A 1149082-nucleotide genomic window follows, 5' to 3' on the forward strand; every position below is an offset into this window, starting at 1 on the left:
TCTGCAAATCTGTAAGCGGCCCAGAGACCTTCGGGTAGTGTGGACGGCATATTAGTTAAATGAATGAATGAATGAATGAATGAATGAATGAATGAATGAATGAATGAATGAACGAATGAACGAATGAACGAACGAACAAACAAACAAACAAACAAATAAATAAATAAATAAATAAAATCTGACAAGCTTTCCCTACACTCCCTCATCCAAGTCATTTATAAAAAATATTGAAGAGCACCAGGCCCAGGACTGAGCCTTGGGGTACCCTACTTGTTACCTCCTCCCAGTTAGACAAGGTCCCATTAATCATCACCCTCCGAGTATGATTCTGTAGCCAATTGTGTATCCACCTGCCACATGATCTATCCAGCCCATACCTAGTTAGCTTGCTAACCAGGATATCATGGGGCACTTTGTCAAAAGCTTTGTTGAAGTCAAGCTATACTGTGTCTACAGCATTCCCTCTGTCTATCAGGGAGGTTACCTGATCATAAAAACAAGATCAAATTAGTTTGACAGGATTTGTTCTTGACAAATCCGTGTTGGCTTCTAGTTATTACTGCCTTGTTTTATAGGAGCTTGCACAATGACCGCTTTATGATCTGTTCCAGAATTTTGCCTGGGATTGATGTCAGGCTGATTGGCCTGTAGTTCCCAGGTTCCTCTTTCTTGCCCTTTTTGAAGATAGGGACAACATTGGCTCTCCTCCAATCCTCTGGCACCTCACCTCCTTTCCCATGATTTCAAGAAAATAATGGATAGCAATTCTGAGAGCTCTTCAGCTAGTTCCTTCAGCATTCTTGGATGCAGTTCATCTGGCCTTGGAAATTTGAACTCGTTCAAGGTGGTAAGGTATCCCTTGACTATCTATCTCCAGCTGTAATCCTGTTCCCCCCACCCCTGCACTTCCAGTTTGTTTGGAAGTTCATAGTCTGTCTTGTGGGGAAAGACTGAACTAAAATAGGAATTGAGCACCTCTGCCTTTTCTTTGTCCTCCATTATCAGTAGTATAAACCTCAACACGGTGAATCTATTTTTTTCATTGCTGGTGATAAATTTTAGAAAGACATTGATTTCTGATTCTAATCATTTATTATTAGTCTGGAGGAAGAGTAACGAAAGTAAAAAAATTGGACCTGTAGCAAGACCCTGCAGTGACGTGTGCTCCTCTCTAGTCGGTTTAGTATTCAGTCTCCCAAAAATGTGCCCACTCGTCACAACGTTCCTCCATCAATAAAGTTTTTTTCGTACTTCTGCAAACCCACTGATACTTCCGTATTTTTCGCTCCATAAGACGCACCTTTCCATAAGACGCACCAATTTTTTAGGAGAAGAAAACAGGAAAATATAATCTGTTTTCTTCGCTTCATAAGACGCACAGACTTTCCACACACACCCCGTTTTGTGAGAAAAAAGTGTGTCTTATGGTGCGAAAAATACGGTACATGGTGCTATTGGAAAAATAAGTTCTGTATTAAAATATGAATTATTACTATTTAGACTAGATATTAATAAAACACCTACAACTGAAAGTGTTGTTAGGATTGCTTGACTTTGAAGCTCGGCATCCACAATAATGCACACCAAATATATTATGAAAAAAGATCGTCCATAATTGGGCAAAGAGAGTGGATTTTATGTGTGCCTAAGCATCAGGCAGCTCCATCTTTAATTTTCAAATACAGTACAACGTAAATTTCTTTGTTTGTTTGTTGAGGGGAAAAAGGCTTCAGGATGTAGCCAAAATCAACAGCATGCAGAATTTCAGTGAAAGATAATATCAAGATTAGCATCTTTTGCAGAAAATAACATACATAGAAATATTCTGTCAGGTAGGATGAGATATAGTAATTTTTCAGTGCTAAGTGTCATTGGTTCTGGCAGATGACATATTTCACTATTAATTACAGATAGGGGAAATGTTGAATTCTTCACGAGGCAAAGACGGTATAAAAGTTGGGCTCCAGACAGAAAGTCCAAAAGCTGGTCCAGATATGACGGCTCACGCAATCAAACTGCCAGAGAGGGGAAATGCAGTTTTAGATTCTGCATGAGACAGAAGTGGAGCTGTAACCAGAGTAAGGTTACAAAGTGTCTGAGCTCTACAAAGCTGAGATGTGTAGAAAATAATAATTTATGTATCTGCTTTCTGAGCATGTGATTCCATTAGGAAAGAGTGCATTTCTATAGCACCAAAAATTTCAGAAGAAGATCAGTTTGGGTTTTATAGATTACATCAATGCCTTTGACTGTGATCATGAGAAATTATGAGATTTCTGGAAAAAAATGGGTGTGCCTCAGCACTTGTTTGTATTGTAGACAAGAACGTACCATTATGACAGAATTTGGTGAGACAGAATAGTTTCCTATAGGCAAAGGTATAAGAAAAGGCTGCACTTTATCCCTTTACGTAATCAATATACAGTACTGTATACGCAGAACAGATCATACAGAAAGTCAGGTTAGATTCAGAAGAAGGGTGAATGTAAATTTGTGGAAGAAACATCAATAACTTAAGATATGCAGATAGCACCATCTTACTGGCAGAAAAAAGCAATGACTCTCTCTCTCTCTCTCTCTCTCTCTCTCTTTCTTTCTTTCTTTCTTTCTTTCTTTGCTGCCTTTTTCCTAAAGGATCCAAGGTGGCTTACAGTATTAAAAGAAACAAAAAGCTAAATAATAAATAATTACAATATTTTAAAAGCATTAAACAGATACCATATTAAAATTCATAAATAGAAGCAATATTAAAAGCTCAAGTAAAACAACAGAATGAAACAATCTTTTTTAAAAATCCCCTTAGTCAACCAGTCATTTAAAGGAAGGTTTCCCTGAAGAGAAAGGTCTTTGCCCGCTTGCAGAAGGATGGCAAAAATGGGGCCAGCCTGGCCTCCCATAGAAGGGAGTTCCAGAGTCTAGAAGCAGCAACAGAAATGATCCGCCTCTATGTCCCCACCAAATATAGGTGGTGGGACTGAGGGAAAGGCTTCTCCTGATGATGTTAATACCTGAGTAGGCTAATAAAGGGAGATAGTCTTTAAATAGCTTGAACCCAAGCCATTTAGGGCTTTTTAGATTAAAACAAGTACTTTCAATTATGCCTGGAAACGGATCAGCAGCCAGCGGAGCTGCTGTAACAGGAGAGTTACATGGAGTTCCCTGAAGCCAGTCCCAGTTAACAATCTGGCTCAAGCATTTTGGACCCATTGGAATTTGCAAACACTTTCCAAAGGCAGCCCCATGTAGAGTGCATTACAGTAATACAGCTGATATGTAACTAAGGCATGTACAGTCATGGCCAAAAATATTGGCCCCCTTTCAATTCTGTCAGAAAATGCAACCCTTCTCTCAGAAAAATTGTTGCAGTTGCAAATGTTTTGGTACTCACATGTTTATTTCTTTTGGATTGCATTGGAACAACACAAAAAAAGAGAAGAAAAGTCAAATCTGATACAATCCCACACAGAAACCAAAAAATGCACTGTACAAAATTATTGGTACCCTGTCTAAATTGTAAGAAATAATTGCTTTTCAAGCATGTGATGCTCCTTTAAATTGTATTTAGACACACCTGTTGCAAGTAAGAGGGGTGGGCAATAGAGTATTCACACTTGCAACCAGTTAAGATGGAGAAAAGTTGACTCAACCTTTGTGTTGTGTGTGACACAAATTCCAGTAGCGAGGTGTAAGAAACTCATTCATGGTTACAGGAAGAGATTGATTTCGGTTATTTTTTTTCCAAAGGTGGTGCTACCAAATATTAAGTTAAGGGTGCCAATAATTTTGGCCAGTGCATTTTTGGGTTTCTGTGTGGGATCGTATTCGATTTGACTTTTCTTGTCTTTTTTTGTGTTGTTCCATCACAAACCAAAGAAATGAACACATGAGTACCAAAACATTTGCAACTGCAACAATTTTCTGAGAGAAGGGTTGCATTTTCTGACAGAATTGCAAGGCTGCCAATATTTTTGGCCATGATTGTATTACCATCACCAGATCAGACCTCTCAAAGAATGGACACAGGTGGTGCACTGGTTTAAAATGTGCAAAAGCACTTTTGGCCATTGCTGAAACCTGGACCTCCAGGCTCAGAGACAAATCCAAGAGACCCCCCCCCCCCCAAACGGCACACCTGTGTTTTTAGGAGTGTAAGCCCATCCAGCACAGACTTGATTCCCTATTCCTTGATCTGCCTTTTGGCTGACCAGGAGCACCTCTGTTTTTTCTGGAATAAATTTCAATTGATTAGCCCTCATCCAGTCCATTACACCAGACACTGATTTAGAACCGAAACAGTTTCCTTGGATTTCAAAATGATGAAACTAGGCTGTTCTACTTTGGGCATATCATGAGAAAGCAAGATTCTCTGGAAAAAATAATGCTGGGAAAGGTGGAAGGCAGCAAGAAAAGAGGAAGACCAAATATGAGATGTGCTGACTCCCTAAAGGAAGCTACATGTTTGAGTTTACAATTGCTGAGCAGGGCCTGCAGAATAGTGGTTGCTGTGTGGCAGGTCGCTAGCTGGGCGTGCACATTAGATGTTTCTTTGTTTCCCCCTAGATATATGGTCCTTATTTATTATGAAGTCTGGAATGTTTAATGTGTCTTCCATCACTTAGTGGACAGGTGTGGAATGTGCTTGCTCAGGAGGATCCTGAGCTCAGGGTCTTCTTCACCCCCCAAGTTTGCTCCACTCCCTCAGCAGCAGATGTGTCCTGTCAAGTTTGCCGAAAGCATAGTTCAAAAAGTGCACAGTTCAACAGTTGAGTTTCTTACTATGAGGGCTTATATCTAGAAATACAAAATCCCATAGTTCCTCTGGGTTTGTTGGTCTCCATCTTTGTGTCCTCTCTCTCTCTCTCCCTCTGGTTCTTCACCTGATCCAGGCCAAATATGCACACACCTTATAGGGGTTATGCAAAACTTATGCAGAGAAAAGCAGTCCTTGTGTTGTTATTATTCTTGTTATATTCATATTTATCACTTAGCCAAAATGAAAATAGAATGGGCATTCTTTTATATTCTTGATCTGGGCACAAAATTAGCTAGTTATGGCTCTAGACCGAAGTAACAGCAGTATCCATTTACAGGCTCTTTGCCTCACTGAAAGCAAAAGTTGAGCTTAGTCTTCTGCAGAAATCTGCCAATTGTATCTGTTCGCATCAAGAAGTCCAAGGGTGAGGCTGCTGGAAGTATGAGGACATGACAGCTAGGCAGAGTGAGGTGGGTGTCCTAGAGATGGCTGATCAGGTGTGTCATGAAAGGACAGCAATCTAATTTATTGTTGTGTTTCTACTGCCTGGGTGGACAAAGAATATGACAATTCCTGACTGAAGATGGAAAGTTACGTAACAGAGACCAAGGTAATCAATTCTCTACACTCTCGAGTTTTGAGTAGAAAGTAATACTATTTTATATTGTTGGTAGTGTAATACTTAAGCAGAAGTAATGACATTTAACACATGATTCATTCCAATCACATGTCGCCTGACCTAAGTATAAAAGCACACTGAGGTAGAAAATAGAACTAAAATGATAGTCTTATTTTCAAAATATCAGTGAATTTGTGTTCACTTAGTTAAAAGTACAGTATGTATTTTATAACAGACCAGATCGCTCACAAAAAAACTGGTACAGTAGTTTCTTTAAAAGCTGTTTGGTTTCATTAACTCTTTCAAATCTGCTCCTTGCCCCTTCTCAACCTAAGGAAAATACAGAGGTTAATGCTGTCTGGCCTTCTAAGTGAAACCTAGCTGTCGGCTTCCCTAACTAAGCCCTACTTGGCTTCACTCGTATACTGTATAGTATTCCATCTAAGCACATTTAGAATCCTATCTGCCATCACGAGAAAATAAATGTCACATTCCAGTTCCTTCCTTAAACTTTTAGGGAGGCATTTTTTTCCTATCCTCTTACCTCAGAATACCAAATTAGGAATCCCAACCTTTAAACATCACTCCAAATAACCACACTATTCATGTTGTTTTAGCACTAAACATGACCGTCTCTTACTGGAGATGGAAGTAAGTGACATGGCAAAGGCCAGGAGTGATCCCAGCCTGTCACAGAGATTGTCTAAAACTTGCCTCACCCCTGGATTCTGCCACATCACCAATCTCCCACATCCAGTAAGTACCGCAAACTCATAGAGAGGGGATTGTGGGATTACTAAGCATCCGTGAAACATTGGGTACCATATGGGCCTTCACCAAGGACACACAACATTTTAAACTTGAAGGAGCCTTGGTATCACAGACAGCTGCAAGGACCGATTTTAGTCTGTTGCCAGCAACGGCACATGCTAGCTGGGAACAGGCTAAACTAGAGTATACCAACCCAAAGTAAAAAAGTAGAGGCCCTTGACAGGGGCCCAAAATTGGCGCAGGTTGGGATGTCCTGGGGGCAAATTGGTCTGCTTGTCATGTGGACACCAGGAAAAAAAGTGGACCAATCTGCCCCAGCGGTGGGAGCAAATCAGGAAGCAAAGCATCTTCTAAATCTAAGAGAAAGACAACGGTCTGGGGATTTTTTTAAGGAGTTGAAGAGAAATTGAAAGTAGGTAAGCAGCAAGACTAGTATTTGTACCACTGTTTGTGTCATGTTTATCACTGTTCCTTTTGATATTTATCCCACTGACTGGCTATATGATGCTAGTGTTAAATGCAAGTAGATTCTATCTTTCATCATGAGTAAGCAGTATATTTTGTTTTGCTAGCAGGGTGTGGGTGTTTTGTAGCATTCCCAGTCACATTATGTGGTCTTGCTTTTGGCTTACATGATTGCCCATATCAGTCTTTTGAGGAAGTTGCTAGGCATGCCCAGATGATGATGTGCAGAACAAGGAATGTCGTGGAAGTGAACCTTATTCCTTTTGCCTGCCAAGATAAGGCCCTTCTTTAGTGCCAGCAAACACTCTTCTTCCTAGAGTAACCAAACCCCTCTAAATTGTATTAAAGATGTTGTAAAAAATCAAAGGAAAGCCACAAGCAGTTTCTAAATTTAGTTCCAAAAAGTTCAAAAGCAGTCAAAAAGCTGTGAAGCAAGTACTTATTCAAAAAGATTTTGAGAACAGTTCTCACAGAAAACAATCAAGCTAATTATCCTAAACTACTTACACTGAAACAGAACTTCCATATAGTTCCAGAGGACAGCAGGCAAGCAGAATATTCTCCTCAGCTAAACTAGCCATATTCCCCATGCCATTTTTATAACCGTCATCCACCTTTTCAAACCTTCTGAGGTATTCTACCAATTGGTCTCTGAGTTGCCCCAAAACTTCCAGAAGGGAGTAACTTTTCTAAAGTAACTTCACTCCATCCTCTTCCTTTCTTCCTAGCTGAAACCAATTCTCACTAATTAGCTTGGTACCAGGAGAGAGTCCTTCAGACAGGGAGTGTTTGAAAATCCCTTCTCAGGTTGTTAAGACCCAGCTGGCCAAGTCTTCCAATCAACAAGCTATTTCTCCCTTTCTCTTCTAGCCTAGCCATCGTAGCCCCAGACAAAACTACTGAGTTTCAAAGGCAACTTAAACCATTATCCCCCCCATTTTCCAATTTCCTGACAACATTCAACCCCTAAAGGCTCTAATAAATGTTTGTCTTTACTTGGTGCCAATATGATGCCAATTTCACAGCCAATCAAGCCTCCAAGAATGGCTCTATAATTGAGTCTGGAGACATGAAGGGCAGTGCTGTGCTGTAGTTCTACCAAGCAGCAGCTGGTGTTTCCAAGGTCACTCTGGAGACTGTGTGGTGAAGGGAACAACATGATTCAGCTGGTTCAAAGGATGAACTTAAATCTAACCATATGATGGAGGTGATTTAGCTCAGTGGTTCTTAACCTTTGTTACTCAGGTGTTTTTGAACTGCAACTCCCAGAAACCCCAGCCAGCACAGCTGATGGTGAAGGCTTCTGGGAGTTGCAGTCCAAAAACATCTGAGTAACAAAGGTTAAGAACCAGTGATTTAGCTGCTTTATAGATTTTTTTTCCTGTACAGCTAAGAAGGCTCTGAGTAGCTTTACATGGCAATTTGGCGGGGGGGGGGGGGAAATCAGAGGCAGAGGATTTCTATCCCGAGGAGGCTAATTCGTCTTCCCTCCCAGAAACACAGTTTTTCCTATGGCTCAATCTCCTATTGCAGCGGTTCCCAACCTTGGGTAGTTCAGGCGTCCTTGGACTGCAACTCCCAGAAGCCTTCACTGCCAACTGTACTGGCTGGGAGTTGCAGTCCAAGAACACCTGGGTCACCCAAGGTTGGGAACTGCTGTGTTATTGGATTGTGTTCCCATCTGGGAAGGAGAACTACAAGGGAAGACTCTTGCTGTTATCTCCTGTGAGCAACTGCAGACCCTAGCAGAATTTTCCATCACACATATAGTGGGGAGCACAAGCAAGGTGGGGGAGGAATGCCATACTATCTTCACTCTGAGACTGGAGACAGCAAAGACAGTGCTCCTGTAAAGAGAGACACCGACCTCCATGCCTTTCTCTACTCAAAGGAGGGGGAAATGAGGTCAGAGGAGTCAAGCTGGCTAATGTCAGAGGATGAACCAAGTCATGGGATAGACCTTCTGTACATGACATCTTCCTAGATCTGGGGGTCAGGATCTGCCTTATGGAACAAGCAATTACCTATTCCTGATCTTTAGAAAACTATGATGGAGGAAGGAAAGAGAATGGAAAAGAAAAGAAAAACTTAAGTTCAAGGCCTTTAGATCATGAGTTGTTTTTTTTTTTACTGATGGCAGACCTATTTTCTTTCTCTCCCTGAGGAAATGGCTTCTGGATACCAGATATGGAGAGGCAACACCCAACAGCTGGCTTTCCAAGTGAGATGACAGGAGGCCTGCATTCATGTATTCCATTCATGGCTATTTCCCCCCTTCAGATTATAGTATAATGTGTGGTGGCCTATTTTATGTACTCCGGTGTACCTTGTGTGGTGTTTTGACTGCAATTTATGAATTCTTTTCATAAAACCGATTTTAAAAATCAGATTTTTTACACACACACACACACACACACACACACACACACACACACACACACACACACACACACACACACACACACACACACACACACACACACCATGACAACGTTAGTCATTACTGACCCATATTATCTCTCTGATGTCCCTGGAACCCCTTCTGCATCTCCCTATCTGTGCAAAGATAAACTTATATAACAAATTACAGTGCACAAGACTCTAGCTAAACCATCCGGAAGTTTGTAGAGAAATTCAAGCAATGCAGCACTTCTGTACATGCAATTTATGCTCCACTACATGTACAAAAGAAGATTTAGCAAATGGCTGAGATAACACTATTGAAATAGCCTGCTTCTGATCAAAAGTAGTTTAATTATTGTATCATATTAATATTTTTAAATGTTACCTATATTTTATATGTGTCCACAATTTTAATTTGTGCAACACTCTGAAATGAATAAAGATGTAACAAATTCAGAAATAAAACACAAAAATAAACAACTGTGGTCCACAAGGCCACAACACGGTGGCAGGAGTTAGCAGTAGGTACTATGCTATTTAGAGGGGTGGGTGGTGCAGACACAGGTAACATCAAGGGAATGTATGATGGGATCAAGCAGGATTTAGGTCCAGTACAGAAGAAAACTGCTCCCCTGAAGTCTGCTACACGCATGTTCATCCGGGACCGAGCACAGCAGATGGACCGCTGGGTGCAGCATTACTCTGAGCTGTATTCCAGAGAGAATGTAGTAACTGAAGAAGCATTAAATAACATTGAGTGCCTCCCTGTCCTGGAAGAATTGGACAGCGAATCAACCTTAGCAGAAATGAAAGCGGCCTTGGATTCCCTTGCCTCTGGCAAGGCACCTGGGAAGGATAACATCCCTGTTGAAGTGCTGAAGTGCTGCAAAGAGACCATCACCACCGAACTGTATGAAATCTTTCATCTTTGCTGGAGCGAAGGTAGAGTACCACAAGACATGAAGGATGCAAACATTGTCACATTGTATAAGAACAAGTAGACAGGGGCGACTGCAATAACTACCATGGTATCTCTCTTCTTAGCGTTGTAGGAAAGCTGCTTGCCCGTGTTGTGCTGAAGAGGCTCCAGGTGCTCGCAGACAGAGTCTATCCAGAATCACAGTGCGGGTTCCGAGCAAATAGATCTACCACTGACATGGTATTCTCCCTCAGACAGTTGCAGGAGAAATGCAGGGAACAACAACAGCCACTCTTAGTGGCCTCCATAGACCTTACAAAAGCATTTGACTTGGTTAGCAGGGATGGCCTTTTAAAAATACTTCCTAAGATTGGATGTCCTCCTCGACTCCTTAGCATCATCAGGTCCTTTCATGAGGGAATGAAGGGCACTGTAGTTTTTGATGGCTTAACATCAGATCCCTTTGACATCTGAAGTGGAGTGAAACAGGGCTGTGTCCTTGCGCCAACCCTGTTTGGGATCTTTTTTGCTGTCATGCTGAAGCATGCCTTTGGAACTGCAACAGAAGGTGTCTATCTCCGGACTAGATCAGATGGAAAGCTCTTTAATCTCTCTAGACTGAGAGCAAAGACCAAAGTTCAGCTGAAATGCATGCGGGACTTCCTTTTCACCGATGATGCAGCCATTGTTGCCCACTGTGCCGAAGACCTCCAACAACTCATGAATCGTTTTAGCAAGGCCTGCCAAAACTTTGGACTAACTATCAGCCTGAAGAAAACACCAGTTGTGGGCCAGGGCATGGACTCACCTCCCTCTATTACCATCTCCATGCAAGAACTGGAGGTTGTCCATGAATTTGTGTACCTTGGCTCAATGATCTCTGACACTCCCTAGATGTCGAGCTGGATAGACACATTGGCAAAGCAGCTACCATGTTCTCAAGACTCACAAAAAGAGTATGGCTCAATAAGAAGCTGACAGCATACACCAAGATCCAGGTCTATAGAGCCTGTGTCCTGAGCACACTTCTGTACTGCAGTGAGTCCTGGACCCTTCATGCATGGCAGGAGAGAAAGCTGAACACGTTCCACATGTGTTGCCTCCAACGCATTTTTGGTATCACCTGGCAGGACAAAGTTCCAAATAGAGTAGTCCTAGATCGAGCTGGAATTTTTAGCATGTATACACTACTGAAACAGCGACGCCTACATTGGCTTGGGCATGTTGTGAGAATGGCTGATGGTCGGATTCCAAAGGATCTCCTGTATGGAGAATTAGTGCAGGGAAATTGCCCCAGAGGGAGACCACAGCTGCGATACAAGGATATCTGCAAGTGGGATTTGAAGGCCTTGGAAATGGATCTCAACAGATGGGAAACCCTGACAACTGAGCGTTCAGCCTGGAGGCATGCGGTGCATCACGGCCTCTCTCAATTTGACGAGACCCTTGCCCAGCAGGCTGAGGCAAAGAGGCAGTCACGAAAGCAGCAAAATCAGGGAGCTACAAGGGGTACAGATTGTGTTTGTCCTAAGTGTGGAAGGGATTGTCACTCTCGAATTGGCCTTCTCAGCCACACTAGATGCTGTTCCAAGTCCTCCATGCAGAGCACATCACCATAGTCTCTCGAGACTGAAGGATGCCTGTGATGAAAATGTGCCATGTTAGAATTTGCTGAGCTAAGAGCAAAATCTGGAAAGGATGTGGGCTGATGATTTTTTGTAATACAAAGAGCTGATACAAAATTTTATAGACCAAAATGTATTGGGGCCCTGGTATCTGAAATACTATTGGGCTTTGCTCAAACCAGCCCAGTTCTTATGTTTGTCCCTGAGGCTTTTCAAGTCTGCCCTCATTCAACCCCACTTGCTTCTAAGTCAGGGGGCAGTCAGATGGCTGTAAAAGCATATACCTGATCCCACCGGAAAGGATTGTTTTAATGGGAGTGCTCTCCCTTAAAGGGACCCTTCCACCTGCTGGGAAATTGCTCCAGCCCAGTTTAAAAGGAAAAGCTGTACATATGGGCCAAAAAAGGTCCAGCTTCAGTACAGATTAGGGTCAGGCTGTAATGGATTTCTCCATACAGTTTAGATCATCGCCAGGAATTAGGTCACACCAGACCGCTCCGCAAGGGGTCCAAATTACAAGCTATTCCCCTATCTGATCACTGTCCTAAGTTCGAACAAGGCCTTCTCAAGTCTGGTGCCCCAAATGAGATCAAGGTTTCCATTCCGATGCTAGGCATGCCATCCAGTGCCTGCCTGGACTCTTAGTTAGTTCCGATTCCCAGCTTTCATTTTTAAAAATGTTGTATCCTTCTAGAAACATATATATGAAGCAGAATACACAGGAACTGTTTCACTAAATTGTTCTGTTAGAGACAAGCTTGTCATTGCCTTAAAAAGCCTTGATCTGAGATCTATGACTGACACTGTCCACAGGTTTATAAGGTAAATGTTCCTGTTGTTTGAGGCAAAGCCTGGTAAACAGTGTATAGAAAACTGTAGAGTGAGCAGAGTTTGGGGGCAGGGATGCAGCGAAACAAAGTCAGGGGGCAGTCAGATGGCTGTGAAAGCATATACCTGATCCCACCGGAAAGGATTGTTTTAATGGCAGCGCTCTCCCTTAAAGGGACCCTTCCACCTGCTGGGAAATTGCTCCAGCCCAGTTTAAAAGGAAAAGCTCTACATATGGGCCAAAAAAGGTCCAGCTTCAGTACAGATTAGGGTCAGGCTGTAATGGATTTCTCCATACAGTTTAGATCATCGCCAGGAATTAGGTCACACCAGACCGCTCCGCAGGGATCCAAATTACAAGCTATTCCCCTATCTGATCACTGTCCTAAGTTCGAACAAGGCCTTCTCAAGTCTGGTGCCCCAAATGAGATCAAGGTTTCCATTCCGATGCTAGGCATGCCATCCAGTGCCTGCCTGGACTCTTAGTTCCGATTCCCAGCTTTCATTTTTAAAAATGTTGTATCCTTCTAGAAACATATATATGAAGCAGAATACACAGGAACTGTTTCACTAAATTGTTCTGTTAGAGACAAGGTTGTCATTACCTTAAAAAGCCTTGAGCATCTATGACTGACACTGTCCACAGGTTTATAAGGTAAATGTTCCTGTTGTTTGAGGCAAAGCCTGGTAAACAGTGTATAGAAAACTGTAGAGCGAGCGGAGTTTGGGGGCAGGAATGCAGCAAAACAAAGTACATGTACAAAGCAGAATAAAATCTGCTAGTACTGTGTGAGGCCCCCAAACAAGAGGCCTTTGTAGGAGTGCCGTCGCTCCCGTCGCGAGCCGAAAACACCCAAACCTCTCCCCCTCCTTCTCCACCGCGTCGCGAGGATAAACAGGTGGACACACGCGAGTTAGGGGATTTGCCGAAAGACCAGGGGCCTAAAGATATAGAGGTGGACACCAGTGACTTGTTACAAACCGTGAAGGGGTTAACCCTGTCACAAAAACCGGGGAAAGATTTGGCGGGAAAGAAGAGGGACCCACGCTTTCAAAAGATTCACGTGAAAGATCTGTAAACTCTTTTTCCGATCAGGACTTTCAACTTCATATTCCACCTCATTAACTCTCCTTACCACCTCATATGGCCCGTACCACTTGGACAAGAATTTGGAGGTATCGGTGGGTAATAACACCAACACCTTTTGCCCCGGCTCGAATTCCCGTGGTTTCACCTTTTTATCATAATACTCTTTCTGTCTCATCTGTGCCTTTCCCAGGTTGTCTTGCGCCACCTCCCACGCCACCTTCAAATTATTCCTTATCTCTAAGATCTGTTGCAGAGCATTCCGTGACGCATCTTCTCCCTCCTCCCACTTGTCTTTCACTAAATCAAAAATTCCCCTGGGCTGGTGCCCATACAATAATTCAAACGGTGAGAAGCCCGTCGACGCCTGAGGAGCTTCTCGGACCACAAACATTAATGGATTAACAAACAAATGCCATTTCTTTGGTTGCTCCATAGCCACTTTCCTTAACATCCCCTTTAGCGTGCGATTAAATCTTTCTACCAAGCCATTGGCTTGAGGGTGATATATGGAAGTTCTCAGCGGTTTGACCCCCAGGAGATCCCACATTTGTTTAAAGGTCAAGCTCATGAAATTAGACCCTTGGTCCGTTAGGACTTCCCTGGGAAATCCCACCCTGGAGAACACTCCTAGTAGTTCTTTCGCCAGCACTTTCACCGTTGTAGACCTCAGAGGAATGGCTTCCGGGTATCTGGTAGCATAGTCAATAATAACCAGGATGTACTGGTGCCCCCCTCCGACTTGGTCAACGGGCCTACAATGTCCATGGCTATATGATCAAAGGGTCTGTCCACTAATGGCATAGGAACCAGCTCTGCCCCTGGCCCCCCTTTAGGCTGGGTCAGTTGACATTCAGGGCACAACTTACAATACTCTTCGACCTGTTTTGCCATTTCGGGCCAAAAGAACCTTTGTTGTACCCATGCCAGAGTTTTGTGGGTGGCCAGGTGGCCAGCTATCGGCAGGTCATGAGCCCAGTGTATACCCTCACATACTGAAATAGCATTATCAGTATTTGAATGTACAACAGACATTTGTTTTAGCTGTAGAATTTTCATGACAATGTTATGCATCTTTATTGGACTTCTAGAATCTGTAAGATTCCTTTTATCTTCCACAGGGTTTGGGAAGCTGGTAACCCACAGAGGAGCTGGGAGATAAGAGGAGGGATCAAAGTAGATAGAAACTTGCTGTGACTGGTTTCTGAAAAGTGGTTTCAAATAATGACAGAATTTATGAAGTATATTTTAAAGGAATATCTCTACATTTATTTTGCTTAGGAGTGTGGTTCAGCCCTAAACTATTTATTCAGGCATATGTCCTACTAAGTTAAATGGGTGTTTCTCTTGAATGCATAGGAGATTTACCTATCTGAATTCATTAGGAATCCAGTTACTACAATGTAAGCCATTGCAGTGAAAGAAACAAAAACAGGACAAAAAACAAAAGCCACAAAATGTGGGAGGGGTAGAAAGGGTTTGTTTTTAATCAATGAGAGGTGAGAATAAAATATGGAAGGTTAAGCAAGGGTATCTGCCAGATTTTGCTCTGAAATATAATGTTTACTGACAGAAAGGAACATCCTTCAAAGCTTCCAGAGATGTAGTTGTGTCAGCTGGCTGCACCAAGACCCTCATGGGACCTTGAAGGCTAAAAAGTTTTATTTTGCATAAGCGTTAAGGGACTACAGTCCACTTTAGGGAATGCATGGATTATTCTGAGCATGCTTGGATGAGTTGATCTAAGCAATGGGATGAGTTGGAAATGGATTGCAAAAATGCAAACCATGAATAATCCTTTAATTGCATTCATTCATATACAATAATTGGCACAGATATAGTAGTGTAAACAAGCTGATTAATAAATATACTATTGTGATAAGTTGAATACATAAAGCAGAATATTTTTCTAGTTATAGTAAACGTTTAACCTTTATCACACCACCTTTCCCCCCTGCAATTCTTGCTGCTTACTCTTACATTTGTCCACCTTTTCCTTGCAAATCACATGGCAATACCATGTTTTCCTGGAAATAAGACAGGGTCTTACATTAGGGGTTATTTTCAGGGGATGTTTTATTTTTTTTCATGTACAACCATCTACCTTCATTCAAATACAGTACAGTCATGTCATCTTCTGGTTGCTGCACAATGGCAGAGGGCAGGATTTCACTAACTGGGGCATATTTCTGGGGTAGGGCTTATATTACGAGCATCCTGAAATATCCTGAAATATCATACGTTGCTGAAACTCTGGAGCATGGTGAATGTTGATGTTGTGTTGACTGGTCCAATGACTTGTTAGGATGCCATAACTCAAAAATGAGCCCTTTCCAGGTACTCAGGATATAAACTATATATACTGCACTTAGGGTTTGGGTGATTGACCAGGGGGTTGATGGCCTTATAGGCCCCTTTCCAACTCCATTATTCTATGATTTTATTCTATAATCCAACAATTAGTTTTAAAATGTAAGTAAAATGTAAGTAACTACAGTTATATGCGAGCCAGTATGGAATTGTGTTAGACTAGGACTCAGGAGACAACTTCTCAAATGTCTCACATACTCCAAAAAGCCATTAGGAAGAAATGTAATAATAATAATAATAATAAATAATAATAATTTATTGTCATTGTAAGTATATACACATACAACAAAATTCACAGACACCCAGAGACCAGACACATGCACACACATAAAATTCCCCAAACACTCCCCACCCACTAAAAGTCCCCCACTAAAAATACAGACATCTACACCGCAGGCCAAGTAACACAGTCCAACTAATTATTCACTACTGGTGGTCTTTAAGCTCATTATTAATTGCAATTATAGCTCTGGGATAAAAACTATTGAGAAAACGTGTGGTCCGAGTCTTAATTGTTCTATATCTTCTGCCAGATGGTAACAGTTCAAAAAAGTTATAAGCAGGATGGGAAGAGTCTCTCAGGATGCTATGTGATTTCCTTAGACAGCGGGATGTAAAGATGTCATCCAGGGTTGGTAGCTGGAGCCCGATGATATTCTGGGCAATTTTAATGGTTCTCTGTAGAGCTTTTTTGTCCGCTACAGAGCTACTCCCAAACCATGCCAGAATGCCATAGGTTAGGACACTCTCAATGGTGCTACGATAGTAGGACAGAAGTAAATGCTGAGATAAATTTAACTTGCCGAGCATTCTCAGGAAATACAGCCTCTTCTGTGCCTTCTTCATTAGCATGTTGGCATTTATAGTCCATGAGAGGTCCTCTGAGATGTACTCGTAAGTACCCAGAAATTTAAAACTACCAACTCTCTCCACTTCCTCACCATTTATGTACAGTGGTAAATGTACATTTCTCTTCCTCCTAAAATCAATTATGAGTTCTTTAGTTTTTTTGATGTTAAGTGTGAGATGATTTTCTTTACACCAAAGTATCAACCTTTGTACTTCCTTTCTATAAGCAGACTCATTGTTCTTATTTATGAGCCCCACCACTGTCGTATCATCCACAAATTTAATAATTGCATTGGTGTTATACAGTGGGGTGCAATCATGTGTGTACAGGGAATAGAGGAAGGGACTTAGCACGCAGCCCTGGGGAGCTCCTGTACTTAGTACCAGGGTAGAAGAATGGTGAAATCCCATCCTTACTGACTGTGGCCTATCTGTCAGAAAATCCTTTATCCACACGCAGATCTCCTGAGGTAATCCCAGGTTGATCATTTTAAAAAACAACCTATTTGGTAGAATGGTATTAAAAGCAGAGCTATAATCCACAAACAACAGCCTCACATAAGTTCCCTGATGTTCTAAGTGGGTCAATACAGTATGGAGTACAATGGACACAGCATCATCAGTAGATCTATTTTTCCTGTATGCAAATTGCCATGGGTCCAAAGAAGGTGGAAGACTAGCCTTAATGTAATCCAGCACCAATCTCTCGAAACATTTCATAACAACAGATGTTAAAGCTACTGGTCTATAATCATTGAGAGATACCACAGCTGACTGCTTGGGGATTGGCACTATAATAGATGTCTTCAGGCAAGTGGGGACTGAACACTGCAACAAGGATAGATTGAAAATATCCATAAAAACTCCAGCTAATTCTGCAGCACAGCCCCTAATAACTCGTCCCATGATTCCATCTGGTCCAGCTGCCTTTCGAACGTTAATATTCTGGAAAGCGCGTCTCACATCTGAAATCTGCAGTACTAGTGGTTGTCTGTTGATGGTATATTCTAGTGATGTATTATAGACAGTAGGTGCTGGAATAATGGTTGTTCCTGTTTCCACCTCAAAATGGCTGAAAAATTGATTTAACTGCTCAGCACACAACAACAATTAACTATGTAATTAATATAATTTTAAAGTAAATATTTACTTTCTCATTTCTGAAAAGTAATTTGATGATTTTTTCTCTTTTTTATATAGAAACATATGAATGCTGTAAGTCCCCAGTTTGTGAAATAAAATACATTTGCCTCCTGTCCAGTGTATTGTCACCTGAGGATCCTCAACAACATTGCACAATCGAGTGAGCAGCAGAAGCCAGTATTTAAGCCATTTTACTAGAAAAAATAGTTAAACATTACAGTTCCATTATTATCCCTCACTATGTTAGAAATATACATTAAAGCAAGAATACAACATCACTTCTTTAGTGGAATAGAACTTTCTAAAGACATGTTGGCAAAATCCTGTTGTAACTGTGCACCTGCATAACCTGGATCAGGTGCTAGAAACATTTAATTTAGACCCATGGAGAGTTTCCTTTCATATCCCAAAGCTTCCTTTTGCCCTGGGAAAGGGCAGAGGGGAGCCTGAGGATGCAGAGGAGCTTTAGCGGTGAAATCTCTTTGCGGTGAAATCTCTTTGCAATGAAATCTCAGTGGCCCGGATCCTGCCAGTGGTAAGCAAGTGGTGATTTTGTTTTTTACCATTAAAGCTCCTCTCCCAATCCAGAGACTCCCAAAGGCTTTCCCAGAACAAAGGGGAGCCCTAGAGCGCCTTAGAATTTGAGAGGAAACTTTCCATGGGTATAAATTGATTGTTTCTGGCACCTGATCCAACAGCACAAAGTTACAACAACAGGATTTTGTCCATTTATGGTATTTATAACTGGTTACTTCCAAGTTCATACAGTGATGGCACCAGGGAGGCAGGGAGAGTTGTTGAGAAGGTCTGAAAATAAGAGGCCAAGTTCAAACAAAAGATGTTATGCAGTCTTTGGATTCTCTCCCACCCCCCAACACTTCCCAGCCTACTCCATTTAACTAAATACTGTAGTAGTACTGGTTGGAGAATAGGGCAGCTGCCATCCTTTAGTCAAGGAAGCTGGTAGGTGACATTTTTCAACATCTGTTGTGTGGCTTGGCTTACTCATAAAAGTCATCTGGCTGGCCAGTAACACTCAAACGTGTGATCTCTACCTCCCCCACTGTTTGCCATCCCAAGAGGGCCAGAGAGCCAGAAGAGGTCCCTGGCCTCACACAGTTGCTGGCCTTTGGCGTGGCTCTTGCTCAGATGTGGACATGAGCTTCCTCAATGTGCACCTGTTTTGTTGTTTTGCATAGTCATTGTTTGGGGACCATGTGAATGGGCAAAAGGGCAACGCCACTGAACTTGGCCTGTTAAATCCAGCAAACAAATACGCTCATTATTTTGTGCAAAGAAACCCACATAGCTGACATTTCCATTTGTGGCACCATGCGCTGCAAGCCTATGGTGGGCTGGAGCTTTTTTTTCCAACAGTGTCCCAACAGCCGTCTCTGGTTACAGCAAAACTGGGCCAGAAGACCTTTTAGCCTAGTTAGAAAAATGGGCCATTAGGAAATTGCAAGGAAGAACCATTCTGAGAGGGATTAGCTGAGCTCTTTTGACTCTCTAATCGCCCCCTCCATGCTCATCCCTCACCTGAAGTGTCCAGCAAATACACCCAGGGTGACGCAGGATAGGCATGAGCTGTTCATACTGCAGCAAACAGGGTGGGTGGGGGGAAAACAGGAAAATGAGATGGAGGGGGCCAAATCGCAGCCCAATTAAGAGATAAAGCGTTTAAGGGCTTTGGGGATCTTGTTCTCCAAGCCGGGGGCTTAATCCACCTGGGGGGGTGGGTATATAAATGGGCAGTATCCCAGACCCTGAAACAGACGTTTGGATGGGAGACACTGAGCGGTAGAGAGAGAAAGGGGGAAAACAAGCGAGAAAGGACAGGCATACAGGAGGAAAGAAAGAGGAAGCAAAGGAGTGGGAAGAGGGCAGCAAACAAGAAGTGCAGGTGGAAGGCGGGAAAGGAGGCAGCAAAGGCCATGACAGAAGCCTGGGATGTGGCCGTGTTTGCTGCCCGGCGGCGCAATGACGATGATGATACTACGAGGGACAGCGTATTCACTTACACCAACAGCAACAATACCCGGGGTGAGCCCAGCGGGGACGTCAACTCAGGGGACCGGCCAAAGGAGTTCACCAGGGGTGGGATAAGCCCTCACAGGGCAGAGGATGGGGACTTGCTCTAGCTGCTTACTACTAAGATAATCAATTTTATGAGGACAAGAGTTCCTGAAATATGATTTGATAGAGATTGCTGAAAAGGCTTCTGGAAGTTTTACTCAGGATAGGTTTTTGGGGAACAGTTTAGAGCGCAAACTGGAGAGAGCTGTAATCTCATCTATTTGTTTGGTGGGTGAATTGTAGAAGAATCCTGAATTGTCTGCAAGGGAAGGGACCCTGAAAAAGAATAAGATGATGCCTTTCTTGCCTTGGCAGAGTAACCTCTTGATGGAGTCCCCTGTGACTGTTATTATGCTGGTTGGATCCTTCTAATTCCTAACGTTTTCCCTCCTCTGGCAGGCCCTTTTGAAGGTCCAAATTATCACATTGCACCACGTTGGGTCTACAACATCACTTCTCTCTGGATGATCTTTGTGGTTATTGCCTCAGTCTTCACCAATGGTTTGGTATTGGTAGCCACTGCCAAATTCAAGAAGCTACGGCATCCACTCAACTGGATTCTGGTGAACTTGGCAATAGCTGATCTGGGTGAGACCGTCATTGCCAGCACCATCAGTGTCATCAACCAGATTTCTGGCTATTTCATCCTTGGCCATCCCATGTGTGTTTTGGAGGGATACACTGTGTCTGCTTGTGGTAAGAGACAGATGACTTACATACTGTAGTTACTGTGTCTCCTGCTTCCGCTGCCTCACTTCACTGCCTTCAATATGTCACCACTCCTGGCTTGTGTGCTTAACCTGCTTCCCCATGTGAATACTTCCCATTGTCTACTGATGATATCTGCCTTGTGCCATGCTGCTCCTTACAAGAATTTTCTGAGGATAGGGGCATTTCATTCTTTCCTTGTCTCAGGTTCCCTTCCTGGTGCTAATCAATGTATTCCAAAACTCACTTTCCAGAATGTTTAACGAGAATTTCAGTACAACTATCTCATTTCCAATATTCCTGGAGAGCTACTTTGCACTACAGGTGAATCAGGGTTACTTTGGAAGGAGATAGATTCTTGCCTCTCAAATTCATGATATAAATATCTACCCAGGATCTGTGTTACTCCCTATTAATGACGGCTGTACCTTCTGCTTCACTCCCCACAGGCATCACTGCCCTCTGGTCTTTGGCCATTATCTCCTGGGAGCGCTGGGTCGTTGTCTGCAAGCCTTTTGGAAATGTCAAGTTTGATGCCAAACTGGCTATGGCCGGCATTGTCTTCTCCTGGGTGTGGTCCTGTGTCTGGACAGCACCACCCATTTTTGGCTGGAGTAGGTGAGTGCAAAGAGAGACTAGGCAAGTTTCATAAATGGGGAGAACAGAGGGTTCTGCGTGTCGCTCGGCATGGAAGCATGATTTGAGCAAGGAAGGTGGAAGATATGGGGGAAAGTTGGCTCTGTTCCACTTCAAGTATTCTATGTTCATAGGGTAAATTCCACAAACTGACAAATTAGCACATAGTGCCTACTGAGAATGATTATGAAGGGAGGTTGATGACTTGCACAATTGCTTGCACTGAGAAACAGAATGTGGACTTCCTCTGTTTCTTTTACTCTGAGGGACACTGAAGAAGGTCTTTTCAGATGGAAAAGAGATTACTGGGTCAGCAGAAAACCAATAAAAAGGTGTTCAGCAGAAGCTGTGCATAAAGCCATTCTGATGTCAACTGCTGTGACTTGCAGAATGACATGCTCGTCAGAAGATTAATTTGCAACAGCATGCTTCCTCTCTGGTTTCTTTCTTTTTCCTGAAGGGAGTTCAGATGTTAACATGAATAGTGCTAGGAGAAATGTAAATGTGGTTTAAAACTCTGGACCTTCTTCACTTACCAAACTGCCCTCTAGGTACTGGCCCCATGGTCTGAAGACATCATGTGGTCCAGATGTGTTCAGCGGCAGCGATGACCCCGGTGTTCAGTCTTACATGGTTGTCCTCATGATCACCTGTTGCTTCATTCCACTGGCTGTCATTATCCTCTGCTACCTGCAAGTGTGGTTGGCTATTCGTGCGGTAAGCAGAGCCTACTCCCCAACTTTCAGCCTCTGCCTACTTGACTCCCAGTAGGAAACAATGCACCCTTCTCCCCAGCCTACACCTTCAGAAACAACCCATCACCCTCAATCCTGTCCCTTCTGTTGAAACTCCCTTTCTTGGCTCCTGAGTTCAAGCTATTATACCACTATAGTCCCCTAACTCGAAACTCTCTAGAATTTTTTTAATCAGATATAAATTTTATTACCAATACCTCTGATATCCCATCTTCAATAGCAGCAGCCTTCTGGTGAGATTCCAACTCACAGTAAGACTTCCTCTGTACAGCCTATCAAGATGCCAGTAATGTGGCCACATCTCCATTTCTTTAGTAGATCCATGGCTCTGCTTAATTCCCTTATTAGCTTTCCAAGACTTTGTTCCCCATTAGCACTGGATTTCTTCCTCATTTCTCCTCTATTAGGGAGAAGATAACTTACCTGAAATTTATTAGGCAGGTCTTTCTGTAGGATTCTCCCTCTACTGTTTGCAACGCCTGCAATTTAGGATGACTGAATCCCTCACTAAGGGCTTCTCTGCAAGTGGCATTAGGCGCAGGCTTGAGTGGGCTAAGGAGAGTCCCTAGGAAGTCCAGTATGCCATTTGGAGCGATCCTTGCATTCAGGTGGCATACAGATCTCAAATGACCTTATTTGCCCCACAGCAGCCTGCTGTCAATTTACCAGTATCATGAAGAGATTGAAGAAGAGAGCCACTTCACATTATAGGCAAATTAATTACAGCCTCGGTTTTGTGGAGGGGCGGAGGAACTGAAAAAAAGTTTTTAAGTGTGTGTGAGAGCAGCAAATATTTACTGCATCACTTTTAGACAAAAGACTAATGGAAAGCAAATGTGTATTTTGATGGCAGGAAAAATGACAGCAGACTGCATTGTGCTGTGCTGCCCTAATAAGCATTTGCTTTCCATTCATTTTTTAGGTCTTTAAAGCAATGCAGTGAATATTTTCTGCTCTTTTTTTCACTTCCATGAAGCTGAGGAAGTAATTAATTTGCTAACATTATACAGTGGCTCTCTTCACAATATTGGTAAATTAAAAGCTGAAGGCTCGATTTAGTTCATTTCCAATGACCCTACACACTGAAAACAGACCAAAACTGACTGATCTTACTCACACCAAAAACGTAGAAACCTCTGACAGGGCCAGAAAGGTGCAGACAGGACCACTCTGGGGACAGGCTAGTTTGCTCTAGCCAAGATGCTGTCTGACTGCTGTCTTTAAGAGTGAACCAACCCATTCCTGCAGCAGTGGGCTAAATGCTTGTGTAGTCAATATGCCAAGTGCAGGAATGACAGATATGCTCTCTCTAACCCCACTTTTTCCCTTTGTTCTTGCACAGGTTGCCGCCCAGCAGAAAGAGTCAGAATCTACACAGAAGGCTGAAAGGGAAGTGTCAAGGATGGTGGTTGTCATGATCATTGCCTATTGCTTCTGCTGGGGACCATACACGGTCTTTGCCTGTTTTGCTGCTGCCAACCCAGGCTATGCCTTCCACCCCCTTGCAGCTGCTCTGCCAGCCTACTTTGCAAAGAGCGCCACCATTTACAACCCAATTATCTATGTCTTCATGAACAGACAGGTAATTTGCTCTGTCCTCAAGGGGACAGTTATAAGCTAGCTAGATGAGACTGGAAGTCCAGGAATTATATGGATTAAGAGTTATGGAGAAGTGCAGATCTCATAATCAGTTTGGATTAATCTCTCTCTCTCTCTCTCTCTCTCTTGTTCTTTCTCTCCCCCCTGACAGTTCCGTAACTGCATATTGCAACTCTTTGGCAAGAAGGTGGATGATGGCTCTGAATTATCTTCCACTTCCCGTACTGAGGTCTCCTCGGTCTCGAATTCCTCTGTATCACCGGCATAAGAGTTCCCTGCTTGAATGGACACCGAGACAGGACTTTGCCTCCCAGGAGAGCCCCAGTGAGAACCCCCCCTCCCTCCTGCACTGTATGGATTCCCTTTGAGCATATGAAATGCTGGCTTGCCATCTCCACAGACCATCTCCTTTGGACTTAGACTGTACCCCTCATGGGGTGCTGCTGTTTTTCTTGTGGTTGTGGGAGGGAAATGTTTATGTTTGCTCCTCAGAACTGCTTTTGGATGGGGGCAAAGGGCACAGAATTCCATAGTTAAATATCCCATCTTCCTGCAGCTTTCCTGGGTCATCGGGTGTCGCCTGAACACTCTTTCCTGGCCATTGTGATCATTGATTAGTTTCCCACTTGTCCTTCTGTCTCTCCAGAGGGGACAGAACAAAGGGGGTTCCCTGTGGAAAGCATATAGCTTTTGTAAAGCAAGTCTATCCAAGGCCCTCTCGGTACTGAAACTGCCCCAGAATTCACATTCGCCCCAGTGCACTCCATCCCGTGGAGGGGTGGACAAATGGATGTGTCTCCAGAGGGACAGAATCCACTGTCTGGCCTCGTGGGCTCTTTTCTGATTCCTTTTGCTCTGCCCCTCCTATGAAGTTTTCACTGGAGCCAGGGAGTGCATTGAAGGGGGACTCCTGGAATAATAAATTGTGTCCCTCCAAGGTGCCAGTGCCTCAGCAAGGTTGGATGTCTTGTTGGATTCTAGTTCTGTCAAGAGGCTGCAATTCTGACATGGGGCAGAACCACTGAGAATCAGCAGGAGTCAACCTGGACATCCCAGGGGCTCTGTGCTTCTCCCCAGCATGGCTCAACTGGAACCACTCTGTACATAATGTTTGATACTAAAGCTTAGTGTGTCCCTGGGACGTCTAGCTAGAAACGCAATGGGGAAAAAAAGAAAAAAAAAACCAACAACCTGCAGCAGTGAGTGAGCTAGCGAATAAAGATTTTTAACTTCTGTATTAAAGCTCTGTTCTTATCCTATAAATCATGCAGCCAAATAATACCCTTTGCCCAGCACTGACTGCTATATATCTGTACCTGTGGGTGATGACTACCATCTTATAAAAATGACTGTGAACAGGGTGGAGGGAAGAGAACACCCAAGCACTGGAGTGTTTGCTGGATACCAGGGCATGCCTACAACCATGAGAAAAGGTAAAATGGTGAAAAGTTAGGTTCGGGGGCGTTCCTAAGAACAGAAGACTGGGATAAAAATAAGTCAGACTCACTTTCTACGGACTTTTCTCTTGAGTAAATCTCACTGTCATGCAAAATAGCTATACAAGAAAAATGATGTAGAGGATATGGTCCTTCTTAATTAGGGTGCAATAATCTACCTCAGGTAACGAATTGAGTTGGGAGGGCTCCGATTATGCCTCTAAACGATGAGTATGCAACCAGAACCACAGATCAGTTAAACTGAGGATGCAGTCCTATGGTGTTTCATCCTATGGTTTGGGCAGCTCCTGGGTCAATCCATGTTCCAGCAACCACCTGACATTCAGGAATTAGCCCAATCTTTCTGAATGCCCATGTGCACCACTTTGGGTCCTTGGCAGGGTCTACTATGTTCTTAATGTGGATTGCTCCATTTTGGTTCAGTTTTGGCATGTGTGATCAACAGTATCCAATCAAAACAGATCTGCCATAGTGGCAGTATGGTACCTATTAATACATTTCCAAAATAATAAAAATAATCCAACTTTCTCCCATTCCCTTGGAGAGGGGGAGACAGAAGAGGGTGTGGAGAGGTTTTTTTTTTGTTTCATTATTTACTTTTTAAAATTTTCTGCTTCATTTAAAATCCAGCACTGTTTCACTCAAGTGGCACATCGATTCACAGACATGCCACTTACAAATAACTTTTTTTAGCAGAGGGTTAAGGTACGGAGTGATACTCTGCCCTGAAACCACCCAAACTTTGCATACAAATGCAAGGATTGCCCCAAATGGCACACCACACCTCAAAGCGACCCTGTTTAGCCCAATCCAGCCAGGGACATTTGCTTGTCTAGTTGTATCCTGAGACATTAGAATGTAAACCTGTTGGTTTCACTTTTCTCCATACTCAACCTAACTAGTTCAAATTGTGGGTGCATTAATTTTGGTATGTAGACCCTCTGTTTCTCTCTTCAGTTCTGAAGCTCTTTATCACGTATGGGCACCAACGTCTAAGCTCTTCACACCTAAGTCAGAGTTGGACCCTACATGGAATGAATGATCACATATAGTTTGATGCAGTCATAGACAAGTTAGAAAGTTAGAAAGATGATAAAGTACAGCATTTTAACAGGTTTTTAAGAAAGAAGTTTGCTTGCATTAGGGAGCATCAGAAAGCACTGGAATACATACAAAAATATGCATGCTGTTTTGTTCTTTTGTTACTAAGCAGAAGGAAGCCATGTTTTCCACTCTAGCTGGGCAGTAGGAGGGAAATAGTTCCAAACAGCTATTACAACAATGATCACAAGCAAAGTGGTCATGGCACACCAGCGTGTACGCAGAAGAGGAAGAGCACAGGTTGAAACAGTGGAGGCGCACACTAGAAGAATGGCAGCAATAGTCAGCAGGAGATTCATGAGTTGCCCATAAAGTTTGTAGATATTGGCCTGGGGCAGCTCTCTTGCCTCCTGCTGTTGGGCCTGCTGCTGCATTTCCATTTTAGCCAAACGCGTCTGATAGGACTCCAGCATCTCCTGCCAAAGGGATAAGGAAAAGGCAGGAGGTCAGTTTCCTGGCCACTTTTCAGTGGCTAGGCCCACTACCACATCTAAGCCTTGCTAATTTTCTATTATGTATTTCTATTGTTTTTCACTTGGGATAGGCAGTTTTGCCATCATAGCCTTGGGTTTTGTTTTGGGGTTGTTGTTTTTTTTTTTTTTTTTGGCACTTTGGTCATATTATATACAAATTGGAGTCTCAGTTCTCTTGGTGTTAGCCCTTGGCAAAAAATCAACACTGAAGACGTAGGAATCAAGCAGAGTGGGGTGGCACGTTTTTCAGGCATAACTCCTCCCCCTCCAAAAGCACCTTTTATAAAAAAGCATTCTGCAGAGGGAACAACCCAGCAAAAACTGGAAATGTTCAGGAGCCAGAATGCTGGCTGACAGATGGAAGAAGGGTGGAAAACATGTGGCAGGGGACTGGAATGGGGAATCTTGAGCAGAAGCACACCAGCCTCTTTGCAAATCCCATTTATTATATGCTATGGGCGGCTGTTTAGGTATCTGGCCGCAGAGCCAGAGGTTAAGAGTTGATTCCCCTCTGTGCCTTCAGTTACCAGCCTATATAAGTCTTGGGCAAGATGCACTGTCCCAGGACACCCCCAGAAGAAGGAGAATGGTAAACCACCTCTAAGAGTTTTCTACCTAGAAAACCCTGAAAAGGGTCACCGTAAGTCAGAATTGATTTGACGCAACATGATCATTATTATTATGAGCATTGGAAGATGTGAAAAAGATATAAGTTGCTGAAAATAATAGCATTGTAGCTGGGTTCTTAGAAACACAGCTCTGGTTCATCCTAACAACCTCTTGGCAGAGCCAGTTTGGTGCTGCCTCTGTTTCAGCGGGCAGTGCCATCCAGAAATATGGAATGTCCTTCAGGGAGAGAGAGTGATAGCAGGATGTTTTCTCCATCCTAATGAATATTATTATTAATTATTTGCACCCTCTGAGTTTTCAGACATCTCACTTTGGCACTGTCAATGTAATGTACACCATATCAGCCCAGAGATATATCGCTGCATCTAAGGCTGGTTGTTGTAGCCTATTCCATCACACAATATGCCATAATTCTCTTTGGCTCTAACTCTGTACTTTGTCACAAGGAATGCCATACAACTCACTCCACTGTCTTCTTCCCTGGTCTTCATAATTGTGCCCCCTATACATTCTGGACTTTTATATATGGGACTTCTTACCCAAATGTCCCGGGTCCTCTCATAAGACTGGTAGACCATCTTCTCCTCAGTGCAGGCCAGGTCTTGTTTGAGGTTGGTGATCTCGTTTTGATTTATCTGAATCATGTCATTCACTTGTACTTCCAGATTATAATGTCTAAAGAAGTGTAGCAGAATTGAGGTGGGCTAAGAAAGCTTCTACAGTCTGGTCCCATGCTTTCCTCCTTCTCTCACCTCCCCACTCCCCCGGCCTCAAGCCAACTGGTTGATCTTATTACAGTCTGAGCTTAACACACCGGTAATAAATGGATTATGACTGAGCTGGCTCTGCTTCCTCATTTGACACTTGCATTGGTTAGAAGGGGATGAGTAGGCTCATCCTAGGGAACAGAAAGGGTCATAGCATGGGTTCCCAATAGAGAGAGGGTCATGGGTTTTGGATTACATTGCTGCAAAGAGATTGCAAACTATTAAGGCGCTGAACCTAAAAATAGTGAGAAAGGATACCTCGGCTAGTCTCTTGGTGCTAATCCTTTGTGAAAGTCAACGCTCAAGACATAGGAATCAAGCAGGGTGGGGTGGCAGGTTTTTGGATCTGGCATTGGAAGAGTATGTCACCACTTTACTTTGATCCCAGGGCTATGACACTAGGGTAGATATCACCATGGCTATGCTGAATTAATAGTTAACTACAATCCCAGGCAGTTCCTAGCTAGTTTTTAGTAACTCCTTTAGGATGAAAACATGTAATATTAAAAATAGAGCTTATAGGAAATTCTTCAGTAGCACCCCAAATCTGGTAAAGTCAAATCTGGCAAAGCCAAGGGTCTATGCTTTAGCACAAGAGAGGGGAGAAGTGAAGAATTGACAACAGCCCCTGGACTCCTCCTTTTTTTCCACTGCAGCTGAACAGATCAGGCCCTCTCTTTCTAACCCAGATTATGAGATAAGGAATAGATGTCATTGGCTACACCTTATCTCTTGGCAAGGCAGTCATGCAGCTAATGGGACTAATGAGGAAGAGGAGCACCAGCAGCTGACCCCAACTGCACTGAGAAGGTTAATTCATGAGGAGGGTGGGACCAGTGAGGATGCCTTGCACAAGGGTCCTCAAACATGTGGTGCTGACTCTGAAACTGGGCTTCCTTCTTGTTTCATACTTGGAATGACAGATGTATCTACTGGGAAATCAAATACCAGCTCAGCCATTTATCATCACCCTCACCTTTCAGTTGCTGTCCATTAAAAAAAAGTAATAATGATGTTGCATAAACAGTTGTCTGTTCATTTACCAGCTTGTTAATTCTCATTCACTGCTATATTAATTATTGCTGATTTTTGGAAAGGACATTTTTAAAATGTACAAATCTACTACGAACATTAGTATGGATAGAAAATACCCAGTGACATGACAGGCAACAACCAATCCATGCTGTTCTTCCATGCTTGAAACCACAGAAATACTGCCCTCCTCCCCTGGGCTCAGGCCAGGAGGGAAAGAGGTACAATTAAGGTACTTCATTCCTTTCGTCACCACAGTAGGCCTCTGCTCTAAAAATGTTACCTTTGTCTTCAATTTCTGTGTGACTCTGTATAGAGAGAATGGGGCTCTTTGTCCTCTGTACGGAAGTTTTTCAAAATTCTCCCTTGGCCAAGGACATTGTGGTTGTTCCTGTTTTCCATTACATGACAAGCAATAGCTGGTCTCCCATATAATGTAAAAGCAGCAAGAAAAGCATGTAGGTGATAAAAAAAGAAGCAAGGTATGTTGCCTCTACAATGATATCAGATTAGCTTTAGAGGTGAAAGAGATTTGCCTCTCTGAATGAAGTGACACGGTGGAGGGTATATAGATCAATCTGAGTTTTGACACTGGGTTGACGTTTTACATGCAGAACAAAAGAGAAGATCCTTTTGTTATACATGAGGCAGATGTGACACTTTCAATGGAAAAGTAAAGGTAAAGGTTCCCTTGACATTTTAGTCAGTCGTGTTTGACTCTAGGGATCGGTGCTCATCCCCGTTTCCAAGCCGTGGAGCCAGCGTTTGTCCGAAGACAGTTTCCGTTGTCACGTGGCCAGCGCAACTTAGATTCAGAACGCTGTTTACCTTCCCATTGAGATGGTACCTATTTATCTGCTCGCATTTGCATGCTTTCGAGCTGCTAGGTTGGCAAGGAGCTGGGACAAAGCGACGGGAGCTCACTCTGTCACGTGGATTTGATCTTACAACTGCTGGTCTTCTGACCCTGCAGCACACAAAGGCTTCTGCGGTTTAGCCCACAGCGCCACCACATCCCCCGTTCAATGGAAAAGTGGGATACAAATTTAGTGAACAGAAAGTCTTCATATCTATCAGTAGATCACTAACTGTTCTAGTACCAAAGGCAGAGCACTGAAAATCTGAGCTAGGGACACAGACTTTGGAACTGGAAAAGTTGGATGGGGGAAAGGGAGACAGGATATCAGAAACTGCCAAATCTGAAAATAGTTATAGGTGAGATGGGATACCAGTCCTGGCAGTTCATGGATTGAACAGGATGGAGTTTCATCTGAAGGTGCACCCACTTCCTCAGCTGATGAGCCACTCATGAATACTGGAATCCACTTAGCAGGGGAGCACCCACCTTCTTTTCTCCTCTTGCAGAAATTCCATCATCTTCTGCTTGTCAGCTTTCCATGCCTCATCCATCTTGTGCCATTCATCCTCCAGTGCCTTTTGATCTTCCCTGAGATCTGCCAGCTGAGCCTTCAACTCTTCAAGCTTCTGCTTGCTTTCATCCTCAAGGAATTGTTTTGGGACTGGCTCTGGGACAGGACAATTTTCTTTGCTCTCTGAGAGGGGAGGGAGATGAACTTCCTCAGCAGTTACGGTTTCTGCAGTCCGGATCCTGGGTAGGTGAAAGGGTGACAATCGAGAAAAGCTGCTCCTGGAGGCAGAATGCTGCTGTAGGGTAGAGGTGGAAGTGGAGCTACTGTCCGGAGTTGCAAAAACCCTCTGCTCTAACTTCTTCAGCTGGGCACAGCTATCCAGTAGGCGTTGCTCCAGATGAGCAATATTAGCTGAGGAGCGCTGGTTGATGCGTTCAAAGGCCTGACGGATGGAGGGAGCCTTTTCTCGGTCAGCCTTGCTCACTAGCTCCACATAGTAGGAGGTGTTGTCATCACGATTGGTCCTTTCCACCCTCAACAGCTCGGACAAGTGCAGTATACGATGGCGTAGGGCATCCTTCTGGCTGCGGTAGCCTGACTGGGAAGTGGTGGATGCAACAGAGGGGCTGCGGTCGCGTCTGCTGGGCTCTGCCTACCATAGAATTAAAGGGGGAGGCAGTAAGATCAGAGAAAGAGGCAGGGATTTCAGCTGGCTCAGAATGCCAGTTCATGCAAGGGCTATCTCACAATGCCCTTGTCAGGACTTATATCTGTATGTACTTTGCTTTGGCCAATACTGCCTCCTTGAACTATTCCACACTCTGCTGTGCTTCTATCTAGGACTGTGGAGGTTTCCCTGTTTTTTTAACATAGATTTTGCTGTTCTGTTAAAAATAAAGTGGGTAATAAATACTTGAGGGTAAATAATGGAGTTGCAGCCATTTAGGGATTAAGGTTAAGCTTGTTGACCAAGAAACAATAAACCCTTATAAGTTACTTTTTGTACAACCTGTCCCAGAATCCCTGAGCCAGCTCAGTCAATTTTCCAAACTCAGTCCTACTGCTTTCTCCCAAAGGGTTCCTTGAAAAGGAAAGAAAGGAACAGAGAGTACAGTTGGGTAGCAGTTACTGACCTTGTGGGCCAAGGAAGGGGCAAAAGTCCTAAGAAAAGGGTGCCAAAGTTACCGAATAGCTCTGGCAACAATATTGGAGGGGAAGTATCCACTTCTAGGTTCATCAAACTAGCAGCTGGCAAGACTGGAGATATAAATGTTTCCTACTTTCTGCCTAGAAAATCTTGCAAATAGAGTTCCTTGTCACCGGATGCCACACAGTGACAGAATTTTTTACTCTGCCAAGCCCCAGCAAAGACTGCTCCCTGTATGAGAGAACCACTCCAATGTAGATGGCAGCTACTATTTGGAATCCGGACAAGGTTTCTGACCATCTCCCCCAGGAAGCCACCTGCCCAGAAGAAAACTAGGGACTCTGCCTTTTGGTCACTCACTGTGGTGATGTGGGGCTCATTTGTGGAGTCTTCTGCCTGCTGAGGTGATTCTCCTTTGGATGAGAGATCCACCATGGGTGCTGTGTGGAAACAAACATGTGCATCAAAGAGCCAATCATCTCATCCATCTCTTGCCCAGGTGGATGTGAAGTTGCCAGTCTGGCCTAGTGCACCGCAAGTGCTGCTCCCACTCCCTGGAACTGGGCTGTTGTTGACTTTTCTTTCTCTCTCCCGTATTTCTCATCTTCACTGCAAAATAATTTCTGTTACAGATTTCTACTCTGCTTTTCTCTGAAGAATCACAGTAGCTTACAAACATGTTAGAAGTTGTAATTTGGAAATAGGTTAAAAATACTTGATTTTTCAGCCATGAAAAGCAAGATTACAGTTGAATATGAAGTAAATAAAAATGACTACATAAGAATTACACAACGTTGTTATTAACAAGGAAGAGAACAAAATTGTTGAAAGGTTTTATATACCTTAGCTCAATCATCAGCTTACATGCTTGATTTGAGCTAGGAGCTAGTGGTGTCTAGCTCAAATCGAGCCTGAACTTATCTTGATGATGAAACTGAGGCTTTGGGCATATGAAGAGAAGACTCGCTGGAAAAGTTAATTATGCTGGGGAAAGTAGAAGGCAGCAGGAAAAGAGGAAGGCCTATTGAGCTGGATTGACTCTACAGGGGAAGCCACAGCCCTTTGTTTAGAAGAGCAGAGTAGGGCTGTTAATTATGAGATCTTTTGGAAGTCATTAATTCACAGAAGTGGTATAAATTGGATGCAACTTGTTAGGGTGTGGCAAAAGTGCAACATTTGAATGACATAACAAAATATTCTAGAATAAAATGCTTTTGTGAATAACTTAAATTTTTCAAATGTGAATACAAACTCAACTTGTGATAGAATGCAGCTTCTCCCCTCACTAGTCAAGCTGCACCCATTCTACAAGGGCAGCTTCCTTGTGACAGCCATATTGAAATGAAGGGAATTGTGCCTGAACTGGGCCAATAAACATCTTCTACAGCAGAACTTCAAAAACTAGATCTGAGTATCACTCTCTGATTCTTAACAATGTCCAACAGTCTCCACGAAGAGGGAATCACTTTCCTGATGGTAAACCTTCCTCTACGAGTACATGGATGAGGCATTGTAAAATGCAGCTGTTTGCTCTGGGAAAGTAAATTAAATCAAGAGGTTTGATAAAGCTATAAACCAGCCAGAAATAAACACAACAGTTTAATAATAATAATAATAATAATAATAATAATAATAATAATAATAATAATAATAATAATAATAATAATAATAATAATAATAATAATAACTACTCCTTAAAAATTACATCCTATAGGAAAGTTTTTATTTCACATACTGTACACATTACCTCAGTAATCTTAATGACAACCCAGAAGAATTGTCCCTTTTTATTTCTGTTTTCCCTGCCTTTTGTAAAGGCAATTTTTTGTGTATTGCTTTCACTCTATTTTATACAAACAACGTCTGGACTATTATGCAATATCTCCAAATATTTTTTTTATCCACCTAGAATCTCCTTTTCACATACAGATTTGGTGCTTTCTTGTCTTTCTGCATCTCTCTCTTGTTGCTGTTTAGTCGTTAAGTCGTGTCTGACTCTTCATGACCCCATAGACGAGAGCATCCTAGGCCCTCCCACGGCCTCCCGGAGGTGGGTCAAATTCATTTTGGTAGCTTCGATGACACTGTATAACCATCTCATCCTCTGTCATCCTCTTCTCCTCTTGACTTCACACTTTCCCAACATCAGGGTCTTTTCCAGGGAGTCTTCTCTTCTCATGAGATGGCTGAAGTATTGGAGCCTCAGCTTCAGGATCTGTCCTTTCAGTGAGCACTCAGGGTTGATTTCCTTCAAAATGGATAGGTTTGTTCTCCTTGCAGTCCAGGGGACTCTCAAGAGTTTCCTCCAGCACCACAATTCAAAAGCATCAATTCCTCAGTGGTGAGCCTTCTTTATGGTCCAGCTCTTGCTTCCATACATTGCTACTGGAAAAAACCATAGCTTTGACTATGCATTGATCATGGAGCCCAAGAAAGTAAAATCTGTCACTGCCTCCATATCTTCCCCTTCTATTTGCTAGGAGGTGATGGGACCAGTGGCGATTATCTTAGTTTTTTTTTATGTTGAGCTTCAGACCATTTTTGGCGCTCTCCTCTTTCACTCTCATTAAGAGGTTCTTTAATTCCTCCTCACTTTCTGCCATCAGAGTGGTATCATCTGCATATATGAGGTTATTAATATTTCTTCCGGCAATCTTAATCCCGATTTGGGATTCAATCCATTCCAGCCTTTTTTATGGTGTATTCTGCATATAAGTTAAATATACAGCCTTGTCGTACTCCTTTCCCAATTTTGAACCAATCAGTGGTTCCATATCCAGCTCTAACTGCTGCTTCCTGTCATAGATTTCTCAGGAGATAGATAAGGTGGTCAGGCACTCCCATTTCTTTAAGAACTTGCCATAGTTTGCTGTGATCCACATAATCAAAGGCTTTTGCATAGTCAATGAAGCAGAAGTAGATGTTTTTCTGAAAATCTCTGGCTATCTCCATGATCCAGCGCATGTTAGCAATTTGGTCTCTACTTCCTCTGCCCCTTCAAAATCCAGCTTGTACTTCTGGGAGTTCTCGGTCCACATACTGCTGAAGCCTACCTTGCTAACGTGTGAAATAAGTGCAATTGTACAGTAGTTGGAGCATTCTTTGGCACTGCCCTTCTTTGGGATTGGGATGTAGCCTGATTCTTTCACTGCTGAGTTTTCAAAATTTGCTGGCATATTGAGTGTAGCACCTTAACAGTGTCATCTTTTAAGATTTTAAATAGTTGAACTGGAATGCCATCACCTCCAATGACTTTGTTGTTAGCCATGCTTTTTAAGGCCCACTTGAGCCTGCATAATTAATTTATAAACCGCCCAGAGAGAGTGTTTGAAGCACTGTGGGGTGATATATATAAGCAGCACTTCACTCTCCAGGATGTCTAGCTCAAGGTCAGCAACCACACTATCTGGGTTGTCCGGGACATCCAGATCTTTCTGGTATAATTCCTCTGTGTATTCTTATGACCTCTTTTTGATATTTTCTGCTTCTGTAAGGTCCCTACCATTGGTGTGTAGCTGTCCGGAGAGGGGAGAAAGGAAGATTTGTGATTTGACTGCATGAACAGAAGTCAAACGGCTATTTTTATGGCAAGTAACAGAGCAGATGTTTTGTTTCTCTTTGGAAAGTTTGACTGTGGGGACGACCTCTTAAGCGGCAGGAAATCTTGGCAAACTTTGGAGGGTTTTCTTACTACCCCATAACTGGTTAGAATTGAGAACTGAGAAAGTGAAACTTGTCTCTTCCACCCTAACCCTCCCTCCTAAGGTCTGGCTTTTTATAAATTAGAAGTTTGAGAATCTTGAATGACTATGAACAGCTTAAATCTATGGAACCCTATTCTGAGCCATAAAGGAGGATTATAAATTAAATAGTTACTTTTATGACCAGAGTGTTCTCCGTAAGACTCTGAATCAGTTCTGGCCAAGGAGGGAGGGGGGAAAGCTGAACAATGTCGTCTGTCTGACTCTTACGGTTTTTGGATGAAAATTTAAGGGCAACTCATCACTGGGATTTTGAAATGGAGGCCTTTATGATAAATTGTCTTCAGGAATTTCAATCTAATCTCATCAACCATCTCAAGGCTCAAGTTTTAGAACTGGAGACAGATATCAAAGCAATATTTCTTGGTTTAGACACTAAGATAGAGAAAGGAAACAGACAGTATTCACTGAACCACCTGAACTACCATCGTCAGAGACAGAGGGAGAGACCACCGTTCCTGAGGAGAAGATGGGAGATGAAATGATTGAGTACTTTGAACTAATCGAACAACGACCGCCGGAGAGCCAGGAGGAGACTTTTTCAAAAAAAAAAAAAGCAGAATGAAATACTTAAAAATGAGGAAAGGAGGGGTGGGGACAAGGTGGGAAAGCACATGGAATTTATCCTGATGGAAAATGATGTTAAAGGGAAGACATGGGTGAATTTAGAGGCAGAAATTTATGATCAGAGGTCGAAGAGATCTGTTTTGCTCAGAAATCAAGATATGGATTATACTGAGAGGAAATTAATAAATTGCATAGAAAATGCCTTAAAGAAATTTCATAGATGGCATTTTAAAACTGGCAAAAGAGGAGCAAGAAATCAATTTTGGAAGTACGATACTGGAGTCAAGAAGCAAAAATGAAAGGGGGGAAGTAACCTGTGGATTAAATGATAAAATTTCTTGGTTTTTGAGATATATATAATCACACAGAAAGCAATATGAGTAATTACACTATGAGCAATTTTGGCTAGATGGAAAGCTAAAGGGTAGATAAACATATGTAGCTATGAATTTTACAACGGTTAGGGAATAATAATAATAATAATAATAATAATAATAATAATAATAATAATAATAATAATAATAATAATAATAATAATAATAATAATAATAATAATAATAATAATAATAATAATAATAATAGATGCTTTGGTTCTTATGGTATATCTATAGAGCTTAAATATGAGTGAATTACTATATTGATTATATAGGCAAGATTAGATGTACAATGTTCTTCTTACCTGTAAAAGTGGGGATCCTTCAGAAATGTATTAAGCGGGCCTAGAACTTTTGTGTGGGGAGGTGTGTGTGATTAAGCTACCTTTATGATGAAATTAGAATTGTTGATGATAAGTATTGGATAGAGGGGTATGCAGGTGAAAGAATCTATAGAGACTTTATATCCCTGGTTCATACATGGAGCAAAGAAATATAACAAAAATGGGAAAGTTACTTGCAGAACGTCTTAAATGGTTGATAAGTACAGGCAATGCTTAAATTAGATTACATACTCTGATCACAATTGTTTAGAAGGTATTGATGACAAGCTAGAAACATGAAGATATTAAGTAACTCATGAACTATAGTTGGTCTATGCAATTAAGAGTGGCTTGAATATAAGATCAATACAGGTTTAAGTTTATATATTGACAATTTATGTATGTTAATCCTTGGGGTTTATGTAGTCAGAATTATATATCAAATGGATATGGCCTAAAGATGTTAAGCAGGGCAATATGGTTTATGCACTCAGTATTATATGTTAGATGGATATATGGAAAATATTCTCCCCGATTATGTGTTCTGTGTTTGTTTTATATGTTTGTTTGTGTTATTAATTAATTAAAAATGTGGAAAAAATAAGTAATTCAAATAAGCAATGAGGATGGATTAGCTTGGCTTGTATTCATCGGGCCACTGAGATGTTACATCCTTGCTTTCTCATTTCTCTTGTCTTTTTGTGCATCTTTGATTCTTTTTTTACTTATAACTTTTCAGCCCTTTGATGGCGTTTTGCCAGGCATTTTGATCTTGAATGAGAGCTTCCAAATTGACATGGTTAATATTAAATTCCTTCAAAGTTGTCTTCATTGTGTCCTTCAACTCCACCCACCTCCCTTTTTTAGTCCACCAGACCATTTTCAGGAAGCTGTTCAAAGAAGATACTTTTGGGAGACATTTATCTAACATCCTGATAGCATGGCTAAGCAACTGAAGTTGTTTAAAAATTAGAAAAAAATCTTGTCATTTGTGCTTGCTCCAAGACTTCAGCATCAGAAACTTTATCCTGACATTTGATGCTCCGCATTGTCCAAAGACAGGGAATATGAAAGCGACTGAGTTTTCTTGCACAGCATTGATAAAGCAGAGAGGATAGAACAATCACTTTCTATACCTTTAGCTTAACGGGAAGATTGCTTCCACATACAGTGGACCCTCTACTTAAGGAATTAATCCATATTGGAATGGTGGCTGCAAGTTGAAAAGTCTGTAAGTCGAATCTCCATTGACCTACAATGCACTGAAAACCGATTAATCCCATAACCAGTGGTTTTTATTCTATTTTTTTTCCATTTTGGTTTTTTTCTGGTCTGTAAGTCGATTCTCTGGCTGCAAGTCGAATCTAAATTTTGCAGCCAGAGAAGTCTGTAACTCGAAAAGTCTGTAAGTCGAGCCGTCTGTAAGTTGAGGGTCCACTGTATACTCCACACATGGGAATGAAGTCTTCTGAAGGCAATGCTGCCTTTAGAGATTCATAAGGTCACTTCACCTTCAGTGGAAATGCAGCAGGAGGCAGTGCTTTCAAGATACGTTATATCTCATGAAGAAAGGGATTATTCAGAAATCTTCGGGATTGGTTTCTCATAAACTACACCTGAAGCAGGTTTGTACAGTATGTCACCGCCATCTTATCACTATCTTCAAGCCAAAGTTGTTACAGGTGGAAAAAAAAATAGATTGAGACTTCTTTGCAGATCCTGAAATCTGGTTGCATTTAGAGTGTGATCATTAACAAACAAGAGCTCATGCACTGTGCAAAATTAAGAGCTTAGTTATGAACTGAAGATGCCACATATCTTAATATGCAGGTAGATGTGTGTAATGCACACATACACATATGTGTGTGCAATGCAAAAACTACCATTATGGTGATGGTCTTAACAGTGACTGGTAAGGATCATTTACTAATTATTGAGAGGCAATAAATACAAAATTAAAGTGATGGACATTAAAAGTCATGCAAAGATTATTGGTTGGTGTGGGACCGGCTCTGTTCCCAGTGAGAGTGGGCTTTTCCCCTCCCCAAGAGTAAGGGCAAGATTCCTGACGCACAGTTCACCTGTGGACTGGGACGATGAAGTGAACATCTTAGAGGCTACATGTGTGGACACGGAAGTCTGGAGATTTAAGGAGGAGAGTGAGGAGGAAGAGGAGGACTGCTGGGCAGACACCATCGACTGGGAGGCAATCCATCACGGTGACCCTGACACTGGGCATTGGGAGGACTTCTTTGTGGTGCTGGAGGAAGCAACCCAAGTGCATTGGGGTGTGGCAAGAGGTGAAAGGGCTGTAGAATCAGCATAGAGCACGATGTTGGCAGAGGAGGCAGCAGGGGCAAGCAGCAGCTCTGCCACCAGGTTCTCCTAGGCAGTATTCCCAACACTTGACAACCAGTCTTCCTTCTCCTATCCAGCCTTCTCCTACACCTCATTAAACAGGTGAGCCTAGCTGTGTCCGTATAGACTTTGGTGGTGTCTCCAAGGAAGAGTATTGCATGTGTGGTGGAGCTGCCACTAGCGGTGATTGCAGGAGAGTAGCCAGAGAAGGTGTCCAGGCTACTCTATTCCAGGAACAGTTGAGTGTTTGCATCTGACATCCTTGTTGTGGCACTCTGTCTCCTCAAACTTGAAGAGGAGGTGGGGCTCCACTCCTCCCAGTAAAAAACTGTTATGAATTGGTCTTGTTGACCTAACCTGTTTGGGAGTGCAGTTAACTCCCTAGTGCCCATAGAAATGTTTAAGTTTTGTTGAGCCACGTTGGCTCCGTTGCACTTGTGTTGCTCTAATAAAAGAACCTGTTCCTATAAACACCCTCTGCGTCTTCCCCTCTGTATCTTCATGGAGGGATATGTGGGGCTGCTGACAGTGGGTAATAAGCACATCCAAGCTTAATCAAGCAGACTAAAACATGTACGGTGGAGAAAAGCTAAACCAAGTATATGAGAAGAATTTAATCTACACATACGTACAATTGATAGGAGACCGGACTGGCAGAACTAGAAGGAACAGGAATACAAAATTACGAACAGAGAAAGTTCTTGAAACTATTTTCAGAAAACAAATAACTGTTGGTCGGCAGTACAGATAAACCTGCACAGATGATCCAATTAGCATGCAAAGTGAGAGAATAAGTGTCTTTATTCAAGCCAAGTGATGAACAGTACTGTTAAAACATCTTTATGTATTCTTTTTTCAGCTATTACCCTTAAGAATTTGTCTTTGATGTTCTTTTGTTTAAGGATGGGGTTGTGAGGTCACAGACAGATTACTAGACTGAAGCGTTTTTTCTCTCATCATCTTAATCACCATCATTTTACAGTTTCTGATGTCAGAGTTGCATCCATTCATTTTTCTCTAAACTGTCCTATGTAAAATATTCTGGAGCACTGCTGGCAAAAGATAGCATATATCAAACAAGCAAGTATATAATCCCCTAAAGTTGTGGGTTACATTATTAAGTCCTGTAATGATGTTTTATTATAGAAAGGGAGAGATATCTTGGCATGCCATGGGACCTTGTTCCTATGTTAGTATCTCTGTTATGACGTCAGTTGTTCCTAGTGAGAAATCTGTTCAAGATAGGAAGATGTCTGTCATGTTTTTTTTCTTCACAAGAAGTGGTGCTATGCTCTCCAGAGAGGTAAACCAACAACAGTAACTACTGTATATCTGTAAGAGAATAATCTAAGAAAAAAAAATCCATGGGTGAAGCTTCTCCTTTATCAGTGCCACATATTAAAAGTACCATCTAGGACAGTGATGGTGAACCTTTTTGAGCCCGAATGCCCAAATTGCAAAAAACAAACAAAAAACAAAAATAAAATCAACCCAGCGGGTGGTGACAGAAGTGGGAATCCCGGGCACGGAGGTGCCTCCAGACTCCACTCCAGATCCACCTCCAGTCATGCCCAACCCCGCCACTACCTATAGCTTGGCCAGCCCACCACCACGAGCACCAGCTGATCCGGATCCTGGCTCACCGCCTGTCGGGGCGTTAGCATTGCGGCTGCAGCTGCCTCCTCACGCAATCCAGTGACTTATGGCTCGCGTGCCCACAGGGAGGGCTCCGCATGACAGCTGTGGCACGTGTGCCATAGGTTCGCCATCACTGATCTATTACAGCAAAATAATCTTTTAAGACCCTAACCTTCCTTTTCAAGCTCTAAATAAAAACTTGCAACCAAGCTGAAGGAAACCTAGTCTCCTGAATTTTCCCAGCCATTAAGATCCAGAATCACTGCTCACTGGATGCATTTATTTGGGATAGTTACATGTAGCCATTCAAAACAAACAAAAAAATTCATTGCAATTCAGAGCAATAGAAAACTATCACAAGGTTATCAAAACAACTGTCCTGCTAAGATATGAAAAAACAAGGCACCTGCAGAGCAACATAAAGCCATTGGCAGAATCTGAGATTAAAAAGAGGGAAAGACAAAATAATTGTGTAATAGTTTTTGATCAGTTGCCCTGGTAGCTGTTGCTTAAGTAGGCTTATAGCATATACCTGAAAACCAAAGAACACAACACACTTTTCAAGTGGTTTTCCAGTTGAGCCACCACCTCATTGAGAAATGAGGTTGGCGAGTTTAAGAGATATGGCATTTCTCTGTGTTCCTGCCAAAGTTATGGAATGTTTTCCCCTCTTAAAAATTTGCAAGGATCTTTCATTGCTCATTTTTCAGACTTCTTTTAGGGTGTTTCCAGGCATATAATGCCTAGTTGCCAGTCAAAATACATAGGCAGAAATCCAGTAGGTTGCAATTAGAATAGGCCCACTGAATCAGTGGGGATTTTGTGAGTCAGCTCCTCTGTAAGTTCCATTGATTCAAATGGACCTCCTCTACTCGTAACTTCCTGCTGAATTTCAGACACTGCCCAACTCTTCTGCTTTTCCATCCTTATAGATTTCTTGTAATAAGAAAAAAACACATTACGAGAAAATGTAGTAGGATTCTAAACAGAAGAAAATGATTTCTGGATTTTTAATAATAGTCTACATTTGAGAGATGGTGATTGTACAATGACAACTTTGTCTAGAATCACAAAAATAGCTCTTTTGTTTTCAGAGACTTTTATGTAAGAATTTTAAATGTGCTGTTTTTTATATTTCCTACTTTTAAATGTTGACAGATTATAGATTTTTTTAAATGTCATGGGCAGTGAAGAAATTCCAAGGGGGAAATGAGACTATGTGATTTTCATAAAATGTCTGTGCCACACATTAATATGGGAATTTATTACTTCTCGTAGTAAACTATCTGTGTTTATTTGTAATTTAAAATTATTTTTACTTTATCCAGCAGATCACAGAAGCAGAGGGAGTAGAAAAATGGCAGAGTACTGAAATTATGGATCCTTCCTCCCCACTTAAAAGGCTGGAATGAAATGAGGTGGCGGACCAGCACTTTTGCAGTGTTGCCTGTCACCACTTGCAGCTGTCTATCACTCTTCTGGCAAGGGGACACTTCTAGGCTAGCTGCCAGCGGCTCCCTTCCCCTCATGCAATGCCAAGCCTACCATGCCAGGCATATTCATGCCTCTGGAAGGGAATTCCTTGCATTCTTTACTGCCTGATGTTTCTGGACCAGGCCACATGCTCCTTCCTTCCTTGGGCTCCCAAGATAGGTACTGCTGTTCTCACAATCCAATCCATCTGTCTCCAGCAACACACATATTCACTTAAGGATTTTTTTAAGTTCCTTCATAGTGTCTCAGTTGTTTTCTGTTGTTTTGTTTTTTGCAACAGTCTCCTTTTTGATTAATTTTGCTATACAGTACCTTGATAGCAAAAGCCATTCCAGTCTCAATGTTTTCCTTGTCAACATAAAAGTTATAGAATTGTTCTGTAACTCATTACGTACTTTTGTCTTCAGGTTCATTTGCAATTCTGCTTTTGCATTTAAAAAAAAACTTTCACCAGTAGTCATTTCAAGTTATTGCTACTTAGGAGAGTAATTGGTGATGGGAGAGTACTTTGCTGGACTGCACCACCTTTGGTTGCCAGCAGGATAAGCAGATTTATTAATATTAATAATGTAATTATAAAACAGATCATTTTGCTCAAAGGATAACTCTAGCATACAACCAGTAATAAATTGGATGCCTCTTGAAGCTTAAATGGCACATTCCTGGAAAACGCTTCCTTTAACCTCTTGATAGGCCTTATAATCGAAATCTAAGAAACATCAGGCACTAGAAACATTACACAGCTTTAATAAGGCTCAATAAGTAGTGAACGTCCAGATTCCAAAGCACGGGCGAACGCTGCGGTAAGTTCAAGGAGCCTGATCCGGCGAAAGTAGGAGAGAATCTAGGCCTACTTGGATTTGCTGTAAATACGAAGCAGGATTCTTTCACCATTCACATATCCTCTCGGTGAGATCCAATCATCCACGCCCCAATTTTCACAAGCGTTAAGGCGGCAATCCTGGAGCGCGCGCGCGTGTGTGTGTGTGTGTGTGGGGGGGAAGTAGCTACATGGGAGCACGTGGCTGGCTACTGAAGGCGAAGGGCAAAGGCAGGCAAGGATCATGTGAGGCGGAACTACCCAACCATGGCCGATGCATTACCGCGCCTGCAAACAGCGCAGGCCTTGTGCAAGCCCCGGCGCCCTAGAGCAGCTTTTGCCTCCCACATGGGGTGATGTCTCCACCGACATCTGCACATCCCAGTTGTGTTCGCCAATCCCCCCCCCCGACATCTGATCTCACTTCCTCTGAGGGCGGGGCGCCGAAGACCCGGATAAAAGAGTGGCGAGGGCGGAGCGGCAGGATCTCTCCTGAGTCACATAGGCATTGAGGGGCTCAGCATGGCCAGCACCTTTCCTAAGCCAGAGGAAAAGGCTCTCCAGGCCTTGCGAGATGTAGCCAATCGCCTGCGGATTCACTCCATTCGTGCAACCTGCGCCTCGGGCTCTGGGTAAGCAGGATGCATCGCGTTCCTCCTCCTCCTCTTGCAGTGATCTCCGGGATCTGCATGAAGTGAGCTGCAGTGGTATTAGCATTCCCTTATCGTACCCATGCATTTCTTCCTTTTTTGAATGGGATAACTTCGTCACGCCCCCCTTCCTTTTGGCAACTCGCTCCCTTTGGGAAGCTCACGTTCTTCCTTTCTCGCAGCCCGATGCTGCCCCTGTTGGCGGGGCAGCGCTTTCCTGGGAGGGGGGCTGTAATAAGTGGAGGCCGAAGGCTTCGGTCACCAGCGGGGCGTGAGGAGAGGGGGCGCTCTTGTGCTCCGTAGCCGCTTTGAACGAACCCATTCATATGAATGGTCTCTTCTGATCACTGGTGGGCGTTGAATGGCTGGCACTGGGTGAAGATGCGTTGGGAGGCCCATCGAGGTGCGACAGGGCCTTTAAAATAAGTGCCTGCTAACCTAATGCTGTGGACTGAATTGGGTGGGCTCTCCAAATGAACCGAATTCTGTGATTTGCTTTCAGTAATGCCCTTTGGTCTTTCATCCACTCCTTCATCATCATCTTAGAACTGCAGAGCTGGAAGTGTTCCTATGGACCATCAAGCCCACTTCCCCTCATCACAGAGGCATAGTGGAGAATCGAACTCCTAACTTCTGACTCCGCAGCCAGATATCTAAACCACCATGCTATCCAGCTGTCCTTGCCTCTTCTCACTATACTTGCTTTCTGCCCCTCTAGCCATCCGACATCATGCTGCAGTGCTGCAGAGATCATGTCTGTGCTGTTCTTTCATGCTATGCGCTACAAGCATGAAGAGCCAGGCCACCCCAGCAATGACCGTTTTGTGCTTTCTAAGGTGAGAGATGCCTGAGCCTTCTCTGTGAGAGAGATGGGACTAGAGGGAGGACATTTGGAACTTTTACATCTCTTTAAATTCTCTTAAAGCCCCACTTCCACATAATGATGAAGAGCTTGATTTCGTTCTCCTTACTGTTTTGAATGCAGCAGGAGGATCTAAGGGTGGTAATTTTGGAAATCGGTGTTTTGTTTTTGTACTGACTGACACTTCGTTTTCACTGGCAGGGCCATGCTGCACCTGTGCTCTACGCTGCATGGGCTGAGGCTGGCTACATCAAAGAGCCAGAGCTGCTGAAACTCAGGAAGATAGACTGTGACCTGGAAGGCCACCCAACTCCTGTAAGTGCTTCTGTCAGCGCTGCACTGGCATTCTTTGAGATCTGTGCCCCAAAAAAGTATATCTCGAGCTTTCCGGTTGTTTACAAGGTCTTGTTACACCTGACTGTTTTGGACTGATCCTAATTAAATGTATATAAAGTGGTACATGGAATTTCTTGTTTGCATTTTTAAAACATTTTTCCAGGACAACAGCATAGTAGGAAAGCAGCATACAACATAATGCATAATAGTACTGATAGTCCTTGCTACTGATGGGCAACTGACATTCAAAAGCTGGAGATGATACAAAGTTTGGCAAAGCATTCATGTTTAGGGATGCAATTTTTGGATTTTTTGAACGACAACCCCCATAATCCTCTATTTTGGCATTCTGCCTGACATACAGGCACCTAAATGTGGCTCACCTGGGAGAAAGACCTAATTTGGAAGATTCTGAGAGTCAGCTAGGCCTAGCTGTACACAAGAGTTATGTTTCTGCCCTGGTGCTTTTTTTCTGAACACAAAACTATGTGCATCTAGGCCTCAAAACATTCCAGTATGGGCCTTTCTCCCAGGTGAGACACATTGAGGTGTCTGTAAGGTATTTTGTCAATCAAGTACAACTCTCAGGATGGAGAATTATGGAAACTAGTCCAATTTCCCTGAAAAAATGATGTATTTATTTGAATATTTTACCCTACCTTTCTCCTTAAAAAGGACCCAAGGCAGCTTACATCAGTAAAAGACAATATTAAAATCTAAAAACAGTAAGTATACATATATTGAAAAAGAATCAAACAAATACCACACTAAAATAGTAAACAAAGTCAACATCAAAAACACATTCAAAACAACAAGGCACAACAGTCCATTTAAACACCTCTCTGACAGGCCTGAAAATCTGATTCCTTTTTACGTTTCTCTTCTACATTACTATGTGCCGGTGGCAAAGTAACATAGTTAACATGGCAAACAGATCTTATTCCATTCTATGATAGTGTTTTGTAAAATAACCACTTACTGCAAAGGTAAACCTTGATTACCAAAGTAGTTGCATAGGGAGATATTTGTATTTTGTTCTAGAGATGGGATAGATGCAAATGAAGAGAACAGAGGACAAAGAATGAATCATGTGAGACTAATCTGGAATAGCGAGTTCATGCTGTGTTTCTAGCAGTCTTTCTCTCTTGGTTTAACAGAGGCTTCCTTTTGTGGATGTGGCCACTGGTTCACTAGGCCAGGGCCTGGGAGCGGCCTGCGGAATGGCTTATACAGGCAAATACTTTGATAAGTCCAGGTGAGATGCTACTTGGTAAATCTGCAAAGACATCTATCAGGAGTGCCCTATGGATCCATCAGAAGCCTCACATATCCAGAAGGGTGGGGTGGAGGTGGAATGATGAAACCAAAAGTGGCCAGACATCCATATTTTTCTAAATGTTCTGTTTTTCACTTTTAAAAGATACAAAGGACCCTGAGATTTAGGAGAATTGGGACACCTAGCTGCTTGCAAGGAGCACCAGTTCTCTTTTTTTGTGGGGGTGAAGGGTCCCAAATTGGTGTTGAGAACCACATGAGGTCTGTGGGCTGTGTGACTTCCACCATGCTTATACTCCTGTGTGCTGGCAACTGTATTGAGGAAATAATGAGTTGTAGAAGGGCCCATCTTTCTTTCTCCCTTAATGTGTCCCACTCTTTCCCAGTTACCGAGTATACTGTTTGCTGGGTGATGGTGAATCTTCAGAGGGGTCTGTGTGGGAAGCCCTCCAGTTTGGATCCCACTACCAACTGGACAATTTGGTGGCCATCTTTGATATCAACCGGCTGGGACAAAGTGAAGCAGCACCACTGCGCCATGACACTGATATCTATCGCAAGCGTTGTGAAGCCTTTGGGTGAGTACTGCTGGCTGCTTTTGCTGTTATTCTGGCAAGGAGCCCATTATACCAACCCTGTCCTCTTCTGCTAGGTGGAATACTTATGTTGTGGATGGTCATGATGTAGAAGAACTGTGTGGGGCGCTGTGGCAAGCAAGTCAGCAGAAGGGAAAGCCCACAGCTGTTATAGCAAAAACATTCAAAGGACGAGGAATTCCAGGTGAACATGAGCCTCTTTGTCATGGGGTTTTTGAGGGAGGAAGATAAAGGGTAGTTTGCAGTGTTCATTCCATCGCTAAGTAGTGCCTAGTAAATGTTCTCTGCCTCAGGTGTGGAGGATGCTGATAACTGGCATGGAAAGCCGATGCCAAAGGACAAAGTGGACTCCATCATCAGCACTATTGAAGGTCAAATACAGACTAATAAAGTGTTGCCTATCCACCCACCCACTCAAGATGTGCCGCAGATCAACATTGGGGATATTAAAATGCCTTCTCCGCCTGCCTTCAAAATTGGGGAAAAGGTATTATATGGATCAGGTTATCTGCTGTAACCTTTTAGCCTTTGCAGTTCCTCCAACACTACTCCCTCAGCCTAAATATGCTAAATTATCTTTCAGCGTTTCAACTAACAAAGAGTCTTTGTGACTGTGTATGCAATAAAAATATCTCTGAATCCTATATTACATATTCAGATCTTATCCGGAACTCAAAATAGTACACAAAGTAAATATATTTTAGGAAGCCCATGAAAAAGTGTGCATCACAACCAAAATAAATGCATATATTGAATTTGAAGGGATGTTTATTGTACCCCCTCACAGCTGATAGCAATTTAGGTAAGGATTTTAGGTTCTGGCATGTATCCTGAACTGCCTTTTTTTGTGTAAGGCATTTGCAGTCTATTTTGCAAACTAAGACAGAGTAGTGCCCAAGTTTCAGCTGAGGGGAAGGTAAGCAGAAGGAAGGAGGATGAAAAAAGAAATGTAAAGATACCAAGAGAAAATCAGTCTATTTGAAAAATTGCTTCAGACATGACGGTGGACTACAGTATGCTTTTCCCTTTTTCAGATGGCCACCCGTAAAGCTTACGGTTTAGCCCTGGCAAAACTAGGAAATGCTAACAACCGTGTGGTTGTCTTGGATGGAGACACTAAGAACTCTACTTTCGCAGACATCTTCAAGCAGGCACATCCAGACCGTTATATAGAGTGTTACATAGCTGAGCAGAACATGGTGAGTCTCAAAATGTGACACGCTGTCGTGTATTCCAGGTGGAACCAAACTTGTGCTGACAGTTTGCTTTGTGCTGTAGGTCAGTGTCGCATTAGGCTGTGCAGCAAGGAGCCGCACCATTGCATTTGCCAGCACTTTTGCTGCCTTCTTTACCCGTGCATTTGACCATATTCGGATGGGTGCCATCTCCCAAGGAAATATTAACCTTTGTGGCTCCCATGCTGGGGTATCGATAGGTAAGTGGGAGGTGCTTATTTTCTATCTTTCCATTATGGCTTTCCTCCAAACAGTTCAACTGCTTGGGGGCTGCATATATCCACCTCCAACCTTATAAGAATATATTTGCTTCCAGTTCCTCCTTTCCTTTTTTTTTTAAATCCTAAACTGGAAATGCCCATTCATATTCTCAAGTGGAAGTAGGGAACCATTTTGCCTTTTTTTTTTTTTTTTTTTTTAAAGGCAAAATGGTTCCCTTCTTCCACTTAAGGATATGAACGGGCATTTCCAGTTTAGGATTTTTTTTAAAAAAAGGAGGTTCCTTATATGTTCTAAATGATTTCTGGTTTTGGAAAAACAAAAACACCACTCTCCCCCATCTCCATGACTGAGGGAGTAGCAAAAGATGGCACCATTTCCTCCTGTGCCCCTTAGAGCAGTCATTCTCAACAGGGGGCTCCTGGCACCTTTGGAAGAGGCTATAGACTGAAAAATGTCAGCAATTTCTGAAAGGTATCTATTTGTGTTGTATTTTTGCTTGGCAGGGGGCCCTGGAACCAGAGGAGAGTTTCTGAAAGTGCCAGGGTGAAAAAACAGGCCTAGAGTTAGCAAATTTTTTACAAAATTAAAAGGGAGCTGGTAAATATATTTGAGCCCCCAAGGGGCTGCATGTGGCCTTTGCTCACCCCATCATTCATAGAATCATAGAATAGTCAAGTTTGAAGGGGCCTATAAGGCCATCAAATCCAACCCCCTGCTCAATGTAAGATGCAGGAATTCACCCCATCGTATACATTTCTTCTTTTCCCACTTACTCTCACAATAGTTTTTTTTTAAATAGGTAGCCAAAACAACTCATCCAGAATCAGTGTGAGCTTCATGGCAGAATGATTCTCTGTCCCTCTTCTGATTCTAAGCAGTACATTTCCTCTTTTCTGTTCAGTTATATAGCCTACAATTGTTGATATTTTGAGCCATGATGGAAGAATTATAGTTGAGGAGGTGTACTATGTGGGTTTTCAAGAAGACTGCTATAAACCTAAGAATGACGACTTTCTAAAGTTTTGTTTCTGTTTTGGGGCCTCAAATATACATGTTGGGTGACAAAAAAGGGCCTTTGACAAACTAAGCAAAGTTTTCAGCTACTAGTTTCTGAAAGAATTATGACTTAAAGTTTTCAGATACAACATGCTGCTGGCAGTGATGAATTTATTGTGGTGTTCTGAAATTCTGCATGTATTACTGCACTCTAAATGGGGTTTTGCGGATGTTTCACAAACTTCTGTTGTTTGGCTTGCTGTTTGGCTTGCTGTTAAGATGAATAAGGTTATTTGAGTGATGCATATTATAGATACTGAACGCCTGCATTTCTCTTGGGTAGCGGATATGTTCCTTGTTACTCTTCTTCATCAGGTGAGGATGGACCTTCTCAGATGGCCTTAGAAGACATAGCTATGTTCAGAACCATTCCAGGCTGCACAGTGTTCTACCCAAGTGATGCTGTTTCTACTGAACACGCCGTCTGTTTGGCAGCGAATACCAAGGTATATGAGTAGAAGGATGCTTCTTGAGATAAGGGCCTTGACTGCATCTTTGCCTGGAAAAGTTAAGGCACAGGCAGAGCTTGAAAGCTTTCATTCTATATGTTGCTTTTAATCTGAGATTGTTCTAGCCCTCCCGTTTGAAGCAGCTTGTTTGATTACCCTGTGTGTTTGCTAATGTGGCAGTTTTATCTTTTCTTTTATGTTTATCTTTTCTCTTATGTGTCCCAAAAGAAACTCAGATTTTACTGAAACCTATGCTGATTTGTTTAAGTTGCTGTTTAAGCAGATGCATGTGTTGCATTACTGTGCTTTCTAGATTACCTCCAATTTGCATTTACAGAATCCTTTGAATTTGTCCCTGTGACAGTCTATATATCAAAATATACATTGCTAGAGGATCTGGCTAAGAGCTCTGCTGTTCATCTTCTGAAGTCTGATTTCTTGTTCTTCAGGGGATTTGCTTCATCCGAACCAGTCGTCCAGAGACTCCTGTCTTGTATTCCCAGGAAGAAAAATTTGGAATTGGCCAGGCCAAAGTAAGGTCTTATCTCTTCTATACTCTATGTTGTCTGACTGCTTTGGCCTCAGAACAGATAATATGTAAAGAACAGAACTTTATTCTCATATGTGATGGAGGGGGAAAGTGTGTCTTTTTAAAACAGGGATCTTAACTGCCCAAGGAAAGAAGTGTAGTGTCAGTGGCTTTTTTGTTCCAAGTGTGAATTTGGCTGTTGATATACATAGCTCTGAAGGCACTTGTATTCTAAATAAATTAAAGCAGATCTGAGCTCTATTTAGCTGATTATATTTGGAGATCATCTTGAGTACAGAACTTAATGTGGTGAGGAGGTTTGAGTGTGTCAAGGAAGCTAAGAGCAATATTGTCAGGAGGCCAGACTCCATTATAAGTTTAAACTCCTAACAGGGTCACTCTCATCAGAATAGTCAATTGAGTGATGCCAGACACAAAAATTATTCTATCTTCTTCAGGAATTAACAGTTCCATCAGCAGATGCAAATTTATGGTTCCAGTGATGATGGGGTGGAAACGCTTGTGAAGGGCATCTACTGTGCAGCAGTGGAAGAGGACACTGGTAGAGAATCCTTCATAAACAGTGGGCTAATGTTTGTACTGTGAAGAAGGTGACATTGGTAAACTACTGCTGAATGTTTTTAACTCAAAAGCTGCATGGCAGGAGATTCTGAAATGAACAATGCAAGAGCAGACCTGGCACGAACGTCTTCCATAATTTTTTTACTTTCATATGTATTTTTCTGCCTTATCCACAATATATTGGTGTACAGGCTGATGAAGATTTGAGTGAATAAAACATAGTGGTGGAAGATGAGACTCCCAGGTTGGAAGGCAGTCGGCTGTTGTGAAAAGCAAAGGATAAATATGGATAAGACTGTCTGACAAAGGAACTGGATTAAGGCCAAAAGAACAAATAGTTGCACATCTGTCCAGAGCCAAAGGGAGTCTTATAGTACACTATGCGTATAAGTAAAGCATGAAATGTGAGAAGTATGGATCAAGACAAGCGTAAAACTGAAAACATAATGGAAGATTTCAAAATTGTAATCCTTGGTGTGATCAGATAATTATGAATTTATCATTCTGGAAATGATAAACTCAGAAGGAAAAGTTCTAATTATAATGAGGTGAGACAGTTCAGTCTGTGAGGGGCTACAATATAAAGTGACTCAGTCAGTCAGATTTCATGGCAAGCCTGAAAACATTACCATTATTCAAGTCTGTGATCCAGCTGCAGATATTGAAGAAAAAAAACTGAAAGCCTTTATGCATGGAAGAAACTGATCATACACCAGTTCAAGAATTAGAAATGGAGTTGGTTGATAACTCACTGAATTCTGTGATACTAACGATTTGTTTATTACAAATACATGTGGAAGTTGCTGAAAGGCTAATATAGATTTCAAAATAGACTATATAATTGAAAAGAGACCATGGAAAAGCTCTTCTTTCCAGGAGCAGGTTTGGATACAGACCACCAGCTGTTAATATAAAAATTGGAGGCAAGCTGAAAAGGAAACTAAAACAATGATAGTGCCAAAATATTATTTAAATAACTATATAAAAGTGATGCAGGGGTGGCAGGCTATTTTGAAGAAGAATTGTTTGATAAAGAACCTGAAATTCTAAAAGGTGAACTGAAAGCTGCTTTCAAAGCAGGTGGAAAAAATAAAGCACCAAAAGTAAACAGAAAACCAGTAGAACTATTAAAAATTATGGAGATTGAATGTATCAAAATCTCAATTAGTATTTGCCAATAAATATGGAAAACAAAAAATGGTCCACAGACAGGAAGCTTTCAGTATATCTTCCAATCTCAAAGCAAAGACATGCCAAAGATTCCAGTTATGTACAGGACCATTGCATTAATTTTCCATGCAAGTAAATTGACAGTCAAGATTTTATAATAAAGAGTAGCCTTATATAAAGCAAAAAGTGTATGATGTTCAAGCAGAATTCAGAAAAGGAAAAGGCACTGGAGATCATACCAGATATATGTTGGGTATTAGAGTGTCTCAAAGAGTTTGAGAAGAAAATAATTTCGTGCTTTATAGACTATAGTAACTTTGAATGTGTTGATTTTGAACATTTGTGAAACATTCCCAAAGAAATGAGTGTATCACACATTTGATTATCCTGGTGCATAGCCTGTAATCCACATAAAAAGCTACTGTTGGAACAGAATATGGAGAAACAGAAGTTTTCCGATAAAGATATCAGTCAAAGATGTATTTTATCTCCATATCTGTTAAATCTGTGTGCAGAACATATATGGAAAGCTAGATTGTTTTAAGATGAAGGGGGAATAAAAATTGGTAATTTAGGCCATGTAAATGATAGCTTTTTATTGACAGAAAATAGCAATAACTACTGAAAAAGTTGAAAGAAGGAAGTGAAAAAACAGGATTACAGTTGAACAAGATAAAATAGTTTTTAACAGCTAGATAGTCCCATTCCTGATCGAAGCTTTGTGACGCTGTCTATTATTGTTATCTTTATCTGGTGAAAGGGATATATATAATACAGGACATGTACCTGCACTCCGTGTGTCTGAAGAAGTGATTTTTGGACCATGAAAGCTCACATTGAAACAAGTCAAAAGTCTCTGAAGAGAGACTTTAGTTTAGTTCTTTCTCTTTTATTTTTAACCATTAATTTTGCCACCATGCTGTGACAAACTAACATTGCTCCTTCTTTGGATGTGCCTCTAATGTTGACAAGGAAGAAGTCAGAAAATGTTACTGAAACTGGTTCAGTGGTCAATCAAAATTGAAACCGCAGCCAAGAAATCAGAAGACTAAGACTTGAAAGGCAGATATGAAATCACTAGAAAATATCCTTAAGCATAAGGCTGGAGACTGGGGCAAAGATCATTCTAACTATGGTATTTCTGATTGCTATGTTAGGGTGTGAAAGCAGGACAGTGAAGAAAGGTGACAGGGAAATACTGATCCATTCAAAATATGATGTTGGAGAATCATTTTATGGATAAATTGATTTCAAGTGAGTTCTATATTAAGTCAAGTCTGTACTCTCACTAGAAGGTAAAATAAATCAGGCCGTCAGACATTGGATATATCATGAGAAGACAAGACTTACTAGAAAAAGACAGTTATGCTAGGAAAGGTGGAAGGCAGTGGGAAAAGACATGGATTAGAGCAAAAAGGAAGCCAGGGAATTTAGTTTGCAAGACTTGAGCAGGGTTATTAATGATGGGGCCTTCTTGAGGGCATTAATTCGTAAAGTTGCCATAAGTGAAAAGTAACTTTATGGCACTTAAGAAAAGAACAGTTAAATAAACTGCTTGAGCATTATGAGCCCGCATTCTACATACAGGCCTATGAGATAAATTAGTCATTGGTCAAAGCCCCCGAAGACTGGTGTGTTGGGCCAAAAAAGAATACCCGTTACTCTTATAGTTGGACTTGTCTATATATTCCCACCACTAGGTGGCAGAGGAGAAACATGATTTGACCACAGGACAATGAAGTACTGTAACTGTAAATAACTGAGCTTGGCCTGAGGCATTGCATAGTCACAGAATCCAGCTGAGAGTCAAATTTCTGCTGTTGCACAGATAAGGCATAGGCTCTTATGTCAAATTTCCACACAAGCATGTTTGTTAGCATTTCAAATGGACGAGGAACCTAGGTATGGTATAAAGGAATGCTGTTCTTTAACTATCTTGAGACAGCGCAGAAGATGGTAGTCAACTAAATTCCAAATAAATATGTTTTCTTAAAAGCCTTCCTCCCAGAAAAAAGCATGGGATTTTGCTACTGCAGTAAGGAAAACTGGGAGGGGTGTTATTATCTTAGTAGCTTGCTATATGTGCATGTTTATATGAGTGAAAAAGATTTAATTCATGGATGGAATATGAAGGCCTTCAACTGAACAGGCAGTTGTAGTATAGGAATAAATAGCAGTTAGTTTTGTAGTTGACAAAGAACTTTGGAAGACAACTTAATTTGGTCTTGAATGACATACCCCTTGAATCAGATGAGATTCTTGCTTTCCATTAGGAAATATGCGTAATCTGAATGGGCATGGCCAAAGTTTGTAAAAATTAGGGGCTTTTTTGTACTATAGCTCTGAGAACCTCCCATGTTACTTGAAAGAGTCCAAGCCTCATAATTTAAAAATATAGCCTTCCCAACCTTTCGTCATTTGCTTCTTCCTGATAGTGGGCCAGTTATCTTCATAGTCTTTTTTATCCCTCTTGTGTAGGTTGTGCGTAAGAATGATGGTGACCGGGTTACTGTTATTGGTGCAGGTGTCACACTTCATGAAGCCCTTGCAGCTGCTGATGAGCTGGCCAAACAAGGTAATGGTGTGTGTGTGTGTGTGTGTGTGTGTGTCTGTCTGTCTGTCTGTCTGTCTGTGTCTGTCTGTCTGTCTGTCTGTCTGTCTGTCTTGCTGGCTGCGAATATCATGGGAAGTTTAGGATTTTGATTTGGCTCATTCCCCCCCTCCTGTCTAGCCCCCCCCCCTTTTTGCATCCTTCCCATGATTATTTTGCTTTCTTTTAGGCATCCATATCCGGGTAATTGATCCCTTTACTATCAAACCCTTGGATGCTGAAACCATAATCTCTAATGCCAGAGCCACAGGGGGGCGTATCATCACAGTTGAAGATCACTACAAAGAAGGTAAGCAGCTGACTTAATATGGATGAGAGAAAGTTAGCTATGGCTTTGGGACCAGAGTACGGGATGGCTGTGAACAGAATATATGTCCCAGTAAGTTCTTCAGCCCGTCTTACTTTTTGGACAAGATGGTTTTAGTTGCTAGAACTGCCAAGTATGTAAAGATGAATATAAAGCAGCATTTGGCATTTTGATAAACTCTTTCAAGTGACTATGGTTTTAAAACTACAGTCTGTCAAAACTATTGTGCTTTTCTACATACACTTCTCCCTTCAACAATGCTGGGGTTAGGGGTACCAGATCCTGGTGTTGTTCAAAATCTCTTATGCTCCAAAAAACATAACTACAAAGCATATACAGTTGATTAATACACACACACACCACCTCTGGCATGCCTCATCACCCTCTCCAGCCACCATAAAAGAATTGGGGGCTGGCCAGGCCACCACCATCAGACTGGGTGCTGCCACACTGTCAACAACAGGGCCCTAGGTAAGCCTCTTTCTCAGACCATTTCCAGGAGACACATAGCAGCACAGTATTTGTTGAATATGTATTTATTTAAAATGTGTATAACTAATACCATGCTGCTGAGATCCATGCAGTTCAGTGGAGAAGTATATAGAGGGAAGTTTCTATTTAGAACATTCAACTTGGCTAATGTGGATGACTTAGTGGACCAGGATGGAGGGAGTGCCCTCCCTGGTTTGGTCAAGAGCCATTACCAGCCAACACAAACTGAAGGTTTAATCTGTTTTACAAAGTCTGCTGTTTGGCTTGCTACACATATGTTCTCTTTTAAAAACCTGCATGCATGCTTTCACTTTTCTAATTTTATTTAAGTCACATGGGGAGTTTACAACCTTCTCCCAGGAAAAGCGATGTTGAAGTCAGGCCTAATTAATTGTATGTCCCTACTTAGAAAACTCTGAGATAAGTTTAAGAACTCTTGCTGTCTAGTCAAAAAAAAGCAGGGGTGCGCTTCCTAAATTTTGGAGATTGCATAGGAAAGGAAGTACCTTGTGCTTCTGGAAGAGAGGAAAATATTAATCAGTGTATTTGTCTTTGAAACAAAATACTGTTGTATGAAAGAGTTAAAATAACCTGACTGAATGAAGCCTATGTGGGAAATGGATCCATACCTAAACTGACTACTCTTTTTCCCTCTAGGAGGCATTGGTGAAGCTGTGGCAGCTGTTGTCTCCGGAGAGCCTGGTATCTTAGTCCAGAGCCTGGCTGTGTCAGGTGTACCACGGAGTGGAAAACCAGCTGAACTCCTCGATCTGTTTGGCATCAGTTCAAAGAGCATCATAGCAGCTGTAAAGAGCACCTTTGCCAACTGATATAGGGGCTGATATATTCAGGGCTGATGGTTATGGAGTTGTGAAAAATGGATTCTTAAGACAGAGGTGCCAGCTGCTTGCTTTGGTGGGGGAGAAATTCTTAAACTTCCCCTTTAGTTTGCTTCCCTTTTCAGTGGTAACAGATAAGCTGCTGTTAACATTCCCTCCATGATCTTTAACCTTGTTTTGAAAAGCAGCTTTTGAAAAATTAACCAAGTTACATCTTCCACCTTCCATTCATCATCTACTTGCATATTAAGTGGGCACAAAAGTCTCTAGGTAATTCTGTGTGGACCAGTTAGTCATTGTCTTACCTGAATTTGTGGGCACCTTCTGCTGTGCCTAGCTTCTACCCTACTTGGTTTTCCTCTTTCAGGCCTGACATTCCAGGGCCATGTTGGGTAGACATTCCATGGACTGTCTCCTACCAAGAGGCATTGACACACAATTAGTCCTTGCCTATTGAATGTAACTGGATCTCCCACAACAGTTGACTAAATTGCTTGTATTAATGGTATTGTCTTAGGACTGAATGTGACCAAAATTACTTTTCCTGTTTGATGTATACCTGTAATATTGCCGTTCAGTGTTCAGCCAATAGATCAATTAAAATAAAACTTGAATTGCTAACTTAATGGATTCATAGTTCTTTCATAAGACCAGTAAAATGGACATTGAATGAAATACTCCCTGTAAGGTGTTTCCCATATACAGTTCTTTTGAGAGAGTTCTTACTTAGAGGTCTGCAAACTAATTTCTCCCCACCTCTTCTGAAATACAAAGTAAATGTTAGCCATGTCCAGCGAGCACCATGTCGTCTTCTTTCTTTCATTATTGTCTTTTAATGTTTCTGGCAGTGAAATGTACATGTGAAAATGCTAGGATAAAGCTAAATTTTGCTGAGAGAGTTGAGTATTTATTCTTCCCCTTTGTGTTTTCATAGCATCTTCTTTGAACTAAATTGTCATATTATAGATTGCAATTACTATAAAGTACTTAACTTTTGCTCTCAGCCAGAGAAAATACTAACAGCACATCAAACCATAGTGTGATTTTTATTTATCAGGGTGGCTGATAAGATGGGGTGAAGGACCATATCAGGCGGTGGAACCAAGGAGTGACCCTGTAGATAGGGCTCAACAGCTACCACTCCAAAGATCTCCAGCTATGGCACATGTTGCAGCCAGAAGGAATCAAGGGAGGCTCTCCAGAGCAGAACATTGGCGGCTGTAAGGAACAGCACATGGTGCTTTCCAGATGGTGCAAGGCCACAGCAGAGAAACAGCCAGTGCTCTGCTCTCCAGAGCCCATTGGCCTCCAACACCAGTATGAGTGGACTGACAGCACAGGCAAAGTCCATAGGCACTCTACTTTGAAAAACAACAGTGGAGGGAGAAGAAGAAACTCAGATCCCAGTGTGGCTGCTGTATCATCCAGGTTGCAAACAGAAGACTTGTGGGCCCTGCCACATCATTGCATATATATTTGATTTAAACATTACATACAAGGCGTATGATGGTGTGCTCACAAGTAAACCTGAGATACTGGTGATCTACAAACTTGGAAGCTCAGTTTTACAGATTTGTCTGTTTTGAAAAAGCTTTGCAAGGAGAACTGCATGCTATAGCAGTTTATATGCTAAAACTATTCTTAATTGAAACAGCATTGTTTAAGAAATTAGCAGAGGGAGATTGCATATATTCGCGAAGGCTTTCACGGCCGAGATCTAATGGTTGTTGTGGGTTTTTCAGGTCCTTTGGCCGTGTTCTGAAGGTTGTTCTTCCTAACGTTTCGCCAGTCTCTGTGGCCGGCATCTTCATAGTTTTAGAAGATTAACTGCTATAGCATGCAGTTCTCCTTGCAAAGCTTTTTCAAAACAGACAAATCTGTAAAACTGAGCTTCCAAGTTAGTACTGTAGTTAGATCACAACAACCAGGAGATTACATAGTTACATTTTATAAGACACTATTTTTTTAAAAAAAATTGTAACAATTTAAAGACACAAGATACTATAAACTTCCATGTGGAAATTACTCTTCACACATGGATGAAAAATAGCCACATATTTTGGAGAAGCAGCCAGTCAGTTATTCTAGCCAGTCTTCTGTGTTGTGTGTAACTTTAATGAGTTCCATAATGGATTGACAGCTACATGGAAACTTTTTTTTATTGGTCAGACGTTTGAAATGTCTTGTTGGCCTTTCAGAAAGGAACAAGTCATTGTTTTCTCAGACCTGTGTAACCTATTTGAACCCCACTTCTAGCTTCTGTTCCTTGCAACCTTAACTGTCTTGCTCAAAGTTTGAATTGCAAACATCTGAAAAGGCTCCTGTCTTACATTGGTTATTTTGGAAAGCATTATGTATGTGGATTCTGACTTATGGCAACCCTTTTCAGGGTTTTCTAGCTGCAGAATACACAGAAATGATTTACCATTCCCTTCTTCAACTCAGACTTGGACTGTGCAGCTTACCCAAGGCCACACAGGTTGGCTGTCCTCATAGGAAGCATAATTGAACTCCCAACTGCCAGCTCCACAGCTGGATACTTACACCACTGAGTTTTCCAGCCAGCTATAATTCATATTTAATTTTCCTAAAATCCCAGAGTCTCAAAGATGAACAAATATATCTTAGCGTAAGCATTTACTGGTGATTTCATAAGATGCTGTAGTGGATAACCCAAATGAGTATTTTTCTCTTACGTTGCTCTGAGCCTCTTAGGAAGATGGCTCACAGAAGTTTAACTTAAATCTGCCAGTCTTAAGAGGTTCTGCTGTGCTTTTTGTGTTTGAAGCAACAGTAAATTTTCTCTTGGGACACACACTGGGAGATCACACTATGTAAATCTGGGTTAGGTGCTGTCAGATGTGAACCAATTTACAGGGATCCTTATAGGGCTTTTAAGGTGTGCAAGATAGTTAAGGAGTGGTTTTACCAGTGCTCCATGGCCAAGTGGCTATTTGTATCCTGAACCCTTATCTGTTACTCTTATCTGCTAACACCATGCTGGTAGGTACCCCCTTTATCAAGTAAACCTGACTCACAGTAAACATTTTCAAGATTTTCTCAGTAGAGAGTACTCAGAAGTGGTTTACCATTCTCTTCTTGTGGGAGCTTCCTGGGACTGCAGCTTCCCCAAGGCTCCATAGGCTGGCTCTTTTCTTGGACATACTGTACCTAACTCACTAAACTATACTGTACAGCATATAAATTTATAGGATTAAAACGATTCTTCCAACCGCTATCTCTCTCAGGTACTGGGCTAAAGTGAGAATGTGAATATATATGTATACTATTTCAGATGTTTGCAATTCACCTCAGGAGGACTTAATGTCACCTAATATTTCTGTTTCCCCCTTTTTAGTCACTTCATCCACTGCAATGTGGAGAACTTAAGGAGGACCTTGCCCTCAATTATAATTTATTTTCCTGAGACACACTAACGTTCTCCCTCATCTCGCCGAGAATTGGGAAGATAGACGCACTATACTAATTTCTAAGCTTTTCGCAAAAGTTGCTGCGTTAAAACTCCATTCTGCTAGCTTACATATGCGTCTGTCAATTTACATCCCAGGCTCCTCCAGGCGACCGTTAGAAAAGAGGCAGCACTCGGAGGAGGGGTGGAGCAACAACCTACCGTTAGCTGAGAGGCGGGGCTTAGCTATAAAAAATAGGGCGTATCCCACAGAAACTCCAGCCAAACAGAAGCAAGGAAGGGCGGGGTTTAAGGAGCAGACATTGAAGGCGTATCCCTTGTACTTATGTAGCCTATCAGCTCAGAGGACAACAGTTCTGCTAAGGAACCGGCCAATTAAAACTGCCGTGCGTCGAATCAGCTAGCGGGCAGGGCCAATCAAGGGTTCTCTTTGCGCTCTCAGCCATAATGGACAGGCCGGTATCTCGTTTAGGCGCGCGAGGAATTTCAAACGTCTTGGGAGGGGGAAAGGAGCGCTGCTTATAAAGTGGAGGAAGAGGAGGGAGGAAGGAGGAGGAGGAGGAATCATGCATTAGCGGTAGTGCCTGGCGCGGTTCGTCTCCGGAGCTTAGGGTTTGACGTCAGCTGCGCGAAGAAGAGTCGGTGCCAGAGGACTTTTATGAGTGGAAAATTGAGACGCCGCCCAAGCGGAAATCTGGCTGGCTCGGGGTGGTGGAAGACCTGGGAGTAGACCGCGGCTAGGTTTCTGAAAAGTTAGTTGTCGCCCCACGCCATGAGCTGCTGCCATTGGAGAAGCCTGGCCACGCCCCTTTTCTGAAAGGCGAGGTGAGGATAAAAGAATTGGCGCGGGAAAGGGAGGTTTGCGGGCTGCAAGATGCAAGAGGGGACGGAGGTTGTGTGTAAAATGATGACGATTTTGGCTCAGAAAGGTCATCTAGCCTGACCTGCTCTTTTCAGGGACAACGAATAGCAAATCCTTAAATTTTTTTTTCAGACTTAATCTGGGTTAATTTCAAACATTGCAATAATGTTTAAAGGGGAGTTGGGTCATTCAGTAAGAAATTTGAGGTAACAATCTTCCGTCACAAATGCGGATCCGTGGCAAATGCTCAAAATTGGTTAGACTGTCTAATCAGATTGAACTGTCCCAGGTGTGAGAAGGAAGGTTAGCGATTGGACTATAGAACTAAGGAGCTGTGGTTATTCTGAATTAAAGGGGTATGATCAAAGATAAGTGTGTAGTGGATTAAAACTGCTGCTTTCTAAAATAATCTGTTGTAATGCATTTACACACTTGCGAGCAATTCATAGGCTCCTATAATGTTTCAGCATATGACTGTGGTACTTTCCTTCCTGTCTGTTTCACTTCCTGTAACTGAGAAATGTAGACTTGGGTTCTTTGTGCTTCTAGAGATGGAATGAGTTCTAAAAGTTCTTGTTTTAGAAGGGAACGTCTTCCAATCTGTTTATTCCATACCTATGTCCCATATTTTTTTTCCATTTAAAAAACAAGCAATTATAATAATGAGGATAATACTTGTGTCCCATCAAATCAGTGTATCTGTAGTTGTTAACATGTCCTGTCTGTATTGTTTTCTGCAATCGATAATACCTACCTGTTTCTGTGGAAGAACTGTTCAATTTTTCTCTCTTCCCCTACACTTTTATACAGTAAGTAATAATTTTGTGCTTAAGCAGTGTTTTCCACACACCCCATATTTCAGTAGCAAGCACAGTAGCTGTTTCCCTTTTATAGTATTCATCAATAGCTGGTGTATTAAAGTAGGCATAGACATAAACATTACTTGATGCTAATATCTAACGTGGTCACTAGCCTTGAAATGCTGTCACTTGAGCTAATTAGATCTCATATCCTATTGCATCTTGCATAACATGAAAAGCATGCCTCCAATACTGTTTAACAGACTTGCGCTTTTACCACATGTGAGTAAAAGTGCTTCTTCCCATACTGTGCCACTCTCTACTGTCTGATACATCATGAAACACTTGCAGTTTTGTAAGATTTATCCTGTTTGGATATGTCCAATTCAGCACTTATTGGTACAATAAATATATTACGATTTTATATCAGATATATTAACTTCAGTTTCCATCTGCTGCAAATTTTCAAAGATATTTCTCTCATCTTTCCCTTCTAATATGTTCGGGCCTTACATGTCTTTTTTGAATTTTTTTAGCTTCACCCTAAATAGTTTTCAAATGTTTCCCAGGTTTTGGGGGCTTGAACCTACACTGCAATTTAACATTCTGGCTAGGCAAAAATGATTAAACCAGAGGAAATTCTGCCTAGATAGTGAAAGATGATCTGGAATCTATTCACTTCTTTTTGTGGAGATCCTGAGTGTTCACTTGTTCAAAATGGATCAGTTATCATGATGTCTTTATTATGTTCAAATACACAATTTTTGGATCTCTCTGGATTAATTGCTGTTTTCTACCTTTCCTTGCCATCAGTCCACATAAAGTACTGGTGCTAATTCCCCTGATGCCCCTTCTTAAAAGGAGAATTCATAGTCTGAATTTCAGACAAGACTTGAACTTCATTGACTCATGGGGTGGGAATGATTCCCTCTTTCCATGCTATACTAGGTGATTACAGGTACTCTCATCTGACTTCGAAGATGATCCAACACTTCTACGCAGAGAGGGGACCTTCTCTGTGGCTGATCCCAAGTTGTAGAAGGTTCTCCCATGGGAGCGTAGGCTCCCTCATACTTAAGAGTGGCTTTCCCTTTTGTCCTGCTGACAGATGAAGAGTCACCTCCTCAGGTAGTTTTTAATAACCCTCCCTGGATGTTGATTTTTAGGATTTCTAAGTTTGTTTTTAAAGTTTTAAGTGTTATTACTTAATGGATTTTTAAAAAATCATTGTTGTAGTTTAATTGTTGTTAATATGCAATTTATGATGCTCTTAGTTTTGCTTTAACATTGTGAACTACCTTGGGTCACCTCACTAGGAGAAAGATTACCTACAAATGATGCAAAATAAATAAATATCCCTGCATGAGTTTGGGCCATCTTTGTGGTAATTTGTGCCTGACTTATACAAGGCATGACTTAACTGATTTGCCTTGGAAATGTGCATCACCTTGAAATGCATTTAGCCATGCTTGTTGAGCCATTCACTTCATTCAGCAGGACAGTGACTAGTTTGCAGGGAGGGGGTATGTTGCTGCCGTAGTGATATACCTGGAGAACCCATTGCATGAGATTAGTGTTCTTAAATATGGCAGGGTGTGTATGTACAGACAGACTTAAGTTACAGACTATCAGAGGAGCCTTCCCTGTGACTTTGTGAAAAGGGCAGCTGAAACTCCTCTGAGTTAATGCTGGGCAAATCATATAAGTGAGATTTGGACAAATCTTATCAGTACAAAAGGTATTAGCCTTTCTATCTCGACCTCTATTAATACTTTGTTAATCTTGGAAGTGAAACAAGAGCCACTTCACTTCCAGGTGGCAGAGGCTTCCCTGTCTAGAAGCAATCCTTAATTTCTAGGATAATAGCTGTTTATAAGTCTCCTGAGCGGTTGAGTTGTTTTGTAAGCATATTTGAGCCACTCATATGTATGGAAGAGCCAGAGGTTCAGGAGCAGAGTTTCCAGAGTAGAACATGTGACCTCAGGTTAGGCACTTGACCAGTCCTAAAACTTGAGGGATTTGACCTGTGAAATATTGTCAAAGTGTCAGTGTTTTTAAAAAAAACAACAAAGATACACAAGTGAATTACAAAAAAAGAACCAATTTAGGGTACCCTCCCTGCCATGGGGACGTGGTGGCGCTGTGGGTTAAACCGCAGAAGACTTTGTGCTGCAAGGTCAGAAGACCAGCAGTCGTAAGATCAAATCCATGCGATGGAGTGAGCTCCCATTGCTTGTCCCAGCTCCTGCCAACCTAGCAGTTCGAAAGCATGTAAATCTGAGTAGATAAATAGGGACCACCTTGGTGGGAAGGTAACAGCGTTCTGTGTCTAGTCACGCTGGCAACATGACCACGGAAACGGTCTACGGACAAATGCTGGCTCTACAGCTTGGAGACGTGGATGAGCACCGCCCCGCTAGAGTTGGACACAACTGGACTAAATGTCAAGGGGAACCTTTACCCTGCCATGACCTCAGAGCAGCCATGTGGTCTGCAGAGTTCCCCTCTCTTATCCTGTGATAGGGAAGGGAGGCTGGTGGTTGCAAGCGCACTGTTACCTGAGTGAGCTTCGTGGCTGCAGCAAGACTTGAACCTGGTCATCCCTGGTCCTCCTCTTTCTCCTAGTGACTGCTTGTGTTCCTATTAGAATAACAACCCTTGTTCTATGTGGGAGCCATGGGGCGAAGCTCTGTTCTGGTGCTGCCAGCGTATTCTGCTTGCTTCTGTTGGCTGTACGGCTACAAGGAAAGTTTGCTTGACACTGGTCTTTGCTACCAAATGATTTTAATACTATGAGCTGCCTTGAGTCTTTCTTATTGGGAGAAAGGTGGCAAATAAACAAACAAATGATGCCAAAATAAATGTTTTTTAAAAGGTAATTTTTGGACTACAGCTCCTAGAATCTCCCGAGCCATGCTACACTCCAAAACAGTAATTTCCCCCAAGCTTTGCCTATAACAATGTAGAATAAACAAATCTACTAATGTTATTTATTCCTACTCAGCTAGGAGCAGCCTTTAGTGGGCTTCTGGGATATGTTCCAAAAGTATGGACATGCACAGAGGTGCCCTCCCAAATTCTCCACAGTTTTCAGTTCCTTTCTTCCAATGATCTGTCGGGGGCCAAAGTCCTATAGAAGCAACACAGGACACTTACTTTCAACCATGTATTTGTGGCCAGATTGAGCAAAGGAGATGTTAATGCCTTATAATTTAAGATACATCTGAACTTGCCTCTTGCAGTGAGTGACACTACTATCCTAAGCCATCATTTATGTACTCCAAAGCCCAGAGAAAAGTGGGGATGAGGCTGGGGCTAGATAAAATGAAGACAATGAAATCTTAAGAGCCCAGGGATACATTTTTGTTTGTCATAATGCAACCAAGCAGCTACAATGACATTTTTTAAAAACCTGTATTATTAATGGATTTTTAAATGCTGTTACTTGCCAAGATGGTGGATTAAAACTCTGGATAAATAAATAGTTCATGCTTTCTTCTTCATGGCTGTTCTCTTGACTACTTTTCCAAATGTCTCCTAGAGCTGTAGCTCTTTGGATAGCTCTAAATTATTAGTTCAAGAAAGGCTCAAGGATGGGGGGGGAGTGGCAGGGCAAATACTATGTCTTGTTTCTTGAGTCTTCTAGAGCTTGTTGTTCTCAGTATCTCTTGCACTCATGACTGGAATCCTTCATTTTCTTTAACCTAACGTTCTGAGGGCTGATGTGAGGGACTTGTTAGAATGTTGGACTTGGGAGAATTAGGTGGAGATTTCAAGTCAGCCATGAGGCCCGCTTGATGACTTTGGCCTTCCCATATGTTGTCTCTCCCTAACCTGTTTCCCATAATTGTTGGGCAGATAGAAACGTGGAAGGGAACCATGTTCATGACTTCAGACTCTTTAGACAAAGTATGACGTCTGAATGCAACTAATAATATCGTTAGTTTGCTGGTACACCTCAAAGTAGACCTTGTACATTTTATTGTATGAGTCCACAAACAAAATTTGCCTACCAAGGTGTCTTGTGTGGTCGTCTGGAGATGTGCAGCACGACTTTTTTTGTGTGGGATTCTAGCAAGTGGGGGAGAAGTTGGGTTGTGTTTGAAATTGATCTATGGGGGATTTTAAGATGACTGACTAGCAGCTCTGACCATTGGGAAAACCTGTCCTTCTCTCAGATGGTTTCCCCCTCCTTACTCCACTCCTATTTCCCAGTCTCCCTAATGATCCTTCTGTATTATTGATATAGGGTTGGTATGCCAACACCACCATGGCCCAGGATCCGGTGATGCTTCAAGCAGAGGTGGAGCGCCTTGTAGCTGAGCTACAGGAGGCAACCCAAGAGAAGGTCCAGGCAGCAGAGTATGGGCTGGCGGTACTGGAGGAGAATGGTGAACTGAAGCAGCGCTGTAGAGATCTGGAAGGTCAGCTAGAGATGCTACGAATGGAGCTGGTTCACATGAAGGAGGTGAGCCAAGGATGCCCTCACTTTGCCTTCAACAAAGATAGATGTAGCATTTGCCAAGGATAGCTGGGCTGTTAGACCTGATTTCTTACATCTTCTGTCTTGCCCAGGCTTTGGCAGAGACCCACAGCTGTCACAAACGGGCAGCAGCTGATGGGGAGAGCCGAGAAGAGTGTTTGCTTAGGGAAACTGCTTCCAAAGAGGCCCGCCTGACTCAAACCATTGAGGAGCTCCATGGTGAAATGAAGCATCTGAGATCTCAACTTGACACTACTGGGGCCGAAAATGAGCGGCTTGCTGTAGCACTGAGGGACTTGAGGAAGGTAAGGAGGCTTAGTTACAAAGCTGGGGCTGGGAACTAGTCTATAGTGCTGGCAGTAGCTGTCTGTCCTTTGCTGAGCTTTGGCCTGAATTCATTGGGAGCACATGGGTATGTTCTGTAGAATTTTGCTTCTTAGTTAGCTAGGAATCTCAGAATGGGACGAAAAGCAACTAGTAGAGGGCAGTGCTGCCCCATTGCCTGGCCACCGAAAGTCCAATTTAGTCCCCTTTTGCCCTAAAATATCACCAGCATGTTGCTTGTGTGTATTCAAGCATATTTTTTCAGCCTTTTTCTCTTCTTAAACTTTAATGAAAGCTGGATAGCCAGGGTACTGGACTCTGGACTTGGGAGCTAAGGGTTTACCAGTACACTCGTGCGCTGCCCCGCCACTTCTGGCAAACACTAAGGTCACTATCTCTTCTCTTAAGCTTGGAACAGGAGAGTGGCACCAGGAAGAATGAGAGCAGTCATGCTGTTCTTTGGCTGTCCTCTGAAGTCTAGCACAAGTGTTGTACTGATTCCCCCAAGCCTCAGCTGATTTGCTTGGGAGGAAGGGGAGGGAGTTGGTTTGTGTTGCATTCTGTATTTTTTAGATGTTTGGAGCACTTGATCCCTGCAGTGGTGGTTGTGCTCCTGAGCTCCCCACCTCCAAGTGTGGGCCAAAGGCTGGTGCTCTTCCATGCTGCAGCCTTGGAGCCACTCCTGAGCCCTTGGAGTGCAAGATGGCAGATTTTCTCCAGCCCACCCACAAGCTTGAACTGGGGGGACCAGGTTGCGCTACATTCTTGAGGTGCGCCAAATGGCTTCAGTGCACAAAGTCAGGGAGCAGGCTTTGCCTGCCAGACTTGGCAACCGTGGAATGTAATCTTGGCAATAAGTCAGTCGGATTGTGTGGACATTCATGGGTAGAAATACGAGGACAAGAAGAACAAACATTTTAAATCCTTTCCAGGGGAGGAGGGGTGGGGAGGAAAATGGAGAAGGAATGTTGCTATTTTTTCTAGATTTGTTTTGGAGTTTCACCCCTCTAGTTGTGGGGACTAATTCAGATGCCCAGGCAGAAGAAAATAGAAAGAAAAAAAATTGGCTTGGGACACCAAAGTACTATACACTATACCAAACTTCTGAAGTGGAGGATAATTCACAGTTCTGTGCCTGGAGAAAGTGAGAGTCATCTGTTCCTATAGCGCTTAAGTGTAAATGAGGGTTTGGGACACTATTCTATGGCCAAAATCCTTTTGCATAGCCACACAAAATGGCATGACGTGTTGGGGGAAATTGCCTCAATTAAAGAAATCACCATAACCATTATCAGTTGCATGCTGAGTAATACAACCCAGCAGAATGTTTTCAGTACTGTTTAGGCAAAAGATCGGAGAACATGGAGTACACAAAAGAGATTTTCCTATGTGCTTTGGGTGTTTCATTGAAATATGAAAGGCCCATCCCTAGACTGAAGTGTCTATTTATATTAAGGTTGTCCCCGAGATATGTCATAAGACTGTTGGCACCAGTTAAGAGAAAGTTATTACAGTTCCAGAGTGCATGTGCTTAGGCACAGCTTGAAGCGTTCTTCAGTCCCAAATGTGCATCTTTGGGAGTGTGGTTCCCTTAATTGCAGCTTTAAATAGATGATGCGTTTTAATAATGAGATCATGGGCAAGTTTTTTACTACAGTTTGGTTAAAGACACTATGGCACGATAAAATGCCTTTAGGAGTCTGCGTATCTCCCTGTTTTTGGACAGGTGAGGCAAGTGTTTCCTTCTCCAACTCAGCCTGGCTGTTGTACTGTGCCATTAGCTTGTGGATCACCCATTTCTTTTCCTTCCTGCTTTCTAGGAATGTCAGGCATTGGAATCTGAGAAAGCCCGGCTGCGTGAGGAGATGAAACAGGCCAAGACGCGAGAACTGCGTCAGTTGCAGGACTGTGCAGAGCTTGAGGACGAGAACATCTCCCTGCAGAAGCAGGTCTCGGCACTCCGGGGCAGTCAGGTATTAGATTCCGTGTGGCGTTGCGCATCTGGCGTTGGCAGTCTGATCATACACATCTTTCTGCAGTCTGGAGCCACTGTAGACCCGATGTGAAACATGTTGCTGCCTGACCCCTGCAATCTGGGGAAACCCCTGCATTTGCTGGGTTCTGCAAATGCCTTGTGATCCTCGGGTTGCCTCTGGGCAAGGAGGCGGTGTGCTAAACGCATGTTTTTGTACAGCATTGTGGCCAACTTCCGTGCATCCACCTTTGCACCTTAGAGGGCTCTTCCTGCGCATTGGCCTGCCGAATGGATCATAATAGAGGCCACAGGCTGCATTTTGCCCAGGCTTGGTGTGTAGGAGCGCTCTCTCTCTTTGAATGTAAATTTTGAGTCCAGGGCATTCGCGCTTCGGATGGTGGAAGGGCAAGATTGGAGGAGGTAAACTAGCCCATCTGTGCTGCAGCGTGAGACTGCTGAACTTTGGGGCCTAAATTAGCCATGATTTGTTCATCTGGATCTGAACCTCAGCAGTTTTGCAAGAGAGCACAGTGCCCTTTGCTGGAGTTGGATGACTGGCCCTTGCAGCTGAGCAAGAGGCAGGCAATGTTCCATCTCCCTTCTGATTCTGTGTAACATATTTGTGAAGAGTGGAAACAGAGAAGGAGTAAAGTTTGAAGATACATGTTTTTCAGAGCGTAATTCTATTTTTACTTCCCCTCCCATCAAGGAATGGCTGAACTTACATTTAAGACAATTCTTTGTTATCACACAGTTTTAAAGGCAGAGATAGGCCATTAACTGGCTAATTAACTCATACTGAAGGAAGTGATTCCTTCCTCTGATCTTAACACACCTTATTCAGGACTTCAACTGGCTTAGAGCCTTTGAAAGCTTATAGCATTTTTGGAATGGGGAAGGGGGGGATTTAGGGTTATCATCTGAGGTATCTCACAATCCTAAACTCCCTCATGCTACAAGCAGTTGGGGGCTCAAATCTACCCCTCCCCACTTTATTCCGTCTTCCTCATCTGTTTAAAAAGATAAACATATTTTTAACTCTTATGATTTCTGTGGCTCCTGGAAGACAGTGTGCATACCATGTTCTTTTGGTCTAGGTTTTTATTTTTGTGAAGTGGGGTTTGAAGGGGTAACAGTCTATTTTTATTGAGTATACTGCAGCATAAAAACCTCTAAGATGAAACTAAAGAAAGTAGATATAGTCACTGAAATTGTGTTGCTTTAACTTATGCTGCTTAAGGCTGAAGACTTCATCAGACACTGTTCAGAAATTAAAACATTTCCTATTACCATCCCATCCTGTTGAACATCCCATGGGAGCCTTCGGATTCCTTTCATTGTGGGAAAGCCTTTGGAGGCTGCATGACGGAGAAGAGTCTGATGATGTCATCAGCCTTATGCGATGTAAGTTGTGTCACAGGATTTCAGCTAATATTTAGGTTCCATTAGATCTTGAATACACTTGCACTTCTCCCCTGTCCCCTCTTCCAAATTAGGTTCTTATTGTTAAACAGTAGCTGAGCTAAAATAGCTTATTATAGTGCTAAAAATGGATTTGGCAGTGGATCATGTGAGGAAGTAGTTCCCACAGAACTGGTACTACCACAAGTATCTGACTAACACCTTTTTCAGAGGTTTGAAAAGTTACTGTTTTGGTCCACAACTCCCAGAAAGCCTCACCCAGCATGGCCAGTAGGCTACACCAGCATTTTCTTTAGCTCTGCTGTTTAAAAAAATAACAAAAGAAGGCCTCAACAATAAATCTTAATATTAGGCTTTTTGCTTCTTACTAGCACAGAGGGATTGCATGACAGTAAGGTGAGGCTGTTCCAAGTATTGTTTTTAGGCTCTATTAGAATACTAATAATCAAGGCCTGTGAAGAAAGCCCCCCCCTTCCTGCCTGCCCACCCTGATTCCCCTCTCTTGTCCCAAGGTGGAGTTTGAGAGTGTCAAGCGCGCCCTGAGCTGCCGTGAGGAAGAGCTGGTGCTTGCTGGAACCCAGTTACTGGAATTAGGTCGCCTCCGGGACCTGGCAGAACACCAGCTTCAAGAGGCGCTCGAGGCTCTGCAGGCAGAACGGGAGCAAAAGCAGGAACTGCGGCGAGAATTGGCCATCTATGCAGGTGGCCGCCATGACTCAATAACTACCCTGCAGGCCAACCTGGAGGAGCTCAATCACGGTCACACAGAGAGTGAGGAGCAAGACAGTGGCTTTGCCAATGGTAGCAGCGTTGGGGGCATGGCTTCCACACCCCAAGGTGGCCGCCCTGCCCCAGGTCTAGTAGCTGACCTGTTCAGTGAGCTTAGCTTGGCAGAGATTCACAAACTTCAGCAGCAACTGCTACAGGTAAGGAAGTTGGTCCTTGGTTACTTGAAAATGTCACTTAACCAGATGGGAGAGATTAGGTTTTGGAATGAGTTTGCAAGCAGCATTAGTGCATTCTTGTTAATCATAGGAAAAGACTGTGCTCTGCTTTGGATAATTACAAATTGCCTGACTTTTCTCTCATTGAGCAGGTCAGAGTTTGTAGCTGGCTTTTAGAGAACCAGTCTACAAAGGGGCGCCAAAGGAGATCAGATTATTTTAAGACCAGCAATGTGTCTGTGGCTTGACCATGTCACTACCAGCGGTGTCAAATCTTTGGCTGATCCATTACAGGGGGGGGGGAACCAAAAAATAAGATCTGCAAATTAGGGACAACCTTCTAGTAAAAAATCTCTTTCCACTTGCTGGTTCCGAATGTGCAGACAAGGGAAGCTACCTTTACAAAGGGGGAGGGGGCTTTCAAAGCAGCCTGAAGCCCCGTTTCTTGGCTTAATAGCCAGCTGCTATTTCTCTGGTGCAGAATCATTTAGTACCCTTGGGGAGCTTGAAGAAAGGGTGTATTTGATCTCTCACCTTTTGGCTGGGCTTGAGAAGCCGTGCTGCTTCTGTAAAGACCTGTAAGTCAAGGGAAGGTTGGTCTTTTTCCTCCTGTTTCTATCCTCTAGTAGGGCCTGATTTCTTCATATCGCGGCTGGTACTGAAGATGGAAAGAGTAACAGAGAAGTTTTTGGGTACTTCTCATGTTTCCTTGTATCCACATGTGATCTGTTGGAGGATACGGAAAGGGTGGCTTCCTCATGCCCAGAGGAACGATCTGCTTTCCATTTATAACAAAGCTGAAGGCAACTAGTCTTGGTGCTCTCTGACAGTGACAATTGCCACCCACAACCATGTTTGTGAATGATTTCTCTTTCTGTTGTGCCAAAGGTTCAGTTCCGTAGTAGCAGACAATTGTTGTCCAAGTCATTGCTGGGGATCCTGTGGCTCTCCAGAGGTTGCTGGATTCCAGCTCCCCATCAACATGGTTTGCATTCCAGGAGTTTCATCTAGACGGCCACAAGAGCCCTGCCCCCTGCTTAAGAACTGCTGACCTTCTTTCTCTTGCCTCAGAACAGAGGATGCGGATGTTACCATGCAAACAACAGGCCCTGTTGCAACGAGAGTAAATTTCAAAATACCTATTACAGTGGTGCCTCGCATAGCAATCGCTCCGTATAGCGATAAAATTGCTTTGCGATGGACTTTTTGCCATCGCAAGAGCGATCGCTTTGCGATGGTCCCTATGGGGAAATTTTGCTTTGCGATGATCGCGGGGAAGCGATCATCGCAAAGCCCCCATTTTCGCACAGCTGATCGGCGGTTTCAAAATGGCCGCTGGAAAAACAAAATGGCCGCCCGCTGTTTTGCCTCGCTTTAGAGGCACTGAAAATGGCCACCCCTATGGAGGATCTTCATTTTAAGGTTAGTTTTTAGCCCATAGAAATGCATTGAAGGGGATTCAATGCGTTTTTATGGGATTTTTAAAATCGCTTAGCGATGAAATCGCTTAGCAGCGATTTTTGCTGCACGGATTAACATCGCTAAGCGAGTCACCACTGTATATATAAAAGTGAGCTGAAGCTCACAGAGCTTTGAGCCATGTGGAATTCCTTTCAGGAAGCGGGATTGGAGATGGGGCTAAAAAAAGGCTCTGTGAGGAGAGAAGGGAGCTATTCTGACTTAATGATATTGACCCTCACAGAGGCCAGGGAGCTATTCTGGCCACAAGTTGCTGGGATGCCAGAGGGGCTGGTCTAGCGTCTCCCTTCTGGCAGGCAGTGTGTGTGTGTGTGTTTGTACTCTGCTGCTCTTGAGCTGAACTAAGAGGAGCATCACAGTCACCTTCAGGGCTGACGGCAGGAAGCTGGCGGACTTACTCCGAGCAGACACACATCCTGCTCAGCGGGCGTCATGCTCGGCTGTGCCTTGACCCTGCTGTGCTTCCCCCCCTCCCCCACCTGTCTGCAGAGCAGCTTAGCTCTGTTTTTGGCCAAGCTGGTTCTCTTGGAAAAGCAGGTTCAAGGGATTTTTACTGCCTTTTTAAGCTACTGGGGAAAGCAGTCCACCTCAGCCCTGTACAATGTCTCTCTTTATTTTCTTGCTTCTCTCCCTTTTCTGGTTTAACAGCATCTTTTGCTTATGGGGAAAGCACCCTTGCTCGGGACACGTGCTGTGCTATGCATGGTCAGGGTGCAGCCTGAAAAAGCTGCCTCTGGGTCGCCTCCCTCTTGCCACGGCCTGGCCGCTCTTGTTCCTCGGTGAAAGCAAACCTTTGGCTGCAGATCAAAACTGAGAGGCTCAGTGCCTTTTTGTGTGTGCTAGAACAGCTGGTTCTTTGAAGCCCAGATGGAAGCTTGGAACCTGGTGGTGGCAGGCACCGTAAAGGGCCTGGGAAAGCCTGTGATTTTCCATTTCACCCTTTCAGAAGCAGGCAGAGATTAAGAAGAGAACAAGGCTGATGCACGCTGGGTCTATACCGCTAGTGCTGGCTGTGCATTCTAGTTCCAAAGGGGAAGACCTGTCATCAGAGTCCAGGACCTAGTCCTAATTCCTGTTTTAAGTACCAGGACTTAACTCTAGAATTCAGATGGTTTATGCTGTCAACTGGGAAAGCATGTGGCCAACCTTCCCTCTAATTTTGCAGAGTGCTGTCCGGAGGCTTTGACCCCTGCGCACAAGATTCTGGCCGTGCAAGCAAATGGGTGAAATTACTGTCTCGGCTGCTCGCGCCTGATGTAGCTTTGCGCACCCACGCGCCTTTAGAGGAAAACATTGCTTGCGGCCTTCCAGATGTTGTTGGACTGCAGCTTGCATTAGCCTGCGCCAGCATAACCACTGGCGATGAGCAGTGGGAGTTGCAGCTGAGGAACATCTGGAAGGCCTTACTTTCTCCAGACCCTTGTGGATAAAAGTGTATTTGAGCATAAGTAGACAGCCTCAGTAGTCATTCTCAGTCTTGGCTTCCCAGATGCTATGTTCTTTTACTTCAGCCAACAGGAAGAGTTGCTGGGAACTGTAGTCCAGCAACATCTGGGAAGTCAAAGTTAAGAAATGAGAGTCTCATATATATGTATGTGTGCCTCAGAGGTGGGGATTTAGAGGAGGACTAAGTTCTGTACACCTCCCATAGAGTTGAGGGAACTCAGCACATGAGAGCGTTCTCTTCCCATTTTATGTTTGTGCTCCCAGGCAGAAAACGAGAAGGCCTCTCTTGCCTCAGACCTGCAGGACCTCAAGAAGCAGCTGACCACCACCAAGGAGACTCTGGCCCAGCAGCAGTTGTGCAACAGCCACAAGGCTCAGGGCTTAGATCCAGGCCCTGGTGGCGATAGGGCTAGTCCATTGCTCAGCGAGGTAGAGCGCTGCCACAAGGAGATGGAAAAGGCCCAGCTGACTGTCCAGCAAGAGAGGGAGACTTCTGCCCAGCTAGAAACAGAACTGCGTGTTGCCAGAAGGATGACCCGGGAGTGTCAGTCACGGCTGGCCCAAGCCCAGGAAGAGCTTCTGGCTTTCTCTGAGGAGATGGCCGCCCTGTACCATCATGTCTGTGCCTGCCACAACATCACCCCTCATCGTGTGGTGCTGGACTATTACCGGGAGGGCCGTGGGGCCCGGAGTATGGGGAGGAGGCGGGCTTCCAGAAAGCTTCATCTCACAGAAATGGAAACCAGCAGCAGTGGGGATCAGTCACCCACCAGCAGCAGTCCCGGTTCCCCCTGCGGCTTGGAGCCCCTCCACGTGGCCCACCTGACAGCTGTCTTGCGGGAGCAGCTAAGGCATCTGCAGATGGCACTCTCCCTGGTACATCAGCAGAGCCCCATGGGGCGCGGAGCCGAGTTGGAGCGCGACAAGGAGGCACTGGTGGAAGAGGTGCTGAAGCTGAAGTCCTTGCTGAGCACGAAGCGGGAGCAGATTGCGACCCTGCGCACGGTGCTCAAGGCCAACAAGCAGGTGAGTGCTTCCCCAAAGGCCTGGGAGCCCTGGGAGCTTGGGCACTCGGGAAACAATATTCCACGCTCTGTGTGGGAACCAGCAGCCAGGTTTGGGAGCAGCTCCTGCCCGTGAAGTGAACATATTTTTTATCTGTTCCTTCTTGCATCCACTAACAGTTTGTTCCTCTTGGTGCCTTCTTGCCTGTCACACGGTGTGAGTGGAGGACGTGGCAGGAGGCAAGGAGGTATTTAGTGCCCCATGGAATCTGATTTCATCTCTCTTCCTAGCCTCTTCTGAGACTGCAGCAGGCAGTGCCTGAGCCTTTTAAAGCATATTTATTGATCGTCAGTACAGCTATGTACAGCTTTCTGTGTAAATATTCTTGGAACAGTTTTTCATAGCTCTAAGCTGTTCTGAAGGCTGAGTTCTATATTTTGTGCCTCCACATAGCTCTGGACACAGGAGAGCACATGTTCTTATTCCCTCCCCTCCCCTCACCCTTTCTCAATATATTCTATTTTTATGACTCAGCAGCTGCTTTTCAACATGCATTTCCTGTTCTGCACTTTGTGTGTGTGTGTGTGTCTTTGCCTTGGGCTGCATCTTCCTCTTTCCATGCTATTGCTGAAGTATGTGGTTGCCAGCTTCCCTCCCATGCAGGCTTCATGCCACAGGCTCTGAACAGGGCTTTCTCTTTCCTTCCAGGTTGGGAAGGAAGAAAGGAATGAATGAAGGCAGAAAGGGTTGTGTCCTACTAAAGCAGCATTTTGGGGACTTCTCTGCTCTGCCCTTAGAGGAGAGCAGGCAGCTGTTTTGTTTTGAGCCCCTACTTCTCCCAGACCATCCCAACAGAAATAGACAGTGGGAAAAGGTGCCTTTCTGCTGTTGGAAGCTTTCATGACCAGTGTTTCCTGCGATAAAATGGTGCATATTTGCCTTACCAGCCCCCAGATTGCTGTGGGAACAGGCAAGGAGGGGGGAGGATTTGAAGTGAAAAATTAGCTCCTTTTCCCATTTTCTGTAGTTGCTCATCCCTGCTTGGGAATTTGTCATTATAAGGCTGGAGGTGAAAAGTACCGGTACTCAGTGCATTCCTTTGAGGATACTGTCTTGTTTTTGGAAGGTAGTCCTTCGGCTTCCAGAACCTAGTTGCTAGGCCATTTTTCCTTTGCCTAATTTTAAAGCTTCTAGCGGAAACAAAAATGGGGGTTCCCAGGACTGACTATGATTCTAGAAGCTGAGTTTCGTCTGTCTTTGAAAGATGGGAGGAAGGTCCCATGGCAACATGGCTCCAGTTGTTGACATAGAAAGGAATGGACTCCTTCAGCACCTCCCGTTGTTAGCAGGCTGGCATAATATGTGCCAGGCTGGTGCCTTGTTTACTGCTTCTGAGGTGGTGCTGGTGGGATTTTCAGCTACATTTTGCATATGATCTATCAGTCCTGCACAATCCATGCCTCTCCCACCCCAGATGGTGGTGAGATTATGGATGGTGCACTCCTACCTGGACCGTGGTTTGACCTGGAAGCATGTGGAGGAAATGGTGCATGTGTGCACCCATGTATGCATGTGCACGTGGCAGTGTTTTCCAAAATTATGCTTTCTGCATAGGTGGCAGAAGAGAACATGTGTGTGTCTCATCTGAGCCTTGGCACCTTTTCCTTTCAGACGGCGGAGGCAGCCCTCTCCAACCTCAAAGGCCAATACGAAGGGGAGAAGGTGCTGGTGTCCGAGACCATGGTTAAGCTCCGTCACGAGCTCAAAGCGCTGAAGGAAGATGCTGCTACTTTCTGTTCCCTGCGCGCCATGTTTGCCAGCAGGTTAGGCACAGGGTCAACTTGACTCCCAGGGACTTGGTGGGCAGAAGAGGGAGTAGGGTTGGATGTAGGAGTTAAAGCCCTCCTGCACAAAGGCAGGGGGCAGGTTGGATGCTGATACCAGGAACTTGAGATTGGGGAGGGGTCAAATCCTTTATTATTATATAAAACACTTAAGTACTGTCTGTTGAGAATTTTGATTATAACGTGTATTCTCTTAACATGAGCAGAGTAAGGAGATATTGGTTAACAGATACTTATGATACTATGACACTGAGAGTAAAACCAACAACTTAGTCTATTTACATATATACATAGAGAATAGACAGTCCTCTGGCAACATGACATGAAGCAAAACACAGCATAGGAAAAAGTGATCTGACCTACAGCAGATAAAGACATTCATTTTACACATGACTTATGTACAGTTCTTCGACCCATCAGAAAATACATTACTTCATTTTTGTTACCCACAGTTTCATCATGTACCACAGCTGTACTACATTAAGTCTTAATCCTTGATTCCCACACCTGAATACAATCAGTACAATGATTCAGGTAAAATCAGCCCTTTTACATTTAACTGTACAACATTAATATTTAATACATTTTTCATATCAAAATCTCAACACTATCCTCTTGTCAAATGTAGGCTCCAGAGTTGTTTACAGAAAAACAATGATGCAATAGTACCAGTATTAATAGAAGTAGCAGTGAAAGTGGTGATAACAATAATTGTCTGGATCTGGTGATGATCCAGAAAAGGCATTTTCTGGCTACTACCATAGTATGGAACTTTCTCCCCTGGAACGTGCTGGTGCCTCCTTCCATCTTTTCTGCCAGCAGGTGAAAATATACCTCCTTGGTGAGGCTTTTAGGGAGCCACGATGCAATTAAGATGGGAAGGGCTCTTAAAATGTGTGTGTGTGTGTGTGAAAGATGTACAGTATAGTTACCGTTTTTAATCCAATTTGTTTTTACTATTTGCAGATTTTAATTTTTTTTATATGCTGCCTAAGGTCCCCAATAAAGGAGGGAGGGAGGAAAAAAACTAAATACATATACAAATGGATAGATAGATGGATAGATTATAGAACATTTTGGAAGCCTTAGCTGCAGAAACCAGTGTTGTGCCTTAAGGCTTACATAATTTAAAGTGTCCAGGTGAATAGAAACAACAATGAGTCCTGTAGATGTTAAAGGCAAAAACAACATGAGCTGCCATGGACTAAAACCCATCTACTCCCCCCCTTTTTTTTACTGCATTCATTAGTTCCATCTGATGAACTGGTTACGGCCCATGAAACCTCAGACTGCAGTAGTTTTTATAACGGTGATGGATTCTGTTTTGTGCAACAGATTCACATAGCAGTTTGGTTTCAAAATGGGTAAGTTGGTAGTGAGATAATGAAAAGACTGCAATGTGGGTTCTGGATGTGCCTACTCTAGCTAGACATTCTAAAGCTGTCCCAACAAAGCCCCTCTCATTTATGGTTGAATCACATGCACCCTCCAGATGTGTTGGTTTGGAACTATGTAGGTATGTGGGGGGGGGCTGTATCTATGTACATAGCTAGCAAAGGAAGTTCCATTCCAGGATATTCTGGAGGGTGCTACATTGGGAAAGTCTGCTATATATTGTGAAAGCTAAACAGACCTGCTTAGATTCCTAACATGTCTTGAGAATTGGCCAACTGTTTTGGAATTGGCGTTTGGCTGAAGTCCTGTCCTTGGAAATCTCCCCATGTTGCCTCTGGCTTTTGAGACTTAACTGGGTATTAAGACATAAGACATAAGACATAAGAAATTTATTTGTCATTGCGCTCACAAGTGGGTGCAACGAAATGAGGTGCTCTTCCCCAAGGTAAAACTGGACAACACTACAAAAAAAAAGTTAAAATATACACAACTTTCACCATCCAAATATAGATACCCCGTTTTCTCTCAGCAATTAAAAAGTCCACCAAAAACTTATGGCCCCGCATTTAAACTCAATACTGCACTTGGGTAAAAACTGTTCTTGAATCTGCTTGTCCTTGCTTTCAATACCCTGAATCTCCTTCCTGATGGTAATAGTTTAAAGAGCTGATATCCCGGATGAGAGGAGTCTTTCAGTATGTTAGATATCTTCCTCTTACATCTGTTCTTATACAATTCTTCCAAAGAGGGGAGTGAACAGCCAATGATGTTTTGGGCCGTCTTGATCACCCCTTGAATTGCCTTTTTCTCTGCCACTGTGCAGCTCGTGAACCATACACAGAGACAGTAGGATAATATACTCTCAATTGAACTCCGATAGAAGGTGATTAACAAACTCTCAGTCAATTGTTGCTTTCTAAGAATCCTTAGAAAATACAACCGTTGTTGTGCCTTCCTGATTAACGCAGCGGTGTTTGCACTCCAAGTCAGGTCATTTGTTATGATAGTCCCAAGAAACTTACATTCTTACCCATGTGACCTGAAGAATACCTCTCAATGACAAAGACTAGAGGCCTCCCTCTCTCTTTCTCTTTATTTAAAATAGGGGCAGATACACTGCAGCCCTTGAGATGTTGTTGGATTACAACTCCCAGCATTCCTTACCACTGGGTTTGCCATCAGGGGCTGATGGAAATGTTCAGTCAGAATATCTAGAGGACTGCTGTTTCCTACCCCTGATTTAAAGCAAGCTGTGATGTCTACACGTACAGAACAGTAGCCCAATGGGACATTCTGTTTTTTCTGCCACTTGAAGGTGGAACTACACTGTACCTGAGGCACGGAACTGCCAAGGGATGTGTGCAGTTACCTTTCTCTTGGTCATATGCCATCATCTCTGCCTCCAGGTGTGATCAGTATGTGAGCCAGCTGGACGAGATGCAGAGGCAACTAGCAGCTGCTGAGGATGAGAAGAAGACACTGAGCTCCCTCTTGCGCATGGCCATCCAGCAAAAGCTGGCCCTCACCCAGCGGTTGGAGTCCTTGGAGACACCTGTGGAGGTGACACGGGGCAGCAGGAGGCCACTCAGACCAGCCAAGAGCAGTGCGGTAAGGAAAACGGAGACACTGAGTTACGCAGAGGAGGGAAGGACAAGCATGAGGCACCAAAACCAACTTGGCATAGATATAACACTGTCTGTTGAGCTTTGGGGCTCCCACAGACTTACGTGCTTTCCCCCTTTCCCTTCCCTCTACTGTGAACAGGGATGTGCTGTTTTCTTGGACTCCAAACCCCAGAATTCTCCAGGAATTTCCTAGGTAGAATTCTGGGAGGTGTGGCCCAGAAACACAAGTCTACATGCTGCTTAGTGGTCCATAAATGTTGAGTGGAAGATAAGATCAGGGCTGGTAGTAAGTGTGTAAAAGCAAACCAGGAGTACATGTGTGCATATGTATGTATAGCTATATCTCTTTCTAACCCTGGTTTTCTCCTCCTTTTCTCTTTTCAGAGATGAGAGAGCTGGATTCTGGAGCAAGATTTCCAAGCCTTCTGGATGTGTTGGTTCATGCCCTTTGTGATCACAGAACTCCAGGAACTGGGGCTGGGGTGGGGAATTGGTGCCTGAAACCCACAGCCAGTCCTAAAGAGCCCTGTACCAGAACAGAGGCCTCAGCCAAAGCTCCCTCTGTGCCTTAAGACTCCTTGAAGATACTGTCTCCTCTAGATTTGCCTGTTGTGCTGGGTTTCCCTAAGCGCCTTGATTGCTGTGCCTTCTTATTAGCTCTAATGTTAGTGACACTGGTGTCAGCCTTAATGATTAGGGCTGCCTACTTCCTGTGGATTGGTTGAAGTGGTGGTGGTGGGGGGGGCTGTCTTTTTCTCCTCCACTCGGTTTACTTTCCGTAGCTTGACATGTTCACTCTTTTCTCTGCTCACCAGTTCTTTTCCTGCCTCCTCTTTCCATTTCCCCTCCCCTCATGGGATTTTGCAATTACTAATTGCTGACTGCACAAAAAATGAAAGAAGATGGAAAACAAGTACTGTGCAGTCATAAGATGCCTTGTGGGATGTGTACAATTTATATAAAGCAATTCTGTTCATAGTCAAATCTAGATGAGCCCCTGATTGTTTGTCTCAAATAAATAATTGGTCATTCTGGATCTTCAGTCATCTTTTTCTCTTGCTCCGCCACTGAAAAATGGTATTGTTAATTGCTTTCACCTTCATTTGTTTTTCAATAACAAGAATGGATTGTCAAAACAGAACCAGTGTTTTTCCAAATGTGCTTATCCATTTGCCTTTCAAAGACGTATGTATTCTCTGTTCTGTTCAGCTAATAGTATTGTATCCGCAATCAGTGCATGACGTATTCTCTTTCTGTTTGCTGATATGACATATTTAAAGAATAACAAACATCACTGAATCTACTGCAAGGGCCCCTGTATTTCCTTACATCACTTGTTTTCTCAAGTTACTCCTTTCATTAGTAATTTTGTTACCACTGCCTTGTCTGTTGCCACAATTGGATGAAACTTCCTCCTTGTTTTTTGTTTGTCTATTTCAATCTCTCATGACATTTTTTCTTAATAGACTGTGAAAGCGTATTGGATCTACCCCTCCCTCTTCTCTCTCTCTTTGTCTAAGTGATCTGTTTTCTCTGTTAGGGAAAAGTTCTCTGTGTGTCCCCTGCCCCTGTTGAGGTTGATGGCCTGCCTGGCTTGGATGCGAGTCTCTTTGAAGACACCTGTGCTTCAGGGAGATTATGCCAGGTGCTTAGGAGCTTGGGAACAAAATGAAGTTTGGCTTTCTGTTTAAACACACATACATACCCCCAACACCAAACATACCAGAGTCTGGAGACCTGCGAAGGGGAACTGTGGGCACATCTGGTTGCCAATGCCCCCTGGAGGCAGGAATGGAAAGCATGACTAGTGTTCTATGGTGCTATGTATTCACCTCCACTGAATACAATGGAAACACAGACTCAAGCAACTACTGTATAAAAAAAGATGGCAGTATTTAATTTATTTTTTAATCATAGGAAACGAAGGCTTTCTTGGATTGAGCACAATGAAGAAGCATTAGAGCAACTGAGTTAAGACCTGGAAATCATAAATGCAGAAAGCTAGAATATTTCTTGTCATGTAGTGAGAAACAAAAAGTGCCAATTGTTACAAGCTCATCTTTCAAGATCAAATTAATGGGACAAAAAGGAGAAAAGCTTACTGGCCAATGAGCCTGCACTCTAAAATCACTGTTCAGAGTTACTACGTCCAAAGTCAGAGTAGCATCAGCTTACAGTTGGCAAACAAAGTTAATGGAGGAGTTTGGTTGCAGCCTTATTTTGGTTAGGAGCAGGCAAATCTTTCTTGGTCCCCTTAGTTCATCATTTTTCCAATCCTGAGCTTAGTTTGTCTTGCCCTGAAGGGTAAGATACAATATTTCATTGGCTACATCCTTACCACTGCAGCCTAGAAGTGAGAATTTCACACAGCAACACCACTTAAGTTTGCAAACCTGCAGTAGAGATCCATCTGGTCCTCATTTGTACAGATTTGCCTAATGGATATTTTTGAAACAGTGGAATTTTTTTCCAATTTTAAATTTAGTTCATGCTGAACTTTGAGAATTTATATTAATAAGAGGGATTGTCCCCCCCCCACAATTTTGCCTAATATGCACATTTTACAAGGAATTTTCCAAGTATTCTGCATGTTAGCATTAATTTAACTAATGTATATACTTGGTGTGAGCTTTCCCCTAATTGTTCCTGAATGCATTTTTATTTGAAAAATCCACTATAAAATTTGGACACCTGTGAGTTTTGAAGGATAACTGAGTTTCATGTCACATAGGCTAAATTTAAAAACTTTGTATTAAAATGATTGAATTAGGAAGTGGAACATGTCTGTTGTGTTTCCAGTAAGGAAAGGATTCCTTTTAGAGGAGTACTCATCTTTAGTCAATTTTATTTAAGGCCTGCAATTTGCATCTGGGAAACACACTTCATTGTGGCCTCTGCTATAGTTGATGTAAAGAAGAGAGTGGGCACCTTCCAGGTTTCAATGTTTTGCAAAGTTCTTACTGAAGGCCACAAGCCTAATCTACATGATCATTGCAACACCAGTGCAGTTGCAGTACTCTGGCGCGGCACCAACTGTTGTGGAACGATTAGCTCAGAACATACCATCAACAGGCAGGAGAAAATTGTGCTTGAGGAGAGGAAAGAATGGCACCATGTTGTGTTGTCCCTGGTTGCTCAATGAGGCATAGTCCTTGAGTACAGTAATAGCTGTGGAGAACTTAACAGCAATATCCAGAAGATACTGACTGGTTTTGAGGACAGCTACTCCTTCACCTTAACCTGGGTGGGAGGGCTGTTCTTTTTAATGGTGTTAGAAGGTAGCTTATTTTCCTTTCAGAAATAGCCCATATTACTTAGAAAGTGAGGGTAACCCTCATCAAGACCCTTCTCCTCAAACTACTTTCCCTTCAAAAACTATTTTGTCCTCAAATATGTCTTTGCAACAAATTGCAACTTTGAGAGACATACAAGAGTTGTTTTTATTGGGGAGATAAAATCCTAATAGCTGTCTGGTTAGCTTTTTTAAAAAAAATTATTAAAGAAAGTTAATAAACACTAACATAAAATGTGTATACATGCAATACAATGCACCTATAATTCCCCTCCTGTGACTAAGTAACCAAAATAATATTTTAATCCCTTTTCACCCCATTCCACTCCAAAAATACATTCTGCTATGACCTTTCCCTTTCACAAAGACATACTGTATTTCAAATATAAATGCCATACCTCTTTAAAATCATATTTTGTCATTCCCCTTCTTACTTTCATTTCAGATGTTAGTTTATCATTAATCGTTTAACTCCACATTTCTCTGTACCAATCTTCAAGATTAATTTGCATAACTTTTCTAATTCTTTACAAATATAAGTCTTGCTGCTGTGATATTATAATCAACTTTTTCTGTTCTTTTTAAATATGATCATTCTTAATTATATTTAATAAGGCAATAATTGGTGATGTTTGAATATTATACCTGATTATTTCTCTAATTTCTTTAAAAATCACTGCCCACTTTCTTATTTCACAAGTCCACCACATATGCATATAGGTCCCTTTTTTTTTTTTTTTACATTTCCAGCATTGAGATGGTACTTTTTATTATTATTCAGTCTTGCTGGAGTAAAGTACCATCTCCATGCAACCTTGTGATAATTTTCTTTTACTCTTATAGACATATTATTTGTTATTCTTTGTTACCCTATTTTATTCCAATCCTCACTTTTGACCTCCTCCTTTAAATCTTCTAGCTGTCTGGATAGCTCAGTGAAAGCTCAGAGAACTGTGGAGCCAGAGATTGGGAGTTTGATTCCCCACTATGCTTTCTCTGAGAAGACCCAGCCTTTGCAGCCTTGGGCAAGATGCACAGTCTCAGAACACCCCCCCCCCAAAAAGAAGGGAATGGTAAACTACTACAGTACTAACTATTCTCTACCTAGAAAACCTCAGAAAGGGTTGACATAAGTCAGAATTGATTTTACAGCTCACAGTTATTATTAAAGCCCTAATATAATCTTGGGCTTGTAGCAGACTATAGGCATTATTTCTGGCTACTAATTCTGAAAGGAAAAACAAACCTAGAATGACTGAACATCAGCTCAAACTAGCATGGCCAGTAGGAAGGAACTGTTCATATTGAAATCAAAAGGGCCTAGAAGGCCAAATATTCTGTAACCTTGCCTTGTTATGTGCAAGTCATAGACTCATGGAACCCTAATACCATTTTTTTAAAGTATGTGAAATGTTCAAGTGCTTTACCACCACCCCAAGTGGTGTAAGGCATGGGTAGGGTACAGTACAAACGAATTTAAAAGATCAAGGGCTTACAGCATATTTTGTCTGGAAAACCACTCATATCCTTGCTTTTCTACTTGAAGCATCGTAATTAAATATTTCTCTCTAGATCCAGTGTTCAGCTGTGAGTACTGTCACTTATGTAACAAAAATGGTCCCACCCACAGCCAAATAATCGGCAAGGCTGGAAGAATCTCAACATCCCCAGAGGTCCACCGCTACTACCAAAAAGCTTCATGCCCTGCCTTGCCTGTTAGTGCTAGAGGGGATCTGACTTGCTCAGCTGAGAGACAATGCTGGATGAGAAGGCCTTTGGTTTGATTCCCTGCAGAATATGCTTTTCTGACTTGCAGCAGCAAGAAGAGATTGTTGCAGTGGTGACTGAAGCTGCACACTTTGCTCTACAACAGAGGGTAAAGAGGATGCAGAAGACGTTGAGGTGAACAGTCGCATGACTCGGCCAGCAAAGCATGCCACAATGCACCTCCACAACTAATCTATGCATGTTCTGTTATCAACACAGTTCTGAGATAAGCAGAATACGTAACATAATATAATGTAACGTAACATAACCTTTACTGGCATATAAAAAAACATACAACAAACAGCAGTCCTCGAATAAATGGGGGATACACACCTCATATGAAACAGATTAAAAGCCTCAATACAAGCAGTCGCATAGTTCAAGGTAACACCTAGCCAATGCCCATGATCTGTAGCTTATAAAGAAAGGAAACATTAATTTCATCTAATAAGATTAGACAGGTTTGTTTAAAAAAATGAGTTCTATGTCGCTGAATTAATAAACTGATAAATGTGGCCATCTGTCTGTTGTAGGTTTTATTCACATCTAGCAGAAGATTGTACAAGATTGCCTCCTCCATCAATCAGGTAAAATGAACAAGCATCGATTGCAGGTTTGAAGAGCGAATGTCATTGTACATCACTGCACAATAGAGAAGCATATGCACCAGAATAAAAGAACTGCCAAGCTCTAGTCATGTTTCTTTAAACTTTTGTCTCAGTCTGTCATTTTGATAAAATCAAATCAATGTACAGAAAGTTGTTCACAACAATATTCCAGCCATTTGCATTAGTCAAATTTAAACTTTTCTGAATGGATAGAGTGAACTCATTATATTGAAAGGGACAAGTAACCTTTCTGAGTGCCTTGGACACCAGATTGTTCAGGGTTTGTTGTGAACAGGGTGAAAGCTAACAGACATCTTCACTTATCACATATGGAACCAGCAGCAGTTGCATGTCCCTGGGATGGGCTCTGCAACCTTCTTCTGTGTGTGATTCTTTTGCATACACAAAGGGGGCTGTGTACATTGATCCACCTTGTGTTGTCAACTGCCTTGAAAATCTTTGAACCAAAGGGGGGAAGCCAAGATAGCTCGCTAAATCCAGAGCTAGAGTCAGTGAGTGAATAAAGTTTAAGACAGCACTTAGCACTTATAGTTCAGCTGGTCTCTTTTACTTGGGATTGTGAATTGAATTGAGACCCCTATGTATAAATAAAATAGTAAAATATGCAGAGTATCTTTTGGAACCAGTGCAGACAAGAAGGACAATTACGATTTTGAAAAGAAAAGTATTTCTGCTTGTGTTAAGGGCTAGAGCTATTATTTTGGCTACACATTATGCCTGTTGTCCTGAAAGTGCATTTCATATAGGGAAATTGATTGATTAATTTCCAGGAAAGTGTATTATTCTGTTATAGCCAAAACAAATTAGAATCTTGTGACACTGTAAGACTAACAAATGCTATTTGGCATAAGCTTTAGCGAATTCGGCTATAGCCCATTAAAGCTAGTGCCAATTAAATCTTGCTAGTTTTTCAGGCACCACAAGACTCTCTGTTGTTTCCATTTCTTCATTTTAAATTACAACAAACGTGGGCAAGTGGTGGCCTTCCAGGTGTTCCTGGGCTGCTCTTCCCATTAGACCTAGCTGGCATAGTTAATAGTGGTGAGGGATGATGGGAATTGCAGTCCAAGAACATCTGGCAGCACACATTGTTACCTACTTGTGCACAATACTCCTAGTTTTGTTGTCTAACAGGTGTAAAAGTAAAATGACGTGTGTGCTTTAAAAAACAACAAATATAAGTCTTAACGCTGTATATGGAAAAGTAAGTCAAAGCGAGATCAGTGAGCCTTACTCTCCTGAGTACACACTTCTGATTCTGAATATAAGCACAGCTAGGATTAGATTGCAAAGATGATTTTTTTTCCATGGACTATAATCTTATAGTAGTTGTGCATTTCACGAAAAGTCTCAGGAAAAGGTTGACTTGCCTTGGGGGGTTGGGTTGGGTTGGATACCGAAAGGGAAAAGCTGGCCTAGGTGCACAAATTGTAATCCCACAACTCCTAGAGTTGGGGTGTACTTCTGAAATGTAGACTCCACTGTTCAGCTAAGATAACCTACCTTCAGGGGAAGAGAGGGCAAATAAAACCCTACTCTTCTCCCCCCCCCCCCCCCCAAGACTGGGCACAAGGATAGAGAGCATTGTTAGGAAACATACTTAAACAGTGGTGATGGGAGTTCACGATGACTCACTCACTCTCTAGCATATGTGTTGACACACAGTCCTGTGGTCGGAGTGCTTGACTAGACCAACTCCCTTGAAGCCAATTTAATAGCTTGGGACCAGCCCCAGTCTCTCAGCCTGACCTACCTCACAGGGTTGGCGTGAGGAGAAAAACCCCTCGCTCCACCTTGAGCTCCTTGGGAGGCAAAGCGGCACATAAACGCAGCAACAGCAAATCAATGTAAGGTCGTTAGGTAATTCCACAAGCAGGGGAGTCCCATGGAGCCTAATGGCATATTTATCTCTAAATGGCTTTAATTTCACAAGACTCCAGGTTGCCGGGGAGACGATTCCTACTGAGACCTTTAAAGGAGGCGTCCCTCTGAGGGGGCTCGGGCGCAAGGCGGCTGCGGTGAAGCCAAAAGGGCAAGGAGGGACCAAACCTGGTGTTTGAGGGGTGGGGGGCTGCCTTGTGGAGTGACAGCCCTCAGCTGCCCCCGCCCTCAGCCGGGGAGGAGCCACTGCCCCCGCCCCGTCCTCTCGGGCCGCGGCTTTTCTTCGCTTGCAGAGGGACGTGGCTCCTCAGAGGCGCGCGCTTCGCACCATGGCCGGGGTGGGCGCCCGCGCAGGGGGGCTGCTGCTGCTTCGCCTGGCGGCCCCTGCCGCCGCCCCCTACTGCACCCACTTTGGGGCCGAGGTCCCCGGGCCGGCGGCGGCAGTGGCGGCAGCCAGCGGGCCCCCTCAGCCCCCTCAAGCCAGGCCGCCTTATGGGAGCCGAAAGCCGCACGCCCGACGAGACGAAGAGGTGGCTGCCCGAGCCTATTCCAGCAACGCTGCGGCTCCCGGGGCGGACAATAAGAGCTTTCTGTGGGCGCGCTACGGGGAGATGAAGCGGCTGGTGCAGGGTGAGCCGCCGAGCGGGCATGGGGTGCGGGCTTTCTCCGTTCCTACCATTACCGCACGCCGGGAAAGGGGGTTAAGCCTTGGTCTGGGTGGTCTCTCTCTTTTTCTCCTGCCCTAGTGCGGTGCTGCTCTCCCTCCTTCCATCTCCCGTCTTCTCGCCTCCCGGCCTTCTGCACCTCCACAATAGGACCTCCATTTTCTGGGAGACGCCGGAAAACCGTCCCAAGTCTCCCGAAGCTTTCTTAGCGCCGTTTCCTCTCCTGAGATGAAGCTTATCCCCAAACTTTGCATGGGGACCCCAAGTTCTTTATCTCACAGATCTGGCTGCAGAAGCTCCCCACATACCCTGAGTGTGTACACGCACCCGGCCTTCCACGTCGGGATTCTTCCTTGGTATTTTCCTCACCGATCCCGCCCCCCCCCACCCTCCTTAAGAGATCTTATTTAGGGAATCTTTTCCCCAGCATCTGGGGGGGGGGGGTCCTTTTGTCCCTGTCGTAGTAGTTAACTCTAGCAAATTACTGTCTTTGCTTTGAGATTTTTTTTTTTGCACTCTTATTGTGTTGTATGAACGCGAACTCCCTCACACACACCCCAGCTGTTCCTAAAATACTGGATCTCTTTCTCTCTCTCTTTTGACGTGGTGTAGGAGGCTTTGCTTGGAATATTGAGTCTGATGCTGAGTCCTAACTCCTCTGTCTGGCATTGAAGACTGATTTTGTGAATTCTCCTCCCCCTTATTTTGTTGGGGGGGGTTGCTGGATTTTTGAGGGTGGGGGATCTCTGCTCTGCTTTGTGTCTGGTGTTTAGAATGGAGCTTTGAAAAGTCCTGCTGAAGTGTGATGAAGAAGAAAAACACCAAGGTCAGGCCTGAGAGCACAGTAGAATCTCTGTGACATTCCCTCCCATGGCTTAGTATAAATATATGCCTACTGTATGATAACATTTCATGTAGCTGACAAAGTGAACTCCAGACCCGAAATGCTTGCGGTTGTACTGAACCTGTTAGCCTTTAGACAAGCTACTGAAATAAAAGAGACAAACATTTGACATGGTTGGGTTTATGGCAGGATGCTGAGAATTGATTTGGTTGTGAAATTGGTTAATTAAGATGTGCTGAGGCAAATGAATCAATATCAAGAGATCGCAAAACACAGAGGCCAAAATCCTATCGCAAATGTTTTTCTTATTCTTCTGGCCACCTTTCGTGCTCCTGGGAATGTGACTCAGTGCACAACCAGCTGCAGGACCTGAGCGTGTCCGAGTGCACAACAGGCAGGCAATATTACACAGACCAATTACATCATTATTGATGCTGAGGTTATGCTGTGTTTTTCTAATAGCATCCTAGCAAAAAATGCAGAAAGCTGGGAATCTTTCCATGTGCCTGTAATTCAAGATTTCTATACTGCTTTGAGCAGGAATTGACTTAAATGTAAGAACACTCAAGTTGAGATTAAAGCCCCCCCAGAGGATTCTCCTTTTTAGATTGTTTTTAGATTGTTTGCTAAATGTGTCTGGTGTCATCATCAGTGCTGCCTCTTTTTACTTGCTAAGAGATCTAGTCGTTTCACAGAAAGCTGGAATACTCCAGTAAGAGCAAGGAGTCCTGTGCATCTTAAAATATGACTTGAATTTCCCTCCTCTAGAACTGATGTCCTTTTCAAGGACTGTATTTTTATCTTCATACAAAAAATTAATTGTGAAGGGGGAAAGCACAGTGTGTCCTTTATCGAGATCATGTAATCATTTACCCAAATGTCTGCCAGCCACCCTCTCTGCAATGGCATTCCCTCTTGTTTAGGGGAGAAGTCTCTTTCAAGACAATACAGTACTTGCTACCCATCATTTTTTTTTAATTATGTTCAGGTTATCTAATTTCAGTCCTTTAAGAAAGGAACCAGCCTTTGATGCTCTGGTGAGGGAAGCATCACAAGGACATAGACTGAGGTAATTTTTGGATCTGCCTTAAATTAAACTAGAGTTGATTTGCTGTCTTGCCTTGGGGCTAATATACTGACCACCAGAGCATGTCTGCTTCACTGAAAAGGAAAACTCATGGGATATTCCCCCCCCCCAAGATGTTACATTGCTGCCTTGTGCCAAAAAAACAAACAGGCAAATAATAGATATACAGTGGTGCCTCACAAGACAAATGCCTCCACCATACACAGCTATACATTATTTAAACAACAACAAATTGCAGACTCCTCTTTCGATTCCTGGGTTCTGCTAATTCCTGGTCTCTGAGCTGTAGCATCACCAGATGGTGCTGTCTTTCACTAAGTCTACCAGACTGGCTGATACAGCAATTTCCCCAGATGTCTTACTCATCCCAGTTACAGGATGGTAGCTTTTACTGAGCAGTGTGTTTTAATTACCAGACCAACCAGTTGAAAGGAGGGAGGGGTTATTAGGGAAAGAAAAACAAAAAGGCAACGTGTATTCCGTGCTCCATGGTTAGCTGACTCATCAGCTGGCACAGGGCAGCTTCTACAGTTGTAGTCCGCTTGCATTTGAAAAGTTTGATGAGTTGATGCCCTTTCAACATAATCTTCTTCATCATCTTCAACAAACGCTACATGTTTGGAGCTGCAAATCTTATGTCGCACACAGAAGCAGTGCAATGCTGCTTCCTGGTTTTCAGATTATGATTTGCTGGCAGTCAGGGTTATGCCTAGATAAGGCTGAAGAAAGCATGTTTAGGATTAGAGCTTAAGAAAGGACTCCCATTTTATGTTTGTGAAAGATAGAGAGGAATGGGCAAGGTAGCTTGTGCTGTGAATAACTCGGGCCATTTGGTCAAACTTGTATCTATGAATATAAGGGTTTTGGATCGTGTCAAATGCATTCCAGTCAATTAACTGCATCCTTAACTGTTTTATGCAGGAGGTTCCAAGCAGGTTTGAAAACTGATGGCCCAAGAGTGATTTTTTTTGGGGGGGGGAGAGATTGTGGGGGAGCAAAAGGGTTTAATCCCTGCTGGCTAGAAGTTCAGTGAGCTGGTTATTTAGCTGCTGAGCCAAAGTCTGGGAGTTCTTCTCTCATAAGAAGAAACAACCTTTGTAGTCGGGGGCAAGTGGTTCTGTAACCAGGGGCTAGCCCCAGATCATCCCTGAAAGAAGGGACTGGTAAACCACAACTGGTCGTGCTCTGCTGCTTGTTGGAGATACTCAAAGTACAATACAACTAGAAACCCCTGGAAAGGTTGACCATAAGTTGGAATTTACTTGATGGCATATTGTTATTATATATTTATTTATTTTAAATATTTTTTTACCCCACCTTTAACCGCTTAAAAGGATCAAAGGCAGGTTACGTCCTTAAAAGATGAGATTAAAGCTACAATAGCAAGTATGCAAATACCAAAAAGGGTCAAACAAATACAATGCTAAAAGCATAAGCAACACCAAAAGACATTCAAAGCAATAAGGTACAAAAGTCCAGGTAAAATCTCCACTCAGGCAGCCAGTCACTGAGGGAAAGCTTGCCTGAAGAGAAAGATCTTCACCTGCTTGCGGAAGGACAGCAAAGATGGAACTCGTTTGGTCCCCTGTGGGAGGGAGTTCCAAAGTCTGGGAGCAGCAACAGAGACGGCTTTCTCCTATGTCCCCACCAAACGCAGCTGTGAAGGTGGCAGGACCAAGAGAGAAGCTTCTCCTGATTATCATAACACTCAAGTGGGCTCATAAAGGAGGATGTGGTCCTTGAGATCGCTTGTAGGTTAGAACCAACACTTTGAATTCTGCCCAGAAATAGATCAGCAGCCAGTAGAGCTGCTATAATTGGATGGGGGGGGGGGAATATATGATTCCTGTAAACAGCCCTAGTTAGCAATCCCATACAAAGGTTTATTCTCCAACTAAAAATGAAGGGAGCAGGGAATATTTTTTGGGAAACATCCACTACTCCATGAAGTCTTCCTGGTGCTATTCTCAGGTACTTGGCTCCTGCATATGAATTTTACTATTATTTTAAATTAAACAAACAAACTGAGGTTCCACTGAGCTACCATGGGTAAGGATTATTGATAGATCTGTACAACCATGCAGTCATTTCATCCAGCCTATGAGTAGGGAGTTTGCTTTTTCAGATAAGTGTTTCTTGTCTGAAACCTATGAGACTTGGAGGTGTGCCATGCCTAATAAGATGATTCTATATTCTCTACTGGTACAAGTGCATATTGCTGATTTAGACCAGAGGAAGGGGAAAAATCCAAGGGGCTGGTTCTTAATTTCCAAAAAATTTTAAGGTAGAGTACTCAGTTTGCTTGGGAACCATAATCATGTTTGCTCTGGATGCTTTGTTCCTTAATCTCATGTGCCTGGAAACTGGCTGTGATTGCTCATTGGTGAGAAAAGGAGCACTGCGTATTGTTGGAGGCATGTTTCTTTTGTTATCATTGCATATATTCGGGGGAGGGGGCAATGGGTTGGGACTCTTCTTCCCCGCATCCTAGTTTTCTATGAACAAGGATGATGATTTGGTGAAGGAATATTTGATCACATGCTCCTGCCTGAAGGGCTCACCCTAGATACAATTTCACAGCCTTGGAGAGAGTTTCTTTGCAGGCTGCATTTGAGAAAATAAATTTGACTAGGTTGAACAGGGTTCAGAGGGGATGAATTTTCCCTTAATACCTGAATTCCTATTTCTTAAACTCTTGCTTTTATAGGGAAACCAGTAAGAAAACTGTCAGAGATTCCCTTATGTTTCTGCTGCTTCCATATTTCTTTTTCTTGGGAGAGGCACCATAGAAAGCAGTCTAGTCATGGAATGAGAATCAGTTTGGGTATTGTCCAGTAACTATTTGCCTCTTCAATGGCTCTGTTTCCTCCTTTAGATTTGCTCCCACCAGGGGTCTGCAATCTTTTGAACCCTTCCACCATCTACGCCAACAATGAAATTTCGCTGAACACTATTGGAGTCTATGGCTTTGACTATGACTATACACTGGCACTGTACTCACCTGCCCTCCACTCCCAGATCTACAACACTGCTCGGGAAATCCTTGTGGAGCAATATAAGGTAATTCTGAGAGCTGGGATCGCTTTGTTCCCATTGGCTGAGACATCTGAGCTGGGATTTTGCAATCTCCACCTCATGTGGAGTGGCAGCAATGACCACTTAAAAGCTTGAGGGCCAGACAAGATGTGAGACAAAATAAGGCTGTGTTGATTTGTTCACATGCTTCCCTTGTTCATGTGTAAAGTGGGTGTCTAATTTCTACTTCGGAAGGAGAGTTTTTGTAGCAGAAGTTCAGTAGACTCGCATCTTAACCTTGTCGTGCTCTGCTGCTTGTTGGAGATACTCAAAGTAAGTATGGCTGAGAAGAAAAATGCTTGAAAGGATGGATGCAGCTTTCAAAGAGGTAGTCCCATTAGCCTGTGCAAGGAGATCAGACAAAAGAACAAGAAACAAAAACAGAAAAAAACCCTAAGCTTTAAAAACAGTTATGGCACCTTAAAGGTGAATTGGTATGTTATACGGATAAAGTGGTCTGAGGAAGTTGTCCACAAAAGCTGGTTATTTTAATAGCAGTTAGTCTTAGAGGTGCCACAACATTTTTGTCTCTTGCTTTTCTATTTCTTTCTTTCTTTCTTTTCTTTCTTTTCTTTTTTTTTTTTTTTGCTTTTTAAAATTTTAACTTTTTGTCTTAAATGATGGACTATGTGAGCACATTTTGTCTGTGTGCGTTTTTGCTATTGATAAGAAGGAAGCCCCCTTCTTTCTTTATACAGAGCAAACACAAGAACAACAAACATGGATGACCTTTTGGTTATTGTTGGGCCCTCAATGGTAGGGTGGAAGTTTGTCTTCCTTGCTGTTTTGTACCTCTCCCTGGAAACTTCTATAAGTGTACATTAATAGCCTGGCTCCAGGCTATTACCTGGTGCTAAATAAGTTAAGAAGAACAATCACTTTAAGTACTTGCAAAGTGTCCCCTATGTTAAAATACTTTAAATGTTTTCCTATTGACTAAGCGCTATGCTAATCCTCTGTTTTGTTCTGTCCCATCAGTATCCAAAGGGCATCTTGAAGTATGAATATTGGCCGAACTTTGCCATTAGAGGATTACATTATGACATTGCCAAGGTGAGAAAGACATAAAGCCTTTGTGTGCTTTTAAGAATAGTTTGGGAGAGGCCAGGGATTAAAATCTAGAAAATCAGAAGTTGGTTGGACAACTCACTACTTTAGGTATCTGGCTGTGAAGCCAGAGGTTGGGAGTTCGATTCTCCACGGTGCCTTCTGCGATAAAAGCCAGGCTGTGTGGCCATGGGCAAGCTGCAGAGCCCCAAAATTGTCCCCAGAAGAAGGTAAACCACTTCTGAGTATTGTGTACCTGGAAAACCCTGGAAAGGGTTGCCATAAATCAGAATTGGCTTGATGGCATATAATGATGATGATTTGGGAGCAGATGGGAGGGTAGAATACAGAAGTGTGATGAGGCATGAAGTGTGAGGCTGGATTTTATTTGGCTGTGGACTTAATCAGGTGGCTCTAGCCAAAATGCTTTTCTATGAATCTCACAGTCCTAGCTCTTCCCTCTGTGTTATAGGGGATAGTCCTGGCCTTGCTTGCAAGTCTTATGTAAGGATTACTAAGAAACTGCATTTGAAGCATAGAGAGGGTGGGAAATGTCTTAATACCGTCTGATTAGTGTTGTTATTAAATATCCACAAGTCTGGCCAACTAGCATGCAGTTTAATCACCACCACATAATTGGTTGAAGGTAATTTATAAGTCTGGAAAAGAGGTTATTTGTTTTTTTTTTCATTGTGGTTACCATTTGGCACAAATGGGCAACAGAGTGCGTAGGAGCTTATTTACATGATTGGTGTCCAGTTTCCTGGTGCCCTTCAGATTTTTTTGGATTGCAGTTTCCATCAGCGCTATCCACTCACCAGAGATTCTGGGAGTTGCAGTCCAAAAACATCTGGAGGACACCAGGTTGCCCAATTCTTTTGTCAGGAGCTAAATACATCTGGAAGCAGAGATTTCTGGATCCTGATCTGCTGACTGCTATCTTTCTGTTCCTCCTACTCTGTAGGGATTGCTCATGAAAATAGATGCCTTTCACTACATCCAGCTAGGCACAGTATACCGGTAAGTATTTGCCGGATGGCTGCCATGGAGGAAAATTCCCCATGGGTTGGGGGTGGGGGGAGGATGAAATTTGGAATTCATGTCTGTTCCATAACTTTTTACAACTTTTTTTTTTTTACTTTTTTACTCTTCTGTTTCTTAAGATGTAATTCTGTTTCTTATGCTGTAAACTATTTCTTAAGCTATGATTCTGACAATCACCTTCTTGAGTCTTGTTTAAACAAAAAACTGGCTTCCAGCAGATTGGGAACTAACCTTGATTACTGGGACGTAGGGTGGATGAAAATCAATGATTTTTTTTTAAAAAATTGATTTTAATCACAATTTTAATCAGTTTGATTTAAATCAAATTCACCCTGCTGGGATGTGTTCACACGTCCATTCATTGTCTTGCAAACTGGTTAAAAGAAAATTCTGGTTGTGTTACTCCTGGTTAGCAAGCAAGTTCTATGCACCATGTATTTCATGGGAAATATCAATACTGTGCTTTGGTACTATTTTTGCCTGGGGCTTCTATGCCCAAAATACTTTATTTTCTCTGGAACGCAGCCTTCAGGGTTCCCTAAAGGAAATAAAGTAGAATCGCCAAAAAAGACAGTGTGTTGTATGTTTTCTGTGCCCCTTTGGTGAGTGCTTTGAATTCCTTAGCTTTCCTGACCAAAGAGACTCAGATATTGATTAAAACCCCAAACAATTGGCCTTTATTTTCAAGGCGTGAAAACAACATAAGCAATGCTAGGTTGTTTGACTGCTAAACATGGAGTCTCTTGTTACAATTGTGTCTCTTTTACCTTTTCCCTGAAGTCCCAAATACTGCTTTTTGCCTTGATCATTCTTTCCTCAAACCTCCCCTCCTTCTGACAATCTCGCCAGCTCCTTCAGTCCCTCTCACAGCGTCCCAAGGGCCATGAAAGGCTGAGCCAAAGGAAGCATGGATGCCAGGACCGTCTTGTCACTGTGGATAATAAATACTTACACTACTTATACATATTCATAAGTAAATGACCAGTGGAAGTGAGACAAGGCGAACACGAATGAAATTCCTTCTTCAGTATGAAGAAGAGAGGGATTGACAGCTCCTTGTTAATGCCTCCCATTTGGCAGAGCACCAGCATCATGTGCACTAGAGTTGCACTAACATAAATATTTTTACTGCTGCACATCTGCCCTTGTAAAGCAGGGTTCGGCCAAGGGTGGCCAGCAGATGCTGCTGAACTACAGTTCCCAGTCTTCCTTCCTTCTCGCTGTGTCGATTTGGGATGGTGGGACTTGCACTCTGCAATCTCCATCCACCTTGCATGCAATAAAGTACTGAAGCCTCTGACCCAACTTCTCTGCAGGGGCTTGAAACCTGTTCCAGATGATGAGGTGCTTGAGATGTATGATGGGACCCATCACATCCCCCTGCATCAGGCCAGTGGTTTCTATGGAAAGGTAGGTTTTCTTGTGAGCACTGGTACAGCTTGTTAGTTGCTGGGTGAGGTGGTGGGCTGTGTGCCAGCACGGGGTGTGTGTGTGTGTGTGTGTGTGTGTGTGTGTGTGTGTGCTTCTCTGTTGTGGTGTTGTAAGGAGGTTTTGCACAGAATGTACAGAGGAATCCAAGTGCAGTACTATAGCTGATAATGGACTTTAAAAAAAAATAAGAGTGAAACCATACAGAGGTTTTAAGTAGGTTGGCATAGAAAAGACTTGGGCAACGAGTGACAGGAAGGGTGTCTGCCTGAGTTCTTGAAGTGCTGCCATCAAAGGAGACAATTCTGGGCTGGACCAGCCTGCAGTTTGGCTCAGTAAGAGGCAGCTCTAGATGTTCATACGTCCTGCTGCCAAGTAGCCTACGAGGTTTTGAAGCTGTGGGCAGGGGAATCAGCTAAAAAAAGTCATTAGAACTTGGAAATCCTCTTTGGGACTACAGCTGCTAGAATTCCTCACCCAGCATGGCTACTTTGAGATACCTTTTCATTGTTAAAAATAAATAACATTGCCACACTCTGGGAAAGTGCACTATCTTCAGAGATTTGCATCAACTGTTGGATATTGTGCCTTGTCCCAGAAACTTTGTGTGGCATGGGAGTTACTGTGAGTGACTGGTTGTTGTTGACGACTGAGTGACTTCGGAGGAGAGCTTCGTGGATTAAAGAAGTCTGTACACCGTGTTCAGAAAACATGGTGTGTATAGATATGTGTGTCTGTACTGCTCTTAATAATAGTTTCCCAATGGCACTCGTAACTGGCTTACTCCATATAATGGCTCAGTGCCATCCACTTGGTTCATGACCCTTTAAGAGCAGAGCTGTGTGTTTTCAGAGGCAAGCCTGCACAATATTCATAACAAGTTCACTTCCAGTTATCAGCTTGCACATTCATGTGGCAGTTGTTGTACTGAGGAACATGGTTCAGTTTTGACTGTTTTTAGTCCTCATGTTTGTGGATACCAGTTTTGTCCTGTGCTTGTAATGTCTTTTGAGGGTCTCAGAGTCAATTGGCATGTTATGTACAATATATATTTCGGCATTGTGTATGTGAGTGATGCATGTATATTAAAAAAAAAACAACCAGCCTTGTTGGAACAAGGGGTGAGTGTCAGTAAGGTTTAGGACAGCAGAAAGGAGGCTTAACATTTCTTCACCATGCTTGTAGAATTTGTGACCCTTCTTCACAACTGTTGTATGAATCGAAGCTTCCCATTTGTGTGTATTTTTGTCCTCTCAAGGGAGGAAAAGGTTAACCTTCCCTCTGAACCCCAAACTTTCCCAAATCCTGATTTGAGCTTTCCCTTGTAGTTCTAACCAAAATCTAAAACTAAAAAAATCCTAAGGTTAAAGGGCACATTTATGCCATTTATCCTCAGAAGAAAAGGGAAAGGAAATTGTTTTTGGGTTTAGCCTCCAGTTTAGCCCTCTTCTGGTCTTATATTTATTTCAGTACACCCGTAGCTTGGAAAATATGCCTTCTAAGACTAGCTGAGATAGGCTGTGTTGGCTAGGGGATTCTGGGAACTGCAGTCCTTAAGCGATACCATTGCTAAACTCTGCTGCAGCTGATCTATGTCTATCTTGCCATCCTAAAAGGGATTATCACTATCAACCTGGATGTTGATTTGTTCCCTCCTCCTGCTTGATTTTGAAAGTTGTTTCTGGGAAGGGACATTGATGCCTCCCAGAGTAGACCTTTGGTCTAGATGGGCAGGGTAGAAATCTAATAATGTTAATAAATAAATAAATAAAATAAAATGCCCAGGTTTGTATTTGAAGCATTATTCTGCTTTGGGTACTGTGTATTCCCCACCCCACTATCTGTTACAGGGGTATATTTCTTTTGTCGGGCCTTACTGTATTCAAATCCCACTGTGTATTTATGGCTGTGATGTTTAGCCTATTTATATGTCTGTTTAAAATGTTGAGTGTAATTGTTGCCAAATTGTTTGGGAATTAGTTTTTTATTGTCCTCCTTATAATCATCCTTTGAGCATGCCTCCCCCCAAGGGTATGGAAAAGTTATTTTTTTGGACTGCACTTTCCAGGAACTCCTAGCCACCATAATTCTGGAAGTTGTCCTTCTAATTTTTTATTTTATTTTTTCAAGTTCTGAACATGATTTTATCACAGAAAAGCATAATACTAATAAACATAATGATGATGAGAGCTCAAAGGCTTAGCTTGACCTGGATAAAACCTCCGTGGTGCCTGCCGACCTAAATCTGCAGAGTAGTGAATTTTGCAGTTTACCGTCCAGAAGTAAACTGAGGGGAAATTACAAGGCTTCTGAACGGGAACTGCTGCTCTAAAAGGGAGGGGGGAAAACTTGACTGTCCTGACATTCATTTGTCTCCCTCCATTCAGGGCCCAGCCATAAAACAGTTCATGGACATCTTCTCCTTGCCTGAAATGACTCTCCTGGCTGTAGCCAATGACTTCTTCATCAGCAACGACATTGATTATGACCCCATCCATCTTTACAAAGACGTTACGGTGTGTGTGGGGGGGGGGGTGGGTGTTTTACGTTCCCCTTGGCTCTCCCTCCCAAATACTCTCTCTTCGCTGCTGTGTGTTTTGGGACGCTGGCTGGCTGTGTCATGGCTTGGAGAGAGAAGCCCTTGGCTGGTACTAAGAACTGGGGATTTTCTTCCTCATTCAGACAGGAAGCAGGGGGTGGGGGAGATGCTTTCTGGGCAGGGGGAGGGTGCTTCCTGTGCTGTGCGGCTTTATCCTGCAGGCAGATGCAGGCAGACTGAGTCGCGTTCTGGGCAAAGGGTCTTCGAGTGCCTCCAAGGGCTATGTTGATCTCCCTCTATCTCTGCTCTGTTGTTATTGTTGTGGGAGGGAGTGACGTCTGGCGGTGGTGGCGGCGGCAGCAGAACAGGCCGTCCTGAGCGGAGAAAGGGTACAGAGTTGGGAGGGGCCCCATGTGCTTAGCTGCCTGGGAGGCTTATCTAGGAACCCAGCTGCTCCCTTGCTGAGGGGTCCCCCTTGTCACTGCCTTGCCTGTGTTTGGAGTAACCTGTTGTTGGTTAGATTTACGGAAACTTGAAAAATGCCCCTCCCCCCCGTGGCGACTCTCCATAGCCTGCCTGTCCCTTCCTCTCTCAGGGGCAAGAGGTCAGAGCTGGCATCTCCATAAATAGCACTGCGGTGTCCTCTGGCTGGCTGCACCGCACGTACACACTCTGTGGCTCGACTCTCTCTCTCTGCTATCCCAGCCACAAGACCCTTGGTCTCCCCTTCAGGCAGCAAGACACAGACCATGGATTCTGATGGTTCCCTGGCCTTGGGCTGGTTATGAGCTAGCTTGCAGGGAGCAGGGCGGGGGGGGGGCAGTTCTGGGAGAACATGAAAGCTATGGTTTAGGTTAGACAGTGTTTGGGGGTGTTTCAAGAAAGAGGGTGGAGAGCAGAGTTGAAAGAAGTGCCTCACAAAACTTGGGGGGAAAATTACCTTTTTGGACTACAGCCCCAAAAGTCCAAAAAAAAAAAAGTAACCTTGGAAGAATCAAGTCAATCTTCTGGCTGGCCATAAAATGAGCATGAATGAAGGGAGTTTTGAACAATACTGGGATTGAGAGAGAGAGAGGGAGAGAGAGAAAGACAAGCCAGTAAAGGAGCCTCTGTTGGGAAATGGTAATAAACAAAGACAAGATATCTTACATTTTTGTTTAAACAAATAAAAACAGCCTTGGGTTTCTTAAATCAGATAAGGGGGATGACACTTTTAAAAAAAAGAAATCATTCTTGTGTTTCTTAAATCCTGCCTCACTTTGCAAACAACTGTTTGACTATGAAGGAAAACAACAAGCAAGTTACTGTTTCTCTTCATGACTGGAGGAAAAAAAAAACGCCTCTCTTCATCTTACTTTTATACTCCACAGTTTTACAGTTGTAAATGAGTCAACAAAAGGCAAAACATTTTTAAAGAGATAACCATGTTAATCCGTTTTAAAAACTAACAGGTTTAGCTGCTTTCATGGATTACAATCCATTTACCTCAGAGGCATTGTTAGTCTTAAAGGTCTCACAATTATTTTTGTTATAAAAGGCAAAAAGCAGCTTCAAGTTTTGCTCCTCATCTGGAAAACAGAGCAAGGGGAAGAATCGACACCCCCACAACACTGGATTCCCCTCCCCATGAAAACTTCTCCTTTAATTGGGAATCTCACTCATAGTCTTTGCATTGTCATTTCTGGTTTCTCCCTCAGATTATATCACAGAAACGGCAGGCAGAGGCAACTTGTTTGGGGCAGAACAAGGGCACAGCATTAAAAAAAAAAAAATAGCATTGCCTGCCAACCCTACTCAGACTTAGCAGTGAGATGCAGGAAGTTGAATGGGGCAGTTCCTACTTTTTGCCCTCTCCATCTTGGGGCCAGAGATTGACTTTGGGAGAAAGCAAAGCAGGAAAGGAACAGAGTTGCTATGTATTTGTTATATTTTCTGTCATAGAGCTGAAACATCTCCTTTTAGGTCCGGCTGTGAGAAGGTGATTGGCCCACAGTTGCTGAATCCTGTTATGCAATTATACAAAACGTGCAACATTACAAGCTGAATTGCCATAAAGTAAGAAATCTCTTACAGGCATTATCAGTTGTGTGCCAAGTCACATGACTCGGCGTACAACAGGTAAATGTCTATGGAGATTTCTTAATTTACAACAAATTGCCACTGAAGGTTCTGCCTTCAGCATAACTGTGCAACAGGTTTTTAATTCGTAAGTTTCATGGCTGGGATCTCCCAAGTCCCAATCTGGTACTCTGACTGGCTTTTGTGGTCTTCTTTTTTAACCTGTCCCCTCCTGAAAGAGACTTCTGGGGTAGTGCATGGCTGAAACATTAGAAATGCAATCCAGAAGAAGGCAGTTCTTGTGTAAACTTGTTTCTGGATTCTAAAAAAACCACTTCCCCCATGTCTTCAACAGGACGCCATCCGCGATGTCCATATAAAAGGCTTTATGTACAAGTGGATTATGCAGGATCTGGGTGAGTATCTGCCATGAAGTTGAGGATGGGAGAACTGGAGGGCTGCAACAGGCATCAAAGATCCTTCTAGTCCTGTGCCATCGATCAAGGCAGGAATCTTCACACATTAGCCATGTGCACATACACATTAGTTAGGCAGGTGTTCCGGAAGTGAAATGCTGTCCAACATATATGGAACAATTCAGCAGAAATGAAATGGGCAGATTAAGTAAGTGAACTAAGTCAGTATTCTCTGTATCTGTGTATTCAATGTCTGGGCCAAATCTATTCTGCATCAAGAAAGCTGAATTCTGCAACCTGTATAACCTATCCTAATTTATACATTAGGATAGGTTATGCATCTCTTCATTTTGCAATGACAGGGATGTGGTGGCACTGCAGGTTAAACTGCAGAAGCCTCTGTGCTGCAAGGTCAGAAGACTAGCAGTCATAAGATCGAATCCATGCAACGGAATAAGCTCCCATTGCTTGTCCCAGCTCCTGCCAACCTAGCAGTTCGAAAGCATGCAAGTAGATAAATAGGTACCACCATGTTGGGAAGGTAATGGTGTTCCATGTCTAGTCGCACTGGCCACATGACCACGGAAACTGTCTGCAGACAAACACTGGCTCTATGGCTTGGAAACGGGGATGAGCACCGTGCCCTAGAGTTAGACACGACTGGACTAAATGTCAAGGGGAACCTTTACCTTTAACTTCATTTTGCATGATTCCAGTTTTTCTAGTAGCAGGAGAGGGCAAGATATAGGAGCCCCAGCCATTGAAAATCTTTCTCACCCAAATCCCTGATTTCTGAGACTGCATACAGCATCAATGGTGTGCTGTCAAACATATATGCTCACAGTCATAGGGCTGGAATATTGCTTTAAAAATGCAAAGAAGAAAACCACAGTTTTCAAGAGATTAAATTCTGCACATAACACCATATTCTGTGCTTATTTTTCTGCATTCCAATGGAGCAAATATTTACACAGCTTGGCTTAAGTCTAGAAGCAAAAGTAATAACTTTGCAAACAACATTCCACCTTACCCACCTAACCTGTTCCTAACTATACTGGCTTGAGAATGGGCTTGGGGGGGGGGTTGGATCTTGTGCTAGACTGTTATGGGTTTTAGTAGAAAATTAGCTTTTTTGAAAAAAAAAATAGAACACTTTAATAGTTAAATTTGCCTCCTTGGTTTTCCTGCACGGAATCCTTTTTATATAACTTTTGTTTGAATTGTTAATGTAAAAAACCCGTGCAGAATATCATAAGCATCCTTCAGTCTCCAGAGACTATGGTAACATGCTCTGTATGGAGGACTTGGAACAGCTTCTAGTGTTTTGATGCTGTACACGAAGGTGGAGTGTCCTCTCCAGAGCACGAAGCCTGGGTAAAATAATATGGAGGATAGGCTGTTACCAAACCAGCAACCCCCCTCTCTCCACATCACTGAAATAGTCCAGAGCCAATGCAACTGGTTCCAGTGACATCGCTAACAATTCATAAACAACATCATAAGCGAGAAAACCTGATAATTATGAGAATTTAATACAAAATTTTATAGTCTTCCACAATTCAGACAAGCATGTTTCCTAATCGCTGGGCCCTAGTAAAATTCTGCCAGATATTCTGCCTGCTGTCAGAGCGGTCCTTAATGGTCTTTCTCCTCCTCTCTTGCAGAAAAGTACATTTTGCGTGGGGATGAAACCTATGCTGTGTTGCACCGCCTGGCCAAAAGTGGCAAGAAGCTCTTCCTCATCACCAACAGCCCTTTCAGCTTTGTGTGAGTTAGAAATAGGCTTGGATATCAGCCCTTTCCTGGCTCCCTCTTTCTTTTCGTGGCCTTTGAGAACAGAATAAAATGGCAGTCTGCTCAAAAGTTGCTCTTCTGTTATGAAGTAGAACGTAAGGAACACCCTGACCTATTGGTGGAAACTCTTAAGGTCTTTGAGCCTTGGTGTACCACTCCTGACCTTTTCGAACCTTTGAATTTACTCTTGAGGGGCTAGAAGGTTACTTCTGAATCTAAACCAGTGGTCCCCAACCTTGGGCCTCCAGATGTTCTTGGACTTCAACTCCCAGAAATCCTGGTCAGCAGAGGTGATGGTGAAGGCTTCTGGGAGTTGTAGTCCAAGAACATCTGGAGGCCCAAGGTTTGGGAACAATGCTCTGAACCACAAAATGTTACACTACAAAAGAGTGTGCTAGTTGTCAAGGTGTGTGACCAGAATCCATAACTTTTTCTGTTACAACAGAAATAATGTGGCTGCCTTTTGGGAACTTAAAACCCACTCAAAAGTTGATATGCTACAGTGGTTAGAGTGCTGGGTTCAAATCCCCATTAGGCCATGAAACTTCCTAGATGTCCTCAGGCCAGTCACAGACTTTCAGCCTGTCCTTCTTCACAGGTGTGTAGTGAGGATAAATGGAGGGGAGGTAGGAGAGCCATGCACACGGCCCTAACCTCACTGGAGAAGAGGCAGGATATAAATGTAACTAATATCAAGGAGCATTTCAGAGGTCAATATTTTATACTCCATAGCACTTTGTAAATTAGCAGGATTGAATTAATTCTACAAGACCTGTTTCTGCAAGGCACCAAAACCCTATTGAAGGGGTGACATGAATAGGTTGGGCTGTGGGGAAAATCCAGCCCTAGAGTTTTTCTGTGGGGTAATTTGTCTTTGGGTATTTTCCCACCCCCCAGCATTGTTGCTGTCTCTTAACCTAGTTGCCATCCTTTGAACCATTATCGTTCGGTCACTGTAGCTTCAAATTTGCATCAAATTGTTCAGTGTTTGGTCTTTAACTTCGTTGGCTGCTTAGCCCGATGATTACCCATTGGAGAGTCTTTTGGACAGGTAGGGAGAAAAACAGCTAAGCAGAATCTCTGCAGAGGAAAAGGGGACTGTAAGCCCTCAAGTTTTTTGTTTGTTTGTCTTCTCTCGTTAGCTTTCTCCCTCTTTGACATAGGTTGTGAGAATCCACAGAGAGAGCCAGGATTTCCTTTTTTTTTCCCCTGTGGCACAGTGACCCCTACTGTCTATATCAATAACATCACTTCTCCTGCTCTCTTTTTGTACATCTCCAGTGACAAAGGGATGCGGTACATGGTGGGCAAAGACTGGAGGGATTTCTTTGATGTGGTCATCGTCCAAGCAGACAAACCTCATTTCTTCAATGATTGTGTCAAGTGAGTGCAGCGCTGGGCTGAAGTCCCCAAGGTTGAGTTCTGGCTCATAGATTTAGCAGAATAAATTAAAGCACGTTTGTGTGAGCAGTTTGTACAATCCTGGATTTGGGGGAATTAGTAAACCGTAACTTTGCCTGCCTCACAGTTTCACTATTCTTCCTCAGTTTGTGTAGAGTAGACACAGGAAACAATCAGCACAAGGTGAATGTTGCTGGTACATATGTGGCTTGGTGGAACAGGATACACTGAATGATGTAAAAATGGGAAGATTTGCAGCCTTCAGGACAAAAAAGCCAACTGATCTTTCATATCATACTTTTGCACAGCACTTATCAGAGGCCCAAATATTCATTTGCTGGATTTCTGTTACCCCTTTTTTCTTTGTTCATTCTTCTAGGCTTGCTTCCTTCTCCATACATTGAAAAATCTGCTCTCCCATACTTTTAAAATATTTTTTCAGATGTTTTGCTTGTCTACCCTATATACTTTTCTGCTTTCTTTTCAGTGACATTAAAAAGGGAGAGGGAATAGAAAACTCACATTGAGACGTAATAGTTGTCCCTCTATGAGTTTGGGGTGCTTTCTAAATTATGCCTGATTTCTGTATATTCTGTTTTTGCTTCCTGTCTTCCTTCCTTCCTCCTTGTGGTTTATTGACATTGTAAACTGCAAGCCCGTAGACAGGGATTTCTTAAATTCTCTACAAAACACTTTATTTAAGTCAAGGGGGGGGGGCTCTTGCTGGCCTTCCAAATGTTGTTAGAATGCTACTTCCATCATCATCCCTCACCCCTGTTGGTCTGATGGGAGTTGTAGTGGAGGAACATCTAGACTGACGGCTGTGGATTGCTCACCCCTGCTTTAAATGCTGCATAAGTATCAAATGGAAGTCAAGGCTCCTGTCTTGCTGGCCTTTGGCACTATTAATTCATTCATCCAGGAATTTCAAAGACACATAATCAGCTCATCATCATACACACTATTTTCATAAGTAGTAATAGTGGGTGAGTGGGTGAACTGAGGTAGCTGAACAATGTCATCAGTTTGAAGTTCAAAGTTGGGATCTAGGTAACCATTTTGTTCTTTTGCTCTCATGTCACTTGTTTTCCTCCTCAGACCTTTCCGGCGACTAGACAGTAATGGAGACCTGCAGTGGGACAAAATAAATAAGCTAGAAAAAGGGCAAGTGTACAAACAGGTAAGTAAATAGACTGTGGGTGACAAAATTTCCTGACAATTGGATTTTTTTTGGGGGGGGAGGGAGGTCTATTAATTTAGACAGCCAAGTTAATGTAAAAAACATATCCACCCAATAATAACTCCTTGTTGTCAAACTCTCGGTGATAATAATGCCACAAGAATTAAATGTTAAAATTCTGGTTGATATCCTTCACTAAATAATCTGTGCACCTTCCAAAGTGAGAGGAGGAAAGGAAAGTTTTGGAGAAAAAAATTAAAATCAGAGACCCAAAGGAATAAGAGAAGCTGGTCTGTTCTGGTATCACCCTCTAGGTTCAAATAACCAGAAAAGAAGGATTAAGGTGGAGTGTTATTGGTAAAGGGGGCTCAGTGGCTTTGCTCTTGAGAGTTGCTCGATTGGTGCAGAGGTGAGGGAAAGGGGGCACCACAAGCCGATATTGTGAAAATTACAATCTCTGGATGTCAGCCGACACCCATGTCACAGAAGGGCACCAGCTGTCAGAGCCACTGACCAGGCGCTCCTTTTCCGTGTCACTATTTGCCCAATCCCTAACTTGGAGGACAAGCAGTGGCACGTGCTGAGCTCGGGTAGGTAGGAGCAGCCCTGGCTTGTTCTTTTCTGTGCGTTCTCCCTCTGCGTAGTGAAGTCTTTGCCCCTCTGGGTGGATTAGTTCCACACAGAGAGGAGCGAGCACCAACAAAGAGGAGTGGGCCCCATGGAGGCACCCTTTCCCATAAGAGGCCTTCCGGTTTTGCAAGGTTACCTTGAGAGATTCTGCATCTTTCTGAGGAAGTTTCCTCCTCCTTTGGTAACCTTTGTGTATCTATTTTATTCCTGTATCTACAGAAGCCATTTTAAACAAGTTCAGACTGTCTTGTCCTTTTCTAATTATTCTCTTTTCATTGCCATTTCTCCTCCTCCCCCCCCCCCCCCCAATTAGGGTAATCTCTTCGACTTCCTGCGTCTCACAGGCTGGCGAGGATCCAAAGTTCTCTATTTTGGTGACCATCTTTACAGTGACTTGGCGGTGAGAATTATTAGCCTTTCTCTCTGAGGCCTGAATGGGTGATGGTGCCAGGGGACCTGGGAACAATGCTTTCAGTTTCTTTTCCCAGCCCTGGAAAGCTGGTGGGGCTGAGTTTTGAAGTGTTGGGATTGCTGAAGTTTTGTTCATTAAGCCTTGCACTCCCACTCTTTAGGACTTGATGCTGCGACATGGCTGGCGGACGGGGGCCATAGTGCCTGAACTGGAAACAGAGACAAAAATGGTTAACACGGAGCAGTACTCACAAGCACTCACCTGGCTGCAGGCCTTGACTGGGCTGTTGGAACGCATGCAGGTGAGGGGAGAGAGAATGGTGGAGCAGCTTGATAGCTGGAAAGAGGATGGAGAGAGGATGCAGATTTATTCATGGGGTGGGGAGAATTAAGAGCCCTAAGGATACTGGGAACAATGTTGAAATAACATGCTCCAAATTAGGATATGCTAAGGGTGGTCCTCTGGATGATGTTTGACTGCAGTTTCCAGCATTGCCCATCAATGGCCTTCCTGTCTGGGTTGGATGGGAGTTGTAGTCTAGCAGCATTTGACCTGAAGGCCTATTACTCATAGTCTAGAGGTGGTAGAGTTCTAGTGAGGTACCGTGCGGTGGGGTCTCTGTGCGCAGGGGAAAACAAGTTTCTTTCTCGAAAGTAATTCAGTGTTTGGAGAAATGATCAGTCCATACAGGCCTAACCAGCTGATTTCTTTCCTAAAAGATGTTCCATGACCCAGAATCCCAGAAGGTGCTACAGGACTGGATGAAAGAACGACAGGAGCTCAGGTAAACATCTACATAGCTTCTCCCCACCTTTTTCCCCTTGGGCCTTGTTGGGTCTCAACCAGGCTTACCAATAGCCACTTGTTTCTGGGAAGGAGAAATAGGTTATGTGTGTGTGTGAGTGTGAGTGTGAGTGTGAGTGTGAGTGAGAGAGGGGGGTTATATTTATAGTCCTAAGTATTATATACTGTACATTAGATATGTTACTCTGTATTCTTCACTTCTACTGTTGATCAATGTTATTCCCCTTTTCCATTGCCTGGTGCATTTCTAAAGCTTCTGGACCGTAAGGTGTCTAAAAGGATTCTCCCCTTTATCTTCCCCTTCCTCCCAGCTGTCCACTCACAGCCTGGTTCTGTGCTGCCTAAACAGGACTTGGTAAAAGTTTACTAATAGGAGCCTGCATGAGAACTATGAATGATAGTGTATAGATAGTTCCCAGGCTGTTCTCCTGCCCCACCAAGACTTGACTGGGAATTTTGTCAGCTCTGTGATATGTTGACCAAATGAAGGTTTTGGGGGAAGGAGGGGGAGGAAGCAAGAGCCAAAATGTTGTGATAACTAGGATATTTGTTTCAGTGTGAGCTTTAATGGAACAACATTTAGTTCCTCAGACACGTGATTTTGATCCATATGTGTCTGAGGAAGTGAATTATATCCTTTGATTCTCCCCATCCCTTTCCTTTTCCCTTCTACAGTAGGACCCCCGTATCTGTATGGGATTGGTTCCAAACCCCCTCGTGGATGCTGAAAAACATGAATAATAGAGAACACTGTTTTTATGATGAATGCTATACAATACATAGCATAATCTCTAGTGGCCAGTTCTGGCAATGACAACCTAGAAATATATTTTGCTAGCAAACACTGTACTACGTAGTGCAGTCTCTAGCTCCCTCTAATGGCCAGTTCTGGTAACTTCATAGAATAGTGAAGTTGGAAGGGGCTTATAAGACCATCAAATCCAATCCCCTTGCTTGTTGCAGGAATACAAACCAAAGGATATCTTCCAGGTGATTGTCTAAGTTTCTCTTGAATGTCTCTAGTGTTGGAGCACTTGCCAACACTGGGGGCATTCTCAAGGTAATTGGTTCCACTGTCATCTTTAGTATTAGATATTTATAGGATTTTTCTTTTAATATTTTCAGTTAGTGGATAAGTGAGTCAGTGGATACTGATTCTGTGGACATGAGAGTCTTCGTGTAATTTTTAGCAAACATGTTGAAACAGACTAGCATGGGTACTTCTTTGGAAACTGAATTTGCAGTAGGAGGCTCTGTTGATGTTGCTTGTCTTCCTGCTTTCCAACTCCAGAAGCAGGAGTGAGTGGGTTGATAAATGCAAGTAAAGCACAGAACATGATTCCAGGAGGGAAAAGGTGACTCGTGCACAATACAGGACCTGTTCAGGCTTGTGTGGTTGGTCTGAAATCAGTCCATTTAACTCTTAATGTAAAAACAGGAGAAGAGCTTTATTAATTCAGGCTCATTTCTCCAAAGTGGCCATTCCAGAACTGATGGATGAGTGGGTAACCTCATCAAGTAATTGGATGAAAGCTTCATACGAAAACCATGATGAATATATTTTATGTTTAATATACTGATTAGATATACTAATATATATAAGGCAAGCAATGCCCGAACTAAAATATCTTTAATGGGTTGAGAAACCTGCTGAAATAGATGATGTCCCTGCTGAGTAGCCTCTCCATTGGTCCTTGCGAACCTAGGGCAAAGAGCACTTGATTTTGACTGTCTTTTAGTAATTGCAGAATAGATGCCTCTAACCAGGTTGACTCCAGATGTGTTGAAATACAACTCCCAGTCATGTTGTCCGGGAGATTCTGGGATGTGCCATCCAGCTGGGAGGTGGCTGTTTGGGGAAGGCAGGGATCCAGCAGCAGTGCTGCAATCAGATTAAATATAGATGAAGACTTCTTAGGCGTGATTGACAGCTTGCTGATAGTCATTCATGAGTCCTGAATAGATTGAGGAGCCGTTTCCCTTCTTGTGTGCGTGCACACAGGCACACACACACACACACACACATGCACTGATGATTCTGTGAGAGAACTGCACGCGGAGGCATTGCTGTTGCAGGTCGGATCTCATTTGCTAGGATTAGATTTCATGGTCTATAGAAAACAACGGACTGGTCTATGCAATCGGATCGCTCTAAGGATGGCCCCCCGTATGCTCCATGTGAGAGCTGCTATGGACTCTGAAAGGGACTATCAATTAATCCTGACCCACCAGACTGCACTTCTCTCCCCATTTTAGAAATCCAACAAGAGTTACCTCAGATTATCTGGCAATATTGTTACACATGGAATGTTTTTCTGTATTTACTCTTGGCACTTCTTGAGTTTCTTGTGCTGAAAAATGCATAGACACTCAGTGACCCGAAAATATGCCTTTTCTGTTATCTATATAAATTTGTGCGAAGTAGAGGTGTATAAAGGCAAAGCAATCTGTAGACATTTGTGCAAAATGGAATTTGCACAATTAATTTTGTTTCCAAGTGTTATGGGGAGAAATGAAGGTATACTAAGAGCTCTGCCACCCTATATACTGACTGCTGAAAATCTTATTTGCCAGCTCTGGCTTCTGAGCTTTTGGGCATCACCCACACATATCCAGAAATAGCTTTGTGAACCATGAGGACTGGAAACTTGTTTCTTTGTGTTTTTGTATTAAATGAGAATTGAGAGCCTTAGGAAGCTGAGTTCTTGAGATAGTGAACATCAGCTTACAGGTTCCTTTTGAAAACACACTGCTTCACAAGGAACAGAACCCAGGAATGCTAGCCTAAAATTTGTGGACTATTAGGTGAACATTCTTTCCTTCTTCCCCCTCCCACCCGTACTACAGGGCACTCACCAAGAACCTCTTCAATCCTCAGTTTGGCAGCATCTTTCGCACCTGCCACAACCCTACATATTTCTCCCGTCGCCTCTGCCGCTTCTCAGACGTCTACATGGCCTCACTCAGCTGCTTGCTCAACTATGACCTCAACTATACTTTCTACCCAAGGCGCACCCCACTGCAGCATGAAGCTCCCCTCTGGATGGACCAGCTCTGCACGGGTTGCATGAAGACTCCCTTTTTGGAAGAGATGGCACACATCCGCTAGGGACTTTGGGGACAGGAGGAGACCTGTGGGGCTCCTACTTGCCATTTCATGTTATCCAGGGCAGCGATGGGCTGACGTCAACCTTCTATGGTCTGTTCTCATACCTTAAGAATCCCCCACTGCCCTAATTGCTAGGGGGCGGTGTCAAACTTCCTGAAGCCAAGAGTGTTCTACTATGGCCCATCTGGAAGATTCACTCCTGCTTACGGACATTAGAAGTGCCTTGAGGGTTTGGCCCAAGGTCAAAATATTCACAGCATTGTATCAAATAAATAAATAAAATCCCGGCTGCAGAAAGTGATCAAGGGCCTCCTGCAAAACTGGCCAGGAGCCCATTAGAGGAGTATATGGTTATACCTTATATCCTTACTTTCTTTGGGGGAGTTTGTTATTTTGTCCTTTCCATGACCACCTGGGATTGTTTTTTTTTTCTGTCTTGTTTTCAAATGGGCATGCCTCCCTGGAACATGCATTCAACAGTGGCTACAGGAAGGGGCTTTGGTTTTCTCACTCCGACCCACATATTCCTCAGTCCTTTCTCGTGGAACTCTATAGATCTACAGGTGCTCTGTAGAGCCTGAAGTTTACATTCTCCTCTGCATTGTTGGGGGCACGTGTGTCTTTCTCTCCCCCTCCCCTTGTCTGTAACTGAGTGGCATAGAGGGTAACTCTGGGGAAGGGAGGGATTAGAAGAGAATAAGCCTGTCTGCCTATGACATGGTAGAGACAGGAGGTGCTGTTGTGGGGAGGGTATCCTTAGTTCATAAGTAGAGTTTTGTAATTTTAATAAAAGAGCAACGTGAAACATACAAGCCTGTTGTGTTTTAATGCGGTGGGGGGAGGATATAACAGATGGAACAGCAGCGGCTGTTGAGTCTTTCATCTGCACATTCCCCTCACCTGCAGTCTCCTGACATCTTTATTTATTTCAGAACCATTCATCCATGATATTGAAGGGTTGTGGAATATATATGCTCTGTGCTTGAGAGCAACCTTCTGTTTCATGATTATCTTTTCCATTCTGTTGTTCTGTGAATTTTGAACAGATGAATGTCCTTTCATTCAATTTTAGTGGAAATATTTGTGCACAGTTAAAAAAAATAATAATCCCAAAGCAGTTTCCAGTGAAACCAAGAGTTTCACTGAGTTTTACAATAAGAACAGTTAGTAAGAATAATAAAACAGTGTCCAAAATTCTGTGGCATAATTACAGATTCAGCTAGATACCTAACTCATGGAGCTGTCCAGCCTGTTAGAAACATGCTGTTTTTAATGTTTTGCATGCTTTTCTTGAGATGGGCTGTCCTGTGAAAATGTGAGGTCATGTTGGTGGGCATGCTTGCCATTTGGTGGCAGTGTCCACCTAGTGTGTAGAGTGGGCTCTTGAAATGTTATGTGTCTACATCCCTTAAAGAGATCCCGCTCTCCAAAAACGTGGTATGCTACCTTTTTCTTGCCACTTTGTTATGTTATTGTACAACACAGTTAAGAGCCTTGGGCTGCAGTTTATTTCAAAGAAAAGCCGGCCAGGAGATAACAGAAGGTTTGTGTCCATATTTCATGACTTGAGCCCTAGTCTAGGGAAAAAACAAGATTATAAATAAAATATGATTAAAATGGTCTCTTCCTCAGTCATTTGGCTTAAGCTGACTATTCTTTTTCCCTTCAGAGATCACCATGCTTTCCCACAATATACTTGACTTGAGGAAAGCTGGAGGAGAGGGCAAGTTATGCTCTTCAAGATATATACACACAAAATGGCTTATATTCTCTTCACAAATATATAAAATGACTTATATTCTCTTCACAAAAGCCCTGTGTGAAATTCCATTTGTTTTTTTTCCCAAAGGGTGGTTGCAACTGGACGGGGGGGGGGAGAGGAGTAGGGGGGACCTTGCCTTACATGAATCATGATGCCAAGAATTCCTGGGCATGAGTCCCACTAAGCATTTTGTATAAATATGCCATAACCTTACGTTGCAAGTTGTGGGCCTCAGGTATCACCTTGGGCTACATTATTGCTTAACTCACCATAGGACTGCTCCATATTGTCCGTTAATGTAGCACCCCAGAATGCCGAAGAGGAGTTGATATTTTGTTCTAGAAAATTTCATGCTAGAAAGTTTCTGCATTGGCTTTATATGTAATAAACTATATTTTGCTGCCCATCTTAGACTTCTAAATCAAAAGTATGTTCGGTGGGATCAAAAGGATATATATATATAGTACCTGATTGGTACATTGTGTTTAGTAAGTCTAGCCTTGCAAAACTTTTGGGGATGGGCAGCTCCTTGGAAAAACTATATTTTTCATTTTCACTGAACCTTATTCAGTCGCCTACATCTTCAGTTTGCAGCCTGTATTTTGCCTTGGCCTGGCAGTGCTAATTCGAATACCTATGTGCTGTGCTGAGAGAGCCACGCCATCCAAATTAAAAACATGGATGTGAAGTTGAATTGGAAATTAGTGCGAAACGGGAATCCTGGGATAAGGTGAGCAGAAAACTGATGGAATTCACGGTTCATTTCCCTTGATCAGCAGAGGTGTTGGAGAACAAACAAAACGATATTTCCCTGTTAATTTGGGTGGCCGAAATGAAAAGACAGGAAGGTGAGTCAGCAGGGTCCTTCTGTGTGAAATGATGCTGATCCTTATATTTCTGAGCCTTAGAAAGTCCTCCCAGGTGCCTTGTTTTTAAAATTCTGACCTGACCGGTTGAGGGATCCCGGGCTTTTAATTTTAGCAAGTCGCAATAAAAGTGGTCTAGGCAAAAGTCTTGACCCTCCACACCTGCACCATGGTGCTCGCTGGGCCAGAGTCGGGGGTGTGTGTGTCAGGCTCATGGCTCGACCCCCCACCCCACCCCCGTCCTCAGGCGCCTTGGGCTAGGCTTCTGCTCGGTCCCTGCCTGCGGGATCCAGTTTCCCTCTGAACTGCCTCCCCGCTCTCTTCCCCGGTGCGCGCTCCTCGCCTTGCTGGGGGGGGGGCGCTCGGAGAGGGGGGGCGGGCGGTGACCGCCGGCCAGGGGAGGCGATGAGCTGCCTGTAATTGTTTCGCCATCCGGCTGGGATGGCCGCCTCTGGGCCACGCGATCTCTTCCTGGGGGAGATGGGAACCCAGGAGCTTGGACCCCGCTTCGGAAGGAGAGGCGGCGGCGGCGGCGGCGGCGGCGTAACATGGCAGCAGAACCGAGCGGGCAAGTGGATCCGGCGGATCGAAGCGGCAGGTGAGAGGGATCTGGAGAGAAGAGACCCCGAGGATCCCTCCGGTGGGTTGGAAGGCCGGTGGGGAGGAAAAGGTTCTAAGAGAAGCCCCCCCCCCCCAAACGGGATGGCTGCAAACTCCAGCGATCACCTGAACCCTTTCCTCTGCGCTGTGCTGCAGAACAAACCCCTGGTTTGAAAAAGGATGATTGGAATCGCTCGAGGGTGGCTTGAAACCAGCGTGTCATTCCAAGGGGTACGAGGTTCACACATTTATTCCACCCCTTCCAGCCAGGTCGGGTTTTAAAGATTATTTTGAAAAAAAAAAAAGTTTAGCAGAAGTGAAAGTGGCCTAACTCTGTACACACATCCTTTTTCGAACTACCTTAAATTCTCCTGGGGGTGGTCGTGGAAGGAGGGGGGGGTGAAACGTACCGCTTTCTCTCGCTCGCTCGCTCGCTCTCCAGCCTGGCCAGCTCGTGTCAGTCCGTGAAAGGCACTCTGGTTTCCCCCCCCCCTTCCTGCACATAAATTTTTTGGTTGTTCTGTTTCCTCTGCAAATTATTTTGCTTCTGATGGGCAGAAACAGCAAACGACAAAGAAAGGAGGAAGCAGTGACTTCGCTTCTAATGAGGAGCAGTAGCTCCGTGAATCCATTGGCCAAACTGTGGTAGGACAGCGATTTCAGAGCAACGCCAATAGTTAGGTGCTAGTATAATAAGAGGATTGTAAATTTAATCTGTGACCATTCATCATAGAAGAGTCAGATGCCGAAGAGACCCAGAAAAAACACACACTCACTCGCACCACAATTGCTCAGCTCTGCACCGGATGCCGCCAGGCACCACTTCATTTGGTGACAAGGATGATCAAATATTTTTTCTTTAGAAAAAAGGAAAAGGACATCAGTCTGAGAGGGGGAACAGGCAGAACTCAGAAAAGGTACTTTTCCAGCATGCCATTTTCTCTGCTGACTGGCAGGTTCCGAAAACAGTAGCCCGCAAGGGGAATTTTTTTTTCCAAGCTCAGGGAAGAGAGATCACCCTAATACCCACACCTTCAATGTCATCTCCCTGCCCATGACCACTGACCCCCCATTTCCTCTCCCTCACTAGGATTTCTCATGAGCTCTGGCTCTGGGCCAAGGCTCAGATCCTGGCTTTGCATCCCCCACCCCGCGGCATGGGATCCAGTACCTATGGTGAGTGCCTACAGAGGGGTGATGTGTGTATGTGTGTGCTGCTTTTGCAAAGAAAAAAGGAAAAGAGAGAGAGAGAGAGAGAGCTATAACTCAGCTCCAACGATCACAACCATAGCATTTTCTTATCTGTCCCCTTTTGTCTCCCTTCTAGCGGCTGCACGCTCAGGAATCCCCCCCAGAGGTGCTGAGGCCCAGCCTGCCACCTCTTTGCAGGTCACAAACCCTGGCAAAGGCGTTTGGAACCAGCAGCAGCTACATCGTGAATTACTGTTCACCCATCGCAAGTATGACCAGAAGCCCCCCCCCACCTGCCCTTGTGCTTTGACATTTCTCATGGTCAGTAGTGGTAGAGTGGGCTCAGGGCTTGCAGGGTCAAAGTCTTGGGATTTTTTTTTTAATGGCAGGGACTCTGATGTCATCTGCTACCCCTACAATCCTGTTCCCTCCAAGATTAGCTGCAACCTTCACAGTAGTTAGGAGAAAAATGAATTTTTCCAGGAAGAGCATATTATTCAAAGTTGTCTCTGTTGTGCAAAATATTTAAGGTTGGTTTATTCTTCATGGGCAATTAGGAACCAGTTTCCAGATTCCAGATGCTGATTATCCATGCATAAATTAAGCTGTGTCGCTCACTGTGGCAAACTGCCAGTAGCAAGGCTGTGGTCATATTACTAACATATAAGTAGCATGCAGCTGTTGCAAACTCAGGAACACATCTTATAACATGATTAACTGGTGCCTCGTTAGTTAGCATTGGCACAGTGACTTAACACAATCTAATTTAAGCATACATAAATCACCAACAGGATTCTGTCTAAAAATTTTACAGAAGTTCTTTATACAGACCAATCTATTTGCCTGCATTTCGGAAATCTCTTGGGGGAGGGGGCGGTTGCATATTGGGACAGTTGTGATGGACACCTTACACTTCTACATTTACCAATGCAGCATTGCGTATCCACAGAGAGTGCTGGGTGCCAGTCCTGAACTATTTTAGGGTTCCCTGAGGTTTTATTTTATTTTATTTTTTGCTGATATTCTTTGTCAGTCCTCTCTAGGTTTTTAGGTTTATTTTCTCTCATAATAAGCAAATAGGCTGTTGAGAGGAAACAAGGTGTTCCCCCTTTTGGAAATTCATATTCCAGCATTGAAAATGTAGTAATTTATTTTCAAAGAAAGAAAAGAAAAGAAAAGAAAAGAAAAGAAAGGAAGGAAGGAAGGAAGGAAGGAAGGAAGGAAGGAAGGAAGGAAGGAAGGAAGGAAGGAAGGAAGGAAGGAAGGAAGGAAGGAAGGAAGGAAGGAAGGAAGGAAGGAAGGAAGGAAGGAAGGAAGGAAGGAAGGAAGGAAGGAAGGAAGGAAGGAAGGAAGGAAGGAAGGAAGAAAGAAAGAAAGAAAGAAAGAAAGAAAGAAAGAAAGAAAGAAAGAAAGAAAGAAAGAAAGAAGAAAGAAAGAAAGAAAGAAAGAAAGAAAGAAAGAAAGAAAGAAAGAAAGAAAGAAAGAAAGAAAGAAAGAAAGAAAGAAAGAAAGAAAGAAAGAAAGAAAGATTGTGTTTTCCCTACCTTCTACTGCCAGTCTTCCCATTGTCTTAGTTTTTCACTTTTGCATCACACTATAAGCCAGCATTGTGGGCAGTTGTGTGACATTGTAGGCAGTGTGCAACTCAATTCTCTCTCTTTCTCTGTTTTCAGTGCTGTTTCTCTACTTTTTATGCCTTTCAAAATATATGTACTGAGAAATCTAACTGGATAAGTTGACTGGATGGCTCAGGCTGGGAGTTCGATTTCTCACTGTGCGTCCCAGAAGAGCCAGCTTGTGGGGCCTTGGGCAGAAGAAAGGAAGGGTAAACCACTTCAGAGTACAGTATTCTCTACCTGGAAAACCCTGAAAGGGGTCACCATAAGTGAGAACTGTCTTGACATCACATAATTTATTTTAAATATAATATGCAAGTAGAGTTATGTGTGCCTACTAACATTTAACGGAGGTGACTTTTAAGGGAATAACTGTGTATGGAAATTTCCACTCACACTAGGTCATCAGAAAAATATATTTGTTTATGTATAATGAAGACATGAGGCATAAACTATTACTAGATTTCACCTGTCTGCCTAATGTAAATGTACTTTAAAACACTTATAAGTATTTATGTCCTTAATTCTGAGGCACACAGACATACAAAAAGCCATTTAACAAAAACTAGTATTGGATAGAATGTGCCAAATGATGGGATTATATCTCATAAGGAGATGCCTCTAACATATCAGCTGCACCCATTCCCTGAGTTGGAAAATTAGTTTCAAGCACATACAGATGTATTTGTTGATTTGGGACAAAGTTCTTAGTGTCACCAAAGAGTTGATAGATCTTGGAGAAAAAATTACAACTCCAAAAATCTTCCAGATGGTATAATCTTTGGAATTCTAATTGAAAGAATTTTTTTAGCTTGGTGTTGGTGCTTTCCAACAAAGCCCTCTTAAATTAAACAAGAAATAAAAGGAACTGATCCATTCATTTATGCTGAGCAAGAGGAAATTAGACAAAACATTTTATCTGCTATCACCAGCCATGTGATTTTCTTTTCTTGTTTCTTTTTATATGTTGCATAATATACAAAATAGTATAAACTAATTTTGGAGATAATAACACTCTAGAACAAGGCTGTTTTCTTTTTGTTTTGTAATTGTGGGGGATTAAATCATATGTGTTGGAGATTGTCAGTCTTCTTACTTTAGCCCTGTCTTTTGCAATTCACTTAGTTGTTTTTCTCCAAGTCCCTTTTGGGTTATGGAACTTACTAGGTTCTGTTTCAGCCTTGCAAAGCCATAGAAAAGTATACCAAGTAACACTGGGAAAATGTTTCCATTCAATCTAAAAATGCATGCTTGAATGGAATGTGAGCTATGCTTGTGATGAATAAGAAAGTGTGTCTTCTGCAAACAACATTTTACAACCTCTCTCTTTCACTCTCTATATGTGTATGTGTATGTGTGTGTGTATGTGTGTTTGTATTAGATGTTTCACATTGCCTGAATGTTTATATACATTCTATACCTTTGTTCTGAGAAGTCCCACTGAGTTAAAGCTTTATTCCCAGGTAAGTGTGTGTAGTAATGCAGTAACCTATGGCAAGTCTCATGAATATTATTATTATTGCTCCATAATGGTTGGTGCACAACTCTATTAACAGTAATCTCTTTTTCTATCAGCTTTTGAACTTCTCTCCCTCTCTTTCATGCAATTCAAGGAGGATGGGTGAGGTTTCAGCAGAGAACTGAACCGAACAAGTCAGTTGCAGGGTTGAAATGTTGATCAGTTCGTGAACTGTGTGAATAAGTGCATGAGCATGCCATAATACGACAGAAAGAGAATGGAACATCACAAAATAATTTAGCAGGCATCACCATGGAAAATAACCATTGTGCATATGTAATATATTATACACACATACACGTGCACAGGCGGCCTCTTCATGTAAAAAATGCAGCACAAATCCCAAAACATGTGACTTATTTTTTTAAAAACACACCACTATGTGGTCTAGCTATTAATCCATAGGCATCTTCTTCACATACCGTACAATTCACACCCACATTGAACTCGTAGCCAACATATATGATCTTCTCTCAGCTCAGGGTTTTGAATGATCACGGTCCTGCACCTCGCTGGTCAGGAATCTCTTAGTAACCTGATTCACATCCCAGTCCGTGAGCCTGGGAGGGTGTCGCTTTTCTTTCCTCTGCTGGCTTGCAGCCAGAGTGAGTTGATCAGACAGAGCATTGGGCTTTTTTTTTTCTGCTCCCACTCACTGCCCTACTTCTCAGGGCCATATGAGACAAGAAAGCTTGCTGTATATAGCTCCTTTGCCCCCACCACCACCCAATCTACAGCTGTGGTAGAGGCCTACCTTTCATGTGAAAAAGCACAGATAAGGTGTTGTGAACAAATTTACATGGGCGTCACAGAAGATGGGAAGAGATTATTTTCAAAACAAGAGCTGTTTTTTGAAGAAGAGGGGAAAAAAGGGAGGCTGAGGGGCTGTAGTCCCCAAATGTCCTTCGACTACAGCTCTCAGAAACCCTGGCCCTGGAGTGAGTGGTGAAGGCTCCTGGGAGTTTCAGTCCAAGAACACCTGGAGGCTCAAGGCTGGGAGCCGCTGCTCTCTAGAGTGCATCAACCACGGCCACCTGAAACAGTCACAGCATCACCCAGGGTTACTTCTTCCTATGCGGCCTCTGGGAGGCAGCTGGCCTCTTCCACAGACTAAAACCTTAAATCACCTCAGGTAACATTATACATGACAACCAGTGTCATGTAGCAGATGGATTGTCAGATCAGGACTCAAGAGACCTGGATTCAAATCCCTGATTGGCCATGAAAACCTCTTGGGGAGGGGACAACGGTAAGCATACACCACGCCTTGCATATCTTACATCCCCCAAAAACTCTGTAAGGATGGCCACATGTTGGACACAATGTGATGGCACATAGTAAACAACACGGCACACCCACCTTACTATGAGGTGGTGAGGGGAAACCTGATCCTTTGCTTCCTCCCCTCACTGCAGGCCCCTCTCCTTTAAGACACAGTGACCCTGTGCCCTCTTTTAGAGAGGACGGTCCTCTGTGTGAAAGACTGCCAGAAGACAATTCTAGCTTGGGAAGGGTCTTCCTTTGGACGGGCTGCCCTACCTAGACCAAGTATGGTTTAAGGAAACATCCGGAAGGAGACAAGCCGGGCTTCTGAAGTTGCCCATCCACAGTGATGTGTGGCAGGATGGCAGACTGAAGAGCGGCAGCCCACGCAGTCTAATTATAGCTCTTCCCACTTGGCTGGGATGCATGTTAATTCTGGTTAAACTATACTAAAGAAAATTCTAGGTTGGCCTCTGTAAGATATATTAATTAGGGTATGCAAGTTTATATGATTTATATAAATTAGCGTATGCAATGTGTGAGAGACCACCCAACATTGAACAGTTCCCTTCCCACCCAGCCCTGGTGTGATCAGTAAGGCAGACAGATAGCTGCCTGAATTCGAAGCAATCACATGCAGTCAAGTAAGGTGTGAGGACTGGTTTCATCCCCCCGCCCCCCGATTTGGGCTATGCTTCATAGACTCTTCACATCTGCTATGTAACTAGGGCAGACTTGTGAGAAACCCTTCTTCTTGGCACACTGATTTCCTGTGTGAGAAACTCCTTTTGTGCAAAGGCAGAGTACTCCAGCACAGATGGAAAAGGTCAGGGTGAAGATTTTGGGGTGCCCTCTCCCCAGTTCTGAGTTCATTTATGAGGCGATGACAGTGGCACATCTAGTGGTCTAGTGAAGCCACAACTCACAGGATTGAAACACAAGTACTTTCTGGGTAACAAGGACGCTGACATCATCTGTCATCCTCCCATGGCTTCCCTGTTGCTTCTGACACCAGTTGCAATCCTTACGAAAGTTGAAGAGAGATCTGGATTTTCCCATGAACTATATATTGTTCCATGCTATCCTCAATGTAATGCTAAACATTCTAGTGTGGTTTATTCTTGAATGTGCAATTAAGAACCATTACTTTTACAGAAGACCTGCTCCCCCATATTTGAGGCAGACCTATCCAGCTGTTCATATCTTTTACTGAGTTGACTGTGAGAACTGTCATAATGAGCACCCACATTTTCACTGGGCCTGTTACAGAACCATCACCTCCTGATTGACCTGATCAGTGTCACAGGATGAGACAATAGCTACCAGCTAACATTAAAGCTCAAAAGCTTTTTTTAACCTGGTGGTGCTACAGCTGTCATGCTGCAGGAGTAGCACTGGTGGGTTGTGGTAGTAAATAAGCCGCCTTGGGTCCTTTCAATCAGAAAGGTGGAAAGAAAGAAAGAAAGAAAGAAAGAAAGAAAGAAAGAAAGAAAGAAAGAAAGAAAGAAAGAAAGAAAGAAAGAAAGAAGAGAAGGAAAGGAAGAAGAGAAGGAAAGGAAAGGAAAGGAAAGGAAAGGAGAAAGGAAAGAAAGAAAGAAAGAAAGAAAGAAAGAAAGAAAGAAAGAAAGAAAGAAAGAAAGAAAGAAAGAAAGAAAGAAAGAAAGAAAGAAAGAAAGAAAGAAAGAAAGGGAAAGGAAAGGAAAGGAAAGGAAAGGAAAGGAAAGGAAAGAAAGAAAGAAAGAAAGAAGGAAAGAAAGAAAGAAAGAAAGAAAGAAAGGTTGATTGTGAGCTGTGGGCAGGGCAGCCAAAGTGTCAGCTTAATAGGTCATGGCAAACAGCATGCTGGCTGCTAGAGGCCACTTCTGTCACACCAAAACTGCCAGGTAAGCATAGGCTGCCTTTGAAGGGGATGAGATACAAACCATTCTTTCTAAAGTAATATCACTGTAGATCTTAGTAGAGTACACAATCTCATGTCCCTGCCTAAGGTGCTCAGTTTAAAACATTATGGCATCAGGGAAACTGGACTATTTTGCTCTGGGAAGACGCTGCCCACCTTAGAAAGGGGGGGGGAGGGGCAGATTTAGTCACTTTTAATATTATAGTTTTACCTTGAGAAGCAATGGCTACTCCAGATTTTTTACCTCAGACACAATTGTCCCTCAGAGTTACATCTCACCTTTTCCCCCCATTTGAATGTTAACCTTTTTCTGAGGAAAAAGAATCAAGAATTATGTAGCATCTTCATGATAAGGCTACGAAATATACAGAGTTTAAGGGGCAATGTTCTGTAAATATTTTCAATTTATGTTTATCTCACAGCATTCTTATGAAGATGTTACATCATTCTTCCTCAGAGAAAGGACGAGGTGTTCTAAGACATTCATGGAGGGCTGCCATTGGAACAACTGTAGCACAGACCCGCCCAGGATCTGTGCTTTGATTCTGTGAAAGTGGAATGCATGTAATTTATTATTTTTTGGCCACAGCCACTAGTAAGAAGGGGCAATTACTGCTGTATTATTTTTAATGTTTCTCCTTTCAGAGGTTTGAGCCTCCGTTCTAAGCCAGAGCTGCTGCAGGTTCTGGAGCATCGGAACCGGCGCCGGGAAGGCCCAGAAAGTGCCTCAGAGCAGTCGCCTCTGGAGCAGGAGCTTCTGCGCCGGCAACAAAAACGAGGACAGGTAAGGCTCCAAAGTCAACCCAGTTCTCAGGACCCAAGACATTTTGCCCCTTGAGATGGAGCAGCAAATGGCACCCGCACAACCCACAAATCAAGGTTTGCGGGTTATGTGCCATAAAGTTGTTTCCAATTTAGAAGGTATGTGAGACATTTAAAAAAGAGTTTTATCATTACTCCCCCCAGTAAATTTCTAAGGCCAAGTAGGGATTTGAACCCAGGACACTCTATCTGCTACACTACACAGTACGTAGTACACCAATATAGTCAAATGATTTCAGTCGTTCAGAAAATGCCACATCTCCTTGTCCCTGACTGTACAAAGGAAATAGTAAAAGCAAATAAGTGGCAATTTTATCCCCTTTTTACACCACCCAAAATATGCTGCCTGAGGGACAGCTTCACTCAGCCTCATGGCAGGGTCAGCCCTGCTTGTGAGAGAGCAGACTCTGCCAGCATCTGTTGCAGGTGGGACCGGGGTGTGTGTGTGTGTGTGGTGGGTGTCTTGCAAATGGCCTTTCACAGCTGCCTCAAACAAACCCGGCTTTGTTGTTGTTTGTCTTCAGAACCTGCAGCAGGAAGCAACAGGCGACACTGTTGGGAACCAGCCAGAGTTCATCCGAGTCCGGGAAAACCTACGAAGGACGCTCCACTCGCGGGATCCCTCTCCCCACCGCACGGCCCTTTCCCCAACATCCAGCCCCTTCCTGCGCTCTCCTCTCACCAAAAGACAGCCCTTGAAGGCCCCAGCCACACATTCCCCTGTGGCCCCTCAGGCCGAAGGGCAGCCACTCCAGGGCTCCCCAGAAGCCTCCCTTCTCTCTTCAGCCCCACTTCAGTGCCCTCTTGGCAACACATGACCCCACAAACACAGAGTGTGAGCAGACACACCAGGGCTCCTTCCTCTTCCAGACCTCAGGGCAGCCTGAATTTCCTACAACCCTTGGTTCTAAGTCAAGGGACTCACTCTGCCCTTTAGAGCTGGGATAATCGGAAAGGGAAGGGAGGCTGGGGTTAGGTTTCATCTGGATCGCATGTCCTCCCTCTCACTAATAAAAGCCTGCCTCATCAAGGTTTACTTCTGGTTTTTTGTTTGTTTGTTTGTTTGTTTGTTATCCGCAGCTCAGGAAAAAGACTTTCAGCAATGAAAAGAAAACAGTAATATGTAGGATGGAAACAGCCCTGGTGCAGAGAGAGTTTAAACCACCAAAGAGAGACAACCTTACCAAAAAATATAGGTGGGTTTATTAGAGGTTTCAGACAGTTTTGTGTGGGGTTTTTTAAAGCTGGTTATAGGCAAACACTGGTTCCCTTTTCTTCTGGCTCCTCCCCGCCCTGCCCTCTTGAGATAAAAGCCACCCACACCCACAATTATATAAAGCACAAGCTACAAAATTAGCAAATACAAATGCCCCACATTAGCTGATTGAAGGGACGGATGGGCAGCTGCCATGATTTAGCAAAGTTGGTAGGAAACCCTCCCTCCTTTCCTGCCCCCAAATATAGCACTTCACTTCAGGGCTTAGAAAAAACAAAAACAAACAGGAAGGCACTTAGTGGATGTCCTATAGAAACATTCCGGGCTCTCAAGGAGCCAGTCTAGTGATTTGATGGGAATTGAGACAGGAGGCTTCACTGCTTCAGATAATTCATGAAGGGGTTATCATCAGCACCATCTTGCAGGAAGAAGTAGATGAAGGCTAAGAAGCCAGCCAGCAGGAGAAAAATGAGGAGCTGGGGCCAGAAGGGGAAGTAACGCTTGACTCCAGCGCTACTACCCGCAGCCTTTTCTGCTTCTTGGGCTCGGCGCTCAGTGTGGATGGCACGGCGTGGTTCCACACCCAGAGAGGACGAGCTGGTTGATTTTCGATGAAAGATGCTCTGGTAGGAACTGCTGCTGTCCCTGCAAAGTGCAACAGAGGAGAAAGATCATTACAGATTTAATGATCTCCTTCTACCGGAGTGCAATAGGAACCCCACCCTCTCAGGCCCTCCCTTAAGTCTCCTGCACATAGCCCACATTTTAACTTGGTCCTTGATCTCATCTTACTTATCATTTGGTGGCAGAACGGTTAAGACAGAGATATTACAGTATCAATACACAGTCAGCCCTGAAGTCAAATGGCTCTTTGTTTGTCTACTTAGTCCGGCTCTTGAAGATGTCACCACCCTATTTTTTAATCAGAAGATGCTAAAATCTGCAAGGAACTGACCGGCTGGCAATTTTCATCTCAAGCCTGGTGATGTCTTCCCTTTCTTCTTTTTCTGATCCACCTTCCTTCTCATGCAGTCAGACCAAGAGAAAGTCTCCTGTAGCTTCCTCATAACTGCAAAATCTGGTTTATTCTTAGGATAAACCAGAAGCTGTTAAGGAAACCTACAGTGCATCTAGTTTACCTCCAACTAATAGAATTTTGAGATCTGTAGTTTGGTGAGTTCGCTGCTAGTTGGGTAGCTAGAGTTGGGTAGCACAGTATAGGCACCACATCAACTACAAAGCCCAGCATTCCATGGGATGGAGCCTTGCCAGTTAAAGGAGCATTAAATAGCTATAGATGTGTAGCCTAGGCATTCTTCTGTTCTTTCTAGATAGCAGTCTGCTCTATTACTTTTAAAAAATGGACTTCTGCCGTTGTTAAGTGAACCACTGTATAGCCACAGAATTAATCAGCAACTGGCAAGCGTGTCCAAACCTTCTGGGTAACAGATTTTAAAAAGAACATTACTTGAGGCACAAACCACACTTAAACCCACTCCATTAACCAAGAGTTGTACAGAAATGCTAATTTATATAATGAAGCTTGTACAAGAGAAGTCTAGTGGGGAGTTCTTAATGGTGAGAAGTGACATCGCATCATAATGACTAACAGCCTTCGCTGTGATCAGGAACGTCTCTGGTTCAAGGATTGTGGATGCTGTGATTTCACTAGAGACCTGAGGCAAGTAACTTCCTCTTCCTTTCTAGTAGCTCCAGTATTGATATAATAAGGCTAGTCTACCTTTGAGAATTGTTGCAAGAATTCCAAATGATAAATCTGTACACAGTACTTTCATCATCTGAAAACACACTGCACAGATGTGATCATTAATACGACTGCCATTCTCAAAATCTGCTGCCTCAGACATCAAGGTGAGCAGCTACGGTCCTTTAGATGCTTTTAAACTTATGACAGCCATGACCTTGAGCCAGCACAGTCAATAGGGAGCAACTATGGGAGCTACAGACCCAAAATATGGAGAATCACAGCTGTCCACCTCTGCCGAAACACATGGTAGGATGACCTCTGGTCATTCCAGCTCTGGACCAAGACGTCCTTGACAAATTTGGCAACCTGCCCACTACTGCCTCCCTGTAATGCTCTTTCCTGAGGCGGCCCCTGCACAGGCCTTGCTTACCTCTCAGTCGACACGTCCTTCTGGCCAGCATTGTAAGGATACGGCTCTGCAATCTGAAAGGAGGCACAGGGGCCTGTCAGTACAAGGCCTAAGGAAGGATCCCAGCATCCGTAGCTTTCTTAACCTCTTTGCAGACATCGGAGACAACTTACCGGTTGACGGGCACTCACGAATCCTTGAGGGACGTTGCTGCTTAAGGAGGACACATACTGACGGTAGGAAGACGGGGAAGTCTCAGAAGAATTGAGATCCCTGTCTGAAATGAGATGGGGGGCAGGTGTGTGGGAAAGATATACAAAGCGATTAGCACTGGACTGAGGCAGAGTTGGAGCAAGGTGGGAAGGAGACTAGGTTTTCCGGATCTATTTTCTTTTTTTACCAGCAACTTTAAGATCTACCAATATACTACAAAACATACAAAATGAAAGAATTCTTAGCCCTCAGCATCCTTCCATGCAGTCCTGATTATTTCCACTTTCTTCCAGCTTTCTTCACGTTAACAGCGTAACTTGGGGCAATCCTCCTTCTGGTGCAGTTGTTCTCTGGGAACCATGGTGTCAGAAATCCTTGTTAACCGACTGCCCATCACACAGATCTACCAGAAGATCTGAAACTGCTTTCTACACTGCTCTGAATGAGGATGCATTGTTCTAAATCTGTTCTAAACAGAGACTCAAATCCTCGCAGATCGATATTTATGGTCTCTCTCTTGTTTTTACCTTCTGGAGTGTAGCTGGAGCGTCCTTCATGATGAAGCGAACGATAATTATGACTCAGGTAGGGACTGGCATCTAGAAAAGCACAAGAGAAGAAGGATGCTTAGCAAAAGAGTTTTCACCCTCCCATTATTTTAGATTTCATTGTGTGTTAAAACGCATTCCTAGCCCTCATGGCATAGTGAATAGATTGAGGGAAAGGTGGAGAGCAAGGAGTGACCCTGGACACTCCTGGCAACTTGTTCATCCTTCCTAGACATCAAATACACCCTGAAAGAAAAGCCAGACATTTAGCCTTTATGATTGCAAAAATAGAGGAGGAATGCAAGTGTGCTAGGAGGCTTGGTGAGGGCTTAGATGAAACCGGGGCCATTTCGCATAGTGAGACCAATGTCATTGTTTGAAAAGAAAAGTACAGATATTTCCAATGTAAAGAATGGCACATAAAAAGGGAGAAAGGGAAGGACGGTGCACCCTTGGCTGAGGCGAGGCAGCCCCGGTCGGTGAGGTCCAGGCCAAATAGCCTACTTGCCCCTAAACCCACAGGGCCTGTGTTTTAATACCTGAGGAGGTTTCAGAACCCAGAGCAGAACAGTTTGGGGAGTGGCTGCTGCTATTCCTGCCAGCCCCACACATCTCTTCCCCTAAGGTACAGAAATCAAACAAATTGTACAAAAATATCCAAAACATGGAAATTAGAATATATCTGTTAATGGTCTAGAAGGCTGATTTTGCCAGTGCAGACTTTAGCTTCTTGCTCTGTAGACTGTCTAAATCATGCAAAATCACAACTACTGCCCCGATAAATAAAGTTCAAATAACTTCAACTAAATTTTCAGCACAACTAAGCTTCCATTAGGTATGTGCTCTGGTTTCACAGGACTAACAAGGCTGGGCATGATACTGCATTGAAATGATAAGACAGAGATCATTTCATATTTCAGATGAGATAGTGAGCTCTTCATGTTAATTATGAACTACAGGAAAATATGCTTTCCCCAAAAACATTTCTGACCCTCTAACACAATCCACTTTCCTTTGGTAAAGGGTGCCTCTCCCACAGCTACCTTCGTTTTGATACTCAGAGTAGTATTCCTCAGTTCTTGGAGAGTCGTTTCCTCTTAAGTAAGTCCTTGTAGAGCCTAGAGCTGGGAAAATATAGGAAGAATTAGGAGGAGTCTGGACTGACACTAGAGACTGAACATTATTCCCCCAACACAACCTATGATTTCAAAACGCATGTTACAATCCACCTCTACTTTCTCCCAGGTATTCTCCTCTGCCAGAGATGCCCTTCTTGTTCCCTAGATCACGTTCCCCTCATGCCCTTGAATGGTGATTTCTCCTCTTTGATTCCACCCCAGCAATTTGGTTCAGCAGTTCTCTGTCCAAGATGCCTCACCTTCTCTCCCATAGCTGAGACTTTCCCTGCCCCGTGGACTAATGAAGGTCTCTTGTACGTAGCTTTCACTAGTACTTGGCTCTATAGGGGCAAAAGACACAGACTGTCAGAAGGGACGCTTAATGCCTGACAGGAATCCCTTTCTCTATGTTGTGCCCAGTTCTCTCACCTGTGTACAACACGGTTCCTCGAGGGGAAGGGAGCTTTGTCCGCTCAGTCTCGTATTCATAGACTTTCTTTTCATAAAGTTTCCGGGTTGACCCTGGAGTATAAAATTGTGATCAGAGGTTAATTGTGATTAGAGGATTACTATTTCCTAATACCTTCTACAAGCCAGTCACTCTCTTGATAGCTACTAAAACCTCTAACTGCTTTCCCTCTTTGAAACCTTGCCACCAGGTCACCTTTAACCTTTCCTTAGTTACTATCTGATGCTCTAACAGAAATCTTTAGCAAACACATGCCAAATGCCTCCCTCAACAAACCATTTCTACAACCTCAAATGATGCTTTTCATTTATTTCAAAGCAACATGGAGGTTCAACACAGCAGCAGTTCCTGGTCGTTCGCTGCCTTTCTCTCTGTTTTCCTTCTGAGGCTACACAAGACATAAGAAAGGTAAACACATTTGCTATTCCACGTTCCTCATTTCCTTTTAATGAGTGAATGAAGATGGATCTAATTTTTTAAAGGATAACTTATTTGAGGGATAAAGAATTCTTTCTCCACTCCACAATACCTCCTCCTACCCCATCCCTTCAGACATTTTCCTTAATAGCTTAGACCACCAGAGGTGGGCTCAGAGAAAACTGTTTAATGTGAGGATGTGCAGATAAACCTAGCTGGAATCAGGCAAGTTCATAATTCCTAAGCTATGTGATGCTTCTGCCTTGTAAACACAGCCTCCCACCATTATGCTCTGAACTGGCATTCCTTTCTTTTTCTTTTTCAGTATGCTGCTTTCGCCTTTGTCAATATTTGATTGATTGATTGATTGATTGATTGATTGATTGATTGATTGATTGATTGATTTAACTTATATGCCACCCACACTACCCAAAGGTCTCTGGGCCTTATCAAATGCAGGTGTGCCCTGGATAAATTCAAATGTAATACCACAATCCATACCAACAATGGGCCCATGGGGGATGCTGTATTTCTTCAACTGTGCAATGAGTTCATTATCTGTCAGACCTTTGTATTTTTCCATGGTGGTACCTAGGAAAATGAGCCGGGCAGAAGAAGAAGAAAAAAAGGAGAGTTACAGCCTGTACTCCTAATAGTAGTATTTTTTTAAAAAAAGAAAAGGGTATAGAATATTTGACTCTAAAATAAGCAAATACAGAAGTTTCACAAACCAGCATATCAGCAATAAGAACAGATTACAGTACTTGCAACTAAATTCTCCCAGATGGAGCATATGTACCTATTTCAGTTTCCTATTAAACTGTTCCCTATTAAGCCCTGATGTTCATAGAAATTGCTCCAGCATCCAGATAATGTTCCTCTCATCTCCCTTTGGATTGCTTTATTTTTCATGAGTTTATCGGCCTTTTTTACTCTCCCCAAACCCTTTGTTTGTTTGTTTGCTTGCTTGCTTGCTTTTGTAATGCTTTATATTCAAAAGGAGTTTAGCGCTATGGCACTTCCTAATACTAATGCAACCAGCCAACAAAAAATACTGAAACAACACCCCCACTACACATACATTGAAGCAGCAATGATGACTGTACCCTTGCCTCCCTGCTTGCTCAGTTGGTTGCTCAGGGCAGTCACATCACATTCTGTGCCGTCTCCAACCACAAATGGCAAAGTGAAAGACCACTTTGGGTGGAACAGGTGGGGAGGGCTCCCAGAAGGCAGCAGAGAATGGAGAAAAGCTGTTGCCTCAAGCCTGCTCCAGATAGGAAGAGCCCACTTAACTCCCTCTAGTGGAGGAAACACCTGGAATTTCTTAGAGAATGTGCGAAGTGGAAGAATGGGAATGCCTCCAGGTTACATTTTGTGCCTGATTCCAGCCCTGTAGATAACGGTTTGGATGCAAATCTCAGTAAACTTCTTTTGACTCAAAAACATGCCAAAGGTGCAAACTGACAAAAAATAAGGCTTCCTCAAAGAATTAAATCACTAGGAGTAAATGTGAAATGAAAAGGGGGGGGGGAATCAAGCTGTCACTAAAGCAAGTGTATACATGGGGGCGGGGGGGGAATAAGAGCTGAGCACCAACTTTGAGTCTGACACTGCAATGCAATTGGAAAACAGTGCTGTGTCCTCAGTTTTTCTCTGCACAATCCTGTATCAAATGGGAGGTTCTGTGAAGGGCACATGAGATGGGAAGGGACATGCAGAGCCTTTCCCACTACCCTGTCTCACAAGGAGGAGAGAGAACCTTGCAGAAGAATAGTTGACTAGCTCCAAAGGCAGCAAAGCTTCACCAAGGGCTGATTTCCCTATTTCTTATTGCAAACCAGCAAAGGATCACGAATGGACTGGGGTGGGCAATACGGAGGAGATGATGCAAGTCAGTTTATTGGCATGGGCCTTACATATGATCACCAAAGCTCAAAGGAGGGACATGCAACTTCTCAAGACACCTGTCAAGTGCCAGGAAAGAAGACTGCCCTCCTCCTCCTCTGTTCTCGCGGATTTTGTTTTCATTTAAAAACAGATCCATCCTACATCACACTTTGAAAATGCATTCTAAGCATTTAGATTTAAAAAAAACATGTTGAACAAAGACGGTCATGGATTCCTGGAACTTTGCAGCAACAGGGCCACTCTCCCACTCTCCCGGCACACCTCGGATCAGGGTCAGTTAGATACAGTATCTGGCTGGGTAGCTCAGAGGTCAGGAATTCAATTCCTCGCTGTACCTCCCAAGAAAAGAGCCAACCTATGTGGCCTTGGGCAAACTGCATTGTCTCAGGACACCCCTCTACCATTTTCAGGTAGTAGCTATGTTAGTCTGCTGCAGCAAATAAAATAAAATAAACAGTATTATGACACCGTGGATGTAAAGGTAACACAAACATCTTAGCACTGCTAAGCTGGTTAACACCTACAGCTGGATACAAATTGTTACCTTGTCTCAGTCCACAGTGATACAATTTAACAGCTTGGTAAATCTCAATTGAACAATTCCATGGAAAGATCTCCCTCTGAAAATCTGAACCACAATTAGGGGTCTTTATCCATCTGTTATTCCAGTGATAAGTTATTTAGCAGTTTACCAGAATCAGGACATTTTTTATTACAAAATGATGCACTTATTTCATTTCAAAAGCACCATTGAATGCTGTTGAACACAAATGGGCAATTTCCATAAAGCTGAAAGTTACAATTCTAAAGCAATGGGTTTCATAACATTTTGTGCAGATTTTGTATTCCTGCCTAAAATAACTTTCAACTTGCCATCATTTTGTAATGGATTCTGCAAATATTTTTTTCAAATGCAACTCATACAAACAAAGTTATTGAAAACTTGGAAAATCTCCCTGATTATGAAATCTGGGTTATATCACCTGAAATAATAAACACTAGCTATATGCCATTGTAGAACAAATAACATTCATACAGAAGCACTAGATGGTCATCCAGTTATACTGCCCCTTTGAGGTCTAGAAAATATTTACAAATCCTAGCTTCTAGCACCAACTTTAAGGTATCATTCATGGAAAAGGCTTAGTAAATATCTCTATGCAATTTATTATATTTTTTGTAATCACATATTTATTTATTATTATTATTTTATTTTATTTATTGTATTTTTACCCCGCCTATCTAGTCATTTCGACCACTCTAGGTGGCTTCAGTTTAACATGTATTTCAGTTTAACATGTGTTTAGTACTGGAAAAACTTTGACATACTAAATTTTACACACACACACACACACACACACAGAGAGAGAGAGAGAGAGAGAGAGAGAGAGAGAGAGAGAGAGCCACTAACATGGCTTTTGAAAAGTGTTGCTTTCTAAATATAAATAAAGCAATATGCTAAATCAGATTTTAATCTGACAAATTTTCCAATTCAAGCATTTTTCAGAACACCCACAAAACTGAAAACAAGGCATTGCTCTCAGTTCTGTCCATGTCCGAGACCCCACCAGCTAGATTCAAGCTGCACCGTTTTGAAGGAGGACTAATTTGTTGGCTAAAAGCCAGAAGTAAATGAAAGCAAAGAGCTGGATTATTTCCTGATGCCATTACTATAGTTGCTTTGTCCTGCACGGACATGGGCGTCTTTTAGCTTTCTTTCCGAGTCCTGCATCCTCACCCCAGTATGAAAGGAGATCCTTCACCCAGGTTAAGCCTATTTCCACATGACAGGCTGGGCTGGGTGTATCCCAGGAAATTTGTGGTTAAAGCTGGATATCTGCTTTTGCTGAACAGATAGATTACAGCAACACTTCAAAATGATCTGAACTACATACATGAAGGTACTGATACAGCAAGCTAAAAAAATGCCTAGAAAATTACTACCTAAGGGTTAGTAAGCATTTTTTGGTTTGGACAGAAAGACCCACTTCTTTTTAGTTAAGCAATAATAGTTCAAGGTGGGGGCAATGCTGGTTGAACTGAAATGCAATGCCAATAGGGAGGCACCAAAAGATGGGAACAGAACTGGGAACGGATGCTGGGTTAGGCAGAAGTGCCCTGTGCTTATTTTACCTGCACTGTGTACATGCCGAAAGAGAGTCAGCATTGCACAATGAAAGGCCTGGGGAAGGAGACACAGGCATAAAAAACTGGGGGGGGCGGGGAAACAGGCATCTCCAAGGAAATTAAGTTCTTGTGTATGCACACCTTTGTGCCAATGGGGTCCAGGGATCAGGGTCCTTCCAATATCCATGAAGGCTGCCTGGTGACCTTGGGCCAGCCAAACCTCACAGGGTTGTTGTGAGGATAAGGTGGGAAGAAAGAGAGGAAATGTACTCCTCTTTCAGCTCAGTGAAAGAGGCAAGGCGGGAGAGAGAAATCTACCGCCAGCAAGCACAGCAATTTTGTTTATAGGATAAAGACCCGGGAACCCTCAGCCAGCTTGAGCCCCTTTCCAAGGACTGGCTCGGCTCCAGTTCTCCAGAGGAGTGGACCATCTTCTCCTCCCGCCTTTTTTAAACATATATATTTATTTATTTACTGTTTAGGCCTGCAAAGACAAAAGGGAGGCGGCAGGAGGAGGAGTCCGGCCTCGGACAGCTCCTGCCAACTTTTGAAAAGTCAGCGCCGCTTCGGCGGCCCCCGCGCCTCGGCCGCGGAGGGCGAAGCCGCCCAAGGCAAGCGCCGAAGGCACCCCAGCGGGAAGAACCCCTAAGCAAGCGCCCGAAACCCGAGCCCTCTCCCTGGGATGGCCAGGGGGACTTGAACTGTTCTCCCCGCGGGGCCGAGAGCTTCGGGGACGCCCCTCGGTCCGGACGGTCCGAGGAAGGCGCCTTCGCTGATCACCAGGCGCGCGGCTCTTCCCCTCGGGCGGGCGGCCCGCCAGCCAGGCCAGCCCTGCCACCCGTGCCGGAGACGCCCCGGTCTCTCATGCCCCCAAAAGGCCTTCCCTGCCGCCCCTTCTGGCCTTCCTGCCCCCCCCCCCCGCCCCCGGCCTCGGCCCCTCTCCCTCCCTCCCGCCCCCCCCGGCGCACCCCGGCTCTCCTTCCAGCCTCAGCCCAGGGGGCCGCCGGTCGGCCAAGCGAGGCCGGGCAGGGCGAGGCGAGGCGAGGCGCACGGGGCGAGGGGGGGAGCGGCGGGAAAAAGCCGTCGTCGTCCCCCTGCGGCGCAGTCCGTGGAGAGGAGGCCGTGCGTCTTCGGGGAGGGGGGGGGGAAAGAAGCCTCCAAAGAAAAAGGGGGGACCCGATAAAGTGTTGGTGAGGAAGAGGCGCGGCAGGAGGCGGGGGAGGTGGGGGGGGGGAAAGGCGGGAGAACGACCTCGGCAGTACCTGCTATTCCGGGCGCGCAGGGCTCGGCACCATCGGGGAAGTGACTCAGGCGGGGCAGGGAGGGTCCGGCGTTGGGGAAGGCGGCGACGGCGACGGCGGCCCCGGCCCTCCCTCCTCCGCGTTACTACGCCGATCCCCGCCCGGCTTCAGGGCGGGCCGACTTCCCCCCGCTGGCTTCGGTGCTGGGCCGTCTCGTCTCTAGACGCGCCTTTGACTCGCTCGCTCGCTCGGGGCTTTGGGAAGCCAGCCGAAGCCGGCCGGAGAAAAGCGGGGCCGGCCCTTGAGAGCAGATCAGCAGCGCGATGCCTTTCTTCCATCGGGCGCCGCCTGGGGCTCCCCACTGGACGCCCACCCCGGGGCCGCCTTCGGCTCCGCTTCCAAGGGCCAACGGGACCCCTGGCCGCCCCGGAGACACCGCCACGTTCCGGATGCGCGTTGTCTCCGATGCCGGGGTGCGCGTAGGGGAAAGGAGGCTTGCCAAGCCCCGTGGCGGCTGACTTGGATGGCCTAGTGGGTGCGGTGGGCCAGAAGGCTCGGGTTCAAATCCGCAGCCCCGCAGTGGAAACGTACTGGGTGTGTGTGCGTGTGTATGCATTACGGGCAGAACCAGTACCAATATCTCAAGCACAGACTAACACGGCTACTTCTCCTAAATATACCAAGGTACTGTATACATATCTTAAAAACTCCTATAAGGGTAGCCATAAGCGACTTGACAGCACGTCACAACGAGCGGTGCACCTTATCAGACAGGTGAGGTGCAGGTGTTTACTTAGCAAACAATAAGGGACCGGGCTCCCAAGTGTGACAAAAGATGGGAGTTTGCTCAAGTCTGCGTGCTTATTGGGTTGGACTGGTTTGTGATCGTGAGAACAGTATCATAAGGTGATAGTGGTTGTTGCATCTTAACCCTCGTCCAGGCCAAAGGGAGACTTTAGTGTCCCAAAGTCAGGAAACCCCACCTCCTCTCTTGAACCAATGCAAACAATGTCCCAAAGTTCCAGCAATTGCCATGTAAAGGAGTTGCTTTGTTTTTTTTTTTTTTACAAGCAAACAAACAAAAACAAGAGCCCCCTACCAATCTACTGCTTCTTTTTCCTTGCAATGCTTTTGCCGGATAGGTGGGACTCGTTCAGTCCTGGAAGGCAGCCCATCTAAGAGAAGGAAAACTCTGATTCCAAACCTCCACTGCCTTGTGGCTACATCCACTCATGGAAAAGACTTCAGGAGTTAACCTCGAGGCAAAATCCGGAGCTGGAGTCCCGGGGGCAGTTTGTGTGGTTCTGCCAACTCCTGCGACATCCCTGGAACCAGTTGTATTGGCTCTTGCCTTTCCATTGGACTATTTCAGTGATGTGGAGAGGGGGGATCTGCTGCTTGGGTAACAGCCTATCCTCTATATTATTTTACTCCAGCTTCGTATACAGAGTCAAAACACTAGACGCTGCTCCAAGTCCTCCATATAGAGCACGTTACCATAGTCTCCCAAAACTGAAGGATGTCTATGATTTTTTGTGTTCTAGAGATTATGTAATGGAAGGGGCAAGAAGAGGAAAGGGGGGGAGTGTCACGCTGTAGTTTGGGAAGCCCTGATGCCAAGAGAGAGAAGTGGCATATTAGGGACCAAGGTGGTGGGGTGGGAACATTGGAATTCCAGAAATACAAGATGTGGTAACCTTAAACCTGTCTCTGACTCTTCTGCTAACCCTTAATATACTGCAATTCCCATGGGGTGTGTGAGAAAATTCCTCAGAAGTTAGTCAGGGCAGTAAAAAAGAAATTCTGCCTAAATGAGATTTAATTACTTCCAAAGAGGAAAAGACTGTGTGTATGGATGTCCATGATAAGAAGGGGGGGGGGAGGAGCAGTGGTGAATGCTTGAAACATTTTGGTTCAACTCATGTCTGCCGAAAGGTAAATCCCTCTGATTTGGATATCTGCTCACAGGTGAGTCAGCACAGAGATTGCTGCAGATTAATCTGATGCCATTAATGTTTGCACAAGGCGTGTACCTGCAGGTGTTCTGGTTGGGCAAAAGGAGCAGGTTGGGAGGCAGCAGACAGGCGCTCAGCATCCTTTTGCCCTATGCTTGTGGCTTTGGCTGTGTGAGGTATCTATTACACATGGGTGCATAGGTTTTACTACACCACAGCTTCATCTACCCCACAGAGCTGTTGTGAAGCAAATGTTTCAAGCATTTTACATATAAAACTACCTATAGAAATATAACAACAGTGCTACCAATACAGACCTATTTGACTTTGCCATCAACTCTCATTAGGGTTTGAAAGTGTTTTAACTTTTGCTGGATTGTGCTCTGTGAGTACTGTTAAAGAAATCCTACTGCGTCCGATAAGGGCATACAGAAGTGCACACTGAATTTCACAGCTGAGGTAACGCTTAATGAATCATGATGTTCTGAGGATGACATTGAACTGTTGTAATATGGTAAGAACATCTTTGTTGTTATGTGCCATCAAGTTCAAGTGGTTTACTCCCCATTGCTGCACATCCCTCGAGAATGTCCATGGCAGAGTGGGGAGTGAACCCTGGTTTCTGGAGTTCTGGCACTCTGTCCACTCCATTGTGAGGGTTCTCCTAATAATAATAATAATAATAATAATAATAATAATAATAATAATAATAATAATAATAATAATAATAATAATAATAATAATAATAATAATAATAATAATAATATGCATACACAAAAACACAACCATGTTTCACACAAAACTTGAATTGAAGTTAGAGCTATGCATAAGGTATGTACTTGCCACCAAAGAAAGTAAAGACAGCATGTACCGCCAGATTATCCTTTTCACATGCATAGAAGTAAATTTAATACAATATTTAAACATGACAGTAAATGAATCTGTTTTTCTGTGTCAGTAGTAAAGGCTGGCAAAAGTAGCTGTAAACATATGGGGTTGAAAATCAGGATTGCCACCCCTAAATCCTCACTTAGTGTGGGCAAACCCACCTCTCCCCCCCCCCGACCCGCTTCTTGTAATCTGCCTCATATTTACATCATAGGCCTTGTACAGGAGACCATATCAACATGCAGCAGAGCCCCTTCCACCAAATGGTAAAATAAGGTAAAGTTTTTTCCAAATGAGAAATTAGAAAAGTTGCTTTTTTGGGCCACAGTTCCCTGAACCATTTATTCTGGCTAGGGCTCTTCGGAGATACAGTCCAAAAATGGTGACTTTCCCCACCTGTGTTCTAAATTCAGAGCTTCCTATCCAAGTTGTGACCAGAAATAACTGAATGCCCAGCAGGCATAGAGCCAGACCAGGCCTCAGGGAGTTGTGATGCATCACCCAGCTAATAATAAATATGTACTGTATGTCAAATCAATTCTGACTTATGGCAACAATTTCCTGAGTTTTCTAGGTACAAAATGCACAGAAATGGTTTACCATTCCCTTTTTCTGGGGGTGCCCTGGGACTGTGCAGCTTGCCCAAAGCCACATAGGCTGAATTTCATCGCAGGAGGCCCAGTGGGGAATTGAACTCCCAACCTCTTAACTCCACAGTCAGCTAAACCACTGAGCTACCCAGCCAGCTTTCATCAGCCAGCGACTCCTACTGAAATTCCTTTTGCACATTACTCTGAAAGATGCAGGCACCTCGTCCCCTTTTCCATGTGGCCATTGTAAGTTATATGGAAAGTAGACTAGAAGGCTTCCCAACAGCTTCGCCAGGGAAATGACTGCCCTTCCCAGGGCTGGGAAAAGTTGCTTTTTGGAACTATACTTCCAGAATCAGGTGTCTCTGTGAGCTTGGGAATTCTGGGACCTGCAGTCCTAAAAATAACTTTTCCATCTGTGGCCCTCCCAGCTACTGAAGTGATCCCAAGAGGGCTCTTGCTGCAAAGCCTACCTGGTCTTGGTTCCTCTTGAAGGTAAGGTTTTCAAACAGAAAGGTATTGGACTGTGGTTTGTGCAGCTCTTTCATATAATCTGAGCCCTGGATGAGCATACGGATGCTGTTGTTCCAAGGAGTTGTGATGAGAGCCATTTGAATCACAGACTCGAGTTTGGGCCTGATGAGAGACAGAATAGCCAACAGTTGGAACTAGCGAGTTGTCTGAGGGGGACTCATCAATGTACTGATCTATCATCTCATTTGGCCTGGATGGGAGCTTCTCCAGGTGTACTTATTTGTCTCTGGGAGAAGACTTTTTGACATCTAGATCTGTCTCATACTGAGGAGGGGTTTGAACCAAAGCTTTCAATTTCCCAATATTGTTAAGTGGCTTAAGAAGACATTTTAAGCCACTTAGTGATATAGGGAAATTGAAAGTTTCCTCTACTTCTATGTGAAGGAGGAGAGAGCAAAGTATTTTAAAGCTTTGTAGTGCAGTGCTAATGCACTATGTCTTTAAGGATTTTTTTAATGGAAAGCTTCCGCCTGAAGGAGAAAGAGAAAGGAGGGGATCTTTTGGTTTGTCTGTTCGCTTCCATTTTCCTTTCACTTTAAAGGTGGGTGGGACCAATAGGGCCACTTGAGGTGCATTGTGGTTCACTGATCCAAAAAACACTTGATCCAAATGCAAAGATTGGTGCAATCTTTGCATGTGGATGCAAAGATTGCACCAAATGGCATATTGCACCTCTGTGCTACCTTAAGTGACCCTATTTAGCCTAATCCAGCCCACTCCAATTTGGCTGTCTAGCCAAGCTCTTTCATTGGTTGTTCATTCACGGAGACATAGAGAAGGATGGTGGGATCCTGTTGAGAAATTCCATGGATATGATTTATGTGTACTGATATTCTGTTATTGCAAAGGTTATAAATTGAATTGTCATATATACATGTGTATGAGTGTGATAGCTCAAGGATGAGTTGACACGTTTGGTTCCTATGACTGTGGCAGCACAAAGAACTCATTCATTTTGGGCTGGAAAACTGCCAAGAAGTGATGGGGAATTTTATATGTGAATATCATCTGCACTTGTAGCAATTTAGGGGCCTGCATGCATTAAAGGCCAATTAACATGGAATAAGTTTTAAGTGATCATAAAGCTGCAGGGGAAGCAATTCTCTTGCTAAAACAGCACAAGGACAGATGGGACCCTAGGTAAACTTGTTCCCATTATCTCTCTCATAAGGTTTCAAAACAAGGAGCACTCAGGCCTGATAAAGCAGACATTCCTAAGATAAGGTTGTCACCAGGTAAGGGGAAGACACCAGGGTCAAGCAGTTACCATGCTAAGATTGTGTAAGCCTCTTCCAACCTTGATGATGTCTAGGATGTTTATTTATTTACTTAAAATACTTATATGCTGCCTTTCCCCCCAAAAGGATCTAAGCTGGCTTAGATCATTGTCTCCAGACTGTCTTAAAACAATTATGTATGTTTTCTTAAAGATTACTCCTAAACAGGTATTCTGTTCTTTGTGATTGACATTCTGTCTGATTTCTTTGATGACATTTAGCATTTATAAGCTCCCCCAAATCTGACAATCTGGGGAACCAGAGTTGATTTGGGAAGATTTCTCCCCTTCCTGTTTCCCAACCTGCAGGTTATTCCAATAAAATTAGCCTTGAAAACATTTTTTGTGCTGTTTGCATCTCTTTCTCTCTCCTTTTGTGGGAACAATTTCAGTGGCAGGGCCTGCCAGAGCATAATGAATGACAAACCCCCAGCGGTTTTGGTGGCAGGGGTGGGATCTGATTCCTCAGACTTCAAGGAGGGGCACACCCACTCCAAATGGTTCCGGCTAAGTGAAGAGAAATAGCAGCACTTCTCTATTTGGCGCCTTGTCCATATTTGAACTGAGAGCTCTCCTGTCATCTTAAGCAGGTGCCTATCAACTGCAGTTATTTTGGGGTCTCCTCAATTTGGGACGTTGGGTTCCCTTGTTTCGAGGCATCATCCTTGTGCACCCTTGGAGTTTGGAACTTTGGGCTCCCTCTTCTTTTTCTTCCATGGGTCAAGGAATGTCCACCCCCCAGGAATCTGATGAAACCCGTTTGGGATGCACCCTTCATCATTTCAAACAGTTTAGAGGAGGAAATGATTTGTGTAAAGGCAAGCTGCCGTTGTTTTGTGAGAACAGGTGGCCCAAGATGGGCACGGGCTGGCCACCTAAAGGTTCATATAATCTTTCTGTTGCCAATGCTACTCAGACATTAATTACTAGCAGGCAACTGAGGACACCTCCCTTACACTCAGGCATGGATGAAGTTGCTGGTCGACCACCCCAAATGGTTAAGGAAATGTCAGGTTTTTTTTGTAAGGTCATGGTGGCAAGATTGGATCAGAGACAGGCAAGGAAGGGAACCCCTATGCCACAGATCCACTCACCAGTGTTCCCTGATTCCCAGCCCGAATCCCCTCTGCCTTATTGTTTCCTGTATCCTCAACTGGTCCCGGACATCGATCGATTCTAGTCTACCAATATCATCATCAACTCACAACTCATGACTCATCCTCCAGATACCAGCAAAGGAACAGCCTCCAGTTGCCTCTCAAGCCTGCCCTACAATACTCCTGGATGGGATATTCTTACAAAATTGTGTATAAATAAATAAATAAATAAATAAATAAATAAATAAATAAATAAATAAATAAATAAATAAATAAATAAATAAATAAATAAATAAATAAATAAATAAAATCTAACACATTGTTTCAAAGCTCCTCTGAATACCAAGGGATTTGCATCTGAGTGAACAGGTGTGCTATTAAAATGGAATATTTGCCTTCACAGTCATACCTCCTTCGTTAATGAGACTATCAAAGTGCTACAAAATCATTTCCTGTGGAAGTTGCTTCTATCAACAAAACAAGTTAGTCTCAAACAAATTAAATCACTGAATTTGATCAGTTTTTTTATTTTAAACGGTTTATCCATTTTTCTGTAACTAAATCTGTACAATAAAAATAAAAAATCATGGCCAAGATACATGGTAAAAGACAGCTATCATTGGTGCTGAAAACATCTTAGTGCTCCAGTTACATGATTTAGGAAGATCTTTGAGTCTGAGATAGCTGTCAATACGATCAGAAACATTGATTACCATTGCTCAGAAAGTTTGCTGTTTCCCCCACAGAGAAAGTCTTCCCAGCCACCTTGCCTGCTATCGCCAAATTTCCAGGCCCGAGGCCATTTGTCCCCATGGCTGCCTGGGTTTCTATCCCGCATTTCCTCCAATAACCTGCAGGCATCAGACTATCCTTCTCCCCACTCTTCCTCACCACACCCTTGTGAAGCAGGACGGGCTGGGAGATTGTGACTAGCCCAAAGTCACCCCATAAAGCTCAGGGTTGAATGGGAATTGGAACCCAGATCTCTCAAGGCCCAGGTCAATTCCCTAACCACTCTCTCAGTGGAAAACGTTTCATTACCTCTTAAAACACCAATATTCCTCTTTTCTGAAGGAAAGGAAGGCAAAGCCTACGTAGCTACTACTATTAAGATACTCTCTAAACCTGTGTGACCTGTGGGCTCATAAAGGCTCAAAATGCATCATCCCAGCTCAAAAATATGATGTGCCTTTTAGGGATAATTTTCCCATATCTTGAGTTCAGGACCCTTGGGACCCCCCACATTCCCTTACAAAGTTTTAACAAACTGCTACTAGAGGCTGTAAGGTTTGCAAGAAGTGGTTTTGGGGAGAGGGTCAACCAAGGCCCAACAATGAGCATTTGTTCTTGTTGTTTTGACTCCTGTGGCAGCTCTTAAGAGTTAGAGCACTCTTTGGTTGGCTTACAACATAATTGTGCAAACAACACGCTGCCACCCATAGAGCTGGGTACTCATTTTTACCAACCTTGGGAAGGTGAAAGTCTGTCAACCGTGGGCTGGCTACCTGAATCCTTTGGGGCTGAACTCAAGATTGCGAACAGAGTCTTCACTGTGGTACTGCAGTTTAACTACTGTGCCCCTGGCCCACTTGAGATCATCCGCCCCGCTATAAAGTTTCTGCTTAAGGACAAGGCGGCAACTCTGTTTCTTTCCCTTTTGTCTTTTCATTGTGTTCCGCTTGCCCCCAATTATCTGTGTGCATTTGTTCTCGTGAGGAATAATGCTTATCTTTTACTCACCATAGTTCTTCTCTGACACCTCCATTTTTCCTTCCTAAAATGGATTTTGCCTCTTAGTGCTTTCATATTATTCATCTTCCCAGTGGATTATAATTTAAGTGGTTCCTCACCTTCTCTACGGTAATGTATTTCTCTCCACCCCCTGGTGATAGGTTACATACTGGAGAATATGCATTGCCCAAATATCCTGCAGAATTGATTATACTTGATCAGCCTAGAATAGCTGCACTTGACCACAGTTAAGGAAGTTACTCTTTTGAACCAGAACTCTCATAACATCTGGACAACCATAGCTGATGACCATGTTGGCTGGGGCATCTGGGAATTGTAGTTGAAAGAAATGACTTTCCCAAGCTCTGAATCTGATTCGGGACCCATGCAGACCAGTGTCTGGTTACCCCAATGCCTTCAAAACATAAGGAGAGCCTTCTCCACCACTGTTTTCTCTTGCAGCTGCTGCCCCTTAGTAACTTATTCACAGGTACACTGCCTCTGGAAAAGGAGGTTTGATTTAGTTATTTGTTAGGACCTGGGCAGAAGCTGTATCCAGGAAAACAAAAATGGATCCTTCTGTTGTCATATGCTTGAACGAAAATAATTACTATACTATCTGCTATAATAATCACAAATCTGCTGCTCTGTGGTTCTATCACAGTGTAAAAGATGGGCACAATGCTCAAATCCTCTGGATTGTTGCAACATGAATTTGCTGCTTCGTGGCACTGGAAAGGTCCAGACACAGGGATGCAAGGTATGGATTTGATCTTCACGGATCTAGAGGATTCCCCCCCCCCCATGGATGTCATTTCACCATCAAACTGCAGATCACATCCATGCCCATGGACAGCAGCACCATGAAATTCAGACCCTGTGGTTCATGGTGACCTCATGGCACAAAACATGCGCCCGAGGCACAGAACCTAACAGGTGCTCTCACCAAGATCAGGGTCGAATCACCAATCTTAAAACACAACTGAACCATAAAAATCACACATCCAGACTGTCAGCAACAACACCTGTGTACCAAATGTTAATTTTAGACCAGATGGAGCTCTGGATTTCTACCAGAGATGCCACCAAAGTCATAAAGAGATCCCAGCTGCACCAAAGAAATAACGGATCAGCTGCTTCTTTGAATGAAAATTAAAATTTTACCCGTAAAAGTAGCATTGCATTTCAGATCATATCCAGGCCTATGAATTGCCCTATTTAAAACAAAACAAGATCTATTGCTTGGCAGCAGTGCCATGGCACAAAATATAAACCTCTCGCACAGGGCTCAGTCATTAATCCATCGCCTTCAGTTTTGGCCCTCAAAGTCCTGTGGAGAAGCCCTCCCAGAGCAGCTTATTTCGCGTGGAAGCCCTACCCTCTACATGGAATTCTTCTGAAATTCAACACACTTGTTTTTCCCCCATTGTGTTTTGTTTTCTTTACATCTATACAGTGTTACACATACTGATAGAGAAGCAACTCAATGCGCCCAGCTTGTTTTGTTTTCTATTCACGGAGCCGGCTGTTCTTTTCTTTGCTTTATCCTTCACGACTGTCCTCCTCCTCCATTAATTAATCTCGCCCCCACTGCAGGCTAACACTTCCGTTCAGTCCCTGTTTCAGAGACGGTCGACCCACCCCTCAACTTGCCGCGCCTTCCCCATCTGCCATTCCCCACGTTACGGAACCTCGCGGCGGCGGCGGCGGCGGCGGCGTTTCACACGGGCGCCCTCTAGAGGAGGAAAAGCCTCTCTGCGCCTCCCACCGCTCTTAGGTTCAGCTTTGCCAACTACGTTTCCCACCGCCCTCAGGGAAGGGGTTGGGTTTCTTCCCCGCCAAGCCCCGCCCCTTTTGTATGTCTCCGCCCTCCCCCCTGCCCCGCCCGGCCAGAAGCAGAGTGTGCGGGGCTTGCCCGGGCGCGTTGCTTTCGCTTCCTTGAAGAAGACCCGCGAAAGTTGAGACGGACGAGACGCGGAGCCCGCGCTTCTCAGGGTCCGGGTCATCAGAAGCCAGGTGAGTGAGTGAGGGCCACCTTGGGAGATTCCCAATTGGGAAGGGAAAGAAAAAGCAGCCTTTTCTGAGTCCCTTTTAACTGGAGATTCGTCCCTCTGAGTTAGTTCAGACTCTTCGTGACCCCATGGACCAGAGCACACGCCAGGCCCTCCTGTCTTCCACTGCCTCCAGGAGTTGGGTCAAATTCATTTTGGTAGCTTCGATGACACTGTCCAACCATCTCGTCCCCTTCTCCTCTTGACTTCACACTTTCCCAACATCAGGGTCTTTTCCAGGGAGTCTTCTCTTCTCAAAGAGATGGCCAAAGTATTGGAACCAGAAAAGTTAGTAGTGGGTAAAAATAGGATCATATGACATTGGTTATCTAGATCAGTGGTTCTTAACCTTTGTTACTCAAGTGTTTTTGAACTGCAACTCCTAGAAACCTCAGCCGGCAGAGCTGATGGTGAAGGCTTCTGGGAGTTGCAGTCCAAAAACACCTGAGTAACAAAGGTTAAGAACCAGTGATCTAGATCAGACCTCTCCCTGTTTCTCATTCTTTCTCCTCCACTACCCAAGTACCTCTGGTCTAGATGAAGTTCCCAACTAGCCCGCGATGGTTGGAGGGAAACACCCCCCCCCCGGTTGTTTGTTTCCGTCTTTTTCGTTCTCGAAGATACAGTGCCTCTGAGCAAGGAGGCTCTGTTTAGCTGTCATAAGGTTTGAGCCTGGACGTTATGTCTGCCAGCTAAATGGGCTAATCAGTTACTTATTTGGCTTACGATTTCCGGAAGCCTCCAGCCACTAAGGGGAGATTTGGCCATTTGTGGGGAGAGAGGATTGTCAGGTAAAAAGGTAAATTCTCCACGTTCTGATGCCTGGGGTGGGGGGTGAGGGGTGGGGGAGAACTCGACTCACTCTGCAGTTGCAGTTGTAGGACGCCCAGTGGTACTTCCTTTTCTAGCTTTCTTTTTTTGGAAAAAAGATGAATCAGCCCAATTTAATGCTTTGGGATTTCCTTCTGAGTAAGCATGCATAGGATGGCGCTGTCATTTGGCCTGTTTTGGTGCCTTCAGTCCTGTACCACTGCTTTTCAGAGGGAGTGGTCTTCCACAGAGATACACAGGCGCCCAGTCTCTGCTTTTTCAGTCACCACATTTCCCCCAGTAATTCCTAACACTGACACTGGCTCCTTTCTGTAGCCAAAACACAGTTAATATTTTTTTTCCCCAGACACATTTTCACTTGGTCCTTGCTCGTCTCCACCTTGATAGTCATTCTTCCTATGAGATGTGGAATAGTACATCTGACATACTAGTTATTATTGCCGTTCCAATGCAGGAAGGTGAAAATAACAGCAGGAGATACAATTCTTTTCTTTGGTCTTCTTCACAACCTTGTGACCTATGTCAAGAGTAATATTCCCAGTTTACAGCATAATGTGGGCACATTCTCATTTATCTCTGGTGACATCCCATAGGCCTGATCCCACTGGTAACCTGTGGTCCAAGGGATGGGTGTTGGGATCCTGTCATGCTGGAGTAAAGTGAGGCCTCTTTTTGGCTCATTTCATGGGCTGCTGGTCCCTTTTCCCACCAGTCTAGGTGAGGGTGTTGGATCTGTTGCCAAAAATAGATAATGTAGCTTTAAAGAGTCTGCAGAGAAGTCCTTGAAATATATCTTGTTTCTTCTCTTGATTTTTTAAATCTCCCCTCCTAAAGGTTGGAACCGATCATATCTCTGACTTTGCATGTACCAGCATGACCAAATACATCAGTTATGCTCTTTCAGGTTTACACAGCCAAGGCCCAAGAGTCTTCTGGCCATGGGAGGTCTGACCCCCTCCTTCAGAAGTATGTGGGGCTGAGATAACGCCACAACAGAAGGTTATCATGGAAAAGAGTCAGCTTCTGCTAATCTCTCATCCTTCTGCAGGACGGAAGGTGGAGGCAAGCAAGAGGTCCAGGATAACATTCTAGTGACTGAGATCCCAGCAGAGTGGATAAAATCAATGATTTATTTTAATTAAATCGATTTAAATCGGGAGTCAAACTACAATTAAAATGTTTTAAAAATGATGTCTTTGACTTAAATCGTCAACCTCTCCTCCTCCCCCCCCCCCCAGCTTTTGAACCAATTTAAATCGTGACTTAAATCCATTTGATACAAATCAAATCCACGCTGGTTCCCAGGCAGGGAGAGTGGGCTTACTGCGAAGCAGCGAGGCTCAGTCATAGAATGTGGTGGAGTTGGAAAGGGGGTGGGAGTGAGGGGGGGAGAGAGAGAGCTTTCCTCTGATCCCAATTTGCTTTCCTTCATATCTGTTTAAGGAAACTGCAAGGCAAAGTCTCATCTGCAGTCAGTGACCATTATTTTTCACTGTTTGTTTTGTGTGGAGACATGACGAAGACCACACCAGATGAACCTTGGTCCTTATCTGTTTCTGCCGTATTGAAAGATCTCCTTTTCTTATCAGGATAAGAAAAGATAAAGAGCCCCACTGAAGGCAACAAATGAACCAGAGCTCCATTTTTATTTAGGCTGGCCATCCTGCTTTGTTAGGAAAAGAGAGGCCAAAGGCTTAGTCTGGGCCAGTGGGATCCCCACTCCGGCTTGTGGAGGTTTCCTGGTCTCTCCTCCCTGAACCTACCCTAGAAATAGAGCAGGAGAGAGTCAGGATTAAAAGGCAGAGGGACTCCATGGGCAGATTCAGCTTGGCTTGCCCTTCTCTGTCCCTACAGGAGGAAAGTAATTGGAGCGGGGGGGGGGGGGAGATGAAGTGCACCCTGCTGGTGATTCAAGATCTACCTTGAGCGCTCTGGGCCTCATTCTGCAAGGAAAGCACTTGGGAGGAAAAGCTGGATTCCCAGTCAAAGTGGCAGGAAGGGAGCCCACACGGTTAAGGCCGTGCTTGTACCTCCCAACACCAGAGGTAGGCTAGATCCCCTAATATCATCTAATCTCAGTGAAGTCAGAGTCTGACCAACAGGGGGGCATGTTTTCTTCTCATCTTGGGTGAATGCTGTAGATTTGGTATGTGTTGCCTTGTACTGTATGTCGATGTAAGATTCTGACCTGCTCTTCCTCTGTGCCAGCCATGGCTGCCCCCCAGGACTTCCAGACCTTTGTCTTCCTGGACATTGAGACAACGGGCCTGCCCAAAGACCGGCCCCGCGTGGCCGAGCTGTGCCTCTTTGCGGTGCACCGCCGTTCTTTGCAGCACCCTCTGCCGAGGGTCGTCACAACCCCGTTGGATCAGCTGCCCCGTGTCATAGACAAACTCACTCTGTGCATTGATCCCCAGAAGCCCTTCACTCCAGTCGCTGAAGAGATCACCGGGCTGAGCAACCAGAACCTGGAGGAGAACTGCAAGCCGGATCTTAACGGAGCGGCTGTGGAGGCCGTGCAGGGGTTTCTGAGGCGCCAGGCTGGCCCCATCTGTTTGGTGGCCCATAATGGCTTGGGGTTTGACTTCCCTCTGCTGTGTGCGGAGCTCCAGAGGGTGGGCACCTCACTGCACCCGGACACCGGCTGCCTGGACACGTTGCCAGCCCTGAGGGAACTGGTGAAAGATGCCAACAAGAACTACCAGCTAGGGAGGCTTTATCAGTATTTCTATGGGCAGGAACCTCTCCGAGCTCACTCAGCGGAAGGGGATGTCATCACCCTCCTCTTGGTGTTCCTTGCAAGAGCTGCGGAGCTGATCGAATGGGCAGACCGCAAGGCCTGTCGCTGGGGCGAGATCCAGCCTATGTATTCCCTGTCTTGGAACTAACATACAAAAAGCAAATAATGCCTTAATCCACCCGACCTATTTCTACATTGAACCAACAGTATATTGTGTTGTAGTATCCTCCTGGAATCACAGAATAATAGAGTTGGAAGAGGCCTATACAGCCATCAGATCCAACCCCCTGCTCAATGCAGGAATTCAAGTCAACTATACATGATAGATGGCTGTCTAGTTTTCTCTTGAATGATTTCCATGTTGGAGAGTTTGCCACCTCCTAAAGTAATTGATTCCATTGTTGTACTGCTCTAACAGTTAGGCAGTTGTTCCAGATATTCAACTGAAATCGGGCTTCCCATAATTTGAGCCCATTATTACATGGTCACTCTAGGGTGATCAAGACCAGATCCTGACCCTCCCCTGTATTGTCTATACAAGACTGCTTCATTGATGTTTCATGCTAACTGGCCTCCAGGGAGATAACAGCAGTTTTGCTCATTCTTCTTGGATGTGTATGGGCTCAGAAGTTTGTAGGGAAGCATGGGATGGAGAGACATGTATTGGATCTGCCTCCAGTACCTCCTCATATGTAGTTTCCACCCTGTCTCCTCCTCAAAGTGTGAAGGACTTCCTAAGTATGCTTAGTAGCGTGGACTGAGAAGTCTTCCTGTTAAGGCTAGGCCGAGATATTTTGCTACCTGAAGTAGGGCAGCCAGTGGCCCAAGTCAAAGTCCATCGGACTCCAAATGTGGCAGATTAAGTGGACTCATAAGGCAGAAAATCCACAAACCTCTCCCTATTCCTGGCAGTAAATAATTGCAAGTTATATAACTAAAGAGCATCATTTAAAAAAAGAAAAGAAAGTTAGCTCTGACTCTTTAACAACAAAACATTCCTGGTTTTGCATCTTGCTCTTCCATTTTATGGGATCCACAAATCTGTTGTTTAATGGTGCTACCTTACCTTGGCTAATGGTAGAGCCCAGTTCTGCTTCTTGCACTTAAGAACCCTTATATAATCTACCGGGTTCCTAACTGTGGGGAACAGGATGTGTGTTGAATCTCCATTTAAGCCTTGCATTGTCCTTCACTGTCTCTATACTCCTCTAACTTTGATTGCTTTGAGGAAAAACGTAGCAAAGATAACATAATGATCAGCCTACTTTCTATTTCAGAGAAACATCACCTGAGGCTGTGAGTTAAAGTTAGGGTGCTACAATCACGTTACTGAACAGATGTAAGCTTGATTTGGGCCATTGTATGGGTAGGAGGTCAAATGGGAGCTCTGTAATAAATAAAATTAACCAGCAGCCATTTCTTCATACTTTTTTTGTGAGGAGAATAATCTTATCTGTTAAGTAAGACAAATCGCCCCAAATTTCAGTTTGCTGAAGTGAAAGACTATTCATGATGAATTTTTTAAAAAAATGAAATGTGCTTTTATGACTTCTTGGCTTTCTACATTCAAAATGCCTGAGAATTCAGATTGTTTCTGTTACTTCCAAAGGAACAATAGTAAGTAATTTTACTCTTAAGCATGACTAGATGATGTAGTAGGCTATAATTTGACTGTCTATGAATCAGTGGCCAAAATCCTCTTGAGTAGCTGCACAAATGGCGTAACATTTGGAGGCAAATTGCTCTAAGTTAACAAATCACTGTAGACATTATCAGCTGCATGCTGAGTCACATAATTCAGTATATAACTATAATGCCTGCAATAATTTCTTAATTTAATTCAGTTCACCTCCAAAAGTTAGGCTGTTAACTAACAGATGTATGCCATTGTATATGGTATTGGATTAGTAAAAAGCAGCTATTTATTTGTGATGTTTAATTGCAATGTTCAGGACATGCCAGATTACATATGAGTTGCATCAATGGACTGCTGCATAGCTCAGTGGTTTATGTGTCTGGCTGCAGAACCAGAGTTGGGGAGTTCGATTACTCACAGGGGCTGGGACTGTATGATCTATTGGGTTACTTCCGGCTCTGCAGTTCTAAGATAATGATGATGAATGCATCCTGTCATCCAACTTCATTAATCAGCACTTTGAGAATGTTAATTTGTAGTGCCTATTTACATTACAAATTCCTTTCTTTAAAAAGACCTCCCCATGTTTAATTTGGTGCGTGTTCAGTTGAAGACAAATTGGAATGGTTGGCTTCGTGCTTCACATCCCGGTCTATTACCACTATGCCTTCACCATTGCTACCAGGTGACCTCAGATTCCTGCTAGTAAACTTTGGTGTGTGTTTGTTTATAAACTGTTCAAGCAGTTGAAAGGCTTTGGAAGACATTACTTTGCTTCATTGTTTATGTCAGTGGTTCTTAACGTGGGCGGTAGTGCCCCCCAGGGGGCGATTTCATTTTTCAGGGGGGTGGTAGAACGAAAAGGGGCGGTGTGGGGGCGCTGGAGCAGAAGGGGGGCGGTAGGGAGGCGCCGGAGCAAGCCAAACCTGTGAAGATGGCTGCAGCCTTTTTACAGTGTGCACGAATATATATTTTCCTACAATTTTCATTTAGTTTCAGACTTTTTGTCTTGAAAATTTTAGTTCCTGCATTTGTTTTTATGCCCTTTTTATATTTCATCTTGCGTCTTAAAATTCACTTGCAACTAAATCATTAAATGTTACTTTTTGGGGGGCGTTTCATTTTTTTGGAATTTTATTTTGTTTTCAGGGGTCATTGGATTTAAGTGTCTTAAATAAATAAATAAATAAATAAATAAATAAATAAATAAATATCATCACCGCAGGGAGGGGGGCGATGATAACTTCTTCAATGGCTCAAGGGGGCGTTTCTTTCAAAAAGGTTAAGAACCACTGGTTTATGTAATATATGTTAAAATGCAGTTTGCAATCATTCCAGTACCTTGTGGCAATGAATTCCATAGGTAAACAATGTGCTGTGCAAGGACATACAGTACTTCCTGTTGTTCATTTTCTTCATCTGTGTCGGTTTCATTGGATAACCTGATTTTTTGTGCTTTCCATAATTCAGGGGAAGAGATGTTTTTAAATATCAGCCTGCATCATCATCTGTTTTATATTTGCACAGTCATGGAGAGAGGGTTAGAGATATATGGCCACTGGGTTAATAAACTGGATTAAAATTAGGCCCATGATTTATTGGGCTGCTGGAAGAAAACATATTTTAAAATACAACTAGTCAGCTTCCTATTTAAGCCAGTATAAATGTAATGATATGAATTGTGATAGCAAATTGTCCCTAACAATGAATTGCTGGTTATGTTCCTTGTCATATGCCACTTGCCTAGTTTGGTGCCATGAGGAGTGTGAGTATAACTTGTTGATTAGCAAGAATTTGATACTGCAGTTTATGCAATTCCATTTACATCCCTGTAAGTCCCTAATAGGATTCTGACCAGTTAGTTATTAAACTGTAGATGATAGGTACCCACTTAGAAAAGAAATTTTGCCTTCTCTTCCATAGGATGGACTGCCTCTTCTTAGACGCTATGGCAAGAGTGTTTACTTTAAAATAAAAATTATGCTTTGTCTTTGTAATATCTTTGTAAATCTTTACAAACTTAATTTATTAACCAAATATGTAACTGTTAACTTAATCTAAAAGCCCTACAGAAGAGCCATACAGTTGCCTTCTGCTTGAATCATGGACATATCTGCAGAATGGATTGTTACTCATGTTACAGAAAAAGCAATTCACATCTGAATCTGTGTCATTTGGTTTCATTTGTTCTGGATTTCAAGTAGGCTTTGAATACTCATCTAATTCTGTTTACTTGTAGACATGTTACTTTTAATTAAAGAGAGGATAATTCTGGATTATTGATAATCTTCTTATTTGAATGGCTTCCTTATTTTTGTGCCTTTAACATAATTTTTTACCTGGGCATGGTATTTTATAGCAACTGCATTTGTTGCTATATGAACTGCATTTGTTTTATGAACTGCATTAGAAAATATTTTGGGTGGTCTAAACAATTTTCAGTGAATAAGGCCATCAGGGGTATTAATTCTGTGAATCTACCCTGAACAGTACGTTTGCGTGAACATAATTCATACAGAGGCATATATTGGATTTCCTTTATAGACTCAATGGCTGAAATCCTGTTACTTTGCATAGTATGTCATGCTGGAGTAGGCCAGTTGAATCAGTGGGAGGTATAGTTGAGCTGACTCATCAAATTCCCCACTGATTCAGCAGGCCTTGCTGTGCCAAACAACAGGATTTCAGCCATTGTATCAGATGTATCTTCTTGCCATAAATCTACCATCTTTCTGCAGTAGTCCAACACCTAGTTATTCTTTCTTGCAGCTCCTGAGCGCTCTGGTTTCAACAAATGGAATAATTTATAATTCTAGGTCCTAGCCATGCTGGGCACCAATTCCAGCTTGTAGTTGGATGCCATGCTTCTCCAAATTCCTGTCCACATGCGTAGGAAGTAACTCTATGGATGTAATCCTTAGAGAGGCATCCAATGATTTTAAAGCAGAGGAGGGAAATCTGGCATTCCTGGGGTTCCAGTCTGGCTGTTGGACTCCTTGGAGGCCACACCTCCTTCCTTACAACACTATTGTTTTAGGCTCTCCCTGCTTGCTTTACTAAATTAATGAGTTTCAGGAGGAGCTGTCCCGTGTTAGGTAGAAAATAGACCCAGGAGCTCTCATAGCCACCAGGCTTTGCACTCAGCTCTTGGCTACAAGAATTCTGACAACATTGGGTACAGACCCTAATATACTGTCTCTACCTGTTGAATCTCAGCCTGACTTCATTGGAAGTGAGAATATGCCTGAGAAAAATACCCAGCCATCCTCTGGGACTGCCCATCGCATTGTAAAAATAATGTTAGCAAAAAAGCTGCTATTGAGAGATGCCCATGGGCCATTTCTGATCTCACGGAGGAGGAAACCTCTATAAGCTTCTTTAGAACTTCAATATTTCTTCAGAAATGGCTGGAAAGCAACTGGAAATGGGGCTAGAACAGAGAAAGGACGTCTGGCTGTGGAGCCAGAGGTTGGGAGTTCAATTCCCCACTGGGCCTCTTATGAGGAGAGCCAACCTGTGTTTCCTTGAGCAAGCTGCACAGTCCCAGGACACCCCCGGAAAAAGAGAATGGTAAACCATTTCTGGGCTATAAAGTGCACTGCAAAACACACGCTGAGCCAAAGTGGCTCCTTTTTCTGAAGAGAAACAAATTATTATTTTTATTATTTATTTAATTTATATGCCACCCACTCTACCCAGAGGTCTGAACTGCTGACTGTGTTTTCTATGAGACGAGCCAGCCTGTGTGGCCCTGGGCAAGCTGCACAAGTCCCAGTACAGCTCCAGAAGAAGGGAAGGCTAAACCATGTCTGAGTGCTCTGTACCTAGAAAACCCTGAAAAGGGTCGCCGTAAGCCAGAATTGACATGATGGCACATGGTTATTGTCATTCTAGTAAAGCTTCTCCCCAGGCCTTGAAGAGCAGGGCTTGGATTAAGATGGGCAAACCAGTCAGTCAAGAAAGAGCTCTCAATCGGGTGTAACATAATTACAGGTTTATGCGTAGGAAGGTTTACGGAGTGTTGGGGTGTGTGTGGGTGCGTTTTAGGAAGCAAGATCATTTCCTCCAGCAAGTCACTTTTGGACTCTGGGATATATCACAGGGCAGATACAGGTCTGTTCTGCATCCAAAAAGGAAGAGTGGATTTCCCCTGCTCCTCTGTTGTAGGCTGTGTGGCCTATTCACCTATCCTTGCTTGGTTTAAGAAAAACAACCCAGGCTTTGGCACAGTTGTTTTTTTTTAGATTGCAACTGGCTATGCTGGTTGTGGGATTTTGGAATTCTGGGAACTATAGTTTCGTCTCCCTCAAAAAAAAAGTAACTGTTTTCAGCTCTGCCAAAACTTCCTGAACCAGTTACTGTCCAGTCTTTGATTGAAGACCCTCAGGGAATGAGAATACACGAGCCTTCCTGCTCAGTGGCTCCATTTTGTGATTGCATCAAGGCACATGCTCAGCACAAATTTTCTCTCCTGTAATTTGACCCTGTAGTAGTTCTGGCCCCACTGGGACTCAACAGAAAACAAGCCTTTGGTGCCTGCTATGTGAAAGCACTTCAATTAATCCCGCCCCCCTCTTTTTTTTTTCACTTGAGTGTCATCCAGGCCTGGCCAAGACATTTTGCTGCCTGAGGTGCAACAGTGAACATTGCTTTTCCCCCTTCCCAATTGAAGCCACAATGCTTACCCGAAGCAAGCCATGTTGTTTCTGGCAGGTAAGCAGGAAATGCCACAAAGTTCTTTTCCCACACCTGGTCCTAAAATAGGATAGGATATTATATAATTAGCAGCCTAGGGTCCCCTCGTAGGGAGAAAGGTGATACAAAATAAACAAAATGCCACCTCAGATCTGCTTGAGGCCACAGGTTCAGTCTGCCTCATGGCAGGGCCAGCCATGTTTTCATCTTGGAAGTTATACACTGGCAAAGTGTACAGGTATCTGCTTCTCAAACCACCAACACAACCCAAACATATTAGTCCTTGAGGGAAACCTAGCTATCATGAAGCCAAGAGTGTGTAATTTTTGATGTTTCAAATGTTGGTGAATGCAATTCCTATCATTCTGTCATAGCCAGTGGTGAGGGATGATGAGAACTGTAGTCCAGAAACTTCTGGAGGGCCAACATTTGCCTGTAATATACGGCTTAGGCCATATATTAGTATTAGTAGCACATACAAAATGGTGGGGGGCAGGATTTGCTGTAGGAATTAATTGTTGATTTGTCCTTATGGTGACCAATTGGTGCTGGTTGTGCATTTCATTTGAGAAAAGGGTGTTTGTGTGTGTGTGTGGTTTTTATTTTATTTTTTGAAACCTGGTTCAAGTTTAGAGTCAACATTACGACTATCTGGGTGGAACTAGCAAAATCATCATGTTAAAAGTAGAAATAATTAGCTATTGTTGGGTGCAAAATATTTACAATAGAGCATGTGACTTAATGTTTCAGGTGTCTCTCATCCTTTTATGGTTTCCCGAGCTGCGCAGGTTGCAGTCTTTATCATGGGATTTTTCCAGTAGTTGCTTGTTTGGGTTTTAATTTAAACAAAGGCTGGAAGAACCTAGAAAGCCATTGCTCTCAGGCATTATATACGTGTTTATAAGCAGCTTTATGAACTCTGGTTTTGACTCCAGCTTCTGCAATCCCTGCCTTCAGGCCATGCTGGCTGGGTTTTTTGGGAGCTGAAATTCAAAGCATCTTAAGGGCCATCGTTTCCCCATCTCTTATCTAATGACACAAAGAAGTGCAATATTTATTTCCCTGTGATTACATTTTTCACATTGAGGATATCTCCCAATCAAGCAGTTGTTAGCAGAAAGTCACTTGAAGAAAGTCCCATCCTGTACCACTGACCTCCCTTCCCAAATGAGTTTATGGGATGCAGTCCTCCAGGATTTCAAAGCTAGCAGTGGGCAAATTTTCTCTTCCACTTCCTCCTGCACTTAGAGGCTGGCCATTTTTGATTTAAACTAATGAACTGAAACAAAATTCTTATCCATCCTGATTTAAGGGATAGCCAAATCTGTCTTCCCATCTCCCTCACTTTTGAGTACTGCAAAGTTCAGTAAATTCCAATCAAACCACATTGAAATGAAACGCTCCCCTGTTCCTGGGGTAAGCACAGTGCAGGTGAAAGGAGAGGATAAAAAGCAAAGGCTCTTGCAGAGCAGAAGCACTCAGTCCAAGTACTTGAAGGGGAAGACCAGGCTTAAGTGAAGTATTGAACTGACCTGGAGTTGACTGCATGAATCACTACAGACAGAGTGACTAACATCACAGGAGTTGCCACCTACGACAGAGACGGAAGAGCTTGGCATGCTAGAGAAAAGAAGACTTAAAATTTAGGGAGCTTTAAGCTTCTGGGCCTCTTTTTTAGCTTATGTTTTGGAGTTTAAGGTTGAGTCTGAGCAACTCTGGCCTTCCAGGTGGTTTTGCCCTACAGCCAGTACTGAAGGATGATAGATTGGTAACTGCAGTCCAAAAAAGGGGGGGGGTACACCCCATCACATACAAAGTGCTGTATGCACTTTTGTGCATTTCTGGTTTGGGAGTGTCAGGGAGGAAGGATGTTGTGACAGAGGGCATGGCAAACCGGTCTCACCGAGAAGGATGGAAGAAAGACTGTAGAGAAAGCTGATTTACGGATGTGAATACCCAATAAGATTTAATAAGGAATTACTGAATTGCTTTCTTTTTGTTTTCTGTATTTGTAAAAAACTTCCTGGGTATTTTCCAGTTTTTAAGAGGTCTTTGAAAACGTGGCTGTTTAGACAGACTTTTCTGGATACTATATCGACAAGGGCACAGTGGTTCTTTCAGCGCTTAAATTATCTGCTCTGCCCCCTTGCCTCTACTAATTGTTTTCATGCTGTTCTTTTTTCGGTAAAGTGGATTGATGTGTTTAATCTGACTTTTTGTATTGCGCTCTGTGAATTTATTTAAAGCATTGTTTCTTGTTTCACTATGTTGTGAACCGCCCAGAGTGGCCTTGGCAGCCAGATGGGCAGTATAGTAGTTAAATAAATAAATAAATAAATTGTGCGCAAAGGTGGTAAACATTATTCTATATTTCCCAGAATGCCCTAGCGAGCATCATATTCTGGGAGGTGTAGCACAGAAAAGTAATTTCTGGTTGGGCAGTATGTAAACAAGACATGCTAGCAGGCGAGTAAGCAAGACTAGCCTAGCCCAAGACATTTTGCTATCTAGTAGAAATCTCTTAAGCCCTGTCCATAAGGTATCCAGTACTTTAATCCAACAAAATTGGATTGGTACATGAAGCCCTTCCCCCACCAGCAGTAAAAAAAAAAAACTTACACACACTCAAAATAACAATATTTTGCCCCTTCTTGACTGCCTAAACCTGCTTCATGAGGCAACCATGTCACCCTGCCTAACACCAAAGGCCCGGATGGAATATTTCACTAGTTGCCTTGAGCCTGATGCATGTAAAGCCTTGAGCATGTAGACAGATCTGGGAGAAGGCAGAATTGGTGGCAGCAGCTCGCATGATACAAAAGTAGGAGAACTGCTGGATAGCTTAGGGGTTAAGATCTCTAGCTATGGAGCCAGAGGTTGGGAGTTCAATTCCCCACTGTGCCTCTCTTGACAGAGGTTGGACTTGATGATGGGTTCATTCCAACCTTGTAGTTCTAAGGTGATTATTATTATCTCATGCGATCTTGCACTGGTGCTTAGGAGACGTGGGTCTAAGCATAATAAGACTGATATAGACATTGTCTAGAGGGGCGGGGTAAAAATCTAATGAATGAATGGAATGAATGAATGAATGAATGATATCAAATATAGACACAGAGACATTCATTTTTAAATACATTTTCTTTCTCTTTTTATTTGTTTTTTAATCCATTTTTTTCTCTATACCTTTTGGGGTGAGGGGGCAGATTTGGGGGGGTGGAATTGATGCATATTTTTCCTGTCCTTTTGTTGCTGCTGTTGTTGTTGGTATTTTTCTTGTCATTTAAAGATGGAAGAAAAAATCACACGATATCGACCGGGGCAAAGAGCCGGACAAACCGAAACGCACAATTACGGCACAATCAGATACACAGACATTGAGTAATATATAGTCAGAGTGCCACTGGGAATCAGGGAAGGGTGGAGGGTGGGAGAAGGGAGGGCTGAGGGAGCGGAGGCTTTGGTTGCTCTGGAAAAAATAAGTTAGTTTGAGGCTAAAAGTGATAGGTTGAGAGCAGAGGAGTGGGACTTTTGGGAGGAACTAAGGAAAAGGGATGGGAAAAATAAATAGATGGGGAACCACTGCTTGAAAAAAAAACTCCAACTAATATAGGGAGAAGGAGAGGGTTGGAATGATAGAGGCTTAAATTCAGTTAAAATGAATGGAGTGGGTAGGAAGAGAGACATTAATGTTACTCTGATCCTAAGCCCATGTATTTTGAAGCATACTCGTGGCCAACATCCTGCCAAGCACACAAGATCAAACCCTAGCGATTTTTATTAATTCATCCAGGACAACTCTCACATTGTTCCCTATTCATAATGATGATAAGCCTTAGAGCCCCCCACCCCAGTTATGCATAGTAGAAATTGGGCAAGTTACTTCTTTAGACTGCAACTTCCAAAATCCCCCAGCCAGCCTAGACTGTGGAACTCTGGGAGCTGTAGTTTGAAAAATGTAACCTTTCCCCCATTCTGCATTCTACAGGTCCTTTTCAGGGGCTCAGTCTTCGAAGGCATATGGATCAGGGAGCAGGGCCATGGCCCTGTGAAATCTCCTTAGCGTGGAGGCACCAAATGGATCAATTCTTGCCTCCACAGTAGGCCTGTCTGTGTTAGAGCTTTAATGTTTCTTGTAATTACAGATATGGGTCCTGTGTGGGTGTGATATTCATATAATCTGTCCCTCCATGCAGTTCTTGCAGGGTTATGGCCCTGAACATCACAAATCTCAAAAATGTTATGTTGGACACCGTCCAACATTTGAACTGGGGTATGGACAGCCAAGCACTGCAAGGATACAGACAATGGGTGGATGAGCCAGTCAATTTCACTATCTCCCGTTATTTTTTTTGAATTTTTAAAAATCACAAATTCTTTCTATTCCAAATACAAAGAAATTACAATAATTAAATATTCACCATCAATAATTTTGGTACATATTTCTCTCTGACCTCACAGTTCTACAGTCCTACCACTGATCATATGTGCTTAAGAGGATCCTGAAAATATGAAGAGCACTCATTATGGTAAACAAAATAGGCTGTAGTCCAGAAAAGCTCATGCCATAATAAACACTTACAGTGCTGTGGGACCTGTTTTTGCTTTGGTTTTGCATCAGATTAACATAACTGCAGCTACCCGTTGGAAAAAGAAGACATTTGCACATTTTGGAAATGTTGTAGTAAAACCCCATCTGTAACAAAATTGTCACCTGTCCCCATCGGCCAAATTCAGAAAGGTGCAGATATTCCCAGAATGGAGAGGATCCTGATGTGTTTGCCTGCTACACAGTTGTTAAAGGCGAGCAGCCTGCCAGGAAAAAAAAGTTGGCAGCCACTCTGATTTGGCACCATCAATATAGCTGAACCCAGAGGGATTCAAAACCAGACTTTTAAGAACAAAGATCTGAAATCCCTCCTTCTGGATGAATGAATTTGTTTGTTTTGGTTTCTCTCACATTTCCCCCTTTTAAACATCTCAAGTTCTTTCTCCTGGCAAAGTGAATGATTTTGTAAATTTTGGTAAATTCATACCAAAAGCGATCTCTTGGCCATCCCTAAGGTAGACTTTAATGATCCAGATAGTAAGAATAATGTTGGAAAGAAATGATAGCTGCAAATTCATACTGAGATATCTTGAGGATGCAGTCCTAAAAAAAGTAAGTCTGAGAGAAAGATTAAGTAACAGAAAAAAGGGGAGATAGAGAACATTTTTTAAAAAAGGGACAGATGGTTGAATCTCCCCCTTAGTCCCACCCTCCCGGCCCCCAAACTCTGGGCCCAGCTAGAGTGGTAGTCATGGCATACATGCTGGTGTTAAGGGAAAAACTGAAGCTCTGATCCCCCCCCCCCCATGAAAGACAGCTCACTAGGAGCCAACACCCCCACCCCATCTTGCCTTTTGCCTCCCCACTAGAATAAACTCTTCATCAGAGATTATAGAAACACACACCTTGTCAAAACCATCTGAAGCACCCTAAAGCTATGGATCCCTCCTAAACTTACCCATTTCACCATTACCTCCACTCCCTACAGGGACCAGCGGTAAGAGGAAACGGCAGAGTTTTACCCCACAATTTCCATGGGTCCCTTTTGTGACCCTTCAGTCACAGGTGCGGGGGGGGGGGTAGATTGGGGACAGAGACCTGTGTTAGTGTATGTAACCTCCCCCCCACCTTACTTAAAGTGCTAGAAGACTGAATCATAAGATCCCTAAACTCTTAAGCTGCCTGGCAGACATTCAAGATGGAATCCAAAAAGCGCCCCTCTCCCAAATCTCGCATTTCCTCCTCCCCCCCAGAACCCCCCCATGATCAACTTGCTTTCATCAATGCATGTGCAGGGGAGATGGGAGGAGGGTTTGCCTGGGGTTGGGGTGAGTGGCCATGAATGATTCCAGTCATGCTGTGTCTGCCGTAGTATCAGGTGGGAGGGGTGGGACTGAAAGGGTAATGGACAGAGAAACAAGGGAGGGGGCGGGAGGGGAGACTGGACTGCTGGTTTTGGCATGGGTGGGAGGGGTCCTGGAAGGCAGGGACCTGGGGGTGGGACACAGGGAGCAGAGTAAGGTCAAGGAGCTGGCTCAGGGGGTGGGTAGCGATGTAGCGCATGGAGTGTGTGTGTGAGAGAGTGGGGTGCATGAGGCAATGGGACAGTGGAAGAGGGAGCGGTCTATCTCTAGTTGTATTTTCTCATATATATATAATATATATATATAAACAGCACGAACATCTACATTCATCCTGGGGGGGGACTCCGCCAGCCCCCTCCCAGTGCAAGCACCCACCAGCCCCCCCTTTCCCCTGCACAAGGGGACATGGGGGGCCGGGACAGGATGGCGGCTTCCTCCTCACGACACCTCCTACTGGGGAGTAGGGACCTGCAGAGAGAGAGAGAGAGAAAGAGAGAGAGAAGGGCAGATGAACCAGGAGAACATGGACTCCAATCCGGTGCTAGGCCACATCGCTATTTGAATTGTACATACACGTCTGTGTGCCTCCTCCAGAGACCTAGTCACTGAGCTGAAATATATTAACCAGGTGTCAGATGGCTGCCCAATGTGGCTCAGGCATGAGAGGTCTCTGGGGAAGCCAAACCATTCTCTTTGGCCAAGCAATTAGAGGGGTGGGGGATTGGACCCAGTCTGGACCCAAGACCTTTTGTTGCTGGAGGAGGAGGAGGAGGAGGAGGAGGAGGAGGAACTCTCTCTCCCACAACCTCCAGTTCTATAAACAGGACCCAAGTGGACCAGCTAATGTGAATCCACCGCAAGGCTGGCTTTTTTACTTCACCTGTGATGTTGGGGTAGCATCCACAACCACATCTTGAGAGGCAGGGCTGCTTAAGGGGCAGAGGCTAGATTCTGGCAACATAGCTCTGTTTTGCACAAGAGAAAGGAGGCTGAGAAGCTCAAGAAGAACAGCTGGGAGGCTGAAACTGTAGCTTTCCCCACCCCACCCCACCCCAACATACACATATGTTGCCTGAAGTGGTTGCCTTACTCCAACTTGTAGAGCCACCACCCCCTCCCCCCTCCCCCACATGCCTGCCTGCCACAAGCCTGGCAGAAAAGCTGATTATCTATCAGTGTTTATCCAAAAAGCTCTAATTTCAGAAATCCTGGTCATGCTGACACGGCTCCAGATGCCTACACTCCAGATGTGTGGGGGCGTCATTCTACTCATTTGACTGGCACCAACACAGCTCTGCAGAAGGATCTGGTCTACTCTGCTGTAATATACAACTGGATGCCAGGAGTGTGTCCCAAACCATAACCGAGGCTAATTTTAATCAATGACGGTTAGTGGCATTGCCAGTTCAGTTCTGCGGGGAAGTTGGTAGAGGGCCAGCTATTTTGGTTGGACTTGTCATACTTCACCAGGACTAAAGAAAGATCAATTTTCCTCTATAAGTGACAGCTTTTGTTTAATCTTTTAAAATAAATTAATAAATAAATTCTTACATTCTTTCTAAGAATAAAAACACATTCTCTTTCTATTTCTTTATTGGATGTAGATGCAGTGCTGATCTTGAAAGAGGGCATTTCCATTGCTAAGCCCATCTGTCTTCCTAGCATGCAGTTCTGTACCACTGTGCTAAAGTGGAAGTCCTGAAAAACTGTAATCTAGACAACCCAGCACCAACACATGGAACCTTTTAAGTTATACCAAACAATTTATTAGAAAAGTATGGAAAAGCAACAACAACAAGTCTATCTGGAGAATTACATGCCTTATTTAAACTATTGTTAGCAGCACCTTAATTAAATATATTATTTTTTTGCTGTTATTGTTGCTACCTAGTCCTTATGTTATACAGAGCCAACAAACAAATACCCTTTTTCCCCAAAAATAAGACCTAACCTGAAAATAAGCCCTAGTATGATTTTTCAGGAAGCTCCTAATATAAGCCCTACCCCCAAAATAAGCCCCAGTTAAGTGAAACCCTGCCCTCCACCATTGTGCAGCAACCAGAAGAAGATGACATGACTGTATTTCAATAAATGTAGATTGTTGTACATGAGAAAAATAAAACATCCCCTGAAAACATCCCCATAAGCCCTAATGCTTTTTTTCGAGCAAAAATTAATATAGGACCCTGTCTTATTTTCGGGGAAACACGGTACACTGATTTATACATGCTCCTCTAGTATGCTATTGTGGTTAGTGGTATATGTAATGTCCTTCTTTCTAACTTAACAGTTTTTTCCAGTTCCATTAATTCAAAGTCTTTACTTGGACATACCACTTGGATACTGTCCGATTAAAACACCAGTGCATTTGTTCATATGACGGTGGTGTATTCCAGCATTCTATAGGAGCACAGGGCAACTGCAGAAGGGGGTTCTGTGTCTAGAATTCCACTTTCTAAGGATCAATCTCAGCTACAAGCTTGCTCTCAGATGTCTAAGATATGCCTGAAAACATTCAGTCAGGTTCTGGTAAAATCTCAAAAGCCAGAGGGAAGGATGACTGAACATGATTCCCAGTGATAAGGGGGTTCATGCCTTGCTTTTCCTGCCTGCATGACTAGGAAAAGTGAAAATATGTCAAGTAAGACAAAATAAATGTAATTGCTTGATCTGCCTAATGTGTGTACAGGCTGCAGAATTCATTTTCCCTTGCAAAGGATGCTAGCTAACATGTTCAATGGGGACTATACCCAGATCTCTGTACGGATGAGAGAAGGGCAGCATCCACCCCACCCCACCCCCCAGCCTTAGCAAGCTGGATCTTCTTAACTTACCCGCCTACATCTGGTTTGCAAAGGAAGTGGGCCCGCCTTGGACATAGCTGCCTTGCTGGCCGTAGTCTCCCTGCTGACCATAGCCTTGCTGGCTGTAATCTGGCTGGTAGCCACCCTGCTGCCCATACGAGTCCTGCTGTCCATAGCCTGGGGCTTGGTTGTAGGCATCGCCATAGGTATCAGGTGCTGGTTGCTTCTCCTGGGGAGGTGGGTACTTCATGAAGGGGGCACTCCAGCCTGTCTCTTTAAACACGAACCACAGGTTCCCCAGCCAAAGCACTAAGTTCAGGAAGCCAAAGACCTGGATTCCAGAGGGAGGTGGGAGAAAAAGACAAAGGGAAGAAAGAATTAGTTACGTGAAGAGTGTGGTGTTTTCCCAAACTGAGGCATTCTCGTCTTGTGGAGGAAAAGGAGAAAAATCTGCAGGTAAAGTAACCGAGTTTTCAAAGCAGCTGGGATCATGTTGGTGGTGTATTTTCTATATGACTGCAGTCATTTGCAAGGAGAAGGAACTGCTGGCATGAAGAGCTTCTGTATGTGGAGAAGGAGGCAACACAAAGGTCACCTCCTCAACCCATTCCTCCAGCATGAACAGAACTCTGCTGCGTGCTCGTCTATATCCAACCCCCAGGTCTTAAGATGCCATGTACGGCTTCATGGGCAATAAATTCCAAACGACAATGTGGCTGTGTCTTCCCAGGACTGAGAAGAAGTCCTTTTTTGGATTTGGAGGCCATGAACACACCAAAAAGTAAAAGTAAAAACATTATGAAAGAGAAGCTAGCACAGAAAACACGAAAAAGTAAAAGTAGCAAAGTACATAGAAAGATTAACCTTAGGTACATCCCTTCTGCTTTGCTGAAAGCTGCTGGAGAGGGGTGGGTGGCTGGCTCCTGGAATCATTAAGTTTGCAGTGTTTTCCTGTCATCTAGGCCTAAGCTGAGGTTCAAGGTTAGCTGCCTGGTGATAATAGAGTATTCCAAAGGGACATATCTTAAATATGTTTACGCTTAGTTTTTTTGGTTTCTGCATTTTGCCAGTTATTGAGATATAAACATAGAGAACTTGGCTAGAGGAGCATAGATATGATTAGCAAGCAGGTACACAATCAATTATAGTATTAAAACACAATGGATAAAATCCAGAAAAGTTACACTGCATATGGCTGTTAACATAATTGGCCATGCCAGTTTTTAAGGAATTGAAGAGTTTCCAATTAACCCTCAATCACCAAAAGGTCCCAATACTCCTTTGGGATCCCTTTATTCTTTAAGATGCTATTGGGGCCTGGGGGGGGGGAGTTTTTCATTTTTTAAAGTTGCTGCTGGGGGGGGCGATTTGACTGGTGATTTGGTAATTCTTAAAAACTGGAAAAACAACATACAAAGGAGAATATGAATAAAATGTGCCACATATGGAGAGAAAGGCCTTTGCTCATTTGTTTCCTTGCACAATGATACAGTAACAATTTCCTCGCCCCAAACAAGAAACATAACCCACTTCACACTCATTCCTCTGATAAGATATTCTTGCAATTAAAATTGGCTTCGCTGATTATTCAGTTAAAGTATTAAAAAGATTAATGCAAGAAGCCAAATTAATGCTGTAGTCCTCTGCGCATTTATTTGGGAATCACAGAACTGTAGAGCTGGAAGGGATTCCTCAGGGTCAACTGAGTCCAGTGCCCTACAGAAGCAAGAAATCCGCCAGTAGAACTACCTTGACAGGTGACCTCTGATGAAGGAGAATCCACCAACTCCCAAGACAATCTGTTCCACTGTTGAAGAGCTCTTTCTGTCAGGAAGTTCTTGCTCATGTTTAGTCAAAATCACCACTCTTGTAATTTGGACTCGTGATTTTGAGTCCTGTCCTCTGGAGCTGGACAAAACAGGCCTGCTCTGTCTTCCACAGGTCAGCCCCTTCACATATTTGAAGAGAGCTATCATGTCAGCTCTCAGTCTTCTCTTCTTAAGACCATGCTGAATTCCCTCAACCATTCGCCACAGGGCTTAATTTCCAGTCCTTTTACTCTCTGGGTGACCCTCTTCTGGATATGTTCCAGCTAGTCAAGATCCCTCTTCAACTGTGGTGCTGAGAACTGGGCACAGCATTCCAGAAGAGATCTGGTCATAGCAGATTAGAGTAGTACTATTACTTCCCTTGATCCGGACATTATCTTTCTATTGATGCAGCCTGGTATAGCATTGGCTTTGTTTGCTGCCATGTCACACTGTTAACTCATGTTCAGCTTGTGGTTTACTTACTGTATTTGTACATTTCATTTTTTCCCCCACTTAAGTGTAGGACTTCATATTTTTCCTTGGTTGAAACTCGTTTTTGTTTCTTTTGCCCCAGTAAGCCTCCTTCTGCGTAAATGTGAATTATTTGTAACCCTAAGTAATTTCAAATTCTGCATGAACACACAAAAACTAGAGGAAGCAGATATATGCAGGAGCACACCTTCACACATACCATGAAAAACACACACATGTGCATATCTACGGTAGGACAGATCAATTGCAGACATTACCAAATGTATACTTAAAATGCACACATATCATCATGTCACCACCTGCATGCAATGCCCCCTTATAGTACAGGTGGAGGACTAACCACAGAGGTGTTGAGGCCAGAGGTGACCGGTTCCCGTATCTCCTTGCACTTGACACTTGCTTCTCTGCACGCAGTCACGCTTTTGATCACACTGTCTGGGTCAGTGGCTTCCTTGACATCCGAAAGCCCCTTGGCCCAAGCGCTGGAGCTCACCAGCCACATGAAGGCAAAAACAGCTGTGACGACAAAATCCTGGAGCGAAGATAAGGCAAAGATTAATTACATCTAAAAGGCTAAAGGGGGAGGGGTCTTCAAGAAAACCTACTGACTCTGTGCTCAGACCTGAACCAGGAGATAAGAAAGAGGAGGAAAAGCAGGGCCTGTCCTGCCACGAGACAGAAATCTGAGATGAATAGTATATGCCCTGGTAATCTCCTGGTTAGACTACTGCAATGCACTCTACTTGGGGCTATCCTTGAAGATGACATGGCTGCTGATGCAAGTACACTATGCAGCAGCTAGAGAGTGGACAGGAACATCTTTCAGAACCAGCATGACACTGATTCTGAAGGATTTGCACTGGCTGCCAATATGCTTCTAGTTTGAGTTCAAGTTATTATTGACAATGACTTGCAAAGCCCTATCCAGCTTGGTACCTTGATATCTGAAGGCACACTTCTCCTTATAGACGCCTGCCAGATCAGTAAGATCTGCTGGAGAGGCCCTCCTCCATGTCCCACCACAGAGAACTGTTCATTATGTGGAGACATGAGGAAGGGCCTTCTCACTTGTAGCACCCCAGCTGTAAAATCCTCTCCTCTTGGAGGCTTGACTGACACTGATATTGGCCTCATTTTGGTGCCAAATCAAATGGCCTTGAATGTTTTAATTTTCAGTCATTTTAAACTGCTTTAAAGGTTGTGTTTCTGAATTGTTTTATACAGATCTGTAACCCACCCTGGTATCTTGATATAGGGAAGGCTATGAATATTAGTTATAAATAAATAAATAAATAAATAAATAAATAAATAAATAAATAAACAAACAAACAAACAAACAAACAAACAAACAAACAAACAAATAAATAAATAAATTTTGAGTGCCATGAAAAACTAGCAGATTGCTAGTTGTTTGAATTGTTACTACTATATTTTCTCTCTAAATATGCAAAATGTTTCTTCAGAGATTTTTCCCCTTCCCTATATAAAAATATCTTTCTAGTTTTGACTATGATGAACTTTAACTTGGAGAGCATGAGGGGAATTGTCTCCATTTGCTACTCTGCCTCAGGCACCAAACTGTCTTGGGCTGGCCTTGAAGCGTAGGATCCTATAGCGCCCCCTAAAGATGGATTTATTCATTCCATTTTTATGCCACCTTTCTGCCAGCAGTGGGACTCAAGATGGCTCACAAATCATTAAAAAGGAACAAGACTGAAAAACAACATATACACAGATATTTTATTTATTTATTTTTATTTTTATTTATTTAAAATATGTTAACTCCAGCTTTCTCCTCAAAAGGGCCCAAGGTGGCTGGGTATTAAAGTTTTAAAATTAAAGTTTTAAAATTGCTAAATAAAGGAACATTAAAATCATGATATAAAAAGAAATTAAGAAATATTAAAACATGAATTTTTAAAAGGGTTTATTGACAGCAAATGTCAAGCAAAACCATTCTTTTTAAAGCAGGTATTTGGCATCTAAATTCAGACACAGTATGGGATGGTGGTTGGCAGTTACAGTATTTTAACAGTTATTTGTTTTCATGATGCTTTAATAGGTTTTAATTCTTCTTTGTTTAATTACTTTTTATTGATAGATTTATTATGCTTCACGTGCCTGTTTCAAATGTTGCAAACCATCTCGGGTTCCTTACATAGGGCGAAAGGTGGTATACAAATATATAAGCAAATGAATTAAAATATATGATATCTCACCACAGGCATAAACTCCATTGGGTAGGCTTAACGTGCCTCCAGTGGTTTTGAAGTCCCAGATGGATGGAAAATCAGCTCATTTATCCCTTTTGTTTCTCAGTTTTTGGCTCTCCAAATAATTTGGGCTTCTACTCCCAGAATTTCTGGCCCTTGGCTGTGCTGGCTGGGACTTCTGGGTACTGAAGTCCAAAACATCTGGAGGGCCAAAGAATGAGAACCACCGGTTTATCTAATGGACTCCTTCCCCAGGCGTCATTGGTGGTTGCCTCCTACTTGGTGCGCCACAAGTGGACTATAATCCAACAATATGTTGATTTTCAAAAACAGGTGAACAAAGCCTCATTCAACCTTTGTACTGTATTTCACGTAATCTAGAACAGGAGTGGGAAAACCTGGAGGGATCTGGTTTCTACCCACCACAATCCTGTCTTGGCTGGCTGTTATCCCAAGGGGTGGGATACTGGCTGAGTCCTGAAATCGGACCCTTAGCTAGTGCCTGGAAGTAAAAGCTGAGTGTCCTCTCTCACTTTCAATGTCTGGGGAAGACAAGGGAGGAACAAGGCGACTGAGCGAAAGCCTTGAGGCCATGGATCCATTCATTACCCTATAATCTCCCTTGAAGAGGAGAAAGGCTGTGCCTGCAAGGCCCACAAACTATGGAGCCAAACATGGCCCATCGGTCAAATCTTCCCCATCTTTGCTTTGGCTATCAATTTCCAATGTTTATGGTCATGAACAACACCCAAGTTTGAGGGTGTGATGTAGAAAACTCAAATGCTTTTCTTCCCTTTCATGTGTCAAAAGATTTGTTGCTCTTAATGTTAGGCACTCGTGATGGTGCTCTGTTTCGTGATACAGCCCAAGTAACACACTTCCAGAGTGTCTCCGCTTACCATTTTCTTGTCACTAAATGATTTGTTGAGGAGAATTAGAAGACCTTACATAAGGCACTTGCAGGTTTTTAAAAAATTATTACAGTATTTAAATAGGTCCCCGTGCAGTCCCATCGGTCTCCAATTGTACAGTGTTGTGTCAGACACTCACAATCATGGGGCCTTTGTTGTTCTCCCTATATTTGTCCTGCATGAAGACGTAGACGACAATGGTGCCAAGGGAGTAGAGGAAGGCAAAGACCGCAATGGTGACGAAGAATTCGGCAGAGGAGGAGTAGTCTCCGATCAAGAAAACCTTCTCCTGTTCTGTCCCTTTACAAGCAGGAGCATCAAAATAGACCTGGTGAAGCCTAGGAGGAGAGGAGAACGTTAAAAGGTATTAGAGGGGTCTACACGGGAGGGGCAGCGATTACAGGGAAGTTGCATGTACTCTGTGGGTGGTTGGGGTTTTCAATTCTGCATCAAGCCACTGCAAATGTTGTTCCAAGAAATGTTTGATTTTGCAACCTAACTCTCTCTCTCACCCACCCACCCAGGGTGCACAAATGGCCTGTTTCCTCTGTATTCCTAAAGGAAAATCAGGATAGGGGTTCGTGAACAATACAGAAACACAAAGAGGCAGATTTTTCATCTTTTCCAATTGCACTAGAAATGGAAATCATTCAGTGAAATTGATGTTGGCTCAGGACAGACCAAAAAGTACATCTTCATATAAATATTTGATCATTTTTATAGACATTGCCTTCACCTGATGTGATAACCTATCCTACCTCTACGTGAGATGATGGGTTAAAAAAAAGATTTGAACTAATATGTGGAAGAGGTTAGATCATAGTATAAAAACATGTGTTAGAGATAGTGGCCAGAATCCTGCAAGTTATCCCCACTGGCATAAATTTCAGAGGCAAATAGGGAAGTCAGCATAGGCATTTCCTATCGTACCTCAGTCACATGACTTGGCCCGCAGTAATAAATGCCTATGTAAAGTTCTTAATTTACAACAATCTGCTGCTAGTATTTATGCTGCTAGAGTTATTCTAGTTTATATATTTTCCAGGATTCTGGCTGATAGCTAAACAGAACCCTTCTGCTCAGAGAAAGTGAGCCCTTGAAGACCAACCGCTGAAGAGGAGGACCCTCATCTGCATGCCCTGCTGATGGGCTTTCCTGAGTTTACGGCTGACCACTGTTGGGAATGGGATGCTAGACCAGGCGAACCCTTGATCTGTTACATCAGGGCTCTTCTATGCAAATTGAGCAAGACTAATTCACTCTTCTCTGGCTAGTCTCAGGGCAAGGACCATTGGAGCCCTAGGAAAAGTTAGGTCTGAAGATCCTTGTCCTCACTTCTTTCAATGGATCGAAGGGAAAAGGAATAATAGCTCAAATAAAGACTTGAGAGGCAAGGCAAGGCCCATCTCTTGTTGTCCTTGGGGGTAGTGTAGCACACAGGTGGGCAAAGTGCTGCCTTCGAGATGTTGCTGGACTGTTCATGCTCACCACTGGCTATGTTGGCTGTGGCCGATTGTGGTCCCGCAACCTCTGACAGCCTGTCCTATGCCTATTTTTGCTTTATAACATTCTAGCCGGAATCTGGGGAAAAAATGATTCCAGGCAAGCCAATCTGTTCCTGTCTCTTTGAAACATGAAACTAAGAGATTTGTTTTTAAAAACCGCAATGTTTACGCTGAGTTAACTGATGTTCTGAATGAAGAGAAGCCCCTCCCATGCCCCCCACACGCCCTGAATTAGCATCACTCCCACCCAACAGGAAACCAAGGCGACACCTTGTTTCTAGTACACTTTCAAAAGCTGCTGAAGGATCAGGGCCCTGATCCACCTATTAATTATGGCACACAGAGAGGATGCGTGCAGACAACTGCAAACAAAGATTTCTGTAGAAAAGATGGCCAGGGAACGTGTAATAAGGAGTAGTAATTATAGCAATACTAACAGCAACAACTACTAGTAGTATCTTCATCATCATCTGATTAACTGCTGTTTTCTTGTAAGATCTCTTCTTACCTTCTGTGCACAGATCATGGTCTGGTCCTTGGAGAGGCGGATTCTTCCCGCTCTTTGCCCCGAGACTGCAGCTTCTGCACGAACACCTTGCCCCCTTAACCCATCAGTCATTAGTTTCATGGTGGACTTCAATTAAAGCTCTATTCAATTGTAGTTTAAAGCATGTGTTGAGGGAAGGGTGTTCATCCCACCGCTCTCGAACATACTTTTAAACACAGAAACTCAACGGTCTGAAGAAAGGAAAGGATGTTCCACCCAAGTAGCCTCTCCAGCAGAGCCAAACCCCTTCCTCACCAAACCAGGCTTCTGGCTCATGCAGAAAGGCTACCCTGGCACACCAGTCTTCCCCTTCTCCCAAAGGTTGTGTTTCTGGGATTAAGGAGAAAACGGAAGGGGTGGGTTTAGGAGGTTCGTCCAATGCCCGTGGGCGCCGTACGCTTTAAAGCGTGACCAAACTGGGCTCCTGAGTAAAACACAGCTAAGGGGGGGAAAACCAACTCACCGGAAGGGATAGGAAAACTCCACCTCTATGCTGAGATCACTTTCATTCTTGTTGGGGCATTCCACGCTCAGGCAGAATTCTCCGGTGTAGCTGCCACATGTGGCAAACGCAAAGATGGAGAAGAACTGTGGATAAAAAAATGAAATGAGAGTGAGAGAAATTGAGAATATGATTCCCGACGTTGAAGTTTTTTTAAAAATCAGTTTCCTAAGCAATGACTTTCCAGATTTTCTCATTGCACAGAACCAAGGCTAAAATGGCTGAAGAACCTAGCGGTCTGGATGAGGAAGGAGGCTGTTCTCATCTGCCAGCTCTCTGTTGCACCCGATCTTGAGTTGCAGTCCTCACAACTGCAGTGGGTGGGGGGTTGGGAAAGGATGATCTGAATCTTCCCAGGAAGAGTAATTCTATTATTGTGAACCATACTATTATGGTGATCACATTCAGCGTGTGATCTTGTCGCTTGTCATCTACCTCCTTTTTCTTTATCCAAAGAAGTAGTCGTCGCACCCAATTCTTCTGATAAAACCGGTTTATTGTTTAACATAGCTTCATCAATTTGTGAGTCTTGTTTATCATCATCCAACTTTAACAATAAATCATAAGTCTTAACATTATTAAAACTCAGTACATATCTCTTCACAGTACAACAGGGAATAACTGTTAACTTTGTGGGACCATTTGGGTCTAGCACCCATCAACCCAGGCGTGTTCTCAGCCCACTTCAAGTTTGTGGATTTGTTGAACTTCCCTGGTGTTCCCCTTTTATTGAGCCATGCATCGTTCTCCGGCGGGGTCTGAAGGGGATTTCTCTGGACCCACTGTATATCTCTGCCTTTCTCTCCTCTGTTCTTCCCTCTTTGTACCCCTTCCTTTGATTTCGCTCCTCAGTCTCCCCCCAGTAAGGTGGCTTTCTATGCATCTGTCGTCTCCGTTCCCTTTCAGCGTACTCAGGAGGCACTTTGAATGCTGCCCACTCTCCTGTCCAAGGGTCTTCTTGGATCAATTCTACAAGTTCTTCTTTTTCCTCTCCTTTCTCTTCTCTTCCCCAACATGCTTCTGCCTCCACCCCATCCTCTTCCTTTACCACCTGATTTGCACCCCCTTCAGTCTCTTCTTTTATTTCTATTTTACTTAATTCCTTTTCTATCACTACTGTCTCTTGCGCATCTGTCTTTATTTGAGAGTTGGGCGGTACACTCTCCTGATCCTGGGTGAGTTGGTTCTTCGCCTCACACGGAGCGTGCTTGGTCTTAAACGGGCAATAAAGACTCATTAAATTTACAAAAGACCTGCTCCTCTTGGTGAAGACAAAACCTGTTAGAAATGGTTCGTTGATATGGATTGGTATAGCAGACCATCCATGCATGCATGTGTGCATTCATACTTCCTCTCTTTCTCTCTCTCCTTGGGCTTTGGAGAAATGTCATAATGAGTGCCTATATTTCAAAATGTACTCGCAGACTATTACCCATACCAACAAGGATTTTAGGAAAGTATGTCATTAGACAAGTTATAAGCTGTTGGCCTGATAAGAAATGGCATTAACATCAAACATATTTCATGGCTATGTCAATTGTTGTACAATTCTGAAAAGAACTTTCAGAAGAAATTAAAGTTGTACTCAGATGTGATCTCCCTTTAAACCTCCCATCTTATTTTATTAAGTAACAAGAATATGGTCCAAAGGAAATGAGGCTGTAAAATTGTAATTGATACGTTTCTTGCATCACGTAACAGGGATGCCGGTTGCCAGAAGCAATTTGCAAAAACTAAGCTGTGACTAAGGAAGCAGAGTGTCTGCATACAAATGTACATACTTATGAACAGAGGTTATTTGAATGTCTCTCTGTCTGGCTGGCTAGCTAAACCTTAGTTTGTTGGAATCTATTTATTAGATTTTGGAATATCTTAAACTTTATGAAAGTATTAAATAGGAGGTTTGGAAGCAATATATTTGAATCCAGGTTTAGTCATATTTAAAGTAGACCCACTGATTTTGAGATTATGTTTTGTCAAGTCACATCTACCTTACAGCGACCCTAGTAGGGATTCTGTGGTCTGTGAGATGTTTAAGGAGTCTGTTTTTACCGGTGCTCCTCCGCAGTGAATTTCCATGTCTGAGCAGGGATTTGGACTTCTTGTATATTGCTCTACCCACCACAACAGACTGCCTCCAGTCTACTCTAAATATGAATAAATGGGACTCTAATCCTCTTTTTCCTTACCATATTTCAGTAATGTTAATTTTTAACTCATGTCTCTCTGAAACAATCTAGGTTTTTAAAAATACTGTCTTTTTATAATGATCTTGTAAAACCACAGTCACTGGTGTGCCTCTGAGGCAGGTGTCTCCATGGCAGAAGTTTCCATGTGCTTCTTATGCCCTTTCATCTTCCCAACAGGAAAAATGTCAAATATTGCACTTGCTTTTAAAAAAAAAACATCTACAGCTTTTGTTTTTAATGGTTATTGACTGAGTACTGAATCAGAGACCTAAAGGGGCCAAAGGTTACAGGTAAAGGTGATCCATAACAAGTGTTTTTAATGTATGAAAAGTGTTCCTGGGAGGGCTCTGAACAGGGCTGGAAAAACGGTCAGGTTGTATAATCGTTCTCCCTGCCAACCTTTTCTCATCTCATTTTGTCTCTCCTGCTGCTGCTTTCTGCCTACCTTGAGGGAGAAGATGTCACACACAGCTTGCCTCTGACATAAACCTGTGGATCTGAGTTTTCTTTTTAGAAAGAACCTATTTGTAATTATTATAGACAGAAAAGAGAGAGAGTGAAAAGCTATGGGACAGATGCTGCAAACCTACTGTACATTGCAAGCAAATAAATCAGATGTATAAATAAATTTAACAGGTATCCATGTATCCTAAGGAGTCCAGTGAGTGGTTGTTTGCTGAGGTTTGTGAAAAAAATGTATGAGATATCTCTGACCTGCCTCAGTCTCAAAAGTCTAGATCCTTGTTTCATTGGAGGGAAGGAAGGTTTTTTTTTTATGTATACAGGACTAAGTTTTAGAATAGGGGACATGTGGCCCTTCAGCTGTTGTTGGGCTACAACTACATCATCTATTACTCTGGGCTGTCCTGTTTGGGATAGCAGAGGTGGCCAGGGAAACCACACCCACCCTGTTGTAAAATTCTTGCCCTTCTGTGATTCCCACTCTGATAAAGTTTGGATTCCTTTGTAATCCCATCCGTTCTGCTAACAGGTCATGAACGGCCCATTTCCATCAATCTCTCTTCCCATTCCCTTGTGTAACCAATGTTATAGAAGTCCTAGTCTTCCTCTGCATGACATGGTTGTTCTTGCCAATACTTGGAGGCAGGACTTCTGTCCGCCTTTTATTTAGCTAAATAAAACAGCAACCATTTGAACTCTCTCGTGTCAAGGTTATGGGCATTAAAGCTTTGACTCGCTATTCCGGAGACTAGCTCCTGGTTTCAACATAAAAGACATGTTCCAGCGATGGTACGTTTTTTCAAAAACACACCACAAGGAAATTCTTCCTCCTTTGCACTAGCCGAATTCAACAGGTACAACTCTTCCCAGAGTGGCGGGGACCACGCTGTAGGTGTCTGGCACATCCATGTTAAGCCTCCCAGAAATAAAGAGGTGTCAGCTCTAAGTCAGCACTAATAGGGATGAATATATGGAGATTCAAAATCCAGCGATGAGAGTTAAACAATACTCAAAGGGCCTGGGCCTGCAGGGACCAATCAGGTTTGCTTTCTCCCCTGTTCAGAGTTTCGATTTCAACACCAATCCATCCCGAATAAGAAGAATTTTGTCAATTTGGGTGAAAACAAACCAAAATGAAACTTCCATCTGCTTTAATCAAATCAGGTGCTTCTCCTTTTCCAGCACTTAATACAATGAAAGCTAGTGTGAGGCAGTGATTAGCATGTGGGATTGCAACCGGATATCAAGGTTCTAGTCCTGATCAGGCAATGAAATTCCGTTGTGACCTTGGGTCGGTCACTCGCTTGCTTGCTTGCTTTCTGTCTGGTCTGCCATGGAATGCCTTGTATGCTGCCTTGACCGGAAATGGATCCAGATATGTGCCACAATAATAATTATAAGCAACCACATCCAGGAAGTGGAGGCTCTCATGGAAGTAGGTCGGTCTCTACCTTCTCATCATCAGGATGCTCGTCCTGAAGTCCTGTTTCATTCACAGCATCAAGGAGGAAGAGGGTGGGGGGTGGGGTGGGGGTGCGGGAAGGAGGAAGCCAAAAGCAACCTCGGTTTTCTTTCGGCCAGCAGGGGGCACTGCAAGGAGCAAACCGGCAGATGGTTTCTGTCCAGCTGGGTCTGCCGCCTGCTCCCTTGTGGAGCTGCGGCGCCCTAATCCCAGCCAGCGGGTGCGGCGGCGGCGGCGGCGAGGGAAGGAGGATTTTGGTTCACGGTCATCACGGATCAGCTGAGAAGTGTGCGATCAAGGATATTTTTAGAGCAGAGCAGGAGCTCGGTGTAGAAAGAGGAGGGAGGGAGGGAGGGAGAGCCGCTTCTCTCCTCCCGCCTCCAGCTTCTTTTAATCTCTTCCCTCCAGGGGCTGAGCAAGGACCAGATATTAACCCAGCCTGACCCACTTTGCCGTCTGCCACCTCCGAGGAGCTGCTCTGCGTCAGCAGCCCCTTTCCCTGCCTCGGCTCGTGGCGGAGCTCAAAAGACCCCCCCCCCAAGGGAGCCCAGGAGAAGAGCCGGGCGGTAGAGGGAAAGCGAGCCTCCCTCACTTGGAGGGCGGGGGCCTTCTCGGGTCCCACCCCCACCAAAGCAGGGACCCTCGTGGACCTGGTGCAGGGACCGGCCCGCCTGCTCGGCTGGCAAAATCTCGACGCCTTAAAAATGTTTGAGTGTTGGGGTATTGGCGATGCTGGTGGAGGACGGCTAACACTTTAGGAAGCCATAGGAAGCTGGGAACGGAAACTGCTCAGTTCACCTGGGGAAGGGGCACTAGCCTCTAAATTCGTCATTGCACATTTTCAGTTTAAAGATACCGTGTTTCCCCGAAAATAAGACAGGGTCTCATATTGGTTTTTTCCCCCTCCAAAAATGCATTAGGGCTTGTACTCTTCCAAACATGCTGGGTGGAAACCCTCCCTCCTTTCACTCTTCTTCAGTTAGGCATGTCTGGGAATTTTAAACCATTAAACAAACTTAGGTGTTTTTTTCTTTTCTTGATGTGGCCTGCTGTTTCTGTGTGTGCCCTTCATTTAACTGACTGTTAGCATTAGGTCTTGCCTGTATATAGCAGTTCTCTACAGTTTGCCACCCCTTCATGGATTGCTGCCTTGTCGTGGCGAAGGGGCTTGAGTAACTCAGGGAAGCTATGGGACACCCAAGACGGACAGGTCTTAGTGGAGAGTTCTGACTAAACGCAATCCACCTGGAGTAGGAATTGGCAAGCCACTCCAGTATCTTTGTCAAGAATGCCCCATGATCAGAAACAAAAGGCTAAAAGATATGACGCTAGAAGATGGGCCCCTCGGGTCAGAAGGTGTCCCACACGTTACTGAGGAAGTGCGGAGGACAAGTACAAGTAACTCCACAGCTAATGAAGTGGTTGGGCCAAAGCCGAAAGGATGCTCAGCAGTGGACATGCCTGGAAGTGAAAGGAAAGTCCAATGCTGCAAAGAAAAATACTGCATAGGAACCTGGAATGTAAAATCTATGAACCTTGGGAAGCTGGAGGTGGTCAAACAGGAGATGGCAAGAATAAACATTGACATCCTGGGCGTCAGTGAACTAAAATGGACAGAAATGGGCAAATTCAATTCAGATGATTATCATATCTACTATTGTGGGCAAGAATCCCGCAGAAGGAATGGAGTAGCCCTCATAGTCAACAAAAGAGTGGGAAATGCTGTAATGGGATATAATCTCAAAAATGATAGAATGATGTCAATACGAATCCAAGGCAGACCTTTCAACATCACAGTAATCCAGGTTTATGCTCCAACCACCAATGCTGAGGAGACTGAAATTGACCAGTTTTATGAAGATTTACAACACCTTCTAGAAATGACACCAAAGAAAGATGTTCTTCTCATTATAGGGGATTGGAATGCTAAAGTCGGGAGTCAAGAGATAAAAGGAACAACAGGAAAGTTTGGCCTGGGAGTTCAAAATGAAGCAGGGCAACGGCTAATAGAGTTTTGTCAAGAGAGCAAGCTGGTCATCACAAACACTCTTTTCCAACAATACAAGAGGAGACTCTATACATGGAAATCACCAGATGGGCAATACCGAAATCAGATTGATTATATTCTCTGTAGCCAAAGATGGAGAAGCTCTATACATTCAGCAAAAACAAGACCTGGAGCTGATTGTGGCTCTGATCATCAGCTTCTCATAGCAAAATTCAAGCTTAAACTGAAGAGAGTAGGAAAAACCACTGGGCTAGTCAGGTATAATCTAAACCACTGGTTCTTAACCTTGGGTTACTCAGGAGTTTTGGACTGCAACTCCCAGAAGCCTTCACCACCAACTGTGCTGGCTGGAGTTTCTGGGAGTTGCAGTTCAAAAACATCCGAGTAACAAAGGTTAAGAACCACTGATCTAAACCACATCCCTTATGAATATACAGTGGAAGTGAAGAAAAGATTTAAGGAACTAGATTTGGTGGACAGAGTGCCTGAAGAACTTTGGATAGAGGCTTGTAACATTGTACAGGAGGCAGCAACAAAAACCACCCCAAAGAAAAGGAAATGCAAGAAAGCAAAGTGGCTGTCCAACGAGGCCTTAGAAATAGCAGAGAGGAGAAGGGAAACAAAATGCAAGGGAGATACGGAAAGTTAGAGAAAACTGAATGCAGACTTCCAAAGAATAGCAAGGAGAGAAAACAGGGCCTTCTTAAATGAACAATGCAAAGAAATAAAGGAAAATAATAGAAAAGGAAAAACCAGAGATCTGTTCAGGAAAATTGGAGATATTAAAGGAACATTTTGTGCAAAGATGGACATGATAAAGGACAAAAATGGGAGAGACCTAACAGAAGCAGAAGACATCAAGAAGAGGTGGCAAGAATAAACAGAGGAATTATACAAGAAAGATTTGGATATCCATGACAACCCAGATACAGTAGTGTGGTTGCTGACCTTGAGCCAGACATCCTGGAGAGTGAAGTCAAGTAGGCCTTAGAAAGCTTGGCTAACAACAAGGCCAGTGGAGGTGATGGCATTCCAGTTGAACTATTTAAAATCTTAAAAGATGACACTGTTAAGGTGCTACATTCAATATGCCAGCAAGTTTGGAAACCTCAACAGTGGCCAGAGGACTGGAAAAGATCACTTTACATCCCAATCCCTAAGAAGGGCAGTGCCAAAGAATGCTCCAACTACTGTACAATTGCACTCATTTCACACGCTAGCAAGGTTATGCTCAAAATCCTCCAAGGTAGGCTTCAGCAGTATGTGGACCGAGAACTCCCAGAAGTACAAGCTGGATTCCGAAGGGGCAGAGGAACCAGAGGCCAAATTGCTAACATGCGCTGGATTATAGAGAAAGCCAGAGAATTCCAGAAAAACATCTACTTCTGTTTCATTGACTATGCAAAAGCCTTTGGCTGTGTGGACCACAGCAAACTATGGCAAGTTCTTAAAGAAATGGGAGTGCCTCACCACCTTATCTATCTCCTGAGAAACCTATACGTGGGACAGGAAGCAACAGTTAGAACTGGATATGGAACAACTGATTGGTTCAAAATTGGGAAAGGAGTACGACAAGGCTGTATATTGTCTCCCTGCTTATTTAACTTATATGCAGAATACTTCATGCGAAAGACTGGACTGGAGGAATCCCAAGCCAGAATTAAGATTGCCAGAAGAAATATCTGAAGCTCAGCATCAAAAAAACTAAGATCATGGCCACTGGTCCCATCACCTCCTGGCAAATAGAAGGGGAAAATATGGAGGCAGTGACAGATTTTACTTTCTTGGGCTCCATGATCACTACAGATGGGGACAGCAGCCCCGAAATTAAAAGATGCCTCCTTCTTGGGAGGAAAGCGATGACAAACCTTGACAGCATCTTAAAAAGCAGAGACATCACCTTGCCAACAAAAGTCTGCATAGTCAAAGCTATGATTTTTCCTTTAGTGACGTATGGAAGTGAGAGTTGGACCATAAAGAAAGCTGTCCGTCGAAGAATTGATGCTTTTGAATTGTGGTGCTGGAGGAGGCTCTTGAGAGTCCCCTGGACTGCAAGGAGAACAAACCTATCAATTCTAAAGGAAATCAACCCTGAGTGCTCACTGGAAGGACAGATCCTGAAGCTGAGGCTCCAATACTTTGGCCATCTCATGAAAAGACTCCTTGAAAAAGACCTTGAGGTTAGGAAAGTGTGAAGGCAAGAGGAGAAGGGGACGACAGAGGATGAGATGGTTGGACAGTGTCATCGAAGCAACCAATATGAATTTGACACAACTCCGGGAGGCAGTGGAAGATAGGAGGGCCTGGAGTGCTCTGGTCCATGGGGTCACGAAGAGTCGGACACGACTGAACGACGAAACGACGACGACAGTTTGCCTTATTATGATTGGTGTTGTAACAAAAGTTACAAGCCACTAAGCATTCAAATAGAAGTAAGTCCTGCTGAGCTTCCTCGGTCTTACTCCTGAGTAGCCATGCATAACATTGTGCTGGAAATGTAACTCGTACTTCCTCACTGCTCCATTTCTATAACTGGGGTCTGTACCACACGCTATAGTAGTATTGACTGTCGTGTCAAATCTGTAGCAACTGAGATTATGGATTGCAGCTGCATTGAATACTAGAAAGACTCCAGGTCTTGTGAACAAAAATATTGCAAACTTTCCTGCTTCAGGTCTGCAATGAGAGGTTGCTACACTACAGTTGCTCCACACTAATCCAGGGAAGTGATCTGAACACCTTTTGTTGCATCAGAAAAAAAAGAAAGAAAGGTTCCAGCCTCGGATTATTGGTTTTGAGATCTTGATTCTGTTTAGGTTTTAGGCATTAACCATTTGTTTACATTTTTTTAACATTTGATTTTAATGCCAAATCTATACCACTCATTAGTTCTGCTAATGAGGCAGACAAGAATGAGACTTCTGGTATATTATATAGAGTGCCTTCCTCAACTTCTCCCCCCCCCTTTTCTGTAATAAGCTGCCACCAACTGGGCATCTCCCCATTGTGTTATACTACAATTCCCACAATCCCAGAGCCACCAACAGGAGCTGTGGGAGTTGTAGTCTGACAGCTGAAGAGCACCTAATCAGGGAAGGCTGTTCAACGAGATGCCCAAGGCCTGATTCTGTGAAGGGCAAAGCAGCCTGACCAGGCTGGATGTTTCATCTTTTGCACTGCTTCAAGGTCTCACTAGCACAACAAAGCACCCAGGAAGCTGAACCAGAGCAGTCACCGTCTGACCTGCTGCCTTAACAGAGCCCCACACTGTGGAATCTGGGTGCAGCCAAGAGACAGAGAGAATCCATCAGGAGATTTTCCTATGCAAGTTGGCCTTATTATTATGCCTTCCTATAGCATCTCTTTATGTCATTGAAATTGGGGGGGGGGCTTTCTCACGGATTGTGCCTTCTTTTAACAAGGGGAAGTTCTCCCTTTTAAGCATCAAAATGTCCATGCTGCTCCTAGCATTGTTAAATTTGGTGGAAGGAAGCATTCACTTTCAGATTAATTATACTTTGTCTGTACTTGGGGCTCCCAACAAGCATCCAGCTTAACAGGCCACCCTTGGCATATGATGAGAATCATTGTGGTACAGAGGTTAGAGTTGGAAGGACAAGTACATGGCTTTCCAGATATTGTTGGACCTCATCCCATCATCAAGCACCATCGGCTACACTGGAATGGGAATAAAAGTACCACATCTGAAGAGCTATACATTCCCGTTGCTAGGTTACTGCATCAGACTGGGGAGCCATAGCTTCACATCAGCTGTGGAAAGGGTTGTCACTGGTATAGCATTACAGTGGAAGTGGACCACCACATAGCCTATCATTGTTTAGTTTCTTGCAGGAAAGGTGGGGTTGAAATATAATAAATGCTGAATATTTAGAGAGTAGACTGGAGGGAGAATCTGTCAGGAGTTCTCTTACAGAAAATTCAGTGAAATTAGTGGGATTTATCCAGGAACAAACATGCATCCCTATGGATCTTGTGCCACTCCTTCCACAGTACCCTCCTTTTTTTTTTTTTTTTTTTTACTTTTTCTTTTCACTTCTCTAGATTTGCCTGGTGGTTTGAAAAAGAACAGAAAGAGCAGCTTTTGTTTTCAGTGCATCCAAGAATGTAAGACTGTTTCTTCCGAGGATAACTTTTTGTACGGTTGAGATGATGTTGTTTACTACAGTTTGTGCTCTTTCTAGGGTGGGAATTGTCTGGTCCTGCTCTGGGAAGTATATGTTTTTAAAAGAACAAGAAAAGCTGTTAAGTCATAACCCATGGGATTCACCAACTGTTTGGACATGGCTGAGTTCACAGAATGGCATGCTAGTTTTCCATGATAACTATGAATTTTGGTGTGTGTCGATAAAGACTAATGTTTATAGATAGATGCACACTGAACTAGATTTTAAAACCAGAATTTGGAAATACCTGGGGGTGGGGGTGGTACGGTCCAGGAACTGTAATCCAAGGAAGTAATTTTTAAGTGCTGTTGCCTGCATATATTAATAACCCCTCCCCCAAAATCACATTCAGGTGTGAACATTGACTGTTTTGCATGAGTTTTAAAATGTTTTTTCCCCGACTTGTTGACATTCACCATTTACTTCACTGTGATGCGTGGAAGGTTCTTGCCAATAGCGACACAAACATTTAGAAATCAACCACCATGAGGAGGTATGATAAATATACTTCAGGCTGGCACATGGGAATATACATTGGCATCCTTGATCCTTAGTGGCATGCCATTGCTGTTTCCTCTGCTTCAGCCAGGAAAACATACTCAGCTTTGATGTTTCACTCAGTTCCTAATATGTTCTTCTTGCCTGTCCTTTCCCAGGGTGTCTTCCCTATCTGAACTAGGGTTACGACTCCCCTTTGACAGTTATAACCCCTCAGAACACCATCCCTTCTGCTAGCATCGCAGTTATGTGCATGTTAATATCTCTCTGTTTTTCAAGACTTCCTGCCAGGTTGCTATGGTCACAGTGACTATGCCAGCTGATAAAAAAAAAACAAAAACAGCCTGACCTGTTTCTGTGCCTTTAAAAGAAACTGGCCTTTTAAAAATCATCTGAGGAAGCCTCGTGTGCTTTCTGCCTGTGGGTTCAACTATGACTTACAAGCACAGGATCAAGGCTGGTGTACCAAGGAGGCAAATCTTATGACAGACTGGTGGCGCAGTGTTAAACCTTGAAGTCCAGGTCATGACAATTCCCAGGCTCCCAAGGAAAGTCCCCCCCCCCCCAAATGAGCTGGATGTGTGAATCCACATCACAGAAACCATTCTAGACACTTCTAGCTCCATCTGGAGAATTGTAACTTGTAGCTTGTAACTAAACCAGGCCATCATTGCTGATTTAAGATCAAGATGAAGCCAAGGGATCACATCAGGGATGCTCACTATAATATAATGCTGATGGGGGAAAAAAAAGGAAGCCTGGGCAAGGGAGGGGGGCAACCGCCGGTGATGCACAGAGCCTATGAGGCTTTCCAGATGTCAGAGCCACCAGCTCCTTCCTCTTGCTGCTGGTGAGTTAGGGCTGTGTTGCGTGAGGGAAGGGTTACGCATTCAGGTATTTGGGAACCATCTTTCTTAGGCAGACCTGTTTTTCTTGGGTTGCAAGACCACTCAGGAACCTGTCTCCTAGCACGTCTTGGCACCGCGCAAAGAGAAGTGTGATTTTGTCAGGGATGAAGAGCAGCCTCAGGGCGGCCAAAAGGCAAAAGAGGGCGGGGCTCCTGCACCTCTGAACAAGTCAGTAGAAGTGGGAGCATCACCAGGTGTGGCTCCTCATGACAGGCGGGGCTGTTCCTCTGATACAGCCTTGTTCTGGAATGGACGCGGTCCCAATTCCAGTCTCCACTGAACCCTAAAACCCACTGGGAGATGTTGGGGTTGTCATATATGCTATCAGTGGGGCCTACATTCCAAGATTGCTGTTGGGAGATATATTAAGATGCGAGGAGAGAGAGAGAGAGCCATGAAGGAGCTCTCAATGCATGTTAGGAAACTGGGATCTTGGACTCACCCATTCTAGCAACTTTACAAAGCCCAGAGGCTCCTTGAAGATTCGGAACTGCCCAACGGCTACAAGCTGTGGAAAGAAAAGAGAAGTTTGGAGTTAGACATCTCTAGACCTTAAGAAACACATGGGTTCTCCATCGTTGACTTTGAACCAGATCCTCTGGCCCAGTGCCATTTCTTTGCATGGGCGATGATGACCCTGCAATGACACAGGGGTTCGAGGCCTTTTAATTAGAGATGCTGGGGATCCAAATGGTTGCCTCACAGATGCAAAGGAGGGGCTGCCTTACTTGCTCAGCTGAAGGTCTTGCTCCTTTTCCTTTCCATTAAATCCCAGTCCCCTCTGGTAACTGTGAATGGAACTACATAGTAGTCAGCAAGCCTTCTTGCTTTTCTCCTCTGCTCTGATTCATGGAGTCCCCTTCCTGTGAGCAGGACCTCAGTTTTCAGTTTGATTAGCCCTGCTGACGAGCAGAGAACCTACTGTTCCTCTTCACCATGATTGGTATAGATCTTGTTTAGAATTTTTTTCAACTGTACTTGTTGTCCACTCCCCACTTCCAAGAAAATGGAGGAAAGGGATTTGCTTCTGGAATCGCACAAAGAAGTGTGAACGTCTCACTAAGTTCTCATCGTTTTTGCCCAAGCCCTGGCCCTCCAGGCTGCGCCACTCATATTGCAGCATGGCATACCCCCATATCTTATCCAGGAAGTCCTGATTTATATGGCACCCTGTATATACTTGTTTGTTTTCTAGGAGTGCCTTTCTTCCCCGCAAAAAAAGCAGGACCTGCAGGTTGGCTCACATAATATTTGAAATATATCGTATTATAAAAGCAATCTCAAAATGCAAACCACTAAAATAAGGGCAGGAGGGAATTGGGGTTATGTGAAGGATTAAAACAATTATTTTAGTAGGTGCTGTGAAAGCACAAGAATAAGTATATTAAAATAATGGAAGCCTGCTGTGACACCCAAATAGTGTCTTTGTGGCTTAATGTGCTGGTCTTTCTTTCAGTCCACACTTTTTGATTTTATATATATAAATATATAATCTCTCTCTCTCTCTCATACATGAAGTCATGCCATATATGTGTGTCTGTGCCTCATATACTGTACGTAGGTATATGTGTGTGAGAGAGGGGGGTGTCTGTTATGCATGTGTATGAGTGTCCGATCTACACCTGCCTCACTTCTAGTGAGATAACTCATGCAGAAAAACAAGAGGGCAGACTCTACTTACACCCTTAGAAATCAAATATTTATTCAGGCTTCCTTTTTGTTGTTGTTTCCTTCATTTTCGTTTGTGTACAATATATGTTGTTTCCATGCCTTAATAAAACATTCTAGTTCAAAGAATCTGTCAACAAATACAGTTTCTAAAATGGAACATAAATAATGATGTAAGATTCTTTACTTCATGATATAGGCGGATGCCTAATCAATAGGCCAGTAGTAAGTTAATGTAATACTGTAATTGTAATAATCCAAACAAAACGAGCTGAAGAATTTTAAAGTTCATTTTATTCAGGCTAGAGAGGAATGTGGCTTCAGTTTTAATCAAAGAAAAAAAAAGAGATTATTTTGGGATGACAGCTCCTAGAAATACCATAGCTAGCATGGCAGTGGACTATGGAAGCTGTAGTAAAAAAAAAAGCTGTAGTCATCTCTGCCTTTAATTTAGCTGTTAGTCTCTTCACACAGTTGCATCATGGAAATTAATTAAGTTAATTAGTTTTAACCCATAACTACTGGGCTGGGCTGGCCAGGCTCCATGGATAGGAAGCTTTCTAGAGAGAAACCTCTGCTTTTTTTCAGCCTGGTGGCTAAGGAGGTTGTCTGTGTCCTTTTTTGCACATGCGCATGTGTGTATGCACACTGGTGTGGAGGCAAGTACAGGACTGGGCAGAAGGTAGACCTGAATCTATTAAAGGTCTCTGAGCTGGTAGGTTTGGCGAATTCGATTCTAATTGTTTGACATCTTCCCCATCTTGCTGTAATATTGAAGGAGTGAAGAAACCTCAGGAAGAGATTTTTGTGCAGAAGGAAGGGACGTGTGCCCATCAGTCCTGGTACCCATAATAAATGTGTGGGGTCAGAATAATTCCTTCATTGCAAGTCCATTTATTTTCACCCAGCTTTACTTGGTGGGATGGACTGGGTAGCTCGGTGTTTGGGAGTTCGATTCCCTGCTGTGCCTCCTGGGAGAAGAGCCGGCTTGTCTAGCTTTGGGCAAGCTGCACAGCCCTAGGGCATCCCCAGAAGAACGGAATGGGAAACCACTTCTCATGACTTTATACTTGGAAAACCACGGACGGGGTTGTCGCAAGCAAGACTCGGCTTGACGGGACACAAGGATTAGTTGTAGTTGGTGGAACTTGGATATCTGGTAAAAATTTGATAGAGTATTCAGCACTGATGTCTACCTGCGCTGCTGCAAGAGGGGTATGTGGGTAGGCATGTCTGCCTTTATTGCTTTAGCCAGGAATAGGGGTAGCAAGTGAGAACATTTACCAGGCTTTCCACAGTTTCCAAAGGCCCACCACCTGCCGTAACAGATCTGAAACCTTTCTTTGCCCACATAGAGACAACATGGGGAGAATTAACCTCTTATGATTTGAGACGACCCCTTGCAGATGCCCAAGGGTCTCCAAAACCAGCCCCTGTGGATTGCAAAGGTTCAGTTCTCTTATCTTCAATTAGTTGTTCTTATCAGATGTACACAGGTGGCAGAGTCCTCCTGCATCCTGCTTTAATCACATAGGACAGCCCCCCTCCCTCCTTGACTCGAACGCAGCCATCTCTTCTTTTGCAAGGCAATCCCTGGAGTTGCCAATTGGTTGGGCCTTTTATTGGAAAGAGCAGGTAGCCAATCACTTCTCAGTTCTGACTTTGGATCCTATGTCTTCTTTCTCATCAGAGTTGATTCCATCTCTCCCACTCCATTATCCTTCTTAGAGGGCCAGTTTGTTTGCTTTGGCTATAGGGGTAATCTGAACCCAGGGCACCAGTATGTTGTTGTTGTTTTCCTTCAAAAGAAGCTAACCATACAAGCCCCTCATCACCCACCCATTATGCCATAAACAATAAAAACACGACACTGTTCTCACAAATCACACAGGATCCTCATGCCAACACGTGCCAGCTCCCAGCCTCCAAAAACTTTAGGCCCAGATGTTAAATGCTGCACCTGGCAATACATAATGGTGGCCGGGATCATCATCATCATGGTTTTTTCCCTTAAATATCACCCTGATCTGGAAGAAGGCCAGAGAGAAGTGCATCCTCTCAAATACCACAAAAGCAATGCAGGATGCACCCCTATCAGATGTATACATGTGTTGTGACCATTCTTTCTGTGTTGCCACTCATGAACTCCACAGAGAAAAATAAGTTGCAAGACAGATAAACCCCTCCTACAGTACAGAAAGAAGGGTTGCAGGAGATAATGAAATCTATCTATGAAGAAGAAATACCTAGCATTTCATTCAAAAATGCTTTATGAATATTACAGTACCTTGGTAATACCTAACTCTTTTCAGATAAAACTGTGTTAGTGTATATTGCAGGCATGAGCTGAGGGAGGGGGTCTGGCCAAAACGACCATGGTGTGTGTGTGTGTCGGTGCCTCTAATAATGACTCTACAGTACTTGGGGCTTTATGTTGCATGGCATAATCCATGTCAATACGTCCTCTGTTCCATGGGATTTACCCATAAGTCAGTGTGCATCGGGTGATGTCTTGAAGGAAAGGAAGACATAAATGTAGCTAATACAAAAATAAACAAATGCCCCTCTGAATTTTGTAACAGTAATACAAGCCACGTCACTATCTCCATCTACACAAATATCACCACCATCGCCCAGTTCCAAGACATCCCTCCACACGCTCTTCTCGCCCTTCCACCGAGGCTCGGCTGAGAGCCCTGTTCCGGTGATGACACACAGGCATCCTTGATCTGCACACTCTCACAGAAGCACTGCGACACCGCTGCCTACGCACCTCATCCTCCGGCCACCACACACCCCTCTCTTGCCTGCACACAAAGCTCTTTCTTGTTTGCAAGCCTCTTGCCCCAGTTTCACTACCACCATAAAATAAGCCTCCGTTTCACCAAGGTTCGCCGAGACCAGTGTCCCCTTGGCACCCATCAAAGGCAACAAAACAGCAGCAAATCCTCTGTTTAAAAACAGGTCTGTAAGCGCAGGTTGGAACCTCTGGAATTTCAGGGTTGCCTGTCTCGCTGTTACGATTAGGCCAGCTTTCGACTCAGGCCGTCCAGCACGAACATCCCTCTCAAGGCAATAATTCTGCATCTCAAGCGTGTAATCAAACTGCTACAAACACGGAGAGCTTTTGAAAAAAGAAAAAGCCAGAGCTCAAAGCAGCAGAATTAGCTGTGCAGTAACTTTAAAAAGTCAAACAGGGCCGTTAGTTACTCTTGACTGATAAATCCCCTTGGTTTTTTATTGAAATTCTATTTAGCAGGCCCTATTCTTTCTTTCTGTTACTTCCCAGAATATCTAAGAATAAATAAGAGGGAAGGAGGGAGGGAGGAAGGATCAATCTTAAACTCTTTTACTTTGGGGTACACACCAGGAAGCTTTCTTCCAAGTAAATACAGTATTCAGATCTCTATCTATCTATCTCTCTCTCTCTCTCCAATAGCTACCTGTGTAGATGTTACAAAACTCAAGCATTTCATCCAAGTAATGTTTGCATTTCTGGAATTATTACCATTCTTATCATCATCATCTTCGTCATTTATTATAATAATAATTAATTATTATTATTATTAATATGCCGCATTTCTCCCAACAAGGGACCCAACAAGAATTGCTCTCTCTTGCTCTAAAATCTTGCCCTAATTGAACTGGAACAGGGCTCTCAGCCTAACACACACTGCACCTCCTTGGACTCCGTCTTCTTCCAAAACTCTCTCTTTCTCTCTTTCTCTCTCAGGCCAGCTTTAGACTCAGGCTGTCCAACACGAACATCCCTCTCAAGGCAATAATTCTGCATCTCAAGTGTATAATCAAACTGCTACAAATAACAAGAGGTTTTGAAAAAAAGAAACAAGACTTTCTTCCACCTTCCTGGAACATTTGTTCCATCGTCTCTGCTAAAATTACACGACATAGCACCTCCTCCGCCAGGCAGCTGCTGTAGTGAGTTAAAAGCAAGGCACGCACATGCACGCACAACACACTCTGCTCCAAAAGCAACACCCCACACCCTATCAATCCCTCCCCTCCGGCAAACTCTCTTTCTGCATCTGCTCCAGGGAGCAGAAATTAAAAGACACCCCTAGGCTGTATTTTACCCCTGCCTGCCTTCTTGTTCTTATGGCATGTGACTGCTTGAACTGCATCCTTCCAGTCTTGCTTATGTATTGACAGGCATCCCATCCTGCTGCAAATGTGTGTTGGGGGGGGAAGAATAAAAATGAACCCCCATTGACCCCACCCCTAGCCAGTCCCCAGTATCTCTTGCTGTGCTTCCCTTGGTCTATGCTTAGCCTTCAAAGTTCTTCTGCGGCCATGTTGATGATCTCCTCTCCTCTTGCCCCCCCCCCCCCGCCATCAGCTGCAAACAATAAAGGCGCACTTTGCTGCTCTAACCTTCCCCATGCCTCCCTGTCACCCCCCAAGCCCTATTTCTTGCTAGTTTGCCCTACAACTCCGATGGGCAGCAACCACTATTTGTCAGATGTTTTCTCCCCATTCCTGCCAGCAAACCCATCCTCTACTGCAAACGAAAGATGATGGTGTTGATGATGACAATATGCAAATCAGCTCATTTTCCTCAACATATCCTTTCAATACACTAGTGTTTTTTTCTTCTTCAAGATCCCCCTCCCCTTTTCTGTAGCAATAGATAAGAGATTAATCCATCGTCTCCATCCTGGTTCCTAGTTAGTGTGATAATGATTAATCCCCTTCCACTCTTTTCAACATTGCGCCCCCCCCCCAAAAAACGGACTTTATGCCTGCATGGGATTATTGACCCACATCAGTGCAGTGGTATTGACCGCTGACATTGTTGCCCCCCCAATCTGTTTACTTTAGTAGAGCTAATGAAGTGTTTTCCCGTCTCCCCCACCCCACTCCCTCGCGAGCCTCCCCCATCCTCTCCAGCGTCCTCCGGCTCCCCAAATGCTGGACAACGTTGCGTAGCTTTACTGCATCACCCCAGCCATTTTGGCTCTTTATTCCGCACCCCCCCTCCCGATCTGCTGCAATGACTGGAGGCAGAATCTTCTAGCTCGGTCCCCCCCCCCCCCCAATCTTTTACAAGACCTATATCAGATTTCCCTCTAAAAAGCCGGTTGCACTTGGAAAAAAAAAGGAAGGAGGAGGGAAGAGGATCGACGCCAGCCATCAATCCCCCTCTCTTATAATATACATTATTTTCTCCTTTCTGGAGGACAAAATAATTTATGGATCTCTCTCAGCGCCTCTCTCCTCTACAGCCCCGATTCCCCGGGGCCACCTACCCCCCCCCCAAAAATTCTGCTTCACTGCAGCACAAGATTTCACAGTCTTCTTTCGGTCTCCCCCCCTCCGCCCCCCATCCTCCGATGCTCAGTGCCTTGGCTGGACATTGCTGCAATGGGACTTGTTTTCAACGCAGCCCTTCTCCCAGTTCACCCTCTCCTTCCTCCCGACCCCCAGGAAAACCGGGGTTCCTGCCTGTCTGCGCCCCACAGGCTTTGCAGCAGCGGACGCCGAAAGGAGAAGGCGCATCTCGCTGCGCCTAGAATAAATCTTGATGGGGATGATGAGATTAGGCTCCGGGGAGGGGGAGGATGTTGAGCTGAGAAGGGTGGCTGCAAGCAAGGCTGGCGCGTGGGGGGGGGGGGAAGGGCAGCCTCTCTGAATCAGCCCCCCCAAAGCGTAGGGGGAGCCCACGAAGCCTTGGGGAGCTGTCCCCGGTGTTGAAATCCTCGCCGCTTACCTGATTGACGACTTCCATCTTTGCTTGGGGAAAGCGAGGGCGACGCAGCAGAGCGCAGGGAAGGTTGGGGCGGGCGGGGGGAGGGGGAGAATTTTATCTGGAACAGCCTGTGAGGGCGTGGCCAAAGCCGAGGTGGGGGCAGGGCGAAAAAATCGCGGTGGGAGGAGACACCAAGAGCCAGGAGGGAGGGATAACGTCAAAAGTGCTGGCATGCGAAGCCAGACTGGGAGCCATGTCCCTTCTTGGCAACAGGAGAGTACCATTGGAATGGGAAATGGAGTTTGAAGCTGGCAGTGGTGAAAGTTGGCACCCCTTTGTAACTGGTGGAAGGTTGTCCATTCTGTTTGGGAACTCTGGCCAAAATTAGCACAACCTCGACTGGGCATCTGTTTACAGAACTGCAGCCATGTGTGCCTGAGTTTTTCCACAATAACAGGAAGAGAGGTCTCTGCCCCAGGAAGCTTACAGTCTGAAATCTGACACAAAGAGCAGAGCAGAGGGTGGGTGGGAAGTGAGAGGAAAGGCCAACAAGGAAACGGCAGCTGTTAGTTTCTGTAGGAGTTGAAGGCTAAACATGCTGTAGAAAATGCCTAGAATGGATCCTGTGATAGCAGGCACTTCTGTGTTGGGGGGGGGGGGGAAGGAAAGGCTCCATAAATAAAAGAAGAGAAGATTCAGTTGTATATGAGAAACCCATGTGCTAATCTACAGTATATGTGCAAACTTTAAAAATACAGTAATTGCTATCATATGAATAGAAACACAGTACACACACCATAATGGAGAAGATGGTGGCCAGCTGACCAGTTTGCCTGCTGAGTCTGCTGTTTGGGAGTCCACTGTTGTTGAGGAATTTCAAAGCCTTTTCATCCCCTTCATAATGGTTCATTGTCTCTATAAACTGGACTTGGTCTGGAGAGCCCTCCAAGGAGAAGGCATCTGTGAGTCAGATCAATGTTGGGAAAACCCCATTCCCCTTTTTGTTGCCCCAAAAGTGGAGACAGGCCTTCTTCATAAATGTTTCTTTTATTTTCAAACACCGGAGAACCATGAACAACAACTTCAGTTGGACCAACGGGTCCCTCAGTTTCTCTACATTCAACATAACAGTCCCTTAACTCGGGCGTCGCAAGAGAGTTCACCATGGGGGGTTCACTCCAAACCATTTGCCATCCATGGGTTTTCTTGTGGGCCTCCTCAGACCGGGGGGTAGGATATTGCAACAGGGGTGCCGAGCCCACTTTCCCTCCATGGGCATTTCTGGATGCGACATCTCTGCCGATTTGGCCCCCTTCCCTTGATCTCCCTTCCTGAGATAAACATATACCATTCCTTCCACAGGTTCTGCTTCCCCCAACTGCACTGCCAGTCCTTCCTTTCTTTGCCTTTCGGATCTTCTCCCTCTTTTCCTAGCTTACCCCCCTCAGGTCTGACATTGCGATATTACTGCCTCCTTTCTATTTCCTCTAGGGTCAGTTTTACGCTCTCCTGTCCAGGGGTCTTCCATTTCTAAGCCACCCCATCCTAGAGGAATGTCTTCTTCCTTCACCTCCTTTCCTTTCTTTTCTTCCTCTGCTTTGTCCCCTCAGTTGCCCCATCTAGCTCTCTTTCTCCTTCTCTCTTCTCCTCAGCACCTGTCACCACTATTGGCTTCTCCCCTTTCTCGTCCTCCTCCTCTTGCTCTTCTTTCCCGCTCTTTTTCTCCTCTACTTTCAGTTGGGCCACTGCTGGTATCACGTGTATACCCTGTCTCGTATCCTTCGGTTGTGGGCGCTGGAGGGGACGGCTCACAGGCCTCTTTTCTGTTGGGAAGTGGTTCCTCCTCACAGCATCTTCCAACAGAGGACTGTCATCTGCAAGTTAGAATGCATGGGTGCCCTATTGTTACAATGCATTATATATCTGTATCTATATCCAGGCTGTGAAGGATTTGTTTGCTTGTTTGTTTGGTGGTTTGCAATCACATATTACTTTTTTTTTTAAACTTAAAGTGGGAAAGCCAGCAAGTGCTATGTTGGAAAACAAAAAGGCTGTCATATATTTTAGGGACCTAGTTAGTGTGTTTTTGTTGCTGTGTGTAATGCTTTGCCTGTGATTACACTGAGGTGCTAGGAATCCTTTGAGGCCTGTCATTTTGCCTCCACTGATGGGGAGGAACAGTGGCCCAGAAACAGCCAGACTTGAAAGAGGCAAACTGGGCGCAGTGGTGAGGAAGGGGTGGCTCCCCAGATGTTGAACTGCAAAGCTCATGAACTCTTAACCCTTGGCTAGGTCCGATAGGACTTGTAGGCCAGAAACATCTGGAGGGCATGTTCCTCACCCTGCTGTGGAAGTAGCATCGCTCAGTCATAATTTCCAGTCTTGTCACAGAACGGAAGGGGAAATTTTATACTTATCCTGAGGGATAATATGATTTTTCTTTTTTGAAGGATCTTGTCTTAGGGCTTGCCACTTTCTTTATGGTTAATCATTTCTTTTTAATAGCATGGTTTAAAATATTATCTAAATCATACCTTGCCCAATGCTTGGTTTGGTTAAAATAATGCTCAGATAGTGCCTGGCTTAATTTGAAATTAGGCTGAGAGCACAGATGAGGTGCTCTCCTTAAGCTCATCATCACTAAAGTTTCTAATAGCCTCTTCCAAAATAATGCTTCTCTTCCCAAGATGTTTGCAACACAGTCAAGGTTATGTTTCACCAGCTTTTGCTAACAGGCCCAATGTTAGCAGCTGAGGAGGCAATTGCCACATTGGGGGAAACTCCAATGTCCTCTGAATATTTCTGGCATTTTTAGAGGAATAGGAAAGCCCTGTGAAATGCTCCTGCAAATGATATTTTTACCTTTTTTGTGACCAGGTTGGCAGAGGACTGCTGGGAGTTGTAGTTGTCCCTCAAAATAAATAAATAAATAAATAAATAAATAAATAAATAAATAAATAAATAAATAAATAAATAAATAAATAAATAAATAAATAAATAAATAAATAAATAAATAAATAAATAACCCGTCCCAATCACTTGTCCAAACTCTGGTCCAGCAGTTCTTGGACTATCTGCCTCATCCCTCACAGTCCAGGATGATGGGAAATGTAACAGTACTGCTATCCCAGATTACTAGCTGTAGAATCACGATGGAACACTTTCATATGATGTCCAACCATTGGTCACTATATAGTCCAGTGTTTCCTACATTGAATGGCAGCAGGTACTCAAGGCTTTCTTTCCCAGTCATTGTCTGGCAATGCCAAGACCTCTTTCTGCCTGCTAGGTATATGTTCCTTAGCTGGACATCGGTTTAATCTCCTAAGGCTGGATCGCATAAATATTGGCCTTTATCAGATTGCTAGTTCCCAACTAAAAACAGAGCCACTGAATTGATTGCTGAATGGTTATGTCAACACTCAAATAAATCTCACAGAGTCAATAGGTCTATTTTAGTCAGGACTAGAAATTTGATATATATATATATATATATATATTAAGAACACCATCCAGCATTAAACTTCACTTCTAGTGTTGTGGAATGTGGACATAATAGCTGAGCACAGTACTTAATGCCTAAGGCAATGATGTGTTTACCTATGTATACAATGATGTGTTTACCTATGTATACAATGAGCAGTTGTGCAAACAACTTTTTAAAAAAATGAATTGCAAGTGTTAGGGTGGGACAGTCCAAACTGGAATTTGCCAGGGAGGTGCAGTAGGGGGGAAGGTCTCCTATTCTTGGTCCTCCTGTGGTCCGAAGTCTGGAATACCCCCTCTCAAAATGCTTGATCTACTTCACAAGTACAGTGTGGTGTCATAGTTAGAGTGACCGATTAGGACTCTGGAGAACAGGGTTCAGATCCCCACTCGGTCATGGAAACTGACTGGGGGAGTGGAACTGGTAAAACCTCTCCTTAAAATTCTCACCTGCCTTGGAATCCCAATCAGCGTTGTTATATGTTGGTTCCAACTTGACGGCACAGTACACACACACACACACACACACACACACCTCACAAGTGTGGGGACAAAGTGAGGAGGAGGATAGCCATTGTACACCACTTGAAACACAGTGAAACAAAGGTGGAATGTAAATACTGTATAATAACAGATAAAGGCTAGGTAGTGTGAGGTAGAGAATCATGCAACTATTCTGAACTCTTGAATTTATTTAGAATAAGTGCTATATATAAGATTTACTATTAGCCAGGGTGACACTTCAAGATCTTCTCTACCCACTTCTGCATGTCATGTTCTGCTATGCCGACCTTCGTACTCTTGATGTCACAAGCTTTGGTTTCTTGTATTTCTGTTTTTTAATTAGTTATGGCAGAAGAGTAAGCCCACCCTTTCAAGAGCAAACTTAAGACCTGGCTCTTTAGGCAGGCTTTTTCTCCTGTCATCACCTGATTATTTTTTCCATCTTGAACTATATTATTACTGTTGTTTTTATTATATTGTTTTTACTTTTATCTATTATTGTTAGCTGCCCAGAGTAGACTTCGGTCTGGATGGGTGGGGTATAAATTTAATAAATAAATACCCCATTCTCTCTTGCAGATCAAAAAGAACTTCAAGGATCAACAGGATCTTTTCAAGTACCTTAGATATTTTTTGTAAGATGCCATATTTTTATCCTGATTATGGGAAATGTAGGAGGGGACATTAGCTCCTGGCTGTTCTTTTAGTGAAACTTTAGAAATGTCTGTGATTTTGTTCTTTAAGACACAATAGGCTCTTTCATGTCTCGAACATTTTTAGATAAACATTTTAGATAAACTTTTTCCATAACTTAAACCTGAGGCAGACAACTCTGGCCCTCTAGAGGTTTTCGGACTGCAACATTCATAATCCCTCCCAATTGGTTATGTTGACCAAGGCTGATGGGAATTGTAATATAACATCTTGAGGGCCACAGTTGCTTAATTCCTTGTCTTAAGACAAATAAACCCCACATATTACCAAGGGAGCAGAGGGCAAGAGAAGTTGCGTTCTCTCAGAGAATCGCTGCCTTTGACTCTTTCTTAGCTGTCACATTAGCAGTGGTCCTTTTTTTGTACCTCATTTTGGGGCTTCTGGCAGACAGAAAAGCTCTGCCCATCCCTGAAATATTTCCAAGCCATTGATGCTAACTACGTATAAGAACTGTTTAAGAACTGGTGCCTAAATTTGCTTTTTCCCTTCCTCAGATTTTATTACTTTTTCCTTTCATGATGTGTCCTTTACACTAAAAACATGAAAGCAGGGACTGTTTCATGTTTTATTTTGATCTGGAAGCCACTGTGGGGCTAAAAAGGTTTCAATAAAAAGATAATGCAAATTTTCAAAGTAATCCTCTGAGTGTAGGAATTACAACACCAGTTATCTCGGAACTATATATGTCACCAAAAAATAATAATTTTAATTTGCATATTCTGTCTTGCTTATCGATTATGTGATTTTAGGAATAAATCAATGTGGATTTGGCACTAAGCAAGCCCATTGAATAAGAAGTCTGTGTGAAACCCGCATGGTTTGGATGGATAGTTTTGCCTTTAACCCAACATGGATCCAAAATTCCATCCCATTTGGTCAGGATGGGCTGTAGAACAGAGTGAAGCTTACTGAGTTCTGTGTCCAAACAGTACTGCTTTTAGACATGTATCTAGAAACTGTTTCTCCACAAAATCCTTCAGAGGAAAATCTTTAGTGGAATTCCACTTCTGGAGCTTTTTTAAAAAAAATATTATTTTTGAAAAACATATTTGAATAATAACTATTGGGAACCTCTTACACTGAAATAAACTGTCTGGGAAAGCATTATCTCCAACCTCACCCCTGAATAAAATAAACCGCAGTGTCTGCTGCAGGAACAAAAAAAAGCCCCTGCAAACTTGCACAGGAAATCACATATATTGAACCAGGCTTTGCATCATGTGGTTGGTGAGAAACATGCCATAATCATCAGCAAGAAACCAGGTAGTTTTGTAGGAAAGCTTCTCTCTCCTGTGTAAGCCCCTAGAGTATAAGCGTCTCACTTGGTTCAATAAAGAACTGGGAATAATTAAAGAAAACGGAGGAAAGTGGGATAATGAGGGCTGAGAACATTTACCTTTTCTGCTTTTTTTAAAAGTCTGCCTAGTGAAACAGACCTCCTGATTTTCCAAACAGTATTTATTGTTTCTGATAGAAAAAAAGAAAGACATCTTCCAACTTCCTTCACAACTTCCAGCCTCTTTTAAAACTCCTGATCATTCCCTGAGGGAAGACTTCCAAGGGTTGTTTTTCCCTTTCTGGATCCAAAGTAAGAGTAGTCAAAATCTGGAGAGGGAGCAGCAAGGAGCAGACTGCCTAAACCAGAAAAGTACATAGACCGTGTTTCTAAGTGCTGAGGGTTTCTTTTGCATTGGCCAGTGCAAGGGCAACCTTTGGCTTCCATTGTTTGGTCTTGCTTTTTTGTCGTCCTCCCCCCCGCCCCAGCAGTCACTCCCATCATGGCACACCTTTGAGCTAGTCTTTGCCCTGAGTCCCAAGGATCCAGCACCTTGGGGGTGGGGTGGGGGTGGGGAATCTCTCAGTGGCAAGTGTCTCTCTGTGCCCCACCAGGGGGCACTTCATGGTCAATAGGAAGTGACACAGGCCATCTCGTCGGCCAAGTCCTCTTCCTCCCGGGTGCGGAGGGGCTCCTCGTCACTGTAAACGGGGCCTAGACTTCCAACTCCGCTATGTTCCCCGTCGCTGCTATATAAGACGTGGCTGCCACCGCCACCACTTCCTTGGCCACCACGTTCGCTGCCAACAAATCTGCGGCTGAGTAAGTCCGTGGCGGCGCTTTCCATTTCATCGATGGTCATGTGACAGGCGTCGGCAATTTCCCGCTTGGTGAAGGCCACAAACTTTGGATCCCGTGCGTAAAGGCCTAAGCCCTCTGAAATGAGTACCTAAAAGGGAAAGAAAGGCCATACACATTAAAGCTCTTGAGCCTGACCCATGCATACTAAGAGAGTGGGCCAATGTAGATACAGTGTAACAACCAACCATCATTAAGGAAACTCTGTAACCACGGTGTGGTGTGGATAAAGAAGACAGAGAGAAGCTTTTCCATAACACAGCGGTCATTCGCTGAAACAGAACGGTGGGAGATTCACAACAGCAAGCATAAAAGGATAGCAAACAGCAAACTGTTAAACGGTGGAATTCACAGCCATAAAATGTAATGACCTGTTTTTGTTGGGGCACATGGGTGTGTATGTGTTGAAACAGTAGAGTTGATCTGCACAGAAACATCCATGCATGCCCAGTGACACAATGAGCTTTGGCAGACCACATACTTGTGGTACTTCCTGCCATGAGCATTTTGTCATTGAGGAAGAAAGAGATGGAGTGGTAGTAACAGTCAAAGCTCTGGAAGACAGGTCCTAATAGGTTGACAGGGGTAACAACTGATGGGCTAACCCCTTCTCCAAATAGCAGACACCCAACCGTGCCACTTCTTTGCATCATGCGCTGTACTTCTTGCCAATAAAGGTGGTTTCTGTGGGTCTACTCTGCCCTCCACTGGTAGCACCAACCCAACCAACATGGACAATTTTAACAAGATGGTGGGCAAATCTATGCAGGATGGTGCTAACTGTGGCTATGAGTCATGGTAGATATCTGTCTCCATCCAGTAGGAAAGGCAGTAGGCCTCTTTATATCGGTTTTGGGGGAACTTGGATGGGAACATGCAGATTGGCCACCATGTGAACTGACAGCTCAACTTGATACACGTCTTTGGTCTGATCCACCAAGGCTCTTCTTATATTCCAATCAATGGACATAGATGGTTCACGACAGGAGTAGATCAAGCCCCCCCCTTTGGGAGTGAGCCCCTCCCTACTCAGACCATGAACTGCCCATGTCTATACTTTAGCATCCCCTTCACGGATTGCTGCCTTGTCATGGTGAAGGGGCTTGAGTAATTCAGAGAAGCTATGGGCTGTGCCGTGCAGGGACACCCAAGATGGACAGGTCATAGTGGAGAGTTCCGACTAAACGCAATCCACCTGGAGCAGGAACTGGCAAGCCAGTCCAGTATCTTTGCCAAGAAAACTCCATGAACAGAAACAAAAGGCTAAAAGATATGACGCTGGAAGATTAGCCCCTCAGGTTGGAAGGCGTCCAACATGCTACTGAGGAAGAGCCGAGGACAAGTATAAGTAGCTCCAGAACTGATGAAGTGGTTGGGCCAAAGCCAAAAGGACGCTCAGCTGCGGATGCGCCTGGAAGTGAAAGGGAAGTCCGATTCTGCAAAAAAAAAGACTGCATAGGAACCCAGAATGTAAGGTCTATGAACCTTGGGAAGCTGGATGTGGTCAAACAGGAGATGGCAAGAATAAACATTGACATCCTGAGCGTCAGTGAACTAAAATGGACAGGAATGGGCAAATTCAATTCAGATGATTATCATATCTACTATTGCGGGCAACAATCCCATAGAAGAAATAGAGTAGCCCTCACAGTCAACAAAATAGTGGGAAAAGCTGTACTGGGATACAATCTCAAAAATGATAGAATGATATCAATACGAATCTAAGGCAGACCTTTCAACATCACAGTAATCTAAGTTTATGCACCAACCACTGATGCTGAGGAAATTGACCAATTCTATGAAGACTTAAAACACCTTCTAGAACTGAAACCGAAGGAAGATGTTATTCTCATTACAGGGGACTGGAATGCTAAAGTAGGGAGTCAAGAGATAAAATGAACAACAGGTAAGTTTGGCCTTGGAGTTCAAAATGAAGCAAGGGAAAGGCTAATACAGTTTTGTCAAGAGAACAAGCTGGCCATCACAAACACTCTTTTCTAACAACACAAGAGGTGACTCTACACATGGAAATCACCAGATGGGCAGTACCGAAATCAGATTGATTATGTTCTCTGCAGCCAAAGATGGAGAAGCTCTATACAGTCAACAAAAACAAGACCTGGAGCTGATTGTGGCTCTGATCACCAGCTTCTTATAGCAGAACTCAAACTGAAGAAAATAGAAAAACCATGGGCTAGTCAGGTAAAATCTAAACCAAATCCCTTATGAATACACAGTGGAAGTGAAGAACAGATTTAAGGAACTAGATTTGGTAGACAGAGTGCCTGAGGGACTATGGATGGAGGCTTGTAATATTGTACAGGAGGCAGCAACAAAAAAATCCCAAAGAAAAGGAAATGCAAGAAAACAAAGTGGCTGTCCAACGAGGCCTTACAAATAGGAGAGAAGAGGAGGGAAACAAAATGCAAGGGAGACAGGGAAAGTTACAGAAAATTGAACGCTGACTTCCAAAGAATAGCAAGGAGAGACAAGAGGGCCTTCTTAAATGAAGAGTACAAAGATATAGAGGAAAATAATACAATTGCACTCATTTCACACACTAGCAAGGTTATGCTCAAAATCCTCCAAGGTAGGCTTCAGCAGTATGTGGACCGAGAACTCCCAGAAGTACAAGGTGGATTTCAAAGGGGTAGAGGAAGTACAGACCAAATTGCTAACATGTGCTGGATTATGAAGAAAGCCAGAGAGTTCCAGAAAAACATCTATTTCTACTTCATTGATTACGCAAAAGCCTTTGACTGTGTGGACCACAGCAAACTATGGCAAGTTCTTAAAGAAATGGGAGTGCCTGACCACCTTATCTATCTCCTGAGAAATCTATACGTGGGACAGGAAGCAACAGTTAGAACTGAATATAGAACAAATGATTGGTTCAAAATTGGGAAAGGAGTATGACAAGTCTGTATATTGTCTCCCAGCTTATTTAACTTATATGCAGAATACATCATGCGAAAGGCTGAAATTGATTGAATCCCAAGCTGGAATAAAGATTGCCGGAAGAAATATCTGAAGCTCAACATCAAAAAAACTAAGATCATGGCCACTGGTCCCATCACCTCTGGCAAATAGAAGGGGAAGATATGGAGGCAGTGACAGATTTTACTTTCTTGGGCTCCACGATCACTGCAGATGGGGACAGCAGCCACAAAATTAAAAGACACCTGCTTCTTGGGAGGAAAGCGATGACAAACCTAGATGGTATCTTAAAAAGCAGAGACATCACCTTGCTGACAAAGGTCCGTATAGTCAAAGCTATGGTTTTTCCAGTAGTGATGTATGGAAGTGAGAGTTGGACCATGAAGAAGGCTGTCCGTCGAAGAATTGATGCTTTTGAATTGTGGTGCTGGAGGAGACTCTTGAGAGTCCCCTGGACTGCTAGGAGATCAAACTTATCAATTCTGAAGCAAATTAACCCTGAGTGCTCACTGGAAGGGCAGATCCTGAAGCTGAGGCTCCAGTACTTTGGCCATCTCATGAGAAGAGAGGACTCCTTGGAAAAGACCTTGATGTTGGGAAAGTAGGAGGGCAAGAGGAGAAGGGGACGACACAGGATGAGATGGTTGGACAATATCATCGAAGCTACCACCATGACTTTGACCAAACTCTGGGAGGCAGTGGAAGACAGGAGGGCCTGGCGTGCTCTGGTCCATGGGGTCACGAAGAGTTGGACATGACTTAATGACTAAACAACAACAACAATAGTTTAGCATGTTTGAATTAACAGACCATGGCTTTCAGTCTGCTGGCAAATCCGAATCAGAAATCATGTTTTAAAGAAGGCTTGCAAATCATAGTTTGTGCTCATTGTGTTATGGGAGGATGCTTGGAAAGGCAAAATATTCTGGTGGCCACCACTCTTGCTTCCAGAAGCTGCTGTATTATGAAAACAGGAATAAACTAATGAATTCAAATCTAAGGTATGAAAAGCAAAGTCAGAACAGCAGCTCCAAACTATGGTCAGCTTGTTCTATGTACGGAAGTTCAAACCATGTTCAGGAATAGCGCAATCTATGGTTTGTCATGACATTTGAACAGTTAAGCAGCTGAGAAGGCACAATGAATTGGGGTTTTTATAAATGGATATTGTTCAGTTTCCCACCCTTCAAAATCTAAGATCACACAATCTCAGGAACTCACACTTCAGTTAAACATAATTGCCAGTCCTTAGCCCTAACAGTACTGTAGTGGATATAGCCCCCAAAACTAATGGACAGTGTCCAGTACAGCCTTAGAAAACTGCCAGGGGGTTGGGGGCAAGCACAGCCGCAAACAGTCACTGCAAGTGTGGCTTCAGTGCCTGCGTTGGCTCTTTCCTGTTCTGTCATAGCTACAAAATCCAGAACCAAACAGGCACCCATCCTCACAGCGAGCGATGTGCTCGGTTAGCGTTTTGTTTGCAAGATCCAGCTTTTCTTTGTGTGCAGTTGAGATCATGTCATTATTTCCAGCATAGCATGCACATGTCTTTCCAGGAATCAGATGTTCAGAAAAGAATTCTGTTACCAAAACCAGAGGACAGAATTTCTAAGTTGGGATGGCCTATTCTAATGCCGCTGCCCCCCCCCCACTCTGTGACCCTTGCTCTCACACAGCATATTTCTGCATAACATGCTTGTGGGTCTCAATCTCATAGCAGGGATGGGGAGAAGGTGAGCACTTGGCCTCAAAGAGCTCCCAAGCAAACCCCCTTGTCCTCTACTCACCGCTTCCACTAGGCTGTCCGCACTGCCACGCTTATCATTGTAGCTGTGCTTGAGTGGGCCGGGCACGTGGAGGTGGCCGTAGGTGTGGTAGGGCACCTCCGGCTCATTCAAATACCACCGTGCCCGTGACATAGGTGGAAGGCTGCTGCTGTTCTTCTCCCAGCTGTGCCCAGGCAAGCCAGCCTCTTCCACCAGGATGAGTGGAGCATAGAGCAGCCGGCCCCGTTTCGGTGGGGTGGCCCACGAATGCGAAGAAGCTGTTGAGGACCGGCTACCACTGTGCCACGAGTCGTAGCTGCCATAGCCCTGTACAGAGGAACAAGAAGGGGAGAAAGAGATGGATGGAGCAGCCGCAGCCACAGCCACAACCAGACTGGACATATCCACACTGTAGACTCTTCAGCTTACATACACAGAGCTGGAGCTATCGGGATGATGGCAACACATGACCATGAAATCACCACACACCACACTCTGGTGCTTTGGAATTACTTCATACCACAAACCCAGCTTCATCACTATCTAGCGTTAACTTAGAATATCCAGTATGTATTATCCTATTAACATAACAGTATGATGTCAATAAACAGGGTTGTTCTAGTATGGCAGGATGGCTACAGCATTGACCAGACAAGCTCGAAGTCCCATCCCATTCCCACATTGCTGGGAAGCCTGTGGGATATGTTGAGCCAGAGCAAGTTCCCATTTCCCAGCCTAATCTAACCTGCTGGAGGGCTTCTGTGGGGATAAAAGTAGGAGAGACTCTGTCACATTGCTCTCAACTTCTTCTCAAAAGGGAGGATTGGGTACACATGTGAGAGGGCCCAGGGGTGGTGGTAAACAGTGGCCTTCCAGATGTTGCTGGACTACAATGCCTATCACCCATGATGACTGGTAACACTGCATAGGGCCAATGGGACCTGAAGGCAACTCTCTAGACGGCCACTGGTTCCCTATCTCCATTGCAGATACATACAATCACATGGATGTGCTAACTCTGCTCACATTCCCTTGAGGGAAAGCAACCGCTCATTCCACGAACCTTTGAGCAACAAAATCTCACTCTGATAGCAGAGCTCATACTTTGCATGCAAATTGGGGTGGGGGGAAGAAGGGCCAACCCCTGGTCTTTGCTGTCAAAGGATCTCTGGGCACATGGCTGAGAATGTTGTCTCAACCTTGGAGGGCCTCTCCCAGTCTGAGTGGACAGTTTGGGGCTAGAGATGGGTCTGAGGCAGCTGAAGGAAGTTTACTCACAGGAATACTCAAGAGTGCAGCACAACAGTTGTGCAATAAGTCTATGGTGCCTCATCAGTTGAATGAGAGCCACACAGCAGCTTTGTATTACCAAAATGGTGTAAGATAGACAGCCACACGGTAGAGCCAAATAATAAAGCAATAGGTTGCCTGATCTGGCCATAAAACAGAAGTAAAATCTGTTGTTAAAATCCCAAGGTAGCATGAATCTGCTACATATCTAGGGCTCAGTTTCTCAGAAGCCTCAGCTGTCAAGAGGATGTTTCACTTAGAAACATGTCTGTTACTCGTAAACAAGTACAAACTTAACTGTAACTCAGTACTGGATGTTTTGCTCCCTTCTGCTACTTGCTGGCTTTGAAATGATTGTACACAATTATATGCTTCTCTTTGTCACAATGACAAAAAGAGTCATATAGAGGTTCTAATGAAATGTCAGAAGAGAAAACGGGGTGCTGAACAAGAAAGGGCAGCTATGGAGTGTTCTGTGCTTTGACTACAACTTGCATACCAAAATGGACATACTGTTGCAGGCCATGTATGACCAGCTTCATCCAGAATGTGGCCCTGAATCTGCTTTCAGTTGGTCTGATTTTTAAGGCCTACAAAGCCATCCTTTAGCAGAGAACGCTTCAGACTGCCTTTCTAGCAACAAGCTTTTACGGAGGTGGGGTCTATGGGGAAAGAGCTTATAGGACAAAGGGCTTCGTTTTCAAGACGGTGCCCCCCCCCGACACTCCTCCTTTAGAAGGAGTACACCAGTGGGCATCTGCATTCATGCACTCTCTCACACAGACAACTTGCAGAGAAATTACCGGCCCACGTGCTCGGCAAGGGGGTGCATTTTGGTGGTAGGTCCCCGGGATGGGAATGTCGTCGCAGCTGCCTTGACGCTGCAGGCACTGGATGCTGAAGGCTGGTTTGCGGCCTGCCGAGGGAAGAAAGAAAACGTCAGAAAAGGCATCAGAGGTCAAATTGCTTGCTAGTGGCCAGTGGCCGCCCACTTCCCAACAATTTGGTGTATCTCCAAAATGATTAGAACTGAGATCCTGCTTCTAAATTTAATTGCCCCAGCAATCTTCAGCCCATCCCATCCACACCCATCCATTTCACAGATCAGCACATGGAGTTCCTTGCACACAGTTGTGTACAATACAACCGTGTGCTGTGTGAAAGAGCACTTCTGCTTTTTTTCTGCTGCCTGCCTCTTTCCATACCATATTAAATGGTGTAGAAGAGAAGGCATCAAATGTTTCATGGCTCCTGTTCAGAAAAGAATTACTTATGCATGGATTAGAATATCTGGAGAGACAGCTAGGTTGAATTCTTCTTCTGGACACACTAGTTGTTTTGTTTTGCTTTAATTTATTTACAAGGAGTCATGTTTATTTTTTAGCCTCTCATGCAGGAACTTTTAAGCATGGATGGAACCAGATGGACAAATACTTTGCAGTTTGGACTGCTTGTGGCACAGTCCGGAAGAAGCTACGTCCTGGTAATCACACAATGTACAGGCACTAGAGCCCCAGTCTGATCCTGATCTATGCACCGGCTGGACTGTTTTGGTCCAGCAGCAAGGCTACCCCCTTTTGGGGGTGGTGGTGAAGCAATTCCTGGATGGGCAGAAGGTTGCTTTAAGGAAGACTAGTCCTGGCATAGCAACTATTTCTGGTGTGGGATGAGACTTGATCCTTTGTTGATGCCGAATGGCACCAGATGCAGCTTGAAGTGATACAGTCCCCTACAAATGGGTTGCCACTTTTTTCTGTGCCTTGTATATGGTGGTTTTAGCCTCAAGACCCACATTAGCCAACCTCCATATAGTACTTCATCTGAGGGCCAAACTATGTTTTGCCCCATCATTAGAAGAAGGAATTCCCTAAGTGCTGAGTACATCCAATTGTCACAGGATGAGGTTTTCACACTTCCTACAGCGTTCAAATAAGTTTGCTTTGTTTCATGATTGGTCACCGGTAGGCGGGCAAAGGCATCATTTGCATATGATTGCTGCATCATGTTCCAGGTACATGTCAAAAACATGTATCTGGAACATGGACAGATTTGGCTTTTGAGTAACAGGCTCCGTCTAATATAAACCTTGCCTCTGAGATGCTCAGCTCCCCGGGGATCTTTGTCCATCCTCACCTGTAGGGGTGGGAGGCAAGAGGCGCCTGCGCTTGGTTTGCCTGCCCTCCAACGGTCCATTGATGAGCCCATTGTTGACACGCCGGGAAGGGAGGGGCAAAGAACCGCCGTATCCTGTGTCCCAGCGGCGGCGGCGAGGCTGAGGGTGGTGCAGACTGGGTTGCCTGGGGAGGACAGAAACACAGCAACCACATAGATCAGCAAAGAAAGCTCCCCTCCTAACCACAACCTGTGTGGCAGCAGCAGGTGTGTGTAGCACTTCCAGCATCCACAGTCTTTGGGGCATCAAATCACAGTCTGTTAATGGATTAACATCCATCAAGAAGCTTCTACCTTCACTAGTTTTGGAGAGACCATAAGGCCACAGGTGTGATCAAAAGGTGTCCCACTGTGCCTGCGGCATGTCCTTCTCACCTGTCCCGAGAGGCTAGGCTCTCCGAGTCCTCCTCCCGGCTGTAGTATCCCTGCTCAACCGAGGTGTCCTCCCCATAATCATCGGGGTGTGTGGCTTCTTCTTTCACCGTAGGTGGGATGCAGCTGCCGTCAGAGCTCCGTCTGGGTAGAAAAGATCAGGATATCAGGAACCTCAACTGCCCCCCTCCGGGGCCCTGCGACCACACACCCTTCAGACCCCCAACCCCGTCCTTCTTTTCCAAAGTGAGGAGCTTGTTCGGCCCAGCACCTGCTCATCCTGCGTCGGGTGGCAATGTTGGGAAGTTCGGCGGGTTCGTCTTGATCACCGCCGTTCTCCTCGTAAGAGGTTGGCCCATTCGTCATATGGGAGAGGCTGGCACTCGAGGGCTGCCGGGAGCTCACAAGGCCATTCGCCACAGCCTTGCCGTCCTGGTCTGGTGAAGCTCCAGCAGTCGAGACATGATGGTCTGGTGGGGCACTGCCGTACAAGGCCTCCGTGCTCTGCGGGAAGGAAATAAGCACACCTGTCTTGGGAACCACTCATCAGACCATTGGGCAGGCTGACACCCACGCGAAAGGCCACACTTCCCCACTCATCAATCTAAACCTCTTCTTTCTGCCTCAGATTCCTCTTCCGACAGTTTCCCTTTCCTTCTGAGCCTTCTCCTGCTGATTTTTTTTTTTAAAACTTTCGCCTTCCATACAAATTAAGCATGCCTCTGCCTGGATCACTCCCACAGGAGCAGACCTCACTGACATTTCTGATACTAGATCAGACTGGTTTTCCTCCGATTTCCGATGGAAAGTATACAGGCCGTGATTCACTCCAGAGATGACAAGGCAAAAAAACGGAGGGACAGGGGCAGGGCTGGTTCTTGAGCACCTGGAGACAGCTATGAAAACTGGCAATTTTCAATTTATAACAAGAAACGTCAGCTGTGTGTAATTCTTAGCCCCCTTTCCCCTGCTTCTGCATGCCCTCCTTCCTCCCTTGCTCCTTCTGCCCCTCTTTTCTCTGGCTCTCTGCCACTGGTGCTGCCTCTCCGTTAAGTCACAGCAGCTCAGCCAATGAGAGCCAGAATTTCTTCTAGCTACCCCACCCACTCTTGAATTAGGGCAGCAAACAACAACAACAACAACAACAACAACAACAACAACAACAACAACAACAACAACAACAACAACAACAACAACAACAACAACAACAAAGGAAGTTATAATTTGAACAAGCAATTCTTCTGAGGAGAGGTGGTGGTGCGAGCATTTCCCACTCCTTGTAATTTGCACAAACACCTGGCTTTGACACCTTTTGAAGTCAGGGCTTTTACAGGTTAAATTCTTTCTCCATTTCCCCAAATACCTCACCACCTCCTAGTCTCTTCCCCTACACAGTGAGAAGCAACATCTCATACACTCATCTGCTGTCCCAGAAATTCAATGGCAGCCGTTTCTGATCAGGAAAAAGGAACAGCAGGCATGGAAAGGGAGTGAGAACTGGCTAATGGAATCCTGCCTCGTGAGCAGTTAGTACTAACCCTTCTGGGACGGAGCGGGGGGGGGAGGAGAGGGAAAATGAGGAACTGTAGCATTGCTTTTGAAAATAATAAGCATTTGACCAATTATCCTGTACCTTCTTTTCAGATCTGATCTTCAGCTATATGGAGGAAAATCACAGTCATTTAGGAAACAATAGGAAATCTCATCAGAGCTGAAGGGGCAGCAAGCAGAATGTGATGCACACAGTTCGGGGGGCTTGTCTCCTGGCCTCTGAGGGTTACCCCACCTCAGTGGGTGCCCTGTCAAGGGCCTTGACTGGTTAAAAACAAACTGGAAAGGGAGCTAAACCATATAGCAGAGGAAGATGGCCAGCCTATGCTGCCTGGGGGAATTCTGAGGGTTGTAGTTCAAAACCCCAAATGTGCACAACTCTGTATAGGATAATGTATTCTTCCTTCTCCCCAAGAAGAAGCCATTTTTCCAAATCTGAGATTTGGTAATGAGCGTGAAACAAAAACTATCCCTTCAAACTCTATAGGACTCCATAGGCAATGTTATTGGCCCGGTGGTCCTAATCCATGCTAATCAATACCCCTTCCCCAATGAGAAGAGGACAAAATGACGACAGAGTGTGCCTAGACTGACATTTGTCCTGCTGCTTGTTCCACTGCAGGAAGGGGCTGGTTCACTCCTTTTTCCAGTGATCAGAAGACATAATTGATGGAATAAACCAATCCAACTCCAGACTTTTCCTACCCACACCTTTCTGGGTCTCTCTCAGGGCTATTACTTTTTTGTTGTGGGTAGGATTGCTCTGGTTTGATTTGTTTCCAGCACATGCAATTACTGGGATCAAACCAAAGCTAACTTCTTGCTTTAATTTCCCAGCTGGTTTTAATATCCTCATATCATTAGTGGATTAAACAGACTTCTTAACCACTTAATGATATGGGGAAATTAGGAAATTAAATTGGGAAATTGGAAACTTCCTTCCTGTGCTCCTCCACAGAACAGAGGGAGGATTAAAAATTACAGATTTATTTTTAAAAATAATGAAATCCCGGAAGCAGGAGGAGACAGAAGGGGGCAAGGGCGGATGTTTTTTCTTGTCCTTTTGCTTTTGTAAAACAGGGTAATTTGAGGTGCATATACTGTTTGAATACAAGGATCACACTAAATGGTATACCAGATCTGACCTTAAGTGGCCCTATTTAGAGAAGCCCTTAGTTCTCACTGAAATGGTAAATTTGTATCGGAGAGAAAACATGACTAGCTGCTCCTCCACAGCAAAGTACTGCTTTCAGATAGAAAACCAGCATATGAAGGGAATGTGAAAGGGATGCTTTCATATGGTGCAGCGCTCAGCCCTTTCAGCCATCCGCGCCTACAGTCCAAACTGGTACACAGTGCGCAGGCAGGCGCATCCTCTCATAGTGAACCATGTCAAAGGCTCACCTTGTAGGTCACTGTCTCCTCTTCACACAAAGTCTCCCCGTTCTCCTCCTCCTCCTCCTCCTCCTCTTCCAGATCGCAGGACATTGCCCGACGGATCTCAGGCCCCAAATCTTGCAAACTTTTCAACCCAGCCTGAACGGGAGAGAGGCACCAGGACAGCAGGATCAGGCCAGCTCAATATCCTCAAGGCCCTTCCTTGTTCATTAGGCCAGGAAATGAGAAGGCTCCTAACAAAAAACAGGGAGACTCACCTGCAGAGCAGTAGAGTTGCTCGGGGAGCCGTCCGGTCCCAGCATCCCCTTTTCCTTCCGCTTGCGGAATTTACGGAAATAATCCTGGATCAGGAACGTGGCATAAAACTTTCCCACAGTGACCTCCTCCTCTGCCAAAGGAAGGGTTCAGTGCAGGCTTATTAGGAACTGTTTTTCAAAGCATCCGTATATATCCATAAAGCCCCTTAAAACAGGCTGGCTGGTTTCCAAACAATAAAGGCTCCTGCAGCATCTGAAAGCTCGAACTAAAGAAGGTAATCATCTGCACTGCTGGATAGCTCAATGATTTAGGGATCTAGTTGGGAGTTTGATTCCCTGCTGTGCCTCCTTGACAGGGGCTGGGCTCAATGATCCATAGGATCCCTTCCAGCTCTGCAGTTCTTTTATTATAGATCTAGAAAGTGCTGTAGGTGTCTCTACTTTTCTTCCAGTATGACTGAATTAAAGGGTTCTGCTCTTTGGAGTTCTACGCATGACCTGCTTTTTGTACCAAGAGCATTCACAGTTTTTCCTCATTTTATTATGGTATTGCTTAACTGTTGCAATACAAATTTTACAGACATTGGCATCTGCCAAGTCTGGCAGCTGCCCAAAGGTCCTTGGATGGTGAAATGGCTCACTGGATCAACATGGCCTCTAATCACACTTTCCCAAATTCTTCCCGAAGACATATTGGTGGAAGGAGGATATAGGGATGGATCTGTTGCTAGGAATAAGACGCACTGACCTTCTGGTGGGGGTATCACCTCATCCAACAGTTTGGGCTTTGTCCGCTTCCAGATCTTTTTGATCACAGCACGAAGCTCCTTATTGGCGACATCCAGGTCTCCTGTAAGAGTGAGGCACAATGAGACTTCCCAACCACTTTCCAGACTTCTGGATTAAGAAGCTGTTGTGATCAGCAGTCTCACCACATGGGGAGTGTCTTTAAAACTAAGGGGCAGGGATGAGTGGCTGGGGTTCCAAGTCAAGGAGGCATGCCAGCTACTGAAAGAATAAACAAAGTGCAATAAACAGCAACCCCCAATTCCTTACACATAGGGTAGATGTTTGGCCCTTCTCCTTCAACATAATAAGCTGCTTCTACACATTCTTGCTTCATTAAGCAATGCAACTGCAGTTCTCATAGTTAAATTAAAGCAAAACCACATAGATACTGCTGTGGGGCAGGAGCTCAGGGCTCTCGCTCTGGGGGCGATGTGCCCTCCAGCATTTCTTCCAGTTGCACCACCAATAATAATCTAGCATTGGAGAGAAAGCCAAGAAGGACTTCTGGGCCGGGCAACCAACATCATGGCTTATTACTACCCGAGATGTGATGGTGGTGGAAATGACGCTTTTCTGGGGGAGTAGAAAGAATAGGGGTGAGATCTTATTTTTAAGGCAAGGACTCAACCCTGGAATCTGTGATGACATATTGGCACATTTCAAGTCGGCTGAACAATTCGCTATCATTTCTGGCTAGCACGGATCTCTGCAAACCTTCCCTCCCAGCACAGGTCCTGTAAAAATCCAGAAAGAAAAGAGGGAAGCAAACCGTTCCTCACTAACATTCTTAGGATGTGTGCCAGCTCCATAGGGTAGACGTTGCTCACCATTCGGCTTTGTTTTTCAAAACAATGTGGTGTTCACCAGCTTTGTGCAAGATTACTCTGTCAATTCTTTTCCCATATGATCATTAGATACACGTAACTTTTTGCAGGAGAAGAAAAGAGCAGCTGCTGCTGAAAGCTGGGCAGACAGATTTCTAAAAAAAACTGAGTAATGGCACCTAGAGAGAACAATAGCCACAATCCTATCACTTATGCTGGCTCTGAGTCCAATGTGGCATGATTCACAATGACAAATTGCTGTTAGTGAAAAGGAGTAACTGCACATATTCCTTGTCACGCATCAATAGCATTACTTAGTGCATGACGAGGAATACAGAAAACTCTTAATTAGCTGACAATTCACTAGTGTGATTTATACCGTTGCACTAACATCAGTGTAGGTAAGCAGCAGAATTCTGGCTGTTTACTTTCAGCTTGCATAAAATGCTGCTCCTCATCAGGAAGTAATAACTTTGTACACAGAGGACACCTGCCATAAGAATCACCTTACACCTCACCTTCTGTCTTGATCTTGAGAGATGTTCGCACCAAGGCAAAGAGAGTAGCATTGAAAGTGACTGTTCCATCTGAGTTCAGGGGCATATTCATAGCCACTAGTCGCTGCAGAAACAAAGTACATTACATCCAGAAACTGAAATATTTTATCTTTATTTTTCTTCTTAGGCTGCTACTGCACAACCTCCCACATGGTGTGAAATCCAGAACCCTTGTCTTCTGGCCTTTCCCCAGCCTCCCTGAGCCCCAGAAAGAACCAGGGATAAAGGCCCAGAACCTGATGGTCGAATTCTACCTCCAGTTTTTATTCTCCCAGCAAGACAGAAGCCAAGAGGCACATCCACAAGGCTTCTAGGAATTACCTTGCAGGCTACTCGGTGGGGGCAGAGTTTCCCAAAGCCCAAAGGTGGCTGTATACGGCGTAGCAGGGTCACCACGTCGAGGTGCTTGATTCGACCCCTGAAACAACAAAAGGAGAAAAATGTCTGCTTGTTTATCTCAGGCACAGGCTGATTCAGGAACAGTTATTATATGGCAGATTGCATAAACATGAAATTTTAAACCTTTTTATAAACACAAGCATCCAGGGAGTATGACACCAGCACAAACCATTCTGAATGTATGTTGTTTAACCCAAGCGTTTGTAAAAACAGTGGTGCAGATTTCAGTAAACAAATTAGCACATTTTAAAACCCATAAAATGAGATTTCCATCATTTTATTTCAGCACTTCAAGTCATTTGTAGGGGGTTACCAGACAAGTACCGCCACTTGCAGTTCTAGTAAGGGAAGCAGACAAGGACAGGTATGTCATTATCCAGAAATGACACTTGTTAACGATTGCTTATAAAGAACCAGGAGAAGCACAACCAGCACTTTCCCCTCTTCAAATTTCACCCCTGAACACAATCTTTACTGCCTCTAGTGGTACAAACTGAAATGGCAAAACATTAATGATTGCCTCTATTGGTAGGAGATGGAATTTCAGGACAATCTACAGTTTAGCTGGAGGAGGGCAGGCTGAAAAGTTCTGGGACTGCTAGAAGATCCAGACATACAATACAGTTCCTTGTGCCAGTTATTGCATTATAGGACAAAGAGGTGTCCCCTTCTTACTTTGCAGCTGGATCATACTCTGACCAGATCCTCTTGAACTCATCCAGATGGTGGGGACCCAGAATGGACCAATCCCGAGTGAGATAGTCGAAATTATCCATGATGACAGCAACGAAGAGGTTAATGATCTAGGAGAAGGGAGACAGGGAAGTGAGTTGATGCTCTTATAAAACCTATCACAAGCAGGGAGAATAAGAAAATAGAATTACATAGTTCAATCCTATGAATATTTATTTAAAAGGAAGCCACACTTGAGAGTGCAGAGCTTGGAAAAGTTCTTTTTTTGCGTGTGGATTGAAACTACCAGAATCCTCCAGTCAGGATGGCCACCAGCTACCCTGGCTGACTGATTCTGGAAGTTGTAGACCAAAATCTGAGCTTTCACAAGCTCTTGAAGGGTGTAATTCCTATACATCAGCCCCAATTGAAAGTGTGGATGTCACAAGGCTTCATATACATCACGACTCATCAACCTTTTCTTACTGGAACTATTCTCAGTGCTTTGGTTTAGCCTTGGAATGGTCCAAACAAACAATGCAGAAAAGATGCCTTAGAACATAGATGCTACCCACTGCCTTTCAACACCTATCGTTCTGCACATATCTAGAGTTGGGAAGGGAGGTTCTGCACAACAGAGGATAATTATGTGCATCAATGCTCCTCATTTCGACCACTAAGCCTGGGACATGGGAATACCCATGCACAAACTTTTCTGCTGGTACAGGAGGGATACCAAAAGCAATAAACTTGAAAACATGTCACTACGATGGTTGCTACTTGATCCTCTGTTTTGTTGCCGAAGCAGAGACACCGCAGGAAGATCTGACGATGTTCTGTGAGCAAGGACAAATGAGAAAGAGCAGAGGAAAATTTTTGCGTGGGCACAGAGCAGGAATTTAAAAAATGTTCCTCAGGTTCTCCTTCTCCAACCCCAGCTTCTGAGGCAGCTTTTACACAAACAACTCCTTCACCTGTTGTTTGTGTAATAACAGCTTTGGTCTTTAGAGAACAGGGCTCCTCAAAAGCCCACAGGGCTAGAGAAGGGATACATGTTTCCACATAGTAACTGGGATAATCTGGGAAGTAGCCCTGCAGAACAGGGCCAGGGATCCTGTTGAGGCCGGAGGGAGGCACTGGCTTCACGGCAGCAAGGTCTCACCAGAAAGGCGCATAGCATGAAGAAGCTGATGAAATAGACAATGGCAAAGTTGCTTCCACATGTGAACTCTTCCCCAGGCTCATAATCAGACTCCGGGTCACAGCGTTTGCCAGGCAAGCTGGCCAGCATGATCTCCTGCCAGGCCTCCCCTGTTGCACACCTGGAGAGATGGCATATGAGAGAACCGGGAAAAACAGCAACAACACGTAAGATAAGCCATGATGGTTCCATGTTTTGTTCCCACCATGTCCAACAAGATGCCTAAGGGGGAGGGCACAAGCATGGCATGAGAGCAGTGGCACCCTCCTTCTGGCCTGCCCCAGGGACTGGCATGCAGAGGGTCTTTGATACTGGCAGTGACACAGATTCACCCTGAAGGCAACCAGATGGAACTTGGGATGGGGCACCAATGTGGGAGAGGGAGGGAGCCAACACAAGGGGCCGTCCTGCAGTTTGCCCAAGGTGTCGTGTGGAAAAACAGAGAAAGGGCCTGTTAGGTCTCCACATGTGATTTTGTTCCTCAGGAGTATCTATAAAAATCTGAGTAACTCTGTGATTCCACAGATCAAGCATGTTTGAAAAAGGAGTTATTTGCCCTTTAAAATAAGAGGGAGAGGGAAGGAAGAAGGAATGATAAAATGTGTGTGTGTGTGTGTGTGTGTGTGTGTGTGTGTGTGTGTTTGTGTGTGTGTGTGTGTGTGTGTGTGTGTGTGTGTGTGTGTGTGTGTGTGAGAGAGAGAGAGAGAGAGAGAGAGAGAGAGAGAGAGACTGGCTGGCTGGCTGGCTGGCTGCTTAACTTCTGTGGACAAGAGTGCTATCATTATTACGAAGCATCAAGCAATAGGTAGCCACAATAAAGAATGTAACAGTTGAGAACATAAGAGCCCTTTTTGATCAGCCCAAAGCTCCACTTAATCCAGCACCCACTGGGTTTTGTACCATTTCCGATTTATCATTTGAGGCTGAAGTAAGGCTTCAGAAAGGAAAATAGGCCCTGGATAATAAGGGGCTCCCAGTTTCGAGGCTCTCAGTATACAGAGGCTGGAGAAGTGGAAAGTGTGTACGGTATGTGCTGTTTTATGCCAAGACGGAAGAAGGCACAGAAGGAGTCGGGGTGGCGGGAGTTGGAGCTGGAATTAGAAAGAGATACCTGAAAAGCAGCAGCACAGCCTGTGGGAAGGTCTGGAAGTTGTTGTTGCGATTGATCGGCGTCCCGTCCTGCATGGCCACTTTGCCAAAGGTCTGAAAGGCAGGAAGCCACCTTCAGGGCCAGACTAAGGGACCGTGAATAGATTGGAGATGCAGAAGGTTTCTGAGGCAAACCGGAAACAATTGGGCCTACCCCCGAGTCCTTCTCTCACAGATAATGAGAACCACCGCGCCATACTGCGAGAACACCCAGCAGGAAGCACAGTGATGTTTCCAGCACTGTCCATCCAGATGTCATGGTCTGCCTCCTGGTTTTTTGATCCAAGCCCTGCCCATGTATGGCAATAACTGAAAGCTCCCTGATGTTTCTCACAGGCATCATGTTCCCCCCCCCCCCCCGCATCATTACAGAAACCTGTCTGGTTGTCAGGTGGAAGAGCACAGAGACCGATGTAGGACCTTTTCCCTACTCGTATCACTTGCACACAAGCAAATCTGTTCATTGTGCTGGTTTTTTAGCACAAGCGCACACTCTACATCCAGGGCCTTTTACTCTAAGGGTACACCATTCTAGCAAGCCCACTCACCGCTGTGATGAACTGACAAGTCACTCAGAAAACATGCATGTGTTAATTTGCTTCTTGCAAGTGCCAGGATGGGGGGGGGGGGGAATGTTCTCTGCTTACCTGCATGCCAATGACTGCGTAGATGAAAAAAATCATGGCAATGAGAAGGGCGACATATGGCAAAGCCTGGAGGTAGAGTAATAAAACACAGTGAATGTGAAGGAATGAATCATCTCATCCTGCGCTCAGGCACACATGCTCCTGGTTTCTCCCAGTACCAGCATGTCCTACCAAAAGCTGCTTCTAACAGCACGCACATTCAGCACTTCCATAAATATGCCGATTTTTGAAAACATTTTTCTTTTTTTACTCTTATTAAGATCCTCCCCACCCTGAATTTCCCAGCTGTTGACCATGCTCTCTTGGGGATTTCAAAAGTGACCAAAAAGAAAAAAGAAAAGAAAAGGAGAGAGAGAGAGAGAGAGAGAGAGAGTGGTTGTTCTTTGCCCCTCCTAAAGAAAATAGCTGACCTGGAAGGATTTGATGAAGGTCCAGAGCAGGGTGCGGATACCCTCCCCTTTGCTGAGCAGCTTGACCAGGCGCATGACACGGAAGAGGCGGAAGAAGGTGATGGAGATGCGGGAACTGTCCTCTGAGCTCTGAGGAGACAGGAACCCAGTCAGCAGCATGTCTGTGGCAAAGAACTCCATAAACCAGGCACATACGTCCACACAACATGGTAGCTACACAGATGCTAAACCCACCCAGCTGCTTTGCTGCATTCAATCAGAGAACATCTAGTCCAGCAATCAGTTTCCAGCAGTGGCCAGCAGCCTGCAGAACCTCAATAATAAAGCCGTTGGCCATCTCCTCTTATTTGTCCAAAGCCTTTGATGCTTCAAGGTACACTGCCTCCCTACACAGTGGCTCTGCGTAACTCAGGAATGAGTTCCCCACAAGTAGTTTTCAAACTCTAATTTCCATCACCAGCATTTGTCAATAATAAGGGAGTTGCAGTTGAACAATTATCCGGAAGGTCAGATGTTCCCAGCCCCAAATATACTTATTATTGTAAATATGTATGTCATCCCAACTATTCCATTCCATTCCATTCACATTTATACACACACACACACACACACACACACACACACACACACACACACACACACACACACACACACACACACACACACACACAAATTCATTTCATTTCTGGAGATGTAAATGGGGGGGTTGAGATAACATATGTGTCAGCATGCAAGCATGCACACACGCACATATGTGTGTATGTGTGTGTGTGTTTCCAGAAATTATTTCCACAAACGAGACATACGCCTCCAGCACCTGACCTACAGTGCACAGCAACCAGCCTATTGTTAGATAAGACAGGTGCAACATTCCCCAAGGACATGACTGTCTGCTCCATCCCAGCTTAGGCGTCTCTCTGGTCCAGGAAGAATGAAGAGGAATAGTGTAGAGCAGTTGCTAAGCAACTATATCACTGTCCTCTCTCTCTTGTATCAGCCCGTAGCAAAATATGAGCTGGGGAAAAGGGAGGAAACAGCCAAGAAACGTGGCAACAACAAGGAAGATGAAGCAAAGGCTCCTCATCTGAGATGGAGGCAATGAAGCCCATCAAGGTGGCCATTACTCAGGACAAACACTGGTAGACAGACCCTGCAATGCTTGCACATGCTGTGCCAGTACTCCCAGGCTCCCACAGCCATCTTTTGGACACAGGTACTATGCAACCTTGCAATATTCCCATATTGATCCTTCCTTTGCTGCTCCGTGTGTTAGTTTAATGTGCAATGCTACTTTGCTTTACGTCTGCTTTGCCCAAACTACCCCTAATCTGGACAGATGCCACACCAGATAACATGGCAATACTGAACCCCTGGCTCTATTATATACATATTCGAGACAAGTACAATCGCAGACAGACTTGTACACATCTGCAAGGCACTGACATCATGTGCAACCTGAGAGATGGACCTCATCAGTACATGTCTTCTGTCCTTTAACATATCCGTGCCCAGTTCCAGAAACACTTATTACTTTGGCAGCCCAAAGGAGTTCACAGTTACATGCCTGGTTCTCTTCCCATTCACCCATTTCATCCTCCTCTCTCCCCTATTTATACAGCAACTCTGTGAGACTAAGAGGCTGCAATTGGTCCATCAAGCTTCATAGCTAAGTGTGGATTTGAACATGGGCACAGAAACGCATTGGTTCCGTTACAGATTTTTCTACTGAATACACTTAGAGCTCTATCACAGTCAGTCCTTCCTCAGCCCACTCCACCGCTTTCCAGAGATTAAATGTGAGTGTAATACCTCTCCGACATGCCCTCCATTCTAAGTCAGGATAATGAATTACAGCCATGATGGATGATGATTGTGATGAAGATGATGACAAAATCATATAACATCCAGAGGGAAGGCAGCAGCATGGTGGGAAAGAGATGAGAGAAAAAGAAAATGACAGGGTGTGTGCACAGATAGATAAGCGAAAGACATTGAGGTGGGTGTTTTTAAAAATGGATGAGTCAATTATCTTTAAAGGCTATCTTGTGATATTTAAAAATTCACTTCAATTTTCTACACTACACACACACAATATGTGGAGCAGAAAGCACAAAAGAGAGGTTACTTACCTGTAACTCTAGTTCTTCGAGTGTTCATCTGTGAATTCACACTAATGTATTAATCTGTGCCTGCGCAGAGATCTCCAGAATATTCTAGAGCTCAAGCACGCGTTCACCAGGACCGCCCCCCTAACACACGTGGTCCGCCTGTCCTGGCGATTGCCTCAGTTTCCAAACAGCCTGCTGCTGTATAAAATAAACAGATGTGACAGACAGAGGAGAGGACGGGCGGAAAGTATGAATTCACAGATGACCACTCGAAGAACCAGAGTTACAGGTAAGTAAACTCTCTTTCTTCTTCATGCTCTCTGTGAATGCACACTAATGGGTGATTAACAAGCTTACTTTACAGGAGGAGGGACCTCATGGAAGAACAGAAGATAAAACTGCTCATCCAAAGGCAGCAACTAACTTGGCCTGCATATCCAATCGATAGTGGGATGCAACAGTTGACGGAGTGGACCAAGTAGCAGCCTTGCATATGTCAGAAACAGGTACATCCTTGAGAAAGGCAGTAGAAGTAGTCACTGCTCTGGTGGAGTGGGCCTTAATGTCAGAAGGTAGCATTTTTTTTTTGGTAAGCAAGATGTATGGTATGGACAATCCAACGCAAGATAGTTTGGGGGGAGATTTGAGTTCCCCTATGTGGCAAATGTGTGGAAACAAACAGTCTCTTAGTCTTGCAGAAAGATGCTGTTCTTTTCACATAGAATGCTAGTGCTCCCATGACATCCAAGAGATGGAGGGATCGTTCAAGATCTGTCGATGGCTGCAGGAAGAAGGTAGGTAAGAGGCTGACGGACATGGAAATCAGAAACAACTTTAGGCAGGAAGGAAATATCGGGGTAGAGTGTGACTTTGTCTGGGTGAAATTGCAAGAATGGGGGATCCACTCGAAGAACTGCAAATTCAGATGCTCTACGTCCCGATGTGATAGCTACCAAGAATAAAACTTTAAACGAGAGAAGCCGTTCAGATGAGGTTGCGAGAGAGTCAAAGGGTGGTAGTGTAAGGCGTTGGAGAACGGTATGCAAAGACCATTGTGGCAGTGGAACATGCCTGGTCGGTTGCAAGTTAGCCACACCTCGTAGAAATTGTTTTAAGGTCGATGTTTGAATAACGAGGCAGCATCAGAGTCCCTTGGTTGTGTGCTACAATTGCTGATAGGTAAACCTTAAGTGTAGATAATGAAAGGTGACAGTCAAAAAGGTGAGAAAGGAAAGCCAGTACTGCAGAAAGAGTAGCTGGGTTCATAGGAAGGTTCTTCTAATGTGCAAATTTAACGAATGCAGACCATTTACACTCATATAGCTGTTGAGTAGAAGGTTTCCTCGCATGAGCCAGAAGAGTGTTTAGGGAGGGTAGATCCTCCAGGCTGTAAGGTGGAGTGATTGGAGGTCGGGATGGTAAGTCTGTCCCTGGTGTTGAGTGAGAAGGCAGGGTATGAGAGGGAGACGAACGGCATCAGACGCCATCGACTGAAGCATGGGGAACCATGGCTATCTTGGCCGTCCGTGAGAGGCTGTTTGTTAGGGCAAGAAATGCACCTCTTAAACGGTCCTGCGGGGGGCCATAAAGGGTGGGAAAAGGAGAAAGGGGTGGGGGAGTGGTAGGAAAAAATTGGGACCAAGTCTCTACAAATAAAAATGGGATCATGTATCTTACAAATCTGATGTATTAAAGTCTATTCTTCTATAGAATAAATTTGTTTTGTCCTTTATTTCTCTAGAGAAAAGAACTAAGAACGGAGAGCTCGTCAAGAGATGAGACCTCAGCAGCGGCAAAACGGAACTGACGCAATTGCCAGGATGGACGGACCACGTGTGTTGTGGGGGCAGGTCCTGGTGAACGCGTGTTTGAGCTCTCTGCACAGAGAACTCTGCACAGGTGCAGACTGATTCATTAGTGTGCATTCACAGAGACCACGAAGAAGAATATATGCTCACATTCTACAGCTCTTAGTTTTAGGTGCATATTTAAATTGTCTGCTTATTACAAGCCTCCTCTGCATAGTCCGGCACGCCATCTATCTCATGAATCACATACAGTAAAGGTCGTATGTTAATGTGTGTATTGGTGTACTTGTGTATTATATAAACTATATTGTGCATTTGTATGTTGTGTATATTGTATTTTTTATACTGTTGTATACCACATTGACATTATAAATGTTCCTAAGAAATAAATTGCAGATGAACAAAATACTGTGACATTTTCAAGGGCTTTGCTGCAGAAGTGCTTCAGCACCACTCAGGTAGCCAGCTGCTGCAGGAACGATAATATTTGGCCATTTTACAAGGCATTTGTGCTTTCGGCTATTGCTCACATTGACTTCAGTAACTGCGATATCCACTACGCTCCCAACCACGATCAGAGCATCGAAGGTATTCCAAGCATCAACGAAGTAGTGCTGCAACAGAACACAAAAAGGTTTATATGGAACCAGTCCTGCTTGTACATATAGACCAAATCAGCACGGATACATTTCCTCCTTCTTTTCTAGCACCCTCTAATATTATACTGATCTGAGCAGAATTGCATGATTTCTTTCAAGAGGAATGGGGTTTGCTCTGGAACTGCACCACATGGGTGTGCCAAAGCTTGGGCTGACTTCTTATTCTCTTTTGGGTGCAAACTGTGGCTCTGCTGTAACCAATGAAACCCTCCCTTTGCACTGATCTAATCTGTTCCAGTGACAGCCTGCTACTTACTTGTATCCCAATGCAATTTCTAACATCCATTAAGAATGCTCACATGAGAATACCATGTGTTCTTCATTTCAGTCACAAAGAGAATACAGACAAGTGTTTCTCACGCAGAGCAGGCTCTGCCATTAGGCAGACTAAGACAGCTGCTTCAAATGGCAAATTATATATATATATATACTGTGTGTGTGTGTGTGTGTGTGTGTGTGTGTGTATTGTATATATATATACTGTATATATATATACTGTATATATAATATATATATTATGTATATAAAATATACATATATGTGTTTTAAATTTTAAATTTTAAATACATATTTAAGTGTGGAATTGGGAGTTAAGGAAGGAACGTATGTGAAATCTTCTTCTGTTTTGCTTTGTTTCTCAACCTGCACCTCTGATGTAGGTTATAACTCTAAACATGTTTGTCTCACATTCTCTCAAGCTTTCTGTTCTCCTTGAGAGTGTTACCATGAAACCGCAGGCAGGCAGGCACAATGTGAGCCACTTCCTTTGCAGTAATATGATATGCTTCAGAATCTCATGGAAAGAGGAATGTCTGTCCCTGTAGACACCATAAATCCCTGAATGAGATTCCGGACAAGAAATGGCATTTTCAAACATGAGTTGCATATTTAGCCTTCACTTTGCCAGTGACTAGCTCCAAAGGTAGCCAGGCATTTTCCAAGACTTGAAGGCAGGCAAAATAACCCACTGTTTGCATGCTGATTTTACAAAGAACATCCAAGAATTGCAGAAGTAATGCAAGAGATTCTTGGATTGGTGCCCTACCTCTTCTGGGGCCACACAGAGGGTGGTTTACCCAAAAGATGGCACATTCCAGGAATCAAGATTGCCTCTCACACTCTTTATCACTGCAAATAGTTGTCGTTCACACAGAAGACTGAAAACAGAACCCCCTGGTGAAGCCTCATGGGTTAAGATGCTCAAACGTCACTGAGGGTTATGGCTCAGGTGGAGACTACTGTACCATGCAAAATGTCAGGACTTTTGGAAAGCTCTCGAGTTAGCTTGACAGGTTGTGGTTGTTTATGAAGAGTTAGGCAGTAAGAATCCTGAAAGCCAGTGGTTCCCAACCTTGGGTCCCCAGATGCTCTTGGAGTAAAACTCCCAGAAGCTTTCATCACTAGCTGTGTCAGTCAGGATTTCCGGGAGTTGTACTCCAAGAACATCTGGAGAACCCAGGTTGGGAACCACTGCAGCAAGCAAAACAGCTTTTGAGGAACTCCCCTGCCCCCAGTTCCCAAACCTTAGGCTTGAACGCAATGATCTTCAACACCATCTCGATAGTGAAGAGGCCGGTGAAAACCATGTTGAGCAGATCCATGACATAGTTAAAGGGCTGGGACTGTTCATAATGCTGAAAATCGAAACAAGGCACAAAACATGTAAGAACATCTTTCGGGCGGGGGGGGTGTTGGGTGCTCAAGCTGCCTTTGCTTGTGAATTGCTTAAGTGGTAGAGCCAACCTTAGGCTCAAAAAGCCATCCTTCCTAAGCAAGTTTTATCTCCCCCTTCCTTATGCATGGATTGGGAAGCAACAAGGAGTTCATCCCATTGGCTCTCATATAATAAGGTAGGAAACATGGCCCACACCCAATGCCTTCACTGTGTGTCTCCCACAGACTCCATTTCACCTTTATCATCTCTTCTCCAAGTCTGCTGTTGGGCCCCACTTGGATTTCTGCAGCTTCCCTCTCATTGTCAACATATAACGCAATACTGCACATTGCCTTGACCATCATTTTGATCCTCCCCTTCTTTAGCTTTTCCTTTCCAGCTCCAATCCAGAGTCCATTCAGATTGACCATCCATTTCAGTGATCCTACTTTTGTCAAAGTACCTCAACGAAACAGGGATTTGGGACAGATCATGTCATGTATGCCCACCTCCCCATCTAAGGGTGGATTTATATTTCAGCATGGAGCTGGACCACAGATTCTCATATGCACCCTTAAGCATGGCCTTCTATCATGCCCATGTCACAAAAATTGCAAACATGCAACTCTTTTTTCAGTCATATGTCTGCTCTGTTGATGCCTGACACTGGGAATTGTGGTTTGGAGGTATCTAAGAATGAGCCACTGTGTCTCTCCAGATGATATTGGATGACAACTGGTGTCCATCCACCACCTCATTTCACCCACCCGCATCCCCTTTCTTGCTGTTGCTCTTAGCTGAACCAGACTCACCTGTACAGCCAAGGCAATGGTGTTGAGTAGGATAAGCACAAACATGATGTACTCAAACCCAGTGGAGTTGACTATGTACCAGAACTTGTACTGATACTTGTTCTTGGGGATGTAGCGCCGTAATGGCTGAGCCTTCAAAGCATATTCAACACACTGCCGCTGTGGAAGGGAAGAGGGAAAACATTCAAACAGTGTAGAATTTTTTAAAAACAAAAACAACACCAGGAATACTCTGTTCTAATAACTAGCATTGAGAAACATCAACAGATACACAAAAACACAGATCTCTGTAGCCTTCATGAGCAGTGGTTCCCAACTTTGAGTAATCCAGGTGTTCTTGGACTGCAACTCCCAGAAATCCAGGCCAGCACAGCTGGTGATGAAGGCTTCTGGGAGTTGCAGTCCAAGAACACTTGGGGTACTCAAGGTTGGGAACCACTGCTCTAGACCCTAAATTTACTTCAATGCTGGGCAGGCCTCAGAGGATGAAAGCAATCTGTCTTATACATGGAAAACGTCATTGGTCTCTTTACTTAAGTCCCATGCATGCATTTCTCATTCCATGTCCACCCATAACGCTTTTTGCATACTGAAATCTACACCAAGATCTCATTCTCTTATGCCCTTGCCCATTCTATTTCAGCCCTGGTTCCTCCAACATGGTTACTTACCCAGCCCTATTACTGTAATCATGACTAGATCTTGGCAAAGTTCTTGTAATGTTGCTGGAGGAGGGGGGGGGATAGTGGAAACCATTGTTTCTACCAACACAGTATGAAGGAGTGGGAGTAGGATGCAGGTACCTGATTCTTATCCAGCTCACAGTTCTTGTATTCCTGTTCTCCTTGTGCCCGGAAAGTGATGATGACAAAGCCCACGAAGATATTCATCATGAAGAAGGCAATGATGATGATGTAAACAATGAAGAAGATGGAGATCTCTACCCGGTAGTTGTAGATGGGGCCATGGTTTTCTGCATTGGCATCAATGGCCTTGTACAGTAGCCTAGCATAGGCAGGATGACAGAGAGCGCATAGCAGGAACCAGAAAAGCGTGGAGGGTGGGTGAGAAAAGAGATAAAGTTTATCAAAGGCAAAAGCAAAATGTTTGGTTTTACAGACAAAGCCTCATATACGGAAAGGCAGTTTGGAAATACAGTATTTTAATAAAATAAATTAAATACTTCTGACTACTGAGGCTTGTGGGTAAAAGTTACTTCTATCATGCACTGCATATCTGGGGTCCCTGATGCCTCTCGGCACCAACCTGCAAAGAAGCCCACACAGATTGGGCCCCTGGCCAAGAACCAGCTCTATTGCTTAAGCACTGCCTCGTTGGCTCTCATTATCTCACACTGGCTGGAGGCTGTGAGCAGTGACAGAGCAGAGGCGGTGAGAGCGTCCTCTGTTCATGGGCATCTCAAACAAGGCCTTGCCACAAGGTCCTCTACCTCACCTCTTTTAAAACCTTGGAATTTTAGTTTTAGACCAACTTGCCTAAAGGATTCCCGAATACCACAAAGTCCTGTGCCCATCTTCAGTGTAATCCAGAGAAAGAAGGGTTGATCTAGTTTTTGATAATCATATACTACTTTTTTCATGACCGAAGACAGAAACAGAGGCAATATAATGCCGCTTTGTGGGTGGCAAAACAAAATAGTCACACACTTAAGGAAGAATACAAAGAGGGAAGTGAAAAAGGGTGAAAACAAAATCTGGGAATGGTGAACAACTAGGCAGCATCAGCATCAGGTGATGACTTTTGAGCATGTTCCTCTTTCTCCCTGCTCTCACACATGCACATCATCCACAATTTCCACTGAAGCAACTTACGCTGGCCAGCCTTCAAAAGTGGAGACAGTGAACAGGGCCATCATGCCCGACAGCACATTGTCAAAGTTGAAGTCGCTGTTGAGCCACAGGCGATCGCGCACCATCGGGTGAGCCACATCACCATCCTTATACACAATGAATGTGCCCCTAGGATGATGGGGGAGAGGGGGGGAAGAGAAAGAATAAGATACAGGCACGTGAGTTCCAGATAGGAGGTAGCAGGATTCAAGAAACCTAGACCTTAAATCCAATAAAGTTCCCATTTGTGGAAAACACAATGCCCTGAACTACACAACTAACTGATGCCACCTTTCTTTCTTTCTGCCTCTTCATCACCTCATCGTTACTTTAGGTTCGATGCAACACGGGAGAGAGATGAGGACAGGAGCGGAAAGTTTCTACCTTCTTCATTTCCCTCACTGAAAAGTAGTCATGAGAGGCTGCTAATTTAAAAGAAGGCATAGCAGGAGAAGCCTGTGCAATGCTATATCTTCTGGCCATTTACATGTTCAGAACCATCCTTCTGAAAAGGGTCCCCCCCCCAACTTTTCGCAAAGGAGGAAATGGGGGGGGGAAGCAGTTTGGGGAGGGATAGTAATTTTGAGTGGAAAGACAGCAGGAGGAGAAAAGAGATAAGCAGAACCTCCCTCTGCCAGCCTTCTCTTTATTGCCTGCCTTTCTATCTGTCTGTCTGTCTGTCTGTCTGTCTGTCTGTCTGTCTGTCTGTCTGTCTGTCTGTTTGTCTGTCTGTCTGTCTGTCTCTCATCCCATTTAGTGGAAAGCACTATTCTGGGTGGTTGACAATAACAGAGTAAATCCAATACACCTCCCGCCCCATCAAATCTCAATAATACATCCCAAGGTTGCAGTCAGGTGATTTTTCAGAAGATAAGAAACTAGTTATCTCCCATGGTTTGTCTCTCAGCATCTAATTTATGCAACTGAACACCCATTGTCCCCAAACATTTTTGACAACAATCCAAATCTAGCCTCCGATGACAGTTCCACTGTCATGTTCAGAGCTCATAAAAATGTTTTTAAAATATACTATGTCCCCATCTAATGTATTTGAAAAGTAATCTGCTGTCATTGTGCCTTATAATATTTATAATACTGAACAACAAACAAAAAAAGACATTGTAATAAATGGCACTGTTTTGTATGCTGCCTTGGGTCCCAGTTCTGGAAGAAAGGCAACATATAAAACAAATCAAATCAAATTAAAAATAATTCCATTGGATGTTCCACTGCTCATGACCTTTAAATTGTCTCACTTTACTTTTTTTAAAGGATTGATACAACATTTGAAATATTCCTTTCAAAATGCCTCTGAAAAGAGTTTTATACACTCTTCAAAAACTGATCCTTAACGTAAACTATAATACATTCATCATTATTCCAGAGGGATCACTTTGTTCCTACGTGCTACGGTCCTTTTGAAATGTAATTACATTGCATGATTGTTATCTAAATAAAGTAACAAGTTACAGGTAACTATTTTACTTGTACTTCATTATTTCAAAACTTTAGCCATGCCACTGCCATTAAAGTAATAGTGGACAGCATTTAGCTATTCTTATTTAGGGACCATCCAGACAGGGAAAAGGTTCCTCCCATCCTTGGTCCCAAGTTCCCCTAGCTGGCCATGGAGCTTACTGGGATTCATGTCTACGCTGAACTTTAAAGAGTTACACATTTGGAAACTGCTTTGCTTCAGGAGATCTTGGAAATCCTTTATAGAAACCCATTTGCCTGTTGTAGCTTCACTATTTATTTTGATAAAATGCCTGTTGAAACTTCTGATGCAGTCACGGATGTGGAAATGAACTCTTCACAGGAAATGCTGTAGCACTCAAATTCCCTCCTTCCACAGAACAAACCAAACCAGTCTCTCTAGAACACTGGTTCTTAACCTTGGGTTACTCAGGGGTTTTGGACTGCAACTCCCAGAAGGCTTCACCACCAAATGTGCTGGCTGGGGTTTCTGGGAGTTGCAGTTCAAAAACATCCGAGTAACAAAGGTTAAGAACCACTGCTCTAGAAGAACAAGAACGAGGGAAAGCCAGAAGAAAAGGACTGGTTCAAATTGGATCAATCCTCAAATTAGGAAAAACACTGAATGCATCAGAAATGAACAATATATTGTAGAAAGCCCAAGTGGCCTGTCTAGACAACCAAGAGACGGTAAGGATGGTAGTGGATCTGGAGTAAACAGAATGGGGTAGAAGAAAAGATTTGGGGTTTATCTGGAGCAGTTTCCTTGGAACTAGGATAAAGCAAGGCTGCCATCTTGGCTGAGGTAGTTCATTAGATGCTCTGCTTACTGTTGTATTGTTGCTAAGGTTGGGCTGGTACCTACTTGCACTCCTTTGGAGTATGCCGGGCCTCATCTGTGCAGCTGTAAAATTTGCCCTGGAGACAAAAATGAATGCCAAAGGTTAGGAAGGCGTTCTCTCCTGGGAAAGCTCCTGTTCTTCTGCCCAATATGTTGCCCCCTGCTTTCTTGAAAAGTGGATCATCAACCAGATCACACAGGGTGTGTCAGCAGGGCAGCCTTCTCAGATCTAGGATCTATTTTTTCTCAGCCCTATAATATGGCACATACTTTGATGGTCTGAAGGTAAATCTTGGCTGCTGATGGAAATGGCAACCCTGTATTGCCCTGCCATGCCACCTATAAAGTGTGGGCACACTTCCCCCTGCCATGGCATCGTGCCTCTAGGAGATGTACTGTAGACCTCAAGGCAGAATCAGCTGCCTGCAGCATCTTTTCCCCCAAACTGATCTAAAGCTGCGACTACACCAGCAAGCCAAATCAGAGTGAGTTGGCTTTGTTGGCACTTGATTCGCAATGTATGTTGCCCTTCTATTTGAGGGCATCACATGGAGATAATGTATTGTTTCAGTGCCCGTATCTACACTGGCCCCTCATTCCAATGCAGTTTGATCTGTGCCACAGCCCCCTTCTTTTGAGAAATCTGCGGATCCTTGGCTCTCCTTTAATGGTTCATGGTAAAGTTGCACAGAAGTAGAGAAAAGGGACAATTTCCTAAAGTTCTCCATAATGTACAAATACATACAAACAGACCATGGAAACACAGTAATCTGCTATAGAACATCAGAGTTGTTTCAATTTGATTTTTATCTTTCTTTTTATGTCTATCCAGAGGTGATAAGGTGATCTAGTGCTAAACTGAAGATTTTATTTTAAAAACACTTCAGGATGACTAGAGAGGATGATTGCAGATGTGGGTCCTCCTGCTGTCCCAAACATCATGCCCATCTTAGCACATCACCAAAATACTACCCTCAGTCACGTTCCCCTCCATCCCTTTGGAGAACAAAACGACTGATCACAAAACATCATTAGAATCACTCCTGCTTGAAAAAGTAGAAACCCCCAGCGGTGGTGGTGGGGATTCTATTTTATGTAGGGGGGAACTCTGCAACTGTAACAAAACGGGGCCAAGCTGATTTGAACTGACCTTTGTGTTGTGTTTTTAAAAGTTCAAATACATTCATTTTACTTCTGCAGCAAATCCTGTGCTATTTGCCAGGGTAGCTGCCGCCAAAGCTTCAAGGACCAATTTCCACTCAGCTTGCTTGGTAGAGCTTTGGCCGTGATGACCTGTGAGAACCCCGTGGGCCTCTCCGAGGTACCACAAGCAACAATCCTGTCCCTCAGGGTGGGGTGGGGGAGGGGCAACATTCCTTCTGGCTAATTTCTCTTCCAAAAAAGAAAGGCCTGGCTGCCTTCAAAGTCAAAAAGTGCAACCAAAAAGAAAATAAAGAGATTAAGGCAAAGACAATCAAGAGGATGTGTGTGTGGAAACGATCCATGAAACAAAAATCCATGAAAAAGCAGTAAATCTGGTAAAAAAAAAAGCACTGGTAAATCCGGAACTTAGTCTCCACAGCCAGGACCCTAGAAGGAGAATCCAAAAAGGCAGGCAGGTGGATTAGTCCAGATCAAATATAGGCAGCATCTGTACACATGGTGCGTAGAAACCACCATAATGAAGAACAACTGCAATATTCTATAGTGGAGACCACTTGACATGAAGTGTTTGAACATGTTTATATAACAGCTATGACTAATTTGCCCACATAGCATTTATAGGGATGCCTATGTAAATATCCTTTATTTTTCTTGAACTCGAGTTTGACTTTGTTGATGACTTACGGTTCAAACTGGGGAAAAAACCACAGCAAACTAATTGTTTCATGCTGCAGTAAAAGATCAGTTGCTAGGGTGATGGCCTTTAGAAGAATTTAGGGTGCGTGCTCTTCCCCCAAAAGACACCCACACTCCATGCATATGCACTTAGTCAACGTGTCCTTGGTGCAACCACACATACATTTGCTAAATCTGAGCTGCCCAATGGAGAAGTGAACTACTTACCTTGAAAAGCTGAACGCCAATGCACGCAAACATGAACTGCAGCAAGGTGGTGACTATCATGATGTTCCCAATGGTACGGATTGCCACGAACACACACTGCACCACATGCTGTTAGGGAAAGAGGCGGATGGAGAGGGTGTGAGATGGCCAGCAGGGAGTTTTTCAACTCTCACCAGAGCCACATGAGGTGAGAGACTAAAACAAGGGGTAGGAGAAAGAGGGCCTCTGCCATCCTAGCCCACATGCTACAGGAAACAAGAAGCATAGGATGATAGAATAGGGAAATTGGAAGGGGTCTATAACAGTGGTTCTTAACCTTTGTTACTCAGGTGTTTTTGAACTGCAACTCCCAGAAACCCCAGCCAGCAGAGCTGGTGGTGAAGGCTTCTGGGAGTAGCAGTCCAAAAACACCTGAGTAACAAAGGTTAAGAACCACTGGTCTATAAGACCGTCATGTCCAACCCCGTTGCTCTGTGTAAGAATGTATCTCCTTCCAGCTCCATGTCCTTCACCAGTTGCCCTTTGAAAAAGTCCCCTCACCTTGAGCCCCTTGGCCCGGTTGATGGCTCGGAGAGGACGCAGCACCCTCAGGACCCGCAGGATTTTCACCACAGAGATGGCACTGGAGCTGAGGTGGAAAGAGGGAGGGAAATGTGAATGCTGCTGAGCTTAAAAACAAAAACAAAAACCCAGCCTCTTTGTGCCTTGTTTTCCACTTGGCTGCTTCCAACACCCTAATTTTGCCCCGTTTGTCTTAGTTTGGACCAGAACAATGTGTTGTTTCTTCTTCTTTCACGGCTTAGCCCACATATTTTGCCCACTCGCCTTTTACACTTACTGGATGCCAAAGGAGATGAGTGAGACGCTGACGACCAGCAGATCCAGAAGGTTGAACCAGTTCCTGCAGAAAGAGCCCTGGTGCAGGAAGGCACCGTAAGCGGTCATCTAAGGACAGAAGGGTGCTTTAGCCTTTCATTCCAAGCCCCAGACTCCCCTTCCATCTTCTCTCCCAGATGTGTCTGGATCTCAGGTACTTGAAGACTTAGCTCTGCCTCTCCCCAGTTGCTCTGATCTAACTCAATGACCCTCATCCTCAGTCCAGTGATATTCAAGAGACACATAGTAAGGACGGGTATATAAATATTGCAAAGTCAGATGAGAAACACAAGAATTCCCTACAAAGAATTTGCCAAAAATGTCTAGGATAAATGAGGATTTCAGGAATTACTCCAGATAATATTGTCAGCCAATGACCCAAAGTTAGAGAGGAAAAATAGTACTTTTTCAGACTGCAGTATAACTCTTTGAGGTCAACAGCCAGCATAGTTACTTGCCATTCTGACTGGGGAATGATGGGAGTGGCAGTGGGGAAAAAAACCCTAAAAAACCTATTTTCCAAAGCACTGCCCAAGGCTGTGCAAATAATACATTCACACGGAAAACAGAGAAACACCTACACAATGTAGTATTCCAGAATTCAGCTTCCTGGAAATCTGTTTTCTTTTTAAATGAACCCTAGCACAATGCTAGCCCTCAAGTTGCAACTACAGTATATGGATTATGTGAGTGAATTTTCAAAACCTAGAGTGATATTCAGCTGAGGTTTCAGGTCTTTCTCACTATTAATAAAGTCAGAATAACTAATGGAAAAGAATAAGAGAACTGTGCAAATTTTGCCCATTTTTGTGCTGCATCAAAGTTATAGGACTGGGCTCTTTTTCAGTACAAAATGTTAATCTGGACACAGCAGAGTATGTGCAGCCCTGTCTGAATCACTTCCTACTAACTACATCCATTGCTTCAAACTGTTAAGTACTACGTCACTGTTATATTTCACAGAAGAGCAGGTTTACTTTAGGTTGACAAAAGCCAGTTCTTGTGTAGGTTTACATTAAATCTGTTGTGGTGCATTCCATTTTAAAAACAAGATGAATGTATCTCCAGGATTTCTTAAAGCCTAACTAATTCGTGCTACATGACCTCACATTTTGTGATTCATGCTTCAGAAAATAAGAGGACAAGGTCTATCCAGCAGAGGATTCTTTAAAGAAATTGCAGCAGCCAGTGTACAGAAAATGCCCCCAGTGAAACCATGGAAAGTTGGCACCATTTTAATTAGTAAATGAGATAGATATATGGATTCCTAGTGTAGGAGTGGAGAATTTCAGCCCTGATCCAACTCTCCTGGAAGCTGAGCACTCAACTAGTTTACTGTCGTACAAAATTACTTGGATCTCATTCTGCCATTGCTGATCACCATTCCTCCAGGCCATCCACCCCCACCCCCACCCCCACCCCCACCTCACACATACAAAAATTAGCAACCATAGTGCTCTGAGGGCACTGACAACCAAACACTGTTTGGTGCTGCCTTGCAGATTTGGATTCAGGGACACATGTTTACTTATTCCAATGGATGGACTGGCAACCTGTGTCGCTCCCTGCTATTTCATCCCTCTCATCCTCACTCAGCTTAGGCCTGGTACCTTAAGCAGGATCTCAACAGTGAAGATAGAAGTGAAGGCATAGTCAAAGTAGCCCAGAATCTGAGTAATGAGAGAAAAAGAGAGAGAAAAAGGAGAAAGAAAAATGTTTTTTAAAAGGCAAGGAAGAAAAGAAAAGCAAAGAAGAAGAGGAGAGCAAGACTCTTCCACCTCCATTCCTTTTCTCTTAATAATAACAACAACAACATTGGCCATCAAGTCAGTTCTGATTTCTGGCAACCCTTTCCAGGGTTTTCTTGGTACAGAGGACTCTGAAGTGGCTTACCTTTCTCTTCTTCTGGACTACGCAGCTGGCCCAAAGCTACACAGGCTGGCTCCTTCTCCCAGGAGGCTCAGTGGGGGAACTGAACTCCCAACCTAGACACCTAACTCACCGAGCTATTCAGTCAGCTTCTACCCTTTTGTATTTCTACAAGAGGCAGCTTACAATGTTACGAAAAGAATGTGCACGGATGGGATCCTCCGCTGCTAGAGAGATGCTGCTGAGGATGATGAATACGAGGATGAGATTGGTGAAGATGTGGTGATGGATCAGCTTGTGACACCCAACACGAAGCCTGGTGGGAAAAGGGAAGGAATTCATCGCATAGATGTCATGCCCATCTCTAATTAAATATGGCTTTGAGCCCATCACATTACAGCAAGAAAGCTACCCCCTCCTCTTTTGCCTTTATTTAGCATCTTTTCTTACTTACGGATTTGTCTTGCTGAGACAGAAGAAAGCGCTCCCATCAGGAATTGGCACCACCTTCTGCTTGGGGGCTTCATCCACTTTGTCAAGATGAGACTCTGCCAGGCTCTTCTGGTCTCCTTCTTCATCCTCCTCACCTAAGAGAGATTTTCTTTTTGTTGTTGTTGTTGTGTCATGACTCTTATTTCAAGAACTGACACTGTACTGACATAGCATGATAAACTAGATGAGTTAGGAGTGTCAATGGTATGAATGGAGGAAAGGAGCTCAAATCTTCGAGTCCTGAACTTCAAACAACCAAACCCAGATCCTCCAGAGATTTCTTCCCCTGACTCTGGCTCTTCTAATGGGGAAAATACCTAGAAGGGCCTCACATTCTAGGGAGTTCATGTGCCAACAAGAACTGAGGCTGATGCACCAAACAAGGTGAGAGGTGATGGAGCAGTAAGGACCAGGCTAGAGAGTGGCTCTTCTAAGGCTTTCTAGGAACTGAAGGGACAACCAAAACCCTAGGAAGTATATACGACACAGGCTTCCTCAAGATGGTGCTCTGGAGAGGTGACAGATAACAATCCTCATCCTTCCTAGATGGGATGATATGCTTGAGGAAAGATGAAAGCAATACCAGACATAATTACAGCTGAAAGCATGTTAATGTTGGAGTGAGGTGACTGAAGCAGCATTTCATGTTTGCAAAGTTAAACTTTAAAGAAATACCATGCTCTAGCCCTAAAGACTGATCACCAGACAAAGAAAGCTAATTCCCATACTCTCAGATGTGAGATCAACACTGCTGGAGCGCAGAGATACTTCCAATAGTCAAGAATGTTTCTTTTCTGTTCATCCAATATATACCATGTTCTGTTTTTGCTCTCTGGCAAAAGACTCAAGCTGAGATGTAGATACTGCCCGCAAGAGAGGCTGCATGGAGCTCTCCAAGGTCCTGAAACATTACCTGTCTGTGCAGGACCCTAAAAGCTACTTTTACTCTGGGATTTCCTACTTGGCCTCTGTAACAGAAGGCCTATCAATTTAAGGTCTGAATAGCCTATGGAAAATACAAGGTTGTTTATGTGAAGATGACTGATAATTGTTTTATGGGAAAGAGAAGCAAAATTACTAGATCTGTTTCAAGCTTTGCAGCTTTTGTTCAAATAAAAAGGACCATGTGGCCATTACAAAATAAAAATGCAAGACTAGATGATACATTTATATGTATCATCATACAATCTGCTAGCTTTCATGTACCAGTGCAAAGAACTTAAAATCCAAAAGTTCATGACAAGATGGATTTTGCCAGGCACATTTTTAAAGATGTAAGTCAGGAAGGATGCAGGCTACATTGGAAACGAGGTTTTAAAGTTACAGCTGAGCTAGTTGTGGACTGGATATCATACTCCAGTTCTTCAAACAAAGAGGTGCAGGTCTTTTGTTCAGGTTCTCTAGTTTGTTGGGTTTTCTCAGGGTTTCACTTTACTCCATCTCAGTAACACATTAGATTTATAGTTCCTCTTATAGTCAGCATTAAAATACTATGAACATATTCTTATGTGCATTTTTCACAACATAAAATTCCCTATTTTTTAAAGACATGTTGTGACACAACTCCATCTTTGAGACCTTTATTTTCTTTTGGTTCCTCACAAAGACGCAAGCAGCTTCATTCTCCTCACACTGCCACCAGATGTTTTCTTTTAAACATCAGTCACTTCAAGGACACACCAGTTAATAAATGCATTAAGTTTATTTATCAGGGTGGGGTTAATGATTGGTTGAAAATAACAGAGTCAATCACAGGAAGCAAATCACATATATAACATAGGCTGTATTTAACTTCTTCTATTGCTTCAATATATTTTCCAATCTCTGATTTCAATCTACCTCAATCAATCCCCTTTGAACCTCTGATCTCAATCTTTATGTTTGTCCTCTCACTCTACTCTCACTGTCTCACATTCCTCCTCTCACACTCTTCCTATCTGTCTCACACTCCACCAATCTAACTAAAACTTCCTCTCTCCCTTCAGACTCCTCCTTTTGTACCCCCCCTTCTCTCCTGCTCCCGCCTTCCATCCTTCTCATTGGCTCTGCTGCCAAGGTTCCCTGGTGACAGACAGGTGCTGACTGGGGTACCCGCTACACATGTATTCTTGTATGAATGTTTTCGAACATAAATTTCTGTAAGTAATTTTTGAATTGAATAAAACATTTTTGTTCCTTTTCCTCAAAATCTTTTGTTGCATATACTAGGTGAAATGCAGTGGTGAGACATAATTAAAGCAGGCCCATTGAAGCAATGGAATTTAAATCGGTATTGACTCACCAAATTCCCACTGATTTAATAGCCCTACTCTACTAGTGACTTACTACTGGATTTTATCCTCTCCTTCAATTTTGTGCTTGTTTTGCACACACTGCTTTATATGTATGAATTTGCATATGTATTTTCCAGTCTAACTGCATTGGGTTTCATCATCTACACACATTCCAGAAAAAGCTACGTAATTTGCTTAGTACAAATTAAAACCTGTTCCAAACAAAAATTTTCACTATCTCCCAAATTGCCCGTTTGTCATAGTAGGGTAATAATTGTTAGGAGTTTCCCAGTAAATAGAGTTTGCTTCCTTACCTTGTTCTTCACTACCTTCTTCTTCTTCCTCTTCCTCACCACATTCCACCTAAGGAAAAAGCAGATGAAATACCACTTAAATAGGGAAAGAAAAATGGGTACGAGAGACATAATAGGGAGATTCCACTCAACACTCCCAAACCTGAATACCTGAGCAAAGAAGGATGCATGAAGCACTTTGCACCTGAATCCCAACCACAAATGTAAAGCATGCCCAGCAAAACATGCCTTTTCCTGCAAGGTTAAATCTACCCAATTATGAAAGATTGGTAGGCTGCCCGAATTCTCAGACTGGCTACCTAATTTTAGCCCTCCTGAGACTCTTCTCAGGATGGCTAAAAATGCAGATTCATTACAGTTAAAAACCTGTCCAATGCATTTTTGGCCCAAATTGTTGATGGCCTTCTTTGGGGGCAATAACTTGTATATTGAATATCTTTTTTATAATCTCATTCACAGCTCTAATAGACTACGAAAGCAGGGAAAGTTCAGGTTGCTCCACCTGAAATTTCCTTCTGTTGTAAAGATTAGACACACACAAACATACGACCTCTTTCCTGCTTTCATGAGTATCTTACCCTATGGGATGGGTCCTCTGGTAGCCGATATTGGTGCCATTACAAAATAAAGCCACCAGATTAGGAGTGGGGCTAACCAAAGGGATTATCCAGGAAGTTTTGTTGCACAAGCCTTATAGAAATGAATAGGAATTTATATGTAAGACAGATGATAATCAGGAAACAAAAGGAAAAACAATTACATCCAAGCAAAAAGAAAATTAATACTAAGCAGGACATAAGCATGGGATTCCCATGAAGTCTGATTTCTGTAACACAAGAGGTGCTTGAATCACACCTCTCCAACACTAAGGTGCTTTCAGATTTACTTATAGGTGAGCTATAATTGTTCCTGTGTAAGGTAAGCTGGTACATGAGATTCTGGCCTGCATGCATGATACGGCAGTGAATGGACATAGAAACATACATCAAGATTTTTTGGAATGTAAACCCAAAGAGTTTAAATACTTCTAAAATCTCATTTTGTTGGGCTTTCTTTGATCTCCAGCCCCAATACTTTGTTATTTTGCAGGCTATCTGCTACAAAGAAGTTCTGCCTTTGTGTATACTGGGCATGCTTGGAGCCCATAGCTTGTAGAATTAGAGCACGAGGAGGCTTTCTCTTTGGACACATCTGCATGCTCATATGCCTATATCTACTTTGTACAACAGCCCCAGCTTCCTCCCATGTAACTACGTCGTAAGGTGCTGGCTGGTGTCATATGCATGTATGATGGAGGCCAGTGGTTACTAACATTTGGTAGAAGAAGATACTCTAAGAGAATCTGCCAGAGAACCCCTGGGGATGAAAGAAGCATGATATAGAGACCCATAACCAACTATCATCCTCCTCACTGAAAAGCAATTGTGAAAGAGACTCTGGCATTGACTGGAACGACAGTGCTGGCCATCACTCTTTTCTCTGGGCCATTTTCCAGATCTGAACTCTCGTTTCCCCACCCTATTCCAAAGCTGGGGGGTGGGAATCAGCACTTTTTAATAGCGTAGCTGGTCAATTTAGGAGAAGGTTGCCTCTGATTGAAGCAGGAGTGACTAGTTTGAAGGAAAAACAAAAGCATGAGGCAGTTCACCCAGCTCTCAGTTATGATTTCACAAACTCTGCCAGGTTGTAAAAGCAAAATACAATGGTGGTCTTGTCAGCCCCAAATTATTCAATTTGTCCACCAGTGGTCACCACCCATAACCTCTGTTTTCATAAGCCAGTTCCATTCTGAGGTGGAAACTCTGTGTCTGGGCTGCACTTTTTCAGGGTTCAGATGGAGGTTCATACGACTTCTAATTCTTCCATTGGAAAGAGTATGTGGTGGGGATCCCTTCTTCCTAGCATACTAATTCAGTTTTTTTTATGTAGAGAGGTGCAGCCTTTTTTGTATGAAAGAGTATCCAGTCATATTGCTCTCTTGTAGTCTGACATGGTGCAGCCCAGACACAGACTTTAATTGTTACCTTAATGAATTAGGGCATAGAGATATCTACAAATGAAATCCCTTCCCCTGCCTTGGAGTACCTGTAATTCCTCTCCATCTGAATCCAAGTGGGAAATATAAGTTGGAACAGAGCCATTAGAATTAGCCAAGGAAGGTCCCCACACAGTTGCCTCCTGCTGCCAAGGCAAGCTCCTCCTGCTGTAATCCGAAGCAGGATTACCACTCTCTTTTCACATGGGTATCAAAAATACCCTCTATCCCCTGTAAACATCACACGATGCTTGTCCACAAGACAACAGTCCTAAAATGGGTGGCATATGACCATTTGGATGGTCACTGCAATGTCACATGGGTTACTCTAGGTGCTCATTGCCCTTCCCCACCTCACCCCAGTTGATGTGGGCCCAAATTCATGACTGGCCATCTGTGCAGTGTATTGGAGAGACAGTCACGGGTGGTTACCAGCAATGATCAAACTGAGTACTTTGAAGCTCAAGAGCCTGTTGATGTATTTTGCTTTTATAATGGTGGCTTTCAACGGGCAGGCTCCGTGAAGTCAGAACTGGGTGCTGAACAAATGATAACCTGCCTAGACTACAAGCTAGATGTGCAGGAAAGAGAGGGGAGGGTTTCCTTAATTAGCAAAGAGGAAGAGGAAGTGCAACAGCTTCCCCCAAATCCTGTTCCCCAGAAGAGCACATCCTATGCAGCTGTTCATTCCAGGTACATAAAGGTGAAAAGGTCACCATGTATGGCTGTGAAAGATGGACAGTAAAGAAAGCTGGCAGGGGGGAAAATAATTCATTTGAAATGTGACCGAGAGCCTTGTGGATAACCTGGACTTCCAGAAAGACAAACAAGTGGGGTCCAAGAGCAAATCAAGCCTGACCTATCTCTGGAGGCAAAAATGTTGAAATTGAGGCTGTCCTACTTTGGGCACATCATGAGAAGGCGGGAGTCTCTGGAAAAGACAATAATGCTGGGAAAGGTGGAAGGCAAAAGAAAAAGAGGAAGACCAAATACAAGGCGGTTTGACTTCCTAAAGCAAGCCACAGGCTTGAGTGGACAAGAATGAGCAGGAATGTTGTGAACAGGCCACTTTGGAGGCCAGTCATTCATAGGGTCACCATAAATCCGAAGCAACGTGACAGCCCAGAACAACAAGAGATGACAAGAGAAATTGTACAGGTGTTGTAGGTGCCTAGATAAATGAAAAGGGGAAAAAGAAAAAAATGTCTGTACTATTGTGCCCAGCTGTGTAAATCCACACCTGAAATGAAAGGACCATCATAAGAAGAAACTATCCAAGATGCAAACTTTGGAAAGCCTGGTTAAAAATGGTAGAAAAGTAGCATAATGTGATGAGCTGAGATCAAGCAAGAAGAAGGGTATGAAATGGCAGAAACCGAGGTCGATTAGGACATTGGAAGACTAATCCATTCCACCTCCAAGGTATAACAGTAGCTGTTCCTAATGATATTCACTTGCCTACACTACAAACATGCACATAATAATAATAATAATAATAATAATAATAATAATAATAATAATAATAATAATAATAATAACGACAACGACAACGACAACAATAACAATAACAATAACAATAACAATAATACTACTAATAATACTACTAATAATACTACTAATAATACTACTAATACTAATACTAATACTAATACTAATACTAATACTAATACTAATACTAATACTACTAATACTAATACTACTAATACTAATACTAATACTAATACTAATACTAATACTAATACTAATACTAATACGAATACGAATACTACTAATACGAATACTACTAATACTACTAATACTACTAATACTACTAATACTACTAATACTACTAATACTACTACTAATACTAATACTAATACTAATACTAATACTAATACTAATACTAATAACAACAACAACAACAACAACAACAACAACAATAATAATAACAATAATAATAATAATAATAATAATAATAATAATAATAATAATAATAATAATAATAATAATAATAATAATAATAATAATAATAATAATAATAATAATAATAAAAAATGTTTATTATGGTCATTGACCAGCAAAGGTAAGATACATTTTTTAAATTAGGAGACATAAAAACAATATAAAAGCATTAAAAACACTAAAAACACCAAAGCACTAAAAACATCTATATACATACAGTATATACATCTTACTACATATCTCCTACCTCCCTATCATAGGCCTTATCTATGGGCTATTACAGCTTGCATAGAATGCCAAAATTGTTACTTTGAAGCTCATAGAGCCCATGTGATCATTATACCAAATTGGCATACACCAATTTACAGATTCTATAGCTGTGCTTTCGGTGGAACCTTTCCTTCACAATTTTTATTGCAGCAGCACAGAACTTCGCAACTTTTGTCAGCACATCTGAATTTAGCCCAATATATCTGCCAGGGCATCGCCCTGTCAGCAAAAGCTGTGTGTAGTGTGCCTCTGATCGTCCAGGAAATGCCCTTATGTATGCACAGAATAAAAAGATGGAAATCTCAGGAACACAACCAGCTGGCTTTTTTTGTTTTCTGATTAAGAAGGAGCAAGATGTTATAGTAACAGAAGAAGACTAAGAGGTACTCAAACCAAGTCTGCACTTTGTAAAGATTGCCCTGTGCCACATTTGTTATGCAAGGGCACATCAATATATCCTGAGTGGCTGCCCCAGAATCACAGAACGGTGGATTTGTCAAGATGACTTCTGCAGGCCAGCAGATTCGGAGACTTCTTAAATCTCCATCTGGATTTTGCCAGGCTATTTCATATCCACTTATGTTGATGTGGTTTCTAATTAGATACACTGGGCTATGATGCACACCATGTGGAACTATTGCTTTCAAATCCTGGAGAGTGTTAGCTCTATCTCTGTCCAGAAGCAGCACAGTTAAGAGTTGAAGGTCAGGAGATTTCAGTTTTTACCTTCACAGGATTCTCGTCCGTCTCGGTGCTCTGTTCTCCCTCTGCTGGCATCTCTCTGTATCGTGACAAGGGACCAGGGAAAGAGCCATCATATAAGAGGGAAAGGAAAACATGAGCTGTTTTACATATGTCATCTAAAAATGGGAGAGTGGTTGTCTTCTCTGAACAGTGCCTTGAATTCCTGCAAGACACTCAACAGGCATTTAATACATCCCTAAGTGTATAAGCTATTCTCCTTTCCCATTATTTCATTTATACTCACATCAACCAAGTAAAGTAGGTGTACAGACACTATACATATCTGTATAGCTCAGAAATTTGAGGTCATTCACTTGCTCCAGAACTAGACTCAAACTTGAACTTCAATGTACTAAGTTCACAAACAACATAATATATAAGAAAAACAAAAGTAACAAAAATATTGCAGAAACTTACCGTATTTTTTGCACCATAAGACGCACTTTCCCCCCTCCAAAATGTGGGTGGGGAAGTCAGTGCGTCTAATGGTGTGAATGCAGCAATTTCGTCGCTGCTGGCCCCGTGGGGGGGAGCGTCGCAAGGGTCTGGGTGAGCCTTCCAGGACCCTTGCGAGGCTCCCCCACGCCCCCACGGGGCCAGCACCAGCGAAATCGCCAGCTTCCAGGTGGGGGGAACGTCGCAAGGGTCCTGGGAGCTCACTCAGATCCTTGCGACGCTCCTCCCACCCACGCACCAGCCAGCACTGGCAAAATCGCCAGGTTCTGGGAGTGTTTTGAGGCTTCCCAAGCCTCAAAACACTCCCAGAACCTGGCGATTTTACCCCCCCTGGTCCCATGGGGGGGTGGGTGGAGGGTGGCAAGGGTCCAAGGGAGCCTTCCAGGACCCTTTCCACCCTCCCCCCACCCCCCACCCCCGCGGGGCCAGCCCTGGCGAAATCGCCAGGTTCTGGGAGTGTTTTGAGGCTTCCCAAGCCTCAAAACACTCCCAGAACCTGGCGATTTTACCCCCCCCCCGGTCCCATGGGGGGGTGGAGGGTGGCAAGGGTCCAAGGGAGCCTTCCAGGACCCTTGCCACCCTCCCCCCACCCCCCCCGCGGGGCCAGCCCTGGCGAAATCGCCAGGTTCTGGGAGTGTTTTGAGGCTTCCCAAGCCTCAAAACACTCCCAGAACCTGGCGATTTTACCCCCCCCCCCGGTCCCATGGGGGGTGGGTGGAGGGTGGCAAGGGTCCAAGGGACCCTCCCTTGGATCCATGCCACCCTCCCCCCACCCACCCCCACGTGGCCAGGGGGGGTAAAATCGGGAGCTGGCGATTTTACCCCCCCTGGTCCCATGGGGGGGTGGGAGGCTCCCTTGGACCCTTGCCAGGCTCCCACCCACCCACCCCCATGGGGACAGCGGGGGCAAAATCGGGAGCTTCCAGGACCTTTTCTGAGCCTGGAAAGGCTCAGAAAAGATCCTGGAAGCTGCCTATTTTGCCCCCTCTGTCACCCGGGGGAGGCAGGGTGAGTCTCCAAAGGGTCCTAGGGTGTGTTCTAGGACTCTTTGGAGACTGACCCTGCCTCCCCTGGGGGCCAGAGGGGATGAAATCACCACCTTTGGGGGCTCTTCTGAGGCTTGGGAAACTTCAGAAGAGCCCAGGAGGTGGCGATTTCACCCCCTCTCGCCCCTGAGGGAGGCAGGGGGGGGCTCCAAAGGGTCCTGGAACACACCCTAGGACCCTAGGGTGTGTTCCATAAGATGGACCTCTCCATAAGGCTCACCAAATTTTAGGAGAAGAAAGCAGATAATTTTTTCCTGTTTTCTTCTCCTAAAAATTTGGTGCGTCTTATGGAAAGGTGCGTCTTATGGAGCGAAAAATACGGTAAATGAAGAGATTTGTTTCAATTCAAGCATTTTCCTTTCCTTTCACCAACATACTGAGACAGAGTAACATAGTTACTCTGTTTCCCCAAAAATAAGAGCTAACCTGAAAATAAGGCCTAGTATGATTTTCTAGGGTGCTCATAATATAAGCACTACACCAAAAATAAGCCTTAGTTAAGTGAAACCTGGCCCTACACCATTGTGCAGCATTGTGCAACAACCAGAAGATGACATGACTGTAAAATAAAACATCCCATGAAAATGAGCTCTAATGTGTTTTTTGGAGCAAAAATTAATATAAGACCCTGTCTTATTTTCGGGGAAACACGGTACCTCTTTGGAAATGGAGTATAATAGTTGGGCTGCAGTTTAATATACACAGTGTACATTGTGGTGGGGTGGGGATCAAATGAGAGGGGTGAAAGAAGCTGGCATTTACATCAGTGATCCGTTTTCCAAGCAACAATGGCACTAAGAACGCCTATAAGGAACACTCAAAATATTGATGGCACAAACTTCCCAGCAGTAAGTAAAGCAATCAGCTTGTCTACCAGATGATACCAATTGTAGGCTGTTGCCTTTGAAGTGTAGATAAAGGTGCTTTTAGGAAGTGGTGTTAAGGTTGTGTCCTGAAAAACTGCTTATCGGTATAGTGAGATAAAAAGTTGCCTTTGGTTTTTAAAAAAAGTGTTTTTGGAAGAAACTTAGAATTTGAGGTACACAGAGGTATTGGGGTACATGTCCAATTGCCCACCATTCCCCTAAGGCTACAGAGATCTTTTTCCAAACTAATTTTAAAAATGTGAGGGCATGGGAATCTCGGCAAGGTCCAGGGGTTACTGGGGAAAAGGCCCGGCAATCACAAGCACTGTGTAGGGCACCCATTGTATGCTTTGGCTCAAACCTGATCTTCAATTTAGAATGAGATCCTAGCAAGATAGCTTGCGAGCTGCCATTTAACAAATGGTAAAATAAATCAAACAGCTCCGGGAAGGTGCCTCTCTTCTCTGTTCCTCCAAAGAGCCATCCAGCACGCTCCTGGTCTCTTATTGACAGGAGCAGTACTCACTTCTCCTTCTGTTCCTCTTCTTTGGAGGTATTGATATTGTCCCCATCAGCAAGATTGTCCACAGCAATGGCCAAGAAGACATTGAGCAGGATATCTGGGGTCGAGGGTTCAGGAAAAAGTAGCTCATCAGAAGACAAACTGCCTTGATCTACTGATATATATACTTCACACAGGACTTTATTTCATATGGACCAATCATATGAGTAGGAGTTGATTAATGAATCCACCCATCAGATTTCAAAACACAATCATTCCAAAGCAAGGTGGATGGTTTTGTTTTAGAAGATGCCTACTTTGTCAAAATGTGTGTGTGTAAAAAAGTATCAAGAATATTACTTTTTATAAGGTGATTGCTACCTGAAGTTTTTTTAAAAAATGCCAGGATTTATCTTTAACATTAAAGATAAATCAATTAACCAATAAATCATTTAAACATTTTGCCTGTCCCTCGGAGGCAAGTATGTTAACACTCATCTCTATAAAGCACTCCTTACTCAAGCTTTTGTTCCAGATTGTGTCGCAATGGATGGCAACCATCAGGCTGTATGTATGATGCCAGGGAAAGATCAGCTTGATTTCTATCTTCAGGGGCTACAAAGACGAGAGAGTGAAGGCAAGGACCTCCTCTACCTATAATGTGGTTCGGTAGCAGCTGCCAGAAGAGATAAGGCAGGGAATGGATGAAAAAAATATGAAGGGTCACCAAAGGGTTGGTTTCAATAGTGCAATAAAGAGGTATCAACAGTATTAACTAATGGGAGACAGGATGGAATTAAGGGCCAGGTCAAAGAATCTATGCATTCCAAGACAAAACGGAGTAAAAACTAGCCACCTTTCCCATAGGATGTGGCCAGAAGAATCACTTTGGCCGTCATACCCCTCCAGGGCACAGGAGGACGCAACACGCCCGAGAAGAGGTGGCTGCCTATTATTGCTGGTCCAGGGCAGGCAGCTGAGCCAAGCAGGCCTGTCTTGGAAAGGCTGGGAAGGAAAGGCTGCTAAAGGTGGGGCCCATTGAACCGCTCGCCTTCCTTCTAAAGATCATGCCAAAGACAAGCAAAGGGATCCTCGCTGGGAAAGTGGTCTCACAAAAAGGTGCCATCTGACTGCAATATTTTGCATCGGTTCACAAAGAGAATTAAACTGGGAGGGCAAATACAGCAACAGGTTTCTAGACCAATTAGCACTTCAGCCGCCTAGGATAATCCTCCTGGCTTTAAGATCTGTTAATCTACCCTGCCAACTCAAGAATCAAAGGATACAGTTGCCACAGATAAAGAGGATGATGAAATAGACACAGACTAGCATGCCCGGAAAAACGGGGCCTCCATAGGCCATGATCCCATCATACATCACAGCATTCCAGTCCTCGCCTGTCAGGATCTAGAGCACAAGCAGGGAGGAGAGCAAAGAAGGGTTAAGATCCATTCATAAAACTTCCTGGAGAAGGGCTCCTGGTAGTATTTCAAGGTAAAACACAGTCTTGCTAGTCCAGTCTGGACTGGAAACGTGACACCTGAAATCTGGATAGGAAGGAAACTTTCTACTGTCAGGAAGGGAATCCCCCACCCCCAAATGAGAGAGAGAGAGAGAGAGAGAGAGAGAGAGAGAGAGAGAGAGAGAGAGAGAGAGAGAGAGAGAGAAGCTATGGTTAGCTAATCCACCTTTGGATAAAAGTGTGTGTGTGTGTGTGTGCGCGTGCGCATGTGTGCATACGCATGTGCGCACATGCGTGCAACTGTCGAGGCAAAGCAAAAGCGAAGTGTGTGCTGCTTATACAGTATACTGGCTCATAGTGCTTAAAACACTCTCTGGGCAGTTTATAATTTACTTACGCAGGCTACGCATCCCCCCGCCCTGCCCCAGCAAGCTGGGCACTCAGTTTTACTGATCTCAGAAGGACGGAAGGCTCAGTGCACTTTGAGCCAGCTACCTGGGACTGAACCCAGTTGTGAGCAGACTTTTGACTGCAGCACAGCAGTTTAACCACTGTGCCACAAAGCACTTTGTCTACTACACTACTCCACATCAGGGTCCTAATTTAGATCAGGAGCCTTACACTGGTGCTCATTTTAATCTGTATAAAGTTGTTTACACAATTCCTAATTCTACAAATGTTACTTTACCACACTTGTCCTCAAAATCAAGGGCTAGATAATGCAGCACCTCCTAAAACTACAGAAGGTCCTCTCTCTCTCTCTCTCTCTCTCTCTTTCTCTCTCTTTATGTGTGTGTGTACACACACGTGCGTATGTACATGTGTTTGTGTGTGTGAAAGAAGGGTTTCCACACCAGATATAGGTGGGACTAGAGCTGGAGAGGGCTACTTTCATACGTCTGAGGGGCAGTTTTCAGTTTTATGGGTTGTAACTATTGCCGACCGAAATTTCCAGAACACGCATACAGACAAGAAAGCCAAAATAGTGAGAAATTTGAAAGCAGTTTTGAAAAATGGGCATTTGGAGTGTTCAACTCTGCATGTTTAAAAGGTGAATTACCACTTCTGACAGCTTCTAAGAGATGTCATTCACCTCCCCACCTCCCATAACAGGGCTACACTTCACCCACCCTGGCCTAAATAAGAGACTTATAACTTCAGCAATGAGGCTGTCTTAGCTGACTTGCGGAGTTGAAGACACATCTCAGGGGCCTCCAAGTTTCAGGGCTTGCCCAGAGCTATTGGGGTCACCTGTGGCAGGAGTGACCTGACAGATCAAAGGAAGAGCAAGGTGACAACAGAGAAAGTAGAGTGAATTCCAGAAATTCAAACGTAGGTTGTCTCTTTTGATTCTGGCCCTTCAGAATCAAGGGCCAGAATCAAGGGAGACAACCTACATTTGAATTTCTGGAATTCACTCTACTTTCTCTGTTGTCACCTTGCTCTTCCTTTGATCTGTCAGGTGGCCCTTTGCCTTCACTGGACAAGTCATCCTTTGATCCTTTGCTCTCAATGGGTGCCACCAGGTTCTCTGCCTGCCTCCCCACGACCACCAAGCTGTATCACTTGATCTCGAAAGCTCTCAAGCACTACTCTCAAGCAACTCAAAAAGGGAGCTTCAATAGTCTCGGCAAGCTTAGAGTGTCTCCTGACTTGACACGGGAATCAGCAAGGTGGAAGGGACCCTGAGGCTGGCTCTCTGTGGGGCCCCACATTACCAACCAAGGGCACAAGCCCTACTCGCATTGCAGTCACGTTGCTCTTACCTGGAAGACCGTGAGTAAGGCTTGGGGGAAAGTGTCAAAAGTGCTGCGTTTGGTCTGCGTCTCATCGAAGTTGAATTTGCCCCCAAAGAGCTGCATGCCCAGCAAGGAGAAGATGATGATGAAGAGAAAGAGCAAGAGAAGCAAGGAAGCAATGGACTTCATGGAGTTCAACAAGGAGGCCACAAGGTTGCTGAGTGAGGCCCAATGCCTGGAAGATAAATCAGAGAGGGATGTGGGTCAAAGACAGCTTTGGAGGCAGCCCTCTAGGGGTCAGCATAGGTAGAAACAGAGAAGGAAAGAATTGGCAGAGGCAGGACCAGATCAAAGAAGGAATGGAGGGTGAACTCTGAAATCAACCTGCAGCTTGCTGCATGAGCACTGATTGCAATTTCAAACATAACACATACTGTGATTCAAATTCAGCATAGTCTAGTATACTGTATAGTCTAGTATACCCTCAGTTCCACCACAGAAGCTAAGCAGATTGAGTGCTAGAAGCCATCTCAGTGGGAAACCAGCCACAGCAATATTTTTTTACTAGATCATCGAGTTTGAGTTTAATCCATTTCACAGGAACAAATTCATTCTTAGAATGCAAGAAAGAGGCAGGTTATTTTCCAGAAAATTCATCCCGAGTTTTCTTTGCCCATTTTAAATTTTAAACATTCCACTTGTTAAACCTATAAAATGCTCTATCTTTCTCTCTGCCACTGGAAGCAAGAATGATATGGGTTGAAATACTCTAGTCACTGACTCAGGAGAAAGTCCCTTTGAGGCTTAATTCTAAGTAGAGGCTTAATTTTAACTAGACCACTATAGGATTTTACTTAGAGAAGTGAAACCTAGTACAGGCATAATAAATCTGTGTTTAAAACGTGTAAGAAAGAGAGTGATAATCTGATCTGTGGTTGGTGGTCATTTAGAAAGGAAGCCTTTCTGAAAAACAATTCCTTCCATCTCTACGTTCCACATCCTGCTCTCTCTCTCTCTCTCTCTAATTCATACACTCAGGCACAGAAAGAGGCAGTAAGAAACCAGAACGTGGTCTGAGATCTTGGGAGAAAGCAGGCCAAACGTACAACAAATCATTTAAATAATAATTCTGATCACATCCACCAAGAATGACACCTTTCACCACTCACCGAAGCAGTATTAGACTTGCAGCAGCCATTGCATACATTAAAACTCTGGGAAAAGGTCTCATCCACACCCAGTGCTCAGCACCTCACCTGGTGACTTTGAAGATCCGCAGAAGGCGGACGCAGCGGAGCACTGAGATCCCAAGAGGCTCCATGATCTCAAATTCGACCAGGACCGTCTCTAGGATGCCACCACACACCACAAAACAGTCGAAGCGGTTGAAGAAGCTGACAAAATAAGCCTGCAGTCCCAGGCTGTACATCTTCACCAGCATCTCCAGGGTGAATAGTGACAACAACACTTTGTTGGCATAAGCTGTAGGGATGAAAGATATCCTGCTTAGCTTTTCAAATACAGGTCCCGAGATTGGATGGTGTGAGAACTCCATTAAGTGATCTGCAGAAAGGCTGCAGGGCAGGCAAAAAGATCTGTATTTGTTCCCATACTTGATACATTTCTTGTGCCATTGGGGATTAAGATTATTCTGATGAGGACTAGATTGTCAAGTGGTCCAACAAGGCCTTAACCTAGAGCCTATGGTTTTCTTGTTTTTAAATATTTTATTGTATTTTTTCTACTTTTCGATCTGTTGCAACCAGAGTGATTTATTACAATATATTCCATTCATTTAATCTTATTTTATACTCTCTAACATAGTATTGATCTAATATAGTCTACTTAAGTTGATGTAGATTTCATCCACTTATAAAGAAGTTCCCATTTATTATCTAGTCTGTCATTAAAAAAAAATACTCTGGTTTCTCTTCAGATCGTATAAATCTTTCACCTTAAAAAAAAAAATTAAATTGTTTTCTTAATATGATAATGGTGGTCAACAATTTTACCAGGCCTAGAACTCTGAATTTCCCAAATGGGCGGTGTTGCTCTGAAGAAGAAAACGTTACTAAAATATAGGTAATGTATGTGTTTCCGTTTTTAGCACAAAATGAAGTCTATTAAATTGTGTGCCAAGATCTGTGGCATTTTACAGGTGAAACAAATGGTCAGATTCCTATCATAGGTTTACACTGGTATAAATCTCTGTGATGAATCGTCAATAATTAGCTAGTTGCTGCTTCCCTTCCTAATTGTGTGTCAGTTGTGCAACATGGTGCATGGCCAGGAAGGTTAGTGACAACTCATAAATCAGGGCCAAGTTGCCACCACAGTTTACACCATTATAATTATACCAGTATACATATACAGTAGGAGCCTGGACAGCATTTGGTATCTCCTGTACTGAGGGGAAAACAGAGTGGTGATTTGACTTTAGAGTAACTTTGGGCAAGCCACTGCTCCTATCGCTTAACGTTCATTCATACAATACACTAAGCACTGTCAAATCCGTAAGACCAACATTATTCCACATCAGTGAAATGGTGATAATATAACAAAGGCTCAAAATCAGTACAGGCGGGTGGCTGAAGGCAGAAGAGGGGGTGAAGAAATTCACAAGGTGAGAGTGTTGTGTCACACAATCTTTTAAGGCAGTGGTTCCCCACTTTGAGTAAGCCAGGTGTTCTTGGACTACAGTTCCCAGCTGTGATGGTTGGGTTTTTTTTAGAAATTGCAGTCCAAGAATACCTGGGTTACCCAAGGCTGGGAACCACTGTTTTGAGGAGAAGTGGAGGAAAGACAAGAGTGCCATTTTCAAGAAAAGCCGGTTGTTAGCTGTAACACAAATAGAAAGCTGTAGAACAGAAAGAACAGACTGCAGCAAAACATTTCTAAACCTGTATAGTACTTATTACTTTGGAAAAGGCAAAGATATACTATAGAGATTTTTTTTTAAAAAAAGCAGTTCCGCAGAGAACATAGGCAACCTACTGTTGCTTAACCCACTGTCTCACAAAGATTAAGTCAAACAGTGAGGACCTGCATTTCAGCTTTGCCCTGACCACAAAGGCTGATCTGATCTTCTTCAAGGACCCTCCCCCACCTCTATGCAGTCCTAATGCCTGGACATGGCTTCCTTGCTGGAGCTTGCCTATATTTCTCCCACATCAGGTGCTCCCACCTTGGATCTGCGTGAGCCAGTCAGGCTGCATGTAATGCTCAGAGGCAATGGTGAGGGTGTTGAGAAAGACAAGGATCAAAACTATCCAGTAGAAAGTGACGGATTTGACGGCCAAGCGACACTTCTTCCGGAAGAGACGGTTGACCCGTCGAATTCGGCGGCTATGGTAGAACAGACAGAAGATCCCGATGAATGCCAGAAAACAAGGGGACATTGGAAGTGTAGGGTGGGGAGAAGAAAAGATGGGGAGGCGGCTTTCATTATACTCACCAGAACTTGGTCTTTGAGAGCTTGCCTCTGTGGAAAGGGAGATAAATTTAACAAGAAATCAAATAAAGCCTTCTATCACCCATGAAGAAACAATACAAGCATATTCAGTATGCAGAAGTATGCTGTTCACAAAGGAATTCTATAGACATGGTCAACATGTTATACTGTATTTCACAGATATTCCAAATCCAGAATAGGATTCCCGACTTTTTAAAAACTTATACTGCTCGTGCACTGACGTGAACAATGAAGGTGCGTTTTTCTTTTAACTGTCATTGCACCTCTATGCTCACTTACTACATTTCTAGAAATTAGGCTGTTATTTAAGGTACAGGAGAAGAATAGGAAAAAACAGCTATACTGGATGATAACCTTAGAGTTGCAGAAGAGAAAAGAGTCTATCCATTCTATCCCCTTCAGGACGGCTGTTCTGCATCAATAGCTTGTTTTATTCAATGAAGTTGCAAGATTATTTGCTACACACAGAGACAGTCCAGTTTACAATGAAAATAACACAGACAGAAGCACTGCCTTAAGGTGGGATGGAATTATAGATGATATCTGGTGTGAACTTTGGGGAAAATCGACATCCTGGAAGGAAAGATACTCTGTTTTCATAAGGAGATGGGGCAAGTAAGAACACTAGAACAATAAACATTGTTCTGTTTCTTAACACAGTAAGTTGCTCTAGTGCAGGCTCACTGAATCCATGGGGATTTAGTGAGTCAACTGCTCTGTAAGTTCCATTGATTCAAATGGGACTACTCCAACTCTGACTGACTACGCTAAAATAAGATGCAGTTAGAGTAGGCCCATTTGAATCAATGGAACTTACAGAGGAGTTGACCCACTAAATCCCCATAGAGTCAATGGGTCTATTCAAGCTGAATTTACTGTGCTAAGAAATAGGATTTGGATTGCTCAAAATAGTGATCGGATTTATCTATCTGCATATGCGTGTGTTAAGACAGGAAAGACGTGAGGGAAAAGTGGGATGCAGGGAAATGAAAGCATGGTCTTTAGAGCTATGGAATAGTGTGTTGTGGAGTGTGAGTGACTCCTTAAACAGTAATCCATAGAACTGGGTTATTAAAAGCATGTGTCTTGTCTTCCTCTGTAAAATATTTAAGGGTATTTCTGCGGGCCAAACTATGCATTATAGATAACACATCATTAGCAGCTGGAATCATGTTAATGTTGCAGACATGATTTTGGTAGAATTTCATGCCTGAGATTTACAAACAAAGCCCATAGTTGTCCAAAAGATACAATCATAACAAAATAGACTAACTTAGAAACTATGGGAGGGTGGAGGGGGTGAATATGAAAAGCTCTACTTAAGGAATTTTCTCTTCAAATGACATTCTCTCTATAATGTAAAGTTTGACACTTCGTAATACATACAAATGCAGCAATGGAGCTTATGTTACTAGTTATGTTAAATATGATTTTAGGGAATGTTTGCCGAAGTGTCCTTGATCATAACAATCTGAATTTAAACACCATAAGAAACTTGGAGGCTTTTCCTTTTCCTCCCAAAAGCCCGGTTTTGACCTGGACTGGGGTTTTTGAAGTTGGTTTAAAGTCATGTGGTTTTTGGGTTGTTGTGTGTGCATCCTCTCTGGACAACTTTTTAAACAAGTTGTAAACTCTGTTGTATCTCAGTCAAGGGGGCTACGCAGGCTTTACAACTGTTGCATTTTTGAGCCAAAAAACTGCACACTTAGCTGTACATCATGTTGTCAAATATTTTTCAATCACTTTCAAGCATGCTAAACCTGACACAAAAACAGGAGAATCATGATGTGCAGCCAAGTGCCCGGTCAGAAGCACAGGGCAGGGACATAGTTACCATTAGTGTATTGTATATTAATGTACGGACTCTCCATCCACCAGCCCAGTCCCAGCACAACTCCCTTTAGCCAGGCAAACTCACAGACACACATCGCAACAATTGTCCTGATGGTGCTCCTCATCCCCGACATTTTCTGTATTCACAGATGTGGTTTCGCTGGCTTGAAGACTGGCTGAGAAGGGAAGAATGAGATTTTTCAGAACAATGGCAACGTCATTTTGCATCATATCCTGCAGCTACCCGAGTCTACTGCTTGGCATCCAAGCCACAATATTAAAAAGAGCCTCGTGGTGCAGTGGCTAAAACGCTGTATTGCAGCTAAAACTGTGCTCACGACCTGGGGTTCAAATCCTAGGTAGCCGGCTCAAGGTTGACTCAGCCTTCCATCCTTCCGAGGTCGGTAAAATGAGTACCCAGCTTGCTGGGGGGGGGGGCAATGTGTAGCCTGTATAATTAAAATTGTAAACCGCCCGGAGAGTGCTTGTAGCGCTATGGGGCGGTATATAAGTCCAAAAAAAAAAAAAAAACCACACCTCTCTCTGAGTCATGAGTCAGCTACTCTTTACCTTCACTGTAAAGGTGCATTTAAACATTGAAACATTTGAGCTAAATTTAAAGGAGGGAGAAAGGGGTCAGCAATCTGAACACTTGTGGCGCTGTCATCTCTTCTGATGATGGTGTTGCTGTGCTGCTGACCACCATTGAGTTTTAGCTGTAATGCTACAGTGCATGTAACATAATTCTGAGAGGCATTCTGGACAAAACAAAATGGCTGTTGGGAACAATACAACTTGGCTGTATGAGTAAATTCACACAGTGACCAAAAAAGTCAACTGAAAAGTTTCCAAAACTTGCTATTGCTTATGTTTCCTGGTATTGTATTCATTGATCCTTTTAGCATTATATGCTGATTGTTACTAATCTTAATTACTGCCTTTTAATTGTTGTAAGCTGCCTTGGCTGCTTTTTAAGGATAAAGGTGGGTTAAAAATATTTTAAATGATAAATAAAATCGAATCATCTGCCCATTACATTACCACAAACTGGGAGACAAAATGGGGCATGCTTTTTGTCTCAGCTATAAAGATTAATCCTCACAAAGATTTCCAAGGCCAGAACAGACAATCATTTCTGAAAATATTCTCAGACAAATGGACTAACACTTTCTAGCAGAGCATTTAAGCCACAACCCCTAGGATTCTGTAGGATAGATAGGCCATGGCACTTACAGTGGTACCAAGCGTGTAGTGTAGATGCAATACATAATATAATCTCTCATTCAACTACAGTCTCTTGTTCAAGTAAAAGACAAGAAAACATTGTTTAGAAATTGCACAGGATCCTGCCTCTCCTATGATAAATCAAGGAGAAGAAGGTCAAAATGCATATTATACTAAATGGAACTCAATGGGCAGATCAGATTCCAGAGTCTAATGATGCAACTGGGGAAGAGAGACTACCAACACGATGACCGTAATGAAAGAAAAATCTGATTTCCCCTTAGATAGCAGACAAATCAGAATAGCAGTTGTCAGTATAATCACCACAGGAATGACCCACTCAGTGAAATCAATACAGACAGTGGATGAACCATAGATAGGGAATGGGATGGAAACATGGAATACTTTTAGAATATTTTCTACTTCTCAGACCATCAACATGGATACATATGTAAGAAAATGAGAAAATTACTGTGAGTGTCAGTGGAATGGCTGCTGCCTTGTCTGAACCATTTCCTCTTCCTCTTCGATGTCAGGTCTTCCACCGTCACACCTTCCATAAAGGAGGCAAGGATAGACGAAAGGATGGAGGGATGAGTGGAAGAATAAACAGGAGAGGAAATTATTTAGGAACAAGGGTGAATGGAAGTGGGCGAAGAATAACATAAACTGATGGCAATGACAAAGATGGCAAAGAAAAAGGGGAGGAATTAAGTCCTCAGTGCAAATTCCTAGCTTGTTTGCTTCTTGGCTGTGCATGAAGATGAAACCAGGAGCTAGGAGTGATTCCAGACTGACTGCCCTAAATTCTATAACCTATATGTACAGTTGCAGTTCATGTTCCACAGTTCAAGAGGTATTGTACTTTTGGGGCAGATATATTCCACTAAGTTTCATCTGGGCTCATAGATGTGATGTAGCCATGTGAAAAAGAAACATATGATTCATTTAAATATAGTATTTGCTTGTTTGTTTGTTTGTTTGTTTGTTTGTTTATTTGTTTGTTTGTTTGTTTGTTTGTTCGTTCATTCGTTTGTTTGTTTGGATTGATTGATTGATTGATTGATTGATTGATTGATTGATTGATTGATTGATTGATTGATTGACTGTAATTTATGGTATTTTATTTGTTTTTACTACACTTTATAATGTTTGACTTATGCCCCAACTGTATTATTATTATTTTGTATATGTATTATTTTGTTATTCTGTTGTTTGTTGTGAACCGCTCAGAGTGGCTCTGGCTGCCAGATGGGCGGCATATAAATCAAATCAATAATAATAATACTGTAATAATATACTGCCTGACCTAGTGAAAGCTCACTACTTTGGGCAGTGAACATAAAATGAAATTAAAACCATTTCCCCATAAATCAACTCCTGAATCAATTTTTAAACTTGCTCTAAAGGAATTTCTGTTCAGTCATGATTGTGCAATTATTTGAATTAATTTACTGTGTACATTCTTTAAAAGACAGGCTAAAAAGTGTTCAAGTGCTTACCAACAAATCCAGAAAAAAATTAATACTAAAATGGGGCTGGCTAAAAAAGCAACATGTGGCTTTAACTCACTGGCTAAACACCTGTAGCATAAATAATGCCAAGTAAGGCAGGTGATGTCAACAGCTGCAGCAATATTCTGGAAACAAAACATTTCCAATTTCTATCCTGAAAGCCCTGAGGCTCCAGTGTAATCTCTTTCAACACCGGGAAACCACTGGGGGTGGCAGGACCAGGGCAAAGGGAGGTTTTCAATGACTGAAAATTGCCACAGTCAGTAATCCTGGCACTGCCAGTTTTCAGTAATCAACCCCTTTCTATGACCCCCAATGGTTTCCTGAAAGTGAAAGGATTTCATGGGAGCCTTAGGACATCTGGGGGAGAAATCAGAAAAAATTACTGCGGCTGATGACATCACCAGCTTTATGTGGCATAGCTTAACAGGAACAGGATTTCCACCAATCTTTACTCTTCTGCTAGACCTCTTGTAAAAAAAAAAAATTAACATGAAAAGGTGCCTTTGTGCAAATTGCAAGAATGATTAAAACGAACACCACAATAAAGGGATACTTGTCAGAATGTTAGAGAGAAACAATACGAAAACTCACAAGAGGACAACAATTTCAGTTGTAGACACTGGGTGGAAGTGAATGATGACTACCTGGCTGTTCTGGTTCGCATGAGAGTACCCTGGAACCCCATTATCTCAATTTCTAACAGCAGAGGAGGGGATGGAGTTGGGGATGAAGGACTGAGATTCCTAGAACTTGTCCTCAATTAACTGCAGAGGAAAAAGACTGATGGGCTGAAGAGGGAAAGCAGCGTTCACTCATAAACATTCATTTGCCATCCTGGCCTGAGCTACTCTCACCACTTGCTCAGTGATTCCCCCTCAGCCACCAACAAGGACTCCAAATGAACTCATTAACTCACTGCCAGGGGTGGTACCCTTGGAACTCTGTGCCATTTCCCCCTTGTTGCAGTTCATAGCTATGAGGAAGGGTACACACAAGCTGCTTCTAATTAGCTGATTTTCGTTACTGCTTAAGGGAAGAGCACAACCTCTGTAGCCCATCCTTCATCAAAGAACCAGGGACAGGGTGAGGAGAGAAAGAAACAATGCAGGGAAAATGAAGCCACAGAGAGGTTACTGCACTCTGCTCATATACTGTATTTTTGCCACCCAATTGGTATTCCCACCCACCCCAGTACACTTTCAACTCCTGGGGTCCTCCTGCTTGCCTCAGAATGTGGCCAACATCAGACACCCCCTCACACACACACATACTCCTCACAGCTAAGCAAGATCCTTTCCCAAGCTGGCAATTTACTCAGGTTCCCCGCTAATCTTATATCGCTGTAGCTCGGATGATTCCTCTCTAATCCCCTCACCCAGAGCTGCCACAAGGCCCAGATGGCAGCATCCAGGCTGCTAAATCAACCATTCCCCTTTAACAGCAGGGCACTGCTCTCTCTCAAAGCAGGGGCACCAGGAGGAGGCGGAGAACCTAACCCTTACGGGCGTGCTTCTCATTGGTCTCATCCCCTTCCTCATCAGGCTCGATGTCTTCGGCCTGCATGATCCAGTCCAGATAGCCTTTCAGGTCTTCCTCCATCTGTTGCTTCTCCCGGAGCTTCTGGAAGTCGCCACGGGCTTTTGCCTTCTCTCGCTCCTTGGAGAACTCTCTGCAAGGGTTGGGGGGGGGGGACACGTTAAATTTTCTTAGCCTACAACTGCTCCTTCAGTGGCTTATTGCAAAGATGCCCATCCCACCTACCAGCACCCTTTGATACACCTAGTAGTCATTTGTTTGACATGGCTAGGCAGGCCTGTGGGGGCTTCAGAAAGGCATAAGGTTGAATCAAAACATCAGGCAGTATCTGCTCTCTCGCTCTCACTCTTTCTGGAAAGAGATTCTGTGGTCTCTACCATCAAAGCAGCCATAAGCTTTGCATTGGATTTGCAGAGGTTGTTTAGAGTCCGGGGAAAGGGATGTTAGTCTCATCAAAACAAAGTACCTAAGTTTTGTGATTTGGTTCCCTTTCTCCATAGGGGACATTCAGGATGCTACCTTAACACGTGACCAATCCAGTTTGAAAGTCTGCAGAATTCATCTCATCATTATATCTCAAAAACAGATGATACGGTATAGATGATGGAACTTTAAGACCGAGTCATTCCCCCAACTTGCCTTGCCTGCTTTGTGTCTAAAGAAGAGACCTGAAAGTCTTGAGAGCTTGCAGATATTCTTATACTTTTCCTGGCCCTTTAGTGAATGCAATAAATGTATTGTACAATATGGATTTTGAAATTCTTGCTATAAGACCATGCACACACAAAGCACTCAAAGGTTTATCTGCACAAAGGAGGCCACAGAGTATCATCAGCTGAAGGCAAATGCTCACCAAATACTGAATGGGCAGCAAGGGCAGCTTGTGGATTGAGCCACAGGGGGTACTCATCCCAGCATTATGTGCGGGGGGGGGGACTGGCTATGTTCGGTAGACAGCATGTGAGGCTGGAGACCATTGCAATTTGTGGCAACCCAGTCCAGAGCAGGAGAACTTGCAGATCTGACAATAGTGTAGAATCAAGCTTGAACTCCTACCTGACCCTCCAGTACTTCTCCAATGCCTGTTCCACAGATCAATATACAATAAACAAAACGCATTCCAAGGCACTGTGACTAAGTAATATAACACATCAACTGATATTTTGGACACATCTTGTAAAACACTCGCCAAATACATTAGCCCCAACTGATGTTCACCATTCCAAGGTAACCCAGCCCCCCCCCCAAAAGCAAAGAATTCAAGTGACTAACTCGTCTCTTGTACTGGTGTCTGTCACCATTCAATTCAGAAACTAAATTCTTCTTCTATGTATTCTTTCTGTTTCCCCTGGAACACAGAGGAGCATAGATCCTGAATTAGCCTAACCTCCTGAGGGAGGCTGGAGGCCACAAACTGGGAACCGCCACAGAGAATGTCCTCTCTTGTGTCCCCAACAAACACACCTAGGACGGTGACGGGACCAAACAAAGATCTTAGGTGGCCAGAAGGGTCATATGGGGAGATATCATCTTCATTATTATTATTATTATCATCATCATCATTTCAGAACTGCAGAGACAGAAGGGATCCTATGGATCGAGTCGAACCCCTGTCAAGGAGGGACATTGGGGGATTGAACTCCCAGCCTCTGGCTCCACAGTCAGATGCCTAAAGCACAAAGCTATCAAGCAGTTTATTTCTTTCAGTCTGCATCCAAACCGCATAGGGCTTCATAGGTCAAAACCAGCACAATGAAATGGGCCCAGAAATAGACTGGTAGTCAGTGAAGCTGTTAAAGCAGGCATGTTATATGTTCCCTGAAACTGGCCCCTATCAGCAGTTGGGCGGCTGCATTTTGAACCAGAGTAAGCTTCTGAACAGTTTCCAAAGGCACCTTTATATCATCTGGTACGCCAAAAGAATTTCAGGAGCTATACTGCAAATGTTAGGCTTATTTCAGACATCACGCCACATGACAGGTCATACTAAACTTGGTTTGAGTTTCCAAATGTGCAACACACAAAACTATACTTTTTAGACAGCCTGTTCTCAATTGCTTATCCTCTCAGATCCGTGTAAGTTCTACAAAACAATAATCTTTGGAGGCAGAGCAGCAGCTCCAAATATTGTTTATAACTCAGGTATTACACCAAATCTGTGTTTACAAAAATTATCCCTCCCTGAATCCAAAGCCCCAAACCAAAGCCTAGTTTGGCCAAACTATGGTAGGCAAGCCAACCTCAGACCATGTTTCCCAAGTCCAGCGTGGTTACTTAGAGGTCACACAGTTAGACTTCTACTCTTCTGGGGCTCTTCCCCCATTATGTTACTTTTAAAATATTGTTCAAAGTGTTGACTTTCATTTAAGCTGCATACAAATAATAAACCACAATAATTCTATGTGTTTCAAGCAAGCAAGTCAAACTACATGTGAAAACTACAGTGGAAAAAATCAAGTGTCTACCATACAGTGTCTGGTCGGCGGTTGGGTAGGTGAATCTCCCCCAGTGTCAAATGTAGCAGTGTAAATGTTTCTAAATACGAGCAAAATCATCCACCTAATCTTGCCAAAGGATCTGCTATTCCATACAAATTATTGCTATGTGAGGCCTGGCAGTTTCTAGAACACTCCCTGACTCTCATGGAACCATTCTGTGCAAACGGATGGGAGGTTGTCTCATAAATGCATGACCTCAAGCATTTCCATTACCCACATCTAGAAAGGCATGGAAAATAATTTTCAAAGGCATCCCATCTCTGCAAAATCATCATGTTACGGTGACCTTTTCCCAACACAAACTGCTATGCAGATGCTGTTCATAAATTCAGGAACAGACTGTCCTCACAAACCTGCATATTTTTCCTAATTTCTACCAGCGCTTGGATCAAGAGTGTCTTGGATACAGGTATTGGAGCACAGGTTGCTGTCCTCTGAAGATGCCAGCCACAGAGACTGGCTAAACGTTAGGAAGAACAACCTTCAGAACATGGCCAAAGAGCCCCAAAAACCCACAACAACCATTAGATCCCGGCCATGAAAGCCTTTGTGAATATACATTTTAGAATTAAATCAAGGCTGACTTACATGCATGGCATATTATCATACCACCCTAAATACACCTGATCTCATCTGACTTCAGAATCTTTGCAGGATCAGGCCTTACTTTTATTTAGAAAGGAGGCCATCAAGGAATATCAAGGATCTCCAGACAGAAGCAGGAAAACATCCTGCCCTGAAGTTCAGGAAAGCCACAGTCTGACTCAGGATAAGGCAGCTTCCTATGATCTTGTGCCTTTTTCATTTTGCATATATTCACAGAAGAGCTGGTTCACATGCCATAGATGCCACAAATCTGACTTACCCACTCAGCACACCCAAAACAAGATTGAGAACGAAGAAAGAGCCAAAGATGACCAGGCTGACAAAGTAAAGCCAGGGTAGTTCATGACCCATTGCATCCTGCATCTGGTTTAGAAAAGAGGGATAAAATTCAAAGGCTCATAAGTTTAGATGGGCTGCACTGTGTGAACTATTTCAGGGAAGGCTTAGTGATGAAGGTCCCGTCCCCACTCCAATCCCAGCTAAGGTGCTGGCTCACCCAGTAGAGCACATCAGTCCAGCCTTCCATGGTGATGCACTGGAAGACAGTCAGCATGGCAAAGAAGAAGTTGTCAAAATTGGTAATGCCACCGTTGGGCCCCTCCCATTTGCCACGGCACTCGCTATTGTTCACTGTGCATTCCCGGCCATGGCCAGAGAAGGCACAAGGTGATGGGTCCTCCTCAGCCTCCAGATCTGCAAGGCAATACAAAGAGGGTGGGTGATGGTAAAGAGAAGCACCATACTTTATTTGAGTGCCAAGCTAAATCAACTTTCACAACCCTTTTCAAATCTCTTAAAATGAGCCCCATAATTTTTATCATTTTTCTCTGAAGATAACCCAACAAAGACATTTTTTTTAAAAAAAAAATCCATTTGGAATTACTATTTCTGAACCACAATTCAGGCATTTTTGGCATCATTTTAAAAATGATCTAGTTTTTTAAAATTCAGACATAGATATGTATCAAGGTATGCCTGATAAAGCTATCTGGGCCAGTGACACCATAGCACTCATGATGTTATCCCCGATTGGCTGGCATGACACCATGAAAAGCCTTTTCAAGATAGAGAAGAAGCTGGATACTTACCAAAACAAGAACAGATGACTGAATAATTGCTGCAAACGGGCATGAAAAGGTATGTGAAAATGAAGCCTTCCATTGTCTTCAAAATGGCAATTGTCTCTTTGTAAAGAATTTCACAAGAATTTGACCCAGTGCTAGTCCCCTTCCTTCAAGGAAAAGAGCAGTGTTGTTCCTCTACACACCCTTTTATTTTAGCCTTAGGAGAGAAAGGGCAAAGAGATGCCCATCTTCCACTCCAGTGGTTTGCTGAACTATACCTGAACCAATGATGAAGCAGGTCTTGTGCATGCGGCCGATGAAGAGCTCCAAGCCGATGATCGCGTAGATGATGATGACAAAAAGGACAAGCAGCGCAATGTGAAGGAGGGGCACCATGGCTTTCATGATGGAGTTCAAAACAATGTGCAGGCCTGGTAAGAGGGAAGGGTTCAGGACAGAGAATCAGTTTTGCACAACAGTACTCTTTCAGCATGAGCAGCACCTTCAGTTGCCTCCAGGTAATGGGGTGTGTGTGTGGGGGGGGGATATATGTTTGCAACCAGACAGATATATCTCTCCATATCACAAGCCTGACCACAGATAACCTGGAGCTAATTCATTCACAGATGACCTGAATCTGTGTCAGATTTCACACACAGAAGAAGCTCCATCACCGCAATCTATTGAAAGTTAGCATGCAGTGCACTAGCAGTGCTGCCAAGTGGGGTCATGTGGCATGTATACAGAGTACATAGTGTGGTGCAATATGGAGGCATGGATTGCAACGTAATGCTGTAAATGGGCCTTACAAAGCAACCCGTTGGCTTTGCTGTCATTAGGGAGAGCAGGGGGGAATGCAGCAAGCGAAGAAGTACAATAAAGTAATCATGCAGAACAGATCAGCGTGCTAAGTGCAGCAAGGTAGCATTTATTATGGGTCACACAGTCTACCAACACATAGGCCTCTGCAAACCTAGCTGTATGTGGTGTGGCAGCTGTGATCCAATGTAGCAGATTAAATACAAGCTGTAATATGATTACCGTACTAGTGCACTGCAAAAGGAACACCAGCGAACTACCAGAAAAAGGTTGCAGTGGCTAGCAGTCACAACATGCAGTGAGGGACAAGGATGTGCGGCCATAACATGGAGAATGGAAAAACTGCTGTGTCAAGCAATAGTTGCACTGTGACATGAAAGTGCACTTGTGTACCACATGTTTGTTGGTTTACAAATACTGACCAATGGCAAAGACCTGAAGATTTCAAAGTGATGCATAATAATAAAAGACTTAACAGAATAATACACTTGAACTGAAATATACCATTTTTCCATGGGAAAAAGGTAGTAGATCGCACTACACAGGACGGCTTGCAAGTACAGATAAATTTGAACCTGTGCCTAAGAATACATTTTGTTGGAGGATGCTGAGTATCAGAGGAAAGAATGTTCTAAATGACATGCTGTGTGGGCATGTCTCACAAAAGTGTGGAGACGAAGTACATTATGGCACCTCTGTGCTCAGTTGCGATATGGAAACAACAGAAAGGACTGTGTGACCACAGTTGGCAGCAGTAAAAAAAAGCTATATATAGGGAAGCGATGGAGAGGCTTACTGGGGACACCAGAGACGAGGCGTAGAGGTCGCAGGACGCGGAAGGCTCTCAGGGCTTTGACATCAAACCCACCCGGCTTCCCACTCATGTGATGGGCTTCCCCAGGCTTGTGGGAAACTTGTTCCAGGATGACACTGAAGAGGCTGTGGGAGAAAATGTTGAATAAGGTAGGGAAGACACTTTCTCCCAACACTCACCCACCATGACCCATGCAAAAGAACACCTGGTTTGTGAACACATGGTACCTGAATTCAGTTGGTAGTCCTGCCTAGAAAATGCCCCTTAAATTACAGAAGTTTATTTAAGTGCTGGCTCCAGTCAGCAATGAATTTAATGGATTCACTGTAGTAGGGCGTAGCACTTAGATTTAGGCTATTTGACCGTTTCTTATTATGTTATCTCACCAAAGTCATTTTCAGCAATTCTAGGTAACACTTTAAAGTCTATCTAATTAGTGGCTGAACAAATCAAGCAAAGAATTCACTAATGAATTAACATTTTTAAAAATTTAAAAATGTATGTTTTTACAGGCTTGGATTAAAGCAAGTTGGAAGAGTGATTCTTTCCCTCGTACATTCGGAATAACTCACTCCAAGTTTCCATGCCTGTTTCAGTTTTTCCTTGAATCTAACCTGGATTCTTCCCATTTTAATTTCCACTCCATAAGACCATCCCCGCTTTCCTTCCTCCCACCTCTCTTCCTCCCTTCTTCTCATGCCCTCCTCACTCCCCACCCTGCCTCCCCTCCCGTCTCCTGACCTCCCAAAACAGGAGGTAGAGGTAAGGCACTCCCGCAGATGACATCATAGCCCATGTCAGGGGAGTTCAAATCCTGCATGTCCTATACAACAACCAGGCTTGTTCAAGACAAAGAGCAAATGGGCATGACACATCTGGAACCAACTGGGCTGCAAAAAAAAAAAAAAAAACACCACAGCACAGTGCCACACAAAAGGCCCGATTCCCAAGAGAAGGGAAACAATCCTGAAGTAAAAGGGAAGCAGAAGGGATTGATTCAACTCTCCAGTAACATCGCAAAAGGCCATTAAATAAATCCAAGTCAGTGGGTCAAAGAACCACCTCTTCAACTGCAACAAATAGGATGTGTGCACAAGTCCCAGTTTCCTCAGCAATTTAATATTAATGCACTAGCATTACTGTTATCATCTCTAAGCATTCTGTTTTCCAAAAGCCACCCCAACACCCATTCTGCCTGACCCTCTAGGACAGTGGTTCTTAACCTTTTTGAAAGAAACACCCCCTTGAGCCATTGAGGAAGGTATCATCGCCCCCCTTCCCGCGGTGATTATTTATTTATTTATTTATTTATTTATTTATTTATTTATTTATTTATTTATTTATTTATTTATTTATTTATTTATTTATTTATTATACTTAAATCCAATTACCCCTGAAAACAAAATTAAATTCCAAGAAAATGAAATGCCCCCCAAAAAGTAACATTTAATGATTTAGTGGCAACTGACTTTTAAGACGCAAAAAGAAATATAAAAAGGGCATAAAAACAAATGCAGGAACTAAAAATTTCAAGACAAAAAGTCTGAAACTAAATTAAAATGTGAGGAAAATATATATTCATGCACACTGTAAAAAGGCTGCAGCCATCTTCACAGGTTTGGCTTGCTCCAGCGCCCCCCTACTGCCCTCCTTCTGCTCCAGTGCCCCCACACTGCCCCTTTTCGTTGTACCGCCCCCCTGAAAAATGAAATCGCCCCCTGGGGGGCATTATCGCCCACATTAAGAACCACTGCTCTAGGACATTCTGTTTGCTGGAGGAAGAGTAGCAGTGCTGGGAAATCAGCATGGCAACCCCCGGCACCACCCCAAAACATGCCACCATTTTTTTTGTTCTGCTCTCCTAAATCATGTTGTGGCCCTGCTTATAGGTCCAACCCTTCTGTCTTCCTTTTCTTTACTTAAGCTTTCTTTTATGTCTATTTCAACTTTTGCGGAGAGCTGGATAGCTATTGTTTTACCATTAGAAAAGAAGAGCTAAAGTTTTAGGACACCCTCTCTTTGGGGAATGTTGTGGACTATCAAGATGTTTCCCCCCCCCCCCATGTTAGACATATAATCCACGCAAAATCAATGAATCAGGAACTCTCCATGGAACTGCTTTAGCCTTCCAACGCCCTTCCAAAGCCAAAAACATTGGTACAGTATAGAGATAAAATTCCTTTTCCTCTCCTATGAATAACAATAGCTAATTTCAACAGCAAGGGTGGCCAGTGGGCAGCTCATCGGTACACAGAGCACCCCCCTCAAATAATCTAGAGAGCCACACATTTTCTCCCCTAGTAGCATGTAAGGGGTGCAATTTATTACTTTACCCACCCCATCAGGTTACTGTAGGCCAGGAAAACCCTTTCTTAGAAACCAGCTGGCCAGGCCAAGGTCCAGGGGAGGGTAACAATGGCCCCTAAGCTCTCAAAGGTTGGCCATTCCTGCCCTACAAACCAAAAATATGCCTTTGCAGTACATTTTATTTCTATTGTATCACACCACTCCTCCAAGACATCTCTCAGAAGCACTATTCTGGGTGGTTTACAACAACAGATAAGATATGCAATACTAAAGAGTGATTGTACAAAAAACATTAATAAAATAAGAACAAGCTGCATCAAAGACAATTATCTGAATGAGGTCAGGGCAGGAAGTGAAATAACCAAAATCAGAAAGGGTCGGCGTGGAAAGCCTCCCTATAAAGCAATGTTTTAAGTTTTTTCTAAACGTTATCAAGGAGGGAGGCAAGCTATTAATGTGATAGCTATAGGGATTGCCATGCAGCACACCTGTGCCTTTATATCTGCAACTTCTACGGTCAATACTTGTGCTTACAACCAACAACTTCAATCTATAGGCCCATGCCTGCATGCAGCAAAGTGGCGTCAGTCAATGGGCCAGAGGAGATCAGGCTCACATCAGCCCTCCCTGCTCGGTCATATCTGCGGGGCAAGTATGTGACCAGATGCCTGGCTATATGTGCCTGGCACATCCAATCTTCACTCCACCCTAGTTTTGAGGGTTAAGGATCATCACTGTTGGTTAAGAGAGCTGACATACTCTGGGAGCTGTAGTCAAAAAAGTAATTTTTCCAAGCTCTGGGTCTGTCCCCATTCTAGCTGTACTCAAGGTGCAGAAAAATACCTCCATGGGGCTAAAGAGGTGGCAGAGTCAGTTACAGTTACAGTTAGGCATCCTTCAGTCTTGAAAGACTATGGTAACGTGCTCAGTATGGAGGACTTGGAACAGCATCTAGTGCGGCTGAGGAGGCCAATTCGAGAGTGACAGTCCCTTCCACACTGAAGACAAATCCAGTCTGTCCCCTGTCCGGCTCCCTGGTTTTGCTGCTTTTGTGACTTCCTCTTTGCCTCGGCCTGTTGGACAAGGGTCTCTTCAAATTGAGAGAGGCCGTGATGCAGTGCCTGCCTCCAGGCTGAACGCTCAGATGTCAGGGTTTCCCATCTGTTGAGGTCTATTCCTAAGGCCTTCAGATCTCGCTTGCAGATGTCCTTGTATCGCAATTGTGGTCTCCCTCTGGGGCGCTTTCCCTGCAGTAATTCTCCATAGAGGAGATCCTTTGGAATCCGACCATCAGACATTCTCACAACGTGCCCGAGCCAATGTAGATGTCGCTGTTTCAATAATGTATTCATGCTGAAAATTCCAGCTCGTTCTAGGACTACTCTGTTTGGAACTTTGTCCTGCCAGGTGATACCAAAAATCCGTCGGAGGCAACACATATGGAAGGTGTTCAGCTTCCTCTCCAAAATGGGTTCAGTACCTTGAATAGCTCCTTTAAATTTCAACCCAAAGTAGATTCAACCTCTCCCCGCCTCCTCTCAAATCGGAGTCAGAACCTTCCACTGGATACTATCTTTGGCAACTGCCTTTCAGGCCCTTTCAGAAAAAGCCTCAGTCAAGCTTACTCCCTTCCCACTAAAACTGCTGGGCACATGCTGTGAGGATTAAACGGCATAAGTTACACACTTCTCATGCAATTCAACATTCTTTTCTTTCTTCTTCTTCATTGGTGTCGCAACGCAAGCAATCCGATGAGGCTTCCAGAGTGGAAGGATCAGCCTGCAGGGTGTTGCTTATGCCCAGGGGATGTCCAAATGCATTCATAATCCTTACATTCCCTGGGGAGGCTTATTCGTTGTCCCCCCTTCTATTATTCTAAGCATATATGTCTGGTTCAGATTGGGACCAGCACTATTGTGACAGGGGTTGTGCCTCAACACTTCTCTCCAGCTGATTTTTGTTTCAAAACACCCTCCCCCAACCATAGGAACTTAAAGGGACTGGGGAAATCAACTGGCAAACATGCAGAAGACTTCTGTACCTTTCAGAATTTGGCAGAAGAAATAATTTGGACAAGTGCTCTTTTATCTATCACATTTCTTTACATATTAGCAAAGCTATTTGTGCAACACTTCCTTCTATAAGGCCATAAACCGTTGTCAGAAATTGCCCATAGGTGAAAAAGAGAAATCTGCAACTTATGGATGCATTTCAGCATCACAGCAGGAGTTTCTCCCACCTTGAAGAATATGCAAATTAGTTTGATTGAAGCACAGGATTCTTTTGAAATCTTATTTCAAACCCACCACCACCAAACCGCTTCAAACGCCTCTCTGAATCACCAGTGTGTTTTCAGCTTTAATTAAAAGCTTTCTCTAAAGTTCATTTCTGGCCTAAGTCATCATCACTGTCTGTTCTGTACAATTATTTCCATTGAGATGTTACAGGAGATGAAATTTGGGACCATATCACCAAATGCCCCCGTGTACATTTCCCATGAAAGAACCAGGAAGCCTGTGGATTTGCACCCACGCTTTTTGCTCACCCCACCACAACGATGACAAAATCCAGAAGGTTCCAGCCATTGCGGATGTAGGCGCTGGGGTGCATGACCAAACCATAGGCAAGAATCTTGAGGAACGTTTCCACCGTGAAGATAATGAGAAAAACATACTCGACTTGCTCCTACAGAGTCAGGACAAAAAAGGCCAGAAGCATCCAGTTATACTTCTAAAGCATACAGCATTCACATCCCTGGGAAGCAAACCATCACTGCATCAGGGTGGGAACATTGGAAGTGGTCGTTGTGGGTTTTTCGGGCTCTTTGGCCGTGTTCTGAACGTTGTTCTTCTTGACGTTTCACCAGTCTCTGTGGCCGGCGTCTTCAGAGGACTGAAACGTCAGGAAGAACAACCTTCAGAACACAGCCAAAGAGCCCGAAAAACCCACAACAACCATTAGATCCCGGCCGTGAAAGCCTTAGGGAATACATTGAACACTGGAAGCCTTCCCAAAACCTCCAAAGTCAGGGCAATCCTGGGCAGAACCATCTGAACAGTCCACAAAGCCAGTTCCAGAAAGAGTGACTGGGAATTGAGATCAAGAAAGGAATGGCGGGAATTTCTCTGGATTAGCAACATTCTCCCTTCAACACCAGCATGAGCAGCTTACAAGGCAGGCAGGAAAACAGGAGTGACATACAAACACACAAATGCCAGCAGTGCAAATCAGAGGGAACACCCCATCATCCTGGAAAAAAAGCAGCACACGTGTTTTGCGGTTTGCAAAATTAGGGAAGCACAGGGAGGGAGAGAAAGAGAGAGAGACCTGTAGAGCTACATTAGAAAACAATGGGAATCTTAGTTTACAGCTCATTCCCCTAATATCCTTTTGAGGTCCATGTTTCCTGCAAGCACTGGAAACAGGGGCCTGTGCAGTTAGCTCTCCGAGTCCTCTTCCTTTTCTTCCACATCAGTAAATGCATTCTCTGCTTTTAACATGGACAGAAGCCCTGAATTCCATTTACCCCCTTTTAAATTAGGGAACCCTCTTCCTTTCCTGAAGTAGCTACATGCTTTGAGAACAGTGCATCTTTCCATGTTAAAATCAGGGTGGGGGAGGAGGAAGTGGGGTAATAGTGCAAAAATGAGATCAAGTTTATTTCTGTGTCAAACATGTCTGGATTTACCCCTAAAAGGGAGGACAGGAACCAGGAACTGGCCCCCATCCAGATTCAGTCCATGGATTATTCTGGATTTACTCCAGGGAAGCTGGGATCAAACGGTAGCCTTGACCCCAGCTGCAATTAGCAGATGAGTTCAGTTTCGGAGGGGAGCTTTGCTGGCATCATCTCAAGACCCCCTCTGAGTTCCCAGAATGGGAATGGTGTGGGCTACTGGAGCAGAGCAGGACAGGACTGGGAGGGGTGGGGCAGGACCAGTTGCCTCAAGTGGCCCAGTCAGGTGGTGGATTAATGGTTATTACGAGATAATACAGTAGTTTTAATTGGCATTAACATGCTGCCTTAGGTGGAAATCAAGAGGTAAAGATGGAATCGTTAAGAAAGGAAGCTAAGAGGGAATGTATACTGGGTTAGAAGGAGGAGACCAAGGGGAGGAGGAGAGACGGTGAGATTCGGGACTTCTGGCTTCTGTAGAGGGTGGCCATGCGTGCTTTTTCAGGGAGCCCAATTTTCCATATGAAGGGCTGCCAGAAGGAAATCCTCCTGTTGAAGATGACCTCCATTGAAAAGATTGTTCAGTCAGAGTCTGATCTGATGATGAAGATAACAGGAGAGCAAGGCCCATCCCTGGACACCAGGATTAGCAACCACACAGGGTCACTTGGTCTCTGTTTTGCCCATCTGAGGTGCAGTGTAATTCTATTTAAATCATCAAAATCATTTCTTATATTGCAATTACACATCCAAGTTAGCAAATGCATTTTAATGGATTGGTCCTCCCTCCTATTTTTTGGTGATATAAGCCAAGTGTTGTTTGTTGGTTTTTTTTTTTGTTTTTTTTTGAGAGAGAGAGAGAGAGAGAGAGAGAGAGAGAGAGAAGTAGCCATCTTACTCTTATAGAAAGAAAATAGGTCTGACAAGTTGGAGCAAAGGAACCAAGATTTGTGGCTTAGTCTCAAGCCGTCACCCTGTGACAGGCCATTTTTCCATGCAGCTCAATACTACCAACTCTGACTGGCAGCAGTTCTATAGGACCTCTCACGCCTCCCTCCCTCTGCTCTTCAAAATCCTAGAGATGCCTAGAGTTCAACTTGTGGCCATCAGCGTGCAAAGTGACTGCACCACTACTGAGTTCAGTTCTCACCAGCCCTGCCAGCCCTTCCATCCCTTTGCAGTTTTGTGCAAGGTACTCACCAAGTTGTGGTTGGAGACATTGGAATCGTCTTCAGGGAAGGGAATATAGACTCCCAAGGCCACACAGTTGGCAAAGATGGTCATAAGGATGAGGATGTCAAAGGGTCTAGGAAGCATTCAGTTAAGGAGGCAAGCACGAGTATTTTTTTTCCCTTACCTCCTTGCCTCCACCAAAACCCCCAACCCTCTCCACTTCCCCCACCCAGTCAAGCTTCTCCCGCTTTATTAGTACAGGATACTTCCATTCCACAATGCTGATAGCAGCCCTGCGGATGGGATTGTTCAGCCGGAGGCAGAAGAGAGCTCGAGGAGAACGGTGGACCACATTGGCACCTTGCTGGGTCTTGTGTTTGTTGTGCTGAAGACGCTTCTTTTGGGCATTGCTGCTCGTAGAGCCCAAGGTATCTGTGCATCCACTGGTGAGTGTCCAGGCCAAGGCCTGGCCTGTTGCCTCTACAAAAGCCTCCGCTGCTGAGCGTGGTACCTCAGGAGGTCCGGTTGCTGTGGAATGGGGTGGGGTGTGACGTTTTAGGTGTGACCCAAAAGCCTTTCAAGACTAAACTAAGCTGTTTCTCAATTAAAGTAAAACTTCAACATTCATCCTCCCTTGCACACCACTTGTCAGAAAAATGAGTTAAATAACATAAAATATAATCAAACACTATGTGGCTTTTCCAAGACGGAGGCCCCAGTGAGGACAAGCTGAAATAAAAATATCAGACGCTCACCTTGTCCCTGTGGAGCAATTCCAGCCATTTATAGCATTTATATAACCCCATTTTCAGGCCCACCTTTATTTCAAAACTCTTCACTTCACTTTACTCTAACACTGAACCCGTACATGTTACTGCAGTTCTACTTTCTGTTCCAGTCTGAAATCATCCCTCCCCCAAAAAAAACTCCCATCCTTTTTCTTCAACCTGGCTTAACCTCAGAGACCCAGTGTAATGCCAAAGTTTTGCTTGATGCTGTTAACAGCTGGACTGCAGATCAGCCATCTTCTACTCACTCCTACAAACCTACTTATTTCAGTACTCCCACTTATGTCTTATGGCTTCTGTATGGGTGGTAGGGCTGCAATCTTTCCAGGTGCATTTACTAAGGAATCTATGAACACAAGACGACTTACTTCTGCATAAAAATCTATAGGACTGAACTGTATGACTCTTGCCTGCCTTCAAACACCTCACCTCTACCCCCAGTAACCCAATACATCAACATGGAGTCACTCACGTATTCCGTTGCACTCTGACATCTTGCTGGCCGGTTGCAGAGGTGAGGGGGCTGATGTGTCTTAATCCACAGATGATGCTAGCACTTCAGCAAAACTCTCTCATCATCTTGCGATGGAGGGCCTTCCATTCTTTCGGCTTTTCTCCCCGGATGGGCAGGAAAAGCCAAGATATCCTCAGGTGCTTTCATGAGAGGGTGGAGGTAGAAGCCTGGTAAGAACCCCCAAAATACACCCCCTTGCTTTTGAGCCCCCCTCCCCAACCCAACCCCACTTCCACTTGTCTCTGTTTCACACTCGCTGGCTCCCCCTCTTTCTTTTTCTGTCGCTGTCCCCGCTCCGTTCCCTTGCTCGGCTGAGGATTAAGGCAGATTGCCTACTTTAAAGGGCAGCGCAGGAGGTAGGGAGGAGGGAGCTCACAGCTGGTTAGGTCACTGACTGTGGACAGCCAGGGACATCCCAGCCAGCCAAGCTAGGCTTGTCCCGAGGAAAAGGGTGATGTGAGTGAAATAAGAACGGTCTTGACCCAATCAAACACATCACACCCGAATGTGTCAAAAGCAGAGAAAACAGACTCCTGTATCTGTCAGGGCAGGGGAAATCCCACTACAACTATACATGGATACATGACATATCTGTGGCAGCCTTTTGCAAGAGCAGCAGGTCCCCTTCATTCGGAAGGCAGTCCTGCTTCGACATTCTTGGGCACAAATTACTGCCTGTTCAGGGACATGTTTGAGTGTTAGACATGGTCCTTCTAAACCCTGATCAAGCTATGTGATACAGACAGCAGGTGGTGATGATGATGAAACCATATTAGTGTTCCATGAGTGAGACTCCCTCAGAACGTTCTGCCTGAACAACCAGAAACTTGTGTTTACCTCTTAATGACTGACTACAAGACAAAGCAGGGCAATACGCGAGCAACAGGAAGCAAGCAAAGCTCCTACTATGGCAAATGTCTCAGCACTTATGGAATTCTTACTTTTAAAAGTCTCACTGAGTGGGACGCTAATTTTGTATCCTAAATGTGTCATTTAAGAAGAAAAGACTGTCTGGCTGTTTGTTCCAAGGTCAGCTTGCTCAACCTACATTTAGTAAATGAGCTTGCTTTTGTTTCGTAATTGGTCAGCTTGGAAATAGCATAGTTTTATTTGAGTCTGATGTCTCAGGTGCTGTAGCACTTATGGATTTGTGTTGATTGGAGGCATAAAGTTGTAAGAGGAGGAAATCTGTTTTTGTTTTTAAAGCTAAGATTGACATAAGGCCCAAATAATGTCTAGCAAAATCATTAGGCTGTCCCCCGCTTACTTGAAAGACCATATGTAACCTTAAAGTATTTGTTGAGAGTTCTGCTCTGAATATTCCTGCCAAATAGATTGAACCACAGGCTTCACTAAACCCCACACAAAAAAAGGCTTTTTGGTAGTGAGAATCAAGTTATAGTCAGAGAGGTTTTCTTGGTGCCATTGTTAGGGTCATTTCAGGATCGGACAAAGATCTTTTTATTTGACAAATCTTTTTAAAATTACACTCAATTTGAACTTCTCAGTTTAAGCTTTGTGCTTCAACTATTTTAGTTTTCACATTGGCTTTTTAATGTTGTTATCAATTGTGGGCTGTCAAGAGAACTTGTGTTGGAATACGGCATTTAACAAATAGATGAATACTGGGGGAAAAAGCTCTAGATTTTTTTCCCCAGTAACGCTGCTTGTAACCTTCTGGTACTACTCTGCAAATTAAATAGTTTTAGTAATACTGTATTTTCTATTCTTGTTGTATAGCACTTGAGATTGGATTAATTTATTTTTAAAAAGACAAAAAATATATATAATCAGAAGACAATGCTAGCCTGCTGTCAGTTCATGAGGGGAAATGTAAGGTTAAGCCAGCAGTTTTAAAATACAGTGGCTCCTCGCTAGACAGTTACCCCGCATGACAGTTTTTTCGCTAGACATTGACTTTTTGCTATCGCTATAGTGATTCGCAAAACAGTGATTCCTATGGGGGAATTTCACTGGACAATGTTTGGTCCCTGCTTCGCAAACCGATTTTCACTATACGATTTTGACAGCTCCCTCCGCACTCGCAAAATGGGTGTTTTCGGGATCTAAGCTTCGCAAGACAGCTATTTAAACAGCTGATCGGCGGTTTGCAAAGCGGCTGTCCTATGGCTGATCTTCGCTAGACAATGGCGATTCTTCCCCATTGGAATGCATTAAACAGGTTTCAATGCATTCCAATGGGGAAATGCTTTTCGCTAGACAATGATTTTGCTAAACAGCTATTTCAGTGGAACGGATTATCAATGTCTAGTGAGGCACCGCTGTATTGAGATAAACTTTGTAAATGTAAAAATGCGTTTTGTCTCCCTGCCTTTTAGCAGGTTATATTTTGACTTCTGCAAATGTAAAGCATTGTTCTTCAGTTGATATGTCACTAGTGGGACCACACCCCAACTTAAGGAGAACTGGAACACCAACGTTATTACAACAGTATTATTAATTGGTCATGTCATCTTCTGGTTGCTGCACAATAGTGGACGGTGGGGTTTCACTTAGCTAGGGCTTATTTTTGGGGTAGGGCTTATATTATGAGCTTCCTGAAAAATCATACTAGGGCTTGTTTTCAGGTTAGGTCTTATTTTTGGGGAAACAGGGTATTGATAGGAGATTCAGGAATCTGGTCAGCTTTTGTGCACGACTGTAGGGGAAGGGGTGCACCATCCGCCAATTTGTCTCAGGCGGGAAAATATCTGGGGCCAGCCTTTTTGAGTGCTGTGGAAACTTCAAAGAGCAAAATGTAACATCTGCCTTCACTGTTTTCAAACTAGCCGGGCCTATTTCCACTTTGTTTTAGCACGACTGCTAGATGTTCAGATAGCACAGTTAATTACACCGAACGTCCAATTAAGCACTTTAGCTCCCACAAAAAATTACAGAAGCCTTTTTTGATGGTATCTGGTTCTGATGGTCTATTTATTTAACGTCCCTCTGCTTCGCCAGAGAGAAGAAAAATACAATGGAAAAAAAAAATTAAAAGGTGGAGTACGTAACACGTCCAAACTAAACACCGATTTGGTCGACACGTTAATAATGGCGGTGTTTCGGCTGCTAGGAAACAGACCCCCCCGCATTGCGCCTTCACTTCTAGTTCCTCTCCTCCGCCGCCGCCCCTACGGATAAAGCAAGACTACAACTCCCAGCATGCTTTCTGTTCTCGTTAGAACGGACGGCTCGAGCAATACAAGGATATAGACAACAACAGAAATACTTTGACTGGTACAGCCAGATTCCTGGTTCACTCAGGAAGATTTTTTTTCTCTCACTTATTTTTTTTTTCCTCTCTCTCCTTTATGGCTGGAAGCGAGACGTATAAATAATCGATGGAGAAAAGTCTGATTTTAGCGTAGCAGTAAAAAATAGCGGCAAAGGCAGAACTTCCTGCTCTTTTCAAAGTAAGCCTCATTTTTGCGTAAGGGTGCGCATGTTTTTTTACAAAAAAAATCACCCATTAAAAAGTGCAAGACACCTGACCTTAGATTTAGTCTGGGGACCTGAGGGGAAATTTAGGGGGAAATGATCATTGTTGCAAACTGAGAATATTTAGCGTGTGTGTGTGAGGGGGGGGATGTTGATCTGGGAACCCATGCCAGCCATATTAGCGGCGGACTCGATTGCAAGGCTGTTATAAACGTATGGGTGTGAAAGCTGGACAGTTAAGAAAGCAGACAGGAAAAAAACTGATTCGTTTGAAATGTGATGCTGGAAGAAAGCTTTGTGGATTCCATGCCAGAAAGACACACAAGTGGGTCCTAAAACAAATCAAGCCTAAACCATCTCTGGAGGCAAAAATGTTGAAACGGAGCCCGCCCTGCTCTGAGCACATCATGAAAAGGCAGGATTCATGGTGGAAGGCGGCAGGAAAGAATAAATACGAGAGATGGATTCACTCCATCAAGGGACCGCAAGCTTGAGTGCAGGGCAGCTCAGGATATTTTTGAGATCGCTCATTCATAGGGTCGCCATAAGTCAGAAGCGCACTGGGAGCCCATCACAACAACTATCACAAGGCTGTTACAAAATTGCTGTTTCCCAGCAGTTTAATGAATGATATAGGTATTTGCATTTGCAGGGGGAAGAAAAACCTTAACATTTTCCAGACCCAGAAAGCATAAGTATCCGCAGAAAATAAGACTTGAGTATTGCTGTCTTTTGTGAAAAGAGGAACACCCTGCCACCTAGTTGCACATACATGTACGAAAAGCCTGATTTCCTGGATTGTATCTCTCTTACTCTTTGAGTTGTTCTATGGGCTGAACTCCGAGGGCGCTTTCGTGGCGAGCGGGGCGCCCCAGACCTTGAAGCCCAATCGGCTAGCGGCACTGCATCCCCCAGAATGCTTTGCGGCTGGTCTCGTGACTGAGCGCCTGCCTGGCCCAGCTCAGAGCAGAGGGAGTGGTGAGTACGGGTGGCTTTCCCTCGTCTTGCCCCGCCGTCTGGGGCAGCCGCCCGCCTGGTCCCGTGGGCCGCCTGCCAAAGTCCGGGCTCGCCCGGTCGGTCGCCTTGTCATGAGCTCCTGCCAATTTGCAGGCCCCTCTGGGTCCCCGAGGCACCCAATTCCCCCAGTGGGACTGCCTCTGCCATCACTTCCTTTTGGTCTCCTCTCCCCCAAGGCTTCAGCCCATCTTAAGGCTGGGCTTCGGGCGTGTTTACTTTCCACGAGGTTGGCGTGAAAATCTCGTCGGGCGCCTTACCTTGTCATGCACGTTTGCAAGGGTGGAATATAGCTAGGTGTGGCGCCTTTTTTTTTTTTAGCTTTTGAAGAAAAAGAGGGAATGTGGGGGCTTTCCAGGCGTTGTTGGACTGCCCACTCCAACCAGCTGCTAGCCAGCATAGCTCCTAGTGAGGGATGGTGAGGGTTGTAATTAACGATCTCTGGAGGGTCACACTGACCTCGCCTGCTGTCTTTAAAACCTGGCGGCCTTGCAGTGGCATTCTGTTGGTGTGAGGATGTCGGCTGCAATGTGTACTATATGATCTTGGCAATAATCAATACAGCAAGATAGATTGCCACAGCTGTTGACTCCTCCCTCCCCTGTCCTCCTTCTTGTTCATGTTTGTTGTTGACATTGTATTCTGAAACAAATGTGCCTCTAGCAGTTACCCCACAGCAGACTGAGAATGAATGGGGGGACATCAGACATCTAGAAGGAATAGAGGGGGAGCTGCGGTGATGACACTCCCTCTTGCAATGGTCTTTGGCCCCGCAAATATTTTGTACTACTATTGATGAGGCTGGGTGAAGCTGATGGGAGTTGAACGTCAAAGCATCTGCAAAACCAAATCTCCCGAGCCTGTTATGCATTTTAGCATAGTCATGCCTTGCAACCTTGCACTTTAATTCAGTTTGAGGAGTCTCTGTGTTACTGCTTATGCTCTTGATCCCAACCCTCATTTCAGAATGGAAGTGGCCCTCCAGGTGTTCTCTCTTTGCAACATGGCCATTCCAGATATTTGGGATGTGAAAGTATCCCCACTCCTGTAGAAAAAGGAAGACCTGGCTCAAACTGAGCTTTATGTAAATTGGAAAAGGAGAATGAGTGTCACCTCTTGGTCAATCCTGCCATGCTACGTTTCTCAAAAGATACTTCCACTGTGTCAGAACAGCCCTCTGTTACCTCAGAGGACCAAGCTTCCTGGTATGAAGGAAACCATCATCATCTTAGAACTGCAGAGTTCAGCCCTTGTCAAGGAGGCACAATGGGGAATCAAACTCCCAACCTCTGGCTTCACAGCCAGAGACCTAACCACTGAGCTTTTTGCCACAGAACATAGTCCTTTTGTACTCTCTGCACTCCTCTGTTGCATCTACTCTTAGCAGTGGCTACAGATTTGACCAGTTCTGTCCACTGCCTCCTCAGTTGATGCACCTTCCCAGAGACTAGCCACTGAAGTCTTTTAAACTGAGAAACAGTCTTGTTCATTTACTTTTCTTTGTGTGTTTGATGGGCCATGCTGGATCAGACCACCCTTTTATCCCTACAGTGGCCCTGATCATCCAGCCTACTGTTGCATAGGAAACATTAAGGGACTTGTTGCGGTGACCTAATGAGACTTGCATTGCTACTGTAGTCACTCTTGTAATATTGCTTTGTCTTTATATTTTTAAGGGGGTTCCCATATCCATAGATGTTCTGGCATCATGGAGGAGGTGGACAAGATCCTCATACATTCCCTCCGCCTCTCTGGGACGTAAGGCCACATTTATGCTGTGTTATTGTATGTTTCATTCTTTGTAGGTGACGTTAGACAAATAAATGCGGTATTCTACTCTTCCCATTGCTGAATGGGAGTGGAAAGGGATCTGAAACTGGGCACCACTAAAGGATTTGAAGAGGGGTGTGGAAATGTTTGTTATGGCTTGATGTACATGCGCAGATGTAGATGCCTAGAATTGCCAAACACTCTTCTGCTGCAAGTCTAATAGAGCAAGTGCCATGATACAGGGAGCAGGCTGAAACTCTGCATGGGAGCCTAATTTATCAACTGCCTTCATTTAAGGGTTTTTTTTCCCCAGCAAGAATTTAACTGGTGTTACACAGTCATGATTTTTCTGTGTCACACCAGCTCCTTGCTTTTAGCTTGGGGACTTTGTGTTTCTCACAGACATTTGCTTTGGTTCCTACTGGACGTTTGCTGCTTCTGACTTCTGACGGTTGTGTGGGAGGAAGTAACTGGTGGTTGCTTGGTGACGAGAGCTGGATTAATCACTGAATGCAAAACCTTCTAGGTACTTCTGAGACTCCCTTTGCAAAACAGTAATCATTAGGATTGAAGGATCCCCGTTATAGGAGACCTGCCCATCCTAATCCTCTGTAGTAGGGGATGTTTGGCCCCCTGATATTGCTGGACTACAATGCCCATCAGTCCTAGCCAGGGTACTCATTAGGGATAATGAAGGCTGCAGTCCCAATAAACAAGGTTGCAAGCCACATGTTCCCCATCCCTAATACTGTAAAGATTCTGTCAGCAGTTCTTGCAATAATCATGTAAGATATGCTAGTATTTTTATATGGCAGGTCTGGGGCTGAGGCTGAGAGAATTTAATAATAGAGCATAAGCGTGAGAGAAGGGACTGCCATAGGTTGAAGCATCTTGTATACCACTCTGGGACCCTTTTTTGTCTAAAGTGGTTGGATAGCATTGTGATAGAGAGATAGATGATGGCGGCTTGCCTCATGGCTCAAGCGAGATGTGAACGATGGTCCCTTTGCTCGCACGACAGTTCAGTCTCATGCATATATGTTTGCACAGAAGTTTTACTTAAGTCTCTACTTTTCACTGACCCTCTGGAGAGACTGTGGACCGTACGGCCACTCGGTTGCTCTTTCGCAGTTGCCAGGCCCTGGAAAGGAAGAGGAAACGGCATCATGTTACTCCCACCAGTTGGCAGTTTACATCGTTAATGCAGTTGCCAGGCAGGGTCCTGTTTGGGGCAAATTGCACAAAAGGATGTAGCTGTTGGCAAGACCGTCCCTGACACAGGTTTTGTCCAGCCATTATCTGTAGTTTAGAGGCTGTACTTGGGTCATGATTGGCAGCCATGTCATGCCCTCCACCAAGCCCTGGCTGTAGTTTAATAACTGGATGGCTTGGAAGGTATAGGTGAGGCGTGGGGTTTGAGTGGCCCTCCGGATGTTACTTTGACCCCTGTTTGCATCAGCCTGGCCAGAGGTAAGGGATAGTGGATATAACAGATCATCACGATTTGGAAGGTTTTAAGTTTCTCACACATAGTTTGGGCTTTCATTTCAACATGTGAAAAATGTAACCCTTCCAAATGAAGCAACATCAACACTTCAGGGTGGCCCTCTAATTCCGGCACTGCTTCTCTTTCTTCCGCTCCCCAGGGACATCCCAGATGAAGTCCAGAGCATCCGCGAGTTTACCACGGAGTTGATTATTGAGTCTGTGGTGCGATGCCTTCGGGTTATCAGTCCTTCTGTGGGGGCAGGCCTCAGCCACGTCCTGCCCCCTGGCATGTCTGCCCGTTTCCGAATTGGCATGAGCCTGGCGCAAGCCTGCCAGGTGAGTACAACGGAGATCTTGTAAATCCACTCTTGTTTTGAGAAGTTTGTCCTGCAGCAAAGGTACAGTGGTGCCTCGCATAGCGAGGTTAATCCTTTCCGGATTAACCATCGCTATGAGAAACATCGTTCAACGGAACAAAAAAACCCATTAAAACGCATTAAACTTGGTTTAATGCGTTCCAATGGGCCCTAAACTTACCGTTGAGCGAAGCTTCTCCATAGGGGCAGCCATTTTCGCGCCCTCGCAAAGCGAGGGCACAGCGGGAAAAGTTGCAGCGGCCATTTTGGAACCGCCGATCAGCTGTTCTCCCCTGCTTCGTTGTGCGAAAATCGCTAAGCGAATCGCTTAGCGATCGTCGCACAGCGAAAAAACGCCATGGGGGCCATCGCTGAGCGAACGCTCCAGCGATGGCCCGGACCCCCTCGCTATGCGAATTCATCGCTCAACGGAGTGATCGCTAAGCGAGGCACCACTGTATTTTGAGAGGGGGCAACACTGTCCCTGGTGGCACCACAAGTGCTCTCTTGCTGCTGTCCAAGGCCCTCTGCTCCTCTAGGTCAAAAGACATTAAGTGTAAACACGGGCAGAGCTCCAGCTCCTCCACCCTCCCTGTTTCCCTTGCCCAGAACACTTCAAAGCCTATGGCTCAGGTGCAGAAAAAGCTGGGAGACCCCCTAAGGTCATGAGTTTGCCTCTTAAGTGCTTCAAACTCAGGACTGCGAGAATCTGTATCGATGCACTTTATTAGACTCTGTGAGCTAACTTGGATACTGTGGTCCTCGTATGTTTGAGCATGTTGTAAGCCTGTACAACGGCATCTGGAAACACTGGAAGCAACCCCGACTCCACCTCTACTTCAGAGAGATGGGAGATCCCGTTATTGGAAGTGGGGATAAGGAACAGGGGTACCTTTCAGCTCCCATCACCCCCTGGCCAACATAGCCAGCAAGGAAAGATTGTGGGTGTTGCAGTGCAGCAACATCTGGAGAACAACAGTCCTGTTTTAGCTGTTGTGTCATGCTCACCAGGCATGCCCTGCCACTGCCGCCACCACCGCCACCCCTTTTCTATACTCACAATTTGTTTTCTCCCATCCAGGACTTGGGCTATCAAGGGGAAGTTGGCTACCAGACCTTTTTGTACAGCAGCGAGCCTGAAATCCGTCGCCTGCTCCTCTTTCTCGTGGAGAAGCTCCCGCGGGATGCTTCAGAGGATGCTGACCAGCCTGTGGGTATGGAGGATGCTCGGCAGAATCAGATTCAAAGACAGTCAGAGAGGGGCTGAGTTTCAAGTTCTGATTTCTCTCTCTAAACTGATGTGTCCTTTCAGGCAAGTCGACAACACTTCACAGAGCCATTGCTGCTGCCATCAAGAAGCAGCTGGCTGTCCCCTGGGTGCCCCCCACCTGCCGAACCCCCCGCCTGCAATTACTACAGGTGTGTTTCCTCATCACTCCTCTCAGGTTAAGGGCATCAGCAGCAGAATCCCCTACCAATGCGTTATTGTTGAGAATCGTTATGTTATGCTATGTTATGTTAAAACCAAAGCATTTTTACTCATCTCCTGTTAAAAGGATAATTTGGGAGATATGCAGAATCTCCAAAAGATTCTCATCAATCTTGTATCTTGAGGTGGTCCTCCAGATATTATTGGACTGCAAACTCCTATTATCCACCACAGCAGCTATGCTGGTTGGGACTGACGGGAATCACAGACTGAGCAGTGAACGGTCCCAATAGGCCCATCCCTGATTCACCTGTTTAGCTACCTGGCCATTGCCTATCTGCCCAGCACATTTCCCTAGGATTCCACACACACACACACAGTTGTTCCCTCTCATTCTCTCACACTCCTTCTGGTCGCATTTTCTCAACATCTCTGGAGCCCAGGTACATTGTTCTACACAAAACATGTGCATGCCTGTAAGCTAGCCTACAAATTTATTTACATTGATTTGTACATTGTAAGCCAACATTATATAGCCCCACCTCCCACCCAAAAGTGTGTTCCTTTTCTGTGCACTCTTATGTTGCCCATTTTCTAATGCATTGTTTTACTTTAGGTTTTTCCAAACCCAATTCTGTAATTTAGGTTTACAGAGCTTGTTTCCCCTTGTGGTAGTCGGGCTGCTCTGTTTTTTTTTTTCTTTTTCTTTTAGTGGGGCAAATGCCTTTTTCAATCTTTCTTTCTCTCTCCGACCTTGCTAGAGTTCTTGTCTCTTGAAGCGATTCCAAACTCAACCCTTGGTCCTTCCTCGGGAGTCAGACCCTTTCCTCGGGAAGGTATCTCAAGGTGAGTTGGTATGCCAGGGGGAAATGCAATCAGAAAGTGAGGTCAGGGAAATGGACCCATTGCTCTTATAATGGATTTGGCTGCTCAGTTCTGTGTGGTGGGCCAAGAGCAGAACATTTGCATAGGTAAGGTCAGAAAGAGAGAAGTCGAGAGAAGGTGTTGTAATAGGAAAAGTGGAGGGGGAACTTCCTACTTTTAGTCCCGGTTCTGTCTGCCTTGGTTTCGGTACTGCTCATATCTGGCCTTGGCACCACCCACCGCTAGCACGAACACCTGATAGATGACCTGCGACAAAACGCAGCCCTTGAGAAAAGGACAGTTGCCCACTTGGGGCCTTAGATCCATCTGTGCATGTAGTTGTCTGGAAGGAGCAGTGGGACAGATTGCTGCCTTTGTAACTAGACGTGGAAGAGGCAGCAGAAGAAGAGCAAAGAAGTAAAGGTTTAGTAGGAAAGACTGTACACCTTTTGCACATCCATGTACTTAGGCTTAGTAGGTGGCACATCCTATAAAGCAGGTACCATACTCCTTGAGAGGTAGCATATCTTTTTAAAGCATTTGTTTGCTGCAAGCCATGAAGTCCCATCTGATTTATATCAACCCCTAATAGGGTTTTCATGGCATTTGCCTTTACCAGAGCCACCCTCTTGGGGCATTTCCATGGCCGAGCAGGATTCAAACCCAGGTCTCCTAATCCATGAGGTCTCCTAATCCTACGCCTTGCTGGCACCCACTAAACAAGCAAGCAAGCAAATAAAGGAGTCGTGAATTTGTTGAGCAATAGAAAGTAACCTGGCAGGATGTTTGGTAGTTCTTGCTCAGAGACCCAAGAGATGTGTCTAAGCCTTTCAGTACTGAGAAGGTGGGGGTTCTTTGCTCAGCAAGCATTTGAGCACTTCCTTGCCTGTACTCAGCACACACACACACACCACATTCTTGTTTTGCTGTCAATTTCCCCTTAGAGTCTCTCCATCTCTGATTTTAAAAAGAAAGCAAAACAAATTAAATTTCTGGAATGTTAAAGGCCACACACAAACATGCCGGGCATCTGAGCCTCTAAAAGGTAAAGGACAGAAGAAAAGGGGCTTTTAAAAATGGCCTCCCAGGGAGGAACATGACTGTTCTTGAAACGAGTGCTTTTGTGGGTAGATGGGAGCAGAGGAGGTACCATGAATGGGCTGTTCTTGAGTGAAGTTGTTGAACTACAGCATGTGAAGCTGTGTCCGTACATTAATGGGAAATAAATATATGCCCATTTGTGGCTTTCTTTGCTTAGTTTTGTTGTGGCTCTCGTGCCCACTGGAAATCAGCCCCCAAATGTTTCATTAACCCTGGAATCAAACATACCAATCTGCAACCTGATCTGATGCCAGGATGCTTGAGAGCAAGTCCTGCTGAAACTGACGGGTCTTGTTTCCAGATTACATTCATGCAGGGTTAAATATTGTCTAGTTTAATTTCTGGTTGTAGAATCTGGAGGGGTTTGTTTTCAAGTGCCACAGTTGTGGGCCTGCCGGTTTTAAAAAGGGGGCAGTTGTGGTTAAAGCTGCTCTCCCAACCTTTGGCCCATGTGATCACACTGAAGAAGACTGAAACACACATGTACCTGTATTACGTTGTGATGACCGGCCTCATCATCTTCTCCCTAGAGAGGAAAGAGTTCTTTGACAAGTTCCTGCCCCCCGTGTCAGCCCAGCTAGCCCGACCTACGTCTTTGGTGCCATCCCTGTTGGAGCTTAATACGGCTGAGCTGAGCGCGGCCCAAGAGTGGGAGAGTGAGTGGAAGAGCCAAGGTCTCGGATCACGCATGACTCCAGAGGTGGGCACGATGGACCGACCGAGTGGGAATCTGCTTATCTTGCCTCAATGGCTGGTAGCGCACAGTGGTATGGTTATGCTTTCTGTAAGGAAAGGCACGTATGGTGACAAACCCCATAGCCAGAGTTCAGAAAGTTACTTATTAAAATACAAGTTGTTCCTTATTCTCATTGTAGCTTTTGGAGAAGCAGCCTGGTGCTGTTATGCATTTCACATTGTAATGTTGAAAAGCAGGAGGGGGGGGAAGCAACAGTAATCAGCCGACTTGTTGCTGCCCATTACTTTTTTTTAAAAAAAGAGAGAAGATCTTAGGACTGAAAAGGGAATGCCATCAAATGTGAAAAATGCAATGGAAGAATGCCTCTAAAAGAATCCTTATAAAGTAATTGGAAAACTCTACTTAGTCCTGTAGTTACAGAGTCATTAGGGTAGAACTTCACTATTTCAAAAGATGAAGATCGAGATTCCTAACCAGAAGGCAAAGTTTTTTTCCTTCCTCAGATCCTACCTTTCTGCAACTTCTTCAGTCCAGCTCTTCAGTATGTCCAGAAGGCCTTGCTAGATGCCTGAGTTTTCTAAGTGGACTAAATTTGGTCTCCCTTTTCCTACCTTTCTGTTTCTGAAAAATCTGGATCTAACCAGGACTCCTAAACTCTGGCCTCAGCAGAGCAGAACTCCCTCCCACCCGTCCTCTTCATAGCTTACTGTTTGATAGGCTGCTGTTTCTTTCCTTACAAGTCTGCACCAGAGTAACGTTGCCCTCTTCCTTTTACTCAGGAATATCGCCAGTGGAAGCATCAGCGGCTGCAGCGTCGCCTCCTGGACCAGCTACGGCAGGTTGCCCCTTGCGCTGGGCCTGCCCCTCTGGGAACAACGTCCCGCGATCTGATTCAGTTCCTGGGTACTTTTGGTGCTGGCCATGATCGTACTGGGGCTCTGGCCAAGGGGTCTCGCTTCACCCATACTCAGCACTTAGCCTATAAGCAGGTATGGGGGGGGGAAGGGGGAGCATGTATGGTTGGAGGGAGGGTGCCGGTTGTCTTAAAAAGAGAGAGAACTGTAACACTTCTGGATCTCGGTGATTTGCCATTTTCAAAATACTGTTTGCAGAGGGAAGGAAGGTCAGGGTCTTACATTTGCTCTTCGTTTTGCTCCCCCTGACAGGAGGCAGAGCCCCCCCTGCAGGTGCAGACCCTGCCAGTCTCACGGACGTCAGAACAGGTAAAACACGATTTGGAGCTGTTCCTACGAGGTTGGCACTGGAAAAAGAAACCGGTTATCTTGAATTCATTTCCTGAAAGAACATGGATAGGGGAAAGGGTGCTGTTTTTAATAGAATCCATGCTAAAATGATTATAGTATAAGCAAAACCTTTACTAAGCATGCATTTTCAAAACCACTGCAAATTTATTAGTCAGTGAGTAAGTATCAAAATATATTTTTCCTCATACTGTATATCCTGCAACTTTAAAAAAGATCGTAGTACTGAAGTCATAATGATGCTAAGGAGGACTGTGGCTGTTATCATCCCTTTCCTTTTGAAGTGATAAAGATAATGAAATCACACTACACACATACATGGCAACCATTTATTTATTTAACACAACTTTATCTCTTTCCTTGGCCCAAAAGGGTCCCAGGGCATCTCTCTGTTACAGCTGACTGGAATAGCTGCTGGTTTTGATAGTTTGAATATATTCAGTATGTTGCATTTAAATGTGCTTCATATCCGTTGCTGTGGACCACTTATTCAGCCACATTTAGCCAACACATAGGGGACCTCTCTTCTTTGATTGCTATGATTTATGCCCCAAAGCACTGAATTGTACTCTAGTGTGGAATATAGGATCTGCTGCTGCTAAATGCTGTGAAGGTGAGGGGATTTTACCCCCATTCCCTGCAAGCAACGGCCCTTATAATTATAAAAGATATGCTATAGTGGTAGGATGAGACTTTGCATAGAGGATGCTTAGAAATTAGCTTCCAACTTTATCTAGATTCATTCCCTGCTTCATCCCAAAAGCTAAGAGCAGCTGATGAACAAAATTAATTTTGTTTGCCTTTGCCTTCAGCAAAGATATACTGACAGATTGTTACAAATGCCACATCCTCTGCTGGCTTAGCCACAAACACCTGAAAAAGGTGTTACGAAACACTTAGGAAAAGTAGCCAGGGTTCAACTTTTCAATTGCATGGAAGAGGCAGTGGCGTCATCCATTTCTTTGTGCCCTTGTTTTCTGAATTCTAGCACACAGCAGATAAGTTTTACAGGGGTATCTGCAAGGGAGCCCTCAAATTATAACTGGGCCCATGGGTGGTGACCGTCTCTAGTCTAGGGCCAGGAAAACTTTGGCCTACCGGTGCTTCATAGTGCCATTTGCACCATCCTATGCCACTGTTTGTCCTCTCTGGGGCTTGTGGAAGTTGAAGCCTAGTAAATCAAGATAAAAAGCCTAGTTCCTGACAGTTATTTTCTGACTTCTTTTGATTATCACTCTTGTTGCCCTGCTTCCCTCGTTCCTCCCTACCCTCCAATTTCAGGAGCTGCGGGAACAGCAGGCAACAGAACTAGAAGCCTTGGAAGGTGAGCTGGATCGTGTCATGGGCCAGATTGCAGAGATTGAGGGACAAATGTCCACACTGGGGCTGACCCTCACACAGGTGAGAACAGAATGGGGCATGGTGGCGCTCTTGTTGTCTGGCTCTATTATTCTATGACCCTGAAAGGGACTTGAAGGGGCCTCTAAGGCCATGGCATGCCATCCCCTGCTTAATTCAGGAATCCAAGTTAAGGTAGGTCTAGCAGATGGTTGTCCAAATTTCCCTTAAATGCCTCCAGTGATGGGGAGCTTCACTTCCTGAGGTAATTGGTTCCATTGTAGTACTACTCAGAATATGTTTTTCCTGACATACAGCTGAAATCTGGTTTCCTGTAACTTGAGCCCATTATTATTTGTCCTACACTCTGGAATGACCGAGAATAGATCCTGCACCTCCTCTGTATGGCTACCTTCTAAGTAGCTGAAGGATGCTATCATATCTCTCCTCCAGCTTCATTTTTCAAAACTTTCTCAAGGGTGATCCTCTAGGGGAATTCTGGGTGTATATATTCAGTATAAATGTCCTGCCTTTTCAGGAAAAGGGGTGCTAAAGGCAATTGTAAACATTTCGGAGCAGATTGGTTGATGCAAGAATTTTGGGACCACTGGAATGACCTGTTCCTGGTACGAAGTGGTTATAGGAAGGCAACAAATGTTAAGGATGAGATAAAGGGTTAAGAGCAGAGGTGGAGAAAGGCACCAGTAACCTAAAGAGCACAATTCCCTGCCAGGATCTCTCCAGAAAGCCCATTTGAAGCACAGGGAAGTTCCACAGGAAGCTAGTGATGGTCTTGGGCTCCTCCCCATCTGTTACTGTGAAGCTTGGACAGGAGAATCTCCTGATGGGTTGCTGTTGTATTGACCTATGAAGGAGCCTTTTGAGCCACCTCTTCAGTCAGTCTTGGTTGTGGGGGCTGTTTCCTCCTCAGGTGGAAGGGGAAGTGCGGCAACGGCAGTTGGAAGTGGCGGAGCAAGAGCAGGCCCTGCGCGTGAAGGGACAGACGGTGGAGCTGCTGCCTGATGCGGAAAATAACATGGCTAAGTTGCAGGTAAGTGGCAAAGAAGGAGAGGACAGCCAGGGAAACTGGGCTGAAGGTGGGAGAGAATTTGCCTTTTTTAAAAAAATTTAAGAGTGGAACCAATCAGGAACATATAGACCTGAGGCAGGAGGGAGGTGTTGGCTGATATAACTGTGGAAAACCAGCCTCCTACACATGTGTCTTTGCCAGGAGGCAGAGGAAGGGGGTGAATATGAATTGCAATGCTCATAGGTGGAGGAGGCTGAGATGATGCTGAAGGAACAGAATCACCACTCAGAATCACTTTTGGGATGAGCTTGCTTTATGCTGCCCTGCTAGGCATTTATTTAAAATTGATTTATTCTGCGTTTCTCCTCAAAAAGGACCCAAGATGGCATACATCATTAAAAGACAATATTTATGGCTAAAAACAAGAAGTATACAGATACTTAAAGCAAAATACCACTCTGAGAAATGGTAAACAAAAACTATCAAAAAGACGTTCAAGGCAGTGTGACACACACCAATTCATTAAAAAAAACCCTCCACTCAGGCAGCCAGTCACTAAAAGAAAGCCTGCCTGAAGAGAAAGGTCTTTGCCTGATTGTAGAAGGATAATACAGAGCCAGCCTGGCCTCCAGTGGGAGGGAGTTCCAAAGTCTAGGGGCAGCAGCAGAGACAGCCCTTTCATGTGTCCCCACCAAATGCAGCTGTGAAGGTGGTGGGGCCAAGAGAAAGGCCTCTCCTGATGTTCTTAACAGCCATGCAGGCTCATAATGGGAGACACTGTCCTTGAGATAGCTTGGACCAAAACCATTTATTTAATTAATTAATTAATTGCATTTATACCCCACCCATTTAGTCAATTGACTCCTCTTCATAGGACTTCATAGGTTAGAACATTTGTTAGGTATTATCCAGTTGGCCCTGACAGCGCTACCTTCTTGGACTGCAGCTCCTAAAATTCAGGGGCCTTCCTGGCTGAGAGGTTCTGGGAGTTGAAGACCCAACAATGTATAACGTAGCACTGCCAAGGTAATCAAGTGGGACATGGTGGCGCTGCAGGATAAACCACAAAAGCCTCTGGGCTGCAAAGTTAAAAGGCTAGCAGTTTGAATCCACTTGATGGAGTGACCTCCCATCATTTGTCCCAGCTCCTGCCAACCTAGCAGTTCCAAAGCATGTAAAAATGCGAGGAGATAAATAGGGACCACCTCAGTGGGAAGGTAACAGCGTTCCGTGTCTAGTTGCGCTGACCACGGAAACTGTCTATGGACAGACACTGGCTTTATAGCTTGGAAACAGGGATGAGCACTGCCCCCTAGAGTTGGACATGACTGGACTAGATTTCAAGGGGAACCATTACCTCAAGGTAATCTCAGTAGGGCCCAAGGGAGTGGAGGCACCCAGTTCATAATGTAAGATGTATAGAGCGGCATTGCTAAAACCAGGGAGGAGCAGGATGGTGTTTGCGATACCTCTTCTCCTTTCCTTGCCCTTTCTATGAATCATACAAAGATCTGAAAGGATGTAAAACATGGTGGGCCTTGGGGAATCTCAGCATCTTTTTACCCCTTTTAGGTGGTGGTTGAGAGTAGCGCACAGCGAATCATCCAGCTGGCTGCTCAGTGGGAGAAGCATCGGGTGCCACTGATCCAGGAATTCCGGGACCTCAAGGCCCTTTGTGACTCCAAGGAGGTGAGATGCGCGAAAAAGGGGTGAAAGGAGTCCTCTCAGCCCAGGAAGCTCAAAGCCACTGGTCTTTGTTCTCTATTTCTTTATGCAGTTGGAATCCTCTCGGCGCCTCTCTGAAATCAGGGAGCTACACAACCGGATCCGTTTGGCAGCCGAGGATGCCAAGCACAAGGATGATCTCTACAAGCAGCTGGTAGGTGGCTGTGTTGCACGGTGAGGCTTGCTGATACATAGAGCAGTCTCGCACACCCAGGCTGGTTCTCCGGTGGGGGGGGGGGAATGGCGTTTCTTGCATCGCTGTGTTTCTATAGAGGATCAACAATATCCTCCCACCCCCCCACCCCAAATTCTGTGATTTCCCAGTTCTTTGTAACTTGACATTCATGACAGTGCCTCAAATATACTATTTGCCACCTCCAGCAATGCTGCGTGCGTTTTACAGAGTTTGGAAACATAATGTTTTGGTCTATAAACCCATGCTGGAAAAGCAACTTCTCAGCTGTTGGCGTTCCATAAACCAAATTGTTAGTTTTTCAACTAGATAAAATACAGTCGTATCTGAATATGTCTGCTTGTTTGTTATAGATTTGCGCTATTTAAATATTCTTAGTTTTTGAATCATTGATTTTGTTTAGTTTTGTTTTTGCTGGCCTGTTCGTCTCATTAACCCAGGTTTCCGTTCTTCAAGTGTTACCGAAAGCCAGCCTAAGCAACGCTTCAGCCCTGTACTTTCTCCTGCCCTTTTCTGTTCCCGTATGTCTGGACAGAAAAAAAAAAGTCCTGCAGAATTTAATTTCTCTTTCTAGGGAGGCTGACTTTTTGCATTCAAACATAAGATTTACATTGGTTGTTGTAGGTTTCGAGAATACATAAGATTTACAAGTTGTAAGAAACACTGGTCAGTTTCAAGACAAATTAGTTCCACCGCTGGATATTGTATTGTCTGTTCATTTTAACTAAGGAGAATTTGTTAAAATTTTACCATTCTTTTGAGGTTAGTAAATTGAGTACCCAGCTCATTGCGGAGGGGGAAGCAATGTGTAGACTGCATAATTAAATAATAAACCACACAGCTAGAGCTTTAAGCACTGCGTCTCTGCTATAACAGCAAATCAGTTTTCTTAGAACAAATGCCTGGCTGGAATGCACAGGAGAAGAACGGTTGGCAGGTTGGAAGTGGGTAATCCTTGAAGCTTTGCTCCTCCATAGAAACCAAAACAATAACCTGCCTAGGATTTCCTTGATATGCTAGTGTCTGTGTGCAGGATTTTTTTAAAACTGTGAGTGATAGCATGTAATGTGAGTCTAAAGGGATACATAGGCTTCTTATGCTGGGGAAAACTTAACCCCTACATTCTGTGACACAATGGGGTGGGACTAAGCTATGAAGAATACTTAGCCTTGTAAAAGTGTCCGTCTGTTTTTGCATGTGTTTCCTTAACAAAGCCCCATTCCTTCTTTCATGCTGCCTGTAGCTTGTGGAGTTGGAATCGCTTCCCAAGGACGTCTCTCGATCTGCATACACACAGCGCATCTTAGAGATTGTCAGCAACATCCGTAAGCAGAAGGAGGAGATCACAAAGGTAAAAAAAAAACCTCAGCAACTGAGCCCAATGTATCTGAGAAGTTTTTCCCCTCAAATGTGGTCTGAAGCGTACCGTATGCCGTTAGTATGGAGCGAATTGCTACAGACTTGCAGGTGTGAGGGGTGTGTGTTCCAGTGCCCTCTGTGTCTTTAAAACACCATGACAGAGTTTTGCATGTAGGAAAGTAGTGTGATTAAGGCAAACATTCTTCTAATTAGTTTTGAATCTGCAGGGAGCTCTTTACACAAGGGAATGTTGAAAAATGTGATTCTTTTGACACCTCGCTGCAGTCCAGGAATATATACATATTGCTGAGGCTGCTGATTATGTCTTTCTGACGCTGCACATGTATATTAGTCTGTTACTTTTATGTGCCATCAAATCGGACCTGACTTGTGGCAACTCTGATAGGGCTTTCAAGGTAAGGGAATTATTTAAGGAGTAGTTTTATCAGTTCCACACACACCCCAGCCCACGAGTTTCTATTATGAAGCTGAGATTTGAACACAGTTCTCCTGAGTCCTAGTTTCTCACACTATCAACTACATCACACTGAGTATCTATGTTAGTCTATAGCCTCATGTATTGACTTGTATATGTAATGTAGATCTCCTGGACCAATCAACAGTGAGTTTTCAGGTTTGTCTCAAATGTGTTACTTTTTAGTGGCTGTCTCTATGCAACCTTAAGCTGAGAAAGTTGTCATACCTTGTAGAATCTTCCCTTTGCTTTTTCCTTTAAAAATAAATAAATAAATAAATAAATAAATAAAAACAGCATTATTCTTCTGCCACTAGGAGGCAACCCGTTGTTTCCGCCTTGCAGCCCTGAGCCACAGGGAACTGCAAAAGATCACTTCCTGTAGAAGTGTTTTTACCATAGAGATAGAAACAGTGAACAGACAGTATCACCAGCTGTTTATAACTAAACTGGTTTTCCACTGTTACTTTCCAGATAAAGTACAGAGCAGTTTCCAGCAGAAAATAAAGAGTGTCATCACAGTGCATCCATAGAGAAATACATACAATGATTTTGAGGTGTGTTTTTCACACGTGCACACACATCTTAGAAATTCAGACTATGTGTCATTCTTGCTGTTGTTTTGATTGCCACAAGTCCCTGCTGAGGACTACAAGTGGCCTGGCACTGTGATTCATTTGTGTCACCAGTTGCCCCTTGTGGAGTGTTCAGCCAAGATTTAGCAACTCCAGTGCTAAAGGTGAGGGAAGAGGTCAAGGAAGCCATAGAGCTTGTCAAGGGATGGGCAGTCTGTGTACTCTGATGGAGCATCTGTGGTTTTTCAAGTGGGATCAGTTTACAAACCCTGTGTACCTCTTATTCTTCTTGTACGCGTCAGTAACTGTGAGAATGGCCTGGTTCCTCTTCGCTCTCTTTACCATTGATGATACTGCTGCAAAATCAAGGAAGCCTGAAGAACAGAATTTCCATTCCTTTACCCCGGTAGTAAAAAGAGTACCTCTTACTATCCATACCTCATGCAGATTTGTCTTGATGCTAACGTGCTGAACTGATTTCTGATTCAGGGAGCCGCCTAACAGAGGTCACCTTCACAAATAGTAGTAGAGAGAGATTTAACAGGTTTTATGTGCATTTCCCATGAATTTAAATTGTGTGTTTGAAGAGGTCATGCCACGACATGATAGCATACCTGTGTGCTGAAATACAGGGATGCTGCAGTTGTACTGGAAACAGCAAAGGGGAGAGGCAGGGGGAGAGTCTGGACTCTTGCCTTCTTCCTACCATAGCCCTTCCTTCTTGTCCTGCCTCTGATGCTGGGACTGGTTCTGGATAGAAGAAAAGTGTTTTTTCTGAGGGGAGGAGGTAAGCCATGGGCCAACGGAAAGGCCTGTCTTTTCTCACCTGCTTGCCACCTTTGTTACTCACAGTTTGACTCAGTCTTGTGCTGACTTTTAGTCATTTCAGATTTTGTTGTTGTTTAGTCGTTTAGTCGTGTCCGACTCTTCGTGACCTCATGGACCAGAGCACGCCAGGCCCTCCTATCTTCCACTGCCTCCCGGAGTTGGGTCAAATTCATGTTGGTCGCTTCGATGACACTGTCCAACCATCTCATCCTCTGTCGCCCCCTTCTCCTCTTGCCTTCACACTTTCCCAACATCAGGGTCTTTTCCAGGCATTTCAGATTTTACACACATGCATTTTTTTTTTTTTTGGACTTATATACCGCCCCATAGCGCTACAAGCACTCTCCGGGCGGTTTACAATTTAATTATACAGGCTACACATTGCCCCCCCCCCCAGCAAGCTGGGTACTCATTTTACCGACCTCGGAAGGATAGAAGGCTGAGTCAACCTTGAGCCGGCTACCTGGGATTTGAACCCCAGGTCGTGAGCACAGTTTTAGCTGCAGTACAGCGTTTTAACCACTGCGCCACGAGGCTCATTTGTCACTTTCACATCTAGTACTGCTTTTTCATATAAGAAACCTATAGGCATTCTAATACTGATGCACAAACAAAAATAGGTGTGTATATACATCCAGTTCTATGTGTACCCACCCTCTCCCATGCAGCTAAAAGATGCAAGAGAATGGCTTACTTCATTGCTCACAGTTGGTGAGAATGAAGCCCACAGGCATAACCTCTGGTCCCCTTCCGGCTCTCATTCTCTAACTTTTCACTGCCAGCCTGACTGGCTCCAGTTGCGTTGATGGCAAGATAGGGGACCAACAAAGATGACTTGCAACTTGTCTGAGCCACCAACAGGAGTGAGTCACCACTGGGTCCTAGATCTACAATAAAGAATCTCACTGTTCCCAGTTGGCTGCCTCTGTGGCAGTGGACTCTCAGGGTCCCCAAAGCCTGTGAATCTTTTTTACTCACTTGTTCATGCCAGGCCTGACAAAGAGGGTGGCCCCAAGCAGCATTTGTTTCCCTGGATTTTTAAGTGATTTTTCATTGGTGGAGGACCTTTTGATTTTGGACCTTTTCCTGTTTTCTTGGCTTTTTCAGATCTTGTCTGATACCAAGGAGCTCCAGAAGGAGATCAATTCCCTCACTGGGAAGCTGGACAGAACTTTTGCCGTCACTGATGAGCTAGTCTTTAAGGTGAAAGCTGGTGTTAGCTGTGGGTGGGGAAAGGAGGGGGGGTCTTTGGACTTGCCTCCCGATTCTTAATTTTTCCCATCCGTTCCTTCTGTATTTCTTTCTGCAGGATGCCAAACGTGACGAGGCTGTGCGGAAGGCATACAAGTATCTGGCTGCTTTACATGAAGTGAGTGGGCTTCCTACAATAATACTATGATCTCCCTCCACTGTCATGACCACCATGTACACCTTTTCTCCCCGTTGCCCACCTTCCTAGGGATCTTTCCAGATGACACTGCTTCTTCTTCCCTTTCCACTAGAACTGCAGTCAGCTGATCCAGACTATTGAGGATACTGGTACCATCCTGCGAGAAATCCGGGACCTAGAGGAGCAGGTGAGACTTCTCTGAATCGGAGGTGAAAGTGGGAAGTGTTTATGGCTTTGAGATACAGATAGATAGAAGGGGGGGGAGTTCCCCTTGTCCTCTGGATCACTGGTTCTTAACCTTGGGTTACTAAGGAGTTTTGGACTGCAACTCCCAGAAGCCTTCACCACCAGCTGTCCTGACTGGGGTTTCTGGGAGTTGCAGTTCAAAAGCATCCGAGTAACAAAGGTTAAGAACCACTGCTCTAGATATCTGTGCAGGTCATGTTCTGTGTGAAATTCCAGTATCCAGAGATCTGTTTGGCATAGCTTTCTTTGAAAGCATTCATAGATGCCTGCCTTTCAGTCATATCTTCCAATCAATCTTTCTAACTCTCTGCCATTCTACCCACCTTTGCTAATAGCTTGCCACTTCTGCAGTTAACATATACTGGCTCTAGTGTGAACTTTGTAAAAGTCAGTGCAGACTCAGAGCTTGGAAATTTTTCTACTTCTTTCCTTCTTTTAAGACCTTAACTTGCAGAATCTCCAAGCCAAGAATTCGTTCTAAAAGTCTATTGTCTGTGCTGTCGCCTCCTGTGCAAATATTTTGAAGTTCATTATAAGATTTAATTTGTTTTCATAGAACATAAAATAATGGAGTTGAAAGGGGCTTAAAAGGCCATAGAGTCCAACTCCCTGCTCAGTGCAGGAATCCAAATCAAACTAGATCTCAACGTTTGCTGCCTCCTGAGCTAATTGGTTCCACTGTCATACTGCTCTAACAGTTACGAAGGTTTTCCTGATATTCAATTGAAATCTGACTTTGTGTAACCTGAGACCATTATTACATGTCCTGCACTCTGGGATGATCAAGAACAGATCCTACTCTCATCTGTATGACTATCTTCCAAGTTTTAGAAAAGTGTCTCCCCTCGGTCTTCTTTTCCCAAGGCTAAACATTGCTAAATCTTTCCTCATAGGACTTGATTTCAAGTCCTCTGATCATCCTTGTTGTCCTCCTCTGAATTTGTTCCAGTTTGTTGGCATCCTTCTTACTCTTAGTGAGGTCTAGCCAGTACCAAACAGAGAACAGCTAGTATTTCACAGGATTTGGAGACTGTACTTCTGTTAATGCAGTTTAAAAGAGCATTTACCATTTTTCTGACCAAATCACACTGTTTGCTGATATTCAGCTTGCAATCTAGAACAATTCCATGATCCTTCTGACTCACAGTATTGCTGAGCCAAATATCAATCATTTTGTAACCATGTTTGGTTTTTTTCCCCTAGATGTAGAACTTTGCACTTATCCCTGTTGAATTTCATTATATTGTTTTCAGCTCAGTGCTTGAACCTGTCAAGATCTTTTTTAATTTTGTTCCTGTCTTCCAAGGTATTAGCTGTTCCACCCAATTTTGTAACATCTGCAAATTTGATAAGCATTCACTGTACAGTACTCCCTTATCCAAGTCATTAATAAAAATGTTGAAGAGCACCAGGACTGAGCCTTGCAGTACCCCACTTGCTACCTCCTCCCAATTTGAGAAGGAGCCAATGATAAGCTCTCTCTGAATATGATTCTGCCGCCAACTATGTATCCACCTGTCAGTTGCTCTATCCGTCCCACACCAAGCTAGTGTGCTAATCAGAATATCACAGGGCACTTGGCCGAAAGCTTAAGCTGAAGTCAAGATATATTGTGTCTACAGCATTCCCACTGTCTACCAGAGAAGATAACCCATCCAGAAAATGAGATAAGAGTACAGTGGTGCCTCGCTTAGCGATTTCCTCATTTAACGATGTATTCGTTTAGCAATGAGGTTTTGTAACCCCTATGGGGAAAATTCGCATAGCGATGTTTGGGACCTTGCCTCACTTACCGATGACAATTTTAGGTCCCCTGTTTCGCTTAGCGATGTTCCGTTTTTGCAATTTTAAGTGTGTCTTAAAAGGTTCAAAAACAGTTTTAAATGCTTGGAATTGTTAGTGCACCTTCTAAAATGTGTGCAAACTTAATTTGGCTTTGTTCTGAGTCTTCGTTAATTTTTGGTGAATTTTTTTCTCCCCCATTGGAAAGCATTGAACCCGATTTTTGACACTTAAAATTGCAAAAACGGACATCGCAAAACCATTGAAATGCATTGAATAGGCTTCAATGCATTCCAATGGAGGATACATTGTTTCACTTAGTGATGTTTCCATGGGGATTTTCGCTTAAGGACGGCAATCCGTTCCCATTGGAATGGATTAATCAGTTTTCAATGCATCTCTATGGGAAAACATGTTTCGCTTAGTGATGTTTTCCCATAGCAATGTTTTTTTTAACCAGTTAACATCGTTAAGCGAGGCACCACTGTAATCTGGCACTATTTGGTCTTCAGAAATCCCTGTTGGTTTCTAGTTATTACTGCCTTGTTTTCAAGGTACTTGCAGAGTGACCACTTTATAATCTGCTCCAGAATTTTCCTGAGATTGATGTGAGGCTGACTTATCTGTAGTTCCCTTTTTGCCCTTTTTGGAGGTGGTTCTGAGAGTTCTTCGGCCAGTTCCTTCAATATTTTTGGATGCAGTTCATCCACCCCTGGAGATTGGACTCATTCAAAATAATAAGGTATTCTTTGATTATTTGTTTATCAATCCCAGGCTGCAATCCTGTCCCATTCACTTGTACTTCACATTTGCCTGGAGAGTCATAGAGTATCTTTTGGGAAAAGACTGAGCTAAAGTAAGAATTGAGCACTTCTGCCTTTTCTTTGTTAGCATTTTTCCATTCTCACTGAGTAGCACTATGTCTTTTTTGTGCCTTTAGCTGCACACATACCTGAACAATGCTTTTTTAAATGCTTTTAAACACTTGCTAACCTCAGCTCGTTCTCGGCCTTTGCCTTCTTACCACCATCCTTGCAATTCTTTGCTACTTTTCTATACTCTTCCTTTGTGGCTTTCCTTCCACTTCCTTCCTTGAGATTCTACAGTTTTGCTTTTCATTTAGTAGCTATTAGGAACAAAATTCAACATTCTAAGGATCCTGGCATTCATTTAATAAAAGGGCAGGTCTCCCATCATTAAGGCTGCAAGTCGAAATTGTGTGGGTGGCTGAGCAGCTTTGCTGGTAAAAGGAGGTGGGGCTTCAGTGACCTTCACAGGTCTTCACCTTTTTCAATGATGAGCTGATGTAGAATTATGCCAGGAATGAACCGGAGACATCCTGCACTTTGCAAGGAGGCAGGGTTATACAGAGGATGCACGCTGAATCCCCCAGTTTGTGTAGGTTTGCATAGGAGAGTGTTTAATGCTACCTAATCATGAGAAGAGGATGACATGGCTTATTGGATTACTAATTTTGACCAGCACTGGCTGAGCATGCAACCAGAGAGAGACAGAATTTGGGGGCTGGAAGATATTAGAGAATAGGATAGTGCTCAAACTGATCCTGTGTAGCACTCTAGCCTCAAAAGCTGTCAGAGACACCTCTCACCTTTTCCTTTCAGAAAGCTTTTATTTGTGACTGTTATACATGAAAAACTCGATGGCTGTTTGTTGTTACCAGCTCTCCTGTTGAAGAAATAAACATTTCGGGATTCAAATATACAATGCTTTTCCACCTTTTTTTTCTTTGTTGTGAGGCCCAATGGGCTGTCTCAGGTGGATGAGTCACCGAGTGTGGAAGCATGCTTCTGGTGTAAGCCAAAGCTTTTTCACAAAATGTAAGCTACCCCTTTGTCTCTCACCTTCCCAGATTGAGAGTGAAACCAGCAAGAAAACCCTAACCAATTTGGAGAGGATCCTGAGTGATTACCGAGCCTTGAAGCAGGAAAATGCAGCACTGCTCAGCCATACCCAAGAAACGTGAAGACTTCCCCCACCCACCCCACATGGTGCTTCTGGGGCCTGGCCTCTTTCTTCCCCCTCCTTTTTCATCCAGACCCTGCTGTGCCTCTTAACAAGAAGGGCCATGTCGATCGAGCAAGCAGTGCTCGTCCTTCCAGGCTCTGCCTGCATTGTGAGCTGCCTAAAAGCAGAATTTGCCAAGGTGCCGCGCATGGGCAGGAGAAGGCAAGAGCCTCAGTGCCATCCTTCTGACACAGGTTGTACATTGGAGAAGCAAATGCTGGGGGAAGGCTTTCTTTCTTCAACTTAATAGTTCTGGCAACCCAGCAGTTTCTTTTCCTCAGAAACAAAAACCTCACAATAAAATCCCTGTTGTTTTCTTTCTTTCCAGACTGCTGGTATTGATTGGAGTGGATTAACAAAAGCCTGGGGATGTGTTGGTAGTACAGGGTGTGATCATTTCCAAATTTTGGGTCTCCACATTTTAACACCTTTGGAAGGCTGCTTTCTGGTTTGGAAGCATGGCCACCTCCAAGCTATATAGAGGTGCCAGCACAGAGCTTAGAAAAGTTAGGTTTTGGGCTACAGCTCCCAGGAATGTGCGCTCACACACACACACACATACATACACCCATCCAGGATCTGGTTGGAATATGCTGGGAATTGTCATCCATAACAGTAACTTGTCCAAGCACTGGGCCATTTCTATCAGCGCACTGCAGTAACTAAAAAAGCCCCCTGGAAACATGTGCTCAGCACCAAGCCCTTTGGAGGAGACCAGGATCAGAGGAGGACATCAGCTCACAGTCCCCGAGAAAGCCAGAAAGGGGGCAGAGCAGACTGGCCTGTAGTGGATGCCCCTTTCCGTTCTGGGCTGGCCTGTCCTTTCCCACGCTAGAGGAGAGCTTCCCATGGCTCCTTGGCTGCTGAGGAATGACTGTGGATAAGTAGAGCAGCGCTGGTTCCTTTTCTTCCGGTACTCGAACTCGTCCACTGTCCACACAGCTCCCTTCACGTTCTCCACACGCACAAAGCACTTGTGCAAGCTAAGGTTGTGTCGGATGGCATTCTGTGGGGTGAGGAGAGTCTCTTAAGAAGAGGACCCCACTGGCTGTTCAGACTGCACTCTCCTCTACCCCGATCATCTGCACTAACTTTGCCTACCCCACCAAATCTCCACTCTTCCTCAGGCAACATCCTTCATTCCTCTTTTACTGTTTTGTCCTCTGGTTCCCTTATTTACTCCATAGGTCTGCTCTCCAGCCCATTAAGTATAACAATAAACAACACATTTGAAAATAGTTGGAATATGTTTGGCTACCACTACACTGTTCCAAAAAAAATGCAATATAGAAAGCTGCTTTGCACTGCATGATCAACTCTGGCAGCAGAGTCCTCTGTGTTTCAAGCTACGTTCTTTCTTAGCCCTACTGTAAGAGCCCTGGTGGTCTCCCATCCAAGTATTCACCAAACCAAACTCTGCTTAGCTTTGAAATCAGACAACAGCATCTGAATGCTCACTAATAAGAGAACTCCCAGTGTCGATTAAGCGGTTTACCACTGATACTACTTTTTCGTGGGTCCCTTATGTAATGCAGTATCAAACATTTAGAGTGTTCCTGAGAGTTCATCTTTTTTTGGTCTGCATACATCTCCCACACTACAGTAACTTTCTTATTACCTTGCCTCTTGCTTCCATTCCTGCCTCCCCAGTCTGTGGTCAAAAAAGTTATATTTCCAATTCTGCCTAGTATACATATCAAAGTCATTCAGAGCTTTGCTTAGTTTTTGAACTAGAAAATTGGGGGCTGGAGGAGCTGCTTCCAAAGGCTGAGATATCTAATTCTAATTTTCCTTCATACACCCAGTTGCTCTTGTTATTTCTGCTTTTTCCTCCTAATATAACAGGACACCCCCTACCCATTTTGTTTTCAGCACTCCCATACCTTCAGTCTTGCTACCTCTTAAAAGTTTCCCTAAGATCAAAACTGGAGCCAGCCCTCCTCACCTTCCAGGTAGGTATTTGGTGCCTGAAGTAACCAAAATTATTGTTGAACCAGCGATAAATCTCATTCAAGCTGAGCTGCTTCTTGGGAGATTCTAGGATGGCCTGAAAAAGTGTATACACAAAATCACATGTCGTTAGGCACAGGATCTCGCAGCCAAGGCAGCCTAGCTCTTTGGTCGTCTGTGGGGCTTCTGGGGTTGAATTCATAAAGAGACATCCATTGTCTTAGTATTGTAAGTCCTAACAGCATTCATGCAGAAAGTGCTTGGAGAAGGAATGTGGCTAAGTTACACCCAGAGCCTAGAAAAGTTCATTTCTTTGATTATGACTCCCAGAATCCCCCAGTCCACACGGCCAAGCTCTCCGGCTGTACTTGGAAGGACTGAATGCAATGTACAGTTAATTACGGTGTTAATTGTTCAAGGGTGGCCTGATACGCTTTTCCTTCTCAGCCGTTCCTCTAAATGTGGCACAACACTTGCTCATGGCCCCAGCCTTGTGGGCAGTGTTCCTAGGGGGTCAAGTTGCCCCTCAAAATATGAGTCCTTGGGTTGCTGAGAGCTGGGACACATCTCCTCCCCCTCCTCCTCCCCCTTACGTTGTCACTGTTTATTCTGTCACATCCAGTGTGCAGAGAGAGGAAGTAAATGTAAAAATTCAGTGGCCTGCCTGCTCAAGGTTCAGCTTTTTTAAGCAATTTGATCTTGTAGTGGATGCTTGCAGCTGCCTAGTGAGTCTAAGTAGGCTTTGGGCTATAAGAGACCTCAAAGGTGGTTTTACTCAGTGCAGAGAAGCCGTAGGTTTCTGGACATGGGACAGTGCTGTAGCTTGGAAGCGAAGGATAGCAATGCCCTGGGACTTGGCAAGAATCGAGCCCAAATAACAGAGCAATTCAATGGCAGAACATAGGATCTGATGTGGTGGAAGCCGTTGCGCAATGTGTTTAAAATGCAGGCAAGTGCTATTTGTACAGGGGTTCATAGTCACTTTTCGCAGTAACTTACCCAGCCAATGAGGGCAGCGTAGGTGAAAGGTGGCCGGGTGGTCGTGTGCCTGTAAAACTCCATGCTGGGGTTTCTCTCTGTCACGAGAAAAAGAAGATGGGGGTTTCAGTAAGAACAGTTACTTTTATGGAAACATCTGGCCTCAGGTTGTAGCTGGAAGCCCAGAATAGTAAACACACTCTTTTTTCCCCCCTTTTTCTTTCTAATTGGCAAACTTTGCTAGCGAGTGGAATCACTTGTCTGTTCCACTGCAAAGATTGGTTCTGGTGACCTCTGTTGAAGCGGACTTGCCATATCTTTAGGGTCGGTACGTTTTAGTATGTAAAGCAAAAAGTGATTCCAACAAAATTGCAGGGGGAGGGATCATCTTTCACATGTCTGTTTGTTTTTGACTGTGATGTTGACTCTCATCTACCTAAGAGAATATTGGGGGGGGGGGAATGGACGAAGTGCAGTTTCTCGCAGTAGCACAATGTGGGTTGCCAGCAACCAGGACAAGGAGAGTATTGTGCCCCTTAACCTGTGGACCTGCTCTTGCTCCCACCTCCCTCCGTTCCCAACAGGAGCACCGCTGATGGCCCCAGCCCAGCCTTTGTGGCTCCAGGAACCCGGCAGCTGCAGCAGCACGTCCTCCACCAGCCCCAGGAAGGGACGTCAGGCCTAGAGGCTACTGGCTTGTGCCCCTCAACAAGGCAGTCGACTCCCCTTCATCACCCAACACCGCGCTTGTGCAGATGGACAGGGCCACCCTGGCCAGCCCAGTGGCAAGATAAGAGCACAAGGGATGTGAAAGGGCTGTGGTTTTGCACACCCCAAAAATTTTGCACACACACACACACTCCATTGGCCTAAAACAGGTATTTAAAAACTGCAATTGCTCACATATCCCCTACAGGGCTTGAGTGGCGTTTTCTGTAAAGAACAACAAAAATGGGAGTGCCAGGGGCACAGGGATTGGTGTACCACTCAGGCTCAGAGGGGCCCATGCATGTCTCCCAGAATTTAGAATGTGGTTACATATACATTAGTGGTGCGAACATCTTTAGGGGCTGAACATACATTCACCCTTTTTGATGGGAATTCCCCATTACTGTTCCACAGAGCTCTTGTGATGAGAAAGCTCATGTCGGCCTCTGTAAGCCTCCCCGTATCATAGATGAACGGGTGTGAGGGAGAGGTACTCTTTGTAGATAGCCTACCATCTGGCATGCAGCAGTCACTTCCACAGCAAATGTTGGGAATGGAGCCTCAACTTCCATTCACACCTCACCTGGACAGTGATGGGCTTCACGCTGGTTGGGGAAGAGCATCTCACTCACAAACCCACTCCTTGGGTCTTTGGCCTGACGTGGGAGGATTTGCCCTGGCGCGTATAGATGCTGTGAGTGGGAACTGGGTGCCAGCTCTGCCCGCATAGCATACAGTCTCTGCTTCTCTTGTGCCAGCTAGATCATGGAGACAAAGGGAGGTAAGAGAATGCAACCCCTTTCTTATACTCCTAATCTTGATAAAGTAAGAAACTCATGGCATATTCTTTCATTGATCCCACCCTACAGCTATTGAAAGGATGCAGGTGGGTGGGTGGGAACCTTTCCAGCTTTCAGACCCGGTGAGGGAGCAGAGGAGTGTCGGTGTCTGAGAGAGTAAGCAAACAGGGGGATTCCTCCCCCCCCCCAAAAAAATAAGAGGTAGAAACATTGTGGCACCTTAAAGGCTAACTGCTATATTTTAATCTGAGTTTTCATGGATCAAGTCCACTTCCTCACACCTAAGAATTGCTTTTAAGTATGTTTTTACTATTGATTTTATTTACCGCTTTAATATGATGCTAGTGTAATTCTTTTTAAATATTTGTATAGTTATCGTTTGTAGCTTTAAAATATTGTCCTTTTCATATTGTAAGCCACTTTGAGTCCTTTTAAGGAGAAAGGTGGGGTAAAAACAAACAAGAATGAGATAACAGTAGGACTTTCATATTTATGAATGCCCTATGAACAGGTGGGAATACAGATAATGGACAAACTGACAATGGTTTATATGTTCATTAAAATAGGCAGTGAATATATATTTTTAAATGTAACAATAGCATAATTGACGTAAGTGGCAAACTGTATGGATCATTATAACATTTCACCCTTGTTAATCGCTTAAGAACCCTTCACTGATACTCAATCCTGTTAAGTGGGTCTCCAGAATCTGTAATATACCTCGTTTCCCTTTCAAGTCTGGTTTTACAGTCATCGTCCCCCCTCCACCGCTTCCAAAAGTGACTTTCAGGTCATTCCAAGAATGTTCAGGTAGACTGAAATGTTCTGAAACAAGTTTTTGGGTCAGATTTATGTCCATTAATTATTTTCTGTAGAGATTTTCCTGTTTGTCCTATGGAGGGTGTAGAAAAGGATTGTTGGCGTAGATCACATGAGCAGTAAACACATCCCTGATGTTGTGTGGGATGTTGTTGGGACCTATAATGGTGTTGCTCAAGTAGAGTGGAGACAGAGCTAGCATCTGGATTTGTGGGAGGGTTTAGTCCCCATCTCTGTCTCATGTTGTGTTGTTCACTGTGTGTGAATAATTGCTTCAGATTACAGGGGGTGGGGGTGTATTTAAGCAAGTACAAGCCAGCCACCAAGGGCTTGGATGAATGAAATATTTTTGTCCAGAATGGGTTAAAGATTACTTATGACGTATTTCGTTGTCTAGTCATTTAGTCATGTCCGACTCTTCATGAACCCATGGATCAGAGCACGCCAGGCCCTCCTATCTTCCACTTCCTCCCAGAGTTGTGTCAAATTCATGTTGGTCGCTTCGCAGACACTGTCCAACCATCTCATCCTCTGTCGTCCTCTTCTCCTCTTGCCCTTACACTTTCCCAACATCAAGGTCTTTTCCAACAAGTGTTCTCTTCTCATGATTTGGCCAAAGTATTGGAGCCTCAGCTTCAGGATCTGTCCTTCCAGTGAGCACTCAGGGTTGATTTCTTTTAGAATTGATAGGTTAGTTCTCCTTGCAGTCCAGGGGACTCTCAAGAGCCTCCTCCAGCACCACAATTCAAAAGCATCAGTTCTTCGGCAGTCAGCTTTCTTTATGGTCCAGCTCTCATTTCCATACATCACTACAAGGAAAACCATAGCTTTGACTATGCGAACTTTTGTTGGCAAGGTGATGTCTCTGCTTTTTAAGATGCTGTCGAGGTTTGTCACTGCTTTCCTCCCATGAAGCAGGCGTCTTTTAATTTCGTGGCTGCTGTCTCCATCTGCAGTGATCATGGAGCCCAAGAAAGTAAAATCTGTCACTGCCTCCATATCTTCCCCTTCTATTTGCCAGGAGGTGATGGGACCAATGGCCATGATCTTAGTTGATGTTCAGCTTTTTTGCACTCTCCTCTTTCACCCTCATTATTAATTCCTCCTCACTTTCTGCCATCAGAGTGGTATCATCAGCATATCGGAGGTTGTTGATATTTCTTCCGGCGATCTTAATTCCGGCTTGGGATTCCTCCAATCCAGCCTTTCGCATGATGTATTCTGCATATAAATTGAATAAGCTGGGGGACAATATACAGCCTTGTCGTACTCCTTTCCCAATTTTGAACCAATCAATTGTTCCATATCCAGTTCTAACTGTTGCTTCCTGTCCCACGTATAGGTTTCTTAGGAGACAGATAAGGTGGTGAGGCACTCCCATTTCCTGTTCTGAAACCTTTAATGGCATTTTCAAGTAACAACAACACAAGCAAAATAGGAGAAGTAAAAATGCACTCCCATTTCTTTAATGACTTGCCATAGTTTGCTGTGGTCCACACAGTCAAAGGCTTTTGCATAGTCAATGAAGCAGAAGTAGATATTTTTCTGGAACTCTCTGGCTTTCTCCATAATCAAGCACATGTTAGCAATTTGGTCTCTAGTTCCTCTGCCCCTTCGAAATCCAGCTTGTATTTCTGGGAGTTCTTGGTCCACATACTGCTGAAGCCTACCTTGTAGGATTTTGAGCATAACCTTGCTAGCGTGTGAAATGAGTGCAATTGTGCGGTAGTTGGAGCATTCTTTGGCACTTCCTTTCTTTGGGATTGGGATGTAAACTGATCTTTTCCAGTCCTCTGGCCACTGTTGAGTTTTCCAAACTTGCTGGCATATTGAATGTAGCACCTTAACAGCGTCATCTTTTAAGATTTTAAATAGTTCAATTGGAATGCCATCACCTCCACTGGCCTTGTTGTTAGCCAAGCTTTCTAAGGCCCACTTGACTTCACTCTCCAGGATGTCTGGCTCAAGGTCAGAAACCACACTATCCGGGTTATCCAAATCTTTCTGGTATAATTCCTTTGTGTATTCTTGCCACCTCTTCTTGATGTCTTCTGCTTTTTTAGGTCCCTCCCATTTTTGTCCTTTATCATGTTCATCTTTGCACGAAATGTTCCTCTAATATCTCCAATTTTCCTGAACAGATCTCTGGTTTTTCCTTTTCTATTATTTTCCTCTATTTTCCTGTATTACATTGTTCATTTAAGACATATTTGAGTAGTCTCAATTGTGGTCTGAAAGTGACAACTAGTGATGATAATTGAAATTACTCACAGCTTGATAGCCATTACTAATGAGCCATTCTCACTTAGTCCATTCTATTCCCACGTGGTCTTGGGATCATGTATAACTATGACAGTCATATCATCTCACTCTTACGCCTGAGGAAGTGAACTTGATCCACAAAAGCTACATTAAAATATAGCAATTAGTCTTTAAGGTGTCCACAACAATTTTGTCTCTTGTTTTGTTGTGTGTTTGTAGAGGGGCTGTGGTTGTTTTGTTTTGTTTTGTATGATACGCTTGCACAAACTAACATGGCTACTTCTTTGGAAACGACAGGTGTGTGTTCCTTTGTATCTATGTGTCTTCTTCTCTGTCTTCCATCTCCTTTCCCATTATACTTAGCCTTCAAGAGCCTCACTAACAACGACCAGTCTACATTTTGTAGCCAATAAGCAAATATTTTAGGTCCCTAAGTGGTCCTTCTTTTTATACTGTTTCTGCTCATCCTGTTTTGTTCCCATGTATGTGGCTGCTGCCATTTTTCTACATACCTGAAAACATTCAAAATTGGTCTTAGAATATAGTGCGTGGCTATGCACATGGGCACTGCAACAATGTCCCCTGCTTCCTAAACCAGTCAAGATGGTACTTACCTGGTCTTCTAATTTGCGCACCAGCTCCTCCTGCATCTGCCACTCTGTGTTACCCACTCGGTGCACCCTGCCCATGGCTCTGCAATAAGAAACATACGACCCACATACCAGGGTCTCAAGAAAATCCTATTTTGTTTTGTAGCCTTGCTGTTCATCCACATTTAACATAAAAGGGGCTACAACCAGGAAGCTTTCCACAAGGCAAACAACACTGAAGCTGTCTTCCTCTGAAGGAGTCTGAGCCAAGTTTGTTTCATCCCCCCCAACACGGGGAGAAGATCACAGTAATCCAAGCTTCCTTTTATCTTCTCCCCTGCAAGCTTAATGTTCTAAGTACTTAATCTCGTTCATCCTTTGGTCCTTCCTCCACCAACCAGGTCCTAGAGCCAAACCCCAGAAGTCACCAGAGACAACAGATTTTCTGATATCATCGTTAAGTCATTTCAAGAAGGGTGTTTAGGGAAATGGAAGGGTAAATCTGAAGCAGCTGAGAACTGTCTTTGAAAGGAAGCTATGTACAACGGAGTCGAAGCTCACAGCGCTCTCCTGTTAATCTAAGGGGCTCCCTGCTCTTTCTCAGGAGAATGACATCCTTTGCCATCCCTACCCTTTCCTTCCACGCTCCTTCTGACCTTAGCTCTGATCCTCACAATCCTGAGGGGAAAAAACATTTATTTAAAAGCATCCCCTTTTTGTAAGGCAAAGTGTTTGGAAATGATCTGATCCTGAATGGGCAATTAAGACCCGCTAGTTTCACAAAAAGCGATGGTGTGACTAAGGAATCCACAGTCTTGTGTTTACACAAGCTCAAGGGGCCTCTTGAAGGCAGGATCTTCTGGAGCAGTGACCGTGAACATTTTTGAGTCCAAGTGCCCAAACTGGGGGGGGGGGGGGGGGGAAATCTGGCAGGTGGCGGCAGACGCGGAAGTGGTGGAAGTGGGGATCCTGGGCACGGAGGTGCCTCCAGACCCCACTCTGGATCCGCCTCCAGTTGTGCCCATCCCCCACCAGCACCAGCTGCTCTAGATCCTGGCCCACCGCTTGTCGGGGCACTAGCAGCCGCCTCCTCAGGTTTAGCTGTCAGGGGTAGCAATCCGGCGACTTATGGCTCACGTCCCTAGAGAGAGGGCTCTGCATGCCGGCTGTGGCACGTGTGCCATAGGTTTGCCATCCCTGTTCTGGAGGGTCACTAATTCACAGGGTTGCCATAAATGGAAGTAACATAAGGGCACATATCAAGTTTTACTATAAATGAGTAGCTAGTTACTAGAAAAGTCTCTGCCTTATACTAATATCGCAACCTGGTTAGTATCACTTTCTCTTCATCACCACTCCTTTGAGATATCATGGGACACGGTTATCATCAGTTGGGGTAGAATCAAGCAAGGAAACTACCAACCAAAAATCCACTGGATATAGCAATTGCAACAAGTGCCAAATTCCAGTAGCAAACACTGTAACAAAATTGGCAGCAGCTCTGAGTTTTTCATGCCATAAATCACAGTGGGTTGGATGGTCCCTTAGCCTCCCCCCACCCTCACCTCCCCCAAAAAAGTATCAGAAAAGGAGATGGGACTTCTGGTTCTTGGGAATGTGGAGGTTAAAACAAATATTTCCCCGGAAGACTGATACAAAACTACAGAAATGCCCTACCTATAATGTGTTACCCACATTATACCCTTGTTTTCTAATGACAGGCACTTCAAGAAAAGAGAAATCGGGCAGTGGTTTATCTAAGCTCATAAATGTCTCCCGATTCATTGCCAAGTCTGTTTTCATGCCAAAGCGGCAAGGAAAGAAGCAGGAGTCCATAGTGTGGAACCGAAATAGCCATTCCCCCTCAGCTTTATTTATCTTCAAATAACGGAACAAGTACGTGAGGAGGGGAAAAATACAAACCTAGAGAAAGTAGAGTTGGATATTTCACAATACCAAAGATCTGCTGTTGATGAGGATCTCCGGAGAATTGCTGAATCAGAGGAAGCAGGAAGCTCTCGTGAAAATTGAGGTTTTTACAGACCCAAGAATAACGAGGAGATGAAGGTGCAACAGGAAGGAGGAAGTGTCTGTCTCAAGTCAAACTCCCCAGAAATAAAAAATAAAAAAAATCTGAAGCTGGGGAAAGCCACAATACCAGTACAAAAATGGAGAAACAAGATAGTTTGTTGAAGGAAATTAAAAAATTAATGGATTAAAACATAAAAGACCTTGGAGATCAAATAAAAAAAGATACAGAGCTAAGAACAATATAACTGAATTCAAAAGAGAAATGCAAAAATCAACATTGGTGATTAAAGATCAAGTTAAGGAGATTAATACAAAAGTGGCAGAAATTGAAAAAATGGTCAAGGAGAATGCAACCAAAATACATCTTCAAAAAATAAAATTTGATGAATTGGGAATAAAGGCTGATTGATTTGCAGGACCGAGGTATGAGGAAGAATTTCCCTAAAGGAGGTACCAAAGAGAAGAAAACTTAGAGATATGGTTTTGGAATGGCTTCATTAAATAATACCTGATCTGGAATGGGAGACTCAAGATCTGGAATGGTTTCATAAATCTGGCGCCAAACATGGGAAGATGCTCCCAAGGGACATTATTTTTAGATTTGACAATTTTTATAAAAAGGAGCAATTCATGAGGCAGCCAGAGAAAAAGCTGGCCAATTGACTTATAAAGGTGCCTCAGTACAGGTGTATCAAGACCTGTCCCCCGCCCCCAAACTGTTGCTTGGAGACACAACTTGAAAATAGTTACTGTGATCTTAAGAAAGAATAATATAAAATACAACGGAGGGTACCCAGTTTATATGAAGGTCTGGTTTAATGGGAAACATTTTAAAGTCACATTGTTGGAATACGGGTTACAACTGCTTCAAGATTGGGGGTTAGATGAAGACCAGCCATTACCACAGGATTTGGAGAGATTGGACAAAAAGAAAAAGAAGGAACAGACGGCCATTACAATGGAAGGAGAAAATCAAGAGGTGTAAGGAGCCGTGTGAGGGTTGTCAATGTAAGACCTCCTTGGAACATTGAAGTTTTAGATTTGTGGAAAGCTGGAAATGCTTCAAGCAAGTAGATAAACTCTTTACAGTATTTCCTTTTTTCCTTTCCCCCTCCCCCCCTTTTCCCCTACATACATATATAAGAGAGAGAAAAGAAAAATATATTTGAACTAAAAAAATTGTTGCAGAACTAAAGGGGGAAAATATTTTATATATAGATTTTTAAAAATAAACAAATTTATTGTACATATTTTTTGAAAAATATAGATTTTTTCTTTCTCCTTTTAATTTTTTTAACAACCTTTTTCCTTGTAGCATTTACCTTTTCCCCTGTTTTTCTCTATATACAGTATATAACTTTATACGTAGTAACAGCAAATTTGAGTAAATCTACAGAGTTAGTTGGAGCAAAGTATTTTGCTGCCTGAGCCAAAGGATGAGCCAATTTCCCTCCCCAACTTTGCACTGGGAATTCAACTCCAGCAGGCGTTATAGCATTTTCTGTGGCACCCACAGGCCATTGGTCGTATGCAAGGGCACGGGGTGATGCACACTATGTGGTGCACACAGCTCTGTTCTCCGTTGTTTTGCCACTGCTTCCCAGTGTAAATTGCCCTTATCTGTCTAATGGTCTAGTGAGCCCATCTGAAAATATCCCTCCACCCCTTCTAAAAGACCAAGAAGACAAACAAATCATATCAGAAAAAGCATTAGCAAAACACTGTACATGTCAAGAAATATTGCACCAGTGGGGGAATCTCAGGCACAGTTGGATATCTAATAGGGATGCTTTTTTGGAACAAAGGGCTATATTTTAGGGAAGGATAGTGACACTAAGCTACCTCCGCTCACCTTTCCTCAAGGCTGTTGAAGTAAGGGGTGGTGTTCACAACTTGTTGCTTCCCTGTGGGCCCTTCCCTGGAGTGGGTGGCAGCAAAATGGTCCTGCGGGTGAGCCCGATTCCATTTTTCGATGTTAAGCCCTGAAACAAAGACAGATGACAAAATAGGCAGAGAAATAGCCACACCTACTCCTGCCCTCTTTTCCTCATCTTTTACTTACGGGGGGACAGTGTAAGGCCTGAACTCACGGACTGGACCTCCTGAGGTAGTAATGATCCGGGATGGAGTGAGAGGGGAGGTTGACTGCTGTCTGTGACAACAACCTGGGAGGAATAAAGAACGGAAGATGGGCTGAAATAGAAATCAAGGATTTGAACTCCCAGCTCTCAGCGACAAGGCTGGGGAATGTATGACGCTTCAGGTGTCTTGCTGAACTAAATTCCTATAGTCCCTCACCATTGGCTATGATTGCTGGAGTTCTTGGAATCTGTAGTCCAACAGCACCTGAAGGGTCATATATTCCCCACTGCTGTTCTTAAGCCTGGGCTCATCCAAGAATCAACCATTTATCTTGCAGTTCAAACTGTTGTTTCCAACTTGCCATTAAAACACACAGACACACACACACACACAAATGGACAGCCAGACTGGAAAAAGAGCAAGGAGCAGGACTCCTTGTAGCTCTGGCCCCAGCTAAGTTTTCAGAACTGTGCACCATAGGTCAATATAGAGTGTTTCACTGGTCTCTGCCTTCAGGTCTGAAAAAAATTTGTGGGGCTATGGGACCTGACTGGGAATAGGGAAGGCTAGGTTTGCCCCAACCTTCTGGGTTACACATCCTGGATTCATGGTACTGGATCTCTTTTGGCTTTCAGCTCTTTGCCCAAAGGACTTTGCATTTGACTCCATTTTCCTTTCAGGAGCTAGCAAACCTACTCAATATGCACTGCATAATTTCTGGGCCTGCGTCTATGTACTTTCCTGTGTAAAGGTTGCTCTGCCCTGCCTACCTAAGTGGAATAACATGAAGGCCTACTGAACCAAAGACTGAAAATATCAGAAGAGTAAGGACTATTGTTCAGATCAGTTAGATACTGGCCAAAATCCTCTTGCACAGTTATAACGTAAATTGAGGCAAACGGTTGGAGGCAAATTGGTGCATGTTAAGAAATTACCACTCGCATGATTTGTGGCATACTATCCAAGAAAGCATGCAATAGATAATATCTGTGGTGATTTATTAACTTCAGGAACTCAACTTCCAAAAATTATACCATTTGCATTACAGGTGCATAACTACGCAAGAAGATTTGGGCCATTAAATGCTAACATGCACTTCACTGTCGTGGCAAGACAGGAGGAAGGAAACAAAACAAGAATTAGCTTACCCTATCTGCTGTTAGCTTCGGTTTCCATTCCCTCTCATCCTGTCCCACCATTCCTAATGGGCCCCAATTACTACTGATGTTTTCTCCTTCTCAGCTTCTTACTTTTGATTTGACAAGCAGAGTGTAAAAGTCTTACAGAGGAATATTTTTCACTGGAGCAGGTCCACAGTCACACATTTTTATACTTGATGCACAGGGTTAAACTGAAAAGCTTGTGGCAGTTTCCTTCTTCGTACTGTGTCATATTAGGTGCTGGGGCCATGCTTCACACATGTTATTTTCGAAATATTTAAAACAGGAGGTCTTATGTTTATGTACAGCATTTTAATTACTGCAAGCTGAAGGCTATCAAGGAAGGAGACGTGAAAAATACTTCACACAAATCATATACTCTAAATCTGGCTACCATCCTACAGGATAGGGCTTAGAAATTTAACCTGGAAGCCTCCAGCTCTGATGATGTACTAATTCATATATTCTCTGTAACTCTTAGAAGACTTGGAGGTCCTGGCAATACCTGTTTGATTGGCTCTACTTGATTCTGTTTGTCCTCAGAAGAAGTTGTTATGACCTTTGGTGGGCTCAGCAGCAATGATGATGGTACCTGGGAAGAAGATGGGCAGGACAACAATTATTTTGAGCCACTGGGGCCACAGCTGGCTCCAGCGTTTTGTTAGCCCCTCCGAGGCAGCCTGGTATTACAAGACCATACTCTCTTTCAGCACAAAGCAAGGTATAGACCCTCCAGTACACACACACACATACACAGAACAAATATTTCCATCCAGTGTGTACGGGCCTGAGCACGGCAGTTTCTTGACCAATCCCCATGAATGGGTTGACTGTCTCCTATGTCTTGGGACTTACCTGCTGTTTGTAAGGCACAGCACGTGTCAGGACTGTTGGCCGGATTTGGATGCTTCTTCTTGGACTGGACTGCCATACGTTCTTGGGAACGAGAGAAGAGGATGGTTTGGAGTCAGGCATCAGGAATGGCGGTATATCTGGAAAAGAATTTCACCGCACAAATTTACATTTCTACAACTTTCCCCCACACATGTGAAGCCAAAGGTCTAACCAAACATGTTAATCTTTCAAACTCTTGGAAGATACTTAGATTTGGAGTTTCCAAAGAAGACTATGAACTTTCGCAGGGGAGTTTCGCTTTCTGCTCTGCTACCTTGTTGGTTAAAGGTTCTGAAATCCAAAATTCCCAATGGAGGCAGAGGCACAGCAACACCAGGACAGATGCAAATTGAATGTAGCAAGAGGGCAAGAGTTTCCATTTCTTTGACAATGAATCATCCCATTATTAGACATTAGCTAACATGGGGGGACATAGAAGGAGCGTCGGTCCTCTGGGCAAGGGCATGCAGGGGGCAAATCCTTTGCTTCCAGAAGCACTGCAATGGAACAGCACTAAACCCACTCAATTAATGGATGCCGACCCTCTGAATGATGGTTGAGGTCAAGGAAAAGTTTCTGCACACATCTCAAAATATGACCACTTCTGATTATAAGTACTGTAGTATGATTGTCTTGACAATTCAATTGGTTCTAATGTGTGTCCATGATTTTGAAATGAGCAACACTCTGATAAGAATAAAGATTAGCTAACGGTGAAATATTAGCAAATATCTTCAATATTGTATTCTTGAAGACTTTCACGGCCAGGATCTGATGGTTGTTGTGGGTTTTTCGGGCTCTTTGGCCGTGTTCTGAAGTCTGTTCTTCCTAAAGTTTCGCCAGTCTCTGTGGCCGGCATCTTCAGAGGACTGGAGACGGAACTGGATAGTTGAGTATTTATTGCTGTGAGATCAGCTTTTGTCCTATTCAGGAGATGGGTGACTGTGGTGATCAGCGTGTTTTTTGTTGTGGGTGTATTGTTGTGATAAGAGGGAGAGATTATCTGTCACTGTGATTGATAGGTGTCATTAGCTGGTCTTTTGTGTGCAGTGATCACTAGTCCTTGTAGCTGGGTAGAGTTAGGCTTTGTTGTGTTTTAGACGTTCTTCCTTTTAGTTGAAGCTTTGCTGATGTTTGTGGATTTCAATGGCTTCCCTGTGCAGTCTAACATAATGATTGCTGGTGTTGTCCAATACTTCAGTATTTTGAAATAGAATGTCATGTCCAGCTTGTTTTAGGGCATGTTCAGCTACTGCAGATTTTTCCAGTTGTTTTAGTCTGCAGTGTCTCTCATGTTCTTTGATTCTGGTGTGGATGCTGCATTTTGTGGTTCCAATATATACCTGGCCACAACTGCAAGGTATCCGGTATACTCCTGCAGTGGTGAGGGGGTCCCTTTTGTCCTTTGCTGACTGTAACATTTGTTGTATTTTTGTGGTGGGCTTGAATGTTTGTAGGTTGTGTTTTTTCAAGTTTCCTCATGCAGTCCGTGACCCCTTTGATGTATAACAGAAATACTTTTATTTGTGGGTGACTGTTTTTCCTCTTTGGTTTGATGGCTCTTGTGATTTCATTTTTGGAGTAGGCATTTGCCTGTAGGGCCCAATTCAGATGGTTGAGTTCGGTGCTGAGAAATTGAGCTTCACAGTTCTGATTTGCACGGTCTACCAATGTTTTGATTATGCCTCTTTTTTGCTGTGGGTGGTGGTTGGAGTTTTTGTGTAGGTAAGGTGGAATCCTGCAAAAGGTCAGCGAACTCTACCCAGCTAGAAGGACTGGTGATCACTGCACACAAAAGACCACCTAACGACACCCATCAATCACAGTGACAGATAATCTCTCCCTCTTATCACAATACACCCACAACAAAAAACACACTGATGACCACAATCACCCATCTCCTGAAAAGGACAAAAGCTGATCCCACAACTATAAATACTCAACTATGCAAACAAACTGCACCAGAGCACAGGCAGAGTTCTGACTCCTGTCCTCTGAAGATGCCAGCCCCAGAGACTGGTGAGATGTTAGGAAGAACAACCTTCAGAACACAGCCAAACAGCCTGAAAAAAACCCAACAACTCTTCAATATTAATTATTTACGTACTCTTTCAATATGCAGATTCCTTGACTAAACATGCATTTCTCTATCAGAAGGAGCTGCTAAGATATCTAATTCTTGTCTCTTGGGGTAGCCACGTGGTTAGGCCCCATATCCTGACTCATTCACAAGAGGATAAAAATTGTTTGGGTACTTGCGCAACACATATAAAGCTGAAACCTATTATACATACAATTGGAAACATTGCAAAAACTAGGGAAAAAATTAAAACAGCACTTCTATATTCAATTCAAGATGGCGAACCGGTAACTGGTCGGTGGCATTTCCTCCGCCGCGTGGTCCGTTTTCTTTTTCTTTCTTTTTGTTTCTTCTTTCTTTTTTCGTTTCTTTTTTCATTTTTCTGCTTTCTTTTTATTTTGACTCCTTCCCTTACTGTTGCTGTTGTTTGTGGCTTGTCTGTGGCTGTGGAGGACGCAGAAAGACACTGTTCCTCAGAGGGCATCTCGGAGCTGGAACTGGAACTGGAACTACAGGTCGAGGCGGCGAAATGAACCCAGTGCTGGAGCTTGGATTGCGGGGGTCGACAGAGGCTGTTCCGTGAAGCTCGGAGTGTCGGTGTGCTGGAGTTCGTGAGCTGGGAGTCTCAGCGGAGGTACTGGCTGGAGGTGAACCAGAGGGACTGCCGAGACAAGCCCAGAAGCGTGGGAGGACATAGAAGAGGCTGGAGGCTTGTAGGAACCTTTTAGACTCCGGCAGTGCAGAGCCTTCAGCTGGACGTTTGGCATTGGGGAGCTTGCCGTGGGGGTCTGTTTAGGGGTCCTGTGGGCTGCCCCCCTGCTGGATGCCATGCTGCAAGCCTTATTGGAATCTGTTCCTCCTGCCCTGTCTCCTGCTGTGAACAGTGAGGTCTTTACAAACACCTTCATGATACGGAAAATGGCAGCAGTAGCGCCATCTTCACCACGAACTTTCCTGCTACTGCTCCTTTCCTTCCTAAATGTTGAAGCTTGCCTCAATTTTAAAAACGGTCTCAATTTTAAAAACTGTCCTCATGGCCGTTCCAATTACATCTGGATAGATAGTGATCTCCAGATATAACACAACGAAACAGGACTCTGAGTGGGGGGAGAAATTTTGTGTTCAATTTCTATTTGTTTATTTATTTTTATTTTATTGTATTGTATTTTTTATTTTATTTATTATTATATTATATTTTGGTGTATTTACCTTACAATATTTCATTTACTTATTGTAAGTAAATTTCATTTTTTGTTTGTTAGGCAACCTTCAGTCTCGAAAGACTATGGTGACGTGCTGTGTATGGGGGACTTGGAACAGCATCTAGTGTGGCTGAGAAGGCCAATTCGAGAGTGACAATCTCTTCCACACTGAAGACAAATCCACTCTGTTCCCTGTCCAGCTCCCTGGTTTTTCTGCTTTTGTGACTTCCTCTTTGCCTCGGCCTGCTGGACAAGGGTCTCTTTACTTATTGGCAATATATGCACTTTATAGTATTTAATCTATGTTCAATACATTTAATTTATAATTATTTAGTTAATATATTTTCTCTCTTTTTTTGAATTATTATTTGAACTATCTACACTTCAAACTATTTTTGTTAATTCTATGGAGTGGAAGGCTTGCCCTCCCAGCGAGGGGCCACTGAACATCCGGGTGGTTATGGGTAGAGGGAGATATGGCGCTGGCAGGGCCCCTACTCGTGTCAGAAGAACAGTGAGCAGATGCTTGAAAGCTGTACACTGTTCTGGGACACTGACCAACCATCAGGATCGAGGTAGCCAGATCAGCTGGCCCTCCACTCTAAAACTGGTGCTGTTGAATGCCAGGTCTGTATCCAATAAATTCCAGATTATTTATGATCTCATTCTGGAAGAGGATGCTGACCTGGTGTGCATAACCGAGACATGGATTAGTGGGGAAGGGGGTCCACCCCTCGCCCTTTTCTGTCCTCCCGGTTATGCAGTCCAGCACCAGGGTAGACTGGAGGGACGGGGGGAGTAGCCATTGTATATAAAAACACTCTGGAGGTTACTAGGCGCTCTGTGGTGGTGAAGCAGGGTCTGGAGGCCCTCCATGTGTCGATAGGGGCCAGGGATGGTATTGAGATTTTGCTGGGTTACTGTGCTCCCCGTGACCCAGCCATCTCCCTACCGGAGCTGGTGGACTTTGTCTCCGCAGAACTGTTGGAGTCCCCAAGACTTTTGGTCCTGGGTGACTTCAACATCCATGCAGAGGCAGAGATTTCCGGTCCAGCTCTTGAGTTCTTGGAAACCATGGCTCCCTTGAACATGTCCCAACATGTCAATGGCCCCACCCACGTGGGTGGTCATATGCTAGACCTGTTTTTTTCCTCCAACTGGAGTGAGCATGATCTGATGGTGACAGAACTTATGTCTGTCCCCTTGTCATGGTCGGATCACGACCTAATAAAATGTAACCTCTCAGTGACCCTCCCACCTCGCAGGGAGCAAAGATCTATTGTAATAATCTGACCTCGAAGGCTACTGGATCCTATAGGATTCCAGGATACCATGAGAGGGATTCTGGCTGATCTGGCTGGTGCTCCTGTCATGGCTCTGGTGGACGGTTGGGTTATGGCCTCCGCTAGGGCTGTCAACACGATCGCTCCTAAACACCCTATCCAATGCAGAGCTCGGCCAACATCCTGGTTTACCCAGGAACTATGAGTGATGAAGCAAACCAGGAGAAGAGTAGAGAGCAAGTGGAGAAAGAAACCGACGGATTATAAGAGAGAAGCTGTCAGGGTCGCGACTAACCATTATCTGGCCAAGATAAGGGCTGCTAGTTGAGCTCACCTCGCTGACCGGATAAGCGAGGCTTCAAATCAGCAGGCGGAAATTTTCCGCATAGTTCGCGACCTATCCGGAATTGGTCGGGGTGAAGGGCCTCCTTCTAGTATCTCACCTAACCAATTTGCAGCATTTTAAAAATCTAAAGTGGAGGCCATCCACCGGGAGCTTTCTCCGTTTTTGGTGACAGTGGATCAAGCAGAGATATCTAGTGCTCCGCCTTGCCCGGTGACTGGTGACCATTTTCAGCCTGTGATGGCAGACATAGTGGACAAGGCGCTAGTTCACTGTTGGGCCACCACTTCCTTTCTTGACCCTTGCCCAGCCTGGCTAATCAAAGCAGCCAGACCTATAACAACTGAATGGGTCACAGCGATAATTAATGAGTCTTTCTGGGAGGGCAGGGTTCCTCCTGCCCTCAAAGAGACGCTCATTAGGCCCATTAGAAAGAAACTCAATCTGGCGGCGGACGATATTGGCAATTACAGGCCCGTCACCAACGTTTCTTTCATTAGCAAAGTGGTAGAGAGGGTGGTGGCCAATCAGCTTCAGGTGTACTTGGATGAAACAAACGCCCTGGACCCATTCCAGTCGGGCTTCAGGAAGCACCATGGTACAGAAACGGCATTGGCCGCCCTGTATGATGACCTATTGAGGGAGGCTGACAGGGGGAAAACTTCTCTGTTGGTTCTCCTCGATATCTCAGCTGCCTTCGATACCGTCAACCACTGTATCCTCCTGAGGAGGATCTCCGAGTTGGGAATTGGTGGCTCGGCATTGGCCTGGCTCCGATCCTTCCTGGGAGATCGTCCTCAGAGAGTTTAGCTTGGGGAGAGTGAGTCAGCCCCGTGGAGCCTCAACTGTGGGGTTCCGCAGGGCTCGGCTATCTCCCTAATGCTCTTTAACATCTGTATGAGGCTGCTGGGTGAGGTCATCAGGGGGTGTGGAGTGGCGTGCCATCAATATGCTGATGACACGCAGCTCTACATCTCCTTTTTTCCAACTACAGTGGATGCTGTTCTGTCCTGCAGCGCTGTCTGAGGTCTGTACTGCAATGGATGCAGGAGAATGGGCTGAACCCGGACAAGATGGAGGTCCTGAGGGTGGGCGGACCTACCATCAGTGGTTTGGGCAACTGCCTCTCTTTGGGGGGTGACTCTCACCACGAAGAGTAAGGTTTGCAGCTTGGGGATTCATCTGGACCAGGCGCTTACCATGGAATCCCAGGTGACGTCCGTGGTCCGATCCGCCTATTTCCATCTGTGGCGGATTGCCCAGCTGCGTCCCTATCTAGATGGGGGGGTCGCTCAAAACTCTGGTCCATGCACTCGTAATCTTGAGGTTAGATCACTGTAATGCTCTCTACGTGGGGCTACCTTTGAGATTAATGCGGAAACTCCAAATGGTGCAGAATGTGGCGGCCAGACTCCTTAGTGGGGTGAGAAAACATCATCATATCTCCCCCACCCTGGCTGCCTTACATTGGCTGCCCGTTCAGTTCCGCGTTGATTTCAAAGTTCTAATGCTTACATATAAAGCCCTAAACAGTTTAGGGCCTCGATATCTGATGGAACGCCTCCTCCCACCCAAACCTACTCATATCACTCGATCTAGCCAGGAGGTGAGGCTGAGGAGCCTAACGCCGAGAGAGGGCCAGAAGGAAAAAACAAGAAACCGGGCCTTCTCGGCAATGTCTCCTCGCCTTTGGAATAGCCTCCCTTCAGAGATCCGCATGGCCCCTTTGCTGGGCATTTTTCAAAGGCCAACTGAAAACCTGGCTATTTAGGCAAGCCTTCCCTCCAGCCACCTCTTTATTTATTTTGTTCTTTCATCTTGAGTCCTTGTCTATTGATGTACTATTTGTTTTATATTTTAAATGGTTTATTTTATATGTTTTTAGCCGCCCAGAGTAGTCAGTTGACTAAATGGGCGGGGTACACATTCAATAAATAAATAAAATAAATAAATAAACTAAATTACTTTGTCATGATAGCAGCCAGCACACTGATAAAATCCTTTTGACAGAAACACACAGGAAAGCAAGTTACATGCAAAAGCATACTGTATGCAAGGGGATGCCCTCACACACTAGTAACACCTTTGAACTGAGGAGTATTTGTGTGTCGTCCACACCCCAGTATTACTCTCATACAAAGAAAACACCCCAGCAATGCAGTTTCTCTTGAAAACCTGTAAATGCTGCCTCCAGTGGTCAGAACTTTTCATTCCCACCCTGCTCCTCTTTATGCCACTCAGCTCCCCCTTGGTGTTGCCTACATTCTGATACATCTGCCCTAGTTTAGAACTTAGCGTTCCAAATTCTGCCAGACAAGGAAAATAAAGCCAGTGGAAATAACAATAACAGTAAGAATAATCTACTTGCTGTGATTTTTTACCAGCTGGGTCAGCCTTTCCTTCCCTGTATAGAAAGAGGCCATCTGGATCAAATGCTCGGCGGGGGGTGGGGCAGCAGGAAAGTCTGATCTAGAGTGGCAGAGGGTTGTCTAGGCTTTATCTGCAGTTTTTATTTTATTTTATTGAGAGGGGTACAAAAAGCTGGGAGATCTCTTCAAGATCCAAGAAGACCAAGCCCTGTAATTTCCAAAATGCATCAGACCTCTTTGAAATTACAGACATCAACCCTTGAAACAGTATTTTATGTAAGACGTAAGCATTGGGAAGAACGGGGTGCCTGCAGACATACCTGCTGCATGTAGTTCTAAGTAGCACTGGAGAAACAGCATCTCTTAAATTACAGGTGCATTGTTATAATACACCCATTTTATTGTATTGTGTTGTATTTTTGGAAAAAAGAGCAGTTTATCAAGACATGTTGAGCTTGGAGAGAGCATCTCTGGAAAAGGTGGATGCAACAGTTGTTGGAGAAGAGATGGCAGTGGGGAAACCACCCCACTCTCTCAATGTCGACCTCACAGAGTTGTTTTCAGGCAAAACGGGAGAAGCAGAATCAAGCACGCTGTAGACTGTATGGTGCTATAGAAGCAATACTAGGAAAACCAGCTTCACAAAGTTAGAAACTCCTCAGTCCTTTTACTGACCTCAAGACTCTTTCCCTTTCTCTCTGATCTTTCTCTTCTCTCCCCAGTTCTCTTCTACTTTCTCCTCTCCCTGTTGTTGCTTTCTCTCTCTCTCTCTCTCTCTCTCTCTCAACCCTAGTGCTTGCTCGGCCTTTCCCTCTGCTCATTCCTCCTCTCTGGCCCTTACCAAGGTAGCAAGAAAGTCTCACTGTTTTTGAACTGTTTTAAAAGTCTGGGCACCTTGCAAAGGAAATGACCACATGTAACTGCCTAGAGGCTCAAAGGGGAAATAAATTCCCCCAGATCTGCCTCCAGCTTTGTTTCTCCCCATTAAGGAATGTTTTACACCAGGTGTCTACAGATGGCCCTCCAGGAAACAGCTTAACTAAATGTAATCAATCCATTTTAAAAAGCACAAAAGAACCTTGAAATGCACACCCTCAGTGTCCCCTTAACATCCATGGAAAGTATTGGGTGTCTAGGTTTCATTATTCTGGAGCTATGACAGAGACAGTGAGACAAATGCAGAAACACACATAGATTTTACGATACCCTAGCTTCAACCCTGAAGTTCAGACAAATCCCAAAGGCCAGTCTCTTAATTAACAGTAACAGGGAAACCTCAAAAGATCACTTATTAGCCCCATTTTTCATTTACACAACAATACTAAGGATTTTTTCCATTACTTTTTAGTTTGAATAAGATAATGTCCTAACTTTTGGAAAATTTACCTTCAAAATGCCTCCAAAGAATCTTTGTGAGGCCCCCAAAATGGAGGCCTTAGTGGGAGTGCCGTCGCTCTCGAAGAGAACCCTTCACACGCAGACATCCCCACCTCCGTCCCCAACGCATCGGGAAGAGAAAGGCGTGGAGACCCCAGATTGGGAACAAGAGGTCGCCGAACCCCTTATCTTAAATAAGGGGGTAGATACGGGAGATTTGGAGGCGACTATGAAAGGGTTAACCCTGACCCCGGAACCCGGGGAATCTTTGGCGGGAAGACGGAGGGAGGAGATTGAGGCAGCAGCGGGAGATATAAGGGGGAAGCCGGTGGAGATACTGGGGGGGGGATGGGAGTGGATCTGGATGGAGGATCCCTGGACCCACAAGTGGGAACAGGTCCGCGTCCCCCATGAAGAGGCAGAAAAACGCCGTCAGCTTGGGCTGAAGCCTCGCCCTTCGTATTGGGGCGAGACCGAGGCCAAGGAGTGGAGAAGGAAGCTCCGGGAGGAAAGGGAAGCTGTAGCCCGTGAGCTAGAAAGGAAAAGACAATCGCATATAGCCGAATTGAGGAAGCTGGGGGGTTACCCGGCCCCTGGGGAGTCGAAGGAGGAGACGGGTCGTCCTGGGGTGAGTGGAGCGGGGATGAAGAGACTTTACCGCTGATATCCCTGGACGAAGAACTGGACCCTGGGCAGGGGACTGTGCCGTTATTAACAGGACCTTGGAACCCAGAGATGACAAACCCTTTTATAAATGGTTTATGGACCCCGTTAAAGCCGAGCAATATGTTACAAGAATCTTTGAACCCCTTTTTAGGGGTGAACCCTGTTGGAGTTGATGTTGCAATAAACACGGAACCATCTGATTTACCTCACCCGACTCGTCCTTTATTTGATGAACAGACAGCCCCAAAAACTGAACCCTCACAATCTTTCATTCCAAAAAAGGAGCAAAAATTAAATTAAAAATTAAAAAAGTTGTTACCTGTTGCAAGAAAATAGTCACATTACCAGTTTGTACATTGTTTGCAAATAACACGCATTATTAGGTCCTTGTCGACCTCAGACAAACCGTAATATTTTATGTCATGCTGTTGATTTTCATATGTCACTTCTGGTCATGGTTCGCTTCTCAAAAGATCTGAGGAACTATTTTGGAGTGGGGGGTCTATGGAGTCTTATTTAGAGATCCCAATCTCCTCTCAATTAACTACAACTTATGGGGCTCATTTCAAATTTCTGTAATGCAAAGACACTGGTGGCAAAACCCAAGTGTTGTCTGGACATTCTTGTAACAGGCGTCTTAAGGGCCATACATGGTGCAGTCTCACATGGATTTTCAGGGGACTATTTCTCACACAGCACATAGTAATCAAGGGGAAGACCGATGTGTAAAACTGTAATTTCACATCCAAGTAATTCAAGTTCACTCTTCCCCACAGTGCCTCCCCCCCCCAGCTCGAAACACTAGATACAATTCCTTTTCTTCCCACTGTTTTGATGACTTGGTGTTTCTTATCAGTGTGCTTTGGCAACTTTGGGCCCATACGCCTTTCTGAGAAATTAGGGGCGAAAATGCCTCCCCACAATGGGTTTTCATTGCTGACGCCAGTCCACAGAGTGCTTTCCTGTACGTCAAGGGATGCTGTTTTCCGAGACGTCATGCTGAGCACCAAACCTCTTCCGTGAGGCTAAAAATTCCCCTCCTGGGGCAACTTCGGCTTCAATTCACACTGTAGGCATTCAAGACCACTCAAGATTTGCTTAACTACCCTTTGAAAAATTTTTCCGTTAAAAGGTGGGAAAGGACACATTTTTTCATCCTTTGAAAGTACAGTATATTTATGGGTGCAGTGAAGATTCTAGTCCTTGTGAATGATTATATGCTCAGAACCTGAGCACAGCGGTTACTCCACACCAAGTAGCAAGGTGTGGTTTTGTCTAGGTATCCCAAGATCAGCTATCTCATCCACTGAGTTCTTAGTCCAAGATATATCTCAGATTCTCAATAAATTAGGCACATAAAATACATCTCATTGTAACAGGTCAGCAGGGAGACGACATCTAGCTTCTGCTGTAACATGACTCATTTTCCTGTCTAAACAGCAAAGAGGGCTAAATTGCCAGCCACCATATTACATTTAATGAAGATTAACAACAAATTCAGGCAAGTGTGAACCCGATGGAGCAAATGATTCTTTTACTTTGTTGTGCCTTTGTCAAAACTCACTGTTCCAAATTCCATTTAAAGACATTGGATGTTGGTTCCCGCACATGCTTAGTCATCATTAGGCTGCTTTTGACCACTTAATTTATTAACAAGGTTGACATGATCTGAGTTAACTGTTATAAGAAGGGTCGGACAAGTGGGTCAGGATCAAAGTATATCATTACAGATGACACATCATTAGCAGAGGCAATAACATAATTGCTAAACGACATATGATTGCCATAGTAGGAGTTTTTCACACACCCTGTAGCCTACAAACTATATAGCTTTGTTTTGTGAGCGGTCATCAGGCGGTAAACAGATTTTTTTTCACAAGGACAATTGATTATAGATGAACATCAGCTGGAATCACTCATCTAGAATACTAACGTGGTTTCAGCTTCTAGTTAACATATTATCTGTAACATGCTCTTTGATCTTTAGAATATCCTTAGCATATTTGCCCTGGGATATAATGCATACATGCTAGGTTCTGAGACTGGAGAATACAGAATACAGTATATGTGCATATACCCGAAAGATATACTAACCCTTCTTCACCTCTTCTTGTCATCTACATATAAAACCAATAGACCGTCCAACTGAGTATAGCACCTTTAAGGGAATATTTGTCTAAAACACATGAGCCACAGTGTTCTTATTCTCCACCTTTTCTCATATACAATACTTTCTTTGAACCTGATGTAGGAATATGTCTGTGAAGATTCTCAGTCATCCAGGTGAGGTTATCTGGAAGCTGAGTCATGGCAACTGGGAAGTGAAGGTTTCCCCCAGTGAGGTATCAACATGGAAGATATATCAGGGGTCTCCTACCAACTCTTCTCAGACTGAAGAAGCTACTTGGATGAGTAGTGAAATGTTTCAACTTAACAAGAAAGAGGTCCGCTTGCCATGATTCAACTTCCAGACAATGTAGGAATATTAGTTCATAGATGCTTTAACTGGCATTTGAGAACTACACGTTACACATACGCTTGTAACAAGAAACAAAAACTGGTGCTATTTATGGCTGTGCATGACAGACATAAATGAAGACAAAGACACTCCACAAGAGAAGGGATATCAAGCACAGAAAAGATAGCAGAGAGGCGGGTGTTGGTGTTTCTCCCCACTGGGCACTTTTCTGCTACATTTTACCCGAGCTTCATGAGAAAACATCTGAATTTCATGCATGGGAAATGCTTGGTGGAAAGAAATTGCAGAGTGAAAAGAGGGTTAAGTGCCTTCCCCTCTACTTCTAAGTTCCAAGTTACCCCAAATTTAAAATTGTTTTGCGCACCATTCATGGCTATTTTAGGGTTTGCTGTAGAGAGACCATTTTGCCCTCAAGTATTGACCGATGGTAGAATGGATAAGTCCAATTTCCCAGCCTCTCTAGTCTGCTTTGCTCTGCCAAAGCTAGAGGCATATAAACACTTTTACCCCCATATCATTAAATAGGCCTAAATGAGTCTAGCCCAAGTAGGACTTTCATCTCTTCTGCGCTGCAGGTCTTTCCACGGAAGATAGCAAAACAATTGGTCAGAGAAGTGGGGCATTGTACTGTATTTCCGACATATCAACCTCTCCACTGCTTTTGGCTAGTTGCAGCTTGAACTACTATGAGCGACATTATTACAAAGTTCTGGCAGAAATTACCTACTGAGGTTTCTCCAGTTAATTTAAGTTTTTACAGCAACAACTGTTTTTATTCTGCTTCAAAGTATACAGTCATTTATATTATCCACAAAAACATCTGGAAATATGAGACAAAACAATATTTATCCCCTCTTTTCAGTCCCTTTTTTCCCTTCCAGTGAAGTATCAATTATGATTTACAGTATTTTTATTTCTTGGCCTTTCAAGTTGGAACGATGGAACAGAATTCTTCTCCAGAGGCTGGAATTCCATCACTTTTCTCATTCTTGCCTAATTCAATTTGTAAAACTCAAAAATGTATAATAGCATTTTAGGAATTCAGTACTGCTATTACGTTCCACTGACATATCTACATTTCATGGCTTCTTGAGAAACATTCGTATGGAGAAAAGGTAGCTCTGATTTGTGGAGACAGATAGTCTCCAGATATATACTTAGAAATATCTAAATGTGTAGCAAGGTACTTCTTTATTCCCTTCCATTAAAAAAAGTGGGGAGGGGAGAATTGGATTTGGATTTTGGAGCTCAAGAAATTATTTAACAGAAGTGAACTGCTCCAAACCACACTGTTCTTTGCACATACTGAGGTCCTTCTCACTATGTGAGGTCTTCTCTGGTGACCTCAGAAAGGACCAGATTCTGTGCATACTTATTTGTTAGTTTGTTTATTTGTTTCTTTCTTTTATATGCCATCTTTCTCCCAGTAAGAGGACCCAAGGCAGCTCACAATATTAAAAAGAAGAGACTTAAAAACATAATAAGTTAAACATTTTTTTAAAAAAATTAATTATATGCTAATTAATTAATTAAAATACAATTGAATAATTGAAAGAAGTGAGCATTAAAGACTACCACTTCCTTTGGTAATAGAAGAGATGCTTGGAAATAATTAGTTTAAATTCATGTGTTACCTTTAATTTGTAAGAACTATCAATAGCAATTTAAAATTGTGTCGCTATGTTAAAGTTTTCAGGGACATTTCATGTTAATTCCATCTATTAGTTTTTTTTAGGGTGCTGCCATGCCTAGAGAAGACCCCATGCAAGAACATAACAAGAGCCTTCCTGCCCACTTCATTGACAATTCTAGCTTTACAGCCGGGAGTCAGCCAGATCACTAACACCAGACACAGAACGGGAGGGCAGCAGTCTCTCCTTTTCCAACTTTTCCCCTCCACACACACACCTGTTACTACATGTCATACTGAAAGAACAGCATCTAGTTAACCTTGAAGACCCCCTTTTTCCATTTGATCCTAAAAGCCTCTGGAAAAGACCCTTCTGGTGGTGCTACAAGCTCCTCACATCCACTCTGCAGTTTTCTGAAGCAGAGTCTTTAGCGTTCTGTTGTCAACTATATGGAATGCCCTACCTTCACAAATGCAAGCTGCTCCTACATTTTTTAGTTTTAGGTACATGTTGAAAACATACCTATTTATGGAAATTTTCCTTCTGTTGGTCAAAGTACCATCTATCCCATGGGGTACATCAATAATGTATGCTAGTTTTCGTACCATTCACATAATTAATATGTAAGGGTGTAATATACAAATATGTACATTGGTGTTGTGTATACTATATTGTCTGTTCCTGTACTGTATAAATGATCAATTTTATAATTATTGTTTTTGATCCTGAGTGGTATATAAAAATCTCATAAATAAATATGTAATACATAATAATGTTGACTCACAGTTCTAATTTCTTATCATAGTAAATAGTTTCTGACAGGTAAACATATATATAAGAAATATAATTTAGCACCTAATGCTATGTGCTGTGATGGTGACTTCACCAATTTTGTGATGGAAGACCTTTCTTTTGTCACCCCAAAACCTACAGTCAACAATTTAATGGGATGAAGGAAGAAAGATTATACTTTCTACAGCTTCCATAATGTCATAGAGGCACATTTGTGAGAATCAAATGACAAAGAAATATACAAATCTAAATCTAGTGTTCCTGACACTGGATATTCCAATTGCACCTTAAACCAACACTTTAAATAAATTTTATTTCTACTTATTTATTTAATTCATATGCCACTTTTCTGCCAAAAAAACCACCTTATTTTCCAGATGAAAATGACTGCACTTACGAGTACCAAGGGTACTGAGCAAATTTTATGAGATCTGGTAGCTGGCACATATTTTGGAAACCCGAATTTCAAAATGCATGTTTCCTTCCATCAGGGAGCTTCTGTTCCAACACATTGGTACCACAAATCTTGTATGCTTGGCAATAGGCTATGAACTCCAAAAGGTGACTGTTAGTGCCTGAAAACTAAGACAATTACTAGAGTTGGTGAATTAGTGTTTCTATTACCTCAGTGGCTGTTTTGGTAGGGTATTAAACATGCACACATAATTATAGCATTTGGAAGGGATACCACTGAGGAGAAAAAGGTCTTCAGTCTTCTTAATGCAGATATATTACTTATCTCATGCAGTTGTGCTTATGAAATGTAACTCAGATAAAATAGACTGGATGATGCACATTACTTGAGGATTCAAGCATTAACAAAATACAGGCAATTTAGCAATCCAGTGATCTCAAAAGGAGACAACAGAATCTTGACTTGTTCTCTTTAAAGCCAGAGGGTGACTGCAAGCTAGAAGCAATCTTGCTCCGTATCATTGGCTTAAAGCCTCATAATTCTAGGTTGGCCCAAATTTCAAACAATCACCATTTTTACTCATCCCCCCGGGCTTTGGGGTGTTTTCTTCCTAAATTAAAGCATGTTATCATCAAATCCTTCAAGCCCAAATATTTTGAGAGCCAAATCAACTTACCGCCTGGGACTTTTCAGAACAGATGAGGTCAGTAGATGGATAAATAGTGAAGGATTCGCAGAAACAAGCCAGTATTTATATTGTGAGAAAGCCACATGCTAAACCCACAGCACGATTTGCTTACAATCTGGGGTATGTTTTTGTCTTTCTCTGAGTATATGGAAATTATGAAATTTTCAATCTCTCCCTTTTTCTTTTCAACCTGCCCTTTTGCACAAAATGACATAGTTTTTTCTTTCCTCTTTTGAGAGATCAGACTAGCTTTTATGTTAAACCACAGACATGTAGGTATATAGGTTGTATGTTTTTGTATGTATCCCAACTGACAATTCAAATTAAAGGTAATAGTATAAAGCCGCGTGTGTAGGATTTTTAATTATACCGTTTAAAAACACTTCATCTGAAACGTTTGTGGATTAGCTCCCACGGTCATAATTCACATCCTCCAACATCACTCAGGAGAGCTGTTTGTAGCAGTCCTCAAGGATCGCTGCCCAAACATGCTTCGTACACCATTAGACATTGGTTTAGGTCCTCTTTTGCCTTCATTTCCACTGCGGTCACGCACCCTTGGCTGACCTGGAAGGAAAAAAGGCAATTGTTTTTGTTTTTTTCATTTAAGCAGGCAGTGGAAGTAAATGAATATCCTATAAAGTGTTACCAGTACTGTAGTCTGAAAGTACAGTAGCTGATTTTGGAAGCCATGAAATGAGAGCAAGTAGCTAATACATTGGTTGTTGTGGGTTTTTCGGGCTCTTTGGCCGTGTTCTGAAGGTTGTTCTTCCTAACGTTTCGCCAGTCTCTGTGGCCGGCATCTTCAGAGGATAGCACTCTGAAGATGTCAGCCACAGAGACTGGCAAAATGTTAGGAAGAACAACCTTCAGAACGTGGCCAAAGAGCCCAAGAAACCCACATCAACCATTAGATCCAGGCCGTGAAAGCCTTTGCGAATACAGCTATTACATTCTTTTTTTTTTTACCTGCCAGGTGTGGAACTCCTTTTTTTTTCTTCAGTTGCCAAATTCTGAGGGGCTTTGGGGTGTGTGTCATTTGTTGCTGTGTCTCAGGCAGCAAAATCTCTTGGGCTAGCCCTGCAGACAGAACTGTGTCGTGTCTTTGTGTTATCATGAGTGCATTTATATGCATTTGGACTAGAGATTAAATGTATTCCCACCCTACCCATCCAGAGAAAAATCTGAACAATTACAGCTGCAGCAGCACATACTTTTTTTCAAAGCACCTTCTAAGAAGGCAAAATAGGGATCATCATCCACCTTTTTTTCCTGATAAAAATAGCAACTGTCTCTAGTAAATAGGGCAAAGAAGTAAAGAAGCAGCAACAAGATGACAAGGGCAGCGGGACAGACATTCATAATTGGATTTTATCTTGTTTAGTTATCTGTCTACAAAGCTCAGACATCCTAACTTCAGTGACATTAGTAATTTGATTTTCTTCGATGACTGGATATAAGATTCACTTATTTTTCACGCTCACTGATAGATGGGGAATAAAAGTATATATTGTATGCATAATTCTGATTGTATTGCGAATTCGTCATTGTTAATTGTAGGCTGAACAGAGTTATTTTTTCAGGTGAACTTCACAAACCATTATGCATTAAAATATGAAAATAACAAGCACAAATAACATTGTACAATAGAGCAGAAAAGACAAGTGACTGAGTTAGGGGATTTTTGACAGCCCGATCTTTTTTATGCTCAAGTGAGACGAGTTCTCTCTTGCCTCTGTAGACATGCAATGGCACTAAAGGGCGGGAGACACCACAAGAAGTAGAGCAACCAGAGTAAGTGTACCTACAACATGCAATTACACAGTCTATTGTCATCGCTCCACTTTATGGAATCTTGGGATCGGTAGTTTGGTGGGTCTCCTCTCCTGTGGTTCGAGGTAGTGCCGTGAAGCGCTTTAGCAGAGAATTATAAAACACAGCAAAGTGCAAATCTCAGGAGCGCAAAGGGATGGGGCCATGGTAGTTAAACGGATACTGAATTGTTGTAAATTTGTACTATGGCTATGCTCGTAGCAAGCTTTTTCTGCCTCCTCCTCAGGGCAAAATGTGTCTTCCGCAGACCCTACAGAGGCGGGCTGGCAGGACAGGAGGGGTGGAGGGTTGTCATTTAGCTGAAATGTTGAAAATGCTGCCATAAAAGGAACCCCCCCCCACCCTCCCTTCCCTCCTTTTGGCTCCTGTGTTATGATTTCCCGAACAGCGACCCTGGGCAATCCCCAAACGCTTCAAAGGCCTACAGATTTTCTAGATGAGGCTTTCATTTTCATGAAGAAGTAGACGAAACAGCCAAAGGGCGCCAGTCCCATTTATTCTTTGGCTATACAGTATATGTTTCATCACACAGGTATTTATTGCTGCCAACTGATTACCAACCAAGAAAAAGAAAGCGTTCTTATTTCAAAGCTCAAGTGAAAGATGGCAGGATTTGCAGAAAGTGGAAAGAGGTGGCAGAAAACCTGGAATTTGGATTCCAAAGAGGATATGGAACTGGGCAAGCACTGGGGTAGGGATGCCGTGACTCAACGTGTATATGTATATTTCCTCTATTGACTGCCAGGTTGCCTTTGACAAAGCACAACTGACAAGCTGATAGAGTTGTTGGTAACAAAGGGTGATGATTATATAATTGGATTGACAACAGCAAGCTGCAGTGAAAACTGAAAGTCAGAGGGCATAGAGATACAAAAAGAATATGTTACAAGGGTGTATATTGTCACCACGGCTATTCAATTTGTTTTCCAAAAACATCTTTAGAGAGTCACTTGCTAATTCAAATGTTGACACGCTGGTTGATAAAGTTATCAACACTATCCTGACAATTTACATGATGTGCAAAGGCGGCTCAGCAAAATAAATGGAAATGGTCTAAAACTGAATGTACCTTGGAATTAGGTTGAATGAACTGTGGTATCATTGCCACAAGCAAAATAGAGATGGCCCACAGCAGCTTTTTTGAAGAATATAAAATTAACAGAAACTTAGAACTGGCATTCAGAATGCACTGTATACAGTGCTATGCATTCTTGCTTCTAAAAGAATAGCATAGAATTGTGGACATTAATGGGGCTAGCATAAAAAGATAGAAGCATTTGATGGATCAATTATTATTATTATAGGGTGTAAGAACTGACTTGATCAAATGGATAAGTGATGTAATATCTGCACTAGTACCTTATAAGCATACGAGATTTTTTATTTATTTATTTATATTTACAATATTTTTAGCCACACCATTGCCAGTGGCTTTTTCTTCATTATTTATTGAAGAGCTGTTGAATTGTTATTGCTTTTTTTAAAAAAATAATTCCTTTTCTTTCCATCCCAGATATATTGTTGATAATGCAGGGCATGTACCAACGAGCTCTCATTTTTCATGATTTCTTGCCTGTCTTATGAAATTCTGTGTCTTACATATTAAAGTTTAATCATTTAACCACCTACAGTTGCCGCTTTCACGTCTAGTGATTAACTTATTATGGTAACACTTTAAAAGGATATATATACACACAAAAAGAGGACTGAGAGGAAAGAAAGGGAATTTTAAATTAAAAGGAAGATAAGGGAGAACTGAGCATGGTAATGGGTACAGAGAGGAGTGGGCCCTACATGCCCTCTTTTAGGGAGAACATTTCTCCATTTGAAGGTTGGCCCCATACAAGTCAAACTTAAAGACAAGAACCATAAGAAGCGCAATCAGACTGTGAATTCACACATCTGCTCTTAGCAGGCCTTGGACAGTAGACTCAGAAATCACTCAAGTGACCTCATTCTTATCTTCTCTGCTTGAATGATTCAGTTTAAATCATTGAATTCATATCTAATTTCACATCTGTACTAATGGATTCGTATATGCTCTTTTATACAACCAGAGATCCTCATTTGTTCTCCTTTTTGAAGACACGGGACCATCCTTTCATGCAACTGGCCACCCAACAAAAAGGAAAAGTATGATTTCTGCTCCTCAATCCGTGTAGTTCTTTTTTTAAAAAAAAAGTCTTCAAGACTTTTCGACCTTTGTCTTGTCTTGCTCTTGTTATGAAAACAGATTGTTCATCAGCTGTGAGGTTCAAATCTCTAGAAATTACATCTCAGGGGGGATAGGGTGCAGATCACACATCAACATGCCTGCACGCACACATGTGTATATTAATTAGTGTCATTGGGGATTTTTTTACCTCTTAGCTGGGGGTGTGGTTCATTGGTGCTGCAGTGAGAGAGGAAAGGATAAAATCTGTTTTCCCTGCACTGTGAGGTTCTGACAAAAGTCAGGTGCCTAGGTATTTTGTTAGAGAAAAATGCAGGCAGCATAATGACATATTTAGTATCACATCTGGTTTGGGCCAAAGTTAAAAAAAGGAAAAAAGGAACTCCTGTTAATCTCACACAACTGCCGTTTATTAACTATGGTGTTCAGTAAAGCTGCCACATTTTATCTGTCCCACCCAATGTTCCATTTTTAAAAAATTAGCTTAATCTGTAGATTTTAGCAAAATATCTTCTTTTGGAAAGAGTTTTTCCTATTGATCAAGGTGCTGCTAATCCTGCTGGAGGAATTCCCTGCCCCCCAACTAGCAAATCCTACAATAGCTTAAAATAGGCCATGAGGTAAGAAGAAGCAACATGTGTGTCATATCTTAGTCTTTACTAGTGAGGATCCTCTTTGTCCTAGTTTTCTGGAAAAAGGATGTGGTTTGTGTGTTGCAGTCTCACAGGTGGTAACCATGTTTCCAAACAAATTTTTAAAAAAATATTAAAAAAAATAAAATAAAGTCCTGGCTGTTTGTACACTACCCCGAGAGTGCTTGTCCACAGTGGGGTGGTATAAAAATAAAATGAAGTTCTTGCTTTATCTGTCGGGACAACAAAGACCAGCAGGTCAGAAATCAGACCCTGTTATGATATACGCGATGGATGGCACTTCTCTGGCTTTGACACCTAGGATCCAACTGTCTAAGAATGGTCAAGATTATTGTCTTGGAACTGTTGATATCTACTTTGGGGTAGACGTTGAGGAAGCCTTTTCTAACTGTTGGGAGTAAGCACTCATCATACATGCAGGGATTCTTCAAGGCTTGTTGCCCATCCCACAAATTAAACATCTGAGGAGGTGGGAAGTGAATGCCTGGTGAATTATGTCCCTCTCACATCCCTATGTACATATGCTTGCATGGGGTCAGAAAATGAGAAAGGAAGAAAGGCAAAGGTGCTGAGATCACAAAAAACTTTCATAAACCAAAAGCAAATGAAAATGTGATGATACAAATGGTTAAATTAGAAGACATTACTCAGGATGATAAAGCAGAAAAATAACCAAAGGAGAAAAGAATCGGCAGCCCTATCCTCATCTTTGCTAATAGTTGCAGTTTTGCATGGATGTACTGCAATTGTCATGCCCCTGATCGGAATGGAAGAAGCGGCTCACCTGAAATTCTGGTAACCCCCCTTACTGTAAACAGGGAAACACAACAAAGATTGTAATGAAATGCTTACAGTGATTAACTCTTTAAATAATACAGATGTCTCTACTGTCTAGGTTCAACTGTATACCCATACATAGAGTTAAAAATGAGCACTGATGCATTTTCTGTTTTAAGCAGACATGGATCCTAGGAAAATGAAAGATCTGATTTCAATTCCCCCATGGGCTAGCTTTGCTTTACCAACAAACAGTATAACAAACCTCCAACTATAATTTGTTCAATTTTTTTTAAATGAAAAGAATGTAACTATTAGCAGAGATGAGGACCGAGGTGCTTAATTTTTTATCCTGTGGTTGGTTTTTCTGCTCAGTTGTCCTGAAAACAAAATGTATTTTTTAATTTATTATTTATTTTATTTATTTGGTTTATATCCCGCCTATCTGGTCGGTTAAGACCACTCTTTTTTGCAAGAGTAGCTTCAAATTTGGAACACTGTGGGCAGATGGGAAGAGCAGGGGGAAGCGGGGGGGGGGAAACGGTGAGATAAAAGTTTAATCACTAGCCTCACCGCTCTCCTCTGCTAAAAAAAAAGAAAAAATAGGGGACCTTCAATGGCAGCGTTTCAATAAAAAACAAACGCACAAACACTGATAAAATGCCTTTATCCTTATTTCCACCCAAAGCATGGCTTACCCCAATCCACTGTGAATTCTGGAAGATCTGGAATTCTAGCCTATTTTCAATAGAAAGCCTGTTCAACAACATGTTCACTTCTCAATTTTCTACAGTGGTTGCTCCATTTGCTAGGTTTTATTTTTGGCAGCGGAAACTCACCTAAACTCACACAAAGAGGCAGTAGTGATAACTGTTCCACATTTATGGAGTTTTCCTGGCTCTCTGGTCTGCCCTCAGCAAGTGCCTAAATATGGCCCTTCTAGTCGTACCTAGGGTTTACACCTGGACTGTTAAAAATTAATTTAAAAGTCATTGGAATTTAAAAATTTATTTAAAAATTTTTCCGTTGTCACTCCATTCAAGTCAGTACAAGTAGTATGCTGTAAACCTAAACAAACAAATAATCCACAAGAGTTTTTCTTTTCCTTGATAAATTTCTGCCTAGGAAATAAATCATACATATTGATTCTACAACATATGCATACTTGCCTGCCATGAACTATGTTTCTTCTCTTGAAGAAAGTTGTTATTAATATAGCAATGCACATGTGCATATGTACAGTGCAGGGATACTCTCTGCATGAGTGACAGACAGCATTGCCAGTCTCTGATCTGAAATATCTAGAGGTTTGGGTAGGGTGGGCAGTTGGGTAGTCCTGGGGACTAAATATTTGCCCCTAGATTCTCCCATAGGCACAGAACAGGCTCAACATCTGGACCTGCAAAGCATTCGTCCTACAGAGTTACAGGTTCACCATTTAGAGTTAATAGCTCAAGGACATTGATGTTTCATCCTTAGGTCATTTGCAAGTGTAAATGACCTTGCCCCAGCACAAGGGACGTGTGTACACAGGTGCGCATGTATGCATGGAGAGGAGGTATGTTTCTTGAGTCCTGTCCTGCAACATTAGCACAACTCAAACCACGAAGAACATTAGAGAACATTTAGCAGCTTCCCACCACCAACACTCCTCAACACCTAATTAATGTTAGAGTGTAAGACTGCCTGGGCTTTACACCCACCTCACCTGAAGGCATTTTGGCGGTCTCATCTTCTTGGCACGTCCAGAAGAGAGTCTGGTCAATTAGCAGATATTTGCAGACTAAATATGTGCAGTATTCTGAAGCTATCACACCTGAGCCCACCTCATTTTATTGGAGGGGGCTATTACGTCATCCTCCAGGCTCCTCCTTAGTTGTATGGCGCATTCCCCCCAAGACAAAGGTGGGGGATTTTTTTGGGGGGGGAGGGGAAACCCTACACTCGGCTTTTCTTTCTTTATTGGGGCAATTTCTCGTAGGCTCTTTTGACACTGAAGGCACACAAATATAAACACCTGAGGTAAGCAGCCCTCTGACATACTTTCACTAGTTCTTGTTTTCTTTTCTCTTACCGAGAGGCCCGTCTGAGAAAGTGAAATTGTCCCACCACTTCTGCTGTAAGGACAGGAACCAGCGTTGGCAGACCTAGTTCATCTCTTTAGTATATGAGCTGAAGCTGTTCTTCTCCCTTTTAAGTATCTCTGAAGGCTCCAGGTAGACAGCAAAATCAAGGGGGATACTTTAAAGGTTAAAAACTTAATTGCAGGAAAAAGATTCAATTAAGTGTTAAGCCCAAATCGTCCCAGCGGCAGCAATGTCTGGAGGTTCAGAGCTCTGACTGGGTCACATGTGCCATTAGTGGGAGTGTTGATAATAATAATCAATAATAATGTGCTGTCAAGTCAATTCCAACTTACGGTGACCCTTTCCAGAATACTCAGGAGTCGTTAACCATTCCCTTCTTCTAGGAGCACCCCGGGACTGTGAAGCTCACCCAAGGCCACATGGTGGGGGGGATGGACCAAACTCCCAACTTCTGGCTCTGCAGCCAGATACCCAAACCACCGAGCTATCCAGCCAACTAGTGAGATCTTACTTCCTCCCTTCTGATTTGCACTTAAACTAAAATGAACACACTAACATTATAAAATTAGAACTGTGAAAGAGATCCTTGCTCCAAATAGTGCTGGTACTAAAACCCACAGTCTTAGTACCAGCAACTTACTGCTTTTGCATGAGACATTCAGGCTTCTATTATCAATACTGGCATAGTTTGTGCATCTGCTAAAGAGAGTCTCAGTACTAGCACCTTTTCTTGATCTAAATCCAACTGCAAGCCCGAAGTAGAGCAGACTCATTGGTCCAAATGTTGTTGCCTAGCATAGTAAGTTACAACTAGAATAGGCTCACTGAATCAATAGAACTTATATATAAATCACCAAATCTCACTTATTCAATGGGTGGGCCTACTCAATTTGTAACTTACTATGCTAAGCAATAAGATTTCAGCCAATGGATCAACTGCTAAATGGTCAGTCAACATTTATGTAAATTCAATAGGTCTACAGCAGGGGTGTCCAACCTTTCACCTTCCCTGGGCCACATTAGAAGATGAAAAATTGGTTTGGGCCGCACATATATTTGGTTTGGGCCGCATGAGAGGGCAGCCCTAGATTTCCTCCGCAGCCCCGCTCCAAGCGCACTTACTGGCAGCTGCGATCTTAGACAGCAGAGGCTGCCAGCTTCTACTCCGGTGGCTTTATGAGCCCGGGAGGGGGTCCGCCTATTGACGGGGACAGTGCAATGCAGTCACGCAGCCCCCCTGTCTCCTCCCCTCCTACTCCTTCCTTCCCTCTCTCCCCCTCCACTGTTGTGACATGCCCCAGCCACATTCTGGCCGCAAGCGCCGGCAGTGTAACTTGAAACTTTGGAATTTCTTTAAAAATAAAAAATTGCACTGGGCCGCATTACGAGCTGACCTGGGCCGCAGGTTGGACAAGCCTGGTCTACAGTATTCTGCTTAGCGATACCCAATGTGGTGTAGTACACATACTATCAGACTAGGTCTTAGAATGCCTGGGGTTGGATTTCTGCTGAACCATGAAAACTCATTGGGAGTGTGGAGCTGGTAAAACCACTCAATATAAAGTATCTCACTTACCTTGACAGCCCTCTTAGGGTCTCTACACGTCAGTTCCAACTCGATGACACATAGCAAACTCTACTTAGGACTACGAATTACATTCGGACTCTGCCTATCTGCCCTGGCATTGATTTTTTCCCCCTACTAACTACAAAAATCTTTCCAGGACCACATATCCTCCAATATTTTAAGTCCTGTTGAAATAATGAAAACCACAAATATTACTAGTTTTTTATGTTACCATTTCCCCGAAAATAAGACCTAACCTGAAAATAAGCCCTAGTATGCTTTTTCAGGATGCTCGTATTACAAGCCCTACCCCCAAAATAAGCCCTAGCTAAGTGAAACCTCGCTCTCCACCCTTGTGCAGCATTGTGCAGCAACCAGAAGAAGATGACATGACTGTGAAATAAGACATCCCCTGAAAATAAGCCCTAATGCATTTTTGGAGCAAAAATTAATATAAGACCCTGTCTTATTTTCGGGAAAACACAGTAGCAACCTTGTGCCTAGCCAGTAACAAAAGTTAATTAAAATGATTTAAAATGGACAGAGATTAACAATGCAATGATATGTACATCAGCTCACTATGTATTTGTGGAGGCTACTTCTAATGTACCAGCAGAAAACAGCAATGCCTTGAAAATGACACAATTTGAATGTTGACAGCGAAGAAACTGAAATTCTTGAAGATTTTGTAAACCTTGGTTCAATTATCAATCCAAATGGAGATTCCTGAAGCCAGGAATCAAAAGATGAGACATGGAAGGGCAGCAGTTAAGGAATTAGAAAAAAATAATCAACTATAAGGTTGTGCTAATGGAAATTAAGATCATCCACACTGATCACTATGTATGGGTGTGAAAACTGTCAGTAAATGATGCTGACAGGAAAAAAATGATTAATTTAAAATGTGGTGCTGAAGGAGAGCTTTTTGGATATTTTGGATTGCCTGAAAGACAAAAAAAGGGGGGGTGTCCTAGAGCAAATCAAGTCTGAACTATCTCTGGAAGCAAAAATGATGAACCTCAGGATGTCCTACTTTGGGCACATCATGAAAATGTAAGATTCTCTGGAAAACAGAATGATGCTGGTGTGATCTGGTTCTGGTGTCTGACAGCTCCTTGTTTTTGGCAGGAAACAGCAAGAGGGAGGGTTCTTTAAATGCAAACTCTTTACAGTGGTGCCTTGACTTATGAATGTCCCTACTCACAACCATTTTGAGTTACGACCAGCTCCGGCTGCAAAACGTTGCTTCTACTTGAAACCAGAGCTTCCACTTACAAACAGAAAAAGGCAGGGAAAAAAGGCGTGAAATTCAAATTTCTAACTGCAGGTGGCGACAAGGCTGCTTCTTTGTAGCTCTTTCGCCCCAGCAGTTAGAGACTGTGATTGGAGAAAGCTGCCTGGTAAGGTAAGGTGCTGTTTTCTGCTTTTTAAAAAATGTTCTGGATGTTTTTGCAGTGTGGTTTTGGGCTGGGGGAGTTATGTTTCTGTGCTGTGCTGGGTCCTGGGGGCGGTTGTTTTTCTGGTTCCTCTCCATTTCCGATGGGTCTTGGGGGGGGTTGGTTGCTTTTTGGAGTGTTTTTCCTCCATTTCCTATGGGTGTTGGGGGGTATGGTTGCTTTTTGTCCCCCCCCATTTCTGATGGGTCTTGTGGGGTTTGTTGTTGTTGTTTTTTTGGCTTCCCCCCATTTCCTTTTTTAAATTTATTTTTTTTTAACAAGAGGGGTGACAGAAAGGAAAAGGGGAGTTGAGGTTAAAGGGGGAAAAGAGAAACAATCACATACTAACATCCATTCTATACCTATTGCCATATCAAAATTCCATGTTATTGTATTTACTCTTTTCTGCCTTCTAGGTTTAAGTTCTCATTTCAATATATGCTATTCATACGTTGCCTGTTGATTTAGTCCACTTCTAGAATAAGTCCCATCTTTCTGTTGCCTTTTGTAAAGGACAGTCCTTCATTACTTCTGATAAAATGTCCATTTCCGCTATTTCCCATATCTTCTCAATAAGATCTTCTTTTTTCACTCCCCCCCCCCATTTGGGGATTTTCCCCCCATTTCTGATGGGTCCTTGCTTTTTCCTTTGTTTTCTTTGCATTTCCAACCTGTCCTTTGTTCTCTGTGTGTTTCCGATCTGCTCTGTTTGTTTTCTGTGCATTTCCAATGGATCTTGCACACTTGATTGCTTTTCTCTCCCCCCTTTGGCTGGAAGGGATTAATTGCGTTTCCAATGAGTCTTGCAGTGACTTTGTGTGTGTATGGTTTTTTTTTCCGGCTGGAATTGCATTTCAATGCATTCCTATGGGAAATGGTGCTTCGACTTACAACCATTTTGAGTTACTGTACGTCCATCTTCTGGAAGAGACTGTGGTTGTAAGACGAGGCACCTCTGTATTAACAAAACTTGGTGGTTTCTCTATTACTTCAATGGGATCAACATGTTCAACACTAAGAAGAAAATCTGCCCATGACAAGGGCAATGTTTAATTGTAACTGTTTTTCTTTAACAGAAATTGACCAAATCGCTCCTGGTTCGTTGGCTCCTTGCTGCACATATCATCCTGCAACAGGGATGATGAGACCTTCAGGCGGCTTCTCGCTCGGCTGATTGGATCACCTTCTTCCAAGGACCCCATCCTCGAGGGTACACTAAGACCATCCATTCCTCCAGTCCTAGTCCTTCTATGATTGGTTTCGCTTCTTCCCTTTTTATATCCGCTTCTTTGCGTTCCCGACTTTCACAGCCTAATCCTTCCTTCTGTGGTATCTTAAACACTCTGGTTTCTCCTTCTACCTCCTGTCATTCGTTTTCCAACACAACTATTTTTTTTCTCTCCTGATCTTTCTTCCCCCTCCAATGCTAAGACATCTATATCCCTTCTTCTCCTTCTCTCTGACTCCTCCCCTCTTTTCCCGCCTTTAACTCCTTCATCCTTTCTATTACTTTCCCTATCTCTTCCTTTCTTGCCTCTCTATCCTTTTGCTCCTCTACAGATGTATGAGGGGACGGCTCACTCTCTTCGTCTCTTTTATCTTCCTGTTCACAGCTGAGAAAGGTTGAAGGCAACAAGGAAATAGGAAGTCCAAATACAAGATAGATGGATTCCCTAAAGGAAGTCATTGTCTCATGTTTACAAGAGCTGAGCAGGGCTGTTGAGGACAGAACATTTTGGATATTGCTAATTCATGAAGTTGCCATAAATTGGAGGTGACTTGACAGCATGTAACAACAGCTTCTAGTTAGGTATACAGTATATACCATTGAGGGCCAGTGTGTTGTAGTGGATAGAGTGATATACTGAATTAAAATCCCTGTTTGATTATAGAAACTCATTTTAAACATCTCACTTGAAAACCCTATTATGCTAGTATGGGTATTTAGTTTTGATGGTTTTTGTTATTTTTGCAAGTTTTTAGTGGTTTTTGTTTTGTATGTTGGGTATGTATGAATAAAATAATATTAAAACAACAACAAAAAGAAAACCCTATTATGGATCCTATATATAGCCAGCACATAACATATACAAGATTGTAACTCAGGCTGCTGTTCTACATGGGATAGGGGAAAAAACAATATTGACAACCACAAATGCATATTAATTGTTCATTCTGTACGCTTTTAATGTCAATTTGTACATTACTTAATTGTTGTAAATTTTGGTTGTTTACATTCAACAAATGTATGTCTAACCGTGAAATGTACCTACTACATGTGCACTTAGCATGAAATAATTCAGGTCAGATATATTTAAGAATAAATGTTCTGCCAGGTATTGACTGAAAATAATTTTGCCCACATGATGTTGAAAAGAAAAATGCATGTACTTATGACATCTTAATGATTCTTGTAAAAAAATTGGACATTTGATATTTGGTGTTTCATGTTTCAGAATGTTTTTTTTGGGGGGGGGGGTTCAGACTGCTGCCCAGTAATAAATCCTCTTCCTGTTATCTGATTTCTAAAATAATAATAGTTGGAGGCCTGGAAGCACATTACAGTATCTGTCTTGCAAATTCCTCATTCCAAATCCCAGTTTACTGGATAATTTATCATAATACTGTAATTCATTTAATTAGGATATCAATATGCATAGTGCATCAGTGAGCCACAAGAGCAAAAAAAAGAAAGAAAGAAAGAAAGAAAGAAAGAAAGAAAGAAAGAAAGAAAGAAAGAAAGAAAGAAAAAGAAAAGGCAAATTCTTGTTTCATGCAGGTTATACTTCACCGTTCAAAAACTATGGCTTCAGGAGGGGAGAACACAGATGCAGCAAAAAATAACAAGAGTGGAATCTTCACACTGAAGCTACAAATTCACTTCCTTTGATTGGCAAATAAAGCCAAATCTTTCCCTAACACAATGGCCTCTACATTTCTGGACTTTTAATTCCCCTCAGCCCCACCAGCCTCGTAAACGATCAGGTACAAGTAGGACTTGTAACCATTGGGAATGGCGGCCGGTAGGCGGGGAGGGGGGGGAACTAGGGCATATGTTATTGAAGAGCCGTGCTGAGAACGGTATTTCTTGAGGGACCGTAACATTGTGACTTTTTACGTAATCTGAGCGATGGCATCAAAAACAGGTGAAGGCTTCCAATTTCAACCCCGCGTCCTCCTTTTCTTGCTGCACTTCCCTCTCTCCGCCACAGGTCAGATGCAACGGCACGAAAGGGTCCATCCGAACCAGGGGGTGCTCAAATCGCGGCTGTTTGGGAAAGCGGGGCCGGGGTCCTCTGCCCGGGTGATTTCTTGGCGCTGAAATGCGCCCGTGTTTTTCCCCGCGGCGATGAGAGAGAGGAGCGAGAGACCCGGGCCAAGCCCCAGCCAAGCCTTTCCTCCTCTCCGGGCGCGAGTGTGCGTGCCTGCGCGCCTTCTTCTCCCGAGCAATCAGTCTGCCCAGTGCTTTTTTTTTAACTTTCCCCACCTCGGGGTTGATCGCCCCACTTTTTGAAAAAAACAACCAACAACCCGTATTCTTCTTTTTTCAAAGGAAAGAGAGAGAAGGAAAGGCTCTTCCTTGTCTCTCGATTGGTGCCGCCGCTTTGCCTTCCCGCCTGACACCAGCCTTTACAAGCCTCTTCTCCGGCTCGCTCCACCTCCCTTTCCCCGGCTCGCTCCACCCACACATCCAACCCCGGCTCGCTGTCGTTGTCGTTGTCGTCGTCCTCGTCCACCATCACCCCCCCCCTCCACGACGCGCCTCTCTCTCTCTCTCTCTCTCTGTCCCCCCCCCCACGCTCCCCGCAGCCGCTTCGGCAATAGCAGCAGCTGCTCTCTGCCTGCGCGGCGGGTCCGTCGTCCTCCCTCCAGCCGCCCGCCATGGCTCGCGCGGGGGCCGCCTCCTCCTCCTCCCCCCCACCCCCGCTGCCTCCCCTGCCTCTGACCCGGGAAGCGGCAGAGGAGGAGGAGGAGGGGGGTGAGGGGGGAGAAGAAGAAGAGGAGGAGGAGGAGGAAGACGAGGAAGAAGAGGAGGAGGAACCCCCACCCCGGGCTCTTGTGCCACGCTCCTCCCCGGTGCCCAGGCCCCAGCACCCCACCGCCCCCGGGGGGAGCAGCTCTTCCTCAGATGATGACGACAACAACAACAACGAGGAGGAAGCCCAGCACCAGCACCCTGGCTTAGCAAGGCCACTCTCCCAGCATCCTCCAGGCCTGCCTGGGCCACTTTCCCAGCATGCTGTGCAGGATGGTCAAGGGCTGCTCTCCCAGCAGGCTCAAGGGCAGCCGCCGCCAGGCCTCTTCTCCCAGCATCCCCCAGAGGTTGCCACGGCGGCCGAGGAGCCCTCCCAACATCCTGCCGGCCGGCACGTGCTGTTCGCGGATGCCTTGGGCCTGCCCTTGGCAAGCTGGCGACGCTACCAGCCTTGGCCGCCACCTTCGCCTGAGTCCCCCCCTGAGGTGGTGCCCCCTTTAGCTTCCCCGCCGCCCTCCTCGGCCGCTCCTTACCTTTTGCCTTCCTTCGTGTTGCAGCCTATGGGACAAGGTGAGGAGGAGAAGCTGGAACGCCTGCGCCAGACCAAGGTGGAGCTGGAAGAGGTGTTGCCACCAGAGCCGGGAGAGCTACGGGTGTTGCGTGGCACTGTGCGAGTGCTCAACATTTCTTACCACAAGGCGGTACACGTGCGGGCCAGCAGAGACAGGTGGCAGACTCACCGGGACTATCCTGCCCTCTATATCCCAGGGGGTTCACCAGATGGGGGCCTGACTGATCGCTTTGCCTTCCGCCTGGACTTTGGTGAGGAGGAGGAGGAAGATGAGGAGGAAGGGGGAGCCCGGCTTGACTTTGTGGTGCGCTATCAGACTGATGAAGGTGTCTACTGGGCCAACAACCAGGGTAGGAATTACAGCGTGATATTGAAAGGGGCAGCACCTTTCCAGGGTCTGCCCAAGAGATCTGGCAGAGAAGGTGAATTACGTCGGCTCAAGAGCTGCATGAGGCCGATCAAAACCAGGTAATACTTCTCGGTGCCCTGTGTACCCTCAGATGGACATGGCACATCCCTGGAGAGCTGTCAACTCTCAGGCTGTAGTCGAAGTCTCCATCCTTCACATCCCTGAATAATCCGCTGGATTTCATTCCTCTCCCAAAGGAGAGAGTTTGCACCCAGGATTCTTGATCCATAATCCATGTGCCATAATCGGTGAATTGCTGTCCTATTTCAGGACAGGACATATTAACCAGTAGGCTTGTGTCCCATCTGCAGTTGACATCACATGTTGGCAAATTAAAGATTTTCTTTTTGACAGAAGGTATTTTGCTTTGAAGAGTGAAAAAATAGCTTCCATTTTCTTTTTAGCAGGAGACAGGAAAAGGTAGAGCTTCTTGATCTGGGTGTTCATGTAGGCCGGGCAATGCTCGTAGCATGAGATGGGATATCTCTAATAGAAAACCAAACAGTTTGGCAGAAAAAGCATGTTCTTTTTCTTGTCCGCTTTCTATTGGTGCTTTGGTGTGTTTTCACATGAGACCCTGGGTGCACTATTGAGCTGTTTGTGTATGGAAATGACAGAAATTGGAAGTGGTCCATTTGAGGCAAATGCATACTATAGCTTAAAAATGGAGAACCGTTGGCTTTCCAGATATTTGGGACTTACCATCCCATAAGCTCCAGCAAACGTGGACAATATTAACGCATTATTGGAATTCATAATCCCTTACCATTTCTCCATTGGGCGTCAAAATACTTTGGGGATTGTTGTTGTTTTGCATGTGTACCGTGCCATTTCATGCAGGGCTGTCTTTGTAACTAGTTACGCTTACAAGCGTAAGCCCATTGATGGAGCAGCTGTGAAACACTGTCCATAGAGAAGTTAGCCCCACAATTGCTAATAGGATTCTACTTCCTGTGTCTAGCTGCTGCAAATGTTTTCAGGATTGTTTCACACCTTATGCAACCAACAAGACTGTAGGTAGCACATACACTACTCTTTCTTGAAGCTTAAGGGTCATGTGAAGATGACATACGCACTTCTTTAAACATTTGTACACATGAATGTTTGGGGCTAGTTAGTCTGGCTCAGAGATGGAGATTTTGTTTTTGGACTTCAGCTTCCAGAGGTTTCAGACTTCAGCTCCCAGAGGCCTCAGCTAGCATGGCCAATGGCAATGGAGAATGTATGGTGAGCCTCATATCCCCCAGTTCTGGTTTACATTTCTCAGGCCTAGTTACTCCTTTGGTAGAAAACTATTCTCTTGGCTGTACCACTGCAGACAGAAGATGTGGATTCATATGAACAACTATTACCTCATTATTCATTGTCTACGTTTAAATGTTTGCTGATATCCTCAAATCCGTCTGACCAGTTTTCGTAATCTTATCCAATAGCTACTCACTTTAGGTAGCACATTTGGGGATATTATTAAGGGACAGTGAATTGTCAGTTATTTGGTTGATTAGCATATTTTTACCCCCTGGGGTTTGGATGATGCTTTAGGAGTTACTGTGTTTGTGGCATAAAATGTAGCTTACAGTGGCTGAAATCCTGTTGCTTAGCATAGTACGTTTCAATTAGAGTAGACCCACTGAATGAGCAGGGAAGTGATGAATCAACTCTGTAAATTCCATTGATTCAAATGAGCCTATTCCAGTTGTGACTTACTGTGCTAAAGCGAGTCACAAGTAAAATAGGCCCATTTGAATCAATTGCACTTACAGAGGACCTTAACTCACCACACCCCTGCTGATTCATGTGGGCCTAGTCTAGTGTGACTTCCTACACTTGAGCAACAGGATTTCAGCTTGTGTGTTCTGTGGAAACAGCCCTACCTGTGCTAAAATGCAGAGCCAAAACAAGAGCCATCACACTTTCTTAAGCACTAACTAGAAGCCGTTTCCCTCAAAACCAGTGATCTTAATTCAAATTCACAGTGTTTGAGTATTGGTTTTGCTGGCTGGGGCTGGTAACAGCTGAAGTTTAAAACATCTGAAAGGCACTAGGCAGGGGATGGCTAACCTTTAACAAGCTTTTATTGGGAGCAACTGTGTGTTCATCATGTGCAAAGGCGTAGCCATGCATAAATCAAAGGGACTGTGGAATGGGTTTGACAGCGTCACACTGTGAAGATAGAGGTGAAGACTGGACAAGGAATTCTGTGATTCTGTGATCAAATAGGCTTGGAAAAGAAGGAACAAGAAGACAGTGATTCTTTTACCTCTTGTCCAGGGTCACAGAGGCTTGAACCCATCCATTTGTTTCCTCATATTATCCTGTCAGCATTTCAAAAACATTTTACATTCTACATTTTAGGAATTCAGAATTTATTTTCTGTGGGACTCTCAAGGCTTAATCAGAGTTGTTTGTACTTCCCCCTATGCGATGTTGCAAGTCTAGGGATCTAAATGCACACATCCTCACATGCAAGGATCAGGAGCAATAATACTGTAGTCTTTCCCTTGTTGAAGAGGTATGGCTAGAAATGTCACTGCACTCTTAACAGAGTTCTTGCATTGGCAAAAAAAACACCACCCATATTTTGCAAAATTTGTGTGTGAGAGAGAGAGACTGAGAGAGGCAGAGAGCTTTGCTTCTCAAAGTGAAAAGACATATTGTACAAATTGTAAAGACCTGGTGTGGGAGAAAAGCTCTTTGCCTAGCTGGATGTCTCATTGTGTCAAGAAAGCTGAATCAAGGACAATGACGAATTCAACAAGTGTTCTTTAGATCCCTAGTATGTACAGGCCAATAGTTTCTCAATTATTGCACTTGCCCTGGATAATACTGTGACTCACCTGTAGTTTTGCCCTAGTTATGCGCTTGGGCATTGGCCAATTTTAACATTTCCTGGGTTTTGGCCTCAATAATGTAATGATAATAATAAATTTAATTCATCACATCACCTGCTGAGGCTCATTTGAGATTCTGCAGACCCTTCCTCCTCATTATATTTCAGGAACAATCTGAAAACAATATTATATATTAAGATCAGATCTTCCCTTCTTCCCCTTGCCTGCTTTCAGCAGCATCTTGCCAGATGAGTGGGATGTACAGATCTTGAAAGCTTACATACCTTTTTGTGCCTTTAGTTAGCCTAAGAAAGATATTAGTGCAGTATAGATTTTGGAACTTTCTCATTACAAATATTGCTATTTCTGCTTTTTAAAAGCCATTTTTATCTGCATAATCTGTTCTTCTCTTTCAAAATAGTTTGCAGCATATATTCCAGCTTTCTGAGTTGTGCAAAGACTTACAAACAGTTCGGGACAATAATTTTTGGGCACATTTCAGAGTGCTGGTTCTAACCTATCGAGCCCTAAATGGCTTGGGCCCAAGCTATCTCAGGGACCACATCTCCCTTTATGAACCTGCTCAGGTGTTAAAATTATCAGGAGAGCCCTTTCTCTTTGTCCTGCCACTTTCACAGGTTGCTGCTCCTAGGCTTTGGAACTCCCTCTCACAGGAGACCAGTCTGGCCCCGTCTTTCTTTTCCTTCTGCAAGCAGACGAAGAACTTTCTCTTCAGGCAGACTTTCCTTAGTGACTGATTGTCTAGAATACAGTAAATGGAATTGTTTATATTTTGTTGCTTCTAATTCTGTTTTTGCTTTTACCTAACATTCTTAATATAATTTTTGAAATTCTTCTTTAATATTGGAATAATTTACTTTTTTTAACTTTTAATATTGTGTTTTTTATGATGTAAGGAGAAAGGTGGAGTAAAAATATTTAAAATTAAATAAATGCCTTATTTTTCGCTCCATAAGACGCACCTTTCCATAAGATGCACCAATTTTTAGGAGAAGAAAACAGGAAAATATAATCTGTTTTCTTCGCTCCATAAGACACACAAACTTTCCACCCCCCTGTTTTGTGGGGGGAAAGTGCGTTTTATGGTGCAAAAAATATGGTAAATAAAATTTTGTCTCCTGCTCAGAGACTTCTTATTTACAGCATGATCGTGCAGGCGACATGTCACCTCGGAATTAAATCCCATTGAGTTTAGTGAGGTTTTCTCCTAGGTGAGTGGGGTTATAATGGTGGCCTCAGCAAGTCTTTTCAGCTTCTGAGAATCTTGTGTGTGTTGCCCACACACTTTCGCATTTAAAAATTCCAGGCTGATTTCTGTGCATAGTACAACATTCTTGTCCTTTTTTAGTACTCTTGCAGTGTTTTGTCTTACTCTATCTAGCTAGCTATACTCATAAACTGTTCTTTACAGTTATTTTTTTTCCGAGTTAACAATAGTTTTTGAATTCAGTTTTGTTTCCAAGTCATTTCTTCTACTCAAGTCTTGCTTCTTGTCCTAGTAGCCATGCTGCTAAAGAGTCATAAGAAAATTAGAAGCCCAATTGCCAAACTGACATTTTCCTCTTGTTACCATAGTAGGATTGGATGACCATCTTTACCAGGATATTTCTTTAAAAAAAATAAATTAATGTTAAAGAAAATGATAGTAACAAAACTAACATATAAGTTAATCTTCCCCACCTGTGCTACCTTCACCCTAAGGACTAGGTAACCAAAGTTATCATTTTAAAACTTTTCACCCCGTTCCACTCTAAAAATGCATTGATTCTTCTGCTGGCTTATGACCTTTCCCTTTCAAAAAAAAATACTCCAAATTTAAATTCCATATACAGTATCTTTAAAATCGTTAAACTTTATCATTCTCCGTTTTATTTTTATTTCACATGATAACTTATCATTGATTGCTGAACTCCACATTTCTTTGTACCAGTCTTCAAGATTAATTTGTTTGTCAATTTTCCAATTGTTTGCAAATATTAATCTGGCTACTGTGACCATTATAACAATTAGCTATTTTTAAGATGGTCATTTTTAATTATATTTAGGAGGGCGATAGTTGGTGATATTTGAATATTATATCCAATAATTTCTCTAATTTCATTGAAAACCAGTGCCCATTCTTTCTTATTTCACAAGTCCACCACATACGCATATAGGTCCCTTTTTCCTTTTTACATCTCCAGCATTGAGATGGTACATTTTTATTTATTATATTCAATCTTACATCTCCATGCTACCTTGTAACAATTTTATTTTACCCTTAGAGACATATTCTTCATTTTTCTTTGTGACTGTATCTTATTCCAACCCTCTCCTTTAATCTCTTCCTCAAAATCCTCCTGCCACTGGTTTTTCATCATTGTTTGTTCGAATCCAGCATATATTAGAATCTTATAAATTATACTTAACTGTGCCTTTTCTTTTGTTTCTTTGCCTTTGAACTTGTCTTTGCTCGATGATCTCCTCAAATTTTCTGTTTTCTAATTTCTCCTACTTTTCTAGTCCACTCTCTTGTCCAGCTTTTAATTTGAAGTATATTTAACCAAGATATTCCCTCTTCTTCCCCCAAATGACCTTTATAATATTATTTTATCTTTCATCTTTTTCATCCAACTCCTTATTGTGTTTAACACTTTCTCTATTAATCTTTAAGTTTATTTTTAAGAGTTTTGGGGAAATTCTGAACCTCCACTACTTGTTGCAAAGGTGAGGTAGGTGGACTCAGTATATATCTACAGTATACTCTTTCCAACACTCTTAACATGTTCATCAGAAAGGGGTTAGTTCTCTTTATTTCTTCCATTTTTTGTTTAAAAAGGAAGCCCTCCAATGTATTACAATGTCCTGACAGTTCAATTTCCCTCCATATTAAATTTATTTTATGTGCAATAATATCTGGAATATGTTTAAACTGGTTTGCAATGTAATATAATTTAATATTAGTTAGTCCAAGCCCTCCTTTTTGTGGAATATACCATAGTTTCTTATTGATCCTTGTATGTTTGTTTCCATTTCAGTAGTTATTTATCAGCTTTTGCCAATCTTTTAAATACAGTATGTTTCTCCAGTCTTTGTTGGGAGCATCTAAAATACAAAATTAAATTTAGGAATAATCTTCAATTTACATAATGCTATTCTACCAAACATGACAATTTAAATTTTTGTTAGTGCTTTATCTGTTCATTAATGTCTTTCTTCAATTTGTCCATATTTAATTTAACTATATCTTGTAAATTCCCTGTAATATAAATTCCTAAATATTCAATTATACTTTCAATTCTTCCTTTAAATTCTCTTTTTCAATTCAGTCTGTGCCAGGTTTCTTCCCTACTTTTAACTTATTTATAAAAACTTCTATCTCTTCTTTTCTAATTGTTCTCTCCAATGTGTCCATATCCTCTTCAGTTAATACTTTTTAAAAATTCTTTTCCAGATATTCTTCGATCTTTTCAATAGAGGGATTCTTGCTTGTATATAAATCTTTATAAAATGTTTGAAAAGCTTCTAGTTTTTCTTTCATTTTATTACATCTATCTCTATTCTGAGTTTTTATAACTCCTATATTACTCTTACTTTTTGGGGGCGGATGCTTTAGCCAGAAGCTTTGAATTCTTATTACCAAATTCATAATAATTCCTATTTAAATACTATATTTGATCCCTCTGGACCTTTTCCATATCTAACCCTTCTAGTTCCTTTTAATTCCACCATAATCTCCTTTTCTCTAATTCTTATAACTTCTTTTTCTAAGTTTTTAATATTATCCTCTAGTTTTTGAATTCTTTTCTTTTGCTGTATCTTAACCATATGTGCTGCTTTTATGGCATGTCCTCTGGGCTCAGACGTCATGGTGTCCCAGATTATTTTAGCCTTTCCGCTTCCTTTCAGATTTATTTCCCAAATCTTTTCTAAAATCTTTTGGAACCCTTCTATAATATTTTGATGTTGATAAATGTTTGTGACTGTCTTCCATCTATTCACTTCTTTGTAATCACATTTTACTAATGGTTCCATGTTTATCCTGGAATGATCAGAAATTTAAAAAACCTTAGTGCTGGTGTTATTTACGATTGATAGCGATCTTTCGATATTAATATATAATCTATTCTTGTGTAAATTTTATGCACTGATGAGTAATAGGAGTATTTTTATCCCCTTTTAATTCTCTCCACACATCTTTTAAATCTGTGTTTCTGATTAAATTATGTAATATGGTGTTTTTGTTTATTTTATCCACTTTCTGTACTTTTGACTTAACATAGTCATGTTAAAATCCCCTGCAAGTACAATAAATCTTTTCCTTTCTTTGTCCAATCTGCTTAGTATATTTATAAAAAGTTCCTCCTATTCTTCATTAGGTGTGTATATATTCATCAGGGTACACTGATTTACCTTGTATTATTACATACCTTCCTTGTGTATCTTTTTCCACTTTTCCTATCCTAAAATCACATCTTTTGGAAATTAAAATTGCTACTCCTCTTGACTTTGAAGAACCAAAAGATTTTTCATATACAGTACAGTACATTACACCAATGACATTTCAATTCGGTGTATTCTTGAAGGCTTTCATTGCTGGGATCCGATGGTTGTTGTAGGTTTTTTGGACTGTTTGGCCATGTTCTGAAGGTTGTTCTTCCTAACATTTCACCAGTCTCTGGGGCTGGCATCTTCAGAGGACAGGAGTCAGAACTCTGTCTGTTCTCTGGTGCAGTTTGTTTGGATAGTTGAGTATTTATAGCCGTGGGATCAGCTTTTATCCTTTTCAGGAAATGGGTGATTGTGGTGATCAGCGTGTTTTTTGGTGTGGGTGTATTGTTGTGATAAGGGGAGATGATCTGCCACTGTAATTGATGGGTGTCAATTGCTAGTCTTTTGTGTGCAGTGATCACTGGCCCTTGTGGCTGGGTAGAGTTCCTTGACCTTTCTGCAGGCTGCATTTTTCAGTGCTGGGAGACACGCTTTATTGAGTTTTAGATTTTCTTCTTGAAATCCTATTTCAAAAAACAGTAGTACTGGACAACATCAGTAATCATTATGTTAGACTACACAGGGAAGCCATTGAAATCCACAAACATCAGCGAAGCTTCAACAAAAAAGAAGGAAGTTTGACACGTGCCTCCCCTCCCCTGTGTAAAGCTACAGCCTTGGCACCCCAAGAGATTGCTTCTACCATGGTGCATTCCTTCAGCCCCCATGAGCAAAGGGCCTGCTTCTTCCATTCCCATTGGCAGCTGATCCAGAGCAGCAGGGAGGGATCAGCCTTTTAACTTTATCCTGTGAACCATTTGCTATTGGATCCAAACTCTGTTGATTCCAGTCCTATGAATTCATTGTGGAACTCTGCCAAGTAGTGACTAAAATTAATTAATGTGCCTTAACAATGGAATAATTCTCAGATGCACATGTCTAGGCTCCCTTTAGTATGAATGCCAAGTTGCAATATCTAGGTTTTGTGATCTTGAAATTATGGCTTCAGTTGTCAGACAGATAAGCAGACATCCTAATTTGTCATGATGGAGTCTTAAGCTCTGACCATATACATAGTTTCAGGGTGGATTTAATTTAAACAATCATTTTTTAAAATGTAAATCAGATTTATTTTAATTGAATGCTTTCGGAGGAAAAATCTATCTAAAGATCATTTTTTTTAAAGATACATTATAGTTCAAAGGTTATTCAGCATGAAATAGAGCTTAGTTATATAGCAAACGGCTGTATATTCATGCAATATTTACATTTTTGGTAAACTAATTCAGTTAATCCAAGTTATCTAATCTGAGATATTTACTTTTTAACAGTAAAAATGGTATAAAATAAACAAAGTTCAGGAAAAGACCTTTAATCCCATTGTTCTGCAAATCTATGAACAAGCAATGAACACATTACAGTAGGACTGCAGTATCCGTGGGGGAATCAGTTCCAAGCCTCACAGTAGATGCCAAAAAATGTGGATGTAGCGAACGCTATAGATTGCATGGCCTCTGGATCCCTCTAGTGGCCACTTCTGGTAAATACACCCTAAAATACATATACAGTGGTGCCTCGCTTAACAATTACCTTGTTAAATGACGAAACCTCTTGACTATGAAGTTTTTGCGATGGCTTTTGTGATCGCAAAACAATGTTCTAATAGGGAAAAATCGCTTAACAATGATCAGTTCCCTGCTTCGGGAACCAATTTTTTGCTAGACAACGATTTTAAAACAGCTAATTGGTGGCTCTAAAATGGCCGCTCGCTGTGCAAAATGGCTGCCCACTGTGATTTAGGATGGATTCCTTGCTTTACAGGCACCGAAAATGGCCACCCCTATGGAGGATCTTCACTGGATTCTGAGGTATTTAGCCCATTGGAACACATTGAAGGGTTTTCAGTGCATTTCTATGGGATTTTTCATTTCGCTTGACAAGGATTTTGCTTAACAGCGATTTCAACGGAACAAATTATTCTCGTCAAGCGAGGCACCACTTGGAAGGGAAGATGACCTCCCTATCTCCCTTCGGTCTCCTGTGACCCCACTAAAACATGCTCTGGAGATTTAGGATGCCAATCTTCAGGTTACAAGGCCTCAGGGAAGAGGGAGGCAATAAAGTTCCAGAACATTGGCACTGCCATCACATCTCCTCTCTAAACCACCCTTTCCTCTGAGACCTTTGGCACAAACCATTCCTTCCTATGCTTGAATATAGATCAACCTGTACAGTAATATCAGGGAGTTTTACCCACCCGCTAATGGAGACAACACAGGATGAGCAAAGCTTCCCAGATTCATGCACCTGGCAGCAGAAAATTTCCTATTGCTCTTAATTCATAAACCATTGTAGAGCTTACTGTAGAATGTGCCTGAGGGAATCTTTTCCTCACACAGCAACTCTTGGTTCCTTATGGAATGGACACTGCCCCTTACCACTCTGCTCCTTCACATAGGATACATGTGTAGAGCTAGGAGTTAAAAACAAAAAAAGCTGAAAACTATTTTGTGTGTTCCTGTCAAGAAAGATCTTTGTGATCTCCTTGAGATTCTACTTAAACAGGTAGACTGTCTCTACTTATGATTCTGCTTAAGCCAAGTAGGCTGTATCTTGATAGTTCACTTTTCACAGAAATCCCCACCCACCCTTCAGGTACAGAACTGATGACCTTTGTAAGTTGCTTTGTCAGGTGATTTTTACAACTCGAGGAGAAAGAGGTGGAAAAGAGCAGGGAACCATGATCTGTTCTGAGTCTTGTGCTGTAATCTGAATTATAGTATCTTCATCAGAAGATTAAGTTCCTGGCAATGTCTCTTCAAACCAGAATTTCTTTTTACCCTGTGTGCTTGCCTGCCAGTAACTTGAATATTAGATCAGCATTTCTGGTTCTTCTCCTTCATATGTCCGGCAGTGGTCCACCAAAAGAAAAAGAAAAAGAAATAATCAATTGTACATATATATGCATATGGTCTCCTCCTTCAATTATCTTATGCTCACAGAATTTGTAAAATCATTTTTTGGATTAATGAAGTGTGTGTTCGTGATGTTTTATTTATTTATTTAAAATGTGTTTTCCCTGCTGTTCTCCTTAGAAAGGACCTAAAGTGGCTTATATCGTTAAAAGACAGTATTTGAAGCTAACTGCAGCTGACTACAGTTTTGACCTCCTGCCAACCTAGCAGTTCGAAAGCATGTAAAAAAGTGTGAGTAGATAAATAGGTACCACCTTGGTGGGAAGGTAATGGCGTTCCATTTCTAGTCGTGCTGGCCACGTGATGGAAATTTTCTACGGACAAATGCTGGCTCTATGGCTTGGAGAAGGGGATGAGCACCGCGCCCTAGAGTCGGACATGACTGGACTAAATGTCAAGGGGAACCTTTACCTGCAGCGAATATACAGATACTAAAAAGGATCAAATGAATACCATACTGAAAAACATAAGCAATACCAAAACACATTCAGAGCAGTAAGGTACAACAGTCCATTTGAAAGTAAAGATGGGGAGAGCCTGGCCTCCAGTGGGAAGGAGTTCCAAAGTCTGGGAACAGTGTGAGACGGGGCCTTCTCTTCTGCCCCCACCAAAGGCACCTGTGAAGGTAGTGGGACTGAGAGAAAGGCCACTCCTGAAGACCTTAACACTCAAGCAGGCTTGTAAAGGGAGCCTGCAGTCCTTGAGATAGCTTTGGACCCAGGCTGCTTAGGGCTTCAAAGCTTAGAACCAACATCTTGATTCTGGAAAGGGATCAGCAGCCATTGGAGCTTCTGTAACAAGGGGGTGATGTGATCCTTATGTCCAGCCTCAATCAGCAGGTCCAGCTGCCACGTTTTCAAGTTTTTTCTTGAGGCAAACTTTTTTCTTGAGGCAAGTGACTGATTGACTAGGAGACAATTGGGATGGTTTATATTTTGTTCCTTCTAAATCCTTTTTTTTTTTTTTTGTAATTATTTTATGTAACATTTTTAACACAGTGTTATGAATTCTTTTTCAATATTTGAATAATTTACTGTTTTTTGTTTTTAATATTGTGTTTTTAATAATGTAAGCTGCCTTGGGTCCTTACATTATTAATGTAAGGAGTAAAAATATTTTAAATAAATAAATTCGCCCAGAGGTCAGAAACATCACTTTCTGGACTACAGCTCATGTTGTTGTTGTTTAGTTTTTAAGTCGTGTCCGACTCTTCGTGACCCCATGGACCAGAGCACGCCAGGCCCTCCTGTCTTCTAGTAAGTAAGTAAGTAAATAAATAAAATAAAATAACCAGCAACACACTTGCAGTTTATTGTAAGCCAGGAGACTTTCCTTCACAGGTATTTGTTGCAGGGTTTTTCAGTGTGATGGGTAGCCTGTATTATGGGGGATCTGGAAGGTGACAATGCGATGGAGGGCCTTTTTGGTCATGGCACCCTGCTTTGGGAGTGCCTTCTGAGGAATGCACACTCTGACTTCCAAAAGCTGTTAAGAACCTTTCTATTTGGAGCAAGTCTGGGTGATCTTTGGAAACATTCAGTTAATAATCCCGACTCCTGTGCTGCATTTACTTCTTGTTGTTGAGTGGTTAGTTTTATATAATATTTTTTTCAATTATAATGACGTATTTGGCTGTGAATGTAAACACAAGCCTGCTTTTACGTGCCCAATGTAGCCTAACCAAAGGGGGAATTAAAGTTTTGGAAAGGAAAATAACACATCATTTTAGTCTGAATTAAGTTACATTTAATTCTCAAGAAGCACCCAAGATCATCTCTGCCACCATTTCTGTTCGTTTTCATCTGTTACAATTCACCCTCATTCCCATCGGTCCTCCAACTCCCTTTCTTTTTGTTGGGTGAAAGTTAACAAAAGCAGTGACCAAAAATACATCTCCACATCTGTAATTTAGGGACTTGGTTTCATCGCCTCCAATGCTGTATGTTGTGCTGGCTCTCCACTGACGTACGTGCTTGGTGATCACCTTTGTTCAACTGACACCACTTTGTAATAAGGTCCGGGGGAAGGTGTGCCCCTCCAGAAGTCTTCCTGCTTGAATCCTGACCAGTAGCAAAGGATGCCTTGCAGGTTATAGCTTGAGGTTACCTGGTTGACTGCACGTTCCCCATCTCTGCTTTCCTATTTAGTACAGTACATGATTTTGCATTGCATTTTTCTGATTCTTTTTTAGATTTAGGCATCCTTCAGTCTTGAGAGACAGTGGTAACGTGCTCTGTATGGAGGACTTGGAACAGCATCTAGTGTGGCTGAGGAGGCCAATTCGAGAGTGACAGTCCCTTCCACACTGAAGACAAACACAATCTGTCCCCTGTCCAGCTCCCAGATTTTGCGGCTTTTGTGACTTTGGGAGAGGCCGTGATACACCGCCTGCCTCCAGGCTGAACGCTCAGATGTCAGGGCTTCCCATCTGTTGAGGTCCATTCCTAAGGCCTTCAAATCCCGTTTGCAGATATCCTTGTATTACAGCTGTGGTCTCCCTCCGAGGCGATTTCCCTGCACTAATTCTCTAGTTATTGCCAACTCACTGTCCCCAAATCTAGTGAGAAATGATCCTTTTCAAGCCCCACTGAAATGATTAGGATCTGTTCTTGCTCAACTCCTTTTCGGTTTAGTGGGGCTTGAATTGCAGAAGCCAATAATAAACTTGCCTCAGAAGTGTAAGGGATGGAGGGGCAGGAACCAGATACCAACCAGTAGATGTATACACACTCCATCACTATGAAATGTGCCAGTTTTGTAAGCCACCCCCATCTTCTCTTATTTTCTTATTTTATTGATTGCATGAGGATTAACTGAGGAGTCCCTAGTTACTTTTTTGAGAGGTCTGGGCAGAAAAAGCTATCTGCCTCTTCCAGGACCTAAGTTGTCTTTTAGCTTCAGAATTTATATTTGGGAGTTTGGATTTTACACCAAAATGCAAATTTGTGTAATAGATCAACTCCCAATTCCACATCAGATAAAGCTGAATTCTGAAAAATGCTCAAGTTATGCAGAGGTGCATATATTGGCAAAGTATATTTTGCCTCTGCTAGTTGAAAGGAAAAGGAATATGGTAAGATGCTGTACTTCATTACCTTGCTGAGCTTCAGTCATAAGGGGTCACACACATTCAAGTCTGTCTGCTGCAATAAGGGTTGAAGACTTGTTTTAAAATGAAATCAAAGCATGGGTTCTGAGGAATGCAGAATTCTGAGCCTTTACTACTTTACAATACATGCACATTCCTGGGTAGAGTTCAGATATGACTGTAGAACATGCAAAAGCTGTATTTTGTTGTACTCTTTAGGTAGTTGCAGCTATTGACTTTTTTTACTGAATTCTCTGCATTATTCCTTAAATCAGCCTTCCCAACCCCAGTGCTTTCAGGCAGCCTAGGGCAGTGGTTCCAAACCTTGAGTAACCCAAGTATTCTTGGACTGCAGTTACCAGAAGCCTTTACTACCAGCCAGGGTTTCTGGGAATTGCAGTCCAAGAAAACCTGGACTACTTAAGGTTGGGAACCACTGGCCTAGACTGAACTCCCATGACCCCAGCCAGTTGGACCAACAGCCATGCTGGTTGGAGATAATGGAAGTTGTTGTCTAACACATTTGGAAGGCATTAGGTTAGGGACTCTCATGAGAAGAGAGGACTCCCTGGAAAAGACCCTGATGTTGGGAAGGTGTGAAGGCAAGAGGAGAAGGGGACGACAGAGGATGAGATGGTTGGACAGTGTCACCGAAGCGACCAGCATGAATTTGACACAACTCCGGGAGGCGGTGGAAGATAGGAGGGCCTGGCATGTTCTGGTCCATGGGGTCACGTAGAGTCGGACACGACTAAACGAATAAAATAACGAACAAAGGTTAGGGACAGTTGCCTTGAGCATTATTTTTCCTTGGCTGTCATGTGGAACCATTAAAATTAGAGATATGTTTGGTGGTCGTTCCTGCTATAAAGTATTCATAACATTGAGGGGGAAGCACCAAATTAACAAGGGCTGACACATTTGGTTGCCTGAGGCAAAGGATAAGATGGCATTCACCTGATTTCTCCATTCCACATAGGGATATTGACTTGACTGGCCACTCAATCTAGTATCCTCTACCTGAGGACTCAAGGGATTCAGTGCAAGCTGTGTGGCACACATAGCTCTGTCCTCTTACATATTGTCACGTATATATGCCCCCCTCCCACCTGATGCTTGAGGTGGTTGGTTCACCCTACCCAATGATGTGGCCAGCCCTGACATTGGTTTGAACGCAGCAACCATGCCTGGATGGCATGCTTTTTGTAACCATGAAGCTATTCCCCTCCAGCCTTTACATCCCCTCTCCCAGACATTTATTCCTAAATTCCTTCAGCTGCAACGGAATATACACTTCATATTATTAGAGGTACATTCATTTTTAACTGTTTCTTTGCATATTCAAAGGCTGATTTCTGGTGCTGAAAGTACTGTCTGGGAGTGAATTCCACTGCGACCAACTCAGATTGAAAGCTTTGGGTCAATGTTTTGTGGACAAGGAAATACAATAGATTCTTGTGAATTGGTTGGAGTGTGTATGAAAGATGGGGAGAAAGTCTTAGCTGGGGTGTCTTCTGCTAGAACAGAGTTAAGGAATTCACATTTTACAAAGATAATATTTTTTTAAAGCTGTAAGTGGTCTGAAATGTTGCAGATTTTATTAGAATGTCAGGTGTTCTCAGAAATATTATTTAAAAGTCTTTTAAATTTGCCATTTTCAATATCGAAAGAGAAAAATACAATTTGCCAATTTACACACACACACAAAACTATCAGTAAGAAGGGCCTTTGGATCCTGTTTAAAATGGAGAGAAATGTCCTCTTCCCTACTCCCCACTCCTAGTTGAACTGTCATAGAATCATAGAACAATTAAGTTGGAAAGGGTGCACAAGACCATTGAGTCCAATCCACTGCTCAAGGCAGAAATCCAAGTCAAAGCATATCTGGCAGATGATTATCCAATTTGTTCTTGAATGCCTCCAGCATTGGAACACTCACCACTTCCTGTGGTAATTGGTTCCGTTGTCATACTGTTCTAACAGTTAAGAATTTTTTCCTGATATTCAGCCTAAGTCTGGATTCCTATAGTTTGAGGCCATTATTACATGTCCTGCACTCTGGGATGACCAAGAACAGATCCTTCCACTCCTCTGTATGACTACCTTTCAAGTATTTGAAAAGGGCCATTAGATCTCCCCTTGACCTTCTTTTCTCAACAGTAAACCTGCAAAGTTCATTCAGTCTTCCCTCATGGAGCTTGGTCTCCAGAAACCTGATCATCCTTGTTGCTGTTCTCTGAACATGCTCCAGTTTGTTGGCATTCTTCTTAAAGTATGGTGTCTATAACTCAGGTGTTATAGAAAAGGCCTAACTAGTGCTTAATATATGAGAAATATTATCTAATGGGATTTGGAGACAGTACATTTGTTAACACATTCTAAAATAGCATTTGCCTTTTTTTTGCTGCAGCAGCATCACACTGTATCCTCATATTCAGCTTTTGATCTACAACAGCTCTAAGATCCTTCTCACTCATAATATTACTGAGCAAAGTAGCTCCCATCTTGTAACTGTGCATTTGGTTTTTTCCCCCCTAGGTGCAGAACTTTGCACTTATGCCTGTTCAGTTTCATTCTGTTGTTTTCAGCCCATTGCTCAAGCCTATCACAGTCTTTTTGAATTTCATTCCTATCTTCCAAGGTATTAGCTATTCCACCCAATTTTGTAACATCTGCAGATTTGATTAGTATTCCCTGCACTCTCTTATCCAAGCCATTAATAAAAATGTTGAAGAGCACTTGTTGCAGGACTGAGCCTTGCGGTACCCCACTTGTTACCTCTTCCCAGTTTGAGAAGGAGCCATCGATAAGCTCTCTCTGAGTACGATTCTGTAACTAACTGTGTATCTACCTGACACTTGTTCTATTCAGCCCACAGCAAGTTAGCTTGCTAATCAGAATATCATGGGGCAGTTTGTCAAAGGCTTTGATGAAGTCAAGATATATTGTGTCTCCAGCACTCCCACAGTCTACCAGTGAGGTTGCCCAATCAGAGAATGAGATAAGAATAGCCTGGCAAGACTTGCTCTTAACAAATTTGTGTTAGCTTCTAGTTATTACTACATTGTTTTTGAGGTGCTTACAGAGTGACTGCTTTACAATCTAATTTTCCCTGGGGTTGATGTCAGAATTTTCTCTGAGATTATTGTCAGGAACTACTGGTTCGTTGTTCCCTGTTCCTCTTTTCGCCCTCTTTGAAGATTGGAACAACATTAGCTCTTCTCCAGTCATCTGGTACTTCATCCAGTAGTGGAACGTTGGTCTAAATGGGCGGGATAGAAATCTAATAAATAAATAAAATAAATAAATCCATCCTCCATAATTTCAAGAAAATGATAGACAGTGTTTCTGGGATCTCCTCAGTCAGTTGCTTCCATATCCTGGGATGCAGTTCATCCAGCCATGGAGATTTGAACTCATTTAAAGTAATAAGGTACCCCTTGACTGTCCATCAATCTCAAGCTACAATCCTGTTCCCTCCCTTTGTACTTCCTATCTGTCTGGAGGAGTATAGACTGTCTTTCGTGAGAAGACCGAGCTGAAATAAGAATTGAGGTATTCTGCCTTTTCTTTGTCATCTGTTATCATGTTCACATCCCCATTGAGTAGCTAAGCTACTGTTTTTTTTCTGTCTTTTGCTATGAACGTAGCTGAATAATGCTTTTTTGTTGCTCTTAGCATCTTTTGCTAACCTCAGCTCATTCTCAGCTTTTTCCTTCCTAACACCATCTCTGCAATTCTGTAGCCTGGCCTTACTTCCACTTCCTGTATGTGTTTTTGTTTTTGTTTTTGTTTTCAGGTCCTCTCTGAGCTTTTTGTAAAGTCACATTGGTCTTTTTTTTCACTGTCTTCCATCTTTTTTTATTGTTAGAGTTGTTTGTAGTTGCCTTTAGAATTTCATTTTTGAGAAATTCCCAACCATCTTGGATTCCTTTTCCTATTAGGATTTCCTGCCATGGGACCTTACGTGTTATTGTTCTGAGTTTATTAAAATTGGCTCTAGCGAAAAAATCCAGAGTTACCTTTCTCTTCCCTATTTATTTCAGAACTAATGAAGTTCCCATAATTGTAAAAAAAAATATAGGATAGGAAAGCTCATGGACTATAGAGGATTTGCAGCTAGTGATGCACTGTCTCAACATACACATCTGTACGCATAGACACAACCTTAGACATTTGTATACCAGGCAGTCTATAAAACTGTCCAGTTTTCAGTCGGACAGTTTTCAGATGGTAAAGCATCTCTTAATGGATGTGTTAGAACACTGGTTCTTAACCTTGGGTTACTCAGGAGTTTTGGACTGCAACTCCCAAAAGCCTTCACCACCAACTGTGCTGGCTGGGGTTTCTGGGAGTTGCAGTTCAAAAACATCTGAGTAACAAAGGTTAAGAACCACTGTGTTAGAACAACCTGTCATATATTATGGTAGAACCGAATTTAATTCCAACCCTCACATATGTGCCTTTCATATAAGAAACAAGCAGGCATCTTGGAAACTTCAAATCAATTAGAGTGTCCAACTAGACAATTGTTTTGCCTGCAAATAACTAGATTTTTTAAATTGTACATTGATCTATAAGAAACATTGCCAAAATACAAAGCAAAAGGTCTCTGCAAGGAACAATATTCTTTAAAAGCTGTTGGGAACTATTTGAGGCACACAACCACAAACATTAAGAACTACAGCATTGGCCTTATGCTACTCTGCAGGTGAATACATAAGTCTGGTGTATAGTTCAGCCCATGTGACACAGGCAGACTTAGCACTCAGTGAAAAGCTGCAGAATCATTACTGGATGCCTGAAGCCATCAATTATCTAGCAGGCATTTCGCCCAGTGACACATGGAGAGTGGTAGCAGATAATAGTGAAAAACTCAAAACATCTATATCCAGTGTTCATCCACTCTTTGGCTACCATCCCACTCTTAGATTAAAATCAAGGAAAATGGTTTTTTGGGGGGGGTTGTTGTTTTGTTTGTTTGTTTTTAAAATGTGAAAACCCTAAAGAAACAGCAAAAAAAATTGCCAGGATTGCAAGAAGAAAAGAAAAAATTGGAAAGAAACCTGCTAAAATGGATACAGCACTAGGAAAGTCTAGCCTCCGGTCACATTGAGAACTGAGTTACTGAGAAGTCACTTGATAGGCGATGGAGTGTTGTTGGCAGAACCAAGATGAACCTAAGAAAATGAGGGGTTTGAACTGACACAGTTCTCTGAGAATACAGACAAGAACAGTGAGTGGACTTTATGCCCCTCAACATGCACTAAGGAATTTTATTTTTGTAAACCAGTTTATGTTTTTAATTTACAGATGATTATCTAATTTTATATCAGATACTATTAGTTGTCTTGTGCTTCTTATATGAAAGAAAGAGAGAGAGAGAGAACCCAATACCATGCTGGAAAAATGTGGTTGTCTCCCTTGTTTAGCACTGACGCTAGCTACTACCTTTCCAGGGAGTGAGGAGAAGGGCTTCTTTCCCTGTGCTCCCCAACCTTTTTCTCAGAGCAGTTGGAGCGGCATTCTAGTAGAAGTGAAGGTAAAGGGTGGAGTGGAGCAGGTGGGTCATGGTTTTGGATCCACCATTCCCTTAAGAGTTTGCCTTTCTCAGTCCTGAAATTCTGGAGATACTTAGACTTATTTCTGACAAATATCTTTCGACCTAGGCAATGAAAATGTAATTTGTTTTTGCTGTGAACGTCTCTTACTAATTTAAGAATGCGAGTTGAAAAACTGGAAGTGTTTCTTCTAAACTAGGTAAGCCAATATGACATCTCTCATTCTGTGGAGCCCATGTGATATAAACTCCTGTCTTAAATACTGCCATGGGCCGCTTGTGAGAGTCACCTTCCAAGGCATGAAATATAATGTGTGAGTCATAAATCCATGAAACCTCAGTTGTGACAGATCCCATGACCTCTAAAGCTAAATGCGCCTCCAGGATGGCTGAAGCGGCTGCAAGCAGAAATCTGTAGACTCCAGGTATATACCCTGCACCTTGAGAGGGTTACTGTTTTGAATGAGGAAAAAAATGAAAGGCAGCCTGAAGTATCACCTGTATAGGCTAGCAACCAAAATTGTCAGGCCCTTTCAACAGGCTGTGAAAGAACTGAAAGTCTTTTGCATGAATCAAGCCATGTCCGAGCATCAAAATTCCTGGGTGGTGTTCCAAAATCTGAGAGCTTTAGTAGAGTGGGATCCAGTCATACAAACTTGGATCCTGGCAAGACTATTAACCTTGTATGGAAGCTTGTTAGATGTTGGACAGCTCCCCCTTCTGCTTTTCAGAGACAGAGGCAATACTTATTAACAAGACTTGGAGACCTATTGAACCCCTTAAAACCGATTGCCATACTTTGGTAGTGAGCTGTGTTTGGCCACATGGATTGATCGCGGTTATCCTTGGTCAAATTGGAAAATCTTGTCCCCCAGTTTGAAGGAAGTCTGAGAAGAGAAGAGACATAAACACCACAGATTTAATCTGTGTCAGGCTTACTTTTTTTCCATTGAGTGGTAAGACGTAAGTTACAAACATGTCACTTCCACTCACACATGTCTGCTCTCACTGTCTAGAAATCCTCACAGACAGGCAGGTGACACATTTATTCTTCGCAGCCGCAACCTTTCTCCTCTGTTGTCTCCTGAAAGGTTTTGATTCCCCAAATAGCAAAGATGCCACAGGTGTTAGTCTGCACTGTACCTTGTATGTCGACTGAAGTACTTTTTAAAAACTGATATAATCCTCATTGTGTAATGAGGCCTAAGGGGCAATTGGTCTGAATATAGTAATCGGAAGATGGATTTTGATCTGTAACGAGCTGAGCCTTTTCTGTGTGGTGGGTGTCCTGATTCCCACTTTATATGAATGGCCGCAGGCCTCAGTACCTCTGGTTTTCTAGAGGATAGTTCAAACACTTGTTTGGAAGACATGTGAGCTGTCAGGAATTTATAGTTTTATGGCTGTTGCTATAAAGTGACCTTTTATTCAGAAGTGTAAACATTTTCTGTCAGAGAGTCATGTCTGAATACCACCTTTTCTCAAGACCAGGCCTGCTTCATCTCTGCTCTGAGGAGCCTAACGCTGAGGGAGGCCCGGAAGGAGAAGACAAGAAATCGGGCCTTCTCGGCGGTGGCTCCTCGCCTTTGGAACAATCTCCCTCCTGGGATTCGCAGGGCTCCCTCACTGGGTATCTTTAAGAAGCAATTGAAGACATGGATGTTTCGGCAGGCCTTTCCTCCAGACAATTCCTGACGTTTCTTTTCTTTTCCGCTGCACTTGGTTTCTATTTTTGTAAAGTTTTTATTAATGTTTACGCTGTTGTATGTATGTATGCTTTTATTACCTGATGTTAGCCGCCTAGAGTGGTCCTGAGTTGGCTAGATAGGTGGGATATAAATAAAATAAATAAATAAATAATAAATAAATACCACCTACATCAGTGTTGCATCTCCCCATTTTCTACTGCACACTAACAGCAACTCCTACTCTAGGGCATTCCTTCAGGTCAGCAGTTGTTTAAAAAAGTAACCAACAAGTGGATGCAATTTCTGCTGGAAATAGTGTTGGGAGTTTGGTGTATTTTTGTTTCTTGCCTTCGCTTTGGCTCAGCACCTAGAAGTGGCAGCAGAAGCTAAAGGCCTCAAGGGCTTGAGGAAACTGACTCCATTTGCTCAGTTGATGGCTTCCCCTTTTTGGACCCCATTTGAGAGTGGCAGGAAAATAAAGAGAGTGCTTGGAAATGCAAGGGTAGCTGTATAAAAATAGGGCAAATAAACAAACCATGATGATGGGTGGATATTTTGTGGTGCCTCTATAATCACCTGCATGCAGATATTGCAGGTATTATGGGAATGTCCAGTCAAATAGTAACTTCAGGTCTGCCTGTTCCGTATCTCAGCCAGACTTACCTAAATTAAAAATAGCAGGCCAGTCAATCCAAGGCTATGTTTTTAATTCCACCCACTCCCCATCCTAAGGTGAAGTATGTTTTGCATTGAAGTACTGTGCCCACTTGGTACATTCACCTAGGCCTGGTGAAAGGGAATAGGAAAGGTTTGTTGCAGGTAATTGTACACAGACCACACAAAGACTTCTACTCCACCTATTTGTGTGTGTGTGTGTGTGTGTGTGTGTGTGTGTCTATACATACACATACACATATATACACACACACATATAGATGTATATGTATGTATGTATGTACGTATTACGTGTGTGTGTGTGTATTCCATATATAAGTGTGTGTGTGTGTGTATATATATATATACATACATGCATACACACACACATACACACACACATAGTTGAAGCCATGTAGACCACTAACTGGACTGCATGGCTTCGTATATGAATGGTTCCTGGTTCAGGAGGCAGATTCCACTAGCAAGGTGGAGTAGAAGTCTTTGTCTGTGTACAATTACCTGCAACAAACCTTTACTACTATCTATCTATCTATCTATCTCTCTCTCTCTCTCTCTCTCTCTCTCTCTCTCTCTCACTCACACACACACACACACACACACACACACACACACACACACACACACACACACACACACACACACACACACACACACACACACACACACACACACACACACACACACACACACACACACACACACACACACACACACACACACACACAATATTAGCAATATTTATTTGCTCTGGAAGTGGAAGGCCAGAGATGAATTGTTCCTGGTTCATCCACTAGCAAGATGGACTAGAAGACTCGGCATGGTCTGTCTGCAGTTCTTAACAGCATTATGGATAAGCTGCTGCTCTGGATAGTTGAAGCCATGTAGTCCAGTTACTGTACTGGGAACAGCTCCCCCTTTCTGCTTGCTACTAAACGAGGCCTTATCCAGGTGTTTCCCCTGCATGCTTTTGGTATGGTGCCATAGCATGTTCCTGGAGCTTGATACATCTCAAAGAAACATATTAGCCACTTTTCAAAAACTGTAGTTAGATAGTGAAATTAGGTACGTATGTGTGTGTGACTTCGGCTTGGGCTGTCTAGACATGGTGCATGAGTCATCATCACCTTAGTGTGTGTTTCCTGTGTGCCCTTTGCTACGGATAGGAATCAGCAAATGGAATCCGGCACAGGTTTTCTTCAAAGGTGTCAATGAAAGGGTGCATCCACACAAACATACATCTACAAGACAACTTTAAAGGTGTCCAGAATTTCCGGTTCTGCCAGCATTTATGGTCCAATTATAAGCTGGCCTTTGAATCTTCTTGGGTCCTTTGTCTTTGTGATCACCTTGTTAACCGGTGTTACCTCAGATTGCCAAAACTTACCTGCTTGTCTTACTTTTTTTTTATTTCAGGTCAGGGGAGAATGAGCTGCAAGTAGAAGACCTAGCTCAGCCTGCCTGTACTGAAGGTTGGTGCTTCCTTGGGCTTTCTAATCTGGCATTCTAAAGCTGGGCAGAAAATGTTACTGAGGTCAGCACAGTTGGGGTAAAGAACTTGGTTGTTGCTGAGATGCTAGCCTGAGTATCTGGCTGCCCCCTGGGAAGCGGGAAGCTGGACGAGATAGGACTTTGGTTTTCTTCTTCATTCATGTTGGAGATACTGTCCAGTGGTGCCTCTGAAATGGAAGGATCTGCTCCCCTCGCCCAGGGGAATGCCTGAGTGTGCTCACAGTCCTCACATTCTTCAGGAGGTTCCTTCCATGTTCTCTGAATTTGGTCTAAAGCAGAAGGACTGTTCTTATGTCTATTGTATTTGAGAGCAGGAATTTCCCAGTTTTGTTGCATGAGGGTGTTATTAAAAAACAACAACTGGAAATGCTAGATATGGAGTCTGAGATCTTCTGTATTGCTAGAATGTGATCTTACTCTAAGCTTTTGGCTCTTTCCTGAAGACACTAAGGAGCAAACATTTGTCACGACTGCTTGCTTGTGTGTAACTTGGCCTTAAGAACAAGAGAAGACAAGGTCTGACAAGTAGATCTATCCATCTCAGTGTTTTCCCTGTAATTACTGGCTGGTCAGATGCCACAGGTACATTCCCAGACGTGGTGTGATGGAGGTTATGCTTTTTACCATCATTACCCGCAACCTTTTGTGACCCTGCCCTCATTGATACAATAGTACAACTTGCATAATATGTTACCAGTTCATTATGTTCTCATTACTGATAAGAACAGAAAAATAAGAGAAATACTCTAGCTCTCTCTAGTGGCCAATTCTGATATTGCAGTTTGCAGATGTTTATGAAAAAAGACAAAACCCAAAAATATTTCCCTGCCATTTAGGATTGATAGAAGAGTCACTTAAAATCTAACTGTTGTATCAAAATGCTTATAAAATGCTATTTTACCAGTTGCCAGTTAAAATAAACTTAAAAAGAAAGTGTTTACACCAGCTACAAAATGTAGCTCATTATACCTAAAAAGTAGTTATGTAACTACTTACTGGAGATACCAAGTATGGTGTAGTGGAAAAAGTGACAGATAGGACTGGGGAGGCCTGGGTTTGAATGGAAACTCACTGAGCATATGGAACTGTTAAACACTTCTTAAATATCTCATTTACCTTGAAATTCCTGTTAGGTTCACTATATGCCACTTCCAGCTTCACAGCAGATAACTACTACTGCTACTACTACTACTATTTATTAAACTGCTTTTATTGTAATTTTATAACAACTTGTTACATTACTTATAACCTCAAAAGTAACCATGTTACTTATAACTAGTTACTCCCAAGTGCTGCCATTTGTATTGTATAGAATGGCAGCCATGAAGGAACTAGAAAAAAAAATCTTAAATAGGAAGGACCAAGGCCACAACAATTCTGTGATATTTCCAGCTAAATATCTACATGTGCAGAATTGAATAATGAAGAAAACTGACAGTGGTGGAAATTATTCATTTGAGATCTGGTGTTAGAAGTGAGTTGTATAGCTACCATGGACTTCCAACACCTCTCCCCAAATGAGTGGATTTCAAATAATGTAAATAAAATCAAGACAAAAGGACTCCATGGAAAAGATGTTAGGAAAATCAATAAATACAGTGGAGCCTCGCATAGCGAGGTGAATCCGTTCCGGATTAACCATCGCTATGAGAAACATCGCTCAACGGAACAAAAAAACCCATTAAAACGCATTAAACTTGGTTTAATGCGTTCCAATGGGCCCTAAACTTACCGTTGAGCGAAGCTTCTCCATAGGGGCGGCCATTTTCGGGCCCTCGCAAAGCGAGGGCGCAGCGGGAAAAGTTGCGGCGGCCATTTTGGAACCGCCGATCACCTGTTTTCCCCCGCTTCGTTGTGCGAAAATCGCTAAGCGAATCGCTTAGCGATCGTCGCACAGCGAAAAAACGCCCGGACCCCCTCGCTATGCGAATTCATCGCTCAACGGAGCGATCGCTAAGCGAGGCACCACTGTATTAGAAAAAGTTGATGGTAGTAAGAAAATAGGACACCCTAAAATGTAATGAATTGATTCAGTTAATGGAAGCCAGAGCCCATGAAAACCTGAACTGGAGTATTAATAATAGAACCTTCTGGAAGTCATTAATTCATAGGCCCACAAGTCAGAAATGACTTTGTGGCACGTAACGTGTGTTTGCACAAATGTGCCCACAACACATGGCATCTTTAGTATAAAAGGACTGCTGTATCTGTGGTAAATTGGTTCCAAGATCCCCTCATGAATGCCAAAAACCACAGAGTATAGCAAATGCTATACATAGTATGGTAAAAGAAAAAATAATAATCCAGAAACATATTTTCACTATGTATTACCAGAACTGATCATTAGAGGGAGCCAGAGACCATGCTATGTATTTTTCAACAACAAGACTACATAGCATGGTCTCTGGCTCCCTCTAGTGGCCAGTTCTGGTAAATTCACTATGGAAAATACATATTTCTTTTTTTTTTTTTTCATACTTTTAGACCGTGGATAAATGAAGTTGCAGATATTGATCCTTTGGATATGGGGGGTACTTTATAGTAATTTACAGTTAGAGTGGGGCAATTTGACTCATGTAACCTACAGAGGAGTTGGATCTTTAAATCCCCATTTATTTACAGGGCCTGCTGTAGTATGATTGTTCCGCTAAACAATAGACTTTTGCCAATGCTTTTAAAATCAGAATACTATCCCTTTTTTGTAGTCTGTTTCAGTACTCCTCAATCCTTTCTGGTTTATCAGGAAAGGATATTTTCTCCTAGTCATAAAGCACCAGACAGAACTCCCTGCTTGATAATGATTTATTTATTTATTTATTTATTTATTTATTTGATTGATTGATTGATTGATTGATTGATTGATTGATTGATTGATTGATTGATTGATTGATTGATTGATTGATTGATTGATTCACAGTGTATCTCTCCTTTCTTCCAGAAATGGGACCCAAGATGGCTCACCACAAAATCAAGACAGGTAGAGTTAAAAATGAATTATGCTTTACAGAGTACTTTATGCATTTTACTACTATGCTATTGTTTGGTGGTTTCGTAGCTTTTTTTTTTGTATGGGTCATCTTACTCCACTCATTCAATGGCCAGAATCTTATTGATGTTCGCATAAGACTTGCATGCCACGGCTAATTGCTGGCAATTGACCCCGTGCTGGAGTTTGTCTTGTTCACATGCCTGGTCACGTATCTCGTTGTGCAACCAAGATGCATTCTTACACCCCATCAAGTAGTCACAGTTTGCGGCAGGAAGTTACAGAAACTTTATGCCAAAACCAGTAGGATTCTGGACATTGAAATCATTGCAAACCTGATTAAACGGAAAGTTGCTGGGCACAAGCCAAATTCTGTGGGAAGAAATGCTAAATCATGCAGCCTAATTAAATTGTATCAAATCACATATATATCAGCTTATGTTCCATTGCTTTAATTACCATAGGGATGCTGGAGGGATAAGGAGTTACGTGAAAGACTTGATCCATACGTCCGCCATTGGAAGTCTGCTTTGCCTTATTCTGACTCCTTGGATAGCTCTAGAGTAGAGATGGGCAATTACTTCATTTCGGTCCAGTTCAGCAGATTGGGCCCCCAAGTGTTGTGTGGGTGCTCCGGATTCCGCAGCCTATCTCCTCCTGCATCCGTCCTGTCAGAAGCAGTGCTGAACGATTCCCTGCCCTGCCTCCTCCTCTGAGTGGGCACCTGTGGGGGGGTGGGAGGTGGGGCACAAAATCCAGGATACAGCTGCAACACCTGCGGGCCCAGTCTGCCAAACTGCACCAAACCAGTAAGTGCCCATCTCTACTCTAGAGACATTACTAATTCTGTGATTATATGTACTAGTTAAAAGTCTGTCCGCTGTGAGCATTTGCAGAATGTTGCTTTGGCTGAAGAAGGCCAATTCTGATCCCTTCCCCACTTCTTTTTTGGCTTCTTTTTCTCCACAGAGGGCAATACTGAACAAGATGCGGCCAGTGAATTATCAAACTTTCCTACATTGCAACCCTCACCTTTTATGACACAGGTAAGGAGAAACAAATCACTCTGAGGATTCAGCCTTTAGACCATATATTCAGGCTTTAGGTTTAGCTTTTGCTTCCTTGGGAGAGTAGCCCATCTTTGTTGCAGAATGCATTTGTTTGTGCATATTTAAAGTTTTCCCTATTCCGGTGTATCAGCTCAAATAGCAAACTGCTCCATATTATATCTATCACCGCAATCATCTTATGAGTTTAGAAAGAGGGGCAAAGAGTTTAGAACAGTTACAGTGGTGCCTCGCTTGATGACGTTAATTTGTTCCAGCGAAATCGCTGTAGAACGAAAACATCGTCAAACGAAATTAAAAAAACCCACTGAAACACATTCAAAACCACTTAATGTGTTCCAATGGGCAAAATACCTAATCGTCCAGCGAAGATCCTCCATACGGCGGTCATTTTTGGGTGCCTGTCTTGTGAAAAATGCCTCCTAAAAACAGCAGGGAGCCATTTTGAGCAGCCGGCGGCCATTTTGAAAACCCAACGATCAGTTGTTTTGATCGTTGTAATGTGAAGAATCAGTTCCTGAAGCAGGGAAGCGATCACTGCCAAGTGGAAAAAAACCATTAAAACATTGTTTTGTGATCGCAATTGCGATCGTAAAAAACATTGTCATGAAGCGGATTCGTCGTTATACGGGGTAATCGTTAAGCGGGGCACGAGTGTATCCTCATCTTACAGTCAGAATCCTGAGAAAATCTTTTTGTAGAAGCTCCGTGGCACTGTGACTAAATTGTAGTACTTCAGTCAAGACTTTGCTCACAACCTGAGTTCAGCCCAACAGACTCAGATAGCCGGCTCAAAGTTGACTCAGCTTTCCATCCTTCTGAGGTTGGTAAATTGAGTACCTGGCTTGCTGAATGTGTAGCCGGCATAATTAAACTGTAAATCACCCAGAGAGTGCTTTAAGTGCTATCGGGTGGTATATAAGCAGCATGCTTTGCTTTGCTACCTCACTGGGGTTTTTTAGTGGACCACTTTTGCAATAAGCTTTTGCATAGTTTTTGTTGCTTTTTTTATCTTTGTGAAGATGTCAAACCAATTTGCATTAGGTATGTGTCTCATCAGAATTATAATATCCTCCCCAGTAGCTCATTAGAAGAATCCTGGAGCAAAATATGAAAGCAGGTGATGCAGTTGCCTTGTATGGTTTAAAGACCAGTGCTCGGAAGTTTGTTTTTTAATACAACAAATTCCAGAGTCACCCATCACATAGACATTTCCAAAGTGCCTTTTGGTGGAATGAACATCAGTGGTGGAACTGATTCTCCCTGTGGAACAGATTTGGGAGCAAGATTCAGGAAGGGGAAGAGTCTTGGAAAGTCCTATTGAAGGGACAGAAGTCTGCTGGATGAGGTCTCATATCTGTCCCCCCCCCCCAAATACTGAACTCTAGTAGTGCTGAGTGGTTGTCAGTGTAGAAGGAAAGCAGGATCATACAAAAGATAATCCTATATGTATCTTGGAAGTGAGTTATGTGGTGTTTTGTCCCATTGCTTTTTGGATCTCCCTAAGTTAAACACGGCATTAGGAAATTAATGTGGGGATGCTTCCTCTACCCATTTTGCACTGCAGAAGTGCAGTTGTCATTCTCAGAAGGAGAGTTGGTTTTCCAGATTTCCATCTGTATCAGAGGGCATACCATTAGGTATGTACAGTGGTGCCTCACTTAACGAGCGCCCCGTTTAACGAAAAAATCACATAGCGATGGCTTTTTTGCCATCGCTTTTGCGATCGCACAACGATCTTGCCTATGGGGAAAAATCGCTTTGCGATTTTTCCCCATAGGCACCATTTTCCCCCAGCTGAGCGGCGGGAGCTTTGAAGCCCCGCCGCTCAGCTGGGGGAAAATGTCGGCAGTGGGCTGCGGCCTCGGAAGGACCCCGAAGCCACCGTCCCCTGCCGACAATTCCCTTCCGAGCTCTCAAAGGGCCCCCTCCAATATTGGAGAAAGCCCTTTGAGAGCTCGGAAGGCTCTCAGCGGCGGCGGGGGAAGGGTACGGGGGTGTCGAAGGCCTTTGCCTGGAAGCCTTACGGACACCCCCCCACCCTGTCCCCGCCGCCGGCAGCCTCCCCGCGCCGCCTACCCCGGCCGTTCTCGGACGCCTGGAAGTCCAAGAACGTCCTGGGTAAGCGGCGCGGGTAGGCTTCAAGCTTCCCGATCCACCCCCCACTCTGTCCCTGCCGCTTAAAGCCTCCTTGCGTTGCCTACCCCGGCCGTCCTCGGACACCTGGAAGTCTGAGAACGGCCTGGGTAAGCGGCGCGGGTAGGCTTCAAGCTTCCCGATCCACCCCCCACCCTGTCCCCGATGCTTAAAGCCTCCCCGCGCCGCTTACCCAGGCCGTTATGCGAGGCACCACTGTACAAATAATTGGCAGATAAGACTGATTCCGCTAATTCTTCTTGGGCAATTACGGAATCAACCTCTTTGGGACAACTTTTTGGCTAGACAGCTTTAGGTTCTCTTCATGTAGGGGTGTCCCCTCTCCCAACAATTTCAGAGCCAGTTTAGCCTGGAATATGAGATCTCATCCATTATAATTTGACTCATACGCCCATGCTAAATTAACTGTGTGGGAAAATACTGGTCTGAAAATCAAAACCTCATATTAAAAAAAACGGACTGATTATGGGACAATAATTTTCAATCATTTTCAACACTGAAAGTGGCATACGATATACCTTCTAGAGCAGTATAGCAGTATTTATAATTCTGACATCTTTTGGTGACCATATACCGTATTTTTCGCTCTATAAGATGCACTTCCCCCCCCAAAAAATGGGGGGGGAGTCTGTGCATCTTACGGAGCGAAGCTGGCAAATTCGCCTCCACTGGCCCCGTGGAGGGAGCCTCCCAAGGGTCCAAGTCTGCCTTCCAGGACCCTTGGGAGGCTCACCCACCCACCCCCCGCAGGGCCAGAGGGGGCGAAATCGCCACCTGCTGGGACTCTTTTGAGGCTTGGGAAGCTTCAGAAGAGTCCCTAAAGGTGGCGATTTCACCCCCTCTGGCCCCTGGGGGGCAGGGTGAGCCTCCAGAGGGTCCTGGAACACACCCTAGGACCCTTTGGAGGCTCCCCCCCCACGGGGCCAGTGGGGGTGAAGTCGCCACCTTCTGGGACTCTTTTGAGGCTTGGGAAGCTTCAGAGGAATCCCTGAAGGTGGCGATTTTGCCCCCTCTGGGCCCCAGGCAGGCTGGGTGAGCCTCCAAAGGGTCCTAGGGTGCGTTGCATAAGACAGACCTCTCCATAAGGCTCACCAAATTTTTCGGAGAAGAAAACAGAGTATTTTTTCCCTTTTTTCTTCTCCTAAAAATTTGGTGCGTCTTATGGAGCGAAAAATAAGGTAACTAGTTCTGAGTATCTCAACATTCCCTGTTGTTTTGGAAGCTCCAGAGAAATTGAATACAACAATCATTAATTATAAATGTCCTCTCCCTTTTCCTTTTCTCTTTTGCTTTCCCCTTTTGCTTTCCCCCCTTTCTTATTTCCTTATAGATAGATAGATAGATAGATAGATAGATAGATAGATAGATAGATAGATAGATAGATAGATAGATAGATAGATAGATAGATAGATAGATAGATAGATAGATAGATAGATAGATAGATAGATACAATTCAAAAAACCCAGTACTCTTTTTAAAGGCTTGGAAGTCATGAATTACAAATAATATTCTTAACTATAACTCATTACTGTTAGGGAAGAAAGTATAATGAAGTTGTATTTCTTATGTGCTCCAGGTAATGGGGACAGTATTGTGGGATGAGAGTGAGGTTGGTCTGTGTTCCGGTGTGATGACTAAAGCTTTCTAGTTATTTCAAAATTAAATTTTTGGGACATTTTAAAACATTTTTAGAAGCATTTTGAGTGGAAAGTTTATGCCACTCTGTTTTCAGAACTAGAATCCACTGGCCAACGATGAAAAATTAATAATACAATACAACAAAATATAGCTTTAAAAAGGTTGTAAAATAAGGAATTAATTGGTGGGAGGAGGTTATGTAATAAATTATGTAACACATTAATTTTAAAAAGAAACTTTCAGAGCTCCCGTTCTACATACCTGGAAGACTCCCTAGCTATGCAGAAATATGTACGTTTGCAGATTGTCAGAAAAAAGAGAAATGTTTAAAAATACCTGAAAATGTCCTCACAAGGACCAGTAAGATCCAGGATGTTGAGATGTTTCTGGTGTTCTTCCAAATGGGGTGAGGGAAGAAGAGGGAATTAGCCTGTTCAGCCCTCTTAGAGCTGATAAAAGGGTTTTTTGGAAGGAAGGCCTGAATTTGGGATTATGTGTGCCATAATGTGTGTGTTTTGTTTCAAAAATGTCATTCCTTCAACATGAACAAAAGGAGAACTTCTGGATAGCTCAGTGGTGTAGGTCTCTGGCTGCAGAGCCAGAGGCTGGGAGTTCGATTCTCCAGTCTGCCTCCTTAACAGGGACTGGACTCGATGATCCATAACCTTGAGTGACCAATCTCTGTGGGCCCATATGATTCCAGTAGCTCAAAATCCCCCTAATATCAATTTAATTTAAAACTGATGCATCTGGCTAATGATGTATTAGATAATATTTTAATCTGTTTTTTGCCTTAAACTAAGTGACAATTTCCCCCTTAGTAGGTGTGCAGCTGTGTGTGTATTACTAGACAATGATGAGAATGGCGGTGATGTAAAAAAGAAGAAGACTGGTTACTTGCAGTCTTGACGATGAATCTTGATGCTGGCAAGGAGAAACCTTTAGCTTTGCTATTCTTATGTCCCCACGGAGAGCTGCGAGCCTTATCACTTTGAACATATCATCACCTTCTGCCATTTTCTTTCTATATATCCTTTCTTCTTTTTTTCCCCCCCTCACCTTTCCTAGATTCCAGAACTCACAATCACCGCCGATTCCCCTGTAAAGAAGGAGCCTTCCAAAGACCACCCTCTGGATTTCATGGAGTCCTCCCAGATTCTCACCATCAAGGCCCATCCCTCATCCCATGAGGAGCTGAAAGTGCCATGGGGCTTGGTGCTGGGAACCGAAACCCATCCTTCGGGGCCGTGGGAAGTGCCTGAGTTCAGCAAGGGGGATCTCACCACAGAGGGCTCTTTCCTGGAGGACTGCATGGAGGACCAGCTGAGAAGATACCAAGAGCTGCCGTACCGTATGGAGGAAGATGCCATAGACCGGGAGCTGGAGCAGCTCTACCTTTCCCACTTGAGCCGGCTCCGAGCAGAGGAGCTTGGAGGAAGAGGAGAGTGGGCTGAGGAGGGCTTGGGCAACTCCAGCAGCCCCGCGCCATCTCTTCTTGCCTTGCGGCAGAGTGTCTTGACTGACCGTGACTTAATAGTCAACTGGACAGGCCCCGAGAGAGCACTCAACAGCTCCCTGGCAGAGGAGATCACCCTGCACTATGCCAAGCAAAGGGGTGATGACTCCAAAGACAGTGAGGAGGAGGGATTCACACCCGGGTATGCAAACCTGGCACCACCTGAATTGATGGGACCGGGCCGTGAGAGCCCACCAGTCTTACTAGAAGGCTGCTTTCTCAATCACTTGGAAGAGGGAAGCGTTCAGCAGGACCCAGCCAAGGGCTCCGATTCCTTAGTCAGCTTAAAAGTGGTGTCACCCAACACCTTACGACCAGCCACCCAGGAGGCCATGGTGATGCCTTTAGTGGTCCCAGCCCGGACATTCATGCCCCTACCAAAGCGTCCCGTGGATATACCATCCAGCCCTCTTTTTGGTGCTCATGCACAAAGCAAAGGCCAGGGCTTCTTGATAGGGCAAGGCAGCCTCTGGCTGGGTGAGGGGCTACAGGTTCACAAGCCTCCTAAAACCAATCCCAGTTCTCATCATGAACTTGAAAAGATCTTGACACGCTCCCTGCAGTTCCTTGGCCTCTTTGTCTTCCTGCCCGTGATGTTCAGCAGCTGCATGCCCCTGGTGGCTGTTACGCTTTACCTCCTCCTGGATTGGTTCTCATAGTTTGGCATCCCTCTCAGAGGTGTTGAAGGGACTTTCCTGTAGCTTAGCGCCATCCTGTTTCTTCTACAGAAAACCATGGTTTTTATGAATGAAGAAGAGAGAGAGAGAGAGAGAGATCAGAATATAAGAGGAAAGTGAAACCCTCTTGAAAGGTGATGGCATGTCTAAGTTATGGCTGCTCAAAATTTTCCAAAGTTAGTGTACTTTGTGTTTGTGAGAGAGAGAGAGAAAGAGAGAGAGAAATCCCCTGGTATAAAAGGTGGATGCTTGGGAAAAGTGCATTATTTATTGCCATTCACTAGATGAAATTCTAAGTGTGTTTATCTGGACGTTATGCCACTTGAATGTTCTTTTGATTTAGGACTGAGATGAAAATTTCCTAAAATTATCACATTATTTAATATATTGCCACCCAGAGTAGTAGCCTGGCTATTAGTTTGGGTGGGATGGATGGATGGATGGATGGATGGATGGATGGATGGATGGATGGATGGATGGATGGATGGATGGATGGATGGATGGATGGATGGATGGATGGATGGATGGATAAATATTTAAAGGGAAAGAGCACACAGTCACACATATGCATTTAAGATGTACACTATAAAAGATTTTGACCTGTTATTTGTTTTAATGAAAAAACCAAGGCAAAACAAGGTTTTTAAAAGGGATTATATGCTATTTTAGAAGTTTAATAAATCAAATACTGACATTTTAAAAATTCAACTGAGAATTACCCATGTGGAGATTTTTAGAAAAGAGGACTTCTTTAAGACAGAAGATACTTTGGAAAATAGTCTGAGCCCAGCCTGTACGTTATGTCTATCACAGAGTTTGGCAACTACATTCCTGGGCAGGCTGGATCATTGAGGAACCCTTGAGCAACAGACTCCATTTCAGGAAACTTTGCTTTGTGTGGCAAAAGAGATTGTTGCTCTCAAGGGCTTAGAGCAAGTAACAGCCAAAGGAAAGGTGAGCAACTAAAGCAAAATATCCAATTTAAGTACTGTAAAGTTACTCGACCCCAGCTTAATCCTGATTCACAGAGGAAGTTTTTTGTGGCTCCCCTGAAAAATAAACAGCCAATGAATATCTTCACCCATCACAGTAAGCTACTGCCTGTGTTAGCTATGGTTTGTTGTTTAAGCAACAGATTGTACAGCAGGTGACCAAACAAGCTATGGCTTGTCTGTCCCTTTTTGTTTGCTTGTTTGTTTGTTTCTCCTCCAACTCTTTTTTCAGCTTCTATTTCAAGGTGGGTAGCTGGGAAAACAAACTCAGAGACAAGCCACAGCTGTGGGATGAGATATCAGAACAACCATAGTTTTAAACAAGTCAAAGCAAGACATCAACAAATCATTAGTTCTGGTTGTAGTCTGCCGTTGGTTAAGAAGCTGTGATTTATTATGAAATGCAGGTTTTTACATCACTAGAAGTCATGTTTCAACGGATTTCACCAAGGCTTAGTGTGACGTGAGGATGTGGTCAGTATGAAAGCTACCAGTTCTAATAGTGATTTCATGTACACCTAACAGGAACATGTACTCTTTGTGTGTGTGTGTGTGTGTGTGTGTGTGTGTGTGTGTGTGTGTGTGTGTGTGTGAGAGAGAGAGAGAGAGAGAGAGAGAGAGAGAGAGAGAGAGAGAGAGATTGAACTGAGGTCAGGAGGCTCTTGGGGAGTGTAAAAAATAGGTGTAGATGTGTTTTGCCTGCTCCTGAAATACAATCCAGGAGGATGTTCTCTCGCTGAAATATATAACAGCTCTGCAAATGCTACCACACAGATCTCTGGTAGCAAGCAAATAGGAGGATACCTTCCATTCCAACATTTCCAGTTTTCTCTCCATCAGCTTCTACAAAATCCAGCCATTCTTATCCCATGTGGTCTCAAAGGTGGTGCAGCTGTATTCTGGTCATTCCACAATCCTGAGCCATATCTCCGCTTCTTAATGAGAGCTTTCAGGCTGCTGACTCTGTGTCTGCTCCAAGGACTGGTCTCTGCCTGTGGATCCACCCGTGCTTCTTTGCCACCATCAGAGTCCAAGGACAGGAAAGCTCCCCAAAGCAGATGGCCCTGTATTTATTTTTGTAGTTGGTGGGAAGGTCTGGCCTTTCCTACTATAGAACTTGCCCTGCGACAGAGAGATTTTATTTATTAACCACTAATAATGCAAATCCAGACTGGTGGCTTTGCAAAAGATGAAAAGAACTAATTATTTGATACCCACATGTGCCGTCTGCAGCAAAACAGTAGACTGGAAACAACTTGTCTTTGTGTGCAATAGGCTGAAGTGGCATTAAACGTGCCACAAAAAGACAACCCATCTCTCCCTCCCCCACCACCATGCTGCTAAACATGCTTTTGTTACTTCCTCTTGAATGTTGTGAACAGCTGCTGTGATATAGTTTATGAGGCCTTACAGAGGAAGAAGGAGGTGTTTGTGTGGGTTCTGAGGCCATTTCCCTCTGCTGATCCAAACCTCACCCTGCTTTCCCTGTGCAACAGTGAATGTGCGTATCTAGGGAATGTTGGTATTTCGGGAAGGTGGAATGTTGTTTGTGCTTCTTGAACAGAGATTGGAAACCTGACTTGATTTTCACCGATACAACTGGGGAGAGGGGTGGGGATCTGAATTTGCCGAATAGAAGCTGAGATCAGAATGTAACTAGCAGTCACAGCTGTTGGTGTGTGTGTGCGCGTGCGTGCGTGTGCATTTTTGCACTTGTGTGCATACCTTTGTTGGTTTGTCCGACAGTGACAGGCTTTGTCTTTTCACTACTGTTTCCTCTTCTGCCTTAGTCAACCTATCTGACTCCCCAATAGAGACTTGCTTCTTGTGAAAATATGCCTGGAAACACCTGTTCCGCTTGGCGGCACTGTTGGACATCTTTTGACACATCAGCTTGGTTACACCGTGTATACTGATTGTCCTGCACATCTGTGGAAACCTTGGTCCAGGACAGAGGGGGTCTTGTCATTGGGCAGACATCTGAGCTATGGCTTATTACCTACCTGTGATGTCTCAAGCTGAACTGAAATGAATAGGAGTTGCACAAGAGCTTTCCTATGCTGTTGTTGCATTTCAGGCTCCTTGGCATTTCAGGCCACAGGATTCCAAGGCCCTTGTGGAATTATCTCCCATGTTAATGAGTAGGAAGTAGCTACATTTCCACATCAGACACCCAAATGTCTTGGCTTCTTGAGTGAATCCAACTTCAGTTCATACAGTAGGCACCCTCTTACTCTGCCCCAGCGGCCCATGTTTCACAACCTGCATTGGAAGGGGATAATATTTTGCCCAGTTTTTGGCAAATTTTTGGGCTTATTTCTGTTCACAAGTGTATTTGGGCTGTACTATTGTAAGCAACAGTTAAATTCAAACTGATTTGACTGCTGATTCACACAGTGCATAAACATAGACACACGTACAAAGTCCCATGCACATAGGAAATTAATATGTTGTATAAAAAGCTAGATTACAATCCTTCCTTCTAATATACATGTCTAAAACTATTTATTTATGCATTATAAAAGAATGTTTAGTTATATGACCCCCTACCTTCAGTCTGATGCAGCAGTCTAGAGTCTAGACTCAGATTATGACCTCAGTTAATAACTAGATCCCGGTGAATGTTTAAAAAACACACCCATGTGTAAAACTACTATCCCTGCTTATGCTCATGAAAAGAACTTTGGCCCAGCGTTGGTTCTGTTGGGCCCCGTGTATTAGCTAGAGTTCCATCAACCATATTGCGATTTCCCCTTCTCTGAACAGCAATAATCGTAAAGAAATCAGCAGGACTGTACTGAACTTTGGTCAGTAAACTATACCATGAACACTGGGTCTGGATAGAAACAAAGGAGCACATTTTGATGCATGCCTAAGGTGAGCCTATTCTGATGGTTACTCTTGCCTGTAGAGTGTGCGAACAAGCAACAAATGTTCTTAGCCTCCTGTGTGTTCTGAAGTGTACCTAGAAGTAACAGATTCAGAGAAACCCAAGTCTCAAATTACTGAGGGTGATCCTTTGTTCCATGGGTGCTGAGGGCAGCTTATGTGTCCCATTGCATCATTGGTTAGATGGTATGAGAGAGAGTAACCTGTCTCAAGCGCACCCCAGTCAAGACAAACCTGAGTTGTCTTCCCTGGGCAGATCCGCAACATTATCCATAGCACTACAGTATAGCCTTGCCATCCTTGGACAGTATAAGAAAGAATAATTTTTTTTACCCCACATATGAAAGTGTAAAACCTCCCACAGTTCCTTAATCGGAACCAGATTTTGTTACCCTTGACTCAACAGCTCATGTGAGCTGCCATAGTTGGAAACTATCTAAGAGAAATCAAGAGGCATGTCAATGTGTCACCCTTTTCATCTGGGCAGCAGGCCTGAGTAAAGGGATAATATAGAGTCATGGATGAGCATGAGAACTAGGTTCTTGCCACCGCTGCAAACTCATAAGATGGCCTTCACCTGATACACTTCCCCTTCTGCAATATGGGCATACTTACATTGTCCTGGTTACAATATTGTTGAAAGGATTGTTGCAGTGAATGCTTTGACTATGTAGAATAACTAGTATATGAGCACTGTGGCTGAGATCTATCCAGAACATGTCAGACTTGCATTTCATTGAAATCTCTGGAGTTTAAGGGACTCACCGTTTATTTGTGATTAACTTCATCCAGATAAAGGTTTGGCAATTGAGAGTTCGAGCAAAACAGCAGCAAAGAGTTGATACAGATACTGCACACTAAAAATCTCACTTTAGCTATGACCTTAACTAGGTGGGTTTAGGCAAATCAGAATGCCTTAACTTCAGCCCTCCATCTAGAATATGGGGATACTAATATTCTCCTATTCTGCAGTTATTATAACCATTACTGAGCTAAAGCATGCAGTGCATTGCAGATTTCTCTAAAGGAGTGTTTCCTAACCTTGGGTAGCCTTGGTGTTCGTGGACTACAACTCCCAGAAACCCTGGCCAGCGCAGCAAGTGGTGAAGGCTTCTAGGAGTTGCAGTCCAAAAACACTTGGATTACTCAGATTTTGAAACCACTGCTCTAAAGCAGACTCATGCTGAAAATGTCATTTTAAGCTGTGTGTCCATAGCCATGATCGTGTTGCCATCAGTAGTGTGATATATTATGGTTTAGGGATAGTGTGCATGGCCACTTTCGTGATTGGACTGTGGTAGCACCTCCTGCTGTCCCAGCAACAAGTCCAATCACTTCCGTCTACCATGATTAAAACTTGTCTGATGTGCATCCAGGATGCATTATGAACAGTTTCAGTTTGAAGATCTTACCACAACATGCTGGCTGGAAGGTTCTGAGATTTTTAACTTTTAAAACGTCTTTCATACTCATTTGGGATGTTTGAGTTTGCAAAATAAGATTAAAGCTTCATTAGAACTAGCAAACAGTATAACACAACCACACTTTGCCAATAATAAAACTCTAGCATTCTCCTTCCGACTTCATGAGGACCCCATATTTCTTTAAATTTAAAGGGTGTTCCTCAGGCAGGAACATTTGCTGTGGAAGCAGATCTGTGCAGGATAAACAACCTGGGGGATCTTTTGCTGCCCTTTGTCATTGGCTGGATGGAACATGTGGTTTCAGAGACTTGTATGTGTGTTTGTGTATGTATGTACATCATCTGAGCTGTGCCTGCATTGGAAGCACTAATAAATTATCCTGACCACAGCATTTGTGTCCCTGGGTGTTTTGGGATGGTGTGAGAATACAGCAGGGCTGGCCTGGGTAGTCTGCTCAGGTGTCATCCATACTATGAGTTTTTGAAAGCCTCTGCGAGGGTTGATGATCTGTTAGATCAGTGTAGTTCTTACACTGTCACAAAAGTATAATCATTTCAAACACCACTCATTTCCCTGGAACCTATTTACAGTGCCAGGATTCCACCCTGGAGTGACAAATAAGCACAGGTATGGCTTTTAGGAAGGCACATAACACTTTTCCAGGAATACATAGAGAGCTTGTGCTTTCAAGTCAGAAACTCCATCCACTTTCAATCTGAGGAGGAATCTTCAAGCAATTTACTGAGTGAGCAAGACGCTGTGTGTTGGGGATTTCTTGCCTATGCCAGATTTCAAGAAAGGACCAAGAACATTTGTAGAAGGTTGGAAAAGTACTCATTTTTTAACGTTATTGTACAGACGCCTACTGTTCTGACTTGCTGATTCTCGGTAGATCAGTGTATTTTCTTCGTTTATAATAATTTAACCTCAGTGATACTCCCTCCAGATGTTTGACACACTTCCTATTAGTACTACAGTAGATGGCACATTCACTGGTTTGGGATAATGGGGATAGTGGTCCAAAACAACTAGAAGGCACACAGTAATGGTGTGCAATAGGACGTCAGTAATACAGCATTTCGTGGATCAAAAGCAGCTCTCTGCCTTATGCTACCTGTCTCTCCCCTCACCAGCGTCCACTTCTAAGTTAAGTGAGGTGGTGCGTCACAGGAGTAGAGTGTACATATATAGAACACATAGGATAGGCAGGCTATAGGCCAGAAGATTAAAGACATGTTTATCTTATATGCATTTATCTAACCTCCTTTTAAAGCTTTCAGCTCTAGTAGATGCCAACATGGACTTCATTTGGAGCTTTGCATGCTGGAAATGTTTGTTCGGTGTCCGCCTAGCACCAATGGCACCTGAGCTGTTACTTTGCTTTCACCAGAAGAGGGCTGCTGCTGCTTCTAACCAACATAAAGAGGTTGGCAGCAGCAGTAGAGGGCCAAAGGACTTCAGCAACTTGCAGACCAAAGTAGTGTAAGGCCCAAGCAGTGGCCCCTGCTCACGTATGGGCTCCACATCATAACAGCCCACCCAAGGGTGCTGTGTGCTAATGCTACCACTGGTGAATTATCTAGTGAAGGGGATGGAGACTAATGTTTTCTGTGTGAAGCTGTGCTTCCCTTAACCCAGGGGTGGGGAAATGTTGGAGTAAAGTCCCATGATTGCTCACCATAGGCTGTGCTAACTAGGGTTGGTGGAGTTAAGAGTCTTAATAGCTGAAGAGCCACACATCCCCTTCTCTACCTGCTAATGGAATATGTTCATGGTTCTTGTGTTCCTTGGTTCAGTTTTGTCATTGGAAGCTCAAGGAATTGAGAGGTTTTCACCAGCTGTGCTAGCAATGACCTTCCTCGGATAGCTGCCCATGCACAGATAAACACTTGTTGTTAAGTCATGACCCCATGGACCAGAGCACGCCAGGCCCTCCTGTCTTCCACTGCCTCCTGGAGTTTGGTCAAATTCATGTTGGTAGCTTCGATGACACTGTCCAACCATCTCGTCCTCTGTCGTCCCCTTCTCCTCTTGCCTTCACACTTTCCCAACCTCAGGGTCTTTTCCAGGGAGTTTTCTCATGAGATGGCCAAAGTATTGGAGCCTCAGCTTCAGAATCTGCCCTTCCAGTGAGCACTCACAGTTGATTTCCTTCAAAATGGATAGGTTTGTTCTCTTTGCAGTCCAGGGGACTCTCAAGAGTCTCCTCCAGCACCAGAATTCGATAGCATCAATTCTTCAGTGGTCAGCTGTCTTTATGATTCAGCTCTCACTTCCATACATCACTACTGGAAAAACCTTAGCTTTGACTATGTGGACCTTTGTCGGCAAGATGATGTCTCTGTTTTTTAAGATGTCTAGGTTTTTAAGATGTCTAGGTTTGTCATCACTTTCCTCCCAAGAAGCAGGTGTCTTTTAATTTCGTGGCTGCTGTCACCATCTGCAGTGATCATGGAGACCAACACTATACTGCCTTATATGTCAGTGTGTCTTTGCAGCCTTCATGGGAGCAAAAGCTGTACTAAGCATAGCTTATAGACTTTTTGGTGCGATCCCAAGTGTGCAACTGTCTCCCATTGATGCTTAAACCACTTCACTGCAACAAGAACATTTTCAAGTGGAATTCAAAATTTTGATACTTATTTTTAAAGCTGCACAAAGTTTGGGGCCAGGGTATCTATGCATACCTCCACAGCAGAAGAATTCCTTTTAGACTACAACTTTCAAATGACCTAGTAAAAAACAAAAAATCCAAATTCTGCAGTGTATCAAAATTGCCATGTGCTCTGGAGTCTGAAGGCTCCTTTGCAGCTACCTTTCTACAATCTTGCTTGGGATGAAATTTCTTTCCCATGGAGGTCCTTTTGGTACTAATGTCATGAAGGCATCAGGAGGACGTATTTTTTTTATTGCCCAGCAGTTCATTCTAACACCCTTTTTACGGATGCCAGTTTTATCTTATATTCTTATGTTCCATTTGAACTTTTGACATATTCTTTATGGTTAGCTGACTAGTGAGTGTTTTCTATCAAATGAAATGAGATTCTAGAGAGATCAGGAGGACATTCATGAACAACATAGAACAGCTTATGTAGGAGGCGTGAAGTGCTGTATCAAAAACACAGCCTTCTCTCATGGAGATGGCAGGGCCTGAATTAACCACCTCAGACCGCAGATGCAGCCCTCAGGAGCAGCAAACCTCTCACCTGACTTGCACCCACTCTGATCTAGCTCACTGCCCTCACTTATGGTGGAAGCCCTTCTGGTTGTCAGTACTGAAGTAAGATACAATCATCAGTCCAGCCAGGTTCTGTATATAGAAGTGGAGGGTGGGCCGTGGGGTCCATGGCCTCCTTTCACTCTGGCAGTAAAACATGCTAAATAGCTCAGTAGTTTAGGCATCTTGCTGCAAGTTTGATTCCCTACTCTGCCTTCCTGACAAAGGCTGTTGGACTTGATGATCCATAGGGACCCTTCCAGCTCTGCAATTCTAAGATCATCATCATCATCTCTTTGGCCACATAGCTGCTGATCATGGCTTTGTTGGCTATTTGTGAAAGTCCTTGAATGTTTTCCAAACTGAACCTTAATCCTTGTGTTTTCCAGTGCTTGTCCTTTTCTGGCCCAAATCCAACAAAGCCCACTGCCTGCCTGGAGGCTAACACACAAAACAGAGTGCATGTGGGTATAGGAGGTGGTCTTTTAAAGATTTTAATTGCGTATGGTTTTCTTCTGCATTTGCTGCTCATGGTTGACTTGGCAACGAAGTACTATTTGCAAGAGGACTGGGAGGGAGGCGGTAGGAGGGTATTGTAGGGAATTAGGCTAACTCAGATGTGTGCGCGCGTTATCTGTATAGAACCAAGTCATCTTGGCCCCATCCAAGCTCCTCGACTATCACGCCGGTCTTCATCCCTTTGGGGAGGGAGGCCAGGAAGCGCTGAGCATAAAGCCCCAGCATCCTGGCTGGAGAAGAGCACCTCTGGAGGGAAGAGGTCCGGCAGCTCGCCCGACTTCGCCGAGCGCGGCTCCGCCACTGACCCATCGCCATCTTTCTAGCCTCTCCCCTCCCCACTGGTGCGCTTGGTGCCTCCCACCAGCTGGTCCTGATGTTGCTATGAAAAGGGATGCGCCCTCCCCCGCGCCTCGCCTCTGGGGCCGAAAATGTCCGGAAATTCCCGAGGCTTCCCCACCCCCCCCTCCTCGTCGTCCTCCTCCTCCTCTTCCTGCTTCTTCTAACTCCAAATCGCACCTACAGAAAGGGAGAGAAAGAGAGGGAGAGGAAAAGAGAGAGAAGCAGGCAGGGAAGCGTATGTGTGCGTGCGCGCGCGCGCGCAGACATACACACACTCACTCACACACACACGAGAGAGAGAGAGAGAGAGAGAGAGAGAGAGACGAGGGGGGCGCGTGCTCGTCGCTGGCCATTGTCCTCCCCTGCTAGCTTGCTTCAACAGCCATTTCATCCACCGCTTCTCTCTCTTTCATGGCACCAACTCCATGGATCTGATCCTGCACGGCTCACCTTCCCTTTTCCCCGCGGAGGCGGGAGACTCTGGGGCCTAAACGCCTCCCTTCCCTTCCTTTCCCCTCCCTGCTTCTCTCCCTCCCTCCCTCCCCAAGAATCTTCCGGTGGATGGGACCAAGATGGCTTGATTTTTTCCCCCACTGCTAACAGGAGCAGATGGATTTGGCGGCTTCTCGCTGGAGGAAGCCCGCGGAAGAAATGGACTGAGCCACAGGAGATCTTTGGGATCCGTTGGGATCTGAGGGCAGACCCAGCCAGGATGTTGTGTGATCCAGTGCCTGGGGTTGCCTTGAGGAAATGGTCCAGGGGAAGATCTGGCAACCTCCTGGTCTTTGCTGTAGGAATGGATCAGTCCGGAGAATAATTTTGGCCCTCTTAAAGGGAGAAGTGGAGTTCCAGTTGCTCGGATTATTACAGTGTGGAAATGGACTGATCCAAGGTGGCATCTTGTGGGAGGAAAACCTAGCAGGCTGGATTTTGCTGCTGACTGATTGACTGAAGAGTCAGGCTAGAAACGGCTTGAATTTCCTGGGGGCGGGGAGATGAAGTAACCTTGGTCCAGACATGGCAAAGGGGGATCCATTCAGCTGGATGCATCCTCTGACCCGGTGGCAGACTCCACGCTCCATCGCTAGCAACCCCCTTCCTCCTCTTCCTCCTCCTCCGCCTCAGCAAGAGCTGTTTTTTGTCGTTCTCCTAAGCATTCATCATTAGGACGAAAAGCGGTAAAGGCTCGGATAGGTCTTCCCGATGCCACCTTATCCAGGCTGACTACGGAGGACAATAGGGGTGGAGGGAGGGAGCGGAGAGGATCAGGGCCTGCCGGAAGAGAGGGAGGGGGGTGGCGATCCCTTTGAGATGACAGCTTCCCCGTCCCCATCCCTTCGTGGGAGAAGGAAACAAGACTGGCCCTGTCGCCAAGGCAACACCTCTGGGGGCATCCCTAGCCAGCTTCCTCCTTTGATAGGGTGTGAGTCCTGAGCAAACCTGGACAGGATAAGGCAGATCCGGGGGGGACACTGGCTCTTCCTAGCATTCTTCCCCACCCACCTGGCCAGGGTGTCATCTCTACTACCGATTTTCCAGACCAGAGGAGCAGAGGTGAGCAGGCCCAGCCGCCAGGCAAAACCGCATGCTCAAAACTGGTGATGCAGGGCTGTTGTCTGTGGCCATCCCCCCCACATTCCCCCCCTCCCGCCTTTCTTTCATTTCTCTGTCTGCCATCTCCTCTTCCATCCCCTGGCATCTCTGTCCCAGGTATCCATATAGAAGGAGGGGTGGGGGGTTGGGGTGGGGGAGGGGAGGTGTTCCTAATCACCCTGTTGAGTGTCAGTCACAGCAGGGACCCCTTTCTCCTCTTCTTCCATCTCTGTCTCCATCCCTCATCATGTGGAGTTTCACCATTTCACTCTTGCTTTTCAGATGTCTCCATGGAGCCACCACCTGTTTCTTTTCTCTGTGTTGGGTGGGGGAGGAGGTGTTTCTTGTTTCTTGTTTTTTTTTAAAAAAAAAAAACACCCCCCTTGTACTCATGACCCAGCTGGGTGTGGGAGTCTTATTTCCATTTTGCAAGAGCTCTACCAACCCCACCTTCTTGCTGCCTGCTAGCTCCTTTTGTCTGATCCACCCTGTTGCTTCTGAACCCTCCACTGGATGGCTGCTCTGTGGTCGTGCTTCCTTCTTTGAAGATGTGGGAAGTGGTGGAGAAAAATCTTTTGCAAAGCTGGTGCTCGAGCAACACAGTTACTACACCACCCCAAAATTGACCATGCAAGAAACATCATATAGGAGGAAAGCATGATCCTTCCTGAAAAGCTGAAGCAGTTTTGTTAGCAGCTTAGCATCCAACAGAGCATCTAGTTTTATTATATGCCTTCTCACTACTGAAATTTGAAAATCAAAACACAAGGTCCAGTGGGATACAGAAAGATGGAGCAGGCAATAAGCAGAGGAGTGTGGGGGCCCTTTGTTACAACTCATCAGGCCTTTTCTAGGTTGTGTGGGAGCTGTGGGATAGCACTTAGTTGCACTGGAGAGGGAGTTCAGTTTAAAAAAAGGTGCATCTACTCTAAATTTGAGAAATTCATGGTGTGGGTCTGATTCCTCCTCTCTCTTTAACTAGGTGCCTTGGTGTAATTTAGCAGCAAATTCATGGTATTCCAGTTGGAGCCTTTTGGTTCTAAATCCCTATCACTGAGCAATATACTGTGTAAATGGATTCACTTTCTTGGAGAAAAAGAATTATTAGCACCCCAATGTAAATCAGGTATAATGTCAGAGGTAATTCCATTGGAATGAGGAATCTGAATTGTTTGCATTCAACTTTGTACTAGCAGTGATCATTTGGGAACAAATCTATAGGGAATCATTTGGATTTCTATAGGAGATGGTGTAGTTGAGAAAATGTCAACAATTAGTATTTCCTTATTTTACTCTTATAAATGGGCACTTATCTGGTCATGTACACAGGAAAGCTTTACAAAAGTTAGTGAAAGCCCTGAAGCCAAATGTACTGTAGAAGGAAACATATGAGAAAGATATGATAGTAAACATATTAATTATAGGTTAGTATCTTTAATGGACTTTCTGGGAAGGCTGAATAAATCACTAGTAAATCAGTAGTAAAACTACTTCAGTCAATTAAGTTTCTTTGGCTGATTGTGAGGTAAATAAATGTTCTCAAGCTGCCCCTGAGGATGTTGGTTCCTGTCTACGGTACTCTGCTTCTTGTAAATCAGGACTTGCACCCTCCTTCAGGTGGGGCAAAGAAAGAGAATTTGGAAACCAGAAAGGAAGCAGTATCAAAAGCAAGGTTTGAACATAGTTCAAAGGTCCAGCCCCACACAGGTAAAAAGTAGCCAGAAAATAGAACCTCTTTTAAGCCTGGTAATTCAGAGCCCCACCCAAGGCACTGTTTCAGAGAACTATCAGAGTCACCTGAGGAAAGATTTACTCAGGAGGAAAGTCTCACTTCCAAATAACACTTTACTCCGCAGGAGTCTTCATTCCTTAGGCAGACATTTCTTTGCCCAGTGACTGACAGGATCTACAACTTAAGGTGTCTGTGCTGTGGAGGCAGATCTTCATAGCCTGTGAGAAAAAAATGGATGCTGTTTCTCCTGTAGGCCTAGGTTTCCTAGATCTGCTGAAAGTGTCTATACTTTTGGAACAGTTAACTCAGGGCGTGCCAGGTCATCCTCTGAAGAGGACTCTACCATAAGAGACATGACAGTGTCAATTATGAATCACAGGTTAAATCAACTGAAACAACAGGCACAATTTTCTAGGGCTGTGTGTATGCGTGCGTGAACAAACACAAAACAGAAGTAAATGAACTAGTTGTAAGCCTGTAGTAACTTAAGCATTTCAAGCCACTGAGGTCAATCAGTAGAATTTCCTGGAGTAAATTAGTTGATACCTGTAAAGCTAAGAGGTCCCTAATCCCACTAGGTCTCTTTGATCTGTTGCCTTTATTTGACAGATAATGAGCCTGAGTATTTATATGTGTGAAAACTGGAGTGAGAACATTAGGGTGAGTTTTTATGTGATGTAGTAGATTAGTAGATGAATGAATATTAATCAGTTTAGGTGAGTTTCACTGTAAGTGTTAACCACCAAGGATGTATATGTGTGGTAATATAATGGATAGAGACATACAGAAGGATAATTACTAATGTGTATCGTATGCATGTTATCCTACGTAAATCTGATTATTTAAAAATACCTCTGATTTCTATGAGATCTTGTCTCTAGTAGGTACGTTTTGAATTTCATTCTTGGTACATGCATGCATGCCAGCTTTTGTGTGTTCAAGGGTGCATTTGCACATTGAGTGTGTTGGTATTTTTTGAGTGAATATGATCAATGGAGTGGTGTGTGGTTTGGTCATAAGTCACATTTGTTTCTCTTTGTTCACTTATGGATCACGTGAACTGCCACATCACTGTATCATCACATGAGTTTTTAAGATGTTACAGAACTTTCTCCTCTTCAGCTCTACTTACCATTTCGTAACTATAATTGTGCTATTGTGAATTAATCAGTAGACTGATATTATCTGCCAGTAACATTGGGCATCGGTATGCACAAATGAATCAGATTATGAGCATCAGTGGAATAACCAGTTGTGAAGAGAGAGAGAGAAAGAGAGAGAATTTTGTGCTCCAAAAAGTATGGTATGTCAATGCAAACCTGTCTTAAAACATAATCCAGAATCCTGGTTTAGGCAATACCTTTATTGGGTTACTAAAATAACGTGAACTTTTGAGTTCTACACAACTCTGTATCAGGCAAAGCTGGTATAACACTTGGGGTTCAAGCAGAAAATCACAAAATTGGGTCAGGAACGATGGTCACAGCTCATGCAGGCAGCCAGGAAGGCAAAATGGAATTTTGTACATGTGAGAAAGATACCAATGTACAGGCTTTCCATCTCACTGAAGACAAAAGCTTGGCTTAGCTGTCCTCCTCTCTGCCCATCACCCTATCCAGGGCCTCAAACTTTTATAGTAAGCTGGCATATTTTTGTTACATTTATCTCATGTGCAGTGTAAAACTCCCATTTTGCCTCCCTGTTAGCGTGACTTGCCTGAGTCATGCCATCACATCTGGCACAAATTCTGGCCTTTCTGATTGAACCTGATGTTTTATCCCATTGTTGTCTGATGAAGAGCTCTACAGTATAGAGTTGTTGTTGTTTTAAGAAAAGTAAAGCAAAAGCTTGTTTTATTTGTAACTTTTTAATGAGTCAATAAAGGTATCACCTAGCCTAGAACTTGGCTTGTATGAATAGATCATATGGCTATTTTTGTATTTGCTGTTTGATACATCATGTGCCCATTTTTACAGACATGGAACAGAGAAGATAAATGACTCATTGATGTTATGAGTGTTGCCAGTGTGTGTGTGTGTGTGTGTTTAATTATGACTATGAATGCCCATGAGAAAGTATGCTATTGAGTTTCTCTGTATGCATGTTATAAGTTGTATTTATGCAAGTGTCACTGACCAATGGCAGCAGCAGAGTAACTCACTTTCTAGTTACCATAATAGGCAGCATCTGGTATTCCTGGAGCTTTGACACAGCCCCTTGTCCCTCACCCATATGATTCCCCATGCTGATAGTGCTTTTTCCAAATCAAATCTGGTAAGCCTAACCTGAATATTGAAGTTCTCAGATGCTCAACTGGAATTTTAGCAAATAACATGATAGTCAAGGACACACAGAAGGGAACATCTACAATACTCTAGGAATCAGCAACTAAGTTAAATGCAGGTTGTAGAACTGCTCCCCTCCCCAAGTGCTAACCTACAAGGCATATGGACTATGTAAAAAGAGTGGTAGCTGTGACAATAGACTCTCATGGCAAACCCTGACTGATCAGGAATCTAGTCCACCCCAAAGAAGGTACTTGCAAAATGAGCCAAGCCATGTTGCAAGAGAGAGAAGGAAAAAACATATTAAAACAAACTTCTATCTTGAGAGTTATTAGTCTAATGAGTTGACTAATTATGTACCCTTTTCAGTTACAATAATGAGTTAGACCCCAAATCTCAAGAAGTATGGATTCTCCCCAGATGGAAAGGGAGGGCCAAAGTTCTGTAGCCAAGCAAGCCAGATATTACCAGTGTAGAAGATCTCAGGTAGCAGGATGGTGGAAGATAATCTGCCCATACCCATGAAAAGACTGGAACAGTTGATTGACTGAAATCCTATTGTTTGGTATAGTAAGTCACACCTTGAGTAAGACCACTGAATAAAGGGAACTTATAGAGGAGTTTACTAATCAAATCCCCACTGATTCAATACGCCTAACTATACTTGCAACTTACTACACTCAGCAACAGGATCTCAGCCAATGTAAAGTCACTTCATACTTCTTTTCTAAGTGCTTTTTTTCCTGAAATGGAATTGGTTTCTGCTAGTCAACAACTGGTCTTTAATTGAATTACCCAACTGGAAAGTGATGGCAAGGAGGAAAAGTCTGACATCACCTGTGGAGTGTGATAAGAAGTTGGAGTAGTTACCTTTTTTTTGAATTGAAATGCTCTGAATTCCTTAGTAAGAGAGCCATAAGAAAAAGAAGACAGTGTCCTCTTAAAAGGTTGTATAAAAGCCAGAATTTTAGCTTGTATCTGGGACTTGTAGTAAACAAAAATCATGTTGTCCTGGTCTTTGTAGGGCAAAGGAAAAAAAATCTTCAGATGTATATTTGCTACTTGTGTGTGCATACTTGTGTGTGAGAGAGAATAAATAAGTAGCTTTGTCGTGGGTGTGCATTTGTGTTTTTATGTGTGTAGGTACACAACAGTTGCAACTGAGTGTACGAAAGACCTAGGCGGTTCTGAGTAGGTTTGTATTTGTACAGAGTAGTCTTCTCCAGTCTAAGACCCTCAGGTGTTTGACTTCACCTCACACCACCTGTATCCAGCAAGGCCAATTGCTGCTTGCAGGTGATGGAGGTGGAATTCAACACATCTGAACAGGACCAGGTTGAGGAAGCCTGACACAGAGATGTCCCACATCTTTCTTTCTCTGTTAATGAACGTATCCTCTGGCGAGAATGTGCATGTTTATGTATTTGTGAGGAAACAATGGTATTCAACAGCAACCATAAGTTATTAACGTGCAGAATTGCATGAATATGTTGTGTTTCTCATTGTTGAAGAATCAAAATCCAGCATCAGGATCAATGACACTGGGAATTGGGTGGTTGGCTGGACTTCTGAGCTTCGAAACACTTTGGCAGGCCCCCAAAACAGGTAGTCCTGTGCAGACGTAGGCTGAGGGGCTCCAGTGACGGGTAGATCATTGAACCGGTCAAGCCTGCTGCTGAAGCTAGAGCACCCTAATCAGGCTCCCGTCCTGAACACCAAGGGGTAATTGCCTGAAGGCTTTTGTTATGGCTGAGGGAAGGAAATCTGAAAAGTTAGCTCCCTACCCCTTCACTCTTCTCCTGCACTTGCCTGTAGAAGTTACCACTTCTTGAGGTAAGGGACCACTTTTCCTAACAACTACACCAAAGGCTAAAGATTCTGAGTGTCCTGTAGTGCAGTGGTCCTCAACGTTGGGCCTCCAAATGTTATTGAACTACAACTCCCAGAAGCCTTCGCCACCACCTCTGCTGGCCAGGATTTCTGGGAGTTGAAGTCCAAGAACATCTGGAGGCCCAAGGTTGGGGACCACTGCTGTAGAGGATACAGCGAAGGACTAGAACTTCTGGAGAACAGAGTTTGAATCTCCACTTGGCCATGGAAACTCACTGGGAGAGTAGAACTGGTAAAACCACTCCTTAAATATCTTGCTTACCTTGAAAGCCCTATTAGGGTCGCTATAAGTTATTTCTGACTTGACAGCACAGAACACACACACACACACACACACACACACACACACACACACACACACACACACACACACACACACACACACACACACACACACACACACACACACACATATATATATATATATATATATATATATATATATATATATATATATATATATATATATATATATATATATATATATATATATATATATATATATGGCAAAGGCCAGACTAGGATAAGTGAATCCTGCCGCCCTCCCCACAGAGTGATTGGAGCTTTTTTAGTTTTTGTATCCTCAGACACAACTCAGCAACATCACTGCTCTTTTGGAGAGCAGTGATAGGAAACCTATAACATCAGCACCACGCCTGTGGTGCCCAGCGCACACATACAATTGTACGATCAACTGGATGGCATCGTTTTGTGTGTGCGCAAGTTTTTCTGAATTATTTCCTTGAAAACAGTGGTTTTCCCATCAAAGTGAGTGAAAGGAACTGAAAACCTTGTTCTAGTGGGCACTGTACTTATAACGGCACATATACAAAAAGCAACCTTGTTTTCTCTGATAGAACACATCTCTTTATCCTTTCAGAATTTATTTGAGCTTTATCTGGCAGAAATTGTACCCATCAGAGAAAAGATTTCATCAGTATGCATTTTTGTTGGCAACTATAGCTCCTTCTATCACAATAAGCCACAGTCTGTTTTTCTGTTTATAGGGGTGGAGAGGCACAAGTTTCTAAGTCAGAAGGCCACTTAATAAAACCCTTAATGCAGTAACAGAACATAGTAACTCATTTCTCCCTATTCTCCCAATCCGCTTCCCTTGCAGTTCGTTTTACTTGTAATTCCTTCTCAGGAATCTTCGAGTCCTCTGCATCAGAGGCAGAATAATGCCTGGGAAAACACTAACAGGACGGTAAGCATCCCCCATTGGATCTCAAGCTTAGAAGAGTGCAGAATAGTATGAAAGAGGTGAAACACTCAATAGTGACCTATAACACCCTCTGCATCTCATTGCTGTCTGCTTTATCCTTCCCTTCCATGCTTTGCCTCCTTGACCTTCTCCTCCAAAGAAGAGGGCCTTCCCTTTCTCTGCCCTGCACTCTGGAGGAGAACTATGACAGATTGGGCTCATCAGGAGGCTCATCTGACCCCTGTGTCTGAGATGATGGTCATGGAGGATGATGCACTGGATCCAGGAGACAATTTGTCTTAAATGATGTTCAGACTTTTTCTCCAGCACATATGTAGGTTTTCCAAAACAGTTTAGAGGGGAAATTGAGATATATTATTTTGCAATAGTAGTAATTCTGACCCTTCAATCTCCTACTCTCCAGTTTGCCTAGTTTGCTCACTCAGTTGTCTACTCATGGATAGGCAACGTTTGTGACTCAGATGAACATGGGCAGAAGATAAGCAAAGGAAGATACAGGCATTACAGAGCCCAAGCTAGCATGTTGATGAGGAGCTGATCCTGGTTTAAGTCACTAGTCCTCTTTTCACTGGTTTGTTAGCAGTAATGGGGAATAGTTTACTACATACACGATACCTGAGAGTACAACATAGCAAGAAGCACTGCTGACAGCAACATTCAAACTTGTGGAAATCCTAACAATCTCCAGTTTCTGACCCTGGGAATATGCAATAATGTGAGTTTGTATTGCTGCATGCAACAAACTATAGATTTCAAAAATGTGCCACACTACCTTGAGGAACAGAGACATTAAAAAAAAACCAACAACAACCGCTGAACGTTAAGGCAGGGGAATCTTAGACTGATCCAGAACAGCTGACTCTCGGCATCCCATTATTAAGTTGGACTCAACACAGCATGGATTTCTAATGTCTCTTTTGTTTGGGAAATATTTATTAGACATATACCCTCCACCTACATGGAACTGGTTTCCCATCCAGATTTAATGCTGAAATTAAAGCTGCCCAGGTTCAGTAACATGGAACCATCTGGTGTTCCATCTTCCTTCTCACTTTTTAGTGATTGTTCCTATTACCCCTCCCATCCCACAGCAGCCTTTCTGCAAGCCAGACAACCCTTAAGGACACAGAAGTCCTACAGGAAAACACCAATGGGGTATCTATTGCTCTTTTAGTCCCTAGTCAACCTTGATTTATTCATCTCACTTACTCATCCAAACTAAGGCATTAATCTGGGAGGCTCCTACTGTGCATCTTGCCAGATCAAGCTGTTATTTCCTCACCTTCTTGGACAGAACAGACTTGAAATTAAAAAAAAGGACAATCCCGTGTACTTGTAACACCCCTGTTCTCACCAGGGAAAAATCACTGCTTGAAACTCCACTTTCCCACTTTGATACACCACTGAAGCCTATTCTCTGCGTACAATGTTAATTTATTCTGTCATGTAGCCTCTGCAGCACTGGCTTCAACACAGTTTGCTAGTATGTAATATATATTACAACCCAAGTCTTACTTATGCAATAGCTGCAACTGAAATTCATTGTAGTACAGTATTTACTATCTGGATGGGTAGTCAGTGTAAATGAAGTGATGCATTGCCTTCTGTATACAGTGGTGCCTCGCTAGACGATGATAATCCGTTCCACTGAAATCGCTGTTTAGCGAAATCATCGTCTAGTGAAAAGCATTTCCCCATTGGAATGCATTGAAACCTGTTTAATGTGTTCCAATGGGGAAGAATCATCGTTGTCTAGTGAAGATTGGCCATAGGAAAGCCGCTTTGCGAACCGCCGATTAGCTGTTTAAATTGCTATCTTGCGAAGCTTAGGTCCCGAAAACACCTGTTTTGCGAGCAAGGAGGGAGCTGTCAAAATCGATGTCTAGCGAAAATCGGTTTGCGAAGCAGGGACCAAACATTGTCCAGCGAAATTCCCCCATAGGAATCACTGTTTTGCGAATCGCTATAGCGATTGCAAAAAGTCAATGTCTAGCGAAAAAACTGTCATGCGGGGTAACTGTCTAGCGAGGCACCACTGTATATATACTTGCACTAAAGTAAAGGTGTATCTCTTCTCTTTGCCCCCTTGTAACTTAAAAGAAAGTTTTAGTACTACAGTAATTCGCATTGCTTCATTTTGACAGCACATTCTTTAAAGCCTCTTAAACAGATCAAATAGACTGAGTGGATTGACTGGGGTAAGCTTCTGAAAACCAGGAACATCTTTGTCTCTAACTGCAGTTTTAAAAGATTGGAAGCTACATTAACAGAGAAGGAATTTTGTGCTAATTAATAGGATCAGGGCAGGCACCCTTCCCATGTTGTAGTTGTTAAGAAAATCCTTCTCCTAAAGTTAGCATTTGCTTTGAGTGGAAATCCTCTGTCGGTGACATGTTCCATTAAAAAAAAAAGCAGAAGTTTGTTGCATTAGTCTTCAATCTAGAGCAGGACGTACTATTCTACATTTCTACTCCAGTCTATGCTGCAAGTTTACCCAGTGAATGTTCTTAGTTAGAAGTAAGTCCTACTGAGCACAATTAAGCCCAGATCTATATATGCACAGGATGACAACCTTCAGTATTTAAGGCAGAATTCTTTACCTCAGCGCGCATCTCTTCATGAGGTAGTAGAGTATTTTGTCTTTTTTAAAAAAATGTGGAACATGTTTTGTATACAGTACTGTACAATTTTATTCAGTTTTTTAATCTCACATTTTGGTTACGGAGAAGCTCTTCATGCAGCTTAAAAGACACATTAACTTGTTAGGAAACTAAAATTCACATTAACTTGTTAGGAAACAACCAAGGTACGTTAAACAAAAAGTGTCAGTTTCAGAAAAGTATTAGCATGTCATTTGTTTGCTTATTGCATTTCTATCCAACCTTCCATGTAAAATACATGGCTCTTCTGTAACTGCTTTTGCCTCCCAAAAACCCTGTCAGTCAAGTTAGGCTGAGATAATATGATTGGCCCAAATAGACCTTCCTTGCATACCTTAACGTGTACATTTATTTAATACATTTCAGCAGCAAAAGTCAGAGTCCTCTGGCTGGTTCACAAAGATGCTGCCTGGCAAATTTCCAATTGCTGGTATGTGTGCATGTGCAGTTTTGCATGACTGCTACAACTGAAACTACTCTGCTAAAACTAATGTCTAATGGCCGTGGCAACTGAGAAGGGTTCCCAAAGAAGAAATGAACACAAGCCATAATAGCTTGCACAGTGGGAGACAGCTGAATGCTTACTGAATTCTCTCTCCTCTGACAGGACTTCTGTACCCTTACAAGTTAGATATACTGTAGAGGAAAATTCTACCACATGCAGTATTTTCTGCCATAATGCTTTGGGAATGCAGAAGCTTCACCTGTAGAATGTCTTTCCTTGCATAGAAGTCATTCTGGACCATGACACCCTGTAGATCAGTTTGTGCTGCCTGAAGGATTCTGAGAGTGATAGCCCAACAAACATGGAGGGCATCAGGCTACAGAAGGCTGCTAGAGACCATGCGCTTCCCAGTGGAAGTATAACAGAGAGAGCCAGCTTGGCTTCTTCTCTTTGGGAGTTCCAGATTCTCAAAGCTCTTTTGTGTTTTTCCATCAAGTGAACCTCTGATTGTAGTGGGATCAAGAGAAATGCTACCGTCTGCTGAAGATCTTAAAACCTGGACAGGTTTGTCTGACTGAATATGATCTTACAAACAGCTTGGTTCCTTATAGGTCATGACCAGCACTTTGAATGGTGCCCAGAAACAAACTGCTGTTCAGTTAAGTTGTCGTAAAGAGAAAATCACATGCTTGCTGTAAAAGGCTTCAATCAGCAGTCAATATCAGCTTGATACAAAGAAGTAAAGCAATATATTTCTCAATAATGTATCATTGTCTTGGAGAAAGAGGGAGAAAACTCACTGCTTTATTTCTTTATGTTGGGCTACTGTTAAAAAGCACAACAGCAAAAGTAGAAAAATTGAGGCAGTTTGTTTTCAGAATTGTAGCCATATTAGTCTGTGCAAGCATTTCAAAAAACACAAAACAAAAGCAAAAAAAGATGTTGTGGTAGTTGGTCTTTAAAGTGCCACAATGTGTTTTTTATGATGATGATGATGATGATGATGATGATGATGATGATGATGATGATGATGATGATGATGATGATGATGATGTGTCAGTTGTGGCAACCTATTGAGCTTTAAACACAGCATCCTAAGCTAAAGATTTTTGTGCTTCTGACCAGAATCATGTTGGTGTTTGTGTAAAGTCTGCATAACTTGCAGCAACTAATTACAATTTTGCCACAATCATCTTCAATTAGCTAAAGCAAGTTGCACAGACCTGATGCAAACATCAATACGATTCTGACCAATGTGTGTTAAGTGCTGAGCACATCTCGACATCTGGGAGAGGACTGTGGTGGTAAAGGTTCTCCTGCCCCTTGACAACATGGGGTCAGATGATTGCTTTACTAAACGGTTAAAATGTGGAGTGTGGTATGTTCCCATTTAGTAAATGACATCTGTATTTACCTGCTGTTTCTCCTGTGGGGAGCAAGGGTGGGCAAGAAGAACGTGTGTGCATGACTAATTGAACATCTACTCAGATGAGTCAGGCTGAGGGAACTGCATGACACAGCGAAGTCTGTTTGGCAACGCCTGTGAGCACTGGACTCTGCCACCTTGCTGGGGTCACAGCAGGCGTGTGTTTTCATCTTCTCGAGGTCTGTCCCAGGACATGTTGCTGACTGAGACGAAAAGAAAAGAAAAGACACCCCCTTCTCATTCAATATACCAAAGCCCAACGGCTGGCAGCTTGATCTCTCTTCAGTAGTGATGATAGGATAGCATCCTCACCCACACTTGATGGCAGGAAGCAAGGGGACATTAGGTCTAGATTTCCCACACTGGTCCTTTCTGTTCCTGCCTCCCAGCATCTGCTGCCTAAAATGACTACTTCATGTTGCCCAGTAATAGGGCTAACCCTGCACCTGAGCATATTGTTGCTTGAATTGCGCAAATTAGGAGGATATATGAATGCTGGTATAAAGAAAAAAATGCCTATACTAATATTCTAGGAAAAGGTTCCTTGAAGTCAAGGTCTATTGACAGAAGGGGGATTCAGGTGACACCCCCTCCCACATTTTACATCATTGGGGGATGTCACAGGGCCTCATGATCACATAGTATGCTCATTTCGTGTACCTCAGAAAGGGCCGCATGCCCACACTGGCTTCATATACATGTATAACTCCCCCACACAAGGTGGGAATCTGATTGGGCCAGCTTCCGACTTTGTGAGGAGGCATTTGGTGTGTGTATACACTCTTCTGACACACTCAGAATACACACAAAGTGGGTGTGCAGCTTGTCCATATGGAAGGGTGCAACTGGTTACGTTAAAAGTCTCGTACAAATTTAATAGCCATATAAAAAGGAACTTTAGCTGGTATAACTTATCATGGCCTCATAGCCTTCTCCCATCATAAGGTTTGTGGGAATGAATGAGTGAGTGAGTGAGTGAGAGAGAGAGAGAGAGAGAGAGAGAGAGAGAGACCACACAGCATGTGACAGCAGCTTTATTGAGCAGAGGAGATGTCCCAGGAGGCTCAGTTAGGTCTCCTCAGCCTAATCTGCCTCACAGGATTGTTCTGAGAATGAAATAATTAATGTGCTTGTGGAGAAAGGGCAATACATTTGTGTGGAAAACATATAAACATCACATTCAGAGCTCCTGTCAGGCTGGAGCAAGAAGCTTGTAATGGTTTTAGATCTGGGAGGGGAGGGGGTGGGGATGATGAAAACACAATTTTCAACCAACATCCTGAACTTCTCTCCTCAGCGGCTGTCAGTCATAGTCTAAAACCAATATACTCTGTCTGCCGAAGGGTATTTTTTTTAACAAAAGATTTTTACCCCTGTTTTTTTTGTTTGTTTTCATAACCGTAGTTGCTGAGGGGGTGCTTGTTTTAGGTTTAACATTTGTTTTTAAAAAATTACACTACCATAGGTCTTGTGGGGTATGCAGGGCATCCCCTTAGTACAGGATACAGACAATTTGTGGCTCTCTAGATACTGCTGAACTTCAGCTCCCATAATCTTTGACTCACTAGCTATACTGAATGGTAGAGGTGGTTTGGCATAGTGCCCACACAGGTGATCCATAGATCCCCATGCTTTCCTCTCGTCCTCCTCAGGCAATCACCCACTCAGAGGCAGCACCACAGGCTTCTCTGCCCTGATTCCTCAGGCAGCCGCCCACTCAGACAAGGAGGGGGGAATGGAAGTCCACAGCGCTGCCTCTGAGTGGGCGGTCACCCGAGAAGGAGGAAAAGGGAAGCATGCTGCTACTGGTGAGTGAGTGATCACCCACAGGAGGGAAGCGCACGCACCCACAGAATACCTGTGCAGGGACTGCTAGGCCAAACTGCCAAACCATGGTTTGTGTCCATCTCTACTGGCCAATCTTTGGAGGCCCAGAAGGTGCCCAGTTATGCTTAGGATGTAGAATAACAACAATAACAACAATGCGCCATCAGGTCAATTCTGACATAGCAACCCTTTTCGGGATTTTCCAGGTAAAGAGTACTCAGAAATGGTTTAGAGTTCCTTTCTTCTGGGGCCCCTCCTGGGACTGTGCAGTTGCCCAAGGCCACACAGGATGGCTCTACTCACAGGAGATACACGGGGAATCAAACTTCCAATCTCTGGCTCAACAGATATCTAAACCATTGAGCTACCTAGCCAGCTTAAGGAGTAGGAACCAACATCTTATTTTGGTATAATCTTGTTTTGTTTCTACAACAACAAATATGTTGTCAAGTCAATTCTGACTGATGGTGACCCCTTCCGGGATTTTCTAGGTAGAGAATACTCAGAAGTGGTTTACAGTTCCTTTCTTCCGGAGGCATCTTGGGACTGTGCAGCTTACCCAAGGCCATGCAGGCTGGCTCTTCTCTCAGGAGGCATAGTGGGAAATCGAACTCCAGCCAGTATCTCAGCTGTCTAGCCAGCTTCAACACTGGTAAGCATTCAAAAACCAGTGAGTGATGATAGTGGTGATTAAATAAATGATTATTGGAAAAAGACATGTTCAGCACTGCCTCCAGTTATAGGGGTAGTCCTTGTTTGAGAAGGGTTTGTCTGACAGCTAAAAAGTTGTCATTTCAGAATCAAAGGGAGCTATTTCAGAAACATGATACAATACAAACACAGAACACTTGAGATGCTGATCAGATATCCTATGTTACCTGCATTGTACAGTATGCTTTTAATGTGTACCTATAAAGAAAAAGCAGGTGTATAATCCTGGAGTAATTAATTCATAAGTAGAAATTTACTGGGGAAGAAGCAAGAAATTTGGACAGAAGTAGCAGCTGTTTCTCTGGGCAGACTGAATGACAAGAGGGAGGTTACAGATCTTAGGAAGAGAGGTGTTCAAGGTATCACTTTCCAGTTGTTCCCCTTTATGTAGGCAAAAGACAGGCTGCAAACAGAGATCAGCCCATTGCCTTGGCTGAATTGTATGTAGTGAATAAGAACCATATTATTTTGTTTGTTTGTTTGTTTGTTTAACTTATATGCCGCCCACTCTACCCAAAGGTCTCTGGGCGGCTTACAACAATTAAAATACAATTATTGAATGTATTTTGACAATGCTAATTTAATATAACCAATTTTATAGAAGTCACATTCACTTGCTTATACCAAATGGACAATGCCACTGATTATCCATGAAGACCAGTTTGTAAACATTGTATTTTAAAAATAGTGTTTAACGTGGGTCCACATTGTTATGGTTTTGTGAGGCTCTCTCTGGCAAAGGTTGCCAGTTGCCCCTCATTTTTATGGATCACTCATGTGTTGAGAGTTTTACTCAGACTTTTTCCCCAGTATCCTTTGGGACGACCGGATTTTGTGCCTGAACAAAAATCAACCAATTATCCTTTCAATGTCAAAAGAAAACTGTGAGGAAAAACAGGGCTTGGAGCTGTCAACCTGCTCTTTAAAAGCAATGAGGGAAATAATTGAGGTGAGAAGACTGCATGGCTATGATTGAACAGTGCAGTTCAGAGGCAGGAGTCACTCAACCAACTTATCTTAGGCCCCTGCAAAGGAATCCCCATCCATCCACCCACCCACAGTTCTTGGACAGGTCCCTGCCCTGCTATACTAGGTACCAGAGTTCTCCATATGTGTAAAACTGCATAGGAAAAAGTACTGGGTCCTCTACCAGTGCATCTGCCCCATGCCCTGTAAGCCTTCTGGGCAGCCCTGTGACTTGCTATACTGTGATTAAGATGCTTAAGATTAAGACGGTTCTATATATTGTGCCCTACTGATGTGTTGACTGGCAAAACTGTTACATGGTCTGACAGGTTAAAAAACAGTAAAAGCTATATAACACATACATAAACTGATAAACTAATTATTTTTCCTGGGCCTTATCTTGGGAAATGGTTGTGTGGTTTGAGTTTGGGGATGTGCTGCAACTCAAGACTTTTTTTAAAAAGTACATGGTATATAAGATCTCCCTCTTTTCCTACTGCCTTCCACTTTTCTTAGCTCTACTGTCTTTTCCAGTGAGTCTTGCCTTCTCATTATATGCCTAGAATATGATCCCTTCAGCTTAGTCATTTTTTGCTTCTAGAGAGAGTTAAGTCTTGATTTGATCTAGAACCACGTGTTTGTCTTTTTTGAGATCTCTGCAAAACATTCCTCCAACATCACATTTCAAATTAGTTGATTCCTTCCCCCCCCCCCCATTAGCTTTGCTCATCATTCAGCTTTCACATGCAAACATAGTAAACAGAAACTGCAAGGATGGGAACTCGAGTCATGGGACCCGCTGTCAAGTTGGACTTAAATCACACTAGTAAACTCAACTCGATTTTTTCCCCTAACAACTTGGACTTTGGAATCCACCCACCCCCTTCCTTTTTTTTCTGGGGAAAAAGCTTGTTTTTAACAGGGACTTGGACTTGGGACTTGGTACCAAAGACTTGGAGTCAGGCTTAGGACTCTGACCCAAAGACTTGTCCACATCTCTGATTGTTTGTATGGATGATCTTGGCCTTGATTTCCAGTAACATATCCATAACCTTAAAGTTATTTTCCAGTTGCATCATAGCCGCTCTTCCAAGTCTCAGTTTTTCAATGTCTTGGCTGCTGTCTCCATTTGGACTCATGATTGAGCCAAGACATAGAAAATCTTTAACAGTTTCAGTTTCTTTATTTACAGTGTCAAAGTGGTTTAATTCTTCTGCAGTCATTATGTTTGTCTTCTTAATATGGAGCTGTAATCCTGCTTTTGCACTTTCTCCTTTAACTTTCCTCAGTAGTAATTTTAAGTCATTGAAGTTTTCTGCTGAGTACATTGCGTCATCTACTCATCTTCAATTATTGAGTTTTCTTTCCACTTATTTCCTTCCTTCTCCATCTGAATCCATTCCAGTTTCATTTCTGATTCCTGGGACAAATTCTCCAAAAATATTTGGTTTGCCTTCTGTCCTAATTTTGCGATCCAGTCACCCACAGTTATTGGCACATCCTGTTTTGGTGATCAGTTTCCTTCTTAAGATTTGCATAAAACCTTTCAGTTTCTTCTTCAGTGTTTATTGTTGGGGCATAAAGTTCTATGGTGTCTATGCCGATAGGCTTTGTATAACGTCTGCTTGATATAACTTCCTGTTATAGCCCCTAAGTGCTCATTCTACTTTTTACCTCCCTATTAAAACCACACTGTTTATTCCGACTTTGTCATTTCCAGAGTAAAACATTTTGTAATTACTGTATATAGTTGAAAAGGTCCTGTTCCTGTCCACTTTGGTTTTCTCACACCAAGTGCTACCATATCTCTTATGTTGTTTTTTTTTCATTGTCTTATCATAGAGTTTTTGAGATAGAAAATATTTCAAAAGCATTGCCTTCTTCTGCACAATATAACAAGAGTTAGGGCAAGTGCCACTGTCATTAGCTATGAAAGATCTTCTGCCAGTGTTACATTCCACTACTGCTGCCACCATAGGTACCAATACTTTCCATTCACATAAACACTGGAATTATCAGTTCTGCAACAATTAATTTGTGTGTTTCAGTGTTGACTATTCTGCTGTGAGTGACACTTTCACAACTTTAGATCCATAATGGAGCCGAGCCTCCTGCTGATATTGTTCTCAGCTTCCCTCACCTACTCAAATTCCTCACTACCTTAAAGTGTGCATCCAAGAGGTGACTTTCAAATTTTCTTTTTGATGAAGTGCAGTAGACTCAAATCTGTTTGGGTCTCAGCAATCGTAAACTTGGAACTAGAGGGTGATGCTTATGTTAACAAGGCTCCTGTAGCTTTAACAGAACAAGGCCAAAGTTCTTCTTTTACACAATGGTTTTATTAAACATTTAAGAATACAACACTGTCCTTTTTACCAACTGGCCACTTCAATAGCAGGTTCATTCATCCAGGCTAAAAGATATTATCACATTTCCAAGTCCAAAGTTTTTTCCGTGTGCGAACCTATTTGTACAAATGGGTGGGTGTGCAAACATATAGAGTGGAATGTGAAACTATTATGTTTTCTGGCAGCTGACAAAGAAAAATAGATACATTTCTGTTGTGTTAACAAGGGCTAATAGTACAAAGGCTTTGAATCGTGGCTGTCAGAATCTTTTTTGGAATATAACATTTCTCCATACAACCTTAGAGAGCACATTTTGTCATTTAGATTCATAAAATTTTACTCTCTGTTGTAGCACAAACATCTCCTCTTGCAACCAAAAATTTAAAGATTTTCTGATTTGCTGACATGTGGCCAGAAGTCTTTCAAAGAATCAGCCACTTTTTTTTTTGAAAAAACAGGTTTTAATTCAAAAGCTCCCCCACTTCTCAGATTGTGGTTTCTTTGAAACATACTCAGTCCTCCAGGAGTCATGAATGTTTTTGGATTTATAATGCAGAAACTCATCAGAATCTGTCCTTGATGCTTTAGTGATTTTTGTTGATTTTTAAATTAGAGGATTTCAGCACTGTTGGAAATAGATCTTTATTTCTGTTTTGTTATTCCAAAATCCACTGGACTTTCAGAATGAATTAAATAATATTTTCATTTGGTCAGTTATTATTTAAATCAGCGGTTCTCAAACTGGGGTCCCCAGATGTTCTTGGACTGCAATTCCCAGAAGCCTTCACCACTTGCTGTGCTGGCCAGGATTTCTGGGAGTTGCAGTCCAAGAACATCTGGGGACCCCAGTTTGAGAACCACTGGTTTAAATGACAGAGAGTCCGAAAGTTCCAGAAGAAACTGAAGCATCTGGAACAACCAAATGTAAAAGATACAAGAGTCCTGTATGCTTAATATTTCTGTAGAAGAAATTTATGTTAAGGAGCAGCACTATGTCTCATTGCCAAAATGCTCTCTTCTCAACAATTCTCAAAAGCTTAGGAGCCCTGCTTCCCTTTGTTAGATCTGGTTACTCTGGGGGATCATTGTTCTAGAACCTACACAGGTTCTGATAAAACTAGAACCACTCTGGACAATATATAACAATACGATTGGGAGTAGGGACCATGGACGTTTGTCAGATATGTTTCCAATTCAGGATCTAATGTCTTTCCTGACATCTTGCTCTTTCACCTCCTGTTGGCCATCATTTCCCACACTTTTGATAGATGGGAAGGCTTTTTCTGAATTAAAGGAACACTCCTGCTCTGTATCTTAAGGACAAGACTTGATATTAAATGCATGAATGGATTTCATTTATTTAGTGGTCCCACACACAAATAATAGTTGCAAAGGGAACAGATCAGGACTCGATGACAACCCTGATCAAGGCTGCCCTCAAAAGTACAGGTACAGTGGTGCCTCGCATTACAATGTTAATTCGTTCCAGCGAAATCGCTGTAGAATGAAAACATCGTAAAGCAAAATTAAAGAGCCCATAGAAATGCATTAAAACCCAATTAATGCATTCCTATGGGCTTGAAACTCACAGTCCAGTGAAGATCCTCCATAGCGCGGTCATTTTCGCTGCCCGTGCAGTGAGGAATCCGTCCCAGAAAACAGTGGGTGGCCATTTTTTTTAACCCGGCGGCCATTTTGAAACCGCCGATCACCTGTGCAAAAATCGTCATTTTGTGATAATCGGTTAGCGAAGCAGGGAACCGATCATCACAAAGTGAAATAACCCCATAGGAAACATCGTTCTTCTTCGTTATGCAATTTCGTCATTAAACGAAGTGCTCCTCTTGCGAGGCACCACTGTACTTCTGGGACAGCTGTTTCCATTGGTGGTATGCCCAGGTGTGTCCCCCACCCACCTCCCAGATTATTTTTTTGAATAAAAATGCAATTTACCCATCATGAGAAGTACCTATTTTCCATGTTCCTGTATGAGTCACTTTGCAGGGCATTATGTCTTCAGTGGGTGCAAGTAAAGTCCCAGCAGTTTCATTCATATAGCTGGAGTCAGCATCCTTTATGGTCTAGGTCAGTGGTTCTTAACCTTTTTGAAAGAAACGCCCCCTTGAGCCATTGAGGAAGTTATCATCGCCCCCCTCCCCGCGGTGATGGTATCTTATTTATTTATTTATTTATTTATTTATTTATTTATTTATTTATTTATTTATTTATTTAAGACGCTTAAATGCAATGACCCCTGAAAACAAAATTCAATTCCAAGAAAATGAAATGCCCCCCAAAAGTAACATTTAATGATTTAGTTCCAAGCGAATTTTAAAACTCTGAAACTAAATTAAGATTGGAGGAAAATATATATTCATGCACATTGTAAAAAGGCTGCAGCCATCTGTTACATACAGCACTGATGTTACCTGTCTGTCATGGGTTGGAGGGAAAGTTCCATCCTATGGGGAGTGGAAGGCGGGACATCAGGAGGAGGGGCTGTACTGTATATATATGTGGAGCTTGTGTGAAGAGAAGCTGGAGCTGAGCTGAGAGCAGAAGCTTGAGTGGGAGTCTGTGTGTCAGACAGGGTACTACTGTGTGTCAGTCAGTACCAACCTGATAGGTTCAGGTGTCTGTAGGGTTAGCCAGAACTGATAGGTTCAGGGTCTGTGCTTTAGTTAAATGCGTTCTGTGTGAACCAAACTAGTGTATGTATGATTGAGACTAAGCCACGTTACTGTATCTTATTCATTTGATCCTTTTATTTTCCCTGTGTGTTATGTGAATAAACCTTGTTCTTTTATTTGTTAAAAAATCCATCCCTGGTCTGTGTGACTTCTTACAGGGAATGGTTGGTGGCAGCTTAGTGAAAGTGTGGCATCCTCCAGTAGGTCTGGGTTTGTCACATTGATTGGTGTCCAGCGTGTGGGATACGACTGGTCCAGTTGTCCAGTGGTCCAGCAAAGCCTTGGCAAGTGTGCCCAGAGCAAGGGGGGTCTAGTCAGGGACAATCTGAGAGCGCGTAGGTAATCTTCTAGGCTTACCTCACGGGGAGGTAGGCTAGTAGAAGAACGTGCTGGGGGACTAGATTAGGGAGCTCTGAGGCGACCCGTTTTGGCGGGAAAAAGCTGAGGCAAAACTGAGTGAAGTAGCAGTGATCTAGCCTGTCTGCTGAGAGGCCTAGCAGAGGGGGGTAGACTCTGGCTTGCAACAGTTGCAAGTTAGTGCTGAAGAACAGCAGCAATCTATAGAAAGCTGGTTCTGAGGCAAAAGAAAAAAGTGGTCACTTTATTTTGAGGCTTGACTTTTGAAAGCAGCCTGTTCTGGGGGGGGATTATGCCCTTGACTCGAAGCCAAATGGCAGAAATGGGTGAAGCGAGGGAACCCTAGGTAGACCAAGGTTCTGAGGATGAATTTGGCTCAGTGCAGGAGGACAGCACGGGAGAACAGAACCCAGAACTCAGAAAAATGCTCATAGTCCAACAGCATGAACTGAGGATGAGGCAATTTGAAATAGAGAGAATGGAAAGAGAAGAAAGATTAGAGAGAGAAAGAATGAGGGAAAGGGAAAAACAAAGACAATTTGAAATGGACTTGGAGAGAGAGAAAATGGCATTTGAGTTAAGAAAATTGGAACTGATGAATCAGAACAATAATAACAATAGGGATTCTGAGGGAGGCCAATTGTCTAAAACTGACCTGAAGAAATTCCCTGTATACCACAAGGGAGATTGCCCTGAGGTGTTCTTTTCCTTAGTGGAAAGAGCGTTTGTGGACTTCTCAGTAAGGGAAACTGAGAAGATGACCATCATGCGATCTTTAATCAGTGGCAGCCTGGCAGAAGTCTATGCAGAGATGCCAGAGGAACTGATGAAAGATTTTGCAGAGTTTAAAAAACTGGTGTTTGCCAGACATGGGATAAATGCGGAACAGCTGAGGCAAAGATTCAGGTCACTCACCAAGAAACCAGAGCAGACTTTTACCCAGGTGGGGGCCCAACTGGTGAGGCTGCTAGAGAAATGGCTATCTCAGGAGGGGACAGAGACCTACCAGCAGCTCAAAGACCTGATAGCGCTGGAACAATTTTACTCAGTCCTGCATGGGGAACTGAAGTTCCAGGTGAGGGAAAGGAAACCGAAATCTGTGGCCGAAGCGGCCGAAATCGCAGATTTTATTTCCCAAATAAGAAAGCCCTTAGGTGAGGGAAAATCGATGGGTAAACCTAAAGAGACCTACAGCAAGTACTCTCAGGGACCAGGAAGAAACCAGCAAGGGGGAGGGACCCATGGTGAAGGGAAGCCCTCAGACACGAAACCAAGACCTCAGATTTTGGAGGGAAAACCAAAACAAGATGAGAAAGACTCAAAATACACCAGAAAATGTTATTTCTGTCAAGGAAAGGGCCATCTAATCTCAGAGTGTGAGAAATTAAAGCAGTTAAAAGGAAATGTGCCTCATGATTCGAGTGGAACCAAGCCAAAAGCTGTGTTCTGTGTCCAGAAAGAGCAAAGCTCCTTGTCACTGAGGGAGCCTGTTGCCATGGCTACTCAATCTGGAACAGTTACATCTGCTGATCAGGCTGAGGAAAATGGTCCTCTTGTGGAGGTCAGGCGCTGCTTACTTGTGAGAACAGATTCACAGTTGTTTGAAACAGCAGGGGTGGACGTAGGAATACTTGACCATCAGTATCGGGGGTTAAGGGATACTTGTTCCCAGGTGACCCTGTGCCATCCAGATATTATTCCTAGGGAATATATAATCCCAAATGAGAGCATGAAGGTGGCAGGGATTGAGGGGCAGGTGATCTCACTACCAGTAGCGGAGGTACCTGTGAACTTTCAAGGCTGGAGGGGAGTTTGGCGGCTAGCGATTTCATCGACTCTGCCAGCAGCCGTGCTCGTGGGAAATGACCTGGCTGAACATGTGAAATGGGTGCTAGTGATTACACGCTCACAAGCCACCACGGGGACAGTTCAGGGGGGTACTGATGAGCCCGAGACGGAAGCAGAGGGGAGTTCAGAGGCTGTGGTGGAAACCTTGACCACGGACAGCCGATTTGGCCAAGAGCAAAAGGCAGACGCCACTCTCCAAAAGTGTTTTGAACAGGTGACAGACGCCCAGCTAACACCTGAAACCCCAGTGAGATTTCTAGAGAAAAAGGGGATTTTATATAGAAAGACCCTGAGGAATATCTCAAAAGGGGGAGATGGGATCAGAAGTCAGCTAGTGGTACCTGAAAAGTATCGCCCCATGATCTTACAAAGGGGGCACTCTGACATGTTTGCTGCGCACTTAGGGGTGAACAAAACACAGGAGAGAATCACACAGAATTTTTACTGGCCTGAAATAGGGAAGCAGATCAAAGAGTTCTGTAAACAATGTGATGTGTGTCAGAGGCAGGACCAAAGCAAAGTTGTGCCCTTTGCCTGTGATTGACACTCCGTTCAAATGCATAGGGGTGGATATTGTGGGACCTTTGCCCAAGGCCACAAAGAGGGGGAACAGGTTCATTCTCACCATTGTGGACCATGCCACAAGGTACCCTGAAGCCATACCCTTGACTAACATTGAAACTAACACAGTGGCAGATGCCTTGGTGGGGTATATGTCCAGGATGGGATTTGCCTCAGAAATAATCACAGATTTGGGCGCATCGTTCACATCGAAGCTCATGAAACGCTTATGGCAAATCTGTGGGATTAAACACAAGGAAACCACTGCCTATCACCCTGAAAGTAACGGGTTAACGGAGAAGTTCAATGGGACTCTGATGCGCATGATTAGGGCTTACTTGGCAGAGAATCCAAACAATTGGGACCAGAAGCTGCAATCCCTTTTGTTTGCTTATCGATCAGTGCCACAAGCCAGTACCGGGTTCAGTCCGTTTGAACTTTTATTTGGGAGAAGGGTGAAAGGGCCCCTTGATTTGATCAAACAAAATTGGGAGCAGATCACCCAGGATGACCCACAAGATGTTGTGACATATATAGACTCTTTAAGGAATGACCTAAAGAGAAACCTAGAGCTAGCAGCAGAGACCCTGCAAGCTCAAAAGGTCAGAAAGAAAGCTTGGGATGACCAGGAAGGCAAGGAGAGGCACTTTAACCCAGGGGAGGGAGTGCTTTGGCCTAGGCCCTGCAAAGAGAGCAAACTGCAGCTGGGTAGCCCAGAAATAAAATACTTGGGTCACATAGTAGGGGGAGGAGTGATAAAACCCCTAGAGGCCAAGATAGAAGCAGTTCGTGATTGGCCTAGACCCAACACCAAGAGAAAAGTCAAATCATTTCTTGGGTTGGTGGGCTACTACAGAAAGTTCATCCCGAGGTTTAGCGAGATTGCGGCTCCGCTGACCGATCTGACGAGGAAGAAGGCTGATGACCGCATCCCGTGGACCAGCGACTGTGAGGAGGCGTTCCAGAGGTTGAAGCAGGCGCTCATCAATTATCCAGTGCTGCGTGCTCCAGACTTCGATCGGGAGTTCATCATCTACACCGATGCGTCTAACAGTGGGGTAGGAGCAGTTCTTTGCCAGGAGGATGAGAATGGTGACCAGCATCCAGTGTCCTACCTGAGTAGGAAACTCCAGAAAGGTGAGAGACATTTGGCAACCGTGGAAAAGGAGTGCCTGGCCATAGTCTACGCGATCCAGAAGGCCAAGCCTTACATCTGGGGAAGACATTTTATTCTGTGCACTGACCATTCACCACTGCAATGGTTAAAGACAATGAAAACCCACAATAGTAAACTTATGAGGTGGGCTTTAAACCTGCAAGACTATGACTTTGAAGTGAAGGTGGTCAGAGGGTCAGTGAACTGTGTTGCTGACGCCTTGTCAAGAAGACCTGAAGAATGAAGACGGCGAAAGAAACATGGACTATGTATATATTTTGGTGACAAAAGGTTAAATGTACTTGTTTATTAAACATGCCTGGTTTGTATGAATAAAGGTAACTTGATGTATTGTAAATGGTAAATGTTTAAATGCCTAATAGAGTGTAAGTATAAGTAAGTATGGTATTGTATTGTATAACTGTTTTTGTATGTTTTGGATCCAGGTTGTTTTTTGGAGAAAAGCACTTTAGCTTTCCCCCTACAAAACAACTTATAAAGAGGGGAGGTGTTACATACAGCACTGATGTTACCTGTCTGTCATGGGTTGGAGGGAAAGTTCCATCCTATGGGGAGTGGAAGGCGGGACATCAGGAGGAGGGGCTGTACTGTATATATATGTGGAGCTTGTGTGAAGAGAAGCTGGAGCTGAGCTGAGAGCAGAAGCTTGAGTGGGAGTCTGTGTGTCAGACAGGGTACTACTGTGTGTCAGTCAGTACCAACCTGATAGGTTCAGGTGTCTGTAGGGTTAGCCAGAACTGATAGGTTTAGGGTCTGTGCTTTAGTTAAATGCGTTCTGTGTGAACCAAACTAGTGTATGTATGATTGAGACTAAGCCACGTTACTGTATCTTATTCATTTGATCCTTTTATTTTCCCTGTGTGTTATGTGAATAAACCTTGTTCTTTTATTTGTTAAAAAATCCATCCCTGGTCTGTGTGACTTCTTACAGGGAATGGTTGGTGGCAGCTTAGTGAAAGTGTGGCATCCTCCAGTAGGTCTGGGTTTGTCACACCATCTTCACAGGTTTGGCTTGCTCCAGCGCCCCCACACCGCCCCTTTTCGTTCTACTGCCCCCCTGAAAAATGAAATCACCCCCTGGGGGGCATTATCGTCCACGTTAAGAACCACTGGTCTAGGTCACTTGTTGCACCTCTGTATGAAAATGATTTAATGGTCTAATCATCTCTGGAGGAGGAAGAAAGCAGGATTACTAGCCCCCCGATGGTGGCTGGCTGGAGCAGTGAATCATGCACAGATTTGTGCAGGAAGTCTCATCTGTCAAGGGGCTCTCTGGGCTCACAAGCATCACATTAATGATTTAATGATTCAGTTATTTCTTTCTTATGCGATACTCACAAGGTTTTCATAGCACACATTTTGGAATTTCCCATTCTGGAGTGGCAGGTTTAAAGGGCAACGAGGCCTTGCAACCTGTATGTCCACATTTTAAGGCACAGGTGAAAAAGGCAGAGCCCCTGGAATGCCTTGGAATTCCAAATAATTTTTTTGAGTAAGAATGCAACTTACCCATCCCAAGAAGTCCATATTTTCCATGTTTCTGCATTATATCTTTAGTGGGTACAAGTAAAATCAGAGCAGTTTCTTTCATATAGTTGGAGTCAGCGTCCTTTAACTGTTCTGACTTTACTTGCACCCACTGAAGATATACTTGTTGTGTGGCTCCCGCATGGTCATAACCCAGAGGGTTGCTCTTTATGCGGTCAAGGCAGCCTCCCTGAAAAAGAAAGAGGATGAAAAGAAGTGATTTTTTTAATTATATAGCAGAGTTCTAGAAGGATTTTAAATCAAGGCTTTATGGGATTAAGAGTACTTTATCTTAGATTGAAAGGGACGTGGTGGCGCTGCGGGCTAAACCGCAGAAGCCTGTGCTGCAGGGTCAGAAGACCAAGCAGTCGTAAGATCGAATCCACACGACGGAGTGAGCGCCCGTCGCTTGTCCCAGCTCCCGCCAACCTAGCGGTTCGAAAGCATGCAAATGCAAGTAGATAAATAGGGACCACTTCGGTGGGAAGGTAACAGCGTTCAGTGTCTAAGTCGCACTGGCCATGTGACCACGGAAGATTGTCTTCGGACAAACGCTGGCTCTATGGCTTGGAAACGGGGATGAGCACCGCCCCCTAGAGTCGAACACGACTGGACAAAAATTGTCAAGGGGAACCTTTACCTTATCTTAGATTGAGGACCTGATTGATAGAATTCTGAGTATTTGGTTTATATATGAGATACATGTGATCCAATTTCCTTTTTTCATGTAAGAGCTGATTCTTTGTAAGTTTATAAAATTTGATAATGTTTTTGTATATGGTGAATGGCTGATGAAATGGTCCGTAGACTTTTTCAATAATATTTGACTGACTGGAGCAGGGTTGTAGCTCAGGGGCTGCACGTCTGCTTTGCATACAGAAGATCCCAGGTTCAATATGTTGGAGTTTTATTTGCAATTTCGCATGTTGTCTGCGGTATGAGTGACTGAGAAGGAATTTTCTGGACTGCGGTGATTATCTATCCAGCACTAATCAAACTTTCCCTTTAGCTTCTGAATTCAAAGATAGCCCTGGCTCTCCATTGAATGCTTTCCTCCCTTTCCTCGGTTAGAAGCATTGTTGTTTGTTTGCTATTGATCTGTTTGATTAGTTGCAAAGTATTATGTGCAGTAAATAAAGCAGCATTAATAAGCCTGTAATTTCAAGTAACTGTAAGTAAAGACATGTTTTTTTTCTTACTCCTACACATGTCTCAGAGTGAGTTATAGAAACTTTAAGTGTCAGTTAATAAGAGAGGAGTGGACTTTGGGGAACTTGTGGTTATTCTCTTCTGTGGATCTCTGTACTTCTTCTGTGTAGCAGAAAGGAGAACTTCACTAGAAATTAAAAACTATGCAACACAATCCACATAATTTCCAGGTAGACCTGAAAAACACTTTGAACTGAGCTCCTGGAGAGACACTTGCAAGTCCATGTCAACAGTAGTGAGATAGGTGGACCAATGCTCTGACTTCCTGAGTTCCTTTTTTAAAAGATTTAGCTTCCTTTTCATCTGGTTACCTTAAACTAGCTGGCTTCTCCTCAAGAGAGTCATCTTTGAAAGAATCTATCATACTTACATTTATATAGTTCTTCATACAATACAGATTGCATCTTCCCTTTATTTTGTCCTGATCAGGTAATATATGCCCATGTTGGTCTTTTCAGGATCCCCAATCTTGATTTAAATTTACCTTTGATTTCTTGGATATCATGAAAGAATTCCCAATTTTTCTTCTTCTCTTTTTCATCGCCTCTATTTTGCAATCAGTATTATACTGGTTATTTTGTTCTTTTGTGAAAGTTGATGAAAAGTTGCATTTAGAATTCTGACCCTATTTCTATCAAGTTTTCTTTTTCTCTCTAGTCTTTTGTCCATATTTTAAGACTTTAGGTGATATGCATACGATGATGCCAGTGTAGCCACTTTATTTGTACTTACTAATTTCATTGAGACTTGCTTACAAGTATGTATGTACAGCTTTAATAAAAATGAACTTCTTTTGGAGTAAAAACTCATGATTTGGCATCAGTATTTGTTCAGCGGGGCAACAGGAGAGCAACAATCTTAGGTACACAGACAGCACAGTTATTTCTGATAAATGAAACTGCTTTTAGTTACTTTGAGCTGAAATTATTTGAATCCCTAAGTGACATGTGCATCAAGCACTTGTAGTAAAATACATTAATGATCAGAGTGCTAAATTTGGAAATTTTATTTCCCAGACAATTTGAGTCACAAAAAGTCATATTTAGTGCATTTTCTCTGACCACTCCACGCAGTTTAAAATGTACAAAGCATTTTTGCAGGAATGACTTATCTCAGTCCCGAGCTGATATCAAAACATGGTCTCCCAAGCATTAACAAACACAAATAGCCAGAGGATGCAGCAATATTAGAAACTTCTGTCTCTTCCATAACAGTTTGTCTGCCACGGCATTTCCCAAAGAAACTTCAGGACTTTGGTAGAGATCCCTGTCTTGCCACTGCAAACACACCCACACTAGATATCTATATCTCTTCTTGAGATGCACTGAGGGCATGGAACAACCAGGACTGGTAGTAAATGTATCTCTCCCAGCAGTTCTTGCCCCCCTCTCTCCTCCCCACCAGACTCATGAGCCTGCAGTGATGTCTGGCTGAGGCAGTAAAGTATTTGACTGGCTGACACAGCACATGTTTTGTTAAATATCCCTGCTGCATGTTTGCATGCGAGACTGAAGGATGCCTATGAGATGTTTGATGACTCGAATGACTGGCAATTCCCCTTGAGAGGGCTCTAGTCAAACCAATTCTGTTGGTATTCCAAAATGTTTTTGGAACATTTTCCAAAGTCCTTCCTATTTCAAAGGCAGAGGCTGAGAAAACAATGGCCTGCCTAAGACCTGTACTGAATATAAACCTGCTGCCTAAGATATATTGCAATATTTGCTCAGTAAGAAAGATGATGGAATGAGTTGAGATCTTTCTTCTCTAGGATGATAGACTGCTTAAGGTTTTGGGGAAGGCGCAGTGGATTTGGCCTCTTTATAAGTCACAAACTGGCTAGTTGGGGGATGAGTTCCATTCAAAGCCGCTTAGTCAAGGTGTGGGAAAGAAAAGGAAAGAAATCCACATGATCCTTGTATGCTGGCCAAAGACAACAGTGGGTGCCACCTTTACGAGATCACTAAAATCTTACAGACAGAAGCTGGCTTTTGACTTCTGGAGAAATCTTCAACAAGCTGGACATTATAGAGCTGTGGGTGGTGCAAACAGAAAATTTCCAAAAATAACAGCTAGATGTACATGCCCGGTTACCCTCTTTAAAGCAAGTTCCAAAATCAGGGGCTACAGAATCAGTTTAGAGGTAGCAGGCTTCAGATTTCACTGTGTATGTTCTGCACTGTCAAGTCAGAACCAACTTATGGTGACTCTTAGGGCTTTCAAGGTAAGTGAGATATTTACCAGTTCCATTCCCCCAATGAGTTTCCGTGGCCAAATGGGGATTCATACCTCCTTTTCCCTAGTCCACCACTCTATCCATTACACCACACTGCTGTGATGAAGATTAGAATCTCTCTCCCAATCTTTTTAAAGAAAGGACTGCCTGTTGCTCACACTCCTCCATTGCCTTATACTGAAACGTATTTTCTTTTTGGCTGGAAGCAGAGGCACATAGAAAAACAGCAAGTCAATATCATTAAGTTAGGATAAAATGTAGAGGTTGAAAGCTAGTTTGTGTCTGTGATATTTTAGCAGTCTACTAAAGGCATCACGTACCCTCGTCTTTGGGTGACAATGTCTTCTGATAACCGTGGGTTCCTCAGGAGCTAATAATCCAGAAGTTATCTGTCAAGCCAGAAATAGCAGACAAGACAGGCTTCTTGTGCTGCTTAATACTTCTGGCATGATTATCACCCACCACAAACCAAGAGTGACCTCTCAGATCCTGTGTAATATCGTATCATAAGGCAACCTGGAGTTGCACTACTCTAATTTGGGCAGACGTTATTCAGCTCTTCCTATAATGACAGCAACAACAAAAAGCCTTGGATCAGCTATAGACGTTTGGTCCTTTCTTCTGAATCTGAAACATTTGTGGCCATTCCAGGTCACTACAAATTCTTTGTTTTTGACTGGGGATCTCAGATGGGAATGTCATGGGCGTGGGTGGCTAAGGTTATTGAGTTATTACAATGGACTTACATTTTGCTTCCTCCCCATTCCCCCTCCTTCCTATCTTGTCCCCACAGAGAATGCCGCCTTTTAGCACTGGAGTCACGGGTCGTCACCGAGCACGTTGCCGCTGACTCGCTTGCTCCTTCCTCGTCTGCCGACTAAAGATGGCTAGTGCCAATGAGACCGAAGAGGCCCATGGCTCCGCCCCCCATGCAGCATCCACTTATGCCAAACTGCTGCTCCTGGGCCTCATCATCTGTGTGAGCCTAGCAGGGAACCTGTCTCTCTCACTCCTGGTGTTGAAAGAGCGTGGCCTCCACAAGGCCCCCTATTACTTCCTGTTGGACCTGTGCCTGGCTGATGTCATCCGCTCAGCCGTCTGCTTTCCTTTCGTCCTTGTCTCCATACGCCATGGCTCGGCCTGGACCTACAGTGTGCTGAGCTGCAAGATTGTGGCCTTCATGGCTGTCCTTTTCTGTTTCCATGCTGCCTTCCTCCTCTTTTGCATCAGCGTCACCCGCTACATGGCTGTGGCCCACCACCGCTTCTATGCCAAACGCATGACCTTCTGGACATGCATAGCCGTCATCTGCATGGTGTGGACTTTGTCGGTGGCCATGGCCTTCCCACCAGTCTTTGATGTCGGGACCTACAAGTTCATCCGGGAGGAGGACCAGTGCATCTTTGAGCACCGCTACTTCAAAGCCAATGATACTCTGGGTTTCATGCTCATGCTAGCTGTGCTGATCTTCGCCACCCATGTGGTTTACATCAAGCTCCTTCTCTTTGAGTATCGCCATCGGAAGATGAAGCCTGTACAGATGGTCCCAGCCATAAGCCAAAACTGGACGTTCCATGGGCCTGGAGCCACAGGTCAAGCTGCAGCCAACTGGATTGCTGGCTTTGGCCGTGGCCCCATGCCTCCCACTCTGTTGGGCATCCGGCAGAATGCCCATGCTGCCAACCGACGCTTGCTTGGCATGGAAGAATTCAAGGCTGAGAAGAGGCTAGGCAGGATGTTCTATGTCATCACTTTGCTCTTCTTGGTTCTCTGGTCACCCTACATTGTGGCCTGCTACTGGAGGGTATTTGTCAAAGCCTGTAGCATCCCCCACCGCTACCTCTCCACAGCTGTTTGGATGAGCTTCGCCCAAGCTGCTGTCAACCCCATAGTTTGCTTTCTACTCAACAAAGACCTCAAGAAGGGCTTGATCGCCCACATCCCATGCTGGAGGACAGAGCCTGAACTACCCAGAGAGCCTTACTGTGTGATGTGAGGAATGCAGGAAGGCATCCACCTGTGCCAAACTCAGTTTGATATTTTTCTTCCCTTTCTGTCTTTTTTTTTTTTCCTTTTTTTTTTTACACATCACACGAGATGCCAAATGATGGGTCGTTTTTCTTCCCCTGCAACTTTGGTCATGGTTCCCCAGAGTACTTGGTGTTACAAATGGACTCTGATCTCTCAGTCATCCTAGAGCAAATATCTCAGATCACCCATTAACTACAATGAGACCAGAGCTGGATTCTGGTCTCAGCTCCCCTGAGGTAAATCTTAGAGCCATATGACAACAGCAACTGATCGACAGTAATATTCCAGCCAGTTTTTCAAAAAGGATGCAAAACATCCTGATTTTTTTAAAATTGAATTTTCCAGTTTTTATAGTCCCCAAGCTCTATCAAATTGTTTAAGTCAGACACCATTCGGGATCTTGACGGAGTCAACACTCCTCGCATCTTAATATCCATTATTTCTTTTATCTGGGTGTTCTGTAGGTAGGAGTGGCAGCACAGACATGTGGGGGGGACCAGAATCAGATTTTGGGGAGTAGCTCTTCCAGAGAGAAGCCAGAGCCATCTTACTCTCTGAAACAGAGCTAGCAGTGTGTTTGCATTCAGCAGGCTAAATTGGTTTTGGTTTTGCAAGATGGTAATGGAAGCAGAGTTATGGTGATGGAACCTGTTTTTATGCAAGATTAATTCTCTGATCTAGTCAGACCACCACTGAAATCCATTCCACATGGTCTCAGAATTTAGGGGGGGGGGGGGAGAGAGCGTTACTGGAGTAGGACGGGTGGAAAGAGGACGGAGGAAAGGAGCAACAGACACATCTGTTCGAGGGAATGCCATGGAGCCAGCAGTGACTTAGCTCTTTGTCAGTCAGAAGCTGTAACCAAGGAGCCTTGGAAGCCCCACCTCAGTTGCCATGGCAGCAACCAATCCAAGGCCCTGTAGCCCATGTCACCCTTGGAACAATGCAAGCAGGAGGATACATACAGGATGGGATGTGGGGGAGGAGAAGCCCAACAAGAAATCCTAATGTGTTCCCTGAAGAGTGGGAGAAGACAGAGACATCAATGGGCAAGGCAGACCGTGGAGAGCATCTAAGGCTGCAGAAAGGGAAAGGTGGTGTGAGTAATGATTTCAGTTAAGGCACATATGCCCTGCCACAGCAGAAGGCCAAAACATCATCGCTGCAGCGCTTACATGCCTCTCCAGCCGCCACCTCCTCCTCCTCCGCTCTCACACATTCAAATTGCAGGACATATTTCTCTCATTCTTGCCATGTCACATTGCCATAGAACTGTTCACAGCTTTGTGGTGAGAGACTCATAGACCAAGTGTGGGAAGCTTACCACTTCCAGAGTTGCTGTTTCATATCTCTGGATTTATTCCAGGGGACAAGTGGTCGGGGCTTTAGGTCATGGGTGGGAAGCAGGTAAACAAGCTCGTGGGTTAGACAAAAGCCTCATAGTTTTCTGCTCATCTCTAAGAAGGAAGTGAAGCTTAGGAGTTAAAAACAGAGAAAACAGGAGCAGGAGCTTTGCCCGGAAAAAGGGGTGCAGTAGGTAGTGGAAGTGGGAGAGAGAACTTCAGATCTGGACTGTAATGATTTTTTTTAAGGGGGAGGGAAACATGGGAGGATCAAAACTTCTGGGTCTGCTTTTATCTAAGAATGTGAACAGTGGTTTGATATTCAAAGCAAGGGAAGCTGGCAGCCTGACTTGCTGGTCATGTTTAGTTGTGATGCCCATCCATCCCCATGTTGCATTACCCCTCCGGCGGGAACTCTTGAAATTGAGTCTGATCAGTTCCCAGCCATACTGTTGAATTCCTGCTGAGGAGGGGAATAATACAAGACACCTCAAATCCAGACGACTTGTTAACCGTGAGTTGCGCTTGATGGGGTGGAGTGGGAGAATGGATTTGGGAAGAAAGAGGTAGCTGGGAAATGAGGCCCGGAAGAGGCATTGTTGACTGTGGTGGGGGGAGAAAAGTAGATAGGGCAAGAGAAATAGGTCAGGGAAAGGGATGAGGAAACAGAGCACAGAGTTTTGGGAGATGGAAGAATCAGGGCCTGGGTTTTGGGGAGGACATGGGGAACCTAATGAGAGAATGATGCAGGGGTTGGGGTTTCTCCTAATTTTTTCCCCTTCAAAGGACCCAGATGTTGACTTTTGCCTCTGAAGAAAAGACTGTTCATCTTACCCCAGTCCTGCTACCACAGTATGGCCTTAATCACTGGCCAATGTTATGGCCACCCCATTGGAAATTCATATTTGAAAAATATGGAAAATGAACACAGATTATATCCAGAATTCTTTTTCTGGATGAAAGACATGGAAAAAGAAAGAGACTTGGGAGAAGTTTTTGTTGTTGACTTTTTTTTAAAGGGATGTGAGTTAAGAAACTGCGACTTTGGTGTGGGAGGGAGGGATGGGTGTGGGACACAGGACAGACCGATGGATGTGTGTCCCCTGCCATGTAAGCTTCTGAACTTCTTTCAGATGGGGGCAGGTTGGGATGGGTGGGAGAGGGACTGGTTCGGGGGTGGAAATGGAGATTTGCGGGTAAGGATTGGTTTGATCCTACCCCACCACCTGCTTTTTGTGTCAAAATTTGTTTCCATTCCCCCTTTTTCTGGGGACTTTCTTGTTTCTTTTCTTGGTTTTTTTATATATATAAATATATAAAAATGGGAATGAAATGCAAAAATTCCTGGGTGCTTTTTTTTTTAGTGAGCTGCAAAAAAGAAAAATGAATTAATAAAAATCTTCTGTGGAGGGTGAAATTAAATGTGATGTAGGAGATCCATAATAATATTACCCATTCCCCCCCCCCCCCGGCTTAAAAGCCACAATGGGAGGGAGGAATTATCTTTTCCTTCCTGTGCCAGTTCCCTGGTGGAAACTACCCTTAAGGAAGAGAGGCATGTTATGGATACCCGGTTCTGTTTTTTGCTTTCTTTTTTTCTCTTTTCTTTCTGTGCCTAACAGCAACATTGTGTGGTGGAGGAGGATTTCCATCAGTGAAAACGCTCAGAAGAAACTGTTAATTTCCACTTTCCCAGTGCTGTACTCTGAAACACGCTTATGTCTAATTTGGCCATGAAAAATAAACACGTTTTCTTCCTTTTCTCTATTCTGCTCTTACAAACCTCTGTTCCCTCCCATAGTGAGTCAAGGGACATGAGGACAGAACTGCCACCTTCAATGTTTCTGAGCAAGTACAGAGTGTATTCCAGGAGTGGAACAAACCTGAAGGATATTGTCAAATACTTCCTGGATTTAAACTTCCCGATTAAGCAGATTGCCTTTCTTCCTATGATGAACAGTATTTTAAAAAGGAACAACAGAAGCCTTTGTGATGAGCAAATGGTCTCCTCCTCTAAAGGAATACAGTTGTGTAGCATACCGAGTATAAATATAATATGGTAACCAGACACACAATGTTTACCCTTATTTTATATACTCCTGGTAATTAACCTAGAACAGGGGTGGCAAACCTTTGGCATTCCAGATGTTTTGGACTAAGGCTCCCACAGTCCTTTATCATTGGCAACAGAGGCTGGGGAATTCTGGAAGATGTAGTCCAAACCATCTGAAGTGTCAAAGGTTCACCACCAATAGGATAAAAGATCAAATTCTTGCAGGGTGCAGTGTCCTTAGCAGCCTTGACAAGCTGAATAAGGATTTTAAGATTAACAATCTTTTGGAATTCCAGAGAGGGTTAAATGCAAGGAAAGGCTTTTCTCTACAGTCTTTGTATTTGCTTGGAGTGTCAGGGCAAAAGTACAAGTGACAAATAATACTAATGTATTTGCATGGATTTGTATTAACTGGCCAAAAAAAAAAAAAGAAGAAGAAGAAGAAGAAGAAGAAGAAGAAGAGTATGTATTACTTTTTATTTTGTAGTCAATCTGTGTGAATTTGGGTTAGAGGCAAAACAACCATCAGCTTTACAGGGCTAGCAACATGAACATTATCTTGAACGGTGGCCAAGATGTATACAAAAAGCTCTCCTCATCCAGAGCATAAACAGAGTCACTTGGGGACAGTCTTCCTTTTAGGCACCTCAAGACCTGTACTGCTCATGGAGCCTTGCACATGAGAGTGAAAGGTAAGGTACACAGTTAAGGGGAGGACTTCTGGCCTCCTTACTGCTTTGCAAGTACAGTAGATGTGTGTGGGAAAAGAGCCTGGTGCCTGATTCCATGCTCGAGTGAAAATGGCAGTACTGCATCACTGAAATGGAGGGAGGGAGGGAAGAGTCTTGGGGTTAGGATTTTGATGGGTGCTACATGAAAAGTCCACAGTTTCACCCCAGATCCTGTCCCCAAGACTGGCTTTTCTTTTCTACCCAGCCTATCCCATGCAATGAAACACAGAACATATACTGTAATAAGGATCTTCTCTGTGTACTGACAGATTTCATAGCACAAACAGAAGTTCTGAAGAGAAGACACCTTACACCTGAGAGAACATAGGGAGGCTCAGATCAGGGAAAGCTGTTGTTAATTCTGCTGACATTTTAGTCCTTTAACTAGCAGAACCAAATTCTGAATGTAATGGTATATAACCATTACATTCAGGATTCAAAAGCTAGTAGCAAGCTCATAGAAGATGATCCCTTTGTCTCTGGACCTCCACTCATGACCTTCCAGATTCTGCCCCTGATTGGCTCCTTAATATGCCAGGATTCATTCCACTTTTAGATCTTGATCCACCAGATTCTAAACTGAACCCCATTCCCACCCACATCACACTAGATTCCCCTGATGTTACGAACAGTCCCATGCGGCCATATATACTTAAAATGTTAAAACATGCCAGAACTGAGACATTACTGTAGTCATTTTCCCTTTTATTTTACGCTAGCCTTATATTACCAATATTATGCATCTCCCTATAATTCTGTGAATTATGCCTACCATTAGTCATGTTAGAGGTCACAAGCAGAAAGCTACCATTAACATGTCCCAAAATATATGGAGTTTCAGGGCTACTCAACAAAGAGCCACTATGATGCCATGGCTAGCGTGTCAGTCTAGAGCAGGCTTGTCCAACCTGCGGCCCGAAGGCCGCATGCGGCCCAGGTCAGCTCGTAATGCGGCCCAGTGCAATTTTTTATTTTTAAAGAAATTCCAAAGTTTCAAGTTACACTGCCGGCGCTTGCGGTCGGAATGTGGCTGGGGCATGTCACAACAGTAGAGGGGGAGAGGGAAGGAAGGAAGGAGTGGGAGGGGAGGGGACAGGGGGGCTGCGTGACTGCATTGCGCCATCCCCATCAATAGGTGGATCCCCTCCCGGCCCCATAAGGCCACCGGAGCCGAAGCTGGCAGCCTCTGCTGTCTGAGATCGCAGCTGCCGGTAAGTGCGCTTGAAGCGGGGCTGTGGAGGATGGCTAGGGCTGCCCTCTCATGCGGCCCAAACCAAATGTATGTGCAGCCCAAACCAAATTTTCATCTTCTAATGTGGCCCAGGGAAGGTGAAAGGTTGGACACCCCTGGTCTAGAGCTAGGGAGCCCAACATCCAAAGCCCTGTTCAATCATGACATGCCCCCTGGGGTGAGTTTGGACCAATCACACTTGCTCATCCTAATCATGGTTGTTGTGAGACTAAAAGATGTGTAAGAGAGGCATACATGCCATTAGAACTCCCTGGAGAAAGACAAGGCATAATTAACTATTTATTAGATTTCTATCCCACCCAGAGTAGACCCGTGGTCTAGATTGGTGGGATAGAAATCTAATAAATAAATAAATAAATAAATAAATAAATAAATAAATAAATAAATAAATAAATAAAATATTCAAATAATGTAATGTAACAGAAGAAACTTTATGTGTTTTTGGTGTGAAATCCTGTTGATTAAAGAAAGAAAAGCACAGAGATTATTTTCACTAAGGCCTGCTGGTCAGAGAGCCATTCTATTATGGTATTAGTGCTATAGGCCAAGCTGCCAGAGTCTAAACTGTCCTGATTTGCTTCTTGTGTTCTCTAGACACAATAGCTAATTTCCCCCCCAACTTGGAATGTGTGGTATCATACAATGAAATCACAATGCCATACTGCAGTAGTCGTCAACCCCGGACCACGGACCAGTGCCGGTCCGTGGCCTGAGCCAGACTGGGCTGCGAAGACAGACCTCCTGCCCCCCCACTCCCTTCCCCACAGCTGCTTTGTGCACATGTGCACATGTCAGCGCCAGTGTGAACGCTCCCCCACCCCTTCATGCATGTGCCCGAGTGACCACACGAAGGGGTGGTCATGCATGCGGGCGGGCCGGCGGATGCCCCTGCGCATGCGAGGTGGGGGAGCCCTCACGCCAGGGTGGGCAGGTGCTCCCCCACTGCTTTGTACATGCACCCAAGAAAGAGCATGTGTGCACACCTGCAGGGGGCCCCCCGCCTTCCTCAGAGACTCAGCCGGTCCTCAATCCCAAAAAGCTTGGGGACCGCTGTCATACAGGATGAGGGAGTGCAGGGAATGTTGATCAAACTTAAGGATGGCACAAAATTGGTTGGAATAGCTAATCCCTTGGAAGACAGAAACAACAATTAAAAAGATCTTGATAGGATCAAGCATTGTACTGGAAAAATACCCAGAATGAAATTGAACAGGGATAATAAGGATCTTCCCTAGGGGGAAAAACAAAGTTACAATATGGGCTTTATTTCAGTGGTAACATGGCTTCTGCTGGGAGAGATTTCAGCTGAGAGATAAAATTTTGGCCAATGTGCTGATTACCTCCAGTGCTCTCCATGGAAGATAAATTGTTATGTGCAACACTGTCCTGTGAAGGCTCATCCTTTCTAACTTCACATAACTAGACTTACATAGGGAGATCTCAGTTTTACAGGAAAACTCCATTCCTTTTCATCCTCAGTTTCACTTAGGAAGCCCCCTTGTCCTTTTCTAATCATGCCTATCTTTAACTTGTTCAAAGAATAAAAAGCTGCCAGCTTCCACTTTGGGTTGTGTTCCAGAGAAGGAAAAACAAGGGGTGGGAGGTTAGATCAGTCTTCCAAAGTAAGATGTATCAATCTCCTAACCTGGGAAGCAAAGGGAATACAAAATAAGAGAACCAGTATTCATTTTGATATATCCTAACTTGGATAGCTCAGTGAGTTAAGTACCTGGCTGTAGATCCAGAGGTTGGGAATTCAGTTCAGTTCAGTTGTGTGCGTCCTGGGAGAACAACCAGCTGATATCATTTTGGGCCAGCTACCTAGTCCCAGAGCTCTGTACCAAGAAAGTCACCGTAAGTCAGAATCAACTTGAGAGCAAATTGTTGTTGTTGTTATTGACCTATATAGATTGTTCCCACCCCAACATATAGGCATGATAGCCACAAAACCTTGAGTATTCCACATTTTATTAGCAAAAGGGTTTGCATTTCACCAGTGCAGCTGCAATGGTGTTTCATCTGATTTAATTAGGCGAGGTAGACCCAGAGATAGTTCTGAGCATCATAAGGAGACTCAGCACATTCACATTAAGGGTATAGCTTTTACTTGCTGCAAAGCAATACAGGCTAGGATTTTCTGCACAGGTGACATAATAAGGAACACCAGTGTACAGTGAAAATGGATGTATGGCACCCCTAGCATTAAACAGAGATGATCTACTTAATATTAGAGATACAATTGTTTCAGATAGCAGGTAAGGTATGCCGATGATGACATTACCTTCGTATTTTTCCCTCTCCACTTTCCATCAAGGCCGTTTGTAACTGCTTTTGTAATTTCATACACATTTGTGCATGTGAGGAATGAACACACATGCAAATAGGATCTAAAATATTTACTAGAATGACAGATTTTTTTTTCTGCCAACATCAGAGGAGGGGCAATCCAAGGGCTGAACCAATATGGCTTGCTGGGATATTTCGCAATATGCATATCACAAAGTGTGAGTACCCTCTAAGAGTGATCACAACTTTAAAAACTCATTTTTTCAGCCAGAGTGGATCAATCATTTTGGACCCCAATGTTTATTTTCCAGAGGTATGTAGCAATGTTTACAAATGAATTTTCAGTACTAATTTTATTATGACTGGAAAAAATTCACATGGATTGAAAAGAATAGCTATGTCAGATGTAGATGGGGGAGGGGTACATCGAACTGCAGGAGAGACATCCTGTTTGGTAAGTGAGGGCACATCAGAATTGAAACTTTCATACTTGGATGTAGTGCCGCACATAAGCAACTGTCCCACATACTTTGGAGCAGCTTTACCTCCCTCTGATCTAATACTGCCTTGTCCTATTCAGGCATGCCAGAAAAAACACTTTCTACTGCACATGCCGTTCATCCAGATTTAGCAAGCTTATTTTAGCTACAGCGCTAAACTGATACAGCACTCATTCTTATGCACACCATTTCTTGTCAGTCCAGCACTATTTACTTGTTAAACATTAAAAAAGGAGTTTTGAATGCTGTCACAAGGAGTGAGTAAGACAGTGGTAATAATGGCAGAAAAGGATGATGGGGAAGCAAGGCTGTGTGATGTGTGGATACTTGAAACACATCTTCCCAGGATAATTAAACGCTTCTGTGTGAATAGTGACAGCAATTCAAATGCCAGAGTAAGGCGCAGAGAGTTTCACACCAAACAGGGACAGCCCTCTGTGTGGTCATGCTCTTAAAAAAGAAACACTGGTATTATTAAATTCTGCAGCAGCTCCTACTTTTGTAGCAAAAGTTCTCTATACTGTACAGTATATTGTTCATCTTTCTGGCAGTCCAGGGTATCAGCAAAGCTCTCCTCCAGCATCACATTTCAAATGAATCAACTCTTTTCCTGTCAGCTTTCTTTGTTGTCCAGCTTTCATACCCATACATGGTGGTTTGGAATACAAGAGTGTGGATGATCTTGGTCTAGGTCTCCAGTGACACATCCTTGCACTTGATGATCTTTTCTAATTCCTTCGCTGTTGGCCTTTTGAGTCTCATTCTTCTTCCAATTTCTTGAATGCAGTCTCCATTTGGACCGATGATTGAACCAAAGATACAAAGTCTATACTGTATTTCAATTTTCGCATTGTTAGTGCTAAAGTTGTGTAGTTCTTCTGTAGTCATTATTTTTATCTTAATGTTCAACTGCAGTCCTGCTTTGGCACTTTCTTCTTTCACTTTCACTAAAAATTGTTTCAAGTCATTGCTGCTATCTGCCAGCAAAATGGTGGCATATGCATATCTTAGATTGCTGATGTTCCTTCCACCAATTTCCATTCCTCCTTCATCTGAATCTAGTTTGGGTTTCCGTATGGTATGTTCTCCATGTGGATTGAAAAGATAAAGAGATAATATGTATATGGAAACTTCAATTCAACCATCCCTGCTTTTTCTCCCTAAAGAATCTCCCCACCCCCATTCCCTGAACTCTGTAAACAGCTGGAAAGGAGGAACTGTTTCCACTGGTTTCCTTGCAGCATTTGCACAACCACCCCAAACTGGTCCATTCATGCTATTGTAAAAGTAAAACCTATTTCCAGAGCCTGGACTCACATTGCCACCTTGTGGAGTCAATTGCCAAAATAGCACCCTTTTTATTACTATTGTTCTCTTGACTCATTTATACCTCAGCCAGCCTAGCATACATGCACTTCTATGGATTTTTAAATTTTAATTTAATTTTTGCAATATATCACTTTTGTCATATATGTTAAGGACATTTTCCGTTTTCTCAGAAATGGTCCAAAACCTGCAATTTTGCCTACAAGTGATGGCCTGTTCCGAAAATGCACACAGTAAGAAGACAATCTGCTCTACAAAGCTACCTGTTCTGCTTTGGCAGGTGTGTCAGCATGTTGTAGTAAGCTGCCTCTCACACTAAATCAGACTGCTGGTCTGCCTAGCCAAGAACCATCTGGTCAAGTGATGGGTATACAGTATTCCAGTTCCTGAGGGAAAAGTATTTGTTGAATATCTCTTATCACCCAAGACTTTAAACTGGAGGAAATGGATAATTAAGTCCTGTATATGCATGAGGCATGTGATCTACCACTCAACAACTGATCATCCTATTTTTTATATGTTGCTATCTGCCTCTTAATGCTGTTCCCATTAGAATAGCATTCCATGTAAAAAATAAACCTTAGACCAACAGTTGCTGGCTGCTTTGTTGAATGTGCCACAAGTCAAAAGTACAAGATGGCTGCATTTTAGTACACATCTGCAACTATTTTAGGCTTGAAGCCTCAACCTACCCATCGCAAGTCCAAACAGCATTGTGGTATAGTCCCAGTTTTATAACCATGCACATACTCCTACTCCTATCCTGGTGTGTCACCAATGCCTGCTGCCTAACATCACTTGCGGGCAACATATATAGGTTTGCTGCTTATGATTTATAAGGACGTGGTGGTGCTGCGGGTTAAACTGCAGAAGCCTCTGTGCTGCAAGGTCAGAAGACCAACAGTCATAAGATCAAATCCATGCGACAGAGTGAACTCCCATCACTTGTCCCAGCTCCTGCCAACCTAGCAGTTTGAAAGCATGCAAATGCAAGTAGATAAATAGGTACTGTACTACCTTGGTGGGAAGGTAAAGGCGTTCCATGTCTAGTTGCGCTGGCCATGTGACCATGGAAACTGTCTTCAGACAAACGCTGGCTCTATGGCTTGGAGACGGCGATGAACACCGCACCCTAGAGTCAGACACAACTAGACTAAATGTAAAGGGAAACCTTTATCTTTACCTTACCTATGATTTATGCCAAGCCAGACAAAGATCCATCTACTGTAGTTTATTCTTGCAATGGCTCTTTGAGATCCCACAAAGAGATGCTTCCAAGCTCTGCTACTTAGCTTTTTACTAAAGATGATGAAAATTGAAACAGAGCCTCTAACAGCAAGCAGTGGCTTTATTCCAGTCCAGTGTCTCAATCAGGTTATGGGACATAACTGCTGCTGCAGGTACAAACCATGACTAAAATCCTGCTCCACAATTCTACAAATGGCGTTAACTTTCAAAGGCAAATTGCCTTAGGTTAAGAAATCTCTATAGACCTTATCTATCGCACACCACAATGTATGACTCAGTATGCGACAGATAAGGTCAATGGAGATTTCTTGACTTACAGCAATTCACTTTCAATCATTATGCCTTCTGTGTCACCATGCAACAAGACTTCAGTCTATGATTTTTATCTCTTGCTATTCTTCTGTGCCTCCTCCATTTTATTTCCACTTCTGGGAAGAATTACAGAAACATGCATTCAGATCAGTCTGCATGCAGAAAATGAAATGGGTGTGTGTGTGTGGAAGAGTTGAAAAGATTGTAGCAAGGGATCAATTATAATTCTTTGTGATATTATATTAAATATACATCTTGGGATTTGGTAGATTGTTATTATTTATGTAGTACATAACACATGGTGTTTTATAAAGATTGATAGGACAGCTTCCTTTATAAGGGGGCTTATAAACTATAAATCAACCCCCAAGAGACATGAGGGAGGGAAAATATGTGAAGATGGGGGAGGAATTTGCCAGCACATTAATATTTAGGAAGACGAGGAGCACCGAAGTCTACATAGAAAGGCAGACATCTGCACATGGAGTATATACAGTATTTCATCAGCATTTTGCAGTGCAAAATCTGCTAATTGTAGCTCTGTAAAGTTTGCAATGTAGGGATTTCACAGTGCAACATCAGTGTTACTTTGAGAAGGGTGTAATGTGGAGGAATTTGAGCATGCTCCCACTAAAGCCTTTGGGAAGAGACAAAGAGGGCATCAATAGAATACCTCTATTCACCAAAAAGAATTCCTTTCTAAAATGCTAAATTGAAATGTGAGAAATGCATCAAACCCTATCTGCTTTAACCTGGCTGGACAAGACACAGGAGACTTATTTATAAATATACACAGGAAGTAGCATTCCCTTTTGAACAATGTGGCTACCTCAAATGGTACAAAAGCAGCAAAGTGGGGAAATGACACAGACATATGAAATCTCTCCAAACTGATTTCTGCCTGAGTTAAAACCCAATTGAAATGAACTGGAATGGTGCAAGATGGTAGTTATTCAAGAAGGTTGTTTAGATTTTCTACATTAGACTTTAAGATGTTCAAAAATAAATACTAATGAGGCTTACAGCAGTAGCATACAATTGATGCAATCAGAGAATGTGTGGTTTATGTTCCATCAAGCACTTCAGAGTTATGGTAATCCCAGAAATTAACAACAATCATTATCATTTCCAGCCCTGCTCGGATTTTGGAAACTATAGATGATGATTTCTTTCACTGAGTCTTTCCATCTTATACTAAATCTACCTCTTTTCCTACTGCATTCTACTTTTCATAGCAGGTTGTCTTTCCAGTATGTCTTCTCTTTCCATTGTATGCATAAATATCTCCAATTTAGGCATTTTAGCTTCTGGTGAGAGTTCAGGCTTGCTTCTGATGTAGTACTTACTCGCTGATCTTTCTGTCTCTCCACTCTATCTATAAAGCTCCCCTCCAACACATTTTAAATAGATTGTTTTTTTTTTTTTTGTTTTTTCAGCTTTCTCCGTAAGTTTTCATACCCACAGACAATACTAGAGAATACCATAGTATGAATGATTTTGGCCTTAGCTTCCAGCAACATATCCTTACACTTAAGAATCTTTTCTAATTCCTTCATAACTAAACTTCTAAGCTGCAGCCTTCTAATTTCTGGATTGCATTCTTCATTTTGACTAATGACTTTACCAAGGCATAGAAAATGTTTCTCTATTTGAATTTGTTCAATGTCAACATTACAAAGTTATGTAATTCTTCTGTAGTTATGATCTGTGTCTTCGTAAAGTTCAGCTGTAATAGTGTTTTCCCACTTTCTTCTTTAACGTTCTTTAGTCTCCATTTCAGGTTATACTGTATGTTAACATCTCCATATTATCAATTATTTGTTTCTCCTGACAGTTTTTTAATCCTTCATCTGAATTGACTCCAGTTGTTTGTTTGATGTGTGTTGCATATAGGCTGAACAAAGCATATCCTTGTCTGACTTCTAAGCCAATGGGAAAGCATTCTGCTTCTCCATATTCTATCATAACAGTATTGTTGTCTACAGTACAGGTTACACATCAGGGCAATCAAATGTGGCACATCTATTCCTTGTAAAATAATTCATAGTTTTCATGATGCACACTTATTACAATATAAAAAACACAAATTTTCTTCTGAAATTCTTTAGACCACCCTAGTAGCCAGCATATACCTGAAACGTGACATCTTGTGAATCTTCTATATCTAGCTTGAACAGATGGCATTTCTGGGTCCATATACAGTAGATGTCTTTGTTGTACAATCTTAAGCTTTACTTTGTCTACATGGGAAATTAACATAATGATCCTATAGTCATTACATTCTTTGGAATCTCCTTTCTTTGGGACTGAATTGTATATTGACAGCTTCCTATCTATGGATGATTATTTCCCATATTTGCCGGTATATTATTTTTAGAATTTGAATAGATGCATTCTCTGTAGTTTGAAATATTTCTACTAGTATGCTATCTTCTTTTGGTGATTTATTGTAATCGCTTAAAAAGACTTTTTACTCCCTATTCTAAATTTCTTGGCTCTTCATCACAATATTTTTCCACAACAGGATCTGTTATTTTTGCTTCTCTTCTGGATAATTCTTTGGCATTTTTTCCATCTTCTCTTTCTTTCATTCTGATTAGATCATATATCCTTCTGTTAATATTTCAGCATATTTGATTTAGGTTTATATTTCCCCTTGATTCTTAAGGAAGAGATTTCTTGGTGTGTGTGTTTTTATTTGTATGACTGTTTGTTTTTTTATTCCATTTCTTTGTATTCAACATTTTAAAGGTTCTCTCCCCGTATATGAAAGTTATTGAAAAATTCCCTTTTGGATTATTATCCTATTTTGTCACCATTTACTTTTGCTTCTTATGTTTCCTCACTCACCCCTCTAAGCTTTTGTTTCCACTGCAGGAATAGACTTCTCTGCAATTCATTTCTGGTAATGCCTCTGGTTGCATTCCATAATTTTTCTGATTCATGGTTAGTTGTGTTTCGGAACTCTTGCTTTATGTGGCTTTCACATTTTTCAGAAAGATTACATAAATTATATTTGGGGACTACAGTATTTGTTTTAGTGTTCTTCTTCAACTTTATTTTGATTTTTTACGTCCACAGTCTACTCATGTAGTTACTCTATTTTTGCAGGCAAATAGAGCTTCTCCATTGTTTGCTTCCAATTATATACTGTATACTACTTGGTTTGTGTATTGGCCACACAGGGATACCAACATCCTCAATCATTTCGAATGTTCTCATCATAGGGTTTTTTTTTAGGTATAAATCATCAGAACTAGTTTACCACTGCTTTCTTCTGTTCAGTTTTAACAGGTTAACTTGAGCATTATTGTCCTGGTCTATGAAAGATGCTCTGCCAGTGTCACCTTTCACTGTTGCACACAGTAGTGTGGCTTTTTAGATGTCGTTAAACTGAAACTTCCAATACCCATCACTATTGGCTATCCTGGGTAAGGACAATGAGAACTATAGTTCAAGAGCAACATATTCCTCGCCCATGTTCACATTTACCTCATCCTAGGCACAAGCCAAACCAAATACAGTCCCCAAAGCTTCCGCCATTCGAGATGCAGTTCTGAAACACTAGGCACAGTTGAAACAATTAGTGCCTAACAGTGATAAACAACAGGGGGAAATCACCTAAATCACAGGTGGTTTCTGGTACAGTACTGTACTTGAAGAGTGAAACCAGATGGGTTAGATGGTAGAGCAAATGACACAAACTCTCAAACCAAGGAAATTGCCTGTTTGAATCGTGCTATTCTATCCAGGTATATCCTTGCTTCCAAAAGACCCACCGAGGCGTCTAAAATCCCTGAAAGATGCCTCTGAGAAGCCCCTGGCCAGTATATTCAAGTGACAGCTCCTCCCCCCGGCACCCCTAGTATCGGGTATTTAGATATAGTGCTTTTAACCTTGGACCTTCCATTTGGCTCATTTAGCTACTGAAGGCCTTTGACTCTTAAGGTACTCCAAAAGCCATAATCCCTCAGTACATTTTTCTGAAAACCGATTTAAGTATTACAGGGGGAGGGGAGGAACCACCCAATTGTGTATGTGTGTGCGTCCCACCTGTCAATCCCGTCCCCCCTCTACGCCTCCCTGATACACATTTGGCGTTGCTGTCTCTCGCCACAAAGCATGTTTCCTCCTCCCTTTTTTCTGCGAAACGTGTTATCTTGGGAGCCACGAGGCCCCACCCCCCAACCGCTCCACGCCTAAACGCGACCATCCCCCCGTCTTTTTCCCCTTGGAGATTCGGCACACGCAAAACATCGCGCCACTTGGCCCCCATGACGCATGCGTCATAACAAGAAAACCGCGCCCGTGCGAAGACTCGTAATGCGCATGCGCCTGCTCTTTCGTTTCCCCTGGAGGTAACAGAATTGTTGTTTCTTTTCCGGCGGATGCGACCGAAACAGCGTTTGTAGATAAAAAGACCCAACAAAGATTGGACGAACCAGAGAGTGGAAGAGGCGAAGCAAATTGTTGGCCTATCAACGTTTAGGGGCCCCACGTGGGACAGGAGGAAGGTGGGACCCTATCGGAGATTACTACTCAGAATCAGCCAATCCGCGTCAGGAATATCCACGTGAGGAGAGAAACGTCCACGCCAGTGGCCAGACCTTGAAGAACACCAGCCAATCAAAAGAAGCTGCGCAGGATTCTCGCGCTTTGGCAGTTAGAGGACTCCGTTTTCGTCGTTCCCTTCCCCCCTCCTCCTCCCCCCCCACTTTGAAATCGGCGGTTGAGTTCGCGGCGTTGGATCCTGTTCGTTACCAGACTTTGATCTCTCGGTGCGGCCGCCGTTGAAGCTACCATGAGCTCGGACGGTGGGAATTGGGACCCGCCATCCCCGGCGTCTAAGCGACGGCGTTTAGATCCAGCTTGTCAGTTGCAGAAAGAAACCGAGGCTGCTCAGGCTCTGGCTGACATGACGACTTGGGGCAGCGGGAGCCTTGAAACCGTCAACCAGCAGGAGGCGCGCGAAACCTCCGGGGCCAAGGGAAGCCTGGAAGCGGCCGGACAGCAGGGGGCGCGCGAAACTACGCCTGGCGCCAGCGCCGGCCAGCCAGGCGCTCCCGTGAAAGGCTCGGGCGCCCGGGGGGAGCAGGAGGCGGCCTCCGGCGGCGGCGGCGGCGGCGGCGCAGAGGGGCGAGGGAACGCCGCAGATGGCACCGAGATCGACGACGTTCCGAGGGGAGGACTCGAAACCGCTCCCCGGGACACAAAGGTGGGCCCCGACCTGACCTGTGCAAAGACAGAGGAGGCTGGAGATGGCCGGGAAAGCAGGAGGAAGAGGAAGGATGCTCGGGAGAGGCGGCGGGCTGCCGAGGCGGCGGCGGCGGCGGCGGCGGCGGCAGAAGAGGACGAGTGCTCGATCATCTCGGTCGGGGAAGAGGACGACGAGGAAGGGGACGACGAGGACGAGGAGGGAGGAAGACCCCAGCCCTCTCGCAAGACTGAGCAGTACCTGGAAGCCCTGGAGGCTGTGCAGCTGGAACTGGAGGCTGTGAACCAGCAGGCCAGCCGCACCTTTGCCCAGCTCAAGGCCAAGTTTGGCCATATACGACGCCCGCACCTGGAGCGGCGCAACCGCATCATCCAGAACATCCCTGGCTTCTGGGTCACCGCTGTATCCTGTCACTGCCGTCCACTGCCTTTCACAGCTGTCAGGGATTCTTTTTTTTAAAAATGAGCCTGAGCGGCTAAAAGAATATGTTGTTATACTGAGTTGAGCCATCAGTCTGTCTGCCCCCTTTGCTGTGTGTTCTGATGGTCAGGGTTCTCTTTAGAAGGCACAAAAAGCTAAGACCTAGTCCATATGAGCTTTTTCTAACCAGAGAGGCCAGGGATTGAACCCGAGAGTCTTTCTGCAAAGCCTTCCAGTGAGCTATGCCACCACTCTTGAAGGCTGCTGTACTGTACAGAATTGGGCACTGAGTGATGTGTGATAGCTTAGATTTTGTTTAGATTATCCAGATAACTGGTTGTCTATATTGAAAAGAAAAGCCCAAAGCCCGAATGAAGCATTTATTGTATTATGGCCACCAAGCTGCATCAGACTTTTGGAGATTCTAGCAGTTTTCAAGATACATGAGATATTTAAGGAAAGATTTTACCAGTGCAACCCCTGTGAATCCTAGTCTGTCACTCTATCTGCTACACCACATTGATAGCTCTGAAGCAGTTATTGTGTTTCCCTGAAAATAAGACAGGGTCTTATATTAATTTTTGCTCAAAAATGCATTAGAGCTTATTTTCAGGGGATGTTTTCCCCCCCATGTACAACAATCTACATATATTCAAATACAGTCATGTCATATTCTGGTTGCTGCACAATGGTGGAGGGTGGGCTTTCACTTAACTGGGGCTTATTTTGGGGCTAGAGCTTGTATTACGAGCATCCTAAAAATCACACTAGGGCTTATTTTCAGGTTAGGTCTTATTTTCGGGGAAATGGTATTAAATCCACTTTTTTTCAAATATCCATTAGGTGATGAAGTGTAAGAAAATAGGAAGAGCACTTGAATGCACTTTATGTTCTTGACATGGGAATAGAAATTTGGTCCTTTTTAAATTATTCTGGGCAAAGCTGCAGTTGACAAACAAAATACCCCATTTCTTTTTTCCTGTATGTTACATTTGTATTGCACTCTGCCTTTAAGAATACTGTATTAGATAGTTTCTTTCCTTAACTTCAGCTTCACAGTTTCTCAACCATCCCCAGCTTTCTGCTATGATCAATGACCGGGACGAGGATACACTGAGCTATATGACCAATCTTCAGGTGATTTGTGCAAAACTTACATATGGAGGTTAGATTAGAGGGGACTCCAGTGTTGTGTGAGGAATAAACCAACTGAAGTCTGGAGTCCTGGGTTTTGTCAGTTTGAATGGCCATCACCAGTGCCTTGGGATGGTGATGATCATTTATTTGCTAGCCTTAATTCTGACATTCTTTGATATAATAGGTTGAAGATTTCACCCATGCAAAGTCAGGCTGCAAGATCAAGTTCTACTTCAACAGCAACCCCTACTTCCAGAATGAGGTCATTGTAAAGGAGTTCCAGTGTGGCTCCTCTGGTATGCAATGAAAAGCAATGTTTAGAGGACTAAAGCACAAAGTATAATGTTCACTTGGTTACATCTCTCTATGCTTATTGTGTTCAGGAAGACTGGTTTCCCACTCCACACCCATCCGCTGGTGGCGTGGCCAGGACCCTCTAGCTCATGGGAGGAAGAATTCTGAGATGGGCCGCAGCTTTTTCAGCTGGTTCAGTGACCACAGCTTCCCTGCAGGAGACCGTATTGCTGAGGTGGAATTCATAATTGATACTGTTATCTTTAACTGCTCATTGCATCTGTTATTTCCTTATAACCCTTACTCTTTCTATCTTCTTACAGATTATTAAAGAGGACCTCTGGCCAAATCCATTGCAGTATTATCTAATGGGGGAAGGTGGTGAAAATGGTGAAGAAGACAGGTGAGGAGACTAGAAAATCAGTTTCATTTGGTTTATTGATACAGAGGCTGTTTTGGGAAATATGGGTGGGATTATGATATAAATGGCAGCTTGGGCAAGAATCTAAATCTGTTACTGTGCCTGGATGGGAATTCTGCCAGTGGCTGTGGAGCTATATATATGATCTTAAAGGGGCATTACTCATGAATAGGAAGTCTTTGTATGTGGGAGGCAGCAAAAGATGGATAAATTGTGACACATCCCCTCCTATCTGTGTGTATTTAGTGAGACAGAGAATGGTGATGACTTTGTGGTGATAGTGGATGATGATGGTGATGAAGAGGATGAGGATGAAGAGGAAGAGGTAACAGACGTGCATGAGATTATGGATGAGGAGAGTGGACAAGGTAAGCAGTGGTGGAATAAAGCTGCTCCTAATAAAGAAGTGCAGGTTTGAGACATCAAAAGAAGAATGTTAACAGAGCAACAGACCTGGATCTGGTTAAGTCAGGAATGGATTGAAGGGAGCTTCTGATCTTGTGGGAGCACACAGCCCTGCATTAGAGGGGAAAAAGCACAGGGCTATCAGAGACTTGCGGGCAAGAGAGAGGCAATTTTAGTTTGTAGCTCAGCATCTGAAAGGTGTTTTGACATACCCTCCTTTGATCATGCAGGTGAAGCTGTAGAAGAGGTCTTGAGTGGTCCAGAAGACAACATTACTGGAGCCACAACTTCTGTCTGTGAAGACCCAGATGGGAAGGATTCTGATGCAGAAGAAGATGGCTAGATCCTTATGAAATGACAGCATATCTAGCTGGACGTTCCCACAGTGACCTCAGTGGCACTTTGAGTCTGACCAATTGCACTTGGACGTGGCAGGATATGGCGGTGGCAGGAGGTCTTCAGAGCAGTCACATAGGTTATTTTGTACAGTTTTATTTATTGCTGTGACTGCGTTTCCTTCCTCACCCTCTTGGGGGCATGTCACCACACTTCAGCACCCACCCTGAATTGTCTGATGCTTAGCATCTCTGCCTGCCTGCCTGGGGGCTATATGCATACATGCCCTGTCCCCTGTTGGCTACTCAGGGTATTGCTTGCCCAGTGGCCTTTTCAAAACAGCTCAGGGTTCCCCTTTTCCATTCAGCATTACTAAGCTGCTGACCTTCGCACCTTCACTTCTGCCTGCAAGGACTCTACTCATCCTGTACATATTTCAGTGTTAGACTGCCTGCTGAAGATCAAGCAATGCATCCTGCAGTCAAAACATAATCTCAGCCCTGCTTTCTCCCTGTCAAAAGAGCAGGGCCCAAGCATTTGGGGCTCCTCTTATCACCAGTGCTCTGCCAGTTTTAAATGGGTTTTAAATAGCCTCTCCCTGTTGATTCAGATGGTGGCCTCATAACTGTTGGCTTAGTTGAAGCAATAATAGCTCCCTAGTAGCACGGTGTTCTATTTGGGGTTGTTGGAGGGAAGAAGTCCCTGGCCAGGATAACTGCTAAAATGTTCTACCCTTGTGCTGTCCTCAGAACTTCAGAGCATGCTGGGAGTGGTGATGAGGGGTTTCTTGCAACAACATTGCACTAAGGATATACATTATTTCATGCTCTCATGTAATCTGTGTATACACCTGGGCAATTTACTAGCAAGGTTTCAAAGCATCATACTCTGTTGGACTCCTTTCCTATATCCTGTACCCTATAGAGGCTATTCTATGCAATGCTACTGATATTTGTAGAAAAGCAACTGTTTTCCTTGGCTGAGGATTTTTGTATATTTCGTATCAAGACTTTGTACTTTTTTTTTTTTTACTACAGAAAAGGCACTTAATATACGGAGAGCTTTCCAACTTGGTGTGCAGCTCCTTTCTTTTTGAAGTCTAGAGCCAGAGCTGTTCATAGTCTGTGCTTGGAATATATTGTTTAAATCATGAAACTGTGTATCTATGTACTTTGTCCTGCACTATATACTGGCATTTTCTGTATGTTTGCTTTCTGGAAAAGAGCTGTGGTGGGGAGCAGGTGGAGACTGAGAAATTCTAAAAAAGCACAGGAGGAAGAACGAGGTTGTAGATACATTAGAGGGGTACATACTTTGTTTGGCACTTTTTTCCTTCATTACCCCTATAATCTCTGGAATATAGTCAGATTTGGAGCTTTTGTTATAAGAACTTTATGGGGAAAAGCTGCCACAGTGCAATGAAGGGCTCTTTTACTCCTTAAACTCTTAACTTCTAGCTTCTTTTGAGACTTTAAGAAGCAGATTGTGGACCTGGATTGTGGACTGGAAAAAAGTGTGCAGAAGGTGCCATTGTGTTCTTCTGCACTGCAGCTCAAAGTCCTATTTTCAACACACATGTTCTGCATAATCTGTCTAGGACTTAAAACTAGGATTCTCAGAAATCTGTGCATTAGATATGTGTAAACTGCACAGAACTGCAGAATACCAATAGATTTGGCCGCTGTTGAGGCAAATCATTTATGCAACATCATTTTGTCAAGAGTATACATTGAAAGCACCCAAATGTGCCATGGCTGCTGCAAAATATTGTTTTTCATTTGTTATGATTAAAAGGCCTGTATTCAGGTACATTTCTGTTTGCCAGCAGCTACAGAAAACAAAAGTGCTTTAATTCAACATACTCAATGAAATAGATGATACTGTCACTTACAATGTAGACACCAGGATCATACATTTGAATCTCATCTACATGAAAAAGAGGGTGAAAATGTAACACTAGAAATTGAGTGATACAGTCCTGAAAGGGCTGGTCCATGATTTTATTTTTAAAATAATTTTTAGAATGCCTAAATTGGTACATGGAAACACTAGCTCGACTATAAAGCACAGCAACCCAGGAATACTGTTTGAAAAACCTCAGCAACTCAGTCACCTAGAAACTGAACTGTAGGAATTTCTCCCCAGCCTCCACATCCAGAAAATGTATGTTACGTATGAATTTGATGCTCCTATTTTGGAGACTCAAAAGAAGACTCAGTTTTTTTCAATTTACTACCTGAACTGGTCTGTCAGCTAGTGTTGATATTATAGAGGCCATGCTTTTGAAAATATGTCTGATTAGCATGGTACTGTAAAGTTAGAGACCAGCCTTACAACAGCACACGAACGTTTACTAGAAGATTGTGTTCTGTTATTGATCACACATGGGAATTTCAACTTGATTTGCTTGCCAAGTCAAAAGTATGCATGGAAATTCTCAGGCTGAGCAACTGAAATTCATTACTTCGTAATGTGGAGACTTGATTTCAGAAACAAGTTCCATATGTTGTTATAGTAAAAGTTGCAACTAGTGTAGAATATACTAGTGCACTTCAGGAATGATTAGGTCAGACCTTCAAAATACTGTCAGTAAAGCTATCTGGAAAGGCAACAACAAAGAGCAGGAGAAACTCAACAAAACAAAGTAAAAAGCCCTGGTAAGGGCATTCCAATGGTGACTATACTATACACTACATAGCAACAAGTCTACGTTTACCACCTGCTGGTCTACATTTACCACCTGCTGGATATATGATGGGGCTGTGATTAATCCAGGCTCCCTCATGAATGTGTAAAATCAACTTGCCAGTTATTTCCATGTTAGGTGTGCACCTAAAAGCAACATTATGTTTCTGGCTATGATAAGGTGACAAATACTCCCAATTAGATCTCGTCCCTTAATTACAATATTCGATATGATGTCATGGCTCCCAGCCCTAACCCTATCACTAACTGTAAAATTACTACAAATTAAATGCAAGCCCATGTTTGCATTCTTATAATCCCATTAAAGCTCAAGACCTTTTGCCGTCACCATCCGTTCCGCCTTCCAGGACACTCGCTGGCATCTACCTCATACTTTCCACTTCAAGATACATACACACACAAACAGAGAGAGAGCGAGGGCTCGTCAGCCACTTTTCCCTAACAACCTTCATTCGACACTTAATCTTAGCCAAAAGGCCGAGCATGGTTTTATTCAAAGGAGTGGGACTTACTTCCGCGGAAACACGTGTCGTCCAAGGTCCAGCAGCAACCGCCACACGCTTGCCTCGCCGGCCCCACAACACGAGGGTCCTTCCTTTACTTCCGCCCGCTCTCTTCGGGGAAAGGGGCGGAGCTTGGAGGGAAGGCCTTTCGAGAGGCAACATGGCGGCAGCCTTGAGGAGCGTGAAGGTAAGAAGAAGACGGGAGTGCCAACGTGGTTGCCCCTACGGGACTCGACAGGGGGCAGATGTCCGATTATTAGGCCTGATACCGTTCTAGCGGGGAAGAGGCTGGGTGAGACCACCAGCGCAGACGGATAGAGGGAGGGATCGATTAACTTGGGAGAGACCAATGTTCTCTGAGTAAAGGGGGGGGGGGAAAGCTAGAGAGAGAGAGAGAGAGATTACAGTATTTTATACAGTGAAAAGTAGTTTACCGCCACAAATATATTTCTCAAGAGATATAGAAAGAAAAACTGCTTCCTTCCTTAGGAAACATTTTTAAAGAAGTGTTCGGCTCCTATTAAAAGCAACTTAGTAGGCAGAAATACAACAGGTATAGGCTTTCCCCAACACAGGTGAGCAGCGGCAGATGTTTTATTTGTGTCTGTTGTGCAGCAGGTTGAAATACACGAGTCTGGATGGTTGTACGCGGGGGAATAATATTTCCTGTAGTAAAAAACTTTGATGCTGTTCAAATAATCTAGTAAAGTTACAGCACTTCAAACACATGTATGGCTACCAGTTTCTCCACGTTAACATCAGTGGTGAGGAGAAGATTCACATCTATGTTTCTGTCACTAGACCGTTTGGGACATAAAGAATTGTCAGAAAAAAGGATGGCAGTCCCTGCTTTTGTTAGGAAGTCCTGCTATCCTTTTCAAACGGAGAGAAATCTGGGAACTAGCCTGTATCTGTGTTTCCTTATAAGCCTGTAAGGACTTATATCAGAAGGCTTTTTCTTGTGACTCGCTGTGTTTACATATTAACTTTGGTACTGTGTTTTTCTCCCTCCCCTCTCCCCCAGGGAATGGTTGGCCTGGTGACCGGCGGTGCTTCAGGGCTGGGCCGTGCCACAGTAGAACGGCTGGTGCAACAAGGAGGCAGTGCCGTGCTCCTGGATTTGCCACAGTCTGATGGAGAAAGTGTGGCCAAGGCGTTGGGAGACAGATGTATCTTTGCTCCTGCAGATGTAGGGATCCGAGCGTTTGGGCCCTCTTGCTCCCAGCTGTGGGTGGGAGGCAACATGTAGTGGCTGAGCTGAGTTAATATCTTACTCTCTTTCCAGGTAACTTCTGAGTCAGATGTGAATGCTGCCCTGGCACTGGCACAAGAGAAGTTTGGGCGTGTAGATGTGGCAGTGAACTGTGCTGGGGTTGCAGTAGCTTTCAAGACCTACAATTTAAACAAGAATGTACCTCACATACTAGCGGACTTCCAGAGAGTTGTCAATGTAAGTGGGTGTAAGAGAGCAAAGTAGTCCCATCTGTTCCCTTGTCAGAGGTATAATATTGTATAATATCTGTTCCCTTGTCAGAGATATATCATCGAAAAAATGAACCCTATCACTTTAGTGAGCACTTTTTCCATTCAGGGCTCCAGCCATGTCCTTTTCCAGGTATTTCTTCTTCACCAACCAGTTTTCCTGGGGCTTTAACCCCCTGCCACCATCAGTCAACATTCCACCAAAAATGTACAGTTCTTTGTGGGAGGAATATTCCCTGCTCTGAAATTAAGTGGGTTTTTTTTCTCTGAAAGTTTTTTTTTGTAATTTTTGTAAGTCTTAGATTCTCCCAGATGGATGGTGGCATTTTTGCAACATGAAGATGGGTACTCATGGAACTGCGCTTTGTCTTAGTTTCCTTAAGGGTATACAAACTTACTTTGCTTGAGCTTGTTCACTGTTGTGTAACCCCCGTCTCCATGTCAAAAGGGGTGATGGCAGTAGCTGGAGCCATGGCAGTAATGTCAGAAGTTCTTGTGGTAAACTGGTGGCTGGGTCATCTAGTTCACCAAAGGCAAGCTACATAAGCTTCTCAGGTCCATGTGCTGCCTATGGGTTGACCTATGAAGATGGTGCAAAGGGTGGAAAAGACAGTGTTTGCTTATGTATGCTAGTGGATTGATGTTTTGTTGTCTGGCCCTCTCAGTTGGAAAGGGTGGGGATAGAGCTTCAGTCACTTCATCTGTCTGTGCTTCTCAGGTGAACCTTGTTGGAACGTTCAATGTAATTCGCCTGAGTGCAGGCGAGATGGGGAAGAATAAACCTGATGCAGATGGACACAGGGGAGTGATCATCAACACTGCCAGTGTGGCTGCCTTTGAGGGGCAGGTGAGTTGCACAATTCCTTAGTTATCTGAACTGGTTGGCAGCATCCACTGTATCTATCTTGAACTGAAAACGAATATGTCTGTAATTAGTAGTGTCATTAGAAAATGAGAAAGGTGTGGCAGGAAGCAAGAGCAGAGTGTCTGTGTGAAGGTGGAGCAGGGAAGGATCAGAGATGTGGGGCTTTAGCCACTCCCTTGATACCTTTCTTTTCAGTGGAAGATGTGGTACTGAGGTTTTTAGAACCTTAGAAAGTAACTCTTTGCACTTCGAGCTCAGTAGAAAAGGTCTTCTGTCGTTTCAGTACAATCTCATGAAATACATTGGGCATGGAAACCGTACCAGACTGACATTTTTCTTATTAAATGTTTGATAACTTACAGCTGAATATTCAGTGTTTGTCCTGCAGTGCATCATTCGACCCCTACCAACTATTACTCTACATTATCATGATAAACATACAATGATGAACCAGTCTTTAGTATTAAAATTGGAATGTGTACATTATATGGAGTGCAGTTCATGCTGCCTCAGATTTAACTTCCACTCATGAAGAGTCGCACATGAGTAAACAGCAACTGCTTACTGGGAGTTGTGTCCCGATAAGTATATATAAGATGGCAGTCTTATATACTGAAATGATTAAAATGTAGTTTTAAGAAATTGAAACTCTCTCTTTTGATAGTTCACTGAAAAGGCTAAAATAGACTGGAATGGATTATTTTTTTCTAGAGAACTTCATGTAGAAAGGGTCTTAGGAACAAACTCCATTTCTATTGAGAAATAAGTGACTATGAGAACTTCCTCTGTCTGGACAGAAATGTAAAGGATTATTAATTGTTTTCATATCTTATCCTGTTATGCCAAAAGATCAATTTAATATATTTGCATGTTGAGTTAGCATTCAAAATATAGCATTCTGAATAGATTAAGAATATATCAGGTGTTACTGGGAGTTACAAATTATTGTCTGAAATACAATCTTCCAGTAAGACAATTTGAAATAGCTTTTTGGAAGATCTTTACAACTTAAAAGGCATGTTTAAGCCAGGGGTCCCCAACCCCCAGTCTGTGGCCTGGTGCCAGTCTGTGGGCTTTGCAGGACCGAGCCACAGAGACAGATCTCCTGCCTCCCCATACACAGGCATGGTGAGCGTGGCACGCATGCGTGCGCACCTCCCACTCACCCACGAGCATGCCATGCCCATCCACAAATGTGCCACGACCACCCATGAATGGGGGGGGTGCCCCTGCCCACCCACGCATGGACACACACACACACCCAATTGGTCTGCAGTTCCGAAAAGGTTAGGGACCACTGATTTAAGCTACACAATGGTTGCACTGTGTTATTCTGTAACATGGGCCGTGGCTTTTGTAGCAGCACTTGTGAGATGGACCTAACAGAGTATACACTGCTTTTCTAGCATTTGTGAGAGCACAGCTCCCCCAGGCATCGCTCAGGTTGCTTCTGCATCCTCATTATAGAGTGGCACAGAAGTATTCTGCTCTTATACTTCTGATAGTGATCACCTGGATTTAGGATCACAAGATGCCTTATGTTGAAAGAAATGGGTAAGAAGGAGACTGGGTATCAAAGCTGAAATAATCTAAGGACAGCTAGTCTGTAGGTTTAAAGTAGCCTATGGTTTGTGGAACTCCTGGACAGGAGCAAAAAGACATCTGTGGCATGGAAGCAGACTTTTGTCGTCTTTTCCTAAATAGCACTGCTCAATAAACAAAGAGGCAAACCTACCCCAAGGGATGGGGAAATCATGGAGCTCTGTATGTTCCTTAGTGCAAAACAGGATAGCACCTTCTCATGCTTTGGACTTGATTCATTTCACAAGTGGCAGAAGATGCTGGCCAGCATTAAGCTACCTTTCAAGAACTGCTAGTGGTTCATTAGTCCCAGCGGATTACCTTCTTCCATCTTTGGCTTCACTGTCTCTGCAATTCAGAATGATTGCTCATCTCCCCTTATTTCCTGTAACTGGCTTGACAGCACACAACAATCTGTAATTTAAGAAGCTTTATCTCAGTGCCATGTGCTATTCACACCAGGACTTTCTATGTGTGTTTTGGATAACATTAACTTGTCGCTGTACTAAACAGGGGTACTTTGGTCTACTGTCTTTAAGAAACTAAGCTGTTCAATATTTGTCTTACAGGTTGGTCAGGCTGCTTATTCTGCTTCAAAAGGAGGCATTGTGTCAATGACGCTACCAATTGCCCGGGATCTTGCCCCTATGGGGATCAGAGTTGTCACCATTGCGCCAGGTACCAAAACTGCCCTGAATCTGGGCATTGGAAGACAAGAATAGAACCTTTAAAGAGTTGTCATCAGGTTACAACATCAGACGGCAATGACAGGGCTGGAACATCATGTGCAGTCCACATACATACGTACGTACAGTGGTGCCCCGCATAGCGAGGTTAATCCGTTCCGGATTAACCCTCACTATGCGAAATCGTCACTAAACGGGTAGGGAAAATGTATTGAAACGCATTAAACTTAGTTTAATGCGTTCCCATACCTTTCTTACTTACCCGTTCAGCGAGGATTCCAATTGCCGGCAGCCATTTTCGCGCCTTCGCTAAGCAAGGGCAGGGCGCGAAAACGGCTTCCGGCAGCCATTTCCGGGCTTCCGGCGGCCATTTTGGAACCGCCGATCAGCTGTTCGGCGGCTCCAAAATGGCCGCCGCAATACCCGATCTTTGCAATGCGGGTTTTCCCCATTGCGACAATCGGGTATGTTTCCGTATAGCGATCTCGAAAAAGGGATCGCTATACGGAAACATCGCTATACGGTGCACTCGTTAAGCGAGGCACCACTGTACGTACGTACATGCATACATACATACATACATACATACATACATACATACATACATACATACATACATACATACATACATACATACATAATTTGCTTGTTTAGTTATTGGATTTATATACCGTCAATCTGGCAGCCAAGGCCACTTTGGGCAGTTATATGTATTAGAGAAAGCTGTGCAAATGTTTTCCTATAAAACCCCTTTTTTTCTTACTTTGTATATTTAGTCTTTATTGCTTATTCCTGGTGGAAGGAACATTATTCCATATTTCAACAGGCACTGACTATGAATTTCCAAAGCCTATCTTTGTAGCTATTCATTCTAGAAACTGTGCTCTTAAAATAAAATAAAAATCAATTAAAACTAAGATTCTTAGGACGTTTGAGTGTGCAACTAATAATTCTCTCCATCTGCCAGAAATTGTGGTTTGCATCCAAACCTGTTTGCAGTAAAGTAGGTAGAACCTAGTAGGACAGTCTTTTTTTTTACTGATATCTTCCTCTTTTTCTCCCCCCCCCTTCCAGGGCTGTTTGAAACACCTCTACTGGGGTCACTTCCAGAAAAAGTGCGGACGTTCCTAGCACGGCAGGTACCTTTTCCAAGTCGCCTTGGTAATCCAGCGGAATATGCCCATATGGTGCAATGTATAGTGGAGAACCCTATGCTCAATGGCGAGGTGATCCGACTTGATGGAGCCATCCGAATGCAGCCCTGAACTGCCACACTGATTGGAGAGACCAAAAGTTTGTGTACTCTTCCGCATTATGCAGCACATGTTTGCTCTTACTGGACAACTAATCAAAATACTTTTGAATCTGCTCATGGTTATGAGTCCCTGCACTCGGCTTCCTTCTTCAGAATCAGCAAAGCAAATGATTAATGTCTGGATCTTAAAAGACAAAACAGTTATTGCTATGTCCTGCATGGGGATCAATTGCATATTGCACCAAAATATACAAAGGAAACCCATATGTTATTTGAATATACTGAATAAATTGTGCAAATAAAGAGAATAAAGAAATAATACTTTAGTCCTTGGCAAAAATGAGAGAGGGCAAAGAACACCAAAAATTGATAGCCAGGGAAAGAGCACTTCAGCAGAACGGGAAAGCCCCTGGCCTCCTACAAACCACTTTGAACTCCTCTCTTTCCTCTAGCTTTCAAAGAAGGGACTGAAGTGCACAAAAGCAAAGACAGTTGGTACAGGGTGGCCACAAGCATGGGCAAATGCTATATCTAGAACAGTGGTTCGCCACCTTGTGTCCCCAGATGTTCTTGGACTGCAACTTGCAAAAATTCTGGCCAGTACAGCTAGCGGTGAAGGCTTCTGGGAGTTTTAGTCCAAAAACATCTGGAGACCCAAAGCTGGGAACCACTGGCCTACAATGGCCTCACGGGAGGAGCAGGAAGCCAACTATGATGGTGATCTTCTGATGGTTCTTGTCTGTCACGTGAATGGTAACTGAAGGAGGATTTTCAGAAGTACCCTTCAGGGTTGGTCTGCTGTTACTGAACTGTTAGCACCTGCTCCTTTAAGAAAAGACTATGGATATGCCTTTTAACTTGTCATGTGGCTGAACAATCTTCAGTGCAAGTTCAGTCAAACAGAAAACGGACCCATCAGCTAAAAGGCTTCCAGTGGAATGATCTGGAGCAGTTAAAATGATATTAAGGAACCTAGCCCAAAATGGATTTTGGATTTGTTCATTGGTCCAGGCACATTCTTGTATCTCTGCCTTTCAGACACGAGGGGGCTCCCTTTGCTTGGTTGCAAAATACTTTACTTTGCTCGTGTCAAAAGACTTCCAGCATTCATAGTTCCTTCAGTCAACGGCTGCTAGTGCTAAACTGCAAGTGATACTGGGCTGTGGGTGCATTGGTGTAAACCTCTTTTTCCATATAGTGTAAGCTGTAAAACAGACAAGGCATATTGATTAGTTATGTAAATACAGTATGGTGTATATTTTTCACTTCTGTTAAGAGTGAGCCCAGCATTTTTCAGTGAGAGGATTAGGGATGGGGAAATCTATCGGTTTCACTTAATACAAACACGCAAGATTTTTTACTTCTTCTTTCAGTCCTGAGAATGTGATCTGTGACTTTTGATAAGACTCTCTAAAATGAATAGGAGTGAAATTCTCTCCCATTCAAAGGCAGTAAGGCTTCACTGTTCTCAGCAGAGAATATAATGAGTCTATTTGAAGGAGGTTGTGATAACCCTAATTCAATAGTGACATGATGGACTACATAGGGGATCAGGTTTAAGAGTTAAGCACAAGCCCCTAGGCCTGGATAGATGAATTTGTCAATTTTGCTTTCTCCCACATTCTTTTTTTAAAAAAATTCACATTCTTTTCATCCTCAATGTGAAGAAATGGGCAAATTTTGATTGTCATTTTCAAAAATAGAGCAACATGACATCATCCATCTTTTGGTAGAACGTTACCTAGGAACATAATAGCTATCAGTGTACGCGCAATGTACTACTTTCTCGTTAGATAGCTACAGAAGTCCCCATTCTTCTGGAAAGGTTGTCTGTCTAAAAAGAGTTGCCTCCAGGACAATCCAAATTAAATGCATAATCACAACAACCATGGTCCAAACAGATGTCTAAAGTATATCCATATGGAGCTTTTCTACCTCCCTTGGCTCCCCCTGTTCTAGCACTCAGATGCTTCCTGTGGTTGTCAGACTATTTTAGTGTTAAGAGTCTAGTGGCATTCCCTTATTGCTGGGCAGTATCCTGTTCTGTAGCTCTGCCATCAGCGACATCACAAGCAGTGACAGACTGCCAATAATTAAATGGTTCTTTTAATTCCTTAGGTTACATGCAATTCACACACAGTGAGATGAAGTCATACACAACTCTGATTCAGAGAACTCTAATTAGCAGCAATTTGCCACTGTGAGTACAGTAATGTCACTCCTGCTGGGGATACAGAACAGGATATTAACCAACATGGGGAGTTCTTTTACAAGACTCCTTCAATAAAAGGAGAATGACCACTAGATCACATTAGTCTCCCGCTCCACCGCCCTCCCATCTACCGAAATTCCTCAGACTGGGGCAAGTGTCCCACCTGCCACATGGGCAGAGTTGCCTTGCGCCCCATGGCTACTCACTTCGACTTCTGTGCTTCTGCCAGCTCCTTATTATAGGCATCCAAGCCCATCCTCAGCCGTCGGCGGAAATTTTGTTCCTCTTCTTCCACCACCATGGCAGCACGGGCAGCCAGTTCCTGCTGCCGACCCCACTCAGCCTCCCGCTGGCGCTCTGCTTCCCGCATCCTCTAGGGGAACCAAGAGGCACAAGGCCCTTGAGAAAGTGGTACAGGGTAGACGTTCCAAATGGGAGCTCTTCTGTTCAAATATCAGCTTTGCTAGAAACATACACAAGGGCCACAAAACAAACTACTGGGCTCACTGCCTTTGTCTTACTCCTCGCATTTGAACACAGAGTTCATACTGGACTACCTTGCAAGACGTTTGTGAGCGATTACTGAGATAATAGGTATATTGGTATGGGTAATATACAGCTTAAGAATTGCAGACAGATTTTGGTTATTTTTTTCAGTGCTCAAGTCCTCCCACATTCCACAAATTTCTGTTTGTTGGGGATGATTTCCTCATAATTCCTTTGTACCTTCTAGGAAGCAGAGAAGGTAATTTTGTCATTTCTCACAGGCTCCGATACCCTACCTACAGTACACCTTTTAGATTTTTTTTTTAACAAAAATGACCACTAGAGGGTGAGTGGGCTTTTCAGGGAAAACCCTCCTAATTCTTTTTAATTGAAGCCATTTGTTTTCCCCAAAATAAAAATAATTAGAAAATTACTTGTGCAGATCAGCTTCTTTGAGCACACCTCACCATTTTACCTGACCCCTTAGGAACGCAGAAAATATGAAACATGGCCCTTAGTCCTGCTGAGATTGCCCACCCTTCCCCTCATGTAGTATTCTGAAGGCTTCAACTGTGCTTTGCAGCTGCAGAGTATTCTTGCAATAATATTCCAGCTATCCATGAGTTTATCCATTGCTAACAATGCGTGTAACCAGCAGGAAGAAATACCAGCAAAAATCTCAGAGGGCAGGAAAGGTTATTGAATCTACAGAACAACCAAGGGTAGCCTTTTCATTACTGGGAGGAGGGTATGCTTCATGTTCCAGAGTGGTGATTAATCAACATACGTACGCCTTGGGTTTTGCAAGCTGAAGACCTAGTGCCCCAATGAATTCCTGGCTTCACTTTGTCCGCCCCTGAGGCTAATGTGACAGGTCCTCTCTGCATAATTAGTTCATGTCTTTGGCAACAAAGTTCAATTGTTCTGCTGGCATTATGCTGGCAATGGAGACACATTGGGAGGGATGGTCCTGCTGGCCCCATCCAAACACTGGCTTGATCTCTGCCTACTATTGGCAGGCCGCTCCCAACATACTGCCTCTGAGTCAGTACAGTCCTCCTCAGGTAAAAAGGTCCCCAACCTTGCTGGACAGGCAACAAATTGCTGGCCAGTTAGTCTGGCCAAGGATGATAAGAGCCCATCTTGGGCACCCTCTTGGAAAATGCAGTCAGTGCCATTAAGGCATGTCTACTCCTTTCACTAGTATTTCTTTCTGAGCAACCCAACGTGTTCTTTTCCATCCTCTCAGTGGTCAGTACCACTTACCTGGTTCTCCTTGCATTGCTGTTCCTGCATCTTCAGCACAGCCTCCACTTCTGCAGTGCTCATCCCCTTCCACTGGCTGACGATCACCCGCTGCGGCCCCATCAGACTTTTGGCTGTGTCTGGATTTTCTGTCAGGAAGTTGCTGGTCAGGTGATTGTGGATTTCTGCATTGTTATTGTCCTGCTCCCGCTGCTGGGCTAGGCGCTGCTGCTCAGCAACCTCTGCAGCCTGGCTTGGACCAAGAAAAGAGATGAGGCAGAGTTCTCCCTCTCCAGACCGACAGTTGGCTTCAGCATAGAGGCTTGGGGCCAGCTGCAAAGTCCCAGGGCACCCCCCGGAAGAAGGAAATAGTAAAAACAGGTGTGTGTGTTTGTTATCTGCAAAACCATGACAAAGGTTTGCCATGAATCAGAAACTACGTGATGGCACACAGTTATTATAGTGCTGGACAGGCTCATGTCTGTTTCTAGGCAGGTCTCAGAAGAGGTGGCTAACAGAAAGTGGTGGTACCTGGGCTCGGTTGAAGTCTGCAATGGCCATGGCTTTGGCCCTGCGACATTCCTCCTCTAATCGTGCCAACTCTAGAGCTTGCAGATCCAGCTCTATTCTCTTTTTGTCATCCAGGATATCTGCAAGGAAAACAATGCAACTGCAAATATAGCCAAGTGTTCATCTGGCAGGCAATCAAGTCAACAGGACTCCTAACCCCAAAACCAAACCTTTCCCATTGTTGGCACCAACACAGAAGTCTCAAAGGCAACACAGCCTCACCATCACCCCAGGCCACATCTAATAATAATACGCCATCAAGTCAATTTTGACTTACGGCGCGTCTCTTCGAGGTTATCTAGGTAGCAAGTACAGTGGTGCCTCGCACAACGAGTGCCTCACACAACGATGAATTCACATAACGATGTCTTTTTCTGATCAATTTGCTGCCTCACACAGCGATGTTTCCTATGGGGGATTTTCACATAACGATGTCCCTTTTCCCTCATTTAAAAGTGCCTTAAACTGTTAGGAAACTGTTTTAAATGCTTGGCATCGATAGTCCAGCTTGTGAAAGGTATGCAAACTTAATTTGGTGTTGTTCTGAGTCTTTGTTTATTTTTGCTGATTTTTTGTTTTCTCCATTGAAATGTATTGGACGGACCATCCAATACATTTCAATGAGGAAAAATAAAAAAATCAGCAAAAATGAACGAAGACTCAGAACAACACCAAATTAAGTTTGCATACCTTTCACAAGCTGGACTATCGATGCCAAGCATTTAAAACAGGTTTCAAACAGTTTAAGGCACTTTTAAATGAGGGAAAAGAGACATCTGAATGCCATTGAAATGTATTGAGTCGGCTTCAATACATTCCAATATAGGAAACATTGTTTCACTCAACGATGTTTCCTATGGGGATTTTCACTGAACGATGGCAATCCGTTCCAATTGGAACGGATTAACCGGTTTTCAATGCATTCCTATGGGAAATGGTGCTTCACAGAACGATGTTTTCACACAACGTTGATTTTTTTGGAACCAATTAACATCGTTGTGTGAGGCACCACTGTACTCAGAAGTAGCTTCACGTTCCCATCTTCTGGGGGCACCCTGGGACCAAGCAGCTTGCCCAGGGCCTCACAGGCTGGCTCTACTCACAGGAGAAGCACAGTCGAGAATTGAACTCCCAATACCGGACTCTGCAGACAGATACTTAACATACCGGCATATTTTTGGTTAGCAAGGCCCTTTTTCCGTTCAGTTGTCTGCAGTTCCAGGACACGTTTGTTTTGCTCCTTCTGGAGCTTGCGCTGGGCAGCATTCAAGTCTTCACCAGCAAAGCGCTGCATGCTAGAAGGTCCACAGCGAGGGTCATCATCACTCACACGGGCAGGAACCCCTTTACGGATGGCCTCAGGGTTGTGGATGTCCCACTCGCGGCTCATGAAAGGCTGCTGCTCCTGCTTCCAGAATTCCACCACTGCCTGGTTGAGTTGTTTTTTGCGCTGGCGCTCCTCTTCCTCCAGCATCTGTGCAATCTTATCACATTGTACCCTGTCTGCGTCTATAGAAAAAAGAGCACAGTGGCACAAGTGTGCATCCCTTTCTCAAACAATATGTTCTCTCGGGGCAGCACACAGGTAAACTTCTGTGCTATAAGAACAGAAAGAACTGGACACATACACAAATGCCAAATATTTTGCAACACGTAAGAATTTGATCAATTAAGCAAAATCTGCATGATTGTCTTGTTTTGCATAGTTTGGCAGTTTCTGCCATCTTTGGTTGCTTCTCCACTAGCTATATATTCTGAAATTGTACCTTCTGTTTATTTATGTTTACAGAGATTGACAGAGATTCTAGAAGAATTTACTGGCAAATTACAGCATTCTACACCAGAATCCTATTTACTGTATTTCCATTGTGGGGACACTTTTTAGGGCAGAAAAGCAAGATGCAAATATTTATTTATTTATTTATCTATAATATTTTTACCCCACCTTTCCCCTTAAAAAGACCCAAGGTGGCTTACATCATTGAAAGACAATACTAAAGCTAACAGTGAATAGATGAATCCTAAGGATCATACAAATGCTATACAAAAAAACATGAGGAACACCAAAACACAATTGAAGCAGTAAAATACAACAATCCATTCAAAATACTGTACTCAATAGTATTACAAACGAATAAGAGCTGATAGTATATATGAAGAAAAATGGCTTTCTACTGCCACATGAGAGCAATTTTGCTATGTTTTGAGGGGGTGCTAGTATTCCTCATGTGTCCCCATGGCTCCCATTTTTTAAGATATATTGACCAATAGAGAATAAAAGAGTGGTTGTTCTGGGTTTTTCGGGGTCTTTGGCATGTTCTGAAGGTTGTTCTTCCTGACGTTTCACCAGTCTCTGTGGCCGGCATCTTCAGAGGACCACAACCTAAAATATTCCTCCTCTTAGCAGTAGAAAAATAAGATTAGCCCTTAAGAAGCAGAGCCATCTGGATGTTGCTAGATGTCAACTCTTGTCAGCCATGGCCCTCCCAGCCAATTGTAAAGAATGCCAGGAGTGGTAGTGCAGCAACTGCTGAAGGCCATCCTGACCCTCCTTTAAAACATGCACACCCTGCGAATTATTTAAAAGGTCTGAAGAGGAAAGATAATAAAGATGGCAGGTCACCTTCTACAAAGGCTAAAAGGCCACCACAAAGAAGGCCACTACTTCACTTGAATCCCTGTGATGGAAAGCAGTGCATTTCAAACTTCCTTCTTTCGAAGAGTATGTGACCAATCCTTGTGGGCCTTGAGTTGCGCGACAGCGGTGCTATAGATTGGCTAATCTTTCAGATCAGCACTGTGGGCCAAATCTGGGGAAAGAGGGAAAGGGAGCAGAAATCTTACCAAAAGCTTCATCCCTTTCTTTCTCTGCGTTTTCTCGGAGTTTCCGCTCTTCCACCTGGCCTTTCAAGCCTTCAACATCCACCTTGAGTAGGGGGAAGAGACATCAATGACAATCCAGATTCAAAAACACATGGTGAGGGCTTCTCAGAGGAACACAGTTCATCAACTGAAACATGAGATCCCTGAAGTCTGCCCTCTCACCTCTCCCAAGCCCTGAGTAGGAACAAAGGAGACTGTGTCTTAGAACCTAAATTCAAAATGGCATAAAATCTCCTCTCTCTTCTATCTCCCGGTGGCTCAGAATATAAAGCTTTTGATAGGAGAACCTATTACTCAGAGTGTGTGTTCCTGCTCTTGGTCCAGTTTTGCAAGTCTCTTGTTTATTGCTGGACTCAAGTCAAAGTGCAGATGGCCACCTTTAAAGTCCTAATGGCTGAGGACAATAGAAATAAAAAGACTGCTTCCTAATATCTTTACTTGCCAGCTCTCTCAGGTCATTTGGGCCTATTCGGGTCTCGTGGCCACCTGAAATTTAGTTGGGAAACTGTAGGGCCTATCCTTGTCCAGTTTCCAGTTACCAATGATATATTGTATTTTTATCTCTTGTCTGCCATGTTGTTTTGGTTTTTTTTTGAATGATGAATTTCAGTATTTTTAATTTTTTTATTATTAACTGTTTCTAATACAAGGCATCTTGAGTGGCAGAAAAGCAGGATGCAAAGTTTTTTAGTAGATAAAGATTGCCAGTTAAAATGCCATCATAGACTGCATGCTTTTATTACAGCGAAAAGGATGACATATGTAGAATTGGGAGGACAATTCTTAAACATTGTTTAATGGTAGACAAACCCAGAATCAAATAATTATGTTCACAGTTGTTTATATTCCAGCATGCACCCGAGTTCAGTGTCCCAGCTTCTCCAAAAAATATTTAACCGCTACCCTCCCAAATGGTATTTTGGGGTTCAGGTTTAAATTTCTGCCATACATACCTAATACATAACTCAGGTTGTTGTCTACAACCTGAACTATAGGTGCTCCTGAGGAATAATCACGTGATCTATCCTATGAATCACAGACACAGGGATTTGGTGGAAATTACCGTATATGTTTGAGCAATAGCTCCCAGAAGCCTCAATTCAGCATGCTTCCTACTTCTCTGGGAGTTATAGGCCAAAATAATAACTTCCCTAAATTCTGAGAATGTGGAATCCAGAAAGTGAGGAACCCCATCTTTCATTCATAATCCTTTAGCCCTCCAGCTCCTTTGGGAAGAAAGATTAGCCTAAATCCATCTCTCCCAATGCATCTTAATGAACAAGCTGAAAGGGAAACCCTGAGGAATCTCCTCTGGAAAAGGACATTCTTATTGAAGATAATCTGTATGCAAAGATTGCTTCCTGCAGCTGCTCCTGCTCAATGGGACTCCCTTCCAGAGCTTCTGACCAAAGAAGCCCTTATCCAAAACCCAACACACAGCTCCACAGCCCTCTGTCTCACCCCCATTGTGCGGTAGCGAGTGTTAAAGATGCGGCTCTGTCTTTGCTTCTCTCGGTTCCTGCGGGCTTCGATGGCAGCTGCCTCTTTTACATCGGTCTGAAGGTCCACTTTATACATTTTCCACCTGTAACTGAGTAATGTTTTTGTGTGTGTGAGGGAAAAGGAGAGGCTTTCAAAAAGATGTTCCAGTTCCTATCCCATTTGCTCACTAAGCTGATGCCACTCCCTACTAATTGCTAAGAACAGACACTTGGCTAGAGTCTGACTACTCTAAGTCCCCTAGGATCGGTGTGAGGAAAAACTGTTCTCCTGAATTAGATCTGCCAGGATTGTTGGTGACTCCTCTGTCACCAAGGTCAAGAATGGGGAATATGATGTTGAAGTCCCATCAAAGCTAGTCTGCTGTTGAGCCCATAGTGAGAGCTCCCCACCCACAGCTACATCTAAACTGCCTAACCCATGCCAAGGGATTATTGGTATGACCATCTAACAGCAGCTGGCAGACCACATGCTGCCCATCCTGGTCAAGGCAGATTCTGCTTGTAGTCGAGTACCATAAATAAGCAGCACACTGAAGGCATTTAAATATCAACTAGAAAATGAAAAAATAAAGAAATGGAGAATAGTGGGGAAAATTAACCCACTCAGGAGCCCTCTTTATCCCTACTTAAACAAGAAATGTGAGGAACGCAGCCCTTGTTTCCAAGGTAGGGTATGTTTCCTGGAGGCTTTCCTGCATGCCTTGTGTACATGGATAAATTGAGTTTGTTTTTGCTACCTTTGGGATATAAGTGTGGTTGCCTGCAGCCTGTACATTTCCCACAGCTTGCTTACAGAAGGTAAGGACTACATTTGAGGTTGTCTCCACCGTTCTAAATCTACTGTTATCCTTGCCTGATGCAAAGAATACTCCTGTGCCCACACTAAAGGCAAGAGTTGGTCCCTCTTGCTCATTACTGTCCTCAGCACTAAGTGGCAAAAGGTAGCCTTCTTCCCAAGGGCCCACTGGAGAAGGTAAAGCTCAATCTGCAACCTTTGGCAATCAAAGCACCTGCTCTATTAGTACAGTGCTATCAACAACTCTTTTTTGTATTTCACCCTCAACCCCATATAGCAGAAATCTACTGCAAGTTTAATGAAAGTGGTAAAGAAAAAGAAAAATCCCTATTTTCTCCCTCCCTGTAGCCTGAAGGCATTGCAGAAATCCTGCTGGAGCCTTAAAAAGATGAGCTCTTCTGTATGGAGTTGGAGATACTGTACACTGTAATATTTTGGCAAAAAGAAAAGCTGCATAAGATATAGCAGCTTTTCTTTTGAAATGATTGCAATGTTTTGTTACAAGTTTCCACTCCTGAGTAAAAATACATCCTGTATGTATTGCTAATTTATTTCAATTCCACAGAAAGTACTTTTGAGGAAATACACAATGGATCAAAGGCTATAGCCCAGAGATGGAGAATGTGCAGTAGTCTGATTGCTGTTGGACTACAACCCCCATCAGCCCCAGCTAGCTTAACCAATGGCCAGAATAATGAGAGTTGAAGTCAAAGAACACCTGGAGATTTATAGGACCCCATCCGCGTCGTAGCCCTTGGCATGCTTATTCCTGAAAGAAATCCACTGATAAACAAGCGGGCAGCAAATTGAAATTGCAAATAAATTGTGAATAGCTCTGCCCAATCCTCTATCCATCCATCCATCCATCCATCCATCCATCCATCCATCCATCTAATTTAACCTGGATACCAACCGTCCCCCAAACACCCCTTTTCCGGCGCTCACCTTCGAGCTCTGGAAGCGAATGACCACCTCTGTTTGCCTCGTGGTTTCTATGACAACGGACCAGTTCAATCACACTTACTCTCGGAAGGGACGTATTGGCTCTTTCCTACACGTCAATGTATGCAAATTTGGCAGGTGGCAGCCTATCAGCTGAACCGTAAGTTATGGGCGGAACGCCGTTGAATGACACCGTCCCTCTCTAGGCGTTAGAGAGAGGGTAAGAGGGAAGGAGCTTCGTATGCAAAGTTCATCGCGCAAGGGGCGCCCTATCACCAGCCGGTATTTCGGAGGAGGCGGGATGATCACTCCATCGCCCTTAACAGGGAGCAAGGCTGAGCCGCGGCTTGTCATTGGGGTCGTGAGTTGTCGCGAGATTTCCGGGCTCCCGTTCCTGTGGTGGAACGCGGGCTAGAGTGGACGGGTACGGGGGCCCGGAGGACCTGACCGAGGGGGGCTCTGGTGTCCTCTCTGTCTCTCTCTCTGTGTCCCCTGCCGGGCCCCGTAGTTTCCCCCACCCGTTCTTTTCCTTCCCCGCGAAATGGGGTTCCTCAAGCTGATCGAGATCGAGAATTTCAAATCGTACAAGGGGCGGCAAATCATCGGTCCTTTCCGGCGCTTCACGGCCATCATCGGGCCCAATGGATCTGGTACGCGGGGTGGGATGGAGGGGGGGAGGAAGATTCCTGGCAAGGGCGAGGATCCGGCCCTGCATAGATGGGTCCCCTCGACCACCCCTGAGGGGGGGGGGTTGGAGTGAAAATAAGGCCTCGGGACGAGGTGCGCGTTATGGGTCTCTCTGTATGGGTCGCTGTTCTGGAAAGGCGCTCAAGGGTCAGCCCCGCTGCTCTTCGTGGAAAAGATGGAGGGATCCTGTCCCTCAATGGGGGGGGAGAAGCAGGGGGTTCGGCCGGTGCCTAAACAAGGAGAGAGCCTCCCGGTGATAAACGTGTACCCTTGGGCAGCAGACGCTTGTATGCTTAGATGTTTGTTACAAATATATGCTCCTTGCAAGGAGAAACCTAGCATTTCAGGAAGAGGATTGGGCTAGTTTCTTCCTCGTTGATTGTTTTCTCGGTGACCGTTTATTTTTTAAAAGGGAGTGTTTTTGTCATGTGAACTAGTTGTTCACATACTGTAGCAGGAACAGTTAGATGCCCCTTGACTGCCTTGTGAGAAATAGTTTTCTGGCCTACTCTTTAAAGATCTCACTGCTTTGTGAGTCACTGTTTGGTACACACTGATTTAGGTGCAGACAGGTGACAGTTCCGCTAAAGTTCAGGAGGAATTCACTGATTCTAATGAAAAAAGGAAAAAGAGATAGATGCAACACTTCCCTTGGCGGTGGAAAGCTCATGGCTAGGCTGAGAAAATAATGTTTGTTTTGTTAACACTTCTTTGTACCTCAGACAAAGCCCTGTCAGGAAAAGTACCTATATGGTGACAGTACATGTCAGGTGATGCATAATTTTCTAAAAATAGAAAACATAACTCAAGTTGTCTGGGAATTCTTGTGCTGCAAGATATGTTTTTCCTTCACCAGTGTGAGGCATATTTTTTCTTTCCACATTACTGGGTTGAATTCTAGTTTTGAAAAAATAGTATAGTGCAAGGCACAGCTGTTGGTGGGTACAATTACACCTGGGTGGGTGTTACATAGCATTTCTGCAAAAATGTGGTGTGCCTTTCCTCCCCATCTCCATCCAGGCAAATCAAACCTCATGGATGCCATCAGCTTTGTGCTTGGTGAGAAGACCAGTAATCTGAGAGTCAAGACTTTGCGGGATCTAATTCACGGAGCTCCTGTCGGAAAGCCGGCTGCCAACCGGGCATTTGTCAGCATGGTCTACTCTGAAGATGGTGCTGAAGATCGCACTTTTGCAAGGGTCATCGTGGGTAAGCTTTGGGGACAAAGTAGAGAAATCTCCAGGGGGCATCTGATAGAAATGGCACCTTTTAGCAGGCCATGGTTGATACTGGCTTGTATGATGTTTCTAGGAGGTGCCCAGGCCCTTAAATTTGAAACACCTTGGGCCAGATTTATTGATTTTGATTTGATTTATATACCACCCCTGTAATGGAAACACTACTCTGGGTGGTTTAGAAATTAAAACTCAGAACTCCACATGATCCTATATGACAACTCAGTCATATATGGTGGTTGCATAGGCACCAAAGTAAGGCTGTGTGTTTTCCACAAGTGTGAATAGAGAGATATTTTGGAGATTTTCAGCCAGGTTTTTTTTTAATGTTGTAGTCTTACTGTTTTTAGCTTTAAATACTGTATTTTAATGATGTACGCTGCCTTGTGTCCTTTTTAAGGATAAAGGCTTGGTAAAAATATTTAAAATTAAATAATAAAACAACATGCCAAAATGAGTAGGCTAGCTTGGGTACTATGCACCTTGGCATAGGAATGACCTGGAAGATTAGAAGGAACACATTTGCCACATTGCCCCTGGCTGAAAAAAACTTAGTGAGGTGACTTTGTGACCAAGTACTGGATAGTGGTGCCATTTTTGGACACTGCAGGAGAGTCTCGGGAGGAAGAAGAGAAATGCTTTTTGGCTTTAATGCAGGGTTGCATAATGGGGTGGCTGCTTGGGATAGAAGAGGGGGCTCTTTCATGTGCCCACATTACAAGGCATTGTGTGGTTGGAAGGGGCAGGAGGGCTGACATAAGGGAGCTACACGTGGTGGGACTTTCTTAACCTGGAATAAATGTATGGAATATCTTTGGTGGGTTATTGCAGCCCAATTCCTTGTATGTTTAGTCAGAACTGGCTCCCACTGGTTTCAATGGGGCTTATTCCCTCGCAAACGTGCGTCAGATTGCAGTCTTTGTCATCTAGAACAGTGGTTCTTAACCTTGGTTACCCAGGTGTTTTTGGACTGCAAGTCCCAGAAGCCTTCACCACCAGTTGTGCTGGCTGGGGTTTCTGGGAGTTGCAGTTCAAAAACACCTGAGTAACCCAAGGTTAAGAACCACTGATCTAGAACTGAAACTCCTTTTTAAAATCTGGTCAGCAGTTTGTACCTCTTGTATTATCCTTGTGGGAATACCAGCAAAACAGGATTGCCTTGGTGCTTTTCTGCACCATGCTGTATTATCTGACTATAATATTATGATCAGAAACTGGCTGGCTGACACCTGACAAGGCTAGATGCTGTATGTAGCATCTGTAAATGTTAAAGCTGTTCTAAACCAGATGGGCAAAATGTAGGTATTGAGATGTTGTTAGATAGCAGCTCCCAACATCCCTCACTTTCAGCGATGGCGCTAAGACGGATGTAAGTTTCAATCCAGTGATATCTGGAGGTCCACACTTTGCCTTTTCCCGATTTAAACACATCCCATCCTGTCTTTTTGCATTTTGTTGGTGTCCTTTTTTTATAGAAGGCTTCCCATCACCATGTAGTAAAAGTTGTAGAAATATTTGCAACAGTTGCCTTCATAATATAAGTGGATGGAGGCAGGTTGTGAAAGGGAACATGTTGCATTTGGGCTTTTGACCTTATCTGGGTATTGATAAATGTAAAATGTGTGTTTTCTAGGAAGCTCATCAGAATACAAAATAAACAACAAGGTGGTACAGCTGAGCGAATACAGTGAGGAGCTGGAGAAACTGGGCATTCTGATCAAAGCTAGAAACTTCCTGGTCTTCCAGGTAAGCTTGTTTTTCAGATCTGTAGTCAAAAGAAAATAAGTGGAGACTGTCCTTAGACAAAGCAGTACAGAATTAAATTGAATCAAGTGCATGGATATTTCCCTAGTATGAGTTCTCATGGCCAGCTTAACCATAGGTATGGATTGAGATATGGGTGTGTTGAGAAACTAGACTGTAACTCTTCTCTGTCTTAGCCAGAATAGCGATTGTTAAGGAATGCATTGAGTTTAATTTCAACAGCATGTGGAGGGCTACTCAGTCTCCACCCATTTTAAATACTTCTGAAAAGCACATGGCCGTAGTTGCCCCTTAATGCCATTGTGCTGTATGGAAGCAATGTGGATTCCAAGGGGATATCTCAGTGTATGCCTCTAATCCTTCAAGTAGGAAGGCAAGTGTACGTGGGGTTTCTTGCAAAACATTTGCACTGGATGCTGGAGTAGTCCCATGTCTTATAACAAGTGTGCACTGCCCACCACCAGTGAGTCTGAAGGGGCCGATAAAAGTGTCACGTGACTCTTGTGCCTTGGGGATGGTTTTTGCTACTGTCCAGCTGAGCTGGGGCTCTTGCCACAGGCTGGCTGTGAGGAGAGAGCTAAAAGGTCTTGCCTGATCTAACACACTTCCACTTGTTGGTGCCCCCTGTCTGCCAGCTATCCCCCCCCACTGTTTGCTCCATATTAGGAGGATGCAGGATGGGAGGTCTGGCCTCAATATTAGACAACTGATTTAGGTAGCAGTGAATTTGGCTGTGGGCTGTTCCTCAACCAGCTCCTTAAGAGAAGGCAAAAATTTAATTAAAAAAGGTATAAGAGGATTGCACCAATGACATATTTTATGTCTGGATTGCTGGAAATGAACCAAATGTGAGTTTTCTGGCTGTCAAGTCTCCTTCCAGTAGGAATTTCCGCTATCATGAAGTTAGTTTTGGGGAGATCTGAAAGGGCAGCATATTTGTACTTACAGTGGTGCCTCGCTTTACGATTGCCCCGCATTACGATTTCCTCACATTACGACAATCTTTTTGCAATCACAATTGTGATCGCAAAATGATGGTCTGAATGGGCTTTTTTCGCTTTGTGATGATCGGTTCCCTGCTTCGGGAACTGATTCTTCGCAAAACGACTATATTCCTCCAGCTGATCGGCGGTTTCAAAATGGCCACCGGGTAAATAAAATGGCTCCCCGCTGTTTTCTGGGATGGATTCCTCACAAGACAGCCACCGAAAATGGCTGCCCTATGGAGGGGCTTTGCTGGACGGTGAGTTTCCAGCCCATTGGAACGCATTGAAGGGGTTTCAGTGCGTTTCAGTGGGCTTTTTATTTTCGCATTACGATGTTTTTGTTCTACAGCGATTTCGCTGGAACGAATTAACGTAGTAATGTTAGGCACCAGTGTATTTACTTAGTTATTCTTCTCTGTTACTCTTAGTGCTGGGGTTGGAGTTCTGCTTCATGCCTGACATCCGTTAACATTCATTATGACATCCGTTAACATGGTTTAGTTGAGATTTATGGCATGCGCTGCTCCACTTCAGGCAGCGTGTCTGTCTTGGGCTATCCCTGGCAGAGAGTGTGGCAAGATTAGCCTGACACTGACCCCGTCCACTCTCTCAGGGCGCAGTGGAATCCATTGCCATGAAGAACCCCAAGGAACGCACAGCTCTCTTTGAGGAGATCAGTCGCTCAGGGGAGCTGGCCCAGGAGTACGACAAGCGCAAGAAGGAGATGGTCAAGGCTGAAGAGGACACACAGTTCAATTACCACCGCAAGAAGAACATTGCCGCTGAGCGCAAGGAGGCCAAGCAAGAGAAGGAAGAGGTAACATCAGGCTCCCTTCTTCTCCCCAAGTTTGTTCCCTGCATCATCTCCTCTACAGGCTGGAGGTGGCATGGCTTGTTAGTGATAAGGCTTGCTTGGGCCGTGGGGGTGGCATGGGCACATTGGTTATGCCTCAGCAGAATATTTCTGACCGGCTCCAGTTTTCTCCTAGTCCTCCATTTGGTCCTTTTTTTTCCTGAAAAGGATAAATTGCCACTCCTGGAAATTGCTAGGACCAGTGATTCACCTTTGAAATGGATTGCAGCTCCCTCCACGTTCCTATTTTTAAAAAATACCTATTCTCAGAAATGGAAGTGGCTTTCCAATTGTCTCCAGTTTTATGGGGGGCTTTGGTGCTTTTCAGGACAGAAAATTGGTCCCTAGACTCACTGAAACTAGGTGGGTGACAAGCAAAACGTATTGGATATGCCTGTTCACAGTGTGAGAAGCATTTGTCTAGAGCTGTTGCATTTAGAGTCAGAATAGACATGACATCATCCAGTCTCTGGCAGGAGAGGAATGAAAAAGGAGATAATTCATTTTTGAATAAATATATATGAAAGTGATTTACCAGTGGCTCAACAATGTGAGATGCTGCATCTGAAAAATTATTTATAGCAGTTTTTTTGAGAGATGTTACATTGAATGTTAGGAACCACAAAATAGGCTTTCAACCTTCTTAGTTATATAAAATTAATTTATGCAATATAAATAAGATTATTGTCATTTTAATTTTTCATAGGCAAAGATTAACTGGGAACCAAGTTAGACATGTTTATGACATAAAGTTCATTTTGAAGAATAGAACAGGGACTGGGAGTCTGTAGCCTTCCAGGTGTTGCTTAGATTTCCACTTCCAGCATGCCTGAATGTTGACCATGTTGGCTAAATCTCATGGAAACTGGGAGTCCGGCAAGATTGGAACAGCCATGTAGTCCCCACATCTGGTATAGAACGTCTCCCTGTTATTCAGGTGATGTTATTTTTGATAACAGGTTATTTCGCAGTGGCAGACACCCAGTGGTGGTCAAAAACAGCAGTCCAGTTAAGGATGGAATTGTGGTACTGTGTGAATCAACAGCATGTGGCCTGTAGGCCACATTTGCCACCTGCCTGCTTTTGTAGCTCTGTCCCCCCATTAGCAGAAAATGTGCTATTTTCACTTGAAAATGGTCTGTGTTATGAGTATACAGTGGTGCCTCGCTTAACGGGCACTCCGTTTGACGACGAAATCGCTAGACGTCGATGTTTTTGCAATCGCAAAACGATGTTCCCAATGGGGGAATTTCGCTTTGCGATGGTTCCCTACTTCGGGAACCGATCATCGCAAAACAATGATTTTTGGCCAGCTGATCGGCGGTTTCAAAATGGCCGCGGGTAAACAAAATAGCCGCCCGCTCTTTTCTGGCACGGATTCCTTGCTGCACAGGCAGTGAGAATGGCCGCGCTATGGAGGATCTTCGCTGGATGGTGAGTTTCAAGCCCCTAGGAATGCATTAATTGGGTTTTAATGCGTTTCTATGGGCTTTTTAAAATTGCATTACGACGTTTTTGTTTTACAGCAATTTCGCTGGAACGAATTAACGTAATGCGAGGCACCACTGTATACTTTTTTTCTGACCTTAATTGTAATTCTGGAAGGAGTCTGGGAGCACAGCTCTGCTTTAAAATATGGCACGTTATGTGCTTTCAAGTCAGAACTGACTAATAGCGACCCTAATAGAGCTTTCAAGGTAAGTGTGATATTTAAAGAGTGGTGTGATGGAACTAGGGGAACCTTGTGAATCCTTGTCAGAGTTCCCCTATTGAGACCTCCATCTTCAGTAGTCACTCAGCCACATGCCTCTCGCTGATCTTGAGATGGAAGGACTCAGGCAAGCAGACATGGGGAGATGCTACGTAACTTATGTATGACTCTTGACTGAAAATATCTCGCTCCCCAACTTGGTTTGTCCTCATGTATACTTTCCTCCCTGGTTGATTGTTTGCTGTTGCAGTGCTGCCTGTGGTGGTGGAATATTTTCAAAGGAATAAGATGACATTGTGCCCAGTGGGTGTTGGGGTTGGGTGCTTAATGAAATCAAGAGCTGGGTTGGACACAAGGTGAGGTTTGGCTTCTGGTTGAGGAGGGTGTTCACTTTATTCTTGGCTCACGAGGTTCTTTAGGCAAGGCACCTGTGAAACATCGTGGCTTTTCCCTTTTCTCCCATGGGGAACCAGGCGGATCGGTACCAGCGCCTGAAGGACGAGGTGGTGCGAGCCCAAGTCCAGCTGCAGCTGTTCAAGCTGTACCACAACGAAGCTGAAATTGAGAAGCTGAACAAGGAGCTGGGCTCCAAGAACAAAGAGATTGATAAGGACAAGAAGCGCATGGACAAAGTGGAAGACGAACTCAAGGACAAGAAGAAAGAGCTGGGCAAAGTGATGAGGGAGCAGCAGCAGATTGAGAAGGAGATCAAGTAAGGCTTGAGAGTGTTTGTTACCAGGTGGGGCTGGATCACAGGCTTGTGGGATTTTCCTTTCTTTAGACGTGGTGGCCCTGTGGGCTAAACCGCAGAAGCCTGTGCTGCAGGGTCAGAAGACCAAGCAGTCGTAAGATCGGATACATGCGACAGAGTGAGCGCCCATCGCTTGTCCCAGCTCCCGCCAACGTAGCGGTTCAAAAGCATGCAAATGCGAGTAGATAAATAGGGACCACCTCGGTGGGAAGGTAACAGCATTCCGTGTCTAAGTCGCACTGGCCATGTGACCACGGAAGATTGTCTTCGGACAAAACGCTGGCTGTATGGCTTGGAAACGGGGATGAGCACCGCCCCCTAGAGTCGGACACGACTGGACAAAAATTGTCAAGGGGAACCTTTACCTTTACCTAGATGTATTTTGTCTGGGTTGTTTTGAGATCTCGTTGTCAAGGATCTGTGTAAATAAATAAATAAATAAATAAATAAATTTATTTATTTATTTATTTATTTATTTATTTATTTATTTATTTATTTATTTAACAGAATTCACCTTCTGGCACTCTTAGAAAATTTGGTTATGAGCTAATTTGAATGGGCCTCTAGATGTATGGTAGCTAGTGGGGAGTCTTGTTCAGGAACAAGGTTTAATCCAGAAAAGGGCTTTAACTAATCTCATTTGCCCCCCAAAGTATTATAAAAGCTGTGTACAAAAACCAAACACAAACATGGCTGAAGCAAGATCAGTTTAGAACTTGAAGGCATGGAGCAGAGCTGATGATTGGCCTCAAAGTTTCCATAACAATCTATGTCCTAGATTATTAAACTTCCTCATGGAGAAGGAGGGTATAGTAGGCAAGCTTCCCTGAAGATAGAAAAAAGGTGGGCTACTCATGATCAACCTTTCTTCTGTCATATCTTGCTGTTTTGTTGCTGTGAGGGGCAGCATGCAGGCCACAGGTTACATGTAGGTCCCCAAAGGCCCCCAAGCCTGTCCCAGAGCAATCCCACTGAACCCCCCCCCCTTTTTTTTCTGTTCCTAAAAGTCCTGTTAACCAAAGCCTCCAGGAATTGCAGTTTCCCATTTAGGGTCTTGGTGTGTGTGTGCCGGGGGGGGGGGATTTCTGCAAAGCCCTACCTAAAAATAGAAAGTGGAAGCGCCTGCCCGGGACTTTTCCTGTTGGTTTGTGCAGCCATTTTTCAACTGCAGCCTGGTCTGTGGTGGTGGTGGAGCTGAGGGTAAGAATTTGCCCCATTCTTGGTCTGAGGCATATCATTTGGGGAAGATGATGCAAGGGGAAGCGTATTGGACCTTACAGTCCTCCACAACAAATCATACAGAAACTGAAATGTGCAGATGTGATTCAGATGTGGGGATCAGCAGCTATGCAGGTGGGGCTGGCTTTGGATCTTTCCCACTGGATTAGCACCCTCAGAGCAGCTCATCAATTGGGTTTGAAGAGTCTAGTGTTCCTACTGATACCGTGACTGTATGATACACCTCCTAAGGTGAGAAACTTACATGTAGCTGTTTTGGGGCTGCATGGTTGTGATGGTTAGAACTGATGGGAATTAGAATCCGGCAGGTTTGAAGAGCACATGTTGTCGACCCTTGTTTTATGTCACGGTGATCTGGAATAGAAATGTCTGCTGGGTTCTCACAGAGATCACACCACTGCCACCATCCTCAGAATAAGCGTTCTGGTTTTTTAATGTTTCTCCAGGGAAAAGGATTCTGAGCTGAACCAGAAGCGCCCCCAGTATATCAAGGCCAAGGAAAACACATCCCATAAGATTAAAAAACTGGAAGCTGCCAAGAAGTCCCTGCAGAATGCCCAGAAGCAGTACAAGAAGCGCAAAGGTGACATGGATGAGTTGGAGAAGGAGATGCTGTCTGTGGAGAAGGCCCGGCAGGAGTTTGAGGAGCGCATGGAAGAGGAGAGCCAGAGCCAAGGCCGGGATCTCACCTTGGAGGAAAATCAGGTGCGATCAAGGTGTGGGGATCTGCTGAAATGGAGTGGGCATCCCATCTGTCCTGACCCCAGGGCGATGGTGCTTTAGGGGAGACAGAATGGTACGAAGTGACGGTCATAATCAGTCCATAGTGCAGTCAGCTCAGTGATAAGCAACGTGCAGATCATGTGCAACCCTCATATCATATGCTTGCTATTGAATTTGCTGCCAGTACAGCAAACCTGGCATCTCGACAGTAGGCTGAGATGTAGCCTGAAGTGGGTTTAGGGGTGGCAGGTCTACTCCAGATATTGCCAGCTACCTGTGAGCCAGCCAAACGCTATAGCTCTTTCAGATCATTCCCTTCCAGGACACTTGTAATCTTTCTCCATTTATATCAGAGCTCTGCACAATTTAAAATTATGGATGTGTATGAAGTGTAGGTACAATTGAAAGCAAATCAAAATGCTAGGATCATTAGACTTTTTTTCTAACTTGTGACACTTGTAACTCATTCTACATTTATTTATGTTATTAGTTTATTCCAACAGCAGCCCCTTTTGAGAAAAACCGAGGGCTGTAACTTAAACAATGGCGCCTGAAATAAAATGGTTCTCAAAGCTTGCATAACAGTTGGCAACAAAGTAGCCAGGCAGACTTCCTTCTGGAAGCTGTTTGACAGTTTGTCCACCACCACCTAGAAAGCCCTGTCTTTGGTCTGCAGCCATTGCTCCTTTATATGCAAAGGGATATACATTTTGAAAAAGGTCACTGGGGTAGAGCAAATGGTCTAGACAAATTTGTATGTGTTTGTGTGGACACAGCACATTATGATGGTTGTTGCAGGTTTTTCAGGCTGTCTGGCCGTGCTCTGGACGTTCTTCTTCCTAACGTTTCACCAGTCTCTGTGGCTGGCATCTTCAGAGGACAGGAGTGAGAACTCTGTCTGTGCTCTGGTGCAGTTTGTGGGAAACTTCAAGAACACCGCCAGACAGCCCGAAAAACCTACAACAACCATCGGATTCCGGCTGTGAAAGCCTTCAGGAATACACAGTGCATTATGTTTCAGATGTCACAGACTGGATTTGTAATTTCTGACTCTGCAAATTGTATAGGACAGGCAGTGTATAAATGTTGAAAAGTAAGTACAAACCTAAGAAGTGGGGTTTTTATCCTGCCCCCCCCCTCCAGTCTCTTAGCCGTGGGGAACTGGGGTGTGGGGACCTTGGTGGCCTTCACCAAGTAGATCTGGTGACACCAAACTTGAGTTTTCTTCCTTCCCTGATGTACTTTCCTTTCTCCTCTGCCTCATGCAGGTGAAAAAATACCACCGGCTAAAAGAAGAGGCCAGCAAGAGAGCAGCTACCCTGGCCCAGGAATTGGAGAAGTTCAACCGTGACCAGAAAGCAGACCAGGACCGGCTAGATCTGGAAGAGAGGAAGAAAGTCGAAACCGAGGTGAACATTTCTGAGCATCTTTTCTCACCTTTTTCCCCCCCGCTGTACCAGGCACTTTCCTTTAAATTCATTTTCCTGGGACTGAACTTGCATTTCCTGTCCTTTCTCCCCATAGGGGACCCAAGGCAACTTACAACAGATAAAACAACAGATTTTAAAACTCTGTATAAACATATATATTTTTAAAAGTAAGTAAACATAAGATTAAAAGTCAAGTTTAAAAACAATTCAAAGCTTTATTAGCTTCTGATCTTTCATGTGCAGCCGAACAACAATGAGGGATAGAAACCTGCACTTTAAAAAAAGAATGAAAGCTGAAATGCTTAGGAGTTTTATTCTCAGTATGATATTTTTACCCGTTTTTTGGTACATCCACAAAATACTACATGGAGCCCTCACTTGTGTATCTTCTTGACTTGTGGAACTAGATTATGCCTCTCACAATAACATGTACTGGCCTCAGTTTCTCTTCAATCATCTTCGTCCCCACGGCATATTTTATGATAGTCCCTAACCCTATACTTCCCAGTAAAATTTCACAGAGCAATAAAAACAGCTCTCTCTCTCTCTTGCTGTCTCTGTATGTGTGCATGTTTGTATATACCTACAGTATATAGATGAAACATTGTTCGTATGGGGAAATAAGAGATGAGAGCCCATCCGAGACTTTACCTAACATAGTGGAATGTCGAGGTTCATAAAGAAATGTAGGCCATTGTCATTAAGGCTCATATTAAAAGCACAGGCTGGGCATACCTAGCTAAGCCTCCGCAGAATATGGTGTCCAGTATTGCAGCCTGCATTTTAGAATAAGATGCAGCCTGCCTGCCATTTGGGAAGCTGACTGTACAGAAAGAGAGTAAAGGAAAGGCTTCGCTTTTCAGGGAAAACAGACAAAAGAAGTTGGAATGGTACAAAAAGAGGGCCAGTCTGGAATCACTGAGGCTGCCGAGGGAAGGAGGAAAATGAATGGTTTTAGGTTGTAAAGGCACCTGTTTAAGAAACTGTCTGAACTGTATGAGGAATGGAATAGTGGATCTGACAGAATCAAGCTCCTTTATAGGAGTGGGATAGGCAACCTGGCATTCTCCAGATATTTTGCACTACAGCTGTCATGAGCCACAACCAGCATAACCAGCAGTTGGGGATTATGGACATTGTTGTCCAAATATGTGGGGATGCTGATTGCCTCTACATGCACTGAAGGAAGCTGGATCAAAAGTAAACAAGGAAAATAAGGATTACCTATGTTTGTGAAACATCCTGAGATCTTACATCTTTCTGTACCAAATCTGCACCTTTAATCCCAAAGTAGACCCTGGAATCCACTTATTTTTGATCCCCGACAAAACACTTGTTCTTTTGTGTCTTACTCATTCTGTTCTGTAGGCCAAGATAAAGCAGAAATTGCGGGAGATTGAGGAGAACCAGAAGCGCATAGAGAAGCTGGAAGAGTACATTGCCACTAGCAAGTAAGGGCAGTAGAGCTGTGGAAGGGAAGCGCTGGGCTTTGTGTTGGATGGCTGGAAAGGGGCCACCAATGGCAATTTTGCCCTCCCCAATCTCTGTGGAATGCAACTAAACACTCATGCATCAAGTGACTAGGGAACCTTTTTGTGGGTCTCTGTGCCATCTTCTCATTGCTTCTTCTTCAGGCAGTCCTTGGAAGAGCAAAAGAAGCTGGAGGGGGAGTTGACTGAGGAAGTAGAGCTGGCCAAGCGCCGGATTGATGAGATCAACAAGGAGCTGAACCAGGTGATGGAGCAGCTGGGAGATGCTCGTATCGACCGGCAGGAGAACAGTCGGCAGCAGCGCAAGGCGGAGATCATGGAAAGCATCAAGCGCCTCTACCCAGGCTCTGTGGTAGGTGACACTTTCAGGCAAGATAGAAATTCCCCTTGGGCTGACTGCACATGAGGGATCAGCCAGAGGGAAGGCGAACCTGACCCTCCCCACTTCACTTCTCTTCATTGCTCCCTGCAGTATGGGCGTCTAATTGACCTCTGCCAGCCCACGCAGAAGAAATACCAGATAGCTGTCACCAAGGTGCTGGGCAAGAACATGGACGCAATCATTGTTGACTCAGAGAAGACCGGCCGGGACTGCATCCAGTACATCAAGGAGCAACGTGGGGAGCCGGAGACCTTCCTCCCGCTCGACTACCTTGAGGTGAGGCCTAAGGCAAGGAGGGAAGGGCAGGGTCATGGACTTGGACTGGGGGAAATAGGGTTAGGATCCTTCCAGCCTGAAGCCCAGCAGAAGGCCATAGGAGGGCCACGATGCCCAGCATAAGCTTGCTTTGCAGGGCAATTTCTGAGAATAAAGTGGGATAATCCTGTTTATTCTCAGGTAAGGCAGTGGGATTATTTGGAAAACAAGGAAACCATAGGCTTACACTAACCTTGTTTGCTAAGTTGGTTCTTGCTTTTGCTGTCCCACTTGTGCTTTAGCGGTGCCCATTCCCTTGCACACATCATCCTCTCAGATTAGCCAGACCTCCGCATGTGGGCATTCCACACATTTGCTGCCCGGGAGGATCAGCATGCTTTTTTTTTTTTTGCGCAAGTTCCCCCTTCCCTTATGCCTAGATCACTCAAGACAGGTGTCTCCACGTGCAAGGGGAGGAGAGGGGAAAGGACTAGAAAGGACTTTCTTTAGTTGGACAATCATATTTGTTCTCATCCCTGGTTGATAAGCACAAAGCTAATAAACATGATCCACTGTGTTTTTCTGCTTAGCCCAGACTGCCCATATATTGCTTTCAGAGCTTGGAATGTTTTTTTTTAACAATTGCTGTTGTTAAGCATTAGAGTTTTAAAAGGTAACCTGTTGCCATTACTCATTAATAATTACAGTCTTTTAATATGGCCTAAAATGTGAAAACATTTCCTTGCAATACTCCCTCAAAGCACCCCCTACGCTGAGTAGTGCTCATTACACTGGGGAAGGTAATGTCCCCATTGTTTTTTCAAAGTGCCATTGTTCTCCCCAAAGTGCTGCCTTAGAACGGATTTTCTTACTTTGATGATATTTTCCTATCCCCAGGTGAAACCCACAGATGAAAAACTCCGGGAGCTGAAAGGAGCTAAGCTAGTGATTGATGTGATCCGCTATGAGCCTCCTCACATCAAGAAGGCCCTGCAGTATGCCTGTGGGAATGCCCTGGTGTGCGACAACGTTGAAGATGCCCGTCGCATTGCCTTTGGTGGGCATCAGCGTCACAAGGTCAGAAGAATCATGCCATTCAACTTTCCAAGTATTCCCTCGCTGTCTATAGTGGTAGATGCCATGCCTCCCACAAAACAATTCGGATGATCCCACTCAAAATTCAACACCAAGGAAATCTAAATGTAGGGACCTGCATAAGTGTGTATCCAGAAAGAAAGAAAAGTTATGTTAACCTTCTGTTAATATAAGTGGTTTCTGTTAATTGCGGATGAAGGAAGCAGGTAACGATGTTGAAGTTGCAGTGTCTTGCCAGTGGTGGTCTTACTCTGCCCCTGCTCCTCCTCTTGGGTATGGACCAAGATGGCGGGGTTTTTTTTTTTGCTAATTTTCACATCGATTTACAATTTTTTTTAAAACTTCACAGGAAAAGTTGTGTATTTTAATGTGAAGTCCTTCTAACAGATGCATATGTGCATGCAAATTAGTTTATCATGCAGAGCTTCCAAACAGTTTTTAACTAAAGTAATGAAATATTTTTCAATAATATACTTACACTAATATATTCTTATCTAATGTGTACTTTATGATAGGAACATTTTGACAGGAGAACTGCAGTTGAACATTCAAGGAAGAGCAACAGTGGAAGAACAACTGCATTTTTGCATGTCTCTTGATTCAAGAAGTATAAATTAACTTAAGCCCACAATCGTCTTAAATCAAAACATGAACTGAATTATTCTCTCCCCCCCTCCCCAATGTCTAGTACAAGTCAGTAAGGTGAGATGTTCAGGACAGGATGTTGAATGCTGTGTTTAGGGAGAACTGCAGGATGCCCTCTGCTCCACCTTTGCTGTAGCTCAGGGCTTGGAAACTCGTTGCCCTCCTGACGTTTTGGATTACAGTTGTTGCAAACTCTTACCATTGGTTGTCATGGATGGGACCGATGAGAGTTGTAGGCCTAAACATCTGGAGGGCTAAAGGATCTCCCCCTGGTACTCTAGCCCATAACAGGTTGCTCCTTTCTTGCAAAGAATTACTGTTGTGGTCATTACTGGCTGCTGTTGTCGCTGACAGCCAAGGATGTCCTTCCTTCTCCTTTGACATGACGTACCTCATCTTCTCCCCCTTGTTCCCTTGTAGACTGTTGCACTGGATGGAACCCTTTTCCAGAAGTCAGGGGTGATCTCAGGAGGGGCCAGCGACTTGAAAGCCAAGGCCAGGCGTTGGGATGAAAAGGCTGTGGACAAGCTAAAAGAGAAGAAAGAGCGGTTGACAGAGGAGCTCAAGGTTGGAAATTAATTCTTTTGAACTGTAGGGCAAGGCCTGCCCATCTCTGTGCCACAGAGAGTGCAAATGGAGAACAGCTGACTGGTAGTGCCAGGGCACCGCCGAATTTTGGGGGAATGTGCCTTGGGGTTTTTCGTAGCATTCAGGAGTCATACGGATTTGTAGCACTGAAAGGAAGGGCAATCGGGCTGAAGAAATTGGCAGCAAAGTCATTCCATGCAGAATAAAGCACACACAGCCAAGAATTGGGTTTCTAGCAGTACTCAATCCACTCCGGCCAGAGATTGGAATTGAGAGCTGGAAAAATATGAGAGCTGGGCTGAGTAAGGTGAGGTGCCACTTTCTCCTCAGGGTATTGAGCCATAAAGGATGGCTGAGTCAAGGAACTGGTCAAGCAGGAACATTCTGTGTGTTCTCCCCTGGAAGAATATTCTGCAACTCCCCATTTTTATTGTTGAGCTTTCATCAGCTGTTGATTTTCTCTGACTGTGACAGCGCGATGTTCCTCTCCAATATGGCCGCAAGTTCTCATTCAGGCATGTACAATTTTTTCCCTCCCTAAATCTCATCTTGCAGGAGCAAATGAAGGCGAAGCGGAAGGAGGCAGAGCTGCGCCAGGTGCAGTCCCAGGCCCACGGCTTGCAAATGCGCTTGAAATACTCTCAGAGTGACTTGGAGCAAACCAAGACCCGCCATCTTGCTCTCAATCTCCAGGTATGGGGGCTTTGCTGCAATCAGGTGCCTTTCAAGCAGCCACAGGCCTCTTTGCAAGTTAGGTAACGGATTATACCTTTTGCCTTTGGGCGGAAGTAGTCGTTCCCAAATAGTACGTACTGGTGCCAGTGCAGGAGAGGTTGGTAAGAGAGCATCACCTGATGTCATTTAAATCCAAGTAGTAATTTTCCACCATCTTTGCTGAAACATTTGCACCCTTAGACTAGCCAGTCTGCACACTAACATCTGGCTGTAAATCAAGCTAACATTTTACTGTTGGAGAGTGTGAAGGCTTGGTGTGGTTAGAGATTTTTGCTAGGACTTGGGAGATCCCACCAACACCATTCTTAAAACCCTGTGAGTTAGGTCAGAGTGAGAGTGACAGACTCACAGAGCCACAGAACTCACTAGGTCATCTTGAGCCCGTCACTCTCAGTCTGACCTGTCTCACAGGATTGTAAGAATGGGGCTTGGTGGGGAGAAGACAGCCATGTAGGCTGTTCTGAGCACACTGGAGGAAATGTGAGCTATGCATGTATCTAATAATCAGTATTAATAGTAGTACTAAGTATAGGTAACCAATGTGATGTGATGAATAGAGTAACAGACTGGGACTTAGGAGACCTTGGTTTGAATCACTGTTTGGCCATGGAAAGTCATTGGGAGGGAAAAGAACTGGCAAAACCGCTCCTTAAAAATCTCAGTTGCCTTGAAAACTCTGTAATTAGGTTCTGACTTGAGTGCACATAACACATAACCATAAGTATAACCACAACAATGACAGAAGCTCAACAAGATTATTGTGGCCTGCCTTTCCTTCTATTAACTGCATGTTGTGCCTAACCTAGTCCAGTTGTAATCCTGAAGTTCCAGCACTTCCATTTTCCGAAGAGAATGAAGTTCAGTTAGCTTTCCCATTTAGAGGAGAGAAAAGAACATCTCTTGTGTTGACTTCTCCATTTGCCTGAGCTCAGTCCCTGTCTTCCCAACAGGAAAAGTCCAAGCTGGAAAGCGAACTTGCCAACTTTGGACCCCGCATCAATGACATCAAGCGCATCATCCAGGGGAGAGAGCGGGAGATGAAGGAGCTCAAGGAGAAGATGAACCAGGTGTGGTGTGGGTCCTGGCCGAGGGCAGCTGAATAACTGGCCTAAAGAGGAGTGGAGGGAGCAGAAGAGACTGGGAGGGCAAAAGGCCATGCAGGAAGCTGGTGTTCTGGCAAGGCTGCCACAGTGGCAGGAACTGGTAAAAGAGGCAGGAATCCATTGTTTTGAACTTGCACTCCAGGAAATGTAGGTGGGATATTTATATGCTTAATAATAACTGCATTAGTAGAAGCTCTGAGATTCTTCAGAAGTTTACCTGTGTTTCTTTAATCAGGTCCATAATGGATGCTGAGCAGCCTTGGAAGTGAGTTTGATATTGCAAATCTCTCCCTGCATCTCATGCCAGGGTACACTCTTGAGTAGCATAGGGAGGGGCGGTAGCCCTGCGACACAGTATGTGCATCGCATGCAGGAGGTCCTTGGTGTCTCCAGTGCAGAAAACCTGGTAACAGGGATGGGGAATCTCTGAAATCCTGCAATATAGCAGCAGTCATAGTAGAGAGTGCTGGTCTGGACGGACAAACACTCATGCCTGGTCTTGGACATGACTGAATAAATTTGCTGTGTAAAATTTCCCAGACAGGCCCCCAGATCACTGTCAGTGCATAAGAGAATGTATTGCAGACAAACCAATATGGTAAAAGTTCCTTTAAGGTGGAAAGTTGATATTAAAAAACCACACCACAAACATTTGCTCTGCCCTATTTCCTCCCATCCCATAGTGTACATTTCTGCTTCAATGTAGACTCTTTCTACGTCTGTAGGTGGAAGATGAAGTATTTGAGGAGTTCTGTCGGGAAATTGGGGTGAGGAACATCAGGGAGTTTGAGGAGGAGAAGGTGAAGCGCCAGAATGAGATTGCCAAGAAAAGGTACAGGCTCCATTTCTCTTCCCTACTAGCCTTTTGGGTTTCCATTCTCAAAAATCCTGAAGTTACATCCACCCAAAATGTGGGACCGAGAGGAGATATGGCTGTAGGACTCAGTGTTCTCCCCCTGCATCTTTCCATAGGCTGGAGTTTGAGAACCAGAAGACCCGCCTGGGCATCCAGCTGGACTATGAGAAGAACCAGCTAAAGGAGGATCAGGACAAAGTGCATATGTGGGAGCAGACGGTCAAGAAGGATGAGGCCGAGATAGAGAAACTCAAGAAGGTGTGTGAGAGGCCAAGGCTGGATAGAGCTGGGGCTGGATCAGGAGCCATCTGTGCTTTAGGGATGGGGACGCAGCAGAGGTATGAACTGGAACTACAGCTTTCCATAGCCAACATAGCATGTGGTGTCCCAGGCAGTAGGATTCCAGGATCTGTGTTCCAAAACAGTAACTTTTCCCATATCCAGGAAGGAGAAAGAGAAAGTAGATTCGATTTAAATCAAATTGAGTTAAATCGTGATTTAAATTTAACAGTTTTTTGAAGCTTTTTTAAAAAAAAAATTAAATTGGTTTAAATTGTTATTTCAAACGATTTGATTTTTTTAAAAAAAATCAATGATTTTTCTCCACCCTGTTCTATGGTAGGTCTAACTGGGTCTTCCCCCTTCCCCCCCCCAAACACACTTAGGAGGAACAGCGGCACATGAAGATAATCGATGAGACCATGGCCCAGTTGCAGGACCTGAAGAACCAGCACCTGGCCAAGAAATCTGAGGTGAATGACAAGAACCACGAGATGGAGGAGATCCGCAAGAAGCTAGGAGGGGCCAACAAGTGAGTTTTCCTTGGCCAGGACCTAAGAAAAGCAGGCAGCTTCTGGAACTCTCCATTGCTCTAGCTCCAGCCTGCCCTTTTGTTTGAGCTTGGATTTTTCTTGTCTCTGCCCCTAACGTTGGGAAGGCTGGTGGGGGGACACTAAAGAAAGTGTAGGTGGCTCAAGCAGATCACGTGCTGGACGAAACCAGATGCAGCGTTGGTGGCTCTTGCAACTTAGCAACAGATTTCCTTCTGTCTCTGGCCTCTGGTACTTGGTAGTTCCACATCCTGTGGACGCGGAGGTTCTTTTGAACTGTCGTGGTCTGACAGGGGATAGGTCAGTACCAGCCTTTGTCTCAGAAGCCAACCCGTTTTGACTTGGTTCACGAGAGAGCAGTCTCTCTCCTTGCCACTGATACTTTCTTCCCAAGGGCCTCCTAGATTCCTGTAGTTTATTTATTCATTTAAATTATTTACATGCTGCCTTTGTCCTCCATAAGGGACCCAAGGCGGCTTACAACAGATAAAATAAGAACATTTTAAAACACTATATAAATATCTCACTTGAAAAGCGATTAAACATCCATTAAGACTGGGGGGAAAACCTGCAAGTAAAAAAACAAAAACACCCCAGCATTCCTGGTCCTCCTTTGGGGGGAAATTTAGCGTGTGGGGAGTACAGGTGGTCTTTAGTGAGGCATGCGAGGTAGATACAATTGCCAGAGGCAGAGCAGCAGTTGCCAGTAACAACTAGAGTTTTGGATCCCTTTTAAGTCCTTGAAGCTAGAGGCAACTTCAAGTGATCTTTTGTAGAAAGGAACACTATTCATTTTTAAGTACATGGTGCCAACAAGAAGTGGTGTGTGTGTATGTTTTTTTTTTCTGCCAGGTACTCCTGCCACTACTCCTGTGGTCCTCAATTTCTAGAGGTCCAGGAGGTAGAGAGAGGCTTTTTGCTTTTCACTATTTCCATACTGTTTCTTTTAATTGCCTTCTACCACAAGCAGCCCACGGCTATTCCCCTTCCCCGGTGAAAAGTCTCCAATGCCCTTATTTCACATTGTTGTTAGTTTTTCTCTACCAATCCAAGGGAATTTAATGACTTGTGTGTGGCGTAACAGGTGAGTCAGAGATAGCGCTTGCTCTTTCTGTGTTGTGGAACCGCCAAACCAAATGGGAGGTGGCAGAAGGGTGTCTTCAGGCAGCCTTCGCCAAATTGCAGCCCCCTTTGCTCACGTCAAGCACTTACTCCGTGCTTCTTGGGCCTCTCCCGGCAGGGAAATGACGCACTTGCAGAAGGAGGTGACCGCCATTGAAACAAAGCTGGAGCAGAAGCGCAGTGACCGCCACAACTTGCTGCAAGCCTGCAAGATGCAGGACATCAAGCTGCCCCTCTCCAAAGGCACTATGGATGATATCAGCCAGGAGGAGGTAAGGACATCTTTTCCCAACCAGCAGATCAGGGGATTGAAAAAGCAGACGGGTGAGTAAAATAGCATTCTCTCCCTCTCTCTCCCCTCAATCTATTTTCTTTGTTTGTTTGGATGCAGGGTGGCTCCCAAGGTGAGGAGACAGCCAGCAGCTCACAGAGGACTTCTAACATGTATGCCCGAGAAGCTCTCATTGAGATTGACTATGGCGACCTCTCTGAGGACCTGAAGGTAATGTGGCCGCCTCTGCAAGGCCCAGCTGAGGTTTGGTGGTGGTTTCAGGCTCGTGCTAGGCTTTTTTTTTGCAGCCAAGGAAGAAACTCATGGAACTGAGTGATGCAATGCTGTTAATTCATTCTGCCCAGTTCCTTGCTATCTTTACAGCATCTCTTCAGTTCAGCAACCTGCAAGGTGGTTTACATCGAGATAAAATGTACATTTAAAACTACAACACGTAACAACACGAGGATAGTGCGGAACGAGTGGCAGTACAATATTAAACTAGGGATCAAGAGAGCTTAACTTCTCTCTCAATCTTTGTTCACCCCTTTGCCTAAGTGCAGTAGTTACTAATGAGTAACATGTTTAAATACATTAAGTTTTATTTATATAAATAAGAAAAAAGCAGGCAGTTCTGTCATCTGTTACTCCCTCAGGAAGGAATTCCAAATTGTAGATGCCAATATTTAGAAGGCCCCGTTGCGCAGGTCACTCACCATGCTTTTGGTGGTGAGGGAATGAATCCAAAACAGATCCAAAGGCAATCTGTGCAAACAAGCAAGTTTGTACAGTGATATCTGCTCCCCAGCCCATGTAAGGCTTTGTGCTACTGGCATGTATTGATTGCCTGAAAACGAAATCATTACATGTGTGTTATTTGGTATTTTTGGACAGAAATCCTCAGAATTTTCTAGGAATTCCCCAGGCAGAATTCTGAGAGATGCAGCCCAGAAAATTAAGTCTACATACTACTTTTCTGGTAGTTTAACTCCATTACTGGCTGCCCTCAGCAGTTCCAACTTCCAAAACCAGGGAAACTGCTGTGGTACTACCTGGGAGCCATAGGTCTTGTCTACCTACAACTCCCAGATAGATAGCTGCACAGCTGCTTTTCTGTTTTTGAAGGCAAAAACTGGCCAGAGAAGGCAGGGATGAGGATAAATACAAAAGAACACAGCCCTAAAAATCATAATTAAAGGAAGCTTTCCTGGCTTCTACAGTGACATCCTTGCTATCAAGGGGATGTTGCCTAGTCTCAGCCCACAGTGGTCAGGAGGAAGAACTTGTGGCCATCTTAATATTTCTAGGCTCCCGTTCCCATCAGCCCCAGTTAATTGGCTGATACAGAAATCTGATGGAATGGTAGTTCTTCCACAGGTTCTGCAGCCCTAAGTTAGACAATTGTTGCATCTGCTCTGCTCCTGAGGTAATATTTTGGAGTTAAACCTCCATGCCATCTAAAAGTAACAGTTCCTCCTCATGGGAGAGAATTTGTGTTCAGTCACTTTACATGCAAACACAGAACCACATTATGAAGGGATTACAAACATGAACACCTTACATATTAAATGCAATATGGAAAAAAACAATATTCTAGGAATGGAACACCTCTTCCTCTTAAAATGTGAAAACATTTCTTCTTTTTTAATGAGTGTAAACATTGTGAAAATGTATAACCATCCCTTGACTGAAATCCGATCAGAAGGGCAGATGCTGTATTGAATCATCTTGGGCCTGGATTTGGTAACCAGTGACTCAATTTGTCTTTCTTGATATAAATACAAGGTAGACAATGGGACGTGGTGGCGCTGTGGGCTAAACCACAGGAGCCTGTGTGCTGCAGAGTCAGAAAACCAGCAGTCGTAAGATCGAATCCACGTGACAGAGTGAGCGCCTGTCGCTTGTCCCAGCTCCCGCCAACCTAGCAGTTCGAAAGCATGCAAATGCAAGTAGATAAATAGGGACCACCTCGGTGGGAAGGTAACAGCATTCCGTGTCTAAGTCGCACTGGCCATGTGACCACGGAAGATTGTCTTCGGACAAAACGCTGGCTCTATGGCTTGGAAATGGGGATGAGCTCCACCCCCTAGAGTCGAACACGACTGGACAAAAATTGTCAAGGGGAACCTTTACCTAGACAATGTAAGGGGCCTTCTGCTGTTGCTGGACTGCAATAACCATCATCCCTCACCATGGATGAGGTTTCCTTGAGCTTATGGGAGCTATAGTATTGACAACAACAGGAGGCCCACAAGTTGCCCCCCATAAATTAGAGCTTTACAGTTTTTTAAAGAGTTTGTCATGCATCTCTCTGAGGTCTCAATGGCTCAGATTTCCCTCATGTCTGGTTTGCAAGTACCACCTCCAAAAGCACAGAACTATGTTATCCTCCTGAGTTAATCTTTCTGTCAAGAACAAGGAGGAAATCTCTCTGATTCATGCCTCCTTGTCCCCCCCTAATTTATTGTGGGCAAACATCTGCAAAGTGTAGGCTTCCCATCTGTGTGAAGTCAAGTCATGTGTCAAACATAATGCACACACTCCAGTCTCACAAGAGCAGGCTCCACTTGAGATTTCTACACCTGTCAGTCCCCTCCACCTGCTAATCCCCCATCCCCAATTCTACACAAATAAAATAGCTATGGTTTCCCAGTGTTCTTTGTCATTCTCTTCAGTGTGTGCTGAATAATCCCTGTGCCTTTACATGTAAATTTTGAACTTCTCTCTAGAGACTCTTTAATGCAGGCATATAAAGAGGAGAAAATGTTTGCTTTTATTTGACTGTTCTGAGCTTGTCCCTCTGGCCCACACTTTTTAAAAAGTCCTGGTGAAATATTTAAATTAGAATTTGAGGTTGGTTGTGCCTTCTGACCTGACCAGTCAAGGATCACTCCCCTCCATCTCACACTGCATAGTACTGTTTTGTTTGTGGTACAGGCTGGATTAGTGGTGGTGGAGAGGGGGTGACATGGAAACAGATTGGACTCTGCCCCCATGACAGCTATGGGGTTTTGCCGAATGTGCTTCTCACCTCCCAGCTTCCAAACCTGAAATATCTAGGGATTCTTGTTTGCCTCAAAACTCTGCCTAGATTAAGTCATGGCAGCTACTCACGAGAAAGTCAAAGATGCGTCTAGCAACTGCACCACGGTGAGGTGGGATGGCTGGAACAGCTTCTTTCAATGTTGCTTTTCAGTTTCTGGATTGGTGGAACTTCTTGGTTCTCTGCCTTTTGGCACCACTTACCGTCTTTCTTGTAGGATGTCCAGGCTGAAGATGAGATCAAGCAGGAAATGAATCAGTTGCAACAGAAGTTGAATGAACAGCAGAGTATCTTACAGCGAATAGCTGCCCCAAACATGAAAGCCATGGAGAAGCTGGAGAGCGTCCGTGATAAGTTTCAGGAGACATCCGATGGTATTGAATTATCCTTGTGACCTCATAGTTAAGTAGAGTCGTGGTGGGGAAGTGTGGCTTTCAAATGCACCTGGACTGCAGTTCCTATCAGCTCTAGTCAGTGTAGTCAATGGTAGTTGCAGCCTAACAACATCTGGAGGGCCAGGCATTCCCAGCCCCAAGATAGAAGGTTGGGAATTTGTACTGGGCTTTTCTTCTGGAGACTAGGGAGCATTCATGGTGATCCTGTCGTTCCTATGTTCTGGCAGAATTTGAAGCTGCCCGGAAGCGTGCCAAGAAAGCGAAGCAAGCTTTTGAGCAGATCAAAAAAGAGCGCTTCGACCGCTTCAACTCCTGCTTTGAGTCGGTGGCTACCAACATTGATGAGATCTACAAAGCCCTCTCACGAAATAGCAGCGCCCAGGTGAGGATACCCAGCCTACTGTGGACATGCAAGAGGGTTACAGGCAAGGCTGTACACAGCCCATGCTTGTAACGGATGAAAGAGAACAAATAACCTATGTGGAAACTATCTAAATTCTTGACTCAAGGAAAACTTGATTCTTCTATTTGCATAAATTATGGTAATAGTACAGGTTTGCATGATATCTTGCTTTCTGTTACGTTTCCCCACTAATGTTTTCTCTCTTGTACTATTTAATACAGTTTTCTGACTACAAGAGCAGCTGTGCCAGGCACTGAAGTCCCATTACTATTATTATTATTATTATTATTATTATTATTATTATTATTATTATTATTATTATTATTATTATTATTATTATTATTATTATTATTATTATTATTATTATTATACTATTCCCCTGCTTTCTATAACTGCTTGAAGCATTGCTCATACACGTCTGGCCCATCTTCTGAGCCATGAGTGCTAGCAGTTTTGTACTGCATTATAAAAAACCCTTAAGGGTAGATTTTAAGGGTAAGAACTCTGCCCATCGCCCCAGTCTAATGGTCTGCAGTAACACCCACACTTAGTAGTAGAGCCCCCCCCAGTCCTTGTTTTCCAGAAAGATTATCTGTCCCAGCTCCTCTGTGTCTTTTCATTCGCCAGTTGGCAATCATCAGTGGTTGGGGGGGTGTCCTCTTTTGCACCCTCAGGTCACTCTGCAGGCCTCCACACAAACCACTAATGTGCTGCTGCAATTCAGCGGCAAATAAAGCTCCAAATGAAAAGGCCATTAAATCAAGAATTTTCCTAATTGTGTTTTCCCAATTTACTGCCAGAATTCAGCAGTGTTGAGTTCTAGGGGACCCCATGGGGCATCTTCCATTGTCCTCTCAAGAATGAATGCCGTAATTCTCGGCTATTTTAGCATATGAGAAGAATTAGCACAAGTCAATGTAAGCCATTGGAAACAGAAAATTCTGAGGCAACCTTCCCCACCATCCACCTTACCTACCCTCCACTGTATCCTTAAGCCAGCAGGGTTTAATGCATTCACTCTTCCATCTTCCCTCACAAAAGCTTATTACATTGACTAGGCCATGATTCAGTTTGTGTGAAAGACATGCCCCAAGCTTATTGCATTGACTAGTTTCCGATGGTGTCCTTTTGTAATGCCCCTTTATCTCTTCATCTCCTTCCTCTTCAGGCCTTCCTAGGCCCTGAGAACCCTGAGGAGCCTTACCTGGATGGCATCAACTACAACTGTGTGGCCCCTGGCAAGCGCTTCCGGCCCATGGACAACCTGTCTGGTGGGGAGAAGACAGTGGCAGCCTTAGCCCTACTCTTTGCTATCCACAGGTAAGGTCAGCCTTGAACTGAAGCTGTTCATGGCCTGCCTGGTGGCAAGGATGCGTAGTGGTGGAATTGGCTTATCTTTCATGGAACAGAACAGAGGTGTACAGGAGGGTACAGACATATTGTTCCTCTATCCATTAAACAAGGGAGTTTATGTGGATGTTCTATGTGTTTCAGAAATGACACCCATACAAATACAGTGGTGCCTCGCTTAGCGATTGCTCCGTGCAGTGACAAAATCGTTTAGCGATGGACTTTTTGCTATCGCCAGAGCGATCGCTTAGCGATGGCCCCTATGGGTAAAAATCGCTTTGCGATGATCGCGGGGACGCGATCATGGCAAAGCACCCATTTTTAACAGCTGATCGGCGGTTCCAAAATGGCCACCAGAAAAACAAAATGGCCGCCGCTGTTTTGCCTCGCTTTAGAGGCACCCAAAATGGCCACCGCTATGGAGGATTTTCGCTTACAGGTAAGATTTTAGCCCATAGGAACACATTAAACACATTTTAGTGTGTTCCTATGGGCTTTTTAAAATCACTTAGCGATTAAATCGTTTAGCGATGTTTTTTTCCTGCACTGATTAACGTCACTAAACAAGGCACCACTGTATGTTATATATGTGGCAAAGTCGTGTGTGTGTGTGTGTGAGAGAGAGAGAGAGAGAGTGAGAGTGAGAGAGAGAGAGAGTCATACACACACACACATTGTATATGACTTTCAGACACATACAAATATGTGTTATATATGTTTGGGAGCTTGTAACTTTAGCAATGGCTTAGGAGTCCCTGGATGGGAAAGAGCACACTTTATTGGGATCCTTTACCAGGTTCAGTCTCGACATTTGAAGCAGGAGGGCACTGGCCAGTGCTTCAAGGATACTGGGCAGCCTCTGTTCTTAAGAGAGCTGTTGGCAGTCAGAGAGAAGTGAACCACTGGCCTGTTTCTCTGTAATGGCAGCTTCAGTTATTCATACGGCTATTTCTCTTTTCCCAGCTACAAACCGGCTCCGTTTTTTGTCTTGGATGAAATCGATGCCGCTTTGGATAACACCAACATTGGAAAGGTAGGGAATAACATCGGCCACACAGCTAGACATTATTGCCTCCGTTTGCAGATAAGTAGACAAAGGCTGGAGAAGATAGTTTTCTTGTTCACCCCTCTCCTCTTCCTGTCTTCCATACAGGTTGCTAACTACATCAAGGAGCAGTCCACGTGCAACTTCCAGGCCATTGTTATTTCCTTGAAGGAGGAGTTCTACACCAAGGCTGAGAGCCTCATTGGTGTCTACCCTGAGGTAAGGAACTAATGTTTCAGACAGCCTGCTACTGTTGGTGCCCAAATACTGTACCTCTCACCAGTATTAAGGGCTGTTGTATTCATGCCCCTCACCCTCTTATCCAAAGCCTTTTTAAAGCCCCTTACAATGGCATAATCTGAAGGTCTTTCAAGCCAAAGCTGCCCTGTCGTGAAACAAGGTGAAAGGGCCACAGATCTTAAGAGTTTGTATTTTAGGGTGGCAGCTTCTGAGACAAAGCAAACCAGCTACTGAGATTTTAGTTGGCTGACAGAAACCCCGCTTTGAAAGGAAGCCTTGCACCTGACTTCCAAGTCAGGTCACGGTGGCTTCCTGGTGAGCGAAAGAAGACTCTTCTGTGCATTGCCAAGGTGGTATTTTGTATTGCTTCAGAGCTGTGTGTATTTGTCTGAGAAGGGAGGCGGCATGGACAAAAATGGGGAGAACAATAATGCCTTGGCATTTGTTTTCACAAAGGCTGGTGTGGAAATTTTTAAGAAGTGAAGGAGAAAGGAAGGGTGGAGGTTTGCTTTTTAAAAATATATATAAACAATCCCTATAAGAACTGTGTCCCCCCCCCCACATTGCTAAAAAAAAAAAAAAACTCCACTGCTCCATCCTTGTCTTTGAAATGTTCTTTTCCTCCTACAAGGCAAAAATGATTGCCAGAAAGAGGTCACTTTATTGTTCAGACCTCCCAGTGCAGAATACATTTTAAAAAAAACAGGGCTGGAAAATGGCCTGTTCTAGTAGGGGCTTATGGCTGTCTTTTGACTCCTCTTTATCTTTTCCTTCACAGCAAGGAGATTGTGTAATCAGCAAAGTCCTGACCTTCGACCTCACCAAGTATCCTGATGCCAACCCAAACCCCAATGACCAATAGAAGCAGCAGGAGATGAGAGAACCTGGACCTGCCGTGCTCCCAGCATTCCTCCTGATCCCCACCTTTTCTGTCCTCTGAAGGCCTTAAACTGTCCTTTGCCCCTTATTTATCCTACAGTATTTTTAGTCGGGTGGAGTGGGCTTCAGGGGAAAGGGAAAACCTAAAGGCATGGAAGAGGGTAGAGGATGACCTTGGTATCTGAACTGACAGGTTTCTCCCAATGAGCCCACTTCTTTCCCAAATTAGCTATAGCGCTCTCCCCACTTCTAAGGCAGCATCTTTAATTGCTGGGTGGGGAAGAGGAGGAATGTAGTTCCTCTGATGTAACTTAAACTGCTCTTTATAGGACCAAAATGATGATGGTTTTAACAAGGATTCCTCTTGTGTGAAGCTCTCGCTTATTCAGGTAGAGCTCCAGATTTTGCTTTCTTTTTCTACCCTGATATCATGTGTGTGTTTTTGTGTGTGATTGAAATTAAATATGTTACTTCCACCCTCTGTTGTTTTCTTCTAGCCATAAAAGCATATGGGAGGGGAAAGTCAGGGTAAGGTTGCAACTGGATGGCAGTGGAACACACTTATTCCTTTTATCTTCAGCATGCCAAGGTTGGGCCAATGTCGCTGAGCCTCCAGGATGTTCTCCTCCCTTCCACTTGCCCCATAAATCCTGGAGGCAGCTGATCTTCAATAAGCATGGACCAATCTGTCAGGGCTAGATGCAATTTACTAAGAGCCTCATTATATGGACAGTTTGGGAGGGGGAGCATTTGTTTTCAAGGCAAGGATGTCTTTGACTGAAATTTGCAGATGAACTATGTTATAATTTTGCAAGGAATAATTTGCCTATTCCAAGGACGTTGGAGGGTCTGATTTGACCTAGAAAAGCACCAGCCTTGAAGGACATGCCTGTCCAAAGGGTATATAATCATACATGAGAACACTATGGTTCCCTGCCCAGGCAAGCCAGTTACATATCAAGAAAAGCCAGATTCTGCAGCCTTTGTTTGTAATACATTGTGGTATTGTTATAATGGTACTTTTTTTTTTTTACTGTTCTACATGATTTACCCTGACTTTAAATAATCCAAATTTTGCTAGGGGCAAACAGTGTGGTTATATTGGTTTTTAAAGCCTTTAACCCCAGGCAATTGGAAGTCTTCTACAGCCAATCCTACTTCCGAGAGTGATACAATTTTTCAAGTGTATATATTTTTTGTCATCAGGCCTAGACGCATGCTCTTTAAAAAAATCTTTGAGGTATCCTAGTGAATTCTTCCTAGTATCGTTGCTGTACTTCTGTGCTTCTATGGAAACATGGTATACACACCAATTATAAAAGCTACTAAAGTAGGGGGTATCTTGCCAGTGTAAAACTAATCTGCTTTAGCTCACATCTCTCTCTCTCTTTATTATTTAAAAGCATGTTCATTTCCAGCATTTAAAACCAGGAAGTTAAGACTGAAAACATATATCCAGCACCTAACACGGTCTTGCAGGCTAGAAGGATAACTGAGCAGCATTCAATTGGCATTGATATGAGGTTTCCATAATACAGTACCTTATTTTTTCTATAGGACTGTACCACATATTCTCTTATTTTAGTAACTGTACTGACATCGAGAACACAATGCAACCAAAAGCATCCCAGTGAACATTCATTTTATTCTACCAATGCTTTCTCCTGGCTGCTATTTAGGGCCAATTTTGCTTTCCTCCTTGGCCCTCAATATTCCTGGCCTCTTTTATTCACTTTGCTGTTTGACTGTCATGCACTAGGTGAGATGCTTAAGTCCGTCATGCAACAAGACCTAAAAATGTAGATATTCTGAAGTGTTGTTGCATAAATACCTGTAAATAATTCCTCCAAATTTCAGCCATTTGCCATGTAAATCTATAGGTGAATTTCATAACAAATCTATTGATTTCTGAGTTTCAGTCACTGTTGATTTTGGTCACTGCCATACTAATACAGTACCAGCCAATGAATGAAATACTGTTTTATACATTAATGCTATGCAAGGCTGATGTCATCAGCTGCAGTAATTATTTTGAAATTTTAAAAAAATCTCCCTCAAAGGTCCTGAGGCACTCATAGGAACCCTTTTATTTTAGGGAAACTGTGGGATGGGATGGGATGGGAAGGGAGTCTTTAATTTCCAAAAACTGCTGCCAGCAGGATGGTTTTACCACCAGCAGTGAGTTTTGGAAATGAAAGACTCCTCCACACATCCTGCAGCCCCCAACGGTTTATCCACAACAGAAGGATCCTCAGTACCAAGGGGAGGGAATCAGAAATCATTTGTTTCCAGTAAATGCCCATGGTTAATGATGTCATTAGCCTTGCATGATGTAACTCTGTGAACAGGATTTCAGCCATTATAACATTAAGACAGTGGTTCCCAACCTTGGGTAACCCAGGCGTTTTTGAATTGCAATTCCGAGAAAGAAGGCTTCTGGGAATTACAGTCCAATAACACCTGGGTTACCCAAGGTTGGGAACCACTGCATTAAGAAAATAGAAGTTCCATGCTGGATTTTGCCAAACCATGGTCCAGGAAAGCAGGAAAAAAAGTTACTGTCAGTAAGTTGGCCACGTTGGGGGATAGTACGGCAGCTATAAAATATCAATACAACAAGAAGTTTACACTATACCTTAAGGTTCAGTACACTGGGACCAGAAAAAAAGCCCAAAATTCACTTGTGATATTTTTTTAATCATCCTAAGTGTCAATACTGAGAGTCCTTCCACATCACATAGTTCTGTTTATAGGAATTCATAATCCCATCATGTCAGATACAGTATATTACAATGCCATCAGCAAAATCACAGAATTCCACAGAAACAGGATAAAAAACCAGTAAGAAAAACAGAAAAACACTGACGATAGTAATTTAACAGTGCAACGAGTGTCAACATTATGGAATATGGTAATGTCTTTTCAACACAAAAGCAGCATTGTCTATGCAATGAGCTGTAGAGAAAGAATAAGGTTCCTTTGCAGAAGTTATTGAATGTATCAGCCCAAATTTGCTGGTGTTCTTAATGATAACAGAAATGGGTATGGAGGATTAATGCTATTATGAACAACTTCATTGGATTTCTAACAGTCTGTCAATAACGCCCAGTGGAGCTTTCCTTTTCTCCTTGGAAACCATTGACATCAATTAATGCTATGATTAAATGTTATGTGTTTGCTGCCAGAAAGTATTTTGATGTGGAAGGAAAACAGCATTACTCAACATACCTGAGATCACCACATCTACTTTTGCTCCCACCTTCCCACCTTAACATCCTATCTGACTGCAGCCCTAAAGTTGTTGTGGGGAGTTGTCAGCTCTAATAATGCTGCCTCTCTATTTCAAGAAAGTAGTAAACAAAGCATCTCTTAGGCTGCCTTAGTTATGTCTGCTTTGTTACGTAGCTCTACAATGGGAACCAGGGTATAGCCTGCCCTTGGGTGAAGCCATAAGTGTCTGTACTTAGCATATACTGTACAAAGAACCCCTTCAGTTAATTTGCAGTCTTTGTTAAGGTATGAATCTGGCTGGTGTTTTGCCTGTCTAAAAGAGAAAATGGTGCATCAAATAGAATTACAACATTCCTCTGTGCAAATGTAAAAAACAACGAAACCCTGCTCTCATAGAAACCTAGCTTTCTTCCTGCTGTGCTAGGTTAGAAACACTTCCCCATCACACGCTAGCTTTCCATTTGCAGGTTTAGAAAAAATAACAATGAAGAGAACACTATTCAGGCATGAGTGTCCACTTATAAGGTGATCTGTTGCAGCCCAGATATAGCTCAATGGACCCAGAAGAGACCCGTGGTTATATCTGTATTGCAATATTTTTTAAAAAATATGTGTATCCATGTTTGTCTTTACTGTAGTTCCAAGACTATGAAAGCTAGACCTGGGGGGGGGGAGACTCTAGGGATATGTATCTCCCTGTTAATTTTTGAACGGATGAATTAATTTCAGTGCTTTATAATGTAGCTTCAGCCTGCAATATTATTTTCAGTCGCTAGGGATCAGTATTCAATGAGCAAAGAGGAAGCTGAAGTCATAACTTGATTTTTCAACAAGCTTTCTAAAGAGGTTAGAATCGTGGTAGAGGAAATTACATGTGATGGTGTGATTTCTGCTACACTCTGCATGCCCCCAAAATTTGGAAAAAAACTGAGGGAGAGAAAGAGGGAGAGTCCTGGTGCATGAAAAGCAGTAGAGGAAGGCAGACAGAGAGAAGGGCTGAAGAAGCCTCAGGGTGGCGGTGGGAGATCAGTGAGGAAATAAAAGGGAAAGGGGCAAAAGAGAAAAGGAAAAGGGATCACCAGGAGGAAGGGAGGAAGAGAGAGAGAGAGTCCCAGGGTGGGTGATGAGAAAGGAAGGCAGTCAAGCGTGGTGGTTGAGAGAGAAAGAGCGCTTAGGAGGGTGGAAACAAGAGTCCCAAGGCAGTTGTGTGGACTGAGGTATGAACCACTGGATACTTCTCCTAGTCTATAACAGTGTATAATAAGCAATTTGGAATTTTTTCATATCTCTTAAAGTTATCACGCATCCTTCAATAAATGCTTTGGGACTTCAAGATTGCTGAGGCGATAGTGTAGTTCTTTCAGTTTACCTCACTATATGCTGGGAGGGGCAAAGTATACACTCCAATATGTACACAAAAGTGTGTCTGTACATATACAAAACTACAGACACACACATACCAGACTACAGCGAGAGTTTGTAAGTCAAGAATGCTTTTTAGGAAATTAAGCAAATAACAGGCTAGCACATCCTGAGGGTTCACTGGACCCAAACTGCAGGAAGGTGTCCATTCCTGTCCATTTTATGACTCGGGGAAGAATTGCTCAGGGCCCACTCATTTCTCCTCTGAATTCCTTCCTTCCATTCCTTCCTTCCTCTGAATGAGAAACTATATGCCAGCTCTTACAAGGGCAAAATCCTGTCCTCTGAGTCCCTAGCATAGTATTCTTACTGATACTGTTGTTGTTATTCCCTTCTCTGTTACAGCAAGAAAAAGAAGCTGAACTTACTGCTCAACAAGAAGCTCTGAGGTTTAGTGTTAGGAATCAACAGCAGCAGAAAGAAAGGTAGCAGCTAGCAGGAATATATTAGGGGAATAGAGGCTTTTAAAACCCCAGGTGTTCAAATATTAGAACAAGACTGTGTTCTTAAGCATCACTTCTTTTGTGTGCTTTGAGCTTGTATGATCTTTCTCTTTTTATTTGTGCAGCTTTTTTAATCCTCATTAGTTTAACCTCATTTATTCTAAATCCTAGTAAAACTTTCCTGTGACTCATCAGAACTTCCTTTTGAAGTGTTGTCTAGTAAAGGAATATGCAACTGAGCTAGATTAGGCAACTTTAGAAGCCTCACTCTGTCATTCCTTACTGGATGTTTTCTTCCATTAGACTGGTGCTCAAAATGTGTCTCTACATCTGCTCTACCCCAATAGCATTTATAGAAATATAAGATTTTAGAGTCAAAAGGGTGTTTGAAGCCACTTCTCCAGAATCATTGTAGAAGCCAGTTAGAGTGGCAAAGCAGAGCCAGAGGGCTACAACAATCCTACAAGACAGTGGTCCCCAACTTTGGGCCTCCAGATGTTCTTGGACTTCAACTCCCAGAAATCCTGGCCAGTAGAGGTGGTGGTGAAAGCTTCTGGGAGTTGTAGTCCAAGAACATCTGGAGGCCCAAGGTTGAGGAACACTGCTATAAGATATGCTGCAAGGCCACTTCATCAGCAAACATTATCACTGATAATAAGTACAGTATTACATATCACATCACCTGCTTTCCTGGATCAATTTCTCTGCAAATGCTGTCGGTTTCTGAAGCATATCTTAGGATGTTGCTTCTTAAACTCTCTGAACTCACCTGAATCTTCATCTCTTCCTACACATTCATTCTGCTAGGATTTCACCAGACTTAGTGCTATTATCTGTCTGGCAGCTGAATATATGGAGATTGTGCAATTATTTTATTTAATTTTTTTTTTTGCTTTTGCTTTTTTATTTATTTATTCTTTCATTCATTAGTTTGAAATAGTTTTACCCATTTGTTCTAAAAAAAAGGCCCAAGGCCAAGGCAGCTTACAGTATAAAAAAATTAAAAAGCTAAAACAATAAATTATTACAATATTTAAAAAGAATTAAATATTATATATTAAAATACGTAGATGAGACCAGTACTAAAATCACATTAAAACCAACAAAAATACAACAGTTCCTTTTGAGAACTGCCCCCTTAGGCAGCCAGTCACTTAAAGAACGTGCATAAAGAGAAAGTTCTTTGCCCGCTTGCAGAAGGAGTTCCAGAGGGTTCAGCAACGACAGAGAAGGTCCTCTCACACAATGGTGAGGCTGCTGGAACTGAATTGCAAGTTGTGTATAGGATACCATGGACCACCATGAATTCACATTAAAGATTTTAAGCAGTCTGACCTCCTTTCCCATTCGCGTTTACCTTGCATAAGCCCACACAACTGCTCCCCGAAACAGGTTATGAACTGAACTGCTTTCTTGTCCAGCATCTCGAAGGAAACTATAAGCAGGAACTTGGCAGTGGCAGGTTGACCTCTATGATACTCCATTTCCCAGGCTTCTGACTCTCGGTTTAGGCATTTATGCTTTAGATGTCCTCATTTTTTTGTCCATGTCCCCACCACCCATGCAGGTTGGAGGTAATGGGAGCTGCAATCCAAGATATCCATAGGGCACCAGGTTGGGAAATGGAGCTTTACATTTGTCAATGTGTGTGCTAGTTCTTTGATTCTCCCATAATATAGTAGAGGAAGATGAAGGTAAAATAAATATTGGCTTACAGTCTAGAACAGTGCTTCCGAACTTTGGGTCCCCAGATGTTCTTGGACTAAAACTCCCAGAAGCCTTCACCACTAGCTGTGCTGGGCCAGGATTTCTGGGAGTTGCAGTCCAAGAGCATCTGGGAACCTAAGGTTGGGAAGCACTAAATTAGAACATGGATTCTCAGCTTTGATGTCCCAGATGTTTACAGCTTTCATCTCCTAGAATCTCTGAGTACTGGCCATGCTGATTGAGATTTCTGGGAAATAAACTCCAAGCCATTTGGTGAGTCAAAAGTTGATAATCACTTGTCTGTTTTTACACAGCAGGAGGCACACACATTTGTGCTGGAACAGGAGGCATCTCTTAATAATACTCTACGATGAACAGTGGCAGGTTTCACAGAGACAGCCTTGCTATACAAGATGGTTGTCTTTAAGTAGCATCCTTTACCTTAGCATCCTCAAAGACTACAATGTTAGACTAGCAGGGCAGAGGGTGATCTTTTATACAGGTTCCATAGGAAGGGTGGTCAACACAGAAATTCTGCTTCAAGTACCAAAATGTCTTGAAACAACTCCAGGAGTTCTTATATGCACTGATATACCACTGAAATGGGGAATCTGACTATAAGGGATTGGTGGATTTCTATTGTCCCATTGATCATTAGCAATGCTGCCAAGTGTCATGAGACTTGAGGTTTTGCAACACCAGGAGGATCACACATTCGAACTTTATTGTTATGACTGGCAATTTGGCATAATTTCTCTTCTGTACTTAATGATCTCATGTATATGTGTGAGAGAGATGGATTGTGATTCTGCATAGAGGTGTATTTCTTGAATGGGGAGGGGAGGGGGGAGAAGGAAGACTAAAGATAAGGTTTATTGAATGTTTTCTCTTTTCCTGTGTGTTGTCTGCTTGTGAAACTACCACTGGCTGGCATCCAGGGAGAACCATGGAGGCCTCACAAATCCACTTCCCACATTCCCAGAATGGCTTGCATAACCAAATGAGACATCAAATGGGTGTTGTAAGTGACAAATATTCATCAGGGATTCTAAACTTAGCAATAGTGGGAAAAGGTGCATCACTGCATTTGCATGGTTGCATTGAACCGCTGAGTTTCACCCAATTTCCTGTCTTTTCCTTCTACCACCTGATACTTTTCTCCCCATTATGTTGGGTGAGGCTTGATTGTCTTGTGGCTTCCCACCCTCACAGTATTTTAGCACATTTGATATTTTTAAAGTATTCTATGTGCCTTGTTTCCATAACAACAGAAGTATTCTGCTACCAGGTGGATCATTCCCTAGAGGAGGAGGAGGAGGAGGAGGAGGGTGTGTGAGAGAGAGTGAGAGTGAGGGAATTTGACCTTATAACACAATCCCAGGCAAGACACAGAGCAGTGGGGGTTGAGCATCATGGTTGTCCCAGTTGAAGCATACTGGTGACTGAGATAGGAAATCCAAACAATTGCCTTGTTTTCCCCCAGCTAACATATGGTCCAATTCTCCTTAGTTTCCCCTTTTTCAAAACCTCTAGTAAAGTGAAGAAGGGATCCTTACAAGCACAGTAATTATCTTGTGCACCTCCTCTTATTTTAATGGGGCTTGGGTGAGAAAGTTTCTGATGGATTGTACCCCAAGGGTCATCCCTGTCAGTGTACAGTACTTAGTACCATCCAAGATCAGCCTTCTCTTATAGGGCCTCCTTGAGGCATTCCTAACATTAATAAGGATATTTTGGCTTCAATGATTCAGGGTCCTTCATCCCATCCTGCCGCTGTTCGTCTATTTGAGCAAAGACCTCAAATTCTGGTGTAGCACATGACAACACACACACACACACACACACACACACACAATATGTGACTCCTGACACTGATTATGGGTTAGCTAGGCCCTGAATCATCTCCGAGCTCTGCCTGCCTTCTTTGCTAGTTGATTTGTGTTAATTTGACTCCCTCTTAAGTCTCTCATTTCTTGCCATTTTCTAGCCAGTTTGACATTTTTTCCTTCTGTTTTCTTTTATGGACTTAAAGCTAGGATGTTTGTGACAAATGGAACAATAGGTGAGATGAAGAGGTCATTCTAGATGCTGTACCTGGGCTGGCTATAGAGTTTGGCCCTTGTAACCAGAATGAGGCAGCTGCCTCAGACAGAAATTGAGGGCAGGAAACTGTTTGCCATTAACACATTATAATAGATTTACAGCAAAGGAATAGAAGGAATTGTATTTTATTTCCTGCCAGGGAAACTGGGCTTTTCTGTTTTAGGGGCTAAAGCGATCTAGCAAGCCTTCAGTACTAAACACTGTGACTTTGGAGGGAAGGGTGCCATTCGTTGCCCCACCTCAAGCAGCAAAATGTTTTGAGTTGCTTTGACCGAGCGAGATACAAACAGATCTGACCTGGAGATCATAGTCCCCTGTTATGTTCATTTCAATTAGACACACATAGAAACAGAATGTCTTAATGGACTGCTTCACATGTCCATTAAGTGGGGAAGAGAATACCCAAGGGTTTTGTACCATGTACCATATGTAATTTCTCCATATGCATTAATCCTTGTGAGGGAGAAAAAAACTACTATACAGTATTAACCTTTACAAATCAGCAAAAGCTAGGTTATCTTTAGGTAGAGGTAAAGGGCAAATAACTGAAATGCAAACTATTTGGAAGTTTCATTTGAAAAATGAGGCAAGGCTATATAGAAGCAATATCAGCATGGAGCTAGTGTTATCATTTTAGTTCTATTTAATTTGTTTGTTTTAGGAATTTGCAGCCTGTGCCCTCATCCATAAATTTCAGGGCAACACACACACACACACACAAATGTGAAATCAAGACAGAGCGATAAAAATCAATAAGCATTCAATAAATGTTTTTAAACACAAGCCAGCAGATTAACAATAAAACCAGTAGCCTACAAATGGCAGAAAAACCAGCAGATCAGGTGGGCTTTCAGAGCTTTCCTGAAGAACTATAAAGAGGAGGCCTCACAAACCCTTGAAGGAAGCAGGACTGCAGGGCTACTGTTAGAAAATCTCTTTCCCTTGTTCTTACCAGCCTCACCATCCTTGGCAGTGGGCAAGCAGGCAGGCAGGGCTCCTCTTGAGAACCTCAAAATGAAAATAGGCTGTTACAGAACATGATCCTTCAAGTGATACAGCTTTAAATTGTTTAAGGCTTTAAAAGTTAAAAACAATCTGTCCTTTAACTAGGCTTAGAAATGCAATGGCAGCTAGTTCAGCTGGTATATTATTGGTGTTAAAGGAGTACACTGCCAAACTCCTTTCAATATCTAGATGGCTATATTCTGTACTAACTTAAGCTTTTTGCACCATATTTCTAGATAGCCCCACAAAGACTACATTAAAAGGAGATTTTAAAGCAGGCTGTAATATATATTTATATTTGTTTAGCTTTTAGTATTGCTCTTATTTGTAAGTTTTTATATATCTGTTTAATGCTTTCAAAATATTGTATTAATTCATTATTTAGCCTTTAATTTTGTTTCTTTTAAAACTGTAGCCCACCTTGTATCCTATGGAGAAAGGCAACATACAAATATTTGAGATAAAATAAATAAAAAAATTAATTGCAGTAGTTCATCCCGGAGAATGGTCACAAGAATGTGAATACCACTATTTCAATATGATAAAAAGTATCTCTGACAACAGTCATCACCAAATTCAGGAACACTTCCACCTATACACTTTATCCTCAGGAGGCGTGCATCTATCTAAAACTAGAGATATTCCTCTAGCCAGATTGATTTTTTCATGACAGTACTTCCAGCCTATCTGGATCAAATTTCAGCTTGTTTGCCTTCATCCATCCAAACCTGTCACTAGCCACCAGTCTGGGCATTCAGCAGTCTCTTTAGAAAGCAGAGATATTGTGAATTTTGTCTTGTTCTTACAGACCAATATGGCTACATAGGTTTTTGTATTTGTTTCAAGAAACTATTGCTCATAGCTGTCTGATGCATAATCTAACACCACTAAAAGAACTCCTTCCATCACACATAGGAGGTTGTGCTAACCAAACTGTCAGTTTGACCCTAATTGACTGTTTAACCTAGTGTACTACCTAAAATTAAATCTCCAGTTTGGCTTATATAAGAACTAGGTTGTATCGATATATATTATGCTGCCTCTGAAACCTGTGTATTTTGCCTAAGGGAAGTGGCAGATCTCTCAGCTGCAATCAGTCTTAGACACAAGGGCACACCATTTTCCTTCCAAACAGCAGCCACTGCCAGACCTTGAAAGAATTATCTTTGGGACTACAATTCCCATGGTTTGAGACCATGCTGACTGTGCGTTTCTGGGAACTGGCATCCACAAAAGTGGTACTGTACAGTATTTCCAAGCTTCGGACACCGCTGCTTGCAATGTGATGCCTACGTACATGCCTAACTAGTGGTTAATCACATTTACATTCATCATCTTGAAACTGGATTTAATTGTAGACTTAATGGCTGAAACATCCAGCCAATGTTTTGGATGTCCATGTTTCCCCTCCTTTTTAAAAACTGCCTAGCCCAATTAAAACTTGGAAGCTTGCTCGCTATTATGGAACTGCAGTCTGCCTGAGAATTTTGGCTTTTGTAATACAAGAAGGATACCATCAAAGGGGAAAATATCTGGGTCCCTTTTCTTTGTGTCACTGATATCCTAGGATGATGATGATTTTCACAACAAAAAATCAGCAAATTTTACCTACCTAAATCAGCAAATTTTCAAGATTGCACTATTTTCTGCTGAGGTGGTAAGTGGCATCTCCTACTTGGATTATGACCAATTCCACACATAGATAAAATACAGATATTTATATTAATTAGAACCAATTAATTAAACATATCTAGGAAGACCCTAGAGTCAGAAGGGTGGCTTTCTTTATTAATCTTGTTCAGATTATCTCAGTTGGTGAATCTCCTGCCCCATATAGATATGCAATGCATTCTCTTACACAAACAGCCCTTTGTAGATGTAAACTAAGATTTATGATGCAGCTGGATTATTTTTTCATTTGTTTTATGGGATGAGACACAAAGTCAGAAAAGGAAGCAGAGCTGGTTTATTAAAGATCACTAATGAAGAGCCTTAACTAAATGTCTAATGTGTGAACCAGAAAGCCCCAATCCAAATCTTATCTTCAGTGGGTAGCCTTAGATTTGTCACTGTTATCTCAGCCTTATATTACTCATCTAAATCTGTAATATGGGGATAAAACTGGCCTATATTACGTAGCTGTTTTAAGAACGATTGAGACAATGGATAGATCTTGGAAGTACTCTGAACTCCTGAAGGACTATAAAGATAACAAGTATGATTAGAAGGATGACACATTAGAAATGACTGGTTCTGTGCCAATAGACTATATAAATATGAAGACGAATGGTAATGACAGGCTATGTTTTGATGCTAGCAGGTTTAAAACTGTGTTGTGTGGATGCCTGGATCTCTGACACAGAGGTATTCTTGGCAGGGTCGTCCCCCCTCCCCCAGTGTTGTTGCTGGAAAATAGCCTCTGCATCAACTTTTTGGCATATTTATTTGGATGGAGGAAAAAAAGACCCTACATAGCTGAGCTATCTCCAGATGCAGAATAATTGTATTCTCCTACAGCTGGGCACAGTCAGTGTGGTATAGCGGATAGAGAGTCAGGTTAGGACGTAGGAGACGTGGGTTCAAATTCCCATTTGGCCATAGAAACTTGGGGGTGCTGGCAGTTGTAAACCACTCTGAATATCTCACATATTTAAAAAAACCTATGAGAGTTGCTGTAAATTAAACATTTAGGTGAGAGCACACAACAGCAACAGCTCTACAATTTGTCTAGGATACATGGGAAAAGATCTCAAAGAAGATGGCAGAGGAAGCGAAGTGTCCTCGGGTCCTTTTCTGCACCGTAGGAGTCCTTAGAAAGATTCAAATGTGAACTCCATTGCACTATAGCTAAGGGGAAAGACACTGACATTAAACCACTGGAACAGCCATTGTATCCCACGCATTTTCAGTCAATGAAGAAATCTCCAGAAAACATAGATATGATATAAAAATAGAATTTCTTGGCATATTTAGAGTTTGTTATATTGACAAACTCCGGCAATCAGTGAATGTGCTTGTGATACCCTTTCCTGCATTTGAAAAGTGCCAAGGAATACCGAACCTCAGGGCCATGCAATACTCACAACACAGCACCCCAGCCTATTAGTTCCACGTGCATTCCTTTTTGAAAGCTGTCCCTCTTATATGCCCCACAGGCACTGTTTTTATGTATAAAACATTAAAGATGTCCCATTGCCTCCATGACGAGAGACCTGCACATAGCATCTGGGATATGAGTTCAAGACATATCTAATGGCCTTCCTTCCTCCCTTCTTTCCTTCCTTCCTTTACTAAGAAGCCAGAGGAGGTGCAGAGCAGGTAATAAGGGCAAAGATGCACACCTGAATGCAACGACAGTGGCAACAGACTGCCATGCTACAGAAACTCAGTGTAAAAGCAATGGTCCCCAACCTTGGGCCTCCAGATGTTCTTGGACTTCAACTCCCAGAAATCCTGGCCAGCAGATGTGGCAGCAAAGGCTTCTGGGAGTTGTAGTTCAATAACACCTGGAGGCCCAACGTTGAGGATCACTAAGCGAAGGGATTGGAAGGCAAGAGGAAAATATTTTGAGTGCCAGCAGAGAGATGGGGACAACTTGGATCTACTGCACTCGCCTTTCACTTGCTTGATGAAAGCCAACACATAACAGGATCTGGAAACTGAAGCCACAGCCCTAGTGTGACATCTGTCACTGGTTCTCCCTAACAGAGCCTGCTCTCTCCACTGCAGTATAAAAGTTTCCAGCTTGTCGTCCTGTTCTATATCTGGGCCTGTGATTGTTGGGAAGACAAGGTTTTCTGACGCTTTGTGCTAGCACTGCGCAAAAGTGGATAACACTGAGTGGGCTTTGATCCTGCTGTCTCCTCAGGGATGGAAGGGAATACAGTATATGTCTGGCTGCGTTGACAAATCAGTGGGATCAAACAGCCAGCTTCAAATGGTTCCCCTTCCTGCCTCCCTTATTTGATAGCAAAGGAGCCAGAATTCTTTGATTTCAGCAAAACTGTTAGTTCTAAAAAAGATTGTAGTACCTAGCCTGGTTCTATAGTTGTCTGCACACTGCATCAGATCAGCTCACTGGGGATCTCCCTTGTTAGATGAGAAATGTGACCATCATTAACAATATTTCCCTCCTCTTAGGACATAAAAAGCTAGAGGGTTCCATTAACCTGCCAGCAGTGTGAAATGACACAAGTTAAGCGCTATGCTGACTGATACAGTATGTGCCTTGTTTGTTTGCATCATATGGGCATCAACTATGCTGAAAGATCCAGAAGCATCCAAAATGCATAAAATATCCATGTGACTGTTCGATATGGCAGTATTTTTAGGGCCTCCAACTACAATACTATAAGCCAGGTAAACATTTCATTCTGGATCAGGGTCACCACCAGTGGCATTTCTGCATGTGACTGTGGCAAGAGCACTACTGGTGGTAGCTACATATGTTATCTTCTTGAAAATACAATTTCTTCTTTGCCCTCTCCATGCACAGCAATGATCTGGAAAGGAAAGTCTGTACAGTACTTCTCTTTGGCAAGTCTGTGCATGTACAGTGGACCCTTGACTTACAGACGGCTTGACTTACAGACTTTTTGAGTTACAGACTTCTCTGGCCGCAAAATTTAGGTTTGACTTGCAGACTGAGATTTGACTTACAGACCAGAAAAAAAAACAAAATGGAACAAAAACGGCCTGTTATGGGATTAATCGGTTTTCAATGCACTGTAGGTCAATGGAGACTTGACTTACAGACTTTTTGACTTGAGAACCGCCTTCCAATACAGATTAAGTTCTCAAGTCAAGACCCCACTGTATGGCACTTTGGTCCAATATGGTGCTTTTCCTGTGAGATTTACTGAGGAAGAATTATGTTCAAGCAACATGGAGGCACCATTCTTGGGCACATGTTTCTTCCAGTCACAGCTTAATGTGATAGTGAGAAACATTTAAAGAGCTGAAAGAGCATTCTGCAGAAAAACCTGTCATAATAGGGAATCTTTGATCCTCTGCCTGTTGTTGGCCTTTTGTTGGTATGTGCTATCAAGTTGCTTTTGACTTGTGATGACTCTACTATGGTTTTCAAGATATGTGACATATTAAAAAAGTTGCTGACCATTGTCACCCCCTATTATGTTTCCATAGCCAAGGAGATATGTGAACCTAGGTTTCCTGACTCATATTCAAACACCACACTAGCTGTTTAGTTAGCCTATAGTTCCTTCACCATGAGCATTTTTGCCAGAGTTTCTAAGATTTGGAGGGCCAAAGTGCTCCATCCTATAACAAACTTTTGCTATTGGGCATGATCCCCATACATCAGGGAAATGACAAGTTCCCCCATGCAAATAATAATCATTTATTTATTTATTTTATTTTTCCGGCTTTTACCCCGCCCATCTAGATTCAGTGATATTACTCTGGGCAGCTTACAGTCCGAGTATAAAACAAAAATTAAAACAATATCAAACAACATAGAGAAAGGCAAAGTCCAAGATGGTAAGACATATGAGAAAACTAAGAAATGGAAGGGTGGGGGGGAAGGCCTGCCTGAAGAACCAAGTCTTCAACTTGTTCTTAAAAACTCCCAGCAAAGGTGCCAGGCGAATCTCAAGGGGCAAGGTTTTCCAGAGGCGAGGGGGCCACTGCCGAGAAGGCCCAGTTTCTAGTTCTCTCCTTCTGGGCCTCAGCCACCCAGCCCGGCTAGATCAAGTGACACGAGTAGAGCTAGGTGGGAGCAGGTGCTCTGTCAGGTATCGAGGTGCTAAACTGTTTAGGGCTTTGTATTAATGAAGGCTTTCCTGTTTAGGGCTTTACTGTATATGTAAGCATTCATACCTTGAAGTCAATGCAGAAATGAATGGACAACCAGTGTAAGGCTGCCAGAGGAGTGGGGGAAATGTGATGATATTTTTTCACCCCAATTAATAATGTGCCGTCCACTGTTCTGGACCAGTTGTAGTTTCTGCATCAGTCTCAAGGGCAACCCCATGTAGAGCGCATTACAGTAGTCAATTAGGATTATAATAAGGCTTATGTTACCTGTGAGGCAGAAAATCCCACAAGTAACTCTCCGATTTCCTGGTACTCATAATAAAGTAATAAATAAATATGTGTTATCTTTTTACAAAACCAAGTTTGGTGGCTGCCAGTACCTGACCATTGACAAATGATATGATCACATAAAGTGGTATTGAAAACTAGTTTGAATATTATAGCCTCCTCCCCACCTAAAGTTAATAAGGAAGCTCATACTGCAATCCTATTCATATTTAGCTGGCAGGCATTCCTACGCAACTCAGTAAAGCTTACTTATTTATAAGCAGCCTTACCCATGGCATAGAGACACAAGATGGCCCACAAATACATTAAAAATTCAATAAATTACAATAGAAATTAAAAATTAGTAATATTCTAAAAAATGGTAATTTAATTTTTTTCAAAACACTTTTAAAACTCACCTTAAAAACAATAGTATACAACATTCCATCTTTCTTCTGCCTAAAAAGGAATGCCTTGACCTAACATTGGAAGGACCAGTGTGTGGGGGGGGGCTTTCCACAACCTGATAGCAGCTACTGAAAACGATCTCTCTTGCAGCCTCACCAAATGTGCTTGTGAAAGTAACGGGACCAAGAGAAGGGCCTCCCATTAAGAACTTAAAATCCAGGCTTGGCTCCTACAGGGTCTTTCAGACTGCTTGGTCCCAAGACTGTTGAATTAGGACCAGAAATGGACTGGAAGCTCAGGCAGTTGTGTTTCCTATAATCGGCCGCAATCAGCAATCTGGCTGTAGCATTTTGAACTAGCTGAAGCTTTCAAACCGTTTTCAAAAGCAGCCCCATACAGAATGCACAGCAGTACTCCAGACAAGATGTGATCGTCACCATAGTCAGATCAGACATCTCAAGAAATGGAAGCACCTGGAGCACTAAGTTTTCACTGTAGAAATTACTCTTCTGGTCACTACTGAAACCTAAGCATTGAAGCTTGGAACTGAATCCAGAAGCACAACCAAGCTGCAAACAGGAGTGGAACTCTGCCCAGCATAAGATGAATTTGTATTCTCTGATCTGCCTTTTGATTGACGAGGACGGATTCTGTCTTGTCTGGATTAAGCTTCAATTTATCCACCCTCAATCAATTTCTGACATCAAACACTGATCTTGGCCTGAAACAGCTTTCATAGAGTTAGATAGGAAGGACAGATACAGTGGAGTGTCATCACCGAAGCTCAACATTTGTGCCAAACTTTCCCAAGTGTTTTCAAATATATGCTGAATAACAAGGGAACAAACTGAAACCTTAGGGGCTACACAGGCAATGGCAAGCATGCTGAACACGATTCCCCCAGCGCGAACTTCCGACCTTGCCCCTCTCGGAAAGACTGGAGTGTCTCTAAAACAAGTGCTATGCCAGAGAAACTACCTAGAATGAAGGATACCCTAATCAAAGACCCAGAGACATCCAGCAGGGACACACTCCCTTTGTCCTGGTCCAATGGTTCTCAACCTTGAGTAACTCAGGTGTTCTTGGACTACAGTTCCCAGTAGTCTTCAGCACCAGCTGTTCTGGTAGGGATTTCTGGGAACTGCAGTCCAAGAACACCTGGGTTATCCAAGGTTAGGGAACCACTGTAGGTCCACCAAAGCAACCAAAGTCATCTCTGTCCCATAATCCATTCTGAAACCAGACTAAAATGGATCGATATAACCTGTCACATTCAAGAACCCCTGGGAGTGTAAACTCACCATATGTTCCAACCTGTTGCCCAAAACTTGAATTCTGGAAACTGGCTAGTTATGTTCCTATATGGTGAGATTCAAGATGAGCTTTCCCAACAATGGTCTTACTATGACCTTCTTTGGGTATGCTGAAACCCCTGCCTTGCTGTAGGAAGGCATTTTGAGGGCTCCCCTTCTCTACTCTACCAGTTCCCGCTCAGCTGACTTTAAAAGTCAAGAAGGGCAAGGTCCAGCACAACTGTGGTGGTTCTCACCTCTCTTAGGATTCTGTCCACATCCTAGGAGTTACAAATTGAAGTATATCCACAATACAGAACAAGAAAAGGCCAGAGTTACATCATAGGGACCTACCTCAGGTTTGTGCTAAAGTCCACCCAGAGCAACAGATCTCACATTACTTCAGGAATTGTCTTTTCCTTCTGTTTCATTAGGGTCTGGCCCAACTTTGCTCCAACTTATGAAGGTTCATCTAATAATGTAGAACTTAAGTGCAACCCACATCACAGGGGGTGGGGGGAAGTGCACCCCACAGATATAACCATCAACGGGGAGCTGGCATTGGCTGCGTGTTCACTTGAGGGGGAGGCGGACGACTCAGGCTAGCTGTCACGTGCAATGTGTGGAGGGCACCGTGGAAAACTTCGTCGGGACCAAGGCCCACCGGAGAGCGCCCCCCACCGTCTGTCCAAAAGGCCACGCTCCAGGGCCCTGCGACGCCACAGCAGATCCAAACTGCCCCCCCTCGAAGGCGACCGGCACCCACCTCCCGCCCAGTCACGTGGTGCGCGCACCCCACGCGGGCCGAGCGACCCCCGTCCCCTTTTCCTCAGCAGGCTGTGCACGCGGAGGGAGGGACGGAGGGGAGGGGAGGGAGAGAGAAAGGCAGGCACGCGAGGGGGAGGACCGGACCCACTTCCCACCCACTTTGCAACACTTGCCTCGCTTTGCCACGCGCCACCGCAGAACTCGCCCGGTGGGCGCTCGCTTTCTTGAAGTTGGGCCAGGGCGCCGCCGCCAAAGAGAGAAAGAGCGAGAGAGAGCTCGACGTGACTCCGCCAGCAACTTGCCCAGGCCTCCGACTCCTCTCGCAGCCCCGCTTGCCTGCTTCCCTGCCTGCCTTGCTTCCCTTCCCTCGGCGTTCTGCCCCCTCCCGCTGGGCTGAGGCTCGCCCGGGGCTCGCCGGGCGGCGCGCTCACAGTGCGCAGTGCCTCTGCAGCGACGGCAGCAGGAGCGGGAGGAGCAGGCGGCTTCGAGCGCTCCGGGCTGAAGCAAGCGGCGGCGGCGGCGGCCGTGGTGGTGGTGGTGGCGGCAGCGGCAGCGGCGGCGGCGGCGGTTGTAGTAGTAATAACAGCTCCTCCTCCTCCTCCTCCTCCCGCTCCTGCTCTTGGTTTCCCCCCTTGGTCTCCCGCAGGCAGGATATGGCCGTAGCCCTGCAGCCCTCTGCGGGCCGCGGGGCGGGTCTTTAATTCCGAGCGGGGTGGTGCCCTTTGCAGCAATCGGGAGCCGAAGGCGCCGGGCGCCGGGCGCAGCGCAAAGCGCCCGCGCGCCCCTCTTCCTCTCGCTCTCCATGGACGGGGGAGCGGGGGGCGGCCCCGGGGTGCCCGGCTCCGAGAGCCCCAACCGGGCCGTGGAGTATCTGCTGGAGCTCAACAACATCATTGAGAGTCAGCAGAAGCTGCTGGAGACCCAGCGGCGCCGGATCGAGGAACTGGAGGGGCAGCTGGAGCAACTGAGCCAGGAGAACCGGGACCTGCGGGAAGGAGACCGAGATCGCGACCGGCACAGGGATCGCGACCGGGATCGCGACCGGGACCGGGAGGGGCAGTACCATCACAAGGAAAGGGATAGCCACTATCAAAACCGGACGGACCGAGACGGGCAGTATCAGAACCGGGAAGGGCAATACCAAAACCGCACCGACCGAGATGGGCAGCCGTACCAGAACCGGGAGAACAGGACGGACCGCGACGCTCCCTACCAGAACCGCGGAGACCGGGAGAACCAGTACCAAAGCCGTGCAGACCGAGAAGGGCAGCAGAACCAGTATCAGAACCGGGACAAGGAGCGAGAGCTACAGCACTATGGAAACCGGGACGGGCAGTACCAGAACCGGGAGAGCCACTACAGGGAACCTTGCCAGCTGCATCGAGACCGACCCCCGCCATGCCATCAGACTCGGGAGAAGGAGCACGAGTACCCACGACCACCCAGGGAAAGGGAGAGGGGACAGCTGAGCCGTGGCGCGTCGCGGAGCTCCAGTCCCGGAGCAGGAGGTGGCCACAGCACCAGTGCCAGCACCAGCCCTGCCACGACTCTACAGAGAAAGTAAGGAGCTGGGTCCGGACCTTTGCAGGCGGGGGGGGGCTAATCTCCCCTAATCTCATGCCCTCACATTTCCTACCTCTCGGTTAAGATCTAAACCCCGGTCACCCAGGGGCCGGTCTGTTCGCCCAAGCCCTTGCGGTGGAGGCAGTCACGGAGAGAGGCCAGCCCAACAATGTGGAGTCATAGAACCAGGTGCCCCTTACAACAGGGTGAGGTTTGGGTCAAGCGCAGAGGGAAGGATGCTTGGGGGGGGGCATCAAGAGGTTGCTGGGAGCCTGTCTTCTAACCCAGGTTTTTAAAAATCTAGTTGCATCGTGTTGCAGTCACACCCTCCCTTCCCCACCTCACTTGGTACTTCTCCTTTCTTGCTTAGGTGGACAGTGTTTTCCTTGTTACCCCCAGTCCTCCTAGTTAGGTCTCATTCATCCTCATTAGTGGACCATCTTTGCAAAATGCCTGCATTAGACCCTGCCTGGGACCTCCCCTTCCCCACTGCAGGCGGCTACATGGCCTGCCCTGAATACACAAGCGCACTCCAGTGCCGTTCTAGCCATCCAAACTGCTGCCCCTAGATTTCATTCAGCCAGGCTTTCTCCTCTCCTTGGCCTTTCAAACTTCAGCCTTACTTTCTGCCATCTTTGTCCCACGGCTCCTTGTTTCTTTTTATTCCAGAAGAATATCTCTTTGTAGAGAATGTATTCTACCGCAGAGAAACAATACACATACAGTATTTCTCTCACCAGCCAGCCTGGATCCTTTAATTTGGTCCTCCTGTCAGGGACTTGCTTTCTAGTGGCTCTCTGCAGAAACTGGAAAAGGGAGACTTGTCACTGCAATGGGCGACTGAAAATGCTTTCTCTTGCCAGTCCTGCATCCTGTCTCCCTGCAATATCTCAAAGGGCTCTCCCCTCCACCCACCAGACCCACCACTTTTCTGGATTTTACTGTGCCACGGATGACAAATCAATATCTTCTTTAAAAACTCTGGATTAATCCAGCCTGGTGCAAATGATTCCCTGCATGCTTTTCAGCACTGAGCTGCTACAAATACCAGTAGGTGGTTAAAGTTGTTCTTCAGCGGATTTGGGCAGCCGTCCTCAGCACATCTCTCTTTGCTGAATCCTAAGTAGTTCTTGCCCCCTGTTCTTACCCCTGTCCTGTGGGGTTAGAACAGGAAAAGGAGGGGACAGCTACAGAGTCTAGATGTGAGAGAATCCTCTTGCTATTCCAAATCGGTTATTTCTAGCAGGGTAAATCTTGTTGCATTCCCATAGCATATTTTTGTGCCTGTTTTATATAGGATGGAGTTAGATCCAATCTTCTGCTTTTCCTCAGAGTCTGTGTATGTGTGTGTGCACATATGTAAACATCCCTAGTCCTCTCAGTAGTTTTTTTTTTTTTGCAGGGTGGCCTTTTCAGCAAATTCTCGTTTAATGGGATAGGTGGTAGAAATGAGCTACTGGTTATGACAAGCACTGGATCTTTCCCAGTGCTCATCTCTAACCTGAACCCCCCCCTCCAAGCCCAGCTGACTTGTGACTTCAGGATTACATTCAGAGGAGGGAGGTTGCCACTGAGCATACTATTGCTATGATGAGAGAGGAGGAAAGAGATACTGAACTGGTGAACAAGGGAGTAGGTGTCTCTGTGTGGGTGTGAAATAGATGTTGGATGGACTGTTTAGGGTTATGTAGCAAGCATTGAGTTCAGAGCCTTGGAGGAGAACATGGCATTTTGGAGAGGGGTGAGTGAAGGTGCCCGCTGATGTACGGTGCAAGTAGGAAACACATACTCTGAGTGCTTTGGGGAAAATATCAGGACTGAGCATGTTCTCCTCGTCTGGTATCTTTTCGGTGGACTGCAACACCCAGCATCCCTCACTGGGCATGCTGGCTTGCATAATGAATGCTGTAGTCTAGAACATCAGGAAGGCATTAGCCTGGTGAAGAACCAGGATGAACCAAGACTAAACTCTAGAAGAGGAGCATTTTTTTCCTCTTCTGGCTTGCACCATTTCCTAATCCACATACTCCTTGGTGAAAATATGATAATAATTACATACTTTAAATCTGAAACCTAAAGTGCTTCACATACATCAGCTGTATAATAACTACAGCCACCACCTTGTATGGTAGGCCTAGGTTATTCCCATTTTTAAAAATTTGGTAGTGAAAATGAGGCCACGAAAGCACTGCCTTGTCCAAAGCCTTCAAATGGGAGTTCATAGCAACCGTGAAACTGGAACCCGGGATTTTCCTTTCCTTGCAACATTGACAGAGGTGTCATTTGAAACAATCTCTTTGGAGAGGCAAGCCTTGCTTCTTTCTAGCAGCTGGTTGCAGATCTTCTCATGTCTTCTTAGCTATGCTTCCCTCTGGTTATCTGTTCTCTAGTATCTGGTCTAGTGCCATGTGGGCCTGCTCTGAAAGGAATAGCTCCTAGTTTGGGAACCTATGAATGGTTGCCCTAAAGCACTGCACCAGAGAAGTCGATCTCCAGACTGGATCTTCTTCTTCACTGAGTTCCAGCTGGAGGCTGGGATGCTGTTGGCCCTTGAAAAAAAAAACATTGGGATCTGCTTTGGAAGGCATGGCAGCAGGGGAGGCTGTGTGGGGTGGGAATTGACGAATCCAGCCGTGTGTTCTTTCTCTCTCTCTCTCTCTCTCTTCATTGCCGCCTCCTTCTTCTGGTTAGAAATTAGCAAAGTGGTTTGATGCTGCAAATGACTTAAAACCAGCACAAATGTGTCTTGCCATTCCCACCCACTCGCTACCGGCACTGGGGAGGCGTTTTTTTCCCCGAGCTTGGAGTGGCAATGCACGGTGGGGGTTGGACTGATCCTTTACTCCCCGCTGGCAGAGAAGGCAGAAGTGGCTAGAGGCAGCCTCTCAATCCTTCTCTAACGAATAGACACTACTTCTTTCCCCACTTCATTTGCTGACCTGGGAGGCATAGCTTAATGAATGTGAACTGCCTATCCCGAAGCCTTTTTTTGTTCAAATCCCTTCTCAGCCATGAAGTCATTAGTTAGTCTTAAGCAAACTGTTACCTCTCCTTCCTTGACCTCTGTCTGCATTTGGGATATAATATTGGCCTACCTTTCGGGGTTGTTTTGAAGAATAATGACAGAACGCACATGATTGTTTTTGATATCTCAGATGCTAGTATACAGTATGCCCATTCAGCATTATTATGAAATTCCCAGTTTCTTCGCAGAGCTTGAAAAGAGAATAAAAACATTCCAGCATCTAGCCATCCGGACATATCCTGGAGATCACTTCCATTTGTGATGAGATGATAAGAAACATTCCTTGCCACGCGTCTGTTGTGTTTTGCTGCATGTGATAAGACATGTGGCTTCTTCTTTGGACTTCATTATGTTCTGTTATGCTCTTCTTCTCCAGTGCAGAAGCGGCTGCATGCTTCTGTGTAGAAATCTGGTAAACTAGCTTTTCGGCATAAAGCGTACCCTGCTAGTTTCTTAGCACTGGACTGTAATAAGAAGAGCAAATTGTCAGCTCTGAAAGTCATTTGTCTCCTCTGCTGCAGATTGCAGGCATGTCACTGCGCGGGGGGGGGGAGAATGAAGCGATCGCTAAGGACTCCTCCTGGTTGTGTGCATGGCTCATCAAATATTGCAGGGGAGGGCCAAAGTGTCTATTCCTATTATGTAATCCTGGTGAGCCATAGAACCCCTGGCACCAATGCTAAAAGAGAGGTTGAGAGGGAGGGCAGCATGTGAATAAAGATTTTCTAGGAGACCTCAGCTAGATTTAAGGCAAACAACCTGTGGATCTGTTTGATGCTCCAGCTGTGTTGATCCGCATCAGCCTTTGCTCTGCAGATGCTCCATCTAACTCCTGCTCCCAGTCACAGAAGGGATCTCTCTACGTGTCTATGCCTTGTGGCAAGTCATTGACATTTTCAGCAGGCTGTTGCCTTCCCTGCGGAGTTCCTTGTTCCCTTTCCTTTTTCCCTCCTGGCAGAGAAGGGGAGGGGAAACGCATAGTGTTAATTAATTACTAGTTCCCTAGGTTTCCAAAGACATCAATTAATTAATTAATTGCACACCATCAAGTCAATCCTGATGGATGGCAACCTTCCAGGGTTTTCTAGGTATAAATTGCTCAGAAACACTTTACTGCACTGCCCCCACCACCTCTGGTGTGGTGCTCTAGGACCATATAGATTGCCCGGAGCCACATGGGTGACAGGGCATGTAATCCTATCAGTCAGCCATGTTCTGGGTAATCTCAGCTGGCCCCTCTCCCTGGAGGCACCGTGCAAATTCAGACTCTTGGCCCCTTGCTCTGTAAACAGCTGCTGTAACCCTCTGAGCAATAGCAACAGACAGATTATTTACAGATGTTCAAAATCAAGATATATATATTTTTTGCTCACGCTATTCCTAAACACGGTAAGGATAAGGTAAGGACAGCAATGACACTTGGATGTAGTTTCTGTTAACTTGGTGTACCTGGACAGGCATGTTTTAGTCTAGGCTCAGAGTTAGGCACTGGGCAGTTTTAAACCTGTGTATGGCGCCAGCTCTGGGTTTTCACCTGAGCTTGAAACAATACAGTAACTTTTAAAAAGAATAGACAGATACGTTGAAATCATCCACAAATGGTTAGTGGCAGGTTAATATTCTGGGTACTGAAAAGTAACTTTCCGAACCCTGATTGCCACTCTAGAGGTTTAACGAGATGTTATCCTGATTGTGTGGCAGCTACAAAAAGGGCTTTTGGGCATCTAATATGCAATTCCGCTCCTCTGTTAACTTATAGGAGAACTGACCCCAGTCCTATCAATACCATATTCTTCTATTTCGACTCTTCTCCTGAGTGCAAGAAGGTGACGTGAAGTGGAGGTGAGCAGGAAAGGAATAGGAAAATTATAGTTTGGAGAACAAGATGCTAAACATTACAGAAGACGAATGTCTTTTGTTGTTGTTGCAGCCACAGGTTTGACTGTAATACTACCTCCTTTTGGCCCTTGGTGTCAAAACTGAGATGGTATTCTAGTAATCTGCTGCAACATTAGAGAAGTATCTGGAGCACACTCTTGGCCTGTCTGTACAGAGATACAGGCACTCGGGAGCCCTGTGAGAAACTGGAGTTTAGTATGTTGCTACTGGAGTGGCATGTGCCAGTTGAATACCGCTGCTTGCGTATTCCGGCTTGGGGGGGGGAGATTCAGCCTTGTCTGTATCCCTGTTAATGTACCTTCAGCGCTCCAGTTTTCAGTGACATCCTTCAATTCTGGCAGAGACTGAAGCAGCGGAGGCTTCAGTGCCCTTTGCAAGGTTCGAAGGGCGTTGGCGATTGGTTGCTGTTTCCCCTCTTCTGCCTTCCCCATTTGTGCTTATGAAAAGCTCAGAGCTGGCTTGTTTCCCAAGTCCAAGGAGGAGGAAAGCAGAAATTGATGGTTTAATGACCCACATGATTATCATGTTCCGTTAGCAGGAGAAGGGTCCTAACCAAAGGCAGAACTTGAGGAATATCCATACAATATATATTCCTTCCTGAACAATACTACTCTTTTGGGGGTGGTCTGTAAGTGTGGATGAGCCTTTGCAAATCAGGCCCCCAGAAAGGGCCCAGGTACCTCTTGGAAACACCTTTGACACAGTTCTTGTCCCTGGTGCCAATTCACTCATTCAGAAATGAGTCAGGGTTGAGTCACTAGATGAAGTGCACATATGTGTCTGAACCAGCTTTTGTGTTGGATCGAAATGGGATCTAAGAAATGTTGTCCTTGATTCTCAAGAAGCCATTGTGCCCCCATTTGCTGTGGACATGTGGTGGGATCACAGTTCACACACAGTTCCAGTAGTTCAACATGCTTAGTGCAACACACACACACACACACAATCACAGACTTCAGTAGCCTTGAGGACTCCTCTGATACCTTAGTGTTGAGATGTTGTATGGATTACTGTACTTTGCTTAGCATTGCAGTGCTTAGTATGAGAGCAGTCTTGTGCATCCTGGGGAGCTTGCTCAGCATCTGTTCCCCCAGCTGTTCCCCAGGCAAGCAGCCAGTTTCTGTGTCTTTGTAAAACAAGGGGCACTTTGCAATTGGCCCTGCCCTGTCCCAGCCCCACTGAAGATGGCGCGTGTTTCTCTTCGCCAGGCCAGGCCTCCTCAGGAGCAGGGTGAGGGGAGGGGTTCATCTGAAAATGACAAGGTGAGACACCTATGCCTCCCTTGGAATATGAGATCCTGGAAGTTCTCCTCCCAATACATTTTCATGGAAATAGGCCTAGGTGAGTTCTTGGGGATGACATCCGTGTAAGTCAACATGGGTTGGGTTTCTGTGAAACAGAGCATCTTGACCAGGAAACAAGCTTTGTGCGTGGGTGGGCAAAGTGTGACTCTCCTCACCAGTTTTAGACTGCACAGCCAATGATGGGAAATGTCCTGGGACCTGGGTCCAACAGCGTTTGGAGGGTGCACGTTGTTTTTGGACTGCAACTCCCAGAAACCCTGGCCAGCACAGCTGGTGCTGAAGGCTGCTGGGAATTGCAGTCCAAGAATACCTGTGTTACCCAAAGTTAGGAACCACTGACTTATACCTACATAGGCATACAATCCTGATTTTTTTCACGGGGGGCCTAAACTCAGGGCCCTTAAAGAATAAGGCAGCAGCTTAGCTTGGAACATGAGTCAGCCGTAAACTGAAATGTGATTTCATTTAAGTACCAGAATATTCATATATGGTGTCATGAAATATAAAAGTTTATTTATTTATAGGATTGGAATCTTACAAACATTAAACTGAAAGTAAGACCTGTCAAATGGAGCTGGGGGTCAAGGAGGAGGGTGCCTTTATATTGCTTTGCTGTTTATTCACATGATACTCATTACTAAATTGCTCATGTGACCTCTTGACTTGAGACTTATCTAAAGTTTCTGTTCTGGTTTGCTGAAAGGTCTGTAGGTTTTTTGAAATTCTTGTCAAGCACATAAGGACAGCAGTGCCTATTACAGTGGGGTCTTAAGAACGGCTTGAGTTAAGAACATTTTGACTTAAGAACCGCTCTCATAGGAAAATATTGACTTGACTTACATACTTAGATTTGAGTTAAGAACTGAAAAAAAAACCACGTGGGAGGCAGGGAAAGTGCAAAATGTGAACTTTCAGTTAACTGTTGGCCAGTGAAAAGGGTGCCTGTCTGCTTCCTCACTCCTCCCAGCGTTTAGAGAGTGGATTGGGAGTCTTCAGACTGCCTGGTACTGCCTGGACTGTATTTTCCCTGCCTTCCCTGAACCTTTCTTGACCTAAGAAAAAAAGAAACAAAATATCCCCCTCTAGTGGTCGAAGGCAGAATAGCAGATTCCCATTAGTTTCTATGGCCGGAAAAGAGCAGATACGGATCAAATGGTTTTCAATGCGTTCCTATGGGAAATGCAGATTTGACCTGCAAACGTTTTGACTTGAGAACCGCCTTCCAATATGGATTAAGTTCTCAAGTCAAGACCCCACTGTATGTTGCAAGTTCATTCAAGTTGGAGGCTGCATCAGTTAGATGAGATCTACAGTAATTGGTTTCTGAAGAGGGATTCATCAAGGCATCCTTACAAAGTCTGCTGTCTTTACGTGGGGGGGGGATCATAGGCCTCATGATCAAAATGTGGTATGAATAAGTGGCAAAGGGATACACAGAGAGAGAAATCCATTCGTCTAAACAGCCATTGGTACAATTGGGCTGTGACCTCGTTGACAGTTGGATGCACAAAGTGTTGAACAAACCAAACAACCTGCAGTCAAATGCAAAATAACAATCACTATGATTAACTGTTTCTAAAACTAGAATGCTTGGCTTTCTCCTTCAAAGCTGGTCAGGAGAGAGAGCTCTGAATTAGAACAAAAGCAGCAACTGAGGTGGAGTTGGGCTGACGGGGGGGGGGGGCTGAAGAAAGGGAGGAGAATCTCTTGCACAGCAAATGTTCTTTTGTGCAGTTGCTTCCCCACAAGCTGTTAGGAGAGAAGATGGTTCAGCAGTTATTCTTCGTGATTTATTTACATCCAGCCGCGAGAGCCACAGGTGCTTCAGGGCTTAATGATGCTTGGAAAAAGCAACTAGGACTCCTCCCAGGGACTGTGGTTCCCAGTCTGGATAGGAATGAACTGATTTGTTTCAAGGAGAGGAAAGAAGAAGGACTTTCCTCTATGCCGCATTAAATAAAAGATGCGAACTATTCCAGGCCCCTAGTTTGAAGGAACAAATTATTTAAAAACTGGAAATGAGACGTGGGTTGTGTGTGATTTTAGGCACTTTTTTTTTCAAACACCTGGAATTTTTCCGGGACGTGTGGGCACAAGAGGGAGTCCGAGACTGAGGCTCTGTGGTGGGGAGAAAGTAGGATTGCTATAAGATACAGTTTTGGTGCTTTAAAGTTAAGACACCGTGTTTGTCAGTTTTTACCTGTGAGCACACAAGGACTACCACCGTGTCTGTTGTAATCTGAGTCCTGGGTGACACTGATCTAATCTGCTTTTGGGGCCAGTGCTCGAGACATATAGGACATGAAAGAATATTCATGAAGAGGAGAACTGTGGAACATGGGCAGGGTATGTTGCCCTCCCTGCCGGATAGCCAAAGTGGAAGTCATGACATTTCGAGGCGGAGAGGGAGGGCTTTCAGGCAGCCTTCAGTCAAAAAACCTGTCCTGTTTTTCTTTGACTTCCTTGCTTGAGAAGATGGAGTGAATTTTGGAAACATAAAAAGAATTGTACTAGCTATATGCTGTTTTTTTTTTTTTAAACTACGTTATTTTATTTAATGATAGGAGTCAAACAAGAAAACTGCCAAAGGTAAGATTATAGTTTATACAGAGATCCCAGGTAGTCTACAGCAGGAGGAACTTCCGATCATAACTAAGCAAAACTCTTGACTGTGTGCACAATTCAGCATGAACCTTGGACTCGTGCACTCCTCACTTCCCCTCTTTTCTTCTGGCCTAGCTCTGTGGAGACAGAAAGCCTTGCTTCCAGTTTTTAACAAACTGCACTTCTTCATTCATATCTCAACTTGAAGGAACACTGGACAGTCTAATGTGCCCCCTCGTGGCCTCCCCATTTTAAAAAAATAACAAAAAACGTAGAGCTCCCTTGTGACCTAAGAGAGACACGGGGGGCACTTCTGTCATGTTTTTGGCACTCCAGGCACTTTCACAGCTGCCCATCTCCCAAATTTTTGCATTTTTAAAAGATGTGGCCACTAAAGGACATGAGGTGGCTTTTTCAATTTTCTTAAACAAGCAAAAAAAAACAAAAAACAAAAAACCACACACACAACAAAAAAAGCAACACATCCTTTTTATATGGAAAATATTTCTGGTTTGAACAAGGCACAGGAATAAATGTAGCTTTACTGTGTCCAATTTTAGAAGTAGCAGTTCAAAGGCAAAAGTGGGCACTTGCGAGCTTCTCCGAGTCACACTAGAGGAGAAAAGGGGAATGTAAACGAGGCTGAAGCTGATGCATATACTGTTGTGTTAAAATATAACTCAGAGTTATGTCTGCATTTTATATGGCTCAGCTACATAGATTATAATAAAACAAAGGGGAGATTTATCTGTATACCACAAGAAGGGGAGGGGAAAGTAGAGCAATGTTCTTCTTGTGATGACATGGCCTCTCATATGGCTTTTAAGTGTTTTTGTTCTGTTCCTAGAGGCTCACTTTGTGCCGCCATGTCAAATATTGGACATCAAACCCACCCCCACTCCTTGTGAAAAGATATTTTAGGGGAAGGTCTTGTTGTCCCAGACCGAGTCATCTGCCAGTCCAGAGGAGCCTATGAGAAGAGCCAAGCCTAGTTCTCTTGAAACAATGGCCCTCCTTGGACTGTACCACTTCAGATTGGGCTGTCTATGTGCAAGGATTAAAAAACAAAACAAAAGGAAGACTGTCCATTCCCCATCTGCAGACCAAGTGGTACAGTTCATACACACAAAGGTTTAGCATCCCGGAGACTTGCTCCCCTTGACATATGTAAAATTGTTCATTAAACTGGAAAGTTGTGTTCTTTAGAGACACGTCTCCACTTCTTCATTGAAAGCTTACACTATATGAATGTATTCCATTTCAAAGGGGGGGGGACCTACAAAGCCAGGCTAATTAAAGTTATTAAAATCCTGCCCAAGTTATGGTTGCTGCTAATAAGTATGCTGGTGTTAGTTATATATACACTCCTGACAGGAGGTAACTGCACTGCTAAGCATTGCTGACACAGGTGGCATATAATCAATCTTGATTGTGGGTAGTTCTAAGAACAAGGGTCCACAGCAGGTCTCTGATATAACCACTAGTCACAACCTTATTTCTGTGCATCAGGTGGCATTAATTCATGAGTGATCAATTAAAAACTAAGAGCCATTTCTATAGAACTGTTGATGTTTATACTGCAATCCTAAGTTTTAAGAGAAGTAGTAAATGCTGTTAGGATCGTAGTCTTAGGGTGCACTCCTGTACATTGGGGTGGATGAACTCTGCGTGTCAGAAGAGGTACCCTAGCACCCCAAGCACCCATTGGGGGGCCAAATCCTGCCCTCCTCCCACAAATTTACCATTGTCACTGCAGATACCGTAGCATTTCTGCTGGGAAACAGGGTTCATATCTATAGATAAATTCAAAAGAGTTTACTTGTGAGTAAGTGAGTGTAATACTGCAGCCTAAGTGTATCATTACAGTACTCGTATTTTGTTAACCACTAAACAGGAAGTTCAGAAACAACATGGAGTGTTATACGAGGGAATTAGCCTGGACTACAGGAGACCTTTTCTCCATTATTTGGTCTCGCCTGCTGTCGTAGTTCAGACTGCAGGTGGGCCTCAGGCGTGATGAAACAGCCATCGCTACAAGAACAAAGCCTTTGCATGGAAAACTAGCCTTTTCTGTAACATGCTGCTGTTCTAAACGTGGAGTTGTTGGAAGTAGCATTCCTAGGCTCTACCAAGGCTCACCCTATACCTCTGCTTCTGGACCCCTGAGAGTTGCAGCTGGCAGTGGATTCTCAGAGGTGTTTGAGGCCCTTGCTTCATTTGCACAGAGTGCTGGTCAAGCTCATTAGGCACCAGCGATGCTCTTCTAAGTGAGTGGGGAATGTCGCTGGAGCCCACCTGTTTTCTCTGTGGCAAAATACTTGCAAGGGAAGGTGGGTAGTGTGTTGTAAGCCATTTTCAGGGAAAGTTGTTTACTCATCATTCATGCTCTCACTGAGCAATTCTGATCAGTTTCTCAAGATTCCTCAGTTAGGATTCTTCACGTAGAGAACCATATGATAAAATTTAGGTGCTTAAACAGTGTTGATTAAAGGATGACATATTCCTAAGCATATAAACTGAGTGAAGGAGGGAGCTGGCTAGGATCACCTTCTGTGACTTTTATTTTTCTAGGATCAAGGAGATAACAGTGATTGAGATAATGACCAAAAGTTTAATAATTACAGTGAGGAATATTCAGTCATGATTCTCTCACATGCAATGTAAAGTTATATATATTCCCGGGGGGGGGGGGGAACAATTTTGCCTGTAATTTACCATGTGGCAAAACTGTTCCTGTGAAATACAGGGTGTGATATATATATATATATATATCACATGCACAACTTTGGATCCACCAAGCTGAAGCGAGTCTACTATCCTTGCAAATATATATATATATGTGTGTGTGTGTGCGCTGGCTAGAGCTTCTTGGAACAGAAGTCCAAAAAAAAAAAAAAGATTTAGGGGCCCACATTTGGCAACTGCTGGTCTAGAGAGAACTTCTCAGTCTCTGCCCTTTCCTTCTTTCCATTACCCTTTCCCTCATCACTGCCCCTAGATCTCCCTGTGCATTCTAGGGAGCTATCCCTGTCCAGTTTTGAGGTCCATAGTTCCTTATGCCAGTGGGCATATGATTGATACTTGCATCGGTGTTTACTTAGATATGTTTGTGGTTCTGTGCAGATGATGTGATTGTCCATCCTCCATGTGTTGCTATGTTGGCATAAAGTAGACGGTGTCCACTTTGGAAGGCACTCCTTCTTGAGGATATAATTATTCCAATAGACAGTCGGGGTTTTTTCTTCTACCTGCTTCCTCCTGTTTATCCCCAACACCAACACCCAGGTTCCAAACAGGGAAAACGGAATGGTTTGGGATTTTGTGTTTTGTGTGTGTGTGTGTGTGTGTGTGTGTTTTAGCTTTCTCAGTGCCACTGCCTCTCCCTCTTGCGACTGCTGCATGGCAGCTCCTGAATTTGTCCTTCTGTCATTTTCAATCAGGGAGTAGATCCATTGCAGCTGGCTGACTGGCTGCGACACGGACAAGAAGGTTTGATTTGCAGCAGGGGCCCGCTGGGCCACAGCAGGATGGGACTGGCGATGCACTTGGTGGAGCCCCTGGCATGGCAAAGCCTTTGCTATAAAGAGGAAATCAACACAGTGACTGGAGCGTATGCAAACAGGAGCACTGCTTTCTACTCAGTGGTAATTAATCCCAAATAGCATTAAATGGTACCCCTTGCTTGTCGCACGTGCAGTTGCTAGTGCGCATTCAAATCCTCATTCCATGCACAAGCACATGCTCAAGGAATGGGATAATCCTATTGTTTTTGAAAAAGCTGCATCATTATTTTGATTTGGTTAACTGTTACCATGTGCAGAACCTCTTATCACAATGCATTAATATGGTTTATTACTAGTTCGCTTTGTCATTACATTCATTACACAACAATGAGAGCTTTAGTTGTACTGTACCTAGCTTCAGTTCACTATTGCACTCTTGTGATCCACTTCTTGAAAATCTGGACGGGAGCTTTTTTCATGTTTTACTTCACTTTGTACCAGTCCAGTTCAGAGCATTAAGAAGAGGAGGGAAATGTTTAGTCCTACTCCTGTTTTAGTCTTACATCTCTCAACTGCTCACCCGCCATGACTAACGGAAAGGAATCTGGAGGGCTGTTGTCTGAAACTTTTGGAGGTGCAAAGCTTCCCAACCTTATTGTATAGAACAGCAGAAGCTGGAGTATATTTTCTTTAAATTAAGCCTGTCAATCCCAGTTTTGGGGGAAAGGGCCTGCTAACTTGGGTAAGATGTATTCAGTGGACTTTACCCTTTAGAAAGGAGAAGGCCAGTGACTTAAGTAGAAACATGGCTGGTTCAGGCATGAGGTGTAGGGATTGTCCTGCTCAGAAATACTGGGGAGTCAATAAGGCTGTGGCTTTTAAGGAAGCGTTTGATTCTTGAATGTTGTCCCAGATTGGAGAGCCAGCTAGCTGGCTCAGAGCGGCCTTTTTTTTTCAGCTGTGTTTGAAACAAAAAAACAGCCAGCCCTGCTCTGTGACTGAGTTTGGAGGGTTGCCAGGAAATCCCAGTTCGCTGACACCGGGACGCTGTTCTTTGTTCCCTGGGGCTGTGTGAAATGTCATCAGAGCTGACCAGTCTGATAAGCACAATTCCAGCAGCCAGTACATAAATATGCCGAAGTATGTTTGTTTGTTTATGGTGCAGCTGACAGTACAAATCCTGCTAGCTGTAACTAACACAGACAGTTAATTCAGCTTTTGCACATCGCAGCTGTGTTTGTTTTACCTACCAAGCAAAGAGATGGTCTAGCCTTCAGAGCAAAAGACCATTACATATTACACACAAGCCTTTATCTAGTGCTTCTTGAAACAAGCAGCTTTTTTCTGCCTTGGGAAGCCTTTATGGTAGCCTGAGCTAAAGCAGGACAAGAGGAGCAGATTTTGAAATGGTTATTTACTGGCCTACAACACCCAGAATCCACCAGTTAGTGTGGCTACTGGGAGTTGTGGGAGATATGATCCAAATAAATGAATTCTAATCTCTGGAGAGAGATGCCTTGGCTTCAGGCAGGATGTGGGTTGAAGCCAGAGAAAACAGGACAGGAAAAGGAGAGGAAATAACAGGGTGCTTTGTGGGATGGGGCATCAAAGGTGAGTTTTGATAAGGGGGGCCTGTAATTGGCAAAACAATGTGTTTCATTTCCCTCTGTTCCTCCGGGGTACATTTTGCCAATTTTCTCCCTGACAGAGCCCCTAGCAGAGATCATTGTCTGGCTGCCTAATCGGCCTGTGGAGTGGAAGTGAACACAGCCCTTGGGGAACATTTGAGGCAGGCAAGCTGGAACCTCGTGTGCCCTTTCCAGCATCGCTCCACTGTTCAACAAATCATAGCATCGCCGGGCCAGAGAGCGTGGGCTTCTCATCCGGCCCTCCTGTGTCCCTTTGCGGCCACGTCCCCTGTGCCTGGCCCTGAAGCATAGAGGGCAGGCTCTAGGTCAAGTTCAGCCGGCCGATGATCTAGGTGAAAGAGACCCAGCTGAGTTCATCTTGGTTAACAAGTTGGCCGATTCCCTTTTCGTGCCCTCTCCGAGGTTGGAGGCAAAATGCAGATGGTGCTAATGCCATGTGCCAGGACACTGGGCAGGTGCCAGGGCATCAGGGGGTTGAGTGAGAATCTCTTCCTCCTGCCATTCCAGCACCTGTTCCCAGGAAATCATCAACATGCTGCCCTCATGTAATCCATCGACTAGGGCCAGAGACTCAGCAGGAAGTGCTTAGTAGCTCTTTCCGCAAACCAGGCCTGTATGTGGATGAGAGCCAGGCTTGGGACAAAAAGCACAGTTTGTTTCCGCCAGCTGATTTCTTGTTTTAGGACTGTAGGTGTCCAAATGTGGCTGCACACATTTGATCTAATGCAGAGTCCAGTGGGCCCCTGTCATTTGCTGGTTGTCTTGGTGATTATTCTAAAGAGAAATCGCTGCATTGGTCTTGATGTCAAAACTGTTTATTTCCCTGACATACTAATCTCTCTGTAAGATTTTGGTTTTCTTTCTTTCTTTTCTCCTTAAATGAGAGATGAGCATTAAGACATGCTACCACTTTAAACAGTCTGACATGGTACAGTTCAAGAGTGGTACCATGTAATTATGCCAACTGCATCCTTTAGCCTGTGTGTTACTTGCTCAAAATAAGTCAGAGTAGAAAGAAAATGGCAAACAGAAAAAATGGCCATGTGATCTGATAATAGAAATAAGTTCTGGATAGGGTAATACCTTTATTGAATCACAAAAAAAATTACAAATAAGGCAGGCTTTTGAGTTCTCTGAAACTGTCTCAGGCAAAAATAGATATAAAGGAATAAATTTCTTAAATTCTAGTGTTTTGGAAACAGACTGGACTTAATCAAACATGTTATTTATGTGCTAAAATAGGTAGAATATAAGTGGCTTGAAATTTGTCACAAACATAATAGTAAAAATGATGAAAAACTGAAACTGTGCAAAGATGGTGACATACCGAAAGTAACTGGGAAATAGGGAGGGCTAGAGGAGCTTTATAGTGGAGCTTGTCTAGCATTATAGGTCAAAGGGCAGAACCCTCTGAATTAAGGACATGGGGAGAAATACAGCTAAAAAAAAAAAACCCATGCCAGGTAATCTTATTTGGTTTGGATATTCAAGTTGATTTTTTATTTGGACACAAACCTGTAGTCAGGAAAAAAGAAGGGAGTACATCACGAGGTAACTCAACCCACCTTTCTTTCTGGCCAAACACATCTCTTCCATTCAAAGGGCCGTTTTTCTCTAAACCCAAACCTTCGGCAAGTCTTGCAGCTGCTGGTTGACTACCCATCAGCTTTTCCTCACCCTTCTCTCATGCAATTGCGCACATGAATTATGTTTCTTGTGCTGAAAGGGAACCACGCATCATTCGTTCCACAGAGCTGACTCTGTGGGAAGGAGTGTGGCATCTCATATGGCTTCCCCTCCCACTGGCTGGTGATGTCTTTAGGCTTGATTCAGCTTGGCTGAGTTTTTCGATCCTGCTCCACATATCCATGTTGCTGATGTGATGTAGTAAGTAGTTAGGATTTGGACCAGGATCTGTGAGATGCAGGCCCTATTCCCCACTCATTCAGGAAACTCCCTGGATGACTTTGGACTAATTGTGAGCCGCCCAGAGTTGACGCTGTCTAAATGGGCGGGATACAAATTTAATAAATAAATAAATAATCACTTTCCTTCAGCTTCACCTACCTCACAGGATTGTTATAAGAAGGAAGCAAGGACGATGACAGTTTTGAATTTGTTGAAGGAAAGGCAGGCTATAATTTATAATTTGCCTGATAAAGAATAACATGACGAACTGAATGCCTAGGGGATTCCCACTCCTGTTTGGCTGAATGCTTTTAACTGAAAGGAGGGACTGGTATCAAAATTCTGTTTATTTTTTTAACATGTGCAAGAATAATATCTTAAATTTAAGGGGCAGAATGGAAAGGACTTTTCATGTGATCCAGGGGAGGCTACAAAATTCACTTCGGCAGATTATAAACCAGGTTGTAGCTTCTCAGTGTTATTAAGAAAGCACACTACTTTTCCAGTTTTCCTCCCCCCCCCCCCCTTTGTCTGGCTGTTTTGTATGGGGTCCCAGTCAAACACACTGATTCTCCCATTATCCTCTCTTCCCTTGAAACAAACATGCACAAAAAAACCCACTCCTTCAAACCTCAGTCACAGGGAAGCTAGTTGTGATTATTTAGAAGTGAGAACAATATTCAGGGCTGTATAATACCTTGATGGGATCATTGAAACATTACAGTGCGAAATAACTCCGCACATGGTCAGAAGTTCCAGTTTCTTCAGCAGGGCCATGGCACTGAATAATGCATATTCTAATACTGAGTACTGCTGACCCCTGATCAGTTTAAACATGTTGTGTTTGTGGCTAAATAATTAGTTCTTTCAAATTCAAGGAAATAAGTGCCTTTTGAGAAGTGAATGTTTTTTGTTGGATTTTTTTTGTTCTTTTTCCTTTATTTTTTTTTAACTGCATGAAACTGGAAGCAAGTGTTCCTTGACCTTTTAAGAGCTTTGATGTATTCGTTGTTGCTGTTTGTTTGGGAAGAAAAGGAGCTGGAATGCATGTCTTCCACTAAACAGTGCGTGAATACAAGCATTTACAACATATGGCGTGGTTTATTTTCTACATAAGAGGTTTCAGTTTTGTCTGTGTGGCATAGGCAATGCTTCCTGATCTCCCATCCATGCACATGCAGAGGGTAATTGATGTTTCTCAGTGAGGGCACCATGGCAGTCTGCACCTATTTAAAGATTCCCTTCCTTTGTTACTGATGTGCACATGCAGATTTAAGAACTGCAGCCACAACAAATAAGAAGCAGACAGCAACCCACTGCCATTTTTTCTTGTGATCACTGGTCATATAGTACAGTTTCTCCTGGACAGGTAGGTGATGGATCAGAATCAAAAGTCCTTTCCCAAACTGGTGCCCTTTAGAGGCGTTGGAGTGCGACTCTGAGAAGCCCCAGTCAGCAGTCAATCAGAAGACACGGTCTGACCAAGATTAAAATGCCCAGAGGGTCTAATCTCAAAAGTTTTCTGAAACCAGCCTTGACTACAAATGTATTCCGATACATTGGTTTTTACATTAGAATGTTGAAAAGTTAAGTTGTTGTTGTTGTTGTTGTTGTTTTGGATGGGATTCTGAGAGCTGCTTGTATGCTTTTTAAAAGTAATATTTCCTGCGTGTGTTACCACAACTGGATTTTAAATTGCCCAGCGTAGGCTATACTCACAGTTAACCAGCCTCTCTGAAAGAAGCTCTAGGCTGCAAGAAATGCAGTGCTGTACTGCTGCCTCATTAAACTGTTTCTCAAATTAGACTACGGTTACACGGGCAAGATTAATCGAAGAAATTTGGCTTTGCTCTGGTTTGATTCTCAGCCTATTTTACAGATTAGGTAATCACACAGAGGCCGAGAAGTGTTCCAGTGCCAGTGTCCACAATGGCCCCTCAATCCGATGCATTTTGATCTACACCACAGCCCTCCTTCTTTTGATTGTGTCCTCTGCCAATCCTTGGATCTCCTTTTATAATTCTTTGTAAAGCCAGTGGGTTGTTTAAACTGTTTCATAGTGTTAGGGAAAAGGGATAGTTTATTTATTTATTTTATTTATATGCCGCCCACTCTACCCAAAGGTCCCTGGGCGGCTCACAACAATTAAAATTCAATGCAAGGTTCTCCATAATGTACAAACACACACACACACACGTACTGTGGAAACATATTAGTGTGGAGTAGTTCATTGAGTTGTTTTTATTTCATATCAAATTTTATCTTTTTTTTTTTTGACCATGCAAAGGTGATCTGGTGCTAAACTAATACAGTATATCAATGCAGTAACAAGGTGATCTAGTGCTAAGCTCAGTTTGTTTTTTAATTTAAAAAAAATTCCAGGGCAATTAGGGAAGCAAGATTGTGGGGGTGGGTGTTCCTGCTATCCAAAACATCATGCCTTGCTAAGTACAGCACCAGAATACTATTCATAGGCGCACACCCCGTCTTCTTGGAGAGTGAAACAACCCGATCACAAGGGGAGAACACAGTTCAAATCACTCTGGCTTGAACAAAGTAGAAGCCCCCAGCAGGAGGGGGAAAACTTTGCTTTGGAAGTAAAAGGAGCTGGACTAATTCAGACTGGCCTTTGCATTAAAAAATAATTTAAAATGTAGTGCATCTGTTTTCCTTCCACAACAAATCTTGTATCATTTACTGGTGTAGTCGCAAGTTCGTTTTCTCTACCCAGGATGCCCTTCCAACTCTACCATTCCCTGGATTCTTTGGAAGCAGTCAAACTAAACTCATATTAAAAGCCCACACCTTTCTAAGTCAGCTTGTTTAGTGGCTGGTATGGTCCGAATATTTAGGAAGTGTCTATAGTGCTTTGATGGCGTTCCTGCATGGCAGGGGGTTGGACTCAATGGCCCCTGTGGCCGCTTCCAACTCTGTGATTCTATGATTCTAGCTTCAATTTGATATAAATTTGTGCCCCTAAAGTTAAAAGCCATTGCTTCCTAGCGCAAAAGGGGAATTCTTGTTTCTCATCTTTTTTGCAAGCTACATACTTTACTTTCCCTTTCTTGTTGTACAGGTCGGCTTTTAGCAAAGGACACCTACCCTTCCATTTTCTTTTCTCTTGGTCAGACTTAAAGCTGGTTGAATGTATGTCTCAGGGCTTACCCTGCAAGTAACTGCTTGTGTGGGTGGCTTGCCTCTGTGAGCAGTATAACATCAGAGGAGCTGTTAAGAAAAGATCATAGTGAATACTTCCCAGTGCAGCATGTATTTAAGAAAAGGGTTTTGCTTCTGTGCATTTGCACAGAAGTAACTAGTTAAGATTTTCCGTAAGCAATTCATTTTGCTCCCACAACTGAAGCTCTCCTATGAGCATTGCTCTCTTTTTTTAGCCAATACTGTAGCTTGGAAAAGTTACTTTGTTTATACTGCTGCAACTAGACTGTTCCAGCTATCTGGTGGGTTTTGGATGTTGTAGTACGAAAGGATAACTACTCCAAGTCCAGATACAGGCAATGTGTGTTGGAAGAGTAGATGTTTCTGTATTTTACTCATGCATACTAAAGATCCTACTGCAATGACTTAGCCCATATACATTTGTCAGAGGCAGAGGAAGTTTAGGAAGGATGGAATAGGTAGTAGGATTGCCAGACATTGGACCCTGCTGCAGTGGGGGGAAGACACATCTCCCTATGGAACACAGACTACTAGTAGTAAACCTCCCCTCAACCCCACCGTATAGACCAGTGGTTCTTAACCTTTTTGAAAGAAACACCCCCTTGAGTCATTGAGGAAGTTATCATCTCCCCCCTCCCTGAGGTGATGATATATTAGCTAGCTAGCTAGCTAGCTAGCTAGCTAGCTAGCTAGCTACCTACCTACCTACCTAGCTAGCTAGCTAGCTACCTACCTACCTACCTAGTCTCCCTCCCCACCCGGGTGCGAGGCAGCACTTCACGGGGCGAGGATGAGGACCCAAGAGACCCTTTCCTTCCACCCGATCCACATTCAGTGCTGCCCTGAAGGAAAAAGGCGAGACGTGGCAGGTAGAAAGAGCTGGATCATCTGGCGGCAGCAGCAGCACCAGATCTACTGCCAGCACTGCGGCTACAGTCGCCTTCACAGGTTTGGCTCACTCCAGCGCCCCCCTACTGCCCCCCTTCTGTTCTTTCACCCCCACACTGCCCCTTTTCGTTCTACCGCCCCCCTGAAAAATGAAATCGCCCCCTGGGGGGCATTATTGCCCACGTTAAGAACCACTGGTATAGACTACGTGAAAAGATGTGCCCTCCTGTTCTTTTTCAACAAGGTTGGCAAAGGATGGTTCAGTGGTAAGGCCGTGGTCACACCAGCAAAATGTTCTCCTGTGGTTACACAACTTTTAGTCACAATCCTGTCATGCTTTGCGGTCATGTGGCATTTATTCCAGGATGTGCGTCCTGATATGCTTTTGGGTTACCAAACAATTTCCTTCAGTTATTTCACCATCTACACTGTGGTGCCAGATTATTATTTATCTTGGGCACTGCAACCCTGTTATTTTTCCCCCCATAATTGTTTTGCATTAACAGTTCCATGATGGTTTCCCTTTTTTTCTGTGTCCCCGGCGCCTCAGGAAACAATACATTACAGTCAATGGACCTCCACCACTGAAGATCCAATTCAATAGGTGCCTAGAGCTTCTTGTTGAGACTGTTTGACAGAAGTTAACTGATGCATTGACACAAACACCACAGAATTTTTAAAAAATTGACATTTTCAAAGGACATGCACGGCAACAGTCATTCAAAAAAGTTGCAATAAGATCATTCACACATGCAGCAACAAAGATAGATAGATAGATAGATAGATAGATAGATAGATAGATAGATAGATAGATAGATAGATAGATAGATAGATAGATAGATAGATAGATAGATAGATAGATAGATAGATAGATAGATAGATAGATAGATAGATAGATAGATAGATAGATAGATAGATAGATAGATAGATATAAAAGATCTGCAACAACAAAAATAGAAGCTTCTGGCAGAGTGGGAAATGATCCACAGTTAGCATGCTTGCCAGGTAAATGATTCACTAATGGCCATGAGCCATGTGACCAATAATTCAATTGGGGGGGGGGAATAGGAAGGCATACATTTGGCTTGTGTGACCACATCCTATGATTCCTTTCTAGCTGTGGGTGGGAAGGACATGGGACTCATTGGAATCTGATCTTCATCTGGACTTGGGAGGCCCAGGCTCCTGTCTGCACTAAGCTGCAAAATTAATTGGATGGCTTTAGGCCAGTCCTCCTTTCTCAGCCTGACCTAAAAGCGGGGAGGAGGAGAGCTTGTTCTCCACTTTGAACTCATTGGAAGAAAGGCAGGATACAAACAGGTCTAACAAACAAATTAAAAAATGTGTATACATTGGTAAATGACAGTGTTTGAAAGCTTGGCTTGCTGCTACCCTTTTCAAAACAAACAGACAGACAGACAGAGAGACAGTTAGTTTTAGGGCTTACCATCCTTTCCTCCTCTCATCCACTTTTTTTTTTTTTGCTCCCCTTTTAAGTGAGTATTGACATGAGCTGATCCAGAGTAACTTTTCTAACCTCTGACTATAATACCTGTCTCAATGTACCAAAAGTATCTTAAATTTGTCTTGCCTGTTGTACCCTGAATGGGATATGGCTGGATTCTTCCTCCACTTTATCATATGCTTTATGGCAGTGGAGGGATGTGGTGGCACTGCAGGTTAAACCGCAAAGCCTCCGGGCTGCAAGGTAGAAAGACCATCAGTTCGAATCCATGTGACGGAGTGAGCTCCGGTCGCCTGTCCCAGCTCCTGCCAACCTAGCAGTTCAAAAGCATGTAAAAATGTGAATAGATAAATAGGTACCACCTCGGTGGGAAGGTAACGGTGTTCCATGTCTAGTTGTGCTGGCCACGTGACCACGAAAACTGTCTATGGACAAACACTGGCTCTATGGCTTGGAAATGGGGATGAGCACCGCCCCCTAGAGTCAGACACAACTGGACAATTGTCAAGGGAAACCTTTACCTTTTTTATGGAAGTGGCTCCCAACCTTTTCTGAACCACAGACCGGTTTGGGGGGGGGGGTTCATGCATGGGGTGTGTGTGAAGAGGCAGGGAAAAGGCAGAATGAGTGAGTCACCCTGCCCGTCATGAGCCTCTGCCCAGCCAGGAGAGTATGCTCTTCACTGAGAACAGATAACAGCTAGTGACCTTGAGCAGGGTGTTCCTAAAGGTATGAAGCACAAGAGGTCCAAAAATATAATTAGGACAATTCTGTGATATCATGTGATCCAAGCCTTTGTATTAATGGTGGATAACTTTTAGTCCTTTGGCTGTTTGGATGACAACATCCGCAATCCTTTTTCATTGGACAGTGGAAGTTGTTGGATATGGCTCAGGTACCGAGTTGTAGACCAAAATGTTCTCCATCTGTTCTGTAAATGGTATGGAATTGGAGTGCATGGGGGAAATTTGTAGCCAGCTGCTTTCTCCCTAGGATAATATATACATTGGGCCTTGCTATTCACATCTATCTTCATCTCATTTGCCAACATTTTCCTTGGCTGTCCTTAACACTGTGAAAATACTTCTTGTTCAGGCAAGAGTTCAGCATCCTAGTCCTGTTTCACACACTAGCCAGCTGGATACTTTTGGAAAATCCGCAAGCAGGACGTGAGGGCAATGACACTCCTTGTATGGCTCACCACAGTTGCTCTTTCAGAGATAAAAACTGCCATAGAACCTGGAGGTTCCTTTAACCTGCCATAGTGAACAACTGCACTTTCTGTACATTTGTCCTCTCTCTTCCTTTAAATCTATTTTTCCTCTTCCTGTTTTTTTCTCCTGACTTGTACCTTTCATTACTAAGAGGAATGTTTTGTCCAATTTCCCCATTACCTAGGTAGATAATGCTTTTTAAGAAGGCAGGGTCAAGAAAATGCCAGCTAGGTGTCAGATGCCAGCACGGAATAGACATGAATGACTTCTGGTGCATAACAAAGGCTGTTTTCATAGTACTTGTTCAGACCACATGTCCAGCATTTCAAGAACCAACAGGTTCAAGAATGCAGTAATCGTGTTAAGGGGGAGGCTATCTTTATGGAGCAGGAGCTGTGCTGATCAGGGTTGCATTCAACCTTTTCATTAAATCAGAGAGACAGAAAGAGACAGAAAGTAAGGCTTAATTAGATAATAGGGGTCTGCAATCAAATCTCCCTGTCTCTTTAATTTTCTTTACATTCTCTAAAAAGCAAAGTTAGGATGGTTGTGTGTGAGAGAAACTGGATTGAGACTGTGGCCCTTAGAGCAGGAGAAGTATTTTTACCCTTTTCCTCCATGGCACTTTCCCACTGTAAATTCCCCCTTGTGTTTTTTGCCCCATTAGAACAAGTTTCTTCTAGGGAGTGATATATGTTGGTAAAATACCAAGGGTATAGAGCTTTAACTATCCTCTAGCACTACCAGTTTCCTCCTGATTCAGGGTTTCACCTCAAAAGCTACTAATTTTTTTAAGCAAAGAGAGATCCTCTATTTGATTTCCACTAACAGGTTTGAAGGGGATGGCAGGGCTCACTCCATTTTTCTGGGGAGTGATGCCTCCTCCTGCTTAGCCCATGATCTGCCCTTGTTTTTTTCCTCACAAGTACCCTCGTGAGGCAAATTAGGCTGAAACAGTAATTGGCCCAAGGTTTTCCAGTTAATGACTTAGTGGTTGAATGAGGATTTGAACTTGTCTATCTCTCTTTCCGGCCTGACATTCTTACCATTATATTGTACTTGGTGTGGTAATATAGTATGGGCAAGCAATCACTTGTTCAGCTGGAGAAAGAGTTAAATCTGACACCATCCATCTTTTTAGTGTTTGAGCAATTAGCACAGAGTTCTCAGAAGATTAGCAAGTTTAAGATTCTTACTTTAATTTTATCAAACTTATAACTTTAAAAGTATGCTGCTACTTGTATTTATTTATTTATTTATTAGCTGCCTTTCACTCCATAAAAGGCATTCAGCAATGGTTGGTGAATTCTCATAAGCTTGATTCAAAAGAGGTTTTGTATTCGTGAGTGTTTACTTGGGGGGAAAAAACTCATCTTGCTATTAGAATTCTTTCCTAGCTCGTAATATCCACATGTGTTCGCTGGTGATGCCATGTGCAGGTTACTGTCTTTTTTCTTAGGAATTGGTTTCACCTGTGCCACACCTACCTATAGTTCTCACCACAGTAAAAAGCCCTTCTGAAACCCTCCCTGACTGAAAAAAATCAAAGTCCCAAAACTGTGCTGGAACAGGAGAAGAGAATGTTCATATGCAGTGTTTTCAATAAATAATCAAAGTAAGTGATTGGCCTCAATTGAGAATTTATTAAACAAATCCCTGCTTGATTGGATGCCATGGTCATGAAGTTCAGAGCAATCAACTCAAGTTTCATTGACACTGAGTGGTTATTGTTTAATAATTTCTGCCTATATGCCTATGAAACAGCTGGCTTTGCAATTCAGATGATTTCTGAATAACATTAAGAACTATGTTGCCAATATTTTTGTTTCTGTTTATCTTAACTCCCATTATTGAAACAGGACTGGGATGTGTGAAGTGTTTCACAAAAGAAGGATACTTCCTTTTAGCTTAGCAAGTAGATCAAGGGATACCAACTAGTTTCTTTCATTCAACCATACCTATTCCAACGGGTTCAATTTTCAGAGTTTGGAAAACTTACCTTTTTGGATTCCAGCTCCCATAATCCCCTGGGCAGCATCACCAGTGGCGTACTAGCACAGGAAATGTAAGAGATGTGGCCCAAAAAGTAACTGTTCTAAATTCTGTCCAGTTTTAAAACTAGTATATCAACCCTAAGCAAAGACAAGACTCCGATACCTAATTCATCTTCTATAACCTTTAGCCAAATTCACAAGTTATGGTGATGTGTTCAGTTATCATAGTAAACCATAGTTTGAACAAGCCAGAATTTCAAAATCAATAACAGTTAATGGTTGAAAATTGGACTTTGTGGTTTACCAATTAACCATGGTTTGTTTGCAGGGTCAGATTTGGGCATAACAACACATCAGAATTCATCAGACTACAACCTGGCTTATTGTAACATATTAAACAGATCTATGTTTGAATTCATATCCTAATTACCCTCCTAAAACCTGGGAATGACCACCTCCAGATGCTAAGTGTGTCTCTTCCAAAGCAAACCTTAACCCACAGCTTTTAAAATGGGCATTGATCTAAGGTTAACTCTGCTCTGATACTTTTTGTCTCTTTGCTTTGCAGGTCGGATGGGGAAAATTCAAGAACTGTCAGGTCAGTCAGATTTTTTAAAACTAAACATTATTCTTGTCTTTTCTCCTTTCCCTGTAATTCTTGAAATTAGAGTCTCTCACCCCATTCTGACTCCTCCTACCCTGAACCCTGCATTGTTGATTATGTGTCTTCTTCCCTGAACAAGCTTCTGAATTTTTTTTTGTTCTTGCATGAAAGAGGAGTCCATCCCTGGATGTGGCTTGAATTGAACACAGAGTGTGGTAACCAGTGGACAGGACAGGTTTGTCTCTTCTAATGGTAGCAAGGGTAGCTTGAGGGATATTTTTCCTTAGGACAGAGCTGGAACAGCATATTGCGGAAGAAACGATGATTAAGAAAGCACACTCTGGTTTAAGTTACATATCTATAGTTTTTTTCAGGCATCAGTAGCTTACTGAGTAAAGTTAATATTAGTTAATATTAAATATTCATTGAGTGTGTGCCGTGGGCATCAGTAGCTGTGATCTCTGCCCATAGACATACAGTAGCATCTAAAGTAGAGGTGGCATGTAAGAGGGGTGGTGCTGGTGGTGAAAGAAACAGAAAAGAAGAGACATTGTGCTGAGCTGAGGCAGAAGGTGGCTTCCCAAATGTGCCAGTTTCAAGAGGGGGGTGGGGTGCAGCAGACCAGCACAAGTTGTGATCCAGCAAGTCCCTTATTGTGACATGATAATACAGTAATTCCATGTATATCTTCTACTGAAACAATAAACACAGGAGGCACAAGGAGGCCCTGTGAAGCTGACGTGACATTTGGGAGGCCTGGGCCAGAGAATTGCAGTGCCCCGTCATACATGGGTGGGGTGGGACTTGAAATCTGGTGCTGATGGGTAGCAGAGTGGCTGTTGCAGAGCTTGATAGGACACTCCTATTCTCCTAGCACCAGCACAGGTTGCCACTAGGACCACGATCATAGTAATTCGGTTGCTAGGGAGGAATAGAAGAGTAAAGGAGAGAGCCCTGAATCATCTCTGGATCAAACTAGATAAATATACGTACGGTACTTAGCATGTATTTAAAAGTGTTGAAAGACATCTGTTTATACCAGCGTGTGCTTTTTCTCATCTCCGTATTTTATATTTAGTTGTGCTTTGCTTTCCGATTGGCCACTGGGTGGTAAACACAAACCTGGGCAGTCTGATTGCTGAGCCATGCATCTCTGGGGAAACTCATTGCTGGATAGAAGCTATATGGTTATCACAGGAGGTATGTGTTCCCCATGATGTCTGGTTTGACTCTCTGGCCCCTCTATAGTAAGGAGGAAAGGCAGTAATGGTGGTGGCTGCTCTTCCTTGCTTCTGCCAGCATGATCGCCTGCCACCGGTCGTGTTCTCTGTCTCTTCCCTTACTTTCCACTCAGTTCTAGTTCGCTCCTTTTCTCGTGTTAACCAGAGCACATAGAGTATTGTGAGTGAGAGAAACACAGGAAGTGTAGATGGGAGTGGCTATAGCTGTGAGGTGTGTAGACAGATCAGCACCCAGAAAAGATCCTCTCCCCCTCCCCCTGGAGTACCATTCCCAGAATCCCCCAGGTGGCAGCTTTGCTAAGCTCTGAGAAAGACCCAGTATTGGTAGGTAGTGTAAGGAGCTGTGAGTGATGGTAGTTTCTTCCGCCCACACACACACACACACAAACACAGATGGTCCTTGACAGAAGAGCCATTGTACCAGTCATTATTTTAGTTCTGATAAGGTTGTGTCTGCCTTGTGGCTTACACGTTGTGCAGGGCCTGGGTGGGATAAGAATAATTCCTTCGAGGGGAAGAAAGTGATAATAACTGGTGGTGCATGTGTGTGTGTGTGTGTAGGATTAAAACCATAGACAATATTCCCTCATTCTGCTTGCCAATCTAATCTGGTCCTGGTAAAAAAAATAAGGTATGGAATGGAGCAACGAGAGGCAGTGGCAGGTGTGAGGTAGAAAACGCCAGCAATTATACAGGTGTGTGTGGGGGGGGTTACAGTAAAGAAGTGTGTGGAGTGGCACACAGTCTTTACCCTTGTTGCTCTTTGAAGACTGATGTTTTGGTCACAATACCATTTTGGTTTGTTTTATTCACCACATTTCCACCTCACGTTTCCCCTAGAAATTTAGGATTGGCATGTATGATCTATCCTACCTCATTTTGTCCTCATAGCTTCCCTGTGAGGTGTATCATACTGAAATATAGTATAGTGAGTGACCCCAAATGAGCCTTTGGGTCCAAATGGAATGGAACCCAGGTCTCATTGGCCCAAGTAAAACACTCTGACCACTACAACACTCTGGTTGTAAGCTGGGTTGATTTACCTTTGGATTTTTTATGAGATGAGGCCCATTTACTTATGATTGCTTGTCTCTGATATGGCCCAGCCCAGAGGGAACTAGAGGTGCAGATCAAGGGGGGATCCCAGGTTGTCTATACTTATATTAGCAGGAAATAATGTGGCAGAAACAGCAAGAATACTGGCTGTAGCTATTAGGAACTACAACCCAAGATAGTAGAAGGAATAGGAAATGACAAGGCACAGTATATATAAAAAGCACTTGTCTATAGGCATTCTAGAAGTTATTTTTATCTACCCTCTGTTGTTTGCACTTTCAGGAACATGGAATGCTTTTACAGTATACCATAAAGGGTTTTGGTAACATTATTCCTGTGGCTTTCCGATTATGTCTACATTTTCCCAGCTGCAGTTTGGTTTCATAAGAGCTATTTTGGGTCAGCTAGTGCTGACAAAAGAGAATACTTCCTTTCAGAGTTTACAGGTGGAGTTTTGCACAGCAGGGACAATTTTGGTTGACAGTTTTGTGAATTGCGTATAATTCTAAGGAGTGGCTTTTCGAACTATCAGCATAGAAGTGAGAGTGTCTTCTGGTACTCAGAGCACCAGGTTCTGATTCTTTTGACTGTTGACTTAGTCATGTTGATCCTGTCATCACTGTATGACTTAATATCTGTACTCAGGAGTGGGGGGAACCTTTGTGTATCTGGGGTGCTTCCAGATGGAGAACTCAGAATACTACCACTCCATTTTCTTCTCCTGAGTGGCCTTCTTTTTTTTCCGGGTAAGAAGACACACACACTAAGCAGAAGACACAGTGGAAAAAACACAAGAGGATTATGAGTGGGAGACTCTGTTGTCTGTAAAATTATGTGAAGGAGGCAGAACAATTCTGCGACAAAAATCTAATTTGGAAGCACTCCTAGACTGTGAACATTTTAGGGCAGAGGCTATCATTCATTGTGTATTTCCATCACCCATATTTCTCACAAAATCTGAGCTCCTTGATTGGTGAGGGTCTCCAAGCACTTGAAAAACCCATTGTATTAAATGAATAAATTAATAGACTTTCGGGTATTATCTGGTAAAAGAGAACATGTGTATTTACGAAGTCTAGTGATAAGCTATATAATCAGTTTTATCCACACAGAAAGGAGAGTGTGCCTGTGTGCGTGCACACATAGGAAAGAGCAGTAATTACTTTCATGATTAGCTAGGGGAAATTATTCTTTCTGTTCCAACCTTCAACAAGGGAATTAATTTTTTTGGTTTAAAGAAAGCTCAGGGATGTTATAACTTGGGTCATGAGTCTATTGTTAGATTACAGAATGACACTCCATGTGTTGCTTTTTCTAATATCAAAGCACAGTGAGGTGTTTGAGGGCTAAAGAAGGGAGATTGGAATGGAAAGGAGTCCCAGTAAAAATTGGGTTGTTCCCTTTGGTTGGCAGAAAAAATAAGGGAGCAGGATCCTAATTATACTGTCCCTATCGTTCCCAGCTCCAGAATCCTAGCTCTGATTCGCAGAAGAAGAATTCTGTGTGTAATTAATTGAAAATGGTGCCTGCCTGGTTCAGGTAACCTAATTTCCTGGTGTGGGGAAGGTTTAGTCACTAATGAGAATAAAAGGCTTTAAAAGTGGCATTCAAGTACTTATCTACCCTACACCTACTTTAAATTGGCTTAATAGACATTCCCAGGAATTCTGGATGTTTTAATCTGGCAGCAGGGGCATACAACAGAATCCCTCATCAGCATGCTCATCACCAGAAGGCAGTTCTCATGATTGTTTGAGAGGAAATCACGACAGACAATTAAGTGATGTAAAGCGAATATAACTTAGTCATTGAAATGGGCTCTTACAGTGACTGTGCTTACAGAGCCTTGAGCGAGAGGGTCTCGCATACACAGATCCTTTGATGCTGGAGGTTTGTTCCTCTCCAGCTCATCTGGAGCGCTGGCAGCCTCCCTTCCAGCCACACGCTTATATATTAGGTTGCTTCCAGATGGAGGCTTTTACATGTGACAGGTGCACTGAGTCAGTGCACTTAACACCCGCAGTCCATATGTGGACTCCCTGTGCTGATCACAGCTTGACTAAGTGGACTAGCGGGAGCAGCACTTGCAGTACTGCAGCAGTGGCAGGAGCAAATTCATCTCTTCTCCACAGTGGGTGGTCATGCAAAACCCTTTCTTGAGGTCTTCCCCTCTCTCCCCTAAGGTACTTTGATGCCTGAGGGGGAAAAAACATCCAAATGACATTACATTCCTCTTCTCCTCACCCTTCGTATCACCAATTAACATGGATATAGCCGGCTCTTACATTAACTTGCACAGGCTCGATTGAAATGAAGAGCAGCTGCATAGGAGTACAGTTGTGGTCTTCTATGGCGGGTTTTGCCTCCAGTAGGCAGCCGTCCTAGTCTCTTCAAATGGTAGGAACTACAGTTTCCTTCACCTCCAGCCCATGGGTGAATGGACAGGGACAAATCTGTCAGTCATCACCCTGTCCCTTGACAGATCCAGGTTCTTGTTCCTACTGAGCCATAAAACTCAATGGGTGACTATGGACAAGTCACTCTTTCACTTAGCCTGGTCTACCCCACATATTGTTGACAGAATAAAATAGGGAAAAGGAGAGTGCCAAATGTTGGTTTTGGCATAAGTAAACTATATAAAAGAGATCCAGATCAGAGCGCGACTACACAGCAGGAAAAATCTGCATGGATCTGCTGAATGATTTTGATTTTCTGAATGAATTTGATTTAGCAGAGGTCAGGGGAGGGAGAGAGGTCAGGGGAGGGAGAGAGGGAGAGAGAGAGGGAGAGAGAGAGGGAGAGAGAGCGTTACCCTAAGAAGCTGAAAAGAAGTGCTGATTAGCAATTTTCTTTTAATTGCTAATTTTCTTCTAATTTCTCTCCCCCCCCCCTTTAGATGCCCTAGCACCAATTTGCTACACAGCTACAGCACTGGCACAAAAACTTAAAACAAAACAAAACACCATTATTAGCAAAGATCTAAAACTTCCATGGTGGTCTCTTAAAGACATCTGAGACAGCTCTAGGCTGATTCACATTGACTTGTAGATCATGTAGTCAGTAAAAAATAATGCAAATCTGACTGTCCCAGTCACAGAGCATTTCCTGTATTCTTTGCAAATGTAGTTGCTTCCTAAAACAATTGAGGAATGCTTACATCATATTAGGTCCCTCAGCTGCAGAATGACCTTGGTTTTGCAACTTAAATGACAGACATAATACAGGAGCAAACTGAGCATGGACTCAGCTGTCAGTTCTGCCTTTTCTTATTGTATCTTATTTCAGGCATGTTGCCTGCTTTTTATTATTATTATTATTACATGTGTCATGTTAATGTCCGTGCATTTATCTCTTCATTTGTCATCATATTAATTAAGTAAAAAGCTTTTAAAAAAATAAAGAGGGCATTAGCTCAGAGGTGGGGCATAGTAAGAGATTTCTTGGTGACATCAGAATTAGATAGCCAGTCAGCTTCCATGTGTTGCAAATGTGCAGAATCTGTCTGTATTACCCCACCCATAGTGTGTCTCTGAAAGGGAAAGGCATCTTTGCTTTTGGACACAGTGATGATGCATCTTCTGGTGTGGACCAGTGCTGTGAAATGTTATATCACTTGTATGCATAGAAGCACACACACTGTCCTGTTGTTGCTACTGACCTAACAGTGTTTATGTTCCAAGAAACAATGTTAAATGTATAATTATTATAAAATTGTTACTATTGTTGTTGGTTCCCTTAAGTAGTTTTATACCATGCTTCGGTCATATTCTCAGGGCAGTTTAGAAAAGGAATAAAACAGACCAAATTCCTATTTATTTTTTTCCTATGGGCAATCAATCATAGGAGTGGTGTTGGCGAACTGAAAGTAATTAACAAAGTGCTGGTTGTGCAATTCTCATGTAACTGCTGTGCAACCAATCACATGCGACCAGGACCCTATTGATGAGCATCAATTAGCTGCTGCAATTCCCATGATTTCTCTTGCAGTGAAAAATTCCCAATAGGATTTTGGCCTAAAAAGTCAAAATACCAAAAATAAAATAAAGCATTGCTCTCCCTCCAAAACTGTAAAAGCTGCATAAAGCAATAAGCAGGATTAAATCTATACCTATAAAGCTTTACAAGAATTCTTTTACAAAAGCCTTTCTGCCCTTAAAGCAGCACCCCCCCCCCACTTTGAAGGCCAAACTAAATCTTATTGCATGTTTGGATCTACTTGTGCTTCATATTCTTCACATTCCCCCCCCTCTTTACAAGCAGCAGACAGGGAAGATTTGGATTACCCCTGTCTGCAGTGATTTTCAGCTACTAGCAGTAAGTATCAACTCAAAAAAGCAGGTTTTTGGATGAAAGAACCCAAAATAAGAGAAGGGATGATTTAGCCCATTTCCCCTCACACTGTCCTACCTCATCTTACTTGTCCTATAATTACTTTCAGGGTGGGTTTGTGTTTTTTTTTAACTGCAAGCAACAGATTCAAATATGACATCCTTAAAGTCTAGTTTATTCCCTTGGAGGTGCTGCTCAATGGAGAGCACCTAGTATTAATAGCAGAAAGACACTGAGCAGCCATTATATCACCTCCACTTTAATTACTTAATCCCTCCCCCACACACATACAAATAAAAAAATATGGAGAAGCTGGTAAGGAGGCATGGCAGGGTACCAAGCTGAAGGCATTGTTCTCTGAACCCTCATAAAATTCTGTGATCGTACAACAAAAGGCCTATCTGGATGTAACCTTTGGTACTGTATCTCCAGTCTGTAGGACAGAAACTGGCCGTGTGTTCCTCCAAATGTAGCTGGACAGCAGCTTCACTGATCTGACACCACTGGCTGTGCTGCCTAAGCCTGTGGACAGCTGTAGTCTTAACAACATCTGGAGGGCTGCCTGTAGCTGGTCCAGAGAGTCGAGTAAAAAGTGTTAGGGTCTGAGTTATAGCAACAGTAATTTCCCTTTCCCTCCTTTCTCTTTGTAATGCTTTGGTTGCAATGCAGTGGGAAAAAGCCTTGCGTTGTTCCTGAGAACTGTTTCTGGATGTTTTATTGAGAAATACTGCAGTCTTCCTGTGGTCCCATTGTGACAGCAGGAGAGCATGATTGGACTGACACATTACTTCATCTCATCAGGGAAAAAAAGGCCAGGCATTGTGACAAAATCTTGTAAGGAATCTGTAGATCATATTTTCTTAAGGTGCCTCCAGAGAGACAGTTATTCACACCATCTGTTGCCAAAAAAAGTATGAGATTTTGGCGCCATCCTCCCTGTATCCCATGATCTGCCACTTTCCATTGCTCTGCTTCCCATTTATTATTATTTTTGTCTTCTTCTTTTGATTTTAATGTGCAAAGAAATGCAGGGCATTTCCCTCACTCACACACACGTTTGGTGTAGATCCAGGCTGCATCCTTTCTTCCTCACCCACCTGCATTGTCTTCATTCATTCTCAGAGCTACTGTAATGTTGGCCTTTGCACCTCTGCAATTACCACCTTCCCCCGCCTACTACCGTTGATACCCCCGCCTACTACCGTTGATAAATAGGTGAGGTTTGAGGAGAAGAGCTGTTCTTCAATTTCATGCGGGTGAAGTGGAAGGTGGGCACGGGGGAGAATGGGAACAGGAATCCTTTCATTTCACAGATAATTATGAGGAAGCAAATGCAGATTTCTGCCTGCTGAGGTGCCCTGTGTAAAGTAGTAAGAGTTGTTTCTGCAGACTGCAAGAGGTGATGGCAGACAGAGCTGAAAGGGACAACTCTCTTCATAGATGCTGTCTCATATGGAAAGTAGTTGGCTTGGCACATCTGATTCAGTACATGGATCAGGCCCCGCTGTTGGAGAAGCAGGGCAAAGAAGAGGCAGAGAGTAAAGCTCTCCTCTTCCTTCCTAACTCCCCCATAGCAGAGGATGTTTGAGAGTGGGCACCAAGTGCCTCTGGCTTTGACACTCCACCATAACTACTCCCTGAAGTGAGGGTGTTGTCTAAGCTCAGAAGGGGGCCCTTGTATGCCATTTTGCAATAGACAACTCTTTACTTTCCAACTGGTAGCCACAGTTTGGCTCAAACGGTGTCAGGTTCCCCCCCCCCCCCCCCCAATATTTATGGGAGCAACTTCAGAAGTCTATACTGGTTTTCAGGAAGCAGCAACAGTGGCAGCACCTGCCCGGGTCAAAGACACAGCATGCCACTGTGCTCCTGCATGTTCCCTATGGCGTTCCTTTCAGTATGTTTTGTGGGGATTCCTGGATGATTGTGCCATTTAGGTATGAGATCCGCTGATAAATCGAGCACAGAGCTTGCTACGGGAGGCAGCTGCCTCAACACTTTCCACAGGACGTTATGGCAAGGGGGGGGGAGGATACTTTCCTAATACAGCGGCAGGACAGATTGTTAATGAGTGGCATATTTCACAGTTGGGCTGTTGTATCATGAATCAGTCGGGCAACATGATTAGTGACTACTCCAGGCCAGTGGGAGAGAGACTTGTTTTGGAGGAAAGCACTGGCAGCATTTTATTTTTATTTTTATTTTTTTGCTGCAGTGGCATTTGGGGAGAAAAACGGCTGCACAACGTGACCTTACTGTGGAAGAGGAAGCTCTGAGGAGGTCCTTGGGGCTGGTGCCTAAAGAACTGAACCCCATATATTGAGGCAGGGCAGAAAAGGAACTAGCCTATCTTGGCTATCACAGCACCGGCACCTACCCAAGTGCCAGCAGCGCATGTTCGAACAGCAGTTTAATGGGCTGCCAACACGCCCGAGCCGGCATCATTAGCTAAAAGCCTGTCCTTCCTGGGAGTTTTGCCAAGGATCTGGATTGGGGAGAATGCCTAGGAAAGGGAGGCTTGGAGAAGTATGTTTGGATGTGTGACCCTCCAGAGGCAGGGACTAATGTCTCTGGATGGTCGGGGCCAGAATTTTGGCTTTTCTAGAGTACGTGGCTAACTCTGTAACCCAAGAAAGCTAGGGAACAGTTCAGGATGTTAAAAAGATGTTAAATGGGCCTGCCAAGTGTTAAGACTAATCTGATCCATTTATCACTATGCTTCTCATTGCTTTCCTGGTAGTCTGAAAGATGAGCAGGGAGAGAGAGAGAGCTTATATATGCTGTGGAACTGAGCAAGCAACAGCCTCTTGAGGCAGAACCCATCTCTTGCAGGATTTCCTTAGGGCCTACGAAAACTTTAGTCTGCCCTTATCAGGGAGAAGGTTTAGCGGTATCTTAGACCAAAGCCGCAGGACTACCATTTCCTACTCTCTGCCCCGTGTTCTTTTCATGCTGTTCCCCTTTTTGAGTAACCTCTACACCTCTTGCTCTCCCCAGAAGCAACATTTATATGCTGTGTGGAAAAGGTGTCTGGAACAAGTTTTTTGCGGGCATCGCTTGTATGAGAAGTGCTACCTGCTGACATTTCCTCTTCTACACTATGAACTTGTCCTCCATTTCATGTGGCCATCTCTGAGTATTTATCTCTGTGTCTGCACCTGTGTGTGTGTGTGTGTGTGTGTGTGTGTGTGTGTGTGTGTGTGTGTGAGAGAGAGAGAGAGAGAGAGAGAGAGAGAGAGAGAGAGAGAGAGAGAGAGAGGAGAGAGAGATTGACTGTTTGACTTCTCCCCCAGTTATGTAATATCCCCATAATATGAGGTGAATAAGGGAAAGGAGATGCTATCAGCATCCTTTGTTATCCTCCCTGCCCATCTGTTGTAATAAATGCAATGCCCCCAGCAGGCCACCATTTTCAGCAGTAGCACAGAGTTGGAGAACAAAAAGTCTTGGGGTGTGTGAAAGATACGTAGGCCCTTGTTGCCAACGACACGTCTGCATACAGAGCATTTAAGATGATTCCCAGCGCTGTGGTCTACAAGGTTAGAAAGACAAGATGGTTGGGGAGATAGGAGAGCTAGAATCTGTGGCTCCTGGGTCGCTCCTCCAGACAAGTGTGCGGCTAGTGTTGCTAAGGGAGTGCTTGGGTATGCCAACCACAAGGCTAATGTAGTGGCAGGTTGCTAGGATATTGATGGGGTGGATGGGAGGGGGGTGTTGAGAGATGACAGTTCGGAGGAGGGGGAGTGACAACGTGCAGGGCCGCTGCCAGGAAACATTGCCATGGCAACCAGAAACATACACAGCAGCAACTTCCCAACAGCTGTTTCTATGGCAAGCGCCACATTCCTTGCTCAGGTGGCAAAGACCAGCCGCTCTGTGATGTGTGGGCCGCTCATTTGACAGGGCAGCCTCAGCCCAGGGCTGAGATGGCAGTGCTTCTGGGAAGGAACCTGTCGCTGTTGTGTAGGGCCACCTGGGACATCAGAAATACTCCAGATGTTGTAATGATGGATGACCGTAGTCTTAGGGAAGCGTGAATGGTTGTGCTGGGGATGTGCCTTTTATCCCTGTGATCTCAGAGGAAGAAAGGAGGACGCTTTTGAACAGATATGGGTGAGAGCTAGGGATGTTTAATCTTCTTTCCTTTCCTTTCCTTGAGGATTCATTACCTCAGATTACCATCTTCTACCCTGGAGCTACCATCTTCTCCTCTTTTTTTGAGCTCCAAGACAAGTAGAGTGGCCTCCACTTAACTACCTGAAATTCTGTCTCTAAAGATCAATCCCTTGTTGGAAACGCCTCCTGTCTACTTACTTGACTCCCTTGCTCTCTTGAGTTCTTTGCTGTCTATCCCTAAGCACTTCCAACTGAGCTACCTTTCCTGTTCCCTGCACGCTGTGTTTCTCCCAGCCATGACCCCTCAGCACCATGCAACACCTCCTTCATGGGTTTCCATAAGACTGAATCAGGTCACCTGCATGGAAGCCAATTAACACTGATTGTGGGCTGCCGGCTGCCTAGCAGGGTAGCTGTAGACTCCATGCTGAGGTTTGAAAGGCCATGTATCATCCAGGAGAATGAGACTGCTAGGGAACACAAATGTCCCCTGCGGTTTGACTTCAGCGCTAGCCTGCTTCACTCTCCATCACTATTCCATTAACTTTCTCCCCTGACCCCCTCCCCCAATACTCACCTATCTCACTGCATATCAGTAGCTGTCAGAAGCAGCCAAAATGCTCCCTAGGAGAGTATGGTAGGAAGCAGATGTCTGAGAATGTGCCATAATATATTAAGCACTGGAGACCCTGCCGTAATGGATTCTTGTAAACAAAAGGAGTTGGCAGCGGGAATTTTTCAAAGATAGATAATTTCAGGCTCTGCCACAGATTTACCTACATTGAGCAAACCATAATCAGAGGATGGGTATAAACAAGGTGCCCATTGCCAGAGGTGCTTGTTCCATTGACAGGGGACAGTGTAATGAAACAGTTCCCACATGAGTCAAAATTAAGTTGGGGGGAGGCCAACCGAATTATCTGTCATGCTCTGGAGGAGTTTTATGCCCTCTTGGCAGGGATGGGTTGAAGCATAAAGCCAGTGAAGGGTGTAAAATTGCACAGGGAAGAAGGCCAAGGCGAATTCTCACAGGGCAGGTGAGGCAGGTGCAGCCACAGGAGTGGGAGGTGTGACTCATGGAACCAGAGAACTAGGAGTAGCTTGCAGAGTTAAGGGGAGCACAGCAGGAATAGACAACAGCAGATAGATCAGTAGAGTTTGTGGGTCTTTGTTCAACTGAATCCTCAGTCTGATGGAGACAGTAGACCTGCTTCATGTCATTTAAGGCTGCAGGTGGGAGCTCCTACAATGGAAGGATTTTCCTTGTGAAAAACATTCCTTGCATAGGCCATACTGATTTCCCACATATAGGGATACTATTTTGTTTTTGCACTTGTCGGGAAGAAATTTGATCATGTGATTGCCCATCTGAAGTTTTAACTGGTACAAGCAATACACAAGAGAAAAGAGTTCAAGGTAATTAGAATATTGAGTTGGGTTTAGGAAGATTCCTGGTTTTCCACAGTGTTGTCGTGGCAAAAGGAGCAGAGCTTTTCTTTAGATCCCGGAAGGACTAGTGTTTGGGGTTTAAACTAAACAATCTATGTATCACATACAGTGGGGTCTTGACTTGAGAACTTAATCCGTATTGGAAGGCGGTTCTCAAGTCAAAAAGTCTGTAAGTCAAGTCTCCATTGACCTACAGTGCATTGAAAACCGATTAATCCCGTAACAGGCCGTTTTTGTTCCATTTTGGTTTTTTTCTGGTCTGTAAATCAAATCTCAGTCTGCAAGTCAAACCTCAATTTTGCGGTCAGAGAAGTCTGTAACTCAAAAAGTCTGTAAGTCAAGCCGTCTGTAAGTCAAGGGTCCACTGCATTTAGAAGTGGTGCTCTTTCAAGTGATCCAAGCATCTGTTTGTCACAGTGTTTTTCCTCACTTCCCTATCCTGCGTTTAGTTGTACTTTGTTTTATGACTGGTAAGGTAAACATGAGCTTATTTTGCTATATTAGAATAACTGGATTGCTGAGACAGGCATCTCTGGATATGTAGTTCCTAGTCCCTTCCCAGAATCTACAAATATATCATTTTCTTTTCTTTTAGATTACCCATCATATTCTTTGTTGCCTGATTAAGACTTGAAACAAGCATTTGGGGGGGAAATATCTTTTGAGTTCTAAAATAGTTTGCTTATGTGATATTTTGTATGAGGTGTGTATGTGCTGCACAGTGCTAGGTTCTATGGAGGAAGATGGTCACATGAAGACAGATGTGCCTTAGAGCCTCCATGGGCAAACCAGGGCATCAGCATTATTTTGCCTGACCATATAGGCACATAGCTGGCATAACCTAATTCAAAATGCATCATTTTAGATCTGCAGAGCTGGAAAGGACCATAGATCATTGAGTTGAGCCCATGTCAAGGAGTCACAGTGGGGAATTTAACTCTCAACCGATACATACACCACAGACTTATCTTGCAGGTTGCAGAGTGAGGGTTGCTTTATCCTCTGTATCTTCTCTATATAAGGCTTCGTTGGTGAAAAGTAAAGAGGTCTCTTCATAGAGGTCCAGCAAAAGGTGAATTTATGGAGCAGATGCGGAGGGGGGGGAATGTAGCGAGGGACAGTTCCTAGTATGGGGAACAAATAGGCTGGGGAGATGCAGACAAGGGTGGGGGATCTTGTTTCTTTTCTTTTTTTAAAAAAGCCCTTGTTTCTATGGTGATGAGAGGCTGGTGCCCTCCAAAGTCAGCTTCAGTTCTAAAATAATCTAGCCTACTCCCCCTCCCCCCAAGCTTGTTTCCTGGTTTTAATTAGTAGCTGGTGTGTGAGTCATGGAGAACTGGAGGGAAAGGGTGTAATCAGGGGAGACAATGGGTCTAGGGGGCTCCCTTCTCACACACAGGCCATGTAAGGGAAGGGGTGCAGCATGTGATATCAAGTAGAAATCATGGGGGAATTCAGGAAGTGTGCAAGTGTGGTGTATGCATCTCTTCAGTGCATGGAGGTGTCATGTACATGTGGGTGAGAGGGAAAAATGTTGCTGTTGTCTTCAGCACACTTGAGAGCGAGGGTTATGGTTTACTGTAATGATAAGCATTTGTTAACGTGCACAGTTGAGAAAAATGAAGGTGTATACGTGGGAATGAGTGTGACAGACATAGGCAGCTAAATATCCAGTCTTGAACCTCTCTCTCTCTCTCTCTCTCTCTCTCTCTCTCTCTCTCTCTCTCTCTCTCTCTCTCACACACACACACACACACACACACACACACACACACACACACACACACACACACACACAGAGAGAGAGAGAGAGGGGGGGGGGGGTCTTTGTTCTGTAGGAACTTAGGCCAGCAGTCCCCAACCTTTTTGGGACCACAGACCGACTGAGTCTCTGAGGAGGACAGGGCAACCCCCCGAGCTCATGTGTGCGCGCGCAGGCATGCACACACTCTTGGGCGCATGTGCATGCACTCTGGTGCATGCGCAAAGGGGTGGGGGAGCACACATGTGCCACTGCCGGCATGAGCACTCCCCCACCCCTTCGTGCATGCACAGGAGCACCTACTCATGCACCTGCCCACCCCTTTGCGGGGGTGCTCGGGCACATGCATGAAGGAGTGGGGGAGTGCTCACGCCGGCGCTGGCACACGTGTGTGTGCAAAGCAGCTGTGCGGAGGGGAGTGCATGTAGGGGGTGGGAGGTCTGTCTCCGCAGCCCGGTCCGGCTCAGGCTGCTGACCGGCACTGGGCCAAGGACCAGGGGTTGATGACCTCTGACTTAGGCAATTAAAAACGGCCTTGCTGGATCAGTGCATGGGTCTGTCTCAGCCAACATTTTGTGGTGGCTGGGTGAATGCATTTGGAGGTAAGGCATGAGGTAAAAAGTGTGAGGTAAAAGTACGAGGGTATCAGGTAGAAATTGTCACTTGATTCTCACATTTGCTAGATGTACGCCACCACTTTGCAAGTTGCCATCTGGTTTGTCATGAGTTCTGTTCAGCAGCAGAAACACATTTAGTAAGGACTCGAGAGAGGGCTTTTTCTGTGGCAGCTCCCCGATTATGGAACTCCCTTCCTTGGCTGTATGGCTGGCTCCTTCCCTCATCCCTTCATCCTTTCTAAACATTTAGGGAGGCTTTTGAGGAGTCAGCAGGCAATTGAGATGGAGAGTTCTTTCAAAATCTGATTTATTGTTTTTAAATAATGTTTTTAAATATTTGTACATTTTTGTTTTATATTTTAATTGTTTTGTTTTTAATTATTTGTGGATTTTGAATATTTTCCTATGCTGCCTTGGGCCTCCACCAGGGGGAGAAAGGCAGGAGAAAAATAAGCCAGCTCATCCACCAGCCCAACTTATGTGAACATGCCTGTTTTCTTTTAAAGAAACAATTCTGAAGCTATTATCTATTACCACAAAGAAAGCCCTATTTCTTTGTTTCTTTCTCTTCCTTTTTCTTTCATTAATTTTTTAACTATCCTGCTTTTCCTCCCATAGTCTCAAAACCTGCTGCCTCTCCACCTTAACTGCACAACAGCCCTGTGAGGTAGACGGATGGAATGTAATTTTGGCTTCAGGTCACCTGGTGGTTTTCATGGTTAGGGCTGCCCTAGACATTTTGATGCTTGAAGCAAAGCAAAAGGCAGCTTCCCAAACCTCATTTTGTGTACAGAAGCTGAAGGGACTATCAGATGGATTATGCTTCAGTGCTTGTGACAACACAGGATCTTCTGCAGCATCTTTAGGCTGCAAGATACCTTAGCCAGCACAGACCAAGTTGCATGGTACATGTGACTCTGTTCTCTAGCAGAGAGAAAGGCTGCTGGGCTCAGACAGGATGATTGAGGGGCTGCCCCTGCTTGCCCCTCACCATCACTTGAGGCGTCTGCCTGACTGCCTAATGGTAAGGTGCAACACACGATTTAGGCGCCAGAGGCTTTAGATTCATTTCCTCACACTCATGGTTACAAGGTTTAATTAAATAGATTTTAAAAAATTATATACTATCCAACTATCAAAGCCCTTGCAGCAATTTACAAATATGGAAGGGTGGGGTGGGGAGACACATAGCATTGTTTTTACATGTTGTTAAGTTGCTTCTGACATATGGTGACCCTAGTAGGGTTTTCAATATACCGTAAGTGAGATGTTCCACAAGTTTTTTACTGTTGCTGCCCCCACCCTCCATGAATTTCCATAGCCCAGGAGAAGTTTGAACCCAGCTCTCCTAAGTCCTAAGCGTGTTTCAAGCACCCTTACCCACTTGCAGGGAAAAGGAAACCACTAAATCTGCCCCCACCGCAGCAAAAACCTTCCTGGCCCTAGCAAGGGAGCAACACTCTTCCTGACTCAGGGGCAGCTTTGACAGCTCCATTTTTGCTATGTGACGAGCCCTCACCCGGTGCTTTGAGTAGCTGGAAACCCTCCCAGCACTGGCTGGGTGGAACAGAAGTCCTGGTATGGTTTTACAGTGGCACCAATGTATCTTTTTTTAAAACCGCATCAGATATTCTCTATCCTATGAAATGAACCAAGTTGCTGTGAAGTGACTTTGGTCCTTTCTGTAAGTGTAGTTGCTGCTCTAGTTCAGCACTGTACAGTGTACTGTATCTGCTATACTGCATTGGCTCTCAAAGTATGATGTTAAGAACCAGCAGTAAAAACGAGACCAGTAATGTCAGCAATAAAATCAAGGACTGAATGCCTGTTGGAAGAGGAATGACTTAGTTGCCCTGGCCTCTAAATGCTATTAAGAAGGAAGCTGGACAGATCTCACATAGAAGGGCATTCCCCTGATGGAGGCAGCCCACATAAGAAGACTGTTTGCTTGGTAGCCACACATCTCCACATGTATTTTTTGCCACTATCAGCACCCTCACACTACGAAGTGATCCTTCTAGAAGAGGGCAACCATCTCTAGAACAGGCTGAACACTAGGCAGCTGGGCAGATGGACATTTTACTAACAGCATTTCTGTCATGCCCATATTGCATCTCAGATTCTTGATCATTATTGAGTCCAGCAATATGTTCAGCATAGGCATTTCCTCAGCTGCATTAGATGCAAAGGAGACGGGGGAGGGGGGAGAGAGAGAGAGAGAGTTGAGCATCGTCTGCATATCGATGGCAACTCACTCCTTTCTTTGGGCAACCTCCCCCAGAAGTTTGATGAAGATGTTTCAAAAGCCCTCTGGTAGCAAGGCTGGGTTTCTTAACCCATTTGCCTGGAAAGCTACTGCCAACTACAGGAAATGATATTGGGCTTGGAGCTTGGAAAAGGTTTTAGAAGTTTGGGAACTAAAACATCCAGAATTCACCCCCTCCCCAACTAACATGGCCCTGCTGCCCAGGCGGTTTTTATTTATTTATTTATTTATTTAATTTATATGCCGCCCACACTACCCAAAGGTCTCTGGGCGGCTTACAGCATTTTGGGGAGTTGCAGTGCTAAGACTGAGTGAGATTGTCTGAGGCAGCTGCTTACAATCATAGGAATATGTACACATCACCCAGTGCTAGTGCACTTCTTCTTAGATAAGTTGATCTACTACACAGAACTCTTCTTAAGAAATCCTTCCATTCTCCCCCCCCCCACATCTTCAGTTGGATGATTTAGCAGTATTAGCAGCAGCCTTAAGTGAACATAAGTTTGCCAGGGCTTGTGTAAAAATATGGCTAGTCTCTCTCTCTGTGTGTGAGAGAGAATGTGTGTTTGATTATTTATGTGTGTATGTGTCATGAAATATTTTGTGTATCTTTCAGTGTGTCATATTCTGTATTGGTGCATATGGCTGAGGTGGGAGTTTTTTTGTGCAGGCGTGCGCAGAATTCACCCAATAGACCTCAGTGCTGCAACTTGTCCATGGAATGGGCTTGTCTGTTCCATCTTTTCTCTGTATGTAGAGGAGACAAATCTTAACAAACTAGATAAAATTTTGTTTGTGTGCAGGAGGACGGCCACATGTCAAAACGGTAGCATTTTGCACAGTTCAAGCATGGCGTAGAAAGTGCCCACACAAAAACCACAGGACTTGTCAAATATTACTGTCAGCATATCCAGAGAAGAGCAACCAGGATGGCAGTGGGTTTATAAAATGAGGGTTAGGTTTTTTTGTAGAACTGTTGAAAGAGATGTATATGTTTAGCCAAGGGAAGAGAATATATACGGGAAGACATGATAGTGGACTTGAAGGTCCGGAAAGACTATCATGGAGAGGATAAAGCAAAGCTGTTCTCTGTTGCACCAGGGAGGAGAAATAAATCCACAGCATGTAAATTACAGGGAAGCGGATTTTAGTTGAAACGGGTGCTGATTAGTGAAACAGACTGCCTTGGAAGTTGCTGGGTTTTCCTTTGTTGGATATCTTTAAGCCGCCATCTTTCAGAGATGCTGTATCTGCCTCCCACATAGCAGAATCTGCACTGGGCAGGCGGTTGGAGCTCCTTGGCTTCTTCTGTTATTGTATTATCCAGGAATTAAGCCGTGAGCTTCCTGGGCTGAGGCTGGTGGTGAGTGTGTGTGTGGGGGGGGGGGGGAATGTGAGATTGTGTGTTCTGAACTGTCTGGGTACAGGTGGAAATAGGGATGGGCAGCAGCAGTCCCTGCAGTTGGCAAATACAGTATTATGAAGCTTCTGGATCAGCCAGGCAAGCAAAGAAGGCATATGAAACGCCTTTCCGTCTCCCCTTGCCTGACCTTTTGTGGCCTGCATTTCTGCCACTGCCTGTCGCTGGCCATATAGATCCTCCATTGGAAGATCTATGTTCAAGGCAGCGGTCAGCCAGACCCCAGTGCAAACAACATTCTGCGCCTTGTTATGTTGACCAATATAATATTGTTCTCTTATGTGCCATCAAGTCTTTTCCAACTTCCAGAAACTCCAATAAGATTTTTAAGGCATAGAAGATATTCAAGGATAGTTTACTGCTGCCAACTCCAGTGAGTTTCCATGGCTGAGCAGCATTTGAACCCAGGTCTCCTGCTTTCTAGTCTGATACTCTCTCCACTGCACCACACCAGCTTTCAATATTATGAGACCCAACTTTGTATACCTAGGGCAACATGAAGGGTGGGAGTACTTGAGGACCATGCTATCCTGTACTATCCCAAGAAAGCATGTGGTAGCTCCAACATCTATTTTATGTAAAGAAAACTCTCCTCTTTTTTGGTTGCTTTTCCTTGATGGAGTGCAACAGTGGGCGACAGGCCACATGAAGACCCACCCATTGTTTGGCCCTATACCTATTTACCAGAGATAAAAAGGAAGAGATTTGCTACTTCTGGAAGCATTCAGGAAGAGTTCTCTGTCTTGTTTTATGGAAAACTATGGATGTTCTTTAAACCAGAACTTATAGTTACAGTACAGTACTTAGTTTTATAATCGATGGCTCATCCTGCCAGAGAGGGGGATTGAAGCTGGAGCCAATGAAGCTTTCCACCCCTGATATTTGTAAAAGTTTAGCATTCTCTTGACTTAATTTTTTAAGAGGGTGCCCACAAAAATAATTGCTTCCACAAGTGACCTTCTCTAATGAGAACCATCCGATCAGAAGAGATTATTGAGCACAAGAGTGACCATGAATTTGTGGGGTGGAAAGTGCCTGTTAATGTTCCTTGATTACAGATATAACTACCATAACCTTCTGTGAGCTGTTCTAATTACTTTAATATTTCAATCCTATACATATTTACTTGAAAGTAAACATTATTTAACTGGGTGGGACATACATCTGAGAAGGTATATACTGTATAGGCCTGGACTGTAAACTGCTCTTATGAGCATGATATACTTACAAGGATACTATAAGTGGATACTTACTGCCACTGGCTTGAAAAATAATACTTGGTCAGCTTTTTGTGTGTCTCTTACATAGCACCTGCCTCTTTTTTAAATACCTATTATAACACTGCATAACAGTGTTACACTATTAAAGTCCAATTTAGAAATAAGCATCCTGAGAATCTCAGTCTTCCTTGGCTTTTCTTTTTCAAAAAGAGATTGAGGGATTCTAGTCTTCGTGACTGTAAAGTAGGTTGGATAAAGCTTTAGACAAGGCTTGATGAAGATTTCCAAAGCAGGCTTGAGGGAATGGTTGCAGTGCTTGGCAAACTTGCTTGGTTTGCATGGACAGAATTAATTGTGCAAGATAAGCAAATTTAGGCTGACATTGTAAATATTAATAATATATTGACGATTCAGAATGAGCCTTTATATATGCAGTTCTTCTCTGATTCACCTCCCTTCCATCTTATCCAGTGCTTCTGTTTCCCGGACAAAGGGCTGCTTACCCAGTTTTTAGGTACTGTAGGAAAGAAGTTGAAGGACACAACAGTAAGCAGTATTTAGGTTGGCATGACTTATCCAGTTATGGTGTCCTTGTTTGTCAGCACTCCTTCAACAAATTTTAAACCTTTCACTTTAATTATATGTATTGGAGGAGAAATCAGCTTCTGGTTATGGCAGTATTGCTTTCTTTTGGAAGGAGGGAACTGCAGGAGATAGAAGCCTTGTCTAGAGCAGAACAGGTCACTTACTTGTTCAGGCCTGATCCTTTTAACACCTTTGGCAGATTTGGCTTCCGTCCTGCCTTAGAGAAAGAACAAAGGAGTCGACAACAGATGTCCAAGCCAGCGGAGCCTACAGGCAATGCCCCAAGAGCTCTTTTCTTTACTTAGCATTATTACATACCATATTTGCCGGCGTACAAGATGACTTTTTGGCCCTGAAAAACATGCCTCCAAGTGGGGGGGGTCGTCTTATATGCCGGGTGCACTTCCAGCAAACCCTCCCTCTCTCCCAGCGAAGTCACTTACCTGGTAGTAAGACCAAGTAGACCTAGCCCGGCCCTCCTTGGTAGCCTGGGAACAGCCTGACTCTAGCGCTGAACAGCTGACTGTCTGGAACCAGCAGAGAGGCGGCAGCCATTTTGAGATGACCACATGGCTGCTGCCTCTCAAAATGGCTGCCGTCTCTCTGCCGGTTCCCAACAGTCAGCTGTTTGGCGCCGATGCTGTCCTTCTTCCAGCAAACCCTCGCTCTCTCCCAGCGAAAGGAACCAAAAGTGGCAAAACGAACTCTCCCCATGATGCAGCCAAAGCAGAATCACACATGCGGAGGAGGGGGTAGTCTTATACAGCAAGTATATAACAAACTCTACATTTTGAGTGGAAATGTTGGGGGGTCATCTTATATGCCCAGTCGCCTTATATGCCGGCAAATATGGTAGTATGTTGTTAGAATTCAGATAGGATACTAGTTACCTAATTGTAACCAGGATTGGCTGAAATAACCCTTTGATCTTATACTCTACCTCTAAGCCAAAGGGCAGAATAAGGGGTTACCCCAACCGCTAGCAGCTGCCACTTCCTGCACGTCACTGGAACAGAATGCAGCTACAACCTTTAAGCAGAAGTTTCCCACACCGTCCCATGATCTTGCCTTACTTTGAGATGGTGGCAGAAGTTTTGAGTTTCAGCCCTGCAACCTGAACCTTTGATGGTACTTGGTGGAGAAAGAGAGGTTGCTGCCGTCCCTTCTCCTGCCTCATTCACTTCTGCACCTCCGGCAGTTTCTCAGTTTACTTCCTTTACTCCCTTCTTCCTTCACCTTGTTGTCAATTACTATGAAGCAACAAAAGTCCTGCTTGCTTTAAAAAGGGAATTGGGTAAAATGTGGTGCTCCAGATGTTGCAGAGTCCAGAACCCCTCGTTCATCGGTATTGACTGTGCTGGCTAGAGCTGATGGGAGTTGCAATCGAACAACAGTGGGTAAGGGGGCACAAGTTGCCCACCTCTACTTTTAAACAAGGGTGGACAGCCTCTGACCCTCATGATTTTAATTTATTTGTATGTTTGTTTCTATCCTACCTTTTTCCCATTAAAAGGACTCAAGGGAGCTCACAATAATTAAAATACAAGTGAAGCTAAAAACAATAATAACATAGGATATTATTAAAAATGATTATACCAACACTAAAACAAACTTTTAGAAAGCACACTTAAGAGTTCATAGCTACCATCTTGGGACAGAATCTACCAATGTTTTAAAAGAAACGACTTTACCTGACGCCAAAAAGACAAGAGGGAGGGGGCCAATCTAGTCTCCCAAAGGAAGGCATTCCACAACCTGGAAGCAGCAACAGAGAAGACCTGTCTCGTGTTTCCACCAAATGTAGACGAACAGCACTTATCTGGCATAAGCTTTTTGTAGAAAGAACCCTGCTTCTTCAGGTGAGCTTTTAGTTGCAGGCCCATGCAAAAGAGTCCCTGGTCAGCCGGCCTTGGTCATTAAAACACACCCTTGTCAGTATTTAAAAGGCATTGAAGATAAATTATAGGCAAGTGAAAAGTCCATAGCTTCAGTGGGTTATAGCAAAATATTATTGGCACAGCAGGAGGAGTGGATCTCTGCATTGAATGGCCCACCTGCCAGCAGATTCACCCACCCCCAGGATTCTAAGGCTATAGCAGCCAGGCCTCACCTGACAGCAAACAGGACCATAGGAAAGAGAAACTGGGGAATCCAAGCTCCACAAAAGCTTATGCCAAATAAAACTTGTACAGTGGTGCCTCGACTTACGAACTTATTTGGTTCCATAACTCCAGTCATAACTTGAAATGGTTGCAAGTTGAAGCACCATTTCCCATAGGAATGTATTGAAATGCAATTAATCCATTCCGGCCGAAGGAAAAAAAACCACCACCCCCAAAAAACCTGCAAGACCCATTGGAAACACGATTAATCCATTCCGGCCGAAGGGGAAAAAAAGAAAAGCAAACAAACCATGCAAGACCCTTCAGAAATGCAAAAAGAGCAAAGCAGAAAGCAAACAAACCATGCAAGACCCTTTGGAAATGCAAAAAAAAAAAAAAAAAAAAACCCAAAGCAAAAAAAAAAAAAAAACAAAGCAGACAAACTGTGGAGACCCTGCAGAAATGCAAAAAAAGCAAAGTAGAAAGCAAGCAGACCGTGCAAGACCCTTTGGAAATGCAAAAAAGGCAAAGCAGAAAGCAAACAAACCGTGCAAGACTCTTCAGAAATGCAAAAAAGGCAAAGCAGAAAGCAAGCAAACCATGAAAGACCTGTGGGGAATGCAAAAAAGCAAAGCAAAAAGCAAACAAACCCTCAAGACCCATTGGGAATGGGGGTGGAAAAACCAAAAAACAAACCCTGCAAGACCCATCCACTTCCATTGGGAAATTATATTAAAGAAAAGTTAAAGAATAAACTATTAGAGAATGATAAAAGAGAACTAGAAAAAGAGATAAAGAATGAAGAGATTACAGAGGTTACTAACAAGCTAGAAAATGGTAAAACTCCAGGCTTTGATGGAATGGGATCAGAATATTATAAAGCTTTTAAATCAATGTTGTTGTTGTTTAGTCATTAAGTCATGTCCGACTCTTCATGACCCCATGAACCAGAGCACATCAGGCCCTCCTGTCTTCCACTGCCTCCCGGAGTTGAGTCAAATTCATGTTGGCAGCTTCGATGACACTGTCCAACCATCTCGTCCATCTGTTGTAAATTAATACTGATCCCCATGTTAAAAATACTTTATAATGGAATATTGGAAGGAGAGAAAGTGCCAGATTCTTGGAAATATTCATTATCAACTCTTATTCCAAAACCCAATAAAGATTTGACGGACCCAAGTTCGTATAGACCTATTTTATCATTAAATCAAGATGCAAATATATTTACTGCAATCTTGGCAAACAGAATGAATAAGTTTATTACAAAATATATTAAAGAGGATCAAAATGGGTTTTTAAAGGGAAGACAAATGGAACATTTAACTAGGAGGGTTTTGAATATAATATATAATACTGTATAAAGGTAAAGATTCTCCTTGACATTTAGTCCAGTCGTGTCTGACTCTAGGGAGCAGTGCTCATCCCTGTTTCCAAGCCATAGTCCAGCGTTTGTCTGAAGACAGTTCCCATGGTCACGTGGCCAGCACGACTAGACACGGAATGCCGTTACCTTACCACCAAGGTGGTACCTATTTATCTACTTGCATTTTTACATGCTTTCGAGCTGCTAGGTTGGCAGGAGCTGGGACAAGTGACGGGAGCTCACTCTTTACATGGATTCGATCTTACAACTGCTGGTCTTCTGACCTTGCAGCACAGAGGCTTCTGTGGTTTAACCCACAGTGTCACCACTTCCCTTATATACAATATAGAAAAAGATAAATCAGAGGCAGGTATTTTATCATTAGATATTTTTAAGGCATTTGATTGTGTAGAATGGCCAACATTAAAGATCCTTTTAAAGGGTTGCCATTGTGGAAAGAAATTTAGGGGGCTAATAGACCAATTATATTTGGAGAACATTTCTGCACTACAGTGGTTCCTCGACTTACGAACTTAATTGGTTCCAGAACTCCAGTCATAACTCGAAATGGTCATAAGTTGAAGCACCATTTCCCATAGGAATGCATTGAAATGCAGTTAATCCATTCCAGCTGAAGAAAAAAAAATCACTCACACACACACACAAAAAATCACTGCAAGACCCATTGGAAACACGATGAATCCCGGCTGAAGGGGGTGGGAAGAAAAGGAAGCAAAGTGTGCAAGACCCATTGGAAATGCAAAGAAAGCAAAGCAGAAAGCAAGCAGCGTGTGCAAGACCCATAGGAAATGCAAAGAAAAGCAAAAAGCAAGCAGAGCATGCAAGACCCATCAGAAATGCAAAGAAAGGAAAGCAAAAAGCAACCAAACCCTGCAAGACCCATCGGAAATGGTGGGGCAACCAAAAAGCTAGCAAACCCCCAAAACCCTTCGGAAATGGGGGGGAACCCAAAAAGCAAACAAACCCCCCAAGACCCATCGGAAATGTAGAAAAAAAACCAAAAAGACAAGCACCCCCTAAGACACATCGAAAATGGGAAAAAACTCAAAAAAAACAAACATACCCCCCAAGACCCATCACAGCACAGGAACATAACCCCCACAGCCCAAAACCACGCTACAAAACCCACCCAGAACAGTTTTTGAAAAGCAGAAAGTAGCACCTTACCTTACCAGGCAGTCCAAAGACTCCTCCGATCTCACTCACTCTAACCGTTAGGGTGAAAGAGCTACAGAAGCAGTCTCTTAGCCTACCAACGTTTATCAATTTGAATTTCCTGCCTTTCCCCCTGCCCTTTTCTGTTCATAACTGGAAGCTTCGGCCGCAAATTGAAGCAAAATTTTGTAACTCCGGTCGTAATTCAAAATGGTCGTAAGTTGGTACGTTTGTAAGTCAAGGCACCACTGTAATTGTTAATGATGGGATGTCCATTTTACTCTCCATTAGGATGAGTGGCTGAAATACAGCATTTTCCTGCCAATATGAAAATTTAAGCAGATTTATTGAAATAAAAAAATGTGATAGATTAAAAGACTGGTTGTATAAAATGAGATTGAAAGATCAAATGAAACAAATTCTTCAAAATAAGAATATATCATGGTTGAATTAAAGTGGTGCCCTGCAAGACGATGTTAATCCATTCCACTGAAATTGCTGTTCAGCAAAAACATTGTCTTGCGAAAAGCGTTTCCCCATTGGAATGCATTGAAATCCGTTTAATACGTTCCGATGGGGAAAAATCATTGTCGTTTTGCGAAGATCGCCCATAGGGAAGCCATTTTGCAAAGCGCCGATCAGCTGTTAAAATTACTGTCTTGCGAGGCATCAGTCCCGAAAATACCCGTTTTGCGAAGATCGCCCATAGGGAAGCCATTTTGCGAAGCCATCGATCAGCTGTAAAAATCATCGTCTTGCAAAGCAGCGGTACTGGGGGAAAAACTGTCTTGCGAAGCATGGACTGAAACATCGTCCAGCGAAAATCGCCCATAGGAAACACTGTTTTGTGAAGCGCAATGGCGATCACAAAAACTCATTGTCATGCGGATTCGTCGTTTTGCAGGGCAATCGTCTAGTGGGGCACCACTGTATGTGCAATTAGAAAGATGGACTAATGAATGGGTAAAGAAGTATAATAAAGGTAGAGAATATACGACATATGAACAGTTTCTATTATCATATGAAGATATTCACATGACCGATTCAGTAAAGGGTGCAGTGAGTAAAATTTATAGATTCCTGCTTGATCTAGAAGAAGAAGAGACTGAGAAAGAAGGATTGAAGTTAGTGTGGGAACAAGACTTAGGAAGAAGAATAAATGATGAAGAACGGAAGAAGATGTGGAAAATGAGGGTTTTATTATTTATGTCGGTGAGAATAAGAGAATTTTTTTTCAGTTTGGGTTTAAGATGGTATTTGACACTGACAAAATTGAATAAAATTAACACTAGTTATCTGAATGTCTGTTGGAAATGTGAGAAGGAAATTGGTAGATACTTCCATATGTGGTGGGAATGTGAAAAAGTCCAAAATTTTGGAAACTAATCTTTAAAGAACTAAATGATATATGTGAAAAATATATAGAATTTAATCCTGAGATAGCTCTGTTATCAATATTTGAGAATGTGGAATATGATAAGATGACTAGAGAATTGATTACCAATTTATTAACATCAGCCAGATTAATAATAGCTAGGAATTGGAAATCAAAGTCTGAATTTCAAATGGAAGAATGGTATGATGAAATATGGAGCATAAATGATAATTTAAGTTCTTAATTTAAAGTTTAAGAAAGGAGAGATGAAAAATAATAATTTCTATGATATATGGGGCAGATTTCTTGAATATGTGCTAACAAGAGAGAAAGGAAAGGTTCCAAACCAGGAATCAGTGCAGTTCTAGAGAAGAGGACAATAAAGGAAGAAGAATAAAACTGCAAGAGGTCCTGACTATGGTGGTGGGGAACACAGTCGATTTGTATTTTGGTTTATATATTTTATGTTTATGTTGTAGTTTAAGGGGGGAAATGGAAATGCAAAAAAAGCAAAGCAAAAAGCAAACAAACCCTGCAAGACCCATCAGAAATGGAGGGGAAAAACCCAAAAAGCAAACAAACCCTGCAAGACCAATCGGAAATGGGAAAAAATAAAAACAAAAAGCAAACAAACCCTGCAAGACCCAACACAGCATAGAAACATAATCCCACCATCCAGCCCAAAACCACACTGTAAAATCCAACCAGAACAGTTTTTAAAAAATAGAAAGCAGCACCTTACCAGGCAGTCTGAAGCCTCCTCCGATTGCACTCACTCTAACCATTGGTGTGAAAGAGCTACAAAGAAGCAGCCTCTTCTCCACCAATGGTTAGCAATTTGAATTCCCTGCCCTTTTCCCCTGCCTTTTTCTGGTTGTAACTCGACGCTCCGGTTGCAAGTAGGAGCAAAATTTTGCGGCCAGAGCTAGTCATAACTCAAAATGGTTGTATGTTGGGACGTTCGTAAATCGAGGTACACTGTAGTTCATAAGCAGCCCTAAGACTTTTTGTTGGTTTTGCTGCAAAAAGGCTGTCCACGCTGCACCCTCACTTAACTACATGCGGCTGCATGAAGCAGGTCTCCTCACCCTCTCCATGTATAGCATCTGCACATGGGTCTCTTCTCGTGAGGGCACTGCCTGCAGGTTTCAGGGAATAGCCTCTTGAGGCTTTAATTTAATTTTGATTTTTGCATGTGTGTTACAGAAATGTGTTTCTTCACTATTTTTAGGCCCTGTCTGACCTATAGCTTCCATCCTTGTTCCGTCCATGGTCAAACTAAATTGCAAACGAGATGAGACAATCTTTTGCAACTAGGCGTATCTTTCTAATGCTGTATCTAAACTAGCTCCTTCTCATCTTTCACTTTGCTCCACTTTTATCACTTACTATTCCGAGTAATCTTTTTTTGCGCGTCTCATGAAAAGGCCTCCTTTTTCTAGGATTGGATGCTTGGGGCTTTATTAGCAACAGCCACATGGCTGTGGAAAGTAATAGTGTTTGTGTCCCAGCTAATATTCACAGCTGCTGTTGTTGTTGTTGTTGGCAACAGCAATACTATATCGTCACCAAATGAATGAAAAACAGGCATAAGGGCTAAAAATTAAAACCTTTACTAAATTAAACAGGATTAAAGATAAGACAATTATATGATTACATAAGATACAAGGCAGAGCAATTTCATTAAAAGAAGACACAAGATAGAACATTGACTGTGAAGGTTGTTGTGTCATAAGATACTTTATTAAAAAGAAAAGAAAGAGATGGAAAAGTTGTCCCAGCCCCCTTTATTGGGGGCAGAATAATTACTATGTAGAGAACCATAGTTGGTGGTTAAGAACAGAGTGCAAGGCTGTTCTTTTGGGGATAGTTATTATATGTTGCAGAAGAGTGTGACTTGTAAATGCTAAACAGGAGTGTCAGCAGAGCCCGGAAGTAGTTAGTTGCAAACAACTAATGGTTTGTTACTTGTAATTAATTCCCCTTTTCAGTAAAGAAGGAATAGCAATTAACACAGCTGCACTAATACTGTGTTGCACTTTGATGCAACTTAACTTTCATGGCTCTATTTGGTGAAATCCAGCATTTAGGTTAATAGAAAGAAAAGCAATTCTCTACTCATTGAAATGCTCTAGTAAACTGCCCTGGGCTACAGTAGAGAAAACTAAGGATCTTGTCAGAACCGTACATCCCGAGAGTCCATAGAATGGAGCTATGACACTTCAAACCGCTGTAATGATGTAGCATAGCTACACTGCGTTGTAATGAAAGATAATAACAGCACTTCATCTGCAGTATAACTTGATGTTTTCAAAGTTACATTTTTCAATTTCAAGGGTACCCTTACTAAAAATTTGAGTGGGGGATATTACATGGTCTGAGCACTGGCTTGGACTGTTGTTGCTGTGTTTGGGTGTTAAGGAGATGAGATGGATAGGAGGAATGTTTGAACTTCAGATTAATAGCTCGTAGCACCCAGATGTTTTTAGGAGTCACTATTGCCCATTGGCTTTTAAGAATTGCAACAATGATTTATTTATTTTATTTATTTAACTCATATGCCGCCCACTCTACCCAGAGGTCTCTGGGCGGCTTACAACAATTAAAATTCAATAAAAAATAAAATGATTAAAATACAATTAAAATTGCCATCAGGACCCCAATGATGGTAACTAGTTTTTGTGGGCATGGTTGAGCTTTGAACAGAAACTGCAATTAATCATTTTTTAGAAGTAAATTTCCACATTTTGAATTTCAGTCTATGTGGTTTCTAAGAGGGCATCCCAAGTCAAAGGACTTCGTGGGTTTTCCATTCTGATGATGGAGAGAAAGATCAAAGACCTCTAAGAGGGAGATCCAGCTTTTGGAGCCACTCCTTTCTGAGTTGGTGGAATGATCCACATCCAGGCTTTCCCCAAGTCTGGAACTCCAGTGGTGGACAGGGCTTAAAAAGAAGCCTGTGCTAATTATGCCAGGAGAGATTGTGGGCCACAGGAATCAGAAGGCTTCTGATCCTTTGGGACATCCCAAGCATGATGGGCTCTCATAAATCGAAAGAAAAAAAATGACAGAGGACACTGATTTGAATTAACTACATATACTCATGTACATGTGAAAATGCAAAATTGGATCCCCCCCCCAATTATTCAAACATAATTATGATGCATTTAACTCCAGGGGATAAGGCAACTGTGTGACTGCTGTGTGTGTTTTCCAGAAGATTACTGTGGGTGGGCAACTTCAAGGTCCCAGGTCCCCCTCCTTCTTACATTTTTTTTAAAACCTGAAGTCAGACTTGAACTTGACAGCCCTTAAAAGAGAGGATGCTTCCAAAATGAGGACTATCTGCTGACAGCCCTTAAATAGAGGACTGTTCTGTAAAAGAGAACACCTAGCCATTATCGCCTACAAGACGGAGGTAGGTATCTATGCCAGTCCTAGAACTAGTTTAGTTTATTTCTCCTCCTTTTGAGGACAGTGGGAAGGAAAGGTGTTTTTTTAAAATGGCAAAAAAGTCCCATGGGGGTGGGAGTAGGGGAGGAGGAGATGGGAAAAAGGGAAGACAGTACTCATGCCTTTCTGCTGGTGCAAGCCTAGCAGGGGATAGGAAGTGATGGTTTTTCTTTCTCTCTCCCATAGACTTGCTCTGCTCATCACTAAATTCTAAAAAAATTACCTAAACCTAAACTTTCCTTAAAATACCTATGTGCTAGGAAAACAGCATCCAGGGGGTTTGCTGTGCCCTAGAAACCTCCCAAAGCATTGTCATTTTTGAGGCCTGTTATTTCCTTAGCTGTATCAATGCCAATGTTGGGTACCATCCCAGAGCAGTTGATGCATCTGGGTCTCTCTGACCCTACCTACTGCACAGGTAGATCTGAAGCATTCAGCTGTGCTGAAAAGGAAGAAGGGGGAAAGATTAATACTGTACTTGTGATGCCTTTGGTTCCTGCACCCATTCCATAAAAACATGCTAAATTATAATAATTGCTCCCATGCGTATTTAGTACAGTAATGCCAATTCTGTTCGTATCCTGCCTCTATCCCTGAAAAGATGGGGAAATGGCAGGTGAGGAACTACACTACAGCAGTTAGTCTTTATGGTGCCACACTGTCTTTTTTTAACCCTACCATAAAAAGCTTTATAACTTCATGATCATCACTTTAGTGGAGATGTCATAATATGGGAATGCTGTGTTTCTAGTAACGGGCCCCAGTCAATAGTATGGCTGCAGCATTTTGGACCAGCTGATGTTTCAGAGCAATTTTCGAAGCACTTTTTGAAGACAGCCTCACATACAATGTAATCTAGTAATCCAGATGATATATTACCAACACAGCGTGGGCAAAGCCTGGCCCTCCAGATGTTTTTGGCTCAAACTGCCCAATCTGTAGGGCGAATAGTGAGGAATGTTGGGAGTTGAGATCCAGAAACATCTGGGGGCCCTTGGTTCATCTTTGAATTAAACTAAAATGGTTCCTGCACACATTCCATAAAAACATGCCAAATACTAATAATTGGAGTAGATGCCATTGACTCCCTATCCTAAACTGTGACACTAGTAACCTGGGCAACTAGATTCAAGGTTGGATCCAGAAGTACACCCAAACTGCAAAACCTGAGTCTTCAGGGGAGGATAACCCTACAGATTACTATTTCATGATCTGCTTTCCAACTGCCCAGGAGCACCTCTGTCTTCTCCAAAGAAGACTTGAATATGTTTGCCCTCATCCAGTCCTCTATTGGCACTGGGAAAGCTAAATTGTGGGCACAATTTGATCCCTCTATGCCCCTGGTGATACCCATAGGCTAACCCTCCCCAAACTGGTATTTTTCAGTTGTGTTGGATGACTACTTTGTTCTGGCAGGGGGTGATGGGTGTTGTAGTCCAGCATATCTGAACGGCTGGGTTGGAAGAAGCTGTGGGCAGAATCATTCTCTGAGATCCTCTGTCCTGCTAAATGTTCATTCTTTTACTTCCAACCCCCTTCTGGGTGTGCTGACTTATACCCTGTGGAGTGGATTGATTTAAATTACCCAGAAAAATCATTTATCTAAATCAAGCTTCAAACTTCTTAAGTTCTGTATTTCCTGTGCAAGCATCCATACTAATTGGTTGCTATAACAATTAAAATACATCTGTTTGTAATAGAGCTTTTATATGACCCAGGAGCATAATCCCAAACATTTTGTCATGCCTCCACATGTTTTGAACACTACAGAATTTTGTATTTGCTTAGTGGAGCAATTCTGAAAATAAGGATTTAAAAAAAAAAAAAGACAACAAAGCAAAGTGGCTAAGGGCAATTAATCAGGTGTGACATTAGTCAGATATTTTAAACAAGCGTGCTTATCTTGTTAACTTTTATTTTTGAAGAAACAGATGCAGCATGCTTCTGTGCTAGATCAGGGCTACAAGAGGCTTTCTGCTGATTCACCCTTCCCCTATTACCAACTACCTGCCACCAGAATTTTCCAGGGCAAGAGCTGGAAAAACTGAGCAGAATTGTAACTTGTTTTAAGCACACAGGAGCAGAGTTATAAGAAAGAGGAACCATAGAAGAATTAGAAGGAAATGCGGCTATGTTTCCCTATAGGAAATTAACATAAACATTTATTCTTAGATGGTCAATTCAGACAACCGTCCTCCCCATTAAGAGCTTGTTCATGTATGGCATTGTACCATATACGATAAGGATTTTTTTTTTGATGACCACTTATGAACTTATGGGTAAAAATATGTCATAACATTTTTGCCTAAGTTTTCCCACATCTTGTCCCTGTGGCAAACAAGAATGGTCTCCAAGTGGATGGGCAGGCAGAATGTTGATACACAGAAGAAAAGCTATTCCACTTCTTCCTCACGGGTGTCACAGAGAGGGAACATAATTACGTTTGGCTTGGCAGGCTACTAAAAATTGTCTGTAGGCTAGCAAATTTGTTTGTGGGCTTCGATGGCAAGTCTAGTAATATTGTCGTGCCATTCACACTGTATTCAGTTCCACACCCACATACATTGTCTGCATAATAGGCTATAAATGCCATACTTCGCTCATCTTTCTCTCTCCAAAATGCACAGCTTATGTTCTTGCATAACGGGTGCAATCTATCATGGGCATCTTCCGTGCAGCTCTCATTTGTTGCAATACGGTTTACACAAAAGGACTTCCAGGTGGGTTGCAGCCAATAGAGTTATGCAAGAAATGGACTACAAGCACTTCTCATGAACTACACACATGGCTATTTTCTACATACATGTGCTAGGGATACACATGAATACCACGCTATTTATCCACCAGCCACTTACTTCATTTCCAAAGCTAGCTGAGGTTGCTAAGTAACGATGTTATAGTTTGCCGCTCACTTGCAAAGCTTCGTGTACTTTAAAACTGAGGGAATTAATAGACGAGGACATTCTAAACTATGTGCTGGCTGTCTTATAAACACATTTTTTTTTTTTTTGGAAAAAAAGCAACCTCTGAAGCAGGGAAGCATACCAACAAACTCTTGTCCTAGAATTGCCATTTTGTATAAGCATTAAAAGCAATGTAATCATATAAGCCCCCTTCAGACATGCCATTTTAGAAAGGACTGGAAGCATTTTGGCACATTGCATTATTCCTCACAGACATCCACATTTCTGGCCAGCTTGATAGTTCTGCACATGGAATGACCATTGTTAAGTGAGCTAGGAAGGCATGCAGAGAAATGGTTGTAGAGAGGTGGCAGCCTTGGGCATTGCCTGAAGTTACAGTCAGCTGTAGGTATCCTCTTCTCAGACAATAGAAGTTGTTTTTTAAAAATTCCAGCTAGAATGAGAGGCGGTCTTGTCCATTGTGTCCACTTTCCTACTCATGCTCATGTAGGTTGTGCCGTGTGCCAGGCAACATGCTCACTGTTGCAAGAACAGGAGGGGGCAGGCGATGGGAAATAAGGGGTAGGAAGAGCCACACAGATGCCTGTTTCTCCCACCTGGACTGCCGATTTAAAGGACAGCAGGAGGGCCTGATATTTGGCACAAGGTAGGCTGTCACACATAACAATCCAAAGGTGTACCTGTATTTCACAGTTGTATCAGTTTGGTGTCACTTTAGCTGTCATAGATCCATCCTACACAGTCCTGTGATTTGTAATGTGGTATGGTACTTGGAATTTTCCAGTAAGAGAAATTATACTGTACTGCCCTGCACTCCCTTGAACTATAATTCCCAGATAACTCTGGGAAGAGGGATGAAGGATGAAATCTGTATAATTCTATAGTGTGGGCAGGTACCTAGACCCTTTCTTCAGCATTTTTGCTGCAGCTGTATCGCTCTGAATCATCAGAATCTCTTTTACGCTGGTTTTCAGTACAGCACTTACTATCATGTCTTAATACTACAGTGTTAATGAAATACTTGCAATGGGGCGGAGAACCTGTGGCCCCCCAGATGTTGTTGGATTGAGCCCCGACCATCCTGTCCAATTGGGAAATGTAATGGGAGTGGTTAAGCTCTTCGTTATCATCCGGAGAGCTGACACTTTCCCATCCTTGATATACTACCAAAGAAGGTAGATAAAAATCAAAGATTTAATAAAAAAATCAAATTGATTAAAATTATGAATTTTTAAATTTAAATAATCAAAATAATTAAATCTCTAGTCAGCTAGTTCCATTGCTTACTTAGTTTTGCTGTTTCACATGTGATATTTTTATTACATTTTTCTGACATTAATGAATGTAGTTTGTGTGTGTGTGTGTGTGTGTGTGTATGTGTGTCTGCAGCATACATTTGTATTTCTATTTAGCTACATATGTAACCACAGACAGACATAAATCACATAAACACACTAGTTGAAGCCTTGTGAAATTTCAGACTTGTGGCTAGGTATTTGGGGAGAGGGGGTCCAGTCCTTTGCCCTATCTTGATTCTTACCTTAGCCCCACCTTCCTGCTTTACTACAGTCCCTCATTCACCCATACTTTCCATTTTTCTCCCCTCTTCAGCTAAGCGCCTGCGTTCTGTTCCTCCCACGCCCCCGTTCGGCTCCCTCCTGCAGTAATATTCCTGTCTTTAATGCGGTGGGTGCATGAGGCCAAAGGACAAAGAGGATGTTGGGTGGGATGCAGGGATGATGTAGAGCTGTTTAAAAATTTTTTTTGGGGGGGGAACACTTGACCAGCTATGTATTTACCCACCCAACAAGATCATTGCTGTTCTCGTTTTACAGATGGGGAACTGAGTCTGGCAGAGAGTGACTTGCCCAAGGCCATACTGTAAAGGCCATAGTAGTCGGGCCTGCAAGATTCAGCATCCAGTCCGCTGGGCCACATCGTGGGCCTGTTGTTTTGAGCCCTGTTCTCAGTGGATCCTGTGAGAACAGTGCTTTCGCTTCTGCATGCTGCTTTCCCCAATACTCAGAAACTCTCAGCAGATTTTCTCCCCTTTAATCTTCCCTCTGAGCACAATAGGCAGGTTTCCTCCAGCCTTTGTCTTCTACACCTTTGTCATCCTCGCAGCTCTCCTCTGAATCCTTTCCGATTGATCCATCCGCATCTTTCCTGAATTGTGACACTCAGAAGCTATACTTCAGAGGAGGGACTTTGCCAAAGCTACTTCTTGACAGTTGGATACACATTTATTTGTGTAATTTAATTTTTTTGCTTCAAGATTATTCTGGGGACTTGTGCATCTGTCTGTTCACATGGCTAAAGAGACTGCTGCAAAAGTGAGGGGTGGAAACATCATTTCTTTAAAAGAAATCAAAGGCATACAATGCAGTGAGAAGGAAGTAGTTGTGCTCTATTGTTACTGGCCTCACTGACATATCAATTTTTGTTGTTGTGAGGGTGTTTGATCAGAGTGATGCATGATTGTTAAGTGATGTTCAAAATGGTGAGGTTTTGAATATGCATACTTGTCTTCTTCTATTCTTGCTTCAAAATGGTTTTAAAAAACATAGAAATGTATATAGTTAATCTTATGAAGTGGTTTTGTTCCCTGCCTGCTTCTTTTAAATTATTTAATTGCTGGGGAAATGTAGCATTTTCTTAAAAACTTGGAATAAATATACATTAGAGTATATATATACTGCCACATACAATTCTGCTTAGCATTTAATACTGTATTGTCTGGTAAGATTTTGCTTTAGATCCCATCAATGAAGGAGGCAGAGGCTGCCAAGCAGGGCTTTTTCTGTGTGGGCACCATACTTTTCAATATTCTCCTTAGAGGCGCCCTTACTTATCTTAGAACAGCTTTCTCAAATAGGAACCATCTAGATGTGTCAAAATACAAGTCTCAGAATTCCTAAAATATCTGGAGGGTGCTGAGTTGGGGAATACTGCTTTAAAAAAAAGTAAATAAAACTCACCTTTTTCACTAGAGTTTAAGGTGCCATGAAATTTTGATGCTACTGCTGTTGACTTTTATGAAGTGGGTTTTTTTGTACATTGAATGGATGTTATTGTGAATATCATTTTGTTGTTGACTTTTTATTGTTGTACATTGTTTTAATCACTTGTGGAGAAGTGACTAATACATGGTAGTCAGTCAGCAGTAAATAAATTACTTTCTGAAAAACAAAACAGTATCTAGCCGAGCACTCTGTTTATGAGAAATTCCAGATAAATTACACTTTGAAGTCACGGATCACATTGTACTGTTGTATCATTCACTGAAGGAAATTACTTTATTCTTGCCCATACGGCAGTGTTTCTCAAGTTTTTAAAACTTGGCCATCATTTTCGTACAGCTTCTGGGAACACACCTACACATGCCGAACCTTATATCAATCATCTGCTGGGTAACTAAACATATGCATTTTCCCATGCAGCTAAGTACAGCTTTCTTCAGGTTCTGCATAGGAGAATGTGTGAATAAGGGCAGACAGGTATCAAACATGATAAATAGGGACTGCAACAAAACGTTGCGGTGGGAAGTGCTATTTTTTTCAGGATTCTACCATTCCACTCAACTCCCTCATTTTTGTCTCCCCTTCTTGTTACAGATAATCAGCATTCTGTACTTAGAATGTTAGCTGTTATGAATTCTGTCTCTCCTCCCCTTTCTAAAACAGTACCTCTGCAAATCTCTGAGTTCTTTGAACCTTGCCAATACGTCCCTCATTTGCACAAAGGGTGGTTTTTCTTGCTCCAAGAGCAGAAAAGAAGGTATAATATCTCCCAGGAGCCATTTCTAACCCACATAGGATGGCAATATTTTGTTGCTCCCACAATAATTCTGCTCCCTTCCTGTAAATCTCCAGCTTATCCCAAAGATGCAGATACTTTTCACTTGTTTGTGGCCGATGCAATTTTAGTTACGTTAGGATTGATACAGTAAAACAGATAAGCATGCAAACATCACAAGTGACAGTGTCCATCTGGGCTTATGTGCAATTTTCTACATAAAAATTATTGACTATGAAACCTGTGTGTGGGGGGTTACCTTTTACCTTGTGTAAAAGCACTCCTCAAAGATAGGGTACTGGATAAAAACAGGACCAATTCAATATATTTGTCCTATACATTATTTTTCTTCTGTGGTAAAACTTTTTCTAGATACTCACATAACATGTAAACAAATTAATTAATGATATTATGTTATCTCTTTTTTTAAAGGTGTAGGATAGTATATTCAGCAGTGACATTTTACAATAAACAATGCTTAAATAAAGATTATATATCAGATCTAAAATGATACATGCTATAAAGCAAAGGTCTGCAGAGAAAATTGATGTAAACTATAGTAAATTATCAGATGTTGATTCTAGATGTGGCTACTTTCAAGAGCAAAAATAGACACGAATTCCATCATACAAGTATACTGGTTGTATAAAGACATTTCTAATGTTACACTAGCCAAGTATTCAGTGCAGGTTTAGACTTTAAGACAGTCTGGCAAATAGGTCTACAAAAATCAATTTTGGCCCTCGTTGTATGTCATCAAGAACAACTGGATCTCTCCTATGATATTTTTAGCAATAAGTGACACACAGTCTCCACTTCCCTGTCCTCAAGCTTGCATTGTTGGTTGATTAGTTTCCTTGCCCAGACATACAAATTGAATGGGGGGGGGCATTCTCTTGGGTAGCGGCCTCCCAGTGCCAGAATCCCTTTGCAGCTTCTTTTTGCCTACCTCTCTAGAAGTAGGAGCTCGAAACACAGACTTCTTCATGAGTTGCCTGAGGCCAGAAGAAGGGGAGTATCAATGGAAGGGCTGATCCTGTGAATTGACACCACTCCTGTCTACCAACCCCAAATGCCTGAAACTCCTGCGCCATTTGAGTTATGGGTTTCCCTTTGCACAACAGCCAGCCAGTATTCCATACCCATGGAACTGGGCCAGTTCTAATTGGGGGGTGGGTGGGTTGTAAATTTGCAGATCTTTGGGTTTTACCAGGCCTACTCATGCTGCCCTCTTGTGCTTAACTGGTGTCATTTTAGCTACTTGAGAATCAGGACGGAGTCACTGAACGCATTTGATGTTAAGAAAATAGAAAAAATATTCTGTCACTTAGTCTTGCTTTCATGTTCTTTTATCTGCTGACCTTGTGTTTTGTGTTTATTGTGCAGCTTTGGGCAGGTGTGTGTGTGTGTGTGTGTGTGTGTGTGTGTGTGTGTGTGTGTGTGTGTGTGTGTGTGTGTGTGTGTGTGTGTGTGTGTGTGTGTGAGAGAGAGAGAGAGAGAGAGAGAGAGAGAGAGAGAGAGAGAGAGAGAGAGAGAGAGAGATGAGTGTAGATGATTTTTAGTGTTAAACATGCAATAGCTTTTGCCAACATAGCGCCCTTTTGATGGCTTGGATTGAAATGGTCGTCATCCCCTTCCTGCACAGCCATTGCTCTACTACTTGGGGATGGCTAGGATGGCAGCAGTCACGAAGGGTACTAGGTTAGAAAACCGTTAATCGTTATAGTGATGACAGCTTCTTGAATTAGTCTTTTTTAAGGGTTAGGAGAGAACGACAGCACGAAAATACTTACCAATAAACTTCTGATGGCTCACTTTTTTTTTTCTGGTAGTTCTCGGCCTCCATCATCTTACCTCTGTTCCTGCCTTCTCCCATCTGCTGCCTGGAGTGGCCACCTCACATTGCCTAATAGTAGGGCCAGTCCTGTTTATATAAATGTCACAAGCAATGACTGGATCTTCCCTATGGCATTCTTAGCAATAAGTGACACATACTCTTCACATGCACCACATGCTTTCACCACAGGTGTTTCTCCTCTGCCATAGTTTTACCTTTTAAAATGTTATGTTCTGGGGTGGGGGGGACTTGCACCTTCTCTGGTTATATATATCTGGGCACTCATAACATCAGCTTCCAAAGAAGGGCAAGTCCTTTAGCTATTGTTTAGAAGAAGGACTGTCAACAGGGATTACTTGTCATGTTGCAATGTTGCTGGTGTAAGGAAAACTGCAATTGATGCCAATCTCTCTGGCCATCTCAACCGAGAGGTGAGGAGCTATATCTGATGTCAGTCCCCTCTTCCAGTTCTGGAAAATCTCTGCCTTCAGAGACTCCACCTAAGTCTCCATTTGAGATTTCCAGAAGCTAATACAAGAGATTATGTTTCTGTTTTTTTAAATCAGAATGCTATTTGTGGCCAGAGAATAATGGGGACTTTTTTTTGAAGCTGATTCTTTCTTTGATATTGTTATGATTTAATTCTTATTTAATGCTTTTCTATCCTGAGAGAGTTTAGTCACTTGCCTTGACCTTAGAGAACGAAGGAAGGTTATTCTGCCCGCTTCCCCAAATATGTTTATTTCTAATTTACATTTCTATCCTGCCTTTTCTCTCTTGATGTCAAGACAATTTGAATGGCTCTCCCTCTCCACAACAACCCTGTGAAGTAGGTCAGACTAGGAGGAAGAGAGAGTGGCCCAAGGTCATCTAGTAGTTCCATGGCTCAGTGGAGACTTCAGCCTGGGTAACCCAGCTCATGGGGCAACATGATAAACACTGCACTGTGGCGGACAAATGCAATTGACAGTATGGAAATTCACCATGTTTGCCAGTTAGTGGACTTACAGCTTCTTTGTTCTCTGATCTGTCTGAGGGAGTTGGCTCTGGTGATCCCGGCTGCAGTCAGTCTTCCATCTCTGGAGACTTCTGGAGCTATGTGAAGACTCACTCCAAGGTCAAGGTCTCTGGGATGGCTATTCAGAGCCATATTTGAGGTTTTCTCTTTTGAGCCAGTACTGCCAAAACATGAGGGGAGGGGGCACTCTGAAGGGTGGAGCATATTTCTGAAATAACCTAGCAGCCTGTTGTGCACAGTGGGCCAGTCCGTATGGTCCCTGCTGTTTTTGGCATATCAAAACCTGTAACTCTGTTGTAAAGTCTTACTAGAGCACAGAGGCAGGTGCCAACGTCTTCCTTATTCCAGTTGGATCATGTGATGAGAGAGTTGCCAACTAATGACCCAACAAGAGCTCCTCTGCCTTCCACCACTACAGTGCAGAAAAAGGGTGCAGTCTCTCGTCAGAGTGTTGCATTAAACCAAAATGAAGCAGCTAGGAAACTTATTTTTGCTATGCTGCTATTAAAAGGAACGCTGTGTAAGATGAGGCATTGGCAACTCTGCCTGTTGCTGTAAGACTTCTGGCATAAATGATGTCTAAATGATGCACTGAAGCCAACTCATAGCTGTGAGGTCTTTTTTTAAAATGAAGATTACAAAACCAGATTCAGCATTGCACGGTCAGTTTGAAGGACATTTCACACTTTTGGTGGCGCACAACTACATGTTATGTGTTGATATAACATGATTGTTCCCTTGGAATAAATGTACTTTCTCTGTGCCTTGTTTTAGAGTATACACAAAAACTGTTTTCAGCTGAACCTACCTCAAAGGACTCGTGTAAGATTACTGTACGCTTAATGGGTGAAAGAAAACAGGAATTGGAATGTTGGAATGTATCCATATTGTTAAGCATTCTTAGTTTAATTAACTTGCCACCCTAAGGACTTTGCAAAGTACATAAAACTGAAGCAACATGAGAAATCATATTACATAATGATGACCTCTCCTGGTGTGTGTGTTTGTGTTTGTGTTTGTGTTTGTGTTTGTGTGTGTGTGTGTGTGTGTGTGTGTGTGAGAGAGAGAGAGAGAGAGAGGGAGAGAGAGAGGGAGAGAGAGAGAAGGTTGTTGATTTGTTGATGATTCTGGTTCTAGTGGAGCAGTGTAGGTTCACCAAGATTAATGCCAGGATCCAACACAGAGTAAGACAGGCTTCAATCACTTGATTTAAGTGGGTTTAAAGCATCTGTGATCCTACAAACGTTGAAGAATTACCAATCCAATGTATTCGCAAAGGCTTTCACAGCTGGGATCTAATGGTTGTTGTGGGTTTTTCGGGCTCTTTGGCCGTGTTCTGAAGGTTGTTCTTCCTAACATTTCACCAGTCTCTGTGGCCGGCATCTTCAGAGGACAGCACAGAGACTGGAGAAACGTTAGGAAGAACAACCTTCAGAGGACGGCCAAAGAGCCCGAAAAACCCACAACAAACAATTACCAATCCCATTATTCCTCACTGTTCGCTTGCCTAATTGGCCTGATGGGATCTCCAGCCCAAAAACATCTGAAAGTCTCTTCTTCCCCACCATGGGTCTTACTGCTGCAGCCTTTGGCACACTTACTTGAGAGTACATCCAGATCCAGTGACACTTCTGAACAGAGATGAATAGGAGCATGCTGTGTTTATCTAATTGCTGTGCTTTGTCCACATGCAAAATCAAATCTGCAGTAAGAGACATTACAGGTCTCCCCCTCATATTAATTTGATGTTGCTTAGCATTTATTTGTGCCAGCTGCAGGTTGGATGCTGCATAAAACACTGATGTGATACAATCCCTGTAGAATGGAGGAGACCTGGGATTGAGCCATTATTATCTGGAATGGAAAGAGCAGAACTCTGGAGAACATGTGCCCTTCTGGTTGCTGTTCAATTTGTTGTTGTTTAGTCGTTAAGTCGTGTCTGACTCTTCGTGGCCCCATGGACCAGAGCACGCCAGGCCCTCCTGTCTTCCACTGCCTCCTGGAGTTGGGTCATATTCATGTTGGTAGCTTCGATGACACTGTCCAGCCATCTCGTCCTCTGTCGTCCCCTTCTCTTCTTGCCTTCACACTTTCCCAACATCAGGGTCTTTTCCAGGGAGTCTTCTCTTCTCATGAGATGGCCAAAGTATTGGAGCCTCAGCTTCAGGATCTGTCCTTCCAGTGAGCACTCAGGGTTGATTTCCTTCAAAATGGATAGGTTTGTTCTCCTTACAGTCCAGGGGACTCTCGAGAGTCTCCTCCAGCACCACAATTCAAAAGCATCAATTCTTCGGTGGTCAGCCTTCTTTATGGTCCAGCTCTCACTTCCATACATCACTACTGGAAAAACCATAGCTTTCACTATTCGGATCTTTGTCGGCAAGGTGATGTCTCTGCTTTTTAATATGCTGTCTAGGTTTGTCATCGCTTTCCTCGCAAGAAGCAGGTGTCATTTAATTTCGTGGCTGCTGTCCCCTTCTGCAGTGATCACTGAGCCCATGAAAGTAAAATCTGTCACTGTCTGTTCAATTACCGCTCCCATTATTCCCAGTATTGATTGTGCCATATGGGGGTTGATGCAGGATACAGTTCAACAACTTGTGGTCTTCCAGCCTAGAGGGAAGGGATCAGGAGTCAAGTAAGAACTGGTTTAGTATCATGGCCAAGGTTGGGAGCCAGAAAGTTCATATTTAGGTTTCACCTAAAACAGCCTGTTCACTCAACTGGGTATGTATTTTTCCCACAGAAGCAACAGTAAACTCTCTTAGCAAGTATTTTCTGCTTGTAGAAAACTAGTTCCTGTGACTGTAGTTGGATGAAAAAGTAAGATCCTCTTCATGCTCAATGAAGTGACATTTATACCTGTGGAAGTGGAGAAAAAGCACATTAGAAGTATTTCATTCCCAGAACAGATGCATGAGCATAATGGAATGAGGCATGGGTTTAATGCCAGGTCTGGCTTTATTTCATGCTACTGATACTGGGGACTTACTTAATATCACGATGGAGCAACTTCAGAAAATGCAGGGACCAGTCTCCCCAACCACATTCCACACACAAGCTGCTTCTGCTGCTGCACAACACTACACTTCAGCAATAGAAGTGTGAAATGCCACATTTCCAGTCTCAAATTCTACCTTTTGAAATAGGTACATGGGGAGCACATGCTTTGTTCTAAAGAAATACTGTGCTTCCTGATGGTTTCTAGGCTCTTGGTTTGTCATTCATCACAGTAAGGTGTGTGATACTTACACAGCTTGTTTTAAGGTTAAAATTATTTTAAGAAGGTCCTGAGCCTCTGAATTTCAGGAGAAAAAGTAAACAAAAAGAAGCGGGGGCAGGAAGCCACATGTGATCCATCAGCTTTTTGTATATTCATAATACAAAAACAAAGACATTGTGGCACATTAAAGACTAACTGCTGTATTTTAATGTGAGCTTTCAAAGATCAAGTCCACTTCCTCAGACCTAAGAGTGAGACCATATGACTGTCATATTTATATATAGACGGCTCCGCAACTAGGTGAGGATATAGATAATGGACAAAGTGACAATGATTCATTAGTAAAGGAGTAGGCATTTTGCCCATTTCTTGTCCAGTACTTTTTCTGTTGTTTTTTAAGGCTGGTGGTGCTATTCTGCTGCTATAATGGGGCAGCATATCCGGGGCAATGAGAAACACAGCAACTTGCTAGTTAGGGATATACTAGAGGTGGAGAGAGCTGACTGCGAAGTTATCTTGTTCCCCATCTGCTGCTGAATGATTGAAATTTAAGAATTACAGTACATCTATGTTTGATTTAACCAGTCTGACTCATTTCAGGCAATAACCCTCAGAACGGACCTCCTCTCCTTTGGGGAAGCAACTGCTGTGTTGTGTTATGTTCCCTTTCTGTGGGAAAGTGAAGTCAAAGTAGCTGTCTACTTTCCCCCAGTTACAGCGAGGCCAAGATCTAGCCTTGCACAGCAATCCTTTGGCTTGTTTGCCTGAAAAAATCAAGAGCAGCAGCCCAGCATAGCAGGAAGCAGGAGCCCATGGGACAGGTAACTAGAGTGTGTGTTTTCATTTGACCGAGGGCCAGATGGTTTCTCCTTAGGTCCATGGCTCAGTCTCTGAATTTGCAAAGATACACTTATCTTAAAGTATGAACAGAGTCTCAACTGCTATAAACACAACTGGATCTAAAACACTGCAGGAGGGAGAGGGAGGGCGGGAAGGCAGTTCCAAATAACAAATTTAGGGCAGGTCTGAATCCATGGGTGTTTTTTAGTGTTTAAATTAAGCACAGATGAAGCCAAAGAGCTGTGGATGGGAAACAGCTCTTAGGTGATGTGCTCTGTACAGTGAATACTGCCCTCTTGTGTGTGTTTTGCTGTCGTTTAGCAGAAGTGGTTCTCTCCAGGGATGTGAAAGCAGAACCTGGGAATTCTGCCTCCTGGTGCAGAATACTTAATATTGCTTCCTTCTAAAATCTGCACAAACCAGTGTTCACCCAGGATGTTTGTCATCCTCACTACATCCTTACATATGTGAACTGACATATAGGTTGTAATATTTTCCCCTAGGAAAATGTATATCTCATCTCAGAATATGGATTTTAAAAACTTAATTTTTTTCTTGAGGTGAGAGACTAAGCGGCTATATTTGGAAGCGCAAAAAAATTTTTTTTTGCATATTAATCCAGGAGGTAAGGATCAAATTAGTTTTTATAAGGATTCACAAATGTTGAATTCCTCAAGCATCCAGGCCCATCTGAATTACCTCCAGCATCCAGTCAGGTAAAAATAGAGGTAAGCTCAATTTGTATTAAATGCTTACTGAGTCCAATACTATATTGCCAGATGATTTAATCCTTGCCTTGTGGTCTGTTGACAAAAGAGTTGGGAAAATACTGCCATCGAAACATAAGACAGTTCCTTACAAACTAGGAAGTATAGTACAGTACTTTTCCATACTTGTACTGTATGTATAGGATAAAATATTCTCTATTTCTAACTGTAGGTCTTCTTACGTTAACATATATAAAAATATAGAATATATTAGCAATCAGATATAACGAGGTTTATGTCAAGGGATTAAATCTCTCCTTCTCTCTGTTTCACAGGCAGTAGTTAGTGGCTGAAGTCTTGTTGCTTAGAGTAGTAAGTCACACTAGACTAGGCCTACTGAATCAGTGGCGATTTGGTGAGCCAATTCCCCAGTGAGTTCCATGGACTCAAATAGGCCTATTGTAGTTTGACTTATTGCACTAAGCCAGGCTTGTCCAACCTGCGGCCCGAGGGCCGCATGCAGCCCAGGTCAGCTCGTAATGCGGCCCAGTGCAATTTTTTATTTTTAAAGAAATTCCAAAGTTTCAAGCTACACTGCCGGCGCTTGCGGCCGGGGCATGTCACAGTGGTGGGGGAGGGGAGAGAGGAAAGGAAGGAAGGAGTGGGAGGGAAGGGGACAGGGGGGCTGCGTGACTGCATTGCGCCATCCCCGTCAATAGGTAGACCCCCTCCCGGCCCCATAATGCCACCGGAGTTGAAGCTGGCAGCCTCTGCTGTCTAAGATCGCAGCTCCCGGTAAGCGCGTTTGGAGCAGGGCTGTGGAGGACGGCTAGGGCTGCCCCCCCCATGCGGCCCAAACCAAATTTATGTGCGGTCCAAACCAAATTTTCATCTTCTAATGTGGCCCAGGGAAGGTGAAAGGTTGGACACCCCTGCTAAGCAATAGGAATTCAGCCAGTGTGTCATAAAATTAGTGCTGGCTTAATGCAAGATAACATGGGAACACCGGCCTCTCATATTAGACAGGAAGGGGTAATCTTGCTTCTGGGGGTAGGGAGAATGTTACCTTGTCTGTGTGCACTATTTTATCCAGTGCTGTGTAGTACAGCTTTAGTCCTTTTTTAAAAAAAGGTAGTTGCTTCACAGAATTAAAGACGAGGAATGCAATTCCTCCACTGTAGGATTACTATTTTCAGAAAAGCAAAATGGATATTGTTTGAAAGTACTAATATTCTTATTTATACACATGCTTTGAAGTGTTATTTTTTTGGCCACACGTTTCAGAGTTCCCCAGCCAACACGCATATTTTATCCATTCATTCATGTCCCAGTCTCGTCAATACCTGGACCCAAGATGGCTCACAACGCAATTAAAAAGACAGATACAACTAAAAACCAATACTGTATGTTATTATGTATATTAAAGCGCATAGATTGTTTATCGTATTAAAACCACAACCAAATTAAAAACAATTTAGAAACAATTATAAGCCACTTCAGAGAAAAGAAAACATATTGCATCTTCTCCAACACACCATTAAGAGCTCTTCAGTTGTCAGCCAGCCAATGCAAAAATCCCACCTGAACAAAACAGTATTTGCAGCACGGAAATGGATTTTGTGTGTGCACCTAACTTTCATTTGTCTAAAGTCCACTACCTAAAAGCAGCACTTTGGATCACCAACCGCTACAGCAGCACCGTGCAGGAAGGAAGGTCCATTGTCACCATTTTGCAAGTGGCAGGCTCAGATTAAGAGGTTGCCATTTACTTTGTCACTCCTGCCTGATACTCTGGTGAGTCCATGGTTTGATCTGAGATTTTGAATTCAAGTGTTTCTAGCTAAGTGATCACGCTGGCTAAGGAATTCTTGGGAGTTTGAATGGTCCTCGGGAGTAACTCTGCCAATCTCTCCTTGTGGTTGGGAACACAGGAGACTGCTTTATCCCCAGTGAACGAGCACTGGTTCATGTTGTCTAACTCACTGGTTCTTAACCTTGGGTTACTCAGGAGTTTTGGACTGCAACTCCCAGAAGCCTTCACCACCAGCTGTCCTGACTGAGGTTTCTGGGAGTTGCAGTTCAAAAGCATCCGAGTAACAAAGGTTGAGAACCACTGGTCTAACTCATGAATTGGCCTTTCCAATACTTTTAGACTGAAACTCCCATAATCTCTCACCTTTTGGGGCAGATGGGCCTTGCAGTTGGAACAACATCTGGGAGGCTGCAGTTTTCAACCTTGGTCCACACCATCTGACAGCAACCTTCCAGGCTGTTAGGCTACCAGACCCATCGAAAGATGCTGGCAATTGAACATAAAGCTTGCACTCTGCCACTCAGCTACAGCTACATTTCTAGTACTACAAGCAGGGTGAACATGACCAGAATTGGCACCTGACCTGTGACTGAATTGTGGGAGGTAAGGAAACTTCCCAATTCATAATGCTCACACTTATCACCCATGGTGCATGGCTGATAGGGATATGTACCCTGCTACCTGTATAGCCTTGGGCAAGCTGCATGGTCGTAGGGCACCACCAGAAGGAGGAGGAGCTGGTAAGCCACTCCTGAGTACAGTACTTTTATACCCAGAAAACTTTCTATCTAGAAAACCATGGGAAGTTGTGAGAAGTCAGAATCAACATGGCAACATATTACTATTATTATTGTTATTTATTGTTATTATTAACTGATGGAAATCAGTGGGCCTCAGTGTGGGTTGTTTAAAATAACATTCTCAAATCATATGTACACATGGAGCTGTGGGAGTAGGGAGAGGAAGAGTGTACTGTAGATATGTACATTCACCAGCAGGTGTCAATGATACAAAGAATTTAGCAAAGAGGTTGGAGGTGTGGTGGCATTTTCTTTTATTATTATTATTTTTTAATTTTTCATCATATAACAAACAACACTCAAAGGAATACAGATACAGGTGAACAAAAAGAAAACACAGTGAAGTGGTTACAATAATGCAGTACAGTATATAGTACTGTATAATCTTGGCTCCATGGCTGTTACAATACTAAAATCCATAACCTATGCACTATTCCCTACTCATGTTTATTTCTGGGCCCAATCGTAGAACATTTTCCAGCTTTCTTTTTATTTTTATTTTTTTTTGTATTTTTATTTTTTATAAGGGATAACAAAAAGGAAAAGGGAATTGGGATTGATGAGGAAGAGGGGAGACAATAACATACTTTCATCCATTCTGTACCTATTGCCATATCAAGATTTTAAATTATTCTATTTACTCTTTTCTGCCTTCTAGATTCAGTTCTCCTTTCAATATGTACTGTTCACAAGCTGCCTGTTGATTCTGTCCACTTGTTAAATAGATCCCATCTTTCTGTTGCCTTTTGCAAGGGATAGTCCTTCATAACTTCTGATAAAATGTCCATTTCGGCTATTTCCCGTATCTTTTCAATAAGATCTTCTTGTTTCGGTACCGTTGATCTTTTCCAATTTTTAGCATATAAAATTCTAGCTGCCGTAACTATGTATATAACTATATCATTCTTTGACTTATCTATATTTTCAGGTATCATACTCAATAAAAACAGTTCTGGGGTTAATGGCACTTTACAGAGCAATATTTGTTCCAACATTACATGTACTCTTTTCCAATATTGTTTCGCTACTCCACATGACCACCACATATGATAATAGCTTCCCACTTGTGATTCACATTTCCAACACTTATTTGATACATCTGTATACATCTTTGACAATTTTTCTGGGGTCATGTGCCATCTATAAAACATCTTATATATATTCTCTTTAAAGTTCACCGATCTTGTAAGCTTTATATTATTTTGCCATATTTTCAGCCATTGATCAATATCAATGTTATGCCCTATATTTTGTGCCCACTTAATCATACATTCCTTAACCATTTCATCTTGCATCTTAATTTCCAACATATAATTATACATTTTCTTAACAGTTTGTTCTTTTGAACCTAATAAAAGTTTGTCAAAAATCGTTTGCTCTAAGTAGAAGCCTTCTATTTTATCTTTTGTATATCTAGATTCTAGCTGTGCTCTAGGCCACCACTCTATATATATATTCTGTGACTCTAGCTCTTCTTTAGACTTTAGTTCACCATCCTTTTTTAATAGATCTTGATATTTTAAAAAGTTTGTTTTTGTCATAAGACTGGGTTGGATAAAGGCCTCTAACGGTGACACCCATACAGGTATTTTGTAATAAATTTGTTGTACAATTTTTCTCCACATTCCCAGTAAAGCTCTTCTTATCATATGTGAATTAAAAAAATTTTGTTCTTTGTCCTTTTTATACCATAAATAGGCATGCCAGCCTAATTGCAAATCATGTCCCTCCAAGCTAAGTAATCTATCATTTTCTAGAGTTATCCATTCTTTTATCCAGTCTAGAATACAAGCTCTATAATACAGAACCCAGTCAGGAAGACCAAAGCCACCCCTCTGCTTAGCATCTTGCATTGCCTTAATTTTAATTCTTGGTTTTTTACCTTGCCATATAAATCTCATGATTATCTTATTAAATTCTTTGAAAAATGACTGTTTTAATATTATAGGGATTGACTGAAATAAGAATAGGATTTTTGGTAAAATAGTCATTTTAATTGCTGCAATTCTTCCCAACAACGATAGTTGTAATTTGTCCCATTTCTCCAAATTATTCTGTATCTCCTTCATTAGTTTCATGTAGTTATCTTTGAATAATGTACTTGTCTTTTTTGTAATTTGTATTCCTAAATATCGAATTTTCTTCTCCTCATGAAAGTTCGTCTTCTCTATTAGCTCTTGTCTTTCATGTTCTCTCATGTTTTTGGTAAGTAATTTAGTCTTCTTTTGGTTTATTCTCATTCCTGCCATGTCACCAAAAATTCTTAACGTTGTCATCAGGTCCTCTATTGAATCCAATGGTTCTTCCAATATGATAACTAAATCATCCGCAAAGGCCTGGAGTTTATAGACTTGACCTTTCACTTTTAATCCTTTCAATTCTTTTTTGTTTCTAATTTGTTCGTTTAGTATTTCCGTTTTCCAGCTTTCTTTGACATATGTTCTCGGGTTCTCATGTAATGCCTCTGACAGGCTATCCGTTTCTGCAATATCTACTTTTTAATCAGTTCCTCCACCTTCAGGTTTTCCTGATTTTTCCATTTTTGGGCCCATATCAACTTTGCAGATGTAAAGATGTGCAACAACATATATATATTACCAATAATTTCTGGCATTATATTCAGCAGAAATATTTATGGTTTAAAGGCTATTTTGTTGTACAATTTCTTGTGTAATATATTTTATCTGTCTCCAAAATCTTTTTACTCTATCGCATGTCCACTACATGAAAAAAGTCCCAGGTTGCTCACCACACTTCCAACATGAGTTGCTAACCCCTGATGGCATTTTTGCTAATTATAGAGGTGTAAGATGCCATCTATAAAACATCTTTAAAACATTTTCTCTCAAGTTTACTGGTTTAATCCATCTATAGTTATCATTTCACATTTGAGTCCAGTAATATATGTCCTATGTTATAACCAAAATTTTGTGCCCATTTAATCATCACTGCTTTTACCCTTTAATCTTTTAAATTGTATTCTAACAAAAATATACATTTTTGTATAATCTTATCACTAGTATAAATCCATAACTCATCCACCTGAACCTTCCCTTCATAAAAGCTCATTATTCTGTGTTTTTTAAACCTTGATTCTAATTTTAACATTGCCCACCAGTCCGTTGGTAGACCCATTTCTTTCCTTCAGCTCCTGTATATTTGTTAATTGTTGCTCTGTGGTTAAAAGCTCTTTATACGTTTATCTCAATTCTTTTGAGATTAGAGAAGGTTGTGTGAAAGCTTCCAAAGGCACTACCAATATTGGATTTTTTTGGTATATTTGCCCCTGGAATTTTTGCCAAACCTGGTATACCAGTCTCCTTACAATGTGATCAGAAAAATGTGTTTGGTCTTTGACCTTTACCATATCATATATATGCATGCCATCCTAATCTCAAATTGTGCCATTCCAATTTTAAAAGTTTTTGGTCCTCCAAAGTAATCAATTCAGTGTGCAGGCTTTCTAATATAGTAAACAATTTGGTAAGCCTATTTCTCCTCATTATTTTAAATCCTGTAGGGCTTTAAATTTACGGTAATTCCTGTTTTTTTAACTTGCCATATAAACTCAAAGAACACAGTGTCTATATCCTTAAAATATTTATAATTCAACAGTATTGGCAAGTTTTGGAACAGGAATAAAAGCTTTGATAAAATGTTAATCTTTATAGTTGCAATTCTACCTAGCATTGAAAATTGCCCCAGTTTTCCAAATTTTCCTGTATTTCTTTAAGTATTGGGAGACAATTGTCTTTCATCAAGTTACTTTTTGGAAAGATATACAGTATACTCCCAAATATTTAATTTTCAACGTGTGTTCAAAGCCAGTTTCTAATTCTAATTCTTTTGCTTCTTCTTGTATCATTTTTTTTGTCAGAAATTTGGGTTTTTTATAATTCAGTTTAAGTTGTGATACTGCACCACAGTTTTAAATTGTGGATATTAATAATTGATTCCTCCAGGTTTTCTAGCAATCGTACCAAATCATCAGCATAAGCTTGTAGCTTGTATTCCTCTCCTTTTATTCTCAACCCCCTGATTCAGGGATTTTGCCTTATTTGTCTGTTTAATATTTCTAATCTCAAGATAAAAAGTAAAGGTGGGTGGTGGCGGCATTTTCTAGCAGCTTATCCTAGAACTGCAGAGCTGGAAGGTGCCCTATGGATCATTGACTCCAGCCCCTCTCGAGTAGGCATAGTGGGGAACTGAACTCCCAACCTCTGGCTCCTCAACCAGATACTGTACCTAAATCACAGAGCTATCCAGAAGTTCTACCACTTGCTTTTAGTTCTGGGGGAAAGTGGCCCCCCTCCAACCAATTTATCTGTCAGAGAATGGCCTTCTGAATCCCTGGGTAACAACTGCACAGGAACCATAAAGTAGTGGTACATACATTTTAAATCCAGATCCTGTATTCATTATAATGGTTGCAGTATCCAGGTCCCTTTTGAAAGTCCAAATGTACAGGCAGCTATCTTCATTTATACCAACAAATCTGTTTCAGCAGGTTTCATCTCCACCAGTAACAGGTTGGCACAGGTCTTCTTTTTTTTAGCTAATGGATTTTCATGGCCAGTTAAGGGCAAACCACTATGTAAATAATTTGAACAATCATGATTTATCCTTATATTTTAAAGTATATTTTGAACTCATGCTCACCACCCAGATATATTTGGTTACTTCACATTTTAAAATTTCATTAAACAAATACAGTTACAAGGAAATACCAGTGTGGGCAAAATTCAGCCTCCTTCCTGTGAGGACTGCTGCTGTGCTCATAGGGAACAAGGAGGTTTACGAGAGGAGGTGGCAGATCGATGTCATTATCCCTGGTAATGGTAATATTCTCCATCTTGGTCCTGTGGGCCTGAATGCATTATAATATTGCAAATGAATGCCACAATACAGCAGCAGTTCTCACTGGCAGTAAAGTTTTCTAGCATTTGGTAAGAGAACTTCTCTGTATAGGGTGATCTGTTAAAGCAATGGTTCTCAACCTTGGGTCCGCAGATGTTCTGGGACTGCAACTCCCAGAAGCCCTTGCCAGCACAGCTAATGGTGAAGGGTTTTGGGAGTTGCAGTTCAAGGACATCTGGAGACCCAAGGTTGGAAATCACTGAGCTAAAGCAATAATCCAGAAAAGTTCTTACTATTTATTAGGTGCAACTACAATTTCACCACAAATAGAATCATATGCATTAGATAATAGGGTATCCTAGAAGGGAGATAGGTGCCCAGAGTGGTGTAGTGGATAGAGTGATAGACTCTGGAAATCAGGGTTCAAATCCCCACTTGGCCATGGAGACTCACTGGGGGAGTGGAACTGGTAAAACCACACTTTAAATATCTCACTTACCTTGAAAACTCTATTAGAGTTGCTATAAATCAGTTCTGTTGTGACAGAATATTTATTTATTTGATTTATATACTGCTGGCATAGCGCATGTACTACTTGAAGTGTTTTACAACATGATTATGAAACAGCAACTCCAACCACCCAAAGAAGCACATCCTTAGTGATCACATATAATGAATACATAACATTACAAGCAATGGTGGACTCCAAAAACAAATAAAATACTTTAAAGAGGATGCCCTGGAATGCTTGACAAAATAATATCTTTGGCATCCCCTTAAAGGATGGGAAGGAGGAAGCAGTGACTGACTTCTATCAAGAGTCCATTCCATAGGGTAAGGACCACAACTGAGAGGGCACAATTCCTGGCAGATAGCCATTTTGTGCTTTTAAGACAGATTTTTTTTAACAGTATGAACTTTTAAAAGCAGACACACAGTGGGCGGTCAGAAAAGCATATAGCTCAATATTTAGTTTGCTTTTGGTCTGGTTTGGTTCGCCTTATTTTCTGGAGATGATGTGTGTTTTTAAAAAAGAGTGATGCATCTTGCCCCTTTTGCAAACTGTTCCACTCTTTTCTGGCACAGTGCTAGGGCAGCAGCTTATTTGGTGCGATTAGGAGAGCTCCTGAATATCCTGTTCTGCAGTCTGCGTTGTTGCTTAATTTGCTCCTAGATAGAGCTGTGGGCAGCATTCTCTTTGGTGAAAAGCCTGCAACATATGCAATGGGTTGTGACAGTAGAAAGGACAGCAGAGAAACCCTGTCCTCTATTTTCCTCTTTTCACAATTTAAAAAAAATATTCTCCTAAGTGAGGCAGCACTATTTCAGATATAAGTGAGTATTCATACTGGACTGATATACTGTATTGCTGTAGCACTATGCCACTTACTAAATTAAATTGAAGGATAAGTACAAGTGAAAGATAAAATAGGTGACACCAAATACAAGAACCTTTTAAACATGACCCTTTCACTCCACCCCCCCCCCCGTCTAGTCGTGCTCACAGTTCACTTCCTCAGATATTCCATGTGCAGTACTGTACCTTATGATGTGAACAGTCCATATGGTTGGGAGGCACACACTTTTTGCATCTGAGAAAGTGGGCTGTGTGTCCACAAAATCTCATGCTGTAATAAATCCGTTTGTTTTAAATTTACCACATGACTTATTTCACTGTGTTGGAATAACATGGCTACCTTTTTGGAAGTCACCCAAGTATCAAACTTTGCAGTTCTACATCCGAGGTGCTCTCCATTCATGTTGCCAGTCCGAGTTCATTCCCTTCTCCCTCCCAAGACTCTTCTGAATGCAGGAGATGTAAGTCTTCAAAGAATTCCTGCATTCCTTTCCCTCCATATTAAAGTCTTCAAAGTCATTCATCTTCTGCTAAGTCTGCAAAGGAAACCAGCTACTGGTGGTGGACTTAGCTCAGCTATAGGAAGGGGAAGGAAGGTGGCTTTTGTGGTAGAAATTTGGTAATTTCCCCCCTTTTTAGTTTATTTATTAGAGTATTAGGTAAAACAAAGCAACAGCAGCAACAGAAAAAATGTGTATGTAAGAGAGTAGCCCATGTTCTCAGCATCTATCCTTCACAGTAATTAGCACTTTGCGTAATAAAAATCATTCTAAAAGCATCTTAAGTAGAAAAGGTATCTTTACTTACAGTTGCAATCTTCAATTACAATCAGAAATATAAACAAGAGGAAAAAGAACTGGCAGTCTCAACCATATGGGAGACATGGTCAGGGACACACGATTTGATGTTTGCTTTGGTCAGAGGTCAGAGAAGAAGAGGGGAGAGGAAGCAAAGCAAACAAATAGGAAACAAGGAGGCAGGAAAAGGAATTTTTCTGATTACTTAGTGGCAGCCACCTTAATTGATGAAAGCTTCCTCCTCTGCCTGAAGCCCAGTGTTCATTGCAAAATTGTTCATTTCTTACCAGCTGTCTTGGTTGGAAAAGGAGCTGTAAAAGCGGACTCTGTCTCCTAGCTTCTGGGAAGAGCATTTTAGCTGGATGTAGGCTGGGAAATAGGATTCCTCTGACCATGCTCTTCATAGGTGGAGAAACTCTGGAAGCTAGAATTCCTTAAAATTTCTAGGATGGGGGTGAGTTTGTTAACTTTTAATCCTGGCTCCTAGTGGCTTTAACAGAAGTGACATCAGAGGGCATTAGTAGGAGATAAGGTTTACCTCTGTGCCATGAAAAATTTGGCCTACTGATTTCTGTGTGCTGCTTCACAGCAGCCATAAAACCAGGGCCAGCCTGCATTTTTTGTTCCACCACTTTGCAGTTCTGGGCTGGCCAGGACAGAATTCCTGCATTCCTTTCCCTCCATATTAAAGTCATTTCAGGATTTTGGCATAAATTTACTGAGCAAGATCCAATGATAAGAGAAATAATATGTAAATATTCTTTACATGCAGAAAGCTATATGAATTACTTGAAACAGGAAAAGTACAGGCATTTTTTAATTACAGTACCTAATTTATATGCCATTACATTTCATTCTCATCCACCATGACTAGGATGAGGAAGGGTGGAGTCTGCTTTTGTTTTCTCTTATTTTGATAAATAATAACGGACGGTTGTTATACCGTTCTGCTTCCCGTTTTACTTTATTATTTTTTCCTGTAGTTCGTTTAATATGGGTGGGGGCTTTCACAAACCGTTTAGAAACCGCTAAGAAATTTGCAGAAGGGCGAGCCCTGCTCCTTTTGCTGCAGCAAAAGCAACAAGGATCCCACATAAAAGTGGCCCGATGTCCAGGAAAATGTATATGCCAAATAAACCTACTCTAAGGCGCACCAAATTATTTTCGCTGCGCTAAGTTTAAAAGGAGAGAAAGCGGGGGGGGGAAGAATGCCCCAGAAGTACAGTAAATGGAGACTGGAATGCGTGCGTTGTGGTGAGGGGGGGAGAGGTGGGTTTCTTTATCACTACCCGGTTTCACCTTGGAGCATTGCCCCAACTCAAAAGGCCGCTGCCCTGAACAAAAGTGAGCAAACCCCCCCCCCCAACAGCAATCCTGTTATTTCAGTTCCGCTCCCTGCCTCGTCCCTCTTGCCCTCTGGGTCGATCAGCTGATGGTCAACGCGGCGAGGGGGGGGGAGAGTAGCGAAGAGATACGCCCTGCGCGTTTCCACCCTCGGCATCCACTTGGCAGGGAGGGGGAGCTCAGCTGTCCCTCTTCGCTTCCCAGATCGGTTCCCCCCCCCTTGTCCTTCCCTTCAGGATTGGAGTTTGCAGGAAGAAGAAGAGAAGGGGGAGAGGCGCAGTTATGGAGTCTGCCGTGTGAGTGGCATTTCTTCCTCCTTCTGGGCTTATGGACTCCGGAGCTGCTCCTTTCATTAGGCGAGCGGCGACGGGATTGGGGGGACCAAACGGCATGCGGAGGGGGGGGCAGGAGAAGGTCACATCGCCGCTTTTTTTTTTTTTTTTTTTTTGGTGGGGGAATTAAGGAAAGAGATTGCAAGGGGCGGAGGTGGACTGCAAGTTGACCGACGTGGATTTGTGCAAAGTATGCAAGGGAGAATGGGGTCAGATTCAAGCATCTAGGCAGCGAAGTCCGTCTTTTCTTATTGTGATTATTTAGTATTTTTAATTGTGCGTGCGCTTTTTTTAAAAAACCGAAAGCTGCCCGTCTTTGATCCTGTCTCTCTCTCTCCCCCCCCCCCCCCCAAATTCCTTCCTGGTATTTCTTCCGGAAGCAAAAGAGCCCGTGTACTCACGACGATCTGGCAGCTCAGTTTAGTTAATGCCTTAACTTTCAAGGGACTCTGCACTCTCCATTAAAAAGTGGAAAATGCGGAAGTGGACGGTGAGAGTTCTGGTGCCTTTAAAAAGAGTGGAACATGCAACAAGTTAATTGCTTCCTTCTGCAGGCAGTCGCTATTTGGAACTATAAAGTCTCGGAATGATCGTTCAAAAATGTCATTCCCAACCTCTGCCCTGCAGGTTAGAGAGAGTGTGTGTGTTTTCTGTTTCTTGGGAAAGGGGGAGAGGAGGAGTCGTCTCTGCTTTGTGGTTCCTGGTGGCAAGAAGTATTTTCTAAGTCTTCTAGGGTGGGCTGGGAAGAAGAATCATAGATCTGGAAGGGGCCTGGAAAGATCCTCAAGTTCAGATCCATGCCTGCGCAGGAAACCTTGGAAATTGTTCCAGACTCTGTTCACTGTTTCCTGTTACAGGAAAGTCAGAGAGTGGATCGAAGGGAAGCATCACGGGACCGTCCAATTTAAGGGTCAGGCTTGAATCTCTGGGATTGGGAGATGTTTTGAGCTTATTGAGACTCCTTGGGCCTCATGTTGGATTTTCCAAAACAGAGGTGCAAAGGCAGAAGCGTTTGTGGAGCCGGGGCTCGCAGGATAGAAGGCCCAGGATGATTAAATTAACAACAAAAGCTGAAATGAGGATCTGGCAACTGCCTACCCCAGGCTTTCCGGTTTCCTCTGAATTTAACTGCAGCCCTTTTACATGGGAGGCAGGGAATCTTAGGAGCAATATATTTTAATAAGCTGCAGCTTTTGTAATGTGATGTAATTTGATCTTGGTCTTGAATGGACAGTTAAGTCCTATTAACTTTATAAAAGATCTGCTCCTGGTGAAGGTGAAAACTGTTTAAACCAGCTTGTTTGACATTGATGGGGGTCTGTCATGGTGAGTAAAAATTGCTCCTGTGCTGCCGTACAAGACTGTATGCTTAATCTTCTTGCAAGCTCCGATCTCTAATGCAGTGTGACTGGCTTTAATTGTTCAGTATATCCAAACCTGCACCCTCCGAGATCCCCTCTTCCTTAAGATATAGTCACAACTTCCAAGGCAGAGTTTTTTAAAAAGCAAGATTTTAAAAGTTCCTTTTAATAGCCATGTTACTTCCCAACATTCACTCCACCATTCTCCCTCACCCCAATGATTCAGGACCTGTAATTGCTGCCAAGAGAGTAGGGCACCTCAGGCAGAAAGAAAGAAAAGAATATGTTTGCACGACTAAGGGCATATAGTTTTAACTGTCAGAATCACAGAAAATGTGACTTTTGTTGAAACTATATGTAGACCCTTGTAAAGAAGAAGCAAAGCTAATGTACATCCAAGTACAGGTATTCTTAATTTCTTCTTCCTAAAATGGTAGAGTCTAGCGGTGGAAGGGAAAGAGTTTTGGGAGGAATGCAAAATGTTATTTTGTTGGGACTATTGCTCAAATGGGATCATGCTGGCTGTGCTATTCTTAGATTTGCATTAAAGAAAAAAATGGCTATCTCTGAGTGGAATTTTGGGGCTCCATCCCCAGTTGTAGCAGCAAAGATTGACATCAGGTAGTCGAGTATGGTCTTTTGGCATATTTGGAGTTCATGATGTGAAGCATGAGCAGTGGTTGGAGTAGCAAGCAGGAGGGACTAATGTTGGTGTGAATTTATATCCGTCAGATGTATGGAGCCCATAGCTCCCCAGATGTTGTTGGACTTCAGCACCTGTCAGCCCTGGCCAGTGTGGCTAATAGGCAGGTATAACGGGAGTTACTTTCTAAAAACATCTGTCCAGCCACACATTACTCACCCCTGAGGTAAGGTCTTGATCTGATCCAAAAAGGCAGTGCTTAAGACCTGTAAAACCATCTGTTTCTAAAACGATAGATTTAACACCTGTCTAAGCCTATAAGAGTTTGCTCAACTAGGGCAAAATACCACATTACCTGTTCTTTACAAGTATCTTCATGCTTTTAAATTAAATGTTGTCCATTACTATTTAAAGGGACTTTGTTATTCAATCCTGATGTTTCCCTATGGTAGCAGAGTTGCAGAGATCTGTTTGAAACAGGGTGTGGGCATATTCATGTATTGTAAATAAACCCCCAGCTAAAAATAAATTCCTGTAAGTGGCACCTTTCATACTCTCAAACTCTGCCAACTAATTGCAGATACTGTATATCAGGAATGTTTGGCGTGACTCAGTAATGATGTGAAAACATTCAGTACATGCTCAGTGGCACACTTGTCATGAGGCCAGCTGCAACAGGAGCTCCTATATAGGAAGAGGAGACCAGCTTCTGTGGCTCCAGTGCAGTGGTTAGCTCCCTGCTGTTCTGCTCAGAAAACTACGCATAGGGCTTTTTTGTGAGGAATAATAATAATAATAATAATAATAATAATAATAATAATAATAATAATAATAATAATAATAATAATAATAATAATAATAATAATAATAATAATAATAATAATAATAATAATAATAGATCTGCAGACCTGGAAAGGGACCCTGTGGATCCTCGAGTCTAGACCCTGTCAGGGAGGCACAACGGGGAATCACACTCCTCAAGAAGAGTTGCTGGTAGCTAACGGGTTATAAAAGAAACTGCTGAATTTCAGTATTTTGTTGACTTAAACGTCCTTCTGTGTGGCACCCTTCTGACCTATAGGTGTGCGATGTTTTGACTTAGACAGAATCTCTCCGTTTTCATCTGGATTCTTCTTGGTGGTTTCTCTCTGCTTAACCTCTGTGGGCCCTATCAGGTCTGCTGGTTTCCCTGTTGGGTTCTTTCTGTTTGAATTCCTGTGATTCTGACAGCTAAGACTATATGGCTTTAGTCTTGCAAACATATTCTTTTCTTTCTTTCTGCCTGTGGTGCCCTACTCTCTTGGCTCCCCATTTGGAGCCTTCTAAGTGAGACATGCCTCCCACACGGGGCATCTGGGAGGGAGAAACAATTTAGTTGTATATCCACTGGCCAGTCTCAGAACTACAGTATTCCCAAACATATTGTAATGTTGGCTGTGCGCCCAATCCCATGCTGGCAGGTTTCTCACAAGATTGCAGAGGATGTTGGTTTGCATGACTGGATGTTTATGTTCAGCTCAGGATCTGCATGTTGTTGACGTCCTAGAGTAGGAATGAGTAAAGTATGGCCTGCCAGATGTTGTTGGACTGTAGTTCTCATACTTGCCTACCAGTACAGCTTTCAGCTGTCCATCTGATGGTGATGAAAGCTGGGATCTGCTGCAGTCCAAGCACTTCTAGAGGACCTCTCTTTGTCCACTGCATCCTGGGGCTTGCAGAGTCTCTTCCAGATGTTATGTCCAGATGATTTTTCTGAATCCCAGCAGGCTAAGCTGCAGCCCCTCATACCAATTTTTTAAAACCCTCAGGACCCTAGCACCTGCTTTTCTTTTCTGAATCTCTCTGTTCTTTCTGTGGAATGAGTAAGTTTGCCCTTGCTCACTGTCTATGTTTTGATGGCTCTCTGGAAGCCAGTTGGTGGCTTTTCTCTGTTGCTTGATGTCCCTGATCCCTGAGGGTCTGCTCCCCCTTGCTTTCTTGCTCTTTCATGCCTGCTGCTGTGTGGCCCCGAGGTGTCCTATTGCCTGTTTCTGCCCTCCGGGAACCACTACTGTCTGTTTCTCTCTCCTTCTCTTACTTTCTCGCTCTCTTTCTTCTTTCCACGGCCAAGTGTGTGGCTGAGTCTCTTTGTTTGGCCTGGGGACATTGCTATGTTTTTTTCTGTTTGTTTAGTGCTGTCCTTCTTTTTCTTGACTTTGTGTTTTTTCTTCTCTTCCTCCCCCTTTCTCTGCCCCTCCATCTACTCATTCCTCATGCATCCACCATCTCTCTCCATATACACCTGTTTCTCCCCTGCACACACCTTTCACCTTCTTCCATCCATCTTTCCATCCTCTCTCTCTCTGTCTCTCTCTCTCTCTGTCCCTGTCTCTCTCTGTTGCTCCGTCTCTCTGCTGCCTTCTATAGGTCGTCCACGTGTCCCACTCTGCACCAGTACTGCTGCTCTGCTCAGTCGCTTCTTCACTCGCAGCTAGCTTCCCCTGCCAGGCACACAGGCTGCAGGTAAGCCACTCAGACCCACCCACCTCCAACTCAACCCACTCACTCCAAGCCATTCCCATGTAATAACATGCTACCATATCAACAAATCCAGCATCCCTTAGGGTTCCTGGCTTCTTCCATAAGAGTTCTGGGTGGGTGGGTGGGTGGGATGGTTTCTGAGGACAGGCTTCAGATAGTCATGCCCATCAATCTGGCAGACTACATTTCCAGTCAGGCTAGCCACTGTGGTGATTTGCCACCCTGGTCAGGACTAATGGGAGTTCTAGTCCCTTGAAGGGCCCCTGGGCTGAGGAAAGCTGCTTCAAAATCCAGTTTTGGAATCTAAGCAGCTTATGGAAAGGATGGCAGCATTTCTGGGTTCTATTTCAAGCAGAAAATTCTGTTTCTGAAGTGGACAAGGAGCCAGGATTCTAGGGTTTCAGTTCCACTTTTGAGCTAGCAACTTCAGTTGTTGAAGACATTCCTGTTATTGGACTGCAAATCTCACAGTTCTCCATTCTGGGAGTTCTGCCTGAGAAGCAGATACCTAAATGGGGCTCACCTGGGAGAAAAGTTTCGGCTGGAGCATTTTGAGACTTAGCTAGGCCTAACTTCCTTTCCAGAAAGAGTAGATCAGCAGTATCCCTACTTCACATGGGTGTGGGCCTTAGCAAGTAACCAGCTGTGCCAGTCTCTGGTGCTAGCCATATGAACGTGGAAAGATTTTATCTCTGTTTAACAGAACAACTAGATTTCATTTTGTCTATTATTATAATACTCATTTGGGTCAACCGCAGGGGCCACCAGAATTCATCCCACCTCAGATCCTGCTCATTCTCTAAACCCATCTGGTTCCCTCACATTTCATCACAGACTATTTTCTTTCCCCCTCCCTCTCCCTACCCCAGCCTAAGATGGAAGAAGGAGGAAGATAACTTCATCTCAGGATATGCCACTGAGATAGAAGAGTTTGGAGCAAACAGCATTTTATGTAGTCTCTGAGATTCTGGGGTAGTTGGGATGAAGACCTTCCAGCCTAGGCAGAAATTGTATGTGTGTGTTTGGGTGTATGTGTGAATGTTTGTGTGTAGCCATCACTGGAAGCTTGCAGGAATATGAAGCAAATGTGCAGAATAGGAGCCATTCGAAAGCATGCAAACACGAGTAGATAAATAGGTACTACCACGGTGGGAAGATAATGGCGTTCCGTGTCTAGTCACGTTGGCCGCGTGACCACGGAAACTGTCTTCAGACAAACGCTAGCCCTATGGCTTGGAAACGGGGATGAGCACCGCGCCCTAGAGTCAGACACGACTGGACTAAATGTCAAGGGGAACCTTTACCAAAGAAAGATTGAGCATTTGAGTAAGTGACCAGAAAAGGATAAGAGTGATGATATGTCAGTTACTCAGCCCCCAGATGTTTCAGCATGTTGCTGCATCTGTGTCTTCAACAGCCAGAAATAAAATGGGTGAAACCGTTCCTTGCATGGAGATAGGTAGGGTGGCTGTCTTGTAATGTCCCCTTTTGCTGTTCCTTTAAGAGTTGATTGATCTGCAACAATTAGCTCAGCAGGTGGAAACAGTTATTTCCATGGGATGAAGAATTCACCTGCTAACCTCTGCAGATCAATATGTGAAAGCAGCAGCTCTGAGAACTGGTTCAAAAGTTAGCAATCTAAGGAGGTGTTACTTTTGCTTGCTTAATTATTGCATCTTAGCCTTCTGTTAAAGTCACAGCAACAGGACAAATAAAAAAGACAACCATGGCAACTTTCTTTGTATTCAGTGTAAGAGTGGCCTTCCTAAATTATAAATTCACACACACATAGCTTCTATACCAGCGATAGTGAACCTATGGCATGTGTGCCACAGTTGGCATGCAGAGCCCCTTCTGTGGGCATGCAAGCCATAAGTCACCATCAAGAAATACTTATCTGTCCTCCAATCCCAGATTTCGGCACTACCCTCTGCTGGTGCAGTGGTTCAGTGGAGGGGTGCAATGGTGGCCATTACTGGTCTAGCTTGATGGGGGATTGGAGGACCTGTAAGTATTTCTCTGTTAATACTGCCCCTAGGAAGAAAAAAAAACAAGCATTTAACCCTTACAGTGCAGGGGCAGTTGTTTTTTTCCTAAACTGAAATCTCAGTATTCAGATTTAATTGCAGTGTTGGCACTTTGAAATAAGTAAGTTGGTTTTGTGTTGCATTTTGGACACTTGGGCTCCAAAAAGTTAACCATCATTATTCTATACACTGATAATTTATCTTTAGAAAAAGTGCCCGTCCCATGTATGTCATTCTGAGACTAAAATAGATGTATATGCTTCTTTTTGCATGTTACAATAAAAGTATGTTTTCCATTGGGAGCTTGTGGCCCTCCAGATATTGGACAACGGTTCCCATCATCCCTACCCAATTCCCCAGGGAGTGACTGTGGTAGTCTCACTTGAATGACATTTGGAGGGTCATACAATTGTCATTATTGCCTTAAAGATTAACACATTAGCAGGGTGGATAAAAATCAAATTAATTTGAATCACAATGTAAATTAAAAAACCCCCTGAGTTTTTAAAATTTAAATTGTCTCCCCCCAAAAAAATCATTTTAAAAATTTAAATCATGATTTAGCGTGCAATACGCCTTTGTATGTAAGTATGAAATAGGCTTTTGCAGAATCAAATCCATTTCACCGTAGGCATGGAATGTAAACCTGAGTTAGATGGCGCACATTCCATGTATCCAATGAAATGCAGTTGTTCCACAAAAGCTTATAGGATAGCAAATGTGAAGTTCTTCAGGGTTCTATTATCTCTTTTGCAAAAGAGTGATATAGGAACTTAATGGAAATTGTTTTATATTTTCCCAATTACTAACTTAAAAAAATACACCTGGCCCAATTTTTGTGCTTTTAATGGCTGTGTAAAAGGGAGCAATGCAGCTTTTTTCACTTGCTGAATTTCTGTTTGTCATACAACTGTTAAAGATACAAGAGCATAATGAAAAATAACTGTATAGTTAGCATGCATGAATGGCTAAGACAGAAGCTATGCATAGATTCACCAGACTGGCCCAGCTGGTTTCTTGCTAAAGGCAACAGAGCCTTCATGCCATGGCTTCTGGCTTGACAATCCTCCTGTCTCTTCTAACCTCTCTGGGATTGCAAAACCAAGGGATTGTCAAACATTTCCTTGGCAGGCTGCAATTCATGACTGGTAGGCTGCATTTGGGAATACTTTATGCCAACCTGGTCTGTCCTGTAGCCTAGTGTGCAAAATGGGTACCTTGGTCCTTGTGGCAGAGTATTGCCTTCCCAGGTGCAGTCTCAGATGGAGAAACACGACGAGCAGAGGACACTCAGCGACAATTTCTGTGATTTCAGTGGCACCATTCCTGGCTGCTGCAGCCGGGGCAGTTACTGCTGGGTTTTATCTAGGACTGTCAGGCTTAGAAATCTGATTTCTCTGTGTGAGAGTGTATGTAGGAGAGGCCAGTGCTACTTGTTGTGGTACCAGAAGCACAGAACACATCTTAACAAAAGTGACCTTTTTGGCTTTAATGTCCAACATCCCATTACCTACTTGGCTAGTGTAATATGGGAGTTAAAGTCCACCAAAGTAACTTGTTCAAACTCGGCTGAAACATGAAAACCATCTATCTGTGTGTAAGCAAGGTCATGATCGTCACTTTGGTGTTGAACACAGTAAGCAGAAGATACTGTACTGTACAGTGTTTGCCTAGGTAAATGGGAGCACAAGTTTTGCTTGAGCCAAAGCAAACTGCACAGCCCCTTCTGTTTATGTTTGTGTGCACAGTGACAGTGTTTAATTTACTTTCACAGGCCTTTTTTTTAAAAAAAAGCAAAGGCTTAACTCCGTACTGCACAAATAGAGAGACATCATTTTGTCTACAGGAGCACATTCCTCACCTTTTTCCTGCCAGGAGGAAGGATATTGCAGACTCTTGATTTCTACTGAAGAAGCTGTCATCGTTTCTTGTGCTGGGCAGGGTGTGTGTCAGGTGACATGTTCTCATGAGGAACTTAAAAATAGATCCTGTGTGGGGCAGGCCTGGCACAGAGAGAAGGAAACGGTTTCCCCAAGTGCCAGGTTTTGGGTAGGAGCAGAGTTTAGAAAAGTTACTTTTTTGGACCACAGATCCCAGAATCCATCAACCACTTTGGCTGTTAGACTTGCATCCTGTCAGCGGCTGCACTGACTAGATGGTTCTGGGATTTTTTTCCCCAAGGTCTGCTTTTATCCTTGAATTAAGAAGGAGTGTGTTGAGAAGTATTTACCTTGTTCTTATGAACCGGCATGTCCCTGTAACAAAGCCTCAAATATATTTTAAATTCTTGTTTTGGATTCATTAGGTGAAACATTAAAGGGTTTTTCTCCAAAATACCAAATGTGTTTTGGTCTTACATCATTTTAGCTGTCAGGCTTTCCTTGAAGAATCCTAAAAATGCTGTGTGGGGAGAGACTGAGAACTGAGTAAATGAAAGCTGGACAATATACAAACTTCATGTAGTTTCGTAGAGCCCAAATGTGGCCTCCAATACTGCTATAATAATAATAATAATAATAATAATAATAATAATAATAATAATAATAATAATAATAATAATAATAATAATAATAATAATAATAATAATAATAATAATTATTATTATTATTATTATTATTATTATTATTATTATTATTATTATTATTATTATTGAAGGAAACTGACTAACAAAGTCCCTTTGTGCTTTTTAAATGTGTGAGGAACTTGTGCCATGTTTTCACCCCCCTCCTGCATCTGTGGGACACCTAATACTTCAAAGCAATTGTTAGTTATTTTTAAAAATTGTTTTTTGATATGGCGGCTAGAGGGACAAGTGAGACTTTTCAATAAGAAGGAAGCCACAGTTTAGTAATTTTTTTTTATTTTGGAGAGGGGAAGTTACAGGAGAAGGTATGGCTCCCCAAGGCTCAGTGATGGTCATGAGTAGTAATCGGGGCTCTGATAATAACCCACCCTGGTGTGATTCTAGTCTTCCTTGTAGAGCTAGGTTTTCAGAGATTTTGGGGGCAGAGGCAATGGATCATAAATGAGTTTAATGTTTATACAGCACATCAAGATTGGGTAGAAGGCAGATAGGAGTCTGTTGGTAGATCTCAATGTGATTGGTAGTTGGATCAGCAAGGCTTTGTGACTCCACATGATTTAACAGCAGGGAAGACAACCTGCTGAAATCAGGAAAGTTTGGGATTGAAAAAATAGATTTTTCTGTGAAAAGTTTTGTGTCCAAACCTCAATTCTGCTATTGAAAACAAATGCCTGGGCTGAGCATGTGCTGAAGGATGCCCCAGTTTGTTCTCTAGCTGTATGTGCCTGTTCCATTAGAACAAAGTAGCTTCTGCAAGCCTAAATCTGTTTTCTTCTGCTGTGTGCTGAAATGAGGAAAAAAGGAGACATGTCTCTAAGTAATGGCCTCTTTAAGGAAATGGTGTGCTGCAAGAACATTTCACCTTGTCCTACCAAAGTTATTGCTTGTGTCTATGCTGTATATATTTGACAGCTTCCAAGGAGTTAAAACAAAAAGCAAGGGTGACCTTGAGTGACTTGACTATACTGGGTTGTGTAATAAAACAATGGCCTTACATTTGTGTTTCATCTATAACCAATAGCATGTTTTTGCTTGGGTGAAAGCAGTTTATAACAGGGTTGCTTGGTACAGTCGTAATCATAGGTTCACATTCCACAAAGCCCATCTGTTGAAGTAACAGTGGAAGTGTTGTGGGGGGTTCCCAAAAGTTTTGTCTTGCCTTGACCAAAGCTAATACAACAAGTACCCCTCTTTGGTGATATTTGTCAACAAAAACAGCAAAGAATTCTGAGAGAGTGCAAGGCAGGGAGATTCTGGGATACTCTAGGCACGGTCTAGCAGATCTTTGGACCTGATCCTACTTCCTGAGTAGAATGTACTTTGTACATTAAAAAGTGCAGTGTAATAGTAGTTTTCCCTTGATTAAGAGTAAACTTAATTTCTATAATAGAACTATGACATTAAAAAAAACAATAAAACTATTATGAAACAGACAATGCAGATATTTAAAAACAAAATTAAAGCTGCACTTTTGTCTGAGAGTAAGCCCCATGAAATTCAGTGGACGTTTCTTCTGAGTAAACACACACAACTCATAACAATTGAAGTAGTAAATGTTATTGGATTGCAGTAACCATCAACCATAGCCAACATATTCTGTGACAAGAAATAAAAGGAGATTGCAGTTCTGAACCATCTGATCTGAGTTGTCCTGACTCTGTGTGTGTGTGTGTGTGTGTTGGGGGAGTGTGCTTTGGATTCCAACTGGGTAATCCTAGAGTAGGAGGAGGAGGAAGGAATAGTGAAAGGCCTCTTAAATTTCCCTACCTTGCCCTCATCACCCTTCTTTTCAAACTTCATCCCATCTCCGCTTCAGACATCCACTACTTCTTTTTCTCCCAGTGATGTTGGGCTTGTCCACAGGATTATAATCCATCTCTGTCTGTTTGTCTGTCCCCTCCCCATTTTTTAGGGATGATGAAGAGGCTGAGGACGTCCATCAGTTTTGTTGCCCTGCCTCTGAGTGCAGTAGCCCCTCCTCTAGGTAACCTGGAGGGAGTGCCACCATCCACTTCCACACCTTGCACTTCTATTCTGGGCCCTGAAACCTTACTACACCAGCTTCACCCCCATGGCATCCTGGGGATGGGTTCAGAGGCCATTCCAGAGACACCTTTTGCTTCCTCCTGCATAGGTCCAGCAAGAATGACCTGAGTGAGCTCCAGTCATTTGCTGCCTTTGCTCAGCTTTCAGCCTGTAGACTCACATATTTTCATGGCTGTCTTTGTCTTGGAATTTTACCGTTTCACTCTTAGTTTGCATATCTCTCAACCAGTTGACTGTCGGGTTGCCAGCTTTTTCCTTGGCTCTACTCCTGTGCCTTTAATAGCCTGACACTCAGAAAGTTATTAGGGAGGTTCCTTCCGCTTCTTCTTTTTCTTATGGAGATAAAGTGATGGGGAAAATGATACTGGTCTCATTCCTTTGTGACAGGAGCAGGGCAGTAAAAAAAATATATTCCCTTTTGGGAACACAAGTCTTCAACTACCTTCATTCCCAAATGGAGTCTGATATAGCTTGTTGTGTTGTTAGTATTTAGCCTGTCATTCTTATCCATTGGCCTTTAAATTCTCATTAAAATCTAAACCAAACATATACTCAAGTTTGCCACTATTTTACTTTGCTTTTTACTGGCCCTGGCCCTCTTTTTGAAACTAGCTGTCTAACATGCAAAAGTATGTCAGATAATGCTTTATTTTGCCTACTGGTTTATTTTTATGCCAAAAGAATTTCTGGCAGCACTGCTGGGTGTATCAGGTAGTTTATTAAAGGTACAGAATCTTTCAGCTTTTGATACAGTAATCTGAGTTGGAATTTTATGCTACACCAATTGGAAGTGCTACAAATTGGAGAAAGATTTTTGAAATTAATTAAAGCACTCTATACCCAGCAAAAGGCAAAAGGGGTTCCCACTCTCTCCGTTACTATTCATTCTTACTCTAGAAATATTAACTGAGCAAACTAGAGATAAAAAGGAAATAAAAGGACTGAAAGTAAGAGGTCATACTTTTAAGCTCCAAGCTTTTGCAGATGATCTAGTTATTATATTGGAGGATCCAATGGACTGAATTGAAAACCTGATGGAGATGCTGATGAATTTTGGTGATATGGCAGGAGTGAAAATAAAATAAAAAAAATACTTGTTAAAAATATGAGAGATCAAGAACAACAGAAATTAATAGAAGGACTAACTTTCAAGAAGAGAGTCAAATACTTAGGGATCCAAATCACGAAGAAAACCAGTACATTATTCAAAGATAATTATATGAAGTTGATTAAAAAGGTAAAGAATAACTTGGAGAGATGAGACAAATTACAGCTATGGGAAGAATACTCATAGCAACCATCAAAATGAATGTTCTACCTGAAATTTTATTTTTGTTTCAGACAATTCCCATAATACAGTATTAAAACTGCTTTGTAATGTTCCACTAACCCCAAAATTGTTATACCAGGTAATATAGATAAGACAAAGAACTACCTAGTTACCGTATTTTTTGCTCTATAAGACGCACTTTCCCCCCCAAAAAAAGTGGGGGGGGAGGTGTGTGTGCGTCTTATGGAGTGAATACTGTAAACCAGCGCTCCCCAGCGCCCAGCAGGGGATGGAGGGGGAGCCTCCAAAGGGTCCAAGAGTGCCTTCCAGGACCCTTTGGAGGCTCCCGACCTTCCAGGACCCTTCTGAGGCTTGGTCACTGTAGCCAGAATTCTTTATGCTAAGAACTGGAAGAAATCGGAGATGCTGTACCAAAACAAGAGGAACTCATTGAGAAGATATGGGAAGTGGCAGAAATGGATATTCTATCAGAATCTCTAAATGGGAATCTCTCTCTCTCTCTCTCTCGGTAACTAGGGAGAGAGAGAGAAAGATTCCCTCATAAACTAAAGCCCTACAGTTTTGGCTTACTTAGCTTGTAGATCGAGTTTAGAAACAGTCTTGTTTAGATGATTTATTTATTTATTTTTCAGAAGTTTACTTTTCCCAAAAGCCTGTTTCTGTTCATTTTTAACATCATTCAGTTTGGTTTTTAGCATTGACATACACTGATTTTTTTTATGTCCTGTCATTCAGGCTTCCCTCTGCTGTTCCTTTTTAGTAGTTTTTAAGTTGCCAAAACAAGAAAGGCATGCTGCCTGAGCTGAGCTTTTCCCCCCTGGGCCACAAACCCTAATTGACCTAGATGCTTTGCTTCCTGACTCCTGAAATGTTATGTTGCCAGATTCTTCAGGGCCACTGCTGCTGCACCTCTGATGGGGAGGCAGAAAGAAAATGAGGCTGAAAGGGTTTTTTGTGACATGTAGAATGATAGGGAAGAGCATCAGTTGTTATATTTATGGCTGGTTGATTAGTCTTAAAAGCATTGGTGTGGGGACTATTGCAAAAAAGCTGGCAATCATATGAAAGAAATGAAACAATTGGCTACATGGACTGATTGGTAATGAACTATACTCTGCCTGTTCTCAGAAGCTGTGTTGTTAAACCAGCCTGCAGAGTAAAAAGGTGCTTAAGACAATGAATGGTATAGAAGATTGCCATTTTGGAAACAGCAGATTGTAGCAAAATCAAGCTCAAATTGAGCCCGACTAACATTTTTTTGACCTTTCACTCTGAAACTAAATCTTGAATTGAATTTTCACATCTTTTTTATTTTAAAGACATGTTGAAAGGGTGAACCTTACTTTTAAAAATATATTTCGCATTTAACCCACTCAGTTTCCACTGGGAGGGAAATATTAAATGAAATAATGCCCTCAGTGATGTTCTTTTGTACTGTATTGGCTTGCAGCATGGGGTGGACTGTTTCATAATTCTACCCTTTGCCTTACGGCTCTGTTTCCATGTTTTTTGTCATCTTCTCTGGACCTATTCATGCATTATGTATACACCCTAAATTTGTCAGGAGTGAATGCTACACCTCATACACCTGATAAGCATGCTTGTCTGAGGTCTGAGAATGGGTACAGCTCCCTGGTGAGTCTATACAAGTAAACCCAGTTTTACTACCATATAATGTGTGAAATGGCCCTTGCTCTTGTCTCTGGAATGGACTCTGCCAAATAGCCCTTGCCTCTTGCTAACCTCTTGCTCCAATCAGTTTACACATTTTTCTATGCAGACGCATAAGCCTTAAATCTTATCCTTCCCTGTCTTGCTTGATCACCATCCCCACCTCATCCGCTGGAGGTGTGAGGGTAAGTGCTATCTCCAAACAACCACCTTTGCTACCCCCCACCTTATTTGCAGTTTTTGCACTGACCTCTAGGGGTCCCTTCCTGCCTTTCTTCTGCTCCGTCGTCAGCCTTCCTTACTTTCAGGATTCTGCCCGAAAGGACATTGAAACAACCAAAAAGAAACTCTTGTTGGAAGCAGCTTCGATCACTTGTTCCATGAGGGACTCTGCCCAAACAATGTGCCAGCTCTACCTTGCAGGACTATATCCCTTCTGGACCATCTCTTTTTCTGTCTCGCTCTTTCTCTCTCTATGCTGGCCATTCCCTGGGGCTCCAGGATCCGATCTCCATCTCCCCAGGAGGCACCTTGGATGCAACTGTGCTCTGCTTAATCCAGCAAACTGCTCCAACATTGCAAACTGTGTGCGTGGGCTGGGAATCCTGGATCCCAGACTCTGGAAGATCTTGCAGGCCTGCCTGGTGTGCAGATGATGTGCTCTTGCACTGTGGATGGTGTGTACCTGTTCCTATGTTAGTGTGATCACCTGTGGGGAGACTTATGCAAGATGTCATGTTCTGTTGGAAGTCTGTGGGTTCAACTCCTGGAAGGGAGAAGGACTAGATTGCTTTGGGAAGTGGGAAGCATGTGGGCCGGTGACATTGTTTTGCCAGATGTTAGACATGTATTGCTATGCACTGCACTGAATGTTTTTTGATTTTCTTCATGTTGAAAACATGCAAAAATGTACATGATAACTGTGTGATGTAGCCCCAAGAGAGTAAGAAGTCCCATGAATGTTTTTTGAGAAACCACAAGAAAAGGTCCATGAAGAGTATACAGCTACTCTCAGCCAGTTTTTAAGTGGGTTAAACAAACATGGCGAGAGGTTGATATTGGTGTTCTGCATCAAAATAATCTGTGTACACTCTATTATGGAAGTAGACTTCAAAGGGATCATAGGTAGAAGTGCTGAGAAAATACCTTTGGGTTGGGATGACCGAAGAGAGTGGACCAGCTTTCCTCAGGCCACTGCTTCAAGAGGTTTTGTATTTTTGTCTAAAGCAACTTCAGATATATTTCTGGTCTCCTGGACAAAAGTAATTACGTAGAGAGGACTTTTCAATGCTAGCAGCTCCCTCTGTGCCCTTGCTTACTGCAAGGGGCTAGGAGAAAGTCATGCTTTTGAGATAGTGGTAGTCAAAGTGAGGCCCTCCAGATGTTCATGAACTACAACTCCCATTAGTTTTGGCCAACATAGCTGATGGTAAGGAATGCTGGAAGTTGCAGTTCAACAACCTCTGTAGGTCTTCATTTTGCCCATCCCTGTTTTTTTTGTGTGAAGGCTAAAACAAAGAGGTGAAAGTGATAGTTTAATCCATATTCAGATGGCAGAGTGAACCATGCTGAAGGTGGGAGTAAACAACTGCTGTTGGAAAAGGTAGCTCCTTATTCCTGTGTTGCCATGGGAACATGCATACCATTGGGCAGGGTGGGAGGTGGGGAAGATCATGCTTCTGTGCACTTCGGCCTCCAAGCTGCAGCCATAACTTATTCAGGAAGAGAAAACAGAATTGGTTCACATGCCAACCACACACCTTCATCTGGGGGGCTCTGGCAGACTTCAACCACATGGAAGCATGTTTTTGATGACAATTGTGTCACCATAGTAACACATGGATCAGCTGAAGTGAGAGCCTGGATTCTGCTGTTGGACTCCAAGAACTGCTACAGACATAGCAGAAGGTGGAAAGTACTATCACATGGAAAGTAGTCCTGAGTGGAAAGTCATGTGTAATAGAGACATATGATTTTGTATTTTGATGTGCCCTGTAATGAAACACACACGTATGCCGTCGTCACATGTCATGGTTCAAACCATATTTTGTATATTATTTTCTACACATATCTGATTTTTGCTTTCGGATTCCTGTTTGAGGCACTCTTGATATACACACAGCTTGTATATTTCCATCTTATTAGCTTGGTTTACTGTCTTTGACTGAACAATATCCATTTATGCTGTGGTCCAGATTGGTTGTGGAGAATATTTCACATTTTTCTCTCTGTTGGTGCAGTCCTGGGACCTTTATTTCTTAGCTATAGTTAAGTAATTGAGAGCAGGACATGAGATCTCACACACCTTCCTCTGGAAGCCTTAACCATGGAAAACAGTTAGACATAATCAAAATTCCCTATTAATCGGCATTTGCAAAATTATTTCAAATTCTTTAGATTGTGACCTTGGTTAGCATCCAGTGTAGTTAAGGCTGGTAGCCATATAACCCTTAAACAGAGTTAAAGCTGCTATGGTAAAGGTGCGATTCCAGGCCCTAATCTTAATTTCCCAGTCCTAGCTAAGATATCAGGAGAATTATCCCAACACTAGCCCTCTGCCACAAGCAGAGAAGCAAAATTGTTATGATAAGGAGTATATGACTGCCACATTTCCCTAGTAACAACAAAGATGACAGAGAACATGCCATCATGGTTTTCAGATCCCCTACCTTACTCCTCTGCAACCAATGACCACTGAAATGGGATAGCATGGAGAAACTGTCAATGGACTATGGTTATCTTTAAATGTTTTTGAGAAAGTATTGGAACGAGATGTGTTTCAGCTGTTGTGAGACGTTTCTCATATCAGCCTAAGAAAAGAGGTTTAATAGTTTGACATAGGAAATTCTTTTTCTCTCAAACTGGTATTAATTAAAAATTGGGGTGTAGGAAAAAGGAAAAATTGACTCTATTGGGTGAAGAAATGTTGTTACTTGATGACATTCTAATGTTACTGTGTTTCTATTGTCTACATGTTTGGTTTATGTATTTTCTCAGTTTCTTTCCATAACCTTGAGGGCTAGATGCTTGCTTGCTTGCTTTTTCAAATGAAAGTTCAGGTTCTCAGGATTCCACAAGTACTGGATTCTGGTAAAGCCATACGGAGCACAGTATTATCCAAACATGGGGCCTGGCAGATTTCTTGAACCACCTTCTCCCACATCTTCCTCTGACACAGAAACATGGCACATGCTTCTGAAAATTGTGCAAAGCACACCAGGGTTGTTGGTGTGCATAAGGAATGTAGCTTGCACTACCTGCCATATGGTGCCAGTACTAAATGGGTGCAAACATAGCAAATGGCACTGTTTTAGGTATGCAGAAGTGGTAGTGAGTTGTCGGACCTCATGTTCTAAGTGCGCAAAGAATGTGTTGAGTTGGTTTACAGGTATGCACTTTGGGTGGGTACTGCTATGTGTGTTCTTTGTGTTAACCTGCTTGTCTCCTTACTCCTCTCCCTCGCCCCCCACCCAGACAGAAATGAACAATAATTGGGTTTTTACCCTGTTGAACTTTGGGTGTGCAATATGAAACTCTGCACTGCACCAATGTCCAAAAACAAGTGTGCCTTGCACACCAAGGAATGACAGTGTCCTATGAAGCAGGTGTACAGATTAATGTAACGAATAGCTAATTGTATGTCCTGGACTTAAAGCAAATTTGCCAAATGGGTGTGAAAATGTGTTTGGGCGTTGTGGTGTAAACAGGTGCAACAGGGAGAGGCAGGGGAGAAAAAACACCCTCTACGCCCTATGGAACAACATATGTATCAGGAATGCATGCTGATCCATCCGTGGGGCGATCCCCTGGTCCCCTTCTTTGCTCAGCTGCTCTTATTTCCCTGCCAGGGGTGGGCTGTACAATTTCAACCTATGCTGCTTCAGGAAGCCCATCGCTCCATGTTTCCCCCAATCCTTCCCCATTGTCCCCAACTGTCGCTGTAAATAAGAAACAAAGGAGTCTTTATGATAAATGCTCTTGTGTATAGAAACAATTTCAGTCAATTAATCAAAGGCTTCTGTCTTCTCTGAACAAAAATAATAAAGAAAAGAACCGTCCTGACCTCTTGCGTCTTCTGTCAGTTTTCTTGCATTCTCTGCAGAGCCTGCACAAGAAGGAGCAGCTTGATTGTTGCTGAATTTTTTAGGGTACGGAGAGCTGGGGGATCAGATCTCCTAAATAAAGAGGAAAAGTGAACAGGATCTGTAAGAGAGGTCGTCCCCTCCACTAAGCAGTACGTAGTTAGCTTGGCAACACTTTGCCGTGTGGAGTTCCTTTTCTGTAACACATTCATTCTTGCCCAAATTAGGATGTGAGTTGAGCCTGCCCAAACGTTGGCTTATTGCTGTTTGTCCTCCAACCCATCCCTCCCTTTGAGATTTTGTGCAGACTTCTTCTGGGGCTGTAATTGCTGCGCAAAATGGCTGTGTCTCAGGCACAGCACCAGCCTTGCCCTGCAATCTTATAGGGGTCTAAAATGGGAACTGTCAACAAAACTGCATCTCTGTCTTAGTGAGAATGTGTCCCATAGCAGGTGTACAAAAAAAAAAGCAACTTCCAACGAATCACAGAGCAAAAACAAATGTGTCTGGCGTAGCAAAGATACCAGAGACTTGCTCATCCCAACTGCCCCACGTTCTTAGCTGATGAATTAGACATAAATCTAAAAAGCTTCTTCATTCTAGAGATGACATTTGAGGATAAGCAAGAGTTCCCCATCTTTTTATTTGTTACATTTCCATTCTGTCTTGACTCCAGGGAGGAGTCAAGATGGCATACGCCATACATAATCTCCTCAATTCATGCTCACAACGTCCTTATGAAGTAGGACAGTTCAGAGATAATAGTTAGGCCAAGGTCTGGCCCAGTGTGCAGGATGGATTTGATTTAAATCAAATTGATTTAAATTTCAAAAAAAATATCAGTTTTTTATGATTTAAATTTAAAAATGATTTATTAAAACTTAAATTGTGATTTAAATAATGAATGTTTTTTTAAAAATATATATATTTAAATAATTATTTAAATCACAATTTAAGTGACTCATTGGGGACTGCAGCCTGAGTCTCCCAGGGTGTCTGTCCAATAGCTTAACTTCTGCAGCACTTTGCCTGCTCAGCACACTTTCCAGAATTCAGGTATATTGATTTAAATCAGCAATTCCATTTTTTCCCCCCTAGTAAAGTGGCTTTTGCTTCTCATTGCTTTGGGCACGTGGCAAGAGGAGCTGCTCCATGTGAAACTTATGTCATTTCATTTCATGTATACCCCACTCTTCTGCTATTAAAGGCACTCAAGGCAACCCTTCAAAATGTTTAAAAGACACATTTTAAGACAGCTAAAATATACTATAATGAAAATTAAAGTAAATAAATATAATATATATTAAAACTGTTGAATTAATACAGTTTAAAAGCCTTAAAAATATATTAAAAATCACATCCTTCACACCCAGTTATTTACGGTACTTACAGCCTGCCTGAAAAAAAGGTTCTTTGTGGGCCAGCAGAATGAAAGAAGCAGAGGTTGTTCATGTTTTGTGTTACTAAGCTTTTTAGGTATGTATTTTTTATTTTATTTTCTTATGTCTTTTCTTTTTATATATATATTTTTAAAAAGAAGAAGCTATTGGTCTCCCCTGGTCTCTCATGGATGGGGAGTCCCATTATATCTTGGGATCAGCCATTGAGAAGAACCTCTTTCATGTCCTCACCAGATGCACCGGTGAGAGTGGCTGGGATGGCAGGCAGGGTTTCCATGAAGATCATAAAATCCAGGGAGGCTCATATGGGAGATGTGGCCCTTCAGATACCTCAACCTAATCCATATAGGATTTTTTATTCAAAACCAGCACTTTGGAATTGGTCCCAGAAATGTACAGTACTATGAAGTGAACAGCCATGGAAATTGTTGTAGTACAGAATATTTTTTTGTTTTTCCTTTAACCAGCTCTGTTTAGCAATCTGTCTGAAGTATCATGAACTCAAAGAAGTTTCCAAGCACTTTCCAGTGGCGGCCCCACATAGAGTGCATTACAATGGATTACATGATGTAGTTAAGGTCACGGTCAAATCCTGATGAAAAGGTGTGGCTGGCGCATTAGTTTTTTACTCTGCGATTACACTCCTGGCCACTGCTGAAACCTGCGAATCCATGCTGAGGGCTGAATCCAGGAGCATATCTGAGTGACACACCTCAGTTTTCAGGGAGAGTCTTAAAGTTCCATTCAATACAAGATGAACTACTATCCTCTGATCTGCCTTTTGACTGGAATGGACATGTCTGTCTTTTCAGGAATAAGCTTCAGTTTATTCACCCTGTTCCAGTCCATTACTGACATCAGACAGTGGTCTAGAGCAGATACAGCTTCCATGGAGTTAGATGTAAAGGAGAACTGGAGTTGAATGTCATTTGTCACTAGTGATGTTGAACCACCACACTATGGAAAACTTCAAATGTATATGTTAAATTACTTGGGAATAAAACAGAGCTCTGAGTGGCAGTACAGGCCGACAGCCAGGGCATCAAACAAGACTCACCCAGCATCACCTTCAGAGTTTGTCCCTTCAAGAAGGACCAGAGCCACCACAAAATAATGCCTCCAAGTCTCATCCTAGAGAGATGGCCCAGAAAAATGGTCTATGGTACTGAAAGTTTCTAAGAGGTCAGAAAGAACTTGATGTGCACAAATTCTTCCTGTCCAGTTCCCATCTTAATTTGTCCACCAAGGTAAAGCCGTCTTTATCCCAAAACAACCATGATCACCCCATCTTCAAATTCTCAGTTTCCTTGAGTTTAACCTCTTCTGAGTAGTAGTGGCCATGACAACAGAATTTCAGACAGTTCCTCTGTAACCAGACCATCAGCATCCCACCCAATAGATGAGAAAAATCAGCTTGAGAATGTGTCCTGCTGCATGAGTGAGGTCAGTACATTTGGAACAAGTTCATGATCATCATGGAGGACACAGAGTCCTGAGTCATTCCTGGCAGGACTGCCTCAGCATGATAATGTTTCCCCAGCACAAGAAGCCAAAAAAACAAAACAAAAAAACAACAACCAAAAAACCAACCTACACTACCACCCCAAAGACCAGATTAGTTAGCATGGAAAAGGAAACTGTTGAACAGCTGAGTTGATGACAGCCGTAGAATCCCTATTGTTGTATTTGCAAAGGCTTTCGCGGCCGGGATCTAATGGTTGTTGTGGGTTTTTCGGGCTCTTTGGCTGTGTTCTGAAGGTTGTTCTTCCTGACATTTCGCCAGTCTCTGTGGCCGGCATCTTCAGAGGACTGGAGTACTCCAGTCCTCTGAAGATGCCGGCCACAGAGACTGGCGAAACAGTTCAGTGGTCTGCTGGTGCCTCTGCTCATGTACAGCTATTCTTATCATATCCTGAACATGTTTTAAGGGATGCTATCAGATAAAAGCGGATAAAACCTTCATACATTAAAGGTTTATTTAAGCTGGGCGTCAAATTACTACATCTTTCCAAAATATAGTAACTTCCTTCATTTGGCTATTTGTTGCTAGGAAACCATGTTATAACTATAATAAACATTGTTTGTGCCATAGCTTGGAGATAATTAGTTACAATTAATATACTATATCTGTAATAGGTTACTTTTGGGGTGTGCAAATAAATTATATTTCAAAAGTTATATACAAGTTGTTGCAAAGCCACTTTTTGTATAATCTAATTTCAAAAGTAAATTTTAGAGCATAGTTTAAAGGAACTTCTCAGTAGTTCCTTATATAGATGCTAAACAGCATTGGGGAGATGATTGACCCCTGCAGAACCCCACAGCTGAAAATCCACAGGATTAAAAGAGCCATCTCAAGCTTCATGTTCTGGAGTCAGCCATCAAGGAGGAACCGGAACCAGCTTAATGCAAGGCTACCAATTCTTAACCCTGATAGTCTATCCAAGAGGATACCATGGTTGACAGTATCGAACACAGTTTGAGAGATCAAGCAGGACCAGCAGGTGGGGTGAATTTGATTTAAGTCATGATTTAAATTTTTAAAAATCTGAATTTCTGACTATTTAAATAAAGAACATTTTTTAATTTAAATTTAATTGAAAAAAACATTGATTTTTATTCGCCCTGCAAATGAAGTCATATTGTCTTGGTTGGCTTCCCTTAACGGGTCATTGTGCAGCACCTGTGCTGTGTCCACACCATGCCATGGTCTGAATCTGGACTGGAATGGCTCTAAAGAATCAGTTTCTTCCAGGAATGACTGCAGCTGGTCCATCATCAGTTTGGTCTTTTGTATTTTTTTTGTCAAGTATTTTTCCACTAGTTTTCTAATTTTATGATAGGCCATGAGTGGGAACCCGAGAGTATTACCCTCTATTTTTAAGGCTCCTGGTAAGGGCAACACTATGTTAGTAATACATACAGTAATTCCATATATATAAGGAAAAATATACAGTACTGGCAAAAAGAACAATGATGACAGTAGTCACAGGTTGTGACATTAGAAGTAACATTAGAAATTACTTCAAAAAAAGAGAAGAAGCTCTGGTTTGTACCTGGATGTGGAGTCCCAACTTTTTTACATCCTAGGGATTTTTTCTAAAGAGGTGGGTGGGTGCCACCTCCACCCCAACTTTAGATGTATGTAGCTGATTACAAATAACCTATCACTTATAACTAATTCCTTTCTTGCAGTAACTAAGGCAAGGGTATGCAAAGTATAGCTTGGATGTGATCCTCTTGGGGCTTTATTTGCCACTCCTAAGACCATCTGAAAACTACCAAATAGAAAACAAACAAACAAAACATTTAAAATCCTGTTTCTGTTTTTGGACATCTTCAGGAGCAGTGAGTTTGCACTAAGGACCTGAAGGAAGCTCCCCTTAGACCCATTTGCCTTCCAAAACAAGAGATGAAGGGAAAACCAAGTGTTGTGGATTTGTTTTGTTTTTGTTTTTAATGGCTGAACATCGCCATTTATAGGCCTAGTATGGCCTACGCAAAAGTTTGGGAGTAAAAATTCAGCCTCCAAGCCATTGGAGGCTGCTCACCTGTGAACCCAGGCATAATAAAGTTATGTAACAATTGCAATATGAAAAAAAGTTATAACTTCACTATTTTTGCCACATATAACTGTATCATGTTTTCTAGTTGCAGGAAGTATGTGGACTAACCAAGTGTGCTTTGTACCACAAGATAAGAGGTTACAGCATTTTGGTGTTCACTTTAGTTTCTTTTGAATAAGGAAAAGACAAAGTGAGTTACAGTACTTTGTAAAATTGTGACTGTAAAGGCAACCGAATACTTACTGGACACTGCAGGTGTAACTAATTACTTTTTGAAATAACTTGCCCAGATGTTGCTCCTGCCTCACTTGCACATTCTATTTTGTATGGCTGTGTCCACCCAGGTAACGTTTGAGAGTAGGGTGCCTTTGCTTCATGGCAGTCACTTGTAGATGCAGTTGAGACTTCTCTGAACTTCCTTAACACATTTTTCTCTACCCATTCAAATAGACCCTTTTAAGTGAGCAGTTTATGTGTGTAAAAGTGAGCTTAAGGAACAGTCCCCTGAATTGTTTCTGACTGAGAAAGCTTGTTCAGGGCTGTTTTCCATACCACGGATTCAGATCCTGAAGCTTTTGCTTCTCCGAGCATGTGACTGTGGTCTCTTTATGACTCTGAACCCTTGCCATGCAGGATTCTAGATCAGAGCGCTGTAGAAAAAAGAATTCCAGCCTTGTGCTAAAGAGCGAGTTCTGAGCTCAGGCCCAGTGCTGGTTGAATCTCACACCAGGAAACGTCAGAGCCCATTTTGTGTGAGATGAATTTTTACTGTGAGGCAGAGATCTGCCAAGCAAAGCAAGCTATGACGCTTGGACAGGATGGAGCCAGTTCACCTGACACCTTTGGTATGCTGCTGTGTTACTTTCCGCTCCCAGAAACTACTGAAGCACACCTTTCTCTGAAAGAAGCGCTGTATGAGGTGGACAGAGGGAGAACAGGTGATACCAGGGCTTGCAGAATGAAGTAAGTCACAACTTGCATCTGCCCAGTGCTGCTGACCTACCTCCATAGTTTATGTAAGCACATTGTTAAGTCTTCGGGACATATGTTGTCAGACTACCCAAGCACGCCGCTTAATAGTGAACACTTTGGCTGGCAGCAGATATATCTCAGGATCAGAACCATCAAAGGAAAAGGAGAGGTAGCAAGCTTGTAAAAGGAGGTGTCTCTCTCTCTCTCTCTCTGCCTTAGCCCTGTCTCATCCAACATAACCTTGGCTGGAAGGAAATGAAGTAACACTGGAGGGGTTTGTTCTCTGAGGAACTGGCCACAATGTTCTTTCAGCACCTGCCCCACACTGAGACTTGTGTATTTCTGTATGTCTGTGAGTGTTCAGCCAGGCAATCCTCCATGATGGTTGTCTCATCCCCACCCCATGTCCTGTGGCGGTAGCGTTTTGTACTGTATTTTAAAGGCTGTTCGTGGCTTTAGACATTAATCCATTATATAGCTGCATCTCCCCCAGAGGTTTTGATTTATTTTTTTAATTTGTCTTTGGATTGCTTCTTGGCTGTAGCCTCTCACTCTTGGATGAATATATCCCGATGAAGAGAAGACCGCTATATTTTTGGTAGTACTGTAGTGTAGAAGTGAGCATTTAGATACATACAGCTAGTTGTAAATGAGCAAAACTCCCCCTGCTGAAATTCTGCCATTGTCCTCTTTTTAAAATCTGGCCATAGTATGTCCATCACCTTCCCTTTCCCCTCTCCAGCCTTGACTGTCAGTACCAATTGATGTGTTAAGTTTTTTAAAAAGTACATTTTTGGAATAGAAAAGTACAATAGAAACAAACAGAAATAATGGGGGGGGGCTTTCAACTTACAAAAGATAAAACAAGCAAATACATTAAATTTAAATCCAGTTATTGACAGAGGGTTCACTATTTAATACATTGTTCAGTTTACCTTGCCATTACAAGTACAGTAAAAGATTAATGTCTTGGAGAATTTATTTATTTTTATTTTTTTCAATATTGTAGTTTGCATGAACTGCTGGATAGCAGTATAGTTAGGATAGTTAGGTATGGTTGGGAGTTTGATTCCCCACTGTGCCTCCTTAACAGGGGCTGGACTCCATAAGGTCCCTTCCAGCTCTAAGATGATGATGATAGAATTATTTTTCCATACTCTTGAGGAAGGGCCAAGATAGGTGTTGAGTATTTTTTTTATTTGTATATAAAATAAAGTCATGCCACATTTCATCAAAATCTGGTATTTTGGCTTTAACCACTTGATGTGCTAGTTTTCCTGCCATAACCATTTGCCACAGTTCTGATTATGAGGAGTTTGATGTTAAGAGTTCTACATTTTCCCAGCATTTTGCTATTACCCTGCAGGCTGCCATTAGCATAAGGATTATTAACCCCTTGGATGCCACTTTTTCCATTTGTTCCCGCAAAACTGTTAATAAAGTCAGTGCTGGCATAGAAAGGAGAGCTTGATGAGTAATAGCTGCCTTTTCTGTACATGTTGTTTTCCCAGAATGGTGATATTACAGGACATGACCACCACATACAAATATATACACCTTTCTGGTTATACTCTCCAGTATTTTATATAGTTTGTGCTGCTTAACTTCGAAAAGCATACTAGAGTAACATATCATCGGCTTAACTGTTTTAAGGAGTTTTCCTTAAGATTTGTTAATATGATTTTCCAGGTTGTTATTATTGTGTCTGGTGTCTTCTTCTTCTTCTTCTTCTTCTTCTTCTTCTTCTTCTTCTTCTTCTACTACTACTACTACTACTACTACTACTACTACTACTACTACGTTGTCATAATAGTAGTAGTAGTAGTGTGCCATGAAGTCAATTCTGACTTATAGCAAGGGGGTGGGGAAGCAAGGATGATAAAGGGCAACCCTGCTTAGTTTTAGAATCAAATCCATTTACTCACACTCACTTTGGTCAACTGACATATCACATTAATGATTATTAAATAAAGATGCAAAGTTATTTACCTTGGTCTTTGTGTCTTGAATGAGCACTATAATAAAACAATATAATAAATAATAAAATAATCTGTCTCCCAAGACCAATCAGGATTTATACCTCAAAGGCAAATAATGAATTCTGTATGTAGAATATGAAATGCAGTTTATATAGTCATGAATATAATCAGGTGTGGTAAGTTTTGATCTGCGTGTATAAACAAATACAAATGATGTCAAAAAGTACTTCTGCACTGAGCGAGAGGTGCAACCCCACCCACTCCTGTCCTAATTCTTGTGCATCTGGGACAGGGTAAAATCATCTGAAGACAATGCCGCTAAGAATCTGTGGCTGAGAGTTGCCACCCTTCTTTTCATCGTGCTGCAACTAGAGGTGTGCAGATTTGTGGTTTTGGATGACAACTTCCAGAAAAATCTGTGCACCTTTATGTTCAGTTCTGCCGCTCCACACAGTGTGTCAACATTTGGAAAAGCTGTGCCTATTAAATCTTTGCTTGACAGGCATGGTTATTGATAGCATAAGATGTCTCCTGCAAAGATCAAAGGTGGAAAGCCTTGCCCTTGTTTTCTGAATCTCGCCCTCCCTATAAGGTTTTGCATTTCCCTGCCTTCCTGTGAGATCTTAATTAGCCAAAAACTGTAAAGTAGTTTTAATCCTATTCTCTTCACTAGATATTTATTATATCTCTCCTGGGCGTGGCATGAGAACTCTATTTACTCTACAGTATTTGTGATTTAAATAATAATAATAATCATGTGCTGCCAAGTCAGTTCTGACTTATGGCAACCCTTTTCAGGGTTTTCCAGATAGGGAATACCCAGAAGTGGTTTATCATTCTGTTCTTCTGGGTGTCCTGAGACTGTGCAACTTGCCCAGGGCCACACAAGGTGGCACCATGGGCAGGAGGCACAATGTGGAATCAAACCTCCAACCTTTGGCTCTCAGTTATTTAAACTACGCAGCATCCAGCCAGCTACAGTATTTGTGACTTAAACTTACACTATATTCTGAATGTATCTTCACAAGTTTATCACCAGATGGCAGCAAAAACCCAGTTCTGCTTCTTTCCATCTCCTTTGAAGAAAGGGTAGCTTGGGACTTTTGATGTTCTTTCTCTCCCTGTTAAGTAAGGCACATGTGATTTTCAAGAGGTGGGCAAATTTGAATGCTGTGTGTTTATATACATGAGCATGTGTGCATGTGTTTGTGACTGTGTAGATTCCTGAGTTCTTCCTGAGTCGGTGGTGTAACATATGCTAAAAATTATGCAATTAAAAAGACAGAATTTCAGTGTGAGTAGCTTTTCAGCACAAGATGAACCTACCAAAAGTACTCCCTTTTCTACAACCCTACCTGAGCAGCCATCCTCCTCCTTTTGGATCCAGATGCTCAGCCCTATATATTTTTAGACTACAACTCCCAGAAATCCTGGCCAGCACAGTGAGTGGTGAAGGCTACTGGGAGTTTTAATCCAAGAACATCTGGGTACTGTAGGTTGGGAACCACTGTGCTAGATATTTGCCTTATGTGGATTATACTGGAGTCTCTTCAATAGTTACCTGTCCAGTTTCCTCTGCTAATAACAATGCACAGGCTAACACAATGTTGTTCAGTGCCTAGCACCATAACTGAATATAGCTCACTGTATTTCCATCTAACATCCAGTTCTGAGTACTGTACCTCCCATCAACTCTTTGTTTCAGTACTATATTTTACATTTGGAGGAAGAAGAGCGATTAATAGTAGCACTCTGAAGATGCCGGCCACAGAGACTGGTGAAACGTCAGGAAGAACAACCTTCAGAACGCGGCCAAAGAGCCCGAAAAACCCACAACAACCATTAGATCCTGGCCGTGAAAGCCTTCGCGAATACAATGAGAAAGATCCTTTCCAGTTATCACAAACACGTGCAGATCTTCTAACAGATATAGATCTGTCATCTGCCTCACCCATGCATCTTCTTTAGTGTTATAATAGATACGCACTTCATTGTGCTCTGCTGTATATGCGAAGGGCAAACTTCTAGATTGGCAGACATACACGTGTGTGCGTGCATGTGTGCAAACCTTTTCCAGTGTGTAAATTGAGAACTACACTGAAATTGAGCTTAGGGGAGGCTTCCAGTTTATAGTTCAGGCTCATAACTGCTTTGGAGTATTTTGATTGTGACCAGATAGATGGGATATGCCAACTATCAAGATCTAACTGCTCTCTTCAGGTGGCAATGAGGTACCATCCTTCTGCTTTCCCTCATGACCTTTATATGTGGATCCCTGGTGGCAGGGGGCATACAGTGGAGCTGTTGCCAGGCAACCCCGCCCTATGAAGAGAACAACATGGATGCTGACTTCTATAGCCTCCCATGGAAGTGTGAGGTTCTTCTGCCTGTCTTGTCAGGGGAGAAAGGAAGGAGAGTGTGCAGGATGTATGCATTTATTTGTGGTTATCACCATATTCTCCAGATATCTCTCTACACACAGGCAGCCATGTCTTTTGAAGTTGAATATTTTCTACTCTTGCCCACACATACGGCCAGTTCTTGCCAGCATATACGTAGGCCACAAGCATGTGTCTACGCCCGCACATATGAGGGGTGCTATTCACTTGGTATTTTAAAGTTGGAGGCAGATATCAGAGATAATCTTTGCTGAGCAATATCCATATGGTGAAACTTGCTGTTCTTGAACAAATACTTGGAAATAACAGTTGTCAAAGGAATAGACCCTCAGCTTTTATGTTATTTGCTGAGGAAAGCTAGGTGTGGCACACACACACATACACGCGCACACACACAGGTACATCATTTAAAAGTGATCTGAGGCACAGGTGCTTTGTAATTGGGCATCTATAGTTCAGAGTAAGAGGTTCTATAGGGAGCATCCCCTCAGAAAGTGAATGCTGGGACAGATACCATGTGATGCAAATCAATTCTACTTTACAAAGACACATGTGGCATTTCACTTAAGCCTGCCTGATTACATCTGCCATATGCATATATGCTTGAGCAATGCAGTACTCTGTCATATATTTCCAAACTTACAATGTGTAATGAATATAGTATACTAAGGAGCTACTGTGGTCTGTTCCTGGATGTAGACCAAAGAGCCATAGATACAGTTCCTAGTTCAGATATAAAAATGTGACCTTGAGGCAATCACACTCTCTTAGGGTAACGTCTCATTGGATTAGATTAGATAAATAAATAATAACATTAATAACCAGTATTTATATAGTACTTTTGCAGAATCAAAATAGTTTATGTCCGTACAACAGTCCTGTAAGGTAGGTCTGTCTATGTAAAATATTTTTACTCTGCCTTTCTCCTTAAAAAGGACCCAAGGCAGCTTATATCACTAAAAGTCAGTAATTAAAACTAACAGTGGTGAGTATACAAATACAAAAAGTATCAAAGGAATACTATACTAAAAAACATAAGCAATAGCAAAACACAATCTGTCTAATCTCTGATTTGCAGATGGGAGATAGATAGGCAGAAAGAACAGCCTGATTAAGACTCCCCAGGGGACTTATGGCGAGGCAACGTTTGAACATCACGATTTCTCCATACTTCATGGTATGCCATCCTGACTCCAGACAGTGCACAGGTTACAAATGTGGTATTGGTTAAGAATGTGGTGTTTGAAATAGGAAGTCCCTGATCAAATCTCATGTTCATTTCTTTGATTCAGTGTGCCAAGGTCATGTGTAAACGACAATGTTTTAAAATTTGCTCTCATAGGAATCTGACTTGTTGTGTAGATTGTGTTAGTTGTTTATCTTAATTTTCTATATTTACGTTGTGCCTTTCTTCTAGTGAGCTCAATTCAGCATACATGATCCCTTCCTCCTCACCATTGCAATACAGGTGAGAGACTGTAACTAGTCCAAAGTTATCTGGTGACCTCCATATTCAGTCACAGTTTTAGTATACTTGTGCTTACTATTAATACTGCAGCACAGTTATTCCTCCATAATTGATTGATTGGATGCTACATTTGTACTCAATAGTTCTTTCAAAGAGCTCAAGAGTGGCTTATGTATAGCTCCCAGATGATCTTCTCTTTCAGCCGCTTACCAGGCCAGATCCATTTAGCTTTAGACTATGGGGCATCAATTCCTGCTTTACAAATATCAGGGATAGTACTTGCCACACAGAGCATCTATGCCAGAGACAGGACTTCAGCAGATATTTTCAGCCTATTTGTATCAACTGTGCTGGTTTTCATCTTGGATCAACTTCCTTGCTTATATACGCAAGTAAACAGCCAATGCAGAAACTTCAGTTGCGCTAGAAAGAACAAGCTGAATCCATTTTGAGGTTACTTTATTTCTTTTCATTTGCATGATTGCTGCATTTGTCCTGCAGATGTAGATCCATATTATACTGTTTAATTGACATGGTTTATGTCAAAGAAACCTAGGAACTGTAGGTCCAATTTTCTTGATGGCATTCATAGAACTATAGTTCCTGGGATTTCCTGAGAAGATATAACAGGCATTAAACTTGTATAAATCTGTAATGTAAGTATGCTATTACTGTCTAGCTGTGGTCTTTGTTAGTAACCCGTTTTTCTTCCAGAAGGCAAAGTACATATTTAGAAGTGGGTAAAGTGTCCGTATTTAGTACATTTTGGGACAGGGAAAGGTCCCATACAAACACTTTTCTGCTTTAGAAAGCTAGCAGTACTTTTGTGTCACCTCTAAATTATTACGTCAGCCTCCATCCTCATTTTAGTGTTGTTTGAATGCTTACTTAGCAACTGAAATAACTCATTGTAATAAAGGGGGAAGTAAGTTAATGACACTAGAATCCAGGTAGTTGCGTTTGTAAAAGAAACTGCCAGTCATTATGTTTGATCCATACAGGGCCTATGACAATCCCTTGGGTGCTTATTACTTGTCCCAGCTAGCAGACAGGATTAGTGTGGATGCTATGGCAACCATAGTATAAAACAGCAAATGTAGCATCTTGCTACCATGCTGTGAGATACTCCCCCCCATCTGTTGATTAATAACAACATCGACACGTGTCCATACTTTTCCAAGGGTTCAAAGCACTTCATATGTACACTCTTGAATAATATTGGAACATCACAGTCCAACAGTCTGCATTATTACTATGATATTGCAGGTAAAAAGCAGATGCTGGGTGGTGAAGCTTACAGAAGACCATGAAATCTGCTCACAGCTGGAATAATATTTTTACAGGGGCCTAGGATCAAACTAGATGTGATGACTTTAGATGTGTGTGTTTTTAAATACTAGTCTACTCGAGGAATATAGAAAGAAGTATTTGCAGAATGCTTGTTTAGGGCAGCAGAAGGCAGCTCTTGAAAATTTGCTTTTTGGTTTATTGGGGGATTCTGGGAGTGGAAGTCCAAAAATGTCACTTTTCCAAGCTCTGTGGTAAGGAGTAAAGAGTCTTCACTCTTCATCCTTTGGATAACTCTCTGCAACCCTGAATCATTTTTCTTCCACCCAGGTACACTTCCACTACAGTACTGGATTGGGGATGTTGAGAATTTCGATTATAACGTGTATTCTAATAACATCAGCAGAGTAAGGAAATATTTGTTAGCAGAGATACTTATGACACTATGAGAGAATAAAACCAACAACTTAGTCTATTTGCATATACAGTGGTGCCTCGCTTAACGACCGCACCGTTTAACAACGAATCCGCATAGCGACACGTTTTTTGAGATCGCTAATGCCTGTTTAGACAGGCTAAACATCGTGTTGCGGTGATCGGTATGCATTTCGCTTACTGATCTTTGCATTGCGATGTTTAGAAAACAGCTGATCGGCGGTTCCAAAATGGCTGCCGGGTGCAGAAAATGGCCGCCCACAGTGTTTTCGCGCCCTGCCCTCGCTTACCGGGCAGCGAAAATGGTGGCCGGATGGGGGAATAGCGACGAATCTGGATAGCGAGGTTAATCCTGGAACGGATTAACGTCACTATGTGGGGCACCACTGTATACATAGAGAATAGACATTCCTCTGGCAGCATAACATGACATGAAGCAACACACAGCATAGGAAAAACTGATCTGACTTACAGCAGATAAAGACATTCATTTTACACATGACTTATGTACAGTTCTGTGACCGATCAGAAAATACATTACTTAATTTTCTGTTACCCAAAGTTTCATCATGTATCACAGCTGTACAACATTAAGTCTTAATCCTTGATACCACACCTGAATACAATCTATACATGACTCAGGTAAAATCAGTCATTTTACATTTAACTATACAATATTAATATTTAATACATTTTGATATCAAAATCTCAACAGGGCATTGGCTGAGCAAAAGGTAAAACTCCAAAGAGCTAAGGAGAGGAGGGGATCTGCAGACCTTATCTGTGTATCTCACAGTTGTTGATGAGAGGGGAATCCTTCCGTATGTGATCAGGAAAGTTTATGCTTAAACAGAGAGATATGTCTGGTAGGCCCAGTACTCATATACTGTAGTGCTATATTAGACCATTGTTACAGGGAGATGTTTGCTGTCTGGATATACCCTGAGACTTTAAATTCATTCTCTGAGCATGTTTCTTTTGAAGACGATCCAGTAGAATTCAGTAGTGAGATATATTTCCTTATTAGTTGTTTAGGATTGCAACTTTTGTGGATCAAGGTATCCAAGGGTTAATTTCTCTGAGCTAGAAATTCAGAACCTCACCACACAGAGAATCTCAAATAAAAGACTTACTTCATTTACCAAGTACAGTAATGTGATTTGTTTTCAGCGTATGCAGAGCATCTAAAACATGTGAGAGTATTGGGTTTTCTGAACTGTAATTGTAAAAAGCCATAAGAACATAAGAAGAGCCCTGCTGGATCAGGCCAAGTGCCCACCTAGTCCAGCTTCCTATATCTCATAGTGGCCGCACCAGATGCCTCAGGGAGCACAGAAGACAATTTAGATACCTGTCTGATACCCCTCCCCTGCAACTGACATTTTGAAGTACCTTCCTTTTAAGCCTGGAGATTATACACCCCCATCACAGCGTGTGAACTGTGATGGTCTTTTCTTCCAGGAATCTGTCCAATCCCCTTTTAAAGGCATCTAGGCCAGATGCCATCACCACATCCACATGTGGTAAGGAGTTCCACAGGCTAACAACACGCTGGGTAAAGAAATCTTTTCTTTTGCCTGTTCTCACTCTCCCAACACTCAATTTGAGTGGCTGTCCCCTGGTTCTGGTATTGCTGATCTCATCCAGCCATTATAGAGAATTTAAAAGTGGAGTTATAATTTTTGTGCTTAGAATAGAGTTGCTGTGTCCCCAATGAACCCTACTCCAAATTCCTTTTTCTCATTATGGTCTTAATTCAGGATATGGTGAATTGGAACGAGCAGAAAGCTTGTCTAATATTATTCGTGCTGTTACCATATGTTCAGAACCAGTATTGTTTAAATGATAGTTTTTGTTTTGCTTTTTAAAAAGCCCCTTGACTTAGGTAGAAGTTTGGCTCTTCTCTATTTGGCTGGGTTTCTTGCTGTTTTTCAGTGCAAGATTAACAAGAGGTGGATGCCGTAATGGCTGTGAAAAGGACTGGAATCCAGGGAAAGGCAGTTTGAAAAACGCAGCCAGCGCTGACTGCTCTGTGTTGCAGGGCCCTGGGGAACTCGGCTGCAGCCTGAGCGTACGTGTTGTTGGGGGGGGGGGAGCTCCCTCCCTCAGCTGGCAGAGTCGCCATTCAGGACAGCAGCTGCCGCGGGGTGTCCCTGGTTTGCTATTTATTTACACAGGGCTAGAAATCTGGGGAACATCTGGGGTTCTAGAGATCTTAGGCACGGCAGTGAGAGACACTGGGTTTTTGGCTTTGTGCAGAGAATTCTGGGTGAAACTCTACCACCCTAAAGGACTCTGGGAGCTGATGTGGGGTGCATAGCGGAAACTTGGCTCTACTATGCCTGCTAGGTCCTGGATAGGGATAAAAAGGGAATGATTTATCTTGGTACAGCCAAGGAAAAGAAGTACATTACTCCTCTCATGCCACCTCAAGCAGTTTGCTCCCTGTAACCTGGCATCTACCCTAATCCTGGACTCTCGATGTGGCGATACTGCATCTCGGTGAGGACCCTGAGGTATCTATCCTTCCCAATGCATGCCCAATATTTCAGCACGGCGCATGGGGAGAGAGGGTGGAGCACCGTGTTACAAGCAAAGTAATAGATTGTCACTGGAATGCTTTTGGGGTGTGTGTGTGTGTAAAACTGGGCACTGGAAGCTTAAAGGAAACAGCACTCTTTTTATGTCCCTTTGTCGAAGGGTGGCACTTATAATGCATTATTTGGTTTTCCATGTTTGTAGCCTGTTCTGTTCCTGCGGCCTAGATGACGTTATGGTACTTTTGTCATCCCATTTATTTACTCTGAAACAGCTCGTTCTTGATTTCATTTTACAAATCAGGATAGTAAGCTGAAAAAAGCTAGTGACTGACTCCAGGCCCAACGGGTCAGGTGACTCTTTCAGGTTCATTATGAAGTATCTGCTGAGCTACCCAGGTCCAATCCCATCTCAGAGGCAGCTGCCTTTCCATGTTTTATTTTGCTTATTCTGAAGCAGCCTTGTGAGGAATCAACTCCAGGCAGCCCCATGATTTAGAATGCTGCTATGTTCTAATAAATAGAGTGAGATCAGCTGATCTTGCTGTGGGATGGGCACGCCATCAAGAGATTTTCCTATGTAAGGCTTACAGAAAAAGGGGGTGATTTTAGGCTGAGGCTGCTCATTCACATGGCATGGTGTGAGTTCTATTGATGTCAAAGGAAGAAACTGCTTGCCATCAACCTCATCCACTGTGTGGTGAGCAATGCTAGCTGCTGCCACCCATCTAATAAGAATGAAGGGTGTGAAAAGAGGACAAATTAAATACAAAAGAAAAGAAGAAGAAGTTCTGTTTAGTCTTTGGGGAGGAAATGGTGACTCAGTAAGAGAGGAACTGCCTGGGGTATGTGTAGTTCCTCCTCAACTATGACAGGAATGTCTATAGACAGGCTGCAGTTTTTAGTGCCTACTGGTTCTACAGGCTTCTCCTAGGGTGTTGTACAAATGTTTTGGTCACCTTTACTCCTACCTCAAAGCTTGTAGAGATGTCTTGTCTCATGAGGCAAAGCAAGGCGATGATTTTGGGTGTCATTAAAGCAGGGCTAGGAAAGCTGCATTGATGAACAATAGTTCACATTACCTATGGTCAGTCTTGACAGTACAGTAGTAGGACATGATGAGAGTAGATATGTATAAATATCTAGTCTAGCATTCAGCTCTAGCAGGACTCATCAGGCTGGACAGTATTAATTTCACAATATAATTTTGGTCATATATAAAGGCCAGGCTCTGTTGCCTAAAATGAGTTTCAGACAGATAGTAAGCTGCAAGCAAGCCTGATTTTCTCTGTTGCTTAACATGTTTAAGCAACATTCTGCATCAGTCTGTTAGAATCAGCTTGAACTATCCAGTTTCACTTCAGACCACATGGATTTTATTTTATTTCTCCTGGTCCTGAAATAAGGACTTGTCAATTTCTTGCCATCTGTCCCATTGCCTTATATTGAAGCACATGTCCCAGCCAAACTGGGTGGCAAACTGGGAGATCAGATCTGATCCCAGAAGCTGCAGTCCATTGACACTGGGAAGAGGTGCTGTGGAATTTCCCTTGACATTAATAGGAACTATGCAAAGGCGCTTCGTACTGAATTGTGTTCCACATTGATCAGTGCTGTGAGTGGGCTGCTATCTGGATTTTCCATCTCAGGCACCAAAATGTCATCAGCTGGCCATGAGTGTTGGTCAGATGAACCAGCAGTTGCATGATGTTCCTTGTGGTTCTGTGGAAACGTATGATAAAGATGTTAGACAGGCTAGGTTATGTAGCCAAGGAAATTGGATAGCACAGGGAGAACTAAAGAGGAACTAGAAAGAGGAAGTGATGCAGCAGCAATAGAGCATCCAGCCACATCTTCAGTGAGGAGTTTCAGATGAAGACTGCTATCCTGATAATCTGCACTAAAGATTGCAGTCAAGCCACGTCAACAGGGGAGGTGAGAAAGATAAGGCAATGAAATTGTTTTGTGGAATGGCCATTGTTAAGGAGCCTAATGAATTGATTGCACCGTAACGTTTTATATATTTTAGCTGGTTTTTCATCAGTAAAAACATGACTATACAGTACATGACTGCTTCCTGAATTATCTGTGTTTGTTCAACAATGTAGGGAAAAGTGGCTACAGTTTCCAGGATCAGCAAGAGCTGACAGAAATTGCAACAGCAGATCTAGGCCTGAAATATAGAACATCAAAGGGCTTATGTATGTATTTTTCACTAGATCTATGTCGGAAGAGGTTCCTATCATACTGGAAGTGCTGTGTGAGACTTCCTTGTGTCCTTCCATGAGCCTGACCAGTACCTTTCTCTATGCAGAATGAATGAAAGGAACTCCTTGCCCTGCTTAATTGCTTCTGGCTTAACCCACATTTCATGAGAGGTGCATTGGATTCTGAATTGGAAGCAATTTTTAAAAAAGACTCTTGTACCACTTTCCAACTACCCACTGTATCCTTGGCATATTTGTGCATTCCACTGTTTGAAATGCCCACCTGATCCTGACAGACAACTTGCTTTGACTTATTCATGGAAAGCATTAGTGAAATGCCTTTCTGCCTTTACTTATTACTTTGGGGGAATAGGGCTTCAAAAAGGATTTACAGTAAGTTAAAATAATAGAAAAAATTAAAATAATTTTTATTAAAAATTGAAATTTATTTAACAGATCTTGGCATTTAAAAAAAACTATTGTAGTTTTTAAAAACAATGTAGAAGACCAAAGGCCTTTGAAATCAGCACTGTTTTAGCTACTTTTTGGAAGCTCAACAGAAGTAGATCCCTTCTAACCTCCCTTCAGAATAAGTTCCATTGTCTGGCTGCTGCTAATAGAGAAAGTCCTGTCTTGTGTATCTGCCAGCTTGACCTGTTGGGATGGTGGGTCATGCAACAGAGCCTCTGCTGAGGATTTCCAACTTTGTACAGATACATATCGGAGAGGTTAGTGGTTCATGTATCCTAGCTTCAATCCATTTAGGGCTTTGTAGATTAAAACTATTTGAATCAATACTTTAAAAAAATTGCAACATCAGTATGTAGTTTGTAAGTTTGGTCAGATTACTCGTTTGGAGCCTTGTAAGTGGGCGAGGCAGCCTTCTTTGCAGCTGAAAGCTTGGTAGTTTTAAGTGGCAAGAATAATATTTTATCTTTCAAAGTGCATGGTTATAAGCAAGAAATTGTTGAATCATTTGCAATGCACAGGAATCTAGGGTCATGGCAGTGGTTGTTGCCAATTTTACTCCCACAGGTTAGGTGGCAATCTAGGGCTTTCTTTTTGTGCCATGATGGGTCACACACCTTTGACTGCCAATACAGTCTCTCTCTCTCTCTCTTTTTCTCTCCCTCCCTCGTCAGTAAGTCAGTGTTTGATTCTCAGTCCTGGATCTGAAGGAAAGATTTAACTAATCAACCAGAAGGAAACTAGTGCTAAGGAGATGGCAAGCTGTATAGGACACGTATTTGCGAAAACCCAAGGCAGACTTGCCATGGAGCAAGATGAGGCCAGCAGTATTGGCCAATAGTTTGGGGACAAATTGGTAACTGATTCTGTAGCATTCAATCAGCTACTAAGTTCTACTGTACAAAGAACTTCTTGATCTCTTTATCTCTCTTTCAGAGGCTGGACTTCATTGTGGCTGTTCTGATTCTGGATATGGCAGCTCTAAAGAGCAACATGTCACATTTAAGTTTCTAGCCTCCCAGGTTCTTAGCCCATAAAGAATAGAAAATGAAATTCAATGGGACTTGTGTTCTCTGGAGATTGCACTTGGTTTCTGGGTGTTGGGATTGCATTTTTTTTACCCCTTTCAGAAAAATATTCTAGGTCAATATTAAAAATTCTATCTGTCTGTCTGTCTGTCTGTCTGTCTGTCTGTCTGTTTGATTTATATCCCACCCATCTGGTATATTCTACCACTCTGGGCGGCTTTCTACTCTTTGTTGTAATCAAGATAGAATTGCAAGAAGAAATAATATGAAAGGAATATACCGCCAGAGCTTTTGTTATAGTAAAGTTCATGTCTCTTGTAATAAGTATCGACCAAGTTCTAAGTGAATTAACTCAGGGTCCAATTACAGTATGAGGAAAATGTGAATGAATCCACTGTGAAAGTGCACTCAGGAAGTGGGGTTTCTTTGTGTTAATTTGCTTCAGCTAGCAACACAGGAATCATCAGAGAGAGGGAAGGAAATTTGCATTGTTTACAGCTCGTTAACTGTTTGAATTCTCTGTTCTCCACACCTTGTCCTTGTGATCTCCTTCCTTCTTTCCTTTCTTCCTTCTAATAACTGGCTGGCCTAACTATAGGACAGCTTGGTGGGCAGTGGGGGAAGCATGGAAAAGAGTCAGGAGATAGTTTCAGTTGAGCCTTGCTTCCAGCTTGTTAAGGTAGCTCTCTTCTGGGCATCCAGATTTGCCCAGAAGGAGGCACAATTAGAGCACAGCTACCAAAACTTAAAGGGGACGTGGTGGCACTGTGGGTTAAACCGCAGAAGCCCTTGTGCTGCAAGGTCAGAAGACCAGCAGTCGTAAGATCGAATCCATGCGACGGAGTGAGCTCCCATCGCTTGTCCCAGCTCCTGCCAGCCTAGCAGTTTGAAAGCATGTAAAAAATGTGAGTAGATAAATAGGTACCACCGTGATGGGAAGGTAACAACATCCCGTGTCTAGTCGCGCTGGCCACGTGACCACAGAAACTGTCTTCAGACAAACACTGGCTCTATGGCTTGGAAACGGGGATGAGCACCGTGCCCTAGAGTCGGACACGACTAGACTAAATGTCAAGGGGAAACTTTACCTTACCAAAACTTATTTCTCTCCTTCATCTGATTCCTTGCTCTTTTCCTCTCTTTGGTTGTGTAACTGCCCTAGTGCTAGATTAGCAAACCTGAAAGAAAGGGAGGGAGGGGACAGGAGGGGGAGATGAAAGCAAAATTAGGCAGAAAAGAGGATGCAAAAGGGCAGCCAGTTTCAGCCCTGCCCTGCCAGCTGGAACAACTTTAAATACAATGACTACAAACCCCTCTACATCAGCTCAATCAGTCATCCGTCTGAACAGATGGAAATGTATTTGATTCCAAAAAAGTAACAAGCTCCAGCTGCAGAGGAAAAAACAATGGATTGAAGGAAGGAGTTCTGGGCTGTTTTTGCATTGACTTGAATGTCATGTAGTCCAGTGGTTCTTAACCTTTGTTACTCGGATGTTTTTGAACTGCAATTCCCAGAAACCCCAGCCAGCACAGTTGGTGGTGAAGGCTTCTGGGAGTTGCAGTCCAAAACTCCTGAGTAACCCAAGGTTAAGAACCAGTGATGTAGTCAATGGAAGCTACTGTGAATCAGATCAAACCAATCCCAAAGCTACTGTGTGAAACACTAGAAAAGTAGGAAGTTCCTTTTTTGAAATGTCACCCTGTTTTACTGGTACTAAGAAGCCTGGAAATTCTGTACATGCCACTGGTGTGGAGGAGAGTTGATCTGCACATAGGATTGAACGGTCTGTTAGAGTAGTCTGTGTGTGCATGTGTTTGTGTGTTTATTCAGACTATAATATTAAATAATAACATTTAGTCTAATCCAGACTTAGTCTAGTCTGAATATTTGTAAGGAGTAAATGATATTTAAATGATAATGCGGGATAAAAATATTTTCATTGAGACATACTAGTATTATTTCCACTGTAAACTTGTAGTTTGATGCATGGAGATGAAATGAAAGGAGAATGACTTGCTGAATGTCTCTCTGCTGGACTGAGCTTGGGCTTGAAATAAGGAGCTCCAGTGAACCTCACTGCTGGGCTGAAATGTTTCAGAATGTCTACATTTCATTTTAGTATAAACTCTCATTTACATAAAAGCCTAACCGCTAATAACCCCACCCCCATTTCTGTCTGAGACCTTTTGATAGGTCCCTCTCTCCCTTTGACTTTGTTCCTGCTTCTTTAACAGCACTCTGGTTGCAAGAGGGATAGAGTAAGATAGCAGTTTCCTGACATGTTCTTGTTTAGTCATTAAGTCGTGTCCGACTCTTCGTGACCCCATGGACCAGAGCGTGCCAGGCCCTCCTGTCTTCCACTGCCTCCCGGAGTTTGGTTAGATTCATATTGGTAGCTGGCAGGAAAACTTTCACAACCTGAAATTCTGTATATCAGGTGGCTATGAAAGGTGGGAGTATGAAATAGCACTAACGTATACAAGAATGAAATAGATAATCCTGGATTTCAGTTCCTTTTAATATTTTTATTGTGTATTTGTCCTCAACTCCCTCAGTACTATTCTGGTGTTTTTTTCCCATTAAAATATTACACCTACACACTGGGAAACACTTTATTTCCTGAATGTCTTTTATAATGCACCTGTCAAAGGCATTAGTGTTCTAACAGGAAAAAAATGGCAGCTCCCATCTATCCTTAATCCAGGACCACAGCACCTATCATCCTTGAACAGTTGTGCAACTGGTTAAGACAGATGAGAGTGGAAGTCCAACAACATCCAGAGGGCCACAGCCCCTTTATTCCATGGGATACTCTCTCTGTTTTCAGGGGTAAAAGCGAAACTATTAACAATCAACATCCAAAGGCCATGTTTTCCTTTGTATGGTGGTGTCCCCTGCTCAGCTGCACAGCGAAGAAGAATTTCCTCTGTGTTATCATAACAAACATCATGCTAACATAAATTATAGTTGGCCTGTTCTATTCTGGGTCCGCCTAGTTTTCTTCCAGGTAATCTGTTTCCACTCCAGCAAAAGTCACTAGATTAAAGGCTGTATTTTACAATATTGTCCTGATGTGGATGGGAACTCCACAGGTTGGAATCTTTTTCCATACAAAAGAAGTTTTGCACATAAGCTATGTGCGAAGGAGGCTAGACTAGAACTCTAAATCGCCAAATACTAGTTTTCTGCATAAAAGTTTTTGTAAATATATATTTTAATGTGAGAGGAAAAATGAACGATGTGATTCTGCAGTCCTCACTCTGAGGCAGAACAGTACAGGTATAGGCATTTACTATTTGAGTCAGAGTGAAACCAAAGAGAAGATTGAATTGGGATTCCTGGATTATGTATCTTGCTTTATTTTTCCATTGCTTATGGCAAGAGCAGACTTGCAATGAAATTCCTTCTTATAGAAGAAGAGTAGGGTCTAATGTGGGTTTTTTTAAATGACCTTCCAGGTTTGGAGGGCACTGTTGTTCTGTGCCATCAGGTTGCATCCAATGTATAGCAACCTCATAGGGTTTCAGGAGTGGTTCTTCTTCGTGGCCTCTGTGAATGCACACAAATGGTTTAGACTGCACCTGCGCAGGACTCCTTGGAATATTCTAGAGCTTAAAAACATGGACTATTTATGGTATGTGCCTGATTTTTTGCCTTTCTTGGAAAGTTAATGTGTTGTGGGTGTGGAAGTACATGCTGGTGAGGGATGGCATCCTCCGTGGGAGGCATCCTCCGTGGCTGGTAGCCTCCACAGGGTTAAGTTATTCCAACCTATTCAGTCATGTCAGATGACTTGAGCAGGTACTCATTGAACCAATAGATTACAGACAGAAGTAATCTGTTTCCAGCACACAAACAGGCCTGACAGGAATGGCCTGCAACCAGTGACCCACAGCCCCTGTAATTCTGTATCCCAGGAAGCACAGAGAAACAAGTCTAGACCACCTCACATCTCTACGACTGCCCGCCCTTCTCTGTGACTTGGTTTGCAGCAGCTGCTTGTTGTGGACTGTAAGGCAGAAAGATCAGCTGGGTAAGAAAAAAGGAATTCCCTGGGATTGGCTGGAATGACAGTTTTATGGTGGTAGAAAACAGTATATTTTAGCAGCAGCCAGATTTTGTCTAAAGTCGAATTTGAAACTGATTTGGAGGGTCCTGCTGGGAAAGGACAGGTGTCAGAGTTCTTCCTTTCCTTATATTTTTACCTATCTCTTAACATGCCTATTCACTGACTTTAGTGATGTGGCTAGATCCAGGATCCTTCCTGAATTGGTTTGTGTGGGTTTTGCATTCCAGAAAGTGACGAACTGCAGTAAAGCTCCAAATGGAGGTGTGTGTCAGCTACCTGAGCCCTAGAGGTGACTCTTTCTCAGGATGAGAACAAATGATCGCTCTGTGGTAGCATCACAATGATCTTCAGCTGAATACTTTTGGCTGGGAGTGGGAAGTGTTGGGGTGTGGAATGGCTTGGTGGCAGGTTTTTCAACTTGCTTGGTGTTCCACACCTCCTCTGGCTGGCAGGCTGCTTGGGTGTATCAATTTTTTTGTGCTGCAAACAGATCTGCTAATCAAGTCCAGTACTGTTTCACTTTGAAGGGCACCCTTGCTTTGTTGCAGGTTATATGAAATGCAAGTTTGTGATTGCCTTGACTGGATCCATTTCCCTACGTTCCTTTAGCAGTTTGAGAACTGATGTAATTTGGCAGTTTTAGAGGATGAGATGCAATCTCCAGAACCATTGCCATCATGTACTCTCTAAGTACTGTATTTTTTGCACCATAAGACTCACTTTTTTCCCACAAAACAGGGGGGTGGAAAGTCTGTGCATCTTATGGAGCGAAGAAAACAGATTATATTTTCCTGTTTTCTTCTCCTAAAAAATCAGTGCGTCTTATGGAAAGGTGCGTCTTATAGAGCGAAAAATACGGTACCTATGTATTCTGTCTCTAAGTACCTTTGACAAGTTGCTATTCTGAAAGCCTCATATAAGTATGTACTGTTGGTAGCATCTGATACCCAGTGTGGTGTGGTGGAGAGAGTGATGGGGTTAGGACTCAGAAGCCATGGGTTCAAATCCCTGCTCAGCCAAGAAGCTTACTGGCACTGTGAACTTGTATGGTAAAACCATTTCTTAAATATCTCACTCACCGTGAAAACCTTGTTAGGGTTGCGGTAAGTTAGTTCCAATTTAATTCCACATAACATAACATTGATAGTGTGCAGATGATAGTATTGATCTGTTTTGCAGTCCTTGTGGAGATAATATATTCATAGCAGTTTGAAATCTTCAAGAGTTGGGCCAATGCATGGTACTATTATTGTTAATCCACAAAGATAAACATGTTGCAGCATAAGAGCAGCCTTGCTAGACTGTATAAACAGCGCCATGCCAGATGACTCTAGGAAGCCCGAAAGCAGGACATACAGTTTTGCTCCCCCTCAGAGATTGTCTACCCATCTGAAAATAGTAGATTACCTCAAACATGGATGTTTCATTTGGATATCATCCTTAATAGTAGTTAATAGACATCTGCCTAAATACATTGTGTTTCTCAGTTAGAGATAATGTTTCAGTTAGAGATATGTTGGCAAAATTAAAAGGGAAGAAGAGAGCGAGAAAAAGGTAAAATATTGTGGAACTTTAAAAACTAGCAGATTTGTTTCACTGTGAACTTTTGTGGATTAAAATCTACCTCTTCAAACATAAGGATTTTTTCCATGAAAACTCACAGTGAAATAGATCTTTTAGTCTTTAAAGTGCTGCAATATTTTTCCTTTTTTTCTTTTTTTCCCCTATTAATTTTGCCAACATGCTGAGATAGACTTAAAACAGCTACTTATTTGTAAATTGTTAAAGATCAGTATGCATTTTTAAAACCTTGTACTAGTGCAGTGGTTCTTAACCTTTGTTACTCAGGTGTTTTTGAACTGCAGCTCCCAGAAACCCCAGCCAGCACAGTTGATGGTGAAGGCTTCTGGGAGTTGCAGTCCAAAAACATCTGAGTAACAGAGGTTAAGAACCAGTGTACTAGTGCATATTCCTGACTTTGAATAGTGTGTCAGTGTTTTGATGCTTTGTGTTGATGTGTTCTTTAGGCATGTAACTCCTTCTAAATATTGGTGTGTGTGGCTTGGGTATTTTGCTGTAGCTATTGTTCATATAGTATATCAGAACCATGCAGACTTGTAAGGATGTATGTCTAGTGTGAATTTGATTTTGTTGGTAATGCTCTACTGCAGTGTTTCTTAACCTTTTCTGTACCACAGACCTCCTTTAAATATATTTTGTTGCCACACACCATCAAGACTTAACTCAAGATTTAAAACCGTAAATATTTAAAACATCAAATATTTATTTAATGTTTCTCATGAAGGGTCTTATCAGCAGATATTCCTTGCTATAAAGTGACACTTTTAAAGATGACTGGAAGAAGCTTTATTTTGCTTTGAACAAGATGCAGCCCCATCAACAGCAGCAGTTCTTTTACGTTTCAGGTTCAGCTCTATTCTGAGGCTCAGCCAGAATTTATGGTTATGAAATTCAATGGCATAATATTGAAAAGTCACTTTACCTGGCAATAACTAAACGGTTTTATTAGCAGAAATCAAAGAAGAAACATGGTCATGAAATCTGTAGGAACTCACTCACAATGATACTGACTGACTCAAACTCTCTCTTCCTGCAGCTTTTGACTACAGTGTTTGCGCAGTAGCAAAAAGTGTCACGTGCTCTTTCTTAGCCATTCAGTGTAATTCACTTGCATATTCTTACCATGTGCAGAAATATTAAACAGCTATTTGCTATCAAACAGTTATTTTCATAACCAAAATTTACTTTTTTGTTTTTAATGGAGGCAATAGGTTAGAAAAGCCAGGTTTTATATTGCTTTGAACAGAATGCACCCTCATCAGCAGCATCAGTCCTTTTATATTTCAAATTCAGATCCATTAATTTGCAATTGCAATTTGCAAGGCAAATTAAATTGTGTTCTTCCTTCCTTCCTTCCTTCCTTTCTTTCACTGTAAAAGATCGCAACATTTCTTCAAGCCTTTGCAGACCCCCCTATGAGGACATCACAGCCCCTGGGGGTCCGCAGACCACGGGTTAAGAACTTGTGCTTTATAGAAACAATCTGTGCATGTCTTTGCTGATGTTATCATACATATGTCAGAAAGTTTGTGTCTCTTGTTTCTCTGTACTGGTGTCCATGTGTCAGTATTTGTGTTGGCACCTGTGTGTGTGTCTGTGTCTGTATTTGAGGGGATCACACACACCAGGGATGACTGTCCCCAACATGTGCACATTCCTATAGCCAATGTGACTTGTGAAAAATAAAGATGATTATTTCAGCACCAGCAGCCAGCAGGAAAGCAGCAAGAATTAGTTGACACTGGAAAGCTATTTATTGAGCAGCCTGGCATGTGTGTGTGCATGCACACACACCTTTTTTTGGAGCCTTTCTGTGAGATAGCTATTTTTGAGATGTTGCCATGACGATAGGTAGACATGTAACAATTATGGTGATTCCACATTGCTGTTCTGTTTGGGGGGTGCAGTTTGGAGGAGGGCAATGCAACACAGGTAATGTTTGTCAAAATAGCTGAATTTTAGGGGAGAAAAATACAGTAGTTTTTGCTCTAGGTTCTCCTTTTCCATGTTGCTCACTCTGTCTCTGAGATCTGCAAATGAAAGCCAGGAGACCCAGATCCCAATGATTTCTACTAATTGCCTTGCTCAAAGTGTAAGCCCTTCTTCCCTCCCCCTCCCACTTTTCTCCATGCTGCTGAATCCAAGGGCTTCCCAATCTCCACATGACAGCTGGTGCTAGCAAGGAATGGTTGTCAAATATTCTGTGTGAACAAGAGATGTGACCTCATCTATATTGTAGAAAGAAAAGAAGAAAATATGCCCTCTTGTACATGGAGCCTGTTCATTTCCTTGTCTCATATCTCTTGCAGCCCACAGAGGCATGCTGTTCCTCATGTAGTCCAGCCCAAATGGGCGTGGTCTCTCTGTACTTCTAGGCCATCTTTCCCACAAATCCTGGCTGCAACCCACCCACCCTGAGCTTTTAAACATCTCTGCTTCCATAGTGTAACTGTGGTGATAATGATACCCATCCTCCCTCTTGCTGGATCCATAGCAACCCAGCATCTCACCACTCTGCTCATCCCCATGGCAACTGTATCTGAGGCCTGCTCTACCTCATCAATAATTCCCTAGCTTTCTTGCTGTTGTCAGTTGTTTGAGGACAGAGAACAAAGAGGGGAGGGCAGCTATAGTTCAAACATAAAAAGAAGGAAGATAGAGTCTGTTACTTTTATAAAGTACAAGAATGATGCAGGGTTGTGAGTGTACTTCAGCCATTGTTTACAGATTTATGTTAGATTGAGATAAGATTGCTTGCACATTTATATAAGTGCTTCTTGCATTTTACAGCTGTATGCATTGATTCTGCTATGAGTGCTGGATGTGTGTTACAAATATTTCTGTGCCTTGTGTGGCTTTGTGTAAACTGGGGTTTATTCACATCTTACCCTATCCTCAGACTTGAGGCTCTGCAACAATAATTTTGTAATGAGTCAGTGGATGGCTCCATATATCTTAAGGTGTTCAGTTGAACATAAGATATAAAAACAGTAAGTTCCACTCAATTAAATAAAGTGTCAAGTCTTAATAAGATCCTTAATCTCTTATTGAGGTATATATATTATCATTTTCCTTTATCTGATGACCAAAACCCTATTCCTTTCTTAATGCTAGTATAATATAGTTGGCACAAACCCTGATGGTGAATTGCCACAACTTAATATGCTAGTGTAAGAATTTGCTATTAGCACATTGTATTGCATGATTCAGCATGTGACAGCAAATGCCTACATTAACTTAGATAAATTAGGCATCCTTCAGTCTTGAGAGACTATAATAATGTGCTCTGTATGGAGGACTTGGAACACCGTCTAGTGTGGCTGAGAAGGCCAATTCGAGAGTGACAATCCCTTCCACACTGAAGAAAAATACAATCTGTCCCCTGTCCAGCTCCTGATTTTGCTGCTTTCATGACTGCCTCTTTGTCTCGGCCTACTGGACAAGGGTCTCTTCAAATTGGGAGAGGCCATGATGCACCGCCTGCCTCCAGGCTGACCGCTCAGATGTCAGGGTTTCCCATCTGTTGAGGTCCATTCGTAAGGCCTTCAGAACCTGCTTGCAGATATCCTTGTATCACAGCTGTGATCTTCCTCTGGGCGATTTCCCTGCACTAATTCTCCATATAGGAGATCTTTTGGAATCTGACCGTCAGCCATTCTCATGACATGCGCAAGCCAAAGTAGAAGTCGCTGTTTCAGTAATGTATACATGCTAAAAATTCCAGCTAGGAATACTCTATTTGGAACTTTGTCCTGCCAGGTGACAACAAAAATGCGTTGGAGGCAACGCATTACTAAGTTAATTACTAGTAATTTGCAGTAATTCACCATAGAGATTTATGTCTGTTGCATTAGTCGGCAGGTGTAACTGATAAAACTTTGGCCAGTAAATGTATTAATATTTATCACGTTGTGTATGTTTACGAACGCAGGATTATAATGCGAGAGCTGTGGTAGATGAGGTCAAAGTCCAGAATTCTGTTCACACAGTGAGCAGCTGGATACCTGTGAGACGCCCATAAACCAGGCATAACACAATTCCTGCTTTTGTTTCCTTTCTAACATGTTTGAGAATAGATAGCTCTGGAAAGACTTCTCTCAGATGAATTTATCCCATCTCTGTTTAAGGTTGTTTATGCTGGTGCCCATCACTGCACAGTATATCATAGTAGTAAATTCTATAGCTCATGTATTTATTTATTTATTTATTTATTTATTTATTTATTTATTTATTTATTTACAAGCTCTTTTAGCTGCAATATTAAAACTTTAGAACCACATTTAAAACCATTATAAATAATGCCCAGTATTAGAATAGTCAATTTATCATTAATAAATCCTGCTGCTCATACAGCCAGCTAAAGGATACTATTTCATTAAAATGCTGGCTAAACAGAAAGGTCTTTGCCTGGCGCCAAAAAGCTAAAAGTGTCGGAGCCAGGCAGATCTCTATAGGGAGAGTGTTCCAAAGCTGGGGAGCAACAGCCAGAAGGCCCCATTTTGACATGCCATCCCCCTCAACTCTTTCAGGGATGGCATATTCAGAATGGCCTCTTGGCCTGATCTTAGAGGATGAGCAGGCTCATATGGAAGAAGGGGGTCCTTTAGGTAACCAGGTCCTAAGCCATTTAGGGCTTTATTAAGTCAAAGTAAGCAATTTGAATTGGGCCCGAGCAGCAACTGGCAGCCAGTGTAAATTTTTCAGAACCCACGATACGAGTCTGCGTGGTGGCACCACTTACCAGCCACACAGCCTGGTTCTGTGCCAGTTGCAGTTGCCAGACTGTCTTCAAAGGCTGCCCCACGTATAGCACATTCCAGTTGTTCAGTCTGGTTGGTACCAGTGCGTGTGTGACTATTGCCAGGCTCCACTCATCCAGGTAAGGGCAAAGGTGATATATTCTCCACAGCTGTAAGAAGGCACCCCTGGACACCGAGTCCACCAGGGCTTCCAAGGTAAGACCGGGGTCAAGGAGCACCCCCAGGCTGCGTGCCCTGTCCTTTAGGGGGAGTGCAACCCCGTCTAAGGCAGGGAAATGGCCCTTTAGCCTATCTGGCAGAGCACCTACCAGCAGCACTTCCGACTTGTCTGCATTGAGCCTTAGTTTATGGAACCTCATCCAGTCCATTATCAAGTCAAGGCACGAGTTCAGAACAGTGACTGCCACACCTGGATTGGTAGAAAATGAGAGATAGAGCTGGGTGTTTTCAGTATATTGCTGACTTCTCAGCCCAGACCTCCTAATGACCTCCCCCAGTGATTACATGTAGCTATTGAATAGCATGGGGGACAGTATAGAGCCCTGAGGAACCCCATGATGCAACCGGCATGGATCAGAGCTACTGTCCCCCCAGCATCACCTTCTGGACTTGAGCAGCCAGGTAGGAGTGGAACCATCATAAAACGGTGCCTCCCATTCCCATCCCAGCCAATCTGTCCAGAAGGACCCCATGGTCGATGGTGTCGAAAGCCGCTGAGAGGTCCAGGAGAATCAACAGGGACACATCCCACCTGTCTCTCTCCCAGCAAAGGTAATCAAACAGGGTGACCAAGGCAGTCTCCATCCCATAAACTGGCCTGAAACCCGATTGAAATGGATCTAGATAATCCGTTTCATCCAGGAGAGCCTGGAGCCACCACATGTTCCAGCACCTTGCCCAGAAAAGGGAGATTCACCACTGGTCTATAGTTAATCACTAGATTTTGGTCCAGATTAGGCTTTTTAGGAGTGGGCAAATCACTGCCTCCTTTAATGGGGCAGGGACCACTCCCTCTCTTAATGAGTCCAGTTGCCTGTCATGTGCTGTATGAATTATGTGCTGTACAAAGTACTGTACTTTCTCTGTCCTGAAGCATTCATTTTCATTTTAGTTTTGGTCATAGTATTATTAGAGAGGAGGAAAACTTCTCCTTGTCCACTATCATATATAATTTTACATATCATTTACCTTGTGCTCATCTTATTCATCTTTTTTTAAGCCAAAAAGAAATTTAAACATTGCAATCTTTCTTCTTTTCCTGCTCCTTGATCGTTTCAGTTTCTATATTCTAATATTCTATATTTCTATACATTCAGGCCTTCCCTCCAGTTAATATCTGACTTTTCTGTTTATTCTCTCCTTATGTATTTTCTATTCTATTGTTGTATTCTGTTTATTACAATATGATTTATGTAATTGTTTGTGTTTTTTGTATTATTTCACTGTTTTTACTATATTGGAAGCCGCCTAGAGTGGTCTTTTAGACCAGATGGGCGGGGTATAAATCAAATAAATAAATAAATAAATCTTTTCCTTTTCTACAATATCATTTCTACGATTTCACACTGTGTTGCCCAGAGATAGTATTTCGAGTGCAATCACATAGTTGATTGGCATAAAGGCATTCATGATATTCACATTTTCATTTGTAGTTCCTTTCCTTATGATCTCCAAAATGGAATGTCCCTTTTTTTTCCCTACAGAATCTGCACTCTGGGTCAACTTTTTTCATTGAGCTATCCACCACCATTACCCAAAGATCACTTTCTTTGTGAGTTACTTCCAGCTTAGTACCTGAAAAGTTTGGATTTCCCATTTTGAGACCATCACTTTCAAATGAAGTGCATTTGCCCTTTTAACATCTATTCAAGAAGATCCGTTGGGGGCCCTATTCTGTCCTTTTCTCTTTTATCCACCCTAAATAATCAAGTGTTGTCATGTAACCTGACTAGTTCACTATTCACCCTGATCATTTGCAAACAAGTGATCTGAATTCCAGACCAGTTGTGTTGTTCTTGTTATTGTTATGGTGCTGTAAAGTCACCTCCCAACTCATGGTGACCCTGTGGATGAGCACTCTCCAAAATGTCCTGTTGTCGGCCACCCTGCTCAGCTGTTGCAGACTCAAGTCTGTGGTCTCTTTTAGGGAGTCAGTCCATCTCATAATTTGGTCTTCCTCCTTTTGTGCTGCCTTCCAGCCTTATTGTCTTTTCCAGAGAATCTTGCCTTCTCATTATGTGCCCAAAACAGGACAAACTTAGACCAGTCAAAAATAAGTTGAAAAGCACTAATGTCAACAGAGGATCTGCACTGTTTACATCCCTCCATTATCATAGCTGTTCTAGTTCCTGTGTGGAGTTTTAAAAAAAACTTTCCTGTCCTTGGGCAGTCTATGTACCATTATATAAAGCCCAATAAAATCACAAATGAAATGAAAACCGAAAAAAAAAGACCAAAAACAATATATTCTAACAGACCAAAACAATTTTAAGTGCCAAAGATCTGATGAAACAATGTGGTTTTCACTGCTAGTCTACAACTTGATAGAGATAGAGCTAATCTGAGCTCCCTTGGAAAGGAATTCTATATCTGGAATGTTGCTACAAAAAAAAGGTCAATTTCATGTATCCTCCAGTCTAGTCTCTCTTTGATATATAAAATGTTTTTTTGCAACTCTCCCAAGTATGGGCAGGCTCATACAGGGATCTCGGCTTGAACCTGCTTGGTATTTTATAAATCAAAACCCACAGTTCTTTGAATTTATTGGAAACAAATTAGAAACCAGTTCCAATTCACCCAGTTATTGAACATAAGAGGGCCTTCCTTGTCTCATGGAGGAGTTTTTTGTAAAGGACTTCGTCAAATCTTGGAGCAGCTCAGGAGAAAGCCTTCTTTATGTGCCAATCAAGTAGGCTTCCACAGGTGATGCCTACATCTGGACAAGTTCATAGAGAGGTAGGCAGTCCCTTAGACAGACAGGCCTCAAGCAATTTAAAGGTTATAAGCGGTAATTTGAATTGGGCCCAAAAAGCACTTAGCAGTTCAGCAGAACAGTTTTTTCAGTATCAGGTAATGTGATCTTAATCCTTTGGATCAAGTCTTAGCTTAGTTACTACCTTTTGCACCAACCGAAGCTCCCTAACATTCTTCAGCTGTGACGGTAGTTTCACATAGGGCACATTATGGTAGTCAGAACCCTGTGTAAATAAAATGTGTAACTTGCAAAGGGGATAGTTACACAGACAAGATGAATCTGAGCAACTTGTCTTTGCATTGGCTTGATTCTCAGTCTCTTGTGCAACTGTTTTGGTTTAAGTGACCACATGAAGACCCCAGATTGTTTTGCTGCCAGTGTCCAGCAGGATAACATGTTGGATGATATAGAATGCTGAAGATAAGTCCAGGAGGAATAATAGGGCCACATTCACCCTGTCTAGCCCAGGGGTCAGGGAACTTTTTTACCTTTTACCCCCCCAAAAAATTTATTCACGTTGATATTAACCCTCCCCCGGCTCTTGCCATCCACGGCCGACCCCTGCCCTTCCAGTGCTCACCCGGGACCTGTGGCCACTGTCCAGGCAGCCAGTCTGGAGCTACCACACCGCTGGGAAAGCGCGTACTTGGAGAGGGGAGGCAGGCGCCACAGGGCCAGCAGGTCCACTGGCCATGAGCTCAGGGGAGGCAGGGTGGGAAGAGGGTCTCCTTGCCAGTGCACTGGGCAAGTGGGCACAGGCAGGAAGGAGAGCCCCAGCCAGGGCTCCACCGGGCAAAGAGTCCAGCTGGCCTGGTCCACTACCCTCCCCCCCACTTTGGAGGTGAGGAGGACAGGCAGGTGCCCTGTGCAGTTCCTCATCAGGGCTCGCTCTCCCCGTGACGGAATGCCCACCTACACACAGCATCGTCGGAAATAAAATGCCTGGGGATAAAATGCCTGCAGCGACCATCCCCCATTACCCCCAGGATTTTCATTTTTACCCCATTTGGGGTAATTTACCCCTGTTCTCTGACCACTGGTCTAGTCTCTTTAGTACATTGTCTGCCAAGGTGACCCACGTAGTTTCAGGACAATGTCCGAGCCAAAAGTCTAGATGAAATGGGTCCAATTAATCTGATCTCCAGAAATGTCTGGATTTGATAAAAACTCTTTGATCAAGGGCTCAATTTTCTTTTTAAAAAGGCATTTTACTGCCTTCTTTAAACAGGAACAGATAACACTTTCCCATAAAAACCAATAAATCACCATCTTCAATCAGATCAATTGTCCAGCATCGCTTCTGCCTTTGCATATTTAATAAGTCAGTAAAATGTATATGCAAGTGTGCACAGACACTATGTTTTATATCTCTCTGCTGATTGATGTATTTCTGTATGTGCACTGTCTTTTCCAGTGTTAGATGTAGATGTATATCTCTTCAAGGGCATATGTAGGTGTGCAAGTCTTTCTAACTTTATGTTTGTTCTACATTGACTGTCCATTTACTGTGGGTGTGCCACTGTCTGCAGCATTTAGTGGTGGCTATTTTAATTGTGAGCGGTGTGGAAAGAACAGATAGGCACCTTTGCTCATCTGTCATAGCAGTAGGACTCACAGGGCCTGTGTGTATGTCATCAGATGAAACATACAGATAGGTTATTCAGGACAGATGAAAGGAAGTTTTCTTCTGACATGGAATTATCTATTAAAATTTGGTAATGGCAATTGACCAAGGGCACTTCCACAGTAGATGACTACTTGGAACAGGCATTTTTTCATTCTTTTTATTATTATTATTATTATTGGTCATCTGTGTTGTACAGTCATTAGATGCTTGTACTTGTTTCACTGAGCTACTTCTGTCTCTTTGCTAAACATAGAAAGAACAGACACACACACATATACACACACACATATACATATACATACACACACACACACACACACACACACACAGAGAGAGAGAGAGAGAGAGAGAGAGAGAGAGAGAGACCCCACAAAAGTGTTTTAAGTCCACATAACGTATTACACTAGTAAGCCTCTTGCATGCAGATGTACATTCTGGCACACCTTTATCACTATTTTTCAGTCAATGCCTTTTTACCCATACTTATTTTTTAAAATACATTTTGTTAATTTGTGGTGTGGACTTAAAACACTTTTGTGGGGTCTGTATTTAAAAAAATTAAGTACCAAGTGTGATATAATGGAAGGAGTGACGGACTAAGACCCAGGAGATCTCAGTTTGAATCCCTATTTGGCCGTGGAAGCTCATGGTGTGTGCGTATTTGTGGCACTGGTAAAACCACTCTTTAAATACAGTGGGGTCTTGACTTGAGAACTTAATCCGTATTGGAAGGCGGTTCTCAAGTCAAAAAGTCTGTAAGTCAAGTCTCCATTGACCTACAGTGCATTGAAAACCGATTAATCCCGTAACAGGCCGTTTTTGTTCCATTTTGGTTTTTTTCTGGTCTGTAAGTCAAATCTCAGTCTGCAAGTCAAACCTAAATTTTGCAGCCAGAGAAGTCTGTAACTCAAAAAGTCTGTAAGTCAAGGGTCCACTGTATCTCGCTTACCTTGGAAACCCTATTAGAGTTGGTATAAGCCGGATGCAATTCAATAGCACATAACACATACACAACAAAGAGAATATTAAAAAGTGATGATGCTCCCATTTGGATCTCAGTGCAAATGTATTTTAGTGCAAATTGTAAAACTAATTTTAGAAAACAAAAACACCACTACCTTGTCAAGTGTTTCTGGTTGGGACAAATTTTAGTGCCATGTTTTGAGGATTTTTCTCTCTTGTTACGGATTGTTTTCTCTGTTCAGCACAATTGAAGTACCTGTGCAGATCTAGTGTAAAAAATTTTTTAGCATAAGATCTTGTTAAAGCAAGTTTTTGAAGGGTTGAAAATAGCAGATGGATAAAAATGGCTCTCAGCTATAACTCACCTGTTCTTTGATCACAGTTATATCACATCTGCCAGTGTTGGCAGAACAATGCACTGTGCAGCATGTCTGGCCATACCCTTAAGCTAATGGCGGTGGCAGCTTCAAATTGCAGGATGAGGCGCAGAGGTGTGTATATGCCCCATGCATTATTCTAAATAACCCCCCTGCATTTTTAAGTTGGTGTGGAGGATGTTGGCTGGTTCAGGTTCATTTGGCTTCCAGATGTGGAGCTGACAGTGCCATCTTGCTCTTTACTTCAGGTGGCAAAAGGTCTTGGGGCAAGCCATGGGATGCAGAACAGAACACACACACAATGCTGTAGCCACACCAGATGTGGAATTGCAATGCTGCCATTGATCAACATAATCTTTTTGCCTTTGTTCTCATGCCCATTTCAAGATATACGCTGGATTGATAACGTCTAATGCTGCCCGGTCACTGTCCTTCTGCTGAAAATTGTATGTGCAAATTAAGTTATGTGGCATATTAAGGTCAGGATATTCCTCCCCTTCCCTATTCATCTACCTTGTGAGAAAGATGTGCCATCAAATGGGTATCGCTGTACAGCACCTATGCCACTGTCGTGGAAAGGGGAGCTGGCTGGCAGCTTTGGTACTAGGGCTTTGTCAGTGTTTTTAGAATATCTGGACATTTTCAATAGTCTTCTGAGTATGTGCAAAATGAACTTTAACATCTACACCCCCTGAGTAAACTGCAGTGCCAGCAGGTCCCAAGGGTTTCGCAGATGGAGGAGAGAGAGGGTCAGAGGGATTCGCCGCTGCCGGTTAGCCAGGAAGGCTCTTGGTTTTATTTATTCTCTGAAATGTGGTAAAAGCCCAACAGAAGGGAACTCAAGAACACTAAATCCCCAACTGGGCGTCCCCGAAGGAAAGGCAAGAGAGATGTGGGGGCAAAATCCCGCCGTCTTGCTCCTTCCCGGCTTGTTACAGTTTCCATCGACGCCGTCCTTGAGCCCCGGCGCCTTTCGGGTCAGGAACTAAATCCCTCCGAGCTCCCAGCCGAGCGCAAGAGGAACCCGGACGGACGCACGGGCAAAAGCCACAGACCTCCTCGGGGAAGGTGGGGGGGGGGGAAGATGGGGACGGGACCCAGAAGCCGGGATCGTGGCAGCGGCGGCGACAGCGGGAGGTCCCCTGAGGCTGCCAGTGCCCAAGAAGGGCGGAGGATGGCGGAATCTCCGCTGGCGGCGGCGGGGGGGGCGGTCCTCGCTCTGTCCCGGCTCCTCCTTGCTTTGCGCGGAGAAAGGGAGGGAGGGAGGGAGGGATGGAGAAGCCGAGACGGCGCTTGGGCAGCTTTAGGGGTCGGAGGAGCCGCTCTCGGTGGTGAGAGCCAGCCGGGATCCCCGGCCCCATCCTTCCTACCCCTGGCGGCGGCGGCGGCGGGGTCCCGGGCTGGAGAGAGCCAGCAGCCATGTGGTGCCTACAATGCTCGTCGGAGCGCCGCCCTGGGCAGCTGCAACACAAGCTCCTGCACTGGTGAGTGCGCCCCCCTCCTTTTCCCTACAGGATTCCCCCCCCCTTTGCACCACCGCCGCCGTCAAGAAAGCCCCGCACCTTTTTTTTTTTTAAATTCAGGTACTTCGAGAGCCGTTTTCTCTCCAGCCTATGTTGCCTTTTTTTTTTTTTACGGAGAATATTGGCGCCTAGCAGGGAATCACCTCCCCCTCCGCGCACGCCGGCAGATATCAACAGATCAGCCCTTTTCAGCAGGAATCCTCCCCCCCCCCTCCCGCTGCGATTCCCGCTCTCCCGATCTGCTTCCTCTCCCTCTCCGAATGCATGTTTACCCTTGAGTCTTTTTCAGCAGGCATCCCCACATACTCCACGGGGTGACGCCCACCCTTCCAGGAAGCAACCCCCCTCCTTCAAGCCTAGGAAGGCTCTCAAATGCTCCCCTCTTATTGGAAACAGTTAAATCTTCCAAAATAGAAAACGTCAGTCCCAACGTTGTATGTCTGCCTTTTTTTAAGGAGAGAGGGCTGATTTTCCTCTCCAGTCGTTGCACAGGAATCCCCAAACACCTGGCAGTACAGTAGTAGGACGAGAGAGAAACACACACACCCCGGGGACTCTCCTTCTTTTCCTTGCATTTATTCTTTCTTTGCTACTACTGAGTGCTTTTTCCTCAAATATAAGCTAGTGGATATTCCCAGTTCTCTTTGAATCATCTATTTAGGACCACTGCCAATGGCCACCTTCCTGGATTGCCTAGTCTAGGTACAAAAGCCAAATCCAGGTTTTACAGATTGTCTTTTCATATTACCTGATTTCTCAGTAGACACCTTCAGATCACCCCCCCCCAATTCATTTCAACTTTTCTTTTCCTGCCTCTTATATGGCCTGCATTGTTGCTGTGCCAATGATTGCAACTCCACTTACCTGCCTGTTCCTTCAAGTATCCCTCATTCAGTAAGGCTCTTGCTGGGAAACTGCGACCAGGTGTGTCCCCATCACAAATTGCTCCCTCCTTGTATAACCTAATGCTCTCAATATTTTTTCCTGCATTTTGTGTTTTGTTCCATAAGCTAAGTCCCCAATTCCCTGCAAATAAATTCTTGTTAATTTTATTTTACTTGAAGTGTTCAAACTGAACAATTGTCCTGGACCGACTAGTAGAGCTGCCTGCCTGGAACCTTATGATACCTTTCACCTGCACTCACTGAGTTGTTCCATCACATAAACTAGCCGTCCCCAAGTTAGGGCTTTCCAACTGTGCTGGGCTACAAATTCCATAATCCCAAACCACCATGGGCACTGGAGGATACCAGATTGAACTATACCTTTCCCAGATCCTCACAGGTCCCTTTTGCCCAGTTGCCTATTTTCCTTATACTTTCCTGCTAGTTGATTTCTTCATGGAAAGTCTGGCTTGTGATGTAGGCCTGCCTCTGCTTTAGTCAGTCAGTCAGTCAGCTAGCCTTCATTGTCTGAGCAAATTATTCCTCCTGCTGAGTTTCAGAATTTACAGGATAATTCATGAAGATCTCACAGTTGAATGAGGAAATTTTGAACTGGAATCCTTAGGGGAGAAAGGAATCTGGGTTCTAAACCTGAAATTCTAAAGCACGGGTGAGCAAAGCACAGCCTGGGGACCACAGGCAGAGCCCATTTTTGTAGACTCCAGACTTCCTGCAGATGCCTTATTCTCTAGAAAAAACAAAATAAAACAAAAACAGCAAGTTGACACTTCTGAAAAGCTGCAGCCATTCACCTTTTAAATAGGTTGTCAGGAGAGGGGAGAAGAGCACTGTTCAACACTGAAAAATACCAATTTTTCAAAACTGGAAGAGATCTTACATGACAATTTCTGGTTTCATTTACTCTGGGATTTGAGGGGATTTTTGTAGTCTGTGCAGTCTCCAGTGGGTACTGGAGAAAAAAAGTAAACCCAAATCTGATGTTTCCCATTTTGTTCTAAAGCATCCTGCTCCCATGACAGATATAAAATAGGTTTCATCCTCCTTCTCTTTCTGCCCTCTCTCTTCACGGCTGTTGCCACCTACATAAGATTAGAACCTTTTACTTGGCATTAATTAATCTGCAACAACTAACTGCTGCACCCACTTCTTTATTCACAATAACTGGCATGAAAAAGGGTTCCTTCATTTATTTCTTTCATAGGGCAATTACAAATAGTTCTTTGCCATATCTCTGCTTGTAGGATGTGAAAGGTGAGACGAGAGCGTAGAGGCTCTCGTTGGAGTGCCATCCGTCCTTAGGGTATCTCAGGAGGTTCAAATCATCCTGCTGCCACCTCTCCGAGAGACTGTTGATCGGGGAATTGACACCTGAGAACTGGAGGAGAGATTATTAAGACTAACAGTCGCCACACAAACTGAATGGGAATTGGCGGGAAAGGAAGAAAAGGGGAGGTCCATGGTAGAGGCAGGAGTGGGGGAAATAAATGGGGGTAGAGACCAAATCCCGGGTGGCTGGGAACTAATCTGGGTGGAAGACCCCTGAACAGGGAGATGGGAGAAGGTAAAGGTTCCTTGTGAGGAAGCTGATTACCGCTGGAGGAAGGGACTACCCCAAAGGCCATCGTACTGAGGTGAGTCTGAAGCCAGAGTGGAGGCGACGGCTGAAGGAGGAGAAGGAAGCGGTAGCGAAGGAAGCGGAGGAGCGCCAGGCATGGCATGCAGAGGAGGCATGGAGGAGAGCATATATCCAGGACCATGGGGCCTCTATGAGAGAGAAGGGGAACCCTTATGGGGAGAGGCCAGAGATGAGGAGACCCTACCCCTATTCGGGGATGAAGAAAGAGAACACCCTAAGGAAGACAATGACCCTTTTTACCTGCGCCATGGGAGAACAAATCATTGAACCCCTTTGATCCCGTAGTTTGGTTACCCTTGCGTTGCCCGTTGGTGCCAAGAGAGCAGTTGCAAGATGAACAGTTAAATAACGTGTTGCGGTTGAGTGACTCAACAAGCCCAAGCCTTGATTTAACTTTTAAAATAACTCCTACTTTATTCAGAAAAGAAGACGAGGCTAGGTATGAACCCTCACATAGGATAACTAGATTTCTAAGTTAGCTTGTAAACTTTCCATAGTATGAGTGTGCTCGCACAAGGGATGGGAGAGTAACTTCTGGGAGCAAAGGGTTTTACTTTGTCTTTGCAAAGTTGCATATTCTAAAAAAAATCAACCTGACCCAAGGAGTCTACTGAAAATAATCCTTGTAATTTTAATAGCACTTTCAAAAATTTCCAACACTGTTTTGAGGATACTCCAGGAATATATCTTCAGTCAAAGCTGGAAAATAGGGCTAATTTCTTATCTCCATGTATTACAATTAACAAACATATATGTGTGGGGAGATAAACCTGGTTTGAGGAAATTTTTGATGGTACCTTCTAGATTAACTAAGGCAGGTTTTTTAAACAAAAAAACAATGTTCGTTATTTTTAAAAATTAAAATGTGAAAAAAAAATTTAAAGTAAAGATTTTATTTTTTAAATCATAAAATTTTATCTAATCTGGTATTACACCAGTCTCTTATTTATTCTAAGGGCCTTTCTTTTCTCCAGCAACAAAACAAGGAACACTGCAAGTTACTTTAAAAAGCTGCGGCCACAATTCATTTGCATAGTTATGCTGACATGACATTTGGAAGCAAATTTTCTCAGGTTAAGATTTTGAGCATTGTAATAGGTTATATCAGCAAATTATTTTGGAAACACAAAAAGGCTGTTGCATAGTTATGGTGGTGGAAAGGTAATGGCGTAACTTGCAGTGGCAAATTACTACTAATTAATGAGTCCCAGCTTGAATTCCTCATTGCACGCCAATGGGCTTGATGTGCAACCAGGAATCCAAGTGGTGACTTGTTAATTAGCAGGAACTGTTGGCTTCTAAGTAGTAACTTGAAAAAAATGCTTTCCAAGCCCACTAATACCAACATTTTGTTATCAGTGGTAATGTACTGAAATGTACCTGTTCTAATAGCCAGACCTGTCAGACCACAGAGTTACCAAGTGATTGTAACAAAATCTGCAAGTCTACACTTGGTGGGAAAGTGCAGTACTGTATTTTGTATTCACTTGTGGGCAAGTCTTCTGTTCAAGCCTGCCAAGGTTCAGCGTGAGTGTAAATAGTGAGAAATGCAAAATATGGTATTGGGTGTGGCTTCCTGAGAAACCTAGCTTTTGTAAAAGGTGAAGGGAGAAACAATTCCAGAGTATTTATGAATGAATGATTGAAATATCTTGACAATACCTGCTGAAGGCTCTGAAGCGAGAATAGTGGATGATTAAAATCTGCAGTGCCCTACCTATTTCTTTGCCCCTCTTCTGGGACAAGCACTATAGACTAGGTACTAAATGTTACAAGATAAATTAGGGAACCTCATATAGAATGTCTTAATTTGCAAACTGTATATGGATTGAAGAATTTAGCTTTCTAAGTCTTTGAATTTGGGTAACTGTGGTGCAGAATATTTATCTATTTTATTACAGCCCTTCTGATAAATGTGTTTGGAGAAAAGGGGAACTACAGTTCTGTCACACTTTATGCTGATTATCTCAGTTTGGAAACAATTATAGAAAAGTTGGCTGAGAATTAAGGTTAGGTGTTTGATCAAGGAAAGATTCAGTCATTTGACCACTCAGCTATTTGTCACATTATGACAGGCCAGTCCTAATGCCGTCAAGGGCCTTGTCCTCCATGATAGTTCATAGTTATGCCAACCAGCACTTGAGGCTACTGCTTCCACTGCTTATAGGGCCAAGCCCAAGATGTTTCCATGATAGTGATGGTATTGGATCTGCTGGATCCAGAACTCATGTTGCTGACCTGAAGTGCTGAGTAAGACTGCTCCCTACATTTTCTGCCCTGACCAGCATAAGTTGAATGGGCTTTGGAACTGGTGAATGATCCACCACCGCTCTTCCTATCCTGCTGTATAGCATTGCTTTGGCTGGCTGTAATCCTCTCTTCACATACTGTAGCTGGGTGTAATCTTCACTGAGATTAGCGGGACTTCTGAGTAAGCATGCATAGGGTTTAATGTTTTTTTTTTAAGTTTTAATGTTTTGAGGACAACAAAGAAGTGCTATACCTTTTGATGACTATTTTATGTTAATCACACCAGAGAACTGTTATTATGGAATACATTACAAATTAAAAATATTTGTAATGAATTGTTTTTGTAAACACATTTTTCTGTAGCGAACAGTTTAGGAGAACTGAATTAAAATCCCTACTCAGTATAGAAACTCACTGGGGGGCTGGAACTGGTAAAACCATTCCTTAAATATTCCAGTGACATTGAAAGTCATATTAGAGTTGCTATAACTTAGTTTTTAGCTGGTGGCATATAGCGCGCACACATCATTTTCTGCTCACACTCAGGAAGAAGCAAAACCTTGTGAAGTAGGTAGGTTAAGATAAGCATGTATGTAATTGGCCAGATGTTGCTCAGTGAGATCATGGCTGAGTGAAGATCTGAACTGGGTCTCTGTGATCCTATTCTTTGCACTGTTCTCATCAGTATTTCCTTGCTCAAACACTTGGCCTTTACCTCAGTGATTGTGTTCTTATTTTGAGATAACTGCAGTTCTAGTAGGCAAGCTGGTCTTCAGCTAGATTTGTCCCTGACTGCTACAGGGCTGGGAAAAAAGCTTTATGCCTGATCTTGCTAACAAATGGCACTAGAATAAAATTAAGATAAGGCAGTTTGCTATCCATGTAGTGATATTGGAGGTTTTGTGGAATATTTGAGATTGGTCAATTGATCAACCATTTTCAATTAACTAAATGTAGGAATCTCCCCCAGACCTACTCATTTATGTAGGTGAGTAGGTCTGAATGTACAGTGGACTATTATGTGCAGCTCTATTCATTAGTTTGGGTTGTGTTTCTGTGCCGTGATTGAAAGGTTTACTTTTCATATCACAGATGTCCTTAGCTATATAAAACTGATATAAAGTGCAGTTCCTTGTGTGTGATGAATTTGCATGTGTGTTGTTTCGTGTATTCTGACCAAACGTTGCTGCTGCTTGGTGATGGTTTCCTAAGCTCACATATCTGTGTGTTCTTTAAATGTATCTGTTCCATATACCTGTTCATCAAATGTGACTTTTGGGATTCAGGAGATTTTCTATCTAAAAGGTTTTTCCAGGTATAGATCCCAGTAGCATTCAAATTAGGCCAGACTTAGGGATGAGAAATGTGGACAGGATAAGAACAAGGGTGGTATGGTTTTTGTAATGGTTTTTGTAATGGTGTGTCTTATCTGGCACAGAAGTAGCATTGCTATATATTTATATATATATAAATTCCTATGTAATCACTTTCAAGGAAGGAAGAGAAGGAGGGAGGTTGATTCATTCCTATGGTTATAAAGATTAGAAAATGAAAACCTGGTTCCAGTGTTTGAACGTGGAGGTTTTGCCTCCTGCAAAGTTACTCCAACCTTAATTGAAAGTTATTTCTATTTAATATCGGATGCTCCATTGTTTGACGTGTCAATTTTGTATATATATATGCTAGATTATGAAAGTAATAATACCTATATACAAAAAGTCTTCTTTGTTTTAAGGTGATGACCTCATGATGTGTCATCATGGCAAATGTAGTCTTAGAAGACACAGTCTCTGTCTTTGTGAGGAAAATGAAATGGCTAGTTTGCCATGTGTTGTTTTAATGGACATACCAAGTAAAAGAAATACATGCATTTAAGTCTACTATCTGATTAGTTAAGAGTATCTTTGTAACTAGTTTGTAATGAATTAAGCATCATGGTCTTGTCTCTTCCTTTTTCAATCTGTTCTGGAAGCTGAGCTCTCCTTCCTGCTTTTTATTTATTTCTCATATAGCCTATAGTGGCAATTTTTTACATATCTTCTATAAAGTTATTTTAACTTTGTTTCTCCATAAAAAGTTGATTTTTTTCTAAAATAAGAACAAGCTTGATAATCAAATCAAATATTGGGAACCCTAAAAGAACCCACCTTCTCCACACATGATATTTTATTGGCATTATAAATTCTTAATGATAGCATTATTTTGACATAGAAGTGGCAACTTTAATCTTGTTCTCTTCTTCTTTCCCTTTAAAAGTACAGAATGAAACAGTCATCTTTCTGTCTCCAGGAGAGTGAGAGGTTTTCCCTAGAGATGCTTTGAAGCAGTTAAATGCAGTTGTTGCATGAAATCCAGTCTTCTCAAGCTTCTGCACATAATTCATATTTCCCACACCTGCAAACCACAACACTTTACTGCTGGGAAAATGTGATTGTTATCTTTCTTCTTACCAAATGCTTCTGCAGTGATGGTACAGGCAGTATGGAATGTGGCTACTTGAACATCACCTCCTATTTCTTAGATATTGTGTTGATGTCACTTTGCTAAAACACCTGGTACAGAAGGTGAACGCCAGTGAAGTGACTTTGTTTCCTTGTAGCAGAGACTCACACTGTTGGGACATTTCTTCTTTCTTATTTTTTTTAACAGCAAGAAACATTAAATCATCTCTCACCAATCAAGTCTTTTCCTTCTCCAGTTCCATGCATTATTTGGTCCATTTGGAAATGTTACTTTTTTGGCCTTGCTAACTAGGGGATTCTAGAACCTTGAATCCAAAATAAAATAAAATACATTTTCAAAATTCTTTTATACGGAGGCAGTTCCATAGATGGATCCAGGCTGGCATGATCTGAGCTTTTTTTTTTATTGTCTAGAAAGAGTGTGAGAGTTTAGAATATCATCCATTATGCCATCTTACTAGCAGGTGTGATCCAGAGTTCAAAGAATCCTAAGAGCAACTTACTCCACACACACACACCTCCTTAGCAGTAGAACAAGGAAGACAGCCTGACACATGGCCCCAAGCATTACATCCTAGCTCTGAGAGAACTTATGCCTGGAACCCAGCCATATGGAATTTCAGCTCTCTCCGAGATGCAGTCGCCTCTGGGGTGGGCTGCAGCAGCTGCTGTCTCTTAGCCCCATAACATTTGGAGACAGGAAATAAAAGGAACATTCTGTTTCTGGTTGAAACCTTTGAGAGGGGGAGAGATGGAAAGATATTTAAAGGACCGGAGAGTGGAAATCCCTCAAGCTGGGAGGCAGTCGAGAAACCTGACAGGAAAGAATTCAGCTTAAATGTGCCTTGGATGGTTGGTGGTGAAAGTGTACCTTGAGGCAGGAGACACTGGAGGCAACTGCTAGTGACAAGAAAGTGTCTTTTTCCCCCCCTCAGTTATTGACAAAGAAAAAGAGAGAAATTGGTACTGCTGAGATTTGAACTTGCTGCTGCCTCGAAATCCAGAGTTCAAAGCTGCTATTTCAGCTGATGAAAAAAGGCTTAACAAGGAAGGAAAGATCAGAACTGACTCCTGCCTCTTTCTTGGCTTCTGAACAGTATTCTCCAAACTAAACGTTGTTTGTGGGTCTATGTGGTATCAGGATAGAGGCTCTGATGGAGCAGTGCACGCTTGCACATTGTTATGTTCTCTCCGGTTTCCACAGTGGTATGATTTTATATTGTTAGTGATATTCCTTTGTGGTCTTGATACTGAGCATTCTGCATTTGATGTTAAGTCGCTTGATTCCCTTGAATTGATTGGAGTTGGGTATTCTGAATTTATTTAATTACAGTACATTGTTTCCAAAGGAATTGACATTGCAAAAGACAATAGTGCTTTTGAAAAAAAAAATGTCATCTGTATGTTTATTGGAATAATGTGTGTTGCATGTTTATCATTTACTCCAGCAGAATATTTCTTTCTTCAGAACACCATCGTGCTGTTAATCATTCCTAAGATTTTGGTAGTGTATTCAGATTTTCCATTGTGCTCTTTGTTCTTTTTCTCTCTCAATAAATCTTGTAATGCATTTGCCACCTCCTGGTAAGAATCTCTTGCCTGTCCGCAAAAGCCTTTCACTGTAGTGTTTGCCCTAGAATTTTTTGTCATATGCCGTACTTGATGCTAAGCCTTCTGACAGCATATTGCATGCCTCAGAGTGAATATCCACAGTGGCAGTTCTGCAGATTGATTGGCGTTCTCTTGCATCTTCTTCATCTTCATGGAGTATGGCTCGTTCACCAGGTTTCAGTTAATTAGGGAACACAGACAGCCTTATTCCATGGTAATCTTTCCATGTGTCTCATTAAAATGTCCTTTAGCATCTGTCCCTGAAATATGTCTTGCAGCTTGGAGTTCGTTTCTGGCAGCCTGAAAGTGGATTGCGGGTAGCTCTGTTAGCATAGCCATCAATGGTCTAGTTGTGCACGGCCAGTCTGGTGGCATGACATAGTCCTGTGGGTAGAGTAGACTTCTAGTCTATATGGGCAGGGTATAAATTGAATGAATAAATAAATAAAAAGAGAGAGAGAGAGAGAAATCCAGGTGGCAATTGGAAATCATGTCGGAGTGGCATAAAGGCTTGTGTTGTGTTGCCTGCAATTGTTGGTAACTGTACCTTCCCACTAGGCGCTTAAACCCAGCCTCAAGACTGATACTGTAGATATATTATAGGCAGAGTGAGATGGTCATGAAAGAGCAGAAGGTTGTCAGTAATTTGCTTTGCTATTTTAATGCCAGACGTTGGGAGAGGTGTTTGTGGCATTTTATGCCTCATGGGCCAAAATAGTTTGGTTGGCTCTGGGTCCTTTGCATCTTGCTCAAGTGAGAGGGGAGTGCCATTTGTTGCTATGCCTTAGGCAGCAAAATGTCCTGGGCCACCCTTGCCCAGCATTACCTAGTGTTGGTGCCAGGGAGAGATTTGGGTTCTGTTTCTAAATGAAGACCTAAACCTCCTTGACTGGAGGTTTCTGAAGTGTGTGATTAGAACTAGGGTTTTAAGCTCAGCCCAGGGACGTGGTGGCGCTGTGGGCTAAACCGCAGAAGCCTGTGCTGCAGGGTCAGAAGACCAAGCAGTCGTAAGATCGAATCCACGCAACGGAGTGAGCTCCCGTCACTTTGTCCCAGCTCCCGCCAACCTAGCGGTTCGAAAGCATACAAATGCGAGTAGATAAATAGAGACCACCTCGGTGGGAAGGTAACAGTGTTCCGTGTCTAAGTCGCACTGGCCATGTGACCACGGAAGATTGTCTTTGGACAAAACGCTGGCTCTATGGCTTGGAAACGGGGATGAGCACAGCCCCCTAGAGTCGAACACGACTGGACAAAAATTGTCAAGGGGAACCTTTACCTTTACCTTTTTAAGCTCAGCAGCAGCCAGAATATGTATTCAGACCACTTTGCCAGAAAACTGGGTCTTAGGATTTATGTGAGATTTCACCAATTCAGAGTAGTGATAATACAGGCTTAACCATAGCTAATCACTCACAGACACCTCATCATTGAATGGGAGCAGTGCCCCCCACCATCAAATTCTAGGGTACGCCTCTGCTTAAAACATGAGCTATCCCCACAGCATCTCTTCGCACAGCTAAAGGGATCCTGTGGCAAGGTTTTAAGAAGTTCTCATCAAGCTGAATTCTGGTCTCAATTCTTGTAAAGCAAGAGTGTCCTTCTGTAAGTGTTGTCAGTGGCTCTGTAAAGGAAGAACCCTTTGCGAATGAGAAACTGAAGACTTGGGCCTTCTGTTACCCCAGAGCAGGGTGTTGTAGCTTGCAAGAGGAAGAGATCCTTTGCATGCGGACAATTGGAGGTCCGATCTTTCAGCCTCTTTAACTAAAAAGGCTTCAGAATCAGGATTGGGAAAAGTCCTTGCCTGAGGAGCCCTTCAGCTGCTGCCAGTCAAAGTAGACAGTACTAGGCTAGGTGGGCCCATATGCCAATTCAGTATCGGGCGGCTTTAGATGTTCACATACACTTCCCCTTCTCTGTGAATTAAAATAAATTCCTAGGTTACACTTGTAGTAACTAAGCCTCTCCTCTCTGTGCCATGCTAACATTTTGCACAGAACACATAGCTCATGTAGGTATCATTCTTTCGAAGAGAGAGGGCCCAAAGCTGTCTTGTAGCCCCTTGATTTCTGTGCAGGGCTGAAAAGGCCATGACAAGCTGTGGCACCGCTCTGGCCTTGAGCTGAGATCTAATACATGCCTGACTCTGAGGAGTTCTTAGAGCCAAGGATTATTAGAGTGATGCTATGGCAATTTTCAAGGTCACCCTCCCACAATGCCTGGCTCCAAGGATGCAGCAGAGCCTGAAATTTCTGACTGAGAACCTTCACAGATATTACTTACAATATTTTCACTCTGCCTTTCCCCTTAAATTAAACGATCCAAGGCAGCTACCTCTGCTTCATGGTAGGACCCCTCCTTGGGTTCCTATTTTTCTTTGTTTTAGTGTACAGTATTGTGTACCTTTTGATTATGCTTTATCAACTTGTCCCCTCACGATGAGCTCTGGGTACTGGGTGGTTTTACCACCCATTCCCAATTGCGGTACTCAACAATTGTATCGATTGTAGCCAAGGGCGAGATTTATAAGCTAGTGAACTCCTGTCTTCCCAGTTTGAATCAAAAAATTGCTCACCACAATTTATTGGCTGTGGCCAATAAACAGATACCTTGTAATCATTACAGGGGAGTAAAAGGACTTGACCTGTGTTTGGTTTTGCTGCTGTTGCTGTAACTGTAGATGTTGAAATAGTTTGGAAAGTTCTACCATTTAATGAAGTAAAATTTCATAATTAGTTTACAGTCCTGCAGGAAATATCTTTCAGAAATCTGAATCTTGGTGCACTGGCATATTTTGCTTAAAAGGGTCTTACAGAAGGATATTTTTGGGTTTTACCATAGACTAGATGCCGTCTTCTTTTGTCTGTGTCTTAGAGCAGCCCCACATAACTGAAAACCCACCATCCTTATATGGCAATCCACCAGAGATGTAGTTAATCTCCTGCTCTTTGCCACTTGCCCTAGATTATTATTACTTTAAAGATAACAAGAGAGACCGTTGCCAATCACCTCATATGGCTGGTGGGCTTTGTTCAGCTTGATGACTTGCATGTTGTGGAGCGGCTATATGAGTTGTTGCTCATTTTATCTGAACAGGCATTGTTCTCGTGAACTAGATACATATGTGTGCACACTTTTGCTTCTAGCCTCTTATGGGAATTTGGAGCTTAGTTAATTAAGTTCAAGATGTAATACCGGGACTGTTATTTTGCTGTCTGCTGCTAAGTGTGATGTGTGTGTATGATGTGCAACTTCAGCTAGGCCACATTTTGAATAAATGTAAAAATCAATAGCAGAAGTTTTCTTGCTAATAATAATTAAAAACTTAAAAATTAAGGTAGCTTCCTTTGGAGAGACCTCAACAAATCCAGGCTGCCTTATGGAGAAATGATGAACTATATTCAGATGCTTAAAGCCATTATGTCAGAGGAGATCAAGATTGAGCTCAGCAACTGCCAGGGTGCCCACTTTGCTCTGGCTTTCCCTGCCACTTGCCCATCACAGCTAATATGTACATACTAGCATAGGGCCATATGCTGGACCAGCATACTCCACATTGTTCTGGCTTCTTTCCTTCTGAATATAGCACAGGATATATGCAGGTAAATTGCTGTTTATGTTTCTCTGGGACACGCTGTTATTACTCCAACTTCGTGGAGTATTAAGGTTTGTAATTTCTTATGGAATATGATTGTGGGTGATTATTGACTGCTCAGTGTTATCTGTGATACTTATACCCAATCCAATATATCGTTCATATTGATTAAATATGATTTAATCTTGATGTATATTGAGCCTCCACTTGGTAGCCATGTCTAATGGCTTTCTGTTCATGGAGGTTATTTGGCCATCCTGGAAAAGATCTGCCAGTAAGCCACCTGATACTTTTAACCAGACTGAGTTGTTTGGCAGCGTTGAAGGATTTGGTCTGCAGTCTGTTTCTGCTGTGAGATAACTATTGAGGTGAAGATTCAGAAAATAAGGATGAGGAGCCAAGGTAGAAGGAGGAGCAAAATCAGCTAAATATGGGTTGAAGTATGAGCAACGTTTTGCAGCACAGTAGGAGTTTTCGAGGTGGGAGTTAACCTGTTCCAGGAACATTGTGAAAAGCTCCCTACCATTGGAAGCCAGTTCTGGCCTGTCAAATTCATGAGGAGACAGCGGGAAATTCTTCTAGCTTTCAGGGTGAAAATAAATGTGACCCGGGAGATCTGTGTGTGTATCTCCCTAACATTAAACAAATGTTAGAAATAGCTGGGGGCAGGGGTGTATTTTATCTTGATTGAATCTATGGTGCTGATTGCTTTCCCCTTGCTGTTCCCCTAATCTAAATATCTCTTCACCCTCAGATGCCATTAGCTCTGTTGGGCATGATGCTCCAGCAGGATAAGTAGCAGCATCCGAGTAACTGTTAGATCAGGGGAGTGATAAAAAGCATAAAAGGACTACGCCACATGATTACAAGTCTTTCTGCTCTGATTTTATCACTGGGGAATGCAATTACTTTTAGGTTTGATAAACAACAAGAGATCTGGTCCTAGATCTGTGATATCGGAGTCACTTTTGTTTTCAGTGGCTAAATTGGCAGATCTGTGCCATGAGGCGACAAGGAAACAGATGGATTTCGCAGGGTTTTTCTATCTTTATTATTGTTCCTCAGCTTTGAGTAACCCTGCTTTCTCTTTCCTGCAGTGTGGAAGGAGACCCTCCGGGAAGTGAGGCAGGCACTATAGTGGACAATCTGAGTAGTCAGCCTCCATACCGCTGTGTCCCTGAGGTGACCAAAGCTGAGCACTACGATTTGGCTCCATCCTCATCGTCTTCCTCTGTGTGTCACACTCCATCCCCGGGGCTACCGTGGGCACAGCGTGCTCGGCTACAGCCAGCCAGTGTGGCGCTGAGGAAGCAGGAGGAGGAGGAAAGCAAGCGTTCTAAGGCACTGTCGGACAGCTATGAGCTCTCGACGGATCTTCAGGATAAAAAGGTAATCAGTTATTTAAGCTCATAAATGATACAGGAGTAGGAACCCCACAACCAGCAAGGAGCGTTTTATACTTGAAAGCAGGAGCAGATTCCCATTTGGGAAGGGCCTCCACATCGCATTCTGAAGGTGGGAGGGGGAAAGGATTTCGAGCCTTATGTATTTTCCAACTACTGTATGAAATCAGAGTTGAAACAGCTGTCTGGGTATTGGGCTGTGCGTACACATTTCAGTCATTTCTAGCCTCTTCCAAATGCACCATTGTAGGGCCTAGACAGGAAGACTCTGACCTAACATTTTCATACCTGTTTTCTTGATAACAATGTGAGACCTGGTTTTTATGCAATCTGCCAAAGTTTGTTTGACCTGAGTCTTGGGGTGGGGTTACAGCTTGGCTGATCATCGAGCACTGATTTCCAAAGATGGAAAGTTACTTGGTTTGAAAAGAAGAGCTGCTTTTTTCAGTACTCATAGCAAGGAGAGGATTTGGGCATGACTCTGGATCTCTTCCTCAGTCTCCTGATCTGAGCACCCCTGTCTTAGAGAAGGGACTTTATTGAGGGCCTTAGTGGGCCAGACAGGACGGCCTTGCAGGCATGACCTGGCATGGATGGAACATTTTGCACCCTTGATCTAATAGTTAGTCCATTTACTCTCATGGCCGGCATGAGATGTTTGCAAGGCGGAGGTTGGCTTAATTGCTGTTCTCACTTTGCTCAGTGCCTTTGTTGCCCAACCCCAAGCAAATGACTGTGCAGACTTCATAAATACTTAGTTTATAGGGAGCTCTTTTGAAGGTTGAAACAACACAGTTGAGAAATGTGTTGTTTGTGGTCTGTCTGGAAGCCCTATAAGAGACATTTCCCTCCTCCCAGTCCCCTACAACGTGAAGAACAGATGAGACAGAGAGAGAACAAGGTAAATACGTGATTGGGAAGGAAAAGAAGCTGTGTGAGGGGCAAGATTTTTATTTAATTTCTCCAAGCTCTGGCTGGAGTAGACAGGCCACAGGTTTGTCTCTGTGCAAGGCTGCTTCATATTTCCCAAGGGGATGGAAAAGAAAGAACTCTGCAGATTCATGTGCCCTTCCTCTCCTTCACTGGTTGCCAAAGCCCACTGGGGCAACTTTGTTCAAAGGTCTGCAAGACCCACTTACCTCCTTTATTGGTAGGTTCCTCCCAGCCTTTATCGATAGGTTCCTCCTAAGCTACCTGCCTCTTGATTCTTCACAAACATCCTTTTAACTCAGATTGTTTCCCTTACCTGAAGTCCCGCCACCACCTTGACTGATTTTCTGCATCTCTGTGCAGGTGGAGATGTTGGAGCGGAAGTACGGGGGCTATTTCCGGAGCCGGCGGGCAGCACGTACCATCCAAACAGCCTTTCGCCAGTACCGCATGAACAAGAAGTTTGAGCGTCTACGAAGCTCAGCCTCTGAGAGTCGCATGTCACGGCGCATCATCCTCTCCAACATGCGGATGCAGTACTCCTTTGAGGAGTATGACAAGGCCCAGAATGCCCCTTACTTCGAAGGCAAACCAGCATCTCTGGATGAGGGGACCATGGCTACAGCTCGGCCTCACCTGTTGGACCGTGGCATGCCCTACGGCGGCTCCTGCCGGACTGGCTTGGATGGCGACTCTTTGCATTCCTCTTCCGGAGGCTTCTGCAATGACATCACTGAACTTGAGGACTCCTTCTCCAAGCAGGTAGCCTACGTTGAAACTTTTCTGTTCCATGCTCTCCCAAGGCCCCCAAACCAGCCACTTCTTTCTCTCTGATGTGTTGAGACTCTTCCATAGCTCCTTACCCTGTCCCTCTTTGCTTTCCCTAGCTTGGCCATGTCCTCTTAATTGCTCCTCTAATGCTCTGCCTTTGCTGCCCTCAGCCCTTTCCAAATCCCACCTTGTCCTCTCTGCTGTCAGGGCACGTTCTGCTTCTTATAATCCAATCCAGAGTTGGAGAACATCTGGCCCCATACTGTTTTTTTTTTACAGCCCTCGAAATCCCAGTCAGTACTGTCTCCAAGACGCTTCCCTTCCTCTCTCCCTCCTCCTCCCCTCCCTCCCTCCCTCCCTCTCTTTCATTGCCCATCCCTAGAGCATTATCTAGGCCCCAAATCAATTGTCCTATAAATGGATTCCAAGATTTAATTTCTGCATGAGTGGTGTTGGTATCTCTTGGGAAATTTCAGCTTCCTTTACTTAAAGAGATATAATACTTGAAGATAGAGGGCAGGATTATTTGCTAGAAACAGCCATTAATCTGGTAGGTGGCACTTGAATGAAGAGTCCTTCTCCCCTTCCACCCAGCCATCCCTGAAGCATATGAACATGCGGTTTTTAAATGTTTCTGAGGCCAGAACAGAGGAACTGCATTTAAAATACAGTATATATTTATCACAAATTTCTAGACAATCTGCCCTCTTTCAGGGAATATCCAGACCTCTTCCCTTATATTTTTACTTCCCACGAAAAACAAAAGTAAGTCTGTGGCTCTTTTATTTTTGGAGATAATATCGAAAGATGTGCCAGTTGTGTTCTGGCTGATTGCTAAATAGGGAGTAAACCTGAGTTCTAGGTTTCTCTTAGATTGTTTTCTTGTGTGCTTAGTTAAACAACCCAAGTCCCTGCTTTCCTTTCAAAGTAGGCATGATTACAACAGAAGTCAATAAAGATTCACACTGATACTGAATGGTGTCTGAATGTGGGTTGTATGGGGTGCAGGTACCTCACTAGGAGACTTTGCATCCCAGAATTGGCTGTGAGCAGCTCCATGGGCATGATTGTTAGCACCAAGGGGATCCTATCAGCAGTAGGGACCTAAAATGGGGTCTGCCATGGGTGGGTCACACTCTAGATCAGTGGTTCTTAACCTGTGTTACTCGGATGCTTTTGAACTGCAACTCCCAGAAACCCCAGTCAGCAGAGCTGGTGGTGAAGGTTTCTGGGAGTTGCAGTCCAAAACTCCTGAGTAACCCAAGGTTAAGAACCAGTGCTCTAGATGGCCTTGGGTCCTCTAGCAGTAATGTCTTCCCACTCTCCAGAAGGGCTAGACGTAGGGTCTGCAATATATGTCAAGGTGGATCTGGCATAGCTTGTAGTCACCCCTTTTAGGATTTCACTATACTGTAGTTTCGTACATATTATCTGCCAGTGTCTTTTTATTTTATTAGGACATTGTTCAAAATGCTATTGGTCTTCACATAATGTTTGCATCGCTTGTAGCAGCTAATTGATGAGGTGCTAGATTGTGTCTCAGTTGTGCAGTTAGGTGCGATGACCAAGCATCAACCAACTCATACTCCAGAACTTTTGTCAATTAGCTGTGCAAAGTTCACAAACCATATGTGAATGCCAGTAGGATTCCATTTACTGTTTGATTTTTAAATTATAGTTGTTACTTCTTCGGTTGTTTTTATTCTATAAACAGAACATTTTTATATTTTGAAAAGCAGGATTCATATCATCATTGTCATCATCTAAAATATAAAAAATACTTACTGTGTAATCTGCCTAGTTTGTTTGAAATGTTTTTCTACTAGTATCATTATAATGGTGGCCCTCTTGCATGAATTTACTGGCAACAATAGTGGGAAGAAGGGCCAGGGTGAAGCAGACCCCTTAGGCAGTGAAGCGGTGAGGACTTTAGCTAAGCCACCATTGTTATACTCTTGCTGCTACCTGAGCCTTCGCTTACCAGCCTCTTTCTCCTACCTGCTGCTGTCTGCCTGCTCCCATAGTGCAGGCACTTTTTTTACCTACTGGGTGAATGACATCTGGCCCTAAGGGCCCTGTGCCAGGCATTTTTTCCTCCTCTTTCCCATAATGCTTTGTCCCTAAGGGCCCTTATGGGCAGCTAGGAGAAAGAAGGAACTGCTCCTGTCTCCTCACTTCCTCCTTCCCTCCCCATGGGTGTTACAGCATTGTGGAGGAACAGTGTCAAGGGGTGGTTGCAGTGATTTTCTTCCTAGGCAGTGTGTTGACTTCATTTGTTTGTTTGTTTGTTTGTTTGTTTGTTTGTTTGTTTGTGCGTGCGTGCGTGCGTGCGTGCGTGCGTGCGTGCGTGTGTGTGTGTGTGTGTGTATGTGTGTATGTATGTATGTATGTATGTATGTATGTATGTATGTATGTATGTATGTATGTATGTATGTATGTATGTATGTATGTATGTATGTATGTATGTATGTATGTATGTATTTGATGGCAATCAGATGGTGTCTTTGCTGGAACAGACCAGCCTGCCTATAGACCATTTCTACCCACACCTTTCTAGCCCTACTCAAGAGACTTTTACTTTTCTGGTGTGGGTAGGATTTCTCTGGTTTGGATTGATTCCAGCGCATATGATTGCTGGAACCTATCCAAAGCAGACCTTCCTCTTTCAATTTGCCAGTATCATGAAGTGGCTTAACGAGCAAACCACTTCCAGATATTAGCAAATTAATCAATTCCCTTGCTTAGCAGAGGGATGGGAGGTGAAAAAGAATATTTTTGACTGTATGAAGACTATAGCTGATGCTACATTAGTTATACATTAAAAATATCTTTTCTTTGCCTCACCTTAAAGGGCTAGTCAAGAAAGCATCCACAATCAAATCAATGGTGGTGGTTTCATCTGAAGGCAGTTTCTTGACCAGCCCTTTAAGAGAAGTCAAATAAAAGGTTTTCAAAATTCTTTTAAATAACTGATGCAGCACGTAATAGTCTTCATACAGTCAAAAACAACTTTTTCCCCACTTCCTCTACTCTGCTGAGCACGAGAAGTGATTACAGTGGTGCCTCACTAGGCAGATACCCTGCATGACAGTTTTTTCACTAGACATTGACTTTTTGTGATCGCTATAGCGATTCGCAAAACAGTGATATGGGGGAATTTCGCTGGACAATGTTTGGTCCCTGCTTCGCAAACCGATTTTCGCTAGCCAACAATTTTGACAGCTTCCTCCATGCTCGCAAAACAGATGTTTTTGGGACCCAAGCTTCTCAAGACAGCGATTTAAACAGCTGATCGGCGGTTCGCAAAGTGGCTTCCTATGGCCAATCTTCGCTAGACAACGACGATTCTTCCCCATTGGAACACATTAAACAGGTTTCAGTGCTTTCCAGAGGGGAAATGCTTTTCACTAGACAATGATTTTGCTAAACAGCGATTTCAGTAGAATGGATTATCATCGTCTAGCGAGGCACCACTGTAATTTGCCAATATCTTGAAGTGGCTCACTTATTAGGGAGCTTCATGATGTTGGCAGGAACTACCATGTTTCCCTGAAAATAAGACAGGGTCGTATATTAATTTTTGCTCCAAAAAACTCATCAGGGTTTATTTTCAGCGGATGTTTCATTTTTTCATGTACAACAATCTACATTTATTCAAATATAATCATGTCATCTTCTGGTTGCTGCACAAGGGTGGAGGGCGGGGTTTCATTTAACTAGGGCTTATTTTTGGGGTAGGGCTTATATTACGAGCATCCTGAAAAATCATACTAGGGCTTATTTTCAGGTTAGGTCTTGTTTTTGGGGAAACGGGGTATTTCCATGTGAATGGTCAGGCTTGATTAGATCATTCTAATAAAGCCCAGCCGTTCCCAATTGGCCCACACTAGCTCGCTCCCTACTCCTAATGTAATCATATGCTGACTTGAAAACAAGTTTATAACAGATTCAGAAAAGGTCAAAAAGAAGTAGCAGGAGCATGAAGTAGGGTTTCCAGTAATGAAGGAGAATATCAAGAGCCTCAAAACAGTTCCTTCTCATATCATTTGCAAACACTTCTGCTAGTTTAATAAATGCCACACAAGCCATTCACAACAAATTCACATAGAGACCAATATACTTTAATCTGTTAATTTAAATTGTTGTGTTGAAATATGAGAGTTTGAACAGTGATAGTCTCAACGATTGCAACCTCTCCTCAAATTTTCATCCCTTATTGTTGTATGCCCCTGTACCTCAGTTTTTGGCAGTAACATACGGTTGCAACGTGTGCCTGTCCATTGTGGCTGTTGTCCACTTTTTCTCTTCTCCTTTTTTCTTCAGTAATACACAATTGCAATTCTTGGCTGTCTGATATGAATGTTAAGGGCCAGTGTACCTTTAATTAAAACTTTCTCAGCTTCTTCCTCTACTAATGTTTTCAGATCAGTACAATAAGAGGATCAGTGATGAATTGCCTCTAAGTAACTTTTTATTCTCTGCAAAAATGGAAGGAGTTTAATTACCGGCCTTTTCTCTTTATTTTTCCTCTTTCCTTTTATTGCAAACTAATGCTGTTTTAATATTTTTCTAAGTGCAAGGGAATCAGTAATTAAAATGCCACATGCAGACTATAGAAGAATCCTAATTAAGGGACAGTTCATCACTAATTCCACAACCATGGTAACTGGAAGATATGAAGCAGGTTAGACTTGCAAAGAAGAGACTTCTAATTAAAGTTACAGGAGGCCTTTGACTTGAGAATGAGCAATGGAAGATCTTGCTGTACAAGATAGAGGCATTTTAAATGCATGTGTGGAATCCAGTATGAACTGGCATCATACTATAGAGAAGCAATACTTCAGCAGAGCTGATGTTATGTTATATGTTTTCTTTTTTTTTTCAAACTGATGTAGATAAATTGAAGCAATCACGACTCTGCTGCAGTTCTGTGGGTTCTGTGCTTTGATTCAAGGCATATTTTTGCCTTGCAAGCAAATTGTGCCATGCAGACTACGCAGAGCTTTGACTTTCAAAGAGATGTACACTTTTGCTTAATTCATATGGGGGGCACAGAGAAGTATATTTCCTTTAGTGCAACATTTTTTGTCCCATTCTTTCTTTCTCTTTCTTCTTTAGTGCAGAGCAGAATCCGCCCTGGCTAATTTTCTTCTGTGCCTCCTAACAGGTGAAGTCTCTGGCAGAGTCAATTGATGAGGCGTTGAACTGCCACCCCCTAGGGCAAGAGGGAGGGCCCGGAGGCCCCACTTTGGAGAAAAGTGAGTCCAAGGAGCAGCAGGGTGACAGTGCAGCAACTTCGTTCAGTGACGTAACTCTGTATTTGGATGAAGGAGCTCCCACGTCGCCCCTCTCGCTGGAGCGTCCACCCAGCACGGAGCCCCCCGAGCCCACCACAGGAGTGCCCCTCCCGCCACCCCCACGGCCAGAGTACTGGGGTGGGCCACAGCGGGAGGACAGCCGGGAGAATGGGGGAGCCAGCCGGCGCAGCACCCCTTGTATGGAATGCCGGGACTACCGCCTGCGGGGCGCCCACCTCCCTTTGCTCACCATTGAGCCTCCCAGTGACAGCTCAGTGGATCTAAGCGACCGTTCGGATCGGGGCTCTCTCAACCGGGGCCTCATTTTTGAGCAAGACGGTTGCAGTCCTCACGGCACCCTCAAGCATGCCGGGGCGCCCGCCCGCTCCCCACATCCACACCGGCATTATCATCCCGAACAGAACCAGCCTCCCCCACCTCTCCCTATGCCGCCCCCTCAGGCCCCCGGCCGCCTGCCCCCACCCCCTCCTCCGGAGAACTCCGACGGGGACAATGACAGCCTCAACAGCACCACCAACTCTAACGAGACCATCAACTGCAGTTCAGGCTCGTCCTCCCGGGATAGCCTGCGTGACCCTCCTCCGCCCGCCCCAGCCACCACTTCAGCCCCCGGTGGGCCCTGCAAACAGACTTACCAGCGAGAGACACGGCACAGCTGGGACTCCCCAGCCTTCAACAATGATGTTGTGCAGCGCCGCCAGTACCGCATCGGACTCAACCTCTTCAACAAGTATGAGATGCCGCGGGCGAGTGGGTGGGTGGGTGGGTGGGTGGGTGGGGATGGTCTTGTGTGGAAGATTCGGTAGCAGAAGGATAGCCATTTTTTTACCCTGGGTTTTGGCAGGAAACAGCAAGCTTTTTTAGGAGCAGGATGTGTCAAGAAGAGGCGGCTTGGTATTCACAGCTCCCATAAAGGCAATTTGTGGTCCTAACTTGTGAAGCAGAGCTGGCTGTGCAAAGTGTGCTGCTTATATACTGCCCCATAGCGCTTCAAGCACTCTCTGGGCAGTTTACAAGTTAATTATGCAGGCTACACATTGCTCCACACCACGAGCTAGGTACTCATTTTGCTGATCTTGGAAGGATAGAAGTCTGAGTGAACCTTGAGCTGGCTACCTAGGATTCAACTCTGGGTTGTGAGCACAATTTTGGCTGCAGTACACCAGTTGAATCACTGCACTACACAGGAGTGAGCTGGTGCACTAGACTTCTGGAGGAGTCTGGACTACCTCTTGACCTGGCATCTGAAGCTGTAGCAGGGTCGGGTGATATTTGGCTATCTAGATATTGTCAGGCTGTAGCTCCCATTACCTGTAGCCAGCACAGCCAATGGCAAGAGATTGTGGGAGTTGCATCCTACACCACCTGGAGGGCCACACGTTGCTGATACCTGATTTAAAGGTTTGCTAGAGGTGTCCTCAGGAAAAGCTCTATGTTCTCTTCTTCTGTGCCAGTTCCTTGATAAAGATCTGCTTTCTTTCTGTCTCTCTCGCTCACTCTCGCATTGGCTGACACACTAAGCAACACACTAAGTGTTGCCCCTGGCCCTGTTTCCAGAGGTTTCACTTATAACTGTACAACTGACTTCAGACAATTCCCCAGTAACCTGGTGGTACGAGAAGTCACTTGAGACGCTGTGTTCCTGCAGGGTGTATGCATGTTGGGATGACATTCATACAGCATGTAATGCGGATCCAAATTCATTAGTGTGGACACTTTCCCAGCTTTCCTTGAAACATAGAGGAGGAAGACAGCTTCTTCATCTCCATTTTTTTTGGCAATCTCTTTTATGTGTTTTGCCCAAATAATGATGTTTCAAGGTGTAAATCGCAGGAGCCAAATAAATCCTGGGATGGATATCTGGACAGTATGGTGTGCAATGAATAATGCATCTTAATCACATTATTCGGGGTTTCCTTCTTACAGAAATTGAATATTTCAAGGGCACGGTAGACACAGCCTTGACAATAATTGCCAACTTGCCGTTGCTGGGCAACCACCGTGTACAGTCATCAAGATGGCACAGTTCCCCCAATCAAAGATAGTTTCACTTTGCGTGTTGCCTCTTCTCTTCTTCCAGGCTCTGCTAACAGGCTGAAGAAGGGATTATTTGCAGAGACAGTTGGTGCAAGGAGGGGAGGAACTGATTAACCACAGCTGAGTTCTTTAGGCCAAGAAAGGGCATTGCATTCCCAAGTATTGGCGGAGAGACACAAGCATTTTTGCTGCAGGTTGGGGGGTGGGGGGTGACTTTGAAGCCTGAGCAATCCAGCCACTGCATCTCAGGTTCCCTCAAACCACCCTCTCTAATTAGCCACATCCCATTTTCCAAATTATTGAAACTGATCTCTGACCCACCCCACTTTTGGGAAGGTTAGAATTTTCTTGTTTTGTTTTACCTATTTTTTTGCTCAGGGTTGTTCTGTTTGTCAAAATCAGCTATGCTCCTGTGCCTTGAACTGCAGCCTGACATGCAGAAATTTAATCAGATAAACCTTTCTGCATCTCCTGATACAGAGTTAAGTGATGGAAAAGCTTCACCTATTTGAATTTCAGCATATTTCCATTTCACCACATTTTGTTAAAGCCACAGGATCCTTACTAGTTCTAAAGATCATAGGAAGATACCTTGCTTGTGCCCCCTTTGTTCTGAATTGCCTGTCTTCCACCTTTCTCAACATGGTAACTTGCTCCCTGCAGTGCGCTCAGGTCTTCTGGGCTAAGGAATGGGTTGGGGGGAAGGGCTCAGATCTTGGCTTCCTGTTGCTTTTGGTGATTTAATTGCTACTGAGCAAGACAGCATCTGTTTTGTTGGCAGGATGCAGGAGGCAGGCTCTTGGGGACTGGGAGGCAGCCATCACATCATATTAACCAGCTGAAGTCATGACTCATATTGAGTCCCCAGGGCAAAGTGCCAGGCGGGGAGAACTCCATGGCCTGCCTCCCCTGGAGACAATCCATGCCCATTTGCCTGCTTTGCCTGGTAGGTAAGAATGATGCTTGGCTAGAATGTGGCCAACTAAATAGGTTTCATTGCTAGAGGCAGAAAATCTAAATGGCACTTCCTCTTCAACCCACATACTAATGGATGTTTACTGAAATCCACAAGGAAGCTCTCAGGAAAACCCATTGTAATGAGGAACACTAGACAGCTTCCGAGTGGATTCCACCCACAAGTGGTTGTGCTGTGGAGCCAAGGCTTACAAAGTCAAAACCCAGGGATTTTCTGAGTAGCGAGCACTGTGGCATCATCTGCTACAGCCCCTGTGCTTCTCTGTTTCCTCTAAGCTCAGCTGCAGTCCTCATGCTGGCCAAGAAGATACTGGATTTTCTGAAGAACGCTATATTGTTGCAAGCTATCCCTCCTCTGGTGCAAAATATTTGAAGATGGCTTGACCTTGAATGGGCAGTTAAGAGCCATTAACTTTATAAAAGTCCAGCCCACCATATGTAGATACGAACCATATAGCTGCCTGTATTTTTGTCCTCATTTTTGTTGATGTTGAAGAGGGGCTGGCTTTGAGGATTCTCTTGATGAGCTCTTCATTTCTCAATTTACCACTACACCACTTTACAAGGTTGTTTGGTGTAATGGTTAGAGTGCTGGACTAGGAGTCAAGCAATCGAGCTTCAAATCTCCAAGAAGCTATAAAACTCTCGGTCACTCTTTTTCATAGCCTGGCCTGCCACAGAGGGTTGTTGTGAGGATAAACAGGGAGGAGAGTCATTTACGGACTCACTGGAGAAAAGGTGGGATATAAAATGAATTAATTCTCATCCCTTTAAAAATTAAGTTTAGGAAGTGCTGGTAAAAGAGTCTAAATCAGGTCTGAGTTAGGAATTTCCTCATTACCTTCTTTTCTGGGGCCCAGATGGTTTCTGTTGCCTTATCCCTCCCCACTTCATGATCTCTTCTACCTTCTTTTCTGGAGCCTGGGGAAATAAACGGGAAAGGTGTTACTGACACCTCATGGCCACTGGGAGAATGATGAGACCCCATCCTCTCAGACTGACTGGTGGCCAAGGTTTTCTCAGCCCATCTCCCTGCCTCCTTTGTGGAAGTTTACAGACTGTCTTCCACTCATTCCCTTCATTTGTTCTGTGTTCACCTCCACTTATTCTGGCTCATGAAGATCTGTTAGGGAAGGGGGCGGGGGGTGGGGAATCAGAAAAGGACAGCTGCCAGAGGTTTTCTGGTTGGCATCACTGGAAGCGTTCCACCTGGTAGCCCCCAACACGCACCGTTGGCAGGATGAGACAGGACAATCCTGAGGTGCAAGAGAAGACGGTGCCACTTGGGACTATTTGTGGGAGACTTTTTTTTAAATGTTACTCTCTTGCGTTGAAGGCGTGCATAAATGCAAACACACACAGTCTTTTAGCCTTTCTCTAATGCGGCAGTGTGCTTTTAGCTTGAGGGAAGATCATGTGCTTCACGAGGCAGCATTTTGAATTAGCACCCCCTATCTGGTGCCTGAAGTAGTTCAATCCGTTCTGCCACCTCATTCTGCCATGTTGCATAGACCTGACCTCTGTGGTGGGGGTGGGTGGGAACAGGGGGTTTAAAGTCAGCTGTGGCTTTGTGACTTATCTGTTTGTCCCCTTAGCTCTTGAGCCATTTTGTCACCTATGGAAAAGTTAGTTCAGTGCCAGCCCCAGTCAGTTTAATAACAATGAACCTCCCCCTGCTTCCATCATGCTTCCTACTTCCACCATTGTAGGGGAAACTGGGTAAAACTGTATCTCTCTAGTTATTTTCATGTTCGTGAGCGATGTGGCTTCACTGAATTATGGAGGAACAATATCGCCTGATTCAAATGCCAGCTTGAGCCGTGCCTCCCGCTGCTGGTTGTTGCTGGTGTTGAGGAAACAAGGGACAGGAGAAGAATCCGTTTTCTACCACTGGCCATAACCTGTAGGCATCAGATTCTCTCTTAGAAATAACTAGAAAGTAGCCATTTCTGCTGCTTTTGAGAATGGAAAGTAAAAAGGTGGTCTTTAAAAAAAATTCTAAATTAGCATAGTAACTAATCACTTAGGGCATCTTGAAACTAGAACAGTAACCATTACTTTTCAAAATAATTTTCTAAACTTTGTGAAGATGCTGAGCAGAAGGGGAAAGAGCTATATTTTTCTCCAATGTAATTTTCCACATATATGACCAGCCAATCTTTGTTTTTTTTTCAAGACTGATATACAGTATATATATTCATGTAGATGATCCCTGAAGGCAGCTTACAGCAGTTTACACAGTTCAGTTGGGTAGCTATTAACGTGTTCCAGTGATGGGAGTGCTTTATATTGGGAGGTGATATTAAAAACCTGTCCCAAGTTTTATGATGTTTCCGCTGTCCCTCCTGTAAGTGTTCGTTGCCTGTGGCAAGTTCTGGACCAATAGACCCCCATCTAGGATGTAGAATCGTCTTCAATTTCATGTTTGCTCAGTCCTTCCTCGCCTGTGGTCTGTTAAATTAAGCGAGAGCACAGTCATCTGTTTTTATCTTTTGGACATGGTTGACCTGTCTTATACCAGCAGTGCATTTTGGGATGCCAGTGAAGCTGGATGCCATTTAAGAGTTGTTCTCTGCTGTTCTTAGCGTTCCTGCTAAGGGCCCTCCGGTGTGCCCCTCAGAGCTCCTGGCAGCACTTGAAAAAGCTAAATTTCTTGCTTCCACTTGGTTAGTAGGAACAGTTATTTGGTCATTTATACTCGTGAGTCCTCTTCTCCACTGACCAAACTGTTGTTTTTTTAACGTTGGTGCTCTGGCTTGATGTTTCTTCTTAAATATCGTAGATATGAGAGAAGTGACTTCCAGGTGAAAATAGTTTTAGGCACTTACACATGCTCTTTCTTCCCACCGGCAGGAAACCAGAGAAGGGAATCCAGTATTTGATTGAGAGGGGCTTTCTATCAGACACACCAGTTGGCGTGGCACGCTTTATTCTGGAGCGGAAGGGGCTTAGCCGGCAGATGATTGGCGAGTTTCTTGGCAACCGGCAAAAGCAGTTCAACCGGGATGTACTTGAGTAAGGAGTTCTACCTGATTCCTTTCCCCAATACCTCTGTGACTTTCGCTTCTAATCTAGGGCCACATTTACACAAATGGCAAAGGAAAGTACAGTGGTGCCTCACTTAACGATTACCTCATTAAACGACAAAACTGCTTTACGATGAAGTTTTTGTGATAGCTATTGCGATCGCAAAACGATGTTCTTATGGGGAAAATTTGCTTGACCATGATCGGTTCCCTGCTTCGGGAACCAATTTTTCGCTAGACGGCAATTCTAAAACAGCTGATCGGCATCTCTAAAAATGGCCGCCCGCTGTGCAAAATGGCTCCCCGCTGTTTTTAGCACGGATTCCTCGCTTTACAGGCACCAGGAAATGGCCGCCCTATGGAGGATCTTCGCAAAACAAGCAGGTATTTCGCCCATTGGAATGCATTGAACGGTTTTCAGTGCATTTCAATGGTTCTTTTAAATTCGCTTGACCACGATTTCGCTTAACAGCGATTTGAACGGAATAGATTATCGTCGTCAAGTGAGGCACCACTGTAGTGAAGCCCGTGCTGGTGAATGTACTTACTGAAGGTGAATTATGAATATTTTCATATGAATTATGAATGGAGGGTCCATTGCTTAAATCTCAGCATAGGTGCCGATTTCAGCACCAGTCCATCATTAGTCCCTGTACAGGAGTGCTAATGACTTTGCCCTGGTAATGTAGGGTTCATAATACAGGCCTACTTTATGAATTTGCAAAAATTACTAAAATAATGCCTGTGCAATATTTTTGAGCAATTAGGGAAAGTACCATATAAATGCAAAGTATAATTGAGTTACTCTTTCTAGATTAATGAGACAAGAATACTCTTGATGAGAGTGCAGAGAGTGACTTTACGTAAGATAAAGAAGAGGAAATTGCCATTTCTATGCCTGGGGAGGTTATAGAACCTCTTTATGTACATGGTTTCTAGAAACAAGTGGGAAAAGGGTTCTCAGGAATGCTAATTTGAGATGAATGGGATTAAATATGAGGTTGAATACCATTTCCCTCCAGATTTTACTGATCTGCAATTCACATAAACCCTAATCTGCCATCCAGCATAATGCCTCCAGCAAAGAAAGATACCCTGTTTCCCCAAAAATAAGACCTAACCTGAAAATAAGCCCTAGTAGGATTTTTCAGGATGCTCGCAATATAAACCTTACCCCAAAAATGAGCCCCAGTTAAGTGAAACCCCACCCTCCACCCTTGTTCAGCAAACAGAAGAAGATGACATGACTGTATTTGAATAAATGTAGATTGTTGTACATGAAAAAAATAAAACATTCCCTGAAAATAAGCCCTCATGTGTTTTTTGGAACAAAAATTGATACTGTATAAGACCCTGTCTTATTTTTGGGAAAACATGGTATGAGTTGCAGTTTTGCAACTTCTGGAGGGCCGCATGTTTTCCACCCTGGCATTGGCTAATCTGTTATCATTATCTTTACTGTATTTGTGCCAGGTAAGGTATAGAGATCAAAGTGACATGTTGGATAATAAGGTCACATACATGTCTGTCCTGTGCTGTCTCCCCAGTTACGTTGGCATGTCATTGTCCTGTTTTCTCCTGTCTTCCAGTTGTGTGGTAGACGAGATGGACTTTTCCAACATGGACCTTGATGAAGCTTTGCGAAAATTCCAGTCTCACATTCGGGTGCAAGGCGAAGCACAGAAGGTAGAGCGTCTCATTGAGGCCTTCAGGTATGTTGAAAGTTGAGCCATCTTTCAAAGACTTACAGAAGGGAGGCATTGGACTGAGTCTCTACCTTGTGCAGTCAGCTTTTTATAGCATTTAGGATGTGTTGTGGTTGTTCTGATATGTGCGTACATTCCCACTGTTATGTGTCCCACTCACTTGATCCATCTGCCACTAGAAAGATAGATGAGAAATGTGTGCATAGTGATGTATGTGGATACAAATGTGGCGCAGGGTATTTTCATACACAATTTTGTTCAACATTTTCCTTGACCTTTCAGCTAATCAGCTGGGACACTGGAAGAACCTACCAACCTCTTAAGCCTGTGGCTTCACAAGTGAGATCAAATTAGGGGCATCATTATAAAGCTTTTTCTGATATGTTTGGAAACTTAAACTGTGTGGACCCTTAATAAGCTTAGATCCACAACCTAGAAAGGAATCAAAATCAAAACATACTGCGACTGGGCTGCCAAAACTCTTAATAAATTCAAAATGCTCAGACCATACATGGTTAGCTTCTGGGAAGTTGGAAGCTGTTAGAAACAGAACTTCCCTGTAAATCTTAAGCTACAGCTCTTTGTGAAGCTTTCAGTATCCTAGTATTGAAACTAGCTAGAATCCCTGGTGGCTAAAACAATAGCACCTAGAAAGTAGAAGAGGAGAAATGCAAATTGGGACAAGAACTCACAGTAGCTTCAGAAGCTCTATTCAAGGTTTGTATCTTTGGTTATGCGCACTTAAAGCTTCTGCCAGTACAACAGGAAAATAATAGCATTATTGTTAAATACATTGACTGCATACAGCTGCCAGTCATTTACCAGTACATCAGACAAATTCAGTTTGACAGGAAAGGGAGCCATCTTTTGTTATTGATACAATCGTACTCCCTCCTTCCTTCATGAGGATTGCTAGGAGCTATTGCCTTAGCACAGGTTATTTGCTCTCAGCATTCCTCTCCTGGACATGAGTATGAGTTCTGATTTAATGTTTTTTTTTTCTTGGCTGAACTGTTGTTCTTATAAATGCACAAGTTGTTCATATCTTGGGAATATGCCTGAGAAAATTAGTGCAGACGCTCCAAAATAAAGCTGTAGCAACAGGTGGGAATTACACACTTACATTGAGCGCTTCACACTCTATTACCTTGGATAAACAAAACATTGTTGCACTGAATTTTAATAGGCTGCACTCTTTTGTGAAAGAGGTCCAGGGTTCAAAATGTGATTAGAGACCTATGCCAGAACAGATTTCCACTGCAAGAGATTCAGGGTGCCATTATGCTGGAATTTGATCCACAGCCGGTATTACATTTGAAACCACAGTCAGTGCTCACATAGAAGCTGCAGATTGATTCTGGAGTTCATCCTTCATACTGGATGTGATGTAATTTCACATTCCAGCCTATAGCACCCCTTATTTCCTTCCTTCCTCTGGTCCTGCCTCTGCTGATCTGACAGTGGAACAGTTGTGTGTGTGTGAATACGGGAAACCAAAATAACAATGAAACAGTGATAAGGTGTTTGTGTGATCTAGCACTAATATATTTAAGATTTTTTTTTAAAAAAATGGATGCTCTGAGGAGAGGAAACAATGTAGGGGCATCTTTGCTGGTCCTGATCATCACGCCCCAACTGCCTGCATCACTGAAACACCACCTACAAATATGCCTCCCGTCTTTACAAAAAAAGGTGTTACAGTTAACCTCACAGGGAAAGGCCTATTTGAATAATTCTGGCTCAAAAAGTAGAAGTCTCATACAACAGCAGAGGGGAAAAATGGATGGGCCAATTTAAATTAGTCTTTGATTCATGTGCGCATTAAAAAAAATACTTGGAATGCATCCAGTTTATAAGTGAAGCAAATCCTGCAGTATTTGATGACGTAGTCAGAGCCAATCTGTCATACATCTGTGAATAAATAGTGTTGTGTCCCATTCTGTGCTTGAGAATAGGTGCTATGTGAGGAGCAAATTGAAAACATGGAGATGGGTATTATAATCATAACTAAATATTCAGGTGAATATTTAGGTAGATGATGTCCTCAAGAATCTGTGTGGTTGCTTTATTTTTGTAGTGGAAACTCTGTTGTCATCATTAAAATTGTAGTATTGGGCTCCTTTTATATGCCAAAGCAAGCCCTATTCACCTTTGTTATAGGTGGATTCACATTTCTGGTGCATTTCTGTGTTGGTAAGCAAATGATAAAGGGTGATACAAATGCTGTTCCCAGCTGGAACCTAGATAAAGCCCCAGTTTCACCATGCTTACCTAAAAGGTCACCCAGAAAACACTCAGCAAACACAACTTAATTACTGTATGGAAGATTTTTCATGGGAACGAATATAACTACCTTGATTTCAGCTCACACCCTGGTCCTACTTAAAAATTGATCTATTTGTTAATATTGCCTTTACTCCCTATATGAAAGATGTGGACAATAGCAACCTAGTCATGCTCTACAACAGTAGTTTTCATCCTTTGGTCCTTCAGATGATTTGAACTTCGCCTTCAAGAAGCCTCAGCCAATATGACTGGCGGCCGAGGTTCAGGATTTGATGTCGGAAACATGCTGGGGGACCAAACTTTGAGAACCGTATGTCTGCCAACAAGGGTAGCTCTTGGTCTATGTAGGGGAAGGGGGCTCACCAAGAAATGTTGAGGTAAGCCCTCCCCCTGCAAACTAGGTGTCATTGTCCACAGCAGTAAGACTGTTTAGAATCCCCTCATTCTAGCTGAAACCCTGGAATTCTCACCAGACATCTTTCAGGCATTGAAACAGAAACATTCTGAGAGGGCCATTGCTAGAAATTACATAGAAGTTCAAGATAACATACTATCCTACATCTGTCAATGCATCATTTCAGGAGGTTTGTGCTAACTTTTAGCAGTCAGAGAGATGAAAACTCTCCTCACCTTGATGATTTATAGCTTGTGGGCACCCAATTGATAATTCCATCCCACAGAAATATCTTGAACTGCACTGTATCTGGAGAGGAAATTGTAGATGCCATTAAATGCCATTAAAAGAGGTGAATCCACGGGCATCGGTGATTTTACAAGGGAATTGGTATAAAGCCTTCGCTAACACAGAAATTTCACCTCACGCTATATCTCTGTGTAATGTCAACTTGAGGAGAAATTCAAACCTGAAAACTGGTAGCTCTTCCAGTCTTGAGATGCCTGTGGTCCTGTCAAACTAGATGTGCTTGAGCTTATTAATCAAGACATTGAAATACAGTACTGTATTCTCACTGTCCAGTCCAAACTTATGAACTGATTCATCACTGTGTCCACAGGGACCAAATGGGTTTCATAACTAACTGGCTAATAACTGAGGCTAAAAGGGGGAGTTTTAAACATTGCTTATTAGAGCAAATCAACAAAGCCTCTTGCCTGTCATGGGATGCCCTCAAGACATTTGTGGATTGGCCATACCTGCTGAAGGATTTTACAGAAACTAGGCAGGCCTTGGGAAACAGTTCCTACCAGTGCTGACTCTGTTTTATACCCCCACATAAGCAAACTTCATACCCTACCAGATTTCACAGAGGTACAGTGAACACGTGGTACCCACTTCAAGCACAACCTGAGTTCTGGAAGGATGGGTTTTAGGTTTTCTCAGGTCTAAACCTCTCTGTTGTATAAACTGTTACTCACAGTGTTCAGCCATTTGTGTACACAGTTGTTGTTCCTGTATAAACTTTGAAGCAAGCAGTAGTTTGGACTTCACCAAAAAAACGCTAACAATCATTAACATATACCAGGAGTTACTTCTTAAATGAAGTTTGAAACCAGATTTTCATGGGACTTGGAAACCACTGTGTTGACATTAATCAAGAGTAGCATTGTTGTGGATGTAGCACTGTGCAGTTCTTTTATATGACTACCCAGAAATCAGTCTTTTTGAAGTCAATGGCTCAGACTCCCAGGCGAATAAGTTTTTGATTGCAGCTTGCGTAATGGTTAAGATAAACAAGATAAGAAAGGGAAAACATTTGGCAAAGAGGAAAGAACAGACACATTTGCAAATCAGAATTTGCAGGGAGCTGGTGTTATTTGCAGCACATTGGAAAGGTTAATGTTGACAGGCAAGAGTGACTTTTACAGAGATAAATAGTGATAAGAACTCCAGCCACTTGTAAGTCAGCAATTAACATACTTAAGTCAGAAGAGGGGTCTCTCTCTCTCTCTCTCTCTCTTTCTCTCTCTCTCTCTCTCTCTCTCTCTCTCTCTGTGTGTGTGTGTGTGTGTGTGTGTGTGTGTGTGTGTGTGTGTGTGTGTGTACCAAAGTGAATCATATATACATATTTATACAACACAGAACGTGTATATGTATATCTGTATGTTTAAGTGTTTGCTATGAAGGACCAGAATGTTGTACTGTATTTGTATAGCTTAGGATTCTGACCAATCAGAATGTGTTTGGAGTCAGCCAGACTGATATATAAGGCAGGTGTCAGAAGTCTGTCAGACAGGGTCCAATATGTGTGACAGGGAGAGAACCAAATATTTAATGGCCTCAGATAGGGTCTCAGATGATATGTACCTCAGAAAGAACTAAACATGTAATAAATAGGGTCTGATGACGGTATGTAGCTCAGCATACCGCAATGTACAAACATGTAATAGATTTCAGCGACAAGAAGAAAGATGTAACTGACAAGGTTTAATAGGGCAGTTAGGGCTTTAGAATGTAATAGTGTTATGATGAGAAAGTTGGTTATTTGCCAGAGAAAATATATCTGTCAATAAATCCAGAACATGTATGACAAATATCAAATATCTATGAATTGCGTTGTATTTTACAGATGTTTATACATAGTAAAAGTTATTTAATGTTTTAACCAAAAGCACAAGTGAGTATTTTAGTCTCTGTTGCTAGCACAAATGCACTAAAGGGAGAACACCAAATTTTACTCTATACAAAATTAGTTTTTTTTATCTATGCACTTCAAGCTGCTGTGTGCAGACTCAGCAGTGTTATAGATTACACTGATCTACAGCCAAAATGCTTCTGAAACAAATATAGTCAAAAGTTTGCCAATTCTGGGTCACTGAGAATGAAAACGATGCCTAAAATTGTTGAGTGGCTCTGGTTTTCAAGATATGCTATTGGGTCAGTATCTACGACCCTTGACTTGGGAATGGTGGAGGATAAGTGAGCTATAAAAGGAAAGGATCTCAATTTAAAGCAGAAATGACTAAATACATCTTCGACTAGATCTGTGAATACTGTAACTCTATGACTGGGTTTGGCAATACTTGCTTTTTAGGCAGTTTTGTAGCCTGCAACAACATCAGTGGCGTGATGGCATCCCTCAACATTGTCCACAATCCAGATGAGTGGAAACTGTTAATTGATTCATCGAAGAGTCTTAAAGCCGTTTTGCTGCATAATGGCAAAGTTTTGACATCAATTCTTAGTGCCAATGTGAAGGTTGTTGCTCTCTTGCTTGGTCTGCAGATTGGATATGCTGTTTTCTCTGTGAATGGGACAGCCATGCAAGAGATTTTCACTACATCAAGATAGATTGGCCACTCCAACAGTCATTGGAGCCTGGGAGGAAAAGTGTTGAGCATCCACCACTTGTTGAATCAAGGGAGGTTTTGTTACCACCCTTACAAATCAAGCTGGGTCTGATTAAAAACTTTGTCAAAGACAAAACATAAGCAGCTTTCAAGTACCTCTGTGGAAAATTTCCGAGGTTAAGGGAAGCTAAGACAAAGGATAGTGTCTTCGTTGGTCCCCAGATTTGTGAACTTCTTTGAGATGATGCATGTGACCATGCACTGTGTAGCAAGGAAAAGACAGCATGGAAAGCCTTCCAGCAATAAATTTTCTTGGAAACAAGTTAGACAGCTGCAAGTTGTTGGTGGAAAACCTCAAGGCATACAGAAAGCTTTCGTTTCAACTTGTCACTAAAGATACATGATTTTCACTCTCATTTAGATTTCTTCCCACTGAACTGCAGAGCAGTGAGCAACCGAGCAATTTTACCAGGATATTGCAACAATAGAAAAAGCTATCAGGGCAAATTGAGCCCATCAATGTTTGCGGACAGTGAGAATAGATGTTCCATTTAATGAATACAAGAGATAAGCCAAGAAGCGCTGAGTAGTCACTGAATAGGACTAAACTACACATATAATAGTTTTTTGCCTTTTGTTTCATAATACATTTTATTTATATAAGTCTTTTGTTGATTTTTAAAGTGTTACATAAACAGGACAGGTGAAATATTATCATGTAAAGCAATGATAAACACATGAAAAGTCCTAGGTTTACAATTTATGATTAAAACTCCACTATCTACACAGTATACATAGATGTAAAATGTAAAAACTTAAATATCTTGAAACAGTAGCCAATCAGTTGTTTTCATTGTCATATATGAATTCAGCATTTCAAAATACATAATAAATAGCACATTTTACCTCGGAAGTAGACGACTTAAAAAAGTGTAGAACAGTGTTCTATATTATTTTTTATAACCAAAAACCAACAATTCGGAGTCAATTTTTTCTCCTGTTTGCTTCTGGTAGTTGCAAGCCTTCTTGTTTTTGTGGTTGTTGTGGGTTTTTCGGGCTCTTTGGCCATGTTCTGAAGGTTGTTCTTCCTGACGTTTCTCCAGTCTCTGTGGCCGGCATCTTCAGAGGACTGGAGTAGGAACTCTGTCCATGCTCAGTTGCTGTTTGTTGGATAGTATTTATAGCTGTGGGAACGTCAGGAAGAACAGCCTTCAGAACACAGCCAAAGAGCCTGAAAAACCCACAACAACCATTAGATCCCGGCCGTGAAAGCCTTCACGAATACTTCTTGTTTTTCTTCGTGGTCTCTTTGAATGCACATTAATAGGTTTAATCTGTGCTTGCGCAGAGGTCTCTGGAATATTCTAGAGCTCAAAGATGCTTTCGCTAGGACCACCCCCCAGTACATGTGGTCCGCCCATCGTAATGATTACCTCAGTTCCTTTTTGCCACTGCTGAAGTCTCCTCTTCTTCTGAGTTCTCCGTTCACACAGATTGGTTCTTTTTCATGAGGAGGCATAATACATTGTGTCGTTCTTATTTAGAAATAGACTGTTCTATAATACTTTTCTTGCTCCTCCTTTGTGATTTTTTGGTCGTTTTACCACTTTTTTCCATAATCCGCCCCTCCTTCACCCTCCCTTCCCGCCTTTTATGGCCCCGGCAGGGCCATTTAAGAGGTGCACTTTGTGCACTAAGTTTCCTTTTTCTGACAGCCACGCACCAGCCAGCTGCCTGCTCCTTTACTAAACAGGCTCCATCAACAACACCTTAAATCTTTCTTGTGGGAGCAGTCTCTTCATCCACCATCCAAGATGGATGAGACTCAGGCTTCACAACTGCCACCAGTTTCTTCAGTTACTAATTCCCCGTTACCAACTCCTAAATATAAGTCAAAATTGCCTAAGTCAAAGTTCTCCGGATCGACATCACAATTGACCCCGGCACCGAAAACTACTCCGAAACCAATTGGTACCAAATCGAAGAAATCTAAAACGTCTTCTGTAGACTTTCAACCACCAGTACAGCATCCTTCCGTACAGGATCAACAACCTATTGATCTCGATACCAACTGCAAATCCATTCCACCTCTGTCCAGCCAGCTGCCTTCTCCTTTGCTGGCTCAGTCTTCATCCTGGGCAGACACCTCGGCTGAGGTGACTGTACTGCCTTATTTGTCCTGTTCGAGCCCCAAATCTTTGAATTGCTCTGTGTCCGGGTGTGAGTCTGGATCAATATCTGTTCCTGTTGATCCAGTTCCTTTGTAGAAGAAGAAAGCTAAACTCCACCACATTGAGGACACCAACCGTTGGGAAACATTTCTTCCCTGATGCTTTAACACCATGTTTGTCATGCTGTCAAGCATTTTCTACCATGGCAAATAAGATAATTGGCCTTTCTTCCGGAGTACGGCAGAAGGTTTGTCTTCTCCCTGAAGCCTGAGACTTCACTTGGCTTCACTGTTCTTTCTGTATAAAGAACTCACTGAAAAGAGGAGAGGGAAGGAATGAGCAAATTCTTGAGTTCTTTAAGCAGAGTCTTTGGTGGTTCATTTAAGGTCTAGAACGATAATTAGATCCAGTCCCATTTATCCAAATATACGTTGTTTGTTTTTGCTTGCTTATTTGTTTTTGTTCTGTTTTACATAAGTAGGAATGTGAGTTTGAAGATTTACTGTAAGGAATAGGGATTGAACCATAAGGAGCTTTGTGGGGGAGTTTTGTGTTCTATTTATTGTAAACTGAACAAGAAAGAGTCTAGACTTCCATGAAGTGTATTCTTTGCATTTTTACAGTTTGGAATGAAATGTATGTGGGTTGACCTGTATGGGACTATGTTGGGCAAACAGTTGAATCAAAAGGTACTTGACTGACTGTCTTTCAAGTCCCAGTTCTCATATGTCAAGTATAGGATTTTACATATTTCAAAAACTTTCCCAGTAAGATGCTAAAAGATAGCCGACTCAGACTACACATGCGAAGCAAGCAGACTAGTTTGTTTAAAGTGAAGTCTTCCCCAGATGCATAAAACAGTGAGATAGAAATCTGGTTTTAATAAGAGATAGGAGTCAAACTTCTCCTCTGGCTTGTCTTCTTTGCATCTACTTCCCAAACTCCAGGCTTGCTCTGTTATTGGGCTGGATGAGGCAGCCACCTTAGGCTGCAGAAGCTGTCCCAACCCAATTGGGACAGCTTGTGGAATTTTAGCTGTGATGGGGAAGGGATTTAATACTCCAGCTTAGAAGTTCTTTTTGCTTTTAAAATGGGGGTCCCCCATCATGCTCTGTAAAAGAGGGATCCATGTAGATCAGACAGAAAGCATTTATTCAAATAAGGATATGAATAGAAGGACAGCTTTCTTTTGACCCTTAAGAAGGCCAAGCCTTTGTGCATCTGTAGCAGCGCAGAGCCTTTGCATTCCGGCTAGCTCCTTGGGTTGCTGCTTAAGATAATGTGTGTGCTATTGAAGGCAGTGTGAGAGAAGGCACAATTTAATAAATGAGCTCCTTATCATTAGAAGTAAAGACCATCTTTAAGGTTGTTCTTTTTCATTCCTTGTTACAGTGATTCAAAATGAAAACCACTTCAAAAAACTAAACAAGCATGTCCTTAATTTTCAGCTTCACAGAATAAAAATGGCCTCAGCCAATTAATCAACCAGCTTTCTGTAATGAATCTATTAAGTAAACTAATTCCAGCATCCAGCCTTTTCAAGTATATTGCTAAGCAGTTGATTATAGGTTAGGATGGGTATCTGTGAAATAATGCTTTATCATGATGGGTTGTGGAATTTTCGTAAATGTGTATAAATTTAAAACTGAATTAATTAGGAGTCAGTGGATCCATGGAATATTAGAACTCCCTGCCTTACTGTGAATATTTCATTTTTCTGGGTGAAAATGCTTTCTAATTTAACAAAAGAAGTTGGGCTGAACATTGCTTTTACTTTTAGCGCCTCTAAAGCCCAGGCCTAGCTTTTTGTAGTTGGCTAGGGTCACCTCAAGGTGAGCAGAGGGCCTCACTTTTATATTTCACTGAAGAATTGTTCTATATGGCAATACATTGTGCTTCCCATATTCGGGCAAAACTGTAGTTTTCAGTGGGATTCCTCTGGATAGTAAACAGTTTTAAAAAGCATTTAAAGTCTTGGTGGTTTATGTTGTGTAGGTAATCAGTGAGAGTTGAGAGGATAAGGTATCTTTTGAAATGTTCACCTTGACCAGCCAAAGGTCTTAAATTGGGTCCCCCTGGCCCTCTCTTGTGGTTTCATTCTCTGTATTTACAACCATATTCTGTCTGTCTTGACTTCCACCACATTTGTTCCAGCCAGCGTTACTGTGTGTGCAATGCTGCGTTGGTGCGCCAGTTCCGGAACCCTGATACCATCTTCATCCTGGCCTTTGCCATCATCCTTCTGAACACCGACATGTATAGCCCCAGTGTCAAGCCAGAGAGAAAGATGAAACTTGATGACTTCATCAAGAATTTACGGGGTGAGCAAGAATCTGTTTGTTAAGCCTTTGGAGCCTGAAGGATCTTAACACCATTTTTCCAGTTGTTGACATCTACATCTCATGGGATCCGTTGCTGCTTACAAAATGTGCCACAGTTCTGTGAACGTTTAGAAAAAGTTTCAGTGTGACAAATGCATGATCCTGCTTACTATTTGCAGTCACCCAGCAGTTTAGTTCAAGTGTAAAAGTGTACAGTAGGACCACTGTATCTGTGGAGATTGATTCTGAGTGCCCCATATGGATGCCGAAAAATGTGGAAATAGGAAACGCTATATAGTACGTATAGCATGGTCCCTGGTTCTCTCCTAGTGGTCAATTTTGGTAAATATACCATTGAAATACATATAGCTACATATTTCTGGGGGACGATATTTAATATTTTCAGGCAGCAGATAAGTGAATCTGTGGATACTGATCCAGTGGATTGGGAGGGGGGTTCCTATTGTATTGTGCTTGGGCAAATGATACTAAAATATCAGAGAAAAAAGAGGTGACTGAGTAAGATTTGGGAGGGAGACTTCATTGCCCTCACCCAACTCACAACTAGCAAAACTGGAATAAAGAATGCACATTCAGGAAAAAGTGCATGCATTATCTCCAGTGTATAGTTGGCTGCCGCACAAACTGTGCCTGGCAACCAGATGTTAAAAGATTTTCCATACTTTGATTCAGTCATCAATCGAGATTGGGAACTGCAGCCAGGAAATTAGGGGAAGACTTGAGCCCAAGGAGGACAGCTATAAAGGGAACTAGAAAAGACCCTCAGGCATAAGGGCGTGTGTCACTGGAGACTAAGGCCAAGATCATCTATATGGTAATACTGTTTATTACTATGTACAGATGTGATCCTTGGACAGTTAAAAATGCTGACAGGAAAAAAATCAGTTCATTTGAACTTGAGTGCTGGAGGAGAATTTTATACATAATGTGGACTACCAGAATGACAAAGTGGATGCTAGATCAAATCAAGCTTGAGGATTTTAGAAGCAAAATAACTAAACTGATACTATTGTATCTTGCAAATACCCTGTTCCCCTGAAAATAAGACAGGGTCTTATGTTAATTTTTGCTCCAAAAAATGCATTAAAGCTTATTTTCAGGGGATGTTTTACTTTTTTCATGTACAACAATTATATTTATTCAAATACAGTCATGTCATCTTCTTCTGATTGCTGCACTATGGTGGAGGGCAGGGTTTCACTTAACTGGGGCTTATTTTTGAGGTAGGGCTTATATTACGAGCATTCTGTAAAATCATACTAGGGCTTATTTTATTCATTCATTCATTCATTCATTCATTCATTCATTCATTCATTCATTCATTCATTGCATTTATACCCCACCCATCTAGTCGATTGACTACTCTTTTCAGGTTAGTTCTTAGGTCTTATTTTCGGGGAAAAGAGGAAAACCAAACATGAGATGGGTTGAGTCAGGAAAGGAATTCCTTGACCTGAGTTTGTAAGACTTGAACTGGGTTGTTAAAGGTGGGACATTTTGGAGATCACTAATTCATAGGGTTTGCCATGAGTCAGAAGCAATGTGATGGCACATAACAGTAGCCCTTGGTGCTTTATAAAATAAAAGAATAGTTGACTCGGAATATCTGTGGATTTATGGAATCCAAATGCAGTCACCCCCCAGCTGCTTTCAGGGCAGCCCTAGATGAGCCATGATGCTAGTAGCCTCAGCACCCAGTCTTCAGTGGAGGGGGGGAAATGATATTAGTCTACCTTACAGGACTCTTGTAAGGAGTAGCTGAGAATAATCTATGGAAAGGAAGAAACAGCTCCAACTCCCATCATACTCACCCTTACCTGTGCTGACTGGGGCTCATGGGTTTGCAATCCAACAAGATCTTGTGTGGGGGGGGTTTCCTGCTAACTCAGCTGTGCTCTAAATCACTAAATGCATGCTAGGTATTTTTATCCTTGCTTTTAGACATAATGCGGCTTTGACTCCCAACTGTTCTCCTCCCCTCCCCTGCCCCCATTTCTTCACAGGGGTGGATAACGGCGAAGATATTCCCCGTGATCTACTGGTAGGGATTTACCAGCGGATTCAGAACCGGGAGCTACGCACTAATGATGACCATGTGTCTCAGGTCCAGGCTGTGGAGCGCATGATTGTGGGCAAAAAACCCGTGAGTGGGGGAAAGAACACCTGATGGGATGAGGGGTCATTTTACTCCTGGCCTCCCTTCTCCTTGGTTTCAACTCCCAAGCCTTGTTTCTTCCTCTCCATCCCTCTCAGGTCCTCTCCCTGCCTCACAGGCGCCTGGTTTGCTGCTGCCAGTTGTATGAAGTACCTGACCCCAATCGGCCCCAAAGGCTTGGGCTGCACCAGCGAGAAGTCTTCCTCTTCAATGACCTGTTAGTGGTGAGTGAAGAAGGGAGTGCAGATTTCTGGGTCCTTCGGTGAGGAGCTTGGCATCGGGAGGCAGCATTGCTTATTTTGAGGACATCCGGCTACTTTGTTACTTGTCGGTGTTTACTAAGCCAGGTGAAGCTGGATATCAGACATTGCGTGAGCATCGTCACCAAGTGAACATTTGCATCTTTGTTGGGAAAAGCTGTTACTCTCCTGCTGTGTCCTTTTACTTGCCTGCCTGTGTTTGCCTTTAGTGCTCCCTCTCTCTCTCTCTCTCGCACACACACACACATGCATATACAGTGTGCAATTGATGTTACACAGCCATTATCCTGGGACTGGGTTGTCTCTGGACTGGAGAGTTGATTGAGTCATTAAATGTAATGATATTTTTGAATAAGTCTATGATATCTTCTCTGTGCTGTAAAGCCAAGTGACTAAAAGTTTTAGAACCTGGATTCCTGAATTGTGTCAGAAACTCATTTGATGAGGAGTGAAATAATACCTTTTACTCAACCATTTCTGGGCCTGTTTTATAGAGAGGAGTTCCTGCCATGTGGCCGCATCCCGTTCTGCTGTGAAAACGTTCATAAGAAAAGATTGTGTGGGCAGGTCAAGTTACATAATAGCTTTCCATGAGGATTTTGCCTCTCCATTGATGAGGCCTGATGTGGGGGAAAGACGCCTTAAACTCACATGATCCCCATGGAAGCTGATCCCATGCCTCTTCAGTGGTGGTTCTTTTCATGTGAGAAGGAATACGATTTAACCTGTGGACTAGGCTGTTCTAGCAGGGAAAGGAAGCAGGGTCCCTCTGTTTCCGGGGCAGTATCCTCCTGGAGCACTTCACTTGCTCTTCGCTCTCCTCTTTGCTGACCCTGTTTCCGTTCTCCTCCTGCCTCCAATGGTGCAGGTGACAAAGATATTCCAGAAGAAGAAGATCCTGGTGACCTACAGTTTCCGCCAAAGCTTTCCTCTCGTGGAGATGCAGTTGCAGCTTTTCCAGAATTCCTGTGAGTGCCCCCCCAGTCGGGTTGCTGCCCCCTTCCTATACCCTAACTTCTGGGTTCAACCAGTGGGACAGGAGTAGGGAGCTTTGGGTCCCCCAGGTTTTGTGTAGGGTTTTTTTTTTTTAATCTGGAATCACAGCTCCTACAATACCATATTACTGGCTATGCTGATGATAGTGAAGAATTGAAGCTGGAATGGTTCTCCACCCCATGCTAGGATATACTGCCAGCTTCCTGGTTCAGTATATCCTCTTCCTCCTGTATTAAATAGTAGTGTGCTCTGACCTATGTGCCTTCAGGCTCTCCCAGGACTTTTGACCTTTCGTTGGCCCTCTTTCTGCTCCTTCCTTAGGCCAGCCATCTCGTGCCCATCAGGTCGGCCGGTTAGATCCATCCTGGGTCCTTTTCCTCAGCAATCCGCACACCCAGATTCCCCCCCCCCACCTACCCACCCACCCACCCCCAAACAAGCCTTTTTCCTAATTGGGAGGTGGACCTGCAGTCACAGCCAGCATCTGACTTACTTTGCCCCCACACAGATTACCAGTTTGGGATTAAGCTGCTTTCGGCAGTTCCTGGTGGGGAGAGGAAAGTCCTGATCATCTTCAATGCCCCCAGCCTGCAGGATCGGTTGCGCTTCACCAGCGACCTGCGGGAATCCATTGCCGAAGTCCAGGAGATGGAGAAGTACCGTGTGGAATGTAAGTGGTTCTAACCTTGCTGCTCAATGGAGATCTGAGGGAAGGGCATGTTGGCAAACTCAGAAACAAATTGAGGATCTTGGGGAGGCTTGCAGGCCTCTGAAGGTGGCCTGTGTGTCTACCCCAAGACTGGATTCTGCATATAGTCATGGTAGTCATGGCATAGCTTTTAGGCTCCTTCACCTGCAAGCAGGCCCAGGTCATCAGGGCTGAGGTGCACCCAGTTGATTGTCCCCACGTGTCTTGTTTCTGTGGGCATCTGCATCTGTTTGTTTTCTCTTGTCTCGACAGCGGAGCTGGAGAAGCAGAAAGGAGTGATGCGCCCCAATGCCTCCCCCTCCTCGGGGCCCAAGGACGCTGTGAATGGGACCCTGACTCGCAGTAGCCTGGAGGATGCCTACACCGTGGGAGAAGGGCTGAAGAGAAGCGCCCTCAGCAGCTCCCTCCGTGACCTCTCTGATGCTGGTGAGGGACTGGGGGTCAGGACTCTGGGGTCTTTACGTGGTCCCAGGTGGAGAGGGCCTGGGAGGCTCGGGGCTGGGAGGAAGATCAGGAGCGAAGCAGAGTTTCTTGGTTTATGCTAAAGAGAATGCAGAGAAATGTCGCCCACAGGAATGGAAGTTTGTGAAAGACGGTGGGACCCTGCTCCATGCTAGGCCTTGCCAGGCACGCTTGGCAGTTCCTAGTGTTCGAATGTATTCACATCGCTGGCCCCACCCTGTGCTGCCTGCATCTGGGAAAGGTTTGGGGGCAACCTCAGTTCCTTTTTTAGTCCTCCGGAATTTGGACAGTTTATAAAGTTGGGATAATGCGACAGAACTTGTTCTAGACTGTACCACTACTGGAGTTAACTTTTGGAAATCTCCCAAATAAAGTCTATGTGCAGAAAACAGAGAGAAATCCAGGCTAAATCTTCTCTCCCTGGCATGCTAGGTTTCTGTCTGCAAGGAGATTCTGCGTTTGGAGAGCATTTTTTAAAAAAAACCCAACCATCTGCTGCCACCTACAAACTGAGCAAGTCTTAAAAGGCCTTGCCATTTGATCTGATGTTTTAGTGAAAGCTATGAGGTTTTTAAAAATTGAGTTCTGACGAAGTTTTGCTGAGCTTCAGTTCCACTTTGGAAATGACCGTCTCTGGAAAGTAGTTAACTTGGCTTCACCACTGAATGGGAAGAAACCTGAATGTCTGGATCACGATTCCCAACATTTAATTCATTTTCTTTTTACAAATGTAACTGAAGAATATGGAACGCAAGGATTTTGAACAGCAAGAGTGGGGTCAGCAGAACAAAAGGGTGGAGTGGTGGGGAGCGAGAAAATATAGTTTGTTAGTGGGTAGACGTATTCTTCTCTCGCTCTCATTTTACAGGATCAGTTCTGATTGTGCCAGGGAGGAGGTGGGAGGAAACACAGCCGTGTTCAGAGCCACAGGAGGGGGTACAGATATTAAAGTGGGGGCAGGACATGTGCATACCCTGACCAGGATGATTTCATGGCAACAGATGATGAGGCTCTCCTGCATGTGGCTGATGCCCACACCTACCTCAAACTGAAGTTGGACAGGGCCGAGACGCACTCTCTGTTTTTCCTCTGTCTGCTGCTAACTCTGCCTCTGCTCTGTTGCTCTGCTTTATGGGCTTAAGAACAGTCCCCATTCTCCCCATGCCTTCAAAGGCGCAGGAGTACTGGCTAAAAGGGAAGGGGAGGGTGGCGTTCAGGTTTCGCTAACCCCTGCTCTGTTGCAGGCAAGCGGGGCCGCCGTAACAGCGTGGGATCCTTGGACAGCACCATTGAAGTAAGTGGGTCAGAATAAAGGGAGCCAGACTTGGGGGATGGGAGGGAAAGAGGGGGACATGGATGGGGCTCCCCCATCCCTCCCCGTGCGCTCCGCCTTTGCAGCCTCTCTGTTCTTCTCTCTCTTTTTTATTTTCTGTTGTGTCTTCTTCCACTTCTGTTCCCACCCCACGGCAGAGGGAGGCACGGAGGTTCATAGGACATGGGAGTCGTTTCTTGGCTCTGGGAAGGCTGGCCCACAACTTGCTGGCATACACGGCCTCTCCTTGTTAAGGCCAGCCTTCCCTTAGACAAGCAGAAGCCATGATCTTCTCTGAGCCAGGCGAAGGGAAGTCCAGACCTCGTAGACATAGGTGATTACAGGAGCCAAATATCTAACCCCCCGCCCCTCTCTCTCTCTCTCTCTCTCTCTGTCATTCCCCCTCTTTCTTGCCTCAACCGCATTCTCTCTCTCTCTTTTTCTCTCTCTTCCCCTTCTGCTCCCTCTGTGTCGCTTCAGGGGTCTATTATTAGCAGCCCGCGTCCTCACCAGAGAGTGCCGCCGCCACCTCCCCCTGAGGAGTACAAGCCTCAGCCGCGCCCCCCTTCTAACTCGTCGTCTTTCCTGGGCTCCCTTTTTGGCAGCAAGCGCGGGAAGGGCCCCTTCCAGATGCCCCCCAGCCAAGCTTCGGCTTCCTCCTCCTCTGCGTCTTCCTCCCACCACCACCTGCCCCCTCACCACCCTCACCACAGCCACCCGTCCCTTCCCGACGGCGGCCAGTCCAAACTGCAGGCGTTGCACGCCCAGTACTGCCACGGCCCCTCCGCCCAGCCCCCGCCCCCCTACCCACAGCAGCCCCCTCCGCCCCAGCAGCCGGCACCCCCGCCCCCACCCCTCGCCCTGCCGTCCAACCCTCTGCCCCCTCAGGTCCAGCGCTACCATCACTCCCAGCAGCCCCCGCTCTCCGCTCCTCCTCAGAAGCAGGCCGTGCCGGCCTTCCCCACCCCTCAGCCCCACCACCACTACACCCTGGGCCGGCCCAGCCAGCAGAAACGGGCCCATCAGCTGGCGGCCGCCTCGCAGCACCCTCCCTTTCTCCACGGGCGCCAGCCCACGTCCCCCCTGCCCCTCTACAGCCCCGCCCCTCAGCATGCCCTGGCACAAACGTACCCTCAGCAGTTGCATCAGTCGGGCGGTGGTGGGCCGCACACGCTGCATAGGCAGCAGCCCCCAAAGCACTTTATATTCAGCCATCATCCTGCACAGATCCTACAGCGCCCTCCTCCACCACCTGGCGTGGGGCCGTACCCTGGGCATCATGGGCACCCTCCTCCACAGCACCATGGCCAGCCTTCAATGCCTCCTCCTCATTCCCCCATCCCCCCACACCCCTCCTACCCGCCTCTCCCGCCTCCGTCGCCCCACACGCCCCTAAGCCCCCATTCTCCCGCTGCCCCCACCTCCCCACTGCCCCAGCACATCCCTATGCATCAGGAGGGGCGTCAAGCCATGCCCTCTCAAGGGCCCCCGAATCCCAAACAGAAACCGGTCAACAGAATCAGCACCGTCGTGTGAGGAACCCCACCACGGACACTCCAGGGTGGGTGGGTAGATATAAATATATAAATAACAGCGCCTGGGGCCTCCCCCAGCTTGGCTGAGGTGGCGGGGAAGGGCTGGAGGGAGGTCAGGAGGGTGTCTAGACTTGATGGCCATTCCCCCTCCCTCCTCCCCCACTCCACACCCCACCCCACCCCCTCTTCTTCCTAGGACGAGAACTGAGAGAGGAGGGCCTCTTTGGGAGCCAGGCCTCGGAGAGGAAGAAATCTGGACCTGCCGACACCGTTTGTGGCCTGAGGGTGGTGGCAACAGCTCCAGAGTTGGGTCTTTGCTGCTTAGGGGGGCTCCGCCTCTTCTCTCTTCCCCACAGGCCACCGGCCTTCCCCTCCCACCGCTCCCCGTTTGGTTAGAGAACGGGGTGCCGGTGGACTGGGCGGTGACTTCGCAGAGACGCACGTGGCTCGGAGTGGGAGGCGCAAGGGCAACGGTATTCTCCGTGTGCTGGCTTTTTTAAGGGCATCCTCACTCGGGCAGAACGTCCTGCCAACCTGACTCTTAACTATGGTGCAGAAGGAGACCTTCTGGTCCTGTTTGGCAGCCCTTGTGCCCCCCCCTTGCTTCAGACCAAGAGCATGGCCTGTGGCAGAATCCCCCTTTTTGAGGAGGAGTTGTTTCCCACCAGAGGGGTTGGTGGAGCAGCCCTAACATGAGGCTGCTCCTTATAAAGGCTGCCTCTCCCTTCTAAGAGAAAACTGGATTTCAGGGAGAAGGATCCTCACTGGCCTCCCTGTCATGCTAGCCACGTCTGCTGTTTGTGCGGAGCAAGGCCTGGTGCAGCTGTCGTGGGCCGCTGGTGCAGGGCGGCCGTTCAGACTCTTCCAGTCTACGTAGCAGGGAGCTGTTCCTCAGAGCTGCCCAAACAGTGAGGGAAAGGGAAAGGAGAACCGAAGGAGAGAGGCTCTTGCTTTTTTATATAGTTTTATACAAGACAGCTTTTAAAATATTTGATCCTCCCCCTCCATTTTTTAAAATCGCAGCTTCCGCTGATTAATTTTTTAAAAAGTAAGAAACAGCCAAGGTGAATGAATGTTGAGAGCAGGATCAGTGCTTGGTGGCTTCTTAGGCCTGAGAATGGCACCAATTCCATACTTGGGATTTGAGGCTAGGAGAGAGAAAGGCCAGCTAGCCTCTGACCTTGGGAGTTCTGGTGCCAGACTTCTTTCTGCTCTTCAGCTGGCTGAAGAGTTCGGTGCTGCTCCAGAGAAAACTGTTTGTGTACCCTTTGCCAGAGTCTGGCGATTCTGCCATAAGGAAGAGTAGGGCTGGGGGGGGGGGAGGTGGAGCAGGTGGCAGGCAGCCTCTCTCTCACTCTACATTACAAGTGTAAGCCTCCCCCTGTCCTGTAGCTGCCCAGATGTTCAGAGGCAATGGGTCAGAACCCGTTTAGTCCACAAAGTTCCCACTGTAAGATGGCCAAGGTCTAGCCTTTGCTTCAGTCTCTGGAGTCTAATGGAGTTTGGGGGGGGGGACAGTCTCTAGAGCAGTGGTCCCCAACCTCCAGATGTTCTTAGACTACAACTCCCAGAAGCCTTCGCCACCACCTCTGCTGGCCAGGATTTCTGGGAGTTGAAGTCCAAGAACATCTGGAGGCCCAAGGTTGGGGACCACTGCTCTGGACTCCACCGCCTTGCCTTTTTTTCTCAGAGGACAGGTGCTGTCAGAGCTCCCTTGTGCCTTCTAGTGGCCGTTTTGGGAAGACGGAGGCCCCAGGGATAGTCTGCCGCTCCATTAAAACATAGAATTGCTGCCTACTCCTCCTAAAAAGGCACTTTGAGTCCGAAATCTTTTTACTTTTTAACAGGGTTGGGGGTGCTGGAAGCTAAAGGGTGCTGAGTACCCTTGCTTGGGCCCCTGAGGCTGCATGCAGTCTGTGGGCCATGCATTGTTAGCCTCTGTTCTAAGGGCCACATGAAGTGCTGAGGTTGAGAGAATGTTCTGGTTTTGCCAAGTAACATCTAGTTGTGGTGTTTGTGCAGGTCAGAGAGGGATGTGTGCTCTTTGCCTGGTTGTTGCTGTTTGCAGCTACATAGCCCGCCCTAAGAATGGAGATGATGATGATGATGGTTGAAGTGGGGCATCTGCAGGCAGATGCATGGACTGCATCCAGTGTGTTTCCTTGTCCTGTTCCTGCAACCAGGGAGGGCCTGCAGGGTCTTTTCTGTTGGAAGGGCAGTTTCTCTTCTAGCCAGGTAGGGTCTTCCTCTTCTCTGCCCCAAAGATCTCCGGCCACTTTCCATGTTGTTCAGGCAGGGGATAGAGGCACTGGCCGTGCTCAGGGGTGGAACGAAGAACCTGCAGTGTTCCTGGCCCAGAGGAGGAAGAGGAGGTCCTTCTTTTTAATTTGCACATTGTTTCTTCTGTTTACATTTTTAAAAAGGAGGAAGATTGGGTGGGTGGGTGGGTGTTGAATTTCAGTACAGAAGACAGCAAGTGAAAAACACTTTGGGGAAATCTGGGATGCTGGGGGTTAGGTAGGAGGAAACCCCTCTCAGTTCTTAGTCATAAAGGGCTATTCTTTCTACTGTCCCCTCCCCACCCACTGTGGGGTTTGCACTGAATAAATTTTTAAGGGGGGGAGTCATAAGCATATATCCCTGGCCTTGTATGAGCCCACACCTCATTGATTCGAGGGTGGGGGAAAACAGGAGTGGACGGTGGGATGCAATTATCTCTTTTCACCCAACTTGTTCTTTCATCCTATCAGTGTGTCTCTACCTGGCAATGGGGGGGCATAGGAGGGTGCAAGCTCCCCTCCCTCCTCCCCACAGGTTCCTTGGGAGCTTAGATGCACTTTAATCCCAGCTTCCTTTATTCCTGGAAAAAGATGGGATCCACGTTTCTCCTGTCCAGACTAAACCTTGGGGGGACCAACCCTTTTCCACTGGCCCCTTCTTCCCTAACCATGTTGCCTTGGCCAACCAGCCATCTACCCACCTCTTATGCAGGAGGGTTAGCGACAGGGCTGTTAGGTTTTGTCACTTTGGCTTTGGACAGAGAGAGATAGAGGTTGTTTTTAAGTCTACCACATTGCATTTTAAAAAAACATAAATAATAATAAATGGAGGATACCTGAGTCCATAGTGCCTGCTCATGTACTGTATTTTGGATGGGAGAGATTATTTGAATGCTTGATCTATATGTCAGCTCCAAAACTTCTGAGAACAGAGGCAAACTGTTTGTCATTGGTCAGAATTGTAGGCCACATCAAGATGTGAAGACACATCTTGAAATGCAGGAAGTGGCCACCTCTGAGATTGGATCTTCTTGTGTAATTTTGCATTGGTGGCTTTGGGGGGGCAGAGTGAAATGACCCAGCTAGGCCTCAGAGGGGGCACAAGTTGGAGCTGCATGGAGACTTGGATTTATTAATTCAGGTTTCCCTACTCAACACACTTGGAGGTGATAGATTGCAGCTCCCATCATTGCTGTGCTGCCGTGCTGATGGAGAATGATCAGAGCTGGAACTCAGTATCTCTGGAGGGCAGCAAAGTCAGGAAGGCTGATCTCATCCGTTTCTTGGTGCACGTGCGGAGGTTCCCTCAGGTCATGCCAGTGGATCACATTACCCTCCTCTGAGGACAACAGGTTGAATGAGAGGCTGGATATTTGGCCCCTCAGGTAATTTGGGAAAGGGGGCAGGGAGGAGTCCTAGAGAACCAGTTTTGATGGAGGGCCTTAGAGGGACTCTTGAATTCATTGATTCATCAGCCCAGATTTGAAGCTCCATACCTCATTTTCTTTACCTTCTGCTGAGTGCATCCATAGCCTCAAAAGGAACCTAGGAGTCCTGGCTGTAGCTGCAAGCAGGTGGTGGTTTTGGCCTGGAGGTAGCAGCTCCCTCTTCCACCCTGCAAAGTCCTGGGCTTCTTTCTCTCTCTCTCTCTCCCTGGCCCTTCCTTCACAGCCTGTGTCAGGTCTTCCCACCCTGCACCCTAACCGCCCCCCCCCCCAGCATGCACTTTGTCCCTACCCTGCACTGCACTTCCTGTGTTGGGTTTGTTGCTGTACAGAGATTTCTGTGTATATATATATACTATATATTATAAATACCAGCCTCTGAGAGGGAGGGGGTGGCCTCCAGTCTGTGTGATTTCCACAGCATGGGCCTCTTCTCCCCTGCCCTTTTTCCTAGGACTCATGGCTGGAAGACTCCCAATTGACTGTATTTTTGGTTCTTTATCTTCCCCTCACCCCCTGTCCACTTTGTACATAAGAAACTGTATATTTTATGCTTCATAAATTGACCAAACGTCCTTGCTGTGTGAAAAGATATGTCTTGTGTATTCTTTGCCCACATTATGGGGGAGAAGAGACCGCAGCGTACTTCCTCCTTTAGTATAGCTGCCTAGCATGCATCTGCCATGGTGAATTCCTAACAAGGATAGACAGCTTCAAATGACAAGGAAGAAGCCTGTGTAACTGAGTGTATCTCCATATCAGTAAATAATTGGTTCTTGCACATAGAGGTGTAACATGTTGGCAAAAAAGCTAGGCTAGATATTTTTCTAGCACACAACCAAAACAGAACCTGGATTTGTTATGTGTACCAAGGAGAATTTAGAGGTGTACACCTGGAGCTGATATGGTTTTCAAATTATTTAATATAGATGAGTATATTGTGTTTGAAGCATGCAGTACCACTTTCTATTAGTAGATGGCAGGTTTTCCTAACCAGGCCAGCTTTGCAATACGCACATTTTGAATGGACTACAAAGGACAATTATCTGGCCTAGAAACCATAGCTTCACTTAAAGATAGAACAGCCATAGTATATGCAATTCTGACACTTCTGCAACTTTGCTTGAAGGCTCTCTGTATCCAGATAAGGAGCATTTTAAGCCTTGCACAGTTAGACCTGCTGGCAAGTTTTTTACAGGGAGGGACAATTCTGCTCTTGCCTTTTGAAACTGCAAAACCCATGCCAAAGGAACACACAAAGAGCTAAATCAATGCCATTTTAAAGATTTTTGTCTTATAGAATTTATAATTTTCACCACTAAATACTTGTGCTCATAGAAGCAGAAAAGTATAATATTTGATCTTATACACTGTAGTGGCAGATAAAGTGAAAATTGGTAATATTCAATATGAAAATTCTCTGTAGGTCTCATTGAAATGGATGAAAAGGCTCTAAGGCTTATTTCTAGTTCCAGAGAAATAGTGCCTCTCTCCATCCCCCCAAATCAAAAGACATACAGACAATATCTGTTAACCTTCCACAAGTTTATTTCATGAAATTGGTAGACCAGGCCTAGTGCCTGTGTGGCTCAGAGGTGCATGCAAACTTGAGGATTGTTCAGATCTATCTCGTTCATGCCCTGGAATCCAGGGCAGACTGGAGGCCCTCTGTGAATGGCACTGTGGCACACAACTCCTGGATGAAGAAGGGAGAGTGAGAATATACTTCCAGATGAGAATGAACCTTAGCAGGTCCTCCTCTGGGACACAGGAATTCCCCCCAAGCTAGCATTTACCGACTTCAAAGTCACCCACACATACCCTTCTCTTGATCTAGCCAATGCCACTTCATCCAGCAGTAGGTCATTAATAAAGACAAGACATTCAATGGCAGGTTCACGTTGACACAATTGTCTGCTCCCAGTACTCAGGCAGACAAACAGACGAACTTTCACACCACGTCTTTACTAAATGCACCGAAGAGGAAGGCGGGGAGTTGGGCCCAAAGCTGTCACGAATAAAGAGCGGCTCAAGGACACAGTTGTGGAGAACAGCAATTTAAACTGTACAAAACAGTTGTGTGATGCTTATGGGCTAGCAAGGATGGGAAACTGATGAAGGTGAAGATACTTTGCTTCCTTTCACTCAAAGGATACTGGCTCCAAAGTGCTGTCCGTGACCATGGAGTTCAGCCCTGGGTGGATTCTTGGTGCTAAGCCGGAGCTTAAACTGGCCTAGGTGGCAGCTTTTCCCTTCCCACTGGGAAACAGCCCCAGGGACTCCAGTGGGACTCAGAAATGAATTTTGTACGGCTCTGGATGAGTTGTCTTCCATGACATGGGGGCCTCCCACAGTTTTGGGTACAGCTTACCACAGCTGAGTCTCACGGATCTCTGAGATGGTTTGGCTGGCTTTCTGGAGTGCCTGCAAAAGAACAAAGGACCTTGCTGGGGGATGGATAAGATCCTGAAATCCCACTTTTCAAAGTGGATCAAACCAACAAGGTAGCCTGCCACTACAATAAAATAAAAACTAAATGAGCACAAGCTGTTTGAAAGGTCCGTCGAAATGCTGTACAGTAAAGTACTGAAAACATGTGCCCTGAGAGCTAGGAACTAGAGAGGCTTTGAATTTTTTTAATGTAAAGAGGAAGGTGACTCTAGTAGAGGGCCAAGGAATGATTTCCCAAGAGACCGCTCTGCTACCTCTGCTGTAGTCATTTCAACCTGGGACATGACAAGATGTAAAGGCAAAGCTGAGCAGCCTGAAGATGAACCTAGAGGGCGCCTCAGAACCAGCACAGCTCTCGTTCAGGAGCCAAAGAAACAGTTGGCTTCTTTCCCTCTCCCCCCCCCCCCACATCCATTAAAACTGTCAACCCCCTCTACTGACACAGCCCACAGGGGAAATTCAGTTGCCCTCTCCTCTCACCTTGAGCATATTGGCAGCCTCATTGCGCTGCTGAGCCATGTCCTCAGACTCTGTGAGCAGTGTGTCTAGGAGCTGGGACTTGTACAGCTGGCCAACCAGTTCGCTTTGGAGGTGATCCTTGACGTAGTTCACCAGGAAGTGCATGACCGTTTTGGGGACACTGCAGAGTAGACAGCAGATAAAAGGGTTCATTAACCAGCTCTTGGGGAAGGGAAGGCCAAAGGGCTGACTTGCTTGGTTCCACTTCTCCCACAAATGGCTCTTATTAAAAGATGCAGCTTCATCTCCCCTGCTGCTGGTACCCCAGACCTGCAACAGAAACATGGCTCAGGACCTCTCTTCTTCATGCACCTTCACCATCCCGAACCTCTGGATTGAGGTGCCAAGGAAATCTATGTTCTTTGCACAATGGCACATGTCATTCTGTAGACTACAGATTAGAATACTTCAGTAAAAGACCAAATATTCTGGTAAAACCTGGTAATGAAGGGCAATGTAATGGAATGGGATCTAGTGGGGGAGGACTGAAAGAGCTTCATCCTGGGAGTGGGCCAGAACACAGACACTCCGGCAGCTACCTATTCTCCTAAAAGAGATTAGAATTGCTTTTTGTCCATACAAATCTACAAGAAATCCTAGAAGGATATAGAGCACCTGTGCTTCCATCCCCGTACCTCTGCACTCTGTCACCTCTGTTCTGGACTAGCCCTCCACATTAGGGCCCACGTATTTTGTACTCCCCAAGTATCAAACACCAGGTGCCAGTGACACCACAGGACTGCCCCGAAATCCTTGTCAGCTCAGTTACCTGTCCTGGATGCTTTTTCGCACAATGAGGAAGTAGGATTTGATAAGGCGTCTGATGACCTCGCAGTCTCTCTGCTCACGCTGGCTCAGTTTCCGAGTGACTGGCATGGGCTAAGGAGAGCAGAGGATGATGCTGGGAGCAGCACTTAGCAGACCTGGCTCAGAGCATGGAAGACGGCAATCTCCCCTCCCCCAAATACCTCCATTCAGGTGCATGCAAAGGCTGTAGGTCTGCTTAAACCAATGGGATATAAAGCAGGTAATCTGACACAGAAATGTAACGAATTTCCCATCAGGATTAAAGGTTACCACACGATCCATCCAGTTCATCCTCTTAAGACCCAATCTATACTGAACTCTAATCAGTCTCAGCTGCTTATATTGCTCCTAGACGCACCTAATCTAGTTCAGTGTAGATCAGCTACCACAACAGGCTGTTCCCTAGATATGCTGGAATACAGATTCCGTACTGCGAGCCAGAATGAACCCTGGATGAGCCCCCCTGTTCTTCTGTCCCCACATCCTTCTCCCCATTTTGTCCCCAGCTGACCGTGTCTAGCAGGTTGACCGCATGGGACCGGCTGGGGCTGGAAAACACTGAGGTCTGGGAGGAACCCTTTGGCCTGTCTTCAGTGCCAAACTCTTCAACTTTTTCACTTTTCCATCGCCGGGTGCCATCTGGAACAGGTTCACTCTGATAAAGTAGGAAAGTCAGCGCAGGCAGAGATGTCAGATTCAAAGACAAACATCAAAGGCAGAAGAAATGGTACACGTGCCTCATGTGCGTGTGTGTACCTTAGAACTGCTCACAGAGGCAGAGACGAGTGCCGTGTCAATGAAGTCCGGGTGCTTGGTGTTAATGTAGGCCAGCTCGATTGCAACCAGGTTGTGCACCTAGAAGAGAGGCATGAGTGTCCAGCCTGTGCCTGGGTCAAGCACTAGGGCCAAACTCCCACTCCACCATTTTTGGAAGGACACAACCACTCTTGATTACCATCTCATTGGTGATGGGCAGCCTCCTGCGAAGGACCCCGGTCACCACCTCCACAATGGCCTCGTGCAACTTGGGAAAACGCAGCAGCTCCTAGGAGAAGTGAAACGTTTGCATTAACATTAACCTGCCTTGGTTGTCTGAATCTGGGTTCATCCTCAAGGAAGCTTAATTCCCTTTGTTTACTATCAATTCACAAGAGATAACTGCAGCCCCAGTTCTGACACATAAACAACACACAGAGAATCTCTTATATCTGAGAAAATGAACTTGATCCACGAAAACGCATCTTAAAATATAGCAGTCAGTCTTTAAGATGCCACAACACTTTTGTCTCCATTTTTAAAATTGCATATATTATACAGTCTGACATACATCCAGTAAAACGTCGTCGTCCCTCTGCCCTCACTATTGAAATGTACACTATATGCACTTTGGACTAAGAACCTTTGACTCATACTACTAAAGTAGAACTGTGGTATCCGCAGAAGATCGGTTCCAAGTTGCTGGAAAAGGCAGAGGTATCAAATGCTATACAGTGCACGGTCTCTGGCTCCTTCTAGTGGCCAGTTCTGGTAAATATACTCTGGAAATAATGTATTTCTGGGGTGTTTTTAATTTAATATTTTCAGGCAGCAGATAAATGAATCAGCAGATACTGATCTCATGGATAGCTGGATCCTACTGTACTCATATTTAGTGCCTCACAAAGCAACATAGACTACCAACAATTACTCGGGAAGGAAAGTTCCAAAAAGCGTTGACGGCAGCATCAGTCATAGGAAGATTCATTTCATGACAGGACCATTAGAGGTGTGGGAGGAAACAGAATGATCACAATTAGGCTGGTCTAAGTTTGGGCAGGCCCTCATAGCTCTCAACACAAGGTGACCATATGCATGATGACTGCCTGTAGATCCAGCAAAGACAGGCAGCATAGTATAGTTCAGAAAATAGCCAGCTGTGGTTAATACAACGTTTGGGTATCTACAGCATATGCTGGAGACTACAGTTCTGGAGATCTTTAATCTTAAATTATCAGAAGGAACTGCATCTATGATAATTTGCCTACCCTGTTTTCCCAAAAATAAGACCTCACCTGAAAATAAGCCCTAGCAGGATTTTTCAGGATGCTCGTAATATAAGCCCTACCCCCAAAATAAGCCCTACTTAAGTGAAACCCCGTCCTCCACCCTTGTGCAGCAACCAGAAGAGGATGACGTGACTGTATTTGAATAAATGTAGATTGTTGTACATGAAAAAAAACACATCCCCTGAAAATAAACCCTAATGCATTTTTGGAGCAAAAATTAATATACGAGTCTTCTTGTAAGACACTCTCTTATTTTCGGGGGAACAGGGTACAACCAAGTGGAAATGATGCACTTTGGAACTTTCAGATTTTTTTTTATTACAGAACCCAGAATTCACCAGGAGTCCATTCAGTCAAGATTCTGGGAGCTGGAGCTAGAACAATCTAAACTGGCAGAGCCTTTAATCACCCACATGCATGCTTTGGTGCACCTCTGGAGCAACCACCATTTGTCACTGAAGAAGAATGGTTGGCATGGACTAAGCCACAAGGGATCATGGGACTGGTAGTCTTTTCTCCCCACAGGCTCTGTAAAGAGTACCTCTAAATAACTATCAGTTCCATAACCTCTAGTGGTTTCCTTTGGGCTTAGCCATTCCCAGCCATTTCTTCCTTCTTCAGAAGCAAACAGCGGTGGTTCTAGAGCAGTGCTTCCCCATCTTCGGTTCCTGGACATTCTTGGACTGCAACTCTAAGAAGCCCTTGCCAACACAATTAGTGTGAAGGCTCCTGGGAGTTTTAAGTCCAACAACATCTGGGGACCCAAGGTTGAGAACCACTGCTCCAGACACTACAGGCTCACCAAGACACATATGTGAGTGATTAAAAAAACCCCTCTGCTGTAGACTCGGCTTTTTTTTAACTGCAGCTCCCAGAATCCTGGCTGGGGCGGAGTTTCCTGGTAAATTCTGGGGGTTGCAGTGGAAAATACCTGAAAGTCCCATGCCTGTGATCCACTTATTAATGCCCATGAATGTGTGTGTTTACAACAGAACCCTCCTTCATCACTTTGGGTGAACCTTATTAAGAGTAGAGGGAGGTGTTTACACACCAGTCTCTTTTAGTCCCAGGATAGTTGATGACAAAAATTCAAGATCCCTAACCCTTCACACAAAAGGAATTGTAAATTTGCTCACTGCCTGACAGATGGTAAGATTCCTAATTCACAAAAGCTGTTTTCCCACTGATCAAACAGACCAGTCTGGTGTGGCGTCTAACTAGATATGGCTGACTACAGATGATGACTCCATCATCCCCATTCAGCACAGCAGACTGAGCAGGAACCTGGCAGTTGCAGCCCAATATACCTGGAGAGAGCCAGGTTGGCGAAAGCCAAAGTTGGTAGTTTTCCAGTCCAGATAGAACTGACAAAATGTAAGACAGCGCAAGACGTTATGTGCAAGTGTGATGAAACAGATTCCCCAATTGGGTGGAATTGCATCAATATTCAGAAGTTCAGGTTTGATGTTGACCTAAGCAACCAAGGTGAGTCACAGTGAGTACCAATGGGAATCCACAATTACTTATATTAACTTTTGTGTTAAAGTGCATGCCGATGCATCTTTATACCCATATAACTCAAAAGAAGCTAACTGGCCCCTAGTCCCACCCAGCCAACAAGTCACATAAGCACTTGCCAAGGAGGCCGCAGCAGGTGGGCCTGCTCTGGGAAGCAGCAGAGAAGGCAAAGGACCAGAGGAGGTAAGGTGTCCCCCAACAAGCCAATTCCCCCCCCCCGAGATTTGTGATAGGGTTTAGGGTTAGCCATGGACCACAGGAGGGCCCTGTAATTGTCAGCCCAAGGTTCCCGAAGATTTGTACATACATGGTTAGTTCAGTAATCTGCAGAGTGAGACAGGCCATCGTAGGGGAAAGGAAGGGAAGATCCCTGCAAGGCCACAGAGGGAGATGTACCTGCGTGTTGTAGGTGGAGCAATGTTGGATGATGCGCTGCAGCTCCTCGTGCACCAGCTCCACACAGCGAAGGCTGGGTTCCTCCAGGCGCTTGATCTGACGCTTCACGAGCAGCTCAAAGGAGACCTCGGGGACAAAGAGGGCTGGGCGTGGCCCCTGCAGGGGAAGGGGCAGGGCAGGAAAACAGAGGCCTTAGCGTAGGTCACCATACAAAATCCAGGGATGGAGGGAAGCCAGGCAAGGGGGAAAAGCAGCCGCCACACAGTGAGATCCTCTAGCGCCCCAAGTGTTTTTCCTCAGACATATTTCCCTACATACATACCAATACTCCCGACACAAGGATATGGACCAGAAATATGGCATATTTCTGTTTTTTCAAGGAGAGCACCTTCATTCAGCCCAGCATGCTTTGCTGCAGCTAGAAGATTTTTGCACCAAAACCTACTGGTGCAACCTATTTACACAGACGTGGATCCCAATGAGTTCAGTGGGATCTGTGAAGTCAATTTATGAGGAATGCAGCACAAGGAGTGGTAAACATCCAGCCACAAGGAAGGTCTAAGGAACTCCAATGTTTGTGCAGGAGTTGGTGATTTTTGATGGGACCTCAAGAAAGTGCTGCTCCTACATGGCTTGTATATGATTCCAGTTGTGGAAATCCTAATTTCTCCTATGTCAGGACTGATTTAAATGTGCAAAATGCCAATGGATCCTCCATAGACTAAATCAAGCTCAGATTGAAGAGGACGGCCTCTAGTAGCAGCCAGAAACATAGATGTGTGCTTTCAAGATATTAAGAAGCATTATAAGACCTGCTCAGGGTTCCAGTCAGATAAACATGCCCTCCGGGATACTCTGTTCTACTCCTTCTACTCCCAGGCATGCTTCTGTTTTTCCTTTTATGGCTAACATTCAATGGTATGTTATTATCGAGCACGCTCAATCACTGCTGGGCTGTTCCAGGGATATCTCCAGAGGCTGAATGTGTTAGAAGTTTGGCTGCCCTTCTGCAAAACTGGGAGGAACCAATACCTGCCCCCCCCCAACACACCTTGGTTCCTCTCATTGTGCCTCTTTTAGCTACAGAGACATCAAGCACTCACCATTTGAGTTTGCTATTACTAGGAAAGACATGCCGATTCACAGAAGAAACCAACATGGTCAGAGAAGGAGTTACCCACAATGGAGGAAGCAAGTTACTGCAGTAAAACCAGGAAGATAGGTTTCCAGGCAATGACAAAAAGAAAGAGGAGGTGCTAGTCTGATTTAGGTTTCATGTTGCAGATTTATGATAGCGGTGGAAGAGAATACACTGTCCTTTGCCAGTACATGACCAAGGTATCATTACCACACTGTCAAGGCAGCAAAGGCACCCTTTGAAAAGGAATCCACAGTTTTGACAGGAGGTGACTGTAATTTTAAAAAAATGAGGATTCCAGTTGCTATGGTGCTATATTTTCCCAAACAACTGGCCAATCTAAAGCCCTATTTGGTAGTGTTTTAAAGCATGGAGAAGCTGCCTGCCTTGAGGGGAGTGTGCCAGTTCCTCCCTCGCCATTCTCTATCACCACAGAAATGTGACTCTGAAAAGAGGGCAGCCTCCCCACGTGAGCTCTCTTCTCAAACCAACCCACCCACGATTTTGATCAATGTGGAGAAGAGATCACCCAGAAACAACAGATCCCTCCTCAACTAGTCACATTTCTGTGCTTAGCCAGACGACAGAGTAGGGCAAGTGCACTCCTCTTCACTATAAAACATGACTGACTAGGGCTTAAGTAGAGGGAGACATGGGGCCTTCCTCTTGGTTCCAGCCCTCACATCCCCAGCCTCCTCCTCCAGCTCTCCACATTGAAAAGAACAGTATACGTGCAGGGCAGGGGAGGGGATCCACTCACGTTCACATGAGTAAAATGTGCAACCAAAGAGGGACCTTAAGATAACAGGCTCTCTCATTATATGAAGTGTCCCACTCATGGTTCAAGGTAAGTGGTCCAGTGGGGTGGGATGTGATCTCTATACCCTTCCCATCAGAATGTCCTAAGTACCTAAAATTAGAGAAGGAGTTGTGTAGGCTCCACCCGCTCCTCTAGCATTTGCGTGAGAGGAAGACTCTGCCTCTGGGACTAGTTCTGGACCAAATGCAGCTTGTCTTTTGAAAAACAGAAGGTAGAATATTAAGCCACAAAAAAAGACATACGCTTTGCCTGGTTAAGGGCTCCCTCCCCACTCACTACCCGGGCCTCTATCCTATCAAATTAGCAGGGGGGACCTTTTTAGGTTTTCCTCCATAGATGAATAAGGAATCATCTTGAGCAATGTACACTGGAATGGAGAGCTTTAGTTCAGCACTCATTAAATTTCTTGTTAATTCTCAAAATGTTGCAAGCAAAGTCAGTATTACCCCTCCCATTACTGCAGTTGGGAGGGGGCGCTGGGAATGGCTTGCCTCAAGCCTTAACTGTAAGCAACGTAATTAATTGAAGAGAGTGGTGAGGTTCTTTCCCATCTTTCTAATCCACAGGGCTGCTGCTACGTAGCACAACCGTCTTCTACAATGTCCCTTCCAAATTACATAGGCTGAAAGAGACAGAGAGTACATGGCACAAGCAAAAGCGGGAAGGTAAAGGGTACAGTGTCCAGGACACAAGATGGGTTTCAACAGCCTAGCAAAAACAGGATGGCAAACGCTTACGGTAGCATTTCGAATGGCCGTCAAGATATCCAACATGGTAAGTCCAGCCAGCGGATCAATAGACTCCAGAGTGCGACCAAAGGTCTCGTGGAAAATGTAGCACATCCGGGCTCCGCCACACCTAGCAGAGAAAAGCAGCTCATCAGCTGCAAGAAGTGGACACACACACACACATATCTCTTCAGCACACACTTAGCCCCACGGCCAAGCCCCACCCAGCCCTGCCAGGAGATGGCTACTCACAGCTCAGATGTCTCAATATTGCGTGCAGTGCCCTCAATGGTGTTGCAGTATTCAGTGGCAAATTTAGTGATGATCTGAAGCAAGGTAGCATTCTTGTCCTCAATGGGCTGCCCATAGCTTTGCAACACGGACTGGTACTGGGCCGTGAGCACATTCACTCGGGTTTTCAGTTCAGGCAGGCAGTCACGAATATGGTGCATCAAAAGCCTGGGAGGCAACAATTGAGTCAGCATTCAGGGCCTGGCTGACTCAGCCTGGGGGGGGGGGGTGGATTTCAAAGGGGAGGGAAGAAGTGCAGATACATGTTGGCTGGTTTAATATATTTGGATCCCCTGGTTTTCCACCAGCAGGTTGGAGTTAGTGAAGGACATGCAGAGACCCCATTTTATCCCAACTACTTGCAAGGCAGCTTCAGCTCATTCATCAAATGTGTGTCAGTGTATCTGAGGAATGCTCTGGAATTCAGAGCATGGATGTGGAGCAATACATCCTGCCGCGCCAGATCTTGTGGGGGCTCCCAGTTGTTGCCTTCTCATTCACCAAACCCCTTCCCTTACTGACTTTTACTTCCATCAATTAAGCTCTTCGCCTCAGCTGCCTTGGCTCTCTCTTACCTGTTGAGGGTCTTGGCCAGATGGCGAGTGCCATTTCGGTTGGCAAGCGATGGGTACCTCTTCTGCAGAAAACTTTGCTCATCCTGTAAAGACTCATTGATGCTTTTGTTGCTGTTGATATCATGTTGACTCCTAGCAAAAGAAACAGGGCCCCCAACACAAGCTCACCAACACAAGCCAGAGCGAAGACTTGAAGTAAGGGTTTGTACCGGGAATGGAGAACACTTTGGCTCTCCTGATGTTCTGGATTACCTTTCCCAACACATGCTACCCCTGGTCATGCTAGTTGGAGCTGATGGAAGTTTAAGCCCAAACATCTGGATGGCCAAAGGTTCTCTACCCTGACTGATAGCCCCAGTCATAACCCCAGTCCATATTATATCTACTGTACTAGCAAGGGTAGGGTTTCCCACCGGACATCACCTTGTGTCCCAGCATCACCTTGTCCTCCTCCAGCTTCCCACAGCCACTGACCTATTGACCACCCCAATGATCCCCAACTTGACAGGAATAACTCGGCCCATCAAGACATCCATGGCATCTGTCCCAGCATCCATCAAGTCCAGCTTAGTGATCACAGCCAGGGTCCTTCGTCCTGCAAAAAAAAAAAAAAAGAAGAAGAAGAAGAAGAAGAAGAAGAAGAAGAAGAAGAAGAAGAAGAAGAAGAAGAAGAGAACTGCCTGTTACACAGCAGAAGTGGCAAAACCTTTTGCCCTACAGAGCTTTGACATGATGGTGTAGTGGGCAAGGATGCACCTTACCCCAGTACATCCAATGGGAAGCAGTGATGGGAGCTGCAATCCAAAGGTACTTGGAGGAACAAAGGCTGAGAAAAGGGAAAACAGAAGAGCCAGGCTGCTCCTTCCTGCTCCATTGCAGTCAGTAAATTGCTTGCTGGCCATCGTCCCCAACACCAACACCGCCCTTTGCCTCTCCTCCTTTCCCCTTCACTTTGTTTGCCAATACTGTTGTCTATTACAGGTGTCAGACTTTTATATACAACAGGTTTGCTGTGCTATATCTACTAAAGCCACTCAACTATATGTCCAATGTTTTGTCCTGTCTCAATACATACAGGGGGCAGTTGCTCCAGCAAGGACACCATCATGACAGTTTCCTGTTATTCTCTGCCAAAAGCAAGCACTGCTACTGAACATCCTCCTACCCACGATATTCTGCACACGTACCGTCAGGGTCCACATCTCGTGCAAGTTTCAATGCCTCTGACGTGGCCATGTCTGTATTGGCAGCAGTCACTGCCAGGATCAGACAGTTTGGATTAGAAATGTAGGAGAGGATCATATCCCGGACCTGCACCTCAATATCAGCTGGCTGATCCCCAACAGGCACCTATGGCACAATGCAAACAACAACAAAAACTGGGGTTACTTTAAGGCTGCCAAAAAAAAGGAACCACAAGGAAAGGTTTTAGATTTGCCTTTTCATCTTCAACCCATATAGATTAAGAGGCCAATGGCAGTTGTATTATAATACTTCCAAGCAGTAAGAGCCCATTTTAAACACAGGTGGGAAATGTATCACTTGCCAGATATCAGTTGGACTAAAACAACCATCCGTCATAACACAGCAAGTCTATAGTAAGGGTGTTTCAGTTCAATAACAGCTAGACAGCCACCTTTTCCTTGTTTTCAAATAAGTCTCTCTAGTTTTCCTGCTCAGTTCCCACCCAGGAAGTAGAGAGTTATACCCCATCAGAGCAGAGTGATTTTCAGCAAGGGGCATATGGTTTCCATCTCCAACTGTAGAAAAAGAAGACAAGTGTAGTAAAAAGATAGAAAGAAAGAGAAGAAAGGGCTTCTACATTCATTTACACATGGCTGGAGTATGCCAGGTCTGAATTGGGCTCTTCCATTTAGCTAATACGCTACAACTCAGGAAGAAGGGTTTTCATATAAAGAAAGTGTGCCACTTCTCTCAGCATATAAAACAAGTGTATTTTTTTTATTTACAGCACCAAATACACACAGCTAAGGATTCATATAGGCTCAGAGTGGAACTTTAGCTTTTCTTTGAGAATGCAAAAGAGGAATTTCAGCCTAGTCAAGGCTTTGACCCCCTGCAGAGCACAGCAGCCAGAAGAACTGAGCATTGTCTGGCACAGGAAGATTGGCAAAGGAAACAGCCTTTTATCAAGGCTACAACTAGTTTCACTTTACACAGAGCACCCATACAGGTCAGGAGACAGTTTTAAAATACTCTTGTTTTCAGAACCTGCTTCTTTCAGGTTACAAGAAATCAAATGCAGTTGCTTTGTTCAGGGAACCGAATCTTAGACTGGTTCTGACTGACACAAAGCTACCAGGAGTGCCCTGCCGTGCACCAAAGTGCAACATAATCCCAAACAGATGTGTCTCCACCTAACCTTCTTGTTCCTGCCTCAGGGCTAGCTGGGGGCATTCTTTTTGAACAGGAAACTTGGGCAGAACTAGGTTTAGCTAAGCCTCAAAGTCTTCCAGTTGAGGTTTTTCTCCCAAGTAAGCCACATTTAAATGTCTGTCTGTAAGGCAGAATTCCCAGAATGGAGAAGGATTAAGGGATTTGCCATCAAAGGAATCCAGAAATTCCATCCCTGTGGAGTCTACTGGGATATGACTGGTAGGAAAGATGAAAACAGGAAGAAATGAGAGTGAGGGAGAAGGGGAAGACTCCCTTCCTACTCCCACCCATCTATCATCATGTTGAACATTAGCACACAACACAGCTGGCAATCTCACGTTTGAAAGTCAGAGCAGATTACAGGGAAGCCTATCAAGGTGGTTAGGGCCTCCAAAGTCCAGCCTTGAATGTTGGAGACCAACAGCTTTCAGTGCTTCTCACCTTGGTGATTCCTGGCAGGTCAACAAGGGTCAGGTTGAGTACATTGGGGGAATAGATCTTCAGGTATAGGGGCTCTGGGCTGATTCCCTGCAAAAGGAACAAAACAAATGATCCTCATACTGGAGTAAAAGAATGACTCTGGGGAAGCTAAGAAAACAGTCCCATCAGAGAGGTGGGTTCCTTGGAAGAACAATACCTTATTGTTCCCTGTTGTCCGCTCAGTTTCAATCTCAATCTCCTGACGGACCTCGGTGAAATCAATAAAGGTCTGGAGAAAATGAAAAGGCTGAGTGAGGGGAGGGTTGCCAGACTGAAATGCAGCAGCAGCTGCATTTTCTTTAATGGCTGAGGGGGTCACAGGAGACAATAGGTTTGCAGTTTTTCCTGTCCATTCACTGATCCTCTCTTCCACCCTGCCTGCTGTGGGACAAAATTAGATGCCTGTTGGCCACAACAGTAAGATGAAAATAGAAGATGAGAAATAAAAAAAGGAGCAGGCCAAGAGAAGGCATGCTGTGCTAACGGCATCTTTCACATTCTTGTAAATTGGAAAGAGAAATGCCATTCCCCCATGTTAAAGCATAGCCACCTGAGCTAAGGGAAAAAAACAACAATCAATCCCCCTTTTCCATAAAAAAATAAAAGACCGTTCACATATGGTACATCACTGCCCACTCTGTACCTTGTGTTTGCAGTGCAGGAAGGTGGCCCACTCATCAGCCTGGATGCCTAAGGACAAGGAAACACAAAGTCTGAAAACTGCCTCAGATTCAGACTCTCCCACAAAACATGGAACAGTGCCCAAAGGTGATGCTGCCAAGTCCTGAGCGAGCTAAAAGGATGTACCGCCACAAAAGGAGGACTCCACAAACACCACTAGACTGGTTAAAACCTCATCTGAGCCAACCCTTTGTTTTCCTCCTGAAACCACTGGCCAGTCTTGCGAATGTTGTATCTCCAAACTTGGCCTTCTGTCACTCTTCCATTTGCCACTGCTGCCACCAACTCTTCTCTCTCTATTCATTCATTGCATTTGACCTTAAAAGCTCTCATCTTAGAAGCCCGACCTGTGCCAGATGTCTGTGGTGCTTACTTGGAGACGACTGGCACTCTGCACATGCTCAGTTATTAATCTGGTTTCCAATGCTCAGACATGCCCAACTGGTGTCGCAAAGCCCAACTGAAGGCCTCACAGAGTTTATACCAGAAGCCTCATCAACTCAAACATCCCAGACTTTTACTTTGAAGCTAGATGAGACGTTTAAAGCATTAAAGCTCCTGCAAAGTTTATTATTCCTTGAAGGAGCCTCAAAAGTAGGAACAAACACATGTCAAGGTTATGACATAGAAGTCATAACCAGACGGGAACCTAGAAAATGGCTAATCAGTGGAGCAGCATAGTCTGCAGCTGATTTTGACAGGCTTTTAGTGAAATCATTTTTAACTTGTTTCTTTGGTTCATTTACTGTTACTGCTGCAGTAATATTTCAGTTAATGTTCAGCAAGGGCCCTCAAGTAATTCTTTTCCTTATTTGGGAGGAAGGGAAGAGAAACAATGACTCCCTAGTGCAAGCTTCTAGAACCTGGTGGCCTCCCTCGGTCTGAGAGTAGAGATGTCATCATCCCTGAACTCTGGCGGTGTGGATAGGAATTAGAGAAGTTGTCTGAGGAATTTTGTGAGTTTTAATCTAGAAACAAATATGCACACCTCTAATGGGAACTGCAGTCTAAAATAAATACGCAGCTCCAGGTTGGGAAAAGCTCTGTAGTTGCATGAAACTTCCACAGTTTCTTGTGCTAGATTTGAGCACCACACAATTGCCTCTCAGAAATAAAGTCAACTCATAGGTGTCATAGCCTGAGCATGAATTCTTCCCTCTGCTAAAATCAGGAGCCCAATCCCCATCTTTCCCCCTTACCACTTTCTCCACTGGCTGTTCGTCTCCTCTCCTCCAGTGCTGGGACATGCACCAGCTGCAGGATGAGGGGCCGTCGGGTGACCACACCAGAGCCCCGTGGCAAGAAGTCCCGGCCCACGATGCTCTCCAGCACTGAACTCTTCCCACTACTCTGTGGAGATAGATTTCTGTCTCACATGGATTCAGTTTCAGTTGACAGGGCCTCGTCCAGTCCATTATCAATGTTAGACAGTACTCAAGGACTATGGTTGACTATGACTGAATGACTGAATGACTGAACAGTCATCATCACCATCTCAGAATTGCACACAGCTGCAAGGGACCCTGTGGATCACTGAGTCCAGCCCATCAAGGAGGCACAGTGAGGAATTGAACTCCCAACCTCTGCTTCTGCAGCCAGAGACCGAAACCACCGAGCTATCCAACAGTTCTTTATTGTACAAACTTATGAAAAAAATTTCCTATCAGTGGGGGAATTTGGAGCACCGGATACTGCTGGGCTGCAAGAATCCAGTCCCCAAAGGCTGTGTGTCCCTCAGCCATCAGCAGGGGAAGAATCTCACCTGGGAACCGATGACGACAATCTGGGGCAGCTGGATGACTTCGGCTCCCACCGTGTTGAAGATCTCTTGCAGCTTGTTGATGACAGGGATCAGCGTCTCCATGGCGACAAAGGCGCACCTCTGAGGGGGGGGGAGACACAAGGGGGTTGTTCTTCCCTGTGAGGGACAGAGAACGAATGTTCAACCGAAGATGATGAGGATGATAACGCACACGCACACGCACACAAACGAACTGCCCCCCCTCACATTCTGCCCCAACCCGCCCCCCTGCCCCTTTCAAAGGACCTTGGGCCCACTTAAGCCTCAGGAGTCCGGCCCCCGCCGCCTCCTTCGCCACCGCCAAGAAGGGACCGGGCGCTCGAGCCGGCCTGACTGGCTCACCCCACCGAGGATTTCTCCACACCCGGCGGCTACCCCATTCCCTCTTCAACCAGGAAATGCTACCCACGGTTTGCCGGCCCCGACCTTGGTCTTGATTGGCCAGTATTTTCGCGCAGCTTCTCCCTATAGGGGTTTCATCTATCCATCAAACAAAACATCCATCCCATTGGAGAGGAATTACTGGTGGGAGAGGCCCACCGTTTCATTGGCCGAGAAGAACACCAATCGTATGAGGACGGGTCCCAAATAGAAGGCTTTTTGAACGTCAGACCATAGAGAAAATATTGAGGGAGATAGAAAGGTTTTATCAGACAAAATCCAAAGAAGCAAAATACAGTGATGCAAAAAAAAAAAAAAAAAAAAAAGACAATATGTGGTGCCTTAAAGACTGGCTATTATATTTTAATGTGCGCTTTCACGTCCACTTCGTCAGACATATGGAAGCAGAATGAAATCTTGAATGAAATATCAGTTTCATACTAAATGTTGATTGACTCTTGGATGTATGTTACATTAGTAAAGGTTCCCCTTAACAATTTATCCAGTCGTGTCCGACTCTAGCGGGGCGGTGCTCATCCCTGTTTCCAAGCCGGAGAGCCAGCATTTGTCTGAAGACGGTTTCTGTGGTCGCATGGCCAGCATGACTAAACACTGAACACCGTTACCTACCCACCGTGGGGGTACCTATTTATCTACTCGGATTTTATATGCTTTCAAACTGCTAGGTTGGCGGGAGCTGGGACACATGGCGGAAGCTCACTCCATCCTGAGGATTCGAACTGCTGATCTTTTGACCTTGCAGCCCACAGGCTTTCTGCAATTTAACCTGCAGTGCCACCACGTCCCCATATGTTACATTACAAGGCAGTAATTTATGGCTTATGTTGTTTTACGGCTCTATTGTAAAAATTCTTCAGGAGACAGAAAACAGGTCTTAGCAGCTGAAAGCAGAGCAATAAACCCATGGAAAAGGTAGCTGTCCATATTCTGGTACAGGACTCTTGTGAGAGAATTTCCTTAGGAGAAACATTTTTAGTTGCAGCAAAAACAAGAGTCTTCTGGCACCAAGAACATAAACAAGATTAATTTGCCACGATGAAATAAATGATTCATGCACTTCCCTCTGGCCTCAGCATATACAGTCACACACCCAAAAATATCTCCTGTAGAATACCTTGTTGACAAAAGGAGAAAAAGAAAAGTGGAGGAAGGCAAAATGCTGTAGCACTTTAAAGACCAACGGATTTATTTCAGTGTGAGCTGTCATGGCTCAAAATCCCCTTTTTCAGACACAGGGGTACAAATACATGTCCACCATATTTATTCCATGGTGGTGAGATTCAAGTCTGAGTGAGAATGTTTTATTGATTGAGTGACTTAAAATATTTTTACTCTGCCTTTCTTCTTTAAAAAAAGGGCTGAAGGCAGCTTACATCATTAAAAGAGAATATGTATTTAAAAGCTACAATAAAAGCAAAGTGTTCCAATTATATACTGCTCTATAAATGCTTAAAGCTCTTTTAAGGCAGTTTACAATTTAATTATGCAAGCCACACGTTGCCCCTCACATGCTGCCTTTAGCAGGTTTGGCTGGGAGGGACGTTCCTGAGTTGGAGTGATTGTCTGTCTGTCTAGCACTAGCCAATAATTCCTTCTCTGCCTCTGAATTCAAAGAGAGCTCTCTGTCTCTCTTCTGAGAGCTCTTTTTCCTCCTCTCTTTTGTCTGTTGCAATCAGTTAGTCTGCTGAAGCCTGCTGCTCAAAGCAGTATGTTTTTAGCTTCCTGTTATCAGTTCACTGTAACCTTTTATTCTTTCTACTATTAATGTTTCAAAGTGAATTACTGGGACTGTAAGTGCCAGTTAATGAACAAAAGGAATGGTCTACTTGAAGCTATTCTGCTCTGTGAATCCCTGCACTTCTGCTGTGCAGCTAGAGGAATGTAACAAGAAATTCAAAACTTTGCAATACTAATAAACCATCCTGGGACCCCTTGGATAAACAGCATTTCTTCTTCTTCTTCTTCTTCTTCTTCTTCTTCTTCTTCTTCTTCTTCTTCTTCTTCTTCTTCTTCTTCTTCTTCTTCTTCTTCTTCTTCTTCTGTGGATTTTGTCAGTTTTTTTTAAAAATTATCTTAAACTGGTTAAGTGGTAGGTGAAAGGGGAGGAAAAGTTTTGCCTTTTCCTATGTATTAGAAAAAGACAATAGATATTTTATCTTTTAGGTAAGGTAAAGGTAAAGGTTCCCCTTGACAATTTGTCCAGTTGTGTCCGACTGTAGGGGGTGGTGCTCATCCCCGTTTCCAGCACATAGAGCTAGCGTTTGTCCGAAGACAATCTTCCATGGTCACGTGGCCAGCGCGACTAGACACCTTTTACAGGGATTATAATTATAGAATTTATATACTGTATTATGTTATCCTCTATCCCCATCTAGTGACATTAATGTGAATTGCTTAATTTTGACTCACCATACAAGTCACATCTAGAGCCAACGGGTTGGGGTACTTATCAGCTTCTTCTCATGTTAAATAAGAAAGAGAAATTGTTCAGCTTTAGTGAGAACACTAAGGATGCAAACAATGGACAAAAGTAAACAACAGAATGCACAGAGTGTGAGGCACAAATTAGACATGATGCCATCCACTCATTAGAAGGAAAAAGAAGGAGACTTTGCTGGTAGAGTGAGATGATAATTATTTGATGGTTGATATTCATGACCCCACCTATGCCTTTCCTGCCTCTGTGCTCTATTCATTTGGGTGTGCATGCCTTCTCATTGCACATTTAGAACATACATGTCCCTGTGCAGGTGTTAGGACATGCATGCTCAGATACATACAGTATGTCCAGTTACACATTTGTTATCATTGGCTTCCGGTGCATCAATTCACGGCGGGGATCTGATTGATGGCTGTTGTAGGTTTTTCAGGCTGTCTGGCCATGTTCTTGAAGTTTTTCTTCCTAACTTTTTGCCAGTCTCTGTGGCCAGCATCTTCAGAGGACAGGAGTCAGAAGCAGAGCACAGACAGAGTTCTGGAAGATTGTCAGGCAAAACCAAAACCGAAATAAAAAAATAAAGAAGACAAAAATGAGGCACTTTAAAGACTAACTGCTATATTTTAATATAAGTTTTCATTGACAAGTCCACTTCTTCAGACATGAGAGTGGGACTGCATGGCAATATATATAGGTGTGTATATTGTATGTGTGTGTATGTATGTATGTAAGTATGTATATATGTATGTGTATATGTGTATGTTTATATCTACATTTATACCTATATATCTATATCTATGGTATATCTATGCATATATGTGTGTGCACACATGCATGCATGTGTGCATGCACACATCCACACACACACATGCAGTTATTCTTGCATACATACATGTCCATGAAAGCTCACATTAAAATATAGCAATTAGTCTTTAAGGTGCCATAACATGTATTTATTTATTTATTTATTTATTTATTTATTTATTTGTTTGTTTGTTTGTTTGTTTGTTTGTTTGTTTGTTTGTTTGTTTGTTTGTTTGTTTGGGCTGGAACACTAGCAGAGACTAACACAGTTACTTCTTATAAAATAATTTTGTGATTGACCTACGAATAAGTATAAGATATAATTTAGATTACTTTTGTTCTAAATAGTTATTTAAATGTGGTATGATAACAACACTTAAAAGCACAGGATAGTCCCTTCCTTCCTAGCAGTTCTCAGTAGACCCCCTTTGCTCTTCTGACCTTAGATAAAATTACAAAACCTGCTTCAGAAAGATTAAGTCTATGTAGTGCTTACTGTCCATCATCTGCCAGCTTTGCCTTCGTCAGCACTGTATCTAATACCTATCCTTCCCAGACCTGCTCTTCCATTCAGTGCCCTAACTTTCTTTTGCCCTGGACAGATGGAGAGAGGGAAGAGGTGCAGAGAGGTTCCCTACCACAGTCACTCATCAATGCCATGACATGAGCAGCCTTCCCTTCTCTGTTCTGAAACTGTACGGCTATCAGGAATGTTGACCTCCTGTTTGAGCGACTGTAACCCTGTTTCTCCTGAATGTGCTCATGCTCAGCTTAAAGCCAAGGTGTCAGAGAATTTATCAGAAGTTAAAGGTTAAAAGTTCCCCTTGACATTTTTAGTCCAGTCATGTCCGACTCTAGGGGGCAGTGCTCATCCCCATTTTCAAGCCATAGAGCCAGTGCTTGTCCCAAGACAGTTTCTGTTGCCATGCGGCCAGCGTGACTAGGGAGCTCCGTTTTACCTTCCCACCAAGGTGGTACCTATTTATCTACTCGCATTTACATGCTTTTGAACTGCTAGGTTGGCGAGGAGCTGGGACAAAGCAACGAGAGCTCACTCCGTCATGTGGATTCTATCTTACGACTGCCGGTCTTCTGACCCTGCAGCACAGGCTTCTGCGGTTTAGCCCGCAGCGCCACCACGTCCCCTATTGTTTGTAGTTTTTTTTTTAACTTTTAATTTTATTTTGTGGTGGAGGAAAGCTAAGTAAACCGTACAGCCTCTTTTAGCAACTAGAAGGAAGTCATAAAAAACAGTCATTTACTCCAACTGGAAGTGGTACAAGGAACTGAATGTTTGAAAAAGAGAATACACATAATTTTAAAACAGAAGTAAAGTTTGTCTTCAAGTATATTCAAGCCTTGAAGATACCCAGTGTGGTGGTGTAGCAGAAAGAGTGACAGACCAGGACTGAGAAGTCGTGGGTTTGAATCCCCACTCAGACATGGAAACCAACTGAGGGAGTGGAACTTGTAAAACCACTCCTTAAATATCTCACCTTGAAAGCTCTATTAGGGTCGCTATAAGTTGGTTCCGACTGGATGACACCTAACAATAATGTTCATGCCTGTGCTTGGGCTTCAGATTCCCTAGGATGTCCTTTGAGAAAAAGATACTAATGGTCTAACTGAGGATAGGTAAGGTTTAACCCTCCGGGTGATGGCTTCTGGAAGTTATAAATCAACAGTATCTGAGGAAACATGTGTAGTCTAAACACGTGGGGATATTGACCCTTCAAATACTGCTGGACTGTAAATCCCATTATTCCTAGTCAGCATTGCTGGTACTGAAAGATCATGGGAGATACAGTCCAAGAACTCACTAGTTGTTTGTGACCAAATCCAAGATGGGTTTCAGCAGCAGCACTGCATGTCCCCGTAATACAACTTTACAGCCAAATAGTGAAATATTAAAAAGTGAATTACCAAATTCAGATTTGGATTAAACATGGATCTGAAAAAGGTAGAAGATTACACAGCTCTAACTTATCAAAGATTCTGGAGAAACACTAGCTCCTAACCTCATTCTGTGCATGCCCCTTCCACACACTCTTTTACTGGCTCTTGATATTGATTAAACATTTGAAACTGGTTTTTCCTGCAGTAATGTCATGCCTTCTGTTAGGAAGCCTTATCTGAAAGTCCAAAGACTTGCAAATCAACAAGAAAGGCCCGAAGGGTGAAGGGATATGTTTCATGTTTGCAATTATTTGGGTCAAGGAAAGAAAACTATGCTGATCACAACTGGGGAAAATTCAGAATAGGAGCAAGTAGAAAAACTAGAGAACAAAGGATAAATTATGATCAGTATAAACGGAAACATAGACTGATGAAAGAGCAAAGGGGAACATCTTTCAATTGAGGAGAAAATTAAATTAGGTTGACTAGAAAATCAGCAGATGCATACAAAACAATTTAGATTCATAAGAAATAATTATCTCAGATCACCTTAAGTCTGACTTGGAAACCTGACAGGCAACAGCCCTAGTAAGACATGCGGGGGGGGGGGGCGTGCTACAAGCCATTTGTTTCTGTGGACACCTTGGGAAATTTGGAAAATGAACCTGGGCAACCTTACAAAACAGCTGTCAAGAGAGAAGTCGCTAGTCACCAATGACAAGTAATGTTCCCGAAAGGCTGAGTACAAAATAGGTGGGATCTAAGCCTCCCTAAAACCAAACAAAACAATCTTCAGTGCCATTAGAAACCTGTTTCACAGACAGAAAACTCTTTCTCATTCTTTACCACATTTTCTGCCAGGTAACTCTTCCCCCCCCCCAAAAAAAAATCTTTTCTTCTCTTTCACCCCCATAGTTGGCTTAAGATTGCCCTTTCAACGCCATCTTTGCCTCCTGTTACTCCCTTAGGTTTACCACACAGACACAAATCTTTTTTCCTTCCCCTGCCCTGCCCCATCCTTCTTCTGCTTATTGGTTGATTTCAGAAAGAGTCTGCTTGCAGCCATACATTTCTTTGTTTCCTAAGATTGTCTCTGTGCCCCTTAACAAGTTAAATTTGAATTAGCTATGTGCTAATTAGATTTATAAATGCGAGTAGATAAATAGGTACCACCACGGTGGGAAGGTAACGGCGTTCCATGTCTAGTCACGCTGGCCACGTGACCACGGAAACTTTCTACAGACAAACACTAGCTCTATGACTTGGAGATAGGGATGAGCACCGCGCCCTAGAGTTGGACACGACTGGACTAAAATGTCAAGGGGAACCTTTACCTTTACCTAATCAGATTTATTCACAACATGAACAATGGAACATGAATAATTCCAAACCATTCAATGCTGGTAATTTTTAAGAAGTGTGGAAACGGAACATCACTGCAACCTGTTTCAGATAGAGGGGCACAGGGAGAGCTGTAACTAGGGTGGAGCAACTTGGGCTTTGCCCCACTATCCCAAAATAGGGAAAGATCAAGTCACAAACATTTAGTGTTAGGAAAATAAACAGCAAGGTACCCGGTATACTCCTGCAGTGGTGAGGGGGGTCCCTTTTGTCCCTTTTGCCACTGCAGGAGTATACCGGATACCTTGCAGTTGCGGACAGGTTTATATTGGAACCTATAAATGCAGCATCCACACCAGAATCAAAGAACATGAGAGACACTGCAGACTAAAACAACTGGAAAAATCGCCAGTAGCTGAACATGCCATGAAACAAAGCTGGACATGAAATTCTATTTCAAAATACTGAAGTACTGGACAACAGCAGCAATCATTATGTTAAACTGCACAGGGAAGCCAATGAAATCTGCAAACATCAGCAGAGCTTCAACAAAAAAGAAGAAAGTTTAAAACTCAACAAGGCCTGGCTCTCAGCACTGAAAAAATACAGCCTGCAAAAGGTCAACAAACTCTACCCAGCCACAAGGACCAGTGATTACTGCACACAAAAGACCAGCTAACAAGACCCATCAATCACAGTGACAGATAATCTCTCCTCCTTACCACAACAATACATCCACAACAAAAACACGCTGATCACCATAATCACCCAATCTCCTGAAAAGGAAAAAAAGCTGTTCCCACAGCTATAAATACTCAACTATCCAACAAACTGCAACAGAGCACAGACAGCATTCTGAATCCTGTCCTCTGAAGATGCCGGCCACAGAGACTAGTGAAACGTTAGGAAGAACAACCTTCAGAACACGGCCAAAGAGCCCGAAAAGCCCACAGCAACCATCAGATCCCGGCCATGAAAGCCTTCGAGAATACATTCTCTTTCTTTTTGGGAGGGAACATGAGGTTCGCCTCCCCCTCCCCTTTAATGGACAGCTCATGTCCATGCCTCATGGCAGAGCAGGTGGGAGGCAGTGCCACTTGTCCCCTGGTGCCCAAATGGCCAGATATGGGTTGGAGCACAAGCAGCTAGTGGATGAAGAAGGGGAGTGCCTCCCCAAAATGTTGGGTCAATGTGACTCCCCTTGGTCAGTCTGCAAACTCCTGTATGAGGAGCTAGGGAAGAATACCCACATATATCCCATCAACAACTAATTAGAATGAATAAATATTTGAGCAACTACACAAGGGATGAATTCATGAGCAAACAGATTGATAACCTTCACTCAACAAGGGGGACAGAAAGAAGAGAGACTGAAATTAACCAAAGAGGTAATTACATTGAATGCTTTTAGGATATCCTTTCCGTACTGGGCAGTTTCTCGGTTCACTGTACTACAAAACAAACCATTAATCAGACTGTAGGAGTTGTAGCCCAGTGCATCTAGAAACCACCAGATTGGGAAAGGCAACTTTTAAAAAGCATACAAACAGGAAGAACAACCTTCAGAACACGGCCAAAGAGCCCGAAAAACCCACAACAATCATCATACAAACAGCACTTTGTAAATGGCCGACAGCAAAATATGCTGGTAGAGAGCAGTTGTGACAATCAGGTATGCCATTCTCTGTAAACTCCATGGTTATCTTCCTTTTTAAAAGTATGTTCAATAAGAAATTAATTCAGAATAACATTGTGAATTGCTGTGGCCCTATGAGTATTTAAAAATGCACACTCAATTGTCCATTTCTATCAATGTCAATTAGAGATGGGCACGAACCACTAGTTCAGTGGTTCATGGCTGTTTGTTTTTCAGCTGAACAAGTGTTTGTCGCTTCTCGGCTCTGCCTCCTCTGGTGGGGCACCCACTCAGAGGCAGCATCTGGAGGAGGCGGGGCAGGGAAGCCAGGGTGTTGCCTCAGAGTGGGTGCTCACCAGAGGAGGCAGAGCTGAGAAGTACCAAACACCCGTTCAGCCAAAAAACAAACCACCACAAACAAACAACCAGTGGTTTGTGCCCATCTTTAATGTCAATAAATCAATATTGAAACCCACAAGGCCTTGTGGTGCACTGGTTTAATTGCAGCACTGCAGTCAAGCCTCTGCTTATGACCTAAATTCAATTCTGATGGATTCAGGTAAACCGCTAAAGGTTGGTAAAATTAGTCCCCAGCTCATTTGGAGGCAAAGTTTTGTTTACATACTGTCGTAAACTGCCCAGAGAGTGTGTTAGCATTATGAGGCAGAATATAAGTTGGAACAATAACAACAACATTCTATGCTTCAAAGACAAGTAGCTCATACGCAGAAGTATTCTAATGATATGAAGATGGCAGCATTTGTTGATCTTGAGTGCAGTTTCGAGGGATCCTACCAACTGGCAAAAAGATGTGTTAAAGATGTGGGAGAAGAGATCCAGGGGTGCATGGATGTCCATTTACAGTATATTCTGTTGCCTATCCATCAATGTTGGTCTTTGGTTTCTTCTTCATGGAAGTACACCAGACACAGCTGAGATACCTAAGAGACTGAGCTGTGCCTTGGACTCTGACCTGTTGTTGTCAATAGAGGCAATAACAGGGCACTGCAACTGTGAGGGAGCTTAGTTTTTTCCCCTGTTTTTTTCCAGGGGAGGGATAATCGCCAAACAGGTGAGGGAAGCTGCTAGATCCCTGCTCCAACCGAAAGTGCTTGGGGGCACAAGGAAGTGACCCTGAGTGATAAGAGAGGAGTTTGCTATGCGCTTCCTTGTTTTTCTTTTGTGAGAACTTTGTTTTCTAAAACCAGAAGGCTCTGTTGTTTACATTCAGTGTTACTAATCTGTAAAGAAAGACTTGCGAAACACTGGCATGAATATGATGCTCCATTCATTCGTTCCAGCATTTTGCTTCTAGGATTTCTCTGAAGTGTCTGGCAAATGAGGAATACAATAAATTTTGAGGAGCAATGAGACTGGGGCTGGTTACAGAGATCATGTGACCCTCACCCTAAACCAACCAACCCCCCCCCCCCCCCCGTTACAGCTGCTCCACTGGCTGCTGATCTGTTTCTGGGCACAATTCAAAGTGCTGGTCTTAATCTATCAAGCCCTCAATGGCTTGGGTCCAAGGTACTGTATTTAAAAGACTGCATCTTCCTCTATGATCCTGACTGGGCTTTAAGATAACCAGGGGAGGCCTTTCTCTCAGTCCCACCATCCTCACAGGTGTGCTTGGTGGGGACACAAGAGAGAGCCTTCTCTATCGTTGTTCCCAGACTCTGGAACTCCCTCCCATGGGAAGACAGGCTGGCCCCATCATTGCTGTCCTTCCACAAGCGGGCAAAGACCTTTCTCTTCAGGCAGGCCTTCCCTTAACAACCGGTGGTCTGAGAAATGTTTTTAAATGAATAGTTGTGTTCTGTTGTTTTCAATGTGTTTTAGTATTGGTTTTATTATTGTTTTTAATGTACTAATTGTTTAATTAATTTTTTCATATTTGTATACTGGCTGTTTTTAGCTTCTACAGATTGTCTTTTTAATTAGGTAAGCTGCCTTGGGTTCCTTTTAAGGAGAAATGCAGGATAAAAATATTTTAAATAAATAAAATTAGGTAAGTTTGTCAGTCATTTTCAGCATCTATCACAAAAAAGCCCTCAAGTGAAACAGCGTTGACACTTTAAAGGCTACTGGATGAACCATAGGGCCCCTTCCAGCTATGCAGTTCAATTATTATTATTATTATTATTATTATTATTATTATTATTATTATTATTATTATTATTATTATTATTATTATTATTATTATTATTATTATTATTATTATTATTATTATTATTAAAAATCTATGTCATTATGAGTTTTCTTGGATTACAAATCTATTTCCTCAGATCCATGGGGCGTAACTGTTACACCACAGATTTATATACACAATATGCATGGTAGAGCGGTTGAAATAAAGTGAGATGGGGAAAAGAGAATGACAGATACGTTGTTCCATCCACCACAAATGGGAAATGTTACTTTTCTTTATTACAACACCCAGAATATCCCAGTAAGCAGGGCTAGTGACCACATCTGCCATGGATACACTGAAAGCAGTAGCTGAAAGTAATTTAGCATCTCTGATGTACGAATGACAGACCAATTTCCCTTCCTACCTAAAGTCCTGCAGCCAAGTCCTATTGCTAAAGGGCTTTCTCTCATGCTCTTTGTGTTTGGTTCCTGGCAGGAAATAGGACAGGGGAAGAGAGACACAAAGGCAAGGCAGAACATCCAGAGAGTTATCCCAATGGCTTACCACAAGTCCAACATCATAGGAGGCTGGCGGTGAGCAAAGCATCTGTTCTCTCTCTCTCTCTCTCTGGCTCAGGGTCATTTCCTTCATGCTTAATTTTTCAGGTGGACAAAGCACTGAGAACAGTGTTTGCAATAGACTCTTTCTTCATCCCTCTTCCCCGCAAGAGTTGCTTGGTTTCCTGCCTTAAATCCAGATATAATCTAGTCTCAATCAAAGGCTTGTTATTAGGGGATCAGTTTTCAAATCCAGCCTACTTACCTACGACTTACCAGCCCCAGCTGCAGTGCGCATGCATGCACACACACACACAAACACACAGACAAAACCCACCCCACCAAGCTCTTAAATGTGACCCTTGACTGATGCCTTTAAAGGATATCTTCTCAAAACCTGGACTGAGCCATCTAGATACATATCCCCAATGTCCATCTGTTTATGAAGAAATTATTCCCTTGTGTTCAAAATATTGGCCTGAGAATTATTAAGGGAGGCCCCATAGTTAGGTGGATAGACGGCAACCACCTCTGAACTAAAGAGAGTAGAGTATTTCTGGCCACATTTGCAAATAATATGACAATCTTCAACTCTCAACTTTCCTTTGTGACAGGTAGCACCTCAGGAAAGGTACCAGCACCAAGAGGAACCCAGAAAATCCAAATGTGAAATTCATGTAGTTCAAAGTGGGATACAAATCAGAAGTATATGGCACCGCCTAAGGCCAACATTTGCTGCATGCTCTTTCTTTCTTTCTTTCTTTCTTTCTTTCTTTCTTTCTTTCTTTCTTTCTTTATTTATTTATTTATTTATTTATTTATTTATTTATTTATTTATTTATATCCCGCCTATCTGGTCAAGCGAGGACCACTCTAGGCGGCTAACAACCTTAAAAATAATACAGTAAACGATGTAAATAAACAGTTCTAAATCATAAAAACACTACATTACGATGCCAAAACACAAAACATAGAACAGTAAAGAAGGAAAGAAAGAGGTCATGAGTTATGTGATGGAAAGGACTGCCGAAACATCCAAGTTTTTAATTGCTTCTTAAAAGTACCCAGCGAGGGAGCCCCGTGAATCTCAGGAGGTAAGTTGCTCCAGAGGCGAGGAGCCACCGCTGAGAAGGCCCAGTTTCTTGTCTTTTCCTTCCGGGCCTCCCTTGGCGTTAGGCTCCTCAGCCTCACCTCCTGGCTCGCACGAGTGACACAGGTAGATCTTGGTGGGAGTAGGCGTTCCACCAAGTATCGAGGCCCTAAACTGTTTAGGGCTTTATAGGTAAGCATCAACACTTTGAAGTCGATGCGGAATCGGATGGGTAGCCAATGCAATGTGGCCAGAGTGGGTGAAATATGTTGGTGTTTTTTCACACCACTAAGTAATCTGGCCGAAGCATTCTGCACCACCTGTAATTTCCGCAGCAGCCTCAAAGGTAGCCCCACGTAGAGCGCACTGCAATGGTCTAATCTCGAGATTACGAGCGCATGCACCAAGGTAGTGAGCGCCCCCACATCAAGGTAGGACCGCAGCTGGGCTATCCGCCTGAGGTGAAAAAAGGCCATGCGGACCACCTACGTCACCTGGGATTCCATGGTGAGCGCCGGGTCCAGATGGATCCCCAAGCTGTGGACCCCATCCCTGGCGGGAAGAGTCACCCCCCCCCAAAAGTGAGGGAGTTTCCCGAACCCCCAACTGTGGGGGCGCCCACCCTCACCACCTCCATCTTGTCCGGGTTCAGCCTCAGCCCATTCTCCTGCATCCATTGCAGTACAGTCCCCAGGCAGCGCTGAAGGGACACGACGGCATCTCCTGTCTTAGTCCAGACAGTTTGTCTGTGAAGGAAGCCCATAAACTAGGAAAAATGTAGTATATTTATGCCACAGTTATTTAAAAGACATCTGCTTTCTTCCTCTCATTAATAAACATGACAGACAAAGGTTAACTTTTGCCTTCAGGGTGTGTGTGGTGTATAATTTATTCACAACATGAACAAATGAATAACTGAACATGAGTAATTCAAACCAACAGAGATAATAATTGTTAAGAAGGAGGGAAACCAAACATCACTGTAACCTGTTTTGGACAGAGGGACACAAGGAGGGCTGAAACTAGGATAGAACAACTGGGGCTTTGCCTCACTATTCCCCCCCAAAAAAACCCAAAACAAAACAAAACCCGGAAAGATCAAGTCACAAATACTTTAGTGGTGAACATACAGTATTGGTGTCAGTCAGGAAAATTAACAGCAGCACCTACTGCCCCTATCCAGTTCATTTTTTTGTAAGGGCCTAAACATTCTTTCTTTTGGGAAGGGCGACATAACATTCTCCCCCTCTCTTTTAATGAGGAGCTCATGTCCATGCCTCATGGCAGAGGGCCTGGGAGACAGTGGTGCTTGCCCCTGGTGCCAACATGGCTAATGACACGCCTGAGTATTGCCAGCTAGTGGACTGAGTGGGGGGGGGGGTTCCCTCCCCTTCAGAGTTGATGTGACTGCCCTTGCTCAGTCCATAAACTGCTATGGGGGCGGGTTGGGGAGGAACCAAGGAAGACTACCCACATATATCCCATCAGCAACTGATTAGAAATATTGTAATATAGTTGATTGTTCACCTTGTTAAAATCATTCTTACCTGAGGTAAGCCAGTGTGTCAAAATGAAAGCTTTTTAGCCTGAGCATGCTAGCTTTTGATGTGCAGGGTGTTCTGACTTTTAGAAACCTTATCTGGAAATCTTTCTCTTCATATTCTGAAGTCTGTTTTAAAGAGGTTTGCATCAGCAACGATTGGAAAGAGTAAACATTTGAGCAACTGTAGCTGCACTAGGGAACGGATTCTTGAGCAAACAGATTTACAGCTGAATCCTGTGCCTGGCTTATGCCAAGGTAAGCCCCAGAGAGTTCAATACAATGTACTTCCACCCCCTTGTCCAGCAGGCTGAGGCAAAGAGCAGTCACAAAACCAGCAAAATCAGGGAGCTGGAAAGGGGACAGATTGTATTTGTCTTCAGTGTGGAAGGGATTGTCACTCTCGAATTGGCCTTCTCAGCTGCACTAGATGCTGTTCCAAATCCTCCATACGTTACCATAATCTCTCGAGATTGAAGGATGCCTAGCTAAAGTAGTACTGTAGTGGCCGTACTGCAGTCGTACTTAAGATTGCAACCTTAAGGCTGCCCACCGATGCCCACTTGCCTGGCAATCTTCCTGAAGGTGAATGTGGTGGGATCTAGCTAAACTAAGCCCTCCCTGCGTCAGCCATTGCGCACTGGACACTGAGTAAACCTTTTGGACGTTTCTGGCCCTCCACTGAGGGGCAACTGGTCCCTATGAGCCATTGGGCCATTAGCAGTGCCATCTTCTTGAGCAGGTCGTGCTAGGAAAGGAAGGAGCCGGATACAGCTCAAGTGCGGTGACGAGATGGCTCCCTGCCTGCCCTCAGACAGCGGAGCCTTTTGTTTCCTTATTGACCGCCGGGCAAGAGGGCGGGAGGAGGTCTTGAGGGGGAAGCGGGGGTCGTGGGGACGCGGGAAAACAACAACGAGGCCGGTTTGTGTGGGGAGGGGGGGCAGAGCACGGATCAGCAAGAGGCAACTCCCTCCGCGGGAGGCTGGGGGGGTGGAGGAGAAGAACAACTTTTGCGGGAGGCGGGCAGGGGCAGCTTTCTCCGCCCCGGGGAGGCGCGGAAGGGGAAAGGTCCACAGGTAAAGGCGCCCGGAGGGAAGCGGCGGGCAGGCAAGGAGGGCTGGCCGCGCTCCTCCCGCAGAAAAGAGCCCAGCCGACCCGCGCGCCCCCCCCACCGCCGCCGCTGGAAGCCTAGCCCCATGGGGGAGACTTTCCTGCGCTGCCCGCTGCGCACGCCGCGCGGCCGGTTCCTGGTGTCGCTGCCGCCGGGCGGAGAGGTCCTGGTGGCCACCCCGGAGCTCGTGGGCCTGGCGAGTGGTGAGTCTGCCAGTCCGGCGGGAAGACCGCGGCCGGGGGAGGGGGAGGCAGGCGACGGAGAGGGCCGAGCAGACTTGGTAGCCGTTTCCGCCTGGTCCCGGTTCTTGGAGCATTGCGGGTCGTTCCTTGGTGACCTTTCTAGGACAATCATGCCAGGAAGGGTGGAAGGCAGTGGGAAAAGAGGAAGCCCCCAACATGCGCCGGAGTGACTCGATAAAGGAACCCCTTTGCCATTAGTTTGGAAGACCTCTGGGATCTGTTAATGATAGGATCCTTTGGACATGGTTGATAGGTCCGAAATTACTTGACAGCCTTTTTATGGGCTTTATTCTCTCTCTCTTTTTTTTTAAAAAAAGTTCTTTTTGCTGTTTCTGAGAAGTACAATCTCCATACAGGGCTTGGGGGCACCTTGGTTTGCCCCTTGAACTGCATATAAAGAGGGAACACCTGAGCACTGTTAGATATGTGTTGTTTTTTTGTTGTGTTGTTTTTGTTTTAGTTAGCCTGTAAGACCTGGATACTTTGTGAAAGATCCAGGCAGTGGTGTAGTGGTAAAATAAAACTGCAAGTACCCATTATATCTATCTCATAGCTAACCCCCTTAATAATCATAATCATAAATAGTGTGCTGTGAAGTCAATTCTGACTTATTGCAACCCTTTTTAGGGTTTTCCAGGTAGAGAATACTCAGAAGTGGTTTACCATTCCCTTCTTCTGGGGACACCTAGGGACTGTGCAGCTTGCTCAAGGCTACACAGGCTGGCTCTACTCCCAGGACGCACGGTGGGGAAGTGAACTCCCAACCTCTGTCTCCACAGCTAGATACCTAAACCACTGAGCTATCCAGCCAACTTCACCTTTCTCCAGAAGGACCGTACAAAATTCAGGTTGGCCCATATCAACTAATGAGGAGCAGGTCTTATGTAAAATCAATGGCTCTTATTTGTCAGTTCATGACCAGATGTCTCTCAGTTACTTTTTGTTGCAGCAGGGCAACACCATACGATCTCTAGGAGATTCCATTTCTCTCTCCGTTAACTACAGTATAAGGACTGCAGCTAAGGTTAGAGAAAACAGAGAAGCCCAAATGGGAAGTTTTGAGTGATGTCTGTCCTAATCCCTGCTACTCGGCACTCTCCATGGTATCAGCCCTGTGGGCTCTGGCACCCCTAGCTTCATTAGTCTTTGGCCGCTGTAGAGACCTTCCCTGGAAGATTGAGAGGACATGACTTCTTCATTGCTTCCATTTCTGGTTTTCCATACCGATGAAGGAAGGAATCAAGTGGTGTCTATAGGCTAGTAGTCTTGGTTTTGCTGAGAAAGGAAAATTGTACAATTTCTGAGTCTGCAGGCTATTTTGTTTTCCATAAGAACGTAGGAATGAGTGAATCCCAAAACTAATCCCAACTAGACAGTCTGGCAGAATGTCTGTCCTAGTGCAGCAGTGGCTGGGGTCCAAATAACTTTCTTGTTAATTACTGCTGGGTAATTCAGTGCTGTGATGGTGGTTCTGGAGATGCCAGCAGACTGAACCTGTGGCCTTCTGCACATACTGCACCACGTATCTCCATTCCCTTCCTTCTGTGGCCAGGCCAATGAGGGATGAGCCATTTCCCCCCCATGCAAAAACCACAAGCCACCTCTGCAACCACACTAACAATATGCAGACGTGGTGTGCATTTGAACATTACCATTGCTGGAATCAGATGCAGAGATGCGAACTTGTAGCTTCACATAAATTTTCTGCCAGGGCACAAGAGCAGAAACCCATTCTACTGGGACTTTAGTTTGACTTGGATTAAGCTTTAATGTATTCATCCTTATCCAGTCCATTAATGAGAGAAAGCAGATCTTACTCCTTGGCTTTATGCATGGCTGCAAGAAATTTGGGTCTCCTTTTTGATGCCCACCCAGTGGATGGCATGTCTCACTTTATATTCTGCAAATATTTGTTGTGAAACCCAGCTCTGTCATGCTGAGCAGCATGGCAAAGTACCTTGGTGTACTGTTTTCAGGTTTTTGGGTTCCTCTCACACAACATCATGGTATTACGGTGGGTGTGCCATGGCTGGGGTTCTGATTTCATGTTCCGTGTGCATTTCTAAAGTGTTTCAGGGTGGATGGCCTTTCTAGATATGTGCTATCTTTTTCTTTTAGACTCAAGCTCCCAAAATTAGCCAAGAATCCCAGGCAGAATTCTGGAAATTCTAGTCCGAAGACAAACAAATGTTGCTCATTTGGATCAGGGCTTAACTCCAAGGCTGTGTAGCCGAACTATTGCCTTGATTCCTGTTTGTAATATAACAAAACATAAGCTGTTGGTGGTGCTGCATGGGAGTGGTAGCTCTTCAGGAGGAACCTTCTGTAGAGTCTAAAAGGCCAGTGAGACTACAGGTACTTTTGTCTTAAGTCATAAATTCTCTTCTCAAACTGCAATTTAGAAGCAAGTACTGTAACTAGAAAATGCTGCTCATTGCACACATGGCTACATTTTCCCCACTCGTTGCCTTTGTTTTTGAAATGCAACTTCTTTCCATACTTGCTACCAAAATAAAGTAAGTAACTGTGTTACTGATAATATTTGTAAAATTACCTCCAAAACTAAGTGTATTGCTTCAGAACATGGTGCCCTAACACTTACCAGTGAACAAGGGTGTTTGAGAGGCTGAACTCTGAAGCCAATCTTTTAATTCTGTTTAGCCAAAAGCCAAAACTGAGAGGGATTTTTAAAATAGATTATTGTGCCTTGTTGCTTTTAAATGTGTTTCTAATATTGATTTTATTTACAGTTTTTAATATAATATTTGTTTAATTCCTTTAAAATATTTTTATACTTACTGATTTGGCTTTTAAAGCCAGTATGGGCCTTTTTAAGGAGATAGTGCAGGGCAAATAGATTTTAAGTCAAACAAATAATAAATGCATTACAGTTTGGTAGACAGCATTGGTAAAGTAATTCATACTAATACAGAAATCAAATAGAGCACAAACAACTTCAGTGGTGGTTTTGGACTGTAAGAACAGTTCACAAAGAAGTATATTATCTGTCCTCTAAAATCAGAAATGAAGAATGTTGAAGAGTGGTAGTCAAAAGTACATGATTTTGTGACAGTGATACAACAAATAGTCTACCGTACAGAAGAAATAAAGATAATCATCTGCCAGCATTACAATCATGGTATTGTATGAGGGTTTTTCCCCCTAGTCAACTATTTGATCACTGAGCAAGGATCAACAGGGAATGAGAAAACTGGATGGACCTGCAACAACTATTTTTTTAAAGGGAAATAATTTATTCTTCTTTTAAGCAATTTCCCTTCCTCACTAGACAGGCTAGCGAGTGCTGCAATGCTGTGGTATAGTTATGGGGAAATTATGACCATAATTCAGGTCTCAAAACCTAATAAGATCCAAATAATAATGGCTTGATCTGGATATCCAGTCAAATGAGGGGAGGGGAGGAAAGTAAACATGTTGGAGTCTTCGCAACCTGGCATGCTGCCTTGAGCAGGTGTGGCTGGGAGGGACCCTTTCTGGACTGGCGTGACTGTCCGTTCGTCCAGCGCTAGCCAAACATTCCTCCCCTGCCTCTGAATTCAAAGAGAGCCTCACCTCTCTGCTCTGCAGCTTTTTCTCCCTCAGTAGTTTGTTGGAAGCAGTCAATCTGTTGAGGCCTGTGGCTGAAATTCAGCCAGCCATGTTCGTCAGTTTGCTGTTTGATCTGTATGCTGATCTATATGTAAATGAAACTTTTAATGCTTTATCTTACCAATTTTTCCAAAGTGAGTTATTGAGATTGCACGTGCTAGTTGATAAGAAAAAAAGGGGTGGGTCTGGGAACTTGAAGCTATTAGGCTCTGTGAATCCCTGCAGTTCTGTTGTGGGGCTAGAGGAATCTAACAACAAATTCAAAAAAGGTAAAGGTAAAGGTTCCCCTTGACAATTTTTGTCCAGTCGTGTTCGACTCTAGGGGCGGTGCTCATCCCTGTTTCCAAGCCATAGAGCCAGCGTTTTTGTCCGAAGACAATCTTCCGTGGTCGCATGGCCAGTGCGACTTAGACACAGAACGCTGTTACCTTCCCACTGAGGTGGTCCCTATTTATCTACTTGCATTTGCATGCTTTCAAACCACTAGGTTGGCGGGAGCTGGGACAAGCAACGGGCGCCCACTCTGTCGCGTGGATTCGATCTTACGACTGCTTGGTCTTCTGACCCTGCAGCACAGGCTTCTGCAGTTTAGCCCGCAGCACCACCACGTCCCCCAGACAAATTCAAAACTCTGCAACAAAACAATGACTGGCGACTTCAAAGAGAACAGATAATGTGGAAGCCATCTCAGTTTCTATAGATGGGGTGGCAGCCTCTGGTGACACTGGATCTCTTTGGAGTCCACCAGAACTACATTCCAACTATGTGTATGTGAAACATAAGCAAGTACAGCTCCCGCTTGCTGCTACAGGTCATTGTGGGGGGAAGGAACATGATTGGTTTGTCTCCATCCCAACAATATTGAACCCTTTTTCTGCATCAGCTACATAGCACCTGTAATGTATATTCTCTAGGTTCCACAGTGTTGCTGCTTCTTGTCCTCCTCCTCACGGAGGTCAGACATCCTCAGGGATATTCTGACTTTAAAGTGGCAACTCTAAACAGTGATATTGTGTTACATCCAATCCAATCAGGTTTTTTGGCTAGTCAGTTCTTCTCCATCTTGCACTTATTTTCCCATTTCTTTTACCTTAATTATCATCTGGAACAATCTCTACTTCCATTTTTCTCTGCGTCATCAAAGTCTTCACAGTTTCTGCGTTTAATGTTTATTCAACTTTACTTATTCATTTTACCTAAACACCTGCTCAGTTCAGGAAATGTTTAACATCCTGAAATATATCCACATTTCAGATTCTTCTTTCATTTTTATAATTGCTCGTGTTAAAGTTGACAATTCAGTGCCGTGCATGAGAACTGAGAATATCCAGCACCTTGCAGTGTGAATTGACAGAGCCAGTTATTTTCTGTGGCATATCCCATTCTTCATTTTAGGGGAGCTGCTCCAACTTGGCTATATCCTGACTTCGATTGAATATCTATGATTGGTCTGTTCATTCAGATACATTCCAAGTTGTTAATATGCTCCACACTTTTGTTTTGGACCTCTAACTGCATTTCTGGGGCTGTTTGCCTTTTACAGGTTACCATGAGCTTGGTTTTATTAATATTCATTTTAGCCCATATTATTCTTTACTTAATTGGCTTTATGGAACTTTAATTTGCTATGTTGGACTTTGTCAAAGACTTCCTCATTATCAATAAAGAAAGCATACATGTCTCCTTCAGTACCTGAATGCAGAATAGTACTTCCTTGCTTCTGGGATAGGTTTTCATCCCCATTGTTTGAAAACCTCTGATTAACTAGAATATAATGTATCTGGTTCCTTACAGTGCTGCTGCCAGTATTTGTCTTCTATGGATTTTCTATTTATTTATTTATTTATTTATTTATTTATTTATTTATTTATTTATTTATTTATTTATTTATTTATTTATTTATTTATTTATTTATTTATTTATTTATTTATTTATCTATCTATCTATCTATCTATCTATCTGTCTGTCTGTCTGTCTGTCTGTCTGTCTGTCTGTCTGTCTGTCTGTCTGTCTGTCTGTCTGTCTATCTATCTATCTATCTATCTATCTATCTATCTATCTATCTATCTATCTATCTATTGCATTTATACCCCGCCTATCTAGTTGAATGACCACTCTAGGCGGCTTCCAACATACATACCAGCAACATATTAAAAATAACAGAATATTTATCTGATAACCAGTGTTATCCACTATCTGCTCACCACAGCTAGATTGGGTCCCTCTCCACTACACATGCCTTTGTGTAGTAGCAAGATAGTGGAGAGGGAACCAATCTAGCCCCAATGAGCAGAAAGACACCAAGAAAAAATCCCTAGTCTAATATAAGCTTCTTGACCATAATAAGAATGTGGTGTGGATGATGACAGGTTGTTCTTCTTTTCTTCAAAATTATTACCATTCATTCTCTATGTTTATTTCATGTTCTTGATCTCTATTTTTCAACAAAACCTTTGCGGGCTCCTTCCCTCATCTCAGCATTAAGATACCCCATTATGAAATCTAGGTGTCCACTTTGTTGAAAGTGTTATAATACTTCTAAGTCCTTCCTCATATTTTTCTATGCATTCTCCTTCTTTATCAGCAGTTGCAGCATCTACTTGATCAATGTTGTTGTCTGTAGAATTTGCCTTTAACTGAGTGAAGATACTAAAAATGTACAGACAACCTGGAATCACTAAAAACCAAACAGAGTCATAGAGTCAGGGAAAGAGACTTGAGTTGCGTGATTTGCTAACAAGTTGGACGCAAGTCACATCAGTGACTTGACTCAAGTGTCTCCCTGCCCCCTCCCCCCATGATTTGGACTCAGCTCCTGCCTCGGACCCCGCCCACCCTTCCTTTTTTTCTGGGGAAAAAGCTTATTTTTCATAGGGACTAGGAGGCTGGGACTCGGGACTTAGTACCAAAGATTTGGACTCAGACTTGGGCCTTAATAGAAAGATTTGGGCTTTTGACCCAAATATTTGGCAACATCCCTGCATAGCATTTGTGTAGATGTGTGCACCTTGCGTACAATGTGAAAGTAAAAAGCAAATATTTATTTGTTTACCTTGTTTCTTTTTCACCTTTCTGCCAAAAAGGGACCTTAATGAGGGATTTTTAGTGGGTGGCGAGTGTTTGGGGATTTTTAATGTGCGTGCATGTGGGTCTGGTCTCTGGGTGTCTGTGTGAATTTCGTTGTATGTGTATACTAGCCTGTTTCCCCGAAAATAAGACAGGGTCTTATATTAATTTTTGCTCGAAAAAAGCATTAGGGCTTATTTTCAGGGGATGTTTTATTTTACAGTCATGTTATCTTCTTCTGGTTGCTGCATAATGGTGGAGGGTGGGGTTTCACTTAACTGGGGCATATTTTGGGGGTAGGGCTTATATTACAAGCGTCTTGAAAAATCCTATTAAGGCTTATTTTCAGGAAAACAGGGTATGCATATACTTACAATGACAATAAATTTATTTGTATTTGTATTTATAGAGTTGACTATGTAGAGAAGCTCATTAAAGCTTATCAGTTCGGTTTCACTTAAGTGAGACTTGAGCAGGAAAGATTATGCTTTTGGCTTTTGTTTTACCGAGAAGTAAACCTAGTTATGCCATAAATTCAAGTCCATATGGATTTTTTCAGACACCAGTCTAAGACCAGCTTCAGAACAATACATTTGAAAGAAATATCTTGCAAATAGAGGATAGTGTACCATGACTGTGATTTTAGTGCACAACCCTCTGTATATAGAGATGGAGTAGCAACAGGCTCACACCTTCATCTCTTAAAATGCACATGCCGTAGGGAAGTAAGGAAGGAGTTGGCAAGAACTTTGCTAAGTAGTCTGGTTTCATCTTTAAAATTAAAGAACTAGGGTAGCCAGTGTGCCGTAGTAGTTAGAGTGCTGGACAGTGAACTGGGAGATCCAGGTTCAAATTTTTCTGGGTCTTGAAACCCAGATTGGCTAAACTCATGGAGTTGTTACATGATCAAGTGGCAAGAAAAAGAGCCAGGTATACCACCTCGAGTTCCCTGGAGGAAAAGCGAGATATGAACATAACAAATTGGCTAGAAAAGATAAGACCGTAACCTATATTTGGTTGTGTCTATAAAGAGAACCCACAGTGCTGGTGCTAACACTTTTATGGATGTGACTACCAATAACAAATATAATGCATGTGTGCGCATGTGTGTCTCTCTCCCTCTGTGTGTGTGTACGTGTCTTTTTGCTGGCAGTTGTTTGTTCACAATAACCTTTGGCTCCCTCTGAAATCGCTCTTTTCCGCTTTGTATCTATGCTGCAGTGGCGCTAAAGGGCAAGCCAGGAGGTTCACCGTGAGAGTTGCAGGTCAAGATTCTAGGGCTGCCGTCTGGCAATACAGGTGCCACCAACCTCCTGGCATCAACTATTTTTTTCACTTCTGGCCAGAATGACCAAGTCTGTTTTCACTGACAGAGAAAGATAATTTCATTGGTCTAACAGGACTGGGAAGTTGAAGTGGCCTGTTCTGCTTGCTGTAGCAGATCTTCTGGCTTTCCAACATTGACCTAACAGGGCTGGGAATTTGGAGAGGCCTGTTCTGCTCACCCCTCCAATTTTGAAAACCTCCTTTGAACTTTCTATTTTTCCAAAGCAAGTATTTTCTCTTGGGGCAATGAATTCTTTTCTTTTTCTGCAAAACTACTGACAGAGGTAGGTAGGTTTGGGGTTATCCTATCCCTGTTCTTCCTAGGAACCAATTTTAGATCAATCAAGTCTGAATCTGTCAAATCCTCTTTTTGTAAAAACAAATAAATAAACCTCATCTGTACTACTGATAATCACATTATCAAAAGTCTCTGTGAAAGAAGGCTGTCTGTTATTTTTCAGAGTTTAGGGAAATTGGGATTTTTGAACTACACCTCCCAGCACAGTGGTTCCCCAACCTTGGGCCTCCAGATGTTTTTGGACTACAACTCCCAGAAGCCTTCACCACCACCTCTGCTGGCCAAGATTTCTGGGAGTTGAAGTCCAAGATCATTTGGGGGCCCAAGGTTGGGAACCACTGTCCCAGCACACACACCCAACCAACATAGCCATGGGTGGAATTTCTGGGAATTAGAGTCCAAACAAGTGACTTTTTCTGATGTCTCTTGCCTCTTCCATGGCATGCTTCTTGGGGTCTTTTGGCTTCCCCGGTCTTCTAGGAGCATCAGGCCATCTGCTCCTTCTTCTCTGAAGAAGTGGTGTCAGGAGAGACAAGCTGGTCATCTGCCACTGTGGTCGAGTTTGACAACCACTTAAGAGTTTGTGAGGCAGAGGCTGGAGCTCAGTTGACCCCAAAGCATGTTGCTTCAGCACGTTTAATTTCCCTTCAGGCTCAGCTGCTCTGCTGCAAATCTGTCAAGAGAGCTCAGAAGGAATGAGTGGGAGTGTTTGTCTTCCTTAATGGGGACTGGAGGTCAGGAAGGATATGGTGATTTCAACATGGTTTCCATCGTATCAGCTTCGCCCTGCAGCAAAGGGGGGGGGTGTCACACAACAAGTCACTAATTATTCTACTTGAGGAGTTCTTAAAGTCAAGATGTGGTCATGACATCATTTATATGGTCTGAGAAGATGCAAGTTGTTCAACACTTCATGGGTCTTTAGTAAGAGCCACCTGTCCAGAATTGCCATATTTCTCCTCAGTTTTCTAGAATTATAAAATGCTAAGTTCTGGGAGCACTGCATGTCCAGATTCCAAATTTTGTATAAAATAAAGGATGTAGAAAAGAAGACAAAGGAGAGGGAAGGAAAAGACAGGACAGGACATGCTGTGCTCTTTCATAGATTTGATTTTTTTTTCCTTGAATGATCAGATCAACATGAATTTCTTTCCACCACATGATTTTGCTTCCACACAAGCAGAGACACTGATAAATAGAGTTACCAGACGGCAGAGCCAGACCGAAAGCATTAGGGTTTTAGCCTCTTTCTAATCAGCCTCAGCTGAAGTAACATGTTATCCAGGTGAGGAGAAAGACCTGAAACATCAGAACTACCTACTGCTTTGCTTTAGAAATTTTTTCTATTGTCTTTACCTTTCCTTGTCAATCAGACTGTATCTTAGAGGTGAGGGATACTTTACCTGATCTACCAAGTGTTTTCACTGTTAAATGTCACCAGTTCACCTCACTGTGTAGTGGATTGTCTTGACTTGAGTGTACACAACATTGAGTACTGGTTGAAGACTGCAACCCAGTATTAGCCCTTGGCTGTCAGCCATGTAGGGTGCCAGATGGCATGCTGGAGGGAAAGAAGACATATTAATTCTTCAGCATAGTACCTTGAGGTTTCTGCTAATATGTATCCAGTACTGCACATACCACCATCTGGGGCTTCTGGAAGCAGAAACCTGACAGATCAGTCAGGGGATAGCTCAGTGGTTTAGATATCTGGCTACAGAGAGGTTGGGAGTTTGACTCCTCACTGTGTCTCATTGACAGGAATTGGACTCGATAATCCATAGGGTTCCTTCTAGCTCTTCAGTTCTAAGATGATGCTCATTGTTACAGAGGCAGAAATAATAATGCACAAAATCCCTGAAGGCCTAGGAGATGCCACATAGAGATCACTGCCAGAGCCCCCGCCCCCCAAAAAAGGGGGAAGCCTCAGCCTGAGAAAACCCAGCTTTTAGGTGCAGCCTGATCTTCACAAGGCATTGCAATATTTAGTGTGGGAAACAGTTTCATGTCCTCAGAAAAGGGGGTTGTGTAAGCATTAGGCAAAGAGGCCTGAGGTTGGAAAGGAGCAAAAACCTAACTACAGGTTAGGTTAAATGTATCCCATCTCTTTATCCTGTCAACTTCAAGTAAGCATGGGCTGATCTGACCTAGACCTATGGTGCTAGCTCATCAGCATCCTGTTGTCCTGAAGTTAGAGCCAAGAGCGGAGACCCTTGTGCTATCAGGGCAAGCAAGGGTTGGGAAGGGAGATTGTTTCCCCCCCTCCCCATCCAAACTTTGCACTACTGCTGCCAGCGCTTGTGCAGAAAGCAAAGCATGCTGCTTATATACTGCCCCATAGTGCTTCAAGCACTCTCTGGGTGGTTTATAAGTGAATTATGCAGGCTACACATTGAAGCCCACCCCCAAGCTGGGTACTCATTTTACTGACCTTGGAAGGATCAACCTTGAGCCGGCTCCCTGGGATTGAACCTGGGGTCATAAGCACAGTAGTTTTGGCTGCACTACAGACATTTAACCCCTATGCCAGGAGGCTGCAACAAGAAGGATCAGAAGTTAAGGTCCTGGGATTCCACTGCCTTCCCTCTTTCAGAGGGCATGATGGTGCCAAAGAGCTGTGAATGACTGGAGAGGAGAGGAGGAACCTGGAAAGAGGACAAGCTGGTGCATGCACTCAGGCCAATCACGTCTTTATGGAACAAAACACACTTTCACACTGAACCAGTAATCACTGGCACCCCTTGGAGGAAAAGAAGCTTCAGGCCTTCAAGTCACCTCCCATATAAAAATCAAGCTACCTCTTCTCCCAGGGCTGCTCACCCTGAGATTTGACTCTTGGTCTAGAGATTTGAGAAGTAATTAACAGCAATTCACTGAGACTTCAGCTAGTACCCTTGAGACGTGGCAACCAAATCTAGATTGGAACTGGGGAGGGGGCTTGAAAATCTTCGTCCCAGCACTTCCACTAAAAAAATGGGAGATTCTTCTTGGCGCCACTTGAGGTTTTCTTTGTTCCCATTTTAAAGCTCCTTGTTATGGTTCAGTGGTTTAGACATCTGGCGGGGCGGCTGAGCCTGAGGTTGGGAATTCGATTCTCCACTGTGCCTTCTGCGAGTAGAGCCAGCCTGTGTCACCCTGGGACTATGCAGAAGAAGTGAATGGTAAACCACTTCTGAGTATTCTCTGAAAGGGAAATGTTGAAAAGGGGTCACCATAAGTCAGAATTGACTTGACAGCACACGATGATGATGATGATGATGATGATGATGATGATGATGATGGTTGTTGTTGTTGTTGTTGTTGTTATTGTTATTGTTATTGTTATTGTTATTATTTATTAAACAGGTAGGATTTTGAAATAAAAACCAGGTGAAAATGAAAGTTTAAAGCATACCCACCCATGCACAGTTCTCCAGGATTGGAGCAGGCCCACACACACTTATGTGGAGTTGACATTTTTATTTATTTAAAATATTTTTATCCCACCTTTTTTTCCTTAAAAAGATCCTGAAACAGCACATTAGGTATTTGCCTCAAAATGACGACCAGCTTCTCTGTGAACTCCACAGGTCTGGTGCCAGCTACTGGCACCATGAAGCTCCTCTCCCAGGTGCTGTGGCTTGTTTCTCTTCTTGTTGTGACAAAAAGGAGTGGCACCTTTCACATAACTTACTGTCTCCTTTCAAGTAGTGTTGTGGTTTGGGTCCACAGGGCACTTGTGGTGAGGGTTCCCACACACACTGAGGATTCCTGCCCAAGTCTAAGCCTCTGCACCACAAAATACACATCATACATTTCCAGACCTCCCGCCCTCCCTGAACAAAGGTTTTCTTGCCCCTTTCCCTCAGTGTGAAGAGAAGCAGAGGTCTCCCTGTATAGCTTTAACCTGCTGCTCACAGTTGCATATCAATAAAATATAGGCAAATGAGGAAGCAACAGAGAGATCCAAGGGGAAATGGGGGTGGTTCGAAGGATATACCGGCTCAGAAACACTTTGCTTGTACTTGGGTTCTGTGAGAATGATTCAGAAGACAAATCAAGCGTGTTTGTAACATTCATCTTCATTCAGAGTATGTCCTTTGATAAAAACCTGTTTGCAGACCAGAACTTTTGAAGTCCTCTCCCCCTTTCTCTCTCTCTCTCTCTCTCTCTCCCAGGTCAGGAATTCTGCATTCCCATGCAGGAGATGGTTGCCGTGAGGCTTGGCGCAGCCAGTAATGGAAAAGAGGTTGTGGGCCCTTCCATCAATGAAAACTGTTTTACTGGTGAGTAGAATGGCTTGAAACGGGGAGCTTGTGTCTGACCAGTTCCCATGATGCTACAGAACATAAAATGTGGCATCAAAGGTCAAATAGTAAAAATAAATCTTGGGCACAATTTCAAAACGGTAGGATACTTTCCCAGAGGAAACTACGACATCTTCCTTTGTAGTATTTTAAACACGAAATGCTGAGCCACTACTAAAAGTAGTTAATGGGGGGAATATGCTGTCCCTAGTCAACGGCTATTAAACTAAAAGTCCTATTGGTGTCCTTTCAACTCTCTAGTTCAGTGGATTGCTTATCAATATATAAACCCCTGACAAACTGATCGTTCATTCATTTAAATCCTGGACCTCATGGTGGTAGAGTAGAAAAAAGGTAAACATGTTTGTGCAAAATACGAAAGAATGAAGTGTCTGTTAGCCAGAGATGTTTAATTTAATTATTCTGAAGCAATGTCTGTTCCTTGTTTCTGTTCCTTGTCTCTCACTTCTCCTGTTGGCTGAGGGAGGATCAGTGAGAGACAATGCACGGAATCACCAGCTTAATTCCTATTTTTTCCTCTTCTCTTCAAGTGTTCTTTGTACAGCGGGAGAAGCAAGAGTGCTGGCGACTGGGGTCACTGGAGTTTACTGCCCCACCTGCCTCTCAGCTGGCCGTCCGCTGGGTAAATTCTTTGCAGATCTGGATTCATCACCACGGTCAGTTTCTAGACCACGCTGGAGGGGAAGCCGGGTGGGAAATAGTGAGGGCATCTATATCAAAGTATCTGCGAAGATTCTCAGTCCTCCAGGTGAGGTTATCTGGAAGTTGAGTCATGGCAACTGGACTTGTTGGGTTGAAGCGTTTTGCTACTCATCAAAGTAGTTTCTTCAGCCTGAGGAGAATTTGTAGGAGATCCCTGATATAGTCTCCACATTGGTTTCCTTTCCCCCTGGTCTGAATAGGCTCGTTAGGTGGACAAAGGATGGGGGAAGTGAGTGAAAATCCCACTTCTGCAGTCCTTCTCCACGCATGACTCAATTTCCAGATCTATATCAAAGATGCTGCTTTTATTTAAGCCAGAGCTTAAGGAGCAGGACATGGTTACCATGGCAAAGGCAGAATGAGCAAGGCTTAAAGCCTATGAAAAGAACAGTGGAGGTCCTCCTGATTTCATGGGTATAAGGTATAGGATGGGTGGGTGCATGGGATGGGGGCATTCTTTGTTTTGTTTTGTTTCAAATGAAGTCCAACACTGAAAATACACCGGCAGTGAAAATCCTTTTTTTGAGTTCATTACCCCTGTCTGTCACAATGTTGCAGAATTCTAGCTAAATGGAACTGTCCTCACATATTCAGGACTGCATTTTTAAGTACAGTGGTGCCTCACTTAGCAATGTTAATCCGTGCAGAAAAAATCGCTGCTAAGCAATAACATTGCTAAGCGAAAATAAAAAGCCCATAGAAACACATTAAAATGCAATTAATGCATTCCTATGGGCTAAAAATTCACCTTTAAGTGAAGATCCTCCATAGGGGCGGCCATTTTCGGTGCCTCTTAAGCGAGGAAACACAGCGGGCGGCCATTTTGTTTACCCAGTGGCCATTTTGAAACCGCCGATCAGGTGGCCGAAAATGAAGGCTTTGCGATGATTGCTTCCCTGCGATCATCGCAAAGCGAAATTTCCCCATAGGGACCATCGCAAAGCGATCGCTTTTGCGATGGCAAAAAGTCCATTGCAAAGTGATTTCATTGCTATACGGAGCGATCGCTATGTGAGGCACCACTGTAATGTGTTGCAAATAATAACACATTTGACATGGATAAGAATCTCCTGAAATAATACAATGAATACTGTTATTGTTATTTTTTAAATGTAACAATTGATATTTATGCCTTACTTTTTCCACCTTCCATTGTGGAACAAAATTCTTTCTTGGGAAGATTCTTAGGGATTCAAAAATGTTTATGCCATTTTCTTACTTGTTAGACTATTTTTCACGGAACCTCGTGGCGCAGTGGTTAAACCGCTGTACTGCAGCCAAAACTGTGCTCACGACCTGGGGTTCAATCCCAGGTAGCTGGCTCAAGGTTGACTCAGCCTTCTATCCTTCCGAGGTCAGTAAAATGAGTACCCAGCTTGCTGGGGGGGCAATGTGTAGCCTGCATAATTAACTTGTAAACCGTCCAGAGAGTGCTTGAAGTGCTATGGGGCGGTATATAAGCAACACGCTTTGCTTTTTTTTTTCCAGAAAAGGAAAAAAAAATATTTTTCTGTAACTGTAACAATAATGTCCACATAAATGTTTTATGAGTCATGCAAACTACTTTTCTGAAGTAATGTTCCAAGCTTTGGTTCTGAACTTATAATACCCCTCAGCAAATTTGCTGTGCAACACTTCTGGAAGTGAAGGATTGGCTGGCTGTACACCCTTGGCCAAGGGATGCCTGAGTGTAGTTGCCATGCTTTTCCACGCTTAGGGAAGACGCCTTCTATGCCCCTGCATTAATAGGGCAGGAAAGAATTTATTTTGAATCAGGGGTGTTTAGTTTGTATCTCCCAGGACTTATTCTAAGAGGATTTTGTTTTGGAAATCTGTGCATTTTTTAGGCTTGCTGTGCATTTCAGAGAAATAGAATACATAGAAAATGGCATGTACGTACAAAAACCTGGTATGAGTAAGATATACACAATTGAAAAATATATCCAAACACATTTCTGAATTGAAAAAAATGTGTTCAATAGAGGATACATTTGGAAAAATATATAAGAATTATCATATTGGGCAAAAATGTCAAAATGTCTCAGTCTAATACAAATCAAAGGAGGGGTGAAAATACAGCAAAGATGCAGAGAAAGGCAACAACTTTTTTTTTCTCCATCCCTGCTTCTGAGGTAGACAACATCCTATTACTTTAGTGTAGTAAGTCGCAGCTAGAATCGGCCTCCTGAATCAGTGGCACAGAGGAGTTACCAAATCCCCACGGAGTCAATAGGCCTACTCTTGTGGTGACTTACTACATTAAGCAACAGGATTTCAGCCAACATGTGCTGGCTGAATAGCTCCCTGAATTGAGTGCCTTGCTGTGGGGACAGCCCTTAGGAGTTCTCCTGTCCATCTCAGGAGAAGAGCCAGCCTGTGTGGCCTTGGGCAAGCTGCACAGACTCAGAGCACCCTTTAGGAGAAGGGAGTATTAAACCCCTTCTTGGGTACTCTATAGCTGGATAACCCTGGAAAGGGTTGCCATAAATTGGGTTTGATCTGACAGCACCTAATTATCATTATTTATCTCTGAAAGTGTTGAATGGCAAAACAGTCAGGAGGATGTATCTTTATGTCCTGAATACAGTGCTCCTCAAGTGCCCTGTTGACTACTCAATTATTACTGCTTGTGTTGAGCTGCTACATTTTCCCTCCCTCTGCTTTAGGTAGAACACGGCCCAGGAGCCTCCTTGTCTTCATCAATCCAGTTGGAGGACAAAAACGAGCAGTGGAGATCTACCAACGTCAGGTGGCCCCACTCTTCCGTCTCGGTGGGATCTATGCTCAAGTTGTGGGTAAGTCTCCCATTTTCTTACACTGCCCCATTCCCAGTGGCATGGCTTCTGTCCTTGCTCTTTATACAGCCCCCCCCTTTTCTTCTCAGCCATGAGAAAAATGACATTTTTTTCCTATTACCTCCTCACCTTCTCAGAGACCTGCCATGCAAATGAGGCTCGTGATTGCATCCTGCACCAAGATCTTTCTGACTTTGATGGGTAAGGAACTCATCCTGTGGGTTTGTCTGCTTCTGTATTCCATGTTCTTTAAGCCTCAGGTTCAAGACCCTATAAGGTCCACCAGCCCTGCTCACTTAGATCACATTGTAAAACCAAGATTGATCTGATAACCGGCAGGCATCAGAAGGGCCGTAGAAAGGGTCTTTGGCCATATGCCTTTAGGTGACTCAGATGAGTCATGTGACCTATTGGCAGAGGAATGGGGTAACCAGTCCATTTCTTCTTCTACAGACTCTAGCCAATCTCAGGCAACAAATTTAGCTGTTTTCAAATGCTTTGGTTAAACTCTGTCTCTTTACTGCTAATGTATGCAATCCACTTTGTTTCTTGATTCTGCCATGTATAAAAATAGAGCAAGAAAAAATATATGTTTGCATAAAATAAGGCAAACATGCAAGGGGGAAACATTACTTTATGTGTAGGAAATATTTCTGTAAACGGAAGCATGCTGTTTTGTACTTCTGATAGCATTAACAGATGCCTGCTAGAAAGGTGGTTTCCATAGCATATTTTCGATCTAGATTCTCACATAGGAAGCCCTCTTATCTTGAATCAGTCCCCTGGCCCATCCAGCCCAATGTTCTAGCCCAACATCGCCAAGTCTGGTAACAGTGGCTCTCCAGGGCTTGAGATAGGATTCTTTCCTGGATTTCCCTGGTATCACCTGAGGATCTTACATCCAGGTGTTGACCAGGCCATGCCTAGTTTCCAAAATCAGACAAATTTGTACATGTTTTAAGGTGGTATTGTGATGTGCTGATGTGAGGTTGGATTTTGCTCCCACATCTTGCTGGAATATGGACATCCCTAGTTGTATTTGGAAACTAAATCTCATGGGATACTGCTTAGAAACCATTTACAAACTTTTTAGAAGCCAAATCATGGGAATTTTACTTAAGACTGATGGTCCAGTTTTCTTTCATAAAATTTCCCAGTTATACAGAATACTGTATATAAATCTTGAAGCTTGAAGTAGCGAGTGCTATAGGCATCATTCTGAGCTCTAAGGGGTATTTGGGATAGATGTGTAATTTTTTCTGCTCCCTGTGTCACAGACAAGATGCTAATCACGTTGGATCTGGTTCGTGCCTGAGTTCGGAGATCATTCACCATCAGTAGTTATTCCATTTTGAGTTTTTTCAGTGGAAAAAAGTGGACAAGAAATGTGTATAAATAAGTGCTGCTGGTGATGGTTGTAATAACAATGAAAATCACCCTGCATGGAGAAAAATAAGGTGTGCGAAGGCGGTTTAGACTGAGTGATTCTCTGTGATATAGTACTCTGCAAGCAGAAAAGTAGTTGGCTGGATAGCTCAGGGGTCTAGGTATCTGGCTAAGGAACCAGAAGTTGGGGGTTTGAAGCCTCCCTGTGCCTCCTGTGAGCAGAGCCAGCCTGTGTGATCTTGGGCAAGCTGCACAGTCCCAGGGCACCCCCAGAAGAAGGGGATGGTAAGCCACTTCTGAGTATTCTCTACCTAGAAAACTCTGCCTCTGTTTCCATCCAATCCGCCTCATTTCTCCATCTTCCACAGGCTGGTGAGTGTTGGGGGCGATGGCACATTCAGTGAAGTGATGCATGCCTTGATTGACAGGACCCAGAGAAAGGAAAGGGGTTTGGAAGCCACTGACATTGATGCAGAGGTTATTCCTCCCAGACTGCGCATTGGCATCATACCTGCTGGTGAGGATAAGGGGCTTTCTTTCTAAGGCCATGAGTCAAAGTAATGGTGAAGTCCAGGGAAATTAAGAGGAATACAGGGTTGGGACTGGGTTGAGATTTCCCCCTGCTAAGTCTGGGAAGGGTGTGGGGGGGGGTGAGTTGGGGGGTTGGGGAGAAAATCAGGCAGGAATCCTAGCTGGTTTTTGACAGCCAGATGACAACATCATTTTCCTTTTCTCCTCTAGGTTCTACCGATTGTGTGTGTTTTGCAACTGTGGGAATAAATGACCCTGTCACTTCTGCTCTGCACATCGTCATAGGTGCTTATTCTCCACGTTCTCTCCCCTTGTTTACTCAGTGGGTTTGGGGCATTCGGCTCTGGAGAGACCGAGACACTTACTTCAGCTTGGGACTTTGCAAGGATGGGTTTCAGGAGAAGCTTGTGGGCTAAACACATGAGGTGCCTCTCACAACATTTTGGGGGAAGGCATCCAGTACCTTCTTGGACCATGGCAGTTCCTTCTCTTTTTAGAGGCAGATATGGGCAATTCTGCCCAAAATGTAGATGGCCTCATCCTTCCGCTGAACTGGGCTAGCTGGGAGGCATGCTTTGGTCAATCAAGGACCCATGGGTACTTCCCTGTAGCAAGGAGATCAGAGAAAGACTTTTCTACCTCCTTTTGTAATTGACTGGACACAGATGGGAGGCGCTGTATGAGTTCACAGGGTTAGATAACATCGACCTCTGCTGTCGCGCTCCTGTTTTTTTCCTGGGAAATGAAAATGTGAATACCTTGAGTAAGTGTGAATGCCTTCTCCTCATTCCAGGGGAAGAGGGCTGCAGGAAGAGGCATCCCTTTAAAAAAAATGAAGTATCTCTGGGTCCTCATCAGCCTCTCTCTGTGTTTTCCAGGGGACAGCCAGCCCCTAGATGTTTGCAGCATTTGGCATGCTGGAAAGCTTCTTCGCTACTCAGTCTCATTGGTTGGCTACGGCTTCTATGGCGATGTGGTGCGTGCCAGTGAGAAGCATCGCTGGATGGGGCCAGTGCGCTACACTTATGCAGGTAGAGTGCATCAGAAATCTACTGGGGAAAGCTGCATCATGGGAGCTGGAAAGCCCAGCTCCATGGAGAGGGAGAGTACACAATGAATGTACAGTCCAGCTGTAGATACCCTTCCTTGGTGGACAGCTTGGCCTAAGGGTCAAGGAGAGGAGTAATCAATAGCGTATGTGTGTGTGTGGGATTTACTGCCTTATAACCAGAGAATCATTTGTGCCAAGACAACCCCACAGGAGTTTCTAAAAGACCTGTGAAAATATAAGTAAACTGATTTATAGGATGTCGTTTAGAACAGTAAGCTTGCTTGATGGCTAATTTCCATAATATAATTTTAACCCTTCCCCTTTTCTGGGGACACAGAGACTCTTGGGCTGGGAAAGAACCAAGATTCTTGGGATTCCATGTTTATTTTCAAGATCTTCCGAGATCCACCCAGGTGGATCCCACAAGTTACCAGCCTTTCACTGTAACCCTTCCAGGAGCCAAGGCAGTACTAAGCAATCGCAGCTATGCAGGTACCGTGGAGTTCCAGCTGGCAAGGACGCAGGAATCCAGTCCAAGAGATCAGAAGCGCTGCCGGTCAGGGTACGTCGAAGGGAGACTGACAACTGGGCCTGAAGGGTCAGGAAGGCAAGGCTTACTGTGGGCAGAGGGCTGGAGTACAGTGTTCTAGCAACAGTGTATATTTTTTCTCCTGCCAGCTGTTTAGTCTGTTCAGAATCTAGCAAACATCTGTCAGCTGGAGGCAACGAAGGAACACTGGCTGAGTCAGAGAACCACACAGGTAGGCCATGTAAACACTGAAATTAGTGCACAATTAATTGGCTAGGATTGGGTCAAATTCCTAGATATGCTATCCTATGTATATCAACACAGGCCAGCCATATAAATATAGATGAGGAAAGGTTGCTCATATAGATAGAACTCGCATGTCCTGGATCCTTTATCCTTTCCTTTCCTCTAAGTTCCACTCCTCTTGAACCTGAACCATATGTACTATGTAACTGAGTGATTTCATTATATCTGTGAATTGCATACAGACAGGAAAATGCAAATCCTGTTGCTTTCTTTGAAGCAAAATGCTGTCTTTCAAATCTGTGTATTTTTAAAAAAATCTACATGAGGATGTGTCGATACACATCCGGGCCTTGCCTGATATGCTCATACGCATCTCATAAGCTACACCTACAGCCACAGCTTGTTGCATACTTGTTAAATGGGCAGATATTCCCCAAGAATTTCCACTTAACTTTTAAAAAAAAATTTAAAGCATGTTTCTAATCCTCACCACTGGAGAGATAATAGAAATAGTGGTTGTAAACTGTCTGTAGACGGGGCTTGCAAATGTCTGAAACCCTTTGCGTGAAATTTCCACGGGCGAGCCACATTAGTCTTTTGCAGCAAAAACAATAAGCTCTTGTGGAAGGTTTAAAGACTGAGCTTTTATAGATTGTAGCCTACTTCTTCTGAGACATAACAAAAGTCCTTGTGATCAGTTGTGCTGTTCTTGCAACAAGAAGCTTGTGAGTGTGAATGTGAAACAGGTGAGTTGTATCATCACCATGACCTAAAGCAGTGGCCCCCAACCTTTTCCCAACCATGGACCGGTTGGGGGGTGTCGCACTCACATGGGGTGTGTGTCACGCTCGCCGGGGGGGTGGCACACTCGTGCGGATCCATGTGGTGTGCTGGCAGGGGGAGATCTGTGTCCACAGTCTGGCCCTGCCTAGGCCGTGGACTGCTGCTGGATTGCGGACCAGGGGCTGGGGTCTCCTGACTTAAAGGACAGGGAGGGAGTCTCCACAAAGAATGTGAGGACGGTGACCACCTTCATGCATCCCCCAGGGTGATGACAGCACTCTCCCTTGATTGATTCTTCCACTCAGGAAGCACCAGCAGATTGCTTCTGACATGAACGAAGAGGATAAGAGAGGGGGCCCATTCTCTTAGACAGGAGGCCCTGCGTGGGCACAAGGCAGGCTTGGAGTCACAAAGACACCCCCCCCCTCCTCAGTCTAATTTTGTGGCACGAGTCTTTCTTCCAATTCCTGGAAAATGCACCCAGGAGCAGGGAATTCACCTTTTCAATAAGTTGCAGGTCCCCTCTACACACCATTTCTCTTTTTCTCCCTTACATGAACACAACCCACATGTTTTTTTCAGAACTGGAAATGGACTTCTGACTGACTCCAGGGTGTTTTGTGTGTGTTTTCTTGGTGCTTTTGGCACTTTGTGTGACCTCTGCAGGCTCCTGGGGCAGAAAATTCATCCCTGGACCCACCCATGACTTCAGCCACGCAAGCTTTCTTGAGATACTTACCGATGCTTGAAAGTGCACGTTATGAACATTGTTTGTATTCCTATTAGGAGACCTGAGACAGGAATTTATTATAGTCAGGTCTTCCATTCCTAAGGCAGAAGCTGTCTTTGCTGAATACCTGTCTGTTTGCCCTTTTTGGAAAACACAAAGGGCTTTTTTACAAAGTGCAAGGATGGTATGCATCGTGCCATATTTAATTGTGTCGATTTTTCACGGTTCCACTCTGGGAGACTTCAAAAGCAGGTTGAAATCAAACTAGGTATCAGTCGCCTCTCCTTTTGACCTCCTTGCTCTGAAAAATACGATACGTGGGCCTTACACCAGATTTGCTGCCTGCCTTTATTTCTAGTAAGTGGGCAAGGGCAGGAACGTTGAGACTAAGCAACGACTTGTTTTGAGCAAAAGGAAGAACGGTGTAGGCCTTGCTTTTCAAAAGTGAATTTGACAGCCTCCAGGGGCCGATACCCCTGAAAAGCATTCCGGGCCTACGGTCCGAGCAGCTGTTGAGCAGCAAAAACTACCCAGGGTAAGCCCCTCCTTTTGCCTCCCCCTCCCCCCCAATCTCCTTCTACAGATGGTGACTGGCAGCAGGTCCAGGGCCGTTTCCTAGCAGTCAATTTGACCAGCATGAGCAGCGCCTGCCCCAAGAGTCCCGAGGGCCTCTCCCCCTGTGCTCATTTGGCTGATGGAACCGCTGACCTTATCTTGGTGCACGAATGCTCCACGTTCTCCTTCCTGCGGCACCTAAGTCGGCACACCAACCGCTCAGACCAGGTATGAGAGGTGTTGCAAAAGCAGAAGGGCTCCCTTTCCTTGTCCCTCCCATTCCTCTCCAGCTGGGATCAAACTTTGCAAAGTCGTGTCATTGATCATGACTCTGATTACGTGCATACAGTTTTAAACACACACACACACATTTGAATGTGTGTGCATGCAGACTGCACTGTACAACAGGCAGATTTACTCCTGATGTGTATACTGGGCACCCTCTTTTATCTTTCAATTTGAACTTGTTTTGTTGCAAATATTTCATAGCCCTCCACCACAACTGACATGACAGAGTCACAGAGAAAAGGGCTTGAGTTTAGCAGCTGCTAGTTAGAGACCTGGTCTACACAGACTTTGGTCAAAACCAGTGATGGCGAACCTATGGCACGCGTGCCACAGCTGGCACACAGAGCCCTCTCCGTGGGCACATGAGCCATAAGTCATCATAGAGAAATACTTACCCGTCCTCCAATCCCGGATTTCGGCACTCCCCTCTGCTGCTGCAGTGGTCCGGCAGAGGGGTGCAATGGCGACCATTACCGGTCTAGCCCAATGGGGGATTGGAGGACCAGTAAGTATTTCTTTGTTAATACACCCCCATAGGAAAAAACCAAAACACAAACATTTAGCCCTTGCAGTGCAGGAGCAGTTGTTTTTTCTAAGCTAAAACCTCAGCATTCAGGTTTAATTGCAGTATTGGCACTTTGAAATAAATAAGTTGATTTTGTGTTGCAGTTTGGGCACTCGGGCTCAAAAAGGTTCACCATCACCGGTCTAGACTACTCCAAGGCTATCCTGAGCAGAATAGGAAAGCAGGAGATTGAAGCACATTCCAGTAGCCCTTTCCTCACCCGGACTAAGCGGAGTGGGGGAACCTTTGGCCCTACAGATGTGCTGGCCTAAACCTCCCATCAAACTTCACCCAAAGCAGTGACTGGTGAGGGGCTGTGTGGGGAGTTTAGATTTCAAGGGTTAAAGGTTCTTCACCCCAATATTTTGATAAATGTACAAAGCTGCAGACCCAATGGGATGCCAAGGCTAAAGAAACATTCATTTGTGTGTTCCTTAGTTTGATCTGCCGTTTGTGAGTGTGTACCGGGTTCGGGCTGCTCGTTTCACTCCATCAAAAGTGGAGGACCATGAGGAGGGAGAGCCAGCTCCCCAAGAACGTAGGGGGCTCTGTGGGGGAATATGCCAAGGGGAGCCACCGGTCAGCTGCTGGACGTGTGACGGTGAGACTGTGAGCCACGCTGACCTCAGCATCAGGTAGGATATCAAAGTGGGTGGGGTAAAGATCCCTCTTGCTGTAATGCCAGAGGCACCAGTAGGAGTGTCCGGAGAGGGGGAGCTGGAGCTCATGGGAAGAGTCTTGAATGCAGACCTACATGCCTCTCCTTTCAAGTCATTTTATGGGTCCCAAGCACTATCGTGGCAGCAGTGAGGAACCAGAGCTGTAACCATGCCAGAAGCAACAGGCAAGAGAGCCTCAGAGGGCCCGAGGGGTTTAGCTGGGTCTCTGCAAAGGGTTGGGGTCTTCCCGGAAGTGTGGTCTAGTGAAAGGACAGGGAGGGGAGGAGCCAAAGATACTAAGTTTAGGAGGGCTGACAGGGAGTGGGTCGGTGCAGTCCCTCATCCAGCAACGCTCCTACTAACCCTTTCTCTGCCTTCTCTCCCCCTTAAGAGTGCATGGGAGCCTCATTCATCTCTTTGCTCGTGGCATCGAACAGGCAGCCTCCATCCGTTAGGAAGTTCCTGCTAAGGAGAACCCCGCCAGATCAGAAGGGCAGTGCAATGCTGAGGCCACAGGGACCTGAGAGGCACCGCCTAAGCCCCTTTAGAAGGACGTCCCCGACAGGACCAGGCGTCTGTGCCTGAGCCAAAGGGCAAGCACCCAGCTCTAATGCGACGAGGCCTGTGCCTCCATCATGAACTGCACAAGGGGCCTCTCTCAGCCCTTCTTTTAAGCAACTGCCCCTGGCAGAGAAGGAACAGCACAGGAGGTGAGGCCTTACTCTACGGATTCACAACCTGCTTCACTCTTACTGGTGTTCCTGCCTAACGTATGCCACTTTGGGAGTCTGCTGCTAAAAAACAAACAAACCAAAACACACATTGAAAATCCACGCCTGCTTGCTGGCAGTGGTGGTTTTGTCAACTCCAGACCTGTCAAGTTTAGCCTCCTCCAAAGACATGACAAGGACCACGGAGTCTTTACAGTAACTTCCATTTAAAGCACAGCTTTGTATACAAAGTCCAGAAGCAGACTGAACAGGAATGTAACAAGTAATGCAGCAAAAGCAGAGCTAGTGCAATTGAAGGAGCAGCATATGTAGGGGGGGGGGGGGGAGACAGGCAAGAGGTGAAAGGAAAATCCTGTAGCCTTTCTCCACCCTGGGCAGAGCTTGGAAAGGGATATCCGAGTCTCCCATCAGCTGCCAGCACTGCAGAAAGAGCTGAGTGACAGAGGCATAGTGCTGCGCCAGAACCATGAGGATGAAGGTCAAGGAGAAGATGGCCAGCCTTCCCCTCCCCACCAGAGTCCAGGCCGTGCCAAGGGACTACACAGAGGCCTGCGCTCAGCAAGACAGGCAAGACTGTGACTTTTTCAAAAGCAGCCTTCAGGACGGCCCAGTGCCCGGCTGGGCCAGCTCAGTTTCTGCCGAGAGGAGTGGAGAAAAAGCACAACTGCTGTCACAATTCCAGGCAAGACCAGCGACTTCCAGCCTTCAAAGCTTGTGAGGGTTGACCCAACGGTAGGTGCCTTCGTACTGGAACCCAGCCTTCTTCATTAGCTCGTCTGCATCTGGAGGGCCACGGCTAGAAAAACAGAAGGGTTCCGGGTCAGTGGTTCTGAAAGCAGGGGCGTAAGAAGTCCGCTGGCTCACTTAGGCTGCTGTTTCTCAACCCAAAGCCTAGGACCTATACAGTTATGTTGCCACCCTGACATAGGCTCAACAGTACAATGAAAGTGCAATAAAAGATTAAGAACTGACCAACATGCTGTTTTCTTATTTGCATTTTTAGTTAAATGGAATTATCAGATTACGCTTCACAATGGTTTATCTGGATGAAATATTTCTTCATGCTGATGTCTTGGAGCCCATTATTAATACACTTGTACTTCCACTTCCCCTGTATAGGCATCCTTGGATAGACACGGATACAGGCAGAAATACATGCAAGAACTCCCTTTCCCGAGATGTTAATCTTGCTGAGCTAGGCACCCCAGGCCAACTGAGTTGCCTAGTTTGTCTCTACATCGGGACCAGCCATCCAATCAGACCTCTGCTGCAACATCTCCCAGTACCACCAGTGGTACAGAACTGGGAATGTCCACTGCTGTCCTCACTGGAAAATGTTGCCCGCTGTGTTTGTTCACTTTGTAGAGCAGGCATGGCTATAGCATTTATAGTAGCTAACTATGGAATGGTCTGACCCAAGGAAGGCTAGGACAGCAGTACATCAGCTTGGGAAAAGTATTGCTCTATTATAGGAAAGCTAGGCTGCCTCAAAAGGCAGAAAGGGGGGGAAGGAAAACGGTCTGCACATGATCAGGATCGGCAGACAATCTGCCCTTGATAAACGGTGTAGCAGGTTTACAGTCTCTTCCCTGTTACTCTTTGACACCTGCGTGCGTTTCAGACTCACCCACCAACAGATCTGTTCCAAGCTCACCTGCCATAGCGGTAGGGAATTGGTTTGGTTTTCTCTCCCTCAATCTTGTGGAGAAGTGGAGTGAAAATACGCCAGGCTTCACGGAGCTCATCACTGAGAAGAGAAGGGCCAAAGTTAGGCTGAGTCTGAAGGAACAGGCAGTAAGAAAGTCTACTGCCAGCTCAGGGAGGGCTGAAGTGGCCTCTGATGATTCACTGATTGCTTTCTCCCACGTCAATCTTGGGGGGGGTCATTCAAAGATTTAAAACAGAAGGTGGGTTTTTTTTTCTGGTGAGAGATTTGTATAGGTATGTTGTCAGTGTTTTTTTGGACTGCCAACAGCCTCGTGGCCTCAATGAAAAGGGGATTATTGAGTACAAAACTAGGGGCCTCCAATTCTTTTGTCTTCACTGTGTTATGATGATTGGTGGTCCACATAAAATACTGGAAGTTATTCAACCCAACTGGTGGTCTGGCAGGTGGGAGAATTCCCAGAGGTATGTTTTTTTTTTTAAAGGAACTTTTCCAAACGGATCGATAGGTATTTCAGCTCCTATTTAGGATTTGGCAAGGACTTTCTTCCCCCAGCCCCCACACCCAGTGTTTCCTTTTGTTGCCTTGATCTCACCTCCTTTCCCAGGGGAGCCTTAATCACACCCCAGCACACACCTGCGCACAAAATGCATCTGGCTCCCACAGAAAACATCCAAGATGAGGCGCTCGTAGGCATCTGGGAGCTTCACATCCTGTGAAAAGAGGGTAGAGACAAAAGGATGAGAGCACCGGATGCTCTGCGAGAAGGAGAACCTGGCTCTTGGGTTTCTTCTAGCAGGGGAGAAAGGATTCAAGAAGAACACAGGACCCCCTTCAAGCAGAACATAACAGATACTAAGAAGCCTGAGTGTATCAGCTGCTTGGACCCACAGACATGTCCACTACATCTTACATATGACGCCATGTGATGGTTTGCACACATCAAAGACTCATATCAAACAAAACACCAGGTGCAGAACCTCTATACATCTCAAAGATAATATTTTTAACATTCACACAATCAATTCTAAATGAGTAAATATAAAGGGCAGCCAGGCATTTGATACCTACTCCCCGCCCCCAGCTTCTAGCAGACTAACAAACCCTCCCTGGATCCTGAACCTTCCAGACTTTCTCTTGGAAGTCTCTGCCAGCTATGCCTCTCTGCCTATCAACCACCACTCCTATCCCTGTCACCTTCTACCAGCCACCCACATTGTTCCAAGCTGCTAGTCAGAAGAGTCAAGGTTTTACAGCTGATCAAACAGGCACAGGATTGTTGTGTGTGTATCTTTAAGCCACTTGGTTCCTTAGCACAGAAGCTGGAGCTTCCATGGCACATCAGCAAGAGCACTGTAATGGTACCTTGTAACGGTTGCCATAAGTGAGATCCAGTTCTGATTCTTCTGGGTTGAAGAACATGCCAGGTTTCTTGGTCATCATCTTAGTGTAGACAGCCTCGTTGGGCTGTACGCGGATCACCAGCTCATTGCGTTTGCATTGGCGATTGAAGATGTCGCCCGGCACCTCCCGGAATTGCAACCGCACCTCTGCCTTGCGCTCATTGAGTGCCTTGCCACAGCGTAAGATGAATGGCACTCCTAGACAGGGGAGGCCAGAAAGGCAAGAGTTTAGAGGCAGCATGGGGCTGAAAAGGGAACCGGATGCTCTCTTCCACCACAATAGGCATGGCATCCCCAGTCAAGGACATCCAGATGAGTCCCACCCCAGAACCCTGCTGTACTCACCATCCCACCTTTCGTTATCCACATAGACCACTGCTGTAGCAAAAGTGGGTGTGGTGGAGCCAGCTGGGACCGTGGGGTCCTCCAGATAGCCCTTCTGAGCTTCCCCTTTGCCACTCGGATCCCCCACATACTGGCCAAGCACCACGTTGTTAGGATCCACCTCTGAGATGCACTTTAGCACCTTCACCTAGCAGAAGAAAGAGGGAAACGGCTGATCAAGCTGGAGACCTTTTTGTACTACCAAAAGGAAGCTGAACTTGGGGGTGGGATGCGGGGAACAAGGAGAGGCAGGTCAGTGGTATGTTCACACTTAATCAACCAGGCAACAAAGAATGGGAGACAAGGACCTGATGCAGCAAAAAGCGCTTATTTGGGGAGGCACTGCAGACAAGACACACGTTCCTAAGCAGAAGGCATTTCTGTAAAGGAAATTACATGCCATATTTTTCCGTGTATAAGACAACCCCCAAATTTTCTAACCCAAAATTAAGAAATCTAAGTGGGGCTTAGCAAGTGTAGGGGGAAAGGGATCAAAGCACTGCAGGATCGCGTTGACCCCTGCTTTCCCCTCCAATTGTTTTCTCTCTCCTCGGCTTACTTCCATGTATAAGACAACCCTCAATTTTTAGTCTAAAGATTTTAGACAAAAGTATAGTCTTATACATGGAAAATACGGCATATAGTGAAAACGTCCATGCTTTTCAACTGGGTTTGGATACTAAATGACATGCACATTCATCATCAGACCTGGCAGTATTAGATTAGGCATCCTTCAGGCTCGAGAGACTATAGTAACGTGCTCTGAATAGAGGACTTGGAACAGCGTCTAGTGTGTCTGAGAAGGCCAATTCGAGAGTGACAATCCCTTCCACATTGAAGACAAATACAATCTGTCCCCTGTCCAGCTCCCTGATTTTGCTAGTTTCGGGACTGCCTTGGCCTGTTGTACAAGCATCACTTCAAAATGGGAGAGGCCATGCTGCACCACCTGCCTCCAGGCTGAACGCTCAGATGTCAGGGTTTCCCATCTGTTGAGCTCCATTCCTAAGGCCTTCAGATCCTGCTTGCAGATATCCTTGTATTGCAGCTGTGGTCTCCCCCCCCCGGGCTCTTTCACTACACGAATTCGCCATACAGGAGATCTGGCAGTGTACTTACGCAATAAAACGTCTACTAGAGGAAATAACCATTTAGAGCAAGAGTGAAGGACAGCCTCCAGATGCTATTCGATTTCAAAGTTCCCATCATTGTTTGCTCATTAGCCATGATGGATGGACTTGGACTCCACACAACATCTGGACTGCTCCCATATTTCCCACCCAATTCATTTTGGCTGAAGACACTCATAAGGAGACAGGGAAAAGAAAGAAGCACTGTTCCCAAAAAGAACTGGCTTGGTACAGGCAGGTATGGGGCTTGGTCACTATGCCCAATATCTTTTTTCTTTCTGTTTGGGAGAGAGAGAGACCCTGACTCCCTAAGGCAAGTAGTGGGTAACAGCAGTTCTGCACAACAAATAAATCACTGCCACATTACAGCTAGAGAACAGTGGTGTACAAATGCTAACTCACTCAGAGACAGACATTGGATAGACAGATGTTGGATAGACTTCACTTAAGATCACAAGGGCTGGGTTCAAATGCTAGTTCTCAGCGAGACACTCTGCTTATTAACACAAACCTGTTCCTACCTTTTCATCGCGGACATCATCAGAGTCTGTAGAGGCTGGTTTCTCCATGGCTACAAGGCAGAGCATCTGGAGGAGATGATTCTGCATTACATCTCTGTGGAGGTGGTAGAAAGAATCAGTATTATTGGAAACAGTCAGATTATATACCACAACCATCCCGTGATTTTAACTATAGCCCTCAAGCTATCACAAGTCATGTATGCTTCCTGTTCCTGGCAGCCAGCAATGCCCTAGTTCTACATGCCGTATTTTCTTGCACGTGTGCAATACAGGTCTGGCAAGAAAACGCCTCAACTGGTCCTGGAAATTTCCAGGAGCATCAGGGAAAGGTGTTTGGACAATAAGCCTTGGGAATGACCACTGGCTACCTCCAGGTAAGCCTGGGACTCCAGGGCATGGGTGTGGGGATGTAGCAAGTGGGGCAGCATGCAGAGACTAGAAGATGGGATCAGATAGAGAATTCCACTTCTTGGGAATTCCAGATTACTTTCACAAATGTGGGGTTCCCAAGATAATATAGGAGTTAGGCAGGGGAAATGAAGAGGCAGATGCCCATCTGCTTCAAGTTAGGTGTTGTTATTTATTTCTCTCTCCCCCCCCCCAGCAGACCTTATCCGAAATAAAGTGGAGAGGATTTGCATTAAAGCATCAATTGCATGGCATAGGAGATATCAGGTACCTCCTCTACAATGGCTCTAAACCTCTGCCTCTTCTTCCTTTCCATCTATTTTTACATCTGTTTCTCTCACTCAGTTTCAAAGATCCAACAAATCAAAAACTAGTAGGTCAGAAGGAAGGCCAGGCCAGACAGAAACTTTCACCCCTAACATGCTACTTTGCTATGCGCAAGATTTTTTTTTTCTGCCATGAAGAAACATTCAGCCAGCGAACTGAGTACTCATTTTACTGATGTCAGAAGGATGGAAGGCTGAATGAACCACAAGCCGGCTACATGGGATTCAACCCTGGGTTGTGAACACAGTTTTGGCTGCAGTACAACAGTTGAACCACTGCGCCACAAGGCTCTAATCTCAGTTGTCATGTAGGGATGTGTCATCTGTTGTTGTTTTTTTACTCTATTTCCCAGAATTCTCCAAGAATTTCCCAGACAGCATTCTGAGAGTTCTAGCCCACAGATCATCACCTACAGATCCCCTCATTTCACTCAGCTGGACCATAAATAAAGAAAGCAGACCGCCGAAGAATTGATGCCTTTGAATTGTGGTGCTGGAGGAGACTCTTGAGAATCCCCTGGACTGCAAGGAGAACAAACCTATCCATTCTAAAGGAAATCAACCCTGAGTGCTCACTGGAAGGACAGATCCTGAAGCTGAGGCTCCAGTACTTTGGCCATCTAATGAGAAGAAAAGACTCCCTGGAAAAGACCCTGATGTTGGGAAAGTGTGACGGCAAGAGGAGAAGGGAACGGCCGAGGATGAGATGGCTGGACAGTGTGTGCGAAGCAACCAACATGAATTTGACACAACTCCGGGAGGCAGTAGAAGATAGGAGGGCCTGGCATGCTCTGGTCCATGGGGTCACGAAGAGTCGGACACGACTAAACGATGAACGATGACGACGGACCAGGACTGCGTTCTGAGGCCACATGGCCCAGCTCCAGCCTGACTTCCTGTTGATAATGTGCAAAAAAATAAAAAAAGGGAAATTGTTGTAATTCTTCCTAGGTAGCACAATTCTGTGGAAGGTTCCCTTTACAGAGCCCAAAAGGGCAGGAACGTTATGGCACTTAGGAAGGATTGCAGCAGCTTCCTTTTTTTGTACATTTACAAGAGGAAGCAAGGCTGGGAATAGGCCACAATTCAGGTGAACAAAATCTTGGGTGTCTGTAGGTATGGGTCTCTGGGTTGCAACTCCCAGAATTCTGTATCACAAATTCTTGGAGAATTTGGGGAGGTGGAAGTTCAAAAAAATAGAAACAGCACATGCCTAATGTCACGTTTCAGACACAGGTTTACCACTTTTTCTGTGGCTGACTGAATCTTATCTCCATGGCGTCTGAATATCATGCCTGTTATTCACTATGCGGAGTCCAAGGTCTGCACACCTATCACAAACAGACCAAGAAAAACATCTCCCATCATAGCCACCCGCTTACCGGATAATGCCAAACTCATCGAAGTAGCCACCCCGTCCCTCTGTGCCAAAGGGCTCTTTGAAGGTCAGAATGACACAGGCCACGTTGTCGCGATTCCAGATGGGACTGAAGATCCGGTTTCCGAACCTGCAGGGAAAGCAAGCGAGGGCTCGAGTCAGCGGCTGCAGGGAAAGAAATGCCCCAGATGGATGGCAGAATAAAAGGCTCCTGTTTTTACTGGCTGAACTTCCCTGCTATTGAAACCCCACACCTTGCCTGGCATCCAGATAAAAAGACAGTTCGTGGGTGGTCAAGAGGTGCTTTTGAACCGCAAGCTTTAAGGCATCAGCTGGGGAGCGAACCAAAGGAGAGCACTGGCGCGCAAATAGAGACTGGCTCAGGCTTCAAATCACCCACGGGCTCTGCATCTCAAGCTCCTACTTTACCTGAGGATCATCAGGTTCTGCACCATCTCCTTGCCTAGGTAGTGGTCAATGCGGTAGATCTGGTCTTCTCTAAAAAGTGATGAGATGTGATTGGACAGCTTGTTGGAGCTTTCCAGGTCTTTGCCAAATGGCTTTTCCACAATGACACGATTCCAGCCGCTGGTGGTTGAGAGAGAAAGGAGGAGAAAAGGTTGGGGGGTGGGGGTGGGAGAAGAAAAGTCAACATTTTACCTGCTATATTACAGGCAATTGGAGACAAAGCCAGTGGAGCCCAGGATCCTTTCCTAATTAAAGCACCACACACCCTGCCTCTTGTACAAGCATGCTCACAAAAAGTGATTGCAACTCAAGCAGAATTCCCTTAATGCACTTTACTGCACAATGATGCTGTTTTTGCTACCTTTAGGAAAGTGTCAGTGTTTTGCAGAGCACTGAAATCCTATACTATGGTTGCAGTAAGTGTCTTGCTTGGCTCCCAAGGCTGCCAGACATTGCCAGTATGTTTTCAACGACAGGGGCAAATCATCCCTACTTTCTGCACCAGACATGAAAGTTAAAGTTTCATAACGAATAGCACAATCCATACCTGTGCAATGTGTACAGGAAATCTGCCCTTAACAAGCTGATAGAGCTTTCCGTATTCTTAGGCACACAGGGACCTTCCACCACCACCCCTCCACTCATTCTACTATGCAGCATCATCTGTTCAGAGGCCCCCAGATCTTACATATTGCTCATGCAAGTATGCCGGATGTTGGCTGTGACGTGCTCATAGACGCTGGGTGGCAGGGCCAGGTAGAAGAGGCGGTTCGCCTTCTCGCCGTTGTGGAGTGCATTGAGGTGAGCATTGAGCCGTTCAAAGGAGGCCCGGTCATCATACTTTCCTGAGACGTAGGAGTTGCGAGCAAAGAAATCATTCAGTTTCTGTTCTTCTTCAGGAGCAACCTGAAAAGGTATGAAGAACTGCTATCCTGGACAGGGGGAAACAGCTCTGTTTTCTTCCCCAGGCTTGACACCCTAAGCTTATGTCCCCTTCCCTCCAGATGTTGCCCAAGAGAGCAGCCTTCTGTCACTGTCAATGAGGATGACAGAATCAACCCCTTTGTGGTCTCTCCCTGTGGCAATGCGATAAACTCAAAAGCATGAGTGAAGTCCCGGGATGGCTGAGGACAAGAGGAGGAAGGGAGTGAAGAGGAGAAATCCTCACCTTGAGGTAGGGTTGGCTCTGTTTGCGGATATCAGCTACCGTAAGCTGGGACCGGGCATAACCCACCACATAGGTCTCGTCCGGAAGCAGCCCGTCACGGTAGAGCCACCTGCACAGATCGTAGGGGGTCACAATGAAGGGACAGGAAGCATGTGGGAATGGCAGCAGGGAAGGGGAACCTCTCTTCAAGCAAACAAGACTTACCAGATGGTGGGATAGATTTTCTTCTTGGCTAGGTCGCCCTGTAAATATCAGGAAAAAGAGGGGAGGGGAGCCATCTGTTACTGGAAAGGAAGATGCAGAAGATGCAAAGGCAGAGTTGTGGCATCTGTGGGCATGGAAGAAGGGGAGAGGGGGCCAGGTCAGGAACGTCCTAACGCCAGTCTCTATCCCCAGCCTGTCCTTTTGATCCGTGCTAGGATTTGTTAGGGATGCGACAGAGTAAAGTTCCACTGTTCACACACCCTAGATAGCCCCCAATTATTTACTATTAATAATAATCTTAGAACTGCAGAGCTGGAAGGAACCCTAAGGATCATCGAATCCAGCCTCTGTCAAGAAGGCACAGTGGGGGAACCGAACCCGCAATCCCTGGCTCCTTCCTAAACCACTGATCTACACAGCAGTTATCTAACTGAAGCATAGGAGTAGATGTATGCACAGGCAGCAATGGATTAATTCCCATGAATATATCTATGGTGATAAATCCAATCTACTTAAATCCCTTGAGGCCGTGTCTCGCTGCTCCCAACAGGAGGGCAGAGGTACAGATTCCCTGCTTCCCCATGCCCTGGAAAAGTAGGGTTATTCCTTTCTTAGCACCGCAGTTGGCGCTGTGTTCCCACATGACAAACTTCCTTAGATCACCTCTTTTGAAATGGGAAGCACTGGGAGGTGATGAAATGGAAACAAATCCCTGCTGTTCTCTCACCGACCGCCACCCCTGTCACGAAGGTTTCGCCATACTTTGCATAAACAGAACTAAGGGTAAAAAAAACACAGGCTATTTCACTCAGTCCCAGCATTCCATCTATATTCTGCTCCTTTGTTCATGTCAGCTTACTCAGCTGACTTGGGCCCTCGCTTTGTGGCACAGCTCCTCCCCAACGCCAACCCGTCTGTCTTCCCTTTCATGAAATCCTTTCTGTGCCTGGTGGTGCCACTGGGAAGAGCCTCGGCACCCAGCATTTGCTTCGGGGTGTGTGTGTGTATGTGGCAGCCCCCGCCTTGCCATTGGTGCACAGAGGCTCACCTGCAAACCTGCCGAGTCATGCCCCATCAGCCCAGCTCCTCACGCCATCAAGTAAGTGGGAGTTGGCAGTGACTCAGCTGTTCTGATTGCTAATCAACCGAACACGCCGAATCAATGAAATGGAGAAGGGCTGGGCTGGGGCAGGGGAGGCCTTGGCAAAGTCTGCTCTGACAAAAGGAATTCCATCCTCACAGCAGCCACACAGGCTGGCAGAAACATTTCTGAGCCAGACGGAGGCAGCAGGACAGAATTCGCACAGGGTGCACTGACCACCTCACGGCAACGCTCCCAGTGGGGAAGCATGGAGGTCCAAGCACCAAAAAAGGCTTGCCTCAATTGCAGATGGGAAAAGTTTGGGATACTTTCTTAATTCTGCATTCTGCACAGCAGTCCTACAGGATGGTAGCCTCCTGTTTGTATTATCAAACCCTCCCCCCTCTTTCTCTCTCTCTCTCACGCACACACCTCCTGAAAAAGCTTTCTTTCTTTCTTTCTGCAAAACCTTTGCCTTAACTCCTTAATTGTCCTTCCCGGTCACAATCAAGCCTCAGCAGGTTTAACTGCACTGACTCCCATTTTTATCTCTTGTTTTCCTTGTTTCTCCAGCCCTTCCCCCCTCTGTCCTATTTAATAGCCAAAACAGGCTTCTTAGAGCACAGGTGTAGAGGTTTTTTTAGGAATGAAAATGTGAACTCCTCTTGCACAGTTTCCATACAAAATCCTATACGGCAGATGCCCATAAGGCTATGCTCACATTCTGTATTAGGTCTGAAATTTTGCACAGGGTAGAGCAAGCTCTCTCGACCCTTCTGAGCTTTTGAAGTTTGGAACCTGCCTTAAAAATATCAAAGTCTGCCAATTTATTTTTTGATATTTATACACCTGTCATAAATTTCACTGAAGGGAGGAAGCAACTGTACTTCTTAGGGTCTGTAACATTCAGCAAAGTGTTTCCTCAAGGGACCAAAAGCCAGAATTCTTTAGAGGGAATGACTCCCTCTAACCCAATGACTCCCATTTCTCATGGGGTGGTTATGCAAGCAGAGGGCTTTCTATCAGTGACTTGCATATTCTGCTGTGTGAACCAGGAACTTGGGTTTGTTAGAAAAAACCAAAAAACAAAGCCCTAGTCATGGTTTGTACTTGATTTATGTCTCTGGCTTGCTGGAGAAAGGCAAACTCTAATTCCCAGTTCATACATCACCCCCCCCCCCCCAAATTTAAAAAATCATGAGGATACAGGGTTTAGTTGTTGTGGGTTTTTCAGGCTTCTTGGCCGTGTTCTGAAGGTGGTTCTTCCTAACGTTTCGCCAGTCTCTGTGGCCGGCATCTTCAGAGGACAGCGAACAGAACCATCTTCAGAACACGGCCAAGAAGCCCGAAAAACCCACAACAACCATTAGATCCCGGCCGTGAAAGCCTTCGCGAATACACTGATACAGGGTTTGGTTACCCACTCCTGCTTAAGAGCCAATTAGAATTTCAGCTTATAACACAATATGAATACAACCTATACAGTATGTTAAAGGACAGGCAGTGAATATTACATTGCTAAAAAGGCAATGAGAGAACATGCCTTAAGTGGCCTGCACGGATCTGCTCTGATGCACCACCTTGGGCCTCTCGATCTCCCTGAGTGGTCCAGGTCATGGCCGGTTTAAGAACGTCTTGGTGAGAAGTGCCTTGATCTTTGGAACTTCCATCCTAAGAAGGTCTGCTTAGCCAGCTCACTCCTAAATTCTAAGAAGCTACTGGGAAGGTGTTCAGTACTTTGAGAGAATTACCATTTTAATTGTTCTGTTTTGATTGATTGATTGATTGATTGATTGATTGACTGATTGATTGATTGATTGATTGATTGCATTTATACCCCGCCTATCTAGTCGAACAACATTTAGGAGTTACAGTGGACCCTCTACTTACGGAATTAATCCATATTGGAATGATGGCTGCAGGTCGAAAAGTTCGTAGGTCGAGTCTCCATTGACCTACAATGCATTGAAAACCTATTAATCCCGTAACCGGCCATTTTTGTTCCATTTTGGGTTTTTTTTCTGGTCTGTAGGTTGATTCTCCGGGTGCAAGTCGAACCTAAATTTTGTGGCCAGAGAAGTCTGTAACTCAAAAAGTCTGTAAGTTGAGCTGTCTGTAAGTTGAGGGTCCACTGTACTGGTTGTTTTAAATGTCTGAGGCTTTCACAGACTTTTTTTTTTTTAAATTGCTTATTAAGTTTTACATATTTAGATATGCCCTGTTTTAAGAGTACAGTATTTGCCAAGTAATCCTATTAGAACAATCAGAAATAAATACACAAGCAAGGGCCTGTCCTCTATGTCTCTGTTCCTTCCTTAGGAATCATTGTGAGTACTTTGGTTGTTGATTTTTACGGAACTAATTGGTTGCCTGTTTGGAGCACATAGCCTTTGACCCAGAATCCCCAACTCCTCATCCCTGACATGTCTGTAGAGTGGTGAAGTGCAGCAGCATCTACATGAGTGTATGCCATACCCAGCATGTTAATCTGCTGTCACTTGCATTTCAGGATCAAGCGCCATCACAGTCGGTGATGAGACTCTGTCAAGAACAAGCAAAACTTTGAGTGACGTATGTCTCTGTAACCTATAAAGCAGTGCAAGCCTGTCAGCCCAAGAGATTCTGCTTCTTAAAACAAATTGCCAATCCTTCCATGTTGGGGCTGATACTCTGAGCAGCTCTGCTGCCCAGTTGCATGGAAGGGTGGACTACGTCTCAAAGCTGCCTCACTATTTGCTCTATTATTCTGCACTTGAAAAGGATTAATCCCTTGGTATTCAGCCAAGGACTAGCCCGCCCTAATCTTTATGTAAGAGGGGATATGAGTGACTCCTGCCCTCTCTGGTATCAGTGTATAAAGAGGAGGTGTGTCTGTTACACACAACACCACACCTTTGTGGAGAACCTCGGCATCGCTCTCCAAACTTACTGGGACAGAGTTGACATTCACAAAAGGCACTGAAGTTGTGTATCTCCAGGACACCTAGCTTTTCTGTTTTTCAGTTCAGTACAATAGAGAAGGCAAGTCAAGGCATGGAATGATATACAATACTGTTCTACTACCTGAAATCAGCCACCTGCTGGGCCCATCCATCCTGGCCTGGTCAGGGAGTTCTAGAGTGTGAAGAACTTTTTAAAAGGAGGAACTGCGTTATCTGTGTCCATCTGAGGCAGGCCTAGAACATTTTGACCCAGCAATGGAAAATGCAAACAGCCCTTCTCCCTTGCTAATTAAGCATCTTGCAACCTTCACATTTTCCTGCGTAAGTTCCAACCGATCTCAAAACAAGCTCAAATGACTTCTCCAGTGGGCTTCATCCAATAAGTTGTTGCTGTGCTTCATTTTGCTACAGTACTCATAACCCCCAAAGTGAGCAAGCACCAGTATTGTAGAGGTGCATCCAAGAGACAATTTCCGGCAGGCCTCTTCAGAGGCAGGGACATTGGCCAAATAAATCAATGGTGCTTTGTTTAAAACAGGAAAAACCCATTCCATCCTACAGAAAACCAGTCCTGTGCGCCAGCCATTATAGCTAACAGGGGCCAAAGCATCCCATCCTGGTCGACTGGAGGCCCTGGAAAGACCCAATCTCCCATGTTGTAAATGTCTGGATGTGCCCTAAGGGTCAAGCTCTCCTACTGTATATATCCCCTGGGATCAAGTGAGAGATCTGCAGCTTATATTTCTTATACACGACCACAGGATCCTAATACCTGCAAGTCATAACAGAGATTGTCTTCTACCACTTCCAAATTCTCTACCCTGCATTATTCTAATATCAGTGTGGACAGACGTATAGGAATGAATAATGCACGGATGCTTGCCCCATTCAGGGTGTTCCATTTTGACCTGCAGTGGATCCTAAAACAACTACTGTATATCTAAGCATTTCCTAACCTGTGATGCAGGCAGGATTCACATGGCTTTCTTTTTCTTCTCCAGCCACTAATGACAGCCATGCCCTACAGACCTCACTGGAGGTTCACTAACCTATATAAGCCCCAAGCTCTGCCTTTATCCAGGGCTGGCCACTCTTTATCTAAAGCAAACAATGATAAATCAACTAGCCTGCAGTGACCTGGGCCAAAAAGGTGTGAAACATCCAGGGCACATGAGGTTTGCGGCTGGGTGGGTTGCGCCCCAGACTCCCTTTCTAGGAGTGTTTGCTACCTATCCAGAAGGTCAGGTAAATCAGCCACTGTAAATCCTTCACTAAGAACCTCTGTGGAAAAGGCACCAGCAGCTTAGTCTGCCTGGCACCACTATTTTGACATTGCTCCCTGCTCAGCAAAGCTTTGGAGTTCAGCACCTGGACGTGAGCATTGCAAGTTTTAATCCATTTTATTTCGAATCAAGGAGTGATGGTCAATTTTAATTGGAGATACTGCAAATGAATGCTCATGTGTTTGCTGATTCGTTTGCTATTTGCCAACTCTGTGTTGACACATACATAGATCGATGGCAATATAAAAGTGAACATTAGAGCTGCTTTCCCCCCTCTAATAACATGTTTGTGGGTTTGACTGATTATAAGTATCTAGTTCTATGAAGGCCTGGACACTATGCAAATTAATTTTGACCTAAATAATTGATTGCTTTAAAAAAAAAGATGCTCAGTCAATTAAGCAGTCATTAAGATGCTCACAGAACTAGTGGAAACAAGTTACAAGTGTCCGGTCTGCAATCCTGATACAGCTATCACCCAAAAATAATTAACTCAAAAAATTAAAGATGTTCTATATCAGTGTTTTCCTGTTAAAATTCTAGCAGGGATGACCACACACTACCTTTAAAGAGTACAGTACTGTACTTAACTACGCTGCTTACTATGAAAGTACAACACTGTATCCAATTTCAGGATCTCTACTCTAGGAGTGAGATCTTTATTTCTGTGGCACATTGTCTGATACTGCAGCAGGCATTTCCCCACTGCTGTGGAAACAATTGATGTTCCAAAGGAAGCCAGGGCATCTTTTTATCACAATGTAACACTGTCACTGTGGAAGGGATTTGTTTATGCTAATTGTTTCTGCTTAATAGCACATTAAAGACTAAGGCAGGAAGAGACTTTCCATATGTCACATCTGTTCAGTTTTGGTGGACAGGTAACTCAGCAGTCCTGTGTGCCCACAGATGATGTGGTTTGCAGCACACAAAACATTTATACGAGTATTTCAGTGAGAAACAGGCCAAAGTCTTTGCTAGGAGTAATAATGGGTCACTTAACAGATACAACTTACAATTTGTTGTGGTGGCTGTAGAAATGTTGAGTTACACTTGCTGTTAAGTGCAATTACAGCGAATCTTAACACCCCATGTAGCTGAATGGCCAGCTAAAGGAGGATTGGCCCCTGCTTTCTCCACCCAAATTTGAGACGAGTCATTCCATTGCATTAGCTAGGCATCCAGAAGCATCCTCACACGGAGGGGGGAGGGGTCTGGATGGTTTTAATTTCCTAATAAGAGCATGCCCTTCATTTGTCCTTTCCAACCAAACATGTTATGTGTTTTTGCCTATACCAAACCCCTGCTGGTGAATCAGATTGTCTCATTAGAACTGACACGATCACCAGAATGAGCTATCCACAGGACAGGTTACAATTGAGAAGTTTGGTAAAGATAGAGATGTCCTGGCAAAAGTGTTTCCTGCTTTCCCCCTGAACGCCATCTGTTTGTACAATTATGTGCTAAATAATGGTGTTCACCTGCTGGGGCAGGCTGGGGCCTTCCTTCTCCATTGCTGAGAGTCTGTCGCTGATTCCCCAGTGACTCAGCAAATATTGGTGGTTGAGCTGTGTTCCCTGTCACCTTCAGGCACCAAAGAACAGCCTTCTCCTCTCCTCTGTATTACACTGGAATCACCCAGTGCATGGCCCAACCTGTCTAAGGCTTCTACACTAGACAAGAGAAACAAAGAGAAGCCACTGTCCTCTTTACACACCTGTGTGCAGGCACACAAAGCCACAGAGATAAAAAGAATACAATATATATCATTTTGGCAATCCTGTGCAATTCATCAAAGTATAGAGGTTCGGTGGAATTCAGGCAGCACAGTATGTATACCTATTTCGGCAGGCAGGAATATTCCACCTAACACTGATTGTGTACCTGCAAGGGTTTTTCTCTCTATGTGTAGACACAAGTCTACACAGCTACATCCATTTCCCCGCTGACATTCAGTATCACCACAACATAGTGCACTAAAAGATCTTTGCCCTGTAATTCCACTTCTCGTTCCTTAACCATCCCTCATTCTGTGTCACCCTCTCTCATCATAAGCCTGTCCTCTTCATTAAACCAATAGATATAACATTATACGTATTAATCTCTGAGCAAGTCCAAAGTATCCTTCCCTCTGCCCTGAGCAACTGCAGCCTAATTTTATAGAAGAGAAGAATGGTGCTTTCCTTCCAGAGACCATGGCAAGGCTCCTCTACATTCCTACACACTTCATCTGCAATCTTAAGTCAGAATTTTAGAAAGCATCTAAATGATCTAAGCTACGTTCTATAGTGGCATCCTTGCAACACTGCTAAGGTTTATTTCCATACTTCATTGTCTAAATCAGTGGTTCTTAACCTTTGTTACTCGAATGTTTTTGAACTGCAACTCCCAGAAACCCCAGCCAGCACAGTTGGTGGTGAAGGCTTCTGGGAGTTGCAGTCCAAAACTCCTGAGTAACCCAAGGTTAAGAACCAGTGGTCTAAATGCCAGATCATTTCTTACAACTGATGCAAAAGTGTACATGAATGTAATCTACAATGTACCAGAAATTACTCAAAATACATTCCCAAGTATTTAGTTGTTCAAGTATAGCAGGGTGTAATTGCCACAAAAATAGCGTCCCATCAGAATTCCTTCACTCAACACAGTCAAGGTTTTATAGTTACAACAAAAGGGAATAGTGGTAAACAAAACCCCACAGCGAGCCATGCTTCTTTCAGCTGATCTTTACTGGCACTGGATTACTGACACATTACTAAACCCAAGAAGGTATGTCGGGAATAGCCACTTACCCGCTCAAGCAAGCTCAGGAAGGCATTATCCCTTCCTCCACGAGGGATGCTGATGATGCACCGTGAAGTTATTGCTGCACTGGTTACTCAACTGCACCCTGCCTCAAGGGGCACTTACACAAACAGGGAGGCAACCACAACCCACTTTGATGCCAGGTGCCTGTTCCACCTGCCACTGGTATTTGGGACACACGAGTATCCATCACCAGACATGTATCTGTATAGCTATAAGTTCCAATTCAAGACAGAAAGATGGCAGGCAGGGTACCACAGTCTAGCTATGTAGCCAGCTAGAAACACTGCAGGAATGAGAAATGACTGGGAGCTCAGCTGCAGAGCAATGTAATGCTCTCTGGAATTACAGGCCAGATGGTCTTGGCACGGGAGAAGATTAACGCCCAAGCCCATATACACTAATAAAGAAGACTGGTATGAGGACAGGTTTATACATTTAATTGGATTTGTGGTTGCCACCAGAACCAGAATCTCTATGTTCACACTTAACACAGTGAAGTTTGCTGAAACCTGATTTGTTTTGAAACATGAATCCATCCCTGGTAATAAGCCATGGATTGTTAATCAGCCACAAACTGGTCTGAACCTATAAATTATTGTTGGCTAATAAACTCCAACTTATTTATAAAATGCCTTGTTGTAAAATCTAAGCTCATAAGTGCGGATTGTTTATGACTTTTCTGCAAGTGTCCATCACAAAACATGATCTGACAAAAAGGAGAGGAAGAAACCAAAAAAATGAAAGACAAGCTGTAACTGTGGTGTGTGGTTTTGTTGTTGTTGTGTTTTTTTGTCAGTTCCATGCAATGTATCTCTTAAGAGACAGACCATGGATAACACAAGCCATGGTTTATTGTGATATGTGAATACAGTCTCTGTGTCAAGTTCTTCTGACTCCCTTGCATAACACAGAAGATCACTCATCCTAATATCCTTTCCTCCCATATAAATGAATGGTACTAATGGGAAAATGGCATTTTTGTAAATTGAGAACTTAAGGGGGAAAAACTGATTGAAAATTGAAAAAGTTATGTTTTTTGGATTACAACTTTTACAGAAAGCAAACTTTCTTCTACAGTGACTAACATTTCCTACTACTTTTTACTCATCTCTATAGCTAGCAACAACAGTATATGTGACCCCATTACATGGTTTAGCACATGTTTTGAAAAAGCTAAGGAGCAATCTTCTAGTCATATAGAACTCTTTCTCAAACTGAAGGCTCAAAGGAAAAGAAAAAAGAAGTGGGGGTGAAGAGAAGCTGTGCCACTTTATAGTGATTCAACCAGAGGCATCTCAATTTTAAATGCCAGTTAGTCAAGATGAAAGTTTCATTCTGTGGCAATTTTTCTGTCAAAACTTACCTGTGCCTGCCTATCCATTTATAAAACCTTTGCTTTTACTGTTTTAATGATTAGCGGAACAATAAAAGGTCCAGTTGGGTTGAGTGTGAGAACCTCTGCATATTGTAAACAAAACCAAACAAGTGCCTAAAAAACTCATATTAATACCTCCAACAGAGATGGGGTTTGGAAGCCCACCACCACCACCACATCTTACAGCGCACAGGTCAAACTCACTGGGACTACCTCTCACCTTTGTGCCTTTAATATCTCTCCTGGAGATTTATTTTGCGAAGACTTGTAGGCTCCTTACTCATTACACAGCCATTTGGCCACCCAGTTTTCACTAGGAAACTTTATATTCTTCGGGCCAACGCACAAACACCCACCCACCCTGTAACATCAAGATGCCTAAAGTCTCAGGTTCCTATTCTCACTGAACCCCAGTCTGGCTCAGAGGGAATACACTTACCGAAGCCCCCAAGATAATGAAGATGTGGGTATCTGACTGATGGAAGTCATTCCCCTGGCTCAGCTCTTCCCTAAGCATCCCACAGATGTCTGCTGGGGTAAGCTCCTCCTGTGGATGGCGACGAGTCAGACTCATGTTGGCAGAGGTATTTCCTGAGGAGAAAAGAGTCCGTCAAATGATACTCCGCCTACCTTCTCGCCCCACCCTCAAAACGTGCCACCCACATGAGCATGCTTTTCCTCCCCTTTTTTGTGACACAAGCTGTATTAATTAAGAAAGCTCTCCAAGGCTGAGGCCTCAGCTTTCCGCAGGCCAAATTTCCACAGGAAGCACTATGCAATTGCTTGTTTAACTTATTTATACCATTTGTAATCCTGTTCCTCAGCCAACAGCTCAAAGCAAATTGTGTACCAAGCCCTTGCTTACAAACTGGGAGGATGTAACAAAAAGAAAAAAGGGATGAGAAGAAGAAAAAGCAGCTATTCACAAAATAGATTGTTTAAGTGGACACCAGAGTTCTCTGCAACAGGGAAAGATATGTCAAGATCCAAAGTTGGAAAAGTTACTTTTTGGATTATAACTCCTAACTGTGCTTGCTTATTTATTTATTTATAACAGCTGAGAGCTTTGACCCAAAGAGAGGCCTGGAAAACAGTAACCAGAAACCGGGCCTTCTCAGCAATAGCCCCCACAATTACAGAATGCTCTCCTGCCCGATATTCGCTTAGCACCTTCATTAGGAACTTTTAAGTGATTATTAAAAGCATTTCTATTTAGACAGGCCTTCTGTCTACGTCATCCAATATAACAGTGATAAAATAATCAGAAATTGCTAATGTTCAACCTCCGCCATGCTTTCTTTATTTTAATTTCATGTTCTATTTGATATCTGTTTTTATCTGTTGATTTTGTATAGATTATTTTATTTTATTGACTGCTTTGTCTTGTCTTTATATTTTGTTTTAGGACATTTTGTAAACTGCCCAGAGTGGCTTGGGTTAATGGGTGGTATAGAAATTAAACAAACAAACCATTCATTCATTCCATTTCTATACCACCTACATATCTGGCTGAAGGGCACTTTGAAGGTTTGCAACATATGCAAACATCATAATTAAAATACAATTTGACAAAACAGAAAATAAAAATAATTTCTGGAAGCTATGGTCCCAAAAAAAGGAACTTGTCCAGGTTCTGCCAACTGGCCATCATCAACCCAAGATCTCTACAACCAGACAAAAATAATGGGAAGGACACCAAAGTCAAAAGGAGAAAGAAAGAGAAAGAAGCCCCAGGCAACAGGAAGTTGAAATAGGCAAAACTCCTACAAGGAAGAGGAAAGAAAATGTTATATGCATACAGTCTATTAGACTCATTAGAGGCCTATTGTGTGACCCAGCAATCACAAAGAAGATGATGAAAAATATACAGGTATTGAGCCAGTACATTTCATGGGGATGTTTGGGGAAGTTACACACAGTTTCTTCACTAAACAGTGAAAGGGGAAGAAAAAAGGGAAGAAGACAGGGACCCTGTCGTGGCAGAGGAATAATCATTAAAACTTTTGACTGGAGACAAACCCTTATCTGGACTCAAAGGACTCGCCTGCTGGAGTTCAGCATCTGACCATGTGCTCCCAAAGTGGAGCCGTCTGGCTGCCTCCTGCCTCCAGGCAACTGGCATCACCACCGCGGAAGAGAAGCAACATGAACTATTGAAGTGACTGGTACCCAAGCCTGCAAAAGTTACATTTCGGGGACAATTCCCAGACTTTCTCCTGCCATCAGAGTCAAAACCCTACGCTGGCTGACGGAGTCTGGGAGTTAAAAGATTCCACAAAAAAGTAACGTTTTCAAGGTCTGGCTTTGGGGAACAAGGGGCCACAATTCCAGATAAAGAAGAGGAGGGGGGGCTGACTACTCTCAGATTCTTAAGAGGTCTGCCACATCCCGCCCCCCCCACACACATCCACTTTGTCCCTGCCCTGGCTTGACCCTCTGCTCCCCACCCTCTCCTCGTTGCCCTGCTCTCGTCCCCGGTAAGAGCTTATCCCCCCCCCCCTTTTACCTGAAGCCCCGGCCACCGCCACCACCTCCCCCCCCCGCGCTCGCATCCCACTGATCCACATTTTTCTCATTCCTGCCCCAGGAAAAGTTCGTGCTCGCGCCTCCGGGTAAGGGAAGGGGGGAGGCGCGCGTGCACACCAGAAACCCAAAAAAGGGGGATACATACGGGTCATTAACACACCTCGGCAACCTCTCCGACCCCCCCATGTAAAACCCTTTGTGCGCCCCCCTCGTATCCCCCTCTGTCTGCTCCCTTCCAAACGACTCTCCCTCGCCCATACTCGCTGCATGCACCCCAACCTCTGTTCATCCCCCCCTCCAAACCCCATCTTCCCCTCCTCCAAGAGGCGTCCTTCGTCAATTGCTTCCCACTTCAGCCCCCAACGCGATACGGCCTCTCCCCCGCCCTCCCTCTCCCGCTTCGCCCACCTTCTCTCTCCTGCAGCGGCGGCGCCGACGGCTCCCCGAGGCTCTCTGCCCTCACGCTCGCGCGGCTCCCCATTTCCCCGCCCCTCCGGCCCTCTGGGGCTGACAGCCGCCCCGCCCCGCCTCCCTCGCTTTTGTGCCCCTCTTCCCTCGCGGCCTGCTTCCCGCCCACTCCAGCCGCACCCAATCGGAGGTGTCCGCTCGGTCGGCTCCAGGGGGGGGCGACACCCAATCAGAAGCGCCCAAAGACATTTCGCCGCCGCTGCTTCCCCCCCTCCCTGAGTTCCCTTACACAACAAGGCGCGTTGTTTTCGATTGAAGGCTGCTGTCCTCGGCTGCAATGCCGGTCTGCATGCCCCGACTGGGCAGAGTGAAGGACTAGTACTCAGGGAACCGGGTTCGAATTCCTGCTCGGCCATGGGAACTCCAGGGGGTTGAAGTCGAGTAAACCACACTTTCAGTATCCTACGGGCCTCGAAAGCCTTATCAGGGTGGTTACACACGTAACACACACTCCACGCTGCCTTGATGATGATTCACATGTCCCCTGTCGCCAAGGCACATGCGTGATGCAGATGACAGATGAAACAAGACTCTTGAGCAGCATCCAATCGGGACGAGGTATTACAGCTATCCCGTTGGTGCAAAAAAAAAAAAATCTATTTAACATCCAAAAAACCAAGGAATTTATAGTGGACTATAGGAAAAAAAGAGCAGACATTCAGCCACTGTATATAAATGGAGTCTGTGTGGAACAGGTGGTTGAATGTAAGTTTCTTGGGACCATCATAACAAATGACCTGACTTGGAGTGCAAACACCGCTGCGTTAATCAGGAAGGCGCAACAACGGTTGTATTTTCTAAGGATTCTTAGAAAACAACAATTGACTGAGAGTTTGTTAACCACCTTCTATCGGAGTTCGATTGAGAGCATATTATCCTACTGTCTCTGTGTATGGTTCACGAGCTGCACAGTGGCAGAGAAAAAGGCAATTCAAAGGGTGATTAAGACGGCCCAAAACATCATTGGCTGTTCACTCCTCTCTTTGGAAGAATTGTATAAGAACAGATGTAAGAGGAAGATATCTAACATACTGAAAGACTCCTCTCATCCGGGACATCAGCTCTTTAAATTATTACCATCAGGAAGGAGATTCAGGGTATTGAAAGCAAGGACAAGCAGATTCAAGAACAGTTTTTACCCAAGTGCAGTATTGAGTTTAAATGCGGGGTCATAAGTTTTTGGTGGAACTTTAATTGCTGGGAGAAACGGGGTATCTATATTTGTATGGTGAGTGTTGTGTATATTTTAATTTTTTTTTTGTAGTGGTGTCCAGTTTTACCTTGGGGAAGAGCACCTCATTTCGTTGCACCCACTTGTGAGTGCAATGACAAATAAATTTCTTATGTCTTATGTCTTATGTCTTAAGTCGGAATCCACTTACAGTGACGCTAATAGGGCTTTCAAGATAAGTAGGATATTTAAGGAGTGGTTTTAGCAGTTTCACACTCTCAAGAGAGCTTCCGTGGCTGAGCGAGGATTTGAACCTAGGCCTCCCCAGTCCTAATCTGTCACTCTATCCACTGACTATAACAACATCACACTGGATTTCATTTAGATTTATCATTAGACTTCTTAGAGCAGAATATTCAAGCTTCCCTTAGCTTGGTGACCTGCAAGAACATTCCACTGTTGACCCCCACCGTTCCTGCCACACCACTAGACTAACGTGGCCTGGGTTGTCCCAAGACCCTGAGACCCCTGAAGAGAAAAGGGCACCCGCCAGTACAACACAAGAGCTGACCAAACCTGCAGCTGCCTGCTATACAGTATTTCAAAGGCAGGACTTCCGTTTTCAGAGTGGCAGCTCCTCCATTAGGATAAGTGGGATACTGCATGCTTTAGTCTCTCCTTATCCCACTCCTGCTTGCTTACTCAACAGAGCAGAAATTATCTGCATGTGTGAATGTTTGCTGGTCTGATTCTGCCTGTCTTTGCCTAAGCATCCTTTTGTGTCTGTCTGTGTTTAAAAGAATATCCTTTTTGGTGCCTAGGTGTGCTCACCATTAGTTGTTATGTCTTCTGCCCTGCCAATTAGAATGGGCACCAGCTGCCGCTTCTTCTGCCCACCCATGAAAGGGTAGAAGGCTACCTACGAGGGCCAGTCACCTTCCCAACACCCTGAGGCTGCTCCTACTTCATCCCACTTCTGTTGCTTGAAGCTTGTTGCTTGCTCATCCTAGTAGGTAAGACCAGTCTTGCATTAGAGAGGCACCAGCTTGGGGAAGGATGGCATAAGGTTTTGAGAGGATTAGAAGAACTTCATTGCATCTGAGAAAGACACTTACAGAGCTTGTCTGCATAGGCTCTTTTGGAGAGAGCTGGTGAGGGCAAAATAGGGTTGCTTGAGGTTGGGTAGAGGCATGCCATGCCATTTGGTGTGATCCTCACATCCAAGTGTCGTAAGGGGAGCTCGAGCAGCCCTATTTGCTCTGGCTCTTTTCAGTGGGAATTTCTGACATCAAAAAGTGGCTTAATCAGAGAGTCACTTCAGGATATTGACAAATTAAACACTTCCTCTGCTCCTCAGCAGAAAGGCAGAGGAAATGAAGAAACATTAGGGCAGCAAAAATCTGCTGCATCATTTTTGGAGTGTCCCACCAGAAGAGCTGAGAAGAGAGCTCGGGGGTGACGGAGAAGCTTGGATCTGTCTGTCACAGGATCAAAGAGGGACAGATACCATGATTGTAGGGAGCGCATCTTTAGCCTGGAGTGCTGAATGGTCAATGTGGTGGAGACCATAAGGTCTAGGACACGTTGAGCCAAATGTCCTGTGACAAATGAGTGAGGAAGGAATTGTTCGATGAGCATGTGAAGTTTGGGTGCTCTCTCTGAAGGAAGAAAAACTCTTGCCCTCGTAGAGTCGAGGATCACACCTATGTAGGTGATCCATTGTGTAGGGGCAAGAATGGATTTTTCTTCATTCATCTTGAGGCCCAGATCCGCGAGGAGAGAAAAGGTCAACTGGATATCTTTTAAAGCCTGAGAATATGAAGGGGTGACTATCAGCCAGTCATCTATATAGGGGAAGATGGAGATTCCCAGAGTATGCAAGTGGGCTGCAACAGGTGCCATACATTTGGTGAATACCCTTGGCACTGTAGTGAGGCCGAAAGGAAGGGCTTTGAATTCGTAGGCGAATCTGAGAAATTTGTGATGGTCCTGGCGAATGGTAATGTGGAAATATGTATCGCTTAAATCTATAACTGCGAACCAGTCGTTATGCTGAAGAATGGGTATTTAGTGAGGTTCTTGGAAAACTGACAAATAGAAGGCTGGTGAGATTCCCCCAGGCAAAAAAGACAGAGATTGTGACCATCTGTGAGGGGAACTTTGTTGGAGCATGAGGTGCACCTTTTAAACGGGGGAAGAGGGGCCATAAATGGTGGGGGGAATGGGGGGCAATAGGGAAAATTGCTCAAAAAGTCTCTTACAATTTTCCTTTGATTGTATAGAAGCTGGAAAGAATCACTCAAAAAGTCTTCTCCAATTTTCCTCAGATTAAAGAAATGATGAACGAAGCTTGACAAGAGGAGAGAAATCAGCGGCAGCAAAAAGGAACTGAAGTAATTGACAGGACGGGTGGACTACGTGTACTGGGGGGCGGTCCTTGATGAATGCATCATAAAGCTCTAGAATATTCCAGAGACCTCTGCGCAAGCGCAGATTAAACACATTAGTGTGCATTCACAGAGACCACGAAGAACCACCCATGTTTGGGTTCCACCCAATACACATCTTCAAATAAAAGAACAATCTAGACAACTGAATAGTGATTATTGACAACGAATCTGAGAAACAGAAGAACTGAATCACTAGAAATTGCAAATTACACATAACTAAGGTGGACATGTTCATACACGAGAGGAAACCAACACTGAAATCCACAAGTAGAGAGTACTTTTATTAGAACTGTTGCAATGTCCTCTGAAGTCCCTATCCCTCCAGGCCTTCACAAGGTTCTTGCCCTTCCTTCATCTTTGCTGCCACCAGATATAAATGCTTTAATATCAGTAGAGTATGGAGACAAGTGTGCTGCTCAAAACTTAAGTCCTTTATTTAACCAGGGAAGTAAATTAACAATGAATATTCATGGGATAAATCACAGGCTGCCAATCACTTATATTTGAATCAAATCTGATATAACTTTAAAACTCTTTTAACCCTATGCTTCAATCCAGACTCTAACATATCTCTAACTCACTTTCCAGATACTTTTAAGTTTCACACAGTCTCTCTCTCCTAGAATCTCCCACAGACTCCATCCACCAGTCTTTATATCCAGCTCCCTCCCCCCCTTGGCTCCACCTTCCGTCCCCTCATAGGCTCTGTAACAACCTCCTTCTCTATTTCACCAAGGAGGCCTGTTACACTACATCAACACTTTCTCACACTTCAGGTAGACTGCCACCAACCATTCCCTATAATGAGTCACACAGACAGGAATGGATTTCAAAAACAAAAGAACTAAAATTTATTGATTGGTACACACTTGGACTGGTAAACAAATAAAACAAGAGACTATTTAAATCAAGGCACTAGCATAAACAGACTCTAGATGTTTGTTCATACAGAACACAGAGCTCACACAGAACTCCACAAAACTCAATACAGCACTGCTCCAGCAGAACTTAAAACAGAACCCCTTCATGACACACTTTCCCCAATATATATCCATCCCAGCTCCACCCACTGATGTCCCGCCTTCCTCCCACTATTGGATGTTAAAATTCCTCCAAAACCTTGAAGGACAGGAGACATCATAGCTGGCTGTAACACCTCCCCCCTTATATGTTGTTTTTGCGGGGGAAAGCTAAATTGCTTTTCTCCCAAAAACAACCAGGAGCAAAATTAACAGGTTAACATTGCAATACAAACATACTTACTTCCATAAATCACTTATTATTACAAAACATAAAAACACATTACCAGCTTACCTCTATTTCAATTCACTTACCAAGACTATGCAACCTATATTTAAGTTATTCATTTCATAGGCAAACACATAACAACATTTTAAACAACACATGTTTAGAAACATTTCAACCATTTTTGCCAAGTTGCACAGTCCATTGTCCATCTGGTGTCTTCATTCTTCTGGTCTTCGGGATAAGGCGTCAGCCACACAGTTCGCTGTCCCTTTGACGACCTTAACCTCAAAGTCGAACTCCTGCAACATCAGAGCCCACCTCATCAGTTTGCTGTTGTGGGTTTTCATTGTCTTTAACCAACTCAGTGGGGAGTGATCAGTGCAAAGAACAAAATGTCTTCCCCAGATGTAAGGCGATAATTTCCGAACTGCAAAAACAATTGCAAGACACTCCTTTTCCACGGTCGCCAAGTGTCTCTCTCCTTTCTGCAGCCTTTTGCTAAGGTAGGACACTGGATGATTGTCTCCGATGTCATCTGCTTGGCACAAGACAGCTCCTACCCCGGCATTGGATGCGTCGGTGTACATGATGAACTCCCGGTCGAAGTCTGGAGCACGCAGCACTGGATGGTTGATTAGCGCCTCCTTCAACTTCTGGAACGCCTCCTCACAGTCGCTGGTCCACGGGATGCGGTCATCGGTTTTCTTCCTCGTCAGCTCGGTCAGCGGTGCCGCCATCTCGCTGAACCTAGGAATAAATTTCCTATGGTAGCCTATCAGACCAAGGAATGATCTGACTCTTTTCTTTGTATTGGGTCTAGGCCAATCACGTATAGCCTCTACCTTTGCTTCTAGGGGCTTGATTACTCCTCCCCCTACAACATGACCCAAATACTTGATCTCTGGGCTACCCAGCTGGCACTTGTTTGCTTTCACTGTCAGCCCTACTGCACCTAACCTCTGCAGTACTACTTCTAGGTGTCTTAGGTGATCTTCCCAGGTGTTGCTGAAGACCCCTATGTCATCGATATAGGCTACTGTAAACTCGCTAAGCCCTTCTAAGGTTTGGTCCATCAGCCTTTGGAATGTAGCTGGTGAATTCCTGAGGCCAAAACTAAGGACACGGAACTCAAACAAACCAAAAGGGCTGCAAAAAGCGGTCTTCTCTTGATCCCTAGGATCAATCTTCACCTGCCAAAACCCTTTAACCAGGTCTAATGAAGAGATATAGCGACAACCCCCTATGGTCTCAATCAGGTTGTCCAGCCGGGGCATTGGGTAGGCATCAGGTTTGGTCACCAGGTTCAGCTTCCTATAGTCAACACAAAACCTGACACTCCCATCCGGTTTATCTACCAAAACTATTGGAGCGGACCAAGGGCTTGAAGATGGAACTATAATCTTCTCTTTGAGCATCTCATCCAGCTCCTTACGCACTTTGTCCCTATAGGGTCCCGTCACCCTGTATGGGGATACTGCCTGCGGGGGTGCATTTCCAGTATCAATCCTATGCATCACTCCCTTAGCCTCCCCAGGTTTATTTGAAAAGACTTTATAGTATTTGGTGATTAACGATCTCAGTTCTCTCTGCTGATCCAGGGTGAGTGCAGGGCTGATCTTCACCTCTTCTGGGTTGTATTTAACTTCACCCCTCCCTTCCCAGAAAGGCAAGTCATGCTCCTCCCTATCAGCTGCTTTCATGGCAAATAAAACTCTCTGTTTCTCCCTATAGTAAGGTTTCAAAGAGTTAACATGCACCACCCTCCTGCCTTGGTGTTCCTCATTCTCTATAATGTAGTTCAGGTCATTCATTTTTGAGATGACCCTATATGGTCCTGCCCAATTTAATTGTAACTTGTTCCCTTTGAGAGGCTTTAACCACAACACCTCCTCTCCAGGGCTAAAGTGTCTTTCTCTCGCCTTTTTGTCATACCAGGCTTTCTGTCTAGCTTTCTGAGTATGTAGATTTTCTGAAGCTAGCTCTAAGTTCCTTTTCAGGTCATTCATCAGCGTGTCTATGTAGGTAACTACATCCTGGGGATCATCCTCTATGATCTGTTCCCAATTCTGTTTGATTAACTCAAGTGGTCCCTTCACTTTCCTCCCAAACAGAAGTTCAAATGGGCTAAAACCAGTACTGGCTTGTGGTACAGATCTGTACGCGAATAACAGTGACTGCAATTTCTGATCCCAATTGTTTGGATTCTCTGCTAAGTAAGCCCTGATCATTCTCATCAGGGTACCATTAAACTTTTCAGTTAACCCATTACTTTGCGGATGATAGGCAGTGGTTTCTGTATGCCTGACCCCACAGATTTGCCATAGATGTTTCATGAGCTTTGAGGTAAACGTTGTTCCTAAATCTGTAATTATTTCTGAAGCAAATCCCATCCTTGACATATAATTTACTAGGGCATCAGCTACTGTGTTGGTCTCTATGTTACTCAAGGGAATAGCTTCTGGATACCTCGTGGCATGGTCCACAATTGTGAGAATAAATCTGTTCCCCCTCTTTGTGGCCTTGGGCAATGGCCCTACAATGTCCACACCTATGCACTTAAATGGAGTTGAGATCACGGGTAAAGGGCATAACTTTGCTTTGGTTCTGTCGCGGTTATTTCCCTGTCTCTGACAAACATCGCATCTTCTGCAGAACTCTTTAATTTGCTTCCCTATTTCAGGCCAATAAAAATTCTGTATGATCCTATGCTTAGTCTTGTTTACTCCTAAGTGTGCAGCAAATATGTCAGCGTGTCCCCTCTCCAAGATCATCTGGCAATATTTTGCTGGCACCACTATCTGTCTTCTAATCCCATCTCCCCCTTTTGAGATATTCATCAGTGTCTCTCTGTACAATATTCCCTGTTTGATGTGGAACCTTTCTGGAGTTTCAGGTGATAACTGTGCTTCTGTCACCTTCTCAAAGCAATTTTTAAGTGTAATATCTTCTTTCTGTTCATTTGAAAAGGTACTGCTCTTGGGCAAATCAATTGTAACTGCTGCTGCCCCTTGTCTACCCTCATTTGCTTTCTCCTCATTCACCTCAGCAACTCCCCTGTCTGTCTCTGTGGTGTCTTGGGAACATGTAAGAACTAACACCCTCTTAACATGTTCAGCCAGGTCAGTCCCCACGAGCACGGCTGCCGGCACCTCCGATGAAATTCCGACCCGCCAATTACCCGTCCAGCCTTTATAAAGCACTAATATTTCAGCCATTGGCAGGGTAATCAACTCTTCTCCTATACCTTTAATCTTCAGGGTTTCATGGGGGAGTATACACTCCGTAGGAATAATATCCGGATGACACAAAGTCACCTGAGAACAGGTGTCCCTTAAGGCCAGATATTCATGATCTAAAATCCCAATCTGATCTCCAGCTGTCTCAAAAAGTTGGGAATTAGTCCTAACCAGAAAACAATGATTGATTTCAGCTAGGGGGCCATCTTCCTCAGAGCAGCCCTCAGCGGATGTATCAAGTTTTGCTGGGGATGCTATGGCAACAGTCTCTTTCAGAGGAGAAGCTCCCTTATCCCTTTGTACACAATACACAGCTTTTGGCTTATTTCCACTCAAATTTTGAGGCAAATTTCCCTTTATGTGTTTTAGTTTATCACAGTTTGAGATTACATGCCCCTTTTTTGGCAAAAATAACATTTTAGGTTATTCACCGCATATTTATCATCAAATTTTACTTTTCCCTCCAGAACTTGAGATCTCTGCTGCTTTTGTTCAGAGGACTTCCCTTCAACATGGCCACCTCCACCCTGCTGGCTCTTAACCTGTCCCTGAGAGAATCTACCATAACTTTCCCCTGCCTTCTTCCCATATTTTCCCTCAGAATATATGGGCTTTCTGATCTGGGTTATAAAATCAGCAATTTCTGAGGCTTCTTTCAGAATTTTCGGCTTCTTTTCTTTAACTTGAAATTTTAAGTCCCCATGTAGGATAGAATAAAACTGTTCTAAAGCTAAAAGATCCTTCAATTGCTGGTATGTCTCTACCCCCTCCTGAGACAACCATTTATCCAAATATCTAACCAAGTTGGCACCCAACTGTGTAAAGGTTTCATCAGGTTTCCTGGTGAGAGATCTGAACTTCTGTCTCAACTGTTCAGCGTTGATGCCATGACGGGCAAACACAAGCTTTTTAAATTCTGGGTAATTTTTTAATAATTCGACTGGCATCTCAGCATAGACTTCTGCCAGGCTACCACTAATTAGTGACCTCACAATGGTCATTTTTTCCGACTCTTCCATGGAGAAATCTATAAATGTTCTATCCAGCAGAGAAAAGAACCTCAGGACAATCTCCCTTTTTATAGACTGGGAATTTCTTCAGGTCAGCCTTTGACAGGCGTCCCTCAGAACCATCTGGACTCAAGTTATTATTGTTATTTCGATTCAACAACTCAAGTTTTCTGATCTCATATGCCATCTTTTCTTTTTCCAGAGCAATTTTCTCACTCTCTATTTGTCTTTGCCTTTCCCTCTCTCCCTCCTCCACTTGTCTCTGACTCTCTCTTTCCCTTAAGTCTAATTCCCTCATCCTAAGTTCATGTTGATACGCTAAGTGCATTTTCCTATATTCTGCTGTCTGTTCACCACCAATATCCCCTTGCACAGAGCCAAAATCATCCTCAGACCCATTATCCACTAGGGTTGGGTCTTCCTGGTCCCCCATTTCCACAACCTGACTGCGGGTTAGAGGCATAATTTTCCCTCAGGCTTCTGTTCCAACTTACAGGCCTTGATTTTAAAAGGTACACTTTTTTCCTGTCAGTGGGTCTGTTCTACAGTTACTGCTCTACCAGCACTGGCAAGCTAGCTACTGTTGCCAGGCTTCAGCCTCCAGCTAGGCCTCTTAATAAACAGAGTAAAATTTCTTTTTCTCTGTCTGTGGTACCAATCGTAAAATATACAGCTCTGCCTCTCTTTTTTTTTTAGGCTTGCTGTCCAAAATGGAAAGTTCCCTCAGCGTAGCTGTCTCCTGGCTTCTGCTCTGCCCCCTCAGAGTTACACAAACTCAGGACAGGCCAGCCACACCACAGCCTCTGCCCTTTTGGGACGCTTTTCCCGCCAAAATGTCTCCTCAGAGCTTCCCTATCTTTAGTCCCCAGTCTGAGTTTCAGCGTGCCTCTACTAGACGTTCTCCCCGTGAGACACGTCCTAGAAGGTAACCCACACCTTCACTCAGACTTCCCTGACTAAAACCCCTTCTCTGGGCACAACACAGCCAAGGCCTCACTGGATCTTTTCGAATCCCACAACGCTGGCACCACTTTATCATGTAACAACCTCTTTCTCTATTTCACCAAGGAGGCCTGTTACACTACATCAACACTCTCTCACACTTCAGGTAGACTGCCACCAACCATTCCCTATAATGAGTCACACAGACAGGAATGGATTTCAAAAACAAAAGAACTAAAATTTATTGATTGGTACACACTTGGATTGGTAAACAAATAAAACGAGACTATTTAAATCAAGGCACTAGCATAAACAGACTCTAGATCAGGGGTGTCCAACCTTTCACCTTCCCTGGGCCACATTAGAAGATGAAAATTTGGTTTGGGCCACATGGGGGGGCAGCCCTAGCCGTCCTCCGCAGCCCCGCTCCAAGCGCGTTTACCGGCAGGTGCAATCTCAGACAGCAGAGGCTGCCAGCTTTGACTCCGGCGGCTTTATGGAGCCGGGAGGGGGTCCACCTATTGACGGGGACGGTGCAATGCAGTCACGCAACCCCCCTCTCCCCTCCCCTCCTACTCCTTCCTTCCTTCCCTCTCCCCCCCCTACCGTTGTGACATGCCCCAGCCGCATTCCAGCCGCAAGCGCCGGCAGTGTAACTTGAAACTTTGGAATTTCTTTAAAAATAAAAAATTGCACTGGGCCGCATTATGAGCCAACTTGGGCCGCATGCGGCCCTCGGGCCGCAGGTTGGACAAGCCTGCTCTAGATGTTTGTTCATACAGAACACAGAGCTCACACAGAACTCCACAAAACTCAATACAGCACTGCTCCAGCAGAACTTAAAACAGAACCCCTTCATGACACACTTTCCCCAATATATATCCATCCCAGCTCCACCCACTGATGTCCCGCCTTCCTCCCACTATTGGATGTTAAACTCCCTCCAAAACCTTGAAGGACAGGAGACATCATAGCTGGCTGTAACAGGCTCCTCCTTCAATGTTCTGCGGTGATGGACAGGTGAGGGCAGGGCTGTTCGCTACACGAATGAACAAAAAGTTCACAAAACACATAAGCTTTTGTGTTCTCCAAAACGTTTAATCAAACTGGGTACTACAAAAATGTGGGGGGTGGGGGAGAATAAGGGCAGTCATGCAAATTAGCAAGATTGTGTGGCCTGTAGTGGAATTCCATGCACATCATAAAATAACTGAATTATACTTGGTATACTGGTTTCTACAACACCCAGTTTTGTATAGTGGATAGAGTGTTAGATAAGGATTCAGGAAACAAGAGTCCCCTGCTCAGCCAAAGTAATTCACAAGTATGTGTGTGTGCATGTGGTAATGGCAAAATCACTCCCTAAACAGGCCACATACTTTGAAGTATGCCACAGTATGACCATGTAACTTGGCTATAATTTGATAGTGCAGTTTAGGTGAAGGCACAAAAATGTAAACTTTCCTGAAAGGATACCAATTTATTAACAGGACCTCAGCATATAATCTGATTAGTTTTAAAAGATCTTCAACAAGAGATGATGTGAAAATGTAAAGTATTAGCAGTACCCAACTCCAACCCTCTCCTAATGGCACCAGGGCTCACTGGCTTCTTGTGTCTGTCCAACACGACACATAATACACATGCTTAGGAGCTTAGACAGGGAACCCACAATGCCTAGCTCACTCCCTCACACATGAATGGAGAAATATTATGTTCCCAATTCCTGTGACATCACAAGGCCCCACACCATGAATTCACAAAGATCCACTGTGAGGGTTCGTTTGGAAAGGCTGTATTCTCCCCAATAAACGGACGAGGCATTGGCGGTAAATCAAAAGGCTCTGTACTTATTTCCGGATTAACATCAACTGGGTTTCCCCCTACAAAGGGGTTCAGGGACTCTTGTAACGCATGGCTTGGTTTCAACAGTGTCCACAAACTATTTACAAAAGGATTTGTCGTCTCTGGATTCCAGGGGCCGGTTGTAGGCGGCACAGACCCCAATCCAGGGTCCAAAGCTGCTTCTAGTGAAATCAACGGTAGTGTCTCTTCGTCACCACTCCAGCCATCCCAGGAGGATCCCTCTCCTCCCTCTGTACCCCAAGGGCCGGGTAACCCCCCAGCTTCCTCAGTTCGGCGATATGCCATTGTCGTTTCCTTTCCAATTCTCTTGCCACAGCTTCTCTTTCTTCACGGAGTTTCCTCCTCCACTCCTTAGCCTCCGTCTCTCCCCAATAGGATGGACGGGGTTTTAACCCCAGCTGCCGGCGTTTCTCTGCCTCTTCGTGAGGAACCCGGACCTGTTCCCACTTATGGGTCCAGGGGTCCTCCATCCACACCCATTCCCAACCGCCCGGAATATCCCTCGTCCTTTCCCTTATATCCCCTACCCCCGCTTCAATCTCCTCCCCTCTGTTTCCCGCCTGAACTCGCCCCGGTTCCCGGGTGATTCTTAACTCCTTCATGACCTCCTCCAGGTCATGTGTGTCTACCCCCTTGTTTAGGGTAAGGGATCCGACGCAATCCTTTCCCCAATCAGGGGTCTCCACTCCTTTCTCTTCCCGTCGCGGTGGGGATGGCGGGGGAGATGTCTGTGTATAGTGGGTATTCTTCGGGAGCGACGGCACTCCTATCATAGCTTCCATTTTGGGAGCCTCACACCCACCTCAGCCATTGGACCCCAAATATAATGAGGGGGATAGGGAAGATAATGCCGTGACAGCCCCTGACAAACAAGACAACACTTCAAAACCATTCTGGAAAATTGCTTTTATTGGTTTTGGAAAAGAGGCTAAATGGGTATCCTCAGCAGAGACAACGACCTGGTTCAGCTCCATCAGGATGCCTGCCTTCTGGTCCCTCGCTTCCCCCGGGGGAAGAGGAAGCTTCGGGGTCTGCAAGAGAAAGATACAGAAATAACAACTAAGGGGCGAGCTCGCCCACTGCCATCAACCGGCTTCAACCCAGGCGTATCCACCGGCCAATGTTCTGGCAATTTGATCCCAAAGATCCGCCTGCCAATATCCACTGGCTTCCACCAGGATTATCCACCCGTTCAGCTCTTCCACTCCGCTTCTGAAGCCAGCCTCCGCCAGCTCCCAAGTGCTTGAGTCACACTCACGCCTCATGACATCCCCACCGAACACTAGCCAGCCCATTCACACACACCTTCACACACACAAACACACCAGCTGCCCCTCCCCCCGACACACACACACACCTTTACTCCACCAGCCATTCACACACACACCTGGGCTTCCATCCACTGATATCCACCAAGCTTCTGCCATCTGGTTTCAGGAGGCTAACGTCCACCACCGGCTTCATCCATCAGCCTCTGCCAGCCTCCACCTTGCAGCCTCAGACAGCTTCCGCAGGGAGATGCCACCAGCTTCTGTCTGCCGACGTCCACCGACTTCCCCCTGGTCCATCGCCGACATCAGCCAGCTTCAAGCCATGGATCTCCACCAGCCTCGAGCTATTAACACGCAAGCCCACTTAGCAAGTTCCTCTGGTTTCGCCAGAGAACTTGCCTTGGGCAGAAAGGCTGGGTCCCTTCCAGCCGCTGCCGCTCTCTCTGCTGGACTGCCCTCTGGCCATTGGCCTCCCTTCTGGTCTCCTGCCCTGCCCAGCAAGCCCCTTTTATCTGCCAGCAGAGAGGTGGGGCCCTGTCAGGTCACAAAGAACCAGGAGAAAATGGGTTGGGTTGCCAAGGTGGCAGCAGCAGCAGCAGCCTTGGGATTGGCTGAGTCCTGAAGATGATGTCAACAGTCCCTCTGATCATGTGATTCACCCCCCCAAAAAACTTGCATTTTGCATGATTTTTTAAAAAAACATATTTTTTATTAGTGGCCTCTAAAGGTATACTGGTGCTTGCATAAGGTTTGAGTAACGTGCCCTGGCTTATTGAAAGGTGCCAAGGAGTGTCTGGGTCACATACCTGGTCATGTGCCTGATTTGTGCAATCAGGATGTACCCCAGGACTTCATCAATCAGCTGCAGGTAGCCATGGCAAGTTACTCATATCTTATGCAAGTGCCAATAGGATTCCAATTAAAATGTCTATAAATAGAAAGTGCTTCCTTTCTGTCTCCCTTTCAGCTTTGAGCACATTACTGCAAAAGTATTGCAGACAGTTGGGTAGACATCCATTTCTCTTAGGCTGGAAATACAGTAGGACCCCTGTATCCGCTGGATCAGTATCCACAGTTTCACTTATCCATAGTCTGGAATTTTGAAAATGATTAAAAGAAAAATATAAAAATTAGAAATAGGTATTTTCACAATGCATTTACCCAGTTGGCCACTACAGGGAGCCCGAGACCGTACTAGGTATTGTTATTGTTGAAGAATACATAACATGGCCTCTGGCTCCCTAGGTTGGCTGGTTCTGGTGATATAGGTGAAAATACATATTCTTGGACTTTGCTCTTTTACCATGCTAGTCATTATTATTATAGTGTTCACTATTATCCACAGTTTTCAACATCCCTGGGGGGGCTTGTATCCAATCTCCCGCAGATATGGGGTTCCGACTGTGCTTTCTGATTCAGAAACTGTGTTTTCTAGTTCCAAAATCACTCCCCGTGTCAACATTTGTACATACATAGTGTGTTATGCATACCCGTACAAATTGCTTCCTTGCCAAAATGCTGTAATCAAGTCACAGCCAACTGAACTCACAGACCTGCTGACACAAGAAGGGGAATACGCTATAAAATTATGCAGAAGATGAATAAAGTAGATAGAGGGAAGCTCTTTTCCCTCTCACTCAATACCAGAACCAGGGGACATCCATTCCAATTGAGTGTTGGGAGAGTGAAAACAAAGTATTTCTTGACCCAGCGTGTTGTTAGTCTGTAGAACTCCTTGCCACAGGAGATGGCATCTGGCCTAGATGCCTTTAAAAGAGGATTGGGCAGATTCCTGAGGAAAAGTCCATCGCAGGTTACAAGCCGTGATGGGGATGTATAATCTCCAGTCTTAAAAGGGAGGTACCTCTAAATACCAACTGCAGGGGATGGTATCAGGAGACAGGTATCTAGTTGTCTCGTGTGCTGCCAGAGGCATCGGGTGGGGCCACTGTGAGATACAGGGAGCTGGGCTTGATGGGCCCTTGGCCTGATCTAGCAGGACTTTTCTTATTCGTTCTTATGCTCTTAAGGAGATGAAATTTCCAAAGCTTCCCAATATAATATTAATAATATAAGCATATTCAGTGTTAACACCTCTAGAATAAAACATGAATAATGTTGTACTTCCTATTATTGCAAAATGTGATACATGTGATTGTGGAATTCATAGAATCAAAATATCATAAAATAATGGAGTTGGAAGGAGCATACAAGGCCATGGGCTCCAACCCCCTGCTCAATGCTGTCATCCACGTCAAGGCAGATCTGACACAAGGTTGACCAATTTTCTCTTGAATGCCTCCAATATGGGTGCACTCACCACCTGCCAAGGTAACTGGTTCCCATGTCGTACAGCGCTAACAGTTAAGAAGTTTTTCTCTATATTCAGCCTAAGTCCGGCTTCCTATAATTTGGGCCTTTTATCATGTGTCTTGCAGTCTGGGATGAGTGAGAACAGATCCTGCCTCTTTTCAGTACAACTGCCTTTCAAGTACAGTATTTGAAAAGTGCTTTCATATCTGCCCTCAGTCCCCTTTTCTCAAGGCTAAACATTTCCAGCTCCTTCAGCATTTCCTCATAGGGCTTGGTTTCCAGTCCCCTGATCATCCTCAGGTGACTAGAAACCATCATCCTGGACATGACTACAACAGAACTCATCCAAATGTTGAAAAAGAGAAAACACCTTGCGGCCTGGTGGGAGACAAGTGAGCAGAGTGAAAATCTGAATTAGCCCTAGGATAGACCTGCAAGGGGGAAAAAGTGAGATGGGAGAGAAAAGAAAGAGAAGAGAGAAAGGGTAATTGTTGGGAATTCAGGAGGAGGAAAAAAGAATCACGACGGCTGAGTGGAGAGGAAGACTGGATCACTGGATGGGTCCATGGGAGGATGAACCAAGAACAGGTATGCCTCGTTAGATGAGAAGGAAGAAGCAGCGGGAAGCACGAGAGATTTGAGGGCTCCTAAATCATGTAAGGAGGAGCACCGGTGCCAGTTTTGAATTAAAATGAAATACGCAGGCAACAACAACAACAACAACAACAAAGAACAAAATAGAAAATGACTGATAAAGGAAGAAAGCACACTTAATTCTAAATATTTTAAAGATGACAAAGGTGTGGGAGAGGAGGCATGGAGCCATTCGAAGCATTGCAAGGGTGCTCCTGTCCTCCCCTCAATTTTAGCCTTCCAGTGGACAAGCTAAATCCCTACATAACACTACTCTTTATGACTCTTAGTAGATCATGATTAAATTTGGAAAATAAGGAAAAACCTACCAATTATTAATAAGAGCCTGGACAATAAATTAATACCAGCGGCTATGCTTTTCATGCCTGTACGTATTTTTATTATAGCTGATGTTGCAGACAGGTGGCCCAACTGTCTTGTTCCTAGTGCCCTATCGTTTGTTTGTTTGTTTGTTTAGTCGTTTAGTCGTGTCCAACTCTTCGTGACCCCATGGACCAATACTTTAGGTCAATTCACATTGACCCATTTGCTGGAGGAACTTGCTTTGTAGCTAGACATTTGCAAACCTAAACATGTCTCCTCGGAGCCCAAATGAGCTGAATGGAACATACTGCTGGGTAAGCACGCACAGGACTGCCTCCCCCCTGCCGCCTCTGGAGTGTGCTTCTGGATCAGGCCTTTAGTACCACAGCAAATAACAGTCATGGAAAGATGTATTCTCAGTAATAACAGTTATAAATGGTACATTAGAAAGAGGTCTTGTGAATGATAACACCACATGCAAATCTTAGCACAGGTCAGGCTTTTGCCCATCAAAGCAAGAATACAGGAAGCTTCTCTGCGTGTCTAGTAAGTGGGCAGTAAATTCAGTGCCTTAGGCCCCAATGAAAACGAAAGAACACAACTATGGCTCTCTCTCAAACTGAGAGAAAACAAAGCTTGCATTCATAGACACCTGAACCATTAGGTGCTCCGAGGCAGCCACTGCCCTCAAGAAGCATATTTTTCAGTACCAGTGTCTTTTTGCCATCTATCCATGGCATGGATCCACATGAATTTTAATGTATGCTCATCTCCAAATCATTCCCTATCTCCATTTCCTTGGTTGTGGCACTGTTGTGAGAGGTTGGGCTGTAAGCTTCTTTGAAGTGGCATATTTTCTCCCCACTTGTACTCTGCAAGGAGCTGTCCATGGAGTGCTCATGGTGTTGATGATGAAGATGAGGCTTGCCAGGTCTCAGAGAATGAGCTGCTGTGCCAGGAAACGGCTGGGATCCCCTGAATCTCCAGGGCAGGCAAACAAATGTGAGGAGCAGTGGTGGAAGGGAAGGAGCAAGTCTCGTTTATTGTTACAGGCTGGCCATAGTGTTTGGGTACCCAACTCCAACCCTCTCTGAATGCCACCAGGGCTCACAGGCTTCCTGTGTCTATCCAACACGATACATAATATACTTACTTAGGAGCTCAGATAGGGAACCCACAGTGCCTAGCTCACTCCCTCACACATGCATGGAGAAATATTATGTTCCCAATTCCTGTGACATCACAAGGCCCCAAACCATGAATTCACAAAAACTCACGCCAGGCATTGGGCCCCAAATATAATGAGGGGATGGGGAAGATAATGCCGTGACAGCCCCTGACAAACAAGACAACACTTCAAAACCATTCCGGAAAAATTCTTTTATTGGTTTTGGAAAAGAGGCGAAATGGGTATCCTCTGCGGAGACAACGGCCTGGTTCAGCTCCAGCAGAATGCCTGCCTTCTGGTCCCTCGCTTCCCCCGGGGGAAGAGGAAGCTTCGAGGTCTGCAAGAGAGAGAAAAAACAACTAAGGGGCGAGCTCATCCACTGCCGTCAACCGGCTTCAACCCAGGCATATCCACCGACCAATGTTCTAGCAATTTCATCCCAAAGATCCGCCTGCCAACATCCACTGGCTTCCACCAGGAATATCCACCCGTTCAGCTCTTCCACTCCGCTTCTGAAGCCAGCCTCCGCCAGCTCCCAAGTGCTTGGGTCACACTCAAGCCCCGGCGACATCCCCACAGCACGCCAGCCAGCCCATTTGCAGACACAAACACACCAGCCGCCACCCCCACCCCCCGACACACACACACCTTCACTCCTCCAGGCATTCAGACACACACCCGGGCTTCCATCCACCGATATCCACCAAGTTTCTGCCATCTGGTTTCAGGAGGCTAACGTCCACCACCGGCTTCATCCATCAGCCTCTGCCAGCCTCCGCCTTGCAGCCTCAGCCACCTTCCGCAGGGAGATGCCACCAGCTTCTGTCTCCCAATGTCCACCGGCTCCCCCCCCCGGTCCATGGCCGACATCAGCCGGCTTCAAGCCACGGATCTCCGCCAGCCTCGAGCTGTTAACTCGCAAGCCCACTTAGCAAGTTCATCTGCTTTCGCGAGAGAACTTGCCTTGGGCAGAAGGGCTGGGTCCCCTGCAGCCCCTGCCGCTCTCTCTGCTGGACTGCCCTCTGGCCACTGGCCTCTCTTCTGGTCTCCTGCCCTGCCCAGCAAGCCCCTTTTATCTGCCAGCAGAGAGGTGGGGCCCTGTCAGGTCTCAAAGAACCAGGAGAAAATGGGTTGGGTTGCCAAGGCAGCACTCTTGGGATTGGCTGAGTCCTGAAGATGATGTCAACAGTCCCTCTGATCATGTGATTCACCCAAAAAAACTTGCATTTTGCATGATTTTTAAAAAACATATATTTTTTAATTAGTGGCCTATAAATGTATCTGTCACCAGTCCCTCTGATTGTTAAATCTCCCCGTGTTGGCCTTCTTAGAAGATTCAATGTGGTGATCTAAAAAGTTATCTTCCATCATTTACACCAAAAGGAATTTTCCTATGCTCTGAGCTGGGGGGGGGGGGAATGAAAGTAATACATTTATAAGGATGGGCACAATCACACAATGCAGCCTTTGACCCTTTTGGTTTGGGTTATTTTCCCCCTCTTTTTGGACATGTTTTTCTTGCCCTGGCCTTGAAAAAGATATTATAAGGAGCCCATTAAGAAAAAAAAACTATGTGTTTGAAACACATAAGCATTTTAACACCATCCCTGCACTATCAAAGATGCAGCTGTGTTTCAAAAACTCTCCCAGTCTTTGGAACTCCCTCCCACTGGAAGGCAGATTTGCCCCATATTTGTTGTCCTTTCACAAGCCGGCGAAGACGTTCGTCTTCAGGCAAGCTTTCCCATATGGATTGGCTGCCTGGGTTGGGATCTTGAATGGACTGTTGTGCCTTATTGCTTTGAATGTGTTTTTGGTGTTGCTTTTGTTTTCTATTTTTATTGGGGTATTTTTTTCCTGTAAATTCCTTCTTCCAGCACCTTTTGAAGCGTGGCTGTCAGGAACTGAACCTGCAACTTCCTGCATGCCAGACTTCCTGCCAGCCTCTGTACTAAGTTGCTCCTGTCACATTCTCCATTGCTAGTGCCATCATGAGCCTTAGGTGGCCTTTGGCTATGGATACCTGGCACGTATTATACAGTATGTCGGTGCTTGCATACTGGTGTTTGCATAAGGTTTGAGTGACGTGCCCTGGCTTATGGAAAGGCGCCAAGGAGTGTCTGGGTCACATACCTGGTCATGTGCCTGATTTGTGCAACCAGGATGTACCCCAGGACTTCATCAATCAGCTGCAGGTAGCCATGGCAAGTTACTCATATCTTATGCAAGTGCCAATAGGATTCCAATTAAAATGTCTATAAATAGAATATGCTTTCTTTCTGCCCCCCTTTCAGCATTGAGCACATTACTGAAAAAGTACTGCAGACAGTTGGGTAGTCATCCATTTCTCTCAGGCTGGACATACAGTAGGACCCCTGTATCTGCTTGATCAGTAACCACAGTTTCACTTATCCGTACTCTGGAATTTTGAAAAAGATCTACTACTAAATACTTCATAAATTGTTGCTACAATCCTGCCAAGTGGCAACGCCTACATTTATTATTTGGGCGTGACCGTGCATCCCTTTGGCAGCCACTTCTTATTTGCTTGGAGCTCATAGGCTCCAAATTTCTTTCTTTTCTCCAAACCCCACCCAAGGGCTCCTAAAGGAAATAACGGAGTTCCGCCAAAAGATAGTTGTGTGTTTTCTGTGCTCTGTCTAGGTGTGGTTGGAATCCAGTAGCTACCCTTACCAGATAGATTTAGGTCATGATTAATACACAAAGTGGTAAAACTTTTATCTTGAAGGCTTGAACACAGCATTAACAGTGACTGTCAAACATTCCATTTCTGTTAAAATTTTCTCTCTTCTAACCTCGCTCCGAATACCCCAACTGCTCCCGTTGGGCCATCCCACTTAACTCCCCAGGCTTTCCTTCTCTCCCAACCCTCCAGCACCACCATCATGCTTAAGAGCCACCCCACTCTTTGGCCCCCCTCTCATAGCATTCTGAGGGCTATGATAGGTCCACCCCAAGAGAAGATGGATGCCAGTGCTGCCTCTCACAATTGCCCCTCAGACATTCGGATCACTTGGAACTAAACATGGAATCAGACCAACACATTGTCTGATGGCAATGGACCCCTTCTCTATTCTACATCAGCTGTAATCATTATTCAGCACGTGCAAGGGTAGATTGTCTTCCCATATACCTGACACATCAGCCCAGTTTAGGGCATCTGTTATGTGCTTACAACAAGTCCTCCTGACTTATGACAACCCTAGGAATTAGCGACCACCAACCTTGCTCAGCTGTTGCAAACGCAAGACCACGGCTTCCTTTATTGAGTCAATCCACGCTCTTTCCTGCTCCCTTAATTTTGTTGCAGCATTATTGTTTTTCTCAATGAGTTTTCTCGGCTGATGATGTTCATAAAGTACAATAGCCTCAATTCAGTCATTTTTGCTTTTAGAGAGAATTCCGTCATGTTTCACATAGAACCCACTACTTTTTCTTTCTTGGTATTTGCAAATCACTCCTACAACACTACATTTTGAAAGGAACAATATTTTTCTTTCCCTGTCAGTTTTCTCCATCGCCAGCTTTCACATCTTTGCTTTTTGAGAATCTTTTTTAGTTTTTTCATAGCCGTTCTCTCAAGTCTGTCTTGCTCTGATTTCTTGGCTGCAGTCTCTATTTGGATTGATGACAGAACCAAGTATACACAATCTGTAATAATTTCAATTATTTTTTTGTCAACATTAAACTTATATAGTTACGGTATTTTGTATACATTATTTTTATCTTTTTAATATCGAACTGCAGTCCTGCTTTTGCGCTTTCTTTTTTCACCTTCAGCAGAAGTTATTTCAAGTCATTGCTGGTTTTTTTTTGTCAGTAACATGGTATCATTTACATATGCTAATTACTGATATTTCTTCCACCAATTTATTTATTTATTCATTCATTTATTTTATTGGACTTCTACCCTGCCCATCTAGACTAAAGGTCTACTCTGGGTGGCATTACAAATTTAAAAACAGTAAAAAAAAAACATAAATAAATACTATAAATCCAAGATGGCAATATATGAATTTAAGATATGGCAGGAGGGAAAGTCTGCCCAAATGGCCAGGTCTTGACTATTCTTCTGAATACACCCAGAGAGGGAGCCAGGCAGATCTCCACAGGCAGGTTATTCCAGAGCCAAGATGCCACTGCCAAGAAGGCCAGGTTCCTCGTTCTTTCCCTCTGAACCTACCTCAGTGTTAGGCCCTTCAGCCACCCGGCCTGACTGGAACGAGTGACTCTGGCAGAAGAGTCTCTTTTTTTCACTTGTCCTTCACTGAATGTAGTTCAGCTTTCTATATATGTTTTGCAAAAAAGTTGAAGACATAGAGAGATAATGTCCATATTTGTCTGATCATCTTACAAATAGGAAATCATGCGGCTTCTCCATATATAGTTTCTTGTTCAGAATATAGTTTATACACCATAACTGAGCCACACTCATTTTTAGAACAGTCCATAGCTTCTCATGAACTGCATAGTAAAAAGCTTTACTAAAATCTATAAAGCACAGAATGATTTTCTTCTGAAACTGTTTTATACACTCCAGCAGCCAACATATATTTCTGAATCATCTCTACTGCTTCTTCCTTTCTGAATCTAGCTTGAACATGAGGCATTTATTGTTCCATATAAGGTAAACGTTATGGCTGCAAAACCTTGAGTATCACTTTGGTGACATGGGAAACTAATGCAGTGGTCCTATATTTACTGAATTTTTGGCATTTCTTTTCCTGAAGAATGGAATGTATACTGAACATGTCCAGTCTGTGGGCCATTGCTTAGTTTTTCATAATTTTGGGATTTTTTTTAGGATTTTGACTGATTCAGTCTCTGCAGCTTGAAATCATTCTATTACTCTAGTGATTTATTTCTTACAAGTGCTTTGAGGACAGCTTTCACCTTGCTTTCTACAATTGTAGGTTCTTTATCACATAGTTCTCATTCAAAAGAATCTGTCATCCTTTTATCTTTCCTGTATAGCTCTTCAATATGTTTCCATTTTTTCTTTTATTATATCATGTTCAGAGACTACATCCCCCTATTGATCTCTCAGCATCTCTATCTACCTTCTTGGATTTTACTGTAGATATATTCCCCCCCCCCCCGCTATTGTTCTCTTCCATTTATTTGTGGTCACTATTGTAATAGTCCTCCTTCCCTCCCTTCCAGAAATGAGATTTTACTTTCTTTCTTTGAAATAACTCTAGTTTCAAATCAGAGATATTCTGGTTTACAGTGAACTGAGTTTAGTAATGGAAATTGATCTTTATATGAATGCTAAAGTCATCTCAAATGTTATTCAAATTGTATTTTAAATCACACTTTATTTTAGAACTATGATTTTTTTCATGTTCTTCATCTTTATTCTGATTTTTTTATATTAATAATTCAGAGTCAGTGCCACAATCTGCCCCTGGTCTTTTTTTTTGCTAGAGAGAACATAGCTTCTTTATCTACTACTTCCAAATTTGTTTGATTTCTGTATTGGCCATCTGATGACAACCAAGCACAGTGACCGGTTTCGTTGCCTGAAACAGGTATTTGTAATAAACATGTTGTTGCCTTCAAAAAATTCTGAGTCATTGTCCTGCTTCATTTGTGATTACTAGGATAAATTTTCCTACAATGTTTGTATCTGCTTTGTTTCCCACTTTGTGTTCCACTCATCTTTGACTATAAGCACATCCAGTTTTTGTGATTAATTTGCTCCTGGACACTTGTATAAAAGCGTTTGATTTATTCATCCTTAACATCTGCAGCTGCAGCATAGACCTGACTGATGATTATGTTGATAATTTTTCTGAGAAGTCTTATTGATTTTATTCAGTCAGTTTTCATTATAGCCCCAAGCTGCTTGAGCTACATCTTGCCTCAGTATTATACCAACGCTGTTTCTTCTGAGTTTGTATTTTCCAGAGTAAACACTTTGTAATTGTCTGGTTGAAAATGTCCATTTTAGTTGATTCACACCAAACACTACAACATTTAAGCATTCCACTTTTTGCTTTACAGTGTCGAGTTTACCTTGATTCATACTTCTTGAGCTCTATATTCCAATAATATGTGTTGTGCACAACCTTCCTTTTACCCTTGTGCACATCCACCAGTAAATGTTATTTCAGGTTTAATCTACTGTATTTGCTTCATTAGCTACAGTGGTATCCACACATCTCCTTTTGTCTTTCTCAATAGCTGACTAAATATCTCTGACCTGAACATGTCATCTTCCATTACTTTCTCTTATTTTGCTTTCAATTGTCTCATCATAGGATTTTCACGATAAGAAATATTCAGAACTGGTGTATCAATGCCGCCTTCTGCGCAGAAGTGACAGGAGTTAATTTGAGTGTCCCTTTCTTTGTCTGTGAAAGATCCTCTGCCAGTTTCTCCTTCTACTACGGCTGCTACCGTTTCTAGTGGAATTTCTGTGCCCCCATTATCACTGGAATTATCCATTCCCTTCTGCTGATTTAACTGTTAATCCTGAAGAAGGTAGATGACCTTAGTCTGGAATCTAATTTTTTACCATTCTCCCTTGGGTAACCCTGCTAGAAGTTCAGTCTCATAACAGAGTTTAGCCGTCAGATGGCAGTGCTCCCTGCTTTTCTAAGGGCAAATGCAGGAGAGGGTTACAGAGTCTAGGACATCCACACAATGTTAAGTGGCAAAGGAGAACAGCTGCAGAATTTAGGTGTAACAGCCAGGAATCTATGGCCACTACTTCTCCCCAGTATCACCATCATTAAGACAGGCTGTGGCTAAGAGACAAAATATTTGTCTATATTTAATTCTCTTACCACAGCCACACTTTACTTCTTCCTAGATCGCTGAATTGCCATTCATTCCTTTGGGAATGATAAAATGCTACACACTGCAGCAAGGCATTACTCATACAGCATCTCTGCAGGCATGTGATCTGGATGAAATTCCCACAGACTATGCATCCAGTAATCTCAAACGGGGCTTTTTTAAAAAGTGAAATAAACTACTTTGTACATGAAGGCTTCAGCCTGAGCAAACTAATTTGAAGGTAAATTTCACAGAAGGGAGTTAAGTAGTTGTCTTTCGTTCAGGCCAAAGGCACATTTAAGCACAGCATTCTGGAGACATTATGGCCAGCCACTAGCTTAGAGGCTTAACACAAGATTTACTTTTTAATAACTAGAATAATTAGGACTTGGCAGCAAATTTGCATTGCCAAATATCTGTTTTCTCCATCCCACTGCACGTTCGATCTGTACCAGGTTCCCCAATACAATACTAGTTTTCATCATCATCTTCTTTCTGACCTTTCTTCCCCCCCACTCCACCTCAATGACCGTTCAGTCCTCCCCTCTGCTAACTCTCCTCCCCACTCATACCCCAAACGAGGATCTTCTATCTTTTTTTTTTTATCTCTGTCTCTCTCTCTCTCTCTTTCTCTCTGGTTTGCCATATCCTGCTTCTCCAAATCCAGGGGACCAAATATGTATTGTAGAATAATTATTTGCACATCAGGTCGTTGCTGCCGATTTCCTACTCGGAGTCCCACTTCTTTTTAAGCTGCCTCAAAGAGAGGGAATCGGGAGGCCGGGCGGTCTTCGAGTCTTTGCGCGCAATCCACGCGTGGACACGAAAGGGTTCGGGGCATGCCACTTGCCTTTCCCACCACCTTAACGCCTCAAAGAGGTTCCGTGCCTTTAAGAGCCACATCGCAATTTATATTTTGCTCTACACTCCGGTTGCCTCGATCTGAGTGAGCAGTGCAAGTGCCGCTCGCGCCCCCACATGCACACACAAACACACACTCAGTCTCAGCTCACATTGGTGCAGCCGGAGTTCAGAGCGAGACTGATTGCTATCCTGTTCGCCCATGCTCCTATTTTAACCCAGTTGCAGAATTAAGGGCAGGGTTGCGGTGCAACCACCTGATTGGAAACAAGCTGTGTTTGGACGCCTCTCAGGAGAAACCCGAGACCTTCCTGGCTGCTGGACGGAAGTGGGTTACTGTCCTTTTTTAAAAATGTTCCCCTGTCTCCAACCCTAAGCGATACAGATTCTGCCCTCAAGAGTTCTAGAGCAACAACAATTAAGAGATTTATTTCCCGGTTGTCGTCGTCGTTTTCATTGTCGTGTGCTGTGGCTCTGAAACCCTGAGCGTCTCTTCTTTGGAGTGGTGCTTCAGAGGCTTTGCAGAGGAGATGACAAAAGAAATCCAAGACTTGCTTTTATCTTGTTATCTTCGCCCTCCAAAATACATAGTTGAAGTCAGAGGCAAAACTTGATGCTTTGGCAAGCTCAGATACTTCTTAGAAGGCATGCGTGGTTGTCAGTACAGTATTCCTTTGCCTCTTAATCGAAAATCGCAGTTTCTGTAGCCCATAAAATATAACAAACCTATACATTGAAAAAGACAAAAACGTTGTGGCACCTTACGGACTAACTGCTATATTTGAATGAGAGCTTTCGTGGACGAGACATAAGAGCGGGATTGCGTGGCAAGTTTTTCAACGTACACACACACACACACAGAGACACAAACAAAATAAAGCAGCTGCTTGCTTGACGGTCTCCCTTATTTACTATCTCTATGGGCGCCCCTGCCATTAAACTCGACGTCACTTCCGCCCCAATCCTGCTCTTCGGGCCCCTTCCCGGGCTCGTCCCTTTCGTTTCCCCGCTTTGCTTTGCTTTGCTTTCTCTTTCTGGATGTCATTTCCGGGGAACCGCAAAACATTAATCCGGGAAGGAGGAAGAAGCCGGAGCAGCAAGAGGAAGAACTGGGGAATCTGGAGTCGGGCGTAGAGGTGGGGGGGCTTCTGCTTTCTGTTATCCCTTCTCCGAAAACGGAATGCTGGGGCGTTGAGAGGCTTGTTTTGGGATCGGGACCCAGGCGTCCGGCTCTTCCCGGGCGGAGGAGCTCTGCAAGACAGGCGTGAAAGTTCAGACTTTCCTTCCGCTCAAAGGGAGAGGTTCGGACATTCCACCACGCTGGCCGCCGAAGCTGGTGGGAATCCCCTGGGGTCCGAAAGGAACGATTCGAGGAACTTCCGATAAGTTACTTTTAGAGTCTGCAATTCCCCCGAGCAAACATGGCCTCTGGCTATGTTGTCGGGGGTGGGGTGGGGGAGTTGTAGCCCACAAAAATTAACTTTTCCAAATTCTGACGAGTGAGCCCTGTTGGATTGGAGCAAAGATGCTTCTAGCCCTGTTCTCGACCCTGGCCAGCCAGATGTCTTTGAAAGCATAAGTAGGGTATATAAGGCGATAGCCCTCTTGGTAGTTGTTTTCCACCTGAAGGGAAACATGAAACCTTTCAGGAGAAGTGTAAACATGGATAGGTGATTAAAACTGGATTCTGAACAAAGTTCTCTCTGATAGCCATTAATAGACCTGTCTTACTCTGGGTTTATTTTATTGTATGTTTATTCATTGCTTCCTCCGAAGAGTTTTGAGTGACATGCATGGAGCTCCTTCCTTGCCTCCATTAAAAAAAAAAAGACCCTTACAGCAACACTAACATTAGGCTGAGAGGTGGTGGCTGGCTCAAGGTCCTTGGGGGTAAGCCTTGGGGGATGGGTAAAGTGTGAATTCTTATATCTTCAGGCTGGACACCTTGTGACTTTCCCAATGTTGTTGAACTGCAACTCCCAATAGCCTTTATCAGCAGAGACAGGGGTGAGGGAGTACCAGTCCCAACAAGAGGTGGAAGACACAAATGGCACCAACCTTTTTCACAAGTTACTGGACTGAAACATATGCTAGACCTATAACATTTCACTTTTGTTAGGGAGGTTTATATTATTATACAGCCTTCTACTGAAAGCAAATAGCCTTGAGACAGTAGCCTCAGAAAAAGGGTGACCACCCATCATTTGTTTGATAGATGGATGCACTCATGGATTTATGTATGTTTTGTGTGTATTTTAAAAGCCCTGTTCTTCATCACCCTCTGTTTCCAGGACCTGGCTGGATGAGTGGAGCCCAGCGGGGCTGGAGCTGTGACATGGTGCAGCCAGGCGAGTGCCCAGCCAGTGACTGTGGCATAATGGGGGATGATTCCTCTCTGGGCAAAGCTGCTACCCTTCATCTACCAGCTGAGTTGGCAGGACATGAGGCTGTGCAGCACTTCCTGGCTGAGAATCGAGACCTCAAAGGTAAGAATGAGATTTGAATAGGAAATATCCAGGTAGGTCGATAAGTGGTAAACTTAGTTTAGACTCCTTTAGATTCAGTTCGTGATTTCAGCTGTGTGCATTTCCATTACTGTGTCTGGTACTTTCCTCTTTTGAGTTTCAGTGCCAGACTAACAGTCTGGCTAGGACTGCTTGTCACACCTCTTCTCTCTGATACTGATATCAAACCCCACTTTGTCTTGTCACTTGACTGTTTTGGTTATGGTCTCTTTAAATCACCACAGGAATAAACACATTTTCATTAATTATCTTCAATTATTTGTTCTGTTTCTCTTTCATGGCCATCAGCCTTTAGCTGCTCCTATGAGTGTGTGTATGTAAGGAAGTTCTTCTCTAGCCGGGGGGGGCACTGGTGGTGAAGGCGGGAAAGAGACACGGAGGCTCATCGTAAAATCCAACATTAGAAGTTTTATTGTTTGCAGAACTTGATTCTCTTGGATCAAACGGATCCTGCAACATACAGTCATCCAACAAATGATATCTCTTTGAACGTATAACAGGAGGTATTCCTTGGTCACCTAATAAGGGGCCGGTCCGAATTTCTCACGGTCATTGGGCAGAGGGGGGCACTCCGGACGGCACAGACTGTTCCGCAACAAGGGTGCCTCGCCCAATCTCCCTCCGGAGGTTTCTTCTGAAACTCGGGTCCAGGACGTATTACCCTCCTCCCACCAGGGTAGTTTCGCGGATGCACCGTTACCGTCCATTCTAATAAAACTTTCCTGGCCCTCTAGGGAAGTTCGGATCCGGTAGTAATCCTCCTCCGGTAGCCAAATTAGGGAAACCTGCCGTGGTTCCAACTGGAGTCTCGAACCCAAGCATGGGTTCCGTCTGAACCCCTCGGCTCTTGCTCCTTTCTGGATTTACGTCCGTACAAATTCTAAAAACCCGCACATTTTCCCCCTCTTTTATCTCCTCCCAAACTATCAGATCTAGCTCCTCCCCTCCTTCTTCCACAAGACACACCTCCGTTGGCTTCTCAGTTATCATTTCTGTTTGATCAATGTCAATTAACACCCCTACAGCGCATTCCGCCTCTTCTACTGTGTGTCTTTCCACGGAGGACGGCGCACTCCTCGTTACTCCTTCACAGTGTATTTACACTTTCACTCAAACTCTTATAACATCTTACACATAGCCACCCCTTGGCTATTGAGCTGTGCGCCACTCAGTCTGAATAGAGCAAATAAGGTTTTGTTAAAATAACAGTGTTAAAAATCATTCAGCATGATCCTTTATTCTATTACTTCTTCCCCAGCTCTCTTGACTTCCTTCTCAAACCCCAGACTCCAAAACCACCCTCTTCCCATCTTTCTACACCAGACGAAAGTCTCCTAAATAAGACTCTAATCTGCCTGCTCCTTATCTAGTTTCTCTCCCAGCCAATCAAAACCATTCTTACCAACGTTCCATGCTCCTCACTTACCCCCTCCCACCACATATTTACAAAACCCTATTAAAATACATTTAAATATAATCAGACATCACACTTCTATTCTAATTTCTACTTAAATTTAGTCATGCCTGAAAATTATATTTAGGAAGTAAACCTGTCCAATTAGGCTAAACGAGATGTGGCTAATGGAAGCAGCAAGGTGTATGTGTGAAACCACAGCAGTAAAATTACATCCAAAGATGGGAGGAGATCTTAACTTTTTTTTTTTAATAAACTGAACTGGAATTCTTGTGAAAACACCAATACTTGTTACCTTCCCACACCTTAATAAAAATCAGCATAGGAGCTAAAATAGGTTGAATGTTCCTTGTTCTAAGTAGTTAGGACAAGGAGGTTCCGTGCATGCTGTTTTAATTTCCGTATTTTTTGTAGCAGAAATTTCAGGTGGATTATCATTTGTCTCTTTTCCCTTTTAAATAAACCAACAAGAGCCATTAAGCTCTTTGGTTTCAGCAGAGGAGAGCTAGAGAGCCCTGGTCAACCTCAAGCTGCCTGCTCTATTTCTGTATATAGAGGAGGGGTGTGGGGCATGGTCCTGCCTGGCATGGAATTCCTACAAGACTAGTCTTGGCAGAAATAGCAGTATCTTTGTTAATTTTCAACTTTCAATTTGAGCTGACTCACATTTAACATGTCATAGGGAAGAAGACTTAATATAACTCTGTCCAGAAATTAGTGACTCCAGTGAAGGGACAAACCAGGGGAATTGGGAGCAATTAAAACAGAGCTGATCTTGTTTACAGTCTGGACATTGTGGTTGTGAAATATTTAATGCCTGTATTGCAATGGAGAAGGGGACGACAGAGGATGAGATGGATGGACAGGGTCATCGAAGCGACCAACATGAATTTGGTACCAAACTCCGGGAGGCAGTGGAAGACAGGAGGGCCTGGCGTGCTCTGGTCCATGGGGTCACGAAGAGTCGGACACGACTTAACGACTAAACAACAACAACAAAAATTGCGATGGAAGTAGAATCAGCCTGTATCAGTCTACACACAGCAGCATGTAGGGAAGTAGTCAGCACTCTCCCAGACCTTAAGTTATAGCAGCCCAGAGAAGTCATATACAAATAAGCTATTCTCACCTTCCACATCATTTACTTCTGTGGTCAAGATTTTGTGTATTAACTAGAATGGAGGTGGAGAATGATTAGTGGAGGCTGGTGTGGTGTCTTCTTTATTAGTATTGTGCCTTTTCTGTAGTATGCTCAAGGTAGTGTACAGGGCTCTTGTCCCCTTCCTTTTATCTTCGCCATCACCATCACAACAGTCCTGTGAGGTAGATCAGGGATAGAGCAACTGGACCAGATCACCCAGTGAGTTTCATGACCTTGTGTGGATTAGAACCTGAACCTTTCAATTCCCTGTGCAGCCCTATAGACACTACAGGAGAATTGGTTTTAAGACTGGCACAATTTTTTATTTGTGAAGGTGAGTTGCCTTGTACATTTCTCTAGTCTTTCCTAATCCTTTGATTCAAATAGTCTGGTCCTCAGTATATTTCATAGTGCTTAGGATTTTTGTCTCATTCAATTTGAGAATGGGTTGTGATGCCTCTGAAATTGAGAAGTAGGTTCTCAAAAAAAGGGAGCACTGCAGTCTTCCTGCAGAGTAAAGGAAGGCTTTGGCAGGAACGTGGGATATTTTTCTTCTTCCTCCCATTCATTTCATGCCTATAAGCAAAAAGGATGTCATGATTCTGACCTCCAAGAGGAAGCCAGAACCTTGATCTCACCAACATCTCCTGTCTGTGTTCTGTGTGCAGAAGCCATACGGCAGAGTAACCACATGCTACGGGAACGCTATCAGGAGTTCCTGCAATTCCAGGTTTCCCACAAAGAGGAGAAGGAGTTCCTCATGCACAAGTTCCAGGAAGCTCGACTTGTGGTGGAAAATTTGCACTCGGAACGCACTGGGCTGAAAAAGCAGCTGAAGCAGGCTGTCCAGGAACTGGAGCAACTGAAGATGAAACTGGTAACAGGGAGGGCCAAGGATTGGGTTGGGGTGCCTTTAGCTTTTTGGGACGATAACAGGACAATGTGTATGTATACAGTTATCAAAGACATAAGGGCCTAGGAAAGATACTGAAACCATTTAGAGTATTTTTTGTTTATTGGATTTATTTTTATTTTTTATTTCTGGCCACAGTCAGCTTCCCAGCCGTTTTCCTTCCAGCCGGAGAAGTCTGAAGCACAAGAGGAGCCAGACACAGTGACCTTAACTCAAGACGTAGATGTGCTTGCTGTGGTAAGAGCAAGGGACAATGCATCCATCTTGTGCGGCTGTCCCCACCAGATGATTTCCAGTTGTCTTAGAACATCAACAACTCTCATGCTGACCATGCTGGCTGGGCATGAAGAGAACTCTAGTCAATTGTAGATGTGCCATTCTTCTCCTCCTCCTTTTCTTTTTCTTGTTTTGGACTGCAGATCCAATAATTCTCCCTTCTGAGTGTTCCACATTCCAGATGTGCTCCTGAGTTGTGCTCACCTGGAGAAAAGCGGGGCAAGAACAAAGGAACTTCCTTTTTCTAACAGACAGCTAAGATGAAGTTGGGCCAAGCCTTCCAACCTGGCCTTTCTCCAAGTGAACACAATTTAGGTGTAGGTCTGGCAGGTTGAATTCTGGGATTGGGAGTGCAAAAGACCTAAGAGTCAAACACACGTCGAAGGTGCTAGGTTGTGGAAGGCTGAACTCAATGCATAGGTAAACTTGATGAAAAGTGGAAGTGAAGAGACAGCTTATATACAGTGGTGCCTCACTTAGCGATTGCCTCGTTTAACGATGTATTTGCTTAGCGATGAGGTTTTTGGAGCGATCTTGCACTTCGTTTAGCGATGTTTCCAATGGGGAAATTTCGTATAGCGATGTTCGGGACCTTGCTTCGCTTAGCGATGATAGTTTAGGTCCCCCTGTTTCGCTTAGCTATGTTTTTGACAGCTCCATTTTTGCTATTTTTAAAAGGTGTTAAATTGTTTTAAAAGGGTTTAGAGTGCTTGAAATCATTAGTGCACTTAATAAACCCTTTGTTAACCAAATTTGGCTTCGTTCTGACTCTTTTTGAATTTTTGGTGATTTTTTTTCTCCCCCATTGAAATGCATTGAAAAGGTTTCAATGCATTCCAATGGGGGAACCGCGTTTCGCTTAGCAATGTTTTCCCATAGCGATGAATTTTTTGGAACCAATTAAAATTGTTAAGCGAGGCACCACTGTAACTGTAGTTAACTGTATTTTCATAGATGTCCTGATGCAGGTTCTTAGTCTAGAGACCAGAGGGAGGCATCAAGTCTTCCAAAGACATTTCTTTCTTTCTTTAGCAAAAGTGGCCTTTTTCTGCTCTTAGAAGCCTCCACTTTCCACCTAATATGAAAAAAAGTGAATTCTGAAGCACCATTCCTGGCACTTCCTGTTACTTTTTAAACAAACAAACAAAATGGCCAAAAAAAAATGACGTTTATGACCCCAGTACAGTCCATGGGGATCTTGGGAGCAAAAGGTTTGCCTCATGAGCCCCTTGAAATTGCCCCACCTACCACAGACTGTGTTCAAAGGGTTCAACTTTGTGATCCAGCAGGGTTAACTTGCTTTACAATCCCCCCCCCCCCCCCGGCCACTGGGCATGTTCTTCACCCCTTCCTTGCTACTTTTCCAGGTTCCAGAGATGCCACAGCAAAAAAGGGGACTCTTTGAGAAGGATTTGAAGGAGCTTCAGGAAGCCAACGAGGCTTTGCAGAAAGAGAAGTTGGCCTTGCAAGCAGAGGTCAGAGCACTGAAACAAGCAGCCAAGTCTACATTGCTTGTAGAAGAACCTGAAGTAAAGACGGAAGCAAATGTAGGTGGAATGAGCAGCACATGAATGTGGGCCGGACCAAGGGCGGGCAGTGGGGATAAAGCTCATGCAGGGTTCCCCATAGCAGTAAAAAAAAAAAAGAGTACAAGGAGCAATGACTGGACCTGGTAACGTTGAGCTCGTGATGTTCTCTGCTTCCCTTCCTAGGAGAATGGACTTCTTCCAGTAGACCATCCCTTGGAGTTGGATTCCACACAGAGGTCAGGAGACAGGTAAGTTGCATGGGAGGGAAAAGCAGAGGAAGTGAGCTCCATAGACCAAACTTGGTAGGTTTGTGTGGTGTTTTTTTTTTTTTTTTTAAGATTTATGTGCTACCTTTTGATCCAGGTTATTAGGATGGTTTACAACAGGATATTAAAAATATTCAACAAACTAAGCAATGCAGAAAACTAAACATAAATATAAAAGAAGCATCAAGATACATGGGCCAGTCTAAAATGACTCGGTGGACATTTAAAAGCCTGAAAATCGAAAGTATGTTAGTTGTCACCAGGCAAGGCTCTGTCGGGAGATTATTCCAAAGACAAGGTGCCACCACTGAAAAGGACCTTTTCTTGGTATCCTCTTGTTCTGTCAGATGGTTGGGGAACATAGAGAAGATGATGATCTTGAAATGGTAGTCTTATTTAAATACCTTGGAGCTTAAGCCAGGCTACTTCCAGTTTGCAGGCCACGGTCTGTAGTGCAGGGAAGAAGAGTGTCTGGCCTTTGGAGGCCGAAGGACTGCAGCTCTCTTAACTTCTTGCTGTTGACTAGGCAGGCTATAGGCTGATAGAAGCTGCAGCCAACAGCTTGTGGAGGGCAACACATTCCCCATTCATTCTCATGCTGTATTTGGTATGAGAAATGGGGCTTGGGGTTTTTTTGGACTCCCAGTCGCTCAGTTTGCCCTGAATCCCCCAGGCAGAATTCTGGGAAATGGAGCCCCAAACAGAGTGATAAAGGAGTGTTGCATATTACCATCGCTCCCATCTGCAAATTTCTTCTTTGAAAAACAGGGAAACTGCTCTAATGCTTCCTAGGAGTTGTAAGGCTTTATGGATGGAGTAGTCTCAGTGTCTCCTAGGTTGTATAGAGCACTGGTTCTTAACCTTGGGTTACTCAGGAGTTTTGGACTGCAACTCCCAGAAGCCTTCACCACCAATTGTGCTGGCTGGGGTTTCTGGGAGTTGCAGTTCAAAAACATCCGAGTAACAAAGGTTAAGAACCACTGGTATAGAGGATGCCTCCCACAGAACTACCCAACCAACGAAGCCTTGTATCTTTGCATGTAGGTGCTCTCTTGCTCAAAGTTGATTAAGGGGTTTTTCAAGTGTTGATGCTGCAAATCAGGTAATCAGCAGGCTTTGCAAAGTCACAACATGCAATCGGTTTTCACAGAAAGAGTCCTGGTGCGGACAAGGCTGAGCAGCTATGCAAGAAGTTGAAGGAGGCAGAAGATGAGTAAGTTTGTGATGTGATAGCATTACTTTCTAAGGTAGGCACAGCCGTTAATTTTTCAAAGGTAGTACAGAAAGATGCATTTAGTTAGTTATTTACCCACCTTGCCTTTCTCCTTGAAAAGGACCCAAGGCAATGGAAGACAATATTTAAAAAAACAATGGGTATGCAATGGTGGTTAACATAATTAAAAGACAATATTTAAAATTACGAACAATAAATAAGGAGGCATCTTACAACATTAACCGGCACTATTAGGGCAAAGATCAATAAGTACACAAAAAAGTCACTCTAAAAAATGGAAAACACTAATAGTACTAAAAATCCAGTCAAAGCAATATTATATAACAATCTATCTAAAAATCACACACAGGTAGCTGGTTTACTGAGGCAAGGCTTGCCTGAAGAGAAGGTCCTTTGCCTGCTTGCATAAGGAGAGCATAGATGGGACCAGTCTGGTCTCCTGTGGGAGGGAGTTCCAAAGTCTTGGAGCAGCCACAGAGAAAGCTCTCTCCTGTGCCCCCTTCAGACACACCTGTGCATGAAGGTGGCAGGACCAAGAGGGGCCTCTCCTGATGATCTTAACACCTGAGCTGACTCATAATCAGAGATATCTAGCTGATACCATGGTGACAAAAGCTTCACAGAGCTGCAGCAGAGCAACGGAGGTTCACGAATTCATTGCTCAGTGATACAAGCTGCCTAGAGTGGTCTTATAGACCAGATGGGCGGGGTATAAAGCAAATAAATAAATAAATAAATAAATAAATAAATAAATAAATAAATAAATAAATAAATAAATAAATAAATAAATAAAATACAATTGGCGATGGTTAGAACTGAAATGACTAGAACAGATGGCATGTTCGTTCATGATGGCCAGGGGGCGAATGTCTTCCATTTGTCCTGTTATTTCAAACTTGCCCCTCCAGGAGTTCAGCCCTTCGTCAGCAGCTGGTGTTAGCCAGAGAGGAGCTGGCCTACACGGCAGCACGGGAGCAGGAGACCCAACAGCAGCTGCAAACACTTGGCAAGCAGTTGGAGGTAATGGGGCACCCAGCTCCTTGGGTGGGGGTGTCTTCCCCCAAGTGGAGGCTCCTGATTATCTCCATTCAGAGGTACTCACCATTTTCATCCATTTTCTATTACAGCAAGTTGGAGACGACAGGGCCACAGTAAAGGCTCAGGTGACTTCCCTTCTGGCGGAGCTGGCGGAGAGTCAAAAGCGCCTGGATACGTCCATAAAGGAAAAGGAAGGGCTGGAGGAGAAGTGAGAGCAATATTTGTGTGGTTTGGTGGTGTTGCTGGGAGGTGGTTGGAGGTGGGGTCTTTTGGCCTGCAGTGATGCAGACATTATGGCACAATGACCTGAGACCACTCTGGGACAGGGAAGTTGCCTCTACTGCCTCTTCTCCTCTAGCACCCTGATTTCAAACTGGAAGAGATCTCTCTGAGTAACCCTTGTTCTGCCAAGGGATAGAATTTGTTCTGTATGGAGTCTCCCTAAATTGGACTGATTATCCTGTGCCTTCTCGAAACTGTGGAAGATCTTAGCTGCTTGAATGCCCAAAACAGGGCTTTTCTGGATCTGGGAGAAGCCACTCATCTTGAAACCCTACAGGAGGCAGGTTCAACCGCTCCTTATTTTCCACAGTTGTAACAAGACATTCTTCAAGCGGCAGAAAGCGCTTCTGGTCTTCCCACATGCTTTCAGGTTTCCCATAAATTCACAACAGGAACAATGGTAGAAGATGCTGCATTGTTGGAGACGCTTTTTTGATGAATCCGCTCCAGACCCTTGCATTGCTGAAGAGATAGTCAGGTTGCGTCTTTGGGAGTGCAAGTAGCTGTGATGGAAAGATCAGAGAGCCCCCCAGTGGCACGCACTTCCTCAGATGTGGCCCACTTTCCTTACGATGCCACCGAAGGGGACGATGGCAGTAGCGAACATTTTGAGGAAGAAGGAAGAGGTTGTGAGGAAAACTTACTGAATGAAACTATGCTGGATCTGGTGCTTTCATGGTATAGGCTTTTAGTGGGTGATGGGGGATGTATTATCCACTTCAAAATTGAGGCTTAGTCCTTAAAAGGCTAGATGTGGAGGGTTTTTTTGCTATATTCCACAGGGTCCGTAGCGCCGGCGAACGGCTCCAGCAGCTTGAAAGGGAGGCTGAAGCCCGCACCAAGCAACACAGCGTACAAGTTGATCAGTTGCGGTTGCAGGTTCATAACCTAGAAACGGCCCTGCGTGTGGAGCGGCAGAGCGCCACAGAGGAAAAGTGAGTACAGAAGTGGGAGAGGCAGAGCCAAAAGGAAAAAGAGGGCCCTGCGGCTGGAGACTCTCGAGTCCTGTGACAAGTCCCTGTCACCTGCCCTATTTCCCCCTTTCTGACACAGGAGAAAACTAGCACAGCTGCAAGTGGCTTATCACCAACTCTTCCAGGAATATGATGCCCATATCAAAACCAGCATGGAAAATGAGAAGCGGAGCAAGGTTGGAGAAACGGTGTCATTTTAATGAAAAATCTGGCAGTTGTAGAAGTGGAAACTGGAGGGTGGGACAATCATATCCCCTTCTTCTTGATTTTGGGGATGAGGTGGAGGAAGATGTGGGGGTGGGGAGATTGCTCGGGTGTATTTGTGCCTTGCATCTCCTTGAGTGTGAGTGCCATCTCTCTCTGCTCTTCTCAGGGCCTGGACCTGCAGGCTGCTGAACTGTCTCAGCAATTACAGCAGGCTGAGGAGGCTTTGGTGGCCAAGCAGGAGTTTATTGACAAGCTGAAAGAGGAGGCTGAACAGCACAAAGCTGTCATGGAGACTGTGCCCGTTCTCAGGGCACAGGTGAGTAGATGGTGACTGTCTCTCTGTGTAGCAGCCGCCATGCAGGAAGAGGAGGTGGGGTGCCTCTAAGTGAGCACCAGGAGTAAAGTAAGTGCCATCCTATCCTCCTTGCACAGGCTGAAATCTACAAGACAGACTTCTTGGCAGAGCGTCAGGCTCGTGAAAAGCTCCATGAACAGCGAGAGGCCCTGCTAGAGCAACTTGCACAACTGCAAAGAGATAATGAGAAGCTGAAGGCAGACTCTGAGGGTGCCAGTCGGTGAGTAGGTGGTGAATGGACCTGGAATTACAGCCATTTTTGCACCTGGAATTACAGCCATTTTTGGCTCAGTTGCAGTGTTGCTCCTTGTGTTCAATTTTTGGTCATGGGAAAGATGAAAAGGGGGGCTGTAGCAAGAGGTAATACGGCTTCCCATCTTACCACTGCCCTTTTCCAGAGAAGTTGTTAGTACTGCAAACCAATCCGAGTTGTGTTGTCCCTTCCCCAAACAGGGCTCTGATGGAAGAAATGAGGAATCGCCATTCAGAAATGCGTCCTGCTCCTCAGCCAGCAGGTGAGTGTTGCAACTGAATACCTGAGGGCCGAAGACAACCATCCTGTGCACCAAGAGGTGAAATTGGGGTAAAACAAGTAGAAAGACAAACCTGGAAGAATGCAGGGTCCAGGTCCACCTCTTTCGTAAGAAAGATCCAGGGCAAATTATATATAGCAGCCTAGAAGTGCCACAACCAGTCAGCTGAAACAGTTCTGTAATTCCTTGTTTTTGCGAGTGACTACAGTACAGTGTAGGAACTGATTACAAAAGATGATTTGACTGTTCCAGACCATTACTACTAATGGGAGAACATAAATAAAGCCCTGACCTATCTACTTGAAGATCTGTCTAGTTCATGATCCTCTTTCCCACAATGACAAGTGATGTCTCTAGTAAATCCATAAAGATCTGAAGGTAGTAATCCTGCCCTCACTGTTGCCTTCCAGAAACTGATGCTCAGTGGAATATTGCTTTTGAATATGGAGGTTCTATACTGCCCTCATAGTAAATAGCCTTTGGCACACTTGTCCTGCCTCTTGGATTTGTCCAAGCCAGCTAACTAGATGACTTTTAGGCCTTGTGGCGCTGAATTCCATTAGTCTTACATACAAAGTGCTTTTTATCTGTCCTAAATCTATGGGTAAATATGACCAGAGTTCTAGTAGTCTATTTATTTTCCCTGTGCTGTGCGTATCTTGTAGATATATACACACCTTGAAAATAAGCTTCTGTAACTTTATCTGTACCTTATAGGGAAGGTTCTCCAACCAGCTACTAAGGCAAAATGGGTGGCAAATTCCTATCTGCAGAATTTCTCAAGGGCTTGGGCCAGGTTTACTGTCGGCAGGCAGAACTGGGTTTCTTTCGTTACTGCTAAGTTCTTTTTTGAGGATTTGGCGCAACTCCAGACCCTTGAGTTTTGCCCACTTTGCAGCTGATAGCCTTTGTTTGAGATGTGGGTTGCCAGCACTGTACCAAAGATGCATGCACCAGAAATGTACAGTGGTGCCCCACTTGACGATGATAATGCATTTCAGGAAAATCGCTGTTAAGTGAGATCGTCAAGCGGAAAAAAACACATTGGAATGCATTGAAAACCAGTCAATGCGTTCCAGTGGGGAAAATACCTCATCGTCCAGTGAAGATCCTCCATAGGGTGGCCATTTTGGGATCCCTGTCTTGCGAACAATTGGTCCGGAAAACAGCGGGGAGCCATTTTGCAAACCGCCGATCAGCTGTTTCTAATCGTCGTCTAGCGAAAAAACGGTTCCCGAAGCAGGGAACTATTCATCGTAAAGCGAAAAAACACCATAGAAACATCGTTTTGCGATCGCTATAGCGATCACAAAAAAGTCATTGTAAAGTGATTTCGTCATCAAGTGGGGTCATTGTCAAGCGGGGTACCACTGTATATTAAAGGCGTTAGAATACAAGAAAGTTAATTTTAAACACCATTCCAATTCTTGGTATGAAAATTACCTTCAGTTATTGACCTTAGTATTTCTTTCTTGGTTGGTTTGTGCTAGTTCAGACCCCATCTGTATCTGTGAAACTAAAATATTTTCTCTGATTATACGTCACTGCACAATACTTACAGGGAACCTCATCTGTCAGTTGGTTACATATTCACATTTGGAGATGCTTTCCAAGATCCTGTTTTAATCTGATTTTCCATTCACTATTGTAAATTCTCCTCTCCAAACCTCAGTGTTACTGATCAATCACTTTTCATTCAGGAACAAGTTAAATAGCAGTGGTCCCCAGTATGTCCAGCAGTAGCCATTCATGGCATGCTTCTCTCCATTATAGGAGCTGGCCATTTACCCCAAGTTCCTCTTTATCCAATTACTAATCCTAAGAGGATCTGCCCTCTTATCTCCTGCCTGTTTCCTTAGGAAACTGAGGCCTTTGATAAGGATTTTGTCAAAACCACTGTGGAAGTACAGCTATACAATGTGGCTTCACTTCATCTTCATGCTTGCTAAAATTTCTTTTAGAATTAGTACTCTGCCTGCCACTCTTCTGCTAAATAAAGTGACTGCAGTAATAATGCATGTGATATTTATCAGTAAAGTCTAAATGTTCAGCTAGTCACCTCTATTTGACTTGGTTCTTCAACTGCATTTCCATGAGTTGAGGGCAACAGGTCCATGGTGAAGACAGATGCCAAAAAACCCAAAAACAAAAATGTAGCCCCATTGTTCTGATTTTTAAAAAGCACTTTGCTCCTTTGATCTCTGATATCCAATATCCTATTGATGGTTTCAAGCTATCAGTATTATTTCCAAATAATGTGGCTCTTTTTAAAAATGCTGCATTTCATTCACTTTATTGTTCTCCTTCATTTGGACAAGATTTCTTTTTGAAGAAAGCCTACTTGGCTGGATAGTGATTGTTTAGCAGTCATAGTGCCATCTTGTTCAATTGTGGTACAGATTGCACTTCTTTTTCACCCTCTAAGCCTGCTGAAATGATTTGTCCCTCCTTGTTTTCTCCTTCAAATTTCTTTAAAATCAAGGAAAAGCAACTTGTGATCCTCTAGATATTTTCAGGATTGCAACCCTTAGCATTATTAGCTATGTTGCATAAGGTCAATAGGATGTGGAGAGCCATAAGGTGTTCAACCCTGTTTTAAGCTTCTGCAGTAACTCACAACTGTTACCAAACATGTAGCCATCAGTGTTAGCTAGGAAGGGAACGAGATGCCAGGTTTTGCGCTTCTTAACCCATTCTCCTTTGTCATTCCAGCTTTCCTGATGGGTGCCAATACATTCCATCCCCCGATGATTACAGGGCACAGGCAAAGCATTGCTGAGGAACAGCCTCACTTCAGTTGCCCCAAGTGCCAGTACAGAGCTCCAGACATGGACACGCTACAGATCCATGTGATGGACTGCATCCAGTGACACTGATGAAGGAAGGAGGGAGGGTTCCAGTTTGTGATGTGCTTCTGCTGCATTGCCTTAAACATGACCAGTGGTTCAGATGTTGACAAGAGAGAGAGAAAGAGGACCCTGGCACAAGGATCATGGACTGTTTAACCCCGCCCCCCATGTATGTTATTAATTTTCCTCCTATGAGAATGGTTGAGCCTTTTGCTGTCCTTCTTCAGGGTCTGGCTACCCTAGCCATGGGAAAAGGGGATTTGCACTATTTGGGGTTTGTGTGAAAGAATGTTAAATACTGATAAGTTCCTCTTGGTAACTTTCCTTTTCAACGTGAAAAGAGGATTGCCCTCTTCTCCATGAAGATGGATAGTTCTTGTTTCCTAGGTCACAGGAGGAATCCCCCAGGTCTGCCCTAACTGTGCCTTAGACATTTCTTCAGCCAAGCTGTGATGAGGCAGACCATGCACAGAGTAGTACAAAAGGGGGGGTCTTCTAAGAGGCTGCTTGTTATGCCTAGTTACCACTTCGCCTGCAGTATGAAGAGCCATTGTATGTTCTTACTTTTATCTCAAGTCAATTAAAGCAAAGTTCAAGATCAACAATGACTTCCCAACTTATACCAAGAAACACTCCATCCTTCTGACATCTCATACGCACTGTAGAAATCAACTTTTTTTAATTAATGCAATCACCAATAATTTACAACCGAAAGAACAATCCATGAAGCTGAGCTTGGTGCTACTCCTCTAAGGCTCCTCTGCTCCTCCTAAAGCTACAAATGGCTTTTAAAGGAGGTGCTTCATGAAAGAGGAGAGACCTCTACCCCAGCCAAATGGCTTTTTAAACAACCCACTTTCCTTTTGGACCAGCTGCTCAGTCTGACCAAAAAGCGGTGTGAGTTCAAGAACAGGCAGAACTATCCCAATAAATAATTCAAGTTACTATCTTCTTCAGATCAAACAGTGCTAAGCAATTTACCTGCTTGTAGGAAATAGCTTTAAAAGTAATCACACCTTCAGATGACAGGAAGAAATGAGCCATCAACAAGTGAAGAGATTGTGTTCTGGGGATCACTGTGCTAGAATAGAAAGTGAGGGCACACTGATCCAGAACATCAGCATGCTGCACTTTCATGCCTAGAATCTACAGTGGACAGAAGAAAGCCATTCTGCCACCTCATGAGGCGGCTTCAGGGCTGGCACTGGAATTGTTATCCTGAGGGGAGGCACTGGCCCCACGAGGTGTCACTTCAATAATACGAGGTTTGTCAATGATGCGGGCCGTCTGGTTGCCCTTCTCCACAATGCCAATGATCCAGGCTTGATGTCCTTCTCCGTATTTAGGAGACTTGATTTCAGCACAAAAGCGAGCAGCCTGTTCCCGAGGTAAACAGATCAGCAGGCCACCTATCAGAAAAAGAGAGCAAGCGGCTCACAGATGTAAAGTAACTCCCAATAGTTTCATTTACTGTAGCCTATGAGGAGGGAATGCGAACTGCCAATTTGTAGGAGGTAGTCTACTTTTTTACTAATATCCAAAGAAATCTTAAAAACAAATACTTGGAATTAAATAATCTTGAGTCCAGGAATTTGTTTTTAGTACAACTACTGGTCAGAGTGCATAATTAACCAACAATCATTATGGTAAGGGCCTTCATTTGAGCATTACAATGGAGGACTCAGTATACCACCTTGTCTTGCTATTTTGTTACTAAGTCACAAACCAATGAACAACTGCTAATAACCCAGAGATACAGTGACAGATGCCAACCTGTCCCCTCCCTTAGTCTCTCTTACCAGATGTTTCTGGGGATGTTCCTTGCAGGAGCCTAGACCGGTTGCCACATGCTTTGCTGATGGCAGCCATCTTGGCTATGATGGGCAGGTTGTGGATGACAAATGACACCTCACTGCGCTGCTGCTTGGCCAAGTTCTGTGCATGGCCCAGAATTCCAAAGCCCGTAATGTCTGTGGCTGCATGAGCATTGAAAGTGTGCATCAGACTGGCCGCTGGAAGAAAAAGAACATTTAGAGGCACATGTGATGGCAGAGTAATAGCCAGTTCTGCATATAGCAGTTCTCAGCTAACTATGACCCAGTGTAAAACTGACACAGTAACAATCATTCTTGTAGTGTCAATTCCTGCTATTCAGGAGGCAGGTGGGAGCAGTGTAGGTTTGTGAATGTGTTACAAACTATGGATATTTTAGATCTTATTTGGGCTTAGGGAGTGTCATTTGCATGATTCCAAACAAACTGCAAATGTCTGCAGAAATCAGTTCTGTTTAATCACTTATGCTTTTTGTAGCTCAATGCAGATTTATCAAATAATTCTGCCACAGAATTTCAAACACTTGAGCTTCATGACTCATCCCAGCAATAAGTTTTACTGGGAAGGGATAGAAGTTGGGTAATGTCTGGAAATGAGACAAGCCTAATATATGCAAGTATACACAAGACTGCTGTTGCTTCATACTTTTAAACACAAATTCTTCTCTGGGGAGGACAAAGTGGTGAGTTTCTAATTTAGGAAGCTCCGTTCAATACACTGGCCCTTTATAGAAGTGGAATACAAATGCTATAAGCCTCAGGAGAAGTACATGCACAGTAAGTGTGGACAATTAAGATAACATGTTATTAAAAATATTCCTTTCCCACCTCTTGGAAGGTAGCTCAGTTCACCCCAAAATACTCAAAAATAGATTTAGTATTCTAACATACTTTAGCTGTTTTAAAAACAAGCATAGCATCTTTGTCACAACAGCATCAGTCATGAGTTCCAAACGACATACATGTCAAACCTCAACCTACCTGTTCTGTTTAGCATGGCCATACTAAACATGGCTTCTTGATAGGCTAGTTCAACATCTTCTCTGGAAACCACCAGCTTGATCTTGTTCCACCGTTCTGGCTAGAACAGAAGTAACAAGAGTTTGGAAATGAGGTTCTCTGCTCCTCAGCAGCAAATTCTGTGACTTCTGTCCCACACAAGTTAGCACAGAACACTGATAAGATTTCCAAGACAAGGCCATTGTGAGTCAAGTTACTTTTGCTCTACATCCTATTTTCTGTGTCTTGATAAGTTTCATTTGCATTAGATAATACAGGCACAAAGAATATTCTAAATCTATTTTACAGCCCAAGGTCTATATTAAGCTTAGACCTATTTTAGTGCCAATACTTTCTTGCTTGTCTCCCTTTATATATACGAGACCTCTCCCTTTGTCCTCCCAGCATATGAAGGAACTCAAAAGGACTGTCCCACCTGACATTCCCCACAGGCAAGGACTTACATTATCCAGCCACTGGTGAGCATTCACAGCCACTTGAGTCCCTAGTGGTTTGGTCAGTACAAGGACATCCCCTGGAACTGCACTGTCTGGCCTAGAATAAAATAAAAAGGATCTCAAGGCTCAAGTTCTTATTAAATTATATATCCACCACTCTGAAGCAAAATTATCAGGACAGCTCCTAACGAGATATAAGACAGTTTAAATTCTACAACAATAGGAATAGGCACAATGTTGCTTAAGAGTACTATAAAAAGAAATGGTTTAAAAGGTTAAATTTTAAGGTAGTTTAAAGGTCCTCTGGAAATAACACTATGACCACTGGCAAAATAAAATGAAGTTACAACAGCAATTTTATGTCAGGCTTAGAATATTAGGATTTCATTCAATACCCATGAAAAATAATTTGTGATGGAATTTGCTAGGCCTAATAAACATTTTCCTATGCATCTGGTGTCACATTCCTAGGGGATTCAGCAGGCAAAAGTCCAAGAAGCCAGTCCAGTATCAGAAGTCCAGGAGATACAAAACAGATGCCAAATTGTCAAAGCCAAAACTAACAACCGTAGTCAGAAGTCAGAGTCCAAAAGCCAAGGGTCAAGAGAACAAGGTTCAAGATAAGCAGGAGCGTGGAGAGCCAGAGAATTGACTTGTTGCTTCCACAAGCTTTCTCTGCCTGCTCTGGCTACTGGGAGAGGAGAATCTGGCGGTGATTCTAATTGCCCAGCATTTTCCTCGGCTGTAATTAACCACTCTGGTTCCAGATTTTCTTCGGCTGAATGCATGACATCTGGAAATATCTAGCCTTATTGTGATTATACCTTCCTGTTCCCCACCACCAAGTTGCTGTATCAAAACTCAGCCTAGAATCAGTTCCATCCAAGAGTGTGTGAAGCTGGGTGGCTAGGCAGAAAATGTCAGCCACCACATTTTCCATTCCAAGACACATTTCGTCAGAAAATAACTAAATCATAACTTCATTTAAGACACTTGGGAATACCTCTCTTTCTCAGAGAGGCTCTCTTTGACATGCTCCTTGTTGAAGGCATAAGTCAAAAGAAGCAAGGGCCAACATAAACATAGTCGTCTGGACATGTCTAAAGCATGCCCACATCCTCAATCCTAGTAACTGAAAGTATTCGACACAATCACACCAGACTCTGTTTTGGACACCTATCCTACTTTGGTTGATTTTCTGTAAACACAGCATCAGGAGGATGGAAGCAATTCTGTCAAGGTGTCTGGCAAGCAAACCACAGTACATTTACAGGGGTTATCTTTCATCTCCTGCTAGGCCAAAAATACCTGACCAAGCTACCAAGAGGCACAGTGAGTGCCCAACAGTAATAGAAAATACCTGCTTTTACACAGCAGCTGAGGCTGCCTAGAAAGCAAGGGTGGCAACAGTGAGAGAATCCTTCAGGCTCCTCAGGAACCCCTCATATTCCATTAGTCTCCAAGGGTGGAACATCCTACTAGGTCTCTCACCCCACCCCCCAAGCGGACAAGGCCACCGTAACTCTAAATTCCAGATGAAATTATATAACACGGGAATAGGTATAAAATCCATTACTTGAGATCAATAGCCTCATACCTATTTATTTATTTCATTCATATCCCGCCCATCTGGTCTGATCGACCACTCTGGGCGTAAAATGAGGACCAGAATACGTACATTGCTGCATGCACTAGGCCAATTATGTGTTGGAACACCCTCATGGCCATCAGGGCAGCCAGACTGTCCGAACACAGATGTTGCAACCCCTGCTCAAGACAATCATCCCTGGAATCTTTAACACCAAACCTCACATCACATCTGCTCAGGCAGAAAGAATGATGGTTCATCAATGGGATCCCAACTTCAGATACATATATTCAAAACTCTCTCACATACACACACGTGCACACGTGCACACACACACACACACACACACAGAGGAAGCATGGAAAGAGAATTGCTGTAATATAGACCATACAGCCACTTTAACCTTCTATGCTAGTGTTGATCCAGATATCAAGGCAGCACAGAAAGACTTAATTGCACCCATGCCTCAATAATATTGGTCAGTCCTGCTTCTTCACAGGGTGTGTATTACACACTATTCTCAAGAAAGTTTCCATCTGGACTATTAGCAAGGTTAGCTCCACTTATTTTCACTAGCATACTACATTATTTTCATTGTGACCATTCTTTTTGTCTCTACAGAGTCACCTTGTACATGATTTGGTAACCACAATGACTTTTGCAACAATACTCTTTATTATGGAACAAGAGCAAAAAAGACTTTTCAGCTCCCACACCCAAGTTTTGTCTTGTAAATTTTAAATTACATTAATTACATGTTAAATCTAGCTCAATGATGCTGTCTTCAACTCTAGTTTTTACCTCAGAGACATTTTAATTTAGCAAGCCTATATTGCCCAATAACTGTCAGTGTAATATAGTTAATCTTTCTGCAAACACATCTATGGCCCTGTACGTAAACTTCTTGAACTCCAACCTACTTGAGATCTTAGTACTCACATGATGAATTCATTTGGCTGGCAAACAACTGTTGCCACCCCGCCAACAATGATCCAAGGATTTAAGACTGTGTGCCCACCAGTTACTGAAGTTCCACCATCTTCTGCTGCATCTCGGAAGCCCTTGATTAGCAGCGGCATGATTTTCTCCCGCTCCTGAGTGAAAGAAACAACAAAGGCATCAGGGACCTGCTTGCAATAATTCTTGGACCTCTTTTGGAATACTCCCCCTTTCCTGCCTGTGTGCTCCACAGCAAAATGGAATCTACCAAATATTGGCTTTGTAAAGTGTGCTTGGCTATAAGGATTCAGTTCAATACTTAAAGAAGCTTAATTATGGTTTTATTTAATGCCCCAAACTGACATGCCATTGTTTAAAGTGGCCAACAAATAAGTGTTAAAAAATTTAAGCCACTTAAGTAAGTTTGCTTACTTTTTTCTTTGCAGGTGTATGAATTCAAAGCCTGTCATTTCAGGTTTTCCTCTACCATCCCAGGAGTCCCTACACCTTTTAATAAGTGGTGATGGGGAATGAAAGCAGACAAACAGCTCTGCTATCTTGGCTGATTGTTTTGAAGCTGAAACGAAGATCTGAGTTCAAAACTGATTTGGCATGATGTCTGAATTGAATCCAAATGTTTGATTTTTATCCCTGCAAACCGTCACACATTCAAATCCTAAAGGTATGCTTCATCCCAGAAAAATTGTACTTAATATACTGGTAATGTAGCAAAGCATACCCAGAATACATGTTGTTCTCTATTTAATATTTCTCCATTTAGCTCAGTGGTGTCTGCTCCAAACAGCAGCGGTTCCCCTTTGTCACATCCAGAGGACTTGCACTTCGTTTGCCACTTGATTTTTTTAAATGATAAGGCCAGGAATCAAACTTGGTATCTCTTTCCTTCACAGCATGTGTTCCATTGCTAAACAATGGTTCCCCTTCTTTTTAAGGCTTGCTAAAGTATCACTGCCTCCACTTCCCTACCTAGCTAAGCCTGAACAAGAAACTTCCAGAATGACAGCCTGAGACAGGCTAGTAATTCCCTTTATAACTCTCTATAATGTAATTACATACAGTTCATCATATAAAGTGCATATAAAAACATTCAAGGTTCAAAACATTCAAGTTTTGATGCTATTTTTTAAAAAAGCTATTTTAAAATAAACAATTATTTATGGCATCTCTCACCTCCTCAGTCATTTTTTGGCTGATGCTCAGTAGCATAAGCATGTTGTCACACTCTGTGATGCCCATGGCATAGAGATCACTCAGAACGTTGGCACAGGCAATGCGGCCCTAAATTAGACACAAGCAGCAATAGGCATTCAATACTGGTGAAAGTGACAAGCAAGCCAACTGTCCCCATGAGCCTGACACGGCAGACCTATAGATACTGAGCACAAATGTATCATGTTCCATCACAGACACAGCTCAATTCCTTCTAATGAATCCACAGCCCTCACCGTCTGTTGGTACCCACTGTCTCCCTGAACTCACCATCATGTAGGGGTCTTCCACCAGTGGATAAAAGAAGTCTGTAGTTTGTACAAGGGACAGCCCACCATGCCTCAAAGGGATTACACAGGAGTCCATTCCAACACCTAGGGAGGATACAAAATGCAAACACTGCAGCATCTCTTGGAAGTACTTCTGCAAGCAATTTAAACTGTTCCATTGAAAGAGTTGTCTCTTCAGATCATATCTATAGATACAGTAAAACTGAGAATAACTAAGGGAACAGAATGTACAGGAAGCGATCAGGTTTGTAGTTTACTTTTGTGCTTTAGAGTTATCAAGTACTGTAGTTCATTGCAATGCTTCTAAGCCGCTCCAGTAGACTTTGTCTAGGGGGGGCGGGGCGGGGTAAAAATCCAATAAAAGTAAAGTAAAATTCTAACGGCCATACCTTAACTGTTATAGCAACTTAGTAAAGTCGCACAAAGAATTTATGTTAAAGGACAAATTTTAAATCCAGTCCTATTTGTAGTAGCCTAATACCACACTACAGAGACTTGTTTACATTTTTTTAAAGTTCAAGACTTATCAACCGGAAAAGTCACACACCAGGGAACAGACCCAATTCTTAACATTTCCTTCCGACTGACAGGTTTGCTCCTCGCCAGTGGGGTTCAGCAGGATACCTCTATAAAACGCTTTCTTCCTTGCAGGATGCGTTGTTTTCAAAGAAGTGACCACTCTCGGTCCCCGAGGGCAAAAAAAAAAGGGGGGTTTCCGACGTGCTCCCTCTTCCCAGCCTTTCCGCCCCCTCAACCTCAAGCCGCGCCGTGCTTGCCGCCTTTCCTCCCGCCCGGACTCCGCTTGCCTTCTCCCTCCGTGGCTTCTTTCTACCCCCGGGGAACCCACCCGCGCCTCCCCGTCCCTCCCGGCCGTCTCACCGAGGGTAGGAGGGGTCCCCACCCCGGGCTCCCCGGCCGAGCCCGAGCGAGGCGCGCCGAGTCCCTCCAGGAGCCTGAGCAGCGTCTCCTGGGGGACTTTGCAGCCTCATCCGCGCAGCTCCCCGTAGCTGGTGAGCCTCCAGCCGGGGCTTAAACCGACCGCCTCGGGATCGAAGGGCCGGTAGCCCGGCGGACCCGGCGGTGGTGGCGCCGGCGCCGGAGCGGGGCTCGGGACCGCCGTCGCCAAGCAAGGCAGGCTCTCGGACGCGGAACCTGCCACCGCCGCCATGATGGCTTCCAGAACAGCCGCTGCCGCCTGTCCTCCCGCGAGACCTGAAGGCCGCGAGGCCGCCCAACGACCGCCAGGGCCGCCCCTGCTAGTGACGTCAAGGGGGCGGGGCGTACTATTCGCCTATGCGCCAAAAGGGGGCGGCAACGCCCCCTTCTCCTTCTTCGTCCAGAGAGCGGAGATTCCCCTGAGGAGGGACAGTTCTAAAGCAGAGAAAGGGAGAGGGTTACCAAGTTGTTTTTCCTCAAGTCGCTTCCAACTTAACGCGACCCCCTCTAAACGAGTGGCCTCCAAAGTCCACAACAGTTCTGCTCCTCTTTTGTAAACTCAAACTGTGGCTTCCTCTATGGGATCAATCCATGTCACAGTGGGTGTTCCTCTTTTCCTGCTGCCTTCACCTCTTCCAAGCATTATTCTTTTCTAGCTTGTCTTTTTTTTCTTATGAGGAATCCAAAGTACTAGAGACTGGGTTTTACCATCTTTGCTTTGAGAAAAAGTTCAGGCTTCTTTTGCTCTAGGCTGGGTGTGAAGGTTCGAGGCCTGGCTCCACTTTTTCTTCGAATTGACAGGCGTCCTTGGTTCAGAAATTGGAGTCACATTTATTGGATTATTTAACAAACAGCCTATATCTACAAACATATTCCAACCATTGTCTCCCTCTAACAACAGGTTAGGAGGGGGCTTCTGGTCTTCAATTTTTAATGGATTAGTCTCCTGGGTATTCCAGGGACCTGGCCAGTCCAGGGTACAGTCTGCGTTTAATAATTGTCCATTCTCCCCCTCCAATAGGGGTACTGTGTCTTCATCCCGGTCATCTGTCCAGATCAGGTCTCGGGAGGAGGCATTCTCTGGCCAAAGTCTCCTGAATGACCTATCTGCTGCTGTTGCATCATCCGCCATTCCAATCTCCCTCTCCTTTCCCTCTCAACCTCTTTTTCCTCCTTCAACTTCTTCCTCCACTCCTTCGCCTCACGCTCCCCACAATAAGAGGGCTTAAGTGTAAGCTCACTTCTTCGGGCATCTGCCTCTTCTCTTGGGACCCTCAGCTTCTCCACCTTCCCAGTCCATGGGTCCTCTAGCCCAGTGGTTCTTAACGTGGGCGATAATGCCCCCCAGGGGCCGATTTCATTTTTCAGGGGGGCGTTAGAACGAAAAGGGGCGGCGTGGGGGCGCTGGAGCAGAAGGGGGCGGTAGGGGGGCGCTGGAGCAAGCCAAACCTGTGAAGATGGCTGCAGCCTTTTTACAGTGTGCATGAATATATATTTTCCTCTAATCTTAATTTAGTTTCAGAGTTTTCGTCTTGAAATTTTTAGTTTCTGCATTGCGGTTTGTTTTTATGCCCTTTTTATATTTCTTTTTGTGTCTTAAAATTCGCTTGCAACTAAATCATTAAATGTTACTTTTGGGGGGCATTTCATTTTCTTGGAATTGAATTTTGTTTTCAGGGGTCATTGGATTTAAGTGTCTTAAATAAATAAATAAATAAATAAATAAATAAATAAATAAATAAATAAATAAGATATCATCACCGCAGGGAGGGGGGCGATGATAACTTCCTCAATGGCTCAAGGGGGCGTTTCTTTCAAAAAGGTTAAGAACCACTGCTCTAGCCATATCCACTCCCGACCATGAGGCAAGCTGTCCTTTCCCCTCTTTATATCACCCAGCCCTGCCTCTACTTCTACTCAGGGCTGTAGTTCTTTTCCCACCAAAATATTCCCGCCTTCTCCAACAGACATTCCTCTCAATTCCTCCTCCACACTCCCCGGGCATTGCTCAGGTGGTCTAATCTTCCTGGGAGGGGGAATGGGTGGTGCTTGCACCTCCTTGTAGGCAGAGAGCAGGAGGGACGGCAGTCCCGTGAGAGGGACCTTGCTCTCACCAACAGCCTCCCATAGGGCTCACTTGTCTTTCTGGCAGTCCAGAGTACAGTGGACCCTCAACCTATGCAATTAATACATATTGGAACGGTTTCTGTAGGTCGAAAAGTCTGTAGGTCAAAAATTGAAAACCATTTAATCCGTAACCGGACCAAGAACCACCGCCACAAAATTTAATAAAATTAAACTTACCTTTCTGAAGCCTTCCAGGGGTCTCCCACCACCGCCATCGCTGCTGCCCAAGGCCTCCAAGAACTTCTCCACTGCTGCCGGAGGCCTCTTGGAGGTCCCTCGCTGCCGCCATCGCTGCTGCCGGAGGCCTCTTGGAGGTCCCCCGCTGACACAGGCTTTCCCAGGGTGGACCAGGCCTACCAGGGGAGGGCTTCCCCCAGTAGGCCCGGTCTACTGCTTGGGAAAGCCTGGCAGACCGGGCCTACCAGGGCAGGGCTTCCCCCAGTAGGCCCAGTCTACTCCCCAGCACTATCGGCGGTGTGTGGGGGATCTCTGAGCAGCCTCCCATGGTGGCGGGGAAGGCCTCTGGAGGTCCACCACCACCACCGCTGGAAGCTGAACCGTGCCAGGCAAGCCCAGCCATGCTCAGACTCTTGGACTTCCCCTACCATTGCCATTGCTGGGAGCCGAGCAGTGGTGGGGGAAGTCCAGGAGTCCAAGCACGGCCAGGATTGCCAGGCCAGGCGAGGCTCCTAGCAGCAGGGGGACGGACTTCCGGATGCCTTCCAGGGCTTCTCCGCCACCATGGGAGGCCTCTCGGAGGTCCCCGCTGCCGGCCTACGGACTGGAAGGGGGAGGCGGGGAAAGCGCTTTCCCCGCCTCCCCCTTCCGGTCCGTAGGTCAATTCTCTGGCCGCAAGTCAATTGGAAATCTTGCAGCTGGAGAAGTATGGACCTCGAAAAGTACGCACGTTGAGCCGTGCGTACGTCGAGGGTCCACTGTATGTGCAAAGCTCACCTGCAGTACATTTCAAATGAATCAATTCTTTTCCTGTCAGCCTTTCCTGCCCAGCTTTCACACTCATATATAATCATTAGGAACACAGTACCTAATAATAAAATAGGGGCATGGTGGCGCTATGGGCTAAACCGCAGAAGCCTGTGCTGCAGGGTCAGAAGACCAGCAGTCGTAAGATGGAATCCACGTGACGGGGTGGGCTCCTGTCGCTTGTCCCAGCTCCCGCCAACCTAGCGGTTCGAAAGCATGCAAATGCAAGTAGATAAATAGGGACCATCTTGGTGGTAAGGTAACAGCGTTCCGTGTCTAAGTCGGACTGGCCATGTGACCACGGAAGATTGTCTTCGGACAAAACGCTGGCTCTATGGCTTGGAAACAGGGATGAGCACCACCCCCTAGAGTCGAACACGACTGGCCAAAAATTGTCAACAGGAACCTTTACCTTTACCTTATCTAATAATAAGATTGAATCCATGCGATGGAGTGAGCTCCCGTCGCTTGTCCCAGCTCCTGCCAACCTAGCAGTTCAAAAGCATGTAAAAATGCACGTAGATAAATAGGCACCACCATGGTGGGAAGGTAACGGTGTTCTGTGCTTAGTCGCACTGGCCACGTGACCATGGAAGCTATCTACGGACAAAACGCTGGCTCTATGGCTTGGAAACAGGGATGAGCACCACGCCCTAGAGTTGGACACTACTGGACTAAATGTCAAGGGGAACTTTTACCTTACAAGAGTGTAGATGATCTTAGTCTTTGCCTCCAGTGATACACATCCTTACACTTGACGATCTTTTCTAATTCCTTCCCTTCCAAGTCTCAGTCTTCTGATTTCTTGTCTGCAGTCTCCCTTTGGATTGATGATTGAACTGAAGTATACAAAATCTTTAACCATTTCAATTTCTCCATTGTCAACATAAAAGTTTTGTTGGTTTTCTGTAGTTCTGTTTGTCTTATTAATATACAAATGCAGTCCAACTTTTGCAATTTCTTTTGCTTTAACCAGAAGTCATTTCATGTTATTGCTTTCTGCCAGTAATACAGTTGCGGTGTCCACCCTCGTGCCACTTGCTTGACCGTCAAGCCTCAGAGCACACGAAGGAAAACAATTCTCTCTTTTCACTGCTGCCACCAGGCGATCTCTAAATCGCCATTACTTCAGAAAGAGTCAGGTCCACACTTCAAGTTCTTTTAAATAAAACTTTGGTTTATTGATTACAGAGATTGATTCATAAATATCTTCTGTAGCTAATCACACCTCAGAATTTCCCAAACTACACACTCTATTACTCTGTCTGGCTTTTCTCTCCTGCCTGACTTTTACATTTCTCTTACTGACTCTCTGACTGACTCAGGCTCCGCCTCTTATAGCATCTCTCTTGGCTCCGCCTCTCAGCAACATTAATATGCACGAACCATTATATTACATAACAAACATAAACCATTACATGAACCATAGACCTACTAAATAGAGAACAGTACAGACCTCCCCCCTTAAATATGTTTGTTTGGGAGGGGAAACACATTATGCACAGTTGCATAACTTACATAACATTTAACAGTTCTATAGGTAACATCATTCAATATAACAATTTCCATTACTATTACTCTAAACATTTTAACAATTACATTTTATTAATATTCAATACGCAATAATATACTTTACCTTATCATTTACAATTTATTATTATTTTTAAGTAACAATACCAAACTTATAGAAATCACCATCAGGAAACTTATACATAAATAATTAAACAGTGAATCAAAGTCCCATTCAATTGGTAATAAAAGTCCTGGTATCATTCTTCACGTTTTAGTCCATCAATTCAATTTTTAATCTCATTTACAAATGTCCATTCCCCCTCCATCAGTCATTTGGCTTCCAAGGCACAATCTGAATCTCTTTTGCAAAGTCCACGTTTGCAAAGTCCAAGACAGGCTCACTCCCGCAGTCATCTGCAAGGCACCGCACCTCTCCAAGTCCGTATCTCGAAGCATCTGTAAAGAAGGCGGACTCATGGTGGTAACCAGGTGCGCTGAAAACTGGTCCAGATGTTACCGCCTCCATCAGCTGGACACATGACTGCTGGCACTCAGGAGTCCTTCTGTCGTCCACTGGCTCCTTCCTCCGCAACCTCTTCCGTCGTCTGGCAATCATCAACCACTCAGTTGTCCACAGGATGTCGTCTGCTGGTCGTTTTATGATGAACCCTGCTCTCTTTCTGGCTTGGGGTTTCACCATCTCATTTGGGGAAAGGATAGGCAGTTTCCTCTCCTCCGTCCGACCATCTCTGGATGCGTCCCTCTTTAAGACATCAGAGCGGATGCCTTTCTCCACATTCACATATTGTCCCACAGGTAATTTATCTGAATTGTTTTCCCTATGTGAGGGACCACTATCAATGGTCTCTTTAAGCTTCTCAGGTCTGTCGTGCAATCCCAAATGACTGGTTGGTTTTAGATGCACTGCACTTGTCATCTGATTCTGTTCCTTTATTCAGGGATATGTCAGGTAGGGGTTTGCTTTGCAAAGTTTTATGATCTACTTGATCTACCCCTGCCAAAAGCAATTTTCTCCCCTCTATTGGCTATTCCAACAAGGAGTGCCATTCAAACTCTTTCTCCATGTTTTTCTGCTGGTATGTTTCTTCCTTCCTGAAAAGAAGGGTCGCCATAAGTCAGATTTTTTAATATATGTATAATAGGAAAAAAATGAATAAATAGATGAAAGGCTGGCTGGCCACTCATTTTATTCATTCTAAAATGGCTCTAAGAGACAGGGTGTGCTGAGTGGGGCAGAACTGACACAATGATGATGGTTTCTGTGTCTCCAACTTTGGAATTTCAATAGACCTGAGTTGGTTCCACCATCCCTTGTCTGCACCGACCTGAGCTGGCCTTGGGTTTAAGAGAGAATGGATAAAAAGGAACCAAAGCAGCCATCCTGGTAGTGGTGGGAGAGAATGAGGCCACCCAGGGCTCAAGCCCTCACTCAGCCACACAAACTTCTTCGTGTGTTCCTTGCCAGCCAATCATTCATTCAACTTGGTGGTTGTTGTTGTTTAGTTGTTTAGTCGTGTCCGACTCTTCGTGGCCCCATGGACCAGAGCACGCCAGACCCTCCTGTCTTCCACTGCCTCCCGGAGTTGGGTCAAATTCATGTTGGTAGCTTCGATGATACTGTCCAACCATATCATCCTCTGTTGTCCCCTTCTCCTTCTCTTGCCTTCACACTTTCCCAACATCAGCGTCTTTTCCAAGGAGTCTTCTCTTCTCAGGAGATGGCCAAAGTATTGGAGCCTCATCTTCAGGATCTGTCCTTCCAGTGAACACTCAGGGCTGATTTCCTTTAGAATTGATAGGTTTGTTCTCTTTGCAGTCCAGGGGACTCTCAAGAGTCTCCTCCAGCACCAGAATTCAATAGCATCAATTCTTCGGCAGTCAGCCTTCTTTATGGTCAAGGTCTCACTTCCATACATCGCTACTGGAAAAACCATAGCTTTCACTATGCGGACCTTTGTCGGCAAGGTGATGTCTCTGCTTTTTAAGATGTTGTCGAGGTTTGTCATTGCTTTCCTCCCAAGAAGCAGGCGTCTTTTAATTTCGTGGCTGCTGTCACCATCTGCAGTCATCATGGAACCCAAGAAGGTAAACTCTGTCACTGCCTCAGTATCTTCCCCTTCTATTTGCCAGGCGGTGATGGGGCCAGTGGCCATGATTTTAGGGTTTTTAAAAAAAATTCAACTTGGGTTCCTCTGAGAGCAGAGGAGGAGAAAGGAGGATATTAAGCTCCTCGGAGCAGCAGCTGCAATAATAAACAATTATACCCTAAGAAATGAAAGAAACGAGTTAAGAACTTAAAAGTGCATCTACGGGGGTCTATACAGGCGGAACGTGACGACCGCAATTCTATCGGCCATTCCCTCAGGTTGTGCATGATGCGAGCTTCTCAGAAGGTAAAAAACAGCCAAATGCAAGAATGAAAAACAGCCCGCATGTTGCCCGCTCGCCCGCCCGTCTCTCTGCTTCCTACGGCGCAGGCGCCACGGCTCCGGCCGGAGAAGCGAAACTGAAAGCCCCAGCTCCCTGCGGGGGGGGGGCGCCGTGGCGGGGCTTCCGGCGCCGCCCCCAGCCCCTCCTCCGTCCCTCGGCTTGGACCGAGCGCCGACCTCCGCCTCGCCGAGCAGCCTCCCGGGGATTGAGGCGCCTCGCCCGCCCAAAGCCATGCACCGGGTCGGGCAGGAGGAGGTGGAGGTAGGCAGGCAGCGCGCTCCATTCCCTTCGGACGGGAAAGAGGTTTTTAAATAGGAAGTCGGGGGGGGGGGGTTGGCAAGGCTTGGAAGTAAACTCCGAGTAGTCCCAGCCAGTAGCCTCGATAAAGTAACAGCAGATTTCTCCGGCAGCAACATTAAGAGCCGAAGAGCTCACTTTGCTAGAGCAAAATCTTTATACAGTACTTCGCGTAGAGCCGGCCCTATCATTAGGCAGGGCTGGGCGGGGGGGGGGGGCGCATCCTCAGGCAATAGCTTGGGGGTGTCATGAAAGGAGGGGGGAAATTATTAGCTGGATACTTTCCTTCCTGGCAGTTCCTGGACAGAGGGGGAGGGGTGCCTAGCCCCCAGATGGTGGGGGGGGGGAGGCGTCCCTCTCTTGAGAACAGGATCTGCCCCTGCTATCCTTACTGTTAATCATTAACCAGCCGTATGTTTTGCTGGTGCCAGAAAAGGGGTATGGGGAAGAGGCATTAGGAACCAAAATATTTTTTCTGACTTTTAGTACCGTGCTCCTGAGGTGGGCGGGGGGGGGGGAGAGCAGTGCCGTTTGTGATTCAGTCTCAGGCAGAAAAAAATTATTGGGCTGACTTTGAGCTCAAGGATCCTCTTTTCATCAAGGGGGAGAAGCTTACAAACAGGGCATGACAGGTAACATCCTTCCTTAACTGTCGGCCCTTTTCAGACCCCTGATTTCGTAGAATCACAGAATCGTGAAGTTGGAAGGGGTCTATAAGGCCATCAAATCCAACCCCTTGCTGGATGCTGCCAGGCAATTGTCCCTCTTGAATGCCTCCCTGGAGCACTCACCACCTCCCGAAGTAATTGGTTCCAGTGCCTTACTGCTCTAACAGGAAGTTTTTCCGGGTGGCTTCCTATAACTTGAGCCCATTGTTGTGTGTCCTGCACTCTGGGATGATGGAGAAGAGGTCATGCCCTTTCTCTGTATGACAGCCTTTCAAGTCTTTGAAAAGTGTTATCATATCTCCCCCTCTGTCTTCTTTTCTCAAGGTTAAACAGGCCCAGTTCTTTCAGTCTTTCCCCATAAGGCTTAGTTTGCGGCCCCTGGATCATCTTTGTTGCCCTCCTCTGAACTTGTTCCATGGTACATTGCTATTGTCCCTGGAGGTTCTAGTGAGTTGTCTTTTAGCAACTGATGAACTTCCTTGTTTTAAAGCTGTCTAATAAAGGGTAGGGACGTGGTGGTGCTGTGGGTTAAACCGCAGGAGCCTCTGTGCTGCAGGGTCAGAAGGCCAGCAGTTGTAAGATCGAATGCACGTGACGGAGTGAGCGCCCGTCGCTTGTCCCAGCTCCTGCCAACCTAGCAGTTCGAAAGCATGCAAATCTGAGTAGATAAATAGGTACCACCCCAGTGGGAGGTAAAACGGCATTCCCTAGTCGCGCTGGCCATGTGACCACGGAAACTGTCTACGGACAAACACTGGCTCTATGCCTTGGAAACGGGGATGAGCACTGCCCCCTAGAGTCAGACACGACTGGACTAAATGTCAAGGGGAACCTTTACCTTTACCTAATAAAGGGTGAGCATGTTGGCAAAAAGGTAGCCGTCAGTTTCCAAAGGAGGAAATGGAAGAGGCCCTCAGAACTGCTCCTCCCAGGGTGGGTTTATTCTGGAGTTAAGATTTCATGCTGTGGTTTAAAACTTGCTGAAGGGTTTGAGGAGCAGAGCAAGGAGTGTGTGTGTATAACTAAATCTCGAATGCTCAACACGTAGTGTTGGGTGGACAGAAGATAGACTGCTACCCATTGATAGACTAGTTACTTGTGTTTGCCAGTCACTGGGATTCTTGCAAAGTTGCTGTCTGATTATGGTCTTATAAAGCCAGATAGCTTGGGATCACATGATCTGAAAGATTTTTGCCATCCCTAGGAACATGAATCAGCCCTGGAATTGTTCTGAGGGGGTCTGACCTTTGTCTGATCCATCATTACCAGCTAAGTAGGCAGTAGAGACAGGGCCTTTTAGTGAGGGCCTGGTGTCTTTCAGACTCCTCCTCCTGGGAAATGTGTGCAGCCCGCTCATGGAAGACATTCAGTCCATCAGATGTTACCACTTTTTGTTTTGCCCCACTTGGTGTTTTACTGACAGTTTAATGTTGTCATTACTTTAATAGCTGCTATTTAAAATGTAATTATTAAATCACACTGGCTGCTGTGGTAGAACACTGTTTTCCTAATTAGCTCAGGGCAATAAGTTATGTGGACTTGTCTTACTGTGTCATCTCTGTAATCATGTTGGAGGGACTCTGAGTGAAATGATTTTAAAAAATGCAAGAAATGCTTCAGGATTGGGACAGGTTGATTTGCACTTTCCCATTTGACTTACATGATTCAAAAGGAAATGCAAATCACTCTGGAGTCCCCCATCCCACCCATAGTTTTTGCCTCCACCACTGGGACTACTTTTAAAAAAATAGATCAATTGACATTGATTCAGGCATCTCATCGCTTTAGTTTAGCCAATGCAGAAAAGCCATCATACTAGCACTAATTCATAGAAATGGGTAACAAAGCCTCCCTTTGTGGGCAAGACTCTCTCTTTTTTTTAACAGCTTAAGAATGGAGAACAAAGTTTCTCTCTGTCAGCAAGACTTTTCTTTTTTTAAAAAAGATAATGAGATGAAGAAATGAGGAAGGAAACCTTTGTTTACAGCTTCTTTGGTAGTTCCTTTGTAATGGTGGCACCTACAGGGCTCTAAATAGAATTGCAAGCAAGGCTCTGCTCTTTGCCAATTAATGTGAAGAGACCCAGGGAAACCTGAATTTCCAGGTGTGACTTCACAGCGGGTGAATGTAAATTAATTTGGATTTCCCTCATTGTGTAGTTGCACCCCATTTAACTTTAGTTAGCCTTTATGTTAGCATGGTCTAGTAAGAGAAGAACAAAGTGCCTCTAGTCCTTAGCTGAACTCAGGGCTAAAGCAGAGATTTGAATATGCATTGGTCAAGGGTTGTTATATACAGTTCTAAAAGTCTTGCTGTGTTAGTCTGTTGTAGCAAAAAACAACAACAATAGGACTTTGTGCCTTAAAGACTGGACTGACAAAAATATTGTAATAGATTTTCTTGTGAGCTAGAACCTACTGAATCAGAGACCACAATATAGGAAGGAACCAAATCACGCAGGACATGAAGGATGCAGAAGTCATAGTAACAGGACAGGGAAGTGCACTTGTTCACGAAAGTTCACACTATACTACAGCAGTTAGTCTTTTTATCTTCTTCTATTTTTATTTTTCTTCTGTTTTTGCCTGATATGCTAGCACAGACTAACATGGCTACCTCTTCTAAAATTAGTAACAAGAGATTCACTCTTGCTGGGATCCCTGTAAAACCTGAAGTGTGGAAGAACATGACCAAGAGATCTGATTTCTCTAACATCGCAAGAGCAAACTGGTTTTTTTTGAGTGGAATCTTATTGAATCATCCAATTAGTAAGGTAGAAGAGTGAGCAAACATAAACATTCTTGCTTATTTGAAAACAGTGGATATGTGGAAGTAGAGGGAACTGGCAGTGCAAAAAGTACTTCGGTGCAATGGAGAGTAAGACGTAATCAGCAGCCATTCATAGGTGTTGTAAAGCCGTGTTTAGTAACTTCAGCATAAGGGAACTTCTTTAGGTCATAATTAATGCAAACCATCAGGGAATAAAGTAACCTGTTTTTGAACAATAGTGTGGAGAAAACAGGGTTGTAAACAAGGGGGTTGTTGGGACTGCAGGTTTCGGGATTCTTCCTCATTGGCTATGCTAATTAGGGTCTACAGTCTAACAACCTCTGGAAGGGCTTTAATAACTCTCCAATTTTCTGGTGTTCTTCTTGCTACTGTACTGGATGAGGAGGGGTAAATCCTTTGACATTCTGGAATCACATGCATTTAAGGGAGAGGAAATGTTCTAGGTTTGGACCACAGCCAACCATTTGACCATGTTTATTAACTAAGCAGAAGCGTCTAGCTGTCAAACAACTGCAACCAGAAGAGTCTCAAGGCAGGTCTATCATCTGTGTTTGCACCTAACCTTAAACTATTGTCCAAAACAACGCTGGGTAATGACTTTATTGGACCGCTAAAATATTAAAATTGAATCAAATTATCCATTCAGTCGTATCCGACCTTTGGTGATTGCAGGAGCCAGCTGTCTCCATGATTTCCAATCTTGTACAGCTTCTTTCAGCTGCTTTATATTTTGGGCAGTGTCTGCTTTGATGACATTCAACCAACACGTTCTTTGGTGTCCTTATCATCTTTTACCACTGACCATTACGAGCATAATGTCTTTCTCCAATGATGTTGACTGCATGACATGACAGAAATAACTACCGTATTTTTCGCTCCATAAGACGCACCTTTCCATAAGACGCACCAATTTTTTAGGAGAAGAAAACAGGAAAATATAATCTGTTCTCTTCACTCCATAAGACGCACAGACTTTCCACCCCCCTGTTTTGTGGGAAAAAAGTGCGTCTTATGGTGCGAAAAATACGGTAAGTCTAAGTTTTGTTATTTTGTTTTCCACTGACATGTCTGGTTTTATGCACTTCAGCACTTCTTTATTCATTATCTTTGCAGTCCATGGAATGCACAAGAGCATACTCCGACTCTATAGCACAAAAGAATCAATTTTCCTTCTGTCCATCTTCTTCATCGTTCAACGTTCACAGCAATGTGCAGTTATGGGGAGCCCGATGGTGCAAATTAATCTCCAGTTGGTCATCAAGCTGACCATCATTGCTTTTCCATATTTGATTCATAATCATCATTCCTGTGGGATTTCACATGATTTGACATTTTATTTCTTGGCTGCAATTGCCGTTTGATTGCTCAGTGAACCTAAAAAGATGAATTCTTCCACGCATTGAATCTCTTCTCCACCCATTACTGTTTTGATTCTTTGCAGTTGTCATGAGTTTGGTCTTTTTTAATATTCAAAAAGAGGCCAATTTTCAGACTTTTTTCTTTAAGTTTCATGATCAGGGACTTTAGACCTTCCTGGGTTTCTGAGAGGATTGTATCATCTACACATCGAAGGTTACTGATGTCTCTTCCACCAATTTTTAGCCTGATTTTTGATTCTTCTAACTCTAGCTTTCTGATTGTCATTTCAGTGTACAAGTTGAATAAGAAAGGTGACAGGATGCAACCTTGCCACACACCTTTCTTGATCTTAAATCAGTCTGTGTTGAGTTTGTACAATGGCTTCCTAATTTATTAAATACTGTATTAAAACAAGGAAGCTTTTGAAATTAGTGAGCCGGTTGATTCAGTTGGGCTTTGCAGAGCTTGAGGGGGTTGGGACAGAAAGGGAGAATGTCAAAGATTATTCGGACCAGAGATTGCTGTGTTTAGATGTCTGTTGAAGAAGGGTTCCCAGCTGGAGTAGGTCGTGGTTGCTAACGTCACAAACCACTGCACTCCTAGCTTACTCCTAAGGTGATTTACACCCAGTGCATCTTGTTTATCCTGCAGATGTAAGGCTGAGTTATTGAAAATAAAGACTACAATCTGCTACATTGGCAACTTGCCAGCCTGGCTGGTACTTTGCCACCCTAGTAAAAGCAATAGATATTTCTATTCAAAATATTGTGGCCGTTTATACAGGCATGTGCATTGCCAACCTAGTAAAATTGATGTTGGTGATAATTGGAGGGGGAGATAAACATTAGTAAGGGTATGAATAACAGCTAGAGAAGAGACCCTGGGCAAGGAGAAAAGAGCAAGGAGCAAAGGACAGGAGAAGAGTGCTTGCAGGGGGAGGAGACTGTGCTGTGAGGCAGGGAAGTAATTTTTGCAATACTATAGAAGTGTACTGATGTAAAATATGGCTTAATTGAGAATTCTTTTTTCTAACTTAGTTATTATACTTTTGTAATACTTTTGTTAAGTATGTGTAATGCTTTGTGTAATGCATGGATCGTTTTGGCAAGGCCTGCCAAGACTTTGGACTACCAATCAGCCTGGAAAAAACATAAGTCATGGGCCAGGGCGTGGACTCACCTCCCTCTATCACCATCTCCATGCAAGAATTGGAGGTTGTTCATGACTTTGTGTACCTTGGCTCGATGATCTCTGACACTCTCTCCCTAGCAAAGCAGATACCATGTTCTCTAGACTCACAAAGAGTGTATGGCTCAATAAGAAGCTGAGGGCATATACCAAGATCCAGGTCTATAGAGCCTGTGTCCTGAGTACACCCTTGTACTGCAGTGAGTCCTGGACCCTTTGTGCACCGCAGGAGAGGAAGCTGAACACATACCATATGTGTTGTCTCTGACGCATTTTTGGTATCACCTAGATCAAGCTGGAATTTTTAGCATGTATATATTACTGAAACAGTAATATATCTATGTCTACATTGGCTTGGGCATGTTGTGAGAATGGCTGATGGTCTGATTCAAAAAGATCTCCTGCATGGAGAATTAGTGGAGGGAAATCGCCCCAGAAGGAGACCACAGCTGCAATACAAGGAGATCTGCAAGTGGGATCTGAAGGCCTTAGGAATGGACCTCAACAGATGGGAAACCCTCAAATCTGAGTGTTCAGCCTGGAGGCAGGTGGTGCATCATGGCCTCTTCCAATTTGAAGAGACAGGCCGACGCAAAGAGGCAGTCCTGAAACCAGCAAAATCAGGGAGCTGGGCAGGGGACAGATTGTATTTGTCTTTGATGTGGAAGGGACTGTCACTCTTGAATTGGCCTTCTCAGCCACACTAGATGCTGTTCCAAGTCCTCCATACAGAGCACGTCACCATAGTCTCTCGAGACTGAAGGATGCCTAATCTAAGTAATGCTTTCATTAAGTTCTTATTATTCAATTTTGAAACACCATGTTAAGTTTTGTAACATTGAAAAATTTCTTCAAGTTTTCATTGTTATATTCTTGAAACATATTGAATCCTGTAGTTAGATTTTTGAATATTCAGTTGATAAAAAACAATATTACATAAATATACAGTGGTGCCTCGCATAGCGATTGCTCCATTTTACGATGAAATTGCTTTGCGATAGACATTTTGCCATCGCAAGAGCGATCGCTTTGCGATGGCCCCTATGGGGAAACTTCGCTTTGCGATCATCGCAAAGCCCCCATTTTCGCACAGCTGATCGGTGGGGGCTTTGCGATGATCGCGGGGAAGCAGTCATCGCAGAGCCCCCATTTTCGCACAGCTGATCGGTGGGGGCTTTGCGATGATCGCGGGGAAGCGATTGTAACAGGTGGCCCTGACCTCACCTGTCCGTCACAGCTGGGGTAGTGAGTCATCAACCAATGGTGTGACGGAGGGTGGTACTTAGGGGAGGAGCTGGTGTATAAAGGGGTGTGTGAGAGAGGTTTTGAAGAGATTGCTGACTGGAACTTAAGATAAGAGAATGAGCTGAGAGTTAAAGTGATCTTAGAGTCAGTGAGAAAGAGTCTGTGATAGCTAATGCCTGAGAAACAGTGATTGATTGATTATTTCTTCAACAGTGATTTACCATTCCTTTATGTTTGTAATCAATAAACCAAGTTTTTATTTTTGAAAATTATACTGGCCTTATGTATGATTTATTTATCAAGGAATGGTTGGTGGCAGTAAAGTGGAGTAAAGTGTTTTGGAGTGACGTGACGACCTCCCTTTGTGAGTCTTGAGGAAGGCCGTCACAGCGATCATCGCAAAGTCCCCATTTTCGCACAGCTGATCGGTGGTTCCAAAATGGCCGCGGGTAAACAAAATGGCCTCCCACTGTTTTGCCTCGCTTTAGAGACACCAAAAATGGCCACCCCCTGGAGAATTTTCACATAAGGTGGGTTTTTAAGCCCATAGGAACGCATTAAACGTGTTTTTATGCATTTCTATGGGCTTTTAAAAATCGCTTAGTGATGAAATTGCATAGCAGTGGTTTTTGCTGCACAGATTAACATCGCTAAGCGAGGCACCACTGTATCTGCTTGAATGTGCTTGTCCAAAAGAATAGAAAACAGATATTCACTTTATTGATCTTGCATGGAGCACATGCTTTAGCTACAGTCCTTTTGGACTACTGCAACATGCTGTATATGGGGCTACTCTTGGAGAGTGTTTGGAAACTTCAGCTGGTTCAAAATGCTTCAGCCAGACTTCTGACTGGTGCTGGTTATGTAGTTCCCTTGTTATAACAGCTTCATCAGCTGCCAGTCTGCTTCTGGGCCCTATTCAAATGACCTGGACCCAAGCCCTATATGGCTTGAGTCCAGGCTGTTTGAAGGATCATATCACCCCATACGAGCCTGGGGGCAGTGGAGCTACCATGGACACCTACTCTCTGAAGCATGACCTCTCCCATTGCTGCCACCAACCTAGCATTGCCTGCTTTATGCCCCAGCTGCTCTTTGGCCAACTATATAAACACCACCTTGGCCAGAAGCTTCTCAGGGGATGAGGCATTATCGAGACACATGTCCAAATAATTGTGCCAGCAATTTCACGGGGCTCCTGTTAGGCCTGGGGTAGAGCTACACAGAGAATTGGCAATTCCTACATCAAAAGAGTGGGAGATTACATTTTGTTGACATATTGGGCAAGTTACATCAATTGGAGTCAAGTCAGAACCGATATCTAGTATTTTAGAGGAAGAGGGAGTCCTCAAGTGGGGCAGGCCATGAGTGATGGTAGGTCTCCCAGCTATGATTACAGATCAAAAGCCACACTAAAAGAACAAGTTTTGGGAAACTACTTTTTTGAATACAACTACTGTACCAAAATCCCTTCGCTATCATGGTCATTGCTGGAAGTTGAACTTAAAGAAATGAACCATTCAGGCTTGGCTGTCGGCCTTGGCTTGATGTTCTTCCACAACCCGTCCTCCTGCACGCTTGAAAGGAGAGATCTCGATATCCCACTTCCCTTTTTAGGGTGTGTTCAGATAGTGGCAAAGGGATGCATCTTATTGCACCAGGAAGGGTTACTGTGTAGGGAGTGATTTCCCTTAAAGAGACACTTCTGTCTGCTGAGTATCTATCTCTCCAACCCAACCTCAAAAGGTGGAAGCCCTACCCATGGACCAAAAAGGTCCAGGTTGGATACACATTGGAGTCAGACAGGAATGCATTTCTCCATGGACTGTGTGATCACCGAGAAATAGATTCCACCAGACCACTCTATAAGGACTCCAAATTGTGATCTATTTCCCCGTGTGATCACACCCTTAATTAACCACATTTTAGTGTTATGTCCAAACCCTAAATCTGTTTCTAAAATGATCCAGTGTTTATCCAGCATTGGATGTAACACTGAGCTGTTGCAGTGAATGAAAAAAAGAAGCAAACACCACTTTCAAACATCTCCTTTTGTCCACACCAAAGGCAGCAGGAGGGCCCTGCGAGGGAGGATGCTTGAGAGTTTTAACGCCAAACTATTCTTTAGCTTTACATGGAAATACAACTGCCCATAATTGTTGTTTGGAAGCAAGACAAAATACTGGCTCCTTGAGTTGATGTAGGACCAACAGTCTGACTCAGCCTCTAATCTTGCATGGCCAAGTTTCGTTGGGGCTTGTAAAACCGGAAGCATCTGGCATGCGCCAGGCCATCCCCAACTCAGCAAACAGGTAGGCACAGCAAAACACTCTGCAGAAACAGATCTTTTGTGATTTGCAGAATTTGCTTTGTGTCTAAAAGCTTGAGTGTGCTGAACACCATGTCCCTCTTGTGCTGCTGCATAGCTGATAATGGAACCACTCAGGGTCATGTTTATCCTGAGCAAACTGTTGGGGCAGGACCTAAGGTACAGAGAGAGAGAACTGATGCAATTGAGGCCACCCTGTGGCACAGCACCAGTTGCCAGCACTTGGGGCAAGGTAAATACTGTGTGACCTAACCCATGGACTTTTAGCCAGGGTGGATTAGAATGGATGATTTCTCTCTCTCTCTCTCTCTCTCTCTCTCTCTCTCTCTCTCTCTCTCTCTCTCTCTCTCTCTCTCTCTCTCTCTCTCTCTCTCTCTCTCACACACACACACACACACACACACACACACACACACACACACACACACACACACACACACACACACACACACACACACACACACACACTCTTATTAAAAAGCATCCATTTGGAAAAAATTACCTATATCTTCTATTTAAGATATGTTACAGTTCAAAGGATATGCAGCATGAAATAGAGCTAGGTTGTGTAGCATGAGGCTGTATGTAATATTTACATTTTTGGTAAACTAATTCAGTTATTCCAAGTTGAGATAACATGCACTTTTTCACAGTAAAAATGGTATAAAATAAGCAAAGTTCAGAAAAAGTCCTTGATCCCATTGTTGTTCTGCAAATCTATGTATTAACAATACACACTTTACAGTAGGACTACACACGGGGATCAGTTAAATCAGTGTGTACTGCATGTACAAACACACACACACACACACACATAATGAAAAAATGGGAACAAGAAAGAAACAATCCAGATGAAATGAAAGGCATTCGTGTGATATAGTAGGTGTGTTTCTTTACATGTTAACCAGAACTGTGGAATGCTGCCAGCTCTTTACTGTTATTAGGATCTTAGGTCAGCCATGTTAGATATACGAAACTAAAGTACAACAACCAATTGTTTAGTCCAGAAAGAACAAAGAGAAGAGTACAATGTTTACAATTGATACAAGGTAAAGGTAAAGGTTCCCCTTGACAAATTTTGTCCAGTCGTGTTCGACTCTAGGGGGCAGTGCTCATCCCCGTTTCCAAGCCATAGAGCCAGCGTTTGTCCGAAGACAATCTTCCGTGGTCACATGGCCAGTGCGACTTAGACACGGAACGCTGTTACCTTCCCACCGAGGTGGTCCCTATTTATCTACTTGCACTTGCATGCTTTCGAATCGCTAGGTTGGCGGGAGCTGGGACAAGCGACGGGCGCTCACTCCGTCACGTGGATTCGATCTTACGACTGCTTGGTCTTCTGACCCTGCAGCACAGGCTTCTGCGGTTTAGCCCGCAGCGCCACCACGTCCCATACAATTGATACAAAGCAGACTGAAATTCAAACTGCAGTTAAGTGTTAATTTCTAATCTGATTACCGCAGTGATGTAATCATTCATGTGTTTTCTAATTATACAAGTTGCTGCATAAAATTTTGCAACCATCGCTATAATTTTACTTGAGATGAAAAGAGAGGTAAAATGTATCAGGTCTACCTGGATAATGTTTTAAAATTGGGGGAATAAATACTGTAGATAGGGTGAATCTTTGTAAAATGTGCAGTGCAGCAGGACGTGTTCCACGCTTTCCAGCTTACTGGATTGGCAAGAGCAAAGAGGCGGATTGTAACAGGTACATAAGCAACTTTCCTCTAGAATGGCTGAAGGCAGAGCATTGAAACCGGTCAGGGGGAAAACTCTCTGATGTCTTGCAAGTTCTAAGTTGTAAAGGTAATCTGATGGACTGAAGATCTTACTGTGATTCCCTGCCACTGAGTAACATGGGACCTGTGCTCTGTTGAGTTGGAGGGCTGTGTCCTGGATCTGCTTCCTAATATTCTGCTTGGATTTCATAAATCCCAAATAGAAATGGCGGTTCTTCCTTTGGACGTGCACGTGTTTGCCAATTCCCAGCCCTGCCTCCTCTATCAGGCACCCACTCAGGCAGTGTCCAAGGCAGGGAAACTGGAGCAGTACCTCTAAGTGGGTGCTTGCTGGAGGAGGCAGGTCTGGGAACCACCAAACACCTGTTTATTCACTGGACGAACCACCGAAGCAACGGTTCATGCCCATTTCTAACCCCAACTGTAACAAAGCTGGGGGGGGGGAATAACCCTTTTTTCCTCCACTGGAGATCTATTAAAATCAGAGGTACTAAACTACAGTGGTGCCTCGCACAACGAGTGCCTCACACAACGATGAATTCACATAACGATGTCTTTTTCTGATCAATCTGCTGCCTCACACAGCGATGTTTCCTATGGGGGATTTTCACATAACGATGTCCCTTTCCCCTCATTTAAAAGTGCCTTAAACTGTTAGGTCCGTCCAATACATTTCAGTGGAGAAAACAAAAAATCAGCAAAAATGAACGAAGACTCAGAACAACACCAAATTAAGTTTGCATACCTTTCACAAGCTGGACTATCGATGCCAAGCATTTAAAACAGTTTCCTAACAGTTTAAGGCACTTTTAAATGAGGGAAAAGAGACATCGGAATGCCATTGAAATGTATTGAGTCGGCTTCAATACATTCCAATATAGGAAACATTGTTTCACTCAACGATGTTTCCTATGGGGATTTTCACTGAACGATGGCAATCCGTTCCAATTGGAACGGATTAACCGGTTTTCAATGCATTCCTATGGGAAATGGTGCTTCACAGAACGATGTTTTCACACTACATTGATTTTTTTTGGAACCAATTAACATCGTTGTGTGAGGCACCACTGTAATTAGTTTCAAGCGGGGCCACTCCAGCTTCTGTTCAGAGTAGGGCGTTAGGGATATAGCATGGTACATTAAATATACTTCTCAGGAATTTTCACTATACAGTGGTGCCCCGCATAGCGAGGTTAACCCGTTCTGGATTAACCATCGCTATGGGGAAACATTGCTATACGGAACGGGGAAGCCGATAGGAACGCATTAAACTTCATGTAATGTGTTCCAAGTGGGCACAAAACTCACCATTCAGCGAAGTTTCCCCATAGCGGCAGCCATTTTTGCGCCCTCGGTAAGCAAGGGCAGGGCGCGAAAACAATGCGGGCACCCATTTTGGAACCGCCGAACAGCTGATTCCCCAACGTCGCAATGCGAAGATCGGTAAGCGAAACGCTTACCGATCTTCGCAATGCAAGTTTTGCCCATTGGAACCGTCGGTATGCCTTCGCATTAGCAATCCCAAAAAGAGATTGCTATGCGAATTCGTCGTTATACGGTGCGCTCGTTATGCGAAGCACCACTGTACTGCCTCAGGCGGGGGGGCATACATAAGGCCTGCACCATGCATTGCCGATTGAAGGGATTTATCCTAATCCTCTGCAGCCAGTGCTTGTCTGAATTAAGACTACAGTGTAGTGTGATTACCCCACTGGAAATTCTTAAGATCGTCAACTATAAGTATGTTGGTATTCTTGATTGTGATCTCTTGTCACCCATCTGACACAGCTGGAGAAAAGCGTCCGGCGACTACGGGAGAAATTCTATGGTAAAGTGAGCATTGTGCATGCTGTGAAGTTGATGCGAAAGTTCAGCAACAATCATGATCTTGCCTGCAAGTTCATCATCCTCTGCAAAGATGAAATGAATGGTGAGTTATATGTTGAGGCATGGTGCTGGATGGGAGAAGAGACGGGGTAACTAGTAAGACAGCCGAGACCATAGAAGGCAGAGAGGTGGGTGGAAGATCCATTCAGATGTGGGTATGGGGGGAACAGAAACAAGAAGCCAAATAATGTATATATAAATAGTGGGTTCAAAATGGTTCGTGCATATGATATTTTTGTGGACTTTGCAGTCTGTTACAATATAGCTGTAGCCCACATTATACTGACGGGAGGGAGAGAGAACACCTTGCCCAACATCCTGTTTTCAAGCTGCAAGCATGTGAGGTAAATATACCCCCTATAGGGGGATATTGACGTCATTGCACAAGATGGTGGAATGTATTGGTCCTTGTAGTCTCATAGCTCATTATTATTATTATTATTATTATTATCATTGTTGTCGTTGCTGTTGTTTATATGAAACATTTTTCCCAACAAGGGACCCAAAGCGGCTCACAATTGAATATCCAGCACATGGATAGGATGTTTGTTTGGGTCAGCCCATAAATCAAGGCTTAACCTGGTCATAAACACAGAAAGGAGCAAGTAGAGGCAAAGGCAGTAGTGCTGGTTTAATTGATGGGAGGGGTATCCATCAAGGGAACAAGGAACTCTTGAGAGCTGGGAGCAAGGCGGTCTAGCAACAGAAGGCGCCCTCATCAACCTCATTTTAGTTGCTTGCCTTGTGGTATCTCCTTTCCTACAGCTGGAACTACCCAGCTAATCTTGACAGCTGGAGTGTCTTTGAAGATACTCACTGCATCTAAGCTGTACTTTTGGCATCTCGAATTCTTTGGGACAAGGAGGGGGTTCTTCCTCAGGGACTTGTTCACCTTCTGGATGAAATGAATCCTACCTAGATGAGTCAGACTTTCTCTCTGGTGCCCCTAGGCTGGGACTGGCAGCTCAGGGCTCAAGTTCATGACCGAAATCCTCCAGCTAAGGTACTGTGTGCCTTTCTCTGGGGAAGACTCTGGTATGTAGGACATGACACCTGAGGCCAAAGTAATGTTTGAGTCAGAGGTTTCCTAATTTCTTTTTCACTCTTGTTAGACGGCTGTGTTTGGAAGGCTCCCAACACTGCCAATTAAAAGAGAACCCACAACCTCCCAGCTTCTCTGCATGAATGAATTTCCCCTGGAAATGGAAAAGTGAATTATGCACCAGGAAAACACCAGAGGGTTACAAATGGAAGCTGTTGACAGCTGGAATGCCCCATCAACACCAAGTATCTTGAATGAAATCAGGCAAATAATACAAACCTGGAAGCATCTTCTTTGACAGAATTATAGAGCAGGAATAGGGGTCATGTGCTCTACAGGCCCCATGTGACACTCGAAGGAATTTTTTGCACACCCACATTTTTTCCCTAAAGCATTGGAGAATCAAGTTTCCAAAGGCTTCTAGGGACAAGACTGTCTCCAAAATTAGACACCATCACACATCATGTTTTAACCAAAGCAAATGAGCAAATAAATCACTACATGTTCTTGATCTTTTCAGAAGGTCTTGGTGCAGCCCATGAAGGGCCAAGAGGGTGAAAAATCATCTGGAGTGTCAAACACACAAGGCTTTAGAAGAAGTAACAGGGGGTGTCCCAGAGTGCTATGGGGCCTCTTGGAGGCTTAGAGAAACATGGGTCTGGCGTAGCTTTGTAGTTAAAGAAAAAGGGATTAGAATGCCACTGCAGAGCAGTGGTAGCAGGCAGCCCTGATCCCCTGTGGAGTTTGCTGAATGTGATGTAATGTGAAAGCTAGACCTAAAGAAGATCATCATGTGAAAAAAAGGGTAAATGTTAGCCCTTGTTAGTTAAAACAAAAGTGATCTGAGTAACGTTTTAACTTTGTGAATTGCTAGCAGTTAATGCTGCTCATTGCTTGTATTCCTCCTCATGCACCAGTCACATGACTTGGCACACAGTGAGGAATAGAAGTCACAACTCATTAAGTAGTAGCAATTGGCCGTTACAGGTTATGCCATTGCACAGACCCTGGTGTAAATAACCAGAGGGATTCTAGCCGACAGCTCCTCCTCCTGTGCCTGTCTACTGAGGGTGAGCTTCCTGGACTGCAAAGCACAGTTCTGTCCAAACAGATCTATGCTGATTGTGGCTCTGGAGTGTACGTAGAAGGATTCTTCCCTGTTATCTCCTCCCTTGTCCTTTTTAGGGTGGCCTGCCTCACTCATCTCTCTGTTATCACCATTCCCAGATTTTTTTCCCCAGACTTCTACAGTGTTTCAGACAGCTGGAAAAACCTGTGTCACTCTGGGAAGCTAAATATTGCTGCCTCTGATAACTCATCAAACTAATATAAGCTGTCCTAAAAATAAGTTTCCATCCTTAGTCCTATCCTCTTAGCTAAAAAATCTGGCTTTAATACTGGGAAAATGAGCTTGTGTCCCTTTGTTAGCAAGCATCTTGGCTCCTCAAGGAAAAATGTGACACACACACACACACATATATATATATATATATATATATATATATATATATATATATATATATATATATATATATATATATATATATATATATATATATATATATATATATATAAACACACACACACACACACACACACACACACTACATTTTTACAATTTAAACCACCTTATGGTCCCTTTCCTTAATAAGATTAGCAAAAGATCATGTGAATATGTTGTTTTTACATGGAAAATCGAGGTTGACTTACTTCCTGAAGCTGCCATTGGAGGCTTTAAGTCAAATAATTGTTTACATTGAACAGATTTCTGTCTTGTGGGAGCAGGATGTCACTTGCTTTTGTTCTTCTCTTGTGGCCCATTGTAAGATGGATGAAGCTTATCAATTTGAAGGGAGGCTTACATGTGGAACCAACATCATTGTAAGAAAAACGCAGAGATAATAAAAATCATACAAAACACCTCTGGAGTATGATGAAAGGGACCAATTTTTGAGCAGAAGAATCCAAAGGAATGTCAGTTGACTTTTAATACCTGATTGGTAATATTTTTTTTAATTCCCCAGCTTCAAAATTTGCAACCTTCTTCATATTGGCAATTCATATTCAAGTCCACTCTAACCACATGTTGTTCTTCTTTAGATTTGGACCAACAAGACGAACAGAATCTCGGGGATGATCCTGCAGCTTTGGTAATGCTGTTATTTCTTAGAGGTTGAAAGCTGGATAAAAAATATGTAATTGAACAGTAAGCAGAGGCCACTTGTAAGGCTTGGGCACTGAAGGTGTGCTGGCTGGCTATATCTAACCTACGCTAAGAGCGTGTAATCCCTTCCTGTTGCTGATCACCTGTCACTTGAAGTCCACAAACAGCTCACATTCGAAGCTTTCCTTCATGCTGCTTTTTTTTTTCCTGGCCCCTTAACAACTACAGATGGAAGGACCATAATTGGCTTAAACTAAGAGCTGCAGCTCAGGACCAGTTCAGAAAGGAAGGAAAATGGATGGCCCTCCAGATGTTGGATTTCAGCTCAACTCCACACCATTGGCTATACTGGCTATAGCTGATAGGCATTCACATCTGGAAGGCCCTACATTTGCCAGCCCTACAATATACTGTGAGTTCCATGAACATTTTTAAAAAAGAAGAGCAGCCGTGGAAGATTGCAGTTGAGAGTGGAAGAAGGAGGTGAATTGGAAGGAGGTATGCCATTCTGTTCTTGGACATATTCCATCTTGAAACCCTTGAAGCTGGTTTTCTCACCTTGCTGGCTTCTGTGTTTTGCAGTGGTGGTGGTGATAACTATAATACTATGCAGTGGCGCCTCGCTTAGCAATGTTAATCCGTGCAGCAAAAATCGCTGCTAAGTGATAACATTGCTAAGCGATTTTAAAAAGCCCATAGAAATGCATTAAAACACGTTTAATGCGTTCCTATGGGCTTAAAAACTAACCTTATGCGAAAATCCTCCATTGCGGCAGCCATTTTCGGTGCCTCTAAAGCGAGGCAAAACAGCGGGCGGCCATTTTTTCCCCGTTGGCCATTTTGGAACCGCCGATCAGCTGGCCGAAAATGGGGGCTTTGCGATGATTGCTTCCCCGCAATCATCGCAAAGCGAATTTTCCCCATAAAATGGAGCGATCGCTAAGCGAGGCACCACTGTATATTGTAATACACAATAATATAATGCCAGATATTACAATACTAAAGCACATGTATAGTCCCCTCCTCACAATGTATGACCTGATGTTACAGAACTACTAGCTGTCTTCCCAGCCAAAAACTCTCAGGTGTGTTTGTACTCATGCCAACTTAATCTGTGCGAAGGGTAATGGTGGAATAATGCTTCCTCGTGGCATATAATGTGGGTGTATCAAGCGGTGGTCCTTTTTGCACCATATTGCACCTTATTGCACCATATAAATTTTCTTGCAAGAATTGTTTGATTTTTTTCAGAGGTGTTCTAAAACCTATATTCCTGTAACTATTGAACTATGTAATTGGATCTGATGAGCTCTCTCACTGTAGCCAAGAGACTCGTGCTTTAAAGATGGAAAGATAAAACACTCACCATCCATGAGTCCAGTAGCCAGAAGACCTCACCACTTTAGCTATGTATAAATGTCTATTCTGCCAAAGCCAAAAGCTGCTTTGAGACTACAGATACTAATGTTCTTGACTGATCTATGGTCATCTTCCTTTTCCCTTCTCTCCCCCCCCTTTAATCTCTTGTTTTCCTCAATGCCTTTATAAATTAATAAATTCAAATAATATTTTAAAACCCAGTTTTGAAAAAGGACCGCCTGTTCTATGGATCTCTTCTACTGTTTTATGGCCGTTTCCAACCGTTTTCCTCTTCTTTCAGAATGTGATGAATAAACTGACAAAAGAAGAGGAGCAAAAGAAGCAGGTGAGTCAGAGAGAAGAATGACATTACTGTCAAAGACGTAAAAAATCCTCACTTTTCAATGACACAGTGAAGTATTTTGTGGGTTGTGCTTGAGTTGTTATTTGAAATTTTTAACTTAATACTTCTCTTGAATCCTGTGGTAAAAGAGGGCATACCAGGGACATGAAGAGCCATAAAAGTTAAAAAGTTACACATAGATATGTTACTTCCATCACTGTCACCATGTCAAGAGATTGGGTCTGGAGATTTTTTGATATTGCAATGGGACGAAAAGCGAGCTTTGCTCCCCCCCCCAGCAAAGAAAGGCTCAGTCCGGGTCAAATCTCCCCACCCAATCTCTTGAAGGATCCATCTGCGTCTAGAGTCTTGTTGTATTCTTCTAGGCTCCCCCCACCCCAATCTTCTAGGCCTTTTTTTTAAAAGGAAAAATGTGCTTCTCTTGCAGAAATGTAATTGTTTTAAATAGCATGGTGGCCTTGATTCTGTGTCACATGGACTGTGGAGAGATGTTGAGAAATTATAAACAGAGCATTTGAGAAAATATGTGCTGAGTCCGTGTGTTTCAATAACAGCTGCAGATGAAATATGTTCAACAAGAAGGTTCTTCAAAATTTCCTTTCTTCTTTCCCTTTGCAGAAATCAGATAACAAAAACGATGAAACCGTCAAGGTGAGGAAAAGGGTCAGGCTGTTGTAGTTGTGACAAAACTACGGGGATTAGAAATGTGGGGAGGGGCAAGCATTCTAGGGAGGTGATATGGAAAGTCCATTTACTGACAAGATCTGGGACATGCACTCCACTTTGATCAGCTTGCAGTGGCCGTCATCTCCTGGTCCCGACTCACACAGCACTGACCCCGCATGTCTTGTGTCCCACGTGGCCTTTAGATAGATAATGCCTAGAAAAGTGGGACTCCAGATTTGGATGCAGAGTTTAGCCATAGTTTAGCACCCCTGACTCGACCGTGTTTCCCCGAAAATAAGACAGGGTCTTATATAAATTTTTGCTCCAAAAAAAAAAAACGCATTAGGGCTTATTTTCAGGGGATGCTTTATTTTTTTCATGTACAATCTACGTTTATTCAAATACAGTCATGCCATCTTCTGGTTGCTGCACAATAGTGGAAGGCGGGCTTCACTTAACTAGGGCTTATTTCTGGGGTAGGGCTTATATTACAAGCATCCTGAGTTCCAGTATAGGCTGCAGAGAAACTATGAAATCCACCCCATAGTATCACCAATAATTAGTGATGTGAATAGTTATTGTACTCATTTTGCAGTATTGAGGTTCTGATGCAGTTGTTGCACACTGGCTAAAATCCTATTGCTAAGCATAGTAAGGCACACTAGAGTAGGCCCACTGAATCAGTGCTGATTTGTGAGTTAGCTCCTGCATAAGTTCCATTGAGTCAAACAACCTCTAATTTCCTAGAAGCTTTATTTTCTGACAAAGAGGGCTCCCATTTTTCTGCATCGTTCTCAGGAACCTTTGGGATTTCTTCTTATTTTTGAGCTTACCGTAACATTACAATATGGCCCGAAGGGTGGCATCTCTTTTGGCTTTTGCTTTCTCTGGCACTCTCCATCATTCTGCAGTTTCTGTGGATGTAGGAATCCAGCACTAGAAGATGGGTTCTCCTTGCTTACTTGCTGGGCCACTTTTGTGGAGACTTACACAAGACATGTTTCTTCTGTGTGGACCTTCATCTCTTTATGTTTCATGTTTTGGAGGAAACCATGAGATAGGAAGAGCCCTCAAGTTCATACTCCTCCTTGTTTATTCTCTTTTCCCCCCACCTCCAGGAGGCTGCGCAGAAGCTGAAAGTCTTGCAACTGACGCAGGAAAATGTGCGCATGTTCAATAATGCCGAAAACAACCGCATCCCCCCTACGGACCGCCAGTTTTCTTGCCAGCTCTGTGACAGCATGTGGTGGCGCCGGGTTCCAGAGAGAAAGCAGGTGTGTGCAGGTGCTGCAGAAGCCTTCATATATAAGCGTGCTTAAAAGGTAGAGAAGTTGGTTCTCTTCATCACCAGTTTGACTCCTTTGAAGGAGACGTGCCAGGAGAGAGAGGAGCACCTTCACAAGACTGTCTGCTTCAATGCCTTTCTCCCTCCCATTCCTCCCTCCCTCCAGCTCTCTCCATTTAAGGGAGGAAAAAAAGATTTAAGGCAAAGTAGGAATGGTGATAGCAGACCTTCTCTCTGTAGAGAGCCAGAGCAGGCAGCTTCCCTACCTCTGAGGGCTGCCTATTTTTTTCCCTCCTCCAGATCTTGGAGGACTCCCTGGTGTCCCCACCCCCACCCTCTGGCACCATATTTGTTTGTTTGTTTGTTTGTTTGTTCGTTCGTTCGTTCGTTTATTTATTTATTTATTTATTTATTTATTTATTTATTTATTTATTTATTTATTTATTTATTTATTTATTTATTTATTTATTTATTTATTTATTTATTTATTTATTTATTTATTTATTTTATATCCCGCCTATCTGGTCAGGTCAGGACCACTCTAGGCAGCTAACAACCATGAAAAGTACAATGACAATATATAAACAATTTAAATAATAAAAGCCATACACAGAGTGAGAGAAACAAAAGAAGAGGAAAGAAAAAGGTGTCAGGAATTGACTAATGGGAAGGCCTGCCGAAACAACCGCATCCCCCATGATGAGGATGGGGAATAATTTCACGACATTTTAGCCAAACCAGTCTTATGGATGCCCTTTTATTCACACCTGAAGGGAAAAACACTCCCTTGGTCTGAAAGAGGTGTTCGGGAAATGTCATAGTGAAATTGCTCCACACTCACTCGACAATTTTTTAAATTGACATTTTATTAGTTTTTCAATATATCTAATTCAGTTTGTGCTTGTTAAACATCATGTTACATGAGTTGCTTATAATTATTTGGGTTTTTTGCATCTTGGTGTCTTCTTAGTTGTCCCTTCAAAATCTATACAGTTTTAAATTATTTGAACCAATCATGTGTATATTTTAGCGTACAATATAATAATATAATTTATTGTCATTGTAAGTATATACACAGTATACCCATACAACGAAATTCATATTGGCTACTATCACAATATTGCTCTCATAGTATACAATATTCTCAAAATCCTCTAATAAAATACCTAATAAAAGCAATTCTGGTTTCATATCCACATAATTTTGAGGCATTTTAACTGACCAACTTTTTATTTTATAGCAGTAATAACTAAATAGGTTCCTAACACATAGTAAATGTTATCTAAAGTATTTTATATACATTTTCTTTATATAATTGTTTAGCCATTTCTATCTTCACATTTTTCTGTCATGTCTGTATCAATGTCATATCTAATATATGTTGAAGAAGTACTATTTGTTTTATCTCTTTCTTATGTCTAGCTTCAATTTACCTTAAGAACCACCTTGTTATGTCTTTACCCTGATTACTGATCTGTTATTTCAGTTTGCTTCTTTTTCTAATATATAAGCTGTGTCCCCTTTCAATTCCAGAAGTTAGGTATATACATGCTTTCAACGTTGAAGGCCACATTAATATTTTTTCCTTTATCTTTCTAAGTAACTACTTCTCTTGTTTGTCTTTTCCCAATTCTTATTCCTATCCCTCTAAAAATTCTGCCATCCCTTGTACCATCTGAGATCATTTTATGCACTTGATCTATTTCCAGTAGATCTTCCAGGCTGTTTTTAATTCACTCTGCTGGTTCTCTCCCCTTATCTTCCCTTGGCACACCTAAGACTCTCCTCGGCTCCAGGGTTAGATTTAGATCTCCTAAGTTTTCTCCTATGATTTCCTCCAGCTACTCCTTTGGTTGGCATACATCATCCACCACCCTCTCATATCCTTGCTCATTATTCCCTGTCTCCTGTTGACTGTATTCTTTCCTAAACTGCTCATTGAATAATTTCGCCTCTTTGTTGTGGGATCTCATTATTTCTAAAATTGCTTGAAGGGTAGATTTTGTTTCATCCCAAAATTTTCCTTGTTGTAGCATTATGTCCCAGGTATCAAATAATTGTATTCCAAGTGAAAGTTGTCCAGTTGCTTAATCAGCATCCAATTCCATCAATACTTGCTTCAATAGGTCCACTTTAATGGATTGATCATCTTTAGGGCTAAACTTGAATCTAGTCTCAGACGTAAAGGGTTTACCCTGCTTGGAGGCTCAAGGACACTTACTCACCAAATAATTCACTCAATGTTTATATTCATGGCCTGATGCCTCTTGTAATCCAGCCCCAGAAGTGGTCCAGGATACATCCAAATGTTTTTATTGGTCTAGATAGGTCCACATTAGCCAGATATATATTCCAAGATGAATTGTCTTTGTTAGACTTTCTGTCAGTGCTTCAGTCAATTCTCAGGAAAAAAAGGAGAGTCAAAACAGATTCCCAGCTTAGGGCCGCCATAGAGTGTTCAAGGTCATGCGTTCTGGGCTTTTCACCAATGCTTAGATAGCCATAACATAACAAGCTTAACTCCCAGAGTTGTTTAGCTAACAATGATTTTAAAAGAAGGATTTCTTAAGTTTCTAATGCCAAAGTAATACCAAACTTCCTTCCTGGAAGTATAATTAAATGTCTAATTAGTGTCCAATTTATTTTCTTTGTGTTTCTTTGCGTCCCTTCCCTCTCTCCAGATCTATCACTGCTTGATAAGTGGTGAGGATAAGAGATGCTATTTCTGTTATAGGGATTGTCTTGCCCAGGGAGAGTTATAAAGCAGTATAGTATAAAATATTTCTCACCCGATGGTAACAACGATGTTAATTAGCTGATTTATCGCTTCTCTATTGCCGGCTGCCAACGACTTGCAAGCAAGCTATTTCAGCTGCCTTGTTTCCGCCCACTGATTGATTGGGGAGTAACAAGGGTAACTGCAGCCCCCATGACCAACAGGCTTCTCCCCCATTTCACCACCTCTTTGGGGTGGTTTTAACCCCCTGGGGGGTCCCAAACCAGGTTGGAATTCAGCCCAGGGGACGGAGCTCTATCCTGCTGCTGCTGCTGTCTTGTGCAGCGTCAAGTCAGAAGTCTCCACACTCCCTAGACAATTTGAAGGGCTGTTCTTGTTTATATTTTCAGAATGTTTTCGTTGGGCAACCTGGGTGTGTGTGAGGTGCTAGGGCACTGCCTTGAGGACCAGAGGGATTGCCTACAGAGCACAGAACAGGCTTCAATTTGATGCAAAGCAGAGAGGTGTTTTTTTCTAATTTTGAGTCTGGTGAGGAAGAGGGTAAAAGTGTGACACATAGACAAGTGGGGGTTGGGGGGATCTGGGCTTTCTCTGTAGACCCTTCTTTTTTTTACTTTTGATCCCATAGCAAGTCAATCCAGATAATTTTTCCATCTCATAATAGAGCTCTAAAACCAGAAATAAATGCAAACAAACGTTGGTTGGGATGAAAGAGTTTCACATCATGCTGTGTTTCAACATTCTGTGGTAGGGATTCAGCAGGAGTTGAGCTGGGTCTGCTGCTATTGTATTTTACTTGAATGCTTTATTGCTGGACGTTTCATGCCCTTTCATCCATTTCTTTGATAACCTCCATAGGTGGCCCGTTGCCACAAGTGTTGGAAGCGGTATGACCCGGTTCCATACAACAAAATGTGGGGCACAGCAGAATTCAAGTGTACCTCGTGTGGACGTACCTTTAGGTGAGAGGCAAGAGCTGATTCTTTCTGGTGTGTATGGAAGGGGGCTTTAGCATCTTACCTACCACTCCAAATCTCATGGAATCAGGCCTTGAAAATCCAGATATTTTTATATATTCTCTACAATATCAATGATTTTCATGTTCCAGGGTGTTAAATGCTGCTGCCTGATGGTTCCATTTGCTGGGCTGATAAATGATTAGTAGTCCAGGATAATTGACTGACATTTTGTCACAAAAAATGACAGAAAGTGTCCTCCGATGATGGGAAATCTCCCCCTGGTGCTTAGAAAGACCTGCAGGTCCTGGAGAGAGTGCCTTTCAGATGACAGAGCAAAAAGGGCTGCCCCATAGAAAGTGTGAGAGCATTCAGAATTTCTAGTGAAGAGTTTGGTAGGAATCAGGCTTCAGTCTTGGCATTGTGAGCTGGACTTGGACAATACACTTTCTGTAGATCTGCCATTTGTTTTTTAATTCATATTTCATCTTCAAAAAGACTGCTCATATATTTGCAAACCCATAACCTACTACAAAGGTCCCAGGCATTCCAGTGATCACACACACACACAAAAGAAACCCAACCCAGCAGGAGCAGCCTGGAATTTCTCATTGAATATGGAGGTGCATTAAATGCTTCAATACAATACTAATATTAAAAGCTAGATTGGTTTCTTGTTCTACAAATTTTGTTTTCTCTGTAGTGCGGTGGGTTGGGTTTTTGTTTTTTTTTGAAAGAGAGAATGTGTGTGCTATAAAATAGAATGTTAACGTCTTAAGTATGAACAAAAATAATCAATCAAAAGCATATCATGAAATAAAGGAATTCTCTCGTCTCCTCCTCACAGGGGATCAGCTCAGATCGGGACCCCTTCTCCTTGCTACAGTTGCCATACCCCTGTGTTCCCGAGCTATATCATCCCACCTCGCAAGACCCCAGGGCCACGAACCAAACAGCAGCATTCGTGCTTTGCAGAAGATTGCTTCAATCGGAGAGGTGAGATGAAGGGAAAGATTGCATGAGATAACTGGCATCCCATTTAGAGGCAGAGAACACGTTAGTCCTCGAGCAGCACAGTTTTCTCAGAGCTGCCCGCCGAGCAGTCCTCCTTTCAAATAAAGCCCATGTTTAGCCAAAGACAATGACAAAGCAAGGTAATCTGGAAAAGGTGAGAAAAGCTGGGACAAACAGTGTCCTTTTGCCAGTTACAGGAGTTCTACCTTGACGTGTTGGATGCAGTTTTATCACGTCAGAGCTGTATTGTTGTGCTAGGTAGAAAGCGTAGGCGCAGTCTTCCCAACTGTTAGAGAAAGAGGAGCAGGAAAACTTTTGACTCAGATCTCTTTAAAATATATCATAGCAGAGGTTCAGGGCACTTTTCAGTTGGGGAAAAATAACCTTGTGGTGTAATTGCCGCCTTCTTATGGCTCTACATAAAATGTGTTGCATCCTTAAGAGAAACAGTGCACAGATGATGATCATGATAACGTGCCATCCAGTCAGTTCTGACTTATGACAGCCCTTTCAGGGTTTTCTAGATAGAGAATATTCAGAAGTGGTTTCATCTTCTGGGGTTGCCCTGAGACTGGGCAGCTTGCCCAAGGCTGCACAGGTTGACATTTATTCATGGAGGAACAGTGGGAACTTCTGGCTCCACAGCTAGATAGCTAAACCACCGAGCTATCCCATCAGCTGCATAAATGATAACCTTTGGGAAGTACTATTTTTTTTCTTTAAAAAAATTGTTACCATGGTACTTACTAGTCCTGGTCCAACATGGATAGCTTGGTAAGAGCACAGTTGCAGTTGGTGTATGTGTGTGTGTGTGGTGGGGAGGGGAGACCTTGACAGCTATTTTGAGAGAAGAAGGAAGTGACTTCAGTAAAGCAAGTTGATCCATTTTCATCTCAGGGGCAGTGGATGGTGAATTGTGTTTGCTCACATCATGATCTGCTCTCCTTCATCTACAGAGCCCCACATTCCAGGAACTCACTGTGTGCATCCTATAAGCCGCCGTAGGAGAGGCTTGCCCAAAGTGATCCACCCCAGCGAAGAACATGACAGCACCGGCTCCACAGTGGCCACCTGCGTGAGTCAAGGCAGCTTGGCCACCTACGACATCGACTATCTCATCCTGGAGGATCTGGAGGAACAGGATGAAGAGGAAGATGGTGGGAGCAGCAGTTAACTCCTGGATGTGTGAAGTAGACTGCTCGTAGGAAGTGGATGGCAAGTGACGGAAGGGTGGAGGTGGCCAAGGAGGAAGTCTTGCTTTTATATTCCCCAAGGCTTCCAGCCGGCCATTTCTAATCATGTACGCAAATGGTATTTCTTCTCGTCAGGGACCACTCACCAGTCATTTTGAAGTTTCTGTCTGGCTTCTCATGTTTACCTCTTTCTTTCAGTTTGGTCTGTTATTGTCTTTTCTGCCCAGGAAAGCTAGATATCGCAAAACTACATATTTAAAATTGTCATGGTAGTCATTACATACGATCAAACAAGGCTTTTTGTGTGTGCTACCATCCTGCCTCGTTTAAATGAATTTTATACTGGGGACTGAGGATGGGAACAGTCCAGATGACCCCGTTGTTCACCGGCAAACCATGCTGTGCATTTCCACTGCTTCTCCCGTATATTTTTCTTATTGTGGGAAGTCCTTTAAGAGGCAGAAGACTAAAAACCTGCACAACACCTTGTCACGGCTAGTGTTGGGAACCTTCTCCCCGACATCTAGAATCATCCATTCTCTTTCCTCAGAGAACTTTAGGGAGTTCCTAGGTCTGTGATGGAAACCAACAAACTAATCAAATTACGGTTTCCAGGCTTCTTTGGGTGATGTTCCCTCATACAAAACAAGCATGACTATATCCCTTGTATAGTGTAAATGGATCCCTGTCCAGCTTGCCCCTGTCACATCTCCCATGGATGGACGTTGTCTGTGGAACCCTGACATGGTCTTCTTAACCTGTGGTGATCAAGTCTACCTCTGTTATTAAAAGAATCAAGAGGCTTTTAAAAGGTATCCTGTTGAGCAGGCATTTTCACTGACTCTGTGAGGTTTTATAAGCAGCTGGAATGAAATAATTGTATGTTGCTGGACAAATTTCTCCTAGTGTGTAGATAGTACATTGGTTTGAGATGAAGTCACAGTTAGGAAATACACTGGCTGCTTCTGTTGCATGAAAGCCAGCAAAATCCAACAAGACTTGTAGAAGTGAGGAGCCAAGTTGTTTTCTTCTTCTTCTTTTTACTATTAACTTGCTGCTGCTTTAGATAGTCAAGACTGAAATCCCCCCAGATGAACGTGATGCCTTTCTTCAGAGAAGCTGCATAAAGAATCTGGCTGGCACAGCTTGTATGTTTTCAGAAACATTTTCTTCCTCCTCAAGTGAATTTGGCTGGAAATGGAAACACACATTCTTAGCTATTAGAAAAGCAACTGGTTGGAGGGGAGCGACCGTCACTCACCAAAAGGTTGGTCATCAGCCTTGAATTTAGCTTCTTAGGACCAAAAACCAAAAGGGGGGGAACACATTAATGACACCCTCCGCACCGCTTACAAATAGCATATGTATTGCAGCTCTGATCATTGTCCTATTCAGTGGGTCTAGTTCCCTTGCTCTTCAACAGGCAGGAAAGGCAGTTTTAGGCAACTCTTATTTGCAAGAAGTTTACTGTTGGAAGCCATCTTGGTTCTTTAAGCAGACAACTATTCCATGCAGTATTTCTGTAAAATTAGCACTGCTGTTGGAAGCTATATTGGTGCCTGCCGTATATGCTGAGTCTTCGAGCAGGGAGCATGTTCCTTGAAACCTGATGTCTAGACTGAAAGCTGTTATATCTACATCATTCTGTCTCTTGTTTTACAGGTGCATTTCTTTTCAGTGTAAATGCATCAGATAAGACTGCAAAATGTTTTTTCTTGCCCGAGGTCATTAAAACAGATGCAAATTAAACTGATGCACTTCTTTGCCATTGAAATTGCCAATTTGCACTAGTTGGCACGAGACATGATGAATACAAATATGGGCACCACAGGTGCCTGGGCCATTTGAACCTTCCCCCCCCCCCAACTGGCTGGTCCACTTACTGCTCATGGCCATCGTTGTTCGCAATGTGCCAATCGCAGGTGTAGCCAGGCCGGTGCTTCCCCGCCTCCTTGCACACCCGACCACTCAGCAGATGAGTGGGGAGACTTTGTAAACCCAACTGATACCCCACCCAGATTTCACATAGCACACAAAACATGGATTCCATAAAACATTGATGTCCTACTCCATTTTATTCCTCATCCAAGCTTTAAGTAGTGTTTAATTGTTTAGGACCCACCTTGTACATTTATACACAGGAAAGTTTGTTCATCCTTATTTGCTTTTTTAAAAGACACTGATTTTTTTTAAAATCAGTTATTAATTTTAGAAGATAAGTTGGGTGTCTTTGTGATCCAGCTAGCACCAGCCAATCAGCACAGTGCTGAACCATTGTTGCTAATCACTCACAGTCTCCTTGGCGTTAAATCCCAGACAAAAGATAGTACATCTAATTTCAACTCGGTTTTAAAGTACAGCTGGGCTTCTCCTTGGTGTGTGTCCTTTCTTACCATCGTGAACAGAAATTATGTGCCATGTGTGGACCGGATCATCATTGTCACTTTGCGGAGTGAGTAAGCACCCCCATGAAACTCTGCCCAGTAGACTCCATCCTGATAACGGCTTCGGTAATGCCCACCTTTATACCAGACGCCATTGAGGTTGGAGTGGGCGCACATATTGTACCACCAACCACCTTTCTGGTAATGAGCGCAATTCCCTGTGGGAAAAGAAGATATATAAAAATACATATTTATTACTTGCACGTCTCACCCTTCCTCTAGACTGGTGTTTCCCAACCTTTTTTAAATTGTGACCCCCTTTTATAATAGCCAAGTAGCCAGTGACCCCCCCGCCACCATATTTGCATTAAAACACATTTTAAAGGGGTAATGAAAACATTTAAAAATAGATTTTTTGAATATAATTCTATACTAATATATCAATGTAATGATGCATAATCATGGGGCGACTATAAAGCTGCCTCTACCAGAAAAAAAATTGAGAAGGGAAAAGATGTCACTACACTTTAGAATTTACCTTTTGGGGTGTGAAAATGACCATTCATGTTTCCTCCACCCCAAAAAGCACCCTCAGTCAAAAGCCGCTCCTCTTCAGACCTAAGTAAACATCTTCCCCCCCAACCCCCCCATGCTTCCTCCCTAGTTTTCCTCCCCTACCTTTTTGCCCCCTCTTTCCTTCCTCCTCCATGAATCAGAGCTGGATCACATATGAGAATAGAACTCCAGTTATACTGATTCTTTCCATACCTCTGTTGTACCAATACATTTTTTCAGCAGTCAAAGCAAAGCAAAGCGTGCTGCTTATATACCGCCCCATAGTGCTTCAAGCACTCTCTGGGCAGTTTAGAAGTTAATTGTGCAGGCTACACATTGCCCCCCAGCAAGCTGGGTACTCATTTTACCAACCTCGGAAGGATAGAAGGCTGAGTCAACCTTGAGCCGGCTATCTGGGATTTGAACCCCGTGTCGTGAGCACAGTTTTGGCTGCAGTACAGCGGTTTAACCACTGCGCCACGAGGCTCCTTCACTTTGCTTTTATTTTATTTTTTAAAAAAATCCCTAAGTGGTACATCAATATAGTGGAAAGGGATTTCTGATTCGGAATGTTTGATCTGTGGTGCCTGCTTCTCCGGAAGTAACACACTGCCCAGCATAGTCCTGGCTCCCGTCTGTATGGAACATCTGGCATTAAGCAAGACAAAGGCCACATGAAGTCAAACTGTGGTGAGATTGTTCTTGTAACGCGCAAGACATCGATATATCAAAATGTTTTTTGAAAAAAGTTGCAGAGTTGCACGGCAATCATGGTGGCTGCCTGACTCAGGGATGACAATGGGGAAAGAATTGATAGGCGCATGCACACAGGTAAGGAATTAATTGATACATCATTGGTACATTTTAAAACCACCCTCCCGACGAGGGATGAAATAAACCAGGAAATGGCCGAGAACTGAATCAATGTTGGCTTGTGTGTTGTGTGCTTGGAAAACTTTGAAACGATCTTAAAAAATGGCCAGCTGGGGTTCTTTTGGCAGGTGTGTTTGAGCCATCAGGCAGGGCCCAGAGGAATCTCCCTGCCCAGGTTCCCTTTTTCCCTTCACTGTGCTGCCCTTGCCACACCCAGAAGAGCCAGAGACTCAGGAGGAGCAAAAAGTGCCACTGCCATGGCAGCACCAACGTTTCAATCCTGCCACCATCTTGGGCAGCAGCGTTACTAGCGTGCCCTGGACATTCGCCTCATTCAGGCCTCTTTAAGCTAGGCTTCTGCCCAGGTCCAAAAGGCTGACATCATTCCCCCAAAAGTGGATGTGGACGACCAGAGAGAAACTAGCGATAGCAGTTCTTTTGGGGGGGGGGAGGGTCAGAGTGATGCACATGCATAAAAGGAAAATCTGCTCAGTGAAGGAGAGAAATAACTAAGAACTCTGGGTTGCCTCCAGTTGGGGTTCAGATTAAATTAACTCTGTGTGAGCCAAGAGGCCTAAAATAAAACAGCATTGTGTACACTACATTTGATATAATAAATATAAAAATAATTGCAACAAAAAATAACTGCAGCGGCCCTCCAGAAAACACTTTGCAACCCCCTAGGGAGTCCCATCCCCCCCCAGGTTGGGAAACTGCTCTAGTGAGCTTAAGGCAGCATAGATGGTGCTTCTGCCTATACTTCTGTCTTCATGTCAACCCTGTGAAATGTGTCAGACTGAAAGACTACAGCGTACCTAAGGTTTTTCTAGTGAGTTGGTACGGTGTATGTCAGAGTGGGGATCCGAACCCAGGCCTTTGAGGTTGTTGTCCAACATTCTAACCGACACTCCATGTTGATTCTTAGAGGTTGTTGTTAGGGTCACATCTATCCTTTTGGTTGTATTCATTTTCAGTAATACTTCCACAGGATACTTCTGCTTAACAGACTGCCACCGGTGTGTTCCAGGGAAACGTGGGGAACGGATTGTTGTGAATTTCTGAAGGAGCACTGTCTTCTCAGCTCCGTGTTCCCTTGAGCTATAGCTGGCATATACAGTGGTGCCTCGCATAGCGAGGCTAATCCGTTCCAGATTAACCTTCGCTATAGCGAAACATCACTGTGTGGGAATAAAAAAGCCATAGAAACGCATTGAACTTTGTTCAATGCGTTCCTATGGCTTGAAAACTCACCACTGTGCGAGGCTCGTCCATAGCGCCGCCATTTTCGCGCCCTCGGTAAGCGAGGGCAGGGCGCGAAAATGTGGCGCGGACCTTCCGGCGGCCATTTTGGAACCGCCGATCAGCTGTTCTCCCCGGCTTCGTTATGCGATATTCACTAAGCGAATCGCTTAGCGAATATCGCAAAGTGAAAAATCGCCATAGGGGCCATCGCTGAGCCAATGCTCCAGCGATGGCCCAGAGCGCCTCGTTAAGCGATTTCATCGCTCAGCGAGGCGCTCGTTAAGCGAGGCACCACTGTATTTGTTTGTTCACGACAGTTATTTCCCATATTTTCTCCAGCTGGCTCAAACCAACATATTTGGTTCCCTTTCTGTTCCCTTCTCATTTCTCATCCTCCCCCAACAAAACTGATCCCAAAATATTCCTCTTTTGTCTTCTTCCACCCGCTCCAAAGGGCCCTCTTTCCAGATTCCATTCAAAGGCTGGTGAAAGAGCTGTCACGCCCATTAGCAACTAGGCACTGATGAAACATCAGCTACCTTGTTGGAGTATTTATTTATTTTATTATTTATTTATTTATTCTATTTATATCCCGCCTATCTGGTCTTGCGACCACTCTAGGCGGCTTACAAACACATAATGCAACAGTAAATATAAAAAAGGAATTATTACATTAAATAGCCAATTCTTCAAGATGGGGAAGAAAAAATGAAAAATAAACCACAAAAGAAAAAGAGAAAGGAAGGAATCAGATATTAACTGGAGGGAAGGCCTGCCTGAACATCCATGTTTTTAATTGGTTTTTTAAAATACCCAGCAAGGGGGCCACGCAAATCTCCGGAGGCAGATTGTTCCAGAGGCGAGGAGCCACCGCCGAGAAGGCCCCGTTTCTTGTTTTTTCCTTTCGGGCCTCCCTCGGCGTCAGGCTTCTCAGCCTCACCTCCTGACTCACTCAAGTGACACGGGTAGAGCTTGGTGGGAGTAGGCGTTCCGCCAAGTATCGAGGCCCTAAACCGTTTAGGGCTTTATACGTAAGCATCAAGACTTTGAAGTCAATGTGGAACCAAATGGGCAGCCAATGCAGTGCAGCCAGAATAGGACAAATATGGTGGTATTTTCTCGCTCCACTAAGGAGTCTGGCCGCCGCATTCTTCACCACTTGGAGTTTCCACATCAACTTCAAAGGTAGCCCCATGTAGAGCACTTTGCAGTGGTCTAATCTTGAGATTACAAGCGCATGGACCAAGGTAGTGAGTGCCCCCATATCGAGATAGGGTCACAGCCGAGCTATCCACCAGAGATGGAAAAAGGCAGTACAGACCACCAACGCCACCTGAGTCTCCATGGTGAGCGCCGGGTCCAGATGGATCCCCAGGCTGCGAACTCCACTCTTTGTGGCAAAGATCACCCCCCCCCCCAAACGAGACGGAGTCACCCAAACCGCCAATAGTGGGGGCACCCACCCACAGGACCTCCATCTTGTCTGGGTTCAGCCTCAGCCCATTTTCCTGCATCCATTGCAGTACAGCCCCCAGGCAGCGCTGAAGGGACAGAACGGCATCTCCTGCAGTTGGTGAAAAGGAGATGTAGAGCTGGGTGTCATCAGCGTACTGATGACACGATGCCCCACACCCCCTGATGATCCCACCCAGCGGCCTCATATACTGTAGATATTAAACAGCATTGGGGAGATAATCGACCCCTGTGGAACCCCACATTTGAGGCTCCACAGGGCCGAAACACTCTCCCCAAGCTGTACTCTCTGAGGACAGTCTCCCAAGAAGGAAGGGAGCCAGGCAAAAGCCAGGCCACCAATTCCCAGCTCGGAGAGCCTCCCCAGGAGGATACCGTGGTCGACGGTATCAAAGGCCGCCAAGATGTCAAGAAGGACCAACAGAAATGTTTTTCCCCTGTCAGCCTCCCTCAACAGGTCATCATACAGGGCGACCAATGCTGTTTCTGTACCATGGCATGGCCTGAAGCCCGACTGGAATGGATCCAGGGCATCTGTTTCATCCAAAAGGGCCTGAAGCTGGTCAGCCACCACCCTCTCCACCACTTTGCTAATGAAAGAAACATTGGCGACGGGCCTATAATTGCCAATTTCGTCCGCCACCAAATTAGGTTTCTTTCTTATGGGCCTAATGAGTGTCTCCTTGAGGGGAGGAGGAACCCTGCCCTCAAGGAAAGACCCATTAATTATTGCTGTGGCCCATTCTGTTGTTGTAGGCCTGGCTGCTTTGATTAGCAAGGCCGGGCAAGGGTCAAGGGAGGAGGTGGTGGCATAGCAGCAATCAAGCACTTTGTCCACAGTATCCGGCGTCAGGGGCTGAAAGAGATCAAGTATTAAGCACAAAAGAGGTTAGCAAGGGATGATTGACACTGCAATATGAAACAATGTTTGTGGTAACCTGTGCACACTGCAATATGGAATTGCAGTGTCCACGGGTTACCACCAACATGGTTTCAAGTCAGGATGGCACAAATAGGTGAGAGGGCAGTGTATTATGCTGGAAATGATATTTGTTTGGGAGATCTGGGTTCTACTCAGATCTCCCTTGAGCTAATCTAATTCTTACTCCCCACCCACCCACCCACTAGAGTTGTGAGGAAAGCATGCCTGGCTCTTGGTGTCCTGTAGTCTTGTCTCCCTCCCCAGTCTTTGGGACTTCTTACCTGAGTAAGCATCGTGATCACGGTCAAGCGTGCTGAACTGCCGGCCGTTGTGCCAGGAGAGGGAGTCCCCGGCGCTGCCTCGATAGCGCCCCAGCCGTAACCGGTAGAAATCACTCTCGGGCTCTAGGGAGAAGGTGTCATATTCAGCGTGAGCCTGCCGCCCACTCCAATCTTCCATCCACACCCGGAGCCTGTAGGAGCCCGGACGAGTCAGCCAGTGGATAGGCTCCAGGCCTAGCCAGTGCTCTCCTTCCAGGTTCCCGAAACCATTCTGGGGAGACATCGTAAGCAAGAGGTTAGTAGATGGCCACTGGCTGTGAAGCAAAAGTGGGGAAGATGCGGGTGCCTACATATTGTTGGACTGCAACTTCCATTGGCCCTAAACTGACATAGCCAATGGTTAAGGAGGATGGGAGTTGTGGTCTCACCATTTCTGGAGGACCACATGTTCCCAAGGCCTGCTAATGGGGTACAACAGAAGGGAGAAGATTATGCAGGTTGTATTCGCGAAGGCTTTCACGGCCGGGATCTAATGGTTGTTGTGGGTTTTTCGGGCTTCTTGACCGTGTTCTGAAGGTGGTTTTTCCTAACGTTTCGCCAGTCTCTGTGGCCAGCATCTTCAGAGGACAGCAAACTGTGCTCTGGTGTAGTTTGGCTAGGGCGTGGAGTATTTATGGCTGTGAGATGGGATGATTAGTGTGTATTGTTGTGGGTGTATTGTTTTCTGTGGATGGGTGATTAGTGTGTTTTGTTGTGGGTGTATTGCTGTGATGAGATTATCTGTCACTGTGGTTGATGGTAGTGATCCCCTTGACCTTGTGGTTGGGTAGAGTTCGTGACCTTTTGCATGCTGTATTTTTGAGAGCTGGGAGCCAAGTTTTGTTGAGTTTCAAACTTTCCTCTTTTTTGTTGAAGTTTTTCTGGTGCTTGTGGATTTTAATGGCTTCCCTGTGCAGTCTGACGTAATGATTGCTGGTGTTGTCCAGTATTTCAGTATTTTGAAATAGAATTTCATGTCCAGTTTGTTTTAGGGCAGGTTGGTTGAGAGCGCCTTATTCTGAACCACAGTCCATTGGTTCACAAATGCGGGGACTGGTGATGAAGAAATTCCATGGAGAGGGTGCGAGACAGTGAGGTTTTCATAAAGAAAAATATATTTAACAGCTTAAACCAGATGTCTGTGACAGATGCTGTTATTAGACTTTGGATTTCTCAAGGAAAACTGGGCTTTTTTAAAAATTAAAGGAACTTTTATTGCTTTTGGATAAATTGTGAGTTGAGTTTTTTGACAAGGGAAGATGATGGTAAAGGAAAGGCGGGCAGGGATGAGGGTTTCTGAAAAATAAAAGTGGTGGGGGATTTCACACAAAATAAATGGTCGTAGGGGGCTGCTGATTCGGCCTAATATTGCCTCCTCTACCTGGTGGTAGCTTTCCATTGAGGATTCTCTTCTAATCCTACTCTGTATTTCCTGCTTCTCTTCCACCTAAATACTAACCAGACCTGGTCTTGCGTTGTTTCTGAAAGCAGAAATACCATGTGTGTTCAAGGGTTGATAAGTGCTTTTCCCATTCCTTGCCCATTAGGGGAATATACAGCATGTAGCAATTACCTTTCTCATTACAGAAGGTACAAAACCCTTCACAATGGGAAATCAGTAGAAAAACACATGCACACATGCAGGTGCAAACACACACCTTCCTTTTATCTCCACAGCTTAATGATGCAGCCCAAATGGTTTGAACAAACCCTAAGTTGGTGGCCTCTCACTGAATGATTTACTGGCTGTGATTCTCCGGTCTGGGCTATAAAAACTAAGCCTGTTTTTCTAGGTCCCAGACTCACATGTCTGCTGGAGAATTTGTGGATAGGATTTCCTCCTCAAATGGACCACACATTTTTGCCGCTGATGTAGAGTTTGGAAACAGCAGCCCTCTTTGGGACACATTCCCAAGACTTGACCACTCTTTGGTGGGCGGCCAAAAATCTTCCATGGCACCTGGGGGGTCTTGGGAGCTGCAGTCACAAAGGTAACTTTTCTAAGCTCTGACTTGGGGGGGGGAGCAAAAACCTTGATAGTTCACCAGGACCTCTTTGTGGCTTTTGATACCATTGGTCACGGTGTTTTGTTGGGCAGCCTGGCTGGGTAGCAAATTGGGGGCTCTGAATTGCCATGGATCCGATCCTTCTTGTCAGACTTTTTAGAAGATGGCATCAGGAAGCATGGTTTGACCCCACAGACTTTGCTTGATCGGGCCCCTCAGGGCTGTGCCCTGTCCCCTATATAACCACCGCTTGAGGTGAAGTGCCACCAATAGACGGATGACAGCCGGCTCTATTCCTCTTTGTCACTTGACACTGACGGAGCGCTCAGGATCCTGAAAGTCGCCTGAGCTTTCTAATGGCCTGAATGAAGATGAACAAACTGAAATTAAATCCTGACAGGATGGAGGCACTGTTGGTCAGTTGAGTGTCCAGCTCAGGGATCGGGATTCAACCTACTCTAGAAGGGCTTGTGAGTGCTCCCCTGACAGGTGAGCTTCACAACCTGGGAGTCACCCTTGACTTACATTTTACCTGGATTCTCAGGTGGCTGTCATGGTGAGGAGTGCCTTTACACAACTTCATTGAGCGAGCCAGCTACAACCTGTCCTCTTGAGTCATCCTGACTCGGCAAGAATAATGTATTTCTTAGTTACATCTTGTCTTGATTACAGCAGTGTGCTCTACTCAGGGCTACACATGGGCCTTTGGCCTTTTTTGCATTGCAGTCCCCATGAGTTACTAGAAACCCCCAACAGCCAGAGTTCTGGGAGTTAAAACCAAGAAATCAAAGTCCTTAGAGGTGTTTTCAATCATTTATAGATATAGGCCTTGGGAAGCCTCCTAAGCAGCCACCATTTTGGTTGTTACGAATGAGGAAGTGACTGGGAGAGGCTAAACTGCAGGGGAGCCCCAAGAGGTTATGCAACTGGCCCTCTATCTGCCAATTAGGGCTTGTACGGGTTGCCTATCAAACAACTACAGTCCTGTAATCCCTTCTGGCTCCCTTGCAGCTTAGCCACTCCCAGCTACCTCCTTCTTCACAGCTACATTGGAGATTTTTAAAATTGGTTTCCGGAAGCCTATATCTACGAGTGATGGAAAAACACCTCTGACGATTTCGATTTCATGCCTGTAGCTCCCAGGATGCTGGCTAAGGGAACCCCTGGGGTGAACTCTGTGGGTTGCAGTGCAAAAGAAATGGAAGTCCCACGTCTACTTGAGGCTACCTTTGAAGAGGAGCTGGGATTTTCAGTGAGTTCAATACATTGCAGCTGTTAGCTGGCCCACAGTATCAAAATCATATGACCTGGATACTGAAGTACTGTATCTGCAAAGGTTACCAGTTTTTCTTGATAATAAAACACCATCAAGTTAATTCTGATTTATGGTGAATCTTTTTCAGGGTTTTCCAAAAAGAGAATACCCAGAAGTGGTTTACCATTCCCTTCTTCCGGAGGGTGTGCCCTGGGGCTGTACAGCTTGCCCAGGGCCACACAAGCTGGCTCTCCTCACAGGAGGCACAGTGAGGAATCAAACTCTCAACCTCTTCCTCCATGCCCATGGACTTCAATGAGCTATTCAGCTAACTGTTAACGCAGGCCTAGCGTGAGCTGTTGGATTTAACATTCAAATGCCGAAATGGCTTGGGGCCTGGGATTGTCTGTCTCATTATGAGCCTGTCCAGATGTTAAGATATTCAGGACAGGACATTCTTGAGAATGCCAAAAGCTGAAGAAGCCCACTGCAGCTTTTGGCTGTAGGCAGGAGAGAGCTTTCTCCTGCGTAGCTCTCAGACTGTGTAATGCACAGAAATGGAAACTGTTTCCTCTCTTGCTATTTTCAGGTAGGTTGAGAAGACACATATTTTTCATAGTGCTTAGTATTGAGATGATTTTATAAATGGTTTGTATTTTTAATTATTTTAATGGTTTTATGGTCTTGGTTGTTTCAGTTGATTTTAATGACATTGTATTTGAATGGCTGAAATCCTGTAAAACTTTCAGCCTGTTCCTAGCTGCCAGACAAAAGGTTCCCTCTATGATTCTCGGGGGGGGGGGGCACACGTGCAGAGTGGCTCAGTACGTGTGTCTATGTCCCCAGGAATTGCACTTGGGACTTTTTATCTGCCAGGTTGGAATGGGATGAAATTTTCTTTATGTCAAGCAACAGGATTTCAGCCAATTCTTATTACTCTTGCTTTTATCACATCTTATTATCATAAGCTGCCTTGAACACTGTCTGATAGTGGAAAAGAGGATATAGATGTGTTGTTGTTGTTGTTGTTGTTGTTGTTGTTGTTGTTGTTGTTGTTGTCGTTGTCGTTGTCGTTGTCGTTGTCGTTGTCGTTGTCGTTGTTGTTGTTATAAACACCAGTTACAGTTAAGCAAAACTATAAAAATATTGAATGGTATTATATAACAGATACAAGTTTTAACCAAAAACCTAAATAGCTGTTTTTTTGTAGCTATTTAGTTATTTCTGAGATCTGCAACTGCTTTTCTTAAAACTAAAATATTAACTATGACATAAAATACATAAACCAAAATTCAAATCAATTGTGTTCTCCACCACCTTAGTCAGGACCTCTTGCAATAATCTTCTTCTTCCATTGTCTTTAGTCTTCTTCTTCCTTTATTGTCCTCTTCTCCAGAACTGCACTGATTCCTGGTTTGGAACTTTCTCTTTTCCTCTTGTTAACACAAATTCAATAAATCTGCCCCATATATCATAAACATTTTTAATCTCTCCTTTCTTAACCTTCAAATTACAAGTTAATTATAATTTACAGCAATGTTCCATATTTCATTATACCATTCTTCCATTTGAAATTCAAGTTTTGATTTCCAATTCCTAGCTACAGTGGTGCCTTGCTTAGCAATGTTAATTCGTTCCGAAAAAATCACTGCTAAGCGATAACATCGTGAAGCGAAAATAAAAAGCCCATAGAAACGCATTAAAACGCGATTAATGCGTTTCTATGGATTTAAATCTCACCTTTAAGCGAAGATCCTCCATAGCGCCACCATTTTCGGTGCTCTAAAGCGAGGAATCCGTGCCTGAAAACAGCGGGCGGCCATTTTTGTTTACCCGGCAGCCATTTTGAAACCGCCGATTAGCTGGCCGAAAATGGGGGCTTTGCGATGATTGTTTCCCTGTGATCATCGCAAAGTGAAATTCACCCATAGGGACTATCGCAAAGCGATCACTTTTGCAATTGCAAAAACAGTGTTGCTAAGCGATTTCGCCGTAAAGCGGAGTGATCGCTATGCGATGCACCACTGTATTATTAATCTAGCTGCTGTTAATAAATTGGTAATCACTGATCTGCAACTGCTTATATTACTGTGTGAAATTTGTTGTTGCTGTTGTTGCTAACCCACGTTGAATGAACGATGAGTCAGTGCTTATGTAGACCTCAGCCCAATCATGGGACTCAGATGTGAAGGTCTCCTTGCATCTCCATAGCTTTGCCTGTCTCACTGTCCCCTTTGCTTCATAGCTCCCTTCCCATGGCACCCGGGACCACATGCTCACACCTTGTAGTGCTGCCAGGTGACGAAGAAATTGACCGACCCATCCTGGCGTCGCTGGATGACAGTCCAACCACCCCCATCATACTCCTGGTCGCACCAGGCCTGGATGATGCCTTGTCCACCTGTTGGTTGCAGCATGGTGATGCCACTGGTCTGCCCATCCTGTTGAGCTGCTTGACAGTCATGCCAGGGCCCTGAGGCAGAAAGAGAGGGTGAGGGGAAGCAGTTGTTAGGAACTGAACAATATATAGGGCAGGGCTGGGAGCACTGAGCCTTCCACATATTATTAAACTAAAGATTCAATGACATGGGGATTTGTCCTGCAGTTTGGTCCACTCTAGGAACAGACTGGTTTGCTTCATTTCCTGGTGACCACACAGCAGAAGTGCCAGCATGAATCAACATGTCCGCAGAGCATTCCTGCCTGCACCTTTTTGGCTCATTGCCGTGAGCTTTTTTTTTTTTAAAGTATGAATAGGATAGCACCATGTTTGTTTTGTTCTGGCACATGCCATCCCTGGTATCAAACCAAAGGGTATGGGTTGCTGCTTTCCATTTCTCATCTGCTTTCAATTTCCCAACCTTTAGTGGCTTAAGTAGACAGGTTAGCCAGTTAACAACAATGAGAAATTAAAAGCTTCCTCTGCTCTTCTGTGGAGGAGGAGAAGGATGAAGCATAGGTGCTTTGTTGTTTTCTTTAAAGCCTAGGTAAGACAGCACTGCTGATATTCTATACCCTTTAGAAACAAAATAAAATTGGTAGTGTCTTCCCAAAAGGAAGAAAAGACGGGGAGAGGGGCAAAGCAGAGGATTCCCCCCCCTTTTTTAAAGCGAGGTGGGCCAAATAAGATTGCTTGAGGTGCCTATGCCATGTGGATGCAAAGATTGCAGCAAATGGCATAGCACATCTCTGTGCCACCTTAAGCAGCCTTATTTAGCCCAAGCCAGCCCACTCCAACTTAGCCATTCTGCCATGCCCCTAAACTTAAATTGTCCACAACCAGTATAGCCAAAGTTGAGGGATCATGGGCACTGTACTCCAGCAGTCACACATTCCCAAGATCTGACACAGTAGCATGGACTTGTGTATTTAAGAACCAACCACAAATCCCAACCAGGGAATCATTATCTCTTGTGGTACTTCTGACTTAGTTGCCACAAAGCACTGGGACATGTACCACTGTGGGAAGCAAAAATAGTTTAGCTGGATGCCAAGTTTTATAGTGAAAACAAATATTTTGTTCCTAACAATAAAATCTACCAACAAATCATGGCAATACATTCAACAATACTACTGGTGATTTTATTATATGTGTGTTTTGTAGCTATTCTAGCAGTAAAATATACTGTATTACTCCTGTTCCAGAAGGCTTTTAATTGAAATAACATCAACTGTGGGTCTTGATGATGGCAATTTTAATTGTATTTTAATTGTATTTTAATCATTTTATATTTTATTGTATTGAATTTTAATCGTTGTAAGCCGCCCAGAGACCTTTGGGTAGAGTGGGCGGCATATAAATTAAATAAATAAATAAATAAATAAATAAATTACAAATTAATAATGGGCTTATTATTTGTCCTTGTTTGTTTGCGTCTGCTCTCAACAATACTCATGTAATTTTTATGTCCTTAATTCTTATTACAAATGTCAATCATAATAATAATAGAATGCCCGTCCTGTGAAAAGTGTCCTTTTTGTTTCTGTTGCCATGGGATTCAGGCTTTTCGGCAGAGTGACAGGGGAAATATAAAATATTAAAAGGTTAAGGAGCAACATCTCAGAGCACAGGGCACAATAGCTTTGTGGAGTCCAGAAACCCAGGCAAAGAGGACCAGCCTGCCTCCTCTACCACAATAGCAGTCTCCTACATTTTTGGAAAGGGCTGCATGCTTGCTTTACAGTCCGTGTCAGCAAAAAAAAGGCTGTCAGTAAATCTGTGGCCTTCCTCTAACGACTTGCTGTTTGATGTTCAGCCAGACTTCAGGAACCAGATTTTGGATCTGGAGTGGGGAACACACTGGATGCTGAAGAATGAAGTATGGTTGGGGGAGGGTGGCTTTTAATCATCCTCCTTTTATTGGGCTGTGGGCCGTAAATGCCTCAAAAAAAGAAGCAGGAGGCCCCCAAGGGAATGTGGGAGAACAGAAAGAAAAAGGAAACACTGCAATAGAATATTACAGCATGGCAGAAAGCACGAATTATCGCCCAAGTTCAACAGTGGAAAAGCGCTACATTGGGTTTTGCTTGTTTTTGACAGAGATATTTACACCATTCAAATATTCATCAATAACTAGGTATACTGTTCAGCACTGAGAGCCAGAGTCGTGCAGTGGTTCCCAAACTTTTTCAACTCGTGGCTGCCTTGACTTACTGGCCACTGACTGCAGCTCCCCCTTTCCTTTAGGTGGGTGGGAGGAGAGAAAAGGAGGGAAGAAGCCTGGCCCAGGCAGCACTTTCAGGGATTCCGCAGAAGTACTTCTGAAGATTCCCTGGTGTCCCTGGCTGGGTCTGGCGGTGCCCCAGGGCGCCCTGGTGCACAGTTTGGGAACCACTGGTGTCGTGGACAGACTTGAGGGACTGGGACTCAGGAAACCTGCATTGACATCTCCACACAGCCATGGAAACTCACTGAAAAGGTAAAGGTTCCCCTTGACAATTTTTTAGTCCAGTCGTGTCCGACTCTAGGGGGGCGGTGCTCATCCCCATTTCCAAGCCATAAAGCCAGCGCTTGTCCGAAGACAATCTCTGTTGTCACGTGGCCAGCGTGACTAGGGAACGCCGTTTTACCTTCCCGCCGAGATGGTACCTATTTATCTACTCGCATTTGCATGCTTTCGAACTGCTAGGCTAGTGAAGAGCTGGGACAAAGCGACGGGAGCTCACTCCGTGGCGTGGATTCGACCTTACGACTGCAGGTCTTCTGACCTTGCAGCACAATGGCCTATGCGGTTTAACCCGCAGCGCCACCACGTCCCTGAAACTCATTGGTAAAACCACTCCTTGAACATCAGATATACCTTGAAAACTCCATGAGTGCTACAATAGGTTGGTTGTGAGTTGAAGACATAAGTCAGTAACAACAATATTCACCCCTAGGTCTATTGCCAAGTAGCACTTGGGAAAAAGTACTTTAACCCATAATCCATCAACCAGCATAACTAGTGGAGAATTTTATGTAGCCCTTAGAAGTAGCTTTTCCAAGCTTCATTATGTAACAGATGGCTTTCTACCAGTTCAGGATAACTACAATTTATTCAGTAAGTGAATATGACAAGGGGGGGGGGGTTAGAGATGGGGGTATTTGTCTTTGTATATAGATACAAATATCCCCGTGCAGCTGGACTTAATGAGGATTTGGCCCCCAGGGCTGGGCCATTCACTTACATGTCCTGCTGCAGTGCCAGTCCCGCTCATCCTTCCAATGGTGCCCGGAGCTCTGCTCTCTTCCCGTTCGCCTGGCCACTCCAGGCAGGGGGAAGGAGGACGAGTCTTCCTGCATGGCTACCGAGTGACCAGCCGAGCAGGAAGAGAGTGGCGTTCCGGGCGGGATTGGAAGGATGAGCAGGACCGGCGCTGCAGCAGGACGTGGGAGTGGACGGTCTGGCCCCGGGAGCTGAATCCTCATTGAGTCCAGCTGCATGGGGATATTTGTATTTGTATACGAATACAAATCCCCACCATCTCTAAAAGGTCTATTTCTAGTCAGGATCAACCTAAGACATTTTGGTAGAATTAAGATGGCTCCAATCAAGAGAAGGTATACAGGAATAAAGGCAGGAATTTGTGGTACCTCATCATGCTGGTAAAGTGGCATGAGGTAGAGAATACATGGCACCTAGAATGCTGTGCTGGCAAAGTAGGCTGACCTGGCACAAAGCAATTTGCTCAGACTGATCCTGGCTTGTAACCCTCCAGAGGCAAACACCATAATACAGTAAGTATATTGTTTGAAATGGAGCTTCATTCCTTAAACATTAAGAGAGAGCTGCTCGTCATAGCATATGCCTTCACTCAGTTCCATCTTTTGCACTTCACCAAATCTAGATTTGTGATTGGTCAACAGACAGCGAACACAGACTTCATTTGTAAGTCTGATTGCTCTGGACTGTATCTCTCCAGAAATCACTTTGTGGGATTTGAGGAGGGACAAAAGACTGCTCCTTTTTGTCCAGTGTTTGGTTCAATTTTGAGACTATGGGCAGTGGAATTATATGATCAAATGCTTTTCCATGAATATCCCCTACCAGTACAAAAGAACATCAGTATGAAGGGGAGAAAAAAAGGTAACTAGAATTCTTCACTCCGACATCTAGTATTTGCATTAAGGACTCTTTTAAGAGATGTGGAGTTTTATCTATCCTTTTCAGGAACTGTTTTCTGTTTGTGTGTATGCATGAATGCCCACACATGAAAAGCGGGCTCCACCCGGCTATGGTAGTAAGTCGCCATGCTGAGCCTTTCCCCTCCCTAGGCCCTCTTACCCGTTGATTTGGTGGGCATCACAGCCAAAGGCTGGACAGTGCCCTCTGGTGGAGTGGAAGCCTTGTGCAGCAGCCACTGCTGGGCAGATGCCATCTGATCCCGCTGGATGTCATTGGTTACATCAAAATAGACCTTGCTTTCGTTGGTAGTGCTTACAAGATTGTGAGGTACCACTGGCACCAGAGGTGGCTGGGCAGAAAACATACAAACAAACAAAAAAGACAGTCAGTTTGGTCCCACTACCACAAGAGAGAAGGAACGTCACTTAGAATTCTGCGCCCATTCACCCAAGAGAGGCAGAGCAGCAGATTTAGACCATGCCCTTGGTCTCGGCCTCTGTCTCTGCAACAACCAGGGCAGCCACATGTCCCCTTTTACAGACGCCCTCCATTCGAAGAGCTGTTCCCGCCTCGGTATGTTTTAAGGATAAAGAACCACCAGGAGGAGAAGAAGGTGTCTAGAAGTTGCCCACCTGCAGTTAGGGCCTAGACAGCAGACTCAGCAGGTATGCAGACACCCTGGCCATAGTCTTCCATATTCAGGGAAGGAATTCTATTTAAATCATACAAATCATTTCCAACTTTCCTTTGCACATATAAATGAGCAAATGTGAAATATTCTCTTTTGAACATCCACACATGCAGACACGCACACAATTCTGTGAATGAAGCAGGGGGACAGAACAGTAAAGGCCTCAGCTGCAGGTACCCTGGAGTCCTCTCTAACTAGTACCTGTGGACGCGTCCGGCCGCTTGATTCTTGCTGACATTCTCTCTCCAGCCGGCTGATGAGAGCACTTTGGTTGTTGACCAGGGCAGCCAGGGCTTGGTACTTGACCTCCAGTTGCCGGTAATTGGCAGCCACACGCAAGGCCTCGGCAGAGGCATTGGCCACTCGACCTTCAAGCAGGGAGGCTGGAACGGTCCGATCTCGTCGCTGGAGGATCTCATGGAGCATCTGAGTATAGAGTTGGGTGACGCGAGCATTGACGTTGCGGCTCTCCTTGCGCAGTGCCTTGACCTCGCTCACCACCGCCCCATCCACTTCCACCAGGCGACGTAGCTCGTCCATTTGGGCCTGCTGCCGGGTCAGCTGGAGGCGCAGCTCCTCTACCTCGCTGCGATTGGGGCCTGGTGGGTCTGGAGGAGGGCGCACGCTGCTCCAGCACACGGCCCCCGTGAACTTCTGCTGTGGCAAGATGAAGGTATAGGTACATCTTGGCCCTGTGAGGGGCTCAGGGCCTGGCACAACTTGACTGGCTAAGCTCAGTACCACCGCCATTAAATACTGAGGCTCCATGTTAAATGGGAAAAGGTGCAGCAAGATGGAGTTGGAAACCAAGATTCTGCCTCTCTCTGTCTCTGTCTCTCTCTCCTCTCTCTCTTTTTCTCTCTCTGAGGACCTATAAAACATGATGGCAAAAATTTCAGTCCTGACATTCAGTTACCACAAAATAAATGAAACAACTTCTCTTCAACTAACAATTCACACAGTTCTGCACAATCTCAACCTACTCACAGACATACTTTTGGCTTGTAGTCCTAACGTGAAAGAGAACTTGGTTTCAATAATTTCCCACTGAAAAATAAGTTTCTGATCCTGTAAAATTTACTTGCATGGAAACTTGGGTTATGGATATTCAACAGAATGTATCTACTAAGGAATAGTACTTAAGGTCTGACCTACTCATTAATTAGAATAAGGCATGTACTGAGCTAGAATCTTTCTCCCTTATGTGATAGGTTTTAACTTCCAGGAGTAGGGCCAGGTGGGTGTATGTATCCTCAAAAGAGGGAACAACCAACCCCCCAGTATCTTCCACTGGCAGCCTCAATCTATAGAGTCCAGTCTGATCTGTGCACACATATCCAGTCAACCCACCTGTTCTGTGTGCACAAACTAGTTCAGAGTGGGACAGGCTGAGGAAATTTTGGGGAAGGAGCCCTTCCGGGACTCGTAGCGGGTGGCAACTTTCCTTTTCCAAGAGAAGGAAAAGAGAGTACTGCAGCATACTATCAGTCCTGAATCATGAGCTTTTCTCCCCCTTTCTTTCTGAGCATCCCCTGAAAATATTCTGAACATACCAATCTCCTCTGACGTAGAAGCTGAGTAGAGCTAAGTTTCATTAGCACCAGAGCAGAAGACACAAGAGTGTGCTTAGTTTTGGAATACCATCACAGGGTCAATATATGAGTCAGAATTTAAAATCTTAGGCTAAATTAACAAGGATTAGATTCAGGATGCCTGTGTACCTGTTTAGTTGTGCGGTCTTTTCCTCCCTTTGGCTAGAGCGAACCAAAGAGCAGAATGGAAGATAGAGGCAAGAGGAGAAATTTTGCTGACCACAAGCAGAATTTCAGCTTGAGGTCCTGCAGAAAGAGCTAGGTTGTTCTGCCCAGTCTCTCACCTTTTCTTTCTGTGCTGTTGTCCCTGTAAAAATGTAGATGAAGAGGTAGATCTGAAATTTAGATATTTTTGTCTTGGGTGTCGCAGGGCTGGCTCTGAGGGCCTTAGGATTAAATGCCGATGTCTCTTGCCAATAAACGCTTGGGAAATGGATTCCGCCTGGCTGAGGAAAGGCTATTAAAGCCCCCACCGCCATGGAAACAGACATTTATATCCCCTCAGTTTCTGGGCTGCTGCCTTGTGGTTCCCATTAATGGAACTGGAATTCCACAGAACGGACTGGATGTGACACATAAGATACTTCAGCTGGAACCAGACAAGTTTTTCCCCCCAATAAAGAGTGGAAAAGGTGGTTTGAGAGAAATTTCACTCCCTTCATTGTAGTGTCTCTCTCTCTCTCTCTCTCTCTCTCTCACACACACACACACACACACACACACACACACACACACACACACACACACACACACACACACACACACACACACACACACACACACACACACACACACACACACAGAGAGAGAGAGAGAGAGAGAGAGAGAGAGAGAGAGAGAGAGAGAGAGAGAGAGAGAGAGACTTCTTTATGCGTGAAAAATGGGTTTGCCAGAGACGGGTAGGCAAACCAAGTGCTACAAGCAGCCATCCCTCTTGCAAAGGTGTCTTCAGCTCAATGAAAAAGGGGTTCTCCAGATTTCCAGAAACGCAGAGAAAGGCAGGACCTCTTTCTGGTCTCAACTGGGCAGTCTAAACAGTTCTTGGTAAGAGAAATTCAGACAACCATCCATCAGATCTGCTTTGATTTAGATTTCTGCATTGAACACGGGGTTGGACTCGATGGTCTTATAGACTCCTTCCAATTCCATTATTCTATTATTCAATGATCCCTCAGCTACCCCCAGAAATGTAGGACTATAATTCCTGCCACGTCCACCAACATGGGCATTGATCACCCTGGGTATAACAGTTTTAGTTTAACCACATTTGGAAGGCACTGTGGTGGAGTGGGGTCGACAAATCTGAGCCTTCTTAGTTCCATAATGGCCTGTCCTTTCTCCTGCTGCTGTCCACTTCACCCAACCGTTACACTCCACTTTATATATCCATTTCATCCAAATCCCAGTCTCCACTTCAGTTTCAGCTCTCTTTTATTCTGTCTGTTCCTTGGAAGCTCTTCAAACAGCTGTGTTTCCTAACTAACTGCTTGAGCTACATGAATTTCTTAGGCAAGCAAGCAAACATAGTCAACCCTGAGGGGTACTTTTAAATCTGCAAACTGTAGAGAAGATTTAGGCAAAACAAATATAAATTCAGAGTAACATCCATAAAGTCAGAGCTTAGAAGAGGGGTTTTTTTTTGGGGGGGGGACTACAACCTCCAGCCTGGGAGCTGTGGTCAAAAAAGCAACTTTTCGAAATTGTGGGCCTGATTAAGGAAGAAGGTTAAGCATAACAACTGGTACATCTTGAGACAGATAACTCCCAGTTCTTGTGTAAACAAGCATCCATTCCCAGGCCCCCTGAACAGGGCCAGATGGGGCTTATCGCTATTTCTTAGAAATGAAAATAAATAAATAAATCATGGCCCTGACCTTGTTCTCACGCCAGCTCTGGAAAGAAGTGAGGGAGTTTTAAATAGTAAAAATATAAATGGCAGCTATGGGTCTCTATACCAAAAATAATTCCTTCCTCTGGACATGGCTTTCTTGTTGGTCAAGAAAGGATGGGAGATGATAAGCCACGTTGCAATGTGTGCCAAGCAAACCCTATGCAGATGTAAGTCCCATGGGTTAAACAAAACAAAACAAAAATACCTCACAACTGAAATGCTAGTAGTTCTTCAAAATAAATATTGCAAATCCAAAGTTCAAAAATAAGACTTCAAAAATCTTATGACGCTCATAAGCTTAGCAAAATCTGAGCTTTAGGATATAAATATGAGCCATGGCGCCTCATAAGGATCTAGAAAGGATTTGTTTACCAGCATTAATATGAAATACTTATTTGCCAAGCTAAACATCCTTGCAAGAACAGGACTTCTTCCAAAGTTAGACATATGAAAGTTCATTAGACTTGCAATCGTGTGCACATTTTTATTGGGATTATGTCTCATCTTATAGGGCATACTCCCAGTGAATTAAATTTGAACGAAAATGTATAGGATTGTTAAGGGCTAAATTACATGTTACGTGTGCAAAAGACAGACAGCAGCAATGAAAACCCGCATTCTGAAGCAGAACAATAGATTGTCGGTGAGCTAATAAATACTGAATTTCAGCGAGTGTGAAAAAGAAAACATAACACTTCCTTTCCTGCTGTGGTCCTGAAGAAAAGAACTTCCGTGGCTTACATTCAAATGTTAGTCCCAGCCAGAACAGACCGACTGAATGAATGGGGCTTTGGTAGACCAACATTTAACATACAGACATGTGAAAAAGAAAGTACACCCTCTTTGAATTCTATGGTTTTACATATTAGGACATAATAAAAATCATCTGGTCCTTAGCAGGTTTGAAAGTTAGATAAATACAATCTCAGATGAACAACATGACATATTACACTGTGTTATGATTTATTTTACAAGAATGAAGCCAAAATGAAGAAGCCATGTATAAAAAGTGGAGACAATCAAAGGACTGTGCAAGATTACTAAAATATATTTACCCCTCCTTTCTCCTTAAAAAGGACCCAAGGCCTTAGGGAGGGAACTTGAGGGTCTAAAAGCCATAACTGATAGTTAGCCTGTCCAGGCACAGGGTAAAGTTAACGGAACCTCATCTAACTCCTGGTGAGCTGTAAATAACTTCTAAAACTAATTTCCCTGCTGAGACTACCTGGAGAGAAGGGAAAATGGGACTCTTAAAAACTGGAAATGCAGTGTAAACAGTTCTCAATAAATGCTCTCTTGTTGAGTTGACAGCTGTTTCCAAGTTTCCTTCAAGGTGAGGGATGACACCGGAATGTCTTTTGTACAGATCAGGTGTACTCCTTCACAGTGACACACCACTCCATTGGCTTGCTACTAAAGTGACACAGTACTGGACTGCAAAGAGAACGAACAAAAAGAGAGAGAGATTCCCCCGTCTTCTGTCTCCTGTTCTGTGTTGAGTGGTAAGTGACATATCACTTCATTGCTATGCGAAACACCCACCAGTGCCATTTTGGTTCAATACCAGCAATTTAAAATGCCACAAATTAAACCACCCAGAGTGGTAGAATATACCAGATGGGCAGGATACAAACAAACAAACAAACAAACAAACAAACAAACAAACAAACAAACAAACAAACAAACAAACAAACAAACAAACATGGAACTAAAAATAACATAAAAATAACCCACACTAAAAATAACATTAGCCCCTGCTAGTGATCCAGAAAAGTACAAATAGCCATGGAAAAAGGTTGGGTTGGTTCCCAATTACCAGGATATTGTTTAGTCACCAGAAATGTATTGAACTTGACAGTGACAAAAGCAATCCAAAATGCAAAATAAAGCACCATCTAATTAACACCCATTTGTTCGTTTGAGTGGTGAACTAGTGCAGAATGTGAGTACTTCTCATCAGTGATGGGCACAAACCACCAGTTTGGTGGCTTGGCACAGTTCATTTACTGGCCCCACAGCTGATCTGTCGTTTGGTGCCCTGCCCCCTCCAGCAGGCGCACACATTTGGAGGGAGTGATCTGGCTTCCCTGCCCTGCCTCCTCTGGGAGCCTCCTCCGAGTGGGTGCCCACTGGTGCGGACAGGGCTTTGAAAATAATCTCTGCAGAATTTTTGGGTTAATTGGTCTTGTGGTGATTTAGCACCAGAAATCAAAGGTTCTAACCTGAGAAGCTCTTGCTGCCTGAACTCCACCGCAGGGACAAAATGAAACCTAAAAAACCAAAAACAAAACAAAACAAAAATTCAAAAACCCTTTAGCTGTGAGGGATTTTTTTAAAAAGTCACTCCTGGTGCCAAGACAGGCCTTTGTCACCTGAATGGTGGGGAAAATATCTGTATCATCACCACAGAGTTAGGTACTTATAAATGCTTCATTTGGAAGACCCCTGATAATAAATCTTAAAAAAAAAAAAAAAAAAACAGTTGAAAAAAGATCTATTTATCTCTCTTTTTTAAAACAATGGCTCAAAACTTGATCTTATATAGTGGTGGTCCCCAACCTTTTCTGAACCGGTTGGAGGGCGGGGTCCATGTGCCCCCCTACACTCATGGGTGGGCGGGGCACGTTCATGGATGGGTAGGGTGCGCTTGCGTGCATGTGCGGATGGGTGGGACACATTCACGGAGGGCAGGGGGCGCTCGTGTGCATGCACAGATGGGCAGGGTGCTCTTGTGGGTAGGCGGGGCACCCATGTGTGTGGGTGGGCAGGTCATGTGTGCGTGTGGGGTGCATGGGGGAGTGCATGGGGGGGAGATCTGTCTCCGGGGCCTGGTCCTGCCATGGCCACAGACTGGCACCAGCCGCAGACCAGAGGTTGGGGACCCCTGCTATATAGAACTGCATACAAAGCAGAAAAATAGATTATATACAACAGACTTCTGTAAAATTAAACCAACTGTCCGATAACTCATTCAACATTGTCTTTCTTTTACCTTTAGCAACAAGATAACACTCAATTTCATACCCACCAGATTACAGTTACTGAGCAGAAAATACATTCCAGAAATTAATAAAAATTTATCAGTATTGCTTGTGGAGCTATAGGGCCGGATTTGGACAGGGCAAACCAGTAATTTGCTTAGCTAATGAAGCACATTGGTCTAGTTGTGGTCTTTCCACTTAAACTGCCTAATAGTAATGCTACAGGGATGAAAGATCCAATTTTGGATCCCTTCTGTCTTGAGATTCCTGGGGGACTATTCATTTTCCTGTCTCCTAGAGTGCAAGAGTTCTGAACAGAAACCCCCCCCCCATTTTTAACATAACTACTCTCTGTTTCCACGGCACACACACAAGCTTCTGCTGAGCAAACAGAAAGCAGAATAAAAGCATCTACATTAATAAATGGCTTTGTTTTATGTATAGATGAGCACTGGCAGTGTTTCCAAACTGTGCAATAAAGACCTGTGTAACTTTGAGATGTGCATCCTTCTCTCAGTCCAGTCGAATATACGGTACGTACCAGAGGCCTCAGCTAGCCACTTATAACCTATGACTGCTTCAGGCCGGAGTCAAGCTCATCCCCTTTGCTCAGCCCATCTGCATCCACTGCCTTTCCAGGGTTCAGAGACAGAGGAGTCCAACATCTTAGCTCCCACTCTCTCTGCCCTGCTCCTTCTCTAGACCCTCATCTTGCTGTTCACATCATGCATCACTTCAATGCCAGGAAAAAGTGTTAAATTCCCTGAGCTGCAGACGGCAGCCCATCAGGATACAATTTCCAATTTCCTCTTCAAGCAGTTTTAGCTCTGTTTAAAAGTAATTAAATGCACTGGATGTGATCTCCCTCTTACTCTGTTTGTACTGCCATGTGTAAGATTCATCTAGCATGTGCCAAACATATTTCAGACTTCCATAGGGGAGGGCGGGAGCTAGCTTATTATGCTATTGTAGGGGGGGAAAAGACTCTTGCTAGGAAGGCCATTCCCACTGTTGAGTGAGATGCTTGCCCCATTGGTTCTCATGAAGGGGCAATAAACAGTATTGTGTTTATTGCCACAAATGGAGGTGGATGTTGGTAGGGTTTTCTACCTTTTAGTCATGATGTGCCTTGACTTGGGCCTGCTGAGGTGTGGGTGGAGGTCACTTGCTGTTCCACCTTAGAGAGCAAAGGGTCTTCATCCCCCTCTTCTTGCAGGAAAGGGTGTTATACTTTAAAAATCAAATAGGAGGACTTTGCACCAGAGGTGAGATGCACAAAGCTAGTAAAGGAAGAAAGCTGTCATAGGCTATTAGTATACAAATGGCAGGAAGTGGCCCTTTGGCTAAAATCCCGGACCCCAGGGGTTTCAGACTCCTTTCCTGAATGTTGCAGTCGCCTTAGGAGGAGGGAAAAGAAGCCTTTACAAAGATGGGTAGAAAAACATGCCAGTATTCATCAGGTCCCATAATCCCCCATGAGACGATTTTCTTCCAGGCCCGACCTCCTCAACATGCACTGGCTGAGACACACGCCTCGCTTTGTCTCATGGCAGGCTGGCTGGTCCTACTTACGCCTGTAATTTTTCTAGCAAATAAGCCTCAAGCCATCTGGCTGGGAGACAGATGTGCTGACATACGCGCGCGCACACAAGTGCTTACATATTCACAGCAGTTTATGGTAGCTACTGTTGGCACCTAATAAGGTGTTATTGCAGGAAGACCCAGCCCGTGGAAGGAAAAATGTAGGATACTGCTGTCAGAACCAAAAGCTGAGAAACCCTCATGCCCAGCACAACATTTACAGTGCTTTGAGACCCACTTTTATTGCTCATTTATTTAATCATTCTATTTTATTTTCTTCTAATACAGATATATTGTATTGTTTGCATTCAGAGTTTCCTCCTGCTTCACATTGACTTAAGTTTATTACGTTTAATACACAGAGAGTACAGTATAAACTCCAGAATGCCTGGGTATGAGCCAGTAAGAGAAAGAGAGGGCAAAATTTCCAAAACCATTATGAATGGAATGAGTAGATGTGATCGTTTTTTTTATCATGTTGAATTTATAGAGTGCTTCATGAGAATTCCTGTACTTGGAAGTCCACAGAATAGCACTCAGTGACTTTCAAGCTTTCAGGAAACCCTTTCTGAATTCTCTTGTCTTCTGTAGAACAACTGGACATCATGAAAGGATACAGGACATGTTCTGGGAAGGATATGCAGCAGTTAATCTTCAGTAGCATTGGCTAGCTATAACCATTATGACTAAGGTGCACACACACACATACAGTACTCCAAAAAAGTCAACCAGCGGTCTCCAGATGGGCTTTTATGGCTTTTATTGTACCAGTGATCCACCTCATGCATGGACGTTTATACAAGTGGTTTTAGGGGGTGCTGTTTTTTAGAATCCTGGCCATGTTGAGGGTGATTCAGAAGATATAGACCAAGAAAGTAGCTTTTAAGCTTTAAGAGGGCATCCAGAACACTACATCTACTGGTGATGAGAACTTGGAAATATAACCAGTGTTATATTTTGTGCATTTTCCCCGCAACAAGATAACTGTGGTAGAACTGCTGCAAAAATGTGATACTGCTTCAAGAAAAGTACAGCAGAAAAACAAAACATACAAGTGCAACAAAAGGTGCACAGGCCTTTCCATAAAATGAGTGACAACTGTGCACTTTGGTGGTGGACTACTTCAATTGTTTCACATCTCCTGCAAAGAATTCTGGGGATTGTGGTTTGCTCATAATTCTGCCATTTCCCAGTTAGAAGTCCTTAGTCCTTGCTACACAGAACTACATTTTCCAGAGTTCCTTTGAAGATGAGGACTGTCTCACAGTGGTTTCAATCAAGAGTCTCCTGGAAAAGAAAGGTTTCTCTATCTGCAAAAGAGTGCTTCACCAGACTGGTATGATTGATGTCACTGGATAATGAGGAATCCAGCCCAAGAACAGCTTAATTTACCCAATGGTTTTTCCAGATCCTTGCTAAATTTATCCTGCCTACGAACTAGCTCCTCTGAGGGCATACTCATATTGTGTTTTTTCTGGCAATGGGATGCACCACATCCAGTCCTCACAAATTGTGCTTTGACAGATCTAATTTCTACTAAAATGGATAACTGCCCATGGGAGTCATGGATTGAATACCAAAGCCTCTGCCCATCCCATAATTTGGAAGTAATATGTAAATTTGATGCCTTCATATTATAACAGGCCTTCCCATTTAACAGAGATGAAAGTAGTGCATTGCCATCAAAACTTTTAATTTTAAAATGCTAACCTTTAAACCTTTTGTTTTCTTTTTGTTCTTTCTGAGTTTTGCCATCTTGGAAACATGCTGGTTAGAATTAACTGTAATAATTGTATTATATATGTTTATTTTAATGTGTTTTAAGCCGCCCTGAGTAGACGTAGTCTAGAGGGGCGGGGTAAAAATAAAATAAAATAAAATAAAATAAAATAAAATCAATCAATCAATCAATCAATCAATCAATCAATCAATCAATCAATCAATCAATCAATCAATCAATCAATCAATCAATCAATCAATCAATCAATCAATAAAATGCACCAGTTGGCTTTCCCACAAAATTAACAATATAACACCAATGTGTTAAATGAATACATTAATTCCAAGCTCTGTTCTACCTAGAAGAATACTGCAAACAGACATAGATAAGGCTGTCGGTTTTGAAGAGTTACAGTGGGTAAGGGGGTAGACTAAGTAGTACTTTTCCTCCACCCTATGGGGCACAACATGCTGGGAGAGTCATATATATAGATGCCTTGTTGAATGCAAGAACCCAACAGACATTGTCAGAGCATACAGGTGGGAAATTTAGACCAAGTTCCCCATTTTTGGGGGGGCTCTGGTAGTGCCATAACTAGGGTGGGCCACTGGTGCTGTTTGGCCTCAGCTGATTAAATGTAGAGGGTACAATTATTCACTGCTGGAAGGGCTTGAACCTGCCCATTGGTGTTTGTTGCTGAAAGGGTACAAAACTACACATCTCCAAGCACCTATGCCACCTCCAACTGCTCTTCTCTGTGGAGAAGGAAAGACAAAACAGGTGAGCTTAGTGTGGGACCAATATGCCCATCACAACACTTGGACCTAGCCATTCCTCCATCATCTCCTCATATATGACGATCTCATGTGACTCAAGGGTAATCGATAGGACATTGAAGCCCCAGGTGCCAAAACTATTAGTAACACCTCTTTAAAAAAAACTAATCCTTTAGGTCCATCTGGCATTTCTAAAAAGAGTCTTGGGTGTAATCACAAAATGGCTTGGTTAGTCACAAAATATTGGGAACTCTCTCCCCTCTGTTTTTTCTCACTCACACACACGGTGTCTTCTACTCTATAGAAGTAAATGGAGGTGGAGGATAGGGGGCAGCATTGGCTCTCCCTGAACGACAAAGAAAGTCATAATTAGAGCACTCAGGTGGGGGTGCCTATAGTGCTCTAAGAGTCAAAGGGTAATTGTTTTGTAATTAAAAATACAAGATCACTTCCCCATCCAAACCTAGATAATGAAATGATGAGGAATGCTTGACAAAAGCAGCAATTCACCTGAAAACTCTCTTGGTGGCTACTGATGACACTGTCCTACCGTTATAGCAGTTTTTGAAAGTAATGGTCCAATTTATTTTAGAAATAGACAGAAAGAATAAAATTTAGCTGCTGCAGGAGAAATAGGGCCACAGAGTTAAATAAATTTTATATCACTACACCTTTACCTATAGATGCTGGAAAAGATTAGTAAGTAGATGATCTGAGTTGCGATGTCAACGTTATTTGCTCTTTGTGGACTACTTTAGATGTCGTGAAGAACTTCGCTTGCCCGAACCATAGCTGCTGCCACAGTGTTGATACCCAATTGAAGAATGTATTGGTTTGTTCTGCCATTCCAAATGGACTTGTGGCTGATAATGCAAACCAAGACAGGGCAGCAAAATCCCAACATTCCAGACATTGTACCACTATTGCTGTGTTCCAGCTAACTCAACTCCTCTCAGGCAAACAGGTAAAAAGAGAAACATACAGTAGGACCCATGTATCCACGGGATCGCTATCTACAGTTTCACTTACCCGTGGTATGAAAATATTGCAAATATTAAAAGAAAAATGCCAGAAATACGTATTTCCATGGGGTCATTGCCAAAAATGGCCACTATAAGGAGGGAGAGACCATGCTATGTATGTGTGTTCTCTGCCCTCAAGTCGAAACTAGAGATGGGCATGAACCGATTTGTCCGGGTTCATCCAAATTCGTAAAGGCCGCAGTTTAGGTGCTGCTGCTCCCCCTCTCATGCCTCCTCAGCTGATCAAGCCACTCACCAGACCCAGATTGCTTGTTTTCCCCATCTCCACGGCTAATCTCCCAGTTATGAGCAATAGCAGAGACTTTTCTGCCCCACCCTTTTGGGTGAGGCAGAGAAGCCTGAGTGGTTGCCAGGACTGGAAGATCAGTTCAAGATCATGGAGGCTGGGACTGGTGAATGGCTTATTGAGCCAAAGGAGGCACGGAAGGGGAGCAGCAGCATCTATGCTGCTACCTTTATGAACTGGGACAAATTGGGACGAACCGGTTCATGCCCATCTCTAATCGAAACCAACTTATAGTGACAGTAATAGGGCTTTCAAGGTAAGTGAGATATTTAAGGAGTGGTTTTGCCAGTTCCACACCCCCAGTGAATTTCCATGGCCAAGTGGGAATTCTAACTCTGTTCTCCATCATCCTGGTCTGTCATTCTATCCAATACACCACACTGGGAATCATGCTATGTATAGCATTCACTGTTATCCATGGTGTTCGGCATCTGCAATGACGCTTGGAACTGTTCCCCCATGGATGCAGGGTTCTACTGTAATCTGGAAATTAAATCTTTAGACAGAATGACCTTTTAAAGCTACATGTCAACACAACTGGTGGATACGGCCTTTTAGAATTGCTAAGTTGAAGAGAAGGATCTCATTCAAAGTGGCCTAACTTGGATCTTGCTTTAAATTCCCAAGATAAAATAGATTCTGGGTAGTTCCATCATCAGTATAATTCAGTGCAGAAATGATCACATTAAGGAGAAAGAGCTTATTTCAAAATTAAGAGAGATAAAATATGGCAGATTCCAACTATGGTTCTAGTTTCAGCTACAGGAAAATGTGAAACACCTACACCATGCACTAAATAATACATGTGGAATACTTAATAGAAATCCAATGATATCTTTTTATTCCTGAAAATGACCAATTGCCAAATATACAAGTTGTTTCTGAAAATCCAAGTTTATTTATTCAACTATTCTAATTCTTCTAGAGCCATCTTTTAAGACTAACAATGATTTCATTACTCAGATTACTGTATATGCTTCACTCAAATTACTTAAAAAGCAAAGTCTTATGCTCAAGCATACGTTCCTATCAAAGTATCTGGTTCCGCACTGATTATTTCAGTATTCTTCCCAACATTCAGACATGTTTATAAAACAGTGACAAAAATCCATTTCTTCCTATTATTTTTTGTCCCTTTCTGAGGCATGGTTTATTTTTTTATCTTGGTTTGTTCTGGAGATGGATGGGGCAGTTTTAGCATTTCTTGGGTGAAATTATAAGTTTCCACAATAACACCTGTGACAACCCCAGACCTACTGGGATATACCACAGTTACACTAAGCTGCCACCAACCATTCCCTATAAGAAGTCACACAGACCAGGGATGGATTTTTAACAAATAAAGGAATAAGGTTTATTTAAACAACACACAGGGAAAATAAAATGATCAGGTGAATAAGATACAGTAACGTGGCTTAGTCTCAATCATGCATACACCAGGTTGGTTCACTCAGAACACTCCTAAATAAAGCACAGACCCTGAACCTATCAGTTCTGGCTAACCATACAGACACCTGAACCTATCAGGTTGGTACTGACTGACACACAGTAGTACCCTGTCTGACACACAGACTCCCACTCAAGCTTCTTCTCTCAGCTCTTCCTCCAGCTTCTTCTCCAGCTTCTAAACTCCTCCACACAGGATCCCCATATATATATACAGTACAGCCCCTCCTCCTGATGTCCCGCCTTCCACTCCCCATAGGATGGAACTTTCCCTCCAAACCCATGACAGACAGGTAACATCAGTGCTGTATGTAACAACACCCTCTGGTCAGAAGCTTTCAATGGCTTTCCAATAACTTAAAAAACAAACAAACAAACAAACAAACAAACAAACCCTAATGCTACCCTAGGTAAAGGTAAAAATGTGTGTGTATGTGGGAGGTATCATGCTATAATGTTTCCTTGCCCTCTTAAAATAAAGGAATAAGAAGACTGGAGGAAGCAATACCCACCCTAACCTGAACTTATTTTTTTTTCTCTGTCTTACTGAAAGGAGATTGACATTGCCTGTCAAGTATCATTTGCCTTCCAACACCAGCTTGGACATTCTGTTAGTCCCCAGGGGAAAAAAACGGTGTAGTTTGGATGTGAAACCTGATAAGCCCCAGTCTCCTTGTAAAATAGTTACCAACCACAATTAACCACAATTAATTTTCCTCCCAGTTGAAAGAGATCTTGGAGAAGAGAAGCTGATTACCTGAATTACCGAAAAGTCCCACTGTTCTAAGTCATTTCTTTTTTTTTCTGTTAAATAAAAGAAAACAGACCTTGAGGATCATGCCGTGAGGTTTGGTCACTAAGTGGCACTGGACTCAGTTTTATCTGAGTGGAGTTTCTTTCATTTCCTCTGAGAGGAAGGTTAATCATGTTCTTTTCTAGCTTCCCAACGGCAGTGTCCTCACCACCTTGTACATGAAGGGCTATTGTTCTTTCTCCGGTCTCACATGCTTCAATGGGACTCACATGGGAGAATGTTCAAAGAAGTGATCACGTTAGCCTCTTGCAGGAGGAACATCAGTGAGTTATGTGACACTTTTTAGACCGGCAGAGTCACTCTAAGTCAGTTCTAACTTGACGGCACATAACATAACAAATAAGTATTTATACAGAATACTTAAATTAGGGGTGGGGGTTATAAAATGTAAAATCAGAGGGCAATTAAATGCAGAAAGTCCTGACAGTGACAATTCCATCATTAACACTGGCCATTGAGAAAACCTTTGTGAATAAGACAAATATTCTGGCTCGAGGTAAGCCAATTAACACACAGGGAATCATAAAAAACCATTACCCTAAATTCTTAATTTAAACCCGCGAATAAACTGGAATTTCCTAATTAATTGCTGCTGAGAAGCCCTTTACTCTCACCACTCTTTCGTGTTTCTTTCCTGCCACAATATGTTTAAGGTCAGTGACAGGGTGCCCTGAGAGGCAATGTCTTAGTGGAGTTTGACCCCATTAATTAGTCCATATAAGGGATCGTCTAGAGTTTTATGTTCCATGTATCACAACATTTTCTGGACTTCTAAGTGTAGTGCTATTATTGCCTCACACAGGGTGTTCAGAGGACGGAAACCTTATGCAGAGATCCAAAGTACTTCAATGAAAACTAAAATCTTGGCACTTGGTGCTATTGAGGGGAGGGGGAGTGTTAACTAGCACTCAAGAAAAAAATGAACATCCTGTCTGCCCCTGCCATCAGAATGAGGTGGGAAATTACAGACACATTTTCAAGGCAATTAATTAAGAAGCATGTTGCCACATTTGGAGCAAATTTTGCTGATTGGCATTCTGTGTCTTTTCCACAGACTTTGGAAGCATTTCCTACTAACAGACCAGTCTTGAACAGGCTTACCCTGGGCTTATTTATTTGGGCAGTGAGAGTTTTCCCATGATCTCTAGGGTCTAAAGAAGCCCTTTCTTGTATCTCACTGGGTATTTGGTGTTTATATTGGCTGCTGCAGACAGCTAATATTTCTCTCACCAAAGGGGCCTCAGCAACACCCTGCACTACTGCTGCTGGAAGTATCTGGTCAACTCCAAATAAAGGTGGAGGCAGGGAGCTAAACTGAAGGAAGGAGTGGTAGTTTGTTAGACACACTTATTTGTCTAATAAGCTGCTTCCCATTTATTTCCCAGAAGGAAGTCTCAAATTGTGGTGTGGAGAATGGTCAAGAATGCTGAAAAAAACAGAACGTTGGGAGGGGGTGTTTGCCAAAACAAACTGTTTTAGGAGGGAAGTACAGGAGCTCCATCTCCTTCTGCATCTGATTTTCCTGGCAAGGTGCAGACAGATTCTCTGTTGACGGCCCAAGACTCGAAGGAGAGGCCCCGGGGGGCTTGAGTTGGACCCTCGACTTTTCCTTTTCCTAGCCAAAGGATATGACATATCCCAAAGATCTTCTCCACACACCTCACTCTTAATATTATATACATGCATGCACAGTGAGTAATGCTCCCTACTCCCAAATACTTGGTGCTGCAGTGCAAAATGAGGCTCTGTAGACCTGTATGGGTAAAGCAGGTTTAGTATTGAAGTCTACAGACATGGTCATTTTCTTCTCCTTTAAAAGGAAGACTTCAGGGCCAGCGCAAGACACTTGATTCCCTGAGGCAAAGGACAAAAAGTGCGAAAGCTGCACCATTGCTCAGAAGGCAGGTAGCTGAACTGTGCTTCAGCATTAGCCATTGGAGAAGGTTCTTCACCAGCAGACAGCAGACTAATTTAGGGGATGTAGAACACGGTGTGTAAAACACTCAGCTCAGTCCTCCAAGATGTGGGAATGGAGGCTGTGGATCAACGTATCTGCTACCTGGGACCAACCTGTTCATCCAGATTCTGCTTAATAGGAGAACCAGCCCTGTACATTGTCAGACTTAAAGGCACTGCTGAGCAAAATGTAGCCTATAGATACACAGGCAAACAGACAAATGGGTAGATAGATGGATAGGTAGAGTGTGTTTGTGCATCTGTCTGTCTATCTCGTTCACTGGGAGGCAGTGCAGAAAATCTTTCACTGTTGCTTCTGGGGATTGCCAGGAACCAGGCCAGCTGTATTTTTGGTATATCCATATTTTTAGTGTATCGCTATATACATATGCCACTATAGCTATAAATATATCACTATATGTATCTATATAGATCTATCCATATGTACAGGGAAAGAGAAAGACAGAAGAAGTGATATATAAATGGGTCCCCTATTTCCAAGGATGGGGACTCGAGTTGCAAGACTTGCTGTCAAGTCGGAGTTAAGTCACACCAGTGACTTGATCTGGACTCGACTTGTCCTCCCCACCCCCAGCTATTTGGACTCAACTCGTGACTCAGAATCCACCCATCCCTTCCTTTTTTTTCTGAGGAAAAGAGTTTGCTTTTAATAGGGACTTGGACAGGACTTGGTACCAAAGCCTTGGACTTGGTTGGACTTGGGCCCAAAGACTTTTCAACATTCCTGCCTATTTCCACTCCTGGAGGCCTCCAGGACCAGAGGCTTTGGCATTAGGGTCTTGGGGGCACCCCTTATTGTAATGGGATTCATGTAAGTGTTGACTTGCCCTTGAGTAGTTGGTTCAGTGGGGCTACTGTGGGAGGTGGGGTGGGAAACAGCTAATAATGTAGCTTTAAAAGTGTACCAGTTAAGTTAGTCCTCAGGATGGGTAGGAAAGACGGCTGCTTATTGATGTCAGGAATCAAACACAAAACCTTCCTGCATCCTAACTCCCATGTTAATCGTTGCAGGGGTAGGCTGTGTCTGTTTCCCCATTTTGGGCATTTGCTGGGTGCTTCCTTGGTGACAATAATACATTTCTGAGTGATACTCCCAGACTCAATTTTCTACCCATATCTCTTCACATTTTATCTGCATTTCTCCATCTTTGTGTTCTATTTGTTTAAGAGACCTTGTTTTTTCTAAATTATGTACTTTTAAATACTTTTTATTTAATGTTTGCATATTTATGCACTTTTCCCATTGCATCCATACACATTTTTCAAATACATGCATTTTAGCTGTGCACATTTCTTTGTATATAATTCAAAAGTTACGGAAGAGATAATTAGATGGTTGCCGTTTGATCCAAAGTCAGGAAAGCAAAACAAATGCATGTATTTTCATTAACAGTATCTCAGATTATGAACTGAGTACATTGGTCCTCTTCCATAATTTGCATAATGCTAACAGTACAACTTTTCAGGCCAATTGCCCCAAGTTAACAAATCACCATATTTTAATTTGAGCCATTCTTTTTAAAAAATCATGGTGACTGTGAGCTTATTTTTCATTCCTAGAGGTAGCTTCTCTCGCCCCTCGCGGAGCTGGCTGAGTACTGTGGCCCAGTGTATTACCTCTAGCATCTTACAACAATCCTGCACAGTACCCTATAATATCCCTACATTACAGACATTTGGTGGCTTCACAGAGTGGGCACAGCGACTGCCAGTGAGCTGATTGATAGCTAGTGAGGAAATAGTCAACCTTAACCTTTCTAGCACTCACCTCCCAACCTATAGATTTTTTAAAAAACTGGTAACAACCCTCCACACTACAGTAGTTGGTAGGTATTCATGTAAATACCTTTTAAACCACATTTAGATAGTTGGCATCATTCTGTTTTGCATACAGAAGGTCTGAGTTTCGGTCTCTGGTATTTCTAGTTTAAAAGGGTCAGGTGGAAGGTGCAGTGGAAAAAGCCCTAGTGATCTGCTACCGATCAAAGTAAAAAAACTCCTGATCTACGCAGACAAGATGACCCAATGCAGCTTCCTACATGTGCACCCCTTTGGAACCAACACTGCTCGCAGAAGCAGCTGTTCTGGAAGCACTGCAGGGCCTCCCCGGGACAAGGTTTTGCAGCCAAGATTCAGTTCCCAAATACACATACCCCTCATTGCAAAGAGCATCCAAAGGAATACAATTTTAATTTTAAAAGGTGAACTTTCCATTAGGGATGGGACTTTTGTTCTTTTGGACTTCAGCTCCCAGAATTCCCCATGCAGAAGTGTTGGAGTTTTGGCTCACAGACCCAGACCGACAGATGGCTGTATTTCACTGGTGTCACTGGGGCTAGTCCTTGGAGCCTGTATAGGCCGCACAGCATTCTAGGCCTCATTTTCTGCCCCAGTGCTTTCTAAGTATGGGAGTTCTTTGGGAGGCACCTTCTATATGGCCTAAGAGGCAGCAAGACTACTATGGTCAGGAAGAGAGGTTCATCGTTTGCAGTGAAAGGACACCTTGACCAGAGTCCTCTTGCTTAGCCCAGTAAATTGAATGATGGGCCTATTGAATCAAAGGGTATTTGGTGATTCAGCTCCACTACACATTAAGTTCCATTAATTCAAATGGACCTACTCTAGTGATTACTTACTATGCTAAAATAAGGTGCAGTTAGAATAGGCCTATTTGAAACAATGGATTTTACAGAGGAGTTGACTCCTTAAATCCCCATTTATTGTGATCAGTAAATACCCGGTGTCGAACTGTGGCCCTCCAGATGTTCTTGGACTTCAACTCCCAGAAGCCTTCACCACCACCTCTGCTGGCCAGGATTTCTGGGAGTTGAAGGCCAAGAACATCTGGAGGGCCGCAGTTCGACACCATTAAATCCTTTTTTTTTTTTGCATTTAATGTTAGTAGATTGTCATAATCAAAATAGCAAATTCATCCTTGGTTAGGTTAGAAGTCATGGGGGCAGGGGGAAGGCTTAATACCTTCACTCCTTCCATGGTCTTGCAGTAAATACAAAGTTTTGTCAGAGTTACTCCCATTTTGTGGATAGGAAATAAAGACCGAGCCTCAGTTCTCACCTTCAGTTGGAATGCTGCTGCTGAAAATAGCATGGTGGAAGAATGGCATGAGGCTTTTTGTTCACTATACACAAAGCATCCAGAATGAAAAAAGCCCTGGGACTAAACAGTTAATCAGGTGAAGTTGTATCATATGATTTCCCACTCGCCATCCCACAAGTGGGACGACTGTGTGAACTGAGCTTCCACACAGTCGGATACTCATCGTAGGGTGAGAATTCCTATGACATCTCACACTTTCTCTGCAGCCTATACTTGAACCCACAAGCAAGTTTAAACATGTTTAATGGGTAAATCTGGCCTTTCTCACCAGATTACTCACAAACATGTCCAAACCCACTTACAAGTTCAAATATAGACTGCAGAAAAAATATGACACGTCATAGAAATCCTCCCCTGTGAGAAAGGCTCCGGTTCATAGTGGGGTCTATTTGCATGGAAAGGAGGGGTCTCACATTATACCTCCAATGTACAATTTCTGTACTGCTCCCAAATGAAAACACACACACACACACACACACACACACACACACACACACACACACACACACACACACACACACACACACACACACACACACACACACACACACACACACACACACACACACACACACACACACACACACACACACACACACACACACACACACACACACACACACACACACACACACACACACAGAGCTCCTGTATCTTTAGCTAGCTGGGGAAAGGGGCAGCTATAGAGTGTCACCAGCTGAATTACTGCCATGCAGATGTTAAGGGTGGAGGGACTACCCTAGGAAAACAATGTGCATCTCCACTACTATGAGGAGACAGTGGCAGCAATTCCTGCCATCTGGAAACTAGGCATCTCATTGTAGGAGCTGAGGAAATTTAATTGTTTCCGCTATACATTCCAACATCTCCCAACCACTGTGGTCCAAAAAAAGTAATTTTTCCAAGCAATCTTTCTTGTGGAGTTGAAGCACTTTCTTCCTTTCTGGTGTTTACACAAAAGCCCAGAAGCCACTTCCCTTGCTTCCCTTCAATGTTGGGAGCCACTCTTAAAATCCAACACAAATAAGAGGAAAATGAACTGACTGTTGTACTTACCTTGAAGTCTGGGTTTCCAAAGACAGTATTTGGTCCTTTGGTTCTCCTCCTTATGGGTGGTGGTGGTCTCGTCGGAGACTGGTCTGTTATCTAGACGAATATGATGCAAAGAAGGGAATGGAGGCCTTGTTTAGAAGACGCAGAACCCAGAACAAACGGGGCGATCCCAGCACAGCCCCATCCCCTCCCATCATCATTGCATCCTTCCCACACTGTGCAGAGGCTGGGCGTCCCCTTCTCTCCCCAGAGGTTCAGCAGCCTTCTGGGATGGGAACCTCCTTCTTGACCTTACAATCCAGGCCTGTAAATATTTACATCTCATTCATTCCAGATGCTCCTTAAGAAGGCTCTGTCCCCGGTGCAGAGAGCTGCACACAGCTGCACGCACGCACACGGTCGCCTCTCTGTGCAAACCTCTTGGACTCTTTCTCTCTTCTCTCAGCTGCTTTGATCTGGAAGCTGGAGCTTGGCAGTCAAACGTTTTTCCACCAGGTCTCATAAGCAGACCATCTGCTTCTCCTTCCACCACCCCTCACCCTCCTGCTCAAGCAATGCCTAGGAGAGTCGGAGGACCTGTCTGGGGACCTTCTCCTTCCAATGTGGCAAGAGCCCTGAAGGAATAATCTTCTCAAGATCATTGTAGGACCTGTTTCACACCTCTTGAAAAAAAAATAAGTCAGGTAAATATATTGCCTAGTTTGATGCAGTGGATTCCCACTGTGGTATAGTAGATAGAGTGATGGATTAGGATTCTGGAGACAGGGTTCAAATCCCCACTTGGACATGGAAACTCACTGGGGGAATGGAACAGGTAAAATCACTCCTTAAGTATCTCACTTACCTTGAAAGCCCTGTTAAGTCACTTCCAGCTTGACAGCACAGAACACTCAAACAGTTTGATGCTAGGGCCACGCGAGGTACTTACTGCCCATGGCTAGTTCTTAGTAGCGGCTGTTTCTCAGGTGTTAAAACACACCTGGTTATTGTCACGCAAGCCTTACTTGAAAAACCAGTGCTTTTGTCTTCTGAGGATGTGCAAACTGTAATGTCTGATTTGGCCCACAGTGCCAATCAAGTAACAAAAAAGACTTGGCCTGCCTGTTGTTCCAGAAGGGGATTTGAAAAGTAACTGCAAATTGAAACACAGCGGGTTTGCATAGCAGTTATCCGTGCTGTGAGGCTGATGTTTCGGCATGCCACATACTCAAAAAATCGTAGCCTAAAATACTATTTATTGGCAAGATGGTGTAGTGTAATGAGAAAGAAGGTACATTGTGTTCCACAAAGCCCCTGGTTCAGTTTTCATAACTATTCTAAATTCATTAGATGCAGACAAGAGGCCAGTGACTCTGGTATAATAAAGGCAACGATAATTGTCCATAATATAGTTGCTTTGGGGGCAGAACTATATGTTATAGGACAATTTACCTGTCATCCTGTCTCCCATTACTTACTGTAAAATTAAAAAGCAGCCAGGGAGAAGATTGGATGAACTGCCCTGTGATATAAAGAAGTCACACCGTATGATCTCCCTTGTTAGAACTGCCCTGCCCAACTGTCTCCAGCCTCAGTATTTATGCCCCATCTGTAAAATGGAAATAATGCAATACACTCAAAATCTTATTACTGTATAGGATTACCATTTTTTTCTGTTAGCATGATTCATATTCCTTCTAGCACTGTTTATATATTTTAAACAATAGCAGATATTTAAGAGATATTTATTTATGCAGTATTCGTCTTATACTTCCAGTGCCCACTGGCATTTTCACACTTGTTAGAAATTTAGCAAGTGAAGCTTTTTTTTCTCTGATATGAAGAAAGAGGTGGGAACATTCAATGGCATAAATTTCTGTGGGTGAAATTGCTGCCAAAGAAACAAAGCATGTTTGCGTTAGAAAATCTAAAACAAAAAAGGGGGAAAAAACAACTTTGTTTATCAAGAACAGAGTGGAAATCTTTTGCACATTAAGAATGCTGTTTGTGTGGCCTATATAAATTCACACTCACATATGATATATCCACATTACAGACTATATATTTGTGTGTTAGTGTCCACCACAATCTCTTAATAACATGGTAACCTTGCAGCCTCAAAAATTACAGATTGTCAGCTCTGGGTGCAAGCCTCCTGACCACACAGAAGCCATACCGTAGGTCTCAAAAAGTCTCACATTCTCTTTACTCGGCAATGCTGAGCTAGCTTAAAAGATTGTCTTACTTTTTATATAGCTCTCTTTATTACAGTGCAGCAAAGAAAGTGGGGAAGGGAACGTCCGCAACACGGCAGAGTCATCAAGTGTATATGGAAGAGAGGGAAACTTACTTATTTTACTTTCCATTGATTGGAAGGAAGCAGGCCCAGATGGGTCAAGAACTGATAAGAATACGGGCTGCCTTTCTGTGGGCAGACCTCTGTATTTATGCTACTGTCTGCAAAAAGGGGGGAAAGGCGCTGAAACTTAGCACCCCACCCATTTGTTCCAGAACTCTGAAGGACACCATCTGGTTTTAATTCCAGGGCCTATGTAGAAAGGCCAAGAAATGGTTGCTTAAGAGAGCAGGGCACCAGCCAAGGAAGTCGGGTGGGTCCCCCTCACCACTATCCCAGGAAAGAAAGCACCCCTAACTGCAGGGACCCACTTTAGAGATAAACTATGCTTGTAACTGTCAAGGGGCCTGACTTGGGGATGACCCCATTGGCCAATTTTCATCTATATTTTTGATTCTGTGAAAAAGACTATGGTATTCTGGGACGTGTGTTTTCTTTTGTGCTGTGATTATGTGCTTTACATATGTTCCTGGTGGGTGTCACTGCCTATTCAAGGATGGAAGTTCGTACTAGCTCCCCATCTATACATTCTGTTTGCCTGGATGCTGCAGCCTGTCTTTATTGCACCACATAATGGATTATTTTGCCTTCAGTCTCCTAAGGTTTTATTTTTGCCTATGATAGCTTTTGGATTACTTTTGCCCTGTAGGGTCCTACTCTGCACTTCCATGCTCACAGTTCTATGTGCAGATGATTATTCAGTGTTAATCTTCACTGTGCATAACCTGTCCTGTCTATCTAAAACAAGCATGTACTGTAATGACTGTGGGTGCAACTGGATGGCCTATTTATCCCAGCTTGGATCAATACAGGTTGTGGTAAGCAAGGTCTCTTTGAGGTGCAATGTATCCTTTGGGGCAATCCTGACACCCACAGACAAGAATTGACCACACTTCAGCTCAAGCAACCCTGTTTAGCACAATCCAAAACGATCGTCTTTCCCTTTAAAGGAAAAGGAGGGAAAAAACCCTCAGGTCTCCTCTTCTGTGCTTTGATTTAAGGCCCTGTTACACAAGGGAAATGTTTTCTAGTTATTCCAATACTTTCCATACATCTGTTTTACTGAATTATGGTTATATGGTTTATATCCCAGGACAAATGTCCCAAGAACTTTTAGCAGTATTTATTGATTAATTTCCTCCTATTTGTATCATTACAGCTGGCTACACCATGGTTCCGGTTTATTTTCTCTTGCTTCAAGGGACAATTTAGTCTCTTGGTTTTTATATATATATATACACACACACACACACACCAAGAAACTAAATTACCAATATATCAGAAACAAAGCTCCCTCTAAGGTTCATGACTGTTCAAGCACACTTGACCTTTCCCCCCAACAGCTTCCCCCCCTCCTTGTGCACCCATAGCATTCACTTCCAGTCCCTTTCGTTCTGGTTGCCATAGAACCCCGAGGAGGAGGCAGATTCACACATGGGGGGGTGGGGGCGAAAATCAGACATAACATTGATAGGGAAGGGAGTTCTGTTTAGAAAAATGTCCTCTGTTGCACCAGCTGCTCCTGCAGAAATGCATTTCACACAATAGACTTGGAATATCCACACAGCAGTACTGGTGATCCCCCCCCCCGGTAATATTCACATACGAATTGCCAGGGTTCAGTAGAAAAGGCACCAGGACCCAGTCTAGAGCAACACCACAGGAATAAGTTAGGAACAGCCCCACAACTCAAGCAGAGACCAACCAGCTAAGGTTTTGAGTTCAAACAGCAGTCTAGTACTGCAGAAGGATGACAGGAACTGTGGTCAGACAGGCCAGGAGGAACAGTATTAAAGCAGCAGGTCCAGGAGCACGAAGCAGGAACAACTAGGTTTGTCAGGCAAGGCAGGAATAAGAGCACAGGCCAAGCAAGGGTCTGTAGGGAAAGCCTGTTCTCATATAGCCCAGTCCTCAGATTCCACAGGTGGCCCTCCTGAGGAGCTGAGCCACAGCTGCAGGGAAAGGGCCCTCCAGTCTCTAGATCAGTTCTCCCCAGAGGGATGGGGCTGATCCTGCCTGCACTAAAGTTGCATGGTTCTGGCATGGCCCCAGTCCTGACACCAATGTTTCAATGTGTCTTCCCATAGAATTAAAAAAAAATTACTCAACAGTAATGTAATGGTGGAGGCCCCCTGGTGACATACTTTTACCAATGTACCAATGTATTGGGCACCATTTTAAAAAAAAATGTCTGTGCCACAGTAATGGTGACTACCTTCCTGGCTTCGACTCTAAAAAATAAGGCAGGGTGTGCCCACAGGAAATCCCATTAAGGCAGTGGTCCCCAACCTTTTCTGAGTCGTGGACTGGTTGGGAGGGCAGGGTATCCTTGCATGCCAGTGACAGGATGTGCGTGTGGGGTGGGTGGGTGGAGTGTGTGCGGGGTGTGTGAGAGATCTGTCTCCATGCCCTGGTCCCGCCATGGCCAAGGACCAGCACTAGGCCACAGACCGGGGCTTGGGGACCCCTGTGTTAAGCAATGCACCAGTACAACAAAGGTACAAAATAACACAGCCCTCCTGGTGGTAGGGAAATGTTCTGCAGTTATACTGCTGGCGGGGAAAACATCTCAATATTGGCTCTGCATCATGTGGCCAGAAAAAAAAGCAACAAACTGACTAGGGAATAATGAGAGAACCTTCCCCTCATGAGAATTGGGGACTAGTCGTTAACAGTCTTGAGAAAGGGAACACTGCCTTCCCCACTCCCTTGGGCTGGGAAGGGAGAGGAAATTTTCAGTTTCATTTAACCTCTTGCTAACTGACACAGCACATCAGCAATGCATTGCTATGGCTTTTTAAAAACCCTTTCAAAGCATGACTATTATGTTAACAGCAGTTAAAAACTCTGTTAAACTGCTTGGGCCCTGGATACCTGAAGGACCGCCTCCTTCCATATGAAACTACCCGGCAATTAAGATCTAGCCCGGGGCCCGTCCTGAACGAGCCGTCCCTCAAGGAGGTAAGAGGGGTGGCTTGTAGACAAAGGGCCTTTTCGGCAGCTGCCCCCAGACTATGGAACGCCATCCCAATTGAGATTCATTTGGCACCAATGCTGATGACATTTCAGTGCCAGGTCAAAACCTTCCTGTTCCAGAAGGCTTTTAATTGAAATAATTTCCAGAAAAATCTGCAGTAGCTGAACATGCCCTAAAACAAACTGGACATGAAATTTTATTTCAAAATACTGAAATACTGGACAACACCAGCAATCATTACGTCAGACTGCATAGGGAAGCCATTGAAATCCACAAGCATCAACAAAACTTCAAACGGAAGGAGGAAAGTATGAAGCTCAACAAAACCTGGCTCCCAGCTCTCAAAAAAAAAAGTGTGCAAAAGGTCAACGAACTCCACCCAGCCACAAGGTCAGGGGATTACTACACACAGTAGTAGGCATCCTTCAGTCTCGAAAGACTATGGTATCGTGCTCTGTATGGAGGACTTGGAACAGCGTCTAGTGTGGCTGAGGAGGCCAATTCGAGAGTGACAATCCCTTCCACACTGGAGACAAATCCAATCTGTCCCCTGTCCAGCTCCCTGGTTTTGCTTCCTTTGTGACTTCCTCTTTGCCTCAGCCTGCTGGACAAGGGTCTCTTCAAATTGGGAGAGGCCGTGATGTACTGCCTGCCTCCAGGCTGAACGATCAGATGTCAGAGTTTCCCATCTGTTGAGGTCTATTCCTAAGGCCTTCAGATCCCGCTTGCAGATGTCCTTGTATCGCAGCTGTGGTCTCCCTCTGGGGCGATTTCCCTGCACTAATTCTCCATATAGGAGATCCTTTGGAATCCGACCATCAGCCATTCTCACAACGTGCCCAAGCCAGCGTAGACGTCGCTGTTTCAGTAATGTATGCATGCTGAAAATTCCAGCTCGTTCTAGGACTACTCTATTTGGAACTCTGTCCTGCCAGGTGATACCAAAAATCCGTCGTAGGCAACGCATATGGAAGGTGTTCAGCTTCCTCTCCTGCCGGGCACAAAGTGTCCAGGACTCGCTGCAGTACAGGAGTGTGCTCAGGACACAGGCTCTATAGACCTGGATCTTGGTATGTGTTGTCAGTTTCTTATTGAGCCATACTCTCTTTGTGAGTCTAGAGAACATGGTGGCTGCTTTCCCAATGCGTTTATCCAGCTCGACATCTAGAGAGAGGGTGTCAGAGATGGTTGAGCCAAGGTACACAAAGTCATGAACAACCTCCAATTCTTGTGTGGAGATGGTAATAGAGGGAGGTGAGTCCACACCCTGGCCCATGACTTGTGTTTTCTTCAGGCTGATTGTTAGTCCAAAGTCTTGGCAGGCCTTGCTGAAACGGTTCATGAGTTGTTGGAGGTCTTCAGCAGAGTGGGCAACAATGGCTGCATCGTCTGCAAAGAGGAAGTCCCTCATGCATTTCAGTTGGACTTTGGTCTTCGCTCTCAATCTAGAGAGATTAAAGAGCTTTCCATCTGATCTAGTCCGGAGATAGACACCTTCTGTTGCAGTTCCAAAGGCATGCTTCAGCATGACAGCAAAAAAGATCCCAAAAAGTGTTGGTGCGAGGACACAGCCCTGTTTCACTCCGCTTCGGATGTCAAAGGGATCTGATGTTGAGCCGTCAAAAACTACAGTGCCTTTCATTCCATCGTGGAAGGACCTGATGATGTTAAGGAGACGAGGTGGACATCCAATCTTGGGAAGTATTTTGAAAAGGCCATCCCTGCTAACCAAGTCAAATGCTTTTGTAAGGTCTATGAAGGCCACTAAGAGTGGCTGTTGTTGTTCCCTGCATTTCTCCTGCAACTGTCGGAGGGAGAATACCATGTCAGTGGTGGATCTATTTGCTCGAAATCCACACTGTGATTCCGGATAGACTCTGTCTGCAAGCACCTGGAGCCTCTTCAGCACAACACGGGCAAGCAGCTTCCCTACAACGCTAAGAAGAGAGATACCATGGTAGTTATTGCAGTCACTACACACAAAAGACCAGCTAATGACACACATCAACCACAGGGACAGATAATCTCCCCTCCTTATCAAAACAATACACCCACAACAAAACACACCAATCAACCATCTCCTGATTAGGACAATAGCCTATCTCACAAACTACGGTAGCTTTCTCACAGCCATAAATACTCCACTCTCAAGCCTACCCAGAGCACAGTTTGCTGTCCTCTGAAGATGCCGGCCACAGAGACTGGCGAAACGTCAGGAAGAACCACCTTCAGAACACGGCCAAGAAGCCTGAAAAACCCACAACAACCATGAAATAATTTCAACTGTGGGTCCTGATGGCAATTTTTAGAGTATATATTTAACTGTATTTTAATTGTTTTATATTTTAATTGTTGTAAACCGCCCAGAGACCATTGGGTAGTTTGGATGGCATACAAGATGAATGAATGAATGAATGAATGAATGAATGAATGAATGAATGAATGAATGAATGAAAAACTCCTCTCACTTCCTCTCTGCATGTCACAAGATTGTTAAATGGCTAAAGCAAAGGAACAGCTTCAAGCCATCCACTTTGGCTCAAACCCAGCACACAAATATGCTGGAAATGAACAAAAACAGAGTTATTCTGGGTGGCTGGGGTTGGTGTTGGTATTAATATATTAGGGTGTTAATGACTCCTTAGTGTAGATGTGCCACAGTGACTGAAGTTAATTGTCATATATGGCATGTGAAAGGCAGAATGGTTTGAGAGGCTAAAAGCAACTATAGATATGGCTTCATTAGCAGAATTCGATTACACACCCTCTATGGGAATGGCTTTTAAGACTCAACCAATCAACTTTGGAGAAGTGCAACTTCAGAGGTGACAGTTGAATAGTCAGTAACTGACACAACCACAGCAGGAATATGGAGAGCAGGTGTTAATTCAATGTGGAAGGAGTATGTGATAACTAGCGCCAGGAATGACACTGAACCATTCTACTTCATTAAATGGTTGAGTGCAACGGCACTGAAACTCTTTTTGTCACACAACTAAGTCAATGTACAGCCCACTACTGTCTTCATCAGATGCAGTCTTGAGAGTTGCTCTGAAACAAATGTATGATATAGCCACAATAATTGTCAAGAGGTCTCCAAAATAAAGAGGGGGAGAGAATAGAGCCTGCACAAGGAACCAAGAGGAAGCATTGCATAGTGGGTTTTCTGGTTCAAAAAAATGAGGTAAAGGATCAAGCAGAGGAATACCTGGAAGCATACCTGCGTATCATAGCATGTGAGAACCAATTTGCCAGATAAAAGGAGGCTGCAGTGCCACCAGGGAACCTGGATCAGTGTGACACAGGTCAAAAAGAAAAACCCTTCTTCCCATATGTAAAAGGACACACACAAAAAGATGAAGGCACAGAAAAGTTCAAAGGCAGCAGCCCCGTATAGAGGGAGGGTTCCCAGGAATGCCAGGGGAGCAGGAAGTGCCCACTCTGTAACACACAGGAGAAGCTGTGGGGGGTGCTGGGGAAGAAGACTGAGCCTAAGCTACTGGTGATGCCAGAGGGCAGAGATGGGGACTTGAGTCCCGGATTTGCTGTCACATCAGACTTAAGTCACACTGGTGACTCAACTCAGACCTGACTGGTCCCCCCTTTCTCCCCCCCAAGGGCTCGGACTCAACTTGGAACCCACCCCTCCCTTTTTTTCTGGAGAAAAAAGCTTGTTTTTAAAGGGGATTTGGACTTGGGGCTTGGTACTAAAGACTCAGGCTCGGAATCGGACCCAAAGCCTTGCCAACCCCCCCCCCCCGCCACAGGGCAGGGCTTTTATCCCAGGACCAGCCATCTCTCCATCGCTCATCATCCCCTCCTAACAGGTCCTAGGTTTCCTGCCTGTCCTCAGTAACTCGTTGGCAATTAGGCGCCATGGAAGACAGAGAACCGAGCACCACGCAATTTCTCTGCTCGCTCTTACCCGCATCTATCAAGCAAGCAAGAAATTAATAATAAAAAAAGTAATTCCTATAGCTTGGACCCACATCCAGGCAGCCGGCTCCTTCACTTGCTCGTTCCTTCCCACCCATCCCGTGTTCGACTGCATTTAGAAGACGTATTAAATTAACAGACACTCTTTGAGTTTAAAAATCTAATTTGTTCACTTTAAACGTTTAACTATAAATGGCAAGTTCTCACTCGGAAACAGTACAAATTTGCAGCTGGTGTTTGACAGCGGTGAAACGCCCTGACGCCCGTTGCCCCCATCTATCGCTCCTAAAACTAAAAGCGCGATTCGTCAACTTTTTTTTTAACGAGCAGCTCTCACTTCTGTCCCCGGGAGGCAACATGTCGTTTGCAAACGCCACGATCTCCTTAGGAGCCGAACTATGGGAAGCTTAAGATTGCAAGAGACGCCCCGGACTGTTGAGCAAGAGACACGAGGAGAGACCTGGCAAAGCCGGAACCTTTGGCGCTTAGAAGAGTTGGCGCCGGACGTCTTCGTGAGGGAACCTACGAGAGCGGAAGTGACCGAGTCAGTCCCCCACGTGGTCGCAGCAGAGGAGAGCGGAGGAAGGCTGCGTGCAAGATGGGGAGGCCTAGCAAAGTGAGAAAAGGCGGTTGGGGCGGTGGGTAAAGAAAGTGACGGGTGGTGGAGTGGGGAAATTTAGAGGTAGATGGTTGTGGCCAGCTCTGGCTGTAGGAACTAGGATCTACCTCAAGCTGGCTCTCGGGGGAGATTTAGAGGGGCTCTTGATGTGTAGTCTGCGGCGTATCTGTTGGGGCTCAGCGTTGGGCGGAGGTGCAGTGGAGGAGGGGGGAAAAAGAGGTGTTTCCTGGGCAGGGGACCCAGGAGAGGTCTCAGGACCCCAGGTCTGGGAGGAGGAGCAACGGCCCTAGTGAGCGATGATAAGGCGAGCGTTGTGGAAAAGTATTCCAGGCCAGTGGCCTCTCATCCCCTGCCCAGCAGCAGAGTAATATGCTTGTGAGTGCTCGTTGTCGGGGGACAGCAAAGTGGAAAATGATCCGCGTACCCTGCTGTGGGCTTCCCAGGGGCATCTGGTTGCTGTGGGAAAAGTACACTGGCTTCATATGATCCGGCGTGGCTTTGCTTAAATTCCTGGACATGAAAGCAAGTGCATTTTCTGATTTCAGGACCTGGTACTTAAAACTGAACCTCTTGTTATTGAATGGCTTGCTTGCTGCATTTGTGTGCTGCTTGTCTTCCACCGAACTCAGGCAGTATACGTGGTGGGCTTCCCTTCCTCCTTTGAGTCCTCGCACGGATCCTGGGAAGTAGTTTTGGGTGAGAGTTAGTGACTAGCCAAGATCACCTCATTGGCATTATGACAATTTAAGGTACTTGAACTTGGATTTCTACAGCCCTCTCTGCCTTGGGCTATGCCTAGGAAATGAAATAAGTATGTAATTTCTTTTTTAAAAAGTTGTTTAGGTTGATGTTTGTGGCAGTTAATCTATGTGTGCTGCATACTTCCCTATTCATGTTAGTTCTTTGCAGATGTACAAATTATCCCCCAAGTAAAGGAGCTTTTCTAATTGAATGGCGGTTTAATACAAATAGCACAGGTGACTGAGGCCACTCTGCTTAGAAACTGCTTCATTACCAATGAGAAATATAAAAAAAAATCAGCCTGTCTTGCTGTGAAGGAAGAAGCCTCTTTTCATCCTCATATGTGACTAGTTGGACCTAATTTTGAATGAATCTCCCTCACCCTACCCATGAATTGCCCAGCTTGTTTTCTGAGCCCAGTCACATATCTAGTTCACCTGGCTTTTTATCTTTTGGCTTAATTTTCTTGATCTCTGAGTTTCAAGTGAAGGGATTTAGCTTCTGCTGTAAAACAAACCTTGTAATCACATCTGTTGTGAAATGTTTAGATTCCTGGCTGATTACTTGAGGGAGCTTGTTTCCAAAATATATGCTTCAGATAGTTGGAGAGTCTTTTTTCTTCCTGATTTTGAACCTAAATCCCATTGGACAGTTTATTGGCATTGGGCATCACTTGTGACAGTTTATTGGCATTGGGCATCACTTTTAGGAGGGATTGTTACCCTTGAGTTGTACAGAGGAGGATTGAGTAGGACAGTGGATAGGGCAGGGGGATCTGTTTTGTGGCCTTACTTGCACTTCATCTGGTGCCATTTCTCCTATTGTTCCTTTATTCCTCATAGACGAAGAACCAGAAGAAAGAGCGGGCTGTTGCCCAGCATCGGTCTCAGGAGGAATATAGCTCTGTGCCCCACTGCTTTGTCTTTCACCGCGGTCGTGTTGGCAAGAATGTACAGCAACTCATCCTGGATGTTCGGCGGGTGATGGAGCCTTACACTGCTACCACCCTCAAGGTGAAATTATGGGGTATCACAGGACCTTGGCAAGAGCTCATAGCAACGGTTATATTGCGTAGTCAAAATGAAAGGAAGCCGGTGCAAGACAAATCAATAATTAGAAATTAGGTGTGGGTGGGAAGGACTCCTTTGTGAAACATGTTCTGTTGGAGTAGAACAGGAAGGATGAAAATTGAGGTTCCTATCTTGGAGAGGAATGAGGCCTAATGGTTTATTGAGAGGGAGGGGTAACACTTTCTTAATTTCTTTGGTAGCATAGATGTGGCAGCTTCAGAGTGATCTGTGGCCTTGGGCAATTTTTGTCCAGAGCTGTAGATGTTGAATACATGCTATATTCAAAAATAATGGGCTCATTTTTATGACTATTTTATTGCAAGGTTGTTCAGAAGTGGAAGAATTGCAGTGTGTTACATGAAGGATATAGGGGAAAGAGAAGGTGGGAGGGGGAGGACATAATTAGGGTGTGTAAATCATAAGGAGTAGCATGAAGTTTTTTGTAGGACACAGAAGCATAAACATCCATTGTTTAAAAGCCAGGTGATGCTGATAACAAAGCAGCTTTCTTGTGTGACTGTAATTATTTTATTTTTATTTATTTATTTATTTATTTATTGGACTTATATACCGCCCCATAGCGCTACAAGCACTCTCCGGGCGGTTTACAATTTTAATTATACAGGCTACACATTGCCCCCCCCCCCCAGCAAGCTGGGTACTCATTTTACCAACCTCAGAAGGATGGAAGGCTGAGTCAACCTTGAGCCGGCTACCAGGGATTTGAACCCCAGGTCGTGAGCACAGTTTTAGCTGCAGTACAGCGTTTTAACCACTGCGCCACAAGGCTCTTTTAATGGAACGTTCCATATCCTGTGTTCTGAGTTCAAGGCATGCCAGACAATGGAGTCATCTTTTTTTCAGGCACGGAAGAAGAACTCTCTGAAAGACTTTGTGACAGTGGCTGGACCTCTTGGTGTGACCCATTTTGTTGTGTTCACGAAAACCCCCGCCACCATCAACCTTGTAAGTGATACACTGAGAAACTGCTCAGCGGTGGCAGCTGGTGGCCCCCAGTTTGGTCTGCCCAGCAAGCCTAGTATTTTACTTTGGTTTTATCGACTTTGCTTTTTTTTATTGTTTAACTTGTCACTGGGCTAACGTGCAGCTCAGTTCCCTTCTCCATAGAGCAGGGCTAGGGAACCCGCCAAATGCCTTGAACTATAATTTTTATAGCCCCTTCCTGTTGGACATGCTGTTACAGGCCAAAACATCCGGGAAGGAAAGACCTGGCTCCTGCTGGCTGAAATCCTGTTGCTTAGCATAATAAGTCATAGTTAGAATTAGGTCCATTGGATCAGTGGAACTTGGAGGAGTTGGCTCACCACTGATTCAGTGGGCCTCCTCTACTGTGACGTGCTGAGCAACAGGATTTCAGCCACTTTATATAAGCTGGTAGTTTTCACACTCTTTAATTTTAAGGAGTGCTTTCAACATTGTGGAGCCTCCACTCAGTTACTTCTTATTTTTGTATTGCTTTTTTAATATGGAGCATGCCGTTCTTTTATACATAGCACTGATTAAGCCTGTTGAACTTCATTGTTTCCTTCGTGAACCAAGCACATTTGGAACATGGTCAGTCTTCCCACCAGATTGTTAAATTATTATATATGGCTCTGTCTTATATGCTTGTAATATGGGCGCGTGTGTAAATGATTTAAATAAATAGTCCACTACTCTTGATCATGCTTTGCAAGACATAGCATTGTGTGACTAAGCAATCTTTTAGGAAGGATTGCCTGGTGCTTATCCTCTCTCTTTGTGGAAGTGCTGATCATTTTACTTCCAAAAAACTTGTATCATTCACTGCAAACACAGCTCAAAGGCCATTGCTGTTGATTAATGTACACTTTTACCCATTTCCTGTGACCACATACCTTGTAGCATGTGCTGGCTTTGTCTGTCTAACTGAATTCTCTCATTCGCTCTGCTTGTTAGCCTGATGCAGATGATGACCATTATGGACTGCTGAGTGAAAACTGTGATTCTCACTTCAAAGTAAACGCACTGATGCACCAGGATTGAGTTTGTGCAGAACACTAGCCTTGCAGGACAAAAAAAAGCATGACTAATATTCCTTTAATAGGGGGCCTTTTCCCCCACCACTGGTGCCCTTCTGTTTCATGGAATTAACGCTTCTGCTCTCTCTCTCTCTCAATCTCTCTCTCCTTTTTAGAAATTATTCCGTCTCCCCGGTGGACCAACCTTGACCTTTCGAGTCACACAGGTAACAAACTGAGGGTACTGTCTGCACTAGGATAGGCAAGATGGGACTGGAATTGCATGTATTCTCATTTGGCAAGGATATAAAGCTTACATCTGATTTTTACTTCTTACCGCTTTTCTCATCAGCATTATATGAGCATTGGTAGAAAACATTAGCCCTAGTCAGCATAACTGGTGGTGAGGGCTGATAAGAGTTACCATCAAACAACACTTGAAAGGCCACCCACTCCCCATCACTGTTGCTTCAATGGATTGCGTGCCCTCGGGCAGCGCACAGAGGAGGAGGTGGGGCAGGGAAGTGAGGTGCTGCCTCTGAGTGGGCATATGCTGTAGGAGGCAGGGCTGGGAACTGCCAGAGACCTACCTGTTCATCTGAAGGCAGAACCAGCCCAAAGGGCTGCACTGGTGGTTTGTGTCCATCTCTGCTTATTTCGCAATAATGTATCCTGCCTTGGTTGCAGACAATTAGGTAGAGTGTTCAGCCACTCTTTGGGTTTCTGAGATTTTAGGGCTCCTATGTTTTCAATCATATTTTTGTTGACATGTAAGTACAGTGGTGCCCCGCAAGACAGGTGCTCCGTTTGATGATGAAATCGCGTCATGACAAACTTTTTGCGATCGCAAAACGATGTTCCCTATGGGGGAATTTCACTTTGCGATGATTGGTTCCCTGCTGATAGGCGGTTTCAAAATGGCCGCCGGATAAACAAAATGGGCGCCTGCTGTGTTTTCGCACAGATTCCTCGCTGCACAGGCAGTGAAAATGGCCGCGCTATGGAGGATCTTTGCTGGACGTTGAGTTTGAAGCCCCTAGGAACGCATTAATCTGGTTTTAATACGTTTCTATGGGCTTTTTAAAATCTCATCACAACGTTTTCGTTATACAGTGATTTCGCTGGAGCGAATTAACGTCCTGATGCAAGGCACCACTGTATTTCTGAAATAAAGCCGAGATGCTCAGGAGGCAAACCTCTTTGCCCTGTGCTACACTCTCTCTCCCTTTTTTTTTCTTTTTTCTTTTTGTACTTGTAATATTTGCACAGCTGTGACTGTGCTATGCTTAAAATAAATATAAATAAAAATGCATGCCTTCTGGATGTTGGGGGTTTATAGCTCTGTGGGATGTCTCATTTCTCTGTGCTTTTCTTTTCATTTTAGTATTCACTCATCAAAGATGTTGTGTCATCTCTGAAGCGACACCGGATGCATGAGCAGCAGTTCACCCAACACCCACTTCTGGTGCTCAATAACTTTGGCACTCAGGGCATGCACATCAAGGTCATGGCCACGATGTTTCAGAACATGTTCCCTTCCATCAATGTCCACAGGGTGAGTGTCTGTCTAAACTGAGGACTGATGGAGGCTGGTTTGATGCCAGTTCTGTTCTGCTTAGGTAGCTGTAGGCACCTTGAGTTCCACGATATGTGCACAGTGTCAGCTCTGTCCTAGTCCAGACACAGGTTCACCAAGACTAGTGTCTGAATGTCCTTATCTAAGATGTGGTGGACCCAAATCGAAGAAGAACACACCCACTTGTTTCCATTGCCTTACCCTTGCATCCCTCTGCATCACTGGAAAACCTTCTCAAGAGGATTTCCAGCTTTTGTGGGTACATGGGTGGCTGCAAAGTTCTTTTGCCATACTTTTGGTCTTGCTGATAGGAACAATTGCATCAGCAGAACTGCCCAGTTGTAACCTGGCCATTGAGTATAGTTAATCTTTGGCCAGAATCCTGTTGATGTTCACGTGTTGCAACTTGCTTTGGTTGATTTTAGCTCATTGATGAAGTGCCCGGCTGCATCTCAGTTGCAAAGTTTGAGTGCATGACCAAGCATAATTCAAGATGTGTCTTGGCACCTCACCAGTTAACCACAAGTAGCTAAGAGGAGTTACACAGATCTTACATGAAAACCAAGAGGATTTTGGCCTGTCTATGGAAGTGTGTGTATGTATTCACAACCTTAGAAAGGGAGGGATCCTTCCATGACATTTCCTTACTGGAGTGTTTTTCCAGTGTTGTGGCCTGTAATATACATGTTATCATTGTTACACAGAAACACGTTTGTTGTTGACAAATCAAACCAAAAATTAGTTGAAATGCTACCTTTTTCAAGGCCTCCTTCAGCTCTTTTTGCCATCTTATAGCATGTTTTGGCTTTATTTTCCTTGCAGAACTACGTTCTTTTCTGTTAACCTGCCGACCTGATGCAAATGATGACAATGTGTTTTCCTGAGTGAAAACTGTGATTTTTCATTCAAAGTAAATGCACTGATGCATCAGACGTCAGACCAGGTAGAGCTTTAAAGGTGCAGTGTAAATAACAGTGACCAATTTGCCAGTAGTAGGGACTACTCTGAACCTTCGGGCCACACGCAAGGATGCTGGCATGTTTTTGGGGTTAAACATACCGCCTTTCAAAATAAGCATACGAGTCCACCTTTGGTTTACTTCTTTATGGAGTGTTCTTGTGGGTGTTGTGGAATCAGTGGTAAGAGCACTTCTGGACAAGCACAGTCTCTCCTGGTTGAAGGTCAACGGTGGTAGTTTTAAGAGTCAGGAAATGAAGCCGAGTTTTGTTCAAGGCTTTGCAGTCTATTTTCGTGACCCAAGTCAGGACTTAAATGCAGGTTTCCAAGGTCAGATACTGTCTTCTTTTTACACTTGCCAATAACGGTGCAAAGGAGGATAGAGATAGAAGAAAAAGAGGTAGAAGTTTGTGTGCCTGGGTTAAATTTGTGTTTAATTAGCCATGGATTCAGGATAATTGACTGAGCTGGTAAACTGGATTAAGCAACTGAGATATGAGGTCTCCTGAGTTCCATAAGGGCTGTTGGTGGTTTGGGGTCTCTAATAGATCAACTGGAGGCTCCCAAAGATTACCTAAAGTGTTTGGTAGCTGAAGGATGTAAGGCCTGTGGTCAGCCTTAATTCTCATAATGTGTGGTTGTCTCTTCTCTCCTACTTGCCTTTCTAGGTAAACCTTAATTCCATCAAGCGCTGCGTACTGATCAATTACAACCCAGACACCCAGCACCTTGAATTCCGTCACTAGTGAGTGTTTGCTGCCTGATGATGTGGGTTTTCCTACTGCTCGTGTGTGCGAACTTATGGCACCGTCTATCTTGACTTGTATGAGAAGGTGGCATGATCGATCCAAGGCCATTTTCATAAGATGTTCCATTTGGTCTCAAATGGCAGGGGTTCATTTCTGACCTGTCTGCCTGCATTATGTATTCTTAATTTTGCATGTTGTCATGTTTCTCAGAATGCCCGCTATTTTCCAGTGTACTGTTGCACAGTCAGGGATAATATCCGTTGTGTGGTTGTGGCTTTTTTTTAAAAAAATGTATTGTTTTTTGATTATCTACTACAAGAGAAACAGTTCTGTGTAATGGCAGATTAGGATTCAGCTGACCTGAGTTTAAATCCCTCCTTGCCACGAAGCACGTAGGGGGGTGCAGGTGGCATTGGTAAAACTGCTGCTTAAATATCCTTAAATACTTTGAAAGCTCCAATAGAGTTACTATGAGTGTGAATTGATGATGCATAACAAAGAGCAAAACCCAGCATCATTCAGGGTTTATCCCATTCCTTGCAACAGTTCTATGAGGTGATTTACAGAGCTTGGCAGCCAAACTGCAATTGCAACCTTGGTTCAAGCCTCACCTTGTTCGCTGCCCTGCTTGGGCACTTCCACCCCGAGAGAGTGCATCTGGACACAGGAATACTGTAGGAAGATGGCCAGCCAAGACTTGAACTGGATGCATATGATGAGAGTATAGTCTGCTGATGTCTCTGATCTTATTCTGAAGTAAACGCTCTGATGCATCCAAGTTAATTTCAGCTAAGAGAGCTGTATGGAGGGGAGAGGGCAAGAGCAGTGCCGTTTATTGTGCTCAAAATTCTCTTCTTCATCCCGGCAACTTTTCCAGTGATTTTGAGTTTTTTAAAGCATTTCAGCCACCTCCTTTTCTCATATATCACATTGTCGGTTTTATTGGGGGCCAGAGCATTAGGTAACAGACAGGCCGTGATGTACTTCCTTGGATGAAGCCAGGATCTTCAGACCCACTCCTGCATATGACCATTAATATTTCTAGATTAGGTTCTTCCTCTGTGTGTAATACTATATCTATTTAAGGAGATGTGGCTTAAAATTCACATATACTGGGGCAGGGAGGAGATAAGATAGTTCGTCTTTCAAGTGAGATGTAAGTGCATCTTGTGTTGTGATACTTTTTAGATTAAATCCATCTGATGATGCCTGTAGGGTCTTGTGAAAGCTGCAGGGAGAAGAGAATGGACATTCTTTGGTGGGCCACCAAAGAGCATTGGAAATGTGTGACCCTCCAGATGTTGGACAGTGGTGGCCCTTATCCCCCTCCCTCTCAGCTCAACTGCTGCTTAGGGCCAGCACCCTCTGATGAGACGCATCCCCACCAAAGTTAGGACCCAGTGTACACATGCGGAGTCTCTGCTCTGTCACAGGAACTGAGCATCCCTCCTTCCTCATCACTCAAAATACAGCCGTGATGTTCTTGGCTGCCTGATGTAATTGCCTCATACGCTTCCTCTCCTCTTTATCATCTGCAGCAGCCTGAAAGTGGTACCCGTAGGAATGAGCAAAGGGCTGAAGAAGCTCCTGCAGGAGAAGTTCCCCAACATGAGCCGTTTGGAGGACATCAGTGAGCTGTTGGTCAGGTGAGGGAGAAAGAGAGGCAGGGAGGCCTCCCTGTTTCTGTCAGGAGTCACTGGAGCAGCATGAGCAGGTTCTTCCCAGAGGTTTTCTGGCTTTCTTGGGAATGAGGTGGGAAGGGACAAGGAAGGCAGGAGCGTGCTTTTTTGCACCCTCTTCCGTGTCTCCTGTAATCTCTCCTATCCCTGTCCTGACTGCCTTTTCTCTTTCTTCCTTTTCAAACCATTGAGCATCCGGTCTTCTTTCCCTTACTTCTGTTTATCTGTGTATCCTCTTACTTCAGGCCTGTTTTCTCCCTCGCTCCCCTTCCCTTCGATTGCAAGCCCGAGGGCAGGGCCTGCGTCTCCTGCTTCGTTTTGTGTCCTAACACTTGGCTGTTTCGTTGGCATGCCGAAGATGGCAGCAGTGATATGTTCCACTTCCTTCCCTACCCTGCAGAGACATTAACCTCTCTGAGAGTGAAGCAGAGCAGGACGGAAGTCACAACATCATGGAGCTGCCACAAGCCTATGCCGGCCGTGGGAACATGAAAGCTCAGCAGAGTGCAGTCCGCCTCACGGAGGTCGGTTTCAGGGGACCCTGTGACTTTGAAATGGGGTGGGGTGGGGTGACATAGCTTTGGGCTCTCCCAAGTATGACAGAAGACCCAGCCTCTTGAAGTTGCTGATCTTCAAGAAGGAAGTGTTCTAGTCATCTGGCCCTGGGGTGGCTTGTGGATAGCAGCAATCTGGCTTTCTTTCTGCACCACCCCCTTTTCTCTCCTCACGGATCCTCGGTTGTTGTTTTTCTCCCTATCCAGATAGGCCCTCGAATGACGCTGCAGCTTGTCAAGGTGGAGGAAGGGTTAGGCCAGGGCAATGTGCTCTATCACAGCTTCAGTGAGTATCTTGGCTCTTTGGTAGAAATTTGGTTTTTATGTCTCTGAAAGGTGGCAGGGAGTGCTAAAATAAATAGAGAATTGCATTAGCTGGAGTTGGTTGATCTGATTCTCATGCCCCACGGCACGAGGTAAGTGGTTGTGTAAACTAAGTCTGCATAATTTTCAAATCCAGTACAGTCTTGGAATCTTCATCAATACTGAGTTTTTCTTTTTCTTTCTTTCTTTCTTTCTTTCTTTCTTTCTTTCTTTCTTTCTTTCTTTCTTTCTTTCTTTCTTTCTTTCTTTCTTTCTTTCTTTCTTTCTTTCTCTCTCTCTCTCTCTCTCTCTCTCTTCTTTCTTTCTTTCTTTCTTTCTTTCTTTCTTTTGGCTGCTCTCTTTCTTGGAACTGCAGAAGTAAGGCTCTCCAGTGGGGGGGGTAGGGTGTGAATTTGCTGTCAGTATTTCTTCTTGGATTTCACCCCCTATTTAGGAGATCCTTGATCTCTTACGTAAGTGGTGGATGTAGCAAAGCTAGTGGTAGACGTGAGCACTCCCAGTGCTGCTCCGCCAAATACTGAGGGCGTGAATGGTCTGCTCAGGTTTTGTGATTCTTGCCCTCAGGGGTTTCACACTGTCCGGCTGCCTTTTCATGGCTTGCTCTTTGCCCTCCCCTTTCCGCAGTTCACAAGACAGAAGAGGAGATCCGACAAGTCCTGGCCAGGAAAGAAGCAAAGCTGCAGCTCAAAGCCGAGCGACGCCGCAAGCAGGAGGCGAACGTGGGGCGCAAGCAAGAACTGAAAGAGGCTCACAGGTGAGGGGAGAACAAGAGTCAGAATCGGCCTCTGCGAAGGTCCCGTCTCAGCAGCGGGAACTGGGAGAGGTCCGTCGTGCTTTTCCTAAGGGAGGTGGGGGGGGGGGGTTGCCTTGTCCCTGGGTGACCATTTTGCTTGGCTGGGGGCTGCAGGAAGAAGAGCCTAGAAGGGATGAAGAGAAAGCAGCAGCAGATAGAAGGAGGCGATAGCGATGCAGAGGATCCTGGGATGCAGGAGGACGCCAATGCTGACGAGCCATCAGACGATGACGTGGAATATTACCGGCAGGAGGTGGGAGAAGAGCCAGACGAAGGTGGGTGCCTTGTTGTGTAGTGTTTGTGTTCTTAAATTGAGCAAGGAGAAGGGGAGCGCCCCCTTCTGGATGCAGTTGATGGAAACAGTTGGGCTCCTCAGTGGGAGCTGTGATTCCTCCAGAATAAATGCTCTGATGTGTTAAGGTTGGGGGAGGACCTCAGCACCTGGGCCATACCGTCTCCAAGCTTAGTACGAGCCATAAATCGTGGTTGGGTTGCTTGTCCCCCACCCCACCCCCCCATCTGCTCCGAAGCAGCCTTCGTGACAGGGTTGCCCTGTGCTGGATGTTGAGTCCCTTGTACACCCACCGCTCCTCCTTTTCCTCTCTCCAGGCAGGCCAGAGGCAGAGGAGGAGGGCCTGGCTTTTGCTCCTTAAACACAGAGCTGGGGAACCTTTAGCCTTCCAGGTCATTCCCCTGTCAGCCTAGACAACGCAGCCAGTGGTGAGAGAGGGTGGGAGTTGTAGTCCAGCCACACCTGGGAGACCAGATGTTCCCCGTTTTCTCCTGACAGTAGTATAGCAGGGGGAGTTTTGGCAGGAGCGGCTTTTCTTACTGCTGTGGGACCAGTCGCAAGCTTCCCAGCGTTCCTCCTTTGTGATCAACAGAGCCATCACCCCTCCTGGAGCTCTTTGTCTTTAACTTTCTCTGAGTTCCAGCTCAGTTTCTGGAGACCTGCAGTCTTGAAAGCCCTTTGCTGTCTTAGGCACCATTGAGAATCCAAGGAAAACACCTCTGGGGTTGTGGCTGTTGTGCCTTGCCTTCCTCCTGTTGATTTGGTCTTGCTTGTTGGATCTACTTTCTCTAGATCTATTCCCACAAAGCGGTAAGAGGAAACGGCCGAGCCAGTCTGCCAGGCCCAGCAAGAGGCCCAGACGCGCCCATTCTGCAGGGGATCGGAGCCCAGCCCTTCTGAGAACCAACAAGAAGATGAAACATAGGAAGACTCCACAGACTGGGCGAAGGGACTCTCCTCAGCATCAGAGGGACACTCGTCACCTCACGAGGCAGCCCACAAGGCCACAGAACACCAGGCAGAAGCGGCCACAAGCCTCCGGGCAGCGCAGAGCTAAGCGGCAGCCTGGATCAAGACTGTTTGGCAGTCGATGGCAGGGCAAATCCGGACTGGGGCGGAAGCAGGCGCAGAAAGGAAAAGGAGCCTTGAGAAAAGTGGGGCGTTCGGGGAAGAAAAGGCAAACGTAGGGTTTTGGGGCCCCCTCTCACTTGCTCTTGTTTTGTACTGGCTGTTTAGCAAAATATACAGACTCTCCGTTGTGCTTGCCTCTCTGTCTTTCTTCTCTGGCGTGTGTACCTTCCCCACTACGTTGCACATCAGAAACAGCAGAGACCCCTCCCCCAAGGGCAGTTTCAGTGGGATTGACTTATTAGTGGGTACTGCTGGCTGACCATGTCCGTTTGAATGCTTTGAGTGCCTCTTTTTTGTGGGGAGGGGGAGAAGAGGGATATCAATAAAGAAGGTAAAGAAGAGTCAGGTTGAAGTGCATGTGGAACAGTGGAAGGAGAACTTTCCTGCTCGAGGTAGACCTAGGCAACATGGAGAGGAGCAATCCTGTTACTGTTGTAACTCCTTTTGGCTTTCTCCATCCTGGAGCTCTTTAAGGAAGTCATTGTTTGGTCCATTGTGGACAGGGAAATCACAAGTTTGATTTCACACCTTCACACGTTTATCAGCTGGGAGAGGGGAAGTGGGCCATGGAGGGGCATTCACTTTAGAAGCAAAGAGGTATGGTGGCAGCAACATTTGTGGGTCACAAGTTCTCCATCTTTTGACTTACCTTCTTGAAAACAAACACTCTTTGTGGGGTGTAGCGACTTTACAGGCTACCTAGTTGTGACCATGTTTGATGTTATGAGATCTTTGACTTTTGAAAACATTTTAAGAAGAAGCTTGGATCGTTCTTATGGCTAAGACAAATCTTAGAAGGAAACATTGGGCTCATTTCATGCATTAAATGAAGCCACAGTGACAAAGCTTGGCAGGATCGTAAGAGAACTTTAAAATGAGCTCCTGTAAGATTTTAGGTAGATTTGACTGCTTTTCTGAAGAGAGATTGAAAAAAATGGGATGAGAGGAAAAATAACAGACATTTAGATTCTCATTGATAACTATCCAGAATTGCAGAGACCCATTTCCAGAGACCTAATGTGAATGAGAGACCTCATTTCTGGTACAACTCTGAGACCTTAAAGAGAATGATCAAAAATCAAGATCGGGTTTGTCCAGGTCTTACAAAGGAGCTGTCAAAACATCATCCCAGAAGGATGTTTCTTACTCAATTCAATCACCCCTCAGCCAGTTCTAACCATTCCTGATAACGACTGGCTTCATGGTTAAAACGTGCTTTAGTGATTCACAAGGCATTTTATCGGTTGAACAGACTGTTCGGCTTACCAGTTTTGGTTACCAATTCCCAGAATGTTCCTAAAAGTCTGGATGAGTGCTTGTCTAGCCTCCTAGAAAGTGTAACAGATTAAAAATGCAACCAAATTCTTATGTGAGAGCATCTAAGTTCCATGTGTGACAAACTTTTACAAGGAGTAGGGAAACTTCCCCTCCAGATGTTGGATTCGGTTCCCATCAGCTCAACAGGAACAATGGGAATTGTAATCAAACAACTTTTTTAATCTAACAAGTTCCCAGTTCTTTTAAGATAGATAATTTCCCAGTAAAGAAATTAAACAGAACATACCTTTATACCCTGTATGTATTTCCTGCAGCGAGCTCAAGATGGCATCCTTTCCTCGGTATATTTTTGCAACAACTGCATGAGAGGCCACCCTGGGAATGATCGACTCAAGTTTAACCAGAGAGTGATGGCTCTGAAATTTGGTATCTGCCAAGTTCCAGTCCAGCGCTCTAGACCATAACATTTTTTCAATAAAATGAAACTGTCCCTTAAATCTCAAACTGTACACAGTCTAATAACCATTGGCTAATCATGATCTAGCCAGCACATGATGGAACAGGAGAGCATGTAGTCAACTCTTTTCTGGTCAGTGGGACCTGAAAACATATGGGTCAGAATCCTATTGGTGATCACCCTAAGGATGGTGTAACCTGCTGCAGTTAATTGATGAGGTGCTGGTGGGGGGGGGTGTCTTGGTTGCATGCCTAGTGATGTGCCTGATTGTGTGATTGAGAAGTGTCCTGGCTTTTTGTCAATTAGCTGCTGTACAGACACCACTTTGGTTCCCAGACATTAATCCTGGCTTGGATCCTCCTAGTACTTCTGCCTCCTGAATATTTCATGTGATCTAGAAAAGCCTTCATTGCTTCAAAGCCATTATTTACTATTAGTTCTGCTGAAAAACAACAAACTCTAACATAACTGTCCAGTTCTATTGTGATATGGCAGGCTATTCTAGCTGTCTCACTGATCAGCTGTAAACTGGACAAGGGTTAAAAAAAAACACCCCACCATAGCAGGAATTAATTCTGACAATAGATGCAGAGAAGAATCAAATTATTTGTGTCTTGCTTTGTTGGCAGGCTCCCATCTAAAACACGTCTAGAAAGAATATACAGCTCTGGGGAAATGAGAAAGCTGGCCTTCCGTTTCAGAGCAGGAAGAGGGAAGTCTCTGGCATGACTGCAAAGAGATCTTTATTTAAAAAGGCACAACTCATTAATTTCTTTAAAAGATTGAAAATGGCTGCAATGTTTTTACTTAACAAGCTCAAAATTCTTCAAGTCACAAAGAGATTTTATAGGAGTCAGAAAGACCTGACCTGACCTGACTGGGCTAACCTAAATGTCTTCACATCAGCGTTGGCTTGTGTAGTACATTGAGTGAATTTCCATCTGACTCCCTAGAGATGACGGGTTCAAGACCAGCTGCAGGCTTGAACCCAGCCTATGGAATACTTTTTCTCCAAAGTCTTTGGGAGCCTCTGCAGGCTGAGCAGGAATCAAGCTCTTCTACCTCCACCCCTGCCCACTACAAGTTTCAGATTGCAGATCTGAATAACATGTATACAGAATGTTATTAAGCCACTCCTTGGTCACAACACTAAGATTTTTTTTAACTTTAAAATGAGGTATAAGATTTTAGGTAGATTTGACTGCTTTTCTGAAGAGAGATTGAAAAAATAGGATGAGAGGAAAAATAACAGACATTTAGATTCCCATTATTAACTCCAGAATTTCAGAGACCTAACGTGTGTTTTTTTAATTGTAACCCAGGGAAAACAAACATTGAAAATCACCTGGTGTTAAAAATCCATTGTGACTGTATAGCATTTTTTAAAAATCAACCTCTGGGCACTAGGCATTATTGTCATACTTTCAGATGTACTTTGACGGAGTTGAAAACTTCCTTTTTAATGAAATGAAGCCTGCAAGAATGTCTTGTACTGTTGTACAAATGGAATGTCTTGTACTGTTTCTACATGTGGTAGAAGCATGCATGCAAAGCTGTTTTAACTTTAACTAAGGTTCCAGCCCTAGCCAGGAGGCGTTACCGGCAAATAGATGAGTGTGACATCAAGTACTTTGAGCCATATTTGGTTTCTCTTATGAACTAAGGTTCTTCTGTCACATCTACCACCAGCCACCATCATTGGAGCTGATTGCCAGGCTGGCTGGATTGAGGATGTGGTTAGATGGTTGTTGTGGGTTTTTCGGGCTCTTTGGCCATGTTCTGAAGGTTGTTCTTCCTAACGTTTAGCCAGTCTCTGTGGCTGGCATCTTCAGAGGACAGCACTCTGTGCTCTGGTGTAGTTGACTTGGGAGTGGCAGTATTTATGGCTGTGAGATAGGCTTTTGTCTTTTTCTGTAGATGGGTGATTAGTGTGTCTTGTTGTGGGTGTATTGTTGTGCTAAGGAGAAGAGATTATCTGTCACTGTGGTTGATGGGTGTCGTTAGCTGGTCTTTTGTGTGTAGTAATCCCCTGTCCTTGTGGCTGGGTAGAGTTCGTTGACCTTTTCACACAGTATTTTTGAGAGCTGGGAGCCAAGTTTTGTTGAGTTTCACACTTTCCTCTTTTTTGTTGAAGTTTTGCTGGTGCTTGTGGATTTCAATGGCTTCCCTGTGCAGTCTGACATAATGATTGCTGGTGTTGTCCAATGTTTCAGTATTTTGAAATAGAATTTCATGTCCAGTTTGTTTCAGGGCATGTTCAGCTACTGCAGATTTTTCTGGTTGTTTTAGTCTGCAGTGTGTCTCATGTTCTTTGATTCTGGTGTGGATGCTTCGTTTTGTAGTTCCAATATATACCTGGCCACAACTGCAAGGTATCCGGTATACTACTGCAGTGGTGAGAGGGTCCCTTCTGTCCTTTGCTGACTGTAACATTTGTTGTATTTTTGTGGTGGGCTTGAATACTGTTGTAGGTTGTGTTTTTTTCAGAATTTCCCCATGCAGTCTGTGACCCCTTTGATGTACGTCAGAAATCCTTATTTGTGGGTGGCTGTTTTTCTTCTTCAGTTCGGTGTTGTTTTCTTGGTTTGATGGCTCTTGTGATTTCATTTTTGGAGTAGCCATTTGCCTGTAGGGCCCAATTCAGGTGGTTGAGTTCAGTGCTGAGAAACTGAGCTTCACAGTTCTGATTTGCACGGTCTACCAGTGTTTTGATTATGCCTCTTTTTTGCTGTGGGTGGTGGTTGGAGTTTTTGTGTAGGTACCGGTTTGTGTGGGTGGGTTTTCTCTAGACCTTGTGTCCCAGTCGGAGGTCAGTTTTGCGTAGGACCATGACATCTAAGAATGGGAGTTGGCCCTCTATTTCTTTTTCCATGGTGAATTGTATACAGTGGTGCCCCGCATAGCGACATTAATCCGTTCCAGGATTAACGTCGCTATGTGAAATCGTCGCTGAACGGAACAAAAAACCCCATAGAAATGCATTAAATCCTGTTTAATGCGTTCCTATGGGGCAAAAACTCACCGTTCAGCGAAGATCCTCCATAGGGGCGGCCATTTTCGCCGCCTCGGTAAGCGAGGAATCCGTCCTGAAAACAGCGGCGGCCATTTTGCAACCGCCCATCAGCTGTTAAAAAAGCATTGCTTTGCCATGATCAGTTCCCCAAGCACGGAACCGACCATGGCAGAGCAAAATTCCACCACCAGCCAGCCCCCCCACGATGCCCTACCTCCTTGGCGGGGCTCTCCCGGGGCGCAGACGGGCAGGCCAGAGGGGCAGGATGCGTCCGGGTCACTGCCTGGGCAGCCGCGGGGCAAACACACACTGCTCAGGGCACGGGGCCTCTCCCTCCTAGGGCCAGGCTCCTCCGCCTCTCCTTGGTCCTTGGCGCTCCCAAAACCCAGCGAGCCTTTCCAGGGCCGGCCCGCAGACAGGGCATCGGCTGCCAAAGGTGCTCAGCTCCGGCCTCTGCCTCCGCCCCCCTCCTGCCCGTGGCGCCCGGCGGGTGGATGCGGCTGCGCTACCCGGGCGCCGCAAGGAAGGCCTCTGGGGTTTGTCTGCCTTGGACAAAGGCCGCAGCTCCCGGGGCGTCCCCGCCACCTCGCACACACATCCCGTCACAACCCGAGCCAAGCGGGGAGGGCAAGGAAGGCCCCCGGGGGGGACTGCCGGCAGCAGCGGCCAAGCACACGAGCCCCGGTTCCCGCTCCCCTGTGCAGGAAGGCACGCTCAGCTCAACCGGGAGCCCGGGCGCCGAAGGGGCGGGGAGGGGGTCTCTGGCGCGCCGCCCCCCGTCCAGCGCTGCCACCCTGATCCCGGTCCCCGCCACCTCCTCCTTTGCAGCTCTCTGGCTGCGCGCGGGGATTGGGGCCAGGTCCTTTCCCCCTCCTTCCGCAGTTGCTTTGCCCTGAACAGTTCCCCAAGCAGGGAACCGATCAGGGCAAAGCAAAATTCCACCCAGCCCCGCACGATGCCCGGTCTCCTCGACGGGGAGCAGATGGGGCGGGGAAGGGGTCTCTGGCACGCCGCCCCCCCATCCAGCGCTGCCGCCCTGATCACGGTCCCCGGCCGCCTCCTCCTTTGCAGCTCTCTGGCTGCGCGCGGGGATTGGGGCCAGCCCCTTAGCCCCTCCTTCCTCCGATCAGCTGGTGGAGAAACTTGCTTTGCCTTGATCAGTTCCCCAGGGAACCGATCATCGCAAAGCGAAATTTCCCCATAGGGAACATCGGAAAGCGATCGCAAAAGCGATAGCAAAATCTTCATCGCAAAGCAATTTCATCGTTATACGATGCAATCGCTGTGCGAGGCACCACTGTATTTGGGTGGATGTTGTTGAGATGGTTGAGAAATTTTTCTTCACCGTGACTCCAAATTGCAAAGATGTCATCCACGAATTGGAACCAGACTGTGGGTGCAAGGGGTGCCGAAGCCAGGGCAAGTTTTTCAAAATGCTCCATGTAGAAGTTTGCTATAACCGGGCTGAGGGGGCTGCCCATGGCCACTCCATGTCTGTTCATAGAATTCATTATCCTACTGGAAACAGCTGGTCGTTAGGCAGTGTTGGAAGAGGGCCTTGATGTCTTCTGGAAATATCTGCTGGATGAGTGTCAGGGTGTCCTTTATTGGTACCTTAGTGAACAAGGATTCTACATCAAAGCTGATCAGTTTGTCCCCAGGGTTGAGTTTTAGGGTGCTGATCTTGCTTATGAAATGTCCTGAGTCTTTGATGTAGGATGAGGTTTGTCCAATGTGGGTCTGTAGGAGGGTGGCTAGGTATTTGGCTAATTCATATGTTGGGGAGCTGATGGCCAGCAAAACTTCAACAAAAAAGAGGAAAGTGTGAAACTCAACAAAACTTGGCTCCCAGCTCTCAAAAATACTGTGTGAAAAGGTCAACGAACTCTACCCAGCCACAAGGACAGGGGATTACTATACACAAAAGACCAGCTAACGACACCCATCAACCACAGTGACAGATAATCTCTTCTCCTTAGCACAACAATACACCCACAACAAGACACACTAATCACCCATCTACAGAAAAAGACAAAAGCCTATCTCACAGCCATAAATACTGCCACTCCCAAGTCAACTACACCAGAGCACAGAGTGCTGTCCTCTGAAGATGCCAGCCACAGAGACTGGCGAAATGTTAGGAAGAACAACCTTCAGAACATGGCCAAAGAGCCCGAAAAACCCACAACAACCATTAGATCCCAGCCATGAAAACCTTCACAAATATAGATGTGGTTAGAATCAATGCTAACGTCCCCCTTATGTTGTCCTCTGGAAAGTGGCACTTCTGCTCATCAAGTTGACCCTTCCAGGTTACAATGGGAGGGGGGGGAGTCAGGATTATATGCCTCTAGATTTTGTCCATTTGAGAGGAGGTATGTTCTGAAATTCGGACAATACCTTCTGAACTGGAGTTCTGAAACTTCTGAAGTTTCTTTCTGTCCGGACTTGGTAGATAACAGCAGTCTAATTAATAGAAGCAAGCAGATCTGTCTTGGGTCTGTGGGCTGCTTGGAGAAGCCTACACGCCAAAGCGTGAAGCCAACAGCCCTTACCCAGTGAATAGACAACTGGTATGAAAAGCTACATTGTTTTGTGACATGAAGGTCCAGTTCTCTGGGGATTTCAGGCATGGCTCCCCTTGATGCTTCTGGGATTGGGGCTTCACAGAAACCAGCTTCTTGCTGGTCAGGAATTAGATCTTGGTGATAACAGTACGGCGCAAAGGTTCTGGGAGTTGTACTTCCCAAAACTCCCTTTTCAATGTGCCGTCTCAGGATTTATGCATTTTTGTAGCTGCGTCATTCTCTACACATAAACACATGCTTCTCAGTACTTCATCTGTTTCTCAAGGGAAGGGAAGTATTCAGAGTCGATGTGTGGGTTATGGTATTTGAGTTCTAGCTCCTTAGTCATAGACTAAGCCTGTGATCACGTGCTATCTATAAGAAAGGGTAGCTCCTGGTGGCACAGTCCCCATCTACTGCACATTAAATTTTGCAGCCACAGTTTGAGCACGGTTCTCTATGTTGTCTTCTCTGTGCTCGTTACGGACTTTGCAGCTTTTCTAGCAAGAGCAGAAAAATCGCGCTCTGTGCCTTTACAACAAAAGAAGAGAAGTTGGATTAGAGGTATGTATAAAGAGTTACTGTTTTTGGTTTTGTTTTAACAACCCATTTCCCTCTAGAGCTTGAGTTCAGTAGAAAGTTGGAAATTATTGGCCAGAATTTGACTGATATTGAATATTTTTTATACCTGTACAAGAACAATAATGGAGGCTGCCATGGCCACTTGATGAGTTGACAACTGTGTGCCCCGCACCTTGTCAGTTAACCCATGACCTCTGCAATTTATCTTGTGTTCATGTGTAAAATATTTAATCATATTTTAAATGTCTGCTCTAGTAATAACTATATATATTACAATTGTAGCAGTGTTGTCCACAAAACACAAATTCAGACCACTTGACGTAGTGTAAAAGCAAACATTTAAAAAGTGTATGTATACAAAACGTGTGTGTGTGTATCTATATATCTATAAGTCTATATATACACATACTGTGTGTGTGTGTACACACACACATATACAGACAAATAGATACAGACAAATAGATGTAGATATAGATACAGTATTTAAAAATAAACACATTATTTAAAATGGTGACTATCTGAATGAATGAAAATTTTTGATTTATATTTTTTTCAAACTTTCAGGCAGTGTAGAGGGATGCATGTTTCTTTTAAGAACCAGAAAAGGAATACCAATGCTGGAGACTGCCAGGGATGGGGTGCAAAATTTAAAAAGTAACGTGTTTAGTTTTAATCATGTAGATCCCAGAGGCTATGGATACCTTCAAACAGAGCTATGGATAAATATCAAGGACTCAAACCATACATGGAGCAAGTAAACATAGCAGTGCAACCTGACTAGAAAGCCAAATGACTGTCTGAAGTTAGCTAGCTGTGTTTTCAGGGTTGTTGTGGATGCATTGTTTATAATCTGAAAAGCAAAGCAAGGAATGTATTCGCGAAGGCTTTCACGGCCGGGATCTAATGGTTGTTGTGGGTGTTTCGGACTCTTTGGCCGTGTTCTGAAGGTTGTTCTTCCTGACGTTTCGCCAGTCTCTGTGGCCGGCATCTTCAGAGGACAGCAACCTGATGCCGGCCACAGAGACTGGCGAAACGTCAGGAAGAACAACCTTCAGAACACGGCCAAAGAGCCCGAAAAACCCACAACAACCAAAGCAAGGAATGTTTTTCCCCCTGAAAAATATAGATCTGAAAGATATTCCTGTGCTCTAATAATGTTATCTGCCGTAGCACGCATGGTTTAAATGCAAATACATTCAAAGTTTTATATGAAAAGTAGTTTATTGAAATACTTGTAAATAATGTAAAGACAGTAGCGTACGTATATTTCCCTTATATTTAACAAAAACTGACTATAATTGAAACAATCCTGCCTCTTGTATCAACAATTTAATTATCTTTTACTGACATATAGTACCTTCAGCTTTCCTCCTTCACTGTCTGCACTACTTTTCAGTCCCATTTCAAGCTGAGAGAAAAAAATAATCTTATTCCATACAACTGGTTGAACATTCTAAGGTTCACTCAAAGGTGGATGTGGCTCCGTGGGCACAGCCAGCATGTCACATTTTGTCTTGAGTCCCAGTACTTGCAAATGATTGAGAAAGAACAGATTTTGTGAAATAGAAACAAGGTTACCCATGCATCAATTTGTTAAGTCTCTTGAGGACAAATAAACGCCATGCATATGTCTGATCCAGATAGAAGTTGCATTGTGCACAGGAAGAGGTTGTCGTAAGTTATTTTTCAATTTCCCCTTAGCAGTTGAGAGTTTGTTAGTGCTGGTCTTCTTAGAATAACTTACATGGCTGTATGTGGCCCATCGAACTGTCCGCAGTGCAACAAGCTGGACAGCTATGCAGACATATATGGGGCGAAAAAATTTTCACAGAAAAAAATTGCATAGGAAATTTTTCCACATCTCTGAAATGTGGAAACTTGGATAAGTTATTTTTCTGGACTACACACCCAGAACAAATGATTTACTTGCACACCTAAATGATTATTTTGATAATTATTTGCTCTGGGGAAGGAGAGGAATAATGGCTTCAGAAAGTGAAACTGGGGGAAAGCCTACCTCAAAATATCTTTGAGACAAGCAAAAAAGTGTAAGATCCTGTAAGTTGAAATCTTTGAATGTGCGTATGCGGAGATACATAGACCAAAGTCTTACTGAGCTTCCACCCCTCCACCTGGCCCAGCTGCAGAGGAATGTGCTGCTTGGCTAAGAGTTGTGCAAGTGACAGTCGCTCTCCAGAAAGCCCAACTTCTGCTTACCCAAAGAAATATGCTTTCTTGTGCAAGGGGTGAAGGTGTCAAAGTGGTCACACTACAGCCCTGTTGCACAAGCAGTTTGACTTCAGAGGATCCGTTTCAGGTTTCGTTACATTTAAAAGTCACTTCCTTATATAGACGGACCCAATCTAATACAGCCAAGAAACAAAACCAACACACATGGTTTTGTGGATGGGAGCAGGATTGGATTTTTCTGTGGTTGGCCAGGTGGGATAAGGCATAGATTTAACTCCCACCCAAGTGATATGCCTCATAAACACTTGCTGTTCACCTTGACGTGCCAGAAATACAGTCAGATCTTGATTTCTAAAACTGGGTGGCAAGCTGGCATCCCACAGAGAAGCACAGTGAGCAGAGAAAACACAGTGGGGGCTCCTATCTTTTGCATCCCAGTTTCTTGCAGTGCTGAAGATCTAGCGCTGTCTGGGTTTGCTGCTTCATTGTGTTTAATGCTAGGGCTCAACTTGCGAAAGAACTGCAGAGGCCATGGAAGGGGCAGCGTTTCTCTTGACGCACACCCTTCCTTTGTCTCTAGTCACACCAGGTCTGTTGCTGTGCCCAATTGTAAGAAAACACTGCTGTTGTTTGGAAGCTCCTCTGCCTGTGTTTCCTGAAACAGTTACTGCAGCCCAGCAGCTGCCTTTCGAGGAGTTTCTCACCACTGGAGCTCTCTCCGTTCTGGTCTCTCCTGATGTTGTGGTCATTACTCCTGATGAGGATGGATGCCTCTTAGTCGGGGTGCCTCAGCTGGGACCATTCCACCATGGATGACCCTGCTAGGAGCCCAGGCTTGTAATGGAGTCTAATGTCCTGATGGCTTGCTCTCGGCTGCACTGACACACTCTAACCCCCCTTACCATGTTAAGGTGTGTCCATCCTTCTTTTGCATACCAAATAAGATTTCCAGTATTTGTCTCATTTCCTCCTGATCCATACGTCACTCTAGCTTCCTTTTCTCTTTATAATACCTGTAGGGAAAGCTAGAACAGAATCATAATCATTCCGCCCCCACCTCCAAACATATTGACCTAGTCTATTTGGCACGCTTTTCCAACTTGGATTGGAAACCAGGCCCTAGGAGGAAAGACTGAAAGAACTGGGCATGTTTAGCGTGGAGAAAAGAAGACTGAGGGGCATCAATAGGATGGCACTTTTCTAAAACTTGAAATATAGTCATACAGAGGAAGGGCAGGATCTGTTCTTGGTTATCCCAGGGTGCAGGACACGTGGCAATGGGCTCAAGTTACAGGAAGCCAGTACGACAGTGGAACCAATTACCTCAGGAGGTGGTGAGCGCTGGAGGCATTCAAGGGAAATTTAGACAGCCATCTGTCAGGTAGACTTTTATGTGTATTCCTGCATTGACCTGGAGAACTCAGTAGCCTTATTGACCTCTTCCAACTCCATGATTCTATGAATACTAGAAGCAGTGATGCCAGTATAGTGTACAGTGGACCCTCGACTTACAGACGGCTCGACTTACAGACTTTTCGAGTTACAGACTTCTCTGGCTGCAAAATTTAGATTCGACTTGCAGCCGGAGAATCGACTTACAGACCAGAAAAAAACCAAAATGGAACAAAAATAGAATAAAAACTGCCAGTTATGGGAATAATCAGTTTTCAATGCATTGTAGGTCAATGGAGATTCGACCTACAGACTTTTCGACTTGCAGCCACTGTTCCAATACGGATTAATTCCGTAAGTAGAGGGTCCACTGTAGCTCTATTGGTCTTGACAGTAAACAAAACAAAAATCTAGACCAAATTATTTTATTTGAAAGCTAATGGTAAAATTAAGTCTTTGATGAGCAGCTCCCAGCTACTACTTTCCCAGTGGCTAGGTGTGAACGCACAACTTGGCATAAAGATCTTGGGGTTTCTAATCTTAATCTCCATGCTTCTCCAGGACGGTGCCTATGGGGTCGGACCGCCAGAACACAAGCTGCGGAGACGAATGGGACAAGTCCCAAGAACGTATATGGTTCCTCTTGATTCTTCAGTTCATTGTGGCTATTGCTGGGAATGGCTTTGCCATCTACCGCTTTGTGGTTCATGAGCGCACGTGGCATACCGGCATTGTCTACGCCTTCAACCTAGCCATCAGTGACACTCTTTATGCCTTCTCCTTGTTGCCAATGGCCGCTTATTATTACCCTCCCAAAGACTGGAAATACGGCTCAGTTTTCTGTAAGCTGGACCGTTTCTTCTTCTTCTGCAACCTTTATGGCAGCACCTTCTTTGTCGCCTGCATTAGCCTGAACCGCTATGTTGCCATTGTTCATCCTTTCTTTGCCCATGGCTGCATAGAAGCCCGCCATGCCAAACTTGTCAGTGGGGTAGTATGGCTGCTGGTGATAGCTATCTCAGCACCAGTCCTCCATTTTTCCACCCTGAAGCATATAATGATAAAGAACACCTCAACAACGTACTGTATAGGAAGTGCTATCTTCTTGGACCTGCCCAGTTACTGGCCTTATAGCTTGTTTCTAGCAGCTTTTGGATGTGGGCTGCCGTTCATCCTTACCGCCTTTTCCTGCATGGCCATCGTCTGCAGAGTCATCCAAAGTCAGAGTCTCACCGCAGAGGAAAAGCGCAAAGTGAAAACATTGGTTTTGGTAGTGGTGGTTCTCTATGCCCTTATCTATCTCCCCTTCCATGCCTTACGCAACTTGAACCTTTACAATCTTATGTCTGGAAAATGTATCTCACTTGTCTACTACTTCTACCAGGCGGCCAAGATCTTAGTCCACTTCCATATTTGCATCCATCCATTGGTCTATGCTGCCCTGGCTGACAGCATGCAAGAATACTGCTGCAGATGCTTTCAACCACAGAAAGAGATGTCAAAGGAAGAGGAGAATGAGGGACTGAGACTGCGAAAGCAGACCCAAGATTTCCAGGATCAGAGCTGAGGATGTCTTTTTCCTGCTGACAAGCTTTATCTTTTATGGACAATCCTTCCATGGAAATTTGGCCAGGCTTCATAATAGTGACACTTTGGATGGGATGAAGAAGGCTGTTTGTTTTTCCTACTTTACTTTTTCCTAGATGCAAGAGCTGAGTCTTAGCATGCACAGAAATACATTTGCTCACTAGCATCTTTTAAAGCTACTAAAAACAGCACACAACTGTTATTTTTTATTTTTTGTGACACTTATAGACTATTGAGTTATTTTTCATCACCTACTTAACCTAGAGTGATATACTGTATATATATATTATGTCTGTCTGTCTGTACACAAACACACACGTGTTTTTATATATATATAAAGAGTATGCATATTTAGTGCAAATCTGTGTTGTCCCCTTCTTTGATAGTGCATTTTATCTGACTAGGCAATGAAAAAGAGATCTTCCTGGGATTTACCGGTAGGTGGTGATCTGACCATGGCCTCTAAGAAACTGCAAGATGGGGTGTTTATCACACTGATCTCCTTGAGGATCTTAAAACAAAGTTCTGATTCCAGAATTGCAACCAGCACCTCAGTAAAGGTGGCAGTTTGATATCAGTGCAACCCCCCTGTTGTTGTTCAGTCGTGTCCGACTCTTCGTGACTCCATCGACCAGAGCACGCCTGGCCCTCCTGTCTTCCACTGCCTCCTGGAGTCAGGTCAAAGTCATGTTGCTACAACCCCCTTATGCAAATGTAAATCAGCAATAGGATTCTGGCTGAAAGCCCAAGCTCTTCTGCTCATAGCCAGCCTGTCACCTTAGTTGCTTGTATAATATTCACTGGTTCCATGGCACTGGTTCCTGTAGCATTCAGCCCAGCCCTCACCTGTCCGTCACAGCTGGGCAGTGGAACATCAGCCAATGAGGGGACGGAAGGTGGTGCAGAAGGGGGAGGAGCTGGAATATATAAAGGGGTGTATGATGTAAAGAGGGGGAGAAAGAGTGAGAGAGAGATTTTGTGAGAGTTAGTGATGAGTGTGTCTATGGGCCTGAGAGCCAAATAGTCAGTGAGGGAAAAGTCTGTGTGTGTCAGTGAGTGAGAGATCTTGATTGACATCTTGTGATTTACTTACTTTATTTTGTTAAATCAATAAACACATTTTTGTTTTGAAACGATTGTTTTTTTTTTAAAATATTGGATAAAATTGGTGGCAGCAACTGAAGAAGAGTGAGCACTCCTGGAGGCCTGAATGGGTAGAGGCTTCAGCGTGCTCGCTACAGTTCCTCAGTGTCTTTTCAAAATAATCCTTTCTGTTGGTTTATACTTGCAGTCATCAGTCCTTCTTTCTTCTGCTTCCCCTTATAAACTAGAATAACCACATGCAGCAGACCTAGCACGCATAACAAGAGGCTTCCTGCCTCCCTTGCATTAACAAGAGGCTTCCTGCCCCCCTTTTTCACATATGAGTCATCGTATTCATGCTATCCTCTTCTCCAAATCCCTCACAACTCCCCTCAGCTCTCAGCTGAATCCTTTCTAAGGAAGACAATGAATGGAGGCCCCCTGCCTGCCCTGTCTGTTATGTGCAAGATCCACTTATTCCTCGAATGACAGTTCCCCCCAATGACTGTTTCTCCTCCAATTCTCTCCATAAGCTGCAAAACACAACCAATGAAAACAACATCATATGTTTGTGAAAGGAACTCCAGTGACAACAGATGAATCCTATTTTTTTCTAAGCATGTGCTAACTGTTGTGTAGAAAGCACAAGAATGGACTGTGTTCTCCCCCCTGGGTGTCTTTCTCTACACAGACTCTGCAGAAGTTTTGCCATTCTGTCCTTTTAAAACAAAACAAACAAACAACAGATGTGAGCCTCTGTGACAGCCAGAATTAACTGCTGTTAATTCTGTTGCTGCCTTACCTGCAATTTACAGTGTTGATCCTTCCACATCCCCAGTGTGGTTTTATGTTTTAATGCAAGTTACTGACCAAAATTGCTGTGTAAACAATAGTGAAATCATTCACTGCAACTTACCCAAATACAGTGCTTCTTAAAGATACAAAACAGTGGCATGCAATTATTGTTTAACACATTGATGCATACACAGCACAACAGACTTAAATATAGCTTATATATAACACACATATGGAGTCGTATTAATGGCTTCTTGTAAACAAACATTCCATATTTTATGAGTCCTTGTCTCCTTTCAGCCTCAATAAACACCAACAGTCTGTTGTTGATGAGCTCCAGGCCTCTCCAGTGACTTATCCATTTGGTGTTTAGCTTTCCAACGGGATCCTGTATACTGTATTTTATTTCTTTCACTGTGGCTTCTTCTACCACTCATCCAGTACACCAAGGAGTTGTTTGGAAAAAGACTAACAAACTGGACACATCACTGGCGTGTTCCCTAGTTAATGCAAGCACTGCCTGCTTCTCACTTATGTAGGACCTACTGGAGATGAAGTAACCGGCACCCAATTTTATTTAGCAGCCCCTCTTTCAGTAGCTCAGACAAAAACCAAATAATAAAGACAACAAAAACATTGTGGTACCCTCTTCTAGTTTAACTCGCTGGGTGGTCTCCATTTTACTATACAACCTAATTTTATGAGGGACTTCACATGATCCTGTAGTCTGAAATATCATCTGCTGACATTTTCACCGATTGGTACTCATGAGTGACATACTATATATGTAAGGTGTTTAGGCGCATTACTATTGGTCAGTAGTTACGACATTGTTCAGAAATGTATAATTTGCCATCAAGCCATGAGGCACTTTTGCTTCTTTTTTTCTGTATGTTCATTTCCTTGAAGCACAGTGGTGCCTCACTAGACAGTTACCCCGCATGACAGTTTTTTCACTAGACATTGGCTTTTTGCGATCGCTATAGCGATTCGCAAAACAGTGATTCCTATGGGGGAATTTTGCTGGACAATGTTTGGTCCCTGCTTTGCAAACCGTTTTTCGCTAGACGACGATTTTGACAGCTCCCTCCGCACTCGCAAACAGGTGTTTTCGGGACCTAAGCTTCCTGGACTGGCTAATTAAAATCAATAATTAGATAGTTAAGATGTTTTGGGAAGTACTGTGCTGTTTTAGAAGCCACTCTTACACGTGTGTTAGCACCTCTTCCAGCGACTGCTTTAACCCACCAGCAGTCAAATGGCAGGGGGTGGGGTGGCTGGCAGTACTTGCTGTCTGGCCACCTTAGGAAGGCTACAAACTGCTCATTCTTTCTTCAAATGTTTGAGAGCAACTGAGAGAACTGAGCCAGCTCTCTTGGGTTCAGAAAACAGGGAAGGAAGGGGAAGGGTTTGCTGCGGGTGGGTGGCAAAGGGATGGAAAAGCAATTCGCCTTTAACACCGTTAAGGCATATTGAACATATTTCCGGTTTAGATGCAGAAGTGGTTGCAAACAACAAGAAAGTGGCAGATGACTATGCTGAGCAGCTGACACCCCTCCTGTCTCCCTTCACATGAACACAGAAACCACAGTCCACCCCAAGGAGATATGTAAACATGCCACTACTGCCACCTTCCTGAGGAACAGGGCACTGCATTTTGACATCTGTTTTCAAAGGTGATCTTCTGGGAAGTGTATACCGAAGGTAACAAACTGGATTTTAAGGTTCCTGGTGGGATTAAAAGAGGATCCTGGTTTTGACAAGCCTGGTGGCTATTCTTCTAACACATGGGAAGAGGTGGTGGTCCAAGGAGGAGCCCTTTTTCCTTCACTCACTGGACCAACAGATCTGGTCGTTCATACCAACTTGAATCCAACTGATTCAAGTGCAGTGAATAGATCCTCTTCTCACCACCCAACTCATTTCTCTCTGGAAGATCAAGTGAAACGGTTTAAAAGTCTGAAATTCCTCTACAATCAGAAGCACACAGACATGAAAAGAAAAAAGAAAACAAACAGCAGAACCCTGGAGCAGCAGCAGCAGCAGCAGCTCTGCACTTCCAAGAAAACAGCCACCTGTTTTCATCAGGAAGAAGAGACTCTTTGACAGAAGACTGGAAGAGTCCACCATGGAGAGAACTGCTTTGGAGATACAGAAACACCAGAAGCAGCTAGAATGAATTCTTTATTAATGACGATTATCTCCAGTGAAGAACAACTGAGTAATGTCCGGAGATAAATGTAGGGCTGCAGGACTCAATTGGTGGAAGGTCTGTGGAAGATAGAAATGGGTAGCATTACAACAGGCATGTGTGAGGGCGAGAATTTAGACACAACGAAAAGAATCTGATTTTCAAGAACTATATTGTTTTCTAGGCATTCTATTAGAAAAAAGGCTGGAAAATGTCGGAACTGCTTCTAGCCTGGATTAGGCAACAAGACTTAACTACACAGCTCTCCCACACTTAGGTCCCTAAATGTTTGTTGCTCCCATTTGTTACATTTACATCTGAAGAGCAGTTTATGCAGTCCTCTTCCTCCTTCTCACTTTATTCTCACAACCATCCTGTAAAGTGGGGCCAGGCTGAGGGAGAGAGGCTCACCTAAGGATCCTCGGTAAGTTTTACTGATTGCCACATGGAGACAGTCCCATACTCTCACCACTACACCGCAATGGCTCTCACTTCTTTTAACATTTGGGTCCAAAATATAGAAAGGCTGTAAAAGCGCTTGGGGTCAGGCCGCCATTACAGCACCACAAGTCTACAGGATAAACCTGTTGTCATCTTATGCTCTACCTGGACACCATCTCAGGGAACCAACAGCCTGTCTCTGTAGACATTCTCTCTTAAGATCCAAGAGCCATTGAGTGGAAAAGCTGGGAGGTGGCGTGGGATGGGTGAGCGAGGGTCAAGGAATCGCGAGTTTCACTTACTTTGCCCATTCCACATTTAGGATCAGATGATCATAGCCAAAGCCAGACACTCCTGCAATGGCTCTGGCAGCATCTTCGCGGCGATGGAAGCTGATAAAGGCAAAACCCTGAAGGGAAGCAAAAATAATAAAAAAAGGTCATTTCGCTGACTGCTAGCACAATGAATTCCAGTAATTAAAAGTGGGGGCAGCTGTTTCCACAACCCATTCCCAGCCAAACACAGCCACCTATCCTGAGGTTCCACCTGTTTCCATACCTTAGACTGGCCAGTGGTTTTATCTTTGGCCAAGTAGATCCGAGAGATGGATCCAAAGGGACGGAAGAGCTCCTGCAGGTCAGTCTCTCTGGTGTCCTCAGAAAGGTTGGTGACACGGATAGTGGCATTGTCATCCGCTAAAGGGGTCGGGTGGAAAGACGGAAAGAAAGAAGACCCTTGGATCAGGGGGGTACAACTGGAAAGACTAAGGCAGCCCCACCCTTGACAGTTTTGTGTTCCCCAGTCCCAGCACAATGCATTTTTAAGATTTTGTTTGCCTCCCCTTTCAAGCAACCCACCTCTGCGGTTTGGCTGCATGGACTCCCCCCGGCGGCTGGCTCCATCTCTCAGACTGGGTGGGACATATTTCCCAGTCTTGTTCTGCTGGGCCTGAACAGGTTCTGGCTCTGTGGAAATAAGACAGAGTTTTAATTAAGTTCAAGGAACAATCGTGCTTCCCATCCCACAGAGTGGATACAGGGCTCCTCCAATATCATTGGCCTTTCTGCAGCTCTCACCTCCGGGCAGCTTGTCTTTCTCTCCTGTGGAGAGCCCCAGCTGCTCAGCCAGCTCCTTCTGCATGGGTCCCAAGGTGTCCTTGTAAGGGCAGCGAGTGGTCCAGTGGTCACCCTTGCAGATCCGGCAGGACACTATCTTCTGCCCCTTCAGCTTGTTCATGGGGTCCTCTTCCTCTGGGCAGTTCAAGTCCTGGCAGAGGTGAGGATAGGGGAGCGGGTGGCATAAATGAAAACCTGCCTCTCCATCATTCTCTTCAAGTCTATAACAACCACTAAACCCTACCCATGCAACTCTCAATCACACCTTGCAATGTACCCAAAATGAAGGACAACCACCAGCATTTTGCAACACAGAAAAATTGTAACAGACCTCGTCTAAACACCCACCCCTAGCTTTAAGCTTCTCCTCTTCCCCTCCCTCCTTAAAGTATCGGCCTATGCCCAACCTTATGCACACTGCCACTCACCTCCTTGCTGGTAATAAAAGTCATGAAGACATCGTCGCTCACAGTCGTTGTGGCCACATTGGGACCTGGGGCATCAAACTCTGAGTTGCCAAACTTCTTCCAGTTCTACAGGGGAGAAGAAAAGAGTTCAGGAATACCTGTAGTCAAAGCATCCGCTGCTGAGGTCCTGCAGAGTAGTAGGGAGGTAGCTGCAGCAGCCATGAAAGGGCATTCTGTTCAACACTGAGCATCCCGAGTCAAAAGACTATCAATTCAGAGGAAGCAACTAGTACCTGGAAAGTGGAAATCTAACTATGAAGCATAGCTGGAGGCAACATTCCCTCCAAGCCGTGCGGGAGTGTTCCGGTTTGGTTGCATGCAGCCGAGTGAGTGTATCTGCCCATTTGCAGCTGGAACTACATGTGTGTGCATGGGGGGGGGGAAGATCCTCCACACAGAACTCCAAAAAATGAGAGGGAATGCTGTCTGGAGGTAAGTAGTTCTGAAGAGATTTCAAGCAACCGTTCAGAGCCAGCTTTGCATGGTGGCAAAGATAAGAATTCGCTTGGGTCCCAAGATTAGGAGAGGGCTTATTGTCCCAAATGTTCTTTCCTCCGTGCTTAGTCTAAAGTGCCTAAAAAGATCCCCAGTCTGCATGTCCTACTTGTTCTACAGTAGGGGGACCTTCTGAAGCTGTCATGTCAGAGGGCGCTCAGTGCTAGAGTCAGCGCTCTAACAGTCTCTAAATCTGTTTCATGAATGGATTTAATGGAAACTTCCTTCTGCTCCCAACTCCCTGCCAAGGCTTTAAAAAGAGAACGGCCACACAAACTCAGATCTTCCCTCACAAACATGGCTGGGCCCAGGTGGGGCACATTAGGACAATTAAATTTCTAGAACAATTAACAAAAAAAGGACGCACACACAAGTGTACAAGTGAGGCCTACCTTTCAATGGAAACTTCAAGGAGGGCTTCAAACCCTCCAAGTTTGAGAAACTAGAATAATTTTTAACTCTAAAAGACACACATTTGACCATGTTTGGAATACTGCAGTGCTCGCCACCTTGTGGCCTTCCAGAGTTGTGGTTCTCAACCTTGGGTTTCTGGATATTTTGTGGCCTCCAACTCCCAGAAATCCTGGCCAACACAACTAGTGGCGAAGGCTTCTGGGAAGTACAATCCAAGAATGTCTCAGGACTCAAGGTTGAGAACCACTGATCTAGATGTTACACTGAAACTACCACCACCTCTAGCTGGAACAGCCAATGGTCAGGAATCATGGGAAATAAGAGTGCTACAACATTTGAAGGGATGTCAGCTGCCCATCTGTGATCTGAGCGCAAAGAATGTACTGCTGCCCTTGCTTTCAAACATTAATTTGGATCTGGCATCCCTGCCTGTTCAAGTGTTCTGAGGAAACAGAGCAACCTTCATTCGTGTTCCTCCCAATGACTTACCTTTCGCCTTGCCACAGCTTTGGAGGCCTTACGGGTCTCAATGCGAAAGGTACGGATGATCTGCCAGAAGAAAGCAACAGATCATACTCAGGGCATGAATTAAGAGAAAAGGAAATCCCCATCTTACACGATCACAGCCTTCATCTGCATATGGGTATTTCTTACTTATTTTGGATCTCACAGTGATTGTGCTTAAGTCACTATCCTAACGTTTCCTTTTCTGTGTCTGTAGGACATGAGGAAAGGCTGGAATGAAAGGCTCCATAAGATATGCCCATTTAAATCAGGACAGAAATTAACAATATGGTTGGAGAAAATTAGTCTGCATCCCAACACAACAGAAAAATACGGTGCAGGGGGAAGTTAGCTTCCACTCTATCAGTGAAAGGCAACTGGATAAGAGGGTGGGGCCCCATCCTTCAAGATGCTACAAACTGTCCTAAGAAAAGGAGAAAGAAGAGACACAGCTTGGTCCCAAACCTCCACTCACCTTCACCTTGCGGCCATCCTCCTCTTCTCTGTACTCGGTCAAGGTTTTAATGTTTCCATTGATAACTTCTTTTGGAGGCGGGAGGGGTTCTGGGGAAAGGAGGAGGACACTGTAGATGTTTCCCCTATGCCCCCCAAAGCCCAACGGCGCCTTCTCAAGAAACAGACCTGGCTCTTACCTCCTTTCACAAGCTCTGGCTCGACAGTTACGCTTCCAACAACGCTTCCACTTGCACTGGCGCTTCCATTTCCGCTGCCACTTCCACTCTCTCTCCCACTCAGGACCCCAGTTAAGGGGATATCCTTGAGTAGATCACTGGTGATGCATTTATCTGTGTTGAGGAAGCACAATGAAGTCAGCTGAAATAATCCTCCCCCACAAGAGAAAGTTATTACCTACGAAACTCAGGTGGCCATGCACCAGTCAACGTGTACACAAAGTGGGTAATTCAAGCAATAAATACATATGTTTTATGTAAGTCATCACATTATCCAGAGCAGAACGTTCTGCATTCACTGTGAACAGCAACGGGGGCTGAAGGGAAGCCTGAACCTATGAAGCAAGCACACTTCTCCCTTTAATTGCTCAGGTTTGAGCAGCATGGTTTTGATTATGCATTGATTTTTTTCCAATAAACAAACAAATAAATATTCCAACCAATCAATGTTCAATAAATAAATATTCAATAAATATTGTGTTTCTAGCCACATGAGTTCAACACTGAATGTGCTGAATTGGTCTCCTTGCCCCAAACACAACATCTCTAATTCAGCCTCTAGATCAGGGGTCTCCAAACTTTTCACTGTGAGGGACACGTAATATATTTTCCATATTTTCAAAGGCTGAAGGAACTCCCGCCCCCCTCTGCACTCTCCCCCCACACATAGCCGGGTCAGATAAAAAGGTAAGGTGAGCCGGATGTGGCCGTACTTTGGAGACCCCTGCTCTAGATCATAAGGGCCTTTAAAGTTCATTACACACAATACTGTATGGAAAGGACTGTCAGTGCTATGGAAGAGAACCCTGATAGAGAGAACTATTCTCTCTCTGTGTATGTGAGACAGAAGGCGAGAGGGATGTCCCACTCGCTGGAGAGCCATCCCGCCTCCACGAGGATAAGGAGGCAAGACCCCAGCCAGCACCAGAGCCTGCAGCGAAAGCTCAGCAAGGGGCAGAAATAGAGGAACTGACAGAAAAGACACAGAAAGTAATGATGGGGGAGATACAGGAAGAAAAGGTGGGAAAGGAGAGAAAAATGACGTTGGAGTTTGAAGCTGGAACAGGGGAGGTAAAGAGGAAGGACGGGCAGTTGCCGCCCGGTTGGGAACGGGTGTGGATGGAGGATCCCTGGACGGGATTATGGGAGAGACTAAGATTGCCTAGGGAGGAAGCAGATTATAGAAGGAGAGATTCCACCCAGACCCTCTTATTGGGGGGAAGTGGAGGTGAGAGAGTGGAGGAGGAGACTGAGAGAGTAAAAAGAGAGGGTTGAGAGAAAAAAGAGAAAGGCTGGAATGGAGAATAAGAGAGATGAGGAGGAAGAGTTACAGGGAGTATCCTGGGAGAACCGAGACCCCGAGAGATGAACCCCGTGGAATGATGATCGGGATGACAAGACCGTCCCTTGCTGGAAGGCTCAATGGGGAAGACCATAAGAGACTGGGTCCCTTCAGACCTACAGAGGCCATGGAACATTAGTTGGGGAAATCCGTTCCTGTTTGAAGATTGTAAACCCCTTCGGGACCCGTTGGCAGAAGGAGAAAAGACTCACGATCATGTTGCGGACATTTGTTTATTGTTAAATGCACCAATAAATCTTTCACCTCTTTTGAAGCAACAAAAATCAACTGATTTCTCTGAGCCGAGCATGGAGCCAAAAGTCAAACCCTCGCACTGTATTAACTGTTTATGCTCTGTAATTATGTTTTTGGAGGCATCACGGCTTTTGAATTACATGGGAATCTGACATCCCTAACCCTAGTATAGTTGAAAGGATAAGTATACTGGCAAATGTGGTTTGGAACCCACATCCATCAGTGGGCAGAAAAGGCTTTCTCCAGGAAAATTAATACTGTTGAAGAACATTCCCTCTAAGTTTCTGACCCAGTGTGTGGGAGTCTCACTCTGACTGCATAGGGGTGGGAGGGGCTTCCTTCAAAACAAGAAGTAAATAAATTGGCTGCCTGTGATGGAGGTCTTGGCAAGCATGCATGCAACTTAGAGGGAACATAGCTGGTGAAGTTTTCTGTGTGTTCTTCCAGACCAAGATCTGTCAGCATTTTCAAGCTTACGAAGAACATAGCAAAAAGTGACCTTGTTGGAATTTTTTTTCCTATACAAGCCTCATTCTAAATCAGTGTTTCCAAACTTGGAGATCACAACCCCCAAGGGGGTCACAAAGTGTTTTCTGGGAGGTTATGGGTTGCCTTACATGTGCTGTAGCCTTTGTTGAATAAATTCTTCCTTGACCTTTTGGAATGGGATGTTAAACGTTAGTGTGAATGTGTATGCATCAGAAACAGGCCCTTTGGGGGAGAAAGAAGTCTCTACTTTCTGAGAAGGGATGATTTTCCTGCATTAAAAATGCTTTTTTATGCAAAAGTGGCAGGGGGGGGTCCACAAGTTACTTAGCTATTGTAAAAGGGGTTCACAACACAAAAAAGACTGAGAACAGATGGATGTGAGTTCCACACAGATAGGCCTACTCTTGACGCAACTCACACCTAGTTTAGATGCAATGTAAAAATCTTACCATCATCTCCTTCCTCTTCCACTTGGTCTGCCCAACTGGGCTTGGAACTGAAACAGAGATAGACATGTTAAGGCATCCTCTAATCAGAAGCAGTATGGCTGCTCCAAACTTGGCACCTCCCTACACATTATCTGCTATACAACCAACCCTGATGCTCCACATTACACTTCACACAGTCATCTCTAATTCATTTAATTCCACCAAATGCACACTTGCTTCTTTAGATTGCCAAATAAACAAGGAAAGAACATTTATTAGGTAATAGCTAGAAAGCTACCTTGACCCTAAACTCTATTCCAGTTATTCTGCCCTGTTGGTCCACAGCGGTCATTCCCTTTCCTTTCCTACTTACTCCCAAAGGAAAAGGTCCACTTTCCAGGTGGATAAGACATAAAAGTTCTACAGGTAGCCCACATTGCCAACAGATCAGGCCAAAACCCAGGAATTCTGTTCCTAAAATATCTATGATCCCTCACTTGCATTCAGACATTTACCACTTCACGTGCCCTACGCAATCCCCTCCAGTCCCCACAATGAAGCCCTCTCCTTTGTCCAGTCTATACTTCTCACATCACCCTCTTAGCGACCCAAACTGAGGTGCCTCATTCTTTCCACCTCTCCAAGAGACAGGTATGCCTTGGAAGCCTGGACATCCACAGTTGGACTAGGAAGAGAAAAGCACCAACCCATCAAAGGAATGAATGTACTACACCTACAAGACACAAGAGATGTCCTGTCGGGAAGCCAACTAAGCAAAGGTGCCATTTTCTCTTCCAACTCCACCCATATAGCCTATTCCCCAAGGCTCCTTCAGACTGCCCCACCCACTTGCTTTGGCCTCCTATTCAGATCTTCCTTCTCTTAGCCAAAATAGTTGCTTCCCATTCCAAAAGCTCCACCTCTTTAGTCTTCAGGTTCTGCCTATAGTCATTTATTTGATTTATATACTGCTCCATTAGTGCAAGCACTATTCTGGGTGCCTAGCATACTCCCAACTTTTATTTTCACAGAGCCAGTAAAGACTGTGTCTGGGCTGTCCAGAACATAAAGTGTGGCTCATATAATTGACAAGCTTCTCTACACAGAACGCCCCACACGTGGAAAACTAGTAGTGAAAATACTAGGGGATAATCTTTCTGCTTAACATCTAGATTACTTTGCAGATGGTGATTTTCTTGTTTCAGGTGGCAGAGGATTCACACAGATGAAGTGGTACAACCCAAACGCAGGATTTCCATTGCCCAGTCCAAACCAGACCATGCCCTCCGACCCACTTGCTCAAACTATTCCCATCATTCAAACAATAAATACCACTTTTTCCTGAGCCATCTTTAACAGAGCCTGCTCTGCACTCCCTGTAAACTAGGCCTATGGGAACGGGGCTCACGAACAGCCCAGCCTACATCATCCCTCACCTATCCGAGGTCTCACTGTTTAGCATACGCTGCCAGGCATATGGTAGAGCTACCTAAAACAATAAAAATATTTAGAAAACCTGCTTTGTTATTTTTCAAGTTGCACTTCAACCAAGATATATGTGCTGCCTTGCGTACATAGGTATGTGCATGTACTCTTTGGCCTGTAAATCCCACCAGCTCTCACCATGGCCTTTTCTGGGTGGGGCAGATGGGAGTTGTAGGCCAAAAAAAGAACCTAGAGATCCAACCATGGTCTTTGCTGGGTGGGGCAGATGGGAGTTGTAGGCCAAAAAAGAACCTAGAGGTCCAACCATGGTCTTTGCTGGGTGAGGCTGATGGGAGTTGTAGGCCACAAAAAGAATCTAGAGGTCCACAGTTTTCTACTTCTACCCTGACACAAGGAAAGGACAAGATCTATATATCTATACAAGCCATATGTGTATATATTCAACAAATATATATGCACGTCAACTTATATTATTGTTTTAAATCTGTTTTCGTGTAATATATTGTGAGCCATCCTGAGTAGACTCCTGTAACGGTTGCTAAAACTAATTTTAGTCAACTAATATATATATTAGTTGAAGTGCAACTTAAATAAAACAAGGCTAGTTTTCCAAATATTTTGATTATAGATGTATACGCACAAATCATGCGTGCGCTCACACACACACACATCTCAGAAGGCCACATATTTTTTGTCACATGCTTCTTCCCCTCCTGCTTGACCTGGGTATCTAACCCTCTGGATCACGGGCCTCACCTTCAATAAAAATTCCACCGCCGTGTGTGTCTGTGCATGCATACACGTGTCTCTCACTCACTCACTCACACACACACACACACACACACACACACACACACACACACACACACACACACACACACACACACACACACACACACACACACACACACACACACACACAGAGAGTCTTCTCACCCACTCCACCCACCCGCTCACACAGTCACCCACTAACTTCCCTTCTCTCCCCTCCAACCCCGGCGAGGCTCTCCCGCCGTCAGGAAGGCCTCCTCTCCCAGTTTCACCTCCCTTCCCGCTCCCTCTTACTCATAGTCGCCGGTCGGCATCTCCGTCCAGGGAAGCGACGGCGGCAACGCAAGGCAAAAAATGGACGGCCTCGAGTACAGGAACCGAGTACAGCTTCTGAGCGTGACGCAGGGCAGAGGCCGCGACCGGCGCGGTGCATTCTGGGAAACGTAGTTTCTGTCCCCGCGGCGGTTCCTCCTTGTACTGTAATAAGATTCCACTCAGTCGCAGCATCACCCCGGTGCTTGCCGGGAGGAGAAGCCTGCAACTCAGGAAGCAGCCGAATGAAGTGAAATAGGCTGTGCCAATACAGATGGGGGGCGGGATGCACTAGTAGTTGACCTATTTCGGGTGTAAGAAAAATAATCCCCCTGGAAGTAGAAAACCTGAATGGCGAGGGCCGCATGAGGATGCATGACCCTGTCCTCCGATCCAACAGTTTTCTGCTGCCAAAGATACTATATACACTGTATATTGCACGAGATTTTAAGAAATCCCAGCCTGCGCTTGCGATCTGATTATGGTACAGTCCATCCATAATTAAAACTTTTGCAGCAATAGATTGTTATGTGTTAGGTTTACTGTACTGTTGTGGATTTCGAGAGGCAGCTTGAAGTGTGGGTGACAGTAAAGTCGAGGTGCAGTTCAGTGCTAATAAAGTTTATACAGCATCATGTACACTTTTCAAACAGAACCCCGATCTGCCTATGCTCAGTGCAAGGAGGAAGTGGAGAAGACGGGGAAGAGAACTATTAATGCAGGCGTGCTTTAAGTTTAGGGCTCCAAGAGAGCAGGTCCGGTGGGGAGCCCCAAAAGACCTCAGAAACAGAGGCGGTGAGCTGCAGTCTTATGCTCTTTGTCAGGACCTCCGAAGAAACTTTGGTTGAGGCCTTTGGGAGCTGGATAAATGTTAATCAAAGTGTGGCTGTGGCGGTAAAAAGAATGGGCCATATCGGCTGTAAAAAAAAATTCTTTTTATTCCCTGGAAAAGAGAAATGGCATTGGCAGTTTTTTGACTTCAGGGCGTAATCCACTGTTTTCTCAAGCTTCTCTCCCTTTATCATACAAGTCACTTGTAACATGATGATCTCTGAGGGAATTGCCCTGTAGCAGCCCTCAATAGTTGTTTGGAGGATAGATTGAAGCTTCTGGGAGTACAGATGTCAGCCAGCCTTGTTTTGACAGCAAACTATTGGGTGACATTTCCTAGTTTGACATCCTTCAGTCTTAAAAGACTATGGTAACGTGCTCTGTATGGAGGACTTGGAACAGAGTCTAGTGTGGCTGAGGAGGCCAATTCGAGAGTGACAATCCCTTCCACACTGAAGACAAATCCAATCGGTCCCCTGTCCAGCTCCCTGGTTTTGCAGCTTTTGTGACTTCCTCTTTGCCTCGGCCTGCTGGGCAAGGGTCTCTTCAAATTGGGAGACGCCGTGATGCACTGCCTGCCTCCAGGCTGAATGGTCAGATGTCAGGGTTTCCCATCTGTTGAGGTCTATTCCTAAGGCCTTCAGATCCCGCTTGCAGATATCCTTGTATCGCAGCTGTGGTCTCCCTCTGGGGCGATTTCCCTGCACTAATTCTCCATACAGGAGATCCTTTGGAATCCGACCATCAGCCATTCTCACGACGTGCCCAAGCCAACGTAGACGTCGCTGTTTCAGTAATGTATACATGCTGAATATTCCAGCTCGTTCTAGGACTACTCTGTTTGGAACTTTGTCCTGCCAGGTGATGCCAAAAATGCACTGGAGGTAACGCATATGGAAGGTGTTCAGCTTCCTCTCCTGCCGTGCACAAAGGGTCCAGGACTCACTGCAGTACAGGAGTGTGCTCAGGACACAGGCTCTATAGACCTGGATCTTGGTGACATTTAGTGAGAAGATATTGAATTTTTTTCTTTTTTTCTTTTTTCTTTTAAATTTATTTTTAACAAGGGGTGACAGAAAGGAAAAAGGGAATTGAGGTTAAGGGGGGAAAGGAGAAACAATAGCATACTGTACTAACATCCATTCTATACATATTGCCATATCAAAATTCCAAATTGCTCTTTTTACTATTTTCTGCCTTCCAGATTAAAGTTCTCATTTCACTGTATGCTCTTCATACGATGTCTATTGACTCAATCCATTTATAGAATAAATCCCATCTTTCAGTTGCCTTTTGTAAAGGACAGTCCTTCATCACTTCTGATAAAATGTCCATTTCCGCTGTTTCCCGTATCTTCTCTATAAGAACTTCTTGTTTCGGTACCGTCGGACTTTTCCAATTTTTGGCATATAAAATTCTGGCTGCAGTGACTATGTATATAACTACTGTATATACTCCTTTGTCTTATCTATGTTATCAGGTATCATACACAATAAAAACAGTTCTGGGGTTAATGGCACCTTACAGAGCAATATTTGTTGCAACACAGCATGTACTCTTTTCCAATACGGTTTCGCTACTCTACATGACCACCACATATGATAATAGCTTCCCACTTGTGCTTCACATTTCCAACACACATTTGATACATCTGTATACATCTTCGACAATTTTTCTGGAGTCATATGCCACCTGTAAAACATCTTATATATATTCTCCTTAAAATTAGCCAACCTTGTAAGCTTTATATTATTTTGCCATATTTTCAACCATTGATCAATATCAATATTATGCCCTATGTTTTGTGCCCACTTATACATTCTTTTACCATTTCATCTTGCATTTGATTTCTAACAGATAGTTATACATTTTCCTAACTATTTTGTCTTTTGAACCTAGTAAAAGCTTATCAAACATCGTCTGTTCTGAGTAGAAACCTTCTATTTTGTCTTTTATATATCTAGACTCCAGCTGTGCTCTAGACCACCAGTCTATGTAAATATTCTGTGACTCTAGCTCTTCTTTGGACCTTAATTCACCATCCTTTTTTTAAATAAATCCCGATATCTTAAAAGTTTTGCTTTTATCATGAGATTAGGTTGTGTAAAGGCCTCTATAGGTGATACCCATATAGGTGTTTTTTGATAAATTTGTTGTATAATCTTTCTCCACGTTCCCAATAAAGTTCTTCTTATTATGTGTACATTAAAATGCTTTTGCTCTTTATCCTTTTTATACCATAGATAAGCGTGCCAGCCTAGCTGTAAATCATGCCCTTCCAAGTTGAGTACTCTATCATTTTCCAGAGTTATCCATTCTTTTATCCAATCTAAAATACAAGATCTATAATACAGAACCCAATCTGGAAGACCAAAGCCAGCCCTCTGTTTGACATCTTGCATTGCTTTAATTTTAATTCTTGTTTTTTTTGCCTTGCCATAAAAATCTCATGATTATCTTATTTAGTTCTTGGAAAAAGGTCTATTTTAATATGATAGGGATTGTCTGAAATAAGAATAAAACTTTTGGCAAGACATTCATTTTAATCGTTGCAATCCTTCCCAACAGCGATAGTTGTAGTTTATCCCATTTCTCCAAATTGTTCTGTATCTCCTTCATCAATTTCATATAATTGTCTTTAAATAGTGTACTCGTCTTCTTTGTAATTTGGATCCCTAAATATCAAATTCTCTTTTCCTCTTGGAAGTTCATCTTCTCTACTAACTTCTGCCATTCTTGTTCTCTTATATTTTTAATAAGTATTTTTGTTTTCTTTTGGTTTATTCTCATTCCTGCCATATCACCAAAGTTTTTCAACGTCGCCATCAGGTCTTCTATTGAATGCACTAGATCTTCCAGTATAATGACTAAGTCATCTGCAAAAGCCTGAAGTTTGTAATTTTGGCCTTTTACTTTCAATCCTTTCAATTCCTTTTTATCTCTGATTTGTTTGGTTAATATTTCTAGAGTCAAAATAAATAGTAGTGGAGAGAGTGGACACCCCTATCTGGTACTTTTCTGTATTTGTATTTCTTTCGACAGCTCACCGTTAATTCTCACTTTTGCCTTTTGTTGAGTATATATTGCTTCAATTAGCTTCAAAAATCTTTCTCCAACTTGCAGTGTTTCCAGCAAATACAACATAATGCCGCCCAGAGTGGTAGAATATACCAGATGGGCGGGATATAAACAAACAAACAAACAAATAAATAAAATTCCAATGAAGATTATCGAAGGCTTTCTCCGCATCCAAGAATATCATGGCCATCTGTTTCTCCGAGTGTGCTTCATAATATTCCAGGGAGTTTAGGACTATCCTTATAATATTTTTCATCTGCCTTTTTGGAAGAAACCCAGACTGTTCTTATGTATTAACTGAATTAAATTTCTTTTCATTCTGGTTGCCGGTATGGTTGCATCTATTTTATAATCCACATTCAACAATGAAATTGGTCTATAATTTTGAATTTGTTTACCCTCCGTATTTTCCTTGTGGATAAGGGAGATTATCACTTCAATCCATGTTGTTGGTATTTTCCCCTCTTCTTCGACACATTCTAAAAGCTTCTTAAATGGCTTAAGTAATACCTCTTCCAATTCTTTATAATATTCCACTGGTAACCCATCTGGGCCTGGTGCTTTCCCATTTTTTTTGTTTTTGTTTTTGAGAGCTTCTGTAATTTCTGCATATGTTAAGGGCTCATTTAGGGACTGAACTTGTTCTTTAGTCCATTTCATTTTGGTGTATTTCCATATATATTCTTTCTGAGCTTCTTTGTCAACTTATTTTTTCTTATATAGCTTCCGATAGAAGTCCTCAGCAATCTTTTTTATTTCTTCCTGTTTAAATTTGTCCACTCCTTTTTTATCTTTCAAAGTTTATATTATTGTCTTCTCCTTCTCTTTCCTTAATTTATATGCTAGCCATCTTCCCGTTTTATTTGGAGAAGATATTGAATATTTAAAAGAAATCAGAGAAACATTCCTTGGAAATTTGAAGAGGCGGTCAGTTTCGATCTTTCTTTTTCCTGTGAAGAAGAGAGAACCAGGTAGTAATTTAAGAAGAGGAGATTGTCAGGGGAAACTATTACTACAGCTCTGGAATAGTTTGTGATTCCATTATTTACAGTTCTGTATGCAGGAAGCCAGTGTGGTGTGTAGTGCAGTGGTTCCCAACCTTGGGACTCCAGATGTTCTTGGACTACAACTCCCAGAAGCCTTCACCACCATCTTTGCTGGCCAGGATTTCTGGGAGTTGAAATCCACAAACATCTGGAGGCCCAAGTTTGGGACCACTGGTAGAGTGACAGACTACGACTCAGGAGTGGGTTCAAATCCCCACGCAGCCATGGAATCTCACTAGGTATGTGGAACTGGTAAAGCTATTCCATAAAATATCCCACTGACCCTAAAAGCCCTATTAGGGTTGCTGTAAGTCGGTTCTGACTCAATAGCACGTAACATAACATGCAGAAAGACTACACAGAATGTGTATGCACATCATTTTTCTGGCTAGTATTAAGTGGTGGTTTTCATGTATGCATGTCACACAGATTAGATGCTTCCAAAGAGCTGTCTCCAGGGCTTTTATTTTCTTTAAAAACAATATTAATTTGTTTGTTTGTTTAAATTTAATATAACATTCCTGTTAGTGCCGCAGCACAAATTACACAGTCAAATAAAAAATATAATAAAACCACAAATAATCTTAATGCTGTCTTTGAGGTCAGAAATAGTCTGCTGAAATCCATTGTTCCACCTACTGTGGGGAGTGAAAGAATCCTGTCTCTGCAGCTCCACTCATCAGCGGGACTGGTCACCCTCATTAGTGCATATGCACCAACACTGTCGTCCACAACAGAAATTAAAGACAAATTCTATGACGATCTGGCGGCTACTATCAAAAAAATCCTGGAGAGAGAGCCGCAGTCTATTCTCGGAGACTTTAACGCTAGAGTGGGTGCTGATCACAATTCTTGGCCCACTTGTCTAGGCTGTTTTGGCATCGGGAAAATGAATGAAAATGGGCAACGCTTGCTGGAGTTTTGTTGTTATTAGGGTCTTTGTGTCAGCAACACATTCTTTACTACAAAGCTTCAACACAGAGTTTCCTGGAGACATCCAAGATCAAAGCATTGGCATCAGCTTGGTTTGATCCTCACTAGACGCTCTAGCCTCCGTAGTATTACGATCACACACAATTATGAGGGTGCTGACTGTGATACTGATTACTCCCTGGTATATAGAGTAAAAGTGTGAACAAATATATTGTATCACATGAAAAAGGAAGGAAAACCACGTATTGATATCAGCAAGGCTCGCAATCAAAGAAAAGTGGAGGAATTTGCCCAAGCGCTTGAGGAAACCCTTCCAGGCCCGGCTGATGCAAATACACCTGAATGATGGGAACATTTCAAGAACGTTGTTTATAACACCGCCTTGTCCACATTTGGCAAGAAGACCAAAAGGATGGCAGACTAGTTCCAAGCCCATTTGGAGGAGCAGATGCCAGCCGTTGAGGAAAAGAGCTCTGGCAGCATACAAAGCCTGTCCTAGTGAGTACAACTTGCAGACTCTTCGGGTTGCTCGTAGCAAAGTCCAACAGGCTACCAGGAGATGTTCCAACGATTATTGGCTTAATTTCTGCTCTCTGATACAGATAGCAGCGGACACAGGTAACATCAAGGGAATGTATGACAGTATCAAGCAGGCTTAAGTTCAATACAGAATAAATCTGCTCCCTTGAAGGCTGCTACAGGCATGTTAATCCAGGACCAAGCACAGCAGATGGAATGCTGGATGTAGCACTACTCTGAGCTATATTCAATGATAGTGCAGTAACCGAAGAGGCATTAAATAAGATAGAGTGCCTGCCTGTCTTGGAAGAATTGGACAGCAAACCAATTTTAGCAGAAATAAAAGTGGCCTTGGATTTCCTCGCCTCTGGTAAGGCACCTGGGAAGGATAACATCCTTGCTGAAGTGCTGTAAAGAGATCATCACTACCGAGCTGTATGAAATATTTTGTCTTTGCTGGAGAGAAGGTGGGGGTACCAAAGGACATGAAGGATGTAAACATCGTCACATTATACAAGAACAAAGGAGACAGGGGCAACTGCAATAACTACCGTGGCATCTCTCTTCTGAGCGTTGTAGGGAAACTGCTTGCCCATGTTGTGCTGAAGACGCTCCAGGTACTTGTAGACAGAGTCTATCCAGAACCACAGTGTGGATTTTGAGCTAATAGATCTACCACTGACATGGTATTCTCCCTCCGACAGCTGCAGGAGAAATGCAGGGAACAACAACAGCCACTCTGTTTGGCCTCCTTAGATCTTACAAAGGCCTTTGATTTGGTTAGCAGGGATGGCCTTTTTAAAATACTTCCCAAGATTGGATATCCACCTTGACTCCTTAATATCATCAAATCCTTCCATGAGGAAATGAAGGGCACTGTAGTTTTTGATGGCTCAGCATCAGATCCCTTTGACATCCGAAGCAGAGTGAAAGAGGGCTGTGTCCTTGCACCCACCCTTTTTGGGATCTTTTTTCCTGTCATGCTGAAGCACGCCTTTGGAACTGCAACAGAAGGTGTCTATCTCCGAACTAGATCAGATGGAAAGCTCTTTAATCTCTCTAGATTGAGAGCAAAGACCAAAGTCCAGCTGAAATGCATGAGGGACTTCCTCTTTGCTGATGATGTAGCCATTGTTGCCCACTCTGCTGAAGACCTCCAACAACTTATGAATCGTTTTAGCAAGGCCTGCCAAGACTTTGGATTAACAATCAGCGTGAAGAAAACACAAGTCATGGGTCAGAGTGTGGACTCACCCCCCTCTATCACCATCTCTATACAGGAATTGGAGGTTGTTCATGACTTTGTGTACCTTGGCTCAATGATCCATGACACTCTCTTCCTAGATGTTGAGCTGGATAAACGCACTGGCAAAGCAGCTACTGTATCATATTCTGTAGACTCACGAAGAGAGTATGGCTTAATAAGAAACTGACGGCATATCCCAAGATCCAGGTCTATAGAGCCTGTGTCCTGAGCACACTCCTGTACTGCAGTGAGTCCTGGACCCTTTGTGCACGGCAGGAGAGGAAGCTGAACACATTCCATATGCACTGCCTCAGACTCATTTTTTGTATCACCTGGCAAGGCAAAGTTCCAAATAGAGTAGTCCTAGATCGAGCTGGGATTTTTAGCATGTTTACATTACTGAAACAGCGACGTCTATGTTGGCTTGGGCATGTCGTGAGAATGGCTGATGGTCGGATTCCAAAAGATCTCCTGTATGGAGAATTAGTGCAGGGAAATCACCCCAGAGGGAGACCACAGCTGCGATACAAGGATATCTGCAAGCGGGATCTGAAGGCCTTAGGAATGGACCTCAACAGATGGGAAACGTTGACGTCTGAGCGTTCAGCCTGCAGGCAGGCGGTGCATCACGGCCTCTCCCAATTTGAAGAGACCCTTGTCCAGCAGGCCGAGGCAAAGAGGCAGTCCCGAAATGAGCAAAAACAGGGAGCAGGACAGGGGACCAAGTGTATTTGTCTTCAGTGTGGAAGGGATTGTCACTCTTGAATTGGCCTTTTCAGCCACATTAGATGCTGTTACAAGACCTCTATTCAGAGCATGTTACCAGTCTCTCGAGATTGAAGGATGTCTATTAAACAAACTAACAACATAACAGAGGGAGCCACAGCATTAGTAAAGGTACATGAAACAGAAAATGGGAACATTTGTACAGACAACAAATGCTGGAGGGAGATTTAAGGTTACTTCAATTCATCTAAGGTGGGAGCAGAAGGCTTCCCTCTTCAATTGCCTCTTAAATGTCGCCAGGGAAGGGGGCAGGGAAAGCTCCTCCAGGAGCTGATTCCACAAAGATGGAGCCACTGCAAAGAAGGCCCTGACTTGCAGAACATTTATGGGCTTCCCTCGTGGTAGCTACCTGGAGGAACTTTGTCTGCGATGACCTGGCGGGTTGGGCAGCTGACACTGGGGCAAGATGCTCCAGAAAGTAACGTGGACAAAAGCACCTACTACATCAGTAGTTCCCAACCATGGGTAACCCCGGTGTTCTTGGACTACAACTCCCAGAAACCCTAGTCAGAACACGTAACGATGAAGGCTTCTGGGAACTGCAGTCCAGGAACACCTGGGTTGCCCAAGACTGGAACCCCTGACATGGAGGCTGGAATTAGGAATGGAGAATCAACAAGTGGCAAAGTGCTTAAGTCTTTCCCTCACCTGATTTTCACATTGAGAATCGTGACCACACTGTTTTTTGTTTTGGTCCAACAAGAAAAACAGGGCTAGCCTATATGTTTTTTTGGCAAATGGAAATGTGGTTGAGGCAGAATGACTCTGAGCATAAAACTAGGGAGGAAAACACTATGCATCAAAATGCCCACTAGATAACATCACTATATTAGGTAATGTAGATCTGATCTTAATTTTAAGAGTTTACATTTTTTGTCAGTATTCAAGGGCTTTATCTCTAGCAGAGGAAAAGCAAATTAAATTTTCAGATTGAAACCATTAAACATTTTCTTTGCTAAGCATTTGAAAGCCAATTTCTATTATTACTAATTGGGTTGCACTAAATTTCGTTTTGGATTAACGCCACCACCAACACAGGAAGCCTCTGGATCTTGAGCATGTATATGTATATAGTCTGATTTTGCTTGTAATAGCATTAACCAAATTAAAAAAAAGAGAGAGGAGCAAAACATCTTTAAAAAGTCAGAAATAGGTCTTTGAATAATTTATAGGAGAGATTTATTTGAAGAAATATTACAACATATAAAAACTACATAAAGTATTAATTTCCACTTGTATAAAGTGGTTGATTAAATTTCAATACAATGCATCGTAAAAACATCTTCAACCCCTTCCCCCCCCCCCAAACACACACACGCACACGCGATGAAGTGGCAGGCACTGCACAGTTGATCACTTGAAGAATGGTCGTTTGGAACATCAAAACAGGTTCAGAATGTCAGCCAAAGAGACAAACACGGCTCACAAATACAGGGCTTGAAGAAAGAGAAGAAGAGAAAGACGTAACACACACAAAAATATTCTTCCCCATCCCCTGCTGAAACAAGCAAAAACCTCCCAACAAGGTTCAGTGTGTCCAAAGGTAAGAAAATGAACTGGAAATAAAAATAAATCAGTGCATGTTTGGGTGTTCAGGTGCTGGAACCAAGGCGCAGCAGGCAATGGGCTATTGATGAATCAATCTGAAGTGTCCATTTTTCCCCGTTTGATGGTATCTGTAAAAGAACAAGATGCATCAGAGATGTAAATTCAAGATAGATAGATATTCCGGCTGGGGGCTGTGCAGAGGTCCAACAAGCATATGGACCTCTACACACACATGGCAGGCAAGCTAGTTGCTTCTGGATTGAAGCAAGAACCTTCAATTTCTCCCATTCCCCACCTAAAACACAGTGTGAGGGGGGGACTCCCTAGTTTATGGAATTCCTTTACATGAGTCCTTTACATCCACAGACGGGAAGGTACAGCCCTTCAGATGTAGCTGGGCTGCAATTTTCATTGCTTCTGTCCAGCATCATGTTATGGTGAGCAGTCACAGGTTCTGCAGCTACATAACTGGAGGACCACCCAGCCCTGCTTGAGAGCATTTAAGGAGACGTGTTATTATTTTTGTCTTTGTGTACACGGGCCAGAGAGTGGAGCTGCTTGAAAAAAAAAAGGGTAGTTGGTAATTGTGGCGTTCGCCCTTGTGCCCCCTGCTTGCCCTTCTGTCACAAAGGCTCATGTCGTGTTTTCCTCTCCCTGCCACCAGTGGATCACCTCAATTCACAATATAAATGATGTTTGTCAGGACACTTGTCTTGTGAACACAAACAGAACTTATTTATGGAAGTGAAGCAGATTGAACAATAACAGAAGTCCTTCAGATACACATTATACACAAGCAAATCATTAACGGTTCTCTAAGTACATACTTCTTTTCTCTTGCTATATCATTACCACCTTCTCTCCCTATTTTCTTTACCAGCCTTATCACTCAGTATCTGTTCCCTCTCTCTCTCTCTCTCTCTCTGACTAACCAGCCCTTATCTCTGACTCCTCCTCCTCCCACCAAACCTCATGGAGCTGCTGACTCCGCCTTTCCAGTCCTCTCATAGGCTCATGCAAATCAGCTCATGACTATGAATGGCATGAGTGACGTGGGGGCGATCATCAGAGTAATCTTACTTAAAGGGTTCACTTTGAAGCATAAGGAGTAGAGATGGGCACAAACTGCTGGTTCGCCAATTCAGCACGGTTCGTTTCCCAGCGGAATAGGTGAGCCGCAGTTCAGCACCCCAGGAGATGCCCATTCAGCAGCAGCAGCTGCACCTAGACTCCTCCAGGCACTGCTGCTGAATGGGCACCCACTAGAGCGGGCAGAGGACTGAACCTTGGATCATCTGTTCGGCCAGGAAGTGAACTGCGCAGAACCGTGCAGTTCTTGCCCATCTCTAATAAGGAGATTGAAGGAAGAGAAAAAAACAGAAGGGCAAAGGACTGAAACACCCCCCCACACACACACACAATCACTTGTGTCCAGGATGGGCAGCTTATGCCATGATAAAAATTAAGACTATCCCAGAAGGTAATGGGAGGATTCCAGGCCTGGTCAAACAATCTCAATGCAAACAGACCAAGGAATATACAACACAAGAAATACATTTTGTTTTGCCACCAGCTTCATGGTTGGGGCAAGATACAGGTTGCCTGGGGTGTCAGAATGCAGAGCCCAAATGTCCACCTTAAATGTATGATTGCTGACATCCTATAACGTACCTGTAGCAACTTCTTTCATTTTGGCCAATACACATGATTTGATCTCTAGTCCGATGGCTTTTGCCAGAGGTGGAGGAACAGCATTGCCCACCTACCAAAAAAAAAGAGAGAGAGAGACCGTCAAGGCTGCAGTGAAAATTGCTGGCAGGTATTTGTTGCGAACTGGAAATGAGTCAAACCATACTGATAAGAAAAAGCAGCATAACTACTAATGGGAGAGACTCTACCACAGAGGAAGCCAGATCCAGAGAGGGCAAGCAGGTTTCCCCAGTCACATTTCAGGCCTTTGCATCCCAGCCCCTGGCAAAGCCTACTGCATCAAACTACTACACAGAGATAAAAAGAGTTTTATAACAGCATATCAGGCTGCTTTGACAACACACCTTGCATTTCACCAACTGTATTCTAAGTCTTGCAATCAAGTGTAGAAATGCAGCTGGTGGCTGGTAACATTACAGTCCTCGACAGTGGCTTCCCACAAATATCAAATGACTCTTGTATCTGAGGAAATGGACTTGTCCATGAAAACTCACGTTAAAATGTAGCAGTTGGCCTCTAAGGTGCCACAACGTGCTTGTCTTCTTTGTTTTATTATTATTATTATTATCTTTTGTTTTTGCCAGATATGCAAGCAGAGACTAACACACTCTTCTAAAATTCAGCCAGTTTTCCTTGTACTTTGTCAAAGCCTGGATTCTTACAAGTAGAAACCCATTTTCTTGCCTGATCTCATCAAATGGAATAGAGACACTCTGATGCGTCTGCCCTCACATACAGCCTCTATAGAATAAAGGTGAGTGACGAGAGGACCTGCTTCTAGTGTTATTCCAGGCAACTCCTTCCATCATCTGGAGCCTTTTCTCAGTTTATCCAGGTAAATTTTAGAAACTTTAGGCACCTTTAAGGTACGAGCTCTGAAGTGATCTGTAGTCTAAAACCTTGCAGCCATATTTCAGGGATGGGCAACCTCCAGAGGTCCGGCAGCTGCACCCACCTAGCCTTGGACCTTGGTAGGCCCTTCCCACCTCCCCATTTATTTTTTCTTTTAAAAAGGCGTTTTTACAGAAGGAGATGACTCCTGAAACCTAGTGGCCAAAAAAACCCCACTTTTTTTCCAAATGCAGAAAACTTTAGGGAGTTGTGTGTTTGTGTAGAGGAGGGCACAACCTGACAAAACTGTCTTGCACTTTCTTCTAAAATATTTGGGGAGGGGCACCTGGGTGCCAAAGGTTACGAGCAATCTGAATTTTGCCCCTGCACACCTTAGACATTCCAGCTTTTACAGCGTTTTCCAGCGAAGAAAATTTGGCATAGTTTTGTTTCAATGGCTTCCTATGTTTCTGGTTTCAACTGTATTCTTTTATTTCATATTACTGTGACCTGGCTTTGAGTCGCCCTTTTGGAAGGAAGGGAAGACCCAATTCTAGTAAATAAATAAATGTCATAACACAGAACACTCTAGTATATAACAGAGGTGCTCAACTTTGGGTTCTCCAGATATTTTGACCTTCAATTCCCAGAATTCCTTGACCTTTGGCTATGCTGGTTAGGGGTTTCTGGGAATTTATGCTCAAAACATCTGGAGGGCCCAATGGTCAGAACCACTGCTCTCAAAGAAGTGCAACTGAAAGAAGACAGTACTGCTTTCTATCCCTTTAATTTTTCTTTTACATCGGGGTAAAGATTGTGCTCCAGCATTAGCTTTCAAGCAATGCAGTAAAATCAAAAAAAGGAATAAAACACTCTCAAAACAGGAGGCCAGCGGCTAGAGGGAGAAAAGGATGTTTTTGCCAGGCATCTTCACTTCCATCTCCACAGCATTTGAAAGCAGCAAGATGTCCCAGAACAAGGAGGAATCATGTAACTTACCTGTCTGTGTTTGTCAAGAACGTTTCCAAACAGCCTGTAGGTATCAGGAAAGCCTTGGGACCTGGCACACTCCCGCACGCTTACCACCCGGTGCTGCTCAGGGTGAAGCACACGGCCCTACAGAAAGAGGAGAAGCATTAGTGACAACCAGCTTTTTCCAACGGGTAGGGCAGTGCCCACTTGATCACCCTGTTCTGGGCAAGGAATCAGTTCCTGCTTCAGATCGGAATGGCTACCGATGCAGTTCAGGGATATACTACACTACCCTCTCTGTTTTTCTGTGCCACTTATTTCATATTTTCTTTTTTAAAAAACAACACAATCCATAGTATATTAAATATCAAGATACACTTTATAATCTAGACAAGACAGGCCTGCTGAATGATGCTGAGACTAAATGAAAAAGCAAAGGGAAGACAAAATTCGTCTGGCGCCGACGTCAATGACATTTCGGCGCCAGGTCAAAACCTTCCTGTTCCAGAAGATTTTTTTAACTGAAATAATATCAACAGTGGGTCCTGATGGCAATTTTTAGAATATTGTATTTTACTTGTATTATCTTTTTATTGCATTTAAATTGTTGTAAGCCATCTAGAGACCTTTGGGTAGTGTGGGTAGCATATAAGTTAAGTAAGTAAATAAATAAATACATGGGGAAAAAAACCTCTCTAAAAGTGAAACATCCTTCCATGATTTCTGATGTTGGCTGAAGTTGGTAATTCTTGGGCAGACGGGCCGACAAAGGAAAAGCCCTGCTCCAAGGCTCATGAAACAGAGGAGCAGACAATATTATTATACACGCAAACTATCTCATCTGCAAAAAGTTGACGATGCATGTATTCACCAGAAGAAATTCCCTTACCTGTTTCCCCATGGGCTCAGGGTTGGTAACTGTTGTACTGAAGAATCCGTCCCACTCTAACCTCCCATACAGGCCAGCCCAGTGGTTGTGCCGATTCCCCGTGTGGGGCAAACACCAAGGAATCAGGGTGTTGAACTGCCGGTCTGCAGGGTCACATGGCTTGCCTAGAAAGGAAAGTGGAGTTCAGACAATTCTGTTGAACATGTAGGCGGAAGTATCATAATGTTCAAAATGGCTGAGAGTGATGTCAAGATGGAGTACTGGGCTGGGGGAACCGAAGGGGACCAGGAATGGACCCTCCTAGACAAACCAGAACCTGGTTTAATTAAACATTCGTCAATTCATTACTTAAAAGTTCTTAGTCACCACCCTTTTAATCCACTGGCTTTACTGCTGTGCTAAACTACTGGTTTTTAATGCTTTTCCTTGGTATTTCATTATGCTTTTTTGTATCTGTATCACTGCTTGTGAAGAGATGAAGGGCTTGGGGTAAAATGAAAAATGAAACTCATTTTCCAGATTTTCCTGTGTGCCTGTAAGCACATAGGAATGTGAACTTTCACTCCTTGGAGGTAGCTTGCTTGCACCACTTCCCTATCTTCCATTCGGGCATTCCTGTTTGGGGTCCCTTCAAAGAAGGACTGGGCTCAAGAGGACTTCAAAGTGGAGTCTGACACCTCAAACTTTATTTTTGTATATCAAAGTAGTCACCAACCGTTTGTATCTGAGTTAGGAAATTAATGTGCTTCGTTGCTCAAGGGTATGCAGATTAATAGGCCATTCACGTGTATAAAATGGAATTCGGAATCTGAGTCTTCTGAAGTTTAGCATATTTCAGGGAAGTTGTGCTTGGTGGCAGCATTACAGAGTTACACCTATAAGAGGTTGTGCTAAAGAATACAGGGAGTATCTCCCCAGATTTATTCCATTGCTCTGTATAGATGAGATAGAGAGGGTAAAATAGTCTTTGCTTCTTCTCTTGTGTTTCTGTTTTGTGCACAGTAATCCTGTACACTATTTGCTCTTGTACTAGGAACTGTTTTCCTATTTTTTTGGATTGACCTCTCCCCCCATCTCTTTCCCCCCTTTTGTAATAGAGTACAAAAATCCTTTCAGTTCAGTGTTTGGAGGATGAAGGAGAGGCAAGTGTGGTACTAAACTTTCAGTCCTCACCTCATCCAAACTACCAGAGCTTTACCACTGATTGTTATGGGAACTGGCAACAGATTATTGTAGTTGATGTACTGAACCCCTGGGGTACACCCTGCCTTGCCAAGTTGCAAATCAGCTGAGGGGATGAAAGGATCCCAGCCAGGACTCATAGTATCCCCCGTGGCTGTTCTCTCTGGGCACTCTCACTCAAGAGAAAGTGGGAGGCAGCATGGTGGAGTGGCTAGCGTGAGGAATCTGACCAGCAGGTTCTGCGACACTCCTTATACCTGTTCTGAGCACCTTTTGGTGCGGCACACAGAACTAGGGAAGAAGCAACGACAGCATTTGAGAGCTTGGCCAGAGAGTAGAGACTCCAAAAGCACTGAACTTGTAAGAGTTGGAAGGACTTGGCCATAAACAGCATTCTTTCGGCAAACTGCCCCAATCAACTCTGCCCTCCCCTTGCAGACCCACACCTCCTCCTACCTTCAGCACAGGAACAGACGCCCCGCAGGGCTCCTGTACTGCTCCGCCCATTTTTCTTGTCGTGGTGCGTATAGCGCAGCTGGCGGGTGGTTGTCCCATCTGAAAGGCGTACTTCAATGTTGGGCAGATCACGCCAGTCAGAGCCAGGGGCAAGTGGAATGTGCCTCATCCGAGCAGCTACCAGTGCACTCATATCCTAGGAAGGAAAAGACCTGGGAACCTCAGGACTTCCAAGTCTCAGCAGCAGCAGAAACCACCCAACCGAAAGACTAATGTAGAAGACCATTATTCCTACAGGACAGATGCTCATGTCCAGGTAGAAGATGTATAGTTTCCTTGTTTAATATTTTTACCTCTTGATTGCATGTTCTGGCAGCAGGGTGGACCTGATGACCCTTGGGAATCCCTTCTAGCTCTACACTTCTATGACTGTATGAAAATGGGGCTTCCTAAAGTGGTCCAAACAGCATCAAAGAGGAAGCAGATCGCCCAAGCTGAAGGAATGTGATTTGCCTTACAATGGATCTGGCAGTCCGTTCCTTGAGAAATCTGATCTGGCCACTGTGATACTAGTTACGTACTTCCTGGCTGGATTACTATGATGCGCTCAATGTGAGACTGCCTATGAAAAGTATCAGGAAACTTCAACGGGTACAAAATGCAGCAGCCAGATTGCTGACTGGGTGCTGCTTACAGGGATCACATAACCCCTCTGGTTACAGCAGCTCTACTGGCTGCTAATCAGTTACCAGACACTATTTAAAGTGCTGGTTTTAACCTATAAAGCCCTAAATGGCCTGAGTTCAAGATATCTTAAAGACTGTATATCCCCTTATGAGCTGGCTAAGATGTTAAGATCATCAAGAAAGGCCTTTCTCTTGGTCCCTCCACCTTCACAGGTATGTCTGACGGGGACATAGGAGAGGGCCTTCTCTCTCGCTGCTCCCAGACTCCCTCCCACAGGAGACCAGGCTGGCCCCATCTTTGCTGTCCTTCTGAAAGCAGGCAAAGACCTTTCTCTTCAGGCAAGCCTTCCTTCAGTAACTAGCTACCTGTGTGTGACTTTCAGATAGATTGCTATGCTTCAATGCTTTGACTGGATTTTTAGTACTACTAGTGTTTTCCATTTTTGTGTTTTCCATTTCTCAGAATGGCATTTTAAAAAATTGTATGTTTATTGATCTTTGCCTTAGTATTGCCTATTAACTTATTTTTCCATTTATAACACCCCCCCCCCCCCGTTTATAACACACACACTCCTTTTCTAATCCCCAAATTAAGAAAACTTAGAGTATTCAGCCTTTGGGCTCAGAACACTCAGACATTAGGAGTCCCTGTTGAATCTGAGCCTACAGGCTCCACCTCCAATGAAGTGTGTTCCAATTGGTTTGTTCAGCATCAGCTGACATCAGTTCCATAAGGCTTGTGATTAGAAGAAGCTTAGTCTCCTGACTGTAGGAAGCTAAGCCTGGTGACTGAAGGAAGCCTGTTTACAGAGGCAAGGTATGTGCCATTTTGTTCTCTCCTCAGTGATCTCCGCTTACTTCTGTGTATAAGATGCACCTCAATGTTAGTGTAATAATTTTAGGAAAAAGTAGTGTCTTGTACATGGAAAAATATGGTAATGATGTAAGATGCCTCCTTATTTATTGTTCGTAGTTTTAAATATTGTCTTTTAATTATGTTAACCACTATTGTAGACTCATTGTTTTCAACTTTGAATATTTCAAGGGGGAAAGGTTGGAAACAAACAAACAAACAAACAAACAAATAATGGAAGTTGCCTCTTGATGCTCTCCATCAAAAAGGGAGCGTCTTGATGCCCTTCTTCAATGTTGGCCATTGAAGACAGGAAAGAAATGAAACCAATATATAACATCTTAAGAACCAGGAAGTGCTTCCTCACCTTGCAGATGTGATCTCTGAGGATGGGCTGATACTGAGAGCCTCGGATTTGCCTCTGGAACCAGGACTGGGGTTCCCCATTGTAGGAGATTTCAAGTGCTGATGCCCCATTTCTGATCTCAGGAAGATCTGACATGGTGTCCCGGACGGTGATGGTTCGGAATGGGCCTGAGTATGTCCTAGAACAGGTCAAAAAGCACTCCACTCAGAGGTCTACTCCTGCGTGGATTCTTCTCAATTCCTACCCTACAGGAAGTCTATCCAGCTGCAGTCTTGCAGGGATGTTCTTTGGGTATGGAGAAACCTGAAGCGTGATTTTTTTTTTTTTAAAAAAAACTTTATCAGAAACTAAGGAGAGACTAGAGGAAAAGAGGGGGAAATGATCAGCTGTCCTGTTGAAAAACTAAGGACGATGGCTGCCATCAGGATCATGTGCATTAGGTGGCAAAGGCAGGAATAGCTTGGTGTAGGGCAGGGCAAATGATAAGGAAAGGAGATGCTTGCAAAGCCTCTCCTGGTCCCTTCAAACTTCTGCCAGTCCCTGGCAGACGGAGTTCTCCTCTTGCTCTCCAGATCTCTAAAAACAAGGGGAGTGGGGCTCAAGGTGTGGGCAACTGAAATGTGTGAACCAAGTCAAATGGCACATCACAGGGAGAACTAACTTATTTTCATACTGAATGAAGATGATATGCAAATAGTGGCAGTCTTGGAAGGAAACAACACCGTTGAGGTTGGTGGGATCATAATCAATATTCTGTGGGATACTATGCAGGCTGGTGCAGAAAGAAGTACAATGGTGCCTCGCTTAACGATTGCCTCACTTAATGAAGAATTCGCTTACCGATGGGTTTCTTTTAGGAATTTTCCGCATCGTTTAACGATGTTCTCTATGGGGGATTTTCACTTAACAATGTCCGTTTTCGCTCATGTAAAAGTGCCTTAAACTGTTTGAAACCTGTTTTAAATGCTTGCAATCGTTAGTCCACCTCGTGAAACCTACGCAAACTTAATTTGGTGTTGTTCTGACTCTTCGTTAATTTTTGGTGAATTTTTTTCTCTCTCATTGAAAAGCATTGGACGACTGTCCAATGCTTTTCAATGAGAGAGAAAAAAATTCACCAAAAATTAACGAAGACTCAGAACAACACCAAATTAAGTTTGCGTAGGTTTCACGAGGTGGACTAACGATTGCAAGCATTTAAAACAGGTTTCAAACAGTTTAAGACACTTTTAAAGAAGCGAAAACGGACATCGCAAAGCCATTCAAATGCATTGAATCGGCTTCAATGCATTTCAATTGGGGAACCGCGTTTCGCTCAATGATGTTTCCTATGGCGATTTTCGCTTAAGGACGGCAATCTGTTCCAATTGGAACGGATTAACCGGTTTTCAATGCATTCCTATGGGAAATGGTGTTTTGCTTAACGATGTTTTCACTCAACAATTTTTTTAATGGAACCAATTAACATCGTTAAGCGAGGCACCACTGTATCTGTAGCTTTGTTTCATTGAAATGACAGGGAGCAGAAGGGTGGGGTGGGTGTTACAAGCTGATGCTGTGTCATCCTTAGTCTGGGCTAAAAGCTCAGAACCCAGTCAGGTGCCATGTTTCTCTGAAGACCCGTCCCACCAAGATTCACTGAATTTGGCAGCTGGCCATTACCTTGTGATATTGCTAACGAATTTCTTGTCGTCCACCACTACGCTGAGCTGGCAGGCTCGGGGAGCAAAGACATGAAGGGGTTCAGGGAACATGGGAAGTTTCTCGCCAGGAGCGGCAGCCAAAACAATTGCTCTCCTGCGTGTCTGGGCCACACCATACTGACCAGCCTGGGAGGAGACAGAAGAGGAACATGCATTGATTTATCCTGAGGTAGAACAACTGAGGCGTCAGAAACAAAGATTTCTCCCCCCCCCTTAAAAAATCACAAATCCTCATTCTGAAACTTTACATTATTCAATAATGTAGATATTATTCAGGTCTACTCTTCGTGTCAATTTACCACCTGGAAACGAACTGGAACATAAATGAAAAGAGAGCTAACAAATGCGTCTGCCCTGCACTTGAGGCTCCCTGTAAGATACCCCTCCAAAAACCAACATATGAACAGCCAAGGCATCAGAGGACAGAATAGAGGTAGGTACTAAAGATGCAGGTTTTAGGGATGATGCCTGCTCCATGCAATGACTCCAGGTCTGACGGAAGGCGTGATCCACATTTATTTGCTAGCCTTCCAGCAAAAAGGACAGGAGAAGAAAATTGAAAAAAATATCCTGAGTGAAATGAGGAGGGGAGATCTGGTCAGACAGGTGGCCAAATCTGGGTAGGAAGGGAGCCTTCCTCTCTAGATCTGCCTCTCTGCTCCTTGGGCAGGAGGAAGAGCAGGGCAAAAATAACCTGAACGCTCCTCTCTCTCCAAGGATCCTCCAGGCATAATCAGATGGCAAGAAGGAGACCAAGTGGCTTTCTCCACCCAGGGAGTCTCTGAACGTCTTGCAAAACCAGAAATCTCGCAGCACCTTTAGGACAAACTGGCTTTGATTTTTCATAAGCTCCACCATGTGGAGACACTGGGAAGTGAGCACCTCAGCCTCTGAGGTTATCTAATCTGCCAGACAGAGGCTGGAAAGAAACCCAGACCTGAGGGACTAAATGATTTATTATGTTTTATTTAAAATACTTCTACCTCACCTTTCTCCTCAAGAGGATCCAAGGAGGTTTTATAATATTAAAACACAACAATATAAAAACCTGGAAGGGGTGGTGAAAAAAACAAAAAAACAAAAAGGGTCCTTACCCCTCCATTTCTAACTACTATAGCTTAGAGTCAGTGATAAATCTGAAGATGCCACATCTCCAGTTTGTCTAAGATCCGCTTTAAAGTCACCTGTGCTATTCAGGTTTCACTGTATCTGGGAGAAAACACAGGATAACCTTATAATTCTGATTTCTTGTGCTGCTTTGGCTCTGCCTCAAAACTAGACAAACCTTTCCTCCCACGCCGAGGGCTTGCCAAAGAACATGCTTCTCCTGCCGAGCCCACTAGGCAGCCTGACCACTGTACCTGCAGGACCCCAAAAGTGCACTGGTATCCCATCCGGACAAGGCATCGCAGAGTGAGCTTCAACACCATCGAGCGCTTGAATGAGACAAAGTTCCTCACATTCTCAAGCAGGAAAAACCTCGGCCTGTAATAGTCGCAGTAGCTGTAGAACGACAAGGGGGCACAGAGGTCAGCTGGGTCACCCCCCTCGGCACCCCCCTCAATCGTAGGCACAGGCAGTTTCCCCTCTGGGACAATGGAAAGGTTTCCCCACTGGCTGTGGATGATGGGAGTTTCGCCACAACATAAGTGGATGGCGGCTGGCTGGAGAAGGCTGTGCTTGGGTATGGGCCATGGACAGAACCAAATCAATGTGTCCCTGAGGCCTGGTTCCCATGCTTCAAACAGTTTACAAGCCTGACAACAACAGCAGCAGCAGCAAATGCCCCAATGCCTTAAGGCAGGCTTATGGATATATTATTGTTATAGTTGTTTCAAGAAAAAGAGCAGCAGCATGCAGGCTCTTGAACCACACCAGTGTTCAAAGCATTTCACGTATCTTGCTACTACTCTCTAAAAGAGGTGAGTAGAAAAGGCTTGTCTAAATTTGCTCAATGATGTTTGTACACCTCAGCGTGTCAAGTTCAAGTCCCCATTCAGCCATGAAACTCCACAGATGCGGAGTTTGAGCCAGCTATTCTCCTTCAGTCTGACCTGCTTCAAGGGGTTGTTCTAAGAAAAAAAAAGCATGGGGAGTGAAGTGGGGGGAGTTTTGCATGCCACCTTGTCTTCGCTCAAAGAAAGGTGGCATAGAAATGGAAACAACATATGAATAACCATAATTAAAGCAAAAAGCGTGCTGCTTATATGCTGCCTCATAGCGCTTCAAGCATTCTCTGGGCGGTTTACAAGTTAATTATGCAGGCTACACATTGCCCCCCCCAAGCGAGCTGGGTACTCATTTTATTGATCTCAGAAGGATAGAAGGCTGAGTCAACCTTTAGCCGGCTACCTGGGACTGAACCCCGAGTCGTGAGCACAGTTTTAACCACAGCGCCATGAGGCTCTTAATTAAAATGCCATTCCCTTGTTTTTTTTTAAACACCACTCTCAGTTCCACAAGAGGGCTGGATTCTGCATCTAATACTATATATTTTGCATTTCCGCCTTCCTGTGGATTTGTGACACCTGTATAACCTCTTACTCAGGAGGTTACGACCCAGTTGACGAAGTGTAAACAATCAGCTGCAGTCACCTGAGGAAAGAGACCACCAGGGAGTTCTTAAACTTTGAATAGGTGCGGGAATTGAAGCGGTTCATCCCGCTGAAGCCTTGGCACGGAGGCCCACCGCAAAGCATCTCCACGTCACCCTTCTGTGGCAGCTTCTGGCCCAGAGAGTTGGTCTTTTCCCCAGACATGACCAGCTTGAGAAGGACGTTGCAATCTTCCGTGAACACCGTGGTGCCAGGGTTGTTCAGGCGGAAAGCCTGGGCCGCCGGTTCCCACATCTCGACGGCCCACAGTGTCTCTGAGACTTCTGAGGTGGGGGAAAACAAAGCAGCAAACAAAAAGGAGAAGGAGATGTGAGGGCATCATTATAAACTTCCAAAACCAAAGGGGAAAAAATATCACTGTCCATTTATTCAAAGGTGTGTGTGTGGGGGGGGAGAGGGACCCTTTTGGCCCAAAGGAATTCTCCATCCAGTCCACTGGGGACTACAGGCAAAACACTTCTTCAAACACCCTGGAGACTGCCAGGAAGGGAAACTCCACTACCTCTGGTCAGTGACTGGAAAGGCAGCAGGGATACCCTTCTAGGTACTGCTCCTTTTCATACTTCTTCACACAGGGGAGGTGGAATAAGAATAAGAAGAAAACCAGCCATGCCTCAGACCAGGGAATAGCACCTTTCTTCTCCTCTTCACTATCTTTCCTCACTGACCCTTCGGGAACGGGGGCCGGGATGATCCCCTTATCCCCAATTCAGTCTCCTATGCTTGCTTTAAACAGAGAGGAAATTGCCACTGGGTCCATAATGTGGGTAATGTGGAAGACAAAATGGCTGTGCTTCGACAGCTCTTCTCGTGTTGCTTTACCGGCTTGGTGGAAACCTTCTGACAAGCCTCCGCAGCCGGAGAAGACGTCGAGGGTGCGCAGTTTGGGTGGCTTCATGTCAGCAGCTTCATGCTCACTATGCTCAGAGGCGGCCGAAGATTTCCCTTTGCTTTTACCTGCATCAGAAAACACACAAACACACACACAAAGGGGGTTAAAGTGGGGATTCTGTCTTCACACTACAGCTGCAGAACTCTCGATTCCACTGTAAATGGGTCAAGACACTTATTTTTCAGGACACATTAAGAGCAACCTAAATGACGAACCCCACAGCGAAGAAGTGGCTAATCCCTCAATGCCTCTCCCAAGTGGATTCTCATAAAGTCTGCAGCAACCTTTTCCTGGGGAACTGGGTGCCTTGCTTTCCTGATGCTATGAGGTGATGCTCGTACAATATGGAATTAGAAGCTTCCCTAGTACAAAAATATTTTTGCAGGACCGCCTCCCCCTACCCCAGCCATCAGACTTCAGGCTTCGCAGCAAAGCAAGCAGATTTTCCTCTAGAGTGACCATTCACGCACAGCCCTACTTCTGTCTCTCTGTCTCACAAAGAGTGAACGTGCCGGACTTGCTGCCTCCGTGATGCTGCCGGTTCCAGAACGGTCAAGTACTCACCTTTTCCTTTTCCTTTCCCCTTTCCTTTATTTCCAGAGCTACGGGCATGATATGGGGGGTCTTCAAAGCTTTTTGTTTTTGCATTATATGCCTGGGGAAAAAAAAAAAGAGAACACGCAAGCCCATGTGAGAACTAGGTCACATATACAAAAATAATTTTGCCTCTCCACTGGTAAGCAGGAAAGGTACACACTCTACACAACCATCACTCTAAAAATTGGCTGGGCTTCTACAAACATTGTTTCAAGACGGATGCTTTCAGCCAGAGATAACCTTATCACGCTGGGGTTTGAGATGCCATTAAGGCTGATGGACAGATCCATCCAAAGGGACACCATCCACCAAGAAGACTCCTTGAAATGAATACAAGCAATGGCCTTGCATAGCTCCTCTGCATTTCATGGAGTCTGAACAGCTCCAAATTAATTAATGTGTCGCCCATACAGGCGGAATGGGGGGGGGAACTGGCTTCACACTGCCTGCTTTTAACAGCTTTTAAGCAGCTTTGCTGTAACAGCAGTTGTCTGGTGTTGTGTAGCGTCTCAGGGCAATGTTGCCCAACTCCAATTCCACAGCAGGAAGGGTCACCTCTAGGAAATAGAAACGGTCAGAACCGCTGGCAGAGTAGTCCTGGATGTTTTCGGTCAAGTCCTCCCCGTACACCACAGTGCAGCGGCCTTGCACATCCTTGAATTCTACAGTCGCCTCTTCGTCACTCCAGTAGAGCAAGTTGATATCGGCATGGTAGCTGGCTTTCACGGACTTGTGGGTGTTCTCCGGCCTACAGAGATAAATGATAAGAGGGGCTCTTTTATTTTTCTGAGAAAAAAAAATATATATATATACCCAAATGGATTGTGTTCATTTCTTGCTATGAGGCCTCCCTTGTGTATCTGGTTTAGCTGAACATGGAGCCAGATAGTCTGATTTTGTGTCAAAATCCAGGAAATCCACACAGCTAGTCTCCTCCAGGTGTACAGTTTTCAAACCCTTCATAAACTTGGCAGGTGTGTGCCTCAGAGTTTGGGATTCTTACACTCTCTTGTCCAGAATTTCCTTCAAATGCTCTGAGCTACATTTATCCACTCCTACATATATGTATGCAATAAAGGGCAAACCCTCTTTGTTGCTTTGGTGCTGAAGAAAATCCTTCCTCCAAAAGATCTCATTGGCACTGTGATTCACTGAGCGTTGCATCTGGTTTGGCCTTTAGTCCCACATTTGCTGATCGGTAGAATTTTAAGTTTTATCAGAGGGCAGACCTTCCCACCCAGAAAGCAAAAAAAGATGTGTTTGATAAAGAGGTCAATAAAGGAAAACAAGAGAGAATAGAGAGAAAAGAATTATGTTTTAGCAATGAGCCCATCACCTCCAGCTGGCATCACTGAAGATCAGGGATAATGGGAAATGTAACCCAACAGCTTAGCACCAGGTTGCAGTATGCTGATGCGGGATGTTGGTGCACATCTGCAGGATCAGAACACTGAGGCATGGTATAATGGCCAGAATCCTGTTGCATTACTTTATGCTGTGGAACTGCACTGACATCATCAATTGCAGCCATTTGGGGAAATGAAGAGATTCCTATTCTCTCATGCCCAGATTCTGGGGGCCGAGGACCAGGACCGCCAGCAGCAGTTTTTGGATATTAAAGCATTGTCTGCAGCTTTCAAAAACTTCCCCAGGATGAAAGATGCAACCTGATAATGACCTTGAACCTCTCCTCCAGTATCTAGTATACATATTAGGGGTGGGAGGAAAGCAATTTAAAAGCAAATGTGCCATTTATTGTCATGTCTTGTTTAGCTTTGAATTCAGACTCTGGTCCTTCTCCTGAATCACAAGTTGTCAGGGTTGCAGCCTCTTTAGGTTTGTTTTAAGGAAAGTGCTCAGCGTGAGTAGTGCCAGCTGTTAGACATCTAGATGTCATTCTTGTTAGGTTGAAACATTTCACTACTTATCCAAGGAGCTTCTTCAGTCTGATGAGTAGCAAAACATTTCAACCTAACAAGAAAAAAGTCCAGTTGCCATGACTCAACTTCCAGATAACCACGCCTGGATGACTGAAAATCTTCACAGATATCTAGACTTCATTATGTGCACATTTCTACACCACGGGATATGTACACTGAAGTCCATTTCCGTATGCCTCTATGCCTGAATCAGTATTTCCCTACCTGGGAGGTTTCCTAAAGTGTTTTCTGGGGGGGTGGGGTTCACAAGTCGCTTTACATGCTTGTAGCCCTTATTAAATAAGCTCTTCCTTGACCTTTCAGAGTGGGATATTAAGGTTTCGGGGGATGTCCAAGGTTACTTGCCTATTATAAAAGAGGGCTGGATGCAACTTGAAAAAGGTTAGAACCTCCTGACCTGCCTGGATTTGAGTGCCACTGTCTTACTTATGCAGTCCGTACAAGACATGATAAGACCAATCCAGTGGAATCCCTCTTTTCCCACCTGGGCAGCAAAATCATGCTGGACATTCCCTTACCGGTAAAGTTTGTAGACACGCAGCTTGATTTCTGCTTCATTGGGCTTGCCGTTGCTGCGGATGTTACAGTAGATTTCCTTGATTCTGCCAATCCGGTACGGCTCCGGAGCGTCCTGGTTGCTCCCTTTAATGTAGTCCGAGGACTTGCGGTAATGCTCAGGGTACAGCTCCTCATTGACTGCTTCTTTCTTCTGCCGCTTGATAGGGCTGGCCAGCCTCAGGCTGCGGAGAAGGAAGAGCAAAGAAGAAATAAAGCTCTTTAGGCAAATTAGGAGAAAAGCTAGGCCAATAGAAGGCGTGGAGCATTCGGTGAACTTCCATCCAGACCCTTGATGTGCAAAAGTGATTATAAAGGAATGGGGATGGGCAGATAAATGAGTAAAAAAATGTTTCTGTTCCACGAAATATTTGTTAACTTATTTGCAAGGCTTTGTCCAGTTCCATAATTTTCACATGACAATGGTTAGAATATAAATACAGTACATGTGCCTAATAAAAGCTAACACTCATTAGAAAAGGACATCTTTAAAATCACATTTAAAATGTTTGACAGTACTTCTCCACAACAACAACAAAAAAAACTACCTCTCCAAATTGTACATTTAACCATCAGCTTCCCTAATTAAGTTTACCTTTAGCCACATCAACCAAGGAAAGATTTAGTTCTTTATTTTAACAGTTGAAGCACAAACACGCTACTTGAAGTGCCCTGAAATTTAATGATGCAAATGCACAAGATTTCTTATTCACTGTTGTACTCAAGAACATCCTTCCTCTATTAAAACTTTCAATCTTCTCCTTTCTATTGATTGCATACAGCGTAGTGCAATATAAACACATCAATAGCCCTCCCCACTGTTTATAGTCCCCTCAATTTTATGCAATCCACGTGTCCCCCAATGTCTTACCCAATTAATTTATCCTCCCCAACCATTTTCCCACTACAGAAAAGCTCCATAATTCTTCTGATGGATAGTCTGCTGACAAAGGGTAAACCGAACAAAACTAGCCCTTAAATGAACCCAAACATGGAAGATCTAAAATGTTCTGAAAACAATCTGCTGTTTTTAAACCATCTGGCCCACCATGTGACACTACTTCTTTTGGAAATTCCTAGCTTGCTTGGGACGAAGCCAGCCTGACATGGAGCGCTCCTTCTTTTTGGGTCCCCTTTTCCCGAGCCTAGTCCGCCAACTCACCTGAATGGGAAGGCCTCTGGAAGGAGGAAAACTCCGTCTCCCACTCGGTACTGCACCCCATTTTTCATTGCCATGCCATAGAACATTTTCCCTTCCGATTCCTCCTGGGGCTCAATGACTTTGGGGATCTCCTTCTGCCTCACCTCATCCAAACGAGTGCAACTCATGCAGAACCTGGAAGTGGGCGAAAGCCAGTGTCTGGTTTCAGCTGGGGGAGAAGAGCCAAAACAAATCCCCACCCCCAGAATGGCTGAGTCAGCAGCTCAGAGAGCACCCAAAGCTTGGAGGTGAGGCTCTACAACGGCACCTGTTTCTAGGCCTCTCCCCCCGTTTTCAGAATTCTCCGCTTAGAAAGCTCTGATGCCCACCTTCACAAACCACGTCGTCTTTACACACTCACTTGTGTTTGTTGTCTTCGGTGGGCTGAGTCTTGGGTGGGGTCTCAAACCTGGCATATTCTTGATCGTACCACATTTGATAGAAATAGGTCCTTCCATCATCTTCCACCATTTTTATCTCCACATCCAGTCCTCCCTTGGGGGGGGGTGGGGAGAAAGGGTTTGGGTGGCGGGCAGAGAAGGAGGAGAAAAGGCAGGCTGTTTTAAACAAGAGAAGAAATTCCTACTACAGATTTCAGGATGTATACACATGCAAAAAAGTTGAAAATTGGAACTGAGTGGCTACAACCTCCATTACCACACAGCTAGCAGGACTGGAATCCAGGGGATTCTGGAAGTTGTAATTGAAAAGGCACATCTTCCAGACACTGAACAAACTTATCAGAAGAAGCACGTGATCTCCAGGTCTTTGCATTTGTTTGTCTGAGGACTTCCTGGCTGCAACATGTTCTCAGTGGAAGGGGCCCAGGACTTGAGGAAACTCATTGTGAAACTTACCACAGGATGCCCGGAGGAAAAGGCATTGTCAAGATACCCCTAAGAAGATGGAAATGAAAAACGACAACCCCAGTGTGAGGGATGGGGAACATGTGGCCTTTTAGTGTGGTTTTTGGACTGCAACTCCGATGATTCCTTGCCACGAGCTATGCTGGTGAGGGCTGATGGAAAACTGTAGCCTAGCACCCCTGGGAGGCCTGCCCCTGCCTCACCCCTGCCCTAGAACAGTTCTGCTTCCGACATCCTATGTTCTAAGGCTCCAACTCTAAAATGTAATGAAGTCCTTGACAGGACAAACCAGAGAAACCTCTAACTATGGCAGATTTTTAGAAGTTTAATCCCACACGCACTCCCCCTGCAATGGACTCTGAAGCAACTTTGTAAATGGAGGAGACCTGCTCTCACATGCCATCTGGAATGGCAGTGAAGGGCTTGGGCTGGTGGTGATGGGGCCTGGAAGGGAGCAGAGCACTTAAAGAAACTGAAGCAGGGGAATGATCTGAAGACAAGCAGCTGTAACCTGAAGAGAATAAGCTGAGTACTGTCAGCAGCTAGAGCCACAGGGAGGCGAGTCTAGCTAGGGAGGGGAATTTGTGGCAGGTTAGATGAGGGAGTAAAGGGAGGGGATGGCCACAACTGCAACCGGAAGGAGGAGTGTCTGAAACTCAACAAAACCTGGCTCCCAGCTCTCAAAAACACAGAGTGCAAAAGGTCAAGGAACTCCACCCAGCCACAAGGTCAAGGGATTACTGCACACAAAAAAACAGCTAATGACACCCATCAACCACAGGGACAGATAAACTCCCCTCCTTATCAAAACAATACAGCCACAACAAAACACACTAATCAACCATCTCCTGATCAGGACAATAGCCTATCTCACAAACTAGCCTTCTCACAGCCATAAATACTCCACCCACTCTCACGCCTACTCAGAGCACAGTTTGCTGTCCTCTGAAGATGCCGGCCACAGAGACTGACGAAACGTTAGGAAGAACCACTTTCAGAACACGGCCAAGAAGCCCGAAAAACCCACAACAACCATTAGATCGCGGCCGTGAAAGCCTTCGCGAATACATTTACTGCCCATCTTTTATCCAATGGGCTCAAGGTAGCTTATTCAGCTCTTCACTTTCCCCATTTCATCCTCAGGACAACAGCCCTGAGAGGCAGAGTCGGCTGGGATGCCTTATGTGGTCCCAAGGGCACCAAACCCACAGAGATTGATGGCTCTAGAACCCGGGGGTGCCTCATGTCCCACTCTAGCACCCTAACCACTGCACGACAGCAGTTTCAGATCTGTCAACTGTGGTTTGAGATGGCAGCAGGGGGAATAATGGCACTGACAGAGGAACACGGTCAAATGACGCTAAAGCAACATTTATTTATTTATTTTATTTTAATTAATATAAGCAGCACAAGGCAGAAGCCGATCAAAAGGAAGGAAAGGCACCCTGAGCCTCAACATCACCTCCTGGAAAGATGCCACAGGAAGGCTGGCAGCCCCTCGGAATTAGCAGGTGACTTGATTTTTTAATGCCACCTAAAAATAAGGAGGACTGGCCTTTGCCAGGGCCCACTTGGCCCAGCAACTTCTCCTGTCCCTAGTGAGACCCTAGTACCTTCTGCCCCTGGCAACCGTGCTCTTGCGGACACCGGTCTTCCCCTTTGCCCTCCATCATGGGCTCACCTGGCAATGGTTAGGAGCCCAAGGGAACCCTGCTGCTGGGGGAGTCCAGGTGCATCTGGGGCGGGGTGGGGGGCGCTCCTGTTGGAACACACTTGCAAGTGAGATCACCTGCTGGCAGTGCGGCAAGGGGGAAATGGCCATCACGAGGCCTTCTTATTTGGGCAGGGGGGATGTGGGGCATGGAGGAGACTGGGCATTCTGCCCTATACGTCCCACCCCTCTAAGCTGGAGCAAGGCCTCCAAACAGGAGACGTGCACATGAATTCAGACAACCTTTCAGTTTATGAACCCGTGTTAGCCTGGAATCTAACCCCCCCTAGGAGAAGATCCAGGGCCTCCCTCTAGCAAGGAACAAAATAGTTAAGATTCTTCAACATACTTCTAGGGACCAGTTCTCTGAGGGAGCCTTATAGATGACATGGACTTTGCCGTGGATGTATGACAGCTGCATGTCCTCACACTCATCGACCAAGAAGAGTTCCAGGGGGTCAGATGTTGCTCCCAGAACAGTGTCGGTACCACGGTAGAACCAGTGAACATGGAACATGGGCTCATTGCTGCTTACATCTTCCCACATGGCAGTGATCCTGGGAGGGCCAAAGCAGAAGGGAAAAGAAAATAGAAAATTGAGATTCCAGGGCGAAGATCACCTGCTGCTTGGAACCCATTTTTACTTTCCAAAAAACAAAACAAAAAACCCTACCAGGAAAGGAGGCCTGAAGGATCAATGCACGGAAGAAAACATGGGGACTGATGAATGAGGAAAAGGGATTACAGATTTCCTCTCCAGTGCTGGAGAAGTCAGCAAACTACAGAAGGCCGCAAAATAATCAGTAAATCTTTAATTTTCAAAATCCTCATCAAGGCAGATCCAGAACTTACAACAGTTGCTTTTTTGGGCTATAGCCCCAAGCCATCAGGGACTACTTAAGTAAGTCTCTATGACTCCCAGACAGGGGTGACTTAAAGAATCTGGGTAGTCCTTTACCCAGGGTATGAAAAAACTCAAGTTCTAATTAAGGTCCGAGCACAGGAACCGCCCCCTCCCACTGGTTCTGAAAGGCACATGCTTATTTCCAAGCTGACACATACCTTGCCAGATAGAGCGGCTTTGTTGGGTCATCGGGGCTGACGGAAACACAGTCGCCAATTTGCAAGGTCTCTGAATCAATGCACACCTTCTGGTAATAGTCCTTCTTCCCATCGCTCTGCAGATGGAAAAAAAAGGTGTGCTTATGAAGAAACAAACAACAGACATTGGCAGAACTCGAAAACATTACCTTTTGGGAGTAGAGCTCCCAGACAGGATAGAGAGTTCTGGGAGTTGTAGTCCAAGAGGAAGAAAAAACAGTATTTCCAAGCTGTGGTATAGCAGGTGTCTTGAAGACCATCCCCCATGCAACTGCACCACCACCAACAACAATAACCCTTTAAAAGTGCAGTCACTGTTGATCTAAGCAACGCAACAAGAGACATCAGTCCCTATTGCACACTAGCTGGGAGACTAGCAATCCAGAGACAATGGATTACATGGTGCACTTCAGAGTACAAGACAGCATGTTATATTATATTACTCTATAAGAAAGCATACGGGGATGTTAGCTCCAAGGGACACCAATTCCCTCGCCCCTCCCTGCATAGGCACAGCATACCTTGACAGGCTGCCCCACCCAGGAAATTCGGCTCTTGCTTTGCTTCTTCTTCCTTCCTTGCAACATCTTTTTCGGGGAGGGTATTTCAGGAATGTTATCATCAACTTCTTCATCTTCGTCAGCTTCTTTTACAGCCAGGTTGGGGCATCTAAGACCAAGTCAATAAAAGTACCAAATGTTAAGAAATGAAAACCTTTCGAGTTCAGTGTCTCCCTAACATTGGCTGCCCATGAAAAAAACAATCCCCTTCAGCCACTTGTTCATGTTTTGCAAGCCGATTTTTAAAACCACAGCATACCAACAATAGAAATAGGCCAAGATCATGCAAATCGAACCAAGCCATTCGCCTATTTCATCTTATTTTTACAGCGGGGTTCCCCATGCTTTAGAGCAGTGGTCCCCAACCTTGGGCCTCCAGATGTTCTTGGACTTCAACTCCCAGAAATCCTGGGCAGCAAAGGTGGTGAAGGTTTCTGGGAGTTGTAGTCCAAGAACACCTGGAGGCCCAAGGTTGGGGACCACTGCTTTAGAGTATCTGTTGTCATTACAGTGTTCTGTGGAACGTGGCCACGGGTCAGCGTGAAACACCTGCCCCAGTTCTTTCAGGCCACAGATCAGACTCTTGCTCTTAAAAGGAAAGTACAATCAAAATGTTTCAAGCTGCTGTTCTTGTGGCCCATTAATAACTAATGGAGTCAGAGGGGCTCTGCAGAACCTGACGCATCAAAAGAAAGTTCAGGATTACCTCCTATGAAAGCAGGCTTGCTTGGTCTTCCCACTGCCACCAAACTTAATCATATCCTGGCAGGCTTTGCATTTGCCACATTCCGGCTGCTGACAAACCTGGAAAAAAGGTGTTTTTTTTTTTTTTAAGGCGAAGGGTTGAAATTTATTTATACTTATTTGTTATATTTTCAGAGCATGCAATACCCAAAGAGATCTGTGCTGGAAAACTTGGCCATGGAGCCATGAGTTCAAATCCTCACTGTGCTTCCTGGAAGAAGGGTTAGCCAAGATCAGGTGTGGGATACATGGCTTATGCCATTATGTGTCCTGCCAGCTGTGTGGCCTTGGGCAAGCCACACAGCCCCATAGCACTGCAGCCCCGAAACTCGTAGATTAGGCTGCTGGTGCCCACCTGGTTTGTTTCAAAATAAAAAAAGCAGCTCTTAAGCAAATCCCACATACATCTGACTTTAAATTTCACGTTGTATCCTGCAGCGGGCAGCTGCAAAATTTGAGAAGGTCCTGGTTAGGGCAAGAAGGGTACTGAAAATATAAAAGAGGTTGGAGGGGAATGCTCCCGAGTAGTGGGGTTTGGCAGGATAAGAGGAGATCAGAAAGCTACAGAAGACATGGAAGCTTCGTTCTCTGAACCCTGGGCAACACTGTGGACTCGTTCCCTCCTGGCAGGAAAAAAAGTGGGTTTCATGGCATCGGGGCAGACCCCCCACATAAGAGTTACCTCGCAGACTCCGCAGCGCCTGCGCTTGTTTGCATTCTCTTTGTCCTGCTCCTTTTCGGTCTTCTCTATTTGCTCTGAGAAGAAAGTGTCAAAGATCAAGTAGACCAGCTTGGTGGTGGTGGCCTTCGTGGGGCCTTTATCCTTGTCAATCTTGGTGGGATGCCTAATGGCCTGCCTCCTTGCAGCACGCCTGGAAGGAAGGAAGGAAGCAGCGGTGAAAATCAAGGCACTGGCAGAATTTTCTCCTGGATGCAAGAATGCTGCCACAATGGTGTGATGTCAGTATCCTAATAAAATAAGTACCCTAACAGACCACACAAGTGCCCCTCTTTTCCATCTACAAGTGGCTCTAGCAGCCTCTCCCAACCAGAGGACAGTCTTCTAGATATTTTGGGCCTCATCTCCCAGAGGTCTCAGCCAATGTGGCCGACGGTCAGGAAATCCCAGGAGCTGGAGTCCAAAAACACTTGGAAGGCGTCAGGATAGGGGGGAGGTTCATCTGCAGTATTCCCCACCTCCATGCAGACAGAAGAAAGTTAATCCACTCATGTGTATCTTCTAACCCCACCCAGCTGATCTGGGAAAGAGGAAGCAGTTCAGGGGGAGGGGCCGTGCTCTGCACATAAAAGAAAAGCATTCCCCAGATAAAACCCAGAAGAGCTGGAGGTACCAGGGGTTGGAGTCAGCCTAAGGCAGCCACTTTATTGTAACTTGGAGAGCCTGGTTGGGTGTCGTTTGATAAAGCAAACCTTCCGTCAACTCATCAAACCTGCATTCTATATCTTGGGACTAAAGCATGGCTAGCTTAATTTTTGGAATTCTCTCCTCCCTGCCCCTATATTTTCACAATGAAGAATTTTGAAGGCTTCACACTGTTATGTAATTGCAGCTGGTCTTAAAAAAGATACTGCCTGACCATTGATTCTGTCCCCCCCCCCAACACTTCCCATTTGACTTCCATTTCCATTTCCTAACCATTCACAACGAACAGTGGTGTCCAGCTAGGCATGGTCCCTATAGTGGTGTTTGTGATACAGATGACCACAGCTCCTCCCATGGCAGAGGGGCTACCAAGATTTCAGCAACCCAAAGAATCCTTATACCCTAAAGTCACCCTGTGTTGAAACTAGCAGAAAGGAAAGGGAGATAGTAAGAACTCCCCTGATAAAAAAAATAAAATAAAAGTAAAATAAAAATTAAAAAAATCCAGATGACTGATGTAAACTCCTCCCTTCTCTGACCAGGTCAGCAGGTTTCCACCTTGATAAGATAAGCTACTCCTAGAATAAAAGTTCTGTAAATACAGGCTGCAGTCTTGATCTGTCCTCTTGGCTCCCCCATTAAGTTGGTACGGTAACATTTCTAAAACTGCCTCAGCACTAATGGGAGTGGTATATACACTGAATGAATGAATGAACGAACAGAAATGTGTTTCACGTCACAAACTTCCAATCTAATGCCTCTTTTTGGCCAGTCCTGCCTTGCAGCCATACTGTACCTTTTCCCCAGTGTGACTCCTGCCAGCTTAATCAGGTCCCTCATACAAGGCGTGATGAGAACTGGGGGCTCATCACTGTCTCCAGCCTCATCGTAACTTTCCACTTGCTCCACCACAAACTGGGCATGCCGGAGGAGAGAATCTTCTGTGAAACGGTTGAAATTCAACCCAGCAGGAGGGACGGTGGTCTGGACAGAATTTAAAAGAGGTAATAATTCGACTGCTTTCCCAAGAGGCAGCAAAGAAATCTATTGCTAATTTATTTAATGAAAATGAGATTGCAAGGACATTAGATTTTTCTATGGAAAAATGTAGCAGTAAAAATTGTTTCAGTAAGTGCACGAAAAGAACAACTTCAGCATTACAAATCAAAGATCCATCTAATCCTGGTGGAAGGGGAGGAAACATGTAGCCCCTTAGTGACAGCTGGCCCCGTCTCTGCTGTCTTTCCGCAAGCAGGCAAAGACCCTTCTCTTCAGGCAGCTGTTCTCTTAGTGACTGGAGGTCCACAGAGTTTTTTTTAATGGGATGGTTTGGGTTTGTATTTTTGTTGCTTTAAAATCTGTTTTGGTATTGTTTTTCTCTAATATTTTTAATATAATGTTTTTAAAATTATTTTTAAATATTTACTTACTGTTTTTAAGCTTTCAGTAATATCTTTTTAATGATATAAGCTGCATTGGGTCCTTTTTTTTAAGGAGAAAGGCTGGATAACAATATTTTCAAAGAAGGGAGGGAGGAAGTAATATATAGCCTCCCTGACTAACCTCTATTTTATTCAGCAAGTCCTCATAACTGACATCCGGGTTGTTTTGTAAGAACTCAACGACAATCTTGCTCATGTAGATCTTCTCCTGCATCAGGGCAAAGATGGGAGCATACTCCTCACTTGGTTCCATCAAGATGTAATCTGCAAAAGCTGTAAAGGCAAGGCATAGAGGCACCGTCTGGTGAAGAAGACTGAGATACATTGGCATCTCACGTATGCCCAGCCATGAACCAACTGGACTTTCAGGCGACCTAAGCACCAACACTTAAGGATGCAAGAACTGCCTTCGTGAATCAGACCGAAAGACCTGTTAAGTCTGGTTTTCCATTTCCAAAAATAGACAGACATGTAGAAGCTGTCCTCCATCCCTGGGAAGAGCACAAGCCAGGCTTACAGATTTTGCCCAAAAGTCTCCTCACGGTGTGACACCATCCCCGGCTACTCCAAGATACACTGGCCTCTGAACATGGAGGCTCTACTGATAAGAGATCCTCTTCCACACATTTTAAATACGACAGCAGGGGTATGAAAACTGACTGGATTCCAACCCCTCTAAGGCCCAGTCAGCAGAGCAAGGATGAAGGGAGCTTTAATGCAACAACATCTATAATGCTGTGGATCTCAACCCTGGCCATATGAATTACTGGCCCACAGGTACATCAGCACAAACCAATTTTGCAACTGAATTCCACACTGAGTAAAAGAACTTCTCTCCTGCACAGGCGACCTCTAAATTAATTTAACGGGGTGACACTTGAATTCTAGTACAAGAACAATAGGTTAATCGAGGAGTCTTTCTGTTCATTCAGCAAGGCCATGTTTTCCTTTGTGGATGTTAAGGACTCAAATTAGTTTGTGGGTATGGCAGGCAAGATCGTCAAAGCAAGGAAGGACGGCTTCTGGCATTCTGCTCATTGAGCTTTCCCAAGAAAATCCACATGGGCCTGCCATTCTGCCACAGCCTCTGCAACTGGCCTCCTCCTGGGAGTCTCATCTGGAAGCACCACTAAGCCTGACATTGCGCCCTGGAAGAAACCCTGCGTCAGCTGCTTTCTTTACAGCTGCTTTAGGAGTAAGAACAGGAGACTCAGAAGGCGTCCGCGCTGAAGGCCACAATCCACAGGAACGTCCTCCTAGAATGTCCACAACTCGTAGGCAATTAAAACAAAGTTGCGTACAGTCCAAAATCCAGAAAGGAAGACTTTAACCAGCAGCAGAGCTGCACAAACAGGTTCTTAGCCAGTACATGGACAAATTCTTAGTTCACATATTTTCATGTGTCATTTTATGTTTGATTTTCTGGTCAATATTGTAACATCAAGCATCTTTGTGAGTTTAGGCACACCCTACCGGGAAGCTCTGCACAAACTTCATAAACAGCAATCTGGCAATACCTCCCATTCATTTTAGGTAGCTTATATAAGGCCTCTGCCCTGTGTGCTGTGGCCTTGTATGGAAATCATGCTAGCAAAATCACATTATCTACCAAGTGACTAAAATAAATTGTTACATATTCAGCCATTTGAGAATGTTAGGTTTGCCTTGACCCTGGTTATTGGTTTTTCTTTTGCTTTGCTTTCTTTTGGCTGCTGTGCCCACACATATAATGGCTAGACGATGTGATCCTGCTTGCAACTCTCCTACAAAGTAGACATGTGAAGTCCAGTGGCATGTGTTTTGCACTGGCTAAGGAACCAAGCAAAACACTTCAGAATTCTGGTATCATGGATTTTGGAGGGTTGTTTAAGCTCCATTAGAGCCTAATGGGGATGCTTAGGACAGGCTCAATTACATCCCCCGAAAGGAAGAGGAATGGCATGTAGCACATCTCCTGTCCTCTTATTAATGCACAGTATTTAATACAGAGGTAGATAACATGTAGCCCTTATGGCACATATGGCCTCTATTGACATCTTTGCATCGTCCCATCCTCGGCCTCCAAGCACCCTAAACTTCTGGGTTTGTTTTTGAAAAGTTAATTGATGCTCATAAAGTCACTCTATGCTTTCTGAAAGGAAATGCACTTTTTAAAAACATTAATCCTGCTTCCTGGTTAACAAAAACAAATCATCACAACCTTTAGAGTATATAACCATCACTTAAATTTAAAAAAAATTAGATCCATTCTCTTGGGAGTGCACCGTTTGAGTTGCTGACAAATCTGAAAAATGATCCTCAGCCCTGCTGCGATCACCCACCCCATCTAAGATCAATATGTTGTCAGGCTCCATTAATGACATGGTTCTTTTCCAGACGTCTAAATGAGCTTACCTGTGGTAAAGCCAATCAAAGCCCTTTCCCCTCCGTCAAAGCCCGTAATCCACCACGCGTTGATGGGGCCCATCTTTCTGGCTCGGACACCACCTAAGATCAGTGACAGGACAAATGTTATGCATATGCATGTCTTCCTGAGTAAGCACCAGCAAGTATGTCTTTGAAACCGCTTAAATTTGCCACACCATCTGTGCACGAGTTCTGAATTAAGTCCAGTTTGGAAAGTAACACAACCATGCCTGGACTGAGCCATCGCTTGCGTCTCCTGGAAGTCTAAAGACACATGAGCTACATAAGTGCTTCCTTTTTCATCAGTCCCCCCCCCCCCCCCAGTAGTAACGGAGTGAAGACAAAAAGCTGGATTCTGTAACCCTGTTCTGAAAGAAACCCAGGCCTCCTCTATTTAGGAGCTGACAGTGTTTCTCCTAATAAAGCAACAAGCAAGCAGAGCACTGGTGACTTCTGAACTCTTCACAGGAGAAATGGAAGTTCCTGAATAGTCGACAAAACTGTTATGGCAGGAAAGGACAAAGCATGTTCTTCCAGACCTTGGTGGACTGTAAGTAACTCTTTATGACCAGCACTCCTAGTGGTGAGGGATGCTGGGTGTTGCAATCAAAGAGTATTCAGAGTAACACATTTTGGCTATCTCTATGTTATGGGATGACAGAAGGTGGAAGGCACATTTCTTTAGATCCTCAAGTCTGGAAGAAAACTGATTTCTCAAAAGAGATATCAATTCAGAATTAACAGTGCTATCTGGTGTAACATTTACAGTGACACAAACAGGGATACTGGTATGTGAATACGAATATCCCCATCTCTAGTCACAGGCTTAGGCAACCAACTTGTTAACTCACTCTCAGGCCACCAAAACAGCCCAACAGACATCAGGGCTAAGATCTGTTTTTCCTACAAGCCGAAACAAGGAGGCCTCAAAGAAAACCCACCTGTAAGTCCGCACTTACCATCCAGGCAAGGGTTATCATCATAGATGGGCTTCACAGCACCACTGAAGTACAGTTCAATGTTCCTTTCTATGAGACCAGTATCAAACGGGCACAGGTGACCTTTCCGATCATAGACACTGCACAGAGAAGGAGAGGGTTGGAGAGTTTTTGCTTCCTGAGCCAACGCAGAATTCCTGCCTCCCATTAATATACAACACAACTGTTCACACACTGCATGTTAACTGGTCTGAAGCTCAAGCCTGACAAGAACTGAAGATTTTGGCTGAGAAGAATCTGCTGAATTTGATTAGAGTCAATCCCATCGCTCTCTGACCGGGGCTGTGCCCTACCCACCCCACAGCTTGGGGATCCTTCTGGACATATTATTGATGGTAGAAATAGAGGTGAGACCAGCAGGTGAGAATAGTGCTTGGTACACCACTATAAGTCATCCAAAGAACCTAATTTCAGTCAAACTAGACCACTGTAATTCTGTGTCTACAGGGCTGCCTCTGAAGAAAAATAGCTACAGAAGGCATCCTCTTCTGTCCTTGCCAGGCACAGCTGGATTGCATAACATCAGTTCTGCACCAGATGCATTCACGGCCAGAGCACTTCCAAGCCCAATTCAAAGGGACACTATCAATCCTCAATATTTCTGAATGATTTCTGTCCAGCTTATCTGAAGGGCCACATGCACCTGTTTGTGGTTTAAGATAATCTGTAAAGACCCGACTCACTCATCTGCTACCAAGATCAAAGCAGTTGGAAGGCGCTACCAAGATGGCCTTCTACCCTGCAGAATTCTCTCTCGAACGATGTACCTACGGCTGCAATTAAACATGCTTTAAACAACAACAACAACAACAACCCTCTTCTCTCTGGCCTTTAACATTTACTGCTATTAGGTATTTGAAGCGAATTAATTTTATTTTTAACTTTAAATATCACACATTGTTTGCCACTCGATGGTGCTATTTTATACTGCAAACCGTCTGTGACAAAGTCCTTCACTGGCCGGGGGTGCACTGGTGGTAAAGGCGGGAAAGAGACGCAGGGGCTGGTCTTGTTCTTCTAAATCAACTTTTTTATTTGTAACGGAACTCAACTCAACAGCATCAAACGGGTCCAATAAACAGTCACCTGTTAGCAGCTTGTATTTCTTGGATCTCACAACCGTAGCTCTTTCAGGTTCCCCTAAAAGGGAGCGGGACCGAAACGCTCCCGATCCATCAAAGGTCGCAATGGGGTACTCCGAACCGCGCATACTGTCCCGCAGCACGGGTGCCTGGCCCAATCTCCCTCCGGAGGCTTCTGTTGGTATGAAGGGCCAGGGCGAATCACCCTCCGTCCACCAGGGTGATTCCGCGGGTAAACCACTACCGTCCATTCTAGAGGGTCGTACCCTCGCCCCCTTCCTCCAGACACTAATGGAGCCGGCAATAACCCCCCTCCCAGCTGTAAATTGGGAAAGTCTCTTACAATACCCGACGCTTCTCCCAAAAAGATCATGGGCTCGGTTTGGACCCCTCTCTCCCCAAACCTTCCCAATTCTCCGTCAGTTGTCGATCTAAAAACGCGCGCGCTTTCACTCTCCTTTATGTCCTCCCACAGAATGAGGTCTAGCTCCACCCCTTCTTCGTCCGCTAGACACACTTCCGTAGACTTTCCAGTCCCTCCTTCTGTTGGCTCTAGTTCAATTAATATACCCTCCACACAACTACTTCCTTCTACAATGTTCTCTTTCATAGAGGACGGCACACTTTTCTCCACGCCTTTACACCATCTTAGGGAGATCCTAACCTTGACTATGAAATATATTCAATCAAGAAATAACAGAAATAAATGGAGGCCAATCCCAGGATCAGGGCTTTTACTGCTTCTGGTGGGGAATGGCAAAGGAAGCAGTGACAGCAAGAGATGAAAAGCAGGGGAGCAAAAATGCTCAGGCACATGACTGGAGGCTCACTTTGGAGAACCCAGGAGGATTTGTCTTCCCCTATGGAAACCCTCCGGACACGATCCAGCCTTCCACTTGCAAGCCAGGCTCTCCCCCCCCCCTTTGGAAGAATGCACTCAGCAGGGCTCTATCTGCCATAGCTGGCAGTAGTAGAGATCCTAAAAGGAGCCCCTTTTATTGCATTCCTTCCCTGCCGAGTCTCCTCTTATGGCCAAAAAGATGAGAGAACTGCTCTCTTTTTTTGTCATAAAGTGTAAGCAAAAAATTAGACAGAACAAAAAACGTACAGGGCAAACAGGGCACGTGCAGTTATGTCCTTAACACTCTGCTGCAAGAGCCAAACGTCCCATCTAGCTCCAGTTCTCCAGCTGTACACCCAAGGGGCCCTCCAACAAGGCTGGGAATGTCTGGACGTAGGACAGAAACTGTTATGTCTTAAACAGTAGCACCTGAATTAGTGGCTTCGTGGCTCCGGTGGCTGCATAAGCAGCTCCTGATGCTGCTGCCATCCTCTGCCCTAAATTTTTCTTCACTCAAAACAGCATCTGCAGCCTGAGTGGGTTTCAAGAACAATCCCTGCCAGTCTTGTTGCACATCTTATGGGGAGCCTAAGCACCCTAAAAACAAAGGGTCAGGTGGTACCTTTAAAACTAACTGATGAATTACAAGGTGAGTTTTGGCACACGTATAGCCCCTACGTCACTGGGCACGCACGCACGCACACAGAGGTAAGGGCTCAGCCACTGTACTATGCCTCTTTTCACTGCTTACTTGCTCGGTGCCTCATTATCTAGTACAGCAAATATGAAACACACTGCCACAAGCAGTCTCTGAATCGGAAGAAAATGGACATTACAAGATGCTTTTTGAGCAAGAACTTCTTCTTCCCATTCTTAATGCTCCTCAGCCCCCCTTCCTGTCTCATTGCTCTAGACATTAACACTGAAGGATAGAAAATGAATATTTAGTTCCTTCGTCCTGCTGCTGCTGCTGTTATCCTTGACCTGTTTGGCATCTCTGAAGGGAGGGAGGAAGGAAAGCTGGGGAAAAAATGACATTTGGTCGCTCCAACCAAATTGGGCTTTACACTGAATCAGCACGGAGCTTCACCTGAAGGATGTCACTTTGTGCTGCGGCAGATCTTCGTAACTCTCAAATCCATCTTCATTAGCATCAAAAATGGACAAGCGTTCATCTGTCAGCATTTCTGGTTCATCCAGCTAGGAAGACAAAAGATTTTGTCTTTAACCTTGGAGGCACACCACTGAGGCGGAGTACTCTCCTCTTTCAGTGCCCTAGGTTAACTTACCGCATCATCAGGATCTCCCTGGAAGAACTTCAGCTCAGGGTCATCCAAGTACTGTCGGCATTCGGCACACTTGGGAGGGGTTGTCTGGAAGGGAAAGACATGGCAAGGGTCCATCAGCTCATGTGATTTGTCCAGAACCAAGAGCTGTACGGGAACTGTCTCATCAACTAGAGACCTGTTGCTAAAACATTTTGGTTGCATGCAGTTAATACACCATGTAGTATTAGCTGTATCTTTTCAGTTCTTAAATGGGGTGGGCAATGTCCAGAGGTGCGTAGGCAGCACCCCGCCCATCCCTGCATATTGAAAAGCCACCGTATTGCAGTACCCCCCACCCCCCAAGAATTCTTCCAAAAGCTAAACTGAAAATGCCCCTTCACCATCGAGTGGCCTACATCCCAAATTTTATTTTACTTTAATTGTTTTAAAACACACACAACACACACACACTCTCTTACTTAATTTAATGTCCTGGAATGACATATACGGCCCACATGGCTTTGATGTCAAAAGCCCCAAGCAGACTCAAATTCATGAGGCTTAAGAAATATCCCATGTTATTCTGTTTCTTAAAGTCAGGAAATGAGAGCAAAGAGATGGTGATGGGGCAAAGCTACCGAGGTGTATATGGACTCACTTCTCCCCACTTTTGACTTCTGTACTCATGATTGTTCTATAACATCTGAAAGCCAAAGAAGTGTCTTTGCTTGAAAGACAGGTCATAAAGAGGGCTACAGCACAGATGTCCGTGGTTTTAGCCAAATTTAAAACAACAACAACAACACACAAAGCAAATGCATACTTACTTTAACAGGTGGCACAGTTTTAACCTGGGTTGCTTCCTCTTTTATTTCAGACCTGGATCAAAAACAACAACCCATAAAATGATACACGTACGCGCGTGCGTGCGTGCGTGCGTGCGTGTGGTTACTGTATATTATTGCAGTTTTACTGCATGTGGTTTTCAGCTGTCTCATAAGTCACCTTGGGGGCTCTGGCAGCCAAGCGCCAGAATATAAACCTTCTAAATAAATATACACACACAATACAGACTTTCATGTACAAAGCAACTTTCATGTTCAAAGAAACCAAGGGCTGCAAGGAAGCAGATTTCTAGCCTTTATACATCCTGAACTGTTCCATTTCGACAGTCGTTTGTGCCTTTTAATATATTTCTTAAAGAAAGATCTAAGTGATAAGAATAGGGTGCAGGGCAAAGCATCAATCGATGCTAGGCTTCCAGGTGCTTAGCATTCAAACTTTAATCAGAGCAAATGCATCTTAAAAGACCATCGCTTCTCCTAGCCTGCTGAGTTCTAAGTGCTCTCCATCTGTTAACTATGGTGAAGAGACAGGGTTGCAGCACTCCCACGTCCAGCTTGCTCTCCTTTGCTGTGTCAACTCTCATAGCTATTTGAAGCTAACACTGGTTCCAGCTTTCACTGCAAGACAACCCAAGTTCAACGATGCCTGAGGTCTCTTTGTTTCTACATGTTTCTTTCTAGACAGGCAAAAGGGGTTACACTGCTGTCAAACTGCTTACAATAACAAAGTCGTCCTTTACTCTTTCACACAAGTAGCTGTCCCCGTCGCTACTTTTATTTTTTAAAAAAAGAACATGATGTTTTAGGTAAACGTAAACTCCCAGGCAAAATATCCACTGTATCTATGCAGCTGAATGGGGCTGAATCGGCAGCTAGACCAGCTATAAGGGGGTCCAGTTCAAAGACGGGGAGGGATCCTGAACCTTTAAGAGTTCTGTAGTAAAGACCATTTCCACAGACATCCACAGCGCTTCTATGTTCTATGCAGTGAAGGGTCATTTTCCATAGCATAAGCATATCATCTGTGTTTATTTTTTATAAAATTTATACCCTGCCCCTCTAGACCATGTCTACTGCTTTACATACCATTCCAAAAATCATAGAGAGAACTGCCTTAGAGACAACTGGCCAAATTCTTGTTGCCATTTTATGGTGGCAGAATGCAAACAGCATTAAACTGGATGATGAATGGCTACAAGCTAACAAATCAGCACAGGTGTCACTTGTGCAGTGGGTTGTGTGACTCCGCGTGCAACCAATCATGGCTCTGCTGAGTTTTTAATTTGCAGCAGTTTGTTGCCACAAACTACACCGTTGTGTTTGACTCCCGGATGTATTTATTTATTTAATTTATTTATTGCATTTATACCCCGCCTATCTAGTCGAACGACCACTCTAGGCGGAAAGAGAGAAGATACGTACCCAACAGGATCATGCCACTGTGTCTTTGTGCACTTCTATAAACAGTTATGTCCCTTGTTGGCAAATGTACAAGGGACAAATGTTTGTCAGATTATACCGAGCACGTAACTTACCCTTCTTTGGTTTCCGTTTTGATTCTTTTCTCATCTTGCTCCTTGAGAGAGAAATGGAAAACAAACAGCACTGAGAAGCCTGCGACTTTCCCCCACTCAATCTTTCAAAATGAGGAGTAAACATGATTTTAGTAACTTAGAGAAGTTTGCCAGTCAGCATGTCCCCCCTCCTGAGGGGACAATACAGCAATATTATCTCAATTCGCAGTATGCATCAAAGAATTTGAAATACTGTGCACGTGTCAAACACTTTGGAAAAGATGAAAAGAAAATAGTGAACTATTACAAAACCTTCTATATTGGCGTGTCCCCACATGCCTACCATTTCTCCAGGCAGCTCCTCTTCCTCTTCCTCCTCATTTTCGACATTAGCCTCTTGATTCAGCTCCCCGTTCACCTCTCCAGATTTGCGTTTGTTGGACCTAGCAAGATCAACCATAAAGTGGATTTCTTAGAGGAAGTTAATTCAACAGGTTTTTCATTTTACTTCAAGTGAAAAACAATTTAAGGAGAAAACGAAATGGATATTAATTTTGCAAAAGCTAGAGTAACTATACCACAGCTAACTGATAAGGTGCCAGGGCATAGCTCAGTTCTGCGTCTGTGCTTGTGGGCAGGCAAATGACCGATACTGACCCTGACTTCTTGTTAATTAACCATGGCAAATTACACAAAATGTATACAAAAAACCATAGGACTCTGGCCAAATTATGCTCAGGTTAAACAACTTACTGTGAATAGCAACAGATATTTGGATATTCCATTTGATATCATTTTTTCTATTGCTTGCCCTGCAAAGGCTGACATAAAGGTCATGTTTGACTGGATAGCTCTTAAGTTCAAACATGTGCCCAGGCAAGGATTTTGAAGGGGAAAGTCAGAAACTCAGTTCCTGCTTGGAAGGAGAGAAGATGCCATAAAAGAAGAGTCCTCCAGGACCCTGTTAAGAGACCAAGATTGGAGGAAGACACGATCTTTTAGCTAGGGAGTTGGAACATCTTGCCTTTTAGATGTTTCAGACTTCAGTTCCCAGAAACCCCACATAGCACAGGCAATGGAAAGGACTAGGTTCAGAAAGGATATACAGTACTGTACCAAAGGATTATGTCCTGTCTTAGTTGCACTTTTTTACATGGTGTGGGGATTTCACTGTGTTTGGGAAGCAGAGAGCACGGTCAGGAGGCCATAATCTCGTCACGCATCTGGACTCCAAAGTGTAATACAGTGGTGCCTCGCATAGCAATCGCTCCGTTTTATGGCGAAATCGCTTAGCGACGCTGTTTTTGCAATCGCAAAAGTGACTGCTTTGCGATGGTCCCTATGGGTGAATTTCACTTTGCAATGATCACAGGGAAGCGATCATCACAAAGCCCCCATTTTCGGCCAGCTGATCGGCGGTTTCAAAATGGCCGCTGGGTAAACAAAATGGCTGCCAGCTGTTTTCAGGCACGGATTCCTTGCTTTAGAGGCACTGAAAATGGTGGCGCTATGGAGGTACTTCACTTAAAGGTGAGTTTTAAGCTCATAGGAACGTATTAATCACGTTTTAATGTGTTTCTGTGGGCTTTTTATTTTCGCTTCGCGATGTTATCGCTTAGTAGCGATTTTTTCGGAACGAATTAACATCGCTAAGCGAGGCACCACCATAGTTCCCAGCTGAAACAGCAGACTAAGATGCATCCATTTTTTCCCCAGGAATTGACGATTCCATTAGCAGACGAGGACTAATCGTTACAATGCTGACAGGGCAAGATACCCTCTTGAAGGGGACCCTCTGGGCAGAAGTAATAGTGGAAAGTGACACGGGGAGAGGATATTTCCTAAACAATGGCCGCAACAACCAAGCTAACTCTTGTCAGAACTGTGCAGAAGGCGGCAATGTCAATGGCTTCCAAATGCTTTGTACAGTAACTGAAAACCCTGATAATGGGACAATACAAAATGAAACAAAGGAAACACTGGAAAAAGGGGCTTAGAAGGCAGGCACTCAGTTGGCTACCAGGGAAGAGCAAAGGACAAGTATGAACAACGATACCGCTAATGAAGCAACCAGATGAAACCAAAAGCACATCCAGTTCCTGCTGTGCACAAAATAAAAAGGGAAGGCTGATGCTCCACAATATATATAAATCAAATATGGAATGTGAGAAGCATTAATCAAAGTAAGCCTGAAATCGTAAAACTAGAAATGGAATGTTTAAATATTGTAATTCTGGGCGTCAGCAAGAAAAGCTGACTGGGATAAGATAGTTTCAGTCCAATAATTATAGAACATTTTAGTCTAGAAACAACAAGCTCAGAAAAAAATATGGCTTTATCAGTGAGGCAAGATGTAGCACAAGTAGCTTGAAGCCATAATGTGAAGTCCAACCAAATAACATCAATCAGACTTCATGGAAAGTTTACAAGCATAATGCTTATTCAAGCCTATGCTCTAATTATAGATGCTGAAGAAGAATATGGAAACTCTTATGCAAGGGCCCAAGAAGAAATTGATCACATACCAAAACAGGATGTGCTGATAATCACAGGTGACTGAAATACAGAGGCAGAAACATATAGTACAACCAAACAATGTTGGGGAGAATTTGGCCCAAGAAATCAGAAATGAAGCAGAAGAGTGATTCAAAGAATTCTATGAAACAAACATTTGTTTATTGCAAGCACATGCTTCAGGTAACCTAATACTGTAGATGATTGTAAACACAGACATCCCTAGACAGCCCATAGAGAAACTGAACATATGGTATAACTAAAAGCAGAAAATGGAGAAGATCTATTCTCTCTGCAGAAACAAGATCAGGAGTGAACTGTGGTACGGACCATGAACTGTTAATATGAAAAACCTGAAGAATAATTATAATGCTAAAATAAAACTTAAATAATCAAAATAACATTCTGGAGGAATTTAAAGGTCGCATAAATGACTAAACTCAGTAGGATCTGAACAGGAAAATCTGTGAACTGAATCCGAATATATTGTCAGGGAAAAATGCAAAAAGATTATTTGTGCAGTCAAAAGGAAAGAATAATGGATGTCTGAACAACAAGTGAGAAGCAAAAGAAAAGGTGATAGGTCAGGGAGATCAGAGCAACACAGACTATCAGTCCAGTAGTGAATCTGTACATCTCTCTGACGTACACAACAACTCTGTTAGGTAGATTAGGCCAAGAAATGGTCCCTTGATCTCAAAACCACTGCACAGTGGGACATACATTACATTAAAAAGCACATTTGGAGCTTCATGCAGGGAAAATAAGGCTGGGGGAGGGGGGGGGCAAGCAGCAGAGCAAGGGATCTCAAAGAAAGAGGAAGGGTAAGAATAACCATCCATTCCATCTCCCATTCCTTTCTCCGGCAGCTGTTTCCTCTTTATTTATTTTTGTAAAGAGCCTGGGATCACACATTTGCACGCCATGTGCTGTCCGCTCTGACGTTTTGCCACTAAGTGAGGCTTCACAATGTAAGACCACAACAGACCAGTTGTGCTGGTTCTGTAATAATCGGGGTCTGTTTTCACCCATTCCTCAACCAAGCTTGGAAAGGCTGTTGCTACTCCAGCTTCTTATGGCGACTCAGCAGTGGCTCCACTAGGCACAGGAGTGAGAAACCTCCGGTCAGCAACAATTGGGTGGTACCCGGTCCTATGGATGTCCTTTTCCCAAATGGGAAATGACCCTCTCTGGAATGACCCTCTTAGCGGCAGGAGAAATCCCCTTGTGCAAAGAATGTAAGAAGCCATTACAGACGGTCTCCTAGAACCCCCAGGAGAATCCAGGCTGCTGGACACTGGCCACGGCCTTTTTTTGCCCCAAGGCAGCCTGCCTGTTGCGGTTCTTCATCAAAGCCGTGTAACCCCTCTCTGCCTCTCCACACCCACACTGCCTGTCTAGTAGGCTCACTAGTAGCCACCTGCAATTCAAAGAAAGAAAGAACAGCCACTGACAAAGTTGATAAAGAAGAGGCACAGGGGGGGAAAGAAATGAACACACATCTTACAAAAAAGGTGTTCCCGCCCAATTTATGTCCGGTGTTACTCACCCTTTGGAAAACATGGTCAGGATGGTAGGCTGCCTGCCAGAACTACGGGTGATCCTTGAGCTGTTTGGGGTTTCTGCAGATTAATTAAAAACAGGTACACGTACAGTTGTAGTTGCTAGGCATGCAGGGTGGTTGCTGCTTTTAACATCCTTAAAGCAATTTTTGGTCCCAACCCTGCTTGCCACTGCCTTGCTTCAAACAGAGCCACCTTTCACCACCTCCTATACCTCCAGTACCTGACTATGACTGGAGAGAAAGACGCCTGCTTACACACAGCTTGCTACCACGGCCTAGGACAGAAGTGAGCAAAGTGCAGCCCTCTAGACGGGGTTGGCAGCTCCCATCAGCCAGGGATCCCAGGAGCTGCAGTCCAGCCACACCTAGAGGGTTAACACTTTGCTCCTCCCAGTCCGGCCATCTGTGCTCATCTTATCCGCTCCTTAAGGAGGGGATTGGGGGGCCAGCAATAAGAAGCAACAGTAGAGCATTGAGAAAAGGGTAGGGAAAGGGGGCGACTGGCGCAACAATGGAGGCATCCCTGGGACCCCAAACTGTTGTTGGCCGCTGAACGAAAGGAGAAAGCAATTTCTTCTCCCCACCTCTTTCCACCACATCTGTTGCTAGGGGCGGAATGTCTTTTCCTTAACATCCAATTTTCTGTAATTCCTAATCACAGCCATTCACGGGGGGTGAGGGAAGGCTCCAAAGTCCAGCCCAGGCACATCCCCATGTTGGTTGTTTGAAAACCATGCCTCATGAACGTGAAGAAAGCTCCACTGTCTTTCCCTTGGAGCAACTTTTAAGATGCTGTCCACTTACAGCAGTGTGGACAATCCCCCCCCCTTTTTTTCCCTGATGAGGACAGTACCCCCTCAAGGATATTTTGTCTGGGGCTACACTGAAGACTGAAGCCAATGGAAGACAGGGCCAAACCCCACAAAACAGACAAACGCTGTCTTCTCGCCTCTCTGCTTCTGACACCCTCTTTCCTCTCTCTGTCGCTCCCTTCTCCTCCTCTGCTTCCTCTTCCTCCCCCAGCAGTCAGCAACCTGAAACAACGACCTGCTGAGGGCTTTTCAACACAGGCCAAGATCCCTGGAGTGTAGTTCAAGAGTCACGTGAGGGACCAGGGCTGCCGTCTCCTCATTCCCTGTTTAAGGTGTTCGCCTAGAGCCAGATCACTGGAGCCTCCCACATGCTTTCAGTAACAGCCCTCAAACGACTTCTTACTTCTGTTCTCACTGTTGGACTTGCTCCTCCTGCCCCTGCGAGCTTTATGCGCAGACGGCGAGGCCAACGGCGTCGAGCAGGAGGACGAAGCTGCCTCTTCCACCTCCATGGCACTGTCCTCTTCACCCTTGCCGCCTGCGCTCTCTGGCTCCTCTTCACTACCATAGGCACCGTTTTCTGCACAGCCGTTGGCTTTCTGGCCAAGTTCCAGGTTATCTCCATTTTCTAATGCAAGTTCCTTGTGGAGCAGGGCTTTCACTTTGGCCAGGTACCGTTCCTGCAGCAGGATGAAAAGACCAACTGGCTAAGCAGATATGGTATCAGCACATCTACAAATCTGGGGGAGAGGAGGAGGTATCAGACAGATACGACCGGTAAGTCATGGTTGCTGAGAACCCACCTTCTAATTCTACAAAAATCCTCTTTAGCTGCACACTGGGTCTCCCAATAAGCCCAAGGTCCAGGTGACCATGTACACTTGCGTCTCATGGTTTTCGGCTCTCAAATTATGAATATTCATGGCTGTATCGGTTTTTAGTCTCAGGCGAACATTGCCAATAACCATCAAATCCCCTGATTCCATAAAATTCAGCACACTTTGGCTCCGTCATACACCTGCAGTGTGCTTCCCTAACCCTTGCAGAACACAGTGTTAGCCGGTTGCACACAAACATCTATGCGCAACTATGCCATGCCTACGGAACTTATTTGTGTTCCTTTTAACAAGATGATTTCCCTGGATGGGGTGTCAAATCTGCACATTTACATGTCAGTTCACACCAATGATTCGAATTCTACACCAGATTTACATACACAAAAGAGGAATCATGAAAGTCGCCTTGGCTAATTGATCACGTCTCAGTTGTATGTCAGTCCCATGCCTGGTCAAATGCTCAGCTGTGTAGCAATCACAAACCTGAAACCTTGTCAATTAACTGCAGCCAGTTCTGTGATTTCTCCTGCCAATACATCTGTTCAGTATCCTTTGTTATGTACAGAGAGTAAAATAGTCAGAAGTATGTCATTCTGGCAGTAATGACACTTTGTTTTAAAACAGAATACGGTACAACTAAATTATCGTTCCAATCCCAATACAGCTTTTCACAACTGAAGAGAACATTTCTGTAATGATTTTTTAAAGGATGCAAGCACCTTTTTTTTAAAGGGTGTGAGTACTTTTAAGACTAACAGACTTACTTTATCACAAACTCTCATGGGTTTTAATTGACTTCCTAAGATGCACAATACTCAAGTTTAGTGTACATGCATGGAGAGGGAACATGGTTGTCTAGGTGGGATGAAGTGTAAAGTGGTAAACAGCAAAAGATTACTGTATAATGGTTGTTGTGGGTTTTTCGGGCTCTTTGGCCGTGTTCTGAAGGTTGTTCTTCCTAACGTTTCGCCAGTCTCTGCGGCCGGCATCTTCAGAGGACAGGAGTAGCACGCCAAAGAACCCGAAAAACCCACAACAACCATTAGATCCCGGCTGTGAAAGCCTTCGCGAATACATTGATTACTGTATAATTAATGCTTGTCATAACTCTTCAAGTGGTTGTTTAGCATATATATCCTGCAAGTAAAATGATTAAGTAATAGGAAGCCTTTGACTTCCTCACCCTCTTCTAACAGAGTGGGTTAACTCCTGTTGCTTAGCATAATACAGTAAGTAACTAACACTACAGTAGGTCCATTGAATCAGTGGAGATTTAGTGAGCCAACTCCCCCATAGGTTCTTGACATCAAATGGGCCCACCGTAGTTGTGACTTACTATGGTAAAGTACTACTCCTAAAGGCTTGCTACACTTAGCAACAAGATTTTAGCCAGTGGCAGTAAAATAACTAAAGGATACCATCAACATTAGCATAAACGGTTTTTTTAGTTCCATAATAATTTGTTTTTAAAATGCCATTATCCATATAAGAGATGTTTTTGTTTAGGAAAATATTGGATGTACAAATAGTAAACCTCTTCAATGATTTCAATAAGCGATCAGCCTTTCCCCTTGAACATTTAGATCAATCCATCCTGCTGTAAAATTTTGAATGTTTTAATTGGCCTTAAAACAGAAATGATTCATTGGCTTTCTTTGAAGGAGAAATATGGTTTAGCAGCACTTCTTGATGTGTGCCTAGCAGGTAAAGCTGACAGTTTGAATTCCAGGAGTAAAACTAAATGTGATGACAATAATAGGATAAAATACAGGAATACCAAATTATTTCAAATTCCTTAGATTGCTACCACTTTACAGAATGTATATTTCATAATGCTCACTTTGGGACATTCCGGATGGATAGAAAGGGCTGCTTACAAGGAAAAAGCACACAAATCAATTCAGAGTTCTCAGCCCTGAATTACTGCACCTTGCATTCAGAGTAGCTCCATTTCCAGACCTTTAGTTGTATCCACTTTGCCCCTCCTTCTGCCTAAATAGGATGGAGAGTGTGTGATTCTTCTGCAGCTCCTGCATGCCCTCAAAATCTGCTTCAGATGGTAGGAAACCCTCTAGAAGAGATTTTGGAGGGCACGAGAGGCTGCAGGAGACAAGGGGAGGAGAAGAAAAAATCCCATTGTGAAAAGCAAACTGTGCTCAGGTGACACTAAGCTACACCCCAATTCATGCCTTTTTTAAAAAGATCACTGGCACACATCAGTAATCTGTATATGTGATTAAGTCACAGTACAAAATCAGTGGTGTCAAAATTCCCCTTTGCACTGCAATTTAATAAAAAATGCCAGGTGAGCAGCAGAGAGTTGCAATACGTACAAAGCAAGGAAAGAATGAAATTTAAAATCATGACAAACTTGACATTGCATTACTTTTGAACATTTCAAATTTGCACCCAGGTCAAACAGGAAGGCAGTTAGAGTGAATCCCCAGAACGGCATCAGAATAAAACAGAATAGGGGGAATCTGTTCATCTCTAATAATGAACTACCAACCTCAGTAAGCTCCTCTTTGTGTAACTTAGTCTCCAGGTCTTTCAGCTGATTCTGGACGTCTGCTTGTAAGAAGCCATGTATCAGACTCAGCTTTTCCTTAACACATTCCTGCAAAGAGGGGAAGGGGTGGGTGGGACAGGGAAGAGCCAAAGAGATGGTTATTACAGCTGGCAAATCAGCTATTTCTCAGGGAATAGCTACTGAGAAGCACAGACATGATTTTCCTTTAAAGAAAGGTGGAAATGAAAATGAATGAACTTACCCTCTCTCCAAGTCCATCTTCATCCCTCTCCATGTCTTTTAGCCTGTTGAAAACGAACAAATTATAAATAATAAGTGCATGCCGTCAAGCCGATTTCAACTTATGGCGATCTTTTCCAGGGTTTCCTAGGTGGAGAATACACAGAAGTGGTTTACCCTTCCTTTCTTCTGGGGGTCTCCTGAGACTGTGCAGCTTGGGGAAAAGTCTCTTCTGTTCATTTCCTCACATTTCAGAGGAACAGGTGAAATTTCATATAAAAATGAAAAATTTAAAAAAGCATTGAGAGGAAGACTTTCGGGACTTAATCTGGACCCCCACTTCCAAGCATGGGAAATGGAGCAAGAGTACTTAGTAGCCTTGGAAGTGGGCTTCTTCTGCCATGAGTCAGAAGTGGAGCGCCTGCACTGACGACATGGCAGTTTCACTGTTGCCTACAGTAGAAGCGAATAGGCAGGCCAAATGGAAGAAGCCCAACGGAAGAAGGACAGGCTAAAATTCGAATCACCCTCCATTGTCACACTGTTGCTGAATACTGTATACGGTTCACTTACAGTTGGCAATCAGTGTCTCCTTGGAACAAAATCCAGAATTCTGAGAGGGACAATATACACAGTACACCAACTTTGACAAAGAGCCCCAATAAAGACCGGCAGACAAGGTATAAATAAAGCAGTATCTGTGACAGAACCTTTTGTTTTCCTAATTAAGGATGTATGGGTTAAGCTCCTGAACTCATGTAGTCCTCATGTAGTTCTTAAAATATGATTTTCATGAAAGTAACTCATAGAGCCGGTGGCTCTTACTCCACTGAACCCAAAATATCACAATGCTACTAGCTTCCTACTAAATCACTTGTACAACGTATGGAACTATTTTGGCTTCCTTTCATTTACCACCCCTCACACCGGCATTTTAAAATGGCAGCCACCTCCTGAGCCACAGGAATATCACATTGAAAAGTCATGTTTCATGTGCCATCTTGATTAAATAACAAGAAGTCAACTTATCAAGCAATTACCTAAACAAAAGTTTCACTTGAAAGGAGAAGTATCTGGATGAAAGCAGCTGACCAATTTACTCTGTAACAAGTAATGTTAGTCCGAGCGCTTTTCCCCCTCCTGAGGAGGAGGGAGGGGGGCAACACGTGAAACAGTTTGTGCGGTTCTCCGGTGGCAGCTAGGCCACAAGCCATGCCTGTGACGCTCCAGAAGCAGAAGGAAATGAAAGGGAGACAAACATGGAGAGATCCTGATCTCAAACATACTATTAGACTAGATGTGATTCCGCTACCAACTCTTCCTCCCTCTCAGGAAAGACTGGCCCGGACACTGCAAAAACAGGGAAAGACCAGAAAAGGGGCAGATCGGGTTTGGGAAAATCCACAGGCCAGAGTTTGGAGCAACCGCAAACTCTCGAGAGAAAGCTGAGTTCCTCCTAGACTGCCAACTTCAGACAATAGCAGCACAGACGCTCCTGTGCTGCCTCTCCTGTCTGCTTCCTGAGAGCAAACAGATGTACCATGTGGCGCAAGCTTGGGTGGCAAGCCTCAGAACAGTAAGGGCGGGAAAGGCTCAAGTACAGCTGCTTTTGGCATAGAAGTCAAGCTTACAGACAACTTAATGAGAAAGGGTTTTTTTTTTTTAAAAAAGAGTTTACAAAAAAACAACAACAACAGAGAGAGAGAGATAAGGAACATTTTCTGTCTTCCGCTCTCTGCACCATCGTACAAAAGCCACCTCATTTTGAACAATCACACCTTTTCTGGACTCCATTTTGCCCGCTGGCCTGCAGACCACTTGAGAGCTGGAGCATAAAGTTAAGGTGGAACTCTGAACTAAAAAAGCAGGGAACAACTCAGAACAGTGATTACATGAATCCGCGTCTATTTTCCAATCTAGGGGGAAAGATGGAAAGTAATTATTTCTCTATTCTCTTTTGTAACCATCGCGACAAGAGTTTCCTACCTACATGAGAGAAAGCAGGCCAAAACCTCAAAAAGCGTTCAGCTAAGGAATTATAAAAATCCAGCACAGAGAGGAAATTGACGGAAGGAAGGTAGCAATCCTGGCAGGGTCTGTGGTGGTTGTGTGTTGGAGGGGGGGGGAGGGAGAGAAGGGCGGGAGGAATGCTGCCTAATTTTTAAACGAACATCTTTTTGTAGCAGTGCAGAAGTCTCTGGTTCTGCAGATAGCAAGCAAGCAAAAGCACGCAGGACAAAGACAACTTGTGTTGAGCAGGCAGAACGAAAACACACCGTCCTGATTATTTGGAAGGACTGTCAGACTAGGTTGGCCCTGGGAAAGAGGCCCACCAAAATGCCTCCCAAGGAAAGGGACGGGCTCCATTGAAATGCAGCGCGCTTCTGGAGGCGCCAGCAAAGCAGGGAATGAACTAGCCCGCTCTGCAAGCTCGTGGATGCCAATGAACCCAACCCATAATGACCCCCCTCCCTCGTTCTAACGCAGAAGTCAGGGCATGTTAACCATTGCTTCCCTAGCCGCCTGTGGGCGTTAATCTGTGCCCTCAACAGACACAAACAAACCTTCCCGCCAAGCCGCACTTTCAACTGGGTAAGAAATTCATTTTCACTTCCTGTCCCATATGGCAAGCCAGGGGCATTATGAGAGAAAAAAAGCGACCAGAGGAGGAAACAGGAGAGGACAAAGCCCTTGAGATGCAGAAGGCCTGATTTTTGCTCCTCTGTTAACCCTACACAGGACTTGCACACCTTCAGTAAAAACCAGGCTGGATGCCAAAGGACGAAAACAGCTGTATTTCAGTGCCTCTCCTCGGCTCTGCCTTTGGAATGATTTTAGCAGGGAATTCTAGTCATTTCATCTCATCTCTCAATTCGCCTCTATTTTTAATAAAAATTGGTCTGCGTCTGCTGGATGAGAACACCAGAGTGGTATCAGAGAAGCCTAAACTTGACATCTTCTTTATTTTAATGACTCCTGAAAACCCAAAACACCCTTGTTTTGTAGCTTGACAGCCATGGGGGACCACCAGTAAAATAAAATGAAAGAGTAAGAGGGCAGAAAGGGAAAATGAAACAGAATCTCTAAGTCTTCCCCATACCCCATTCGTGAGCATCCTTCTCTCTTCAAGGAAAGAACATTCCCATCTAAATAAACTCCAGGGCCTTTGCAAGAACCCCACCCCATGTGGAGGACTTCACCTCAATTAGGGGCCCATAAGTCCACAATTAAAGAAGCCATGAAGGGCTCCCCCATTCTACAAGGAGGCAAGTACTTCCAAGGAAAGCCTAAGGACACACCATTTTTTTAAAGGACCCCCCCCCCGAGAGGTGACTCAATATCCTTATATACGGGGTGTAAATATGGGGGGGGCAGCACATGTGCCTCCCCCTATTTTAGGACCCACTGCTCCTCCCCATATTTGAGGAACTTTCACTTTGCTAGAAAAGGGGGAGAGGGGCGTTCAAGCATCGGTGGGTGGGCAGGAGTGGAAAGCCTGGGGTTGCCTATTTATTGCATGGAGGCAGATTATCACAGCCAAGCATAAAGAGGGCAAGGAGTGCGATGACACCCCCATGCACGAGACTTTCCGCACAACAGCAAAGGGTGGCCCAGTATTGGGGGTACAAAAAAGGAAAGCCCCCCAATGGAGGAGGAAATCCCCCCCTCTGCAAACAAAATTACACAAGAAAGGCTGCAGAGACCAAGCCCCAGTCATCACAGGAGACGTATGAGTGGGGGGGGGGAGGTCAATGTGCCTCTAGGTTTGAAAGCGGGTGGGGAGGGGGAGATCACTTCTCCTCCCCCTTCCAGAAAGGAAAGGGGGTCGCTCCTTCCCCGCCCTACTTCCCCCCTCCCCTCACTAAGCGGGACCCCCCCGCCCTTACCGCCGGCGTAGCTCCTCCGGGGTCAACGGGGTGGCCCGGGCAGGCATCGGGACCGACAAGACAGCAGGCAGGGAGGCGACGGGAACCGATTTCGCGCGCACCGGGGAGGGAGGGAGGCGGAGGGAGGAGCGAGGGGGAGGAGCGGGCTTCGGGAGAGACCATTCGAGATGAGGGGCGGGGGTGGGCAGGGCGGAATTTACCAAGTCGTCATTGACGGGCTGGGAGAAACCAAAGTGCTACAGGGGAGGGAGAGAGAACACGAACTGAGATGGATGGGCGGGATTAAGCATCGGGGGCGGAGCCACGTTCGCGGGAGGTGCCTTTCGTTTCCATTTTTCCCCCCAAAGAATTGGTGAAACTCCGATGACAGGCAGTTTGGCTGAGGGCGCCCAGCCCGTGGGGATTTGGGTCTCACAAAACTGGGTTGCTGGATCACAGCAAGCTCCACAGAGTTCAGCTTTCTCAGGAGAAACTCCAGTGTACAAGGAGTGAAGGCAAGAGTCCTTTCCTTGATGTATTTGCACAGGTAGATTGCACCGTCTCTGGAGGATCTGTTTAACTCAGAGCATGGAGAAATTACTTTTTTCCTACTTCAACCCCTGGCATCTCTTAACTAGCAAAGTCAGTGGCTGTGCTTGTTGGGGGATTCTGGGTGTTGTAGTTGCAAACTCTTCTTCCTGTCATATCAGATCTGCCTTCCCCCCTGTACCTCTACCCCCACCCCCCCGGAGAACAACAACGAAGTCTAGCCGCACGTTGCAAACTAACATGTCTTATTTGGCTTAACTAATGGATTGCAACCATTTATCAGAGGAATGGAGGATTGCCTTAGTTGGTTTTGGTCTGATTGTTCTTAGCATGCTTTATGTGGAGGTGAGGGATTGTTAATCGATGGAGTCACAGGGAACTGAAATTACAGGATGTGATTGTTGCCTTAATGAGAATTACTAGCATTCATTAACAAAGGGTTGCCCAATGGGAAAAGACACATTCTTGGAACAAGATAAAAAGCCTTTATCCCTCTTCAAGCCTTGGACAGATCGGCTTGGAAATCTTCACCGATTTTCACCAGTTGTTTCATGTTCTGCCTTTGAAGTTCTTTTGTCTTCACACTTTTTCCTGGAAGAAGAGACAGTGGTGGATTGATCTTTGGCTAGAGGGTTTTCTGTAAATTGAGCAGAACATGGACATTTAAATGTTAGAAAAGTAATTTTTTAATGATCACTTGTTGCAGAAAATAACTTATTAACCCGACTCAGTGCCATTTTGAAATGTAGCTTGCTCCTATCTGAATCTGGCAATGCATAACCTAACAGAGCATGGACAGAGTTCCTACTCCTGTTCCTCTGAAGATGCCAGCCATAGAGACTGGCGAAACATCAGGAAGAACAACCTTCAGAACAGGGCCAAAGAGCCACAACAACCATATCCTAAATAACTTAGGCCTGTTGCCAATGACCTTTTTGGGGCAAACTGATTGAGTGGGTGGTGGCGCAGCAACTTCAGTCATACCTGGAGGAGGAGGGATGCCTGGGTCCTTTCCCATGTGAGTTCAGGCTGCGTCAAGGAATTGAGATAGTATGGATCACAGTGCACGACAACCTCTTCAGGGAGTCTGAGAGATGAGACAGGCCCCTCGTGTTGCTCCTTGATCTCTCTCCGGCTTTTGATAGTGTCAACCACGGTATCCACCTGGGCTGACTGGTGGGGATAAGGGTTAGAGGTCTGGCATTAAGCTGGTTCTAGTTGTTCCTTGAGGGTTGGATCCAAAGAGTACAGTTTAGGGAGGAACTGTTGGCCCCATGGACCCTCAAGTATCTTGTGCCCATCAGTGTCCCAGTGCTCTTTAACATCTGTGTAAAGTCACTGGGGAAGGTCATCCAGAGATTTGGAGGGTGTGTCCATCAGTAAACTGATGGATGACACGCAACTCTGTCTCTTCTTTACACTCCCGGAGTGAATGAAGGCTAATAGGCTGAAGCTGAACCTGGACAAGATGGAGATGCTTCTTCTGGAGGCAGACAGACAGGTCAGGGAATTCTCTCCCTAAATTGGATGATATAACCCTCCCTCTTAGGTATCAAGTTTGTAATCTGGGTGTTTTCTTGGCCCTAACCCTATCGTGAGAATCCCGGATTGTGGCTGTGACCAGGTCAACGTTTAATCACTTTAGGCTGATCTCTCAGGTGCATCCTTACCTGGATGGGGAAGCCCTGAAGACCTTGATGCATGTGCTGGTTATTATCAGGGATCAACTACTGCAACGCTCCCTATATGGGGCTTCCCTTGAAACTGACCCAGACCTTCCCACAGGTGCAGAATGTGGTGGCCAGGCTGGTGTTGAATAGGAAGAAGTACAAGCACATTTTCCGGGTTCTGGACAGACCTGTACTGGTTGCCCGTGTTGTACTGTGCAAGCTTCAAGGTTTTGGTTCTTACCTATAAAGCTTTTCAGAGTTTGGAACCTCAGTACCTGTTGGAGCATCTTTCCTTAAAAATGTCCACCCATGCCACCCGTTCCTCTTCTGGGTCACCACAATGAGGGAGCCCAGGAAGTCATCAGCCAGAAATAATGCCTTTGTGGTTGTGGCACCATCCCTTTGAAAGGGGCTCCCAATAGAAAGAGCCATGCCTGGCTCCCCCCCCCCCACTTGCTCCATTTAAAGGGACACTCAAGACAAGGCTGTGTACTGAAGCCTTTGAGAGCATCCTCTCTTAATGTAATATGGCTGACTACTTTCAGATTGCTTTTTGGCCATGGTTTGGTTTTCACTGACTTATTTGATGGTTGTTTTATTGATTGTAGGTTGCGATTGTTTTTCACTACATTTATGGTTTGTTTTACTTTATGTTTATTCTGCTCTGGAAGTAAACCACCCACAGTAGTGCTTATCACTAATTAGTGCAGTATACAAGTTTAATAAATAAATGAATAATATTATTCACTTTTATTTTTATAAAACTTGTTAAAGTTGTCTGTTGTATACTAAAGTTGTCTACTTACTTGTTACCCGTTAGTCTTAATTACTTTTTAGTTGCTTTTTAAAATCTAAGAAATCAAGAAAATGGACCAAAATCTGAAAAAAAATCCCCTCAATGTATCCCAAAGAACCTTGTCCCCCAAAAAGTAATGAGAAAGAGTGATGAATGTATGTTACCTATTGTAGCAGAATGCAATTGGCAATGTTAACCTGTTATGTTACATCTTAAAGGACTGTGGTTGTCCCTCTCATTACCAGTCTTGGTTTGATTGATTGATTAAGATATTTCTATGCTGCCTTTCTCCCCAAAGGGGACCCAAGATGGCTCATGTCATTAAAAATACTATATTCAAAAGCATAGTAAAAACTATAAAACAGTAAGTATACAAATATTTCAAAAGAATTATACAAATATTATATTAAAAATGGCAAATTGAATCAATATTAAAGCACATTTAAAAGAACAGAGCACAACAATCCGCAGTTGAGCGTCCTTTCGGCTTTGGCCCAACCATTTCATTAGCTCTGGAGCTACTTGTACTTGTCCTCCACTCTTCCTCAGTAGCATGTTGGATGCCTTCTGACCTGAGGGTCCCATCTTCCAGCGTCATATATTTTAGCCTTTTGTTTCTGATCATGGGGTTTTCTTGGCAAAGATACTGGAATGGCTTCCAGTTCCTACTCCAAGTGGATCGCGTTTAGTCAGAACTCTCCACTATGACCTGTCCGTCTTGGGTGTCCCTGCATGGCATAGCCCATACCTTTTCTGAATTACTCAAGCCCCTTCGCCACAACAAGGCAGCAATCCGTGAAGGGGAAGGCCATTGCTAGCACACTAAATATCATTGTGCAAATGTTCTCCTTGCCAATGTGACCCCTTGAAGATCCAGTAACTACAGTATATAGGATCAAAGAGCATTCCCAAGCTATGGACTTAATCTTTTGGGGGAGTGAACCCTTTCCCATGTTAGGTTTCTTAGCAGCTCCATCTTCTAATCCCAACTTGATCAACCTTTTGATCTAGAGTATTATTAAATTAAGGCAGTTTTAACTGCATCCTTGGCACTCAGGTGATAAGGAGCAACAGACCTGAGCATCACCATCATATTGACCTGTGCGGGCACATTGGTCCTGCTTCCTCTGTCACTGACCTTTCCACATTTAGCAGCACATTTGGAAATCCTGATACATCAGAGTCAAATTCTATTTTAAGGGAAATACTTTATTTCTTGCTGTCACAGTGTTTTGCCTCCAGATGTCCAGTTCCTTCAAAGTGCAATAAGACTTGCAAATGAAGTGCATGTTTACCTCCCAATGACCAGTCAAAAACAAACGCTACTAATCTATGACATGTGGAGGTGGGGAAGCTCCTGCAAGGACAAACAGATGTCTTTATAATTCTTCCAAGTCTCAGTCTTCTTCTGAATGTTTGGATGCAGACTTCATTTGGGTTGATGATTGAAACAAGGTATAGAAAACCTTTAACAAATTCAATATCTTTACTGTCAACATTGAAGTTATGTAAGTTATGTAAGTTATGTAAGTCATCCTCCAGTCCAGCCTCCAGGCTAAACTGGAGGAATCCCAAGACAGAATTAAGATTGCTGGAAGAAATATCAACAACCTCCGATGTGCAGATGATACCACTCTGATGGCAGAAAGCGAGGAGGAACTAAAGAACCTTGTAATGAGGGTGAAAGAGGAGAGTGCAAAAAACAGTCTGAAACTCAACATCAAAAAAACTAAGATCATGGCCACTGGTCCCATCACCTCCTGGGAAATAGAAGGGGAAGATATGGAGGCAGTGACAGATTTTATTTTCCTGGGCTCCATGATCACTGCAGATGGAGACAGCAGCCATGAAATGAAAAGATGCCTGCTTCTTGGGAGGAAAGTGATGACAAATCTTGACAGCATCTTAAAAAGCAGAGACATTACCTTGCCAACAAAAGTCCGAATAGTCAAAGCTATGGGTTTTCCTGTTGTGATGTATGGAAGTGAGAGCTGGACCATAAAGAAAGCAGACCGCCGAAGAATTGATGCCTTTGAATTGTGGTGCTGGAGGAGACTCTTGAGAATCCCCTGGACTGCCAGGAGAACAAACCTATCAATTCTAAAGGAAATCAACCTGAGTGCTCACTGGAAGGACAGATCCTGAAGCTGAGGCTCCAGTACTTTGGCCATCTCATGAGAAGAAAAGAGTCCTTGGAAAAAAACTTGATGTTAGGAAGGTGTGATGGCAAGAGGAGAAGGGGACGACCGAGGATGAGATGGTTGGACAGTGTCTGCGAAGCAACCAACATGAATTTGACACAACTCCGGGATGCAGTGGAAGATAGGAGGGCCTGGCGTGCTCTGGTCCATGGGGTCACGAAGAGTCGGACATGACTAAACGACTAAACACACACACAAAGGGCCTGTGAGTTAGAAGAAGAAAAAAATAGATGTTTTTCACAGTTTGAGTTTGGGAAAAGGAACAGAGACAAAGATGGGAGTTGCTGCATCCAGTAAGTCAGGACTGGGCAACCAGAAGCCCTCGATCTGTGTGAAACCCTCAACCTAATTTCATGTGGCCCTTGGAATAATTTCAAGCCATTGATTCAAACAACTAGCAACAGAGACCTCTAACCCTCTTCCGTCAACCTGATGAGCTAAGAGAAAGAGAGAAGGAAGGCAGGCAAGTGTGGTCAGAGAGTAGCGAGCCATGGGGGGGGGGCAGGGAGTGAAAGAAATGAAGAGAGAAATGAGCTGGCAGAAGAAAGAAGAATTTGGCCCTGCCAATTTCTGGCTTCAGCCCTACCTACTGTTGGTATGTGGCCTCTAACAAACTGACCCCCCCCCCAAGAGCACTGTGATCCTCAAGGGGTGGGTGGGAATGGTGATTATGTCTGTCTGGAGCTTTGATGTGGGAGCAGATAACTTTTTCTGGTCATTGTAATGTTTATGGTCTGCTGCCCGCTAGGCTTAACTTGTTTGTAAACAAAGTAAATGTTGTTACGTGCCATCAGGTTGCTTCCAACTTATGGTGACCCTATGAACGAGAGATCTCCAGAATGTCTTGTCCTCAACTGCCCTGCTCAGCTCTTGTAAATCAAAGCCTGTGGTTCCTTTAAGGAATCCATCCATTTCCTATTTGGTCTTCTTCTTTCCTTATTACCTTCAGCCTTTCCCGCATTATTGTCTTTTCCAGAGACTCCCGCCTTCTCATGATGTGCCCAAAGTAGGACAGCCTCGGTTTCATCATTTTTGCCTCCAGAGACAGTTCAGGCTTGATTTGATCAAGGACCCTGTGAGGGTTCTTCCTTTAAGATGGGGTTGATCCACACCTTGTGTCAGTGGCAGATCAGACATAGGAGACTCTCGTTCTGCTCTCAAACACCCAACGTTTATTTCAGGAACATGTAGGATACTGTTTTAACATTCAACAACTTGGCAGAACACAACGGAGTGATAAACAGGTTTTTCTCTTGAACCAGGAAGGAGTTCTTGAAGGTGGGGTCTCCAAGTTCTCCCACGCCCTCAGGCTCCATGTCCACCAACATTGGCCCTGGTGATAACAGCAACAAAGGCCATTGTTCGCCTGGGGTGGGTGGGTGGGTGTGTCTCCGGCTATCATGGCTCCATCTCCCGGGTGTGAAACTTCCCAGGTTCTGGGTATGCAGATCTTGCTGCCCCCGGGTGTATTCATCCGTCTCACCTTCTCTCTGCCTTAGCCCTCTCTTCCTGAATCTTTCTTCCCCACTCTTGCATCTCCTTTTCCCACCAACACAGTGGCTTCTGAGGAACTTTCTCCCTCCTCTTCCTGTCAGCCTCTTCCCATCGGATCCTTAATTTCTCCCATTTGTGGGACCACGGGTTCTTGACCCAAATCCATTCCCACCCACCGAGGGGGAAGGATCTTCCTCTCTTTCTTTCCCACTGCTGCTCCGGCTTCTGCCTCCTTCTCTCTCTCTCTCTCTCTCCTTTACATACCCCTCTCTCCTTTTCTCCCTGCTCTTTTCTCTCCACCAATCCCCGTCTCTCCTTTTCCTTCTCAGATCTGCCCCAAGGCTCACAGACCCACTGGTTTGTCTTCCTAGCGCTTGAACATATGGGCAAAGCTCTCTTCCAGCACCATATTTCAAATGAATCCATTTTTTCCTGTTACAGTAGTTTAAAAAAAAAAACTGTCTAGTTTTCACACCCAAACAAGTGAATACAAGAGTGTGGTTGAATTTCATCTTCGTCTTCAGTGACAAATGATGATATTTTTTAATTCTTTCATTGCTGCCCTTCTGAGTCGGTCTTCTTCTGATATTTTGCAACCTGCATGCTACTTTTAGTAGGTTTGGATGAGAAGGACCTTTCTGGGCTGAAGGGATTGTCGATTTATCCAGCACTAGCCAATTGTTTCTTCCCTGCCTCTGAATTCAAAGAGGGCCCAGCCTCTCTGCTCTGTGTTGCCATTTCCCTCTTAAGTCTGTTAACCTCTATTGAAGAAAACAGTCGTGTTTGTCAGTTTGCTCTTTGATCTGTTCAATTGTAAGTAATTAAACCTTTTATTCTTCCTTCTGCTAATGTTTCAGAGTGAGTTATATAAAACAAAACTGAGGTAAATGCTCCCCTTCTGGAACATCTCACGTGTGCTGCATGTAACAATAAATACATGTTTATGAGTGATTAAATGAAACCCTGTTGTGTAGCTATGCAAAAGGTGTAACTCAGGGGTCTCAAACATGCGGCCTGAGGGCCATTTGTGCCCCACCAGATTATAGTTTGTGGCCCCCGCCTTGCCTGCCCCCCCCGAAGGGCCCACACGTCCTCTGCTGTCAAGAGTAAAAAAAAGCCTTGCCTCGCTCGCCGGCTCTCTCCCAAGACAGAGATTCTTGCACCCTCCACCCGGAACTGCAGCCTGCCAGCCAGCCTGCCTGTCTGCCAGTTGGCAGGCTGCAGTTCCAGATGGAGGGTGCAAGAGGCGCTGTCTTGGTAGAGAGCTGGCAAGCAAGGTGCGCTGCCGGCCCTTTCCCCCGAATGTCCAAGCCAAGCCGCCAACAGCAGCAGCCACAGCAGCCTCTTCCTGGGAAGTGGCTCTCTAGCTCTCTTGGCACCCCCAGCACCAGCCCGGCCAGCGGCCATCTCAACGCCGGGCGGTGCTTCCTCCTCCTCCTCTTCATCTTGCTTCAGCCGCCTCGGCTCTGGAGGCTGCCTGGGCTTGCTTCGCAAAGTTTGCTCCTCTGTCGTGGTGGGGGTAGCTGCTGCTGCTGAGTGCGCCTTTTTTTGAGGGGGGCCCTCAGAGGAAGGTTGCCGGACCTCCATATGTGTGTGTGTGTGTGTGTGTGTGTGTGTGTGTGTGTGTGTGTGTGTGTGCGCGCGCGCGCGTGCCTGCGTGCGTGCGTGCGCACCTGTGGGGGTCCTGCCCCATTCTGTTTAATTTCGCGGGCACCGGTGGGGACTTTTCTCCTTTGGTAAGGTGAATTCTGTGAGGGTTTTTTTTAAATTTTATGTTGTGCCCTCCTCCCCCCCCCCGGCTAGTTGGTTGCTGGCACTCCCTCCCTTCTCCGCTTCTTCATCCTGCTGTTGCTGCTGGGGTAGAAGGAGCCAGAGGGGGTCATGGCTGGGCAACGAGGGCTTGCGCGCCCCCTCCTCCTCCTCCTTGGAGCCCGGGTCGGGCTAAGGAAACTCCTGGGCGGCTTCCTCGGGCTCTTGCTCCGCTTGGCAGAAAATCTGATGCGGCCCAGCCTCTGCCTCCAGCGGCCCCCAGGTAAATTGAGTTTGAGACCCCTGGTGTAACTTTTAGACCCAAATTGCTGTTAGTTAAGAACTCTCCATAGGCTTTGGACACAGAGTTGCATGGCTCAGGGTGCAACAGAAAATGCCTATGCAGATTCCTTAACTTGGTGTAATTCATGTCTAATCATTATGCCTTTGAATAGGTGTGCAACAGGATCTTATCCATAGAAGGACAACAGCATGCATCCTAGCATTTTCTGCTTACGACAGGATGAAACAATCTGTTCTGCTACAACTACAGGTTGACAAAAGTCTCATAACTTTCACCTTCAGCCCACAACTGAGACCACTCACAGGCACTTTAAACGCTCTACAGCCTGTTCTTTACAAGAGGCCTTCATGGCAGGCCTGTACTTGCTTATAGACAACTTCATCTCAAATCATTTAAAAGTTGTTTCAACTACCATAAGACAAAAATTCCCTAAAACATATTACGGTATTTTAATAGTTCAGAATGCATCTTCATATCTGGAGCTCATGAGCTTTGCAATAAACAGTGCTATTGTATTCCTGAGTGAGTACTCAATTCAAGGAATACCCCTTTTCTCTTCAGAAATGTGCACCTCATTCTTATGCACTTCTTCTCAGAAGTAAGCCGCATTGAGGCTGTGACTATACTGGCAGGCTTGATCCAAAACCTATTTTACGCTTCTGTTCAGATTAAGTGATCACACAGAGACTGTAGATTGTTTTGGTGCCAGTGTCCACACTGGCCCCTCAGTCTGATGTGATTTGATCCATGCCACGGCCCATGCCCCCCCTTCTGCCACCTTCCTTTGATCCCACCTTCTGTGGCTCTCTGGCTCCCCTTTTATCATTCGTTCTAAAGCAAGTGTGCTATTTGTTTCAGAGTTTTGAATGTTTGTTAAATTCCTCTAGCTGTGCAGCAGAACTGCAGGGATTCACAGGGCAGAATTATGTTCAAGTCCCCCAGCGTAGCCCACCCACCCCTTTTCTGATCAACGGGCACTTACAGTCTCAATAATTTACTTTGAGACATTTGAAGAATAAAAACGTTTCATTATTTACAATTGAACAGATTAAACAGCAAACAGATAAACATGATCACTTCAAGCAACAGGCCTCAACAAGACTCACTGACTTCAACAGACAAAAGAGGGAAAAATCTCAAAAGCAGACAGGCAGGGCTGTTTTTTAAATTCAGAGACAAGGAAAGAACATTTATTAGTGCTGGATAGATTGACAGTCATCCCAGCCCAGACAAAGGAGAGAAAGATCACAGGTGCTCCTGGAGCTCAGAACATTATGTCGAGCATTCCACATCACCAGAATACTATCCACAGTCACAGTCTTCCATATTTTTGGAGAATGCAACAAGTGATCACATGAGGAAAATTTCATTCAAATCATTCCAACTTAAAAAAAAAAAAAAAGTAAAAGCCCCACAGGGGCTGTGAATGGATTTGGTTTCCAATTTTGACAACTCCTCACTTTGCGCGGGAAATACCACAGAAGACGTCTTCTTTACTTTAACAGCTTCGTCTTTATTAACAACTGGTAAATCAACATTATTCATGATATGGTTGAAAAAGCTTAATTCAGGCAACAAGCCATAACTGACCAACATGTACTCTTGTCCTCCTTCCATTGCACTTAGAGGGGTGCTGGGCCAAACCTCTCGGCATCTGTTGGCTTCTGAAGGGGTGTGCTTCGTACTGCGCGAATGGAGCCGCCGTATGGGTGCCTTACCCAGTCACTTTCAGGAGGGGGAGTGTTATAACGCGAATCGGGTCTTATCACCTGCTGCCCGCGTCCCTTATTCTTGGGAAAGACTACTACCGACCACTCTAGAGTCTCACACTTCACCTCTCCATTCTCCTTCGGTACTGGGTCCGATAGCAGCCCTCCGAGCTTCAGGTTAGGGAAGTCCCTCAGCAACTCCTGAGTCTTTACTCTCTCGTATTCCCTCAGCCTCTCCAGCTCTCTCTTCCACAACTCCAATTCTACCTCAAACCAACGCTCTCCCTGGCTACTTATACTTTCCTCCCAGACTGACAACTTTTGATCCACCCCTTTTTACCCTCACGTTCGTCCACTAAACTCACCGGCACACTCTCCTCCTTGGCACCTTCACAGGGGCTGAGAGGAAAAAAACACTCCACACTGGGAGCAAAGTGAACATTTGATTCAAATTGGCCTTTTCATTGTGTGATTAGTTTAAAAAAATAAAGCAAATTCATCTGTTTTACAACTGCAGTAAATTCTGCAGTATTTGACTGTGTAGTTGCAGTCTGAAGTGGAATTTTTGGCCAGTTTTTTAAAAAATGAATTGTTTTAATACTGCCTGTTTTGTTTTTTTAATTTTTATTTCAAAATATTGATTTTAAGTATACAGTCAACTAAGAAAAGCAAAAACAATGGGCATCATTTATATAGTAATTACTGATGTCAGAGTAATGGTTAGTGCCGGACTTGAAACAGAGAGATCCAGGGTAAAATCCTAGGCACAAATCTCATAGAATAATAGAATAATGAAATTGGAAAGGTCCTATAAGGCCATCAAGTCCAACCCCCTGCTCATTGCAGGAATACAATTCAAAGGATAATCAGGTGGTTATCTAAATTTCTCTTGAATGCCTCCAGTGTTGGAACACTCACTGTGTCTTGAGGTAATTGGTTCCATTGCCCTACTGCTCTAACAGTTAGAAAGTTTTTCCTAATATTGTCCTTTAGCCAATTTTTCACCCAAACATACCTTACAAGGTTGGTTTGGCAATAAAATGCAGATAGGAGAACCATTCAAAACGGCTATGTATGTTGCTGATCCATACAGATAAAAAACAGTGACATTTTGCTACACATGAGGTCTTCTGGTGATATTCTCATGAGAAGGCTATTCTTGAGACGGCTGAAAATGGATGACAACCCCTCTCTACAGATTCATGAGAACTCAACCCAAATCCTCAACAAATTGTACACTGACACCTTATTTGCAGGAAAAAATGCAGAGGAAAGTGAAGGTGAATTGCAGAACCAATGGAAAACATAAATATGGTGTATCTTTACACCGTGCAACTAGGATGATATAATCGGCTGCAGCTATTGTTTCAGGGCAGTGGAAAATGTCCTAGAGGCCAGGTTTCAGGGATCCCTGTGGATCTCTTGGAGCACCGTTCGGGAGCCATGGAACAGGAGGTGGAGTAATGTAAAGCTGGAAAATGGCCACTAGTGGCGCAGGCATGGCTGATGACATTATCTTTGTTGTGCAATATATAATTTTGCAAGAGGATTTCAGCCAAAGTGTCAGATGTTGTCCTACATGTAGAAAATATCCTACCTTAATTTTCCTTAACTTATTTGACTTTACACACAAACACGCACATACATCAAAGCAAGCGTGAACCTAATCTTTGCTAAACCATCACCCCCATTAGCCACTGTTCTGTTTCACTGGAGTGGGCTACAGTGCAGTGGAAATGGGGCCTGCAGTCTCAAGCCAGAGGTGCAGTTTTTGTTGGGAGTTTTATTTACAACTTTGCATGCTCTCTGTAGTTTGTGATTTGGGGGAGGCTTTTCTGAGCTGGGGTGACGATCAATTTATCCAGTACTAACCACTCCTTTCTTCTAGATCTTGAAAGCCAAAGAGAGCTGCACCTATCTGCTGAGTGTTCTATCCCTCTCTTTCGTGGGTTGGTGGCAGTTGCATGTTGGTGTTGATCTGATTGGTTGGTTGGTTGCTACTGTATACGCAGTAAAGAAAGTAGTATACACAAGTCTGAAATTTGAAGCAACTGTAAGTAAAGAAACTTTTTTATTCTTTGTCTTACAAATGTTTCAGAGTGAGTTATTGACAATTAAAGTACTGTACCAAAAGAGTGTTTTACCAGAAGTTCAAAACTCTGCAACAGTTTTCAGATTCCATCTCTGGTGATATGAATTGAACTGTCTCTCCGAATCCTTTTAGACAAAAATCTTCCAGTTATTGAGCATCTTCACAGTGTTCTATATTAAAACGCAGTGGGTTTGTTGTTGTTGTTGTTTGCTCGGGATGTAGATACAGAGAAATGTGGCAAACCTCTCATCAGAGAAATTGGGACAACATTTAGTCTACATACTAAATGACCTGGTTGCAGCCAAATTAACAGTGTTACCTAGTGATTGGGAGGCAATATTCTCCTCAGTTCACGATGCTGCTTGGGTAAGACTAAATGTCCATATTTGGTTGTAGATGGTGCCTTCGTCAGCTGTTCAGGATATCTTTAATAAAAAAGAAAAAAGGAAAATTAAAAGAAAGGCTGGATGGGCCTTTTATTGATTCCAAAGGCAAGGGTGTATTTTTATTAGACCACTAAAAATGCGTACATTGTAGGATATGTATCTGAGTAAGCATGTGAAGACCCATACTGTAGTACCAAGATAAATTACATGTAGACTTAATTTGTCAAAAAGAACTTTATCACTTCCTTATTGTTGTTTGAAGCCTCATTCCAGAAATTTAATATTTGCAACAAGGTAACATTCAACCTCCCCCTTCATGGATTGCTGCTTTAACTCAGGGAAGCTATGGGTTATGCTGTGCAAGGACACCCAAGACTGACAGGTCATAGTGGAGGGTTCTGACTAAACGTGATCCATCTGGAGCAGGAACTGGCAAGCCACTCCAGTATCTTTGCCAAGAACGCCCCAGTGTGATGCTGGAAGATGGGCCTCTCAGGTTGAAAGGCATCCAACATGCTACTGAGGAAGAGTGGAGGACAAGTGGCTCCAGAGCTTATGAAGTGGTTGTGCCAAAGCCGAAAGAATGCTAAGCTGTGGACGTGCCTGGAAGTGAAAGGAAAGTCCAATGCTGCAAAGAAAAATACTGCATAGGAACCTGGAATGTAAGATATATGAACCTTGGGAAGCTGGAGGTGGTCAAACAGGAGATGGCAAGAATAAATATCGACATCCTGGGCATCAGTGAACTAAAATGGACAGGAATGGGTGAATTCAGCTCAGTTGATTATCATATCTACTATTGTGGGCAAGAATCCCGTAGAAGGAATGGAGTAGCCCTCATAGTCAACAAAAGAGTGGGAAAAGCTGTAATGGGATACAATCTCAAAAATGATAGAATGATGTCAGTACGAATCCAAGGCAGACCTTTCAACATCACAATAATTCAAGTTTATGCACCAACCACCATTGCTGAGGAGACTGAAATTGAACAATTTTATGAAGATTTACAACACCTTCTAGAACTGACACCAAAGAAAGATGTTCTTCTCATTCTAGGGGACTGGAATGTTAAAGTAGGGAGCCAAGAGATAAAAGGAACAACAGGGAAGTTTGGCCTTGGAGTTCAGAATGAAACAGGGCAAAGGCTAATAGAGTTTTGTCAAGAGAACAGGCTGGTAATCACAAACACTCTTTTCCAACAACACAAGAGGTGACTCTACATGTGGACATCACCAGATGGACAATGCGGAAATCAGATTGATTATGTTCTCTGCAGCCAAAGATAGAGAAGCTATCAGTCAGCAAAAAACAAGACCTGGAGCTGACTGCGGCTCTGATCATCAGCTTCTCATAGCAAAATGCCACGACAAGGCAGCAATCCATGGGCTCCTCAGGTATAATCTAAACCAAATCCCTTATGAATGTACAGTGGAACTGAAGAACAGATTTGAGGAATTAGATTTGGTGGACAGAGTGCCGGAAGAACTATGGTTAGAGGCTCGTAACATTGTCCAGGAGGCAGCAACAAAAACCATCCCAAAGAAAAGGAAATGCAAGAAAGCAAAGTGGCTGTCCAACGAGGCCTTAGAAATAGCAGAGAGGAGAAGGGAAACAAAATGCAAGGGAGATAGGGAAAGTTACAGAAAATTGAATGCAGACTTCCAAAGAATAGCAAGGAGAGACAAGAGGAAATGAACAATGCAAAGAAATAGAGGAAAATAACAGAAAAGGAAAAACCAGAGATCTGTTCAGGAAAATTGGAGATATTGGAGGAACATTTTGTGCAAAGATGGACATGATAAAGGACAAAAATGGTAGGGACCTAACAGAAGCAGAAGACATCAAGAAGAGGTGGCAAGAATACACAGAGGAATTATATCAGAAAGATTTGGATATCCTGGACAACCCAGACAATGTAGTTGCTGACCTTGAGCCAGACAACCTGGAGAGTGAAGTGAGTGCTAGAGCTTCTTTTTACAATGGAAACTTAGACTCCACGTCATCTTTACAGTCATTGGATAACATGTCAAAAATCCAGGCCAATCCCAGCCCAACAGATTATTTGAGAACCCTTAGAAGACATTCTCATGGGCCTCTCTAAGACAATAGATGGCAATTAAAGTCATCTCCAACAAACAGGACGATACAGTAGGACCCCCAGATCCGCGAGGGATTGGTATCAAGACCCTCCATGCTGAAAAAATGTGGATCAGAGAGCAAATCTAGTAGCCAACCCTATACATAGTGTGGCCTCTTGCGCCATCTAGTGGCCATTTCTGATAAACTACATGGTGGAAATATCTTTCTAGGGAATGCTTTATACCAGGCTTGTCCAACCCGCGGCCCGAGGGCTGCATGTAGCCCAGGTCAGCTCGTAATGCGGCCCAGTGTAATTTTTTATTTTTAAAGAAATTCCAGTTACAATGCTGGCGCTTGTGGGGCATGTCACAACAGTAGAGGGGGAGAGAGGGAAGGAAGGAAAGAGTGGGAGGGGAGGGGACGGGGGCTGTGTGACTACATTGCACTGTCCCAGTCAATAGGTGGATCCCCTCCCGGCCCCATAAAGCCACCGGAGTCGAAGCTGGCAGCCTCTGCTGTCTGAGATCACAGCTGCCAGTAAGCGCGCTTGGAGCAGGGCTGCCCGCCCTATGCGGCCCAAACCAAATTTTCATCTTCTAATGTGGCCCAGGGAAGGTGAAAGGTTGGACACCCCTGCTTTATACATTCATCTTTAGAAATATATAACTTCGTCCTGATTTTTCTTTTAATGTTTTTTAATATTTTCAGACTGTGGATAAGTGACTCAGCAGGTAATGATCCCGTGGATAAGGAGATCCTAATGTTCTAAGGCCCAGAGACCACCGAATCCAGGTAAACAAAGATCATTGGATTCCAGAATATTAAGGATAGGATGAATACATTTTAAAAAATACTAAAAAAAGTTTATGATCTCTCTGAGAAGTTAACAGCTACTGTAAAGCTTCTTTTCTCAAGAATTCTGTTTTAATCATGTGTCATGACAACACAGATCCCAAAAAAGAAGCGACCAGACTAGCACTTGTCTTGTTTTTTCTTATCTGCTCCTCACTTAACATTTCAGTATTGACTCTGACAATGAGACAAAGTTATTGCTAATCCTGAATACAGCCAATCTTTTTGCAGGAGTATCCAAGCCAATTTTGTTCAGCTCTCCATACTCCATTTTATGCTGTTGCATTTCCTCTTGCATATTTTTGGTTCAGAATTGAATAATGTGTGTGAGTATATATATTTGGTCTTAATGGGACATTGCTGGACATATCTTAGGAACACAAATTAAGATGTAAACAGTAAAAGACATGTTGTGGGTGTGAACACTTTTGCTGCTTCCTTCCTTCTGGTTTGCACAGCCACTAAAATAACAAGAACTTTCTTTTACAGTTTCTTTTTGTAAATGCACAGTTAATGTAGTCCAACATCAGTTGACAGGTTAAACAGGTTTAGTGCTAAACTGATATACAGTACTGATAAAATAGTCCAGCACAGTTTTGATTGTTCAGAAAAATAAGTTTTAGAGGACTTGAATCAACAACTATATGGAATGGAAGTATAAAATACATTTACAATTTCAAAAATTTGGGGAGACTACAAAAACTGTAGTTTAGTTAAATGATTGCTTCATTTATAACTAGATAACTTTTGCTTTATACTGGTATACAGTATTGCAAAACAACTGCAGCTCTAAAATGCTATATGCAATGGAAGCATGAAATATATGTGTACCTTTTTTGTGAGTTTATAAATGCACAGTGTCTCAAAAAACTGGTTTTAAATGAAAGGATTGGTCTGTTTCATGTTTTTGCACCTGTATTGATATACTATGCACTTCAGCATCATATTACTTGTGAGCAGTAATGTGTAAGAAAAGGGCATGGGCTAAAATCCTGTTGCTTAGTTACACATGCAGAAGTGACATTCAGTCACTTCTAGGTGGCAGTTAATGAGTCTACACTGGGATTCTTGAGTGTGTGCCAAACCAGCAGTCCCAGCACCCCTAAGAATCTCAGCATCAATTCACAAATTGCACCTAGAAGTGACAGAAGATTGCTTCTGTGTGCATAATTAACTAAGATGTTCTGAATATTTGTCTTCTGCATGTGTCATTAGGCAAGAAGACTTCAGCCATTGAGTCAACAGCTACATGCAACAGAGGTGTAATGTTCATTTGGAACAAAAATGTTTGGTAAGCTTATCTCTTTAAAAAAGAAAAGAGTATATATTCACTTTATGCAGCGGGGTGAGTGGGAACAGGATATGAAAGAGCCTACTGTGGCCCAATTCAGGACCCCCAACCTCCTCTTTTTCATCCCTCACACTAGATGACATGGACACATTCTTTGCTTGTAACTTGTAAACAATTGGTTTGACCATTCCGTTCCATTCAGCCTTGGAGACAGGTAGGTTCAGAGGTTTGTCTTTCAACAGATCCCTGGCAATGGGCACAGGGGTAGAACTGACGTTACAAAACTCCCATCCGGGCATGTTCCCTGAAGTAGCCTTTACATCATGTGGTCCTAGGGCTTTGCTGGGTCAGAGACCCATTCCCCAAAGGGCCCCAACACCTTCTGTCCCAGGCCTTGGGACAATTTTGGTTTGAAAGGACTCATCCCAGGGGGTTTCGAGACTTCCCAGGTGGTAGTGTGTGTGTGTGTGTGTGGTTTTGAGGCATTTTCTGTTCTCCTGGTTTCTAGCCTCTCAATCTCTCCACTCACTCCTTCCCTCCCTCCCTCCCTCTCTTTTGTTTCACCCCAGTAAGGGGGCTTATAAGACATTTTCGGCCTCCACTCTGTTTCTGCCCCCCCCCCCGGCATCTTCAACTGGACCCACTCTCCAGTCCAAGGATCTTCCTTCAGAAACTCAACCCGGCCCTCCTCCAGCCCTCCATGTCCTGGTTCTTCCCTCCTGCAGCAACCTTCTACCTCTAGCTCTGTTTCCAACTGCCCCCCCATCGCTCTTCAATTGTATAGTTTCAATTCTGAGTGGGGTTTTTTGGGGGGGACTTATTTATTTATTTATTTATTTATTTATTTATTTATTTATTTATTTATTTATTTAAATTCTGCCTCTCTCTTTACAAACGTTTTACAAGCACAAGATAAAAGTACTGAAACGTGATGAAAATAATTTATCAAAATTAAGGCCATCTCTTCTTCCTCTTCCAAGTCTTGAAACTTGCTAGAGGCCTGTGTGTCACGGAAAGTCTCTGGAGCTGATGGATCTGAGTTAGAATTGAAAATATAGACCCACGGATAGTTCAGTTGCAGGTGAAACTCCTTGTAGCAGCCAGATAATTTGATATGTACCTACAGAAGTAATTCTTTACTAGCACATTTTTTGGAAACATATTAGGGTGGCTAAATTTTTCTAAAACATTTTGCTCCTACAAAGGTCCTGGTTTGTCAGAGCACTGATTCCAAAGTGTTAACCTTGTTGCTGAAATATGGACCAGGGTTGTATGATGTTTGTGATTTTCCTCTTGATCTTCCAAAGTGCCTTCTTTGATTTCATGACATCCTTTGCAGGTATCTTGTTTTGACATACTGAACTGGAAATTTTGACAAGCATAGCAGAAAGTTGCATTAACTACTGGAGAATACTCTGTCCATTCATATTTCTATAATACTTTTTGTCAGAAAAGCTTAAGAGATCTTGAGGAATAGCATGATTCTTGAAAATCTCGAAAGCAAGATTTTGCTATCGCCACAGTCCTCCTTCATCTGTGATATGTCCCATTATTCTCTTTCTCCATGAAATGAATTACAGTGGTGCCTCACTAGACGATGATAATCCATTCCACTGAAATCGCTGTTTAGCGAAATCATTGTCTAGCGAAAAGCATTTCCCCATTGGAATGCATTGAAACCTGTTTAATGCGTTCCAATGGGGAAGAATCATCGCTGTCTAGCGAAGATCGGCCATAGAAAATCCACTTTGCGAACTGCTGATCAGCTGTTTAAATCGCTGTCTTGTGAAGCTTAGGTCCCAAAAACACTTGTTTTGCGAGCATGGAGGAAGCTGTCAAAATCAGCGTCTAGCGAAAATTGGTTTGCGAAGCAGGGACCAAACATTTTCCAGCGAAATTCCCCCATAGGAATCCCTGTTTTGCGAATCGCTATAGCGATGGCAAAAAGTCAATGTCTAGCGAAAAAACTGTCATGCGGGGTAACTGTCTAGCGAGGTGCCACTGTACTTTGGTAATGACAGTGAGCTCCTGAACTTGACTTTGATGCTGAGTCAACAGTGAGATCTCTGTTTTAGGTTCCACATGAAAAACCCTCTTATTCATTCTTTAAGAAAAAGCAGAGACAAAATAAGCATTTTGGGATCCATTGGTTAACTCTTCCTTGTGGATCCTTCCCTCTAGTCTTACTTTTGATCTTGAGATTTTATTTTCTGTTTGAGAATAAGCCAAAAAATGTTTACCAATTGCTTTATAAAATAATAACTAGGTAACTGGAAACTAACTGTGGAAAGCATTCAATTTTCTTTTTAAAAAAATATTTGCTAAGGTTTCCCCCCCCCCCCAGAAATCCCAGAAAAAGGTGTCCTGCTGAAGGTCCTAGTTTGACGTTCTAGCTGCTACACTACATTAACCCTCAAGAATAACTTGAGGTATTCCCCCTCCCCTTCCCCCCAGATTGGTCCCTGTAGGCAGCAGGAAAAGAAGACGACCAAATGTGAGATTGCTTGATTGCATAAAGGAAACCACAGCGTTGAGTCTGCAAGAGCTGAGCAAGGCTGTTAATGAGAGGACATTCTGGAGACCACTCATTCATTAGAGTTGCTAGGAGTTGGAGATGACCTGATTGCACATAACAACAAGCCGAACAGGAGGTCTGGTCTGTGGGCCTGTGCCAGTATGGTTAATGCTGCATGGGGATGCCACTGTATGCCTTTGCATGTTCCATTTCTAGCTCAGCGAACTGCAGTAGTTAATGGTTTGTGGAAAAGAATTCCAGCCAATGAGAGGCAGTACTACTTAGTCAACTGCAGATGGGGCTCTTTACCTAAGCTAGCCACCAAATGGTAACAGGCAAACACACAGAGACACAGTTTCTTACCCTCCGGAAATGATTTTTTCTGCCTACCCGTCTAAAGAAACAAACTAGAGAAAGATGTGGTTTATTTTGGAGAATTTGCAGTAGTTACAGTTCTGAAAGACAAAAATCATGACTGCAAAGGAACTGTACAACTTTAATGCTGATGATGAAGAAACTGAAATAGTGAGAGATGTTGCTTGGTCCAATTATCAATCCAAGTGGACACTGCAGGCAAGAAATTGGAAGAAGAATGAAGCTCAGAAAATATTTATTTATCTTTTAATTGTAAGAATCACAGAATCCTGCGGCCAGCATGGCCCATGGCAATGCCACGCTTCCCATTTCTACAAAATAATTGGCTTGCTTTAGGTGTTGTGTGCTTGAGTGGCTGCTGTTTCCTAATTCTGCCTTGGGTAGAAAAAAAAACACACCTTGAGCAAGCATGGCCCAGACCACACTGTCCAGTGAAGAGATCTGACAGGGTTTTGGACATGAGTAGCCTCTCCTCCTTAGGCTGAACGGTGACAGCCCTGCCCTTCCTTCCTCAGGCTTTCTCCAGCAGGCTTTCTTGAGCAGGGTATGTATGTGTCAGGGACAATGGAGGATGAATGAATCTGATAGGGTGTTCTTCCTTTTACAGTATAAAGGGGCAGACAGACAGCTTTGTTCTTCTCTGGCTCCTGACTGGTTCAGTAAGATGTGGACAGAATACTTCCTAGTGGATTGTAGAGGGATGCAGCTTTGCATTTTTGGACTGCAGGCTAGGACTTCTGGGGAATTCTGGTTACCCATGCATGTGTCGCAGTTCTATTTATTATTTGTTATGGTTATATTGGGAGGGACGTGGTGGTGCTGTGGGCTAAACCACAGAAGCCTGTGCTGCAGGGTCAGAAGACCAAGCAATTGTAAGATCGAATCCACGTGACGGAGTGAGCGCCCGTCGCTTGTCCCAGCTCCCGCCAACCTAGCGGTTTGAAAGCATGCAAATGCGAGTAGATAAATAGGGACCACCTTGGTGGGAAGGTAACAGCGTTCCGTGTCTAAGTCGTGCTGGCCATGTGACCACGGAAGATTGTCTTCGGACAAACGCTGGCTCTATGGCTTGGAAATGGGGACCAGCACCGCCCCCTAGAGTCGAACACGACTGGACAAAAATTGTCAAGGGGAACCTTTACCTTTTATGGTTATATTATCCCAACTTTCCTCCAAGAGGCTCAAAGTGGCCTGTATGGTCCTTCTTCCCATTTGTATCCTCACAAGAAATTGGAAGAAGAATGAAGCTCAGAAGGGCAGCAATGAAATTATTTTAAAAAGATTCTAGCTTCACCAGAAGTCCCGCAGCTAGCAAGCAGGTAAATAGGCTTGTTAATAAAAAATATGGGAGTAGATAAAATAATTATAATAACTAATTTTGGTTAAATCAGGACAGAGCTCAATCTGAGTCAGAAATCAAGTTGGCATAACTGTATGCCATGCAATGAAGATGATGTCATAACATGGCCATATTGCTAATTTAAAACTTCCCATTCTGCTCCCTGCCTCCGAAGTTCAGGTTCTGAGACTCTCTAGGATCTTTGTTTCTCCTGGAAAAGGCCTTTGGGAGCCTGAGGGTGGGCGGCAGTCTAGATCCAGCAGTGGGATTGCTGGAAGGGATCTCATGGTGATCTTCCGTGGAATATTGTGGAATTTTTACAGATGGTTGAGAAAAGGTCTTCCATTATCCTCCTATGTTGCCCTACAACATCTTCAGCCTTCTTGGCTGCTCATTTGTTACCATAGCAAGTCCGTTATGAAGGGGAAAAACTGCATTGTGCTTTTTGATTGGAAATGGTAGGAGACGCCTTGCGTCTGGAAGCATCTTCAGAGTTTTCAAAAAACACATCTTGAAACTAAAGGTGAACCCAGTGATTATGCTTGGAGTGCACAACAACACGTACACCGGGGCTGGCAGACTGAGACACTGGCCTCTGGCAGACGTTTTTCAGTGTCATGAAAGGGTAGCATACTCTTATTTAATTGAAAATGATTTTATTTTTCACTGGCAATGTTGAGGCAATTTCCTGCCTCATTTGCTTGTCTAACTTCACTGGACTTGGAGTTGGGAGAATAATCCATTTGCCACTCTGGAGCTCTTAGCAAAATATCTTCGGCTGGCCCTCACACAGAGCCCAAGCCAAATCCATAGCTCTCAGGTGAGAGAGGTCATAAAACAGATTCTAAGTGCAGGAGTTAAGAGAGTCCCAAATGCTTCCCTTTACACAAGCAGACCAGACTGGCAATTGAATCTGACCTTAAATTTTATACCTTCTGTATCTCTTGAGAGCAAGCTGAGTTATGCACATACAGCTGGGAATTGTAGTTTCACTACCCATTAGACTTTTATAGAGGGCACCTCCAGAAGAAATAAAACTCCCAGGAAGTACCAGGACAGCTTCCATTTTAAAAATAGAATAGAAATAGAAGACCTAAGTAAGCTGGTGGGGCAGGTAAAGATCCCTGAAGCCCTTCTGCAGAAGGGCAAAACATGCCAGGTGTACCGGTTTGTATTTGTGGGTTGCGGTTCCAAGAATTCTGGGAACTGCAGCCAAAAACCACGAGAAGCACGCTCCCGTCAACCACTGTTCCAAAAGGAAAAGGAAAACTGAGATCCAAGGATTTGTTTGCTTGATTACCCTAAGTAACCTGTGGCCGCTCAGACAGACTGTTATCTGGAAGTGTTTCTGTTGCACGAGGTCAAAAAGGTTTAGTCAACTTATCAGTTCCATTTTAAGTGTTTCAGAAAGGGACATTCCATTCCTTAAAAGCACTGGCATCGGAGATCCATTAATGCGTGTCCAAATTCTCCTCCTCCTTGAAATGCTTGCCATTTCACCTACAGCTAAAGTAGCAGGCGGAAACCCACAGTTACCGTTCCTACTAAAGGTAAAATTCTTGTTTCAACTCCTGACCCCACTCTGTCTGCAAAGAAATATAATTCCTGTCACTACTTGCCTGTATGGTCTTTTTTCCAGGCCCACATGCCATCCACAGGACCTCCCGCTTCCTTCTCCCACCTCCAACTTGTTCATTGATATTCGGGTGACCACAGTGTCGCCCTCCAGATTTTGCTGGGCTGCTGCTCCTGTCAGGCCTAGCCATTGTTGGCAATGCTAAGGAACGCTGGCCAACGAGGTCTGGAAGCCTGCACAGGGCTCAATCCCTAATCCAAATTCTCTGTACAGCAACAGTGAGACTTCTGCACGTAATAGAACAAATTTCAATTAGCCTAACAAAAAGCCGACTTGCCTATAGGATGACTCTCTTGTGCCAGTGCTTGGGCATCTTTCCACTGACTCCCAGACAGCTTTTTTCTGTCCATGTCCTAGAGACAAATCAGGGTATGGTTTTCCTCCCCTTATGGCTCCTGCAAAGCATACAAGGAACCCTCTGAACTGTTCAGGATCCGGTCCATAATTAGCATGTGGGGACAATGGTGGTGTGTGTGTGTGTGTGTGTGTAACTTTCTCTTAATAGTCCCCGAGGATCTATTAAGAGAAAGCCAGCCAATCACAAAGTGTAACAGTCCTCTATGGCCAGCTGTGTTTTATCAAGTCATTATTCCCTCCCCTGAGAGAATTGCATGTCAGCTAATAAGGTGACTCAGTAGGCTGGGGTTTGCTTTTTGTACATCTCTGGTCTCTCCTTTCCTTTCCTTTCACCAGAGCCTTTAGGAAGTATCTCGCTACTCTGTGATAGAAATGCTGTGGGTTATTTATGGCGGTGCCCCCTTGAGCTGCCACTTTGTGCTTGGTAGCCGACGCATGGTCCCTGTCATCACGCTTTTACTCCCAGTGTCTTCTATGTTCTCCCCAGCTACAGAACTGGCCCTACCGTAATGCAGAATGAGACACAGCAACCTCAGGCAACAGACTTACACTATTAATTTTGTTATCATTGTATTCTTACAGGTAGAGAAGGGGAGAGGTATTTATGAGATTTCTGGCCATTTGTGCAAAATAATAGAGATGGGAAAATATTTATTGATCTTTTAATTGTAAGAATCACAGAATCCTGCGGCCAGCATGGCCCATGGCAATGCCACGCTTCCCATTTCTACAAAATAATTGGCTTGCTTTAGGTGTTGTGTGCTTGAGTGGCTGCTGTTTCCTAATTCTGCCTTGGGTAGAAAAAAAAACACACCTTGAGCAAGCGTGGCCCAGACCACACTGTCCAGTGAAGAGATCTGACAGGGCTTTGGACCTGAGTAGCCTCTCCTCCTTAGGCTGAACTGTGACAGCCCTGCCCTTCCTTCCTCAGGCTTTCTCCAGCAGGCTTTCTTGAGCGGGGTATGTATGTGTCAGGGACCACGGAGGATGAATGAATCTGATAGGGTGTTCTTCCTTTTACAGTATAAAGGGGCAGACAGACAGCTTTGTTCTTCTCTGGCTCCTGACTGGTTCAGTAAGATGTGGACGGAATACTTCCTAGTGGATTGTAGAGGGATGCAGCTTTGCATTTTTGGACTGCAGGCTAGGACTTCTGGGGAATTCTGGTTACCCATGCATGTGTCGCAGTTCTATTTATTATTTGTTATGGTTATATTGGGAGGGACGTGGTGGTGCTGTGGGCTAAACCGCAGAAGCCTGTGCTGCAGGGTCAGAAGACCAAGCAATCGTAAGATCGAATCCACGCGACGGAGTGAGCGCCCGTCGCTTGTCCCAGCTCCTGCCAACCTAGCGGTTTGAAAGCATGCAAATGCAAGTAGATCAATAGGGACCACCTTGGTGGGAAGGTAACAGCGTTCCCTGTCTAAGTCGCACTGGCCATGTGACCACGGAAGATTGTCTTCGGACAAAACGCTGGCTCTATGGTTTGGAAACGGGGACGAGCACCGCCCCCTAGAGTCGAATACAACTGGACAAAAATTGTCAAGGGGAACCTTTACCTTTTATGGTTATATTATCCCAACTTTCCTCCAAGAGGCTCAAAGTGGCCTGTATGGTCCTTCTTCCCATTTGTATCCTCACAAGAACTGTACAGTATAAAGTACAGCAGTTTGCTTCTAGGTCACCCAGTAAGCTTCACAACCAGGTGGGGATTTGCACTCGGGTCTCCTCAGTCTAGACCAGTACTCTAACTACTACAGCACACCTCTGGCTCTCTTGTCTCCTGCTTTGCAATCTCTGAGAAGCACATGTGTGTGTGTGTGTGTGTGTGTTTATGCATACACACACGCACAGACACTTCTCTCTCATGAAAGGGACAGCTCTGTTCCTAGTTAGTCTCAAGGAGAACTTGAAAGTAACTTTTTTTGGCTTGCCAAGGGGGATTTCTGGACTACAATTTCTGGGAGTTGTACAAATAACTTTTCTTGTCTCTGATGGCAGGACATCCAAGGATCAGTTCTACATTTCAGCAATTCAGCGCTGACCTGTTTTCCCTGGTATATAATTCAGTTATTTTGTTTCTTGTATTTTTTTCCCCCTCTGTGGGCATCCTGACAGGGGATCATCCTTGAACTGAAGCCAAAATATGAGGCAATCCAAAACACTGGCTTTCTCGAGAGGCTGAGAGTGTCTGGTGGCTTTGCCAGAGCCAAGTCAAACAGTTTGACTGGGGGGACCTGCAATCTTTTAAAACATGCAAATATATTTCCAGTCATTTGCATCCAATGCTGACACTCAGAACGTGGCAGCTCTTTCCTCCTGAGTCACGCACTCACTGCCCAGCCCCCTCCTTTTACCCTCACTCCACTACGGAGGCAATTCCTCAAGGGTGCCAGGAAAGGAAGCCCACTGGTCATAAATGCGAAACCAAGTGGGCGATGCCTGTCTGGTGTGTTTTTAAGGCAGAGGTGGGCAAAGCATCGGCCCTCCAGCGGTGACTGGGACTGCAGCTCCCAGCATTCTGCACTCTTGTCTAGGCAGAATACAGGTGATGGGCGTTGAGAGCCCGAACCCATGTGGAGAGGTGCTCTGTGCTGGGACTGAGTTTATTGTATATGCAGCCAGAATGGGCCGAACTCGTCGCCAGAAGGAAACAAGAAAATGCTTCTGAATTGCAACGGCATAGTATTCATTTTAGCCACCATGAGCTACATTGGAGAAATAGGACATGAGAAAAATAACTGAATTCCTATGGCCTGCATATAATCTGGGATTTCCTGTTTCAAGCACAGCGACTCCTGCAAGGGGAAGAATGATGTTGCTTGCCTCTTCCTCTTTAAAGAAATCACCAGTATGATGTCCGGTCAGTCAAACTGAGGTTTGTTGGGGATGCGTTAGTGCACTGGTTTGTTTTTCTTCTGGTATCCTGGCTTGTTTCTTGCCATCAACAGAAGTATAGTGTTCCAGTCAAGGGATCTAGTAGTGTGATGCAATTCTGCTTTGATCCATCCTCTTCTGGAACACTATGTCCTTTTCTGGGTACCACAGATAAAAGAAAAAGTATTGAGAAGCTGGAATGTGTCCAGAGGTGGACCATCAAGATGGCAGAGGAGCTGGAGACCAGGCCTTATGAGGTATGATTGTGGCAGTGGGCATGTTTGACCTGGAGAACAGAAGACTAAGAGGCCATAGGGTGGCTATCTTCAGATACCTGAAGGGATGTTGCATGGGAGAGGGAGCATGCTTGTTTTCTATGATTGCAGGAGGTGGAACCTTGATTAGTGCTGAACAACAAGAAAGGAGATTCCTATTAAACATTTGAAAGAACTTCCCGATGGTAAGAGCCAGTCAACAAGAAAATGGACTATAGAAGGTGGTAGATTCTCAGTTGGAGTTAATAATGATGATGATGTGTTATGTCATTAGCTCTCTCAGAGCTAAGCTCCTGAGCTGCCCAGTCTGGTTAGAATGAGTGACATGGATAGAACTAGGTGGAAGAAGGAGCTCTGACAGGTATCGTGATCCAAAACCATTTAGGGCTTTATATGTAATCATTAAAACTTTGAAATAGATGCGGGATCTAATGGGTAACCAGTGTAAGGCAGCAAGAGTGAGGGAGATATAATGATATTTTGTCACCCCAGTTAGTAATCTGGCCACCGTGTTCTGGACCATTTGAGGTTTCCACATCAATATCAAGGGAAGCCCCACGTAGAGTGCATTGCAGTACAGTGGTGCTTTGACTTATGACCGTCCCTGCTTATAACCATTTCAAGTTACGACCAGCTCTGGCCACAAAATTTTGCTTCGACTTGCGGCCAAAGCTTCCAGTTAAAAAACAAAAAGGCAGGGGAAAATTTCTAACTGTAGGTGGCAACGAGGCTGCTTCTTTGTAGCTCTTTCACCCCAGCAGTTAAGAGAGTGTGCAATCAGAGGAGGCTGCCTGGTAAGGTAAAGTGCTGTTTTCTGCTTTTTAAAAACTGTTCTGGTTGGGTTTTGCAATGTGGATTTGGGCTGGGGGGTTATGTTTCTGTGCTGTGTTGTTGTTTTGTTTTTTGGTGTGTGTTTTTTTGCAACCCCAGCACCTTGTGACAGGGCTTGCTCCATTGTTTATTTTTGGTTTGAGTTTGTTTTAAAAGCCCCAGCAACGGAGCTTGCTGTGTGCTTTATTATTATTATTATTATTATTATTATTATTATTATTATTATTATTATTATTATTATTATTATTATTATTATTATTATTATTATTATTATTGTTGTTGTTGTTGTTGTTGTTGTTGTTGTTGTTGTTATTGTTGTTATTGTTGTTATTGTTGTTATTGTTGTTATTATTATTAAAGCCCCAGCGATGGAGCTTGCTTTGCTGGTTATTTTTGTTTTGTTTTGTTTTTAAAGCCCCAGCGACGGAGCTTGCTTTGCTGGTTATTATTATTATTTTTTAAAGCCCCAACACCTTCCGACTGGGCTTGTTGTGTGCTTTTTTTGGGGTGGGGGTTATTATTATTTTTTGCCAGAACAGATTAATCATGTTTCAATGCATTTCAATGGGAAATGGTGCTTCGACTTACCACCATTTCAAGTTACATCCATCTTCTGGAATGGATTATGGTCATAAGTCGAGGCACCACTGTAGTCTAATCTCAAAACTACAAACATGTTGACAAGTGTGGTGGAGAGCACCCCAACATCAAGATAGGAATGCAGCTGAGTAATCCACCAAAAATGTAAATGGGCGGTGTGGACTACAGACATTACCTGGGATTCCATTGCAAGTGCCGGGTCAAGATGGACCCCCAAGCTGCGGACCACACTTTGTGGTGAGAATCGCTGCCCCAAAAGAGAGGGAGTTTCCGAAACCACTGATGTCTGGGCCACCTACCTGAAGGACCTCCGTCTTGTCCGGGTTCAGTCTCAGTCCATTCTCCTGCATCCATTGCAAAACAGCCCCCAGGCAGCGCTCAAGGGACGTAATGGCATCCACCGCTGATGGAAAAAAGGAGACGTAGAGCTGAGTCTCATCAGTGTCCTGATGACACGAGGCACCACACCTCTTGATAACCTCACGTAGATATTAAACAGCATTGGAGAGATGATCGAGCCCTGCGGGACCCCACAATTGAGGAGCCACGGGGCCAATACATTCTCCCCAATCTGGACTCTCTGAGAATGGTCCTCCAAGAAGGACTGGAGCCAGTCAAGAGTCAGACCACCAATCCCCAACTCAGAGAGCTTCCCCAGGAGGATACCATGGTTGACAGTATCAAAGGTGGCTGAGATGTCGAGGAGAACCAACAAGAACATTTTGTCTAGGCGGATGGCCTCCACTTTAGATTTAAAGAATGCTGCAAATTGGTCAGATGAGATGCTAAGGGGAGGCCAGTTGTTATGACCAGCTAGATCGCGTACTATACGGAAGAGTTCCGCCTGCTGATTGGAAGCTTTGCTTATCCGGATAGCGAAGTAAGCTTTCCTGGCAGCCTTCACTTTGGCAAGGTAAATATTAGATGCAATCCTGGCAGCTTTCAGGTTATTTTCCTTCGGGTACTACCTCCAAATGCTCTCCAGCCTTCTCCTCTTCCGCTTCATAGCTCGCAACTGATGGCCAAACCAGGGCGCTGGTCAAGCTCTGGTAGCGGCAGTGAACCAGCTGTCAACCAGGGCCTCGACAGTAGTGCCAGCCAGATTAATTGGAATCCCTTGCATGGAATCCTGGAATCTTATAGGATCCAATAGCCTATGAGGGTAGACCATTAAAATAGGTCCCTGCTCTCTGTGGGAAGAGAGGGCCACTGTGAGGTTGCCTTTTACTAGGTGGTGGTCCGACCATGACAAAGGGACTTACGCAAGGTTAGTTACCATCGGGCCACACTCTCTCTGCTCAGAGGAGAACACTAGATCTAGCATGTGACCACCCATGTGGGTGAGGCCATTAACATGTTGGGACATGTCCAAGGAAGCCATGGTTTCTAAGAGGTCAAGATTTGGTCCGGAAACCTCCACGAATAGCCTCGGGGATCCCAACAGAGCCACGGAGATGAAGTCCACCAGCTCCAGTAAGGAAATGGCTGGATCGTGGGGAGCACAGTATAGCAGCAAAATCCTAATACCATCCCTGGTATGCTTTGATAGTATTCCTGCATTGAGCAGGATATTAGATTTGATGGCCGTGTAGGCCCCTTCCAACTTCACTTTTCTATGATTCTATGATTCTATGTTTAAATTCTGAAATGGAGCCCATGGAGTTTGTGCCAGGGAACCCAGCCCCTGTCAGCTCTGTAGCAACAAAGGTTGGCTGTGTCCACCTTTGGCATTCGCTTTGAAGGATGATATCTCTGAAAGAAAGAAAAACCCATCCTCTTCTCATTGTGAAGTTAGCCTCCTGTGTAGTCCATATGTGTATGCGTGTGCGTACACACACACATACACATACATACACACACACACGCGCACACACACACACACACACACACACACACACACACACACACACACACACACACACACACAGGTCATTGGTGCTTGTTTCTGTCCTCCTGAAGGTTTGCCAAAGGCAGTTGCTGATTATCATCAAGAGTGGCTGCAAAATGTTACTTCAGCGGTCCATTGAGGTTTAATTGAGTACTTTGTGAGTTTTCAGTTTGAACTAAATTAAACTGTAGAATGAATTTACAAGGCGCAGTTTCTACCCGTTTTATAATAACAGATTTTTTCAGGGAAAAAACAGCCCACACACAACTTGGTCTTTAATGCACTGTAATCTCCCACAAGTCCCAGAGATTCAACAGGATGAAAATAAAAGCACACAAAGCTTTAGAAAAGAAACATTGCAATAAAGTGGCTTGGATGCCAAAGTCTTCCAAAAAGAACATCAAACCAGGAGCTGTTAGAGAAAACCAGGCTCCAGAGTGGAACCAGATGGACAGTGGGTTTGTGGCATCAGGAACAATTGCAGAGACCGACGGACCTGACTTTTGGGATCCAGGCCTTGGGGGCTTCCTTGTTAATCACAGACCCTGCTGAAGTAAAGGAACTGGGCCAGCAGAGCTTGAAAAAGTGACTTTGTGCTCTACAACTATCAGCATCCCCCATCATCATGGCTTAGGATTATGGGATCTATCATCTAAAAGTAAGCTTTCTACACTCAAGGTTAGGAACAGTCTACCTGGGTCCCCCCCCCAACCCCGATAACTGACCAAAGAGACAGTTATGGGCTCTAGCAGGAATCAAAGGGACCAGAAGTGTAGACTCTTCCATTTTCCTGAGAGTAGGGTGTTGAGTTAGACCTGACACTGCAGTAGATCTTTGGTCCACTTCCTGTACCTTTGTGTGCAGCGAGTAGATGTAACACTGTGTTTAATGGCGTGGAGTAGAGATGGGGGTGTTCGTATATGGATATGAATATCCCCACACAGATGGCGTTAATGAGGGTCCAGTCCCATGGGGCTGGATGGTCCACTCACCGATCCAACGATTCTACGAATGGCTCCACAGCGCACAATCCACTCGCCACTCCTGGCAGGAGGCAGGAGGACAAGCCTTGCTGCAAGGTCAAAGAGTGGCGAGCAGATTGTGTGCTGCGGAGCCATTCGTAGAATCACGCCATCCACGTCTGTGGCAGATTGGTGAGTGGACCGTCCGGCCCCATGGGGCTGGACCTTCGCTAACGCCGCCTGTGCGGGGATATTCGTGTTCATATATGAATACAAATACCCCCATCTCTAGTGTGGAGTATTGGCATAATAGGTCACAGCATTATAGACCTATAAAACATCCAGGGGTCATTAGCTCATTCCCCCGATGGAGCATCCTTTACAAATAGCTATTTAAAATGGATTTTATAGTTTACAATAAAATATTTAAGGATGATAAAGTCATGAATAATCAGAAAAGCTAGCCTACGAGACACAAAACTTAATTTAATCAAAGGGAGAAGAAACAGAAGGGCAGAAGGAAATGCAGAAACCATGCCTCACCTGCTCCCTGCTCTTCTCTTGGAATTGCGGTGGTCCTTGTGTCATGTTTTGTGGCTCTCTCCATCTACCCACCCCGTAAAAGGAAGACAGTGACCTCTCAAGCTTCTATGGGAATGTTTATCTTGATGGCCTTTCAGTAGCATTTAACTTTCCTTACTCTGAAGACTGAAGACCTTGTGTCTCCCCTGTCCTGACCTCAGTCAGGAAGGGGAGACGGAGAAGCTTGAAAGGAACTCTGGAAAAGCTGGTCTGTGTTTTATGAAAAACTGTCCCCTCCTTCCTTTCAGATTTCAGCTTGTTGGATCGGACTTAGGCAGAAAACAGTCATCTGCCAGGAGATCAATTTGTTTAAGCTCCTGTTGCTGTCTTTTTAAAGCCCCCCCCCCCCTACTGCCTCCTGGTATCCTTTTGGAAAGAACAGCAAAAAGTGGAACTGATAGGCAGGCTTTGGGTTAAAGACACCAAGCACAGCTACTCAAAAGCAAGGTGGGTGAAATTATCACCCCACTGGCACCATTAAGTACTGTATTAAGTGTTCCTATTCAACAGTGCCCATGCCCGTAGCCATAACTAGGGCCTTAAATGTGGTTGGCAACATCCTGTTATGTATGGTTACATAACCTCTGACTATGCTAAGCTTAATAGGGTTTTTGGTATGTGAGCTTCAAGAGGTGGTTTTCCATTGCCACACCTTTTTCCCCCCAGTGAAGTTCCCCAAAATATATATACGTATACTGTAATTGTAGAGTACAAAATCTCCCTCATGCAGGCGTTATATCTGAAGTTGAACAAAGCACAGCTGTGGATTTTGCGCTGCTCGGTGAGTGTCTAGAGAAGGGTTTGTTTGAAGCCATGTAGCGGCTGCTGGGTACCCCAAAGGTGGCATCTAGGAAGTGGTTTTCCAAAAGGTTCCTTCTTAACAATGTTTGGAAAAGTACAATCTTTCTTGCTGTTACAAAGGAACCACCTTGTTGTGATTCTTGTCGCTTTGCGGTATGACCTCTGGCAGATCTTGGGGGCAGGGGCAGAATATCTCCCTTTATACCCTCTAAAGTTCCCCTTACTAGAGAAAGAGAATGGTGTGTGTGTGTGTGGTGTGTGTGTGTGTGTGTGTGTGTGTGTGTGTGTGTGTGTGTGTGTGTGTGTGTGTGTGTGTGTGTGTGTGTGTGTGTGTGTCCACCTCCCACAGTGAGTTTCCATAGGTGAGTAAGGTTTCGAACCCAGGTCTTCTGAGTCCTAGTCCCTCACTCTGTCTATTACACCCCACCAGCTATCAGTTGGGCATCTAAGGGGATGGTATAAAACTTTAAACCATCATGTTGAAATATATTTAAAGATATTGTATCTTACCCTTTTGAAGAATTTTAGAAGTTAACCAGAAGACATTACTGTACTTATTACGCAAATAAGTTGGCCAAGTTCTCTTTTATTACTTGGGCACATTATGTCATTGTAACTTTGCTAGATCACATATGTGACTGTGTTACATTACTTGATATTTGCACGTGTGCGCGCGCGCGCGCGCGCGCGCACACACACGCACGCACACACACACACACACACACACACACACACACACACACCATTCCTTGCAGTTTATTGCCTCGCTTGTTCACTCCTGAGCGTTGCCCAAGAGAAACATGATGGCTTTGCTTATCCATGGCATTCCACCCCCTTCCGCTACTTACATTTTGAGCCGTTGGACGAAGCCTTCCTGAGCACAGGAAAGCCCTGTTCTCAGCAGGATTCCTGCCTGGCCAGATTCTCCCAAGGGAGATGGGGGCGGTGGAAACCGTTGAACAGAAAGAAAAATAATCTTGTGCAATCCTTCGGTCCCCCTGGATGTGAAAGGGTTTAGCTCCCACAGCCCCAGCCAAACATGGTGCGTAGATGCCGGGGGAGGATGGGGGGGGGAACCTCCCGGCCATTGCTCCATTCCATCTGCTTACAGTTACATGGAAGAAGCAGAGAGAAATAAGAAAAGGCCGTGCAGTTCAGAATTATCCAAATGCAAGAACAGGGTGATACCTTTATTGAACCACTTTTTAAAAAAATCACACGAATTGCAAGCTTTTGTGGGTAAATATCCCACTTCCTCAGGCTGTGCCCCATGGTGCAGAAAAATATATAGGTAGCATAGGTCAGAGTCCCAAAAAAATCAAGGCAGATGTCCATGCCAGGTCATCTTCATGAGGTTGAGTTCAAGGGAGCTGGGAGGTGTGTTTTCAAGCTTCCTTCCTTGTAGCATGCTTGGAATGTTACATCCAGTAGATTTTCTTCCTACCTCCCAAGGAAGAAATACAATGGAATAAATGGAAGCCAGGAGCTTCGCTGAGACAAAGGAATCTCTTCTACCATTTTCTCTTTGATGCTGTGAAGAAGCAGAGAAGGCTCTTCTAAACATATAGGAGAGCAGTGTAAGTCCTATGTCCTTAACTTTCTTGGCACTATAGTAAAATTTTCCACTCTATGCGTTGTGTGAAAGTCTGATTAGGTGTATACGGCTGCTGACTTTTGATAATGGATACAATGCTTTATATCCCTCACCTTGTTCTTCCCACAACAACCCTGTGTTAGACTACTAGACCACCCAAGTTCTGACATGGCAAATTCTCCCTTTTGTGGTTTAAATAAGTGTTATTAGGAAGCAGTGGTGCTGTGTGTATGTATCTATGTACTATTCTGATTAAGACTGTTCTTACTGCATGTTATTGGCCACTAGGCATCACCAGCTATGTCATAAGGCAAATTAAAAATCTGCCCTGTGCAGTCTGGCATAGGCAAAATAGCCCTAGGGGCCTGAATGGGTGCTCTCCTCTTACCTTGCAAATTTAAAATTTGCAATTAAAAATTCATTTATGCCCTCTAGAGATTACAAGAGAGAAATTTTGCCACATTTTCCCCTCCAGGAGCCCACCTCCACCAATTCTAGATATATTTTGGGCAGATTATGAGATGGCAAGACTTAGCAGGAGAGCAATAATGCTAGGAAAAGTTGAAGGCAGCAGGAAAAGAGGAAGACCAAATGTGACATGGATTAACTCCATAAAGGAAGTCGCAATCTTGACTTTTTAAAGAGCTGAGCAAGGGCTGTTAATGGTGGGACATTCATACGGTCACCATAAATTAGGAGCGATTTGATGGCACATAACAACAACAGAGGGCAAAGGGAACTTTTAACGTACTTGAAACAAATATTACTGGGGGACATGGGAGGGTATATAGGCCTCCAAATTCCAGTGGTGGGCACATGCAGCTCCCAAAATTCAGTAATTGTCCGCCCCAGAATGTACATGTGGATTTTTATTTTTTTACTTCTGTTTTCCTTTGTACGGTCTTGTAGCACAAATGCCAATAAGAATTCCTCCACGTTATGGTGTTGTATGAAAACAGTCAGTGGCCTCTTCCCATAACTCATGGGAGGAAGTCTGGCAGGGGCTGCATGGATGGAACCTATGTTGTTTTAGGTAATTATAACCTCTCAGTGCAGCTTCCCTTTTGATGCCCCACTGCCCGCACCAGCTTGGACTCCTGGAAGTTGTAGTTCAACACATCTGGAAGGCATCCAGACGAGGAAGGCTGTCTTAGTGGTTTGGGAGTACATTTTGCTGGCACCCGAGTGCCTGACCCCAGACAGCAGGGAGAATGAAATAATAATAATATTTTTTAAAAAAACTGAAAAGAGAGCCAGTTTAGAAGCAAATGCTTTAATACACACAAATTTCCATTAAAGAGAATTACATTTTTTTTAAAAAAGATAGTGTTTCCATAGGCAACTTTCTGCTAGCCTAGAGACAGCAGATGTCAATAGCCAAAAATCATACCATCTGATGCGTACAAGGGGATTGAAAAAGAGAGGGAGGGAGGGAGGGAGAGCACAAAACAGGGCATCAATGATTAATGTTTTGTTTGTTTTTCACATCTGCCTCTAGGCACCTTCTATGGTAAAGCTTGATCCAGAGATGTGGCCAACCATTGGGTGCACTTTGCACTTCTAGGTATAGCTGTATCACTCCAACTTATATCAGTTCAATGCCTTTTCAACAGTTGTGGGTTGCTCACTGAATCCTAGTAACTGTCATGTATTCAACAAGCAGGGGTGGGAAAACTTTTAGTCCTCCAGATATTTGGGACTTCATCTTCCAGCAGATCCAGCCAGCAGGAACAATGACTAGAGATTATGGGACCTTAAATTCATCTGTAGAGCTAGAAGCTTCCCGGCCATTTAGTAACCATCTCTGGTTCCCCAGTCTTCATCACAATTGCCATTAACAAAGAACATACAGTGGTGCCTCGCTTAGCGATGTTATTTGGTTCCAAAAAAACACATCGCTACGGGAAAACATCGCTAAGCAAAACACCATTTCCCATAGGAATGCATTAAAAACTGGATAATCCGTTCCAATGGGAACGGATTACTGTCCTTAAGCGAAAATCGCCATAGGAAACATCGCTAAGTGAAACGCGGTTCTCCCATTGGAAGAAGACACTTTTAAAAAGTGTCTTAAAATGTTCAAAAACTGTTTAAAATGCTTGGAATCGTTAGTGCACCTTGTAAAACCTTTGCAAACTTAATTTGGCTTTGTTCTGAGTCTTTGTTAATTTTTGGTGAATTTTCCCCCCCATTGAAATGCATTGAACTGTAGATTTGACAGCTGTCAATGCATTCCAATGGGGGAAAAAATTCACCAAAAATTAACAAAGACTCAGAACAAAGCCAAATTAAGTTTGCAAAGGTTTTACAAGGTGCACTAACGATTCCAAGCATTTTAAACAGTTTTTGAACATTTTAAGACACTTTAAAAATAGCGAAAACAGACATCGCTAAGCGAAACAGGGGGACCCAAACTGTCATCGCTATGCGAGGCATGGTCCCGAACATCACTATGCGAAATTTCCCCATTGGAAACATCGCTAAACGGAGTGCAAGATCGCTCCTAAAACCTCATCGTTAAGCGAATACATCGTTAAACGAGGCAATCGCTAAACGAGGCCCCACTGTACTTGATTAATCAGCAATGTCTGTGGTGTAGACATGCCGTTGCATTCATATTTGCTAGCCAATGGTTGTCAAACTGGGTTCTCTAGATGTTCTTGGACTAAACTCCCAGAAGCCTTCACCACTTGCTGTGCTGGCCAGGAGTCTCTATTGCCTGTGATATGTGTGCAGCCTTTCTATTGCCCCACTGCACTCTCCAATCAGACCTATTAGGCCAGTTTTTGAAGCCATATAAAATCCTGCAGCTAGAGATGGTAATGCTGTACAACTCATTTTTGTTTGTTTTATGTGCTCTATCTATTTGATTGGGCCTGTACTCGTACAATAAAAGATTGAACACTGAGATCATAATGGGGTAAATCTATACAGCACAGAAAGAGCTTGGGAAACTTACTTTTTTGGATGAAAACTCTGGCCAGGGTATTCTGGAAAATGTAGTCCTCATAAGTTCCTTTCCAAGCTTTGATATGGACTGTAACCCTTTCCTGCTATGGTAAGAGAGCCACAGCTTTGTGTTTGCTAACACGGAGCAGGGCTGTTGAGGACAGGACATTTTTGATACTGTGCATTCATAGAATCACTGTATGTCGGAGGTGACCTGATGGCATGTAACAAAAATAAAAGCATGCTGCTTATATATTGCCCCATAGTGCTTAAAGCACTCTCTGGGTGGTTTACAAATTAACTATGCAGCTACACATTGCCCCCACCCTCACCCCATGACCTCGGAAGATGGAAGGATGAGTCAACCTTGAGCCGGCTACCTGGGATTGAACCTCAAATTGTGAGCAGTTTTGGCTGCAGTACAGCATTTTAGCCACAATGCCACGAGACTCCTTCAACATATACTGTACTACCTTGAAACTTTCTGGGAGAAAAAAACGTTAATCTAAACAAATGGAAATTACTGCCTGTCTTGAACCCATCTCCTTTGAACCTCACCACTGTTCACTGAGTAATCTGCTTGCTGTCACTGGTGACAACTCACTGAAGGAGGAGGTTGGATCAGATGCAGAAGGGGGTCGCCTAACTAGCATGACGCTGACTGCCACTGGAAGCAGCTCAGGGCCCTGCTCAAGGCTCTAACTTGACCAACAGAGGAAGGCAGAGAAGTTGTAGGCAGCACAGAAATGCTACTGTAGTGTCACATTGCTGCTGAAGGAGGGAAACGCTCCAGGTACATCTGGGTAGAAATTCATCCATATGAAGAGGCTCAGACACCAGCCAAGATGGATGTGTTGCTGGCTCCCATTGTCACTTGTATGCCTATGTCAGTGTAAATGTGCAAATTCACAACTCAGCAATACCTTACAGAGAGTCAAAGTCACCCATTCATGCACACTGGGGATGTACACACACAAGTATGCAGCAGGGTGAGGGGCATTCCATTGCTGTGCTAAGCAGGATGCTCGCACGTGTGCTTCGGGTTCCAATCCTTTACATCCTTTGCACTAAGTCTCACCAAATTACCTGTGAGCAGGCATGTACGATTGCACTCCGGCTCACACTGCACTGCTATTTGACTTTAAGAACTCCTACAAGCTTAAGACTTTTGAGGGTTTTCTTTTTTTCTAAGCTCACCCGCTTTGCTGTGATCTACTTGGGAGACCTTCCAACCTCTGAATGTTTCTGGACCTCTGAAGCTCCCAGAAGCACCAGCCAATGGGTTAAGGGTGTCCGGGAGTTGCAGCTCAGAGTTACCTAATGGGCCTGCTGTTCCCCACCTTGTTTTGCAGTTTTCAAAAACTACACCCATTGCCCCACACACTACTTTTTAAATAATAGATCTTTTACCATGTGCCAGCCTTGTGCACTCCTTTGTGCATAAGATATATTAACATCAGAGACACTGGGGCTCAAACTCTCCCTGAAAACCAGGAATTACACAAGCTGGATGACAGAGTGGTAAGAGAGTAGTGTGTTTTGCATGGGCTCCAAAGTGCACTTTTACTAGCCATTTGCATAGGCAAATACAGTGGTTCTCACTGATGTAGTTCCTATCTCAGTTCACATTGTTCTGGAGCTGAAAACAGCCCTGACACAGGACTCATTCTATGTGCATGTTTGTACATTCTCTTTATGGATGACATTTTACAAGATGTTTACTTATTCATCAACACACAGCGATCTCTTAGATCACAGCCCCTCCCCAAACTAGATTCCATAGGCAACCATTACATGTTATCAGATTTTGATTAGAACTGCCAGCAGATATGTTCAAGGGAGGTGCAACATATAATTAGTTCTCAAAGGAGGTGGATGGGTTTTGTTTGTTTTTCAAGCAAGGACTTCTTCCTTAAGTACATCATTTTGGAGTGAAGAGGAAAAGGAGAAGGAGCAATATGGTTCATAAAAAGCAACTGCATGCCTCTTCCAGGTATGGGCAACCCTGTGTGTGCTGGGGAGTGGGGTGGGGGAACACAATTCCCAAGCCTGCATCTAATTCCCATTCTTTAAAAAAAAGAAAGAAATAATCTCCCTCTTGCTGTAAACAGCATGTTCTTACACATCACGCTGGGTGAATCATGCTTCCAGATGGGGCAGTGATGCCGGCAGGAAACACACCCATTCCAGGCTCTTTTCTTTAATGAATTGCCCCCACCTCCACATCGTCTCCCTTCTCCCTTAGCAATGCTCCCAGCCTCATGAGCCCATTTCCAAAACCCATAACACGCCTCCAAGTTCCCACACTATAGGTTTTAGCTGCATTTTAAGGTGAGGGGGGACTGGAAGTCAGAGGGCTCCTGTGGCTACAGACTGGTATTTCAGGTTGGACTAGAGGGCACATCCCAAAACTGCATGTGCAAACCCAACCTCTAAACCTACACACACGTGCGTAGGGGATGAAGGAGAGGAGGTTTTCTCTGAACAGGAACACTAGGCAGTGTTCCCATAAGGAGAAGCAACCAAAGCATGGGAAAGCTGCATGTTTTTAGACTACAGCTTCACATCGGCTAGGGGATTCTGGGAGATTATAGTCCAAAAAAGGATCCCACCCCCTGCAAGGCAAATGCATCATCAGACTGGTTTTTGCATCAAGCAGTTTTGTGTTTGGGAAGGCCACTTCAAAACTAACAGTTAGTGATGGGTCAATTGGCTTCTGGCTTGGAAACGAGTGGATGGGTCCAGACAGAGCTATGACTAGCCAGTTTTACAGCTGGTGTGTGTGTGTGTGTGTGTGTGTGTGTGTGTGCAGACAGTGCATAAATGTGCTGTTAAATTACTTGTTGCAAAGAAAGAGACTCATACATAGCCAAAAATTCTGACTGGCGGTGGCTCAAATGTAATGAGGGTGGCCGGTGTAGGTGCGGTATGATGCTTGTAAATACTTTATTAAACAGGTACAAAAGTTTATGTTTATTAAAAGAAATTTTGCAGTTTAATAAATATATAAGCATGCCCAATGGTAGTAAACACTAAACACCTCCCCAGATCCAAATATTCTCTGAATCAATAAGGCCTTACAAGGATTTAAAAACAACAACAGCCGACTGTTGTCATACCACAGAACAATTTTCTGTAAAACTTGGTAATTTATAAAAAAAACAAGGTACGGGATAGTTGTGGCTGGCAAACACTAAAAGAAGACTTTCAATGAATTGTGCTAGTAATACACGTATCGTAACCAACTTGTGAGTCAACAGAAATCCCCATATGTGCAAAAGCTGTGCACCTCTTGAAGAAGCCCCTGTACTTATCCCTCTAAGAGGAGTTAAACTGGTAGCAATCAGTAGGCGAACATGCTGAGCTCCCTGCCATGGAAGCCTCACCTACAGATCACAACCTCATCAGCTTCTCCCATTAATTTTTGATCTGTGGGAGCTGATTTCTCACAGCCTTTAGTTTATCTCCAAAATAAACCTCAAGGTTAGAGGTAGGCTAAAAGAGACTCCCTTGCCTCACCGCTGAGTGAGACCTTCCTCGGGGATGGAAAGGTGGGTGGAGGACAAGATCCACCCTACTTCGTGGCAAGCACTACTCTGGGCGGTGAACAGTAAATAAGAAAAAGTATAGTGAGGAAAGATTCATGCACCAGATTTGTATCATTGTTGGTATTTTGAATGAGCCCATCTATGGTTATTTATTATCTGCACTACATATTAGAGCACTTTGAGGCCACATATTCACCCTCCTGGCACCCTCCTGTGGAATCCTGGAATTGACAAGTCTGAGGAGGGGCTTAGGATTTTCTGCCCTCTCACCTCAGAATCATAGCAGAGAACTCTAAGGACCTTGCTATCTAAATATCTGAAGATTTCTTAGGGTATGGCCCTCACAGTTAATTGTCGTATTATCACAACTGTGTGGCACCAGGGACAAGACTCAACTGAATGTAGCCTAGTTGGTTCACTTAAGCAGAAATCTAGTGCACTGTTGCCTGGGATACAGAGCTAGGGAAAAGTTACTCTTTTTTTGGACCACGCTAGTGGGGGGTTCCGGGAGTTATAATGCAACAACAACAACAACAATAAAACAAAACAAAACAAAAGATTAGTCTTAGAGATGCCACAATACACAACGCACACAAACCAATTCTCTAATTTGCAATTTAGTGTAAATGTAATTGCATTTGGTGGGGCTTACTTCTCAGTAGACTCATCTAGGATTGCACAGCGTCAAGGACCTTCCCCCTCAAGGATGCACAGATCCAGGCCCCAGTTCAGGGCAGGGAATAGAAGAACTGGGAGTAGGAAGCCTTACAGGATGGAACTTCTCCCAAGGCAATTTAACACAGTGGCTCTGCAACAGCCGCCGGTTTCGTCCACATCCCCTCAGAGTTCTGTTCAGTTTTTTTAAGAGCACAGTCAAGTGGAACTTCTGGGTAAGCAGCAGTTGTAGCACCACCCCACCCTAAGTGTAACCAATCTTGTCTGTTTTCAGAAACTAAGCAGGGTCTGACCTGGTTAGTCTTAAATGGGTGTAAATCCTGCCCCAAATTCTAGACAGCTGTTCCCTGGCAGAATTGCCAATGGTCTGACTCATTTTATGACAACTTCCTATTGTTGGGACAATGACATAACAAGACCTCATCTAGAAACACCCTGCGCCTGACAGTAGTCAGGACAACATTATTCATATTGAGGTACCTCCCAACAAAGCACCTATAAGAGGAATACATTAGATTGCACAAAGCCCTAGCAATCCTACATTATCCACAGGTTTTTGTGAGTTCCAGAAACAGCCACCCACACTGAAGATCCTTCCTTTTCCCACATGAGAGCCTAGACTAGCCTCTTCCAGAAGTACCATATTTTTCCGTGTATAAGACTATACTTTTGTCTAAAATCGTTAGACTAAAATTGAGGGTCGTCTTATACATGGAAGTAAGCTGAGGAGAGAACAAGCACAGGTGGAGGGGAAAGCAGAGATCAAAGCAATACTGCAGTGGTTTGATTCCCTTCCCCTCTATGCTTGCTAAGCCCCACTTAGATCTCTTAATTTTGGGTTAGGAAAGTGGGGGGGTGTCTTATACATGGGGTGTCTTATACATGGGGTGTCTTATACACGGAAAAGTACGGTATAGAAACAAAATCTCCATTGCTCATCTCTGGAATCAGCCATTGCCTTTCCTGAATAAACAGAGGAGCTGGCTTTGTTCTGGATCTACTTGAAATCTGCAGAAAACCTGCAAAACTAGTTTGAATAGAGCCAAAAGCAGGAGAGCAAGGTAAACAAAAGTGGTTTGCATCAGAGTACTCTATGGTCTTAGGGCAGTCTTCAGCCTCTAGGAAGCCTTCCACTTGTTTGTGACGCCTTAGGCACCCATCCAAGGGCACATTCGACCCAGGGCCAAGATTGCAGACATACAACATAGACAGAGCACCAAGCAGATGGGGCTGCATCCCTTGAAAGAGGAGGCCGAGGCTTTGTTAAGAAGGGAAACATGGAATTGTGCCACTGATGTCTAGAACAAAAGGAAATGTGAGTGTACAGAGAGTCAGGGCCCCTTTTAGAAAAAGGAAGAATCGTACCAAATCAAGAGCTCAGCAGCTAGCCAATTCTCACACATCAAGTCAGTCAGTCAGTTGGTCGGTCGGTCAAGATTATCTCTTACACACATCTAACAGGAAGTTATAATACTGTGCAGGTCTAGTGAACAAATGCTCCCCTCCACATCACACCAGGGTGATTTGGTCACCAGGAAGATCTTTCCACACCATGTCCCTCATCACCTTTGTACCGCCTCTTGGGGTCCAACCCACCCCCAGCCCTCTTTTCCACCTTTGTCGCTTCCTCTCCTTATGTCTTCTCTCACACAAACGTGGAATGCTCCTTCATGAAGGGTGAGGTGGGCAGGTCCTGCTTTTGGGTGCAGCGGTCCAAGGAGCTGGAGCTGCGGAGGGGAATCATGCAGCGCTCGGCCGGCTTCCCCTGCCCCATCATTCCCCAGCAGCAAAGCACCCGCAGGAACTCCTTCCTCATGTCCTTGCTGCGGAGCGTGTAGATGATGGGGTTGATGGCTGAGTTGAGGGTGGCAAAGGCAAAGAAGTATTTCGCCTGGTAAAGGATGGCGCAAGACTTCCTGGCGCAGGAGGCATCCACCAAAAGGATGATGAAGGCTGGCAGCCAGCACATAATGAAAGCTCCCAGGACAAACGTGACCGTCCGGAGTAAGGCCATCGTCTGAGAACCAGCTATCTCAGCATGGCTGGAGCGGACAATGCGGTAGATCCGGACATACAGGATCACGATGGAGAAGAGGATGATGGTGAAAATCAACACCACAAAGAGGATGTACTGTTTGGAATAAAGGGGTAGGACGGTGGAGCACTTGTCCAAGTCATGCATGCAGTTCCAGCCCAGGATGGGGAGTCCCCCGATGGCTGCCGAGATGACCCAGCAGGCCCCGATCAGGAGCACCATCCGGCAGTTCTTGTCACTGCTGTAGACCTTCACCTTGGTGATGGCCACGTGGCGCTCTATGGCGATAGCCAACAGGCTGAAGACAGAGGCTGCCAGTGTGGCAAAAGCTGTGCCCTCTCGCACAAACCACTGGATGGGAGTGAGGCGGAAGGTGGCAGGGCCTGAGAGGACCACATTGGCAATGAAAGCTGCACCTGCCAGCAGGTCCGAGAAGGCCAGGTTGCCGATGAAGATGAACATGGCTGAGTGGAACTTCTTGTTCCTCCAAACCGCCACCAGCACTAACAGGTTCTCCAAGATAATGAAGCAGCAAAGCACAATGATGGCAATGGCGGTGAGTGGAAGTGAGGAAGGCTCGTCTTTCTCCAGCTTATCTTTGGTGTAGTTATAGTGCTCCACAATCTTGGACGTGTCAAAATAGGATGTGTAAATGTTCCCCATGGCTTGGCCACTCCTGCCCAAGATGGGTTACACTGGGGGCCAGCCAGGGACGTCTGGGCTGGAAAGCATTGGGACAGGATTATACCCAGATCTGTGTCCATTCAGGGCAGAGGGACTGCAGGACCATGTGGTGAAACCTGGAGAGGATGAACACAAAGACACAAAGAAACATGGTTAGGAGCTAACAACAAAGAATAAGCAGAGAAAGGCATCACAACAGATAGCTGGCAAGCATGGGAATAGGCAAGTCAGTTGTGCGTCTGGTGTATTCCTCTTTGGTGTCTCAGCTTTCATTGTCCAAGAGGTTCACAACTTATGGAAGGAGGGAAGCCATACAGTCTTCTCTCTGGGATACCTCTGGCCCATTCTGCAAATACTGAACTTTCATTATGGAAAAAAAAAACACTAGGTCCTTTCACCATGGAAGACAGAAATGGGAACATGACATTCCACACAGTCACTCAGTAACAAAGCTTGGGAAAGTTTGGGATTCCTCCCCTTACCAGCCATGCCGGTGGCTGTGATCCCATGATTCCAGGAGTCCCATGAACTAACTTTTCCAATCAAGACCTGCTCGGTAAGAAACCGTCTCCTGACTTCCCATATTCTAGAAAACTAGAAATTATGGGGAAAAGTGACCAGCCAAATGTTGGCTGAGGGATTCTGGGAATTGTAGTTAAAAATAATAATAAACCTCAAGCACCGCTTAACCGAAGAGCAAATGCTAGAATCAATCTCTAGTAGAGCCACAGAATGAGATCCAGACAGGCTGGCTCTCCCACTGCCCTCCTGCTACAATTTCTGACTTCAGAAGCATCTTAGCCCTGCCTAGATCTGCAGCGGACTGCAGGTGCCTGTAGAAATTGGATAAATGCAAGTATATTCTGTCCATGCTGTGACGGGGAAAGCTGCTCGACCACCCCTGCCCTTGTCAAGCATGGCACCCCACAGAGGAATTGTTATTCCTTTGCTACTGCATTTCCTGCTCAAAAGGCAGGTCCCGACAACCACAGGATGGGGTCGGAAGAAGAAAGGACTTCCTGCCAAGCATGGGTATCAAGCACACGTCCCATCGTCCAGTTCTTGGCTGGAGAAAGGCCTGTCCCCAAATGCTCTGGGTGGGGCCACGCTGAGAGGCTGCCCAGCAGGGCTTGCTTCTCACAGTGTCCTCTCTATCATGAGAGAACTTCAAACGACAGCCCCCTTTGGCCTTCAGCAGTGAAATGGCAGCTGGGAGGTTGCTCTTTGCTGCTCTTGTGGGAACTGCCTCTCAGCCAGATGAACGCAAGTCTCCTTGCTTCGAATACAGTCATAACTGGTGGCTCCATGTAATCTGCCAGCAAAACTACCACTTTTCCAGTGTGATTTAGATGCTGAAAAGGGGAAAGTGATGAGCAGTGTGTTCTTACAAAAGTGAGAAGCCTCAGACAGTATAACTAAGTCCGATCCCAGGGTCATCTTGAACTTAGTGCTGCTTATCCCTTTGAAAGGCAGGACTCCAGGATCTTAGGAACAGACCAGGAGCTGGGCCTTTTCTGTTAGGACAACCTGAGTGTAATGAGGGTGGCCACCAGGTGTGGGTAACTTTGCACTCTAGATATTGTTGGACTGAAACTTCTGAAAGCCGTAGCCAATATAGCCAGTGGTGAAGGATGATGGCGAGCTGAAACTCAATAGTATCTGCTAGACCACAAATTGCCTACTCCTGCTAGTTGTTAAATGAGAAACAAGCGAATAACAGCAACTGGCAAAGTGGCAAGCACTAATGTGCCTCCAAAAATACACACAGAGCTTTCTTCCTGTCCTGTTGCAAGTTAACATCACTCCACCAGGAAATAAATGTGTGCACGGGCAAGGGAAGCCCTGCCCAAAACCATTACTCATCAATCTGTCCCTGCTCTGGGATTAGGAAGGTAAGGTCAGCAGCCTTCTATCTCCTGCAAATCAGGGAGCATAACTGCTGAATTATGCCTATACAGTGGTGCCTCGCTTAACGATTACCTCATTAAATGAAAAATTTGCTTTATGATGGGTTTTTAACTATGTTCCTATGGGGAAAATTTGCTTCACGACGATCGGTTCCCTGCTTCGGGAACCGATTCTTCGTATTATGACGATCTAAAAACAGCTGATCGTCGGGGTTCAAAATGGCCTCCTGCTGTGCAAAATGGCTTCCCGCTGTGTTAAGGACGGATTCCTCGCTATACAGGCACCAGAAAATGGCTGCCCTATGCAGGATCTTTGCTGCATGATGAGGTATCTCGCCCTTTGGAACGCATTGAACGGTTTTCAATGCATTTCAATGGGTTTTTTAATTTCGCTTGATGACAATATCACTTAACAGCAATTTTAAAGGAACACATTATCGTCGTCAAGCGAGGCACCACTGTAACTGAATTGCCTTATATGCTCCCTATAGCTGGCTCCAGCCAGTAGTTCAGATCACAACAGTAGCTATCCTGGTGCAATGGTTCCTGCACATATATGTGTAAAGATCTAAACATCCTGCCGTCTTCTCATTGGATCTGCAGGGATAATACTCTTTGGTTACATTTACTGGGCAAAATTCAAGGAGCAATACTATACTTAAGATAAGGTTTTGGCGCCACGTCCACGTACAAAGTTTTGTTTTTGTGCTTTAAAACCTGTACTTGCTGGGGGGGAACACCACACACACACGTGTATGTGTTCTGCTCTTCACAACCAAGGTAAGCTCAAAGACAGCTTTTGCTGGGGTAACATTGGGGGTATATCCCAGTGCAAAAGACACTTTTTGCCTGTCTTTGAGCCAGTGGTTGCTAGAAGTTTGGGACACAACAAACCTCCAAATATATTATTATTACTGTATTAGGTGTTTGTTTGTTTGTTTTTTGTATGCTACATTTTTCCCAACAAGGGACCCAAAGCAGCTCACAACATTTAAAGTCACACAATTTAAAAACACAATAAGCTAAATATTAAAATACAAATTAAACAATATACGATTTAAGATAAAATTAAAAGATTAAAGCATGAAAACATGGAAAAGATTAAAATTATCTAAAATGGGGTTCAGGGATTCAGTTTCAGTTGTTAAAAGCCTGGTTGAAGAGATGGGTCTTGAGCTTTTTTCGGAAGGATAAAAAGGGAAGGGGCCATCCTGATCTCCTGAGGGACAGCGTTCTATAGCTTGGGAGCTGCCACAGAGAAGGCCCTCTCCCGTGTCCCCATCAGCTATCCTTGTGCTGGCAATGGGTCTGAGAGAAGGGTCTCCTCTGCTGATCTTAACCGCCGAGAAGGCGCATATAGGGAGATACGGTCCTTCAGGTAGCCTGGACCCAAGCTGTGTAGGGCTTTATAGGAATGACCAGCACTTTGAACTGGGCCCAGAAATGGACTGGTAGCCAGTGCAGTTCTTGTAACAGGTGCCTTATATGCTCCCTGTAACTGCCCCCAGTCAGTAGTCTGGCTGCAGAGTTTTGCACCAGCTGAGGTTTCTGAACCATCTTCAAAGGCATTCCCCACAAAGAGTGTGTTACAGTAATCCAAATGGGATGTAACTAAAGCATGTGTCACTGCAGCCAAATCTGACATCTCAAGGAACGGGCACAGCTGGCACACCAGCTTTAGCTGTCCAAATGCACTTCTGGCCACCACCAAGACCTGGGCATCAAAGCTTAGAGATGAATCCAGGAGTACACCCCAGCTGCAGACCTGAGTTTTCAGGGGGAGTGTAACCTCATCCAGCACAGGTGATACCTTTTTTCCCATCTGCCTTCCGAATGACCAGGAGCACCTCTGTCTTGTTTGGATTAATTTTCAGTTTGTTTGCCCTTATCCAGCTCATTACTGATGCCAAGCACTGGTTTAGAGTCAAGACAGCATCCCTGGAAGGAAGGACTGGAGCCACTATAAAACAGTGCCTCTGAGTCCCATTCCAGAGAGACGGCCCAGAAGGATACCATGGTTGATGGTATCGAAAGCCACTCAGAGATCCAGCAGAACCAACAGGGACACACTCCTCCTGTCTATTTCCCAGCGTAGGTTATCCACCAAGGCGACCAAAGCTGTCTCTATCCCATAGCCAGGCCTGAAACCAGACTGGAATGGGTCTAGACAATCCGTTTCCTCCAGGAATCCCTGGAGCTGAGAAACCACTACACGCTTCAGTACCTTGCCCAGGAATGGGATGTTTGAGACTGGCCGGTATTTATCCAGTACACTGGGATCCAGGGAGGGCTTCTTCAACAGCAGTCTTATTACTGCCTCCTTTTAGCAAGCAGGGATCCTACCCTGCAGCAAGAAGGCATTTACCACTCCCTGTACCCAATCGGCCATTCCTCCTCCGGCTGCTTTTATGAGCCAGGAAAAACAACGGTCCAGCGCACAGCGCACCTTTGGCCAAGATGGGCAGGGTAGAAGTCTAATAAATAAATGTGGTGGCATTCACCTCTCCAAGATTCCTGTCCACATCATCAGGCTGCACCGACTGAAAAGTATCGATTAAAACAGGACAAACTGGGGCCAAAGTTACATCCACAGGGTCTGTATCAATTACAGCGTCCAAGTCAGAGCGGATCCAAGTGTCTTTATCTGCTAAGTGTTGTGCAAATTCCTCACAAATATATAGTAGTTCACACAGGAAATGCATCCTTAAGGCATACCTTAGACAATTTTCTTCTTTTGAACTGCAACACCCAGAATTGCCCAGCCAGCACAGTCGCTTTTCTGAGCTCTGCTTTTATGTTCCAGCTTTCTCTACTTACTCGCTTTGATCTTTTTGATAATGCTGTCACAGAATATATAGCACAGTGTTAATGAGCTCCATGCATTTAATCAAACATCCATAGAACAATTAAGGTGTGCCTATACTTACTTTAACAACATAATATTATTGTCAGAGGAACAAGACACGTATTCAACGAACAGTTGTTCTATTAAAATGCATTGCCTTTCAACTCTCACTTTAATATTAGTTTGGGGGCCCCCGCCTTCCCCTTCCACTCCAGCTCTGCAGGAACTAAAGGCCTTGCCTTGGGGCAGGGTGGGAAAAACATGCTCCTGCTCCTTACTCCAACATGAACAAGGAGGAGCAGGATAGGAAATCATTTCCCTCTCACTTGAAAAACAATGCAAGCATGCTGCCTAGTCCTCACCCCAAATTACTTATTACCTACCATCTTGAGAAGCAAGCAAGCATTTACTCCACCCTTATCTCAAGGAATGGATGAAGCCTGCCAGGATGGGTGGGGATTAAAGTGGAACAAGCTGAATATATATAAACAAGCATTTGCAGGGCAGTGCCATCTCCAGAGCTTGGCTGCTGTATTGTTCTATCTATCCAGTGGTTCCCAACCTTGGGTAACCCAGGTGTTCTTGACTTCCAGAAGCTTTCACCACTAGCTGGGCTGGCCAGGATTTCTGTCACTCATAATCCAAGAAGAACTAGGGACCTAAGGTTGGGGACCACTGTTTTATACAAACTCTGCAATCGGCACAACTAGTTTTGATGCTGACGGTTGCAGCAACAGTTCATTAGATCTGGACAAGGCTCTCTCCCCTTTATCCTGCAAGGACAGGAGCAATAAGCATTCTAGTTTTGTGTCTACTCTGTGCCTTCCCACCCATCATTGCTGCTCCTGTGGTTATCCTTTTCTAGTGGGCTCAGTCTGTGTCTGAGCTCAGAAGAGAACGTCAGGGCAATGTTTGCACAGGTTAACAACGAAGCACTTATGAAATTGATTGTTCCATAATAAAAACAATACATTGTTACAGAATTAATTTTTTTTTTAAAAAAACCAATACGTATCCTCAAAATTGCTCTCCTCAAGTAAAGAATATTTATAATGTGCAATGTTCATTTTTTAACTAAAAGAAATTACCATACTATTACCAAAATTACTATTACCATGGTTCAACTAATGAAGCTTAAATTTGTCACTGAAAATATAAACTACATGGGGACAAACCATTTTAAACAAATGCTTCTGAAGTTCTGCTTCCTCCTTGTTCTTCTCATTGCTTATTCTCTGGGACAGAAGAAAAAGCAGTGGGAATAAAGTGAAAGGAAGACAGTGGCAGAAGGGGAGATGTCCTAGGATTTGGAATGCTGGTGCCTAGGTGGGGAGTTCTTTTTAAAGTTGTCATCAGGTGAAGGAAAACTCCAATTTCAAACCTCCACTGCCTTGTGGCTATATCCACTCATGGAAAAGGCTTCAGGAGTTAACCTAGAGGCGAAATCCGGAGCTGTGTCGTTCTGCCAACTCCTGCGATGTTGCTGGAACCAGTTGTATTGGCTCTTGCCTTTCCACTGGACCATTTCAGCAATGTAGAGAGGGGGGATTTGCTGCTTGGGTAACAGCCTATCCTCCATACTACTTTACCCAGGCTTCATGCTCTAGAGAGGACACTTCTCGATGCAGAGCATGTTACCATAGTCTCTGAAGGATGCCTATGATGATGTCATCAGGACACAAGCTCAGCAAACGTGGGTCATTGCACTGCACAACCGTTTTAATCAAGAATCACTGAAATTGCCTTTGTATGCAGTTCTGTACATTTTGTTTTTATGTATTATTTTTGAGGACTAGCCAATGCTTATAGCAAAGGCCATGACTTTGACCTTTGGCATCTTCTAAACATGGCGCATGGGGAAAGTTCCAGCTGATGAATCTCAGTGCTAAGCTCTTCTGATGATGATCTGAGTGCTCCAACACTGGGGCATTTGGGAAAAAACTAGACAATCATCTGTCAGATGCACTTGGATTTGGATTCCTGCGTAGAGCAGGAGGGTTGGACTCTGTGGCTTTATAGGCCCATAATTCTCTGCTTGGAGCTCAAGTCCCCAAATCCTTAACCACTGCTTATACTGGCTGGGGTTTCTGGAAGCTGAAGTTGAAAAATCTGGAGGGCCAAAGGCTAAAAATATCTGTTTTAGGGATGTATTCATCCTATGCATCACCAGGGTATAGACAGACCAGGATTTTACAAAGTCACTAGTCAGAACAAAAAAAAAAAACCAATAGATCACAGCAATCATTACAGGGTCAGGTCTGATTCTGTGTAAAAACAGCCAGGTCAGGGTTGCTCCCTTGTCTCAACAACAAGAGGATTTCCTTGCTTGGAAAAGTCTCTATCTGAGGATGGGGCAGGGTTCAAGTAAGACTTACTGAGTACTGAAGTAGCACTTCTATAAATCTGTGTTCATAGCTCAGTATCTAGCCCTGATGGATTGGCGGGATGTGGGTGGGGGAAGATTAAGAGCTCCTGTTTGAGGCATGCGGTGAATTGCAGTCCAGCAATATCCTGAAGAATGTACTTTGCCCATCATCAATAACTCCAGAAACAAACTTTGGTACTGGATTCGTCCTCTAGCCAAGAAATTCTGCTGATTGCTAGGAAAGTGCCTATCCTGCAACAGAGAGTCCATCCGAAGCAAGGAAGAGGATGGAAAGAGAATGCTTCCGGTGAGATCAACTACCTGTATATATCACAGCACAAAGGTTTTCAGCAACCTCTGATGTACAGTACGACAGATCAGAACCCAAAATATACAGAGCTCTCTTCTATGGCTAACATTCCTGGAGGGAGGAATGCATGCCTCTCCCCACCCCCACCCCCACCCCCACCCCCCAGCAGTTTAACCAACACAAGTGATACAGCATACCTGAGGAGGCCCAAGACCTCAGTTAACGCATAGGAAAGATTTTCCAGATTTAACTCCAATCAATTCATCTATACTTCAGAAACCCAGTAGCAGTCCATGTTACACTCTTCTTCTGAGAAAGAGTACAAAACAGGGCAGTTAGCAGATGGCATAATCTATTTCATAAAGCTTCGCAGAGCCATAACTTATATATGATCATATTATTATTATTATTATTATTATTATTATTATTATTATTATTATTATTATTATTATTATTATTATTATTATTATTATTATTATTATTATTATTATTATTATTATTATTATTATTATTGTTGTTGTTGTTGTTGTTGTTGTTGTTGTTGTTGTTGTTGTTGTTGTTTTTGTAGTAGTAGTAGTAGTAGTAGTAGTAGTAGTAGTAGTAGTAGTAGTAGATTTTAATTGTTGTTTTTATTTGTTTGTCCACAATATATTGTGAGCCGCACTGAGTAGACTCCTGTTTGAAGTGGTGGCTAAATATGTATGTATGTATGTATGTATGTATGTATGTATGTATGTATGTATGTATGTATGTATTTATTTATTTATTTATTTATTTATTTATTTATTTATTTATTTATTTATTTATTTATTTTATACCCCGCCTATCTGGCCCACCGGACCACTCTAGGCGGCTTCCAAATATAAAATCAAATAATAAAACATAGACAAATACATAATAAACAAACAAGAACAGCAGTAAAAATAAAAAGGAAAAGTAAGAAAAAATCAAGAGTTGGCTGGAGGGAAGGCCTGAATAAACATCCATGTTTTTAATTGGGTTTTAAAGGTGCCCAGCGTGGGGGCCGTGCGAATCGCCAGAGGGAGATTGTTCCAGAGGCGAGGAGCCACCGCCGAGAAGGCCCGGTTTCGTGTCTTCTCCTTCCGGGCCTCTCTCGAGGTCAGGCTCCTCAGCCTCACCTCCTGACGTGTTTGAAGTGGTGGCTAAATCAGATTTCTGATGGTCAGAGGATAAGGACTGCAGTGCCCCTCTGCAGCTTCTTTTTCTTACCAATGGTTAGCAGACTATCAGTAATAAAATATTCCCCCCAAAAGAGAAAGATCTTCTCATTTTTTTAAAAAATGGTTGAAACTGTTCTTCCACCCATCAGGTAAGAGCCATTGAGGTTGCCCAGCACAGGACATGATATATCACTGGAGGTCTTCTTGGGGTAGATGGGTTGCTCTGTGGTCGCCGGGGATGGGGAAGAGATAGGTGGGCTGCCTGGCATGGGACGGGGATGTGCCGCTGGAGATCTGAGGTGAGGTACATCACTCTGCAGTAGAAGGGTAGCTCCGAGATAGAGAGGTTGCTGTGGTCAGCAGGGGGAGGAGGTAAAGAGGCTGCCCGGCACATGCAACTCCATGGTTGGCTGCCTGACCCGACAATCAAGTTTTCTCTAAGTCCACCCCAGTGTTGCTTAGGGAATTTGATTGACAGGAGGAGGCTGTCTGGCCAGGGAGGTGAACTGCCCCAACATGACACAAACAAACCCCCCCCCAAAAAAAGGGGGTGTGTGAAAAACGTTTATCGATTTGGTTCGTTGTGGTTCATGCACGTTTCCTGAACTGGCAATGATACATACAAACTGAGGAACCAGCTCAGTTCATGGGGTTCTTGGGTTTGTGGTTTCTTTTGCATCTCTAGCTGCCACATTGAAATGTTTATTTGAATAGAAAGCACAGATTTATACAGATTAAGAAATTCAGGAAGATTTGAGGATTGTCCGGAAACAGCAAGGAAAGAATGGAAGATGGCTGCCTCCATCAGCTCTGTTGACAGGCTACCTTCATTTGGCTCCTCTTTTTCCCAAACAGGCTTTTTCTATCTGATTGTTATAACAGGGTTGTAATTTTTAGACCTGGTGCCTCTTTCCTTTTCCATCCACATAACCCTTTCTCCTCCTGTGACTTTTAGACCATAAAGCAAACCGAAGGGGCTGCATTATTATTTTTATTGATTTCATGCAAACTGATCTGGAAGTCTTTACAGTTGTAGAAAGGGCAGAAAAGTTACCAATGAATACATAAATGTTTTAGAAAAAAATTAAACAAGAGCCTTAGTATGCGGTTGTTAGACTCCTTTTCTGGTAATGCTTATACTATTTGCATGTTCAAAAATCTGGCACGGTCTATCCCCCACACCTCTCAGATGTGACATCCCAAATAAACAAAATAGAAATCTCCAGCCCATCCCCCATCTCCAATATGGGTATCTGACAACGCATTTCTACTATTTCATTCTGGCCCAAGATGCTGGTGTGTTTTTTTTAAATAAGAAAGTTACTACTTTTGAAGTTTGCCACCATTATGAAAGCTTTTCTAAAATCTCAAGGCTAGACTACTAGAACATGCTCTCTGTATAGGAGTTACCCCTTGATGATTGTGAGGGGCCCTTCATTATCTATGAACCTGGCAATTGAACACCCATGAACAGGGGGGTATATTATTATCCTGTGGGAACTGTCCACCCTCATTTAAGCCAATATAAGCCAACTCGCTGAGGGAGTGCAAGCAGCCCATTTTCACGTGTACATCAATGCTGCAGCCCAGCTCGTACCTCTCCGCCTCACCACCCATTCCCACAATTTGGTTGGAATGATGCTGTCGCCGACACCAGCCTCCTACATGTGCAGGCAGGCATAAAAGCAGGAACTGCATCAACAGCAAGTCAGATGCCAGCCTCACCATTAAGGGGAATGAGGCAGCAACGTCAGGCAGCAGGTTTTTGGTGTTACATAAGAACATAAGAGGATCCCTGCTGGATCAGGCCAAGGACCCACTTAGTCCAGCTCCCTGTATCTCACAGTGGCCCCACCAGACGCCTCTGGGAGCACAGGAGACAACTAGATACCTGTTACCATGCCCCTTGTATATGGCATTTGGAGGTACCTTTCTTCTAAGCCTGGAGATTGTCCATCCTTCATGGATTGCTGCCTTGTCGTGGCGAAGGGGCTTGAGTAACTCAGAGAAGCTATGGGCTATGCCGTGCAGGGACACCCAAGACGGACAGGACATAGTGGAGAGTTCCGACTAAACGCAATCCACCTGGAGTAGGAAATGGCAAGCCACTCCAGTATCTTTGCCAAGAACGCCCCATGATCAGAAACAAAAGGCTAAAAGATATGACGCTGGAAGATGGGCCCCTCAGGTCGGAAGGCGTCCAACATGCTACTGAGGAAGAGTGGAGGACAAGTACAAGTAGCTCCAGAGCTAATGAAGTGGTTGGGCCAAAGCCGAAAGGACGCTCAGCTGTGGACGCGCCTGGAAGTGAAAGGAAAATCCAATGCTGCAAAGAAAAATACTGCATAGGAACCTGGAATGTAAGATCTATGAACGTTGGGAAGCTGGAGGTGGTTAAACAGGAGATGGCAAGAATAAACATCGACATCCTGGGCATCAGTGAACTAAAATGGACAGGAATGGGCGAATTCAGCTCAGATGATTATCATATATACTATTGTGGGCAAGAATCCCGTAGAAGGAATGGAGTAGCCCTCATAGTCAACAAAAGAGTGGGAAAAGCTGTAATGGGATACAATCTCAAAAATGATAGAATGATGTCAATACGAATCCAAGGCAGACCATTCAACATCACAATAATCCAAGTTTATGCACCAACCAGCATTGCTGAGGAGACTGAAATTGAACAATTCTATGAAGATTTACAACACCTTCTAGAACTGACACCAAAGAAAGATGTTCTTCTCATTCTAGGGGACTGGAATGCTAAAGTAGGGAGCCAAGAGATAAAAGGAACAACAGGGAAGTTTGGCCTTGGAGTTCAGAACGAAGCAGGACAAAGGCTAATAGAGTTTTGTCAAGAGAATAAGCTGGTCATCACAAACACTCTTTTCCAACAACACAAGAGGCGACTCTATACATGGAAATCACCAGATGGGCAATATCGAAATCAGATTGATTATATTCTCTGCAGCCAAAGATGGAGAAGCTCTATACAGTCAGCAAAAACAAGACCTGGAGCTGACTGCGGTTCTGATCATCAGCTTCTCATAGCAAAATTCAAGCTTAGACTGAAGAGATTAGGAAAAACCACTGGGCCACTCAGGTATAATCTAAACCAAATCCCTTATGAATACACAGTGGAAGTAAAGAACAGATTTAAGGAACTAGATTTGGTGGACAGAGTGCCTGAAGAACTTTGGATAGAGGCTCGTAACATTGTCCAGGAGGCAGCAACGAAAACCATCCCAAAGAAAAGGAAATGCAAGAAAGCAAAGTGGCTGTCCAACGAGGCCTTAGAAATAGCAGAGAGGAGAAGGGAAGCAAAATGCAAGGGAGATAGGGAAAGTTACAGAAACTTGAATGCAGACTTCCAAAGAATAGCAAGGAGAGACAAGAGGGCCTTCTTAAATGAACAATGCAAAGAAATAGAGGAAGATAACAGAAAAGGAAAGACCAGAGATCTGTTCAGGAAAATTGGACATATTAGAGGAACATTTTGCGCAAAGATGAACATGATAAAAGACAAAAATGGGAGGGACCTAACAGAAGCAGAAGACGTCAAGAAGAGGTGGCAAGAATACACAGAGGAATTATATCAGAAAGATTTGGATATCCCGGACAACCCAGACAAGGTAGTTGCTGACCTTGAGCCAGACATCCTGGAGAGCGAAGTCAAGTGGGCCTTAGAAAGCCTGGCTAACAACAAGGCCAGTGGAGGTGATGGCATTCCAGTTGAACTATTTAAAATCTTGAAAGATGATGCTGTTAAGGTGCTACATTCAATATGCCAGCAAGTTTGGAAAACTCAACAGTGGCCAGAGGATTGGAAAAGATCAGTCTACATCCCAATCCCAAAGAAAGGCAGTGCCAAAGAATGCTCCAACTACCGTACAATTGCACTCATTTCACACGCTAGCAAGGTTATGCTCAAAATCCTCCAAGGTAGGCTTCAGCAGTATGTGGACCGAGAACTCCCAGAAGTACAAGCTGGATTCCGAAGAGGCAGAGGAACTCGAGACCAAAGTGCTAACTTGCGCTGGATTATGGAGAAAGCCAGAGAGTTCCAGAAAAATATCTACTTCTGCTTCATTGACTATGCGAAAGCCTTTGACTGTGTGGACCACAGCAAACTATGGCAAGTTCTTAAAGAAATGGGAGTGCCTGACCACTTTATCTGTCTCCTGAGAAACCTATATGTGGGACAGGAAGCAACAGTTAGAACTGGTCATGGAACAACTGAGTGGTTCAAAATTGGGAAAGGAGTACGGCAAGGCTGTATATTGTCCCCCAGCTTGTTTAACTTATATGCAGAATACATCATGCGGAAGGCTGGACTGGAAGAAACCCAAGCCGGAATTAAGATTGCCGGAAGAAATATCAACAACCTCCGATATGCAGATGATACCACTCTGATGGCAGAAAGTGAGGAGGAATTAAAGAACCTTGTAATGAGAGTGAAAGAGGAGAGTGCAAAAAACGGTCTGAAACTCAACATCAAAAAAACTAAGATCATGGCCACTGGTCCCATCACCTCCTGGGAAATAGAAGGGGAAGATATGGAGGCAGTGTCAAATTTTATCTTCCTGGGCTCCATGATCACTGCAGATGGAGACAGCAGCCCTGAAATTAAAAGGCGCCTTCTTCTTGGGAGGAAAGCAATGACAAATCTGGACAGCATCTTGAAAAGCAGAGACATCACCTTGCCAACAAAAGTCCGAATAGTCAAAGCTATGGTTTTTCCTGTCGTGATGTATGGAAGTGAGAGCTGGACCATAAAGAAAGCAGACCGCCGAAGAATTGATGCCTTTGAATTGTGGTGCTGGAGGAGGCTCTTGAGAATCCCCTGGACTGCAAGGAGAACAAATCTATCAGTTCTAAAGGAAATCAACCCTGAATGCTCACTTGAAGGACAGATCCTGAAGCTGAGGCTCCAGTACTTTGGCCATCTCATGAGAAGAAAAGAGTCCTTGGAAAAAACCTTGATGTTAGGAAGGTGTGATGGCAAGAGGAGAAGGGGACGACCGAGGATGAGATGGCTGGACAGTGTCTGCGAAGCAACCAACATGAACCTGACACAACTCCGGGAGGCAGTAGAAGACAGGAGGGCCTGGCGTGCTCTGGTCCATGGGGTCACGAAGAGTCGGACACGACTAAACGACTAAACACACATCATGGCTTGTAACCTGCGATGGACTTTTCCACCCCCCTTTTAAAAGCATCTAGGCCAGATGCCATCACCACATCCTGTGGCAAGGAGTTCTTAAGGCAGAAAGCCTTTGATTTGTTTAATGTATTGTTATGACTATATTTTTACTGCCAGGTAGATGAAAAGATGTTTGTGAGATTTCTTGCTTCATGCGTCAGAATAATTTCTCTGTCTTTGGATAATATATGCACCCCACTTACTTTGCTTGAATGTGTGTCAAGCTGACATTTGCTGGTACACTTCAGGCAGCAAAATGTCTTGGGCTAGGCATGAGCAAAGCTGCACTGTGTGAGACACTGGAGGGAAGGGAAGGGAAGGCAGAGATGAAAAAGAGGGTTTGGATATCTTTGTTTTTTTCCCTTCAGGCTAGCAAAGCGGTTCATGAGGGGTAGTAGCACAGATAAGAACATTGCAGAGTGCTCATAAAGGTTCTGGCTTTTTAAATTTTTGAATGGGATACTTTATGTTTGTAAGATTAACCACCCGCTTGTCTTTAGGGTAAGGAAGTTGGAATACTGCAAGGAAATAATGTGGTTTTCAAAATAGCCATATTAGTTTCTTTCAACATGCATAAACCAAAGAAATCAAAATTTAAAACTGAAATATTGTGAGACTTTAACATATTTAATTTCAGGAAGGCTTTCCCACATGGTTAAAAGTTAAAAGTGTCAGGGGGTGGGGGAGAGTAGCAGAAGGACCACTCATGCTTGGCTGGGACTGGCCAAAATGGGCAAAGGTCCTAAATGTCTCATTGGGTAAGTGGTTACATTTGTCTACATGTACATTCAAGCCATCACCATTGCTATAGGGGTGGGGGAAAGCCAGGAGGAAAAAAGCAAATCATTCCCCCCCCCCTCTCATGAGTCTCTGGATTTAAAAGGGTACCTCACCATTCTCCAACCTGGTGGCCCTCTTGATGTTTCAGACTGCCATGCCCACCACCTCCATGAATTGATTCTGCCAGCTACAGCTGATTGGAAACATACTTCAAAACATCTGGAAGAGGAATGGGTTGGGGAAGGCTGATGAATATTCCTTAACAGTGACCAGCAGGCCAACAAAGTGAAAGCTTTTTACCCTGTAAAGACGCAACTTAGTCCCACTGAGTCTATTGTTGGGGCTTCTATACTATTCTTGTGCCACCCCCTCCACCCTTTAAACCATCTAGCCTTATCCAGAAGGTGAGTCATAGCAACTGGACTTCTTTCTTGTCAGGTGGAAACATTTCGTTACTCATCCAAGTAGTTTCTCAAGTCTTCATCTAGCCTTATAAAGATTTTTGGAAAGTTCAGAAGTTTGCACAGAACTATACTGGTATTTAGAACTGGCAATTGGTATTTACAACTTACAATTGTGGATTTTGGGTTTTCTTTTCGACGCAGTACTTGATGAATCATGACAAGTGTGCTGCAGAAGCGCAAGCAGCAGCAGCAGCACCAACACCACCACAAAGTAGTGAAGCCCCCCCCCATCCCCGCTATGCCTCCTCACAACTAATACACTGTCAGCAGAACTCTTTTGTTAAACAGATGGTTCAAGTAAACAACCATTTCCTCAAGGCCTTTTCTGAACAGCCTCATAATTTAAACTGAACCAAACCAGAACTGGTTGTATGTTTAAAGCAACAAAAGACCTTATCAGTTGCTGATCTCAGCACAACTGGAGCCTAGTGAGCCCACATAGTCTCTCAAAGCACAAGTGTGAATGACGAGGAGGATTAACCACCTGAAGGGTTCCCAGTAATGCCTGTTTCTCTTAACCCTTCTTCAGAAGTCATGACTACAGTTCGTGAAATGCATCGTGTTAATACAGAGGAAAAGCCAGTTCAAATCTGAGCGACACTTCTTAGAAAGAAAGGTACAGTGGACCCTTGACTTACAGAATTAATCCGTATTGGAACGGTGGCTGCAAGTCAAAAAGTCTGTAGGTCAAGTCTCCATTGACCTACAATGCATTGAAAACCGATTAATCCCGTAACAGTCCGTTTTTGTTCCATTTTGGTTTTTTTCTGGTCTGTAAGTCAATTCTCAGGCTGCAAATCAAACCTAAATTTTGCGGCCAGAGAAGTCTGTAACTCAAAAAGTCTGTAAGTCAAGCCGTCTGTAAGTCAAGGGTCCACTGTAAAAGGTAAAGATTCCCCTTGACATTTTTAGTCCAGTCGTGTCTGACTCTAGGGGGCGGTGCTCAACCCGTTTTTCAAGCCGTAGAACCAGCGCTTGTCCAAAGCAAGCGTGATTAGGGAGCGCCGTTTTACCTTCCCACCGAGGTGGTACCTATTTATCTACTCGCATTTACATGCTTTCGAACTGCTAGGTTGGTGAGGAGCTGGGACAAAGTGACGGGAGCTCACTTCGTCGCATGGATTCGATCTTACGACTGCTGGTCTTCTGACCCTGCAGCATAGGCTTCTGCGGTTTGCCCACAGTGCCACCATTAAAAAGAACATTTTCTTTTACCACTTTCCTTTTTTTTTCTGCTATAGAACCCAATCCATTGGAAAATGGACATGGCCCACTAAAATGAAAGGAAACTACACAAGAACAGGGCTATAGGATGGCAATGTCGCTCCCAAAGTAATCTCATGGCCTGGAAATATACAGTAAGATCAGTGGGATCTGCATCCATGGTTTCACTTATCCACAGTCTGAAATTAATAAAAATATTAAAAGAAAAAGAATCCAGAAAAAAAAACCTATTTTCACATGTATTCTCTCTCTCTATTATCTGCGGTTTTCTGTATCCATAGTGGGGCTTGGAACCAATCCCCAGAGGTTACTTACATACATAATACTTCTAGTGTGGCAATTTCTAATCCTTATGGAGATAAAGACAAAGTTGAACACATGAGGGTGTTTTATCTAAATTTGAAAAGAAGAGTTTGAACAGAGACTAATGTTGAAACAAACTATTATCCACTCCCCCTGTCTTGCAGTAGCAGTATACCTATCACCAATTCTTCTATAGAAATTCCAGTTTACACACAAATGTAATCAGGTATACACAGAAGTATTTTAACTCTAGGTTGCATACAAAAATGTATAAAATTTGAATAGGGAGCCTGCTATGGAACATCAAAGTGTGATGAGCATGAAAAATCTATAATCTCCTTCCTCAGAGAGAGCTATAGGAAGGAAGAATGGACAGACTCTGGAGAAGTGCAATTCTTTGAAAAAGTTTCAGTTCACATGGTGGCATGTGAGCAAAAGGGTAAGACAGCCCCTGGTCAGTGTTGCTATTTTTCTGCCATTGTGTCGCTTCTAACATATGGCGTTCCTATGAATGAGGCATCTCCAAAGTGTCCTGTCCTCAACAACCCTGCTCAGCCCTTATAAACTCAAGCCTGTAGTTTTCTTTAGGGAGTTAGTCTATCTTGTATGTGATCTTCCTCTTTTCCTGCTGCCTTTCACTTTTCCCAGCATTATTATCTTTTCTAGAGAATCCTGCCTTCTCATGATGTGCACAAAATAGAACAGCTTTGGTTTCATCATTTTTGGTTCCAGGGATAGTTCAGGCTTGATTTGATGTAGGCTCCACTTGTTTGTCTTTCTGGCAAAGCTCTCCTCCAGCATCGTATTTGAAACAAATCAGTTTTCTTCCTATCAGCTTTCTTGTCTAGCTTTCACATCCATAGAAATTCAAAAGTGTGAATGATGTTGGTCTTCGTCTCCAATGACACATCTTTACATTTGATCTTTTCTAATTCCTTCATTGCTACCCTTCCTATTCTTAGTCTTCTTCTGATTTCTAGACCACAGTCTCCCTTTGGACTGATGATTTAACTAAGGTATACAACATCTCTTACTATTTCAATGTATTCATTGTCAACACTAAAGTTGTGTAGTTCTTCTGTAGTCACGATTTTTGTTTTCTTAACGTGCAACTGCAGTCTTGCTTTGGCATTTTGTTCTTTCACTTTCATTAAGTCATTTCAATTCATTGCTACTTTCTTCCAGTAAGAGGGTGTTATCTGTATATCATAAATTATTTATGTTATTATTAGCAGCAAGAAAACAGGGTGTGGGGCCCAGTGGTGGTGGTAGACTGCTGTAGCAGTGATCCCTGCTGCTTTGGAAGTTAGGGTTTTATGGAAACAGTGGCAGGGAGGGCACAGTGATGCAAATTGCTCACCGCTGGTCTACAGGAATGCATTCTCTGCCCTAATGCTCACCCACTTGTAGCAGCTAATGTAGAACCGGGATGAAGGAAAACACATGTCTTGATGATGTCAGGGCACAGGACAGCATCAGTCACTGCAGGGCACGAGAGGGGAACCTGACACAGAGCTAGTGATTTTGACAGGTTCCCAGTGTTCTTTACCCTAAGGGAGCCCCTAAGGGAACCATTTTTAAACACTGACGAATAGCTATTGCAAAGTTCCAAGAGCCAGAGTGGGGTACTGGATAGGTGTCAGACTAGGATTCAGGAGAACTGGGTTCAAATCCATGCTTCCCCATGGAAACTCACTGGGCTTGGCAATGGTAAAAACTAGAGATGGGTATGATCCCTGGCTTCCCTGCCCTGCCTCCTCTGGGCGTTGCCTCTGAGTGGGTGCTCCCTGGTGGGAGTGGGGCTCAGAATCACATAGGAATATGCAGAACACCTCTTGTGCTGATGGTCAAACTGGGACAAACCGGTGATGGGACAAACATGCCCATCTCTAGTAAACACTCCCTGAACATCTCACGTATCTTGAAAATCTTATTAGGAAGCAATCTAATGGCACATAACAAACATTACAAACATGATTCAACCACAACCTTCCAAATAAATGCACACACACAAGAAAATAAACTAGTCTACAAATGAATTTCACCTATCCATAGCAATCTAATAAATCTTTGTAGCATGATGTCAGTGGGGGAAGGCACTAGCTCTTGCCCGGAAACCTGCCCCTTGGAGATTATTTTACTTGCCACAGGAGAGTAACTACGGATAAACACAAGTTAATGTAATTAACTCCTTTCAAGCTATCCATTGTAAATACAAAAACCAGTTGGACTTTTCTGATCTTACAAGTATGTACAGAACAGCAAGAGGTTTGCTGTCTTTGAATGGCCATTCATTCAGTCCTCTCAGTTCCATTTGATTCACAGATCCAGCAGCTGCTGCCTCCAGCTTTGCCCCTTCCTTTAGATCTGCCAATGGCTCTTTTGGCTTCGCTTCCCCAGCACAGACATAAGAGCAAAACCCTGTCCCGGTGGAGCCTTGTGCCTGCACACGCTGACTCAGTTTTCATTGCTAACACTTTGGAAACTTCTACAAGCAATCTCCTCCCATTTCCGTGTTCTAATTTAATGAAGTGCTGGAGATGCAGTGGGGCTTCAGAAAATTACTTTCCCTATGATAATGTCTGTAGTGTAGACTCTCTCAGCCACTGTGTCCACTGGTTATGCTAGCTGAGGGGTTCTGATCGTTGTCATCAGAAACAAATAATGTCACCAAGCTCTCAAGTGAGTTGTCTGACAACCCACCCATCTCTAGGTAGAAGCTGAAAAGGCCAAGAAGAAGGACAAACAAATCAAGAGATTATTTATTTTCAGTTTGAGCACCCATCTGTGAGAGTCACTGCTGCATGATTTGTCAAATGCTTTTTAATCCCTCAGGTTGTTGCCCTTTCACATTTTATGGCATTGTATTTTTGCACCTTGGGTTTGACGCTTTCTTGGTTTTCACGCTGCTCTCAGCAATCTTCTAGTTTCATTTTTGAGGAGGAAAAGTATGATACATATAAATCATTCAACAGGAAGTAATTCAACAGATCCAGACGAATATAAGCGATTTCAGTGGAAGACATGTGAGCAATTTCCTTCCCCTGTTCTTAGAACTGCTGGTCGGCTCCTTGCCTAGCAAACTGGCATCTCATCTGCTTTTGACTGCAATAAAATGTTACAGCAGAAGGACAGCAAGGTGATTAAGGCTTACTTCCCATTTAAGTGACAAACCTTTGCCCACGCACATGTCAGATAATAACGCAGAGACTTACATAACTGAATAATGTGCACAATAATACTGTATTCTCTTTATCTAGGAAAGGGGTTTAATCAATCGGGGAGCACAGTTGCAAACATCTCACTGAGGGAACAGAATGCAGAACTAGGCAGGTCTTGGCTTTCTTCAAAATTAGTTCCTACATCTGTATTGTCAGGAAGAAGGTTCTCTTCTCTAGCCTAGATTCTTTTTGATATGGAAACTTCCTAAATAACAGGATTTTATTTTACCATCAATAAGAAGGACAATTTGGTTCCGTGAGCCACCACTGCCCCCGTTACTGACTGTGAGTAGTGAGGTGGCTGCAGCTCGCAGTAGGCCGAAACTCCCTGTGCTGGTAAACTGAGGTAGGTAGGCATGAAGAAGTGGGCCTCTTTCCCAATGTTTTCAGAGTTTTCTGCAGGTGGCAATGAACATCAGAGGGGGGAAACTGGGCAACCGTTCGTCAACAGGAAGAGGTACAATACTGAGTGTGGTCTTGTGCGAAGCTCATCCTACTCTTAGGCAGAATAAGGCAGACACCATGGGTGACGCCTGGGGAGGACACATGGACAGCCTCCCCTGGTCTTCCTCCAACATTATACTTGATCAGCTCCATGGTCTCTCCGCTCTCTTGGAGGACAAACGTGCATCACACAGCCTGTCTTGCTTGCTACCTTCAGATGGTATGGATGATGTTCCCCTGCTCCCAGTGTTGACAGACGTTTCAGCCCTCAGGGCAGCCAGCCTTCCATCCTTTGCTTCAAGCAGTGAAGTCTCGTTGATTGGCTGCTGGGTGAAGCGTTTACCCCTCCAATTTTCCTGGGCTTCATATCCCACTGGTTTTATATGTTCATATGGCTTTTAGTTAGGTTAGTGAGCAAATGGTTTAGCTTTATAAAGAGATAAACCATCCCACATCCCAACTGACTGGCAATTATCTATATACCTGTACTACATATTCCTCAAGAACAGTGTGGGGAGAGAGGGGGAGGCAATAAAGGTTACCTGTACTATGAGGACTATCTCTACTGGTCTACATTTATTAGTGTTTATGTACTGTGTCATGTTGTGAGAATACAGAAAAGGTGTGGAGTCTAATATTCCACATGGAATCCTGCTTCTCAAGAATCTCAGCTCCCTGTTTTTAATTAAGTTTTCAGCTTTTATGTCTGTGAAGATATGCTCAAATTGTGTGGGCAATGCCACTAAAATCTCAGAAGCCAGAGGAGTTGCTGGAGAGCTCCTTGCCCCTCCTCATGAGTAGCAAAACCGGAATCATGCAAATGTTCTTAAGCTGCATAGAGATTTTGCTGAATGCAGCTTTTCGGGATTTTATTTATTTTTTTCAAAGGGAAGAATACAAACAGACTTTTGATTAACAAGATACATGAAGCACTTTGACTGCACACGCAGAGAAAACTGTCCATGCTTAATAAGTGGTGGGTCCGCATATTGGTTAGAAATGCCGTAGGAATCGCACAACCTTGCACTGACCCATGGTGGGTAACTTTCCTCATCTAGACATGTAGCTATCTTACCATGCTTAATAAGTGATGGGTCCGCATATTGGTTAGGCACTGCTCCAGATACTATTTTAAATATACACACTTGGGAGTGAGCAGACTCATAATCACAGGAAGCAAAGACTAGATACAAATCTGATTGAGGGCTGTATTTAGAACTGGAAGTGTGCCCAGTCTCGGACAGTTCAAAGTACCCAGTTCTAAATAAACAGTAGAAGAATCCTGTCTCAAGACTCCAGGATCTAGTACACAGCTGTGTCCACTTTGCTTGACTTCATTTCTTTTAAAAACAACAACACAAAAACAAAACAAAACAGGACATAACAAAAATCAAACAAACAAAAAAAAACACACAAATGAACCAAATGAAACTAACTCAACCCAACTCAACACAACCAGAAGAAAGGTGGGCCCTGGCTATATAAGGTAGCAAGACTGGGCATTTGCCCCTCCTTCCAAGACTGGCATAGAACCCACTGCCTAAACTGAGCACACAAGGTAGTCAGATTCTCCATTTACATGCCTCTCCCAGATTTAGAAAAACAGAAGCGGAAATCATCCTCAAAAAGCTGATTGGGAATGTTATTAAAGAGCAACGTATTGCCTGCCATTATAATTCTTACAGTATTCTTGTATTTTAATGGCTAGTGAGGAGAGAAGAGATGCCTGAAGAATTTTTCTTCTTTAATGCCAAAATAACTGAATACCTCTAGGACAGGGGTCTCAAACATGCGGCCCGGGGGCCATTTGCGGCCCCCAGATGCTAGTTTGTGGCCTTTGCCTTGCCTGTCCCCCCAAGCACCCACACATCCTCTGCTGCCGGCTCTCTCCCAAGATAGCACCTCTTGTACCCTCCATCCAGAACTGCAGCCTGCCAGCCAGCCCACCTGTCTGTCAGCTAAGGAAACTCCTGGGCGGCTTCCTCGGGCTCTTGCTCCGCTTGGCGGAAAATCTGATGCGGCCCAGACTCATCCAGACTCTGCCTCCAGCGGCCCCCAGGTAAATTGAGTTTAAAACCACTGTTCTAGGATAAGGGCAATTAACTTTGACTTTCCAAAAGGGACGCCATCTGCTGCTCTACTTCTGGCAGCAAAATGTTTCAAGACCATCCTGTGTCCAAGAGGCTTTTAAGCTGCTAAGCTCCCATCATGAAAGCAGAAGCATGGGCAAAGTTCTCCCCTTGTGCAGCTCGGCTACCCACCCACCCCTGTTTGTCTGCACCTTGGCTAGAAAGCAGCTGCCAACATAACAGAAGAAGCGTGATGTAGGACAAAAATGCAGCTTTGTTGAAATATGTTATTTTCCCGAGGCCGGGGAGCGGGGATTGATTGTTGATTCCCACCCACCTCCAGGCCTAGTTGGATTGTGGCTCCTAAGTGCCTTACTTGCCAAAGAGGCACATGCCCTGCCCAAATAAATTAGGGGAGGACCTTTAACTCTACCTATTCTTTCACTAGTATTCAAACACTGCTATTATCTCAAATGATGGGGTTTTTATCTGAAAACACTGTGGGCAGTAAACGACCACAGTTCCCAGGATAACCCTGCCTTGATCTTCAGAAGAGGCCTTTCTCTCAGTCCCACCATCCTCACAATATGGAGAATTGTCAGGAGCAAAAAAAAGGTGAAGCCTTTCTCCTCTAGAACAGTTCTCTGTTGACAAGGCTCTCACCATCCATTCTGTCTAAATTACTTCTGGAAAGAGGATGCCTTTGCAGAGCAATGGCCAGTTTTGCCCTCAGAACCCCTTCCGTGAAAGCCTCACTTTTTTTGCCTCCAAACGCCAACAGCTCTGCTAAGGGTAGTGATCAGGGTGGGAATAATACACGCAGATTAGACCATCATAATGAGAGCAGCTATTCATTTGTTCACTTGGTTTATTCTGAGAGGCTAACATTTTCCTTTCTTTTCATGTCTCAAAAATTAAAATAAAATAAATCAGGCTCTGTTAGGGATAGAATATATACTGCCCTTTGAAGGTTTTTTTTTAAATATTAAAAAATCCCTGATATTTTAACTTCACACATATTATCTTGTAGTCTTCACAACCACACTGTGCGACTGATGCATATTATTTTGGTATTGAAAACTAGGGGTTGGGGAGCTCAGAGTGGCTTTCCTAAAGGTACCCAGTTCAGTTTTCCACAACTGGTGTTCTCCAGGAACTGTGAGACTACAACTCCCACTCTTCCTAGACAACACTGTTGCTGCTGATTATAGGGCAACAGCAGGTCTGCACTTGAGGACTTGCCAAATAACCCCGTACTGCTCCACGTCTCTGATTCTACCTCTCTGCAACGTCTTCACAAGGCATAGCTTCCTCAAAGCAAATGTGATAGAATGAATAGTGGAAAGATGAAAAAGCCCGCTCCACGAATCTCCTCTACTCCTTTTTTTCCCCCTACATCTCCTCTTTAGTTATCAGCATCCAGTTCTCAAGTTTCCCTCATGGAGCAGCTGTGGAGAAAACAAGCTACCCTTCCCCCAATAAGCACGAGGAAGAATGAGAAGTTCCCCAGCTTGATCCAAACCATCCTTGGGACTTGAATTAAAACTATTACCACGAGCTACCGTACTTGTGACGGCATATCTCATGGCCAACAATTGCCAGTCCTGGATTATATGTTCCAAGTCACCACCCCCTTAGGGATATCGTAACAGTTTTTTTTCTCTCTCTCTCTCTCTCTGTGGCCCATCCACAAAGCTTTAGTATCTGCTTTTGCCTGAATTAGTTTTGCTCAGAACACGAAGGCACTACCCATGGTCTTGCTCTTCCAGCTTGTCTGCAGGCAGCTGTCCAACAAAGGCTAAGAGAGAGGAGGGACTGTCTGCATCCTCCCAAGGCAGGGGCTTTCTGCTGTCTGAGGGAGTTCATTACACACACAGAAGGAGGCCTTGTTCCTCGCTTGCCTTCTTCGCAAAAGATTACTCATCTTAGCCGAGCCAGCACAGACCTCTATACACATGCACACACTCTAATGGGATAGACAGAAATTGGACCAGTGCCTCAGCTAAATGGGATTATAAACAGGAATAGTAACCCAAGCAGAATAGTGCACGGCTTTACTCTAAGGAAGCGCGGCTGACCCTATCATTTGACAAATGGCTGCTTCAGAGAGTAGATTTTCAAGTGTCATGAAAAAGGAGCAAATTGCTTGTTATGTAATTTGCTGTTGCTGCTATTGTTGCTTCATGTTGCCTCAGATGGGAAAGAGGTCCTAGGGAGATCTTTTCTGCCTCCTGTGCCAAAATATGGGCAACTATGAAATGTGACATAGGGAGCTGCTACTCGACCTAGGGAGAAAAATGTCTTGGGCTGGACCTGAAAGGAAAGTACTATACAGTACCAGAGATATGGGATTAGAGATGGGGAAAGATATCCAGAGCTTGGTGTTGATAGATTTGGGGTGTCTCTAGGATCCTCAGGATTCCCAGTGTGGTGTAGTGGATAGAGTGACAGATTAAGTCTCTGGAAAACAGAGTTCAAATCCCCACTCAGCCACGGAGTGGAACTGGTAAAACTACTCCTTAAATATCTCACTTACCTAGAAAGCCCTATTAGGGTTGCTATAAATTGATTCTGACTTGATGGCACGGAACACACAAACTAGGATCATCAGAATGGAGACGTTAAACTACAGGTTTCCAGCCAGACCTCCTCACACCAGGTCAATTTTTCCAAGCACGTACTCCCCTCTCCCTGCTGTCAGCAATGGGGTTCCAAAGGCTCATGCAGGAATATTTCTCAGACTTGCAGCCTTTAGGCTAGAAACTGAAACTTTTATGTTTGCAAAGCATGTTCTTTTTATGACAGGTTATAAGCCCATCCAACATTTCTAAAAAATTCCTGGGAAGCTCCTTCTGCATCAGGTCCAGTGAAGCAAATGGAAAGTGGACAAAAGCAGAGAAGTGGTAAGTCAAGGGCCCTGGTGAGCAAACTATGCAGCTCTCCCCACAAAAGACAGTATGGCTGGCTTATTACAGCTTGAAGTCAGTGTAGTATTAAACACTACCATCTAAAGACCAGGATGGATGGTTTGTAAAACCATCAACTCCAGACTCCAAGAGTACCGTATTTTCCCATTAATAAAACGACCCAATATCATTTTTCTACCCTCAAATTAGAAAAAGCAGGGATCAAAGGGCTCCCTTTTTGCTAAGCCCTGTGCCTTGGTAAAAGGCAAGGCAAGCTGCTGTCAAAGTGACTGCCACTTTTCCTCGCCTTTGAGGAGGCACGGAGCTTAGTAAAAAGGAAGGGAGCAACGCCTCCCTTTCCTTTTCGCTAAGCCCCGTGCCTTCGCAAAAGGCAGTGGTAAAGAGCTGCCTTCCATGTATAAAATGACCCTCAATTTCCCCCCTCAAATTATTTAAGGAAAAAGTGTCATTGTATACATGGAAAAATATGGTACTGTACTTAAGTAAAATACAGTGGTATGAAACAGACCACCCTACTTCCAGCCTACAGTCTTCGGGTAGCAGAACGTGCAAGTGTGAAAAGGAAATAGTACCATATAATAAATCTGTGTAAACCTCTATGGGGACCTTCCTCATTGGACCTACTTTCCCAGACAATGCATGTGCATTTCTACCCAACTCAGCCTTTTCACTACACATGTGTTGCAGAAAACGTGATATGTTGAAGTCCTTACACTTGATACTGCCCTTGGCCACAAATTTACATTAGTTCACCACTGCAGTGTAATTTGCTTATTTAAAAGAAATTAAACTGTCTGTTGTTAAGTTGTAACTCTAATATAACATAGCCATACAGTACTTTCATTTCTAGAAAAAGGAACTAATTACAAGACACTAGTTGTTTGTAACTATGTAGCTACTTCCAACTGCTGGAAAAAGACTTAGTACAGTATGAAACTAAGAAGATAAGAACAGAATGGTTGCAACATTCCAAAATGGTCATAGAGAATACTAAAGGCCACAGTATTCCTCAGTGGAACAAAGACTAATCCTGACTCAGTTTGTTAAACAGAAGTGGGAGGAAGAGGAGGAGGATGGTGAACATCAAAGAAAGTGCATTCCTGACATAGGCAGCAGCACAAGGCCAATTGTAAGGAAACAGGAGAACAAATAAGAGATGTTCTGAGAAAAACACTGTGGAACTGCGGCCAGCCATTTTCTCATGGATTGTGGGGTATGAAGACAATTTTAAAAGAATAGATAGTGACTTGGTACGGCCACTGCCTCCTGGGGTTTATGCACCCATTTATTTTTTCTAAGGATGTAGTGAATACTGACAAAAATTTTATTGTTTTGTCAATTTTCTCAAAAGATAGTATCTTGGCACATTGAAGCCCATCCTACTGAAAAAAACCGATAACCACTTCGAGATTTTTTTTGTTTCTACATGAAAACAAAAAGACCAGCACTTCATTAAAAAATTGGCAAGAGCAATCACATATACTTTAGTTTGTGTGAAAAGCCTGTATTTTTGCAAAAGAAACTTCATATTTTGCACTAAATATAATGTATGCAAAATACAATATTTTCTATGCAAAATTTATGTTTTTGCAAATAACTCCTCCATGTATATTTTTGGGTGGGGAAGAGCGAATACACTGAAATGGGGAAAAATCACAAAAACTTGCCCAAGCTTCCCCAATAGTGAGAAGATATTTGAAATTTTTCCATTCTTACGTGTGAGAGTGAAATAAGCAAGGATTTACATCCCTAATTCTCTCTCACCGAACTAACCCATTTTGCAGGTTTGTCTGAACAAAAACCAAGCTATGTGCCTAGAGGTCAAATATAGACCATAAGCACTGTTCCTTATTTTAAACCATCTTCTGCTCTCTGAAATAAAAACCATCTTCTTGCCTTACATATCAAAAACAAACTTATGAGAGTTTCAGGAAAATAAATAATCTGTGTCCACGCATTTGTAAATGGAAAAGGTGTGTGTATGTCTTTGGCTACTCTCCATCTTCCAGGTACTTTCCGACAGGTATCAGCCTTCAAAGGTTGGGAGGGTGGTAGAGAATCTGCAATTTCTGTATAGCATAGCTTAGGGGAAAGAATTCCAGCTAAGCATCTTGTTTTCCAGAGAAGAACACTAAGATGCCAAAACCTGCATCTAATCTGAATTCTCCAAATATTTCCATGGTCTTTATCTAAGTCCTTTGCATTTCTGGGACAGGAAACTGCTACTCACACAGCCTGAACCAATGGACAGTTCCTTGCTCCCCACCCAAATTCTAGAAGATTGTGTCATCAATCAGAAACAAGGAACAGAAGACTCCTGTAAAGGTAAAGGTAAAGGTAAAGGTTCCCCTTGAAAATTTTTGTCCAGTCGTGTTCGACTCTAGGGGGCGGTGCTCATCCCCGTTTCCAAGCCACAGAGCCAGCGTTTTGTCCAAAGACAATCTTCCGTGGTCACATGGCCAGTGTGACTTAGACACGGAACACTGTTACCTTCCCACCGAGGTGGTCCCTATTTATCTACTTGCATTTGCATGCTTTCGAACCGCTAGGTTGACAGGAGCTGGGACAAGCGACGGGCGCTCACTCCGTCGCGTGGATTCGATCTTACGACTGCTTGGTCTTCTGACCCTGCAGCACAGGCTTCCGCGGTTTAGCCCGCAGCGCCACCATGTCCTGTACAGGTTAGCAAAGTAACATAGAGACATAGAAGCACTGTTTTGATTGGACAGGGGGAAACATTTCATATACTCTGCAGGCACTCAGAGCTCTATGTGTGTACTGCAGCTGCGCAACAGCCAGAACTGGACCAAGGCATTTCGGTGCCTGAGTGGGAAGGCAAATGGAATCCCCTCATCTCATTCCCAATATTAAAACCAAACAGCCTGGTAACCAAAACTACTTCAACTCTGGAAATGGGATAGTGCCTCGCACTGCACTGGAGGAGAGCAGTAAGCAAACCCAAGAGGTTGCAAAGGCTGCAAGGCAGGCTGTGTGGTACACACAACACCATCCTATGACAATCTGCCCACCTGTTACTCCTGCCCCCCCCCGGTGTTTGCCACCTGAGGAGCTACCTGATTCTGCCTAATGATAGAGCCAGTTGTGCCTTAGACAAGAACAGAAACAACCTGCGAAATGACAGCCAAGGTTTGATAGTACAAAATACTTTAAAAATAAATGAAAACAAATGCCCTCCTTTTTCAATGAGTGGTCATGTTGTCCCTCAAAGATCAGAAGAGAGGAGGCTGTTCTAGGACACAGTAATTAAGGGCTGCAGTGGAAAACATCTAAGCACTATGGATGCTGTGTAACAGACATTGCACTCACATTTTTATATTTATATGTGAGTTAACTTCTCTTACAAAACATTACAATGCTAATATTGACCATAAACATTTTGCTGTTGATAGGTAAGAAACACATTATTTAATCTAAGCACCCAAAGGGCATTGCGTACATGGTAATATCTTTGGCCATACCACTAAAAACGAATGCAATTATCTCTCTACTAGAGAGGCAAGAACACAGTTTGATAGATCCTGGCTTGCTGGTGGCCACCCAGAGAATTTAAAGTTGATTAAGATTGAGGCAGGGGGTTTCCAGTTCATAACTTATGCCCATATTCACAATCTAATGCTGCCTGAAGCTAAAAAAAAAAAGGTCTGTAGTTGCTTGCAAGGGTTTAACGGTTAAACCTAGAACCCGTTTTCAACATCAGTGCTCTGCCATAGTCTGTACCTGTAATAATAAAGGGGAGAGTAGAGTGTTGTCCATATATCATTAGCAACCAGCACCACCTTTTTTTATTTTATTTTGCATTTCTAGTGTTACAGTAAGGCAGGGCTTTGGAGCAAAAGGGTGTAGCTTCAAGGCAGTCTCCTTCTGTGTGTTTCCCTAATGTCTCCTCCATCATTACAGACAAAGTTCTCAAAGTCTGTCATTGTGAGCCTCCCCACGGCACAAAAGCAGAGGTTTGAATCTCTCAGGGGTGCAATACTTAACAATACTAACGCCCAAACTAGTTTACAACCCAGAGGGAAAGGGCCAGAGGAAATCATTTAATGTCAGCACACACAGCAGATACATGTAGGATAGAAGAAATTACTGTAAGGAACTTGAGAAATAAAGAATTTCCATCATACAGTATGGATTTCCATAAAAGACAGATCGCTTAGCCTAGTGCTACAAGACTGCTACAGGGGTTGAGAAAAAGTGTCAATGGCCTACTCTGGTATACATTTCTTTGAATGTATGACAATTGTTCAAGGTCCCTAAAATACAGAATGGAGATGGCAATTCTGTAAACGATCGTCATGAAACAGGTAATTTTGGAAATGATCCACAGGCACAGATAAATGAGGGCCAAAACCTTCTTCCCTAGTTATGTTGACATAATACAAATAGCAGATTGCCTTCAGTGAAGCAACCACTACAGACATTATCAGTTGCATATGGAATTCTGTGACTCAGTGTGCCACTGATAATATCTGTAGTGATTTTTTAGCTTGGGTTAATTTGCCTCCAAACTTTACACAATTTGCATCGATGTGCAAGATGATTTTGGCTGTTTTATCTTTAAAACCACACAAAGCACCGCAAACTGATCAACTGAAGCAATTAAAAACTATAAATTCCAGATATAAAGAAAAACCAGCTCAACAAGAGTTCCAGTTAGTAGATATTTGCCCAGAAACTCTATTGTGTTGGAGGGCTGTGGCTAATTTGGTGCAGCAGAGTTAATTAAATGGGGGTGGATGAGACAGATTAATAGGATGCTAATAGAGATTAGAATGGTGACTTTTATGTATATCAGCACCTATACAAGACAAATAAAGGTACAGATATCAACTTTAATTCATATATCACAGAAGATTCAAGTGGAAACAAATATGAAATGTAAAAGGAAGAAGTGAAATGTACCAATAAAAGTAAAAGTAAAGATTTTATTCCAGGTATAGAGAGACCAATACATTGAGAGTATAATCCCATTTCTAAGAGAGCTACTGTGCAAGGGATGAGGAAAGGATATGATCATCTAAGAACTGCAGAACTGTAAAGCACTCTATGGAACATCAAGTCCTGCCCCTGTCAAGGAAGCACCGTGGGGAATCAAACTCCTAATCTCGGGCTCCACAGAAGATACCTAAACCACTGAGCTCTCTAGCAGTTCACATATGTCGGCAATCAGTATATTGGAGATAGCTCTTTTGCTCAACCAAGACCCTGTGCTAGCCTCAATTAAGTTCACTTGATCTTCCATCTATAGTTCCAATAAATTCAAAATATTGTCGATCCACCAAACAGGTCATGAGGGACAATCATTGTGCCTCTTGCCTTGGCTGACATAACCACCAGGTGAAAGGTGGTGGAAGTGGTAGACTGTCATTACACCCAGTCCCTCACACCTGAGATTGTTATGCTCTTGGTCTATACCAGTGATTCCCAATCTTGGGTCCCCCAGATGCTTTTTGACTACAACTCCCAGAAATCCTGGCCTGCAAGGCTAGTAAATGAAGGCTTCTGGAAGTTTTAGTCCAAAAACATTTGGGGACCCAAGGTTGGGAGCCACTGGCCTAGACATTGTGGAATAGCCCAGAAAAGACTAAGTAGTGTATATGCTTGGACATACAGAGACATAAGCAAAGAAGTTCTGAAGAGAATATTTTCCGTCATCCTGTAGAATAACCTACCACAGAGGGCCAGGGTTACATATTGAAAAAAAAAATCCTATTTTTGAATCAGGTTTAGCATGTTTGAAATCTGTTTTTAAAATTCCAACTGTATGATGCACAGGGAACTGTGGCCTTTTTTTGCCTAGGAAATGTTGTTGTTCGAAAGGGAGATATTCTACTCGGCTTTGAGAGAGTAATTTATTCTTAATCACTGGTCAGATTGCTTTATTTTGAATAGTTTCACCATAAGTGAATGCTTCTGCCAGTGTGAACTGTGTTTGTAGGGTTTGTAAAGTAATGGACGCCACAATCACAGTTTGGGCCTTGCAATCTGATCAGAAACAGAAAAGTTGGATGGGGGAAAGCACTCCCTCCTTTGCAAGCCTAGAAGCTGCCAATCTTGTCAATCTATTTCTTCAATTTCTCTTTGCCACTCACTGGTTTGCCTTCCCTCTGGCCAGCTCCAACTGCAGCTCCCTCCCTCCCTCTCCTTATCCATCCTCCCCCCTTTGTGTCCCTGTGCATATGTAATAATGTAGGGAAATCTTGTAGTCTGATCTTTAATTTTTTTTCCTATCTGTCATACTGAACTAGCACTATGCCAAATTGCAAGAAATTTAAAAAAAATGTAAAATAACAACAGCAACAACTAACGGCTATGAGAGGCAACCAATGGGAGGTGGGTGAAGGCAGGACAAAGCCTCAAGTGCAATTATTTCAAAAGCCTATGTAGCCCTCTCTAGACCAATATACAACACAGTTAAAAATAAATTTAAAAATTTTACCAAAAGGAAATCACACTGACCCAAAAACCATGACTTTGAACTGACTTAAAAAAACCCAACCCATCTCCTGATTCATTCTCGTAGCATAACCATGCCCTGAGTTAGCAGGAGCAGATTTTAAAAGATTCTAGATGAAAGCGAGAAATTTTGTTCAAATTAGACATTAAGTGTATTACCTACGATTAATATGTTTCCCATCTGATAACAGGATTTTCTCACAGTCTGCTTCAGCAGTAGGAATTGCAAAGTAAGCCCATGTTTATTCTTCAGAGATGAATCACAAAGATGCTAAATGTAAAATGGGTAGGTGAGGAAGAGCACAATAGGTGATGATGGAGCATCCATTTTAAATACATGCTATGCATGTCATTTAATTTGCCCTTTTGGAAGGTTAGAGAAACATTTGAAATAGAAATTATATGAATGTTTATAGTGGATTTTAGCAAATGTAGCTGGATGGCAAACGTTTCAGGTTATGCATATTAAATATTCCTTTTGAAAGGTATAAATTTAGAAGCCTGCAAAATCTTCATATATACATGTGTTATACTGTATAAATGGCATCTATGCATTGCAAAAGACCAGCCACAAATAAAGCAAGAGCAGAAAGAAATTCTGGATAAGCCTCAAGAAAGTCATCTGAAATTATATAAAGAAAAATGCAAATTTGTCCTTTCAGAAGCAAAGTAACTTGGCTATATGTTAAGCAAGAAGGGTTTAAAAGGGCTGAAACCTCATGCAGCTAAAATAGAAACCGCAGCCGAAACACCTAGTCAAAACTGTGGGCCTGATCTACAAAAGGTTTGAATTGTATACTACAGTATTTTTTTTAGCAAAGTTTATTCCAAACATAACAAACAGTTTAACTACAATTGAGACAGTCCTTCTCTGAAGACGTTGCGCTCCAGTAAATGCCAAATAGTGTTCAAGCTGTTAAAAGAGCAGTTTTTAAAAAAGCACCTGTGTTGGAAGTATTGCAAGATGAAAGTATCAGTAACTGTGTTAGTACATGTTAGCCTTAGAAGATCCAGCGCTGAATTGTCACCTGCTACCACTACCCAACACAAAACTATGCTCTAATAGAAGAAAAAAAGAATATTGGCACTGGTGTTTGAACACACTAATCCCTCCCAGTTCCTCTATGTTCTCAGTGTCAGTTTTTCCATACCACAAACTTCTTGAAGTGGATTAAAGAAAACCCTTTCCATAATAAACTGCCAAGTGTTCAAAGAGGGCCGCTAACATTCCAGATTGATGGCAAGTGAAACACAAACTAGGCAAACATTTCTGGTATTCCAAGGAGACATACCAAACAAGGTGAATGAATACATTCTGAGGAAGGCTAATGGTGTTTGTCCCTTCTGTCTTCATGCCAATCTCACAATCAAATAAAGACATTATTGCAGCATGGGGGTGCACCAATAGATATTGTGTAATAGCCCAGTTCAGCATAAATAGGGGTGCCTCAAAGAAAAAAAAACTTTGAAAAAGATTTGGCACAGACATAGCAGACTGTGAAGGTGATCAAGAGAGTGTGCCGTCCTCCGTTAAAAAGGAAGATGTAGAGGAAGGCGGATGTGTGGAAGGGGTGCTGATAGAACTGGACCAAACGGAGGTGGTGTCTGAGAGGGCTGAAGAGGTGTGTCTTGTGGAAGAAGGAGGGGAGGAGGTGGATCTAATTATGTGGGAGGAGATAAAAGACGGAGGAGGCGTGCGGGACTTTAGAACTTGGACAGACTTAAACGCGGACAGACCAAGACACAGAGGGGTCCAGACTGAGCCCATTCTCGACCAAAGTCAAGCGTCTGGAGCAACATCGGGGTTCCCTAATCTGATGACCGGAGGGGGACTACTGCCGGATCCACCATTCCTGGGAGCCAAAGGCAGAGGTATTGAGCCCCTGGAATGGAAGGTTTCAGTTTTCCCCCTGAACTATCCTGGGGGAGGGAGACGTGTGATCCGGCCCGGGCCAGAATACCAGAAGAGACCTTTAGAGGGAGATTGGGCCCGCCACCCTTGCTGCGGCACGGTGTGTGCACTGAGGAGCGCGCCCTTGCGTCAGATGACAGACAGGGAGAAGTTTGGGCCAGCTCCCTTCTAGGCGAACAAACCGTGGTTCCTACTGTTCGTCCTAAGAAGTACCATTTGTTGAATGATCGGTTGTTGCAAGATCCGTTTGATCCTTTAGAGTTGGAAGCTGTTTACAATAAAGTGTTTAATAATGAACCCCGTGATGAGCCTCCGTGTCTGTTTCCCGCCTTCACTACAAGTGCCCCCCCCCCCGCTGGAGAAGGACCTTCTTACACAGACAGTCTACTCTTGTTGTGTGTCACACTTGGGGATATTTGGGCAAATGGTCCTAGCCCCCCCCTTTTTAAAAAAAAATCTGGAAGGAATCCAGGTATGTGGGGCTCTAATACCGAGATTGAAAATAGCCATTTGAGAGGCAAAAAACTTCTGTGTTTCTGGCTTTCTTATCCACACAAACATTCTAAACATAAACATTCTTTCAACTCTGGGGATGGGAGGGACAGATGAAATTTTGAACCTGCCAGTCAGGACAAAATTAAATGATGCTCAGGAGAACATTTTAATTGCTTTCTGGCCAACAGGACATTAAAGAGAGTGTCTATTTCAGGTGTAAAACTATTTTAAAATATATTTCAGAAGCTCACTCATTTAATCTGTGAAATTACTGCTTTTAGCTTTGTGGCTGGAGATAATCTGAAACCCAGGTTTACCTGGTTTATTTGCAAGTCAGGAGACAGCAGCAATAGCAGCCAAGAACGGCTTCAGCATTAGGGGAGAACATTGGGGTGAAGGTTGGAGGGAGAAAAGGGCCCTTTCCCCTGCCTTTCTCCTCAGCTGGGGCTCTTCCTTTTTAAATTATTATTTTAAAAAAAAACAAAGATACAATTTTTGGAAAGCATGCATACAGCATGTCCATACAGCTCTTGGCCTGATGCAGTTTTCCTTCTTCAGCTTGCCCAACTCAAAGAAAGGGTCTGGAAATGGGAACATAACTTTTGGTTAAATGGTGTGTATGTTTCTCTGTTGTACGTATTGTACCGACTCACACCTTTGCTACCCCATATTATTAAGTCCAAAACAGCCCTTCAAAATATTTTGGCACAGAGGGAATACAGCCGCATACCAGCTGTTTTCTCCCAGTATAGGTACAGATCATATGCTTCTCTTCTGGAATCCTCTAGAATTGGGTAATTCTATATATGGGAAATTTCTGTCCGAATTTGTGTTCAGTGCATGTATATTTAAACTCCCATTTTTAAAAGCCAGGAAACCCACATTTTCAAACAACAACAACAACAACAACAACAACAACAACAACAACAACAACAACAACAACAACAAAAACCTCTCTGGTTTATGAATGTGAGATATAGTGCTTCTGTACTAGATATGGGGGCAAATTAAAAAAGGGAATCACAATATTTGTTAAAAATCACTGATTTGTTTAATATTCACCCCTTCGTATTCACCAATTCCAAACTAACATGACAAGTTGAATATTTCTCCATTTTTATTTGTCCCCCATAGGCAGAGAGCGAAGGCTAGCGTTCCCTCTCTGCCTATGGCCTTCCCAATCTGCCTAGGGGCCCATCAATCAGCTGATCAGCAGGCCCCTAGGCAGACAGCCCCCTCACAGCTGCTCACCCCCACAGCCTGTCCCTCATCCCTTCCCCTCCCGCCCTTGGCTGCCACCATCATCCACCGCTGCTTGGTGCTGCCACCATCCATCACCACCCGCTGTGGTGGCCTCTGCCGCCACGGCCTGCCATAAGGGAAACCGGCTGCCCTTTGCAACGATGGCAGCTGTAGCTTCCCTTAGGGCACGGATGCTGCAGCTGCCATCTTTGCAAAGGGCAGCCAGTTCCCCTTATGGAAGGTGGCAGCAGTAGCAGTGGATGGCAGCAAAGACTGCGGCGGTGGGCTGATGGCAGTAGTGCAGGCGGTGGGCGCAGATGGTGGCAGCCAAGGTAGGGAGGCGATGGGGGCAATGGGAAGGAGGGCAGGCTGTGAGGGTGGGGCTCCACTATGGGGATGGGGAAAAAACCCACATACAAAATGCCATACTGCCACTTGGAAATTAAACTTTGTAAGAGAAGGACCTGAGAGATGCTGTTTACCACCAACTGCTCTTCTGGAGTTAGTATAATTCCCCATCACCTACTAAAAATTTCAAAAAGCCATATGAGAAACTGTAAATCTGTGACTGAATCTGTTTTACCTTAAGTACTGTATCTTTTTTTTAAATAAGAAAATTCAGACTGGGACTCCTGAGTGGGGAGAACACAGTTTTATCTGACACAAATGCCCCTCTCCTCTTTCCACGATGGTATGTACACAAAATCACATTGAACGGATGATACAGCCTTCTATACAACAAAAAGTAATTTGCAGAACAACACTAAATGTCTTATTTCTTATTCTTAGTTACTTTAGTTATATCTCATCTTCCTCTTGAAGTACAAACATAAGACAGCTCACAACAAAATTTTAAAATACAGATACAGATAAAAACAGTTATCCTAGTAAACCACACTCAAACAAATCAAAATACAGTACTAAAATATAATTTAACTAAGAACAAGAATTTAACACATGAGTAAAAAAATAACAGAACTGACCAGAAGAAAGCCCAATGCTCAGCAGCCAAGCAGTTACCAAATGCAATACATCCACCCACCCACCCACCCACCCACCCACCCACCATCCATTCATCCATCCATCCATCCATCCATCCATCCATCCATCCATCCATCCATCCATCCATCCATCCATCCATCCATCCATCCATCCATCGAGGGGGCAGCCTTTCTACTCTTGCAAGGGAACTTTATGATCTGGAAGCAATCACTGAGAAGGCACTCCCTCATATTCTCACCAAACCTGCCTGAGAAAGTGTCAGAACTGACAGCCTTCAGCTAATGATGGACAAATTCTGACAGAACTATAGGATAAAATCTGAACAATAAAGTAAAGAATGCAGTAGAAATTGTCAATGAAGCTTCAGGAACAATCTCGCCACCAAACTGTCCGTTCTTTCCTTGAGAGGCAGAGTGATATGAAACTTGATATGCAGAGGGTCATGTTTTCTCTAAGATAGAAGTGGATGGATAGTAAGAAAACGAGTGTTCCGTGTGTGCATGAAGTGGGGCAGCTGCCAGGAATTATAGGTCAGGACTGAAATGTATGACAGCAGCAAGTCCAAGGTTAACAATAGTAGATGGTGCAAACTGTATAAGTATATATACATTTGCTGGTTCTAGACTGCTTGAGGCAGAAAACATCACAGAGAGGACGAGGGCTGAATGAATGGATGGTCATACCTTTGTCAAGAAGGGGTTATCAGGGACCTTATTTCCAGGCAATAAAGAATAATGGTGCTTCCAAAGCACTAGAGATATTAGTCTTACTGCCCTGTCTGTGGTTAGATTTAATCACAGAATGGCAGAAGCAAATGAGTTTCATGGATGCAGGATGCAAATGAAGGAACATGCAACTTACAAATTGTCCTAGAAGGGTAAAGTCATTGAAAAAGGTCATAAAATTTGGATTTACAGCAATACTTTTGTGCAGGTCTAGATAATTTTGGAAGGGAAGGTGTACACATTATTATTATTTGATTATGTCATTGTTTTCTGTTTAATTTTTACATGTACACTGCCCAGAATAGTACCATGTACTAATGGGGTGGTATATAAATAAATAAACAAACAAACACACTTAACAACTGCCTGCACCCTGATGCAGCCCATACAGAACTGGTTTTTGATCATGGACAGACAGATACACATGACCACAGCACCACAGTAGGACTCATTGTCTGCATGTTTAAGTACCTGCACTCAGCCCCTCATGTCTCCGGTTCAAGAATCTCAAACTGCAAGATTAGGAAAGACATCTGAATCTGAGATTCCCAAGAGCCACTGCCAGACTGGATCAGTTATAACAATGGTCTGCCTCAATATAAGGCAGCAGCATCTGTCTGGAAAAATCACATCTAGGCATGTCTTGCCTATGAAAGCTGTGCAGTTTTTAAGATCTTACAGAACCAGAAACATAAAACCTGAACTGCATGGACACACATGCACACACACATATACACATTTAATTATATCCATTCAAATGGCTTCCATTATTTTCATTCAAGTACAGACTAACAAACAACACAGAGGGTCTTGCTTCCTGAAAATACCTCCAAGAGCTGCATTGCCCAGTGAAGTTCTCCTATATTCAAGAGGTTATACACACTCAGCCTTGCAACACAACAGGGACTGGTAGCATGATTGACATAGGCTTTCTACACATACTAGCGTACCAATTCTTATGCTTGCAACGGCAGGAAGACGCTGAAATATGTGCCTGCTGCCTATGTGTACCTAGTCCAATTTATGCTACACTTCCCTTACAGCATTTCAGGCACCCATATTGTGGAGAGCAGGAAAGAATGACTATGGATGCTCACACACAACAAATGTTGTCTTAATCTAAAACGGCAGAGTCCACAGAGCTTCAGTTCAAATGGCTGGAGCAGCTCTGAGATCCAGTCACCCTCTAACCCTATCCCTTCAAATGACTATATTTCCAACCTTTGCTTGATCGAGGAGAGATCCTCGGGAACATTTTCCATCCTGTTCAAGCTGCACTCGTTTTCTTCCTGGCATGCTCAGTGAAGAAGTCAGCTGGGCACTTGTGCTGTGACCTGGCAGGATTCCTGTGCTAACCCAGCACACCAAGATGTACCAGCATAGCCAGCCTGAAAAATCACATCTAGGCACGTCCCAGCCTATGGCTCAGGGCTACTGAGTCACGATACGCAGAAGCGTCAGCAAGAGGGTAGACTTGTTTGGGAGTAGGGAATTAAGGGCTGGGGATCAAGGAGAAGAAAAGAGCTACAAGTTGGAGAAACCTGCATGACAGTTGCTAAAGTCTGAGAGGAAAGATCTGTGAAGTTAAGAAAACAAAGTTAACCAGAGGAGTAGAGGGGGGGAAAAAAGGCTAAACAGGAGAAGCATGCAATAGGCTGAGCTGTATGACTGACTTGCGTGAGCAGCAAGCCAAAGTGGAAGATGGCCACGGCCTGAAGGTAAGAAAGTCCCTTTGAAGGCAATAGTGCAGCATGCAAGTGCCCGAGAGGTATGTGGAGACTAGCTGCTGCAGCAGAGGAGTGGTATGGTTTCTCCAGCTGCCCAAGCAGCCGTTAGTTGGTTGCATAACTGTGCACACTAGAAGGAACGTCTGGTGAGGAAATCATGACTGTGTACTGTATATCTAAGCATGAAGGGCATTGATAAGCAGTGGATAGTGAGTGCAGCACCCTTCCAATGCAATACAGTATGTGCATGCATCCAAACATGCTTGGGGGTTGGAGGCAGACAAGGCATAATGTATTTATTGCAATAACACACGCATAAAAGAGAATCAAGCGCCTATGCGTACTCTGTGTGCTACAAAAGTAAAAACTATGCTTCAGGAAAACTATATAGTGTAAAACCTGTACACACTACACAAACAGAATAATATTTTTATTTTATTATATTTATGTAAAATATTTTACCCCATCCTTAAAAAGGACCCAGGGCGGCTTACACCACTAAAAGACAATATTTAAAGCTAAAAGACAATATTTAAAGCTAAATATTTAATGCTAAAAACAGTAAATATGCAAATACTAAAAAGGATCCAGCAAACACCACATCAAAAACAGTAGACAGAAGCAACACCCAAAACACATTCAAAGCAGTAAGGCACAAGCATCCATTAAAAAAAATCCACTCAGGCAGTCAGTAACAGAGGGAAAGCTTGCCTGAAGAGAAGGGCTCATAAAAGAAGATGCAGCCACTCTTTGACCCTGCAAGGCTCAAGCGGATTGTGCACTGCAGAGCCATTCGTGGAATCACACCATTCTAATATATGGTGGATCGGTGAGTGGGCCCTGTCCGGCCCCATGGGGCTGGACGTTAACACCACCTGTGCGGGAGTATTCGTATACAAATACAATACCCCTGTCTCTATTTACCAGCTACGAACAATCCATGGAGCAGCACTAAAGCCACAGGTTTCTTACCAATATAACCTGGGTTCTGGTGGCTGTTGAGAAACAAAAATCCACTCACTAGATGAGACGTTTAATTCCAAATCAAGATAGAACTGTTAAAAGGAAAACACAGTTTATTAATTTGCATTTGGAAGATTAGATTGGTTTTGTTTTGTAATTGGTCAGTTGGAAAGAGTGTTTTGCACATCTGTTGTCTCAGGCATGTAGCACTGAAAGATTTTTCTGTCTGACACATTGTATGAGAAAGAAATATGGACTTGCCTTAACATGTAATCTGACTCTCTGTCTCAGTTTCCCTATTTGTAAAGTAGGAGTACCAGTGACAGTAAACGAGATCAGTGGCACTCTGAATACAAAAAGCATTACAGGAATCGTTTGTTGCAAATATATTTTCTGTCTGAATGTTAAATTTTGCTCTGATTAGCTGACAGTGCAGAATTTGAAGGTTCACTGAAAATCAAACATGCAGAGTACACAATAATACCTCCAAGTCAGGAATTTGAGATAAATGTTCCGGGCCCTACTCAGAATAATGAGCAAAACAAGATCCCCACCCCACAACACAGCAGGATTGACTTACGGTACTTCATTTTGCACTGAGTGAAATAATGCACCTTACTATCTAAAGAGTCTTACCCCTCTGCCATATAAGACCATTAAGTCCAGAGTCCATCAACTGCACCATGAGGATAAGAAGGCATCATTTAGTAAGAAAAGCCAAGGAGCAGAATCACCCTTTAAGAAACATTTAGCTAAACTGCTTCAATTCACTGTTTTACCCTGAGGACTTGGGTCCAAAGGGACTTTATCAGATGGTCCAAGAACGATTAGACATGTTCCAAATGATGCTTTCACATGTTTCGAATTGATGCTGCCAAAGACACAACTCAGAGACCACATGGAAATGCTATGAAATCCAAGTGCTGATTGCAGTCCAGCAAACATTCAAACATTTGCTAAGGATTGCTGTGTGCCTCCAGTAATCCACTGCCCACTGTTCCTTCTGTCATGAGAAAGGCATTGTGAGATTATAACTGGTAGAAGATTTCTGTCTGATGGTGAAAGAGCAATTCCCAGCGGCACCTTTAGGTCTATTGTGGAAAGGATCTTACTCACAGGAAAGCTGACTTATAGAAGTGAAACATAATTACAGTCCCGTTGTATTTATTTATTTTATTACACCTTTGTCCCACTTCCCCACTAGAAACAGTATTCCATGTGATGGAAAACATCATGAAAACAATTCAAAAGTCATTTAAAATAGTTGTGAATAATATCAAAGTACGTACAGTAATAACAATCAATATCGTAAGGTTGAGAATTGGTTAGTTTGTTCTGCATTTTAATGAAAACTGACTAGAGATGGGAAAGTTAATAGAAAAAGGTTAAGAGTTTAACTGTGAGTGAACTAAAAATTTTCTCAGTGACAAATATTGGAAATTCCAGACCACAAGTACAGAAGCATAAATTGTAAATTATTTAGATTAACTAACAAGGACTATGAGGTTGTAATCTTTTCAGTTACCATTTCTGGTCATTTTTCATTAAAATGCAAAACAAACTCATCCCTAACGATAATTTATGTCCTGGCATAATTTATATAAATTACAGTCCTTTAACCGCACACAGCTATCAATCTGAAAATATAAAGAATTCTGCCTAGCTCCAGAGGTTAGGGCACTCCAAACCATGCTCCAAGATAACTGTCCAAAAACAAAAAACAAATACAGCCAACCCTCGACTTACAAACGGCTCTAGTTACAAACATTTCGACTTACAAACTGCTCTGATAGAAAAATATTGACTCAACTTGCAAACTTAGATTCGAGTTACAAACAAAAAAACCCACGCGGGAGGTGGGGAAAGCACGAAATTTGAACTTTCCCTTAACCGTTGGCCAGTGAAGAGGGTGCCTGTCTGCTCCCTCGCTCTTCCCAGCGTTTTGAGAGTGGATTTGGCGACAATCTTCAGACTACCTGGTTTTGCCTGATACAGTGCTGCATGGACTGTATTTTTTATTTTTTTGTTTTTTTAAAAAATTGATTTTTTCCCTCCTTCCTTTGCTGCCCCCCTTTCCCCCAAAAGGTGCTTGTATTGGCTTGTCTTGATTGAAAAGGTGCTTTTTAAGGTGATCTGTTGTCTGAAAGGTGCTTGGTTTTTTTCCAGAAGGTGCTTGTCTTGGCTGAAAAGGTGCTTTTCAAAGTGTTCTGTTGAAAAGGTGTCTGTTCCCTCCTTCCCTCCCTCTTTTCTTTCCTTTTTTAAACCTAAGTCATCTTAGGTTAAAAGGAAAAAAAGGAAAAAAATTCTGCCCCTGGTGGTTGGAATGGATTAATCGGCTTTGCATTAGTTCCTATGGGAACTAATGTTTCGAGTTACAAACTGCGCCTCGACCTAAGAACCAAAAACAGCCAGAACGGATTAATTGGTTTTCAATGCATTCCTATGGGGAAAGCGGATTCGACGTATCAACTTTTTGACTTACAAACTTCCTTCCAGAACGGATTAAGTTTGTAAGTCGAAGGTTGACTGTAAACTGAACATAGGAGAAGAACAACCTAAAAACCAAGGAGTCATATTATCAGTTAACCTGGAAATAAAGATGGAAACCTCAAGTAGAAGCATCATTTGAGAAAAAGCAAATAAAATTAAAACGAAAATTTAAAAAAGACTGCTGATTATCCACCACCCCACAGGGCTTAAAGCATTATCTACGTGATTTAGAATTTAATTATGCAGGCTACACGTTGCACCCCTTAGCAAACTGGGTGCTCAATTTACGAACCTTGGAAGGATTGAAGGCTGAGTCAACCTTGAGCCAACTACCTGGGATTGAACTCAGGTTGTGAGCAAAGTTTTGGGTACCTGGAAGTTTAACCACTGTGCCACGAGGTTCCTTCGCCTTGTTGTATATTGCTTAATGACTCAAAGGGTTTGTTTTGGTTTGTCTGTACAAACCATTTCACAAACAACCCAAGTGACAATTGTGGAAGGTGTCATCTGTGCAGTCCAGGAGCTGCTGTGATGCTGGGCCATGCAGCATCCTGATGACTTAGATGGCACTACCCACAATGAACTTTATTGGTTCCCTTGTTCTTGCACTGTTCGTATCTCCTTCTCTAGTGGATTACATTAAAGTGGCCATTTGCCACAGACCTCAGTCTAAAAGGTACGCTTTTCAATGATTTTTAATGTGTGATTCTTGAGGAAGTTATAGAACTGGCAAGACAACATGCGTTTCTAAGTACTCTATAAAAAGCCCAGAAACAGGGAAGGATCCTGGCAGACAAAGAAACAGGGAAGGAGAGAGAGATATATGATGTCATAAAAGCTTCTTAGAAACCAGAGAGGGTGACTGTGAACCACACTTCAAAGGGCTGAATACAGCAAGCAAGACAGTAGGGAGCAAGATCCCTCATAAGTGCATACGTAGCTATCTGCCAGTAACTCCCTGGTACCATGTAGATACAAAAGGTAAAGAAACACAGTTCTTGATCTCAACTTCACTCCTAGAAGTTAAGCTCAAATAACAACACAGTTAATTCCATTTGCAGTTGCTTCCAAAATTGGCTGGACAACAACCAATGTAACTCAGAAATAAAACTGATAACCATGGATTTGATTACAAGCTGCTTTTTCACTGCAGTTTGGAGTGAGAGGAAGTTTCTGTGCCTAATAAACAAAGCAGTCTCTGCAACAAGACTTGGATATGTCCCTGTAGCATTCCTCTTTATTACGTTGATGGTTCATGTGTTATGTTGTTCATGCATATTCATGTTGCTGAGAGGTGGAGCTGAGAAAAAGGATATAAGAGGCGGAGCCTGAGAGAGATGGTCAGTTAGAGTTAGAGTCAGTCTGAAGAGTTGGAGCAGAGTGAGAGAAGTAGAGTGTGGAGTTTGGGGAATTCTGAGGTGTGATTAAAGTTAGGAGTGTATTTTCAAATAGAAGGTTGTTGTTAATAAAAAATTTACCTAAAGAAGATATTCAGGAATCACTATCAATTTCTGTAATCAATAAACAAAAGTTATATTTAGAGACTTTGAAGTGTGGACCTGAATCTTCATCTTCCTGAAGTAATGGTGATTTAGCGATGACCTGGTGGCAGCAGTGCAAAAGAGGGGATTGTTTGCCTTTGTGTGCTCTGAGTTTTGATGGTCAAGCAAGGGGCACAAGGGTAAACGTCACAGTCCCTTTCTGGAAGACTTAGCACAACGTATTTAACACAATTCTATGTTTTGGAACTGCTGGATACCTGACTGGTTTAGATTTCTGGCTGTGGAACCAGAGGCTGGGAGATCATTTCCCTACTATGCCTCAGTGACAGGAGTTGGACTCAATGGTCCATAGGGTCCCTTCCAGCAATGCAGTTTCTAAAATGATGATGATTCTGTTTGAATCTTGAGATTTCAAAATCATCATCTTCAAGTTCATTTTCATCCTCTGGTATGAAATATGGTATGTTTTGGCTGCAGAACTTGCCTTTAAATTAACAGGCAGAACCATACAGTACTGCCAATTTATCCTTGTGTAAGGGAAGATAGCATAAATTTTGCCAACAAATTACCACCTACAATATTCATGAGGTAGATTATGTTCCTGGGAATTGGCCCAACTGTGCCATTGGCTGTGTGCCTAGAAATGCAACCAGAACTTCATTAATGAGTGACAGTTTGCTTCCATGACTTAATGCAAGCACAGGTCGGTGATATGATTCTGACCAATAAGTTACAATGCCTAGAATTCACAATGCTGACTTTTTTAAATCAATGTTAACTTCCTTGAAAATGTAAATCTCCTACTGAGGCATCCGATTATGAGCCAGATAGCTGAGCCTTTTCCACAAATAAAAGATGCTCTGAATAGTCTACCCATGACTCCTTGCAGATCTTGACTGTCACTAAATAATGGCCAGAAACCTGTTGCTAATTTACCCGTGTGGAAGGGAAAGAGTGCAAGTCTTGCCAGCAAACTGCCACTCTTCAAGAAGCATTAACAGCACTTTCTTTTAATTAAAAAACTGCAAGCTTAGCTTGGCACTTTCCATTAAAATGCTTCATCACACCATTTTTTTTTCATTATACAATAATTCAGTCTTCTCAAAATCTACATGAGATTATCACTGTTTTTTTAAGAAGTAGCACTTGCATATTTTTGTGCATCAATCCTTAAACCTGCAAAAGAAAAACAGAACTATTAAAAAGGCACAAGTGCTGTTGGGGTTTTGTGTATGTGTGAGAGAGGGAGAGGAGGCAATTTCACAGCTCAGACACTATGTGGTTCTGTCAGGAATGCTGTTTTTTAACCTACAAGTTTTAAATGTTTTTCAGTTGTTTTGACACTTGATTGTTTTAATTTTATTGTATGTTTAATTGTTTTTTAAATGTGGTGTTTATATAGTGTTTTTTAATTTCTTATTTTTACCTGTTGTGAGCGGCCTTGGGTCCCCTATGGAGACAAAGGAGATTTATGAATAATTTCAATGAATAAATAAAATATGCAAAGGGGGCCTTCCAGCAGTTTTTAAATCAATGTAGAATGACCATTCTGGAAACTTGCAGAACAGATTTTTCAGCATTCGCCCTGGAACAGAAAAATGCACATTTGTATTTAATGTCTTTGCCAATTGTCACCTGTGCTGTGCAAAACTGCCTATTTACTTCTGGGATAACGAAAGAAGAGCAACCCGATAACTCAAGCACTAATAACTGTGTGTATTCATGGTGTCTCTGCCACTCTAGAATTCACTACTGGAGTATCTTCTAAAACAGTGGTTCTTAACCTTGGTTTACTCAGGTGTTTTTGAACTGCAACTCACAGAAACCACAGCCACAGTGGTGAAGGCTTCTGGGAGTTGCAGTCCAAAAACACCTGAGTAACCCAAGGTTAAGAACCACTGTTCTAAAACATTCTCAACCTTCTTTTGGGCCTGGCCCTTTTAGGAACTCTTCTCAGGTTCAAGGGCCTCCTGTCAAACAAAGATACAACATGAACAGGAAACTAGAAGAGACCTTTTTTTTCAGTCTGTGCCCCCTTCAAATGGGCCAGGGCCCATTAAGAAGGGCTGTCCTGGAATAGCAGGAACCCATTCATGGCTTGAGTTGCTTTTGAAACGTTTGTTTCCCTTGCAAAATGCTCTGAATTACACTTTCTTGTTCAATCAGCAAGGCAAGAGTAGAACTTTATTCCTACCAGTTGTTTTATAAACAGCTCTTCTTCACTCTCGTAGCTGCATAAGCAACATCCACACGCGGAAGGAAAAAAGAACACACAACAGTCCGACAACCATTTTTCAATCGGACTGCAAATGTTTTTACAAGACATATCTGGGCCTATGCCTGTGGTTCACAAAGTTCATCCCGTCTCCTGAAGAAATTATCCCACTTATTTATTTTTTTAAAGCCTGGATTTGGGATAGACACAGGTTGCAGATCCATGTCAGCTGTACTTTACAACATCATGTGTTTGGTATGAAAAGGATCCAGGTGATCCCAGACTCCAATGAAACACGAGATCATCATGACATGGCAGTGTCAGCATGTGTGGGGGTACATCCATAAAACATGGGGGTGGGAGGAATCGGCAACTGTGCCAATCTCATGGAGCACAATATTTCCCCTTCAGTTACCAGAACTAGCTTAAATGGTCATGCCTGTTGCTCCCTAAACTTCCTAAATGGATAAAGATGAAACAATACAGTCTTAGGCAAGTCCTTCTTCCTGATGTCTAGAAAAAAAAAAAACCCCGTCATCTAGCTTCCCCTGAAGACTCTGATTCATGCTCTCTAAACTCTGCATCAAAAGAAGCCTTAAATGGCCATGTAACAAAGGAAGCGAAGTAAGGTATGGAAGAAATTAAATGCAGCCAGGACAATCTCATCTTAAATATACAAGCTCCCCTAGTTTCAATCCACCAGCAATCAAAAGAGGATAGGTTGCTCAATTATACCACATTGGATTTGACAAAAGCAATGTACAGTAGCTAGGATTAACCTTACAGGTTGAACTCATCTGGATACAGCAGTACTGTAGGAGCAAGAAGCTGGACAATCTCAATAATTAATCCAGAAGTGAAAAAAATTCATATGGCTATAGGGTAATTTATAAACTGGTCATTAGCAGAAAAGGTCAAAACAAAAGAATATGTGATTCCAACAAAGCAGAAAGTACACTTAGTTCATCTATCTAATTCTTCTACACCACCACCCCCTGAGAGTTTCCACATTTGTGCAGCTTCTTCATTTGTGTGTGAAACAAACATCATGAAAGAAGTCTGCTTGGATGACTTCCTTCTGGTACAGATCTTTCATGGTATTGCTCCATAAATTCTACACTGTCAGTAGGATCGGATGATAGAGCTGGGCAAAATTTGCATTGCTAACCCATCAAATGGCTATAAATGTGTGCCTTTCACATTTGGAGAACCTGGTCATATATAAGGCTAATGAAAAGGCATCCTGATATTTCAGCAAAACTGCATCACTCACCAAATGTACCATGGGACAATTATCCTTAAAGCCAGGTCATCTGTAGCAATCACTATATAGAAACAGATATTGCACTAAAATAATTTTTCTTACAGAAGTGGCCAATAGAGGATGTTATCTTTTGGTTAAAACGTGCACTGCCCTGTATCCTATTAACTCCCACATTGCTATCAGTGCAGGTTTTTAAATCACAACACAGTTAATATAGAGTAGGAAATGGGATCTCATCTGGAATTGAAGAACCTGCTGTGGCTTTCCCTCTTGCTATAAATGTGGCCACTACAACTCTGCTGCACTTAGGTACCACAACCCTACATGTACACACATGATTCCATTTAAGAGATCACAGCTTGACCTTGAAGGATCTTACAACAACTTGGAGAACTTGGGCACATTACGATGATGTCCCTTCCTGAAATCAGTGGCCAGAGAATCTTGGTACATTTCTTGTCTTCCTATGGTGGCATTTCCCTTCACGGATTGCTGCCTTGTTGTGGTGGAGGGGCTTGAGTAATTCAGAGAAGCTATGGGCTATGCCGTGCAGGGACACCCAAGACGGACAGGTCATAGTGGAGAGTTCTGACTAAACATGATCCACCTGGAGCAGGAGCTGGCAAGCCACTCCAGTATCTTTGCCAAGAAAACTCCATGGACAGAAACAAAAGGATAAAAGATATGATGCTGGAAGATGAGCCCCTTGGGTTGGAAGGTGTCCAACATGCTACTGAGGAAGAGTGAAGGACAAGTACAAGTAGCTCCAGAGCTAATTAAGTGGTTGGGCCAAAGCCAACGCTCAGCTGCAGACACGCCTGGAAAGTGAAAGGAAAGTCCAATGCTGCAATGAAAATTACTGCATAGGAACCTGGAATGTAAGGTCTATGAACCTTGGTAAACTGGATGTGGTCAAACAGGGGATGACAAGAATAAACACTGACATCCTGGGTGTCAGTGAACTAAAATGGATGGGAATGGCTGAATTCAATTCAGACTACAGTGGTGCCCTGCATAGCGACGATAATCTGTTCCAGAAAAATCGTCGCTATACGGATTCGTCGCTACGCGGGACAAAGAAGCCCATAGGAATGCATTAAAACACGTTTAATGTGTTCCTATGGGCAAAAAACTCACAGTTCTGCGAAAATCCTCCATTCAACCGCCATTTTCGCTGCCAGGTAAGCGAGGAAAGGGCGCGAAAACACTGCGGGCGGCCATTTTATTTACCCAGCAGCCATTTTGGAACCGCCGATCAGCTGTTCTGAAAATATCGCTATGCGAAAATCGGTAAGTGAAACGCTTACCGATCATCGCAAAGCGATGTTTTACCATCTAAAACATTGCAATGCAATCGCTTTTGCGATCGCAAAAAACACATTGCTATGCGGATTCGTCGTTAAAGGAAGCGCTCGTTATGCGGGGCACCACTGTATTATCATATCCACTATTGTGGGCAAGAATCCCATAGAAGAAATAGAGTAGCCCTCATAGTCAACAAAAGAGTGGGAAAAACTGTACTGGGATACAATCTCAAAAATGATAGAATGATTTCAATACGAATCCAAAGCAGACCTTTCAACATCACAGTAATTCAGGTTTATGCACCAACCACCGATGCTGAAGAGGCTGAAATTGACAAATTGACACCTTCTAGAAGTGACACCAAAGAAAGATGTTCTTCTCATTAAAGGGGACTGGAATGCTAAAGTAGGGAGTCAAGAGATAAAAGGAACAATAGCTAAGTTTGGTCTTGGTGTTGGAAACAAAGCAGGACAAAGGCTAATAGAGTTTTGTCAAGAGAACAAGCTGGTCATCACAAACACTCTTTTCCAACAACACAAGAGGCGACTCTACACATGGACATCACCAGATGGGCAACACCGAAATCAGATTGATTATGTTCTCTGCAGCCAAAGATGGAGAAGCTCTATACAGTCAGCAAAAACAATACCTGGAGCTGATTGTGGCTCTGATCATCAGTTTCTTATAGCAAACTCAAGCTTAAATTGAATAAAGTAGGAAAAACCACTGGGCTAGTCAGGCATAATCTGAACCTAATCCCTTATGAATACACAGTGGAAGTGAAGAACAGATTTAAGGAACTAGTTTTGGTGGACAGAGTGCCTGAAGGACTCTGGATGAAGGCTTGTAACATTGTACAGATGCCTGTCCCTTGGGAGGAAAGCGATGACAAACCTAGACAGCATCACCTTGCCGACAAAGGTCCGCATTTTCAAAACTATGGTTTTTCCAGTAGCGATGTATGGAAGTGAGAGGTGGACCATAAAGAAAGCTGACTCTGGAAAAATTGATGCTTTTAAATTGTGGTGCTGGAGGAGACTCTTGAGAGTCCCCTGGACTACAAAGAGAACAAACCTATCCATTCTGAAGGAAATCAACCCTGAGTGCTCACTGGAAGGACAGATCCTGAAGCTGAGGCTCCAATACTTTGGCCATCTTGTGAGAAGAGAAGACTCCCTGGAAAAGTTCCTGATGTTGGGCAAGAGGAGAAGGGGACGACAGAGGATGAGATGGTTGGACAGTGTCATTGAAGCTACCAAAATGAATTTGACCCAATTCCGGGAGGCAGTGGAAGGCAGGGGGGCCTGGTGTGCTCTGGTCCATGGGGTCACGAAGAGTCAGACACGACTGAACAACAACAACATGGTGGCATTCATTCAGGCTAGAATGGCTGCAGAGAAAGAAGAGGATGCAGGGAAAGAAAACTCCAGGTGAGGGCAGGAAGAGGTGAAAGTCCCTGATGATGCCAAAGAAATTAAAAGAGAGAGAATGGTCTAGATATATGAAAGTGGGGCTACATGAAAAAGACTAGTTATGACATGAACTCTTTATTGCACATCAGAAAACAAGTTATGCGTGTCTGAGAGATTTTATCTGGCATCCTCCTTTTTTGAACAAAAAGATCAGCTGTAAACCAGATAAACATAAATGAATAAGATTTTGCTTTGTTTTTTCAGTCTGCTCTTCCCTGTAGTACCTCTCATTAAACTCACCAAGAGTCAAGGTATTTTTTTCGGCTTCTCATTGTGGCTCATGCACAGTCTCTCCGTTTGTCTGACTTTTCATCTGCCACCTCAATCTTCTGCCCAGGATCTGAACAAAGCAAATCTCTTCCCTCTTTCTCTTCACTCTAGCTTCTCCCCTCATAGCCTACAGCTCACAACAAAACTGTAGGACTCCCCACCCCAATTCCTTCTTTTTCTCCCTCTGATAAGAGTTTTGGATTTTCATCTCCTTGTTCTGCTGCATCTCCTTTTTCAGTGTTGATGTGTGTCACTTTTTTCTTTACAGTTGCCTCTATAGCCTTGAATCATTTCCTTCTTCTTTTTTTCTCCACAGCCAGTGCCAGGCCTGCCAGTCAGCAGCTCTTCCCTCAGGAAAAATATTGCAGCTTCAAAAGATACATTACCTCAGGGTTCCCTCACCCATTCTCTTTTACTTTACAAGAATTCCTGACCTTAGAGCGTCTTAGGTCTTCCTCTTAGGTCTGAGGAACTGGTCTTCACCACAAAAGTTTCCATTAAATTCTATCAGGTAGTCTTTAAGATGTCACAATTTTTTCATCTCCTTTATTTTTAGTAGAAGTGGATAAAGACAGCCTTTGGGAATGTAGTGGATGGTGGACGGGCCCTAATCTTCCCTAACTTCCAAGATACGGCAACCAATACCACTTGCCCAGCCTTGCCTTGGTAATCCAAGGAAAGAGAGACCCCATTAACAGTCAGATCCGCTTGTCCCATTGTTAAACAGCTTTAGCTTGAAGGTTAATATTTAACCCTCAGTCTCCTTCAATGGTTTTTCTTTAACCCGATTTCCCCCTTCTTGTGCTCTTCTCAGGTTCTCCCTGTTTTTCTAGCATGCTTTCAAGTATTTGCAAAAAATTTCCTCTTCTCCTCACTACGTTATTAGATGCAGACAGCATATTTGTTTTATTTTTCAGCCTTTCCTTGTGCGGCCAAGTGTCTCTGTGTAACAGTTATCCTCCAAACCCTCTCTGTCACCTGTCCACCTCTTCCTAGAGCCCGTGACACCCACAGCTCTACCACATAAGGCATTCTGCCTTCATTTTATCAGGGGCCATCATTGCTAAGCAAAATAATTCCTAGAAATGTGGCCAGTTTTAAAAATGCTTACTTTTTTGTAGCTTTTCTGTTTATCACAGAAAATACTTTGTTATCTTCCTTTTTCAGTTTATTTTTCTCTTGCCACGTAGCTACCTTTCATCAAGAACAACAACAACAGAGCCTATGTAAACTCAGAAGCCCTATTAGCAATCAGATTAAAAATAGCAGCACAATTCCTTCTAATTTTGTAGTGCTACACTCTGGAAATATTCAAAATGGTTCAGAAAATCTTGGGGGGGAGCTACTATTTTGAAAAGTGTCAATCTCTGTGGCATATGGGAGTTATTTATGTGGTTGTTTATGGGGAAAGAGGGAGGGCATAGGGAGAGGGAGAGGGAGAGAGGGAGATTGAGAAATAGAGAGGTGCTAGCAGTGTCCTTATGTATGCTATAATAGTAATTTTGTGTCATCAAGTCAATTGTGATTTAGAGTAACCCCCTCTAGGGTTTTCCCCATAGAGAATACCCAGAAGTGGTTTACCGTTCTCTTCTTATGGGGGTACCTTGTGACTGCGTGGGTTACCCAAAGCCACACTGGCTGGCTCTCCTAGCAGTCTAGATATTTGACAAACAGAGAGATCAAACTCCCAGCCACTGGCTCTGCAGCCAGATACCTAAACCAGGGGTCCCCAACCCCCAGTCCAGACTGGTACCAGTCCGTGGCCTTGGCAGGACTGGGCCATGAAGACAGATATCCTGTTCCCCCACACGCATGCCTCCCTGTACACGCACGGATGCACACATGCCCCCCATGCACGCACAGACATACTCCTGCACATATACACACATGCACAGACATGCCCCCCCCACATTAAACCGGTCCGGGATGTCAAAAAGGTTGGGCACTACTGAACTAAACTACCCAGCCAGCTATAGGACAAATAGTCATGCGAAAAACCATGGGCATAAATCTATCATCCAGAAAGCAAGCAAGGAACACTTCAGCCTCACAAGGCTGGCTTCAGGGTAGTTATTCTTGAACAAAAGAACTTCAGAGACAAAGGAATAAGAATCCATCAAGAGATTTAACTCTTCCCTCTATGGCCAAGAGTTTTTAATCACATAACAGGCATTAATCAGCGAATCAATTCAAAAATAAATACTGTATCTTGTGTTGATAGCACTGTTATATTGTGCTTAAAATAGTTGCACCAAGTGCTCTCAAACAAATCTGGGGATAACTGCTCCCCCCCCCCAATAAATCCAATGTGACATTTTGCCAAGAAAAAAAAATGTATCTCATTGTTTCTAGCTTTTAAAAGAAGTTTCAGCATGTATCCTAGTATACAAGCTATAGAGTGGAGCAGATAAAAAGTGAGGTCTCAGCTCCCTCCTGATGCACAGCTTTCTCCTCCTCTCTCACAAAACCCAAAGCTGAACAGCTGAGCTACCACCACCCCTAGTTTCTGGGCCTGACAAAGAGATAAGGAGAACACTGCTCCCCATGTGGAACCATTTTGTACACCTCAAGGGCAATGGAGGAAAGGAAGTCATATGCCCTTTTAGAAATGTAGAATTCCTAACAGAAATGTTGTTTTTCTTAGGAAAAATGATATAGTGCTGACTCGTCTCTGCACATTCAGCCATCAGCCACTGCTCTGGTTGCAAGCAGGATAGCATCCCTCAGTCTATCAGACAGCCCAGTGTCTTCCGTTTTCAACAGCCAACCTCTGCTCTATGTCCCGGACACTGGAGGCAAGGAAGCACCGAAGCCCTGCTGGGTATTGATTTCTATATTAACCCACTTCTGTCTCCTCAGGCCCAAGACTGATCTGAGCCTTGAGCCCATCATGGGGCGCCCACTCATCCTCCCACCCTTGTTGACCTTGTTCACCTCCAGAAGCATCCAAAAAGGGCAACTTTGTTGAAGAGCCAAGTGCCGTGAAGGCACTTCCTGTGCTGGGGAAGTTGAGAAAAGTGTGTAGGCGTTGGGAGGGTGGAGCAGATAGATGCCTAATAATGGATGAGGTCATCTTTAGCTGGAGAGCGATTTCTCCCAAGTGCTGAAATAGAATGTGGAGGCGGAGAACAGCGATGTGACAAACCCAGACCTACTGGGATCTGCCACACAGTTACACTAAGCTGCCACCAACCATTCCCTATAAAAAGTCACACAGACCAGGGATGGATTTTTAAACAGTAAAAGAATAAGGTTTATTTTAAATACAAACAGGGTAAATAAAACAATCAGGTGAATAAAATAAAGTAACGTGGCTTATTTTCACACACACCAGCATACAGTTTGGTTCACCTAGAACCTTTAACTTAAAGCACAGACCCTGAACCCATCAGTTCTGGCTAACCAACAGACCCCTGAACCTTTCAGGTTGGTACTCTGACACACAGTAGTACCCTGTCAGACACCCAGACTCCCACAACAGCTTCTTCTTCCCCAGCTGCTGCTTCGTCCCAACCCAGTGTCTCACAGTCTGTCTCAGCATCTACTCTTCACCACACAGGCATCACATATTTATACAGTACAGCCCCTCCTCCTGATGTCCCGCCTTCCACTCCCCATAGGATGGAACTTTCCCTCCAAACCCATGACAGACAGGTAACATCAGTGCTGTTATGTAACACCTCCCCTCTTTATAAGTTGTTTTGTAGGGGGAAAGCTAAGGTGCTTTTCACCAAAAAAACAACCTGTATAAAACATACAACAACAGTTATACATACCCTATAATACTTACATATACTTACACTCCAAGTTAAACATAGCAAATAGGCATTTCAAACATTTACCATATGCATTACATCAATTTTACCTTTATTAATACAAACCAATTTAAAACCAGGTACATTTTAACTTTTTGTCTTCATTATATACATATAGTCCATGTTCTTTCGCCGTCTTCAGTCTTCAGGTCTTCTTGATAAGGCGTCAGCAACACAGTTCACTGACCCTCTGACCACCTTCACTTCAAAGTCATAGTCCTGTAAGTTCAAAGCCCACCTCATAAGTTTGCTATTGTGGGTTTTCATCGTCTTTAACCATTGCAATGGTGAATGGTCAGTACACAGAATAAAATGTCTTCCCCAGATGTAAGGCTTGGCCTTCTGGATCGCGTAGACTATGGCCAAACACTCCTTCTCCACGGTTGCCAAATGTCTCTCACCTTTTTGAAGTTTCCTACTCAGGTAGGACACTGGATGCTGGTCACCATTCTCATCCTCTTGGCACAGAACTGCTCCTACCCCGCTGTTAGACGCATCGGTGTAGATGATAAACTCCCGGTCGAAGTCTGGAGCACGCAGGACAGGATAGTTGATTAACGCCTCCTTCAACCTCTGGAACGCCGCCTCACAGTCGCTGGTCCACGGGATGCGGTCATCAGCCTTCTTCCTCGTCAGATCGGTCAGCGGAGCCGCAATCTCGCTAAACCTCGGGATGAACTTTCGGTAGTAGCCCACCAACCCAAGAAATGATTTGACCTTTTTCTTGGTGTTGGGTCTAGGCCAATCACGAACAGCTTCTATTTTGGCCTCCAGGGGTTTTATCATTCCTCCCCCTACCATGTGACCCAAGTATTTTATTTCTGGGCTACCCAGCTGACACTTGCTGGCCTTTACTGTTAGCCCTGCTGCACTTAACCTCTGCAGCACTAACTCCAGGTGTATCAGGTGATCTTCCCAGGTATTACTGAAGATCCCTATGTCGTCAATGTAGGCCACTGTAAAGTCACTGAGCCCTGCCAAGGTCTGGTCCATCAGCCTTTGGAATGTGGCTGGTGCATTTCTGAGACCAAAGCTCAGGACTCGAAACTCATAGAGACCAAAAGGGCTGCAAAAGGCAGTCTTTTCTTGATCCCTGGGATCAATTCTTAATTGCCAATATCCCTTTACCAGGTCCAATGATGAGATGAACCGACAACCCCCTATGGTTTCAATCAGGTTGTCTAGCCTGGGCATTGGGTAGGCATCAGGAGTGGTTACACGGTTTAACTTCCTGTAATCAACACAAAACCTAATGCTCCCATCAGGCTTGTCCACAAGGACTATTGGAGAGGACCAAGGGCTAGAAGAGGGGACGATTATGTTCTCCCTCAGCATTTCGTCCAGCTCCTTCCGCACCTTGTCCCTATAGGGTCCCGTTACTCGGTATGGGGATACTGCCTGCGGGGGTGCATCCCCTGTGTGGATCCGATGCATCACTCCCTTCACTATCCCCGGCTTGTTGGAAAATACCTGTTGATATTTATTAAGCAGCATTTTTAATTCTTGCTGCTGGTCTTGGGTGAGTGCAGGACTGATCTTTACCTCCTCTGGGTTGTATTTTACTTCCCCTCTACCCTCCCAGAAGGGTAATTCAGCTTCCTCACTCTCAGCTGCTTTTATCGCGAATAAAACCCTCTGTTCCCCTCTGTAGTAGGGTTTTAGGGCATTCACGTGAACCACCCTCCTTGCTTGGTTCTCCTCTTGCTCTATTAGGTAGTTCAGGTCTGACATCTTGGAAATGACCCTATATGGTCCTGCCCATTTGAGCTGCAGCTTATTCTCTCTGCAGGGCCTAAGCCAAAGCACCTCCTCCCCTGGGTCAAAGTGCCTCTCTCTAGCTTTGCGGTCATACCATGTTTTCTGTTTGACCTTCTGCGCTTGCAGGTTTTCTGCTGCCAGCTCTAGATTTCGCTTTAGGTCATTCATCAAGGTGTCTATGTAAGTCACAACGTCTTGTGGGTCATCCTGGGTGATCTGCTCCCAATTTTGTTTTATCAAATCAAGGGGCCCTTTCACCCTTCTCCCAAATAAAAGTTCGAATGGACTGAACCCGGTACTGGCTTGTGGCACTGATCGATAAGCAAACAAAAGGGATTGCAGCTTCTGGTCCCAATTGTTTGGATTCTCTGCCAAGTAAGCCCTAATCATGCGCATTAGAGTCCCATTGAACTTCTCAGTTAACCCATTACTTTCCGGATGATAAGCAGTGGTTTCCTTGTGCTTTATACCACAGATTTGCCATAAGCGTTTCATGGGCTTTGACGTGAACGATGTGCCCAAATCTGTGATTATCTCTGAGGCAAATCCCATCCTGGACATGTACCCCACCAAAGCATCTGCCACTGTGTTAGTTTCAATATTAGTCAAGGGTATGGCTTCAGGATACCTTGTGGCATGGTCCACAATTGTTAGGATGAACCTGTTCCCCCTCTTTGTGGCCTTGGGCAAAGGTCCCACAATATCCACCCCTATGCATTTGAACGGAGTGTCAATCACAGGCAAAGGGCACAACTTTGCTTTGGTCCTATCGCGGTTATTCCCCTGCCTTTGACACACATCGCATTGTTTACAGAACTCCCTGATCTGCTTCCCTATGTCAGGCCAGTAGAAATTCTGTGTGATTCTCTGCTGTGTTTTGTTGACTCCTAAGTGTGCAGCAAACATGTCAGAGTGCCCCCTTTGTAAGATCATGGGGCGATACTTTTCAGGTACCACCAGCTGACTTCTGATCCCATCTCCCCCTTTTGAGATATTCCTCAGGGTTTCTCTATATAAAATCCCCTTTTTCTCCAGAAATCTCACTGGGGTCTCAGGTGTTAGCTGGGCGTCAGTCACCTGTTCAAAACACTTTTGGAGAGTGGCGTCTGCCTTTTGCTCCTGTCCAAATCTGCTGTCTGTGGTTAAGGTTTCCACCACAGCTTCTGAACTTCCCCCACCTGCTTCCGTCTCTGGCTCATCATTACCCCCCTGAACTGTCCCTGTGGTGGCTTGTGAGCGTGTAATCACTAGCACCCGTTTCACATGTTCAGCCAGGTCATTTCCCACGAGCACGGCTGCTGGCAGAGTCGATGAAATCGCTATCCGCCAATCTCCCCTCCAGCCTTGAAAGTTGACAGGTACCTCTGCTACTGGCAGAGAGATTATCTGCCCCTCAATCCCTGCCACCCTCATGCTCTCATTTGGGATTATAAACTCCCTAGGAATAATATCTGGATGGCACAGGGTTACCTGGGAACAAGTGTCCCGCAGCCCCCTATACTGACGGTCAAGTATTCCTACGTCCACCCCTGCTGTCTCAAACAACTGAGAATCTGTTTTTATCAGCAAGCAGCGCTTTACCTCCAGAAGAGGACCATTTTCCTCAGCCTGATCAGCATAGGTAGCTGTTCCAGACTGAGTAGTCATGGCAACAGGCTCCCTCTGTGACAATGAGCTTTGCTCTTTCTGGACACAGAACACAGCTTTTGGCTTGGTCCCACTAGAATTCTGAGGCACCATTCCTTTTAGCTGCTTTAATTTCTCACACTCTGAGATTAGATGACCCTTTCCCTGACAGAAATAGCATTTTCTGGTATATTTTGATTCTCTCTCATCTTGTTTTGGTTTTCCCTCCAAAATCTGAGGTCTTGGTTTCATGTCTGAGGGCTTCCCTTCACCATGGGCCCCTCCCCCTTGCTGGCTTTTCCCTGGTCCCTGAGAGTACTTGCTGTAGGTTTCTTTGGGTTTACCTACAGATTTCCCCTCACCCAAGGGCTTTCTTATTTGGGAGATAAAATCTGCGATCTCTGCGGCTGCTGCCACAGATTTCGGTTTCCTTTCCCTCACCTGGAATTTCAATTCCCCCTGCAGGACTGAATAGAACTGTTCCAGGGCTATCAAGTCTTTAAGCTGCTCATAGGTCTCTATTCCCTCCTGCGATAGCCATTTCTCAAGCAGCCTCACCAATTGGGCCCCCACTTGGGTAAAAGTCTGTTCTGGTTTTTTAGTGAGGGACCTGAACCTTTGTCTCAGCTGCTCTGCATTTATCCCATGTCTTGCAAACACCAGTTTTTTAAACTCTGCAAAATCTTTCATCAATTCCTCAGGCATCTCGGCATAAACCTCAGCCAGGCTACCACTGATTAAAGATCGCATGATGGTCATCTTCTCAGTTTCCCTCACTGAGAAGTCCACAAACGCTCTTTCCACTAAGGAAAAGAACACCTCAGGACAATCTCCCTTGTGGTACACAGGGAATTTCTTCAGGTCAGCCTTAGACAGTTGGCCTCCCTCAGAATCCCTATTATTATTATTGTTCTGGTTCATCAGTTCCAGTTTTCTTAATTCAAACGCCATTCTCTCTCTCTCCATTCTTTCTTCCCTCTCCATTCTCGCTCTCTCTAACCTTTCCTCCATTTCCCTCACCCTCAGTTCATGCTGTTGGGCTAGGATCAATTTTCTGAGTTCTGGGTCTTGCTCTCCTGTGCTGTCACCTTGCACTGAGCCAAATTCATCCTCAGAACCTTGGTCAATCTGGGGGTCTTTCACTTCACTCATGTCTGCTACTTGGCTTCGAGTCAAGGGCATAACCCCCCTCAGAACAGGCTGCTTTAAAAAGTCAAGCCTCAAAATAAAACGACCACTTTTTTCCCTGCTTGCCTCAGAACCAGCTATCCTATAGAGATTGCTGCTGTTCTTCAGCACTACTTGCAACAGTATCGAGTCAGAGCCTACCCCCCTCTGCTGGGCCTCTCAGCTGGCAAGCTAGCTCGCTGTTGCTACGCAGTTTTGCCTCAGCGTTTTCCCGCCAAAACTAGGCTGCCTCAGAGCACCTTAATCTAAGTCTCCCCAGTTGGCACGTTCTTCTACTAGCGCACCTCCCCGTGAGGTACACCTAGAAGATTACCTACGCGCCTCAGACTGTCCCTGACTAGACCCCCCTTGCTCTGGGCACACCTGCCAAGGCTTTGCTGGACCGCTGGACAACTGGACCAGTCGTATCCCACACGCTGGACACCAATCAATGTGACAAACCCAGACCTACTGGGATCTGCCACACAGTTACACTAAGCTGCCACCAACCATTCCCTATAAAAAGTCACACAGACCAGGGATGGATTTTTAAACAGTAAAAGAATAAGGTTTATTTTAAATACAAACAGGGTAAATAAAACAATCAGGTGAATAAAATAAAGTAACGTGGCTTATTTTCACACACACCAGCATACAGTTTGGTTCACCTAGAACCTTTAACTTAAAGCACAGACCCTGAACCCATCAGTTCTGGCTAACCAACAGACCCCTGAACCTTTCAGGTTGGTACTCTGACACACAGTAGTACCCTGTCAGACACCCAGACTCCCACAACAGCTTCTTCTTCCCCAGCTGCTGCTTCGTCCCAACCCAGTGTCTCACAGTCTGTCTCAGCATCTACTCTTCACCACACAGGCATCACATATTTATACAGTACAGCCCCTCCTCCTGATGTCCCGCCTTCCACTCCCCATAGGATGGAACTTTCCCTCCAAACCCATGACAGACAGGTAACATCAGTGCTGTTATGTAACAAGCGATTTCTTCCTGATCTAATTTCCAGTGATAAAACATCCTGCCATCACTCTCTTACAAACTGATCGCCTTGGGGACGTCCTGCAGCAGCACATAGCCGGACAGCAATTTCATCCCTGCTCGGTACAGCTGTAATGGCTTAATCAGAAACAGAACCCCAGGAAGCCTCTGTTGCCGTACATCCACTGAGGTTGCACCGGACACAACAGAGAACAGCAGATGGTTTTTGTTGCTGGGTGAAGGTTTGGGAAGCGGCTTTGGGAAAGAGAAGGACAGTGGGAGGAGCGGCTGGGTGGGAAGGCAGGGAAGGTTGTTTCCTACTATTCCAAGAGCCCACGGGATAGTGAGGAGTTAGGGAGCCAAACAAAAAGATTCAATCATCAGTGCTTTCCAGACAGACTGCACAGGGTTGGATGATTGTGATCATGAACAGAAAACTCTTTGTGTGCTTGTGTGTGTGCGTGTGTCTGTGTGCATGCACGTGTGCACATGTGCGTGCGTACACTCATCGGCAAACGGAACAAGGAGATATCAAACAGGCAAGATGGTAAGCAGAGAGTGCATTGGAAGGGCTGGAAGGGGGCAGCTGACTTGAAACGCAGCTTGGTGAGTGCCCCAAAACAAACAGATAACAGGAAAATCCTAATGGTCATTATCTACCTGGCGACTTTCTGATTATCTAGGTTGGGGACTTTTTTGTGTAGACTTTTCCAAGAATGCAGAGTCGCCTGGCTTCTCTAAAGGGAGAGAGGGAGGGAAGGAAGGAAAAGAAGAATGTCCAAGCTGCCTTTAACTGGTTCCTTCCCAGATGCTGCAATGCTTGCAAAACCAAAGAGGCACATGGTTCTGGAGCCTTATTCCCTTGTGAAAAATCCATGGAACCAACATCTCCCTTGCCATTTGCTCCAGCAAACATGAAAATAATCTTGTTGCTTGTTCAGTTCCTGAAGTATTTTGCATGCATCTTGATGAAGAACTGAAAAAGGGTGGATTTGCTGCTTGGGTAAAAGCCTATCCTCCATATTATTTTACCCAGGCTTCGTGCTCTGGAGAGGACACTCCAGCTTCGCATACAGCATCAAAGTCCTCCATACAGGGCATGTTACCATAGTATCTCAAGACTGAAGGAAGCCTATGTATGTATGATGAAGAACTAAACAAAGCATATCTCTAGCACAGTGCAAAAGATATGTAGAGCTAAATCCTCATTTAAAGTTTACATCACTTACAGGTTCACAAGGTTTGCATGTCCTTAGCCAAGAGGTGAAGCCACAGACTCCCACTTGTCACATGATGAGGACACCATTTACCTACATGCATTGACAATGGAGAAAATACCAATTTAGTGCCGGGACGTCTACCAGCACAATGCCTTTTTCTGTACCTACGTATGTTCTGGTCTTATGTGGGATCTGCTGTAGAGTTCTAATGGACTTCTCTCTGAAAGGAGAGGGTAGAATTGGAAGCTATCGTGCTGCAGTGCCATAGCTATAGAGAGAAGGGTGGGGTGGGGGTTATAGCTCAGGAATAAGAGTGCCTAACTGGCATTTGCAAATCCCTGGCTTTCCAGTTAAAAAGACCAGGCAGCAAGTGATGTGAAGGTCTCTCTTAAACCCTGGAGAGCCACTGCCAGTCAAAGCAAACAATATGGAGTAATGTGCGCAAACACTTTGACCTGATATAAAGCAGCTCTTTACATTCCTGTGTCTGGAAGAACAACCAAAATGAATAGAAGGCCAGGAGGAACCTTTAAACATTTGGAATTTTTTTACTGAAGGGGATGGAGCAAGGAACCACAGACACCAATCTTGTTACGTGACTCATGGTGACCCTATGAATGAGTGAACTCCAAAATGTCCTGTCCTCAGCCACCCCACTCAGTTCTTGGAGACTCAAGTCTGTGGCTTCCTTTAGGGAGTCACACCATCTCGTATTTGGTCTCCCTGCTCTCTCCCTCCCATGAAGAGCAGCAGGTTGGGCAGACAGAAGGAAGCATACCTCTACTTGGATTGAACCTGAGAGACCAAGATTGAACCCCAGCCCCACCACTGAGCCAAGAACATCACTGGGTGACCTTGGGCCGGTTTCTTTTTCTCTAAGTCTTGCCTACCTCACAGGGTTGTTATTAGTGTAAACGTTTGAGAAAGAGGAATGGGAGCTCACTGGAGGGAAAGTGAGACATAAATATAGCTTATGGATGAACAAAGTGCCACAATATATAGGTATGGTTCCAAATGAAGATTAGATGGATTGACGGTGGACAGTGCTACCAGTGACTATTAGCCATGCTAATCAGATGGTACCTGCATGTTCAGTCTTCCTCTGAATGACAGGCTGAGGGGCGCAGACAGCAGGAGAGAGTTGCTGCCTCCATCGTCTGTTTGCAAATTTCTTGCAGTCATCTGGCCACCAACCTCTGGAAGCAAAAGGCAGGATTACAGGTGCCTTTCTTCCCTTTCAACAAGCTAGTCCCTATGCTGTGGCAGGTAGTGCAGAAAAAACAGGTATTTACGGTGGGTCCCGCTGTAATCTGAAGTAAGCCAACAGTACATCTGACCACCTGGCACTGTGGATTGTGCGATTACAGTGCCTGTGGCGGGAAGATGCACTGGGCCACTTCCAGACTAACAACCCTTGAATAAAGGGGGATCAAGGTCTGGGGGTGTTTGTTAGTGGGCGGCCAGGTTCCTGCTATCCTTAAGATCGCTGGAACCTGGGGGCCGGGGACTCGCCCTTTCATTGATTTAGGAGTATTTAGATACTCACATCATTTAACTGTTTCCGCACTACAGCAGGCTCCCTCCTTCTGAATAGCAATTTTGAATATGAATGTACAGTATGTTAATAAAGTGTGGCCCGTATTTAACCCATATCACTGTCTCGCGTTTTATTCCGGGGTTAGGAGGGCAATTTCTCTTATGCTCTTATTTAAATCTGCAGGCAAACTACAACACCCCTGTTGAAAATCCCCGCAAATAAGAATGGATGATTGATTGGACTGATTTAATTTCTATGCAGCCTTTTTCCTGGTAAATGGACCCAACATGGCTCACGAATAGTTAAAACCAAGTACCATTAATAACAATGAATAATAATAACCAATTAAACATATAACATAGTTTTAATACTACTAATAAAACCACAATGGAAAAATGCTTAAAGTGACAAAAGGAAAAAAATGCAGAGTACCTTAGGCCTTGTGCTCAGAGTATTGGCACAGCTCATGTTCCACAACTATGAAGAAAGGCTGTGTATTCCACTTAACACTTCGCCATATGTAGCAGCTTCATCAAATCCACTGTTCTCTCTAGCTGTGTAGCCTGTGGCATATGGCCTCCCCCCACCCCACAACCCCCACCCTGTTGCACTACCCATTCCCTTCCCTCACTGACAGATGACAGACAAGCAGCCATGCCGCTTTCTACAGGGTCCTACCCTAAGGAGACCTCTCTGCTTCCTGCAATCCTCCAGAGTGCCAAAAACCCACAAGACGAAAAACAGGAATATTTAACTGCCATTTCCAAGATGCAGCAGCCTCTGGGCTGGGCAGATCATGAGTTTGCCCAGACATGCAAAATGCGGCAATACCACTCAAAGCCGAGGAAGATGAGCAAAGAAATGCTGCTTTGCACCAAGGGTGGATGATGTGTCACTCCAGACCAGTACTGTCTTTTATCAGGAACAAAGAACCTGTGGCTCTCTAGATGACAAAAGACTCCAGCTCCCACCAGTTCCAGTCACTGTGGCCACTGGTTGGGAATGACGGGAAGTTTAGCCTCAATAATAAAAGTCCGGGCTGTCTCCCTCTGACTCTGATCAAGACAAGCAAGAGCTCCTCGAGGCCTTGAGCACAGGTTTCGCCCCAGCCTCGTTGCCCAGAGCCCTTGGAGATGCTGAGGACTGATCTCAAGAGCTTCTCTCTCAGCCCTTCACGGGAGACTGTCCACAACAGGGAGGGAGGGGCAGACCAAGGCAGTGAGTGAGACCTGCCTGTATCCATGACGAATGACAAAACTCGGAGACGCACCGAAATTTCTCAGACAAAAGTAACAGCAGGAAACAGAAGGAGAGCGACTCCACTCAGGACAGCACAAACTCAGGATCAAGAGGTGTAAGACTGACTGGCGGAGTTAACCCGTCAAACAAAAGGACACCTTGCTTCACCCTACTAACACCGCCGCCGTCAAAAACAAATCCGTTGCTTCAGGATGTTATGGCCGCCTCCACCAGCTCAGAATGGAATGAGAAGTGACAGCCAGTCCCAGGCATGTCTTTTCCCTCAAACTGTTTTCCAATCTGTAGTAAAAAGCAGCTCGGAGGATACAGGCTGAGCACAGAAGTGGCTCATGGGGAAGAGTTAATCTGTATTAGTCTGTGGCATACACCCTCTGTTCAGTTTTTAAAGCAAGCAACGTGCATCCAGAAAAAGAACTCAGACAATTGAGAGTGAGGATGAGAATACAGCTTGAGTCAAATAGCTTCAACTTTTGATAGTTCTTTACATGGCATGAGTAATTTTGCTTTGAGTAAGCTTTATAAGTGGCTATTAGTTGAAAGAGCTACCATTTATTTATTCATTAAAATGTATTTGTAGGCCATAAAGCTCTTTCAAGAAGGTTCACGCAACAGTGTAATTGCTATAAAATCAAATAAATGTGTTATACAAAAATTAATATAAAAGCCGCCACCACATCATATACAGCATACAGTAAAACTAGTGGCAAGAATTAAAAATGAATTGACTATTGATTTTGATTTGCGGTCCAGGTTTCCTTTTCGGACATTTTGAGTTATTAATGTTTATTTATTCTCTTTATTTATTTCTTTGTCGGTGGATTTAACCTTTGTTAGCCACCCGGAGCAGTACTTAGGCATTAGATGGGCATGATCTAAATGTAATTAATAAAATAAATAAATAAAAACATCACTGTAAAAATAAAACCTGGTCTCATTTCCAATGGACCAATGAAAGTGGAAACAAATAGCCATGTCTTTACCACCCATTCGAAAATACACATGAGGAGGGCCAAGCCTCCTGTGCCAAGGAGTTTCACCCTGATGGGTCCATCACTGAAAAGACTGCACCACCTGATGCAGCCAAGCTGATGAGCTTCACCAGTAACTCAGAGCACAGAGCTTCAAAGACCAATGTTAAAACCATTCAAAAACAGAAGAGAGGGCTGCCTCTCTCCTTCCCTCTGGGTATAATCGTTCCACTGAGACACAGATGGGGAGTGATTGTGTTTTGGACTCCCAGAATCCCAGCATTGATTTTGTAGCCTACAAAACAAGTGTTCCTTATCTCTGGCCATTATTAGAGTAGACCAGTGGTTCTTAACGTGGGCAATAATGCCCCCCAGGAGGCGATTTCATTTTTCAGGGGGGCGGTAGAACGAAAAGGGGCGGTGTGGGGGTGAAAGAACAGAAGGGGCGGTAGGGGGGCGCTGGTGTGAGCCAAACATGTGAAGGCGACTGCAGCCGCAGTGCTGGCAGTAGATCCGGTGCTGCTGCCGCCGCCAGATGATCCAGCTCTTTCTACCTGCCACGTCTTGCCTTCCTCCTTTAGGGGAGCACTGCGTGTGGATCGGGTAGAAGGAAAGGGTCTCTTGGGTCCTCATCCTTGCCCCGTGAAGTGCTGCCTCACACCCGGGTGGGGAGGGAGACTAGGTAGGTAGGTAGGTAGGTAGGTAGGTAGGTAGGTAGGTAGGTAGGTAGGTAGGTAGGTAGGTAGGTAGGTAGGTAGGTAGGTAGGTAGGTAGGTAGGTAGGTAGGCAGGTAGGTAAGATATCACCTCAGGGAGGGGGGCGATGATAACTTCCTCAATGGCTCAAGGGGGTGTTTCTTTCAAAAAGGTTAAGAACCACTGGAGTAGACTATGGTGTCAATATATTTCTGTCAGAAGCAGAGCCCAGCATAGCTACCATAACCAACTTTTAAAGAAGTATTGCTGAGCTGTTCACTCACCAATCTCTACTTTCTCCATCTTTGTCACAGTTGCATCTGAAGCAGGTCTCTTTGTCCTGCTGTACGCTATGGCTAATAAGTATGTCTTTAATCTATGTGAGCCTTGCATGTCTTGAAATGGAAGCATAATGTAAAATGGAGTGCCCGGAGGGAGAATTGCTTCCCTGGAAACTACAAATTCCTCTTCTAGCAGTTTAAGAAATTATAATTAGATCAATGGGAGCTTTGTGGTCTTTTAGTGGTAACCAAAATGTCTTCTTGTGGTTAGGCTTCCCAATGAATTCCTGTACAGTCCAACCATGCAGAGAGGTTGTTTTAGTTTGCAACCGGAAAAATCAGCAGTAGCCGAACAGGCCCCAAAACAAGCTAGACATGAAATTCTATTTCAAAATACTGAAGTACTGGACAACACCAGCAATCATTATGTTAGACCACACAGGGAAGCCATTGAAATCCAAAAACACCAGTAGAGCTTCAACAAAAAAGAAGAAAGTCTAAAACTCAACAAGGCCTGGCTCCCAACACTGAAAAGCACAGCCTGCAAAAGGTCAACAAACTACCCAGCCACAAGGACTGGTGATCACTACACACAAAAAACCAGCTAACAACACCCATCAAGCACGGTGACAGATAATCTCTCCCCCTCATCTCAACAATACATCCACAACAAAAACACACTGATCACCATAATCACCCAATCTCCTGAAAAGGACAAAAGCTGTTCCCACAGCTATAAATACTCAAGTAACCAACAAACAGCAACAGAGCACAGAGTTCCTACTCCTGTCCTCTGAAGATGCCACAGAAACTGGTGAAACGTCAGGAAGAACAACCTTCAGAACATGGCCAAAGAGCCCGAAAAACCCACAACAACCAAAACTCCAAATATTAAATTAATCACAACAGCAGTTTTGGGGTTCTGTATGTGTGTGTGTTAAGAAACTGAACTTAGAATATTTCTTTATTTATTTTGGGGCTGTGGCTCTTAGAATCCTCAGACAGCAAGGTCACTTTCCAAGCTGTGAAATAAATAAGTGGGCAGATCAAAGTGTTTCCAGGCACAGAGGGTCCCTTCTTCAAGGAATCTACCTGAGTTACAAGAAGAAAAGCTTTAAAGGGACAGAAGAGTTTCCTTCTCTTTTCTGTAAAAGAGAAGGTCTATCTATTCTCAGCTGCATTTCCCAGCAATGCCTGTCTGTCTCAGAACAGATCTCGGTTTAAAAAGGGGAAATTCTCCCCTTTGCCAGAAGCTCATTGCTTCAACCATCCCAAGACAATCTGACAGCTAAGGAGGAGCATATAATGCTTCTCCCCCAAGTCAAGGTACACACCATCCTTTTATTCAAGGTCTGTCAAGTTACTTTAGCATCTGAGGCAGAAATTCCTTCAGATGTTCCCCATTCCTGGCAATAAAGATACAACAACAATAAATTAAATATAGCAAGCAATTAGCTGCCTATTCATGATATGCAACCCGGTTACCTTGAAGTGCCTGTCATGCTCAGCCCAATGGGAGGACCAGATTTCTCTTAAGAAAACTGCCCCCTTCTTGTGCTGTTGAATTGGATTTGTCTACTTTGAATAAGCCTCCTCTGCACCCAGTTGCTTACTCTTCTTAATTCCAGGAAGTCGCCTCTGGCTGGCTGGACCAAGGCTGCAAAGCTGCCTCCCACAATGGAAATACCATCTATGTAAGGAAGGAGGAAAAAAGTGCTGCAACCTTGATTTTGCATTAAATAAAGGGCTCCCCTTCAGCTCTATGGGGGATTAGAAACAAAGCTTTAAGATACTGTTCCAGGGAGGGCCCAACCTTCCTTTGCCATACGAGGTAATCTGGCCCTTCAGTCACAGCAGTCCTCCAAGGGGGTGTGAGGCGACTCTGCCCGCTTCAATCCCAGAGACGATCTGCCACCGCCCTTTCCCTCTTAGCAGTCTTCCCTGCCCGCCCAGCCATCACGATGACAGGAGCTGCGCTAGTAATAACAAACAATGACCCGAAGCATCAACATTGTAACTCAGCGAAGGAGATATTAAGGTGCTATTCAGCTCAAACAATTAAAAGACACACACAAACACACACAGACACAAACACAGACACACACCCCTCCGCTTGGACGCCGGGGAAAGGCGGGCACCGTCGGGATCCGGGTCCGAGGTGCAACAGGCAAGGAAAGCAGGGGAGAAAGAGCGGGTGGGAGGGGGGGAGCCGCCTGTACAGGAAGGAAGGAAGGAGAGAGGGAGCCATCCCGAAGGAGGGAAGCGCGTCTGGCCGAGGGAGGGACGGAGGGAAAGGGTCCGGCGGGTCGAGGGAGGGCAAGAGGAAAGGACCGGGAGAGGAAGCCCGAAGCCCACCTCGCCCGGGGCTGGAGAGGCCCCTTGCTCCCCGAGTGCCGGGCGGGCGTCTCGGAGGGCAGGGCAGGACAGGGGAAGAGCCGGCCGGACAAAGGGCGGCGAGGCGCGCCGGGCTTCCTCGGGGAGAGCGGGCGCCGAGAGGGGAGGGCGCGCCGGAGAAGGGGCGCCTCAGAGGGACGAGGCAGAAAGGGCAGAAAGGGGGGCCGAGGACGGAGCCGAGCCACGAGCAGAGCGAAAGCCCGCCCGCCCCCCGCCGGAGCCGCCTCAGGCGGAGGCTGGGAAGGAGCGGGCGGGACCCCGAAGGCAGCCCACCGGCCCCCGTGAAGCCTCCGGAGAAAAAGGCGGGCGGGCGGACTCACCTCGCGGCTCTCGGAGGCGCCCAGCGCGGCGGCGGCGGCGGCGCGGACTCCCCCCCTCAGCCGGCGGTCGCAGCCTGAGCGGCGGCGGCGGCGGGAGAAGGAGGCAGCCGGGTCGAGCGGCCGCTTTGGCGCGCTGCCTCCATCACGTCTGCCCAGCCGTCGATGCGATCCAGCTGTGCGCTCTATGCCCGCCGACAGCGCCTGGCCCGGCGGAGCTTCCTCCAGCAGGAGGCGCGCCTGGACACCCACCCGGCCCCCTCCCTCCCTCCCTCCCTCTCTGCCTCCCTCCAGCCACTTCGAGTTCCCGCCCCCTCGAGACCTTTCGCTCCTGCTTAGACGAGCCGAAACATCGGGGGTCCCCCCCCTTAGTCCCGCAAGAGCAGCGGAGAGATCCAGCGAGCCTGAGGGGCTGCCTACCTGCCTGCCTGCCTTCCTTTCTTTCTCTGTTAGGCACGAGGTGCGCACCGCCGGGCAAGAAGTAGGGCTCGGAGCGGGCGACTTACGGAGATGATGCCAGGGAGGTCCAGCTCCCTTTCCAGCCTAGTCCGCCGAGGCAGTGAAGAAGAGCGAGGCTGGGCATGACAGGCGAATAACATGACCGAAAGGTCGTGGATTTCCCAGACCAGGCTTGCCACCTAGACTGTAGGCAGAGCTCTCTCGCGCACCGGATCAAGCTTTTCCCCAGTTCTTTATTTGGCTGAAGCGTCCAAACACCGCTCAGCCACCCAGCTGAATAAGGACCTGGCTCCACATGTTTTTGCCCTGATTTGGCTGCCATTGGCACAACTGGCACAGTTAACAATGCCCTACAGGTGCAGCTTTTGGTCAGCGCAGACTCTGGTACCTATCTCACAAGACAAGACAGTCATCCTACATGTAAAGGTGTGTGATTTCAGATAGCCCAATAATTCATTGTTTACGACTCATCGGCAGTCATCATGTATTTTGTGTGCATTCCCCCAAAATGATTAGATAGACTGGAGTTCATCATGAAGAGAAGAATTTCCTGCTCCCAGGATATGCAATATGGACCAAAATCCTTTTGCTGAGCATAGTTAATTATGGAGGAATTAACTCACCAAATCCATATTGATACCATGGACCTATTCTAGTGCAATTTGCAAGCAACAAGATTTGGGGCATGAGGCAGCTCTAAGTTCCATTTGAAATACAGAGGCATATAAATTTCAAGATTTTTTTCAACTGAATCAGTGCATTTTCAAAGTTTGGCCAGATAAGGAATGAGGAAACAATTGCAATGTGATTTTCCCTCTAGTCTAACCTGGTGGTGCTGCGACATGATTATGCAAGATTTTGCATCAATAACATGTTTTTTGTCCTACAGCATGATTCGACACAGGGATCGAGTTATACCTTTAAATAGTACTAATTCATCTGTTGTTGATTCCTCCCACCCTATGCCTTCCCAGGTCTGTCACTTGCCTTCTTCCAGGGGGTGGCATCACAGCGAAATGGGAAAGTGCATTTCTAGGAAGTCAAGGATGTGAAACAACCACCACCACCACAACCCTGACCTTCAAATAACGAGTGTGCTCCAGCAGTGGAGGGGCAGGTGCTACTAGCCTGGGGGGGGGAAGATGTCTCATACTCCCACCAACCCCATGCCACCTATGCCCCTTTTTCTTTTGCTAAAATCCAGCAGCATACCTACACTTTTCCCTGATAGCAGGTTGGAGTGGAAGAGGAGCTGTAAGACCCGATGGAGCATGGAGAATTAATGGAGGTGGCCGCAACCTCTCCCAACATGCTTTAGCTTTGTAACTCAGGAACCATAAACTTGTCCACATGGTTGCAGCCTGTTCCAACCTATACAGTATTTCCTTGAAAGACACTGAGGATGTGGTTGTGCCTAGGCAGACTAATATGCGTGGAATTCAAACAGCTGCTTGGTGCAGAGTTTAGGAAAGTTGCTGTTCTGCTCTACAGGATTACTGTCTATGTACGCTGGTGGATGTTGGGGGCTGTAGTCCAAAAAAAGGTACACTTTTACAACTAAGGATGCGGTTTAATGACAATATCGTGAGTCACGTTTCTGGTTCCACTCCAGTTGTTGCTGTGATATTTCAAACCTCAGATTGTGCACTCCAACTCAGAAGTGGCTTGCAAAGTTTTGAGTTGGCAGGGGCTAAGGCATTAATGATGCCTCCTCATTTTAGAAATTGATGAACCTCATCATCCCTCTTTTAAAAATTCATCTGTACTGCTTGGCACAAGTTCTGAAGTGCATCCATTTGTTTATGGGGAAACATACGTACACACCCATTCTTAACAAGCCGTACAGCAGAGCCTTGGAAAGGTCAAACAGTTAATTATGGTTGTGTGTGCTTGTTTATTGTTTGTTTTTAAGCCAACGTCTCAAATATCAATTCCTCAACATATGAAACTACTTAGACAACCCTAAGATATTAATGTGAGACAAGGCCTACAGCAGAATTGCATTAGAACCAGCTTGTGGTCATGGCTCAGCTCTGCAAGAATTAAATGAGAACCTATGTGTTGTATGCAGACTGGTATCTAGTAGTCATGACGAGACTCTGGAAATCTGGAATCAGAGACAATTGCTTTTAGATTATCAATGGACAGTCATCCTCTCATTCAGATAAAGAGATAGAGCATCTCTCATTTTCTAAACCCACTGACAAGCTGTTCTGATGGACTGACAAGACAGTCAAGCTGCACAAGGTCACACTGTAAAGCAGGAAGATAGACATATGGTTCTCCAGATCATGTTTCACTACAACACCCATGATCCTTTAGAACTGACTAAGCTGTTAGAGGTGATGGGAATTGCCATCCAACAGTATCTGGAAGGCCACATTATTCTCACTCTTCTTTTTCCAAACTAGCCTTTCAATCAATCCAAATCAACCTGGGACAGCCTTCCTGTTTGGAAACACCCTAAGTATTGTACAACAGCAATGTAGGTGTTTTGGGGAGCCCTGCACATTGGGTCCCGTACTATTTGGGGGGATATTTCTAAACTATTGAGGCTCTCACTGAGCTGCTCATATCTCTTTTATGCATAGAGAGTGCCAAAGACTAGGATTCCGGCTCTGAGAAATAGTTCATCATTGCTAGTATAGCCATGGTTCTTGCTACTCTTTATTTTTTTAAAAAAACTGAAATGTTTATTTAAGAACAATTCTGTCTTCAACCAACTGTGAACAGGCAACTGTGGTTCGCCAGTGCAGTAGGAATCCTATAATTCTGCGATTCCATTGAGCATTGCAGAGATATGCTGGCTCTGTCATCAATGAGAGAATCCCAGATGTTTTCAGTGCCTATGAGTCAGGTTTCAAAAAAGAAACCAGTAGTTGCCTTTCAAGCTACATCAAGAAGCAATTTGGGTTGTACAAGAGAGGAAATGAAATTGTGATGTTCCAGATAATAATATCACACAGTGATGCTTCCTGTGCTCATAGCACAATTGCATTGGGCTCCTGACCTCAAACATGTATTAAAACTGACGTTTCAGTCTTACCAAGAAATCACAATATTTCAGAGTAAAGATTGCAAAAGCATCAAACATACATTGAGAGCTGGTCCAGGGAAGAACACAAGACTTTGCTCCTAGGAGAAAAGAATATAACAGGGTGGGTTGTATCTAAGAAGCAAAATTTCTCCAAAATCTTGGGATGTTGTGCTACCATCATGAGCATCACCCTCTGCTTGAGCCACACAGCTGGCTATAGAACACAGTACGATATTTTGCTTTTGGTAATCTTTCTATGTTTATTGCTCAAAGGGCATATAAAATATAATGCATGGAGTATATTTGTGGTTATAACCCAAAACGACTGAAGTTTGCGTGGGCAACCTGGATGCATGTGACCATTTGCTGTTAAAAATGGCAATAAAGAAACAAAGACAAAACCTAATCTCTTTAAAAAAATGTTCTTGGTCAATCAGTCATTTGTTGCCAGAAAGACTGGGGAGAGCAATGCAGTGTTGAACACTGGGTGTCAGGGCCTGCGAAAACAGTGTGTCCCAGGTCAGCACTTTACCCACCTTGATCTAAACAATCCCTTAAATCAAGGACCTAGGCTGAGAAACAATAATATGATATTGTTGCTGAGGTCCATCGTAGGAGAAAGCCTTTAATCTGCACACTATTTTTAAAAGTTAGTTGAAGAGAATCTCTGGTACAACCAAGGTGTAGATTTCAAAGAAGGAGCTTTCTTGAAAAGTTCAGAGATTTCCTGAAAAGAAGCACTTTTTTGAAACATAGCATCTGAAGGCCAGTTTGGATATGAATCCCAGTAAGATCATAGTTTGGATATGAATCCCAGTAAGATCATAGTCTTGAGATGAACAGTGACCAACTGTGACCAGTTGTGGTGGAACCTCCGCACCATCTGGAACAGCCCTTAATCCGAAACAATTTATGGTGAACTTAAAATCTTCTGATAAATGACAAATCAGAAAACTGATGCTTGACCCTCCCGGTTTGTAAACAAATCTTATTTGCAGGGTTTGCATATTCTGAGGTACTGGATGTCCAACAAAAAAGAAATTAAATGGAAAATTCTTGTGACTCTAGGAGTCTGCAATTTCATATTTGGATGACTGCCATGGTTTGGATTTACGTCATTTGTTTTGGCTATGAATTTTACAGGCCCTAAAATTTGAATAATCTGTAAATCTAAGTCCCTGGACTAAGAAGGCCTTATTATATCAAGTGTCCAGGATTCTAGACCACTGCTAGATTATACCATTATGATCACCAGTATGGTATACTATAAGACTTACAAATGCTATCTTCATATGAACAACATATGTACAACAACATTCAGCTTATTACATCCTTACAACATTTAGTTACTACCGCACTTAACTATCAGATATTAATGAAATTCTCATTCATGTCCTCGTCCCAAGCCCAGTTCAGTGGGCCTTCCGCTTGCATAATTAGTTGCGCCTCTTCAGCACTGGCAACACATACACACACATGTATACACATGCATTTCAAGCTCTGCATAGCTTTATATCAGACTTCTGGCATTTGTTCAGGGCAAATCCAACCACATGCATTTCCTGTAGACCAGTATTTCCCAACCTGGGGGTTGGGACCCTAAGGGGATTGCAAAGCATTTTCTGCAGGGCGGGGTTTGTCACAGATTGCCTTATATGTGTGTTAGCCCTTGTCAAGTAATTTCTTTGACCTTTTGGAGCAGGATAATAAAACTAGTGTGTTTGTGTATGCATGAGAAACCGGCACTTTGGGGGAGAAAGAAGCCTCTGCATGCAGAAAAGGGATGACCTGGATGATGATTTTAAAAAGAGAGAGAGAAATGCCAGGGGAAAGACATAATGGCTGCTGCTTCTGCTAGAAAGGGACTTTAATTATGACATGACACTTTTGGAAAACCTAAAAAACAGTAGGAAAAGGACAAAGAAGAACCCCTACCCACCCACGCATACAATAAGCCCCCAGGATGGGGACACACAAAAACAAACAGCTTGCCTCTTCTGCTGCTGCAGGTACTAGGAAAGCTTGGTGCCAGTCTCTGAGGATGACCTTCTCTGCATAAAGGGTTTGCCCCCTCCCTGGGTACCAGGATGTCTTTCTGGTACCCAGGTGCTTTAGATACACCTTTGAAGTCCTTTGCCTTCTCTTCTCCCTACCTTGAACCTCCACCGAGCTCTTCCCAGTTTTGAAGTGGCGATGGTGGAGCTGGCATCAGGAGAAGTTAGAGGGTGAGCAGAAGCATCACTGACAGCCCTGCCACGGCAGGAAATGGTGGCCTTTTAATACAAATTTGGCAAGTCACTTGGTTATGATAAAAGCGAGTTGTGACTCCAAAAAGGTTGCAAACAGCTGCTTTAGACCCTAGACTATTGAACAGCCTTGACCTTGCTTCCAGAGCTCATCTAGCCTTGGTCTTGCGTGGATGGGTGGGTACAACACAAAAATAGCAATGGATATTTAAAGTTTGCTCACAGGATATTTTAGTACACCATGATCCCAGCTTTATAACTGAGATCATAACAGACAGCCCTCCCATGTGTATCAGCCAAGCAGACAGCCTTCTAAAATATTCCTTTATTGGTACATTTGTTCGTTTGTTTATTGGGGGGAAGGTGATGTCACAGGCACACCTCGTCAAAAATAGCCAAAAATAACTGACCTCCACAAATGGCTTTTCTCTTGGTTCAGTGAGGTCACATGGGGACCTTGCAGAACTGATTCTCAGAGCTTGTTGCAGGACAGAAAAAGACAATGTGGTATTGAATGGGCTAAGGGCTCTTTCCGATGGCCCACACACTGCTCTAAAAATACACCCTGCTTTTGTCCTTTGTATGGCGGAGGAAGCCTTTTATCAAGACATGAGGTCATGGATCTCACCCTGAAATGAGACCAATACAATCTTTGGTCTCTTGAAGGAAGCACAAAAGATTGTCCTGTGCCATCACTGATGTCTTTAGAACTTTCTGTAATCTTATAGGGCTGTGATATTACCCAGGGTTTGTGTATGCTGTCTGCAAAAGCAGAAGAGGCACTGAAGGTGAAGGTAACCAAGGTACAGAACTGAATCTCACTTTCCATTTTTGTTTTAAAAAGCAAGTTTCCAGACCACATCGATATGAAGTGGTAGACTTTAAAGGGCATTGCAGAGATCTCGTGGGACAGAGAAGAGTGCCGTATACAACCCTTTCCTGCTTACCACCAGCAGCAGCATTAAACTTAATCTGCACTGCTTTTACAGGTTTCAGAACTCCTCTTGTTGCAGAATGTAGGTTACATTGGTAAAGAATTCTCGTTTCCTTTTTTGTGTTGTTAATGGAGAATCAGAGCACACACAGATCTGTTCCATTTTACAGCTGCAGGACTGAGGCTAAGGGACAAAATCACCCATTCCATGTTGCAGTAAGGAATCCATGTCCTCATTCCCAAGCCCAGTTCTAGTACCCTGGGATTCACTGAACCACAAGAGCCTTCTGCTTGCATCATCGGCTGCACATTTTCAGTACTGGCCAGCCAGTCAGCCAGCCAGCATTTCTCTCTCTCTCTCTCTCTCTCTCTCTCTCTCTCTCTCTCTCTCTCTCTCTCTCTCTCTCTCTCTCTCACACACACACACACACACACACACACACACACACACACACACACACACACACACACACACACACACACACACACACACACACACACACACACACACACACCACCCGAGCTATGCTAGAGTGTTTAATATCAGACTTTTGGCATCTCACTTTGCTGAAATGGAAGATCTGGGAGTTACCTGTGCTTCCTTTGCCTATAAATTCCTAACTGCTCTGGCTGCCTGCCTTTTGCCTAGAAAGATCCCTGGACACAACAGGCTCCTTCTTGGGCGGAGAGCTGCAGCTGGGAGATTTTTCTGTGGGGTATAGCAGCATCCCCACCACCACCCTCCAGACTATAATGAAGTGATGCATGCAAAGAGAAATAGCCCAGTGGAACATCAGTTACAGAGCGACATGTCAATGTCTGGGGCAGAATAATAGGCTCCTAGCCGTCCCATGTCAGCCTTGGGGCATCGGCTCATAGGGGAGTGATTCTCAACAGTGGTCTTGGGGGAGGGAATACAGGGAGAGGAACAGTACTGTATATGGATGGTGTGGAAGATCTGGCATGTCGTGGGGGTGCTGTGAAGAAAAGAGAAGAAGAGCACGTGTCTGAATGTGAGAAATGAGGCCAGGCCATGTGGTAGCTGCACTCCATGATTTGAGAGACGGTGCCCAGAATCCTTTGCAATAAAAGTGGCATCATCCTGTGGTGGGGACAGGAAGGGTTTGACCCTCCTGGCACTGTTGGACTGCATTCCCATCAGCCCTTGCAAGGTTAGCCAGTGATGGCAAGGGAGAGATGATGGGAGATGTAGTCCGAAAAACCCCTGGAGGACTGAGAAAATGGAAAGGTCTCCTCTGTATCAGACCACTGGCCTGTGTCTGCTCTAGCCAAAGACATTGTCAAAGTCAGTTCTTAACCTCCAATTCCTTATTTCCACAAAACTTTGAAACAGAGCTCTCCCATTCCACCGAGGAAGGACCTGAGGTTTGTGTGCCTCTGGCATTTCAACGTCAGCTTAGAACAACCTGATGTTAAGAACTCCATGACTGGGAAGAACTAGCCCACTTCCAGAGAAATTGGCCACTATTCTATCAAACTCCCACTGAACAGAACAGTTGCAACACAGCATAGTTGCTTGTGTAAATGTTGCTATTGCATGCGTGACAATTTCCATGGAGAAAACCTGCCCTCCACTTACTCATAACAATGTTTGTGCAGGCAGTTTGATTCCACGGTACTACACTGATGGGACTTTCCTCTCAGCAGCAGGTCAGTAGAATATCAGCCTAAATAATGATTTCCACTCATTACAATCTGTCTCTCTCTCTCTCTCTCTCTCTCTCTCTCTCTCTCTCTCTGCTAAATGGCATTAATCACTCGGCCATTCTTGTGTGAAGACTCTAGGTGATAAATGGGATCATAAAAAGGGCCTTTGTGCCCCAAGGTAGACTTTGAACCACCCAAACCAGCATAATAGGGAATGTGCAGCTCTCCAAATGTGCTTGTGCTACAGGTCCCATCGAACTTGGCCACTGGCTATGCTGGAGAAGATCCGTAGGAGCTGCAAGCCAAGGACCTTAGAAGGGCCACATTTTTGGGTCAAAGCATCTTAAGGCAGTTTGGAGAGTCCATTCAGACTTATTTAGAAGACAAGGGTGAGAGAGAACAGCTGGCACAGAAAGAGACACATTTCCGTTGTTTACAGTCTTGTGATTTATTGTTACTATTTATTAGCCCATTTTATTGGTTAATAAGATAGCATCTGTTTACTGTTCCGTTCTTGAATAATTGCTTTCATGTTCTTGAATAAAAACAGTATTCTCAATGTCCTCCTCAGGGTATTATCTCCAGCACAAAGAAGCTCCCTCAGAAATGTTCTGCTGGTGAGAGAAGTGTTGACAATAGACAGGGGTGGACAAGACAAAACACTATAAAGCGAAGGGGTTGCAGTAAAGCGCCAGCATGAGCGGCACCGGTCCTTGAAATCAGCATGATCACCGTTTCCTTGAAATCAAAGGGGGCCCAACTAGTCTGGCTGATCCTTTCCCTTGGTGGTTGCTGTTGGAGCCCAGCAGTTCCGTATGCTGGCTCACACACAAAGGACTTGTGTGTTTGCATTGAATAGCAAGACCTGAAAGGCATATTTTTGCAGCATCAGTTGGACCTGGATAACTTGATCATATCAAGAAGTTTTCCCACACACCTCCGCCCACTGACTTAGTTCACAAAGTCCTTTTTGTTGCCACTGTGTTTATTCAATCCGTAAGTTGAGTCTTGAGGATTCCTCCCCCCTCAGTGCTAGTAGGTGAATTTGGGTGAAAAATGCCTGTCGCAGAATAGGACAAAGAGGAAGATGGTCAGAATGAGATACGGTGCTTCCAATAATCAAAAGGGAAAAAGAAGACCTTTGTTTTTGTCTTGAAAAAACACTGGCTAGTGTGAAAGTAGTGTGTGTGTAAACACAAGCTAATGTGACTGATAACTAGTATGACAGACCAATTAAAATGCTTGGTCTTTATAGAAAAATAAAGAAAAAACAATGAGTGAATTGAAAAAAAATCTTTCAAATGGCGCATGCACATTTCCACATACTACTACTACTACTACTACTACTACTACTACTACTACTACTACTACTACTACTACTACTACTACTACTAGTAGTAGTAGTAGTAGTAGTAGTAGTAGTAGTAGTACTAGTACTAGTACTAGTACTAGTACTAGTACTAGTACTAGTAGTACTAGTACTAGTACTACTACTAGTACTAGTAGTACTAGTAGTACTAGTAGTACTAGTAGTACTAGTAGTACTTAATCTGAGGCACAATCTATTTAGAATAGAGTCCCGTAACCTGTGGTTCATGCTTGCCGAGGGGGTCCACAGATGGATGCCAGGGATCTGTGAACCAGGCACACACACAAATAGGTTTTCTTTATCTTTCTTTTTCTATAAAATATATGCAAAATTTTGTAAATAGGTAGGTGCATTTTTTTGAGATGATCCATAGCTTTCCTCAGAATCTGTGACAATCCCCCCCCCAAAAAAATTTAAGAACCACTTAGAAGAACTTCAAAACAGAGCACTGCTGTGGGCTGAATCTGTCCCTCTTTTATAGTTTGTCAAACTGCTAGGTTAAACAGAGAGCCAAGCTTTATTTACATGTATTTAAATATTATAGCCGTCTTTTTAAACTGTTACATGGTATGTAAATATTTTTATTCTTGGTCCTGGGTGAGCACGCTCCATAATTGGGAAGCTCTTATTGTGAAATCAGAACCAACTTTATTATGGCGTCTGGATGATCATAAAGAGCTGTTTGTGTGGCCAAGTACATCAGCAGTCTAGAAAACAGAACAGAGCATGAAAACTTTTTTAAAAAATCTATCATCTCCCAGAATTCCCCCAGCCAATATAGCCAATTGGGTAGGAATGGGCCAAACCCACAAATTATTTTGGGTTTCCTCTGTGGGTTACCTGATGATCTCCTTCTCAATTTTGTTTGTGAACAGGTTCTTTTTATTTGGTACTGGAGAATGACTGGCTCCAGAAAGAAAAACCCTCCTGTATATCAAAGGATGGGACATTTGAGATAATCAGATGTGCACGCATACAGAATCTAATTATGGAAAATCCCCAGGATTCACATCAGCTTCTATAGGCCAGGTTTAACGAGTGACCCAAACGGCTCAAGAAGAGAGGGAATCAGCCCTGGAGATGGGGATGGTTGGCGGGGGAGAGGAGGAAGAGAGATATGACCAACTGACTTTTACATATTCTTTTCCTTTTTGTGCTTTGGAAGCATTTTATTACCTATTCAGTTTTATTGCGGGAACAAACTGGTATCACACAATGGTTAAATTGCTTTTCCTTGGAAGTCCTTTCTTTGGCAGTGTTTAGTGTTATGCTTAATTTCTTTCACACAAGCACACAGACAGCACATGAATCTGATTTCAATATGACAAAAACAGAGACGTTACTTCCCAAGAGGAGCTCTCAGAAGGTGAGGGCGAGGCCTTCTCAGCCCGCATGTTCACAAGCAGATTTTTTTTTTTTACAAATGTCCGTTCTGAGAAATTCCAGTACCCTCAGATAAGAATCCCCATGCCTAATGCCACCTCACGGGGATTCTGGAAGTTGAGGTGAAGCGAAAACCAAAAATAAACTAATATTATCTGAATGGAGTGTCCTTTGAGAATAAAGACATTGGCTGCTTTCCTAACATAGAAAAAGTTTGAGGTCCCTTTCTTCTGCTAAAGGAGGAGACTCCCCATATGGCCATCTGTACATTCAGTGGCCTAAGATAGTGGTCCCCAACCTTGGGCCTCCAGATGTTCTTGGACTTCAACTCCCAGAAATCCTGGCCAGCAGAGGTGATAGTGAAGGCTTCTGGGAGTTGTAGTCCAAGAACATCTGGAGGCCCAAGGTTGGGGACCACTGGCCTAAGAGACACTTCACTGTAATGTTGGCCGCTGATCCCAGGACTGAGTCATTAGTGATACTTCTCCTCCTCACAAGTACAGTATAGCTCTAGTGTGTCTGACACACAGAACTGCATGGGAGAGAGGGAAGGGAGGAGGGAGGGAGGGGGCAGTGTGGGCGAACACTCTGAAAAGCGACAGGTGCAGGAACGGGAAAGAAGAACAAGTCTATCTGGTTGCTTAACTAGGTGGTTGTCAGCTGCGTCAGATCACAGGGAAGAGAGGGAACAAAATATTGACCCAGAGGCCTCAGTTCTAACATTTCAGCTGTGCCCTGATCTTGCTTTTCCTCAGGGGCCAAATTCAGACAAGCAGTGTCATCTGAAAGTCTGCAAGGCCTATCCAAATAGGAAACGATTTCTCTCCCAAATTAGGAGAAACCCTTGTACGGCTTCTAACCTTGACCTAATGATGATCCACCAGACCAAGGATTCAAAACTGAAAATTCATAGAAAGGTCTCACTGTGTTGTTCTGCCCTGCAGAACTGGGCAAAAGAAAACAGAATACTGTAGTCTTAGAAGAAACAGATAGGCTAAGAGATTGCCACATAAATTGTTGTAAGCCACCCAGAGACCTTTGGGTAGAGTGGGTGGCATATAAGTTAAATAAATAAATAAATAAATAAATAAATAAATAAATAAATAAATAAATAAATAAATAAGAACAGAAGGCAGATGAAGGTAGTTGCTCCACATCGCCACATGGGTGTTGGGAAACAAACTGTGTCCCTCTCTAATATCCCCAAAGCTACAGTAACCTGATGATCAAATGTGAAGAACAGTGGTCAATTGCCCTCAGCACCCACCCACCCAGCCACTCACCCAATTCTTACCTAGCTATAGAACAAACAAGAATATGGAGCCTACACTGGCAGCTCGAAAGCTTTTAGGGACTATTTCAGAGAGGCTTTGAAATATAGCTCACATTCTTAACCACTGGCAGAACAGATCTGGAGGCTGAAAAAGAAGACATTTTCATAATTGAAAACAGCAGCAAGAGGAATCAGCTTGCAGGCAGGAAGAGGCTGCATAGCTGAAAGAGGAGCATGTATTTATTAGCACACGTGGCTCCAATCAAGTGAATGAGGATGAAATACAAAGGAGTGGAATCATCTATGTATGTATGACTTTGAAAAGCCAGCCTTTGCCTTCTGGAACCTAAGAGAACTTGCAGCACACCATCAACAGTAAAATTAGAGGCAAATGCTGTTAACTATGGAAGGCTTTCAGCCAGAACAGGGATACATTAAAGATGTGTGTAGACTTAAAGAGAGGAAAAAAAAATCAGAAGAGTTAAAACCTAATCAGCCAAAATCATCTAGGTTATTGTGGAGAAAAATCAAATATTTGGATCAATTGGTGGGATCCTGTGTGCAAGTGATCCATTTAATGAGAACCAACCATTTGCCCAAGCAGTGTGGCGTGCAACCCAGATGCTCACATTTCTCAACCTGACCTCGGGAGGGATCCTTATTTGGATTAAAGTTCTCAGGATACCCAGCCAGTGGGGTCAATGGCCGTACTGTCTGAGGGCTTCTGGGAACTGTGATCCAATCAAATAAAGTTTGCAGCCTCTGGTTCTCAACTGTAATGTCTATGGTTGCTAAAGAACATTTTGGAATCTCACCTAACATTTGTAGAGAAGGGTATGAGCTGAAGCACTGTTACTGCAGCAACCCAAAAGTCCTAGTTTCTCTCCTGGGCCAAGCTCTGAAGGATTATTCCTCAAGTAGTTCGGACAAAAAGAGGAAATGTTTTTACTGCATTAGTTGGCCAGGGTCTGTGGCATTATCAATGCACTTCTTCCCAGCTGATATGTGGTCGGATTTAAATTGGTTGTAAAATATTTGCATGGTCTTTGAAGATTTAAATCTTCTTTTAGCTAGCTAACAGTCCTACTGAAGCATCTGGCTTTCACCTTGCTGATGCCTATTTGTGCAAGGGAAGCTGTGAGGCCTGGATTGCACTAGTAGGGAATTTCCTGGTGTGAGCTCTGCTTAGATGTGGTGTGCATCTCCTTCTCCTCATGCACATGCTTAGTGCCCACAGACGTTCATTTCGACTGATGATGCCGGTGCAACTCTGGAACATGGGTGGGAGTGAGTGCTCCGTAAAGCTGCTTCCACAGATTCGACGGAGCTGAGGGAAGCAAGAGAGCCAAAGGAAACAGACAAAGCTCTCAGAACAAAATGCTGGTCTTGCAGCCAGAACTACGGAAATTACCTACTGTCTCATTATTAGATATATTTTGGTAGCATGAGCCGTGGGTTCATGGGTAAATAAAAGATCTGAGAAGTGAACTGAAGGAATCAGCCAAGTACTTCGGGGTACTTCTTTAGATTTTAAATGAAATATTCTCAAATAACAGTAAAAACAGTATGCTATCCTTCTTGCCCTTGACAGCTGAAGCACCCCTGCATCCATTTTAACAGTTCTGTTGCAAAGTCCCTTCTATGTACAGAGGGTTCCTGTCCTTCTTTACAGTTCAGGTATTTGTCTCTCACCTGCTTGTCCTGTACCAGCCCTTATCGCTTCTGCCTGCCCCTTGCATCTGTTCTGTCCCTCCCTCATGGGCCCGGTCACTCCAAGCTCCCCCCCCCCCAAACCTCATCTCCCCAAACCACTTTCTTTTTGTGTCTTCTTCCCCAGCCTTTTCAATGGCTGTTTTTACTCTGCTGTTCCCTGATCTTTCCATTTCCCCCTCACAAACAGTTCCCTGGCACCTCTTGATGTGGCTTCGACCTGCTCTTGACATTCCATTTTACCTCCTAACTTAGTTACTCATATTTTTTTTCCATGCCACATTTCCAGAAATTTTCCTGCCAAATTTCCCCCTGGATTTTGAGTTTCTCTGTTCTCTTCGGAGTGACCTGAAGCATTCACAATCCATGTCTCATTTCTGCCCTTTGTCAGAGGGGACACATGAGCTGCTTATTGTAGTTTTCCACGAACATTCTTTTCTTTTATAGATTATTGACATGCAATACGTTACACTTCTACATGCCTTGATATGTATGTGTACTCATTAAATCCAAGTACAAAATAGTAATCCTAGCATGGCTGAGAAACTGCACCAAGATTCCTCCTCTTGTATTGTGATTTAATCAGTGAGCCATTACACTGTGGTTCACTAGTATGTTCTTTCCTCCTGAGGAGCCCTGGGCAAAGTCAGTGGCTTTCTAGTACCAGATGGAAATATAATTAGCCCCTTGGTCATCTGATCTCTTCTGGCAACGCCACACTAGCCTACTGGGTCTATACAAACATATACACTGTGTGGGAGAGAGATTAAGATTACACTCCATGCACCTGAGGCATTGGGCTGGAGTCCAGGAAAGCTCACACCAGAATACATCCATTAGTCTTGAGTGCAAGCGATGAACACAGCTATCTCTGTGGAAATATTTCATTTATTGAAGCAACGCTGTTTCAGTTTTCTTTTCCTGAAGCAAAAACTCATACTCGTATGGGAGAATATCTTGGTGGATTGTGGTGCGTTAATTGGTTACGAAGGAGGGTGCTATTTGGATTTTTGTTTTAGGCATGGAGTGCCCTGGACCAATAACACACACCTTCCTCAAGACAGATAAATTGTGCATAGACTTGACATTTGTGTATACAGACGCAGCTCTCATATACATATTGACCACATGGGGGAAAAATCCCCATTGAACTTTGTGGTATTTGGCTTCTGAGAAGACATGTGTTAGATTATGGTGCAACTTTCCAAGTGCACAGCAAGTTTCCTCTCCAGTCTGTGGGGGCCTTCCTATCTTTTGTTCAGAGAAAGTGAAAGCTGGGTCAGACAGGAAGTTCAGACAGTTGCCTTTTCTTCAGACTGTTAACATTGTCACCAGAGTTTTCCCCTGAATCGTGTAGGTGGGAGAAACCCAAAATAAATCTGCCATCTTCTCAGGAAGGGAGAGTGTGAGGTAGAGGAAAGCACCTTCATTACACACCTTCTTTAAGCTCTGTGTTTTATCAAATACTCCTGGTATTTTTTCAATGTGCACAAAACTAATAAAAATATAAACTAAAAGCAATAGAAGGCAGGAAGCAAATTTAATAAGGAGAACACAAGTGAGAGACACACAACCTTGGTGGTGGTGAAGGAACCCTATGCAGAAACCTCAATCAAAGGCAGTCAAGTGTCCTGATAGAAATCCACAGGAAATGGACATCTACAGCTGTAAGACTCTTGTCACGATTCCACATGGCCCCTGACTGTTTCACCAAACTAGGAGTTCACAGTACGTGCCCCTTCAGCTGCCACCAGTTGATTTCATCAACAATACTTATTATTAATAATAGATGTCCAGACTATATGTCATTTTAAAAGAACCAAATAGAAATTTTTTATTGATACAGATGTTGACAGAACAAGCAATGTTGTTAAACAAACATTCTCTTTTATCCACTCTCCCGCCCAAACTCCAAAACTCTCTAATTCTCTATCTCAAAACTCCCTATCTAAACTCCTCCTCCTACTACTGAGTCTCTTATACTTTGTGACTCCGCCCCTCCAGCACTCCCATTGGTCTATGCAAATAGCATATGAATATTCATGATCTGGGCAAACACCATAACTCAAAATGCAATGAATGATAAGATGTGGGCATTTGTGCTTCTAGTATTGCAATACCAGTATAACACATTTAATGACTAAAAGGGTACCAGAGAAGCCAATGTCTCAAATCTAAGGAAGACTGTGTGAGCAGTTTTTAAAAATTTCTGACCATCTGTAGCATGCATGGGCACACAACTGAGCACACAACTCTGATGCCAAGAGACAGCTAGCACTGGTGAAGTGATTTACAGTTTGCATTGTGCAATCCTGGTCGGGGTCTGGCCAATATCCTCTTGCTTTTTGTTAATTTCCTCAAAGCAAGGAAATAAAGATTTTTAATCTGCATGCATCTGCAAGATTTATAGACTGCTCCAACAGAACATCAAGACAAAATCATGTGTGATGTGCTGAAATCTCCTCTTGCACAGAACTATGAAAGCCTGGGTTCCTAGTTAGAATGCGAAAGGCAGCAATGAACCATTTTATTTGCTTCTGGTGTTGTGTGGGGCCGAGTCAGTGACTGGAGACAATGCTGTTCCCCTTTCATTTTTGCTCACTTTGGAAAATGCCTCCCACTGGAGCTGACGTCAGATACTTGGAGAGCAGCTCCACTCAGCAACAGGCAAAACACAATGGATAGGCAGCTCACCTTCCTTCAACACATGCAGGACAATGTGCAAGGCATGCCTCCCCATGTGGTGAGATGCAGGCTGTCACATGAAGAACAAACACACATAAACACACACATTTTGTTTTGTGGGCCGTGTACCATTTTCCTTTTTATGCTTGGCCTGGAGTTACAGGGAAGCTGGTACCTAGTTTTTACCATGGTGGTCAAGCTGTGGTGGGGCTGTGGCTGTACCGCTTCAGGTTGCAAGCGGGAGTTCAACATGACAGGATGGCTCCTCTGTACAAAAATGTACAAAAACGTATAAAACCATAGTAGAAAACAAGTATGTCAGACACTTCTTCCTAACTTCTACATTTCTATCAGGAGGCTTTAATGGAGGGGTGGGCAAAATGTATCTATCTATTTCTTTGTTTATTTGTTCAGACCCCAGCCGTCCCTTGGCCCCTTCTTTTCCTGTCAGAAAACAAAAACCTGCAGATCCTGAAAACCAACAGGAGAAGTGATTCACCTTTTAAATCATCTTAGAGCTGGAAGGGACCCTATGGATCATGGAGTCCCACCCGTCTCAAGAAGGCAAGGTGGGGAATTGAACTCCCAGCCTCGGGCTTTACAGCCCAGATACCTAAACCATTTAATGCCCTAACCACCATTTTTCAAAACTGGAAATTACCTTCTAGCCTCTTGTAGTTTCATGTTTTATGTCTTGTTTCTAAGCATTCAGTACAGTTTGTGTAGCCCTGGGGTGTGTGTCCTAGGGCCAGGAAATTGGGGGCTGGCCCCTTCAAAGAGGCCACACATGAATCCCTTGCTTTGCACTGACCAGTTGTGTTTTTTCTGTTTATGCTCCTGTGATCCTGGGCAAGGCCTGGTTCAGCTGCTGTGTGGAATACTTCAGTAGATTTCCCTTTCAGGTATGCCTTGTCTCCTCACTCTGCCTGTAGGTAGGGTACTCAAGAGGTGTTTCCTCATGCAGTACCAATCTGTGGGACAGTTTTTAATGCCTTAAAAAGAAAAAGAAAAAAGGATAGACGAGCAAAAGTGAACCACTTCAGTCCCAAACCCCCACATTATGGTCAATTAGGAACTAAGACAGTGTGGTATAGTGGTCAGAGTGCTGGACTAGTGAGATGTCTGTTCAAATGCTTGCTTAGGTAGGAAATCCACTGGTGACTGTGGGTCAGTCAGATGCTCAGTCAGCCTGACCTTATTCTCACAGAGTTGTTGTGAGGATAAAAGAGAGAGAGCTGGAATTGGGCTCTGAAGCCAATGGGGAAATTGAAATAGAACTAAGATATAATATAAACATGATGCAAACAAGGAAACACAGAACTGCAATTCATTGCCTTGTGCTGAAGATCTTGATAGTGGACTGTGGTTCAGATGAATGAGAAGGTATATAAAGGGCAGATGGAAAAGGGGAGAGAAGGCTTTCACCTTTAATAGTTGCGTGGAAGAAGGGGAATTTCAGCGAGGGCATGATGAAATTCCCTTTCCCCCCACAGAGATGAAAGGTGCAGAAACCTCTTCTCTTTTGCACCTGACCACTCTAGGAAGCTGCTGCCTAGGTTTTCCTACTCAGGTGCCAGAATGCTTTGGCTGGATTCAAGCTTCACAGTCTACCAGGACACCCCACCATCTTTTAAAGAGTCAGACAGAAACAAAGAACAGCCCACCTTCAGACGTGGTTTCTCTTGTCTTGACAACAGTAACGCTGAAAAACAAAACATTTCATGTGATGAAATTCTCAGTTTCTATGCAACTCACAAAGCCCGCGGGACTAGGGGAGCAACTTAGTCTATGCAAATGAAGCTCACGTAAGCGATTCAGCAAACCACATCTTACACTGCCTGCAGACCACATCCCCCATGTGCTTCACACCAGCGATCACCACTTATCTCCAAGGCGCACAGCTAATCATGCCGCTAGACTGCTCTTTCTGTGGTACCTGTCAGTTGCTACAGTCAAAAAAGATGTACAGGGGATGCATCTTCCTTCCTATCACTTGTCAGAAGCTGCTTCTGCACCCAAAGTGCCTAGATCTGTTGGCTTTTTGTCTTCAGCACTCATGTCCTGCACCTGCTTCTATGCCTTACTTTTTAAGCTGGAAGGTAAGCTGGCAAGAGGCCAGGAGCAGCTGCGGCCTCCATAGCAAAAGAAGAATTTAAATTCTGCACCCCAAGCTCTTTGTTTCTCATCTTTACCTTTTGTATGAACACACTAAGTCACAGTCTAACTCACAAAGAGGTGTGACAACAACATCCTGATGGTTGTTTGCATTGTAGGAGTAAGATGCTTTGAGAAGACGTTGTCTAGAGGGCCAGGGTAAAATCCAATAAATAAATAAATAAATAAATAAATAAATAAATAAATAAATAAATAAATAAATAAATAAATAGAAGGGGGCAACCTGAAATAGCAGAAAGGATTTATGTATTCTCCCCCCCTTCACTGCTTGTAGGGTTAACTTACAGAGTACAGCAAAGTTGCTAAATCAACAAGCAGTGTTGCACTTCCCATCATATATTTATCTCTGGCTTGTTAGTGTGTTTTGTTATTTGACAGACACTTACTCATAGAGGTCTTCGGTGTGACATGATCTTCTGGAAATTCATGACTTTTTGAGTTGACTCACCGTCTATCAGGGCAGAAACTCCTCTTTCATTATTTGATGTTTTCTGGTCAGAGGCAAACCCAGATCAGGGATTCTTGTAGAGCAAATGGCCTTCTGGGAGAGGGTGGGTGGGGACCTGGCATTACCACGTGTCTCTTAATCTGGACAAACTCCAGTCATAGTTAATGTCAGGAGGGAGAGGTCAGAATTACACCATCAACTCACCAAGAAAGGCTGATTGGAAGGAGACAAAGTGAGAGAGGAGCCACAATGGGTGATAACGTTCACAAGAACATTTTCATTATTTAATTGATGTACAGTATTTCTTCATAGACTCATAGAATGATTTGAGTTTGAAGATACCAATAAGGCCACTGAGTCCAAACCCCTGCTCAGTGCAGGAATCCAAATTAAAGTAGATCTAACAGGTGGTTGTCTAATTTTCTCTTGAATGCCTCCAGCACTGATGTGTTCACCATCTTCCAGGATAATTGGTTCCATTGTCATACTGCTCTTACAGTTAAGATGTTTTTTGGCTGATATTCAGACTAAATCTGGCTTTCTGTAACTTGAGCCCATTATTATGTGCCCTGCACTCAGGGATGATTGAGAACAGATCCTGCCCCTCTTCTGTATGACTACTTGCTATCAGATCTCCCCTCAGCCATTTTTTCTCAAGGCTAAACACACCCAGTTCTTTCAGTCTTTCCTCATAGGGCTTGGTTTCTGGTCCCCTGATCATCCTTGTCGCCCTCCTCTGAACTTGCTCCAGTTTGTTGGCATCCTCCTTGAAGTGTGCTGTCCACACTGGACACAGTACTCTAGATGAGGCCTAACTAGAGCTGAATAGAGGGGAACTTGTACCCCATCCCCATAGAATCTGGAGACTATACTTCTATTTTTGCAGCCTAAAATAGCATTTGCCTTTTTTACAATCATGTCACACTGTTGGCTCATATTCAGCTTTTGATTTACAACTCTTAAATCCTTTTCACTGATAATATTACTGAGCCAAGTATCCCCCATCTTGTAAATGTGGATTTGTTTTTTGTTTTTCTCTCTAGGTGTAGAATTCTGCAATTATCCCTGTTAATTTCATTCTATTGTTTTCAGCCCAGTGCTCAAGCCTATCAAGATTATTTTGAATTTTGTTCCTATTTTCCAAGGTGTTAGCTATTCCACCCAATTTTGTGTCATTTGCAGATCTGGTAAGAATTGCCTGCACTCCCTCATACAAGGCATTAATAAAAATGTTGAAGAGCACTGAGCCTTGTGGTACCTGACGTGTTACCGTCTCTCAGTTTGAGAAGGAGCCATTGATAAGCACTCTCCGAGTATGATTCTGTAACCAACTGTGTATCCACCTGACACTTGTTCTGTTATGGGGCACTTTGTCAAAGGCTTTGCTGAGGTCAAGATATATTACATCTACTGCCCTCCCAACGTCTACCAGGGAGGCTATCCAAACAAAGAATGAAATCAGATTAGTCTGGCAGGATTTATTCTTGACAAATTCATGTTGGCTTCCAGTTATTACTGCATCATTTCTGAGGTGCTTGCAGAGTGGCTGCTTTATAATCTGCTCCAGAATTTTCGCTGGGATTCACACTGACCAATCTGTAATTCCCCGGTTCCTTCTCTTTTGCCCTTTTTGGAGACTGGGACAATGTTAGCTCTCCTCCAATGATCTGGTACTTGACCCATCCTCCATGATTTGAAGAAAATAAGAGACAGTGGTTCTGTGATCTCTTCAGCCATTTCCTTCAAGCTGCAATCCTATCCCTCTCCCTTTGTACTTCACCACCTCATTATGGCACAGAAGTGATCCTGGATTCCTAAAGGCTTTGCCAGCATATTGTAACCTCTGGCCAGTTCTAAAGCTTCAAGTATGGCTCTAGAGGTGGACTGTGTGTCTGACATTCAAGAATTAGCCTAGGCATGGAAACCAAAGCAGTACGACAGTAGAACCAGTTACCTCAGGAGTTGGTGAGTGCTCCAACATTGCAGGCATTCCAGAAAAACTCAGATAATCACCTGGCAGATATGCTTTGATTGTATCCCTGCAATGAGCAGAGGGTTGGACTTGATGGCCTTGTAGGCCCCTTCCAACTTCACTTTTCTATGATTCTGTGAAAGGATGGTCTCTAAGTGGTGAACTGGCCTTAGGATCTAAGCACTGACCAACTGTGATCGGAGGACTATCTTTTACTTTTTAAAAAAAAATCCCTAAAGAAGGAGAGTTCACCACTTCCTGAGGCATTCTCTGTTCTGCTATTGAATAGCTTGTACAGTCAGGAACTTTAGTCAAAACCCAATTTTTGTGTGTGTGATTATGTCCATTAGAACTTACCCTCTCTCACAACATGAAACGATATTGCTCTATCATCTCTGGGACAATCCTTCTATTCTTGGAAGCTGGCTCTCATTATTGCTTCTTAATTGTCCCTTCATCAGGCTAAGCACACCCAGTTCCTTCATCTTTTCCTCACAGGATTTAGAGTTCTTACAGCCACATAACGTATTGCATTTGGCTTAGCTTCTTTTTGTTTATCCTCCATATTGCTAATTGACATGTCTTTGTGTTTCTGCATCCAAAGGGGACTCTCAGTTCCTGATTCCATTGTTTTTCTCCACTTTCCTTCCCATTATCTTATGGCCCCCTTTAGGGGACTTTTATGTCACTACTTCTCGTTTCTACGTTGCAGTACTAGAATGTCTTCCCAGCCATAGAGAGTGATGATGTAGCACTAATCTGACAAAACTTTCAGCTCATGATGCTCCCTCCATACATGTCACTGTATATGAGAAATACTGCATCGTTAAACTCCAGCACAAGTATATAGTGGTACAAAAATAATAAGCTTTGGTTCGGGAAGGGCAAAAAGATGTAAGAATAGTTTTTTTAAAAAAAACAACAGATAAAAGCATGGTATCTGGATGATGGGGAAATTTCCTTTAAGATCCAGATAACCCAGTCCTTCAGGCATTACAAATGGCGTATCTGGAACAGAGATCAGGAAGATTTAATAAAGATTTTGCTCATTACCTCTCACCAGCCTAGTTGCCATTATGGAACTTCCAGTGGTGGAAGTAATTCCTTGCACTATGTTTTATTAAGGTTAAGTTTTATTAACGGATTACCTTGTCAGTATTAGCAGGCCAGAAAAAAATAGAGGGTCATACTCCCTTGGCTCCCTCTAGTGGCCACCTCTGATAGTGGATTTTGGAAATATTTATAAAAACACAAGGGGTAAAGCCAAAGAATACTTGCATTGCTATAGAATTGATTAAAGAATGCCATAAAACTTGGAAAAACCCTGTCAATATTCCTCTGAAAATGCCCGTAATGCCCTTACATGGTAAGTTTTGAAAGGAACTAGGTATGATACATTATACCTAAATAACGTGTGTGTTACTAGTGAGACCTAGGGGTAAGTAACTTGTTTTGCCAATAGTAACTAGTTACAGATAACAATGTTATTTTAGTTCCATCCAACCTCTGGTCTGGAAGACAGGTCTCCAGTTTTCTCACAGACTACTTATGTGCTACAGCAGAAATTTTGACACAACCCATGAATCTCTTAGGCTGCAGATCTGTTTTAAGATCCACTTACTTCTGTGGGAATCCCTGAGCTGTAATGGTGGCCTTGGGCTTTGCTGCTGACCACAGCCAGAGAACCACAGCATGGGCTATGCCAACCAGATGTTGCTCCTAAAACAAAAAGGAAGTTATTAATGAAGTGCTAATGGGACAGTCTTCCTCTCGATCTGCTGGCAAAGGCACCTGGCACAGGCCGACGTTCCTCAGCAGCTGCATGATGAATGGATCCTCCTGCAGCCACTGACATGTCACTAATTATCCAATTGAGGCAGCCTGATATTATGGGCTTTGCAGAATAACAGAGCGGAATGGAACAGAGCCACAGTTATCTTAACTGTAAGGATGCGTCAGGAGAGAGAGAGAGAGTGGGAAGCGAAGGGTTTCATAAGCCTGACCTCTAAGGAGCAGAGGTTAGAATCCATGCATGAATCCTGAAGGAGGATAAGCCCAGTCAACCAGCCGCCCCCAGAATCTGGAATAAAAGGCTTGAGACTGCTCGGAATGGTTGGAGGGGGCAGAGAAAGCCACTGCTTCATATTATATATGGCAAGAGCTAGCGGAGCTGAAAGCCCCCCCTCCCCGAGCCAATACTATCTGTATGAATGCGTTTGATTTATTCTACTCTTTTTTCCCCTTCAGAGCTTATAAAAGTTACTTTTCTGGACAACTGCCAGCATTTCCCAAACTCTGCTTTTAATAAATGTAAATTAGGTTCTATCAATCATTGAAAGAAAAGAAGTAGCCGAAGAAACGCCTACTAAACAGTGCTACACCCTAATATCCTCTGGATCCTAGTAAAACCGACTCACAAATGTGAATGTGTGAAGGAATAAGAAGCCAAACAGAGGAAGCTCCCTTGTTTTGTCAGTCGCTCACTTACTGATATTAATATATTTGTTCCCCTACTGAAACAATTTCAGCTTTGCTTAATATTCCTTTTCCAGGGGCATCTAACTACCCCTTGGCATTCCGTGGTGGGTGCTTAAATTCAGGGACATCTGCTCCAAAGCTGAAGGTAACGGAGGATCAAGAAGCCATTGGGTCCCTGCTACAGAGAGCAGGAGTCAAGCAATAGGACCCCAAAAGATAATAAACCAAGACTTCACCCATTAGCCAGCCCTGGTGGGAGCCTTACGCTAACTGCAACTCTCCATCTGACAGTCGTGGCTTCGCTATGTGCTATTCCCTCAGAGTAGTTTGCACACACGGGGCTCTGAGAAGGAATGAAAACCTCAAATATTGGTGGGCTTCTTAACAACAGGGTAGATGCTCATGAGCAACTCGAAAGCCACCATCCTGTAAGACTGCACTCAGAGGGCACTCCCCCCCCCAACCCACAACCGTAGTGGAGGGGAATGAGAGCTCAATGGTTGTGCTAAAAGTGGAAGCAGAAAATCTAGATCACACACACAGAGGGCTCTGGATCCCAGCCAAAGTCAGCAGACACAGGATTCACTTGATATATTTATACGGGAACAACGGAAGGAATGGGGGACCAGATGCAAATGAACAACTTCTCACCAAACTGAAGGGAGTTAACCTGTGACTTGCCCACTTCCCTCCAAGTGACCCCCCCACCTTTTAAAAGGTTCATATGAAGAGGATTTAAAGCAGAGCTTTCAGCAATCAGGTCTGTAATGTGAGTGTCAAACCTACAATGTCCCTTTACACCGAAAATGCCTCTCTTTCTCCCCACCACCTTGCACAAGATGAGATGTCACAATAATAAAAGCAAGACGGAATTTAAGCCTCACATGTTTAGTTTTTTTTTTTTTAAAAAAAGAATATAATGTGAACAGCTTTAAGGGAAAAGGACCAGATACATTTATGGTAGGCCATTGTAAGTTATTAGTCAGGGTGGCTATAGGATGCCTAGTGCTCAGGATGACTCTCTACTACACAAAATTATTGTTCTGCCCACCTCTACTTTTTCTTTCTTTCCTTCTTTTTTTCTTTTGGCTTCAGAAGAAGGCAGGATTCCTCAGCATTTGCATCCAGACTGGTATGGACTGTTAAAATGCTTCAGCATAAAATGTTTTGGCTGGAACCACTGGCACCCAGGAGAGGAAGAGAGGAGAAGGAGGGGTGTGGTGATGGCTGTGTTTTGTTTTGTTTTTGAGGCGAAAGCCCTGTTTTCAAAGAGAAGAGTAAGAGAGCAAGACAGTGGCGGCAGTGGCGTGCCACTTCCACCTCTCCCCCTCCACCACTGCTGGGAAGTCAGACATTCAGCATCCATCATGGTGTTTGTTTCTCTCTCATTGGTAGCTGAGCAGCGAGAGAGAGTGAGTCAGTCACATGCTTCTTAGGACGACCCCTTACAAGTTCCATTGAAGTGTGCACCTGGTGAGCAGTTCCCCTGGCTTCTGTCCCCCTCCCTCTGGCTTTGTGTTTAATTGGGGAGCTAAGCGGCCTGTCTTTTCGGCGGTCCTTGCCTGGGTCCTGCCTGCCTCAGAAATGCCATAGTGCTAAACTCTTCCATCTGGTACAAAGGGACACAAAAAAACAAACCAAGGATTTGGAGGGGATCAAAAAGGCCTGGGAACCCTTTGGGGGTTAAAACAACAACAACAACCACACATTTCAAAGCAAGATAAGAAGAGCAGCCTCTGGATATCAGAAGCCTCTGGATGTCAGAAGTATTTCCATTAAATTTAAGGCTTAGAAGGGAACTTGCAGGCTTTATCTGGAAGATACATTAGTTGTTGTTTGGAAATGCAAGGCAGAAGATGCTACTGCCCTCTTGTTCTGTTGCTGGGTTTCCTATAGGCATCTGGTTGGCCACTGTGTGAACATAAAGCTGGACAAAAACAGATGCTAGGTCTCACCCAGCCCAGTCCTTTACGTTTTGAGATATGCTAAGATTTCCAGAGAGGTGGACATGTTAGTCTGGCCTCTGTTGCAGGAAAAAAACAAAATACTCTTGGACTGCCCTAAAGACAAGCAAGTTTTATTTGGCACAAGCTTTTGTGGACTGTAGTCCATTTCTGTCTGTTGCATCTGAAGAACAGGGCTATAATCCATGGAAACTTTATGACAAGGAATACTTGTTACTAGACACAGTTGTTTAGACACACAAAGTATTCTGTAGGCAGCATGGAACTGTCTGTACTGAAGAATCACAGATGAAGGATATGATTCCCCTGCTTGCAGTCTGAATGGGTGCAGGGGGGAAAAAAAGAAAGAAAAGAAAAGTTTTTAAAATTTTTATTTTACTGTATTTTACTGGCCGTATGAACAGGCTCACCTGCTGGGAGATGGGAATGACTGTTTTTGCGGCAGTTTAACGGTGCCACTGCTCTCTCCAGTCCAGGAGCTCTTTCGGTTTCTACTCATCAGTAAGCTCTGTTTGAAACCAGTTCCACACATTTATGGCATGAAAAACCCAGAACAGTCTATGTTTGCAGTGTCTTTATGAATCCATCCTTATGAAACACATGAGATCCATTGTAGGATCATCCAATGGAAGGGGGGAAAACATATACACATAAACTAGACCACTCAAAAGTAGCTGCAGGGATCCCAGTTTAATCCTTAATGGCATTTCCCTGTTGAATGGACCCCCACTTCAAAGCCATTAATAGCACTAGAAGTGTATGTGTGGATACAGTCTTCCATAATGTGCCTGAAGAAGTTCAAATTTTATCTGTCTGTCTTCTCCCATAGCTGGGTGGAGGGCTAACAGAGTTTAATCAGTAACACAGCTCAATGGAGTAAATTACAACATCATCCCTCCATGCTGTTGTTTCGATCCATTCAGCCCACTTCCCTCCCCACACCTATTAACAAAACATTTAAATGTTAAGCAACCTATTTATAGATCTCTTGTCTATGAAGTTTGGCCCTCTGATACCCGGGAACTGATACAGCATAAATAGCTTTGCTATGATGTGCTCAGTTTCGTCATTTCTTCTGCCGTTAACTCACTAGGAGGCCTTAGGAATGCTATTGTCTTTTTAAGGAAGCCAACCCAGGATTTGTTGCAGAGTTTTGAATTGCTGGCTAAAATTCCTCTAGCTGTGCAGCAGAAGTGCAGGGATTCAATGAGCAGAATAGCTTCAGGTTTCACAGAGGAGTCAACCCTTTTTATCTCATTAACTGGCACATACAGTCTCGATAACTCATGCTGAAATATTAGTAGGAGAAAGAATAAAAGGTTTCATTACTTCCACTCAGCAGATCAACCAGCAAAATTAATAAACGTGACTCCTGACTTTCAGCAAAAGGCCTCAACAGACTCACTGACTACTTCCAACAGACAAAAGAGAGGCAAAGAGAGAGAGGTCAGAGAGGGGGGCTTCTCTTTGAATTCAAAGGCGGCGGGGGGGGGGAACAATTGATTACTTCTACATAGATTGACTGTCACTTCAGCTCAGAAAGGTCCCTCCTTGACACACCTACCAGAGGTAGAATACAAGGCTGTAAAAACTCCCAACAGAATTTGCAATGGGGGATAATATGACTGGTCTTCCTCATAGGGTTCTTTTTGTCAAGATTATCGCAAGATGTATTGCCATTGAATTGGACAGCATTACATTACTGCTGCCTCTTATGATTAGCACTTGATTGGAAAGATGCCGATCTATTGAAGGTGCCATGAGCAGTCACTGGGATGGGGGACTGTGCAGTCCTCCAGATGTTGTCCAAATGCAGCTGCCATAAACTCTCATCAGCATAGCCCGTCGGGAGGGACTGTGGGCATTATGAGAGACAGAGACAGAGAGGGAGAGCTTTTAAAGCATCAAGCACCACTTTGATCGAGTTTATTTTGGGTCCCAGAAGGATGTGTACAGTATTTAAAACATACATACCTACATTAGAATGTTAATAAAGCAGAAATATTGGAATATGATGGCATGATCTTTTGGTTTTTGCCTTCTCTTATTTAGAGCAACTGGTGAGGGTGAGACCTAAAGTAGTTTGGCATAATATTCATGTTTCTGCTTTGTTACTCACCTATATCTACATCTTACTGCCATGTATCCTGAGATATCCTGAGGGTGGGATACAGATAATAACGTAACATTAACATTAAAGAATTTATTATATACGTAACAAATATAATTGTTGCAGTCCAGCTTCCAGACAGAGCCTTTGTTCTCTATTAGGCACTTGATTCTGCACCGATCACCTTAGTATTTTCCCCGCTGCGAGCATTGATGACCCCCACCTGGTGTGGGGCTGGTGGGTAACCTGGTCATCCATCCATGGACTCAAGACCGTAGAGTGAGTCCAAAACCAGGGTTATATACTGGGAGCAGGGGGTCATTTACAAGAAAATGAGTACTATGTGTATCCTTCACTCCTGAAGGTGCCTTAGGAAGCTGAGTCCTCCTTGAGTTTGAGTCCACTCTGAGCCTTGAGTGAATTCCACTGGAGCTTGAGAAGTCACCGCCTGAGCCTAAGATGGCTCCAAGGACTCTCCTGGTCAGCTCAGCCTCAGTAGGGAGGGCCTGTAGTACCTGGCCTCTCTCACAGGTCTCCAGTTGTTGTTGCTGCTGCTCTCGGAGGCATTGCTGACACTCCCTCTGCATTTTGCACCTCCAGGGCTGCCTCTGAGTTGCTTCGTGATCAGGTTACCTCTGGTAGTTCCAGTCTTCAGTGAGGGTGCAGACGAGGCTGTGGGTGGCTAAGGTCCAGCCAGAAAGCCCCGTGGCCTCAACCTCATCCTTGGAGCAGCCAGAATTGCACTAAGACTCCTGTCCAGGGGTCCTGGACCCTGGCATAATCTTTGTCAGTGTGTAAGGCCCCCTCCAACTCATCCTGGGCATCTCCTCACATATGTGCTGTTTCATCCCCTAGCCTTGCTTGTCATTCTGTGTTTTTTTAATGGCACCATGTGTAGCATTTTGCATTATGGCACTTCCCAGTAGGAATTTATTTTTGCAGTCATTGCTTCTGGTCAGGACCCTCCATTAGGCTATCAATCAGGAGTGGTTTTTTTTTTTTTTGCACACACACACAGAGCTCTAGAACAGAAGCTTCAACAGGAAGTGGATTTCCACATATTTATTAAAAGATTTCTACAGATTTCCCAAGAGAAGCACTACCCACAGGAAAAGGTTTGTAAAGTTTTGTGTGTTTTTTCAAGACCAACTAGGTGAAAGGGGTGCGGAACTTTTGCTCCCAGATGGAAGGACCCACAGTTGTAGCCCATCAACATCTGGAAAGGCATGCCTTCCCCTTTCTTTGGGCTGAAGCAATGGCTCCCAATCTCGGGTAATCCAGGTGTTCTTGGACTAAAACTCCCAGAAGCCTTCACCACTAAGTGTGTTGGCCAGGATTTCTGGGAGTTGAAGTCCAAGAACACCGGGGGACCCACTGGCTAAAGGTTTGTTCTATCACTGGAGCAACTCCCATCTACCAATCCCTATTCCAAGACCAATTTCCAAGACATATATTTAAAGATGTTCATTGAATATAGGTAGGAGAGGGAAGAAGGAAGACATAGGCTCATGGCTCGTGTAGAGGGCTCTTTTAACACTGAGCCAGGCAGGTTAAAAAATTGCACTAATTGGCGTCTGGGGTACAGTGGTACCTCGCTAGACAGTTACCCCGCATGACAGTTTTTTTTGCTAGACATTGACTTTTTGCGCTTGCTATAGTGATTCGTAAAACAGTGATTCCTATGGGGGAATTTCGCTGGACAATGTTTGGTCCCGGCTTCGCAAACTGATTTTCGCTAGATGACTATTTGCTTTTCACTAGACAATGATTTCGCTAGACAGCGATTCCAGTGGAACGGATTATCATCTTCTAGCGAGGCACCACTGTATTTCCTGACCACATGGAAATTCTAAAGTTTGCAGGACATAAAAATGACTCCCGTCCTCAGGAGTGTCTGTGGGTGCAGAAACGAAGGTTTCTACAATACCCAAATAAAGTGGATAGGCTGGGACATTTGTTTTACCCCAACTGGATTTTGTCCTTTGAGAACAAAAAAACTGAGCATGACAGGTGGCTGAAATGGACAGACATTGTCTAGAACTCTTCAGGTGACAATGTTTTAAAATACTTCCTTTTAGATTTCATCCTGTGAATTCTGCAACAAACGGTGACTCTTGGGGTGTGTGCTTGTGTCTTAAAATGTCCCATCTGCCCAGGTGAAGGCTTAAAAAATTGAATTTAAAACCATGGAAAACTTTCCACTTTATCTGCAAAACATTTTTAAAAATGCCTTGCCTTTTAAAAATAGCTTTCTTTTACATTTTGGTTCAAAATAGAAGGCGTTTCTCCCCCCCCCCGTATTAAATTTAACGTCACCTGGTATCTGAACAATCTTTTCAAAAACTAACAAACAGCTAATTTCCTGTGCCTTTATCAAGACTCTTTCTACCATCCCAATGCAAATCATGCTGAAAATGTTGCATCTGTCAGCAGCTCCCAGTTGAGAGACACCCGTATCATTCCTCCTATGGGTCAGGCGTAGCAGGGGAAGGTCTCCTGTTCTTTCTCCATTCCTTTTTTTTGGCAGAAGAAATGTTCTCTCTCAAGAATTCATGTCCTGGGCAATTCCAAGAAGTATAAATCAACCTTCGGCAATGCAAGGGCCAATGAGAAGCAGACTAAAAAACAAACAAACCCAGAACTCTGTGTGGGCCTTAGTACAGGGCACAGGAGCAAGCATAATCTGTTTTAGCTTTACAGGCAGCTGTGCATCCCTCGGGAAAGAAAGTTCATCTCTAGAGACCCCGCAAATATCTGGGAATTCTTGCATAAAGAATTGGGGCACCCTTTCTCTAGTGCATTTAGTGTAATGTCTCTTGATTTCAGCAAGACTTTTGACAAGGATCTCCACAGTATGCTTATGGCCAAGATGTTAAAACATGGGAAGAGATGACGCTCCTGTTAGGTGAATTTCCTTCTGGTTGATGCAAAGAATGCTCATCAGTGGTTCCCAGTCTTGGACAATCCAGCTGTTCTTGTACAAAAACTCCCAGAAGCCTTCACCACCACCTCTGCTGGCCAGGATTTCGAGGAATTATAGTCCAAGAACATCTGGTGACCCAAGGTTGGGAACCACTGCTCTAAGTGACAAGTGGAGTGCTAGAGGGTTCTGTCTTGAGCCAATGTGTTGCCCAGTATCTTTTATAAATGCCATGGATGAAGGAGCAGAGGGGATGCTCATGAAATTTGCAGATGATGCAAACTGGGGGAGAGGTGGCTAATACCCCAGAAGACAGAATCAGGATTCAATATAGGGTCAAATAAGATAAGGTCATCAACAGATTGGAGAACAAACAAAATGAGTACCAGTTGTGAACAATGTATAGTTCTACGTTTACCATGAAGAAACAGAGGTATAATTATAGAGCGATTGACACCTGGCTTGGCAACAGCACGTATGAAAAGAATCCAGGGTCTCAGCAGACCATAACCTCAACAAAAGTGAACTGTATAGTGCAGCTGATAATGTGTTCATCTGGTTATGGAAAGAGTTTGTACTACTCACCACGTAGCATTTACCTTCCTTTCCTCCCTTAGAAGCTCATGGAAATGAATTCTTGAGCAGCATAAAATGAAACACTGAGACACCATATATGGTTTAATTATCTTGGGGGACTAAATGGCAGCAGCAAATGCAGCAATTGCTTCCATAAAAGTGAGGGTTTTTGTCTTCTAGTCATTTAGGAACAAGGTCTTCAGAGAGTCATGTTTCCAGTAGATCAAACAAAGGTTTAACAAAACACTCTCTCACAGTTTCATAAAAAGGACAATATTTCCCCTTCCATACCAAGGGGTAGGTGAATCTTGTCATCCATTTCTCCCTGCCAGTTTCAATCAAGGGAGCAAAGTTACTGTACAAGAAACCATTCAAGTTGGCCACATCCTGATAGCCCATCTGCTATGAGAGGGAGGGCCAGCTGCCGGTATGGTGCCAGGCTTCATAAGGGACCGTGCACAGCTGCACTCAAGGGGGCTCCCCAGCATGTCTCCCTCCACCATATATCATGCCCTAACAACTATCTGTACAATATAATGAACCTTCTAGGGCACCAGTGGCTTTCTGTCTTTATCATGGTTCAAGGAGCATAAGCTCACTAGTGTTCTGGCAGGACCGAATCCATTAATCAGCACAGGTTGGATGGCCATCTGTCATGGATGCTTCAGATGTGGATTTCCTCCTTCATTGGGGGATTGGATTTGATGACCGTAAGGGTCTTTTCTAATTTTACAGTTCAGTGATGCTGTTGTTTATAGACTGAATGCAAAGAGCAGGTCCCTGGAACCCAGGATAAATTTTTCCTGGAATGTTCCAGTTCAGACTAGTGGGAGAATCCATCTCTTGGAATGGAGGAGATGGTGGACATTGTTCATCTTCTTTCTGTAGAATCTCCTGTTCTACCTGCCACAACTGCTCCAGACCCTCTGAAACAACAGGAGAGGTGATATTGGAGGCTCCTGAAGGATGTAGGAATAGGAAATGTTGGCCTGCCTGCCTGCCTTCCTTCCTTGGTTTGAGGGAAATCAAGCCTGAGTGCTTACTGGAAGGACAGATCCTGAAGCTGAGGCTCCAATACTTTGGCCATCTTGTGAGAAGAGAAAACTCCCTGGAAAAGACCCTGATGTTGGGAAAGTGTGAAGGCAAGAAGAGAAGGGGATGACAGAGGATGAGATGGTTGGGCAGTGTCATTGAAGCTACCAACATGAATTTGACCCAACTCCGGGAGGCAGTGGAAGACAGGAGGGCCTGGCGTGCTCTGGTCCGTGGGGTCATGAAGAGTCAGACATGACTAAACAACTAAACAACATAGGCATAGGCATCCTTCAGTCTCGAGAGACTATGGTAACATGCTCTGTATTGAGGAATGTCCTCTCCAGAGCATGACGCCTGGGTAAAGTAATATGGAGGATAGGCTGTTACCCAAGCAGCAGATTCCCCCCTCTCCACGTTGCTGAAATGGTCCAATGGAAAGGCAAGAGCCAATACAACTGGTTCCAGCAACGTCGCAGGAGTTTGGAAGAACAATACGAATTGCCTTCGGGACTCCAGCTCCGGATTTTGCCTCTAGGTTAACTCCTGAAGCCTTTTCCATGAGTGGATATAGCCACAAGGCAGTGGAGGTTTGAAATTGGAGTTTTCCTTCTCCTAGATGGGCTGCCTTCCATGGCTGACGAGCCCCACCTACCAGGCCTTTAATAGTGCAGAAGTATGATACAACCCTTAAAACTTTCCTGCCTCCCAAGTGTATGCAGTTCTAATTGGCTTTCCTATTTACCATATTAGGGTCAGAGATAGAATCAGAGAATTTGATTCTGGGACACCCTCATTTAAAGCAGAAAGCCCACCCCCTAGGCCATGTGGTGGGGGAGACCAAAAGAAAGCCCAGCCAAAAAAAGAAACTCCTCAGGAGAATGTCCATGCAAACATACCTGGCTTTCAGCCTCAGCCCAGCTTCCTAGGGAAAAGGGCCCAGGGACAACAACAATGTAAGCCATACTTTATTCAGGGATGATCTCCACATATGGAAAGGAAAATGGACCCAGCTGGAACCGGCCCTCCCATTGGGTAGAGAGAGGCAGCTATCTTGGGCAGCAAATTTTTTGGTATCACAAACTGGTGGAGGTTTGTAGATGTCATCTGCTGCTTTATGTATCTTTGGAACACTTCTCAATCCAGCACCCCATTGGATATGTTTCTGCATCACAGCTGATAACCGTGGCTGGAAGTATGATGTAGTGCCACTCCCACCTCTGGTTTGTGCATTTAAGCCACTGCTAAGCTTTGGTAAACATTAGACAGTATCACAGAAGGGTTCAATAACCTTCGGAGCCTCTCTTGCTCCGTTTGTGTCCATTCCTCACTTCCTGATTAGAGGAAGCAGAGGCTTAGGAAGCTGAAAGGGGCATCTGCAATATAAATGAATACTGGTTGTGTAAGAAACTCAACTGATGCAACTCCCACTTGGAGCCTTTTGCATGAAAGCATTTGAAGGAGACATGCAGCCTGGGCTCATAAAATTCAAGAATTATGGCAACAGCTTGGCTTTGTTTATCAAGATTTTCATTGCCACGGGGGGGGGGGATCTCCTTCTGCTAGCTGGCAAAGACTGAAGATCACACAGCATGCTTATGTCTGCCCTATACGGTCAGCCAGGGAGGATGATTAGTTCATCCTTCTGAAGTCAGGATGGGAGAAGCAGCCTTTTTCTTTCTAGAATTGGCCAGTTATAACAGAACTTGGAAAAATGCATTTTTGGACTCTGCATTTTTGGACTCTGCTGAGCCAACATAGCCAGTGGATCTCTTGACTGGAAGATACTGGAGTTTTTTCAGCAGGCCTCCAGGTTTCACCAACACTTTGTTGTTGTTGTTTAGTCACTAAGTTGCGTCTGACTCTTCGGGACCCCATGGACCAGAGCACGCCAGGCAGGCCCTCTTGTCTTCTACTGCCTCCCGGAGTTGGGTCAAATTCATGTTGGTCACTTCGATGACACTGCCCAAACATCTCAGTCCTCTGTCGTCCCCTTCTCCTCCTGCCTTCATACTTTCCCAACATCAGGGTCTTTTCCAGGGAGTCTTCTCACGAGATGGCCAAAGTATTGGAGCCTCAGCTTCAGGATCTGTTCTTCTAGTGAGCACTCAGGGTTGATTTCCTTCAGAACAGATAAGTTTGATCTCCTTGCAGTCCAAGGGACTCTCAAGAGTCTCCTCCAGCACCACAGTTCCAAAGCATTAATTCATCAGAACTAGCCTGGTGCGAAAGATGCACTTTGAATTACAGTAAATCATTCTTTGGCTCAATTGGTTCTCACAGCCCTTTTTACTCAAAAACACATTCCTGCTTAGTTCAAACTTTCCTTATTTCTGCTGCAAAATTACAGCAGAAGGTTGCCTCACTTTGTTGTTGCTGCTACTATTATATAACTAGGAATGTGGAAATTTTGCATCTATAAGGCTGATCACTCAGATATCTTCCAATAGACCTACAGTTAAAGATCAGCTCTCCTTGGGTTAGAAGGGACAAAGAGATCAGATTTCCACCCCCCTTCTCTCCCTCTCTCCTTCTTTTTCTCTGGATGGAAGAAGGAGAGTTAATTAGAAACAGCTACCTACCAGTGCTGCCATTCCCACCCACACAGCGCAGGGGGTTGTAGGGAGAGGCAGCTGTAATCTGAGGCTTCTCCATTTATGAGCCAAGGGGGAAGGGGCTGGGTTTGGGAAAGGCAACAACAATGGAAGGCAGAGCCTCTGGCTGAGGTAATGGGGGGGGGTGTCTGCAGATTGCACTTGCACACAGACATGCAGGCAGGCAGGCGCGCATGCACAAACACACACACACACACACACACACACACACACACACACACGCGCGCGCGCGCACACACACACACACACACACACACACACACACACAAGAGGTCACTATCACCACCTCCTAAAAATCTAGAGGGAAACTGAGAGCTCCACACCTCCTTAGCCAAGAATGGCCTCTTTCCTTCTCTGTCCATCGAACCAGGTCCCTCTCCCTTTCAAAATCCGTGTTCAAGGAGACACTCTCCAGAAAACCAAACCTGGAACAGCCCTGCCTCTTTCAGCCTGCTGACCCACAGCCCCTTGACCTTGACCTAACCCATAGGCAGGGCACCTCCAGGTATATCCCTGTTTACAAAGGACGTTCCTTCTTTTCTGGAACCCCAGCTGCAGTTTTGTTCCTAGTTATGTTTGTGTTTGAAGGTAGGGACTGTTTTTTTTTAAAGAAAAGGTGAGACTTGCCAGAGCTGTCTTTCCCACTGCTCAGATCCCTTCCCTGGGGTCTCTAGAAGATGACTCTCTGAGGGCCAAAAGGCAGGTGAAGTAGAAAATTCCATTAAGGGATCTCTCAGGGCAGCTCTCAAGATTTGTCATGACAGCCATCTGGAGTCCACACTAGCCTATACTACATTGTCAGGACACATGGTGAGGTTCAAGTTGTTAGCCACGCAGTAATGTTCTGTTTAAAATAACAGAGGGTGGGATAGATAGAGGAATAATCAGGTGTGACTGGGCCTCTCTGCCTCTCAGTTTTATCTAAATGATGGGGGGGGGGACCCTATTGCCCTGAGGTCGTTTCCTTCTAGATCCCTTCCCTTCTCATTTGTCTGTCATGGTAAAATGATTGTGAGGGTGCCTCCCTTTTGGCATTCAGGACACTTGTACGCAAAGAAACCAGCTCTAGAGTCTTTTGTATTCATCCTGAATGAATTTTTTTGTGATGTTGGAATGGGACAATCCACTTCAGTCTTTAAGTTTACTTTACCGTAACCATCAGTACTCACAGGAGCATTTAGTGGGTACAAGGGACAGGTCCTTCTCTGTGGCTGCTCCCAGACTTTGGAACTCCCTCCCACAAGAGGCAAGGCTTTGCTATTGTTCTACAAGAAGGCAAAGACCTTTCTCTTTGGGGAAGCTTTCCCTGAGGAATTGGCTGTCTGAGCAGGTTTTTTAAAAAATGGATAATTGTACCTTACCACTTTGAATGTGTGTGTGTGTGTGTGTGTGTGTGTGTGTGTGTGTGTGTGTGTGTGTGTGTGTGTGTGTGTGTGTGTGTGTGTGTGTGTGTGTGTGTGTGTGTGTGTGTGTGTGTGTGTGTGTGTGTGGTGTCTGTGTTCCTTATGGGTTTTTTTTTTTGGTATGGTATTCATTTGATCCTTTCTAATATTTGAATACTCAATGTTGTTAGCTTTAAATACTGTATTTTAATAATGTAAGCCATCTTAGGACCATTTTAAGGAGAAACGTGAGCTAAAATATATTTAAAATAAAATAAAAATAAATAATTTATTGCCGTAAGCTCACCTGACGAGCCTGTGGGTCTCTCCAAATATCATGATCACAAATTCCTGCACAAGTCCACACCCCAAAGGTTATTTTCATTTAGAGGCAAGCTGGGAAACAATTTGCACTGAGCTGTAGTAATAGCCTTAATGCCAGGAGTGAGGATGGCTCCATGTCCTCTCTGAGTTGGGGCAGGTGTCCATTTGAAGGGCTATTGGAGGACAGCCTTTTTTTTTTTTTTTAGGTTTCCTCCATTTGGAGGGATGCCCAATCCAAGTCTGATTTCCTGGTGAAGAACTACAAAGAGGGAGATTGGGCCCATTCACAGGTAGCAGCTCCTGGGCAGCTGACTCCAAAGGCACATATGTCACCTCTTCAATGCCATCAAGTTGAAATGCAGTGTCATTCTGTTTTTGTTTTAAAATGTGTTATAATTGTGTGTCTCAACATATAAATTAGCATATGTAGTTTTAAAACCATTTGGTATTGTTTGATGCCCCTCAAGATTTGGCCATGCAGGGAATGACACCTGGTTCAGAAGTGGGTGCAAGAGGCACAGTCAGGAGAGGCAAACAGATCCACTGCATGTGAGCCCCACTTACAGATCAGCTGCAGGAATGAGTTACCACTCCTGAGAAATGTCCAAGGGAATGGTTTAGCATGCCTGCCATTAAGTTGCTGGTTGTCAGCAAACAGATGACTATGGGGATTTGAGGTGAGGAATGTGCCACCTCCAAATGCAAAGGGTGAAGTGTGGGAACATGACAGAAGGTGGCCCTCCTTGCTCATTGAAATAATCTATGACAGTGGTATGGCTGGTTGAAAATCGAATCATGTGCCTGATGAGCATGGTCTAGAACAGGGGTCTCCAACCTTGGGCCTCCACATGTTCTTGGACTTCAACTCCCAGAAATCCTGGCCAGCAGAGGTGGTGGTGAAGGCTTCTGGGAGGTGTAGTCCAAGAACATCTGGAGGCCCAAGGTTGAGGACCACTGGTCTAGAACACTCTGAGGACTTTCCCAGCCATGTGCAGCAACTTGAGAGCATTGATATGGAGTTTGCCCTCAAGAGAATACTACAGTGGGGTCTTGACTTAAGAACGGCTCGAGTTAAGAACATTTTGACTTAAGAACCACTCTCATAGGAAAATATTGACTTGACTTACATACTTAGATTTGAGTTAAGAACTGAAAAAAAAACCACGTGGGAGGCAGGGAAAGTGCAAAATGTGAACTTTCAGTTAACTGTTGGCCAGTGAAAAGGGTGCCTGTCTGCTTCCTCACTCCTCCCAGCGTTTAGAGAGTGGATTGGGAGACAGTCTTCGGACTGCCTGGTACTGTACTGCCTGGACTGTATTTTCCCTGCCTTCCCTGAACCTTTCTTGACCTAAGAAAAAAAAGAAACAAAATATCCCCCTCTAGTGGTCGAAGGTGGAATAGCAGCTTCCCATTAGTTTCTATGGACGGAAAAGAGCAGATACGGATCAAATGGTTTTCAATGCATTCCTATGGGAAATGCAGATTTGACCTGAGAACTTTTTGACTTGAGAACCGCCTTCCAATACGGATTAAGTTCTCAAGTCAAGACCCCACTGTACCTGCTGAGACCAGGAGAAACCAACACCAATGGGGACTGTGCTTCTGCTGAGATAAACAGGCACTGCTCTACTAGAGATCTTCTGATGGTATGCATGGTTGGGCAGGTAGAAGCCATGGCAGGGGAGAAGTCCATTGTCTTCTCCATACTGCCTGGTCCATCAATAAAGGTCATCCTAATGGTAGTGCCATCATGCAAGAAGGCAGGAACAAGAAGATGCATGCATATAGGTGGATATTGGGAAACAGTCATGAGAAAGATGGTTTTAATGTCAAAGGGACTGATGCCGAGAGAGAGAGAGAGAGAGAGCAGCTGCCAGAGCAATGCCAATGAGATGAAGTCCACTTGCTGTGGTCATCCAAAGGTCAGTTCCAGGAAAGTTTTTGGAAAGGGTAATGGGTTAGCATGAGAAGCCCAAGTGGTATGAAGGTGTTCACCTTGTCCTTTTTCTTGTTGTGTTTTGGTGGAGAAGATTGCAAAACCTTGAACTCCTCCACCATCTTTCAACTTTTTCCACTACTGTTTTGGAATGCAGAACTGGGCATCTTCACTGTGGGGGAGATGTTTGGGATGATGGCAGTTGTGGTCCCACAACATCTATGGGGATGTAAATTTCTTATTCGTTCTATGGGCCATCTTACTGATGTATGCTGGAAATAAGGAGCCTTGGGTACTCTTTAGAAGTTCAGCTGCACCCCTGGCCATCTCATTCACTGAATTCTATGGGGCTTGGGCTTGACACCTTCACTTGTAACCTTCTGTTGGTTTTTCCACTGCTTTTTCCATATGTTTCTCCACTAAGGAGAAACAACAATGGACTAGCTGTATACTGCTTTGTAATTGCTCCTCCAAGGAGTCATTTCTTCCTGGAAAGGCCCAATATCACTGCTGCAAGACATTTCTTTTTAATTTTTTTTAACAAACAAAATAACACACTTGTACATCCATTAGTTTCTTTGCAATAATTTGTCACCTGTCTTTTAAAGATGGAAATACGTATGTTAGAAAAATGACCAGATGGCTGTGGGAGATAGTGTCTTGGTGATGTCTTGAATATTAGCCAATGAACACCCTCCATGATTGACTCTTCCCCGGTTCAAAGTGACTACAATGCAAAGGTGCAGGTAAGATTTTTTGTAGCTCCTCATCTGGGACAAAAATAACGAATACAGGAGGCAAGAGACACTTTTGCAGCCCTTAGAAAAATTGCACTTCCTGAGCGGATGGCGTGCTTTGCAATATTACAGAGCAGCAACTCATCCTGACTTCACATGTTACTTCATGAGGTTCTCTAAACACATTATTCTCCCATGTGACCCCTTTGGTGGTTTTATGCTGATGGAGTGTGCAAGGCTCCGGGGAAGAAAACATAAACTGGCCTGGGAGCACCACACATTTCCCACAGCCACTGTTTCTGGCAAATTAATGCTGTGTCAACGGCTTTATAGTCCTAGTAGATGTCACCAAACTCAAGAGAGCAGCCGGCTCCAGAAAGAGCCAAACAGCTGGCTCCATGCTGCCCCACAGCATCCATGCTGTTGGGAAAGATGGGAGGGAGGAAGAGAGTCCTGTCTCTCCAGACAGGACAGCTGTACCGCATTCTATGAAATGGAATGACTGACAGAGAAAGCGTGCCATCGTTCCTGCTGGAACTGAGCCACCTGGATACTCCCAACTCAGCAGAGAGGTCAACTACAATGTATAGGCTGTGGAACCAAATGAGGGAAGACTTTCTGTAAGGCAATCCTGCAACTTACAGGGAGGGAGCTGGTGGCAGTGCTAGAAACGCATGCTTCGGTGGAAATGAACGCCTCATATTTTGCTGGTAGGTACACGGGGACCATGGTAGGAAGGTGTGGCATCCACCCTAGGTTATGCATTATAAGTTATGCATTATTTATAATTAATCACATTAATTCATTATTAATGTGGTTGTGAGGCAGGACCAAGAGAGGTGCTGAGAGGCGGAGCCTGGGAGAGGAGTGGGAGCCGGAGAGAGCTAGAGAAGAGGATAGTTTGAGGTTTTGAGGCAGAGAGTGTTTAAGGAGTGATTAGGCAGTGATAAGTAAGAGTGTCACCTGTGTTGATTAATATAGAAGAGATGAAAGTAAAATATTGAAGCTTTGTGAAACTTTAAGAATGTGCTGAAGAATTATTCCTGAAACCACGTGTAATCAATAAATCTGTTTCTGTTAAAAAGTCAGTACTGAATGGACCTTAGTCTTTCATAAAGAAATATAAGTTGATAAAGAGATCAACTGGTGGCAGCGTGTCAAGAGGCGTGTTGGGATACCGTAGTGAGCTCTGTGTTGGGCGAAACAAGCAGGGGCCATGGAGTAAACGCCACGGAAGGCATCGCCACCAGGGCCCTGGCAGGTGGGCCATCTCCCCTTTTCCCCTGAGCCAGGAGAACCTGAGACCAAGAGCTCCCTAATAGCCCTCTGGGCTGAGTAGGTACCTGAGAAAGACAGAGAATCCAAGGTCCAGGAATCTAGAACACCCTCCCCGACATCCCAGTTCTCCTTAGCTGGCCATTAGGGCTAACGGCAATTGACAGCCTTGTGGCACAGTGGTTAAACTGGAGTACTGCAGACAAAACTCTGCTCAGGACCCAGGTACAGTCCCAGATAACTGGCTTGAGGTTAACGCATCCTTCCATCCTTCCAAGGTTGGTAAATTGAGTACCCAGCTTGCTGGGCTGGGGTGCGGCAATGTGTAGCCTCCATAATTAAATTATAAACAGAGAGTGCTTTAAGTTCTCTGTGTTTTAAGCAGCATGCTTTGCTTTTTGCTTTTGAGTTGCCCCCTCTCTTTTAAAGCCTCCTATGCAATGGCCCTCATACACACAGCATGCTGGAGAGATATGTACTCTCTTCTTACAGTGCTGGAGTTTAAGGAATTCCTGCCGTCTGCAGATTGGAGGCCCCAGTGCAGATGGGAATGGTGGAAAACCTCATGGGCTAGCACAAGGAACTGATTAGCTGCCGGAAATTACACTCCCAACACATCTCTGAGCAGTATAAGGCACTGGATTGGTCCCTCCGCTTGTCAAGATAGTTTTACATCTGCTCCTGCCTTCTAGAGGGGGCAGAAAACCTCTGGCATCTGACACGGCGCCCCAAAGCGTAGGAGGCGTCTGTAAACTGGGGACAAAGTTTGAAAAAATCTGAAAGGGTGGAGATCTATTTTTTTGTCGAGGAAAGAACAATGCCTCGAAGACATTTGAGGCTTTCTGAAAGTCCCTCCTTAGGCAACATCAGCTTTTCCAGGGGATTTCATGGTGTGCCTCTGCGGAGTCGTCGCTGGGGTGGAGGGAAGCCAGATTCTTCCACACTTGCTTTGCCTGTACTCCCAACCCAGGCAGGCCTCCCTCCCCTGTCCGCCCCCCCCTCCGCCCCCCTCCGCCAAACTTGCATTACTCAGCTCAGATGGAATCCATTTGTCTCTGGCACATTTGTAGAGGGGGGAATTTATCCCATGTTTGCCAAGCAGTGAAGTCAATAAACTCGAGACATGAGGTGGCCCCAGCTGTTTGCCAAAAAGGCCCTCTCGCTGCCTCCTTCCTGGCCACACTCTGTAGTCCAAGGCAGTGATCTCACGTCAGCAGCGAGCACTCTCAAAGGGATCTGAGAGGAGGCCGCTGTGGTCAATGGACTGGAACTGGATTAATCCCAGGCTAAGAAAAAACCAAAGACCCAAGAACCTAGGAGAGATTACAGTGGGGAGGGAAGAGAAAAGGGGGAGGTGTGGGGGAGCCCTAATAATTGGAATCCCTGTCTGTGTGTCTATGCTCAAGCAGAAATGGTGTGTGGACAGAGTCACACACTGTAGACTAAAAAACCCTTTCAAGCAGGGCCCTGGATTTTACTATACGACATCTGTCTGTTGTGTCTATCCAGCCATCTCTTACTTATCATCATCCATAAACCACCTTTTAAGATATTTTTAAGATATTTCACCTTCCGTGGTGAACTATATACAGTATATTATTGGTGCTGTATCAAGCATTATTCCATTTTGAAGGAAATCAACCCTGAGTGCTCACTGGAAGGACAGATCCTGAAGCTGAGGCTTCAATACTTTGGCCATCTCATGAGAAGAGAAGACTTCCTGGAAAAGACCCTGATGTTGGGAAAGAGTGAAGGCAAGAGGAGAAGGGGACGACAGAGGGTGAGATGGTTGGACAGTGTCATCGAAGCTACCAACATGAATTTGACCCAACTCTGTGAGGCAGTGGAAGACAGGAGGGCCTGGCGTGCTCTGGTCCATGGGGTCACGAAGAGTCGCTCACAACTTAACAACTAAACAACAAAAATGAAGCATTATAATGAGAGAAAGAAAGAAAGAAAGGGGGTGATATAGAGCAATGATGATACCCACAAATCTGTATAGAAATAAGAAAAGGGCGAAATATTTTACAGCTCTCTGAACATGGAAAGACACAAACCTACCAGTTCTCCTATTTTGAATACTTTGAACTACGTTTTTTAAAAATTACTGTATTATTGGGCAGGAAGGTACCTGATCAAGGGATGAGTTCACTAGGCCAAAGTGGAGCACTTTGTAAGGCTACGGAGGTGCCCTACAAGCCAGTTTAGGAAACCTTTTCATCCCCGGACCCTATTGTTCAAAACAGCTCACTGCAAAGCTTGACTTCCAGATTTTATTGTCACTTATTGCAAGACCTTAAGTTAACTTGCCAGCAAACTAAGGAGACCAAAGCTTGGTTAAAGCTTAATGGGGTGGCAAAAAGCTGCTTAACCTCCTTAATTAATAGCTTAGGTGGATTGCTACTGGCCAGAATGCTACTGCCAATTTACACACGCACAAACAAAGTTGGGTGAATTCAGTAGAAAATTTATATTCATTAATGAAGTACTGGTTCTATTCCTGGGTACGCCCAGTCACAGGATTGGACCCAGACACACAGCCAGCAGTTTGTGAGTGAATTGCTAGGGGGTGCACTGCCAGTAAATGTCACTGAGTGTGTATCAGCTGTGTTTTTCCAATTAAAAAAAAATCAAACCAGATTTATTTCAAGGTAGTTTTTTCAAGAAGGTAGCTGTGTGAGCCTGTTACAGCAACTGTGGTTCAGAAGGAGATTCAGCCTTCTCGATACCATCTCCGCTGCCTGTAGCTTCAGCATTTTTTTCTTCTAACTTGACCTTTTTGTCTTTTTTCCCCCTTCTCTTTTTCTTTTATCGTTTTTTGCCTAGTAACAGTGATGTCATCACACCGCCAGTTTGGCTCATGTAAAAATGTCACCGATGCTTAGCAAAAGAAGTAGGAGCAATAAGGAATGGACTTCAAACAGCATCTCCTCCACGGTCTTTCAGGATATATTCCAAGGCTCTTCCAACAACTGTTCCACATTACGCCCCCCTCCCCCCCCAAAAAAACCCCTTTACTGCAATTATTTTGTGCAGTCCTTGCCCATAGAATGATACTGGTGTTTGGTATTTATACCAGCAAAATGCAGTGGGCTTGTAGTACTGAGCTTCTGGCTATGAAACAGTAGGAACCATTCTAGAAATTCATAATTAGCTTAAAAGGCAAAACAATGGCTTCCTGAAATCCACTTAGACATAGGACAGAAGAAGAGCCTTAGCTCTGCTTACAGAAGCCCCCAATGCTGGCTTCCGTGCACAGGATAGGCTGGTAATGGTTACAGATTAGACCCATGGATCCCACCCTTGGGTAACCCAGGTGTTCTTGGACCACAACTCCCAGAAATTCTGGCCCAGTACGGTTAGTGGTGAAGGCTTCTGGGACTTTCAGTCCAAGAACATCTGGGGACCCAAGGATGGGAACCACTGGATTAGGCCCTATATAAAATCCCTCTCCCCCTGTCTCCATGCTGACAAATGGGAAAAAGAAATTAATTGGCTTTCAAGAAGTAGTAGGAAGCATAGCCTGAGTGTAACCATCTGTATCACAGATTGGTAGGGAGGGCCAAGAGGGTCAAGCGACTTGAGTCCTCCAGGCTGCCCTATCTGTGAATCCCTCCCCCCCCTTCATTTTGCCTTTTACATACTTCAGTGGTGTAACTTTGAGTGAGAACGTAAAAAGAAATACTAGTGGTAGAGATGACACGTTTGATGACAGGTGGTGGGACGGCCTCTCAAGGCCACATGCAGGTGTCGTGGGCAGCTGATGTTCAGGACATGCCATGGATGCAAAGGGGAGCTGATTCATTGCAAACGAGAGCAGATAATCGCTCACATGTTCCACTAGCAGTTACTCTAACATGGCCTACATGGCGCATACCAATCGCAGTCCTAGTTGCTCTGCAGCCAGACTACTGACTGGAGCCAGCTGTAGGGAGCATATAAGGCACCTGTTACAAGAACTGCACTGGCTATTAGTTCATTTCTGGACCCAATTCAAAGTGCTGGTCATTCCCTATAAAGCCCTACACAGCTTGGGCCCAGGCTGCCTGAAGGACCTTATCTCCCTATGCTGTGAGCTAGCTGCCTTTGGGTCCCTTGTTGGGAAAAATGTGGCATGCAAATGAAACTAATAATAGTAATAATAAGACATAAGACATAAGACATAAGACATAAGAAATTTATTTGTCCTTGCACTCACAAGTGGGTGCAACGAAATGAGGTGCTCTTCCCCAAGGTAAAACTGGACACCACTACAAAAAAAAAGTTAAAAATATACACAACACTCACCATACAAATATAAATACCCCGTTTCTCCCAGCAATTAAAATTCCACCAAAAACGTATGATACTAAGCACACTGGGAAAATACAACATCCTCTACTGAGGTAAGGGCAGGATATATGTCAAAAGAACCCTGTGCTTTCGACTGGTAGTGCCAGATACCATTTATCAGTATGGATCCAATGACCTCGGATGGGTAGCTTTAAAAGTTGCCCATCTGGGAGCAACCCATTATATCAGGAGAGTGCTTGGGAACCTCCGTCTAGCCCTGAGACATTAATGCTAGGAATGAAGAAGAATCTAAAAGGGGAATAAAATCATTTCCATATTCATCAAAGGGCCTGGAAATGACTATAAACAAACATGGCTTTAGATAGAATCGGAAGTTTTCAGATGTTTATCTGCACTGCAGGCAGGGCAGGGAGGTTGCAGACTCTTTTCACGGAGCCAACAAAAGCAGGAGAGACGCACGATTCCGTTTTATTATCACGACCTCTCAGACTCACAGAAGCTGCGGCCGGAACTTGCATTTCTGGGCAGCGTTTCAGCCCGTCTCAGTTGGGCTCCCAAGCAGCAAACTGAGAACTTTGAGGAATGAAGCGCCCGGCCATGAGTATGAATTTTGACCCCTGGCCGCTTGGGCATGAATTCAGGACTGGCACAATTCTAGAAGCCATGTTTGGGGCAAGAACGTATTTGAGCAGCAGCCATCACAAAATGGACCAACCAAGAGATGCGCCTGCCCAAGAAATCTTGTCGTGTCGCGGTGGGCAACAGATCCTCTTGCTCAGTGTAGGATGTCACAACTAGATTAGGCTGGTTTGAAACAATGGAACCTAAGGAGGAGCTGACTCATCAAATCCTCACTGATTCAGTGGGCCTACTTTAGTTCAACAGACTAGACTAAGCAACAGTTTGTGTTATCTCTCCGCCCGATATACATGCAGACAAATTAGTTTGCAGTTGTTGCTCAAGGACCCACCTCTTGTGACACCACAAGGACCTGGCTGGCGGTCTCAGATTTCTTACCCCTGCCACCTCAAAGAACATAC

General features: G+C 43.9%; 31 protein-coding genes and 11 long non-coding RNA genes across 84 annotated transcripts; 25 read left to right on the forward strand and 17 right to left on the reverse strand.

Moving 5' to 3' along the window:
- Positions 1–19587: 19587 nt before the first annotated feature.
- Positions 19588–23976, forward strand: LOC110078669 (red-sensitive opsin). Its single transcript, XM_072991459.2, has 6 exons — positions 19588–19875; positions 20308–20604; positions 21066–21234; positions 21804–21969; positions 23350–23589; positions 23758–23976. The coding sequence occupies exons 1-6, from the start codon at positions 19767–19769 to the stop codon at positions 23872–23874; spliced, it is 1098 nt and encodes a 365-aa protein (XP_072847560.1). The 5' UTR covers positions 19588–19766; the 3' UTR covers positions 23875–23976.
- A 2189-nt stretch (positions 23977–26165) lies between these two features.
- On the reverse strand, positions 26166–32760 carry TEX28 (testis expressed 28). Its single transcript, XM_020793049.3, has 4 exons — positions 31944–32760; positions 30412–31088; positions 27807–27942; positions 26166–26580 (listed from the first exon to the last, which is right to left on the reverse strand). Exons 1-4 carry the CDS (start codon positions 32016–32018, stop codon positions 26269–26271), a joined length of 1200 nt encoding a protein of 399 aa, XP_020648708.3. The 5' UTR covers positions 32019–32760; the 3' UTR covers positions 26166–26268.
- A 10396-nt stretch (positions 32761–43156) lies between these two features.
- Positions 43157–57025, forward strand: TKTL1 (transketolase like 1). Of its 2 annotated transcripts, XM_020793048.3 has the most exons (14): positions 43157–43550; positions 44287–44404; positions 44632–44745; positions 45924–46021; positions 46428–46619; positions 46694–46821; positions 46931–47124; positions 47672–47836; positions 47916–48072; positions 49466–49596; positions 50049–50132; positions 54359–54455; positions 54661–54780; positions 55948–57025. In XM_020793048.3, the coding sequence occupies exons 1-14, from the start codon at positions 43441–43443 to the stop codon at positions 56118–56120; spliced, it is 1881 nt and encodes a 626-aa protein (XP_020648707.2). In that variant the 5' UTR covers positions 43157–43440; the 3' UTR covers positions 56121–57025. The 2 variants fall into 2 exon arrangements, with proteins under 2 accessions (XP_020648707.2, XP_072847562.2); XM_072991461.2 differs by lacking the exons at positions 54359–54455; positions 54661–54780; positions 55948–57025 and adding an exon at positions 53038–53296.
- A 3076-nt stretch (positions 57026–60101) lies between these two features.
- Positions 60102–80199, forward strand: LOC110078657 (protein bicaudal D homolog 2). Of its 2 annotated transcripts, none has more exons than XM_020793047.3 (9): positions 60102–60384; positions 65471–65689; positions 65797–66009; positions 67849–68001; positions 69938–70351; positions 73559–74320; positions 75971–76122; positions 78945–79146; positions 79548–80199. In XM_020793047.3, exons 2-9 carry the CDS (start codon positions 65492–65494, stop codon positions 79551–79553), a joined length of 2100 nt encoding a protein of 699 aa, XP_020648706.3. In that variant the 5' UTR covers positions 60102–60384; positions 65471–65491; the 3' UTR covers positions 79554–80199. The 2 variants fall into 2 exon arrangements, with proteins under 2 accessions (XP_020648706.3, XP_020648704.3); XM_020793045.3 differs by lacking the exon at positions 60102–60384 and adding an exon at positions 60550–60710.
- A 6807-nt stretch (positions 80200–87006) lies between these two features.
- Positions 87007–111077, forward strand: LOC110078622 (5'-nucleotidase domain-containing protein 2). The gene is made up of 14 exons (XM_020792970.3): positions 87007–87362; positions 92204–92388; positions 93382–93456; positions 94415–94470; positions 95811–95904; positions 98310–98438; positions 100875–100935; positions 102600–102702; positions 104011–104112; positions 105229–105310; positions 106254–106340; positions 106513–106653; positions 107072–107136; positions 110004–111077. The coding sequence occupies exons 1-14, from the start codon at positions 87062–87064 to the stop codon at positions 110263–110265; spliced, it is 1743 nt and encodes a 580-aa protein (XP_020648629.3). The 5' UTR covers positions 87007–87061; the 3' UTR covers positions 110266–111077.
- Positions 111078–113275: 2198 nt separating this feature from the next.
- Positions 113276–122838, forward strand: LOC110078647 (uncharacterized). 2 transcript variants are annotated; one of them, XM_020793032.3, is made up of 5 exons: positions 113303–113491; positions 114584–114669; positions 114821–114953; positions 121628–121766; positions 122329–122838. In XM_020793032.3, the coding sequence occupies exons 1-5, from the start codon at positions 113442–113444 to the stop codon at positions 122620–122622; spliced, it is 702 nt and encodes a 233-aa protein (XP_020648691.3). In that variant the 5' UTR covers positions 113303–113441; the 3' UTR covers positions 122623–122838. The 2 variants fall into 2 exon arrangements, with proteins under 2 accessions (XP_072847566.2, XP_020648691.3); XM_072991465.2 differs by lacking the exon at positions 114584–114669 and having other exon boundaries at positions 113276–113491.
- A 146-nt stretch (positions 122839–122984) lies between these two features.
- On the reverse strand, positions 122985–133341 carry EMD (emerin). 4 transcript variants are annotated; one of them, XM_072991462.2, is made up of 9 exons: positions 133203–133341; positions 128404–128493; positions 127446–127538; positions 127277–127357; positions 126942–127022; positions 125878–125949; positions 125311–125414; positions 125159–125211; positions 122985–123665 (listed from the first exon to the last, which is right to left on the reverse strand). In XM_072991462.2, the coding sequence occupies exons 2-9, from the start codon at positions 128483–128485 to the stop codon at positions 123395–123397; spliced, it is 837 nt and encodes a 278-aa protein (XP_072847563.2). In that variant the 5' UTR covers positions 128486–128493; positions 133203–133341; the 3' UTR covers positions 122985–123394. The 4 variants fall into 4 exon arrangements, with proteins under 4 accessions (XP_072847563.2, XP_072847564.2, XP_078242699.1 ...); XM_072991463.2 differs by having other exon boundaries at positions 128404–128506; positions 133203–133335; XM_078386573.1 differs by lacking the exon at positions 133203–133341 and adding an exon at positions 132909–132964.
- On the forward strand, positions 127830–129961 carry LOC144587112 (uncharacterized). The gene is made up of 2 exons (XR_013542292.1): positions 127830–127893; positions 129747–129961. It is a non-coding gene; the product is annotated as an uncharacterized LOC144587112 (long non-coding RNA).
- Positions 133342–133422: 81 nt separating the features above from the next.
- LOC144587111 (uncharacterized) lies at positions 133423–134884 on the forward strand. Its single transcript, XR_013542291.1, has 2 exons — positions 133423–133865; positions 134324–134884. It is a non-coding gene; the product is annotated as an uncharacterized LOC144587111 (long non-coding RNA).
- Positions 134885–135676: 792 nt separating this feature from the next.
- On the reverse strand, positions 135677–142948 carry LOC140704728 (uncharacterized). Its single transcript, XR_012084100.2, has 3 exons — positions 142721–142948; positions 137088–137250; positions 135677–135800 (listed from the first exon to the last, which is right to left on the reverse strand). It is a non-coding gene; the product is annotated as an uncharacterized LOC140704728 (long non-coding RNA).
- A 190-nt stretch (positions 142949–143138) lies between these two features.
- TREX2 (three prime repair exonuclease 2) lies at positions 143139–147840 on the forward strand. Its single transcript, XM_020793075.3, has 2 exons — positions 143139–143268; positions 146343–147840. The coding sequence occupies exon 2, from the start codon at positions 146345–146347 to the stop codon at positions 147020–147022; it is 678 nt and encodes a 225-aa protein (XP_020648734.2). The 5' UTR covers positions 143139–143268; positions 146343–146344; the 3' UTR covers positions 147023–147840.
- Positions 147841–156331: 8491 nt separating this feature from the next.
- Positions 156332–189152, reverse strand: SYP (synaptophysin). The gene is made up of 7 exons (XM_020792943.3): positions 189011–189152; positions 182057–182122; positions 169865–169989; positions 167489–167687; positions 164566–164757; positions 161953–162253; positions 156332–159586 (listed from the first exon to the last, which is right to left on the reverse strand). Exons 1-6 carry the CDS (start codon positions 189026–189028, stop codon positions 161957–161959), a joined length of 897 nt encoding a protein of 298 aa, XP_020648602.2. The 5' UTR covers positions 189029–189152; the 3' UTR covers positions 156332–159586; positions 161953–161956.
- A 5983-nt stretch (positions 189153–195135) lies between these two features.
- CACNA1F (calcium voltage-gated channel subunit alpha1 F) lies at positions 195136–271395 on the reverse strand. 2 transcript variants are annotated; one of them, XM_072991466.2, is made up of 48 exons: positions 268178–271395; positions 267184–267445; positions 266945–267050; positions 264614–264753; positions 259744–259886; positions 258407–258559; positions 257561–257757; positions 257324–257427; positions 253927–254093; positions 251380–251460; positions 249769–249859; positions 247833–247859; positions 247563–247723; positions 245635–245860; positions 244406–244613; positions 242464–242584; positions 241202–241295; positions 238290–238344; positions 233318–233366; positions 230693–230825; positions 230425–230554; positions 229980–230039; positions 228332–228438; positions 228034–228121; positions 227494–227601; positions 225451–225503; positions 223092–223238; positions 222063–222264; positions 221260–221418; positions 220317–220427; positions 218665–218748; positions 216028–216048; positions 214219–214347; positions 213809–213874; positions 213124–213215; positions 211974–212133; positions 210815–210942; positions 210062–210158; positions 209702–209804; positions 208319–208420; positions 207571–207701; positions 207320–207451; positions 204636–204868; positions 204368–204508; positions 203954–204117; positions 202624–202736; positions 200552–200857; positions 195136–195918 (listed from the first exon to the last, which is right to left on the reverse strand). In XM_072991466.2, exons 1-48 carry the CDS (start codon positions 268197–268199, stop codon positions 195598–195600), a joined length of 6228 nt encoding a protein of 2075 aa, XP_072847567.2. In that variant the 5' UTR covers positions 268200–271395; the 3' UTR covers positions 195136–195597. The 2 variants fall into 2 exon arrangements, with proteins under 2 accessions (XP_072847567.2, XP_072847568.2); XM_072991467.2 differs by lacking the exon at positions 216028–216048.
- Positions 271396–272542: 1147 nt separating this feature from the next.
- On the forward strand, positions 272543–294931 carry CCDC22 (CCC complex scaffolding subunit CCDC22). Of its 4 annotated transcripts, none has more exons than XM_020792946.3 (18): positions 272543–272635; positions 274348–274429; positions 276088–276265; positions 277367–277499; positions 277598–277704; positions 278476–278560; positions 280210–280379; positions 281156–281365; positions 281543–281599; positions 282920–283039; positions 283908–284027; positions 285579–285695; positions 285784–285885; positions 287168–287275; positions 290269–290364; positions 290471–290530; positions 290664–290738; positions 294450–294931. In XM_020792946.3, the coding sequence occupies exons 2-18, from the start codon at positions 274380–274382 to the stop codon at positions 294561–294563; spliced, it is 1902 nt and encodes a 633-aa protein (XP_020648605.3). In that variant the 5' UTR covers positions 272543–272635; positions 274348–274379; the 3' UTR covers positions 294564–294931. The 4 variants fall into 4 exon arrangements, with proteins under 4 accessions (XP_020648605.3, XP_020648606.3, XP_020648608.3 ...); XM_020792947.3 differs by lacking the exon at positions 272543–272635 and adding an exon at positions 272659–272968; XM_020792949.3 differs by lacking the exon at positions 272543–272635 and having other exon boundaries at positions 274349–274456.
- On the reverse strand, positions 291867–331446 carry FOXP3 (forkhead box P3). Of its 5 annotated transcripts, XM_072991471.2 has the most exons (11): positions 331348–331446; positions 324192–324770; positions 308840–308976; positions 308490–308576; positions 306805–306907; positions 306595–306724; positions 302736–302814; positions 298824–298998; positions 297554–297630; positions 296550–296651; positions 291867–295610 (listed from the first exon to the last, which is right to left on the reverse strand). In XM_072991471.2, exons 3-11 carry the CDS (start codon positions 308957–308959, stop codon positions 295338–295340), a joined length of 1146 nt encoding a protein of 381 aa, XP_072847572.2. In that variant the 5' UTR covers positions 308960–308976; positions 324192–324770; positions 331348–331446; the 3' UTR covers positions 291867–295337. The 5 variants fall into 5 exon arrangements, with proteins under 5 accessions (XP_072847572.2, XP_072847573.2, XP_072847571.2 ...); XM_072991472.2 differs by lacking the exons at positions 324192–324770; positions 331348–331446 and adding an exon at positions 323466–323976; XM_072991470.2 differs by lacking the exons at positions 324192–324770; positions 331348–331446 and adding an exon at positions 311244–314470 and having other exon boundaries at positions 308508–308576.
- A 7062-nt stretch (positions 331447–338508) lies between these two features.
- PPP1R3F (protein phosphatase 1 regulatory subunit 3F) lies at positions 338509–376182 on the forward strand. The gene is made up of 5 exons (XM_020793073.3): positions 338509–339744; positions 362410–362465; positions 365444–365482; positions 366461–366537; positions 371422–376182. Exons 1-5 carry the CDS (start codon positions 338612–338614, stop codon positions 372526–372528), a joined length of 2412 nt encoding a protein of 803 aa, XP_020648732.3. The 5' UTR covers positions 338509–338611; the 3' UTR covers positions 372529–376182.
- Positions 376183–382077: 5895 nt separating this feature from the next.
- On the forward strand, positions 382078–417351 carry GPR173 (G protein-coupled receptor 173). 3 transcript variants are annotated; one of them, XM_072991474.2, is made up of 2 exons: positions 382078–383480; positions 413430–417351. In XM_072991474.2, the coding sequence occupies exon 2, from the start codon at positions 413520–413522 to the stop codon at positions 414630–414632; it is 1113 nt and encodes a 370-aa protein (XP_072847575.2). In that variant the 5' UTR covers positions 382078–383480; positions 413430–413519; the 3' UTR covers positions 414633–417351. The 3 variants fall into 3 exon arrangements, with proteins under 3 accessions (XP_072847575.2, XP_072847576.2, XP_072847577.2); XM_072991475.2 differs by lacking the exon at positions 382078–383480 and adding an exon at positions 385503–385610; XM_072991476.2 differs by lacking the exon at positions 382078–383480 and adding an exon at positions 397522–397661.
- A 13043-nt stretch (positions 417352–430394) lies between these two features.
- TSPYL2 (TSPY like 2) lies at positions 430395–435015 on the forward strand. Its single transcript, XM_072991487.2, has 7 exons — positions 430395–431335; positions 432413–432490; positions 432675–432786; positions 432874–433019; positions 433108–433187; positions 433452–433573; positions 433841–435015. Exons 1-7 carry the CDS (start codon positions 430520–430522, stop codon positions 433951–433953), a joined length of 1467 nt encoding a protein of 488 aa, XP_072847588.2. The 5' UTR covers positions 430395–430519; the 3' UTR covers positions 433954–435015.
- Positions 435016–437173: 2158 nt separating this feature from the next.
- Positions 437174–443343, forward strand: HSD17B10 (hydroxysteroid 17-beta dehydrogenase 10). Its single transcript, XM_020812070.3, has 6 exons — positions 437174–437342; positions 438180–438344; positions 438441–438605; positions 439356–439484; positions 441653–441761; positions 442844–443343. Exons 1-6 carry the CDS (start codon positions 437316–437318, stop codon positions 443032–443034), a joined length of 786 nt encoding a protein of 261 aa, XP_020667729.3. The 5' UTR covers positions 437174–437315; the 3' UTR covers positions 443035–443343.
- RIBC1 (RIB43A domain with coiled-coils 1) lies at positions 443328–453792 on the reverse strand. Of its 3 annotated transcripts, none has more exons than XM_020812065.3 (8): positions 453664–453792; positions 451882–452011; positions 450382–450463; positions 448705–449046; positions 447499–447617; positions 446989–447216; positions 445443–445609; positions 443328–444228 (listed from the first exon to the last, which is right to left on the reverse strand). In XM_020812065.3, exons 2-8 carry the CDS (start codon positions 451996–451998, stop codon positions 444147–444149), a joined length of 1137 nt encoding a protein of 378 aa, XP_020667724.3. In that variant the 5' UTR covers positions 451999–452011; positions 453664–453792; the 3' UTR covers positions 443328–444146. The 3 variants fall into 3 exon arrangements, with proteins under 3 accessions (XP_020667724.3, XP_020667725.3, XP_072847589.2); XM_020812066.3 differs by having other exon boundaries at positions 451882–452005; positions 453664–453755; XM_072991488.2 differs by lacking the exon at positions 446989–447216.
- A 217-nt stretch (positions 453793–454009) lies between these two features.
- On the forward strand, positions 454010–482242 carry SMC1A (structural maintenance of chromosomes 1A). Its single transcript, XM_020812071.3, has 25 exons — positions 454010–454310; positions 455368–455556; positions 457216–457328; positions 458946–459149; positions 461370–461608; positions 463333–463591; positions 464878–465018; positions 466408–466490; positions 466674–466881; positions 467002–467187; positions 468064–468243; positions 469327–469473; positions 470050–470187; positions 471180–471296; positions 472058–472164; positions 472305–472446; positions 472854–472999; positions 474259–474412; positions 474532–474642; positions 477672–477828; positions 478077–478231; positions 479421–479572; positions 480566–480635; positions 480756–480866; positions 481666–482242. The coding sequence occupies exons 1-25, from the start codon at positions 454202–454204 to the stop codon at positions 481747–481749; spliced, it is 3702 nt and encodes a 1233-aa protein (XP_020667730.2). The 5' UTR covers positions 454010–454201; the 3' UTR covers positions 481750–482242.
- Positions 482243–500791: 18549 nt separating this feature from the next.
- On the forward strand, positions 500792–684728 carry IQSEC2 (IQ motif and Sec7 domain ArfGEF 2). 6 transcript variants are annotated; one of them, XM_072991477.2, is made up of 15 exons: positions 500792–501747; positions 526949–526978; positions 651564–651855; positions 653163–653561; positions 658738–659618; positions 664754–664915; positions 666516–666638; positions 676490–676656; positions 678681–678820; positions 678931–679056; positions 679961–680060; positions 680597–680758; positions 681050–681223; positions 682504–682553; positions 683052–684728. In XM_072991477.2, the coding sequence occupies exons 1-15, from the start codon at positions 500990–500992 to the stop codon at positions 684105–684107; spliced, it is 4620 nt and encodes a 1539-aa protein (XP_072847578.2). In that variant the 5' UTR covers positions 500792–500989; the 3' UTR covers positions 684108–684728. The 6 variants fall into 6 exon arrangements, with proteins under 6 accessions (XP_072847578.2, XP_072847582.2, XP_072847584.2 ...); XM_072991481.2 differs by having other exon boundaries at positions 500878–501747; positions 682730–683054; XM_072991483.2 differs by lacking the exon at positions 682504–682553 and having other exon boundaries at positions 500879–501747; positions 683052–683205.
- On the forward strand, positions 549542–549935 carry LOC140704729 (uncharacterized). The gene is made up of 2 exons (XR_012084102.2): positions 549542–549672; positions 549725–549935. It is a non-coding gene; the product is annotated as an uncharacterized LOC140704729 (long non-coding RNA).
- A 4632-nt stretch (positions 684729–689360) lies between the features above and the next one.
- LOC110089196 (dynamin-1-like protein) lies at positions 689361–704912 on the reverse strand. 6 transcript variants are annotated; one of them, XM_020812078.3, is made up of 18 exons: positions 704820–704912; positions 704439–704594; positions 703876–704026; positions 702639–702685; positions 702153–702224; positions 701957–702043; positions 700306–700468; positions 699593–699713; positions 699119–699250; positions 698505–698711; positions 698262–698382; positions 695567–695722; positions 692563–692652; positions 692364–692462; positions 692119–692262; positions 691570–691679; positions 690762–690921; positions 689361–690254 (listed from the first exon to the last, which is right to left on the reverse strand). In XM_020812078.3, the coding sequence occupies exons 2-18, from the start codon at positions 704538–704540 to the stop codon at positions 690198–690200; spliced, it is 2019 nt and encodes a 672-aa protein (XP_020667737.3). In that variant the 5' UTR covers positions 704541–704594; positions 704820–704912; the 3' UTR covers positions 689361–690197. The 6 variants fall into 6 exon arrangements, with proteins under 6 accessions (XP_020667737.3, XP_072847587.2, XP_072847586.2 ...); XM_072991486.2 differs by having other exon boundaries at positions 704439–704558; positions 704820–704894; XM_072991485.2 differs by having other exon boundaries at positions 704439–704558; positions 704724–704863.
- Positions 704913–719289: 14377 nt separating this feature from the next.
- On the forward strand, positions 719290–744795 carry LOC110089201 (ceramide kinase). Its single transcript, XM_020812085.3, has 13 exons — positions 719290–719628; positions 732124–732231; positions 732804–732929; positions 735642–735770; positions 735908–735971; positions 737525–737673; positions 737898–737972; positions 738566–738718; positions 739195–739300; positions 739417–739499; positions 741610–741809; positions 742873–743069; positions 743485–744795. The coding sequence occupies exons 1-13, from the start codon at positions 719511–719513 to the stop codon at positions 743546–743548; spliced, it is 1572 nt and encodes a 523-aa protein (XP_020667744.3). The 5' UTR covers positions 719290–719510; the 3' UTR covers positions 743549–744795.
- Positions 744014–765842, reverse strand: G6PD (glucose-6-phosphate dehydrogenase). 3 transcript variants are annotated; one of them, XM_078386578.1, is made up of 13 exons: positions 765593–765842; positions 762809–762960; positions 752881–752918; positions 752677–752785; positions 752197–752414; positions 751470–751628; positions 751045–751170; positions 748929–749022; positions 747239–747425; positions 746856–747091; positions 746127–746203; positions 745479–745571; positions 744014–744620 (listed from the first exon to the last, which is right to left on the reverse strand). In XM_078386578.1, exons 2-13 carry the CDS (start codon positions 762941–762943, stop codon positions 744530–744532), a joined length of 1563 nt encoding a protein of 520 aa, XP_078242704.1. In that variant the 5' UTR covers positions 762944–762960; positions 765593–765842; the 3' UTR covers positions 744014–744529. The 3 variants fall into 3 exon arrangements, with proteins under 3 accessions (XP_078242704.1, XP_072847590.2, XP_020667743.1); XM_072991489.2 differs by lacking the exon at positions 765593–765842 and adding an exon at positions 765304–765434; XM_020812084.3 differs by lacking the exons at positions 762809–762960; positions 765593–765842 and adding an exon at positions 753929–754062.
- Positions 765843–778177: 12335 nt separating this feature from the next.
- On the reverse strand, positions 778178–778871 carry LOC144587113 (uncharacterized). Its single transcript, XR_013542295.1, has 2 exons — positions 778674–778871; positions 778178–778317 (listed from the first exon to the last, which is right to left on the reverse strand). It is a non-coding gene; the product is annotated as an uncharacterized LOC144587113 (long non-coding RNA).
- Positions 778872–783192: 4321 nt separating this feature from the next.
- On the reverse strand, positions 783193–790799 carry LOC144587114 (uncharacterized). The gene is made up of 2 exons (XR_013542296.1): positions 790662–790799; positions 783193–783332 (listed from the first exon to the last, which is right to left on the reverse strand). It is a non-coding gene; the product is annotated as an uncharacterized LOC144587114 (long non-coding RNA).
- An 810-nt stretch (positions 790800–791609) lies between these two features.
- Positions 791610–806801, forward strand: IKBKG (inhibitor of nuclear factor kappa B kinase regulatory subunit gamma). The gene is made up of 15 exons (XM_020812092.3): positions 791610–791796; positions 792952–793146; positions 796409–796617; positions 796792–796890; positions 798297–798476; positions 798642–798706; positions 799875–799937; positions 800867–800978; positions 801086–801204; positions 802061–802213; positions 802332–802428; positions 802626–802775; positions 802892–803034; positions 803268–803329; positions 806060–806801. Exons 2-15 carry the CDS (start codon positions 792963–792965, stop codon positions 806215–806217), a joined length of 1794 nt encoding a protein of 597 aa, XP_020667751.3. The 5' UTR covers positions 791610–791796; positions 792952–792962; the 3' UTR covers positions 806218–806801.
- Positions 806802–806853: 52 nt separating this feature from the next.
- On the reverse strand, positions 806854–814752 carry LOC110089206 (selenide, water dikinase 2-like). Its single transcript, XM_072991490.2, has 8 exons — positions 814412–814752; positions 813513–813616; positions 813204–813311; positions 812013–812167; positions 809492–809582; positions 809010–809109; positions 807996–808208; positions 806854–807605 (listed from the first exon to the last, which is right to left on the reverse strand). Exons 1-8 carry the CDS (start codon positions 814698–814700, stop codon positions 807376–807378), a joined length of 1290 nt encoding a protein of 429 aa, XP_072847591.1. The 5' UTR covers positions 814701–814752; the 3' UTR covers positions 806854–807375.
- A 6892-nt stretch (positions 814753–821644) lies between these two features.
- SHFL (shiftless antiviral inhibitor of ribosomal frameshifting) lies at positions 821645–849576 on the forward strand. The gene is made up of 9 exons (XM_072991495.2): positions 821645–821803; positions 834949–835090; positions 838190–838239; positions 839914–839958; positions 840595–840627; positions 841761–841916; positions 845523–845626; positions 846468–846616; positions 847591–849576. Exons 1-9 carry the CDS (start codon positions 821774–821776, stop codon positions 847806–847808), a joined length of 927 nt encoding a protein of 308 aa, XP_072847596.1. The 5' UTR covers positions 821645–821773; the 3' UTR covers positions 847809–849576.
- Positions 822052–831886, forward strand: LOC144587115 (uncharacterized). The gene is made up of 2 exons (XR_013542297.1): positions 822052–826162; positions 826331–831886. It is a non-coding gene; the product is annotated as an uncharacterized LOC144587115 (long non-coding RNA).
- A 307-nt stretch (positions 849577–849883) lies between the features above and the next one.
- ANGPTL6 (angiopoietin like 6) lies at positions 849884–891096 on the reverse strand. 5 transcript variants are annotated; one of them, XM_072991494.2, is made up of 8 exons: positions 886749–891096; positions 886434–886523; positions 871859–871906; positions 866355–867024; positions 865622–865811; positions 861140–861330; positions 855558–855828; positions 849884–850429 (listed from the first exon to the last, which is right to left on the reverse strand). In XM_072991494.2, exons 4-8 carry the CDS (start codon positions 866919–866921, stop codon positions 850236–850238), a joined length of 1413 nt encoding a protein of 470 aa, XP_072847595.2. In that variant the 5' UTR covers positions 866922–867024; positions 871859–871906; positions 886434–886523; positions 886749–891096; the 3' UTR covers positions 849884–850235. The 5 variants fall into 5 exon arrangements, with proteins under 5 accessions (XP_072847595.2, XP_072847592.2, XP_072847593.2 ...); XM_072991491.2 differs by lacking the exon at positions 886749–891096 and adding an exon at positions 867875–868052 and having other exon boundaries at positions 886434–886705; XM_072991492.2 differs by lacking the exon at positions 871859–871906.
- LOC144587116 (uncharacterized) lies at positions 859215–862812 on the forward strand. Its single transcript, XR_013542298.1, has 2 exons — positions 859215–859446; positions 861103–862812. It is a non-coding gene; the product is annotated as an uncharacterized LOC144587116 (long non-coding RNA).
- Positions 891097–896135: 5039 nt separating the features above from the next.
- PPAN (peter pan homolog) lies at positions 896136–908290 on the forward strand. Its single transcript, XM_020812079.3, has 12 exons — positions 896136–896294; positions 897881–898051; positions 898973–899074; positions 900285–900335; positions 901493–901663; positions 903310–903386; positions 904929–905036; positions 905470–905593; positions 905831–905909; positions 906572–906701; positions 906855–907015; positions 907825–908290. The coding sequence occupies exons 1-12, from the start codon at positions 896277–896279 to the stop codon at positions 908217–908219; spliced, it is 1587 nt and encodes a 528-aa protein (XP_020667738.3). The 5' UTR covers positions 896136–896276; the 3' UTR covers positions 908220–908290.
- Positions 908291–915742: 7452 nt separating this feature from the next.
- On the forward strand, positions 915743–922363 carry P2RY11 (purinergic receptor P2Y11). Its single transcript, XM_020812080.3, has 2 exons — positions 915743–916042; positions 920204–922363. Exon 2 carries the CDS (start codon positions 920214–920216, stop codon positions 921207–921209), a length of 996 nt encoding a protein of 331 aa, XP_020667739.3. The 5' UTR covers positions 915743–916042; positions 920204–920213; the 3' UTR covers positions 921210–922363.
- A 2915-nt stretch (positions 922364–925278) lies between these two features.
- On the reverse strand, positions 925279–934647 carry EIF3G (eukaryotic translation initiation factor 3 subunit G). The gene is made up of 11 exons (XM_072991496.2): positions 934452–934647; positions 931962–932008; positions 929388–929540; positions 929210–929298; positions 928720–928779; positions 927283–927387; positions 926816–927005; positions 926597–926704; positions 926298–926434; positions 926042–926148; positions 925279–925378 (listed from the first exon to the last, which is right to left on the reverse strand). Exons 1-11 carry the CDS (start codon positions 934469–934471, stop codon positions 925363–925365), a joined length of 1032 nt encoding a protein of 343 aa, XP_072847597.2. The 5' UTR covers positions 934472–934647; the 3' UTR covers positions 925279–925362.
- Positions 934648–944070: 9423 nt separating this feature from the next.
- DNMT1 (DNA methyltransferase 1) lies at positions 944071–991172 on the reverse strand. Its single transcript, XM_020812086.3, has 34 exons — positions 991030–991172; positions 987165–987207; positions 986903–987010; positions 983961–984237; positions 982731–982803; positions 979011–979110; positions 978689–978729; positions 977136–977187; positions 976330–976413; positions 976131–976240; positions 973079–973197; positions 972108–972200; positions 969835–969986; positions 969068–969255; positions 967570–967759; positions 966850–966947; positions 966105–966252; positions 965545–965660; positions 964832–965039; positions 962267–962400; positions 961867–962040; positions 960668–960889; positions 958765–958957; positions 958177–958267; positions 957543–957677; positions 956701–956983; positions 955467–955608; positions 954065–954231; positions 952403–952580; positions 950497–950692; positions 948859–949022; positions 947997–948113; positions 946128–946218; positions 944071–944584 (listed from the first exon to the last, which is right to left on the reverse strand). Exons 1-34 carry the CDS (start codon positions 991074–991076, stop codon positions 944547–944549), a joined length of 4572 nt encoding a protein of 1523 aa, XP_020667745.3. The 5' UTR covers positions 991077–991172; the 3' UTR covers positions 944071–944546.
- A 243-nt stretch (positions 991173–991415) lies between these two features.
- Positions 991416–1021482, forward strand: LOC140704730 (uncharacterized). 3 transcript variants are annotated; one of them, XR_013542301.1, is made up of 5 exons: positions 991416–991555; positions 1003369–1003533; positions 1006746–1006829; positions 1017451–1017536; positions 1021119–1021482. It is a non-coding gene; the product is annotated as an uncharacterized LOC140704730 (long non-coding RNA). The 3 variants fall into 3 exon arrangements; XR_013542300.1 differs by lacking the exons at positions 991416–991555; positions 1021119–1021482 and adding exons at positions 1008105–1008180; positions 1017666–1017766; XR_013542299.1 differs by lacking the exons at positions 991416–991555; positions 1017451–1017536 and having other exon boundaries at positions 1021119–1021254.
- A 9201-nt stretch (positions 1021483–1030683) lies between these two features.
- S1PR2 (sphingosine-1-phosphate receptor 2) lies at positions 1030684–1103182 on the reverse strand. 7 transcript variants are annotated; one of them, XM_078386582.1, is made up of 5 exons: positions 1103045–1103172; positions 1049411–1049516; positions 1042328–1042439; positions 1039326–1039450; positions 1030684–1034819 (listed from the first exon to the last, which is right to left on the reverse strand). In XM_078386582.1, exon 5 carries the CDS (start codon positions 1034680–1034682, stop codon positions 1033630–1033632), a length of 1053 nt encoding a protein of 350 aa, XP_078242708.1. In that variant the 5' UTR covers positions 1034683–1034819; positions 1039326–1039450; positions 1042328–1042439; positions 1049411–1049516; positions 1103045–1103172; the 3' UTR covers positions 1030684–1033629. The 7 variants fall into 7 exon arrangements, with proteins under 7 accessions (XP_078242708.1, XP_020634283.1, XP_078242709.1 ...); XM_020778624.3 differs by lacking the exon at positions 1049411–1049516 and having other exon boundaries at positions 1103045–1103176; XM_078386583.1 differs by lacking the exon at positions 1039326–1039450.
- Positions 1099956–1101508, forward strand: LOC144587117 (uncharacterized). The gene is made up of 2 exons (XR_013542302.1): positions 1099956–1100084; positions 1100145–1101508. It is a non-coding gene; the product is annotated as an uncharacterized LOC144587117 (long non-coding RNA).
- A 15743-nt stretch (positions 1103183–1118925) lies between the features above and the next one.
- On the reverse strand, positions 1118926–1121510 carry LOC144587118 (uncharacterized). Its single transcript, XR_013542303.1, has 2 exons — positions 1121470–1121510; positions 1118926–1120072 (listed from the first exon to the last, which is right to left on the reverse strand). It is a non-coding gene; the product is annotated as an uncharacterized LOC144587118 (long non-coding RNA).
- Positions 1121511–1149082: the final 27572 nt, after the last annotated feature.

This window comes from Pogona vitticeps, chromosome 2, assembly GCF_051106095.1.
Source record: "Pogona vitticeps strain Pit_001003342236 chromosome 2, PviZW2.1, whole genome shotgun sequence".
Classification (NCBI taxonomy): Eukaryota; Metazoa; Chordata; class Lepidosauria; order Squamata; family Agamidae; genus Pogona; species Pogona vitticeps.

Bases quoted from the DNA above. Each gene is read 5' to 3' on its own strand.
- LOC110078647 (XM_072991465.2), top strand. From the start codon at position 113,335: ATGGCCGCCTCTGGGCCACGCGATCTCTTCCTGGGGGAGATGGGAACC. The intron at 113,492-114,820 runs GTGAGAGGGATC...TCTCCCTTCTAG, and splicing joins CCGGCGGATCGAAGCGGCAG to CGGCTGCACGCTCAGGAATC. The intron at 121,767-122,328 runs GTAAGGCTCCAA...GTTTGTCTTCAG, and splicing joins GGCAACAAAAACGAGGACAG to AACCTGCAGCAGGAAGCAAC.
- TSPYL2 (XM_072991487.2), top strand. From the start codon at position 430,520: ATGAGCTCGGACGGTGGGAATTGGGACCCGCCATCCCCGGCGTCTAAG. The intron at 432,491-432,674 runs GTGATTTGTGCA...TTGATATAATAG, and splicing joins GCTATATGACCAATCTTCAG to GTTGAAGATTTCACCCATGC. The intron at 432,787-432,873 runs GTATGCAATGAA...TATTGTGTTCAG, and splicing joins GTTCCAGTGTGGCTCCTCTG to GAAGACTGGTTTCCCACTCC.
- TEX28 (XM_020793049.3), bottom strand. From the start codon at position 32,018: ATGGTGGATCTCTCATCCAAAGGAGAATCACCTCAGCAGGCAGAAGAC. The intron at 27,943-30,411 runs GTGGGTGCTCCC...ACACTTCTTTAG, and splicing joins CTGCAAGAGGAGAAAAGAAG to ACATTATAATCTGGAAGTAC. The intron at 26,581-27,806 runs GTAAGAAGTCCC...TCCCTTTGGCAG, and splicing joins AGAGGACCCGGGACATTTGG to GAGATGCTGGAGTCCTATCA.
- HSD17B10 (XM_020812070.3), top strand. From the start codon at position 437,316: ATGGCGGCAGCCTTGAGGAGCGTGAAG. The intron at 438,345-438,440 runs GTAGGGATCCGA...CTCTCTTTCCAG, and splicing joins GTATCTTTGCTCCTGCAGAT to GTAACTTCTGAGTCAGATGT. The intron at 438,606-439,355 runs GTAAGTGGGTGT...TGTGCTTCTCAG, and splicing joins ACTTCCAGAGAGTTGTCAAT to GTGAACCTTGTTGGAACGTT.
- LOC110078669 (XM_072991459.2), top strand. From the start codon at position 19,767: ATGACAGAAGCCTGGGATGTGGCCGTGTTTGCTGCCCGGCGGCGCAAT. The intron at 21,235-21,803 runs GTGAGTGCAAAG...ACTGCCCTCTAG, and splicing joins CCCATTTTTGGCTGGAGTAG to GTACTGGCCCCATGGTCTGA. The intron at 23,590-23,757 runs GTAATTTGCTCT...CCCCCCTGACAG, and splicing joins ATGTCTTCATGAACAGACAG to TTCCGTAACTGCATATTGCA.
- EMD (XM_072991462.2), bottom strand. From the start codon at position 128,485: ATGGAAAAATACAAAGGTCTGACAGATAATGAACTCATTGCACAGTTG. The intron at 125,212-125,310 runs GTAAGTTGTCTC...GCCTCCTTTCAG, and splicing joins TCGTGAGTGCCCGTCAACCG to ATTGCAGAGCCGTATCCTTA. The intron at 123,666-125,158 runs GTAAGCAAGGCC...TGCACTTTGCAG, and splicing joins AAGGACGTGTCGACTGAGAG to GGACAGCAGCAGTTCCTACC.
- PPP1R3F (XM_020793073.3), top strand. From the start codon at position 338,612: ATGGCTCGCGCGGGGGCCGCCTCCTCCTCCTCCCCCCCACCCCCGCTG. The intron at 339,745-362,409 runs GTAATACTTCTC...TTTTTATTTCAG, and splicing joins ATGAGGCCGATCAAAACCAG to GTCAGGGGAGAATGAGCTGC. The intron at 365,483-366,460 runs GTAGAGTTAAAA...TTTTCTCCACAG, and splicing joins TCACCACAAAATCAAGACAG to AGGGCAATACTGAACAAGAT.
- SYP (XM_020792943.3), bottom strand. The intron at 164,758-167,488 runs GTGAGTGTCTGA...TCTTCGCTCCAG, and splicing joins ACAACAAAGGCCCCATGATT to GATTTTGTCGTCACAGCTGT. The intron at 162,254-164,565 runs GTTAGTCCTCCA...TCTGGAATCCAG, and splicing joins CTGGCCTCAACACCTCTGTG to GTCTTTGGCTTCCTGAACTT.
- TREX2 (XM_020793075.3), top strand. From the start codon at position 146,345: ATGGCTGCCCCCCAGGACTTCCAGACCTTTGTCTTCCTGGACATTGAG.
- EIF3G (XM_072991496.2), bottom strand. From the start codon at position 934,471: ATGCCGACCGGCGACTATGA. The intron at 932,009-934,451 runs GTAAGAGGGAGC...TCTCTGTTTCAG, and splicing joins ATGCCGACCGGCGACTATGA to TTCCAAGCCCAGTTGGGCAG. The intron at 926,149-926,297 runs GTATGGAAACAG...GCTTCCCTTCAG, and splicing joins AAACCACTGGCCAGTCTAAG to GGTTTTGCCTTTATCAGCTT.
- LOC110078657 (XM_020793045.3), top strand. From the start codon at position 60,648: ATGCGGATCCGTGGCAAATGCTCAAAATTGGTTAGACTGTCTAATCAG. The intron at 65,690-65,796 runs GTGAGCCAAGGA...TGTCTTGCCCAG, and splicing joins AGCTGGTTCACATGAAGGAG to GCTTTGGCAGAGACCCACAG. The intron at 74,321-75,970 runs GTGAGTGCTTCC...TTTTCCTTTCAG, and splicing joins TGCTCAAGGCCAACAAGCAG to ACGGCGGAGGCAGCCCTCTC.
- TKTL1 (XM_020793048.3), top strand. From the start codon at position 43,441: ATGGCCAGCACCTTTCCTAAGCCAGAGGAAAAGGCTCTCCAGGCCTTG. The intron at 44,746-45,923 runs GTAAGTGCTTCT...TTGGTTTAACAG, and splicing joins TGGAAGGCCACCCAACTCCT to AGGCTTCCTTTTGTGGATGT. The intron at 54,456-54,660 runs GTAATGGTGTGT...GCTTTCTTTTAG, and splicing joins TGATGAGCTGGCCAAACAAG to GCATCCATATCCGGGTAATT.
- SMC1A (XM_020812071.3), top strand. From the start codon at position 454,202: ATGGGGTTCCTCAAGCTGATCGAGATCGAGAATTTCAAATCGTACAAG. The intron at 454,311-455,367 runs GTACGCGGGGTG...ATCTCCATCCAG, and splicing joins CATCGGGCCCAATGGATCTG to GCAAATCAAACCTCATGGAT. The intron at 477,829-478,076 runs GTATTGAATTAT...ATGTTCTGGCAG, and splicing joins GTTTCAGGAGACATCCGATG to AATTTGAAGCTGCCCGGAAG.
- ANGPTL6 (XM_072991492.2), bottom strand. From the start codon at position 866,921: ATGGAGCCTCAGTATTTAATGGCGGTGGTACTGAGCTTAGCCAGTCAA. The intron at 865,812-866,354 runs GTACTAGTTAGA...TTTTCTGCCCAG, and splicing joins GCGGCCGGACGCGTCCACAG to CCACCTCTGGTGCCAGTGGT. The intron at 861,331-865,621 runs GTAAGAGGGCCT...TTTCTGCCTCAG, and splicing joins GATGCCCACCAAATCAACGG to GGCCCTGGCATGACTGTCAA.
- GPR173 (XM_072991474.2), top strand. From the start codon at position 413,520: ATGGCTAGTGCCAATGAGACCGAAGAGGCCCATGGCTCCGCCCCCCAT.
- RIBC1 (XM_020812065.3), bottom strand. From the start codon at position 451,998: ATGTATAAAGTGGACCTTCAGACCGATGTAAAAGAGGCAGCTGCCATC. The intron at 450,464-451,881 runs GTGAGACAGAGG...CCCCTACTCAAG, and splicing joins CTCGCTACCGCACAATGGGG to GTGGATGTTGAAGGCTTGAA. The intron at 449,047-450,381 runs GTAAGATTTCTG...TTTTTTCTATAG, and splicing joins AGAAAGGGATGAAGCTTTTG to ACGCAGACAGGGTACAATGT.
- CACNA1F (XM_072991466.2), bottom strand. From the start codon at position 268,199: ATGTCAGAGTGCAACGGAATAC. The intron at 242,585-244,405 runs GTAAGAGCAACG...CTTGTGCTCTAG, and splicing joins CCTTACTCACGGTCTTCCAG to ATCCTGACAGGCGAGGACTG. The intron at 230,040-230,424 runs GTAAGCTGCCTC...CTCATTACTCAG, and splicing joins CACATTCTTTTCGTAACATT to ATTCTGGGCTACTTTGACTA.
- FOXP3 (XM_072991468.2), bottom strand. From the start codon at position 311,442: ATGCCCTCTGAGGAACAGTGTCTTTCTGCGTCCTCCACAGCCACAGAC. The intron at 302,815-306,594 runs GTGAGCGGAGGT...TTCTTATTGCAG, and splicing joins TTCAACAGCCTTGAGGAAAG to AGCCATGGGCAGGGTGCACC. The intron at 295,611-296,549 runs GTGAGGAGGGCT...CTCACCCCACAG, and splicing joins ACCAAATACCTACCTGGAAG to AATGCCATCCGACACAACCT.
- IQSEC2 (XM_072991477.2), top strand. From the start codon at position 500,990: ATGGACGGGGGAGCGGGGGGCGGCCCCGGGGTGCCCGGCTCCGAGAGC. The intron at 659,619-664,753 runs GTATGAGATGCC...TCCCACCGGCAG, and splicing joins GGACTCAACCTCTTCAACAA to GAAACCAGAGAAGGGAATCC. The intron at 676,657-678,680 runs GTGAGCAAGAAT...ATTTCTTCACAG, and splicing joins CTTCATCAAGAATTTACGGG to GGGTGGATAACGGCGAAGAT.
- DNMT1 (XM_020812086.3), bottom strand. From the start codon at position 991,076: ATGCCTGCCCGGGCCACCCCGTTGACCCCGGAGGAGCTACGCCGGCG. The intron at 978,730-979,010 runs GTAGGCATGTGG...TTCTCTCTCAAG, and splicing joins AGGAGCTGCCTGGAGAAATG to GAGCAAGATGAGAAAAGAAT. The intron at 960,890-961,866 runs GTGAGTTGGCGG...CCTTCTCCGCAG, and splicing joins CCAGAGGCCTTCCCATTCAG to CCTGAGGCTGGCCAGCCCTA.
- IKBKG (XM_020812092.3), top strand. From the start codon at position 792,963: ATGAGTGGAGCCCAGCGGGGCTGGAGCTGTGACATGGTGCAGCCAGGC. The intron at 800,979-801,085 runs GTAATGGGGCAC...TTTCTATTACAG, and splicing joins CACTTGGCAAGCAGTTGGAG to CAAGTTGGAGACGACAGGGC. The intron at 803,035-803,267 runs GTGAGTAGGTGG...TTCCCCAAACAG, and splicing joins GACTCTGAGGGTGCCAGTCG to GGCTCTGATGGAAGAAATGA.
- LOC110089196 (XM_020812078.3), bottom strand. From the start codon at position 704,540: ATGGAGACGCTGATCCCTGTCATCAACAAGCTGCAAGAGATCTTCAAC. The intron at 704,027-704,438 runs GTGAGATTCTTC...CTATCTCCACAG, and splicing joins TTGTCGTCATCGGTTCCCAG to AGTAGTGGGAAGAGTTCAGT. The intron at 690,922-691,569 runs GTAACTGAGCTG...TCTACTCTGCAG, and splicing joins CGAAAAAGCATCCAGGACAG to TGTCCCCAAAACGGTCATGC.
- S1PR2 (XM_078386580.1), bottom strand. From the start codon at position 1,093,388: ATGCCCTTGACTCGAAGCCAAGTAGCAGACATGAGTGAAGTGAAAGAC.
- CCDC22 (XM_020792946.3), top strand. From the start codon at position 274,380: ATGGAGGAGGTGGACAAGATCCTCATACATTCCCTCCGCCTCTCTGGG. The intron at 277,500-277,597 runs GTATGGAGGATG...GTGTCCTTTCAG, and splicing joins GGATGCTGACCAGCCTGTGG to GCAAGTCGACAACACTTCAC. The intron at 278,561-280,209 runs GTGAGTTGGTAT...TCTTCTCCCTAG, and splicing joins CCTCGGGAAGGTATCTCAAG to AGAGGAAAGAGTTCTTTGAC.
- P2RY11 (XM_020812080.3), top strand. From the start codon at position 920,214: ATGGGGTCGGACCGCCAGAACACAAGCTGCGGAGACGAATGGGACAAG.
- G6PD (XM_072991489.2), bottom strand. From the start codon at position 765,376: ATGGGGAGCCGCGCGAGCGTGAGGGCAGAGAGCCTCGGGGAGCCGTCG. The intron at 749,023-751,044 runs GTAAGCGGGTGG...CCACCTCCACAG, and splicing joins GATGAGTTTGGCATTATCCG to AGATGTAATGCAGAATCATC. The intron at 746,204-746,855 runs GTACCATTACAG...CTCTTTTCACAG, and splicing joins CTTATGGCAACCGTTACAAG to GATGTGAAGCTCCCAGATGC.
- LOC110078622 (XM_020792970.3), top strand. From the start codon at position 87,062: ATGGCCGGGGTGGGCGCCCGCGCAGGGGGGCTGCTGCTGCTTCGCCTG. The intron at 93,457-94,414 runs GTGAGAAAGACA...CCTACTCTGTAG, and splicing joins TACATTATGACATTGCCAAG to GGATTGCTCATGAAAATAGA. The intron at 95,905-98,309 runs GTAGGTTTTCTT...CCCTCCATTCAG, and splicing joins CCAGTGGTTTCTATGGAAAG to GGCCCAGCCATAAAACAGTT.
- LOC110089201 (XM_020812085.3), top strand. From the start codon at position 719,511: ATGGGGGAGACTTTCCTGCGCTGCCCGCTGCGCACGCCGCGCGGCCGG. The intron at 732,930-735,641 runs GTCAGTTTCTAG...CCTCTGCTTTAG, and splicing joins GATCTGGATTCATCACCACG to GTAGAACACGGCCCAGGAGC. The intron at 741,810-742,872 runs GTATGAGAGGTG...TGTGTTCCTTAG, and splicing joins ACACCAACCGCTCAGACCAG to TTTGATCTGCCGTTTGTGAG.
- SHFL (XM_072991495.2), top strand. From the start codon at position 821,774: ATGCACCGGGTCGGGCAGGAGGAGGTGGAG. The intron at 821,804-834,948 runs GTAGGCAGGCAG...CATCTGACACAG, and splicing joins TCGGGCAGGAGGAGGTGGAG to CTGGAGAAAAGCGTCCGGCG. The intron at 841,917-845,522 runs GTGTGTGCAGGT...TAACCTCCATAG, and splicing joins GGGTTCCAGAGAGAAAGCAG to GTGGCCCGTTGCCACAAGTG.
- PPAN (XM_020812079.3), top strand. The intron at 899,075-900,284 runs GTAAGTGATACA...TCTCCTTTTTAG, and splicing joins CCCCCGCCACCATCAACCTT to AAATTATTCCGTCTCCCCGG. The intron at 905,910-906,571 runs GTGAGTATCTTG...CCCTTTCCGCAG, and splicing joins TGTGCTCTATCACAGCTTCA to TTCACAAGACAGAAGAGGAG.